Source organism: Leptinotarsa decemlineata, unplaced genomic scaffold (genome assembly GCF_025532065.1).
Source record: "Leptinotarsa decemlineata unplaced genomic scaffold, Ldec_3_MD MMD2_P_RNA_scaffold_14, whole genome shotgun sequence".
NCBI lineage: Eukaryota > Metazoa > Arthropoda > Insecta > Coleoptera > Chrysomelidae > Leptinotarsa > Leptinotarsa decemlineata.
Window position 1 is genome coordinate 912,774 of NW_027412528.1, and position 1,153,433 is coordinate 2,066,206.

The window sequence follows — 1,153,433 nt, forward strand, 5'->3', positions numbered from 1 at the left end:
AATTATTTTTCTTTGTTTTGTAGATTCTCCTCATTTTCGGAATTTCAGGAGCATGCAGGTGTGACGAGCTCCTTAAAATGGCCACTACAGATATTGAAGATAAAGGTTCAATATTAATAGTAAATATACCAAATTCTAAAACAAATATTCAGAGAACGTTTGTAATCAATGCTTCACTGGGGAATGGCCCTAATTATATTGATATTTATAGAAAATATATATCGTTACGCCCTAAAATAGATCAGACATGTTTATTTGTCTGCTATAGAGCAGGAAAATGTATCAACCAAATGGTTGGGAAAAATACTATAGCTAAAATTCCTACAAAAATTGCAGAATTTTTAAAACTGCCTAATGCCATAAATTATACCGGGCATATTTTTAGAAGAACCTCGGCAAGTTTACTTGCAAATTCTGGAGGAGACATTTTTACTTTAAAGCAACACGGAGGTTGGAAGCCTACAAATATCGCTGAAGGATATGTGCAGCAATCTCTTGCAAAAAAGCAAAAAATTTCGAACCTAATTATGGGAGTCACTGAAGTTAATGAAACTGATTGTAATCAGCCAAGTATTTCCGAGGGATACCAGCTGTATATATAATATAGTTAGTGAAAATATCACGAAAACTGCGTTGGATCCAGCTCTCAGTTCTAGTGGTATTCAAATAACCACTGCTCAAAACTGCACGTTTAACATCACTATAAATAATTACTCTAGCAGAAATTAAAAATATGTAGGATGCAAGTATGAAAATACCGTCCCTATGAGTTATACTGTACCTACTTCTCAGTTTCAGTTCTTTAATAAATTTTGTTTGTAAGTTTCATAAATATAAGGTGATTAAGAAGCCATAGATTTCAATTAAGGAATATATACAATCCATTCGATCTTCCTGAAAGAAATTTATTGAATTGTATCGGTTAAATAAACATTTGACAAGACGATTGACAGCCGTATTAACCCCCCATTTGAGATCACCTCGCATAAGAGGAGGTATTAGAATAGAAAGTAGGATATTTTGCGCTCTCCGTTTCTACGCCACAGGGACTTACCAAAGGGGTGTTGGTGAGGAAACTTTTTGCAGTTTGAGTCAAACTGCAGTTCATCGAGCAATACATGAAGTATCAATTCGAATAGTTGAAGTGATGGGTGTAGAATATATAGTATTCCCTCAGAATATTCGGGAAAGGAATGTATTGAAAATGGCTTTGATGGAGAAATGGCATTTTCCGGGAGTCATAGGGGCTATTGATTGTACCCATGCTGCCATCTTAAAACCACCTGGCGATGAACATAATTTCATTAATAGAAAGAAATGGAAGAAATATCGCTCAAAGAAGATTTTAATGTATTTTTTATATATTTTAACTCTTCAATGGTTTCCCTGTATTCATTTCACCGATACGATACGAGTGCAGATTTGGCGCTATTATGCAGTGCTCTTTTTATTATAGTGATAACTGTAATAAAAACTTTGTCCAGGGAGTACATGAGTCTTGTTTTTACACAATATTGTACTCCATCTGTTTTTTTCTTAATATATTTTTATTCCATGTTTTTCCATCTCTTCTTCAATATATTCTTCTTTGTGCAAGACAGTTATTTATAGCAGGTATAGACTCTTCTCGCTTCAGGGCAGCTGTGAAGCATTACCATAAACCGAATTGCTGCCTCGGATAAAAAGAACCCAGAATGGAAAAAGTGAAAGATGGGGTACCTAAATAATTACAATAATTTTTAATTTTAATTCTGACTCTTTACATTATAACTTATTTTCTATTAATTTTTTTTCATTTTTTTTTCTCTCCATAATTCAATTTTATTATATGTTAAAAAAATTTTAATCAATTTAATTATCATCCCTTAAAATTGTTATGAAGTTCAGGGGGAACCACTCCATATTCTATAAACATCCGATACATATCCACGTTTGGTACAGTTTTAATATAGCATTCAAAGAAAATATGTTCCAAAGTTTCTTCTTGTCCACATTCACAATATGGATTATCTTTTATTTCAATTCGGTATAAATATTTTTTTGTTAAACAGTGCCCAGTTTTCATCCTAATCATAGTTGTGATATGCCGTCCACTTAAATATGGATATTGATTATACCTACCATAATTTATCAGGATATTCGGTATGAATTTTGCCATATGTAATGCCTTTTGTTTTTATATCAATTTTCCACTGTTCTCTGAATTCCGTAAAATTTTTTTGTTTGAGTATAGGCAACAATGTCTTTTTAATCTATTTTTATTTTCATAGGTATTTTGATGTTGTACCAAATTTGGTTAAAAAAATTTCCGTTTGATTTCTTCTTCTTTAATTTTGAGTTTGACTTCTTTCTTCTCGGCTCTGGTAAGCTGAGACCAAAATTAGGAAGAAGAAGATGTTCTAATTTGTTTTGCTTCAGCACTTGTTAGTTATTAGTGAAAATTTCTTATTATTGTGCAACAAAAGTAGGATATAATACCAAAGTAATACTTGCTAGATATTAATATTGTTATTAGAAAATACCAGGAATATACACCTTCAATAGTTATAACCAAATTGCAAAGGGCCAGTCAGTTACATGATGCTATATATATTTTCATTTGTATGGAATCACTAGTTGGAATTTCCGAAATTCAGAAATAGGCAAATCATCCAGGTTTGTGTACTAACGGTTATGGTGTTATCCCATAAACCGTGTAAAAAAGTTACATTTTCCTGTTGAAAACTCGAACCATTTTACTTGCATTTTTGTATATTCATTAAACAATTCATAGAGTAAAAATTTTCATTTAGGGGTTGTAATTTTCCTTATGGTCAAATTTGTAATGATATTGATGGATGGAAATGGTAGGGATGATCTCCTTGGATTGGGATTACAACTACAAATACTTACTTTTAAAAAATGCTCCTTTATTGTTGCTTCAGAAATTCATGTTGGGGACTAATTCTTCATTAGGATGTACACACTACAGATATATTGTGTTTGTTTTTCTGGTCCTTTAGTAAAGGTCGTACTCTTATTGGGGTTGATTCTTATTCCATTTTGTGCACATGAATATGGACATTTGTATATATTTATGCAATTTATATTCTCTTGAGAATTTGAAGTGCTTCAGGTGGTCAAAAGGGAATATAGCTAACAGAAATGGACCAAGGACTTTACCTTGAGAAACTCTAGAGTTCTAGAGGATGATATTCCAAACCCCGAAATTGAATCATCAATCCTATTTGTAATGTATCTAAATAGCCTGCAAGATAAAGCAGTATCACTCAATGCCAGATAATACAGCTTTGCAATCAGCAACTTGAAATTCACTGAATTAAATGCCTGCCACTGATCCAGAAAAAATAGAATTGTTCAATGCAATTTATCTCAGGCCAGTGTTATATTTGCACTATATTTTGCCTAATTCCAAGTGCTAAATTAATCATTTTCAAGTTGATTGTATCAACACTGTAAGCATCTGATTTAGCGTTTTTTAAAAAAGGTGTGTAAATTTTCTCGTTTGTAATTTCGAGAAAAGTACGGTCATTCAATGTATTATTTCTAAAGTAGTTGAACATTATTTCTTCTGTCATTTTAGATTAATCTTTTTTTAAGCTTTTACCAATAATTAGGAGAAGTTGCCAGCCAATAGAATTCCCACATTTAAAATATGGCAGATGCCGCAGCTAGACAACAGCAATATGAGTACAAAGCTGTAAGTTGTTAAAATATTATAATCAATAATCTTCCAACAAATTTAGTATGTAAAAATGATACATTTTTCCACACTTTAATTGAACCCCGTTGATATATCTTTTTTTGTTTTTAATGTTGCTAATAATTTTTTTTTATATATCTCCAGAATTCCAACCTTGTGCTCCAAGCTGATGTTAGATTTATCGAAAGGAGGAGCCGAGATGAAGCTACTGGAGAAGTTATGTCCCTTGTGGGAAAATTATCTGGAACAAAAATGGGAGATCGGGCACAAAGAACTCGACCTGGAAAAGCAGAAGAGCGGAAAGTGAAGTATGTTGCTAAAAATTTGATAAAAAAAATCATACTAGGTACCTATACTTTTTTGTTTTAGACGGTTAAAACGAGATGAGGCTCAATATGACTTTGCAAGAATGAAGGGTGCGACTTTACTATCAGAAGGAGTAGATGAAATGGTGGGAATAATGTATAGGCCAAAAACTCAAGAAACACGGCAAACATATGAAGTTCTTTTAAGTTTTCTTCAAGAAGCATTGGGCGATCAACCTAGAGAAATTCTCTGTGGTGCTGCAGATGAAGTTCTACAAGTTCTAAAAAATGATAGACTAAGAGACAGAGATAAGAAAAAAGAAACTGAAACATTTCTGGGACCAATAGCAGACGAGCGTTTTGCACTGCTGTTGAATTTGGGAAAGAAAATTACTGACTTTGGAAATGAAGAGAATAAAACCTCAGTTGGAGATGAAAATATTGACGAAACTTATGGAATAAATGTTCAGTTTGAAGAATCTGAGGAAGAAGATGATGAGGATATGTATGGGGAAGTTCGAGAAGAAACTGATGATGAAGAAGGGGAAGAAGCCAAGGAGGATGGCGCCATTCATGCTGAAAATGTAAGTTATTATAGTCATTACATCTCATGCGAAGTAACTAGAACCTAGAGATATGCGAATGGCAAAAGCAACACTGCAGTATGAACAGAGAAACTGATACATGATATCCGCAGCTTTGAACTAGGGTAGCAATGCCTTCGGAAGGTTGTCTGGGAGGTATAGTAGTTATAAAACTGACATTAAATTTTTTTCACACTTCCAATTGCAAAATGAATTTTAACATTTTCACTAACTTGAAATAATTCTACAAAGAAGTAACTTTCAGAAACACACTGGAAAAAAAGCTTTCTCCAAACAACTTCTTTCATATAAACATTGAATTACACAAACGAAAAAATATTTTTGAAGCAACTACTTTTATATAAATATTGAATTATATAAAAAACACTTTTTTCTAGTCCGTTCAAATCAGATATCATTCACGAGATTGCTTCACATTATAGTATATAAAAGAGGTAAAATTTCATTTACATGGAACACTTGTCATCCTCAATGGCAGACATACAATGTTTCGGAATAAGACACTTGCCTTATTGCCTCTTCAGCACCAATCTGGATAATTCTCTCTATCATTTTATTGTACCCTACCACGACAACCAGTAAATTTCTTGGAATTTGTTTAGATGATACCCTGAATTTACAAATCATATTCATAACTTTTGCAGAAAATTTTCGTTTTGTTTTTTTGCAATAGAGTAGGGTGATCCAAAATATACAGAAAACAAAAATGATGTGTCGACAAAAACACATTTTAAACTATTTTAAATAATTCAGAAAAAAAAGGAATATATAACATTAAAACCATGAATAATCTAAACACGTTGATATATATATATATATATATATATATATATATATATATATATATATATATATATACAGTGTGACCCATTTAAAATGGAACCACCCCTGTAGAATGTGCATTTTTCAATCAATCTCAATTTTTTTTTATTGAAATATTAAGCATGAAAAACTGTATCTTGACACTAACTTTGACAATTTTAGTTTCATTTCCAAGGCACTCTATGGTTTTTTTTGTTTGTCAAAAACGGCAAAAGTTTATTAGGCAATTTTTGTTTTCAAATTTGACTACACCACTGGATTCGTAGTCGTTATAAATCAAAACTGTCAAATTTTCATTAAAAAATATTTTTTAACAACGAAATTACAACAACTTCAATTTTGGAAACAAAGTATTTGTTTGTAATTTTTATTCAGATTATAGACATATTTGAGATCTGACAACACTGTCATCACCAAGTAGAACACCAGTGAATTTGTACAGTGAAAATCCGAAGTCAACAGCTCAATGCGTTCTACAGTTATAACTCCTGAAAATATGGTAATGTGAGAGATTTGTGGTGCAAGCGTTTTGTAATAAAAATCTGACTACGCCACTGGATTTGTGGATAATATTCCCTTAAAATCATTCATTTGAGTGTAGGTTACGAGAAGTGAAAATTAAAATAAAAATTGAATAATTGAATAACAGAAAATTAAAAGTTCATTTTCAAGTTACGCAGTAGTAGACCAAGTTCAGAATCTCATGTCATGGGATCTCCCATTTGCGCTTTTACCAAATCTTGATAGAATCTTGAAGTATTAATGATCATATTTGTAAGCTTTTTGGAAGTTTCCCAATAATAAATAATAGTACTTTTGTAACAGCGCACCTGGAAAATCACATTTTATGAGATTCGACTGAACTTACTCTACCTTCTTCTATAGCTGATGAAAACAAAATGTATACAAACAAGTTTCAAAGTATTTATTCAACAATTAATTGCCATTAAGAAAAAACTGATACTAAAATAAACATTGATTCAAAACTAAACATTCAAATTTTTGTGGCTTCTACCAAACCTCCATTGAGTTCAATACATTTATCGTATCTCTTCCGAATATTGTTCACACTATTTCTTATTTGTTGAACTGTAATTTCGGCACAAGCTTGTCGTATCCTTTGCATGAGTTCAGCTCGATTCGTTGGTCTTGTTCTGTATACTTTTTGTGTCAGAATACCCCACAGAAAAAAGTCTAATATTGTTAGATCAGGCGATCTAGGTGGCCATTCAATTAAGTCACTACCTCGTCCTATCCAATGATTTGGAAACTGGTTATTTAGCCACTCTTTAACAATCCTCGAATTGTGCACGGAACAGCCCTCGAGCTGAAAATATAAATTTACTTGTTCCGCAAGAGGCATTTCATCTATTTCGTCCGATAATTGGTTATTTAGAAATTCCAAAAAATTTTGCCCGTTTATGTTTCCATCAAAAAAATATGGACCTATTATTCTATTTTGTACTATACCACACCAAACGTTAACTTTTTCGGAATATTGACTTTTACAATTTATGATCCAGTGCGGATTTTCCGTAGCTCAATACCGAGCATTTTGCGATTAAACTACCCCATTGGTGCTGAAAGAAGCTTCATTACTAAACATTATGCAGTTTAAAAAATTTCTTGTATTCAGGTACTCGCCTTGTGCCCACAAACAAAATTCCATACGTTTCACTTCATCACCTGCCTTTAAAGAGTGAAGAAATTTAGGTTTAAATGCTCTCATTTTGTTTTCTTTAAGACATCGTCGAATAGTCTCTCTCGGTAAGTTTAAATCCAAACTGGCGACTCGTAAACTTCTGTTTGGGTGGTTTCTAAAATAATCTAAAACAGCACCTTCGTTTAAATTTCTTCTTCGGTGATTATTTTTTAAAATATGTTTGCTGACAGCACCGGTTTCTTTAAATGTTTTGTTAATTTTACTGACGGTGCTTCTGTCAATGGGAAGTCGATTTGGATGTCTGTGATTAAATATCCTAGCTGCTTCTCTTTCACTATGATAATTGTCCCCAGAAATTCTCACAATTTCAATTCTTTCTTCTAATGATAATTGCAAAGCCATTATTAAATGCACGTAACTAACAACTATTATTTTATTTATGATTAACTGTCAAAATCACAGCCTACTGTTGATTTATTATAAAACCTTTGCATAATGAGTTCAGCTTCCTCAAATTATTGATATCTCCTCTAAAAGATTGTTTTAGCTGAGTTATGAAGAATTTACAGGGAACAATTTTTGTCCTGCTCTCTGTTTTATTATTGAATAAATGATTTCCATGCTTTAAATCAATTTGATTTTAGCGGCTATGCGGAAGAATGTACTAAGTACTGCATAACTTGAAAATGAATTTTTAATTTTCTGTTATTCTAGAATACACTTCTCGTAACCTACACTCAAATGAATGATTTTAAGGGAATATTATCCACAAATTCAGTGGCGTAGTCAGATTTTTATTACAAAACGCTTGCACCACAAATCTCTCACATTACCATATTTTCAGGAGTTATAACTGTAGAACGCATTGAGCTGTTGACTTCGGATTTTCACTGTACAAATTCACTGGTGTTCTACTTGGTGATGACAGTGTTGTCAGATCTCAAATATGTCTATAATCTGAATAAAAATTACAAACAAATACTTTGTTTCCAAAATTGAAGTTGTTGTAACTTCGTTGTTAACAAATATTTTTTAATGAAAATTTGACAGTTTTGATTTATAACGACTACGAATCCAGTGGTGTAGTCAAATTTGAAAACAAAAATTGCCTAATAAACTTTTGCCGTTTTTGACAAACAAAAAAAACCATAGAGTGCCTTGGAAATGAAACTAAAATTGTCAAAGTTAGTGTCAAGATACAGTTTTTCATGCTCAATATTTCAATAAAAAAAAAATGAGATTGATTGAAAAATGCACATTCTACAGGGGTGGTTCCATTTTAAATGGGTCACACTGTATATATATATATATATACACATATATATATATAAATCCTTTATTTAGTTAAAGACTAATACAGTTCACTGAGTAACAATTTTAAAAGAAATCGATCAAGTCTGAAAATAAAAATTGATTTTTTATCACTTGTACAGTGTCATAACATAAAACAAAACTACAGACTAGCTTAAACTCTTTCAAGTATTCCTGATGCTAATAATAGGTAGGGTCAGAACTGTAGGGATCAGTTATGGCATGTGCAATATTTAAAAGAAGGTACATTGGTCAAGGAAGTTGACAGGTTCTTTCTCACAAAAATTATAATAATATAATCCCAATGTTCTAGATTTGTATGTTTGCAAATGATTCACACAGTTCATACTATTTTAGTTAAACGTTTATATCATGTAGAATTTAGTTTTCCAATTGTTTATAAATTATTGAAGTTATTACTTCAAAATTCTAGGGTGGAAAAATTCTGAGGTGGACAATTCTTATGACTATTGTCACTCCCATATGGTGTCATTGATTTTGTTTTTGCACCTCAGGGTTCAAGATATTTTGTGTGAGCTTTACTGTGTTTCTCCACAATTTCATTATTCATTGTGTTCATGAAAAAGGAAAATCATTTATTTTTGCACAATCACCTCAAAAATTATTATTTTTAGTTAGGTGGTGTTGAAGAACTGAAAAAGGAAAAAGCATTACATCCTTTGGATATTGATGCCTATTGGTTACAAAGAAGATTGTCAAAAATATATGATGATGCCATGGATTCCCACCAAACAGCAGAAAAAGTGCTTAATGTTTTGAGAGATGCAAATGATGATAGGGAATGTGAAAATCAACTAGTTCTTCTTCTGGGTTATGATTGTTTTGACTTTATCAAACAGTTGAAGAAACACAGGCAAATGAGTAAGTTCAATAAAAAAAATGCCTCATATATAGTCAGTAAACTGCCATATTTATGAATTTTACTTTTAAATGACATAAAATATTTGAATATTTGTTTTTTTTATATTTTACTTCCTTAAGATAGGGAACATTTCGGAAAGTATTTTTTTTTTCCATTTTCAAAACATACAAAAATATTTGTGTAAAATGCATTGATTAAAAATATATTTACTTCTCAAAACAATTGTGATTTTAAGAAAGATATGTATACACCTAAAAAATCATTTATTTCGTATCATATAGATACAACAAGGATCTCGCTAATCAGATTTGTACATAAAGGAGTTTTGCATAAACAAAACTCCTTTAAAAAACATGCGGAGGTTCGTTTCATGCGGAAGCTTCTCACTTAAGGAGGCCAGGTTCTGTTTCAACCTTAGTTATTACTGGAACAATTAATAAAAATTCTATCTATTGTCCTATAAAAAAAATCTTGATTGTAAAGTTGAAGATCTAATATCACAGTATTCCAAAGTCGATTCCAAAAATTTGTGATAGATTTTGAAAAATGAAGTAGATTATATATTTCAATAGGTTTATTTTACTTTTCATTACATTGCTACTTGTAGGGAAAAAATATGGGAATTGCTAATTTGACAATCTACATTACTGTGATGAAGTGCTCTAAGGTTCCTGACACAGAATCTGATGTTAGGACAACTAAAGTCTATCCAAATCCAAGATAGAGTGGATGTAAACATTGACATGCCCTACGCACGTGATATTGAAAATCCCAAAATCCCAAGAATTGGCCAGGGTCGTATTCAGAACCAACATCTTGTTGATCGCAAATGCTATATCATACTTAAGAAATCTTTTTTATAATAACGAGTGAAATGCACAAGTTTTGCAGTTTAACGGAAAAATGCAGATAATATGTGTAATATAAAAAGATTTTCATTGGATTTTTCACAGCACACTCAAGCATTATATGAAAAGAGACGTAATTATTTCTTTATTGATAATTTTTATTTTATGTAAAATCAAAAGGAATATTAATCAAAATTATTCAACTGGATGAATTTGTCTCTTCATCAGTAGTATCATCCTCACCAATCTGAATTATCAGTGGCTTGATTTGTGCCTCTATTATGTTATCAAGCTTCTACATCTTTGTCTCGACTTCCGATATCACATGCCGAACACACTTCTCCCATTTCTCCGCTGTGACTCTTTTCAAAGCCTCATCAAAATGTACTTTGAGATCTGCAAATTTGAACACGGTATTATGCTGAGTTACAAAATTCTTCACATCAGCCCATATTAACTCGATGGGATTGAGCTCGCAGTGGTATGGAGGCAGGCAAAGGACAATTTTGTTTTGGCCTGTTACCATCTCATCGACTATATATTTTTGGTATTCAAGCTTGCGCTCCTTGACAATTTTTAGTAGCTGTACTCTTAGCATTGAGTCTTCAAAGCTAATATTCTTTGATCGCAGCCAATTTTGGATTCCAACCTTCTTTGAAGACATCGGAATCTTCTCTAACCGTCGCGAATGATAAGGTGCATTGTCCATTAAAATGGACATTATCCTCCAGATGGGGCAGAACTTTGGAAAACCACTGTTCGAAAGATTCACCGTTCATTTCTTCGTGATAATCTCCAGTTTTCTTCGACTCGAAACACCACAGCCCTTCAGCAGCAAACCCATTCTTATTGCCGATGTGACAAATAATAAGCCGTTTTCCTTTACCTGAAATTATGAAGAGGTATGTAAGTAAATAAAACAAATACGAGGGTTACTTTTTATATATTGAGATTGAGGCAGGTCTTAATATAAATATAAGTTTACCTGATGGATTTGTTAAATCGGTGGATAGTCCATCTAGAAAGGCCCTCCTAGATGAGGTCACAGTTTCATCGACCCATATTTTAGGGGTAGTATGACCAGCATCAACCTAGGTTTCATCCATATAATGAATTGTTCTCTGTTGTTCCCTATAATATTTAATTGTCAAATACTCTCTCCTCCATAACACAATTTCCTCTCTATCCAATAATAAACTATTGCACCCTCGTTTTTTCCATACAAAATTCAAATGTTTCAATACTTTATGGAATGTTGACCGCTTAACACTTGGCAATTAAACATCTTCATTTATTTCTGCGAGTACTTTGTCTATCGTGGGTATTTCATTTCTGAAAAAGTACTCATGCACTTTCCTCCTGATTGCATGTTTATCAGCATCATCTATTGATTTTATAATGGTTTGACGATTCTGATTTGTATTTGTTTTGGAAAATGTATGATTTTGTTTATATTCCCGTAAAACATTGTAAATCGAAGCGCAACACACTCCAATTTTATCGGAAACTTTCGATACGACTTCGTCGACAGTCGATGTCTCAATTTCTTCCATCTCTTTCTTGAACACATTTAAAATCACTTCTTTCATCTCAACACTCAAATGTCTTTTTATGGATCGTTTCCTGGCTGGACTCGGAGGATAGCTCACAGTGTCATCAGCAGTGTCTGTACTGGACATCTTGGAAAACAATTTTAAACAAACACAAACAAGCAAACGACTGATTACAACCCTGTGCTGGTACCGAACTCGTACCAAGAAGGCGAATTCACCAATGAACGCTGCCCTTTCCATCTGACACTGTGCGATCACGTGAACATCACGCTTCGGTTTTGTTTTGTTTCACTCTATCTTGGATTTGGATTGACTTTAGAGCAAATTGTCTGTTGTCTCATCATATTTGATAATATCTACCGCAATTGTAGGCGAACTATCGGCATGAAAACCTGCAGACCATGGCCAACAAACTTGGAAAATAGCTTAAACAGTTATTTTTGACTAGGAAAGCCTACACTTTTTATTTTTTACACCAATCATAAATCATGTTGAAGTTTCTCATGGATATCAACTTTCAGAGATGAGCTCATTCAAAAGATGACATTATCCAATAATACGTTTTTTAGGAACTCTCTGTTGGTATTAAAAAAAATTAAATGCCACCGTTTTTCATGATTCAATGATTCAGATCCATGATGTTTTAAAAATGCGTTTTTTGATCAAGTGCAAGTAAGAAATAAACATTGGTAACATGACAATATCAAGCCAGAAGGGATTGAAAATGTTATTTTTTATTTTTTGGATTTTGTTGTCTAACAGCATCTCTCAGATATGCAAATAAGTACATTTCTTCATTGTTTCACATCATCCAAAAAAAGATTAATTTTAAAATGAAATGAATCATTTATAAATCGTTTTTTGAAGTTGTTCATATTTGTTGTATTTCCAATACTATTGTTAAATATAGGATAATAAAAATAACTTTTGTCTATAGTCTATTTCAAAAGAGTGTAGAGTAATAAATCATGAAGTGTCATAAAATTTGCCTGAATTTCGTTGTCGTCCATGGGCGTAGGCAAATCTTAGGATTATTAAACTTAATAATTAAAGTAAATTAAAAATTACAGACATAGATAATAATAAAAGGCCATTTTTGGGAAGTAATTTGGTCTAAAACTAAGTACCTACATGTATTTAGGTAAGTAAAATTGCTTAAAAAAAGATTAAGATTAATTTTAGTGGTTCTTGAGCATGATTTCTCAAAAAAGGGTTAACACTTAGTTCCGAGGTGCCATGTCATTATAATAATCCCTTTTTGACCCTGCCCACCAATCATGCAATACCTATTAAACCCAGGTAATTAAGAAAAAGGGTTTAAATATATTGTAATGGTGTCTTAAACATTCGAGTTATAATAGTAATTGTTACTACACCAATTAAACGTACAGTGATATTGTGATATAGAAATAGTGAAAAAGTTATAAAATGGGGACATTTACTCCAAAGAAAAGAAGTGTAAAAAATTCTCCGCTATCTGTTTGCGAAAAAGTTATAATTTTAAATGTATATGATTGCATAAAACACGATCACCCTAGTTTGTCTGTGCAAGAAAGTGTTGAGCGATGTGCCCGAATGACTGGAATTGGACAGTCCACGATTTTTAAATTATTGCGAGAAAGAAAGATATCAGGCCAGGTAAGTCCATGCAAGAGAAAATCAGGAAGACCAATAAAAATCTTAGATGAAGACACCAAATGTGACATTCGAAGAAAAGTTCATTCGTTTTATTTTAAAAAGGAAATACCCACTCTTGAAAAAATATTTATCGAGATAAGCCAAGATAACGATATTCCTTTGATATCCAGAAAACTTTTATGGAAAACTTTAAAAAGTATGAATTTTGCCTGGGAAAAGCACAATCGAAAGGCACTATTACTGGAAAGTGATGAAATTGTTTGCTGGAGACGAAAATATTTGACAACTATAAAGCAGTACCGCAGAGAGCAAAAGAAAATTTTTTATCTTGATGAGACGTGGATAAACGAAGGTTATATAGTCAAAAAAATGTGGCAAGATAAAAATATAACAAGTTCTCGCCAAGCTTTCATAGAAGGCCTTTCGACGGGTATTAAAGTGCCTTCGGGAAAAGGGAAGAGGCTTATAATTGCTCACATTGGAAGCGAAGACGGATTTTTAAAAGAAGGTTTGTTAAGCTTTGAGTCGTGCCGGACGGGAGATTATCATGAGGACATGAATTCGGATGTCTTCGAAGACTACTTCGGGGAAATGTTAAAATTTCTTTCAGCTGATTCGGTCGTGGTTATGGATAATGCAAGCTACCATTCAAGGCGCTTAGAGAAGGTACCAACTTCAGCTTGGAGAAAGCAAGAAATTATTAACTGGCTGTCAAATAAAGGTATTCAGTTTGAGACGAATTCAGTAAAGAAGGAACTACTAGCCATAGTAAAACAACATAAATCTCGCTTCATGAAATATGCCGTAGAAGATGTAGCAGAAAAGTATAAAGTAACTGTGCTGCGCCTACCGCCATATCATTGCGAATTAAATCCTATAGAACTTATATGGGCACAAGTTAAAGGATATGTTGCAAGGCACAATATCACATTTAAAATGAAAGATGTCAAGGTATTGTTTGATCAAGCCATTATGGAAATCACATCAGAAAACTGGCAAAAAGCAATCCAGCATGTTTTAAAAGAGGAAGATAAAATGTGGGAACTGGACAACTTGGTCGATCAGGTGGTTGACCCTATAATTATAACACCAGGGGATGATGACAGTTCTTCGGATGAAGACTATACTGATGTAGAATAATTTAATTGAATTGTAAATATACTGTAGCGGGATAAGCAATCTGGACAGAGACCAGTGTATCAGTGACAGTGACACTTTTGCTTAGGTTAGGGTTTAGAATTAAGGGTAGTCTGAATAATTATTTTCTCGGAAGGTTCTCGAAAATTGTACCTAGTAATCTCTAGAACATTCAATTAGGGTATAAATAGAGTGTTGTTAAACGTTAAGGGAAGTTCACAGTTTTAGTATTGTTCAAGTGTCAAATTGTAATAACGTATCCAGTAAAGTTCTTGTCGTTTTTGTGAATAAATTGATTTAAAGTCCCCACAAGTGTTTCAATACGTAAAGTTCGTTCGTGTGTGTTTGTGAGTATTTCCCGATTTCGGTTCGTATATATTTTATTGTTATATTTTATATTTTTTTAATAACACTGTTCTGCTGTATTAAATTTTTATTTCCTTTAATATAATTTTTATGAATGCATATTCTTTTGGCAATTATCCCACTAGCGCGCCTCTGGCTCAGTATTTATCCGTCGATAACAATGGACAAATCCCTTAAAACAGGGTGATACCTACCTGCTCTTTATGAAACGACATAATTTTGCAATGCGGACTAGGGAAGTGACAGAATTTATTGACGGATCACCCTGTAGCGCTTTTGAATACTTAATGAGATTTTATTACTCTACACTCTTTTGAAATAGACTATAATTCCTACTAAGATTTTTATTTGATACGACCGGTGTCGGTTTATTATATCATTCTCAACTTGTCGTAACAAATAAAAAATTTAATAGAAATTAGACAAAAGTTATTTTCTTTATCGTATATTTGATATTTCTACAAAATAAATACAATGGGGGAATGTTTATATTTCGGGAACTGGCAACACTAATGTCAATAGGTAAAATGTGGTAACATATAAAGTTTGAGATTTTTTAGCATAAATGTACTCACAATGTTTTGATATACAGGTGCTATTTGTCTTGTTAACAGTGAGTTGAGAAAATTAATTCGATCAAATCATGAAAATTTCAAGAGAAGGTTTTTGTTGGTTATTTTTCACAACTTTCGATATGGATTATCTCAACAAGAATGTGTCAATGAACTCAGTTCTTTGTGTGGCGATAAATCACTATCAAAAACAACAGTATATCGTTGGTATAGTGAATTCAATCATGATCGTAGTTCTGTCGCCGACGAATTCTGTGAAGGTCGTCCAAAAACGGTTTTTGTGTCACAAAACATCGATGCAGTGCTTGAACTGGGAATGCAACATCGTCGTGTGTCATATTGGGAGATAGAGGCATCCTTCCACATTAGTTCCACTTCAATATATTCTATTTTGCAAAAAATTTGTTCTCGTTGGAAACCCCATAATTTATCAATCGCTCCAAAAAGGCTCGCGTCAAGTGGTGTAAGGAAATGATTGAAAAGTTCGGCCGTGGTGCTTCAAACGACAGGTATAAAATATTGATAGTTGACGAATCATGGAAATATGCTTATGAGCCGGAAACAAAACAGCAATCGACCTTGTGGGTATTCCAAGACGAGCTAAATCCAGCAAAGTTGTTCGTGGAAGAAACACAGCAAAGCAAATGGTCGCCTGTTTCTTCGGTAGAATGGGTTATGTGGTCACTGCTTCGCTTGAGCAATGTAGAACGGTTATTTCTGAGTAATACACGAGACCGTTTGTTCGCCGAAAGTCTTCGGAGAAATTAATGACTGTTGTTGGACTGTGTGTGTGACTGTGTTGGATCTACACAAAGAATATTACCTGGTGTAACCCAAATCCAGGCAAATTTACCTAAAGTACATGAAGTACCTGCACTGAGGCGATCGGACCGCATAAAAGGACAAACAACAGGTTGACACGTTCAGTTTGAGTAGAGCCTGGATGGTGACAGTACGACCAGCTGTCGAAAGCGCCCGCATATAATTAAATAGGAGTTATAAAGCTTCCAAATCCTTTTTGTAACTTATATTAATATTAAATATTATATTAATATTATATATAAAAGGAAATAACAAACCATAGATTTTTATATATATATATATATATATATATATATATATATATATATATATATATATATATATATATATATATATATATATACGCAGGTAGCTATAGCTGCCTACGTGGTGATGTTAGATGATGCCTGGGAATGCAGGGTCTTCTAATTGAAACCACAAATGTGCGGTTGGCTCCTGTTGGTGACACCGTGCATATGTGATGGTTTTTTTTTTCCATTTTTGGTAACCAGTTGTTGTCCACCTTTGCAATTGGCTGCAATGCGCTGATGAGGCCAATAGCCAGAAACACGTGTCCGCAGTTGGCCTCCATATTTTTCGAGTGTCATGTCCACGAATTTCCTCCTTTTGATTTATATCATACACACTCAATAATATCTATACCTATATATATATATATATATATATATATATATATATATATATATATATATATAATTTTTATATATATATATATATATATATATATATATATATATATATATATATATATATATTTATATATAAAAACTGTGATTTGAAAGAAGCTGTACAAAATAACAATATATCTTTAAAGAGCATCGAATTATATCTACAAGTAAATAAACTCTAATTGAATATCAATAAATCTAAGGCAATGATTGTTACATCAAATTCGAATCAAAGAAAGGTTGAAACTAACGATGTTGATATCAGCATATTCAATAATCAACTCACAATTGTAAATGAAATTAAGTACCTAGGATTTATTAAATAACATCAATTAAATTTGAATAAGCATGCTGAATATACCATTAGAAATGTAAGAAAATGTATTTTATCTTTAGAATTTTAAAATCTTTATCAACCTTTGCTTAGACTAACATGTTACAACTGTATAATAAGGCCACACTTTGACTACTGTGCCACACTGATATATCTATTCAACCAAAATCAAATAGGACAATTGCAGAAACTACGAAAAATGGGGTATGAGAATTATTTTGAGATGCAACCAGTATACCTCTATTGAATTTATGTTGAATACTCTATTACGAGTGGGATACAACCAGCCTTAGCAAATATTTAATTCGAAATAGTGATCTTCATTCATATAACACAAGAACATGTAATACATTTTATATATCCCGAACAAACTATAAGAGTGGAATGAATTCATTGTTTTTTAAAGGTCTAGATAGCTTCAATAAGTTACTTGATGAAATAAAACATGTAAGTTCCTTAAAAGTATTCAAAAAATTATTATTAAAATATATCAAATTATAATACATGACGTACTGTAAAATCATATATGTATATAAATCATTTATATATGCATAACTATATATTGTATATTAGGATTTCTAAAATAAACTACTATTACTACTATATAGGGTTCAAGAAGTTTTTATATATTTAAGATCAAATTGAAAAAACTCTTGTTTGTTGACCGGAATCCCTCAAAGTAGCATGTTTCATTTATTAACTATTGGAAAATACCTTAACATTTATCACTCCACAATGCTAAAAAGAATATTCACCTCATATTACAAATATTGCAAACATTAGTAGGTTTTGCAATTTCCAAGTTGAACTTCGTTCATAGAATGAGGTTTCTAGTTTTATTTTGGTTAATTACAACAATTCTGAATCTCCGCTAACAAATGTTTTATTTATGTCAACAATTTAATTTCTTAATTTTTCCAGTTTTTCTGTTTCAGTCAGTTTTGATTATTTTCAAAAACATTTAAAATTCGCTTAATTTCTTTTTTTCACTAGTTATCACACAACGCATATGCTATCCTCTCATTGTTTTTTGTTTTTTTAACGAGTTCTGAATGAATGTTTCCATAAGCCAAAGAGGCTGGATAGTAATAATGTCCGTTATCATGAACTGAAGAGATATTTCCGTATGAATGAATAAACCCACAAAAAAATAACAAAACTTTGCGAAAAAAAAAAACATTTTCTTATGCAAAAAGCAAATTCTGAATTCTCTGAATTTTTTTAAAAGGTGTATATATTTTCGGTGTTAACAAATATTTGATTTTTCCAATATATCATAAAAAAAACATTTTTTTTCAGTTTTATACTGTACTCTTTTGGCCCAATCACAGAGTGATTCGGAAAGGTTAAAAATTAAGGACAAAATGTCTGAAGATTCCTCTTTGAAACGTATTTTGAAACTATTGGAGACAGGAAGGGATGATGATGATGATGATATAGATGGTGAATCCACTTCTAGAACAAAGCGGCGAAAGAAGGAGTCTCATGAAATGGATTTGGCAAGTGCTCAAGTTGCGGGTTCTAGGCATCTTGTAGATTTTGAGGATCTGGTATTCAAACAGGGATCACATTTTATGGCCAATAAAAAGTGTAATCTACCAGAAGGATCGTTCAGGAAGCAGAGAAAAGGTAAATTTAATAATAATGATACTTTTATTGCAAATTGATCGACAACACAGGACACAGCAGTCAGGGTCAGGTTTTAAAGAATAATAGCATTTCTGCTTCAAGTAATTTAAGACATAACTTCTGAACTTTTTCAGACCTGTAATAATATATTTCAGTACTTGAAGTAGGGAGATATATGATTTGATTGCTTGGTAGCGTGGACGTTGATTTATGGTAAGGGACAGATAGTTCATTTCAATGCCTAGTATTGCAGATGCAGAATATTGATCAGAGTTTTTAGGAAACAGGAGTAATATTTATTCACAAAGTTGACAAAGCCCAGGAAATACAATGAAGGCACTGTCAAGATCAGAAAAGTATGTGCTACATGAAGTATTATGATCCAATCTTGATATTCATCTTATAATTTTTTTTGTTATGAATATTTTTTGTGAGCTTGATGAAAAGCCCCAAAATATGATCTCATAGGAAATAATTGACTGAACATGAGCGTAGCAATATGTTCTCAAACAACTGACAGATACTCGGTCCCGTAGATATTGTGTAAGTCGACAGATGGCATTCAGCCTACTATTTAAGATGTTTATATGTGATTACCAGCTGAGGTTTGGATCTAGTATAATGCCTAAGAATTTTATATGATCTAATGGAATCGATTTGCATTTGGGTTTCACATATGGGAATTCTACAAAGTTGTTTCTTTTACTGAAAGTTATTAGGCCCGTTTTTTCAATATTCAACTTAGCATGTTTTCTTGATTTTTTTCTTATATTAGTGTTTTCAATGATTATAAATGGGTAAAAAAATTAGGATCTTGTCCCGCCTGAAGAAGCCATTGTATCGCGAAATACGTGTTTCGTTTTTGTAAAACTGTTTAGTGTTAGGAAATATGTTGATAATATTACGTTTTCCCCGTTAGTTTAACAATAATTGACTACACTGTACAATCAAACTTAACTTTATTTTGCTGCTACACTGACAATACAACCTAAACTACAGCTAAAACTTCAAACCAGTATTCAAATGTCTGTCGCCTTACTGAAGCACTTCACAACGCACTGTCATCTAGACTTCTGCCGATATGCGTGTTGCCAGTGTTTATATATGCCAATGGAAGTCTTAGAGAGCCGATAGAATTATTCTCGAAGCAACTTGATACCTAGAATGATCTAGAATCACAAGTTGAGTTGAGGGAGACCTTGGTCAAGTCACAGTCGATTGACGACGACCAGCGGACGCCGGTCTTTTTTTTTTCGGGGGATGATTTACAACAATAACAGTAAGTAAAATATCAATAATGAACAAACAATTTAATCAAAAATTGAAAATAAAGTCAAATCATTATAAAATTAAAAAATAAGAATTTCAAATCAAGCTAAATTATTGAAAGGTCTAATGGACATGCTTTTCACTCTTCTTTTGATTGAAGGTTTCTATAAGTTGCAGATTTCTACACAGGCCTGAGTGAACCCATTGTGCATTATGTTCACAACTTCTTGAAACGTACTTTTCCTCCTAGTGAATGATTTTAACTTCGCTATTCTGATTTGCAGGGTTCTCCTTACTAGTTATTATAACTAATGGGTCTTTGTAATCAATTATATTTATTATTCAGTGTTTGCTACTAATGAAGTAGACATTATAGCTCAGAAGCAATTCCTCATAAGAGTCGGATGTATTCAATTGAAAACAAAGATCACAATATACTACTTTTTAGTGTGAAATAATTTTTTGTGAGTGAAATTTCATATCCAGACTCTTCATTTATTACATTGTCTGTCAATTTCTATTGCAAACTATGGTGAGTACTGGTTTTTTGGTTTGAAGTTAGTTGGCCTTTTTGTATTACATGTTCCAAGAAAGAAATGTTTTCACCACAAAGATTTCTTTCTGTCTTTATACTCCTTACTTCAACTTTATATTTACTATTTTTCAGTGCCATCTTCAAATGGTTAACCAATTTTTTGGAAACGCCATGCTTCTAGAAATGTTTTTTTATATTTTCATATGCTTTGATGAAATCCATACAGGTTGGGCCATTGAAAACGAATTAGGGCTAGTTTTTCCTGACATTTTGATTGTGGATTTCAAAAAGTTTTCCATCCCAGAAGCAGCTGAGGGTTTCTGTCTTCTGAAATGCCAGAAATACAAAAAACACGAAACAAAACCAAAACATTTCTGTACATCCAACTCAAACCAGTGCTAAGCTTTTATTGTTAATTTTAATTTTTGGATGCCATTGTATGCACTTGATGCAGGACCAGTGTGGCTCATATCAGGGATATGCACACTAAACGTGTTGAAGCACAGCATTAAGGTTCTGCTGCAGATTCTGCTGCTCAAAATTTTAGTGCAAGGCAGATTCATATGTTATTCTGATCTTGAGGAAGTGATAAATCACTTCTTGGCTGTTCCACATAGTCTTATAGGTATGTGAATAGGATTAAGAATTGGAGATCTCTTGATTCAGTGTTACTGGGAGGGCAGTTAGTGGTGTTCAGTTGGGTCCATCTCCTATTTAGACTCACGGTCGAATTCTTTGGTTACTCCATGATTGAGAAAGGAGATTAATCGCAACAACCCCATATTATTGTGACAAGAGGACTAAAAGTCATTAATACTTTTAGCATGAATACACACACATTAGAATAAGACTGTCCTTTAGGAGGACTCTTACCTCCACGGCTGATACCTAACACGACAGAGTTAATGCCCACCTCCCACACAGTAATAGAGCTTTTGTTTTTGATGTTCTGAGGCATATTCAATGTAATGTTTTGACATTCAGCAATAATGTATTGAAATATGCTGGCGGAGTTTAATAAATTGTATTCTTCAGGTAGCACTGCAAAAAATTTACCGAACCTAAATCTGGTGCACTTGCAAGTAACTCCACTGATATTTTTCGGCAGATGAAACTATCAGGAAAGATGTCATTCAAATATAGTTGACTCGCGATAATCCGATACTAAGGGACCGCGAGGGGTCGGATTATCAAAAATGTCGAATTACCAAAGATTGGCTCTATTTAATTGAATTTGCAGTGTATAAGTTTGAAAAAAACGATGAATTTTTATGTAACATTTGACTAGAAAACATTTAAAATATGTAATTAAGTCAGGCTTTAGATTTTCCAAAAAATAGAAATTAATTTAATATTAAAATTATAACACAACATGAATTGGTTTTACAGGTTAAGGTAAGACAGACTTGACTAGACTGATGACTCATACAACGCAGCGTGCCGGACTGTAAAGTGTCGGACTATCACGAGACAACTGTACAGATAAAAGCAGATGCACAATTTTTTCGGGCAATTCTCAGTGTATACTATATTCTGTATCTCTCAGTGTCAATGTTGAGAATGTCACTAAATGGATTTTTTTTTATGATGCACTGTTTGGAACCTTTGGTGTAGTAATGAATATTACTGGAGTTTTTTCCCAACACCAAATCGTTATTTTTAACACCTCGACACGTGTTTCGATCATCAAGTGATCATCTTCAAAGAGGAAGATTAAAACTGGGGAAAAAACTCCAGTAATATTCAAATGGAATTTTAATAATTCACTTCTACTTTCAATGAAAAATAACAAAAACTACGTTTATTTTTTTCATTACAAGCATCATATTTCAAATGCTAAATTGTGAACAAACAGTTAAAATAATTCTTGATAAACAACTTGTTAACAATGCAGCAAATTAAAAAAAACAGCTAGCTTCGAAAAGAGAAATTGAATAATTCAACTGAGGCATCATTATTCCATTTCAGATTTAATATTTAATAATAATCAACAGGTAGAGCGTTGTTTTTTCTAAACACCAACAGTGTGTAATCTACTTTGTGTTAGGTTGGTACCAGTAAGGTGGCTAGGACTGAAATAACTGTGAAGCGATGTAGGGGAGTGGGGAAAACTTGGGAGTTAATTGATGATTGATAATGGTTGATGCAGGGTGTTTCTGTTTTTATATTCAAAAAAGAAATAAAGTGGAAACAAGTTTTTGGACGCAAATTGATATAATTATTATTACCTTTCCGTAATCTCCCACACTGGTTTCATTTTCATTAGCTCACCTTGTATAAACTGCATATGTATTCAACTGGCATTCTCTTATCATTTCTTGTGTCTATTTGAGCTTGTGTATATGGTTCACTTTGGATTTTCTTTTCCTGAAGCCCTCCTGAGAGTCTAAAATTCTTCCTACCATTATCAAATGCAACCTTTACTTGATCAGTTTTACCAAAATTTCATAGTTATTGAATTTCTTATCCTTTTTTAGTAGTCAGCTTGGTGCTGGATCTTTAATTATTCTGTAAATTCTCTTAAATTTTCAGTTTTTTGATTATCATTTTTATTAATTTTTCATTTAATTCTCTGTAATCTTTGCTTTCGTTTTTTTTAATATTATGGATATTTTTTCCAATAAACTATGTTTCTGTTTTCTCCAGTGTTACCTCTCCAATGATCCGTCATTTAATACTCATAGGTCATTTTTTCTTCTGTATCTCGGCATTTGTTCGTTCATTTTTTGAAGGTTTTTATTTTTTATATACTAAAGGAGAAGTAGACAAAAGCCATAAAAAGGCATTTTCTGAACTTATCTCTTCACAAAATCAGTTGTCAGTAATAAAACATTTCCTTAATAGTCATATCCATTTGTTTAAGGTTACGAGGAAGTTCATGTCCCAGCTTTGAAACAGAAACCATATGGAGAGAATGAAAAACTCATTCCAATTGATCAACTTCCTACATATGTGCAACCAGTATTCGACGGTTATAAAACTCTAAATCGAATCCAGAGTAGACTGTGCAAATCTGCTTTGGAAACGGATGAAAATCTACTAATTTGCGCTCCCACCGGAGCCGGTAAAACTAATGTAGCCTTACTGTGTATGATGCGAGAAATTGGCAAACATATTAATCAGAATGGGACTATAAATGCACATGACTTCAAGATCATCTACATTGCTCCCATGAGATCGCTGGCCCAAGAAATGGTAGGAAACTTTAGTAAAAGGCTGGCAAGCTACAATATGACTGTTTCAGAGTTGACAGGTGATCATCAGCTGACTAGAGAACAGATAGCATCTACTCAAATTATAGTCTGTACCCCAGAAAAGTGGGATATTGTAACTAGGAAAGGAGGGGAGAAAACGTACACCTCGCTCGTTCGATTGATAATCATTGATGAAATTCATTTGTTGCACGACGAGAGAGGACCAGTTCTAGAAGCTCTTGTTGCAAGAACTATTCGTATGATTGAATCCACTCAAGAGGATGTTCGGCTAGTAGGTCTCTCAGCTACACTTCCCAATTATCAAGATGTTGCAGCATTTTTGAGAGTAAAATCTTCCACAGGTTTATTTCATTTTGACAACAGTTACCGTCCCGTGGCTCTTGAACAGCAGTACATTGGGGTGACAGAAAAGAAAGCTTTGAAGCGATGCCAAGTCATGAATGAAATTGTTTATGAGAAGACAATGGAACACGCAGGCAAAAACCAGGTGCTTATTTTTGTTCATTCCCGAAAAGAAACAGGTAAAACTGCGAGGGCCATAAGGGACATGTGCTTGGAAAAAGACACTCTAGGAAACTTTTTGCGTGAAGGCTCAGCTTCCATGGAGGTTCTGCGGACAGAAGCAGAACAAGTTAAAAATCACGAACTGAAAGATCTTCTTCCGTACGGATTTGCTATACATCATGCAGGAATGACCCGTGTTGATAGAACTTTGGTAGAGGATCTCTTTGCCGATAGACATATTCAAGTACTTGTATCCACTGCCACATTAGCTTGGGGTGTTAATCTTCCGGCACACACAGTTATCATCAAGGGAACACAAATTTATAATCCTGAAAAGGGAAGATGGGTTGAACTAGGTGCCTTAGATGTACTTCAGATGTTGGGTAGAGCTGGTCGGCCCCAATATGACACTAAAGGAGAAGGTATACTGATAACCAATCACAGTGAACTTCAATACTATTTGTCTCTCCTAAATCAACAATTACCTATTGAATCACAAATGATTTCAAAGCTTCCTGATATGCTCAATGCAGAGATAGTTCTTGGGACTATACAAAATATTGATGATGCAGTTCATTGGTTGGGATATACTTACTTGTATATAAGAATGCTCCGACAGCCTACTCTGTATGGAATATCTCATGATCAAATAAAACAAGACGAAAAACTGAAGCAACATCGAATCGACTTGATCCATACTGCTGCTCTCCACTTAGACAAGAGTGGTTTAATCAAGTATGATCGCAAAATGGGCCAGTTCCAAGTAACAGAGTTGGGAAGAATAGCATCCCATTATTATTGTACTTACGGATCAATGCAAACTTACAATCAGCAGCTGAAGCCAATGTTGAGTGATATTGAATTGTTCAGGGTGTTTTCGCTATCAAGTGAATTTCGAAATATAACGGTGAGAGCAGAAGAAAAAATGGAATTACAAAAGTTAATGGAGCGTGTGCCGATTCCCATTAAAGAAAGCATCGAAGAGCCTAGTGCCAAAGTGAATGTTCTCTTACAAGCCTATATCTCCCAGCTCAAATTGGAGGGTTTTGCTCTCATGTCTGATATGGTATATGTCACTCAGTCCGCAGCTCGCTTAATGAGAGCTATATTTGAAATTGTTTTGCATCGAGGATGGGCACAATTGGCAGACAAGTCGTTGTCTCTGTGTAAGATGATTGACAAGCGTATGTGGCAGTCAATGTCACCTTTGAGGCAGTTTAGGAAAATGCCAGAAGAAATCGTCAAGAAAATTGAGAAGAAAAACTTTCCCTGGGAAAGGTGAGTTGATTGAATGTATTGAGACTTCAGTAGATAAAAGTGAAATTTTTTGCAAAGAATGGTTCTTAACTACTTTTCTCTTTCACCAGAAGTATGATAAAGCTATTGATTACACCAGTTTTGATAATCAAGATAATCATTTCTTCAAATGTTTCATAAATTGGGATGATCGTAACTGAATTGGAAAATTATTAATAAAATATCAAAAAGTTTTCCCTTGTTGGGGGTACTGTTATGCTTCTAGATTCTTTGATAAGTGACACATATAACATTATCGACTATTCAGTGACTCAAAAATACAACTTATGTGTTTAACACTACTTTACAATAACTCAACCAGTTTAATTTGCTTGCTATTACTGCCATGCCTGATAGGAACTGCCCGCCACAATTCCACAAGTGAATAAGCAGAGCGAAGTTCTTCGATTGTTCTTGTTGCTGTTTGTTATCTCCGTAATGATTCATCATAACATTTGTTACAATCATGACTCGATAACAAACACCCCCTCTGCTTTTCCACATATAGTCAGTGGGCATACTTGAGGACTGTCTATAAATCAAATCATCTAAAGCAGGGGTCTCCAAACTTTGAAGCCTTCGGGTCATAATGAGTTTTTCAGTTTGTTCCAAGGGCCAATTTCTGCCCTTAACTATATTTCTAGACTAGGATAGTCGCAAAGAGCGTGACCTAAGCAAACTTACACTTTTTTTGCATTTCAATTATTATTGTATATTGTGACACTTAACGACATCTAGTGGTGAGTAGTGATACTATGGACTATCTTTTTCAGCTACCCGCTGGGTGGCATTAGGCGTAATTAAATATTTGGAATTACCGCGTTGGTTCGAGAAAATTCTGGTTCTAGCTAGTGTATTCCGATCACCTCGAGATGGCAGTAATAAGGGGCCATCCATAAAGTACGTCACACGTTAATGGGGAGGGAGGGTATCACAGAAGTGTGACATCGTGTGACAAGGGGTATGGGGGGTCAATAGTTTTGTGACGTCACATGTTAAAATTTAAAATACTAAAACGCAAAGTTTGGATGTGAATTGAAAATTTTAAAAATTTATGAACTTTATATATATTTATTAATAAGTTAGCATTCTTGCTATGAGATAATCTCTCATGCAACGTCATTTAACTTCTAGAGCAGCGTTGTAATACAAGTGAGATTCTCAAATTCACGAGAATTTTGAATGGTAAGGATTTAAATAGGTTTAAGTCGTCGGCGAGTGCTCGCTCGCTTTTCTATCGTTTCGCCCGTCGGTTGTTTGCGAGACCTTCGACCAAGTGCTACCTCACGCGCTGGCGCAGTGACTTCAATACATTCCTATTGTTTATTTCGCGATTGACTTTTGCCGAGTGACAGTGATAGATTTTATTAGATTATTATTTAATAAAAATAAGTAAAAAATGAAAATAGCTGTTTTCTCTCGATTATTTTTAAATACATACATAAATTTAAAAAATGTGTGACGTCACATCAGGAGGGGGGGGTTATAAAAATGTGACAACCTGTGACAAGGACGGGGGGAGGGGTTCAAAAGTCCTAAAATTGGTGTGACGTACTTTATGGATGGCCCCTAATTGCATATAAAAAGGCTAGCGGCGCAACTGCGAGTTAGTCTGCGTAGGAAAGACGAAGGAAGCGAAATTGTCTATTGTGAAATAAAGTAACACCCGTCAATAAAAGTATTTTGAGTTGACTTATTGTTTTCATGTGTGATTTGTTAGTGAAAAGAAGCGAAAAATCGACAGTGAATTCAGAACGTTCCAAGAAAAATGGAACTTTCAGTTTTGTGTTATGTTTAATTTGTTATGAAACCATAGCTGTTCTCAAATACTATAACATTAAACGACACTATGAATCAAAACATCTTCAAAGTTACTCCAAGTATACAGGAAGTTTGCGGAAGGAAAAATTTGAAGCTTTGAAACACGGACTCAAATCGCAGTAATCTTTGTTTACCAAAGTGAATACTGAACAAGAGTCTGCAACTCGCGCCAGCTTTCCTGTGGCTCTTGAAATCAGAAAACGTGGCAAACCATTCACCAATGCAGAAATGATAAAAGAATGCTTGATTGCAATAGCCGAAGAAATATGCCCCGAAAAGGTAAATTATTTAAAAGAGTCAGTTTGTCAGCAAACACCGTGGCTCGGAGGGTGCAAGACATCGCAGAAAATATATCATCTTAACTGTCTGACAAAAATGGACATCATGAGTGGTTTTCTCTAGCATTGAATGAGTCAATGGGAGTGTCAGATACTGCTCAGGTGTTGATTTTTATTCGCGGAGTAGATAAAAGCTATGAAGTGTATGAAGAACTTCTTGATATTGATAGTATTCACGGCACGACAACTGGGGCAGATATTTTTAAGGGAGTTGAAAATGCCATTAATAAAAAGAACCTTCGATGGAGAAATTTGAAATCTATAACAACTGATGGAGGCAAAAATATGTATGGTAAAAATAAAGGAGTGGTTACACTTGTGTCAAAGGCTGTAGAAAATGATGGTAGTTCAAAACCATTAGTCTTACATTGTATCATTCATCAACAGTCCTTGTGCAGAAAATGTTTGGATATGTCTGAAGTTCTAAAACCAGTCATATCAGTTGTTAACTTCATCAGATCCACTGGGCTGAATCACTGACAATTTCGCGAGTTTATTCAACAGATTGGAGAAAGTGATTTACCATATCATACTGCCGTATGCTGGCTTAGTTGCGGAAAAGTCCTTAAGCACTTTTTTGAAATTCGAGCAGAAATCGAAATTTTTTTAAATGAGAAGCAGCGCCTTTTTGCCGATTTAGAAAATAGTGAATGGATGTGGAAGTTAGCCTTTTATGTCGATTTGACAAATCATATGAACGAACTGAATTTGAGATTGCAAGGAGAAAATCAGTTTCTCCCTGATTTATACACCAAAATCAAATCCTTCAGGCAGAAAATAATACTATTTCAATCGCAATTACGTAAAAAATGTTTCACACATTTTGAAACATGTGAAATATTCAGCCACACTAGAGAGACTGAATTTCCCGTCAATTTTGCAATCGAAACTTTGAGTGCTTTGAAGATAAATTTTGATACTCGTTTTTCAGATTTTGATGTCATTGCGAATGAAATTGAGCTTTTTCAAAATCCTTTTGATTCTGACATTGAAACCCTGGCTCCGGAAGTCCAAATGGAAATTATTGTTTTACGGTGCAGTGATATGCTTAAGAACAAATATCAAAATTCTTTGTTGGAATTTTATAAGAGTCTTCCATTGGAACAATTTGATAATTTGCATAAATTTGCTCGTGGGTTGTTTTCTGTTTTTGGTACTTCTTACTTGTATGAGAAAACGTTTTCCAAGATGAAGTACACAAAGAATGTTTACAGATCTCAATTATCCAATGAGCATCTTAAATCTCTTTTGATAATTAGTACAAGTAAAATTGATCCACAACTACAAAGTATTGTCGGTGGAAAATCACAATTACATAAATCTCATTAGTGTTTTTATTTTACTGTGATTCATTTCAATTATTTGGTAGTTATTAATAGATACTTCAGTTAAGTTTTCTTTGTCATAATTTCTGTCGTTAAGTTTTACCTTTCAAGTAAATAAAACCGAATAATTATCATTCTGTGTTTTCTTCTTCAGCAATAGTAACAACAATTAGGTAATCATTAAGTGTCGCGGGCCAGATTGATGACAGTAAATCATTGGCTGTCGCGGCCCGGATTTTACCCGCGGGCCGTAGTTTGGAGACCCTTGATCTAAAGGAATAATTCGTTCAGGCCAGTCTCATCTCCCTACAGTGTAGGTTAATAGACTGACACCTATCAGAAATCAACTACTCCCCTGGCTAATACCACGAAGGGCATTGGATTATATCCGACAGGTGTCAGTACAGGATTCTTCACTGAATTATTCCTGCATATGCTGTTGGCGATACAACTTCCGCATTATATTTTCATTAATTGAATATTAATTGAAGTGTGTTCCGATAACTTCAGTGAAAAATCCTGCACTGATACTTGTCGGATATACTCCAACGCCCTTCGTGGTATTAGCCAGGGGAGTAGTTATTTTCTGATAGGTTTCAGACCATTAACCTACAGTGTAGGGAGTTGAAACTGGCCTGAACAAATTGTTCCTTCAGATGATTTGATCCCCTCTACCAATTGCCAGGACCAGATTTCTACTTACAAAATATTAGAATAGGATAGGGACAAAAATGGGTTAGAATAGGCGATTTAGTTGGTTTTGTTACATTTTCTTTTCAGAATTTTCTTATAATCATCTCGAGAGACGTTTATCTTGATTATTGAAACTTGTGTAATGACAACCTACCAAAGTCAAAACTTGTCCATCTAAGGAATAATGAGATCTCAATTACAATTACAGCACCCTGAACAGCCAAAAAATCTACATATGTTTTTACCAATTCTTCCAATCTGGGTATGTCAAGGTTCATGTGTGCCAGAAAGTATGAACAATTGATGTGAGAGCTTAAGATTTCATATAAAAATAATATACCTATCTGAGTAGGCTGTTTATCTGAAAGGTCCATCAGAAATCTAGACAGTAATTGCTCTTGTAGAATACTACAATTGGGTTATAAACTCCATCACATTTGAAACTATATACTTCAAAAATCTCCTCTATATATTTTCTATATTTTGTAACCATGACTCCATATGATACTTCAAAATTAAAATTTTTATTTCACAAATGCAAGCAAGAGGACAAAGTGAGTTATATTCTTGCCAAACCAAGAGTTCTGTAGCCAGTAGAAATAATAGAGTTTATGTGGGAGGTCCTGAAATTCAGTCATCCTTTGTAAGAGTGTGCTTTCTCAGTGAATAAAAGAAATGAATCAATGATTTTTCACCACCATATGCACCAATCTTATTGCAATTTGCTATGTTTAGGCGAAGCGGTCATTTAGCATGTTAATATCTGAAGATAGGTTTACAGTCAATCAAATAAAAACATGCTTTATTATGGAAAAATAGAAAACTCTGATTCTAAAATAAAATAAAAATTAAGTACAAGTTGGTAAAAAGTATACATATACTAGGACTAGATTGGGTTAATTGGCAATCAAATGGAAATACACTTGAGGTACCAATTTGACAGGAATATATTGAGCTGTGAACTGTACAATGAAAAAAAAGTCAATATGGAATATTCAATTAAATATATATGATAATAAAAAAATATGATATTATCATATTCAAAATGTGATATGTTGAAGATCGTCCTCAAAAAAATATGATATTATCATATTCAAAATGTGATATGTTGAAGATCGTCCTCAAGAAATTCATTTGTGCTGAGTATACTTTTTCAAGTGAAAGTTTCCTCATCTTCCGAGTTTTTTAATCGATAAAGAAAGATGGTGGAAAAGCTTCTTTCTTTTTTGAAAAATTGATTGCTTGATTTGTGTTGAAGAGGGGATAGGATTATTGCCGAGTCAAGTTGAACAGCCTGGTATTGATATGATGTTTTTTTGTGCTTTTTTTTATGCAAAAGCCAATTTTGGTATGAAGAAATAAACTAATAGTAAAATGAGATGGTTCAAGAAAAGTCATCTGCAGGAGTGACGAGCTCTTGCTTGGCAAACAGAATGAATTAGGTTTTGGATGCTCTCACCCGAGGAACAAATACCATATCGTAGATGGAATTCACAAAATATGTGTTTCAACGATAATGTCTCACCAAATATCTTATAATCGTCTAAGTAGAGATGGATTTTAGGGTGTATATCCAAACCAATATCATTTATTAAAATAAGGTATCAGTACAGAACCTTGTAGAACACCAGAGAATGCTACAAATTTGATAGACTTGATAACAAGGTATTGTACAAAGTATTTTCTTTCAATGAGGTATGACTCTTAAGAAACGTATGAAGCCTTCAGTCAGGCCATAATCAAATAGCTTATTGAGAAATCTGCGCAGATGACGTCTACTTGGGAAGATAAGTTCATAACAATAGATAAAAATTGAGAAAAACAGATCATGTTAGTCACGGTTAACCGTAGGTTAATAAAACCTTGCCGATTTTCAGTAATTTGGCATTTGACATCATATAAAACCAATTCAAAAAGTTTACTGAAGTTTCAGAGTATTACAATTGGCCTGTAATTTTTAACTATAGTTGTCACCCTTATTTGAAAAAAAGGACAAATTTTACCATCTTTCCAGATATTGGTAAAACTAAATTTTGACAGGGCCAGGTCGAAAACAATGGTTAATGATTGCACAATCTATCAGACGAAAGCATGATATTCCATCATGTCCCTTTGTCATTTTGGATTTGCCTTTTTTGAAATGTTAAGAACCATTTCTTCAGATATTTCAGGAATGAGCAAAGTTGACATATTGGAGTTAGTTATATAAATTTGACTAAAGCAGGAATGTTTGGAGTACACACTGAATGGAAAAAAGGTGTTTTTTGTATAATTTGATGTTCATATGAAAGTAGTTGTTTCAAAAGTATTTTTATTCGTGTAATTCAATGTTGATGTGAAGGTAGTTGTTTTGAGACGGCTTTTTCTTTCAATTTGTGTCTGAAAGTTACTTCTTTGCATAATCTACATATCTTAGTAAATAGTTTATTCTGAAATCAATTGATTTCTTCCTTTCTTTGGAAGTATAAACATGGAGAAGTAGAAAACTGAAACTTTCTTTCCCAAAAATAAATCTCTCCTAAAAATATACTCCTTTCAATTTAAGCAGGAAATAGTAATGAATACATTGAATGCAGAGGTATCTAAAATAAAAATTAATATTAACCTGGCATTTACAGCAGATTTGTAGGTCTTGTTGAATTTGAACTTTGCAAACCATACCACGCACATGCTCCACCTTACCTTATTATTTATCTTATTGTCATCATTACGTAATTTCATTTCACATGCTTATGCCAACACTACTTTTTTCAAGACTGAAAAATAAAAAATATATTTTAGGTTATATGATTTGGGTCCGAATGAAATTGGAGAGCTGATTCGTGTTCCTAAATTGGGTAAGACTATCCATAAATATGTGCACCAGTTTCCTAAATTGGAACTTTCAACACATATTCAGCCAATAACTAGATCCATGCTGCAAGTGGAACTGACCATTACCCCAGATTTTAAGTGGGATGATAAACTCCATGGAGAATCGGAAGCATTTTGGATTCTAGTAGAGGACGTTGATTCTGAAGTGATTCTACATCATGAATACTTCTTACTGAAATCCAAATATTGCGAAGATGAACATTCGGTCAAATTCTTTGTGCCGATATTTGAACCTTTGTCACCTCACTACTTTTTACGAATAGTTTCTGATCGATGGATAGGGGTGGAAACGCAACTGCCTGTTTCATTTAAGCATTTGATTTTACCTGAGAAGAATTATCCTCCAACTGAATTATTGGATCTACAGCCACTTCCAATAACAGCTCTCAGGAATGAGAAGTATGAGGCACTATATTCTGATAAATTTCCACAGTTCAATCCAATACAGACACAGGTGAGTCAAAATATTTTTCAACAAATTCCCCGTTCTTATATTTTAATAGTGAAGTAAAACCTTGACTTCTTCGATTAATTTTTATTTATGATATTGAATGGGTTTGCTTACAAAATGTAACATTTCAAGTGCAGTACTACATCATTTAAAACTGTTAACTTTCCTTTCTTTTGTCGATTATTATTAATTTAATGACTGTATTAAATAATCATACTAACATCAGAAATGATTTCGTGATTTTCAAAAAAATTAAAGTAAATTCAAATCCAGCCTCCCTCTAAATACCACCACTATTCCTAATTTCACTATCCTATTCGGAAGGTGGAAAGCATGGAAAAGATTTACAATAGGCAATAGGATTTTCAAGATTAAGAAGGGATGTCTGAATAATCGGGAATTCAATGGGAAGAATCAAGTTCCAACAATTCATTTAACATGTCCGGATGATGAGTATGATGGGTAGATCATGGATCCAAACGAGGAACATGACTTACTTCATGAGGTGGACGAGTTTGAAAAATTTAGCAATCCCGACGACCCCAACGTTGAATTTGGAATAACGAATGAGTTTTTCCCAATCTTTCGAGAATCACCCAACCCAGAACTGTGGGTTGGTTTTGGTTCGAAGATCACCAATTCACTCCACTTCCGGAGTTTATTGTAATGACTGTATCCTGGGAGCCTGACCTTATTATAGTGGCTGTTTCTCCAGAACCTGACATTATCATTATTAATGAAGATTAGGGTGGTTAGGTTAGATTTCATAATTACTTAATTTGGTTGGCGCTCTTGGAAAATTGCGTATTTTGGGGCAGTATTCAACGTAACTTCCCTATATCTGTTGGAAAAACTACCAATCGGCTGGATAGAGAAAAAATTTGTTTCATCAAGACAACCCAGTGTGTCACAAGTCAATCTAAACAATGCCAAAACTACATGAATTGCTCCCACATCCACCGTATTCGCCAGATTTGGCTCCCAGCGATTACTGGCTGTTGGCAAACCTCTAAAAATGCTCACTGGTAAGAAATTTTGCAAGAATGAAGAGGTTATTGCTGAAACTGAGGCCTATTTCGAGGCAAATGATAATTTGTTCTACAAAAATGGTATTGAAATGTTAGAGTGGCGCTGGAATGATTGCGTGGGTCTTGATGGAAATTACGTTGATGAATAAAGCCAATTTTGAACGAATAAAACGCGTTTTCTTTCTTAAGTCCGAGACTTTTCAGCTCAGGTGTTGAATAATTAAATATCCCATGATCCTTCCCAATAAAAAATATGTTTTCACTTTTTTATTACTTCATATTTCCGCTACGTAATTTTATACTACCCAATAAATTTTGCACTGTAACAGGGAAACCAATGTTTGCATATAATCTTTTTGTTGATAGGTATTCAATTCCATTTATAACGGTGATGACAACATATTCATTGGAGCACCTACTGGATCAGGTAAAACGACGATAGCAGAATTTGCTATCTTGAGATTATTTGAGAGGAATCCTGAAGGAAGGTGTGTGTACATGGTACCGAGAGATGCTTTAGCTGAGCTCATTTTCGCCGATTGGCACAACAAGTTTGGCCAGAGCTTGGGTAGAAAAGTTGTTCTTTTGACTGGTGAAACAGGTACCGACCTTAAGCTTCTTGCAAAAGGACAGATAGTAATAACAACTGCAGAAAAATGGGATGTTCTTTCTCGAAGGTGGAAACAAAGGAAAAACGTTCAAAATATAAACTTGTTCATCGTTGATGAACTACATCTGATTGGAGGGGACGACGGTCCTGTCATAGAAGTCGTTTGTTCTAGGATGAGGTACATCTCATCTCAGATTGAGAAACCGATAAGAATCATTGCTTTAAGTGCTTCCCTGACGGATTATAAAGATGTTGCTCAATGGTTAGGCTGCAATGCTAATGCATATTTTAATTTTCACCCTAGTGTTAGGCCTGTTAGCTTAGAGCTCCATGTTCAGGGTATAAATATAACTCACAACGCTTCAAGGTTAATAGCAATGGCCAAGCCTGTGTACAATGCCATCCTGAGACATAGTCCTCACAAACCAGTAATAGTTTTTGTACCAACTAGAAAGCAAGCTAGAATGACTGCGATAGATTTGCTGACCTATGCTGTTGCTGAGGGACATGAAAAAAAATTTTTCCATGCAGAAGAAGAAGATATTAAGCCATTCTTGGACAGGATGTCAGATAAGGTGATTAATATTATTTTACAAGTAGTGGTAACTTCTTTTCATACCTAGAAGTGTCACTTCTTTTCATATCTAAAAGTGTCACTTCATAGTAACTAAAAAATTTTTTTTTTCATTTCCTAAATCGGTCAGAACTATTTTATTGCGAAGTAAAATCTGGTACTTCTCCAAAAAACTTTTTTTTAAGGAAATGATCTAAAAATATTTCCTTTGAAATTCAACATCTGATACATTATTAATATTATTTTCAGACATTGAAGGAGACACTGTCACAAGGCGTTGCTTACATGCATGAAGGTTTAACAGCTAGCGACTTACGTCTTGTGGAACAACTATTTGATTCTGGGGCTGTTCAGGTAGCCGTAGTAACTAGAGATCTGTGTTGGGCCGTTAATATTTTCAGTCATTTAGTTGTGATTATGGATACACAATTTTATAATGGAAAAGTTCATGCTTACGAGGACTATCCAATCACTGATGTTCTCCAAATGGTAGGAAGAGCCAATAGACCATTAGAAGATGATGATGCCAAGTGTGTGCTGATGTGTCAGAGTTCTAAAAAGGATTTCTTCAAAAAGTTTTTGAGTGATCCTTTACCAGTGGAAGTGAGTGCTACTAAATTTTTAACACATATTTCTATTGCCTGTTCTTTCTACCATTATAATATAATAGATTTTGGTTAATAAGCTATTCAACCACTAGAATATGGACATTCTTTTAGATTTTGTATTCTTTCAGAGTCATTTGGATCACAGTTTACATGATCATTTTAATGCTGAAATTGTTACAAAAACCATAGAGAATAAACAGGATGCAGTTGATTATCTAACCTGGACTTTTGTGTACAGACGTTTGACACAAAATCCAAATTACTACAATCTCCAAGGAGTAACTCACAGACATTTATCAGACCATTTGTCGGAACTTGTTGAGACAACACTGTCGGCTTTGGAGCAATCAAAATGCATAAGTATCGAAGAGGAAATTGATTGTGTGCCATTGAATCTGGGAATGATAGCAGCATATTATTACATCAACTATGCAACTATAGGTAAGATTTTATGAATAAACGTGGTTTAGAAGATGAGTTGATCCTTTTGATGACACTAATATTATTTATCCTTTCAGAATTGTTCAGCTCTTCTCTGAACAGCAAAACAAAAATCAGAGGATTACTGGAAATTATTTCTTCTGCAGAAGAATACGAAGACATCCCTGTTCGGCACCGTGAAGACCACATATTGAGACAACTTGCCCAAAAACTTCCTAACAAATTAACTGGGGATCAACCCAAATTTAACGATCCTCACGTTAAAACGAACCTTCTGCTTCAAGCCCATCTGTGCAGGTTACAGCTTGGAGCGGAACTTCAAGGAGATACAGAAATTGTTCTTGCTAAAGCCATAAGACTAATTCAAGCTTGTGTCGATGTTTTGAGTTCAAATGGTTGGTTGTCGCCTGCAGTTGCTGCTATGGAATTAGCCCAGATGGTAACGCAAGCAATGTGGAGCAAAGACTCATATTTGAAACAGCTGCCGCATTTTAATAATGAGATCATCAAGAGGTGTACTGAGAAAGTGAGTACATTTTAATGTTTAATTTATTCATATTGTTTTGTTTTTTTTCAATGTTTGTTTGAAGGTGATTGACAATGTTTCATGATGAATTTCACTAGTTCGGACTGCCATTGTCTGATATTACTTATATAAAATGATTTGAAATCCCTGAAATAACAGGAATAGCAGAGCATGTTTGGACCCATAAACATAACATCGAATGGTCCCAAGATGAGATCATACACAAAGAGGAACATTGGTTTAGGAGGAAATTCGAAGAAGCTGCATACATGTTATCCAACAATGTATTCAGCCAAGCTAGCGTAGAGATACACAACATATGGAAACCCATTATCAAGCGAAAAATGGCCAACTCCCGCCAAACGGTCACCTCCTACTAAACCAGTGAAGCGAAAAAAGGAAAGCAGAGATAAGTGAAAGTTCTCAAATGACCTATAAATAGTCAGCTCACGGAGGAATCGGTCCAGTGATCACCCGAAGACGATTGTGGATACTAACAATCGAAAAGTAGTGAATTAACTTGACTTGGGATCTCTTAACTTTGAATTTTATTTTATTTAATTTGTTCAATTTTACTTGTATTTTATTTCACTATTATTTCATTTCAGGTTTTTTTGCTCAATATAATTGTTTTTTTTTTTCGGCTATTCATTTTTATTCTTCTTTTTTAGTTATTTCAGGGATTTCAAATCATTTTATATAATATCAGACAGTAGAAGTCCGAATTAATGAAATTCATTTTTTTTCAATATTTCCATCGAAACGGGAACGCTTTTTTTAACTTTCCAAAATCTGAAAAATAAACTCCTATGAATTAACATGATTTAGAAAAATTATATCAGAAGATAGAACAGAAATACAAAACATTGTTATTCTTTCAAATTATTCTGATAATTTACAGGAATGTTCATCAGATAAAGAAAAAGTTTTGTCAAAATATAACTTTGGTGTTACGCTTGATGTTCGTTTCTCCACATATTCCAAAATTTTTATTTTGTCCAATTCCTATTACTTGCTCAATAAATCGATTGGTCTATAATTCTCAATATTACTTGGTTTTGAAAATGAGAATTATAGAAGCATAAGGACAGATCGATGATATGCGATATGGACAGATTGATGATATGCTTCAAAGCTGGTATAATTGTTCCTTTGGTGTTTTTAATTACTGAAGTTAAAATCTCGTCTGAACCTGTAGATTTCTTATTTGGTAGTGAGTCTAAAATTTCAAGAATAGAAAGCCAAATAACTTTTTTAACCCCATTTCTGAAAAATATACTTCATCCAATTTATAGAATAGAATAGAATAGAATAGAAATTTATTCATCATTAAAAGATTTTATACATGTGGTACATACAGCATAAAACTTTATCAGACTAGTCAGAACCGAACATAAAGCAATTGTGCTTATCTATAGTTAGTGTATATATACATGTTATTAGAAGTTAAGTAGACATAATAAAAAGATGCAAGAACAGTGACAAATAATATATGCAAGTAGCTTAAATTAGTTAAAATTGTGAAATCTATTTTTTTTTATTATTATTTGTACAAGTAAAATAAAGTAACTACACAATAATAGCTAGAGTTGAAGAAATTCTTCAGTACTATAAAATGCATTTTTGGTAAGGTAATCAAGTAAAGAACTTTGGAATTCAGTGAAATTACAAGTGTTTCCAAATAGCTGAAGTGCTTTATTATAGCAGATGATACCTTGATAACTTGAGGATCCCTGACCAAGAGCCAGTCGAGAGTAGGGTAGTCGCAGTTCATTACCATTCCGAGTGTGATGTTTATGTATCATGTTATTTTTAATGTAGCTTGATTCATTTTTCTTGATATTCATTGTTATGATTAATATATACAGTGAAGGCAATGTTAAGAGTGCCAGTTCAGTGAAGGTATTTCTACAGGATTCTCTGTGACGTAGACCTGCCATACATCTTATTATCCTTTTTTGCATAGTGAATACTTTTGTCATATGGGCGGAATTTCCCCAAAAGGCCAGCCCATAAGACATTGCAGACTGTATGAGTGCAAAATATGTCAGTTTGAGTACCTGCAATGAAACAGTTCCCCGTAACTGTCTCATTACAAAACACAAGCTACTCATTTTTGAGGTAAGATTTTCTGCATGTAGTTCCCAAGTCAGTTTTTGGTCAATTGTAAGTCCTAAGTATTTAATATGACTGACCTGCTCTATAGATTTATGATCGATTCTTATGAGGGGACTGTAATCATATGTAGTATTTTTTTGTTGGAAGAGCATGAAGACTGTTTTGTTTATATTAACTTGTAAACCATTATTTTTACACCAGTGTGAGAATTCTTCTGCAGTTTTATTTGCAACTTCTATCGAGAGTGGAAGGTTGTTTTTCGCTACTATTAGGCTTGTATCATCTGCATATGCTATAGTTTTATTCGGTAACAAAGATGCAAGTATTATATCACTCATAAAGATGATGAAAAATAGCGGGGCTAGTGTTGATCCTTGTGGGACCCCCATTTTAACAAGGGCAGGTTCTGATTTTACCGAATCAATAACTACTACCTGCATCCTGTTTTTTAGATATGAGGCAACCCAGTCATTGGCTATCCCCCTAATCCCTATTCGGTTAAGTTTTTCAAGAAGTAATTCATGATTAATGGTGTCGAAAGCCCTAGTAAGATCAAAATATAGGCAGACTGGAAATTGCTTCTCATTTAGGTTCATATATACGTGATCACAGAGTTCATTTATCGCAGTAGATGTTGATCTTTTCTGCCTAAAGCCGTGCTGGCAATCAGGAATAATTTTGTGCTGTTCAGTGAATTTACTCAATCTCATATAGTAGCTATAATCAATTATTTTTGCTAGTTGTGATTGCAGACATACGTTTCTGTAGTTTTTTACTTCATTTTTTGATCCTTTGTTTTTATAGATCGGGACAGATTTTGATATTTTGAGCGCATCCGGATAAATCCCTTCACAGAATGATTTGTCTATAATGTATGATAGGGGATGACATATAATGTCACTGACAGCCCTCAAGGTTTTTCCATGTATTTCATCTACACCTGGAGTTGGCGTTTTTGTTGTTTTTTTTATAATCTCTTGAACCTCCATTGGGGTTGTCGAGTATAGAAATAAACTATTGTTAAAAAATGATGCTAATTTTATATCTTTCTTTGGCTCGATTTTCTCAATATTTATGAAGAAATCATTGAAGTAATTACCAATTGCTTCCCTATCTGTTATTATATCATTGTTGTTAGTGAGTTCAATTGTATTTCTAGTTTTTGTGATGTTTCTACTTTCATTAATAATTTTCCAGCTCTCCTTGTTTACATTACTTGCATTCAAGATTCGTTTATTATTGTACTCTGTTTTAGTTTTTTTTATTAGCTCTTCATATAGGTATTTAAGTTGTTTGTATTTGTTTTTTATGACTTCATTATTAGTAGACTTAACTATTTTACACATATCACATACCATTTGATGTAGCTCTTTGATGTCCCTAGTTATCCAGGGTTTGTCTCTATTTTTAGTTGTCCTTACTTTTTTCAGTGGAAATGCATTATAGTAATGGAATTGAAATGTTGTATAGAACATATTGAAACTTTGATTTACATCTGTGTATTTGTACACATCTTCCCATTCTTCGTCAATTAATAAATTCCTGAAAGTCATCAAGTTATCATCTGAATAATAACGACTATAGGTTATGTTAATATTCTTACTGTGAAGTGTTGGTAACTCAAATATACATTGTTGTAACTATAATTACATTTGATTTCATTATAATTCAGGTACAAATGAAAAATTGTTTCAACATCATTTTATAATTTTCAGGGTGTCGAAACAGTTTTTGATATAATGGAATTGGAAGATGAAGACAGATCCAAACTACTTCAGTTGACCGACAATCAGATGGCTGATGTAGCTAAATTCTGTAACAGATACCCAAATATAGAACTCACATACGAAGTCCTGGACAAAGATCAGTTACATTCTGGATCATCAGTCCATGTTGCTGTACAATTAGAGAGAGAGGATGAAGTTAGCGGACCGGTTATTGCTCCGTTCTATCCGCAGGTTAGTATCAATTCATTATATGCGATTTTTTAAAGAATAACTTGGATGTTCTGTTATCTTCTTTCAAGTTTCTTGGGAAACTTAATTTTTTGCCTTACGTTTTATGAATGAGTTTATTAGTTCAGTATCTTGGGTTAAGTAAAATGTTGTAGTGTTGTGTTGGATATTATTAGATGTGGTTTTCAAACCCCAAATTCATTTATTTACTCTTTTGCTTAGTCTTGACCTTACATGGCACAAGTACTAAAAACAATATATCTATATTTCTGTTACTAAAAAAGAATGAGAACAAACGGTTCCTACAATTATGAGAATTTTTGAGAATTTGCAGATGAGTATATTTTAACATGAGAAGAGGTATCTTTGATTGAAAAATGCACACCTTATCAGTAAGTTAAATATTTGTTATATTAAAGTGACACATGTTAACAAATTAACATTAACTCGTGCAAAAGACTCATGAGTTAGCTACTTTCAAAACTCATTGTCAGCATGAGGAGGTCATTGAGAACTGGCCAAGCTGGATACTCTAAAATTTACTGAATTCAAATCTATAAATATGAGGTGAATTGTGATGTAACACATAGTAACTAATAATGCAATAATGTAACAGTATTAGTGCAATTTAGATCCAAAGAGGACACAACTAAACTTGGAAGACTATATATTAGAGAAAACTATAAGTTTGATTCTTTGTGACAATTATTAAAGAAACAGTGCTCTTTCAGCTGCAGAAGGAACTGAATTTTTAAAAATTCTACGATATAATGTGTTATTTTTTCCAAAAGCTTTTTCCATCCAGAAAATTTTTATGGAAAGAAAGAAATAATGGTTAACCTGGGCATGAAGATTTCTTCACAAAATATGTATTGCATACATTACATAAGACAATTCTTAAATAACCCTTTCCTCACAAATTATATTAATCAGTATCAAAAAATTTATAGATCAGTTTTGAAGAAATTAAAGCTCAAAAGTTGGTACCAAAACCCATGCTAAACCAATATTTATAAAATGAGTCATACCTACGTTACCTCACATTTATATTCTAGAAGCAATATTGTTTGTACATAAAAATAAATATAATGTGGCTCTAGGATTCACAATCATGACACAAAGACATCATTAGACTACCGAAGATGCATTATCAAAACACAGCCAAACAAACAGAGTTTCTTCCCATAAAAATATATAACACTTTGTCTACTGAAGAGACGAGCTATTCGATATATGCTCTCTCTTACTTATAGGGAGGATATTAGAGAAAAATTTATAAAATTTGGTATCTTGACTATACCGTCACTATACATTTATGAATGCATTAAGTTTATAAAAGTCAATATAAAAACTTATGACTATGTATCCACTACTCATTTACATAATACCCGACAAAAAAATAATTTAGTTCTACAGTATCATAGGTTGTCTAAAATCAGAAATTATAAAAATTATTATGGTCCAATATTCTTCAACAAAATTCCTGAAGCTATAAGCTGTACCCCTACTAAAAGTTTCCTACAAATAATAAAAAAAACTACTTATCAAAAAAGTGTATTATAGCATTGAAGAATTCCTGTCTGATGATGTGGTCTCTTCTTTGCCGATGTTGCAGTGACACACAGGTAGAGCATAAATATTTTAAAACTATCTTTAAGTTCAAACCTTTTATATTATGTAGATGTAATTATAACCATAACTTACCTATTTTACTAGTATATTCCCATCTGACTTGTGTAAACATGAAGAGTGTAAAGCATCAAAAAAATTTCTTTCTTTCTTTTTTTCTTACTGAGTGGAAAGAACTTCATATAATAGAATTGAAGATCAAAGTAAAAAATTCACTTGTCACCCAAGCTTTCCATAACATTGATGAAGTTTTCAATTTTCAGTGGTTCTAACACAGTGTGTGTATTCAGATTATTAATGTCTATATGTGAATCATAACTGTTGTGTATGTATAATTTTTATATTTTCTGTAAGACGTACCTAAACAAATTTTGTTATGACAGATATTTTTAAATGTAACAGTAATTGTAACTTCAGGTTAATAAAATTCAATCATTCATTCATTTTTCACCGTAACAGGATTAGTGGAGCTGTTAATAAATGTAGAGAAACAGAAAATTAATAATGACTTGACTTGAACTTTGAGGAAAAGAACATGCTAAATACTGTAGCATCAATCTCACAAGAAAATATACGAAAATTTGCCTCACTCTGCTTTTCTCACTTAGTTTAATTAACCAACTAGCCCTTTACTACAGGTGTATTTCTCTAATTTTCAAAACTAACAGTAGTCATTCCTCTACACAAAGGTGGTGATATCGAGGATTCATCCACGAAACATTGTCAACCACCTTCAAACAGAGGATTCATCTAATTGTAGTCATATTTCTTTGTTACCAACATTATCGAAAATAATTGAAAGATTGGTAAACATTTGAATAAGGGACTACTAATTTATCAATAATATTCTTAGTGAGAAACAATTTAGCTTTCAAAGTGAAAGATGTATGAGTGATGCAATATTTTATTTTCTCCAAAAGACAATGATAATGTAAATGTGAGGTCTGAGTAGCATTTGTGACCTGTTGAAAGCTTATGATTGTGTAAATTCGGAGTCCTGCTGCAGAAGCTTCAATACCTCAGCTTCAGAATGGTTCAACACACATCTAGAAAATCGGAAGCAGTTTGTGAAAACTAGATGGTATAAAGTCAGGTGTTTCCCAAAGTTCGGATTCAGGCTTTACCTTTTTTTTTATTGTATATTAACCTAGCTAGATCCTTATGGAAATTTTATTCTCTTTGCCGATGATGAAACTCTGTTTCGGCATGATAAAGATCACCAAAGATTCAATTCAAAAATTAATACTGACCTATTGGAAGTCAAAAACAACATTCAAAAAAAGACAAATACCCTATTTTTAATGTAATCTATCCAAAATATTATTCAGGAAAGATCTTGTAGAAAAAAACAACTAAATTCTCATCAGGGTCTTTTGCAGTTGTGAATAAATTTTCGTATCAACCAATTAAAAACGCATATGCTTCAGTAAAGACAATTAACGAAAAAATAGATTTTAAACAGAGAAATGTTATTGTATGATATCACTATTGCCAGTATGCATTCAAAAACAAAACATTTCATAATTATGTTTCCATATTTTATATTACTAAAAGTACAACAAATGAATTGTTACCCACTCTAAAATTCAATAAAAATATGTATCACTTTTTAACTTACACACCACCTAAAATTTGTAATATTCTACCGCGAAGGATAAAACATATTAGAAATTATAAAACCTTCCCAATAGAATCAAAACAGTTATCTTCAAAAAATACTTTGAATTTATCAAAATTTTAGAATACCAATAGATACACTGCCACTAAATTGTTTCTTACTCTCTGTACATAACTGTAATTTCATATTAATTAGTATTACTTTATAGCATAACACATGTGTTAAGTCACTTAGTAGCTATTTTTATACATAATACTAGCAATTACTGTCTTTATATCTATTTCTTCCTTAGTATTCATATTCTTATTTTTTGTATTTTTATGTGTATCAATTAAATAAATAAATATCAATTAAATTTTCAGAGTCTAAAACAAGCAAAATAATTGAGAGAATCAAAGTAATTTTCAGTTGTTTCGATTGTATTTTTATTATATAACATCTATTTTACTTTACAGAAACGCGAGGAAGGCTGGTGGGTAGTTATTGGTGACCCAAAAACAAATTCACTTCTTTCAATCAAAAGGTTAACACTGCAGCAAAGAGCTCGAGTTAAATTAGATTTTGTGGCTCCAAGTCCAGGACACCACAATTATACACTTTATTTTATGAGTGATGCCTATTTAGGATGTGACCAAGAATATAAATTTTCCATTGATGTTGGTGATTTTGAATCAAGTGCAAGTGATTCTGATTAACTCATAAGTATGGATATTTCAACTACCATCATGGCTTCAGAGTGGCATTTCTTGTGGTAAATTGGAGAGAAGTTTTTTTTTTGTATTAATTTACAAGTCCATTGCATTATTATTAGTTTTGTACAGAAGTGTTTCAATAAATGAATGTACAATTGAGATATTCATTAGACAAGTCAATAAACAATCCTATTCAAGCAACCTCAGAAGGTGGTTGAGGAAGGCAAAAAAATAATATAATAAGAAAAAGAAACTGTATTGTCCAACAAAAATACATAGTTTTCCAGAGTAGGAAGTGAGCTACTTACATTGAAAAATTACAGTTGAAATGAGGTCCGCGACAATATATGGACCTTACTTTTTTTAGTGAATCAAATAGTTGTAATGATTGTCTCACCACAAGATATTGTCATTTCCCAAAAAGAAATTGGACCTCATTTGATATGAAAACCCGTTCACCGCATATATTTCAGTTCAATGTTGGGCGCTTGAGGTCGCTGTTCCTCACGTATATTTTCATTTGTGTATTCCAAAGGTACCTTCGATTTAATTGCTGCGAGCAAAGTGAGACCCGGAGATGTCGCGCTGTCCTCTCTTTGTTGGTGACTTTGTAAGTATATAAGTTCACTCAGAATTCAGAAATCCTTACGTTTGTATCAATTTTTGATTACAGTTGATACCAATGGTTTTGAAATTAAGGAGACAACAAAATGGTCTTGTATACGAATGTGAAATTGCCGATTCAACTCATTCTATTCCATTTGTTGTTTTTGTTTTGGCATCAGCGACGTTCGAAAAATATGTAGTCATAGGTAGATTCGAACTCAAGACCTGCTGGCACACTACTGCTGTGCCATTTCACCACTTGTATTTGCTGTAATTTTTGATAATATTTTACATCAGTTGAGTATGTTGAATTTCTCGCCTCAAAGAATGATTGAGTTTTGAATGATTGATCGAATATATTTTATTTGGTTTTATTGCTTTTGAAGAAGAGCTAACTGAATAAAAATGTATATATGAATACAGATAGAACAAACCTCTGAGTTGAAGATTAAAATTATCCATGCAATATGGTGCTAGCTGAAGACCTAATCAAAAGTCGAATGGATTTGTTGACCTTTGCTAAAGATAAGCTGGGGAAGGATAACGTTTGAACGAACAATGGAAACCTATTTACTGTGCTTGATGAGAACTCTACTGAAATCAGAAAAAACTATAATAAATTTAAATTTATATTTTATATATATATATATATATATATATTTATATTTATATATATATATATATATATATATATATATATATTTATATATATATATATATATATATATATATATATATATATATATATATATATATATATATATATATATATATATATATATATATATATATATATATATATATATACAGGGTCCTGCAACAGTGGCGCGGTGTTCCATATCTCTATATAGGAAGCAGATAGGAATCTAATTTTCTATAATATTACCTTATTGCTTGAGCTCGACAAAATAAAAATATTGGCGGTCACACAGGGTGTTCGATTTTTTCTGGGCGGATCCCAACTGTGTCTTTTTAAATGGCAACCTATATTTTTTATCGCTTTTTCGGTTTCTTCATAGAAAATAAAATAAACTTTATGTATATCTGCACTTCGAAAATATTGACGGTTTTCGAGATATCTAGCATGACAAGTTTTTTTTTTCCAATATTCGTCACTCAGAATATTTGAAATTATAAAGTGGTGCCAAGTCCAGTTGAAATTTTTTTTTGGTCGAATATTCTACATTGGTAACTCTCTCAAACGATATATCTGAAATCGACCTGTGATATACAGGGTATGAAAAACCGCTTGCCAAATATTGTAAATGAAAATTTGCAAAATCTTCCTTAGATTAAATGGAACACCCTGTATATTATTGATCCATAAGAAGCGCCAACGAAACCTCTACAAATTTAATTAAGTATTCCCTATGGCTAAGTTCAATAGTTTTTCTTAAATGAGCATTTCTTTCGAAAAATGGTTTATTTTTTTTCATGTTATTATATTCATTCAGAGCTTGAGTTCTAGATATTCAAATTTGTCAACTGGCAAATTACAAAACTACAAAAGGGAGAGTTTAATTAAGGTTGATAATGAAACTTTTATAAAATATGTTCAACATGTCTTCCATTTTCTTGAATGCAGAGCTGAAGTCTATGTTTGAAAGACTGTTCTACCCTGCGCAAGACAGCTGGTGTAATGCTGCGAAAAGCATTCGTTATTCTAAGTCGCATATTTTCGGGAGAAGTTGGTGGCTCAACGTAAACCATATTTTTTATGTATCCCCATAAGAAAAAATCTAGTTTCGTCAAATCTGGTTATCTAGCGGGCCACCGTACAGGCCCATTCCGTCCTATCCATTTATTGGGAAATACTTCATTTAGATGATCTCTCACTTCTGCCGAATAGTGAGCAGGTGCACCATCATGTTGTAACCACATTCTATTGCGGAGGTCAAGAGGAATATCATCTAACAAACCTGGTAAATCATTTCGTAAGAAATTGAGATACATTGCACCATTCATATGTCCCTCAAAAAAGTATGGACCAATTACATATTCTCCAATGATGCCTCCCCAGACATTTATCGACCACCTATGTTGATAATCCACCTGTCTCAATAAGTGAGGATTTTCTGTCGCATAATAATGGTAATTATGTCGATTTACAAATCCATTTTTATGGAATGTCGATTCATGTTGTTCATGGCCCAATTGCAAAATCTCACTCTTTTCTCGAAATCAGCATACAGTAGTTCTTGATGTAACTGAACGTGGTATGGATGCAAGCGATGTTTCTTCAATACTCGTTGCACTGATCTCTCACTTATATCCACTATTTCCCCAATTTGTCGTTGACTCCTACTAGGATCTTCTTCAACAGCAAGAAGAACTTGCAATTCATTATCTTCATTAGTAGCTGGCTTGATGCGCTCATGTTTGGAATAATTAATAGATCCAGTTTCAACGAATCGTCCCAAGACCTTTCGGAAAGATCTTTCATCTGGATACCGTTGAGAATAAATTCTACTTGCCAATAAACAATTCCTGTCTGATTCACCTAACATGAAAATCATATCAATCAAATCACTTTTTGATAACAACATTCTGATGAAATTATACCGACAGTTCAACTTCACGATTGACTAAAAATTTCAATATTCATTTGCAGCCAAATATTTTGTTCTGTCATTTGCCAGACTACTTGATTTCCAATAAATATTTCATTCGCTGAAAGGTTGTTTTAGACCGAAAGAATATGGCACAAATTCCGAGATTTTTGAAATTATTGTAACTATTCAAGGACGTCCATTTTGTGGTGTAATTCGCAGCTTGTTTATCTAGCAACAGGTAATTTTAGGAATGGGCGATATTTTAAGGAAAGGGTATTTTTTGTATATTCTTATCAGTCGTCAAATGGATTTCGCTTTGAAAAAATGACCATTTTTCGAAAGAAATGCTCATTTAAGAAAAACTATTGAACTTAGCCATAGGGAATACTTAATGAAATTTGTAGAGGTTTCGTTGGCGCTTCTTATGGATCAATAATATACAGGGTGTTCCATTTAATATAAGGAAGATTTTGCAAATTTTCATTTACAATATTTGGCAAGCGGTTTTTCATACCCTGTATATCACAGGTCGATTTCAGATATATCGTTTGAGAGAGTTAGCAATGTAGAATATTCGACCAAAAAAAAATTTCAACTGGACTTGGCACCACTTTATAATTTCAAATATTCTGAGTGACGAATATTGGAAAAAAAAACCTGTCATGCTAGATATCTCGAAAACCATCAATATTTTCGAAGTGCAGATATACATAAAGTTTATTTTATTTTCTATGAAGAAACCGAAAAAGCGATAAAACATATAGGTTGCCATTTAAAAAGAAACAGTTGGGATCCGCCCAGAAAAAATCGAACACCCTGTGTGACCGCCAATATTTTTATTTTGTCGAGCTCGAGCAATAAGGTAATATTATAGAAAATTAGATTCCTATCTGCTTCCTATATAGAGATATGGAACACCGCGCCACTGTTGCAGGACCCTGTATATATCCCTCGGAAACGTCGGTCGTCCCGGTTTCGGGCTCACCAACGTTTCCCAGTGTATATAGTGTTTTTTGGACATGTTATCATGTGAAATGACGTTTAGCAAATTTTCGGTTGGGCCGACCATTACACCATATACACATAGCTGATACACCACCTACTTTCACAAAACTTCGCCAGGAGGCGTGGCTGTGTAATTGTATACACCTGATGTGAATAGTGTCTTTGTGAGCCCAGGTTTATACGAACACTTTCAATGGATAGCATGTTGGTCAGCCCACAATCGGGCAACGCTGCACTTGCATTTCATGATTCTAACTAGATTGTCGTGGTGCAGAAATTCGATAATAGAAATGGAAATTTTTTTGAGAGATGTAGAATTTTATGAAAAAGTTCCTGTTTTGTATGTTTTTTGTACAAGCGTTCGTGTGCGTGCATCACCCTATATCTATACAAGCAATTTAGATCAGGAATTGTTTCGCATATAAAAGTTTTATCAGAGCTTCGTAACATATTCACTTGTAGAAAAATGCTTGATCTGAACTCATACTTTCCCACATTCGACTACTTACCCGAAATCAGCTTTTTCGGATAACGGTGTCGAGTACGGAAATGTACTGTTTCCGTTCTAGTTAGGATAATAATAATATAATTACTAACAGTGCGTTATCCCATTTAGCTTGTCGAAGCAATTTTAACCTCTGCACTATCTTAGATACAAAAATTTGAATATGTTATAAGTTGAAAATATCAATATAGTGTTCGGAATTACACGTTAAAATGTAAGACCTCGTTAATCTATAGCTAGTACAAGTTTCTACTTCTGAGGGTTGTCGTTCGTAGGGGTGCGACAGACATATTTTAAACCGTTTCCTGTTTGTATTTTCAAATGTAGATTTTCAAATTCTAATTATTTGGCATGGACGCCTCAACAGAAATCGCGTTGTGTAAATCAATTTTAGACATTAAGCAGGAAACTTCGGATTTGACTTTGAAATTGTAGATTTGAAAACCTGACTGCACAAAAATAATCGAAGTGTGACTGGGTAGAAATGAGTAGATGAAAAATGACATTTTTTTCACAAACGAAAAATCTAAAATGTGATGAATGATCTGGTAATGAATTTATTGAGAAATGAATAGAGAATATCCAGAATGTCTACAGTTTCAATAAATTCTATATAAAAATCCGCAGCAGCACTACGGATTTCCGATATATAATTTAGTTCAAAAATTAGGTAAAAATCGCACTAAGTATGTTTTCTATGACGAAACGAAATTCTCAGTGACTAGCATAAGGTAAGATATAATTTGTGAAACAGATATTAGTAATAAGTTTCAATTCTCTTTTTCTTAGCAATAGTTTTTTCGAAAACTCCCTTTCAGTTTTTGGAGGTATGATGTTGTTCAGGTTGAACATAATGAAGTGGAGATTAAACCAATGTTTTTTTATTATGTTGACTGTTCATGATGATGAATACGTCATATCATCATCGATTATAACCTGCAGCAGACATTTCAATCAAAATAAAAAAGACTTGGAATATTTCAGCACAGAAAAAATTTGATCAGGTTGAATAAACATTTATTTGAATGGAGTATTATTCTTCAATTTGAGAACTGCTGACAAAAATTTTTCGGTAAACTAATAAACACGTAGTATGAAAAAATAACATAATTTCTAATGAAATGAAACTACTACATGGGTAAAAAAATATCAAATGAAAATTATTAATATTATTTCTTCTTTCTATAACAACAGTAAACGTATTCTTTGATTGCAGCCCAGTTTCTATTTTTTAATAATGATGAATATTTCTTTTCCTTATATTTTAGATACAAACAAGAACTAATTCAATTCTAGCACTTCTTTTTTTTTCGGAGCGAAAAACTTTTTGACTATATTTCGTTTTGTTCCTTAGACCAAGTTTGTTTTTGAGAAGGTTTTATTGTTTTCAAAACTGTGCGTGTCTGATGATCTGAAATGAGATCAGTGTGTTGAAAAACTCTATCAAGATATCAAACGGGTTGAAAATGGATCCAAAAATGAATGATAAAAATAAAAAATGGAAGGACGATACTGAAAAGTGAATTGACTCATTTCCAACCTATACTCAGAGATACGGATGATTCCAAAACAGCTCAAAATATAAATAATTGATTGCATATAGGGAATTTTTTTCAAAAAGAACCACGTTCAATATCTCCATATATAAGACAGTAATGTAAATTTCCCGAAACACCTAATTTTTGTGAAATAATATGAGGTATCGCTAAGATGTACACACTCCTCTTCAAAATATCAAACAAAATAACCACATATATGCCATCTATTGGATAAGTGATTTTATCAGGAATTCAACGATGATTTTTCAGGGTTGATTTCTAATTTACTGTGAAGAAGGACCTTGAAGTATAAGTGAACGACTTTTTAGATTGATTGATACAATCTCTCACAAAAACGTATACAACAATTATTTCTATTGTCAAGTTCCTAACAGAAAACAACTTTTGTCGCGTTGAATTATATCTGTCGGATTTTTGGCAAAGTTTCTCACACAAAACACTTCAAAATACTTTCTAAAACTCACAGCCAAAAATGTTCCACTAAACAGTTTTATAAAAACGCGATACGTGTTTCGCCATACAATGACTTCTTCGGGCGTATCTTTATCTACTATATTTTACAAATTTAATGCTTGGTATACCTAATTTTAAAATTTAAAGTACCTACATTTCAAGTACTTGAGTTTGTAATGGATTAAATGACCTGAGCTTATGTCCCAGTCCCCACATTTGAAAAATATTCAGTAACAGTTATTCAATTCTAATTGATCATTTAGTTAGTTACCCGAATTCTTGAATCTATTGATTGCTTGACATTTTAGAAGATTGAATTTCAAACTCTTCTCTTCTAAATATAACATGTCATATTCATGACTGAACTCATGTACTTCTGCTAAAAGATGGTTTGCAAATGTGAAATTGGTCTTTCTATTCACAAAATTACATCTAAGCTTTTAATTCTTTGGAAAATAATCTCCCTGTTTGGCCATTATACAGTTTTGGGCAAGAGCCACAACTCAGCTGATATACTCCTGATCTATCCGATACCGAAGTTTTGTCTTTATTGTTTTTAATAAATGCACTTACACTATTATTCGGACTATTACTATTTCTGTGAGCTAAGTTTACGCAGTCTTTCTTCAAAAAAATATTATTGGTTGGTTCAGCCAAAAATGACAATGTCTCATAACTGACGTTATCGCATCTTGAATTTGGGTAGATATGGTCCATGGCTTGCTTTTGTAGTTTTTGTTTGATTTGTTTGATCAAACTCAGCTCTCTCTGGAAATTATTCAATAGTCTATGAAGAATATTATTGAATGCAGCAACTTTATGCTGGTAAGAGTGCGTAGAGGAATTATGTATGATAATGTCCGTGTAAGATGGTTTGTGGAAAATTGCAAATTCATGTTCATTGTTATTTTTTGTAATGGTTGAGTCAAGGTAATTTAATGAATTATTTACCTTCCTCTCAGTGGTAAATTTTATTGACGGGTGGATGGAATTGACATATTCAACGAACTTGCCTACTTGCTTTTCTGTAATGATTTCATTATTCACTAGTGATAAATGGATATCGTAATGCTTGAAGAAATACATGCATAATGAATATTTAATACAACAGTCCTGAACAAACTGTAACGTCTATTTGATAAAAAAAAATTGATGAGCTTCCGTGAAGTATCATATTTATTCTAATACTTGCTACTTTCTACACACATTCACATCAAATCGATATACCAAATTTGAAACATCCATTCGAACTAAAAATGAAAACACAGGAAAATAATATTTCATTTGAGTTAGGAATTGGAAAACAGTGAATTACTTAAAATTAAGTAGATTCTATGATATTTATTTGTAATCGTCATATACCTATATATTCTCTAATTTTATTCTCTAAGTATACCAAAATATTGGCAAGCCAATTAACAAAATAGCATTAGGACCATTGCAAAGATCGTAACGGTTCTCGAAGAGTTTCGCGCTAAAATAGTTAACGCGTGTCAAACAATTGCAGATTTCGTAGGAATACTGAAACTTTAATGAAATGAATAAAAACACTTTTGTCTAATTACCTATATTTGATTTTATTTATATGACCGTTTTCGGGTTTGACCCCATTACCAAGTATTACCTTACCTATAAATTTCGTCGCCGCTGATATATACCATTATTTTTTGAAGAGAAATTTTGATGATCATAATATCCTCCATTTCATAAATTTATTATCGGATGAAAAGTGCAATTTTCTATACTTCACTGAATTTGACTTCGATACTAAATTTTCCCATTTTCATGATGTTTTTCTTCAAGCTTTTGATATATCCTTTCCTAAACAGTTTCAAAAAATTAAACAAAATCAAAATTCAAGTAGACACAAACCATGGATTACTAAGGATATCGTTGAAGAAGGTATATTACTCAGAGATATTTATAATTTGAACAAGAGCCAAACCAATGTACATTTATTGGGTCAATATAAGCAACTCTTAAAAAATCATAGACAAAAATTGTGCTCTCAAAAAGTCAATACTTTAATAATCAATTCCTCAAGGCTCAACATAAATCTGAAGCTGCCTTGTCTATCATCAGGAAAAATACTATTATAAACGATTCATCTAAGACATTGGCGATGGTGTACTTGTTGACGATGGTCCCAGTATATCTCAAGCATTTAGTAGTTATTTTGTCGATTCAGTGGAGTCATTAGTAAAAAATACTGCACCTGGTGGCATTGAAAATCGTTGTGTAAAAACTGAGAGTCTTTTCCTCTATCCAATAGATGAAACTGAACTCGTGGAAATAATTAAATTCGCATGTTCGAAAAATTCCAGTGGGGTTGATGAATTGCCAGGCAATGTTTTAATGAAGGCTGCTTTGAAAATAATGGAACCTCTGATTTATCTAATCAATTTATCTTTCTCTGAAGGTATTTTTCCTTCCCGACTTAAGCAAGCAATGGTCGTCCCAGTCTATAAAAAAAGCGATAAGCATGTAATGTCGAACTACAGAGGTATTGCTTTACTGTCTCCATTTTCGAAAATATTTGAAGAATCATATCAAAACTTGTGTCCTTTTTAAATAAATACAATATCGTATCTGACAACCAATATGGGTTTCAAGTGGGCTTGTCAACCCAGGATACCATCCTTTCTCTACATAATCATGTATTATGAAACTTCGACAACGATGAAAAATCACTTAGTGTTCTTTTCGACTTGACACGAGCGTTTGATATCAGTCATTATGGTCTTCTTCTTGATGAACTGTTTGGCATGGGCGTTCGTGGTCCAAGTCTGAAATGGATTAAAACCTATTCAACTGGTCGTACACAGGTTGTTAAAGTTAGGTTTCAGACTGGGTCATTTTTTTCTGAATTTCGAAACGTTGTTACAGGTGTGCCCCAAGGTAGTGTTTTGGGGCCTACACTATTTATTTTATTTGTTAATGACCTTTCAAAAATTAATCATCCACAGTGCTCTATACAATTTGCTGATGACACATCTTTTACTGTCAGTGGTTCGGAATGTGAAACATTGTCAGTAAGAGCAAATGATGCTGTATTCAACATGCAAAATTATTGTTCTAAGAATGGCTTGATTCTAAATAATCTTAAAACCAACACCATTTTCTTTACAATTCAGGAAACTGATTGTAGTGTATTGGTTAGGTCTGAGATTAAAAATATTTAACAGGTAAACTATAAAAAATTTTTAGGAGTTTTTATTGATTCCCAACTCAAGTGGAATCATCATGTTGATTTCATACTGAAGAAATTAGCGACACATTGTTTCGTTATATGGAATCTGCGTAATTTTGTGTCTATTGAAATTCTTAAAAGTTACTATTATGCATATATTTACTCTGCCCTCAATTACTGTATTATTTGTTTTGGCAACTGCAATAGAATCAGTGTCTTATTAATTTTCCAGAAAAAAAAATTAGAACAATTTGTTTTAAAAAAAAACTCGATTCCTGTAAACCACTATTTGCAAAGTTGAATATATTAACTGTTATTTGCATGTATATTTTTAATTGCGTAATCTACGTTAAATCAAATTGCTCCAAATTTTAGAACAGAGATGATACATGTCTTCTTTCGGGCTTCACCCTGAGAAAAAACTATAACATTTTAATTCCTAGTCATAAGTTAGCCAAGGTGACTAATGGACCTCACATCATGTCAAAAAAACTGTACAACAAGTTCCCAATATCCATTAAAAAAATAACTAGTGTAAAGCTCTCTAAACAAAAAGTTCGGAAAGTATTATGTGAAAAGGTATTTTATTCGCTTGATGAATTTTTTCAGTCTGATTTGGAATTTTAAATTTTAATTTTTGTACCCCTTTTATGGTCTGAATGTTATGTAATATATCATATAATTATGTTGTTTTATGATTGTGACCTCATTGTAATTGTACTGAGTTATGTGACTTTTTCCATGCCGTCCCTAGGTCTACGGAAATAAAGATTTTTGATTTGATTTGAAGTATTGAAAAAATACTTAATAATGCGGAGTCAAACCCGAAACTGGTCGTATACATAAAATCAACTAGTGGTACTTAGACAAAAGTGTTTTTATTCATTTCATTAAAGTGATCATGAATTACCACAAAATAAACAAGTAATCAATCATACATAATACAGAAACTATATGAAACATAAATAGTCAATAGTAACGGCATCTTTTTCTTTTCCTAATATATTTTTTCCGGTAAACTAACACATAGTTTACCTCTGAAAAACTGGATTTGCCAGGATTTTAAAAACACTTGATACCCTCAGGATGAAATCCAATGATACACTGAAATGGATCGCGTTCCTGGTCAGCCCTTCGATGTGGCAGCATTGTCGGGCTGACCAAGATGCTCTTCATATAGCGATTTGTATAACTATGGGCTGACCAACAGCATGGGGCTGACAAAGGTTTAAAGGATATGTAAAATTTTTATTTTCAGAAAAAATCTACCCCTCTGATGGGCCTATTAATAAAATCATACCACTGAAGAGTATTCCGAAAAGTATATACCTAAATATATTCGGGAAGTGCTGGGTGGACCAACGCCCCGTTCATATACCGGGCTCACCAATATGCAATGAACAAATATATATATATATATATATATATATATATATATATATATATATATATATATATATATATATATATATATATATATATATCCTTAGCATCATTTTGCGTCCATCAATAGGCTCGGTACATTACATTTTGCTTCCGTGACTATTTTACGTCCGTATATCGGACGCAAAATAGTCATCGTAAATATCTCTCTAGATAAACGACTGAAACCAACCATATTACAGATTCCCAACGGATATATTCATGGCTTGTTTCTGGTTCAGATAATTTTCCTTCTCTCCTTACCAGATGTCAGTAATAGACAATTCAATGGAAGTAAGTTAGTGCCAAAAATGAAAGTAAATATACATTTTCAGTTCATCATAAATCCGATTGGGAGCGCGAGCGTTATATACATAATGTATATTTTCATTTCACTCCACGCATTAAATTGACTCCTATCTGACCGAAAGTCGTGGCAACCCTGTAATGTCCATTAAACGTGACTTCGGGACTTCCAGATCAGAATTTTCATATATTTGTATTGAAGTCTGAAAAGTTGAAGTTGATAAACTATAAAAAAGTTATAACAAAAGCATAATCAGTTACGATAACATTATAAATTTGATCATTACCGATTGAAGTTCCAAGGTTTGTCAATTCTGCTCGAATTAAAATTCTTAATGAAGTACCTAATATTCCTGCTCATACTCTAAAAATAAAATATAAAGTTTCAATATTTTTATGATAAGTCGAGAATAACCATTTGTTCGGTGGAATGGCTGAGAATAAGCAATAAATTGTAAATTTATTTACGAAATAAAAATGTATGCCAATCTTATAGTCAAAAATGATTTCAAATTGCAAATTTGAAGGTGAAATCAATTTTTAATGCTTAGATAAAAATCTATTGTCAACTTTGAAGGTTGAAAGTTTGTACTACCTCGAATAATCCAACTAAAGTAAATCTATTCAATAAAATAATTCAAAAATTTAATTTTGAGGGGCTAATCAAAATTGACTCATTCCTGAAAAAAATAACATCGAGGAAGTTATTCGAATATATATAAGAACATAGGAATTACTGTAAAAGTAATTAGAATGAAAGTTACTAAAACAAAATTATTTTCAGTTAAACTATCAGTGATCAGTCATTTAGGTAAAAATCCTAGAAAAGGGGGTAAACATCCCAAATAAAAAAAATAATAAAAAATTATTTTCTTTATTTATACTGATTTATTGAATAAATTAATTGTTTTGAATAAAACATTTGCAGAATTTCAAATATATAAAAATAATGTCTATTAAAATTAGAGTGTAAATACAGAAAAACCAAAATCAAATTATTTTTATAAATAAAATTCTTGCTAATATTCGAGCTATATAATTAATAGAGGAATAAGCTAAATTTTTTCGTAATCTAATTTGATTTAATCCTAAAATTCCTCTTACTATAGCAGAAATAAAAACAAAAAAAACTAATTTTATTAACATTATACGTTAAAATAACTATAGGCCTTAATTTTTGCTAAGTTAATAGAGTGAATGCTATTTTTGCTATTCCAATTTTCAATAGAAGGGCTGAATTTAATATTAAATTTATGAAAAAATTGAAATTTCTGAAAATAAATTTATTTAAATTATTTAATATCAAAATTGAAAACAAAACAACTACACATGCCAATCTTTGTGTGATATTTTGTTGCTAATTTAGGGGGGTATAATCTTTGCGGGGATTTCAATAAGGAAATAATTGAAAGAAAATTAATTTCCAAACCAATCCATATTCCAAATCAAGAATATGAAGAAATAGCAATCAGAGCACCAAAAATTAAAAAGGAAAAAAATAATTTAAATATATTTATAATTATAAAAAAAAGGGGTAAAACCTTTATAAATGGGGCATGGATCCAGAAGCTTAATTTGCTCATCTTTATACATTTTAGTATTCAATGTACACAAATTTTTGATATTTGAAGAAATGGGTAATGCCATTAAATGTTATTTACGAGAGTGTGGTGGTGGCAATTTCACACATGATTGATTCTATAAAAATTATCCTTTTGTCAGGTATCGCGCATTTTTGGCTAATTTATTATATTAGAGAAACTCTATGAGGGAGATTTTCCCCTATGTTTCCTTATAGTTTTTCTTATAACTTGTACCAAGGCCTTCATTAGAAAAAGCTTATGTAATTTTTTTATGAACTTTTGCTGCATAGTTTTTTCTGGCACTTTATGTTTATTTTCATAGGAATTTTCCAGTAAAAATTTTTTATCAGAAAAAGTCCTAAGAAAAAAAATACCAAAAAATGCAAAAAATTACATTACACAAAGTTATCGGAATTATATTCAATATTAAAGTAGGTACTAAAAATTAAAAATAATATAATCATTAGTACATAAATATAATTATGTATAATTAACAAAATATAATAAATTATTAATAAATATAATTTTTATATAATACCATAAAATTATTCGAAAAAAAAAAGGTTCTTTTATCCTTAATATACCAAAAAATCTTTATATAATTAAAGAATAAAAATCATATAAATTGAATTATTGCGAATGATAATTTATTGGTAAAATTATTAAAAACTCAATTTTGAAAGTTTTAGGTGCTGAATTTGTTAAAAAACGAGTGATAAAAAATATTTTTCAAAATATAAAAATTACAGGAAAAAAGTATCAAAAATAAATTATATAAGTTATAAAAATGAAAAATTGAAAGCGGAAAGTACGCAAAAAAAAGTCTCAATTTTGACCGATTTTGAGGAAGGTGAATTTAAAAAATTGCAAAAATTTTACTAGGTTTCATAGAATTTTTGTAATGGGCTGAATTTGTTTCAAAATTTGTGCAAACAATTTTTTTTGCAAAATATGTTAAATTGAAAAACATTCTCAGAAATTTTTGATCTATTAAAATTTTTTTATTTAAAATATTCTAGAGGTAAAAATATGGTTATAAAATAGGATTTTGGGAGGAAATTCTATTGAAAAAGATAGATGAAAGTGTTAGTGACTATTTGATTGTTGAATAGATAGAATTTTTTGGAAAATTTCTATTTAAAATTGGGATAATTGAAGGCATTAGCGAAGTTATATGAGATTTCCATTTTGTGCATTTATAAACTTGCGTTTTTAAAAACTTAACCATGCCACACAGTCCCCTACGGCTCTGAAGATTGATTTTCTACAGCCCCCTACGACTCTGAATAAAGATTCTACGACTGTGAGAAATATATATGATAGACCAGAACCTCGAAAAAGATACACGGAAATATGTCCTGAATAGATAGAATTTTGAAGAAATTTCTGTTTAAAATATGGATAAATGAAAATATTAGCGGAACTACTTTAGGCTGTTGAATAGATAGAATTTTGGAGAAATTTCTATTTAAAATAAGGCTAATTGAAAATGTTAGCGGAGCTACTTGAGACTGTTGAATAGATAGAATTTTAGGGATATTTCTATTCAAAATAGGGATAATTGAAAGTGTTAGCGGAGCTATTTGAGACTGTTGAATTTTGGGAAATTTCTATTTAAAATAGGAATAATTGAAAGTGTAAGCGGAGATATTTGAGATGTTAAATAGATAGAATTTTGGAGAAATTTCTATTTGAAATAAGGATAATTTAACATGTTAGCGAAACTACTTGACTGTTGAATAGATAGAATTTTGGGGAAATTTCTAATGAAAATAGGGATAATTGAAAAAATTTGCGGAGCTACTTGAGACTGCTGAATATATGGAAATTTGGGGAAACTTTTATTTAAAATAAGGATGATTAAAAATGTTAGCGGAGCTAATAGAGACTGTTGAATAAATAGAATTTTGGAAAAATTTCTATTTAAAATAAAGAATATTGAAAATGTTAGCGGGGCTACTTGAAAGTGTTGAATAGATAAAATTTTGGAAAAATTTCTATTTGAAAAGGGATAATTGAAAGTGTTAGTGGAGCTAGTAGGATTGTTGAATAGATAGAATTTTAGGGAAAGTTCTATTTGAAATAAGGATAATTGAAAATGTTAGCGGAGCTATTTGAGACTGTTGAATAGATGGAATTTTGCGGAAACTTCTATTTAAAATAAGGATGATTGAAAATGTTAGCGGAGCTACTAGAGACTGTTGAATAGATGGAATTTTGGGAAAATTTCTATTTGAAATAAGGATAATTGAAAGTGTTATCAGAACTACTTGAGACTGTTGAATAGATAGAAATTTGGGGAAATGTCTATATAAAATAGGGATAATTGAAAGTGTTGGCAGAGCTAGTTGAGATTGTTGAATAGATAATATTTTGGGGAAATTTCTATTTAAAATGAGGATAACTGAAAATGTTAGCGGAACTACCTGAGACTGTTGAATAGATAGAATTTTGGGGAAATTTCTATTTAAAATAGGGATAATTGATAATGTTAGCGGAGCTACTTCAGACTGTTAAATAGATAGAATTTTGGGGAAATTTCTATTTAAAATAAGGATAATTGAAAATGTTAGCAGAGCTACTTGAGACATTTGAATAGATAGAATTATGGGGAAATTTCTATTTAAAAAAGGGAGAATTGGAAGTGTTAGCGGAGCTACTTGAGATTGTTAAATAGACATCATTTTGGGAAAATTTCTATTTGAAATAAGGATAATTGAAAATGTTCGCAGAACTACTGGAGACTGTTGAATAGATAGAAATTTGGGAAAATGTCTATATAAAGTAGGGATAATTGAAAGTGTCAGCAGAGCTAGTTGAGATTGTCGAATAGATAAAATTTTGAGGAAATTTCTATTGAAAATAAGTATAATTAAAAATGTTAGCGGAACTACTTGAGACTTTTGAATAGATAGAATTTTGGAGGAATTTTTATTTAAAATAGGGATAATTGAAAATTTTAGCGGAGCTACTTTAGACTGTTGAATAGTTAGAATTTTGGGGAAATTTCTATTTAACATAAGAATAATTGAAAATGTTTGCAGAGCTACTTGAGACTTTTGAATAGATAGAATTTTGGGGAAATTTCTATTTGAAATAGGGATAATTGAAAATGTTAGCGGAGCTACTTTAAACTGTTAAATTGATAGAATTTTGGGAAAATTTATATTTTAAATAAGGATAATTGAAAATGTTAGCAGAGCTACTTAAGACTTTAATAGATAAAATTTTGGGGAGATTTGTATTTGAAAAAGGAGAATTGGAAGTGTTAGCGAAGCTAGGTACTTGAGATTGTTGAATAGACAGCATTTTGGGGAAATTTTTCTTTAAAATAAGGATAATTGAAAATGTTAGCGGAGCTACTTGAGACTGTTGAATAGATAGTATTTTGGGAAAATTTCTGTTTAAAAAGGGATAATTAAAAATGTTAGCGGTGCTAGTAAGATTATTGTATAGATAGAATTTTGGAGAAATTTCTAACCAAAAAGGGTAGTTGAAAGCGTTAGCGGAACTACATGATGAACTATCATTCAGATAAGAATATAAATTATTAGTGAAATTACTTAATGAATAATTAAATAGATAATTTGAATTTTACTTTGAAAAGGAATTAAAAGATAGAGAAATAAATCAGATAATTCAATTATTCAATTCTGATTGATTTTTTTCAATATAAGAGATAAAAATTCAGAATAAGAAATTCTAATAAGATTAATTTCAAGTTTGAATCAATAAGTTGATAAAAAAAATTAAAAAAACTTCTTCAGTGAAAAAAAAATTTTTAGATTAAAAATAAGTTTGAAATTTAAATTCTAAATAAAAAAATGAAAATAAAAAAAATTTCATTTCTGATTTTTATTAACATTTCAATAGATTTGATTCAAGCCTATAAATTGAGTTTTTTTCAATTTAAATGTAATTTTAAGTGAATAAATCATTCAAATAAAAATCATTTGCAATAAATAATATTAAATATTGAAGGAATTTTGATTTAATAATAAAAATAATATTAACAAAATGTGTGCCAGCAGTTGCGGTTATACAAATAATATGATTCAATTAGAGAAATATGAAATAGTGTCTCGTTTCTGAAATAACATAAATATTCAATATACGCAATTATATTCACCCTAAATACATTACTTCTGGTGGACGCAAAATGCTTTGTCTGCGAAAGGACGCAAAATGTCCTTGGGATGTATATATTATATATATATATATATATATATATATATATATATATATATATACCGGGTGTCCCACATTTTATGTGACAGGCAATATCTGGTTGAGATACACAAAAATGTTTCATACAAAAGTTTTAGGAGTTCATGAGAGCTATATTTTGATATAATTTTTAAATATACAGGGTGTTTGGTGTAGGTGCTACAGACCAAAATTCCATTTTTTAAAATAGAACGCCCTGTATATCATTACATATTCAAATGCTGCGTTAAATTCTGATATCATTCCATGTTTGGTTTTTGAAATTCGGTTACGGTGTTGTTGAGTTATTGCACTTTTCCTTAAATATAAAGTTTCCAAAAAAACTTATTTACTCGTACACGAATCCAGTCTATATCTTTTATTAAATTGAACTAGACTACTACTGAATACTAACCATTATTCCCACCTCTACGATACGATATCGATATCAGTTGAATATAATATTGAAATTCTTAAGAATGTGACTAACTTGAGGGTGAATTGCTTTATATTGCACAATTTCATCAAGTAGCTTATGCTTGTTGATGCCATAGTAACAAATGTTGTTGAATTGTATCTACTTGTCAGTTCGATTCAGTGATTCTTTGCAAAACAGTAACTGTGTTCTTTGTGCGAAAACTCCAGTATGCCTTTCGCGTTTAGTCCAAGTGATTGCATTGATATGTTATTAATTTTTGGGGAATGTCAGAAAAACTGCCGTCAAGCACAACGTCTATACCAAGAACGTTTTCCAGACAGACCCATTCCGTCACGAATGACTTTTTCGAGAGTTGTAGAAAAATTGCGAACTGGGTCATTTCCTTCTACTATAAAGCATCGTCATCATACGAGATTTGTTAGAACTGAAGATTTAGAGATTAATGTGTTGGCTTATATTATTATTAATCCACATGTTTCTATCCGTACTCTTGCAGAAGAAGTCGGTGTGAGTAAATCTAATGTACAGAGAATTCTGAAAGAAAATAAAAATCACCCATTCAAAATTCAGTTGGTACAAGGTTTGAAACCCACGGACTTTGAACGACGACTTGAATTCATTGCTTGAATTCAGGTAATATTACATGAAAGTCCTAACATATTCAGTCAAATTTTGTGGAGCTGTGAATCGCGATTCCACAATAATGGAGATGTGAATCGACATAACAGTCACTATTGGTCTCAAGAAAATCCCCAGTGGGTCCGCGAAAGTAATTTTCAAACTACTTGGGGTATTAATGTATGGTGTGGATTTTTCAATGGCCACATCATAGGACCTTACTTTTTCAATGAAAATCTCAATGGATTGCGATATTTACATTTTCTAGAAAATGATTTGATCCAGTTGATGGAAGATATTCCCATAGCAGAACGACAAGGAATTTGGTGGTAACAAGATGGTGCTCCTCCTCACAATTCACAGGTTGTTACTGAATATCTGGATAGAACGTACCCAAATAGATGGATTGGTAATAAGGGTCCAATTCGGTGGCCGGCTCGTGCCCCAGATTTATCACCGCTTGATTTTTTCCTATGGGGTTATTTAAAAGGTATTGTTTTCACTACTCCCCCTTTGAATGTGGATGATCTGAAAATGAAAATTCGACTAGCGTGCAATGATATTACGCCTGATATTATAAGAGCGACTTGTACGAGAGAAGTGATTCGACGTTTCGAAGCCTGTATAATATCTAATGGGCATCACTTTGAACAATTTTTATGACTTATTTCTAGGTACCTACCATTCTTATGAAATGATTTATCAAGTTATATTATTTACATTGTTATTAATTAAAGATTTGTTTTCGAATACACCTCTTTCAATTTCGCAATTGTTTCATATTCAAAATGATTCCTGACTGAATTCCACAACTCAAAATTGAAACCATTATTTCGAACACTCAAAATTTTGACTAATTTTTATGTGATCTGATGCAGAGAGAATAATTGTATGAGATATTTTTAAAAATAATAGTCATACTCAAGGCTTTACATTTTAAGCAATAACTCAACAACGCCGTAACCGAATTTCAAAAACCAAACATGAAATGATATCAGAATTTAACGTAGCATCTGAATATGTAATGATATACAGGGCGTTCTATTTTAAAAAATGGAATTTTGGTCTGTAGCACCTACACCAAACACCCTGTATATTTAAAAAATATATCAGAATATAGCTCTCATGAACTCCTAAAACTTTTGTATGAAACATTTTTGTGTATCTCCTTCAACAAACCAGATATTGCCTGTCACATAAAATGTGGGACACCCGGTAATATATATATATATATATATATATTAAGATTCCTAGAAACCCTGGTGTTGGTAACGCTTAGATTTTGTTTTGAACTTTTTGAAGGAACCACCTGTTGCTTTTAACAACACTTACGAGGTTTTCCCAAGATGGCGCTATTCTGAATTGTTCGAGTCCCCGCTGAGTCAGTCAAATTAATTATTATCTGTCATTGTCAAAAAGAATTTTCAACTTTTGGTATTTTGAAATTGATATTTTTTGTCATCCCAATCTTTACATTATTCGCATTTTTTATTATAGTTTTTGTTCGTTAGTTCTCAGTTATTTTAGTTTGGTTACATTTTTCAGTAGTAATAAGGAATAGTTTTATATAGTGTATAAGGATACTTTTTGTAAAATGGGACAATTCTGTATTTTGTGTGAACAGTGTAAAAATTCGAGTAATCATCTGTATTCAGTGCCAAAGGTAAATGAAACATTTTATAATTACTGTCAATCCACCACGGATAAACTAAGTATGTATCAGCCTACACCAAAAACCAACTTCATATTTTGAATAATCCTTCACCCTTTCAAATCCACCTTCTGCTACTAGAGTATCATTACTTTCTTAATCATAATATCAAATTGAAAATAAACATTCACTTATGCTTTTTTAAATTTTTTTTAAATACAACCTATTACCTAGTTGCAAGAAAAGTCTACTCATAGAATCATAGATACCTACAGATGAATATTACAGTATGCAGAGAGATTTATTGCATTTCTACAGAATTATTATGAGAAGTAAGTAAGTTTACAGTTACATGAAATTTAACATCTATTTAAAATATCATGATATTAATATCAGCATAAAATTTAAAACTAATAAAAAATTAAATCTATATCAACAATTAATAAATCATAGATTAAGTTTGAAAATCACTCTCTGAGTAGGGCTCCATGTCAAACAAATAGTTCCCCAAGCCTAACAGAATGTTGTATATTTTTGAAATCTTGTGGAAAATTATTGTAGAAATCGAGGGTGTTGTTGTATTGTGGACTTGTATAAAGAAAATTTATTGGGTGGTTAAAAGACTACTCATGTATGATGAGAAACCTAATGCTCTCTTAAATATATACTCGTAGTAGTTGATTGCATATAGAATTCCAAGCAACCAAACAGTATGCTCTTTTAACTTTACTTGTTCTCAATTGGTGATTTGAATGGTTTTATTTGTGCATTATACCTGATCAAAATCTGTAATTTATAGGATGAAAACAAGAGGAAACTGTGGATGGATGCTGTTAGGAAATATCTGCCTGATGGTGCTTTTATTTGCTCAAAGCATTTTCCCATCCATTTCATTGGTGAGAAAAAACTATTGAAGGGTGCCAAACCATCATGCATGTGAGTATTCAGTTTCTACAGCACTACCTATAAATCCTATCAAAGATTTGTATATTTTTTTCAAGGTGCACTTATAGAGAAGTACTTAATTGTACGAATTTCAAGAAAACGTGCACCATTTCCAGAACCAGTTTACTAATAATTTCTGTAGTTGGAAAGTATCCGTTGAATAAGGTATCAAAAGCAAATTTGATCACATACAAATCAAGAGAGAACACTTGGTGTTATCAAAATGATAAATATCAAATTATTTATATATGAAATGATAACCCCTTCTAGCTTTACCTATCTACAAAAAAAGGTTCTTTTCAACCGGCTGTTCTCTAACAGTAACCCTGAGAAGTTCGCAGTTGGAAACAAACACTCTATGCCATTCATTTCTCTTGAAGATAAAAGATTGTTGTTGTTTTCAGTTCAACTCAAGCATATCAATGTCCTTTTACAAATTTCATATAAGGCTCATAACGGACTTTAAAAAGAAAGTTATTGATAACATAATATGAGAAGAGATATTTATGTTACCATTATTTAATTGAATCATGTTGAAAAAGGGATATGTTACAAATTGTCCAAATGTGTGGAGTTTAGTTATAACATTTCATATTATTTTTCATTTCAATGATCGCAACTGCTGTTTTGTTCAATATTTTACATCATATTTTCCCTTGATACCTTTCATAAAAATACATCATTATTCAATACGGGCTAATATGTGCTAATATCATTCTATAAATAAAAGGGGTAAAGTTGAAGAACATTTTCTATAAATGCCTGATTCACAGAAAATTAACTTCATTAACTTTACCCTCTATTTTCTGATATCTCATATTTGTCAATATCTGTGTAAGCTTACTGCTTACACATGGAAATAATATATAAACAGCCTCTTCTGAGAACATAATAAAAAAAAGCTGTATCTTTTAGAATCTTCTTGTGAGACGGTTATAATTAAATGCCAGTAGGAATTTTAAAAAAAATTAATGAAAAAGTTGTTATCGAACAAAGGGTTATATTTAGCTTAGAATCGCACGTTGAAAGGTAAGATTTCGTTAATCCCTGTTCGCACAATTTTCGACTTCTGAGGGCTGCCGTTCGTAGGGGAACGACAGCTGGTTTACAGAAAAACCAATTTTAACAAATACCATTTTAGTTTTTTGTCCATGTTTATTTACAGGGATCTCAATTTATTCAGTTTTGTTTACAATAAATTATATAACAAAGAAAGCTTGTGCTGTAACCACTTATACTACTACTATAATTATTATAGACACATTTATGTGTGTTTAATGAAGGACAAAATTAAAGTAATGAAAAATATTTGCATGAGTAAAGAGTGAGATTCTTAAAAATATTTTCATCATCACAGAAGAAATTGATTTTATCAGAGTAGTTATTTTCAAGTCTCAACATTTTAGATGTTGGAGATGGAGAATGATACCCATAGTTAGTTAAGTGATATGGTGTAATAAATAGCTTTATTTGTCTGATGGACCTTCGTGGAACGTTGAAAGTTATAGGGGAGAGAATTTCCGGACAATCAATGAAACCAGATATAATTTTGAATAGATAAACTAATGATTTAATGTAACTTCGATTCTGAAATCAGCATGAAATATTTCTAAAATTGAACTGAATGTATAAACCCATCCTGTCTAATTTCGTAATAGTTAGTTTCCTGGCTTTGCCCTGATCATTTTCAGTAAAAATATTTGACTGCAACTGAGACAATCATATTCAGTTGCGTTGATGAAGTAATCTTAGAGAATAAAGTTGATACTGAAATTAGTTTCAATGAATATATTATGAGGAGTACTTCGTCAACGCCGCTGACTGTCGTAGTTGCACTTGAAACGTTTGGAGTTTACCAAAGAAGACAACAGCAAAACCCAAAAACCAACCAAAACATTGAAGTCAGTCATGAAATCATACTACATGAGCTGTTGAAAATTATTGATGAAGGATGCTGAAATTTTCCCAGATTCAAAGATTGATTTTCATTTTTTTATAACTGGTTTTATTTTTCAGTTTGCAGTTGGATTATCCAGTGGAAAAAACTCCGTTTGAAACATGAACAACTGAAATACTTGAATTCCTATATTTAGTTCTGTGATCAGTTTTTTCAAAGAATATTTGATAAAGCTTTTGCCAAATATCTGATAAGGATTGTGTGATTATTTATATAGTTTTATTAATTTAATTAAATAACATTTATTGATCTAAAGGGTAAAACATGTTTTAGACAAGTAAATTGATGGATATATAGCCGTTACTATGTGGTAGAAGATCATTATGAAAAATTTAGATTTTAGACAAGTTGTATTGTGAAATTGACGTGATAGTCATTTTTATAATAAAAATAGGTATTTTGATATTTTTTATTTCTCAGCGAAACCGCTCCTGAACTTCCACTAAACGTTTTTCCTAGTCCATCCTGTAGTATTCTACCCGATTCACACTCTGTCACAAAACATCCATTGGCAAATTCTAGCAGTATTCAACTAGAGAATATTCCTAATCCCATTTTGGTTTCAAATACTTGATGACATCCAGATTGAACCAAGATCATTTGGAGGTGATAATGTTCACATATCCATAACAATTCCAATCAACTTTGTTGATATCATTTTCAGCATTTTTGGGATGATGAGAGCTGCAGGTGGATGCAATACTCATCCCAAGTCAATTCAAGTTGGACAAATATTCCGCCTAATGTCCCTCTATTCTCTGATAAAACCGCCCAGGGAAAGTAATGTTAGTGGAGGAGAAATGATGAAATCCCTTCTTCATATTGGAGATCTGAAAGAAAAACAGCAAAAATTTATATTCTATATTGAAATAGAAAAAACTATCTCCGAAATTGAAGAGGACTTCTCAGGTATTGATGAAGCTTTTGCTTATTTCTGTGAATATGTTGCAAAAAAAATTAAAGGCAACACCAAATGTGGAGAATGTGTGGATTCGATATTGGAGAAGGGAAATGAAATATTCAATTCCCTCATAAGAAACAAGAGCAGAGGATTTTTAACATTACCATCACAAAAATTAATAGCTTTCTTCACGATGTTGAAGCCACAATAATATCAGGTGTTTTTGAGAGGGAACTTAAAAGAAATTGCTTTCCAGTAATTTTAATCAAATTGTCAAATTTTTCTCCCAAAAATATTGTAGGTTGTGAACACCACAAGGAAGAATTGTTAAGGGAGGCACTGAGGGCATATTTGATCTCTAGATTGAATATCTGCTGTGCTAAAGAGCATAATGAAAGAGCTCTCGAAAATAAAAATTTAAAAAAATACAATTTTCTGTGAGTCAAATTTCGAAAAATCTGAAAATATCTGTTGAGATGTGAAACTCTCATCAGATGTATGTTTTTTTAAAATTTGATTGAATATTTTCAAAAAACTACCATCATAATTGATAATCACATTGTTTGAAAAAAAGAACTCTTTTACACACTCAATGTAAAAGGTTGTAGTGAGCAATTGAAGTATATCAGAAGACATTTTGTATTTGTATTCTAAAAGACGCTAATCTACTTTCATGCAGTCTGCAGAAATTCAACCTAGTGTTCTCTGAACATTACGGTATTTTACTTTTCGTGGGAACCTGAATATAAAAGAAATCCCATCACAAGGAAACTGGAAGTTAATTTACCACTGGTAAGGATATTAAATACAATTTCACCTCAGACTGATAAAAAACTAACTTAACTTTTGAACGGTTTGACGTAGAAACATGAAAAAAACGTTTGGGGGCTATTACCGATACTATTTTTTGAAAAATTTGAAATTTTAATTGGCATGGGGGTCAAGTGTCAAATTGATCTATCAGTGATGACCTGCACATGCAATCATTGCAAAAAATATGACTCAATGAAATCAAATTAAAATAATAATAATGGAAGATATTTGAATTAAACTTTGTTCAATTTATGCTGGAACTGTAAATTTCAATAATTATAAATACAGAAATCTTATACTTTTACAGACAATAAATAGTTCACATTCTTTCTGAACCAAAGAAGTTATTCAATACATCTGATGATCAACGGAAGGTAATTGACCATCTTACATCTATTGTAAATTAATAAATTTTGCCTTGTAATTTCTCTCAAGTTATTTGCAGAACCCAAAGGCTTGCATGACGAGTTCAAGGTGGGACTGTAGTGCTATTTCTCTTGAGTGATTTTCTGTACTTAACGAGATGTGTATGTATAAGAAAATCAATGTCCTGATTCATGAGTAGAACTGCTACGTGTGATACACATACATCCATAGTCACTATGAGTAGATGTATTTTGGTTGAATATCTATTAGAAAACAGCTGTGTTTCTACTCATTACATTGTTCTTCGTATATAAACCGCTTATTTCAAATTTTATGCATCAATGAGGAAACTTTTTAATTATTAATTTAAAAAAAAAAAACGGTTAAAAGTTGGTGCTTATCAAAATGATCTCTTAACAGGTAATCGAAAAGTTCGACAAAGAATTCACTGGGAATATTTCTTTGTAATCTAGTGAATTATTCAGTTTTTCCATTCCAATACCATACTAAAAACATGTATTCAAGTATATAATCTTTATACTTACCACCTGTTTTGCGGAATTCGTTCCGATAAACAACCAATGTCAACTACATAATATCTGCCAACATTTCTTGAGTTGAAATATCAAGAAATTACACGAAATTTCTTCAAAACTTTGCTTGGGTTGAAACTTCAACTAATAATTCACCAGAACTTGGACACTTATCTTTCAATTTAATACTGACAATTCGTCAATAACACTTAAAACACAAAAAATTCATTAACTCACTTTTTAAGTTATCCTAAAAGCACAGTAGGTATGAAAAATGAATGTGGAATTAAATATAAATACAAATACACCCTGTGTGGTCTTATGATTACAGTTTACTGTAATGACTGCTTGCGCCATCTGAAACGGCGTAAACGGCGTTGATCTCTGCTAATCAAGTTAGCCATAAATCCCTCATTTTACCCCAAACTTTTGCAGGTATGAGTAGATGCACCAGGGTTTTTAGACATCTTAATATATATATATATATATATATATATATATATATATATATATATATATATAATATATATATATATATATAGAAACAGAAGTCAATATCGGACATAGCACTCATGAAAGTGGCAAACCATAGACACGTGTTTCGGGCTTTTGGCCCATCATCAGTATGGTGCAGCCAAGTGTAAGGATGGGCAACACTTGGTTACCAAAAGATAGAAATATAGAAATACAAATGCACGGAGCCACCAACAGGAGCCAACCGCACATTTGTGAACACGAGATCTATCAACTGAAACCACAAATGTGCGGTTGGCTCCTGTTGGTGGCTCCGTGCATTTGTATTTCTATATTTCTATCTTTTGGTAACCAAGTGTTGCCCATCCTTACACTTGGCTGCACCATACTGATGATGGGCCAAAAGCCCGAAACACGTGTCTATGGTTTGCCACTTTCATGAGTGCTATGTCCGATATTGACTTCTGTTTCTATATCAAGACACTCAATAAATTTCATATTTGTATATATATATATATATATATATATATATATATATATCGTCGGTTTGGAAGAAGACTATTACATCTCAAAAATGTGATTTTTTTATGTTTTATCGATAGAATAACTCAAAATCGTATGAGAAATTATGTGGAACACGGTTCTAACTTGTACTTTTATTCAAACCGCCAGGGCGCTCTGCTTAAAACTATGACATCTCCCCTCCCTTTTGACAAGTTTTGAGAAAGACCATTACATGTCAGTTAGCATATTGTGAAGTCGCTTCAGAAAGTTCGTTTGTTTTGTGAAAGACTATTATATCTCAAAAAGTGGACAGTGAAGAAAAGAGTTTCATCGCACTTTTCTGAGCAAAACTATTACAAACCAAAATATAACTGTCTTCCCGAAAAAGGTAAGCAGTCTGCTAACTACTATTTTTTGTGCAATAGTATTACATTTTGACTTATTACACTCTTTCATAAACGAATGTTATTCAATTTTAAGATAAACACTTAAGTCCAGTGTTGTTATAGTTTTGAACAAAATATTTCAGGTCGTTATCTAATTGTAATTCAAAATGTGACAGTCTTGCATAAAAGTTATAGATAATCTTTTAAAAATTATTATATTAGAGTCTCGAACAAATTGGAATGAAACCCTGTTCATAATTACGAAAATTTTGCATTAACCGACAATACGTGAACATCGGGCAATAACTCAATGAAAACATGATTCTGTAATATTGACTGTACTCGAGAATGAGTCAGTAACGTAGTTTTTTTTTTCTCCTCTCTGAATGAATCCAGATTAGCAACTTTTGTAAGCTACTGAGAACTGTTTTTTCTTTGGTTTCATTCTATGTTCTATTGTTCCGTAGTAGTTGTTTACAGCTGATTCTCGGCCTCCCCCCACCACTATGACGTATTAATTGCTTTTTTTATTGGTTATTGTTTGGTGAAGTTTTTTTGTTGTGCAGTGAAGTCAAGGCGTTGTGACCTTGAAGTGTCTGGTGCATGGATCGTTCAGATTTTTTTTTCATATGAGATTTTGTGTGTTTATGTGTGTGTGTGTGTGTGTGTAGGAGAATGCACGGTACAGGGTTTCATCATGTGCTTGTTTGTCTATGTACAAACATACGTCTGCATACTTCGAAGATCCTCCAAGTAATAAATGCTCCATCGGTGTTAGGGCACCAAGTTAGTAGTGGAGTGACGTCACAGCAATAACCGTTCAACGGCTAGAGAGCGACATGTTCACTCCACGACGTGTGGCAGAGTAATGCGTATTCATCGGTCTGCCCTCACCTCTCCCGAAGCGATGAAGGTTCGCTCTAGCCCCGCTATCGATGGTGACACAACGGCAGCCGAGGACCGTTTGCCTAGCGTCTACCCTCTCCGAGACCGCAACGACCACTGCTTGCTCGTACCGGCAACTGTTATCGCATCAAGTTGGGAGATGGGCTTGGCTGTGACGTCAGGCATCTCTAGTGGATAGCAACTAGCAATGTGAATCTTTCACGGTTTCATGGTGGGGGTGACTCACACTGTTTAATATAAAAGAAATGCCTGGCACACTATGAAATCAGTAGACGAATATATCTGCAGCAGTTAGCAATTGGTAGAGTGTTATTCAGTTCGTAATAGAAGGAAGACGGTGAGTGTATTTGTCTGTTGGAAATTGTTTATATTTTCATATATATTTTCATCATGTCCGTTTCAAAAGTAGACTTGAATAAAATTAATAATTTGATTGTACAGGAGGTTGAAATACTAGAGCAAAAGGCCTTATCATCATTGCCAATTGATGAAGTGTACATAATTAAAAATATGTCAACTTATTCTACACGATTTGGTAAATCAATTTTATTAACTTTGCAAGATGTGAGCAATGATAAATTATTTAAAACATGGCTACCAAAACGTATTTCGTTGCAATTCAGTGATGACGATATATCTTGTATCAACTCATCAGGTGGTAAATATACGATGATGTATTTAGGACAGAGCCAACAAAGTTTTGCTGGCATGAAAACGCGATCTCTAGTCAAATTCAATATGATTGAATAATAGTAATAATTTATAGTGAATTTCTTTAGGTCATAGCTTACAAAGTTTTTTTGGTGTGAAAACGATAACTCTAGTCAAATTCAATATGATTGAATAATAATAGTAATTATAATGAATTTCTTATTGTTTTATTAATATTCATATATTAGATGATAATTATATGGAAATATAAACATTACTAACTTAGTTGAATACACTCACTTTGTAACTACAAGTAAAATGGGAATGTGAGTATTATATCACTGAAAAATTGGAGGTTGCTTATTGTTTTTTTATTCGATTTCAGTTCCACCATTTAAAGATGTGGATGCAGTACGCAAGTCAAGATTGGGTCGATATTGTAGATCTCAAATCATCGGTTCAACATTTGTCGTCTAAATTGAAGGTGTTGGGTGATGGAGCCGAACATGCAAGCGTTTATGATATGAGTGTATGCTATGATGAAAAACAAATCGAATTATGCCTTCGTGATGCTGAGAACTATTGGAGTGGTGCAGAAGTTTGCAACAAATTTTTGGATAATGAATTGGAATTGTGGCAACTTTGTGAGGTTATGATTGAACTGAACCTAAGAAGATTCCTGTATAGCCTCCAACCATACTTGCCAGAATGGATTATTCATCACTTTGAATTGAATGATGAAAATCGAGAGGAAATTGAAGATGGTCGCGAAAATGATGATTATGAGGAAGAAGTTATTTTAGATAGTCTGTATGTTCCTGTAAATCATAAATAATGTCAAATAAAAAACTTTGTATTATTTTCATGTTTTATTTATTTAAATCTGATGAAATACAATAGAAAATGATTACAAAACAATAAATATGATATAAAATACAATACATGATATAAGTCAGTTACAAATAAAAAAAAAGATCATAAAACAGTACATGATAGAGTGAAAAAAAAGTGTCAATATCTGCTATGAACTGAACCATCCAATGCATTGTATGTTAAAACTGTATCATGCAAAATTAATGCATATACTTTAGTGTTGTCTGGAAACTTGGTCTTCCTCGTCTCAAACTCAATCTTTATATCAATAGTTGATGATTTTGTTGCATTCGGTTGATGGGAACAATCGATGACGAATAGTGGATTCTCTCTAAATTGTCCAATGTCCATCAGAGGTTCACTCATATCTTTATCATAATAACTTCGCTGGAAACTCTCAAAAGCATAATAAGCAGGAGCATCAAGTTTTTTATCGAAATTCAAATTCCAACGCTCATATGGATAAACTTCAGAATTCAAGTATACTCGAATACTATTGATATCAACAGTTGTGAATTTTGTAATATCTTGTGTTCTATCTTCAGATGTGGTAGTACTTTGGAATGCGATGATGACAAAACGAGGAGTTTCCAATGCGTTAGTTGTTTTGATGGCCCATATGTCTGAAAAAGTCCCACGTAATGATGGTAGTTCATAGAGGTCCCACATACGATACGCCAACTTGATTTTGGCATTCAGACCGCTTTTGTTTATTCTACTCAAAAGTTTGAGCTTGTGTTTATCATCTGGTACAATATGCCTTATTTTCCATTCGATTTTATTCATTTCCAAATCAGCATCAACCTCACCTATATATGAGTTTTTGAATGATCGAGCGATAATCAAAATCAATTCCTGTTTGGCATTCAAGATACTTTTGTTGTAATCTTCAGCAAAACCCATCAAATATTTCAGTGGTAGTTTTCCACTAAAAACATGACTGTTTGTATCCAAGATATCTTGCTTCAATTGTGAAAGTCCCCAACCAGATGTCAATAATGTGTTAGCATGAGATTGTCCAAATGATATCATGGTTTTCATTGTAGATGTTATCCCAGGTTTTCTAACAACAGCCACTTGTTCACCACCCATTTCATAACGAATTTCGTCAAAGAGAAATGCAATTGCATTATTCGAGAGATAGCATGTTTTCGCTACATCTTTGGGGGTGAATTTACCTTCTATGTAAATGAAGCTCTCGGCAATATCTAGTATAATATCTTGATTATTGATTGCAATTCTGATTTCATCCGAATTCCTGAATAGCGGTGATCCATAGGGCTTATATGTGTGCTCATGTAAACTTATGAGAGAATGATCGAGCACTGGTTCATTGAATATATTCAACTTTTCATTGTTTGTTTCGAGCACCATTGTTATTTTCTCACTTTCAATCCAATCGATTTCAAAAATTTAAGATCACTCACAGACAGAGCGTTATGTGCTAACTGTTTAGCATACACTTGTGGAATGAGCTTCTTTTTATGCACACCTTTCTTTTTGATAGTGCAACTCGTTTGGGATTGTTCAATGCGATTTTGTCTATTATAAATGAAACCCATAACAACAGTTATTCGATTTTCTTCAATTCCAAAATAATGAAAATCTCTTCTTCACTTCCAAAATCGATAAGGTTATTTTTTTCATCCAAAATACGCACTGTAATGTTGTGAATCAATTGACGACCTTCTGGACTGACAGGCATATATATAATACTGTGTGGTTCTTTAGTGAGATTGTAGCCAGGTTCAACATCAATATCGAATGAGAAAAGAATGTGGGATTCTTCACCATTTATATATGAACCAGATATTATATTGCAATCTAAGCGGATAAGTCTCACAGTTGTAATGTTTATTGGTAATGATGATTCATGTATCTGATTTGGTGGAAATATTTCATGAGCGAACCCCATCATTTCTGCTATTGAATTTGGATGTGTCAGATCAATTTCATATTTGGATCGCATTTCACATTTGAATGTATTATTATTGGCGTGTAGATAGAAAATATCATCTGCAACGACATCATTTGGTTTTTTATCATGAAACAATCTGAACATGATATGTTTCTGTATGACGGCATTGATCTCTTCTATTTCATAAGCACCACATGGAATTTCAATTGTTAACTTTTGGGGTATCGATGAGTTGTCATTACTGATTCTAAAACTAACTAAGTTATTAGCTTCAGTTATATTATTGATTGTATTGCACCCATAGAATCCCAAAAGTCCTAATCCATAACGACTGTTCCTATCCAATTCAATTGGTGGAAAAAAATCCGCACTCAAGACACTTGTCCCGACAGCTTGTAGCTCGAACTTTCGTGACATGACTGATGAATATTTTGAAACACATTTCAATTTATTATTGTACACAGCAACAGCACATTTGAGACAATTTACACTTTTTGGAAGGTGTTGTATTGTAATAAGTATCATTTTTATTGATACCAATATTCACATCCTCTATATTACAAATACAACACATAGATTTCCGAGGTATAGGACCGTCATTAACATCCGATTCTGAATTTTGATCGTGGTGGTGGTGCATAACAATATCTATGTTTCATTATATCGATGTCATCTTGCAGATGCTTAGGCAACTTTTCCCAAACATATGCAATCTCATGTGCAACACATGCAAGTATCACTTCCTTAGGCATATTTGCAAGCATCACTTTATCCATTTTTTTCAAGGTACCATATTTTGAAAACATTCTAAGTGAAAACCCCATTCCCTTGATAGCCTCCCGATCCAGTTTTGGTGTTGAATCCATTTTTATTTGGAAAATTATTTAGAGAGAAACTGCAAGCACAAGTGACCACAGAGAACTGTATTAAATTTCTGTTGTCGATCATAGTTATATTTGATTTTTACATTCGAACATTTTCGAAAGAATCGAGTCAATTCCAATGGTGGGGGTAGATCTCCAAAACTATCGAAATATGTGACTTCTTTCCCACATTTTTTATATGCCACCCAATGTGTTCCTGGTCCACTTATTCCATCTAAATTAACAATAGCTGTCTCGTTTTGTTTTGGACCTGAAGATGGTAATCTATCACGCATAAAAACACCACGAAAATGTGGAATTTTCATTTTTTGTGCATAATAACTGAGATCGTGATCAGTAAGAGGCCTCTGAGGTAGGGGTTCAATTAGTTTTTTGTTTTGTTTGTGGCTTTGTATGGTTTTAAATATAGTCCTAAACCTTTACGGTATGGTTTGAGATATATTCCACTTCCGCGTTTGCCTAATGCTACAGCCTCCATGGTTTTATTGTGACGATTGGCTTCCATTAAAGCCGCTCTGCTGGCTTTTGCCGAATTCACGGCCTTGGTAATACCAGCAGCGGCTCCCGCCAAACTTCCTAGTGCGGATAGTCCAGCAAAAATTGGTATCAATGGTAAAAGTCCACCGATCTTGGGAACAGGAATTATGCGTGGTGTGCGGATTTTCTTCTTTCCACCGGCAGCTTTAAGGTATTTACGTGCCGCCTGCAATGCCACAGTAATAGCTTTTTTGCTATTATTCGTCACAAATTGATTCCCACCAGCTTTCTTCAATACATTTCGCACTTTATGGACTATCCCAGCACCAAATGCAGCTTTTTTAATTTTATTTTTCTTCGTTTGTTTCCTCTTACATTTTTTCTTATTGGTACTACAACCCATGCCCATATGTCTTTTCGCTTTCATAATGTTGGTGACAAGTAATGCAGCTGCTCTTTCCCCAATACTCGCGTCCTTCGATTTAACCCTATCCCAAGCGCTGTATTCAAGTTCTTTGTCGGCTAAATGTCTTGCTGCAAGATCGGATGGATGCTTAGAATATTGAATATCGTGTTTTTTGCATTCAATATCTAATTTATTGATTCCAGGATCGTTACGAGCTAAACGTTGTTTCAATTTTGTACCTGGTCCACAGTATTGATAACCTCCGGGTAGATGTAATTCGAAAGGAAGTTTGTTTATTAAATCATTAACAAAACCACAACCTCTTTTAATTTTACGATCACTTTCAATACGTCCGTATCGTTTGATGGTACACATTGAAATGAATAAGCTAATAACATTTATATAGTCTCCAACCACGGCACGATGCGCATTGTAAAACAGAAAGAAAAGTTTGCTGTAGATAATCTAGATGAGAAATTTGGGTGTGGATTGAATGGACAAAAGGTATTCAGACATGGTCCACTACTTCCATCATCAGTTCGAGGACTCATTATAGGACCTTCAAATTGTGGAAAGACGAATGCAATGATATCACTATTAACACATCCACAAGGACTGAGATTTAGAAATGTGTATCTCTATTCGAAATCACTCAATCAACCTAAATATCAGTACTTGCGAAGTGTTTTGGAACCTATAAAAGGATTAGGTTTCTATACATTCAGCAATAATGCAGAAATAGTGGAACCCTCCGACGCTAAGCCTAATTCTGTTTTCATTTTCGATGATGTGATATGTGAAAAGCAAGATATTATTAGATCATATTTCTGTATGGGACGTCATAAGGATGTTGATTGTTTTTATCTAGCACAGACATATTCACGGGTACCCAAACAGTTAGTGCGTGACAATACCAATTTCATTTTAATGTTCAAACAAGATGAGACGAATTTACATCACATTTATTCAGATCATGTTTCACCCGATGTAACATTCAAACAATTCCAATTGATGTGTGTTAAATGCTGGGAGGACCAATATGGATTTCTAGTCATTGATAAGGATAGAAAAATAGATGAAGGTAGATATCGCAAAGGATTCGATAGTTTTATATACCCATGATCTTGTTTTTTACACTTATTCGATCACTGAATATTGTAGAGGTCACTTCATCAGCGAATTAGGCTATAATTTAAAAAAGGGCATTATGAATACAAAAAAAGATTCTGAAAATAAAAACAATGAAATGAGTTTGAAACGTCAACTAGTAGAGACAACAGAAGCTGTCAGGCAGAAATTCAACTCTATCAAGAATGATAATATTGAAAATCGTACGACACTTGAAAGATTGTATGAGCCCATAATGAAACCATTGAATGTTTTATCATCAAACGCTACTTCTAAATCACCAGTGTTATCACCAAATCATGGAACTGTTCAATCTACTTCAAATTATCCCATGAGTACTCCAATAGGAAGAAAACAATCTTTTGCTAGTGTATCATCTGTGAATAGTGACACGAGCACACTTCAAGACGATATGAGAACAACTCTATTCGAAACACCATCATCGTCCCACATCGATTCCTCGGATCCTGACACCTCACCTGATATGAATGAAAGTGGTGAAGATGTTTTGATGAAACATTTGAATAATGTAAAATCTAGAAATCCAGCATATGATGGAACATTTGGCGTACGTATGGATCCTATTACACAAAAGCTGAAAATGGGAAGTCTAGTGGTGTATTTCAAAGATGGAAACATTTCATTTTGGGATGCTAATAAAGTGAAAAAATATGAATGCGCAGGTAGTCCAGAATTGTATGATATGATCTTTTTGAAGAATCCACGAGATGTTGATAATAAAGAAACTCGTCAAGTATATTCCAAAATATTGAAAATAACGAATGCTCCATATAAACAATATCATCAGAAGAATGGTTTTAAAAATACAAATTCTAAAAAATTTCGTGAAGTTATCAAACCTCTATTAGACTCACGACAATATCCAATAAGAAGTAGAAGTAAAATTGGTGGAGCACTCAAACGAGTGAAAATGGAGAAAATATATAATTCTAAACCTGTGAATTATGTGTACTGGAATTCACCGAAAGAGTTAGTTGCTCGCCTACGATTATTGGTAGCTTCAAAGTCAGCTGGTCATACAGGACATGACAATGAAATAATTTCAATAATTGAAGAATTACGTGAAGAAGGTATAATATATTAACATATTCACATGTAATGATCACTGTCACATCATCATTCAATGCAGTAACATTATCACATTTTCTCTTTAATCATATTGAAATAGAATGACTAATGAAATAAGTGATGTCAAACGACAAGTTGTTAATGAATTACATAAACCTGCAAGACGTAATTTTCGTAGAAGAATAACCACCATCAAAGGTTTTGCAGATCTATGGCAAATAGATTTAGCTGAACTGCAACCTTATGCAAAAAGTAATGAAGGATACCGATATATACTTGTAGTGATAGATTGTTACTCCAAATATCTGTGGACTGTAGCAGTTAAAGATAAAACAGGTAGTACAGTAACTAATGCAATGAAACATGTACTGAAAGAAGCCAAATACTCCCCCAAACACATACAAAGCGATCAAGGGAAAGAATTTTTCAATAAAAGCTTCTCATCTCTCATGCGAGAAAATAATATCAATCATTATTCAACATTTAGCACAAAGAAGGCAGCTATAGCAGAAAGAGTGATTCGTACAATAAAGGGGTGGCTCTATAAGGAATTTTCGATGAGAGGTCACCACAAATGGCTTGATATTCTTCCAACTATAACTAGTAGATATAACAATAAAGTTCATCGTACAATAGGTATGGCACCCATTAATGTTGATCCATCAACAAGATTGATATTCAAAGGTATCAATGGAGTTGGAAAAAAACAAAGTAAACCCAAATTCCGATTGAATGATATTGTACGAATAAGCAAATACAAAAATATTTTTGAAAAGTCTTACACTGCGAACTTTACCACGGAACTCTTCAAGATTGTTAAAATCAATAAAACTTTTCCCACAACCTATAATCTTGAAGATATGAATGAACAACCTATTAGAGGATGTTTTTACGAAGAAGAGTTATTGCGAACCGAAAATCCTGATGTATATCTGATCGAGAAAGTGCTGAAGAAAAGGAAAAATAAAGTATATGTAAAGTGGTTAGGACTTCCTAGTGAACAGAATTCTTGGATTGATGAATCAAATATGCTTTAAATGTATCTAATAATGTATTTATGAATAAAGTAATGTTAAAGTTCATTATTGTTTTCATTTCAATTATATGTAAGTGAATTGAAAAAATATTGCAGCGGTAAACATTGCCCCAACCATTCGCAATGTTCTGTGTATACCAAACCAAATTAATTGTATACTCCATTCCCGCTTAAAATTTTTTTCAACTCACAATATTGAGAACACAATACCATTCCCAAAACTAATCGCTGTCACTTTGAAATGCTTTCTCCAACTCTTTTCGCCAATTATCTCTCACTGATAATGCCGTCTCATAAAGTCGAGTCGACTCCTCAAGCTCTGCCTGTGCTTGCATTCTCGAACGTTGATTGAATTTGTCATCTTTCATGATTTTTGAACGTAGTTCATCTGCTTCTTTGCTCATGTTAGCCAATTCAATTTTCGCTAATGCAATCTTAGCATCTAATGCTTGAAGAGTGTCCTTATTGACACTAATAGCTTGCTCACTCTTTTCATGTTCAGCAATAGCCTTTTGCGCCTTTACAAGACGGCATTTCGCTTTCTTTTTCATATCTCCAAACCGAAGTAATGGAGTGAAAGAAGATAGCGATTCAGTCATCAAATCACCCTTCATTTCTTTGGGTTCACATTTTGTCTTCCTCTTCGATCTGTCACTTTTCGTTGTGGGCTTTTTCTCCTGCAAACCACTTTTCGATTGTTTTTTTTCTTTCAACTCAGTGACAATCGATGAAGATGCATTATTAACCTTCCTTTTGATAGTTCTGGATTTTTTATCAACACCAAGAGGGGGGGTAGATGAAGGGTGTTTGGATGATAATGATTGTGAAATGATTGGAGTTTCAACGATAATTTGTTGAATTGGTTCCGGCACATCTGCGAAGTTAACGAAGTCGCTAATATCAAAATCACTTATCGAGTCTTGAGACTGTAAATGTAATACTGGAATATTTTCAAAATTAGTGTGATCGATATCAACAAGTGGTGAACCATCTTCAGCAATCAATAGTGGCATGGAGCTCATGATAATGATTATTTAGGTTTGGAGGAATGATATGTGATAGCAATAGAATGTGGATAGGAAAGGTGATGATGTTACTGATACTTCACCTTTTATAGAAGAAAATAAACTAGCGCATGCACTCTTTCGTCAACTAGCCCACTCTTTCATCGACTAGAGATGCCATATCCTTCTCTCCCACTTAAAACGAGTCAAGTGATAGGTGGGAGTCGTACCACTTCCGTTTCCTATTCAATCGTATAAGTCGACTTGCGATCCTGAAGTTCATTCATTCACTCTCTACAACTGTGAGCAAACAACAACAAGATGAATTCTGCAAAAATAAATGCTGCATTAAATAGAATATCTGCTGTTGATGAAAACAATTGGATAGACGAATCAGATGATGATGATGTCAATGTTCCGCTAGAGGAAGTGATAGTTGAAGCAGAAGATGTTGGAGTCGATGAAGATGAGATAGACGAAGTTGAAAACGAGGCCAACCAAAGCGACGAAGATGATGACGTGATGGAGTTTGAGAGGGTCATGGATGAAGAAGGAGATGATGAAGGGATAGAAGCTGACACAACTGAAGGCGATGGTGCTTTGAGGATCGGTATGCGAACGCTCAATGTCAGTGAGACATTGGAAGATCCCTTGGATTTGTATTGTGCAATGGATGCATACGTATTGATCAGCACAATAGATGGAGAGAACAAAAAACTATGCTGGTGCTGCTTTCGGTTTTATTCGCATAGAAACAATAATGGAGGGTGGTATGCCCATGTCAACACCCACAACACTGTCTCAATTATGGAAATGGGACAAAATTGGTGTGAAGCTTGCGAGAGGCCACTAACAAACTTCACCCGAGTATCTACATGTATTATATGTAATAATGTCCAACCTGTGGCACAATAACCGTGGACCTACTGGTCAAAAAAAAAACAACAGCCCTTTTCAGGGCTACATTATTCACACAAACGGTAGTAGTAGAATTCACAGATTATGTGATAAATGACTACTTTGACTAAAAAGTCGAAGTTAGGATTTGGTTTATCATCGAATATCTGTGTATATGATGAGTACTACTTTGACTGAAAAGTCGAAGTTGATATTTTCTCAATCATTGAATATAATGATGAGTACTACAGAGTTGGATGATGATACTTTCACATAAGTTTTGACTATAGTGTTAACCTATTTCTGATTGAAAGTATAATGATAGCTCTGAAAATAGTTGTTTATTGTCTTTAATTGTAGCCCTTAAAAGGGCTGTTTTTCCTATTAATCCATACAATGGTATGGACTAACGCTCTTCATCATCAGAAACAATCATGATGGTGTCATCATCTGAATCATCTGTATCTGATGATATACTGATGATGTCGTCCTCATATTCATCAGATTCATCTGAATCAGATGATATACTAATTATGTCGTCCGCATGATCATCTAGCTCGTTATCCTGTAGATCGTCTAACTCATCTACTTCCTCTTGCATACGTTCCGGGAAATCATCAGGAAGATCGTAGATGCGTTGCAGCATTTCTGCGAAGGTTGTACTGAAATGATCAAACGTAGAATCTATTTCATGTACCTGGATGGGTCCTGTACTCATCATAGAAGACTCTGGTACACTCATCGGTTCGGTGGTGGAATCAGCAATCGACATTGTGGAAGAATGATGTAGAACTGGGATTGATACTATATTTATATTGGAAGAAATAAAACGGAGGGGGTGAAGTGTAAATGTAGAACAGTGTTTGAGATTCGAAAACATTAAAAATGACGATCTTCATGAAACTCTGAGCGATTATTATGAGAAATTCTAAGTGATTATTATGAAAAACTAATAAGAGAGAGGGAGGAAGACACTGCCCCAGCCTCGCAGTGCCTCGTGTACACCAACCAAAAAAGTGTGTACTCCGTGGAAGGAAAGGAAAGGAAAGGAAAGGAAAGGGTGGGAGAAACAGGGAAACGATTACATATCGTCGTCGGAATTTAGGACATCATCGTCATCAATTAGGATAGGAGATGGCGGAGGACTGTCCTCGATAAGGATTGGGGATGGTGGAAGTCTGATGTCGCCAGCGTCATCGTCGTCGTCGTCGTCATCCTCATCTGTGATGTCTACAGGCGGTGGGTCACCCCATTCGTCATCCCATTGGTAGGGATCCGGATAATCCCCGTCCGATAAGTCAGTTTCATCACTCCCAGTGACATGCTGAACCTGCACCCTGTAGTCATTATTCATGAATTCGAAGGGAATGTCATGAGGTGCCGTTGTGGAGTCCACGAATCCTTCATGGATAGAAGCCCAGTAAGGATGTTGATGCGCTGGGTCACTGTACGGCTCAGTAGTTGAATCAGGTTCCATGTTGAAGGTGGCTGATCAACTGAATATTCCAACAGATAATTCCTACTTTTATACTTTTGAAAGGGAGTGGGGAGGAGTGGGGATGAAAGAACTTGGAATTGAAAATGGAAAAAAAGAAAAATAATGAAAAGACGAAGTGAAGAAAAATGCTCCAACCATCGCATTGTTCAATGTGTACCAAACCAAAACAATGTACACCCTTTATTTCACTTCTTTTTTCATTTTTTTTTTTTTTTGTTTTTTATTCCTAAAATTATAATTACAAACCTAAAACTACCATGCTACCTAATTATCCTAAAACTATCCTAGTTGACCTAAAAACTATTTCCCTTTATTCAAAAATTTCTTTATAAATATTTTTAGTTCATTATTGAGCTCTATCGAAGAGGTCTCTGCCTTCCGCCTTTCCTTCAGAGCTGCAGTCCTTCGATCTAGCTCGGCCATCCTCATTAACAACTCGCGCCGTTGGCTAGCAATTTCATTCTCCTCCCGGGAAATGCTAGCCAACGCGGCCTCACTATTTCGTGAAGCAAGTGCAACATCCCTACACCTCTGTAGGAAAGTTTCCATCTCCTGGGGGTTAACCTCTCCGAAAGGCTCCGGCACTGGTGGCACTTGTGGCGCGATCTCCCCGGCAGGCTTCGACACTGGTGGCACGACCTCCATGGCAGGATCAGGCACCGGTGTGAGTTCCATGGGTGTCAACATCGCTGATAATGCAAATTGGGTGAGGATTTCACCTGGAGATGGCACCCTCGGCACCGGCTTATATGCCCTCCGTCTTTCCACTGTCAATGCGAGCGGTGTGGGACGTCTCGGAGGATTCCTTTTGGCGGTCGACCAACTACCTGCATAAGGGTTAGTCCTATTGCATTTACTCCTATACCTTTGAATAGGACCAACCTTAGCTGCAGATTGCCGCTTGGCTTTGTTAACAACCCTGTCTTCCTGAAATGAGACAGGGCTGCGTGGCCGCTGCACACCACCCGAAGTTGAAGTCTCCCTCGAACATGTCAGGGCTGCCTGGTCGCTCCACCTCAACATCCACAGGTATGATCGATGCCACAGCGTTGTCGATTTCCTGCGTGTAGTTTTCCATTCTGAAAATGTAATACAAAGTTAGTTGTTATGAAAAAGTAACATTGATAACTTACTCAAAATTCGCTTGTTGTAGACTGTAGAAGACTGCTGTATTAGACTGGTGTTGTAGTAGATTGCTGTAGCTGGACTGCACTCGATGAGAAACTTGTCGTACTGAATGCCGAGAAGTGTGCTCCTCAGGGTGTAGGCAGAAGTGGGAGTGAGGTGGGGGCGCGCATGCGCAATTGTGGGGTGAGGCGAGCAATGGTGGGAAGGGGGCGGGGCTAAAAGTGGAGGAGAGTGGGCGGGGACTACAGTGTGTTGTTAAATTTTTTTTTTAATGAAACATAAAATTAAAAATTTTTAGTCATAGAACCGGCATTGGTCATCCTCAGTCATAGAACCGGCATTGATCATCTACTTGAATTGTGACTGGAGAAAAAAATCTTTATTTTTTGTAAATCTATATTATTAAAATCAATAATGGGGGTATTTAATGTTCAGTGTGTATGTAGAATCGATATTTTTTGAGAAATGAGTGGTGGAATCTCATTATTATAATATTGAATTTATTACACTTATTTTCAATTTTACACGAAAAATAGTAATGACAAAAGTTGTAGAGAATTCAATTTCCAACAAATTTGGTCTCTATTATTTTTTTCGCAGGATTGATATTTTTCGAGAAAAGAACGGGTTGTTATCTCATTATGTAATATTGAATTTATTACACTTATTTTCAATTTAACACGAAAAATAGTAATGACAAAAGTTGTAGAGAATTTAATTTCCAACAAATTTGGTCTCTATCAATTTTTTCGCAGGATTGATATTTTTCGAGAAAAGAACGGGTTGTAATCTCATTATGTAATATTAAATTTATTACACTTATTTTCAGTTTTACACGAAAAATGGTAATGACAAAAGTTGTAGAGAATTCAATTTCCAACAAATTTGGTCTTTATTAATTTTTTCGCAGGATTGATATTTTTCAAGAAAAGAACGGGTTGTAATCTCATTATGTAATATTGAATTTATTACACTTATTTTCAATTTAACACGAAAAATAGTAATGACAAAAGTTGTAGAGAATTTAATTTCCAACAAATTTGGTCTCTATTAATTTTTTCGCAGGATTGATATTTTTCGAGAAAAGAACGGGTTGTAATCTCATTATGTAATATTAAATTTATTACACTTATTTTCAATTTTACACGAAAAATGGTAATGACAAAAGTTGTAGAGAATTCAATTTCCAACAAATTTGGTCTTTATTAATTTTTTCGCAGGATTGATATTTTTCAAGAAAAGAACGGGTTGTAATCTCATTATGTAATATTGAATTTATTACACTTATTTTCAATTTTACACGAAAAATAGTAATGACAAAAGTTGTAGAGAATTCAATTTCCAACAAATTTGGTCTTTATTAATTTTTTCGCAGGATTGATATTTTTCAAGAAAAGAACGGGTTGTAATCTCATTATGTAATATTGAATTTATTACACTTATTTTCAATTTTACACGAAAAATAGTAATGACAAAAGTTGTAGAGAATTCAATTTCCAACAAATTTGGTCTCCATTAATTTTTTCGCAGGATCGATATTTTTCGAGAAAAGAATGGGTTGTAATCTTGAGAAAAATTCCGAATCTTGACGATCAAAATTTTTTTTTAATTATAAACCTTTAATAATTCATAGAAAAAGTAAAATATTGATATTAGTGGTTCAAATCCCGGTTTTTTCGCAGGATCGATATTTTTCGAGAAAAGAACGGGTTGTAATCTTGAGAAAGATTCCGAATCTTGACGATCAAATTTTTTTTTTAATTATAAACCTTTAATAATTCATAAAAAAAAGTAAAATATTGATATTAGTGGTTCAAATCCCGGTTTTTTCGCAGGATCGATATTTTTCGAGAAAAGAACGGGTTGTAATCTTGAGAAAGATTCCGAATCTCGACGATCAATTTTTTTTTTTTTAACCTTTATTAATTCATAAAAAAGTAAAATATTGATATTAGTGGTTCAAATCCCGGATTACCCATAAAAAAAATCAATAATTTTTATATAAATGAAGCTTTCATATCTTATATAGAATAATAAATGTTATTAACACCAATATGTAAGCCTGTGGCGTAATGGTTAAGACCCTAGCCTATGCAGACGTATGACATGAGTTCAAATCTCCGTGTGACCAAAAATTTTTTTCTTTATTTCTCACCATTATTCCTTGTGATTTAAATAGAATTGAAACTGTTAGTATAAGTGGGCCTGTGGCAGCGTAGATGTTAAGGTATCATCCTACCGCACAGACTATCCAAGTTCGAAACTTGGCAATGACAAAACTAGAAAAAAAAATAATAAGAAGGAGGCGGGGGGGGGGGGGGGGGGGGGGGGGGGGGGTGGGGGGGCAAGAGGGTATAGGTTTGTGAAAAAATATTTTTTTTTTAATTTTAAAATTTATTTTCAAATTTCAAAAAATTTTTTTCAAATTTGCTTTTTTTTTTCAAATTAAATTTTTTTTTTCAAATTTTAACAGTTGGGAACATGTCAAGTCAGAATTCGAGTACATCACTAATGCCACTTCAGGAACATTGAAATATATATAATAATACTTGTTGATAAGTTTCATTATTAATTTTTCAAATACACATTTTTTTTCCTAACCTAACTTAATCAGGCCCTGCCCAGGCAGGCTATTCCACTTCACTATTCACCATGTTGGTTCAATTAATACGTCATCTGTTGCTTTTGGTTTTGGTTCTATTATTCTAATATTTGGATCAATGTTCAGTCCTGGATATCCCACTCCACCTGATGGCCTGACTTTATGGCTTTTCTCCAAAACTTCAACTCTCTCTTCCAGTACATCATACTTTTTCATTGTAGTCGCTGTTATGTTTGACATAGCATCAAATTTTTTATTTGTAGACGCTGTTATGTCAGACATTTTTATGTCTACATCATTTGTAAGTTTGTCAAATTTACGAGTGAAAGTTATCCGAGCCTCTGCAATTTTATCGTCAAATGCTTGACGGGCATCGCGAGCAATATTGCCTATTGTGGATTGTATTGCAGCTTGTAGGGCTAGAAGTATAACCTCCTTTGTTCCGTTAATTTCCCCCTCAAGGTATGATACAGTTACACAATCACTCTTGTCAATTGGTTCGCTTGTATTTTTCAATATTTTTCTTTGCATGTCATAATGACCATCTTTTGTTAATTTAAATCCATTGCCGGGTGGACCTCGGATGACATTACCACCCCATTTTTTTTTTCTGCCAAATTTATCGATTGTTTTAGACATTGTGCACCCACGATGATTCTTTTCAAACTGATATTCCTTTCTTTTACATTATACTATATATTGCAGTAATCGATTAGGGAAATAGAAATAATACAAATAAAATTTCAATCATTTTATATTCATTACAGTAATACATATACATACATACATAATACATTAATATCACAATACTTCTGTCATATTGAATTTTCCGGTTTTGAAGATATTGAATGATACTTCAATCATTGATCTCGGCAGATAATAAATTAATCAATTGATCCAATGGAGTCTCCTGAGATTGTGATTGTTGAATAATATTACTTATCCAACGAATGTTCTCATTTGGATCGTTTTCATAAAATTCAATATCATTATGACCCCAAGGAAGAGTGTGGGTAGTATTCGGAATGATAAATCGTTTATCGTCGTGGTATGATAATGCAACTTTATTTTTCAATTCAGTATACATATCATGCAACACGCTTCTAAATGAATTCATCTTTCTGAATATCATACCACCTTGTTCGACGATTTTTTGATAATCTTCGCATGTCAATTCATTCTTTATTACCGATCGTTTAACCCCTTTGGCTTTCTTAAATTCACCATCAACAGATTTCACATAATATGCTTTAGCACCTGTACCATAAAAACTCATGATTGGATCATTTGGAAATTCATCTTTGAAGTTACCCAAGACTGAACTTGTTACTGGAATATTGAATTGGTTAACTATACTGTAATTGGATGTATCAAATCTACTTATGTTAGTTTTTATGAATTCATAAAAATTTTCTGTGTTTACTTTAAGAATGAGCGAGTCGGTATCTGTGTAAAGTAAAGAGACATTTTCATCAAAGTGTTGTTTGATGCATCCATAGAAAAAGTCATACATGACTGTTTTAGATAATTCTAATATGGAAAATCCCAAATATAATGGTTTATCGTAATGAACCTTCACTCTACCCAATTGAATGGCAACGAAATTATCAGTGAAAATTGAACAATTTTTGAAATTTGGTTTGGCTATGAGAGTGCTGGCACCTATATTTTTCTTTATATTTTCCCAATGTGTAACGAGTCTAACATCAATTCGATTATCTACATTCTCCATTGTCTTTCCATACACCGCATTATTCATTAGTTTATAGAAATCTTTAACAGATTTGTTGTTAGACCTATTACGCATTTCAGTATTAAGATCTATATAGGGTTTCATCCAGCATGATTGTTTGAATTTCAATACTCTATGTGTATTCATTACAATCAATCCATTTTTGACAGCTTGCTGTAGATTCCTATAATGAACAATATATTTTCTTTTATCATTCAAATTTGGAATTAATTTGTGAATTTTCGATTGTGTACGAGGTGGTATTATTTTTTCGACTAAAAATGGAAGGTCAGAATGTTTATCATGCAACTCTTGTGGATAATGAATGTCCACTTCAAATACATACCCATACGGACTATCAGTACTCACATCCATCACATCGAGATTAAGAATTTCATTTGGTGTCAACCATGTAAATTCACTTGTTGGTAGAGGTTGTGACATACTGTGACCGTATAGATTTGTTGCATCTAAATATGTAATGAATGTGGAAGGTTCATTGGGATTATAATTGGGTAAAAATCTATTATTTGCTATATGTTTCCTCTCGCTACATTGACTAATTCCACCTCGTATACCTTTTTGAAAAAAGTGAATCATATCAATGTCAGTTAGTAATTCCAATTCAACATTAGTGAACTTCAACATGGCATCCCATGATAATCCAGGTGCAGTATAATATTGTGCCGGATCTAAGTTATATATCTCTAAACTTGTGGTGCGGAAGTTTTCAAAAATATCACATAGTAGCAATACATCCGACTTCAAATACAAATCAGAGTATTCCCCCAAATTCTGACACTCGAATAAATTCCAAACATTTCTAGCCCTATCATAATCAGTTTCCGATATATGTTCACAATTGAGTGTGTCATAAAACTGATTTTTTGTCGGAAGTAATGGATAATTCAATTTGTCAATGTCATCAACAAAACTATATGGAAATACACCTTTCTGTCTCATCAAATTGAATTTCTCAATTTGTGGGAAATGTTTGTGCATCTCCAAACATTGATCGGAGGTCAAGTTTGCACCCAACTTCTCCAACGAATTAGTCATAAATTTATAACTATCGATAAATCTCATTTTGAGATAATTCTTCCTAACCACACCATCTTTATCGGTATAGCTGTGTGTGAAGAGATGCTTCGTGAAAGATATATATTTCTCTTTAGTTTGCGGGATAACATCAACTTTCTCTTTATTCCTATACAATTCTTTTATGAATAAATGACAATCATAACCACTTAAATTATGAAAAATGATAGGTATGAAGTTTGGTATTTTGAAATTTAAATTACATTTCGAGTGAGCGGCATGTGATCTTTTCTTTCCTGTGACATGACAATGATCTCTTACTTTGACTTCACCATCAGTAAATGCTTTATTACATATACCACAAGTTCTGGCTGCAGCAAACTGTTCTTCTTCTTCGTCAGTTTGTGTATCCATCGGTTTAGGGTTTCTGAGATGATTTTCATGTATCTCTTTCAAATCATCTTCAATGCTACTCACAAATTTCTGAGCTGCATCTACACCCCTATATGTAACAAATTTTGACAAATCATCATTATATGAACACTTTATCAAATAAGCAAATGAATATGGGGCATGTTTGAATGTTTTAATCGTGTATGAACTTTCAGGATTTGGCTCATTCACATGAATCGGTTTAAGCACTGATTCAAAATCAGCATACACTACAAATGGCACCCTCATTTGCCTCTCAAAGTTTTCAAACATTAGTTTATTTTCCGCAACCATTCTACCATATTTATTGATCTTTAAATTAGTAGTTGGTGTTGTGGTACTAATGTGATTACAATCATACATATTATGACGTAAAAGCAATCTCTCATCAGAAAAAAATATCAAACATCCGTCACAAAAATATTTTTTCTGTCTATGAGCTGATAGTTGATTAGAAACTAATCTTGAAAGATCTTTGATCCAACAATAGTGACCATTACCGGAGTCATCAGTTATAAACAACAAATTGACATGTCTCCGGAGTCTTCTCTGTGAGTATCGCAATGGACCAATCACTTCATACTTCATTTTACCCTTCTCAAATGTACTCTCTAAACCGTAAACATTAATTGAAATATCATTCCTATCTTCGAATATTTCGATACTCTTATTATTAACTTTAACCGGAAAATCCATACCTGTGACATCTAAAACAGTGGAAAAATGTGGATATGACGTAAGTTCGGACACTCGACTATCTGCAGGATATAATGCTGATGTTATAGCCCAAGCAAAACAATATTGATCTTCATTACGAACATTCACAACAGCTTTCTTCCATTGAATACATTGAGGCAGCTTCACATATGAACGTCCTTCCAGTGGACTGTATTTATTAATGTTGACCTCGAGAAACAATATTTTTTCACAAGTCCAACCTGAATTATTAAAAAAAAAATTACTATTCAATCTTATTGAAATTTTTAAAAAATAAATACCTGAGTCACGATCCTGGAACTCAGTCGTTTGAGCCACAATTACATCACGGAATCCATCAAAAACAGCATTCAAATCTGAAGATTGGTCCACTATTTTATTTTGGGAATTAAATGACTTCGTGTCCCTCGAATCATCAGTCTGAAGAATATAATTCCCAAAAACTTCCATATTCACCTTGATGCTTTTATGGATCCTGATGGCTGATTCCAGTAATTCAATGACCTTCTGCCTAATCTCATTGAAAAATGACATGTAGTCACTGGTTACAATCGAACTCTCCACCCTGTATGTAGCAATGCGGCAATTGAATGCATTCGTTATAATTTGAACACCGTCAGACAATTGAACACATGCATTATTTTTATGACTCATGGTTCTTCGGTGAGAATTCACTTGGGTCATAGGAATTGTCACATTACAACAATTGCACGTATACATAGGTGTTGCATTATCCACTCTCACCCGTTTCACTGCAGGCCCTCCTTGGCAACTCTGGAGCTGATGCCGACGAAGATTATCACTACGAGTAAAAGATTTACCACAGTCACAGGAATACATTTTATATAATAGTTCTCACTAACTCACTTGATGTAAACTGACATAGCCAACACTCGTACGCTTCTTAAATACACTCTGATAGGACCCGTCAAGACGTCATAGCCAACCCCACTTCTCAACTACATGCGCCAAGATTACCTCCCAACTGAATGCGATAACAGATGTCGATATACGAGCAAGCAGTGGTCGTTGCGGTCTCGGAGAGGGTAGACGCTAGGCAAACGGTCCTCGGCTGCCGTTGTGTCACCATCGATAGCGGGGCTAGAGCGAACCTTCATCGCTTCGGGAGAGGTGAGGGCAGACCGATGAATACGCATTACTCTGCCACACGTCGTGGAGTGAACATGTCGCTCTCTAGCCGTTGAACGGTTATTGCTGTGACGTCACTCCACTACTAACTTGGTGCCCTAACACCGATGGAGCATTTATTACTTGGAGGATCTTCGAAGTATGCAGACGTATGTTTGTACATAGACAAACAAGCACATGATGAAACCCTGTACCGTGCATTCTCCTACACACACACACACACACACACATAAACACACAAAATCTCATATGAAAAAAAAATCTGAACGATCCATGCACCAGACACTTCAAGGTCACAACGCCTTGACTTCACTGCACAACAAAAAAACTTCACCAAACAATAACCAATAAAAAAAGCAATTAATACGTCATAGTGGTGGGGGGAGGCCGAGAATCAGCTGTAAACAACTACTTTCCGTATTTTCAGCTATAAAATTTTACTATGTTTACATCTCAAATGAATTCGTATTTTCAAGGACAAACAATAATTTCTTTTCGAATTTTTGCCATTTTAGTGTACTAACTAACATGAAACTAACGTATAATTTTTTTTCTTTTTATAAATACTAGACCCGTATTTTACTTGTGACTAACGAATTTTCTCACTAAACACGTTAAGATTACTTAAATTTATACACTACAAAATAGTTGTAATTTACGTAATTAAGTTTAACTCTTTAACGTTCCGTACAGTTCTTTGTATTTTGTAGCCGTATTTTTTTTACTTTCCTTATTTTCACAACAATAATCCACGATAAAACATCTTTTCTTTTCGTCCTTTAACATTGAAAATTGCTTTTTTGAACTGTTTGAAACAAAATTTCATTAGGTTTAGACGCATTTTTTTTTCTCTCCACAAGTAAATAGTGTTCGTATTAATCGGATTTTCGGATTAGCGCGACTCTGCTGTATTTTTTTTCGATTTTTTATTCCATCTTTTTTTTTCTTTTTCTTTTAGAAATGGGATTCCAATGTTGTAATGATATAAATGCACCTACCTAGGAGTCCCCAAATTAAAAATTAATAAATCTCATAATTTTAGGATTAGTTTAATCTTCACCCCAGTAAGCAAATATTGGTACTTTTTTCAGGAAATGAAGGGAAGCCGCGGACACTACCTCGTCAGTTTGGCGAGAAAAAATTATGATTAAGTTCATGACTGTCCTTCCGTCAAAAATATAGAAAATGAGAATGTGAAACTGCCATTTCCTATTGACAACAACAGTCATCAAGAAGTTGTGAATCGACCCACAACATGCGGCTACGGAAAACGCATTACTGAGGATGACACAGCAATCCCTACGATCAAAAAAGCAAAGAACAACATTTCTTTACCTGATCTTGAATCTGAAAAGGAGAATAATCAAGCGCTAATTAATCCTACAGAGGTAAGCAACAGCTCCCAACAAAAAAACAATTCTTCCGTCAAAAATATAGAAAATGAGAATGTGAAACTGCCATTTCCTATTGACGACAACAGTCATCAAGAAGTTGTGGATCGACTCACAACATGCGACTACGGAAAACACATTACTGAGGATGACACAGCAACCCCTACAATCAGAAAAGCAAAGAGCAACATTTCTTTACCTGATCTTGAATCTGAAAAGGAGAATAATCAAGCGCTAATTAATCCTACAGAGGTAAGCAACAGCTCCCAACAAAAAAACAATTCCCCTATCCCTAGTGTTGACGAAGCGAAGCAGATCAAGAACAGAAGCTTATCAAGTTCCTCGTCTTCTTCCTGCTCGACATGTTCGACATGTTCATCTTGTAGTAGCTCAAGTAATTCTTCCCTAAGTTCTGTAGATGATACTAGCGAAGACCCAAATTATTCTTCAAACAGTAGTTCTTCATCCTCTAGCTCTGGCTCTCTAGATGAAGGTGTGAACCAAAACAACGCAGGTAACAAGAAGAAACATCGTTTTGTCAAAAACTTTCATCATCCACGAGAAAATGTTCGAAGAGTAAAACGTAATCCCGGTCAATGGATGAAAAACATTGCAAAAACAATGAGGAATAGTGGTCAATCTTATTCCTCAATAAAAACCACAACTCTTGCAGATGGTAACCAGAAACGCCAAAACCATGCGCCCACCTTGTGATGTTGAAAAATGCCGTTTAATATGTGCGAATAAGATATCAGATGAACAACGACAGACACTCTTCAGAGAGTACTGGGCAATGGCAGATTTGCAACAACAAAGGATGTTCATAGTATCTTGCATAGATAGGATAAATCCAAAATATAGATACCCTACACAACAACAAAAAAGTCGTGGTCTAAACAATGCCTTTTATTTTACGTTTTCATCAGGAGAAAAAATTCGTGTTTACAAATATTTTTTCATGGCAACATTGGGAATTAATTCGCAAGTGATTCAGACTGTTTTAAAGAAAAAGAGTTCATCAGTGGCTGGTGTAATTCAACCTGAAAAGCGAGGAAAACATAATAACCATCAGGCTCTTTCTGACACCATTAAAGATGAAGTTAGAAATCACATTCGCTCTATCCCCCGAATGGAAAGTCATTACTGCCGGTCTGAATCAAAGATGGAATATATAGAAGGAGGGAAAACTGTGAGAGACCTTCATCGAGATTATGTGGAGTTATGTGAAGAAGTGAAGAAACCACATGTCAATTACCTGATGTATTATAAGATTTTCAAGGAGGAGTTTAATATCTCCTCTTTCGTTCCCAAAAAAGACGCTTGTGACTATTGTGAAGGTTTTCGAAATTGCACAGAAGAAGAGAAACAAAACCTGCTGGAAGACTATAACAAACACATACAAGAGAAAGATCTAGCAAGAATTGAGAAGTCAACTGACAAGGAATCACCCAATGCTGTCGTGGCAGTATACGATTTACAAGCAGCTCTTCCATGCCCGCAAGGTGATTCCTCTTCATTTTATTATGTATCAAAATTGAACGTTTACAATCTATCAATTTATGAATTGAAAACGACTGACGCTTTCTGCTACATGTGGCATGAAGGTCTTGAAAACAGGGCCATTGAAATAGGTTCCTGCGTTTGTTCCTATTTGCAAACTTGTAACGAAAAAGCGACTGGAAAAATAGATATTATTTTCTACTCAGATAATTGTGTGGGGCAAAACAAAAATCGGTATATTTTTGCTTTGTATATCAATGCTGTTTCAGTTTTCGAAAATATAAATTCCATCACGCACAAATTTCTTGTAGCCGGGCACACGCAAAATGAAAGGGATCACATTCATTCTGTAATTGAACGGTCAATCAGGCAGTTTAAAAAAGAGCTCCCATCTACGTACCAGAGCAGTATTTAAGCTTGGTCAGGCAAGCTAAAAAGAATGGTAAGCCGTATATTGTCCATGAAATGGGTTTTGAAGATTTTTTCGATTTCAAAGAAATGTCAAAGGACATGGGAATGAAGGAAATTTTTAAAAACGAGAATAATGAAACAATTCGCATTGCTGATGTGAGCGTTGTTAAGGTAACCAAGGCAAACCCTGGACATCTTCTAGTTAAAACGTCGTATGCGCAATCGGAATTCATGTGCATAGATGTTTTGCAGCAGAAACAGCGTGGTGGCAAGCGTGTTTCTTCAATTCCTGAACAGGGTACATTTGGACCTTTGAAAAGGGCTTACAAGAAGAAGGTAGGAATAAGTGAGAAAAAAAAGAAAGGTTTGTTGGCTCTTTTTGCTAAGACTAAAAAATCTGTCGCTGTCATGCCTCAGTATTATAAAACGTTTTTTGATAACTTATAATTGCTTATATTTATTTTATTTTTTAAGTGAGGTTATGTTATTGTAGTTGTACTATTAATTTTTTTCTACAATGACATGTTTGTTTTCATTATTTTTTAATTTGTTTAGAAGATTGTCAACAACTTACTAATTAATAATTCAAAAAATTATACAAGAATTTTGTGTTACGAATTTGAATTTAACTATTTCTAAGACTAACTTTGAACTTTAACATCATCTTACCAAGGTTCTTACACTAGTCTATAATAACGTTATCATTAACATTTTAAAGTTGCAAAAATAAATTGTAATCTTATCGACAGGGAGAGAGCAAAGAATGATTTTGTAATTCAATTTGGTTAAAAAAATAAATAAATAAATAAATAAATGAATAAAAAATTGTAAACAATCATGTTATTATGAAACACAATATTTTTCTGTGATTTAGACAATAAAAATTTTTTCATTCATTAGTTTTTTTTTATCAAACTCCTGTTGTAACAAAATATTATCTTCAAAAGTATTTGAATTTCTTTTTGGGGGATACTATCACATTTAAGAAGAGGGGATGAAAGTGGCAGATAAGGGGGAGGTTTTTAGACATGCAAGAATCCAAACACGGCAGACATTTCACATTGTTCCTCCTGATTATTGAATCATAGAAATATGAAATTACCTACTGAGCATTTTAACAAAAATCAATATGAAAACTTCAAATGGCTCTCCTGAAAAATGCCATTTTTTGAGATATTATAGTCTTCTTCCAAACCGACGATATATATACAGGGTGTCCCTGGACTTCCTCTTTTCCTCTCGGGAATGTATAGATGGGGTCAAAATATCACCAGTACTTCATATAACTTTTTTTCCTAAAAGTCTTCGTAACCAAGTTACGGGCCCTCGAAGTTACAAAATGAAAAATGTTTTTCTTTAATAACTTTTCAAGTGAATATTCAAAAACATCCAAATTTTGGTAATTCACTAAACAAATGAATTCCGTCGATGAGCTTTCATGCAGGAGTCAGTTGTTTTGCTACAAAGTCAGGAACGGACTACCCCCGATGGTCCACACCCCAAAACTTTGAAATGACAGATATTTTTCAACAAAATAAGGTTACTTGGACAATTTTATGAATAAAAGTACTCGTGTGGAAAGTCGATCGGAGCAACGAGTCTTGATAAAAATGTAGTTCTACTCGACGACATCAAACCCGCTCGTCCACCATTATTTGAAATGAATGATTATCAAAGCAGAAATAATAATGATAACGTTAATTCAACAACATTTATAACAGGAATAATACAAAGTATGCTAAAATGAAGTCGTAAACAAAAAGTACAGTACCTATATGGAAGTTTAAGTCACAATTGTGATAAGCAGATATTTTTTCAAAAGAAATATCAAGTTCTGTAGATTCGTGGTGTTTTTAAACTAACAAGCTACTCTACTATGAAATATCGAATTCATTCCATATTTTGTATGTACATAATACGTGTGGAATAATCACGTTTCGTGTTGATCAGTTATCTGAATCTCATGAAACTCAACATTCGAATGTTTCAAATTCTTCTTCACAGCTAAACTGTTGAGGAGTTTCACTGATAATTATAATTTTATGGGAGAAATTCTTTAACACGAATCTAAATTTAGCTGAAAAAACGCACATCGGAAAAAATATTTACTATACTAATAAAAAGCAAACGAATGAACTACAAAAACGGCTGCACATGATCAGGTGAAAAATATCCAGGGAATAATATTTCTTTCACAGATGTTGACAAAAAAACCTTTTAGAAAGTTTTGATAAAAAATGAGAAACTGGAATGCGATTTTGTTTTGTTGAGTGGTGCGTTGTCATATGACTATCATTGTATTGTCAATATTCTATAGGATATTTTGAATTTTTTTGATATGGCCGAACAGTTTACGTTCAATGAATATGCAGATATGCATGTATTTTATGGACGAGCATTTTGTAATGCTGCAGAAGCTCGTCGTCTGTATTCCGAGCATTTTCCCAATCGAACGGTACCGTCAAGAGAAACATTCGAGCGTGTCGATCGCAGCTTGAGGGAGACAGGTATGTAATAATTGATAATTAATTTGAGCACGTTGTTTTATTTCGATATTATTGTAGGTACAGTTTTGCCAAAACGAGGTGGTGAGGGCGCTCTTAGGACTGTACGTACCGTTGTATTGGAGGAAAATATTTTGGAAGCCATCGCTGATGATCCTTCAATGAGCATCAGAAATCTATCAGAACAGTTCCATACATCCAAGTCCACTATTCATAGAATAATTAGGGAACAACTGCTCCACCCATTTCACATCCAGAAGGTACATGCCATGACACCTCAAGATTTTCCAGCACGACTGGAATATGCCAATTGGTTCATGGATAGGCAAAGAGAGGATATGACTTTTATTAATCGAGTTTTATTCACTGATGAAGCAGGTTTCAGTAGAGATGGAGTTATCAACTCTCATAATCTCCATATATGGGCCGAAGAAAATCCCCATGGGATATTGCAAACCAAACACCAACGGAAATTCAACGTGAATGTTTGGGCTGGTATCATAGGAAACCATCTTATAGGACCATTCGTTCTACAGGACCGATTGAATGGAGAGCGTTATTTGGAGTTCATTCAGAACGATTTGAATGGACTTTTGGAACATGTTCCATTGCAAACCCGAAGAGATATGTGGTTTATGCATGATGGCGCTCCTCATTTTAGTTTGATTGTGCGTGACCATCTGAACTATATTTTCCACAATAGATGGATTGGTAGAGGTGGGCCATATTCATGGCCATCGCGGTCTCCGGATTTAAATCTTTTGGATTTTTTTCTGTGGGGGCATCTAAAAAGTCTTGTTTACGCTACACCTATTCACACAAGAGATGAATTGTTGAATAGAATAACATTACATTGTGAAGCCATACGAAACGACCCTGGAATGCTATTTCAAGTACAGAGAGGGTGTCTTCGCAGACTAAGAAAATGTATAGGAAGAGAAGGTGGTCATATCGAGCAGTTTCCGTAGCGGATTTTTCATTTCTGTTTGCTCTTGAGGCTCTTGAGTTTCGTTAGTTAAACGTGTTTGCATTATAAAAATTCGTTATGAACATTTTACCTATCATTTCCATTTTCCTTAAAAACTAATATTTTCGAATAATGGTAGACATCTCAGGATAAATGTTGTTGAATTAACGTTATCATTATTATTTCTGCTTTGATAATTATTCATTTCAAATAATGGTGGACGAGCGGGTTTGATGTCGTCGAGTGAAACTACATTTTTATCAAGACTCGTTGCTCCGATCGACTTTCCACACGAGTACTTTTATTCATAAAATTGTCCAAGTAACCTTAATTTGTTGACTGTCATTTCAAAGTTTTGGGGTGTGGACCATCGGGGGTAGTCCGTTCCTGACTTTGTAGCAAAACAACTGACTCCTGCATGAAAGCTCATCGACGGAATTCATTTGTTTAGTGAATTATCAAAATTTGGATGTTTTTGAATATTCACTTGAAAAGTTATCAAAGAAAAACATTTTTCATTTTGTAACTTCGAGGGCCCGTAACTTGGTTACGAAGACTTTTAGGAAAAAAAGTTATATGAAGTACTGGTGATATTTTGACCCCATCTATACATTCCCGAGAGGAAAAGAGGAAGTCCAGGGACACCCTGTATATATATATATATATATATATATATATATATATATATATATATATATATATATATAAAAATAAATAGATAAGTACTTTTTGATCATTCCCATATTGATTTCAATTTAAGAGCCACCGGTATACAGCTGTTTCAGCCTATTGGGCATCGTCAGTACCGGGCAGGCGGTCCTCGATTGAAGACAAAATGAGAAAAAACCAAGAAAGTACTTGATAAAAATAGCTGCGTAAACGCAAGCGAAACATAAGTGGAACCACCTATTGGTGTGACACCCAAGTCAACTTGCCAAGTTTTTATGTCAGTGTTGGTTGTTTGACCAATCAACCGACAACTGCGGTTGATTGGTCAAGTTGCGTTTACGCAGCTATTTTTATCAAGTACTTTCTTGGTTTTTTCTCATTTTGTCTTCAATCGAGGACCGCCTGCCCGGTACTGACGATGCCCAATAGGCTGAAACAGCTGTATACCGGTGGCTCTTAAATTGAAATCAATATGGGAATGATCAAAGAGTACTTATCTATTTATTTTTTGATTTTCATGGAATTATTTTCCAGCAGCTTGACTGCATTAACCTTTCTAGATTTCATATATATATATATATATATATATATATATATATATATATATATATATATATATATATATATATATATATATATATATAAAACCATATTTATATCAATGATGCGTCCATCATTTTGCAATTTACATCTGATGCTTCGTCCATCGCACTATTGCGTCCGTATACCGGACGCAGCAGTACAATCTTTCAATTGTATTCATTGCATTACCTCATATAACGCATTTTTCTGTTGGAGGATTGGTTATCGGAACCACCCCTTTCGTTCTGACCATTTTACAACAGCCAATCAGAAAACATTGTTGCATATTGATATTACATTCGGACGCAGAATTCAAGGAAGTTAGAAAGAAAATGACTATTTTCAGTTGGAAGGAATACCGTCAGAGGCGCTCATAAATATTTGTTTTGAATATTTAAATTTCAATTTAATAATAATGCTGCGTCTATCAATTTGGCAACACTGCAGATTGTCTACGGAAGGCAGTTGTTAGTATTTGAATTCACATTTAATATATGTTCGTGTATGTACATTTTTGATAAAAATTAGTACAATTGGTCGGGGTGTCAGAATACTGAAAATGCTTGATAAGTGGAAGATCCTTTTTTGAATACATGCATTTTGGAAAGTAACTGTGTATAAATAATTACCGAGCTGGTGGCTCAACCATACAGCGGTAATGGATATAATCAGTGACATAGTCGAGAGCCTTGAACAACGGAATCATACAGCTATCACGTTGTGTGATTTCTCGAAAGCCTTCGACTGTGTTGATCATGACATTCTATTGAAAAAATTATATTTTTATGGAATAAGTGGAGTTGCATTTTCACTTTTTGAATCCTACCTGAAACATTGATTTCAGGCAGTTCGTTTCAATAATAGTACATCGGATTTTAAGGAAATGAATCATGGTGTTACCCCAAGGATCTGTCCTGGGGTCACTTTTATTTATTATTTATGTTAATGAGCTATGTAACTTCATAACTCCCTTCAAATGTGTTCTTTTTGCCGATGATACGTCATTTATATGTTCAAGTCCAGATAATCACGTCTTATTAGATCGATCTAAGAAATTGAAGAAAAAGTTGGAACATGGTTTAGAGCCCACAATCTGAAACTTAATGAGGATAAGTCTTAGAGGCTACTTGTAACAACCCGTCAGTGTGAACAACTAGACCAGAATGTGAAGCTACTTGGTGTAACTTTAGACTCTAAAACTGAATTGGAATGCTCATATTGATCAATTAAAACATAAACTGTCGAGCATATTATTTCTTCTGCGACAGCTCAGGCATATTTCAAACTACGAAACTTTGAGAACAGTTTATTTCTCACTGTTTCAGTCTCATATGGGTTACGCCATTTTACTGTGGGGAAAATCTTCCGCTGCTAATGTTATTTTCATTCAACAAAAAAGGCAATAAGAATATTAGGTAATCTAGGGTATAGAAATACGTATAGACCTTTATTCATCAAACTCAGAATCATGACTCTTTCGTCCCTATACATTTACAATTAACTCCTTGAAATACACAAAACATCGTCCAACCTCACACCACATGCTGACATTCTCATTGAGAAATAATGAAGTTCATGATTACAATACGAGAAGAAATAACAATTTTTACATTAAGAGGAATCCATACCCACTTTGAAACGATTTTACTTATAATTTCACGAAAAGTTGTTTGATTTTCATGCAGCTTACACCGATCGCTTCTAAAAAATATTCTTGAGATGAGTAACTATTGTTTCTCGATTTTTCTTCAATAAAAAAAATTTATACTTGATTGTTTATAAATAATGGAAAATGGGAGTTTCCCTCCAGTGAATATATGTTTTAAAAATTCGGTACATTTCCAAATCATTACATTTTCAAATTAAACTGTTAATATTTCGCTCATATGTATATAAAGTCAATATCTGGGGAAAAATATATATTACTATTTTTCAAGAATCATTTTCTTTATTTCGTTTCTTCATACAATAATTTCATTTCAAATTTTACTGGTCTAATCTGCTGCGATACCTTTTAAACAAAAAAAAAACGATAAAAACTGGTGCAGGAAAACAAAGTCCTTATCTCGTTGACTCGGCAGAGACAAAACGGTGAACGACGGGTCAACATATCTTCGATATTCAAAATTCCTCAAAACCCTCAGTCGATCGAAAACCAATAAAATATTATTAAAACTGTGTTGTGCATTACCTACCCGACCGTAGAAAAGGCCTGGATTAGAAATTCGTCGTCGCCCAGGGATCCGCCCAGAAGAAAGGTAAGGTGAACAATTCTGAAACCAGTTTTCCTTTTCTAATATTAATCGGTCAAATCGAGGTTGGTTTTAAGGGTTGAAACCCTTGGATCAATCATAAACTATTGAGAAGTAAAATAGAAAATGCATTTTCGGCATCCAGTTCATGGCGCCCTCTAATCATCCAAGAATTCGTTTTCCGAGATTGCAATTGCAAATCACCCCGAACCCACAGGCGTACGGAATCTTGCGCAGACATATTACGTTCACTGTATCAGTGTGAGTTTGTATTTATACGAATTATGTTATTACGTTTCGGTAAATATATACTTTTTGGTTCTTTTGTGATCATGGGAAAGATAAAAGGCAGGCTAGGCGTTGCGGAGGGAAAACGATTGTTCGCAAGTGAGAAAAGACGTAGTCGTAGAAATGTCGGAAAGAAATCATTGATGACAAGGTAAGTGTTTCTGACTATTCAAATAATTAGTTTCATCACACCATTTCGGAAATTTGAACGATTTCATTATAACTGAGCAACGATGATTAGGGCAAATTTATTGGAATTCAGCTTCGCATGCAATTTTTTTTTATATGACAAAACGAGTAATCATGCCCGATGCTCCATTCATAGAAGAAAAAAATCGCGTTCTTTTCGTCTCTAGATCCATGGTTTATTGGGATACAGGTTGTCGAAGTTTCATTTATTGATAAATTATTTTTGAACTTTTCGGTTATCTCTCAAAAACAGTTTTTATTATAAAGAATCATACATATTGTATGAATGTTCACTATTCATTTATCCTACGACCAAGCACATATATTGAAGTATTAATATGGAATTGTAGGAAAGGATACGTTTTGATAATGCTATTATTTTCATTTTGGTATATATTTCCTTTAAATTTATAATTTCCTTTCGTTCATAGGATTTCCAGGAAACAATTTACAACTTAACGTTTTTCAGGTCTTCCCAGAGAAATTTTTTGAAAACCTTTTGAATGGAATTGTAATACCTTTTTAGTTTCTGTATAAAATTTCTGAAAAAATATGTCCTTAAATAATTGGTTATTAAGAGGTATGACTGAACGGACGTATCCGATACAATACTTTCCAATGAATAGCCCTGTGTTACGCCATTTTTTTTGCTCACTTAACCAAAACTCTGTCTTATACTGTTTTGACCCACGATTGTTTTATCGTGAGTATGCACAATGCACACAAGAATTACAATAACTCTTGTGAAAAGATAGGATAATAAAAATAACTAGCTAGATGTACTGTAGACAAGACAAGATTTAATTCTAACTGTACTGTTAAAAGGTTTGAAACGTAATGAATGAATTTTACAAAATGGCCATGTTCCACATCGGCAGTTAGAGAAGGGGTTTCAGATTGTAGGTATAAACAAAGGTTTATATTAACATAGGTAGGAGAGATTATAATAGCGGGTAATTCCCAAGATAAGGGATACAAGGAACAATTAAAAAATTAAAAATGTACGGGTTGCTTGAGAAAATATATTTGGTAATATTGAATTTTATTAGCATAAGTGGATTAGAAAGACCCGGGGAAAACCCCGATTATGAATAATGAAAAATTAAATGTCTTAAACAAGATTAGTTAGCAATACATAAAATAAAAATAATGCCATAAAACAGTCTGTTTTGTTGTACAAATTTTAGAGCTGGCAACTCTAGGCTAAATACTGAAAAATTAAGATTCACTTCTAAAAACATAATAATTTCGATAGCAAGGTTTTGAGATCGAACATATACCATTTCAGATATCCCCATGTTGGTCTTGGCCTCATCGAGTATGTGATATTCGAAACCTGTCAATTCGTAGATTATCATTATTATATTAGTTACTTTTCGTCGTAGGTTGCAGAAAGATCATTATTTCGTTTTTTGTAGGACAAAGTCAACTACTGACAATTCTAAAAAGAGTGAAGAGTTCATTTCCACTTTTCCAACATCTGTTCAAGTTTCGGAAAGGTAATCCATTATTCCCATGAAAAATACATAGTACTTCCTTGTGGATACATCAGCAGATTAATCAAACATTTATTTTTCAGTGATAATATCAGTGAAGATGTTCAGTCAATGTGTAGCAAATATCTCTCTGCCGTAGCCTCACCCGTTCAAAATGTGGAAACTACTGATAAGATTACCCAAAGGTAGAAATATATTCGTTCTGATCTATCTGGTATGAACTTATATGGTTTTTTTTCAGGTCTTGTATAGGCATATCTCTGCAGGGGCGACGTTTGACAGATATCGGATATTTATTTATTTCTGCAATTAGCAGAAATATCTAAGCACCCACCATTCGATTGTACATTGAGTGATATGTATCCAATTCATGAATATAAAATGGGTTTGAAAACCAAAGTTAGTATGCAAAATGTGCAATATCAAAAAAACCATTCATCTTATAGAAGAAACCGACGGAGGAATGGACATAAATAGCGTTTTAACGTTGGCCACAGTTTCAACCGGAAATGGCTACTCTACAGTAAATGAGATGCTCTCTGTTTTAAACGTACCGTTCATGAGTAACTCTACATATCAGCAACACCACGAAAATGTAGCTGATATCATTGAAGAGACTGCTTGGAAGGTCATGGAGGAAGCAGGTTAAGAAGAGGCTCGAATAGCTCAGGAAAGTACAGATTATATTTTGACCTATTACAGTGCTTTTCTTTAATCTGTCTTCTTCCATCTTATTTTTTGAACGAATTCAATTAGGAAATTGAAATGTGGAATGAAGTGTTAGTTTTCAGATTTTAGTGTCAGGTAAATAAAAAATCTGCAATTTTATGTTGGGTAAATAATACCTTTAAAATTAGGTAAAGTAAGCCCGCCCATCTCAGATGGAGAAGTGTTTTTTTCCGTGCAACTTCATTTTTATTTGTGCAATGAAATGAAGATAATAATCAAAATTCAATTGAAAGATAGAAAGCAAAGTATTTAAAAAATTGCCAGTACCTCCAGGCCCTCCAGGCCTAAGGAAACTAGTCGTAGGCACTAGTCGAAGAAGACTACGCACCTCAATAAAATCTGCTACGATGTCCAGAATTAGAGAAAAACTTTTTTGATCCAAAAAGTTGCAAACTTATGCAGAGGCCTTAAGAATATTCCATCACATGTATTCGGACAGCATGAAAAATGTCAGGAGATAGCATATTTCAAGTGTTCTGTAAGGTTAAATGAAGTTGATCATATCCTCAGCATGAGAGCGTGTGGTCTATTGGACTATTTTGAAGTTTGTATCAACCGCTTAGTTTTAAATGCAACCATTGATAGCGGATCTGGATACCAATATCGCTCAACAATACAATGGCATCATCTGCAAATTTGTTGGAGGAAAAGGAATTAACTATTCCCGTAGAAAATCCTATGCGATACGTTGTAAAGCTGCTGCTATATCATTCAATTCTACCGGGAACTATTATAATGTTCTTGGAAAACGCAAAGATCTGTTTTATACTGAAAGATATGTAGAAAAGAACAAAAGGAGACGTGAACTTCAGAAAATCAGGAGACGCAAGAATAAAAACTTTCCAGAACTAAGAACTAAGAAGGAGCATGCTCTACCAGATGAGGATTATGGCCCGGATGCTAATCGTGATCCAGATTTACCTACTGATCTCAACAATCTCACAATATGTGATATCGAAACGAAAAAATTGGTTTTTATTCATATTTTATCTGCCTTCAACAATTTACCATTATTTTTTAAAAAACTTTGTGATCATAAATATTGAAGTTTTAGGTTAAGCAAATTGTGAATAATTTTTATTTCATGCTGCATAAAAAATAACAAAATTATTAGGCATTTTTTTTAGATTGTTAAGGACGATTTATTTTGGACGAATGATATGAGACCAAAATTAGAGATTTTTTACATGGCTTGCCTCTTGCCCGAACTCATAGATCCTAGATACCTAAGGAAATTGGAAATTAGCAATCCACCACGACAGTAAACATTCAGAAATGAATTTCGTTCAATAAAACATACTAATGAAAAAACGTTAGCTGCGTATTAATCCTCACAAAACACATTCGACATCATATTTTTGATACCTAAATAAATACATTTCAAATTGCTTTCAATTTTTTTCGTCTTTAGACAAAAAACAGCATATCTACTTCTCGACTGTCTGCCATAACAATACAGTTTCCAAACAATCGAAACATGTATTTATCGATAGAAATATAGTTACCTATAGTCCGTTCATAATTTGTTGATAGCTCACTGCAAGTTTGACCCTCATTAGAGAACTGAAATACAGAGAGGACAGCTAATATGATATAATAACAAAAACCAAACTAAAACTGGCAGTTTAAGATGTTTTCGACTAACCCACCTTGTATCTGAAGAAATACAATACAGCTATACAACTTTTAATCCGATTATGTAGGTATTTTGAGTGGAAATGAGTGACCAGTGTCGTAGAGTATATGATTAAGTTACTTTAAATAAATAAATATATTAATATTCTTAAACTGTATTTTTATTTTAAAAAAAATTCTTTATTTTATTCAAAAATAATAAGTTACTTGCAATTTGTAAAAGATACATTTATTTAATTAATACCTATTTTTAAATGATATAAACTACGATTACTTACAAAACTATTCAAATTCAAAATAAACAGGATCATCTTCGGAATCCGAGTCGTCTTGCAGGTTAATAATTAGCGGTTGTGTCTCTACAGTCGCATCTATTATATTGTCAAGATCCCACATTTTTTGTTCTTCTTTATTGCATGTCTTACTGCATCTCGCCAATTTTGTTCTGTAATATGTTGTAAAGACTCATATAACAATTCACGTACAGCTTGTATTTTATATGACGTATTTTTTCTAGCCACATAGCTTTTCATTTGTGCCCAAATGAGTTCAATTGGATTTAATTCGCAGTGGTAGGGTGGAAGTCTAAGGACTGTGATGTTTCGTCTTTCCGCCATTTTGTCAACTACGTATTTCTTGAACTTAGATTTGTGTTGCCGGGCAATTTTTAAAAGTTCTGCTTTAACCATTCCATCTTCGTAAGGCAGGGACTTATTCCGCAGCCAGTCAATGATATCCTGTTTCTTCCACGCAGTCGTTGGAAGTCTTTCAACTAGTCGTGAATGATAAGGTGCATTATCTAATACTATAATTGAGTTTGGTGGTATATGTTCAATCATCTGCTCAAAATACTCTTCGAAAACATCAGCTGTCATCTCCTCGTGATAGTCTTTTGTGCTTTTGGATTCAAATTCCAACAAACCAGGTTTAGCAAATCCTTTTTCACTGCCAATGTGAGAAACTATTAATCTACTGCCTTTACCAGAGGGTGGGGAAATACCAGTAGACCTACCTTCCATAAAGGCTTGCCTGGAGCTTGATATATTTTTATCTGTCCAAATTTTTGTGAGAGTATGACCTGCGTTTACCCACGTTTCGTCCTGATAGTAAATTAGCCTTCCTTCAGCCCGAAATTTTCGTATAGATCTTAGATACTTTCTTCTCCAACATATTATCTCTTCCCGGTCAATCAAAAGTGATTTTCGGTCTGATTTCTCCCACCGGAAATTTAATTCTTTTAAAACTTGCCACAATTTGGTTCGTCCGACATGAGGCAAATCCGGGTCGTCTCTAACTTCTTGTAAAATTTTGTTTAAGTTAGGTATTTCTTTTTTGTAAAAAAATTCGTGAATTTTCCTTCGAATACCATTTTTGGCAAATTCATCAATTTCAATAGGTTTTCTCCCCCTCTTTAAGTATTCGTTTGTATTTGGGTTAGCTATACCTTTTTTTTTTCTTTCTGATAGGAACCTATATATTGTTGACTCCCCTACGCCCGTCATGTTGGCACAACTCTTGATTATGTTCTGAACAGTGTTTGTGGGATTCTGAGAAACCAGAGCATCGTGAACGTTCAAAACAATAGTCTTCTCTCTTGGTGAATAGACAGACTTACTGACTGTACGCAACAGTACCGGTGTAAAACTTGATGATGTTGATGATGATGACGAAGCCATCGCAAGCAATCAAACAAAACAAGCAGGAACGAAAGGTACGTATATGTTTGTAGGAATATGAAAAAAAGTTACTCACGCACTGCACAAAATTCGCAAAATAAATATTAGAGACGTTAATTACTGCCGTAGACGCCGAAACACCAACGAGCCGTAAATTAAATGCGATTAAAAAATGCACTAAACCAAAAATTATTTTCGTTCGTAACAACTTCACCCTTTCAAGGCAAGTTTCGAATATAAACTGAAGCTTTATATTTAATGAATAAACACCTCAGGAACCTCCGCCTATGATTTTACGAGTTTTACGACCGTTTTATGACTTGGGCCCTCATTTTGTGCTATCGACAAATTATGAACGGACTATAGGTATTTATCAGTGAATAAGGCAAGTCCTAGATAAAATCCTGACCTCCGACTATGTGCGTTTATTGTAATATGCAACATAAAGGCGGAGATTGCGCGACGACGTGCTCGCCCGTTTCCGTAGTGAAATCGTCAGTAAATTGGGAGATGTGCCATTTGAAAAGTTGTCTTTGATCATCTCACTTGCATATTTTGGAACACGCCCACCGATCCGCTCGAAATTTTGAGGTTAATGTATTTTCACAACCCGTGTCCCGAGTGCAGGTGTTCATTCCTCTTAATAATAGTATATTTCATAAAGGCTTAAACGAATTTAATAAACTAACACAATTTGTAAAAGAATCTAATTCAATAAACCAAGAAGAAGTATATTAGTGACAGCTCATTATGATATTTGTAATTTTTTATTTTTTAATGTGAACTAACCTAACAATCTATAGATATGTATGTATATTTGGTTTTTCTTGAAAGGTACTTTAAAATGTTATTATATTTACATAGTTAATGTCGTGAGATATTTATGAATTTGTAATTTTTCTTTTTTTGTATATTAGGCTTGCCTACTTAATAAATAAATAATAATTCACCATCATAACACTAGAAACTCTGACAAGATCAGACTTCCTATAGTAAAACCAATAATGATTGAGAGTAAAGCGCGTTGTCATATCTAAATTTTACGTTACCAGTTTATAGCAGAATCAAAATATAGTAAGCAGTAGAGTTGTAGGTTGTGGCAAATTATAGATAATACACAATACTAGTATGATTAAAAGGTATTATTTATGACAAAAATCAGTAATGAGCTTGTTGAGTAATACTTATACATTTCCTGATTACTGATCAGTTAAAATTCATTATTTTCTGTATAGTGTTAGATATTTATTACAACTAGTGGCAACGCTGTACGCAACGATATTTCTGTCTTTGTCACTTTACCGTAACTTTCATCTCATCGTTGCAGTCCTCACTAATGTACTTGCAGCCATGAGCGTATCATTGATTTGTGAATTATACAGCGTGAATTGTACGTTTTACAGTTAAGTTAGTCAGCAATCGACGTGTTGTGATAACAATTGGTGAAAATAATAGTGCTAATAAGTGTTTAAGCGTTACATAATTATATTTCTACACCGTTCTCAAACTACTCAAAAAATGGGAGACATGGTCGGGCCTTCCACGTCGAAAAAGGTAAAACGGTCGGAGTCTCGGTCAGTAAGAGAAAAGCAAATTGTACTGCGAGTATTTACTGTCTTGAAAGAGATCATCAGCCACCAAAAGATGACTTTGTGCATATGTGCTGTAATTCTACGTGTGTACCTCCGAATAACCAACCGGGCATTTCTACATCATTAAGTTCCACAATTACAAAAGATAAATTAGTTGATATGTGCTCTGATTATACCGGTGTACCAAAATCATCGATTTACAAAATACTAAGAGAAGCAGAAATTCACAGTTGATGAAGAAGCCAAAACCAGTATACGCAGAACTATTCACAGTTTCTTTTTCAGAAATGAGCTGCCCACATTACAAACAGTTCTGGAGGCACTTAGCGATCATGAATTGGTCCCAAAAATGGCTAAAGAAACTTTTAGGAAACTTGTACACAAAATGAAATTTACGTACGGAAAAGTTGACAGGAAAAGCATTCTCATTGAACGTCAAGAAATAATAGCATGGAGAAGAAACTATCTAAGAAAAATTGACGAATTTCGGAAGCTCAAAAAAAATTGTACTTCATGGACGAGACATGGGTTAACCAAGAACATACGGTCAAAAAAGTATGGCAGGATGGTAATATAACAAGTGCACGACAAGACTTTATTGAAGGTTTGTCAGTTGGGTTAAAACAGCCATCTGGAAAAGGTACCCGTCTGATAGTTACGCATATAGGAAGCGACAGTGGATTTTTACCAAACGGTGAATTAATATTTAAATCTAAGAAAACAGGCGACTATAATGAAGAGATGAATGGGGAGGTGTTTGAAAAATGGTTTGAAGGCATCATTCAACTTGTGGAACCTGGGTCTGTCATCGTCATGGACAATGCCCCATACCATAGTCGACATTTAGAACCATTACCGAAACAATCATAGAAAAAAGCAGCAATTCAAGAATGGTTAATTAATAAGAACATCCAATATAACAAAGATAGTTTAAAGGCAGAACTACTTCAGCTAACAAAATTACACACAGACAAATATAAAAAATTCGCAGTGGATGAAATGGCGTTAAGTCGTGGAATTACAGTTTCAAGGTTACCACCATACCACTGCGAATTAAACCCAATAGAATTAATCTGGGCGCAAGTAAAAGGATATGTGGCACGAGAAAACAGAACATTTAAATTAGTGGACGTGCAACATCACCTACAAGAAGCTATTCGAACTGTTTCTGCAGAAGACTGGAAGAAATGCATGCAGCATGTTTTAAAAGAGGAGCAAAAAATGTGGGACGTAGACAACCGTATTGAACACAATATTGAACCAATCATAATTCACTTTGATGATAGCGGTAGCAACAGTGACGAATCTGAGGTTGAAGATTAGACGAAAATTTGTACATTTACATTTATATTATATTTTATATTATTATTTAGATTTTAGTCTCAACAATGCACTGCCTCATCAAATCAAAACGATGAGTGTGAATAAGTTCAAAAGAACCATTAAACATATTTTGTAAAAAACAGTTTTTACTCAGTCAATGAGTAGGTACTTGGAAGATATTCAAGGTGTGACCTTGTGTGGCCTCTGAGAACATACTTACCGTTTATGTACTGTTTGTTCAACTGTTTCTTATATTTTTCTTATATTTTTGTATGTTTATGTGATGTGATATTTTGCAAATATTTTCAAAAGTGCAGTAGTGTATTACTAAATAGTTTACTCGATATCTTTTGAGACCAAATGACTTGCTATGAATATGCATATGTATATGATATAGTCAAATAAACTTCTATCTATCTATCTCTGTCTTTCGATTCTTGAGTTTTTGAGACCATTCATAGTCAACGTATTTAAAAAACATTTTATTGTGAGATTTTCACTAAACAATTTTATAAAAACGCAACACGTGTTTCGCCATACAATGGTTTTTTCGGGCGTGTCTTTACTAACAATATTCTACATATTCAATGCTTAATATATCTAGTTTTACAATTAGAAGTAGGTACCTGACTTTTACCTAAGTTTGTAATGAATTGAATCATCTGAGCTCATCTCCCAATTTTCACATTTGAAAAATATTTAGTAATGGGGAGTTATTCAATTCCAATTGATTATTCAGTAAATTACCCAAATTCCTGAGTCTATTGATTTCTGAATATTCTAGAAGATTGAGTTTCAAACTCTTCTCTTCTAAATGTAACACGTCGTATTCATGATTGAACGCATGTCCTTCTGCTAAAAGGTGGTTTGCAAATGTGGAATTGGTCTTTCTATTCTAAAGAGCAAAGAAGTAGTTTTGTAAATAAGAAAGACCAATTTCATGGTCTATGACTTTCGTCTACAAGTTCTTCATAATCTAAATTTAACGTGTTTCGGGATTTTGTTGAAATATGTACCGTAACCGAAATAATGAATTTATTCCATTTGGCTTTTACACACTGTATATGAAAACGGCGCCGACCTACAAACGTATCCAAATCAACGACATTTCTAACAAATTATTGAGTATTCCCAGTTGCGAAAACTCCTGCATTGTTGTCAGTTATATGGACGCTTTATAATCGTTCACCTGTATGAAAAATATACGTAACAAATATACGCGTACCTTCTGAGCGCCACCAAAATGAAAAATACTCAACTAGAGTATACGCCAATCTATAGAATTTTGACAATGAATCTGATAACTGGGCGTCCATTCGAAATTTTCCAAGATAAGGAAACTCTGAGCTGCCTTGCACGGAGAAACAATTCGGCGCGTTCATTGCAACCGGACGCCCGATTGATAGAAATCCGATTGATAGTCAAGCTGCTGGAAAATAATTCCATGAAAATCAAAAGATAAATAGAGCCACCGGTAGATAGCTGTTTCAGCCTATTGGGCATCGTCAGTACCGGGCAGGCGGTCCTCGATTGACGACAAAATGTGAGTAACCAAGTACTACTCAGAAGAAGCTAATAACTTTAGTAGTCAATGCCAAAGACATAAAAAAGACAGCAAATTTTTTGTTATAATTTCAGAGGCATATGGCATATTTTATTAATTGAGAAACAGTTTTGTGGATGAAATTAAACATTTTCAAAAATCAATGTGAAAGTCGAAGGAGATTTTACTTGAGCTGAATTTTCCATTTTTTAATTTGCCTAAAAAAGGAATAGAAATCAGTACAAGGATTTATGACAACGAAATTAGATCTGATGAGTTTCTATAATAATAATAATATTTTTTTGCAATCAATTACATTGTTCAATATAAACATAAAAATATTTCAGAAAGGATAACAAAACAAAAAAGTATATATACTTACATATAAAAAATAATAAGAACAGGAATGCAACTTGAAAACAATTCGAAAAAGTTCTAGTTCAGCCCCAATTTATAAGTATAATCATAATTGTTCGCATGCAAATAATTTTTATATTCATTTTGAAATTGTTGAAGTATAAATAAATATTATCTGTGGAAACATTGAGTTATTCATTATTGGCCAAGAGACTGTCTCGAAATAAATTTAGTTTCATAGTATGAAGTGATGGGTCGATCTCATTATAAAGCTTGAAGACATTGTAGGTAAAGCTTCTTCGGAACAGATAAGTTTTGTAAGGTGGAAGCGAGATATGACCCCTATGACGTAAATTAAGGTTATGAATATCTGTCCTATATTTTATTGTAAAGATATGGGACACTGTGTATTGATTACTACATGGGTTAAAATGAGAAAATGAAGTTTTCGACTATCTGGCATTAGTAGAGGGGGAAAGACAGGTCTGGACCTCCCCCCAAGGGTATGCCCCCCCAGATCCACAACACTGACTGTGACCTTGATTCGTTTTTTTATTCTCCGCCTATGAGTTGACCTTGAGTTGTGTGTAACATGATGAGGTGAAACCCCTTTTTGACTCTCCGCCCATGACTGGCATTGAGATGTGTGTGATGTCATGACCGTGAACCGCTTTTTACTGTACAGCTATGATTTGGCCTTGCATGGTCACATGACCTTGGAAATTTCTTAAGCGATTTCGAGCTTCGAACACGTCATATGACCTTGGGAAAAATTTTGAACGATATTACTGATTTATTACCTTGAGTTTGAGTGATATTTAATAAAATGACATAGATTTACCTTGGATTGGAGTGGGGGGTTATGCACATATAACATGTGTGTTGTGAATGTTTCTTTTTTGTCCGTATTCTCATCATAATCGTGTGGTTTTATATAAAAGATGTATACGTGTAGTGAATGTGGAAATAGTTTCACTCGGAGTGATAACTTGCGTCGTCATCAGCGAGAATCATGTATTCTTGCAAATAATGAAGGACCATCAATGTCGAAGAGGCGGCCTAGGTTAAACGCTCCATTATCTCCAGAAATGCAAACCTGTTTGTGTTGCAATTTGAATATTGCAAGTGATCAGATGAATATTCATCGGAGGACTTTGCAACATAGAACAAATGCATGTATTCAATATGGGGACGGTGTTAAAATCATACGCACAGCATTCAAGTGTAGAATTGTGAGCTATAGAGTGGATAGTCAAAACCATCACATTGATTACCCAACATTTTTCAATGAATTGAAGCAAAAAGTTTTTAAACTACTCGAAGAAGTGTTAGTTATCCATAAAAGTGTGAAAGTCAATATGGATGTGTTTGGACGTTACTATCTTCAAACTAAGGAGAATTTAGAAGTAAAATCATTCAATAGTCCCAATCAAGTTGTCGATCAATCGAATGGTTTGAATGTGATTTATAACATTTTTATTGATGCTTTAACTGCTCAAGCAATGGAATTTCAACATCGAGATTCAGGTAAGTGATGTATTCAGAAAATTGGTTATTAGATGTGAAGAGAAAATAAATTTTCAGGTTGGACTATTGAGGAAATTCTGTTTATGGAAGTAAATGTCAACAAGTATAGTCCCCTTGGAGGCTCTTCTTATATCAAGTTACCCAAATTCATTGAGTTGAAGAAAAGTGTTGTGAATGTTATTAATCAAGATCAATACTGTTTTGCATGGGCTGTCACTTCAGCTCTGTATCCTGCCAGTGTGAGTGTGTGTGAAATTTCATCTTATCCTCAATTCTCTACCGTGTTGAACGTAGCAGGTATGGATTTTCCAGTAAAGTTGAAAGATATTCCTAAATTTGAGATTATGAATGATTGCTCTATCAATGTTTATGGTTTAGAAAAATGTTTCAAACACGGTAAAGATTCATATGATGTTGTAGGCCCGTTAGATTATTCGAAACGTAGACTTAATAGTCATGTGAATCTGCTGAATATAATGGATGATTCTGGTAACAGTCATTATTGTTGGATTAAAGATTTATCGAGATTAGTATCATCTCAAATATCAGCACATGAACATAGAAAATATTTCTATGATGGTTGTTTATTATACTTTAGTAATGAGCGGGGTTTATTGCGACATCAATTGAATGATTGTAATCACATATCGACAACAACACCAACCCCAAAATTCAGAGTTGATAAATTCGGTGAATGCGTATCTGAGAATATTTTGAAATTTGAAAATATTGAGAAACAGTTGAGAGTTCCATTCACAGTGTATGCTGATTTTGAATCAATCCTTAAACCACTGCACACAACTGAGCCAAATCCTGCTAAGTCTTTCACAAATCGAACCTATCTTCATGAACCATACGCTTTCTCATATCTCATAAAGTGCTCTTTTGATGATTCAATTTCAAAATTCGTATTTATAGAGGGGCTGATGCATCTAAAGTTTTCATTTCAAAGTTGGAGGCTGACGTCACCAATATATATCACAAATATTTGAAAAATATCGTTTCAATGAACCCTTTGACTGTTGAGGAAGAAAATGATTTCAATAATGCCACTACATGTGCTATATGTGGAAAGACATTCGAAGAGAATGACATTAAAATTCACGATCACTGTCATCTGACAGGAAAAAAAAGAACTGGAGCAACACATTCCATATGTAATCTCAATTTCAAATTGCCCAATTTCATTCCGATCATTTTCCATAATCTCAGTGGGTATGACTGTCACTTGTTCATAAAAGATTTATGCTCCAATAAAAGTAAAGTTGACGTCATCGCTCAAACTAAAGAGAAATATATTTCTTTCACGAAACACTTATTTATGGAAAACAAATTAAATCGAAATGGGCAATTGAAAAAAGTATTTTTGAAATTAAGGTTCATCGATAGTTTCAAATTTATGAGTGCATCTCTTCAAGAGTTGGGCGGTAATTTAGATGAGAAACATTTTGTGGAAATGAGAAAACATTTTCCAGAAAATGATAAATTTAAACTTATGAGACAGAAAGGTGTTTTTCCATACAGTTTCATCGATTCTTTAGATAAATTGAATTATTCATCTATACCATCAAAGGCGGACTTTTTTGACAAACTGAATGAAAGACATATTTCTGATAATGAATATGATAGAGTGAAGCAGGTATGGAAAACATTCAATTGTCATGATTTGGGTGAATATTCTGATATTTACTTAAAATCAGATGTTCTATTACTGTGTGATATTTTTGAAAATTTCAGAAACATGAGTTTGAGTACATATAAATTGGATCCTGCACATTATTTCACATCTCCAGGTCTTTCTTGGGACGCTATGTTGAAATATACAGGCATCAAGTTGGAATTATTAACTGATATAGACATGGTGCATTTTTTTCAAAAAGGTATTCGTGGCGGTGTTAGTCAATGTTCGGAGAGACAGCACATTGCAAATAATCAATTCCTTCCAAATTATAATCCTAATGAAGCTTCATCATTTATCATGTATTTGGATGCAACAAATCTGTATGGTCATAGCATGTCTCAATCACTACCTTTTGGAGGGTTCACATGGTTGACCTCCGATGAAATAAGTAAACTAGATATCGTCAGTATTCCAGATGAAAATTCTCAAGGATATATTCTTGAAGTTGATATTCATTACCCCGTTGAAATGCACGATTTACATTCAGACTTACCATTTTTGGTTGAAAGTATCATACCGCCTGGGTCAAAGTCTAAAATAGCCAAACTTATACCTAATTTGAATGATAAAAATAAATATATCATTCATTATAGAAATTTGAAACAGGCACTTCGTAATGGTTTAAAACTGATTAGAACCCATAGAGTTCTCAGATTCGATCAGTCACAATGGTTGAAAAAATATATCGATTTAAATACTAAACTGAAAAATGAAGCCACCAATAAGTTTGAGAAGAATTACTTCAAATTAAATGTGAACTCTATTTATGGGAAAACTTTGGAAAATGTTTACAACAGGAGAGACATTCGAATTGTTACACATTGGGAATCTTTACGGGGAGGAATGGGTGCCAACGCTTTGATAGCTCGCCCTAATTTCAAAACATTATCCATAATTGCAGAAGACTTTGTAGTCATACATATGGATAAAGTTAAGGTTTGTTACAACAAACCATAGTATCTGGGGTTTAGTATATTGGATATGTCGAAAACTGTCATTTACGACTTTTTCTATGATGTTATTAAAAAACATTTCGGATCACGTTCTTCTCTTCTCTACACCGACACAGACTCTTTGATTTTGAAAATAATGACAGATAATTTTTATGAATTTATCATTGAGAATGTTGATAAATTTGACACTTCCAACTATGCGTTGGATAATAGTTCCATGTGCCAGTTAAGAAGTCGGTAATTGGAAATATGAAAGACGAACTTCCAAACGATCCTATAATTAGTTTTCATGGGACTGGAGCAAAAGCATATCACATCCAAAGTGTGTCAAATGAAATTAAAATGGCTAAGGGTGTCAAAAAATCCGTGATTAAAAATCGGATTTCAATTGACGATTACATTAGGATTGTTGAAACAGGTGGAACAATATTGCGAAAGATGAATGTATTCAGAAGTGATTTACATGATATTTATACTTTGATGTGTAATAAAGTCGCTCTGTCGCATAACGATGATAAAAGATTCATAATTCCGAATACTACCAAAACATTACCTTGGGGTCATTCCGATATTGAATTTTATCAAACAAGCTCCCAACAGAATCTGAGAATTCTTTTGGAAGTAATGAAAGATTCCAACAATACCATCGATGAAAACCTAGATCTCCTTATTGCATTATTGGAAGAGCAATCGAGTAATTGAATTTTACAAATCTAATTTTTGCTTTTAAAATTTTGGAAAATTCATATTTGACGAAAAGAATCGTTCAAATCGTTTGTGGTGTCACTATAAATTAGAATTAAGATTTCATGTTCATAAGTGATTGAGTCACAATTAGTTTAGCGCGAGTATATGATTTAGAAAAAATATTCAATTATTATATTTTATTCCAAAAACTGACAATTGCGCGTATTCGGCATTTTTGGGAAAAAAGGATGTTTAGTATCTAAGTTTTGTAACTTTGTGGGTAGAAAATATCGATATTCAAACAAAAATTTATGATTATATGTCTCTGAAGTCTAGACAATTTCATTATTTTATTGAAGGGAAGCGAAAAGATGTTTGGTTATTTGGAGAAAAAATATTTTATCATTATATGCTGTTGATGTCTAGACAATTTTCATTCTTTTATTGAAGGGACGCAAAAGGTTGTTTGGTTAATTTTGGAGAGAAAATATTTTATGATTATATGGTGTTGTTAGTCTAGTCAATTTCATTATTTTATTGAAGGGATGTCAAAGGATGTTTGGTTATTTGAAGAAAAAATTTCGGGTTGGAAACCTCGACCGTAAAATCCATTAGCACGTTCAGAAGTGCATTGGCATATTTGAGATAGAAACCCTCGAAGAGTCCATTCAGGAACTTTTATAGCGTGTCTAGACAATATTATTTTATTGAAGGGATGCAAGAGGTTGAATGGTTTATTTGAAAAAAAATTCGGGTAGGAAACCCTGACCGTAAAATTCATTAGCACGTTCAGAGGTGCATTGACATAATTGAGGTAGAAACCATCAAAATGTCCATTAGGACATTCGGGAAGTTTTATAGGGTGATAAAGACGGAATTCTAACAATTTTGTGCACTCTGGACAATTGTAAAATCTCAAATTAGTTTCTACCAACAATAAACTCTTACTACCCTTTTCTTCCATTTTAAATTTTGTATCGTTGGGACAAATCATAAGACTCGAATTCAACCCCCACCAGAAAGGGCTGACCTTTCCAAACACCAGAACAGAATCAGAAGGGACAACACATCATTCTGTTTTAGTATCTCTTACCCATCGAACTAACTTGCAGTGACACAGTCAAGTCAAGTGATATAGTTGACTCAAGCAACCCAATAATCATCAATGATTCTTAGCAGTTGAAGTTATCTCAATGTAAGTACAGTGTACTATATTATTCATTTCGAATTGAAAGGGTTATAATTTTAGGAGTGTTTAGTTTTTTGAATTTCTAATTTGTATTCAATTCAGTGTTCATATAAAATTATCTATTCCAAAAGTATTTTTTTTTGTGTAAATCAACTGATTTTCATGAAAGTAGATGTTTTCGAAAGAGAGTTTTTATTTATACTTAATATAACCTTGAATATTCTGAACAAAATTTGAATGTTTCTGAAAGGAAGTTGAGATGTGACGATGATATATGAAATTCTTTTCTGAAATTGCTTCCTTCTTTTCAGTTTCTAATTTTTTTTTGTATAATTCAGTGTTCATATGAATTTATTAGTTCAGAGTTTTTTTTTCATATAATTCATTGTTTTCTAACAGTAGTTGTTTTTATGTAAACGTAATACAACCTTGAAAAGTGTGAAACAAGTTTGAAGGTTTCTAAAAGGACATTGAGATTTTGATGATGTTATATGGAATTCTTTTTTGAAATTGATTCCTTCCTTTCAGTTCAATAAAGCAGCCAGGTGAAGCAACTCCATCAAATCCTTCAAATCTTAGCAGCTGAAAATTCATCTCGATGTAAGTACAACCTACTATATTATTCATATCAAACTGAAAAGGTTATATTTTAAGATGAGATTAATTTTGGTAAAGAACGGTTATTTATACTTAATATAACCTTGAATATTCTGAACAAAATTTGAATGTTTCTGAAAGGAAGTTGAGATGTGACGATGAATGATATATGAAATTCTTTTCTGAAATTGCTTCCTTCTTTTCAGTTTTTAAATTTTTTTTTGTATAATTCAGTGTTCATATAAAATTATTAGTTCAGAGTTTTTTTCATATAATTCATTGTTTTCTATGAAAGTAGTTGTTTTTATGTGAACGTAATACAACCTTGAAAAGTGTGAAACACGTTTGAAGGTTTCTAAAAGGACATTGAGATTTTGATGATGTTATATGGAATTCTTTTTTGAAATTGATTCCTTCCTTTCAGTTCAATAAAGCAGCCAGGTGAAGCAACTCCATCAAAGCCTTCAAATCTTAGCAGCTGAAAATTCATCTCGATGTAAGTACAACCTAGTATATTATTCATATCAAACTGAAAAGGGTATATTTTAAGATGAGAATAATTTTGGTAAAGAACGGTTTTTGTTTTTCTATAAAATATTTTTTTTGTGTGATTCAGTGTTCATATGAAAGTAATTGATTTGAATGTAATTTTTGTTTCACGAAATTCAATGTTTTTTTGAAAGTAGTTGTTTTAGAAAGGGTACATTGTGATTAAAAGTTACTTCTTCGTATATAGTTACCTCTTTTGAAATTGCTTTTTCTGAAAGATTTCCACTGTTTTGTATCAAGGTGATGAAAAGAAAAGATGAAAACTTTTTTGTTAGCTAATTGTCTATTATTTTTTGATTTCAGAACCATGTCTTTGTTGAAAGAACCTTTATTAAAATCATCAAACTCTGTGAACCGATCAGAAATGTGTGAAATGGAGCGCAGGGATGTAATTGTCCACCAGAACGTGATCATTCAGGAAGGCGGGGAGATACCACAACCGGTGATGACTTCCATTCAGCAGATGCACAATGCTAAATCATTTTTAAATGGATTCAATCCAAACCATGTGGAGATGAATGACAATCCCTCAAACATTGATAATGTGATGGCGATTCACACCCAGAATCTTGATGAGTCACTTCCGAACTTATCACAAACTGTTGTGAGTAACATATTAGAGATGGAGGAAACATATTCGAAGAATATGGGATCTCCACATAGTTCAATCACTCAGAATAGTTCGGATGATGACTTTGAGAGACGAAAAAGAAAAAAAATGGAGAGTGATGAAAAAATAATGAAGAAGGCGAAGAAGTCTAAAAAGTCTAGCTCGAAGTCGCCATCTAGAAGGAGACACAAGACGAAACACGAAAAAAGGGATAAAAACAAGTCGATAAGAGTGAGAGAGAGATGGAAGTCATAACAGGACCTTCTACATCACTCCATCAGGTAATTATCATTACTCAAACGCGACAAGATGTTAGTTCATCATATCCTTTTATTCCACAGGTTCCTGAATACGATAATGTTAGTCCTGGAAGCACGCCTCCCCCAACGATTGACCTCGAAAAATCAGACGATTGGTTTTCATTTATGAGATCCAGGAGAGACAAATTTCTAGAGATGTATCACGTTTACAATGGCTTCGAAACGGAATATAGAGCGAAGAGGGAAAAACTTGTTGAATTGGAAGAGCAAGTTTCTCTCCTCGAAGTGGAATGTGAACAAATGTGAGCAGCTCAACGAGAGAGATCTGCTCACATGAAAAAACTTTCTCCCAAAATTCGACAATTGGAAATCTTCAGCAAGGAGATACATGAAAATTCCATCTTACATCTCTTGTAAAAATTTTTATCTTTCCCTATACATTTGCAATTCATGTATCATAAAGTTTTCTATATTATTATCATATCTGTATTAGTCAGAGCAATCGTGTCGAGAAATCTCCCCCAATAAATCTTTTGTAAATATTTTTTTTGTATGTTGGTAATAAAGTTATATGTGAATGTCACTTTCTAGTCATATTTAAAAGTGTAAAATTGATTATTCATATTTGAAAAAATGAATAATGAATGTATCAGTTAATCATTTTGTTTAAAAAAAACAAAATAAAGTTATGTAATGCAATTTCTATTTATATGTAAAAAAGTATATTTTATATTTTGAGAAATAAATAAGGAAAGTAATGATTAGTCATTTTTATTTCTAAAAAACAAATAATATTTATGTATGTTACTTTCTACTCATAACTAAAAGTGCAAATCTGATTATTTAAAAAATATATAAAAGTAACAATTAGAAAGTTATTTTCAATCTCTGAAAAAATTAAAATGATTGTAGCATTGATTATTAAATGTCAATGCCACAGATCAAAAAAAATTCTACATCCTATATTGAGATGGATGACTCAGATGAAGTCAAATCAATGGTTATTTTTCAGAAAACAGAATGAGATTATCATTCATTACATTCAAAAGTTATCTGTCGAAAACAAAGTCAATCGTTAGGGTTAAAACTCCATGTCAGAGGGTATATGACATTTCATAACACAAGGTCGTATGAGATATAAATATCTCAGCGACTTGTGATGTCATCTGAGATTATATGACTTGATCATAATACAAGATCATGAGACACGCAAAGTTGTGTTTATACATCAAGGTCATATGACACACATTTCCCAAGGATTTGTGATGTTATTCATTGTCAATGTCGAAAGATTGGAAGTTTTCAGCTTTACATTGCAAGTAACTGACCACTTGTTCCCTCATAATGAATCAAGTAAAACCAAAGACAAAACTTCATGTCGGAGGGTATATGACATTTCATAACACAAGGTCATATGAGATATAAATAAGTTGTGTTCATATATCGAGGTCATGTGTCGCAAAATATCCCAAGGATTTGTGATGTCATTCATTGTCAATGTCGAAAGATTGGAGATTTTCAGCTTCACAGTGCAAGTAACAGACCACTTGTTCCTTCATCATGAATCAAGTAACACCGGTTGTGCAAGAAGCCGATTCAACGAGTGAACCATATTTCGTTCCTTCTGAGGATTCATCTTATGGAGACATTCAAGTTGAAATTATCAATTCAACGGGTGTGGACAACAACTTTGATGGATATTCAGACACCACAATTGATTTGGATGAGGACCGTGGTTTCGAATTCGACGCTGACGAATACGGTCTATTTGACGACCCAAATGATTTCGACGCCGACTTTGGTGTGATGAATGAATTTTTTCCAATCTTTCGGGATTCACCCAGCCCTGACCTTATGGAACCGTATTTGGATGAAGAAATTGTACAAAATCAATTCGCCGACCCCCCAGAAATCATTATGATAGCTGATTCTCCAGATCCTGAAATAGTCGTTATCGATGATGATCAGAATGGTTAGGTTACGCTAGTGTACTCGGAGTGTACATAATTTGGTTGGTGCACACGGAATACTGCGTGGTTTGGGCCAATGTTCAACCTAAGACATTATTTTATTGAAAACTGATTACTCTATCTATCACTTATAGATGTTAGAAAAAAATTAGGTAAGTTCAATACAAAATTCAATGTGAAAAATGAATGATGATTATAAAGATAAAGCCATTTGTTTGTTTCATCTCGTATTGTGTTGATGTTGTCTCGAAAATTTGTTGTTGCAATGATTTTTATTTTTCAAATATGTATCTACTATCTCTGATAGGTTTTAAATTATTAATATCATCAACACGAAAAAACGACTTTTTGAGCTCTGAAGAAGAATTCAATTGAATTCGAATCGTCGACTAGAATACAATTATTTTTTTAAGAAAAAAATTCATCCTGTTACCCAACCAACCCCTTTTTTAGACACATTATTGCATCACTAAACTAGTTAAATGGTAATAAAAATGTTTGAGAATTGGATTATCATAGCGATTTATGTTATCTCTTCCCCCACGAATCATTGAAAGATATAATCGAAATCAACTCACTAATAAAAACTTGGATGTCTTAACAATATACTTTAGTTTATCATGTATATTGTGTCAATCATATTTTTTGGTAAGGACTTTTTTTCTCCATCAAAAGGTTCATTATTAAAATAACATCAACAATAGTGAAATCAATGATATTTATTATAACATTTCATTGTGGAGGGACATTGTTACAAATAATGCACGCATCTAAACGGCGAAAATTTGTTAGAGGTCTGTCACAAGATTCACAACAAGTTTGTGTTATTTCCATCATCGATATAGTGTAATGTAAATCCATATGTTCATATTCGCCTCCATTATTTCTATTTCGATGGGAATAAAATCTAAAACAACACCAACATAGTGTGTGGATGCTATCATTAATGGTTCGTATACGCACATGAGAGTCCGTCACACAGTACAGATCTAAATTATTTTCCACTGTCTCACTAATGTTCATCCACCGGCTCCCTATTATAATGTTGCCATTGTCTGTAGCTGGATCATCATCAATGCCTTCATCTTCAAGTTCCGGATCCATTACACCATCATTATCCTGCAAATTATCAGCAGCAGCTATGGCTCTCCACCATCTTCTTGTACTACATCGAATATATCGATTTCTCCTCCGATGTTATCATCTCCTTCGATAATGATGTTGGGAAGTTCGTCTTCTTCATCCGAAAACCAATTATTTTCGTCTTCAAGTGTCAACCTTGTCAAAACTTCATTAATTTTTGCAGAATTCATTTTTCTTTATTTCTGAGTGAAAAGCTTGAAGTTACTAATAGTACTAGTGAAGTGAAGTTCCAGAATCAGCATTCGATTTTTATGATTTGTTCGATTGTGGAGGTGGTAGCCCCACCACTCTTAACCCTCTATTCTCTCTATGAGTTTATGATAGGAAAAATAGGTTCATGAGAGTGCAGTTGAATTTGTCAGTTGAATATTGCAGCATCTAATAGTGAATACTAATTACCTTTTCCGAAAGAATGGAATTCAAAACCGAAAGTGTGTGGCGATCCAATTAAAATTGATAAAACTATATTTTGTAATAATTGTCAAGGTTATTGGCCTGAGACGTATATTAATCCATGTACTGGTTTGTGTCGTAGATGTGTGTTGGAGAATCCAGTTCCAGTTCCGAGTCCATTCACAATTCCGAAGACGACAAATGATTCATCTCCTGAAGTATGCGTCCATCATCAGTGCTACAAATGTTTTACCAAAATCGTGTATAACAATATGGGAATTTGTAGAAATATGTGTGTGAATTGTGCATCAAATCGCGAGTTACTAATTCAACGTTGTATGCGTTGTGATAACTACAAAGTAGATTGTTTGAACAATTTATGTAGTATGTGTAGAAATGGATGAATATTATGTGAAAATGTTGGTGATTTCCATCCCGATGAGAACTTTCACTTCCGGGATTGTTGGTGTTTGGAGAGTGAAGATCAGATGAGGAGACTAGAAATCTATGGCAACGTTATTCGATCATACATTCCATTGGTTATGGTGCCACCTATCACAACGAACGCTAATAATTAAACAAATGCATTAATAGATATAAATGTGATGAATAAAATCAGTTTGAATATTGTTTGTTTTTTTTTACTATTTAGAATCAAAATTCAAAAAAAAAATCAATTTCTTTTATATATCTTTATTTTTCATCAAGAACAATAATACTGCAATTACATTAATGAATTTTCATCAATCCAAGAGTTATGATCTCCAGAAAATCCCAACCATTTCACAAATAGGCGACGTCCTTTCTTTTTTAAAACTCGTTCAACCAAATATGTATTGGGATCTTTCGCTTTATTCAACTCCATTTTATAAAAGCAACCTTTGATTGGATGTCCATTCACATCTTCTAGCTCATAAGTTATAGGCTCTGTACTATTAATTTTCACAACTTTAAAAAGTTCAGTGGTAAAGTTTGCAGTATAACCTTTGGCGAATACGTTTTTAAATTTACTAATTCGCACCATATCTCCAATTTTGAGTTGACTTTTTTCACGTTTACCACTTGGCTTTTCAGATTTTGTATAAACGAACAATTTTGTAGATGGTTTTACCTCTGCAGGCTTCATGCCAATGGTGCGATGAACTTTGTTGTTATATTGATTGGTAATTTTAGGAAGAACTTTCAACCGCTTGTAATGACCTTGAAGTGAAAATTGTTTATGAAGCCAACTTTTCAAAGTTCTGATAACTCGTTCGGCAATTGAAGCTTTTTTTGTGCTGAATGTTGAGTAATGATTGATATGGTGTTTCCTCATTAACGATGAAAATTTTGAATTATAGAACTCACTACCGTGATCAGATTGTAAGTTTCTCGGCACATGCTTTGCATCTTCCAATACACTTGCCATAGCTGCAGTAACTGAATCAGCAGATTTATTTTTCAACGGTTTTGACCATACATATTTTGAATAACAATTGATTACTATGAGTATGTATCTATTACCGTTATTTTCTTTAGCATATGATTGCATTTCCATCAAATCCATCTGCCACAAGTCCGAAAATCCCTTTATTATTGTCTTTCGACGGGGAAAATTTCAACGCGCTGGCTTATGTATTTCTTTCACAATCTCCCATTTTGCATCACTCATATTACTCAAGGAGCCACTTGGCTAATTACAAATATAATGAAGGGAAAACGCCGATTTGGTATGGGTTGCAAGTCACCATCCAAGCCGTCGCGCATACAAAAAAAAATGTCCTATCAAGAAAAAAAAAGCTACAAAAAAATTAAAAGATTCTAAGTTAATACTTTTGGATCTGGAATCGTTAAGAAAGTGCGCGATGTTTTACACAAAGCGGGTGGAAGTGAATTTATTGTCAAAAATTCTAAAAAAGCAACTGAAATTGCGCTAAAAGCTGCACGCAAATATACGCGAGATGCAGATGGCAAAAAGAGAATTCGCACACCTCGAATCATACCAATTCCTAAAATTGGTGGAATACTACCACTCATTCCAATTTTTGCTGGTTTATCAGCGTTAGGAAGTTTAGCTGGTGCTACAGCTGGCATAACGAAAGCAGTTCAAGCAGCCAGAGCGAGTAGGGAGCAGCTGAGTGAAACAAATCGACATAATAAACACATGGAGGCAATTGCTTTAGGTAAACAAGGGAGTGGTATCTACTTGAAACCTTACCGTAAAGGATTAGGACTATATCTGAAACCTCAAAATCCTAAAAACTCATAGATTTGCTACCTCAAAGAGCTCTCTCCAACATCGACCCCATCTATCACGCTAAGAAAATGATGATTCCATATTTTCGGGGGGTATATATGCGTGATGATTTACCAAAATCAGGACCACGCCGATATGAATCTGCTATAGTAAATCTGGATAGTCGACATGGCCGAGGAACACATTGGGTAGCATACAGAAAAAGCGGCACTTCTGTGAAATATTTTGATAGTTTTGGTGATTTACCCCCTCCCAAAGAATTTGGGGATCAAATTCTATCAATACTATTACTTATAACTATGAGCGTAAACAACAATTCAACACAGTATGGTGTGGTCATTTGTGTTTGAAGTTTCTCCAGAACAAATCATGGAAATAACACCAGCACAGGACAGAAAGAGTATCAAGAGGATGAGTCATTCATTGATCGCATATTCCAGAGCACGCACTTTACAAAAAATGAGTAAAGAACAACCTCGCTGATATGCCGAAAGAGGTTATTATTGGGTGTGCGTCACATGAAATTGCATCTGTATGGGATAAGTTACCACAAAACCTACAAAATGATATTGATGTGATGAAGTATCAGTACTGCCAAGACCATTACAATGATTCCAGCGGCGGCAGCAGCTGTATTTCTGATGTGAATGATGGTCCACCTACAAGAAAAATTTTCTGTTGTTATTGTAAAGTGAATGATGTGAATGTAGTCACACATAGCGATATGGATAGAGCGCCGAAAAAGCAACGATTACTCCACAATTTCTGCTGCCAGCAATAAAAAGACGAATCAGTGAAAATTCATCAGTCATGTACGTACGTTTTCATTGTCGGGATACTCTAGCGAGTTGAGCGCCAACTTCTACCCTCCCATCGAATTGGATGCCACCAGTAATTATGGTCTGGGATTACATGGTTTCTACTCTTACAACTCCATATTTAATGTAGATGCTAAGAATAATGTTATCGGCTATTCGCAGATAATAAACTCACCCCCCACTATTATAAAAATTCCACCTGGGGCTTATGAAATTGATGAAATCAATAAGGTGATTCAAAGATTCATCAAATCCAAAGAAGTGAAACTAGAAAATGGGGACGAAGAAAATATCAACGAAGTATTTCTCCTACATGCAAACAACAACACTCTGAAATGCGAAATGCGCTCCAAATATTTCATCAATCTCAAACATGAAAACACCATTGCTGAACTTCTGGGGTTTGATAATAATGTGTTCGGTTGTGGTGAAACACACGAATCAACATTGCCTGTGAATATCAATAAGGTAAGAATAATTCGTGTGGATTGTAATGTTACAGCTGGAGCATATTCAAATGGTGATGAAATCCATAGCATCTTTGAATTTGATATTGATGTAGAGCCCGGTTACAAACTCACCAAAGAGCCACAAAATATTATATATATATATGCCAATCCAACCTGGGGGTCGTCAGTATCTCGACAATATCACTCTACGCATATTGGATGATAATGGTAAGCTGATCAATTTCAATGGTGAAAAAATAATAGTTAAATTGGAATTGATAAAGCTATAACAATCATTATTTCTCATATGTTGATTCACAACATCGACGACCGTCATAAGTGTATCACAAAAATGAGTGTTGGAAGCATCGATAAGTTTGGTCGCATAAGTAAGGATGTTTTAAAAACTGTTTTGCGAGGACCACCTGGGGCCGGTTTCAAATTGACTTCCGATGGAAACTTCGATATGGAAAATAAACGTTTGAAAAATATAGCACAACCTGAAGAGAGTACGGATTGTGTTAATCGTGATTATGTTGGTTTTTACATCTCAAAGATTAGAGGAGAAATAGATTCTGACATTGATAAAATTAATTTGAGATTAGATAGAGTAGAAACACATTCCTCATCTGTTAGAAAAGATCTCATTGCGCTTGGACTGAAGTTAGTAGAAACTGTGAGAAATTGTGAGCATATGGAAAAGGATATCAAATCGATGCAATTTGATTTGAAATAACAACCCTCGATAAGTATCCAAACAATTGACCAAAAACGATGGTGAGCGATGATCATCTATGAAAAAATCAATATAAAGCTGAAACTGATAAAGTAGTAACTCAGTATTTATTACTTCCCAGCGCTGAGCAGATGATAATATTTGATGAAGATATAAACTCTACAATTATTGTAAAAAAAATGGGATTGTGCTTTAATAGCCATCGATTGCAGCAGCGGCAGCTGATGAATCAACGTAATGCATTTGGTAGAGAGTATAGTCATGTGCATTTAAAGGAGGGGAAATCTAAAAGTCGATTCATTCCACATATGTTAGCCAAACGGTCAAGATATAGAATAAGTGCTAGTAGCGTGAACTTTCTCAAATCCATTGGTTTGAAGGTGCGATATAAAAAATAGTAATAACATGGCTACCATCACCACAAGTGATAAATTAGAGGTATTCGAAGAGCCAATGTTCGACCATTCCCTCATTAGCCATCATGAGCATACATATAAGCCGTATGGTTCACCGTATTACAAAAATTCAGATGAAATAAGAATTCCAATCAATTTTCAAGATCTTATACTGGATATAGCAGACAGTTACATTTATATCGAGGGGAAGTTCACACCATCTGATACCACGAAGCAGTGCTACCTATCCAATAACGCCCTCGCTTTTCTCTTCGATGAAATTCGCTATGAAATGGGGGGTGAACAAGTGGTCGTTGTTCGAAAACCTGGTATAACTACAACAATGAAAACGATGATATCATTCGGACAAACACAAGCAAATTCACTACTACCGATAGGATGGGGTCTTGATGTGAATAAACAAGATATATTGGATTCCGTCAACAATGTATTCAGCGGCAAATTACCCTTGAAGTATCTCATGGGTTTTGCTGAAGATTACAATAAAGGGATATTGAATGTGAAGCAGGAGCTTATTTTGATTATAGCACGCTCATTCAAAAATTCATTCATTGGAGAAGTTGATGCAGATTTAGAAATCAATAAAATAGAATGGAGAATCAGACACATTGTGCCGGAAGATCGCCAAAAATTGAAACTATTGAATCGCATCAATAAAAATTCTAATAATGCTAAAGTGAAGGTGGCTTATCGTATGTGGGACCTTTATGAATTACCCACACTTCGTGATACATCCTCAGATATATGGGCTGTGAAGACAACCAACAGTCTCGAAAGACCACGATATATCATTATCGGCTTTCAAAATACTAATCAATCCGAAAATATATCAAAAGATGTAACTAAATTCTCACATGTGAATATTAATAATATTCGACTATCTCTGAACTCTGAAGTATATCCATATGAGCGTAGGAATCTGGATTTCGATAAGAAGTTAGACTCATCAGCCTACTATGCATATGAAAACTTCCGACGCAGCTACTACGATAAAATTATGAGTGAGCCGATGATGGATATTGGCAGCTTTCGCAACAATCCACTATTCATCATCGACTGCTCCCATCAACCCGATGCTATGAAGTCATCCACTGTCGACATCAAAATAGAATTTGAAACACGCAAGGTGAAGTTTCCAGAAAACACCAAAGTATATGCACTCATCCTCCACGATGCTGTTTTATCATATAATGCTCTTAACGGCTCTGTTCAGACTGGATTATAATAAGATTGACATGTAATTCATCATGAAATATTCGATAAATAATAAAACAATCAATAATTATTTTTTGTCTTTTATTCACTAGATATAGGCAAATATGCAACATTATTTTATTCATACCATATACAACAGATTTCAATTATTTACATCACCATCATGATTGATTCTTCCAGTTGTGGGTTAGGACTTCGCGGTTCCAATTGATATTTCTCTATAATATTCTGCGGCAGGTATGTGCATATATCGTAAAGAAAATGTTTCAAGTCTGCTTCAATTATTAGCTTACAGAAGTCATCCAAATTCCTGCTTCCATACGAATATTTATGACACAATGCCACACCAAGTTCATAATTTTCACTAAGCTCCAAAAGTTTTCGCACCTCCTCAGCATCATAACATACACTTAAATCATAATTTGATGAATGTAGAGCGTCAAAACTCAGATCAGCCATTTCCCAAGCCATTTTTCTTATGGCAGAATCCAAATCCACAGAAGAAGAATTTCTATACTGTTTTAATATTTTTTATATACCATTTTTACCTTTTTGGACTTGTATTCATATTAGGATTTCCTATTTTCAAATAAATAAATGAAAAAATAATAAAAAAAGTATGGATAAGCCCAACATCAGGGCACTCACTTCTTCAAGGTGCTATATCCACCGCAACCCAGAACTATCATCTTCTTGTTTATGATTTCTTTTATGGTTTGTTACTTATCATATCAATAAATGTGTTACATTGTTTCTCCATTAATTGTATCTATTTTTCTATAATCTCTATTAGCAATTATTTTTGTATAAAATAGATACTGGTGGTAAAACAAAACATTGGCTTTAACGAAAACGAAATCCAGACTAGTAGATCGTGGTCTGTCATCAATGGTATGTGTGCTGACTTCAAGATATCTATTGCCCTCTCATGGTACTTCATGTTCAATTTAACGGTCGAGATTTATGCCTGGGAAACCCGACCTGCAAGATTTCTTTTCAATTTAATGAGGAATTTGGAATTTTTCCATACTGAAAGGGTGGGGGTTGATTTTTTTTGTCGAAAATGATCAAGCTGGTCGAGATTCATGTATGGTTGACCCGACCTGCAAAAATTTCTGCCGACCTGCAAGGTTTATTTTCAATTTAATGAGGAATGTGGAACTGTTCCATACTGAAATGGTGGAGGTTGGAATTTTTTTTGTCGAAAATGATCAACATGGTCGAGATTCATGTCTGGGAGGCTGGTCCTGCAATAATTTCCGCCGACCTGCAAAATGAATTTCCAATATTTTAAGAATTGTGAAATTATTAAGCGAGGGTTAGGATTTTTTTCTGTCGAAAATGAATAATCCAGTCGAGATCCATAACTGGCAGACCCGATCTGCCAGAATTTCTGCCGACCTGAATTTTTTTCTGTCGAAAATGAATAATTCAGTCGAGATCCATAACTGGCACACCCGATCTGCAAGAATTTCTGCCGACCTGCATGGTATATTTTCAATTTAATGAGGAATGTGGAATTTTTCCATACTGAAAGAGTGAGGGTTGGAATTTTTTTGTCGAAAATGATCAACCTGGTCGAGATTCATGTCTGGGAGGCCCGACCTGCAAAAATTTCCGTCGACCTGCGAAATGTATTTCCAATTTTTTAAGAATTGTGAAACTTATGGGCGGGGGGTTCGCAAATTTGTCTGTCGAAAATGATTAACGTGGTCGAGATTCACGTCTGGCAGACCCGACCTGCAAGAATTTGTGTCCTTCTACAAGATTACGAGAGCAATGTCTACTGAGAACAATTTGCAGACCTGCAAAATAGTTATACCCCTTGTATTTGTATCTGATGTTACTGCAGTTTCGTCCTATAAGAACATTTTCGAACCAATACAATAAACTGAAAATAATTGATATTAGCCCTTATATATCTAAAAACTACGTGGTTAATAACAGATGTACCTAACTTAATTGAGTCCATGAGTTTTGTATACCTGTGACAATGTGGGTACGCTAATATGATGACAGGTGAGCAAACTAGATCGATTTGATCCGCAATGCTTATGCTTATGAATTTCCAAGTATACCAAATAATTGAGTTTCTCAAAAATGTCACATAAAAATTAATTCTTTAATTATCTTTGGGCTGCAGTGTATTCATTAAAAAACGGCAACTCAGATTCGAATCCAAATAATTATTTCATATGAAGAGGTATATTTTCAGAAGTGATTATTTTTCTATATCTATTTGTTGATCATGTTTAATAATTATGAGATGGAGAGTATCAAATCATTCAGTTTTCTTAGATGATCCAAATGGTGAAAACACTGTATCTCCTACATCCCATCATCTGTTTCAATTGTTCGAAACATTACCAGGGATATTCTTCAAAAGACTTGTGGAGGAATCAATATTTTATATTGTTTTTTTGGTCTCTAACCTTCCACAATCTGAAAACATAAAAGCTTAATCAATAGAGAATCTGCTGAAGTGTAGTAAAGGGCAAACTGAAAAGTTCACCTCAAAAAGTTGCTATGTAATATGTACTAACTTATCGTAATCATAAATTTTTGCCTACAAATTGAAAAAATGAAATATTGATACTTAGCTTTCATCTTTTGACGTTTCAGAAAACAATACTTCATCATAAAAATCTCGCCCCAAACTGTGATAGTTCTAATTTCTTTTGACACAGTTTGGGATGGGATTTTTATAGTGAATTTCAGGTTTCAAAACTGAAATAAATTGTTTTCTGAAACGTCAACTACTTAAGAAAGCTAAGAATCAATATTTAATTTTTCAATTCGTAGGCAAAATTTATGAAAACAAGTTACTGACTAATTGGAGTTTTCAGACTTTTCAGTTTGCCCTTTATTACACTTCAGCAGATTCTCAACCTACTGATTTAGCTTTTATTTTTCAGATTGTGGAAGGTTATGAACCAAAAAAACAGTATAATAAATTACCAGGGAATATATCAAATCATCAGGACAACTGGTGTAACTTATTGAAATATCTTAAAAGGAATTTGTGTTTTAGGGAAAAATTTTGTTCTCGAAGCTTTGACTAGGTGAATATATTCTAGCATTTTAAAAGGTAATCAAAAACCATTAGTAAATTTGACATATTGGTTTATTAACTCTACTATACTCAGAAAATGAGAGGCGTAAAGCCTCTTTATATGATCTGCTGATCATCATCACATCATTAGTTTATTCCTAAATTTAATCAATAAACAATAATATATCAATCGATTCAATATATCTTCGAGACATATCGTGAACATTTAAACTTGACAAAATGTTTGACTATTTTATTATACCTAGGTAGTTTCGTTTTACTAATGAAAAGAGCAAGAAAATTATTTTGATGTATATTGGAATGAAATATCATTCAACACAAATATGGCACGTTAAATAAAACCAAAACACAAAACCTGATTGAGAAAATAATTCAAGGCAAGGATAGTCGGCGCAATCCATGAAAACTAATCACACACTTTATCAAATCTGTTCACTCAAACCAAAACGCCAGACATGTAGAAATTTCCATAACATGGCCCCAAATGAATAGTAATTTTTGTACAACTTTTACAAGAATAAAACATTTTTAATATCAACGCTTACATTAATAAAGAAATCAATGTGATATTTTGTCCAAGACGGCCCCCAAGTCAAAACAAATGAATTATTCTACATGTCTGTCGTGAATTCAACAATAAGGAGAAACTTGTCCAATATCATGATTACGTTTTTTTCAAAATATCATGCATACACTCTTAATATGTTACATTTAATGATCATTACATAAATATCAATATTATACTTTATATTTATATTTTTCAAAAAATAATCTATTAATTTTTCATGTTGTTATTCTCCTTATTTCTGAATAACCTCGCCTTCCTTACAGGATTATTGTGAATGAATTCCCTTAATTAGTGACCTCTTGCAATATACTGCCAAGAATTAATTGCAACTCAATATTGAACATTACCCTGAGAAAATTAATATTTCAAAAAATGTATTGATGTAAAATCCTCGTTTCAAAGGAACATATTCGAAAATAATGAATCAGAATTATATTTTCCTAAATCTTGGCAATATTATGCAACTGAATAAAACTCACCAGGTAAGTGAAACAATTGTTAGGTCAATTCAACATTACAATTGCTTGTACTTCCGAGTAAAGTTTAACAGAACTGCTGGAAAACAATTGCTGGATTTTTCTCCAGCATGCTTTTGTTTTCCTTTAGAGAGGGCGCAAACCTAACGTCTGCATTTGTGATGTGACTTAAATAACAATCATTACTAAAAATATCACAAACTTGTTGTTGATAAATGAAAAAATAATAGGAGCCACTATAAATATATACAAAGTATATTCGTACAAATATTTATATAATATTGAAAAGGGTTAGATCAAAGATTCATTTTTATTTGTGGCTCACTTCACCAGAAATAACTTCTCAGTTGATTCAATTTCAGGTAATTTTATAGGATGTTCTCAAAAAATATACCGATAACAAACAACTACTTCGAATCTAAGTGTTAGGGTAGGTCGCTGCTTAAAGAGTAAGAAAACCCACACAACATAACTACTATTGTCAGTTACCAAATAACAAATAAAACTTCAACAAAAATGCACGAGTATATAAAAAAATATAGTTAAAATTTAAAGAAAAACTATGTAAGAACTGAAACAAATAGGCAACTGACGGGCCTTAAGAATACTTATAACAATAATTCAAGTGAATGAGAGTGTTAGTTTCAAAATTCTGTCGGCGAAAAGGCTAAGGCAATTATGCATTAGCTGGCGAAGCTTGATCGTGCAGGGCACCAATAATAAGGAAAATTGTGATACACTCTTGATTATTGTGACAACTAATTGACAATGGCTACCTTAGTTCTTGAATATTTTCGAATTTTCATCGAATTTTCAAAAAGTCATTATTTTGTAGGAACTATACTTCAGTTATTTTCAGATTGAAGATGTATAAAAAACTAAGGTTCAATTGTATTGAAAGATATATGAAATCAAGATAATAAATCAAATGCCACCTTATGTGTATGCTTGTATCACATCATAAGGGGTGCTAATTTTTAATTAACATTTGTTCAGACGACGGGAATTTTATTTCAATTCACAGATATGAAATCAAAATTTTATTTTCCATATATAACGTGATGAATTTTTCCAGTTTAATGAGAAAATTTATAGAAATGTAAATTTTTTAGTTTTTTCGAGTGCACCACAATTAACAGTTTGTTGGCAAACAGTAAAGCAGTTTCTCAAAACGAATGTGTAAAATTACCAAAAATGTTTACTAATCTTTGCAACATTTCATCATCAACAACAACCACACAATAAAACTTATTGGTTTCAGGACGAGCAGAGGAAAACATCAAATTTTTTCTTAGGTATATTAATAAAAATGGAAGCCAAACTGGATTAGATATCATATCTTCCTCTAACATGTCCTTTGAACAATTTATAAAGTAAAACAAATACTGAAAAACTGTCATGATCTCATCATGTATGTTAAAGGAATGAGGCAAAGCAAAAAAAGTAAATACAAAAAAGCTAGGGTACTCTTAAAAATACAACTTGCAAAAACAAAATCTCGCTAATAGCTAAATCTAAGACTATATTAAGTGTAGAATAAGTGAAAGTTCGTACTAGGGACATGCAATGTATTGTTATATGTTAGGAAAAATTATTCTAGGTTAGGCTAACTATGGACTAATCATAATAATATAGCAATGGGTATATAAACATGTAATATTATCAGACATGCATCTAATACAGAAAGCACAGCCGCCATCCACCAAAACTAAAATTTCGTTGGGATGAAATGTCAATATTCTTTAAATCAAGTGAGTAATAATTCTGAGACCAATACATATTCGTGAATGTATGAGTTTGATAGCAACAACCGTTTAACAGTAACTAAATATTTCAAATATTTCTTTACCATTTGAAATATTACATATAAATGTTAGGAAATTTTTTATTTATGTTAAAGCTGATATAGGTATAAGATCTCGAATGTATGAAAAACTACAAATTTTCCCAACGTGGTATTCACTATGCATTCTGTAAAAGACACAATATCAGAAGAAATTGCAAGGGAGCACACTCTGCACAACCCAACAAAAGAGCTAATCTAGCAACCAATGCAAATGCACAATAAGCAAAGCAGAGACCCGTGCTCTTGATTGTGGAAGCTCTCACTCTATCTTGGTATTAAAGGGAAAGACTTTGAAGCAATTGGTCCAAACTCTCCACTTTAATATTTTTGAAATGACCCAAAACTTCAAATATGGAGTAAATCATTCATCAATGTCATTTGAATCTTTTGGGCCAATGCTTATAAGTTACAATATCAACAAGTTGTTTTAAAGTTATTTGTTACATCTATTAATTTTCAAACCCTATCAATTAGACGAATAAAGAAACTCTTTATGCGAGTTTTTTCATTACAACCTAAGTTCTATTTACAACATTATCATAACAGTGTATCATCACACATACAATTTAGAAAACAGTGAGGCAACTTGACAGAACTGATTAATAATATTAGAAAAATATAAGTGAACATTTTTTTTTCAATTTTACAGGTAGTGGAGAGTTTTACAAAAAAACATTTCTGTCAAACTAGCTCAAGAGTTTCGAATTCAGACTACCCGATCTCACAATCGGTACGCCATCTTGCCCTTTAATACCAGACCATTTCTATATGACATTTGTTATGTATTGAATGTTTTTCCAAGGAACATTTGTTCATTTTTTATTAGTTGATCATTTGTTTTTCTTAGTGGCACTTGATTGGGAGATATCGAGTTAATCATCAGAATCACACAACTATTTTTGACTAGACCAATCTTACCATTAGCCCATGGTTTGGATGTCGTTACTCCTTTTAAAAAACCATATAGGCAGAGGAGTTTCTTCAATAACTGATGTCCTTGAGACATTTAAATCGTCAAAAACCGTCAGAAGAATCGAAATAACTTTTAGTGACTTCAATACAAACATTTTGCAAATCGGATTCAAAAATTTTATCAAAGAAACAAACTTGATAAATCTAGCGTATTTCGTTGTTTTAACATTTCTCATGATCGAAATTCCACTTGAAAGTTTTCTAAAGTATATCTAGTTCGTTTCCATGTCTATCAGTTCTATAGGAATATTATGAATTATAAACGACGGATTTTGATTCAATGACATCAGCAGGATTATTAATATTAATTGTTAATATTTTAGAATATGTATATCATCATCCAACACCATTATAAATCACAGCAAATATACAAAAAGTTAAACAAAGATTACTTAATAACACAGTGACGATCATCACATTGGAATAAACAAGGATTCTCTGCATATCTCCCTGTTCGACAATAATTGATAGCTTATTCAACACAAAATCATAAAACATTTTTTATTCGCGAGTGCGCACGGATTTACTTATTGATAAAGTCACAGAGAGGAATCGCAGAATGTACAAATGGAAATTAGATTTTTCAATCATGAATGATTTTTAACCTAAAAAACCATGCAATAATGAAGAGTATATTATATTTTAACACTGGCCTCATTTTGGAAAATTAGCTATTTCGAATAAAAAAACTTTGGACTTGTGTTCCTCAACAAAAATTTAGATAAAAATTGAAGGAATAAAAATGCCAACAAGTAGTTGCATTTTCATTTAATTCTCTGACGAATTGAAATGAATTATTTCTGTACTAATCCAATAAAAAATTTGATCTAATTCCTGAAAACTAATGTACAGACAGTCAGCCCGGTATAGAAAGATGTCCAACAGAGAAAAACAGAATTATGAAATAGGTACCAAATATCATTCGCTCACTCAGTCATATATAATTTTCTTGATTTTTTCTGACTTATCCTATATTTTTCAAACAAAAAACGAAACATTATAACACAAAAAATATTTTTTGTCATTACATGACTTTGTAGATATATAATATTGGTAATAAAAAGTTTCTTTACAAACATTGTGATAAATAAGGAATATCGATTCGTCGTTGTTACTGCTGCAGGTAAGAGGCCAGGGCGGCCATGACTGGTGCAGGCGGCAGCGCTATAGGGATGTGGTAGTATTTACAGGCGGACCGACAGCACTGCCCCTTGGCAGCATCACGGCATACGGCCACTCGCTGTTCCACTATTTCCACCCCATCTCCTAGAACGAAATATCCCCAGTTAGTTTCGAGTGCTTGGAATAATTTTGAATTTGAAGCCAATACAATTTTGTGAGAAAATTCTCACTTTATTGCAAATATAACAAAAATAGTAAAGGCCGTTCAAGGTCTTCAAACAATTTTTTTTAATAATTTTCAGTTGTAACGACCGTAAAAATTTACTCAATTCATTAATTTTATTCGTGACATGGGTAACATATTTATAATTTATTAAAATTGAGAAAACATATTCACTTGCAAAACCGAGTATCTGAGGAACGCTTGAGATATTCCTACACTTTTTCACTTTCCCTACTCCCACTCTACCTCAGGCTCCCAAAAACTGAAGAAGTAGTTAAAACAGAAGTGAGACAAAAAAGGCGATGCCGACGAGTTGAATAAGACATAATTGAATGATTTGGAATATTTATCCTCTTAAAGTCTGTACAATACTGATAGTATTCGATTAATTATGACAAACGTCATAACGTTATAACTATTAAAACCAAAAAAATTATACATGAAATTCGGATCTGAAGTGGAGTCTAAAAGGTCCGATGAAAATTCGAGTGGGAAAAGCATGAGTTTTAGCAGATAAATAAAAACTTTGAATGCATCTCCGTTTCGAAACTCACAAGTTTGAGACTCATAACTAATAGCTGGAACTTTTAAAACTGATAGATAAAATCGGAACCTCTAGATGAATCTGAAGAAAACAATTTTTTCATACCAGAGTGGTGTGGGAAAAATGTTTTCTTTAGATTTGAAAACAATGTGGAATTATTTGCGTTAGTTGACAATTGCATATATAACCACCAACAAAAACTTTTGTAGTCCACGGCATTAAAAAAAAGGGTTCCAAATTTGATTTAAAAAACGTTAAACAAAATATTGTGAAAGTGGACTTAACTCTTGGCGTCTAGCCAATGGCTATAGTCGTATTGTGCTTCAACTGATAATTCATACTTTTTGAATATATACGGAATATTTAGTTGTTAAATTTGTTATTTTATAAGTCTTCTGGTATACTATTGGCCCACGTTAATGTATGAAAAACTAAAAAAAAATAAAATAACGCCTTCGGATATCGTACTCTGTGTACTCTCGGTATCGTAACTCTGTGGCGCCGGACAATCTGTCGCTTCCCACCAATTAGGGCAGATTGTCCTGCTAATTGAAGTTTGAGTTATACTTTTGTAGAATTTGGAGTAATATCTCATGAATGCATTTTGACTTATTTCTTGTTAACAAACAGAAGAGAGGAAGAAATATACAAGTGAATGTTTGATGATAGGTGAAAGAAAAAACTATAAAGTGGTAAAGCCGAAAAAATTATAATACAAGCCACTCCCCAACTCTTTAAAACAATTGTGAGATCCAAGATCTAAGTCAATATGAAATATTAAAAATTTCCATCAGAATAACTAAACATTATTAGGTTGGCTTTTCTGGAAACAAGGATGGATCACTATAGCATATTTTTCTTTTTTAAAATTATTAAGAAAACATAATTGGTGTCATGTCGTTCAGGCAGACTCTTGGTTGAAAAAGGTTGAAAAAGGAAGAACAGCAGATTAAATTGAAGGAATTATAATTATAGAAACAAGACAGAATCAATATGCGGTTTTTCAAATAGATTCATTTAAGACCAGTTTTTTTTTTTGGTTTAAGGAGGAATATTTTTAAAATATCGGATTTACATAATCGTGGATTCGACAATAATTGACTACACTGTACAGTGTACAACAAAACTTTAACTGAGCTTCAGACTAATTCTGAACTTCAGACTAATTCTCAAATGTCTATCACCTTATTACCTCACTTCGTACCGCACTTTCAACAAGACTTCTAAATCTACCAACAAGCTCAAGAAGTAGTGCTTATATATGCCAATGGACTGGGGCACTAGTCAAATGTTTTTTCAGGGCAGTAAATGCTTGCTGGCAGTTTGGTACCAAACGAAGGTCGTTCTCTTTTCACTCAAGCTAAGTAGCGATCTGAAAATTTATCCGGTAATACACATTTTCCTGGAAGAGACAGCACTTCTTGGGATTGATCTGCAAATGAGCATTCCACAGCCTCGTGAAAACACTCCTCAAGTTTGACAGATGTTTGTCAAAACTTTTTCCGGTCACTATAATGTCATCAAGATAGACCTAGCATGTTTTTCAGGTAAGTCCTCTCAGCACCAACTCCAACAAGAGTTCAAATGTTGAGAGTGTATTGCGTAATCCGAATGGCATGAACTTGAATTGATATAATCCGTTCTTTAAAACTGATGTTGAGAACCATCTGCATTTAGCCAAGATGTTCAGGTTCAGGGTATCATCTATTCTGGTGACATCATTAAACCTGTATTCTAGGCAGAATCTCGTCGATCTATCTTAGTCACCAACCCAACAGGTGACGATCATGAGCTGGTTGATTCTTCGATTACCCCTTTCTCCAACATGTCCTTAACGATGGATGAAGCTTCGTTCTACTTTGCGAAGGGAAGACATCTCGGTGGTTGGCGAATGGGCTTGGTATAGCCAGTATCGATCCGATGTTGAACTAAATCCGTTCGACTAATGATTTTTGCCCTCACAAACATATCGTTCTCTTCTTTTACGAAACGCGTGGCCTTGCATAGTTCTTCCAACAGATGGCTCCACTTCTTCCTGAAGGTATCGATGAGTTCCTTCGGGTATTGTTGAGCACGGTGCAGATATACTTTACATCCATTCTGGCAATTTTCACAATCGGTTCGCAGGTATCTATTACTTGCCCTCTCCTGAAAGTCGTTCTGTCATTATTACAGTTGATTATTCTTACTGGAATGGTCTGATTGTGACCATTTACGAAAGATCTAGCCACGAAAATTCATATTTCAGAGAGGTTGTATAGCTCTTTCAATGAGCAAACTAATGATTAGAAACACTCTTTTTGAACCTACAACGTATGAAGCTGACCAAAAAAACTGGATAAGGATTAAATAATTTTGAGTGATAAGTTGTGAGTAGTGAATCGTGAGAATTTGAATAGTTGATTTTCGGTTGTAACAAATGTTGGATAACGTGAATTCTTACGATTCAAAACTTGTGACATATCACTTAAGTAACACTGAGTCGCCAAGTCAACCAATTTTTGATTTCTGTTCTAGGAGGCTGTATCTGAAAACAGTTTTTTTTTAAACAGGAGCAGTGAAATAGAACTCTACATATAAATAAGAAAAAATGTCTTCAGTCAGACCCTTAGGTCTGCCTTAACTAACATACATCAATGTGAGAACAAGTACCTGAAATCTCTGTATTGTTTTTTTTTGCAAGAAAAACCTGGGAAATACTGTTTTAAGAAGAGGACATACGTAAATCGATTATTATTGATCTCAGGCCTTGATTTACTTTAAATTTTTGATGAATAGATCAACTCACCAATTTGAAACAATGAAAAAAATGCTTACCTTCCTGTAGGTGAACAAATTTGCAGGCAGGCCGGTTACAAAGACCATGATTAAAATCTTGGCACACCGGGAGGGTGTCCAGTAACTGAAAAATTAGAAACATATAAAAATGCTACTCTAAATAATGTTTCATTTTATTACATCAACGACGGTATATTAATAAAAATGGTACATATGTATGCAGTGGAAATATTTTCTTTTCTAAAAGCAGCATACATAGGCACTACTATAAAACCGTTACAAAGTGAAATTTCGAAAACGAATGCTCATGCCAATGGTTTGAAAAGTTATTTTAAATTTTGGTGAGTATCAAATAAACTATAACTAGATAATTCAATCATTCTGCACAAAATAATGAAAAATATATTACAATAAATATTTCTCTTGATATCTTATTTTCGCCAATAGCAGTTTTGATTAGTCATGAATAAAAAATGAATATATTCAGCTGATTACCAGTATATAAAGCTCACGGCAGCATAGGCCTAAACCAAAAAAGCAGATGTGTTAATAAAAAAAGAAAATGATAGAGAAGTAGTGTTCACATGCAGAATGTTTGAAAATCTTCAAGAAAAACAGCAAAAACCTGCCGTATATCAATACGACAGTGCAAAAAACTACTAGGCGTTAATAATTCACTACTGAAACTGCAATCAGATTGTGATTGAATAGTTAGTTGTTGACTTCACAATTTGCTTGCAATAAATGGACGATAACAAGTCACTATGTTCAGGGGAAAAGTTTCATTTTCTATTATATTTCAGTAGAAATCCTAATGGAAGAACAAAAATGAGTTTAATAATTTTCGTCAAAAACATAGATATTATTGTGAAATTCAAAGAAAAAAGTAATTAGCCGTATAATTACTTGCAAAGTGCAGTTTTTTTATGCATGCATATCAACGAATCAAAAAAAAACTTCAAAGATATAGTTTCCATTTGAGTGAACACTATTGGTTATGTAAAACATTGTTTATTGAGTTCTTTTTCTTGCTTTCAGTCATAATGATATCAAATACTTTCTACTCTCTTTGTGGAATTGTAGGCTTTTTATACTTTTGTAAATTGAATAGCTACATTTATAGTGAACAGGATAGTATCCACAGTTAAATAGTATTCTGGAATTCAAAACAAATATTTCAATACAAAAGAAAACCACAAAACACCATCAGATACCTAGTATATTTTGTTCAAAAGTACACCATTCGAATACCGTATTCCCCGACGAAAGCTGACAATGATTTTTATCAAATATTCAGTACATATTTGAATTGAAAAATAAAGATGTAATTTTTTTAATTGAATGCATAGAAACAAATAAATACAAAATAATAATGAAATCTGAAACATTGTAACTTGTTATATCAGGTTAATCATGTAAGCTGTGCCACATACATAAACTGTTAAAAGTATTGGGTGAATACCAAAAACTGCTAGCGAAATGTAGTACAGCATACATGATGTTAAACAACTTGAATACCTGTCCTTGTTCGTCAGTGTAGATCACAAAGGGGGCGTTGGAAGGCGCACCATTGTCTAGGGCGTCATGCAGTATTGTGCAGCACAAAGCGTCATCGCAGCCAAAAATGAGCAATGCGACAACAGAACGTTACAGCCATTACGTTTATACCCACCAGACACCGAGTATGTGAATAGTTAGGCGGCGTGTTATATTAAAGGTTATGTAATTCATCATAATGTAGTGGTTGGTTTTAACAAGACACACACATGTTAAATATAGTATATAAGTATTGCGTTTTGTGTTTTCAGTGTTATATGGGTGTTGGTGGGCGAGTTCCCAAAGAACCATGGCAGCGACGATAAAAAGAACAATAACACAGTCCACATCAGCGTTCAGAAATTGGGTTGCAAAATAAAGTTTAAAGGGATTCATTTTTGATGCAACAGAACAGAAGATGGTTTGAAGTGGAAACCATAGGATTGTATGCATGAAAAAAAGCAAAAAAAAGAAAATTAGGTTTAAAAAATTAAACACCATAAGTTGAAAAAATTGTTTAGGATAGTTATAAAAATTTTAGATTGAGTTCATTTCACTGGAATTATTTTCCAGTGAAATTTATTGCACATTGATAATTCAGATGAATATAAGGATATGATTACAAATTATAGTTTCATGTAAAGTTGAAATCATAACCAACAATTGTATCCAATATATCATTTGAGCATTGAATTTTTGTTATAAAAAATATGGTCATATTAGCCTCGTGTTTTGTGTATAACTTGTTACTAACTTTACGGACCACATTTGAAGTAGCACGACTATTTGAACTACTGTCAAACATTCCAGAGTTCAACCCATAACCTCCCGCTGAGATAAACATTGCGCCAACTTCTTATTATCGCTATGTTGTTTAGTTTTCAATAAAATGAATGGAATGACTGGAATCAAGTTTCAATGCTCCATATGTAAAATAATTTTATTTTTGCTTTGAGGAAGTCTCATTTCAGTCAAATATGGAAAAGGATAAATTAAGAAGTGCTAAATAAAAAGGTTACTTACAAATAAATAGGTTTTAAGCAAAGAAGCAGAGGTATACTAAAAAATTAAAGTATGGTTCAAGAAGCTGTTACGTGTAGAACAAATCTGCGATGCTACAATTAGTCTATGCGGCTGGATTCTGCAAACATAACATATTAAATATGGCGTCGTAAACAATAATAATAATAAATAATTCCATGAGAAATGTTAACACTCTTATAAAAATATATGATTCCAATTACCTACATATTACATTTTTACTTACTACAAAGCTACAAAGGTTTTTAGCAAATGAGAAAATGTAGAAAACATTCGAAATGTACAAAGCCTCTAATAGTCTCACTCATTGCTAAACACTACGATAGATCTTTTTCGAACACGTTCCTTCATCACTTGTTAGTCAATATTTGTCCAAAGCTCTTCGAAATTTTCTCAATTTTAATAGCTTTGTGCAATGTGCATTTTATAGTAGAAAGGTGCACAAAGAGGGAAGGGGACACTAGATGAGTAAAACACCATAAAACGTTTGATCTCTTAGCTTCTTAGCACATTACACAAGCATAGGTAAACTTTGCCGGAAATCTCTTTCAAATACACCAAGCTAATATCGTCTAAAACCGTCATGTGTACAGGAGGTAAAAGGATCACTTGCCTGCCATTTTATTTTGTGTTTCCATTGAGAAAACTTACTTTCTTATTCATTTACACCACTAACACGAAGATAATGATTACATTTACCATTCGACTTCACCCTTGTCTCAATGAATGTTATATTGATTTATTCAGTAAGAAAGTTATTCTTTTTTAAAAAAACATGGGTTCATTCTCAGTTTATTTTCTCATCCCGACAGACATTTGATGAATTGAACATTATCTAGATAGAAACTGATTTCAGCGAATTCAGCTGATTCTTTGTGTTAGTGGTGGGTTTTTCAAGCAGTAGGTGTTAGTTATGATAAGCAATGATGTTTTGAGCTAACTGTCAACATACAAAACACAGTAAATAAAATGGTGGGGCAAGCAGAAGGGGAAGAATACAGCCTGTACAGTCATCTTATTTGATGGTAAAAATAAGCCAAAAGGCACGTGACGGGATGGGTATCATAACAAAAAATGTAGGGTATTTTGGAAAAATAATCAAAATAATAAGCAATGATTAATAAAACAAATATCATGCATTTTCAAGCATTATTATTACAAATAGTAGCGGTGATAATACATACACCTCTGGATTAGAACAGTACAGTACACAATAAATCATATAATTTTTGGAAAAAAGAATTTTCAACACTAAAATGGCGAACGTGACCCACACCTCAGCAAAGCGTGATCAGCAGCCTGAAAGGCACTACGTTATTGTAAGACATGATCAAGTTGGCTGGCAGCTGATTACGCACAGCCGCTCCAGTGCTAAGCAGTATAACCCTGCTTGAACTGGGCAACTTAGGCTTTTAACCAAAACTACTATAGCAGATTAGGACGCCGCGTCGCTTGTACGTTAAACTTCGATCTCAATAAATTTTACAAAGTAGAAACTTAGACAAGTTGGATAAACTTATGGAATCTCATAATACAATACTATTCCAAAATAGTATTGGAGACAGCAGTTCTAAAAAGACCTCTGAGAAGTTGAACGTGAGCTGTGCATCCCAGTGAAACTGATTTTTCAGCCTGTCTGTTACATAGTAATCCTACTTAAAAATGCAAATTCTTTACATAACCTATGTATTACTAGTTGAAGTAAATGTATACTAAGATTAAATATACATGCATCACAATAATATGCGTACCTTTTTGAAAAGTACAGGTGATTTTTAAATGCTACATATAGTAAGACACATCTTTTCAGAAAGTTTATATAGTTATAACTATCCATAATAATACATCACAATACTAGATCTATATCTATTCCTATATCTTACAATAGAAAGATACATTTTTGACCTTGAACACAGGACAAATATTTAGTTCTGAAATTCTACACAAAATGTGTGAAACCTTCGTTGTTATTTTACGAAGAGAATTAGTAGAAATCCATTTCAATTATCTCACTTTTCGTCAGAACCCAAAATATATAAACTTATAAATATTCTAAAGAATATGCATTTTTTACTTAAATTTAGCAACTAAAGGAATTTATTAGAATAGCTTGGGGAAATCTACTAAGATTGCACTATAAAACGTCTAAATATTTGCTCTACATACAAGATAGCTATAATGAACAAAAAGAAATGACACACAGAACATAACTACATTTGTGCTTCGAGATCAAACCCAGGAAGATCAAAATAACATCTGCCTTTGAGGCTTCTGCATGTCCAAAAGGATACAGGAATTAGATATATTTCAAGGAACAAAGTTTTATAAAGTATACAAAAATGTACCATACGTAAACATATGTACCTACGTACATGTTTGACTGAGACACAATCCAACCCAAAAAGAATACCAAGAATAATCATTTGGAACTGACATGCAAAACAAGTATTCAATAAGCCCCATGCACTTTTGGAACTAATACACAAAACATAGATCATCAAGTTGTTCCTGATAATCAAAGCCTGTACATATTATGAAATTAGAGAAATAAAATTTGGAATTATTAATCATGACGTGAAATAAGTTAGATATAAATAATATATGAAAGTAGGGAGGAACTAATCAAGTATTAATATTTGATTTAGAGGATTTTCAACTTGGTTTAGTAGATATTGTCAAAAACATTTAGATTTCTACGATATCCTAGGGTCATACTTTATCTTCAACAGTTACAGTTGAGAATATAATAAATCTATAATGATAGATAATTTGATATCAGTGTTGTTAAGTTTAACTAAATTTCCCTTTCCAAAAATTGTATATCCACATTTATTTAAAAACTGATTTTTTTTTTTAAATACAATAAAAAATTATTACTCTCTTCATATTTCAATGAATTGAGGATGGTTTTATTTGACTAGAAACCAGCGACTAGTGCATTATATTTTTGCAAATGTTAGGTAATAGGCAACATTGTATCTAGTGGTGACCTTATTGTAATTGTGTCGTTTTGAAGAGGTGTAATATAATTCTGAGGGCAGTAAATATATAAATGTTGTATACATTATTATTAAGAGTAAGAAGTTAATTTTTTCTATTAAAAAAAGGAAATGATGTTCAAATATAAAATTGACAAACATTTAAAAAAAAACATACTAATTTTATTCTGAATCGATTGCCAGATATCCTACATCCTCATTTTTTGTAACAGCTACCAAAAATCATTGCTAGTAGAATATGATGTACGTAAGTAGAAAACTAAACTTTTGTAGATTTACCAAACAGAATTATTATATAATCGCTCAATAAACTTTATATTTTGAAAAAATATTTGGTTTTCTTCTTTATGTTAGGTAGGTATGTACAAACCTGGCGTCTTTTTGGGTCAGTTAACATACTACTCTGAGATGGCACTTTCTAACAAATACAACGCATAAAACTACCATGCTACTCAATTAGGCTTTCAAATTTCAAGTATATGAAAATTTTTCATGCAACAATAATGTCTGAATATAAAGATCTTTTTTGTTTAAAGATTGCAAAATACATTGTTCTAGACTTATCCACCGTAAAATGTAGTAACTAGTAACATGTGACGTTGAAAATTGATTTACCACTTCCATTTCATTATTCGACCAAGGAATGGAAATGAATAGTTTATCTTCAATAAAAAACATTGACACAATTTCTCATTATGATTATTCATAGCCTCAAAATGAATCAAACTAAAAAAACAAGCTTGTAGGAAAAAAATTTAATGGAAGGGGTAAATCAACATTCATCGTCAAATGACATTATAATGGTAAATAATGGGGAATGGGAAAAAGGATGTTAATTGTAGCGGTGCAGTTAGCGGGTGTGTGAGAGGTATCACAGTATTGAGGCACTCGCTTGGTCCGGGATAGCTTAGAGCATTGCCCAGTTTTATCAATTTTTAAAATGAACCAAAAGTTTTTTGACTAGAAAATTTCTTTTGATAAATGACAAATACAAATTTTATTACACAAATCCGATAGTACAAAAACACCAACATCCAAAATATAAATACAACTTCATTTCGAAAAAATGTATCAATCAACATTTTTATTTTAAAACACTAACCGTATAAATATAGCGAATATTTAAGGACGTTTATCGTAAAACGTTCATTTATAAAATATTACACAAACCAACAAAATTTTAAACAATACAAAATATATTAATCAGTATACTCTTTAGTTTGTCTTCAGTTTTTTATACGGCTGTAAAGTAACGTTATTGTTATTATTTTGTGCAGCAGCAACAGCGATACTAGCCTGTGCAGCAGTGCTATTGGTTATAGGCGCTGCAGAAACAGTAACTGGATACTGTGCGCTCAGTAGATTATTGCCGTAAAGGGAAGAAGCGCCAGCCGCGGTAGCAGTGGCATATTGTGGCTGTCTCATTATGGAGTACGGATTGAACTGTACTGGTGGCGGTCGGCTCAGATTGAGTAAATTCTGTTGTGCAATTGCTTGATAAGGGTTGGCGAGCCCCAAATTGAGAGCAGCAGCATTGAATTGAAACGGCAATGTGGGATATCGAGGAAAAGCGGCCGCAGTTTGTGGCATTGCCGCGAGTGCCTGTTTGTTTAAAGCAACTCCCGTATAGTTCAGAGGATTCAGGTGGCTGAACTGTGAAGCGGCAAGAGACTGATTAACGGCAGCAAGTTTGACGGCCTTGGCATAGTTTTGCTGGGCAACCTCTTTAGCAAGCGTGGCAGGATCGGGAATTTGCGGTTGGGGCGGCGGCAAAGAAGACAGAGAAGCTGTGCTCGTTATGCCGGAAAAAGTCTCATCTTTGGGTTGTTGTGATAGTTGTTGGGACTGCTGGGATATCTGAGTAGTGACAATGGGCTGAGAAGCCTCGGAAACTGTGGGCGAAGCGCAAGAAGAGGATGGGGGAGCAGGGGAGGTGGAATACTCACATGACACGGGTACGAAAGGCTGCTGCAGCTGCATTAGTTGCTGGTAGGTAGTTGCGTTCGGCTGGTAAACCGGAACACCAGATTTATCGGCGGCTGTTCGTTTATAGGGTACCATTCCCGCTGGAAAGGCCTGCTGGGATAAGATAAGAATCAAAATTAAATTTAACAAAAATTCCAACAGTAATGGTGGTTTTGGAAATATATAAATTCAATAAAGACGAACGGTAACGATGCCTTCAGAACACCATTTTATTTAAATGTTATTAATCTTAAATATTGAAATATATAAAATTAGATACTTATATAACTGAGTTTTTAACACTAAAATAATTCCAAAACATGCACTTCTTTCAATCACCAGAACTGCAATACCCTTCTTGACGCACGTTTCACCAACCAAGTTGGAGTCTTCAGGAGTTGAAGAAGAATGAGTTTTGTACATCTCCTGTATATGTTATTTGGTGATCAAGAATAGTTTACGCTTGAAGAAACTATTGTGTAGAGAAACATGTGTCGCGGTTTTTGTAAAACCCTTTATAGTGAAAATCATACAATAAACTGTATTAATTAGTTTTAATATGGATTTTAATCATGTATCGGCCAGTTTTATTCAATTATTAAGAAAAGTGCTTGTTTTGGATTTATCATACACTAGAAATTTCAGTTTCACCTTTCATTCCTAAAATAAGTATTGACATTCAGTTAGGGATAACTAAAATTCAAATAAGAACGATATTTAGTCAAACTAGAGCCTTCATTAATAAATGAACGAATATTTTCAAAAACATATAAAAATATGTAAATGATATAAAACTATTTCTCAAAACAGGATCCAAGGATTGCAAACGTTTGATTATAAATTTTCATATAGGTGTCACAATAATAAATTATTATAAGTTATCTCCCAACATAAAATCTTATGTACTTTCAAGAGTAATGCTAAGCTGCCAGCCTGGACGCCTTGGAGGCGCAAATTCAGATTTAGAGAAACTGCTGAATATTTCCTCTCATGACATATTCACGAGGATCATGATTTTCGTGTATTGTTGTTTGTATTTTATTTTATCGTAATTTCATTTCAGGGTTTTTTTGTTTAATATAATTTTAATTTTCAGCTATTCATTTTAATTTCATTGATTCTTTCAGGGATTTTAAATCATTTTAATCATATTAGACAATGGCAGTCCGAACTAATGAAATTCACCATGAAACATAGTCAACCACCTTCAAACATAGTAAGACTGATATTTCGCATTATGTTACTTTTGTCGACTTACACCTGATCCATTCATAAGTTCGATAGTTTGTGACCACTTAACATATATTTATTTTTCACCAACGTCATGCATGAATAGACTGCAAGCTCATACTGAATTATTATGTATCCGTTTGGTTTCTCTCGAAAATGTATCAATTTCATAGTCCTAGTTGAAAATGAGTTTCAGTTATAATAATAACCCCTGATTTGACAAAAGATGGCTTTTATCAATTTAGATACCTACTAATTACGACTAGAATCTTCGTAACCAAACACCGTACAAAAAATTACACAGGAAAATGGAAAAAAAATTTGATTTTCGGAAAAGTGTCTCTACTACAAGTTAAGGTAATAAATTCCTGTATGGCTCTGGTAAATCAGTTTTTATTGTACAAATCACAGGGCGTTACACAAAACGGAAAAAAAAACTTTGTACCCTAACTCCAGGTTAGAGAGTTAGTCCCAAGAACCGACGAATTTATACGACATGACAAAAAAAATTACCTATTTGGATATAAAAAAAACTCATTTCATGAAAGCCGTACAGGAATTTATTATCTTCGAAAATGTTTGCCGTTTCTTTTTGTATGACGTTTGGTTAGGGAAAATTCCGGTCGTAATTAATTTATAAAAGCCGTTCAAAAATTTTCACGTGAACTCACAACGACTGACGGCATCTTCTTCAGGACTACAGAAGTCATACACTTTTGAGAGTTACCTATCTATCACATGACCGTCAATAATTTATAACGGGCTTGTAGTCTAAATGAGATAAATTATTTCACATATACTTACAAAATTGTCGTAGTAGAATGATCCAACAGATTTCATATCCATCTGAAATTAATAAACACCTTATTCATAAAGTTAATTATACACAAAATATGTATCAAAAAACGTATTAGTATAATTCTGTATGTCTATATATATATATATATATATATATATATATATATATATATATATATATATATATATATATATATATATGTATATATATATATATATATAGACAAAATACAAAAAGGCAATTATCACAAACATCGTTATTTCACAAAGTAGGTATCGCTGTAATTGAGTTGCTAGAATGTTGCGAGATAATAAGTTTATAAAATCAATTTGTTAAAGAGCCTATAAACTGAAAAATTAATTTTAACTCTGAACATGCAAACTGAAAAATAAGCATAAAGCTCGAGTGGAGAAGCAGCAAATTCAAAAGGAATTCTTGAAATGACATCTGTGTATGCTGCAATTTACCTAATCACTTACTAACTCAAATTATATTTTCCTCATTTGGAAGACATCATTGAAGCACCCGAATAATGTAAAGCGAGTCAAGGAACAGGTTTGAATACAGGGTGTACACTCACCCCTTCAAACTAATAAGATGTATCATGGCTCACAATATCGAAATATAATGAATATACTCGTACCTATAAGTAATGTCACGATAATCTGCTTCTTGAAACAAATTATCGAGTGCTGAAACAAATTATCGAATGCTGAAACTAATAATTTCATTACCCGTATATACTAACTACTTATTACAGCATCCTGTTCAATCCTGTTCAACATCAAACCATATGGTTGGCGAACTTTTTTTTTTCTAGTTCAGTTTATTAATTGTTTGTTAGCTTACTCCACGACTTTATATAGGAAAAAATATACTATGATATGTTCATTCAAAAATTTTTTCGTTTAATCTTTCAAAAGTGTGTCTATCAGATATATCCCTCATAGTCGTATGTGGCTGTGTAGATTAATTCTTTAGAGTCATAGGAGGCTGTAGAGAATCATTCCTCAGAGCCGTAAGGGGCTGTGTGGCATGGTTAAGTTATTAGAAACGCAAGTTTCTAAATGCACAAAATGGATCTTTTGTTTTAAAGCACTAATGTCTAAGAACTATTACTGATAACTGAGAGCTATATGCAGTATTTGTTCTAAAACATAAATATAAGTAACAGATTGAAAATATAGTTTTATGATTTCCCGGTTTATGACAGTTGTAAAGGTATCAATTTAGCGCATGCTTATTTTTCTTAGTTAAATGTTTATCCATTTCATCATCACAGTAGTTAGTTCTTAATTCTAAGCGAGTCTCCAGGAACGTTCAAACTAATTTGTTTTGGTTAATTCGAGGTTCTTAGTCTTAGTTCTAGGTTTAGTTATTAGGTAAATACGCTATCAGAAAAAGGTATTGCTACTTCAGTACAAACGGGGATATTGAAGTGATGGGATGAAGATTACTTAATTCATAATTATTAAAATGATTTAATAACAAATTACCGTCACTCAAACCGATTTATTTTTGAAACCGTATTATACTCTACTAAAATTCCTGCATCAATATCGTTTATCTTGGTGGCAACTTCATTGTCACTGATAAACAATTTGAACTTTTGCTAGGATATTTTGATTTTTTATACATTTTCACATTTTAACAAATGCTTTCTACTAAAATCTCGACCATCACAGTGAACCTCCTAAAACAAAATTAGATTTGATCAACAGGTTCGAGATTCCAGAGTTTTCACGAAAATGATATAACACTATCCCGAAAATATTCAACTGCAATGAGATTATAATTCGATAGTCTGATGAATCATGTATATTTTAGCACATTCTGTAGAATAACTTCTATCCAAAAAGGGGTATTTGGCAACTGCAATCTTCATCTTAGATATTCTACTAAACTGACGACCATAAGTTTAACTGAAATTTAGTTCTGATACATGATTGACGTATTTTATCGGCAAATTACGGCATATTACATCCCAGTTTCAAGAATTCTTTGACACGAAGCTGAAAGCATAGACGCCTAAATTCTAAACCATAATATGATTGTTAAAAGGTATAAAATAAATTGAAAAAAGTTCCAGTGGACTAGTACAAAGCTGCACACATGTTAGAAGTAATGAAATTATTCACGTAATTCACGAAAAATTTTGTGAACCGTTTCCAATTACTTCTCATTTTCATATCTATCTTGCGAAAAAAGATAATGTCTATAATACCGAAAGCTTGAAAAGGAATGAAGCTGGTTTGTAATAAATATTCCAGATGTAGTCTAAAGCAAAGTGAAAACAGCCTCTCACAACATGCTAACAACTTAGACAGGTAGCAGTTCGCCCTCTCTACTAACGCAACATTTTATTAGAATTTCCTTGTTCATCATTTTCTCTTATACAATATACCGGGTGGCTCTTGAATTTCATCTCAATTTAGTCTTTACATTACATATAAGCACAACCAAATTCAAATGACAGTTATAGAATTGTGTGCCTTTTTTGCTCCCTTTGATCTCAGAGAAGACAATTAGGGGTCAAGTGTACAAGAGAGTGATAATGAAACTATGCATCCTGTGCTTTTAGAATCATTGTGGATATGGTGTATTCTCATTGCTTATTTCCATTTAAGTAAAATGTTTTTAGTAATTATAGATATGTAATTAGTTTTTCAAAAGTAAATCAGTTCTCGTCACTCTGTGTGTAAATGGTTGACGGTTTCAAACTTATTCAATAATTTTATCCATAAGTGACGTACTGTTTTTTGTGAATAATCATTGACCTACCATATATACGCTATGTATCACAAATGGTGAATAAATATTATTATTATTATTTTTTTTTCACCGTAGTGTGCGCTGGTCAGGCCCTATCCCCCGAAGCCCCGATACATTCGGGAGGGCGCGCCAGCATAATCAACCAATGACCACTCCTCACACCGTGGGGTAAGTGATCATTGGGTCCGAGAATCATGTGCCCTGAGCAAACGCAGTGAGCCAAGAATGACAGCCTTCTGCATCTGTGCGGCTAAGATTTCTGCCTTAGTGCGGCAAGCCGGTATGATTTTGAGATTCGAGAGTAGAGAAGACATCATTCCACCAAGGACTCCAATAATCAGAACGACCATCTTGACAGAGTGATCTGGATAGAGTCTGCGGAGTTCGAAGAGAAAATCTCGATATTTTATCCGTTTTTCCTCCTCTTTTCTGACGATATTCGTCTCGCCAGGAGCTGAAAACTCCACGACAAATATCGTTTTGGTCTGGTGGTCGAGAAGGACTACATCAGGCTTATTAGCTTGTATGAGCCTGAGGGTGGGGAACGAATAGTTCCAATAAATTCGGCACTTCTCGTTCCCCACAACGGATTCAATATCCCCTGGAGCGTAGGGCAACACCGGTGTCTCGTCAATACCGTAAGAGTGCCGTAGATGGTAATATAGCACTCTTAGGGCCGCGTTATGTCGATGGATATAAGCCGAGACCGCATATGCTGGACATGCTGATAGCAAGTGCATTAGGGTTTCGGGCGCCTCGCGGCAGGCCCTACACCTTGTGTCAGGAACCTCTATACCCATCACGCGACTGCGGTAGACTAAGGTGTTGAAGACAACATCCTGGCAAGCCATGATGAACCCCTCAGTTTCCGACTTCAGCCCACTCGACCTGAGAAAAGCGAACGTCAGGCGCTTTGATAAGCCAAGTTCTTCAATATAATAGAAGAAGACCCCATGCATTGGCTTATCCCTGTGTCTCCGCAGAAGTAAGGTGATCTCTGCGGCTTTTATCTGAGCTTTTTGCTGAATGGGTTCTCGGTGACAGAGTTGTAGTCACCTCGTTCAGAGTCGAAAACTATACCGAGTTCATCAGCTGCTCGAGCAGCTGCCCTAAGGAGAAATGCTCCAATTCCTGCTCTCTCATGGTCACGGACCATGCAGAGAAGGGGATCCGAACTCCTGACGACTTTACAGGCTGTATCCAGTACCATTCTGTCATGTAGACACTCCAAACTCAAAAGTCCACGACCTCCCTGTTATCGGGGGAAGTACAACCGTGGAACGGACGATTTGGGATGCAAACTCCTATAGAGATGCATCATTTTTCGGGTCCTTACGTCGAGTTGATACAGCTCCTCCCGAGTCCACTTCACTACTCCAAACGAGTAGAGTAAGATTGGAACGGCAAGCATATTTGTTGCAGCAACTTTGTTCTTCCCCGACAGCTCCGATGACCAGATCTGTCGAAGTTTGTGCTGATACTTGCCGCGGAGAGAGTTTTTCACTGCGGTTACCTCTTGTGAGTGGCGTTGTTCCACCCCGAGGTAAGTATACGTCTCTCCGGCATCCAGATGGTGTAGGATGCTTCCATCTACGAGCTGCACATCCTCTCCGTAGTCCCCGCATCGTCCTCTTTTGAGATGAACCATTGCACATTTGTCTATCCCGAATTTCATACCGATAGCATGCGTGTACTCTTCCACCACCCTCAAGCACTGATGGAGATCCTTCTCTTCAGAGGCATAAAGTTCAAGATCATCCATATTAAAAAGATGGGTGACCTTGTGCCTCCGGTTTCCGGGGGTGCCACAGTTATACCCTCGAGTGTTTCTGAGCGCAACGGATAATGGCAATAGTCAGATGCAGAATAGAAGGGGACTGAGGGAATCACCCTGAAATACACCCCTTCTGAAAGTGACCCACCCTGTTTGGACTGTTGCTTGACCAGATGTTATGGTGAAGCGAGTTCGCCAAAGTGGTATCAGTTGTTCAATGCATCTCACTATGTTGTCGGGTACCGCAAGGCATCTGAGCAAATGCAAGATGAGCTCATGCGAAATTGTATCAAATGCCTTACGGTAATCGATCCAGGTCATAGAGAGGTTACGCTTATATTGTATCGAGTCCTGCGTTACACATCTATCGATGAGCAGGTTCTCTTTACATCCAGCGACTCCTCTCTTCGACCCTCTCTGCTCATATATCCGTTCGAACACTCGGTCAACTGCGGTGAGTATTCGTGTGTATAAGATGCTTGTAAACAACTTATAACACGAATTCAAGCATGTTATCGGTCTGTAATTCTAAGGAATCGACTAATCTCCGCTTTTGGGGATGAGAACGGTCCGCCCCTTGACAAACCAATTCGGAATCGGCTGCTCTCCGTCCAGCCATGAGTTGAAAACTCTGGCCAGATGGCGGTGGGTACTTGGTAGTTTTTTCCACCAATAAGTGTTCAGCCCATCTGGGCCTGGAGCAGCAAAGTTTTTGGAACCAACAAGGGCTCTTCGAACGTCATCCAGGGTTATCGGGTTGCGCAGTTCATTGAGCTCAGGCTGTCGAAGCTCTCTGTTGAAAGCTTCGAACTGCGCTAGGGCTGGAATGTCTAAGTTGAGTGGCTGCGGGTGTTCATAGATATCTTTCCAGAAGGATTCCACCTGATCAGCAGTCGGCGGATTATCCACAACACGTGGAGGCTCTTGGAATAAGCGAGAAGGTTTCTCGCGGAACCTAAGATTTTCCGCGATGCTTCTCGCTTGCCTTACTAGTGACTTCTTAACAGCCACTAGCATTCGTATCAAGGCAATGCTGTTTGGTGGTCAACAGCACGCCTTGGCTTAGAGTGTGATGGATACGTCGTAAATTGGCGGCTATTCGCCGCACTGCGGGCGTGAAAGGCATATTGGCCGCCCTGTAGTCCATCACACATTGGATACGAGACGCGTGTTGTCTCGCCGACGTGATCTTAGCCTCCATCTTGTGTACACGCCGTTCAATCTTCCGAACCGCAAGGCCGGGATTTCGTCCTTCCGATTCAGAAAGCGATTGGACGACGTTATACACGGCGGTGTTGATTTGCCAGATGTCAGCCTCTTCTGTTAGAACACTATGAACCTCCGCATCCAAACAAGCCAGTTCTTGTGGCTTCAGGGGCCTAATTCTGTGGAGCGCCCTGCGTGTTCTGATTGTCGTCTCCATTGGTGGTATGGTGCGAGTCTCCTCTCCAGCCGTGCCAACGGGTGGTAGAACTGCCACTTCTACCACTTCGTTAGCAGACTGGGGAGGAGCTATATAGCCCTGCCGCCGAAGATTGGATACGTAATCCCTAAGATTTTGGGCGGAAAAGGCGGCATGCTCCGGATGTGTTTCACACCACAGAGCATGCAATCTCGCCATGTACCCTCTTCGCGCGGGCTCACTACTCTCGTAGCAATGCATAAGGCTATCTCTCAGCACATGCGTCCACTCAAAGCGTCCGTTGTCGTTGCCAGGGTTGTCGTCGGTAGGCAAATCATCGTTATGGGCCCCATCACCTTGCCTCTGACCCCTCCGAGCGGGTCGATTGTGGGGGCCTCTTCCTTGATTGTTGGGAACCAAGTGTTGAGTCCACCGGGTGGTTAGCCCTGTGGACCCACGGCCGGCACCGGAGGGAGAATAGAGTTCTCCTTCCCGGGTGCGCCTGGGCTGCCGGTCCGGTTTTGCACCAGTTGCTCGGGTAAGTGGTGTCGCAACTCACCAAAGGCCAAGGGTGTTAGTGGCCATCCCTGCTTATCTTTTATTATTATTTTTTTTTCCAGCGTAGTGTGCGCTGGTCAGGCCCTATCCCCCGAAGCCCCGATAAATTCGGGAGGGCGCGCCAGCATAATCAACCAATGACCACACCCCACGCCGTGGGGTAAGTGATCATTGGGTCCGAGAATCGTGTGCCCTGAGCAAACGCAGTGAGCCAAGAATGACAGCCTTCTGCATCTGTGCGGCTAAGATTTCTGCCTTAGTGCGGCAAGCCGGTATGATTTTGAGATTCGAGAGTAGAGAAGACATCATTCCACCATTTTATTATTATTATTATCATTATTATTATTATTATTATTATTTTTTTTTTTTCACCGTAGTGTGCGCTGGTCAGGCCCAATCCCCCGAAGCCCCGATACATTCGGGAGGGCGCGCCAGCATAATCAACCAATGACCACTCCCCACACCGTGGGGTAAGTGATCATTGGGTCCGAGAATCATGTGCCCTGAGCAAACGCAGTGAGCCAAGAATGACAGCCTTCTTCATCTGTGCGGCTAAGATTTCTGCCTTAGTGCGGCAAGCCGGTATGATTTTGAGATTCGAGAGTAGAGAAGACATCATTATTATTATTCTTATTTTTTTTTTTTTTTTCCACCGTAGTGTGCGCTGGTCAGGCCCTATCCCCCGAAGCCCCGATACATTCGGGAGGGCGCGCCAGCATAATCAACCAATGACCACTCCCCACGCCGTGGGGTAAGTGATCATTGGGTCCGAGAATCGTGTGCCCTGAGCAAACGCAGTGAGCCAAGAATGACAGCCTTCTGCATCTGTGCGGCTAAGATTTCTGCCTTAGTGCGGCAAGCCGGTATGATTTTGAGATTCGAGAGTAGAGAAGACATCATTCTTATTATTATTCTTATTATTTTTTTTTTTTTTTTTTTTTTTTTTTTTTTTTCACCGTAGTGTGCGCTGGTCAGGCCCTATCCCCCGAAGCCCCGATACATTCGGGAGGGCGCGCCAGCATAATCAACCAATGACCACTCCCCACACCGTGGGGTAAGTGATCATTGGGTCCGAGAATCATGTGCCCTGAGCAAACGCAGTGAGCCAAGAATGACAGCCTTCTGCATCTGTGCGGCTAAGATTTCTGCCTTAGTGCGGCAAGCCGGTATGATTTTGAGATTCGAGAGTAGAGAAGACATCATTCCACCAAGGACTCCAATAATCAGAACGACCATCTTGACAGAGTGATCTGGATAGAGTCTGCGGAGTTCGAAGAGAAAATCTCGATATTTTATCCGTTTTTCCTCCTCTTTTCTGACGATATTCGTCTCGCCAGGAGCTGAAAACTCCACGACAAATATCGTTTTGGTCTGGTGGTCGAGAAGAACTACATCAGGCTTATTAGCTTGTATGAGCCTGAGGGTGGGGAACGAATAGTTCCAATAAATTCGGCACTTCTCGTTCCCCACAACGGATTCAATATCCCCCGGAGCGTAGGGCAACACCGGTGTCTCGTCAATACCGTAAGAGTGCCGTAGATGGTAATATAGCACTCTTAGGGACGCGTTATGTCGATGGATATAGGCCGAGACCGCATATGCTGGACATGCTGATAGCAAGTGCATTAGGGTCTCGGGCGCCTCGCGGCAGGCCCTGCACCTTGTGTCAGGAACCTCTATACCCATCACGCGACTGCGGTAGACTAAGGTGTTGAAGACACCATCCTGGCAAGCCATGATGAACCCCTCAGTTTCCGACTTCAGCCCACTCGACCTGAGAAAAGCGAACGTCAGGCGCTTTGATAAGCCAAGGTCTTCAATGTTATTGAAGAAGACCCCATGCATCGGCTTATCCCTGTGTCTCCGCAGAAGTAAGGTGATCTCTGCGGCTTTTATCTGAGCTTTTTGCTGAACGGGTTCCAACTCGGTGACAGAGTTGTAGTCACCTCGTTCAGAGTCGAAAACTATACCGAGTTCATCAGCTGCTCGAGCAGCTGCCCTAAGGAGAAATGCTCCAATTCCTGCTCTCTCATGGTCACGGACCATGCAGAGAAGGGGATCCGAACTCCTGACGACTTTACAGGCTGTATCCAGTACCATTCTGTCATGTAGACACTCCAAACTCAAAAGTCCACGACCTCCCTGTTGTCGGGGGAAGTTCTTATTATTATTATTCTTATTATTATTATTCTTATTATTATTATTATTATTATTATTATACATTGGTTATAGAAATCGGACGTTACCGTCAGCAACATGTTTTATATTAGTTCTACCAAACCGCACATGAAACTTTTTCAGCAGTAGGATTTGAGTTTTCTTCAAAAAATATGCAGTCGTAGTCTTTTCGACTATTGAACATTCTCAAAATTTTCGACACACCTAAACCTTTTCCTAGATTTCACTAATAAATGAAAAATGGTTCTTGATATATCAATTTCGAAATATGTTAGGTAACAAATTTTAATAATTTGCTGTAATATTTTACTTGCCACAGTTAGTTCATGTGTCGCAAATTGCTACAAAAAAAATTCCCCATGCATTTCATGTCAAAAATATGTAGAATAGGCCACAATAATATAATCTGAGCTGAAACTAAACTTCCTAACAAAATATTTTGTTCTCAAAAATCATATCTACATATAATTACTAATGAAGTAAAGAAGAGTGAAGAAGAACTGAATTTTACCATATCCATAATGACTAATGATTCTGTGAGTTAACTTCTGAATCATTACACTCGCAACTTTTACTAATAAACAATATTTCTTTCGATATGATTTGAGTATTGCAATTATAGCGTTAATTCATAATATTTATTGTTTTAGAAAATTTAAATTGAGTGTAACTATCTTGACAACGAAGCACGATTACAAAATACGACAAAATCACTGTGCTCTTCGTAGATGCAACTGAAGCGCTAGGTTCCTATTTTTGGAAAACTCTATTTCGTTCAGATATATAGCAATATTTACAATCGGTAGTGCCAGACATTTATCGAATGCTATTAAAATCGGGTATGATGGAACCCATACATATAAGTCATCATTTCATAAACGCCTGCACTCAAATTCTGTTGGAAATTTTTGAGCAAATTTGTGCTGCAGATTGAAAGCGATGCAAAAGGACAAAAGCAATGAATTCTCGAAAATATCCTGAACTGCATGATTTCTCCAAATTGCCTGGTATCTGTAAAAAGATGCAAACCACTACCCAAGATGTTTTGAGGAGTGAGGTGTTTTGTGTAAAAGGTTATATTATTTTATATTGTGTACATTTTTATATTAGGTAAAGTACAATACATTTTACCACTATTCAATTAAAATTGAGTCTTCCGAATCATGAATTTACATGAGAAAAAAATCTTCGTTCCTTAAGACTTTCATTACAATTAAATATAGTATGTTGTTGAGTAACTTGGTATGCTTCGACACTATAGTGGGACATTTATAGTTACACCGACAAAATAAGTTGTCATTGCTATAGTTGGAAATGTAATGATATCACCAAATTCAAACTTCTGAAAACATATGAAAAATAATGCTGACATGCAAACATTTTTTTGGCATCAATTTTTTTTCAAATAGTTAACATTCAATGACAACCGTCAAAATTACTCGTAGTTGCTTCTAGAAAAGGCGAAATTTGATATGAGCAAAAATGGAAGTTGAATTTTCTATTGCGGAAACAGATAATCTGTCATGATGATGAAGTGTAAATAATTTTATTCTGACAAATATACTAAACACTTTAGTGTTTAGTATATTTGTCATCAGAGGCAACACTTTGTATTTTTATCAAAGTTTCATTGTGAATTTCAGAATCTGGTTCCAACTTTGATATGATATTTATTTGAAATTGATTTTTATGAAGTACGTAATGGCTCATTCTTAGACTTATATTGTTTTTTTCTTATATCACAAAAAGAGCACAAATTCAGGCTGAAGCCACAGTTTCAGGATTCTGAACAGTTAATGGTGCTGCTGAATCTTCCAATTGTATATCCTCGAACGGCTGGTCTACTGCGACGTCAATATTTTTTTCTACAACTTCATCTATCTCAGGAACGATCACGTCATTCAAAACGGAATCCTGTACCATTGCATCATCAATTATTGAACTATTAACTGATGTTGATGGTTGTTCAGTCGCAGACGACGACGTACTTTGTAATGAAACTTTTTTGTTGGCATCGGCCAAAAAAAAAACATTTATTAAAGCTGTAAACGTCTTATAACAATAGCGAAACGATCAGTGATGCAGAGTGATGACAAAAATTTTGAGTACTCTAGCAATAAAATTTCGAAATTTGCGGCAAGCATGGTTATCTCTTGATGAAAGGAAATAAACTATTGCAAATCTAACTTCACGACTTCTTGATGACTAACAACATGTAAAAAAACTGAAAATGCTCTAGCCACTATGACAGTTAGCAAGAGAAATGTTTCAGATAAACCCAAAAACTCAAAGTTAAAGTATCTTACTACATTTGCCGAAAGAAAGGTCACCTTGCACGTGATTGTCGAAAGAAAAAGGTCAGGAAAACGAAAATAGAAGTCCTGAATCGAATCTAGGAGAAATTAATGGAGAAATTTCATCTACTGCATTCGTTGTAGATGATAACTTCAGTTATCCTTTTGAAGACCTTTGGATAATGGATAGTGGTGCGTCCGCTCATATGACTAATCGTCGAGAATATTTTTATACTTTTGAATCTATAAACGATTCCAATGCTGTTGTACTGGGTAATAATCAAATACTAATTGTGAAAGGAAAAGGTACAATCAAAATCCAAAAGCTAATTAATGGAAGACGGCATGAATCGACAATGAACGATGTTTCATTTATTTATTTATACCTGATCTTAGAAAGAGATATTTTCCGAAGGAGTTATAGCAGCAAAAAGAATGAAGATAATAAAGCAAGGAAATGAAGCTGAAGTATACTTCGAAAATAAACTAGTTGCGTGTACTGTTCGAGAGTCCAACAATTTGTATCGGATGCTGTTTCGAACCATTGTAAACCAAATTAATAATGTTGAACAAGATAGTCTCAAAGTATGGCATGAACGTCTAGCACACATACTTAAACATAAAATCACTGAAAGATATAGCTTCGAAAGAATTAGTGACAGGAGTTAAATTCGGTGACACTGATAATTTTTTTCTGTGAAGGTTGTGTATATGGAAAACACCAAAAATTACCTTTCATGAAGAAATCTGACAGGAAAATGAAACCAGGTGAATTAATCCACAGTTATTTATGTGGACCAATGGAAACACCTTCTGTACAAGGATCAAAATATTTTGTATCCTTCAAAGACGATTTTTTTGGATACAGAGTAGTGTATTTTATCAAACATAAATCCGATGTTCTTGATTGTTTTAAAACATTCTACAGACTATCCAAGAATAAATTTGGATACCCCATTAAGATACTTCGTGTATACAATGGAACTGATTATTGTAACAAAGACTTCCGAAGTTACATAAGGCAACAAGGAATATAAATGGAGAACACAGCTCCATATACCCCGCAGCAGAATAGAAGGGCAGAACGTGACAATAGAACAATAGTATAAAGTGCACGATCTATGTTACATGGAGCTGGTGTGCCAAAATATCTCTGGGATGAAGCAGTTAATGTTGCTGTTTATATTTTGAATCGTACTCCAATTACCCAAGTTGTCAATTCCACTGCTTATGAGCTCTGGATAGGTAAGAAACCGAACCTGCCTTATGCCGAAATATTTGGAAGTGAAGCGTATGTTCATGTTCCTGACGTTAAAATATCAAAATTAGATCCAAAAAGTAGAAAACTCATTTTTGTCGGATATGAAGACAACTCCACTAATTATAGACTATCCGACCCTGTAAGCAAAAAGATAACTGTTTCTAGAAATGTAATTTTCAATGAAAGTGTTAAAGGTTTTGTGCACCAAGAAAATATGATTCCAATTTCCATAAAAAACGATGACGATGTGACATGTTGGCCAAAAGTTTGTGAAAGTGGTAATTTAGATTTTGAAAATATCGAACAAGAAACTTCAAATCAACGTCCAGTTAGAACTAAAAGATTTACCCAAAATCTTGAAGATTTTGAACTGAACTATGTCGACGTAGATGTTCCAAACACGTAATAATAAAGTTAATACACCCAACACAAATATTCTCTTGGAAAAGAAAAAAATGTGGACAATTTATGATAAAAAAGAATATGAGTGATGGTGATTTTAGTAATTTCTTCCGAATGAATCGACACCAATTTGCAGAAGTGTATGGGAGGATCCAACGAGGCATTGACTCAAAGGTATGTCATGCCGATAACCTATTCCTGCTGAGGAAATGCTGTGTAATACGCAGCTTTTGGCGACATGTGTCGAAAAACTGTGTCTCAACTACTGTGCCACGCGAGTCACGTGTCACGATAGCCGCGCCACCTCGTGTCCGGGCGCCAACTTGCGCTGTTCTATTGGTTTTCATGGGTTACAAAAGATCGCGCTGTGTCACCCCATACGCTTCCAATTTACGTCTAGCCTGATGGATTATGGTGACATGGCTTCGTTTTGGAGCCTTTTAATGCTATGTGCCAGTTTTTTGGTAGATATGTTCTCTCTTCCTTTCTGTTGACGTTCTCATGGTGTTTGTGTATTTCTATGGTTACCGAATACATGATTTGACGTTACTAACTTCTAGGTATTTATGAGAAGGATTTTGTGTTCCCCGTCGGGGAGTGCATGTTCAGCGACTGCAAACTTCTCGGTCTGTCCCAACCGGCAACTGTGCCTGTGCTCGACTAAGCGGGTACCAATGCTTCTTTTCGTCTGACCGATTTAAACTTTACCACAGTTACATGGAATCCTGTAAACTCCCACTGATTTGAGTGGATCTATGCTGTCTTTTGCAGATTTCAGATAATTCGTTATTTCCTTCGTTAGTTTGAAAACGGTGTTGATTTTCTAATTCTAAAGAATTTTCCCGATTCGGTTGGTGACACCTTCTACGTAAGGCAGATAGATAGTGCCGTGGGGTTGATCTTCACTGGTGTTTTTCTTCCTTTCCCTTGGACGCGTAGCGCGGATTATGTCTTTTCTGTAGTAGCGATTCGCTTGTAACACAGTTGTTGCTTGTAACACAGTTTCGTCGTAGACGTACCTTTTTTTACATATTCTCAAAGCTCTGTTCACTAGGGTGTTGATGACGGTTCGTTTCTGTTTTGGATGATGGTTGGATCCATTATGTAAGTATCGACATGTGTGTGTTTTCTTCTTGTACACCTTATGGCCTAGTTGATTACTTTTCTTGATGACTGAAACATCAAGGATGGGATTTGGAGGTTTTCTTCTAATTCCATGGTGAACTGAATTTTTGAATGAAAGCTATTCAGATGATTTAGGAAGTTCTGAAGTTCTACTTTTTCAAGGCTCCAAACAACGAACGTGTCACCTACATACCACAACCAGTGCTTCGGTCGTTTTTCTGAAGTTTGAATGGCCCTTTCTTCAAATTTCTCCATGTAGAAATTCGCCACTGAAAATAAGTTGTTGTTTCGACATTTACTAACGTCAAACGAAGGGGCCAAAACGAAGCCATGCCACCCTAATCGCACGGGAAGTACGCGCGAACCCGTCATTACGGAAAGTGCGCGAAAAATCTGCACTATAAATGACATATGGCAGAAATGAGAGTTTCACTCTCAGTTGATACGTGAAAATTATAAAGATAGGTTTTCGTAAGATTTTATTCTATTTACCCGAGCTCGCTATCAACCCCGGTTCGTTTTCAGTAAAGCGATGCTTTTTACTATTTGTATCAATTTTCAAAACAACACTTCCTTCTTTTCACAACGGGAGCGTAACCGTCTTCCACTACAATTCCACCTAATGATTAACTCAACACAAAAACTGAGCTTCACACATGAATAAGGCAGTAAATGACCAGTGAGATAAAATAAAGAAACCAGATCCAAAGAAAGGGCAAACAAAACCACATGTGAAACCATTGAACACGCCTTATTAAATGCGTCAAAATTTCTGACAACGATTGGGCTGTCATCTATATACCCCTCAAGGAAACAAAACTTGGACAGCAGCACCTTCACGGATGTATACGGAAGTTTGAAGAAATAGGAGGGGAGGCCTGGACTACCAATTTAAATGTTTACTGCTTTTATTTGTAGTTGTCTCTGTTATTAGGTTAACACGGTGGATCACGGATCATTTTTACCAATCATCAATTCATATACCGATAACTCCGCAATGGGTTATCCAAATTTAAAACGGTGAAGGTTGTTGTATAGAGAATTGAAATACCTATTTATTTGACACAAAGTTGATAGGCCACTCTCTGTGACGAGTAAAGTCACACCATTGGCTTATTTTTTATCAAAAATTACTAAAGCTGATTCCTTTTCATACACATTTTGTCCGACCATAATATTTCGCCCCATTGAAAAGTTAAGAGGGGTGGCACTTTTTACGTCCACCCTGTATTTTCTGATCATTTTGATAATTTCAACAAATATATCGAATGTGTGTCAGTCTCAAATATTTACATTGAGAATTGATGAAAGAGCCCGTCATTCAAAAATACAGGGCGGCAAATAATTTTACCAGTACATATATTTGTTTTTATTTCAAGTTGCCACATTCATCTGTTCTAGGCAATATCTAAACCTCAAACGAATATTTGCACGAATTTTCACGAATGGCGGCCAAACTATTCATTCACTGTAGGTATTATTGTCTGATGTGCCCAAAATTCACACTATCATTCAGAAGTGTGAATTTCATTAGTTTCAAATACCAAAACCTATGAGTGTACGGGGATGACCTCAAGAAATATTCAGTTTTTTCGATGATCAACAAGAATAGAAGGTGAATATCAGAGTTTTATTTTTAATACTTTTCCATGTTTCGCTCATATCAGCTATCTAGTTAAAAAATTGTAAGTTTGTTTTTAGAGATCTACGACGGCGCTAAAGGGTCACATAGTATTTTTATTTTATAGTCGTCAGTACAAGCTATATTCAACAGTAGAAACAGTTGAAACTGTTGAATATAGCTATCGATAGTTCGAATTATGGGTTACAGGTTATCGACAGTACATACTGTAGATTACATGTTATCGACAGTTTAAACTGTCGATTATAGGTAATCGACGACAGTTTGAATTGTTGATTATAGCTAATCGACAAATTGAACAATGTATTATGAGTAATCGATAGTTCAAACTGTTCAAATTAAATTCTTTTTTATTTGTGAGGAAGTGCCTTAGAGATCAAGATTCTTTTCGCTACATCAACTCGACAAATATCGCGGAATGTACACAATATACAAGACTGAAACAAAAATAGTGTCATGCAAAGCAAGCGGAATGGTACCAGTAATAGATCTGTGTCGGCGGTGCTAGGCTCGCGGGGTCTCTTCTTGCCTATCTCAAGGGCGGCGGCTGCGGTGGTGGCCTGGGGGGCCAGCAATGGCGAAACGGCAGCGGGCTATTAGTAGAGCAGCGATTTTCAAGGCCAAGCACATCCGCACCAACGGGAAAAAATAAAACAAACCAGCACTAAATTAATTCCTGTTCGAAAACAGACAATAATGCGGGTACTGATTTTGAAATAATGGTTTTAGTGCTGCGGATACTGCCTCTGTATTATACAGCTGTACAGTGAAGCGAGAATACTTACTGCCTCTTTGTTGGTGAAAGTGAATGTTTTTGAACTACAAAGATCAAAAGCCAGATATTATTGTAGATAATCTTTTAACGAACAGAATACTTTCAAGAGTTCACTACCCCAATTCAAATAATATTCAGAATATCGAAATAATATGAATATTGATCTTTTCGGTCCTGTCATCACGAAGGTGATCCTCTTTCTCAATAATTGACTTTTGTAAATCTATTTTTGCCTCGTGATTCTGTTCTATAAAAATGGCATCTATTGTAATCATTGTGGATTGTGGTAGATTAAATTACTGGAATGCACTAACCGGTGGTGGTCGTATAGTTTCCATTGGTTGGTTTAATGACCTGCTTGATGTGCAGTTAAGGACAAGTAGCAAAATTTAATTTATTTCATTTCCCTTCTTCATTTCGACTGAAATTATTTCTGTGTCTTTACATTCATATCGCCTCCCTGTATATTCTTCGGAAGAAATCATGTGAGTGCCTTCTTTGATCATGTACTTCTTTTTGAGGTTCCAGTTTAGACCAACCAGCAGCTATAGCTCTATGAGGTCCTCAGCTAATCTTGATCTCTGATTGTTGGCTTGAATACTGGTTTCATGTTTGTACCGAAATGGCAGCCCGTTAAGTCCGATGATGGTTGGTAAACTTCTTTATTGAAAAAATTTAAACGCCGGGGTTTATAGCAGGTGCCGTGAAACCATTATATCGGTTAAGTTATGTTAACGATACGTTCGTCGTATTGCAGTATGGCGAAGACCTAAATTCCCTTAATCCAAAAAAACAACTCACAATGGAAGGAAGAACCCAAGAAACTTGCCTTCTTGGATGTACTGGTGGACAGACTTGAAGATCGGCTATTGGATCAGCCAGGACAAAATATATTGATAAATAAAACGTTCGTTGAGAGAGCCTGACGCATCTGTGAACCTGAGAGTCTCTTCGAGGAACTTAATCACCTATAAAATGTCTGCAAAGGAAATGAGTATAGCGAAGTGTATAGGGCTTTCAACCTGTCAATGGAGCTTTACATTCTTATCTGCTCTAATAATTTTTTCAAGGCTAGGTGATTGGCCAAATTGATTAGTTTTTTGATATCAATCCCATCCGGATTTCTGAACACAAGGGAAATAATCGGACAAACCGACAAATCATATGTAACCCAACATGCACTCAAAGAAGGCACTTACTTTATCTTGTTCTCAGAAACATTAATAATTGATAACACCCAGAATTACTATCGCAGAGTGTATAGACAAATTTCAATAATGTATGTAGTATCTGCTTTGGTGACCAATAGAGTACCTCGTCCGTTGCCTAATCGCCTTTGATATCTACCGCAGTCGTAAACGAAACGTCAGGCATAAAACTTGCGGTCCATGACCAACAAACCAGTTATCTTTTCAATCAATTGATTCAATGTTGTCAGTTATCATGCAGTCCAATATAATGTCCCCAATTCCATTTCACAGTTGTTGTACATATCAGCTATCAAATTTTTTCTTTGTTTGACGTTTAAGGTTTCAAGCTACGTTTTTCATTGGCAGGAACTATTTCTATTTTCATCGACTTCTTGTGTGATGTGGATTTATTCCTTCTCACGGGTATTGGTGACCTGTCGCCATCCTTGGAAAGCTACCGTTTCTTCTCTGTAGTCTGCCGTTCTTTTATATCACAGCATCCTCCATTATACCTCTGTATTTGATGGATTCCTTTTTGGATGTGTCCCACAGTTCATATGAGGAATGTCCTGTTCGTAACAAGGCTTTTTGAAAATATTATGATTCCATGCGATTCCATATGATTCAATTTAGAAACATTTCATAAGAGCTTGTCGATTACCTTCTTCAACATTTTTCTTCGGAGATCACCCTTCCGGAAGTATTGTCAACAATACTGCGTTTAATCTGTTGGGACTTGGGAATAGTTCAGATTAGTTTTACGATAGAACTGGTGTCGCAATCTTCTGTATTTTATCTTGGGATGGTCTTCTTGCTGCCGGTAAGTTGGTTCTCATTAAAAAAATCGTACTCTGGTCGATGTGGTCTGACTAGTTGGTCATGTGTGTGAACTCAAGTTTCTTGTCTTTCTATTTTCACTAGCCTCACTCATCTCAGACATTTTTGGTGTCATCTATAACATGAAAGATTTCACCTTGCTCTTGTGTCAGTCTTCCTGGACGTTTTGTTAGCCTCCACTAATTTCACTAGGAAGTTCTCCTTCTCTGAAGGTTGTCTTCTTATTTTCTTCGTCTTTCTTGTTCTTTTTTATTTCCTTCTTTTCCTTTCTTGTTCAAATATCCTAAATTCTTTTTTTATTTCCATTTTCCACGTTCTTCTTTTCATCTCTTCTTGTTTTTTGTATTCCATTCTTTTCACTTCTTGTCGCTCGAGCAACTTCTCATGTGTTTCTTTTGTTTTCATTCATTGCTATCTTATCGATGTTTCTGCTATCTCATAATCATTTGGTCATCTATTCACCACACCAAATCCGCTTCATTCTTCTTCTTCATAGGATACCACTTATTCCATCACTGCTACCAATTTGACGCCTCTATTTTTTAATTATTCATAAATACAAGCTGAATCACTTATACTTCAATATCATTTTATAATTATTTCACTAGTTTTCCATTGCTGCCGTCTGGACTCGATTAATCATCGAAACATTCGTCTGAGAACTCGTCGTCGCCTCCAGCACATTCGTTTCCCGATGACTTTTCTGAGCTTCGTTAAATTCCTTCATGACGATTCATCGCTTTCTATATCTTTCGCTTTCTTTCTGTCTCTTGATCATGGCTATCGACTATGAATATGAAGAAGTACTGATTCAAAAGGATGATTTCGACATAGCTAATTTGAACTAATTTCGAAATAGCTCAGTTGACATTCTAATATTATTCCTAATAAATTTACCAATTTTAATTCAAATTTTGTGATTGATTTCATCTTGACTTTGAGTTTTCAATGACTCCATGGGTTGTAGAGTTACGTTCAGAAGATTTCAGTGAGATACAAGGTATTCTTGAAAAGTAAAATTTTTTGAAAGACAAACGAAATGGTTTCTTTTTGTAATGATTAATCAAATTTCATTACTTAAAGGATTCGAAACATGAATATCTGGCCTTTGGGAAAAATATAAATGAAAAATTAAATTATATTATCAGCAAAGAGACAATGTATCTAAAGCAGTTCTTAATTAAGCATAACTATTTGAAGGCATCTGTTGATATATTTTGAAAATGGGTATTATAAATATCATCAGTTCTGAAGAAAATTTAGTATAAGTATCTACTCGTATTATAACACAGTTGCATGAAACTTCATTATTTTATAATGAAGTGAATTCAATCTATGCAATTTCTATTATTTTCAATCATGAATTTGTAATGTGAGCTTCAATAAGTTTTTAATTTCACCTGAAACAAAGTTTTGAAAAAATCCACATACTTTTGTTGAGAAGTTTTCAGTGGATCTGAAAAATAATGAATGCATCATATAAGTATTGAAAACTAAAATGAGGTCATTTGATAAATGATTTTCTTTAAATAAACGAATTTCGATTTAAAAGTTTCCTAACCAGTTGTGCTCTTTGCCAAATGAAACTAGAACATACGACATTCGTTCATAAGATTCTAACGAGGACAAATGCCATCTAGAATTGTAATATATGTTTTATAAAATTTCACCAAAGATCTATGCGGATCCTTTCATAGAATTCTCGAATAATACGATCTTTTGCTATTGGAAAACTGTAATGAAACTTTGAAAAGAATTTCTGTAATAATGATGCCACATTTCATAATGTCAAAACAGATACATGCAATCTGTCATATATCACGGCAAATGACATTACAATATACAAAACACCGAAAGCTTCACATCTAGAAAATAATGTTTACTAACATAATTACAAAATATACACTTCAATTACAGCTGGTAATCCAAACTCGTAAAAATTGTTAAAATAAATCGTACCTGAAAAATAACCTCAAATAAAAACATCAACAAACTTGACGTAATGATGAGCAGTCAACTGCTAACAAGCCCAACCATATTTTTTGAATGAATTTTTATTTGTATATTTGTTTTGTGAATTTGTGTTTTTGTATATTGATTCTGAATATTATATGAAAACTAGTTCAATTTTCCATCAGACGCAATCCAAATACTCTTACACAAGAAAGAGATGATGGTATTTGACGTTTCATAAAGCCAATCAGGACTTGTTGCTTTTACATTCAATATTTGCATAAATCGATTAGTCTTCCATGAAAGTTCGAAGAGAAACATCCACAAAATAGCCCTTTGATGTCCTTGGAAAGTAAATAGTGGAATGAACATATAATTAACAAGAGAAAGTTTCACACCTTGTTTCGGGATTATGATAAAATTTAGTTGCAAAGTTGCACAAAGTTGTTTCAAATTGTCTACTTGATGCAGATGTGCAAATCAGAAAATATCAATATCTCTCATAAAATCATAAAATTTAAAGGGGACGCCCGCACAGTCAGTTGGAACGTCTCCTTGAAGAAAGTGTGTATTACTTTTCAATATACTTAAGTAAAATAATATATTTATTTGTTTCATGAAATCATGAAAGTTACATAATAGTATGGGTTTAAAAAAATCAATATATAACTTTAAAACAATTTTCAACCTGACTTTTCAAAAATGCAAATGAAGTTTCACAAAAAAATCATATAGAATGAAATAAATACTCTTCCATATATATATATATATATATATATATATATATATATATATATATATATATATATATATATATATATATATATATAACTCCTATTTAATTATATGCGAGCGCTTTCGACAGCTGGTCGTGCTGTCATCATCTAGGTTCTACTCAAACAAGAGCCTAGATGTAAAGTAAAATGGATTAACGGGGTCTCTCAGCCAACGAAATCAAAATTAAAAATTAAAACTCTACTCTACTTTGCCAAGCTTTCGCTTTCAATGGGACAGTAAAACTTAGTGAAAAGAATCGAACATATTAATTGATGAAAGAAAGTTAAACAAAAACATTTTATACATGTTTAACTTTCTTTCATCAATTTATATGTTCAATTCTTTTTTACTGTCCTGAAGAAGCTTCTCACAGAAATAATTGTAGAATCGAGTCGTGCAATCGGTCGTGAGAAGATGGCACTTTAGGAAATATTGCAGTGAGGGGCTAGTGTTTGAATATATTCCAATGACCAAGGGAAGGTGAGATAGCGGAGGGGCTTGTTGGCAGAGCGCAGCTATTCATGCTAAAGGACACGTCACTGTGGAAGGGATGAGCTACATAAATTAAAACAAAAAAAATAAGTGATTCAAAACTTTTCATCATTTCAACTGTCATGACATTTCATGAAACATCATTAAATTAAAATTCAATATAAATCTATAAAGGGGGTAATTATTGTTTGGCATCCAACAGTAGAGAACATAGATGCATTTTACTGCTTCAGAAATAGGAGCCATACAAAACATTCTATAAGCTCGAGAAATGAAACACACATGGAAGTTGTTTCATGAACTGACTTCTTTCTCGACTCCATCAGGTTTAATGATTATTTTTTTCGTTCATAAAACAACAACCTAGTCGAAAGAGAAAAAATAATCACTAGCTCAACTTCGATTTGATTCAGTTAGTGAAAGAAAACACAAATCAACACAAATGGGCAGTTAGCTTGCAAAATAATAAACGTTGCCAATTTCGAAATCAAAGACATTCCCAGTACGGATTTTGGGACTCTGCGAAAGAGAGTTTTTTTATTGTTTTATTATCGTTACACACTTTATGTTGTCAAATTTTTCAACAGTGGTTTTTTATTCATGGACTGCTCATACAAATTTTTCAGTGGTGCGTTTCTCAACTAAGTTGCATCAGCATGAGATGATGTGAATATGTATTTTAGAATCTGAATTGTAGAATTTGAAGCTTGGATCATCATTTTCTAAAATGACTCAAATCATCTTTGAAATAAATTACAGAGGGAAAGCAAAAATTTCAATCTTATCGAATTTTTGAAAGAGATAAATAATATATTCTGATGAGTACATTATTATCTTGACTTTTTCTTAGATTACCATCGAAATTATCAGTAAAAATAAATTTCATGAGATTAGAGCATAATTTATTTATATTTATTCAAATTGTAGATACATTTCTTTCACGAAATTTTAATTATGGAAACAATATAAGAAATGGAAATTTCAATTGTTGGTGAGAGTCATCTAAGTTTCAAGTATATTTCTGAGTCTGTTGTCTTGAAGTATTATTGTTATACACTGCTTCTCAGAAGTAACGAATAAATTCCATAAAATCTTACAAAAATATTTTCATTTTAAAATTGCCATTCAGGTTTCAATTACCCATCCCTTCAAAGTCAAAATTCGGTTACTTCAACTTTTTAAATTTCAGTGGCAAAGTACCCATTGTACTTGCATTGATTGTACTGGCAAAGTACTTCAATTGATATATTTTTTATATCGAATATAACAAAAAAAAATATCGAAATCAGTTGACAAATGGGGAAGATATTCACCAGAATGTACTCTAATAATGAACTTACAAAACAACATTTATGCAAATTAAAAAAAAGTCATGAAAATTAATTGAATCCAATATTTGAATTGTTTTCCATTTACGGCGAGACAATGCCCTATTATTAAAAAAGTTTTATTGGGGCAATCCAGGTGATTTCTGGACGAATTATTTCCTCTAACGCCTCAATATTTTCAAATCGATTAAAATAAACGAATGAATATTACTTTTTAAACAGCCTTAAATAAAATATTCCGACGGGGTTAAATTTGTTGATCTTGCTGACCATTCAATAGGTCTCTGTCCACGAATGTGAATTCTGAATCGCCCTGTAAAAATGTTTTATTTTTAAAGGCAATTAAAGACGAGTTCCACCATAGTTTTACAAAAACTACACTCTGATCAGAATTTTAATAAAAAAATTCGTGTATCAATTTTCTAATGAAGAGTTTCACCTAATAAAATTCGAACCTCATTATACGTCCGACTTCTATTGTTTCAGTCCACTTTTCATTTTTTAGTAAATTGTGAAAGAAGAAAGATAGGTTATAAACAATTTGAAATTGTTTCTACGACAAAGCTATGGAAGTTTTGACAGCATCTACTCAAATATTGGCAAAACCCTTTGGTTGGATGGTTTTGAGATTTCAAATTTGGCATTGAAAATAGTTCAAATTTCAAGTGAAAGCAAATATCCACGTTCTTCTAGAGAGGTATTAGCAAAATGGCAATTTATCAAATATTGCTACTTTTCATTCTGTTAAATTTACAATTTTACTATTTTACTTTCAACAATAGTCATTCTTTTCATATAAGAGAATAGTTTTGATTATAAATCGCTTTGAAGAAAATGAAGGCTTACTAAATATTCATATTCGGATATGGTGCCAGTGAGTGAAAATTGCATCCAATGTTCTTATAGAATTTATTCGTTGCTCTTGAGAAGTACTAAATTCATCTGAATTGTATTTTCGTTCTGCTTGCCAAGGACATACATATAACAAGCTTTCTGTCCCTTTATTGCACTTTCAGGCATTCTCTGAGTAGGTAGTGTTTAGTTGAGAGTTATGGTGATTCACATGTCTGGTCACATTATGTACTGCTTCCTAGGTTTCGTTAGCACTAGGACTTCCGAAGAGAAGTCAGTGATTCAGTAAAAACGTTTCCATTGATTCCACATTTATCATACCGGTTACAATTGAAGATCTAAGAGACTCAAAAACGAACTGTGAAGGAAAGTTGATATTCCGAAACTGGCAACTCAAAAAAACGAAAATTCGTAAAAACCATACGAACAGTCGGGGAAAAAATATAAAAATAGCGAGCGTGCGCACTAAGATTGCGTAGCATACCGCGCTAGCCCGCGACTGTGCGGCCTTGATTTGGGCTTGGAGGTGCAGAGGGGGGTGGAAATAGCGGCAGGGGTCGCGGTTGCAGCGGCCCTTGACTGCATCCATGCAGACAGTGACAGTACCGTCCTCGTTGGCAGTCACAGAGTCAGCGGGATGCGCAAAGCGACATTCTGACTCTGCTCGCTTGCACGCTCCGCGCTGGTATTCACGGCACACCTACAGCAGATTATCCCGCCATAAAATCAGCGCAAGCCGCCGCTGCATTTTGTTTTTGACACTGCGACACCTTCTAGTCGAGCACCCTTGGGTCACGCCACAGCGTGGCTTAAAATGAATCACCTAATTTCGACACCATTGATATCTGACGATTGCAAGTTTCTAGATTTGTTGGATAACTTGATTAATACCATTCAACACCAAGGCAAGCTCCGTCAAAACAGAAACACGCTTTATAAAAGTTGAATTTTCAACTTCCCGCTAAGAAAATGAAAAAATAAAAAATGGGAAGCGTGCGAAAATCGACGCGATCAATAGATAGTGTCGTTTAAAAATTTCCATTCAAGTGATTTCGTCAAATGATTTTTAAAATTTTGAGTTCAAAATAGCAATAAGTTGTAAGGATGACCTGCAGGGTTAACCGTTTTTCGGATATCTTTTCGTATTTTATTTATCTTTAACTCAAGGGTACAATTTACAAATCAGACATTGAAAAAAGTATTTCCACTGAAATGTTCGATCAAATAAAAACGTAAAAGTTGCTGACCCGTCAAAATTTGGATATTTTTCTATCTTTATTGTGAGGGCCCCTCTCCTCTGGAGACCCCGGGGCAGTAGCCTGCCCTCCCCTAAATCCGGCCCTGTCTACTCTTGTTACTTCTTGATAGGTCTGAATCATTCTTTCACTGGAAATAATTGCGATATTGTTACCAATTAGTTATGAATACAAGACAATTCTCGAATTCCTGACGAAAACAATAAAAAATAACAAGAAAGATGATATTTGGTTATCGTGATGAATAAAAAGTTAAAATAAGACAGGAAAATTACGTTTGGATGAATGAGAAGAAGAGCCTTGGAAGTTTGAAAGGAACCATTTAGCTGAAGAGCCAAGATTAAAAATATGCACTGTTCGGTATAAGTGAACAGGGCGGGAACACTTGAAAAAATTAAATAATCAACTCAATTCCAAATTGTCATGAAAATCATCTCGAAGAAAACCCTCTAAAGTTGAGAAAAACAAATGAAACAGCTGGAAACTTCGGAAGTCCCGAAAATATGGTATGGCCTACAAAGTTACTAGATTTGAGAGCAGACACCAATATTGTGCTGATATTGAAGAGCACATACGAGTAATTTTTTGGACGAATTGGATTCTAGACCATAATGTATGCCTTTTTGGAACATTATTATATGATAGATATCTTTCTAACTGGAACATTCAGTTCTGAATGCTTTAAACGCAGGCAAAAGAAACAATGTATTTGTTTTCACAATGTAATATATAAAAGTGAATGTTGGTTGGTTGGTTGGTAAGTGATAAACTTCTACATCGCTCAACCGATCGTGATAAAACTTGATATGTATGAGGAATTTTTCATAGAGAAGGTTTTTAGTCTATCAATTTTTCTGTAACTCGCTACTAGATGGCGCTGTAGAACACTTTTTTGAAAGCACTGTTCTATAACGCTGCGCACGCCTAAGTTCGTTGATTCTGATTCTGTCAAAACATTGAAACAGCAGCGATACAGCAACATAGTACTAGTAATTGTATAAAGTTATATACTCAATAATGTTTTCATTAAAAACGATTCTGAAATTCTGTTCATAAATTCTGTTATCTACCCATCTGCGGATCAGACAATGCCATCGGTGAGATGAATCTTCACCTAAAGTTATTCCTCGCAAATCTTGAAATAACAAAATCAGATATCAACAATGTATATTCACATTATATTTGTATTAGCTAAGTGAATACCTTTCAAACGATTGACAAATGAATACAAAACACAGGTTTTTTTTCAGATGCTCGTCTAGATTTCGCAGTGTCTAAAAACTTACGGAAACAGAGCCTACACAGTTGAATGATCATTTCTTTTGCTTACTTTCTTGGCCATTTATAATATTGCCTGGAGAGGTTTTGCACAGATTTCTGGAAGTAAATAAAAGATACCCTTAAAATATTCTTAAAGTATTCATTCACTACACACGTCATTCACGGCACACTGTTTCATCAGGGTCAATAAAGGATTATTCTGTGAAATCACGATTTTTAATTTTGATGATATTTTAACGTTGATTCAGATTTGGGTATGATATACGATGAAATATATACAAATCGAATTACTTTTCTACAAAATATTTTTTCATTAATAACTAAGTATTTTATGCCTCTACTGTTTAAAAAAGATCTGTTTTTCCGTTAATCAGCTGTCGCCCCCATACAAACGAAAACTCTCAGAAGTTGAGAAACTTGTGAGAGTTGAGGACTAACGAGGTCTTACCTTTTAAAGTGTGATTCCTAACACGGTTGCAGAATCATTCCAGCTTCAACCAGATACATTTTTTTATTTAGAAAAAACCGCATCAGCCGTAGCTCTCTCGAGAAAAATATCTGGTCGAGGCGGAAATCGAACCCACGGTCTTCCGATCGTGAGTCGAGCGCACTACCACCGCGGCCAATTACACTTCCAATTCCAATATGAATCAATAATTGACATTTAAAATAATCTTACATCTTTTTGGAAAACAATTTCTACTCACGAGCTGAGAATATTGAAATATTGTCTCCACCGAAAATTGTTGGTAAAAAAAATGTTCAAAAGGAACAACTAATTGAAATTGGCTCTTATCTATTACAGCCATTTATATTTCTCTGTACATGTAATGTACATGTACATGTAATGTACATAGTACATTATTGGAAAAAATCGCAAATTATAATGAATGGGAAAACAATGTTTTTGGGGAAAGCAAATGATCAATGGCCAAGGGTTGCTGAGTGCATATAGGGAAAAAGCTGTAAAATGAACTGAATGATCATCCAACAAGTTAATAACCTTCTATCGAAAAAAGCGAGACACTTGCGACTGTAAAAAGACAAAGGGAACTAAAACTACACAGATAAAAGTCAACCGGTAAAAATAGCACACCGTGCAAAGTCAAAAATCAATCGATAGAAAGTTACAAGTGCTCGAAAAAGGTAATAATAGAAAACAAATAGTTGGTTTGTATATACAGCAATTTATCTAAAGATTCTATAGGTTAGGGCATCATTTTCAGAACATCTAGTCTTTTACATGTGAAGTTACATGGTGAATACGTTTGAACTAAACTACTCAATTATTAGAAATACTTCTCAATGAAATAGATTTGTGTTGTAGACACGAGTTTCTGAATTTCTGAATTTTTCGATTCCTGAAAAAAAAATTTTTTGGTGATCGATATCGTTGTTTCCTAACACTATTCTCAAATACTTATTGTCAAATGGCAATTCACATATTTAACAATGAGACTTATGAATTTGATGAGGCATTGAAGAATAAATTCTTGTATTTGAGCTAGATAGTTAATATTTGTTACCCCCTTTCGTAGTCCCTAAAATCAATCCGCATACCCTAAACATACCTCATTAGTAGTATCTCGACCAGAGGACCCGTAATAACTCAAGTTAGTCGATAGTTACTACATACTCCTAAAAGAACGTGAAGCCCCCAGAAGTCCTAAATGAGTTATCATGTGAAGAATTTCATTCTAGTTCTACTATGACATGTAGCAAACAACTCATTTATCTATTTCGTCAATGACTATTCATTTAAGATCGTCATTTCTTCAAATTAAATTTTGTGAATCAAGGGGATTTTTCAATTGTTGTTTCAGCTAACCACACGTGCAGTGAATCTGGGCAAACGCTATTAAAAAATAACGCTTCGCCGTCGTGGTGTTTTTATATGAAATGGATATATCTATAAAGCCGATATTTTCTTATTCAATATCTACTATGACTGCATCTAGTCATTCGTATTTTCGGTAAAAATTACCGCCATCTTCAGAGAATGATATTGATATGATTATATTTCACTAAAACTATTGTCCTAAAATTAATGAGAATATAAACTGATACTTTGCACGTTTTTCTAATAAGTATTTGAATGAAAAAATTAATCAAATGATACTACATCATGTTTCGAAGATGCCTTTGTATTGAGTGATTTTTTGGAGTTAATAATACCTTTCAGAATACATTTTCCCAATATTGCCGTTATCTATTTGTTTCATTGAAAGAAAAAATACATATTAAACAAGTTTGATGCTACATACATTGAGTTGGTGTCAAAAGACGATATTTAGAATAACAAATTTTTGCGAAAATTTTTCCTTTTTCAAAAATATACTAATAGAATATCAGATAGTTTTTCTGTCACATGAAGTGTAACCAAAATAACTCAAATCAATCAAGTATAAACTCGATTTCCATTGTATTATATAAGCACTTGATTACGAAATAATTTCTATATCAAAAACTGGAATACATACATGGCAGGTTAGTTCAAAGTATGGTTAACAAAAAGGAAGAGTGAAAATGATTCCTTAACCAGTTCTATCATATCTGTGGGGAGTATTCGAAAAAACAAACAAAAACATATTTACACACGGGAAACTGAACTACAACTATATTTGCTAGATTAGCATGATTTGTGTATGAAAAGTGTTAGTATATAATTTGTTATTTACCTTAGAACTACGAAAGTTCCAAGCATTAATAAACCCAAATAACCTGCGAAAATAAAATAAAAACAAAATATAAAAAAGAGAGAGAATAAAAAAGTAGGAATTCATACGTCAAAAGAAAGGTATATATTTTCCGATTCAACAAAAAAAACATTAATAGTATTAGTTACCGTATCAGTTATACAAAAAAATAAAAAAATACAAAAAAAAGAAAAATAAAAGTGAGCAAACTTCAAAAAAATAAAATGTTACTTTCCTCAAATAGTTTACAATAATTATTCGTGTGATTTGTGACCATTGTGCCCTTTCTGAGGGGATATGTCTTACAGATAAATGTAATGAACTTTTTTAGTTAGAGAGCACAATAAATAATTTCCATATCGATAAACAGAATAACAAAAAACTCATTAAAATAAATCGATAAAATAAGGAAAAGGCGCGTGGACTAAAAATGGGCTCCATACCTCCAATCTATCCGAACGAGGCATCTTCTGTTGTGTTACCACTGTCTGAGGCACAACTCCTAAAGGAGAACCGACCCCCGTAGGGTCTGGACCCATTATTGTAGGCATTATGGGGCCTGGAGCGAAGTAAGGACTGTAAGTGCTTCCTACTTGTGGCATTCCTGTGAGGTAGGGATTAGCAGCCTAAAAAGTAAGTTCAAATATGTTATTTCAAACCGTTTTAGTATCGAGTGATCTAAATCTTGCTTCACCGTACCGGAAATACTTGACAGTTTTATTATTCGAAATTTCCAGAACAATGAACTCAAGTTAAATGAGACAAAATAGGAATTCGATTGTGATATCATTTTCGATGACAAGTTTTATAAATTCGATAAAAAATATTGAGACAAAGATATTTAATGCAATATCATTACAGAGAGGTACATATTTGAAAAACAGACGACTGAAAAAAAAAGAAATATTAAAATCCATATAATATATAATATAATAATTTCTGGAGAAAAGTGTTACTGCAGAGTTGAATATTATTCTGAAACGACGAAGTAGTGAAACAAGTTTTGAAATATTCCAATGAAAAAATATACAAGTAGGGAATGGAGTTGAAAATTTGTACTAAGAGCTGCCAAATTATTTCAAGTAAGGTAAAATAGAAATAGAAGATGAAGCATGCAAAGCTATAGCCTAATAGCAAATAAGGTAAAAAAATCTACTGCTAGTACTTAGAATGCAACTGTTTAAAAGTATCAATACAATTACGACATACGAGTATTTATCAAACCCATAATTTTTGAAAATTTCAGAATTTAATGATGAAAATAAATTCATGAATTTGTTGATTCTTTAAAACAATGGTTATGAATCAAAAGATGTTGAGAGATTACATACGCAAAAATGTGTTAGTTTTGATATATTTTTTTAATTTATCTAATAGACAAGAAATAATACCCCCACCCACATCATTGTTGTTTTCTGTAAATCTATGATATGCGATGGTTGCATGTAATCAATAATTTACAAAAAACCCTACACCCCATGTATCAGAAACTCAAAACGAAGCGGAATAAAATGAAAAGCGTTAAGTGAGGATTCAAGGGTCATTTTTACCATAAGTGCGTACTGCTCTTCAATTGTCATGGACAGGTGGGGGAAGAAGGTCAAGGGTAGGCTGTCTATTGGCGAATCCACCTCCAATACAAAACCAGTAATAATTAGTACAACACCACAAATTGAAAAATAAAATGAATAAGAAAGGCCAGCACCAAATATCATGCACGGCGTGATGCGCTCACAAAATATTCTAAAACAGCACATATATTTTGTCGTGCCACACGTGCAAGTGCTTCTTCGGCGTACCGAAAGAACTGAGAACAAATATATTTAAATCAATTTTACACCAGATAATTTCGAAGTAATTGTCTATATTCAATTTGACGAAACCAAACCAAAAAACAATATTCAATATACAACATCCGACAGCTCTGTTTAGAATCGTCATAGGTATTATCAGTGGTGCTAAACTGAATCTCGAATGCATAAGTAAGCATGAACAACTCCCTCCACTGAAAACTCAACTTCATTCATACAAGATAAACAAGGGCTCTAGTTTGAATTAGTTGCCTTGCAGTGAATGCTGCAAAAAGGACAGAGGACTATTTTTTGTTAAGGCGGTTGATGTCGAAGCTTGGATTTGCAACACATTACCGAGGGACCCTCGTTCATCTTTGGATTGAGTCTTCTGTCAACTCTGTAAATGGCGTATTTGTAAGGGAAGATGGAAATGCATACTTACTATTCATATATATATATATATATATATATATATATATATATATATATATATATGTGTGTGTGTGTGTGTGTGTGTGGAATTGGCCGACACTTGATGAAAATCCATAACGTATTCAAAAAACACTTCATTGTGTGATTTTCACTGGACAGTTTAAAAAAAACCGAACTCGTGTTTCACTCTAAAATGGCTTCTTTGAGCGTGTCTTTACTAATTTAATTCTACATATTAAATGCTTAATATATTTAATTTTACAATTTGGTACCTACATTTCAAGTACCTCAGTTTTACCTAACCATTTAATGTTTTATGTGTACTTGAGTTTGTACTGAATTAAATGACCTGAGTTTATCTACCAGTTTGCACATTTGAAAAAAAAAGTTGTAACGGGGAGTTATTTGGCCATTTAATAAATCACCTGAATTCCCAAATCTATTTATTTCTAGACACTCTAGAAGATTGTGTTTCAAACTTTTCTGTTCTGAATGTAACACGTCGTATTTATGATTGAACTCATGTCCTTCTGCTAAAAGGTGGTTTGCAAATGTAGAATTGGTTTTTCTATTTAAGAAACCACTTCTACTACTTGATTCTTTGGGGAAATGTTCTCCCTGTTTGGCCAATATTGACTTACCATTCATATCCACTTTAATCAATACCTTTTTTCTTGATATGGTAACTTAGAATTCCAGCTAAGAGTTAGACATCTTGAATTTATATATAATAACATTATACAAATACAAAAATTAACTACCTTTTTTTTAGCCAGTTCTGGAATCTTCCTAAAGAGAGCCTAGCAAATGAACGTGGTACAGACAAAAGTTCTGTTGGATCATAATCAAGAATTTGGTAATCTCTCTGTTGGGAAATGTTCTTATAGCCATTGTGGGTTAACATCTGGTATAATTAGCAGGTTTTCCAGGTGGATTACTATTTAATAGAATGAGAATCGACTTCTCATTTCGGATGTGATATCGTGTGATATGAATGAAATATTAGAAAGCACTCCCATAAAGAAAGATTATTGAAATGGTTAATTGGATTGTGAACCCTTCAAACTACTTATCATACTCATCTTATGGTAATTCGGATTCGTGAGGTAACTGTTGAAAACAAACATTTTTCTTTTACAAAATATGAAGTTCAATGTACTGTATATATTTTTCCAATGAGGAACTTGTATTCTTCCTGTTCTGAAATACGAAATGTAGTTTTCTCTAATATTTCTACAAATACAAGTTATATAAGTATAAGTTATATTATACAATCATATTTGTAAATATGTTCATGTGTGAAAATGTGATGATTCAGTTTTTATTCATTTTGTTACATGACTCTACATTTGTTTGTGACATTTGTGATATTATTTGTGTGTGATATTTAAGTGACGTGCCAAATATACACTATTGTATCAAATATTGGTAAATAAATATTCTATTCTATTCTATTCTACAGGTTTTCAATAGCTCTCAGATTTCAATCTCATGATATTTGATCGTCCTGACCTGAGGCTTTCAATAGGAAAAAGTAATTCTATTTGTTTTACTCTCGAAATGAAATCATCTCAAAAGCTCGATTCACTCGAGACAACATTGAAGTCGCCAGCTATCAAATCATCGTACGAGATTATCATTAGTGTGCGAGAAACGTGTTGAAGTGCGTCAGTGAAGGTTTATTCCGAAAACCTATCTCAAATTTCATCGTCCAAAAATAACTTGAAACCCATTAAATGTGTTTGATATTATAAGCCGCCTTCAAAATGCTCTGTTGATATATTTATCTGAACTCGTCTTGAGAAAAATGTTGGAATTCAGAGGAAAATCACAATAAACTTTTATTAATAATAGTCTACGTGACTAATTAACTCAAATGCAGATACCGAATTGAGTTATTTCAATTCTTGGAAGAACTGTCAAATCACCCTCGAAACTTAACTCTGACACAGGTTTCTCATAATGCAGGCATTGCTGAATATTGAAAAAAATCGTAACCTTATAATGTCATTATGTGGAAAGACCCACTCGTACGAGGTTTTGTTGTTCGTCACAGAGAAAAAAAAGTTATTTACTTTAATTTGAATGTCGACAAAAGATGTAACAATTCAAATTGAATAACCAAAATATACAAGATGCTATCTTACATACAAAATTCATTTGCAAGAATTAACCTAAGGGGTCAAAATATTGTTTGTAAAAAGTAAAGGTTGATGATCATATGTTGTGAATATGAGTTGAAACCTGATACAGTGAGATTTCAAAAATTCATTCTTTGAAGGAGACACATACAAAATAGAATAAAGTATACCAAAAACGGTTTCCGTACTTTTTTTTCATGGAAAATATTTGTTTGACGTCTCACGATGCTGAGATGATGGTGTCAAATTATTTTCTCTAGGAAAAAAGAAAATCTGGTGACAAATTGTTCGAAATGTCTTCCAATTTTTTATCCAATTCTGATTTAATTTCCTTTTCACTTTCTCTAAACCGTATCAACCAATGCATTCTTGGATTACACTTTTTTGACTTCTAGTTATTAAATTCTTCACTTAAGATTAACAAATCATGTCACACATATGAATATTTTCCATGTAGAAAAAAAGTTAAACTTATATGTGTATATTGTTATGAAAACGGGTTAGGATTTTTACAATTCCAGTACATATTACATACATAATCGATTCTAGCTATGGTTATAAAAAGCAAATTTAATTATAATATAAATTTCAAAAACCGAAAACCAGAGATTGCCCTCCTTTAACTCACACAAATCTCTAACAGACGATGTTTGAGACGATGCCAACAATGTTAACGAATGTTTTCAAGTCACTATGCAGAATAATTGTGGTGACAATAACTTGGAAGTCCTACATAACCTTGCTTATAATTATTTAGAACTATTTCAATCTAAGGACTCATAAATAATTAAAGAATTTCATTGACGAAGATATTTCTATTTAATCCGTTAATTAATTAATATTTTTTTCTCAGTTCTCTCAAAATACACCAAAATAATGCCAACAAATTAAAAGCTGACTATATACTAAATCACTTACCACTGCTTGCACTTGCCCAGGAACTAAAGCCTGACCAGGTGTTAGACCCATTTGTTGCATTAGAGCGTTCTTGAGAGCTAGGTGATTTCTTCCATTTATCAACAACTGGTCCTTGAGATGTTGTGGCGGGTGGAAATATTTGCAAGGCGGTTTCTCCCTATTACATCGACCCTGAAACGAAAGGAACATTGATTCATGCAGTCTAAATTAAATAATGATTTGGTAATAAAAAGGGAGCGACGAATAAAATCGATACAGACAGAAGTGCAGATAGCCAAGAAGACATGACTTAGACTTGAACCGATGACAGGCAGAAACTCCGAAACAAGTTTCAAGTTGGACTATTCGTTTAATTAGGTTTCTCAGTATTCAATTACAAGAAAGTAATCAAAGATGAGGTGCCATGTACTTCGGATCTTTCTTTCTAATATTAATTTTAGAAGTTGAATTCATGTAGAGTTTGCTTCGTTCAATTGCAGATTGATGAATCTGGTTCCGTAGACAGTTTACAGAGAGAATATGTGACTCCTAATTCGGTCAGTGACATATTTGGTGGAAAGAGTGATATTACGGAGTTTTGACAAAATGGTTAAGGCTTTCGCGGCCGAGGTTTTCAGTGTCACTATTTTTCTGGTTTGCAGGCCGTCGATTTCTGGAACTTCTTTCTGACGTTTCGCTGGCACAAGTGGCTAGATCTTTAAAAAATAGTTATTTGTATTATCACTTCTCCTTATGAATCATTTCCTTCCGAATCAGTTACGTGAGGTGTCACAAGACATGAATAAACATTTCTGAACGTTCATTAATTTTTCCTAGGATATTTAAAAAAATATATTTCAAGTTTTAATGTATCACTTCAAGTAACATTTTATTTTATAATGTATGTAGAATGACGAAATGTATATAAAAAGAAAAATATAAAGGAAATGTGTACAGGCTTTCGAATTTGCAGAATCTTCCATTTATCACTTCATATCCAATTTATGAAAGAAACTATTCAATGTTAAAATAGACATTGAATGTGGATAAACTTACTGAAGATTGCAACGATCGTTAGAGAAATATTATTTTCTTTTGTTACACCCAGTAATTTCAAAACTACTAGTTGAATAAAATAGTACCTGAAAAAATGAGTATGCCGAATAACATATTGACTCACCAACTCTAACTCAAATGTACATCAAATATGCAAGATAAACTTTCTAGAATAACAGGTCGAAATATGCTGTCAAATTCACGTTACGGCGCATATATCATGGAGAAAACATCACCCTCAATAAAAATTCCAATGAAAAATCCAATTTAATCCCGGTAAATTTATTTCTGAGTCTTGTGACACATAGTTTCGCAAACGCGTTCGCTGTGTATGATGTATGAGCCTCACATCAATCCTGTTTCTCACTTCCCCAACGACCCAAAACACCCCAAGTCCCCACGAGAACTTATTTTACTCACTTTAAGAAGACCCTCTCTTGATGGATCGGGTAGCAAAATATCACAGGTGAAATACATAGGGTTTTATCATTTTAAGCAGAGTGAGTATTGCGTAGTGACAGTCCGTGGCTTTTCAGCTCAGTATTGATTGCATTAATACTAACATAATTTATTTGAGAAATGTCTCTTATACGAGGAAAGAAAAGAAAAAATAAATCAGTCACATTTCAAAACTGAGCTCGAACATTATTTAAAAATCTGTGAATTTGAAGTTGCAAAAAATAACTTCTTGGGGTATATTTCCAATACTTACTGTTATGTCCAAAATAAGGAGGGAGAGCATGGAAGAACTGGAAACTGTCAGTGATACAAAGTTGCTCGGAAACTCGGTTGAAATTGGAAAAAATTTAAAAAATCCGATTAGTTCCGATTTTTTGAATAACGAAATTCGCCAGGTAGTAACGTCTACATCCATCAATTTATTAAAATACATAAATTTACCACTAGGTACTGTACAGCTGTACAGGATGGCTCTTGCTGATTCTTATACGTTTCGTTTCAGGGAAACCGTCATCAATTTTACTTTTTCACAATGCCCGAAAAAAAATTATCCAATATAATTTAGCCTTTATGCTGACAACTTCAGTGACATATCACACCTGATCGAAATTTATTTAATATTGAAACGTCATTCAAATAAGCTCTAACATGGGCAACATAACCGTTCAGGAGTTGTCAATGAATGAAGCTATTTGTACTGCAGTTTTAGGACACGTTGGACTAATGGAAAATTCGCAATCTCTTACTAAGTTATCTCGAGAATCAGGAATCAGTCGTACAAATGTTTTCAGGATCCTTCATGAGTACAAATTTCATCCACATAAGATTAGACTAGTTCATGAATTGAACGAAGATGATTTCGATAGACGTATCGAGTTTTGTGAAAGTCTCACTGAACGGATCAACTTGCATCAGAATTTCTTGTATAAAATTTGTTTTTCGGATGAACGTACGTTTAGTTTGAATGGAGAGGTGGATCGGCAAAATTTTTGATATTGGAGTGATACGAATCCTTATTTATACCGTCAAGTTTATACCCAACTATATCAAAAACTGAATGTTTGGCCAGGAATTTCAGGTGACCACATCATAGGACCTTTTTTATCGATATTAATTTGACTAGTGATAAATATTTGGATATGTTAGAGAATCGAATAATACCGTGCATCAATAGGGCAACTGAGGAGGATATAAATTAATTCAAAAATGAAATAGTTTTTTAGCAGAATGGTGCACCTCCTCATTATGCAGCTCCAGTGCGACAATTTTTGGATGATCATTTTTCTGGTCGTTGGATTGGCAGAAGAGGTCCTACAGAATGGCCACCAAGGTCTCCGGATCTCACTTTTGTAGATTTCTTTCTATGGGGTCACTTGAAGTCTAAAGTTTATGAGATAAAATCAACAACATTAGGAGATTTGAGAGAGAATATCATGATGCATTGCAGAGAAATAACTCCCGAAATTCTCAACCATTTGAGGTCGGCAATGGAAGCTCGTCTGTACCTTTGTATGGAATTTGGTAGAAACGTTTTTTTCTTCTCATTGTCCAGTCATCAGATTTTGATTCAAGAATTAATAAAAAATCTTTTTTTCTGATTTATTGCTTCCATATTTGTCTCTAGAACGAAATTAAAAAATGTTGACATGCTCTGAGGATGCGATAGGGGAAGTAACATCAAATGTGAATATGTCAAAATAATGTGTCCCCCTGTAAACTATTATTGACGTGTTTTTTTATTTTTCCTGAAAATCATTGTAATGTAATTTGTCATCCTTAAAAAAGGCTTCCCAGGGCGCTCTGGGACACCCAAGCTTTGACATCGATCCCCGACCGAGATTCGTCCTCTATACTTTTCTGCAGTAAAGAAACTTTATGGTTCAACCTAGTACCACTGATGAGAACCATGAGAATGTATTGTTTTTGAGCTCTGGTATCAACTGATTGGAACTTTATATTAATGAGGAACATACATTAATCATTGATTCGAGAACCATAAAATTACCGGTTATACATAATTTTTGTCGAGTTCAAGTTGTAATATTATCAGCTCAGAAGAATAGATCAAAGCAATTCAAAAACAATTTTTTTGTTTTGCAGCTATGCAGCTATGATAGTAGTAACTTCTGTGTATGATCTAGATATCTTCATAAAGAGTTTCTATTTTAATTACTTTCTTTCTTCCTTTTTTGGAGTTTTCCACAGTTTTTGTTTGATAATGGGGAAACCCCAAAGGTTTTTACAAATAGGAATCTGATTATGGTTTCAATAACCATGCCATGATTTCCCTGAACAAAGCAAATGGTTAACAAAAACAATAATTGTAGGTAGGTACTATCGATAGTTCCGAAGACAAGGCATACTTTTGACATGAATGAAAAAAGTTTTACTCTAGATATGTTTGTACTGTTCGGGTGATGAATTGAGTGATAAATTGAGAAGGCTGCAATTTCATCATTATCCAGTATTTAATAGATTGAAATTGTTAAATATCGCAGAAAAAAGCATATATTATGTATTTTATATATTATAAAACTTCCTTTTCTATTAAAAGATAATTTTTCATTGTCCATAAACCAAAAAAACAGGAGTATTGCTATAAACTAGCACCTGAAATTGAACATGAATCACTATTTTATTCCAAATAGATTAGAAACTATCTGTTGGAGTTTGAAAAAGACGTCCCTTGGAACTCTCATGAAAATTCTCATTGGGTCCCATTTCAAAGGCAATCATTACTTTCATTTCGACTCACTTTGAACTTTCTTAATATCATCACACGAAATGTGTGCTTAGCCGAAACTTCCCGAGAGTTAACTTGAGCATCATTTGTCAGTCTGTGCAACATAAATCCGATACATGTTTCCAGGATCCCTGGAGGATAGAATACCCTTGGCACGAAAAGATGACAGCTAATGCCTTCCGCATAGAGAAAATTCTGACTCCGTAAGGTCTAAAGTCCCAAAAACCGATAACTTTTCAAACGATTTGGCTGGTGCAGCTTCAGCCCGCAAAATAAGAAATGATGTAGAATACGAGACTGGACAGGCAGCGAACGAGATGCCGATGATAGCTTTTGAAAGTTTTGTTAGCGGGTGAAAGCGCATTAGACCACGCCATTTTGGTTTCGTTGTTATGGAAAGGATGGAATGAGTTCGGAGAAAAGTGGTTGGGAAGGAAATTTTAACAAGTTTTGTGTACGCGTTGAAGTTCAGAAATGGGAGATACGAGTTTAGTTAAGCTGATAGCAATATTCCGAGTTTGTTGTTAGAATTCACTATTTCAAAGTATGAAATAACGAATGTTGTTAGTGGCAGTCCAACAAGGCTAGAAAATTTATAGGATTTATTTATCTTAAAAACAACATGTTCATATAAAAATGTATGACATGTTTGTGAAGTCAGTAAAAAGAATTATGTTTCTATTCACCCAACATTCTAGAAGTTCTTGCAGATAGTTTTTCTTTGAATACATTGATACAAAACATAAAGGACCTAACGACCTGTTTGTACGTCCACAAAAACATTATCAGGTTTATCTGGCCACCAAAACACATAAGAGTTAACGATATTTTCGATGAAACAGCATGTCTTTAGTGAATGGTCATATGATACCAAACTTGCTCTCAAACTGAATATACCATAGGTAATAACAAAAAGATATCACGTACTCAGTGAAAAACTAAAAACTCACCAAAACCTAAATGTTACCTTTGAAATCCCTGAACATAATTTTCAGGAAGGAGCAGGTAGCATTGACACCTCTTAACAAAGTCATGTTATTAATTGGTACTCTAGAACCCATATGTACGACATGGAAATTCCAATCACTTTATCAAATTATGAATATACAAATATGGATACTTACTAGAACTGCCAAATATTCTGTGCTAAAATTATTAAAGAATCCCAATAACTACTGCAGTTGATGTTGCGTAACCAAAAGGGTAAAAATATACCTTTAAAACTGAAGCAGGTAACATTCGGAAGTTGTTTCATATAATATTAATGAACGACTGGATTTTGAAGTGACAAATCTTCATTATATATAATAAAAATAATAATAATATTTGATGCAAGAAGTAGTTGACTTGAGGTGGCCTCTTTGAAAAAGAATCTAACTGCTACAAAGTATCTGAAATGATTACTTATTATACGAATCCCAAAAATGTATCATATATTTCAAAGATGACTATCATGAAAGTGAAATAACTTGTTAATGTGTTTATTTTATTTGAAAAATGGACAATTAATATTTGTAAGTGTATTATAAGTCCAAAACATTCATCAGGTCCATACTCAATAGTTTTATACAATTCAAAATATGGCTCAACTATCGATTCTTGGGAGTTTCTGATTATTTAGATTTTATTTACGAGTTTCGGAAGACATGTCTGTCGAAAAAATTAAATAATTATGATTATTTTTGGTAAAGACCAATGTTATTAGAATGCTCATTGAGGTACATTTCCAGTATTCTTAAGCATATCTTATTTCCCCCATTTTGAAATAAAAAAGTACCTTTTTGTGCCTTTTTGCAGTGATGGAAACAAGGATGTCTTATTCAGTAGTAAATTTAAACTGTTTTGAAGTAATTTGATGTGACACAAATATATTCCAACATTACTAGAGTTTCTCCCAACACCAAACCGTTATTTTAACACCTCGACACGTGTTTCGATCACCAAGTGATCATCTTCAAGAGGAAGATCAATTAATTTGAGTTAAGACGCAGGTACCTATAGCAGGATAACATTGTATGTATATTTAGTTTGATCTTCCTCTTGAACATGATCAGCTGGTGATCGAAACACGTGTCGAGGTGTTAAAATAACGGTTTGGTGTTGGGAAAATTCTAGTAACATTTATTACTACACCAAAGGTTCCAAACAGTGCATCACAAGTATATTTCAACGTTCATTTGATCATAATTTTAGTTATACTCAGCTAATACCTGACGAAACTCCACAACACCAATAAAATTTACTGAAAATTTTCACTCAGGGAGTTAGGGATTACTGTTAGGTGGTTTGGTTTACTGCTCATGACAAACTCAAAGTGATTACAAATGAATTACCTCAAATAACTCCATAAATTGTTACTAAATAAAAACTATCCACTATATCCGTGTTAGGAATCACACGTTAAAAGGTAAGACCTCGTTAGTCCTTAGCTCGCACAAGTTTCTCAACTTTTGAGAGTTGTCGTCCGTATGGGGGCGATAGGTGATTAACGGAAAAACAGATTTAAACAGAGATATCACCTTTGGAAGTTTGGTATAGTAATTAGATAACTACAGAATTCATGGAAAATTCAAAACCAAATGAAATTATATCATATATTCCTCAGTGATTTAAAGTTTTGTGTTGATAATAATATCACCTTCATGTCTTGGATAGTTCACGAAACTTGGTCTCAAGATAATTTCTATATTTGCAGAATAGCAGGACTAGCACTTGTATGAATTGGTTACTACTATACAGATGATAATTGTAGATTTTTGTCAATTTCCGAAAATGGACGTGAAAGTTAATTATGAAATCTTGAGTTTCAGAAATATCTTACAAGCTTTTCCGAAAATCATGTCATATAATTGACGGTTGTCCGACAGGATAATCACAATAAGTTCACGATTTATGGCGAAATCGATTCGTGCGACCCTTTCAATTTGTCCTGGAATAATTAACTGCGTAATCCCTTTAAACGTACCGGAATATCAGTGTTTATTTTGTAATTCTATATGCTGATGGGCGAACACCGAAAATAGCCATATTTCAGTTGAGAGAGAAAGAGCGGGAGTGAGCTAATATTTGCTGCATATAAACTGAAACCGTGTTCGAGGTATATATACGCATCGGAAATCATGATCATCATGAAAAATACGAAAATTACCAAAGCCGAGAAAAATTCCATGTCGTAAGAGAAATTTTGTGACAGCATGTCGGAGCAATGTTCGTGAATTCAATAAAAAAAATTGCAAATACCAATTGCACGATTGAAAATAGGATATGTAAATACAGTGGATATTAATATTCTCTTCGTGTTACAAACCACTGCAATGAATAATTTCTGAATATTGGGGATGTAAACAAAATGAAATGGATAATGTCAACCAATAATATGAATAATCTCCTTAATCTGAAAATAAATGAACTCGAAGAATCTCTCATGACCTTCGATACTACCGATAACTTAGGCTTTATCCAAACCTGCCTTCCTTTGGTTTTCGGACATTTCTAGGGCATCGCCGACTTCAAATTTATTTAGGTTCTTTAACGTAAAGGATGATCATTTTTTGTGTGATACATCGACCTCTGACTCAAGAAGAGCCATCGATAGTATTCCGTGAAAAATAGGGATTTTGGTCACATGAAAAATCTAAACCTATCTAAGGAAACCGACCACTTCATGAAGATATCAATCTTTGAAGCTCTCAGTTTTTTTTAGAAAACCTCTGATCCCTTTTGGGCACCCTTTCTATTATGCCATGGCATATTCAGCGACGTTGAATTATCAAAAAATATAATCCAAACTCGAACATTGTATTATGATTTCAGCGATAAAAACTGATGATGTGTTCGTTGCGATGATACGAGATTTTGATATACGAAAAAAATGTCTCAGCTTCGTATCTATTGTATTATTCAATATGGATGGTGAATAACCCCTCTCATGAAATAAAGTTTTGAATGATCTTGACATTCTTCCGGTTAAGTAGTTGTTCACATTCGGAAACGACGAATCGATTCGACTTTTATTACTGACATCAGGCATGCGGGCTGGCGCTATTAGTATTCGACTTAGGGTTGTTATTAGTATTCGACTTGGGGTTGGCTTTGAGAAGGGTCAATGTGTTCTGAAAGATGTGTTATACGATTTATATGGTCTATTTTATTCCTATAGTAACACAGGCAATAGCATTTTACATCAATACCTGTACCCAATAATTTTCAATGGAACATTTCCATAAAGCCACTACAAAAATATATTTCAAAGTCAAAAACATTATATGGAATGAAATTGGCTTTGTTGTTGTTTATCTGACGACTTAACGACATTGTAATAGATAAGATGCCAGCAAAATGTCTAGTTTTTTATATAATTATGAAAACAAGTTCCTAATTGAAACCTATTTCTTGGAAAATTCCGTCTCTAGCCGTCCTGCTGTTTCACATTGTTTTTAATTTTAATTATTTCTGAAGGGTATTATGCAAAAAAAAACTTCCGCTATTTATTTCATTAAAAACGTATTTTGGCCCTACTCTGTCTTGAGATCATTTAAAATGATTATTCAGTTTCAAATGTTTGAAGACATTGAGTTACAAGTCAATTATGAAGATTTCATCGGAGAAGGAAATCATCTAAGATCGTTGATACTACCATTTTGGGATCAGTCGAGGACTTTCAAAACCAAATATGATTATATCCGAGATATCCCTCACAAATGAATCTTGTTTTGGAATATTCCCCATATAAATCATAGTTAAAGAATAGTAGATATTCTTCTCAAGAGAAATGGTAATTACCCGCTCAAATGATTGACAAATATTCTCAGGAGTAATGACCGCATTTCACAATCGTTAAATACCATACTATTTTTGAAATATAATTATTTTGAAACACATCATTTTAATTTCATAAATGTCGAATATCTACTGAATTTCTTTAAGATACTTTAAGAAAAAATTGAATCTAATAAAATAATTGATTTATGTGAATTCCATCAAGTAAGTTTTCACTACAAAACGTTTTTCCAAATAATTTTATTTAATAAACTGATGGATATAGCCATTACTAAGTAGTAGGAAATCAACATTAAAAATGAGAAATGAAATTACCACTTTTATTTGTAAATAACGTTACCACAGTTTCCAGATATAATCCAGTCTCCATCATAGTCGTAGCAAGAAAATAGTTGTTTCTCGGTAGGCATTTATCAGGGAGAAACGTTTCGAAATTTCATTACAAAAAATTCATTTTCATGTCATGATTATCTATTCACGCCCAACATTCTTGACTGATGTTAACTATTACTGCAGCACAATAGGCACAATGCCAGATAAAATAATTTACCTAATCAAGTAGGTGTTCAAACAACGATCTGACATTGTTATGTAAGTCAGTATGGCTAAAGTTTGAAGAGGAGTTGATGAATTTCCAGTCAGTTTCCTGCCGATCCAGTATATTGTCTGAAACTGTTCATAATTTCCTGAATGGGCAAACTCTGGCATTAAAGGTGATCGTTGTCGATCCGGGCAGTATTGCAACATAGGTTTGTGTTTATCAATACATTATGGGAGTTTGCACCGAATGGCGCTATTCTTGCAAAGTTAGTCGAGCTGATTCGGTTATATTGCATCGATTTTCCATGTATATTTACTCTCTGGCATATGGCAGATGGAGGATATTCGCCGTACGAACTGAATTATTTCGTTGAAACGTTATTGATTGAAGGACAGACACCAAGTTCGAGCATAAATTTCGTATTGAATTGAAGTAAAATGTTCTCAATTTCATTTCCATTGCCAAAATCATGTACGTTTCTGAAATGAATAATAAATAATAACAAATTGGTACTTCTATAGATTTTACTTAGTAGTATCTATTGTCACAATAAATAGTACCTACCCTACTAGAAAGAATCATATAAAAATTGATGAAGGTGATTGACAATGTTTCATGAGGAATTTCACTAATTCGGACTTCCATTGTCTACTATATGAAATGATTTGAAATCCCTGAAACAACTAAAAAAGAATAATTAAAAATGAATAGCTGAAAATAACAATTATATTAAGCAAAAAAAAAACCTGAAATGATAAAATAGTAAAATAGAACAATTGAACAAAAATAAATAAAAATAAAGAGATGAAAAAAGAAAATAAAAATAAAAAGTTGAGAGATTCCAAGTCACGTTAGTTCACGACGTTTCGATTGATAGTATCTACAATCGTCTTCGGGTGATGACTGGACTGATTCCTCAAAGAGATGATTATTTATAGGTCGTTCGAGTACTTTCACTTATTCCCGCTTTCCATTTTCCGCTTCACTGGTTACGTGGGAGATGACCGTTTGGCGGGATTTGGCCATTTTTCGCTTGATGATGGGTTTCCATATGTTGCGTATTTCTACGCTGGCTTGGCTGAATACGTTGTTGGACAACATGTAAGCGGCTTTCTTGAATTTTCTCTTAAACCAATGTTCCTCTCTGTGCAAGATCTCAACTTGGGACCACTCGATGTTGTGTTGATGAGTCCAAACATGGTCTGCTATCCCTGATTTGCTGGTTTCCCCTCGCTGTGTGTGTTTTTTGTGCTCGGCAATGCGAACATTCAATGGCCTCTTAGTTTCACCAATATCGAATTTTCCGCACTCACAGGGTATCCGGTGAGGCTGCTACGGATAGTATTACCGGATCTGAAGCAGGTTCTGATGTTGTACTTGGAACCAATTCTTCTTATCCTCTCCGATAATCCTCTGATGTAGGGAAGTGCAAGCACTGGTTGTGACGGTTTCTCTTCCTTGCGAGGCTTCTGCTGTCTTTTAGCCATTTAGCTGAAAGGCTAAAATACCCTGTGAGTGCGGAAAATTCTATATTGGTGAAACTGAGAGGCCATTGAATGTTCGCATTGCCGAACACAAGAAACACACACAGCGAGGGGAAACCAGCAAATCAGAAATAGCAGACCATGTTTGGACTCATCAACACAACATCGAGTGGTCCCAAGCTGAGATCTTGCACAGAGAGGAACATTGGTTTAGGAGAAAATTCAAGGAAGCCGCTTACATGTTGTCCAACAACGTATTCAGCCAAGCCAGCGTAGAAATACGCAACATATGGAAACCCATCATCAAGCGAAAAATGGCCAATTCCCGCCAAACGGTCATCTCCCATGGAACCAGTGAAGCGGAAAATGGAAAGCGGGAATAAGTGAAAGTACTCGAATGACCTATAAATAGTCATCTCTCGGAGGAATCAGTCCAGTCATCACCCGAAGACGATTGTAGATACTAACAATCGAAACGTCGTGAACTACTTATTCATCAAACTCAAACACCTGTTCATGCAGCTGCAGTTTCGTGAGAAGGTATCATCTTTCCCTCCAACCGATTTCCTGGAGTCTTTGAAGTCCACTAGATACTCGTTAGGACAACAAGAGGATTGTTCCGAATTCTTGGGGTTCTTGTTGAATACTCTTCGTGAGCAAAACAATAGCAAAATCAATACTCCTGACCGCTCTGGACCGAATGATTCCGTACAACCCATCTCCTCTTGTGTTTGTGAATCTTTTGCTGGAAAAATCCTCACTTGTTTACTTTGTGGTAAATGTTCAAGAAGTACCGAAAACTTATGTGAATTTCTGGAACTTCATCTAGCTTTTCCTTATACGACTAATAACCAGTCCGTGCAAAGCTTATTGTTAAATTATCTGAAAATGGAATTTTCAACAGGTGATGATCGACTGTACTGTCAAACATTCGCCAAACTAACTGACTGTTATAAGGAAACAAGTATAGCTGAGGCTCCAGTCAATCTAATAATGACACTGATGATTTTCAAACAAGACTCAATCTCTAACGGAAGCAAGAAACTCTTTGGAAGGTTCGAAATAGATGAAAATTTCAACCACTATTATAATATTCATGCACATTATTCACTGTGGTTCTGGCATTGAATTTGGTCATTATTACGCCTTGGTCAAAGAATAAACAGACTGGTTTAAGTTTGACGATAGTCGTGTCACGAAGTGTTCTGGCGATGCATTGAATTTATTGGAGCCTCTGGAGACACCCTTCATTTTGTTTTATAATAGAGAGGACATTGTTAGATCAGGATCTTCAGATGATGTGGTGCTGCAGGTTTTTCCGGGTTTTCCTGCAGCTGAAAAAGCAAATGCGCCACTGGAATCAATGAAGTCGCCCCGGAGCGCCAATTAATTTTTAATTTTCATTGTTGTTTTTGTTTTATTTTTAACGTGACTTGGAATCTCTCAACTTTTTATTTTTAATTTCTTTTTTCATTTCTTTATTTTTATTTATTTTTGTTCAATTGTTCTATTTTACTTGTTTTTATCTCATTTATTATTTCATTTCAGGTTTTTTTTGCTTAATATAATTGTTATTTTCAGCTATTCATTTTGAATTCTTCTTTTTTAGTTGTTTCAGGGATTTCAAATCATCCGAATTAGTCCGAATTAGTGAAATAAAAATTGTTATTATACATACAGTGTGGAATAGTCAAGTGGAATAAATCGATTATTTCAAACATTGTGCATATTTATAAAAATACATCATTGTGCATATTTTTAAAAAACGTCATTTGTTTGGAAGCAGTGGATGTTTTGGATATGGTATCCAAATTGCTACCAGCGTTTAGTTCTAGATAATGTGAATTTAATCATTTCAATATTTAATTTTTTTTTGTTAAATTATGAAACAATAACATTTTGCAATAGGCAGTGAATAGACTTTTTAAATAATGTATCTAAAACTCCTATATATCATCTAAAAGTTAAGGGTTTGCTATCCTTATTCTCAAGGTGTTGAATTTAGAGATGCGTTTTTCAGTTCAATAAATACAAAGACCAAAAGAGGAAGGGTTTACTTACAAAAGGCCTGGTAGTTATACATTTCTGATTGTTGTCTTGGTTTCTTAGTAAGTAAAATGCACAATGCTCCCTTCGTTCGCGCCCGCTACCATAAAAAACGAAACTTTTTTCAGCCTTGCATCTTTAGGACAACAAAAACAAAATTTTGGGTAGAACCCCTTTCTTTAGCTGAAGTGCACCATAAATAAGATAAAGGCAAAAGTTTACAGATTATTCCAGAATATTTTCCTGGTGGTGTTGGGGGCCGAGAGAAAGGAATTGAGCATTTTGCATTTCAAATACTTATTAACACCATCCTAGACCTAGATAATATCGATAATTTAGAACTACTCGACTTTTTGTAAGCGAATCGAACGAACTACACAATCAGGATAAATTAATTTATTTCATTTGGCTGTTTCTCACGGTATAACATCTTGCTAATTGAGAAAAATAAATTATGTGTCAGTCCATTAACCTACAGTGTAGGGAGTTGAGACTGCCTTGAACGACTTATTCCTTTAAATGATTTGATTTATAGCCAGTCTACAAGTATGACCACTGACTATATGAGAAAGGTTTTCTTTCCTTACCTATACGTGAAATTGGGCAAATTTCGGATATGCGGTTGGTTACATCCTTCACAGGCAGATGGGGCGATGACAAACCCGTCGTTTGTTGTCCGCTTCAGCCTAGTTCGAGGAATGATACACCTGTCGAATATAATCCAACGCCCTTCGGGGTATTAGCCAGGGAAGTAGTTGTTTTCTGATAGGTGTCAGCCCATTTAAATGATTTGATTTATAGCTAGCCGTTAAGTATGCCCACTGAAGATATGTGAAGAATTATGAACATTATTATGCAGTCAATAAAATTCAAGAACGAATAAAATTATTGAAGTTTTAAAAAAAAAAAGAAAATGAATGGAAACAGATTTATTTCAAACGAATGTTTATTGGTTTTGATTGCATTACTTTCCTACTGATTTGAACATTCTGATCCTTCATTTTGAAGTTCAATTATTTACCTTTAACTCATTGTTGGTATAATAGAGGTGATACTGGTGCTTTGATTATTAGCTCAAATTACTACCAGATCTATTGAGTCAATTAAATTTAAATTGAGCCGAATGATCGAATCAGTAGTCTATGCACTCATCAAGAATATCAAAACATTGTTTCGTTGATGATATTACGAGAAATTTTTCTGTATATTTATTTTACAGATTACATGTGGAAGAAATTATTTGAACCTGTCATTATAATATTTAGAACGCAATAACAACTTCTTTTCATTTGAATCAATGTCATTTGGTCTTTTAACACTGAAAAACACATCTTTGAATTTAACTCGCAAAAATCTGACTGCTCGTTTGTCAAACTCAACAGTTTCGGTAATGCTGATGTAGCAAAGAAAAACTTTTTTGTTTTCCTTGGCCAGAAAACCTCATCAAGTAAAACATTCTAGCGAAAGAAATTAGGAAGTTAACCGCCAATTCCCGTTCTCGAGTTTAATATTCTTACGAATATCTTTCCTGATCCAAAACGTCTTAGGAGGGTTCAGTTTTATAGCCTAAGAGGATTAAAAAGTGGATCAATTACTTTTAATACGGAGTTTGAAGAGGAACGAACTCATTTCTGTAGGTGCAGGACGATTGTCAAACAATAACTGGAAATGAAAACAATGACTCTCAGAATCTAATTGGCATTTTATTGGCATCACGTTATATCTAACTGACATATTGAAGCTCAACAATTTATTATATTCATATTGATAATATAATTCGGAAAAAACTTACCAGTATTCTATCGATTTCATCGTCACATTATTTAAAAAATTTAATAGTACTGGCCGATACTTGATGAAAATCCATATTTAAAAAACTAATCAATAAAGCTTATTCTATGATTTTCACTATAAGGGTTTTACAAAAACCGCGACACGTCTTTCGCTATACAATAGCTTCTTCAAGCATAACTTGAAGCTTGAAGAAGCTATTGTATAGCGAAACACGTGTTGCGGTTTTTGTAAAAATCCTAGAATAAACTCTATTGATTAGTTTTTTTTATCAAAATTTAAAAATTTTCTTTCTTAAAATTCACATTTAAAAGTACTGATAATTAATCAGATCAGCATTTCAAGTGAAATTAATTCACGACATAAACACTGTCGAGATAACTAACGATGAAGGCGAAAAAGAAACACATCGTACAATCCCGTGAAAGCTATTCGAAAATTAAATTTTTCCCGGTGTAGACTTCTTGCTATATTTGATGATGCAATGAGTCGAGCATCCTCAATTAAAATGAACGTGATCCAAGTTTCGCAATTCGTTCTCCTACCTTGCTCCGCGTACATGCTGTCGTTTACAGGATATTAGATTAAGGACTTTTATTCATTCCCTTTTTCCGCTAGGATTTGTATAAGGACTACATTATTGAATTCCGAAGTTTTTAATGGATTTATTCTGTCTCACCGCAAAGGTTTATTAGGTTATCCAATGAAGCTTGCTAGGTTTGGATGGATTGATTAATTTTTGTTAGAAGATTGATCCAATTATGTTCTGTTGATTTTTTTATAGCAGAACTTATCTGTTTCCCAGAAATGAATGCATCACTTATTATAGTATGTAAGTAGTCATAGTATAGTAGTTATAGAATAAGTAGTTGTTGGTCTGAGACAAAATTACTCAATTGAAGAATCATTTACACAACACTCGACTGGATAAAGTTTTCTTTCAAAAATATAATCAAATTTTTAGATGCTGGCTCAACAACTACAAATAAGTTATAAGAACCCATTTTTAAGCATAGAAAGACTTACTACTGATATCAATAAATTAAATTTTTTGAAAAATAATGAAGAAAAAAAATTCAAAAATGTTTTTTCGTATTTAGTATTTAGTCCTTGCGAAACTTATTTCGAGCAACATAACTAATTATTCCCGAATAGCATGACAGTCATGACTGAAAATGACAGTCGCCATTTTCACGCTGAACAGCCTGCATTGCAATTTGCACCAGCCAGATAAAATTAGTTAAAGTTTAATTGGTCTCCAGAGACTGATATATAATCAGGCGAAGCTTGCGGACTTCAGAGAGTGACGGGAGAATCCTCGATTGATCCGTAGGGGTTTTATTAAATATCACGATCCGTTTCACGAACCTAACACCATCATGGAAAAACAAAAATGATGTAGAATACAGGGTCTTTCACGACGAGTGTTCGTTAGGAATATATGAAGAACGATTCAGAATAAAAACTTGAAATTTTGTGGTAGTGGGTTTTACAGAATGACCTTCTCAACTAAAATATTTTCAACTTCCGGTCTCTTTCCATTATACCGGAATATGAGGGCAAATTCCTTATTTCAAATGGAACACCCTGTATTTTATTAAATTTTTTAATTTCTCAGCACATTTTAGGCCCACTTTGTATAACAATGCCTATACCCAAATTTGTTAGTTTTCGAGATATTAATTTTTTTCTGAAGAATTTGACAGTTACAGCACCATTCCGAAAAAATCATAACTCATAGACAGTAACAGTTGAAAATATGAAATTCCACAGAATCACACCTTAAGTATCAAGTCATGAATAGGTCCATAGAATTTTCGAAAATAAATTACAAGGTGGTCGAAATTTCCACCTAAAACATAACATCGAGAAAACTGATGAAACACTATTTTTTCAAATGGAAACCATACACTATTCTATTCTTTTTGGATACTACGAAAAAAAATTCATGAAGAATGTCCTATACATAAAATACACCCCTGGCAAGATAAATCCGATTTTGGGAAATATTTGACATGTAAATCATTCGAAGCAATACCAAACCAAGAAAGCTTTGAAAACAAATGAACTTACAACAAATATGACAAAATTTGATGCGATATAATTGACGTGTATTTCGTAGTTTTCTATTTGTGTGCAAAATGTCTCGTTTGGGGTATTCTAATGAAGATTTCCTGAATTTAATAATGATTTATGGTGAATGCAATAAGATAATGAACAGAAAGATTCCCAAATCTAAACAGACCCAATAAGAATATTCTGAGAAGACTTCTAAAAAACTGCCGTGATATCGGATATTTTTCGTCTGTCATCAACAAAAAAAAACACTCGTAAACAATGAGGACATCGAAATTGTAGTTTTGGCCTGCTTCACAGCCTATTCAGGAAATTCGTTGAAAGACGCAGAAAAGTCATTTAGAATTTTATTTTCTTCAATAAAACGGATTTTAATCAAACATAAGTGGCGTCCCTTTAAATATCACCAGGTTCAAAATCTGAAACCTCACGACTTACCTGCAGGAGTGGAATTCTGCGAATGGTTTCTTAACGAGATACAGGAGGACCTTGAGTTCATGAAGAACATGATATGGATAGATGAAGCCAAATTTGTCAAGAATGGTATATACAACCACCGTAATAGTTATTTTTGGGCAGAAGAAAATCCAAAGCTCGTTCGCCAGCGCAACTTCCAGGATTCATGGAGTTTTAATATGTTTTGCGCTGTAAAGGAAGACCGAATTTTATGTTTATATCTTTATGAAGAGAATTTGAAAAGCGATAGATATTTGCATATAATTAGGAATGTGGTTGATGAATCCATAAGGCATGTTTCTGAACAATATCGTTTCAATTTATGGTATCAGATGGATGGCGCCTCTGTACATAGTATTGATACCGTTGCTGGGTTGTTGAATGGGATGTTCGAAGATCAGTGGCTTTGCTGCAATGGACCATTTAAATTTCCTCCTCTCTCTCCAGACCTGACGCCACTGGACTTCTTCATTTGGGGATATATCAAAGAAAATGTGTATGCGGATCCTGGAGTGATAAAGAAAACATGAAACGAAGGGTTCTGGGAGCTTTCAATAATTTAATTCTTGACTCCATACAGAAAGCTACAAATAGTGGTATGCAAAAAAAAATATTCTTGTTTAGAACAAAACGGCATTGTCTTTGAACATCTGTTGAAATGAACCACAATATTATTTGAATTTGAAAAAAATAAGTCAAATTCTAAAATTAAAGTAAAATCGAACCTTAAAAAAATAAACAAACTAAAATTACTGTATTCGATATTAATAAACAAAGATATATTTCATCTCTCTGATAGAATTTTATTTCAATTCATACATTTTCATGTTGAGTTACCTTTTACCAACGACAGAGTTAATATTAGTTCATTTGTTTTCAAAGCTTTCTTGGTTTGGTATTGCGTAGAATGATTTACGTTTCAAATATTTCTCAAAATCGGATATATCTTGCCAGGGGTGTATTTTAGGTATAGGACATTCTTCATGAAGTTGATATCTTTTTTTCGTGGTATCCAAAATTAATAGAATAGTGTATGGTTATTGTCTATGAGTTATGATTTTTTCGGAGTGGAGCTGTAACTGTCAAATTTTTCAGAAAAAAATTAATATCTCGAAAATTGTATAACAAAGTGGGCCTAAAATGTGCTGAGAAATTGAAAAATGATATAAAATACAGGGTGTTCCATTTGAAATAAGGAATTTGCCCTCAACTTCAACATTCCTAACGAACGCTCGTCGTGAAAGACCCTGTGTTGATGTTTGTCGACAGTTCTTTGCAGAAAAGAAAAGCTCTTGAACATTGTTGTGATAATTGATAGTTGATGAAAATTAATGCTAATAATAACTGATACAATTTTCTGTAAGATTTTTACTATAAGGGTTTTTTTAAACCGCGACACGTGTTTCGCTAAACAATCGCTTTCTCTAGTTTAAGGAAGTTAGTTGAATCTAAAAACGGTATCAAGACTAAAAATGCCAATATCTTTGACTCACTAATAATGAAATATCTGTCAAAAATATGACTGCCAAAGCAAGGATGAAAAAAGAATCAGCAACCAGTGTTGAAAGCAGCATTTACTTATATCAAAATTTATACTAAATCAGTATATATTTCTGCCTTTAACGCGAATTACCACATTGATAATTTTCTCAAGAATTCATTATACTCATTTAGCACATTTTTGTTCCGAATGTCCGGTCATTTGGAGAAAATTTCACAAACGGTTCACAATAAAGTATTGGCATCTGAGGAATCCACAGTAAAAACAAAAGTATGCACACAGAAGTATGATTGAAAAGTAAAATGCCTTCAAAATTAGTTAGGTTATATCAGCTGTTGGAACTTTATATTGCGCAAAATTTGAGATGGATGAACCATAGTTATATGACTAGAAACATATTTCCATCACGAATACGTGGAGTCTAACACAAAGTTGCATTTCTCCCGTTGTATCTCCCCAGTTCTAATGAACTGTTAATGTTAATTGACAATTTTCCACATATTATGTCTGAAGTGAAATTGAATAACTCATAAAAATCGTTTTACATTATACTTGATTTCTAAAAAGTATGTTTACACTGGCTACACCTATATAGCCATGCGAATTACACCCGCACAAACCTAAACGAAATCAACAGAAGACTCGAATGTGGTGAATGTCTCTCGGAACGCATTGATCAAAATTCAAATTTGCTGTAGACATGGATGAACATTATTTTGTTTGAATTGACACGTCAATCGTTAAAATGTTCGATACTGTAGTGATTTGAATCCCAACTGATCGAAAATCTTATTATTACGTCAGGCCAAATACTGTCATTCTGACATTCTTCTGAAGGTACGGGCTGATCCAGTAGCTCGCTTATATTATTGCACAAAAATTATTGGCTGAATAGAACTGGCCGATACTTGATGAAAATCCATATTAAAAAACTAATCAATACAGTTTATTGTATGATTTTCACTATAAGGGTTTTACAAAAACCGCGACACTCTTAGTTATGCTTGAAGAAGTTATTGTATAGCGAAACACGTGTCAGCGGTTTTTGTAAAACCCTCATAGTGAAAATCATACAATAAACTGAATTGATTAGTTTTTTAAAATTAATGGCGTTGTGTTTGAGTTTGATGAAGTAATTATTTCTGTTTTCAGTTAACTTCTACTTTGAAAACATAAACTGAAAAAATTAAAAAGTATTATTTTTTATGGTACTGCTTGTGTGATGAGAGATTGAGTGACAAACTAGTGATTATCATATACAAATGTATTTCTCTGTTCCAATATAAACTAAAGTATTCAGAAATGACTGGATGCATCCCTAATCTCTAATCTCGTTAAAAAAAGTACTCCATCATCTGATTTTTTGCCTTTCGAGAAATGATATCTAATCTTAGTATTCGATATAATGTTCATCATGACGTTCCGCGTTAATTAACTCGAAAAGCTCCATTCCGTTACGAGGTAAGTCCACCGGGAGACGAGCGGGACGGATTATTCGACATCGATGGGATTTCGAAACCTCTTCGGAGACGATTTTGTCACCCCGAGGGTTGTTTTATATCAGGAGTACAAGACACGTACTAAATTGAAAGCGGTGTGGATGGACTTGAATTAAGTTGGAACGAACGATTTCATTAACAAAATTAACTTAGTTTCGGCTCGAGAAACCATTCGGAATACAATAACGGGAAAAAACAGCAGTATATAAAAATCGAATCTGAAACGGTCTTATTCGCTGAGCAATCTGAGCATATAACCAGAATCGCATTTGTTTCATTGATTAGAAGCTATAAGCGAATTATGGAAGATCACTGAGTCTTGTTTTGGGAAACACCCAAACATTCACCAGTATTAAAAATATGAAACCATATCCCAAGTAAAACAATCGTAAATTTATTCAAATGAGAAGGTCTATTCAATTTTCTTTTTTGTTGAAAACGCTACCCTATTATTCCTCAACTGTATGAGGAAATTTCTGAAGACATTAATAACATTGACATTGACATTCAAGAAACACTTTATTGTCAGATTTTCACTACATAGTTTCACAAAAACTCAACACGTGTTTCGCTATATAATAGCCTCTTCAGGCGTGTCTATACTCTAAAACGCTTTACACGCCACTAGACATGCCTCAAGAAGCAACTGTATCGCAAAACACGTTTTGCGTTTTTATATCCTATATATATATATATATATATATATATATATATATATATATATATATATATATACAGGGTGTCCCTGGACTTCCTCTTTTCCTCTCGGGAATGTATAGATGGGGTCAAAATATCACCAGTACTTCATATAACTTTTTTCCTAAAAGTCTTCGTAACCAAGTTACGGGCCCTCGAAGTTACAAAATGAGAAATGTTTTTCTTTGATAACTTTTCAAGTGAATATTCAAAATCATCCAAATTTTGGTAATTGACTAAACAAATGAATTCCGTCGATGAGCTTTCATGCAGTAGTCAGTTGTTTTGCTACAAAGTCAGGAACGGACTACCCCCGATGGTCCACACCCCAAAATTTTGAAATGACAGATATTTTTCAATATTTTTCAACAAAATACGGTTACTTGGACAATTTTATGAATAAAAGTACTCGTGTGGAAAGTCGATCGGAGCAACGAGTCTTGATAAAAATGTAGTTCTACTCGACGACATCAAACCCGCTCGTCCACCATTATTTGAAATGAATAATTATCAAAGCAGAAATAATAATGATAACGTTATTTCAACAACTTTTATAACAGGAATAATACAAAGTATGCTAAAATGAAGTCGTAAACAAAAAGTACAGTACCTATATGGAAGTTTAAGTCACAATTGTGATAGCAGATATTTTTTTAAAAGAAATATCAAGTTCTGTAGATTCGTGGTGTTTTTAAACTAACAAGCTACTCTACTATGAAATATCGAATTCATTCCATATTTTGTATGTACATAATACGTGTGGAATAATCACGTTTCGTGTTGATCAGTTATCTGAATCTCATGAAACTCAACATGTTTCAAATTCTTCTTCACAGCTAAACTGTTGAGGAGTTTCACTGATAATTATAATTTTATGGGAGAAATTCTTTAACACGAATCTAAATTTAGCTGGAAAAACGCACATCGGAAAAAATATTTACTATACTAATAAAAAGCAAACGAATGAACTACAAAAACGGCTGCACATGATCAGGTGAAAAATATCCAGGGAATAATTATGTTCTATTTCTTTCACAGATGTTGACAAAAAAACCTTTTAGAAAGTTTTGATAAAAAATGAGAAACTGGAATGCGATTTTGTTTTGTAGAGTGGTGCGTTGTCATATGACTATCATTGTATTGTCAATATTCTATAGAATATTTCGAATTTTTTTGATATGGCCGAACAGTTTACATTCAATGAATATGCAGATATGCATGTATTTTATGGACGAGCATTTTGTAATGCTGCAGAAGCTCGTCGTCTGTATTCCGAGCATTTTCCCAATCGAACGGTACCGTCAAGAGAAACATTCGAGCGTGTCGATCGCAGCTTGAGGGAAACAGGTATGTAATAATTGATAATTAATTTGAGCACGTTGTTTTATTTCGATATTATTGTAGGTACAGTTTTGCCAAAACGAGGTGGTGAGGGCGCTCCTAGGACATTTTACTATGAACATTTTACCTATCATTTCCATTTTCCTTAAAAACTAATATTTTCGAATAATGGTAGACATCTCAGGATAAATGTTGTTGAATTAACGTTATCATTATTATTTCTGCTTTGATAATTATTCATTTCAAATAATGGTGGACGAGCGGGTTTGATGTCGTCGAGTGAAACTACATTTTTATCAAGACTCGTTGCTCCGATCGACTTTCCACACGAGTACTTTAATTCGCCACACTTCTTGAATATTCTTTTAACCTAGAACTCAACTACCCTATACATACTTCGTACAAGATACACCAAATATTTCCACATAGTATCGTCATTTATCTCCTTTTTCCATGTCGGCATCCGAATCCAAACTTCAATCCCATTTACACTTGTCTGTATTCACAGCCATAGAAAAGCCGGAGTTCCCATGCGGATTGATCTATGCATGCTCGGGCGATACCATCAACTTTGGATTAAGGCTGTGACGACTAACGTCTCTCGGTCGATGTTTCCCTCGAAGGGTGTCTTAACGCTGCCATCGCCATCGAAACCCTTTCAATTGGAATAACTTCATGTTTTCATAAGCAGAATCTTTCCTTTGAAATGTTCGCGCGATATGTCAAGATCTTCTGATCAGGGTGTATCATTTGGGAGATATTGAATCAATAGAGAAACTTACAGTCGATTTTTAAAAAGGTCAAAATGATGATTAAAGAAAATAAAGTATTTCTTTTCGAAAAAACTTTCGTTAACGCCCATGTTTCAGAATAATCCAAGCTATTCGATTACCGGAAAAAGATGAGATTTTGATGAATGCTCATATTTGCAAAACTGAACATGATATCGAAACTTGTTCCGAAGAGAACATGGCACATATTTAGTTCAGAATACCTGAAAAAATCAATATTGCCCATCGTATTTAAGAGATAGATCTCAAATAATTTTGAGAGACAAAAAGTCGCAAAAATATAGTATTAAAAATTTAAAGGCGATACTTTCGTCTCGAAAAATCAGGTAATTAGTTAATATACATCTGATAAAGCCGATACATTTGATATACAACTGACCAATTTCAGTCACAACCTGTTTAATATTGAAAGACATCAAGTTACCTCAAAGAATTTAGTTACGATTCTCCTGAAAAAAAAAAACTCGCCGGTGAGAAAATAAGAGTGTTGTGTGTTACGGTGTCTTATACAATCTGAAACAACTCTTCACTGAATAAATTATTGATAGTGATTTTGTTTGAACTTTGTGTTTTATGCAGTCTGGAATTCTATATACTCCTTGTATTTTTTTGAATTTAGATTTCCTACATTTGCTATATTCGGGAGGACCAAGAGGTGGGCGACATCTAATTTTCAAAACATTGATTGTTACTATAAGGAAACGTTATCATAAGAATTGAATTGATATAGATGATTTTACCTTAAATTCTGTGTAGGGATGTATATGTATTCCCAAACGTTTATCAAGCTCCTCATAACTTAATATTAAATGTTCCTAAAGAGAAATGACTTGTACACACAACTGTACACACAACACATTTATTTATCCCTTTCATTCGCTGGAGATATGACAATTGATCCCTCTATATCTCACAAATAAAACATGACTTAACTTTGAAAACTGCTTCACCTTCGACTATTTATCTAGTATCCTCTTTCAGGAAACTGAGAAATTCCGCCAACAATAGTTTCATCACAGGTTTTTGAGATATGTAATAAATGTAATATTCCGTAGACATTTCAATACAGCACGTCACTTTGACAATTTTTAATCAAATACGAGTTGCGGTTTTGTAAACCATTCAGAACAAAGTATTTCTTGAAACATATGGATTTTCATCAAGTATCGGCCAATGATATAAATATTTAGGAAGTAACCATTAAATCTATTTCAATATGCAAATTCAATAAAACGATTGAATAAAATAATTTACAATATATACATTTTACGAGTAGAAAAGGAAAATGGAAATATTAGCTTTTCCGTCAGCGAAACTAACAAAATATCCAACTAGTCCGAATAAGATATGAAAGAAGAAACGTTACGGTCCAGCAGGTGAAATTCCCGGTTATTGTGAGGCAGCTTTTGTCAAATCTTTTCCTAATTTTCCAGACTGCTGGTCCATGGGATTTCTTGCGATCACATCAGAAATTGCAGTGTATGTCTACAACAAAATTTTTTTGAATGAAGCGACAAAACCAAACAGAATGAAAATCTGATAGAACAGCTAAGCCAAATCAAATATTGGTTGGATTCTATTTTAATATCAAAATTCATAAGACGCGAATAAAAAATCAAAAACTACAATAGAAGTTCCAGTTATGGAAAGATATGGAAAGAAGAATTAGGTTAGATGAATACATTGCAATTTAAAGTCAGTACCAGCTCATTTTTCTCAAACAGTAACTCGGATTTTTTATAACTTGCCGGATTTGAAAATCAGCCTTCGGTGGACGAAGGAATATACTGAAGAATGTACCGCCAATTCCAAGGTCACAAATTTTAGAAGACATTCATAACTTCACACGCGTCTGTGGTCAATATGCGTGAATAAAATTAAATGGGGCGAGTCGTAAAATCGGACGGGAGTGCGTTAAGCAATAAAGCGTATGAGAACGACCGCAAAGAGGAGAAAAGGTCGGCGATATGAGGGGTCAAGATGACCGTACTCGGCATTCGGGAATGTCGTGCAGGTGGACGAACAGTATGATGTGCATCCACCCAGATTATCAACATTCCATGCCAGAAATGTTTTCCATTATGGAACGATGCTCGGCATTGCCATATCATGCCGTACGCTTCGAACATTGTGGGCATTAACTGCAATATATGTTCGAGTGAAAAATAATTGAATAAGTTTAGGAACCAACTAGTTCATTCCATGAAAGGAGACCCGGAATATGGAAAATGTTCCCAGGAAAAATTTTGATGAGCTCACTCTCCAATATATCACCCCCTATGCCATAGATAACATAAAAAAAGTCCACTTTCATAAAATAGAGAGCGTGAAAAATAAATATTCTCCTATGCATTGAAATATTTGAACGCAGATAACCACATATGAATTAATGTCGGTCACTGTTATAGTTGATCTAATGAAAAGAGGTAAATACCCTTTTTATCATTCCTGATACCTGTTGAGGTTGATAATGACGCTGAACTTTCATTTGCCACATATCTTTTGATACGAAAGATCAGAGATTAATAATTAACCCAAACAAATTTATTAAACAATGGGATGGAGCTACATGTTACACATGGGTTTTTTGAGCACACTGGCAAAAAAGTGGATTACCGCATCAGTAGAACGACACAAATGTAACAATGGAACATGGAACGAATCTTGTTCTTTGATTGTGGAGAATGAAAAATAAACTTTAAGAGTACTTGATGTTTTTGTTTGAAACCCGTTCAGACTGGGCTACTTTGCAGTTCCGCTAAGTGGCTGATTAATATCGCTCTATGGCGCTTATAGCAGCAATTACTTATCAGCTGATGATAAGTTCAAAATAATAAGAGAAAAAGGTCATGTTTTCGGTGTTCTATTCTAATGATGAACAAATCAGCATATATATTTCAGACACTGTCTTCTGCGGCAAAGACAACCACTAATAGTCAACTATTTTTGCTAAGGAGACTCAAAAAATCAGTTAGTCCGGATGTGCTTCTGATCTCATATTTGTCATTATTCCATTCTCATGTATCCTATGGAACTGTGTTATGGGGCAACTCTACACATGCTCATCGAATCATGACATTACAGAAACGTGCTGTAAGAATAGTCGCCGGTTTAGGTCTTCGGGATTCTTGTCGAAATTACTGTCAAAAACTCAACATATTAACAGTTCCTTCTATTTATATTTATTTGAGTTTACTGGAGATTCACAAAAATTGCCATACATCCTAGAAGTGACACAAACCATACATATAATACTAGGCATGGTTCTTTCCTTCTAAATAAAAGATTTAGATTAGAGACTTCATCTCGAAACAGTTTAAATTTGAACACTTATAATTTTTTGCCATACTACTATAAAAATTTGAGTCATGCCGAATTTAAATTCAAGATAAAAAACTCTTAATAGCTCACAGTCTCTACAAAGTGAACGAATATTTTCAGATACCGACTATATGTTGACACAATAATTCTTCATTATACTTTTTTATTTTTATCTTATTGTGTAATATCCTGTCTGTATATTTGTTTTTTACATGTGTCTGTATATGTATGTATGTATATATTCATATCATATTTTTATTTATTTTGATAAGGTGTATGATGGAATCGGCCGATACTTGATGAAAATCCATAACTAACGTATTCCAAAAACACTTTATTGTGAGATTTTCACTAAATTGTTTTACAAAAACGCAACACGTGTTTCGCCATACAATGGCTTCATCTGGCGTGTCTTTCCACGCCAGATGAAGCCATTGTATGGCGAAACACGTGTTGCGTTTTTGTAAAACAATTTAGTGAAAATCTCACAATAAAGTGTTTTTGGAATACGTTTGATAAGGTGCTTTGATTGTCACATATATCTTGTAATTGACCTTCTATAAATAATTTTTCTTATAACGTAGTCAATAAATGAATTATTATTATTATTATTATACCACAGGGATGCTAATGTGTGAGATAATTTTTTTTACTTTATTCAATGGTCTGTCAGAGCTGCTACCATTGAGAGTAGTTCTTATTGAGACGCCAAAAACACTTTTTTCCACCGGAAAAACTTGAAAATGTGTGTAGATGTTGAGCATGAGAGTTCACGGGTAACTTAAAGAAGATCCGTTACTATTTAATCGTTTTTTTGTGTGTGTGTATAAGTTTCCACATCTTTGTAATGTATTATACACTTAGCTGTAAAAGGTATGGTTTTTCTAATTCTATCATGGAATAATCTGAAGTACTCTTCAGTTTCAAGTAAGAAACACTTTATTTTCAGTATTCCATTATAATCACTTTTAATGAACATGTAGTTGAATATTGACTTGACTAAGGAAAGGCACTTTCAGCTGCAACCGTATGACCCTAATCGGCAGAAGCAATTTCGTTAAAGAATAAACAAAAATAGCACGCAGAAGAGCGAGTTCCGTGATCCAAAGAGACCAATTAAAGTCGCAATCGGAAAAACAAACGGCGAACGAAGGGTCGTCCATTACAGTGGTCAATTATCGTGAGCATGAAGGTCGGGCGCACAGAATGTGACACGTCGCACACAAAAATAAACAACGTCGACAAGATACTATTTTAAATGGGTTTCATGCTGTCTGGACATATCGGACGGGATTCCATTACGACCGTCGATGCAACTTATCCATTGAAATGTATCGGAGAAAACGGTCATTTTTCACCCGATATCTCCGATTATTTCTCCAGATTGCGACCGTCTCAACTGATCGGTTCCGAGTAAAAATGAATTGTAAAATTCAATGTTAAATTCAATGGGAGCTAATAAAACTTGTCGTCAGTTGGAAGTTCGAGAAACTAAAGCTAAATAGCGTCTAGAGACCACAACGGCTTCTCATGAGATCATCCAAGATCACCGTATTGCGTTATCACAAATTCAGGGCAACACATTTCGTTAATATTCACAGAAAACAAAACAATACAAATATATTAATAGCATTATGATTTTCAATGAAACCGTTCAAATCCAGTGTGTAACCCAACACAGCTGATTGAATGTACTTGTAAAAAAGGAACATACCAGCTATGTCATATTTATTAATAATAGTTTGATAGTAAAATTTCTTGTCTATAACCTAACTTCGCCGACAATGAAGGGAGTAGAAGCTACAGAAACTGATGATACATTATATATTATTGTAAACAAGACATCTGAAAAAAAGAATAATCCTGAGTAAAAATTACATAGAAAAACACCCCCTGCGAGGACTCCATATGGGGAACAATATATAACAAAATCTCAATCATCCAAGATAATTCATGAATTTCACTAGTTCGGACTTCCATTGTCTACTATATAAAATGATTTGAAATCCCTGGAACAACTAAAAAAGATGAATTGAAAATGAATAGCTGAAAATAACAATTATATTAACCAAAATAAACCTGAAATGAAATAATATTGAACTAAAATACAATTAAAAATAGAACAATTGAATAAATAAAAATAAAGAAATGAAAAAAGAAAATAAAAATAAAAATTGGAGAGATTCCAAGTCACGTTAGTTCACGACGTTTCGATTATTAGTATCTACAATCGTCTTCGGGTGATGACTGGACTGATTCCTCCGAGAGATGACTATTTATATGTCCTTCGAGTACTTTCATTTATCCCCGCTTTCTATTTTCCGCTTCACTGGTTCCGTGGGAGATGACCGTTTTGGCGGGAGTTGGCCATTTTTCGCTTGATGATGGATTTCCATATGTTGCGTATTTCTACGTTGGCTTGGCTGAATACGTTGTTGGACAACATGTATGCGGCTTCCTTGAATTTTCTCCTAAACCAATGTTCCTCTCTGTGCAAGATCTCAGCTTGGGACCACTCGATGTTGTGTTGATAGGTCCAAACATGGTCTGCTATTCCTGATTTGCTGGATTCCCCTCGCTGTGTGTGTTTCTTGTGCTCGGCAATGTGAACATTCAATGGCCTCTTAGTTTCACCAATATAGGATTTTCCGCACTCACAGGGTATCCGGTGAATGCAATTATTGGAATCGCAGTCCGCGTTTGGTGGCCTGGTTTTCGTGAGGCTGCTACGGATCGTAGAAATACGCAACATATGGAAACCCATCATCAAGCAAAAAATGGCCAACTCCCGCCAAAACGGTCATCTCCCACGGAACCAGTGAAGCGGAAAATGGAAAGCGAGGATAAGTGAAAGTACTCGAAGGACCTATAATTGTTCAATTGTTCTATTTCTACTTGTATTTTAGTTCACTATTATTTCATTTGAGGTTTATTTTGGTTAATATAATTGTTATTTTCAGCTATTCATTTTCAATTCATCTTTTTTAGTTGTTTCAGGGATTTCAAATCATTTTATATAGTAGACAATGGAAGTCCGAACTAGTGAAATTCATCATGAAACATTGTCAATCACCTTCAAACAAACCAAGATAATTCATCTCATATTACTGTGCCTTACCTTTGCTTTAGAGAATAATAACTGAGTTGGACCTTTCATACATAGCATAACTTTTCCATCATGATATAATGATATAATAACATTTCTCGACTATGATACTTCATACATCTTTTGCCTGATAGAATGAAAAAGTATTATGTCAAATATCGTATTGGCTGCATTGTTTACTGACGCTATCATAAAACTGAAATTATTTTTTTACGAATCCTTATGGTAGAAGTTCTGAAAATAATTCATTGGAATTAAAGAAAAAGTAAAAGTGTGAGGTACAAACGCTACTATCGATATTCATTGAATAAAGTTTGTTACAGTAAAACTGAATTGAAACGGAAAAATCAAAGTTTAGTCCATAAAACAGGCGTTAGAGGATAGAAATATATTCAAATACTCTTCCTTGAGATGGATCGGATATTAAACTTCAGTTCCCTTTCGCCTTGTTTCGTTTATTGTTTCATTGGGTTATTACCATCGAGATATTTCTTTGATTTTACAAAGAAAAGCAATGTCAAACAAATTTTTCAACAGTAATATAATTCAAAGAAAGTTAAGCGCTTAGGATAACTTTCTGGATTTTAATTCCTCAGATACCAATGGAATGAAATGTTTCACTTCGATAAGCTTGTGAGATCAAAGATAACAAAAAAAGCAAATTACAGTAGAATGAGATTTCTTGCTTTCATTTATTTATATCAAAAAAAGATATGTTTTGAAATAAGTAAACCAGATCTTGAACGAAAGTAATTTTTTGTGAAGGAAGGTTTTTTTCACCTGCCAAAATCTGAAAAATGTGAAAATTGTAATGAGGAACTTCATGCACGTATAGAAATGGCAAACTTTTTAGTTTACTGTTAAGATTCAAAGTATTTTTCACAAAGAAAAATGTTCTATTTACCAGTAACTTGTCGTATTCAATAATTTTGACTATAAAAAAACTAAGAAATTATACAATACTTATCTTGATGTTTCGGAGACTAAAATCTGCCTCCTTTGCTGATTATTTATATTTCTCAACTTCTTCGACAGATGTGGAAGGTGAAAATACCCAAAGAAGGTCGATAAAACAAACCAGATCATTTACAGAAGTTTCGGAATACACTGGAACATTGTATGATTTCATTTGCAGTGAAGTGTAAATAGAAAAAAATATATTTTATGAATTCCTTCAAAGAAAACCTTCAGTAATGTAGAATATTTACATTAGTTCAGTAAAACACGTCAATTACCAAGAAAGCGTTTTAAAAATATACATTTTCAAACATGTTCTTGCTATAGATCGATCAAAATTAGTAATGAAAAATGAGAAATGAAACTTTTTATGTTTTTTATTACTTTCATTTATAACTAATGTTACTGCAGTTTCGTCCTATAAGGACATTTTCAAACTAATACAATAAACTCAAATTATTCTTTCAACCAGATCATTCGTGCCTTCTGATGTTGATGTATTCAATTTTACTTCTTAGGCACTCTTGGTTGAATCATGAGTTCTGCGATGCTTGATGGTACTTCAGTTTCAGTTTAAAGTAGCATGTGGCTACTTTACTTGCTTCTTTCAATAAATTGATGGATGTATACAGGGTGTAATATAAATATTCAAGTGACGTATTCCTGAGACAATTTCAAGAAAAAGAGTCTATATTAACTTGTGTCCGAAAATGCTTCGTTTCGGAGATACGGGGTGTTGAAATCAAATTTTTTTGTTCGCTTTTTTAAAATAACTCTTGCAAAAAATAAGTTATTTGCACGAAATTGGGTATCCGGGATATTTTTGACCTGGGAAATCATAATTTCGTATTGATTTTCATGTAACATGTAGAGGGCGCTGCGTACGGTGTCATTATTTATTTCAAATTGTCCTAACTTTTTTGACAGTAAACTTTTGGTACTTTTCATGAAAAAACCTAATTCTCACACCTTTTCCAAGTAAAAAAGGTACACTTCCTCAACAACGCTGGAGGTGATCGTTTTCGAGACATTTACAATTTTCTTTATCGATGCATATCATTTAGCTTCTAGGGCGCTAAGTGAAGTTGCTGAAAACATTATAAAAACTAAGTATGTGGTGGATCTCGTCAAAATAAACAACTTTTTTCCTTTAAAATGTTTAATGAAGAATTATTCGTTTCCGAAATACAGGTTGTTGAAATTTTTCAAAACATGGTTGGTTTTTGTCATAAGTTTTTTGCAATTTTATTTATTTTCATCAAACATTTCATAGGAAAAAGTTGTTCATTTTGATTAGATCTACCACATACTTGGTTTTTGTATTGTTCTCAGCAACTTCACTTAGCGCCCTAGGAGCTAAGTAATATGCATCGATATAGAAAATTGTACTTACAACCTGTATAGCCGCTACGTGGTAGGAGAAATAAAACTTTTTATGTTTTTTAACACTTTTATTTATAACTAACGTTAATACAGTTCCGTCCTATAAGGACATTTTCAAACTAATTTCGAACTAATACTAATACAAATTGAGTTTATTGTAGTAGTTTAAAAATGTCCTTATAGGACGAAACTGCAACAACGTTAGTCATGAATAAAAGTGGAAAAAAACATAGAAAGTTTCATTTCTAATTTTTTATGATGATCATCTACCACCATCAATTTATTAAAATCAGTAATGATAATAGAGAATGATATAGACTAAAGAGAATGGTAATTCAAATAAGAGTTTAAACAAGTGCATAAATTCCTTTGTGTGCTTGTCTATCGTATACCATCTCTCACTCACCAATTCAAATGGGCTCAAATCACAGATAATCTCCATTATTTGGTGCGATGATCGAAGTTTCGCTAATGTATAATAAGATAACGCGACACCTAACAGGGAAAGTTTGGACGAAGTTTCGTGTAATCGCTTTCGAGCTGAGGAATTATCAAGAGGAATATTGTTTTTTGATGTTGTATCAGCCATATCCTCTCTTATCGGTCGTATATGCAAGTCGTTCAGAAGACAGTATATGTGATTAGGAAGTGACTAGCGTGCTAACCGACTTCCGTTTTGTCAGGAAAAGGGAAATGACTCCCTTCATTAAACCAACTGTCGGACAATATTACCACAGCTTTCACAATGACGCTTTTCAGAAAAATCGAGCGGAGAATGATGAAAAAGAGATTAATATTGTGTGCGTTCGACCGACGTACTACATAAAGAAAATGTCTCACTCTGAAATGGTGTTTTTCTTTAAGAAAAATATTTTTCCATGGACAATGGTGAAATTTTGTTGATACTTTAGTTATTCGCTTTGACGACGAATATGAAAGTTTTTGTATTTAAAGCTATTCTAGATTTTACTATACGAATCTAATTAGGCTCGTGCCACTCTTTTATTTTTACCGGAGTTGAACGATGAACGATCGATGAACTTGCATATGATTTTCGACACTAAACGGGATGATCAGAATAGTGTCACCTAAATCATTCAGCAAAAAGCCCACATAAAACTGACAGGATGCTGCCTAGTCATGTGATTTGTAACGAGATTCCTGACACCAAATACAGAGCCTATCGCATTGGCGTCCTCTAACAAGATAACATAAAAATCGCATATGTAATGGCAGTTGTAACAGTAAATCTGAGTATGTCAGAAAATACTGGGCAATTTTTCTACCTATTTTTCTACCTAACCTAATCTATTTGCCTATTTCCGGTATACTGTCGCAACTCAGTACTCGATTGACTTATTAACGAGAGGATTTTTATTCGCTGTTTCACCCATTCATCATTCATCCAAAATATAATGAAAGAAATCATTTCAAAATTCAATTGAATATTTATTGTAACGAAACGGAAAAAATATTTTAGGGATAAACTCGCACTCAAGTGTTAATCAAAAATCAAATCACCAAAAACTTACATTATGCTGCCACCCAGCAGGATCGAAAATAAGCAGATGTGCCGCATGAACCTCTTTCTGAAGATCAATAGATCAATAATTATCTTGATCTCCCCCAATATTTATGAAGATTTATACGCTGACATTGCAACTTTGATCCGGTCACTGTACTAAGGTAAAATACTCAGCATGCAATCTGTGCATGCGTATTTGGAGATTGTTTTATATTTCTATATCCTGTGATCGGATCAATTTCGATGTCTATGAACTTGAAAGATGGAATTCTGAATACTGAGTGTTTTTGTTTTAGAATGTTGAAGTTGAGGTTGGAACATCTTTCAATTCATGTATTCGCCTAAATGGATTTGAATTATTTCATGATTATTTTCCATATTTGACAATACCGATGAATACTCTTTCTGAAAACGAACCGTGCTCGGTACGTTATTGCGGTTTTCACTAAATAGGCAAGCTAGTAACTTTACAAATGTACTTATGCATTATTTTGGAACACAAATTGTAGATATTCTGCATATTATCAGTTGGCATCTTCACAAGCGTATTAATTCTGTTCAAGTTTGCAAAAAAAAACTATAGAAATGAGTGAAGTATAAAGTGTATTAATGTATAACACACTTTGTATGTTTCCGTGTAAGTACAAACGGTCACAGAAGCCTTGAGAACGATCCAGAGACGAAAATCACCTAGTACATACTCAGAAGGTGTTTCATTTGAAACCAGCCGATGTCAAAGAGTAGCAAAAAACTAAAAAGTTAACTCCAGAGTCTCTTTCGACGACAAAGATTTTCCGGATAATGCGAAAACATCTTGTCTCATTTTGTGGCATCACTCTTCATTAAGTTGCGCACTACGAGGCTTTTCAGAAGCTTTATAAAAAGACTGTCGAGGGGGCCTCGGGCTTTACGCCTGCATTTAACTATTCTCTTTAACGTCGACAACGCTGTTGCGTGCACTGACTGCCGGAAATATATCGAGGGAAGGAAAGTCGAAAACTGGGAATAACAAATTCTTTGACCGTCACTGTGGAAGGGCATTACTAGAGAAAATGCGGTAAAAATGGTTAAATGAGAGAAATTTCCATGTCTTTCATATCTCTAAATGTTGAATACCTTAGCTCTGGTGTGTTAGAAAAGGAAAATAAGACAGTAGTATATTTGCCAATACACTGAAAAAATGGAAAATATTCAAAATGAACCGACTTTCTGAAACTAACTATTATGTTTCTTACCTCGAAGGTTTACTGTAGAATATTTATGTACTGGATTTTCGAATAACTCTTCAGAAAACAGTCAAATACCATTAGAAGGAAAAATGGCGTCTCATGTTGAAACATGAACATTGGCAGATCAAGATCTTCAGATGATGTGGTGCTGCAGGTTCTTCCGGGTTTTCCTGCAGCTGAAAAAGCAAATGCGCCACTGGAATCAATGAAGTCGCCCCGGAGCAGAAGTTAATGTTTGTTGAGTAATTTCATGATTTGTATTTTGGAACTGTTACTACGAAATTTAATATATATCTAACAAGAAAGTAGGTACTCAATTAGCAAGTGACTTCGAGTTCAGATAAAAGTTGTTCCTGAAGATTTACTATGGTGATGAACGTAACAACAGTATATAATAATGTATAAATTACTGATTCAGTTAACATACCCAAAACATATGAACATAAACATGTTTAGGTCAACATAAGAGTTTCGATTTGTTAATTCACAGCACACCAGGAAACAAATGTCGTTCTTATGATTCATTGAATTAGTTTGAATCATGAATTGTAGGTATCCGAAATGAGGTTTCATACTGAACGTATGTATTTTCGAACATGTTCTCCACAGATTCACTTTCATGATATACAACAACTGGAATGGTGAAGAGTTGTCAATGTTTTGTAAATTTGACACCCTGGATTGAGAAGTGTCTATGCAATATTATTTAAAAAGACGCCATCTATGAGATCTATAGAAAAATTAAACTACGAATAACTTCTCTCCATTTCAGAAATGCATGTTTTGCACTGGAACATAATATAAAGCATCAAATGTGAAGCATCAAATGTGCACAAAGCACTCACGAAATAGATTAGGATTGCAATCCAAAATAATTAATTACTTTGAAATAATTTCTTGTTAAGATAATACAAATAATTTGAAGTATACTTTTGTATGTTTGAAGTTTGATTTGGTTTGATTTGTCAATAAATACTCCTTGGCATGAACTTTTTTTTCACGCCACCGTTGAGGCAGGTGTCGCTGGAAGTAGAAATCTGTTGATAACTGCATACGTTCATGCTATTTTTGCATCCAAGTGTTGCACGTCCTTGCACCTGACTACGATGGCAAATACATCAAAACACGTGTCCGTCGTTTACATTTATCAGAGATAAAGTTCAAGATGTATGCTACTCTTGATTTATAATACCTACTCGACTGACCATCTTTGCATTATGTTCTCGTCCCAGACAGCTATAGCTTCGTGGTGGAGGTAGCTATGTGGCTATGTTCCGAAAGTACAACTTAAAAAAATGAAAGTGTTTTTGCAGTTCTACTAAAATATGTTAAATCTTCAAATATTTTATCTCACTTTAAGTGACTGTTCCAACAAACGAACATTCGTTCGCCCGGTTTATTTCTCCAACTTTAATTGGCCTCTCTGGATCACAGCTTGATGCTCTCGGCCATTTTTATTCTCAACGATATTAGGTATTAGTGCGGTTATGGTCAGGGCTTGCTGCTAATGTGCAATATAAGAACCATTACGTTGCGGACGACAATGAGAACGACGTACGTGAGCTCGTTCAAGTAAAGCATCGACAGCGTCTTCGAGAACCTTTCTTATTTTCTACATAAATCTCATTTCGGACAGAAAATAAATTCTGGCGTTTTGGTTTCAACAGAAATAATGAAAAACTTTAGATAATGATGGATCGAATGAATATTTTCAAAATACTTTACACTCATTTACTATAGTTTTCAGTATCAAAATTCATGAAATGAAAATTGAATGTTTACATCATCTAGTGAAGAATTACTAATATCTTTTAATTGTCTTTTGATTTTGAGTGAATAACATGAACTTTAAAAAAATTCGAAATTTTTAAAACTGATTATGTGAACAATTTTTTAGGAGAATTCCTTTCAACATATTTAACACAGATGAAATTGCATTTTCTGCATGGTAATAACTCGAATATTAGAGATGAATGAAAATTTACATCATTTCATACTGCATCAGGTTATACTGCATCCTGTGAGGTTCATTAACTAAATATACTTCGAAAACTCCAATGATGAAATGAAATGAAAATTATTTGAATCACAATATGAAATTTCAGTGTATCAAATAACGACGCGACGTACTGGCATACGTATTATTTTTATTACTGTGAAGCATTTTACCTGCACCCATAAATCAAATATTTGTCAGGATGTGATAAGGATCACGAATTATTCAAATATTTATGCTACGACATTATTGAATATGAATGCGAGGGGAAATATTTTTTGAATATAACAGCCACAAATATGGTTGATCTTGGTAGATTGAATAAAAAACGATAGAAACGTTCAACTTTGTTAAGTTACACAAAAATTATAATTTTTCAAATACAGGGTTTCAAAGGAAATACAAATATATAGATAACAAAAGATAATAATCCATTTATCGTTTAAATAAATATTTAAAAAAAGCCCAAACCATAAAAAATAACTAGAATGATGAGTTAGTTTCAATGGTAGTTTCTTGTTTCGTCAATTCGTGTTTCGTCAGATAGGGAAATTTTACCTGTTATGACCCATTTTATTCTTGTTTTGTCAACTGTAAAATATACGTGTTTAAGGTGTTCTTGTTTCGTCACACCTCATCTTTGCACCTGCGCTAGTTCAGTTTGTTTGTTTATAATAACACTAGCTGACCCGGCAAACTTCGTACTGCCTTAAAATTGAATCAGGGATAATGTAGGATTCCAATGGTAAAAGAATTTTTCAAATCGGTCCAGTAGTTTCGGAGCCTATTCAATTCAAACAAAAAATTTTTCCTCTTTATAATATTAGTGTAGATTATTGTAGATATTACCTGCGAAAAGGTCAAAAAGGTACAGGTGACGAAACAAGAAATTTTGGTGCAGGTGACGAATCACGAATTGACGAAACAAGAACAAATCGTTTCAATAATCCTTTTCAGCCCACATACTCCTATTTTAAGTTTTGTTCAAATACCACCTTAATTTTATTTTCTGTGACATATATTCTTCCATTTCGACGTATATGATAATCTAATAAGAACGCTAACTTCATGATATTGGAAGTTTTGCATTTTTTTTGTCTTGCACATTTTTTGTTACTCTTATTTCTGTTTCAATAATTTCTTGTATTGTCCAGAAGTTCACAAATTGTAAGATATTTTAGAATAACGTCACTATTAACTTCAGTTTTCAAATAGATATGCAGCCGGTAGCCGGTCTGTGGGTACTTTGTTCACTCACTCAAATCGACCGGTGTTGGTCGCTGGTTTAAGCCCCAGGCTGAACGATCGATTTTCACTTGCTATGGTCCATGCTAGCTATGCTATGTTAGGATCACACGTTAAAAGGTGAGACCTCGTTGGTCCTTAGCTCGCATAAGTTTCGACTTTTGAGAGTTGTCGTTCGTAGGGGTGCGACAGCTGGTTAACGGAAAAACAGATTTGTAATTTTAGATTTGGAACAAAAATGCATAATTTTCTATTTAAATATATCATAATAACGTGGGAAAAGTGTAAAATAAATTTCACCAAAATTTTCATCATTGCGTGGAAAATAGATATCGCGAATACTGTTTGTATTTTCCATCAGGAATTTGTTACAGAAAATTGAGTTCGATGTTGAATAAGAAACATTGCGATGGTAACCTGACACCAAAATGTTTTTTACAGATTGAATTTTTCAGCTTGAGATGACTTGAGTCTGATTATTTTGTTAGAAAGAGAAAACCTTAAAACGACAAAACATAAATCGAAATCTAAATGATGTTACAAGTATCTACATAATTCAAAAATTCGATAACTACACAGTTATATACAGATCTGAGACAGGACTGGAATTTGATATCCACCTGTATATTAGTTTTTTCAAGAAAATGACTGTAGTCGAGAATTTGTTCCCTCACCTCAGACATTTGATCACTTTCTCTTAATTCACTTTATTAGATAAAAAATACCCCAATCAACTCTAGGGAAGATTTATCACAGTCATCAAGAAGCGTCGGTGAAAAGCAGTTGATGAGGAGTGGTGAGTTTATCGCAAAATTCAGGCAAAATATGATTCTTCACAACGATAATCATCTGTCCCCTCAAGAGCTGAACATTTCAAAAAGGTTCATTTCGTTTTTTCTCCAGTTTTAGTATATTTGTACGTCCGCGGTTCAGTTTATATTATTGCGACACTTTCGTTAGCGATAAAGCAGCCCACAAAAGTTGGCGGATGTCAGGCAGAAAAAGAAAGGCGTAATAGAACAAAGTGAAGCATTATATTCTGTTGAAAAATGTTCGATCTTGATTCAGAACTTAGGAGTCGATCTTGTGAATGTGTGGAATCTAAAATTATTTATTATAGAACTTATAAATAGAACATTTTTCTTTGTGAAAAATACTTTGAATTTACGCTGTAACAAATGAGGCTAAACTAAAAAGTTTGCCCTTTCTACACGTGTATAAAGTTCTTCGATACAATTTTTCAGATTGAGGAAGGTGAAAATACCCAAAGAAGGCCGATAAAAAACTGAGTTTTCTCCACAAAGATGATTTTTGTTTAATATGAAAAAAAACTGTTACTTATATAATAATATTGAAGAACATTTATTCTGCTTATAAGCAAAAAAGTAGAAAAGTAAAGACAAACTGAAACTTGATTCTCATCATTAACACGTTAATGCTGTTTCTTGGGAAATAATATCACATTTACAGAATGCGTTCGAATTTTCAGTGTTTTGCAAAAGTGTTTTATTTTGTAATAAAACCAATTATTTTAACCAATATCTGACAAAGGAATAAACTATTCCGTTGATATTTGTATATTCGGAAATTCTTAGAACCGAAATCAACTCCATACTTCATCATGACCCATTATTTTGAATTGTGAAGTAGGTAATACTCATTCCTACAATGCATGACTCTTTATTTATTTTATTAACTTCATACTATGTCATCAGTTTTAAATATTATCCATATCTGGCTACATTTCTTTCTCCACACCACGCTGATGGAACTGTTTTTGTCATTTCACAAGCCACCTGTTGCTCCATACTATTTATTACCTTGAATAACATCAACACAAAGCGGGCGTTTTTCATTCTTGTTTTGTGAGTGTTGAGAGGTGTATTTGGCATCAGTGAAGTCACACCGACAAAAATTGAATCGGTTCATTTCACAAAATGTAGGTAAAAAAATAAAATTATTTCATAAAGGGTAGAAAAACAACAGACTATAAACTATAGAATATAGACCATAAAAGGCATTTGTTACTACATCATGAATAAGATAAAGTATCTCGAACAATTGAATAAAATTCTACGTATACCTAGAGGTTATTTATACCCTCTTGAAAATTTTACCATCATAAGTTGCATCATGAATCATTCATTTATGAAACTCTTAAAGAGAAACCATATTATAATGATAAATATAGTTCTGGGTAAAAAATAAAAAGCAGTATTGAAGAGTTTTTAGGCTTTTCGAAAATAGAAGTTAATAGTTGGTTAATTCAGAACCAAAAAATATTACGACATTACAATAAATATCTCGATATATAACTAGAACCGACTTTTTAACTGTTAAAATTAAAACAAATGTGTTTTGACTGTGTCTATCCAACAGTTGGTAATTTTCTCCGTTGAAATTCGACGGAGGAAAATTCAAAATCATTTCCAATATTGCTTTTAGTGTGGATTTCATTATTCCTAAACAAACAAGACTTCACATCCTGTCTAGATTACCTTAGATCAGACATCATCAAAAAATGAAACCTCCCTCTTACAATTGTATGTCTTCACTACCAAGTTTGAAATGTAGTTATTACTAGTCCCTCTATATTGGCTCATTTGGTGAATGATATTATGATTGATCTACTTAGATTGGGCTGTTATATAGGTTCCCTCACTATATTATCACAATACTTGTCTAGGACTTGGATGACTAGATAATCCCTAGGCACACCGTATCTCCGTTGATCACAAGACGTAATAGCTCATCCATTACATGATAAGAGTCATTTTGTATAACTTTTTTCTCAAAACAATCAGGTCTGTTTGATTCTTCTGGTGCTCCAAGCCCGATCTTATACCTTACGGTCGTTTACAATCAATACTTTTTTTATAATTCATTCTGAGTGTAACTTTTATCACTTAGTTTCCCAAAATGATTTCGTACACATATTGTCCGAAGAATCGATCATGAGCTATTTATTATATGAGTTGGTAGGTTCGCCATCGGAAAAACCAAATGTTCGATACCAAAATATCTCGCACTATATCAATCATCAATACATCGATCCTTCCATATCCTTACCTATCACACCGAATCCGGGATAATGAAGTGGCGCCGAAGAGGACAAATCGAAACTTCTCAAACGGCACTCACTAATCTGTTTCACCTTCCTCGAGTGCAATCACGTGTGCGAATGAATTGCCGTTGTGGTAAATGTTTGGAGTACGCTTTTTCCGTAATAAACCACTCTTCGACATAATGGTGGAACGCTTGGCGTTGCCTAGGTAACCTTTAAATACCTGCCTCAGGACAAAATATAAAGAAATCACTGAAATGGAGTTTCCTTGTGTGGATTAGAGAGGTGTAAATAAGGCCAATTCGACTCATTATGTTCTTTCCGTGATATGTTATGCTCTTTGAAAGTAGAGTCAAATTAAAGTGTACAGGAGTTTGAGATTCGAGTTTGATTTCAAATCATCATAGCGATAATTTTTTTGAACAGTGTCAAATAAGAAGATAATTCAGAGAATAAAACACATATGATACCTTAGTCTACTTTACTGGGCACAGGTGGTCAGTTGTGGAATTTGTGAGTTGTGTAGAAAATCGAATGTATTTTCAACATTCTGTACTTATTTGTTCTTGTTCTATATTTGATAGTTCTAATGGCCCCACAAATTAATTCTGAGATGAAGGTGAAAAACAAAAAAAATATTAGGGTTAACTATCACTGAAATCAATAATAAACATGGTTTTTCAATTTCCCACAAACCATTTTACATGGATATTGTCATACGTATCAGCAAAAGGTGACAATTCAAAAGTATCAGCAGAAAGTAGTAGCATTCGAAAGTATGCTTTATGGACTTGAATATTTCACGATCTTTCCCAAGGAATGAATGATTATTAAAAGCAGTTCTTTCAATGTGAAGACCAATTCCACATTTTCAATTGATCTTTTAGCAGTGGGGCATGAGTTTGATCACGACACGATGTATTACACGATAAAAGTTTGAAACCCAATATTTGATAATGCTTAGATATCAATAGATTGAGAATTGAAAACATTCATTCGAAGACCAAATAGAATTAAATAATTCTTCTTCATTGAATTTTTTTCCTGATTAGTTGAACATTGTAATATCGATACGTACGTAAATTCAGTTAGGTTTATTATAATACATGTTCAATTAAATTAGCTGGTAACTAAAATGGAAAATTATCAGTCATAAGGTAGGAAGTAACAGTTGGGAAAGAAATGTTTTGGCTTTTTAAATCTCCATCTTTATTGACAAAAATATGGGAAACTTCCAAATGAAGGAAAGAAGCAATCAATTTCAAAACGAACTCATTATAAGATGTGTAGATCATACATAGAAGTTACTTTCAAATACAATAACTACTTTCATATGAATATTGCAATATACAAAAATCACTGTTTTCTATTTAGTTTATAGGTACTACATACATTCCTCATGAAATTGAATCAGATATCATTCATAGAATAGCTACACCAAATAGTACATAAAAAAGTTACGAAATGAAATGTCACTCACATGAAACTCTGTCATTTTCAAGGGCGGACTTCGAACTTTAGGATTTAGGAGTAAGACATTTATATTGAAAGGGGTACATTAATTTTTGGTAAAGAAAGGTTATGTTCTATGTCTCCATCTTTATGCAAACGAACGTGGTAATATTTTTTTTATCAGTACCAAACTGAAGAACATTGGAAAATGAAGCACTCATTTCGTCCATAGCATCGCAATTTAATGTCACGGATGAGTTAAATCTACTCATGTCACGATGAAAGTACGTAATGACTTGATTTGAATGGGTTATATTTTTAGGAGTGATTAATTTTTGGGAAAGAAAGTTTTTGGCTTTCTACTACTCCATCTGATACAAAAAAATGGATGAGAGAATCTTCCAAAGAAAGGAAGGAATTAATCAATTTGAAAATAAGTAACTCTATACATGGATGTGTAGATCATGCAAAGAAGTAACTTTCAGACACAAACTGAAAAAAAGTCCTCCTGAAACAGCTACTTTCATATAAACATTGAATTACACGAAAGATTGGAAGATTCTCTCATCCATTTTTTTGTATCAGATGGAGTAGTAGAAAGCCAAAAACTTTCTTTCCCAAAAATACGTAATGACATTCATACACTTATTGGATTTAATCCCATTCATAAGAGTCATGTTTGAATTCAAAGGGGCATATTATCAGGAAAGATTCGTTTTTGGGAAATAAAGATTGTAGCTTTCTATTTCTACATCTTCATACAAGTAGTAATGTAAAAATACACCTCCTTCAATTCAAGTAGTAAAAGTTATTATGATTTTAATTAGTAATGCATATAAGAAAGCACTGAGTACGTAGAATTTAATTTTTATTGAAGACGCCTGAAGAAACTTATATTGTGAAACACGTGTAGCGGTTTGTAAATTGTTTAGTGAAAATATCACAATAACGTGTTGTTCAGATACTCGAGTGTCAAATTATGGAAACATCTGGGTTCCAAATAATTTTTCGTCGTTGATCACAATGATTAAGAGAAGAAAGTAAAAGTCTAAACTTGTAATACAAGGTTATCGAATCACTTTCGATAATGAATTTTGTGACAAATAGTTAACTAATTTATCCCAAACATTTGCGATTTAATAAAATACTTAACGTTAATTGAATTTGAATGCGTGCAGGTGGAGCACTATATTATATGATTTCAGAAAAAAAAACATCCAGCTAGTAACAACTGGATATGAGAAGAAAGAAATGATCCAAAGAAGTGATATAAAATCAGTACACGTGGACAGAATAAAATCACTAGGAGTTTGTGAGATCCTCAATTACGCAAACTTAGATTCTTCAACTGTAGATTTACATTTGTCTTCAGGACCGGAGAGATTTTTTTCTGTTCTCTAAAACTACTTTTTCTGTGAGTTGTTAATTTCTCTTTACCGTGAGTTGATTTTTAGTTCACAAAATTAAAATATTATGCATGAGTCCTACGACAACTTACATTAACTATCTCATTGGTATGCCCCTAGAACATAAGAATTTCGAACATAAGACAACTTGAACAAACAATTTGGAGACTAATGAAATGTAGATGGTTCAGAAAACTACCAAACTCTATGTAAATTTACCAATATGTATTAATAGGCATTAATGATGGTACAATATACAAACGGATCGATCAATCAGCCTCTATCGACTGGTTGTGCCACCAGCCACATAATCATTTATGAATCTTACATCGTGCAAAGCGATCATTCATGCCGTATTTATATCAAAGAGTTATGCGTGTTCAGCGAACATTTGGCAAAACCAACAGGACGACCGTGTAGACGGCGACTTTAATAAATTACATCCGTCAAAATGAGCGAGAGAACATACTATAAAAAACCTAGTAATGCGAAACTTATGTATAATGTGAGAAAGTACCTGGACTTGATGGCCAAACCTGTACTAAATCAAATACTGGCGACCGCCCAGAATGGCCGCACAGCTGCAAAGATATTGGTATTGTACTAGGGGATTCCCATAATATTTTACTACAAACCTGATTCAAATATAATTTTTCTAGAATTTCAATTCAAACGTCACTAAAAATTTCGAGAATTTTGAGAACGGGCTAGCTATGATATACTACTTTTTTCTATATTTGCATTTTAGAAGCTTGTAATATTCTAAAGGAAATGAAATGTGGTGGAATTGTGGAAAAAAGGGTATTTGGTATTTCTGGACAGAATGTATGTCGAACAGTGATGTTTCCAAATTTCCAATTCACAGCAAAGCAAGTGATCAAATACCGTATCAGTTACCTGTGAACCTCGAAAACGTAAATATATACTACTCTTGAAATAGATAATTAAAGTTTCGTATGACAGTTTTCAAAGCGTGACTTCTTCAGCTTGAAAATTTGCTTTTTTCAGCTTTTTATCTATGTTGCATGTTGAAATATAGAACTGCTGAAAGATGCACAACTTTCTCGCGGAAACGGTGTTTGGAGTTATTTTCATTCTACCAAACCATTCATACTTTTGACAATATAATCAACACAGTTCCCGTAGAAGAGACACCCTCGAAAGAAAATAAGAAACCACTATTTATTTGTAGCATGTTCGATTACACCTGTATCTTCCACCTATTCCCGGCAAATATATCCACGGTGCTTATACGAAGCCTTCGTAATATGCAATCAGCCCTGTAATTCATTGTATGCAAATTTTCTGCATTTCATTGCATAAATGTGAAGTGGTTTTCACCGCCGAAAAACGATAACTAATGAATGTCCTTCAGCTCGAATTATTGTTGATGAAGTTTTGTATAGTAATGAATCGATCAAAAAGTTTATATAGAAAACAATTTTGAAAATATCATTCGATATTGGTAATGTTGTTTTGATCAAAGAGTATGAACTTCCACGGCCGGAGATAATTATGTATGATGTCCTCACAGAAGATGACAAATAGAGCACTTCAGCAGTTGACACATCGCTTTTGATAATATCTACCACAGTCGTAGACGAAACGCCAGGCATATAAACCTGCAGGCACAATGTTGTATCAACTTTGTTTCCTCGGAAACCATACAAAAAATTTCATTGGTGAAAGTCTCACTATAAATACCAATAACTTAACACCCTCATATATAACATAATACTAATGCAGAATATGTACTTACAAATCACAAAACGCGTCTTGTTTACAATACTTTTGTAACGTTGGAAAAATTTGTTTTAAAACAAGTTGTTGTTTTAAAACAAGTCATACACTACAGAGCCTTTTGGGAAGTCCAAAAGACAAAGTCGAGAATTCGGAAGAGTCTGAAATTTACGAAATTGAATGTAACGACTGCGATGCAAAATATTATGGACAGACAAAAAGATCTATTGAAGTAAGATATAAGGAACACATAGCACACTTAAAATATGGAAGACCTGAAAAATCAGCAGTCGCCCATCATATTTTGCAACAAAACCATTCCATAGACTTCAGTTCATTAAGATTAGTTAGACAAGTTAACAACAACAGGGAACTAGATGCTTATGAGAGTGTAGAAATGAGTAAACACAATAATATTATGAATAACGATGACGGACCTATACCAAAGACATACTATACCTGGTGTCCCACATTTTATGTGACAGGCAATATCTGGTTTGTTGAAGAAGATACACAAAAATGTTTCATACAAAAGTTTTAGGAGTTCATGAGAGCTATATTTTGATATAATTTTTAAATATACAGGGTGTTTGGTATAGGTGCTACAGACCAAAATTCCATTTTTTAAAATATAACGCCCTGTATATCATTACATATTCAGATGATACGTTAAATTCTGATATCATTTCATGTTTGGTTTTTGAAATTCGGTTACGACGTTGTTGAGTTATTGCACTTTTCCTTAAATATAAAGTTTCAAAAAAACGTATTTACTCGTACACGAATCCAGTCTATATCTTTTATTAAATTGAACTAGACTACTACTGAATACAAACCATTATTCTCACCTCTACGATACGATATCGATATCAGTTGAATATAATATTGAAATTCTTGAGAATGTGACTAACTTGAGGGTGAATTGCTTTATATTGCACAATTTCATCAAGTAGCTTATGCTTGTTGATGCCATAGTAACAAATGTTGTTGAATTGTATCTACTTGTCAGTTCGATTCAGTGATTCTTTGCAAAACAGTAACTGTGTTCTTTGTGCGAAAACTCCAGTTTGCCTTTCGCGTTTAGTCCAAGTTCTCAAGACTTTACATTTTAAGCAATAACTCAACAACGCCGTAACCGAATTTCAAAAACCAAACATGAAATGATATCAGAATTTAAGGTAGCATCTGAATATGTAATGATATACAGGGCGTTCTATTTTAAAAAATGGAATTTTGGTCTGTAGCACCTACACCAAACACCCTGTATATTTAAAAATTATATCAAAATATAGCTCTCATGAACTCCTAAAACTTTTGTATGAAACATTTTTGTGTATCTCCTTCAACAAACCAGATATTGCCTGTCACATAAAATGTGGGACACCCTATAGATTGTTAAAATAAAATAAAATAATGTTGTTGGGTTTACTGATTACTACATAAAGACACATTGCAAAAATTTATTTGGATAGGCAATATTGTGAAATAAATTTTTATATAGCTGAAAATTGTTTTATATAAACATACATTGTAAAATAATAGATAAGGGAAAATTGTAAAATTAATTTAGGTTGGTATACCTGTGGTATACCTGTATGGTTGGTACGCCTGGATGATGGTGTACCTGTATGGGTTACCTCTATAGCATAAATTGGGTTAGCTCGCATCGGTTTCTAGTTTTAATCTTCCTCTTTGAAGATGATCACTTGGTGATCGAAACACGTATCGAGGTGTTAAAAATAACGATTTGCTGTTGGGAAAAAACTCCAGTAATATTCATTACTACACCAAAGGTTCCAAACAGTGCATCATAAGTATCAAATTTATTTATACTTTCGAAATTTTATGAATTAAAATATTATTGAGGTAGCAAAAATAACATAAAATTACCTAGTTTTATTACGAGCACTACTATAAAAAAAAAGACAGCGACATGGTTGCTGAAAATATGCTTTCATTTGACTAATACCTCTTTCGCGAATTGGACGTTGGCTTTTGGGAGAAATATTAGGAAAAAGTTCATTTCACTTTTCGATATGAATCTATAGGTGTTAAAAGCCATAGTATATGTAAATAGTACAAGTTTAAAAGTTTTCCTACGTATGGTATTGTTGAATATGTTGGTTTTATAAAAAAATCTCACAGCCTAATTTTGATAATCCATAAAGCGGAAACCTCTCCGACAATGAACTTTAGCAACAGAGAATCGTTATCAAATTTTTGAAGAATACAAGTCTTCAGGTGAATCAATATGTTGATCAGACAATTCAAAGTTATTAAAACATTAAGTTCGACCAAAGTTATCTCTCGGGAATATCCAATAAAAGAATTATGTGAATGCATACATTCTATCTCAATTAATTTTCCTATGAGATAATTACACCATCACTTAGAAAGTATCATCATAGCAGCATTGACGATGCTAGTTTCCTTCTCGCAGATTTTTTTATTTCAACTCTCACGAGGAAGAACTCACTTTCGATAAACATCAAATGGACTACTGGTATTTCCAATCTCTTCTCTCGCGATATCGAACAATAGCTGAGATTCCAGTTTGCAATAAACGATTCAGGTCCCACAAGGAAGCGAACTCATATTGTCACAAAATGAAATTTATACACAAAAAACCAACTGGTACCGGGAAATAACATTATAACTTCACATCTCGTAACGGGAAAAATCTCGAACGATGCGTTTGTTCCCTGCAATACGTTCGAAGGAAGGCGCCTTCGAGAGAACAAATTTATTACACCTATGGAACATCCCGAAAATCTACGTCCGCCTGATACGAAAATGATATTTTGCAGGAGCACGTAGCTTGAGCCAGTTATATGCTGACGGTATTGTTATTCATGGACGGGCAGCAACATAAAATCGTAGTGTTTCTGGCTTTCTCTGGCAATAAGTTCCGTTTAAAATGTTGGAAGGCCAGACAGAGAGATGAAAGTCGCGCTTCTTCAACGGCAACGGCCACTATTTGTCTGCCAGCCGTGAAGGTAATGCATGCAGCAGCCCCCAGAGACATATATGGGTGCAATATATGGTTATTGGATATCTATCTTTGGGACTCTGCGTATATTGTAATTGTTCGGCCATGCTGCAAATCAACTGCAACATGTCCTAGCTGGTGAGCACCTCTTTCATTGCAGCTTGGTCATATAAGTCTGTGAGAATAATTCTTTCGTTACTAGTTGTTAAAAACACCGTAGATAGAATTGGCCGATATTTGATAAAAATCCATAACTAACGTATTCAAAAAACATTTTATTGTGAGATTTTCACTGAACGATTTTACAAAAACGCAACACTTGTTTTACCATACAATGGCTTTTTCGGGCGTAGACTACACTTTCTATACAATATCTAAATTATAAAATTGCACAGATGTAGTTCACTCCAGGACCAACTTGTAAAGTGTGCCTGAAAAATCTGAGCCACATGATATCCAAAAAGCAAAAAATAAATAAAAATCATAATTTACTGATTTACTAGAAATTAATTATGATTTCACGAAACTCTGTAGCGATATTTCTTGATGCAAACTTAGTTTTATTTACATTCTTTGAAATATTAGTTTATTTATTCAAATGATGTCAGGTGTAGTTATAATGACCATGAAATTATTCAAGAGACTAATATTTTAATTGGATAAGGATTATTATGGTATCCGTCTATATTACAATGGGTAGTAGTTAACCTATCCTTAAAAATGGACATATGCCATCGCAGACTATAAAAGAAGAACAATATATAGTAATGAGCAGTTTTGTTATATCTGAGAGCGATAAGTGAGTTTTTTCGTTGAAAGCTCTATGGCTTTGTACTAATTGCACAAAACATAAACGTTCTTCTTGAATCACTCCTTCTTTTGGTGAAAAACGTATGAAAATCTATTTAGTAATCATCAAGTTCATCATTTAAGCTCATCGTGACGAGTATTAAAGGTGTGTTTTTTAGTTAGTTAGCTGTCGCCCCTTACGAACGATAACCTTCGAAATATATATAGTTTTGATAAAAAGTTTGTTTATCAGTACAAAAATATTTACAAACGGTATATTGAGAATCATATTCTCTTTTGAGGTATAAAAAATTTGCAAGCAAATGCAAAATCTCTCATCACTCTGCTCTAAACATGTAAACATGTATAAATAATACTGCCGACTTAGAATTAATGGGTCACAGTGCTTTTTCCAGTTTGAGTTTGAGTTCATATACCCAAAAATATGTATGAATTCTGAATCACATCCTGAAACAAGTTTTCAATTCAACTGAACATCAACAATAGCCACATAATATGGATCGAATCATGAACAATTAGTTTTACTGGAATTGAAATAAAAAGAAATCTAGTGAAAGTGGGAGATCAATTTTATTTTTCACATTATTATTTCAAAGCTTCATTATTTATATGAGATGTTAATCGGCAGAGTCTGTGGACTTTATACTAGGAAGAAATTTTGTCAAATCATTGACATACAAAATGAATAAAATAGGAGTTAACATTCAGCCCTGTGGTGAACCCCTATCAAAACTTTGTTAATATTAAAATTTATTCGCTGTATCAAAATAATTTTCCAAGTGATGCACATTTACATATTGAAACCCTGCCCTGAAACCATAGTCATCGCAAGAAATAAGATTCTCACAAAGTTGAGACTTGGTGTGGAGTGCTGAAAAATATTATTAGTTTTTTTCTAAAGCTGTTAATAATATTCTAACCCAAGATTTTAATATCAATTTTTCATTGACAAAATATGTACAGAATGAAAAAACTTCCTCACTTGTACCAAGCAATGAAATCCGGTAACTATGAAACGGTTCCAGTTAATCTCGCAGTTAGTAACGGATAAAAACAGAAGGTTAAAACACACACGACAGTAAATTCACAACAACCTCGGGGTATGCTGTATACCTAAAACAAAGTAGTCGTTACCATTATCTGACTGTTTGGCTCGCAGTTTGTGTGACTTCCTCCTTAACAACGAGTGTAAGCTTTAATTTCGTCATGTTCGCTCGTGCATTAAACCTTGTACCTATTTTTAGTAGCGAATTGCTTATTATTCCCGACAGAAATTATTTTGAATGTTGTTTGTTGAAATGGCGCCATAAAGATCGTGCTTCGGCTGTTAGCCGTATATGAATGCAATCACTCCACTTCGCCAGAATGGAATGATTCAGTTTGTGTCAGATGTCAAATTTAATAATAAAAACAAACTCTTCAATTTTCTGTAACCTCAATTAAATCGGATTTGTGCATACAGATTATTTTTTACATCCTTACAACGTATTTGATAAAATGTTTTCAGCACTTTATGAACTATAACATCTGTTTAAAAAAAATCTGTTTTTTCGTTTACCAGTTGTCGTACCCCTACGAACGATAACCCTCACAAGTCGAAACTTGTGCGAGCTAAGGATTAACAAGGTCTTTCCTTTATAACTTGTGATTCCTAACACGAGTTGGACGATAGCAAGTAAAAATCGATCGTTCAGACTAGAGCTTGAACCACTGACCAACACGGCAGTCAATTCGAGTGAGTGAGTAAACAAAGTACCCGCATCGAACCGCCTGGCCACCGACCAATTAACGATTAAAATAAAGCAGAAACTGACAACTGACGTAACGTAACGTCAAATTCCATTTGAAAACTAATCTCACACTAGTTTTGAATCATCATGAATTCGTTTCAAATCATAGTTGATGTGACGTCATCGTCTCAACGCCAGAATGAATATATTTGAATCATGCACAGACGAATACGTTTTGAATACATGAGCACCAGAAAACGCCTCTAGATAGTTAAACATGTAATTGTCTTGTAGTACTTGGACAGAGCCGTATTTGCCACAACACCAATAGTACATTTTTACCATTATTCATTTTACCAGAATTTGAAAATAATTTCTATTCATTTTAACAAAAAGAATGATTTATTTTCGACATACAAAACTTCCAAAATCACTTTATGTACTTTTCCCAAAGAAGTCTATTTCATCAAATCACTGATTATCAGTAGAAGGTATTTTGAAAACTGGAACCTTACAGATAGGTGATTCGATTTTAGATATTTGAATATCCTCGAAAGGACATCTATTTTTAATATTAACGTTCGCATGTAATTTTAAATCAATCGGTCGAGATAAACTGATTCATAATGCAGTTTCAAGATATTTATTTGTCCAACAGGTCGAATTGAATTGAAGTTTATGAAAAAAATCGTGAAGCAGAAAACGTAACTTTAAAAAATAAAAAATCAATCTATTATGGATTTTTCAATGAAAGTACATGATTTGAGAAATAATGAATTTGTTCCGTAATTCAGTGGCTTATTGTATAATTATTCCATACTGGATTGGTTTCACGACTTCAACCCCTCTCCTAACGCTTGTCAATCTTAACTTTCGCACAGATAATCTTCTAGTATACTTTTGGAAAAATGTACAACTTGTTCTCAACACACCCCCCAATATTAGTAACTTCAATTCACTTAATCGGTTGAGCGATTTTGTGTTCCGGATATACGTTATGGTAGAGCGTAAAGTCGTTAACCGGGCCGGTACGGTGGCAGAGCAGAGAGAGGACCTCTAGATTTATCGTTATGACCGACGACGACGATAGGTCCACCGATGTCCACCGCCTGGCCCCCTTGCTTGGTCCTCGACCCTCTGGGGATACGTGAGTTAGCCTACGTGTGTGTACGCCTCGGCGGTGGAGTCCCTCAGGACCAGTTTACCTGCCATGCGACTGATTAGGAAGCCACCGTCGTCCGTCTGTCCGTCCGTACCCCTAGGCCGTGCCTTTGATCACTGCCCTCGACAATGTTCAATCTCATTTGCAGTTCGCTTTGCGAACGTTGCAGGAATTTGGCCCACTGTCGAATCATATCAAATATTCAGAACAAACGTTCGAGGTAGAGAATGAAAATGAGCTTGTATTCCGCAAACGAAATATACCAAGTTACAGTTAACAATATTATAACAGGAAACTGGTTTGATAATGTAGATTATTATTATGGCATGAATCATTTCAGGTGTAGGGATGCAGCATATCACATTCAGAACAAGTTTCTCATGCAACTTTATCGCCAATATGAGAATATTACGTATAATTCAACGTGAAGATATTTCTAATTTATCGAAGGTTTCAGAAATTAAGTGAATGAATTGGTCAAAATAACAAAAATCTAATATTTTGAAAGATAATTTAAAAAAAAAGGAAAATACCATCCATATCTAAAATCGAAAAGTAAAAATTAATGTAACCAAATACAATAAAACACAGCACTGAAAGAAAAGAAATAGCGAATAAATTGAATATGAATATATTCTTCATAAATTTTGTTATGTATGAATGTATGTTTGTATAATAAAAACAAATTGTTTTTTGGCCATTTTCTATAGTTAAAGGAATCACACGTTAAAAGGTAAGACCTCGTTAGTCCTTAGCTCGCACAAGTTTAGAGTTTTGAAAGTTGTTGTTCGCAGGGGGGCGCAGCTGCTTAACGGAAAAACCGGTTTTTTAACAGAATGCGTTTTTTGTCTAGTGTACAGACAGCAATTCATCATTTCATATTTTGGAATAAAACACGTGTTCAGTTGTCAAGGAAACCAATTACAGGTTGTGAAAAAAGTACAATAATTTGAATTAAATGTCTCTCAGGTATCAATTTCTATTGGTTTATCCGATGAAGCCAGTTAAAACCGTCATAGAGGGTGCAAAAACTGGAGTTCTTTAGTTTTTGCATTTTTGTGAGAAATCTATAAAATTAATTACCTATTTTTCCTTGGCAAGATTTACCAGAAAAGATTTGATTTTAACGCATACCTGTCTCGGCAAAAAATCGAAAAACATACGCCTTTCTCAGAGAGATAGGGTATATCAATTTTATGAGAACCAGTAAATACAATCAGAATCAGAAACAAAATCAGTAACTGAGAAAATATCAATAACCAAACAATTATAACAAGACAGATAAAACCTCACTTCGCGCTTACTACGAGTTTCAACTAGTTCTCAAACTCATTCACCCATTACTCAATTCTATTTGTTACATAATATTTTACGAAGCGCTTTTCCATATTCGCAACTTCTGGCAGATCATCTTTTTTAATTAATCCCACACACCATACATGTTCGCAACAGCCAGTAACGGCACAGCGAAAACGCAACCGAATGAGTCATGATCGAATTAAAACGGATCAGATAAAACGCAAGACATTAACCTGGTGTATCTATAGTATAGAGGAAGGGATAGATAACATAGCAAGCTATCGAAACGACGACGATCGATATCGCTCTTTATGGAGCGCTAGCAGGCGATATACCTTGTGGTCATTGTCGGTGTTCAAACCGTTAATGAAATATTTCCATCTGCCTGACACAATAAATCTAATTAAGCGTCACGCAATGACACAATTACAAACTGTCTGAAATATTTCAGTTCGTCGAGAATTGAATTTCAGCATGACATGATGATGTGCCGTCGGTAGTTGGAGTTGCCCCATTGTCTGTTGACTGAATCAACGACTATAAATTAGAGGGATCGGCATTTGGCGTTTACTGAAATTGAACGCATTTCAAATTTGTTGAGTTCATGTTCTAGAATATTCGTTCGAAATGACGTGCTTGTTATTTATCCAAAGTGTTATAGTACTTTCGTGGAAGGCATCGCATGTTGAAAGACAAGACCTCGTAGTCAAGTTACAACTTTTTAGGGTTGCCGTTTGTAGGGAATGTTTTTGTGAAAAAAAAATATCGAACTCTATACAAATTCCCCGGCATCATAGTTACCACCTAGTCACTTGGAATTACTGAGCTTCACCACATACTGAGCTTGTTCGTTTTCAAAAAGAGGAACTCTTATTTCACATTTTCAAGCCTTTGAGACTATCAAATTCTCTTCAGAAACAATATTACATGTAATTTGAATATCTTTCTGTAACGATTGTGTTACTAGAAACTGTTACAGAACGGTTACATACCAGGGCACACCAGGTACATATTCGAACTAGATAATTGGACAAAATTATAATACTTTCATGATGTGAATTCTGATGGTCTGTGATAATGACATTACCAAAATTATTAACTTTGGAATTGAAATAGAAATAGGAATAGAAATACTAGCTAGCCATACAAGGCAGCATCTGCAGAAAACACAATGATGTGAATAGAAATATGACCTGAAACTAAACTAGCGCAAATTATTCTACAGGGATTCATATTATGTTTGAAAACATGTCATTATTATTTTTCCAAGAGAAAAAAAGTAAGATTGAAATATGTATGAATGTATGTTATTGTATGAGAATGTAGAGAAAAGAAAAATTGTTTTCGAAAATTTTCTCGTTAAATGAAGAAATGCAGTTTTTGTCTAGTGTGTAGACAATTCGTTAATTCTTTTTTGTAACAAAATACCTGTTCATTTGGAAGAAATAATAGTCTTGAAATAGTCTTTCATTTATTAATATATATTGGTTTATCCGAGGAAGTCATTTGAAATAGTTATATATTTTTGTATGAAAATAAAATTAATGATTTTCTTTATATTCCAGGATTTTTCCATTTCTTTGTAACTTCATCATGCCTACATATTTATATTTTCTTGCGTTCATAATCATTTCACAAAACCTTTGTGAATTTTCTAAGGACTTTTGATGAATTATATTGGGTTGTGTTGTATTGTCAAATATTTGATGAACTATGAAATGAACAACTGTTAATAGACAAGATATATTTTTTCCACTGCTACAAAATGCGTATTCTAAAATTGAATAATAGATGATAATTCATTCGATAACTGAATGAAATATATCTAAATCAAGAACTTGGCTCAGACCAGACATCCCGCTTGCTTCATCATTATGAGAATCCGCTGTCTAAATTATGAATGCTTCTTACTGAATTTCATGGCTATAGCTAAACGATAAAACGTAATGGCTGTTTATAAGTTGCTGGAAGGTAGAAATTTAATCTTGAAATTGGCTCAAAACACTAACTTTTTCTTTGGATTCCCAGGGTGTGCAATCTTGGCTGGGTAGATGTATTAGCTCAAGAAAATAGAGAGGTTAATAAAATGTTTTCTTTCGGTTTGTGTTCACGAACCGATTACATAAAAAGTATTCAAGAAATGAATCCAATGTTACGCATTAGGTCGGTGAGTTCGTTTCATTCCGAAACAACTTCATTAACTTTCATTACAAACCGTCGTGACTGGGTTGAAATCGCAATAATTTTTTTATCAATAATAAACTATTTCAAAGTTTCTTATCAAAGAAGATAGAGAGCTTGTTCCAGTACTATTGATTCGAAAACGAATCGTTTACAAAAAATAATAAGGAGAAACTTGAGCTGTTATAAAAAAATTCACTTTATTTGGTTTTTGTCCCATTTTTTCATAACACCTATTCTAAAAGTATTGTTCTTTCCAGTTTGGACTTGACTATGGTTGTGCATAATATGATTGTGTCTGCCGCTGTCCTTTTTTGCACCGTTTGCAGCAAAGGTATTCATTATACAGTCCTATTTTGTTCAGGTATCCTCTCAATGTACAATGTCCAATGAGTATTTCTGTAGTTATTCTGAGTCGATTCCTCAACAATGTTGGAGCCGCCTTTCAGTTCTTTCATCAAGTGTAAATGTTCCCAGATATATTTATCCAGTATTCTACTCTTAGCTGTCGTTGCAAATGCTACTACGAGAGTTACTGATTTGGAAGGGTTTACTTGTAAACTTTTTTTTTCGTTGCTTCATGTAATAATATTTGCAGTCCATTGCACGTGTGCTCCAATTATATTATTACATTTTTCCCGGTCCTGGATGATTCAATAATCTGCAAAGCCATGTAGTTAATGTTCATTATAGTCCATTACGATTCAATAACTCGTCTATTATAAAGTTTCATAATAGCAGGGATATATCCCAGACGAGTAGATCTGATGAAGTCTATAGTAAAATGAAACAACGCTGTCTGGTATTGAATTATGGGTGCAAGGTTTTTGTGCTTAATTTTCATCAATATGCAAAGCCGTACATAATTTAAAAACATCCATCGTGGCAAAACACGAACCCGTGCATATATGGATCCTCGTTAATATAACAAGTATACTCTTTATATAATTGCATTCAATATTTACACAGCGAGTTTGATATGATAAAGTTTCCAATGCCTTTTTCATTATCGACATGGGAACCACTCTGATACCCAAATGATATAGTATATAAAAAAAAAACAGTCAAACATCGTTCATCAGGGAATGGTCATTAATATTTAAACCCTGCATGGGTGTAGTGGTTTTCAACCATTTGGTCACTTTCAAAATTGCATTTTATCATAGAACATTCAATTTGTTCCGAATGAATTTGATTTGCTAATGTATCCGTTAAATTTAACGCATACATTCATTCGACTGGGTTTTCAATCAAACTAATAAAACGTTCATTGACTTTTGCATTACGATGGTGAAGGGTCAGTTTTCAAAAACTATTTCATTCATATTATCATTACTTGGTATGAGTAATGAGTATCCAAACACCGATATGGGAATATTCCCATAGGACTGAAGTGCTTTATGGTATGTGCATGCAAACAAATAAAAATAATTTTCTTCTGTATTCAACATAGGTAATAGTATTCCTAGTGAGTCGATGAACGCTTCAAAGGAAACATGTTTAATGTTTGTAATGCAGGTAAGTTCGTCGGTCTGCCGAAAACATTTTATGTGTTTCTGCTTTAACTTGATGGTAAACAGCGTGATCGCTCTTTCGTGAAAAAAAAGGAATACGTTTAAGCATATTCAAAAGCTATTAAATCTACACCAACCAGCCCAAAATATTAAAGATCAAGATAGATACAGAAGTACCAATAATCAATAATGGGTATGCAATTGATGTTAGCACTCTAAGGAATTCCAATCCAGAAAGAGCATGAGCAGGTACAAAATGTACACAGTTGAATAAAGTAAGTAAATTCGACTTTTACTGTGTTACTTCCATTCCTTGCAGAAGCTATAACATTTTGTCCTGAATTTTATCAGAATGGCGTATGGTTTATTATAACATTTTTTTAATTGGTTCAACAGCCAACAAAGAAATAGGAACAGGAAATGAAACATTATTTACACAAAGTCCTCTTCAGTAAATAGTAATAATGGAATTATTGACAATTCATAGTGGAAATGATGTTGCACTTGTTCGTCTGGCTATTATAATAGACATAACCGATGAAACAGTGTTAGATGATTGACTGCCAGAATTTTAATCACCAAACAGTGATAGTTTTTAAAGATAATAAATTTCACATAAACTTGAGTTATATCAAAATGGTCAAAAACGAAACGAATGTCTAACGTCATGAAATTAGAGAAGAAACTAATCCTTTATAATGCAATAGTTGCTTTAAATGAATATGATGTAGGAAAGTATAAGATTCATAGAGTACGTCTCTGTACAATCGATAAAGTGAAAATATTTGTCAATTCAATAAAAAAATAGAATGACTTCCTATCAACCAAACATAAAGAGAAAACCGCATGATTACAATTTCTGGTGAACCATTCAGAGTACACCTCGCTTTTAGATAAACGAAATTTCACGACTGGAAATATTGTGAAAGGCGCATTATACGTAACACATACAACTGAATAAAACAATTCGCGAAACTCGTAAAATGAAGGCAACATGAAGTAACACACTAGAGCTGAAATAACGACTAAATTAAAATTTACCGAGCACTTCACCACCACTTTCATCATTATTTAAAAAATAACAGCTTCGCGATTATTCACCGGAGCGTCCTCGAGCCTGATGATGGCCTCTTGACAAATGGCACTTCATTAAGCTAACCCTTCATGGAGGAAAAACTGTTCTACGAAAATGTTCTCGCCAGAGTCGTCGGTTTGAAGGTGTTATTTCTTAAATTTGTAGGTGACAAAAATATCTATCATTATAATGGCATTATGATTTTGAAATGTACCTACCTGTCTGAAAGAGCGAAAAATCATAGTGATTTATTTGAAAACTTTTAGCTGAAAATAGTTCGTTGTGTGTGAAATGCATATTAACATATTTCTATGTAATAAATAATCGTGGATAACAATTTAATAATGAACTTTCCTGTTTGTCTTGTTTATTTTTAACAGTACTGCCGGAAAGACGAATTGTCTGCTGAATCTTATCACATGAAATTATCAATATTGTTAGAAAGAACTATATGAAATTCCTGAAATTCAAGTTTTTTCCAAACTACCAGAGATTACGAAATAAAACTAAAAATATTACATATTTATTTTCAATGAAACAACTACGTACAATTCGGCCTTCTTCCCATCTTCTACGTACTTTCCTAAAGAGTTTTCGTTCTACCTTTCTTTAAAGTTTCCCACATGTTTTTTATGATGATGGAAAACTATAAACTCAGTATTTTGGAAATCAAAGTGATGGATTTTTATTTTATTTTTGTTGTGTGTAGCCATTATTTTTGTGTCTAGCCAAATCGGGTTTTCAATAGTTTTTTGTTTGTTCCATTCAAGTGGAAATTTCCACGAATTATTTTATGAACAACACCAGGTTGGTCGAGTGTAATATTCATCATTCGTAACTTTGAAAAGCATTGGTTAATGATTTTGATTTCGCGTTTTCCTAAAACTTTTCGGGGACTTTTTGTGGCACTTCGAATGTATGGTATAAAAGTAAAATTAGGGTTTTCCATATTATATTTTTCATCATTGTTATTGTGCAGCTGGTATGAACATTTTTTAAGGATTGGTTCACAGAAATGTGATAGATACTTAGTTATTCGCTTTTCATTAAATTTGTTGTTTACCATATTTTTATGGTGCGAAATTCGAATTATTCGATCAGTTGATAGACAAAGCCTAGTCCTCTCATTCAGCCGCGATAAAAATTTTTGCATATTACTCTTTGAACCTCTTTATATACTTTCTAGTTTTTCATTTTATTTTCATCGTCTCCAGCGTAACTCGATTTATTTGATTTCATTTCTACATTGACTAGGATACTTGTGTTATTACTACAATTTTGAATATTATTTATTCTAAGTAAAATTTAACTCTTTGTCCTTTCTGTGTTTGTAATTTCATATTTCTGCACATGAAAATGACAAACATGCTGAAACTTACGTATGATTAAAAATAAATATATAATATTTATAATTTTATTTCGATATATACCCAATCTGACGAGAGAATCTACCAAACTTAATAGGTTATTATAGGCAAAACTAGATAGAATCAGTCGATCTCAACTACTAAAAACTGAAATCCCAATGAGGAATTTCGAAACAGAAATCCGATATGATCATAAGGAATTGATTCTGGGATTGATTAATAACACTCGGAGCTGTGTGATTCCTAACGGGTTGGATAATACGCAGTGAAAAATCTATCATCCGGCCGTAGGGCTCGAACCACTGTTCCACATAGTGATCGATTGAATGAGTAGAATAAACCACTCAAGACAACCCAACCGGTTACCACTCCTCTTCCCCCCCAATAAACTTTTTCAGAAATGAAATTGTACGTCATTACCAATTTTTTCCTCTCGTGTTTTATTAATTGACAAATAATTTCATGTCTTAACAGATTTCCAATGAATTGTCAATACGACGTTTGATGGTCTGGACCAGTGAAATGTTGACTAGATGAGATTACTAATGTGGGGGGTGGCAATATTCAAAAGCTGAAGTACCAAACCAAGGATATAACCAAATTTACCATCAAACTTAACACATTTTGATCCAGATCTTTCAGATTATAACAACTATTTCTGTAAAAGCTCTATACATAGTGAACTTAAACAAAATTTAATTAACTAGTCAGACCAATACTTTGAACGCGACACTTTTCAGTGTCGCGTCCGGTGATGTCACAAAAGAAAGGTGATCAAATCTCATGATTTTTTAGCGGAAAGCGTTGTCGAATTCAATGGAACAACCTTGTCGAGTTCATGTTAACAGTGAATTACTCGTTGTTCGAGATTTGAATTATATTGTTATATAAGCGAAGGAACCGAAGTTCGTTACCTGTTGTAGAAGATATGACGGTTTTTACGGCCGGTGTTGTTTTACGTCGGTTCTCCCTTTTTATTACAAGAGATCCTTTTTGCGCTCTCCCAACCTTAATATCATCAAGTAGAGCTCCTCAAATTGCTCCGCAAACACATTCGGCCAAGGAATGAAGGACAAATTTCCCAGATATGAGCTATGGAGTAATTGAAATATAAAACTTACGGTATTTTGATGTGCTCTCGAGACGACTCTCCGGCTTACCTGCAAATAAAAAATATGTCGTTAATAAAAGTCCGACGTTAAATGCGTTTTATGGAGTATTAATAATAAAAAAGGGCGACGTTACAGAGGTTTTCGAAGTTATAATGAAGGCGATTTGAAGTTTTGTAGAGGTTATACGATACCACCATGTAATTTTTGCCTTTACCGTTCGAGATACAGATACCGTCGAGATATAGAACATCAAATACTATCCATGACACTAATCATAGAATTTTCAGAATGAATTATATTTAGGATACGTTTCTCTACACGGTAGTTTCATCAATTGGACTGGTACATCAAACTATGATGCAATGTCTTTTATGTAACAGTAGCTAACTACAAAACTTGATTAGGAAAATGATCAATTCTGGTAAAACAGAATAATGGTGAATGAATAACTTCTTGTTGGTCGTTTAAAATAAATTTCGAATATTTGCAGAGATTCCAACAGATTTATCTTTCTCCCTTTATTTTCTATATGTAGTATGTCGTAGTCCATGTTAAAACCGTGTTTATTTTCTTAAAGGTGGCAAGCATAGGCGGAATTCGATTTTTTATTTCAAGATATTTTATATAAGATAATTCTCGGTTTGAAGTTTCTGATGATTTACTAGTATATGTGAGTTTTGGTAGGTTTTAGTATTATTTTTAACTTATTTGAAAAATGTTTGTCAAAGATGTTGAAGTTGTTGTTTACTGCAAATTGTTTTATCAAATTCAATTCTATAAGTTATAGTTCACCAAAATGTCTCAACGAAAATTTCTGCTGTTGTAAATATCAAAACTGAAGGAACGGATTGAACAAATGCTTTGTTTCACAAATCTGAGTCATCCATTTGGTGAAAGATAGAATTGATATCTCTGGTACAGAATAAGTTCAACAAAACACTTTCCTCATACATCTGAACAGTAACATTTTTTTCAACATGCTTGAATCAATTCTTATCCAAGGACTAATTGTACCTTCAAAATTCAAAGAAGAAATACCTGAGCAAATTTACCGATTATTACAACAGATGTGGGTGCAAATAAAAACACTTAATGGATAGAAGACCATTATATAAGAAAAGGACAAAAATATGTGGAATATATAGACATAGACCAATCATGCTTCTAAATTCATTTTTAAAGAATAACCTCAAGCCCTACATGAAAATCCTTAAGGCCCCCAAAGAGTGGTGCCTGTACGAAAGTATCGATTCATGTTGTAGAATAAATTCATAAGGAGAAACGTTCTCAGAAAGTTTGTTCTAATTGTACGCAGTTCACCAAATGAAAGAGTTCTTTGACAGTGAAGTTTGAGGTGTACTTCAAAACGATGAGCAGCCACAGTCCGTTACGTATTTCTGATATGTACCGCTCTTGGTGGAATCAAATGTGCCACGTCACTTGAAACACCTCCTATGAAAGTATCTATTAAAGAGAGACAAGTCTCCAACCTCTCTTCGTTCCAGACTGTCAACGTTGCAAGTGATGTTCGAGTCTTGTGTCGTGGCTCTTTTCTGGATGGAGTCTAGCAGCTTTAGGATATGCTTAGGGGCGGAGCTATATACATGAGAATGGAGACCTTACAAGAAACAAAATTGAAAACTCAGTCAATGAAAAGATGAATGCCATATAAATACTGGAACAACTCCTACACAAATTGAGTTCCAGGGCGGTGATGATGATGATCTTTTGAAGTATTCTGAACAACAGTAGACTTTTCAGATCTAAGAAATCGAAATCTTTCCAAAACCAGTTTGAATATCTCATCTATTCTGACCAACATATTCAACAATATACATTTCCATTTTCAATCATCTGTCTTTCGAGTTGTATAACGCCCGTTGGCTGAGAGGCTATTTTCATGTCCAGTTTTTCGAAATTTCCCACCGTACCGGTGTTTTACCTTGGTTCGTATGGAATGATAATAAACATTTTCAAATTAACTTATCGGAAGGGCGATTAGGTTGGTACAAATTTCATTATCATTTTATATTTTTTATCCTCTATAAAATTATCGTAACATACTTTTGTACTCTGACATTTTCAGACAACGTGATGCTTCTTAATTCAACTAGCGAACCGTCCGGCTCCGCACGGGTGTAATGCTGATACTGAACATAAATTCACCCACCGGAAATTTAAGCGCATGTAGAAACAGTGATGAAAAGATAATTTTGTTTTATGGACGCGCCTTTTTCCCCCGCGGCTGGAGCCCTAGTTGGAATATTTAAAAATCCTTTCTTATTGCATATCTACAACGTAAAGCGAACCAACATATAAAATTTCAGCCTCCAAAGATATGACGGTACGGAGAAACAGTAACGAAAAGATAACTTTATTTTATGAACGTGCCTTTTCCCTCGCGGCTGGCTCCCTTGTTGGAATATTTTAAAAATCCTTTTCTGTTACACATTTAAAACATAAAACGAAACTTCATACAAAATTTCAGCCTCCGAAAATATAGCGATATGGAGAAAGGTAGTTTTCATATGTAAACGCGCCCATTTTATCCCTAAGGAGATTCCCATTTGCAATATTTAAAAATCCTTTCTTATTGCACATCTAACAACATAAAGCGAACCAACATACAAAATTTCAGCCTCTAAAAATATAGCGGTAAGGAGAAACAGTAATGAAACGGTAACTTTATTTTATAAACGTGCCTTTTCCCCGTGGCTGGCCCCCTAGTTGGAATATATTAAAACTTCTTTTTTATTGCACATCTAAAACATAAAACGAAACTTCATAAAAAATTTCAACCTCCGAAAATAAAGTGGTACGAAGAAATAGTAATGGAAAGGTAGTTTTTATATGTAAACGCGTCCCTTTTATCCCCAGGGGGATTCCCAGTTGCAATATTTAAAAATCCTTCCTTATTGCACATCTACAACATAAAATAAACCTACATACAAAATTTAAGACTCCAAAATTATAGCAGTATGGAGAAATAGCGACGAAAAAGTAACTTTTATACGCTTCTAAAACCTAAGAAGCGCCTATATTTGACTTGTTCGATTGATGACCTATTTATTTTGTAGAAATTCATACTGAATATAAAATAAAGAAAGTAACTTCTGTCTAATTTCTATTAAGTTTATTATTTGTTACGACCGGTCTTAAAAAATAAACTTAGTAGAAATTAGACAAAAGTTATTATCTTTATTCTCTATATTCAAGCACCTATACCAAATTTTAGCTTCTTAGGACTTACCAGTACGGAGATGAATGAGTGAGTGTCAAACGAGTGACTTTCTCATTTATAAGTATAGATTGGTAACAAAACACAATACATATGCACTAATGTTGGAAACTAAACGTTTATAATGACTTTTCATTATTTTGAGATATCGCCCACAAGGTATCAAGAAAACATGTATTGTAGCAATCCAGGTGTTGAAGCATTAAAACATACGACAAATAATAAATGTCAAACAAAGGACGTTAACATAATAGGTATATTTTCGAAATGAAAGCAATACATTGTCATCGTGCTCTTGATCTACGCGTAACCATCACCTCTCCATGTGTGACGATTACAAAATGGTTCGACAGAACGCAGTTGTTAGTCAACCCCAAAACCATTTGTCACCAGAGAGCCTTTATTATCGTTTAAATGGTATAAAAGCGGAGAAATAGACTTGAACTCCAATACAATATGCACCAGTTCGAGTGCTGTATCTAAGCGAGTAAAAGTGAAACCTCTCCACCATTTAAAACTCGTACGTTTTCTTAGGGTGAATGTTGAAATTTATAATACATTCTATTCCTTTGAGAGGAACTAAAATAAATACAGTAACTCGACTTATATTGAGATGGGAATTTCGGGATTAAAATTTAAATGTTTTCTTTCGGAAGTTTGATTGAAGGCATTTCAAGAGATCTACTGAAACGCGACAGGAAGTTGCTTTTCGTATATTTTTTGTGAATCTTTGATATTATTTTCATAAGCAAAGCTGACTTTGAATAGACAATATTATTGTGATATTGAATAATAAAACGCATCTATCAATCAATTCAAATATTTTTGTCATAGAAGTACTAACACTAATAATTGGCGAATGTTAACATACGGTTCACAAAATTCGTAATTTTTTTCCATGTTTATACCTGCTGCTAATTTCCTGGTGATGTCAACTTTGTCGAATAAACGTGCACCGAGAAGTAATTTGTATTACATTGAAAGGAGTATTTTTTGAAAGAGCTTGATTATTGGGATGCAATTTTTTTTGGCTTTTAACTTCTTCATATTCATACAAAAAATTTGGGAAACATCCTTTTTTACGAAGTTTTTTTTGTATAAAGATGGATAATTAAGAAAATTATATTTCGACAGGTACATTACACAATAATGTTTTGCCAATCAAATAGAGATTAATCGAGTTCAATAGTCAATGCCAAATCTTTACTAAAAATGCAATTATATTTTTGTTGACAATACACCACGATGCATATGAATTTTATTCGAGGAATACTTCAAATAATCCAGTATTTGTGTAGTTTGCCTGAATGAATTCCAGAATTTTTCAATATGCCACCAGAATATCGAACCAATAATCAATTTAAAGTACGAATTTCAGATTTTTCCGAACGATATTTTTACATAACGAATTGAAACTGGCATGAATGAAAGCAACACATAGGAATTGGTATGAGAGAAGTGGTCAAACAGAACTTTGAAGGGATAGAACTCAGCCATCGAAAGGTCTCTATTTCACGTTATCAACCATGGAACATATAGAAGTTGATTCAGCCGAACGAGGTTCTTCATAAACTAATTATTGGTTATAATTTGTACTCAACAATATTCAGTGATACAGACATTTATATATTTTTTGAAATAAAAATAATGAACACAGACGGTGTTCCTTTTTATTTTTCTATGAACTTACTAGTTTAACTGTTGAGCGTTTGTTTGCGTTGCGCTTGGTGGCCGTCTGAATTGTCTCTATTTCTCCCAAATCAGTCTGACGGACTCATTTTGCTTTTTTCCGAGTCTTTTCATGACACCTACTCTAACAATCTTGTTCTCTATACGAGTACGTATGGATCTTTCATTGGATGTTTCATTGGCACGTTAAAAGGAAAGACAGCTTACACAAGTTTCTACTTCTGCGGGTTGTCGTTCATAAGAGGACAGCTGGTTAAGGGAAAACAGATTTTGAATAGATTTCACATAGATTTTTTTGAAGTATTGTGGATTTCCATAGACTACTTGCCTTTTGTGATCTGCCAAAAATTTGCTTAAAATATAAAGGTTTGTATCTGTTTGAAAGTGGTTGACAATATTTCATGGTGAATTTTATTAGTTGGCATTTGAAAGAACAGATAAAATTAGAATGAAGACTAAAATATCACTTATATTAAACAATAAAATGTGACTATTACTGGAGTTTAATCAAAAGAAAGATTAAACGTTTAATCTCCCGCTCGAAGATGATCACTTGGTGATTGAAACACCTGTCGAGGTGTTAAAAATAACGGTTTGGTGTTGGGATAAAATTCCAGTAATATTGAATACTACACAAAAAGTTCCAAACAGTGCATCACAAGTAATAAAATGTGAGGTGAAAATTACAATAAAACGAATAAAATAATCAAGATACAAAATGAGACCACAAAGTAAAAATGAACTGAAAAATAAAATCAATCAATTTGCTCAAAATGAGCAAAAAATTAATAAAAAATAAATTAAAAAAGGTTTCAAACCACGTTCCGATTGTTAGTACCCACAATCGTCTTCGGAAGATGAGTGTCTGTCATTTTATTCGGATGACTTCTAAAAGTTATCCCTTCAATTATTCACAGCCGAAGCATTTCTCTATTTAGATGGTTTTCTTATAAACATTTCTCCATGTGTGTTCCTAGATATATTTTCCCATTACTTTTTATGTTCTTTATGACATTTTAACTTCTTTCTGTTTCTTTTTAATTTATGTCTTCTCTATCAATATTATTGTTTCAATCAGACATATACTTATGCATTTCTTAATTTCAATTAGAATTTATAGTTATGTGGCTATCAATTTTTTTGATCAAACAGATAGATTCAGTAACAAACATATTATTTGTACTGGAATTTGGCGATACTTGATGAAAATCTATAACGCATTCAAGCAAATCTATTGACAGATTTTCACTACATACTTTTCAAAACCGTAACACATGTTTCGCTATATAATAGTTTCCTCAGACGTGTTCTTACGTCATGCAAATTTCTTTCAGATATAAACTAATAGAAAAAATGCATCAAAAATGCTGAATTACATGAAAATCTCTTTTTACCATTCAGTTTGTAGTCCAATCATCATTATGGAATTGAAACAGATATTCACAGGAACGCTATACTAAAACAAAATATTCGGTCCTGTTTTTTCTTTTTCCAAACTGCCTGCTGGATGAAGTACTATAACATTTTCATTTCCCAATTTGAATATCTTCCAGCAATTGAAGTCAAGTACCCACTCGGCCGGTAGATTTTCCCACTGAAACTTCACTTCAGTGCGAAAAACAAACAGATTCGAAATAAAATCGATCCGGTTTAATGAAGTGTTATGCTCCAATATTAATACCGTCAATTTGAAGTGCGAGACTGCACACCCCCACGTAGTATTGTGTAAACCTCAAGAACGAAGAGAGTGAGAGCGCATCGCTTTGTACGGTATCATCCGAGTGAATGTATAAGTGGCTTTTCGGCATCGTGATCGGTCTTCTCGAGATATGTATATACACTACGCTTTCACAAAATTGAGCGACTAATCTCTACGAGAGAATCTGTAATCAGCGGAACAGAATAAGCTTTGACGATACTCTGGCGAATCCCTCGACTCGTGCTTTTGGCTTCTTTCACGCTCTTATCGACACGAAAACACGGATGTTACAGGAAGGATGACTGCGTCCTCGCCATATGCTACTAGAGAATGTGTTTCCGTGCTTCGAGAAGATTATACTTGTAGAGGGACCTGCATTATGGAACTGATCATTGACTAAATTGAATTTTGCTCATACAGTATACAACCACCAGAAGGGTCGATGAGTTAGTGGTAGAGAATATCTGACGATTTCTTGTTGAAGGGAAAAGATCTTCAAAAATAATAATGATGAATATAAAAATTCAAACTATTCCACTGAAAACATCAAATCCACAATTGTTTATGTTCTATTTTTCTAAACTTTCTTCACTATTTATCCCTAAAACACCACCTGACATTTCAAGATAAACCATTTGGCTTCAATAAACCTAATTTGAAGAAGCTAATAGTCAGGTGATATGTTGAACCTAAGTACTGAAGAAGACTCAAATGATTATTCTCCCCTAGCCGCAAGAGTTGAACGTTTTCCGATGCTCCTTTCTGAGCTGTCTTGCTGATTGGGTTTGAACTCTATGGGCTAGTGTTGATCAAGTTATTCAATTTTTGATCCACTCCCAGTTAATAATATTTTCATCTTTCAGGTCATACAAAAACTATTCAAACTATTGAAATACAAATAACAGAAACTCACGTCAATAATTTCTTTACTTGCACTGATTAACTTGCATCGAAGATTCTCCAAAACATTCTTTTTCGTTCCTTATTTGCATAACTCACTTGTTTGAGTGTGGTTGCTGTGCATTTGAATGAGAAGAGAAAATGGCAGCAACGAGGCATTAAATTAGGTCACGAAGACAATATAGAACCATCGGTTCGACATGCAATTTACCCTCTGTCAATGACGTACGTTATCAGGAAACGATTGTTCAGGAGGTGAACACGAAAAAACACAATACAATGCGGTTGTCTGTGATTATTATGTGGGCTTCGGTAAGGAAGTCGTTAAATCCAGTTTATTCTTATTAACGTTCAAAAACTTGTTTTATCGCTTCTGGCTATGATTTTCTTATTTTCCAATTAAGAAGTGTTTTTGGAAACATACTATTAAGATGTGCTTGCTTGGTCACTTTCGATAACATGGCTTAACTGTAGAATATGTGAGGTTGAGTATTCAATTTGTCCAATTTTTTCATAAATTTATTCATATGGAAATTCTCTATATTTTTGGAGGTTTCAATTACACGTATTATTGGGATACTACAGTTCAAGTTAGTGATGAATGTTAGATTATACCATTTGCTTAGTTGAAGTAAAACTAGTAAAATTTCTTCAAGGGCGCTTGACTTGGGAAGTAGTTGGTGAGTGCGTGACGAGAGCGTTACAAAAAGTGTGATCGGGCGAGGCGAACGGAAGTTGAGAGGGAGGTATAAGTTACTGAAGATAGAAAGAGACGCTTACGTTTCGTATATTAGTATAGGCGCAAGAGAAAGAGAGCGAGAGAGGTGCGAGCACACATTTATAGTCGAGTAAGCTCTGAAGAGTTAGGAGATTTCAATGTTAATTTCGTGATCGAACATGGACATTTCTTGGTAAACTTTCTCCAAGATAAATTAGAACTACAAATGAATAATAACCGAAATGAGCCTATCACAAGACATGGAACAACAATCGTTGCAGTTTTCTCTAGCTATCTTTCTAGTTTTCATTCAAAACATATGTATCTTATTTTTCACTAACGACCACGGCTCACATGGGTGCAATGCTGATACTAAATATATCTATATAAAAACGCGTGCGATCGCTGCTCATGATAAAGTGTTGTAGGGCATAACGCGGCCTTCGACGCGCAATTTATACGCAGGCACTGCCGGCCGGTACCGCCCAACCGTTATGTCCTAGTATTTTGAATCTGTAAAATCTTCGAGAATATTCATTTAAATTCAATGCTGTGGAGGGTGATATTGACCTATGCTGAATGTACAATGTATTTAAGGTACTCAATTGGATAGGAATTATTGCTGTATTGCTTAAAATCTCTTCGTAAATAAGCCATTATTTCCCGAGGATACAAAATGGTTATTGTGGGATACCCTAAGAGATAGACATATACCATAGCGAACTTTTCTGTAAAGTGTGGACCTTTTTAAGGTTACAATACTGTAGTACACTTTTCGATCTATCTCGTAGGGTTCAGCCAGCGTTTGCAATGTAAACGCAAAAAATGTGTTTAATTACGACATCACATTAAAAACCTGAAAAAATATCAGTGTTTCTGTACTATATTATGTATTATGTATACATATATACCCAAACATTTTATTTTATAATATGCCTTTTATGATGTCAATGAGTTTTTCAATGGTACTCTTACATTTCTGAACAACTCAATTATACAAATTTTGACCTAATTTTAATGACTGTCAGACTCTTAATGTGACTTTTTATCTCCTTTTCCAAGCTTTTTTGTACCTATTATTTTTGTACTTGTTTATGTAAAACTTGAAATGACTTGTTTTAACACTTTTGTGTTTTATCACCAATAAATATTTTGAATTTGAATCAGAACCTTTCTCTTGAATCACTCTATCTACTAAAAAAATGAATCAAAATCAGTTGGATAGTTTCAATACTTTTTATAAATGGAACTCATCTTTTTTTCAGACCAAACTTTTCCAAAAGATCAAAATCGTGCCAAAAGTTGAGTTTGGCGAAACTTACAAATCACAGTGAAAATTTAGAAATTATAAAAAATGTTTGACAAGACACCAAAATTTCATATAAATCAAATAAGTTACTTTTTTCAAAAACTAAACCAAAACTTCATTAGAACTGAATTTATTTGTATTTGATAGAGTAATTGATTACATTTCTCGATGGAGACAAACTTCTTTCCATTGTGGAATGGAGATAAAAATCCAGACAGAAAGTATGCAAAAAATCAAATTGATTATGAACTTGTGGGTACATATTGCATTCGATTAAAAAAATCTGATAGAAATATTCAACACAAATACAAGATGCAGTTATGATTACGTTATTGAACCCATGTTATTAATATGCTTATTTATATATTACACTAATACATTCTGTTTTATTTTGACAACATCCTTATGCATGTGCATGTTTAGAGCGAATCCCCGTCTGAATTAGCATTTAAAATAAAACTTCCGGTATAAATATTCCCCCGTTTGTGACGTACATATAATCTCATTCCACATAATATGGCGAACATCGATAAATCTGGATTTGTACGTTGTGTGGGGAATTTGGTATTGATTTTCATATTATAACCTGTTTAGCAGTTATGCATACGTCCATCAGACATTATCGTCCAATAATCTGCTCCTCATTATCGTTTGTTCATTATCTCGACAAATTCACCAACAGTGTTTACACTGAAATCATAAAAACTTGGAAAGGCCACCGCTCTGTGATTTTAATCGGATACACTCAATTGTGCGATAAAGTTTACTTATGGTTAGGAAAATATTATATCAACCGTCAAATGAAAAGGTGTTGAAAATAAGTACTTTCTTCGGGATGGATGCAATAGTTGAAACTGATATTTTATAACAATGCTCTTTCAGTTGTGAAATGTTGGCCATGAATGATATTTATTTTCTTTCCAATATGTTTTTATTATATATGTGTATGAATTGCGAAAAAAATGAATGCTGTGTAATTCAACCTCCGTAAGACTAGCAATTTCGAAGGGCCTTATTCTGGGGTAATTTCGAAATGAGCACCACTTATTCTATGCATGAGCTCTGAAATAGACCGCGATTGTGTAACGTATACGATGTCACGAATCCCCCCAAAAGATTAAAGGGAGTCATATCAGATAATATAGAAGCCAATCTAATAGACCACGTTTGCCTATCCACTATTGTCTTTCTTATCAAAAAGTACTAAAAATGATAACTCTTTACGTAAATTTTGTCTAACCTTGATATCTTGTTTTTTCAAAAGTCAAGACAGCTGGTAACTATTTGTGTCTGCACTGTATGATGAAGAAGAAGCAATAGTTCAACAAAGGTTTTGTTTTCCTCAGAAAAACTGCATTAACATATTATTAACCTGAAATACTTTAGTTGCCGATAATAAGCAAATCATGAAAGAAAATATCAAAAAATTAAAATCTTAGGCGATGTATAGAATCAATGCAATAATTCCACCAACAAAAGTTGGTGGAATTATTGCCAAAAAAAGTTACTTTCACTTTCATCCTCTGTGGCTGAGGTTATTTATGATTGATTGGAAGAATATATTTTTCTGAAGAAAACATTTTGAAAGACATGCAAATTGCGTCATTTGAATGATTTCGAGTAGTTATATTTTTGTCAACCTCATTCTTCAACTTCATATTATTGATATTTCGCTGCATCCTCATCGGACGTAACGAACTGAGCTGTATATATAATGTTTTCAGATATACAAGATTACCAATTTAATCCTGTATGACAAAACCAGCAGTCAAATACTCGACAGGGATATAAGTTAATCATTGTTAATGCCTAAACCTCTGTTTTCAGGTGAATATAATGCGACTTAGCAAATGGTCTAACAATAATTCAATTTGATTCTTGTCAAGTACCTACCTGCTGATCTGATAATTCAAGAAAAAATTGTCAATTTGGTGTGTCTGAAAATACTTTATGCTCTTGTTCTTTGAAGCTGATGCTTTAAAATGTTTGTATCGCAGTTCACTTTCAAGTTTTTGGCAGTTTTAGCACTATAAACTGTGAGGATACAACTAATCCCTTCATTTAAAAGTACATTTTCACTTCCGCAACCAAACAAATTTCGGGTGATGCACATAACTTCTCATAATCATTGAAACTTTCAATGAAACCTTTATCCTTTTTAAATTGAAAGGATATATTTTTAGAAGAGAATAATTTTTGCGAAAGAGTTGATTTTTAAAATTGATTGCTATACCCTCCTTTTCTTTGGAAGATTCCCACATTTTGTGTATCAAGATGGAGAAGTAGAAGGCCAAAAACATTCTTTCTCCTAAAAATATCTCCTAAAAATAAATCTTTTCAACTTAAACAAGATTCCTATGACTGGGATTTAATCAAATAAGCGAATGAATGTTATTTACGTACTGCCAAAATACCATGGGTGGATTCAACTCATTCCATGACAAAAAGTCGTAATGTTATGAACGAATTGAGTGTTTTTCTTATAATGATATTCGTATTTGCTACTGAAGAGCCGGTAAGGCAAGTGTCTTACGGCGAAATATCGGATGTCTAGCAGTGAGGATGACAGTATTCCATGTGAAATTTCACTCCATTCATTAATTATATTGTGTGGGGATCCTGTGCATGATATCTGATTCGATTTTATTACAAATGTTTGGAATACAAACGGAATAGCGGAAAGTATTGTTCGTATAATCAAGCATTCATATAAAAATATTTCGAAAAGATTTTTCTTTCGTGTAATTCAATGTTTATATGAAAATAGTTTTTTGAATTAGTTTTTTCTTCCAGTTTGTGTCTGAAAGTTACTTCTACACATCTTTGTCTAAGTTAATTTTTGAAATCGATTGCTTCCTTCCTTTCTTTGGAGGATTCCCACATTTTTTGTATCAAGATGGAGAAGTAGAAGGCAAAAAATTGTTTCCTTTCATTATGAAAAGCAGATCTATTAATCCAGTGAATGTATCATCAATGGAGTAGAGATAATTTGTTGTTATATTAAGATACCTATTTCATTAACATGATTTTTGTCGAGTGAAACCGTTGTAAAGCATTATTGTTTGACAAACACTTCTTTATAATCAAATGCTAAATCCACAAGTTCCACTCATACATTAATATCCTTTTCGACAACAACTACATTATGGAAGTTGCTGTAGTTGAGTGTATAATTGAAAGATCCACATCACTTTCTTCTTGACTCCAATTAATATTATTTTCAGACAGTTTTTTTAAAGAAAACTGAGAAACTTATTTTAATTTCTGCTAAAAATATTCATTTATCAACAGTCACAGTTTTCTCGAGTCTCTCAACAATCTTGAAACTTAAACGATTGAAAATACTATTCTATACATTTACGCACTATTTTCTTTTTTGAGACGTTGTACAGTGTACTATGATCGTAAGCCATGGCGTTCACATATGTTCACACCATTATAATCTTTTTTTCATTTTGTTAATCTGTATATTATAAAGAATTCGTAAAACAGCACCTACCCGGTGAAGAATATGTATCAAAAAGCATACAAATGGAATAAACTGTTTATAAAGACTAATAACTTTACGAAAATGCAGAAGATATCAAAAACTTTCAATCTGACAATTCTTATTTCAAAATCTGACAAATCAAATTTCAATACAGTATATATTCACATTTTTCTGTTTCAATCAATCTGAAGTTGAAATTATCACTATGGTAACATCAAATTCCTTCAAAAGCGCATATTCTTTGCGCCCTACGGAAAAATTAACAGAATAATATTCGAAACTTTCTATGTTTTTTACAACTTTTATTTTTAACTAACGTTACTGCAGTTTCATCCTATAAGGACATTTTCAAACTTATACATTAAATAGGATGAAACTGCAGTAACGTTAGTTACAAATAAAAGTGGTAAAAAACATAGAGTTTCTTTCAATTTTCTTTTCTTCATTATGATTTCCTACCACGTAGTAACAGCTACATCCATCAATTTATTAGAATAATATTTAGTTGTTTGTGAGAAATCATCCGGGAGAAACACAAAAACTCTAGTGAAGTCGATTTACTACATTACTTCAACGGACTTGAGTGTTAGTTACAATTTAAGTTAAAGATCGTTAAGATGAAAAATCGTTCGACCCTAAAGTTGAGCCATTAGCGTTCTGGAGTAGTTCCAATGAAGTGGGAAAATGGCCAATTAGAGTATTTTTCCAAACAACTCCCCCCTCTTACATTTGTCATGGAAATGGCATATCAATGTTTTCCTTTTCTCGCGTACGAAAGACTTACCAGAATAGCGTGATAGGCTAACTTTTTTAATTAAATTTCAAGACAGAGTCAAGCAACAAAAACGTATTAATAGCAAATAAAAATTGACATAGAAAACCGAGTCTGCGACAAACAATTTTAATATAACCACAGCACGAACTTATTTATGAACAAACTTTTTTATTTTGCGGTTAAACTTGGAAAAAAGTTTCCAGAGCTTTCGGATGATATTTAAGCAACAACAAAATGTAAAAGACACTCCAATGTAGACAGAAATGAGAAGGAGTAAAATAATTGCTTCAAATAGAAAGCAGAAGAACATTTACAACTATAGTAGCAGCAATTAGTTGAACTCTTTCTTGCGTTCTGAAAACGGAGGATTATATGAAATACATAAAAAGCTGAACGAATGATATTTAGATCACTCACACTTAATACCACTAAATTTAGAGAATAAAAAATTTAGAGTGACTCACAATCATATCATCGTTTGTTTCAGGACGTTGAGAATTGTAAGTTTATCGATTCACGATATTGTGATTGAAGGGTATTATAAATTGAAAATGTTTTGATGGAATAGAAATTCAATTGCATCTGATTGATTATATGTGAACAAAATGAACCAATGCAGTCAACATAATACTAACTAACTAGACAGGATTCATTCACTTTCGTTATGCTATAGATGTGAAACAAATTGTCATCTTAACTGTCACTTAATTTTAGTAAAGCTTTCGATACCTTGGATCCTACGATTCTACATAAAAAATTACAAAATTTCGCTTTCGATAACATTCCAATATTACTCGTTGACAATTACACAAAAAATTGTTCACAATATGTTCATCGAAATATCAATACTTTTAGACATTTACTAAGACGTTACAGAGTACTCCAAGGTTCTATACTTGCTCCACTCCCCAATATACATATCTGATTATGAGGATTTTCTCATAAATCACTATGCAAATAATGAATTTCAATAATTCAAAACATTCATTATTATCAAATTTATTTTTCAGTGCTTTCTGTAGATTTCACTCATTGAAATGTATATATGCAATGAAGGTAAACTTTTTTTAAAAATATTTATTCAAATAACAATAAATGTTTTCTAGATTTTTTCTCTCAATTACTGATACGGGTGTGAAGTTATCTACATCCACAAAGTACACTGAGAAAAAATATCGCATTATTATTTTTTCATTTACCGACTCTGCACACCTACCATTTTTTAATATGATACGCTAATTGACTGAATTAGTAAAAAACAGAACCGTCCTAGTTTATTAAACTGTCAGAAGGGGTGAAAATAGGGTGGAAATATTTTAAAAAATCGTAACATTAAAAATCGACTTTGTACACCTACAAAATTGATATGTTATTGATATGTTTACCGTGTTAGGAATCACACGTTAAAAGGTAAGACGTCGTTAGTCCTTAGCTCGCACAAGTTTCTTAACTTCTGAGAGTTGTCGTTCGTATGGGGGCGGCAGCTGATTAACGGAAAAACAGATTTTAAACAGATTTTTTTTTTGATGATCTACTCGACAGAAAAAACTTCACGTTACAGTTTCCCAGGCCGTCTGAGGGGGTAAAAATGTGGTGGAAACTTGAAAAAATCATATATTTAAAAATTGTACACCTACAAGATTGAGATATGTTATTCCTGACACCCGATTTGACGAGAAAACTTCACGTTATAGTTTTCCAGGCCGTCTGAGGGGGTGAAAATGGGGTGGAAACTTGAAAAAATCATATATTCAAAAATTGAATTTGTGTGCCTACAAGATTGAGATAAGTTATTCCTGACACCCGATTTGACGAGAAAAACTTCACGTTATAGTTTTCCAGGCCGTCTGAGGGGATGAAAATGGGGTGGAAACTTGAAAAAATCATATATTTCAAAATTGAGTTTGTACACCTACAAGACTGTTGCAATTATTATAATTGATAAATAGTGTAAAATATTTTCAAAAACATACTTTTACTCTAACTCTAATGTTCTCCTTTGCTTTGGTTTAATGGTTTATGAAAATCAAGAGGCTGATATGTTTCTTTGAGGCTATTTATTTCTACAGTTCAATCAGATATGTATTCATATAGAGCATCTGAAAGATACTGACTTTGCAGCGTTGTCAGACTGTTTCCGAAGTATCTAGTCCTACATACATCACACTAGCATTTATCAATTCATTACATTAAACAATTAATATGATGCAAAAGTTTCCAGTCTTCTCAAAACTGAAAAATTCTGACACGTTGTTTTTATTTGTTGAATCGATCATCAGGAGAATCTCAATCTTGTAGTTGTTCAAATTCGATTGTCAAATATATGATTTTTTTGAAATTTATACCCCCTCAGACGGCTTGGTAAACTATGACGTGAAGTTCTTTTCTGTCGAATAGATCATAATGAAAAACATACCTCAAACTTGTAGGTGTATACATTCAATTTTCGAAGATACGATTTTTTCAACTTTCCACCCCATTTTAACCCCCTCAGACGGCCTGGAAAACTATAACGTGAAGTTTTTCTCGTCAAATCGGGTGTCAGTAATAACATATCTCAATCTTGTAGGTGTACAAACTTAATTTTTAAATATATGATTTTTTCAAGTTTCCACCCCATTTTCACCCCCTCAGACGGCCCGGAAAACTATAACGTGAAGTTTTTCTGTCAAATCGGGTGTCAATTTATTGAAAATATGATTTTTACAAGTTTCCACCACATTTTTACCCCTTCAGACAGCCTGGAAAACTATAACGTGGAGTTTTTTCAGTTGAATAGATCATCAGGAATAACATATCTCAAATTTGTAGGTGTACAAAGTCGATTTTTCATGTTGAGACATTTTTTGATCTTTTCACCCCGTGTTCACCCCCTCAGACGGTCTGGAAAACTATGACGTGAAATTTTTTTCTGTCGAATAGATCAACAGATATAACATATAATAATAATAATAATACTTTATTCCCTTTTAGACAAAAATTACATTGTATGGTAATCGTCAAGCTTATATAACTACATTTAGGTACTGTGTTACATGCCAACATTCAGATACTAAAATAAGATAAATAAAATGAAGAAAGGCAACAAAAAATGCGTGCTGTCTTTCGAGGTAGTTCTATTATCAAAGTCAAACAACAACAAACAAGTAACAACAACAGAACATCAACATAATAAAAATATTAATAAAAATAGAAACCATGAAGAACATAGTACCAGTTAAAGCGGTGAAAACTGTTCGAAAATTTCTGAAAGGCTGTAAAAGCAATTATTTATCAAAAAACGTTTCAAATTCGACTTGAATATGTTTATTCTTTTGCATTTTTTTATGTCATCTGGTAAGTTGTTGAAAATTTTTAAACCAAGTATACTTGGGGAATTCTTTCCAACCTCATATTTGGAACATTGTCTTGTTGTCCTAGAGTGATAATTAAAATTTATAAGAAAGTTATTTTTGTTTTCAAATATATATATACACAACTCAACGATGAAGAGTGAGGGTAAGGTTAAAATTTTGTATTTTATGAAGAGTTCTTTACAATTTTGTTTCGAAGAGACTCCTGCTATAGATCTGATAATTTTTTTCTGCGCTTTAAACACTTTGTCAGCTAGCGCAGATGTTCCCCAGAAACAAAGACCGCATCTCAAACTTGTAGATGTACACATTCAATTTTCGAAGATACGATTTTTTCAACTTTCCATCCTATTTTCACCCCCTCAGACGGCCTGGAAAACTATGACGTGAAGTTTTTTCTGTCGATTAAATCATCAGGAAAAACATATCTCAATTTTGTAGGTGTACAAAGTCTATTTTTCATGTAACGATTTTTTAAAATATTTCCACTCTATTTTCACCCCTTCAGACAGTTTAATAAACTAGGACGGCTCTTTTTTTTTACTAATTCAGTCAATAAGCGTATCATATTGAAAAATGGTAGGTGTGCAGAGTACGTAAATGAAAAAATAATAATGCGATATTTTTTTCTCAGTTTACTTTGTGGATGTGAATAACTTCACACCCATATTACTGATTACTTATTCAACTTCGTTCACCTTTATTAAAGTCAGACAGTTAAATTCGGTACTTGGAGAAGACTATTTTCTATTCACGATGAGTATCATTTTCCGTATTCGATCCAACCAATAAATCAAAGTGAATAAATTCGACTACCTTCAGAATAAAAGCATAGGAACATGATAAATCAGCATTGACCTTGACAAGCATAATCTCAATGAAAGATCCGAGTAACATTTTGGCAGAGGCCGTTTTGGCCAAGTTACAAATCAAAGACTATTTGTCTCGGTCGGTGGTAGCAAGGTCACATGGTTTGCGGTGGCAAGACGCGACCGACTGGCGACGCTTCCGCCTCTTATCCAATCGATATAGCGTCGCCATAGAAACGACGCTACGACGGTGCCACGCGACTTTCATCTGAGATGTGGCGCCACCTCATATTATTACGACTCACATTTTAAAATTATAGCTTCTGTTCGGCGTCGAGACACTATTAAATCAAATGACGTTTGTGGAAATTGAAAATGTATTTACATATTTCCAAGTGGAATGAATTAATGTTGAGTGATTCATTGACGAATAGATGACAGCGTAAGTGAACAATAATAAGTTCCTGAAACACAAATAAAACTAGAAAGTGAATCTGATAAATGATACAGATGATGCGAACGAATATCGAAGTATCTTCAGGAAACAATACAAAATAAACACCACTTTTATACACCAGAACTGAAATATTCTTCCTGACATTTGTTTAACCAACAATGTGGGCGTCATCAGAAGATGAACTATATTACTACATCATTGAGATGTGCTATTGATTACACGTTATCTCTACAGGTAGCGATGCAAATTTTAAAATAATAAACATATTGAATTATTCAATTTCATTTCTTGAAAATGTATATTAATTTTATAAGATTTATATTTCAGTAAAACTTTTCAATTCATTAGGTTGACGAACAGAAGTATTTTATTTTAATTTCATCATCAGATGGTTATAATGAATAAAACAATTAGTGAGGATACGTACCGCACAAATTTCTAGACTTCTGCCTCATTGGAGGTAGTTGACTATTCTGAGAGATTTGAACAAAGTACCAAAATCATAATAAAAATATCTTGAGGATAATACCCTAAATTGTGTAGAAAGTGTTTTCATTAGAAGTGTTGCGATTGTCAAAAACTCAAGGAGGCGTAATATTGGTGACAACAGCGGTACTGAGGAGAAAGATTCGCAGATATTGCAGATACAACAGATATCATAGAGTTTACGGAAGGAAAATAAATAAGTGTAAACTGATGAACAAGAAGTGAAAAGGAAAAAAGTAATAGATCAAGAAATGAAACGGAAAAAAAAGCAGAAAGGAGGTAAGGTTTGATTAGGTCCAAAGTGAGTGGGTCTATTCGAACCCCCACTGCCTCCCACAAGGGTTTATTGTGGCTCACACCTATTCACACTCGAACAAATAAACCCAGCTTTTCAACGAAGCCGATTAGTTTGTATGTGAGTGGTCTTTCAGGTCAGATGGTAAGCGTACGGCTCTGTCGAACTCTAAACACCTGATTCGGTCCCCAGCGGGGCAGGAACGAAGTATGTGCTCTGCTGTTTCATCATTTTTCAAACAGAGGCGACACACACTGGCTTCCGGCAGTCCGAGTATCTGCATATGATAATTCAAATGACAGTGACCTGTAAGAAGGCCTGTTAGACATCGTAGTTCATCCCTACTGTAGCCCAACAACTGTTTGGTATCAAGCTCCGAAGGGTGAATAAACGCCTTGGCGTGAGCCAATCCTGAAATATTATGCCAGAAGTCCATAAATCTTCTTGCCATCCAGGTGTTACTCTTTGTTTGTCAAAGCCTAAAGCGATGCCAATAACAGGTTCTGGTCCAATGAAGCTGCTTGCAGCACCCTCCTTGACAAGGGAGAAAGCGGCCTCATTGCCTTTCAGGCCATTATGGCCAAGAATCCAGACCAGAGGCAATCTGTTAAGTCTTTCTATCGAGGAGAGTCGTTTTTGGCAATTTGCTTGGTAGGAGCCAAGAGCTTCCAACAAATCTTGACTGTCCGAGAATATTTTTATTGACTTGTGTATGAGGTTGGATTCTTCCAATCTCACCACACACAATTCAATAGCGTAAATTTTCGCTTGAAATACAGTCACATAGGTTCCTAGGCAGGTTGATGTCTCTGTCCTGGGTCTGCGACTGAACACATCTGCACCAGAACCGGAAGGTGTTTTTGATCCATATGTGAACCAACAACTATCTGCCGTTAATATTTTCTTCTCCCAGAGGATCCACTCCTCTCTACAGTATTTTATAAGGAAGTCCATAGTTGACAGTTGGAGGCTTGAAGTCAGAGGTCATTTCCAGAATGCTGTGATTTCCAGTGTCAATCAAGAGTCTTTTGCACTCTGCATTAAATTAGTTTATGCAATTGACATGCACAAGTCTATATGCAGTGTATCTAGCCTCTCTCCAGAAAAATGTGGAGAGGAGGTAGATCTAGAAGGATCTCCATGGCCACTGACGGTGTGGTACTGATGACACCACCAGTTCGTTTTGAAGAAAAGCTGGAAATATACTATCCTCTACAGAAGATTTGAAGGAGACTTCAAGAAGGAGACTTCAAAACACATTTAACTCCCACACACCACAACTTGTAGACACACTGTTTTGGAGTGTGGTTCCAAGAATGGAAAACAAGAAAATAGAAAAAAAGGTGTTGCTAAAAGAGCTAGAATAACAAATGAAAAGAAGCTAATGAGAAGCAAGAAATACAAAGAAAAGAAGGATAGAAAACATAGTTTGTTATTTACGTGGATACGTATTCTGGCGAAATGTAATGTAAATATTCATCAATCAAAAATATTTATATGCTGACCTCGATAAAAACCTTGTTCATTAAAGCACAAAGCTGCAAAGTCACCTTGAATTTATTCGGTTTGTACGTTACATGCGCCCTAATTGACTAAACCGATTATCGACAATGGCCGCCTCGTTAACCGATAAACTCTTTTTTGTTGCTAAATGTTAGAGAACAAAACCCCAAATCACTAATTGCGCTATAAATGGCGGTGTAAGGTGAGCAAGGAAGAAAGCAGTAAATTAGTAGCTGTCTAAGGAGATTACTGTCTCCCGTGTAATTTAGTGACAAAACAAGGGTACAGTGCTGGAATCTTAACACGTACATCGCCATCCTCCAGCGATACTGCATAAATTTAACGAATTCCTTCGATCCAAGGATAAAATTTTTTCTGAGCTGAACCATCGATTAAAGTCGGGCAGGGAAAGATCGCTATAGAAAAAAGGTTAATGTATGAACGGTATATGATGGAATGATTCAAATTCAAACCAGGATAATACAATAATTTTGTTTGCTGCAGAATAGTTGAAAATGTTCTAAATATATGCACATTCAACAAGACTCTAAAACTCGTATACTAAAAAATAATGATTAGAATAAAATTCGAATGAATTTTTCAATATTCACCACTCCTAACCTACAACCACAGTATGGACCAAAATGTTTATATGATTTTCTACTCTTGTATTTTTAATCTGTTAATTGATGTGAACAAAAGTAAAGGAATAGTGTAAGGTTAGTTGACCGATTCTTTCACATTCCCCTATGAAAAAAAGATACAATAAATCATTCCATATAATTTACCATGCTCTAACCCTAATCAATAACCCGTATAACTGATGAATACTTATATAACTGGAAAAATAAATCTAAACTAAGAGAGAAATTTTTTCACTAGTGTTCATCATTGGTGAGTCAAACGATATTTTTTTATCAAGATATTACGAATATCGAGCAAAGACGAGCGAATATAGTGGATGATGACTGAAGATATTCAACCAGCCCCTGAAATGGTCTCTGAAATGGTCAGCTAACGCAGAGATGCGTTAGCTGTATTCAACGCTGAAGTGACATGTCAAACCAAGGTTTCATTATCTGATCTCTGAAAGTAATTACTTCATTATTTATACAGATTTGTTTTCAATTGTTAGCCTTCATTGTCTGGATGTTGTTTCCTAATGAAATAGCGCATGACTTTGAAGCATCGATACTTTAAAAAATGTGTGTTTGATAGTTACAAGTTTTGATAGGTTTTCGTTATTCAAATCACCATCGGTAAATAAATAATAAGTGCAGTAGGATAATGATTCGAAAGTTTGTATAATGTATATAAAAGCGAACCAAAAGTGCAGCTTTCTGGTATAGCTCGCGGTGTCAACAGTTGAGTAAAGAGTTGAACATAATATGAAGAGAAAGAGCCTTATTTTCAATGAATTCAATTTATCGAAGCGTCCAAAACTGAACCTTCCTTATACGTGTGCTATGACCATTTTCTAAAGAGCTCAATTCCACTTTGTCATTTGGTTTATTTTTGACCGGGCGCGAACATACTCAAACCCATTCGAATGAAGACTCGAAAAACTAAATAAAAATAATGTTCGCCGCGTTCATGACGTAGGTACCTACATGATTTCTTCTGCAGATACATCGGTAATTCAGGAATTGGAAAAGTTCGTTTACGTCCGTTCGCGTACTTATAGTGGCAGTTCAGACGCCAGAGCGTCGAAAGCCCAGCAAGTCAATGATTGGCGTGATAACGTCTCGTGGCGCCGACAACCGATATCATCGACGTCGTCTGCACACTTACGCTGGTTGCTGTTATGAGTTTTTAATGAATATACCCCTCCGATGCCAAGGTAATCTTGCTTTTATTAGGTCGATCAGGGCAAAAGCAATGTATGTTTACAACTGATTTCTGGAATAACTAGCACTTAATAATCTTTGATGTTGCACTCTGATGGAATTAATTACTGGCGGAGTCGCCAGTATTATGGGTAGGGCAAGTTTGAATAAAACTTGAATAATAGATATTACGCAGATATATGTTTGTCGTGAATTTGGACCAAATTCATATTGTTTATTCTCTATAGAAATTTATCACATGATGAATTAACAAAATTAGCTCAACAGATTATCCCATTCACATACAGACATAGAAACGACTGTTGTTAGAATACTGAAAGTATAAAAAGAAGATATCTAGATAGGTACTTATAGTTTTTTTTGCAGTGTCAAAATTCAGAGCAATTATATATCAAATAAACTGATTTTGATCGAACTACAAAACAGTAGAGTTTTGAGTGCATGTCTGAAATGGATTTTGGATAGACGGTTTGGTAAGTTTATCTAATAAAAATTAAAGTTGAATGAGGGACGGTAGCCGGTTGGGTTGGCGTGAGTGGTGCGTTCCATTCATTTAATCGATCGTCAGGTGAAACGATGGTTCGAGCCGGGTTACCGGATGATTGATTTTCATTGCTTATCGTCCAAGCAGTGTAACGAATCGCAGGTTTAAAGGTAAGACCTCGTTAATACTTAGCACGCACAAGTGTCGACTTTTGAGGGTTGTCGTTTAGAGAGGGCGGCAGCTGGTTAATGGAAAAACATATTTCAGACAAATTTTTCAAAAACACATTTTAATGCGGTCAAACCCATCAGTTCATGATTATTTCTATAAATTTCCTGGAGTCTTTGAAGTCCACTAGATACTCGTTAGGACAACCAGAGCATTGTTCCGAATTCTTGGGGTTCTTGTTGAATACTCTTCGTGAGCAAAACAATAGCAAAATCAATACTCCTGACCGATCTGGACTGAATGATTCCGTACAGCCCATCTCGTCTTGTGTTTGTAAATCTTTTGCTGGAAAAATCCTCACTTGTTTACTTTGTAGTAAATATTCAAGAAGTACCGAAAACTTATGTGAATTTTTGGAACTTCATCTAGCTTTTCCTAATATGACTAATAACCAGTCCGTGCAAAGCTTATTGTTAAATAATCTGAAAATGGAATTTTCAAGAGGTGATGATCGACTGTATTGTCAAACATGCGCCAAACTAACTGACTGTTATAAGGAAACAAGTATAGCTGAGGCACCAGTCAATCTAATAATAACACTGATGATTTTCAAACAAGACTCAACCTCTAACGGAAGCAAGAAACTTTTTGGAAGGTTCGAAATAGATGAACATTTCAACCTAGCAGACCACTATTATAATATTCATGCAGTCATTGTCCACTGTGGTTCTGGCGTTGAATTTGGTCATTATTACGCCTTGGTCGAAGAAGAAACGGACTGGTTTAAGTTTGACGATAGTCGTGTCACGAAGTGTTCTGGCGATGCATTGAATTTATTGGAGCCTCTGGAGACACACCCTACATTTTGTTTTATAAGAGAGAGGACATTGTTAGATCAAGATCTTCAGATGATGCGGTGCTGCATATTTTTCCGGGTTTTCCTGCAGCTGAAAAAGCAAATGCGCCACTGGAAACAATGAAGTCGCCCCGGAGCGCCAATTAATTTTTATTGTTGTTTTTATTTTATTTTTATCGTTGTTTAAAATAAACTAGTTCATCTTTTAATTATATTACTCTTTTCGAAAATATCAAACATTTCGAGAATATAAACAATATTTTGAAAAAAATTACTGAAAGAACTGGGTAACTACTGCAGGCTCTAGATGAAAACGTCAGGAATTCAAAGGTCCTTCACATAGGTATAACACAATTTCAAAATTTAGGTAGAGTTTATAGCAATTTCATTAGTTTAGACTTCCATTTTCTAATATGATATATACATTGATTTGCAATTCTTAAAAGAATCTGTAAAAAATTTAAAAAATTTGCTGAAAAATAACAATTAAAGTAAGCAAAAAACATGAAACTACAATGAAATAAAATACAAGCAGCAAACAAAAATAAAAAAATTTAAATATTAACAAGATATGAAAATTAAAAAAAAATTGTTAACAAGAAATGAAAATTGAAAATTAAAAATATTCCAAACCAAGTTACTTCACGACGTTTCGATTGTTAGTATCCACAATCGTCTTCGGGTGACAACAGTTATCACCTTGCTTAATATATTTGTTATTTTACAGCTAATCTTTTTAATTTTTTAGAGATTCTTTCAGGGATTTCAAATCAATTTATATATCATATTAGACAATGGAAGTCAGAACTAATGAAATGTACCACCAAACATTGTCAATCACCTTCAAATAGAGTTTATAGGACTGGAATATGTAAAAGTACATACTGTGTGATGGTCCATGTCAAGGTATTCTATTATATTTTCATGTAAAATTGATGGATCATTGAACATTTTACTGCATTTACTACAAATAAGTAGTTTTTTATAAGTGAAATGAGATTACAAATGTGTGCAAGTTAAGGAGGAAAGCGGTTAAATAAGGAAAAATGTGCCCATCCTAGAGTTTATTCAAAAGAAGTTCTAAAATTCAGGTAATTCCATTTAGATAGAAAATAACTTAAACTCACCCTTTACATTTTTTCTGAACTTATTTGAGGAGATATTTAAAAACAAATAACACATTTTCATTACCACTCTTCAAACTGTACAAGATGGCGTTGACAGATTTTGAATTAGATGTTTGAAAACCGAGAATTCATCATCAATTATTTTTTTCACATGGACCGCAAAAACAAATAAGCCAGTATAAATAACTCTTGAATGGTGGCAATTTCTTTGATATGATCACCAAAATCTTTCAATTAGTGAATTTCAAAAAATCTATAATGGGCAACATAATTGAACTGAATTTGTATCTCTCACGGTTTCCGATTTTTCCTTGCTGGGTCTACTTATCTTGAATACGAGTACATTTTATATATTGATAGATATTTTATATATCGAAAAATGAATCGGTACCCAAATTATTAGAAAAACTTTTTTTCAACGTAGTATTTTCAATTTCATGTATGACTGTATTAGTTTCAACATGACCACTTAATCCGTTGTTCCCCTTTTTTGTAAGATTATGGTAGAAGAAGAAGAAGAAGAAGTATGGTAGAAAATATATTCAGTAAAAAAGCAACTGATATTCCCGATTTTTGTCATTGAATAAAATCCGCTATGACAAACTTTCTGTTTAATATCATCTTTCGGCAACGTACGCACAAGAAAGAACATTCCTTTTGCAAGAAAAATGGGATGATGAAAATACGAAAGCGCCCTAATACCAGATTTACCAAGTTTATTAAAGTTGATTAGCAATACCCTTCGAACCGAATTTATGAAGCTTAGATAATAGAGCGGAAGTAACTGATTCGGGCTCGGTCCGCGGATACGTGGAGAAAGTGGAAGCGTTGACGTTAAGTGCCAATTTATTATTAACGCCGATCCAAATGAATGTTAAAGTCAATCGAACCAGCTAAATCTCCATTGAGTACTTCCTCGCCTGCTCGCCCATTTCATAACGAGTTCCCATCTTCTTTTTACGTACTCTTCAGCGGGAGAACGTCTTTCCATTCCTGTAATTTCGGCACTCGATCATTTGCTTTTCGTTGGCGGTATAGGCCTTTTGAAAATGCGGGAACTTCAATTCGAACTCTTCAGTTCACTGATATTATTTTGTATATAGAGAACAAAAGCTCACGACGACCACACCAGCACTTAAAAGTTATTTTTCGTGAAGACTAGTAATAATTTTTATGAGAATCGAAGTATGTATGTTATAAAGTGACACGTCGTTAATTCTCGACTAACACAAGTCTTCGCGGATTGCTGTTCGTATGAAAACCAAAACTAGGAACAGCAAACTCCATTGAAATAATGACAGATTTTTCGGATGCTATACCAATATACTTTATTTGCAAAAATAGTGAGAGAGCAATTCCCAAAATATCAACCAAAAACGCGACTCAAGCTTAATTAAAATTTACTTTCCTTGATGCCCAGTTGATTGACTTATTACTGGTAGACGATTATGAATGACTTTAATAAATAATATTTCGTTGTGAATCAATAATATTTGCTAATATGAGTATTGACTCTTTGTGGTTCATATTGAGATGAGACTGAAGGATTGCTTTTAATTTTAGACATAATTTAGTTTGGAGTAGACACAAATATTTCGAGCTTGAGTTCCTGAATAATTACTTCAATAACTGTTTTTTATCGGCCTTTTTTGGGTAATTGTTACCTTCCACAATATTTTTTCAGATTGTGGAAGGTTACAATTACCCAAAAAAGGTCGATAAAAAAACTGATTTTTTTCCTCCACAAAAAATGACTTTCGTTGAATATTTAATAACTGATTATTGAATCTAATGATTTTCACTATGAAAGTGTAAGGTTACTTTGTTCTATATAAAAATAGTCTGGGAAAAACTATAAATACTAATTTAGTTGTCAAAACGTGAGGCATCAAAAGTATTTCGACAGTGGTGCATAGAATAAATATTTACGTTGAAGTATTTTTCAAGGCTCTCATTTGACCGTACGTATTTGGTAATCGGTGTGGATTTTCTCTGTCAAATTTTCGGTTTTATCTCCGAACTGCCATGAAACGTACCAGATTCGCTAGCCCATCAACCGTAAAACAGTAATGATCGTCGCAGGGTTTAAACATTACGAGTTCGATATTCTAGTATGATGGCCGCATCGTTCCCACAAACATTGAAGTAATGGTCGGTCACATTGTGACATTCATACCATCTCTTAATGTCGACCAAACGGCTGCCAAATCACCAAGCCGAGTAAGCTATTTAAAACCCGATCCTAACAAAATTGCCTGCCGGCTGTTTAGAAACAAATTAGGCATTTTCGACCGAATAAACGATACTCCGTACGCAGGGCCATCGACAATAATGAAGAGCACTTCGAAACACTGCCAGAATTCGACGAAGCGACGTCAAATAATTGCAATGGAAACAATTCGCGGGAGAAATGGACAATTATGAATTTACCGCTCGCGCTAATAAGAGGTGTGAGTGGATTTTGTTATCGAAATGCTGCTGAAATTGTTCGGCTAGGTTTAGTATATTCGGAATAAAATGTAACATTATTGTGAAATCAAATTAGCGCAGAAATTCTTATCTTGATGGCATGACAGTATATCAAAAAACATTGATAACTGGAGAATATATTCATGGCTTCCTTTATCAGGGCCAGTTTCAATAGTTTGGAAGCTTCTAGGTCGCGGATATTTTGTTTCTTCATCTTCATACATTCGCAATATGTTTCGAAAGATGCTGGTCATCTCTACACCACCGGCTACTTCTACCATAATTGTGAATCCAGAAAAATATTACTCACCACTAGTCCTGGAGGTCTAGTGGCAAATCCAGCCCAGATTTTTTGTGCTGATTAGAAGCCGTATGACTTTTCCATTTCTTCATATACACTTCCGCCTGAAACGTGGGTGTATATTGACAGAGCGACAAGCTGTAAAGTGAATTTTTACCAAAGCATTATATTCTAGCTCCCGATTCTTGTTTAGTTTTCGAGCAGTCTTTATATTAGGTAGATATATATACTTCTGTCAAACACATTCACAGGATGACTGCTCTCTACAGTTTGTCGATAATCGCGAAAATATATTTCGGTGTCTTGTGGCGCACAAACAAATTGAATGTTATCTACCACACATATTACAAAATTTCTAGCTTACTTGATATCTCTAGTAGTGTCTCTAATGCTGATATCGGTGTGGTTTTCATTGATCCCATTATCCTCAAACAAGCAAGTCTTACACTTTGCCTGGTTTCTTGATTGAGATTGTTCCTTTCTTTTATTCTTTATATATGTTGGTTCTAGTATCACTGGCACTTCTCTATATCTTTCTCTCTTAGAAGTTATTAAGTTCTGTATAGTTCAGAAAACGTAGCTTCCTTAATCTCTCCTAAAGAGTTTGTCTTGTCGAACCGTTTTCTCTTTGAAACCTACTGATACAGTTTACTTATAAGATTTTCACTATAGAAAGTTTTACAAGCACATGTTTTGCTATATAAAAGCAGGGGTGATAAATTACTTTTGAATTACATGATTTTCAACACTATGTCTATCAACCTATTCTAACAATATTAGTTACTACCTAAGATCCAATCATATGATTAATTCTATGTAAAAAAAACTACCTGCAAGAAATGATAATTTTTAATTTGAATGTCTATACAAGTATACATTCGAATTTTCTTAATTTGAATGTATATACAAGTATACACTCGAATTAAGGATTAGTACATTGTTGGACCGAATGTATATAAATGGATGAAAAACAAATTTGAAATAATGCTTCCTCCCTCACTAAAGAAATAAATTTTGGTTATTGAGTAACGATAAATGTTTTTCGTTTTGATAATCATATTTCGTATACCGCAATTCAGTAGAATACTTATTATGCACCTCGTTTATTCATTTCTTCGGTTCATAATCTTTCCACATTTTATTAAAAGTAATAAATGAATGTAATATTTCGAGGATGAACGTATTATTGGTTCATAATATAGACCACTGAATTTAAAATTAAAAAACTCAATGGTGACTGAGGGAGTTGAATAATCTGATATTTCATCTGATAGTAACAGTTAATACAGCGCAAGAGAAGGGACACGACGAAACTAAATTTGCACTATAATATTGTCTCGTATTTCGGCATTTGTCTCTCTAATGAGAATCTGCTTGTTAATTGCATATTCACACGAATCATAAAGATGATCGTTAAGAGAGACAACGGCAACTGTTTGGCGTGGCAGTACACGCGCCCTGGGAATTATTTTCGAAATTAATGTCGCTCTCGTCGGCATACAAAAGCCCAATTAAACGATGGAAAACTCGAAATTGTTATTACTGTTGTATGTGCACTTTGATTCGTTTCAGTATGACGTTTCATCTTTAACGATAATGGGAAACTGGCAGAATGGCCCAGAGAACTGTTAGCTCTTCTTCGCCCCATTCAAAGTTATAGCGAAATTCGTTAACAGCGATTAGTCTCATTTCTCGTGCCTCTCGTAATTACGTTTGAAATATCTACTTCATCACCACTTGAATTATTTTCATTATTAATATAAGACCCGCGTTTCCGCATTTTTTCACAGAAAAGTAAAAAACAAAAAAGTTTTTCATGAAAAAGCTTATTCTATAAAAAAATCTGTTTAAAATCTGTTTTTACGTTAACCAGCTGTCGCACCCCTACGAACGACAACCCTCAGAAGTCGAAACTTGTGCGAGCTAAGGATTAACAAGGTCTTACCTCGTTAATCCTTAGTAATTACATAAGCCCAAAAAAACGGAATGAAACAAACATAAACAGGAACGCTACATAACCTAATATATTATTTCTTCTAGAGGAAGGTTGCAAAATCATATCAGGTTACTCAGAATATTGAATAGCATGGTTAAATATATTACCCATCATTTGTTTTGGAATAATCTTACACAGCTTTAGCCACCGATAGCTTTTGGATTTCAGTTTGTAATCAACATCAATCATAGAAAGTGACTCAATTATGCCTATCGTGTTTGAGTTCTATATTTGAATCATCAATTATATCTACTATTCTCATATAAGTTAGTTTGCGGATCTTGATATTGTAATTCACAGCGCGGTAGGCCTATGTTTCCATTCTAGGACAAATGATGTGCTACAAAATCCATATTCATTAGACGAGTGATTTTGAGACTTTCGGGGCACTAACTTGAGTTGACCAAATTGTGATGAGCGAACTATAGAGAATGACGAAGGCCACATATATTGTCCTAATATATGACCCAATCGTAACTATTGTTCATTTTATAGAGCATTATAGACATATCCAACTGAATGTGATTTCACCAAAGCTCGTTTCTACTTTGAGTGGAATTAGATACTTCCTTAGATGAAAATAACTGCTAGCTTTATTGAATTGTTACGAATGAAAGGATAAATATACCATTGAGAAATTAATGAACAAATATGTTGTTTGGGTTAATTTCATAAGTACTCTAACCATCTATGACTCAAGTTGAAGAAACTTGTCGAATGGGAAGCTTTGTTTCGAAATGCTGTTCAGTAAATTTCCATAGATCATTCGTCAAAAACAACAAAGGAATCCATAGAAAGGAATTCATAGGAGTCCTTAATGAACCTTCCCTATTATAAAACCGAAATTATAATACGTCATATTGTCTACTCGGAGCACACAACTCCAAAATCCATTAATTACTCCTTCAACGGCTATGAGTCGTGTTCTTTGGGATAATGATATCAGCACGCCAATTGTGAATATCAAATCCACCAGGAAAAAGATATTTTCTATTAGAAAATTAAATTGATTAACTTAATCAATGTAAATAGTGAAGTCATTTCAACAATAGGAAATTGGTTGTTGCTACACAGCCACCTCACGGCAAGGGCTCTATAACGTTTCATAGTTGATAGAAGTTCGAATAAATATATATGATGGAATCGGCCGATACTTGATGAAAATCCATAACTAACGTATTCCAAAAACACTTTATTGTGAGATTTTCACTAAATTGTTTTACAAAAACGCAACACGTGTTTCGCCATACAATGGCTTCATCTGGCGTGTCTTTCAACTTTCAGTTGAAAGACACGCTGCATTTGGGGTACCACAGGGTCATAGTAATATCTAATACTAAATACGAGGCACTAGTAGCTCTTTGGTATATATTTTTTGAATTATCTGAGTCTATTATTCCCCAAGGAACAGAGAACCAGAGGAAGTTAATTAAAATTTGCGAATATGTAAGTCGTAATATATCGCTCAAACCAAGTTCCTTTGAAACATGCCATTGACAAAATCCAATAAGTCGACTGGTACGTGACGTAACGGATATTTTCAGCAGGGTTTTTATTCGAGAAAGACGCGATACTTTTTTTATTTGGAATCACGGCTTTGGGTGCTCCCGACCGCGCCTGCCATTATCCCATACATTTTCCGATAAACTAAACCGATATACGTTATACGTTATAGCGACAAGTTGCCGCCTTATTGATTGTAATGGCCCGAAATATTGAAGTGAGGAAGAAAGCCAACGGGTGCGATAGAGAAAGAACGAGTTTTATCAAGTCGAAGTCGTTAGTGGTTCACGTGTTTCGCAGGAAAGGAATCGGATGAAACTTTGCACTCAACCGTAATTGGCTACGCGGTCTTTTTCCCTTCAGGACTCTGAGTCCGAGATCAGATGGGCCATGAAAAGCGAGAAAAATATAGCAATATCCGTTCGGGCTTTTTATCCAGAGAATCGCCTTTGCGTTGGTAACTTACGTTTATCGGTATAAATAATTTCTCAGAAGTAGAGTTTTTTGGTTTGACCGACAAACCACAATCACTGGTGAGGAGTTTTATTTTCATTGTCTGAAACGCTTTTACTAATATGAATACATCTTTCAAGTGTTCCTCAAAATAAATAAATAAGAATGATGCGAATATATATGTTTAAGAATCACTATGTTCAAAATGGCAAAGATGTTGAAATATAGAAATGATTCAGGCAATATTATATTTTATCTGAAGGTCGTTTTGAGAAGGATATATTCTAAGTGAAGTGTAATTTTTTTGGGTAACCATAATAATTTGACTACCCAAAAAAAGAAAAAAAACGTTTAGGATTTCCCGAACAAATATCATTATCATCAAATACATAAGTTCAATGTAAAAAAAAAATCAGTTTCAAAGGCTTCATTTGTTTGGTTGGTTTGACAAGGGAAACATGTTGGTGTAGTATAGCGATATAGTATTTGGAGTGAAAAAAGGTTTTGGCGGATACTGAACAACCATAGCGTATGGCGTATGGATGGTATGACATATGAACTCCATACATTATCCTGTCAATTCTTTTGATAGCACCGCATGATGACAAGTATGTCGATTTTATTATTATAATTTAGAAGTTTTGAGAAAATAAACAAAGACGTGAAGCTGTTCGTATGTCCATACATAGAACATCATTGAGATGTGCATTTTGTAGTACCATAGAAGTTCCTCGTGTAAACTGGAAATGAAATATAAAAAATTGAAAAAAAAGTAAGGTACCATATGAGCAGTGAATTCACTTCTTTGTTGTCATGGTGAAATCATACTTTTTTTCGAATTTTGGAAAGCTGGTTTTTGTGCAATATATCATCACGTTTTAATAAATATGTCTCCAGTAATTAGGTTAAGAATGATGATTTCGAAATTTTTGTCTGAATTCGATTGATATACCGCACCTCCTACCTTTGGAATATTCAAGGTGGTGAAAAGTACAAGATTTTGTAAGATATTTATAAATGAATTTTACCAACTTGGTTTTCACTTCTTTCAACAATTTGTAATTCAGCATTTACCTGAATCAAAAATACGTCTACCTATAGCGTCGATTGGGCATGAAAAATTTGTTGAGTTGTTATTTTAATTTTATGAACATAAGAAAATGAAAAGCCCTTAAAGAACTATTCAATCCCTATTAATCCGGCCCTGTCGAGGAAAGGTGTAGGAGTTTATGATAAACTGTACTGAAACGGCATTCAGGTGAGATAGTGAGCTTACGTTAGATATTACGTAACTTTCATAACTCACTCTCTTCATCTCGTTCTTATGCTTCGTGAAACTTTCAACCCTATCCCCAGTTGACAACGTCAACTTCCATAATGGTACTGTAAGTGTGATTTTAGAAAATTACATGTATAGTGGAAAATATATTTTTCAATGTGAAAGATATTTCGATTTTTGAATATCAAAATCACCAAATACTTCTCTATATTTCAAAGAAGCTCAAATGAAAGAATCTCAGCTTAATATTCGAGTTATTTGAACATCAATCAGTGTAATGTCCATAAAATACATGTGATGCTTGTTATCATATTTAACGACATTAATTTCGTTATAACGATAAAATGATTTATATCAGCTGTGCTATCCAAATACATATGCGTTATTACAGGTAATGAGTTGTGATAAAAAAGTTTACAGGGAGTCTTGATATTCTTTGAAAATCGATGATTCAATAAAACTTAAATCCTTTTTTGGAAAGATAGTTTTTGGCTTTCTACTACTCCATCTTGATACAAAAAAAGGATGAGGGAGTCTTCCAAAGAAAGGAAGGATGTAATCAATTTGAAAATAAGTAACTCTATACAAGGATGTGTAGATCATGCAAAGAAATTAACTGTTTCAGACACAAACTGAAAGAATTTCCTCATATATATATATATATATATATATATATATATATATATATATATATATATATATATATATATATATATATATATATATATATATGAAGTCGCCCCGGAGCGCCAATTTATTGTTGTATTTATTTTATTTTTAATGTCATAAATTAAATTGACCGAAATAAATTGTGTATATATATATATATATATATATATATATATATATATATATATATATATATATATATATATACATATATATAGTGTATGTGGATTTTTGAAAGTGCATTGAAGAAGAAGAATTACTACTTAACATGTATTTTGGATAAAAAAATCAAATGGGGAGTAAGAAGTAGGTGCCAGTACAAAAGAAAAGAAATCGTCAAACTGAATTCACTAGAATGGTAGAGAATGCAAATAACGATAGAGCAAACGTATTTCAGTACCACTTACAATGCTGCAAAAATCTAACATATCAGGACAAACGGATAATGGCATTCATTTTAAAAGGATTTGTTTTGATTAGTATCCGTTACGGTGAATAATTATCAGCAAATTAGAACAATGGTCGTCTTCGCCAATTAATCTCGCAGAATAATCCGTTTTCGAAGCGGTGTGATGTTATCATTCGGGCTGACGCGGCATCTGCTTTGTATGTAGCCTCCAATAACGCACCGAACAATTATAGGAAACGAAAAAGCAAAAAGCGTAAAGAATGGATACCCATCCCGAGCATTTGGTATTCATCGAGTTGTGCTATTCTCAATGTTACATACTGACATCGCCATTAAAATAAACAAGCTTTCTATAAAAGGGAGCTTTGGCTCGGATGAGGAGCGAGATCGTTCATTACCATATTTATCGACATCGAGATGTCGGAAAGTTGTGTAAAAAGTTTCTGTGCCGTGATCCAGCCAATCTAGTAAATTCCCGTTAATGTACATCGAAAATCTCCGGCTGCGGAACTTTTCGATGACTCAATCTACAGTTTGAAGTCCTTATAATATGTTTTGGGAAGTTTCAAAACGTGCAAGTACAGCTAATATGTTCAGCCATGTGTTGTGCGATGCTCATCTCGAAAAAAAGGGCAAAACTTTCGCTGCCACTTTCATTTTGATCTCTCATATTTCTGAGATGTGTTCTCTCGAAGCCACGACGGTGAATACCGAAAGTCGCTGTTTCTTGATTATCTTCCCAGATAAAGTCGAAACACAATCACGAAACCAATAAAGAACTTTTGTATTAGATAAATCAATCCTGGAATCCTGTTAGGAGGACACAATGGCGACAGTTGCGTCCAGATTTCGTTAACTGCTCTCAGCCATCCATGTCCTCCTTGAGATTCAATTCAGTCAGAATTTACACAAAACATCATTTGTTTTTCCTCGGTTTATCTGTCGTATACATTATCCTGGCCGGTCTGCTCTGATTGTGTTCCGTGGTCAGCAGTTTATTTAATTATAAAATGGAGACCTGCAGTTTGTCGTTTCACTCCAGAGAAATAAAGAGAGAAATATTACTTCGCTTCCAATTTTCCTCGTCGAAACATTACATCTGATAAATGATATCGATCAGATTTATCTTATTGCTGAGGGATTTACTAACTGCGAGAGGGGTTCAACTCTGCCTCTATAACAGTCAAGATTCCCAGAAGGATTACAACGAAAAATTATTTATTGTTCATTGAACGAACTGAATGACTTAATGGCTCCTACTAGAATCCAATTTGATTTTTTATTCTTGGATGACAAATTTCCTCTAACATTTGTCACTGGACGGAGTGTCAATGTATGGGGGTCAAAACTAATCCATTTGTATGTTTTCCAACTTGAAGAGTGAAGAGCAAAGAAACGTGGTCATCACATTGTCGTTTTGAATAAAAAAAATTGAGATTTTTGAAAAAATCCTTCTTTTATTTATTGCAATATGCAGAATTTCCATGAACAGTTTTCAATGTTTTCGACTTTTTTGTGATCTTACAAAAATGAAATTCTCAACATCCTTGGTAGGTAGGTCAACAATAATACCCACAAGAAACAAGATAAAGGTAACAAATGAAAATAGGGAATACTCAAAATATATCTAACTCAAGAATAAGTGTTATCTGAATTACAAATTGAAATATATTTTTAGAAAAAAAGAGAGTATTTATGGATTCAGTAAAAAATTTCTTCACTATGTAAGATTTTTCCATAATATTTTTTGTTAAATACCATGAAAAACCTAGTAAACGGCCGAGAGAACAAACAACATATTCTAAAAAAACAAGTACACACACATCAAACTTTTTTAATTCATAAAAAAAATCAGTAGTAAACTTGAAGAGTGAAATTTCGATATTTCCAAAACGCATGTGTAGATTTTAGATTTCCTTCTAGACTAATAAGCATTTTATATAGGTTTCTCCTAAAGCTATGGTGGTGAGAAATTTTTCAGTACTTTATTAACAAAACATTTAATAAAGTTTTGAAAATAACATTTGAAATCAAATAACGACAGTTTTAACAATTTTGAAATCAACATATTTAACGAAAGCATGTTTTTCATCAGTTTCTAGCACACGAGAGAAAAATCTTCCTCAATTGAAAGTAAGTGTGCATATACAAGTTAATTCTTTTAACATGTGATTTGACTGAATTATAACTTTTCAAGTTGTATTTTTGTAGTATTAAGGTATTTAGATCTGAAAAAATCCATAAGTCAAACAAAATGTACACGAAGCTGAATCGTATTGACTAGGTACGATATGATGTATTTAATGATAACACAGCCCAACAAAAAAAATATGTGTTGAAACTTTTTAGACAAATCTACCTGAATCTTATGCATTTTTGTATGCTGGAACATGCATAGCAAATCATAGTTTAATAATTGGTTTCCTATATATCAAAGAAGAAAGTAATACAAATTATGAAATTATGAAAAAACAAAAATTAATTGGCGCTCCGGGGCGACTTTATTGATTTCAGTGGAGCATTTGCTTTTTTCAGCTGCAAGAAAACCCGGAAAAACCTGCAGAACCACATCATCTGCAGATCTTGATCTGCCAATGTCCTCTCTTCCATAAAACAAAATGTAGGGCGTCTCCAGAGGCTCCAATAAATTCAAGACAACGCCAGAACCCTTAGTGACACGACTATCGTCAAACTTAAACCATTCCGTTTCGTCTTTGATCAATGAGTGCTACTGACCAGATTCAAAAAGGAAAGGATTATTTGGAACAGCACTCTAGAAAAATTATTGGCAAACCGCGGGCACGCGTCCAATAGGCCAAATCAAGAAACACGTGTCCGCGGTTTGCCAATAATTTTTCTTGAGTGCTGTTCCGAATAATCCTTTCCTTTATATATATATATATATATATATATATATATATATATATATATATATATATATATATATATATATATATATATATATACATGTGTGTGTGTGTGTGTGTGTGTGTTCGGATAGGTTTCCGCGGTCAGAAGTATGTTGTCCTCGAGTTCCAGGCAGTTGGAAGGCTTCCAACTGCCTGGAAACCCCTAATTTCCCGATGCTCACCTCCCATCAGGATGTCCGGTGATGGTAATCACCCGAAGTCCCGCCCCCATCTTTCCGCTTCAGTAACTTCCGTCGATATAAATACCACCGATCACACATCGGTACGTCAGTTCAATCTAAGGAATAGGCAGATTGAGACCTTAGAGAGAACTCGTGACGAGAACTGGGGAGTAGGCAGATTGAGGCGTCAAGCTACAAGTTCTAGAAAATGGCTCCAAAATGGGAGCCGAAACGACGAATACAGAACTCCAGACGCGGTTCATCCCGAACTTAATTAACTAATTAACTTAATCAACTAAGATTATCCAAATCCCTGACTAAATCATTCAACTCTGCTTGTGCATGTTTTATTGGCCGATCAGCAGATGTAACGTTAAGATAAACAATAACATTTTTATTATTAAAGTTATATCCATTAACATCTAATATTGCTTTTTAATGATTTTTTTGCTCTCTTCATTTCATGGGTACTGCGAATTCAAAATCTATCTTCTCTTGTTCATACCATTTCCTTAGATCCACGACACAAGCATAACATACTTTGTGAGGAACCCAACACTTGTCTTGATTTATAATTTCTATACCAAAATATGCAGAGTAAAATTTTCACAAAGTCAGTAATGTTCCTTTGATGTTTTACAATTACGATTGTACCACAAATACAGGGCTTTTCATGATGAGCGTTAATTAGCCGTTTCTGACAAACTATTTAACGGATAAGTCAATATGACCTACACGCCTAAAATATTTTAGACGAAGCGGCGTTGTCGATTCTACTATAAAGTAGCGGCTTCTTTGCTTTTTCAAATGGAACATCCCGTATATAATATCATATTATGATTCATTATCACTTTGTCAACAAATTCATATACTATTTCCCTATACCTATCTATTACCGTATAGAAGATATAAATTAATTTCGATATTTTTTTTACCAAACATGAATTTTTATGAATGCTGATAGTCTTGAACTCTCTTGCACTAAAACGATCAAATTCGAAATGGAGTGGAGTGATGCTATGAGGATCTACACTCCGAGTCATATTTTCATTTGCCTCATACAGGGTCTTCAAAAAATGCAGATACTTTGATCTCATGAAAAAATGAGTGGAACTCAATTTTTTCAAATAGAACACCCTCTATATTTCAACAATTTTGAGCTCTACATCCAATTTCAGATCAACTTTGTTCAGATAATACTATTTCTATTTTGAACCGTTTTCGAGATAAGCTGTTTCAAACGGAAACTGACGTCGTTTTCTTGCTCGTTTTTTTTGAATTCATCACTTATTTTGGATATTCAACATTTTTTTATACTTAGTAATATTTCTTTTTGATCCAGTTTTTCAACTGTCTCAGATCAGTCAATTCGAAATTGGTATGTACCTACCTTAGAAAAAGTTACAATTTGTATACATTGAGGTATTGGTCTCTAACGTACAACAGTACACATTACCAACGTCAGACTTTCGTTGGTGGTTTTGACTGATTGTGATAGCTACCAATTATAATAGAATAATGTCAAGATTAGGTTACAGTAATGAAGATTTCTTGAATTTATTAATAATTTATTGTGAGTGCAATAGAATTGCAAGTAGAACATGCCGAGTATTTCATGAAAGATATCCACAACTTCCGAAGCCGAATAATAATGTGATAAATCGATTACTAAAAAACTGTAGGTTTTCCGTCCAAAAATCATTCGTAAGAAGACTAAAGTGGATGATGATGACAATGGTATAACAGTTTTGGGATACTTTCATGCATTTCCAAATGCTTCTCTGCACGAGGCTGAAAGGAAGATAGGTTATACCCTACGTGACAATTTGTCGAATTCTTAATATAATAAGCATAAATGGCATCCCTATAAGTTCTACTGTGTCCAACATTTGAAAGAGACTGATTTACCTCGTAGAGTGGAATTCTTTGAATGGTTACTTGTCAAGACTCAAGAGGATGAACATTTCCTTGACAATATCATATGGACAGATGAGGCCAAGTTCACAAAAAATGTTGTCCGCCAAAGGGGTTTTCAAGAAAGATGGCAATTCAATGTCTTTTGTGCCATAAAGAATGAGTCAATTTTTTATATCGAGTTTTATGATGATAATTTGAATGCATCAAAATATGAAGATTTACTGAGGAATGGAATTCAAATGATTTTAAATAATAGACCAGGAAGAGAACGTGTATGGTACCAAATGGATGGTGCTCCACCCCATAATTCTCATTCAGTCAGCGAAGCTTTAACCGAAATCTTCGAAGACAGATGGATTGGTAATAATGGACCTTTTCGTTGGCCTCCTAGAACACCAGATGGCAATCCATTAGATTATTTCGTGTGGGGTTTCATTAAAAATATGGTTTACTCTACTCCAATAACAACAATGGAAGATATGAAATCGAGAGTTACAACTGCTTTCAATAGTTTGACTCCAGACTTGATCAGAAGCGCTACACATGACAATCTTTTGAAGAGATTACATGTTTGTTTAAGTAGAGGTGGAGATGTGTTTGAACATATTCTGAAATACACTGACGATTAAATTAACTCATTAATTTATGGGTTTATTATTTTCAGTTCGTGTTTCAGCGTTAATAAAACTATTGTTTGAAGAGAAGTTTCATTCGATGGTTGAGGAGTATTTTAATAATTATCTTTTCATTGTATTATCTGTGACTAATTGAGAAACATCAAACGAAATCTGTTTTACAAAAATGAGTGATGAACAAGGAAACCTTGTCAATTTCCGTTTGAAACAGTTTATCTCGAAAACGGTTCAAAATAGAAATAATGTTATCTGATTAAAGTTAATCTAAAATTGGATGTAGAGCTCAAAAATGTTGAAAAATACAGGGTGTTCCATTTGAAAAAATTGAGTTCCACTAATTTTTTCATGAGATCAAAGTATCTGCATTTTTTTGAAGACCCTGTATGAGGCAAATGAAAATATGACTCGGAGTGTAGATCCTCATAGCATCACTCCACTCCATTTCAAATTTGATCGTTTTAGTGCAAGAGAGTTCAAGACTATCAGCATTTATAAAAATTCATGTTTGGTAAAAAAAATATCGAAATTAATTTATATCTTCTATACGGTAATAGATAGGTATAGGGAAATAGTATATGAATTTGTTGACAAAGTGATAATAAATCATAATATGATATTATATACGGGGTGTTCCATTTGAAAAAGCAAAGAAGCCGCTACTTTATAGTAGAAGCGACAACGCCGCTTCGTCTAAAATATTTTAGGCGTGTAGGTCATACTGACTTATGCATACTGTGGAATTTTCAAGTTGATCCGTTGAATAGTTTGCCAGAAACGGCGAATTAACGCTCATCATGAAAAGCCCTGTATAGTAAAAAGCGTTATGAGAATTTTTACAATCGCGTTTAACCATGTTAATTTTTCAATCGAAACCACACAGTGATTTGAGTTTATATTTACATCAATTTAGATTATACCTAGTGAAAACAGCTGTAAAATTTATTACAATTACCAACCTTAGAACATTTTATTTCATTGCCAATCCCATTACATCATAATAATGTTGCCAACTTCAAAATATTTAAGAAGTTAAAAATGTAGTTGTGTGGGCGACACAACCTTTTTTTATTTTCTTCATAATCAGGACAATTAATTCTCAAAAACAAAATTTATCATACCTAATGAATTGTGTTCTCATAAATCTAAGAGCTAGAAAACTGCTTCCACTACGAATAGGTGTACACTTGAACTATAAGACATTTCAATTATGTTACCTTCTCATAGAGAAGTGCAAAGAACGCCTACCAAAGGAAAGTTCGTTGCGGCAAATAGCTCAGATTATAAATTTCAAACACGTATCAAATTGGCCAATGATTCGATGCAGAAATTGAAGGACAAGCCGTGAATTCAAAACGAACTTTTTGAATGCACTTTCTCGAACTGCACGATTCTCGAGTAAATGGACTTATTGCATCAGCAGCATTTCTTCAGATGCGCCTGGAACGGAACCCCATTTAGTTTTGTTATTGTTACCGAGGAAAATGTCGAGTAGAACAGTCGTAGGTACCATAAGAATCGATGAAGGAATATAAAGTTCATATTTTAGGGCTTGGTTATTGGTTGAAAAGTACAAAAAAAATTCTTGAGACATTCTTGAATGCTTTTTATTTCACTTAATTCATATATCAATTTCTAATGATTTTTAAATGAAATAATGAAATTAAATCATTTCCATATATACCTCAAGCAATTAGTGACTAGTAGATTCAATCATTTTGTTTTCAGACAAGATGTTCAATTATAAAATCTAATGACATTTACCAACGATGATTCATCAGACTGATGTAATCATGTTTGCCATCGCAACCTTTTCGAAGAGAATGGTTTTGAAATCTGAAGAAACGTTTGAAATGCCATCTTCATCGGAGTTAGTATAACGATTACATTGATGCTTGTCATTATTCAACAGTGTATATAGATGTATATTTCCTCATCCATGTTCTACTGCATTATCAAATTAATATACGGTGCATGTTAAGTACATTATGTCGATAACAAGGCTGAAATTGCTATAATGGCTGCCTAATCAACGTTGTAAGCCTATAGCATGAGATATTACGGAATGGGTAAGTATCCTGGATCCATTACCAACCCAATAATATTCAAAGTATACCACTGCCAGGCAACATTGGCGTAGACTAAATGGTATATTGGAATTTCGCAAAATTGTCGATAATTCAGAAGTGACTCAGTTTTTTTTATACTGCTGGAAATGTTGTATCACGAAGATCTTTAAAAAAATTGTAATAATTAATAATTGACAAATCGTCAAATAACCATTCTGCTTCAGTAATTGGGCTGCATAGAACGCTGATGTAATAACCAGCAAATATTCAACAATTTGATTCATTTGAATGATTTGATCCTTCTATGTTGGTTTAAGTTGAAGATATCAACGGTTTGGAAAGTAGAAAGGCGTGAGAAACAGATGGAAAATAAAATTTACTCTGGATACCTATTTGCAAATAGTAAAAGAAAGATGCTTATCACTGAGAGAAATTATGTTTTGAAGGAGAGAAACATTGCTGATTGAACTTGACTGACAGCCGCAGGGTACTGGAATGGACCGGTACTAGACTGAACTTACATTTGATAATCAGGTAATGGCAACACGTTGTTTAGTTTATAATCTCTCAGTGGTGATTCCGAAGAGGAGGTTCACAACACAGAATGTGCTGAAAATCGAATTTAGAATAACCTAAGATTTTCCGTAGAAAAACTTACAAAAAAAAAGAACCGATGAAGAGAGAGAATGTTAAAGTGGATGAATAAGCGGGTGAATTTCCATCATTCCAAATTTTCTGCAATGGATATTCATTTCAGTTTCGCATTTGAACGCTTTAATACGACGCGACGGTTGCAATCAGCTGACTTTCCGAACGGTTTGGTTTATGAAAATTGGAATCATTTATCATTTTATTTGTGGAAGGAAACCACAATCCGAAAAAAATAATGGAAGGATGCGATATTCAAGAGACGTTATAACTTTGGAATCATTGATTATTCAGCTTCATTGTTTTTTCCCTTTCTGTTGATAATTTGCCAATATTCAACACGCCCATTCAAAAAAGTCCAATTCCAGTCAACTTCGTTTCGCAGTATGCCTGTATCCATGTTGGGGCTTGAATTCATATGGAATGGATTAATGTTGTCAGAGAATGACACAACTTCCGCATTTCATGTGTCATGCGATATACACACCGATGTCTGATGACTTCAATTCGAACGTCGGGTAACGGATGCATTAACACTGTAACGCCAATCACCGCTGAATATTTCATTAGGATATTTTGTTCAAAAATATAATAGCCGACGTGCTCTGCACGAATGTATGCGGTGTTTGCCAGATTATACAACACATGCGATCGGAAACAAAAAAATTCGATCAGCTTTTGATTGCTGTAAATCGGATGAAATGTTGATATTTGCGGATGTAATACCTCCCGATTCGCGTTCAGCATATTTCTCGATAATATTCCATGCGTTATAATGGCTTTAATAACGTTCATTGATATTTATTTCAGCAAAGGCTCTTTCTGTCAAACAATCTGTTGAGGCAGACTTTTTTTTCGAATGGTAAAAAAACAATATTCAGGATAAGTACTAAGATGTAAAATTATGATTTGAATATAATCTGCATATACTTGAAAAGTTTCCATAGGTGAAAATTATTTTCGTACTGTAAATATCGAATATTCGTCAATGTGAAGAAATGATCAAACAGATATGAAACAAGATTTCCAATAAAACCTGTGTGTCAATGATAATATTGTCTTGAAAAAGTAAGCAAACTGAAAAAAATAACATCAAGAAGAGATTGTTTATTTTCAACCCTCATTAGAGATCCGATTTGACAAAAATGTATCTATTTGAAATGAACCACAAAATAACACATAAGATTTTTTTCTTCTTTTCCTTGACTCTGATGGTTTGGCGAGATGAAATTATTAAACATTAATTTTTTCCTTAAAACCATGATTTCTAATTTATTTAATACTCTCAAGAAATGAAGTGGCCTCCTTGTCGTGAATTCCTGAATGAAGTAGAATAAATTCATTTCTGGAATTTATCTAGCCTACTTTGATCACGGTGAGTTTCAGTTTCCACAGTTACAAGGCAAATACAAAATTGGCAATATCGAAAACTTGAGTGTATCAATTTTTTGCATATTCAGGACGGATGCATGAAATATTGTTCATAGTTTTTTTTATTTTCGAATTTACTCATCCACTGTTCCAATCCTAATGAAACTAATCATTTTTTCGAAATAAAAATTTTAGAAGAGAGGAAATATATTTGAAAGGTACTCGTATACATGTACACTAATACATGTACGCGAGCGCCAAACGTTTTGCCTACTACTGTGGCAGACATCATCATTGGTGTGTTCGTATACTGCGATGACGAAATACACAATTATTGCAAAAAATAGAAAACATGAATGAAAAATTAATAAATGACTGACTGAAACATTGAGGACAAGAACAATTTGAAGCTCTCAGGAAGAGCTTTGCTAACAAGTGTGCCAATATAAAATGTAAATGAGCTATCAAGAGGTTACTTTTTCCTATTGAATCAAGTTTTTGCTAGAAAGTGATACTTTGATGAAAAAATATTCATTTCGAATAATATGATGCTTATGTATCAAGTACCATGATGACTTGCGCAAAAACGAAACATTTCAAATATCAATCCCACCAGTCTCTCTTCTGCTTCCGAGCACCAAACATCTTTGACACTATTACCTAGATGGTTCATACCTCAGTAACAACTAATCCATACACACATCTAATTTGTTCTTTTCGACCGCTGCGATGGAAAACAGATGAAAAACACAAATAAAATAAGTAAAAAAATGTATGTTGAACGATTTTATTGATAATGCACTAAAAGCTAAAAAATAATTCGGAAGGTTCTAGGTAGCAATCATCACACCACTCTTCTCAACAATCTACGGTGGTGATCAGATAAAAAAAATTATAAAATCTTTGTGCGAAGTATTTATATATTTACTCAGGTTACGCGTAGTATTTACATATTTACTCAGGTTACGCTACGCCCAATGAATTTATTATTTTTTTATCTGATCAATACCGTAGATTGCTGAGGAAAGTGCTACTTAGGATCTTCTGAATTGTTTTTTAGCTATTAGTACATTATCTACATCATTATTATATTTTTTTCAATAAATAATTTTTTTTCTTTTCAAAGTATACTACTATTCTACTAGTTAAGTCTTATCATTTGATACCCATATTGAGGTAGTTGGGAAAAATATGTAGTCCGCCATTTTGTAGCTGCAGCCATCTAAGATTCACAATGATATAGAATTTATTAAATTGTATTGTCATCAAAACTAAATGTGTATCAGATCAATCTGTAAACAGAAAGGGAGTCGAACTTCAATTACTAAATTTGACCCTAAATGAAACGGTTTAACGTTTAAAAACTCGCCCGGTCACAAGTGAAATCCGGAAATACATTTATAACAACGGTACTTGTTTCAACACAAACTTTCTTCGAGTTCAATAAGACCGGAATGGAGTTGTTTGGAGTCGCGAGCAAAGCAAATTTTCCCCAACTTTCCCGGCAGAGAACTTTAAATAAAAAGGTGTCGATCTGATTGTCCTCGAAGGAAAACTGGCTGAGTTTATTATAATAACTGGATTATGTTTTTTGCCTTCAGGCAGCAGTTCGAACCTGGCAAACCGCTTCGTCTTCCTTTGTGAATTCTCTCTCCTCCTTTGGTTTGTTTTCCTCCATGCGTTCGAAGAAGTAAATGGGAGTATGTGTGGGATGGATTTGAGTTTGTAAGGAAAATATGATTTATAAGTTTGGCATTCTATTATTCTCAATCCGGTTGACAACACTTTATATTCGCCGATTATGTCTTTCGGAGAATGGATGAAATACTTATTCAAGAAATATCAGAAAACAAACGGATCTACTTCAAATACTGTGTATTTCTGGATAATTTTACCGAAGTCTTTCATTATGCTGCCATTGCGTGTACTTAGTGCATACTTCTTCAATCTGTCGGCGAAGCTGTGAAATAACATAGTATGTATAGAGTAGTAGAAGAGCTTGTTTTTGGTTGATGAAAATTCCAACATTTTCTCAATTTTTCTAATTTTTGAATATACAGCTATTTTGTCATGATAAGTAAAAGTGGATTATTTGTATGAAGGTGATTGACAATTTTACATGATGAATTTCACTAGTTCGGACTTCCATTGTCTACTATATAAAATGATTTGAAATCCCTGAAACAACTAAAAAAAAAATTAAAAATGAATAGCTGAAAATAACAATTATATTAAGCAAAATAAACCTGAAATGAAATAATAGTGAAATAAAATACAAGTAAAAATAGAACAATTGAATAAAAATAAATGAAAATAAAATAATGAAAAAAGAAAATAAAAAGTTGAGAGATTCCAAGTCACGTTAGTTCACGACGTTTCGATTGTTAGTATCTACAATGGTCTTCGGATGATGTCATCACCCGAAGACGATTGTATTTTATTTCACTATTATTTCATTTCAGGTTTATTTTGCTTAATATTATTGTTATTTTCAGCTATTCATTTTTAATTCTTCTTTTTTAGTTGTGCTTATTTTTGTGTTTAGTTTTTTATGTGTGCTTATATCTTCAAAACTACGCAACGGAGTTTGATGTAGTTTTTTTAATAGATAGAATGATTCACGAGGAAGGTTTATATGCATATAATATGCATAATATAGAAAAGAAACTGTTTTTATATCACATATACCACAAGAAGAACCTAACATCAGTTACACCTCTCGAAGCGAAGCAGTAACTCGTCTTGATAATGCCATCTGAGATGATGGCGAAACGTCGACAACATCATATATATCATATATGATGTTGTCAACACATCATATATATATATATATATATATATATATATATATATATATATATATATATATATATATATATATATATATTCATATATTCAGTTTCTTTCTCATTCCTGGCCTCTTTTACTCAAAATGATTGATGCTGCCTATCGATATTTCACCAATATTTTTTGTAATCAAATTTAGGTAATCAAGTCCATTAGTTAATGTTTCTCTTCCGACTGGACACTTCACTCCAGTCTCCGTTTGTCTGATTTTTGGTTCATATGATAATTTACTAATGAGACTATTGAATTAAATGGCAATTGAAGTAAATTTCAATATTTTGGAAAAATAATAACAACAAATTAATTTAAAATTTAATAATTGTTCATAAAAAATTGAACCCCTGCCTATAAATTGTAAAGATTGTTGTTTTTGAATGTAACTAAATGTGTTGAATTGTTCTAAAAAAATTGTATGACACTTTGATTATCTCGCATGAATGAAGTAATTTCTGAAAAGGCAAGTTAGATTTAAGTTATAATTTATGAACACTATGAACACATAAGATCTGCACCCATATTTATTTGAACTGTCGTAGCCATTTTTGTAGAAAAATCGAATTTCTGAAATCTCTTAGATTATGTTAACCTTGGTAATAAGAAATAAAATCGATTCATGTGAATACTTCAATTACAATATTGAAAGTGTTTTTATCATCTTTCAAATAGTATAACTCATGTTTACTTTTTGCCACACGTAGAACAATAATAAGAGCAGACATAGAATGACCAAATTGAAACAAATTAAACTTCTCTTTTGAAATACATGAAATAAACATTTGAATTGTAGATGAAGAGAAAGATGAAATGAATAAATGATTTTCTCAAGAGGAAAGAACTGAGAATTATATATTCGTTTCGGAAAATATCAAAATAAATTATTATATACGAAAGTTGATGCAAATAGGGATGGATGTATTTGATGAATGACTGCTGCACTATGAGGACAGTGAAGTAATATAGAAAAGGAGACACGACAAATCCACATAAATCGTTCAGATCACAAGGAAGGTATCTACAGAGGAAGAGTAAAAAAAGTATAAGTATAACGTAACCTGAATTCTAATAAAATATGTTGCCGAAAATCATTTCAAATAAAAATAAAATACCGAAATTTTCAATTCAATTTCAAACTGAAACGGGAGGATATTTTATCACAAAACGGATGGACATACGAGTATTTTATTATTAATATATAATTTTATTTATTTATTTGAAAATATGAAATCCTAATATAAATACAAGTCCAAAAAGGTATATAAAAAATATTAAAATAGTATAAAAATTCTTCTAACAATAAAATACGTTCAAATAATATATAAATACAAGAAGCTAAAAAGCTAGAAATAGAAATGTGTTCCTTAACACAGAACAAATCAGGAGTATTCAGAATAGTTAGTTCCATATTACAATTATACTAGAGCATAAAAACAATTATTCGAGTGGGTAGGTAATGAAATATTTAACATATCACAATGTAACACGATGTAACACAATGTTTACAGAACCAAGCTCGAACCAATAAAACAATTCGATGATGTGAAACATAAAAATTTAAAAAAAATCCGGAAATTCATAGAGTACGTGATGTAATATATATATATATATTTTCAACTGAGCCTTGAATGAATATAAAGTAACAGAATCTTTAATGTGGTATGGTAATTGGTTGAATTCATTCAATCCTTTGAAAAACAACGATTTCATAGATTGTTTTGTTCTTGTCCTGGAAATGTGGAATTGATTGGTGGTTCTTGTGCTGTAGTCATGAATTTGATTATTGTACATAATGAAGGATTCAAAATATTTTGGTGATAAATTTCTGGTTATTTTATAGATAAATATCATACTTGAGTAATACAGTCTATCTGCCACATCATACCACTTGAGGGCACTCAGCATGCATTGAATGGAAGTGTATCTATTACATTTTAAGATGATTCTCAAACCTCGATTTTGCAGTTTCTGTAACTTTTGTATATTGTTTTTATCTAAATTATAAAGCAGAGTGGAACAATAATCAAAATGGGGCAGTATAATGGTTCTGTATATTGTTATTTTCGAAAACATGGAAACTTCGGATGAAATCCTGGAGAAAAAAAAATCGTTTTTTTTTATATCTTTTTACAAATATAGTCACAGTGTGCATTGAGTGTTAGTGATTTATCCAACACGAAGCCTAAATACTTGAATTCTGACACTTATTCAATTTTGTCTCCCACCACTTCGAGTTGAAGCTTTTCATAGTCAATTGATTTCAGTTTATTTTTCTTACTAATTATCATTGATTTGGTTTCATTCGTATTAATTTTTAGATTATTTTTCAACAATCGATTCATGCGCTCCACTGTTTCTACAGCGTCATGTCCATATCATGCAAGTAACGTGTCATCTGCGAATAAATTCAAAAAATCATAACCTTGTATATAATTTACATCATTCAGGTAAATTATAAACAGCAGTGGTCCCAAGACACTCCCTTGAGGTACGCCTATATTGTTTGAAATTTCATTTGAGAAACATTTCCCCACTCTAGTTATTTGTGACATGCCATTGAGATAATTTTTGAACCAAACGCGAAGCTAACCCTATTTATGCTATATACTATATGCTTTATATTCCTATATGGGATATCTATATAGCATAAATAGGGTTAGCTTCGCGTTAGTTTCTAGTTTTAATCTTCCTTCTTGAAGATGTTCACTTGGTGATCGAAACACGTGTCGAGGTGTTGAAAATAAAGATTTGGTGTTGGGAAAGAAACTCCAGTAATATTCATTACTACACCAAAGGTTCCAAACAGCGCATTATAAGAAATACATTTCTTTCCGGAACTCATACGAAAAATAAAACATATTAATAGTATTATGAAAAGTTGAATTGCATAGAAACTTTTGAAAGTTCATTGTTACGTTGTGTAAATGTGGCCAATACATTTAAAGGAAATCCCACAATACCCGCTTATTGCATTTATTTATACCAGACGTGAAGTTAATATGCTTTGTCAGATTACTTCATGTTAATTCACTTCCAAATAAGATACACCATGATAATCATAATGTAATTGATAAAAATATATAATATTTAATCAAGAAAGGTTAATGAAGTCAACCAAACTATTTCAATTTTCCACAATTTGATTTCAATCGAAGATCCACCGGTAGACCACTGTGTTAGCCTGTTGAGCATCATCAGTATAGTACAGGCTGTCCTCGATTGAACAAAAACTGTGAAAAACCAAGATAATTACTTCATTATTATAAGCTTATACAACAGTTATACCTCACTATATTTATAAGAAAATTGTAAACAAATTGATTGAAATCGCCTCTAAAAACTTTTAATACTCACGTTATGAAGTACTATTGGTCTGAATGTCATCATAATCTCACCTGCAACGAAAAAAATATATTAAAAAGGGGTAAAAACTAGGTATATAACATTTGAACAATTAATGAAGCTTTATTACTCCAGATGAAAATAACAATTAATCGGTTTCTATGAAAAAGGTATATGAAGTAAAATCGTATACTAATTGCCAGAATAAATATTCAGCATATTAAAAACCTATATGCATTGTCGCAATCAAATTCACCTACGATATCTCGAAACATCTTTCGATTTTGCTGTTGATATACTATAAGTAACAACGACAAGAGCATGAGGTGTTCCTGACATGCGAGCCATCATTAACATTGTTTTGAGTCACGTATACTGCAGGATCATAGTTACGGTGCTTTATTACTTTGTAGACATAAATTCAGTTGTAATACCTCGTTTGGGAGTACTTCATACTAATTATGCTATCTTCCGTATTTTGTTGAATGAAGATTGTACTAACGAAAATTTTCCTTCTCAGGACCGGAATTTGTACAGAAATTGTGTTGACATTGTTCACTTCGTGAATATGGTCACCAATATTTTTGTTGTCCATAGATAAAAGTAAATAAAAATTTCAAACTACTAATTTACTCCTCTGAACTACTACCACAATTTTATGTCGATTCTTAAATGACATCTCAGTAGGGGATATTGTCACTGTCAATACTTACTCATGTAATGCAATAGATATTTTTACCAGATTATGAATTCGTATGTGAATTAATATACGGCAGTAATTAAATTCATTTGCAACAGGTGCCTCTAACTAGAGCTTTTATTTTTCACTACATTCATATTTCTATCATTGTGTTTTACCTATACTTAAAATTGTAATCGTCCAACATAAAATGAAACTCTTATTCCCATTCTGAAGATGAACATTCTTATGTTTTCCAAATTCATTATTAATGAAATATTTTCTGCGGTGTATTTGAAGTTAAAATTTAATAATATTACTTTATTTTAAAACGGTTTCGAGGGTGGTGACGAGTGTTTAGAACCCAAGACACGTAAAATACCTAGTACTTTACCATTTACCATATATGCTTGGCATTCAGAATAATCAGAATGTACAAATCCGCCGTTGTGTAAATACAGTTCATTTCATTTGCATTATTTCACGATCTCTGTTTCTACTTCTTCGCCGAAATGGAGAAACTGAAAGTCAGCCAAATGCAAAAGTGGATTTCTGTAAGCAAATAACGGTTCTCGGAGCTCGTTGAAAGAGAACATTAGGAAGCCTAATTAACGTGTTCAATTATCATAGCTTTGGTTTTTTCCCAATTTTTTTTATCGTCTTACCTTGCTCTTGCAATTTCCCCGTTCATTCATTAACCAGATTACTCAGTCCCGTTGCTATGTTAGCGTGAAAGGATATCGAAATCAGCCGTTTATTAGCTTACCGTGGGAGGAATTCCGTGTAAAACACACTCTAGTCAATTTCATTTGAGAAGAGAGGTTAATTCAGGCCGGGGTCAATTCAAGCTCTATTTATAGAAACATTTATTCAGAGATGGTTCGGCAGATACGACGGACAATGCATACAATTCTGCAATGTCAAGAATTTCAACGAAAAAGTAATAAACCGTTTCTACAGGTCGATCATGTTCAAAATTGAATTATGACCATTATGAGGAAAATTTATTGCTCTACGTAATAATAATAATTGTAATTTAATGAACAAAATTACAATTTTGTTCAACTGTTCACTTAAACAGGAAATTTTTAATTTTCCTGAATATTCTATATATTTATGTATGTTCGATACCACCATTATTACTAGATTTACTTTACTCCGATTTACTTTTACTCTCCTAAAACATATATTTAAACATAATTCTCAATTTCTCTTTGACCACTGTGAATAATGAGTAATTGTAATAACGCTTATTAGAAACTATTTTAATATAGTCGTACATAAACGACTAATTTTCAATTATTTATTACAACTAACACGCAAAATGTATGTGTTGTCATAAATGATTTTCCAGTAGAACAAATTTCCAAATTAGCCAATGAACCTGATGAACTGTTTTTTTTTTCTCAATGTAAAACCGTTCATGGATGTAGTTAAAGTTTTGAATTTATTATAAATAATTGCTCGCCAGCATCATCAAGTACGCTTTATTCGGCTTATTAAAATTAATATAAACCGAAAACTGTTCATCAATTATTATTCACGCTGAAAGCAAGCAAGTGTAAAGAAATGTTATGAATAGAAATCCAAGCAGCAGATGATTCACAGTACCTTACCACAAATGAAAAGGCAGCCGACTAATGTAACATAACAAAAGCAAGTAAATTTATGGAGACTGACATCAAACATGGAACTGAATGCACTCAAACCGCAAAAGTATAGTCTACTATGTTCAAGAAACCTTCCAGAGATGACTGGCGTTTTTGAACACATTTTGTGTGGTTCTCATCATTTTAGTTTCAAAACAAGTACAATCATTTGCAGTTATTAACCTTCTACAATTTGAAATATAAATAAATCTAGATCTATGGAGAATATGCTCAAGTGATTTTTAATTCTGATCAACTTTTATCAAATATGGTTTACTGGTGGATTTGATCATTAATAGGAAAAATTCATGGACAAAGCACTCCGAAAATTGCAAACCGTATACACGTGTTTCGAATAAACTCATTTACGAGTCCAAATCCATTTTTTTTCGCAAACAAATCAGTCTCATGAAAAATAAAGACAGGATGATGATGAGTTTTCTTCGTTGATTCAGCTACACGACGTGTTTGTTGTGGAACGTACGTGCTGATGAGTCAGTCGTATGTCAGAGAGAAAACGGAGCGACGTCTCTAACCCAATCTCGCCAAGAAAATCCTCTTTGAGAAGCGAACACTTGCCTCTCTTAAGATGTAAAAAGATTTCGCGTAGTACGTGGTGTTGGCACTCCCAAATCCGATCAGCTCCTTCCGATTTAGCGAACTATCATCGGAGTTAGCACCAAAAAGAGAATTCGCGTATCACCTACTCACAAAGAGGATATAAATGGTGTGAAGTAGCTCAAATTGAGGAAAAGAAAAATAATCAGTTGGCTTAATCCGTTGAACTTCTACTAATGCATGCATTTCAATATTAAAAAAACATTTGAATCTTGTATCAGGTTCCAAATACTGATCAAATGAAAACCAAAATATGTAATATCACTTGATACAGCATGTTGGTTAAAATTATATTTTTATGTTAACACATTCTACGTAAGAAAATGCCTGATCACGTTTTTCAAACTTTGAGAATTTGGCAAATTGCAAGTCCGACACACTATTTCAAGAATATATAACGTTCTTTTCTTCCAAATCATCCCAAATATCTTGATTTACTGTCCAATAACGAAATGTAGGGCTCTTATGGGACCTGTTTGAAACATTACGATGTCCCTTAACGGTCTCGAGAATAAGGTTTTCATTATAAGGGTTATGAGGATGGAACAAAGTAGGTGGACGGCACGTACTGCTCGTATGATATAATATATTAGCTGGGATTTTACTGGAAAAACAAGAATTTTTACTTCAACCATTTGGTGCGTAGTAAAAAACCGTTAAGATGATAACATGAGTTTCGATGAGAAGTTGCCGAGAAAAGATACGAATGACCAGTTGATATAGTTCAAATTCAATAACAAGTGATATGATGTTTTACCAAATATAAAAAACTGTCTGTTTGAAATCTGTTTTCCCATTAATCAGCTGTGGTCCCCATACGAACGACAACTCTCAGAAGTTGAGAAACTTGTGCGAGCTAAGGACTAACGAGGTCTCACCCTTTAACGTGTTATTCCTAACACGGATATAATATAACATGTTTATGTTTATTTACCAGAATCATTCATTACTCAACTGGTGAAATTGTGATATCTATTATAAAGAAAACCTTGTAACTTGAACATAGAATTTGTTTCTATTATTTCAGTTATAAATAAACAGTTTGTAATTTTCAGTTGGTCAAATTGTTTTGATTTGATATACTCGAATTTATACATGGTATCCTTAATGTTGCAATATGTTCATAACTTGAAATTCTGAAAAGTAAACCTATCCAATTTGTCAGTATCAAATTATTCAGTAAATGTAAGCATGACATGTATTATAATTAAGTAATACTAATAAAAAACACCAGCGCTGTCCGGTGTTGAATAACGAATGCTTTTTTTCGGTTCTGGTTTTGTTTAGTTGCCTTGCAGTGAAAGACGCAGGACGAATCCCGTTCAAATAACAATGTAGAAACTTGACTTTGCAATGGACCACCCTGAGGAGCCTCGAGAATCTTTAATATCCGTGTATTGAGACGAACTCAATAGGTGGTGACTTCGTAAGAGAAGAAAACATCGCCTTTAGGTTAGGTTAGGTCAAAAGTGACTGGGTCAAAATCGACACTCCACCGAAATCCGCAAAGGCTTATTGTGGCTCACACCTATTCACACTCGACCAAATAAACCTAGCTTCCTAACGAAGCCGATTAGTTTGTATGGTAAGTGGTCTCTCAGGTCAGATGATAAGAGTATGGTTCTGCCAAATTCTGAAAACCTGATTCAGTCCCCAGCGGGGCAGGCAAAAAGTAGTACAACTGTTTGGTATCAAGCTTCGAAGGGTGAATAAACGCCTTGAAGTAAGGCAAGCCTAAAGATTCTGCCAGAAGTCCATAAATATTCTTGACATCCAGGTGTTCAATCTTTGTTTAGCAAAGCCTGAAGCGATGCCAATGACAGGTTCATCGCCTTTACTTTAATATCAATTATTAACCTTCACTAATCACTTGATAATTGAAAACAATATCAAGAACGATTGAAATGGAGATGTGTAATCAATACCCATAGCGACTTTAAAACTAAAATTAGAGCTTCTCCTTCAAAAAACAATTTCGATAAACTAGAATTATTTAATTCCTACTGATCAATCAGTAGTTGTTATGAATTTTTGAAATAACTGGTTTTCAAATAATCCAAAAGATAAGGTTTTGAGCTTTTCTCTTCCAAATTTATTGTACATATTGATGATTTCTACAAAAAGATATTTTGCAAATGATAAATGAGTCGTCTCATAAAAAAAACTACAAAAAACTTTCATGTCCTTTTATTCTATTCTTTGTTTGGTCAACATTAAAATTGGGATAAGAATTAGTCCACTATATCGTTCAAGATAAGGAGAATCGGACACGGTAAGAGATAGAATTTCAAACTAGGACAAACGTGCCCATTTCTTCTGTAAATTATATGTGATAAATCACTGAAATTGTTGCCAAAAGGACTTACTTATAACGGTGTTTATTACACATATATACATATATATATATATATATATATATATATATATATATATATATATATATATATATGAATCTACAACTGACATATATGTCAAAAAAACTTTCGTTAAATTCAGGAGGTGGAAAAATCATTCAATTCAAGATGACCAGTTCAACTAAAAGCTAAGTATTTTTAAAATATATCTTTTACATATAAAACACATATTTTGCTCATTTCAAACAACTTGCATAAAATCATTCTATTCTTTAGGTTAATTCCGTAGTTGTATATAATTCATTTCAATGACTGCTAACGATGTCCCTTCTCTTGATAACAAATTTTGTAAAATTTGTGAAAAATCGTTTAAAACAACGAAAGGTCTAAAAATTCATGATGGTAGAAGTTCATAAAATTTCGATTACATCTTCTTTGAATAAATCAGCTTTCACACGAGCTGTGGATTCTGTTCTGTTGCCTCATTCTGATAAAGATGCGTCATTCAATAGTACGTTTCATGAAAAATTGTCCTCATTGAAACGATCCAGTCACATTATAAAAAGGATTCCCAAATCTGCTAGAAATTGTTCTGCCTCTGCCCTTTGCGGAATTATAGATGAATGTTTACATACAAACTCTCCAACACGCTGGGACAACTTGTTAACTCTTCCTTATACTTTGTTCTCCATCCCACATGCCAAGGACTCCCGTAGATCTTCTCTCGCATCTCTTATAAAGAAAAACATCAAACTTCTTAATTCCAAGACCAATGTCATTCCATTTCAGATCGATAAAAGGAAATATAACCAAAACTTTTCTAAGCTTGTTTTGGGTAAAATAGCTGAAGGTGACATTGGGTCAGCTATCAGAATCTTGATCTCAAGTGATACGTTGGCCGAATATGATGAATCCACACTTTCAGTTCTCCGATCAAAACACCCTCGATCAGATTCCTTCACGCATCCTCTAGATTCGCAACCACCACACGATTTTTCAGAGTTTCCGGTGTTCCAATTTTTAGAACATGAAGTATCGGGGGCAATTAAATCTTTTCGTTCTGGTTATGCTGGTGGTTTAGATTCTTTCCGCCCTAGCCATATGCAAGACCTCATTAGTCACAGCTCTGGAAATTCAGGACAGAAACTTCTTTCTTCTGTCACAAAATTATGTGACTTCATTTTTACTGAAAGGGTTTCTCCAGAAATTTGTCCTATACTTTTTGGCGCTTCACTGTGTGCTCTTCGGAAAAAGAATGGAGGAGTAAGACCGATTGCCGTCGGTACCTTTTATCGTCGATTGGTAGCTAAACTTGGTTGTATGAGGATTAAAGACGAACTAGGATCGATGTTACGTCCACTACAGTTTGGTTTCGGTACTGCAGGTGGATGTGAAGCTGTTGCTCATGCTGCTCGTAGATATATTAATCTTCATCCAAATCCCGATTCAAAAATTTTCCTGAAAATATACTTCAAAAATGCCTTCAACATGATTGAACATCATGCTTCGTACGGTTGAAGATTCCTTTCCAGGATTATATCCCTTCTTAAGTCAGTGTTATGAATCAGCTTCTTATTTGAGTTTTGGTGAACATCTGATTCTGTCTGAGAGAGGTGTTCAACAAGGTGATCCCTTAGGACCTGCTCTTTTATGTCTGATCATCAACGAACTCACTAGAAGCTTATCATCTGAATTTAATTGTCGGTATTTGGACGATAGCTCAATCGCTGGCGATGAAAACAGTGTTTCAAAGGATTTAGAAAAAATCATTGATTATTCAAAACATCTTGGACTTGAACAAAATTTTGAAAAATGCGAGTTGATTTCTCTTTCAACTGCGAATAATATTTCCGAATCCCTCTTTTTGAAATTGGCTTCTGGCATAAGAATTTTGGAAAAGTCTAAATGGAGTCTTCTGGGTGCTCCTCTTTCTAAAGGTTCACTTTCAGAACATCTTCGAGAAAAACGGGAATCACTCAAATTGCTGACCACCAGATTTAATGGACTTCCAAAACACGTTGCATTTTTTCTTTTGAAAAATTGTTTGGCGATTCCAAAACTCATGTACACTCTCAGATATGCCCCCACTTGGTCAAGTCAGTTGGAGCTTGACGAATTTGATAATTTACTCCGCAACACGACGGAATATGTTACAAACAATCATTTCAATAATGATTCATGACTCCAAGCAACGCTTCCTGTAAACCTTGGCGGACTAGGGCTACGTTCGGCTTCTTCCGTAGCTTTACCAGCTTTTTTGTCATCAGTCAATAGTGTTTCTGATCTTATCGATTCCATCCTTCCTTCCATATTTATCAATATCCAAGACGTTTTTTATGCTGAAGGTGAATCACTTTGGCATGCCGCAACTAATATTGCTCCTCCTACAGATAAAAAGAAAATACAAAGTGCATGGGACCGACCTCTTCTGAACATTATAACTGATAAACTTCTGAAATTAACAAGTGTATACGATAAGGCTCGTCTGAAAACAGTAATGATCAAGTGTTTGCGTTAGTATAGTTGATGAGAAAGGTACACATGGTTTGAGTTGTAGGAGAAGTGCAGGGCGTAAATCTCGACATCACCAAGTGAACGACATATTGAAACGAGCTATGTTGTCAGCTGATGTTCCTGCAATTCTGGAACCCTTAGGTACCAGTCGAGATGATGGTAAACGACAAGATGGTATGTCTCTCATACCATGGAAATACGGTAAACCTGTGGTATGGGACTTCACTTGCGTTGACACGGTCGCGGCTTCCCATCTAGCCGGAAGCTCGAAGTCTGCTGAAACTGCAGGATTGTCTGGCGAGATATTGGAAAGAAAAAAATACCAAAATTTTGGTAAGAAATATCTGTTCCATCCAGTAAGGGTTAAAACTTTTGATGTTTATGGCCCGGAGTCTCTGTTTTTCGTTCATAAACTCGGGAAGGAGAATAGGCCAAGCAACGAAAGATCACCGTTCTGCCTCTTTTTTGATAGAAATAATTAGTATTGCTATTCAACGTGGAAATCCTGCTTCGGTCCTTGGAACTATTCCTCCTTCACATAATTTTGATGAGATCATGCATTGTCCTAATTTCAGTACGGAACTAAAATATCTTCAAAACAAGCCGAGATATGTGGATATTCATCAGTCTTCTATCAAGGTTAATTCACAAGTGATTGATCCACCTTCTTCTTTTTCAGTGCGGTCAATGGACTTAGGTCATTCTTGCCCCCCAAATATGAGTTGCAGTCCTCGTAGTTCTGGTTCCCTTTCAGTAGAAGAGCTTCATGAAGCAAGTGCCAAATCGATCCCTCTACGAAACCCTTCTCCACTTGGAAGGATCGATCGCAGCTTGAGAAATGGTTCTTATGGAGATTATGTGAAACATGTTCTTCCTCACGGATCATTAGAGAGTTGTCCTGAAAATCTAGAGAAGAAAATTGGATTGGATAATTTAGGAAACACTTGCTACATGAATAGCATTTTACAAATGTTCGTGAGCAAAACAATAGCGAAATCAATACTCCTGACCGCTCTGGATTGAATGATTCCGTACAGTCCATCTTCTCTTGAGTTTGTAAATCTTTCGCTGGAAACATCTTCACTTGTTTACTTTGCAGTAAATGTTCAAAAGGTAGTGAAAACTTATTGTGAATTTCTGGAACTACACTCTGTCTCAGAGACAAAAGTGTTTTATTTTCAATATCTTCTTGAATAAACGTCAGAAAAAAATACAACGAATATGGCGAACTTCGTTTAAATTCGAACATCTCCGGAACTTATCGGAATTACCTGAATTTTCATTTGTCATTTGAATGAGCTCTGAAATTGGCCATTTCCTCCTAATTTACCCGACTTTGCACCTCTTACGGATTCAAATTTTCCCATGCAGACAACGAGGGCAGACACTGAAGTATGGTCTCTATTGTCTTTTTTAAGAGCGGCATTTTTGGTGAGGCTATCAAAGTAGTATACTGATGTTCTATAATGCTTAAACTCATTTTTCGAAAGTTTGAGAAACTTGATTCCTACCGCGTTCTTGTGCTTCATTTTCAACAAGAACGTTCTCAGTTATCTTTGCATCACAACGTTGTTTATCGCAACGTTGTTATAGTTATTATTCTACAGAACTCAATTATTTGCAAATATTACTTTTGGACAGTGAATTATTCAACAGTCTGGGAGGCATATTATTTAACACTGTTAATTTCGGAATACATAATAATATATGTATCTGTATCTATATTTGTATAAGAAATAGTGTTTCTGCATATTACACCAAAATGCGACGTTTCGTCATCACTGCACTTAGTAATTTCTCAACATGTTCCTTCATGAGGGATAACTGAATACATGAGAGAGAGGCGTAATAGCATGTTCAGAATATATCGAGAAATGAATGAAATTCTGCTAGTAATTGATCAATATCAATAATAGTAATGAAATATTTCGCCATGGGAAAAACAAATAATTATGACCTATAGACCCGCATACATTTTCAGAAAAATAATTGAAGTAGGTAGTGCAATTTCCTTATTCAGGTTGTAAATTTAATCCTATTTTTCCTACATTTCACATTTACATACGTAGATATCCCGCCAAGCCATCGTTCCGAGAGGATGTGTAAGCGTGCAAATTCCATTCATTTTTATAAGCCGGGATACTTCTCGGATGCACTCCTTAGGTGTTGAATATTTGATTTAGCGTCGCCTGAGGCACAATTGGTGTGCGGGGATCATGTGAATATTTCATTTTTCTACATTCCTTATTGTGTTTTCCTCATAGCCTGCAACACAATCTGTTATATTATTCATTTCGATCCAATGTGTATCGTATGCTTTTATCTTGGAGGAGTTTCGCGAGCAGCAGGAGTGGTGACTAAATAAGACCTTCAACTATTCACAGTGATAATAGATATTCTGAAAAAGGAGTTGGTTGGGTAACAGGATCAATTTTTTCTTAAAAAAAACAATTGTATTCTTGCCGACGTTGCGAATTTAATTAAATTCTTCTTCAGACTAGTTAACTGAATAATAATAGATATTCCTTTCAGAATTAATTTATGGAACCATCATATGCGAGAGCTTTCGATAGGAGACTGTGCTATCATCTATCTTCATTAGAAATGAAACGGATATCCGGTAACTACCCGATATCCGGCCTATCCGGCCTTGTTTTAACTATCCGGCCGGATACCGGATAGTAATACAGTATCTGGCCGGATACCGGATAGTAAAATTTAAAAAAATCTCATAATTTTACACAAGGCAAATCATACTCCAATAGGTTATGGACACCGTTTATTTTTATAACCGCACATCAAAAATGTTTGTTTTATTAATTATTAGTTTAATACTCAAAATTAACAAGTGGCAAATTGTGATGAATAAATACCAAATTTTCCGCGTTTGTTGGTAAGAGGCGACTTCGCTTGGCTTCGTATGCCAGACCAGCTTCTGAAAATAGCCTTTCGCTGTAAACGCTACTGCCAGGTGCTGAAAGATAAATTCTAGCAAACCTTGACAACTGCGGGTACTGATTTAGATTAACTGACCACCAAATGTATGGGTCGTGATTGCGATCGATTCGAGATGTCTTTAAAAAAAAGTCAATCTCGTTAGCAATTGGATTTTGTTTTTCTTGATCGCGACAATCACTACTATTATCCTTTGCCACTTCATTGAAACAGTTCCAAAAAGTGCCATGAGCTTCACGTGTGAACTTGGATCCAGTTTCATCTTCTTTCATTCGTTTAGCAGGTGTTGAAGACGGCGATGATCTTTCACTGTCAGAAGAAGATTCCTCGCAAGAGTTTGTTATATACTCTATCATGATTTTCTGTCGGGCTTTTTCAGTTTCAAGAACTCCTAAATAATCTGACTTGAACCTTGGGTCTAAAAAGGTAGCAATTAGGTAGTTTGGATTATCTCCTAAGGATTTAAAACGACTTTCCAATTCAGCTTTCAAAGAAGCTCTCATACGAGCTAAGTCTGGTGTTCTTTGTGCAGTCTCGTTTTTGTCTAAATACTTTTTCAATGCAGAAATATGCGGAATCGCCTCGGATATACAGAAAAGGCCAGAACTTGTAATTTTCGTTATTTCTTCAAATTGTTTTAAAAGATTTATGCACTGCTCCACTAGGCCCCATTGTTGTATCGTCAAATTAGTGAGTGTTTCATGTTCAGCGACATAGAGAGAGATAGCCCTTTTTTGTTCCAACAAGCGTTCTGCCATGTAGTAGGTAGAGTTCCACCTCGTGTTGATGTCCTGCACTAACTGATGCTGCGGTAAATGTAACTCCTTTTGAATTGCAAGCAAATTTTTCTTGTGCTAAACCTGAATGATTGAAATTAGTTACTAGACGTCTTCCAGTAGCAAACATGTCTAATACTTCAGCTTGGACCTTCATTGCCTCATTAACAACTCGCTGAAGTGAATGTATGAAACATCTAGCAGAATCATACTCTGCAACTCGAACTCCTTTCACCATATTAGCGTCATTATCATGGATTAGTAAATGAATTTTATTTCTATCAATATCCCAGCGAGCAGCAATACTGTTCAGTTCCTTTGCTATATTTTCTCCTGAAAACGGTGATCCTGAAAACGGTTTCATAGCAAGAACGCCATATTGCAGCTGAAATTCCGGAGACAACCAATGGGCTGTGAAACTCAAGAAGCTGGAACTATTGTGCAGGCAGGTCCAAATGTCAGAAGTAACAGAAACTGCAATAGCTTTTGAAATGTTTGTTTTAATTTTGTCGTGAATTCTATTGTAGATATCGGGCACAATTATTTGAGAAATATAAGTGCGACTGGTAATTCATAACGAGGTAGCGCTTGTTCTAGAAGCCTTTTAAACCCGACCTTTTCTACGATACTGAACGGCTCGTTATCTAGAGCAATCATTTCTGAAATTAAATGATGATATTTCTTGGCTTTGGCATCATTTACATTCCAAAGTAATTTTCTTTCAAACGATTCCGACAGTGTTAGTTGTTTTTCTGCTGATGATGAAGATGCACTTGTGCTGGGAACGACATGTCCCGGAGCCATAACCGGCTTTGAACTTTCACCAGTTTTTTTTTATTTATCAATTTAAACTCCTCTGGATGTTTGGACTTCAAATGATTACTCATGGCTGAAGTACCTAATAAATGACAAAAAAAACATACTTTAAAATATTGAAGGTACCGATTCACAATGTACATCAATAAAAAAAAGCTGAAGTCATAAACTTGCATTCATAAAATTGGTGAATTTAAACTAATTTAAAGTAAGGCCGTAGTAGTAGGTACCTAATGAAAATAAAAATGAAATGACACAGCGACCAAAATTTTGTTATACTGGTAGGTACCTACTAAGTTTGTTTATTAACAAAATCAGTTTAAGAATATAAGAATTGAGAATATTCATATTTTTTCGTTTTCATATCTTTTCGTTCAATTGAAGCAAAAACATAACTTCTAAAACTTACGTATCTGCCTTTTTTCCTTCAAAACCTCGAGAAATTTTAACCTAACACAACAAACATACCGAGTACTTGTTATCGTCACTGTTTAAATCAAAATATTGCCATATTGGCGATCGTGTTTTCAATGATGACATTTCTTGTTAATCTATCAGAATTCAAACATAAAATCACGACGACAAGTGATAAAACAATGAAATGAACAACAAACGATCTGAGAAACAAACACAAATTGACACGCGCGATAGCACTCGAACGTCCCCGAGTCGACCCGATCTCCGCTTACGTGCGACCCGAATGCGCGTGAATATTTCCGATCTCGTTCACCGGGCCAACATTCAAATCAAACTGATCGCGTCAACGCAATAAAGGGCCGAATATCCGGCGCTCCGGCCTAGTAGCTTGCCGAATATCCGCTATCCGGTATCCGGCCAAACTACTATCCGTTTCATCTCTAATTTTCATGGTTCAAACTGCAGTTTGAGTATAGCCATGAAATGTAATGCAGCTTAACTGCATTAACCTTTCTCGATTTATATATATATATATATATATATATATATATATATATATATATATATATATACAAAATCAAGAACAGAATGAAATCATTTTGATCGAAATTAACTATTCATTTCAAACACATAATACGGAGTATATTACGACAAATTTTATGAGGTGTCTACTCGAAGGCATACGAACTATCACGTCATTCCATCTTACCTCTACTATCTCTTCTTTTCTATCTCTTCATTCTATCCTGAATGAACTTCCACTTCATCCCCTGTTTGCTAAGAGGGTATATGTATATACTCAACATGTTTTGGTGTTTCAAACATTATTTGCAGTTATTTGTTTTTCTCGGATATTATGCTGTACTTCTGGAATTCTGCGAGACATTTAGACTATGCAACCCTATCAGCAGTATATAAACCTTGGAATAGTTACTCTAAGTATATATAATTCAACAAATACTGTCCGTGTGTATTGTTTCCGCATGACCAATGAACTATTCAGCAAATATTCCGCTACAAGCAGTAAATTAGCGAATTAATTAATTGTTTCAAATAAGTTCAAACGACATGAATGATTCGCTGATGCGGGCATTTGTTTGAATTTGAACAGCAGTTTGACGTCAAACAAATGGCGAAAGTTAACTAAAAACATAAAAACATACATATACATTTCAGAGATGCATAGGTTGACTTTGTTGTTAAGTAATGGGATGATACTAACAAAAACTCTAAGAGAAAACTAAGAGAAAATCTAATAATAAGCAATATTTTTATTGCAAATTTCACATTATGATTGTACCATAAATGGTACCAGTATAACTCTCTATAATCTCTCTATAATTGTGAAATATTTCTGTCATTTTTTATTTCAAATTCAAAGTATTAGTGAAATTCATGATTGTTTTCCTTATTTTTTTTGTGTTTCAATAAACTCATTCGAATATTTCGGGGCACGGTTATGTTCATTTTATTTATTCTTCCATAGATTTCACACCGCTTTCAGTCAATGGAAGCCAAAACTTGTAACATTGTTGACTGCTTTCGAAAAAACGATAACGAGTACATCGCTATTCGATAAATAAGTTAGATCCCAACCTAGCCATTTCCCAATTCCTGTTTTCATTCCATCAATGAACGAAGTAGGAATATACAAACCATACAATAAAACAAATCATTGAGTAACCTGGCATTTTCCATCAGTTTACAGTAATCTCCAAAACTTAGTCGAAAACACCCTTGAAACTATCTCAAAATAGCCGACATCTAAACTATTATTGTAACTTTGTTTCTTATCATCCCATAATACTGGGAGTATAAAGTCAGTTTTGAACAGTATTAAAGTTCTCAAGAGTGGAAGATCAATGGAAAATGGGGTTGGAGAAAATCACCATCGATAAATCTCAGTCAGTTACGCAACAAAGACCGAAGGGCCAAACCGATATCAGAAGACGAAGAGAGTATATAATTGCAGTATTAATCATCTCCCATAATAACCTGAGATCCAGACACGTAGAGCGTCCTGTAATTACGACAGTACATTATAATTAGGGGACGTAACGACACCTTGGAAGCGTCTTCAGCACTGACATCATCAGTGGCGACGGTGTTTTTCTGAAATCTGAAATATTTCCCAGCAAAATTGAATCAAGGTATCCAGAATATCCCGAATTCTTAGATATGAATATAAGATTGAAAAGTTTAATCAAACCGTTTTGTTTAATCCCTCATCGAATTTTTTATTCAGATTTGCACCTAGCTTTTTCACTATTGATTCGCCTGTTGAATTTCCAGGAAAAAACAATAATCCAGAAAAGAACGGTTCAAGTTGACCATTTAAAATAAAAGAAAGAATAGCTCGGCAAGTCGATTTACAGGTTCGTTACTTTTAAAATAAGTTCAATCATATCCATTATTTCCGAAATGACTACCGTATAACCAAAAAATGTATAGATTGTAATCAATTTTTGAAAATTTCATTACAATTCACATGACAGAGTATGCCTGGCTGAATTTTTTGACCAGCCAGTATTCCATGCTGAACAGAAAAAATCTGCAAATTGTTCAGAAGTAATTTATCTTCGGCATTTAGATTAATACGGTATAGGTTTTCGCATTTATTATTGGCATTTCTCAACAAATAAACATAATTTCGAAAATGCAGCAGCAACGGATAGGGTATGGAAAGCCATTTTCAATTAGGTATCACCGCTAAGACGAACGTTATGCTTTTTTCGATTACCCCCTAAAAAGGTTCATCCGTATGTCTTAGTTATCAGGCATTTTCAATTTCTAATTCAATATTTGAGAAGGGAGTATGCATCAACCTCGTGAACCAAGTAAGTTAAAATTCAATTATAGAAAATATTACGGTTCAACCACTAATCCTTACCTTCATATTTAGTTTCGTTCTTATTTAGAGGTAGATAAAAGATTCACCAATAACAGTATAAAATAATTAAAATGTAAATTCGAATAGTTTATGTAAATTAACACCTGATTCCAAAAACAAATGTATCAATGAGTATTTTTATACAGAGTTTGTATAAAAATTCACAAAAACTATGTACATTCCCAATATTTCGTTGACAGTTCGAAGTATATAAATTTTGTTTCGATTCTGTGATACAATTCCGGAAATATATCTTTTTTTAAATCTATATTCGTTAAATTTCCAGTATCAGAAAAACATGTAGACGGAAACAGGCCCAATAAAAAGTCACTTGGCAATATCGCGGCACGAAATTTATATTGTCATTCACGTTCCACCACTGATTCTGAAAACTTCCGGAAATCTTCCCCACGACCCTCTAATCCCTCCGCCGAGTTTTATGCTCCCTATAAAAAACTAAAATTCGAGTGAGGGATTCCACTGTATGTTTGTAATATATTACTGTGGCAGTTTCTTGTCTACCGTTCAAGTTTTCCGAGAATTATGCATTCATGTCTGCTATGAAGTTGGAGCATCATACTTTATAATCATCGCGAACGAAGTGACTCAGACGTCCAAGTTCATACGCGTTAGACATTTTTAATGTCGGATGATGATGCTGCCCTGTCACGAATAAATGAGGATGGCGTTTTCTTTTAAAGGATCGGCCCAAAACTGATGGCGGAGGCGTGCTGATGATCAAAAGCGGCACCAGTTTATGAATAAATGAAATTAAAAAAAGCTGTCAATCCACGTTTCCAATTGAGAATTATTACATTGGTGATGTAGTTGTGGGCGGTGTTTCAAATTCAAACCTACCTTAAAATAAAATAAGGAATAAATCCAAAGTATTCGTGCAGTGGCTCAATAGTCAACTTTAAGTTTAATTCATCACATTGCAGAACAAATGAAAGCTACTTGTAGTACAGGGAATATAGAACGTAGTATAAAATCAAATGGCGCCTAACGAAAACTAGGTTCTAAAATCGTGTTTTCCGTCTTTAAAAAAGTTCCTTTTTTGGTTTTATTTCTCTAATCAATTCTCTAAACATATTCTAGAGCTTATATAGAGGTGTTCGGTTTTCAGCGAATTTATTTTCCACAACAGCGCAGTAATCAAGTCAAAAAATTTGATGAATATATCATTGAGTTGAAAAAAAAGTCACATGTTGAAAAAAAAGACGCATGAAATGCGTCTAATTGTAAGTAACTATAGAATATTTTATAAATGAACAATTTTCTACAGAAAATCCAAAAACCAATAAAAAAATTAATTGTCATAAACTTTTGATATGTTATTAAAAAATGGAATTTCACTTGTTCATCCTTATTATTTTTGTTTTCGAATGAACACTATGGAAATGATTATAACGTTTGTGAGGTGATTTTCATGATTTATTCTGCAATAACTCAATTTTTTACATTTAAAGTTAAAATTCAATTCAATTAAGACCACATTGTCTGACTTGATGTCTAGTTAAAAAATTCATAAACAGAGAATGAAACTTGAATTAGCGGTGGATACATTGGACCTCTCGAACATCTCAGTTCAGTTTTCTCTACAAGACCGTGTCCCCATCAACTTCCGTTCAATCATAAATTGAAAATAAAAATCTTGTAAAATTTATCGACCTTCTCAAATTATCGAATTGGTCTAAGAATAGAACTCAAACAATGAACCGTGAAGGCGCATCGACTCAGTTCGCAAACTGTTCCTAACTGATAGCATTTCTCCGTATATCATACGTCCGCCCTTGTACTGTCACTACCCTCTATTTATTAACTTTGCTGTCGACCATTTTTCATTCTCTTCATTTTTATAATGCTTCGTCTAACTTTTATTACCTCTGAATGTACATAATAGAGCTATACAAACGAACATAAAGATTTATCTTGCGTAAAAATGTATACATATAGAACAACTTCCATGTGGAAAGATCAATTTATTGAGACTAGAACATTTGATACAAGAGTGTGAAGACAATTTCAAGAAATTACTTTCGGAAGTTTGGGCAGTAACTTTCAGAGGTTAAGTTGGTTGAGGCTTTTGCGGCCGAGATTTTCAGTGTTACTATTTCCATTCGGGTTTGAAAATCGTCGTATTTTGGAACTGCATCCAAACGCTTCGCCAGTACGGATGCTGGCTTCTTCAGAGGTTTATTCCTCTTGATGATTCACCGATGGAAATTAATTTTGAAAACTATTTGCCTAAATTTTATTTATGTATACGTGCTTATTCTATCAAATATACGATGAATCTGATGGAAGCCAACTTCACGACTATGAGTCTTTATATATTAGCAAACTTATACTGCCTAACGGTTTCTTTACAACCTCTGATTTGGAGAAAACTATTTACTACTTAGTAACTTCTCTGTTGAGATCAGCGGCCTCTATACTACATTAATTACACATACTTTTACCCAAGTAACTTGTACACTGTTTTTCTTTTTATGAACAAAGCCATCCACATAAATTATATTCGTTTCGAATAACTATATTGTTTCACAATTTCAATATTCCCTCTGAAATTCATGAAACAACTATAACTAATCGTCAATTTTTCCAACTACACCGTATCTAATTTGAAGAAAAATGGCGAAGACAAAACGGCTCATTAATTCAGAAATTCGATTTGAATTCCTAGCGAGTTCATCTTTCACGTGAAGAGAAAATGAGAGAATTCCGGAAGAAGGACTGAGGCGTAGAAAAGGGTCCTTACACATTCTCTTGCAACTGAGATACGAACAGGTCAATAAGAAATGAGAACCGTATTTTCCATTGCATAGTTGAGAATTCTGAATCATTGAATTGTGAATGAGATGGTTCAAGGTGAATTTTCAACTGATGAATATTCGAAAACGAATTGAATTCATTCTTTCCGTTAGTTCGGATTCCATTATCTAATACGATATAAAATGATATGAAATCCCTGAAAGAACCAATAAAATTAAAAAGATTAGCCAAAAAATAACAATTATATTAAGCAGAAAAAACAGAAATTACAATAAAATAAAATACAAGCAACAATTGAAAACTGAACAATTAACAAGAATTGAAAATTAAAATTGAAATATTGAAAGATTTCAAGCCAAGTTACTTCACGACTTTTGATTGTTAGTATCCATATTCGTCTCCGTACAATCCAATGGACAATGGGTAGTGTTCTTTCAGTTGAAGAAATCCCAAGGTGTACTGAATAGAATCTGCCCCCCCCCATTTGTACACCAATAGTGTGCAAAAAAAAACACTCAATCCATATTCAAAATCTTTCCATGAACAGATTGTTGGCATTCTGATTGTTAGTTCATATTATGTCAACCGAGTAGCAATGAAGTGAAAATCTATTAATTATTTAGTGAAAATCTTACATACGAGCAATGTTCTTCAATATAATTCACTTATAGGTGTGATTGATCGATCCAGGCACAATACCAATGAAGATACAATGATTACTTGGACTAATGTAAGGTTGGAAGATACTCAAAAATTATAAAGAATAGTGCACAAGAATAAAGTAGGTATAAATAATTCTCGATGCCGGAATTCATTTCAGTATATCAGTAATACATAAAGAAACAATTATTTCAAGACTTCTCGAATACAATGATCTATTGAGGTATCAACCTATGAGGAAGGCATTTGGTGAGACGTTTGTTTGAAGGTGGTTGACAATGTTTGGTGAGATTTTCCCTTACTGAATGATAATTCTCTTTCAATTGGTGAAACTCAAAAGAACTACAGGTGCGAAAACACAAAAAATGGGTAATTCATATTTTATCGGTTCATTAATTATTTTTACATTGCACTTGTACAGTTGTACCCTTAATTTGAAATGTTACATACGAAACTGAAATATTTATGAAAGGTTTGATTTCATAATGTCAACTATGACGTAATTTTTGAAACTTTGTGATTTTCTGATTAAATTGACGAATTGAAGGAAACTTCAGAAAGCAGCCCAGATGTTCCGTGAAAAATCCATTAACTTCAGGTCATCCTCCAAAATTTGTTAAAATTATGAACCGAAGATTCATAAAACTATAAGAATTCCTATGCACTTTCTTATAAATGAAAATTTATCTCACATTTCGTCAACCATAATTCAAAAGTTTGAAAGTTGAAATTCGCAAACGATTTTTACAACTTCAATACGTTTCATCACTTTTGCATTTCTCTACAATTCCAATGCCCACAGAAATTTGGAACACTCGACGGCTATGGAGAGAGAAACGTATTACTTAATATAAGGATATTGTCTTTTGGGGAAAATTTAATTGTAGGATTCCGAGAGAGTTGGAATGAATAAGTGATTAGGAAATGCACAGATGTTGCTGGTGCAAGAACTCTGATCGAATTGAACAAACAAGTGAATAAGATTTTGTGAATATACGTGAGATATCGAAGTATCACTGTGCAAAACAAGACTCATATTTCCTTAAAAGTGTGTTCAATTCCTCACGTACTCTGAAAATACGCCTTAAGTACCTTAAGTACCTCATACCATAACAACAGTGAAATTTCAAATACTGGCAACTGAAACACATGTCTAGACATACAATCTCGGTGAAAGTGCTAGTCGACAATGAATTGTCTTTCATTGATTACTTTCAGTCAGTTATAAGTATAGCATCGCGAAAGCCTGTTTTCATTTTAAGAAGTACTCGAAGTTTTTTCGTAATCACTTTTAAATGGATTTAACCCACTACAATAATTCCATGTCTACAATATACTTCAAAGGTTCGGAATACTCTCAAAGTGCGCGTTACCAACTTAGAATGCATTCAAAATAAGTAACGGAGATGTGATGCTTTTAGAATTGGGTACATATATAAATATTTTTTTTAATGATTCAACAAATTTTCCTTTATTTTCAGTATTTCAATATTGATATATGTCACAAAAAGGATTTGAAGTTTTATAACTCCTATTTATTATATGCGAGCGCTTTTAATAGCTGGTCGTGCTTTCATTTTCAAGGCTCTACTCAAACTGTGCCTATATATATATATATATATATATATATATATATATATATATATATACATAAATATATATATATATATATATATATATACATAAATATATATATATATATATATATATATATATATATATATATATATATATATACATATATATATATATATATATATATATATATATATATATATATATATTAAACTGTCAGTTTTAGTCAGTATATTTATTATATATTATTAATTATCGTTATCTATATTTTTGATGATAATTGTAATTGTAGAAGACAGGATTTCCCGTGTACTAATAATAAATAAATAAATATTACTTGTTCTTCTGAACGAGTAACTTTCAGGGGAGAGTGTGTATGAAAGAGCCAGTTTTGAAAAACATCAAAAAAAGTTGACGTCAGGTGATGGTTATTGAATAAAATTGCTTTTTGTAAGTAATTATGGTTATCCAATCAAAATAAAATGAGATACAATGACAGAAATTAGTAATATGGCAATTTAAAAAAAAAGAGAATTGGCTCTTTCAAAGCAACATGTATATGCTGGGCATGTACTATAAAAGAGCCGGGTTCCTCTTTACAGAAAAAACAGTCTTTCAACAAATAAAAATTACTTAATACTATTTATCTGTTATATAAATCTTATTAAACTGTAAAATTGATTATTTTCGTGAAAATCAGTTATTTATCAGTCTTAAATCACAATCTTCCAAAAATCTTGAGTAATATATAGTATATTTTTTTTAATAATCAGTCCCCATTAAGGAATAATTAATTAACTAGAAACCTTGTAATGCCACAGGGCTTCTCTATACAAAAAACAGTCTTTCAGCAATAACAATTTCTTGATAAATTATTTATCTCCTATAAAAAACTAATCAAACTTGAACATTAAAATCACAGTTATTTATCAGTTTCAAATTACAATCTTACAATATTTTTGAGCATCTTAATCAAATTAAAAAAAAATTAAAAAAAAAAAAGTCTCCTTAACTGTTAACTACAAACATTTTTGGCAAAAGAAATTTGTAACACCTTCAATGCCACAAGACTCATGTGCCGAATCATCACAAATCTTCCACTGGTACCATTCTACTTTGCTCTTAGATAATCTCCATTACAATACAATTCCAATAGATTGATTTCATCATCTGAGCTTGTTAATGAGAAATCATCGTGCAAAGATATGTTGGCGCTGGAATCACTGGACTCATGTGCCTTGGAACTTGTTTTTTTTTATATTTTATTTTCTTGACATTTTCTTAACACCAACTTTTCTAGGTTTATTTTTTTTTTCTTTTTCCTCGTTTCTCTGAAGCTCGATTAGGTCTGTCGGTCACATATGATGCAAGGAACGCATCGTCAGAAAATATGTTGGAGTTTAAGGGATATATGCCAGTTTTGATGAATCCTTGAGTAACATTTTGTAGGATAAAAGCTGCTAAATAGGCAACTGCGCAATTTGGTAGTTAGTAGTGGATTGAAAGATCCAGTTTTTGTGCCATGGAAAGAGCTTGCTCTTTCAAAGCCTCCACAAGTGGTTCTTTCACAACATTTTGTCATTTAAGTTGTAACTTCAAAATACACCTATTTCGGGTAAACATTATGACATCAATATTATCCTAAAATAATGCTAAACATACGCGTAACAATACAACATAACAATTTTATCAACTCATGCTGCACTTTTTTTGTAAAACAAATTAAGTAAACGCAAACAAACATACTTTTTGGTCCTAAAATCTTTGATGTGGTCTACCGACGCTATTCGTTTTCGCACAACTGTCAAATGTTTGTGGATGACAGCTATTCAGTTTTGCGATACAAACATTAAAAATAAATTATGGTAGGATTTTGGTGGTAGAAAGTAGTAGAAAATCACATCGGCTCTTTCATACACACTCTCCCCTAAGTTTCGAAAAATTGAAAATAGCAGTGACAAATGTTGATGGCTTCTTAGCCTTTTGTAGGAAATATCAATTATCCAAATATACAAATTACCTCCGGCAATATATGTAAACCTAGTCAAGATGAAAATTTATTCCCGTAATAAATTTACCTTCCCAGCTTTTCCAAGTCTACCCAATCACCAACAAATTGCACTCAAAATACCGAGCGAAGATATCTCCCTGAGTAACGCTCTCTGCAACAATGTGTCCCTATCACATAAACAATGACCTCTGTCGGCCGCACAATCAGGCAACTCTCATTACCATAGATTTGCATCGGTCCAATATGGTTGCTGTCGACTCCCGCCATTTCGCGATTCATGTGATGTTTCTCGTTGGAAATACATCCGTTCGCACAATACGTAAATCACATTCTTCTGTTTATAGACCAATTCGTTCGGCGTAAAGATGAAAAGTTGACAACGACTGAGAGTGGAATTTTTCAATCAGTGATTCATTTGGGAAGAACGGGAAAATATGTGGGACTGTTGAGTTAATTAACTGCTCTCTTATTAACCGACAGAAATTTACAGGATATTACGGTCAATAAATGTTTACAAAAATGTTTGAAAGCTAACTGATGCAGGGTAACGAAAGACCAAAACTACAGAAAACTATAGAAAATTCAAGAAATTGAGAAGATCGGTAGGTAATGGCAAATAGAAAAGTTTTCTCGAACGTGCCAAACAGTTCCAAGTTATGTTTGAAAAATATCACTAATAATTCAAATGTCCATATATAAAACGGCTGAATATACATGAATGCAGAATTATAATTATAGAGCCAGGTTGGCTAATGTGAAAAAAAATATTTTTTTTTCTGATTAATTCGGCCGTTACTTGATGAAGATATTAATTTCAAAAATTACACCTCACGATTTGATCTTCACAAACTTTATTTGAAAAATATATCACAACATGTTTCGCTAGCACAGTAGCTTTGTCAAGTGATTTGAATACTTACTTCAAGTTGTTTCTTACACTAATCTGTCTGTTCTGTTTTTCCGTTAATCAGCTGTCGCCCCCGAACAACAACTCTCAGAAGTTGAAAAACTTGTGCGAGCTAAGGAATAACGAGGTCTTACCTTTTAACGTGTGATTCCTAACACATTTATATACTACAGGTAACCATAATTGAGACTACCTCCAAAAAATTACCTAAACCTCTACCTAAGGTACCTGTTCAACTATGATCACCTGGAGCATATTACCTCACATTTATATCAATAATAATTCTTTCTCGGTTTTTAAGAAAACAAGTTCAATAATGGTGATCTATTCAAATCCAGTTGGTCATTCATTAGAATGTTTGAATTTTGTTTATCAATTTCAGTTTATCAATTTCCATTGCTTCCTAATGATTCAATGATGTGCATGATGTGCAAAATTTCGAACTGTTCGTTAAATATATGATTTTCGTGTAGAAGATGATTTGAATATGTTAAATTTGTTTTCTTATTTACATAGCTCGTATGATGTGTATTGATTCGATTCCTAAATGTTCTGCCAGTTTGACCAATATATACCTTAGGGCACGTTACACACTTTAACTTATATAATCCTGATTTCTCGAATTTGGATGTTTTGTCTATATTATTTTAAATAACTATCCCAACGTATTACTTGTTCTATATGCAATTTTTATATCTCGTTTCCTCAAAAATGAAGCCACTTTTTCCGCTGGTTGTTATAGAGCTTTAACGTACGATAAATGCCGTGAAATTTTTTTTGAAAAAAGTGTGTAGCTGTTTTTTCAATAAGGACCTTTTTTCATTTATATTTGAAACTGTTCACACACTTGGTGATTATTTAATTGAATCATCCAGAATAAACATTTTAGGACCAAGATAAAGAAAACTTGTTTCTAAAAGAGTTGTTTTATGAATATAGGGCATTAGTTTATCTTTAGAACAAGTTGGATAGTGATGATGCTTTATATTAAGCTTGTTTCTATACACGTTCATACGTAATTCACAAATATAGAGACCAGCAACAGTTGAAACCTTCATTTTTGTGAGAATGCATTTTTAAATATATTCCTCCACTCGAGAGCGGTAATAATTTTCATTTCATTTTTTGCAAACGAAATATTCTTTCAGTGGAAGACCCGATACCACAGTTTGTTGAAATTCCATATCGCAAGTGACAGTTTATGGCCGTATATTTATTGAAAGTATTACTGTTTCATGCAATTATAGCTTATCAACTGAAAACCAATAACTATTATTGCCCAAATTATTTTGACTATTATGTATTTCATAGATTTGGAAATATCAACTGAAAATAGTGGCTGTTCAACTATGCTGAATGTTTATATTACAGTGGCAATGAAATTCATGCAGGAAAATTCAAGTTATACACGAGGCAGAACCCTTTAAAATTAGTATTGAAATGACACGCTTACTGATCAGTAGTTTAACCTACAAATATCTTTAATCATTTGAGACTTATTTGCATTTACAATAAAATACTTATTTGAAATTAACAAAAAATAAATAATAATTGCACAAAGAAACTTTCCCTCGGTTATCTTAAAGGTGCGATTTTGTTGCATCCTTTACATAAAAGAGAACGTATGCTTCTCCACTAATAGTCCAATAAAATGAGGATTTAAATTACCATGCAAAAGGCAAGCCTGCATTTTTCAATATAAGTTGATTTTAGCATACATTCAAAGGATTTATAGTTAAAAAATGTTGAATTTCATTTAGGGGATAGAAAATGAATAAAAACTACCCCGAAAATCCCTTTTTTGAATATATCTCGAAAGCATAAAAATATATGAAAAAAAGGTCGAAACAAAAAATGTAGGTAATAAAATTTTCTATAAAATCGTTTCTGATCACTTTTGACGTATTTGCAATAGAAACCGAGATATTTGCAATAATCAATTAATACTTATAGTTCAGACGGGCTGCAGTAGAGCGGCTAATTCTGTCTGGCAACAGGTATTATGAGACATTCACCGAGCAAGCGTAACGAAATAGGTCGATGTTATAGATTGTGAAATAAATCATTGTAGTTGGGTGTTTGGGATAGTGACCACACTTCACACTTCCCGATTTTCGCGGGGCAGTCCAGCTTTTTGGTGGGTTTGGGTTACAAGATTTTTTTTTGGAACTTCTGTCCAAGGGCACCGAAAATTATGATCAAATGCTCATTCGATTCAGAATGACCCCTAGTAACTTTTTGAAGAATTTCCAGAGAGGCTCAAAAAATTGCAGAAGTAAAAATTTAGTAAAAAAAAGCGGGGTTTGGTTTTTTGCAAATATCTCTGAAAATATAAAAGATATCCAAAATTAGAAAAAAGACCTTTGAAGTGGAAAAAAATTACTGAATAAACAACCTTCCCAACTCTATCACCAACATTTATAATTTCAATTAAGAAGCGAAAATAGCTCTAAAAGCAGGCAATGCGCGTTCCGTACGCGCTGACCGATATGGTCCTTGGAACAATAAAAATTATTGCAACCCATTAAATAACATCATTAAGAAAAAAACTTCACATACCTTCTAGACACTTGAATGAACGAAAATCCACGAAAAAAATTTTTCTCGTGATTATTTTATTAGATATACTTTGGTTAATTAACTAATTTTTAAAAGTTTTGAATTTACATGAAAACCTCGATAATTTTTAAATTTAAAACCTCAATTTTTTTACTTCTTGAAACTTCTCTTGAAAGCTTTTAAAAAAGATTCCCGTTAAAAAAATATAAAAACTTTGATTTTTCACTGTGTTATTAATAATTAAAGACAGTAAAAAGTGCAAAATTCAATTGAAGCAATGAAAAAGTTTTCTTTATATTCGAATTTGTTTATATTCTTATTATTGAGAGTTACATAAAAATGGTTTCACGAAACTTTTAGCTCTATTTGTTTGAAAAATTGTTATAAACAATTGTATTGTTTATGAGATATTTGAAATTTTTCAGAGGGGATTTTTATCACTAATGAATATTATGATTTTTAAAAACAAAATCTTGTCTCAAAAAAAATTATTGCTTAAAAACGCATTTGTTGATTCACAATTTTGTTTGCTACTAAATATGAATATTGAGGAATGATTTTTTTAATCATAATTTCTATTTTTTTTATATTCTGAATAAAAACTGTGTTTTTTATTCATATTTATTCAATAAACAATTTGTTTTGAAAAATTAATTTTTACAATTTATATTTTTTAAATGCTACCAAAAAAAACAAAAACAACAATTTGTTCCTTCTTGTGACACATGGTTTTTGAATTTCACTAGTTCGGACTTCCATTGTCTAATATATAAAATGATTTGAAATCCCTGAAACAACTGCAAAAAAGGAAGAATTAAAAATGAATAGTTGAAAATAACAATTATATTAGGCAAAGAACCTGAAATGAAATAATAGTGAAATGAAATACAAGTGAAAATAGAACAATTGAACGGAAAATAAAAAAATAAAAATAAAGAAATTAAAATGAAAATGAAAATAAAAAGTTAGGAGATTCCAAACCAAGTTAGTTCACGACGTTTCGATTGTTAGTATCTATAATCGTCTTCGGGCGATGACTGGACTGATTCTTCGGAGAGATGACTATTTATGGGTCGTTCGAGTACTTTCATTTATCTCCGCTTTCCATTTTTTTCGCTTCACAGGTTCGCTTGATGATGGGTTTCCATATGTTGCGTATCTCTACGCTAGCTTGGGTGAATACGTTGTTGGACAACATTTACGCGGCTTCCTTGAATTTTCTCCTGAACCAATGTTCCCCTCTGTGTATGATCTCAGCTTGGAACCACTCGATGTTGGGTTGATGGGCCCAAACATGTTCTGCTATTCCTGATTTGCTGGTTTCACCTCGCTGTGTGTGTTTCTTGTGCTCGGCAATGCGAACATTCAATGGCCTCTTAGTTTCAGCAAAATAGGATTTTCCGCACTTACAGGGTATCCGGTAAATGCAATTCTTGGAATTGCAGTCCGCGTTTGGTGGCCTGGTTTTCGTGAGGCTGCTACGGATAGTGTTACCGGATCTGAAGCAGACTCTGATGTTGTACTTGGAACCAATCCTTCTGATCCTCTCCGATAATACTCTGATGTAGGGAAGTGCAAGCACTGGTTGTGACGGCTTCTCTTCCTTGCGAGGCTCCTGCTGTCTTTTAGCCAAAGTCTTTTCTACCATCGCTTTGGAGTAGCCATTCCGTTGAAAATCATTTTTGATAATGTCCAGTTCCTTCTCGAGACCTTCCTTCATATTACAGAGCCCGAAAGCACGGTCTAATAGAGTCTTGATGATTCCCCTTTTAGTCGATTGATGGTAGTTGGATTCGTGGTTCAGATACTGTCCCGTGTGAGTGGGATAGTCTAGATTTTTACTTCCCATAATAAAACTATTACAAGGAGAAACATCCTCTTTTGTGAAGAATTCAAGGCATTTTGTCGAACTACTAGAGTCAATTGAAGTCACACAGGAAGATCAACTAATCAGTTTCGACGTGGAAAGTCTTTACACCAACGTTCCGGTCAGAGAAGCACTCCAAATCATACAGAGAAAGCTATCCGAAGACAGACGGGAACCTGAAAGGGAGAACGAATCTACCTATAGAAATAATTATGGAATTGCTAGGATGATGTGCACGAAACTGTTATTTCCAACTGAAGAACGAATTCTTTACACAAGATGAGGGGCTGCCAATGGGATCGCCACTTTCACCAGTCATAGCCAACATATATATGAAGTGGTTTGAAACTCTGGCATTTGAAGAAGCCCACAAGAAACCTCGAGTCTGGTTAAGATATGTTGACGACACTTTCATTATATGGAACCATGAGAATACTGACTTAGACGCCTTTTTGAAATACATCAACAGCGTGAGACCTTCCACCAATTTCACAATGGAGAAGGAAATCCACAACGAATTGCCATTCTTAGATGTTTTGGTGAAGAGGACCGACACTAAGTGGGAAACATCTGTATACCGAAAACCCACTCACACGGGTCAATATCTGAACCACGAATCCAACCACCATCAATCGACTAAAAGAGGAATCATGAAGACTCTATTAGACCATGCTTTCGGGCTCTTCAATACGAAGGAAGGTCTCGAGAAGGAACTAGACATCATCAAAAATGATCTTCAACGGAATGGCTACTCCAAAGCGATGGTAGAAAAGACTTTGGCTAAAAGACAGCAGGAGCCTCGCAAGGAAGAGAAGCCGTCACAACCAGTGCTTGCACTTTCCTACATCAGAGTATTATCGGAGAGGATCAGAAGGATTGTTTCCAAGTACAACATCAGAGTCTGCTTCAGATCCGGTAACACTATCCGTAGCAGCCTCACGAAAACCAGGCCACCAAACGCGGACTGCAATTCCAAGAATTGCATTTACCGGATACCCTGTAAGTGCGGAAAATCCTATTTTGCTGAAACTAAGAGGCCATTGAATGTTCGCATTGCTAAGCACAAGAAACACACACAGCGAGGGGAAACCAGCAAATCAGGAATAGCAGGCCATGTTTGGACCCATCAACACAACATCGAGTGGTCCCAAACTGAGATCATACACAGAGAGGAACATTGGTTTAGGAGAAAATTCAAGGAAGCCGCATACATGTTGTCCAACAACGTATTCAGGCAAACTAGCGTAGAGATACGCAACATATGGAAACCCATCATCAAGCATCATCATCATGAAACATTGTCAATAATCTTCGAACACATGATTTTTGTGTGCAAAAAATACGGAAATTTTTTTTTACACAAAAAGAACGAAAAATGTCAATAATTAAATTACAGGGAATTATATTTTTTGGATCTACTCGTTTTTGTATAGAGTTAATTTTTTGAAATTGATTTCTTCCTTCGTTCTTTGTTTTGGAAGATTCCCCACATTTTTTTTGTATCAAGATGGAGTAGCAGAAAGCCAAAAATTTCAATAATTCTTAACCAAATGCCTCAATTTTGCTTTTTAATATTTTTTAGGTGAAGAAGAATGTTTAGTACTAAAAATCGTTATAATCAAGGACCCATTCTTTTTCAGAATCCTTATGAGATTCAGCGTTTTTCAAAATATCATTAATAATCAGCCATTTCTGCTTCTGTTGATTTTCTGACATATTATATGTATAGATAATTTTTTCTTACCTTTCTCAAATAGGGCGCTGGTTGTGTCACAACCTGCGAAAGCGTGTGCAAATAATATGAATTGTTTGAAATTACTATTATCAGAAGTGGAGTATAATTTGTTGGTAGATTTTTCGAACTAGTTAGTTTATGAATAAAATGTTATCGTCTGTTGTTGTGAGACCAATCAATAAAACCAATAAATCGACGTCGTTGCCAACAACTGCAACTGAATTTCCATGGTTATTCTTCAAGTATATCGCGGTATTGGCAATAAGTAAATCATCATCTTCATCAGTTTTCCTTACTTTAATTCCAGTCGGGCGTAGATATTCACTCAAATTCAGAACAAAATTGTGTTTGTTACAAATATCTGATAAAAATTTCGTTTGTGTAAATGTAACAAGAATATTTTTGTCAAAATCTACATCTGCAGTAACATTTTTCTCTTGTTTTCGATATCTTTCGTAAGACTTGACACCAAATTGATCACTGCTGTATCCATACAACCACTGCATTACCAGTTAAATGAGTAACAATGTATTGACGATAAGATTGAAATAATTCCAAGTATGTTTTACCATGAGGCCAGGTGACTTGGCGGAGTAAAAACCCCCCATCAACGACGAATGAAAAAGATAATAACAATTTATCAATTTCAAGACTGGTTTTGGAAACAGTAAACAAATCTGCTTTTTGGGTCTTCCTCATGAAGCCTGCAAAATCGAATAATGATTGTGAAAATGGCGCTAATTCGTATTCAAAATCTTTTTCAGTAAGCTCTTTATCGTCTCTAGTTAAGACGTTATGTTGTCTGATGAGTGTACTTTTCTCTTAATGGCCATGCTAATCGGCAAAATTGCCGCTACTGATCAACGGAAAATCATCACTGGATGAGAAAAGAACACACGCAATACCCTCAAAAGGTCAATGTTTGGTCAGGGATTTTAGGAAACCATATCATTGGTCCCTTTTTCATTGAGGGCAACTTGAAGGGCGATAATCATTTGAAACTCAAAATAATGTCATTTCAAGTTTAGCGAATTTATATCCTGATCCAGGAAACCCTCTAGTTCCAGTGAATACGATATGGTTTTAGCAGGATGAAGCGAGGCGAGGATCGATTGAATGGCCAGCGCGATCACCTGATCTTTCACCATTAGATTTTTTATGGGGCTTTGTGAGGGGCAATGTGTACGAAAATATACCTTCAGATTTTAATGACTCAATAGAACGAATAATGCTTGCGATTAGGTCGGTCATGCCTGATATGTTGAATAATGTTAGAAGACAGTTTTATTTGAGATTAGGATGTTTCCAAGACGTTTGCGGTTAACTTCGTTAACATCCATGATTCTTTTTCATATTCTACATTCAATTACGTTTTGCATTACATTTAGTTTTTGAGTGTATTTAAAAGTGATAACATAAAAAAATTGGGGGTTGCACCTGTCATTCGAAGGGGGCTGAAGGTAGGGGTGACAATTTTAAGTAGAAGAATGTCAAATTATGATTTACATTTAACGTCTTCCGGGATTTTTTCAATATGTACTGTAACCGTAATAATGAATTTATTTCATTTGGCTTTTACACACTGTATACATTTCACAGATTGAAGAATACAAATTTATTTTCGATAATATTTTTGTGACACATGTGAATAATAAATTATTCAATTTTTTTACATAAGAATGAATAAGATGAATAATTCATTATATTCTTATAAATAATTTCTGGCAATAAAAACATTTTACTGTTACGTTCTGTTATCGTAGAGTGAAACATAAAATAATATACAGTATATACAAACCATCAATTCAATTGTGCTCAATTCACAAATTGAGTTCACAATTCACAATTCACAATTCACGTTCCATTTTCACTTTTCACAGGTTCTTCAATAAAATGCAAAAAAAAAACACTCTAATGAAATGGATGCAAACACTTTCGGGAATGAAAATAAATATAACTCGCATTCATTCATATGTGCACCTGGGAAACACCGACAACACTTAATCTATTTCGTAGTGCTGGAGAGATATAGCCGCTCTACTGCAGCCCGTCTGAACTATAAGTATTAATTGATTATTGCAAATATCTCGGTTTCTATTGCAAATACGTCAAAAGTGATCAGAAACGATGTTATAGAAAATTTTATTGCCTACATTTTTTGTTTCGACCTTTTTTTGATATATTTTTATGCTTTCGAGATATATTTAAAAAAAGGATTTTTGGGGTAGTTTTCATTCATTTTCTTTCCCCTAAATGAAATTCAACATTTTTTAACAATAAATCCTTTGAATGTATGCTAAAATCAACTTATATTGAAAAATGCAGGCTTGCCTTTTGCATGGTAATTTAAATCCTCATTTTATTGGACTATAACAAGCGACTTTGTTGAAATTGGTGATACGTCTGAATCGTTGTATTTGTGCCACACGCCAGTATGCTGTATAATGTCCTCTGTTAGTAGTCTCACTGTGGTTTAAAAGTGCATATAGATTATAACAGGTAGCCACATTTTCTGCCGCAAAATTGTCCATATCCAATCCTTCTAGAGGAAATTCGATGACATCATTCAATTTGCCTCTACTTTCCGTTGGAGAGAAATATAGGGAAACTTGTGGATTGATAAGGACTTTGTGCATTTTCTCCTTTCGTTGCATTTCGAACACGTCGGTTTTTCATTTCCATCCAAAGTTTCTTCTCTTGTAAAATAATCCAAGCATTGCCACAAACTCAATTGGTCGGTTCTTTGTGGTATGTGGTATACAATTGTATTAATTTCTGAACTTTCAGGTACATTCGTTATTATTGATAGTACGTTTTCAAATTACGATTCAATTGCAATAACTTGAGTGGTGATTTGAAATGGTATTTTTCCATATCGAGGGTATTTCTTATTAGCAAATGATTTTAAAGGGGTATAATCATGAAAATCTAGATAAATTCAGTCATAAATCAATAATTTTTTATTGTATACAGTTGCATATAGTGGTTTATTCGACATCAAAGAGTAACATGTTATTATTTTCTCGAATTTATAACCAAGAATAAATTTTAAATTCATGAAGTTCTTATTCTCGCCCACCTCAGAATAATTAACATGAAGTGTTCACCTTTCTAATACTTTCAATAACAATCCGGCGTTCGGAACGCAACCCTTCGTACTTCGGAGCAGAAGAGGTTGTATAATTAGTGGTAAGTGCTCCCGAGCGTGGTGTTATAAGTAAATTTACGTCTGCAAAGTTAGCGGAAGCCATAACTATGAATTTTTATTCAACGACTTTGTTGCTGATTAAAAATTATGTTACCCACTGGTAATTTATGAAATATGGTTGAGTTACGAAAAAAAAGCCAGCTTTGTAAATAAACAATTATGAAATGGGGCGTGAAATATTTATTTCGAAATAAGGCAACAAGGTAAAAATGGTAAGAAATTTATTAAATCTTACATTGGCTATCGATTCACATATTACATATTATTTCATTTCAAAAACAATGTTGACAAACGTTTTCGAAATAACGCCTTCGTTAATATACTTACATGTTTTTTTGATAACCCCATCTGGAAACTAAATCTCTTTCTGGTTTAGTACTCTTCCCAAACACCGGAATTTTAATACACTTATATGTTTTAGTAGCAGCAAAAAATATTTCTCTAAGTTTCGTACGAAAGTAGATTTACTTAATTTCTATTCAGCTAAGATTGAATTTCGAATGTGATGCAATTCAATCTTCTTGTGGTTGAAGCTGTATGGGATGTATTTTGTGGGTTTGCAGTGGGATTCGACTGAATGAAACCCAAAAAAGTCTAAGGAACATATTAAAATTAAATTTGATTTGTATGCCAGTATCTTACAAAATAAATAATAATTTCATATATATTAATGAAGGATTATCTCAACAAATGGAAAATCTTTCTCTGGCAATTTCCACTTGTCAAAATACTGACATTTTGTACACAATGTACTCGCAAATAATACAGGTTAGGATTTGAATTTTACCATCAATCTGGTGGTATATCCGGAATAGAAATAAACGTAATCTATTATAAAAACCTTCAAATTATCATAATAAGTTAATACATCAAAATCTATAAATAGAACCGTTCATCAACACGTTGAGACACCACACGTGCATATATTTTTTTTTCGAATGTCGAAAGAGCAGCGGTTTTCGCTCGATGCACGAACTGGCCTCAATATACAAGACCTCTCGCGAAATAAACCACCCACACTCGTCTGCAACAGCTACCTCCACATTATAGAAAATAGGCCAAGAAATGACGAATAATCAGATATTACCATCATTTATTTTGAAACATGGATGTTCATTATAATCGGAGATGTAAAACTGCACGTGCTAGTTACGAAACAAGAACAGTGTAATGAACCGTAGTATATCAAATTTGGTTAAAGCTGAAGCTGTTACCGAGTAAAATCAAATCGGTCGGCGAGCTAGCATGCTAGAAGGCCGTTCATCACACGGGGACGTAAAAAAAGTGTTTAATGTTGTTAGAAAATGGCACTAGTTGACCCAGTTAGATGTGCCCAGGTAGCTAGCGTCCATTTTATTGTGCTAATGAATGGAGGGAAAAGGATCCCGTATAGCGGGAAAGTTAAATGTCATAGAGGAATGGGAATCAACAGTCGCATCGTGATAATAATTACGACGTCGCTTTTCGACCTTTTCGGAATGACGAAAACTCTTCATAACTCAGGTACAAATCTTTTTTCGTTCCTGAGTAAAGATAAAAAACAATGCGTTCGAAGTGTTTTTTCTAGAGAGAGAAAGAGGTATTGGAAACAAGATTCCGAAGTTTGTTGTAGATTTCTTTTGTGAAGTAATGAGAGTAAATAATCATTAAATTTCAAAAACCGTCGGATATATTGAAGGAATTACAAATATGTTCTAAGAAATATCATGAACTGTTAACATATGAACTAGTGTGTACATATGACAGATAAACTAACAGAAATCAGTAAAACATCAAGTAGAGAATATACCAGTACAGAGATAGTTATTTTTATTCCTTTGAATAGAAACTATTGCCTTTTTTATGATCCTAAAAATCAATTACAAATGAATTATAACGTTATTTATGTGAAATCACGAGAAGACTTCAGTGGAACTAAATAAACAGGAATATCCAACATATGAACGAAAGGACTGATTGAAAATATAATAGTCTATCTTGTTTATTACTTTTTCAATGTATGTTACTTATTCCTAGCGGTGTTGAAGTTATTCAAACATTTTTTTTTATGCATATTATTCCGAATTACTTCATGGAAAATGTTTTATTTGTGTAACTTCTGCTACAAAAAAACAATATTGTTTATTAAGTTATTGAAATAATTCATGCCAGCCCAATATTTGTTTATATTCAATATAATGCCTATACGTGCTAGGAATCGCACTTTAAAAATTAATACCTCGTTAATATTTAGCTCACACAAGTTTCGACTTCCGGAAGTTGTCGCTCGTAGGGGGGCGACAGCTGATTATCAGAAAAACACATTTGATTAGAAATTTTTCATAACATTTTGAAAGATGAACCCAAAAATTATTCAGCAAATAAAGTAACTATTATCAACTGAGTAGGTACCTATTAATTTAAAAGAAACAACTTCATTCAAGTCACACCAAAGTTTTATATTCTACTGTACTATGATTTTACATTACCTCTACAGAAACTGCCACACCACTGGTGACGTGTAATTGATAATAATGAATTATATCATAAGAATTGTAAACTAAATATATCGATTTTTGCAAAATGGAACTTTGTTTCCATGAGAAATAAAAATTTTTTAGACAAAATTTCAACTATAATTCTTCAAAAATGATAAAGATTAAAACAAAACACTATCCATTGAAAAATATTACCAAAAATCTAATTAAAATGTAAAATGATTAAAGTAACGTACATGAGTTGAACATGTAACCAAGTTCAATTATTGTAGGTGTTCATTCATGAATGAAAATACATTATTACTTCTTAATTGTAATAAATAATCCACTCTTTGTCTGTCTGTCTGTCTTTGTCTGTCTGATCTCATCATTCATCTGTTAATAGCCGCATAATTGATATTGTTGGTTTTTGAACACTAATGCAGAATAACTTGCATTGATTCATTTAAGATTTGATTGTAATAAATTATCACCTTGTAATCCACCAGATGAAATAATCTTGAACAAATCACTCCATTTACCAATTTGTACTACTAATGCGTGATCATAATTTGCCAATGTTCTGCAGGCGCAAGCATATTGGATGAAAAGGACATTTTCCGAGCTTTTTCCCAATTAACTTTTACATTTAAAATCGTCTGAAATGATAAAAAAATCAATGGAATTTTTAAAATTCATGATTCGGACTCTCAATGTTAATCGAAAGTACGAATTTTATTTTCTTTTTTTTACATACCAATATCAACAACGAATACAACAACGAAGCGCGAGTAAAATTCCACTGTAGCATGTGCCACCTTGATATCGTCCTCTAAAATCTTAAAAGCTTTCGAGTGTACCTTTAATAAATGAATTTGAAGCAAAATCGAAACGGCAAACAAAAATAGAATCAGAAAAGTTTCTCTGGAGCTGCGTTAGCTGGCGCTTGATGGATATATTTAAGGCTTGATATAGAAAAAAGTGGATCCAAATCAAAGATAGTGAGTAATGATCATAAAATTAAGTTATTTTATGAGCTCGCTGGGAAATTTCCAATAATTTTATCGTGAACCCTTTGACCTCATTCAAAGTGTTTGGTTTTTCCGGTTTTGATGACTGATAATCTTTACGGTTCTTATTAATAAATAAAGATTTTCAATATCATCGCAGAGTCACAAATTTCAAACTGATATTAGGTGAGGTCATGAACTCAATGAATGATGATAATTCTGTATTGGTTTGTAGAAATTTTTATCGAGTTCACCTTTAATTGGTAACAGTCAATATATGCCACAAATATTTCAACAGTTTTATCATTATTTACATTTCGCGTAGGATAAGTCGATGATTATATGTTGTGCGATAATGTCATTATTAATTAATGTTATTTAACTCGTCAACGATGTTAACAATGAAACAATATCCGAACGAAATGGGATTCCGAGATTATTCCACGAATTAATTAATTTGACACGTATTCAGTTTGGTATATGAATAATTACATTGATGATTAAAAACTGTCTCATTATTTGTTATTATAGTTACCTGTGAAAAGAAATATCCCGTTTCAACGATGAGTAAATTCAATGAATTGTTTCTGAGAAAACGATTGGAATAATTAGCAACGTAAGTTGATGATTTTATGTCCTCTTTTATGTGGGGTTCAAAACTATTTATCCATACTTGCAGTCATGAACTTATGATGCACTATTTGGAACCTTTGGTGTAGTAATGAATATTACTGGAGTTTTTTCCCAAGACCAAATCGTTATGTTCAACACCTCGACACGTGTTTCGATCACCAAGTGATCATCTTCAAAGAGGAAGATTAAAACTGTAGTCCTGAACTGTAGAATATATTCAAGAGTTTCCCGATCACGTTATAACATATATAATGCAACTAATTTTCCTTTATTTTCAGTATTTTAATATTAATATTTGTTACAAAAAGGATTTGGAGCTTTATAACTCCTATTTAATTATATGCGAGCGCTTTCGACAGCTGGTCGTGCTGTCATCATCAGACTTTCTTCTGTATATATATATATATATATATATATATATATATATATATATATATATGTATATATGTGGAATAAACACCGTTATAAATAAGTCCTTTTGGCAACAATTTCAGTGTTTGTTTGAAGGTGATTGACAATGTTTCGTGATGAATTTCACTATATCAAAAAGGAACATTTGTGAACAGAGTGTTCTGTTCACAAATTTTCCTTTTTGATTTATATCATACACACTCAATAACATCTTTATCTCTGTATATATATATATATATATATATATATATATATATATATATATATTATATGAATAAGTACCATTCTGATCATTCCCATATTGATTTCAATTAAAGAGCCACCGGTAGACAGCTGTTTCAGCCTATTGGGCATCGTCAGTACCGGGCAGGCGGTCCTAGATTGAAGACAAAATGTACTTTTCTTGGTTGTTCCTGATGAGGCCAATAGCCAGAAACACGTGTCCGCGGTTTGCCCCCCTATTTTTTGAGTGTTGTGTCCACGAATTATTCCATTCTTGATTTATATATATATATATATATATATATATATATATATATATATATATATATATTTGTTCATTGCATATTGGTCAGCCCGGTATATGAACGGGGCGTTGGTCCACCCAGCACTTCCCGAATATATTTAGGTATATACTTTTCGGAATACTCTTCAGTGGTATGATTTTATTAATAGGCCCATCAGAGGGGTAGATTTTTTCTGAAAATAAAAATTTTACATATCCTTTAAACCTTTGTCAGCCCCATGCTGTTGGTCAGCCCATAGTTATACAAATCGCTATATGAAGAGCATCTTGGTCAGCCCTACAATGCTGCCACATCGAAGGGCTGACCAGGAACGCGATCCATTTCAGTGTATCATTGGATTTCATCGTGAGGGTATCAAGTGTTTTTAAAATCCTGGCAAATCCAGTTTTTCAGAGGTAAACTATGTGTTAGTTTACCGGAAAAAATATATTAGGAAAAGAAAAAGATGCCGTTACTATTGACTATTTATGTTTCATATAGTTTCTGTATTATGTATGATTGATTACTTGTTTATTTTGTGGTAATTCATAATCACTTTAATGAAATGAATAAAAACACTTTTGTCTAAGTACCACTAGTTGATTTTTTGTATACGACCAGTTTCGGGATTGACCCCGCATTATTAAGTATTTTTTCAATACTTCAAATCAAATCAAAAATCTTTATTTCCGTAGACCTAGGGACGGCATGGAAAAAGTCACATAACTCAGTACAATTACAATGAGGTCACAATCATAAAACAACATAATTATATGATACATTACATAACATTCAGACCATAAAAGGGGTACAAAAATTAAAATTTAAAATTCCAAATCAGACTGAAAAAATTCATCAAGCGAATAAAATACCTTTTCACATAATACTTTCCGAACACTAGTTATTTTTTAATGGATATTGAGAGCTTGTAGTACAGTTTTTTTGACATTATATGAGGTCCATTAGTCACCTTGGCTAACTTATGAATAGGAATTAAAATGTTAGTTTTTTCTCAGGGTGAAGCCCGAAAGAAGACATATATCATCTCTGTTCTAAAACTTGGAGCAATTTGATTTAACATAGATTACACAATTAAAAATATACATGAAAGTAACAGTTAATATATTCAACTTTGCAAATAGTGGTTTACAGGAATCGAGTTTTTTTAAAACAAATTGTTCTAATATTTTTTTTCTGGAAAATTAATAAGTCACTGATTCTATTGCAGTTGCCAAAACAAATAATACAGTAATTGAGGGCAGAGTAAATATATGCATAATAGTAACTTTTAAGAATTTCAATAGACACAAAATTACGCAGATTCCATATAACGAAACAATGTGTCGCTAATTTCTTCAGTATGAAATCAACATGATGATTCCAATTGAGTTGGGAATCAATAAAAACTCCTAAAAATTTGTTATAGTTTACCTGTTCAATATTTTTAATCTCAGACCTAACCAATACACTACAATCAGTTTCCTGAATTGTAAAGAAAATGGTGTTGGTTTTAAGATTATCTTAGAAGCCATTCTTAGAACAATAATTTTGCATGTTGGATACAGCATCATTGCTCTTACTGACAATGTTTCACATTCCGAACCACTTTCAGTAAAAGATGTGTCATGAGCAAATTGTATAGAGCACTGTGGATGATTAATTTTTGAAAGGTCATTAACAAATAAAATAAATAGTATAGGCCCCAAAACACTACCTTGGGGCACACCTGTAACAACGTTTCGAAATTCAGAGAAAAATGACCCAGTCTGAAGCCTAACTTTAACAACCTGTGTACGACCAGTTGAATAGGTTTCAATCCATTTCAGACTTGGACCACGAACGCCCATGCCAAACAGTTCATCAAGAAGAAGACCATGATGACTGATATCAAACGCTCGTGTCAAGTCGAAAAGAACACTAAGTGATTTTTCATCGTTGTCGAAGTTTGATAATACAACGCGACAAAAATTGTTTTCTGTTAGGAAGTTGACAATAGAAATAATTGTTGTAAACGTTTTTGTGAGAGATTGTATCAATTAATCTAAAAAATCGTTCACTTATACTTCAAGGTCCTCCTTCACAGTAAATTAGAAAACAACCCTGAAAAATCATCGTTGAATTCCTGATAAAATCACTTATCCAATAGATGGCATATATGGGGTTATTTTGTTTGATATTTTGAAGAGGAGTGTGTACGCATCTTAGCGATACCTTATATTATTTCACAAGAATTAGGTGTTTCCGGAAATTTACATTACTGTCTTATTTATGGAGATATTGAACGTGGCTCCTTTTGAAAAAAAATTCTCTATATGCAATCAATTATTTATATTTTGAGCTGTTTTGGAATCATCCGTATCTCTGAGTATAGGTTGGAAATGAGTCAAATCACTTTTCAGTATCGTCCTTCCATTTTTTATTTTTATCATTCATTTTTGGATCCATTTTCAACCCGTTTGATATCTTGATAGAGTTTTTCAACACACTGATCTCATTTCAGATCATCAGACACGCACAGTTTTGAAAACAATAAAACATTCTCAAAAACAAACTTGTTCTAAGGAGCAAAACGAAATATAGTCAAAAAGTTTTTCGCTCTGAAAAAAAAAGAAGTGTCAGAATTGAATTGAGTTCTTGTTTGTATCTAAAATATAAGGAAAAGAAATATTCATCATTATTAAAAAATAGAAACTGGGCTGCAATCAAAGAATACGTTTACTATTGTTATAGAAAGAAGAAATAATATTAATATTTTTCATTTGATATTTTTCTACCCATGTTGTAGTTTCATTTCATTAGAAATTATGTTAGTTTTTCATACTACGTGTTTATTAGTTTACCGAACAATTTTTGTCAGCAGTTCTCAAATTGAAGAATAATACTCCATTCAAATAAATGTTTATTCACCCTGATCAAATTTTTTCTGTGCTGAAATATTCCAAGTCTTTTTTATTTTGATTGAAATCTCTGCTGCAGGTTATAATCGATGATGATATGACGTATTCATCGTCATGAACAGTCAACATAATAAAAAAACATTGGTTCAATCTCCACTTCATTATGTTCAACCTGAACAACATCATACCTCCAAAATCTGAAAGGGAGTTTTCGAAAAAACTATTGCTAAGAAAAAGAGAATTGAAACTTATTACTAATATCTGTTTCACAAATTATATCTTACCTTATGCTAGTCACTCAGAATTTCGTTTCGTCATAGGAAACATACTTAGTGCGATTTTTACCTAATTTTTGAACTAAATTATATATCGGAAATCCGTAGTGCTGCTGCGGATTTTTATATAGAATTTATTGAAATTGTAGACATTCTGGATAGTCACTATTCATTTCTCAATAAATTCATTACCAGATCATTCATCACATTTTAGATTTTTCGTTTGTGAAAAAAATGTCATTTCTCATCTACTCATTTCTACTCAGTCACACTTCGATTATTTTTGTGCAGTCAGGTTTTCAAATCTACAATTTCAAAGTCAAATCCGAAGTTTCCTGTTTAATGTCTAAAATTGATTTACACAACGCGATTTCTGTTGAGGCGTCCATGCCAAATAATTAGAATTTGAAAATCTACATTTGAAAATACAAACAGGAAACGGTTTAAAATATGTCTGTCGCACCCCTACGAACGACAACCCTCAGAAGTATAAACTTGTATTAGCTATAGATTAACGAGATCTTACATTTTAACGTGTGATTCCGAACACTATATTGATATTTTCAACTTATAACATATTCAAATTTTTGTATCTAAGATAGCGCAGAAGTTAAAATTGCTTCGACAAGCTAAATGGAATAACGCACTGTTAGTAATTATTATTATTATTATTATCCTAACTAGAACAGAAACAGTACATTTCCGTACTCGACACCGTTATCCGAAAAAGCTGATTTCGGGTAAGTAGTCGAATGTGGGAAAGTATGAGTTCAGATCAAGCATTTTTCTACAAGTGAATATGTTAAGAAGCTCTGATAAAACTTTTATATGCGAAACAATTCCTGATCTAAATTGCTTGTAGATATAGGATGATGCACGCATACGCTTTTTCATAAAATTCTACATCTCTCAAAAAATTTTCCATCTCTATTATCGAATTTCTGCACCACGACAATCTAGTTAGAATCATGAAACGCAAGTGCAGCGTTGCCCGATTGTGGGCTGACCAACATGCTATCCATTGAAAGTGTTCGTATAAACCTGGGCTCACAAAGATACTATTCACATCAGGTATATACAATTACACAGCCACGCCTCCTGGCGAAGTTTTGTGAAAGTAGGTGGTGTATCAGCTATGTGTATATGGTGTAATGGTCGGCCCAACCGAAAATTTGCTAAACGTCATTTCACATGATATCATGTCCAAAAAACACTATATACAGTGGGAAACGTTGGTGAGCCCGAAACCGGGACGACCGACGTTTCCGAGGGCTGACCAGAGTTCACATCGTATATTCTACGGGCTGACAAATGACCGTTTACATATATATATATATATATATATATATATATATATATATATATATATATATATATATATATATATATATATATATATATATATATAAATATTAGCCGCTGAAGTCATTCCGTAAATCTTCGACAATTCGACTTCAATTCCGATTAACGAAGTTGACTTTCAGACCGAAGTCTTCGCGTGCTGAGGCTCGACACGCAACTCGTGCTCATGGTCCTTCGTGTATCTCTGGCTTCTAGAACGCGCCCATATTATCGATAGAAAATGTCCTGACCTACTTTTCGCACTTAATCCAACATGAGAGGCCGTGATACCGTTTACGGACAATGTAAATTATTGAATTTTTTCAATCGCGAAATGGTTGTTGCAACACACGGGTAACAGTATATGTCTAATCTGATTGAAATTCAATAAAAACATGTATGAAAGGTCTGCAGTTCAATTAATTTTTGAAATTACACAAACTGGTTATTGAATGTTATCCATAGAAGACAGTTACTTGAAATACGCTCAGAAATTGGGGGTACCAAATACAAATACAATTTGTATAGATATATAAATAAGATTTCACTTTTCAGAATTAACCATATTTGGCATCATTCATCTTATTGGGTACGTGTTTTATCAAAACAGTTTACTTCATATATTCAGTTATATTCTGTCTGAATACTGACAGAAAGTAACAAACAGAAATGTTTTAAATAAAATAAATCTATCGTGTTGTGTTATTATCCGAACAGACGTCTGAATTGATATGAGGAAGTTTAGAAAAGTTTATATTTTCAATCAGTATTAGTTTGAAGGTGATTGACAATGTTTCATGATGAATTTCATTAGTTCAGACAATGAAAGTCCGAACAAATGAAATTCATTTTCAATCAGTGTTAAATAATAAATCATATCTCTGAAACCGAAATAAAATAATTTTTGGATATATTTGTCAGTGAATATAAAGTGTCAGAGACTTGCTTTAGAACTATATAGTATATATACCACTATATACAGCCCAAAATAAGATACCTACATGTTATTACTCGTGGAAAAAAAATGCAAACTGGATCATTACGGAAATACCGAAAGAAGAAGTTTGAGAAAGTGAGTTAACAAATATGGAGAGAAATTAATTCAATACTGAGACTAATAACAAAAGCTTTCAATGTAACAAGACACTTTGAAAGACTACCAGCAATTTTTTCCATCATATCCAAATGAAAATGTCTCCAAAGAGTGCAAATATAAATAATTCAACATTGGTAGATAATTTATAATAAATTCCATTTGGAAGAGCCAGATTTTCTTACTCAATCTGTTTAAAATCTGTTTTTCCGTTAATTAGCTGTCGCTCCCATACGAACGACAACTCTCAGAATTGAGAAACTAGTGCGAGCTAAGGACTAACGAGGTCTTACCTTTTAACGTGTGATTCCTAGCACGGTAGTGTTAAGAATCATACGTTATTAATAGATAGTTGATAATACTTTCCAATTGAAAGTTTTCCAAACGATATCAACATCTCCAATTTCACGAACGAGTCTTCGTTTTCAAAAAAGTCAACCTAATCCCAGATTTATTGTCCAGTTCAATCGAATTCAATACTAACCTAATCGTCGAATAAAACCGTTATGGTCTGGTATACGTCCACCTAAAAGAGCCCCATTCGCTAACGCAATAACTTGTTCAGCGGGCCAAAATCAACAATGCATTGGAAGTGGAAATGCAATTAACGATATATCGCTAAATACTGAAAATCTCGGTGGTCACCTGCGGCCTACGTTCGCAGTTTCGCATCTGCGGATGCAATGCGAGCCGGCAAGTGATAAGTGACATCCTCGGGCAGTGATAGCAAATAACGAGGCTGATAATAGATGACTCCCTGGGTTATTCTCGAGTCCTCTCGTTTGTATTATATATGGTTTTCCGGCTGGTTGGCAGACTAATAAGCTCTTTACTCGACTATGTTCTGAATAAAGCACTAGTCGTCAGGCAGCTGTTTTCCACGTCGCTTTCTAATATCTTCTATCCGGATCGATAATTGTAACCATTTGACAAATTTACAGAGGGTGAGTCACTGTTACCAGTTCAGAGCTGACATAATACAATGATTACTTCTTTTCAGTATTATATATTTGAATTATACAGAAAATACTCAAAAACAATCTGGAGAAAAATACATACATGACTTTTAAACAAATGTGAATTCTAAGATCATACATCGAAAACAACAAAAAGCAAAATAAATATGAATAACATCCTCACTGACCTGAGTTCGGAGGAGTATGGGGTTTCCTTGACAGTGGTGGCTGACAGAGTGAAGACGCCCAGTTGATAGGCTTACGAGCTAGGCCAACAAAAGGCTATGCCATTATTCATTAACTCCATAATATGGGGCTAGTGGACAAACCTCTATGCAGCATGTGTGAACAGGAAGATGAAACTGTCAAGCATGTCCTATGCGAGTGTCTGGAGTTATCTTCAATAAGAGAGTGTGTGTTCGGCGAGTCTTGGCCTACACCTGCCGATATAAAGGAGATATCTCCTAGTGACCTGTTCACCTTCCTGGAAAAAACAGGATGGACGATGACCTAGGAGAATAACTCCTCGGGAGGATGTACAATGGGTCACATGTGGCCTAAGTGCTGTGGGCCCACACTCACCCTTCCTACTCTATACAGATACAGAAACATCCTGACTGATTAAAAAAAAAGGAAGTGAAACAAATCAGACAGTAGACTTAATGAACTGGAGAAAAGAGAATTAATAATAAAACAGAAATCGAAGCGGATATTGCTGCGCAACTCCCGAGGGGTTGTCCTACGGGACAACACACGGGACGAGGATGTACAATGGGTCACATGTGGCGTAAGTGATGTGGGTCTACACTCACCCTTTCTACTCTATACAGATACATCCTGACTGACTGACAGATACATCCTGACTGACTTGAAAAAAGAAATGAAGTAAAACAAATCAGACAGTAGACTTATTGAACTGGAGAAAAAAGAATTATTAATAAAACAGAAATGGAAATAGAAGCGGATATTGCTGCGCAACTTACACAAGGGCTTGAATGTGTCTGTACAGGCACAGCTTGTAGAATGAAGAAAAGAGCAAAAATTCTTAAAATCACTATTTTGGGTTTTATTGCTTTATTAAAAACAATCAATAATAATTATTCTCAAATATCTTCCATGTACAGACAGCAATTAGCACTTTTATAATGTGTGTTGATTGATTTTGAACATCCTACTGATAAAATAAATGAAGTGGAGTCATCAATTGAAATAGTTTCTACTTGTTTATATCTCACTTCATAGTTGAGTTCTACCAACCAAATACTTTACTGATTTGAGCAACTTGAATTTTTGTTCTTTGGAACCCTTTCATTTGATATCCACATGGAAATCTGTTTGAAATATGCAGATACATATATGTATAAAAACATCTTTGAGAATCCACCATATTGGATTTAAAGTGACGTCATTTCATTTTTCGTATTTGTTCAAGAAAACCTTTTCATTTGATACCCATATCATGAGGATGAATAAAAAACAAGTCAAAAATGTCAAGAGGTCCTTTTTATTGGATTTAATGTGATGTTATGTTATTGTCCTTTTTTTTTCGGCAAACCCTTTCATTTGATACTCATGTCGGGACGGTGATAGGTAAATTATTATTTACACGTGTTCAACGATAATATTTATTAACACAACACCACTACAAAACACTACAGCAAAATAGCAAGAAGAATTTGAGGGACCACGTGGTTTGCAGAACGGAGACCACGTGTTTGCAGGCCTAGCCCTCAGTGAATGGATTCGATGTTACTCACTCCACAGTCGGGATCAGAAAAGAACTCCTGTCTCTGGATTTCTCCTCAGGTGTCGACCCGGAAGTTCAGGTTAGCCAACGCACATTTCGAGAATTCGACTACTCGATTTTCGAGTGTTCGATTACTGTGTTCGACTTTTAATGACTGCTTGACAATAAAGAATTTACATGTTTTTATACTAAGCAGTTGTAGGAAAAGTCCCTACACTCATGTCTTGGGGGTGCATGAGAAAAGCTAGTGTGCCATCTTAAGCTGTCCGCCATATTGGCACCCAAATCATTTTTATAACTTTCTCAAAGTTGATACAACTCGGTTGATGCATCTAGGTACACCCTCTGAGGGTGAATTTTTGTGTTATTAAAACAAATCTTGGAACTTGTGATGCATTGTTTGGAACCTTTGGAGTTTTTTCCAACACTAAACCGTTATTTTAACACCTCGACACGTGTTTCGATCACCAAGTAATCATCTTCAAGAGGAAGATTAAAATTAGTTGGTAGTTTGTCATAAAAGTAATATTGGTACTTCAATGCAATATATAATAATGGCAATTTTATCCATATCCATTTCAGAACATATCACATTTCTGCAGTTAATGAGGATGCAGCATTTCTACGAATCGAAACAATCCTCAAATATTCGTAACATAATCTGCAGTTCCTTCTTCGCCATAAGCCAACCATAAACATAACGAATATAATTGTACATTATTCAAGCAACACGAAGAATGGTTATACAACAACAACAATCATTATCATAACACTTTATTTGTCTAGGTATCCATAATTTCATTCAAAATAAACTTCATTTGACTAATAAGTACTCACAGACTCCTTGTATGGAAAATAATTCGCTTTATCGTTATTATTCTCACTTGAAGGTGTTTATATCCTCGTGGGTAAGGAGCGTGTGGGCGTAAAAGAGGTCACGAGGGTCGAAACCGTCTTAGAACTCAGAAATTAATCATAATCAAGACCGTATTTTCGAGTACATTAGGGTTAATAGACGGTTTGCATTCCTCGGTGTGAATCGCAGGTCACAATTTTTAAGTGACCTCCGACACCAAATATAGTGAATTGGTTCGACCGGAATGAAGCTAGGTAGACATTCTAGTTGCGGTCACACGCCTCGTCCCGTTTAGGCTCGTGCCCCTGGAACGGGACCCTTCAGACTCTAATCAGGTCTTACACGTGTCTCTCATTTAAGGGTTGTTGTTGTCCCATCAGAGACTGCCACACGACCCCAGGTATGCTTTTGTGGTTTCCGAAAAGTTATACCTCTATTAGGAACGGACTCACAACAAAAAGATAAAAGAACACATACTGACAATGGAATTTTTTATGGCTATGAACTGAGCAATAACAGGTATATGTTTGGGAGGATATGCCGTGCTATAAAACTTGAGAAAAATATATGTCCAAAAAGAAAAAAAAAACACCTCCCAACAAGCTGTTAATAAAAATTTTAGACAGAAGCTATCTGAAAAGTAATTTTTGTTGGTAATTTCCAAATATTAAATTAAATTTCAAATAAAATAAAATGTATATTAGACAAGTACAAATGACAATTCAGCAAATTTCGCTGTTACGACAAAATCAGTTACAGCCATAAAACACATACTTTCATATGGCATCCTTTTCTTCTACAAGTGAGAAATGAAGACAAATCAGTTAAAGTTAACGTTTAGTCAGGAACAGTTCTTGTTTGGATCATAACTCACACTCGGTACATCGAAGAGAGACAGCTATACAAAAGTGAGTCGTCTGCAATTTCTTATATTTTGAGGCCGATCGATGACTTATTACTATCGTTTGACAGTTTACATTGTTTACAAGTTGTTTATTGAATCGATTCTGTTTCTAACTATACGTACTACACAATAGTTATTTTACAGTTAAGAAACTATGAGCACAGAAGGTGTATTTTATATCGTAATTATAAATTTCAAACTGAAATGCGAATCGCCCCATCTAATTGAATTGAGTTTAAAAATGGAATATAAAATATGTTTGAGGATAATTAATAAAGTGCAGAGAAATTTTATGAAATTGACTTGAAAACGTAACATGGGAGTTCAATTATTAATAAATTTCAAAACTAAAAGCATTTTTTCCTAAAAGTTTGGGTTGTTTGAAGCAGTAGCTCTGAACGTTTTAATTACTTTGTCGACTTATACCGGATCCACAAATTGAAAATGGGTGTGTACTTTTTCGAGGATCCAACTGTATTACCTTTGACGTTTATTAAATTTCACTAGAAAAGAGGTTATACCCTGTACATCCAAACAACAGAGTGATCCAAAACATTATCATGCATAGTGCACGTGATCCCCGAACAAGCAGCCTAGTCTGGAGATCACGTGCACAGAGTCGCACTGAGGAATGACCGATTTTTTTTAATAATATGCGGCTGTGTATAGGAAAACTGGAAGTTTCTTTTCTGACTGACCACTCCGACATTGTAACAATGAATTCCGCCAGTCGCAGTTGAATCTGATTGGTCAGCGTAACAAGGCTTGTTTATTTTACGAAATAGCTGCAAATGTGCGTGGTGATTATGTATCTATCTTTGTTTGGGTTGCCTTTTTTGTTGAATGGATATAGTTTAAACGCTTTTTTGCCATATATCATCGTTTTTCCCCAAATATTTCTATTTGTATATCAGCATGACGTTCCTGGTGAATTTCATTTTTCAAATAATTCACTAGAAAGAAAGTCAGGGAAGTGAGGAGATAGCTATTGAAAATGTTGATGCGTTTTTGTCCACTTATTATTACACAATGCCACCAAAAGCGGATACGTTATGACCAAAGGTTCAATCATGCTGGAAATATAACAAATTGGGTCTATTCGTGAGACCAAGTTCATTCAAGAAGTTGTTTAGAATAGACACCAACTTTAGATACCAGTACCACTCACGAATCATCATGTTGTACCAAACATTGTAGTAAAAAAATTTACCTCCGGCCAGTAAGACTGTTTTTTGTACATACCAGAATTGAAGAAGTTGGATTCATCAGATCATAAGATATTACGGAAATTATTCACATTCTGTCGACAGTAATTGATAAATCAATGTCTTCTCTTTGGATCCCCTACTGATAATTCCTGGACTGGTGGATATTTATTTATAAGGGACGAATTCGTGTTTATTTGGAATACTCTGCTCTGTACCATAATACAACGTAGAATCTTCCACAAAGTCTCCTATAGAGTTTTCATGGTAGGTTTCAGAATACTCCATGGGCTTGCTAATTATGGAATTATTTTACAATTCCATAATAGTAGGCACTAATATCGTTGCCTTGAAAGAAAAACATTGTTGTCAAGGTTGTGATTCTATATATTTCATCATCATTCTTTCTCATCTCTTTAGTGCCTACTATTCTGCAATTATATTATAGAACATTACATTCGGAATAACTTTCCATAATTACAAGAATTCAATACTATTCTCGACACAACTTGGTTGGTGAAACGCGCGTCGAGAAGAATATTGTACTTGTGGTGATTTGGAAAAGTGCTTGTTTTAATTTTGTTTCCGCCAGAATTGCCAATTGTTCTGTTCATTAAATAACAAATCAAATAGAAATCAAGAGGACTTAATGTTTGTCTCTAGCAGTTCCACTTTCAATTCATCAAGATATTCAAGAAAAATACATCTGAACACATTGTTGTGATTCTCATAATTTCTTCATTTTTAACTTGACAAAAGATTCTGTTAGCTTTTATGATTGAAATATCATGATTTTCAACCAGAAAAAATGTTACACAGAACCTTCAATGAAAAAAGAGGCATTTGATTCAAAAATCCAAAAAACATTGTACAAGACAAACACTGTATCCTATTTTGACAAATATCTACTTCATCAACTGGAAGAAAAATTCGCTACTTTGTTATAACGAATAAATCAAATATCTAAATTAGGTTTGTGATTGCTACATAAGTACAAAAACTTTGAAAGACATTTATATGCATATGGTAAAACTACCTAATTTTTCTCCGTCGAATTCTTGCGCGTCAACACGATTGATATACGAATGATACAAAAATAGCCTAGAAAAATGTTCTCTGTTTTGTGGAAAGTGAAGTATTTTTGTCATTGTAGTTTTGGGTGAATGCCAAGCATTATAATTTAAGCTCCTCACAACACTTTTATGGGTTACTCAAATTTATCGTGGTGTTTTTTTGGGGACATTAGAAAGATATATATATATATATATATATATATATATATATATATATATATATATATATATATATATACATATATATATACATCGGAAAAGTCTAGGGATATTTTTATAACATACTAAATATCATAAAAATAAATGCATGAGGTCGTTTAATTTCGATTAAATTGGTACACTCAACCATCCTGTAGATTTCTATGGGTTGAACAAAGCCTGCAAAAACGGTAACTAATCTTTTACCAAGTTTTTTACAAACTGTAGGTTTTCGGCTAAAATGAATAATCTGAAAGTGTCAAGTTTGTACATTCTATGCAGTTCTTGCTCAGCAATTGAACTGGAAATATTGTGCTTTAACATGGAACGCCATCACTTACCATTGGCTGAGATGAATAGAGCTGTAGGGCTTCTTCAAGGTGGCATGCGACAAAATGATGTAGCTCTTCGTTTGGGGGTCTCCCAAAGTGTTATCAGTCGATTGTGGCGGCGTTTCCGTGAAACTGGCAGTCCAGCCGAACAACATCCAGGGCGAGGACGCGCTACAACTGCAGTTCAAGACCGATTTTTGGTCTTAACCGCAAGAAGACAACCGACAATCACAGCACCTGAGTTGGTTAACGTGATGCAGCAGACGCACCAGGTAACCATTGGTCGTGATACTGTCAGAAATCGACTGCATGAAGCAGATCTCCACAACAGGCAATCGCGGTAGAAGATTAGAGTGGTGTCAAGAACATCAGACCTGGGATGCACATGATTGGGCCACAGTTTTGTTTACAGACGAATCCAGATTTGGATTTCATCCAGATTCTCGTCGAGTAAGACTGCGCTCGCAGATAATTAATAGAAGATATAAATATATGATGGAATCGGCCGATACTTGATGAAAATCCATAACTAACGTATTCCAAAAACACTTTATTGTGATATTTTCACTGAATTGTTTTACAAAAACGCAACACGTGTTTCGCCATACAATGGCTTCATCTGGCGTGTCTTTCAACTCAGACACGCCAGATGAAGCCATTGTATGGCGAAACACGTGTTGCGTTTTTGTAAAACAATTTAGTGAAAATCTCACAATAAAGTGTTTTTGGAATACGTTAGAAGATATAAAGCTTCAAATCCTTTTTGTAAAATTTAATATTGAAATACTGAAAATAAAGGAAAATTAGTTGCATCACTCAGAAATATATATATATATATATATATATATATATATATATATATATATATATATATATATACATATATATAATGTAATCATTGAAGATATTTTTTTGGAAATAAAATAAAGCCTGTATTATGCGCTGATAATGAGCCTTCTATAAACGAACAATTTTTTAAATCGGGTACCATTTTGAATGGAGTTGTCGACAACATCAAAAAAAGTACAAAACACTCATTGCACTTCAATCAAGAGTATGTGTGGCGTCACCTTTTCTAAGTGCTCCACTTTCCACGATTATTTATGCGACATTACATAAACCAAATACTTCCGCCAATCTCGCACGGAGCGATTAAAACACATCGAAGTTCTCTCTCCGTATGAGGTAGGCAATATGATAATGAGTTCTTTAACGGTGAGTTTTATCTGCGAGTCGCAGCTTCAAAAGTTTATATCTGAGAAAGTAATTTGTGCAGCAAAGAATTAAGTTGGCGCGACGCTTTTATTGTCGATGACCTTTTCTCTTCGTTGCGCACTCGAAAATAATTTATGACCGTGAAATAGTAACTGAAAGGACCCGGAGGTGCTGCAACTTGCAATTCGCCAAACTGAATAAATGCGTAATAATTCAAGCACTCGTTTCATTTAAGTAGCGTTATTTCGCCTAATGCTCGTTCAAAGTAAAGTACAAAAAAAACAAAACTGTCGTGGACACACATTTATGATGACAATAAGAACACACAAAGAATATCGTTGACTCACGTTTCAAAACCTTTCTCCTATTATCTCCCGTTTTCGCTCCTTCATTTTCTCTGTCTGTTGCTTCAGGCAACCTCTTTTTATTTCATATATTGACGGATACTTATTATTATTATTTTATCCAATGAGGCGTAACGTAACAGTTATGATAGGTAAGGTTAGTTGGTGGCTGCTATCGGGTTCAGTAAGATAAAAATAATAATAATATGTATTTCGTGCCCTTAAATGAATATTATTTTCGAGCATGGTTTTTATGACTAAGTAGACACCTAACAAAATACGAGTCTTTCAAAGTGTGTTACATATTATCCAGAATTTCAAGAACGAAGTTTTAATGATGAACGAGAACGGGAATGTTTCCTACTTATTCATCAAACTCAAACAACTGTTCATGCAGCTGCAGTTTCGTAAGAAGGTATCATCTTTCCCTCCAACCGATTTCCTGGAGTCTTTGAAGTCCACTAGATACTCGTTAGGACAACAAGAGGATTGTTCCGAATTCTTGAGGTTCTAGTTAAATACTCTTCGTGAGCAAAACAATAGCAAAATCAATACTCCTGACCGCTCTGGACTGAATGATTCCGTACAACCCATCTCGTCTTGTGTTTGTAAATCTTTTGCTGGAAAAATCCTCACTGGTTTACTTTGTGGTAAATGTTCAAGAAGTACCGAAAAAACTTATGTGAATTTCTGGAACTTCATCTAGCTTTTCCTAATACGACTAATAACCAGTCCATGAAAAGCTTATTGTTAAATCATCTGAAAATGGAATTTTTAACAGGTGATGATCGACTGTATTGTCAAACATTCGCCAAACTAACTGACTGTTATAAGGAAACAAGTATAGCTGAGGTTCCAGTCAATCTAATAATAACACTGATGATTTTCAAACAAGACTCAACCTCTAACGGAAGCAAGAAACTCTTTGGAAGGTTCGAAATAGATGAACATTTCAACCTAGCAGACCACTATGATAATATTCATGCAGTTATTGTTCACTGTGGTTCTGGCGTTGAATTTGGTCATTATTACGCATTGGTCAAAAAAGAAACGGACTGGTTTAAGTTTGACGATAGTCGTGTCACGAAGTGTTCTGGTGATGTATTGAATTTATTGGAGCCTCTGGAGACACCCTACATTTTGTTTTATAATAGAGAGGACATTGTTAGATCAAGATCTTCAGATGATGTGGTGCTGCAGGTTTTTCCGGGTTTTCCTGCAGCTGAAAAAGCAAATGCGCCACTGGAATCAATGAAGTCGCCCCGGAGCGCCAATTAATTTTTATTGTTGTTTTTATTTTATTTTTATCGTTGTTTTAATAAAATACACATCATTTGGTTATTGTGTTAAGATGTAAAGAAATATATTTATAACAATTTAACTGTATTAGGATGATTGCATTTTAGAAAGCGCATAGTTATATTTTGATTTCAAAACTACCCGTAAAGGTTTTCAAGAAACTCGTAGTCTTACCTCTCTCAACTGGTATACGAAGCAAAGAACCGGTTTTCTTTTCAGAAAATTATACGCGAAGAAGGTGTAAATAAAGGAACATCTGTTCCTTTGAAACCGTTTAGAAATATATACATAACTTGGGCTTACAAGTGGCACGACAGTTAGCAGTGTTTATAGTGAGGGGGCATATTCAAATGCTAATACGGCAGCATAACGGAGAATTGTCTTTTTATTCTTTACACAGTTGGGCGAATTATAAAAATTATTATAACGAGGTAGGGTTCCAGAGAATTTTATAGCAAAGGTATTTTCCGGAATATCAAAAACAACAAACGTAAGTATCAAAAAATTATACTGAATTACTGATGACAAATTAATTGAGAGAAAATGTTTCGAAAACATGAAACGGTAATTATTTATTTTCAAAGCATAATAGGATGAAACCATGTATATCACGATTTGCATTTTATCTGCAGTTCACTTATTTTAGAAGAAGAAATTATTTCACTTCATTGAACTAACGATTGGTGATTTTGGCAACTAACGTTTTCAATTATCTGAATATCTCACCAAACTTTATCATCATCTCTCAGAAGAAGACAAAAAATTTATTATTGTCTACATGAATAATCCTGACCAACTTTCGAAAATACATTTTCAAGTGCCATTTCGGTATCCAGTGACTGATAAAACGAATTTGATCATTTAGATTTTTTCACAACGAAGAATTTTCATCACTTACCTTTGTTTTCGAATTCACTTATTTCCCTATGTACATACAGGGCCACACATAAAGTTCGCGACATATGGAAGTTTATTTTAATAATAGATATAAAAATTTGACTTTGCAGTTAGTTTGTGCTTGAGAAATGAGTAAAAAACAGCCTCTTTCCTTGCGTCATGTGCTACTCTGAAGATGTCAAATTTGACTTTTTTTTGAAAATCCACAAAAAATATTTTTTTTGAACTATCGAAAGATGCCAAAAAAATTGCTCAATTTCCAATCTTATACCCTTGATCGTAATTTGGAATCTCTACTGTCACTTCGATTTTTTCCCAATTTTTTAAATTTTACCAATTTTTCGCTCTATCGATTCGAACGAAACATGATTAAAATTTCATGAAATTTGAATCATGTCTACTGTCAATTCCACTGTTTTCCAATTGTTTTAATTTTTCAAATATTTTGCTATATCGATTCGAACGAAACATGGAATTGATGTGTATTCAAATTTGTTCTAGATCTACTTTAATAGGTTTTATTAATTTGGCTCATATTATTACCTGATCTCTTACTCAACAATTCATCTTTATAGGAATATAATGAAGAAATCGTAATGGAATTGGCTGGTAGTTCAAAAAATCCGTGAAAACGATAAAAGCCCGAAATACTGACGCACGTCTTGACTTTATAACTTATAATGATTTATTTTTGTTGTAGTTGCCAAAACCAAATATTTTTCAAAATAAATGACAGATGTTCAGGTGTTCCAAAATTCTTATCGTGAAATATTCCTATGGAAAATATAGAATGAAAATTAATATCTTCTTTGAACTTCTCAATTCTTATTAATTATTTTTGGTTCACAATAGTTTAACAAAAGGTAAATGCAATTTTTACATATTTTACACATTTTAACTAAAACGTATCTTTCACACATAGCTTTACTCTCTTATATTTTCCTCACACGTATCAATTTTAGTTTTAAACTGTTGATCCGAAGTCAATGATGGATAAATATGCCGATGACAATGTTGATTCATAGCGTTTATGAAAATATTTTCAATTAGATAAAATGATATTCAAAGTGATCAAACTGCCTCACAAGAAGTCAAACTCTACCAAATATATGAACATATAAATATACGAATATGTGAACATAAAATTTTTGAAAATGTTTTCGTAATTATCAAATTGTTGCAAAGCACACGATGTTTGGTGGATTTTTCGTATTTATGCCTTTGGAAAATATTCCGTACGGTTGGTGAAATTCCATCCTTAAACTCTCGCATTCGCTGTGGAAAAATTGGTAAATCCATTATGAAAGCGTTATCAAACACTCAACACAACGAAAAATATTGAAACATATTTTTCCGCCTTCATCCTTTTCGATTGACGATTGACGGATAGACAGCTTTTTACGATCCCTTAAGAAATTTCTATCTTAAATGGAGACTGGTGGTTCGTGACTAGTAACATTAAAGCTGCTTGTTCGAGATAGGATAGGCTTTTCATAATAATCCTAATAAATAAGATCTATTATTACAAAACATTCTTCGCGCTATGATAGAGCAATTACTGCCGAACAAAAATGGTCGAATCGTTTCTCGATTGTTAAATACCAAACACGACATCTATCCACGTTTATCGACGTAATAAAACCATATTTTCTATGAATCGTCCATTGTAAATCGAGTCACGCTTGAAGCGCTCAATGCAGGGGATAAGTTAAATTCGATATGATGACAAGGAAAGTTATTGAAAATACCTCAAGTCGCTCCCTGCGATTGTTTTGTTCATTAGAAAACCAGATTTAATGTTATCAATACAATGAGGTACAAACAGCAATAATTCACTTCTAAGAACCACATGATTTGAATAAAAGGGAGAACGTATTATTCCTTTATTCTCGTGTATTGGGGCACGAAATTAATTTCGAAAATGACTGTCACTTAGACAGGAAAGTTTCAGTATGGTCTCATCAAACTGTACATCATAATATATATATATATATATATATATATATATATATATATATATATATATATATATATATATATATATATATATATATATTACAGGGTGTCCCTGGACTTCCTCTTTTCCTCTCGGGAATAATGGACCATCGGGGGTAGTCCGTTCCTGACTTTGTAGCAAAACAACTGACTCCTGCATGAAAGCTCATCGACGGAATTCATTTGTATTATCAAAATTTGGATGATTTTGAATATTCACTTGAAAAGCTATCAAAGAAAAACATTTTTCATTTTGTAACTTCGAGGGCCCGTTACTTGGTAACGAAGGATTTTAGGAAAAAAAGTTATATGAAGTACTGGTGATATTTTGACCCCATCTATACATTCCCGAGAGGAAAAGAGGAAGTCCAGGGACACCCTGTATATATATAGGAACAGAAGTTAATATCGGACATAGCACTCATGATAGTGGCAAACCATGAAACACGTGTTTCGGGCTTTTGGCCCATCATCAGTATTGTGCAGCCAAGTGCACGGAGCCACCAACAGGAGCCAACCGCACATTTGTGGTTTCAGTTGATAGATCTCGTGTTCACAAGAAAACTATCAAAATCACTACGGAGGCAGCTATAGCTACCTGCGTGACATCAGGGTCCAGGAAATTATACAAATATGAAAGTTATTTTCTATTGGTGTGACACCCAAGTCAACTTGCCAAGTTTTTTATGTCAGTGTTGGTGGTTTGATGAATTAACCGACAACTGCGGTAGCAGAAATTTGGGAAGCTAATCTGAAATGCCATCGAAAAACGAATCCACATGTTTCTAGAAATGATATGAAATCTAGAAAGGTTAATGTAGTCAAGCTGCTGGAAAATAATATATATATATATATATATATATATATATATATATATATATATATATATATATATACATATACATAATAACTCACAGCAGCTAACAGCTAACAGCTTAATGAACTAACGTCAGATTACTGTTATAGATATTTGCCATTAGAAATATCTCACATTCTAAAGGCAGCGTCTGTTGTTTAATGATAACAGTGATCCGACGTGGGGTGTTAAAATTAGAGAATACGCCAGACAAAGATAAATATATATTCGTATTTCATTTTCCAATAGATGAAAGGCCATTCTAAAAACTAAACTGAAACTGCATCCACAATCGTCTTCGGGTGATAACAGTTTATGGTTTGGAATCTTTAAATTTTTATTTTTCATTTTTTGTTAATAATAATTTTTAATTTTCAGCTTTTATTAATATTTCAATTTTTATTTTTTTGGCTATTGTTTGGTTTTATGTTATTTCTTTGTGATTTCAGTTTTTTTGTTCAAATAAAATTTTTATTTTCAGGAATTTCAAATAAATTTATATTATATTAGACAATGGAAGTCCGAACTGATGAAATACAACGTTTCAAACGTTTGTGTTTAATCGGTAACGCTCCGGATTTGAATGACAGCTGCACTCCAGTGAACTGTGAGCTATTCAAATGTAAGTCGACTATTCAGGAATTTTGAGGTTAGTTGATGACGTATTACTATCGTTTGACAGTTAACATTTTCTTGTGATGCACTGTTTGAAACTTTTGGTGTAGTAATGAATATCACTGAAGTTTTATCATAACACCAAACCGTTATTTTCAACACCTCGACACGTGTTTCGATCACTAAGTGATCATCTTCAAGAGAAAGATTAAGCTCATCTTCCTTCTGAAGACGATTACTTGCTGATCGAAACATGTGTCGAGATGTTAAAAATTACGGTTTAGTGTTGGGATAAAACTCCACTGATATTCAGTTGACATGTTGTTTATTAAGATCTCTTTTTTTTTATACTAAACGAATAGTTGTTTTCACAACTGAAAAAATTGTGGGCATGTCATATTTTACCGACAATTTCATATCGTAATTATAAATTTTAACGTCAAATCGAAAAATGGTCTACCTAATTTTTCGCATACTGAAATATCTAAATTGGCAGATATAGGAATTGAAAAATGGAATATATTTACAGGAATCTGTTACAGAATAATTATTGAAGGGCTAAGAAATTTCATGAAATTGGTCGAAAATTTTATGAGGCCTCCATTATAAGTGAATTTGACAAATAAAAGCAATTCTTCATTAAAATAGCAATTTCTTATCATTAGTTTGTCGATTCATATCGGATATACAAATTAACATGTGTCTTCTTTTGCCCACTCAAATTCATTAAAATCGTTTTACAGTTTGAATGTTTCCATTTTTTACGCTTTAAAATCTTTTATACTACACGAATAATTTTTTTTCATAACTAATAAACCACGAGTAATTTTTGTGAAACGTCCTGAAATAATTTACGTCTAGTTCTATTCAAGACATATCTTGAAAAATGTTCATTGAAGGTTTGTAGGGGATAAACAATTGCAAACCGTTGACTGCAAAAAGAATAAAGCAAACAGTGTATGCACATAGTCACAATCATGGTCGGCCAGAAGGAAAGCAAAAGAGCATCTTGTGCAGTGGGAATTTGAGCGTGGCGCATTTCGCTGTTGCTATATGAGCATCTCGGGTATGCCTAGACGCATAACTTAAAAGCGCCCCGAGTCTCTCGCGTCATATTTATGTCCAGCAGTTCCAAACAGTTATATTTTTTTTGGGAGCTCATTAAAATGTTTTACATAACTTATGAAGTCCATATTAAAGTTAGATGGCATTCGCAAACATAAATAACATACAGGAAAGAACTCGTTGCAGGTAACAAAAAACTTGTAGGTAACTTACAATATATGTATAAGTAAACTAGCCAAATTTTTCAATTCTCGATATGAGAAATGTTCAACGTGTTTTCCATTTCGAGTAGAAGAAAGGTGAGTATGTTCCGACCTACATTTCTATACTGAAGTTGACGTTTATTTCTTATCAATCTTCAATCTCGCCACACAAAACATAATTTTTTCTCATAATAAAATAACATAATATTACTGTAAAGAAATAATATAATATAGAAAATAATATAATAGTTTAATACTCATTCAAAATCAATGTCAGAAAATAATGCAAAAAAATTCTATTTTTTCACTAGAATCTCTTCAGAATACTCTAAAATATGAATATCTGATTCAACCTAATTTCATTTGTATGCATTTAAATAGAATAAAATTTCTGGCATGCAGAAATTACAAAATCGTGGATGGCTTATAATTCTGAAATGCAACCTTTTATAATTATTGGTTCATTGTTGTTTTGCAATAGTTTTCTGTAGGACAAAAAATTCATTTTCTCTGCCAACCACTTTATAAGACAGTCTTTATAGGAGACGTGTTTGAATTAGAACATATCGAGGTCACACATTTCAACGTGCGACCCCAAGCATGTCCTAGGATTTTACATTACGCGTTTGCTGAAGAGCTGGTTGAAACGTGAAATGATGCTTTATAGAGCAAGTTTCAAACTGATCCAATGCAGTCTTCCAAATGGATTTTGACAAATATAGAGATTCATTTTTCAACATATCGTCATGAATAGCTGGATTTAAAAATTATTGTGTAGTTATTCGAAACTTTTTTGTACAACTACTGCATTATTATTTAATGAAGTAAAAAACAACTATATTTTATCCTGAATTTCAGAGTACCTCAAAATAATACCCAATAATAAACATATACACCAACTCGAATTTTGTTTCTTCCTTGAATATATCGTTGATACAAAAATGTTCACCTCTAAAAACCAAAGATTATGTGGATAATAGCTGACTCGATTATATTTCAGCGCTATCGAAATGTTCCTGTTCTTCTATAAACAAGACTTAACAACACACTGGATCGATCAGTCAAGGACGAAAACCTGTTATTCACCTAAAAATATCTTTCCAATTATACGAATGGAAACTCGTTTTAGCAAATTGTATTTCTATAATAGACTCTTCGTCATGTCACTATATTTATTCGATTCATATGATTGCAATGGGTAACTAGATGGAATATCTTCAGATGACACACATTCTAACCTCGGTATCCGTCTTTAATTTGTCAATTGTCAGAAGCATTAATTGCAGAGACGTTCCAGATATCAACATACCAGAAGTAACAATGTGTTGATGACAGCGGGTTAGGTATTCGGGAGATCTCTATATAGGCCCGTAATTTGTAACTGGAATCTAGCGTATTAATAAATCTTCACGTAACTCCTGGAAAGGTTTATAGAAAAAAATACTTTGGATTCCATTTTGTATTCAGCTTTGGTGTATTCAAAATTGTAATACAACTATTGTGAATAGTCTCCTTATACCAGCAAAATCAAAACATTCAACGGCATATCTTTAAGTTTTATGTTAAAGTTCAGAATATTTACCCAGATAGACGTGGACTTCTTAAAAAAGTTTGACAAAGACATTATGTCGTTACTGAAAAACACGAATAATGTATACGCCTTTTATCAATTATCTCAAATTTATATTTCTATATGCCACACTTGACAACTAAAAATTATTATTCAAATTATTGTTCATGGACTTTATTAGAATGTATATGTCGAAGTCTAAAATCAATTCCAATTCTGTTAAATCATCTGAAAATGGAATTTTTAACAGGTGATGATCAACTGTATTGTCAAACATGCGCCAAACTAACTGACTGTTATAAGGAAACAAGTATAGCTGAGGCACCAGTCAATCTAATAATAACACTGATGATTTTCAAACAAGACTCAACCTCTAACGAAAGCAAGAAACTCTTTGGAAGGTTCGAAATAGATGAACATTTCAACCTAGCAGACCACTGTTATAATATTCATGCAGTCATTGTTCACTGTGGTTCTGGCGTTGAATGTGGTCATCATTACGCCTTGGTCAAAGAAGAAACGGACTGGTTTAAGTTTGACGATAGTCGTGTCACGAAGTGTTCTGGCGATGCATTGAATTTATTGGAGCCTCTGGAGACACCCTACATTTTGTTTTATGAGAGAGAGGACATTGTTAGATCAAGATCTTCAGATGATGTGGTGCTGCAGGTTTTTCCGGGTTTTCCTGCAGCTGAAAAATCAAATGCGCCACTGGAATCAATGAAGTCGCCCCGGAGCGCCAATTAATTTTTATTGTTGTATTTATTTTATTTTTATCGTTGTTTTAACACATTGTAATAATTTTATATATAATTATTAAGAGACTTATTCTGTGTATTTGTAAAATTGCTTTTGTAGTTGTTACATCATAACCGTTGTTAGTTTTTTCTTCATTGAGTACTTTATATATCTGTACTTAAATATTACTGGAGTTTTTTCCCCAACACCAAATCGTTATTTTTAACACCTCGACACGTGTTTTGATCACCAAGTGATCATCTTCAAAGAGGAAGATTAAAACTAAGGACTAGTGCGAGCTAATCCTATTTATGCTATAAAGTTAACTCATACATATATATCTTGCTTTTTGTCCTTTTCTAAATATACCGTATAAGATATATTTAGAAAAGAAACAAGCACGTACAGGTATATTCCTGAAAGTTCACACCACTGTGGACAGCATAAACGTGCTGGGTTGAATTTTTTAGTGCATCGTCTTTTGACTTTCCCTCTAACACATGATAGGTTCAAAAAAGAAAGACGTACAATACAGGAAATAGCAGCCACTAACGGTTTCTCGAGGGGTATTGTAGATGACACAATAAGGAAAAAGAAGTTTAGGTTAAGAATGAACGAAATCTCGACTTTCAAAAAGGACAAAAAGCAAGATAAATACATCTCAGTTCCATACCACCAACATACGAGGAATTTTGGAAAGATTTTCAAGGAATTAGGTATGAAGGTGGTTTTTAAAACAAGTCATACACTACAGAGCCTTTTGGGAAGTCCAAAAGACAAAGTCGAGAATTCGGAAAAGTCTGGGATTTACGAAATTGAATGTAAGGACTGCGATGCAAAATATTATGGACAGGCAAAAAGATCTATTTAAGTAATGTATAAGGAACACATAGCACACTTAAAATATGGAAGACCTGAAAAATCAGCAGTCCCCCATCATATTTTGCAACAAAACCATTCCATAGACTTCAGTTCATTAAGATTAGTTAGACAAGTTAACAACAACAGGCAAATAGATGCCTACGAGAGTGTAGAAATAAGTAAACACAATAATATTATGAATAACGATGACGGACCTATACCAAAGAGCATACTATATAACTTGTTAAAATAAAATAAAATAATGTTGTTGGGTTTACTGATTACTACATAAGGACACATTGAAAAAAAAATTTGGATAGGCAATATTGTGAAATTAATTTTTATATAGCTGAAAATTGTTTTATATAAACATATATTGTAAAATAATAGGTAAGGCAAAACTGTAAAATTGATTTAGGTTGGTATGCCTAGATGGTTTTCCTGTTTGAGTTACCTTCATAGTATAAATAGGATTAGCTCGCACTAGTCCTTAGTTTTAATCTTTCTCTTTGAAGATGATCACTTAGTGATCGAAACACGTGTCGAGGTGTTAAAAATAACGATTTGGTGTTGGGGAAAAAACTCCAGTAATATTAATTACTACACCAAAGGTTCCAAACAGTGCATCATAAGTATCTGTACTAAGTGGAATAGCATTTCAGCATCCAAGTTTGTAAATATATTTACAAATACTTCCAAATCGATTTTGACAACTATAGAGATTCATTTTTCAACATGCAAAGACCTGCATACAGGTGTCATTTTTAGATTTCTTTTTCTTCAGAATAGAAGAGTAACCATTCATTAATGGCCAATAAATAAGAATGTTAGCGAGAACCAACAAGAACAATATCCATGCGATATGCATGATATAAGATGATACAGGGACTAATAAATTGATTAAGGCTTTCGAGGCCAAGATTTTCGGTGTTAAGATCTTCGTTCGGGTTTGAAAATGATTTGTAAATGATATATTTATTATATTTGACAATCAGGCGTTGAAACTGATTTGGTTGTCCTTAAGGCATTGTAGTTGTTTCGAATGAGTTGCAAATGACTGGTTTTATCGAGTAATTTTTTATCAATCCTTCAGATATGTGACTGAATGGGCTGAAACTTCGCGGAGATTCATTTGAAATGTTCACTTGCCCACACTTATTTCACTATATAATAGTTTCTTCAGGCGTTTTCTATACACTGTGTTGTACAGTGTATTGAATACGCCTGGAAAAACTATTATTCTGTCACATACGTCTTCCGGGTTTCATAACTGTTGAGTGAAAATCTCTCTTACCAGAATAAATTACCAGTCCTTCAGTAATGCGTTTTAACTTATTCGTTGACAGATCACTCATAAAGTCCCTCTTTCCTAACACTGCTATCATATTCCATTAGTTTTCAGATAATACTCCAATATATTCAATGTTAGTAGATATCGTTGTCTCTTCAAATACAGTGACAGTCGATTTTTGTCGTTCGACAAATACAAATTTCAGAATTGATATGCCTGGGATTTAGTTTCTTTTTTGTGTAAATTGATATCTAATATTTAGTTGGCTATGAAATACTATTTGAGCATTAATATCCAAATCATATTTCAAAATCTGCAATTGTGTCATTATAGCTAGAAAACCAATGAAGTAATACTTGTTTCTTCATGATAATGAGATACCAAATACTACCTTCAATTAAGCGTTTTTCGAGCATATACTTTTACAAATACATCAGATATATAATATCCAAGAACACTATATAGCTAACCCTCTACAATTGATGAAGAAACAATGCAGAATAGTACTAGTAGATATACATATCGTCAGAAAAAATCACTGTTGCAACTTGTGAAATTTGATCCTAATCAAGTAAAATATTGATAATCACTAATAATTACCAAGCAACTATATAGTTTTTCAACTCTTTTTGCTCTACCATTGTTTTTTTCCAAAAGGATTACAATATAATTTGCAGCTATTTTGGTATTCCCCTATTCACATCTAATAAACATTCTTCAAGCTTAGAGCGGATTTTTCCCGTGCGGAAATTTATTCCTTCTCGTGCCCAAGGTATAAAACCCTATATACTTATAAATCTGTCTTATATTTATATGAAACACGCCGGCTACGGTATAATATAGATATAGGCGAAGGCAAACATCTCCTTGAGCATATTATACAGGCAGACCGAATTGAAATATCGCCTGCTTGTGCGTTCTTAATGCCCAACTAGGTTATCTTCGGCAAGGAAAACGTCTAAATCAGAGTAATTTTCGACTCGGGAACTATTATACTCGAAACTTTTCAAAATCCGAGGAGAACGCCGTAATTTCGGGAATTGCCGGAAGTGTAATTCGCCTACTTTGGATAGTTGCTCGTAAGAAATGTTTGCGCATCGATGAGTAAGAGTCTGGTGGATAATTGAGCTCTTTTCGATTGGTAGGTTTCTTTGTTTTTCGATGAGTTATTCTACTGATTGGTCTTTTCTTTCTGGTGCTTTGTAGCCTTTCAAAACGAATACGTTCATTTGAACTACTTCAACGTGTTATAAAGTCTCCCCGCCACGTTTATCTGTCTGAAAACGATAAACTCAAAAATAACCGAACGGATTTTTATACGGTTTTCATCAACAGATGGAGTGATTCAAGAGGAAAGTTACGGTATGAAATTCATTGATGTTTTGTATGAATTGGTTGAAATATGACAATGTAATCCATGCGAAGTCATGACGGCGGTGCTTCCTCTGCGAAGTCGAAGAACTTTCTTCGAAAAGGCAACCTAACCCCTTTGATATTAGGTATAACAAAATAATTCACTAATTATTATCTTCTATCTATACGATATCAATGGTATCTGTCCGTATCCACATTTCATTTTAACTGCCTCCACCATATGATTTAGTTATCGCAGAATAAAAACTATCGCGCGACAAAATAAATTCAAGCGCCCTCACACACCGATACGACACGTCTGATAAAGAAAGCATGCTATTGCATTAAGTTTCATTTTATGAGTGAAACACTTTGACGCTTTAGGCCACATTGTTGTTTTGTGTTGTCTTTACGAGCAAGTCGCTAAATATGGTATATTACCAGAAACGTAGTGAGTGTATTATTTCGCATATGCTGTAATCTCTAATAATCGATGACTGTCGTATGCTACTTTATACGTTTTAACAAATAATTTAGCCAATGAATTTATCGATTTCATTGAATCAAAAATGTTTTGCAAGTTCAATTGTTTGACAAATTAACAAACCCGCAGTTTTGTATTGAATTCTGAAGATATACATGCATTTTCAATAAAGCTCAACGTAAGTAAAGTTTCCAAAATATGGAAATATAACAAAATAATTCAATTAATCTACTCAAGAAATGAGAGACACCAATTATGGATAACCAAAAAAAATGAACTAGTTTTACATAGTTATATCTACATCAATAATAGTGGATGTTCTACCAAATAACCATGATACAAATTAACATTTCGAATTCATTTCAGGTAAAATACTTTTAGAGTGAACGTCTAAGAATTCAAAGAATGTAGGTATTTGTTCAAATTCATATTTATGTTTGAGGATATTATTTCACTACATTTGACAAGGATCCTTGATGTTGAAGGAAACATCTAAAGGAAAAAACTTTTTTTGAACTGAAAATTAAATAAAAATTTTTTAGTCTTTTATTTCATTGTTGTATAAGTGTACTTTGAACTAAATTTCACACACTGATAAACAATATAAAGAATCGATAATTTTCGAAGAAAACAAAATAAAAACGTTTTGGAATTCGAAATTATCAGATACTATTCAGACATCCATACTTCAATATGAACATCAAAAAATTGGGTAACTTATTGACTTTTAATTTTCAAGTATTTATTGGTGACTTTCTTTTATGGATTCCTTCCATAAGATACACAGGCTCTACCAAATAAGTGTTATTTGTTGAGTTTTTTTGTGAAGTTCTGATTGTTTTCAAATTGTTTACAATGATAATTTTATAAGTAAAGTCCATGACGATTCTTCCTTACGCAGACTAACCTTACTCCTTTTATAGTTAGTTACTTCTCTTTTATTCAGCACATGGTTAAACTTATACAGATTACTTACAAAAGAAAAGGTTAATTGGATTTCCTATATCCATGAATAATTTCTAACGAAAAATATGTACACTAAGTATGTTTTTTACAGTATCAGAGGCTAATCCTCTCAAAAAATAATGTTTTCTTAATATTGATATTATTAGTACATGATCAAGATTATTCGATATTATGTTATGAAATTGCAGGTATGAAGTTAGTTATTCGGGCATTTGTTTATGTTTAGTTTTATACACAGACGAATATACACATAATAAATGTGAAGAAAGATTCAGAAACAGAAACTTTGAAAACAAGTTCCGGAAACGATGTTCGAAAAATACGGATCTCCAGTATATGTAAATATCATCAAATCGCATTACTAAATGGATTAAGCTGAAATTACAAATTAGGATTACGAACATCTGTTCGTAGCTGATATAATATCTTAAACAATGCTTTTCGGGCATTCACGAGGTAAAGTTGTAGTCCCCAGCTCGGAAAGAGGAAAGTGATAAGGAAGTGTTTGCAACCGAGCCGGAGTTAGCCCTGGGGACCGCGTAATAAGCGGAATTTAGTAATACAAGAAATTAGGCCACACGTTATATTTCTCTGGGTGGTGCCGCCGCTATACCGCCTCCGCATCATGTTCTCATTCGTTTCGCTCGATATACCACATTTTCGTCCCTTTAATTCCGTCACTGCTTATAATTCAGTGTGTTGCTGCTTCAGTATATTCGCCTCTTTCTGTGTCACTCTCACAACTTCAACGTCTGGCTTGTTAGCATCCATTCCACGAAAGTTTCCATTCTGAATTCGATTGAAACACGATGCACAAAATATTTTTACTTCATTGAAATGCATTTTAACCTATTTATCAATACAGGGTGGCCATCGAAAACGTACTGCAAGGCAGAATTGCCAGTGAGAGAACTTTTTTCGAAAATGAAGAAAAATTTTAAGATCATTTTTGATGGGGATAAGTTATGTTTCAAAAAGCATTGTAAACCTTCTGAACAGGAATGGCATGCCCCAATTTTTTTAATAGGAACGGAGTAGTTGGTGTATAATCCATTTCTTTTTTCTTGTCTCCGCAGATAATCTAAAGATCTTAAGAACGACACTGAATTGACCCTTTTCCTGTAAATTAGTACTTTCATTCATATAATGACCTCAAAACCTGAGTCTTAGGCTTGCTAAGGCTTCGGATACACCAGTACGGTTGATATGAAAAATGTTTGCTATCACAGTGACATGTACAGAAACTGATTCACATCTTTATACAGGAAGTTTGAAGATATAATTAAAATAATATGTCTGATATTGTTAAAACGTCTTACCTTTTATTTATTTACTTATACCATTTTATATTTTGAATTTTGAAATTGTATTCATTAGTATTCAAATTTCTGCAGAACCCACGCACAGGTAATCCTTCTCTGGGAATTCTATATTTATTCGGAAATTGCCTCGTACAACTTGTGACATTGAACAATGTATATTTGCCAATAAATATTATTATTATTATTATTAATTACGCATGCATTATTAATCCTATATGCCTTTTTACTCATTTTTTGCCCACGTTTCATAGTTCATTTTTATAATCATGAGTTCAGTACAATCGGACATTTCGTTCACAACAGCGTATTTATTCTTATATTCTATATGAGCGGTAAATATGTCTGGCGGTGGGCTTGTGAAAAAATGTATATACACGTACTTACATGTGCCAGGGTGGTTGCTGTGACTCTTTAGCTATCAAATAACATTTCAAATTATTTAACCCGGACAAAACACCTCATATCTATTATGGTTTACGAGTAGGTACTACGTACCATTACCATTATGCAAAAAATATAACAAAATAACAGCAAAAAAATCTCAACAAATTTCTTAGAAAAACCGTCGTTTTTTATTCATCAACTCATTGATGAATGATGAAGATTGATAATAATAAATTTACATACCTATAAAATATTGCATATACATTATATTTATATTTTATCGTTTATCTGTGGTATTATTAACAGTTACATACACCACGTACAAGGAAATAGTATTTTCTGTGGTTTTACAATTTATTCATACATCACTAATCATTGAAAAATATTGTACAATACTATTATGAATAAATTATTATTACTATTGTTATTATTATTATTTTTCACTGGGGATTGTCCTCACTGATATTTGCTTCCTTCGTGATTAATTAAAGTGGAAGAAAGGGTTATTTTTTTACGTATGAGTCCTGAGAATTACGGACCGTGTTATTATTATCATACTTGTTTTATCGAAGGGTAAGCAGTTAGGATTCTGTTCCCGAAGTTCAATCGGTATAGCGTGCCAGCATTGTCAACCAATGAATACTCATCACACTTGGGGTAAGTGATCTTTGGGTTCGAGAATCATGTGCCTTAAGCAGACACAATGAGCCAAGAATGACATACTCTTGCATCTGTCTATCGAATATTTCTGCCTTCGTGCGAACTTGATATTCAAGATCAGAGAGGCATCATTTCACCAAAAACTCAAATAATCAGAAGTGTCACCTTATTAGAGTGGTCTGTATAGATTATTATTATCATCATTATTGTTAGTTAATATCACAGTATGTATTCAGATGTCAGTAATTTAACTATCGTTTCACTGCTAAAATAATTCAAAAACATATCTACAACCGAGCACAATTTTGCAAAGCGAAAAACGACATCGACCCTATTCTATACAATCAAATTTGAATATGAATTATCGATCCAACGAAGTTCAAATCAAAGTGAAACGATTCTATTGTCTGGCCGCCACTTTCCATTTTTGTTTGAACATAACATCCTAACAAATTTTAGCAGAATCACAATAACGAGAAAAATTTCACGCTACACATAACTCCCCGTCCTTTCATTACCATAAACGTCTCTGACAAATATTCGCGAATTAAAATTTCAGATAGCACCAAAAACAACACACAAAGAGTTCATCCCAGAAGCCTATGAATATAAATGTGGTTTATTATGAAAACCCCTCGACAGACTGAAGTGCATTCGAAAAAAAAACGAATATCCTTCCAAACGGCAGTCATTCTGAGCAACAGTGCGTGTGTTCGGACGAAATGTCTCGTGCAAAATCGATAGGATTCTTTTAATATTCCGAACTCGATTTTGGTACAAAATAAACAAGCCTTAATTAACACCGCATCAGCATAGGTGGGACGTGCAACCCTTTTTAACAGCGGACCAAACCGATTGATGGTCGTCGGATTATTTCCGAACCTAGGAGTTAATTTTGTGCGGTCTAGTGCCTGCACATGCATTATACGTGAAATGCATACAAATATAAATATGCCGGTGTTGGAATGGGATACTCCATTTCATGAAACAGAGTCGGAATGGAAAAGTTATTTGAAATATGTACCACACATTATTAGCGGATACCTGGTGATTGAATCGAAAGAAATCAAGAAGAATCGTACAAAAATCTTTTGAAATATAAGGAACAGATTAGTTTGCAGTTTGTTTGAAAGATACAGCCACAATACTTCAAATCAGATTTAAGAGATTCTCGAAATTAAAGTTCACAAAGTGATAGATATTCAGTTGTGAATTAAAATTGTAAATAATATTTACAGGATACTGAAATGGACATTTGGTCATCAATATAATCATACAAAAGTTTAAAGTAACAAACAGACTTTTGATTATCATAGTTACTTCAAACACGATCAATTCGACGGCTTTGATTTAATCACAATTTCAACAGGACGCAAAGGACTGTCTCTAAACCTGTTTGTTGAAAAATGTATTCAATTTTCATTGTTATAAACAAGCCCAAGATAGAAATCAGAAAACAAATCCATATAATATCTGACAAGAAGAAATACGCTTGAAAATTCAATATTTCGAATACATCTGAAACATTCAACTCAGGAATTTGCCGGTAGAATTGGGCAAATGCTTACAGCAAACTAAATACACATTATTCTTCAATAACTAAGTAATACAATAATTATAATTCTGAATATTGTGGGGAAAATCCTCAAAATTTTTCTTTGAGCGTGTGTTCGGTAAATTCAGGATATGTAAGTAAATTTCACTATCTCTTCGATAGAAAATTGGCAAAAAAATCATTACATCGGCTATGCTAAGTACTTTACGTTTGTTCCCAAAATAATAAATTTTATTGAAGCTAAAACCATACAGTTCTAAATAATTTTATTTTTTTAGTTATTTGAATGAACTATTTAATTTTGTGAACTCAGCCGTGAACTCAAGTAGTCATAATGTTTTCAAATCTAGGAAACCAAATTGCATTCACCTAAAAACAAAATGAATCAACATAATTATGGTCCAACAATACTTATCATAAAAAATGTTACCATTTCGTTTATGTCTAGTTGCACTGGACTTATATTTATTGCATGTTCTCTCTTTCATCAAAACAAATATTCGAATTCCGACAACAAATCTCAAAATCTCCAAAAGATTTGAGCATTCAATGTCATGCACAAAACAGATTACTAAACAGGAAATTTCACTGCAGAGATTCGGTTTGCCGACACAACCGTAAGTAATACTTACGTAAGAACAATTACGGTTGTGATAAGCGATGGACAAATTCTATAATCGGAAACAAGTGAACGAATTCAAGCTGGACATATGAAACCAAACACTTCAGAAAAAATATTTTTGTCTTTGTCCTTCTCCAGTAACATACAAATAACGAAGAAAGGAAAGAAAAACATAAAATATAAGATGCTTTTAAACATGAGTACTGAAACAACTAGTCCTCTTACGAAAGTAAAATGAAAGAAAAATCATTGTTACTTTTTTCATTTGCACCGTAGGCACATGTGACTTGCAGAAAGAAACGGGCCCCTGAAACTAACAAGTATCAGAGGTCACGGTACTGACAGACGGAAAAAGCATTTACGACTACGAATATTACATTTTTTTCAGTAAGGTAAATACAATAATTCAGTCAAATGAAATACAAAAAAAAAAACATTTTTTGTAATGTATTTTTAAAGATATAAACGAAAGTTTGAAAAAAGTGGCTATATTAAATTATTCACTGGTAGATTTTCAGTTTCGAAATACCTACATAATGAGGATCTGAATGTCAAATAAAGAGAGATTATTTATCAAAATCGACCGCATGCGGTTTCATTATACGAATTGTTACCGTATCATTCCAAGTGAAAGAGTCACTGTTTTGTTCCGATAAAGTGTAGTTTCGATAAATATTTCCAATATGAAAGTCTTAACGAGCCCTTACTCCATTAGAAATAACATATCATTAAATTCTATTATCCAAACATTATCGTTGAAGTATTTAGTATTTATCAGAAAAAAAACCTAATCTCTCCAGGAAATATTCTGTTCAAATTTATTCAACATTATATCAATGGACTCATAAATATTGCACAAAGGACCTAAATTCTGTTACGCACATTCAGCGTCTTTTCACAAATCGAATCCGCACAATTGAAGCTCCCTCCTGAATAAGTAATCATTTACAGGAACACGTCGATTGTCTAAATAATTGTCCTCTACCTGTAATGGATGTTCGCATTCATGTCCGAACTAATGAATTGATTACACAAGCATAGCTCTTTGGCCAGACAATGTTAATTATTACTGCAAAGAATAGGATACAAACAAAACACGACTGAGCGAACGACGAACAAAAGTGCGGTTGGTATTCGCGGAGGAGGACGACTACAACGTCTGGGTATATTCCTACGATCAGATATTTCTGTTCCACACCTGTCTTTGTAATCTGGACATAATGGAAGCTAAAGTCCCACATTTGGAAACAATGGCGGCCATATGTCGCATTAGGCTTTGTTGGCCGGCCAGCATCAGTGATTAGCCAGACTAACTAGCTATAGACTAGGCCCTAACCATTACTGTAACTCACACGTTATATCCTCGAAATGCTGATTATCTTTGTTTATTGATATATTATTTTGGGCAGTACAATTCGATCAGCTGTTCTTGTGAAATTTATAACCTGAATATCTTGATTCTTTGTTTTGATTTAAGTTAGTATGTTGCATGGATGTTTTAAACCACTACTTAAAAAATATACATAGTTTCCTCCTATCGATAGGCAACCAAATATTCTTATCAACCTTATACCTGATTTTTGGTAGTATCACAATTATGAAAATTTCGTTTTTTTTTCCGAACATTTTCAATCTGATCAACTATATATATTTTTTTATATTAGGAGAATAATTTTTGAAACATGATGGTCGTAAATAATTTCATGAGTTGAACAATCAGATCCCTGATATCGATGGAAGGAGAAATTTTGAAGTAAAAAATTTATTTTAGTGCAGCCAATTTTTCAATTTCACAATGAAAATTTAATAAAATATTCAACATGAAAATTTGGGAACACATCGGTCAAAGTAATGTTCTTTATTAACATTGTTATTTCATATCATCCAAGGAACACTTTATTGTGAGATTTCCACTAAACAGTTTACAAACACGCAACACGTCTTTCGCTATACAATAGGTACACGTGTTTCGCTATACAACATCATCTTTAGACGTGTCTATACACGGGGGTGTATAGACACGTCTTTAATCATCACCAAATACCTGAGACTTTGAGAATAATAGAATATCAGTCAGATAACAGAGTCGAGACATTTTACAATTACACTCCAATAGGTAATTTTCATCTCGGGCACCTCAGTTTACAGTACGATTCAAATTTTCGTTAAAAACAAATCATCTATCCAATGCAGTAAACTTATGTGCAGTTACACACGAGTTCTCAGAAGCGGACCGATTCAATTTCGTCTGAAGAATTCCAAGGCTCGATCACCAGACGAAAAAGTTGAATCATTATATTATGCAACAAAAAGTTGGGAGAACATGTGCGCAGCCATTAATCCAAGAATAAACACATTACGACGCCCACCAATTGATATAAATTTGCATCTGTGTACGCCATTTTGAAGGCGTACGTAGGCGGCTACTGCCAGCAATCGAAGAAACAAATGAACCGTGAAAATTATCTAGTACCTATCCGTACACACTGCAAAACAAAAACATTATCTGACAAGTAGGTTAACGGCTACCTTTTTCTCGCATATACAAACAACGACAAAGCCTTCAGAAAAGACACAATACACTCTATATCCCAGAGGTGGCTATATATTTCCATAACGAGTGGTGATTTTTTTTTCTGATGAAAAATCTGAATTATATTTGAGCGTTTTTTGTCTGAATATTATTTAGGGAGGTTTTATAGGGTTTCACTCACCTTAGCTCGCACAAGTTTCTCAACTTTTGAGAGTTGTCGTTCGAATGGGGGCGACAGCTGATTAACGAAAAAAACAGAACAAACAGAAAAGAAGCTCACAAAAATATTTCGAAATAAATCAAATATGAAGAGCAAATTACTAAAAACAAAAATGTTTGCGTTTAAAAATCTGACAAGGGATTTATTCAACTTGTCAGTAACACTTCGTATTATGAACTTTGTATATTCAAATTGACACTGTGCTTTTTTCTTTTCTATCCTTTCAGTTTTTTTTTTGAGATTTCATTCTATTTTTCACTTCAACATTCGATTAATACCTCTCGATTAATTTAGTTTATGTTCAAGTCTTGACCACACAAGTTAGAAATCTTGCATCTGCGTCTTATGCTAATTTTTCGGAGCATAAAAAGGTAAAAGCTCACTACGAAACAATTGTTGAAAGAAACAACGAATCTTGAAATAATTTTTGGCAAAACATTTTTACTGGAATCCCGCAATCCAAGATGCCGGAACATAGCAATCGGTTTGGTGTCAACTATTAGACCGCAAACCCATGCTGAATTTTCAGGGATACCAAATGAACTCTTAAACATGTATGCTTTTCATAGTCCTGAAGTAGGAAAAGAGTTTCAGACTAATATCGTCAGTTAAGGTGGTTCACGTGAAAATCTTTAAAAAGTGAAAACGATACCCCAGGTGAGGGCGAGTAAGTTGACAAAAGTTCTAATTCGGCATCCATGTATTTAGATACTAATCATGACTGGGACTTTTCCTCAACCAAGTAACCTGCAATGAGCTGAATATTCTCCAGAACTTCCACGAATGAAAACAAACTACTGCAAATAGAAGTTTCTATGAATGAATCTGATTTATTTTATGTACCTACCAATTGATTTCCTACAGGCTCGTGTGCGTTTTTGTGAATCGCCATTGTTCGCAAACATGTTAACCAGACAAACAAATGACTTCATCTGTACCCACTGTATAAAACGTTCTCCATATGACTAGGTATGAAGTCAAGGTCATATTTGTGGAAGTCTTTTGTTTAACCTATTCTTTTGAATTGTGAGTTGAAGTGTATGAATGAAATCTTAACGATGTATCTAACAATGCAAAAGAAACAGCTGATATTCATGAAAGCAATAAAAATCTTTTCATTTGGTACGAGGTATTTACTTTTGCAGGCAGCAATAAAATACTGAAGGGGTGTACAATAAAAAATATAAGCTAACAGCAAGGATATGAAAACAACAAAGTATTGCTGCTAATTCAATTCTAATGATAAAAATGGTGGCTTGAAATATACGAAAATTGGCATTTGAATAATACAATGTCCGGGTAATATTTCTTAAGCAATTTATGAAAAATATCTTACACTTGAAAGTAGAGTCCCAAAAACAAAGATTTCGTAATCCTTGAAGGACAAGCCTGTGTAAGAAACGGAAAAACATATTTCTTTAGAAAACGCCATTTATGGGATGGACAGAAGTAGATATCCCAATTCTCGAATATCAAAGATGAGCGAAGCACCCCAAGACGAACAGTTGCGAAGCCTTGCTTCAGCATCGATCGTCGGATGGGATTGCCAAATTTGGACAAAAGTATTAATACCAAAGTGTAATATTTTAGAAAATTCTTATAACTTGAAAACAATGGATTTCCGAACATATGTTTATATGAACTTTTTTTTTCATAAAAGTAGTTCCTGAATACGCCCTTACAATTTTTACCGCAATCAGCAAACAATCTTTATTCAATTAGTCATTGAAACTATCCATAAAGGATATTGTGGGACTAAAAACAGGCCATTCTTGAGTGGAGAATGAACGACAATTCAAAAATTGCTCTAAAAGACATTAGAACATCAGTTCCTCAATTGTCCTGATCGTAAATGACCTGTGGTTAGGTCAACAATTCGCATACAAGCTAAAAGACATCTATTGCAGCCATTCTGCTGATGCACAACGTCCGAGCAATAACCATGACCGTTCGGTCGGTATGTAGCTTTCGGTAAGAGTTCTCCTGCTACTCCATTCGCTCGAACGATCCGGTATTAGTTGGTAATATCTTCGAGCTTACATGAGTTCGGGCGATGTCTGATCGAAAGTATTCCACCCGGCCCAATAGCGAGTTGCGGAGTTCGATCGTTGCATACAAACGACCAGTTATGTTGAGAAAGAGGCCCAGAAAAAGTTTTTGCTTCACCTTTTCCGATCAATCATCTGATCCTCCCGCATACCGACGATTTATTCGAGCACGTGAAATGACTCATTTTCATTCAAATTACCGAAAAGGTTGTAATTTCTCGTTCCGATCTCATTTTCTCGACTTTCTCGATATGATTAGGCGGTAAATCAACGAGGAATTACTTTCCCGAATTACGCGGTACTTTTTAATATCATGTTATATCTTGGGGAATAGTGTATAAAATATTGTGAAATGTTTGGTTAGTTTTTCAGTCTTTGGAAAATATGCTCAAGTTGGAAGGTAGAGAAAACTTTTTCAATTCGAAAAACATATTTCATTATTCTGAACTTTTTGTAAGAAAACCACGAAATTTGTCTTCAAACGACCTTTTTCAAATTTGATATGTATAAAAAAGCTTAGTCATCGCAGATATACCAACCTTTCATTTCAAATAGAAGCAGAAAAAAATCTTCGGTGGAATTGTAATTCAAACATCATTTTAAGAAATGATTTGAATGATGAACTCCACAGTTTTCGACTTTAGCCCAATCGACTTGAGGAAAGCGGTTGACAGGTGCTTTGATAAGCTGAGGTCTTTAATGTTGTTCAAAGAGAACCCACGCATTGGTTTTTCTGATGCTGTCTTGCCGCAGGAGTGAAGTGATCTCTACGGGTTCGAACTCGGTGACAGAGTAGTGACCATCTTTTCAATGTCGAAAACTAAACCAAGTTCACCTGCCGCTCGCGCAGCAGTCCTAAACAGAAATGCTTCAATTCTTGCCCTCTCATGGGCGAGGACAAGCAAAGAAGGGGATCCGAACTCCTAACAACTTTACCGGCTCCATTCAGTACCGTTCTATCATGTAGACACTACAAACTCAAAAGTCCACAGCCTCCCTGTTGTCGGGGGAAGTACAACCGTGGAACAGATTATTATCATTATCATTTTTATACCTAAATAACAAATTGGTTCAATTGAACCAATGAAACCAATGAAATTTTAATTCTATTATCCGGTGCCATTAGGTGTATCGATGGTTATCAACACTGCATAAAATATAGATATTGCTGTTCCGAAACAATAATTGTACTCATCGATTCTGATACTGATTGATCGTGACATAACATTTTATAATATTTGAATGCGGTTGATATAGAGCTGGAAAATTGAGAAACGAGAGAGCGAATGCGAAAATAACGAACTGATCTTGTTTGCATTAGTGTCACAGCAAACAAAATTTTCAGGCTCGTATCCAGTACCGTAACCATTGGAGATGAGTATACAGAGTGTAACTAAATAAGTAAAACATTTAAGGAGGTGATTCCTCATCGAAAAAAAATAGGATCTTTCATATAAAGAAATTTCATTGGAGCGTCCCTTGTTAAGATACAGCCCCTTAAAGGTAGACATATTGAACATTTACTATGATTTCTACATGTTTTGTGTTTTGTTAATAATAAATTGGTTTTGTTTATTACCCTTTAATCGTTTAATGCAGGTACTAACTACAAAATAACAATAAATCCAGTTCGCATTTATGACGATGTATCTCTGTAGTTGTTCCTAAAATAATTTTTTGCTGCGAACTGGTTTATTTTGGGCAAAAAACCCAGGATACATTTTTTGTTGAGAATGAAACAGACTATCGGAAATACATTTTTAAATGGTAAACAAATAATAAGAAAAAAGTTACATTGGAAATACATTTTAGGTGTTGCGTTTTCCACCCCTTACAACCATGGGGTAAACTAAATAAATTACTTGCTAAATGTCTTTTTGGTAGTACAAAACGTCAGGTTAATTTCAATATTGTAACTTTTTCAGTGCTTGTGAAAAAAATTGTTATACAAATTTCATGTACCCCCTTTAAGGGGCTGTATCTTAACAAGGGATGCTCCAATGAAGTTTCTTTATATGAAAGATCCTATCTTTTTTTCGATGATGAATCACCTCCTTGAATGTTTTACACTTATTCAGTTACACTCTATATATTGGGGTAATACGTTAGGGTTTCGTGTATTGCCAGTGTGTGTTACGGGACACCTTAAGAGAAACGACACTTGGCATGAACTGATTTATTGAGCTCTTTCCAATATTGCAATGAGGTGCGCTTGCACATTACTCATGAAAGTGAGAAATATCACAACAAAAGGGTATTGGTTAAAAAAAATATGTATTATTTATAGCTATTTGATTTCCAAAACCGTTCGACAAAAAAAATCCAGGCATCGCGGTGCACCGTTATGAATCCACTATTTTATTCAGTCTTCACTTATGTCTCGCTTGCGTTTACGCAGTTATTTTTATTAAGTACTTTTCTTGGTTTTTCACATTTTATCTTCAATTGACCGCCTGCCCGGTATTGACGATGCCCAATAGGCTGAAACAACTTCTACCGGTGGTAGAATATATATATATATATATATATATATATATATATATATATATATATATATATATATATATATATATATATATATATAATTAGAAAAGTAATATGCACAAATATGTTGAATAACAAAATCATCTCTACTCTATACGAATGTATTACAATACTCGTCGCGGTATAAAACATAGTAGTTATGTTCCGACAAGCATTTGAAAAATTCTCCTGATATATACTAGATGATGTCAATATTTCTAATCTAATACAAAATATTGTTTTCATGTTGCTTTCTGGATCTATGATTTTCGGCAATATGAAAAAATTGAAGTTACTAGATCGATACCTCATGCAAGTTATTTTTGGACAGAATTTTCAGTCATTTGAGTATGACGAGGAGTTATGTAAATAATACTAATTTGCTAAAAAATCCAAAAAGCGTTGAAAAGACTTTAATTCAACACACCTATTGCTTGATATATAAAAATAATCACGATTATAAAATGAGCATGAAAAAAGAATGCACTCAGTTTAATCTTCTTAAGAGATGAAGATTGATACATTCAATTATTTCCTTACTGACTGAATATAATTTTTCACTATGTTGAATATGTTCAAGTGAATTAGTTATTGGAATTCATATTTATTTACATAATAAGCATAGTAATTTTTATGATTAGTACTCATAAAATATCTATTTTTTTATTGGCAAAATCATCAAATGAATGTTACTGATGAATAAAACATTTATCTTCGTAAACTTGTCAGCACTTATCGGGGTGAACTAAGAATTTTTCATTCTACACCTGTGTAAAATTTTCAATTAAAATTTATCATTTTTTCAGGGAAGGTTGAACTTCCCAAAAAGATCAGTGAGAAAATCTGATTATCTCCACATAAAAATAATTTTCGTTCAGTATCTCTGATCATTTTACAGAAAATTATTCTTAATGATTAAACGAATAAAGAACATTAAACCGTGGAACGTAGTGACAAAAGCAGTGAAAAACAGCTAAGGTCAGTCTTTGATGACCGGTGACCTACGATCATTTCAATTCTGATTGAATTCGTTTACAAATCATTATGTTTTTATACCAAACTGGCAAACAACACTGGAAATTCAATATCAGACCCCGTATATGCTGATCCTCGCTCCGGGCAATAAAAGCTATTAGGTGCGAAAACACTATTTTAATATTTATTACAAATACAACTGCAGTTTGCCGTAGCACATGTTACTGATTTAGTGACTTTTTCCCCATGTAGGCGGGTTGTTCATTGGGAAATTATTATGCGGCCTATAATTCTTGTTCCTCCAAAGAAAGTTCATCTTTCGCCGAAGATCTGTCCTTATTTGGAACGGATGACATTTATTAATGGGTATCGCAGGGGTTGTTGCCGACTTCAGAACTGTTCTAACCTTGCATCATAAATTAATCCCCCGCAATGGGGACAGTGTCATGAAGTCGAGTGAATTCTGATATTTAATTAATCACAACAGGTAAGAACGAGACATTTCTCTGGTACTGTCGATGGGGTGATTGAGTTTCTGAAGGACGCGAGTTCAAGCGTCAAATAAGAAATGTATTTTTAAATTTCTCTTCTCTTGGTATATGCCAAAGAGAAGAAATTACTATAATTGGCGGTTCCTTTCTCACTGATTTTCAAACACTTGTAAAGCAAACATGACAGAATGTCATACTAAACATTTGCAGTCTATAGTTTCTTTTAGGGTTAATAAAAATTGTGACGCAATAAAAAATATTGTGATACAATATGCGAATATAAAGATTCACAACAGGTTGAAACAAAAACAGTAATGCAATAAGACCGCAGAATACTGCGAATCAATTCTACTTCAGATGAAGAAGAAATCTCACGAGAGGAGCGCCGTGTTCAGTGTTGCCAGGTATACAGTTTCTGCAGCAGATGTTCTCTTTTGGCTTTCGAGTACCTGTTTTACTTTTCGCTAGTTGAAATTTACTGACGAGTCTGCTTACTTTATACAATAATCATTATAGAAAATAATATAATAATAAAAACACCATATGAGATACTTTTTCCCTGACAAAAAATAATAAATAGGATCTACCCACAGAACATAAATAAATGAATAAAATCAATATTATATTAATACGAGTGAACTTTTGAAGACATGCTCTTAGTAAGCCTAGAAGAAAGAGCGTCAAATCAAATCTATAATATTCCGTAAACGAAATGAAGACATCAAATCGATAAAATTCAAGAATGCACTTAATACTTGTGAACTTTGACGTGGAATATTATTAACATTTCTATTCTTAGAGATTGCCAATCCAATTCTCGTCTATTTTTTCAAATATGGATAACAAATGGATAGTTAGAGATCATTCATCAGATCAGCCTAATAATATTTTCTATCTTACATTAATAAATGAATAATAAAACTACCAGAGAACTTAATTATGTCATAATTTAGTACTGATCATGTTACCGTCTTCTTCATGCCATTTTGCACAACTTTCTGAATTCAAATTTATTTCAAGTGGAATGATGCTTTCAAAATTAATTCTGACGATCTCAATGGATATCTTAGTATTCATTCGTCCTATCAACATATCCGAAGGGTAAAGAGGTAAGCTAAAGCTTGAACTTCTAGTGTTTGATTATGACGAACCCTTTGCGTTTAATCCGCGTTATCTTATTTGTATAACCGTTTATCTGCATATCTGTTCACAGTTAACATTTTTACATTGTCTTGAGGTTTCCTGATAGATCAAAGTCGAGTTCAACCAAAATAAACCTAAAGACATGTAACTAATTGTTTGAGCTTGTCAGAAATCGTAGGAAAGTTAAATTGAATATACCAAATGAACACTTTTTTGAAATATATGCATACTTTTCAGAATTTGACCACTTTCAAAGAAGTGATTTATTTGAAAAAATGATTATTAATAAGGATAAAAAGGTTTCGGCTTTCTACTTCTCCATACTTTTACAAAAAATGTGGGAATCTTCCAAAGAGTTTATTTTGAAACTCATTTCTTTTTTCCTTTCCATTTTTTTTTGTATAAAGATGAAGAAGCAGAAAGCCAAAACCCCTTTTCCCGAAAATTAATACCTCTTAGAAATATTCCCCTTTCAATTTGAATATAATAATCTTATCGGAAACATTTATTTGGTCCCAGTTCAGAGTTAGATAAAATCGTGAAAATGAGAAATTTAATTTCCGAAAAATTTAAAGAAGATACTCATACATGTTATGATATAGTAGAGACTGTAAGGAATTATTTGTATGATATAGTATGAGAAATAACAAAGATATAAGAAATATTAGGATCGGGAAAAGTGGGTACCTACAATGAATTGAAAACAACATATTTCAGTAGCGAGAGAAAGAACACAACACAAATGAAAAGGAGGGTGGGATAGTAACATTTCCCAATATCAATTTTATCTAAAAATACGCCAAATAACCATTACCAAATAAATTCGATTGCTGTGTTTCAAAATGTGTGCTTGGCGATGACAGGATCTGCATACATTATTTCAAAACAAATATGTTAATTATGATTATTTCCTTCAATTAGATCATTAATTGTCATCCGTTATTTAAATATAATCGGCTGCTATGAATAACTATTTATCATCAACAAAATGTATGGGAGTTCAAATATAGATTGGTCTTTTTTTTTTCATTTATATAGCGGACTTCATAAAATATACATATCTATCTGTCCAATAACCGATCGTCAAAACTGAAAGAAAACTGGGAAACGGGGACCATACCGACCTGGCATGTTCCTTTATTGATAATGCAATTCAAATTGTCGTGGAACTTTATCCTGGCAATTTTCACGTAACGCAATAGCTGGAGAGAGACTGGGCTTTCTGGCTATCCGTCGTCAAACAAGATACGCCGAGAAAAGTTAATATTTGATCGTATGCAAACTCACCCCGAAAGGCCTTCAGGAGTTGTTTCCCCAGCTGCCTTCGTAGACTTTATATACTGACCTGAAACAGAAAATAGCAATTCAGAAACTCTTCAAATATTAGTGACTCTTTGAGATGTAAGACACTGGAGGCAAGATCAAAACCACCAAAATTTATCTTTAATTTATCTTCTTTTACGTGAACTTGGTTATTGATCAGACACTATGATGGAAAACTTTGAATTACTAAGGAATATAACAAAATAAAAAATTAGTTAACGAGAAAAATTAGAAATAACCTATTTAAACAGATTCACTTCTAATGGGTTTAATATTCAATTCAGAGATCGGGTTTTAATACAGAATATACAGTGCGAACAGTCTCTCCTTGTACTTTTGAACGGACAAAATTAATGTTAAAAGGCAATCATTACTGACTTTGGTAAGCAAGATAATGTTTCATCATTCTTCGCCGAAGCGGCGCCACCAACTGTTTTTTAATAAAAAGGGACGTCTTACGATAACTCGTGACTATTTGAAAAAAGTGTTTACCGGTCTCTGAGCAACGATTGATCCAACGATATTGTCTTCCGTATCAAAAAGTACTGAAAATGATGCCTTTTTACTTAAAATTTTGCTCGAACTTGGTATCTTGTTCAAAAGTTGTATTCGTTTAATTATGAAGGCGGTTAATGAAAATATGTTTTTATATAATTGTATGAAAATATAAATTACAACCCATCCAATTGATTCATGAAATATAGATATTTCGATGTACTACTTTTCATTTCAAAATTAGCACCTTATATTTTTTGTCGAATTTTACGAGTTTGACGAATTTTACATTGACATGCGGAATTTACATGTTTATGTTTCGAAAATAATTTAAAATACATTTGAAATGACGTTATAGTTAAAATGAAAAAATGTTTCTCAGCATTTTTCTCAAAAGAACATGATTTATAAATCTGTTTTCTAAGTAAAAACATTTTGATATTGAGAAATATTTACTTTTTGTTCAACGAGTAGGAATGATAGGTTTTTATCAATGGTAAACTTACTAATGAAAATTACACTGTAAATTGCTGAAAATTTATGAAAAATGATCTGGAATCCCGGTCAGGTCACATTTACAATTATTATAATTTCCCAAGAGGAATATTAATTTTGTTTTAATATATTTTGAAATGTTTTACCGTTACCTTTTTCAAGTGAGACATGATATCCATGAATATTTTCCTAATCATTAGGTCATTATCATCTGTCCCGTTCTTTCAGATATGTGATAAATCTTCTCCAAAGACTTCATCATCATCAACACATCGATAATCATCAACAACAATAAATACAATGATCCTTAATGTAGTTGCAAGTAGAACGAGAAGGCAGTAAAAATAGCTACAGATGTGTGACAAGAAACCATTAATTTGCTATGCTGTGCAATAAAAACCAGAAACAAGGTGATACTTTTCTAATGCTTTCAATTGGCACAATAACGAGTACTACATACTACAACTCTTTACTCCTTGTACGGTAACTTGACTCCAGATTGGAACTTACGTACCACAAATGTATATAAATATCTACAGAATTGAAATTTCATCTAGCTCGACTTTAACAGTGTAATTCAAATTCTAAATTATATGAATGGGTCATATTCGCATTAAAAATGGTTGAACATGTCTCGGGCGTTGAATGTTCAACACTGATATTCGACATATATTATTAAGAAGACATGGGATAGTGATACAACAGTTGCTAACCTGAAATAACATAGAAAATACAATTTTTCTAATTACTTGTTCTCAATTTGGATAAGCAGAAAAAAAACATTTAGATTATGTCATTATAAACACTGTTATTTCATCTCCTGAATGATGGAAAATACTTACTGTAGGGAATTTAGTTGTTTCAGGATTAGTTCTGACAACCTCATAAAAACTGATGTGTAACAAACTTTCTGTTTTCGTTTCGGTTTATTTCATGCATGAGCATTCAATTCAGAAAATTCTGATTATGCTTCTACATGCGAACGATTCTAGAATAAAATAACAAATTAATATTGTGATGCATGAATTTTGTTTGTTAAGCTCATCACATCTCACACAAATTTCATCTTCTATGCACTAACACTACGAAAGACCCAATTGAAGAAATAATTCGTCCGTCATTTTGGTGACTCCGATAGCGTAGTTGTTGAATGTGATATTTATAGAACAGGTGAGCCGGGTGCGAATCCCGGTCAGGTCACATTTTTTCAAGTCTGCATACTGTAAATCTAACCTTTCGTTTTAATTGACTTTTTGTCATTAGTTGATGATGAACAACTCATTCCTTTATATATCCCTCAATAATATAATAATATATGTCAAATATCGGTGTCGTCAAAAATTGACCACTATATATTTTCTAGTGGGTTTCAATAAAAAAAGCTCCCTTTCGAAATCAACTGCTCTGGAAAAATAGGGCGAAATATATATGAAAAGAAAAATAATCAAATCATTATGATGGAATTGGCCGATACTTGATGAAAATCCATAACTAACGTATTCAAAAATACATTTTATTGTGAGATTTTCACTAAACGATTTTACAAAAACGCAACACGTGTTTCGCCATATAATGGCTTTTTCGGGCGTGTCTTAACTAACTACCTTATTTTACAATTTGAAGTACCTACATTTCAAGTAACTGATTTTTACCTAAGCTTGTAATGAATTGAATTACCTGGGCTTATGTCCCAGTTTCCACATTTAAAAAATATTTAGTAACGGGGAGTTATTGAATTCTAATTGATCATTCAGTAAATTACCGGAATTCCTGAATCTATTGATTTCTAAACATTTTAGAAGATTGAGTTTCAAACTCTTCTCTTCTAAATGTAACACATCGTATTCATGATTGAACTCATGTCTTTCTGCTGAAAGGTGGTTTGCAAATACGATGTGAAGAGAAGAGAAGAGTTTGAAACTCAATCTTCTAGAATGTTTAGAAATCATTAGATTCAGGAATTCGAGTAATTTACTGAATGATCAATTAGAATTGAATAACTCCCCGTTACTAAATAATTTTTTAAATGTGGAAACTGGGACATAAGCCCGGGTAATTTAATTCATTACAAACTTAGGTAAAAATCAGGTACTTGAAATGTTCGTACTTCAAATTGTAAACTAAGTTATATTGAGCATATGTAGAATATAGTTAGTAAAGACACGCCCGAAGAAACCGAAGAAACCGGCGAAACACGTATTGCATTTTTGTAAAATCGTTCAGTAAAAAACTCACAATAAAGTGTTTTGTGAATACGCAAATCATTGGGTTCACTTCTACATATTTCAAAACCATTACTTCTGAAATTCACAACGAAAATGTTTCGTCTATCGAACCCAAAGGTTTTGTAGAATCAGCAGACTTGAAAAAGTTTAAAGGAAAGTTTCCACATCAGTCACGAACTTCGACATATTAACATATGAAAGGTCTACTTTATCCTTAGGATATAAGACAAAAACGAGGAATGGATCGTATTTATTCAGACATTTATAGCAAAAAGTTCTTGAATGAAAATGTTCGAAAAGCCGGATCACAAGAAAGAGAAATTTATCTATGATGTGAACGTATTTTATATCGATACGTATCCCAAAAATATATCATCTGCTCCAAAGTTACAAAATTAATATTCAGAAGAGGATTTATTTCTCTGACAGAAATCACAAACCTATTTCAGAAAGTTTCAAATTGTTGTAACGCATTTGTTCAAGATTGATTTAGACAATATATCTGAGATTGGTATATATGAATGACGACAATTCAATTTCCTCTCAAAAATACAACAACCAATATTGAAAATACTTGAGATTCGAAACGAGCATTTAAAATAACTGAATGTGAAATTTTCAACAATTTTATACAAAAACAAATACATCACGGTTAACATAAGTCGAAACCCTTCAAATGAAGGTAGTTTATTTTTAAATGATGAATGGAGTGACCTTCTTGTTTACTAGACTTGTTTGCGCTGGACATTTTTGTGGGATAACTAAAAGAGTCGATTTCATGAATTCATCAATTTCAGAGAGCAGAGTTTAAGGTAAATATTGTGAACAATGTATTTGATCAGTTTAGTAACGTACTTCGAAAATAGCAAATCTTCAGTTTAACAAGATTTCGTTGTAGCTCACATTGGAAGGATGGAGAAAATTTTTGAAGGAAGCCGCTAATAAAATAGTAACGTTTCCTAAGCAGAATGAGACAGCAACAACAGTATGAAACCTAGCAAAGCAAAGCTGTGGTCTGCTAGAGATGACAGAGAAATAATGTTGGTGCAACCATTATATTTAAATATTCTAGTAGAAAATCGAGGTCATGCTTAAGATAAATCCGCATTCCACGACCAAGCTGAATATAAACATAATTCATACTCTTGAACAGAAAAGAGTTTCTTTTCTGCATTTAGGAATTGACAGGCCGAAAATTTCATGTTATTCAAGTGGAACACGCTCGTTGATCTTACAGAATCATAACATGGAGTAACTGAAAAGTAATAGAAAAGCCAAGTAGTACATTTGGAATGGCAACAGAATTTTTAAAAAGGTATAAGTCATCCTGGTTTTTATTTTGAGGTTGAAGATTTCAATCAAAAACTCTCTTTTTAAAATATGACCTCCTCAATACAAAATCTGCTCATCAAGTGATCCAACATTGCAATGTGGGAGCTAAAATATTGATGGTGGAGTCATTTGCAAACTGACACTCTCTACGTCGTAACGAAATAAAGGACAGAAGATTCTCAATGATATATCGATACATGTCTTTTGTAGATTTCAGTCCCTAAAAATAATTCCAGCAACGTAAACATCCGCTGGAAAATAGGAAGCATGTCACTCTTTATTCTTAAACTAATTACAAAAAGGGTCATGTAATCCAGTAATTCAGTTTCCAGTCTATAGCCTTAATATAATCTGCGGTAGAGAGCAAACTTGGATTTTCTCCTTGTTTAAGTGCTAATCAAGTAGGGAGAGCAGTTCATCAATTAGTCGGGATTCTTAGGCGGCGCTGCACCGTAATAGAAGGTCGCTGCCAGTAAGCCTGGTAACACCGAAAAGAATTAGATGTTCTACAGGGGCGCGAGGAGAGGGCGGCAATTGGGCTCCTGGGGGCAGAACGCGCACTGAATCTCTGATTACGGGGCCTTTCAGAAATGAAGACTTATGTACCGCCCTGGCGCGCAAAAAAAAGAGAAGAAAAAAACGCGCCGCCGCCGCTAAGTTTCAACTTGCGACCCCGTCACGTATATATAAAAACTGCGTATTTATACTAATGGAAGAATTATGAAGGAATTTTTAATTTCATTTAGGAGTACTCCATGATTTATGGATGTCTTAATTAATCTTGGAACAGCGGAACAGATGCGCGACCAGACTCTCGACGTCCGGGAACGGTTCGGAAAGGAAAAAACTTGAAAGACTAAGAGTCGATATAATAGGATGAATTACCATATTCTTTTGTACTTGGTGGTGCTTGTAGCAGTCGTTGCTGAACGTTGTTGTAGTGGGAGCTGTCGAGGAAACAAAAATATTTCAATAGGGAAGAGAAAAAGAATATTTGAATTTTTTCGAGGAGCTTTGACTTGCGACCCACAACTACTTTATAAATATACTACATTTATGAAATACTTACAAAAAATTAACTACTTATATAAAAATGTTGAAAAATTGTGAAATACCAATTACATTTTATGTAAAGTGTTAACGTCATTAGTAAATTACTAAATTGACAAAAAAAATAACTGACAATAACCGATGAATTTTATTATGTTTGTTGGAATTAGTCTAGTCAATGATGACCTTTTTCTCGTATGATTTTAGCAATCTGCACCAATGTTTATAAAAATTCAGATGATACGGAAAATATAGCTATACATATGAATACATATCGTATTCATCAATGCCCCAATTGATAATTTTTGATATATTTCGATTAAAAGGAAATTTTTGACAAAATTACAAAAATGCTCTCCATGAAGTGAATTGTAAAGTGGTAACGATTATTTTCAACTCGAGTTTCAATTAGGGAGTTATTTTCACATCTTCTCTCACCGGCACTAACATTATTTTTGCATAATTCGCTTAGTTTTGATGCTAGGGACTTTCATGAAAAAAACATAATAAAGGTTTTTTCAAGCACTTTGAAAAAAGTTATATTTGTTTTCCCCCAAAAATTTATTGTTTTTTGGTTACCTCACATCGGAACTTTCAATTTTGGCGTTTATATTAAGTCAACAAGTCCTCGTTTTTTTTATAAACCACATTTCCATTAAGAATGATGATTTACCCACTTTCAATACTTCGATTTATTATTGTTTCTTAGTGAATGCTAGAGTTTCGGACTATGATGAGTACGATATATAGTATGCATTTTATTCTGCTTTTGATCAAAAATTTCTGTTCAATAGTAAGAACCAGAAAAAGTTTCGAATCATCAAATTATGAGTGAGAAGACTAGAAAAATTCTCAGAAAGTTCTTCAGATTAAGCTCTTCGAAAGTTTACAGTTCGCCAAAGTACTACTAAATGCACAAATGTATGTGTTCCCACTTTCAATTTTTATTGAATCAGAAATCTATTATTCAATTTTGAAAATAACGAATTATCGATATATTTCAAGAACTAAAACTGATGAAAACAAAGTCGGTGTGCTGTTGGTATCTTATATAGCAAATATATGTTTCATGAATAAAATTGAAAGTTTGAGTGAAACAAAGAATGACTCTGTGACGTAATCGTAATCCTTCATAACCACTGTGAACATGACTCCAATGTTTGGTCGACTTCAGTCCGCTATACCCTGGCCTACCTACTACCTAAAAACATCAAGTACCTGCCTAATGAATCCTAATCAGTTAGTTGATCAATTCAAAGACGAGCGATCTCTTCTTTTGAAGTCACTATTGTAGAATAGAAAAAAAAAACTATTTAATGCATATTAACAAAAGTTGTTTGTTTTTTGTAAAGTTCTTAAAATATGCAATAATGATATTTCCTTTTACCAAGTCTACTGTAGCTTGTTTTATACCAGTAGGGAATTTTGGCTACTATTATTAATTGCCATAACAAAAACCGATATAATGTGAATTCAAAAAGGCAATAATTTCAAAACGTGTTGAAAACGATATCTTTTTTCTCGTAAATACTTCAGTAAATGAAATTTCGTTGCCCCATGATTACATTTTCCCGAACCGTCTTCCCGTTACTTCATTCGGTAACATCTTGCCAAGATTATCAGACGCCGGGAGCGATCCTCCTATTACATCAGGCATAATGAGGGCCTAACTATTATTTTCTGGGTAATTCACCCCAATATCACTCCCCAAAGTGAGGAAAGTGCGGACGTCGTGATGATACGAACCCCGGCATTATGATGTTCTCTTGTCAAACGTATTCGAAGTGTTATTGTTTTGAGTTATACTGAACATCTATGCAGGCATTGTTCGAGTTAACCTCGAAACATGATAGTTGGATGTCATTAGTGAGTTGGGTGTAAGCGGCATACGGAGTTTTTGTGGGGCTTATCGATTTTCGATGAAAAGGAAGTGAATCATACAGTGTGATTTTCATGGTTTCTATCTTGCCTATTCAATGCCTATTCAAAAGTACGCAAGATTGAAATAATAAAAATAGTTACACTATGTGTGAGGCAGATGATAATGTAATGAAAAATGAGTAAATTGTTAATACCATTATATCTACCCAGGATCTTTTTCACAGAAGCCTTATGATTTCCCAATACATTCGAGTCATATTTCGTTTGCTGCTAGTGCTTGTAATTTGAACAAATGGGACCAAGTTTTGGAAAAGAAGTGAAAAAACACAAACAGACTTTAGAATAATACTACTTTTTCAACAGCACAAAACTGCCAAAGAATTTTTTGCGCATATGGTTTTGAATACAAATTTTATCAGAAACACTGAATATTATATACCTATATTCATGATATCTATAGTAGACAATTTAATTGAGGTCATCATGAAGAATGGTTTATGTGATTTCTAAATATTTCACTGTCCATGCTTTGAGCGTAGTCGATCCTATAATAATAGAGAAATTCAAAATTGGGAAGGACATTAGGGCGTGTTGATAACTCCCCAAGCCACTCAGGGAACATTGTAAATTTTCGCAGTTCGTTCGTTTTCTGTTCAATTTTCATTCAGGTACAATATTTCTTGTAAAGAAACAATCTGAAAATATCGCCATTGGGTGCCGGTGATCAGTTGGCCTATCATTAGCAACGGAAAATTCGCATAAGATTGTTTTGCGATGAGTTAGAGTATGAACTAAAGCGTCAAATTATTTGAATAAATCTGGGTTCACTCACTTCATGAGCAGATTAATAATGATGTACATATTTCCTTTCCTTCAGTGATGTTCATGGAGAGTTCGCTATATATAAAAAATAATATGAAACTTTTTCCAGTAACCGCCACGTGTAATGATGGAATTTATTTCGACCATAATTTTTTCGACACGACCACAGCAATTCCTCCCTGAATATATTACGGGAAGAGAGGGTTTGGAAACAGAGACGAAATAAAGCAGATGCGAGACGACGGTATGGACGACGTGGTCGTAGACAATGGAGTTAATTCACAAACGAGGGTTTGGAACAAAGAAAGAAATCCAATTAAACGCCGAGCGAGGCTACAAGACGAACGGAGGGAGGAGGTGGGATATATCGGGCCTGACGTGCCGTCACTGATGGGAATACAAATGTGGATCGGCGCACTGCGGAGAAATCCTTCGACATATGTGAAAAGACTTATCGACAAGGAATTATCATCATCGCTCAAGAAACAACAACAAAATTGACGATGGTCAAATCGCATTATCAAGCAAGGTGGTCGGGCATCAGTGTAGTTCCATAAAAAATGTTGAGGGTCACGAAAAAATACAAATACCATAACATATTAAAATATTGTTTATTTGAAATGGGTTTTTTAAGTAGGAAACTACGAAACATTCAACAAAGATTAATAGATCATGCACATGACATGTATTTCAGATACAAACTGGAGAACATCTATTCGCAACAGCTACTTTCAAATATATGAATATCTAATTAGGTAGGTACTTCAACGTATATGAAAGATAAATTTCGTTCAATGATGTTTCATAAATATATACCCAAAAATATAAATATTAAAATCCTGAATTAATATACAACATTTTTAACATACAACAAATTTTTCAGTAAACTAATCAATATTGATTTGAAAAAACGCTTCACTTATAATCTTCAACGTTCATTCCTTATTAGTTTCATCTCGTCAATTGTTTTTCAATTATCAACAAAATTCTGAAAATGGAGATGACTTTCCTCAGTTACTGTAGTATTCGGCAAATACTTTCAACAAAACCCATCGAAGTTGTTCATTAATTTTTATTTCCCATTTTATGAACTACGACGTGGACACAATTTTTTTTTTCTTTGGTGTTTTTATTTTTTAATTATTCTGCCGTGCATTTTCGTTTAGCTCTCTCTTTGGAACTGTCGTTATTTATTAGCATTGAAACAATCGACAGAGTGTAACCATTGTCCGCATGATGTGTTTTATTTCATTAAAAGTTTTACTCCAAATTTGACTTGAGATTCATTTTCTGCTTCGATCAGGGTAAAAATTAACCAAATGGTTGGATTATCTTTCAAATATTAATTGTGAATAATTCTCAAATGATCTAAAAAAGTTATCAGAATAAGATATTCTAACAGGGCGTTCAAACCTCCATGTAAAATATCACCTGCATGAGATAATTCGTTTTTTTATTATTTTAATGATATTTGTTATGAAGTTAAAATATAGAAAACCAAAAATAGCTGTTTGCTATTTGACTGCAATTAACAAAAAAAATTAGCATTCTACTTCAAAAGTTCAAGTTAACCGATGAAAATAAGGCTATTGCATTTATTCTGGTTCTTGTATTTATTTAGAATATATTATAATATGAATCAAATGTTCAACACGTTGAATAGAAACATATTCAGTGACTCATAATTGAGGGTGAACAATCGGAAGTTTTATAATAATAATACAAATTATGAAACAACAAACGTTTATTTGCGCTCCGCGGCGACTTGACTGATTCCAGTGGCGCATATGCTTTTTCAGCTGCAGGAAAACCTGGAAAAACCTGCAGCACCACATAATCTGAAAATTTTGATTCGTCAATGTCCTCTCTTTCATAGAATAAAATGTAGGGTCTCCCCAGAGGCTCCAATAAATTCAAGATAATGCCATAATATTTAGTGACACGATCAAACTCAAACCAGTCCGTTTCGTCTTTGACCAATGTGTATTGATGACCAGATTCAACGCCAGAACCACAGTGAACACATGACTGCATGAAGATTATAATAGTGGTCTGCTATATTGAAGTGTTCATCTATTTCGAACCTTCGTAACAGTTTGGTGCTTCCGTCAGAGGTCATGATTGAAGATCATCAGTGTTATTATTAGATTGACTGGTGCCTCAGCTATATTAGTTGTCTTATAATACTCAGTTTGACGCATATTCGGCAATTCAATTGATCATAACCCGTCAAAGTTATATTTTCAGATGATTTAATAATAAGTTTGCAAGGACTGGTTATCAGTCATATTGGGAAGCGCTACTTGAAGTTCCAGAGAGTCACATATGTTTTTGCTACCTCTTGAATATGTACTACAGTGAATAAGTGCGCATTTTTCCAGCACATTTTTCCAGCAGATCTACAAACACAAGACGAGATAGACTGTACGGAATCATTCAATCCAGAGCGGTCAGGAGTACTGATTCTACTATTTTCCTGCTCACGAAGAGTATTCAACAAGGACCCCATGAATTCGAAACAATTCTCTTGTTGTCCTAACGAGTATCTGGTGTACTTCAAAGATTCCAGGAAATCGGTTGGTGGGAAAGATGATACATTCTTAATGCATGAACTGTAGCTGTATTAACAGGTGTTTGAATTTGGTGAATAAGTAAGAAAACATTCTCGTTCTTGTTCATCGTTGAAAACTCGTTCTTGAAATTATTCGTCATGAACAACACTTGTAGTAAGTGTTCCTGAATTATCTATTCCAATTTTCTTCGCAAGATTTTCAGGACAACTGTCTACTGATTCGTAAGGAAGAACATGTTCCACAGAATCTGTATCAGAACCCTTTCTTAAGCTACAATCGATCCTTCCAAGTGATGGGTGAACTGAATCTATTTCAACTATGAGACAAATCGAAGGTTATACAGGATAATAAAAATCATTATGATAAATTGATGATTTTTTTTAATTGAGTAAAACAAATAACAGCCATGTTTTCTTAGATGTAGTCAATCGAAATTGAATGATCCTACACATTCAAAAGTATTTCCATATTATATAATAAATACCGACAAATCACCTAAGTATTTATGTTGTTCAAGTATGAAAAACTTGAAAAAAAACCCACTTTGAAATACTCAGAATTGAACAACAGGAACAACAGGATTAACGATTAACTGATGAATCGTTAATCCTGTTGAAACTGATGGAAATAACGTCATATCACAATTTCTTGTCAATGTCATATTTCCATCTACTATAGTTGTAAGCTCATAATCGTTGATTTTCAGTTAGATAAACCGTATCCTCATTCCCTTCACAAGTTTGTATATTGAAGCCCTGCTTTATTAAGTGTTGGAAGGGGAATAATTGAACAAGTTCGGAAAGTTTTACAAGATGTTTGGTGGAGATTTAATCAAGTAGCTACATTAGAGGGCCAAAAACTTATCTCGTCAAAATAACTTTGTATGAGTACGGTATTACATATCTCGTCGTTGCGATTTTTTATTACTTTTCAACATAGTTCATTTTCGAAAGCTTCTTCGTCTCCACATCCATCTCCCAATGAAGTTTAGTTGAATGTGGAATTTATCATTTTCCTTCTCTACAATATATGTATTCGATGATGTATTATCATACAATAAAATAGATAATATTGATCAGCACCCCATTCAATCCTAAAATCTGCATAGACTGTTATTGTAATCGTTAAAATTTTATTACAGAGGGTTGGAACAGGTTTTAAAAAATATTTGTCGAACAAACAGTTTCATGAGAAACTACTCAACCGATCATTATGAAATTTTGTACAGATGTTTTTGGAGGTATTAGAAATAACATAGGATTCTTTTTATTAAAAAAAATGTAAATAATGAAGTTCCAACTCATAGTAACGTAATACCGTCGCACTGTATTATTCAAAGTCACGACAAAATCCAATGCAATACAATCCAATTGACTATAGTTTCAGCCGTTTGGAATTATTCTATATTTATTGTTATTTCCTTCTGTCATTTTTATTTTTAGGTTAGGTGTAATTTTTGTGGTTGGTTGCCAGATTCATTTCTATTGTACTGACACTTATTTAATGGCATAAATGCGTGAGAAACCGCGGGTAAAAGCTTGTATCAATATAAAAAGTAGTAACTCGATTGATTCGAAAATTCTGTGGCAAAATAAACTCCAGTTTGATGCCCGGGGAGGAGGGATTAAAAAAAATTGAGTTATTTATATTACAAACGAGTTCTGTTGAATAGACGGTAGGTACTGATTTGAATTGGCGCCAAGCAACGTCTACTCTTCCAAAGATTCTTTCCGGAGAATAGGTAGCTGGTGAATACATCATAATGATCACTGTACCATAACATCAAAAATTATTAGTAACTTTTTACAGTTACCCAAATACTTCGATTCATTCCATCAAAAGATTCAGGTTTCGTGCCAGATTAGTTCCGAACCGTCATGACTTCAGACACCAAACGAAGAATAATGACCATCTGTACGATCATAACGTGACTCATCAATGGCGCGCAATTGCTCCTGAAAGGTCAATCGAGAAGGAGATGAGCAGATAGCAAATCTTGAGAAGGCGTCTTCAAACACCAAGAAACGGTTCCACGCGAGAAGGACAATCAAACCAAACATAACAAGGTGTACCGTGGTCCGCTATTATACAATCATTACCCTGCATTCAGCTGCGCATTTACATTCATGTATATGAAACAGTTACGGAAACAATCGGTGTGAGTGCCACCGTGGCAGATCACATTGTGGCGACGTGTCTACGGCAAACACCAACCAGGATAAGATTCAATTAGAGGGCGAGACTAATTGGATACCGAACAGAGGGAGCTACTCGCTGCCGTTACACCTAGAAAATTACTGGAATATGGAAGATATCGGAATGGAAAGTCAGAAATAGAAAATGATGGGATTGTGAATGAACTTTCGCATTGACACATATTTCGAGTCATCGTTATTTAATCAAATGAAAACACCTGTCCAAAATATCAGAACTAGAGAGAATTTCATCTCGAAGAATATTTTTTTGACAAAGTTAGCATCATCAATGGAACTATGTTTCTACATTCAAATTACAACTATTTGTAATCATCTGGACAAATCTTCACTTCGCTACTGAGAGTCTGGGCTCTAGTTTCAACTAACTGAATAGTGTTTATGCACTAATTATATTGTGTCACCTACTGGTTTCCAGTTTGTCACTTGTAATATCATGTAGAAGAGAAAACAAAGAGTCATTTGGTATGAAAACTTTGTCATTTATTATGTGGCCGTTCTCTATAGCATGTTGAGTGCCATGGATTCAAACTTCTCTGGTATATACAATCATACAATGCTTGGTTTGATTAACATATTTTTCATTGTAGTCCTCACAGCTTGTTTCTTAAATTCCAAACTTTTTGGATTCCGCCATCTTGTCCTTTGGGTCACCCAATATATATAAAGAAATATAATACTACCTATTTTATGCTTACGCAGATGATATATCGTTACTTATGTCAGCTAAACGAACAGATATCTTAACACGAAAATGTTAAGATATCCTGACTGTGACTTCCAATTACCTCAAAAAACAAGAACTATTACCTATTACCTTAATGTTTCTGCTTTGGTCACGAACTTACTCACCATAAAGCAAATAATGAGAAGAAAAGAAAATCATGAATACCAAAATTAAGGAACAAATTTAACATATGAATGCTACCTACTTTCCTCCGCTGATTCACGAAAAGTAATATCTCAACATAAAACAATGCCTAAGAAAACAAGAATTCATCTGCTGTCAAAAACAAACACCCCGTGTGGAATAACCACACTTCAAACAAAGAAGTGATTGAAGAACGGTGGCTTAACAAAAAGCAAACAACCACAACTCTGGGATTCAATTAGGGGTAAAACTAATTGGTAGACGGCTAAAATTACAGTTGCTCCTCGAAAATAATTTAAATATAAGCAATATTAAACGTGGAAGTAAGTGCAAGGGAAAGAACTTCAAGAAAGCAGTTCGAACAAAGGGAAAGAAATTTATACGTCGATTATGGCTGGGAATGTTTTGGAAGATTGGTTTGTTTGACGAGAAAAGAAATTTGCTCATTTTTTACACAAGTTGTAACTGAACACTTCTGATAAACCGAAATGAGTGAGAATGTTTTCGACCAAATTCAAAAAAGCTAATTTATCTTTTCTGTTTGCATAAAATTATCTCAATGAAACTCCAAAAGCATTTTTGGGCGTCGATATGACATATTCGAGCTCGGATATCGAAGTAGACATTAAATTTGTCAGACGTGTTTTTCCAATGGTATTTAATTTGACAACCACTAGACAATAACATAAAAAAAAAGTTTCTGATGAAATTTTAACAAAACACAACATTACTGCAGTCGAAAAGAATATTTTCAGGTATAAGCGTAAACTTTTCTGCTTTTCCCAAACTCCTCTTTTCAGAAGTTGTCGACAATATGAAAGCAAAACAACAACTGTAGAGTTGACGTTCGAGTCTGTTCGAGAGCAAGGTTTGCATTATCACGACCTTCTTGCCAAGCTAAATTTAATGATCCTCCAGTTTGAGTTTGAGATCCGACATATAAAGTGATGAAAGTGAAATAAATATACTGGGCCACGTTCGGGGATCACACATTTGACACATTTCAACTATTAAGTTTGGCTTTCTCTCTCCATTCTCTCGACTTATCTCGGACGGAATCTGCATGGTAAGGAACAATCTCAGATTATTCAAAACATGCGGATAAATGCCCCATTGCAAGAATGCGCATACGAGAGGTCACGTTTTACGATTCCATCATATAGGAGTTGATGATATACATTTTAAAATGTATATCAATATGGCCTATATATATATATATATATATATATATATATATATATATATATATATATAGGCCGTATTTTTTAGCTGATACCACTATTACCATCTCGGAACTGAAAATGACAGATTTTATTTTTTTGCTCTACCGCTTCCATTTTCAATAATATCGAAAAATGAGAAGTAAACTTTTTGCTATATTTCATATGCTTTATAATCTTGGTGAACTCATTTTTCAATGCAACGTTTCTTTCATTGAATTCCATCGTCAACATATTTTTTTCAAATACGGACCTGTATATTTTTTTTACATTTTCGTAGTCATATCACAATATATGTATTTCTTGGCGTTTCTTCCCTATCATTTAACTTTTTTTATTCAATGAGAAATCAAATATCAAACTATTGTAACACATAGTTAACAGTATAGTTAATACATCACATTGAAAAAAGACAGTTGCGGAAGAAAATGTAACAAAATAATAAATGATAGAAAATGAACACCAAACGGAATGTCTCACGTTACATTTTATAAGTTACCGTCTCACTTGCTCTAGAAATAGTGTGCTTGTGGCAGGTCTTTAACATCTGTGGAGTGATAGCGATGCAGGCACTCCTTATTGAATCTTTCAATTCTTCAATCTTGATCTTTTGTGAAGCCCCACAACAAAAAATCTAGAAGAGAAAGGTCCGGTGAACGTGGTGGCTATTCAATAGGACCATCATTTCCTATCCACCTTCCTGGCATAGTTGTATTGAGGAAATCTCTGCAGATTCTCCTGTGATGTGGTGAAGGTCCATCGTGTTGGAAATAACCATATTTTCTTATGAGGCTAAGTGGCAAATCTTCTAATAACTCAATTAGAGTCCCTGATAAGAAATCCAAGTATAATTCTCTGGTCAGATATGTTTAAAAAAAGGGAGGGCCAATAATTTTATTATCAAGAACACCAAGCCATACGTTAACACCATATCTCTCTTGAAAATTGGTAACTCTATGTGAATATTCATTTTCTTGTCACCAATGATAATGTATATTCCTGTTGAACCATCCGTTTTTGGTAAATGTACTTTCATCACCCCACAATTTTTTTTTACAAATTTCATTATCTTGGCGAACTTTTCTAATGAGCTATTTACAAAAAACTTTTCTCCTGTTGAAGTCCGTTAAACGCAAATGATGAACTTTCCTGACTCGATAAGGTTTGAATTTATTTTTCTTCAAAATTTTCCGTACAGACGTAGTGGATATGATCGAATTATGAGCAATCTCCCTCAGAGATACTTCCTTGTTCTCAATTTTTTTCATTTTCCATAAATCCTAATCAAATGGTGATTTTATGGATCTGAAAATATCATTGTTGCATCCCTGAAAAAGTAACTTTCGTTCCATTTCACCGTTCTTTTACGACCTACCGTTTCCGAGATAGCAATAGTATTATCAGCTAGCTGATATAGATATAGCTGTCTTGATATAGATACAGAAGTTAATAATCGGACATAGCACTCAAAAAAGTGGTAAACCATAGTGTTTCGGGCTTTTGCCTGAAGGAATGAAATTAAATTGAGCTGAAATTGAGAAAAGCAGTATTTTTTTCCTGTATCACTAACCGATAGGCAGTGTGGCGCATACAAATTTTCATAGCCATAGCGGGTTAATGGCTTCTGAAATGGAAAGTCTGTTTCAACCGCCAGCAAAACCGCCGCTCAAGTGGCACAGCGATATCTTATAGAATTTCGCTACGGCGAGGAATTTGCATGGTTTAAGGGAGGCAAACAAACTATCTTGATGACAGGCCGGCGGCTTGGAGAGCTTCTCGTAACGGACGAACGATTTGATTAAGCTAATAAGATCAATACCCCAACATCCGGATGTTAGTTGAACTAATCTCGTTTTCCCAATCTGAACACTTGCGGCGACCGTCACATTACGACCTACTACTACAGGGATCCCGTCACTTCGAAATAGTTCCTCCTCGTCGTTTTTGGTGGTTTTGCCTCATCCGTAGCAGGCGTCTTTCGTGGATTGTTTGCAATATTTATGACTGTTTATAAGTAGCGCGTGCATATTCAGATGTTGATGAATTTTAATTAGGCAATGAATACAGGACGAAAATTTCGTGGCGTGAAGCTTGGAGCGAACATTGAACATAAGTAAACTGATTACCGACACTCAGCGCTTCTTTATAAACATTCGACAGCGTGAAAGAAAATTCTTGTTGAATGAATATATAAAAGGCAAACAAGTCTCAACACAAACAACTTTCTACTTGAGGAAATAACAATTCTTGTTCAAGACTTGATGCTTTCTGTTATCTGGTTCTCTCATACGTAAATCGAGTCAATTAATTGTATTATATTGCCAACAACTTCATTTCAATTGGCATTGACAGTACGAGAACGAGATTTCTTATCGATTCATTTCCTCATCTGGTCCCCTATAGCTTTTAGAACCCCCATGAATAGTTCAGTGTGCTTGTATATGTTTTTTTCTGATTGATTCGGCCGTTACTTGATGAAGATCTATAATAATTTCATAGACTACACCTCACGATTTGATCTTCACAATTTTATATTCAAAATAAATGATGACATGTTTCGCTATCACAGTAGCTTTTTCGTAGTCAATGACATACTACAAATTCATTCTATTATAGAATTGTGTTTAACATATTCATTAGTTTTTTGTCGCTTATATTTTCTGAACATTCTGATATCTAGTATAGAGTCCACCAGATGTTCACTACATTCTCAAACCAGCCTTCACGTCACTCCTTGGTTTATCAATATACCCAGAGCAGCCGGACTGTCCCTAATTCTGATTTCACTCATTTTGTTTGGGTTTCAAATCAATATTCTTTGCGCATTACAAAGATATATAAACTACCGCCTGAAAGAAAAAAGAATTAGTCAATCAATGTGGTCTCAAGATCTATTGGAAAAAATCTGATAGATAAGAAGTGACCAAGTCACCAACTTCTTCAAACAAGTTCCTTATTATGTTACCAAAGTTGACGGAAACAAATTGCTGAATTTTAGGCTTTGAGATGTTGCCTCTGATGAAAATGTTTATACAACTTGGTAATTTGTGTTTTGCTCTTCGGAGACTATTCATAAGATAATATTTGATTATCTTTGTTAAATTTCTATTACTTTTCATATGAAAAATGGACATATTTTTCAAGAGAAATGTTTAAAGACATAAAAATGATGAACTTACGTAACACACATATATTTAGACCACAGAATAAAGATGATTTACACTAAGTACAGTCATTCACACTTTTTTAGTGTAGTAAAACTTCTTGATATTGGAATAGTGTTGGATATTGAATGCTATTGTTCTACTATGAAATTAAAAATTATAATAAACCTCCTGTTGGATTCTTTCAAAGAAATACTTTTGGAACAGTTTATACTATCGAAAAAATGTCTCCCAGCTATTGTGAAATAGAAAAATTGAAAAAACTATTGTAAAGCGATAAACTCTCCATGATGTTTTAAATTTGTTTTGTAATTTTGAGCTGATCAAATAAACATATATTTGTGGAACTATCATAACACTGTTTTCAAGTTATTTAAAAATTCTCTCACCTTGAATAAAAATGATATTTCCAATGAATTCGAAATGGCTGAACACGAATAATCTTTTTGAAAATCTCCAAGACTAACTCACTACCATTTCTATGGAGATAATTTTTCAAGGGCCCTCTCATTTGATTCTTAAGAGAGAAGCTTAAGCTAAAAACATACAAATGTCAAGTTATCACTGAAAAAAAAATTTTGAGAAAGTGAGTAAATACTTGATAACTGAAAGTATTTCTTTTGTATTTTCACAAATAAAAATTACGAAATTTAAAATAGATGTAAATGTTACTGCTAAATTTATCCTTATTGCTACACTGTCATTATGTTCTAGATATACGTAGTTACAAAAAAAATCACAAATTAATAAAATAATTTAAACAATTTCAGCGCCATTTTTCAGATGGCCTATTCAACTTACAGCTATGGGACGAATCCATTAAATGGTAACAATATATGATTTTGAACCTGGCTACATCAAAAACTCTCCATCTTCAACCACGATTTTCTGAAGTGAAATGTTGTGAAGTTTTATTCACGAATTTTTGCTCTCAGCAGCGCCATTTACTTTTGAGAGATAAACATTATACAATGCATTTCATAGAACTGCATATATATCACACAAAACAACTCTGTGTTCAGGAATTTGAGAAAGTTCACCAAAAAGTTTCTAAAAATGACGTGAACAACCAGCTCCCAACCACTCTTCATCATCAGAGCATATATCAATTTCCTCTTTTGCTAAAGTCGAGTCATGTTGCCCATTAGCAAAATCCCTATAAATCTCTATCTGGAACGAACAATACGAAATAATTGTGGGGGAAGTCCGAAGCGATGGCAATGATTTATGTTTACGTAACCTCAGCCACTGTCTTTATACATTTCATTGGCGTTCGTTGGCTCCTTGAATATCTTTATAATGACACTGACAGATTGACTACCAGGCCAACTACCGGAAATCGGAACCACGGTGTTTACAACTTACCCTCGAAAGCGTTCTGTATGTATTGTATACATTGAGTGATAGATGATTTTGTAGATGCGGGACGAGCTATGCAAAACGATTACAAAAAAGAAAGAGATAGGAGCTTTAGGTTGAGCACTGATTTTTTATTATATGTCAAGAATAAAATAACCTCATATAAAAACCCCAAAACATATTTAACAACACAACTTTGGCCAATCATCTTTCATATAAACATTGAATTACACGAAAGAAATCATACTTTCAAAACAACTACTTTCATATGGACATTGATTTATACAAAAAAGCTATTCAATTTTTCTATTCAATTTGTACTCCAAACATTCGTTATGGATTTGAATCAGATATCATTCACAGGATTGCTACACAATATAATAGAAATGAGGTAAAATTTTACTTACGAGCTAAAACATTCTGATGAGTCATGATGGTCATTATGAGAAATTCAATATAATTAAAAATCTTATCACATTGTTATGATACAGTTAATACTTTCAATAAAAATACTTATTCACGTGGTTCTTGAATTATAAAAGTTTTGGCTTTTGACAATTATTTCACTTTTATGATAAAATTATATTTTTCCTTTTATTATTATATTATAAAAGCGGTCAGTGAATGTATGAAAGAAGAACAGGTGATTTAATGTAATATTAATATATTTCATCAATACGGTTTCTGTTGAATGAACTCGATGTGAAACATTATATTTGACTGGTTAAAAAAGACACCAATGTCTTCTGCTACAGCTACATCATGAAAGTAACCATCAAGAAGATAACTTCACAATTGAATGATCCAAATCGCTTTCTGCTTGATCCCAATCAGTTTTATTTCCGTCAGTTTTCAGTGGAGGATACTACTGAACACATTTTTATTTTTGCTGTTTCCTAACAATATTTAGTTGTGTTTAGATGCATTCATTGTATAAATAATCGACTGGAATATAATATGTTTATCTACGATTTCTCTCATACGCTTTACTTCTTTATCATTATATCCATCAAAAGCATCAACTTAATTATTGGTGCCATAGTTATCACGTGAATATCTAATGTACTGTTGTTTTAATAATGACAGTGAGAAAATTTTTCGCTAAAATTCCATGCAAAACTCATTTTTTTATATAAATATCATCATTCCTATTATTCTGAAATCTTCCGGGGAAAAAACTTTGCTGATTCGGCTAGGAATCCGACATTGATTTTCAATTCATTAACGAATGAAACATGAACTTGAAAAGTCCCATCGAGTTCTCTCTGAACGTCCTAATCTACTCACGAACAAAACAACGATCACAACATTCAATGGTTTTCGTCAAGATGTCATTCTCAGAACATCACAAAGCGGGATGATTTTGATTACACGAAAAAAGTAATATAGAGTTTTCATCAGAAGCAGAAAATGGGAAAAGTGATTACTGTCAACCATGAATCGAAATACCCCAAGTCCGAATCTAATTCTCTCGCAAATTCATCCGCGCAAAAACTGTCTCTCGACTGTCTAAATTTTCACTTAGTTGAACTTCGCAAAGAAGATTAACTTTTTTCCTATAACTAATTCCATCGAGGTATTCAGAATATGTCATCGAAATGATAGAGATGTGATTCATAAGCTTTGATCAAATAAATTATTAAAAAAACGGTAGTAGACCATAGACAAGAATTATAAAATTGTTTTGACGTGTTAGGAACCACATATATGAAATCTCTAGTTCAAACAGGTTTATACTTCTGAAGGTTGTTTTTCGTAGGAGGCGATAACTGGTTGAAGGAAAAACAGACTTTAACTGATTTTCAACATATTTGTTGGTACGAAAGAGTAAAAGGGCCTCCCTAGTATTTTTTACTTTTTTTTTTTACTTCCATATCGGAATTCTATTTTTATGATTTTCAACTCAGAATTTAGACGTTATCATACGGGGCTATTCAAATTCGTTTCTGTACATGGGGATCTCGTAAACGATGAGAGATAGAGTGTCGGTTAAATTTTGGCAAAGTTGCGTATTTTAGAGACCTATTTAGTGATGTAAAAAAATCGAATATAGCTCTTTTGGTTCTGGAGATATACAGGAAAAACAAAAAATCCCAAATTATTTTTTTGCCTATATCTTCTTTATTCACAGACATATCGAAAATCTGTCCACATTTTGCCATTGGCACTTGATGTAGGCTATCAGAATATGTCCATGAATTTTTTATACAGGGTGTCATCTGACTTGGGCCACCCCTTCTTTGAATTTTGAAATATGGACCTGTACTTTTTGTATCGTCGACGTTCACTTCATACTGAGAAATCAAATTAAATTTTATATTTCGGGGTGTTTGGGTAATATTTGATTATAATTGTGTGAATTATTCCCTTTTCAAGTACGGACCTGGAAATTGGTTGACTGAGTTGAATAAAAACACAATACCAACGTTCACGTCTTCCTATGTACCGTAGAGTTTTTCGAGAGTTTTTTTTTTCAATTTTAGGTACCTATTATTACATATCTACATCAAAAATATATTATATGTGTTTCAATAAGCAAAAAAAAATGATAGCAATAATAACATCCGAAACGAACACTATAGGTAATTGTAATGAAAATTGAAATGAAGTAATTTATATACACAAAAAATTAATGGCGCAATAAATGTTAGAATTGGAGTCCTTCCATTTCGAGACATTTTTGAACTCGGTTTTTCAAATTATTTATTGCCCTTAACACACTAATTTGCTGCATTGTTGCGAAATCATTCAAAATCCTCAATCTCGAGTCTTCCACATTTTCTATCTTTCTGCCAGCGTAAATCCTATTTTTCAATGTCTCCCATAAAAAATAGTCCAAAATAGTAAGATCTGGTGATCTTGCAGGCCATTATATTGGCCCAATATTTGTCTCGAAATGGAAGGACTCCAATCCGAACATTTATTGCGCCATTAATTTTTTTGTGAATATAAATTACGTCATTTAAATTTTCATCACAACTATAGTGTTGATTTTGGATGTTATTATTGCTATCATTTCTTTTTCTGCTCATCAAAACAGATATAATATACTTTTGTTGTAGATATGTTTCAGATAGTCATATAAGGTTTTCTTATTCGAAGTTCATTGTAGAAAATGCTGAGAGCAATGGAAATATGAAAAAATATGGATAGGTGCCTAAAAGTGGAAAAAAAACTCTCTAAAAACTCTATAGTACATAGGGAGACGTGAAAGTTGCTATTTTTTATTTAACTGAGTTAACCAATTTCCAGGGCCGTAATTTAAAAGGGAATAATTCACCCAATTATAATCAAATATTACCGAAACATCCCCAAATATAAAATAAAATTCAATTTCTCAGTATGAAGTGAACGTCTACGATCCAAAAGTACAACAAAAAATGCAGGTCCGTATTTAAAAATCCAAAGATGGGGGTGGCCCAAGTCAGATGACACCCTATATAAAAGATTTTGGAGACCTATTCATTGAATAGGTCTCCAAAATACGCAACTTTGCCACAATTTAACCGACACTCTATCTCTTATCGTTTACGAGATCTCCATGTACAGAAACGAATTTGAATAGACCTGTATATAACCCAACGTAACCTTACAACCAATCTGACCTGACTCAATTCAAATTGATCTTACATTATTCTGAGTTTCAAGTAAGAATTATACAGGTTACAGCAAAAAGTCAGGATTCTCTACATGAAAGTCAGAATTTCTAAGGTAAAACTTGGAAAAATAAAATTCCGTTATTAAAGTTGGGATTCCCGAGAAAAAAGTCCGGAAAATATAATATCGAGTTCAAAATTGGAATTTCCCAGTTTGAATTTCCAAGTTTGAATTTCCCAGTTACACCTCAGAAAAATATTATTCCGAGTTAAACATTATGTTTCCACATTTTAACTAATATATTATTATTCATAGCGATAGAATTTTGTAGCTGGACTTTTTTTATATAGATATTTTTTTGGTACGTACTTGTTGTCATTTTTGCATTCCACTGAATTCATAAACTCTAGGCAAAATATCAATTTATTATATCTCTGAAAATATTTTACAAAATGAAGTATTTTGTTCAACATAAGCTGCTAGAAACTGCTCAAAATTATTTTTAAAATTAAAATACATTTTTATGTGTCACAATCATGAAATATTCATGTCTACAATTGAATGGTAATTTGAATGGTTTCTGTATGAAAATAATCTTTATTTTATCAACAACAAATTTAATTCTCCTCACTGTATGAATGACTCTTATTCTGCAAAGATGTTATTATATTTTTGTAATGTTCATTTTTATTTGAGACACATATTAAACAACTAGCAATACATTCGAGCAACATTAAACAATCTCAGCTCTTCTGTATTACTTTCGGTGATTTACAAAAAAAAAATTAGTTTTTACCAATTGAAACTCTAGTCCATCATGTTTTTGCTTGTTTCCTGCGGTGAGTTAATTTTGTATCAGTGTCACTCGATGATATTAAATGACAAAAAAACCACAATCACAACTACTGACATTTCCATAAATCCTCCCCCCCCCATCCTCGAAAGTTTTCACTGCATAGCGTCGAGGCGCTTGAAAATCGCGTGACGTCAAGAAACGACGCCATGTGGTCTCCGCGTTTTGGAATCCTGGCGCCTGGCGGCTACCAGATTTCGTGAATAAAACTTTTCTTCCGTACTAAAAAAACTATTACCTGCAACACGCCATAGACATTCGATATCGGATTCGATGGATGTGTTTGGGTTAGCTTCTCATTATTCATCTGGCTAGGAGCCATAGGACGAATTACTGGTACCCACTTCAATCTACACATCAAATTCTTTAAAGAAAAAAAATGAAAGGCGCCGCTGCTTTTCAAATAGTTATATAAATAACTGACTATTTTCATTCAATCAATTGTCATTGTGAAACAGTTTGCTATTTAAAAAGATTAAAATCATGTTTCCCACAATTGTGTCAAACAACAGTTCATTATGAATTACTCTAATGATTAAATATAATAATGATTATCATTCAGTACTTCAGCCTGATAATTTAATGTGATACGGCTCAAAGACTAATTGGACTCGTAACAATATAATTCCTGAAAATCCACTCGTTTATTAAGCCCCTATAATTCACCTTTTTGAATTATTGAAGCCGCATAGACGGTATATAACTGAGTAATTAATTCAAAGTTAAAACTAACATACTTGCGATGAATCTGTAGGAAATAATTGAGAGAGAGAGGAGAGGAGGAATGCAAAAGCAAATAAGGGTAATGGAAATGGTTCATGAAATCCGAAGGGTGCTTGATTTGAAATTCATAAGCTGGATAATATCCGAGAAGACTGAAAATTGTAATAATGCGTGAGTCAAAGACCAGTCAAGCTGATTATATAATTCGGGAAACTTGCCATTCTTTGAATATTAGGTACTGTAATTACAAACATAAATGCATTAACATACAAGGTGTGCAAGAACAAATGGGGTGTGTCTCAGTATATACAATCCGAAGTGAACTATGCCTCCAAAATAGGCAATGAATTCTCAGAAAAGATTGACGTTTTTGGTCTTAATCTATCTCTTGCAGTGGCCTACGGAGATTATACTAAAGAGATGAGGAAATATGATGATAAAATATATAGAATCACAAACTTGACAACAATGTGTTTGTTTGCAATAATATTTCTAAGAATTTAGTGCCTACTAGTATGGAATTGTACTATAATCTATAGAACGGTAACTTCGGTTTAATTGATGACAAAACATGGACAAGTCACTGGCAAGTGAAAGATGTGTCTTTCGAATTTATCTGGTTGAAGCGGGGATGATTCTGCAACCGTGTTAGGGTAAGAACTCATTAGTCCTTAGCTTGCACAAGTTTCTCAACTTTTGAGAGTTGTCGTTCGTATGGGGGCGACAGCTGATTAACGGAAAAACATATTTTTTTTCAAACAGATTTCGGAATCGACTAGTGAAAGTCATATCACTAGTCCTCGTGGTATCGTATCTATACTGAAAGATGTTTCAAGTGAGAACTGAGCCAAAAAGCCAAAAAAAGTGTCTTCTGTAATGAAACCTCAACCAATGAAACCCGAAAAATATCTTCAAAATTGATACATTTCTCTTTCTGAATTCGTAACACATAGACAGCTGGAGGTTTCGTCAAAATTGTAGTTGAGAAACATAAAATTACCTTAGAAGATATTTCTGTTGTTGGAACTAACACCAATATGTTTTTAGTAAAAAGTGTTGAATTTGACAGACTTTCAAAACTTCAACCTTTTCATTTCTCATCTATAACTGTTACTCACCAACACCCTAATTTTTTGTTGTTGTACGATTGTATTGGAAAGTGTTATATTTGTTTTTGAAATAGTTTTTTTCACTATTTATAGTTAATGAAGTTGAAGTTATGTAATTTACTGTGAAAAGTTTCAATATATAAATAATGGTTGACAAATACTGTCTACGCAAAAAATAGTTTATGAAAAAAACTTGTTGACTTTCACATTTACCAAAAAAATTGTGGGAAACTTCCAAAGGAAGGAGGAAATCTATTGACTTCAAAATAAACTCTTCAACAAGATGTATGGATCATGCATAGACGTTACTTTCAAGAAACTTGAAGAAAAAGCCCTCTCGAAACAACTACTTTCGTATAAATATTGAATTACATGAAAGGAAAAGTACTTTCCAAACAAAAAATTAAAATAAGCCAATCTCTTAAAAATTACGAAAACAAATAATAAATTAAGAAATAATTGAAATCGAACTTAATTACCATTTATGAGTACGAAATTAACTATAGTTCTATTAGTTCAATATCATTTGATTATTTTCAATACCTACTGCTGGTTATTCCAAAGATTATTATCACCTTTTTTTATTCACAAATACGCCGAGGCATAATATTTACGTATTTTTGAAACGTTTTGGCCGATTATTCACATCTCACGACTTATCCCATTTGTGGGGTAGACACTTATCAGACACTTTTCGAATAATCGAAAACCTATCTAACTCACTTTTTGTTTTCACGGTAGAACGTTTGGTTTGATTGTTACTTGAGTTTGGGCGAGTCGTTTTAGTGGAAAATCTCCGCAAAATCGTTTTCTCGGTATTAAATGTTTCTCACATTGTAATGAAAAGTAGAACTAAAACCTCTGGCGTAGAATGAATCCAAAACAAACAGTGCTCTTTGACTCGCGATTCATAATTCAAGTTGCGCCAGTAGTACATGAACCATACTGACCAGCTATACGAGTATATGTACTGTTACTTCATAATGTAGCTATACTTCGTGAACTATACTTTATCAGTAGATGATGGTATAATTCACCCCCTGCCAACCTGGCTGGCGAAACGTACGTAAAGAAGAGAATGATAATTCTAGTGTGTGGGAGCAGTCATTTTATCCTATAACTATTATTTGACAATGGATCTTTACGACGCTGATTACATTCCTACTTGCCAGGGCAAGTAGGAATCTATCTCGTCAATGAAAAAGTTGACTTTTTAATACCCCCTATAGCTTGGAGGGACACCCAAAAACAGATATCCACAGCCGCTTAAATGTACAGATGAAAGTTCTCTAATATTAATTCATTTTTTCATACATCTCGTGACCTCTCGAAATCTGCCCTTCCCCCATTTTGTAATTTCCGGCGTCATCTACTAATAACACCCATTAATTTTCTTCCATTAATTCGATACTTTCCCGCTCACCGGTGCCACTTACGAATCTCTTCTTCCCCAAACGACGCCGACGTTCTGCTATTTTATTGCACTCCGTCATTTTAATTGCGAGTTTATGCTGTCGACTACAAGATTTACCTCCCCTGGCTGGAAAACGTACCTCATTTGTTCGATGCAACATTTACAAACTTCGTTTTAATTGCCTCTCTGTTTACACTGTCATTCGTTCTCAGAGTGAATGGGAGTGTTGGATGAAACGAAAATTCCGCCACATTGATTTTCAATTTGAAAATGATAGTTCGGGTGGACGGCGCGTGAGGTTTTCTAGTCTAACTTTATCAGGTAGCATGTTAATGTATGTGCTTGTTTGGGTTCATTGAATAATTTCATTTTCACATTAGGTTAAGAGTTTAAGAAGCTTTTTCGCAAAAGCTGATCTTATCTTTTCTAAAAAAACCTTTTCAATTTAAGACCGGGTTAATATTAAAACATCCCTGGAGTGTTAGCTTTTTGGCTCGCTGCTTTGTTCATTAATAGGCAAATGGAAGCAGCATTTTGAAATTTGAGTAATACTTTCCAATAACCATCAACATCATTGATAAAAAAGTAACATTTCAGTATGAATTGTGAAAAAAAGGTTTTGGCTTTTTACTTCTCCATATTTATGCAAATTTTCCAAAGCTACTTCTTTGCATGATCTACACATTTTTGTTACGAGAGAATTAATTTCTTTCTTCCTTTCTTTGAAAGATTCCCACATTTTTTTTGTATAAAGATGGAGAAGCAGAAAGCCAAAACCTTTCTTTTCCAAAAACTCTTCAGTGGTTTCAAAAACAATAATGATCACAATTTTTCTAATATCATTTAAAAATGCCACCTGGCGGTTATCATCAATCTTACGTATATTGTGAGTATTTCAAATCGAAGATATTTCTCTCGTATCTTCCAATGAAACTCAACCCTTTCCTCAGAATAAACCCAACAGTATAAATTGCATATCGTGTAAAGCAGGGTGAAATATTGGAAAGAGCTATTCATAAGCCTTCCTTATCGAAAGTTGCCCTCGAAGCGTAGGTAGTTAGCCTCAATCGAGGTCTACTCGGAACTGCGGGGACGGCAATCCAATTTGCAGCGGCGCAGGTGTGGGCACGAGAGGGTGCGGTACGCTCAGAGTCATGTTGAAGGTGTTTTAAAACAAATTACTAATTTTAACATATAATCTATAAAATAATATGTTCAAATGAATGTATGCATTTCATATTAAAAGGCAATTACGTTCAACTTTCAGTTAACATAATTTAAAAAGTTTCAATCCCGTTATCTGAATAATAATATCAAATCTTTTTAAGAGTTCTTCTGAATGAAAAAAATATAGTTTAAACAAACTGAAAACATCGAACTAAAAAGTTGAAATTTTTTTTTAAATAAGCTTTAAACAATAACGAACGAAAAATACTATAGTATTATTGTGAAAAAAGCGACGGGCGCATTATGCAAAAAACATGGCACAAAGCGCCCACGACGGGCGCTTGATATGCAAAAAATATGGTACAAACCGCCCACGCTCATTTCACAATAATATTAGTATTTTTCATTCGTTATTGTTTTATTCTTATTTACAAAAAATATTTTTAACTTTTTAGTTCGATGTTCTTTAAGAGCTTGTTTATTTATTTTCCATTTTTTTGCTTCGTATGCTATAAAAGCTTGTTTTTTAGTCTTTTTAAACTATATTTATTTAAAAAATTACCATTGATATTTTCCGATTCCGTAGAGGGAGCCCAAGGAAGACAGCAGGCGCCCAAAGGAGGGTTGCAAATAAGGCAGCAGGCGTGCGTGTTAGAAAAAATACTTTTTTCAAATGAAGAAATACATGTAAAGTGAGTTCGAATTATATCAAGGAAGTTACGTACAGCGCCATCTGCCCACTAATAGATCAAGCAATAATGTCGATAATTCTGTCAAATACATCAGATCCCGAACTTGAGCGTTACAAACAAACATACATACATACAGGTGAAGCTAATAAAAGCGTGTTAAAAAAACTGAAACCTGAAACACTCATCGAATGAAGTATAATGGCGATTCGTTAACTTCCTATTAATATTGAATTAGTTCAATCATTAGCTATATGAAGGTTGGTTCGAATCCAACTGTTGGATTTTGTATTTTCACTGAGTACCGTCCGACTCGAGGTATGAATCGTACGTTAATCTTTGGCTCGCGAAAGTCTCAAATTTTGAGGGTGGTCGTCCATGAGGCGGCTACAGTTGGCCAACTTAAAATCAGATTTCGACAAATATTTTTCAAACACAAAAAACAGCGTTTTAACTTTTGCTCCCAACTGCATATTCTTGTCACGTTCATATAAACTATTTTTTTTCTAATAAAAAATGAGGTTTAAGTTTAATATGTGGTGATAGGTGCCTGTGAGCATGAATACTATTATTGAAACAGCTGGGAAGTTAATCATTATTTTTCTATTATGGAAACTACCCATTTCACGGAAAAAATATATTCTTATTTGAGAACAATCAAAATTGAAGTTGTTGAGGCTACATGCTCGGTACCCTGAAAAATCTACAAGTTAACAAATGCAAACTTGAGACAACAAAAATAGACCTTTGTTCGAAGGTGATTGACAATGTTTCATGATGAATTTCACTAGTTCGGACTTCCATGGTCTAATATATAAAATTATTTGAAATCCCTGAAACAACTAAAAAAGGAGAATTCAAAATGAATAGCAGAAAATAACAATTATATTAAGCAAAAATAACCTGAAATGAAAGAATAGTGAAATAAAATACAAGTAACAATAGAACGATTGAACAAAAAATAAAAAAAAAAAGTATAAAAAATTATTAAGAAATAAAATGAAAATAAAAATTAAGAAATTCCAAGCCACGTTAATTCACGACGTTTCGATTGTTAGTATCTACAATCGTCTTCGGGTGATGACTGGACTGATTCCTCCCAGAGATAACTATTTATGGGTCGTTCGAGTACTTCTACTTATCCCCGCTCTCTTTCAGGTTCGCGTCTTCGGATAGCTTTCTCTGTATGATTTGGAGTGCTTCTCCGACCGGAACGTTGGTGTACCTACCTACTACTACCTACTTTGGCTAAAAGACAGCAAGAGCCTCGCAAGGAAGAGAAGCCATCACAACCAGTGCTTGCACTTCCCTACATCAGAGGATCATCGGAGAGGATAAGAAGAATTGGTTCCAAGTACAACATCAGAACCTGCTTCAGATCCGGTAACACTATCCGTAGCAGCCTCACGAAAACCAGGCTACCAAACCCGGACTGCGATTCCAAGAATTGCATTTACCGGATACCCCGTGAGTGCGGAAAATCCTATATTGGTGAAACTTAAGAGGCCATTGAATGTTCGCATTGCCGAGCATAAGAAACACACAGCGAGGGGAAACCAACAAATCAGGAATAGCAGACCATGTTGGGACCCATCAACACAACATCGAGTGGTCCCAAGCTGAGATCATTGAAGAGGAACATTGGTTTAGGAGAAAATTCAAGGAAGCCGCATACATATTGTGCAACAACGTATTCAGCCAAGCTAGCATAGAGATATGCAACATATGAAAACCTATCATCAAGCCAAAAATGGCAAACTCCCGCCAAACGGTCATCTCCCACTGAACCAGTGAAGCGGAAAAAATGGAAAGCGGAGATAAGTGAAAGTACTCGAACGACCCATAAATAGTCATCTCTCGGAGGAATCAGTCCAGGCATCACCCGAAGACGATTGTGGATACTAACAATCGAAACGTCGTGAACTAATGTGACTTGGATCCTCTTAATTTTTATTTTTTATGTTTTATACTTCATTTTTCATTTTTTGTTCAATCGTTCTATTGTTACTTGTATTTTATTATTTTTTTTCAGGGATTTCAAATGATTTTATATATTAGACAATGGAAGTCCGAACTAGTGAAATTCAACAAAAATAGATTTGCAGTATATCAAGATTGGAAGAAAAAAAGAGCAAAAATGGTCGAGAAAAATTTTAGAATGTATCACTTCTTCTTTCGTAAGGAATCTACGCAGAAATTCCAAGGAATGTAAGTGGGAAATGGAAACTAAAATAGAAAAACAGACATAAAAAACTTTTATACATATATGCGTGATTTCCAAGTAGTTTATAAAGTTACTAAAAACAATGCTACAACAACGAAACTGAATATCATAAAAAACAGAAAGGCGCTCCCAAAAAAATATGAGAATGTAATGTTACTTGACAAATGTAAGAGAATACACCTAGGCGGAGACCAATCGCGCATGAATTTCAAAGAAGAGCAATGTCGACAAGGAACTGGGATAAATAACAGTAAAAAGTAATGAAAATTGGAGTAAGAAGACCATTCACGCCTCCAAAGATAGTGCAATAAAGACATTTATATACAGTGTAGCAAAGTGTTAACGTTATCTGGATCAGATGTGGGAGAAATTTCCAAAGTTAACAAAAACATACTAAAAGTAATGAACAAAGACAAAGTACATAAACACTGAAAAGACAATCTTAAAAAAGAAAAGAATTTTCAAAAATATTAATAAGTATTATTCTCTTGAGAAATTACTGAAACAATGAAAAGTAAAAGAAATGAGATGCAAGATTGGTATATAGAATGATATTTGCACTCGAACATCGAGAGATACAAACACAGTTCCATTTTCAACAACAAAAAAACAACTTTAGAAATCAGTTCTCTTCAAAAATTGTTCTTATTGAAAGCTTACATATTGATTTTTTCAGAATAGAGAAGGATAAAAACCAAGAATAGTCATGCAGCAAAAGTGATTAGTCCTAGTGCTTTGTGGAGTTTGATGGTAATGATAAAATAATTGTCACAGATAATTAAAGTAAAAATGGTGAAAAAAAAGTATACCCGTCCGGCACTGCCAATTTGATAATCAAGTGCTTTTATCCTAGGGACGCTTCGATCGATTTCCTTGGTTGGCATGTTCGTGGGCAATGCTAAATACATATATATGATATTGTAAACGACGATGGCGACGGCAGGCGTCTAGACTCCTGGACGCCTGGGTGGAGCGCTCTTATTTCCATTCTACTAGGTCATCATTATTTCCGTCTCTTTCGCACTCTGGGCATGTAACCCCCCAAGAGCAATTGCCGCCGCTTTATTGGCAATATTTCGGAAAGTTATTGTACGATAATAGTAATGATATTTTTTGGCTGGCGTTTATTAAACAATGTTCCTATTTCTTCTCTATTATATAGCAGAACAGAAACTATGTAAATTTGATAATGAAGAAAATATCAACGGGGAACAAAAAGTTGATAAAAATAAAATGACAAGACCTACATCTCGAAATTACTATATGTATAACTCCTTATATTTTAGAAGAAGAAATAAAAAAAAAAACTGTAATGAGAGCACTGAATGCGTAGTTGAACCAGCTGTCGCACCCCTACGAACGACAACCCTCAGAAGTCGAAACTTGTGCGAGCTAAGGATTAACGAGGTCTTACCTTTTAACGTGTGATTCCTAACACGGTTGTACAAAATAAATTGTGATTCCTAATAATTTATTGACTAGGGAGGAATGGCTGAAAACTTCAATAATATCTACTTTAAGAAAACATGAAGAAGGAACTCTCAACTTTCGAAAAATTACTAATTGTTATATAAAGAAAACTCTCCACTGATTTTGTTATTTTGAGTAAATCTACTTTCGATTCTATTTTATTGTCAGCTTCTATGAGAAAGAAGTGAGAGGATGTGTTTATCATTATAGTTTATAGATATTCAAATCTTCTCGTTTCATTAACCAACACTAAACTATGCACTTATTCCCATAATATAATACCTGAAGACGGTGTGGAATAATGGCAGAGAGCCAAGAAATATGAATATATATATATATTTAATGGTCTTCCTAAATTGATTAATCTCACATTACCCGTAGTGTAATATAACTCCATTTATCTTTTTGGATGCGGTAATATCTTCTGCAGAGATGAAACAATTTGTAATGATTTTATGCAGTGAGACGAATTATAGAATAAAGCAATATGAAATTCTGTAATGATATGAGATGGAATTAAACCTCGTCATAATTGTCTTATAATATACATATTTTCGAAATTGACGAACATCACTCAAAAACTAATATAGGAATGTAAGTTTTCACGGCTGACATAAATGATTTGGTTGTTTTCCGGGTTTTGCCGTGTTCTTCTTTGGTTACACTCTCCAAACGTTTCAACTGCAACTGCGGTAGTCATCTTCAGTGGCGTGGTCGAAGTACTCTTTTTGACGAATCAACTAAAACTAAGTTTCACTTGATACGTCAAGTGCATTACTTGGGTTCAGTATTTTATTTTTAGAAGATTCTGACTCGATTAAGTCAGCGGGATCACCTCGAGTTCCACAATTGTCCGCACAAGAATCAGATGCTGGCACATAAAAATAATGGCAAAAAGAGATTGTTAATAGGAGAAAAAAATGTATTATATAAAAATGGATATTTCTCTCAGGTAGTCAGATGAAAGATGATCTTTTTCTGAGTATTGTCAAGAATACATGTTGCTGAATATGGTATCAATATTCAAACATTGTATGCCTCATTTTTGACACCTATTACCGTCAGAACCCGACAAGCTCTAAGTATTTCGTGAGTAATAAAGATTGCCGTTATTATCTGTAACATACGCGTGCGAGTCCCGAAAACTGCATAAAGAATATTGTCATCGTTATCCGGCTCGTGGCGTGTATAGTCAACGTTATTCTCCTCGCAATCGTACATTACCATGTCGAGACAGTACGGCTGCCGTCCATTACCATAAGCCTGCAAAGACGAGGCGCATTGCAGAGGCCCTTTCAACCGGTAATGCCACGCCGAACTATTCCAAAAGTTCACTTATTTAATATCGTGATAAGAATTCCGCACAGGTCGCGTACGCCGACGTCTCCACCATCGTCGTAGTCAACTTTTGCCTTCTCTTCAGCCCCCCGACGCCACTCCCCCTTCTTCTTCCACGCCGCCACCGCCATTCTAAATTGCATCTTCGAATGCCGTGTCGGTAGCGATCGAAAGGTAACTATCACTTATTTTCGGAACATGAGGATACGAAAAACAGATAGGGTAGGTGAGCATGATTCGAGGAATAATTAAGGGTGGTTGTTTATGGATCTCGGAGATGTGAGGTGATTTTTTTCAATTCAACGCTACCAAAAACATGATAAATCATCAACAGATCATTTAATAGGAATCATATTTCTTTCCCGCCACACTATTCAAACACATCAATACTTTCATATACACAACGCGGACACAACACTCCAAAAAGGGAGCAAACCGCGGACATGTATTTCGGGATATTGGCCTCATCAGCGCGGTGCAGTCAAGTGATTGTAAACTATAAGGAAGTTTGTACATATATGAAGCCTATTCTAGAACTTCACATTAGCAAACGAACTGTTCTACATTATCTGAGGCACATTTGAAATAGGAACAACCTAGACTGTCCAATATACCTATTTTAAAGAGGTGAAACCTCAGTGAGAAATATCCTATTAGAAGTCACATTATCAAATTCAGTTTTTGTTTTGTTTAATCATAAAAGATGTTTAGTAGGCAACTTTTCGCTTGTCTTTGTTCTGGCTTTTTCTTCTATTACTTGGGAGCCATTTTCTTACTACTTACTTCTTTTTCCCAAGTCTCCCAGGGGTCTTAGGCAATACATTTTGGTCCTCTCAGTGAGTGGTACTACAGTCCATTTTGGGTTTATATTCAGCCTTTTCCTTCAGTTCATCTAGTAATATTCAGGGTCTGCTGCATGCGCTCCTTCACTATATTTGCCCTGAATATTACTGGAGTTTGATCACAACACCAAACCGTTATTTTTAATGATGTAGTAATATGGTGTAGTAATATTCGTTACTACGCTAGTACTTTGTATCCATTAAGGGCCAGAAGACGTAGTAGTTCGTCCATTACAATGTTATAATGTTACAGTGGGGACAAAACCCGTAATCTGAGAACACTTTCGTGCTAAATTTCACTAGTTCGGACTTCCATTGTCTACTATATAAAATGATTTGAAATCCCTGAAACAAGTAAAAAAGAATAATTAAAAAAGAATAGTTGAAAATAACAATTATATTAAGCAACAATAAACCTGAAATGCAATGATAGTGAAATAACCTACAAGTAAAAATATAATAATTGAATAAATAAAAATTAAAGGAATGCAAAAAGAAAATAATAAAAAATAAAAAAGTGTAGAGATTCCAAGTCACGTTAGTTCACGACGTTTCGATTGTTGGTATCTACAATCGTCTTCGGGTGATGACTGGACTGATTCCTCCGAGAGATGACGGAGGAATCAGTCCAGTCATCACCCGAAGACGATTGTAGATACCAACAATCGAAACGTCGTGAACTAACGTGACTTGGAATCTCTACACTTTTTTATTTTTTATTATTTTCTTTTTGCATTCCTTTAATTTTTATTTATTCAATTATTATATTTTTACTTGTAGGTTATTTCACTATCATTGCATTTCAGGTTTATTGTTGCTTAATATAATTGTTATTTTCAACTATTCTTTTTTAATTATTCTTTTTTACTTGTTTCAGGGATTTCAAATCATTTTATATAGTAGACAATGGAAGTCCGAACTAGTGAAATTCATCACGAAATATTGTCAATCACCTTCAAACAAACTTTCGTGCTACCCGTACCACTAATTTTTTTTCCTTAATGGTTGAGTATACTAATCGTCCTCTAAACTTGCAGTCTATCCAGCAGCTTGTGTTGTCGATATATCTTCTTGAATCCTGGATGATTGTGATTTTAGAAACATATTATCAAATGGGCCCTCTATATCCAAGAGAGCATCTAAAGTTTCCTTGTGCTCGTGAGCATATTCTTCTTTTTCTCTATAGAGCTGCTTCTGTTGACATACCTGATTTGACGCAATGGTTTGGTAGCCAGTATGCCCCTAATATGGTTTTGTCTCGCGGCGTTTATCGAGTCCTGTCCAATTTCCTCAGGTTTCGGAAAGAAGGTGGCCGTAATTAGTCTACAAGTTTTTATACACATATTTTCGATTCTTTTTGCGACATCACTGGATAAATTCCATCTTGTCCCAGTGATTTATAAGGTTTTAAATGAGTTAATGGATCATTTAAATTTTTTATTTGCTACCAGCTAATCATTTCTGGACACATATCTAGAAGCCTCCATACGTTAAGGTTGCTTGATTTCTCTCTGCCATTGCCATAGGAAAGCTTTACGGTCCAAAGTTAGTTCAGACTCATGAGTAAATGACAGTGTTTTTAATTAGCTACTGGGCTGTCAAATGAAATATAAATTTTTGAAACGAGTGAATCTTTTGAGACAATTTGGAGCACACGTCTCTATAGCATGCAATTCAGGTTTACATTAAACTATACTATATATAGTTGAAGAATCATCAGGAAATTTGAAACCCTACTTCCTTAGTCATATGCAACATTTTAGGTTATACTCTAGCTTCATGAGTTCAACTACACCATTAAGTTTAATCTTTTCGTAATTCCTTTCAGAAGGCACGAAAAAATATTACACTATCTAAAAAAGGAGAAATGAGAAAAATCTATAGTTAGAATTATCCAAAATGGTAATGAACAACAATGACCCAAGTAAACTTCCCTAAAGCGAACTAACGAGTCAACACGAAATTATCAACTTAAATAATTTCTTTCCAAAGTCAGACACTAATTCAACCTATTCGAAACTTTGACATTAGAACCATGATATATAACCATGATATATATCTTAATTGGCATGTCTTTCCGACGGTTATTGAACAATGGATTACTTTTTGATTGGATCTATGGTTCTCAAAAGTTCTAGTATCAACCGCCGACTGAAAACCCAACGAGATTTCACAAACTGCAAGCAACTGAAGTTTGTTTACTTACAAACAGGTACATCGACATTTTCTTCACAGATTATTTATAATTGGTTAATGTAAACGTTCTTAGAAATAAATTCGGTTGAAAAAGTTATTTTACTCACTGCGTTTTCTGAAATTTTAACCTTTCAACAACATTGGTGATGAACGAGTTATAAACAGATGTTTGAATTAGAAGTTCTCAGTCTTTTATGAAAATGTTGATAATAAAGCAACATTGTCACTAGCACAGCATAATCCGAGACTACAATATGCCTTTCTACTCACAGAGATTTCACTATAAGTGAAATTGAAAAATAAATGCAATTGTTCATTGAAATGTTACAGACGTAGCCATATCGTTTCATTTTTATTAGTTTGTGACAGTTTGTAAGCTAATAACGGATGCACATTTTGATAACGTATATGCAATCTTTTGTCAATAAAATATTTGTCAATTCTGTTTGCACTTTATCAGTCTATATTCAATTTATTAATTCATTTTTGAAATCTCACAACTTTTCGACCTGTGTAAATAAATAAAAACTGGAATAATCATTGAAAAAAAAAACGTCATTTTTCTTGGGAATCATTTAGGACTCCAACTCCTTAAAAAGTTCCTTTCCAACGACGCAGTGAATTACTTCTAGCAGAATGAAATTGTAATGACAACTCTTTTCGTTGGAATTGAACAAACATATAAATTTCAGGACAAGTACAACTCAATAATTATTCTTCTGAAGACCAAAAGAAATCTTGATTCTCAACTCACGAATTACCATTCATCCATCAGCTCATGAGTAATTATTGACTCACCTAGTGCACTTACAAGAGGTTATAGTACCGTTGATTGCAACTCTGAACTTACCTGAAAAAAAAAAAACAAAGGAATTATTATGTGCATTTGAAAAACCAACACGACTACCGAACACGGAATGAGATCGAAAGTATTGTAGGGGAGACCGATTTTTCACGATTTGTTTCTTGATAACTTCAACACATAATATAAACACGCAAAAATGGACACAAATTTTAATACATGAACACACAGAAAAAAAAAGTTTTAGTTATAATCTCGGTATTAAAATCACAAAGTGTTTCAATACATCATGTGAAATGTACCATATGAAATTGAATACTACTTTTTAGAAAATGATTGGGAATGTTACCATTTAGCCTAACTCGGTACCTTTTGTTTCACAAAAGAACATGAGTACAAAGTTATTAGGAATTAAACTAGTACATAGTACGCAGAAAATTGAAAGAAATAAGACAAAAATTATTTGAAACATTTTTAAAAACTCGTTCACGAATGTTCATGATACAAGCTGGAAGCAAACATTCATAATGTGATAAAGTGAAACAGAATCATTCATAGGAAACGCTTGAGAAAGTAATAAATAAAGGAGATCGTTTTTTAGCATTTCCTATGTACTCTATCTGTTTTAGTTTCTCCCTCTGGAGAGGCGCAATGACGTACTCTTACTTCTTTCACGCGATAGAACCAGGCAAATATTATGATATAGGTTGAAAATAGGGTTCTTCGGTTTACCACCCTGATGTCGTTCCAATACCAAAGCAATCCTCAAAAGTCGAGAATTATGTGTGCTGAGAATTAATGAGTTCTTTTACGCACGATTAATGGTAAGGTAGGTTAAGGAGCAAATATAATTCAATTATTGAATTATTTTGATTTGATTTCTGTTTTCGTGTAATTCAATATCCGTATGGAAAAGTTGATGTTTCAAATAGAATATTCCTTTGTTTTCAGATAATCTACACATTTTCTCAATGAATTCATACTGGAGAAAACAAAAAAGTATACATTTATTTTCAAAACTATTTAAAACCTTTGAATGGACTTACTTGGAATTTTATTCACAAAATATATAAATGAAATCATATTCATATCAAACGATGGTTTGTTTACAATATATATATATATATATATATATATATATATATATATATATATATATATATATATATATATATATATATATATATATCCATCCATCTATTGGATCGACATTCACAAATATCGATGCAAGGCAATTTTCAAAATGTGTAATTTACACAGGCCTCATACTCATGCAGCAAAGTTTCGCATTTTTTGCAAAATCCTATCGAATTTGTTTATTTTTGAATATAATATTGACAAATCCGATAGGCAAATATTGGCAAATATTGTAACATTGTGAATTCATATCTGCACAGGCAAAATATTAGAAATTTCAAAAATGTTCACAACTTTACCACATGGTGTCAAGTAGTGGTGTAATTTCGAGCAATTGCAGTGGTGTCATTCCGAATTCTGGAATTCTGCGATTTATACGTATGAATTACCTACGAATGATCATAGCATGAACTAAAGAAATCGTTCTCACGAACGATTCGCAGCACATGTCAACGTTTGTTGACATGTGCTGCGTGGTCTGCCCATCGTACGTGTGGATCATGGAGCATGGAATATACCTACACATTTCTATGGTCTTACTTTTTGAGTTATCAGACAATCATATAGATTCTTATAGTACACAAAACATTCAGTTTTTCTTCTAACATCATGTACTATTCACTTGTTATATCCCGTTCGCCAATTCAGCCGCCTAACAGATTTTCGAAGTTCATCTGTTTGTCGACGATATACCACGAGATTTTATTAGTCGATCAACTGTACGGTTGATTGATTCAGAATCGTCGATGAAACGAATAAACAAAGTACGTGCCTCAAGCGAAATTACATTTAGTTGGTAATAAAACTCGGGGAGTGAGAGCTTTGTATGTACTTAGGTACAGCGGAGTTTTATTGCACACGCTTTACGATCATCAAGATCACCGTTTATTGTCAACAACATTGCGGCGACAATATCTATTCAATTCCGTTGCGGTCGCTGAAGAAGGATTGTCAATGCCGGGACGAAATCTACATTCCGCACAACGAGTTTATACATGGAATTGTCATTTCGTATACATTTCAAACGAATGCTTACGATTTGTGAAAGAGTTCCTTCGAGACCTTTGACAATCTTTACAAAAAAGAACCATTCACACAAAAAGAAACAATGCATATTCGAATGTTTATGTGTTTCATTCATTTTATATTTCCTTTTAGTAACCTTGAAGGTTATCGAAGTACTGAATCCAAATGCCGATAATGAATGAAGTAAATATAAATAAAACACAAAATAAATAGTTCTGAAATTGCGGAACTTTAATTTCAGTATATATTTTGAATAGACGTGAAAACTGAAAACAACATCCTCGTTGAAAGTAAGAGCTAGAGAAAACAACAAATTCATGATCCAACATAGACAGAGTAGTTTCAACCCACCAGAGATCTCATCAGTGGTGCTAGGCTATATGAAAAATGCCACGCTGGGCTCATCTGCCCTTAAAGGACAAGCCATCTATGGAGTCGACAGAAAACTCAATCCTCGAATACTAAAGAAGAACGAGCCTTTTCAAGTTGGTCAGTTGCAAAGCTGAACTTCGAAATCGACGGCCGAACGAGATTTACCCTCTATTTTTTCTATAGCTTTCACTGCTAGGCGATCATAAATGCATTGCTGGAGTGCCTCAGTAAGGCTTGTTCCTTCACCATAGATTACAACTGTGAAATTGGGAGACAAATATAAAATATTTTCCATAGAACTATACATATATCGGCAGCATCATAAATTGTTGAAAAACACGTGGAATTCATATGGCGACATAGATGCGAAAGAAGAAACAAATGATTTCAAATAGGAAGAGGAAAATGTGTTAACTCCAAACCCGTGGAATTCATATGGCGACATAGATGCAAAAGAAGAAACAAACGATTTCAAATAGGAAGAGGACAATTTGTTAACTCCAAACAGTTATTGTTAATAAAAAAGCTTTCGGGAAATACCATACATCAGTTGTGTTTTCGCACATCGTCATATAGACAGAACATCAAAAGAAACAAAATGAAGCAATTGAAAATGATCAACATCAACATCATATTTCGTGAACGATTGATATATTTATAGTGACTGTTCAGTGCACGCTTTGTGAGAGACTTGTTTTTTCAGTAACATGCTGGAAAGCTCTTCATTTGAATGCCTATTGAAAAACACCGAAACAAAATCAGAGGCTTTTGTATTTCTCACACTTCATTTTCCGTTACCAAATAAATAAATCAACGAATGGAAACATATCAATGAATTGTAATTTCCGAACGACCCATCTGACACTGATAATTCCATTTCAAAAGAAAAATTAACCTGAAAATGCGAAAAAACAACAAAAAAGTCGCTTTTATTTTATGAATTATTGCAAAAGTACAAGCTTTCCATTCCCTATATCGATATGACTAAATTCATTATACGATACAGAAATGAATTGAAAACATAAAAACCGATATGTTTAGATGAAAAAATCAGATTCTACAAATATTTAATAATATCAATATGTAAACATTCATGAATATGTTCGTGACAAAATTCGTACGAAATTTAATGCTCAACACATACTCGGTTTGTATTTTGATTTTTGCAAAAAACCTTATTTTTCATTTAATTTCATCCTTTTTCATCAATTACTCATGAATAGTGAGAAATAGTTTGCCTACAAATCTTATTCAATGAATTCGAAGGATTCTGAATAAAATATTTTCAATATTTATTTATTTTCATCAGCAAAGACAAGGCCGATTTTACTCAAAATTACTGTTTTCGTACAGACAGGAACCAATTCAATGTTGAGTATATTCGATCGTGTTTCTATTGTAGGTATGATACAAGATTCATGGTAGGTAAAGGTGCTCATAAATATAATGTACTTGATACGGAATTAATTAGCTTTTCCAAGAAACCGATCCTGTTCTCTGGACTCTTTCACAGGGTGAAAGAAATAAATAACCGTGAATCATTCTGTTTTATTCTCATCGTCATTTATGAATATCGAAATAGTTCTTTGTTCTTCAAGTTATGGAGCGTCGAGTATCACGACTACATCCTCCATTTGACAGACATTAGGTTCGACTTCTTTTGCATACCGGTTAAACCCGTATTAGTGTCAGCACAACTGAATAAGCTGAGGCCCTTAGCAACAACGATTCGCCAACGCAAGAAGACCAACAAAAACTAGAATGTATTTTCTGTGGGTGTACTTGTAGACACAAGTATAGAATATTCTTCAAAATAAACATACTCTTCACAAAGAAGGGTTTTCTCGATCAAAATCATTCTGAATACGACTGGAAATATTTTCGTCACAATTATATTTTAACAAAGCTTGAACTTGAGTTTCAAATACTGTGAAAGACATATTCAATGTGACATAAGCGTATTACTTCTAGGGCGAAAAAACATAATCTTGAAGGTTCATATAATTTTAAGGATAAAAACAAATATCTATATTGTTCAATTATAAATTGTAATTTAATGTGAAATGTAAATAAATAAAATTAAAAAAAAAACAGAAAATATACTATAGCTTTGAATTTATTTGCAATAATCTAATCAACTTATTCATAAAAACATCCATATAATAATATATGTACGGCCCAATAAAAAAATTTTAAAAATATTTTCCAATCTGTACCACTACCATGACTTAACTGAAGATTAACGTCACGGCAAACGACTCTGCACTGGTCTTGGTGCAAATGTGAAAAACAAGTTTACAGCGTTCCTCTGAGGATCAAACTCTTTCTGCTGCTAAGAATGAGTATGAACGTAGTTAGATTCGAAGCACTGCAATGCAGTATAGGTAATTCGAATTCTTCGAGTATGCATATAGGGTAAATTGAAATTGTTCACATCGGTATTCGACACACATACTCTATCAGGAACGGAAGAGGCTGGTGGAACGGAAAGGAAAGGGAACTGAAAACGAAAAACTCTTAAGAGTTATTCAGATGGTGAAAATGCAATTTTTCACATGTAAATTTTCGATGGTATCTCGACAAGCGTCGATATATCAAAATGGTAGCGCGGCTCCGTGCTGTATTATGTTCGTTCCCGGAATGAAAAGTCGAAGTGTGTCACTTTCTGGATAAATGCGATGCACGGCCCCGCTGAAAAATGTGAATAAACAAATGATTGGACATATTCAATTTCCATAAGAATACAGAAACATTCCGTTTGGCATACCAAAGTTAGATGTTGAGTATAATTGAAGATCTTTGTCAGCAACTCCTATGTATCTGGAAAAATTATTTCAGCAGTGGGTGAAATCAGATAATCATCTTTATTAAATGAGATTGGAAACATACACCGGGAAAAATGATTGAAATTTACCTCGGAATTTTCATTTCGAACGAAGAAAATTACTTCAGTTTTATTGAAAAAATACTCTCTCTATTGAATAATTCACATCCCTGAGCGTAATTTCAGTAGGCAAAGTACTTTTCATTGAGAATTAAATATTCATCTAATATATGTGTGAAATCATAACGTATTATTTCATGTGAAGAGAATTACTAACTGGACGATGGGTATTCCCCCTTAGTGAAATGTAAATTTTTGCCATCTCTTTATCGAATGTAAAATTACGCTTGTATTTGTGAGTGATTATTGTATTGTTCATTCTTGTTTACAGAAGCGCATCGGTTTGTCTGACGTGTGCATTAGAATATTTTTGTTGTTGGTGAAAATAAGTAAAGAAGGTGAGTACATTTCTTGTAAAATTTCAATAACTAGTCCAATAAACAGATGAATTCATTGAGTTTTCTCGTTATGCATTATAGAGTGTTTTTTTATTACAAGTATATCCTAACCTCACATCGCGAATAGTACAACATATTTTAACTGATTTTCAAATAATTACAGAACATATATTTGAAAATGTTTGTGATAATAACTGAAAGGTATTGAGAAAAAGAGAAAAAAAGATATACTCGATAACAGTGGCGTTACTCATCAGTGACGCCGTATGCACGATCCATTTTAAAAATAAATTTCGATGAGGAATAAAATTTCGTATTGGTGGTTGCAAATATCGGACAATGTTAAATCGTAATTTCATTCACCTGAAAAATATCTGAACGTTTCATTCGTGTCTCTCATAATTTTAGATAAATTTGAGGATTTGTGATTCTTATTATTGAACTTGAAAACATTTTTGCGATGGGAGGCAAGTAGGAACTCAAAATTGGAGGAATTCAGAAACACTTTGGGACCTTTTTGTTTCTGTTGAAGAGGTGAACAAAACACTTCATCACCACTTCATACCATATCATTATAGCTATATTTGCTATATTTCAGAAAATATTGGAAACCATTTGGAAAAATCTAATTTTTTATTTAAACGGTTGAATATGTATCAAACATTTTTGAGAAATATTAATATTGAAGTCAAACTAGTAGTAGTTTTTTTTTAGGAATGTGTGTTCGTCAACTTACTGTGTTTTTAGATTTCTAAAACTATTCATTTGATGATATTTCATTTCTCTTTTAGGATAATAACAGCAATTGAAGAAAAAAGAAAGAGAAATATTACTTTCATTTCTCTTTCCGAATAATACCACCATGAGCAATGAAGAAAATGTGATAATTTGAAGAATGTTTTTTTTATTTTGTACTGTTATTTGACTTTTTTGAAAATGAAAAAAAAGTTCATTTCAAGAATGTTTATGAACTTATTTTGTATATACATATTTTTTTAATATATCAATGTGTAATATGTCTTGTGCATTCAATTATCTAAATTATGAGGAAAAATGGCCACTTAAGAGTCAAGAGTCAACATCTGATTGAGGTATCATTGTCTTCAAAACTACTCTGAATACGGACCTTCTTACAACGGAATATCCCAAGGTAATATAACCCGTAAATGAAAAATTACAATGTAAAATTTTATCAGAGTATAGAATTCCACTGTGAAATTATATAAAAGTGTAAAATTCTACTGTAAAATTCTGTCAAGAGTGTAATATCTCGATATAAATTTATATCGCAAATTTACCCTATAAAGTTTTATTTCAACACAAAAGTACACTCAAAATGAAAAATTACACTGAAAAATTTCACACTTGTCTTCGGGGTAGAATTACAAAATAATATTCCGCATGGAATGTGAGATCTCGCACAAAAGTAATTTCTCGCTAATATGGGCGGTAATTAAATTGCCACCTGTACCGGTGGAAAATTTTTTACCAGTGTAGAAGAATCTTTGAGGGATAGATTAAAAGTATTTATTAGCGAAGGTCAGCCTTTCACCCCATTCAATAATGCAAGAAATTTGAGGCTCAACTGACATTACAACCGAGTACAAAAAAATCTTTTTTTTTTATTATAACGATATGTTCACTTGTTTCTCAAGAACAAAAAGTTATATAGTATTGAAATTTTTGGAGTTCAGTCTAATTTCTTCAAATTTTATGTCTCATCAAAACGCTTTATTGTTTATCAACGTCACAAGTATTTATATTGCCCACGCTAAAGTTGTTATTTAGCATAAAATGTCACCTTCAAAGAAACTCACCTAAGATGATGAGTGAATGGCATGTCAATAAATAAAAATAGCATTTTGGTGAATTATTAAAATTCAAGACTTTTTAGGAAAAACTGAGAGAAATTCAATGTTTGGGCTATCATACCAGAATTTAATTGACACATAAAGGATCTTGCAACAAGACTTCATCAACTTCCAAAACGTTGGAGCTTTACCTTTTCCTCCAATTAGACTATGACCCAATTATAGATTTCCTGGAAGCCAACATGATCATATGACGGAACTCCTCTAGATGTTTACTGCGAGGTTCATTATGAAACACAAAATATATGAAATACTTGAAGTAAAGGACAGAAACGTGTTGAGAAATTCAGTAAGAAGAGCAAACTTTTCCACACCTCGCTAGAGAATTAACGTAATATAATTGAAAATGAATCTACTGCATAGATGCCCTGCATAAAAAATGTTTTCGTTTTCATCGTCCATATTGGCTGAGTTATTCTGAGTAGTACATTTAAAATTGAAACCATAATGCCGCATAACCAGAGCCCACGTTCTTCATTCAAACCTAATGGATAAACAGCTCTATAGTATGCTCTATGGATGCAACAGCGAATATCATATTTGCGACGTAGGACTTCCGGAGACCATCTTACGCTCAAGCGAGCTTTGCTCTTCACATGATCTATGACTCGCCCAGATGGCCATAAAACGGCTGTAAATGTTGCACGGGAAAGATAATAATTTATTTACGGGTTTGTTACAGAAAATTTATTATACAGGGCATCGTCCTAGAAGATTTGTGACCGACGGACTATTTGAGAAAAAATGTTTTCTTTTACAATCCTTTCAAAATGTGCCGAGGTGAAAATAATGTAAAAGTGGAAAAGATTCCCGAAAGAGTAAAATGATTGGTTAGACAATTGTAGCGTCCGCATGAAAAACGCTGACTCTTCGGGGATAGAAAAATTGATGAAAATCTTTTTCGTAACCAAGGTGGCGACGGCGTCAACCCAAAACTAAGAGAAAATAAAGAAAGTTAAATATTTGCTAAAATATAAATTGAAATATCTCATTAGAACTGAAAAGTGGATATTTTATGTATTTAATTTTGAAACTTCAGTGATACATTCACTACAAAACACACATTTTGACTAACAAGTTTTCCGTTTCCGAGTTGAACTTTTCATTCCTTTTATTTCATGATCTTCTGGAAAGTTGTATATTTTCCGGGATATATTTTTTTCCTGGCTTACAGTGAAATAAATAAGTACACCTTAATGTTTGTAACTATGTTTTATTTTGGCAACAATCATTGTTTTCCGTCAGTTTGACATTCAATTAACAAAATCCAGATGTCACTCTTTGCGTGGTGTTCTTGGACTGTGAGAAAGAAAGAATTGTACAGATAAAGAAGCAAAAGTAAAAAAATACCGAAAAAAAAAGATATCAAAAACGATCCTTATAAAACAAATAGACTATGACGACTAGATCAGCAATTAGCTCGAAGTGAAAGTTCACGACAAGAACTAAGACAGTGAATTAACAATGAATCTCATCGTTCATTGCGCCCATATAACAATTATTCAAATAAACCCTGTGACAAGCCAATTGTTCCGGGCAATTCAAAACAAAATACAGGAAGAACAAGAGTTCCGAATACCGAAACAGAGTTTATATAAACCCCTCATCTTCGTGAATGGGATCTATTATGTTCATAATAAGTTCTGTTTTCGGAATGAGCTCGACAATACATTCGAATATCGATCGCGAGTAAAGCGAGTCCTCCATCTCTTTTGCAATTTCCCAAATTGTATTTGAATATAGTTTGGATTTATATTCTGAAGGTTCATTTACGTCAGTGACAAGAAAATATTTATGAATGTCTAACATAGGCGCAGATAGGGGGAATTTACAAGTCAAAATATGTTACATATCCCAAACCATTCGAGTGTGAGTGTACAGGGGTGTTCTGCAAGAATTTTCTACTGTCTAAATTTTTCTAGAAAGATCGTGAGTGGTCACTAAAATGAAACAGTAGCTTTTCTCCTCAACCACAATTTTTTGTTTTCACCAATACCCACATAATAACTGTTCATATCTTCTCTCCCTGATGAGCCTCATTTCTCAATAATCTTGTTCCCACTACTAGTTCATATACTTTTTTTGTTACGCGTAAATGTCATATTCATCTGGACCCTTTGTTGCATTGTTTGCAGTGGGGACTCCCTATTTTCTACAAGTGCTCTCTAAATAGACAGTGCGCAGTGAGTAGTCTTTCAATTTCTATGAGTAGATTTCTGTTGTTTTGAAGTAGATCTTCAGTTCTTTTCTCAGATAATCTCTTTATGAAGATTATCTCGAGTACATTCCTAGATATATTTTCTCAGTATAATTTAGGTTTCTTGAAGGTACATTTCCCGATGATTTTTCAATCAATTGCAGTTGGTTCAGAATCTTTATTCTGATTATCTTTTAGACTCTTCAGCTGTTTCGAGTGTCTTGTCAATCAGTATAGTCAGTCTACCCTTTTCAACTGACCGAAATTGTTGAAAATCCCTATTAAAACTAACTGATACAGTTAGTTAACTGTGAGATTTTTACTATAACAAGTTGTACAAAAACCGTGACAGGTGTTTTGGAATACAATAACTTCCTCAAGAACAGATGATAATGTGTACCGAAATACGTGTGCGTTAGGTATAGCGAAAATCTTACAGTCAACTGTATCAGTAATTTTCATTCACTTTCAGGAAAAATATATAGGAATGAAACAAAATTCAACCCATTCGGTTGAGTCGAGTAGAAAATATACTTGAAAATATACAGTTGCCTAAATTACATTTTTGTGTTCTAACTATCACTAATAGTTGTGAGGAAAGGGTGGTGACGAAAAATGTAAAAAAATGTAAAAAACCAATGCAAGGTTCAATGACTGACTTAAAAAGTCATTGAAAAATAAATGAAAATAAAACCGTGATACGTTTTGAGATACATGGGTGAAAGAAATGAAAAAAAGTGATGTTTTTTTGATCTTTGAACGGTGTAAGCTTTAGACCAGTTGAATTAGACAGTACATACTGAATTATGAAGAAATGTGATTGCAGTTGCAACTAAAATTGATTTGAAGAAAAAATATTTTATTTTATTCCGAAATTTACTAAAATAAGATTTTTGATCAGAATATAGTTTATAATTGCTTAGAATATAGTTCAAATTATATTTTTCCCAAAAACTAAAAAAATAATATTTCCTGAAATATCTCCTTATTCAATTTGATTGATTTTTTATTTCACAATTTGAATGAAGCAAATTTTGAAAAATTGAATTAAAATGGATGAAAAAAGTAATATTTCGTGACAAATTCCCTAAATTTCTGTAAAAATCAATTGTTGTTTTCTAAGAACAAAAACACCAAAACTTATTTATTATGATTAGTTTTGAAATATTCATATCTCTTTGTATCCCTGTTTTATAGCAGTAAAAAATTTGAATTACTTCGGACACCTCATATTTCGTGTTAGGAATCACACGTTGAAAGGTAAGACCTCGTTAATCCTTAACTCGCACAAGTTTTGACTTCTGAGGGTTGTGGTTCGTAGGGGTGCGACAGCTGGTTAACGGAAAAACAGGCATATTTTTTTTAAACAGACTTCATATTTCGAAACGTTTTTCGAAATATGAAATTCATTACGTGAGGATGAACTGATTAACTTCATTAGAAATGATTACACAATCGTTTTGTAATTGTAAAACTGAATTTATGTTCTGGTATGAATACAATTTAAGTAAACCACAGTTTCTCAATTCTCTGATACGCCAATGGATGTGAGTCATACATAGCGAACTTGGAACGATAAAACTTCTCGCCAGTGGAAACATAAAAAATAACGGTCGACTGAGTAAACATTTCCAGTTCCAGTTCGATGAAAAGTATTAGGAGTTTTCATTTCTCTGAGTAATAGAGAAGGTATTTCGTTACTCATAATCTCCGAGTAAGCGACGCTTTAGCTGGATAATTTTAGAAAACACATAGACTGGAGTAATGTAATACCAATTATTCCAATTCAGTTGACATGAAAAAAACTAGCGTAGTCAATTCGTTATCATACTGAATGATTCCCTGACTCAAATTATTCATTGAGTAATTGAATCTGAACGAAACAAGTAGTGTATATCTGAGATTGCACTCCGAAAAAATAAATAAAACAGTGGAATCTATGTGATTCATTTGAAACTCCCACACATTTATGAAAAAAAAAAATGGAACGAGTTTCAGCTTTGCTGCACTTCCTATTATTACTAGAAACCATCGGAACGTGATAAAATAAAATCATTATTTCAATAGAGGGTTCTCTACAACAGCAGCAATCTTTATAAGAGCAGCAATCTGTTGTGATCAATAAAACGCTTCAGTGAGTTCTTGAATGCCGCTATGACAAAAAGTGAAATTTTCTGCCGTAGTATATGAAATACTTCATTTTGTTTCGGAAACTATTTTAGTTTTTGTTCGAACTTGAACTGAGCACACGAAAGGCAATATTCCTTTTTTCTCCACCGAAATTTAGAAATACGAGCAAAAACAATAACAAAAATATAACACTTAACCGGAGAAAATCGACAGAATAATGATAATTAGTGAAAGTGTTCTGCGCTTCTTCTTCTGGATATAACCAAAATATAGTATTGAAAATATACTCGATTCCTGAACTATTGACTTTATGATAAAATACATATTCACTTTTTTATTTGATGTTTTCAGTCCTCTTCAACATAATTAAAAAAAACGCGACATTTTCGATTTCTCTCAACCACTTTCTGAATTGTTGAATATTGTAATCTGTTCATTTTTTAATATATATATTCGCTGTAGAGGTAATTTACATTTTTAAGTTAGTTCTTGAACTGAGTTGTGTTAAAAACGGCCTATATTTTTTTTTATTTTCAGGTTTTACATTCAACTTGTTTTTCGAAGATATTTTTTAATCGCCTTTCAATCGCTTATCACGCTTTTTCGCAAACAATTCCTAAATTAACGTAATAGTTTCAGAGTTCCTGATATTTTTTTAAAAATTTTAGGAACACCATTCTTCCATGAACTATTGGAGTTACGGCAAATGATAAAGAGGATATCTCATATCACCTTTGTGTTATTAACTATGTATTAAAGTTACCTCAAAATGAAAACCAAAATTTTTCTCAACTCTACTAACAAGAACAGTTTTAAGGATATTATCAGTTTCTAGTGGCATTTTTTCTCCTGTGAACAAAATAGGTTAATTATATTGAAATTCCACTTTTTCTTATGTAATTCCCGAATCATTGTACCCATGAAAACGTGTGATAATTCTCAAAATTTTGAGTCCTTTCCGATAGAATAGATAAACATCGTAATTTTTTCAATATTCATGATTGTAATATTTCCTAATATCTTATATCTTCTTATATACAGAGTTTCTTATCACCGGCGTAACTGAATCAGCAGATAAACAGGTGTCGACGCAGCTTTGTTAGACTTTGTGAACTACAATTACGATGAAACTTCAAATGCGAAATAAATGAAACTTTCGTAGGAAGTGATGAGCATCATATTGGTGTTCGCTAAAAGTTTTTTCAAACCATCACATGATTAGTGAGAAACTGGCACCATGAAATTGCATTATTGCAATTAGGGCGACGCGACGTATACACCAAATCCTTAATATCTCTGCAGTAAAGTCAGTGCCTTGGTTTGAACTGTAAACTTTTGTAGGCGACATTAAGTGCATGTTTATTGTGTATTCGTCTCATTAGATCAAAATACGAAATTAGTCTACGAGAAACCCAGACTCTTAAAGGAAACAAAACAAACCGCAGAGTGGAAGATGTAAATTAATTTCTATTTGGGCTCCGTATCACATTTCAAGCCACTAATGCTATTTTATTTGCATTCAATATTGAAATTTGAATCCGCCTCGTTAATGAACTGCTAACACCTTTTACTCAGTTGATATTCAATTTCAGTTGTTCAATTGGTCACGGAACTGACGGAACCTTTACTCCATATAATCTGCAGCGATCAGAGATTGACTTTCGATACGCTTCGTTTGTTTTTGGATATCAGATTGAAAACATCTATAATACTGACATTTCAGAATACATCGAATATGCCTTGTGGTTTGATATTTCATACATATTGGTGAAATTGATTTTTTTTCTGGCTATACAATTCATGATATATTTATTTACTATATTAGAACAATGAACTACAGATAAAAGGGATACTTCGATCTAAAAAAATATATAATATAATAGTAATGATGAATATGTTTCACTGTTAAAAAAGTTACTCTTATTGACAAAGCAAGTATTGAGAAAAGTCAGATACAAAATAGAGATATATACTCACTTCCATCACATATCTACCCAATTACAAGAAATGATAAAGAAAAAATACAGTAATTAGATCATTTACTTATCATATAGTTAGATTCAGTTGATTTGTCAAAATAATAAAAGAGATGAATTAATTGAAAAATTATCGAGAAAACCCGTAATACACTTGGAAAGCCATTTAGAGTTAAGTTATTCAGGATGTAGCATGGCAGTCATTACACTTCTATTGTTCCCTTATTTCATCCCTGAAATATGATTCGACTTAACAATCAATTACACACCCGAACTATTATAGTCATGAAAACATATGATAATTCTCAAAATTTGGAGTCATTTCCGATATAATAGAAAAATATCGAATTTTTTTCAATATTCATGATTATTACATTTTCTACTATCTAATATATTTTTATATATATAAAGTTTATTATTTCCACTTGCTTCGGCGTTACTGAACCAGCAGTAAAGCTGCGCTGACGCTGTACGAAAACAATTATTCGCGATGTTCAATTCCTTCTACATTATTATTCAGCTATTTCTCCATTTTCTTCAAATTCAACTCAGAATGTCGACTGAGAATGTCTCCAGAGACAGATTGGCACTTAATAACCAGGAAATTCAAGCTAGAAGACTTGTGCACCAGTCTATTAAGACGGCAATCTGAACTATTCCTGTAAATATTTGTTTACCGTTTACATGGCTCGGAGATTAGGATCTTAATGCTCAATCAGTTCAATGGGGAGACATTATATCCCTGCAAAGACGCAAAGCTCGATTACGTGATTCTTCCAGTCTTTGAACGAGTGTAGTACATAATTGATTCAGTAGATGAGGAAGAAGAGTTCGCTACGATGTTAATGAATAAACTGTGAGGATGTTTTCTCTACCAATGACTAAAACACTGTTAACTGGAAAAATATTGGAAGTGACAGTCTAACATCATTTTATATTTTGGAATTAACTTTATATTTATTTGGCAAATATTTGACGAAAATCCACTAAAAACGCATCGAAAAACACTTTGACATTTTCATATGATCGGTCTACAAAAACCGTAACATTTGTTTCACTAATAATGTATAGCTATTATAGCTATAAGCTATTATATAATGGGATACGTGTTTTGAGAGCACATTCCCAAGTTAGTAACCCAATCAAAGTTGGCATTTTCTTTGATCAACCATCAAAACAGTTTCAATATTACTATAACAAAATAATGCCAAGATCAATTGTCCAAGATTATAACAATTCCGATGATCGACCCAACGTCGGCCACAACAAAACGCGTTACCACCGTTCCGTCTGTGCAAATCAATTTCCATCGGCTACAACGAAGAAGAACTCCCCAACACAAAATGTCTAGTAACATTACTGTTACAATAAAAAATGACCTTTTCACTTGGGTATTATATTACTTCATCCTGAACAAATAATAAAGGCTATAAATCTCGACTGCCAGCCAGTATATTTATAGTGCGATTGTTTTCAGAGCGGTCGGCGTATTATTCATCTGTTGTTCGGTCAGATGAGCATGTATTCGATATTTCAAAGTACTTAACCGAAGAGATATGAATTTCATGAGTATTCTCTACATTCGACTAATGCTATGCGTCATATTTTCGACTGATTTGAATATATATTGGAGTCTATTATTCCCTCATCATCGTGGAACGGCTGATTATCAGAGAAATTTATTTTTTCTTTTCTCCGATTGATGCGATTCATTGAACATGTATAAAAGCGGTATCGGAACCATTTCCTTTCGGTGCTGAAGAGTTCGGCAATGAGGACTTTCGAATTTACATATTTGTTTTCAGAACTGAAGGAGAGGAACGTGTGGTCTTGAAAGCTTTCAATATCAATTTAAATTTTTCTTTTTACCACAGTCAGGTCGGTAGGAAATATTTACATATATTTAGTCGTAACAGAGTAGACCATGACTATATACTCACCGGAATGAAAATCATACACATTTTTATTGAAAAAGTGGCAAACAATGAATAGAATTTAGAAGAAATTCCTTAAGATAGCTTTTAATGAGCATGCCTTTTATACTGAAACATCCAGATATTGTTAGAAAACCTCAACATTTCCATTTATTGGGACAATTCTTGGCAATTTCAAAATGTCTTTGTTTTATCTATTGTTGCAATCATTCAGAAAGAAAAAACACGGCTACGTGGCTAGCAGATCCAGAGTTTCACGTAGTACAGTGCAACGTGTCGGTGCTAGTTTTATAGAGACTATTATTTGATGTCCTAGATCAAATCTCCAGAGAAAAAATATGTACATACCTCCCACAAGGTCAATACTTAAATTAGGTTGATATTATCCAAGTAGAATGACCAGCACATAGTCCCGATTTAAATCACATCGAACACGTTTGAAACAAGCTTGGTCGAAGTATTCGAAGTTGGACACCTGCTCCTCTTAGCTCATAGAAGCTCAGAGTGCGTGGCTGTTTTAGAATGGGAATGGGAAGCAATTCCATAGTATGATTCAGTATTTCAATGGGTGGAAGCTCGAAAAGGAGGAGCCCAAACAGTACTATTTGATACTGAATCATCAGAAAGATAGTTTGAACTCGTATTCTCTGCTACGAATTGAAATGCTGGGGTATTAGGAAGCCCCTGTTCCATAACGGACTTCGTTTCTATGATATGATTTCTTTTTGAATAGAGTTGAACAAAAGGACACTATTCATGAATACAGATTGAAACAAGAAGGTAGTTCGGCGGACTATCAAATTTGGTATCAATCATGAATACAGTGCTTTTATGTCCCACTTTAAGATGGTAAGCATCTAGCCGTGAATATCGTTTTAATCAGAGGTGAACATCAATTACGACAATATGAAACAAGAGGATTGTTGCCGTGATATTTTTTTGTTCCCTTTTCTGCCTGTAAAATAGCTCATAGAATGACTATATTTTCACATACATTAAATTGGCATTAAGAAGGAATAATAACATAATTGAACCAAATGAATCCGGCAAACATAACAGTATTCACTAATACTATAGGTAATTTCAATGGAAAAATCTTCCAGAGAATCTGTTGAGTTAACAATAACAAAACAACATAAAAATAAATTGAAATACTAGTTTTATTTTTTAAATCCGACTACAAAAATAATTGTTCAGAGGATCAATGATTTCTTCAAACTATTTGCATTATTTGTGTAGATAATCTAAGGCAAGTTTTTCAAACTTTCTTCATCTTCTACAATTTTAGGATGAATCAAAATTATAAATATCTCTAAATGAAACATCAGATCACATAATTTGTGCCAATCTCAAGTTTTCAGTGTATGGCAAAGTTTCAACCTCGCCATCGAGCCCACTTAAACTTTTCAACTTCATTAAAAGCTGGACTTATTTGGTTTTGAGTCACAGTAAACCGTGGAGATTCGAAACCCTAAAATAGTTTCCAAAACCATCGAATATAGGTATACAATATTAGCTTACTGACTGCTCAATTTTAATAAATTATTTTAAGTTTTGTGAGATAAGGCCAAAGCAGACAAAAATAATCTTACATTTTCTGCTTGATTTGGCCGTTACTTGATGAAGGTCCATAGTAATTTCATAAACTACACCTCACGATTTGATCTCCACAAACATTATTATGTTAGCGAAACATATGATGTTTTTTTATAATAAAAATAAAGTTTGTGGAGATCAAATCGTAAGGTGTTTCATGAAAATGATCTTGCGGATCCTGCCTGTAACATTTTTGGTAACAAAAAAAATGAAAGTCACTATTATCATCCCTATGGAATCGGTGCCAGCGCCGCCACTGATGATAGATGAATAGAAGAACCATTAACAGAAGCGGGGCGCAGTAATCAGAGCAAAACATGGAAAATTTAAAAAGCAAATACCACCGCACCGGAAAGTATCCGTATCCTCTTTCCTATGGAGATATTCATGAAAAGTGTGGGTGTGTAACCTTCTCTTTAAGGTGATAGTAAAGCATTTTAATACGATTTTTTGATCCAGGCGGGAATTTCCCAGGGGTAGGTTTCGCCTCGCGCCTCGGACGAAGCCAAGGTGAGAGAAGGGGTAGGTGTGGTGCGCGTCCCGAGCGACAGAGAAAACGCGAAAAAGAAACGAAGGAATCGTTCTCTAATGAAAACGAATGAAAGTCTGGCGTAAGTCGCAAAGACAATATTGTTGGCGAGGAGCTAATATCTCTATCGCACAATAGCATCGATTCTGAAACAAAAAATACCTATCAGGGTGTTCTCAGATTATTTCTTTGCAGGATACAGTTGAGGTGTGTAAGAGACCATGAAAAATTGTTGCATCCAGTAAATGCATACATAATTAATGATTTTCATGCAGATCATATCTAACCCACCTTTGAGTTTTCTGTCAATTTTTATGGCAAAATCGTCATGCGCATCTCTCACATACAGAGTAATACACTTTGAGAGGTGAGGTCATCCTCGATACCATTTTTAAACTGCCATTTGTTGCTAAATCAGGAAATTATGCAGCTTGCAGAATATGGGGCAAGAAAGAAAACCTGAAGGAAATATCAGCGATTAGTAAAATTTTTTTCATTGAACATAGTATGATATTATTGGGTTACCATAAAATTCTCAAACTTCATTTTTGCGAAATTTATTCATCTTTGAACACACATGTAAAAAAATAACAATAATAGGTACCTATTCAACAAAGATAAAGTGGCGAAGTGTCACCCGAAGGTGTTTTTCATCTCAACCATGGAAATAAAATATTAATTTACAATTTTCTTAATTATCTTAGCTATAATATCTACGATGAGTATAATTTTATTACATTGTAGAAAAATTTTGCTGTCTGAGATCTATCAAATCAATAAGTACCTTAAATTCATGAAGTGATTAACTGGTCATTATCCGTTCTGTAGATACAGAGTTCGACATTTGAGCTGATAACAGGGATTTCAACTTTTTTTTGACGTTCATTAGAGTATATGTACTTACTGTAATCATGCGGAAGTTGATTTTAGAACTTACAGGCATTGTACGTGAAAGATCGCTGAAAAATGAAGGTTTTATGTTTTTACATTGCCGTAACCCCGAGTTACGAGTGTTATTGTTATAATCACTCAGATTCCCTATTTTGATTAGTTTGTCATGTAGATATGTTGGTGTCCTATATTTCAGTACTTTATGAGTCATACTTAATAGATGTAATTTTCTTATATCTAGCAATTTCAGTTTTCGCATTTCCCGATATTTATGACTTATGTGCTCATATTTGCGTATTCCGAAGGAAAGTCTAATACAAGAGTTCTGTATTTTTTGAAGTCGTTGTAGTTGAAGTAGTTGTAAAGTTGATTACATCTAAAATTTTATCCCCATAAATATGATTTCATTAAATTAATATTTTACGAGTTGCTTCAGCCTCGATTATTTTATTGAAACTTGCTGGCATTCAGCAGGTATACTTCTTTCAATGAACCAAAACAAGACTCACTCTAGAGAATAATAGAAAAAAAAAGAATTTTAGAAAATTTCTGAGAACAAGATGTGCTGATTTGTGCTTTCGGAAATATTTTTTAGTATTATTGTTTGCGAAGTCAAGTTATATGTTGAAGATTAACACATAAGATATAACAAGATACCTGATGACGGGTGCAAAACGTTTCTTCTCAAAACCTTGGAACACTGTTCCGAACCAAAAAATTATACACACCTCAGCAACTTTTGATGCTTTATAAAGCTCAGATCAGACCTTCTTTTGAGTATTGTTCTCATGTATGCAGCTCCGCCCCTAATCAAACCCTGAAGCTGCTGGATTCCATCCAGAAAAGAGCCAATCGCCTGTTTGGAGGCGCGAACATCACTTGCGACCTTGATAGTCTCGAACATCGAAGAAACGTTGGGGATTTATCTCTCTTTTATAGATACTTTCGCGTGGAGTGTTCAAGTGACTTGGCACATTTGATTCCACTAAGAGCGGTACATATAAAAAATACGCGACGGACTGTGGCTGCTCATCGTTTTGAGATTCAACTCAGTACACCTCGAACTTCACTGTTTGAGAACTCTTTCATTTGGAGAACAGAACTGCCTTTATGTGGAATACACTTCCGAGAACGTTTTTTCAAATGGATTTAATCTCTAGAGATTTACATTCAATGTGAATCGCTACTTTCGCACAGGCACCGCTATTCTAGCGCCTTAAGGATTTTCCTGTAGTGCTTGTTTTGTCCTTAAGAAGAAAATCTTTAAGATTAGTTCGCCGATGTCATTATGAAAATACCCAGTAATAGAGAAGATGTCGCTAGTTGAAAATATTGCTTTCATTATTATAGAATTTGATGATTTGATGCAATTATTTTGACAGTCACCATGTAGAGTTTCTTACGATGTTTGCGGTCAAGCATGATCAGCTAAAGAAAAGAAAACGATACGGAATAATAAAGTTATACATATGAAAAACAAGTATCTCGCGTTTCTTCCAGGAAACGCAGTAACCGCTGAAATACGAAGCTTAATGTCACATTTACGATGTTGATACTCGTACATTCATTTAGTAGTCGGAATAGTTGGACAAATATTAACTGTAACAGGGCAGGGCTCTCAAGTGTTTACATAATGAGTTAATTTATGTAAGTGGGGATTGGCACGGGTTATCAAAACTGTTTTCTTTGACACTGCGGTTATTATCAGCCACTCTCATATGTCTATGATGAATGATAATTGAATAAACGAACAAAATCGTTTTATTCAAGAATTATTATATGTACGAGTTTAAGGAATATTTCTGTCAAAACTGAACCTAGAATAGATCACCAGAAGATCAAGTTAAATATTGACTTGAAGCAGTATAGAAAAAATTAATGCATTTCTTTGAATGTACAGATGATCAATATTCTTTGTAATTCCCATAAACTATTTTCATCTCGTCTCTAATCATAAGCTACATGTTTGGTAGAATATCAAAATAGTGAATATCCAAAACGTATTCACCCTGAGTAGCCTAATGAATGCATTGAATGTAAAGAGATTTCGGTTCATTACTGAATTTTGATCGGTTCCCAAGTCAAAAGAAGAATCGGGTGAGAAACTCACGCATGAACTGTCTGCGCGCAAAATTCGTTTTCTCTTTCCAGATCTGTTTCGACGTCTGCCATCGGTATCTGAGATTCAATCGACCGAAAACTCCAATTAAAATTGAGATTGCTTCCAACGAAATGCCAGAAGAATATCGAAAGAACTGTTCATATGGGAGAAACGTTGTTTTCTATACAAGGCGATTGGGAGTTGAGTATAGAGTAATGATTATTAACAACAAATACATCCAATGTTTTTTGAGTAATGCACAAATTCACATGTTAAGAAACGTGTTACGTCGTTTTAATTGTGAATTGGAAAAGGGCGACAATTGATCGATGGGTAAATTATGCCAAAGAGGTCAATTTAATTCACCGGTTTGTTTCAATAAAAGATTACCACTGACTGGTAATCTGTATATGAAGTGGAACTGATCTGCTGATACGAAGTGGCAGGGTGTCGAATGCACAAAAAAAACGCACAAAAAAAACGCAAAAAAAGAAATGCGCAGATTTTGCGTATTCGATGCGTAACCCGTATTTTTCTCTGTGATGAGCCGCTACCAAATCTTGTGATCGATGGTTTAATGCCGTTGGCACGGATATGACGGCTGATTAACGAAAAAACGAAAACATCTAATTTGATATTGTAGGTTTATTGACATAACCACAGTTCCTATGAACAACTTTATTCTTTTTCATTGCTCGAAAAACATCTGCGACAGTCTTGAATACCTTCAGAAATCGAATAAAATCGAACATTCAATGACTTGGAAACATCAACTCTTCTGTCGATATTCGAAAGCGTGAAAAACATCACGAGGGCAACTTATGCGATACGATACAGTGACAGCGGAACAGAAAATATGAGACCAGTCTATATCGCTACACACAACCCGGCAGCCGGAAGTGAACAGGTGCCCCGAAGCAGTAGACGTTGTATAGTGTGACGGCCGCTCCGGGCTCCCCATCCAACCTTTTTTCCAACGGAGTTTTCCAAAGAAAGTTCAAGTTGCCATATCGTGACACCAATATCTATACGCTGCGAGCGTCCTTCATCTTTTATTCAATATTTCTATAGGTTTTATATTGAATAAGCGCGTCGTTGGAAAAATATTTATCGGTTTAGGGCCACATTTGAAAGATAAATCTCCGACAGAAGTTAGCGGTCGCATTTCGTTAATGAAAAATAAAATAGACACATAAATTAGCTGACAAGACACCTACCGAATGCCGTACTCATGAAGTATATTCCAGAGTTGTTCATCAACAATTCAACTATTACAGATTCAACAACCACATATACCTTTCAAAACTAACATTATACCATAACATAATGCGAGCAAAAATGACGATAGCGACATGAGGTAATTTTTTTTATTTTCGAGGAATTCGTGAAAAAATTTCTGATATTGGGATGCATTTTTTATACTATAATGAAACATGGAATTTCATTGAAGTATATTCAGAGAAAATAAATTACCATCATAGGTTTTGAGTAGAAAAATAGAAAAAAAGAACGAACACAGAATAAAGGATATTCATTTGAATTTCTTACGATAGATACATGACATTAGATATTTGGATGACTGCGAAAGTATGAAAATCAAAGTACGAAAACTATAAACACTGGCAAGTCACACTACGAGCAGTAAATTCAGTTTACGTTGGCCGACAATTTTGTGATGAATTTCTTGTTAATTTGTATTCTGAATATCATTGATACATGATTAAAATTGTTTCGAATATGAGTTTAAGAATTGATGTAAAAATCATGTCCTCATGCCCTTAACGTGGTGAAACGCATGTGGAGAAGAGTGTTACAGTTGTGGTACGTGGAAAAATTGTTTTTGTCGAATTCATTCTATGATGGGTTTCAGAAGGTTCTAAAAATATGTGTAACTTATCCATCCATTAACAAAATTTTTTAGTTGAAAGTTACAATAATTAATCATTATCAGTCTTCAATCATTCATTATTGACATTTCTGAAAATTCATCTATAGAACAGTGGAAATAAGAATAATTTACATCTATCGTATTTCGATTCACGATAATACGAATACACTGGTGGCTCGTGGTGCAAAAGCAATTTCCCAGAAGCCGGGCTTTATATTATTGTAATATTACATGGGGTTTATTTTGTACTGATAGGATTAATACGATAATATATCCATTTACGTATTTTGGATATACAGCTGCTATAACTAGCAGCTCTCTGTCATTTACGTTGAGTTGAATTATGTAATCACTTGAGTATATATCGAGTGAGTTTTGTAACTATGATGAGAAAGTAGCTTTACAAACGGATAACTTTTTTTTACTGAAAATTATTTTTTCAAAACACGATATAATTTAGGACCATTTCTGACCGTCACAAAAATTTTGAGTTTAAAATTTTTAAGATGACACCACTGGAGAAGTTCTTTTCATGTGATGCCTCCAACAGCACTAATCCATGAGTTATCGATGAAAATTTTTATTTTTGAGTAGATTCTCATTTATTTTATTCAACATGAGTTCATGTTAAATTGTGGAAGACGATGACGAGCTATTCTGTTATTTAGATGAATACATGAATACTTCTTTTCTAGAATAAATGAGTCCATTTTTTTGGGTGTCATCGGCGTCGACCGCATTGGTCCTTAGCCTCGTGTCCTGGGTAGGCAATGTTAATAACTCCCCAAGCCACCTAGGGGGCATCATGGCTATTCGCAGTCCGTCAGCCATGTAACTTTACATAATCTTCCCAATTTCAACTAGATAAATTCTCTCGAGAAAAATGAGTCTATTGTAAAAATAGTAAAACAACCCACTAGTACTTTACAACTATGGTGAGATGAAGCATATCTTATTTGTATTTACATTACATTAACTGAAGATAAAATTGTTTTTCAATCCGACTATGATAGAAAACAGATATATGATAAAACTAAATATATGCAAACAATATCACTAATGATACGTTTCCTAAAATACATATTTATTAGAAAATGATTTATTTGAAAATAAATGACATGAAGTTATCATTCTCGCCGGAAGAATGGTCAGATGTTACATTTTATACTGCACGGAAGTATTTGCAAAAAAATATATAACAATACTGACTATAGCATATTGGTCAAATGTACTGAACATAAATAGGTAGGTTGGCATCTAATACGAACCTTTAAAAAAAATCATATATTTGCAGTAGCCGATCCATTTACCAAGTGATACATCTAGAGTAGGCAGAGTCTCATTGTCAATTTTTTTTTAAGTTAAACAGAAGTTATGTATTCATATTATAAACATTTTTTTAACGTTGCCTTCTGGAGAAAAATCAAAGAGACTTTCACGATGAACAAAGAAGTTTATAGACAATGTCGTTTAAAAACATTGGTAGTAACAGAAATATTTTAATTTGTATTAATATTTGAATGTTCATATTTGAATAATCCGAGAATGGTGACTTCTACGAAAAAAAAAGAATCTGAATTTTTTTGTTGATACTTTCCTGGATATTTTCATTGGATCATCATGGAATTGATGAATAAAAAAAATTTTCTAAAGGTGTTGGTGGTCTAGAAAAATGGCTAACACTTACTAAAATTCCCAAAGGAACTTTCCAATGGATAATGTATAATTTATATCACCATACCGGAACATTTATTATTCTCTTTGTCACAACAGATTTGTTGAAATTCTATGCCTATTCCAAATAATTTCTACGGTTTTCTCAGACCTAGCTGAAATTATGACGACGACCACTCTTAAGATGCGCCCGTAAATTTGCTCCCGTAAGAAGTTTGCATAAATTTTCCCGCCTAATAAAATTTCCCGAGACTTGTTTTCGAGCGTCAAGGTAGAAATCTTCTCGCTCTATCCTAATTATCTAAAGTTTCAGAATAATGTTTGGCAAAGTGAGAACAAACTTGCAGATGTTTTTAAAATTTGAATATTGCAGTGGAAAGGCATTAAAATTTAAATTATCGCGACCCCGCGACCCTGTAACTCCGCTGTTGTAGTTACGCGAAAAAGGTTTGTGATGAATTTCGCTTAATTATCTGTTTTTTGTTTCTCGAATAACCTATGGTGGCGAAGAGCACGTATCACGGCGATATAATCAGAGTGACAACAGCGGAACTTGTCACATAAATTTCGAAAAGAAGTGAGAATATCGTTTGAAAATATATATGTTGTCCCGTAGCGTTCGTAGTAGCAGAACAAACGAATGGATATTCGTGTGGCCTAAAACAATTATTACTCGGATATTCAATAATCTCGAAAATATTTTTTTATCAAAAATCTGTTCTACACCAAGCATTCGCTTTTAATGGGCAGCTTCTTCAGGGCATATAATTTATTCAGTTGTGGATTTTTGGCCATTGAATAACATTACAAATCATACTTACAGTAAAAATGAGTGAAAAACATCAAATTGAAGTTAACATTTTTAAAGTAATTCATATTGTGAAATTCAAAATATTATTATATTCTAATATATCTTCAATTTTAATCAAATAAAAGTTAGACCACCTGTCAATTTATTTTCCATTTTCGCGGTGCAGCCAATTGCAAAGATGGACTGGTCACCAAAAATGAAAAACTTCACATATGCACGGTGTCACCAACAGGAACTCATCGCACATTTGTGGTTTCAATTAGAAGACCTAGCATTCTCAGGCATCATCTAATATCAGCAGCTATAGCTACCTGCGTGACTACCGGGTCCAGGATATAAATACAGAGATAAATATGTATGTTATTGAGTGTGTTTGATATAAATCAAAAGGGAAAATTTGTGGACAGTTATATAATAACCAGTCAACTAAATTTGACCTTTTAATACCTATATATATATATATATATATATATATATATATATATATATATATATATATATATATATATATATATATATATATACATACAAGAAGCTAAAAAGCTAAAAATAGAAAAAAATTGAAATTTGTTCCTGAGAATATTGTCCCATAGAACAAATCAGGAGTATTCAGAATAGTTACTTCCACGTTACAATTATACTAGGGCATAAAAACAATTATTCGAGTGGGTAGGTATGAAATATTTAAAAATCACAATATAACACAATATACAGAACACATAAAAGCTCGAACCAATAAAGCAATTCGATGATGTGAAACATAAAAATTAAAAAATTCAGAAAGTTCATAGAGTACGTGATGTAATATATATTTTCAACTGAGCCTTGAATGCATATAAAGTAACAGAATCTATAATGTGGCATGGTGATTGGTTGAAATCATTCAATCCTCTGAAAAACAAGGATTTCATAGATTGCTTCGTTCTTGTCCTGGAAATGTGAAATTGATTTCAAAATGATGTTTTGAGTTATATTTCCAGTTACTGCTATCTTTGAACAATTCCCCGTACAAGGTTTGATATATGGAACGTTCAAGTTACACCTTATGGAAATCATAGATCAATTCAAAATAAAACTCTCATTCCTGTCACCAAATCAAATCTTCCTATCGATTCCCCATCATAGATGGGGAATCGATACGAGGGAACAATACGTTCCCTCGTATGGTGGTTTTATTTCAGACCCGGACATCCTTTAGAACACCTGCCTACTCTATTGGAATCCTTTAATAAAATCGTGCACAGTAGACCGTGTAGCAGAAGAAGTATGGAAGGTGTACAAGTTGATATCGTCCTTTCCTTCCTTATCTTACTGTTATTACACATTCTACGCTTGGTAATATACAGACGGGACTTTACGGTGGAATAGCCGTAAAACCAAAATCGTTTGACCGTCTGCATCTCTCTCGGATACCGTCAGGAATCTGCCGAGTGTGGAAGACGATACAGTGAACAATAGCTTTCGCATGGACGGTTGGTTTCGCACAAAAAGAACAACGACAAACCACGATATACGGATATCAAAACTCGAGAGAGATCCATGGAGAGCAGAGAGACCAGTTCGATTGTCAGACTTTCCGGACGTGATAAATTGAAAACCAATTTTATAACGGCCAGTGATCGGTAATGTATTTATTATTTATTATTCAGTCATCATTCGCGTAGTTTTTGTATTTTTTTTTGTAAATTACGATAAGAAATGGGCTTATGTCAAAAGCAGCTACACAAAGAAGCACTACAGGCTATATTTTTTCTGTTGAAGAAGGCAAGTGGAATTTGAGTCCAATTGGAATTGTTGATGTTAAAATATCCCTCAAATGTCGGAGCAGTGGTGCAACCCTGAGAGCTTCCATCGAAACCGCTGCCTAATCCCTTTGGGGTATAACAAATCAATTCAATACATATTGTCTCTCCTTTGTTGATCTTGATAAAGTTCGCGTTGGCATATGTTAATTTTTCAAGATTGACATTTCAATGTTTGAAATAATGGCCAGATATCAAGTGGTAATTGGAAGGATACTCGGATTACACATCATTCTAGAATATTCCTGAATGTCATGGAATGATTTCTTTACACTTTTGAATATTCTGAAATATTCGAAAATTTTCTAGCCCGTATATCTTCAAAAGTACTCCCTTCGTGTAAGAACGGGAACCTTCTTCATGGATGAATGAGTTCATGTTCCACTATACTAGAAAAATAAATATAGGTATTTATGTTCAGCTACCTGTGTGAAGCTGTAACAGAAATCATATCATTCATCTAAACCACTTCGTCGATTATTTCACACAAATAAGGAAGAAAACTAGTATTACCAGTTTGAATAGTGTGCAATGTTTGTTCTCTCATCTTCTTAGAATATCCATTTTGTCGGTGGTCAATTTTTTACATTTTTTGAGGTTACCCAAAAGCTCTTGGAATTGCCAATAGCCGGAATTGGAATTGGAATTGCCAATAAAGGATGACATTCTTGGTAATAAATTCAAAGTTAAGTTGTTCTTAGAACAATTGATCAAAGAAATGAGTATTAATTTCAATAAATATTCGAAAAATTTTTGAAAATTCTCCTCTCATATCTGTCTTTGGAACAACTGAAATCAAATTCAATAGTAAAACAAAACATATATATCTAACTTTCAGCAATTTGTATTATGGAGAAAACATTACTGTCTTTGGCCAAAACGCCGAAACATATTAGCAAATTAGCAATAGAATCTTCAAACAATGTAACAAATTTCAAGACATGCACCGATTAAACAGCTTTCATTAATTATCCACAACGTAAAGCAATCATTTGCTAATGGGGAACTGTCTAATACCAATAAACCACAAATACAATAATAACGGTAACTTTACATAATACGTGAAACTGAAATTTCATGCAGAACAGAATAACGTGTATCGAGTATCGAGCATCGTATATCCAATTCGAGTACATGGCCGAAGGTAAAGGAAGCATCGAAATGACGTCGGGTAATCAATACAAATATGAGAACCAATTAAGGAAAATGGAGTATGCATATCAATACCGAATGCCAAAATGTGTAACCAATTTTCACCATCGAATACTGAACTGGGTAGGTTGTAGAATTGCAGAACCGAATAATATTGACTATTTAGGTGAAAAAAACATCGTGAGATCTATAGATGAAGAAAGGTACATTTGAAAATGAGAGTAAACTCCTGGTTAGTTAAGACAGAAAACTATTACGAAATTGGCCATTCAGACCAATCTATTTACCAGTACAATGAGGATGAAAACTATAATTCACCTCATGAAAGTACTCTCAGTGACAACTTCAGCAGACTGATGAAAATCCAATTCTGTTTAAAAAAATATACGAACGACAACTCTCAGAAGTTGAGTACCTTGTGCGACCTATCAACAAATGTTTGCACACTTCGTGAAAAATGGATATTTTCAAAGAAAATAGTAAATATATCCAATTACGATATTTACAATAGATCAGTTTTCACGTGGAACGGATCAGTTGTTTTTGACATAATATTGATTGCTCTTCTCTTTAAAACGAACCCAAATAATTCATAGGATCCATTTTTTTATTAATTTTAATTTCTATAACATATTAATTGGCATTAAAGAAATTCAAACAAAATAGAACATGTGAGTGTCCCAAGTTGTGGAACAAGCCAATGAGCCAGAAAAATTGATGATAAGAAATTCAAAAGTGAATCACTATTTCTAGCATATTTTTATTCGGCATATTGGAGAAACCACATAAAAACGCCTCTATCTGATGATGTTGAAAAGTATATTATTATGATAGTTTTTGTGAAGAGAATTTCATAGTGAATAAACAGGGTAATGAATTTTCTCATCATATATCTGACAATTCTAGGGATGAGTCAGTTGCATCTAATACTCCCAAAATGATACTTCTATAAAAAGCTTCACAATTTTTCGATGAACAATTATTGTAAAAACTCGAAATATAACATTTTCGTAGATAATTACGGAGGTATTGAAAACTTTCCTCTTGGAACTTTGACATCTAATTGAAAGTACTCCATTAATTTAATCAGCAGAAACTCCTGCGTCCTGAATTAAGGATCAATACAAACTTTCATTATTTTATGCTAACATTGGACCTTGGCAAAATATCAAGTTGGCTGAAATGGTACTGTTTAATTTTTTGCATAACTTAAATAACAAAAAGGTTCCAAGAAGCTTCTAAGTTCGTATCTACTAAAACAAATCAACGAATGATGTCTTTCCCATTTCTTAGAATAAATAGTACTCCAGTGTTATTAGAAGAGATAATAAAAACAGTGCCACTCTACCTGAGTTTTACTTGTCATCGAAAACTAGCATTTATTTCTTTTGAAAATTTCGAATTAACTATTATTCAATTATTTCTGGATGCAATATCGAAATCAACTTTGTTCTCGCCCTTTATTCAACTTGGAAACGTTCGGCTTCAATCTGAAGATTTTAATCAACTTTTTACAACATGTTCGGTCATTTGGGATAATTCGAGGCTTCAATTTTTAACATACAAAGGTTGTCAGAATTCCCTTGAGATCAAAATAATGCCAATGGAAAAGCGGGTTGTCCATATTCCTACACCTCGCCACCCACAGAACATTTCCCTGTTATTCCCAAACGTTATGCGTTCCAACAGTCGCATCCTTGTACTATTTTTAATTTTTTCGATAGTCTATTCACATGTTGCGGCTCTGAACATCGTGAAAATTCGGGACCATGCACATATTTATGATGTGTAAGTTTATTCTGACGCTAACACGGTACAATTTTTTCATTGTATTTTTCGACAACTAGTATCCAATCCATAAAAAAACACGGTGCCACTTCAAAACACAAAATTCAAATTTCCAGGTCTATTTTGAAAATTCCCGAGTGTTACAATCGTAATTTATTTTTTGTTGAAAGAGCAGTTGCGTGTAATTCAATAATTTCAGTGATTTTTTTAAGGGCAAAACACAAAAACTAGGAGAAAATCCTAAAGGCGCTCTCGAGAAGTTTATTTCTCATAAACGTAGTTCTCTAAATCGAAAGAATTCTCAAAGAGTGAAGTTCGAGGTGTACTGAGTTGAACCTCAAAACGATGAGCCACCACAGTCCGTCGCGTATTTCTGATATGTACCGCTTTTAGGTTAGATACGGTCCAAACTGAGTGGGTCTATTCGACCCTCTACTGCAATCCGTAAGGGTTTATTGTGGCTTACACCTATTCACACTCGACCAAATAAACCCAGCTTCTTAACGAAGTCGATTAGTTTGTATGGTGAGTGGTCTCTCAGGTCAAATGGTAAGAGTACAGCTCTGCCAAACTGAAAATCTGATTCGGTCACCAGCGAGTCAGCCACAAAATATGTGTTCTGCTGTTTCATTATTTTCCAAACAGAGGCGACACACACTGTCTTCCGACAGTCCGCGAGTCTCTGCATATGATGATTCAAATGACAGTGACCTGTGAGAAGGCCTGTTAGACATCGTAGTTCATCCAACAACTGTTAGGTATCAAGCTTCGAAGGGTGAATAAACGCCTTTGAGTGAACAAATCCTAGAAGGTTCTGCCAGAAGTCCATGAATCTTCTTGCCATCATGTACCGCTCTTGGTGGAATCAAATGTGCCGTGAAAGTATCAGGTCCTAGTTGAAGTTCTGTTTTTCCAAAGTATTTAGGATTTTGTATTGGAAAAGTAAATGAACAATAATATAAAATAATGATAACAATAACCTCTATACAAACTAGCAAGTAAAAGTATTATTGATAACTATGAAAAAGTTGAGGAGGAAGGTAAACATTCTTTATTGCATTCCTGAAGAAACTGAAAAACTACAGTCGAATTGACATATTCATATTCATTGATTGGCAACTTGTTGAGAATAGCATTCTACTTATTCAACCAATTTCAATAAGTACACGTTTAAAAAACATATTTGTTGAATGTATGATTCTTTCAGATATAACAAAAGAATTACTCTATTTCATATTATGAGTTTTTTCCCAACACCAAATCGTTATTTTCAACACCTCGACACGTGCTATTTATGCTATATAGGTATCCCATACAGGTAAACCATCCAGGCGTACCACCCATACAGGTATACCAACCTAAATTAATTTTACAATTTTGCCTTAACTATTATTTTACAATATATATATTTTACAATATATAAAACAATTTTCAGCTATAAAAAAAATAATTTCACAATATTGCTTATACAAATTTATTTTTGCAATGTGTCCTTATTAGTAATCAGTAAACCCAACAATATTATTTTATTTTAACAAGCTATATAGTATGCTCTTTGGTATAGGTCTGCCATCGTTATTCATGATATTATTGTGTTTACTTATTTCTACACTCTCATAGACATCTACATAAGGCAAGGACACATTGCAAAAATAAATTTGGATAGGCAATATTGTGAAATTAATTTTTATATAGCTAAAAATTGTTTTATATAAACATATATTGTAAAATAATAGATAAGGCAAAATTGTAAAATTAATTTAGGTTGGTATACCTGTATGGGTGGTAAGCCTGGATGGTTTACCTGTATGTGATACCTATATAGCATAAATAGCTTCGCATTAGTTTCTAGTTTTAATCTTCCTCTTTAAAGATGATCACTTGGTGATCGAAACACGTGTCGAGGTGTTAAAAATAACAATTTGGTGTTGGGAAAAAACTCCAATAATATTCATTACTCCACCAAAGGTTCCAAACAGTGCATCAAAGTACCCTATCTCAAACAACGACAGGATTAAAACGTGTTAGTTGACATACGAATTACTTTCAAATTCACAAATTTCCATGAATTGAAAGAATTTTTCATAGAATGAAAGTAACATGCCTAGACTGAATATTGGAAGCAAAATTCGTGTTTTGATAATTCTGAATTGCTTGATCAGAAATAGGAAATCACTTACTGACGAGGCCAAACTTGGTTTTTGAAATTTGAAAAGTGCATTCGAAATTATTCATTGATCGATTCTGAAAAGTAAATAGGAACCATAACTATTGGTGAAGTAATGAGATGAATTGAGTATTATCCTTAGAATAGACTTCAAATCATAAGATGACAATAAAGCTACCATGTTCAGTCATGACAATTTGATTTATATGAAGTCTGCTAATGGTATAACTGAATCCTTACAAAAAAATGGTGAACATTTGAAAAACTAGAAGACTTAAAAAGAAATGAAACTAGACAAAGCTAAATCGAAATTGATACTTTTATTTCAAAGGTTGAAATATATTTTATTGAAAATAAGATACTTAAATCAAATTGTCTAAAAATTTAAAATTCTTGAAATGTTTTTAGATGGATAAGTGAATTTTAATAAACATCTGAATAATATTTTGAGAAAACATAAAATTTGAAATATTATTTCGATCTATCTTGTGTTTATTAATCAGTTGTCGCCCCCATACGAACGACAACTCTCAGAAGTTGAGAAATATGTGCGAGCTAAGGACTAACGAGGTCTTACCTTTTAATGTGTGATTCCTAACACGGTTGCAGAATCATCCCAGCTTCAACCAGATAAATTCTCTCGAGAAAAATCTGTGGTCGAGGCAGAAATCGAACCCACGGTCTACCGATCGTGAGTCGGGCGCACTACCACCGCGGCCAATTCCACAACGACTCAATTGGATAGAACACCTTATTGACGATTCAGAAATACAAATTTGTCAAATTACCAGAGAAAAAATAGTGAATAAAATTCTCATGTTATCACAAGTGTCAAAAACCCGCTAGTGTCAAACATCTTTTTTAAACCCGTTAACTTGGTGATACGAACTAACACTGATATATTCAAATTCGCGTGGTTGATAACATTTCGTTATGATTTATCAGAAAGCTTTTAATTATAAATACGTTTATCTTCAGACAGATCCAGTGCGTAACGGCTGCTTAACATTTTACGGTTTCCCTTTCAGCTGAACGTGAAGTCAACGTAATGGAAATTTATAGGTTTTACATTTTGGCGCATTCGCTTAACACAAAATTATTAAGGTTCACTTCTAGAACGACACGGCATGGAAAGCTCCTAATTAGAATGTATGTTCCCTCGAAGGACGCTGATTGGTGATTTATATGAATCAAAACGTTCCCGGCAGGAGTTTTAAAACAGAAAACACGAGTTTGGTAGTGCGTTTGGAAAACTACGAAAACGAGTTCAGGTTTTGATTGATAATTATTAGTCTCCTGTAGAATCTCAGATTTTCCAACAAAAAATATATTCGATTCGGGAAAGTATGTGTAAAATTGTACTTGCATCCCAGTTTTGTCAATGAAAATGTAGGTTTTGAATGATTGTGAAACTTTTTACTCAAGCTGGTAAACTTTCAACTGTTGTATTTTGAAAATATTTAATCAAGGTTGAACACTATCCAAGATAAGGGAGACATTACCGGGATTTCAAAATCGGTGAAAGAAAAAAAGTAGCGCCAATGGGTGCCTAGCAACGTGCTATTTCACAAATGGAAATATTCCGTACAATTCAGAAAGCATACAAGAAAAAAACTGCGATTTTGTTTTTACATCTTGAGTTCATTTTTTAGAATCGCAAATGAAAAACACTTTTCTATGGCATTTTCTGGAGTAAGAGAAACTGATATCATTTTTGCAGCGAAATTATTTGCTCAGATATCATTTTTTACATTATTAAATACGGACCTGATTGCTTCTCTCAAATTTTAGACTTTCAAGATGCATTTGTGATTGCTTTAGTACACATGGTAGTCATTCAAAATTTTACTACTTCATAACTACACTGGAAATATCTGGTAAATACCCAACACAATATCTTCTTTGATTTGAACAAATTGAACAAATAATATTTATGATATCTGAATTGATAGATAAAATTGGACCCTCTGGCGTGAAATGAATGTAACTATTTTCACATCAGAATGAAAACACATCTTCCGAAGCGCGTTTCGCTAACCAAGTTAGCATCATCAAGAGATGATGGCGATTGAATTCGAAAAGGTTTAGTCATCACCTGATGATGCTTACTAGATTAGCCAAACACGCATCAAAAGACAATGCTTTTGTTCTGGTATGGAAAAGGCGTTTTCATCATTAGAACATGGGTTTTCACGACTGGAGTCACCATTGAAGAGAATAAAATTTTGGCTAGTAGGCCGTGTTCAAATGGAACCCAAAGTACCAAACATTTCGTCTGCTACTGCGGCAGACATCACCAGTGGTGTGTGCGTTTACTGTAAGGGCGAAAGTTTTGAAATTCAAGCACCTCTTACGCACCCGAAACACGCTGGTACGTATTCCATCGAAATATCAATAGTACAAGAGTAATAGTTCGATTAACTCCATACATAGAAACGCATTAGGGAGCGAGTAACATCATTTCCGATTCTAGTGTTAATGCCTCGGTTACGTAGCAATCAGCCTCTATAATTAAAGATATAAATGGGCCCTGTCCGACGACCGTATGCGGTAACACCAATCACTTTGTGCGCTGAACGCATACATAATTTCGGCGAAAAACTCGCAATGTTTACCGATCGGGAAGGGCAGGTGTACAGATAGGCGTAAATTTCCCAGCAATGGCACATTAGGTTCGTTTAAAATATTTGATTCCGTGTAATTCAGAACGGACTTATATAGTCGAAAAATCATGTGAAATGTGAAAAAAATATTGTGCACTGAACCAATAAGGATTATTAAAAATATGGATTTACAGACATGGATACTTATACAGACATGATAATACTAATTTTTCCCTTTGATTAAAAAGTAGGTTTGAATTTTTAAAAAATCTTTCACTTGTCTTTGGACAGAATTAGTCGGATCATGTTATAGTATTCGAAAATTTCTTTAATTCAATTTTTTTGGACGTAGTCATTTCGGTCTGTAGCAACAACAATGTTACCTTTATTTGGCCTACTAACTGCTCATGAACCATAGTAAATTTCAACTTGAATGCAGTCTACAGAATTCATATGACCTAATAAATAAAATAAAGAACATAACTCTACCAGACAACGCAAAATTAATATCATTCGATGTGCAGAATCTATTTCATAGCATACCTCCTGGATTATACTATTATAATTCAGTTATAGATGAAAATCGAGTGAACCCAGTTATAAAAAAAAAATCATTGAACTTCTGTCGTTATGTCTCGAACAAAACTATTTTCAATCCAACAATATCCATTCCTCTTCAAAAGGATTAATTATGGAAATCCGTTGAACCGCTTACTTGCGAAAATATTCATGGATAACCTAGAGAGGTCGATTCTTCAGCATCCATATCTTAAGCATAGATATGTGCATGATGTTTTGGTATGTTTCACAGGTACCAAGAGAAAATTACATATTTTTCATAGGTATATTAAGAAAATTCATGAAAACATTTAATTCACTGTCGAAAGAGAAGCAGACAATTTGAACTTATTTCAATTTCTTGGACTTTACAATTAGAGAATAACAGAATATAACAGCAAACATAATTTTTTCAATTCATCACAAACCTTCCCATCTACCCATATGGATATTACTATTCATTACTATTCGACCCACCCGTATCAACACAAAATAGCATCTTATAATAGCAAGATTCATAGATTAGTCAATATTTCTCTTTCAATAGATGGTTTTAATAAAAAAATCAATATCATCAAGCGAACTCCAGTAAACAACGGAGTCAAAGCTGAATTAATAGACAAAATACTTTCTGAAAAAGTCTACGCAAAACCGATTTGGGACGTTTTTCCTATTGATAAGTTGAATAATCAAAAGCAAAATTATAAAAATATAACAAGTTCTGGACAAACAACAGAAAAAGTGGCTTCATTTTTGAATAAACATATAGATTGCATATAGACAGGTAATACGTTGGGAGAGTCACTTGAAAATAATAAAGACAAAACATCCAAATTCGAAAAATCAGGAGTATATAAATTAAATTGTGGAACTTGTCCTAACATATGTATTGGTCAAACTGGCAAAATTATTAGGAATCGCATACAGGAACATCATATGTAAATAAGAAAATAAGTTCAATATGTTCAAATCATCTTAAGAAGGAAATCCTATCTTTAATGGATATTTCGAAATTTCACACATAGAAAATAAAGGTTTGAAGTTAAATCATTTGGAAGCAATGGAAATTAATAAACTTAAAAATTCAAACATTTTATTGAATGACTAACTAGATTTCAACAGATCACCATAACTGAACTTGTTTTCTTAGAAACCCATTTTATCTCAGTCTTCGTAGACATATTGATGTGGAATTGATATAATATGCTGAAGGTGACCATAGGTATATAAAAGTTGAAAACATGCTCTAGGTAATTATGATCGAGTAAGTACCTGAGTAGGTATGTTCTCACTGGTGATTACGTGGGGTATACAAAAATTAGAGTAACGAATCGATTTTCAGTAAGTATCGTTAGGTGTAGTTTGGAAATCGGTAGTTATTTTATTTCATATGTTTCAAATAATGTCATAATGTCACACTTTTCACTATTTTGCACGTCTTTCAACAGTTCTACTAAGTACTTTGAGGGTGATACGCTGGATACTTAACGGATATTTAACAAACACATTTTTGAACGTCGATTACGGAACTCCCCAATAAACATTTTTTTGTAATGAGGAAGAAGTCATCTTCTGAAACATGGTTTCAGTTCAAAAATTTTTTTTCTTTGAATAAGCCGTTCAAGTTTCGAAAGTTTTCGATATATTTTTGTAATTTAAAGGACTCTCAAGTAATAGTGACGCTGGATAGATGATAGACAGAAGGATGGGTTTTCATGCTTCATCATATATCATATAAATATATAGAATAGTTTATGAGCTGATTTTATATAATCTTATAAACTGAACTTCGCCTTTTGCTTTGGGTCAAATTCACATTATATATGTATTCTTTTCATTCTATATATATGAAAGCAATAATAATTCATTATCATTATTGAAAGTAAGGTTCCTAGCTTTATTCAGCTCGCCTTAGCCCCTAGTCTCTCGAAGACTTTTGAGGACTGCTGATTGACAATTACAATTTCAAATGTTTTTTTTTTCAAATGGGTAAATACACATGTATGAAGAGTATTTTTTAGGTAGCATATATTCCTGCATATATACTGTAGCTAATACCACCAAAAAATGTAAGTAATTAGTAACCATTAAACAAATTCACACATGTATAACAACTGAGGAACCTTTATTAAACATCTCAAAGAATAAATTCCGTGTGAATTTTAAATTGGTCTGATGATAATACAGTCTCATCAAGATTGCCTATATAGCTATGAGGTAATTACCAATGCTATCCTTCCATTCCACAAATTACTGTAATAATGAAGAATTACAAACTGTTTAATGAAAGTAAATTGCTAATTCCATAAATATATGTGACACTTAATTTGTATACGAGCCTCATTTATTTACATTTTAATAAAAAACTAATAGTACTACACTCAGCACTATAACCGTATTACATTTGGTTATAGTTGGTTTTTTGATTTATTGATATAATATTCTACAGCCTAATTCAGAAATGCTGTTGTGAATACTACTTTGGAGTCTTCAATCTTAAAAATTTTGTGTCATTTTTAAGTTAATGGGGGTTTTGAAAAACTGATGAAATAATTGAATGAAAAGATCTGAGAGCTAGTTCAGAAAAATGTTCTCCTAGAGAACATACGACTTGTTTGTTTTCACTAAAATTATTTTATAATATCTGAAAAAATTGAAGTTGAATTCAATGTGAATTTACAAAACTATTACAATTTCTATAAAAAAACTTCAGAAAGTTTGTTTCAGAAAACAAATTTTCTTCAAGTTTATAAAGATGTTTTTCTACATCTGAAAAAATTGAAGTTGAATTCAATGTGAATTTACAAAACTATTACAATTTCTATAAAAAAACTTCAGAAAGTTTGTTTCAGAAAACAAATTTTCTTCAAGTTTATAAAGATTTTTTTTCTACATCCATGTGTTTCATGTCGATATAATAATTTGAATCCTAAAATGTAATTATATAACTATCACAAACAACAGATCCATGGAATTATATCCAATTGGAAAATAATTTGTAGATGACTTCAACTTCAATTATCAAAACAACGGTTATTCCATGAATATTAATAGTCATAAAGTCAGGCGACAAAATGACACATACAAAATAATTTCAGTCAACGATGCACTAAAATCAGGAATTATACACTCAAAACGAATAATTTCAGTATTCAATCTGCAGATAAAATCATTCTTCACATACCTAATGTACTTCGAAATCCATAAACGTTTAAACCACCTGCGGAAATGTACCAGATAAAGCTTTGAGTAATGTGAAAAGGGCTGGAAAATTATACGATCCGTATAATAACATAAGTTTGAAACGACCAGTTCTTGGCACACGCCGGCTTCTTCCAATATTGTCAAAGTTCGACATGAGCTACATGTATAGGAGGGCTGGTAAAGTTTGCCGGTGATATCTAAAAGAGAATGCAGTTTGCTATCGAGGAGTATAGTGCATAATTCAATTGTGAGAGTGAAGATAATAAATGGACAATAAGGCCACTTGGTTCTCAGGTATGCTAGCAAAATAGCCACCTGTCTCAGGTTCAATGTTAGTCGACCATCTAATAACTGCTATCACGTATTATTTTAATATTCTGGAAAGACGGTTTGGATTAACTAACCTCCTCAATAATTATATGCGTATTTTTGTTCAGTATCCGTTCGGCAAATTCAATGAATTCATTATTGTAAATTGGATATTTTCGGAAGAAACACTCGATTTGTATTGAGTTTTCACACAAATTCATATTTTCAGAATGCAATAGAAAGCCAAGAAAGATCATATTCAGACATTTGATGATCAACTTTTATGAGAGGATTAATAGATTTGTCACAGAGAGGTAGATCTGATGAATTCAGAATCATGAACTGGACGCTTTGAATCATGTATATATTGAAAATAGATAGATATAGTTGATATATAAAAATAATGAAACATAAAATATTCAGGAGGACCACGGAGTGGGCAACATCTAGTGTTATGATATGAACGTCATAATTTTAAATTAACAAACGTTATATTTCGAAGAAACGTCAATTAGAAAAATCTTTGTTTTTCTTGAGATATGCAAAGCCATTTTGCGACTACTGTCATGTCAAATATTTCTCTGGGTTATAACTATATGTTTGGTCTATGAAAGTGCTATAAAAATGCTTCTTCAGGCGTGTTCAATATAGTGAAATACGTGTTGCGGTTTTGTAAACTGTCTCATCTCACAATAAAATCTTGCTGAAATACGTTATGTGTTGTACAGAAAAATTTAAATTATCGCTTTCGATGAATTCGAAACATTATAAGGTTGAACCAAGAAATTTTATTAAAGAAAATCTTTCAAAATTTTGTCACCCCGCACACAACACCCAACCGGCGAAGCGAGAAAAACCTCACCGAGCCTCACCTCTATTAATGAATATAAAATAGTGCCGTTCCAGAGCAATAACACCGCGCCCCCGAATGTACATATCCTTAGCGAAATGGGGCGCCGTATCACATACTCGAAGCGTCGAGTGGCGACGCTATTAAGGGCAATATCTCGGTGATTAAGGGCGAACACACACGCCGCCGACTATACCGATACGTCATCTTAATAAACAGGACGATTAATTTTCATGGCCATCTAATGTGTCTTTATAATTGGTCGGGTGGAGTGGAGTGGCTGGCCGTTTATGTCGCATGATGTTACTTTAAAATTCACATTGTTTTTTCACCCTATATGACGTAATAAGTATATACATAGGAATACTGTGATTTTCGAGGTGAGTGAATATTATAAAAAATGAGTTCTAGAGGTTCTGGAATTTCATCAAACGAGTCCCATTTTCATTCTTCTCAATAATATGAACGTCTGAAGAATTAGGGACGGCAAGATCTCAAACTTTCTTGAATGAGAGCGCGTACAGTGTTGAATTATATTCAACATTCTATGCTCAACTTCTTTCACAAACGTTTTATCTGACCTGAGCAGCTCTCAGCTCTCAATAACTCTCTTCATGATTCCTTATTTATTTATTTCTATCCCTTGGCGTTCTCAGATATTTTCTTGTCGATTGAAAAACCATTTTTATATAAAATTTCGCTATCTATTACAAAGGTTAGAATTGAAATAAATAAATACTGTGACCAATGTTTTATCATATATCAAGAAGTAGAGGTACTACTCACATGGTGCGTAGTATGACACAAATTCTTGACAAAATGGCACGACACCTCAAGAAATCATTTAGAGTTCAAAAAACACTCGGAAGTGTGGTGAACACTCGGCATGTCGTATGATAAATGAAAAACAATCAATATATATGTTCTAACAATAACCTTACTTGAAAAAATGATACTCATTTGAAGTAAACTTTGGTTATATACTATACTTCGAAACCCTTTAGAAATGGAAAACCCAGAAGTCTAACCACACAATTGTATATATTACAACTAGTCGATCAAACAAACAGGATCAATCAAAATCAGACGGTTTTTTTCTGATCCTGGGAAATCCGCACAGGCGAACTAACAAAGTGAAATAAAACAGTAGCGGTCGGAAAGAACCGAACATGGTTTTCCTGGAAACATTTATGAGGGTCGTTTGAGAGGATAACCGTGTTAGTTCCTGTTATAACCCGTATTTTCCAGCCAAGCTGCTTAACAAAACTTTTACGATCATGTCTGGGATTCGTAAATATTAAATGAGTGTTTATTTTCACGTAAAGAATGAGAGCACATGCCCCTTTTTCTCTCGATGTCGCCACCACGTCAACTGTGCGCTCTGTCTAGATGGAGACGAGCAAACATGCGAAATTGTAAGCAAACACAAAAATGACTAACCATTTTTATCGCGGCTGCACTAAGCACTTCGAGTGAAGTGTTTTCCTTACGAAATGGATTTGTGACGCGTCATTGCTTTAGAAAGAGTCGACTGCGATCTCCAGATGATTAATTTAGATTAGACGATCTAAATATAATAACAGATGTTTATATTCAAATGAAAAAACAGCACTCGATTTATCTATAATTTTGAAGAAATCGCTTGAAAATTTTATACCACTGGACTAAATTAAGGACTGAATAGTAACACTTCCAAGGCTGTCCTTGACAGCATAATTGATAGTTCAATCTCTTTATTGAATATATGTTCCACTTCGAGTAGGCTTCCAAATTGTTAACATTTTCAAAAAAAAAAATTTCAATCCAACAATATGAGACGAATTGCCCAGAACTGAACAGCTATTTCAAATTTGAATGTAGACTGGTCGTGGGCAAGTCGTGACGCTCTGATGGCACTGAAACTACATAAAACCAAATAATGGTGTCATGGAACATTCCGAAATATACAATTATATTACTAAGAACGGGAAATTCAATATCGTTTACTGTATTTGTTCAAATGACCTACACGATTGTTAACGATATCAAATTAATGTTATTTATTTCATAAAACAAATTTAGATTTCCAATCTGAATCGGATTTGATTTTTATGATTCAATTGCTACATTCAATTGCCGTTAAAATTGTATACACAAAAAACTGATTTATTTTGAAAATTTAAGAAAGGTTCAGTTCGCAGGATGCGAATCTAACTTATTAAGCAAGTGGAAATAAAATGGGGTTGAAATCAGAAGTAGTAGTATTCCGTCTTAAATAGAAACTGAAATCATGATAAATGTATTCCATATTTGGATATCAATGCTATATTCAAATACAGTTTTTTTTAATTCTTGCGAAAAAAGAAACTTTCGAAATCGTTTCGTTTCGAAAAACTATATCTACTGTTTCTGCTTCAGTTTCGACAGTGGCACTCGGTGAGTGCCTAGGGCTGGCTCTAGGGCTATAGAACCCTGCTATTGTTGTGCCTCTGATAAGAATGCTTTTAATAAAAAAAATCACTAAGAAAGTGAAGTAATGAATTGATTCAATATTAAAAAAGTTTTCATCTCACTTCAGATTACAATTATTACCTTTATGAAAACTTTTGTGATTCGCTCCTACAAACATTTTATCTAATTTGAAACAAAGAAATACAAAAAAATTCCAATCACATAAGGAAGATATCGGAGGACCTATTCATCATAGAACAGAAGAGTGTAGGAGAGAAGCAGACGGTAATAATCTAAAAAATCCGACCAGAAATAGTCCCTAATCCACTCGGTGCATTTTCAGTATTATTTTATGCATCCAGCGGTACACAACAAGATCATTTAATATTAATACTAATCCATGTAAATGTTCCGAGGAATTTCCGTACAGAGGAAAATATACGGCGTGCCGCTTCACGCTTCCGCCACATTTAACAAAAATACGATGCAGAATAAAACTCGATTAAATAGTAACGTTTCGAGAGCAAGGGGAAGAGAGAAAGTAAAGCGTTAAGAAACGCACCCCTCGTCCTATCTCCCCCTGCGACCCCTTTTACGTTCTTTAGTTCGAGAACAGCAGGAGCAGCTAATATATACGTGTACGCTTTTTGGGGAAAAGGAGCAATTTTGGAGGAATACATTTTGCAATTAAGGTGAAGTTGGAAATTTATATCGCACGATTGCGATAGAGCCAGAATACCGCCTGAGATAGACCCGAGAACATCTCTTGGATCTCTAGAGTATACCACCAATTCCTGCATACATTTCACCTCTAGGAATAGTCTCATCTCGAGACTGACATCTATAACATAGTAGATGGTCCATGTTTTCTTTGGAGTTTAAATTTTATTACGCCTACCGTAAAGGAGTGGGTTCATCTTCAAATAGTCGAGCTCGGGTAATTTCAGAGCTTTAAGATGCGTCGTAGTGAATACATTACTATATTTCAGTACGTCAATTCTTTTTTTACGATATGCAGGCCAAATTATAGTGAAACATTTAGAGTTTGTTTGGTATTACTTTGACAATACAGCCTACACTGTGGTGGCTATAAAAGTTGACCGAGGAAATATGAAAACCTGGATACTATGATAAATCCGCACAAAATGTATATTGATTAGCAATGACAGAAAAAAACAAGTAACAATTTAAAGTAATTCGTACAAATTAGTGATATCACTGCAAACTCATATAACAATAGAAAAAAATCTAAATTGTTTGTTTAAAAATTGGTTTCCAAAAAAAGAATAAAATAATCTCTCAAAACTGCTTTACATATCCAAGCTCTTGCTTCTCACTGGGAAGCTTCTTCGGGGCCTATAATTTATTGAGTTATGGATTTTTTTATTAGTCAAAATCTATGTGTCTCCTAATTATCAGGTCACTCAGGTAGAAGAAGCAGCCTCGTGGTGACTAGTGATGTCTCTAACCCGAGGTGACCCGGCTTCTGTTGTGTGGCTGGCTTCTGATGATGACTCCGTGCATTTGTGTTGTTTTTGCAACCTGCATTTGGCTACACCGAACTGATGACAGGTAATCTGTTTTTTCGTTAACTAGCTATCGCCCCCTATCTCAAAAGTCGAAACTTGTGCGAGCTAAGAACTAACGAGGTCTTACCTTTTAACGTGTGATTCCTAACACAGGTTGAAAGATAGGAAGTGAAAATCGAGAGTTCGGCCTTGAGGTTCGAACCACCGGTTCACATAGTGGAACAAATCACCCACGTTAACCCACCAGGCTATTGTCCCACACTAATAATTCAGAAACACGTGTTTGCGGTTTGCACATTTTCTGAGTGTTTATATCTTGAATTTTTTTTTCTAATTTTGATTATATACATACCGGGTGTAACTTATGTACGTTAAAATATTCAAGTGACGTATTCCTGAGACAATTTTAAGAAAAAAAGTTTATATGAACTTGTGTCCGAAAATGCTCCGTTTCGGAGATACGGGGTGTTGAAATTGAATTTTTTGTTCGCTTTTTGAAAATAACTCTGGCAAAAAATAAGTTATTTGCACGAATTTCGGTACCCGGGGTTTTTTGACGTCGGAAATCATAATTTCGTATTAATTTTCATGTAACATCTAGAGGGCGCTGCGTACGCTGTCATTATTTATTTCAAATTGCCCTAACTTTTTTGACAGTAAACTTTTGGTACTTTTCATGAAAAAACCTAATTCCCCACACCTCTTCCAAGTAAAAAAGGTACACCTCCTCAACAACGCTGGAGGTGATCGTTTTCGAGATATTAACAATTTGAAACAAAAGTCATGAGAAAAAATTTGAACTTAGTTGATCAATATTTTCAATTTCTGTTATTCATACAAATAATTTTTTTCCTAGGATCCAAGTTTTTCCATGAATGACCTACCTAACCTTATTTTTTTGGATCTTCATGTTCAGATTGAACTTTGATAATTGAATTATCTCATAATCATTGTGAGAACGGTTATTTCGAATTATTCTTTCCTGAAAAAATTCTAGCAGATCAGAAAATAGGTTCTTAGTATGATCAAAAAATCAATGTCGGATAGATAGAAAACACACATTTTAAAAACATCGAATTACAACAGTGAATCTGGAAATATGGAGAATCTACACCAATCAATATATATAATAAAAGTGTAACTGATTGCTGTCTATTGATTCGTTTATGATTTTCTCTGGGTTTGGCACATATAGTAAACGGATTTCTGAGGATTTTTTTTCACTTCCTTTTTAGAGATGCAGTTGTCACTGAATGGTTGGTCACACCATCAATTCTGATGTGAAACTCAGTGTAGCAAAAACAGCTGTCTATAGGTTAGTACTTACTATTGAAGGAAATTATTTTCATTTTGATGTAAGTGACTCAAAAGTTAAATTGAGAACACATTTTCTGATTTGATTTTTCGATGATAATCTATAGAGCCTCCAGCAGGATGTTGATCAGAACATCAATTCTAACGTTCAAAATCCCAGCACTGATGAGACAACGAAACAGCTACCGGCGATTAGCAATTGCATGAAAGAAAAATTGTAGACGGTCAGAAATTCTGTCAACTCTATTGTAACAGTTCATCATATTTGACGTAATATGATCATTATTGATGAAGTAATGAAAAGACGAAGTTCCAAGACATTCAACAGCGCATAAGTTCGGAAAAACAATTGATCAACATCCGAATTTAACTTTCCTTGCTTTATTATATCTTTCTCTAACACTGCTCATTCAATAAATAGCCATCATGGTGCACTGGAGCGTATACATCATCGTCGGGCTAATCTGATAATAACTGGCAAGTGACAAAAGGGGTTGTTGTACGAGATTAATAAGGTAGTATCGATGCACTATTACACCGCCCTCCTTTCCCTCGGCGAACTCCTGGGCACACATTCAGTAATTCGGACAAGCTAGTATACTAAATCCGGCAGTATCGGAGGAAGGCACGAACTACGTTTATGTAACGATGTCGGAGTCGAAATCAAACGTTGTCCCTGACGGCTTAGCGAAAGCTCATCGATTTCGGACGATGTAATCAAACTTCGTTGTAATGGGAGTTTTTTTGAAGTGCGCTTTGGAAGATTAAGGCAAAATGTAAACCGAAATATATTTGCCAAGAATATGAAAATGTTATTTGGAGGAATAATAATGATAAGCTTTTTAAAGATATTTCAAAATTACGAAATATCATATTTTTCTACTGAAAACGAATATGTAATATCAACTGACGACCGTTACTTCACCGCTTTGGTAAGATAAAATAAAAAATACATGAATCCCATGGGACAGATCAAAGTTTCACGATGAAATAAAATGAAAAAAAAATGTTTTCATAAAAAAAAAATCTTACACAGAATTTCATGATAAATAATACAAGCACAAACCCATTTAATTATATCTATGATAATATCTGAAGTATTTCAATTTTTCTATAAAATATTTTATAGTAAAAGAAAAACGTATGAAACAAAAACCACAACTTTTGGAAGTAATGATAACAATGAAAATATAAAATTTTTATTCTCAATATATGTTGCAATAATGCAATTGTATGAATTCTATCACAGAATAATTGATTGAATAAAGAAATAAATATAGGAATGAATTGAGAGCTGTTAAAATAGTCTTAGGACTAAGGATTTCTGTATATGTCAAACTTCAATGCCTCAATGATCAATCACTTCCAGTTTCTAAATAATTTAAAGTGTATTTCGACTGCTGTACTCGATTCACAAGTGAATTCAAAAATAATAACTAATTCCTCATTGAAATCTGTAAAATTTCCGACGTCTCCATCGAGCATCGGTTGCCGTCGTCAACAATTGAATTACGTCCGTGAAATAACGGAAAGTTGGGCTCTCAAACACGGCCGAAATATTGGCCGACACCGTTCGAAATATTTTTACGGCTTCATTAATGCCAACGACTTTTTAGATACAACCGAAAATGGAGTGTTGAAATTAAAGCGTAGATTAAAAACCGAAATAAAGGTTTCAGTAACGGTACCTCGTTCAGAGAAAGCAATTGAACATAAAATCGCCTGAAAACGGAGAAACTCCTGTGCGGAAAATGGAAGAGCATCTCTTTCTTTCTCTTGTTCAATGAGAGGGGCACCGTTCAGGAAAATTCGAAAGGAGTTTTAATATAAACGCCCCGTTCTGCTCGCGTGAAACAAATTACCGTACAATTTAATCGGCCATTTGAGAAAATTGGTCGAATTTAGCTTTAATAAATTCAAGACTTTACCTTATCTTAACGCCTTGCGGCCTACCCGGAATGACTTCGCCTCTTTTAATCCCGAGGACTCACCTGGAACAGAATACAATTTCAAATTAAATACAATAAAATTCATTGAGAACATTCCTTATGTGAATACAAAAGTGCGAGTTGAGGTTTCAATATTATGCTAATATTTCTTTTTCATTCGGGGAGTAATTAAATTGAGAGAAACTGGAAAATTAATTCCGAGGAAATGTAGTACCTATCAAGTTGTGACTTGAGGGTTAAAACGGAATATATTTAGAACCAAATGATTTCAACGCAAGAGTTATTTATAAACACTCATTTCAATAAGAGTAAAAATGTAGACATAGACTCTAATATCTACAATGAAAATTTGATTTTCAAATTTTACGGCATTACAAAAAAACGTTGTCGTTATGAAAATCAAAGTGTAAATTATTAGGTCTAAAACTATAATGAAGTTATTTCACTTCGAACTGGAGGATCGGGACCTAAATAAAAATTTCTTATTTAAACCGCATTGAAATGACATAAGCGAGGTATGTAAATACACATCACATGCTGCGTATATATGATCAAGTTATAATAAATATGAATAAACACCATACGATAAGTATATTTTTTGTTTATTTTCTTTCGCGAATTTAAAACTGAATTCATGGTGAAAAGTTAGTTTTACTGGGCTTTTACTCTGGAGGTTTTTCAAAACTTTTGAACGAAAAATAAGTTTCATTTGTTCGCTTCAGATCATATATAAATCTTCAATATTGATTCAAATAACGGAAGTCACTTAGTGTTGCTTCCCCAATGGAAAATATTCGTTTTTGACTCGTACTACAGAAATGTGGTTATTCTTATAATGTTATCCATATTGGTACTGAAGAGCTCTGAGGCAAGTGTCTCACGGCCAAACATCAAATGTCTACCAGTGAGGGTGACAGTGTTACATGCAAGTATAGGAATATTGTGTAGGAATCCTTTGAATGATATCTGATTCAATTCCATAACGAATGTTTGGAATACAAACTGAGTGAAGAAAAGTGTTTTTCATATAATTTAGTTTTCATACGAAATATGTTATTATTATTATTGATTTGTTTCGAAAGTATTTTTTCTTTGGTATTATTCAAATTTTATATGAAAGTATCTGTTTCAGACGGGCTTCTCTTCCAGTTTGTATCTGAAAGTTACTTTTTTTTATGATCTACACATTTATATATAGAACATTGATTGCTTCCTTTCTTTCTTTGGAAGATTCCCACATTCTTTTGTATCAAGACTATCTTTCTTAAAAATAACCCTTTAAGTTTAAAGTCGGTTTTATTTATCGAAAGAATAATTGAGAATATTTTCAAGAATTTTGGACTCTTGAAAATTGGAAACCATTTTCCTCCGCGTACCAGCTCAGTGGGGTGAGCGAAAATCCCATAGAAATAACGTTCTAGGTCAAGTTATCCGCAACCATCTGTCAATAAGATGAAGCAGGATGATACAACGGTCTGAAAGAGCCCATTAAACTTTTAATATGACACCTTAAGGCCGCAAAAGTTGTTCGAATGCTGATGCCGTTCGATTATTTCGCGGCATCGCGAAGGTTTCCATGTGCTGAGCGTTGCATTTTAGCAATTTTGAACACACAGCGTCGGGCATCTATCACGAAAAGATCTCCAGGAAAAGTATAAGCCAACCCGGATGGGTGGAACGACTGTACGGAACATTTACGGAATAAGAATGAGGGCTTCGTAGCCGCGTCGTATATAAACGCGAGGAGATACAAAATTGCATTACAAAAGGTTGCCATATATATTTATCCACAGAGTGGATATTACTATTGGATTTTACACCTGCGGTACAACACACGATGGATCATTTGATTCATATTGATCTTGAAGCATGAACAAACCTTCGGTGTGTTGAAGTTGGACTGATTTATTATTATTTCCCCAATTGTACAAAAGAGATATCTCAAAAACATAGCATTCGGATGTATGGGTAAGCACTAAGAGGCAAAGACATCAAGAAATTAACTGCCCTTGAGTTGGCCAACTGGTTAGCTCATTCTCTGTTGACGATCTAATTTCTTCAGTTAAAGTTGGTTCTACTGCTTCATTCATGTATCAAATATGCATGCTTTTTATTTGAACGAACAGATTATTTACAATCAAAACAACTGTCAATCAGCTGGATCAGTTCGCCAGTCTAAGGTAAATTGCTGTCTTTAGACGCTGGTTAACATGGGTAGTCATTATAATTAACAGAAGCGAACATGTCATAACTAATTTTGAACTAGTTGCGAAGTTACCATGAAAAACTAACAAGCTGGACTACGTAAATACAGTAATAACATTCTTATGAAATGAGCACCCAGAAATTCTATTTGAATGATAATAATAACAAGAGGAATTTTTTTTCGACAAGACAGATAGATAATACATTTAAACTACGAGTGATAACAGCCGTTTTGAATGAAAACTCAAATCTTGAATTCGTGAAAATTCATGATTTTCACAAAACATCAGTATTCAAAATTCACTTGTGTCTTTCCCCAAAATAATTTGTTTTTGGATCGCGTCCTAGGATTTCAGTTGTTCTAGTTATATAAAAATAGCACGACTTTCCACTTCTCTGTTTTTGAATCTGATTTTTTTTCCGGTGCTGGTATTTTATTATTTGGTATTCATTTCGTCTGAGGGATGATGTTTTTCCCCATGTTTTTACCCATTATTATAATAAATTGTTATTTTGGAGTACATATTATCGTTCCACAAAATTGATACAATTTTTTGATGAAGCATTACAGAAATCATTACAAAATAATTCCAGTTATAAGTATTGAGACCACTGTTAATAAGATTTTTTCCATTTTGTATCTGAAACTTTTGTGCATGATCTAAACATTTTTCAGAAGAGGTTTCAATGTTTACAATTTTTTATTCAAATACTTTACAAACAAAAAGAGCGGTCGATATATCTACTAAGAGAATGCGTCTCGCAAAAAACTGATCGAAAGAATGTTCAATCTCAAGTTTTCTGCAACCATTATTCAAGCAGGATGATACAACGGTCTCAAAATTTCAACCCCGTATTTTTTAAGACGCCTCCAGAACCAACTTGCCCCGCAACTTATCATAAATTCGTGAGAATATTATTAGACCAATTTGGAGCTAGCGAAAAATTTAATAGGTCCATAAACGTGAATTGTTACAAGAAGAACGTGTCGTGTCTGTGCCAGCAAATTTTCATTCCGAATGTTCCGATACAGTTCGGCGACGTCGAAAACACCTGCCGCCCTTACAAAATGCCTAAAATGGTGATTTGTTGTTGCAAATATTGCCAACATTTCCGGCAAAAAACAACACTATATTGAGAAAGGGGAGAGCTTTGCTGGTATAGCGAAAAGAGGCACGTCTTCCACCCTGTTTACTTTTCAAGAAAATATATAATGACATAATGAGAAAAGTAATATTTAGTTGCAAACGATAATATGATAATTCAGTTATAAAGGCAGATGATTGGTATTATTTTTTCTTGGAAGCGGTGGGACGTTTATATGCGTGAGATAATTTCCTACCATTCTCAAACACATTATAGAAAGATAAGTAGGTACATTCACTGTACACTCGAAAGCAAATGGACCGAGTAGAAAACATTTTGCATATTCATGGTGAATTATGAACGTACAAAATTCAAGGTTAGGTATGTTGTCGAGAGAAAAAATAAACGAGAGATAAAGTATAACAAAGTGATTTTTTTCATATCAAGAATTCTATACAGTTTGGTTTGTCGAGTATACAATAAACAAATGTGTTATTTTTCATCAAACAACTAAACTTGAATACACCCAAGTTGGTGCGTTTTGTTTGATAACTATATCAAGTAGATAGACTGTTTCAAGTCGCTGGCTTAATCAAACATTAAGTATACACTTTCAAAAAATACAACAAAATGTTATTTGGAATATTTATATTAGAATTACAAGCTGTGTACAAATACAAAGTGATTGTCCCCATTGAAATCTTGTTACTTTTTAGAAAATTTTGAATTTCTTCAGTATGATATATTTTGTATTCTTTTCTGATTGATCATAATAACTATGTTTTATTCCACCGTGATCTCAAATGAATAAACCATACTTTGAATCAAAGTATCTTTCATGAGATGAACAAATGCATTTTGGTTTGTATGCGGCATATTTATGTTTGTTAAAAATGCGCACCGCAGGGTTTTTACACTCGTATATTTGAATATTACTTGAGTGTTTTCCCAACACTAAACCGTTATTGCAAAACCTCAGCACGTGTTTCGATCACCTAGTGATCATCATCAATAGGAAGATGAAAGATCCAGTAATTATCATTACTACACCAAATATTCCAAACAGTTAATCACAAACTCGTATATTTGTTAATAAATTTGTTTTATGGACTTTTTAGAGTTATCAATAATTGCTGCTTTTATTTCTTATACACGGTTTTTTGTACGTTCTTTACAACTGTTTAGAATATTTCAAACTTCTAATGACCGTAAAATAGTGAATTTGTTTTTCTGGATGGCATTCAATGAATATAACTGCATCTCCAGAAATCAAAACTAATTCTTTTTTTTTACGTAACGTCACTAATATTGGACGATGTATTTGTGATTAAATGCATTTAATAAACAAAAACTTTTGGCAGATAAATTATAGAAAGCCAAACTTTAGAATTATACAGACAATTAGGAGCTAATTCGATTTTTCATGGCTATTTTCGATAGTATAGTATATTACTGTATAGTAATATACTATACTACAAATATGAATTTCTCACTGATGAATACTACAGAATTGGATATCCACTTTAGATTCATTGAATAAGTTTACTTATTTTGCAAAAAGCCTCACTCAAATTCCTATTCCCAGCGATGAGAACTTCAATCTTCCAGATAATCTTGATAAAAAATTTACCAAACGCCCTAAGCAAACATCCAATTAATCAAATCAAACATTTACGGTTTCCAGAAAACCCTCACATCGGAGAAAAAAAAACAGTATTGCATATTTGAGAGCATATTTTAAAATTTTACAACATACCCTTCATGCATAAAATATAATCGTAAATCGCTTCTATTGAAAATCGCATTGGGGTTTCCACGTCGTGCATGACTCGTAAAATTTAAGATAGATGGCGGGGGAAGCATTTTATGCCACAATATTGTCTTCATGGATGTTTTCTTTCCAGCCGATTTGTTGCGGAGTGCATGCTTGAAAGGCGTTTGAACATGAATGGATAAATTCTTAAAGACCATGTAGTGCTGTCAAATCTACTGAAGGTTTATTATACTTTGGAATATAATATTAATTCAACTGAATCACGTTTTACTTTCGCCTATAAACTAATAGAACTAGAATCAGTTAAGATTTATATGTGTGAAAGTTTCATTCAGAACAATATATGAATTACCTCAAAAATTGCTCAAATATAATGAGTAGGTATATAATCGAGGCATATTTTGAAGAGTATGTAATTAGGATGCTTTTTCCAAATTTGAAACTAAAATAAAAAAGAGAATCTCATTCTATTTAAAATCATGAAAAATAATCGATTATTAGACAACTTGCTGAAGCTGTGAATATTAATGACGAAAAAAAAACTTAACACTGGAAAATCCAAAATCGAAACTATCCCTATTCATCACTATAATGATCATTCATGATGATCATTATAGTGATGCTTTTCAATCTAGATAGTTAATCATACTGTTACAAATAAAATGACAATTTTAATGGTGGCAGCAAGCATTGAACAAATGAAATTGAAAGGTGTTTTTATTCCATGCAGTATTCTAAAATATCGAGACACTCTGTGAGTTCAATTAGAATACAAAAATGCATTATGAGCTTTTCGGCTTCAAAGACAAGAATCTCTGATGTATTTTTTCGCTACAACAATGTGATCTGTTTATTTAATTTGTAAAACACATGTAATGCAATAAGGAAGAGATATTCTTCAAATAGTAAATCAATAAGGAAAAACAGAAAAATAGTCCAGGGGGTCAAGGAAACAATTTTAATAGGGTATTTTCAGGAATTGGTAAGTATGATAAGTATCTATAGAATGAATTGATTATCCACATTATTATCTAGAGCAATATCCAAAAATGTAATTCAACGAACAGTACTAATGCTTTCAGTAAGAACCTTTCAAAATACCTCAAGAAAGGAATATACTAATCAAATGTTCGCTTAGGCGAATTACTCTTCAAAACCTTGTGTAAAACAATAAAAATATAAATGCCTATGAAGCAAAAAATTGATAGTTATAAAGGCTTTAAATAGTAGCATTATTTTAGTTACCAGTATTTTTTAGCTGCAGTGTATATTGTTTCCGATAATTTTGAATGACGTTGAAATTAGGTACTATCACAAAAAACGATCCTAAATCACCGCTCATTCGTCAATAACAAATTCTGCAGTATCCTAAAAAGCAATAGACTACGGGTTTTACAAGCAGAGCCAATAATGGAATACAAGCAAAGTTCCGGAAGCGTTCTCGGAATTCTCACAATATCACTCCTTTTGCATATCTTAATCTAGTCAATACGACCGCCCTTACGACAATCTTGACCCTCTGTTAGTGTCGTAAAACTTGAAATTCGCGGTCCTTTTCACGACATCTCCTACATTTCGAATTGTCTGCGTAATAAATTCGGAGAATTCGTGGAAGCTTTTTGCAGTTATCTAACTGACTAGGCGTCGCCAGCATCGAGACTACTTCAGAAACCGTAACGTTACGTTGGTTTTGGATTATTGTGTTGGCCCTCGAAATGAGCGTCGAGTTTTTTGATCATCTGCTTTTTTCGTCAGGAACTGCTTCCTTTAGAGTTGACAGCGTGAGATGTAGGGATGTTGTCCCCAATTTCCACAGTGAAGACTTTTCGGAGACAACATCAAATTTCTATCAAAGATAATAAGCAATACTGTCAATATTGTTGTTTAGTAATTTATGCAGGAATTTTATGCCAATGATAAGTCTCCTATTTTCCAAAGATGTCATATCAAATCGTGTCAACAAAATGTTATGATCGATGCCTCTCGTGGGGTATTGTCCATCAACTTTTAGACATATTTTAAACGGATAAGCATGAAATGTATAAGCATCAGACATTATCGTCGACACTATAGAATTGAATATATCATTGATTAGCAGATGAGTACTGAGACTGAAATTGGAGATTGATCTAAATCAAAATGAAGACAGTTACAAGACTACAGTGTGAGAAATAAAAAATGACTTTGAAATTAGAAACAAAAACGAATGAATTAACCATATTAAAATCATATAGTATGATCAAAACTCATATCCCACGTAAACATGAATTTATGTTATTTGGAAAATTCCATACAGATACTGTAGCATATCGCATACTGAAATTCAAATATCCGCATCATATCCCATAGACGTAAGAGAATCACATTCTTGTGATTTATCTGAGCACGTAAATGGTAATGATTACAATTAAAAAAGAACTGCTTCGACAAAGCAGATATCGGCTAAGAACAATCACAGGGCTTCTCACTGAACACTGTCAATCCAGAGGACATCTGAACAAAATAGGCAAAAAATTTCATATTCTTCTGGACACAAATTGTGTCCAGAAAAATATGAAATACGTTCAGCAAGAGACATGTGCAGATGAGTTCTCAGGAAACAAGAATGTGGGTATTATTGGTCATGTCATGAAAAAGATGAGGGGAAACGCAATAAGACATTAGGCTGCAGTATTTTTCAGAAACCCTTGATTATTATTTGCAAGTAACTGATTATTGCATATTTTTGTGTAATCAACTTATTATAGACAATCATTATTTGATCGGAAAGTATTTCTGATTATTCTATATAAATTGATTCAAACGATATTTACTGATTTCAATCAGCCCTAATTTGGAATTGGATTCAAACGAAGAGAGACTCGACACAATGGCGACATCAAAAAATCAGACGGTCCTGTTTATCCGTACAAGCCTGCAGTGATGACAGAGGTAAAACACGGCGCGGGGAACATCTGTCATAAATGCCTATCAAAGTTATATTTTATACATGCCATTCGTTCGCTTCATTTACCATCCAACTCAAGTGAATTTAAAAATATCTTGTGCAAATATTTGCGAACAGAAAGAATATCTCAAGATATAATATCATTTCTGTCACGCATAATCTGATCCTTATATTAAATATCGCATCATATAACCAGTACCGGCTCCAGGAACCCCAACTGGCCAGGGCGCGAAGTTCTAGAAGAATGAGGTGGCAAAATTGATTTCGTAGGCACGATTAATTATTTTCCTCAATTTAATATTTTATGTAGTTCGATAAGCACGGCAATTACCAATAAGGAAACTCCATTCTTAATACTATCGAGGTTACCACCCTTTCCGCATTAGTTGGGACAGTCTCACTTTTTATTAATCGTCCATTTCTGATGAATAATTCAAATTTTCGATTTTTGGGTAGAAGAATAAACAATTCCAATGAATTGACCACGTGCCAAAACTTTAAGAAGAAGAATAGTTTTCCATTATTTATTACGGAAGGCATGAATTTATCCATATTTGATTTTGACTTGGGAAAAGATCTGAATTTAAATTTTGAATGGGTTTTATGAACCTAATTACTTTTGCGAATCACATAAACACAATATTTGGAATTTTTGATACTGGAATAAGTAAATAAAAAATATTTTATGATAAACTACCAAATACACCATTCTTATAAGGGTGCTGGCTACTCTACAGAAGTTAACTAATTAACGTTTTCATTACCAAATTTCATGTAATTATTTATTCGATATTACCATCCTAATCATTGGAATCATTTATTATTTGATTTCAACTGACCGTGATCGGACAAAAGTTAATAAATCTAAAGAAATGAACTCTGAACGTTCAAGCCAGTCTCGAATATATCTACACAGTAGGTTGAATGGACTAACGCCTATCAGAAAACAACTACTCCCCTGGCTAATACCACGAATGGGGGTTGGATTATATCTGACAGGCGTCAGTGCAGGAATTTTCACAGAACATTTCCTGCAAATGCAATACTTTCAAAGTACTTCATTTCTCTTCCTAAGTTGGAGCGAACAACAAAATGTCACTTCATCTAGTGGACATGGTACTAACCAACTGCTTATCAGTTGTTTTCTGAAAGGCGTCAGTCCATTCAATCTACTGTGTAGGTAAATTCGAGACTGGCTTGAACGTTTGAAGTTCATTCTTTTAGATTTGTTTACTGCCAGTCTTCAGGCATAGCCCACTGACTAATAACAAAAGTTAATAAGTTGCTAACAAAATAATTATTTCTGAAATAGATATTTGGGCACATCTCGTTGAACGAACGTATATTATTAGAAGTTGCAATGATCTGTAGATACGAACTATTGAAAATGTCATATATTCATACAATTTTTGTCCATAGTTAGCCGAAGCGCCCTAAGAAATTGAGCATTTATGATAAATATTATGAAATGTTTCATATTAATTTGAAAATGAAATTGACATTTCCATTTTTATGATGTTTTCAAACTCTCACCATAGGCGCAGTTTTCTTGTTATTTTCGATACTTTTTTTACGTGCGCGATTTTCTCGAGTTTTATTTCAAAAAAAATTGACAAACACGTTTATTATGAGCGCCAAATTTTTATCTTAGCTTATCTACTTAGATTGTTCGAGTATATAAAAATTATCCATTCAATTTTTTTTTAAAGAACATGGGACATTCAGAAATATTTTGAGGTTAATCGGCCATTTCACGACATTTTCTTTTCTGATACGAACATAAATATAGTTCCTTCGTAGGAACAAGCCAAAAGGTGATGTTTGCGTATGCGATCTTGAGCTTTCGATACAAGGAGAGTGAAAGTTGCGCGGATATAAATCTATGTCATACGTATCCGTTTGGTGGGTATAACAAAGTTTCAATTTCCCAACAACAACGACGACCAATAGCGAGAGCTGCTGAAATACGGGTCGGATTTTGATATCGAATACATCGATAATGTCGCTTGGATAGAACTGCATTCGATGTTTCCTCTCGACACCGCAAAATGTAAATAACGGAATTGTTTACCACATCATCATGAACTGAAAAAACAAGACGCACAAAAATTGAAGTTAACAACTGAACCAGTATTGCTCAAATGGCTTCCCATAATAAGACGCGAAAAAATATGAGGTCATTGGTGGAGTAGAATTTTATACATCCTTTTTCTTCTCTCAAAAAAGTAAAACCTACTGAGATCATTTGGAATGAAAAGATAAATATAAATGATCATTTTTGAAGTTTGAAGTTATTTACAGTTCGCTCAGAAATTCTGCCTGAATCCAATATGAAATGACTAGCGCACCTCCCCGGCTCCGCAGAGGTGCAATGCTAATACTACATATATAAATTCACCCACAGGAAATTTAAGGCGCCCTAGTTGGAATATTCAAAAATTCATTCTTATTGTCCATATACAACATAAAACGAAACTATATACAAAATTTCAGCGTCTGAAAATATAGCGGTACGGAGAAAGTGATGAAAAGGTGAGTTTCTTATGTAAACGCACCCCTTTTATCCCCAGGGGGTGTCCCAGTTGGAATATTTTAAAATCCTTTTTCATTATATATACATCTAATAAAAAAACGAACTTACATAAATTCAGCATCGGAAAATATAGCGATACGGAGAGACAGTGATGAAAAGGTAATTTCCATATGTAAACACGCAACTTTTACCTCCACGCAGGGCGCCCCAGTTGGAATATTTGAAAATCCTTTCTTGGTGCGCATCTAAGATCTAAGAAGCACCTATATACCAAATTTTAGCTTTCTAGGACTTACCACTACGGGGAAACAGATATGAATGTGTGAGTGTTAAGTTGGCGACTTTCGCATTTATAAGTATAGATTTATCGAAATATCACTATATTCCTGCCATCACCCAGCAAAATTTTCTAATAGTAATTTATTTATCTGAGGCATGTGAAATGTATATATGGTGATACTAACGAATTACAACATCGAGAAGCATTCGGCATTCTTATAGAAATGATACTGGACAAAATTCGGAAATAGTTACTTGGGAGGTTTTGCTTTATGGAATATCTCTGCCACTTTACGACAAAGATCGATAATAAGAATGAATTTGACATTTGGAATCACATCATTCGTATAATAGTCACCGGTGAAAGCATTAAACTGCGTACAACTTTCGCTCTACTAGTCATTTTTTCAATATCGAGGAACTTTTTAGCTTGTCCAATAAATACATTATTATATGAACATTTATGAAACTGATTAGTTTTGAATATTTCAATTATGGGTAAAAAGTTTCGAAGCTTTGGACTTTCTTTTCAATTTTAATGAAATTTATACATTAATTCTGAACAGGAAGTGTGATTATCAATTATATTTACAGTTATTTTTAACAATGAATAATAAAATCAAAAATAATTTAAAAAACGAAGTACAAAAAATGAATGAGAGAAATTTCAAAAGAAACTATTAAGTAAGTCTTCAATAAAAATAGATGTTTTTTCGACATTCATATTTAAAAATTCTATTACAGAACTATAACAGAAACACGCTTCATTAAGAACTATCGCGGACGTAGAAACAAATAATGCATTCCCGATGATAACGAAAATTTGTTAACCGAATTTGCGCTCATCAATATTCGCTTATTCACAAATTAGCGCCTATGGTGCCGACATTCCCCTACCATTGTATACGATGGGAAACAACTGAATGTATATCCGTATTCGAGTAATATTGTTACCAGTTCAATAATACATTTCGACGACGAAGCGACAGATTGAAAATGAATACTTATAAATGGCTTGTAAGCAACTTCTGCTGATAACTGTAGGAATATTTCATTTAATTTTTGTATTCACAGAATAAACATTGTTTATATGTGTAAATGCAAAGTTAACAGTAATAAACCATCAGAAATATTTAATTGGCACTGTCGTGTAACACCAAATCAAAGTACATTTATATTCAATTGATTGAATACAGAATTGATCGAAAACAATAAATTATTTGAACTAAAAAGGGCATACTTTTAGGAGAGTATAGTTTTCGGGAAAAAACTTTTTGGCTTTCTCATTCTATATCTTTTAACAAAAAATCAAATCCTTTTTTGAGTGTGTATCTTGTGAAAGGTTTGATGATGTTTCTGAGAAAACAATTGATATACGATTATGTATATAAATATATAAATCTGTTTAAAATATGTTTTTCCGTTAACCAGCTGTCGCACCCCTACGAACAACAACCCTCAGAAGTCGAAACTTGTGAGAGTTGAGGATTAACGAGGTCTTACATTTTAACGTGTGATTCCTAACACGGGTTTGGCGATAGCAAGTGTGAATCGATCGTTCAGAATAGGGCTTGAACCACCGACCAACACGCCAGTCAATTCGAGTGAGTAAACAAAGCACAAACGTCGCCTGGCTACCTACCGCCATGTTAAGAAAGATACTCTTATGCTTTTACATATCTTATGTGAAAATAAATTTCGTTTGCCTTGAATTAAACTCTCTAATGAATACAGAAAATTTGCGTCGTATTTAAAGTAAATAAGAGAACATTTGCAATATCCTTTAACTACAGAATTAAAAACTAAATTATAACCATGTATATATTTCGTGATACTTCAATAAACTTTCTTTCTATAAACACATAATGAATGGATCATGAGAGAAAGTTTAATAATGCTCGTACTGAAAACAGTTCATATCGCATTAGAATGTTATTACGCAACGTCAAACAAATATTTAGAAGTAGTTATATTTAGGCAGATAATGTTTTGAATAAAAATAAACGAACAAAATCCGTTATCGATAATCTTTAAAACAAAATTGTGATTATTTTACAATGGAATTTCAGTGGAAAGTAATACTGAACAAATTATGTTTATCTATTAGTAATAACTGAAATATGAAAATAGGAGTATTTTATCGACTTTTTGGGGGATTTCCAAGTATGTAATTGATTTGCAATAAGTCAGAAGGGTATTGATGATCCAAAGGATTATCAAAACTGCTTATTTTGGGAATTATAAAGAGCGAACTTCTCAGTTCACTCCGATAATTCAAATTATTCTCCCAAATAAAAATGTTGCATTTATCAGTACCTAACCTAAATAAATAATACATTTTAATTTGGAAAAAACTTTGAATTTACACGGTAACTTATCGGAGTGAATTAAAAAGTTTACCTTTTCTACACCTGTATAAACTGTAAACTGAATGTAATTGAAAACTACACACTTGAAGTACACTTTACGTCGTGAAATATTCAAACTTATAAAATTTCTAAGGAACGGTTGAAAACTTTCCTATGCAACTCGTCATTTGTCACCCAAGCACCAAGTTGGACATTAGACAAGTTCAGGACTGCAGATGGGAAAACTTTATGACACTTCCGAAAAGCTGAAAGCCATTAGGTGGAGATAAATACTGTTCACATATATAAAGTTGGACAGATTTTGTGTTTGTGTGCATGCACGATCACGATAAATGGAGCTGTGATGATGTGATTGCGTTTACACGCAATCTACAATTAAAAACATCTAATTCTCATGTTTTTGAAATATTCACTATTATTTATACTCATTATTCCATTTAATTCATTATTTTCCAAGATAAAAATTGGAAATTTGATGTAAGAAAAAAGCAAAGTAATATGTGTTGTGTAACGGTAATGTATACCTACTCGCTTTGTTTAAGTTAATACAGGTAATGTTTAGTTATTTCATAAACTACACCTTAACTCTACCAACAGAAAGTTTGTGGAAATCAAATCGTAAGAAAGGTGCAATTTATGAAATTACTATGGATCTTCATCAAGTAACGGCCGAATCAATGAGAAAAAATGAAAAATAAAAATATTTTAGTTGTTGTCTTCAAAATTCTTCGGAGCAGAACCGAACAGAACAGCATCTCCTAGAAAATTAATTCCAACTTTTTGCCTTGATAAAAACACTTCATGTCACGGGAAAAGTCAGAATCATTCTCAAAGGGAGTAGAGAGTATAAGATCTAAGAAATTTCATCGTATTCACTATAAAATAGTGATAACCAAGGAACAGCCATTGACAGCGATAATGTTGACGCCATATACTTTGATCGGTTTTCGAGTTACGTGTTTTGAGAGTGATTCGAAATATTTATGTACATTTGTATAGTATTGTTTTATAGTGATATGTAGTTACGACAACACGACAACGAAAGGATATCTAACTTTCTTTCGTCAGTTTATATGTTCAACTCATTGTTTTTCACTTATTTCATTTTTACTGCCCAGAAGAAGCTTCCCATTAGAAACGAAAGCCTGGCAAAGTACAGTAGAGTTTTGATTTTTCGACTGAGAGACTCCGTTAATCCATTTTACTGTATATATACAGTGTCATCCCCATAGTATGCACCATATGGGAAACTTGTTTAATGTGAAAACAGACATAGCTAAATATCAATTAAAAAAAAATTTTATCAACTTATTTATTAAGGGTTTTTCGACAAAAAGTTATTCCTGATTAAAGTTTGTGCATCTCCTAAAACTAAACATTCACCAACTAAATATAGTAAAACACACGTAATGTAGCCTTCAAAGTAAAGTACTCTTATTTTGAAAAATCTCGGGAAATGTTATTTTTTTTCAAATGGGGACTACGAAAAAAAAATCTAAAATGATAAAAAGATAGCATCCTGTATAGAGGATTTAACCGTGGTGTTAACCACGGTCAATTTTATTGAAGAGTGAAATAATTTTCAAAGTTATTTTTATTTTTTGTTAACACCGAAAATTACTCAAAATTGTACTTAATACTCAATAATATCAAATCACAAAACATCAAAATAAAATAGGTATTTTGGAATTAACTCATTGATTTTCTGAAGATTATTTTGGAGAATTATTTTGGACACGAAACTTTTCAGAAAATCAATGAGTTTGTTTCGAAATACCCATTACATTTTGATGTTTTGTGATTTGATATTATTGAATATTAAGTTCTTGTTACACTACTGTATGATTTTGAGTAATTCTCGGTGTTAACAAAAAATAAAAATATTTTTGCACCAAAAACTTTATTTTACTCTTTAAAAAAAATTACCGTGGTTAACATCATATATGTGTAATTCGTAATATTACAGGCATTTAAAATAAAATAAAATACAGGATGCTGTCTATTTATCGTTTTAGTAAATTTTGTCATTACTTCAAATCTAGATATATTTTTTTAAGCTGAACAACTTTTTTAAATAACATTTCCCAAGATTTTCAAAAATAAGAGTACTTTACTCTTGTCTCAAAATCAAATATTTGAAGGCTCTTCGTATATTACGTGTGTTTTACTGTATTGTGTTAGTGCATGTTCAGTTTTAGGGGATACAAAAACTTTTATCAAGAATAACATTTTGTCGAAAAACCCTTAACAAATAAGTTTTCCATATGGTGCATACTTTGTGGATAACACTGTATATATACCTGTTATACCATTGAAGTAATGGAAACGAAACGACGTGGCTTCTGTAAAAGTAACCCAATTTTTTTGTATTTGGCTAAATTTCATTGAATTCCTCTATAACTACAATAGGTTTGATACTCCATATCCCAACTCCGATATCTGAGGCAATTCATTTATTTCGATATAATACAGCTGATTAACGGAAAAACAAATTTTTAAACAGACAGATTCGAAAGAATAGACAAAACATTTCCTAATTTGAGTTTGAAGTTTATAATTACGATAATTACTGACAAATATGAAACGTCCACAGTTGATAAGAGGAGAAAACAACCATTTCTGTATAAAATAATAGAAATTGTAGAAACTTTTCAATAAACAAAATGAAAACAATGTAAACTGTTACACGATAATAATATGTCATTAATTGATCTCAAAATCTAAGAAACTGCCGCCTTCTTACAATTGTATGATTAAACGCAGACTTCAACTATTTGTTCCAGGTTTCTCGTTTGTAAAAGAAAATAATGCTATATGAAAGTACGTGTTTTATCGCTCAATTTATTGACATTCATGTATAATTTTTCGTTGTCCCAAATGTAAAAAAACTTTTTGGGATTTTCTTGTGAATCAACTCATCATTTCTCCCACTCTTGAAATGATAAAGATACGATAGTTGATGATAATTTTTGCTAATCAGCTCAGTAGAAAAGGAGTAAACAATGTGATTTGTAATAGGTAAAGTTATTATTATGTTCAACCTGCACGCATCTGAAAGGAAAAATCCCCAACTAGATATATGGAAGCGCCATCTTCTTACAAAACCGTAAAATCTGATAAAATCCTGCAGCCGGTACATAATATGCCGCGCTATATTGGAATACTAAATAATTTCTGCCAAGAAATATGTATTTCGTTTAGGCAGCGAGCATCTGGTCTGCGATACAGTTATTATGTCATAGCATTTTGGAAAAAACTCAATTAGGAATATCTTAGGGCGACCTTGACATGCAGAATGTAATATTCATTAGGATTAGGAATGAGCCAAGGTCAAGAACGTCGCAATGGTAATAGTCGTTTTCAAAGTTCAGATTTTTGGCAATGCCAACGACGTGGGATTTATCGTTAATCTTGTAATATGTCTCAAATTCGAATAAAATGACTGCAAGCGTGAATAAATTATCAGGTGAAACTTCTGGAAAACATTCAAGGAACTTTTTATTTAATGTAAATTATTTTTCAGTGAGAATTAATCTTGATTTTTTTCAATGTTATCGAATCATAGTCAAAGTATTTTTACCAGAATATTTATTGAACATATAACTGATTTATATTATATACGAGTTTATGCAAAAAAGTTGGCTTGAAGTTGATATAAATTAGAACTTACACATTTGGTACTCAAGAGTTAAAATTAAAACGGATCCTCACAGAAAAGGTAAATTCCACAATGATAATTCAAATGATATCAAGTTTTGAACTGTGCCTATGAAGACACGTTCTCTGCCAATATCCCCAATATGAACAGCGTTTCTAAATGTACATGAGATCTTTAAAACAAAGAAATTCGTTAGGACCCCAGTCTGAATATAAAAAACATTCAAATGACAAAAACCATCCGGCAACACCACAGAACCTACTTGCAGTTTGGATTTACATAAGAAATTATGCAATTTTGCGGTCAACTTGTAAATGATAAATTACTCTATTGATGTTATTTGTGTATTCAACCTTTCATATTCTGAAAAATGAACCAAAGTACATTGGTAGAGAATCTTCTAAATTTTTATACAGGGTAAACAGATAAAAAAGTTCACCCATAAAAGCTGTCGTGTAATATTAACCAGCGAAGGGTCCATTGATCAGTAATTTGTATTCACAAATGTTGCATACTAATTGAATACGAAACACATTATTTCATTGTTTCAACCACACTTTCCGTTTCTGTTGACGTCAGAAGTGATCTCGAAATAAATGTAGTGTTTAGAGTTGCTCTTATTGAAAAAACTGTTAAAGAACGAAACAAGTTACTATAAATCCAGTATAGAAGTGAATACCAGTAAGTTCACTCTCCGCCATAATTGGGTCACGATTCCCCACCTCGAATTTTATGCGCGGCCGATCTACAGCGCAACCGACTGAATCTGAGGCGTTTACCAAGCGAGCCAAATTGAGGCATGGAATATTATTACAGAGTGAGTCGTTGTAAGTGGTGGTTTTTTATTTGTGAAAAATTTGTGTCTAGTTTCAAAATGAGCAACTGTCAAGCTGTGGGTTGCTGTCATTTGCAGGGTGATGTCGGTATTCATTTTTTTCGATTTCCAATTGATGAAAAAAGGTATGTTTTTCTATTATTTATTATGGAAGATTGAAGTAAAGTAAACAAATGACGAAAATCATAAAATAAATTGTTATAGGTCATATATATAGGTCATTAATATGCAGACTTCTTATTATGAATTTAATTTGATGAAATTGAACTTCACGAATAGTATATGCCTTCTGTTCCACTGAAAATCCACAAAGGAAAATAATTGTTGAACCACATCAAGTTTTGATTTGTATCTTTAGGAAAACAATTACTTCCACTGAAATCTTTGCAAAACCAAAGTATGAAATGTATATTCAAATAACCTTTTTTGGAGCCTACTTTCCATTTATATGTTCCAGATAATCTACTATAAATAGCAAATATGGATTTTCTTAGATTCTGTCATCAATAACAAAAAACATTAGAACTTCATTCGATTGACACACTTTATAATTAGCAAACTAGGCAACCCAAAACTAAGAAATCTGTATTTTATATTGAAGTTTTGATTTACAGCAACCAACCCAATAATATAAAAAAAATATTTCAGAAAAACGATTCAAAACAAAATGAAATTCTGCAAATGCCTTAGTAGTCATGGCAAAAGGCATACATTCGAACTGGAAACAGCCTGTTGCATACTTTTTTACCAATTCATCCACATCAATACTGGATATGAAAAGCATTGTGATTGAAGCTGTTAGGCAATTATCAAAAATTGGATTGAGAGTTAGGGGTATCATTTCAGATTTAGGTTCTAATTTTTATAAACTTGCCAGAAAAGATTTCGAAGTGACTGTAGAGCACCCATATTTCTTTGCTGATGAGAAAAAAATATTTTACATCTGCTGAAATGTAGTAGAAACCATTTTTTCGGTGACTTTTTGAAATTTGATGAATATACAATGAACAAAAGTCATCTTGAACAACTTTACAACTTGGATAAGGAAAAGCAATGTAGACTAGCACCCAAACTTACTGATTCTCATTTATTTCCCACTAACTTTCAAAGGATGAAGGTTAAATTAGACAGTCAAGTTTTCAGTCATTCGGTAGCTACAGCGATGAATGCCTATGCGTTTCAATCAGATACCATCAGCAGCAATAAAAACGGCTACATTCATTGAAAAAATGGATAAAGTGTTTGATATTTTGAATTCAAATGCATTTGACGGTGTGAAAGATTTCAATAAACCTTTTTTTATAACATCAAAACAAATTGATTTTCTGAGGCACCAGTCAATCTTATAATAACACTGATGATCTTCAAATAAGACTCAACCTCTGACGGAAGAAAGAAACTTTTTCGAAGGTTCGAAATAGATGAAAATTTCAATCTAACAGACCACTAATATAATATTCATGCAGTCAATGTTCACTGTGGTTCTGGCGTTGAACTTGGTCATTATTATGCCTTGGTCAAAGACGAAACGTACTGATTCAAGTTTGACGATAGTCGTGTCACGAAGTGTTCTGGCGATGTATTAAATCTATTGGAGCCTCTGGAGACACCCTACATTTTGTTCTATGAGAGAGAGGACATTGGCAAATCAAGATCTTCAGATGAAGTCGCCCCGGAGCGCCAATCAATTTTCATTGTTGTTTTTATTTTTATCGTTGTTTTATAATTGTTTAGCAAATCAACAGTAATATCAAAAAAAGGAAAAAACACGACTGGACAAATGAGATTCTTTGAGGGGTGGCAGATAACAATTTCGGCATTTCTGCAACTTTGGGAAAACCTACATAGTGAAGGACACTCCTACATATTGACGAGGAATATAAATCAGGACTGTGTGGAAAATTATTTTGGTCAACTTAGAAATACTTGTGGATATGCCAGAAACCCAACTCCTATTCAAATTACCAGAGATTTCAAAAACACATTGGGAGCTACTCGTAGCAATGATGAAGTCAGATCATGGTCACATATTTTTTGATCGAACCTCGTGCAGAGGTGCACAACAGCTCTTAGCCGACACCTTCCTGCCCCGCCACATGCCAGCAAAAAATAAAATCTCGATCCGAAACATCAAAGAGACCGACGGGAGTGAATTTACTTCTGTTTACTTATGTAAGGTGCTATAACGTACAGACACACATACTTTTCATAAACGGAAAATTCAAGGATACTTTCGTAATCTCTCTTTTTTTTTGTGAAAATAAGTCAGGTATTCCCTTGACAAGAAATTTTCAATCATCAAGCTAGAAGTTGTGAAAAACGTAAACTCAGTCAAAAACTTCCTGATATCTTGCCGTGGTGACAAGTCGAAAAATCCTTGCCAACTGATCCGTAAAAAACAAATGGCAAAAAATTTGCATATCCCTGATAGGGGTCCATGCAGCGAGATTATAAAAAGTGATTTATTCTCGCTAATTGCTAGGAAGGCTTACGTACGTGAGATCGTTTCAGCCCGGCTTTTGCAGAGTGCAGATTAGGTTTTTCGTTAAAGCCGACCGGACCAGTTTTTAAATGTTGCTAATTAGCTGTTTGTGAACTTTATTGCTATCACTATATATCGAAAACGGCTTTAAGGTTTCAGATAAAAAGTCTAACTAGCCTTATCAGAACAATGGAGATAAGAGCCTCGAGACACGGACGATGTGACTCAATTTATCGATTTCCACTGAAGAACTTTAAATGTTAACAGGCCACAAGTTGTGAATCAACATGACAAAATAATGTGAAGAAATACATCATAAACCCAAATTAGTTAATGAATAATACTTGATGAAAAACTATATTACATTTATTGAAAAACACTGATAACATTTAATTAATCAATAATTCAATGTGAAGAATTTTGACAAGAAATCATACATTACATTCTTTTGATTTTCTACTTCTCCCTCAGCATACAAAAAAAGTTATATCATATAAATTAGTAAATTTCAAATCATAATTCAAGCAAGCTAAAATCAGCAACTTTTTCCTTAATCAACTGACTCTATATTTCTTACGGTTCCGATTCTTTGTGCCCCTTCTTGGACACATAATATAAGTCACATTTAGGTAAATACCAATTCGATGATTTGGTTTTGATTGTACTTAGACCATCTCATTTCTTAAGACAATCAGTACGTTATAGAAGTAAATAGGTATTTCTTGAAATAGATAAAAAACAGAAGTTCATAGAATTCGAAAGAAATTGTTATTATTGTGATGAGAATCTTTTTATGATTTATTTTTATGATATTAAGTTAGTAGACACTTTGAAGTTCTATACTCAAGGCACTATCTTTTTCGTCGACAGCATTCATTCGCTTCACGTAAAAATAACTGTTCTAAGCTGTTGTTGGTAAAATAAAAATAGATCAATTGATTGTAAAACACATTTTTAAAAAACAAGCTATTATTTACGTGCTCTAAAAAAAAAAGAAAATAACTTTGAATTAAACATCTGAAGAAGCAATTGTGAAGGAAACGAAACACGTGTTGGGGTTTTCAGTGCGAATGTTCAGAGAAGATTTTAGTAAATTCTAGTTGATGCCCACGACTTCATTCGTTTGGAGTCAGGGTCTTTTCGAATTTTCTAACAGCAAAAAGTTTGAAAAAATTTGCCAAACTTCAATTCATAAGGAAATCTTTTTCAACAACAGAATTTTCAGCAAAACTAACTGGACAATACAATTTTAGACTTTATTTCTAACGAATATTTTACTTGATTACATGATTAACATAACTTATCTATTTATGACCCGATTGAAATAAATCAAACACCAAATGTTGAGCGAACTTTTGAGATTAGCACGCACAATGTACAGACGAAATTTGATATGTACTTGAGTTAATAAAGATTCCTATCAATTATATTCTATGTTCAGCGATCCATTACCAGTTTTATTATATTGATAATGAATACTGACCCTTAAAATGTTTTGATGAATCAGTGTCTTTGAAGATTTCATAAAAAAATTCAACAATTTTCAACATTTTTTCAATTTTCTCTTGAACAACTGGTGATTAAAAAAAACTATTAGGATCGATGGGACATTTACTGTTAAATCTGTTGAAAAAATAGCAGATTTTCCTCAATTAGTTCCCATTGCATTTACATCTTCTAATTCTATTTACGTCCATTGAGAGCTGCAAAACTTTGCCACCAACTCGTTTATTTTCAAAGAGGCATTCCGCAGCCATCCGCCGATTCGTGATTCCCGAGAAACTCCTCGTTCCGTTTTCATTTAGGTTTCATAAGCCCTAGAAAAATCTCGAAGAATTATTAATAGAGAAAACAAGTCATGCGTTTCGAAATGCGAACAGAACGAGGATATAGCAAATAAAAGGGAACGCCTCGAAAACAAAACAAGGCAATAAACTTGAATCTCTTTATGTTATGCGAAACTGCAAAAATTGGATCCGGCCTTTCCGGCAGATTGGCTAGTCCTATTTGTGTTCCATGAGCAAAAGTAAGACCATGCACACACAATAAAAAGAGACGATTGTGTCGGAGAGACGGGGAAAAATCCGATTGCGCTATTGTTTGGAAATGTGCAATCCGAAAGAAAAGATGAAGTCGTCGAGGAAATAACGGAAGAAGTATACAATTTCCCACATCACTTGAGATTTAAATTTGGGAAACTAGAAATATTACAAATGAGGCTTCTTCTGCATGCAATATGTCTCAAGATTTATGAATGGCCTGTAGCTGAATATCGCCGTTGCGATTATTGACTTTTATATGGAACTGGCGACCCGCCACGACTCCACAAAGGTAAAAGAGAAATATGCCAACATTTTTAGTCACAGCAACTAGTAATATTTACCTGTGATAAAATTCACTTGAAGAAAAGTAGTAGTTCAACCTACATAAAACCAAACCAACGCAATTGCTATCTTTCTCATCATGCATGTGGAGAATTGGTGCTTGAACTCATTTTATTGCAGGATAGTTTTGAAATTGTCACAACTCCTCAAATAATAATTTTAAACGTATGATATAAAAGACAATTATAACCTGCATGAGCTTGAGGTAACTAACGTTTCAGATATGATAAGGATTATATCACCCTCCTTTCAAACATTAAAATGGGTGTAGTGAGTAATCCTTCGGTAGATGAAAATATACCATCGCGGTCTTTTCTTCAGAACCATAAAAGAATAACAATATGTAGTGAATTCCGAAACAAGCTTTCTGGCTTTTTGGCTGCTTCAAATTATTGAGGCTTGGATTAGACAAATCAACTAACCGCATGAATGTACTTTACGTACTGGCATCGTTACATAAGTAGATTTGTCTCTTCTTGTGGCTAAAGTCGTAGTTTTGTGTAAGAAATATGTGTATTTTCGACTTAAAATGTTCAAAGAGGTGCTGATGAGGCATTGAAGACAAGTGATTTCGACCGTAAGCGAGAAGTACCTACTGCTTGAAGATGATACGAGTAGATATTCCTGTGAGTGAAATTTTATAACAATGGTCATTCATTTATCACGTTGTGTAATTCAATGTTAATATGGAAGTAGTTGTAACGAAGGGTTTCTTTTCTTCCGATTGGCATCTGAAAGAACATAATTGCTTTCTCTCTTTCTTTTTCTAATAATTCAATCCTCAAATTGATATGCTCCATTTTTCTAGCCTAATCAGGTTTTTCGCTTTTACAATTCATCTTACCGGGTTATCAGTTTTTTCCTATGGTCTGTTCGATTCTATTCTTTAGCTTGCTATAAAAAAACAACGTCAATGTTGATATTTTAAATTACCACAGTACATCTGTATGTATTTTTGTTTTTATTTTCTCATCCAATGGCTTCCACTGTGAGGTCCATTCAGCTATATACCACTATGCGAGTGTCTGATCGAAGTTATTTGCTATGCGCGTGTCCAATTGAGTATTGGAATATTATTAGTACCCTGTTCAATGTACTAGTGCATTTCATTTATGATAACAATGAATGAGTATACCATATTTCAGGTTGAACTATCATCATATATGGTTTCGCGGTTCTGGGTATGATGATTTTGTCTTTGGGTTTCATTTGGTTTCAATAGAAATGTGAGAATGTTGGGTATACTGAAATGCTCTATCTGTGAAACCTAAAATGATATTGAATGATTTGAAATAAATGCATTCAAGAGGCCAGGTATGAAAGTATTTATGTATGAAAACTCCAACTTTGCCGTATTACCGCAATGAGTGATTACAGTGATCTAAAGGAATACAATGAGTATGCTTTTATATTGGAGCACTGGTATCCCATAACACACGGTCATAACTTGAAGATCATTGCATTGCATCAGTAAGAAGAAAAGGTGAGCAAGTTAAAAATTTCATGTTGTTTAAGTTGAAAATGGATTTTTTGAAAAAAATGTTTGGCTTTCTACTCCTACAAAAAAAAAACGACAATAAAAATTCCTCATACAAATATATGTAGAGCATACACAGAAGAGTCTTTCAGATGCAAACTGGATGGTACAGATTGTAAAAAGTTATATGACATATGATGGGATTACATATTAAGATCCTCAGCAAACATCGGTCACTAAGATACAGACTATAACACAGCTAGACAACATACTACGCTTCGATACCAACCAAACCACTTCTAAAAGTCAAACAAAAAGGTTACTTTTCGAGCATCGAAGATCCTTTGTACAGTTTTCATAGTCCAACACAAACGTGCAAGAATACCATGCAATACAGCCTTTCCTAAAAAAAGCGTAATAGGAAATTTCTGACAATAAAAATTTTATAAGCTAATAAATAGTGAAGGTTTCAGGCATGACGGAAATTACTCTGATCTCCCGACTAAAGAGGATATTGCGGCTTACTATGGCAACTTTCCGAAAGTATTTCATAATCATGAACATCCTAAATCCGTCGAAACAGAATTGAACTAACCTGCCTATCTGGCTAGATTCCTCGACTAGGAAGGTTTGGTGGTTTAATTCTCAGAGATGAACCGTTGATCCTTTAATTGTTTAACCAACACATACCCTCACAACCATCTAGGATGCCCGCTGGCGGCGAGAATGATTGACAAGGAGAGGAGGTTGGACGACGACATCAAGTCGACGAAAGCGACGGCATTGTCAGATGGGACGCCATCGTGCGGGCATCCTATTTTAATTGGGATCGCTGTTTCAATTTAATTTGGTACATAAGAAAACGATTAGGATCGGGTAAGTACAATGGGTTTCTTAAATGGATTGCTAGCTGACAAACCGCAAAATGATCATTCACGAATACGGTGTGAAGTATTATTTGATGGAATAATGTGGATGTCGCAGTCATTAAAGGAAAAAAAATCCAATTGATGTTCATAACGGTTCGTCACATGTCAGCTTTGTCGAAAAAATATAATTTATTATGATTCAGTTATGAAAAATTAAAGAATAGGTACTTGTATACAAATTATATGATATTGATGTTTAATCTCTTTTCAGCAAATCAAATTCAATTATAATATTCTAGAGATTTAGAGAAGAAAGCGGACGATCTTTGGTTGCCATTTCTTATCGATATTCATGATTTGATACTTCTGTCGTGTCCATAGATGGAGTGTTTGTAGGGGAGATGCTCACTCATAAACGCCACTATTAGTTGATGCAATATGAATGGGTTCAAGAAAAACATTTATTTGAGAATAGAATAGTGTTTTTCTCAAGCTGTAATTACACTCCTCATCTAGGACATACTGTGATAATCCTTTTTAATGGAAAAAGTGATCAAAATGAACTTACTAAATTATTCTTTAATTTTCCTGCAGATCAATGAAGTTACTACCACGTCTCATAAACTTTCTTTCAGCCAGAAGCAGTTGATCACAAAACATGTCGTATCCTTGCAAGAAGCTTTTACAAAAAATCACGGCTGCAGCCATATCTCACTGGTCTTGCTTTCGACCGAAAACCAACTAACATTACTCGACAAAGGGAATCATATTAGCAGTGCATACACTTTATGAATTCATTCGGCGTGTACGGTTATAACGTGAAATAAAAAGAAATTTGTTTCGAAATTGTTAGCCGACCCGACGCCAGCATTCCGAAAGCAAACAAAATAACATAATCCAATTGCGGGATCCCCTCGGCCTTCCATAAACTGAGACGACGAGGCTATTTGCCAGAAGGGCATACACGTTGTGCACTAACACAATCTATCTAATTGGTTTGATGAGAGCAGATTTTTCTGTTCTCATAAACTCGTATGCAGACACTATAAAAGCTTAACGCAACGAATAAATGAACATGGTTTTTAAGTTGGGTACACGCTGGTTAGTTTGTACTTTGAAAGAAAAGAGAGAGTCAGACCTTTTCGTCAGATGAGATATTCGGTGCATTAATTACCCTAATCTAAATTTGTGTAATGCTAATCATTACAGTTTCAAAGATACTATAAATGAGTTTCATCCAAATTGAGTACGCACTGCTGCTAATTTTGTTTTTAATGGGGATATGAAATCATTTGAATTGGCAAACTAGTACTATTTTTACGCTTATTGAGAGGAAAAAAAAATTGGAAAACGTATCTTCTATTGTCTGTTTTAAATACCTTTTTTTTCAAAGGAAGATCCTGTATGTAAAATTTTTCTGCCAAAAAATGATATTTCAATTGAAAAAGCACATGCCTTTTTTTTTAAAAACGAAAAATAATGGAGCTGTGAAAGTTGTGAATCAAAAGAATGTGTTTATAAAAAATAATAATCGAATTTCCACTGAATGTCTGGATGAACCACGAATGGAACTACTAGAGACAAATACTGGAATTTTTTCTTCAACGAATGAATCTGCTGGGCGAAAAGCCAACGCTCTATATAGGAGTAATTTTATACCATGGTGGGCCATCCTGCGTCGCATTGCTTGAGAGCTTTGCTCATAAGAAAATCGCCCTTAAACGAAAATATCAGAATTTTGAAGTCAGCTAGAACAGTTGTTTATCTCGTGATGATGCTAGTTCTGGTATGTGGAAAGATGTGTTTTCATTGAAATCATTTCATGCCAGTGGTTCCAATTCTACCTATCAAGTTTGCTTGCCTTGAATAAAATCTTATAAAATTTCCTCGAGGGGAAAAATGTGATGCTGATGAAAACCAAATGTAATAATATACTATGCCAAATTCTTTCTATTTCAAGTTCTGACGGATCAACGATGAAGTGTACAGCAAATTTCGAAATAACGCTTAAACACCTACTATCCTTTTCAAATATTCTAATGTATCTGCAGTACAGTAGTATATCGAGCAGTTAAGGCATATGTGACATTAACGTTTTTGTCATTGGTAGATAAGTTACCATAAATCCAGGTTTCATACTTTCGAAATGTATAACAGAAAAAACTACCGATACTCTTTGAATAGTCATGCAGAGTTTACAATATCACATGCTAATGTGGTCACCTGTTACAACTCAAAATAATGTAAAGTTGCAAGCTATCGAAAACATAATCATACTAAGTGTTTGAGCAGTATAAAAAGGGGCAAAACTATGTACTGTAGAAAGGGATGCATTTTATCATTTTCTAAAAATTTTTAATAACTCCATTATTTTCGTCCGGTTTCACCAAACAATGACTTTGTTATTGGAATAGGAGGTTTGAAAAAATTCAGAAAATATGGATACACATCAATCATTTTTCAAACTATTCACCCAGGCATGAAGTTTTGAACCCCTCTCCCTCCTCGTCAATCATAAAAATACTAATTACAAAATGATCCTTACATTGTCGACGCCTTCAAACCACAAAAAAAATCCTTACATTAAATAGTGTTTTCAAACTGAATTAATAATTATGAATAACAGCGATATTTACCAAAAGTATTGAAAGTGCAGAAGTGCAACAAAACTTAATCAAAATTAAACTGAAAAATGTCATCAAATTAACTAAATTAAACCTTCACAACTATACAGACTGTGTCATAACTCAGTGACAAAGACTAGTAGAACATTGTGTACCATTTCTGGTAGGGAAAAGATGAAACCTGAGTCAAAAAAACATAAAGCATTCGTTATTCAACTCCAGACAGCGCATTTTTCACTTTTGTCCTCTATTTTTCACAGCAGCTTTCACTGCAAGGCAACCAGAGCCAAAAAAAGTATTCCAATATTGAAAACTGTTTTCAAAGGGTGAGCCTGAGTAATTAAACGATGATATCCTTTCTGAAAGCGCCATCTACCGGATAAACTCAGTCCACGTATATACAAAGATAAACTTTCGTTTCGTCATCTTCGATAGTAGTGGATAGGTCTTCTGTCGATCCTGTAGATGGCATAGTCGTCAGGATATGCTGAGAAACCATACTTCAACCTCTGTGTTTTTGTTTATTGATTTGATAACATAATGTTGCCTATTCAGAAAAGGCGACATTACGGTCGGGGTAGGTATAACTATTATTTTTGGTTATATGAGGATTACATAGTTGGTTATTATTGCCTTGGTATTTATTACCGTATGATAAATACCTTTTGATAGCACCAATTTTGCATTTTGCATATAAATTCGTTCATAAATCCATCTGAATTCATTTTGTAATACTCAACCTTTCGATATATCGATGTCTGCCGTAGGTGTTTCACGCCATAAACGTGGACAGGTTTCTAACAGATATTTACATAGACGAAAAAAACTCGTGATTATCTCATCTTCAACGAAGCTGTAGGTATTACAAAAAGAGAAAATCTAGACTACCTGCCTTATACGGATAAGCCCGTCAAGAAGTTGTGCCGTATTCGCCATGTTGATGTCAGCCGAACTAATTCCCTGGGATTTGATAGCTGTTAGTTCGCGTAGGAAAATATGATTATATACGTACATATTCTATTTGTACGCTAAATAACTGTAGGAGTTTATCCCAGTCTCTTATTCATGGTGTAGCGCACTTCACCTTCTCTCACTAAAACCCTCGGGCTTTCATTTCTTGTTATGTCTTGAGCGTTTTATTTGCACGGTTCCCCTGTTCTTCGGATTTTTCTTCTCTCTTGCTGCTTTTCCAGACGTGTAAAGCAGAAAATATGACATTTACTCTTTGCATTATACTTAGGTATTTATCGGTCCGTCCCCGAAATCAGTGTCGTAGATAGATTTCGGGAACGGAGATGCAGATTTCGAGTTATAAAACACGCTGGGAAATGTGAAAAATTGAATTTTTTTTATGGATTCCTAAGTTTTACCAAACTCAAAAACACGATTTACAAAGAAAATGGTTCAGACTCCCCCTTTCGAAAACATTATTTTTGTGTGGTTCAGGATTCAGCAGTGGAGGCCTGACTTTGCCTAATTTTGCCATTCTTTTCCATTTACTATTGAGTATTGTTTTATGCCTTTCAACCTCTTCCTCTATATTTGTTTCTCATATTTCTTCAATTAATTTTGTATTTTTCATAACAAGCTAAGGAAACCTCTTTCCTTTTTGTACTTCTAGGTCATCTCTGATTTTTGTATTTCGAGTTCGTATCTTTTCGAACTATTTTCAAATACTCATTAATACAGTTTATTGTATGATTTCACTATACAGGGTTTTACAAAAACCGCGACACTTGTTTCGCTATACAAGAGCCTTCTCAGGCGTAAAATAATCATTATTTTACGCTTGAGAAAGCTATTCCATAGCGAAACACGTATCGCGGTTTTTGTAAAACCCTTTAAAGTGAAAATCTTACGCTTTCTTAAGCGTAAAATAATGATTATTTTACGCTTGAGAAAGCTGTTGTATGGCGAAACACGTGTCTCGGTTTTTGTAAAACCCTTTATAGTGAAAATCATACAATAAACTGTATTAATGAGTTTAAATATGGATTTTCATCGAGTGTCGGCGAGTTCTATTCAATTATTTTGAAATACTTCTCTCTCAGCCTATATTTCATTTATCTGTCTTTCTGTTAGTACCCAGGCTCGTTGCAAAATAGGACACATTATATGTTTATGTAGCTTAGCTTCAACACATTTTCTAGACGGTTACTAACCTTTTTGTAATTTATTTTTCTGTTTCAAATCACTGTTGAAGAAGCTACTGTGCTAGTGAAACATGTCGTGATATATTTTTAAAATAAAGTTTGTGGAGATCAAATCGTGAGTTGTAGTTTATGAAACTTTTTGCTATTTTTATTGTTATTTAATAATTGAAACCTAAGACTGAGTTTTATAAAGATAAAAGTCTTTTTCATTGTAGTCAAGGTAAATTATTGGTAGCCCTGCTGCTACCAAATCCTGAGAAAATGTGAGAATTTGTTCTCAATTTAGTACACACCGCCTAGCTGGGGCTTTAAAAAAGAGTCATTAAAGTATAATTGAAAAGAACAAAAACATTCATCATGCCTTTTTATGTTTTCGAATAAACTTAAGTGAGTTAAGTTGTTTCATGATTATTAGTGCCGTAATGAGACGGCAAAAGAAAAGTATAATTCCGGAACGAATCACCGCCCGAAATCACAACTTTCAGGCGCTACCACCCGTTGCTGTAGCTCTGGAGGACGTCGTGTTCAACCTTTCTGGATTATGAACGAGCGCCATACGTCATAGAGTGCGCGCCGGAAGGTGAAGTGTCCGCTGCAGCATAGCAACAGTTGGTACCAATGCAAATATACTCAGTTTGAGTTTCATACGTGCAGTCCACACTTTATTTATTGGCCCTACTGGAAAATTGCTTGTGACCTACTTCTAGCGGTCCTCCGCACATTCAGACGAACGCAGCAATGAATAAATACTATTGTCTTTTCATTTATGATGAATAGATATACTTAAATTATTTAGGTACATTAGTTGCGATATTATGAAGGCGAAACTGTAATTTTGTCAATACGAAAAAAATCTGAATTTCATTACTTCCGGCTTCCATTGTCTAATATTATATACAATGATTTGAAATCCCAAAAAGAACTAATACAAATTAAAAATTAAGAATAGCTGAAGTAACAATTATATTAAGCAAAAAAACCCTGAAATGAAATTACAGTGAAATACAATATGAGTGAAAACATAAAACAATTAAAAAAAAAATGAAGAGATTCTAAACAAAGTTACTTTACGACGTGTCGATTGTTAGTATCCACAATCGTTTCGGGTTATACGCAGTCCTGGTTTTCGTGCGGTTGCTACGGATGGTGTTTCCGGATCTGAAGCAGGTTCTGATGTTGTACTTGGACCCAATTTTTCTTATGCTTTCTGATAATCCTCTGATGTAGGGAAGTACAAGCACTGGTTGTGGCAGCTTCTCTTCCATGCGAGACCTTGTTGTCTTTTAGCCAAAGTCTATTCCACCATCGCTCTGGAGTTGCCATTCCGTTGAAGATCATTTATGATGATGTCTGGTCCCAAGCTGAGATCATACACAGGGAGGAACACTGGTTTATGAGCAAATTCAAAGAAGCCGCATACATGTTGTTCAAAACATAAAATAAAGAAGCGATATTCGTACGAAATTTAGTCTTGTGAGGGTTAGTTCGGACACTCAAGACATAGATGAATAAAAGTTATCTAATTTTTTAATGGATCAAGAAATTGAATTATTATTCAAAATAGTCGACAACTTGATGAAACTAAAATTACAATTGAGAAACATCATGACATCTGTTTTTAACACCAGATGTCTGTAAATGATTTATTAGCGAGTACAATATTCTGATAATCATCAATATTTTCTTGAATTTTTTCCAATTTCTATACCTCACAAATGGCCCGTTCTCGGATCTGTTACTCTACTCATATAGGAGATTTATGAATTCCTCCGTTTTTTTGAACTCATTAATCAGAAATGAATCGAACGAATCTATATGTCTCATATACCTATATTTCTTGAACTTCATTTCTTGACTGATTGTGCACCAAAATTATAACTTATTTATACGTTTTAAAACCCTTGCAGAGATCAGCACATTCTGGTAAAAGAAGTCGACGTCTCAACTTTCACGGTGAATTAAATCCATTATCGTCCCATATTTGTAAATAACACATTAATCCATATTCCCCCATTATTGAGAAAATGTACGCATGTACAAATTGCAATGCATAAATATACCCGAGGGTGTCAAAACTTGTCGGGTCAAGATCATTAACCTTCGCTCTTCCACCAATTTTTTCTTTCATACTTATGAATAATCATAAATTGCAGCCATCAATACATAGATACGAGTTCGTAGGAGTCGTCTCATTAAAACGAACAATGGACTTTTTGCATCACGATTCTGGCTGTCATGATAAATCGCGATAATTATAAGGCTTTCGAATCAGAACCATCTTGGATCACCGTTACTTATCTTCGAGGTACTATACCAAATACAAACGTAGCTTATAAATGTCAAGACGAATATGAAAATGTAACACCAAACATGGAATTATTATATTTGTACTTATGTCCATAATCATATGCTATATGTGACAGATTATCAGACAAAATTTCATTAAGATAATTTAAATACTTAGTTGGATGAAAACAATCAGGTTCTGGATGTTTATGATTCTAAACAAACACACACATGAAAATACCTTTCCAACATTGGAAATTTCCATTTTAGTTTACTTGATTACTATCTCTTGAAATTTCATGACATTAATATAAAAATTGGTTTTCGGGTATGAACCTGATAGTAGGAGTCGAAGTTTTAGAAGTGAATAATCAATGAATTTTTCGCGCCATAGTCGAAAACCATAAAGATTTTGTAGAACACATCGAATTATTTTATTCCATGTGAAAATATACACAGTAACGCTATTTTTTCAGACATGATTTTTATTTCAATCGAAATGATGTGAATGGTTGCAGGCGATGTAATTTTACGAGACAAAATTGAGGACCAAATAGGTATTATAAAACACGCCGAATACTAGTATTTCATGGGAAAATATTCATATCGGCGCTCTTTTTTCAGAAGTCATTCATTTTTATTTCAAAATGATATAAGTGGCTTAAAATTCAGAAAGCCTCATGGTCTGAAATGAAACCAAACACAGAGAGAAACCTGTTATATCTTCCATTTGAATTCTTCTGAACAGAACAGGATTCCAAAAAAACGTGTCTCCTATTAGGCCAGATTATTTACCTATTTTTTCATTTGTTTCTTTTCTGTTGGCGAGTCTTCTTCTCTATTACTGTATATAGGTATACTGTTCTTTATTCAATTCATTGCCTTTGATTTTATGTATATTTTCTTCGGAGAAGTGATAATATGATCACGGCGTTGCTTACTTTTCGAGCTATGTCAAAGGCTGGATGAAAAGCATTGTTAAATTTAATTTTCGTGGCCGATGAAAGCCGGTTATACAAGCACCAATATATTATTTTTTTAAACAATTCTCGGTCCCTTCGACCAATAACTCAAAAGTCATATTTTCATTAAACAATCTGAAAATATGGGAACATTCAAGAATATTCACTATTTCTGCAATAACTCCAACCAGCATTTTTACAGATCTCAACATTTTTTCGAGCAATTTTGACATATCCTTCGATACTGGATAAATACTAGATGCCGAAATATATTATCTAAATATTTGTGGCTGTGATATAAGAATTCCGCTGTTTTATTTCACAGTTGTGATCAATACAAATTAATATATCTTCCTAGTCATGGTCATACGTATTATTTTCAAAGCTCCAGCTAGCTCATTCGATACAGATACATAGAAGAAAGACTCCAAGCCTCTACAATCGATCTGACTCGTCGACAAAGATCATACGAACTTTATATGGCTGAAACTCAAGTCGGAGGAACGATGAGCAAACATACTATCGATACTGTCGCTAATATTAAAACAGAGCGCGGAGTTTGACTCGACTCGAACGCTGAAGGAACGAATAGTTATTAAATTTCCAGACAAACAGTTCATGAAACACCTGCGAGGCTATATACGGTTCCAAATAATCTCCCTGCCCTATCGATTCGCACGGGATAGCAAGCTCTCGGTATCTGTTTTCTGTCTACTCCGACAAATAATTATTACCTCTGCATCGAACGACATCACAAAATTGATTGTCTTTCGTCGGATTGTCGGTGAAATGACTCGTGTAATATCTCGTTTTAATTGCACTCTTTGTATTCGAGAGTCGGATAAATTGTTCATTTTGTCAAAGGGTTCGTATAACTTGTTGGGGCGTTGAAATCACAAGATAATAACTTTTATGTAGAGATTTCTAACAAAAAAAGGACTCAAAAGTAGAAAAACATGGAATGATTGAACATTGTGAGAGCTAATAAGATTTCGGCTAGGGAGTAATTTTTTTGACAGTACTACTCATTTGAAAAGAGTGAACAAAGAAAAATGTTTTTCTTAGGTATTCCACATTCCACAATCTCTTTTAAAACAGAAGAATACAAAATATTTATTTAAATTATCTATATAGATCAAGCACATTGACATCGTTGAGGAGAAAGTATCGTCATAAGTGGACCTTTAGTTCATTCTATACATATTTTCACGGGAGGTGTTCAAGTGACTTGGCACATATTTGATTCCACCAAGAGGGGTACATATCAGAACTACGAGACGGATTGTGGTTACTCACCGTTTTGAGGTTCAACTCAGTACACCTCGAACTTCACTGTTTAAGAACTTTCTCATCTGTAGAACTGCGTTTATGTGGAATATACTTCCTGAGAACGTTTTTCCAAATGGATGTAATCTCCAGCGATTCAAATCCAATGTGAATTTGCTGCAAACCCCCACTATTTACTAGTTCCATTCCTAACTAGTCAGCAAATTCCTTTTACGGGTACAATTTAGACGAAAGTTCCGTCAACTCTGATTTTGAATATATTCAGTTGGATAGTGATTGATGTCATGATACGAATACTACCATCTTTTTATACTACCTACGTGTTTCTATTAAATAATTTGATCAAAAATCGGTTATTTTGGCTTGATTAAAATGGTTATAAATATAAGTATAGCCTCGACGACTTTTTTGTGGGTAATGGTGAGTAGTATCATAAATAGTTGTTCGCATTACTTGCTATAGGAAAATTAGATTTGAGTTTACTATCACCATCTTTACAACATTAGTGTGAATTAAAGAAGGAATACTAATTTTTTGTTCACCTTTATTACTTCAAATATCTTTCATTTTCAACTGAACGGCAAATGACTATATATTTGAAATTTATACAATTATCCTTCTTTAGCAATCCATAATATAATAAATATTGCAAGAAAGGGTGATTTCAGTGTATTTCAATATCCGTAGGGTGGCGTAGTTGTTTCAGAGAGGTCATTTTTTTATTTTCCATTTTACACATTAGTGAATAAGTATGCAACATAAATACGGAACTCAAAAGGTATTGACTCTAAGTAACCGGCGCTTCATATATCAACCGGCCTAGTAACCAGCTATTACGGTCGCGGGAGTAGCTAGACATAACCTTGAATATCTCGGATGTCCGCTCCGCAAAGGCCTGAAGGTGTACAGAGAACGAAAAAACCGGTTGGGTAGCGCGGGCCCTCTCTAAGGTCAATATATCCAACTGAGCGCATAGCCAGTCGACATTCCTCTATTTTGCGAAGAAAAACTGGTATCATCAAAGCAGAAAGTGAAATTGAGAAAATGAATCCTTTTTAAACACCAGTAGCCGACACAAGTACTTTTATTTTTAATCTTCAACGAGAAAGGTTCCTATTTACTCAAAACTTATTTTTTAAGATTTTGTTGAACATAAAATGTTTTGAGTATTTGGAGAATTTACAGTACTCTATGAATTAAATCATACATAAAAAATTAATTAAGGTCTATCCAAATAAGTTCACTTTATAATTCGGTAGAATTCTGATATTATATACATTTTTATTGTCGGTTGGGCTCAGGAATGGATTTCTAGAAAATACACAGACATAGTGAGATTTTTCTCTAATACAAATTTCCATTCAAAGGTATTCATCACACAACCACATATCAACAGCCCTTTTTTTATCCTTGAACCGTCTAACCATTTCGTTTTTTTTCGCAAATATTCGGAAAACACTACAGCCTCATGGGCTTGATGTGCTTTTATCCCGTCTTTTTATAATACACATTCCAATACCTTGGTACCTCTTCATTATTTATACAGGTCCTTTGTTAAATGTTTATATTTTCCTGGAATTTTGTTGTCCATGATTGCTTGCCTCCTTAGATCCAGTGTACCATATTCACATAAGACATCTTTGTTTTCTACCACTTTTATTTGTAAATAATGTTACTGCAGTTTCGTTCCATAAGGACATTTTGAAACTCATGCAATGAATAAACTTATATTGTATTGTAATACAATAAACTTGTATAAGGACATTTTGAAAGTAATACAATAAACTTGTATTTAAATAGAGAGGGTTATATTTTTAGGAGTGACTAATTTTTTGGGAAAGAAAGTTTTTGGATTTCTACTACTCCATCTTGATACAAAAAATGTGGGAATCTTCCAAAGGAAGGAAGGAAGTAATCAATTTTAAAATAAGTAACTCTATGGATGTGTATGTAGATCATGCAAAGAAGTAACTTTCAGACACAAACTGGAAGAAAAAGCCCTCCTGAAACAGATACTTTCATATAAACATTGAATTAGTCGAAAGAAAAATTCTTTCGTGAAATTCAATCAAATAGGTGAATGAATGACATTACGATGTCATCGATGACATAGTTAGATCAAACTTATTCCGTGACATAAAAATCGAAATTCATGAATGAATTGTGTGCTTTTTCATATAATGATATCCAGATTGGTACTGATGAGCCCTAAGGCAAGTGTTTTACGGCAAAACATCGATGTCTACCAGTGAGGATGACAGTGTTCCATGTAAGTTCAATTTTTTACCATTCATTAAATGTAGAACTCATATGAATGTCACCTGATTTTATTCCATAACGAATGTTTGGAATACAAATTGAGTAGAGAGAATAGTGTCTTCTGTATAATTCAGTGTTCATATAAAAGTATTTGTTTCGAAAGAATTTTTCTTTCATGCAATTCAATGTTTATATATGAAAGTATCCGTTTCAGGAGGCTTTTTCTTCCAGTTTGTGTCTGAAAATTACTTCTTTGCATGATCTACACATCCATGTATAGAGTTACTTATTTTGAAATTGATTACTTCCTTCCTTCCTTTGAAAGATTCCCACATTTTTTGTATCAAGATGGAATATTAGAAAGCCAAAAACTTTATTTCCCAAAAAACTTGTATTGTATTAATTTGAAAGGTTCCTTTTAGGACAAAACTGCAGTAATGTTAATTACAAGTACAAGTGGTAAAAAACATAGAAAGTTTCATTTCTCGTTTTTCATGATGATCACCTACCACGCAGTACCGGCTACATCCATCAATTTATTTACTACAACCCATTTTTGAACAGGTATCCTCTAATTGAGTAACCCTGTACTTATTGAATGGGGTGCAATTTTGAGGTATTTCAAAATTTAACATCTATAATATTTTTGCCCCTCAATTATTGCTACTTTCGCATGGCACAGTAATGATTCACAAAGCTTAATAAGAGCAAAAGTCCATCAAAATATACTTCAACTGTGAACATTGATTCGTTCTTCGAGAAAAATTGAGTAAACTGTTCACAAGATTATCAATGATACTAATATAATTTCACATTATACATACTATTCAAAATAGCCACAGTATGAAAATTGTTGAAATCATGGATAGTGTCATTAATTTTCATCAAGTAACGTGTCTGTATATTTAATATTTATCAGGTGTATGAGAGATGAAATATTGATGAATTTCACTAGTTCGGACTTCCATTGTCTATTAGATAAAATGATTTGAAATCCCTGAAACAAGTAAAAAAGAATAATTAAAAAAGAGAATAGTTGAAAATAACAATTATATTAAGCAACAATAAACCTGAAATGAAATGATAGTAAAATAACCTACAAGTAAAAATATAATAATTGAATAAATAAAAATTAAAGGAATGCAAAAAGAAAATAAAAATAAAAAAGTGTAGAGATTCCAAGTCACGTTAGTTCACGACGTTTCGATTGTTGGTATCTACAATCGTCTTCGGGTGATGACTGGACTGATTCCTCCGAGAGATGACTATTTTATAGGTCGTTGAAATACTTTCACTTTCTCTACTTTCCATTTTCCGCTTCACTGATTCCGTGAGAGATCTTGAACAGAGAGAGATCTTGAACAGAGAGGAACATTGGTTCAGGAGAAAATTTAAGGAAGCCGCATACATGTTGTCCAACAACGTATTCAGCCAGGCCAGCGTAGATATACGAAACATATGGAAACCCATCATCAAACGAGAAATGACCAACTCCCGCCAAATCGGTCATCTCTCACGGAATCAGTGAAGCGGAAAATGGAAAGTAGAGAAAGTGAAAGTATTTCAACGACCTATAAAATAGTCATCTCTCGGAGGAATCAGTCCAGTCATCACCCGAAGACGATTGTAGATACCAACAATCGAAACGTCGTGAACTAACGTGACTTGGAATCTCTACACTTTTTTATTTTTATTTTCTTTTTGCATTCCTTTAATTTTTATTTATTCAATTATTATATTTTTACTTGTAGGTTATTTTACTATCATTTCATTTCAGGTTTATTGTTGCTTAATATAATTGTTATTTTCAACTATTCTCTTTTTTAATTATTCTTTTTTACTTGTTTCAGGGATTTCAAATCATTTTATCTAATAGACAATGGAAGTCCGAACTAGTGAAATTCATCACGAAACATTGTCAATCACCTTCAAACAAACATGAAATATTGAGTTTTCAAACTGAATAGATGTGTAAAATGCATTACGACACATTTTCACCGAAATAATACAAATAATACAAATAAATACAAACATATGCATAACCAAAGTAGTTCTGAGGAAAAAAATGCGAATGATGATTGTGTCAGGCGCACTAGTGCTTGACATACAATCAACGTTTTTTAATTCACTACTGACTTTCTGATGAAGAAGAAAGAGCCAGACGACACAGCGGTAAACGAATAAACGGAGTAAGAATCCTGATATGTTTTGCATCAACTTTGTTAAAGTATAAATTAAATACCTGGGCTGAAAATTTTCTAGAATTTTCATTTCAAAATTGATCAGCTTCCATCTATAGTTTCGAATTGTAGTAATGAATATATTGGTCAAACGTCAAGACTACTTAAATATAGAATCACTTCACACAAAAGTGATAGTAGATTACATCCCGAGAGATGTGCTTTCAACAATCACGTTTTGAAGAAGGTCATATCATGGACTATAATTCAACCTAAATCTTAGCAATTGAATGAAATACTTCTAAAAGGTTGTTTTTGGAAATATCATGTATATTACAATCAAATAATTGCCTCAAAAAAAGATTAGATATTGACCACCTCAGCGACTAGTCTAATCAACAAGTTCAAAAACATGAGAAATAGAAATAAAGGTCCTAAAAATATGAGCGATAGCTCATTCGATTCGGAATCACCTCTAGAAAAATGTTTTTGAAGGATTTTGCTACAGGTAAAAAATTGCAATTGTTATTAACAAAATAAGATTTGAAAAATGCTATTAGTTTTTCGTTAATAACTCAAAAAATATTAATATTTAAGCAATTTTGATAAAAGCTCGTTAAAGAGGAGGAAATTTCCGATAAAAAAGTCTCGACTCCCGAAACTCTACCTCCATTATTTATAATTTTAATTTGATGTTGAAAATAGGGTTCCGATTATAATAAATAAAAAAAAAAAATTATGGCATTTTTTTATATATAGCTGTTTTTATAATTTTTTTCTGCTTCAGAAAAAAAATATAACGTTGGTTAATATTTGTTTATAACATATTGTTGAACTAATAAACAATGAAATAATAAATGAAAACATTTTTTTTTGCCAAACTATTTAAAAGTGTAAGTTATGATTTTTATAATACTTTCTCATAATAAATAAAAAAAATTATGGCACTTTTTTATATATAGCTGTTTTTATAATTTTTTTCTGCTTCAGAAAAAAAATATAACGTTGGTCAATATTTGTTCATAACAAATTGTTGAACTAATAAACAATAAAATAATAAATGAAAAAAAATTTTTTTGACAAACTATTTAAAAGTGTAAATTATGATTTTTAAAAGTGAAATTATTTCTTAACTAATTATTTAAACAATCGAAATATAACAAAATCGATTTTAAACAATTAAAATTAAGAAAAAAATTTTTTTAAATCATAATTATCTCTAGACAACAAAATAGCAAAAAGTTTTTTTCAAAAATATTGAATTTCTCCATTTGTTTGAAACAATTTAATAAACAAATTACGTAAAAAATTCATATACTATGTTGACAACTGCCATTGCTTAAAGTGAAAACAGACATAGCTAAATATCAATTGAAAAAAAAATTATCAACAATTTTTAGAACATTTCATTTTGCAATAGTTATAAAACATCATAATTTACAAATTAATAAATTTTTATGAACTTCTTTCGCAGGATCGTATGAAGGATATATATCAAAAGGTCTCCTTAAAGTTTAAAATTTATAGGCCAATTATTTATACCTTTTATCCCATTATTTATGCCAACGGAGATTGGGAAGAAATGTGTTAGTTAACTATTGAATAATTTTTTGAAAAATGGTGATAAAACTTTTTTTTCTACGGGACTCGATTCATTCAAGTGTTGAGGAGATACTAAATTTTTTTCAAATTTTCAAAATGACATTATAAAAAAAGTATTTCTTTTGATAAACTCTCTTTAGCGGCAGCGCGCGCATGCCGTAACAGCCGCGCGGAACCCTATTTTCAATGTCAAATTAAAATTATAAATAATGGAGATAGAGTTTCGGAAATCGGGACTTTTTTATCGGAAATTTCCTCCTCTTTAACGAGCTTTTCTCAAAATTGCTTGAATATTAATAATTTTTGAGTTATTAACGAAAAACTAAATACGATTTTTTCAAATCTTATTTTGTTAATAGTAATTGCAATTTTTTACCTGCACCAAAATCATTCAAAAACATTTTTCTAGAGGTGATTCCGAATAGAATGAGCTATCGCTCATATTTTTAGGATCTTTATCTCTATTTTTCATGTTTTTGAACTTGTTGATTAGACTAGACATTTATGCCTTTTTACTCAGTATTGATAAAAATGATTTTCAAATTAGCAATAATGCTGAATTCTCAGTAACTTAACTCATAACAAATTTTAAAAAATGTATCAAATCTCCAACCTCATTACGGCATGGCTTTACTTCATTTCAATAACATTTTTCATGTATTTGACATTGGTTTTTCTCATTGATAATCTCACAAAACAGCAGATGAAATCATACTTGCACCATAATTGTCCTCTTTTGTTCTATAGTTTCACATAGACATACAAACAAACGATTTTTCAAACTGAATCACATGACAGCTGTCAGTGCCAACTGTTTTATCATCTCTCTCTCTCTCTCTCTCTCTCTCTCTGTGGTCTACAGCCATATAACGATTTTATTATGTGAATTTAAATAACCTTCCTTATATCAGTGAGGAGTCAAACCTTTTTTAATTTGGTGACTTGTTTCATTTTATTGACATGTTTCAACTGTTTTAATGTAACATTCTTTTCGACACGGCCATCCTCACTAACAGTAAGTTGTGCCTTTTTGTAACAAATTTTATATTATTGTTTCAAAATTTTTTACAGCTCTTCCTTGATAATGATAATAAACTTTATATATCTATTCTCAATTTGAAATAATCACACCTTGTATAAAATTCATTCAATGAGAATTTATGAAATAGAAATCTTTTCATTGATAATGTCACGCTTGTCATTACAGTAAGCTGTGAACATGACATTATTAATATCAGATATCTATATATATATATATATATATATATATATATATATATATATATATATATATATATATATATAGAGCTTGAGAAGTGTCTAGGCCTAGGTCGAAAGCGCTCGCAGATAATTAATAGAAGATATAAAGCTTCAAATCCTTTTTGTGAAATTTAATATTGAAATACTGAAAATAAAGGAAAATTAGTTGCTTCATTCAATATATATATATATATATATATATATATATATATATATATATATATATATATATATATATATATATATATATATATATATATATATATATATATATATTTTTTTTTTCTTTGATAAGTCCGAACTTTGTTTCTGACATGCCTTTGTCAAGTTTTTCATAAAAATGTTTCCATTATTTTACACGCTTTATATTAGTTTCATCTGTATGTATGTATATTTGTTTGTTTGTTTGTAACTCTCAAGCCCGGGATCTGTATTTGACAGAATTATTCGACATTATTGCTTGATCTATTCGCGGGCAGATGGCGCTGTACGTAACCTCCTTGATATGTATTCTCACTCACTCACTTTACATGTATTTCTTCTTTTGAAAAAAGTATTTTTTATTAACACGCGCGCCTGCTGCCTTGGGCTTGGTAGCTGATTTTCAAGCTCCCTCTCCGGAATCGGAAAATATTAATGGTAATTTTTCTTAACAATATACGGCTGATTGATGCCAAAGTTTATATAAAATAAATATAGTTCAGAAAGACTGAAAAACACGCTTTTATAGCATACGAAACTAAAAAATGAAAAATAAATATAGTTTAAAAAACTAAAAAACACGCTTTAAAGAACATCGAACTAAAAAGTTAAAAATATGTTTGAAACAATAACGAACGAAGAATACTAGTATTATTGTGAAAAAAGCGTGGGCGCTTTGTGCCATATTTTTTGTATATCAAGCGCCCGTCGCTTTTTTACAATAAAACTAGTATTTTTTGTTCGTTAAAGCTCATTTAAAAAAATTTAACTTTTCAGTTCGATGTTCTTTAAAAGCGTCTTTTTTAGTTTTTTAAACTATATTTATTATACTTTAGCACACACCACGACGCGCTAATCCCTAACTCGAATCGACCTTTTTATGGAGGTATGCGAACACATTAATGAGGATCGAACCCACAATTCGAAACGTTCTTTCACAGAGACGCCCTTATTTTCTGAAAAATCATATCCGCTCTACAAGGAATCAAGTCGCCCGGTCCGCGCACAACAATCTGCTTCGTTATCAAAGTGAACGCGGCCATCGAAAAGCGTGACACAGCAGAGCGTTGCGATCTGGTGAGTTCACTTTCCAACCAGTTATAAATCCAAAGGGTTCGTTCGCTCCGTTGCGCTGATATATTTGCCAATTAATTCTCAACCTTGAAATTAAGAGTAAAGATGCTATGCACTAAAGATACGGACGAATTCGACGCATTACGAAAACAAGGACTGCGAAGCCGACGAGAAAGCTACCGAGAACCGTCTTCGCTTCCAAGAACGATTATGGTCAAATTCGAACATGCATTACTTAGACCAGTCAGTGGCGAATCAATAGATTGAAAGCAATTAAAGGACGGTTTGCACGGTAGAATATTTTTCGAATACTATGAAATAATAAAGTTGGTGTATTGAAAAAGGTTTCCTTACATGTAGGTTAGTGATACGAGCTTCAAGATGCAATATTTTTTTCTTGCGAGAAAAGTGTTTTGAGTAGATTCATTCAATGCCAATGGTTTCAAATTTAACTTTACAAAATATAGTTGTAATACGATCAAATACACAAACTGTAACGGGTACTTTGGAAAATACTTCTGAAACTATTTCACTACTTTTCATATCCACACTATTTTTCCAATTCAAATGAATTCTTGGATCTTACTATTTTTGGACAATGTTATTGACAGTCGATCGAAAAATGTTTTATTCTAAAATGGCATTCTAGAAATTGTACTGTTCTCTTTCAGCTTTTTAAAAAGGTTGCAGAATATTTTCTAAATTAATGTCAACTTTCCACATCCGAAAAATGGAGCTTTTGTTCCCGTTGCTGAAAGTGGAAGATATTATATTTTCTACATGATTCAAACTTCATCATGAGATATCAATTCAATTTATCATGAGTAGGCCTTGTGTCTAAGAAGTTACCTAAAAGATGAATTTGCATTTTATTCCCTTATTTCAATTCCATCCATCAAGAGTTGGCCTTGTATCTGAGGTTAACTAAAAGATAAATATTCATTTTATTCCGGTATTTTATTTCTCATTACAAAATTCCTTCCTCAAACAATTCGACAAAGATTTATTCGAGGAAACAGGAGCAATTGTTGGAACACTGAAATCATAATCCGTGCAATGATGACATTATACAACAATACTTGTCAGTGTCAGACGTTTCCTCTCTCTTTCCACGATTTGATATATCGCCAGAGCTGGGGAGCTGACGCTATATCCGAGAGATGAGATGAAAATCATTACGTTACATCAGCCTCAGGTTGTCTATCAATTATCTTGCTTTATTTGACTGAAATATTCGTTTTATGGGTACGATTGAGGTAGTTTGAGTGATTGTGTTGCTGATTACTACTTTCTGAATATTGATTGACTTTAGTTGATAGTCAGTATTCTAAATTTGAAAACTCTGACAAGGGAAACATTTCAACGCAATTATCGGATCTTTCACCACTTTTGACATAGGATAATGTGCAAGGGATTACAAAGTTTGTCTTATATTCCTCAAACTATTTGATCTGAAGCATGGTCGTACGATAAAAGCTTATCAATATTCTAGTCATGGGCTAGTTTGACTACTATATTATTCAGGTCGCATCCAATACCCTTTTTACTCAGAATAAACCTTTACTGGGACGATCAATTCCGATTTCCATTTATTTTCTGTAGAAATAAATAGGCAAGAAGTTGCATCCAGCAGTTTACAGTATCTTGAGGTATTATGTTTTCCAAAATAAGATATTTCCATTGACAAAAAACGCGGGGAAACTATGCTACAGTATTTTATTTCAATTTCAATAATGGTTTGCTTTTCTGTCATGTGTGTAACAAATTCTGAAATATGTTTGAAGTTTCAAGTCTGTAGCTTATTGAGTAGTTATTGAGTGTCTTGATATAGAAACAGAACTTAATATCGGACATAGCACTCATGAAAGTGGCAAACCATAGACACGTGTTTCGGGCCAAAAGCCCGAAACACGTGTCTATGGTTTGCCACTTTCATGAGTGCTATGTCCGATATTAACTTCTGTTTCTATATATATATATATATATATATAATTCGTGGACACAACACTCAAAAAATAGGGGCAAACCGCGGACACGTGTTTCTGGCTATTGGCCTCATCAGCGCGGTGCAGCCAAGTGTAAAGATGGGCAACACTTGTTTGCCGAAAGCAGGAAACAACACATACGCACGGAGTCATTTCATTCTTGATTTGTATCATACACACTCGATAAAATCTCTATCTGTATTTATATCCTGGACCCGGATGTCACGCAGGTAGCTATAGCTGCCTACGTGGTCATGTTAGATGTAGCCTAGGAATTCTAGGTCTTCTAACTGGAACCACAAATGTGCGGTTGGCTTCTGTTGTTGACTCCGTGCGTATGTGTTGTTTCCTGCTTTCGGCAAACAAGTGTTGCCCATCTTTACACTTGGCTGCACCGCGCTGATGAGGCCAATAGCCAGAAACACGTGTCCGCGGTTTGCCCCTATTTTTTGAGTGTTGTGTCCACGAATTATTTCATTCTTGATTTGTATCATACACACTCGATAAAATCTCTATCTGTATATATATATATATATATATATATATATATATATATATATATATATATATATATATATATATATACATATATATATATATATATATATATATATATATATATATATTTAAAAATGGCAATAATTTTTTTTAGATCGCTTTAGGGAAAAAAAGTTGACGGTGATTATTAAACGAATGCAACTTACAACAAAATTTATTAAATGGTCAAAAATACTGAGTGCGCATATAAGCCAAACTAAAAAAAAATATGGCTCTTCTTTGGCACCCCGAAAAAAAATCATAATACAAAAAAAATTGGAATCAGTACAAAGTATGGCCTCCACGCTGGTTTATTACGGCCCTACATCTATCGTGCATCCACAAAATGAGATTGTCAATGTCTTGTTGAGGTACATTTGCCCATTCAGCGATTAAAAGCTCTCTCAATTGAAACGTTGTGTGAATGTTCCCCATATGCGGAGTAATTCTTCGTTGAAGCATGTCCCACACATGCTCGATGGGATTCAGGTCCGGTGATTGTGCTGGCCATGGCAATACATCAACTCCTTCGTTGGTGAGCCAGTCAGTCACTAGACGCGCGACGTGTGGACGAGCATTATCGTGCATTAGGTGGAAGTTTTCACCAACAGCACCAGCAAGCGGACGGACGATAGGTAGAAGAATGGTGTCGAGGTACTGTCGAGCTGTGAGTGAGCGATTTGGAAAAACGAGATCGGTTCTGCCGCCGATCATGATTCCGCCCCATAGCATTACTGTACCACCTCTGTATGTGTGGACTTCCTGGACGTGTCTCAAACGTTCATTATTTCCAGGTCGTCTCCACAGTCTTACTCGACGAGAATCTGGATGAAATCCAAATCTGGATTCGTCTGTAAACAAAACTGTGGCCCAATCATTTGCATCCCAGTTTTGATGTTCTTGATACCACTCTAATCTTCTACCGCGATTGCCTCTCGACAAAGGTGGACATCTAAGTGGCCTTCTGTTGTGGAGATCTGCTTCATGCAGTCGATTTCTGACAGTATCACGAGCAATGGTTACCTGGTGCGTCTGCTGAAACACGTTAAGCAACTCAGGTGCTGTGATTGTCGGTTGTATTCTTGCGGTTAAGACCAAAAATCGGTTTTGAACTGCAGTTGTAGCGCGTCCTCGCCCTGGATGTTGTTCGGCTGGACTGCCAGTTTCACGGAAACGCCGCCACAGTCGACTGATAACACTTTGGGAGACCCCCAAACGAAGAGCTACATCATTTTGTCATATATATATATATATATATATATATATATATATATATATATATATATATATATATATATATGACAGTCATCGGTGAATCATCAAGATGAATAAACCTCTGAAGAAGCCAGCTACTCGAGCTGCCGATGAAGGTCATCGGTGAATCATCAAGATGAATAAACCTCTGAAGAAGCCAACTACTCGTGCTGGCAAAACTTTAGGATGCCGTTCCAAACTACGACGGCCTTAAAACCCGAATGAAGATAGTAAAACTGAATGGGTGATTTGTTTTCCAATGAATTTCCAATTTAATATGATTGGCAGCACAAGGAATCAAACGTTAAAAGCGACAACTTCATCAATTCTGATATTCAAAAGTTTCGACGTGAGGGTTGATGTTACTGCCAACTGTATTAAAACCGACATTCTACCGTCAAAACATAATAATTATTACGATACCCAAAGAGGAAGTTCAAGCTTCAATTACGACTAAAGAGTTCACTGATTCGTGCAGATAGCCTCCTCTGAAAATCTGAGAGAACGTAATAAAAAGCATAAACATTTCCAGCAACACATGTAGCACAATGGTCGGATTCTACAACACTGGAAGTGGTGTCTTGTAATGAATTCATTAGGGAGTTTTGAATTAATTTCTGTTGGCAGTGTGTGGCCTCCAAATCTTTTATTAAAAGATAAATTTAGATGGATGGGAAGAGAAACCGAACTTGTAACAACTTTGCCGGCGAGAGTACTTGTATTAAAATCAAAGACTGCAGCTGGCAAAACGTTCGTCCAAATCCTGAGAACAATGATTTAGATAGTCATTTGGATATTTAATTAAAACAGTAATTGAAACAATATTATCGCTCGAAATTGGCATCATTGATACAAACCACCTTCCTTTAATTACAAATCGATATTTTCCTACATAAAACAATTAGTCGCATCCATGAATGAGGAAAGACGATTTTGATTATTGAAATATTTTTTAAATTGTTTGACATCAAAGAACGAATTATTTATATTGTTTGAACGATATGAAAACTAAAAAAAAAATTTATTGTGTTCATAAATCTATTATAGATAAATTGGTGAAGGCTTTCGCGGCCGAGATTTTCAGTATTACTATCTTCACCGATGACTGTTATCGTTGAATCATCAAGACGCATAAACCTCTGAAGAAGTCAGCCACTCGTGCTGGCGAAACATTAGGATGCAGTTCCAAACTACGATGGCTTTCAAACACGAATGAAGATAGTAACACTGAATTTATTGTAGGTTTGAAATGATTTGTCCATATGATAAAAGTATTACGAACAATTACTCACACGTTTTCATGTAATAATGGCAGGCGTTCGATAACGAAACTATATTACAAAATATTTATGAAATGTGAATATTCTATTACTTTATAAAAGATATTCACAAAAAAAATTGTTGAAATGAAAAAGCAAAATCCGATTATCAAAACGTTCATTATAGTTGCTGTAGGTTGCGTCATTTCGATTGGTATAGAGTAGTTATTTTTTTTTGCCTTACCCGATTCATCAGAAGTTGTAAGAGCATTATTTTTCCATTGTGGAAGTACATTCTTTCAAAATAAGTTGTTTCGCTCCTTCTCTGTGGGAGGTAACAAACTTAGTTGTATGCTATGGTTCATTAGTTTTGACCGTTTGGCACATACATTGTAAAAATACAATAACTAATATCTTCTTTGAAAAGTATTTCTCTACTCAGTCCTAAAATTATGAAAGTTTCGGTTACTGCACGTAACTACTGATCATTATTCAACATTTTGATATAATTATTTTCTCTTTATTATAAAAACGAATGTAATATTTGGATACTTTATTAACATAGTTTTGCCGGATGAAATCGTTGTAGAGCATCATTTTTGAATGGTTAAGAAAATATTTCTAAATCATCACTTTGATATCTCTTCATCATGGTTTTTATTTGATGAAATCGTTGTGAGGCATTATTTTTGACTGGTTGAAAAACCATTTCTAAATCATCATATGCTACAGCCGTCAATCATAGAAGTAACTATCTGAACTATATCCATCCAACAAACAAAGTAACCCAAACAAAGATAGATGCGTGAACAAAGCATGATCACCACGCACATTTCCATCCAGTGGATAAAATAAAAAAGCCTTCTTACGCTGGCCAATCAGGTTTAACTGCAGTCAGCTGGCTGAATTCATTGTTAGTGTCGAAGTGGTCAGTTACGTTTTAACGCTTGTGGTGTGTACATATACGGCATTTCAAACTTTGAAATTTTTGAAATGTCAAGTACTGATACGGCTGAAGAAATTGCTCACCCGTGTCCTTATACTCCACCTGAAAAATGTGCCTATACCCAGTTGCATATTATAAAAAAAATTCGGTCGTTCCTTAGTCGTCTCTGTACTCTTGTCTGGGAGATCATGTGCACCATGCAAAATAATGTTTTGGATCACTCCATTGCATAGATGGACAGAGTATAGAGCTGATTGTATAATATAATTATCCGTATCACTTGCTGCGTGACAGAATCACTTGCCAAAAACTACGAACCTTTTTTTATTTTTGACGTTTGTTAAAAATTTGTCTTCAGTTGAACTGAGAGGTATGTCTTTTCAAATAAATAATCGATTGAAGTATATATTATTCATGATTTATTTCCATTATTATTATATCCATAACAAAACAAACAACTTTGTACGTAATGATTTAGATTTTTACGTAATGGCAAGGCCATTACGTAAAAATCTAACGTACTTTTGTCATATAAATTCATTTTATACGAATCATACAAAACTGCACATTTTTATAAATATCATACAGATCGATTAAACAATAAAAATAAATCTGATTCCGATTCAAATGGTTTCTGATTTTGAATAATATAAAAAAACTAAAAAAATCTTCAAAATCAAACCTGTGTCTTAGTACTTCCAAAGAAAGACTACATATTATGCGTTTTTATTTCCCGTTATTTTGGTTCTGTGGCATTGTGAAAAAAAATCGTTCGTTTCTTTTATCTGCAGTAACAGGAAGAATGATGGCAATCTTTTGTTTTTGAACCCTTCATTTTTGTTCACGAAACTGAACTCTGTGGTATATTTCCGTTTAATTCTATGAAGTAGACGTTTAATTTATTATGACCCCTTATGAATTGCACGAGACGTTGGTCAACGACAGATGTCCGACAGGAAAACAGTTGATAGGTTGTTACACCGATAAAAATATGTTTTTTATCCATTATATATAAGTATAGAACAATCAGTACAGCAAATTCGTTGCGATTCAGAGTTCGACAACCATATTGGATAGGTAGGTTAGAAAATATTGAAATCGTTCAAGGAAAAAGAATTCATATTTTGAAATATGTAACAGAATGATATCAATCAAAATTGATTATAATGAATATTTATACTCAAAATACAAAGTCATGACCTTTCATTAAAATTTATTACTTTTTTAATTTCGAATTACCAATTCATGTACGATATATTTCTTTAGTATTCTGATTCAATCATGTTCAAAGTATATCCACAATTCAATTACCTCAAAATGAGGAGTCATTGTATAATTTACTCGGATTTGTATCTCTTAGAAAAGAACCAACTTCATGCTTTAAATGATACTACTGGAGTTTTATTCCAATAACAAAGCGTTTTTAACACTTTGACACATGTTTCGATCACCAAGTGATCACCTTCAAGAGGAAGATTAAACTGTTTTAAGTAACAATATTTAACAAAATTCTAAAAATTCGCAAATATTCCTCAACAAAGAAAAAGTACAAAATTTTCATTTGAAATTTTCAAGAAACTGCTTCAAATGTGTTAGAAGTGGTTGCAGTCCCGTCAGCCGTTACGTGTCTCATATCCATAGTAGGCACCAAAGAAAAAAAAACCATAACGCAAATATACATTGAACCAGCTAAAAAGAAAAAGTGCCGAATCGTTACTGCTTATCCATCTTCTCTTTCCATGTAACTGATTGTTCGTTTATAAAATTCACTCAAAATAGATTGCAGTACATTTCAGGAATATGTTTGCAATGGAATCTTATGGTGATTCGACGTTCTTCGATACTAGTAAAAGGTCGATCAAGGTACAAACAAGTTTTGTTTCAAATGTCCTCACACGAAAAAGTCAAGCAATGTGACCATTTATTATTGGATTTTATTTTTTCAAGTGATTTTCTGGTGGCTACTTTGAATACTAAGAAATACTAAGAAATAACCTCGTATGGGACTTATTAAAATTTCACAAAGAAATATTAAAATTTGAATGGGTGTCCTTGGCTTTGCATTTGACAATAACTTTGATTGTAGACAATTCTCTCAGTAATAGTTGGAAGTAGTATGTGGCTCGTCTAGTTGAACTTGCTTCTTTCCATCAATTTACTCTAAGTAATATTTTGTTAAATTTTTCGAAATAAAGGCAATTTATTGTTCAATCAACTCAGTATTTTTTATCAATAATATTAAGCTAGCTAACTAATATGGGTATCGAATATGAATTAACTTGGTGGTGTTCAAATTTCCAGTTGTTGCACCACACTCTTAACAGAAAACATTGTTTTAAAAAACTATACCGGTCTCTCGATGCATAGGTAACTTCTTCATGTTGATACGAAACTAAAAAGTCGATATTTTTTACATCTCATCGAACGGTTTGTATGACTGAACTAGCCTCCGTAGAACTTCACTAAATTTAGAATTTCATAGAATATTCGACAGTCATTATCATTGCAGCAGGTGTGCATTAAAATATTTTTAAAAGATATAAAATTGTCAATTGATATATTAGTTTGTCGAACAGCAATTACTTTATCTCAAGATAAAACTATTAGGCCACCAAACTCAATATAAATCTCGAACGAAATTGCACAAGTTTGCAATACCTCTCGCCAATTGCAGTACTTGCTCTTAAACTTGCATCCTCCAATTACATTAGGGGGATTAGCCTGGATAATGTTTCTGAAACATCCGAGAAACGCCGCAACATAGACAACTCCGACCTTTGTGCTTGAATTCTCTGGCACGTATGGCAAATAATATATAAATTAATAATTTGCGAGGAACTTTGGCGAGAGTTTAGTATAAGCCACTTTCGTCAATTTTCCCCTCAGGGTTGCCGTAAAAACAGAGTGGCGTATTTTTAATTGATCACATCCGTAGGTTTGTTTTTGAGAGGTAACAGAAATGAACGAATTTCGAGAGGCTTTTAATGTGTGTACAAACTTCCCAGTGGTGAATATTACTGGAGTTTTTTTCCCCCCAACACCAAACCGTTATTTTAACACCTCTACACGTGTTTCGATCACCAAGTGATCATCTTGAAGAGAAAGATCAATGGTGTTTTACATTTTATAAAGAACAAAATACCTCGATGATTTTTTTGTTATTTTGGAAAATATGGCCAGCACAGACGAAAAAACGAAAATGCCCTCTTTTAGTTTTTCTCTTCATCTCGTAAACTCTCCAACCTCTCATTGGTTTTTCTTCATCGTTCAATTGGTCATCATTATACGTAACTTGTATTAGAATTATCCGTGACCTATTCTTTGTTCTAAACAGTTTTCATTGATATATTTAAGTTATTTCTTCTTCTATGCAGATTTCTCGCTTAAAATATTTTTTTTTCACCAATAATCGACTTTCTCTAAAATATTTCTTTCATAAAGAGCTAACAACGGATAGGCCCTCTACATGTTTCATTTCAATTCAAAATATATGTGCATTAAACTTAATTCAATTTATGATCGGTTAAATTTATCGCAATTTGCTGCCTGATACCACTTGATATAAATTATCTCTTCACCGACAATGTGTTCTGAAATAATTGAAATGATTCAAAATTATAAAAAAATGTTTTAGTGTAGTTATTGAATTATTTTATATGCTAATGTGCCCACCACGTGACATTGTCTACTCATCAAACAATTGAATTAGCAAATAACTACAGAAATTATATTCGATACTTTCAAGGCAACTTTCAATAACATAACATTTTCGACTGAGCGAAGCCTATATTTTTATAATTAATTGTTTATTATAATATATTCTAGTAGAACATGATACCCGTACCCATCTTTAAATTTAGTTTCATATTGCCCGTGACCTGCAAAAAAAAAGCAGAAAAAAATTCAAAAAGCAATATTTCAATCGTCCCTGAGATTTAAATTTCACTCAGTGGTTTACTCCTCTACGAGAATAGGGGACAACAAAGGAGCTTATCAATCATCATTATCTCGATTATGGCCGTCATTATTCAGAACACGAATGTCACATATATGAAGATTGAGGAAGTACTTTATTTGTTCATTGAATTTCCTTCGAAGCCGTCTTGCAGATATGAACCCGAGTCTTGCATACATTTCTATATTGCATTCGAACAGCCTCCTTCACATTCCTTGCAATAACGGCAGTGTAATTTTTTATTTTCATCTCTCCTCCCACTGACAAGATTATGAACGCTGAAAAGGCGGTTCTAAATATATTACATGATTGTATATCGGTTGTTGGGTTGGTGCTTTTCGCATTTCACTTGGCACGACCGACAAGTGACATTTTGATTTGCGACTCACACCTACACCTACAAGAAGTTTAACTGAAAAATGAGATGCGAGAACTTCGGAAGAAGTACCAACTGAGTCAATTCGAATTTTAGGTGAATTTTGAATTTTCAACAAGAAAGTAAACTACACCTCACGATTTGATCTCCAAAAACTTTATTTGAAAAATATCATCACATGTTTCGCTAGCACAGTAGGTTTTTCAGGTTCATACACTTGAAAAAGCTGTGCTAGCGAAACATGTTGTGATTATATTTTTCAAATAAAGTTTGTGGAGATCAATTCGTGAGGTGTAGTTTTTGAAATTTCTATGGATCTTCATCAAGTAACGGCCGAATCAATCAGAAAAGTAATTATATTTGGATGTAGCCTAGTGAAAAATTGTACTTGCATACTTCTTCAGCCTATCAATGAAAATTTTTGGAATACAAATTGAATAGAAAAAAGTGTTTCTTGTTCATATGAAAGTATTTGTTTCGAAAGTATTTTTCTTTAGTGTAATTCAATGTTTGTATGAAAGTGGCTGTTTCGAGAGGGCTTTTCCTTCCAGTTTGTGTCTGAAAGTTACTTCTTTGCATGATGCACACATCTTTGAATATAATTACTTTTTGAAATTGATTGGTTCCTTTTTTTGGAAGATTTCCACATTTTTTGGTATCAAGATGGAGAGGCAGAAAGCCAAAACCTTTCTTTCCCAAAAATTAAACTGTCCTAAGAATATATTCCTTTTCAATTTAAACTACTTCCTGAATTTCAACTTTTCAATTTAAACCCCTTCCTATATTCTAACTTCCACACAAAAAAGATGGTTTCTGTGTTGACTAGTGGAAGTAGCCTACAAATTATTCGAGTGGATATTAAACTCTCCTCAAAGCAGTCAATATGCCAAGAAAAGTATTTCACCCAGATATATTGATATCTAGATATAAAAGTCTACCTATAGCCTGTGAATGAACAAAATATTGTGTTAACATAGCATAAGGAGATTAACGAAGATAGGCTAATAAAATAAGATATCAAAGTCCTTCATATGGGATCCTGAAGAATTGGATTGATAGTTTCAAACAGGTAAAGTTTTCGATCAGTGAGGCCAATTTCTCTGTCCATCTCCGTAAATCTCAATGCTGTTCATGATAGGATTTTATTAAACCGTCGAATGGGGCTGAAACGAATATTTGAGGCACTGAATATTTCATAGGAGACGTGAGAAAAATATCTGCAAAATGGATCTCCAAATGTAGTAGAAGTAGTAGTCCAAGGATAGTTTGTTATTACAGGACAATACTCTCACACAAAAACCTCATGTCGCCATGCAAACAATTCGTAATAGTACTATTATCTTGAGAATTTTTCAAAAAACCCCGTATTGCTGCTATAGATACTCCAAATTAACGAGATCAATTTTGATCGAAGACAGCTTCAAGTATACCATAAGTGACAGAGTATAACTACAAACATGTTGGCATTATCATGCCAACATGAATTGATAATAGGTTTTTTTTTCTAGATTCGTAATCATTTTTATTCCACATGAAACAGAGAATGTCAAAGAGATGTCCGAGAAATATTTTCTATTATTGGTTTGGTTGGGAGGTATTGCTGTGTATTATCAATTGAAAAAATAGAAAGCCGTGATTTCATATTTGAAAATAAAATTTGTGAATATTATTAAGCAACTTTCTACAAATAATACGATTTAAAACTGCTAATAGAAAACTTTTTGTGACACACTAAATAACCATTACGTTAACCAAACCTAAGCCAGTTTACTCCCAAAAAAAGGTTATCTAATTAGCAAGTTTACATGCAACTCAGCGATTTCATATGACTGTCAATTCAATAGATTTAATTTTGTTAACTTGAAAGATCAAGTATTCAAGATCATCCTTAGTAAGAAGTTACTAGCAAAAAAGTGAGTACTGAAATTTTCTAGAATTATTGCTCAAAGAACTCTTCAATGAAAAAAATAAGAGTTCAGAATTTTTAATTATTTTTGTTCAGGAAAAATTATAACGTCGTACGTCTTTTCTTGAATTTGAAGTGTTTTTTTAATGATAGACAAGATTAGTCAAACAGATCTAAATTAACGATTTAACGAATAGAAATATATTTTATACAAAACTATTTTCGGTTATGATATTTTTTACTGAAAATCATAATACATTGAATCAAAGCTTCCATCCTTTGAAAAACAGTATTTACTTTCTATATGACAATGTGGCGAATATATTTATGATAATCTAGAAACTTGGTGAGACTCAATTTTGTCTAAGATCTCAGTACTTATGATGCACTGTTTGGAATCTTTGGTGTATTACTGGAAAACTCCAGTGTTGGTATAACACAGTGTTGGTATAACGATTTGGTGTTGGGAAAAGACTTTCCCAACACCAAATCGTTATTTTTAACACCTCGACACGTGTTTCGATCGCCAAGTGATCATCTTCAAAGAGGAAGATTAAAACTGTATAAATCTCAGTATAAATTTATATAAAAATAACTCACCTTAATACTATCGTAGCATGCCGTAACGCGACCATTCTGGACTTCGACGTTTGCGGGTGGATGTGCGAATTTACATTCTGTATCAGGTCTGGAACACTTATTTCTCTGGAACTCTCTGCATACCTCCAGTTGCAGCCATCTGGAATCTTTTCCATTTAGTAAGTTGTTCATGTTGAGCATCGCCATTCTGGATCGTCAGATTTTTTTTTATCCCGAAAAAATCACGCAAATATTATCTGATTAAACTGTTGGACGCGATTTCACTGTGGACGTAGCACGACAATTTTTTGTTAATGATTCAACAGGATTCAGATCAGGTAGAATTATTGTCCATTTCGAGTAACTATGTAAATAGTAACTATCACTTGTTCCGTATAAAAAATAAACACTGTTCCTTTTTATCGTAATTACGTGGTGTGGACTAGATGAACAAAATTATTAGATTTCTTTGCAAAAGCAGGTAGGCAAAAGCTAAGCGATTGTCGATTCTTTTTTTTGTTGAAGAGAAGGAATCTAGCGCATGGTCTCTTATCTACTGAAGATGATGATGCGTTGACCAGAAGTCTTCGTTATTCTGCAAGCAAAAGCAACAATTAGGATACCAATTGTAACCCCTTCTAAGATGATTACGACGTTGCCAGATTGAAGAAAGAGCGTAAATACTACTGTGAATATTTACTGCGATTCTTTCAATAGTATTGAATACATCTTCAGATTTTATGAATGATCATTTTTCCATAAAGTATGATTAGTATTGTAGGTGATTAATGGAAATCCATTACTTTTAGAGAAATCGATATTTCAATTTTTTTTCCATTTCTTTTTGATTATGAATGGAACTTTCGACATGAAAATCATTTTCATTAGAATAAATAACAAAAAAACACAAATGATTATAATTACTATTCAGTAGATAGTGCATTGATGCAATCTTAGCAAAAATAAAATAGTCATATTCAGTTTTTAAAATTTTTGTTATATGAAGATGTAGAAGTAGAAATCCAAAAAGCTGTTTCTCCAAATAAATATTCAAATGATATCAGAATTCATCAGACTTCTAAAAATATCTGGCAACGCCGCACACACAGAAAAGTGAAGGGTTGATAAGAGAGAGCAGATGCAAGTCTACTGGACCGGTCAAGATTGAATTTAACTGGCTGGACACTAACCCTTTAAATATAAGGTCACTATAAAAAAGAAAAGAAGCCAAGAAAATTTGAAATTCAAATAATAGTCTCATTCAACTACACATTGAGAACTTAAAAAAATCTCTAGACAAAATATCTTAAAATATGCACCAATGTTGTCCCAGTTTAATCTACATATCTGCCTGAGAAAATGTTCGAACGTTAATGTGAATATTTATGAATAAATGAGTTCTTTAGAATTCTAAATTCTATTGAAAAGCGAATATTGAATAATATTTGCCGTGTAGTCATAAACTATATTTTTAATTTTTAGATTCATCTATACTACCTATTAAAAATCAAAACTAAACAGCATTAATATAAATCAATATTTCACGAAATTAAGTAGATTGTTTCAAATCGTTTGTTGTGACAATGAAAAGTAGTAAAAAAATTCAATTGTTCAACAATTTTGGTTACCGGTACGTTTGAAACATTACATATTGTATATATCGTACTGTCTGAGGACTGAAAATGGAATTGATTCATTACAAACAATTGAAAGTGAAAAAACATGTGTTTATATGACTTTAAACAACTATTGAATGTTAATGGTAACGAGTAGGGCAAAGTACTGAAACAAAATGGAAAATTTGTTTTGATAATTGCACTTTTGGAATTGGGTAGAAACTCTATGAAATAACTCTGAGGATCCGCCTTAGGTTTGGAATATATACGAATAAATAAAATGCTGACAAGAAATGAATAGTGATCGATTATTAGATGAAACCATTATCATTATAAATTCAATAAATCAACATTCGTATATATTTCATGAGGTTGCGAAATATATAGCCGAAATCATTGTATACATCGCCATTCAGTTGTTTATGGGCTAAGAAATTTAAAATTCAAAGGAATTTGATATCTATGATAAAAAAATATCTTAACGAGAAATGACTCATTTCAAGAAACACTTTATTGTCAGATTTTCACTGAACACTTTTACATGTATTTCGCTATACAATAGCTTTTTCAGGCGTATCGTTACTGTATTCATATCAAGACACTCATTAATATTTATATATATATATATATATATATATATATATATATATATATATATATATATATATATATATATATATATAGAACCAGAAGTTAATATCGGACATAGCACTCATGAAAGTGGCAAACCATAGACACGTGTTTCGGGCTTTTGGCCCATCATCAGTATGGTGCAGCCAAGTGTAAGGATGGGCAACACTTGGTTACCAAAAGATAGAAATATAGAAATACAAATGCACGGAGCCACCAACAGGAGCCAACCGCACATTTGTGGTTTCAGTTGATAGATCTCGTGTTTACAAGAAAACTATCAAAATCACCACGGAGGCAGCTATAGCTACCTGCGTGACATCCGGGTCCAGGAAATTATAAATTCCTGGACCCAGACGATTTGTTTAATATATTGAATGTTAGGTCTTGCGTTTGTGTTGTTTCCTGATTTCGGCAAACAAGTGTTGCCCATCTTTTTACTTGGCTGCACAGCGCTGATGAGGCCAATAGCCAGAAACACGTGTCCCGCGGTTTGCCCCCCTTTTTGGAGTGTTGTGTCCACAAATTGTTTGGTTTTTGATTTATAAATATATATATATATATATATATATATATATATATATATATATATATATATATATATATATATATATATATATATATATATATATATATATATATATATATATATATAGGATTTGAAGCTTTATAACTCCTATTTAATTATATGCGAGCGCTTTCGACAGCTGGTCGTGTTGTCATCATCTAGGCTCTACTCAAACTACTACTAGGCTCTACAGTTTGAGTAGAGCCTAGATGATGACAGCACGATCAGCTGTCGAAAACGTTCGCATATAATTAAATAATAGGAGTTATGAAAATAAAGGAAAATTAGTTGCATAATTCAATATATATATATATATATATATATATATATATATAATATAATCCATAATTTCGTAACTGAAATTGTGTAATTCTGCGTGAGTTTAAATAAATTATAACTACGATTCATATGTGAGATATGTAAGTTTATATAAGGTTGAATGATTGTGATTATTTCATTTACCTATATAGTATTTTCAGAGACTCCATGAGTATTGATTTCCCTAACTAGAGATATCTATGGGAAAAAAGGGCATGTTTTCCTTTGCTGAACAAATCTGTCTTTGGTATTTCGTGAAAACCACACAGCTTTCCTTCACAATGATTATATTATACTTTTTGGGCAATGTGAGGTAAAATTATTAAATTTTCATCAGAGTTTTTTTTGTGAAATGTGACGTGCCAGATACACATTTCTGAATAAAAAAAAATTAATCGTTCATCTCATTGCTGCTTTAGCTTCATCCACTTTCTCCATGTCTTCACACAAATTTTGACACAATAACAAAAGCAATTTTCTATTTTGTTTGTTCCAACGACTTAAATATGTCGACAGCTTCGATATCTTTGAAAATGAAATTGAAACTATTTCTGGAATCGTTTAATGAAAACATTCAAGGAAACTAGAGATACATTCAAACCTCTTCTAAGGCTTAACAGAGCTGTCGAAATTCGATTACATATAATTATATGTTATTATAACAATATGTTGGATTTTTTATCAAACACACAACGCTGTTTCGACCCACCATGTCTTCCCAGTGATGCTAGCCTGAACCACTAACTGTCCTGGAAAGAACAAGTCTGGAAGTAAGGGTGATGGCACCTCACCCTACGAAAACGCCATCTACGGAATCGACACAAGACTCAGTTCCCGAATATCAAGGATATTCGAGACTCACCAAGGCGGTCCGTTGTATGGAATCGACAGGAGACTCAATCCGCGAATATCCAGTATAAACGAGGCTTCCCAAGCTTGACTTCACAACGGACCGCCTTGGGAAATCTCGTATATCCTTGATATTCGGGACTGAGTCTACTGTCGATCTCATAGATGGCATTTATGTAGGGGGAGTTGACATCACCTTTCAATTGTAAACTGAATAGCGTAAAGTCATTTGGATGCGGTTAGTGGAATTTGAATTCATATCATTTAGTTTCAATCCATTGCTTTAGCAATATCTTCAGGTTAGCAGTCATATATACAGTAGGAGTACAGAGTTGAATAGACCAACTTACTTTAAACCTAACCTAATTTAACCTACGTTTTTTCCCACCTATCTTGAATGACTTCACACAATGAAAATCTTCGGTTTCACCGACTTGACTTTCATTGGGATGATGTTCTTAATTGCATTTATACTTCACTAGATTTTTTGTTATGATTTGTTGAATGCAATAGATCAACGTTTCAAATTATACGAGACAAGTTTGACGTTAATCTAAAGACCCTACCACTAATGAAACAAAAAGTTGGCTCTAACTGTTCACACATTAATTCCACACTTTTCCATACCTTCCACTGATTTAACTGTCTAGAAAAATAGCAATCTAAACCAAGAACATTGTTTTTGTCATCTTCCCAACCGAAAACGAATAAATCATGCCAGAACACTTATTTCAAATGTCATTATTCCGCCTACAAAAATAACGATGACATATAAGGAACTGAGCTCACACGAAACAATCAAACTATAACTCAGTTACGCAATCAACTTTAATAAAGGTTCTTCCCACACGAGTTCCATAAAATTCAGTGCTGAATATAAAAAGCTGTCACAGTTGATGTCAACCCAAAGCCTTTTTCAAAGAGCGAAGCGGGATTTGAATAACTGAAATAATTGTGGTGTTATTACTTGATTTATGTGCACCTACGGATATTATGTAACGAGAACATATTTATTCGACACTTGTGGAGGCTGTGTTCATAAAACACTTTTTGGGATCAATTAATCCGGGTACCGTATATCATACTGAGTTTATCACCTTTTTAGATAATGGAAGTCGTACCCTGTAGGTAATCTAAATTTTTGTAGAACTGAATATAAGTATGTAAGACAAATTTCTGAAAAACCCGCTTTCCTAGTATTTCAATTTCAAATGAAGCTTTGATTATACTGATTGGAATTATTTTGTTTAGAATCGAAATTTCGTTATCAGCTTGAATTATTGTTAATGATCAACATGTTCATGATAAATGAAATTATGGTGAGTGATAAACCAAAACCTGCTGAATCCTGAGGTGTAGTCAGAATTTTGAGAAAGTTCCAAAATTGATCTTATAATCAAATAGAATATTTTTCAAATTTCATTCTCTTTCAACTTTTTGAATGACGAACGCATTCTGACGTGATATTAATATAAATTATTTCCAGACTACACGAATCCAGTGGTGGGATCAGTTGAAAAAACGCTAATAATTTTCCTCTATAATAATAAAAGTTGGCGCTGAAAACGAAAGTTCCAAAATTGAATTTATTATCAAATAGAATATTTTTCAAATTTCATTCCCTTATAACTTTTTCAATGACGAACGCATTCTGACGTAATATCATATAAATTATTTCCAAACTACACGAATCCAGTGGTGCGGTCAGTTGACCGCTAATAATTTTCTTCCATATTTGACATTTTAAAATAATAAAAGTTGGTGCTGAAAGCGAAAAATCATTCATGGAATTTGGTATTCCAGTAAACTTCTCGAATGTCTATGTTATAAAAAAATTAATTTGAATTGTTGAAAAATATATTTTTATGGTTTTACCATATTGAATCGGTTACCATGTATATTGCACAAATCTCACAAATGTTCGCCATTAAATAATTCATCGTTGAAACATATATTTCAATTGAAAAAGTGTGTGAAATAATAATGTTAGTATTTGAAATATATTTTATTCGTAAACAAATAGTAATGATTTCTTGAATTATTCTAATGAAGGTAAGCAAGGTTACAGGTGAGAAGAGGTTTCACCAAAAATCTTACTTTCAACCTATATTATATTCACAAGAAATTTAGAATAAATGATAGTGCTCTGATACCTAATGGAAAAAATTAAGTTTTCAAGCAATTAGTTTGGTCGTAGACTCTGTAGATCTCGTTGATGTGAAGAAGATGATACTACTACTGGGAAAAGAGTTTTGGCTTTTCACTTCTTCATGTTCATACAAAAAGTGATACTGCTCTTTTGCCTTAACTTGGAAAGGGTATGAATGAGTTGATAAAGCTTCAAACAACCAAGAAACACTTTTTTGTGAGATTTTCACTCAACAGTTTTACAAAAAATGCAACACGTGTTTCTCCATACTCCGAAACACGTGTTGCGTTTTTGTAACTCACAGAATGAAGTGTTTATTGGAATTTATGTTGATGTTTAATGATATATCAGCATTAGACCTTGTCTTCAGTTTTATTTTTGTAGCTATCAATTTTCATTACCGAGATAACTGTGTCGAAGCCATTTTCGGCGATCAGTGGGTTTCCATGTTTGACTTACACGGAGCTCTGGTTGTTCTTACAGCACGTACTACAGTTTCTGACGAAACGGCTGGCATCAAAATCTACAGACTACGTCCAGTAAACCCTTAAAATAGCTTTGACAAAATTATCAGATTGTTTATGTATCTTTCATTGATGAACATTTACCGCTGACCATTGTAAATTTTTATAATGAAGTAGTTTTTAGTAATTTTTATCAAAACTGATCATCTGAAGAAAGAACATATAATAATTCAACAGTTTATACCTTCTTTGCCAAATTCTGAAACAGAAAAATTGTAAATTTTATGAATTTTGTGCTGATTGCATTTAAATAAATAAATTATCCTTTCCTTCTTTCCTTTTTTTCCAGAGATATCGGAAATTTCCTTACAGGAAAATTACTTTGGAAAACTTCAAAATAAAATAATGGGGAAAAAAAGATTTGTATAAAGGTATCCATTAAAAAACACCAAGTTATATGAATATGTTACTTTTATATTTTTCATATATAGTATTAAAGTTATTCTCAGATATAAAGCATTATTATTCTGAATGAAATATTGAAAGACGTGTTACGAATTAACTTTAAATTGTAATGTTCTCACATTAGGTCAGTTCCTGACTCACAAGGTCGTTCGTAATAATAAGAATTAACTTTGAATAATAACTTGCATAGGATATTACGCAGGGAGCACGTGGGCGTCCAAATGTAGATGTATTAAATAATAATGAGACAATACTTATTGAAACGGAAATGTGTTTGTCACCTAGGTAAGTATACGAAATTGAATTATTGAATATCTAATTCTACCATCGTCGGAGAATTTTAAGATACTTATTAAATTTCCTAGACCACGTCTGCAATAAAGATAATAATAATGTTTATTTGTATGAGTGAATAAATATTACAAACAGTATAACAAATGCAAGGGAACAAATAAACAGCATCGCACTCGTGAGGAGTCGGGGCAATACTGATAGCTATCAGTATCGTATATATTCGAAAACAATGCTGAGGTCAGAACAATAAATAGTATGAGTGTTGAAAAACACTGCTTCTCCCACATCAATTTGGTTTCTGCTAGTCATAGAAGCAAATTAAATTCTTCGCGAATCGGTAGGAATTAGTACTGGCTTAACTCTTTTAGAAAGTCTTGGGGGAATATATAATCAGTGGTCAAGTATGTGGTATAGTGGAGATAAAAAAAGGTTGTAAGCAAGTGTCAAACTGAAGGGTCTTCAAACAGATGGCTGTTTCGGACGTTCACGGACTAATTCGGTTTTGAGTTCAAGTATAAATTTTCTAGTAAATATGAGTTTGAATATATATTCATCATGGTAAGCAGATGAGGGCAATTACTAATATCAATTTAACTGTTTGTACGCGGCTACCAAGTATCAGGGAACAGAAAAAGGTAAGCAACCGATCAACTTCATAAAGCCAATGTTGTATACTTTCGATTAGACTATAGGTCATCTGGCAACCAAGATACTCAAATTTGAAAACATATTTATGTTTTACAATTTTAATTAATCATAGCCGTGAACATTTTTTATGGCAACCCTGTTGTAAAATTAAATATAATTTTCACCTGGTTATCAAGTTGGCAAAGAATGATTTTACTTGGGATCCTATACTATTTGTTTGGAATCCACATGAAATTAGAAGATAAATTTGATATATAGTTTTAGAAAAATTAGAATTGTCAGTTGTCAGCATGTGAGTGTGTAGAAATGTCGATGAATCAGTTTCTGTAATCCCATACGACAAAAATAACCTCAATACATTATACAAACATGCTACGAGTGGTGTTATTAAAGAAACTAAATATAAAAAACAAAGTTAATTTGGAAGCTTCTTCCATGCTTTGAAGTGAATTCATAAACTTTTCAGTTCGAATGTTTCTCTTTCAAATTGAATTATTTTCAAAGAATTTATCGAGATTCTTTAAAAAGGTTTGAGTAAATCAAATGTCTAGAAGCAATTTCAGTGACAACTTTTTAAATCATGTTAAGGTAAAAAAATTATCATGTGCCTGTTGGAGTTCTACAGAAAAGTTACATTCCCTCCCTTATTTGCAGTTTCTGCAAGGTTATTCGCATGTTCAGAGTCCAATTTTTTGTGTTTTTACAAAACAAACTGTCAGTTCCAATGATTGGATTTGATGTTTGAGAACATATTCAGAAGTAAAAAATTCTCAAAGCATACTTGTGATTGAAAATAATTGAACCACGACTGCAAAGTTATGAATTTGCTCATCGTGATTGGTTTGAAGGTGTTAGTTATGCTATTTGCTTACTTACCCAATGAAAAACTGTCACATAATTGACACGTTTTCAATAATCCCATGAACATTTCGTTTATTCATTATTTCTGAATGTTCTTTAAAGAATTGGTTACAAACCTTTATGAAAGGCAACGTATGAGTATACGATCACACTATAAAATGAACTATTTTCAAGAAGCAACTTTTGCAACAGACATCATCGAACAAGAAAAATTGATACTCAGACATTCGATATTTTCACCAATCAAAACAATTCGGAAAGCATAACCGTTATTCTTTTTTGCATTATTTTCTTTCTTAAACAAAAGCATACAATGGCATTCATTTCCTCCAAGAAAAACGCTTGTGAAAGGAACCAGCAATTGCATCGGCAAGGCTTTAATTCAGCATAAAAGGTGTTTCTATTGCAGGAATATTTCTTTTGTGAGAGTTCATTTTCAAGTTAATCTCGAGGAAGGAACTGTAATTTTCGAGCTGTATGCATGAAAATTCACGTATAGCTAGCAGGATATTGGAACTCAACGTTTTCGTGCAAAATTAAATGAATACAGAAGTCTTTTCGACATTTCAGGATACCGCTCTTTTATAGTTCATACCTTTGTGGAGTTTTATCAAAGTATTGACAGTTGTGTGTGTTTTTATAATAATATTTTGACCCACGATTATTTTATCGTGAGTATGAATGCTCAATGCACACAGAAATTCCAATAACTCTTGTGAAAACATATACCTTTCAATAAGATTTGGCCTATGTATGCTAAGTAATTTGTAGAACAATTTTACTCCAATAAGAACATGAATTTCAGAAGGATTGAAGAATTCTGGATCAGCTAAGGGAATGCTTTTAGGAATCTCAAGTAGAGATTCATTAATTTGAATTAGGCCAGTCATTTTAGGGGGTTTGCATAGGAAAATGGACATACCCAGCTGTAAATTTGTATAAACTTTGTATATTGGGATCATAAAAGTATTCTCCAAAAGTATTCTCCAAATACATTATATTCAAACATTTTCTTCATTAATTATTTATTTTCAATTAAGTATTAATTTATTTAATAACAATTACCTGCCCGTGTAGTTATTAATTTTTAGAGGAAAAATATATATATTACATTATAATTTAAACCTAATCTATAGTAATTATTCTTTAATAGAAAAAAATAATAGAAAAGAAATAAAATTTTAAATTATATTTTTATTAAAAAATCTCATTTGATACATTTGTGAATGTCAAAATTAGAAAAAAAACAGATAAAATAATTGAAAGAATAATGAGTTTTAATTTCAATTTTCTTTTTCTTCATCGTCGTCGTCTTCTCGCAGCTGTAAAAATTCAAGAGCGTTTTCTGGATCAAAGGACCTATCTTCGTTAACATCGGTCTCACATGGTACACCATTGAGACAAGCTCGCCCATTACACTGACCACAGGCCAAAGAGCATTGCAACCCCGCTTTCCTGCATCCACATCTTGAACCACAACCACTTTTGCAGTTACAGAATATCGTATTGACTAACTCATCTGGAGCAGGTGGTAAAATGGTCATGATAGGTTCTAGCAATCCGTTACGCATTGTCCAACCCGATTCCTGGGGTTCCAAATCATGTCCTTACCAAGTTTGAACTTGGTAATAAACATGATTAAAATATTGGTGAGCTGCTCCACTTGTTGGTGGGATATTTGATAATTGCACAGGTTTATTGAGCTTGACATATTGTGCATAACGAAGATGATCGATAGTATCTACAGACTTTGGAGCATTATAAACAGCTAATAAAGTTTGCAATCCACTATCAAATAATCTTTGAACCGGGCAGTTTTCTTCTTCAAATGCTGCGGCGAATTCATCCAAATTAGATAGTTTCTCGAATATTCTTAAAAACATTTTTTTAAAGAGCGCAGAAGTCGTATCACAGCCGCTTAAAAGCGTGAAGCAACAAAATGTGTTTTTTAGAATTCGAATATTTGTCCAAACTCTTAGAGAAGTATATTTCCGTTTTCACAATTGCTTTGACAATTTTTTTAAAGAAAATTTCTTGTTCAAAAGAAGAGGCTGCCAGGTATAAAAGAATTTCAGAGTTTAGAAATTTTAAACAAGATTTACTGAATTATTTTCTACATAAAATGCAATTGCCGTAAAAGAGAATACAATCAAAATGTAGTTAAAGTATATCTCTTAATGACTTTTTGAAATACAGGAATAAATTGCATTATTGAATTCATAGATCGGTTCATTAATGAAAAAAAAATTAAATATAATGTAGGTATTTGTTAATAAAAAATCAAAATAATTTATAATTATTCATTAGGTAATAATTTATAAACCTTAAATGAGCTGATTTCGATCGGGACAACCAGTTGATTTCAAATAATATTCAATCTGCGCTCGCGCTGCCCTCTCAAAAACGATTCAACGTATGAAAAAATGTTTGAAACAAAAGTTGTAGAGAATTCAATTCTCTACAATATTGATAATAAATACAATTAGCATAAAACCCATTGGAAACGAGATATTGACAAAAAACGTGCTTTTGCACGTTTTTTTTTACTTTTGACCCCCAATTTTTGAAGTTGCGGCCGTCGAATCATATGTGAATTTTGAGAATACTTTTATGATGCCAAAATACAAAGTTTATACAAATTTACAGCTGGGTATGTCAACTTTCCGAAATACAGGCCTAAATCGACCTAAAATGACTGGACAAAATTGACAGCATGAAGGTGCTTATTTGAGACACAATGAGAAATTCGACACCTTTTGCAAATTGTGACGAGATTTAATTATTTGTAGATTGTTTTGTATTTGTTGAGATATCATCAAGACCGGAAACTGCAATGTTTACTGTTTTACGATCGAGATTTAAAAAACTTGCGACGCTCTCTGTAATAAAATGAGCCTGAGAGCCTGCGTCCAAGAATACTCTACAAGTTTTAGATTTTCCGTACTTATTGACGATATCCACAACTGCAGTAGCTAGAACTGCTTCAGAAGAAAACTGCACGTGCATATTTACACTTGAAGAAGAGGTAAGATTTGTGTTTGAACACTCAGGAGAGTTAAAAATGCTTTCACGCTGATTTTGACGATGGTTTGGATTCGTTTGATCGTTATAATTGTTATTATTATTAGAATTAGCGTAATTTTCGTTGAGATTATTATGATTAAATTCATCAGATGTGTCACAGTTATTAGTCGCGTTATTATTATGGTTATGATTACTATTACGATTATACTTATTATTATTGGGATTGTTGTAAATATTTCTTTTGGTTTTTTTTATTATTTCGCGAATAATGCACTTTTTGCAAATTTCAAATCGCTGTGAAGTATTGAGCGCGAGAAATGTCGGGCAAAGATTAGTGAAGTGGTTCTCATTGCAATAGAGACACCGAATTGGCGATGAAGATGTTACATATGCCTTTTGAGATTGGGTATTGGGACGAGAATTTGAGATCTTGGGCTGAGTCTGAAACTGCGTACTTTCGAGTTGAGTTCGTTTATTGAGAAAACTGATCATGTGTTCAAAGGATTTGGAAAGTGGCTGCTGAAATCATATGACACAGAAATACGCGGCGGACTGTGGATGCTCATCGTTTTGAGGTTCAACTCAGTACACTTCACTGTTTAAGGACTCTTTCACGTGGAGAACTGCGTTTACGTGGAATAAACTTCTAGCGACTCAAATTCAATGTGAATCACTGCTTTCGCACAGGCACCGCTCTTAGAGCGCCTTAAGGATTTTCCTGTAGTGCTTGTGTTTTGTCCTTAACAAAAACATTCAAAGGGACAATTTAAACCATATATTCATTTGACTTTTCTTTTCCATTGCTTTCGATTGTTGATTGAGTGAGGAAACTACTCATTACATCTCACAAGTATGCAATAAAATTTCATACAAATATTAAAAATTCAACGTTGTTCCACGTGAAATCTCAGACAAACATTTCAATCAACCTAAATATTTTCACTGAATTCTAAAAATAAATGAAACGAATTTCATGTCTGTGAGTTTACTCAAATATCTTTCAGTATGACTAAGGTTTGCTAACAGTTTTTGCTTCAATAATAATAAACAACTCGAACAAGATAATCACTGAGAAATATGAAATATATGACACTTCGCCAGACAAATATCTCACTGGTTATTGGCCCAAAAAGTTTTGCGCAATAATATTTTACATGGTGAAGTGGAATGAACGAAGAACTTCAGAAGTGATGTATAAATCTAAATGAAAAACAAATGAAAGGAAACACATTGAGTCATTTTCATGAAGCTAATTGAAACATCAACGACTTTTCGGGACAAAATAAATATTCACTGCGCACCGGAGTGAGTAATTTTAATGATCACAAAATACGTATACATTAGTGAATCGTGACTGATGATGAATGACAAGTGTTCAGTAGTCACGATGGAGTGAGAAATCAACAATTTCAGGTAATTAAATTAATTTAATAAATTTCTCTAGCTCTGTGTCATGACTATTTTCTCTGACGTCTGCGGTGCATATTATCAAATACGATGAGGTTACGGACGAAGTGTTGTCCTCAGAACAGATACTATAGAATTGTTTTGGGTCTCAGAATTCATTACAATGGTAATGGATGTGGCTTCGGTCTTACTGGTTAAATTGAATGACCTGTTATGAAAGCAATGAAGTACAAGTAACCTGATTTTATAATTAATGATTCCCTCTTGCTTTCGGTTTGAATTATATCTGTGTTTCTGAATTTATATTGTCTTCCTACATAGTCTTGTTGTATAGTAACTCTGGGATTTATAGAGGATTCAGATCTTCACAAACCCTATTATGAGGGGGGCATTCTCTGAGCGCATGTTCTGCTTCTGCTGATTTTTGCTATTTCACAGTTAACAATGTTTCTTACTCGCAGTTCTCCTCGTGGTCTCAATGTAGATTGATCTTCAAGAGATCCGGTAAACCCCCGGTAACATTCTTCACATATAGCAGGAAAGATATTGCGTTGACAGGCCTATTTACAGTTGATTTGGCTTTCTCTTCGCTGTTTTTCAGTTGAATTCATGTTTAACGCTTACTTGAAATTCCATATTGAAAAAATATGATAATAAACGATACGTACCTATATTATTGATGATATTTTGTTACCTATTCCTAAACCTGAAAACTTTTTTTTGTTTCTAGTAATGGCACAATCCTAATCACCATATTAAACTTGGGACCATGCTGCAGGAAGATAATAAACAACAAAAATGTTCTGATGAAAATAATTGAACTATATACGTTAACTTGAAATAAAGGAAAAAGCAATAGAAAAAATACTAGTACATAATAACTGGTTCTCATTGAATCGTAATTTCCCAGTAGGTATTTAGCTTCCATGTTACTACAAAAAGTGCAATGGAAAAGCTTATGAAGCTATATATTCACTTATATTCATTTCCGAATGGTTGTTTGTCGTCCGCAAGAAAAATTAAGAGAAAAAAGCTTTTGGACTTTCTACTCCTTTATACCAAAAATGTGGGAAGAAAGTGAAAAAGTTCAAATAAACTCCTTACAAAAATGTGCGGATCATACATGAAAGTTACGTACAAAGATACTGGAAAGAAGAATCCTTTCGAAACAACTACTTTCACAAGAACAGTGGATATCACAAAAGAACAAAATACTTTCGAAACAACTACTTTTATATGAACGTTTAATTGTATAAAAATTACTTTGTTCTATACATTTCTATACATTTTGTATTTCAAACATTCATTATAGAATTTAAACAGATAATTTTTGTGAATACCGGTCAATTGGGGTGACATTGCCCAATTTTTAAATTTGAGTTGATAATTTTAACATAACCCATTTTTTGATATCCTAAATAAAATTTGTACCTTTGGAAGGTGATTTGTAGATGTGATTTATGTAGTTATTTTATTTTTATATAATCCCCCTCTTAAATAAAAAATAAATTATGGGTGGGCAAAGTCACCTCGTGGAAGGTGGGCAAAGTGACCACAATTTTCGTGTAAAACGTGGGGTGACATTGCCCACTTGAATAACAATCAACAGGTTGGGTGCAGGAACGAAATTGTAAGTGGATTAAATTCTTCATTACATTTACTAATAATAATACGTGATGAAACTCACCTTGTTTTCATAGAAGTAGTATATATATATATATATTATATATATATATATATATATATATATATATATATATATAATATTGAAGAGCTCAAATATTCATAGGTAACACACGTTACAAATAAAACAGTTAATTGGTGATAGCACTTATCTGGAACGACCTACAAACTATAGAATATCTCGTTGTTATTGAGGAGATATGTTTCATTGACTGCAGCGCCTCAAACGACCTTTTAGCTATTTACTACGGAGGCGCGAAACTGTTTTGTCAAAATTGGGCAAAGCTACCCCAGAGAACAAAGTCACCCCAATTGACTAGTTTATTTAGAATTCAGTTATTTTTCCCTTCCTTCGGAAGTCTTTCACGTGAAAATATGGAGAAGTGGAAGGCCAAAAAGCTTTATCCCAAAAAGTAATATCTCCTAAAAATTAACAGACAAACTAATCAATTCGATTTGATTGTAAATCAATAATCAAATTCATCATTACAACAATATCATCGACATTATGAAAAAGGATTGGGATGAATTTCGATCGTCAAACTCGAGCAGCCGGGGGCCATCAAGTATAACCGATGTTATAGTCGTTATGTCAAATACGTTCGTAAATACAATCCCTTCTTTTTCCGAACTGGATCCCTTTTACAGTAAAAGGCATAAATATGTATGGTCATGGTAGCGTCTTTCGAGATCCTTGAAAATTTTAAACAACACAATTTACAATTCAGATTCGCTGTCTGCGCTCTGAAGCAAAACACGAATTATTTCTTCTAATTGATTGTTATTTACACAAAGATAAGATACCACCACTCATATATAATCTATTCGCATTGAAATATTCAATGATTTCATTGAGAACATTCAAAAAAAGAATACTTTGCCGACGAGCATTAAATATAGGAAATCACGAACTGTAATATCTCACACAATTTGATATTATAATGGACTAGTACTATGTTGCTGTATCGCTGCTGTTCCAATGTTTTGACAGAATCAGAATCAACGAACTTAGGCGTGCGCAGCATTATAGAAAAGTGCTTTCACAAAATTGTTCTTCATATTCTCTATGAACGTTTCATCACGATCGGTTGAGCGATGCAGAAGTTTATCACTTACCAACCAACCAACAAACATCCATTTTTATATATTAGACTAATTGTTGCCCGCGGCTTCACCCGCGTAGAATTTGGTGGTTGTAGTACTAATTAGTACTATGTTGCTGTATCGCTGCTGTTCCAATGTTTTGACAGAATCAGTGCTTTCAAAAAATTGTTCTGCAGCGCCATGTAGTGGTGAGTTACAGAAAAACTGATAGCTTAAAAACCTTCTCTATGAAAAATTACTTATACATGTCAAGTTTCATCACGATCGGTTGAGCGATGTAGAAGTTTATCACTTACCAACCAACCAACAAACATCCATAGATAATGAAATTTGCGTCAATAAAAATGTACTTTTACCTCAATTTTTCTTATTCTTAGAACCTGCGAATTGAATGGGGTATTGAATTATGTGCTGAATGAATAGATTCGAGGCTCCAAACTGATATTTGACACGAAGAGATTCTCTTTATGGTTATCCCGGTGAGTTACATCTCAAGGAGATGTCTCTCTGGTTCTGATATGGTTTAGGATATTTTTCCACATTTATTCTTTTTGATATGGTATTCCTACACTGATACGATCACATGTACCTTTCTCTATAATGCTCAAGCATTCGTGTTGGAATATATAGGGTATTTCATTGAGTGCTTCCTATCCGCAAATTTGAATAAAATAAAGTGTGTGTGAGATATCATCGACATTTTTCATTCGTTTGAAAGACCTATTGATGCCATTATGTGTGGAATATAACAAAATTCAAATGTCAGCTACGGCTTTTCTGGGTGGAGCGCATCCGAAACGTTCAATGTCTCTGGCGCATAAATCAGGCTGAAAGGCCTGTGAAAGGCCGAGTTCTTGTGAGCGATGCGAAATCGACTGCCTCGGATTCTACTGTACATCCTCACAGACAGCGGCAATGTTTTCGTCAGGTCTTGCATTCGGTCGACGTACGGGTGTTGATCGATTGTTTACTACTAGGTAGGACGATTATGGCGACCGTGAAATGGGCATAGCGCGCGGTACGTTACCTAAACAGAACACCTATTTTGATAAAACATTTTAATTATTTGCATGTGCTGTTGAATACTATATCTGTCCATGGTGATTTGGCAAAACAGACTGAATAAATGACAACTAATTTGACAGATGTAGCCTCAACAAGATGACCGTTATTTTTTGTCAAAGTTCGGAAGTCCCTGTTGAAAGCCCCTATAGAACTGTAGCTTCTGGCATAGATAGTGTTTCAACCAAGATGAGTGAGTTTTGTCTCTTTTCTAGAATTGTCATCTTTCGCACGAACCAAGAAGAGATTTTTCTCTCGATAAGACAAAAGATTGGTCTTCTTGGTCAAGGCAAGACGAGATGCAACGTTAATTAAAATTCACTTCATTTTTCATGCACAGCTCGCAAAAAAAAAAATTATATCAAGCGGACACGACCAACTCACGCAAAATGGTCAGCTCCCGCTAAAACCGATGAAGCGGAGAGAAGGAAGAGAGGATGGGGGAAGGACTCGAATGACCTATAGTCAGATCTCGGAGGAACACGTCCAGTTATCATTCGAAGACGATTGTGGATACTAACAATCGAAACGTCGGGAAGTAACTGGGTTCGGAATCTTTTTAATTTTCAATTTTCATTTCTTGTTGATATGTTTTTTAACTTTTATCTCATATTAATATTTCAATTTTTTTATTTTTTTGGTTGATGCTTGTATTTTATTTCTCAAAAATATGTTACTGTCCGCTAATATTTATCCACGAGTGAATCAATAAATTTTCAGTTATTTTAATTGTAATATTGACTCAGGTATCACATAACGCTAATGAAATTAAAAAAAACATTTTCCACTAGAAAAATTTAAAAAAATATTTATATCAACTTTCTTATCAATACGAATGGTTGGAAACAAGTGGTTAAGTGACTAGAATACTTTTTAAGTAAGAGATTTGGAAAGTAATTTTGAATATTTTGGCTATATTAATTATAAATGAATGATACTATTTTTTCACATTGATATGTTATAGTTTTGTATACTCGCATATAATATTATATTACACAACAATCGTTCTTTTTTATCCAGTATACAAATAAGTGTTACTCTTTATACCTGCCACCTGTCGAACGATTATTCTTAACGAAGTTGAAATTGACGAGAAAGTAGAGATAATTTTTGACGTACGCAGGTAACGCTCAAAAAAATGATCAATTCCAGATGAATCGAAAACTAGCAGACTAACGGCAGTCGACAAAAAAACTGATTTGAATCATAAAAAAGAGAAAGTATTGTATTCATTTCTTTTATAATCGGTCGACTTTTCAAATGCGTATAAACCAGTAAATCGGTTTCTAGTTTGATTGACGTATCTAGGATATACATTCACACAATGGAAAATTTGGTGCGTCCAAAACAGAGATATGTCCTGTAATAAAAACGAATGAAAACGTAATAACGATATGAGTTGCCAGTGATCTACCATTTATTTTGTCAGGTCTTATTGGGTCTGTTGAACAAATAAATGAGAGAATTTTTTTTTCGAATCACATGATATTCATTCAATTGATTGTGTATTTTATTTAGTTGCATCCATTGACTCAATATGAATGCTGCTTTCAAACAAACTTATTTTCTTTTCGAGATCTGGATTTCCAGTGACTGCGAAATAGACTACATACAGATATTTTATGGGCGGAAAATAACCCTTTTACTTAGTGACGATATACCTTTGAGAACACTTCATTATTTATATAAATACTGAAATTTACTTTCAGTATTATGAACGCCTGACTTATTATTTCAGAGAGACAAACAAATAATGCCATCTCGGGCATCACGAATAGAATAATTTCAATATCGTCTGAGTCCATGTTTTCTCAATTGTATGTTACTAATCCTTCAATTGCATATATTTTTTTTAATCTTTCATGTTTTCTGAAATTTTTTTGATACATCCTCATCTTTCATACCCTGTATAACATATCAAAACATTTCACATTCAATACGAAATTTCCAGACATAAAACTATAAATTAATATTCTATCATAATATGACAGTACTCGTAGTTTCAATCAGTTGAATACGATCAAATTTTCAGGATCTTCGAAATACTACTTCCATTTTGCTATTTTAACTACCTCACTCATGGTTCCAAATGAATGTCAGTAAATTGAAAAAAAAGTTGTTCACCTCCTGATGACGCCAACGTACCTTTCAATACCTTTCAAAAAATTCAAAATATCGTAATTTTTAGAAAATATCCGTATACCCAAATCATCTGTATATTAGAATAATTGATTTAGTTCAAAGGAAAATATATTCGTTTTAATAATTCACTTCGCACGAGTAATACTGGTGTCCCGACTTCCTACGGATAACATTGTTAAATTTCAACCAATCGACACAAAAAATTAATTAATTGAACTCCGGAAGTCCAGCGTTTATTGGTGAGGGTCTTAAGAAAATCCGTTCGGAAGATTTTGAGACAGACAGACGCGACGGGATTTTTGTTTAATAATGTGTGGTGATGTGGTTTGCTGTGAAAAATGCAATTTCAAAATTGAACTATTATGTGGAAAAAATAGAAGTGACAAATGAAGTCCTCATCATGCTATTGTAAAAAGAAGGTGCCGCCATCTCACGAATTTTTATTACGGAAAGTGAGTTCTCGAAATGATCGATTTTTTTACTTTTGAGTGGCCGTATATCCAAAAGTAACCGAAGTGTTTTGACTAGGCATTCGTGATCAAAGGAAAAATATAATAAATAATTTTAGAAAAAACTTGTGCGAACCGTTAAAATCGTCATTCACCGATTTGAAACCGTTCACCTATTTCTGATTATGCGGTTTAATTTTCAAGGAGCAACAACAATCTGCACGTATTTGACCTCTACCTGACGCATCGATGCAGCGTCGAGTTGGCACTCGGCGGTGACGACAGTCTCGTTTGGAATTCAACCGCAAGATCGAACTCTCGAGATCGGGTCGGGAGGGTCGAGAACGTGTCGGACCCCTCATCACATAAGTGACTTCTCCCCGCCGCATACCGTTCACGAATGAGCATTTAGGAATGTGTTATCCCTGAAAGCAATCAACTATATTAAAAATAGACTTTGTTGGATGAGAACTTAGCCAAGTAGTGAGACCTATTCGGCTGCTTGTTCGAATGTCACTATCCGAGTTGGAAAGTTCCATACTGAGAAATGAAAATGGTGAGGTCATTTTTTTCGAAATTAAACGCGACATAAAATTGTCAAGATATAACAGAAAAAGTGCTGAGTGAAGATATATACTGCGAAAAAGTGAAATAAAAAAGAAATCATAATGATTTATAATAGAAAAGAACCGAATACAAACGTACTGTATCGATGATACATTACGATGATACAGATATATAATTCGCTAATGAAGTAATATACTGCAGTACGGACGTGCAAAGTACCCCCTCACAACGTTTAAAAAGGAAGATGAAGTTGGACAAAATTCACGTAGAGTGCAGAGTAGTACAAGAACTCTCAACGATGCGATTACTGGAAGCAGGGGTCCCACAAGGTGCAGTCCTTTCGCCACACCTCTTCTCGGTATACACAGCAGACGTGTCGAAGTCAGAAAACAACTTTAACAAGTTGGCGCTCTACGCGGACGACACAGCTTTGCTGGCGAGATTAACCAAGCCAAGCGCACGTCACTAGATACTTGCAGCAACAGGCAGATAGATTGAAGGAATGGGTCAACCTGTGGAAGATCAGTATAAACCCTGACAAGAGTCAGGCAATACTGTTCACCCGGAGGAGGGTTCACCCGGAAGAAAATGTCATCTTCAACGGACAAGAGATTTCGTGGACTAACGAAGCTAGATACTCGAAGCTAGGGGGTCAACCTAGACAAAGGATTAACGTTCAGGTCTCACATACGGCAGAGAATAGACATGGCGAGATCTGCCCGACAAAACCTATTATCGAAAATAGGTCGAAGAAGCAACATGGGACTGAAAGTGAAGCCACTGCCTAGGGCCAGTGCGCAGCGACATACAGAAGACAAATCCAGTCCTTTATGAAATCGTGCGTAGGGGCCGCCGTGAACGCTCCAAGATATGTACCGAATAGGTATCATAATTAAAGAAAAAACGTAGGTATGGTACACTTTAGATGTCACGTTTCTCATCGAAAACATCTAGTGGTGTCATATTGGGTAATCTAGTGAGTCATTCTAAGGGATCATGCTGCTTCTCTACTGATTTGGATTATTGACAAACGCAAGTGAGTTTCCAACTTAATTTACCTTTCAAAAAGATGAAATGTGATAGAGATTGTGTAGAGATGTATAGTGTTACATCACTCGTCGACAAGGGGGCGCTAACAATTTTTTTCAGATAAAAATGAATTCTTGTGATAACTCTTTTTCAATTCTTTCGATTTCAATTTTTCATCTAATATTGTGAACAAACTATTAATATCATACTTTCTAAACTTAAGGTCTGCGCTGTATAAAATGTCGAACATTCAATACTATTCTTCGGAATAATTTTCACCAAGAAATGACTAATCGTCGGCTGTGGCACATATGATCTGTCTATCAAGACTGTTTCGGCGAGCGTAGAATTATTACCTAATAACCATCATTTACTCATTATTTCCAGGCTCGGTAGTGGAACAATAAGGATATTCGCACCTTACCTTGGCTTCTGACTCTTATCACGAGTGCTGGCCTGGTAGAATGATTCAACAACAGAATAATTACTTATAATGAACTGTTTCTTTCCGAAATATTGAATTCGATTGACATCCACAAATAAGGTAGGTATAACAGCAAACATCAATTTAAGAAAACTATATCTTTTATTATTGATTTTCAAGAAGAACTGATATACGTGATAAAATGATAATAATTAGCAACTTAAGCGATAAAAAAGTTTATAACAGTTAAATTCTAGGAAATTCAATGATTAAATAAATTTGAAGTGACAACTTTTTCAACTTTAGTTCAGTAATCAAATAAGCGGGAGCAGATATAGTATCGGTATAATTGAATCTGAAGGTACGTAAGTCGCATTTCCAGAAACGTCATAAAAAATATCAGCTTCGAAATGACAAACCACCTTTAACCGATATTTTTGGTACCATATCCAACCTTTTTTCCATCATGGAAAAACATGAAAACATGGCAAATACACATCAGGCAAGTCTACAATTAGGCTATACCATAATTTTTATTGCAACTTTCCGAACTATTTCGGATCATCGCGTGTTGCTGAACTTTTCGCATAGCACGAAATAAATGAATGTTGTTTTCGAAATCGACTCTGCAATGACGTTTCCCTCAATGTGATATTATATCGTTTGCTGCCTAAACCAAGTAACAGTGGCTAGACTGTGTATGAGTGACTGTGCTTTGGGTTGACTTACGGTTCGTCATGCTGGAGAAATGTGGAAAAATCAAATGTCTGCTTTCCTTTCGACAAAATAGTGTATGGACGACTTTTGGGGGCTGCTCGTATGGAAGCAGCTGATTCATATTGAAAACTTTTTTTAACCGAACGAAATATATAGCGGAACAATTTTTTCACAAAACATATTTAATCCATGGTAAACAAATTGAATTACGAGTTGAATCAAGATTGAAATTTATTTTCGTACTGATTGCATTGTGTTTCAAAAAAGTTATACACTGACTATAGGTAGGTATATTCATTGAGACAGAAATTAGTGTGGATCAATTTTTTTAAACACTATTAATAAAATTAAAACTTGAGGAGTTCGATTCTAGAGCAATTCAGACATTTTTTTCAATATCAATATTATAGATCTATAGTCTCAGAGACTGAGTCTCATAAAACCACGACTGATTTGGTGAAGTTGTAGGTTTCCTTGCAGTTCAGACAAGTCTAAGAAAAACTACTTCAACAGAGTTGCTTGCGTATAGTCTGTAGAATTCTAAAAGCAAATCACTACATCTGAATCGTTAATTATTTGTCAATACTATCCAATAATATATCACTTTCATGTGTCTGGTAATAAGTAAAACGAAAAAGTAAAGTAATGGTGGAAATGAAGACGCGATGAAGCCTCTTGAATGTAATAAACTGTCTAAAATGAATTGAAAGCAGATTATCATTCTAACAACATATTTTCTACATACCAGAAAATTATTCTATTGAATTCCTTTGCCGCATTGCCTCACCATTAAACAATTCTACACAATTACTATCTGTTGCTGCAAACGAATAACCACGAATAGGAATCACTTCGCAAATCAAAGAACCAAAAATGTGATGCAATTATTCGAAATAACCATGGTGGTTAAATTCTAAAGCGTCATTTCATTCAATAGTCAACGAAATTACTCAAATCAGCAAATTTGTGCAACTAGAGCACTTTCAATTGTCGCAATTCACCTTCCGCTCACAACACCGAACAATAAACTCTCAGTAATAAATCAAACCGGTTAATTAAGAGACCATACGTAACAGATAAAATTTATAATTAAAATGACAAAATCCAATTTCACACAACAAAGATTCGGAAATCTATAGCCTACCGTTACGGTGAAGCGTTGGATGCGATCGGGAAATTTCGAGAACGTTCGTATCAAAATGAAACTTCCAATTGGAATGACAACGTGAATTACGGAATTGTGAAAATCGTGATGAAAATGTTTGTTGATGATTACTGTTTTGATTTTATCAGGTATTTCATAGAAATCAGATAGCAGAAAGTGTGAACCTACACATTTCCTTTCGGAAAACATGGGATATATGCAAAACGTTTCATTTTATGAATCAACCATATACGTAAATTTGAATGAGAAGTTGCAGTTGAGATTTTTTTGGAACGAAGCTGTTACTGTTGTGTAGTTATCGAATATAACGGGCATATATTTTTGGTTCTCCTCTGATTCTCCAATGATTTAATTAATCGTTTTCTGAATAGGCATATTTTTGAAGTGAAACTTCTTTACGCCCGCTTGACTTGGAGAGTAAGCTGGTGAATGCGTGACTAAAAGTGTGATCGGGGGAGTCTAACGGAAGCTGAGAGGGAGGTATAAGTTAGTGAAGATAGAAAAAGAGAGAGAGTTACGTTTCTTATATTACTGTGGTGGCAAGGGAGACAGGTGCGAACACATATTTACGGTCGAGTAGGCTATGACGAATGAGGAGAAAGTTATGATATGTTGCCACTAGTTTTATCAGGAGATTTCAATGTTGATTTCGCGTCCGAAGGTGGACAACTCTTAGTGAAACTTATTAATATAGTTTATTGTATGATTTTCACTATACAGGATTTCACAAAAACCGCGACACGTGTTTTTATGCTTGAGAAAGCTATTGTATATCGAAACACGTGTCGCGGTTTTGGTAAAACCCTTTATTGTGAAAATCATGCAATAAACTGTATTAGGGCGTGTTAATATGGATTTTCATCAAATATCGGCCAGTTCTATTCAACTCTTGATGCACTTTCTACAGGATAAATTAGAACTTCAAATGAATATTAACCGAAAGGAGCCTACCATAAGACATGGAACAACAATCGATGCAGTTTTCTTTAGATATCTTTCAAATTTTCATTAGAAAACATATGTATCTTATTTCTTATACCATCTCGGTCTCAAAATCAACCACAGTAATTACTGATGTATACGATTGTGAAAATAATAAATGAAAAATTTATTCAAAAATGCTAATTTATCAATCTCTATTCATATATATATATATATATATATATATATATATATATATATATATATATATTTATATATTTATATATATACAGGGTGTTTCAGAATTCGACGGACAAACTTATACCACGTCATTCCTCTTGCAAAATGATGAAATATGAGGTAGGACATGTGTGTCCGGAAATGAGCCGTTAGCCGTTTCAGAAATACAGGGCGTTGAAGTTGCAAAATAAAAAGACCCTTTTCGTCGTAGCTCCCGGACTAAAAGGAATAAATTAATGAAACTCAGCAAATCGATTACGAGCTAGAATGTGCTTCCTCCAGTGGTATGTTTGCTTCAGTATCAGTAGCCAGTGGCGGTCCAGCGGGGTAATAGCTTATATTTCCCCCCTTATTTTTTACGCCACTGACTTTATATCCACAACCGTCTTTTTTTTGAATTCCTTGATCAATTTTACGTAAAAACCAAATAAACATTCACTATGAAAAAACCAGTAGTTTTCGAGAAAAATTGAGTTGAACTGATACGTGCATTCTTATATGGGAATAATCGATTAAAATAATCGAAATTCCAAAACCAAAATTATTTGAACTCTTTTATGATTTTACCATTAATTTAGCGCTTGCAAGTGATGGTAATTATTGTGGGTTTTCTATCATCGTACCAATTTTTGTTATGTTTAGCATATTGTAATGACAAATCATAACTCTTGAGGCTTATTTTCGTGCTTGTCAATAGATTTCATTGTTGAAATGTTTTCATTGTTCTCAGATCTTCGAGTCACTGTGTGATCTGAAAAAAAGTGACCCCAAATAAAATTTGCGATCATTCGGAATCTCGACTGAGTTAGGCTCCAATAATCCTAAAATAACACCATTATTCTGGATTTTGGGAAAATTATTTTTTGTTCACAATTATCCTGTCTTTCCCATTCGTGAAATCACACTTCTCTTTGTAGAATCGTAAATATCTTGAAGAATATTCATTAATAAGAAAATGAAAAACATTCTCAAAGTATACAGTGTTTTCAAATTTTCACAGATGAAGCCGAAAAACAAAATTTTACCAGTAGACTCTAATTATACGCCTGAAAAAAAGAAATGTATTTGGAAGAAGTCAATTTATTTGAATAACCATCTGATAAGATCTTCGCTAACTCTAGTCAGTAAATGAAGTTTTTTAAATAAATGAAGAAATGGAAGTTGTCTATTTACAGCTAATTACATAACTCTTAGTTGGATGTCGGTACTCATAATTCATCTTTGAGTAGAAATATCATGTTCAAAATATACCTTCTCTACACATATTTTAGATAATGTGATAAGAAACAATACTGTTGAAATTCTAGAACAGTGAGTCATAAACACGAATTTCTTTTTGAAATTTACATTGAAAATTCAAATGTGCTTTTGAATAATAATGAGAATATCTGATGAATAATCAATAGGGTAATTGTTCGAAATTTTTTCCGTCAACACTTATACACGATCTGCAACGGCGCAACATAGAAAATCGCACTTTTTCAAATGATTCTAAATTTTCGGCAATCGTCCTCCAAACAGATGATGAAGACACATGCAGTTCAATATCTCCTCTTCTGTGATATAATTTCTTACAGTTCTCTGTATACCTGCATTCCTTCTGGTAATTAAAAAACTTCCTGTTTCCCTGAGTCTTCTGTCCACGTTTTCGAACGTTTTCCAATTAGGAATTCTATTTCTTCCAGGAAAATTTTCACGATACATTCTTTGTGCCAACCTTCCATTTCGACCCGATTTTCCATAAATAAGGTGCATGTCCGCTAACTCTTCGAATGTAAAATTCATTTTTATTATACGAAATACACAATCAAACACTTTCTGACAGCTACGTTAACTTGGAAGTGTCATACGAATCTCATTTCATTTCCACAGCCCCCTAACAAATTTATTGTTGTCAATGAATAAAGTAATCCTCATTGCTTAGGTGGATCAAAGATTGTTATAAGTCGCGTGAATGTATTCTGAAACTATTCAACCAGTGGCTGAAGAACTCGACAATATCGGTACAGTTATCTAACAAAACTATAATAGATATGCCCAGGAAACATTGTAGATGGCTAAGGTTAAAACAAGTAATGGTATTTTGGTTAATCGATAAAACTTGGATTTTTACCCAGTGAGAGAAGATAATTCGATAAAACATTCTGAGTTCAGTTTTGCCAACTATTCGTAATTGTCTTTGAAAATCGTTTGGATGGAACATTTTATTAAAAAATAAATCTCGAGGTAAAGAGTTCAAATAATTTCGGTTTTGCAATTTCGATTATTTTACTCGATTATTAATATTCCCATATGAGAATACACCTATCAGTTCAACTCAATTTTTCTCGAAAACTACTGGTTTTTTCATAGTGAATGTTTATTTGGTTTTTACGTAAAATTGATCAAGGAATTCAAAAAAAAGACGGTTGTGGATATAAAGTCAGTGGTGTAAAAAATAAGGGGGGAAATATAAGCTATTACCCCGCTGGAACGCCACTGGCTACTGATACTGAAGCAAACATACCACTGGAGGAAGCACATTCTAGCTCGTAATCGATTTGCTGAGTTTCATTAATTCATTCCTTTTAGTCCGGGAGCTACGACAAAAAGGGTCTTTTTATTTTGCAACTTCAACGCCCTGTATTTCTGAAACGGCTCATTTCCGGACACACATGTCCTACCTCATTTTTCATCATTTTGCAAGAGGAATGACGTGGTATAAGATAAAATCTCTCTTATATATATATATATATATATATATATATATATATATATAATGGCCTTCTCGATGCCAAAAACAAAAAAATTGACAGTCGCGTTTTCAAAATATTTCATAAAATGATATTTTTTCAAATGGAACACCCTACATTTTATTATTATATTATTTACAGTAATTCGTTCCTCGATCGTGAATTACCTGAACGGCGTTTTCCTGCTGTGCTTCATCGTCGATAAGAAAAGAAGAACTAATAATTCCATCAGAGATTAATCTAGACAAGTGGCTGTTCCAATGTTTGTTATTCAACGAATTCTGAAGAAACATAAGATTTCTCCTTATAAGTTAAGACCTGGTGACCCTGAGGGACGAGTGGGGTTTTGTCGGTGGTTTGTGAATAAATGCAGACAAGATCCAAACTTCTATGGTGCGATGAAGATGAGTTTTCAAATCGTGGGATGTATAATACAAATAATTTTAATTATTGGAGTAGACATAATCCTTTTCTAGTCCATCCCCAAAATTCGCAAAGACGATTTAGTATTAATGTTTGGTGTGGTCTATTTAGAGGCAGAATTATCGGTCCATTTTTCTACCATGGTTCTTTGAATGGACCCCGTTACATTAATTTATTAACAAGAGTATTGGAAAAGTGTTTAGAAAATCTTCATCTGGAGTCTCATCAGATGATCTACTTTCGGCAGGATGGAGCACCAGCACATAATTTCAGTGTCGTAAAAATAATGTTGCGAGACTGTTTTGGGAACAGATGGATTGCTACAAATGGCCTTGTTAAGTGATTTCCTCGTTCACCAGACCATGACACCTTTAGATTTTTATTTTTGTAGATTTCTGAAAAATGAGGTGCACAAAATGAAACATAATAATGTAGATGCACTGAAAAATTATATTGAAACTATAATTATTAGAAATGATGGCCGAATTGTGTTGAAAGCAACACGTAGTGTTTGAGAGGGGGACCAAATATGTGTTCAACAAGAAGGCGGTGTTTTTGGATATTCACTCGATATTTTATAGATTTATATTCGCCAAAACACAAATTGTTTGTACTAGTAAAAGAAATAAATATTTCCACATAAGTCGCTCGTTTCCACTTTAGGAAGAAAGGTGATATGAGTTTTGTTGTTGAGAATCGTTTTTTTTTTGGTGTCATCGGCATCGACTACATTGGTCATTACCCTCATGTCCTGGGTATGTAACGTTAATAACTCTCAGAGCTACCTAGGGAGCATCATGACTAGTCGCAGTCCGTCAGCCATGTAACGTTGCAGAATCATCCCAACTTCAACTAGATAAATTCTCTCGATGAGAATGTAAATACGAATCAAAATGCTTGATGACATATAGGGTGTTCCATTTGAAAAAATATCATTTTATGAAATATTTTTGAAACGCGACTGTCATTTTTTTGCTTTCGGTATCGAGAAGGCCATTAAAAATGCTACTAGTTTGCTCATTTAACCGAATTCCTAGCAAAAATAGTAATGAAGTTGGAATGGTACCGACTTAATTTGGAACACCCAGTTATACAGGGCTTTTCATGATGAGCGTTAATTAGCCGTTTCTGGCAAACTATTCAACGGATCAACCTGAAAATTCCACAGTATGCATACGTCAATATGACTTACACGCCTAAAATATTTTAGACGAAGCGGCGTTGTCTCTTCTACTATAAAGTAGCGGCTTCTTTGATATAAATTAATTTCGATATTTTTTTTACCAAACATGAAATTTTATAAATCCTGATAATCTTGAACTCTCTTGCACTAAAACTATCAAATTTGAAATGGAGTGGAGTGTTACTATGAGGATCTTCACTCCGAGTCATATTTTCATTTGCCTCATACAGGGTCTTCAGAAAATGCAGATACTTTGATCTCATGAAAAAATGAGTGGAACTCAATTTTTTCAAATGGAACACCCTGTATATTTCAACATTTTTGAGCCCTACATTCAATTTTAGATTTTCTTTGTTCAGATAATACTATTTTGAACCGTTTTCGAGATAAACTGTTTCAAACGGAAATTGACATGGTTTCCTTGTTCATCACTCATTTTTGTAAAACAGATTTCGTTTGATGTTTCTCAATTAGCCACAGATAATACAATGAAAAAATAATTATTAAAATACTCCTCAAACATCGAATGAAACTTCTCTTCAAACAATAGTTTTATTAACGCTGAAAGACGAACTGAAAATAATAAACCCATAAATTAATGAGTTAATTTAATCGTCAGTGTATTTCAGAATATGTTCAAACACATCTCCACCTCTACTTAAACAAACATGTAATCTCTTCAAAAGATTGCTATGTATAGCGCTTTTGATGAAGTCTGGAGTCAAACTATTGAAAGCAGTTGTAACTCTCGATTTCATATCTTCCATTGTTGTTATTGGAGTAGAGTAAACCATATTTTTTATGAAACCCCACACGAAATAATCTAATGGATTGCCATCTGGTGTTCTAGGAGGCCAACGAAAAGGTCCATTATTACCAATCCATCTGTCTTCGAAGATTTCGGTTTAAGCTTCGCTGACTGAATGAGAATTATGGGGTGGAGCACCATCCATTTGGTACCATACACGTTCTCTTCTTGGTATATTATTTAAAATCATTTGAATTCCATTCCTCAGTAAATCTTCATATTTTGATGCATTCAAATTATCGTCATAAAACTCGATATAAAAAATTGACTCATTCTTTATGGCACAAAATACATGGGGATTTTCTGGCGCCCAATAATGACTGTTGTGTTTATTGAAAACTCCATTTTTTGTGAACTTGGACTCATCTGTCCATATGATATTGTCAGGGAAATGTTCATCCTCTTGAGTCTTGACAAGTAACCATTCAAAGAATTCCACTCTACGAGGTAAATCAGTCTCTTTCAAATGTTGGACACAGTAGAACTTATATAGGGATGCAATTTATGCTTATTAAGAATTCGACAAATTGTCACGTTGGGTATGCCTATCTCCCTTTCAGACTCGTGCAGAGAAGCATTTGGAAATGCATGAAAGTATCCCAAAACTGTTATATCATTGTCATCATCATCCACTTTAGATTTCTTACGAATGATTTTTGGATGGAAGGTTCCATTCAACTTACAGTTTTTTAGTAGTCGACATTATTATTCGGCTTCGGAAGTTGTGGATATCTTTCATGAAATACTCGGCATGTTCTACTTGCAATTCTATTGAACTCACCATGAATTATTAATAAATTCAAGAAATCTTCATTACTGTAACCTAATCTTGACATTATTCTATTATAATTGGTAGCTATCAATCAGTCAAAACCACCAACGAAAGTCTGACGTTAAATAATTGGTTTATTTATTTTTCCAAAGCACACTATTAAAAAATATTAATGTGTACTGTTGTACGTTAGAGACCAATACCTCAATGTATACAAATTGTAACTTTGTCTAAGGTAGGTACATACCAATTTCGAATTGACTGATCTGAGACAGTTAAAAAACTGGATTAAAAAAAATATTACTAAGTATAAAAAAAAATGTTGAATATCCAAAATAAGTGATGAATTCAAAAAAAAACGAGCAAGAAAACCACGGCAGTTTCCGTTTGAAACAGTTTATCTCGAAAACGGTTCAAAATAGAAATAGTATTATCTGAACAAAGTTAATCTAAAATTGGATGTAGAGCTCAAAAATTTTGAAATATACAGGGTGTTCCATTTGAAAAAATTGAGTTCCACTCATTTTTTCATGAGATCAAAGTATCTGCATTTTTTGAAGACCCTGTATGAGGCAAATGAAAATATGACTCGGAGTGAAGATCCTCATAGTATCACTCCACTCCATTTCAAATTTGATCGTTCAAAATTATCAGCATTTATAAAAGTACTGTCATCTTCTGGCACTCCTCAAACTGCAGTTTGAGGAGTGCCAGAAGATGACAGTACCACGAAATGTCGAAAGCGCTCGCAGATAATCAATAGAAGATATTAAACTTCAAATCCTTTTTGTAGAATTTAATATATATATACTACCGGTAGCTCTTAAATTGAAATCAATATGGGAATGATCAGAATTGTATTCATCTCATCTTTTTATTTTCATGGAAATATTTTCCAGCAGCTTGACTGCATTAACTGCATAACCTTAGTCATGTAGTCTAAAGCACACTCTCTTTTTTAGTCTTCACCCTTAACTCTTGATCTTTGTTAAATCTTGAACCAAACATAGTGAAAAATCTCAAGGACATTAAAAATACTTAATCTTCCCTACAAGAAACTGGTTTCACAGAGGTATAATCAATGTCATTCTTTCCTATGGAAAAATTGTAAAGATTCCTTGGCTTCATTGCACTCAACTCTTTTAACCAATTTTCAATTCATTTTACAGTTCCTCTTGACAAATTTAAATGAAGAAAATGTGGGACAATTAGTTAGTCCTCACTGAATTTATTTCCGTGTTTTACCTGTTTTTGATATCTATAACACATAATTTTTGAATTTTTTCTGTTAACTTCATGATATTATTCACAATTGAAATTCGAGATCTTATTTCGAAATATTTATTTTCTAATACGTATGTACAGGGTGAGTCAATACGATTCCCTCGATCCATTGCTATCAGAGGAAACAATTTTGTGAACTGCTCAATTTCTTTTGCGTCATATCGATAAATACTATCTTTAAAAATTATTTTCTCGCAAACTGGGTGATTCAGCCGAGCGTGGACAACCAAATTTATACATAGAACACCCAGTATATGAATACGTCATTCGATTCCATATTTTTTAAGCTCTCTAAGAAATTTTTGTTTTCGAATTTACATTGCTGCTTTGCCAAGTTATTCCAGAAAAAGTTATTTTGCAGACAATTTTTTTTAATTCACTACCCGCATGTCTACGTCAATTGAGTGGATTTTTTTAGGAATAGTTATTCGACATCACTATGAAAATTTCGGCAATCTCAACTTTTGGAAACAATATATAGGGTGCTCGGTAAAACCGGTCAAGTTTCATTCATTTTCAAACATAATTCAGATTACAGTTTAATCTTCCTCTTGAAGATGATCACTTGGTGATCGAAACACGTGTTAAAATAATGGTTTGGTGTTGGGAAGAAACTCCAGTAATATTCATAATTCAACTTTTTCAAATGGAATACTCTGTATTTTTTCATCTGTATGAAATGTTTGAACATTTCACTACATTTTTCAACAGAGGTATACTATACTATACGAAAATTTGATATTTTATACAAATTATACCAAGTTTTAGTAATTGTTTTAACCACAAAAAAATGTATTTTCCTACATTCATTTACTTAATTTTGTTTTTCGAATATTCCAACTAATCGCTAGTACATTAGCATTTTTCATACCATCTAATCGGCTCGATCAAAAAACATGCAGCCTTCGAAGTAGTCTTAGAACACGCTGAGCTTTTTTCCCTCTTTGATATAAATCTTTGACTTATGAAGATTCGAATCATTCTGAGCCGGTATTGAAAAAAAAAAAGAATACAAACAGTTTTTTTCTTTGTACTTAATATATCCTCATGCATTAGGATATCACTAAGCGGTAAATTGGATGCCATATTTCAAATACACATCTATGAATTGGAATTAAGAGTATTCGAACTTTGTCAATTACCTTCAGTCGAAACAACTTTGGACTCAGCTCATCGAATAAGGCAGTTCTATGGAGTTCGCAGTATATTACTACGTACTCATTTATTTAATTGTCCCTCATTGACAGCCATTTTTGGAGGAAAAAATCCTTACAAAAGTATAGTTGAGATCATCATTGAAAAAATCCCGACAGCAAACAAAAGTATAGTTATAAAATAGGAATAACAAAAAGAGAAAATATGAGATAGGGTAATATCATATGTAACGTTTTATATAAGCATTCATTTATAGAAAATGTTTAGATTCACCAACGTGTACAATGCAATATTTACAGACTACTTGACCTTATTAATAGTCAGATCCCATACCCAGATTCGCCTCCATAGTGTGTATGAAGTCGAACGTTAATGTTTCATAAACAATGTTACAACACAATTAATTTTAGAAACGGTGACCTGTTAAGCCAATACAAATAATTTTTGAAAAGGGAATAATTAATAATAGCATAAAAATACGGAAAAATAAGATGAAGATCTATAACTTTTTCAAAACTAATTTGTACACATTCTGAAATTTTCCGGGAAAATCTGGAGAAACCGGTGTTTTTGTTTTGAATTTTTCCTTGAAAAAATCATTTTTTACCATATTTTATGAAAACACTACTTTTTCTGTTCCTATCCTGCTATACTCTTTCAAGTCGAAATATTCAGTATAACATTTTATATCAATGTTAAACCTAGGAAAATTCTTCATTTCCAACTTAAAATTCCCATGTTCTGATTTTTTTTTGTAAAATTAGTTGGTATTTTTTGGTTGAATTATCTTCTTTCAGAATGTACAAAAAAGGATAGCAACACTAATTTGTCAGAAAATACGAATAACTGAAATGTAGATTAAAAATGAAATGATTATTGAATGAAATGGTGGAAAAATCTTGCAATATGAAATTTTGCAAAAATAATGGACATGTCCACTGTAGTGGGCATTGTGTAGATTTTGTGAAGAGGGGACAGGAAATCTGTATACACATACCTTTAGAATAATATGATAAGTTGGGCTTTAAATTTTTCGTGCCAATTGGAAACTAGGTGAAATTGACAAAACTGGACCAAAATAATAATTTGTGAAAGAGTAAAAAAATGCAATACACGGCATTGCGTAACCATATATATATTCTGGAAGTGGAAAGTATTTAGAAATTATTTTGAAGAATTTCACAGAATTATAAAGATAAAAATACTGGAAATGGGATTGCTGATTTTGTGTTGAGGAAGTTGTGCTATTGAAATAATCATGTTTTTTTAATCTTCACTTTCTATACGATAATGAAATAGTTATTTATACTAGGGAAAAAAGTATTAAAAACCGAGAGCTAAAATCTAATATTTTTCCAGTATATAATACACAATTTTTTTCTGTGACGGGAAAAATGATTTAATATTGAAAAATTTAAATTTCCACCTTTAACTATGTATATATATATATATATATAAATATTGAAAAATTTAAATTTCCACCTTTAACTATGTATATATATATATATATATATATATATATATATATATATATATATATATATATATATATACATATATATATATATATATATATAACATCATGCCTGGGAATGCTGGGTCTTCTAATTGAAACCACAAATGTGCGGTTGGCTCCTGTTGGTGACACCGTGTATATGTGATGTTTTTTTTTTTTTTCCATTTTTGGTAACCAGTTGTTGTCCACCTTTGCAATTGGCTGCACCGCGCTGATGAGGCCAATAGCCAAAAAAACGTGTCCGCGGTTTGCCTCCATATTTCTTGAGTGTCATGTCCACGATTTCCTCCTTTTGATTTATATCATACACACTCAATAATATCTATATCTCTGTATCTATATCCTGGACCCGGAAGTCACGCAGGTAGCTATAGCTGCCTACGTGGTGATGTTAGATGATGCCTGGGAATGCTGGGTCTTCTAATTGAAACCACAAATGTGCGGTTGGCTCCTGTTGGTGACACCGTGTATATGTGATGTTTTTTTTTCCATTTTTGGTAACCAGTTGTTGTCCACCTTTGCAATTGGCTGCACCGCGCTGATGAGGCCAATAGCCAGAAACACGTGTCCGCGGTTTGCCTCCATATTTCTTGAGTGTCATGTCCACGATTTCCTCCTTTTGATTTATATCATACACACTCAATAATATCTATATCTCTGTATATATATATATATATATATATATATATATATATATATATATATATTCATAGATATTATATATAGATATATAATATCTATATCTCTGTTATATATATATATATATATATATATATATATATATATATATATATATATATATATATATATATATATATATCCGTGACAAAACTACTCACTTTTTCCCCGGGAAAAAGTTACATTTTGTTACCTGTCATCAGAGATAAAATGTCACACTTTCTTCCCGTCACTGAAAACATTATAATGGAAATGAAAATACTGCGTACAGGGATTTGGTGAACGATGATATTCTGCACTACTAGCAGTAACTACTCAATCTATGAATAATTTTTAGACTTTTCTACGACATGATGATCTGATTTCGTAACATAGTTGCTCACCGATGCAATATAATTTATTATACAAACAAGAGTCATCTCATGAAACTGTGTCCGTTCGAATGCGTATCAAAATGAATCTAAACTAATGTTTTGGGAAGAGAAACCACTTTTTGAATGATAATTTACCTGAAAATACTACATACTTGGAGATTATAGTTTGTACTAAAACCCTTGCTTGAAGAATAAATGTTATAAAGGCTGACAAAATTATATTTCCAAATCAGCTGATAGCGAGTAGCGCACGAATGTTTTTCGCATTTAATAACAGGAACATCAAAAAATTCATTTATTATCCAATTTTCCCAGATGGTGGAATTTATATTGAAACATTAATTATTGATATTCAAAATTTAAGATCTTTAGTACCTAATATATTGCGATAACTAGCTAAGATTCTTGAGTTAACTAGTATTTTAATGTCACATATATATTTATATATTTTTACCACATATTACATATTATTATTGACGTTTCACATCTGGCAGGCGTCCCGTGGCGGCTCACAATTTTTTCCGAAAGCAGTTTTCGCTGACTCAAGCACTAACACAGCTAACATTGCAGCATTCATAGTAAAGTGAGATGTCGACATGCTGCAATTTGGTGTCATTTACACTGACGATGAAAGACTGTATCCAATATGTTCCGCATATTCTTTTTGCTCTCTAGTTCCGCAAAATTTTCTGTCATTGTTACGTCTGCTTCTGATATGGTTCTGGTATACTTACTTCAAGTATTTTAGTCCACATCGCATTTGCATGGTTTCCACAATTGAAAAAAAAAGTTGGCTCGAGTTGGTCTTTCAGGTTGTCATGTGTGTACCGATATAAAATGTGACTTACATGGAACACTAATCATTTAGTTGTACCTGTCATCTCATCAGCATTACGTATTTATATCTCTTGTGGTGACATAAAGTCGTAATTTTATGAAAGAAGTGACATTCAAAACGATGCTGATGAGATGATAAGACAAAGTGTTTTGTCCCGAATCCTCAAAATACACCCTTTAGGAGAATAATTTTCCATATTAGTCACATTTTATACATTTTACATAAATACTCTTTCATATATCACATTGTGTAGTTCTACGAACGAAGTTCTTTCCTTTCTTTGGAAGCGTCATTCTGAATCTTATGAGCTTTCGCTCATATTTCTAGGGCAGCCTCATGTATGTTTGAAGGCGACTTCCATTGTCCAATATTATATAAAATGATTTGGGTTTTTCATTTGTATTGGTTCTTTTAGGAATTTCAAATCATTTTATATAATATTAGACAATGGAAGTCCGAACTAATGATATTCAGCTTCATGTATATTTAACATGAATTTTAACATGTGAAGTAGACTTATATGATTTCCTAGGAAAATTTGGACAACACTCACAAAACATTTCGAGGCGACTTTCTCCAGGTCATTTAGTTCTCTGTCAGAGCTCTTATCCTTCATAAGTTGTTGTATTTGTTAGCCTACAAATATTCTCCCTTCAATTTTCGCGTCGCTGAGTTTGCGGAATTTCTCTTTCAGATATAAAAATCCACTGACATCTTTGCGCATAGCTTTTACAAATTTTTTCATCAAACCGAGTGCAACGGTGGTAAAAGTATGTCATCAGGGTTCACTAAAGGCATATTTTTAACATTTTTACGGCCTGGAGTAAGTAACTCACGCTTAAGCCACATTTCATTTTATTAGTGACTTTTTCTGTCTCTGCTGTCCCATTCTCAAAAAAAAACAACAAAATTTTGTGTAATCAACATATAGTCCAAGCAAATAATAAATAACTTTCAAATCGCCACAAATTTTCCAAGCGTGTTCACTGTATTTAATGTTTTCAAGAAATCTCATATTTTCGTAAGTTTCTTTCATATCAGAACTATGAGCAACCGGCACTGAAGGGAGTTCGTTTTTGTTATGTAGCAACACTGCTTTCAAACTAGTTTTTGAGGAGTCAATGAACAGTCGTCAGTGACTCGGATGATATTTAAAATTCAATAAATTCATCACAACATAAATATTATTACAATGGACTTTAGGAAAGGAAGGTTTTATTTCATCATAGCAATATCGAAAATAAGAAACTTTTGTATCAGGAAAAAGTAAATTACTGTCCTTTAATCTAGACCCCAAAAGCTCAACCTGTTTATTTAGAAAAATTCAAATCACGTACTAAATCGTTTAAATCATTCTATGTCAATAAGTGCGGTTCTTTTGAAGTTTGCGGTTCATAACTTGGGTCACTATCTTCATATTCCTCATGCGAACAAGTTCTGCCGGACTGGAATCCCGACTTTCTAGTCGATTTGGAGGCTTCGGCAAAAGCAGTTCGTCACTATGTAGGATGGGTCTGTTGGTCGAAGACAAGTTTGGATACTGGATAGTATGTTTGGACTTCGTTGTAATGCGTTTTATTTTTGTTTGACTCAAATAAAAGCCCAACCTAATAGGAGTCTTACACACGTTACACAACATTTATCTAGGGTGAAAATTCGACGCTGGAATGTAAAAGCTAATTCTTCACACACATAACAAAACTGTCAGAGTTAGTACAAAACTTTCGTTGCATATTTGCGATGTACCTAACGAAAATAAAATGTATGTTAGCTGCGGCAATAGCTATACAGCCGCCTAAATGACTTATATTAGGTCAGAAATAAATATATAGCTGTCACAAAAAAAACTGGATGTGATTGAAACAAAATTATTATATATTTATAATGGGGGTAGGCCAACATAAAAACAAACACATCCCAAAGTTCATGTGACAAAAACACTGTTGACCTGTGTAATCTTCAATCCCAGTTTCATCTACATTATTAGACGAAAAAAAAAATATATATGCTGTGATAATTGTTCAAATTTGAATCTACTGAGATGGTAGATTTTACATTTACTGACCCTTGAGACAGACGAAATATACGCGGGCTTAATGCACAGATAAATGCACACTTCAATTATAGAATATAAAAATATATTTAACTTACTGATGACTTGATAGTGTGTCGTAGTGTGATTTTGCTTTCTTCGCAGAAGGCCACTTCCACTTTCTAAATTATCTCTGTCAGACATATTTTACTTTGGATTATTTTTGAAAATTATTTATTCAGTAAAACACATATACTGTAGTAAACACCGCTGTATACACTATAGGTATCGCCACGGTATACATCACCACGTCAGCAATCGGTTTTACGTGCGACTACAGATGTTTTCAGTCAAAAATTAAACTGAAATTGCAAAGGATGACATTGCCTAAAAAACAAACTTGGAGTAAACCATCCATAAATTGAGCATTATGTATGGGAAACCAAAATTTTCCAAGAAGAGGTGTTGCTACAACTGCGGGACAATAGGGCATCTGCAGATGGTTCATTGGAAACGACTTAGGTCTCTCGTTATATGAAGAAGAAATTTCTTCAACTTCATCAGTTTCAGTTTACAACGTCACGAAGCTGAAATAACCAATCGATAGCAAGTGAAATATTTTCGAATTAATATTCAGTGTATCAAGTTGTATTATATAATGAAATAAAATTATTAATTCATTAGGTTGAACGTTTAAGATAGTCAAGTTTCAATATTTGAACATAAGTGACAGTGAGTACGAACAGTTTCTGAGATGATAAGTAGTATTCCGAGTGACTGTCCACCAAACCAAAGCAAATAACAGGATTCAATTTCGAAAAATATTTTGAATATTTCCGGTTTTACGTCACGGAAAACTGGCAAAGTTCGAAACCACATTTCTCAGCGAATATCACGAAGATTTACAAACGGGATTGAGTGCACTCCCCATTCACAATAAAACCGAGAGGAAACCGCATTTTGAATAATACATCGTCTATCTCGGTCCAAGGTTCTCCTGCGAAAGTTCGTGGACTACCCCAAGAGCATAATTCATCACTTACATGTTTAATGCGGCCATTCTGTGCCAACGTTCTACCACAATAGACATAATAGATGACTGTTAGTGTGCTAATTTGCGCACTAGTGTACTCCACGGACATTTTTCCGAAAAATTAAATTGAATAAACGGCCCCACCGACTCGCTTCTCTAGGGGGTTGTTATTTGCAGACCGAACCGGGCTTGGACGTAACTCAAAAGATGGGTGCGATAATTGTTCGTTCCGCCTGGTTGAGGTTGAAATTTTGAGTTCTGAAATACAGCCATACCTACGTGGAAGAAGGACTTAAAATGTACCAAACTATTTCTCTATATAATTCGTCTCAGAAGCCTATGATTTTATGTGCAACGGTTTTGGTCAAATATTATTTCGAATTCACTCTAAATTGCTTCCATATTTGCAACAATTCTCCTGAATAAGTATGTTGTTGAATAATGGAAAGTATCGGTATTTGCAGTAAACATATGTACATATGTCAAGAATACTGATAATTTCTAAATCTTTCAGTTCAATTTTGGTAAGGACGAAGTCCAAAGGTCAAATTATTAAATTTTACTACTACGTTTAAATGAAATCCAACTAGCTTATATATTAAAAAAAAAATGGAATCCTGATAAATATATACTTCACAAAATATATTTATATCTATTTCGAATTAACGGGATTAGCAAGAACTCTGAACTCAAATGTATGGTCGTAAATAATATTCAGCATAAATTCAAAGCAATTGATCGAATGGCTACTCGTAGAACATTTGCTCCGCATCATGGTTACCTGCTTCAATAAATTATTTCCTGTACCGAAAATTGGTTCATCTACATAAATAAGTGTACGTATGGAGTTCAACAACCGAATATCAGCTAAATATAGCCGCAGTAAATTTTTTACGACAGATGAATCAGAGTCGGTGAGCCAAAAGATCAATATTTTTTCGACATACAATGTCTATTTTTGGAATAAACATTCAACTCAGAGAACTTTCAGTGTGCAAACAGTTATATACATATACATAATCATCAGGTTGCTTGGACGAAACAAGTTTATTGAAATCGATAAGATATTGTGTACGGCTTTTCCAAAAAATAAGATGTAGATGAATAAAATTGAAAAATATCAAGTAATTCTTGAGAAACAAGTCATCGGGTTTTATTATTTTCTTATACTAATATAATATAATACCGGGTGTAATCTGATAATTTCCAATTTGAAATACGATTCCTTATCATGTTTTATAATGCTAAAGGTATCGCAAAGGATAACCTTATGGATATACACGGCATATGATTCATAATTAATCCTTTTTGATATCGATACTTTTCGAGAAAAAAATAAAAATTGATTACCTACCTGCTCTTGGATTTCTTAATTTTCTTGATTATTATACAAAACTTGTAATATAAAACAATTGTTTTCCTGGAAAACAGCACAACGAACATTTACGTTTTGTCTGGTAGATTGTTTATGTGAAAACTATTAATGCGAAAATTGAGTTTCACATGATTAACATATATTAATTTAATTTTTTGAAAAAATAAAGCCTTTCTGACCTATTTGAGGTAAGTTCTCCTTTACACTTTTTATTTTTCAAATCAAATTTATCCCAAATAGGACACGAGCGGGAGTATGAAATGTAGAGAAAAGCCAGTAGTAACATGGCTGAAGGCCGTGGCCTGAGCGTCTTTACAAAAATGGTATAACTGAATATTTTTTTTACATTGTTTTAGGCATCCTCAGCAGAGTGAACGATGTAAACAGTCTCACTCCGCTCGTTTAGAGTACAATCTACAAGATGTAACATAAGTACCTTATAATATTCAAGTGACGTATTGCTGAGACAATTAAAAAAAAAAGTCTATATTGATTTGTATACGACATAGCTTCGTTTCGGAGATACAGGGTGTTGAAATTGAATTTTTTTGGTCATTTTTCAAAAATAACTTCTGCAAAAAATAAGTTACTTGCACGAAATTTTATACCGGGAGTTTTTTTGGCGTGGAAAACCATAATTTGGTAATTATTTTCATGTAACATCTAATATAGAGGGTGCCGAGTACGCCGTCACCATTTACTTCAAATTGCTCTTTTTTGACACTACACTTTTGACACTTTTCATGAAAAAACCTGACTCCCAGACCTTTTCCAAGTGAAAAAGATACACTTCGTTATCAACGCTGGAGGTGATCGTTTTCAAGATATTTATAATTTTCTATATCGATGCACTTTACTTAGCTCCTGGGGGCATTATAAAAACTAAGTATGTGGTGGATCTCATCAGAATAAATAACTTTTTTTGAAATGTTTATCGAAAAATCATTCTTTTTCGAAATACAAATAACTAAAATTGCCAACCATGTTTTGAAAAATTCCAACAATTTGTATTTATTTAAGATACTTGTGCTATTCAATATTTATATTCAAAAACAATACACGTTTTTCTGGCTTATCCATATTCACACTTTCTGCAGTTACTGTGATAACAATATTTCTCGATAGAGAAAAGATTAATACCAATGTTTCTTTCTGACCTGCCCAAAAATTCTAGGGATTCCTGGAAATCTTATCATTTTTATATATACTATTAGAAGATTCTTCAGTCTGACCATCTGTTGGGTCAAACGTGGAAAACAAACAAAATGATTATTTTCCACTTGTGTAATCACGCCTCATCGCTCAAGAGTTATAGAAAGCTGAATACACAATAAAAAAAGTCTGATGGCCACTGTAATTACAGCCAGGACGATGAACTCATAATCAAAATTTCATAAGTTCTACCTTCCTCAATATTCAATTAGTTGAATATTAACATTGATGTTCAATTTACCAGTTTTGCAATACATATATCATTTGAGATGAAATCAATTGTTTCATTAAATACTAAATTTAGCGATACCTGAGATTTCTTAGTAAAATTATATTTTTAATTACAAAATTGAATTTCAAATAGAATTTATATGATTTTCTTAAAATATGATCTGCTGTAATTCTGATTATTCTCACCTAGGTTTTAGAACTTTTCAAATATGTCTATATTTTCTAGAATAAGTTTAGAACCTCAAAGAGACTATAGGGAAACATTGAGTACGTAGAAATATTCTCAATTCTCTCAGTTGATAGCCGAACCCAAGTAATACTATTATTACGAGTTGTTTAACTAATTGCAGCATTAATTTTTACATAGCGTGAAAAATGGAATGATTACAGCAGGAGTATTCATTTGCTGCAACATCTGAAATGAAATGGAATCTCAACAACGAATTTCATTTCAACGAAGTTCGAAACATATTCCATATTTAAGTCTTTTGTTGCTTTTGAAATACAAATGTAAACAATTGTTGTTAGTTTCAACGCATCACAAATATAATATTTTAGGGACCTATAGCTAGTGAATTAAGAAGCACCAGAAAAGTATTTCTGTGATCTAATGAAAAACTTTTTCTTAAATAATGTTTCAAAAATACAAGAATTTCTAAAAATAAACAAACCGATTTTTTCGATGGATAACCTGAATGACACTATGAAACTTCTGTTGCAGATCAAATGTTTCCATGGAGCTTTGTTTGATTCTATGAGAGCTTTGTTAGTTTTTATTTATGAAAACACTAAACAATGTCAAACCTAGGAAAACAAGGAAAAGAGCTAAAAAGGCGAAAGTTTTTTCTATACGAATTTGGACTGTCCCTCAGAATTTCTCATTCACATCGAAATTTTCAAATACTTTTTCGAAGACTTTTAGTACTATACTTGGGGTAATATTATTTCACTAAATAATTTGTTCACAGAATCATTCATTTTTTATTTCCTTTTGTCGTTTTCATTAGGAAATTGAATTCAAACTCCTTTAATCCCTAAGATTCTAGACTTCTCTAAAATCACTATGCCAACAATCCCTCAAATACCAACCTCTCATAACCAAAAAGTCAATAACCTCTACCCTATAATTGAAGCCCGTATTTGTTTATATATTGATTGGATTTTCTTTCCCTTCAAAATGTTAGTTCATCTCATGGTCTCTGGCGCTGATGAATGATGGTAAGTATAGGTACTCGTAAATGTTGATATTCTTAAATTGAAAGGAATATATTTTTAGGAGAGATTATTTTATGGGAAGGGAAGGTTTTGGCTTCTTACTTTTCCATCTTCGAACAAATTATGTGGGAAACTCCAATTGGAAGGAAGAAAGCAATTAATTTCAAAATGACCTTTTTACAAAGATATGTAGATCATGCATAGAACTTACTTTCAGATAAAAGAATCAGACACCATTCACAGGAACGCTACACAATATAGTAAATGAAAGAGTTAAAATTTCACTTACATGGAACACTGTCATCGTCAGTGGTATAAATCCGATGTTTCGGCTTAAGACACTTGCCTTATTGTCTCTTCAGTACTAATCTGGATAATATTACAAGATGAAGCACTCAATGCATTCATAAAACTATGACTTCATTTCATAGTTTTCATGTTTTCATGTCATCGATGATAGTACGTGATGACATTTATTCGCTCATTTGATTTAATGCCAGCCACAGGAATCTTGTTGAAATTGAACGGGGTATATTTTTAGGAGAGATTCGTTTTTGGAAAAGCAAGATTTGGCTTTCTACTTCTCCATCTTTAAACAACATATTTGGAAAACTTCCAAAAGGCTTGTTCTACCAGTTTGTGCCTGAAAGTAACTTCTTTCTGTACATAATCTACACTGTAGTTTATTTTGAAATTAATTGCGTTCTTCCTTTCTTTGGGAGTTTCCCATACTTTTTGTTCGAAGATGGAGAAGTAAAGACCCAAAACCGTTCTTTCTAATTTTTATAAAAAGTTGGAAGACAGGTTTCGATTGAACGTAGGTGAATGAAATATGTTTACGGAAGAAAAACTCACTTTTCCTATGACACTCACTCATCACCCATCAGATTTCACTTTTCACATACGCCCGCTTTTTCCGTTGAATAATCTTTGCCGTTAAAAAGTAATTAGATTTCAGAGGGGTGTGGGAGGGGGAACGAGAGCACGCCAGTAAAGGATTCGTGTCCGTCCATCGCCTCCATGCATCTACACTGTCATCGAGACGGGTATCATTTTTAAATGTCAACTCTGTTTGCTTGTTGTGTGGGTAGACGGCCATCTTTGCCCCACGACATTCGGTAATTAATGAACATTGAATGAGCGCTAAACAACGCAAGCCCGTAAATTACGGACACAGTATCGGTGCAGTTTTTGATTTTGAAAAATAGTCGTTATAGTAAAGTCATTTGCGTTAACCAGCTGTCACCCACTATAAACGACTAGCCTCAGAAGTCGAAACTTGTGCGAGTTAAGGATTAACACGGTTTTGCCTTTCAACGTGCGATTCCTAGTATGTTGATTTTTCGATTTTGATCTGTTTCAGATCAAATTATAAATTGGTTTGAAAACAAGTCGATGAAACAAATACCTAACTGAAAGATATCATCGGAAAATGCAGAAACTGAAAGTTTACATACATTATGTAAGTGGAAAAATTTAACTAATTCTCATCAGTTGAACGCAAATATTCATAAATTAAACTTATAAAATTAAAACAGTTCACAACGACAGAAACCGTTCATATATTATTCATATTACCTACATGAATGAAAATAAAAATTTATTAACGAATACATAAATGGTACTGCATGTACATTGAAAAAAAAACGTTACTCGGGCTACAAACAACATAAACACAAAATTTATAATGGTCGTCAGAAAATGTTCACAACAATTTTCAAACCTCATTCGCACAGTATTATTTGTTTTGGATTATAACCATGTGAACATCTTGACTGAAGATGTTTTGAAATCACATTGATATTAGATTTTTCATACCAATGGATTAAAAATAAGTGTGCATTTTAGGTAGACACATGGTGGCCCAACAAAAACGTTAACTACCAATAAAATACTTTTAATAGTTCAATTTCTCCGTGAAAAATCCCAGGAGCTTCCCTGACATTTTTAACGACAATGAAGCTTCACTGCACTTCATTTGAAGGCTAATGCAATTCTCGTTTAATTGACATATAGATTCAAGAGCTTTGCAGGATATTTTTTATATAAATATCTTGAAAAGCCTGTAGTTTGTTATTTATAACATACTACTATGATGGCAACTTTATTACCATCTTATTACCAATCAATCGATTGATTTTCAATATCTGTTAATTCAGGAACTACCTCGTTTTATAATAACTTCAAAAATACTTCGGCCAGTCAACTTTCTCTCCACGAAACAGAGTATATAACTTACAGATCTTACATCTAGCCTTTTCAAAGATGTTGAGTGAGAATTTTATAAAATCCCAACAATAATTATCGAACCAAAAGCATCTATTAACACGATTGCATTCCCTTCGAAGAGATAACCTCATCTAAAAAAAAAACAAACTTTCAATACAGGCAGGAGTTAGTTAGGTTCTTCAAATCTCAAAATGTTAGAAGATGATCAAAATCTTCTCAAATGATTTCATTAAATTTATATGGCAACTTAACGTGATTTATAATTCTAGAAATACCTCCTTACAATACTTCAAAAATGGTTCATTGCTTCTTTGTTGAACCACAATGCATACTTGATTTCAATTACATAGCAGTATATTAAATATTTCCTGATACTCGATAATAGGAATAGGAAAAAATGCTCTATGGAACCGTTGCAATGTTTCAACAAGTGTTTGACTTCATTTCTTAGTACTGATTATTTCAAAAGATTCTTGGATGTATAATGCCACATAATTTTCTACTGTTAATATATAACTTTTACTAATTTGTAGATATACTAGTTTTAGATAAAAACCTATCTGACAAAAGTAAAAGAGATGTTTTTCATCGCCGTTTCTAATTTATTCATAGACGCTATATGAATATACATAGAGTTATTGAATTTCACTTAATTTCATCCATAAACTCTTAGGAAATAAGTAAGTAATACTTTAATAAAACCTTGTAACTCTCACTGACATCTGCTTGACTTGAAAGTAATTGTCGCTTGAAGATAGTATTCTCATCTACAGTAATATTCAAAAAGGAATCATGATCAAAAGTAGTTTTATTAAAACCTTATCAGCAACATCTGAACAATTTAGTCGCATACATAAAAATTGGCATGCATGAAAAATACACCACAAACGAAAAAGGGTTCAAAAAATTACGCTCTCAAAGTGAGTCATGAATCGGATCTACCCTGAAAACATACTAATCAGTGAAAATTACCTACATTTAAAATTCGTTTTTGCAATTAGAGGAAATAGTTCGAGTTTGATATTACGAATTCACCCCTACGGAACGGACAACCCCGCTTTAATTCGAGTGTTTTTTTCGCAATGTGCGCGTTTATTCTCAGATACATTGCACGCAAAATATAAAAGGGTGGATTTTTGCACGCGACGAGTTACTCATAACGTGAGCGATGCATGTTATCACGGTCGCCATATGTCAATACACACGATAGGTTCAACGAATATATTAGGCATACATCAACTCTTTGATAATCCACTTGGAGTTCTCTGAAAATATAATACTTTTAACAGGCTTGAAACAATATTGATAGAAAAGTTTCGGAGCAGGAGTGACACGATTTCAAGTTGTTGATTAGGAATCAACGATTGAAATCATGATTCTACTGAAGAGATTTGTTATATGACAATTATGAATAAAAAATGACACCAAAATCGGTATACTTCAAACGAAATGAATTAGCGTTATTCATACTTCATGAAACTACGTGTTAGGAATTGCACAGATCTCGTACAAGTGTAGACGTTTAAGAGTTGTATTAGAATATTACTGGAGTTTTTTCCCAACACCAAATCGTTATTTTCAACACCTCGACACGTGTTTCGATCACCAAGTGATCATCTTCAAAGAGGAAGATTAAAACTAGAAACTAATGCGAGCTAACCCTATTTATGCTATATAGGTAACCCATACAGGTGAACCATCCAGGTGTACCAACCATATAGGTATACCAACCTAAATTAATTTTACAATTTTGCCACATCTATTATTTTACAATATATGTTTATATAAAACAATTTTCAGCTATATAAAAATTAATTTCACAATATTGCCTATCCAAATTTATTTTTGCAATGTGTCCTTATGTAGTAATCAGTAAACCCAATAACATTGTTTTATTTTATTTTAACAAGCTATATAGTATTCTCTTTGGTATAGGTCCGTCATCGTTATTCATAATATTATTGTGTTTACTTATTTCTACACTCTCATAGGCATCTAGTTGCCTGTTGTTAACTTGTCTAACTAATCATAATGAACTGAAGTCTATGGAATGGTTTTGTTGCAAAATATGATGGGCGACTGCTGATTTCTCAGGTCTTCCATATTTTAAGTGTGCTATGTGTTCCTTATATCTTACTTTAAGAGATCTTTTTGTCTGTCCATAATATTTTGCATCGCAGTCCTTACATTCAATTTCGTAAATTCCAGACTCTTCCGAATTCTCGACTTTGTCTTTTGGACTTCCCAAAAGGCTCTGTAGTGTATGACTTGTTTTATTAATCACCTCCATACCTAGTTCCTTAAAAATCTTTCCAAAGTTCCTCGTATATTGGTGGTATGGAACTGAGATGTATTTATCTTGGTTTTTGTCCTTTTTGAAAGTCGAGATTTCGTTCATTCTTGACCTGAACTTCTTTTTCCTTATTATGTCATCTACAATACCCCTCGAGAAACCGTTAGTGGCTGCTATTTCCTGTATTGTACGTCTTTCATTTGTGAACCTATCATGTGTTAGAGGGAAAGTCAAAAGACGATGCACTAAAAAATTCAACCCAGCACGTTTGTGCTGTCCACAGTGATGTGAACTGTCAGGAATATACCTGTACGTGCTTGTTTCTTTTCTAAATATATCGTATTCTAACCCTCCATATTGGCTCCTCATTATCAAAATGTCAAGAAATGGTAGTTGTCCCTTATTGACGTTCAATATTCATGAATTCAGGGCTTAAGTTCTAGATATTTAAATTTGTCAACTGACAAACTACAACACTGAAAAAGGAAGAGTTTAATGAAGGTTGAAAATGAAACTTTTATAAAATATGTTCGACATGTCATCCATTTTCTTGAATGCAGAACTGAAGTCTATGAAGGTCTGTTCTATCCTGCGCAAGACAGCTGATGTAATGCTGCCAAAAGCATTCGTTATTCGAAGTCGCATATTTTCGGAAGAAGCTAGTGGCTCGGTGGCTCGACGTAAACCATATTTTTTATGTATCCCCATAAGAAAAAATCCAGTTTTGTTAAATCTGGTGATGTAGCGAGCCACCGTACAGGCCCATTCCGTCCTATACATTTATTGGGAAATACTTCATTTAGATTATCTCTAACTCTTGCCGAATAGTGAGCAGGTGCACATACAATGTGTATGTGTATGGACCAATTACATATTCTCCAATGACGCCTCCCCAGACATTTATCGACCACCTATGTTGATAGTCCACCTGTCTCAATAAGTGGGGATGTTCTGTTGAATAATAATGGTAATTATGTCAATTCACAAATCCATTTTTATGGAATGTCGATTCATCCGACCATAAAATGTTATTGAAAAAATATTCGTTTCAACGAATTTTTCCCATGGCCCAATTGCAAAATCTCACTCTTTTCTCAAAATCGGCATACAGTAGTATAAGATGGATGAAAGCGATGTTTCTTCAAAACTCGTTGCACTGATCTCTCACTTATATCCACTATTTCACCAATTTGTCGTTGACTCCTACTAGGATCTTCTTCAGTAGCAAGAAGAACTTGCAAATCATTTTCTTCATTAGTAGCTGGCTTGATGCGCTCATGTTTAGAATAATTGATACATCCAGTTTCAACAAATCTTTTAATTTTATTTTATTCGCTGAAGGTTGTTTTAGACCGAAAAAATATGGCACAAATTTTGAGATTATTGAAATTATTGTAATCATTCAAGAACGTACAATTTGCGGTGTAATTCAAAACTTGTTTATCTAGCAACAGGTGATTTATGGGGCTATATTTCAAGGAAAGGCTTGGACAAAAACTATGCATCAAATGAAGAAATTGCACGGTGTTCTATTTAGAGAATAAATGTGTTATAAACATAACATATATCTCGATCACAGCCGTCACATATGGATTTCACAGTAAAAAAATCATTGATATTATGGCGATAAAATAGAGAGTTATCATAAAAAAAAGAAAATTATAGGACACGCTATAATGTACAAAATTGGAACAAGTTATCTTTCGTACATTTTTATCAGTCATCAAATGGATTTCGCTTTGAAAAAAGTCTTTCATCGAGTTTATGGCGAAGAAATAGGAAGAACGACCATTTTTCGAATAAAATGCTTTTTTAAGAAAAACTATTGAACCTAGCCATAGGGAATAGTTAATGAAATATGTAGAGGTTTCGTTGGCGCTCCTTATGGATCAATAATATAGAGGGTGTTCCATTTAAAAAAAGGAAGTTTTTGCAAATTTTTATTTACAATATGTTGCAAGCGGTTTTTCATACCCTGTATATCACAGGTAGGTTACAGATATATCGTTTGAGAGAGTTACCAATGTAGAATATTGGACCAAAAAAAATCAATTGGACTCGGTACAACTTTATAATTTCAAATATTCTGAGTGAAAAAGTTGGAATCCGCCCAGAAAAAATTGAACACCCTGTGTGACCGCCAATATTTTTATTTTGTCGAGCTCGAGTAATATGGTGATACTATAGAAATTTTGATTTCCATCTGTTTCCTAAATGAAGGAATTGAAGTTAAATGGGTTGAAGTCGAAATGGAAAGTAACAGGCTTGTTTGTATTAAGCGTCCCCCGTAAACTTATATATTTTAACAATTTGAAAAATGTAGCTACAGATTTGACAGAATGGAGAAAGTTGTAGGAATTTTTGATTAAATTTCTTCCTGCCTGTTGGAAGTTACTCATTCTTGAAAGACTAACGGAGAAGTAAAACGATGCAAAGTGAGTTCTTTTTCATCAGTGGATTTTCACCAGTATTCTTCGGAGGTGAAGTTATTTTTGAGAACTGGCCAAGCCCGTTTTATAGGGATCAAACCACACGGACGAAAAAGGGTCGTATCTTGCCGAATGGATAGCTTCACTCGATATGGAGATGAAAAGTGACGGGCGCGTTCCAACCTTTGTGAGGGGAAATAGTAAATTGTTCATTGACATTACTGTAACAACATCAAGAATAAGTGAGAGAGTAAAAAACTGGAGAGTACTAGACGAAGAGAAATCGCTGAGCCTGCACAGATATACCACTTTTGGTATTGAGATGGGAACAATCCCAAAAACAATGCTTTCAATAATAAATACAGTATGGACAAACGATCTTTAAAGAAACCTTCGGCCTAATGGCACAAGAAACGAAAATAAAAAACGTTCAAGATCTGACGGTTGAAAACAAAGCAACACAGGACCTACCAAAAACCACCTGCAGTACCAGAGGGGACATCCAACCATACTGGTGTATTGCTGAAATATATGAAGCCAGGAAAGAATGTAACAAGAAAAGAAAACTAGTTACAAGGGCTAGAAGGCAAGAAATGCAGGAAGAAATTCTGAATGGTCTGGAAAGAGAATATAAGGAATCTAGGAGACTATACAAAGACGAAATAAGGAAGTCCAAACAAGCCAAAGGGAAGGACTTGTGCGACCAACTAGAGAAAGACCCTTTCGGCCAAGAATATAAGCTGTTGGTGGGTCAATTGAAGCGCTCTCCGATACCATATGATACTAGCCAGGAGGAGAAGTGGAAGGTAGTGGAAGAACTTTTTCCATTAGCCGAAGACTTGTGGGTTCGTAGCGAACACATTGAATTGAATGAAGATGCGAAGTTCACGGTGGCCGATGTGAAGCAAGCCGCTGATAAGTTAAAATCCGGTAAATCCCCAGGCCCAGGATTATTGAAGATACATGGGTTTCCAAGGGAATGGAAAAGAGCAAGGGTATCCCTGATCTCTAAAGGTCCCCCAGCTGCCGAGACTCGCAAGTATCGGACAAAATGCCTTCTTGACACCCTAGAAAAGCTATATGAGCACCTAGTTAAAGCCCGGTTTGAAACGGAGACGTGGGAACTCAATGGACTCTCACCCAGCCAATATGGATTGCGAAAAGGGGAATCGACAATCGATGCGGTGCAGTGGGTGGTGGACACTGCCGCTAGAGGTGATGAGAAGTGGTCAGCAGTGATCGCCTTTGACATTGGCAACATGGAGCATTATCTTAGCAGCCCTCAACACAATTGGAGTGAGCCGATACATAGGTAATGTTGTCGAGAGTTACTTCCATAGCCGACAGATATTTATTGGTAAGAACACAATGACGATAACTCAAGGAGTCCCCCAGGGCTCAGTATTAGGTTCAGTGCTATAGAACGTGCTATATGATGGAGCCCTCAGGATAGGTATCCCAACAGAATGCCACACAGCGGTATACGCGGATGATCTGGTGTTGGTAGAAAATGCGAACCGGGCAATAAATGACATAGCAACCTGGATAACGAACCATCGCCTGGAGTTGGCACCTGAGAAAAGGGAAGCCATAATCCTCAAAGGCCCAAGGAAACGCCAAGGAATAACCTTCAAAGCAGGCAGGCAGATTACTCCAGTGAGGAAATTGAAATATCTCGGGGTATGGCTAGATGATGAAGGCTATTTTGCACAACACGTCAGGGAAGTGGTCAGAAAAGCCGAAACGCTATCTGCAGCTCTGTCAAAAATAATGCCGAACATAAAGGGTATGAGTAGCAAGAGAAGATCTATCTTGAACGACGTGGTGCAGTCCATCTTGACATATGGTGCCCCCATTTGGAAGAATGTGTTACGGGTGGGGGTTTATAAGAAGATGTTAATTAAAGTCCAGCGAGAAATGCTACTCATATTTCCGAGCGCATACAGAACCGCAGCCACAGAGGGACTCTACGTTATCACGAGAGTTATTCCTGTGGATCTACTCATTGAGGAGAGGGCTATCGCCTTCCAAAATAGGAGCAAAAGAAATAAAAAATCATTAAGGGAGGAGACGATCGCGAAGTGGCAGTCGAGGTGGGATAGACACACCTAAACTGCACAATGGACTAAAGCACTTATCCCAAATATTAAACCACGGCTGGAATCTAAAAACAGGAGACTGAACTATTTTCTGACGCAGTTTCTAACAGGGCATGAAGCTTTCGGTGCATATACCATCCGCATCAAAAAATCCGAAAGCGACGCGTGCGTCTATTGCCTTGAAAGTGATACTCCGGAGCACACAATATTTGTATGCCCAAAATGAGGTAGAGAGCGACAGTTCCTGGAAAGCTTTCTTGAAATAGGGATCACAGTGGGAAACATCATTGAGCTAATGAGCGAGTCTCGAGAGAAATGGAATAAAATCTCTAAGTTCATCGAAGTAATACTTTCATCCAAGGAGAGATATGAACGAGCTCGTCAAGGAAATAACTAAACGACTCTGATAAGGAAACTTTAGTACTGCCAGAACCAGCTGATGGATGTCATACACTGGCGATACTAGCCGGTTCAATTGTATTATTCGGATTAGAATAGAACAGTGGCACTCCATCACAAAACATTTTTGTGGGGCGAAGGTCACGTAGTCAGCACTATGTTAGAGAACAATGGAGTAGTATAAAGTAACTGATTGATATTTATAATTAGCAGTGTGGTGTTAAACGAGAAAATTTTACACAAATCACAATGTACATGTATATTGATTTTGAGAAAAATGAATCAAAAGGACGAACATGTCGCAACAAACTGCTTTGTTTCCAATTGACCATCGTATAAAAATTCAATATCAACAATCAACGAACGCATACCATAATTCACTCTAGAGGTTATGAACCACAGAGTGACTCACAAAACAATCATCATTCTGAATTTTCATCGCATTGTCCGCTCCAAGGACACGTTTATGATGTAACAAGATAAATCCATCGCATTTAAAAATACCGGTCGCCTCTGGAAAAAATCACCTCTATAAATAGAGGATTTTTACTATGTTAACTTGCTTGATTGCATAATGGTGCTAATTTGTATTTTTTCCTTAATAAGAGGTTAGGAGTCGTGTTTGTTCAATTACAAGACACACGTTTCTAATTCATTATAACGCTAGGAATCTTTTTCAAAATCACGACTTTGATGTAGTTCTAATTCAAAATTTTGAAATTGAATTCGAAATTTCGAGTTTAAAGTCGTGATTTCGTAATTACGACATAAAGTTGAAATTTCGAGATTAAAGTGGAAATTTAAAGACTAAAGTGGAAACTTCGAGTATCAAAGTCCTAATTGCCAAGAAACGAATAATAAAAATATGTGACCCTTCTGCATTCCGTACCTTTGACACAGTTTATCAAAATGTTCGTAGATTCGTAGTCTATAAATACTATGACTCACATTAATGAGTGATCATTAGTGTGCTTTGTGCTTTAAGTATGTAAATAATGTTTTCGAAGATATACATAATTGACATTTTGAACCCTAATGAATAAAACCAATAGACAGGGATTGAATCAAATTATGTTAGACCATTTGCAAATAAAGAGCCAGGTACGTATTAGGTACATACTGTTGGAATTTGTATATATAATTTTGAATGATTCAGATATAACAAAACGAAAACTTCATAGAAATTTTGGATTTTCTTGAAAAAAAAATACAACCAATACAAATCTTTTTTAAGGGCAACACACAAGCACTACAAAAAAATCCTTAAGGCGCTCTAAGAAGCGATTCACATTAGATTTGAATCGGTGGAGATTAAATCCATTTGGACAAACGTTCTCAGGTAGTTTATTCCACATAAACGCGGTTCTCTAAATGAAAGAGCTCTCAAACAGTGAAAATGGAAGGGTACTCATTTGAACCTCAACACGATGAGCAGTCACGGTCCGTCGCGAATTTCTGATATGTACAGCTCTTGGTGGGATCAAATGTGCTAAGTCACTTGAACACTTCCCGAGGAAGCATCTATAGAAGAGAGCTGGATGGACTCCAGCAGCTTCAGTGTATGTTTCGGGACGGATCTTCATACATGCGAACAATACTCCAAAGAAGGTTTAATCTGAGCTTTATAAAGCATTAAAAGTTGTTGAGGTGTGTGAAAATACCAAATTGAATATTTTCAAGTACTGGTCTGGAAAGGTGAGCTGCCGTTAATAATTACGATACTCTGATGGGTTTATAATCTCTAACCAAAGTATCAACTCGGTGTCTCATAAAAAATATTTAACTTCGTTTCATAATGTTAATGTAAAAACACAAATCTCAATTCATAATATGCACATGTCCCGCCATTGGATTCACCCAACAAAGCATTTGATAGAGGAATGATTTAATAATATTACCTTTCATGGCTGGAGATGATTGTTTGTTGGTCGTTTATTGGCAAAGGAGAACTGCAGTAGTATGTAATGTATGTAATGACAGTAAGTCGAGACTGAATAACTGGATAGAGAGAGAATGCACCATCCAACTGGATCTACTTTTCAGTAATGAAGTATAGTGCAATTGCTTACATACGAATTGCGAGTTTGATGGGTTCAACAATAAGGCGTGTTTAAATTACGAATGTGAATTGACTAACACAATGAAGACTGCAAAATCACGCAATCGTAAGCGAGACCTAAATGAAACCACTGGTCGTCCATCTCATGTCTCGCTTACGTTTACGCAGTAAATTTGATGAAGTGCTCGTTTTTCATAGTGAGTCTTCAGTCGACAAATTCCTGCTCAGGACTAACCATGCCCAACAGGCTGAAACGATTGTCTACCGATAGCTCTTGAATTGAAATCAAATTGAAAATAATTAGAATAGTACTGGTTTTTGAGAATCGGAGTAATTAGTAGTTTTATATTAGTTTCAGAGATTTACAGACAAACGAAAAATATCACAATTTCAGGAGAATGAATGTTAAACTTACTTCAGTTCATTCTGGTAAATGTTACCATTCACTCCTTAACAATAACGAAGTTGGTTTGAAAACTCATTATGGAATGATTCTGGGGTAACTTCGTTAGGAGCACCTCTAATTCTGACCGTGAGATCTGAAGTAGACTGCGGTTGTGTAACGTAAACTTTAGATTTCACTAATCCTCAAAGAATTGTAAAAGTGTCATGTCAGGTAACGCAGCGGGCCATTCTGAGGGTGTACATTTACCAATTTACTGGTTTGGATAATTGTCATTTAATCACTTTCAAACTAGCTCGTCATAATAAAAAGGTACCTCGTCTTGCTGAAATCCAATATTGATCGAAAACTCATTTCGATTTTACAATTTTCCAAATCAGTAGACAGGCAAACATGATCTCCCTAGATCACCTGATATGACACCTCTAGAATGTTTTTAAGAGAATACGTGACATCTGAAGTCTATGATAATCAACCGCAATTCATTTCAAAACTAGTGCATAGAAAAAGATGTTCTTGTAACGATATCACCCCATGAACATTTCATAATATGTGATACAAATTTATGAAAAAGACTTCATTAGTGTCAGGAAGTGGATATTAGAGTAAAATGTAGGGAGTTTTGAATAATATAATTGATAGTTTGATCAATAGTTTAATAGATACACGAAAATCTCAAAACTAGAGTTCGTTCTATATTATGAAATGAATGCACGATTTTAAATATACAGATCCAGTAGAACGTAGAACCTTGTATTCCAATGAGATTGGAGGTTAATCGAGTTAACTTTCAACTAAGTGCATATTCCAGTAAAGTTGAATTTCATTATGACAAAATTTTCAACTATGTATTTAATGGCGATATGCAATGCATGCCACCTAATTTCAAAATAAATTCATTATCATTTCAAAAATAACATGGATACCTGAAAAATGCCTGAATCAAAATTATCGCTCACTATTCGTTTTACTTGCATTAACTTCGTAACTGATATGACAGGGTATCAATATTCATGAACATTTTATAACAGGTATTCCATCGATACGGATAATGTCGTCTAACTCAATTTCAGTTATCGCACCAATTGTAGATAAAGGTTTCGAACATCACTTGAAAGTTTAGTAAAGAAGGAACTCTGAAATGAGAACGAAAGTATACATTTTCATTGGAAAGTCACTGAATTTGAAAGAAGTCTTCTCATTGAAATAATTAGTAATTTAAATAAAAGCTCAACTATACTTCTCCCACACATCACAACACGCGTTTCACAAGTTGGAGTTTTGATGTATGAGGGAGAGTTTTTGTTGGATTTGTTCTACGCCACTAGATGGTCAGTGTGGATGATATTGCCATTATTATAATGGAAATAATATGTACACTTTCGAAAATTGAGAAGAATCGTAACATAGTATAGTTTAATAAAATGATGTCTTGCTCATTGGAAAATAACTATGAATGTGACTGTGAAGTTGATATCATCTGCCCCTACGATGACGCCATTTGACAGAGGTGAATCAACGAGCATCAAAGATAAATGAGGCTACACAAAGCGGTTAGTTACAAAGCAGTTAGTTACAAAGCAAAGTTTCGACATCGACTGCTCCACGAGATTTATTTCCTATCTGAGTAATGAAAATAAGTATATGAAAAAGTTTAATAAAATCAGCGTGACTAAAACTCATTTCTTATTTCTTCAAAGAGAAAAAAAAAATAATTCCAATGCATTTCCACGAATTTATATTTAATAGATGTGAAACAAATGAAAAAATGAATCCACCGCGTTGTGGGTACTGCTAAGTAAACTCCTATAACTGATAAGAGTACGGTTAGTAAACAGGATTATGGAGGTTACGTCACAAGCGGCGGATGAATGACGAAAAAATCGTGCAGATAAAGAGGATTGAAAATATACTTTTCGTTTTCTGAAACTTCTGAACGGAATGTTTCTGTTAAATAAAATATAGTCAGTAATGTGTTTGTCAGTTCATTAAACTTTTTTCGTTTGAGAAAACTAATGCAGTTATAATTTTCATGAAAATAATAAAGGAAAATGAACTAGTTTTTGGAGTTACGCCAATTTCACATTTTTTGGATACATCTCTTTGAGTTTCTAAGATTCCCTATTGGGAAAATACAGAACTTGTGAAAAACTTAGTATCCTCATTTGAAATAAACGTATTGAAAATAAATTAGTGTGAAACTATGAAATTGTCGATTTGGATAGTTCATCGGAAAACATTGTTTATTTATATCAGTACCAATTATTCAACACAATTTTAAAAATGATCTAACACAAAAAGAATTTCAATACAAATTATTGCTATACAGTGACGAAGTAGACATTGGAGAACGGCGTTTATGTGGAATAAACTTCCTGAGAACGTTTCTCCAAATGAATTTAATCTCCAGCGATTCAAATCCAATGTGAATCACTACTTTCGCACAGGCCCCGCTTTAAGAACGCCTTAAAGATTCTCCTGTAGTGCTTGTGTTTTGTCCTTGAAAAAAACAACCAACTTGAAAATGAGTAATAATGAATGTTCCAATTTCTCACGGAGATAGTTGCTGTTCGCCAAGTTATTTTTATCAAGGCATGAGTATTATCATTTCCAAATATTTACAAGTATTTTTGTGTCATTATCACTATGGCAGGCAGTGTTTATTGAATTGAAATTCCCGTGACACATGATCCTCTGACATTTCTTAATGATAAAAATTGAGATTGCGAAGCATTACATAAATATTTCTCAAGAGTATTATATTCAATGCAGTTACATTAGACTACAAGTTTTTGATACAGCGATATACGTTAGGAAATAATATTTGAATAATACATTCAAATATTATTCCTTTGTCACTAGAATCATTACATTCAATTGATTTCATTGAAAATTCATGAAGGTTTATTTGGAATAAAAAGTGACGAATTAACTTTTTGGTTGAAAAGAAAACATAAATGAAGAACATAGATATCACTTAACTCAAGACATGAATATGAATTTTGATAAAAAAAAATCCGAAATAATCTACAAATTAAATAAGGCCATTTATGAGATCGACAGAGAACTCAATCATCGAATATTGAACATAAACGAGGTTCCCCAAAGCTATTAGTTGCAAAGCCAAGCTATGACGACAAGATTCGTCATCTGCCTTTCATTGCAAGGCAACAAATTGAAAAATAGAGCCCAAACACATTGCACTTATGATTCAACACCAAACAGTGCTGTTCCGACCTGCCATATGTATCATCAGTGGTGCTAGGCTGAACCACAAATGCATTGCTGGACCCAACTGTCCTTCAAGAACAAGTCTATGCAAACAAGCCTTATTTTCCTAAAGAACAAGCCCTAGTGAACATACCATATTTACTTAGGCTTCTTCTTTAAGACAGTTGAATCCACCAATGCATTTGTGGTTTAGCCTAGCACCACTGACAGTGATAGGCGAGTCGAAACAGCGTTGTCTGGTGTTGAATCATAAATGCGTTGTGTCTATGATCTAATTTTAAAAAATCTAAGGACTTCATATGTTTGCGCATTTCCAGGTGATTCTGCAAAGTTAAAAAACATATAATTTTGTAACATAAGTATGTAACAGTAGGAATGCAGTGTCCAAATATAATTTGTCTTCAAAACGGCCCTTCTTGAAAACGCCTTTTTAAAATCTCATTTGTACCATTGGATCATGACCTCTCTAACTGATAGTGGCATTTCGTGTTAAAAGGTAAGACCTCGTTAGTCCTTAGTTCGTAGAAGTTTCACCTTTTGAGAGTTGTCGTTCCTAGGGGTGCGACAGTTGATTAACGGAAAAACATATTTTAAACAGATTATATTTCAAACCCCTCAGATACGGGGAGTATACCGTAAAAAATTCAACGATTTGGAAATTAAATTTATATATCTATAGATGAATAAAATTATTAAATATTTAATTTTGACTCGATAAAAAATTGAAGTTTTATGGGAAAATCAAGACTTATTTTCCAAGTATTAGGTAATTTTAGGAAACATTTAATAGTAAAGAATATGAACTTTCAGAATTGGTAGGTATTATTTCAAATCAAACTACCATCAATGATTCTGAACTCACTATTCAATTTTGATTTGAACACGAATTTTACAATTTTGTTTTCATTATGAAAGAATCGGGCCATCTAGAATCTGGTCTCTCTTAGAAAGTTGAATTTCTGTTCGGAATAAAACCGTTTTCCTAGTTCATCCAGTGGTAGATAATAAACCCAACAAAAATATGAATTATTCTGAGAAATATCCAATGAAAGGTATTGATGTGGTTGTCTCAATCATCATTTCATTTCCTGTTCATTTATTTCAGTGAATGTCTTTCACTAGTTGTCGTGACGTATGGACAAACAAATGCCGGTTTAAAGATTAAAACTATCATTCTGGCTTGATATAATTCCATCAATATCCGAATACTATGAAATATCAAAACTAACTCACATCAATGTGGTATTTGTAGAAAATGAGAAGAGAGAACGTGGAAAAATGTAATATTTTACCAAGAAATAAACCTGCTCAAGTCAATTACAGCACGTATAGTCTTGGGAAAAATATCAAGTTACAAAAGTGGTGCTATTTTAAGAAAATTGTGATCTTCTGATGATTCTAAGCTGCTTTTGAAAAATTCTGATACGTATACCAATTTAATAATTAAATTTTTTGCAGCTGATATTTCTACTGAACTGAAACTATATTCCTCTTATTATCTTGTTGATCGGTGGTAGATTATGATACCAACATAATATCTGAATTATCCTATAAAAGGCATTGATATGGATATCCCAATTATCATTTTATTTCCTGTTTGTTTATTTCAGTGAGTGTTTTTCACTAGCTGTCGTGACATACCGACAAGGAAATGCCGGTTGAAATAAATTACAAATTTGTGGGTTTGAAATAGTGGAAATCGAAACTGTCGTTGTCTGCTTGAACTAGTTCCAGTAACTTGTCATCTATCGATCCAAATAATGAAAAATAGCAAAACCAACTCACATCAATACGATATCCTCAGAAAATCAGAAGCGTTGGACTGGAACAATTGAATATTTCACCAAGAAAAAAATCCTGCACAAGTCACTTGAAAAACCCGGTGGAACAAGCACGTTGTATCGTCTCAGGAGATATAGTACAAAAATATCGCCGTTGTTGATTCGGATGAAGCGGAAGAGAGTTAATCGCTACGTCCAAAATAGAGAGACAGTACACCTCGATACCTACACGCGTTACAAATCCGTATCGAAATACAAATAGAGTGGAGGAGGCTTTAGTTTTAGTGTATATACATAATACGCCTCGGAACACACTGAATCTGAGAAAGCTTCGGCGGGCAAGCTAAGCGTTCAGGCAATAGCGAGGGACTGTCAGCGGTTCGCGAAGTCGAAGCGTCGCGTTTCGGATTCGCGGTTCGCGCAGGAGCGCAGGCCGGGTCGACGGGAGTTGCGCAATTCTCGACATGCCCCCGCGGGCCCCTCGCTTCGCGGCGCACTGCTTCGGAAAGGGCTTCATCTAATTACGTAGTAAAGCCCTCGCCGGTCCGTCTCGGCTTCACGTCACCATCGGACGATAGAAAACGAGACACGCAACCGGAATTTCCTCTTAGTGGTCCTTCGAGCTGGATAGCAGTTTTAATAAATAATATGCCAGGTGGAAATTCGTTACGTGGGTGGAGGCGGTCGGCGGTGAACTTTTACGGTGGGGCTCGTAAAACTTTACGAGTTGCCGATAGTTTTCTCTGAGGGCGAAGGGATCGTGTCATTGCTGTCCCGAGGGAAAGGTGCCCACTTGGCCTTGGAAGTATTCATGAAATGTCTTGTATGACTCAGAGGCACAAAAGGGAAAATATCAGTTGGTTTAGTGTCTACTAATATATACTATAAAGGATACAGTAGCGTTTCTAATCTCATTATTCATTCCTCTCTTGAACTGAATGTAAATTAACGTTAACTAATCAAAATGAAGTATAAATTATTATAACAAATTAATAAATAAACTGATAATTGTGCAAATAGGGTTGAAAATAAAACTAAACCAATATTTGTTCTGATTACTATTTGAACAACGCAAATTAGAAACGTGAAAGTCTACACATCTTTTGAAGTACTTTCTCAATAATACTTTTCGAATCATACAAAAAATTGTAAATAGTTCCACAAAAAAAAATAATTTGTTTTATTTGAGATGGATAAACTCAAAAACTACTTAACTGATTTAAAATAAGTTCAATCATAGAAATCAATCCACAAAAAGACTGCAACAATTCAACAAAAATTCTGTATGCAAGATTCAGTTGAAGCTAGAAAAAAGGCGACTTCAATCATCTTATGCAGTTTTCCAATTAGCGAAAATGGTAATTTCTTATTCAATGTGTGTTTCTAGGCGGGTGTATTTCATTTCTGAACGGTGTAAATGATTTACAATTCCCAAAAGTTTGGTCTGGTATTTGTAAATTTTTTTTTCTGAAAATTTACTGAGTTATATGTATCAGGATTTACTCTAGTTAGCTTCTTCATATTACTCACAAATTGTGCGCGCGTAATTATTTGAACGTCATGTGTTGCTGGATATGACGAGAAGAGAAATTGAGTTACTTCCCTTGGGAGCATTTGCTTGATTACTATATTGAATTTCGAAATAAAATCCATTTGTATTAGGCAAATTTCAGAAAACGTATTATTAGCAGTTCACAGCTTCATATTTTCTGAACGAGCAGTCCCATTGTCATAAACGATGCAGTCTACACTACATCGATATGTCGCAATCTTTGATAATAGTTTTACAGCTGGATTCAATCATGGAAGACGAAACAATAAATTTTATGTTCTGTCATTTTATCAACAATGAAAGTGATTTTCGCTTAGAATCCCAGTAAATATGAGAATAAAATTTGTATTGGGTAAGGTGTTCTTTAAACTTTGTCTGGGGTATTGAGTTCAATCTAAAAATTTTTTCACTCCATCTAAGAATTTATTCATATTCATTTATGGTGGTAGAACATTTAAATTTCAAAAAGATTGGAAACCTCTAGATTATTATTGTATCATATGAATTTTCTCATGAAAGCTCCTTAACTATAAATGTTTTATGGTTCAATTAATATACCCATTGAAAGATCACGATGAACTGAATTATCGAAGACACACTCTCGATGAATAAGAATTATAACAGATGTGTTAAGTTTCTTCATGAAGTTCTTGAGCATAAAACAGTTTTGGTTATCATCAAGCCTCTCCCCACCAAATCGTTGAAAATTATTTGTATTATCTGAAAATATAAAAGGTAGTATCTTTCACTAGTAACTGTGATATGGATTTAAATTTGATGGAACATCAAAAAGGAACTAGGAATCATTAAAAGTGACCTTAAACAAAATGGTTACTCTGAAGTGATGGTGGAACAGGCTTCAGCAAGAGGACAGCAAGAGCTCCACAAGAAAGAGAAGCCACCACAACCAGTAGTTGTACTTCCCTAGATCAGAGGATAGTCGGAACGGAAAGAATAAAGATTGGGTTCAGGTATAACATCAGAACCTGCTTCAGATTTGGGAACACTATCCGTAACAGCCTCACAAAAACTAGGCCACCAAACGCAGTCTGCGATTCCAAGAATTGCATTTAGTTACCGGATATCCTCCATTGAAAGTTCGCATTGCCGAGCATACGAAACACACACAGCGAGGAGAAACTAGCAAATCAGAAATAGCAGAGCACATTTGAACTCATCAACATAACATCAAGTGGGCTTAAGCTGAAATCAAACACAAAGAGGAACATTGGTTTAGGAGGAAATTCAAAGAAGCCGCATATATGTTGTCCAACAACGCATTTAGCCAATCTAGCGTAGATATACGCAACATATGGAAACCTCTAATCAAGCGAAACACGACCAACTCGCGGCAAAGGGAGTTGGTCGTGTTTTGCTTGATTAGAGGTTCCGTTAAAACCGATGAAGCGGTGATAGGGAAGAGGGGATGAGTGAAATCACTCGAATGACCTATGAATAGTCAGATCTTGGAGAAATAAGTCCAGTTATCACCCGAAGACGATTATGGATACTAACAATCGAAACGTCGTGAAGTAACTTGGTTTGGAACCTTTTAATTTTTTTATTTTCATTTCTTGTTAATAATATTTTTTTAATTTTCATCTCGTGTTAATAGTTTAGTTTTTTCAATTTGTCGTTGTTGCTTGTATTTTATTTCATTGTAATTTCAGTTTTTTTCGCATAATTTAGTTGTTATCTTTTCAGCTAATCCTTTTTAAAATTTTTAGATTCTTTCAGGTATTTCAAATCAATTTATATGATATTAGACTATGAAAGTCCGAACTAATGAAAGATGACTTTCTTGCTGCTATCCAAGTCTCCAAAAAACATCGCACTCATTACCAAAACAAAGACGCAAATGTAATAGATTTTGTAATTAAGTCCACACATTCTTTTATAGGTACGTATGGTTGGCATACCCCTGCTTATCTTTCTATTCCTTGTTCTATTTCAGTTTGAAGTTTCAGAGTCTCTCTCTATCTCTATCCTTTTGATGGTGAATGCTGAAATGATCGATTTTAATTGGCCTATGATTTGTTAACCTTTCTAAGTCCATCTTGTTATAATGTTCAGGCTCTTTTGGCATTCATTCCCTCACTATTATGTTTACCTCAAACTAGATTGAACAATTCGAGATTTTATGTTCGTAGGAGATTCCATAACCACAGAATCAAAAGACAAGATTTTTCTTGAGAACAGCTACTATTGTTTTTTCCAAATGTCTAATTTTCCCATGTTGCAGCACATTACCTCGTTTCACAATGGAATATATATGTACCTATACTTCGTCCATCTAAGCAAAATTGTGCTCCAAAACATTTTCATGCATAATTTTTTTGAGGACAGAATACAAGCACCACAGGAAATTCCTTAAGGCGCTCTAAGAGCTGTGCCAGTGCTAAATTAGCGATTTACTTTGTATTTGAATCGCTTTGGAAAAACGTTCTCAGGAAGTTTATTTCACAAACAAGCAGTTCTCCGAATGAAAGAGTTCTCGAGCAGTGAAATTCGAGTTGTACTGAGTTGAATCTCGAAACGATGAGCAGCCACAGTCCGTCTCGAATTTTTTACATGTACCGCACTTGGTGGAATCAAATGTGCCAAGTTACTTGAACACTTTCCGTGAAAGTATCTATTAAAGATAGACACTAAGAGAGTTGCATTAAGGAACTATCGAACTTTTATAATATTTTTTAATAATATGCGGCTGGTTATAAATATTTCAGGTGGAGCGTAGGGACAAAAATTTGCAGTTTCTTTAGCCGTATTAGTACTTGACATTTTTTGAATTCTGAACTTTAAATTACCGTATGTGTACACACACACCACTTGCGTTACTCACCACTTCGATCCTGTAGCGATATACCTGAAAGAATTTCGCCAGCCAATTGCAGCGTTAGGAGGCGCCTGTTTATTTTACCCAATAGATGCAAATGTGCGTGGTGATCATGTTTAGATCATTTATCTTTGTTTGTTGGATGGACAGAGTTTAGTATATTTCATACCCGATTATTTTGAAAACCGTAATTTTTACAAAAAAAATGTTTTGAAATTCATATATTTTTTCACCAGAACTTTAATATTTTTGAAGATAGTTCAATTTTTAGATATTAATATTCTGAGTTGAATCTCATCGTATTGTCATCGATTGTTTTTTTAATAGGGTTTTATATTGATATTACTATTGTATCTGACACTTTTATCTATCAATTTCATAGAATGAAAATCGATAAAATGAATCGCAAACAGAAAATATATATTGAATATGCCCTATTATTTCTGAATTCAGTCATAATTTCAAAATGGAAAACTCCTTTTCGGTGAGTAATTGTATTATTACTTGTTCAAACGTTGAAAAACGACAGCAGTTATAATATTTGTGTCAGGAATATTTTATCGAATTCATTGTCACAGAGCTCTGAAGAAGGATTTGATTGAATGTGAAACGTTATCAAGAAAAAAATTATTAATTTGATTCTAGTACCAACAAACCCTTCTAGAAAAAGACTGATATTTCTTATAGGTGAGACAAACAATCTGTAATTTAGTTTAATTACCACTGAAATACCACACAGGTTTAAAAACAATACCTTCGGAACTTTTTGGATAGAAGAATAATTCACCAAAACACTTTTTGTTTTTATTTGTTACCAACAAAGGGATATGACACTACCTGCGAAAATGATAACACGAACGAATCATCTATTCGTATATTGACAAAAAATAATTGTAGTTTAATGATAGAATTAACATTCGTAACAAACAAGTGTCAGAAGCATCGAATATTATTTCTTGGTTTCCAAGTCAATTAGTAAATAAGAGTTCCTTTCCATTCCCCTGACAACTTCAATTTAATTTCAATTATATTTTTAATTAAAGTTGAGCCACAGTAATCCCAAGTTACATTATCGTCAAATAGTCGAAATTAAATTCCATAAAACTCAACTTTGAAAGAAAATGAACGTTGTTATTAATGAAAAGATTACTGAAAATGTAGATAATTCTCTGAAGGAAATGTTAACAGGGTAATTCGGTTAGATTTTGAAAATTTGTGTAAACGCAAATATTCAACAAACACTTATAGAATAATGTTTACAGAGGTTTATAGAGTCATTCAGACGTTAATGAAGAACTCCAAAAAATGTAATATTCTGTCACTTTCAGTTAGGTATATGGAAAGTAGTGGAAACTTTAGTTTTTTAATAGGAACATCCTTTATTTTTTGGAATCCTCATCAAACTTCAATACGAATTTCACATAAAATTTTCCAGTCATGATACTCATCGAAAATTATGTTTATTATCATTGGACATTTTCTCTCCTTAAAAATCTGTATAATTTTATGCCAGAAATATATTACAAAAAAACTATTATGAGATATACAATAATGACTAGGAATAAGTTTCCTGACAAAATGAAAAAACAAGATTGATTGAAACATACCTTTTTCAAGTTTTCTGATGTACCAGTAATATATTGATTTCTAACTGTCTCTGTTAAAATATATTTTTCCATTAATCAGCTGTCGCCCCCCTACGAACGACAACCCTCAAGTCAAAACTCACGCGAATTAATGACTAACGAGAGAAAAATTTTTAGTGAAAACGTTTCATTCCGTGTCAATTTCAATCTTTTCTTGCTGGACATTCTTCAGATATTCGCTCAACTCGTAGTAATGAGTGATTTTAATATTCTTTCAACAATAATCTTCTTTTCCACCAAACGAGGCAAATGTTTCGGTGAGATTACCAAAGTTTTCAAGCGGTACAGTTTCAATAATATATTTTTTGGCTTATGGCTTTTTGACAGAGTTTGCCACTTGAATACTTATTATAAAAGAAAAGTTGCGCTTCTCAGTAATCAAGATTTGGACTTCATGAACTGTTCTTATAGACCGCAAGACCATGGCTAAATTTTTAAGGGATCATCTGCTGCCTCTTAAAGATTTGAGATTATCATAGCACTGAAGTAAAAATGAGTTTCAACCTTATGCAGTGAGTTGAAAGGGAAGCATATAGAACGCCTTTTATGCGTACTTCTGCAACACGAGACGAGGGAAAGTGATAGACTCAGACCTAGGTATTACATTTATGAGTAACTATGGAATGTGTCTGATGAAGAAAATAGTTCAGATCATTGTCATATAAACTTTGAAATCGAAAGGTCTCATACCCAGGTCATTTCTTATCAAAACCCCGGAAAACATTTCATATCCAGATCATTGAAGGTAAAGTTTCATCGACACAGTGTACATCGGCTCCAAATGAAAGCAATTTTAAGTGGTTAACTATCATAAGAAAAAATTAAAAGTGATAACATTTAATTGTTCCAACTATCCCTAGGGAACAGTGAGTACAAAATTTATATGATCTCAAGTGAACCTAAGATAATAATCCTATTTATCTATTCGTATATAATATAAGGTTCAAATTGGAATCACAAATCTTTATCTGAATATAAAAACTAAGAGAGATATCAATGCCGTCGAACTGTTTTTCTTGCAAAAAAGAGGTACATTCCAACAAACAAATAAAATGTAACAACTGCGAAGACATTTTTCATTACGATTGCACAAATTTGTCCAAACTAGAGATAAATCTCCTAAAAAGTCAGGAAAAGAGAAGTTTGAGATTCTCATGTTCCCGTTGTGATAATCTATTGACACCACTCGTCAAGCTAGTAGAAGAACTCAAATCTACAATTTCTGATCTCAAAGAAGAAGTGAATCAACTGAAGGAGAAACAACCTATACTACCCGAATGTGTCTGCATACAAAATATAATAACCGAAATCAATGAACGTGAAAGAAGGGCTTGCAACGTAGTTATCTACAACCTCCAAATCAATGATGACGAAAATTTAAAAACAGAGGTTTCTAAAATCATCCAGACTGCCAATAAAAACATCGTCACCAACGATCTCAAAATAGAAAAGCTAGGCAAATCTTCTGATGGCAAAGTTCAACCAGTGAAAGTTTATTTTAAAAACAAAAACGACTCTTTAAGTATAGTGAAATGTAGATCCAGTTTGAAACAAAAATTTGCTGGAATAAATATAACACTTGATCAAACTGTCCATCAAAGAAACTATTTTAAAATTGAAAAGGCTGAAGCAGACCTGAGGAACTCACAAGGGGAAAACGTCTTCATAAAATTTTACGGTGGTGTGCCATTTATCAAGAATATGTCCCAATAAGAAAAGATTAAAACACAATGGTCAGCAGTTATGTGTAATTCATTACAAAATTTCTATGCTGTTCTAATAACTACATATTATTATTATTATTAACTATATTTCAACTTTCTAATATTACAATGGCACTAAAAATTTTGAACTTGAATATAAGATCATTAGCTTCAAAATTTATAAGATTTAAAAATTCTGTCGATTATTCGAAATATGACATCATTATTTTATCGGAATCTTAGTTAGACACAAATATTGATGACAATGTAATAAGCTTAGGAAATTTTAACATCGTTAGGAAAGATAGAGATACCCGTGGTGGCGGTATTGTAATATATATCAGATGTGATTATAATTTTCATCTCATCCAAGAAATGCCAGTGAACGATACTGAACAACTTTGGTTATCTGTCACTAATAAAAAAGAGAAGGTCTGTATTGGAGCAATTTACCGCCCCCCATCATATCCTGTTCGTGAATTTATCGAAATTTTAGAAGAATGTCTTATTAATCTGACACCGTTATATGATAATTTGATTCTTGCTGGAGACTTCAACATTGATTTTATGAATCCAACGAACAGTTCAGTAGAAAAACTCAAATCGCTCCTAGATAATTTTGAGCTCAAACAAATAATAAACACTCCCACTCGTATTACAAATACATCTAGCACCTTAATAGATCTAATCATATGTTACAATCATTTATCTGTCACTAATACTGAAGTGAAGAGTACAGATCTCTCGGACCATTCAATTACAACATGCAGGATCGATTTGGAATTAGTCCCCAAAAAACCCTTTTATCATACATACCGCTGCTTCAAGCATTTCAACCACGAGGCATTTTATAATGATTTGGTTAACTCATCATTGTATGTAATATACCTAACACCAAATGTCCATGAAAAAATTCAAATTCTAAATGAAACCGTTATATCTTTATTTAACAAACATGCTCCTTCGAAAACAGTTTCAATAACTAAATCTCCAGCCCCCTGGTTGACAGAAAATATCAGAATGGTAATGCGTGAACGAGATAAGGCACTCAGAAAATACAAAAGAACAAAAAATACGATGGATTGGAATAATTACAAAAACCTCAGAAATTACGTCAATATCGCTGTAAAAACTGAGAAAAAAGCTTACTTATAGTTCAGAATTCAAACAGGTACCCGAAAATCTATGTGGAAAGATCTTGATGACATGGGAATTCACTCGAGAAAAAAATTTAGAAAAAAGATACCAGATCACCTTGCCGACTCTAATGCGATTAATAAACACTTTGCGACAGTTGCCAGTAATAACAAACCAAACCCTCAACTTTTAGACTATTATCTGAGCCAAAAACTACCAGACATAATGCCATTCAATTTTAATCTTATAACCAACGAGGAGATTATGAGTATACTGAACACAATAAAAACAAACGCAACGGGACCAGATGGCCTCAATATGAAACTCATCCTGTATTGTTGTCCATTTATTATAGACTTCTTGATAAATATCATCAATTCCTGCATACTGGAGAATGCTTTTCCAGAACAATGGAAAGTATCACACGTTATATCTGTTCCGAAAAAAGACACACCACAACACTTTCAGGATCTTCGCCCAATAAGTATCTTGAGCGTTCTATCGAAGGTACTAGAGAAAGTTATTGAAAAGCAGTTACGTAATCACTTAGACAAATATTCGATTTTACCCGAAACACAATCCGGTTTCAGAAAAAATCGTAGCTGCGTCACAGCTTTACTCAAAGTTACAGATGATATATTCACTGCGCAGGATAATGGAAAACTAACCGCTCTTGTACTTCTAGATTACTCAAAGGCATTCGATACTATCAATCATTGCCTCTTATTAGCAATTCTGAACCACATTGGATTGAATGATGGTGCAAGGCTTTTACTAAGCAATTATCTGTGTAACAGAATTCAAGCAGTAAAAATTGAACAATCAATTTCGTAGCCACTATATGTATCCTGCGGAGTTCCACAAGGAACAATCTTAGGCCCTCTATTGTTTTCGGTATATACCTCATTTCTGAAAAACAGCCTTTCATGGTGTCAATCACACTTCTATGCTGACGACACTCGACTATACATATCCTTCAAACCAGAAAATAGTAAGTTATCAATAGACAATTTAAATACTGATATACAGAATTTAGTAACTCTATCTAATGACCACTGTCTACAAATAAATCCCTCCAAATCTGTAGAGTTATTGTTTGGATCTAAGGCAAAGCGTTTAACATTTCTAAGAGACTTTGTTAATAAAATTAACGATGAAATTCTCCCAATAGTTGACAATGCCAGAAACTTGGGCTTGTATATGGACTATCAACTACGATTCACGGCACATATCGACCACCTTATTAAAAAATCCTTCGGTAAAATTAAACTCCTGTATGGATGTCGACACATTCTGAATCAGCAAACAAAAATTGTTTTATCAGAATCATTGATCTTGTCTCAGCTTACTTTCGGAGATGTGATTTATGGTCCTTGTCTAACTATAAGAGATGAGTCCCGATTACAAAAAATTCAGAATTCGTGTATCAGATTCATATACGGTTTGAGAAGATATTCCCATGTATCGGTTAAACTCAAGGAACTTGGCTGGCTGAATATGAAGAAAAGAATATTTTTTCATAGTGCATGTACCTTCCACAGAATTTTGATAGAAAAGACACCTAAATATTTATATAACAAAATATCATTTTGGTCACAAATTCACTCTATAAACATTCGTCAGAAAAATCGAATCCATATCCCACGACACAATTCAAGTTTATTTAAACGTTCATTCTCTTATAATATAGGTAGTATCCTGAATGTATTGCCCTCAGATATTATAAACACCTCTAATTATAAATTAAAAAAAACATTTTTCAATTTTTAATAAAGGATGAAATCTGAAGTACTGATAGTTAACGCAGCATTTCTCAACCCTTCTAACTGACGTTACGATCACATCTGAACCATGCAGTTTTGATTTTGATTTGTTAGACCTTGTATTTTAAATATGTTGAAGTTTATCAAACGTGTTTACTGATATAATTCCTTTGGAGCAAACAAACAGTTATTTAGTTATTCTAGTGTAAGATCTTCTAAATGAATGTAAACTAGGAAAATCTTGTAGGTTAAGTAGGATAAGGTAGGTTAGGTTAGTGTAATTGGAGACCTCGCAGGATACCATGTATCAAGTGTGGCCTCTAATATAGTAAGGTAAAAGGTTAAGTGGTAGAGCAGGACCTCACTAGGTTATACGTAGTGGGCTACTGAACTTCTCCTTTTAGGTCAGCAGTTATGTGTAAAAAAAAAATTGTTTTTCATGCTGTTCTAATAAAGACATATTATTATTATTATTTTTTTTTTTCACCGTAGTGTGCGCTGGTCAGGCCCTATCCCCCGAAGCCCCGATACATTCGGGAGGGCGCGCCAGCATAATCAACCAATGACCACTCCCCACACCGTGGGGTAAGTGATCATTGGGTCCGAGAATCATGTGCCCTGAGCAAACGCAGTGAGCCAAGAATGACAGCCTTCTGCATCTGTGCGGCTAAGATTTCTGCCTTAGTGCGGCAAGCCGGTATGATTTTGATATTCGAGAGTAGAGAAGACATCATTCCACCAAGGACTCCAATAATCAGAACGACCATCTTGACAGAGTGATCTGGATAGAGTCTGCGGAGTTCGAAGAGAAAATCTCGATATTTTATCCGTTTTTCCTCCTCTTTTCTGACGATATTCGTCTCGCCAGGAGCTGAAAACTCCACGACAAATATCGTTTTGGTCTGGTGGTCGAGAAGGACTACATCAGGCTTATTAGCTTGTATGAGCCTGAGGGTGGGGAACGAATAGTTCCAATAAATTCGGCACTTCTCGTTCCCCACAACGGATTCAATATCCCCCGGAGCGTAGGGCAACACCGGTGTCTCGTCAATACCGTAAGAGTGCCGTAGATGGTAATATAGCACTCTCAGGGCCGCGTTATGTCGATGGATATAGGCCGAGACCGCATATGCTGGACATGCTGATAGCAAGTGCATTAGGGTCTCGGGCGCCTCGCGGCAGGCCCTGCACCTTGTGTCAGGAACCTCTATACCCATCACGCGACTGCGGTAGACTAAGGTGTTGAAGACACCATCCTGGCAAGCCATGATGAACCCCTCAGTTTCCGACTTCAGCCCACTCGACCTGAGAAAAGCGAACGTCAGGCGCTTTGATAAGCCAAGGTCTTCAATGTTATTGAAGAAGACCCCATGCATCGGCTTATCCCTGTGTCTCCGCAGAAGTAAGGTGATCTCTGCGGCTTTTATCTGAGCTTTTTGCTGAACGGGTTCCAACTCGGTGACAGAGTTGTAGTCACCTCGTTCAGAGTCGAAAACTATACCGAGTTCATCAGCTGCTCGAGCAGCTGCCCTAAGGAGAAATGCTCCAATTCCTGCTCTCTCATGGTCACGGACCATGCAGAGAAGGGGATCCGAACTCCTGACGACTTTACAGGCTGTATCCAGTACCATTCTGTCATGTAGACACTCCAAACTCAAAAGTCCACGACCTCCCTGTTGTCGGGGAAAGTACAACCGTGGAACGGACGATTTGGGATGCAAACTCCTATAGAGATGCATCATTTTTCGGGTCCTTACGTCGAGTTGATACAGCTCCTCCCGAGTCCACTTCACTACTCCAAAGGAGTAGAGTAAGATTGGAACGGCAAGCATATTTGTTGCAGCTACTTTGTTCTTCCCCGACAGTTCCGATGACCAGATCTGTCGAAGTTTGTGCTGATACTTGCCGCGGAGAGAGTTTTTCACTGCAGTTACCTCTTGTGAGTGGCGTTGTTTCACCCCGAGGTAAGTATACGTCTCTCCGGCATCCAGATGGTGTAGGATGCTTCCATCTACGAGCTGCACATCCTCTGCGTAGTCCCCGCATCGTCCTCTTTTGAGATGAACCATTGCACATTTGTCTATCCCGAATTTCATACCGATAGCATGCGTGTACTCTTCCACCACCCTCAAGGACTGATAGAGATCCTTCTCTCCAGAGGCATAAAGTTTATTATAATTTTTTTTTTTTTTTTTTTTTTTTTTTTTTTCACCGTAGTGTGCGCTGGTCAGGCCCTATCCCCCGAAGCCCCGATACATTCGGGAGGGCGCGCCAGCATAATCAACCAATGACCACTCCCCACACCGTGGGGTAAGTGATCATTGGGTCCGAGAATCATGTGTCCTGAGCAAACGCAGTGAGCCAAGAATGACAGCCTTCTGCATCTGTGCGGCTAAGATTTCTGCCTTAATGCGGCAAGCCGGTATGATTTTGAGATTCGAGAGTAGAGAAGACATCATTCCACCAAGGACTCCAACAATCAGAACGACCATCTTGACAGAGTGATCTGGATAGAGTCTGCGGAGTTCGAAGAGAAAATCTCGATATTTTATCCGTTTTTCCTCCTCTTTTCTGACGATATTCGTCTCGCCAGGAGCTGAAAACTCCACGACAAATATTATTATTATTATTATTATTATTATTATTATTTCTTATCAAAACCCTGGAAAACAAACTGGGAAGCCTATAAGGTAGACTTGGAAACTTGATTAGACGGTATTGGTTTTCTGATACGAGATCCTACAGACTTGATTTTAGGAGCAGACCGATTATTGAGAGTTCTTGTGACAACTAATATTGTTCTTAGTTGTTGATAGTTTCATTAACTGAAGATCAATAGGAATGTTTCCTGGTGCAAAGAACATTTAGCACGGATGATACAACAATGTAGAAAAACCTTCAAAAAGGGCAAAGAAACCAGTTATCTGGGATCAACACAAAAGGACCCTAATTGAAAACAATAAAGCCCTTAGGATACCTAAGATAGAGTCGTGTACGAAGTAATGCGAGCAGGTCAACAGATCTCAGTAGGCGCTATACTGTATAAAGTACTTTCGAAAGAACTTCAGGGGACCTATTTTTGACTTGTGCGCATCCGGAATCGTATGCGAAAGTTATTGAAAATGTGTTGCTGCTATTTTTGACCGGTCCAATATTTTAACGTGTACCAATATTTGGAAGAGAAATTTTGCACCAAAACTGATTAACTGAAGATAGTCATCATCGTATAGAAAACATATTCTTGAAATTTGGTGTCAGTAAAAGTGATCGATGAATTTTTATGTATCCACATGGGAAGAATGGCTGGTGGCAAAGTGGTAGATTAGGAATCAAATGAACTATTAACTTATACCAACATTATAAGTGGCCAGGACCGGATGGCGTTTAAAGATAGGTTTTGGCTTTCTACTCCATCTTCATACAAAAAATGTGGATGGAGAAGTGGAAAGCCAAATTTCTCTCTTATAATATTTTATGAATTTATGTGGATTTCACCTATTTGAAAGTAAAGTAATTAAATTACATAACAAATTTTTAAACGACTGGTAAATTAATGTTCAAGTAGTCAATTTTATCAGTTCTCAGAAGGAAGTAATTAATAAAGAGTAACCGTTAGTAGTGGATTATCGTCTTGGGAAATTCCGAATATTACTTCTTTAACCCTCAATCAAAGATGAGCGACTCAAATTTCATGACGAACGAATCTGGTGTTTGATTTCAATACCTTGAAAAGGGCAGTAGATTAGTGTACTTGTATACGGTATGTGTATGACTACACAAGCAACTGCAACCTTGACAAGCGTTTCAGTATTAGCATCCATAAATTGTCTCCGCCACCACACAGTGCAAGTGTGCTTGAAAAAACACCTGTTTGCTGCTGAAATATGTTGAGTTTGGAGGATGACGTGCTTGCTTTGGCTGCTGTATGAATGTATTCGTAGGCATGTAATGATATGCCTTAATAAAATCTCCCAAAAATTCTGTTTTTTTTTTCAAATCGTTACTCATTTTTGCAATTGTGAACTGCCTAATCTCATATACGACTTCGTTGGTTGAATTGTTCAAGCTTGCCCATTGATATACATGTGACGTTTAGCGCTTGTGCAAGCTCCTTCTGTTCGAATCTGTTGAAAAATCCTCAGAAGTAGAAACTTGTGCGAGCTAAGGATTAACGAGGTCTTACCTTTTAACGTGTGATTCCTTACATGAATACTTCATGAATACTCGAATTTTTAAAAGGCCCAAACTCGAAATTTACAGTTGTTCCATATGAACGAAAATACACCAATGCATTTTTCCAAATTTTCTTAAAAATGATTATGAAAGTGCTTTCGAAAGTGCTTGTGCTTCATCAACTGTTGGACAACCCGTGAGACAAGACGATTAAAAGGCCTGAATTGTGACCGATGGCATGGGTTATGTTGGTTTTGAGGACCTATGTGGTTTGTGGCTTATTCGCATACACCTGCGACTTAAAAAAACACACAAGAAAAAGTCTGACGGTATCAAATCGCACGATCTAGTGGCCAGTTTACATCGCCTCCAAGTGAGATGACCATGCCCTCAAATCGCCCGTGCAGAATATCCAATGTGGCATGAGTTGTGTGGCACGTAGCGCCGCCCTGTAGAAACTACATGTCGTTGCTATCCAGATCATCCAGTTCAGGCCAAAACAAGTCGGTAATTATATACTTATAGTACTCGCCGTTGACAGTGATGGTCTGACCAACGCCGTTCTCTAAGAAATATGGACCACTGACGCCGCCCGCCCAAAATTTACACCAAACAGTGAATTTTTCGTACTGTACCTAATGATGTGAACTATTTTTTGATATATCCATCACCATGACTCTTGTATGAAAAATAAACAAATGAATTGTTGTCTTGAATTTATTCTTAGATTCGAAATTATTCCAAAGTGGTATCAGCGTCTGTTATCAATGAAATTCTTCCTGTATATAAATATTCCTTATCTGACTTCGCAAAACAGTTTACTTATGGAAATAGTTGTTTATCGTATATCTTAAAAGGGAAGTCCGAAGGCAGTCCTGTCGTTTATTCCACGTTTAGTTTCTATCTACTGATAAATAACAAACGTCCTGAATATAGTAATCTATGCAGTTCATTATTCATGAATGTCTACATAGCTAGTGGCGTTAAAGAATACGTAAAAGTCTCCATTTTTTTCCATGATAGATTCACTCAAAATTTGTGCTTGGGAAACAGCCTCCTACCTTTTGTTACGAGCTGCTCTTAACCTGTTAAATTTTATATTTTTTCGAAAATCTTCAAAAAGTCAGGTTTTTAGGGAAATTTCGAAAAATGGGCTTATAATTTTTTCCAAATTTGAATTGTCACTTCGACTTTATCCCAATTCTTTCAATTTTCAAAATAATTCGTTCTACCGAATCGAACGAAACATAATTAAAATTTTAAAATTTTGATAAATGCGACACTTTGATGTCATATCTTGCCCAGAAAATACCCACATTAGTGTGTTATCAAAAAAAATGCACCTTAGGAAATTCATCTTTGTTGTTCATCTGGTTTTTTGTTTCATTTTGAAACTGAGAAGATAAGGAAGTTGATATGTCAATATAATTGAGTAAATTAGTTTATTTTCGTTCTTTTTACACTCGTATTATTTTTTTGAGGAATGATGCAGTTACAAACAAACCCGATATATTATGTTTTTCTGTGAACTAAACAATTACTTACAGTTTCATAACTATTCAAAAGACTTTTTTTTAAGTGATTTGGACGAAATACGATATAAAATTTTCCAATTTTAACAATATAAAATTTTCCAATTTTAACAATATAAAATCAATGCATTACTTTGGCAAGAAAAAAGTACAACTCATCGAATCGAAATTAAAGTTTCCCCTAGTAGGCTTTTGGGACAAATTTTTAGTTTTGGTTAATGTCAAATTGTTGCGTTCAAATAATCAAGTTATTTTGTGAACAGTATTTGCTCATTCATAATTCACATCCACACAATACAAAATAGAAATAATGAAAAGAGAAATGAAAATTTCTATATTTTTTTACCACTTTTAATTGTAACTATCGTTATTGCAGTTTCGTCCTATATGGACATTCTCAAACTAATACAATAAAACTCTTGTTTTTTTTATTGTATTAGTTTGAGAATGTCCATATAGAACGAAACTGCTGTAACGTCAGTTACAATTAAAAGTGGCCAAAAACAGAAATTTCCATTTCTCTTTTCATTATGATCTCCTACCACGTAGGAACTACTACATCCATCAATTTATTAAAATAGAAATAGTTTTTCATGGGATGAGAATATGCCATATCAACATGTTGCTTGTTTTTTTTAATCATTTTTGCATCCAGATATAAATATTTACCATAGTAGCGTGGAAAGGATATTGAAAACATTTAGAGAAACTTAACTTTGTGGAGAATCCTTCGAGGTTTAATGAAGAAACATAACTCAATGTTTTCTACTTCTCTATCTTAATACAGACAATTGTGGGAATCTTCCAAAGAAAAAAAGGAAGCAATCAATTCAAAAAAGTAACTTCACACAAAGATGTGTAGATAATGCAGATGAGTAACTTTCACACACAAACTGTAAGAAAAAGCCCACTCGAAACAGGTAGTTTCATATAAAAATTGAATTACAGGTAAGAAAAATACTTTCGAAACGAATACTTTCATATGAACAATGAATTGAACAAAAACACTTTTTTTATTCAGTTTGTATTCCAAACACTCTTTCGGCGAAACATCGGATGTCTACCAGTGAGGATGACAGTGTTCCATGTAAGTGAAATTTTACCTCTTTCATTTACTATATTGTGTAGAAATCCTGTACATAATATCTGATTCAATTCCATAAGGAATATTTTGAATACAAATTGAATAAAAATTTTTTTTTTTATAATTCAGTGTTTGTGTAAAAGTATTAGTCTCGAAAGTATTGTGCTTTCGTTTAATTTAATGTTTATATGAAAGTAATTATTTTGAAAGGGCTTTCTCATCCAGTTTGTGTGTGAAAATTACGTCTTTGCATGATCCACACATCTTTGTGTAGAACTACTTCTCTTAAATTGCTTGTTTCCTTTCTTCCTTTGGAAGATTCCCCCATTTTTTTATTCAGATGGAGAAGAAGAAAGCAAAAATCTTTCATTCCCAGAAATTCAACTAAATGTTTGTTTAAGCGTTGTAGAAAACGGAAAAGCTGATATTGCGATTATTAGTGAAAATATAGAGGTTGGCAGAGAAACTGTGAGAAGACTTTTGAACAAAAATAATTTCCATCCTTATAAGCCACACTCTTAAAGGAAGAGATTTCGATATTCGAGTAGAATTTTTTCAGTTTGGTTCCAAATCGCCCTACATGATTTTATGGATAGTCGAGGCAACTTTCATGTCGAAAGAAACAGTTAGTTCCCAAAACTGTTGCTGGTGGTCAACAATAATTCAAATTTTGTAATAGAATGCCGTTACCAATATTCAATCAAGACAAATGTGGTGTGGTTTATTACGTAACCAAATCATTGGGTAATTGGACATGTACATGAATTTCATAATGAATCAGTCTTCTGAACTTTTGGAAAATATATCTCCAAATGTTAGACAAAATTTGTAATATCAGATTGATGGGGCACCGATCCACCAAACGGTGGAAAAATAACAGTGTCTTAGTTAGATGTTTAGGACCAGAATGAAAGGATGAGACTGGCCACCAAGATCAGAACGTATCTTCAAAGGACTTTTTTCCATGGGGTTATCTGAAACAAAAAGTGTACCTGTTAGCAGAGCAGTCTTGCAAATGAAGAACATTTAGAGAATACCATTCGGGACTGTTGTGCTAACATAAAACCCCTATTCATAAAAAATGTTAAACGGCTGTGAATGAAAGGACTATAAATTATATGGAACGAAAAGAACGACATACTGAATGATTAATTCGAGCTCTTCATAAGTTTATTGGGATTGATCAAAGATTGTTGTGAATTTGGTTATAATTATTTCGGTTCAATTTCTTCCACACATCTAATGGTGAAAATAAAGAAAAAGAGACTAATGGAATTACTTCAAGAAATATTGCAAGAAACATTATCAATTGCGTAAAAACTACATCCAACAATGTAACTGTTGGATGACTGCATCAATTTACTTCGAACTTATCTGTTGGAAGAAGAAATCCGAGTGTAATTATGATGGAGAGAAATTCGTTTATTCGATTGACATATTACCGCCCATACATTGAAAATCCGAATACGTTTCACAATGAAATGAAAAAAAAACCATATAAACTTTGTAACAACAAAGATGCATTTTTGGAGGTAGATTTATTTTTTCTGATAACACGCTAATGTGGGTATTTTTGGGCGAACTATGAAATCGAAGTCTTCTTTTCATCAGAATGATGAAATTTGAATAATGTTGCCTCATTTTGATTGGTTCAAAATAGTTGTCTTCTTGCTAATCCCATTCTTCAGGATGTATTAGAACATTGATTTTTCATTGTTGAACTTGCACGTCATTTTTTTAATGTTTTTTTGCTGCTTTGTCTGTCGGAGGAAACGAATTAAGTGTATAGTGCTTTCAGAACAATAACATATTGGCAATTGATTCTTAAATGATAAAAAGAGGCTGTAGCAGCTCGTTAGGGATTGAAATAGTTTATCACCTTATTTCATCAGTTCGAATTTCCATTGTCTGATATAATATAAATTGATTTGAAATCCCTGAAAAAAAATTAGAAGGATTAACCGAAAATAACAATTTTATTAAACAAAAACTGTAATTACAAAGAAATAACATACTATAAATTGATGGATGTAGCCGTTACTACGTGGTAGGAGATCATAATGAAAAGAGAAATGAAAATTTCTATGTTTTTTACCACTTTTAATTGTAACTAAAATTACTGCGGTTTCGTCCTATATGGACATTCTTAAACTTAAACAAGTTTATTGTATACGTTTGAGAATGTCCATATAGGACGAAACTGCAGTAAAGTTAGTTACAAATAAAAGTGGTAAAAAAACATAGAAATTTTCATTTCTCTTTTCAAAATAACATACAAGAAACAACCAAAAAAATAAAAAATTGATATATTAATAAGAGCTGGAAATAAAAAAATATTATTAACAAAAAATGAAAAATAAAAATTAAAAGATTCCAAACCAAGTTATGTCACGACGTTTCGATTGTTAGCATCCACAATCGTCTTCGGGTGATAACTGACCGAGATCTGACTATTTATAGATCATTCGAGTGCTTTCACCTATTCCTTCTTCCCTCACTCCGCTTCATTGGTTTTAGCTGGAGATGACCGTTTGGCGGGAGTTGGTCATTTTATTCTTGATTAGAGGTTTCCATATGTTACGTATCTCTACGCTAGCTTGACTAACTTATTGTTGGACAACAAGCTAGCGTATAGATACGTAACATATCTAATCAAGAAAAAACGACCAACTCTCGCCAAACGGTCATCTCCCGCTAAAACAAATGAACCGGAGAGAGGGAAGAGGGGATAGGTGAAAGCAATCGAATGACCTATAAATAGTCAGATCTCTGAGGAATGAGTCCAGTTATTACCCGAAGACGATTGTGGATACTAACAATCGAAACGTCGTGAAGTAGCGTGGCTTGGAATCTCTCAATTTTTCATTTTTATTTTCATTTTATTTCTTTATAATTTTTTATACTCAATTTTTTATTTTTTGTTCAATCGTTCTATTGTTACTTGCATTTTATTTCACTATTCTTTCATTTCAGGTTATTTTTGCTTAATATAATTGTTATTTTCAGGTATTCATTTTTATTTCTCCTTTTTTTGTTGTTTCAGGGATTTCAAATAATTTTATATATTAGTTATTAGACAATGGAAGTCCGAACTATTGAAATTTCTTTATCATTCACTGATAAAGCTCCAACAACACTAACACAACACTTATCTTCTGTTACAACAATTACATTATGGAAGTTATTATCTAGAGCAGTTTGTTCAATTGAATGATCAATCCAATCAATATCATTTTTGGTCAGTATTTCATTGTGGAGAAAACCAATGAACCTATTCTCATTTTTGTTTTTATCTTGGAAATTTATCTTCAAATGAATCAACAACTGGAGTATAACTAACTATACCAGGTGTCAACGAATCTATTATACTATTCGGTGTATCAAAATGAGATTTGGTATAGGTAAATGATATGTGAAGAGGAGAGTTTTCACATATTTTTCACTTTCCTGTCACTTCCGGTTCCACCAGAAGTGGTTCCGGTTCTGAATTTAGGAATGGAGCACCCTGTATATTGTAACATTTTTGGATTTTTGAGACAATTCTGGATGAGAATGTGACAATTTCGAAAGTTTTTACGCCTACATCATTTTCTCAGAGTCACTTTTGAAATTGCATCTAGGGGGCCATGATCGACGTAAACTAATCTAAGGACCTTAGGTGATATCAGAAAATAAAAATTGCGGAGATTTAGTGACTAATATGTTAAGTTGGCAAAATTACATTTTTGTGTCTAACTATTATTTTCCAATGGCGACTTTTTTTTGACAAGCACTTCTCGAAAAAAAGTTTTTTTGGCGAATCAAATGATACTAATTCATTCGTGATTGGATAACAAATAAGATCATAATTAAATAATACTGAGGAAAATTTCTTGATAATAATACTTTTGTCAAATGTGCCTTGGATAGGCATGATGCATATATTTTGCAGTTATTTTCATCAAGTCTTCTTTGGAGAACAAAACACTCACTTATGTTATGACAGAGACATAAGTATTATGAGCAGAAGGTGCAAGTTTCTTCATAGTTGTTTTAGGATGTTGATTTTTTGCGCTGTGGATCCATTGGACTGTGGAGCTTGGTCTAGATGAAGAACTTTTTCATCAAGCCTGCAGCTGAAAGATATTCTGGTTAGTTTCGACGTCGTAACTTTCTTCATCATGGTACCAGTCATGGAGACTTTAGAGAAGATTAAACAAATTTTCTCAGGGGACATCACAATTCTATTCGACATTGTTTTTGCAACTACATAATAACTGTTTCTATGAGAAAATGGATGGAGTGGCTATGAGAAGTTCTCTCAGTCCTCTGGTTGCAAATTTCCACATGGAAAATTTCGAGTGCTCAACCCCGCTCCATTGAAACCCACCTGTTGATGACCCTTTTGTTATTTGGGTCCGCGGAGAACAAGCATTATAACAGTTTTTATGCCACACTTTCATTCATTCTCGCATCCAGTTCACCATGAAAAAGGAAAACGAAAAAAGGATAGCATTTTTGAATGTATTAGTGCACTAGAATAATGTCGAGAAACTAGGTCACAATGAGATCTTAAGCCATCATCCAGAGTAAAATCTTATTTTATAAAAACACTTGTTGATAGTGCCTCCAGGATTTGTGAACATCTTGAAGAACTTCGTCATCTAGACAAAGCTCTATAGGTCAACGATTTCACAGCTCATGCTCTACATTCTAGAAAAAGAAATACAGCCACTAATGGTCCGCCTTGCGCAAACAAGGTTACGAATTGGATCCAAAAACTGTTTAAACGTTACATCAAGATCATTTACAAAACTACTGATTAACAACGCAACACTACCATATCAGCCAACGTCAAAAGTAAGCATCTCACAATCGTCGTTGTTTACGATTCTCTGTTCCTGTGGCTCAGTTTACATCGGAATTACCAAACGAAGGATCAACACCAGGACACAAGAACACGTAATAAAATACGAAGAAACTACTGCCCTGTTTAATTTAACGCATTACCACGCACGACTTCATAGGGAGGCCATTGAGACCTATATGCAACCAACCCAACAATTTCCACAGAAAAACTGAATAACCACGTGTCAATATAACGTGGTATCCAGTACTCAAAAAAACCAGAAATAGACTAGAAAACAACGATGCTCGACATTCTACCAGTAGCATACCTATCAACAACGTGTACCAATCAGAATAACCTAGTAACAGTGCGGACGATTCAGAACAAATCAGCAAAACTGCGGGACCATCAGGAGTCAGCATTCGCCCCACCACCCTCAGAAATTATAAATACGAGTGAACACGTAGCTCGCCAGTTAGTCGTTGCCAAGACTTCAAGCCTTTCGACTTTGCAGTCAACGTATACACCACTGATTATTTCTGCCGCAGTAGTAGACGAAACGTTTGGTACTTCATGTTTCATTGGACCACGGCCTACCAGCAACGATTTTCTTCGTCATCATGGCTCCGGCTATGAAAGCCCATGTCCTTATATTCTTGAAATTAAATTGCAGAGAAGGAACAATAATTTAAACAAAATTTTCCATTAGGTATCATTCAATAGTGTCCAGTTTGTACATTTCAATTGGTGAAATTATATGTTTAGGTTGACCTTCTAGTTTGGAATTTGATAAGATCTATTTTTTTTTTGAGATTGTTTATTGTTGTAATTTTCAAAATGTTATGAGATTGGACACGAAGTTGAAAGTCTTTTCAAATGAGGTGCCACTCAACTATCATTTACATGAGGGTTGTTATTGGGAGTATGTGGCTGAAAAGGGGTTGTCCCCCGAAAACTAAAGTTGACGTGTTTTACGACTTTTTTATTTGATGTTGTTCGTTTTAACTAAAATACACTGTATTCATTGCATAATGAGACGAGTGTTTTGAAATTTTACTATTTTGGAAATCTTCATCAACAGCGTCTGTGACTACGTAACAATATCCTTGTGAGTTACACACGTCTTCTCTTAATTCAGCTGAGTCTTCTGAAGACAAAAGGATACACTGGTTTGTGGAACGAACAATTTTGAAGGAGTTCCCAAATGAACATTGAAACAACAATGAATTCAACTGAATTTGTTCATAAAGAACCGAATAAAATTCAAAAAAGAAAGCGATCTCTGGACCACCGGACTATATGATAAATCTGATGTTCGCAAAAAACATCGCTGTCCAATATTCTTGTATACAATATTATTCACATTCCCATTACACAAAGAAAACTCACTCTCTTTTTTCATTTCCAAAGATGATGCATACGTAGACTGGAATCCCACGGGTACTGGACGACTCTGAAAGGGGATTCAGAAAGTGCGTGGTATAGCCAACTGGGATTGGTCAGGGTGTTAATAAAAAACTTGTTTGTTTATGGAGGACCTTATCCCACGAGCATTTCCTTCGTGTCGTCCTTTGAAATATACTTGCCAAATAAAATATGAAATAAAAAGTATTTATTTTCCTTCGAAAAATATATGCTAACATATTAAAACGACTTGCACTCATGAGCAGGGTCATTCAGGTTATCAGAATGTGCCAAGTCACTCGAACTTTTTTCGTGAAAGTATCTATAGAAGAGAGACAAATCCCAACCTTCCCTCGATGTTCCAGACTATCAAGGTTGCGAGTGATGTTCGCGTCTTCAATCAGGCAGATGGCTCTTTTCTGGGTGGAATCCAGCAGCTTCAGGGTATGGTATGCTTAGAGGCGGAGCTTCATACTTGAGAACAGTACTCCAAAGTAGGTGTGATTTGAGCTTTATAAATCATCAAACGTAATTTAAAAGTCGGATATGTACAATCTAATCTAATCTCTATTTTTATTGTTAGTGACCAAATTATGGATTAGGGTACCGTTGAAAAGTTAACAATAAAAAAAATAAAAAAATTGAACTATCAACACGAGATGAAATAAAAAAAAATATTAACAAGAAATTAAAATTTAAAATTAGAAGATTCCAAACCAAGTTACTTCACGATGTTTGGATTGTTAGTATCCATAATCGTCTTCGAGTGATAACTGGAGTTATTCCTCCGAGATCTGACTATTTGTAGATCCTTCGAGTGCTTTGCTTTGGCGGGAGTTGGTCGTATTCCGCTTGATTATAGGTTTCCATATGTATTATTACTACAGGTACCTCTCAGAGCCAGCTCTGTTTCTATACCTAAACATTCTATGGTCGTAGAATTAATATATGGTTTTATGTTATGACTGAGACCTTTTTCTAATAATCTCGTTTCTTTCAATGCAAATTCTGTGTCGGATAGATTTACAAATCTGTCGAAAAACTTATGATTAGAATAGTTTTCCAAACTTTGGGCCTGTTTCTCGGTAAGTTTAAACTGAATCAATCGTTGGAGTTTATTCTTTTGTATCAGATATTTTTTATGAATTATATGATGATCAGGAGTGTTTTTGGAATACGTTAGTTATGGATTTTCATCAAGTATCGGCCGATTCCATCATATATTCCTCCTTGTAGATGATTTCAGTTTGAGACCACTTGATGTTATGTTGATGAGTCCAAACATGCTCTGCTATTCCAGATTTGCTGGTTTCTCCTCGCTGTGTGTGTTTCTTGTGCTCAGCAATGCCAACTTTCAATGGCCTCTTAGTTTTAGGAACACCTTATTTAGGAACACCATCCGTAGTAGCCGTGAGGCTACTACGGATGGTGTTCCTAAATTTGAAGCGGGTTCTGATACGTGGACCAAATTCCTTTTATCCTTTCTGACAATCCTCTGATGTAGGGAAGTACAAGTATTGGTTGTGTCGGTTTCTCTTCCTTGTGAGGTTCTTGCTGTCTTTTAGCCAGCGTTGAAGTTTATTCTTTTGTATCAGATATTTTTTATGAATTATATCATTAACTTTTTCACGAGCATCTGTGTCCAAAGTTTGGAATTCTATATAATGCAATCTGAATAATAATTCAGAATGTATTACTTTCAAATAAACATTAAATATATCTCTCTTACAATATAGGAATTTTCTTTCTACCTTCATCCATTTGTTTCTTCCATGATTGATTGCTTCTTGGGCTGCTATACTTCTATTGTTGGTCTTCAGGGCGGTAAATTTGGGATGTACTCTGTTTTTAATACATTGGTTGAAAAACCAAATGTTTTGTGTCGTTAACGCACATCTTAGAATTAGTTTAAAAAACCAAATGACCAAAAAGCCCGTAGGGGCTTTCTTCAGATATATGATGGAATCGGCCGATACTTGATGAAAATCCATAACTAACGTATTCCAAAAACACTTCATTGTGAGATTTTCACTAAATTGTTTTACAAAAACGCAACACGTGTTTCGCCATACAATGGCTTCATCTGGCGTGTCTTTCAACTAATTCTACACATTCAATACTAAATACTAAAAAAAAACGACAAAAGCAAGCCATGGATCTGGTCTACCCATATTCAAGATGCGATAACGTGAGTTATAAGACATTGACATATGTGGGGGAACCAAACAGGAATATTGCCCGTTTTTTTGAAGAAAGAAGGCGTAAACGTAGCTTATAGAACGAATACTAACCTAAGTAAATTTATTAAAAACAATAAGGACAAAACTTTGGTGTCGGATAGATCAGGAGTATATAAGCTGACTTGTGGCTCTTGTCCAAAACTGTATATTGTATATCCTGTATATTGGCCAAACAGGAAGAACATTTTTCCAACGAATTAAAGAACATAGGAGTAGTTTTGTAAATAGAAAGACCAATTCCACATTTGCAAACCATCTTTTAGCAGAAGGACATGAGTTCAATCATGAGTACGAGGTGTTACATTTAGAAGAGAAGAGTTTGAAACTTAATCATCTAGAATGTTTAGAAATCAATAGATTCAGGAATTCGGGTAATTTACTGAATGATCAATTAGAACTCAATAACTCTCCGTTACTGAATATATTTTTTCAAATGTGAAAATGGAACATAAGTGCAGGTAATTTAATTCGTTAGAAACTCAGGTAAAATATCAGCTACTTAAAATTCAGGTACTTCGTTTACAGGTACTTTGATTTCAGGTACTCCATAAACTATATATATATTTAGTATTGAATGTGTAGAATTAGTTGAAAGACACGCCAGATGAAGCCATTGTATGGCGAAACACGTGTTGCGTTTTTGTAAAACAATTTAGTGAAAATCTCACAATAAAGTGTTTTTGGAATACGTTAGTTATGGATTTTCATCAAGTATCGGCCGATTCCATCATATATTCCTCCTTGTAGATGATTTCAGTTTGAGACCACTTGATGTTATGTTGATGAGTCCAAACATGCTCTGCTATTCCAGATTTGCTGGTTTCTCCTCGCTGTGTGTGTTTCTTGTGCTTAGCAATGCCAACTTTCAATGGCCTCTTAGTTTTAGGAACACCTTATTTAGGAACACCATCCGTAGTAGCCGTGAGGCTACTACGGATGGTGTTCCTAAATTTGAAGCGGGTTCTGATACGTGGACCAAATTCCTTTTATCCTTTCCGACAATCCTCTGATGTAGGGAAGTACAATTATTGGTTGTGTCGGTTTCTCTTCCTTGTGAGGTTCTTGCTGTCTTTTAGCCAAAGTCTGTTCCACCATCACTTTGAAGTAATCATTCCGTTGATGGTCATTTTTGATGATGCCTATAGTTCTTTTTCGAGACCTTTCTTTTATTACAGAACCCGAAAGAACGGTCTACTAGAATCTTGATGATTCTTCTCTTAGTAGATTGATAGTGGTTGGATTCCTGGTTCAGATACTGTCCCATGTGAGTGGGTTTTTTGAATAAACAGATGTTTCCCATTTGGTGTCGGTCCTCTTCACCAATACGTCTAAGAATGGCAATTCGTTGTGGACATCCTTCTTCATTGTGAAAGTGATGGAAGGACTTGAGCTGTTGATGCGTTTCAGGAAGGTGTCTAGTTCTGCATTCCCATGGTTCCATATTATAAAGGTGTCGTCCACGTATCTCAACCATACTCGGGGCTTCTTGAGGGGTTATTCAATGGCCAGAGTTTCAAACCACTCCATATATATGTTGGCTATAACCGGTGAAAGTGGCGATCCTATTGGCAGTCCCTCATCTTGCGTAAATAATTCGCCCTTCAGTTAGAAGTAGCAGTTCCGTACACAGCATCGTAGTAATTCCATGATAACTTGTATCGGTAAGTTTGTTCTATCTTTCAGGTCTCCATCTTCGGATAGCTAGTTTGTAATTTATTTGTTGCTTGTATTTTATTGCATTGTAATTTCAGTTTTTTTGCTTAATATACCTAATTGTTATTTTTCAGCTAATCTTTTTAATTTTTTCAAAGATTCTTTCATAGATTTCAAATCAATTTATATCATGTTAGACAATAGAAGTCAGAACCAATGAAATGCAAGAGGGAGCTTTTTGAAAAGATGAATCACTTGATATTGGAATACCAAGGCTAAACATATTCTTTGAGACTATTCCGTTTGTAATCATAAAAATTGACATAGTTATAGAAAAAACTAAAATAATTCTTGTATGCTGAATCTAAAACAAGCACTGTTTCCAAATACCAGAACTGCCAACACTCCTTTCGACGCGCGTTTCAATAACTTTTCACATATCATTTTATAGAAGTGTACGTTGGTATCTTTTAAATTACACAAAAAAATAATGTATGTATTTTCAATTGAAAATTATACTTCCTTTGGGTTACGTTTCATAAAACCTTTCCCTCCCTCAAATCCTTCAGTGATGTAGAAATAGTTTGAAAAATTATTTTTTTCCAAATATGTTTGTTGAGAATCTTTCTATGTTGGATAACATCCTGAGAACATTATGCAAACAATTTTTACCAATTTACTTTAGTTTCGTTTATCTTCGTCATTGGAGTTTTATATAGAAACAAACGACATATATGTATATATTGTATTTTACCTGTCGTAAAAACAAGAAGTAGAATAAAGAAGGAAGAGAGAATAAAAATGTAGTGAATTATGTGTCCTAAGTGAACAAAAATATCAAATTTGAAACACGTTTTGAAACACTATTTGACAAAATATATAAAGAGTAAATACAAGTTACACGTTGCAGAGCATTACTTTTCGAACTAAGGTGACTAACAAAACAAACATTTTATGGAAGAAGATTGACGTTTTACTGTTCATTGTATATTTCACAATATCTGGAATGTGTGGAAAACAAAAAAGAAGTAGGCTCGAAAAAATCATTTTTCATGTCTGATCGTGATATCCTTGATATACGAATTTTAGAATACCCGAAGAGAAAATTGATGTTGTCCCCTAATTTGAGGGTAGCAATTCCAAATTGAACATTAATATTCTCCTCCTGTCTCTTAGAAAAGTAGCCTAAATTCAAACGTCGGCTATGTACAAGGATCCATTTCGAAATTAGGAACTTTTCCACGTAATCGTAAAAAGGCCATGAAAATTCATGAGCCATTTCCTTGATCCGTTCCTCACGAAAAAATAGGTGGCGAATTTTAATATCCTCTAGTGGCTGCATTACTGAGAGCATACTATTTTCATTCCCATAGATTGATTACATGCAGAACTTGAAAACATAAAGCTGCTTTTTATTGCAGTTTTTCGGAGATAATTGGAAAACTTTGAAATGGCAATTCATGCACTCTTGAATTTCATTAGATTTTCATAAATATGAAAAGCCTTTATTGAACGTGGAAACGATTAAATGATTTTAATTCTTCGGTTATTTGAGAGAATGATTTTTTATCAAGGGTTATTATTCTCTTTGATATTCAATGTACACGAAATGATGAAATACATATATCGATTATCACAATAAATTGTTAGAAAAAAATGCAATTTGAAATAAAAAAGGGAAAAATTCACTCCCAAGTTGACAAGAAATAGATATTCAGCAATTGAAATCTACAGCACGTTCCAGGAATAATTTGTTTGTGGCTTTTGTACCTACGCGGTATTTTACGTATCTGTAGTGATAGATAAATACACTGAACGTGACCCATCTGTAATCTGTGCAGAAAGCGACAAACGTTTATATCAATCTTCAAGAAGTTCTTAGAGTTTTTGCTCAATATCTTCACTACATACTCCTATTAACGCAATGAGTTTTATTATAGGTCAAAACAGCGCTGTCAGATGTCATCAAGATACACATCTCAGATGAACTGACAAAGAATGTTAAGAAACTACTGAAGAGCTACTAAAGAGGAACAGTTGAAATTTGAAAAATGAATCTAAATAATTGTGGGTCGATGTTTTATTTATACCCAAAGGAACCAGTTAACTTTGTGTCTATCAAATATGTGAATCACTGGTTATCCCTCGGACGAACAAATGTTCAAAAAGTGTAAACTTTCAGGACCGAAGATACAGTGTCAAAGCTGTTTGTTAGCCGTGGTGTGCAGATTTTTATACCTAACGGTTCGTCTATGACTGCAGTATGCATTATCAACACCAGGAGTATACCGGATCCCTAGTAGATGTGGACCGACCTACATTGAAACCAAGAAGATAAATGTAGGCACCCAGTATCAATAATTGACTATACTGTACCATAATGAAAATCAACTTTAATTCACTGTTAATACACCGAACACTTTAACTAAACTCAAACTATTATTCAAATGCCTATGGCTTTATTAGATCGCTCTGTGCCGCACTGCCTACTAAACTTCACTTCGATATGCTCGTAGGTAGCGTTTATATATTACAATCGAAGGGCATCGAAGGTGGTAGAATATTCGGTGGAATTCCATCGAAATGGTGCGAACTTCGAACAATCGCCAAATGTCGGCCGAACTGGGTGCGATCTTGGCTACGTCACAGTTGATTTATGACGGCAAGCGGCGGCTGCGTTAATTTTTTAGGGGATGATTCACAACATCACCCCCTTCCCTGAGGTTGTTCGTCTCTAACACCATTCCAAGAGGGAACATCAAAACCCATGTTCGAACTCAGTCTCTCTAAGTGGATAACTTTAGGCTTACGTCTGGGTGACAATTGGATTCTGTAGACCAGATCGTTTACTAGGTAGGGACACAAACTTTGCGGCCCTGATCCAAATGTATTTCCTGGGGTACTCCGTGTTTGTCAATTACATTTTGCAACATGGCTTCTGTCATCGTTTAAGCCTCTTGGTTGGGTAGGGCTACTACTTTAGAAATAATTCATCATAACCAGCTTTTCAACAGTGAAGACGGAAGTGGGTATAAAGAAAGAAAAAGGAGTAAATTGATTTGCGAAACTTTTATAATGATAAAGGAAAATTGTAAGGCGGATTTGTCATTTCTACCATCTGTGTCTACTCTACAAAAGTTGACTTAATCACAAAGAAAATTAAATGATATTAAAATGAAGGATTTTGTCACAATGATATCCTCGTTTTCTAATTCAACTAAATTATCATAGCTAGGTGAAGTGGGTAACGTCGTAGCGTTGACAGATTTGCTGGTGTTACTTCTGAGATACCAATGCGTCCCGTTCATACACAAATGAACGATAAAAAGAAACAGTATTACCTTCTTTGAGAAATTAGGCCTATGGTCCTCTGTTTCAAAAAAGGTGACAGATATCTTCCTGGCAACTACAGACCTATCTCCATAATACCAATTCTAGGAAAAATTATTGAGATAATTCTGAAAAATCGGCTGAATTGTTTCTTTGGTGAATACAACACAATTCCCTTTTGTCAATATGGATTTCGGACGAACTCTTCCACGGTCCAGGTTGTAAACAGAGTCGTGGGAGGAATAGTTGAGGGCCTTGAGACTGGGAAGTTAACAAGTCTCACACTCTGTGACTTATCTAAGGTGTTTGACTGTGTCTCACATGAGCTGCTGCTAGCAAAGCACGAGCATTATGGGATAAGAGGAACCCCACTGAATCTCGTAAAGTCCTATTTAACCAACCGTCAACAAGTGGTATCTGTCAACGGAACTACTTCGCTACGGGCTCGAACTGATCATGGCGTGCCACAGGGATCCGTACTTGGGCCATTGCTATTCACCATTTATGTCAATGATATATGTCATTACTTGTTTTTGGATATGTGTATTGCATTTGTTGACGGCATCTCATTAATAAATTCGCATTATAGTCGACTTTTACTCAATGAACTTATGGCGACTACTGTCTCCAGAGCAGAACTGTGCTTTACGACAAATATACTCAAATATACTCATATTCTCCTCTAATAAAAACATTTCGAATGGATCCACTGCTAAACTTCTGGGGATATCTCTCGATGATGAATTAAAGTTGAATAGCCACATTAATCATCTATCCAATAAAATGTCTAGCCAACTATTTTTGCTGCGTAAACTAAAAAAAGATTGTGAACAAAGATGTGCTATTGACTACATACCAGTCCCTCTTCCATTCGCATATAAGCTATGGTACCATTTTATAGGGAAATTCTAGTCAGGCAACAAGAGTATTCAAGTTGCAGAAAAGGGCATTGAGAATAATTGAAGGTACGTGCTTATGACCAACCTTGTAGGCCATCAAAAATCGAATAATGCCACTTCCTTGCATCTATATACATCAAACCCTTATTGAATTGCACAGAAATAGGGGAAATCTAAAGTTGAACTCAGACTTCCACAACTATCCCACCCGAAATAATAGTCAGGTGAGGCCAAACTGCTTCAGACTGAAAATGTCTTCCAACTCTCCCGACTTGAATTTGTACAATAAACATAATGAAGGCCTAACAAAGCTCAGCACGTATCTTTTTAAGAAAAAAATTAAAAAAAACATTGGCTGAACATTGCTTCTATTCAATAGAACACATGAACTCTACAATTCACTAGTCCATTGCTATACATTCACCTTTTTATTTTTACATCTATATGTGTACTGTTAGTGACCTGCTACTCGTATAAGTTATTCACAGTGTAGTCAATAAAGTTTACTTTACTTTATTTACCAGAAGGGGTGAGTCATATAGGTGTCCAATAAGTGGAGATTCTCCAACCCTTATTCTCAAAGTTGTGGAGATTTTAAGGGAGTTATCAGTAAACATAATTTCTTGCAAGCAAGTAGGTCATATCAATAAAACATAAAATGTTTGTTCATACCTGGGATGGAGAGAGGCCTTTGACATGTCAGAGTTCTTTGACAAGGTAGACATCAGTTTGAAAGTTTCGAGTTATGCCAACAAAAAATCCTACGACAGTAGATAATTGATTATCTCCATGGAGATAATCATTTTTTGATTCAAGAATACTTTGAAACATTCTTCCAAATCCAAAAAACCGCGAAGTTCTTCCAGTATCTGGTCCAAAACCAAAAAAGAAGTAAGAGACGTTAGTAGATGAACAAGGCGGGTTCTGGCAAAATTCAAGGTCACGCGTCGTGGCTAAATGTTTCGGAGAGACTTTAGCGAGTGGGAGAGAGAAACGTGTGACGTAATCGATGCAGAGAAGGATGGAATGAGTATCGGAGATATACTGTGTGCCAGAACCCGCCTTGTTCATCTACTGACGTTTTCTTTTTGAAGTCTCGAAATGTCGAATGACAAGAGGTGTCATAAAAGACAGATTGATTATTTGGAAAAAAACGATATTTTATGAATAAACTTTGTAAATATGCCGATTCCAGCGAAAATGGGAGACTCGTTTCATATTCCTGGCTTATACAGGGTCATAATAAATCGTAATACGAAATGAAAAATTTTTGTTATATCTTAAGTAAACTAAAAACAATGTGACATTTTATAGACATTTCCTTTCTTCATTATAAAATCTACCGGAGATTTACTAAAAATTGAGGTAGTGATTTTGAAACCGTAACAGAAGTGGTCCCAGAATGTCAACTGCAATTCTCTTCAAAGGACACCCACTGAGGTACTGCTTCAACCTTCCTCTGCCACTCTTCCACGTTTCGCTGGCAATTGACGCAATGGTACCTCTCATACACTATCGCTAGAGTTCAATTTACTCCAAAATGCCCTCCAGTGCGACCATCGTGGATCTGTTCAAGTATTTTCTGGATACTCCCCCTGACACTGGCTGAATATATTTTTCTAAACCCCGGCGCTCTCGTTCGGGTGATCTTGACCGCCAGTCTCTTCTTTCCTCGGACCCTGAAAGTGATCGACAGTCCCACCTTATATGTCCCTCTCTGTCGCATTTATAGTATTTAGGCCACCCTTTTGCCCTGGCTGCAGTTCCATTCATCAAATAATTCATGAAGAGTTCCTCTAGACCTACCATGAGTCGATCTGTTTCTTCGTCTTCCTTTCCGTTGATGACTCTTATTAGAACTTCTCGTTGTTGCAAAACATTTTGGGCAGCTCCAAGTTCTAGAGCATAAATGTTTCATGTTGTGCCATTCTCAGCGACTGCTGCAACTCCGTACCACGGATTCTGCAGCTGCCTCAAATTGTCTGCGATAAACTGACCATGAAGATTCGCCATCAAAAGTTGGAGTTTTAATAAAACTACTGCTAAAAGAGAAAGAGAGAGATGTCTTTTCCGGTTTGCATTTTTCTACAGCAATCCTTTTCTGCTATGGTGATTATTTCCGAAGTTCGCGGGAAATCTCTACAAATTTTTGGTCGACTCCTTCTAGCGTCTTTTCAAATTGCCTTCCGACTCATTCAAGCTCCTCTTCAAACTTTCTTTCAACTCCCTCAAGTTTCTCACCGACTACTTTTTCCAACTATTCCAAGAAACAAAGAAGGTGTTTCAAATTCTTCCTGAATGAATTCCTGTACCTTCCGTTCACTAACTTGGGAATATTTGAAATCTTCCAGTAATGAAAGGTAACTCTGTTTTTTCTGAATATTTACCAATAATTGGTCGTCTTCTCTGTATTGCACTGTCCGCGAAACTCCATTTTATCGATATGCTCGCAGATAGCGTTTATATATAACAATCAAAAAACTCCAGTGAAATTCATAACAAGTTCTTTTAAAAAATTAGAAGAGGCCGTAGATGATTTTCTTCTAGGAAATGATACTCTAGGAGAACTCAACATAAGTTCATTAGTTTCTGATAGAAAATGTCAATCATCCAGTAATTTTTTAGACTCATACAGTTACAATTGATACAATCTCCAACCAGGATAACAGAAGTCAGCTAAACTCATGGACTTGTGAATAACTTACTTCATATGTCACATGTTGTTATTGATATAGATGGTGTTTCCAACCATTTTGCTATCATTCTAGAGGTTTATATATCCAAAACAAAATATGAAAAGTTTGTTAGTCAGCGCAATTTCAGAAATCTTGAAGTGAACTCCTTCAAAGTAGATTTATCTCATGTCAACTGGAGCACTATTTATTTTTCAGATAAATGATGTAGATGATATGCTTTCTTTCTTGAGAGATACTTTAATAAAACTTTTCAATACACATATTCCTACTAGTACAATTAGAGCTACAGAGCGGCTTGAGTCCTGGATAACATAAAATATAAAACAAATACTTGAACCGAAACACAAATCATTTTAACGATACATAAGACTGAAAACTCCGGTAATAACCAACATAGCTGATAAGTGAGACGTTCGAGGCTGTGCTCTCCGATATAATCGCTACAAACTGTTTTCAATGTTGTAAAAAAGTCAAATCCAACGTATTATGTGTGTGTGCGATGCAGCGGAGTATTTCACAAAAACTGTTATGAGAAAACAAAGCTCGGAACAAAAAAGAAGGTTAAAAGGTGTCCTGCACGAAATGAAAAATGAAAAAAATGAGAACGATCGAGAAATGGGTGAACAGGAAGCTTATCTGGCTATAATTAAAGCTCTGCAAGATTATCAGCATAAGTCTGAATATTCAGAAGATGAAAAATGAAAATAAATCTTTTTATGACGAATCTATAAAAATGGAGCAAGACCTACTGGCCACAATCTCCGAACAAAAACAAACGATTTCTGAATTGAAGGAATTGGTGAAAACATTTACTGATAAAGAACTTATCTCGGTAGGTTTCCAAACCAGTAATAAAATAGTAAACACACTGACGGAAAATAAAAAACAAATGACTATTTCTTCTACACAAACTATTGACAAACTTGAGGGATATAGCAAGCCCTGATAATTCAGAAAAGACGGGTTGAATTCAGAAAAGACGAAAAAGAAAAAAATCAAAACAAATTGCCTAAATGAAATTAAAATGGAAAAAAGCCAGCACTTACTACAGAAACTGCGAAAAAGAAAGTTGAACGAAAAAGGAAGAAATCACATGACGGAAGAAGAAGGCTAGGGCTAGAAGGCTCTCATCTCAAATCGGGATGTTCAAGAAGAAAAAGTACAAACTGAGACAGGAAAAATCAACAGATCCATTGTGAAGAGCAGTCCCGGTAATGGCTTAGAAGATGCCATGTTGAGTTCACAAACAAATCCGATTGATAGTCTAGTAAAGAAAGAACGAAATTATTAGTTTACAAGAGGAGATGGCAATGATAGAACCAGACGAGCATATCCAGGAAAGTGGTGAATGTCTCGAAACACAGTCTGAAAAAGGAACCAGAAATAATATTCTCATTGTAGGCGATGAGTATGCTATGGACTTTGCAAAAGTCCTGAAGACTATGGTAAAGGACAACGAGTATGAAATAGAAACATACATACATAGAAACAAAGGTAAAAATTTCGGAACTAACAAAACTATTTTTATTAAGACTACACAATATGGACAGAGTGATTTTGTCTTCATCATGTTCAACTCTAATAATATAAGTAACAGTAAAGCTTCAAAGTCGACTTTGAAAAACGTACTTCCATTTGGAAGATATTTGAATATTTACATTGTAATGGAAAAACAGCAAACGGCAGATCACAAAATTGCTGATGCATTTGATCAGGCCATAACTAATTATATTAAACTCAATAGGAACTGTAATATCAGATTTCTAGTTGACCCTAAAGTGAAAAATAGCAAAATTTGTGTCTGCAGTAATATTAAACGTTTTATCTTAAACTCCAAGAATGTACATCATACCCTTAAAACAGTAGAATACTATTTAACAAACTATAGTGTAAATGATCCAACGTTTTTTCGTGAATACAATACACAATACAATACAATACAGAAATGATGACATTCTTGATACCAATGTAGAAAATGCACAGTATATTACCATATGCCATCAAAATGTACAATGCCTCTCTAACAAAATATTACTCTTAGATAATTATTTCGATACAGAAAAATGTGATCTTCTGTTACCGTCTGAACATTGTCAAATCAATGAAGCGATTGATCAGTTCAAGTTAAAATTTTTTTTCCTTTGCTCATTCTTTTGTAGAACTACAATAAGAAACGGTGGTGTTTCTGTTTATAAAAATGATAATTTCAGGGGTAACGTTCTAGAGTATGATGTAAAACATTTTTCCAAAGAAGGGGTTCTAGAATGCTGCCGAGTGAATTTATAAAGTTGTTACATTATATGTATTGTAATCTATCGACCTCCCAGTGGAAATTTTGACGAATTCTCACTATTACTCAATGATATTCTAACAAAAACATGTACAGAAAACAAAACTGTAATTTTAGGGGGAGATTTCAACATGAATTTCATAAAACATAGTGTAAATCGTTCCTTGGTCGAAAATTATCGAGATATGGTGTCACGCCTTCTAGAGTCTTTTCTGAACAATCGAAAGCAAGTTTTGAAACTTAATCAGTCCTACTTAGATACCTTACACATACCTCAAGTAGTTCCGCAAGGCTCGATCCTGGGATCATTTCTCTATGTAGTTTATGCGAATGATCTCATAAGATATAAGAGATAATATGCATATGGTGTGTTATGCCCATGATACTAATGTACTAGTAGCCCGGAACGATCTGAATGCATTTAAAATTGTAGCCGAAAATACTCTGGAACATGTGCTGAAGTGGTCGAAAAACAATAATCTGAAGACTAATGCTATGGTAATTACTCTGCGTGGGCACAATATAAACTGCAGACTTTTTGATGGTACCCCCAGTGAAATAGAAATGTCAACACTGGTAAATGCTGGGTTTGACGTAAACTTAATCTGGACCCCACATATTGACAATCTATGCACAAAACTGAGAAAATCGTGCTACTCCTTGAGGTTTATGGCAAATCATGGTAGTGAAGAGACGTTGGTGATCCTATCATGCTAATTTCCACTCCCTCCTGAAATATGGCATTTTGAACCGAGGAAATCGCTCCTCTGTAAATAGGGTGTTTACTCTACAAAAATATGCCATACGAATACTGGCAAAACTAGACTCTAGAAATTCGTGCAGACATTTTTTTAAAGAATTGAACATTTTAACAGTGGCAGGGACCTATATCCTAGAAGCCTGTGTTCACGTTTTTAAACAAAGATCTAGCAATATGGCTGAACGTTAACATAACTATAACACTAGAGGAAAACAGTTGCTATTACCAGTACACCATCGTACTGCCCTCTTTCACAAAAGTTATGAAGTGAATGGATGCAAGTTTTTTTATATTTTACCCGAGAGTCTGAAAAATTGTAAAAACGTATATGTGTTTGAAAAAATAACAAAACAATTCATATTACAAAAAAATTGTTACACTTTTGAAGAATTCTTCAACTAGATTTTGTTTTTTTTTAATCTGTGTGACTGTTATTTATTACTTATTGTGTATATACATCTATATATAATATATTATGTAATGCGCCCATTGACGTCTTTCACAATAATTTTGTCATAGTGTACATTAAACCCATTTGTATCATTGTGTGAAACTTCATTGATTGAAATAAACTGGTATTATTATTATCACCGGAGTGTGCGCTGGTCAGGCCCTATCCTCCGAAGCCCCGATACATTCGGGAGGGCGCGCCAGCATAATCAACCAATGACCACTCCCCACACTGTGGGGTAAGTGATCATTGGGTCCGAGAATCATGTGCCCTGAGCAAACGCACTGAGCCAAGAATGACAGCCTTCTGCATCTGTGCGGCTAAGATTTCTGCCTTAGTGCGGCAAGCCCGTATGATTTTGAGATTCGAGAGTAGAGAAGACATCATTCCACCAAGGACTCCAATAATCAGAACGACCATCTTGACAGAGTTATCTGGATAGAGTCTGTGGAGTTCGAAGAGAAAATCTCGATATTTTATCCGTTTTTTCTCCTCTTTTCTGACGATATTCGTCTCGCCAGGAGCTGAAAACTCCACGACAAATATCGTTTTGGTCTGGTGGTCGAGAAGGACTACATCAGGCCTATTAGCTTGTATGAGCCTGAGGGTGGGGAACGAATAGTTCCAATAAATTCGGCACTTCTCGTTCCCCACAACGGATTCAATATCCCCCGGAGCGTAGGGCAACACCGGTGTCTCGTCAATACCGTAAGAGTGCCGTAGATGGTAATATAGCACTCTCAGGGCCGCGTTATGTCGATGGATATAGGCCGCGACCGCATATGCTGGACATGCTGATAGCAAGTGCATTAGGGTCTCGGGCGCCTCTCGGCAGGCCCTGCACCTTGTGTCAGGAACCTCTATACCCATCACGCGACTGCGGTAGACTCAGGTGTTGAAGACACCATCCTGGCAAGCCATGATGAACCCCTCAGTTTCCGACTTCAGCCCACTCGACCTGAGAAAAGCGAACGTCAGGCGCTTTGATAAGCCAAGGTCTTCAATGTGATTGAAGAAGACCCCATGCATCGGCTTATCCCTGTGTCTCCGCAGAAGTAAGGTGATCTCTGCGGCTTTTATCTGAGCTTTTTGCTGAACGGGTTCCAACTCGGTGACAGAGTTGTAGTGACCTCGTTCAGAGTCGAAAACTATACCGAGTTCATCAGCTGCTCGAGCAGCTGCCCTAAGGAGAAATGCTCCAATTCCTGCTCTCTCATGGTCACGGACCATGCAGAGAAGGGGATCCGAACTCCTGACGACTTTACAGGCTGTATCCAGTACCATTCTGTCATGTAGACACTCCAAACTCAAAAGTCCACGACCTCCCTGTTGTCGGGGGAAGTACAACCGTGGAACGGACGATTTGGGATGCAAACTTCTATAGACATGCATCATTTTTCGGGTCCTTACGTCGAGTTGATACAGCTCCTCCCGAGTCAAGCATATTTGTTGCAGCTACTTTGTTCTTCCCCGACAGTTCCGATGACCAGATCTGTCGAAGTTTGTGCTGATACTTGCCGCGGAGAGAGTTTTTCACTGCAGTTACCTCTTGTGAGTGGCGTTGTTCCACCCCGAGGTAAGTATACGTCTCTCCGGCATCCAGATGGTGTAGAATGCTTCCATCTACGAGCTGCACATCCTCTCCGTAGTCCCCGCATCGTCCTCTTTTGAGATGAACCATTGCACATTTGTCTATCCCGAATTTCATACCGATAGCATGCGTGTACTCTTCCACCACCCTCAAGGACTGATAGAGATCCTTCTCTCCAGAGGCATGAAATTTAAGATCATCCATATAAAACAGATGGGTGACCTTGTGCCTCCGGTTTCCGGGGGTGCCACAGTTATATCCTCGAGTCTTTCTGAGCGCAACGGATAATGGCAATAGTGAGATGCAGAATAGAAGGGGGCTGAGGGAATCACCCTGAAATACACCCCTTTTGAAAGTGACCCACCCTGTTTGAACTCTTGCTTGACCAGATGTTATGGTGAAGCGAGTTCGCCAAAGTGGTGTCAGTTGTTCAATGCATCTCACTATGTTGTCGGGTACCGCAAGGCATCTGAGCAAATGCAAGATGAGCTCATGCGAAATTGTATCAAATGCCTTACGGTAATCGATCCAGGCCATAGAGAGGTTACGCTTATATTGTATCGAGTCCTGCGTTACACATCTATCGATGAGCAGGTTCTCTTTACATCCAGCGACTCCTCTCTTCGACCCTCTCTGCTCATATATCCGTTCGAACACTCGGTCAACTGCGGTGAGTATTCGTGTGTATAAGATGCTTGTAAACAACTTATAACACGAATTCAAGCATGTTATCGGTCTGTAATTCTTAGGAATCGACAAATCTCCGCTTTTGGGGATAAGAACGGTCCGCCCCTCGACAAACCAATCCGGAATCGGATTGGATCGGATCGGATCGGATCAACTCATGGCTCTCCATCGAGCCATGAGTTGAAAACTCTGGCCAGATGGTGGTGGGTACTTGGTAGTTTTTTCCACCAATAAGTGTTCAGCCCATCTGGGCCTGGAGCAGCAAAGTTCTTGGAACCAACGAGGGCCCTTCGAACGTCATCCGGGGTTATCGGGTTGCGCAGTGCATTGGGCTCAGGCTGTCGAAGCTCTCTGTTGAAAGCTTCGAACTGCGCTAGGGCTGGAGTGTCTAAGTTGAGTGGCTGCGGGTGTTCATAGATATCCTTCCAGAAGGATTCCACCTGATCAGCGGTCGGCGGATTATCCACAACACGTGGAGGCTCTTGGAATAAGCGAGAAGGTATCTCGCGGAACCCAAGGTTTTCCGCGATACTTCTCGCTCGCCTCACTAGTGACTTCTTAGCAGCCACTAGCATTCGTATCCTATCAAGGCAGTGCTGTTTGGTGGTCAGCAGCACGCCTTGGCTCAAAGTGTGATGGATACGTCGTAGATTGGCGGCTATTCGCCGCACTGCGGGCGTGAAAGGCCTGTTGGCTGCCCTGTAATCCATCACACATTGGATACGAGACGCGTGTTGTCTCGCCGACGTGATTTTAGCCTCCATCTTGTGTACACGCCGTTCAATCTTCCGAACCGCAAGGCCGGGATTTCGTCCTTCCGATTCGGAAAGCGATTGGACGACGTTATACACGGCGGTGTTGATTTGCCAGATGTCAGCCTCTTCTGTTAGAACACTATGAACCTCCGCATCCAAACGAGCCAGTTCTTGTGGCTTCAGGGGCTTAATCCTGTGGAGCGCCCTGCGTGTTCTGATTGTCGTCTCCATTGGTGGTATGGTGCTGGTCTCCTCTCCAGCCGTACCAACGGGTGGTAGAACTGCCACTTCCACCACTTCGTTAGCAGGCTGGAAAGGAGCTATATAGCCCTGCCGCCGAAGATAGGATATGTGATCCCTAAGGTTTTGGGCGGAAGAGGCGGCATGCTCCTGATGTGTTTCACACCACAGAGCATGCAATCACTACTCTCGTAGCAATGCATAAGGCTATCTCTTAGTTCATGCGTCCACTCAAAATGTCCGTTTTCATTGCCAGGGTTGTCATCAGTAGGCAAATCATCGTTTTGGGCCCCACCACCTTGCCTCTGACCCCTCCGAGCGGGTCGATTGTGGGGGCCCCTTCCTTGATTATTGGGAACCAAGTGTTGGGTCCACCGGGTGGTTAGCCCTGTGGACCCACGGCCGGCACCGGAGGAAGAATAGAGTTCTCCTTCCCGGGTGCGCCTGGGCTGCCGGTCCGGTTTTGCACCAGTTGCTCGGGTAAGTGGTGTCGCAACTCACCAAAGGCCAAGGGTGTTATTATTATTATTATTATTATTATTTTGGGAAAACTATAAGGAATTACGTAACTATGTCTCTAGTGCTGTCTGTCGAAAAAAAGGTTTATTATCTCAATTATGTACTTCGACAGAAGAATTATAAGGTTACATCGAATACCCGCAGATCCTTTGAGGTACTTCGAGATGAGAAAACTCCAGCTATTCCTCTGTTTTTGAAAAAATTGAATGATGTGAACGAACATTTCATCAACATACCAATATTAAAAAAACTGTGAGTCAAATAACTTTATGCGAAACATATTACAATACTATGTACTATATAGAAAACAGTTTTTTTTATTATGTAGACTTGCAAGAAGTGAATAAGCACTTTAAACAGTAGCAATGCTATTAGGCTCTCATGAAATCACGATTAGTATGGGAAATTTAATTTTGCCCATTTATTGGAATGAATTAAATATATTTTCAACTATGTCCCCGAGACTAGTAAATTTCCCTCCCAATGGTAACATGTCAGAGTTTAAGCCATAGATTACGTTAAATCATAGATTACGTTAAAAGAAACAAATCTTATTACCCCCGTTCAATCTGGATTTCGCCCTCTATATGACACTACCACGGCTCTGAGTTTTGTCACTGACGACATATCCAAATCACTTGAAGGAAATTTCACATGTCTCTTAATGCTTGATAACAGTAAAACATTTGATCCTTCTGTATTGTGCATAAAACTTAAGTGCTTTGGTTCCATCCATGATGCAGTGTCACTTTTGAATAGTTATCTCTCCGAAAGGAATCAATCGACTATGTTCAGTTCTGGGACCGCTCTTTTTCGCAATTTATTTTATTGACTTCCATGAACTTGTTGGTATTAATAAAATACATCACTACGCTCCAGAGATATTACACTCGTAGCGTAACATGAGTAAATATGTAAATACTAAGCCAACTATTTTATAATTTTTTTATCTGATCAATACCGTAAATTGCTGAAGAGTGTGGTATGATTGCTGCTGCTTAGGACCTTCCGAATTATTTTTTATATTTTAGTACGTTATCAACATCAATATTACCCTTTTCTCAATGAAACCGTTTAACATAATAATTTATTAAGTATTTCATTTCCAAGTTTTTAGTTTCTAATTTTGTTACTCAATTCTTCTCATTCTGTTTAGTTCATTTAGTGCCTCAGTATTATAAGGCAATATGTAATCCGCCATTTTGTAGTTGGGGCCATTTTGAATTGGCATCTTTTTCAGAGTACTACTATTCTACTCGTCAAACCCTGTCATTTGATACCCCCATTGAGGTAGTTGTGAAAAATATGTAATCCGCAATTTTTTAGCTGCGGCCACCTTGAATTGGCATCTTTTTCCAAGTGTACTATTATTTTACTAGTCAAGCCCTGTCATTTGAAACCCATATTGAGGTAGTTGTGAAACAATATGTAATTATTTTGTAGCTACGACCATCTTGAATTTATTATATTGTATAGTCATTAAAACTGAAGGTGTGTAACAAATATCAGATCAATCTGTTAACAGGAAGAGGGTCAAATTTCAATTACTGAATTTGATCTAAACAAATAAAGAGGGCAAGCTAAATAAAACCGTTTTAAAAGTCTGAAGTTGAGTCTCTGTGAAACAATAATATTTTCAAGATTAGCTTGATGCGATTGATTGTATCTACGGACCCGCCTTATAACAATTGGATGCAACGCGACTCTAACGTAAACAAAATAGTTGTGTCAGATATTCCTATGGTATCCAAAAGTATGATCATATAAGTCCGTCCTTTCGAAATTCTGGCTGGCTTTCACTCTAGTATCTAAGATAAATCAATTTGCTTACTTTCGGGCACATAATTCTTGTTTCGGAAATACGTGAAATACTGGTTGTGCATTGTCACACAGTGGCACTTCTCGTAATAAGTATATTTTACTCTTTCCCAGGCATTCCGCAACAATGTATACTCGAAGTTCCTCCTCTAATGCGACAAAGTTGTATAACACCATCCCTACAGAGTTTCAAGAAACTTCAAGAAAAGGTTAAAAGATATGTTTCTCACACGACAGTGATATTATGGTACGACATATGCGGGACGATTTGGGTAATTTCTCACATAATGTGTTTTTTCTCGGCTTTACTTGTTTATTGAAGTTATTTGATTTTTTGATGCCCGAACAATATAAACAAAAACATACCAATTGAGGTTGGGTTTGAAAGCAGCTCTCATAACCGAACTCCGCCAATTCATCATACTATGCATTATTATTATTATTATTATTTTATCGAAGTATGCGCTGGTCTGGCCCTATCCTCCGAAGTTCCGATACATTCGGGAAGGCGCGTCAGCATTATCAACCAACGACCACTCCCCACACCGTGGGGTAAGTGATCATTGGGTCCGAGAATCATGCGCCCTGAGCAAGCGCAGTGAGCCAAGAATGGCATTCTTCTGCATCTGTCCGGCTGATATTTTTGCCTTAGTGCGGCAGGCCGGTATGATTTTAAGATTCGAGAGTAGAGAGGGCATCATTCCACCAAGGACTCCCATAATCAGAACAACCATCCAGAGTGGTCTGGATAAAGTTTGCGGAGTTCGAAGAGAAAATCTTGATATTTTATCTGTTTTTCCTCCTCTTTTCGGACGATATTCGTCTCGCCAGGAGCTGAAAACTCCACGACAAATATTGTCTTGCTCTGGTGGTCGAGAAGTACTATACCAGGCTTATTAGCTTCTAGGAGCCTGAAGGTGGGGAAGGAATAGTTCCAATAAATTCGGCACCTCCCGTTCCCTACAAGAAATTCAATATACCCCGGAGCGTAGGCCAACACCGGTGTCCCGTCAATATCGTAAGAGTCCGTAGATGGTAATATAGCACTCTTAGGGCCGCGTTATGTCGATGGATATAGGCCGAGACCTCAGATACCAGACATGCTGATAGCAAGTGCATTAGGTTCTCGGTCGCCTCGCGGCAGGCCCTGCACCTGTCAGGAACCTCTATACCCATCACGCGACTGCGGTAGACTAAGGTGTTGAAGACACGTACCATCCTGGCAAGTCATGATGATCCCCTCAGTTTCCGAATTCAGCCAACTCGACCTGAGGAAAGCAAAAGTCAGGCGCTTTGATAAGCCGAGGTCTCCAATGTTACTGAAGAAGCATTGGCTTATCCTTGTGTTTTCGCAGAAGTGAGGTGATCTCTGCGGCTTTATATGAGCTTTTTGCTGAACGGGTTCCAACTCTATGACAGAGTTGTAGTCACCTCGTTCAGTGTCGAAAACTGAACCGAGTTCATCAGCTGCTCGGGCAGCTGCCTTAAAGAGAAATGCTCCAATTCCTGGTCTCTCATGGTCACGGATCACGCAGAGAAGGGGATCCAAATTATTATTATCATTATTGTTTTTAACCGTAGTTTGTGCTGATCAGGCCCTATCCCCCCGAAGCCCCGATATATTCGGGAGGCCGCCCCAGCATTATTAACCAATGACCACTGCCCACACCGTGGGGTAAGTGATCATTGGGTCCGAGAATCATGTGCCCTGAGCAACCGCAGTGATCCTAGAATGACAGCTTTCTGCATCCGCCCGGCTAAGATTTATGCCTTAGTGCGGCAAGCCGGTATGATTATTACTATTATTATCATTATTATTATAATACTCGTGTTTGACTAGTCCTGTATAATAATGTTTTCTCATGTATCGTAAAATTGTTTAATATACATTTGGTGAATCTTTAAAAGTGTAACAGTCAACAACAAAAAGATTAGAAGGAAAAGTTACTGCCTTATTCCTAGTTTTCACTATCAAAATTATGACCTATTCGAGTTTCATTTGGAAATTATATTATATTTTTTCATATGTTGCAAAGGTACTTATAAACGCAATAGAATGCAAAAAACTTCTAGAAGGAAACAACTTCCATCTTCCACAATTCGTTTTACATTCCGATCAATTTTAGGCATTTCTCTAACAGAATCTTCAACAGCATGTTATCCCAGCAAATCAAAATCCTGGAATTCATCTTTAGAATATGTCATGCAGAAGAAACTCAACTGTACAATAAACCTATCTAACCAAACTACATATTGATCATTTTAATACTATTCAAATGGATCCAGGTCAATAAATAAATGTCTTCCCATCTAATTAAATAATTCACAAAGCACGCAAAGGAAACAAATATTTTGGTTATCGAAATCCAGTAATAAGTCTTGTTGGTATTTGATCCCAAATTAGACATACGAGTAAACCGAAACACGTAAATAAATAACAACTCCACCAAGAGCATTAATTCTCTTGTGGGGCGTGGGAGGAGTTGTTACTATGAGTTTGCTTTTAGAAATGTTGCAATTGCGAGAGTCTGCGGTCGTTAGCGAAATGCATTCCTCTTGTGAGCTGTATCACAGCATACCTAACAATCAGCACGGACACTCTACGATGCCACCTTTGATCTCAAAAAGTATGAAGACGCCATCTTGAAAAGAGGATTACTCAAAGCCAGACTTGCGACATGGTGTCCATAACAGAGGCGTACTGGAAATTTTATCTTGTCATAATTCATGAAATTGAACTTTTTTTTCAAAAGACTTCATCTAATAAAATAAGGTTCGTCATTTGATTATTTCTATTTTATTCACCATAATGAATAATTCACCATAATTCACCATAATGAATAATATATTGATACGATACTATTTGTAATTCTTTCAAATAATATAAGAAGTGATAGGGTTTCAGAATTAGATTTGACTGGCACAAAATGTGAGGATCAGTTTACGGAAAACATCATCTCGTTTGGTTTGTTGCAACCCACGCAGAAATTTTCCTCTATTCATACTATAAGAGCCGTAGATGTGACTGGAACCTTTGGTGTTAAAGAAGAAACATTCGAATGGAGTCCAATTTCTTAAACTCCAAACATGTTTGTACTTGTTGCACGTTTCCACTATCCAAGTTAGCATCTTCAGAAGTGAAATTGATATTAAACATCAATTAATAAGATGCTAATTTGGTTACTGAAACGTGCATCGAGTACGAGTATGGTGTATGGGAAATTGAGCTCTAATCAAAAGGTTTCATTAAGGGGCGATTATAGTAAGGTATGATCCTCAACTAAAGATTATCTAATTTTGGTCAGCATACCTCATTTGTTTAATATCACCATCCAATTGTTAATACATGCATGCATGTATGTATGTGTATCTATAGTATCTTTTACAGATAAGTAATTTGCTCACAAAAAGGAAGGGTTTTTTTTCTAAAACAACTACTCCTAAAGGCTTTGTATTACATAAAAATGATTTTTACTTGAACAGTTTGTATATTATTATTATTTACATATGTACCTTGAATCGGTCAGATAACATTTATAAGATTACACATCATGTATGTATGTACTGTACAGAAAAGTATAGTGTAATTCTTAAATACCTGTATTCATTCATTCAACCTTGGAAATCTGAATGTAATCTAGTAACCCAGACAAATTTGTTTTTGCAAATGACAGCTGTTCAGAGAGCTTCACCTAATAAAGAAGGATTTTGTTTTCTATTTTCAATGATTTGGTGAAGTAGAAGTTGAACACAGTTTCATTGAAACGAAATAATAAGTTTTTGAAATTTATATTAACTATCATAGATTCTTTAAGTATTATGTAAATTGTTTTTTAAATTTCATCTCAACTGGGATAAAATTTCCGTGACCTTTGTGAAAAATTATTCTAGATATTCATGGTAAATTTTTATTGAATATATATGGATCTTCAACATTCATTAGTGCTTCCAAATAATTAATTTATTTTTTCTTGTCTTTTTCTGAATATTTCTCTGAAATCTGAAATTTCTATTAATATATTTCAGAAAATAATATAGTCTAACTCTACTATATAATGTCATTAAGTGAAAAAGAGGAAAATTCTGACAAGGATGAACAAAAACAAATTTTTTGAAGGAAGTTACGAATCGTATATCATTACTCTGAGTGAGAAAAGATTCAAAATCATTTTGAAAGCTCACTTCCAAGGTTGAAATAAAATAGACAAAATCATTATGGGGCATTTTTAAATTTCCAAAGGTGTCCAGACTACCGTTTTCATAAGCCCTAAAATAACAATACAAAGATTCATCATCTAAATCAGTATATGTTTTGGAATACTGAAGGCAACAATCACAACAATGTATTTTTAGAGTTTAATTTATCAGGTACCCACATATATACTTGGTAATATTTTGTTCTAATAGGTCATGAGATCTATAATCTGTATCAATTGATGGATTGTGTGGGTTTTTTACAGTGATCACTTCCTCAATTTCAGATCTACTTTGCCGTGGAAAATCTGCAATTTTCAACAAAATTTGGTCTGTATCACCTTCGCAGTTTTCAGTTTCAGAATTCAATAAGTTCACACATAATAATTTTTTGAAACTTCTTTGGAACTGAATGGGAGTTGAATTGCTCCAATTCCCATTTTGCTGTCTTATTTGTCCAAAAAAGTTTTCCACACTATCCTGGTTGATCCTACGAGTGAAGAGGTATTCAAACTTCGATTCTTTAAAAATGGTCCATAACTGTCTCAATCCATTAATGTAAATTCTCCAGCCTTTAATAAATTTCAGTCGATTAGTTATATTACAAATATTTTTATCCAAAATTATTAACTCTTTCAGGAACTTGTCTGAATCTTCCAAAAAATCAACCTGATATTTCAATCTCTTATAAGCACGATTATATGTCTTTGTATTTTTTGTTGTAGAAGAATTCATCAAATCGAACAATTTATCAAATTTATCCACAACTTCAGTTGTTGGGGCAGCTGTTGCTGGTAGAACTCCAAACCGTATGTAATCTGTTTTTCCGTTAATCAGCTGTCGCCCCCATACGAACGACTACTCTCAGAAGTTGAGAAACTTGTGCGAGCTGAGGACTAACGAGGTCTTACATTTTAACGTGTGATTCCTAACACGGTGTAGAGGCTTAAACTAGCAGAAACAGTTTCACTCAACACCTGGGTGGCTAATTTAACCTTCATTTTCTCAATTCCATTCGGAAAAATTTGGGAATCTGTCAATTTGGGAACAGCTCTCAAAGCATAGTTTTTGTCATGTTGGTAAACAGTTTTTATATATTCCCATGGAGTCTTCTTATTTTTAAAAACAAAATGGTGACGTAATAGGTAATTTTATGAGATGAGGGGTATCAAACATCTGGAATATTTTTTGATCATTCACATAAAAAAATGGTTTTTCTACAGTCACACCAAGAATATTTGACAACTTCCAGTTATTTGATCCCAGGTCACTAACCACTACAGTAACTTTCAATCCACATTCAAAGAGTGCCTAGATAGTTTCAAAATGAATTTCTTTCAACTTTTCTGGAGTGCAGGTGGAGCGATGAAAATAAACCGATAAGGGTTGTTTCCAGTTCCTGAATAGCCCTTTCACCAAGAATGTTGTGACATTTTCAGCTGGATGGAATGATTTTAACCCATTACCATAATCTTCCAAACCGGTTATCTCATCACTGCCTAAGTCGTAAAATAAATTAGATTTCATTGCCATTTCATCAAAACACAAAATTTATCTTGTTCAGACAAATTTTTGACCTTAAGCTGTAGCAACTTCAAAACTGAATTATTCAATCCTGGTTTAATTTTGATATTCTCAACATGCCTCAATAGTGTTCTGTAGCTGGGTAAACAGAGGGTTTTAACTAATTTATTTTTATATAACTTAGGTCCAGTAAAGTACATTCCAAAACATTCTGTTTTGAATTCGGTTGAATATCTTCGTCCCTTAGGTTTTTTCTGTGATTGCAAAACTTGGATATTGATGAAATCAGCCAAATTCTTCGAAGGACAAAACTTATTTGTCAGGTTTTTGTAACCTTGCAAAGAAAGGTTTTCCAAAACTTTTTTTAGCAGTCAATAACATGTTCTCCAGCTCCTCAACCAGATTTTTCAAACGGTAATTCTCGTTCCTCAAGTTTTTGGTAACACTTCTAAGATTCTCTCTTCGAGGGGTGTGAGCTGAGCAATGAGGAGATGTTTGTGTTTAACAATCTGGAGATATCATTCTTTCACGTAATGGGGGTAATGCTGTACTTAAAAGCTGTAGTGGTTCTCGATGCTGATCTGAAAAAAAATTTGAAACATTTAACACAGCGCCTGTCGTTGGCATATAGGCAGGGGAATAACTGGACTTTCTCTTTCTTTTTGTGAATGAATCAAACGTCTTTGAATGATATACATAGCTGTCAATAGAGAGTGTTTGTAATTTTTTTGATTTTACTTTTTTCATAGAACTGGTGATTTCTATTTTTCGATTCTGAGAAAAAGAGCTAAAAAATTATTCACACCTTATTCTCTCCACAAAAATGCCCAATTTCTTATTATGATACAGAATTGTTTTATTACCTGGGTTCAAAAGAATATTCTGCTGAATAATGATTTTGCATGTCACAGAATTTTCTGGATCTACCACATAATGTTCAGAATCTAGATGGTTTTGATATCCAGAAGTATCTTCATCAGCTGTAAAGAAGAAATCAATTACTATATTGGATATAATGAAAATGTGCCCGAAAATACAAATGAGTTAAGTTTCAATGATAGATTTGTTTTTGTTCTGAATGAGGATAATCTCACAATTGAGAACTGCAAAGTTTGAAGCAATCTGAATATCAATCAACGGTTGTTTGACTACTTCAAACTCATTTGAAATTGATACTAATATGGAGACAAACATGTCTGATATATTCGATAACTAGCAGCAGATGAGATGAATCTAACATGATGATTGCAAAAAATTTATTGCAATTTTTGTATTTACCGATTACTGTGGTGAATGCAGCGTATGTGTGATCCCAATGTGAGTTTTAGGAACTTTCCAATGTGGGAAAAATCGATGGCACAGCATTGGGCTTCAGTCTGTTTTTAAGGTGATTGAGAAAGTGTTTGTCCTCAAAATGCCCTTCACACATTCTGTATTTATGCAGATTCCCAGCTTTTCCTCTCAAATCATCACGACCACATGCCACTGTCTCAAGTAGCCCTAAAAAAATTTGTTGGCTTTTAGGAACATTGAAGAATACTCAATAACAAGTGAATGCTTGTCTTCTCAATTTTCGTTGAATGTATCCAACATAAAATGTTTCATAGTTAAGTGATCACATAATATAGGGAAATGCTAAGATTCTACCTAACGATTATGAAAGATTTCATGAATCCATTTTTTAGGATTTCTCTACCCAGTAAATGAAAAAACTCTTGAGTTCTTATCAGATCTGAGGTTGTAATTCAGTTGAAAATATTTCAAAAAAAGCTTGAAAGGGGCAGCAGAGAAACTTCCGAAATGTTGGCAAGGGGAAAGATTGCAATATTGCAGTTATGTATGTAGGCAAATATTCCAATTTGCCCTAGACAGATAATATAACAATTCCGAGCTTTTTCCAGGGAAGAGAAAAGACAGAAAATGGATTACAAGCATTGATTTCAAGACATTCCTACCTCCTCAAGATACATTCAAATAATATTTATGAAAGAGTTTGACTCACCTATCAATATCTTTTGGAAACGTAAATAAACTCTTATTTGTCTTTAACCTGCTGCTTCTATACTTCACTACAGCACAAATATGACCACTTTTTTTCTGTTTATCCATTGTAATAATAATAAAACAATCACAAAATAAAGCAACACACAATTTCTCTCTCTCTATTTTGGATGGTCGTTGCTTCCTATCTTCAGGGGCATATGACCAACAACACATAATGCTTTTCAACATTGCCGACATAGCGACGCGAAGTATATGCGCGTACTTTTTCCGCCCAAGAGAGTGTCCGTGCTGGTTAGGTATGCTGTGGCTGTATACTTTCTCATCGAGTCTTTCACGTTTGTGAACAAATTCATGGAATGATCTAATGAAAATTTATTTAGTATAGGCTATTCACGTTAAGAAGAGAATGACGTCATTTTTGGTAACTTTGTATATCCAACATAACAACGTTAAAATTCCCACTGAAATGCGTTCAACAGCAGAAGCTAGTAACATTTCATTTTGTAAGTTGCTCAACTAATAGTTAAGTTAAAATGTCTAAAGCATTGTCGAAATAGTCTCAACAAATACTGAAAGTAGGTAAGGATAATAGCAATAAAACATATCAACAGTACAAAAAAATTTGAAAGTTCGAAATAGGGCACATGTTGGCAACGCCGTAACTTGTCATCTTGACGTCATTCTCTTCTTAACGTGAACAACCTATAGTTGTTGACAAAGCGTGATTCTTAACAATGTATTTTAACTGAATTTCACTATATGTGTTCTTTACATCTGAACTATTTGGAAAGTTTCTCGACGTATACATTATTTTGGCTGGATTAATTTAACTGTACGTGTTTGTTCGATTCCAAGTAACTATTCACTTACGCAAAAATCAAGATTTCACCACTATTTGACTTCCGTACTCATTATTTACTCCGCTGGCGAATAATTTCATTTTTGAATTATTAGTTTAGTGTTGTTCGAATACAAACATTTGAATTGGCAAAAACCAATTTTTTTAAAAATGTTTCAGATGACAAAGAAGAAGAAATGGAAGGAATAGAATCGAAGAAATAGAAGAATGGTCATACTATTTTACTGATAAACTAGAAGAATATTAAATTAGAGGTAATGCATACGACCTTATAAAATCATATTTGTCTGGAAGATACCAAGTCGTAGCTATATATCAAAATGACGAACAAACTTATTCTAATAGAAATCTCAGTACTCAAGTAGTTTCACAGGGGTCTATTCTGGTACCAATATTGTTTCTGATATATGTAAATGACCTTCCAGTCACTTGGTGCAGGTTTGGTGTATCAATTCGCATATGATACGTCGATAACAGTTGATTTTATGGCAATAAAGAATATTATACTTTTGACGAGATGAAAAAGATTCATATGCAGGTAGTCCAAAAATGACAACTTTAATCTATAGTGAGTATTTTTATTCAATATATCAGATACTTTTTTTAAAGGAAAGTGTTTATGAACTGATTGATGAAACAACGATAAAAATAAAAACAACAATAAAAATTAATTGGCGCTCCAGGGCGACTTCATTGGTTCCAGTGGCGCATTTGCTTTTTCAGCTGCAGGAAACCCCGGAAAAACCTGCAGCACCACATACATGAGTATTGGGGTTCAGGATTATATTGTTTGAAAAAGTACTAACAGATTCGATATCTAAGAAAAGGAAATCTAAATGTATGACAAAAATATTCGAATTAATCAGTTGAAAAATACTCGAAAGATGGGAATCAATATACAATGATAATGGAATATAAAGTATAATTATGCTAATTTGTTCGTCGCCTGCCAATATACATTTCTTTCGACAATGAATGAAGATGTATAGGCAATATCAGCGATACCTTCAAATGGAACATTTGAAATCGAACAGTTCTCACGACTTTTGAAAGTAATGAATTTTCACTTGTTCCGTCAAGCACCTTCGGATACTTGGCTACGTATGGAAACATTCCAAATCGGACACAAACAATTGATATGAATCAATATGTAGTACTAACTAGACGAATGTTTGAAAAAAGTTATGATTTTGAGAGACGATGTCTGACTTCACAATGGTACTTGATTTATAATTTCACATCATGAAACTACTGTTATTTTTTTCTGAGTTTCAAATATTAATGAATTGGTTTATTCTAGATTTAAAGTTGCTTTGAAGGACAACGCTATCTTGGTTACTTGATTCAATGTTGAAAAAAATAACTGAAGATGAAATATATTCCCCTTTACAAAATAATGCAGCCTCCAAAATGCACCCAGGTTATTACTTTCTCTTTTGGCAACATTACTGAGTTTAATCTTCACTAACGTTTAGCTTTCAATGTAGACTTTCACAAATATCTTCACGTAATCTGTATGTTCGTAACTGTTCCATCCTGAGTAAGGAAAGCCGATGACATCTCCCTTTACGAATTAGTCATCTATGGGATCGATGGAAGACTCAATCTATGAATATCAAAGATAAATGTGGCTCTCAAAAGCAGTATGTTGCAACGCTAAGTTTTGACATTGATTGCCAGACAAGATTCGTCCATTGCAGCTTTCACTTCAAGATAACTAGTGGGAACGAAAGTCCGAAAACAAAGCATTTTTAGTGATCCACCACCAGAGAGCGCCGTATGTTTCATGAGTGGTGTAAGGCGGAACCACAAATGCGTCCCTGGACTCAACTATCCTCAAAGGATGAGCCAAAGTTAGAAAAGCTAGTCCTTTGAGGTCAAAAATGATTTTTTTGGCTCGCGAATGTTTGGTTTTTGGGTTTTTGGTTTTGAAATGCAGTAGGCAACTTTGGCTTTATTAAAAATTTGTTGCACGTTCTATATGTTTGTTGAACAAAATAATATTTCAAGAAGTCGAAACCTTACTGAAGTACGAACCGTTATCCAAAATTCAAAAAACAATAAATCATTCACGAAAAAAATATCATAAAATATCGCCGTGTAAATTTTGGAAAAAATATGTAACCTCTATACGGACGGAACTGACATTTCAATGTCATTCCTGCTATAGAAACGCCATCGACATAATTGTTCAGGAAAGCTTTTAGGTTTACGATTCATCAGGCGTGCTCCATAATTCGAAACGTACCGAGCTCGAATATCATGAAAATGAACACGACGCGACGCCATGAATCCGGGGAGTGATCAACCGGATGTAAATCCTTTCTCGCTTGGATTTACTAATGTTTGTCGAACATTTAATTTTATAAAATTTTCGAATCAGAAGTTATCAGATTGTTCCAAAGTGGATTTGAATACAACGCCGCTGGATTGTTCGTGGAACGTTTTGTAGTTGAGCAGCATCATGGTTTTAGCATATATATTAATTATAATTACATTGTTCATCGTACAGTACGAATCATGAAGCCTATATTTCTGTTATAAATATACGCCACAGATCGAAAATGAACTTGAATCGATTCGCAGGTATCTGGTGCCTATAATCAAGATATGAATAACAATGGTATAGAAAATAAAACACGCATTATGGATTTGAGATTAAGAGAACGGAAAACTTTCCTGCATTTCTCATAGTTTATTTTTACTTCGAGGGGGAAATCCTTTGGGCATATTATCAAATTTGTCCCCATCATCCCCTCGGCGGGATAAGACCTCATCTTAAAATGGTATTAGGATTCAAGCGATATCTCTGTTCTTTTCAAAGAACATGAGTCATTTCTCTTTTCAGAGCTTCCCAGTTTTATTGAAATATCGAGAATAAACGATATGGAGACAATCTACCAAATTAAAAATTTCAAACACTTTTTACTATAATACTAATTTTTCATTGTGTAGTAAGCTCAATTTTTATCAAGAAATGCCTATGCCTTTTTAGTACTCGGAATACGATGCCTATACTGAAAAATAACGCAGTTTTCGTTATCTACCGTTGAAAGTAGAATTGAGGAGTAATTTACTTTCCACTTATCTATAGGGTGTTTCAGCAGGGACTTCCTAATTTTGACAATTGATAACGGCCATCTTGTTGAAGCTATATCTGTCAAATTAGTTTTTATTCAGTCTGTTTTGCCAAATCACAATGGACGGACATAGCATTACAACAAGCGCAAATAATGAAATTGTATTATCAAAATGGGTGTTCTGTTCGGACAATGTACCGCGCGCTCCGCCCATTTTACGATCACCATAATCGCCCTACCCAGTGGAATATTCGCAATGTGGTGGATAAATTTGAGTCTACTGGTTCAGCAAATGATCGACCAACATCCGTACATCGACGAAACGTAAGCTCTGCCGAAAACATCGTTGCAAAATTCGCAGACCACTTGGCAAATTTTGCGTCGTGACTTGGGCCTGCGCCCATACAAAACTAAAATCACCCAGGAACTGAAGGTAAACGATCATAGACAACGACGTGTATTCAGTGAATGGGTTCTGGTGCAGTTGGCATCTGACCCTAATTTTTATCGAAAAATCATCTTCAGCTATGATGGCTCCATTTATGGATGAATGGGTAAGTGAATAAACAAAATTGTCGAATATGGGACTATATCAATCCTCATGAGATCCAAGAGCAATGCATGCCGAAAAATCACTGTGGTTTCAAAAGGTTGGCGCTAGGTGCCACACAGCTCATGCCACATTGAATATTCTGCAGGAGCGATTTGAGGACATGGCCACCCCACGTGGAAGCGATTGATGCGAACTTGCCACCGAGATCATGCGATTTGACCCCGTTAGATTTTTTCTTGTGGAATTATCTCAAGTTACAGGTGTATGCGAATGAGCCACGAACCACAACGGTCCTCAAAGTCAACCTAAACCATGCCATCGGTCAAATTTGGCCTGATTTATTTTCCAGAGTAATGGAAAATTGGACGTTCCGGATGCGCTTCACCTAGAGAAGCCGTGGCGGACATTTGAACAATGTTATATTTCACATATAATGGCATCAATAGGAATAAAAAAATTTCGATATCTCACATACACTTTGTTTTATTTAAATTTAAAAATAGAAAGGGCCTAAAGAAACACCTATACATTTAGCATCTCGTAGTATTTTGACTGTGACTATGTTGGTTCCTAATTTTGCTCACAATGATTTATTATGGATAAAATATCACCGTAAAATTGTTAGCAGAATCCAGATGAGCAAGTCTTTGCACTCTACTTCAGTGCAAAACTTGCAAAGAGTGGTTACCAAACCAAAAAAGAACATTTTATCATACGTGTACTGAATTGATTATAACTGTTATCAATTCCCATGTCTTTCTGTAGGAGCATTTAGTCATTATGTGAGCATTCAGGACCTGTTACATGATATCCCTTACTATATTATTATATTTGCCATGAACTATTCATTATGGTAGTAACTTATTCATCACAAGATTCCATGACATTGGAACTGACCAAGAGCATACAGTATATTTATCTGAAAATTGCTTTGTCTCGACATCTGGACGTTTGTATCTTCTTGGTGTGTTTGACAACCGTTTTAATGTTGTGTTTCCTCAAGAGTTTTCTGATTCTGTCTGTAACCCTAGGGATATATGGTAGACACGCACGTTCAAAAATTTGAGCCTCCTCCCCGTTTCTTCAGTTTCACTTTCTTGTTGTGTTGTGTTGTACACTGTATCCATTCGATCTCAAGGTAACTTGAAGATGTTCCAGTTCTTCTTCTAGATGTTCTGATTCACATATTCTTCGAGCTCGTTCAGTTAGTGTAGATATGATTCCTCTCTTTTAACTAAAGTGGTAGTTTGATAGTGCGTGCAGGTTTTTCGGTACACTTTGTGGGCTAGTCTAGTCTATCACATCTTTCGATGGATACATTGGCAATGCTATCCGCTGGTCCTGTTTAGGGTACATGGTGAACTGGGGTGTTTGTTGAGTGTTCAAATGGTCTAGGAAAAGGTTAAGCGCATTCCTTCCATGTCTCCAGAAAACGAATGTGTCATCCACGTAACGTAGCCACAAGGTCGGATTTTGTTCAACAGTGTAGACTGCTTTTTCTTTAAAACGTTCTATGAAGTAGTCGGCTGTCACTAGGATGAGTGGACTTCCCATCGCCACGCCATCTAGTTGCTCATATAAGTTTTCCCTCCTGTTCATATAGTTTAGTTCGCTGGGTAAATTTTTGTGAGTCATTTACATACATACAAACAATTACAGAAAGCAAGAACTTGGGTTTATGGCTGGATGCTGATCTGAGATTTCATAAACATATATTATAAATTCACATTGTCGTAGCTCATACAGTATCTTACGTCAACTCTATCAAAGTAGAGATATTATGACTTCCAAATTGAAGTTGAAACTTTGCGAAACCCTCATATTGTCTAGATTAGCATGTTGCGATATAATCTACGGGCCTGCTTTGATACAAACTGATGTAAATCGCTCACAAAAAATACAAAACAATTGCATTCGTCTTTCTTATGGTGTGAGAAAATTCGACCATATATCCCCCAAGTTCGAGGAGTCAGGTTGGTTACCGATTGCTAAAACCTGGCAGTTCCACCTACTCGTCAATACACATAAATTCCTCATTTACAAAAAGCCAAATCACATAATAATTCGAGGACACGAAACCGTCACACTTTTATTATTCCAAAACACTCGACAGCCTGCTTTTCTCGTAGTTTTATTTACAACTCTATCGAACAATATAATGCGCTGCCTAGGGAATTTAGACACTACTCCATATATAGTTTCAAGAAAAAGTTGAACACATATCTGAAGCCTTCTGGATAGATATTATATTCATGTTATGCCTTGCCCATACGGTTTTCCCTTTGTCTCACCTTTGTGTATGTTTTGTTATATATTTCACCTTATTTTTAAGCTAAATAGATTTTTAATATTCACTTTGGAATTTATAACCTTTGCTTTTTCTTAGTTTCATGAAGATTCATGAACTACTGACTTACCAATGTATACTAGGTAGTTATTTTTATATTTCTATATAAAACATGCTATCCCCTAGGTTAAGTTGTAAAACAGACTCAGCTGAAGTTCGCCCTCTCATTGATTTTTGTATTTACTTCTTCTTTATAAACAATATATGTCAATGAGTAAATAGGCTGCAAGAGTTCTGACTCATTCCTCATAGAGATTAACATGGAAAATGGCTAAGGTCCATTCTGGCGTTTTTGGTTCCTTTCAAGGTCACGCGTACGGCAGAGAATCGAGCAGCGTTATCGCGGTTTGAGTGATAACGATTCAAGCGCGCTTGGAATGAGAACAAATGGGTGTACAGGGTATTAAAGAAAAAAACAACGCGCGATCGATGTGTGTAAGGGGTGTCTCAAAATGCGTCATTTGAAGAAAAAAACATGGCGACAATGTAACAGGCATTAAGCGGAGTATACAGAGTGCGTCAAAATACATCATGTAAGAAAAACAGCTTTAAAGAAAAAAAACATGACTGACATCGAGATATATAGGGTGGCTCATCGTTTAAGAAAAAAAACATGACATCAATGTGTACAGGGTGTCTCAAAATACGTCTGCGTGTCTGAATTACAAAAATAACAGTATAATAGTGAAGATGAATGAAAACATTGGATTAAAGAAAAAACATGGCCACGGGAGTTGAAGAAAAAAAAACATGGCTGCCAACGTGATAAAAAAAAACATGGCTACCATCGAAATATACAGGGTGTCTCAAATTGAGTCATTAAAAAAAATGGTAGTTCAACGGGGCTCTATCATTTTACCATGTTATTCTTCAATGTGTACAGGATGTTTCATTCAAAAAAACATAACAGTTTTGCGGGGCTCTATTGTTTTAGCATGCGATTCTTCAATGTCTACAAGGTGTCTCAAAAAACGTCATTTAAGGAACAGGACAGTTTAACGGGGCTATATCGTTTTGATGAGTGATTCTTTAATGTGTACAGAATATCTCATTCAAGAAAAAGCATGACAGTTCAACGGGGCTCTATCGTTTCAGCATGCGATTTTTCAATGTGTACAGAATATCCCCAAAATACGTCATCTGAAGAACAGGACAGTTTAACGGGGCTCTATCGTTATGCCGTGTGATTCTTTGATGTGTAGAGGGTGTCTTATTCAAGAAAAAACATGGCAGTTCAACGGGGATCTATTGTTTTACCGTGTGATTCTTCAGTGTGTACAGGATGTCTCAAATACATCATTTAAGAAAACATGACAGTTCAACCAGGTTCTATCGTTTTGATGTGCGATTCTCCAATGTGTATAAAATACGCCATTTAATAAAAAACGTCGTTTCTGGCTCAAAATCCAAAATCCCAAAATCCTCATGAAGCTTAAGTTTAGTCATTTTAAAACCTCGTAGCGGAACCTTGTGAAATACCCAAACAAAGAAAAAGCAAAGATTGCGGTCACAAGGGCACTAAGTCAAATTTTCGTTAATAATAGTAGCATCGTTAGGAGGAGTTAACCGAATAAAGGTAAACATAACAGAAAACATTCATATAGGGTGTTGTTTGAGGAAGGAATGTGGTAACGAGGATTTAGAAGAATATCATGCGATAAAACGTTCAGTTTTGTCTCGAAAAACGCATTGAAAATTTTGCACAATTTCGATGCGTTAAAATAGCCAGTTTTGTCATTTGAATCGCAAAATGCATTTTTAAAACCCTCATTTCTTCTAAAAGCCCATATGATTTGCATTGTATCGCGTCACGGAAAATGAGGCAAAAATGACATGAGAATCGCTTCAAAAAATGTCAAAAATTTAGCGCGATAAACGTTCATTTATGCCGCGATTATCGCATAAAATATTTCGCAAAATTTCAATGCGTTGAAACAATCAATTCAGGCACTCTAATCGCTTCGAAAAAACGTTATTTTGCCACACATTTTCCAAACAAATAACGCATGACAGAAAGATTGAAAATCGTTTATGGTATGAACTAGAACCGATTTTTCGGTTCCACTCAATTTTCGTCTGAAAATACAGACTATCAGCCAATAAAATTCGTCAAAACGCGTCATTAAAAAACATGACATTTTAACGGGGCTCTATCGTTTCAACGTGTGATTCTTCAATGTGTACAGGGTGTCTCATTTAAGAAAAAACAAGTCAAGGGGGCCTAACGTTTTAGCGTGCGATCCCAATGGGAAACGTTTGAAAATGGGGAACTGGGGGTATTCAGCAATGATATTTCAAAATACGTCACATGCATTTTTTTTCGTTTTTGTGTTAGTGACGTCAATGTATACAGGGTGACTCAAAATACGTCGGCGTTGTTGAATTATAAAAATAATGAATGAAGAATCGGATTAAAGAAAAAAAGATGGCTACCGGCGTCAAAAAAAACACATGTTTGCCATCGAGATATAGAGGGTGTCTCATCGTTAAAAAAAAACATGACGTCAATGTGTACAGGATGTCCCAAAATGCGTCATTGAAAAACATGACAGTTTAACGGGGCTCTATCGTTTCAACGTGTGATTCTTAAAAGTGTACAGGGTGTCTCAAAATACATCATTAAAGGAACATGACGGTTCAACGGGGTTCTATCGTTTTGACGTGCGATTCTTCAATATGTACAGGATGTCTCATTTAAGAAAAAGCATGACAGTTTAACGGGGCTCTATCGTTTCAGCATGCGATTATTCAATGTGTACAGAATGCCCCCAAAATACGCCATTTGAAGAACAGGACAGTTTAACGGGACTCAATCGTTTTGATGTGCGATTCTTCAATATGTACAGGATGTCTCATTCAAGAAAAAACATGACAGTTTAACGGGGATCTATCGTTTCAGCATGCGATTCTTCAATGTGTACAGGATGCCCCAAAATGCGTCGTTTAAGGAACAGGATAGTTCAACAAGGCTCTATTGTTTTACCGTGTGATTCTTCAGTGTTTCTGGCTCAAAATCCAATGCTGTTTCTTATGGAGCTTAAGTTTAGTCATTTTCAGACCTCCTAGCGAAACCTTGTGGAATACCCAACTCGAGGTAGATGTGACGTGTGAAAGAGTTATACGATGCAATATATATGTTTATATGAGGAAGAAGTGTATATGACAGAAAGACAGTAAACCGTTTAAGATAGTCGGTTGATCGTAGGGATTTGTGATTTTATTTCCATGTAAAATATAGTAACCCAGAATCGAATTTTTTTCAAACAATAAGACATTGGTGAAATCAACGGTAATGTTTTTGTGTTCTTTGAAATGTTTTCCTTCATTGAATCGAAATTTATCAACTGTGGGACATTGTAGTTCACGCATATGCTTCTTTTTATCCTGCAAAGAATTCAAAAATCTCGTTCTCCAGTATATCCATTATGTATGTATATTTGATAAGCTCAAAATAGCGCCTTTGGTCAGTTAGCAATCTCAGGAGATGCCTGATATCAAAAAATCTCGAATGTGTGTAAACATAACAGAGAAAATTTACAGGATGAACAACCGTTTCAACGTGCGATTTCAATCAGGAATGTATACTAGGTGTGTGCTATCCCAATGAGAAACGTATACACGATGCCTTAAAATACATCGTTCACGAAAACCATTAAGGACGTCATTGGACTGAGAAAACTAACTTTGTTATTTTTTAGAGATACAGAGATGTGTGTGGGTACTACTGTCACCTCACAATTTTACTGGAGAACATGAAAATATATTCAACGAATTTAGAGAAGTCAACATTATTTCAGTAATGAATGATTCGATATGAAGTGTATTTTATTTGATAATATAATGAACATCAATATTTTCCCAAGAATATAACGCGCCCATTTTGAACACTTCAATAACCCATATATTTCTATATGTGCCAAATTATCACAATAATCACTCAAAAAATACATAAAAATATAACTCGATGAGAAGTACATTTTTCTACGTAATTAAAAAACAAAAATGATACTTGACGGAAAAGCAATAAGCCGTTAATGATAGTCGGTTGATCGTTGGGAAATTGTGATGTTATTCGACGTCAGCGAGTGACAGAGAGAAACAAACATAACGGATTCAATAATAACTGTTGAATTGTGAGAGATGCTCAATTTATTGAGAAAGAAAACAAAACCAAGATTATGATGTGCCGAGATAGCGCCTTCAATAATAATTTATTGGAATTGTCATACAGCGCGTACTGAGACGAAGGAATTTCGAAATCATTTCAGCAATATGATGCCACACAAAGTTCGGCAAATTTCTCGCGTTAACGTTATGTGAAAATTCGTTTTCGTTCAGAACGATTTTCATTGATTTTCAGTTTTCTTTTTTATTCCAATGAATTTTTCAACATTATATAATCAAATTTACGTCATGTGAATGATTTGAAATGAAACACGGTCCCTTTTCTGATTGCATAATGATATAATTTTTTGTGTTGTTACATAAGTATTCATTGATTATTATGTACAATATTATTGCGAAATAGTAATTTATTCATAAATAGATGTATTTTTAATCAGGAGTTCTTTGAGCTGCTGCAAAAGTCCAGGGCTGGAACACCAAATAAATTCCAATTGAATTGTCCAGCTTCAACTATTTTGTCATTGTATTTATAGTAGGAGTATTTTCTTGAAAAACAATATATGAACTGAAGGCTTTTCCAGCATGAAGCAACATTTTGGCAGATGCTTACGGAAAAGACCATTCATATTTTATTTGTTCCATTTATCCCGAATCGTGAAAGCATTTTCAGCGATTACACATCTTGGTCTTTGAATCAAACTCAGAGTATCTGAATTCAGTGTACCCTCCACGGAAATACTATATTTCTCTTAAAAACTATACATAGTCGATTCAAAATCTACGAGAGAATTATTGTTATGGATGTGCCCATATCGAAATATATTTTTTTCTTCTTTGGTCACATTTTCACAAGTAGTGAGGTAAGAAAAAATATGAGTACCCACCACAACATTTTGAAAAAATTCTGAATTCACAAGTCATTCTTCATTTTCATATATATGATCCTTGTGAGTATGTCGGTATTAGGTAGCCAAGTGGTACGACGTGGGTGCTTTGTTCACTCAGTCAATCGGCCGATGTGTGAGTCGTTAGTTCAAGCCGCAGGCTGAACGCTCGATTTTCATTTGCTATCGTCCAACCCGAGTTAGGAGTCACACGTTAAAAGGTAAGTCCTCGTTAATCCTTAGCTCGCACAACCTCTGAGGGGTGTCGTTCGTAGGGTGCGATAGCTGGTTAACGGAAAAAAGCATATTTCAAACATTTTAAAACATGTGTGGGCAAGATGGTAATGACGGTTACAGAAAAAAAATTACGACCTTAACCGCAACTTAGTTAATAATGATCTGCAAACGGGATAATATTGAAAGAATAATGACTAAGGGTCAAAAAATCATTTACACCAAACTGTACTGTATCATAGGACTAAATCTCCATGGTTTCGAGAATACAATATCCCAACTCTACGACTTTTTCAATCTCCTCAATCACCCAGGTCCCGGTTAATGCCCGTTCATCATCAGAATGTTGACACTGATGAGAGCTGAAGTTTTCACCCTGTTATGTTCGACAAAGAACAATGACAGATATCATCCAAAGTTCTCAGTTTTTCACCTGAAGCAACATTTTGAAGAATTCAGCTGGCTGATTGACAATAGATGTTTCAGGCTGATTCTCACGCTGATCAAACTTACCCGCATCGTTGTAATGTTCCTCAAACACGCTTCTAAATGTTGCTTCTCCCCCACAGAAGTTGCATTATTCATTGCTTTACGAATCCTTCTTATACCCTTGGTACACTCGTCAAGGCCCTCTTGTGCAATATATTACCACCATCTTGGGGCTCATAACCCCAAATTATGATGATAAGATTGCTCAAGAGGGCCTTGACGAGTGTACCAAGGGTATGAGAAGGATTCGTGAAGCAATGGAGAATGCAACTTCTGTGGGGGAGAAGCAACATTTAGAAGCGTGTTTGAGGAACATTACAACGATGCGGGTAAGTTTGGTCAGCGTGAGAATCAGCCTAAAACATCTATTGTCAATCAGCCAGCTGAATTCTTCAAAATGTTGCTTCAGGTGAAAAACTGAGAACTTTGGATGATATCTGTCATTGTTCTTTGTCGTACATAATAGGGTGAAAACTTCAGCTCTCATGAGTGTCAACATTCTGATGATGAACGGGTATTAACTAGGACCTGGGTGATTGAGGAGATTGAAAAAATCGTAGAGTTGGGATATTGTATTCTTGAAACCATGGAGATTTAGTCCTATGATACAGTACAGTTTGGTGTAAATGATTTTTTGACCCTTAGTCATTATTCTTTCAATATTATCCCGTTTGCAGATCATTTTTAACTAAGTTGCGGTTAAGGTCGTGATTTTTTTTCTGTAACCCCATGCTGGCGTCATTACCATCTTGCCCACACATGTTTTAAAATGTTTGAAATATGCTTTTTTCCGTTAACCAGCTATCGCACCCTACGAACGACACCCCTCAGAGGTTGTGCAATGGAATAACGAATGCGCTGGTACTGACGTACTTCCTCACACAATGAACTTGACATACATTCCTTGCTTTATGTCATAAAAACCTTTTCTCTTAATAACACGTCTAAAGAAATTCAGGTTCCGTTTCCTATTACAAACAGTTTACTGCCTTTCTGTTAGAAGATATTCTTATTTTTTGAAAATATGTAGCAATAAAAAATGCGTTTTTTTGGAAGCAGTTGATGTGCATAAAATTTTGATTAGCGAAACATGCTAAATAATGTTTTGAAGGAAATGATTTCGATATTTTGAATACTAAATTTGCATAATAATTTCGAGATGAATTTTATTGGCTGATAGTCTGTATTTTCAGACGAAAATTGATTGGAACTGAAAAATCGGTTCTAGTTCATATCATAAACGATACTCGATCTTTCTGTCATGCGTTATTTGTTCGAGACGTATTTTGAAGCACTAAGTCTTTCTGTATACGCGTTTATATATTTTTTTTGTTCGGAAAATATGTAGCAAATATAGCGTTTTTTCAAAGCGATTGGAGTGCCTGAACGCATTGAAATGTGAAATTTCTCATGCGATAATCGCGGCATAAATGAACGTATTCGGTTCTAGTTCATATCATAAACGATTTTGTATCTTTCTATCTTGCGTTATCTGTTTGATACTCATTTTGAAGCATTAAGTTACTGTGTATATGCGTTCGTAATTTTTTTGTTTGGAAAATGTGTGGCAGAAATAACGTTTTTTCGAAGCGATCAGAGTGCCTGAATTGATTGTTTCAACACATTGAAATTTTGCGAAATATTTCAAGCGATAATCGCGGCATAAATGACATTTTTTTGAAGCGATTCTCACATTTTTGCATCATTTTTTGTGACGTGATACAATGCAAATTATATGGGTTTTTAGAAAAAATGAGGGTTTTGAAAATGCATTTTTTTTGATGCGATTCAAATGACAAAACTGTCTCATTTATCGCATCGAAATTTTGCGAAATTTTCAATGCGTTTTAGAGACAAAACTGAACGTTTTATCGCATTATATCCTCCTAGATCCTCGTTACCACATTTCTTTCTCCAACGACATCCTATATACATTTTTCTGTTATGTTTACCTTTATCTAGTTAACTCCTCCTGAATCTTTGTTTTTCCTCTGTCGATGTATTCTGCATTTCTTCTCCTTCCATTTGACGCGCTGTACAATACGGTGCTACTATTATTAACGAAAATGTGGTTAAGTGCCCTTTTGACTGCAATCTTTGTTTTTTCTCTACTCCGCGCTGACTTCATATACACTTATTCCTCATATAAACATATATATTGCATCGTATAACTCTCACACTCGTCACATCTACCTCAACTTGGGTATTCCACAGGGTTTCGCTACGAGGTCTGAAAATGACTAAACTTAAGCTCCATAAGAAACAGCATTGGATTTTGAGCCAGAAACGAAGTTTTTTATTGAATGACGTATTTTGAGACATCCTGTTGAACTGTCATGTTTTCTGAAATGACGTATTTAAGACACCCTGTACACACTGAAGAGTCACACGGTAAAACAATAGTGTCCGGTAGAACTATCCTGTTCCTTGAATGACCCATTTTGGGGCATCCTGTACACATTGAAGAATCGCACGTCAAAACGATAGAGCCCCGTTAAACTGTCCTGTTCTTCAAATGACGTGTTTTGGGGGCATTCTGTACACATTGAAGAATCGCATGCTGAAACGATAGAGCCCTATTGAACTGTCATGCTTTTTCTTGAATGAGACATCCTGTACATATTGAAGAATCGCACGTCAAAACGATAGAACCCCGTTGAATCGTCATGTTCCTTAAATGATGTATTTTGAGACACCCTGTACACTTTTAAGAATCACACGTTGAAGCGATAGAGCCCCGTTAAACTGTCATGTTTTTCAATGACGCATTTTGGGACATCCGGTACACATTGACGTCATGTTTTTTTCTAACGATAAGACACCCTGTATATCTCGATGGCAACCATGTTTTTTTTGACGCTGGTAGCCATTTTTTTCTTCAATCTGATTTTTCATTCATTATTTTTATAATTCAACAACGCCGACGTATTTTGAGACACCCTGTATACATTGACGTCACTAACACAAAAACGAAAAAAAAACGCATGTGACGTATTTTGAAATGTCATTGTTGAATACCCCCAGTTCCCCATTTTCAAACGTTTCCCATTGGGATCGCGATACAATGCAAATCATATGGGCTTTTAGAAGAAATGAGGGTTTTAAAAATGCATTTTTTTCGATGCGATTCAAATGACAAAACTGGCTATTTTAACGCATCGAAATTTTGCAAAATTTTCAATGCGTTTTTCGAGACAAAACTGAACGTTTTATCGCATTATATTCTTCTAGATCCTCGTTACCACATTTCTTTCTCAAACAACACCCTATATGAATTTTTTCTGTTATGTTTACCTTTATCCGGTTAACTCCTCCTGACGATGCTACTATCATTAACGAAAATTTGATTTTGTGCCCTTCTGACCACAATCTTTGCTTTTACTTTGTCGATGAATTCTGCATTTCCTCTCCTTTCATTTGACGTGCTGTACGCGATGATTCGATCCTAATTAGCGAATATACAACTCAGTGCCCTTTCAGTATATGTCACCGTCTTTGATTTTTCTCTACTCCACGCTGACTTCACATACACTTCTTCCTTATATAAACATATATATTGCATCGTATAACTCTAATACACTTCACATCTACCTCCAGTTAGGTATTTCACAAGGTTCCGCCACGAGGTCTTAAAATGACTAAACTCAAGCTCCATGAGGATTTTGGGATTTTGGATTTTGAGCCAGAAACGACGTTTTTTATTAAATGGCGTATTTTATACACATTGGAGAATCGCACATCAAAACGATAGAACCTGGTTGAACTATCATGTTTTCTTAAATGACGTATTTGAGACATCCTGTACACACTGAAGAATCACACGGTAAAACAATAGATCCCCGTTGAACTGCCATGTTTTTTCTTGAATAAGACACCCTCTACACATTAAAGAATCACACGGCAAAACGATAGAGCCCCGTTAAACTGTCCTGTTCTTCAGATGACGTATTTTGGGGACATTCTGTACACATTGAAAAATCGCATGCTGAAACGATAGAGCCCCGTTAAACTGTCATGCTTTTTCTTGAATGAGACATTCTGTACACATTAAAGAATCACTCATCAAAACGATATAGCCCCGTTAAACTGTCCTGTTCCTTAAATGACGTTTTTTGAGACACCTTGTAGACATTGAAGAATCGCATGCTAAAACAATAGAGCCCCGTTAAACTGTTGTTTTTTTGAATGAAAAATTCTGTACACATCGAAGAATAACATGGTAAAATGATAGAGTTCCGTTGAACTACCATATTTTTTTTTAATGACTCAATTTGAGACACCCTGTATATTTCGATGGAAGCCATGTTTTTTTTCTATCACGTTGGCAGCCATGTTTTTTTTCTTCAACGCCCGTGGCCATGTTTTTTCTTTAATCCAATTTTTTCATTCATCTGTACTATTATACCGTTATTTTTGTAATTCAGCCACGCAGACGTATTTTGAGACACCCTGTACACATTGAAGAATCACACGTAAAAACGAAGAGCCTCGTTAAACAGTCATGTTTCTTAAATGCCGTAATTTGGGACACCCTGTACACATTGATGTCATGTTTTTTTTCTTGAACGATGAGACACCCTATATATCTCGATGTCAGTCATGTTTTTTTTCTCTGAAGCTGTTTTTCTTACATGATGTATTTTGACGCATTCTGTATACTCCGCTTAATGCCTGTTACATTGTCGCCATGTTTTTTTTCTTCAAATGAAGCATTTTGAGACACCCTGTACACACATCGATCGCGCGTTGAAATATTACAGTCCCGTTAAACTGTCACGTTGTTTTTTCTTAAATTATGTATTTTGATGCACCCCTGTATATTCCACTCAATGCCCATTACATTGCCGTCATGTTTTTTTCTTTAACGCTGGCATCCATGTTTTTTTCTTTAATACCCTGTATACCCATTTGTTCTCATTCCAAGCGCGCTTGAATCATTATCACTCAAACCGCAATAACGCTGCTCGATTCTCTGCCGTATGCGTGACCTTGAAAGGAACCAAAAACGCCAAAATGGACCTTAGCCATTTTCCATGTTAATCTCCATAAGGAATGAGCCAGAACTCTTGCAGCCTATTTACTTCAATGAATAAAGCACATTTATAATTATTATTATTATACAGTTCTGGAAGTTCGGTCTCTTTCATTGTAAATTTCTTCTTCATTTGGACTCTTCTTTGATTTCGTGAGAATTGATAGTTTTAGAGTTATTGATGAAAAAACTGAGTACCCCGTTTTTTCATCTTGATTTGTTTTTAATTGCATTTATGTAAGTGCTGTAAAATTATTAATACACATTTTTCTACACGTCCTTCTGAATCCAATGAGCTCCCGCTTATATTTTCGGGAGTTTTATGTCTATTCAACACGAATTTAAACGTGTGAGCTACATTAAGAAACAGAATTGTAATATTAAAAAAAATCTGTTCAAAATCTCTTTTTCCGTTAATCAGCCCCCATACGAACGATAACTATCAGTTTTAATCTTCCTCTTTGAAGATGATCACTTGGTGATCGAAACATGTGTCGTGGTGTTAAAAATAACGATTTGGTGTTGGGAAAAAAAATCCAGTATTATTCAACTCTCAGTGTAAATTCACTGTCTCAGTTAATGTAATGTTGGTAGGGGTGTACGATATTCAGCAGTTGAAAAGAAAGAAGAAGCTCAATATAATCAATTCTGAAATATTTATTCAACACTATATATACTTTCAATAGCATTGAGATAATCAGTTCGAACTTCTATTGTCTAATACTAATATAATATAAATTGATTTGAAATTCCTGAAATAATATTAAAAAAGATTAACCGAAAATAACAATTTTATTTGAACAAAAAAAACGAAATTACAAAGAAATAACATAAAACCAAACAACAACCAAAAAATAAAAATTGAAATATTAATAAAAGCTGAAAATTAAAAATTATTATTAACAACAAATGAAAAATAAAAATTAAAAGATTTCTAACCAAGTTATGTCACGACGTTTCGATTGTTAGTATCCACAATCGTCTTCGGGTGATAACTGTTATCACCCGCATCAATGTTAGTTCCCAAAAAATTTGTCTCTTCTTTTCCCAGAATTGACATGTTCTAAATTTGAAATTGAATAGGCACGCAATGTTTTTGTCGATTGTGAAATCTAACCAATTGTGTTTTGTTTGTATTACATTAATCATAAGTACTCGTACTGTGGTTACCAATTGTAACATACTGATGCCTATTTTCTAAAAATGATGAAATCCAGGAATGTGCTACGCAACGAATGCCGTAGAGTGTAACTTTGACAACAAAGCATTATGATTGACGCAGTCGAATGCCCTGCTGAGATCACAAAAAAAACAAAAATCACAAAAAGCCAAGTTAAACAAGTTCACCTCATTCAATTCAACATTCAATTTGACTGTACTATAACTTGAATCCGTATAGACGTGCGCCAGGTCGATTTTCACCCATACGCTGCAAATGTTACAAATGCGTTGTTTTTGAAACGCTTAATAGATTAGTGTTGAAGCGTTAATTCGTAATCTGCGCCGGTACAAGTCATAGCCGGTGGGAAAAATAGCAACTAACAGAGCCGTCGATTTGAACTTAGCGCGCAGTAGGTCGGGATGGTACCGTACGAAGACAAATAGTCGGGATATGAAACCATAGAGAGTGAAAACCAAAACGTTTCATCGAGTGAGGAATAAGTTATTGTGAGTCTACTGGAATAAGAGGAATAAAAAACAATAAGCAAAGCAAAAGAAAGACCGTATTTTGGATTACAAAATGTATAGAAAGAGATTGGCAGTTTCACATTCTTATTTCCTGACTTGATCGATGATGATTGGAAGTTCTTCCCGTACTTTCATATGATTTACAAAAAATTTTCAGATGGCGGGGATATCTTAAAAATCTTTCTTTTGACTTCTCGATAATGGCGTGATTTTCTGACCCGACTTTCCGCCTAAGTTTTAGGTGGGTAAGTGACATCAGGTGTGTTTTCCAATCCATAAAGCCACCACATTATAAATTTATGTCGTTATTTTTGACTTCAATAATTGACTTTTTGCTTCCGTCAACTGTGCTGTCATACTTTTAATTTATACAATTTTTAATCGCCGAATGTGATAAAATATCACTAGTGCAATCAAACATAAAAAAAGGAAGCCTCAAAACGAGTTCAAAACAATTTTTAGAAATGGTACAAACCGAACATCCCACCATACAGGAATACTTTCTTTCTAGAAGCTATATCATACATAATTCGCAAAAGAAAAAGCCGATTTTCCGTCTTTATACATCTTCGAGAACGTTTCAGCCGAAAAGTTTTAAAAGGAAAAATAAAAGAAACCAATGAAAAAGTTTTTCTCCGCCCGTCGTAGAGGTTGGATTATTGTGAAATATGTAGGCGGTGATATGTTCAGAAAGGCGTAATACTATAAAGTCAAAATTACACTTCCAACTTATTATAAATTTCAAACCAGAACTCCACTTCGTTATTTTCAACGATGTGTTTCTTCCATAAATTCAGATTATTATAAAAGTTTTCTGATTCATTATTTTGACTTGCGAATGCAAAATGCAGAAGCATCATTTGAATAATTTAGTAATGCCATGAAGGCCAATTATGAATCAATACCAGCGTAGCCAAAACAAATCTTCAAAATACCCATCTTCATTTGAAATTCCTCACAAAATCATCATATGGTCATTTTTTCGAAGATTTTTTTTAATATCTCAAATGAAAACATTATTGCTTTTTGATCCTTGATAAATAAAACTGCATAAATGTCTCTCGGATACAATTCAATATCCAGCGTGGTATTAGTCGGGTAAGTAGTTGCTTTTCGACAGGCATTTACCAGAGCCTTCTGTGTAGGTAGTTGATACAGATGAGAATTTCAAAATTTTATTTCGGAATATTTATATTCTCTCCTCAATGGTTTTCAGTTTTCATTTCAAATAAAACAAAAAAAAAACATTTTTTTAAATACATACAAAGTATGTGACACCGGTTTTTAAAATATGAAAAGAAGCGGAACACTCTTGATTTTGAAGTAAAAATATATATAAAACTTGTATCTATTTCCCACATTTAGTATTATGTAAAAAGTAAAACTTACTGATAAGCGCCTTCCTTGTCACCGGTTCTGGTAATTATCAATTGTAAATATTGAAATATCAAAAAACCAAATCAAAATATTTGAAACTAAAAAACTGTCTAATAGGGCGTATTTTTCTTTCCATTTTTTTATTTCCTTAGGTTGATCACATCTACAAAGCGTTATGCGTTAGAATGAGCATTCAACCGTTGAATAAGTATTCACAAAATACTCCCATGAGTATAAAATCCTCACAATATGTGAGGTATACCTCACATATTGGTAACACTGATCAATACATAAATCAAGTATCTGTTTGTAATTTTATTACCACGAATCACTCAAAATGCAATTCGCACACGTTGGATATAGTCCGTAATCGGTTCAACTGGGTATAACATTTTATGCATGTTCATAGTGCTCTGTTGGAACATTCGATAATATAACATTTTCTGTTTAGTTCAGTTGGAAAATAAACAAAAACTTAAAAAAATTCTGGCACTGTTTATCGTTGTAATTTCAAACATGTTTCCGAGTTGGGTACAGAAAGGAATTATCTTTCAAGTAAGATGTCACTCGACTGTTATTTCCAATTGATTTTTTTACGTGTAGGTTGTTATGGGGTTTGTGTCGTCGAAATATGTCACACAGACAACAGAATTTGACGTAGTTTACGATTTTTTACATCGAATGACTCATATATTCATTGTGGCTCGTTTTAAATGCATTGCACTGAATCAGCTGTGAGGATATCAAAATATATGCTACAAGATCGAATCAGAAATGGGCCAAATTAAAAAATCATTGTATAGGAAAAATACACCTGAGAAAGCACACGAAAAAGCCCTTCTGCTTCAATAGAGTATGAGTATGCTCCGAATATTTAGAGGGGTTACTTACTGGAAAATGTCAAGCAATGCATTGCAGGCCAGGCAACAAAGGAACACAGATAGCTCCTAATGTTTTATGAGAATGTAGGTCACAGGGGATAATACATTTTTGGACAACCCAAATTATTTGGAATGTTGTAAGAAACGAAATAGGAAAAATATTAAATATATTGAGGTGTAAAACAAATTTTCTGATTGATTTGGCCGTTACTTGATGAAGATCCATAGTAATTTCAATATATTTTTCGAATAAAGTTTGTGGAGATCAAATCGTGAGGTGTAGTTTAAAAAAAAGTGTAAAATAAATATAGCAAGGCAAAAATAGCTGTCGACAACCATTTCAGTTCAAAAATAATAAAAATTATACCACAATACACAAAAGTTAAATATTTCATTTCTCCCCTGTTTTAGATTGTTACGTCATATATGCGATTAGCTCATTGAATAACACCAATTCTGTCGGAATAAACTGCATCTCTACGAAGATCGTTAAAAAAATTTCTATGTTTTTTTACCTCTTTTATTTGTAACTAATCTTACTCTAGTTTCGTGCCATAAGGACATTTTCAAATAATTGCAATAAACTTCTATTTTATTTTATTTTTTTTATTCGTGTGAATTTTTGGAATTTTTCATTAAAGAAACTTATAAAAAAAAAGTAATACAAATTATGAAATTATGAAATAACAACAAAAATTAATTGGCGATCCGGGGCAACTTGATTGATTCCAGTAGCGCTTTGGTTTTCAGCTGCAGGAAAACCTGGAAAAACATGTAGCACCACATCATCTGAAGATTTTCATCTGTCAATACCCTCTCTTTCATACAATAAAATGTAGGGTGTCTCCAGAGGCTTCATAAATTCAAGATATTGCCAAAATGTGATACTGGAAAAGTTACATAAAAATGGCGCTGATACCCAAGTACTCAAATTGCTGGCATCGTATTTGAATAATCGACACTTCAGAGTCAAATATGAAGGTAATTGTACAGGGAAATTTCGCGCAAACTCTGGAGTTCCTCAAGGATCAAACTTGGGTCCATTACTTTTTCTTGTATTCATTAATGATCTAACTCAAAATATAAAGTACTCTGAGTGTCTCTTATTCGCAGATGATCTTAAATTTTATAGACAGATCGAAAACTTACAAGATTGTGTCAAACTACAAGAGGACATCAATAGTGTTTATCGATGGAGTGTGAAAAATGATCTTCCGTTCAATATATCCAAATGTTCTGTCCTGTCTTGCACCCGAAAACTGAATAAAACACTATACAATTACTTAATGAATGGTATTGAATTATCCAGGGTAGAGACTGTCAAAGATTTAGGTATATACTATAACTCCACACTCTCGTTCAAACCTCATTTGGATTACATAGCATCTCAGGCTCTAAGAATTATGGGATTTGTAATGAGACAAAGTGCACATTTCAATGATATTAAAGTGATTACTACACTTTATAATAGTTTGGTCAGACCTAAACTTGAATATGGGGCTGTAGTATGGCATCCTTCCTATATTGTTCATAAAAATAGATTGGAAAAAATTCAAAACAGATTTCTGAGATTTTTATATTACAAGAAATATAAAGTATACCCGGATTATAATACAATTAGAACAGTAGCACTACGAAATGAATTTAAAATACCCAGTTTAGAAAATAGAAGACAGGCAACTATAGTGTTAATGTGTTATAAAATATATAAAAAAAATTATAACTGTCCCAATCTCAAATCTTTACTGAAAGAGAGAATTCCCAAAAGAACAACAAGACTCATTCAATTCTTTGATGTACCATATGTATCAACAAATAACTGTTCACCCATCATTACAATGATCAAAATAACAAACAACTTCCTGTTAATGTCAGATATCAACTTTGTTCTCCCTCCCAAACAAGTTTATAGTGGTGTAGAAAAATACTTTTCAAGTTTAGAATAACTATGTTTCTTCCTTCCATTCGGCTTTATGTAGTAACTACTCGTAGATACAATGTAACTGTATTCACGTATAAATATTAGAAATATTAGATGATTTAGACTGTATTGACATTTTTATAAGAATAATTATTTTCATGTAATGAGGTTTTTACCTGTTTGAAAATAAATAAATAAATAAAATATTTAGTGACACGACTATGGTCAAACTTGAACCAGTCCGTTTCGTCTTTGACCAACGCCAAATCTACAGTGAATTATTACTTTGACTTTTTGGCAAAATCTTTTGTTACAATCAAATTCAACTTCATTAACAAATAGCCAATGATACTATACCTATATAGGTATACCCAGAAGATGTTCTTTAATATTTCACTGGGTAGTTTTGACAGCAGGTGAGGATAATTAATATTAAATGACCTCTGAAAATATTGACCTGATGAACAATATTTGTGTACCAAAACTGCCATAAGGCAATAAATTGTAAAATATTCGGCTTTATACCAACATCGAATTAAAATATAAATGGAACAAATATTATATTTGAACTCGAAATATAATGAAAATAGTAGATTACAAATAATTTTAATTTCAAGTACAGATTACATCAGTAGATAGCTATGTTGTAAACAATTTTTTAAATGTTCGAATGTTGAACTTCAGAAAACATTTACACAATCATTTCTGCAATTCAAATGTTCATGCATATTCTAAAAGAAATGGTTATTTCATTGTGCTGAAAAAACGTTAAACTGATTCAAATGAGAACAGTCCATCCTAAGTAGAGGCAAAACTCTTTAATAATCCTTCCTATTGCATAAAAAGGGAAAATGTAGAAAAGCATTTCAAACAAACCCTGAAAGAATTCCTAATTAACGGTTCCTTTTACAGTGTGCTCTATATCTAAGTCGATCAGAGAGTTTTATATTATATTATAAATTCACAAAACTTTAATTTTCTCTTGTGTATGTGTGACACTTTTATATATCAATTTATTATATGAATATCGATGTATATATCACCTTGTGAAATTCAATTCATTATTATTATTGTTAATTGCATCCATGATGCAATACAAGATAGTGGTAGTAAAATTTTGGGACTTTGTTAACAGGAATCTTTTTATCTTGGATTCATGCTCATTTGTTCAAAAAAGTTGCTATTCGTACTCTACGTAATTTACTATTTTCTGGTTACATTGATGTTAATCTTTCCAGCAGTAGCAAAACTAAGACTAACAGTACTATCAGTTCTGAACTTTTACTAACAAAAAAAGGTGAAGACGATCCTTTCGAAAAATCCTATTAGCTCGTACGAACCTTCAAAAAGTTCGCCTGGTACTGATACTGATACTCAAGCTCAGAACAGACGTACTTGTGATGAAGTAATTAGAGAAAGAGAACAACCAAAAAAAGGTTTGTGAACAAACCAAGCATGAGCTGAAAGGCCAACAAAGAACTATGGAAGCGAAGCATCAGTTGATAAAAAACTTAGTGAGTGAAAAAAAATACCAGAAGTGGTGAGGATGTACAAGAAAAAACTTATGAAAACATATCAGAAGTCCAAAGAGAAAAACTGTATACTATACTTCAGCTGATAAGTCACAAAGCAGAAACAGTACCTACTTATTCAATTTTACAAAAAGTGTTCTAGTGAATAAAAGAATCTAATTACAAAACAAAATAATAATAATAATAGTTTTCATTGATGAACGTTCCTGAAAATGCAGATAGAGAGTAAAGAAGAGTTTGCTACAGTTTTTTTGGTAAATTTTCTCTATTTCTCATAGAGTCGTAGAAAATTGAGCTGAAAATACCAGTTCTGTCCCTGAATGGTACGGCAACATATGATAGTTTTCCAAAGTAAAGGAAACAAGAAGAAATTTCCATGAAGGAGGAAGATAAAAAAACCTTATAAACGGGCCTAGTTTGACTTTCTGTTAATTACTTTCGACCTTCAGGCAATCCGTTCTCAACCACATGCAGGCAACAGTCAAATTTATTAGAACACAAGCTCAGTGCATACAACTCTACTGTCTTGCATGCGTCTACATGGTTACTACTTTCTCTGGGATGTCAGAATAAGTTAGGCAGAGGTTGGAACATGGTTCTTGGCATTTTTTAAAGGTTTGCCTGTTATAGTTTGCCAAGTTGCATCATTTTAAAATACCTGCGGTGGTCAAAGAAAAATAAAAATGCTGCAGTAGAAATATACGCTGTTACACGATAGAGAAACATTTGACCTTGAATTCATGGTATCTAGAAGGTGACGACTGAATATATGTGACTATTGAAAACGTGTTAGGAATCACACGTTAAAAGGTAAGACCTCGTTAGTCCTTAGCTCGCACAAGTTTCGCAACTTCTGAGAGTTGTCGTTCGTATGGGGGCGACAGCTGATCAACGGAAAAACAGATTTTTTTTAAACAGAACAGACTGAACGTCACAAAAAATATTCGACTTGGGAATGGTAACTTTTAGTTTCAGCTTCTAGACTTAGACCAAAGCCATACAATATGGAACTATGACGTATGAATTCCAGTTTTGCAGAGAAAAACTATATTCAGAATACCCCTTTCCAAATAAGTAATCCAATAATATTCGAATAACAAATGGAGATTCATCTAAAAAAAAATGAAATTTATGAATCCCAAAAACAACTTGTTCATAAAAATGAAGTGATTTTGTATTTATATATGAATATATTTTTCATTTGTATCTTTTCAATGAAAATAGTTTCTCCAAATGTTTATTATTTGATTCTAATTTCATTTTTAGTAACGAATATGTGTTAACTAACAGTACTAAAATAATTCTTTTATTTTTTTCAAACCTTTTGATACCTGAGATCAGAACAACCGATCAAGTTATTAATCGGTCTAAATTACTACCTCAATTATATTTTCAAACTTTAAATTCCTGGAAAATTATTAATTGAGCACTTTGAACTTGTGTACACTAGATCATCGAAATCGATTTTTTTTAAATGACCCACGTAGTTGATTGCTTGTGGTGGAAACTGTAGAGAGAAACAAAGTGATTCCTTATTCGGCAGCTGATCTCAAAGATAAGCCGAGCAACATACAATCGTTATATCTGATAAGCTCTCATTGAGTTTTTTTTTTGTATTACTTGAATAAAAACTATTCATTCAATTGAAGAATAATATATCTGAATATCATACACATGAAAATATTGATGTTATTGATGTTTATAGGTTTTGACAATTCAATATGTGGTACAAGTGAGAATTTCTTGAACAAAAAAAAACAAGATTATCTGAAAATGCATTTTTTAATGTTGTACGAAATTTCTTCATTTATCATCAAAATGTAACAATTGAGTTCATTTCATTAGTTCGGACTTCCATTGTCTAATACGATACAAATTGATTTGAAATTTCTTTTTAATTTAAGTTTTTTTTGCTTGATATAATTGTTATTTTCAGCTAACCTTTTTAATTTTTTTTATTTTTTACAGATTCTTTCAGGGATTTCAAATCAATTTATATCATATTAGACAATAAAAGTCCGAACTAATGAAATGCACCATGAAACATTGTCAACTACCTTCAAAGAAATGAGTTAGAGGTATACTGAATTGTTTACGTTTTGATAATTTGAAAATAATGAATGCCAAATTGTGACCAGTTGTTTTAAATGATCGATGAATAAAAATATCCTTTTAATTGAATTGATCAACGGATATAACGTTTATAGTTTATTTTATTGCAAACGCAATAAACGGTGAACAGATTTTTCAGTGGATGCTTTTTCATTATTTAAATTGGCTGTGAATTTTTAATGAACATCATTCATTGAAATTCAAATAATAATTGAAGTAACTTCTCATTCGAGATGACGCATCGTCGGTTAGTCGTGAAGTATAAATTTTCTGAAAACGAAACATTTTAGTTGCTGAATATTACTGGATTTTTTTCCCAACACCAAATCGTTATTTTTAACACCTCGACACGTGTTTCGATCACCAAGTGATCATCTTCAAAGAGGAAGATTAAAACTAGAAACGAATGCGAGCTAACCTTATTTATGCTATATAGGTAACCCATTCAGGTAAACCATCCAGGCGTACAAACCATACAGGTATACCATTTAGCTTGTTAAAATAAAATAAAATAATGTTGTTGGGTTTACTGATTACTACATAAGGACACATTGCAAACATAAATTTGGATAGACAATATTGTGAAATTAATTTTTATATAGCTGAAAATTGTTTTATATAAACATATATTGTAAAATAATAGATATGGAAACATTGTAAAATCAATTTAGGTTGGTATAAATGTATGCTTGGTACGCCTGGATGGTTTACCTGTATGGGTTACCCCATATAGCCCAAATAGCATAAATAGGGTTAGCTCGCATTAGTTTCTAGTTTTAATCTTCCTCTTTGAAGATGATCACTTGGTGATCGAAACACGTGTCGAGGTGTTAAAAATAACGATTTGGTGTTCAGAAAAAACTCCAGTAATATTCATTACTACACCAAAGGTTCCCAACAGTGCATCATAAATTTCCGTTGCTATAAAAATGGGCGAAAATATAAAATAAAGATATAAAAGAGAACAAAATTTGTATAATATGTATATATCATGTTATTGATTGGTACGACAGTTTTTCACTTAATTCATGCTTGATTGGTTCCATAAATTTTTTTTAAGCACCTCAGTGTGCAAGTGAGGCCCTGTCAATCGAAGGAGAGCGTATTAACCCATCGTATTTTGACAAAATAACAAAAACTTCGATGGATCATTCCGGAGAAGGTAACGGAGGCCGTACAAGGCATTCCAATATATAGTAATGGTGAAATGAAGTGAAATAATTGAGGAATATGCAAAAATATCGTTCAAAGATTTTTTTACTACGGAATCCATTCTGGGAGACTTACAGAGAGCAAGCAGTTCAACAGGAGAAATCTTAATGAACTAGTGAAATAAATCATAGAGGTTGAGTAATGAAATATGTAGTAGGTATAGTGTAAATGTAGTAGGTATATTCTAAAAACGCAAGTACTTGGTGTACTTACATTTTTATGATGATAAATAAAGTCACATTCATAGAAAGACACAAACAAGCACAAGCCATTTATAGAAAGACAATTTATGACTGAAAAAGATATTCAACCTCCAAATAAGCAATGAAAAAACCAAAATGAGAGAAAGTTGGAGTTCTGGAGAAGAAGTCAATGTGCATTATTTGGACACACTAAAATAATTCTTTCAAATTACAAACGATATTTGTTAAATACATTTTTGTGGAGGAGTTATTATTCCTCAATGCTATATGGGTTTCTAGCTCACCACAATCTGCAAAATGAATAAATATGGATCAACAAATCTACTCAAGTGTAATGAAGGAAAATTTGAAATGTTCACCCCGAAAAGATACTGCGTGTTATACATTATACCACCTTTGAAGAGTCCAACTAGACAGTAACTTTGCCATATTCATGAAATTTGTCTAAAGTAAACTTGATAATTGGAAAAATTGAATTTTTAATACTCAGCTTTTTTCAATACGGTTGACGTATCGGATTTTTTTTCCATTTTCAGTTTGCCCTATTACACTTTTTTAATAGAAACTCTATGTGGCAAGTTCTCCTGAAATTTATTTTCATTTTAGAATAGAACACACAGAATGGTTTCCACTTACATGATGTACAGTTTTTTTTTCAAAAGTTCCATACATATAGTATTCATTGAGTACCATTGATAGAGTTGAAATCGATATAAAATATAACAATATAAAACAATAAATAATAAAATGACCGTAAAAAGATTCAGACACATTTGAGCATTCAAAGGAGTTGTCCCTCTGTAATACTGAATATATTCAGTTCACAGTTCCTCACCATTTTGTTAACTGTTTCGAGACGTTGTTGAAGAGGAGACAAACTGTTTGAGATACAAAATAGATTGTCTCTTCTTCTCAGTCTTACGTCAGGTACAATAAAATCAATAGTATAGAGAATTTCAGATACTTTCAGTTTTCTAAGAATGTTAAAAACAATATTGAAAATTAACTGGACCAATACTTCTCATTCATCAGGAGATTATTTGAAAAGTGTATCGAGTAGTGTTACAGTTTCCGTTTAGGCAATCAGTTTTTTGTTGGATTGAATATAAAGTTGGAGATACATTCAATTTCTTAAGGCCCAATTCCAGTAAATTATGAATTACTCATATTCTACACTTTTCACTTAGAAAGTAACTGCTTGATATTTGCAAGTCTCCTAATCAAAAATTTGATTAATTTTATTTGAGGGAAATAAAAGCCACATATAAAATATCTGACTCGTCAATTAAGTTAGCATATTAGTCATTAATTTAAGCATATTTTTCTAACGAAGGTCAGAGATGGGTATCGATGCATAGTCTCTCAATTTCACAGTGCAAACACTCTGCTAATATATGTTATCAACCTTTCTCAATAAGTACTCATACGTAAAAGCGTATCACCTAAGTATAATGGGATAATGATTACTTGATAGAAGCGACTGATTGAATTGTTGGATCGTAAATGAAATATGTTTGATCTGCTTGAATTTGAAGCGATTTGCAAGTGCCACAATTTCAGCAAAGCATTTTTTAGATGTGTTGCAAAGTTTTCATTAAGAGCGTTATGCTGGATCTTCTGAATACCCATATCTTGGGTAACACGCTCACGAACATGAAGCATCATATTCATAAATAACATTAGCATCGATACAAATTTTCATTGATTTGTATGATATACAGTGTGCACGAAAAGGTTGGAATACATTCATTTTTTTCAAACGCATATAACTTAGGAAATTCTCGAATAGGTCAAATTTCCAATTCAATTTTTCATTAGGTACTGCTAAATAGTTTACTAAAACGGGTGATGCACATCGAAGTAATAACCTAAAAAAATATTTTCAATGGTATACACTATGGTAATTATTTCTTGATAAAAAATGCTGTTTTGAGCTTCTCATCTACACTGGTCAATAAGTGTACAGAATTTGGAGATATATTCTTACATACTTTTTTTTCTTTACAATAACTTCTTTCCCGAAATGCTTTGGATTACGTGAAAAATGTAGAATTCATTTCAAACATTCAATGTTGTTGTATGATTTGATAAAAAAAATTCAAAAGACTTTATATAGTTGTATGATTTTACTTTTGAGTTTCGATTAAAATGTTCAAAACTTTTTATGAAACGCACTTCTTAAGCTGGATTTACATTATTATATTGTGGTGTGTTGTGATGCTCTATGACGTGATGGCGAGTGTGCAGACTATTCTGTCGTGTTGGGGCGCGCTCTGACGTTATTTCGAGTCACTACAGTGGTGGCATTTGGAGTAAATGCATGCGAGCATCTACAATGTTTTCCTCCGATTCGGATAGTGATATTGAAGAAAACCTTGCGTGTCTGCTAATGTTAAGTTTACTTAAAAAGAAAAGAAAGAAGAAAAAATGTTGGGTCCATCCAGTAAATGATCTGAGAGGTAGTCGAAATGATTATCATTTGCTAGTGAAAGAACTAGAGTGTGACGAAGAAAAATTTCATCAATATTTCAGGATGTCAAAAAATCAATTTGATTTGACATTTTCGATCAAACAACACTTCGTATTTTCTAACAAATTCAATAAGTTTGTCCGACATCTAGTGAACTAATAAATGCAAACGACTATTCTTTAGCTAGTTAACGCGTCAGATTAGAAACATACTAGTGTGGAGTGTTTTGACGCGTCATAACCCCACCATCGTTCTGACGTCGATGGGAATCGACCGATCGCCGTCATGACAGATCGCGTCTCGACACATTGCACTTTAATTCTAAACATACTTAGTATCACATAACTGCACAGATCGATCACCTGTAAACCAAGCGTACCTGAAATATATTCAGTTTTCCTGGAAAAGAAGATGCCGTCATGATTCGATCCGATCTGATAGGCTTTAATTATGTACTTTATTAACTGAAGAATATGGATTATTAATAAAACCCTTGCGTCTTAATCGTATTGTTATTGAAATAAAAGATAAAACTGGATACTCTAGCATATGAAAAATACAAAACAAGCATTTCCCAATCATCAGAAGTGCAAAACTCTCACGACGCGCGTTTCACCAAAGCTGAACATCTCCTCAAGACGCCAACTTGGTTGATGAAACGCGCATCGCGTATGACGCTCTCATACACCAAAATCCTTCGTATACCGTTGATACTCTGCGGTAGAAATGTATTATTTAAATGCAAAAATGATGCCTGTTGATGAAAACTTCAAACATGCAATTAGTAGAACAGTACATTCATTATATTTCAAGAAAAAAATACCGACACTTCACAAAAGAATGGGAGCCTTGAAAGAAGACTATAAAGTATGTATTTAATGATAGGCAGAAAGAAATTGTGGAAAATTTTGAAGGAATTAAATTTCAGCTGGGAAAACAAAACATAAAATCAAAAATGCTGAAGAAAACTATACCTACGGCAGGTAAGAGAGTTTCGACGTGAGAATAGAAAGATTTATCTGGACGAAATTTGGTGTAAAGATGTGACGAAACCAAAAACATTACAAGCTCGTGTCAAGCAGTTTTAGAAGGAATAAAGTCGCGTTCTGGAAAGGGAAAGCGACATATCATTTGAAGTGTTGATTGTTTTGTTAAGGGTGATTTATTGATGCTTGAGTCAAAACATTCTGGCGATTACTATGCCGACATGAACGGCGAGGTGTTTTGAGAATATTTTGAGCAAATTTCAGACCCCATTCCATACAACTTTGTTCATGGTGATGGATAATGCAAGTTATCATTCCAGAAAAGGTGAAAGAAAAGTCACAGCTTGGGGAAATGCAGATATCATCGAGATGCTTTGACAAAAAACATTACTATTTGATGAAAATGTGGTGAAAAAAAACTATTGTCCATAATGTATTCAATTGAAGCTCGTAGTCGACAACATGAAATGTTACTATTTTACGTCTGCCCCCTTATCATTGCGAACCTAATTTTATGAACTCGTTTGGGTCAAGTAAAGGGTTTCGTTGCAAGAAAAAACACGACGATAAAAATAAAATATTTCAAATACTCTTGTCGATTCCGAAAACTGACGAAAAAGTATTGAACATGTTGTAAAAGAATAGAACAACATATGGAAATCTGATGAAGATTCATCGAATTCATCTGATGATAACACACCATAATTTTTGCTCATTGTTAATATCTTTTTAAATAAGCATACCTATTTATTATTAGGTGAATATTAAAATGTCATAACAATGTTAATTGTATATAAATGAATAATAAATATAGTTATAGTTATTAGTATTTTTGATTGAATAGCCAAACGCACGCCACTGCAGGGAGAAAACGACCAGAATGTTCATAATTTTTTTTGTTTGCGACCCATTTGCGATACAAGGGGTGGACCAGATAGAGTATCATACAGAGGCCTTAATAAGCTGTGGCAAATCATACTCTGTTAGCGTTTTGCTTTCATATTGATCATTATTCATTTTAACTTTTAGGGCACAGTGACAACGATACGAAAGAGATTACCCTAGATTCCTGGAATAATAATTCAAATGTCACTTGAAGAGGCGCAGGAAATTGGGTGGAAATGAAAACAGGTTAGGTTGTGTCAAAAGTGAGTGGGCTTATTTGACCCTCCCGCAAGGGTTTATTGTGGCTCAAACCTATTCATAAGTAGTCCATCGAATAAACTCACCTTCTTGACGAAGCCGATTAGTTTATATGTATGTTGAGTGATCTTCCAGGTCAGATGGTAGAAGTGTGGTTCTACCAAACTCTGAAAAACTGATTCGGTCCGCAGTGGGACAGGCACAAAGTATGTGCAAAGTTTCATCATTTTCCAAAGAGAAGCGACACACACTATCTTTCGACAGTCCGAGTCTCTGCATTAATTTTTTTATGTGATGTTAACAATATTTCATGAATGGCCAATATTTTAATACTTTTTATTGCTGTACGGTACTCGAATCTACGAGGTGACTTATTAGTGTGAGAGCTGGTGAACAATTTTGGGTAGGATCTTGAGGCACTAAAAAAAAAATTGTGATTTTCTTAAATGAGATACTCGAGGTCTAGCTGAAGGGCAGCGCCCTCTGCCAACACTTGAATTTTTTTATGAGGAAATGTTTTTAATTGAAAAGGAGTTTTTGAGGCATTTTGAAATTTTTATATCTTCGAGTTAAATATTTAAGGAATTGAGAAATAAAAAGCTAGAACAATTGGTATATTATGTTACCTAGACTATTGAAAAATGATTTTTCAAATGAATTAAAAAAATGTTCATGGCACACTGGCGTTTTGGAAGACTAATATAGATACTGAGAGACAAGAGTGATTTCGAAAAGCCAGATCGATTTGATAGAATTTTTCACCTGCCAACTGCAAGAGAGTTTCATTTGAGTGCGGGTGAACAGCATTATACGTAGTTTGAGGTGCGAGAGAGCCTGTATCGGCCGTACCTCTCATTCAGGGTTACTGCAATGCGATTGGCTCTCATGAGATCACGTGACCTACAGCACCCATGTGGACTCTTAGTAATGATTTCGGAGCTAAACAAGACTCTCATTCACCAAAATTTATTTCAAGCTGATTATTTAGTAGAAGAACGTTGGTGAGGAAGAAACAGAAAAAGAAGTATTCGTTGAAGAAGGAGAAGATCAAGACAATAATGAGACCACACAGAAAAAGACGACAAAAGTTTGATATTAAAACTGTTTCGTGTGATAATCATTTGCGTTTTCCTAGTTCCTTGATACCATAGAAAAATGGCTGGCATCAAAATGAAAATACGTTGGAATTTCATTGGTTTCAGCGAGAATACCGCAGTGATGATGAAGAATTGGAGGAAGAATCTTCAATGTCTGATGATGAATTTTATGAAAATGGAGATACTAATTTGGAACTTCAATAAAAGTATATTTCAATGATGTATTCTCAGCTGACTAATGAGATGGTAGAAGATCTTCATGAGAATTGAGGAATTGATCTTCCTATGTTTTTCGTCCTCGAAAACATTTTAATTGAAAAATTTCCCTTATAAAAAATTCAAGGGTCGGCAGAGGGCCGCTACCCTTCAAACAAACCTTGACTATTTTATTTAGGGGTCAAGGACAATTGCAATGTTTTTTGTAGGACTATATGAAGATACTAGGGTTATGGAATATCCTTGGTTTTAGCGAATGAGTTATCTGCAAGTAATTAACATTGCATATGAATTTTTAATCAATATCGATTATTAGCATGAAACTGAAAGTTGTCTATCAGGCAAAGAAGAAGTCAGAAAAATATTCATCAAAGCAGTAGTTTATTTCAAAAAATGCAAGTTATTCTGAAAATTATTCATTTTTTGTTGTGAAGTAAAACTTCTTAACGCGCGCTTCACTTGGGGAGTAAGCTGGTGAATGTATGACGAAAGCGTTACGAAAAGTGTGATCGTGCACAAACGTTGAAGTAAAACTTCTTTACGTGCATTTGACTGGGGGGAAAAGCTGGGGACTGTGTGACGAGAGCGTTACAAAGTGTGATCGAGCGAGGCGAACGAAAATTGAAAGAGAAGATTGAAAGAGAGAGTTACGTTTCGTATAGTATGTAGGAGCAACAGATGGAATGGTGCGAACACAAATTTACGGTCGAGTAGGCTCGAAGAATTAAGAGAAAACTATCATACGTTGCCATTAATTTCAGCGGAAGATTTCAATGTTGATTTCGCGTCCGAAGATGGAAAACTCTTGGTAAACTTTATACAAGATAAATTAGAACTACAAATGAATAATAACCAATGAGCCTACCTGGCCTACCACAAGACATGGAAGAACAATCGATGCAGTTTTCTCAAGATATCTTTCAAATTCTCATTCGAAAACGTATGTATCCTATTTCTCACACCATCAGCTCATTGTCTCCGTCTCACAATCAATCACAATAATTACTGATATATGTTCAAAAAAAATACGTTTTTCAGTTAATCAACTGTCGCCCCCATACGAACGACAACTCTCAGAAGTTGAGAACTTGTGCGAGCTAAGGACTAACGAGGTCTTACCTTTTAACGTGTGATTCCTAACACGGTTGCAGAATCATCCCAGCTTCAGATTTTTTTAAACCTGACAATCTGATGATTTATAGAAAAAAAAATTCCGTTGGAATATTTTTTTAAGTAAATTAGAGGCTTCGCACATTCAAAAATTCGATTTCATAGGTATGTAAATAACACAGCAACAATTTTTTTTCGGTTTATTCTTGATTTGTCGATATCACATTTTTTTGGGAAAAAATGAGTGTGCAAATATTGTGGGGAATTGAATTTGCTACAAAAAAGTTCCTTTGAGCTAACACTCTCCAATAAACAGTTTAGAGTCGTAGAGCTGGAAAGTTGACGGTTTGACGTTAAAAAATTGTTTTTATAGACTATGATTTGTGTTTAGTGAATAAATATAAACTTGAATGTACGTGTATGAATCGTTATGAATTGCATTGCATTAAAAGTTAAATTCCGATTATACGATTTCATCGATTGAACACGTTCAGCTTTAAAATATATCAACGTACACGCAAAGTGCCATTTAAAAAAAATATATTTTGAATACAAACTGAAAATTCCCATTTCACAGAGATGTTAACTGTATGAAATCTAGCAAATGACTGATATACAGTGCATTTCTTTGCCCCCCCTTTTATTTTTTAAACGGGTCAACTCAAAAAAATTTAAATTTGGGATAATGAAATATGAATGAATGAATACTTTATTTTGAAGTGAAATTGACAGATGAAACTTTCAGGATGGCGACTGGGCGCCATCTGGGAAAAAAATAATGAAAAGGGGGGTCTTGTGACACATCATTTTGAAGCTCCGGACGAATACTTCACAACCCTAGAATATCAAGTCATTATTTTCACCTAATACAAAATGGCGGAACATTTAATAATTTCCTGAACACATTAATAACGATATTTTTAAAAATATTCCTTTATATCTGTCATATGGCAATCCCAACAACCCGATGAGGTTTGTTAAGTTATTTTTTGTTTATAAAAACGACCAAAAATGTCAGTACGATAATGAACATCATTGTTCAGTTAGAATATTCTCATCTAGTTTTCGGTATTACTAGTAGAAAGATACCACGTTAACGATCTCTAAAATGATCATCTCTCGTCCATTGGAAGGAAAATTGAAGCGATTTTTATTTACGGTGCGTCGCGTAATATTCACGAGACCGAATGGATTTTCAGTGAACGTTTTCCGAATCGTCCTATCTGTAGAAAATATTTGAAGGAACTTGTTTGTATCCAAATTCACAACTACCGGTAGTGTACATAACAAAAAGTCCCCGTCCACTCTGGAAGAACAGCAAGTGCAAATAATTGGTGACATGGTAGTAAATCCTGAACAGTCTAATTATTCCGTCGCGAATGTTTGTGCGTGTCTCCTTATACTGTGTGGAGATTTTTGAAGTGGAATAGGTATCATCCATACAAAATTAAAATGGTACACCAATTGCATGGATTCATGACGGAATCCATTGCAAAGCATTCTACCTATCTCCACAATATTTGTTTTAGTGACGAATGTACATATTTTTAAACGACAATATTCACAGACAAAATTGCCGTTATTGGAGTGACACCAGCCCTCACGTTTTCCGGGAAACACATACTCAATATCCAGAAAAAAATAATGTTTGGGCAGGAATATTGGGAAACCATTATATTAGGACCTATATTTACTGATCAAAATTTAACGGGGGAACTGTATTTGAATATGTTGGAAACTACTGTTGACCCTCACATCACTGAAATTGTCGAAGCGAATCCTAATGAATTCGATATGGATATTGTATTCTAACAAGATGGAGCACCACCACATTACTCCAGACAAGTAAGAAACTATATGGATACTACTTTTCCCGGTCGTTGGATTGGCCGTCGGGGTCCTAGAGAATGGCCAGCCCGCTCGCCAGATTTGACACCTCTGGACTTTTTTTATGGGGCTATTCGAAGTAAAAGGTGTACGAAACTGAACTTGCTTCAATATTTGATATACGGCAGAGAATAATAAATGTTTGCAGAGATATTGACTTCACTGTGTTCGAAAATGTTCGGCGTGAAATATTGGATAGGCTATTCATATGTCAAGAAATTCAAGGCAACCATTTCGAGCATCTTCTGAACTGACCTCAAGCTAATTACCTCATATTGTGTAGTTAAATGTCGATGTATTCAGACAATTATTAAAAGTTCCGCCATTTTGTAGTGAAGATATTGACATTATATTCTAGAGTTTTGAAGCAATTGTCAAGAGCTTCAAAAAGATGTGTCACAAGACACCCCCAGAATAAAGTATTCATGCATTAATTTCACTATCCCAAATTTCAATTTTTTGGGTTGACCCGTTGACCTGTATAAATTGAGTTGTGTCTTTAAGTCGATTCAGTAACATCGGCATAAAATGGCGCCTGCGATGCTGGATAAGCTCTTCTCCCTTAAGGTGGTATTATGTAATTAGTATTATTAACGACGCGTAAATTTTTCAAAATTGTTGAGCATGTATTATAATCTCTATCAGATTTCCATTGATTTGGATGTAATTTTGGAAATTCAGTGGGAAGTTGAAATTGCTCGAATCCTACAAATTTTTAGTCATGAAGAAATCAATTTTGACTTTTTTGATATTACCATGTTTTAAATTTATAGTTTCGCTAGCTTTTTGATTCATTGATTCGATAATTTCAATTTAAATTTGATCTACATTATCATCGAGACAACAATCAGAGATTACTGCTAAATTTTTTAGACGCTGCTTCTGAAATTTTCTTATTTTATATTCCAATAACTTAAAAAAAATCTAACTTTTGTTGCGGTGCTTGAATTAAAAAAGGCGCACAATACCATGCTTATACATAAAATAAATATCGAAATGACGGAGTCCTTGGCTTTCTACTCTGCTAAGGGTGTTCGGTCTCAAAATCTCACTATGTTTTTCAAGTCAATCATAATTTTTTTAGTATTTATCCTAGATTTGCCAGCTCTAAAATTTGTACAACAAAACAGAACGTTTTATGGCATTATTTTCATTTTATGTATTGTTAACTGATCTTGTTCAAGTTATTTAATTTTTCATAATTCATAATCGGGGTTTTCCATTGGTCTCAAATTTACGGGTCTTTCTAATCCACTTATGCTCATAAAATTCAATATTTTCAAATATATTTTCTCAAGCAACCCGTACATTTTTAATTACTCAATTATTCCTTGTATCCCTTATCTTGGGAATTACCCACTATTATGATCTCGCCTACCTATATTAATCCAAACCTTCGTTTATCCCTTCAAAGACCAATCTGAAACCCCTTCTCTAAAATACCTATCGATGTGAAACATTGCATTTTGTGTAAAATTCAATTCATAACGTTTCAAATTTTGTAACAGTACAGTCAGAATTGAATCTTGTCTTGTCTACAGTATATTTAGCTAGTTATTTTTCTTATCCTATCTTTTCACCAGTGTTATTGTAATTCTTGTGTGCATTGAGCATTCATACTCACGATAAAACAATCGTGGGTCAAAATATTGATCCTTCGAGCAGGGTATTTTAAAAATTGATTAAAAATATTCATAATAAATTTCAAGTTTTCACTTGAAACTGTAAGTGAACAGTAAACATCGTTCTATCGACATCAGTGCAATCTCGCACAACCCGAAGCAGCAGCATACCAGTTCCAGGATTTCAAGTGCTAAAAATCCATTGCGTACACCAGCCCAAGCAGCGGTTATCAATCTATCCAACGAATTCACGGCCAACAACATCGATATCTTGTCAAAATCGTCAGTGGTGACGGTAAGTCATTTGGACAATCCTATCTTATCCTACTCATATATTCTTTCATTGTTCAATATATCCTTTCGATTATCATTTTCACTCAATCAATTCATTTTTTTATTAGAATAAATTCTATGAGATCAAACTTAAATGATCAAAACAAATAACTATCCATATAAATAAATAATCTTATAAACATTCTTTATTTTTTGTTCAGTAATTGATTAAGCATTAAAAATGTCTGTCGAGAAAATGAAAGCATTAAAAACCAAACGTGGAGTTGCCCAGCGATCTCTTACAAATTATGAAAAATTCTTATCGCGTTTCGATCCATCAAAAGACTTTCCTGCCCTAGAAAAACGGTATAAAAAAATAGAAACAACTCTTGAACTGTTCGAGACCTGTCAATCGGAACTTGAATTAATTCTTGAAGAATCGGAAGAATTAAGCGATTATCGCACAAATTTTGAAGAACTATATTTTGATACGTTTTCTATTGCCTCAAATCTACTAGCTACTCGCGGACAACCACAGTAGCAATCTACAAGTAGTACGGCACCTATAGTGGATACAGAAGCGCCAAATTCAAAGTCTCCTTCGCTTTCTTTATCTAATCAGCAAGCGGAACAAATAAAAGGTGAAGCCAATTCTTTTAGCAATGAAAACAATACTCTATTGAACGAGTCTATAGCACAAGCAGCAGCTTCTGCAGCGACTGAACCTATTTTTCAAGCAACATCTAACTTATTTTTCAACCCTTGTTTGCCTACTATGAATTTACCCATGTTTCACGGTTCTATTGATAACTGGAAAGAATTTCACGATCTTTTCAACTCACTTGTCCACCAAGACAGTAGTATACCTACAATTCGAAAATTATTCTATTTGAAAGGCTGCCTTTCAGACGAAGCATCACAGGTCATTTCATCAATCGAATCATCGGCTCAAAACTATGAAACTGCATGGTACTTGTTAAAAGAAAAATACGACGATCGTAAATTTATTCGCCATGCTTATATTAAATCACTAATTGATTTACCTTCAATTTCAAAAGATTTTTCGACTAGCGCCTTTCTAGATCAGTTTCAGAAAAATATGAGAGCTCTTCAATCTTGAGGTGAGCCTACTAACTATTGGGACTCATTAATAGTTCTATTTCGCGATGAATTCGATTGCTGTTTTGAAAGGTGGAATGATATCAGTAACGACTTTCAAAATCCTACCGTTGAACAAATGATCAGTTTCATCAATAAACGAGCTCAACTCCAAAGTACACGGCTTCAGACTCAGTCTTCAAGGTCAGGCAATTCTAATAATCATCCCAAGACCTCAAATCCTCGACCTAATACTCAATCTCAAAAGGCATATGTAACATCAACATCGCCAATTCGGTGTCTCTATTGCAATGAGAGTCACTTAACTAATCTTTGTCCGAAATTTCTCGCGCTCAATCCTTTACAGCGATTTCAAATTGCCAAAAAAGAAGGATAGGGCATCAATTGTCTTCGTAAAGGGCATCGTCCATCTCATTGCACGTCCACTAATTGTCGCAACGGTCAACTAAAACACCACACTCTTTCGCATTTTGATTCGCGAAATAGTAACAAAAGAAATATTCACAACAATCCTAATAATAATCACAATTATAATCGTAATAGTAATCATAACCACAATAATAACGCAACTAATAACTATAACACATCTGATGAATTTAATCATAATAATCGCAACGAAAACTATGCTAACTCTAATAATAATAACAATTATAACAATGAGACCAATCCAACCAACTAGCAGGATGAGTTGGACATATGGTTCTGATCCATGAAGACAATCTACCCCCACTTGTTTGGCCCATGTATAGAATTACCGCAATCCATCCAGGAGAAGACGGCATTGTGCGTGTAGTGACTCTAAGAACCAAAGGTGGTGAGTACAAACACTGTACTAAAAAAATTTGCCCTCTACCCGTCAACTAATGGCTCTATTTTATTTTATTGAACTTGGAGAGTTCCTGGGTGGCGGTATGTTCGGTCTCAAAATCTCACTATCGAAATTATTATGTTCTTCAAGTCAACGTTAATTTTTTAGTATTTAGCCTAGATTTGCCAGCTCTAAAATTTGTACAACAAAACAGAATGTTTTATGGCATTATTTTTATTTTATGTATTGTTAACTAATCTTGTTAAAGTTATTTAATTTTTCATTATTCATATTCGGGGTTTTCCATTGGTCTCAAATTTATGGGTCTTTCTAATTCACTTATGCTCATAAAATTCAATATTCTCAAATATTTTTTCTCAGGCAACCCGTACATTTTTAATTACTAAATTATTCCTTGTATCCCTTATCTTGGAAATTACCCGCTATTATGATCTCGCCTACCTGTGTTAATCCAAACCTTCGTTTATCCCTCCAAAGACCAATCTGAAACCCCTTCTCTAAAATACCTATCGATGTGAAACATTGCATTTTGTGTAAAATTCAATGCATTACGTTTCAAACCCTGTAACAGTACAGTTAGAATTAAATCTTGTCTTGTCCACAGTACATCTAGCTAGTTATTTTTCTCATCCTATCTTTTCACCAGAGTTATTGTAATTCTTGTGTGCATTGAGCGTTCATACTCACGATAAAACAATCGTGGGTCAAAACAAAGGGAAAATTATTCTTAGAACAGGAAAATTTTCAAGCAACAAATGGCTTTCGAAAGTCATCGTGCATGGTGTGTTGCTCCAGGATCTTCAAAAGTAGTGTTTTCCGTGGAACGGTTTCCCAAATACACAGACGGTAGTTCGAGTAAAACTAGGAGTTTGAAAATTAAAATTTGCGCGAAAATTTCAATTTTATTACATTGATATTATGATTTCATAGTAACTATGGATTAAAATTCAACAATACAAAATGCCGTTTCTAAAATTAACAATTCAATGTATCTGTAGAATGTATTGTTAATAATATTTATTGTAAAATCAAAAGTTCCAATTGATAGAAAATTTGCTATCACTGATTATTAACATTCACCTTTCCAACTCTGCAGCTCAAAAACTGTTGATCGGAGTATTTGCTCATAGAACTTTTTTGGAGCAAATTGAATTTACTACAAAAGCTTCATATACATTTTTTCTAAAAAAAAATTTGATACCGAAAAATCGAGGTGAAACCGAAAAAAAATGTTCCTGTGTTATTTACGTTGGAAATTGAATTTTTTAATGAGCTTATCCTCTAATTGACTTCTGAATTCTAACGGAAATATTTTTTTCTATGCACTGTCTGATCGTCAGGTAGAACTGAGAAAAAAAATCGCCTATAAATGAAACACCCTAATGTATATCTATATACATGTGTATATTAAACATAATTAAATACATCCTCTATAATTTTTCTCATACGATACGACTGTGAATTCCATTTTTCGAATGAAGTGATCTGCGCATCCCGACTCATTAGTGAAAATTCCCTAAGACGATTCACGGCCGATAACGAAATACTTAGCTCACAGCTTGCTTGAAAATCATGAAGTTGTGCCCTCTCCTGGATTTCCATATCAAGGTAGGAAATCATAATCTCCCTTATTCTTTCCCTTTCCTCGAAATAAATAGAAATTCATAAAAAAAACAGAAAACATTCATGTTGTCAGCATCTACTTACAGTCCACTATTTTATCAAAAACTGAACAACGAACATACGAACCAATTTTTTTTTTGTTTTTCTGTGAAAATATGACGGTTTTTGTGTAGTTTTTTCAATCTCCCTTACATAATTGGACAAATACTACTCAGATGTTTAACAGATATTTTTAGCTTTGGTGTGTAAATGTATCACTTTATCATCAATGCCGATTGTTTACATTTTCTTATCTCATATTTTTCATATTCACCTAATAAAAAAAAATATTCGATATATTTTCTACGTTCTCTGAATACATTGTACATTCATTCGTTTGACAATATTCATTCATCTTGTATACTCGGAACTAAAAAAATATTGCAATTTATTATTTGTTCATTTTAGGCTGAAAAATCATTCAACAGGCTGTACGAAGAAAGGATTTGGTGAAGAAACTTACTTTAAAATTCATAATTCGCACTTTATTACATCCATACATGAGTGACTATTTTGAATGTTTCAAGGTTTTTTTCATTTGTTGCTTTCACAAAATATCGAGTCATTATGACTAATACGAATAGAATTAAATAATCAAAAACTTTGAAAACGATCTGCACGAATCCTAGTGATTTATTCGAAATGGCCGAGGATGCCAAACGTCTTCAGATCTCCATGCCAAAGCTTGATTTTTTCATCTTGTTCCACTTTTCATCGTAACATAATCTTATGATGATTAGAAACCCAAAGTTATTTCACACCACGAAATCAATTTTTACTCAGTTATTAGATTCTAACACGGTGAACAATCCCTCGAATATTCCAGTAAACAGTAATGTGAAATTATTAAAAAGAATCTTAATTCATTCGATGGTGATTCAAATAGTGGAAAAAATGTATCAACGTATTCAATAGTTGGAGTTTATGAAAACGTTTCGCTTGAAAATATAGAAAAATCCAACTATCTAATATCTTCGCTCTCTTGTTCACTTTCAACCATAGTAGAACATAGTCCACTTACTACATTGTACTAACTGAAACTACATTGATAATTCTTTATTGAAAATAGATGAAAAAAAAGTCCCTTATCAAATTCTGATTTTCAGAAAACTTATTGGCACCTTCAGTGAAGATAAAGCAGCATTGAAACAAAGTAGAGGACTGTACACAAAAGATATCCTGAAAATATGAGGTGAAATAATGTACTCCTCCCAAAATTTCCAATTCCAATTTTACTCAGATTTTTTCAGGCTAAAATAAAACTCACTTCAAGCTCCGTTTGAAATTTCAATTTAAATAGTTTCGTCTCTGTTGATGCTTCATGAAACTCGCAACTAGTCTCAATGCAGAATAGCTCAACTCTTAATGATTCAATACTCAGCCGCTCAATATTCAATCATCTACTAGTCTTGTGCTTCCTACTCCATCTCTCACTAATGTTGTTAAAGGAACCATTCCCAATCGAGTAATTAAACTTTTTTGTCCTTATAAAAATTATCGACGTCTCAGGTTCTTGCAAAAAAAAATCGTGCATTACTTGATATAGTATAAGATCCCAAGTAAGATCGACCTTCACCAATTTGATAACCAGGTATAACGATAGCCAGGCTTTGAAGTTCAAAAAATTGGAGCAGGTAAATATGTGTGACAAAGAAGCGTTACTCGTACTGTTTAATGTGATAGAGATGGTCCCTTAAATTTTTGCCCCATGTTTAACAAACACCCAGCTGTTTCACAGCAAAAACCATATAGTCTGTCTTAATCCACTACTGCTTCATTGAAAACTAAACAGATCAACTGAATGAAAATATTGTTTTGATACGGTATTTGTGAACTCCTAGATAAGGTATTATGAGAGGAATATTCCGAACCTCAGACAAATGTCTCAAGACACAATAATATGTACCTTGAAAGTAAGAGTGTATGTTCATCTATCAGGATCAACCAAATTAATTTGGCCGATTTCTTCAATTTGTACAACAAGGGCCAGAATGCGCCATGTTTCTAATATCCATTTTTGGAAAAATCGATAGGCGATTGGGCCTTTTTCAACTTAAAGAATTGTATATTTTGAGTATTTGAGTTGAGGAAACACTTGATCTGCTATGCTTGTCAACCTATGAAGGCAAAAAATATAGGAAAAATTCTTACCTCAATTTTTGAAGTTCTGAAAAAAAAAAAAGTTTTAAATACGATCATCAAGAAATTTATTGCATGCAAAATTTTAAAACACTATTTATGTTGAAACACTGGTACAATTATTTTTATTTAGAATTCGGACATAGTTCAAACGAAGATGTACATTTATTTTGCATATTACGTATAAGTATTATAATGGAGAATGTTCCTCCTGACGAAAATTAAGTAGTTTTCATAAAAGAGCTCTAAAACAACGCATTTTAAACTCATTATTTCAACCTTTTTCTTCAAATACTAAAAAAAGAGGAATGAAATAATGCATTCAACATTTAAAGGGATTCGTTTCTATTTCACCATTTGGCAACATCGGTTATAGCTAATAAAGGACAATGAATTTGTTACCTGTATGAGACAAACAAAGATGACATATTTCAGAGACGTGCTGTTCTGTTTACTTATGTTCCGAGTTCCGAGACATTCTGTGACATATGACATTTTGTGCACCTAATATAAATAAATAACAGAACAACTGTTGTTTATGTGGCTTGTGAAGGTGGTATTGAACTATAATTTATATTTTGCCTTAATTGTCGATTTATAAAGATAATTTTCCTTTTTAAAAGTAGAATATCTAGGTACGTATAAATTATTTTACCTTGATATAGGTGCTGTTGCCAATATGTGAATTAGAAACAAATCCCTTTAAAAATTAAAGCCCAACAATTTGAATAAATTTCGAAGTGAATTTGAAAAACCCATGAATTAAACTCAACTTTATTTGGTTCAAACTTGCATTTTCTGTAATAACCCAAATTGAGGAACATTCCCCATTGAATAAAATTGTGGTGTATGGGTTATTTGAGAAAGAAACTCCGCTATATCAGCTAGTACTATATTGTATACGTAGAACCAAAGAGAAAGTGGTGAACTTTGACAACAACTCTTAATTTTGCCCTCATTTTGCAAAAATTATATCAATGCTTCGTAATTTTTCCCACATGCATTATTACATTTGACAAGCTCTGCAAGTGTATATCAATTTGAACTGAGAAATCCTCCACGTTGATTCAAATTCGTTAATCTCTTGTTTTGAACATATATTTAATCTTTTTTGAAAATAAGTAAATTTTCTCTAAATAAACTTTGATTTTCTCTTGGACCGAATTCATTTTTTATATTGAACGAGAGAGGTACTTATTGTTTCGACAATAAATTATAATACAAAAAATATTAATATAGGCACCAGTAGGTATAAAAAGCACCTACATATGACAGCCACTTTCTGATTTCAACATGTAAATGTTTGTTGAATTCCGAAACGTGTTTGCTTTCTGTAATTACTTCAGAAATATTTTTTTATTTCATTCATTGGGAACAAATTGAATATACCCTACTCAGCCTGAAATTATTTAATATATTTCCTTTAGGAATGTAAGAAATAGTTATGAATATTACCAAACTCACTAGAGCAGAAATAAAAATTTCCAAAAGCGTGAAAACAGTGAATGTTGTTATTTAAATAGCGAATCATATACCTTAAAGTATGTTTGTATGATCATGAGAGAAATTTTTTAAATGAAACATTTTATATTTTTCATTGATCCTCTGATGATACTCACACAACACTTTGAATTCCTATAACGGTTCCAAAATGAATATTTTTTGAAAGACAATTTTTCTGTAAAGACTTCTGTCCACTTCAAAGGAATTTGAGGTACGTCTTTTGAATTGATTATTCATTTCTGATCAAGGAATGGATTCAAGGTGCTTAAACCTTTTAATTTGCTAGGAATCATATGTTAAACAATAATACCTCACACAAGTTTAAAATTTACAGTGTTGTCGTTCGTATGTGGACAACAATTGGATTGGTTAACGGAATAAACCCACTTAAACAGTTTTTTATAAAAAACAAATATTTTTTCAATTGAGTGGCCGCTCTTTTCATATTTTTACCTTTCTAGATATTTGAAATATGATGTGCTGATTTCTTCTTTCGTTTCAGAATCCAAATGATGTTCCGGTAATTGTGGATAAGAAAAACTAGAATGCAGAACTTGATAGATGATAGTGATTTTTTTAATGTAATTTACCAGAATGGCATTTAGTTTAAAAAACTTTATTTGTGTGAAGTTACTAATAAATTAATTAATTTTCTTGTCTGAGTTGTAATGTTGTTTATAGGCTTCGATTTCATTTTATTTGTTAATTTGCACTTTATAAAGAATAAGTGACTTTTTTTATATATGTTTTCTGATTGAATGTTTATTTCTGTTATTTGTATAACTGTATAATCTCTCAATAGTGTCCGGTTGGAATACGACAGCAAATATTAGCAAAGAAAATTCAATTACCTATTACGTTTTGTTTTTTATCATATGCTTTTTCAGGGTAATATTTATGATTTGCAATTGCTTTAAATAAACAAATCATGATTATAATGTGTTATTCAATTTCTTCTCTTACCACTTAAGCTGTTCACATTATAGATGATATACTTTGGATTCAAGTAACTAAAGACATCCATATGAGAGGGGCAGTGTATAAACAGAAGCATAAGTTCATCTTAGATGAAGTAAATGACTTTATTTGATTTATACAAATAGAAACGTCTGAATGAAAAATGCTTCCCTTTAAAGGAAAACAATTAATTTCTCCTATGGAGATATTTAAATGTTTAAATGTGTTCCAAATCAACATATCATTCTTTCAAAACCCAGACTCAGACTAAATAATGCATATTTACTCTCTTGAGCTAATGTGATGATTTCTATTGAAATGTATGCACAATCTTGGTGAAATATTTTTTTTACTCGAAAGAAGCGTTTATTCATTCCATTTGAAGTAATGATTCAACTTCAACTTGAGAGAATATATTTCTCAGTTTATAAAAATATTTCTTCATCAACATAGGAGCGCAAGATTTCTTTAAATCGAGATAATGTTCTTTACTATGAGTTTTCAATTTTTACTGTGTAGTCTATCAATAATTTCCCTTCAAACTTCAATTGAAGTTGATCTTGTAAAAGACTGAAAAACTTCTCTGATCCTATTTTTCATGTCTTCTGGTGTCGTTGATTTCTGTCGATAGAATCCCCCTTCAACATATCTCCATAGATAGAAATCTAGGGGCCTCCTTACTCAATTTTGGTTGTGGGAAGGCGAACCATCATGTTGGTAATATAACCTATGCCTTGTATCAATCCATACAACCTCCAACAAATTTGTCCATATCAAAGAAATATGGTCTATGACTTGATCCCCAATTGTACCCCCCCAACAATTTATCGATCATCTATTATGGTTATAGACTTCTCTCATCCAATGTGGGTTCTTTGTTGAGTAGTAGTTACATACTATGTCTACTTACCAATCCATCACTTTCGTATGTGGACGAATGTAATTCTATTCGTACTGGATAAACGTTTTTTTCATCAACATTCTGTTCACGAAAGTATGACCTCTTACCTACATGATAATTTTCAACTGTTGAAAGCATCACCGCTAATTCATTTTTTTCATTTGTTGTACTTATATTTATACTTGACACTACCTATTTCCTCAAATCTTCCTTTAACCCTCGAAAAACTCTAGTCGTATAGACCTTGAGTTAGGATATCAGACAGCATACATTCTACTGGCTAATAAACAATTTTTTTCACAATCTCCCAGAATACGATGATATTTATCTTTTTTTTTGGTAGACAATTTCACTTCCGGGAGAAAAATTAATATACCATTCCAGATTTTTTGAAAGTGGTTTCAGTGAAAAAAAAAGATAATAAAAATTATCGATGATTGTCTGAACTGTTTAGAATCGCAACTGATACATTTCTGCTGAAGCAGTAATGTCCCCAGACATAATTCTCCTTATATTTCTGTTATCTTGTTAAGGGATTGTCCTATTGCGAGAAACCAACGGAAATAGAAAAAAATAGATTAATTCAAAGCAGTTTTTTGGTCTATTACAATATAAACAATAATTTAAGTTCGAAGTGAAACTGTAGATACATTTAATTAGTGACCTTCTCATACTTTTCTCAAGAATTAGATACATTTTCGATGGAAAAAGCTCATAGTGTGGACTATTCTGATATGGCCCTATGTACAGGGCGTTCTATTTGAAAAAATTGAGAAAAAAGTGATCCTGAGTTTTGTTTAGCCCTGTATAGAAAAAAAACGCCGTTCGATAAACTTATGAAGTCGAAATGAAAATACACTGGCCTTTAAGATATTTGGTTGGGTTAAATGTCAATTCCAGTGATGTCAGTACTTTCATCTCTTCACTGATTTTTCGAAAATTCATAGATTTTCCACCGATATTGTAAACTATTTTTATGGGACAGAACGTTTTGGATAATTATATATGAAAATCTGGTGCTGATTCTAATGAAAATACGTTTTTTCTGTAATAATTCCATTGACAACTTGGGTGACATTCAAGATTTTGGACGATACAAGAAAGTCACATAGGAATTGAAAGACTCCGATCACGATAAATCAAACCAATTTGATCTATATTCGATGACAGAAGAAGAAAGACAATCAGCTGGCAAAACAGATCGTTCAATATGCGGAAAAATTTTCAAAATATGAGGATTGAAAATCCACATGCGAAAAGTTCATTCTAAATCAATTGATACTACAAGTTCCTATGAAAACTCCAATCCCGATAATAATTTCGAGGAAGAATCTGACCCTGGAAACAAAGAAGTTCCATTCCATATCCATTTATCTAATTTGAGAAGAAATATACATACTGTTAAACGTATTCCGAAAGCTGCAAGGTTACTCTCTGCAATCACCTTCACAAAATTAATTAACGATTATTCAGAGTATTCAGGAATTATTTCACTGCTTGGAAAAATTTGCTCATGTTTGCTTATAAAAGTTTCAGTATTCAGAGAACTAAAGATAATCGAAAAATTTCAATCACAACAATAGTGAGGAAAAATTTGAATAGTTTCAATAATAACATTACGAAATCGACTAATTGTTATGCCAAAATTTCTGATAAACATACAAATTATAATGAAATCCTCAAAAAACAAGTACTCTCGAAAGTCTCTGATGGTGATATAATAGCAGCTGTTAGATTTCTCTGTTTTACTGATAACCCTGCTGAATTTAATGCTGCAACATTGGAAGAATTACGAAGTAAATATCCTTCTTCTAAAAGTTTATACAATTCTGTACAGTATACAACTTCTCATAGTCTTCTGGAAGTTACAAGCGTAGATGTTCTCAAAGCAGTGAGATCTTTTCGCACCGGTTCTTGTGGAGGTCTTGATTCATTGCGAAATTTTTATCGATGTTTAGTAGCGAAACTTACTTGTTTCAATTTACGAGAAAGTATTGGAAATCTATTTCGTCCTCAACAATTTGGATTTGGAACAAATTACGGTTGCGAGGCAGTAGCCCATGCTGCACGATATTATATTAATCGAAACCCTAACTCAGTTGAAAAAGTTTTCCTGAAACTTGATTTTAAGAATGCATTCAATACTATAGACAGATATTTCATGTTGCATTCAGTGGCTAACGTCATAACAGACATATACCTTTTTATTGAACAAGGTTGAAGGTTCACTGTAAACCTTCTTTCTTAATATTTGGTAACAAAATTATAATGTTTGAACAAGGAGTACAGCAGGGAGATCCACTTGGACCACTAATGCTCTGTCTTTCTATCCATCATATTATAACTAAAATATCCACTGAATTCAACGGCTGGTATCTGGATGATGGTTGAATGGGTGACAAAGCAATCGTGGTATTAGAAAATTTACGTAAGACAATAATTCATTCGAAAGACCTGGGAATTGAACTGAATTTCGAGAAATGTGAACTCATTTGTCTGGATAAACAGGACTTTAACATCATCGATCAATTAAAACCAATAGCTCCTGGTATACGAGTGATTGAAAAACTCAATTGGTTTCTTCTTGGTGCCCCATCATCTGATGATGCCTTGAAATTTTGTTTGGAAGAAAAATTACAATCACTTCGTGTCATGTCAGGACGTTTATCTATTTTACCAACACATGTCGCATTCCATTTATTGAAGAATTCATTAGCCATTCCAAAATTATCGTATATTTTGAGATGCAGCCCTACATGACATGACAAACAGAGATTACAAAATATCGATGACGAATTAGGAATGATGCGGGAACTCATCACTAATAACCGTATCGAAGACGAAATTTTGTTACAGGCATCAGTTCCAGTTTCTAGAGGAGGATTAGGAATTCGTTCAGCCACTTCACTCGCTTTGCCATCATTTCTGTCTCCATTTTGCAGTGTTTCCCATCTGATGGAAATCATCTTCAATACCCAAAGCCAATATCTGATTGTGTTTTTGATCGGGGCAAATCTCTTTGGGAACTAGAACTGGCCAAACAATGAAAATTGAAGTCATGAAAAACCAGAGAGCATGGGATAAACCATTACGAAATCAAGCAACTAGTATTTTACTGAAGACAGCTTTTGACATTAAAAAAAATAAGGCTCGTCTTCTCGCAATAACTGTGAAAGAATCTGGTGTTTGGTTAGATGCTGTTCCTGTAGCATTACTTGGGACTCTATTGGATGACGACTCTTTCAGACTTGCCATCGGATTTCGACTTGGTACACCACTGTGTGTTCAACACTTTTGTAAATGTGATGCATTCGTGGATGAATCAGGTGCTCATGGGTTGAGCTGCCGTTTAAGCGCTGGTCGTTTATCTCACCAATGTGCAATTAATGATCTAATCAAAAGAGCTTTAACTTCAACAAAAATTCCTGCAATTTTAGAACCCATAGGCACAAGTCGAGACGAAGGAAAACGGCCGGATGGTATGACAGTTGTTCCATGGAAAAATGGTAAATCTGTTGTTTGGGACTTTACTTGTGTAGATACATTAGCAACTTGCCATCTTCCTACTACTACTGCGAAAGCCGGTGCTGCTGCCTCTTTAGAAAAAAGTTTCAAACTACGATATCAGAATTTGAGAAATAATTATATCTTTCGCTCAATAGCTGTTGAAACTTTCGGTGTTTTTGGCTCTGAAGTCTTATTTTTTATCAATGGAATTGGAAAAAAGGTAATCGATGAAACCTACGAATCAAGAGCCACATCTTTTCTCATTCAAAAAATTAGTATTGCCAGGAGAAAATGCACAAAGTCCCTATCAATCCACAAGTTTTCCCATATTATAGTAATACATTTAAAAAGATTCTCTCCAACGTAAAGTAGTGACAAATTGAATGATGTCATCGAATTTCCTCTAGAAGGATTGGATATGAACAATTTTGCAGGAGAAAATGTGGCTACTTGTTGTTATAATCTATGTGCACAGTTGGAATACTATTATACAGCATTATTATATGGGCATTATACAGTATACTTCAGACACCCGTATACTGGCGCGTGGCGCAAATACAACAATTCACACGTTTCACGAATTTCAGATAAATCGCTTGTGAGTGGAGAAGCATACGTCCTCTTTTATGAAAAGGATGGAACAAAATCGCACTTTCACGCTAACCGAGGGAAAGTTTCTTTGTGTAATTATTATTTATTTTTTGTTAAGTTCTTACATGTACCTGTTTCGTTCACATAAATTCCACTATAAATTCTGAAACATCCCGGTATAAACCCAAACAACCCTATATTTTTGGGAAGCACTCTGTCCAAGATATTCAATGGAGTGAAACTATCTGGAGTATTCTATTGAAAAAAACATAAGTCTGGTCACACATTTATTGGACACCCTGTATATTAGTAGTAAGTGTTAAAACATAACTTTCATTATGTTACTTTGTTGATGAAAGTTCTTATTCCTTTTTTTCTTGATTTGGTTTAATGAAAGTTACGTATGAATATAATCAATGATTGTGACTCGCGCCATAAACATTGATTATGGTTAAGAAAATTTATATTGTTTTACTAGTGACGTCTTACAATTTTTGAAGCTTTAACACATGTAGAAAATGTTATGGTTCTCACCGGTAGAATAATATACAATTATTGTAACACATCTCGGTACAAAAAAGTGACTCAATGATTTTATTATTTCTACCTACATTTGTACATCGTATCATCAAGCCTACCAAAATCACTCAGAACGAATTATTTATTTCCATTATTACAACGGAAAGACATTCAGTCATGCGAATCGCCTTATACTACCAAGCCGGAGGGTTCCTATGGATACTGATCGAATTCGACTCCGTAAATGAAGTGACAAATAATTGGATTGATGAGGGCAGTATAAGGTGAGATGAGATACTCGCTGGTACACCAATAGAATTACCAAAGTCTACAAGCCGATACTCTGGAAAATAATTCAATTAGAGGCAAGAGAACTTCGAATGTTTTCACGGCATGCAGAAATGAAAATTTCCAACAAAATGAGTGATTCTCAATAAATTCGCAAATAAAACCGTATATTGGAAATGAAGCTAACATATTTCTTTCATGTACTTGTGAAGCACTGTTTGGTGTAGTAATGCTGATTACTGGAGTTTTATCCCAACAACAAACTGTCAAACTGTTATTTCAACACCTCGACAAAGGTTTCGATCACCAAGCGATCATCTTCAAGGGAAAGATTAAACTTCCTCTTGAAGATGATCACTTGGTGATCGAAACACGTGTCGAGGTATTATAATAACGGTTTGGTGTTGGGATGAAACTTCAGTAATATTTCATCCTTTCCTGTTAAAAAAAATAATTAGAAAATAATATAATAAATAATAATAATATGATTATAAAAAGTAATAAGAAGTCCTCCAATAAGTAAACTCAAAACTCAATTAAATTCTTTTGAATAGAAATCGGAAGTTTGTTACACAATTTACTTGGATATCATTACAAGGGTAATGAAGTATTACGAAATTGAGCCTGGAGCAGTCCAAGTGTCATCCAAGGCCTGAATCTTTCCATTTTTTTTTCAATAAACATAATTAAAAATATAATAGTGAAAATCCTGAACTTCCTGAATTACTCTTTACACGAATCACCACATGTTATAAAAAAACTCAGTTCTTAGTACCTTTTCGTCTGAATGATTAGTAGCTCGTTTATTCCACTACAGTTACCATACCAAACTAAACAATAATTGAGTGCGGAATATGCTTAATAGTAATTCATCTAGGATCCATATTTAAAAAATTGCGTAAATTCCATACGACAAAACAGTGTGTGAATTTCAGAACAAAATCAAATTGATTGTGAATCAATGTATAAGCCCAAGAATATAGCACATCTCTTTTGAATATTGAATGGAACTGACCGATATTTGATGAAAATCCATTTTAAAACTTACCATACAGTTTATTGTTATTTTCATTTCACTATAAAAGTTCACAAAAGCGCGACACGTTCTCAAAAACGAACTGATAAATAACTAATGAAGTATAACATTTCCCAATCTAGAAATATCTATATTGTGTTTTTTTATCGACCTTTTTTGAGTAATTGTTACCTTCCACAATCTGAAAAAATATAAAAATTATAATGGAGAACTTTATACAAGTGTAGAAGGGCAAACTTTTCAGTTTACCCCGATAAGTTACTGCGTAAAAATCAAAGTATTTTTCACAAAGAAAAATCTTCTATTTATCAGTAACTTGTCGTATTTAACAATTTTGCCTATGAAAAAAATTATTAAGAAATAATACTTATCTTTTACGTAAGATGAGTATTATTTCTTAGTAAGTAAGATAAGCGCGACACGTTCTCAAAAACGAACTGATGAATAATGAAATATAACATTTCCCAATCTAGAAATATCTATATTGAGTTTTTTTATCGACCTTTTTTGGGTAATTGTTACCTTCCACAATCTGAAAAAATATAAAAATTATAATGGAGAACTTTATACAAGTGTAGAAGGGCAAACTTTTCAGTTTACCCCGATAAGTTACTGCGTAAAAATCAAAGTATTTTTCACAAAGAAAAGTCTTCTATTTATCAGTAACTTGTCGTATTTAACAATTTTGCCTATGAAAAAAATTATTAAGAAATGATACTTATCTTTTACGTAAGATAAGTATTATTTCTTAATGATAGGCAAAATTGTTAAATACGACGAATTACTGATAAATAGAAGATTTTTCTTTGTGAAAAATACTTTGATTTTTATGCAGTAACATATCGGGGTAAACTGAAAAGTTTGCCCTTCTACACTTGTATAAAGTTCTCCATTATAATTTTTATATTTTTTCAGATTGTGAAAGGTAACAATTACCCAAAAAATGTCGATAAAAAAACTGATTTTTTCCTCCACAAAAAATGACTTTCGTTGAATATCTATATTGTGCTTTGAATGATCTTCCAGTTTAACCTATGTATAATGTTGGTCAGGAACTATACGACAGTTTTTGAACTCTTGACTTATCTAACACCAAACTTTTGTCTTTGTTATTTTCAATATGCATACTCAAATTATCATTGGTATGTATCAGAATTCACCTACAAATAATTATGCAATTAGACTGTAGGTGATACCTAATGTTCCTAGAGAATAAAATGTTATAATTCAGGACTAATTTATCAGTTTCTGCTTGAGGAAGCAGAGAAAAAATATGAGTACAATTCAATATCAAAGCTTATCGAATATAAAACGCGATACCTACTATTAGAATTAGCCAATGAAGTAGTTGTTCTCTGTCTAACATTTCTATCTAGTGTATAATTGGGAATAATTTATATTGATAGTTCTGCAAGAAATATTAGTTTTTTCATTTCACTTACTCGTCTATCTCCTCGTTATATTTATGTAATTTTTTTAAAAGAAATTTCATTACTTTTATTATTTGAAACAACTGAGGTTTGCTCATTTCACATTCTCCATCATCAACTCAAATAATTCGTTTTGATGAACGTGCCGTCATTTCTGAGATTTTTTTTCATGCATCATCTGAAGCTGGATAGAAGTACAGAAAGATGGTACTCATTGGTAAGATTTCAATATCTAACTTTTGTATATGATGGGATTTAGTAAACATAAGGAAATCAACATTCTAATGTAGGCATTTCAAATTCTTTTTCATCCAATTTCAACAGTTATGCTCACAGATCTTCTGAATATGTTTTTGATTTCATTTATTCATTGCAAGAATTTATTCGTCCACTTTTTATTTGGTGAAACGTCTTCTATAGACATCGATTCTATACCAAATAAAGATGTTCCAGTATACAATTTCAATATTCTTGAAAAATATCATACATTCATTCCACTGAACTTGAAGAATAACATTAACACAAGTTTATGCACATTAATTCTGAAGACATATGTTTGATTCGTATAAAAAAGTATTACTTTAAAAATGGCCTCACAGAAGGAGTATCGTCTTGATTTGTCGCACATGGAAAGTTTTGGAACAGCTGTGATGTGGATTATATTCACATATCCAGTAAATAAAAATGAAGGCGGCTAAAATCTCCAGTCCAATAAATTACAAAAATATGCTTATCGGGACCTTTGTGTCCATCGGACAACACATACAATATGTTTTCCCACAAACCACGCGAAAAATATGCGGTCTTCCTCTTCATCAAAAACCTGTATCAAAGTTGCCAAGTCCACGCTAAATAAACAATAGGCACGGCTTCTTTGTTCGCGAAACAGCTGAAGTCAGAAATCACGACAATATTCTATCTCCACGTTGCCAATGCAAAGCATAGTGATGATAACTTTCGGATGTTAAAATATAGGTTGCTTAATTTACTACATGATGCAGTTACTGGTATTTATTTACTGATATTTACTTGAGAAGAATAATAAGTAAAAGTTAATTACTAGAAAGATGTAGGTACACTGTACACTGATACTGGATTACCATTGCATTCATTTCAGAATCAAATTTACATCACTGAATTTGACTTTACTTACCGTCAGCTCAACAGCGTTTTGTTTTACAAATATGATTCAGCATATTTTCAAAACATTCACAATAGGTGTTCCTTGTTACTACAATACCCAATATTGAGTACGACTTTTGTATTTCTTACTTGCATAAAATTAAATTTTTGAAAAAAATTGGGATAAAATCAGTTTAAAAATATTTTTCGTTAACCTGCTGGTGCCTTCTTTCGAATGACAACCCTCAAACTTGTGTGACTTGAGAATTAATGAGGTATAATCTTTCAACGTGCAATGTCTCAATGTTCTTTTTTTATATAATTATTATTTTTTGTATCAGCTATGGGAAATGGAGACCTATACTATTATTATTCGTAGCAAATTCACGCTAACCAAACAGGCTAACGTCTTCCCGGAAAAAGGATATCTTAGAAAAACTACTTTCTGTGCACAAAGTTTTTACAACAGTTGTTTCTTTTTCTCCAGATAACCTTTATTGAAAATCTCGAACTCCCTCAAAGGTGTATCTGGATATTTCGACGACATCGGCATGTTTCATAGGTTAGTGAATAATCCCCGTTCGAATTCTGAGGTATTTCTTGACGGTAGTTGTTGGGACATCATTCTCACGAGCAGCTGTCGTGGACTACAAGGGGTTATTCACTAGAGACTCAACGATTACTGTCGTCCGAGGTAGATTTTCTTCCAGCTCCTCGAGTTCCAGCTATACTTTAAGTTTTTTGAAAATTTCCAACCAATTCCTGAGATATTTTCGGCAGATCGGAAATCTTACATTTAACACTCTCATCCCTTTCACCTCATGAAAATTGCTTCCGGGCATTGATAGTGTCAATGAAGGAACTGTTCGACGGTGGTTCGCGATACTTTGTTCCAGAGATTTTAGCCTCGAAGATGAGCCCCGAGTCGACCTACAGTAATCCAGATCGTGGATTTGAGGACCCTGGTGGAGACTGACACATCACAGAAGGTGCGTGGGATGGCAGAAGAACTGGGCTTCAGTTCCCACGCGGTTTTTGATGGTTTGAAAACATCAAAAGGTTCGAAACGTGAGTGCCGCACGATTTGAACAGTCGACAGAAATTGTAACGTTTCGAAATCTATCCTTCGTTGCTTTTGCGAAACCAAAACGGTCCATTTTCGGATCGAATCGTCACATGTGATGAAAAATACATCTGTACAACAGGAGCCGTTCAGGACACCGATTAGACACCCAGGCGAAAACTCACCAAAGGAAGACCATGGTTACTGTATGGTGGTCAGCGGTTGGTGTGATTCACTATAACTTTCTGCAACCGGGCCAAACCATAACAGCAGAGTCCTATTGGGAGGAAATCGACGAAATGTATAGAAAATTGCGTCAGCAGCAGCTGGCACTGGTCAACAAAAAAAGTCCGATCCTGCAATGCAATTTATTGATCCTGCTGGTTTGAAAAAAATAAATAAATTTGAGAATTTTCAGCATGAAGATAGTATTCACCATAATTTAGGTTTTTAATGACAGCGGTTGTATACGAAGTATAGAACAAAGGAGAAAAAATGTTGCCTTGTGACACCCCTGTATCGATCTGGTTACTTACAACTAGAAGATATGCTGTCAGTTGCAATAGTTCTGCAAACTCTTTTCCAGATAAGACGAAATCAACTTTCTATCTGAAATATCGAAAATGAAATAATTCAGAATTGCTAACAAAATTTTATGGTTAATATTATTGAATGCTTTTGAATAGTATAAGAGAACTGATGCTGTCAATTTATTCGAATTTATATCTTTGATTTATATTCAATCAACTATTACAAGTAACGCTGTGGCACAGCTATACTTATGAAACCTGCTTGTTTGAATGGTAATATATTATGTAGGTTAACATCCACGATTCTTTTTATAATTTTGAAAAATTCTAAAAAACTCTTATTGGTCTCAAATCATTGTTACTTTCGAGATGGTTGACTTGAAAGCGGTATGACTTTTACATATTTCCATCCCATTAATTTGAAAAACAGAAATTTCATCAGCCAGAGAAAAATAAAACGAAACACTTAGTCCTTGTTTCTGGTTTTAATTATACTGATTTGATAAGTTTCTATTTGGCATATCATGATTAAGACCAGTTCTTTAAAAAATCATTGCTCCAGTGCTCCAATTTCTTAACATCCGAGTTCAATAGGTTATGATTTGAATACGCTTTTTTCGGCATGTCTAGCTGTATTGCAAGATTTATTATTTTTATAATAATCTCAGTGCTGTGGAAGTTTCGTGCCTTTAAGACTGCACAATGCTATGATCGATCCTGATGGGCGTGTATTAATATTTTTTTTGGGATTTTTTTCCGGAGTATGAATATTGAAAATTTGTAAAATAAATTCATTCAACAGTGATCAATATCAGTTGCTTCATAAATTATATGCCATGCTAGATTCATCAAATCATTTCTGAATCAAACATCATCAGTCGTATATGGAGACTCAGTTGTTGTTGATTATGTCTACCGCAGTAGCAGACGAAAAGTTCGATGCTTTAGGTTCCATTCGACCACGGCCCACCAGCACGAATTTTTGTTTCCAATCGAAATTGCTACAGTTCAAAATAATGATTCTATTCGAACTGAGAAAATGTCTTATTATCTAGCCAAGTTTTGATTAAGATATCGATGTTTTAGAATATGTCTGTTGAAAATCTGTTTTTCCGTTGACCAGCTGTCTCCCATTTACGAATGACAACTTTCAGAAGTCAAAAATTGTGTGAGCTAAGAATGAACGAGGTCTTACCTTTTAATGTGCGATTTCTAGGACGGGGAATATTATATATAAATTGTTAGCATTCCAGGTAGAGTCTGAATTGAATAATTATTGTCTTGTTTCCAGGAGGTTATTTGAATCAGTGTAGAGTGGCAATTCGTTTTTCATTTCGGTCGCCTGTAATTGTTCATTGTGTTTTATTTAATTCACATACTTACTCATTTGAGTTGTCTCAGTAGAGTTAGTATCGAGTTACTGTCCAATCCTAGTATTAAATTAAACATGTGAATTTCTGAAGAAGCATTAATATAATTTTTTATTTGGAATATTTAGTCACAATCATATTTGAATATTTGATTACATTGGTTCAACTTGATTAGGACAGTGGCAGTGATTGCAATTGTGACAATGAAGCATAACAAGACCCGGGAGTCACGTATGATTCAAGAATAGATGTTAATTTCATGGCTGTCAGTTTCATTGTTGATGGTAAGAAGGGTTTCATAGCTACCTAATTCTGTTTTGCTAAATTCCTCACTGTTTTCATCATAATTATCGGTTTGAAGGAAATAATCATGTTCATAAGAAATAATGCCGATAACTGCGATCTTCGTTATTGAATAAGGTGACCGATACTATTTCTATGTCAAAGACTGCATAAATTATAAATATAAAGTTATAAAACATGAGCTGGATCGAATTTTCTTGCACATGTTCAAATTTACAGTTTATATTTAATAAAATCCAATACAAACTTCACATTCTATTTGCGCTAAAACTTCTGAACTGAATTTTGGAGAACTCAACGTTCCGCAAACAATTGTTTGGAGAGAGTTTGAAAGGAATAAATTGAAGTGTTATCGAATGCATCGAAGGAAGCATCCCGTGGATTCATCGATGAAGTTGAACTCGTGTAACGGGCTTTAAATCAAGTCAATACCGTTTCAGACTTAAGAAACAAAAACGAATTTGAATAGGAGACGTTGTTGTGAAAATAGTAGACCATTCGATGATAACGACAATCACATTTGGAGACCAGATGATAAAACGTGTTATTTTTATCCAATAAGTTTGGGTGAAAATATGCATCATGAAAATGAGTAAATTTTGTATCCAAGAGGAAAAGACAAATGTACATAATCGGGTCTGAAAGTTATATTGAATTTTTCTGAAAAATTTCCATGTTATCAAATAAAACAAAGAAACGATGTTTGTTTTGAGGACACCTACTTGTATTTGATGAAATGAGAATTAATATTTATAGAAAGAACTTACAATGTATTTATTAGATTACACATGGAAAACATATTTTATAACAATTCAAAATTATAGATGTTGAGTCCATATAGTTTTATTATCCAGTTTTCATTGCAAACGTAAACTTCAAATGGGTAAAATCAACACTCCTTCATCAAAACTGTTTTTTTTTTCATAAAAAAAATATATATTGTGATACAATGAATGTATAAATAAATTAATTATTAAATGTATGGTAAAAATAACAGTTAACCAGGAAAAGGATATTTCCTTGTGCTATATTGATTCATTTCGCTTTTTACATTCTTTGCGAAAACGATGTACTTCTTACCTGTTTGCAAGTGAAGGGGGGTATTTTACCGATGGCCACCACCTGTAACTGTCCTTTCTTTTACTCTCCAGATAAATGTTGAATTCATCTATAAGATAGGAACAGCTTCTGATTGCTCAGGTAAAAAAAACTTTAAGAGCCAATTCACACAGAACGGAAGTCGCGTTGGGCGGAGACGAGGCGCGAATGTCTCTTTCCCGCCTTTTTTATGTAAACAAATGATTCAATTCACATAGAAGCAACGTGAACGATTTGTTTACAAAGAAAAATGCGGAAGAGACGAAAATATGAGTCACATCCGCGCCTCGTCCTCCCCCGACCTCCTTTCAGTGTTTTGACACTGAGAAATTATTACACCCCACAAAACTTTTTGTTATGTGATAATGTGAAAAGATTTGCTCGAGTTGATGAGTGGTTGTGAATCGACCTTGAAGTTTTGTTAATGAAATAGTTTGCGAAGTATTTCAAACGATAAACGCACCAACCAAATTGGTTATTAGCATTACAGTGCGTGTTACAATTCTAATAGTAATTTTAATTAAGTTCAGGAAACTCCCTCCACCATTTGACCTTGTCCTTGAATGAAGTCATATGACCTTCAGTACCGTGTCAGATGATATAACCTTGATCATGGGTGTCGACCTTGAGATTTGAGTCTGTTCCTCAATATGTGACCTTGAAGTTTGGTCTTGAAAGATACCTCATGATCTTGCAATATGCACGTTCAATATGGCCATGCGGTTCGACCTTGAAATTTATCCTTGCTCAATATGTGACCTCGATGTTAAACCTTGAAAGATGTCACATCATATGATCTTCACCTTATCCATTATATCTGCAATACATTACTCTGAACTTGTGCTTTACCTTTAAGATCAACCTTGAGCTATGTGAAAAGATTTGCTCGAGTTGATGAGTGGTTGTGAATCGACCTTGAAGTTTTGTTAATGAAATAGTTTGCGAAGTATTTCAAACGATAAACGCACCAACCAAATTGGTTATTAGCATTACAGTGCGTGTTACAATTCTAATAGTAATTTTAATTAAGTTCAGGAAACACAAAAAGTTGCTAGTAGTTGTCTAAGGCCGCTTGAGGACCTCCCTCCACCATTTGACCTTGTCCTTGAATGAAGTCATATGACCTTCAGTACCGTGTCAGATGATATAACCTTGATCATGGGTGTCGACCTTGAGATTTGAGTCTGTTCCTCAATATGTGACCTTGAAGTTTGGTCTTGAAAGATACCTCATGATCTTGCAATATGCACGTTCAATATGGCCATGCGGTTCGACCTTGAAATTTATCCTTGCTCAATATGTGACCTCGATGTTAAACCTTGAAAGATGTCACATCATATGATCTTCACCTTATCCATTATATCTGCAATACATTACTCTGAACTTGTGCTTTACCTTTAAGATCAACCTTGAGCTGTGTGTATGCTATATAACTTTAAACATGAAATTTGAACTTGATAATTCAAACTATTTCTAATATGTGACCTTGAGGTTCAACCTTTGAGAGCATCTTACGACCTTGATATATATGCATGTCATATAACCTTGAACATGTAGTGGTGGGGGGGAATAATTTTAACGGGAGTGAATGTTTCACTCAGTTCGCATTCTCCTCCTAATCTTGTGGTTCATATAATTTCATACAAAATGTATATGTGCAACGAATGTGGGAAAATTTTCACACGCAGTGACAACCTGCGTCGTCATCAGCGCGATTCATGTACGTTGATGAATTATGGAGGACCATCAACTGAGAATGATGGGGAAGCATCAACTCCGAAGAGGATGAGGTTAAACCCCCCAGCACCTCCGGTAATGCAGACATGCCAGTGCTGCAATTTGACAATTTTAAGTGATCAGATGAATGTACATCGTAGAACTTTGCACCATAGAACGAATGCATGTGTGCATTATCGGGAAGGTGTTAAAATTGTAGGCACAGCGTTCAAGTGTAGAATTGTGAGCTATAGGGTGAATAGTCAAAATCACCATATGGATTACAACACATTCTTCAATGAATTGAAGCAGAAACTGTTGAAACTACTGGAAGAAGTGTTGGTCATTCATAAAATTGTGAAAGTGAATATGGAGGTGTTTGGGCGCTACAATCTACAAACTAAAGAGTACTGTGATGTTAAAGCATTCAATAGTTCCAATCAAGTTATTGATCAATCGAATGATTTGAATGTGGTATATGATAATTTTGCTGATAGTTTGACTGCCCAAGCGATGGAATTTCAACATCGAGATTCAGGTATGTGATCTATTCTAAACATCATCAATTGAGTGTGTCGAAAAATAATCTCTGTTTTCAGGTTGGACAATTGGGACAATTTTGTATTTGGAGGTGAATGTTAATAAGTTTAGCCCCCTTGGTGGATCTTCTTACATCAAACTTCCCAAATTCATCGAGTCCAAGAAAAGTGTGGTGAATGTTGTGAATCAGGACCAATACTGCTTTGCATGGGCTGTGACTTCAACTTTATATCCTACTAGTGCGGAAGTGTGTGAACTTTCGTCATACCCGCACTTTTCAACCGTATTGAATGTAGCAGGGATGGAATTTCCAGTTAAGTTGAAAGATATCCCTTAATTTGAGGTTATGAATAATTGCTCTATCAATGTTTATGGGTTGGAGAACACTTTCAAAAATGTCAAAATCGAATATGAAGTTGTAGGCCCATTACATTATTCAAAATTTAGGCTTAACAGTCACGTGAATCTATTGAATATCACAGACGAATCTGGTAATAGTCATTATTGTTGGATAAAGGATTTATAGAGACTAGTTTCATCCCAAATATCTGCACATCACCAAAAAAAATATTTTTGTGATGGTTGTTTATTGTACTTTAGTGATGAGCGGGCTTTATTGCGACACCAGTTAAATGATTGTAATCACATTTCAACAACACCGAACACTAATTTATGAATTGACAAATTTGGTAAATGTGTACCTGAAAATATTTTGGAATTTGAAAATTTCGAAAAACAATTGAAAGTTCCATTCGTTGTGTATGCTGATTTTGAATCTATTTTGAAACCAGTGCACACAAATGAACCAAATCCTGCACACTCTTTCACAAATAAAACTTATCTTCATGAACCATATGCTTTCTCATATATCATAAAGTGCTCTTTTGATGATTCAATCTCCAAATTTTTATTATACAGAGGTGCTGATGGAGCTAAAGTGTTTGTTTCAAACTTGGAGGCTGACGTAACCAATATATATCACAAATATTTGAAAAATGTTGTTCCGATGAGTCCTTTGACTGCTGAGGAAGAGCATGACTTCGATATTGCCACCACATATGGGATATGTGGAAATAAATTTGAAGAGGGTGATATTAAAGTACGTGATCATTGCCATCTAACGGGGAAAAAAAGAAATGGAGCTACTCATTCCATTTGTAATCTCAATTTCAAATTGCCCGAATTCATTCCAATCATTTTCCATAATCTCAGCGGGTATGACTGCCACTTATTCATAAAGGAGTTATGTACCGATAAAAATAAAGTTGATGTCATCGCTCAAACTAAAGAGAAATATGTTTCTTTCACGAAACATCTATTCATGGAAAATAAATTGTATCGAAATGGTCAAATAAAAAAAAATATTTGAAATTGAGATTTGTGGACAACTTCAAATTTTTGGCTGCATCTCTACAAGAGTTCGGTGATAATTTGGATGAAAAACATTTTGTTGAAACTAGAAAATATTTTCCAGAAAATGATAAATTTCAGCTAATGAGGCAGAAAGGTGTTTTTCCTTATAACTTTATCGATTGTCTGGATAAATTGAATTATTCAAGTATACCATCGAAGTTGGACTTTTATGATAAACTGAATGAGAAGCATATTTCTGATGAGGATTATGATAGAGTGAAACAGGTATGGGGCATGTTCAATTGTCGGGATTTAGGTGAATATTCTGACATTTACTTGAAATCTGATGTTCTGTTGTTGTGTGATATAGTTGAAAATTTCAGAAATATGAGTTTGGGTACATACAAATTGGATCCTGCTCATTATAGTATGTGTCAATCACTACCTGTTGACGGATTCACTTGGTTGACCACCGATGAAATAAGTCAGCTAAATATCAATAGCATCCCAGATGATGGCTGTCAAGGATACATTCTTGAAGTAGATGTGCACTCTCCTATAGAATTGCACGATTTACATTCAGATTTGCCATTTTTGGTAAGAGCATTATACCACCTGGTTCAAAGTCTAAAATACCCAAACTCATCCCGAATTTGAATGATAAAAAAATATATTGTTCACTATAGAAATTTGAAACAGGCGGTTCGTAATGGTTTGATGGTGATGAGAACTCATAGAATTCTCAGATTCAATCAATCACCATGGTTGAAGAGATATATTGATTTGAATACAACCCTAAGAAATAATGCAAAAAATAAGTTTGAGAAGAACTATTTCAAACTGAACGTGAATTCCATATATGGTAAAACAATGGAGGATGTTAATAATAGAAGGGACATTCGCATTGTTAAACATTGGGAATCTATAAGAAGAGGCATGAGTGCCAACGCTCTTATATCGTTGGCACTCATATATTTTCGGATGACTTTGTCGCCATTCATATAGGTAGAGTTAAGGTTTGCTACAATAAACCGTTATATCTGGGATTTTGCATATTGGATACGTCGAAAACTGTTATCTAACGACTTTTTCTATGACGTCATCAAAAAGCATTACGGATCTCAAGCTTCTCTTCTATAAACCGATACGGATTCTTTGACATTGAAAATAATGACTGATAATTTCTATGATTTCATGAGTGAGAACATTGATAAATTTGACACTTCCAACTATGTGATGAATAATAAATTCAATGTGCCAGTAACGAAGTCGATACTTGGAAAGATGAAGGATGAACTCCCGAATGATCCCATCATTAGTTTCCACGGCACAGGTGCCAAAACTTATCACGTTCAAAGTGTATCAGATGAAATAAAGAAGGCAAAAGGTATCAAAAAATCCGTTATAAGAAATCAAATATCAGTTGATGATTACATAAAGATTGTTGTAACAGGTGGTACAATATTGCGAAAGATGAATATATTTCGAAGTGATTTACATGAAGTATATACATTGATGTGCAATAAAGTTGCTCTATCACATAAGGATGATAAAAGGTTCATAATACCTAATACCACCAAGACATTACCTTGGGGACATAACGACATTGAGTCGTCTGATTGGGGCATCTAACATGCCCCAATCAGAATTTCAGAATTTTTTTGGAAGTGTTGAAAGATGAAAGCATTTAGTGTGTTCGAATAAGTAGATGTGAATATAAATGATTGCATACAGTTGCTTAGGTTAGGTCAGTTTAGGTGAAATTTTTCTCCTGAGCGGATTGCAAAAAGAACCAATTGATGATGATCCATAGAGAAAATAGTGTATTTTATTTCACATATATGTGATGTTTTACTCAATATATATATATATATATATATATATATATATATATATATATATATATATATATGTATATATATATATATATATATATATATATATATATATATATATATATATATATATATATATATATATGATGTACGATATCTGGGAATAAACTAGATATCCTCAACTCCTAAGGTATTGTTAACTGTGCGGTTGACCCTGTGCGCAGGGTCAAAAAATTTTTCGACCCGCGTATTAAATTATTATCAGGGTACCCCAAAACTATATAAATTGATATTCATGAAAGTACCATCGGGAAATATCCTTTCTTCCGATATGACCACTTATGGTGATATACTCAAATTAATGAAGGCATCATATGAATACAATGAAAGAAAACAGGGACTACTATCAAATAATTAGAAGAAATATCGAGAAATAATCGTACCACTATTATCCAATGGAAACCCACTGCAGAATCTCAGTAGAGAAGGTACCGGTATAATCAAAATACCCACTCAAAAAAAAATATCAGAAATAAGCATATAGATTATGTTTATTGGAATAAACTCGAAGAATTGGTCGATCGCCTTCAATTGCTTTGGAGTTCACGAATGGCTGGACATACCGGGCACGATAATGAAATATTGGCCATAATTGAGGAATCACGTGAAGAAGGATTAGTCTATTGACCGTAATATAATGAACACAATGTATGAAGCTGACTCAGTTACTCACAGACGATCTAACTATGCATACCACAATTGATAAATTTGGCCGTAGAAGGGGTGGTGTTGGTAAACCACTTGTTGGAAGATCGGGTGTTGGATTCATTCTCACACCACATGGTGATTATGACATTCAGAATAAGCGATTGCAGAATATTGGTGAACCTGTAGACGGTGAAGACTCTGTCACTAAAAGATACGTTGACGATCACATTAAAGAAACCAAGGAATCAATCCTGAACTATTTCCAGGAATTCATTGCGCCAGCGCTACGATACGTCAGAAAAAACATTGATTCAAAAAATACTGAACTGCGAATCATCATTGACAAAAATGCACTCATCACTTCAGCATCAGCTGATCGATTGACTAATGTGGAAAAGCGAATTGGTGTTGTAACCGAGTTGGTTGATACTTTTACTGAGCGAGTTATTGAAGTTGAACAGTCAGTCGTTAAACCTGCAAGTGAACAGTAGCGAACTGAATTCTCGACTTCATCACTTAGAAGAAGTCATATAACATTAATATGAGTGATGCAAAAAGGTTGTGAAGGAAATACATAAGCCAGCGCGTCGAAATTTTCCCCGTCGAAAGACAATAATAAAGGGATTTTATGACTTGTGGCAGATGGATCCGATGGAAATGCAACCTTATGCTGAAAAAAATAATGGTTATAGGTACATCCTCATAGTAATCAACTGTTATTCAAAGTATGTATGGTCAAGACCACTGAAAAATAAAACAGCTGATTCAGTTACTGCAGCTAAGGCGAGTGTGTTGAAAGATGCGAAGCATGTCCCAAGAACTCACAATCTGATCACGGTACCGAGTTTTTTAATTCAAAATTTTCATCGCTAATGAGAGAGCACCGTATCAATCATTACTCAACATTCAGCACAAAAAAGGCTGCAATTGCGGAAATAGTCATCAGGACGTTGAAAAGTTGGCTTTATAGACAATTTTCACTTCAAGGCCATTACAGTTGGTTGAATATTCTTCCTAAAATTACCAGTCAATATAACAACAAAGTTCATCGTACTATTGGTATGAAGCCCGCAGACGTAAAACCATCCACAAAAATGACAGTTTATGCAAGATCAAAGAAGCAGCATGGAAAACGTGACAAAAAAGAATTTGAAATTGGAGATATGGTGGGAATCAGTAAGTTTAAAAATGCATTCGCCAAAGGTTATGCAGCAAATTTTACTACTGAACTTTTTAAAGTTGTGAAAATTAATAGTACAGAGCCTATAACTTATGAGCTAGAAGATGTGAATGGAGATCCGATCAAAGGTTGCTTTTATAAAATGGAGTTGAATAAAGCGAGAGATCCCAATACATATTTGGTTGAGCGAGTTTTGAAAAGGAAAGGACGTCGCCTATTTGTGAAGTGGTTGGGATTCTCTGGAGATCATAACTCTTGGATCGATGAAAGTTCATTAGTTTAATTGGGAGGTTTAACGCGGCCTTGGCCGCGGACCCGCGTTTTTATCGGCGGACTATCCGCGGATCCTCGACCGTGACAGCAAATTCGCGAATCCGCAGAATAATTTCAACGGCGATCGCGAATTAATTCAATTCGCGGGTCGAAAAATTTTTTAAGCGGAGCGGAGCGAAGCGGACCACATCTGTTTTTTCATTTTCATCCCTCATATTATGATTCATTTAACGAATACTTCTACCCCCTCCATCACCCCCTCCACTTTCCCTCCTTCTACAAATCATATATAAAAGGTTGCATTCTCAATAACTGATAGACTTGTTCACTCATCATGAATCGAGTAACTCCATTTGTGCAGGAAGCCGATTCCTCAAGTGAGCCTCATTTCGATTCTCCCGAAGGTTCGTCCTATGGAGATATCCAGGTACAAGATATCACTTCAACGTGTCCGGATGCCGACTTTGGGGTGATGAACGAGTTTTTTCTGATAGTTCGGGAAGAATCACCCAGCCCCGACATTATGGAGCCGTATTTGGATTATCAAGTCGAAGAACAAAATCAATTTGATGACCCCCCTGTAATTATTGAGATACCCGATTCTCCGGATCCTGACATAATCGTTATAGATGACGATTAAAATGGTTGCGTTAGGTTTATTTTTCGGAGTGCACAAAATCTGGTTGGTGCACACGGAATACTGCGTGGTTTGGGGCAGTGTTCAACCTAACCCAATTTTTTTTTGAAAGCTAATTACCCGCATCTATCACTTATAGCTGATAGAAAAAATTGAGAAGTCAAATACAAATTCCAATATGAAGCGTGAAAGATTGCAATAGATATTAGAGACTTGCATTACCATAGTGGTTTATTTTATATTATCTCTTCACATTCAACGAATCATTGGAAGATATGTCACAAGCTTCGCAAAAAGTTTGCGTCATCCCCATCATCGAAATAGTGTAATGGATATCAATATGTTGATACTCACCCCCATTATTATTTCGATGGGAATAAAACCTAAAACAGCACCAACATAACATGTGGATGATATCGTCAATGGTTCGTATACAAACATGGGAGTCCGTAACACAATATAAATCTAAATTATTTTCCACCGTATCACTGACATTCAACCAACGACTTCCTACAATATTGTTCCCATTGTCAGTCGCCAGGTCATCGTCGATACCCTCACCTACCATGACTACACCATCTTCTTCTACATCGATACCCTCATCTATCATGGCTACACCGTCTTCTCCTACATCGATGTCATCTACGATGTCGATTATGTCGTCCCCTCCTTCGACGATATCATCCTCTCCCCCGATAATGCCATCCTCTTTTTCAATAACGTCGATGGGAAGTTCGTCCTATTCTTCAATAATGTCGTTGGGAAGTTCATTCTCTTCATTAGAAAACCAATTATTTTTGTCTTCGAGAGACAATCTCATCAAAACTTCATTGATTTTTTTAGCGTTCATTTTTTTTTCGATAAGTTTCGTCAAAGCTACTACTAGCACTAGTGAACAGTAAGTGGAGTTCAGAGTTGCGAGTCGATTTTTCTATGTTTTTCATTCTTGTGGAGGTGGTAATCCTACCACTACACCACCCCTCCTCTTTTCACTCTAGGTGTTTATAATAGGTTTATAATAGAGAGGTTCATGAGAGTACATTTGAATTCATCAGCTGAATATTTCGACATCTAATAGTGAATACTAATATGCCTTTTCCAAAAGAGTGGGATTCTAAACCGAAAGTACGCGGTCATCCAATCAAAGTCGATCAAGTTATAATGTGTAATAATTGTGAAGGTTATTGGCCTGAAGCATATATTAATCCATGTACCGGTCTGTGTCGTAGATGTGTATTGAAAAATCCAACCCAAGTTCCGAGTCCAATTAAAGTTCCGAGTCCAATTAAAGTTCCGAAGGCGACAAATAATTCAACTCCAGAAGTATGCCCCCAACATCAGTGCTGCAAATGTTCCATAGGAATCGTGTGTGACAATATGGGAATTTATACAAATATTTGTGTGAACTGTGCAGCAAATAGTGAGTTACCACTTCAACGTTGTCTACGTTGTGATAACTATAAAATAGATTGTAGGAACAATTTATGTACCGTATGCAGAAGTGAATTGATATTATGTGAAAATGTTGGTGATTTCCATCCCGATGAGAACATTCACTTCCGGGATTGTTGGTGTCTGAACAGTGAAGATCAGATGAAAAGACGAGAAATATATGGTAACGCTATTCGTTACAGTGCCACCCATCACAGCTAATGTCAATATTTAATACATGTGAAATTATATGTTGAATAAATAAATTGCTTTAATATTCAATAATAAAAATTCAATTTCATTATATTGTCTTTATTTTTCCATTTACTACAATAATATTTCAATTAAACTAATGAACTTTCATCGATCCAAGAGTTATGATCTCCAGAGAATCCCAACCACTTCATAAATAGGCGACGTCCTTTTCTTTTCAAAACTCGCTCAACCAAATATGTATTGGGATCTCTCGCTTTATTCAACTCCATTTTATAAAAGCAACCTTTGATCGGATCTCCATTCACATCTTCTAGCTCATAAGTTATAGGCTCTGTACTATTAATTTTCACAACTTTAAAAAGTTCAGTAGTAAAATTTGCTGTATAACCTTTGGCGAATGCATTTTTAAACTTACTGATTCGCACCATATCTCCAATTTTAAATTCTTTTTTGTCACGTTTTCTATGCTGCTTCTTTGATCTTGCATAAACTGTCATTTTTGTGGATGGTTTTACGTCTGCGGGCTTCATACCAATAGTACGATGAACTTTGTTGTTATATTGACTGGTAATTTTAGGAAGAATATTCAACCAACTGTAATGGCCTTGAAGTGAAAATTGTCTATAAAGCCAACTTTTCAACGTCCTGATGACTCTTTCCGCATTTGCAGCCTTTTTTGTGCTGAATGTTGAGTAATGATTGATACGGTGCTCTCTCATTAGCGATGAAAATTTTGAATTATAAAACTCGGTACCGTGATCAGATTGTGAGTTCTTGGGACATGCTTCGCATCTTTCAACACACTCGCCATAGCTGCAGTAACTGAATCAGCTGTTTTATTTTTCAGTGGTCTTGACCATACATACTTTGAATAACAGTTGATTACTATGAGGATGTACCTATAACCATTATTTTGTTCAGCATAAGGTTGCATTACCATCAGATCCATCTGCCACAAGTCATAAAATCCCTCTATTATTGTCTTTCGACGGGGAAAATTTCGACGCGCTGGCTTATGTATTTCCTTCACAACCTGCCATTTTGCATCACTCATATTAATGCTATATGACTTCTTCGAAGTGATGAAGTCGAGAATTCAGTTCGCTACTGTTCACTTGCAGGTTTAACGACTGACTGTTCAACTTCAATAACTCGCTCAGTAAAAGTATCAACCAGTAAAAGTATCAACTCGGTTACAACACCAATTCGCTTTTCCACATTAGTCAATCGATCAGCTAATGCTGAAGTGATGAGTACATTTTTGTCAATAATGATTCGCAGTTCAGTATTTTTTGAATCAATGTTTTTTCTGACGTATCGTAGCTCAATGAATTCTTGGAAATAGTTCAGGATTGATTCCTTGGTTTCTTCAATGTGATCGTCAACGTATCTTTTAGTGACAGAGTCTTCACCGTCTACAGGTTCACCAATATTCTACAATCGCTTATTCTGAATGTCATAATCACCATGTGGTGCGAGAATGAATCCAACACCCGATCTTCCAACGAGTGGTTTACCAACACCACCCCTTCTACGGCCAAATTTATCAATTGTGGTATGCATAGTTAGATCGTTTGTGAGTAACTGAGTCAGCTTCATACATTGTGTTCATTCTATTACGGTCAATAGACTAATCCTTCTTCACGTAATTCCTCAATTATGGCCAATATTTCATTATCGTGCCCGGTATGTCCAGCCATTCGTGAACTCCAAAGCAATTGAAGGCGATCAACCAATTCTTCGAGTTTATTCCAATAAACATAATCTATATGCTTATTTCTGATATTTTTTTTGAGTGGGTATTTTGATTATACCGGTACCTTCTCTACTGAGATTCTGCAGTGGGTTTCCATTGGATAATAGTGGTACGATTATTTCTCGATATTTCTTCCAATTATTTGATAGTAGACCCTGTTTTCTTTCATTGTATTTATATGATGCCTTCAATAATTTGAGTATATCACCATAAGTGGTCATATCGAAAGAAAGGATATTTCCCGATGGTACTTTCATGAATATCAATTTATATAGTTTTGGGGTACCCTGATAAGTGGCAATAGTTTTGCAATTTTTCTGAACACAATTTTCTCATCGATGAACTCCACATCAGCTACACCCATTTGTAAATTCCCCGTTTCAGTGTTCATGTGAACTCCAAAGACGGTATCGTATGAGAGATGTCCTGATAGTAACTGTTGTATGTGCTTTTGTACCTCATCACCATTATCAAGCACATTAGATGATTCTAAATCTGAAGTTGTCGATGAAGAAGCTTGAAGATCCTTCGAGAAAGCCTCTTCAAATTTCGGTTTTAGCTCACTTTTGATTACATTTTTGGCGGTGAGTGGTGTAGCACTCTTTGTTGTCTGCATCACCTGATATATTTGAGATGCACATCCAGTATTGGCAGATATTGCTTTCAAAGGTGTTATTATTGGCTAATAGATTCTTTCGAGTGCTGATTGATCACCTAAGCGACTATTCTTGATATAATTGAATTTCTTCCGAAAAGCATCTGTTGCTTCAATTAACTTTCTTTTCAAACACATTTCATCATCATTTTTCTCTCCATAATGTATTTTCAAGAATGTGTACAATGAAGCGTCGTCCACACTATCTAGCACTCGAATGATTCAATTGTTTCAAGAACGTCAAGGATATATGAAAGCATCAAAACCTTTTCGATAACGTCCATCTAGCACTTCTCGATCCTTATCAATTACTAAAAATCCATATTTTATCTCCCAACATCTCGCACACATATCTTTGAATTGCTTGTATGTCACATCTGGTGACACGTGGTCAGAAAAAATACGATTGAGATTCATATCATCTTGTTCGAATAGCACAATAAAATTTGCATTATCTCGAATCAATTGTTTCGGGACTCGTGAATATGTTTGGGCTAGATAGAAGCAATCCACTTTTTTGTGACGACCCATACTGAAATATGATCGTATAACATTCTGTTTCTCACACATCACATCATCGAAAATGAATATTGAGTCGGTTTTGGCATCTGAAGGCTCTACTATTTCAGCTGCATTATTGGCGAAAGTGTAAAATCCCAATCCTTCAATTGGAGCTAATACTTCACGTAAATACTCATATTTGGGTTGATAAAGGGACTTTGAATAAAGATAAACATTTGCAAATCGTAATCCTAGATGGTGAGTCAGTAAAGAAATCATAACATTTGTCTTGCCGCAATTGGAACGTCCGATAATCAGACCATGGATGGATAGTGGAAGTAAGGATCCATGACGTTGTTTGACACCGCTTTCCGATCCGCCACCCACTTTTTCATCGAAATTATCGATGGAAAATTGGTACGTCTGCTTTAGTATGCGCATTGTATGACAGTTGGAGACTATATAAGCAGGTCTCCATATCGATTCCTTTATTTAAATGGGGGTTATGAGCCGATGCAGATCCCCTACCAATCTGGTAGGGGATTGGTCAATTCCCTCATCAATAGTCTACCTTTCGAATTACACTTACTTGGCTATCAGTATTGCGGCCCTGGCACCAAATTGCAGAAAAGATTGGCGAGAGGTGATCCGGGTGTCAATCAACTGGATTCTGCATGTCGAAAACACGATATTGCATATTCACAGAATCCTAACAATCTTCCAGCTAGACATATAGCGGATCGGGAGCTTGCAGAAAGTGCTTGGAATCGATTCAAGGCAAAAGACGCATCTATTGGAGAGAAAGGAGCCGCTTGGCTAATTACGAATATAATGAAGGCAAAACGGCGATTTGGTATGGGTTGCGAGTCACCATCCAAGCAGTCACGAATACATAAAAAAAAGGGTCCTACCAAGAAAAAAAAATAAAAGAAACTATTGAAAGATTCTAAGGTGATAGCTTTTGGTTCTGGAATCGTTAAGAAAGTGCGTGATGTTCTACACAAAGCGGGCGGAAATGAATTTGTTATCAAAAATTCTAAAAGAGCAGCTGAAATTGCACTAAAAGCAGCACGCAAATATACGAGGGCTGCGATTGGGAAAAAAAAAATTCACACACCGCGAATCATATCAATTCCTAAAATTGGTGGAATACTACCACTTATTACAATTTTTGCTAGTTTATCGGCGCTAGGTAGTTTAGCTGGTGCTACAGCTGGCATAACAAAAGCAGTACAAGCAGCGAAAGCGAGTAGGGAGCAATTGAGTGAGGCGAATCGACATAATAAAAACATGGAGGCAATCGCTCTAGGTAAACGAGGAAGCGTTATCTACTGAAGCCTTACCGTAAAGGATTAGGAGTCTATTTGAAACCTCAAATTTCAAAAAACTCATAGATTTGCTACCACAAAGAGCTCTCTCCAACATCGATCTCGACTATCATGCTAAGAAAATGATGATTCCATATTTTCGGGGGGGTATATATGCGTGACGATTTGCCAAAATCGGGACCATTCCGATATGAATCTGCCATAGTAAATTTGGATAGTCGACATGGTCAAGGGACACATTGGGTAGCATACAGAAAAAGTGACACTTCAGTGAAATATTTTGATAGTTTCGGTGATTTACCCCCTCCAAAAGAATTGATTCACTATTTTTATAGGGTTTCAAATCCTATCAATATTATCACATTTAACTATGAGCGTAAACAACAATTCAACACAGTATGGTGTGGTCATTTGTGTTTGGAATTTCTACAGAGCAAGACATGGAGATAACACCAGCGCAGGACAGGGAAAGTATCAAGAGGATGAGTCATTCATTGATCGCATATTCCAGAGTACGCACTTTACGAGAAATCAGTAAAGAACAACTCGCTGGAATGCCGAAAGAGGTGTTGATTGGGTGTGCATCGCATGAAATTGCATCTGCATGGGATAAGTTCCCACAAAATCTACAAAATGATATTGATGTCTTAAAGTATCAGTACTGCGAAGACCATCAGAATAATTCCAACGGTAACAGCAATAATTCCGATGTGAATGATGGGCCACCTACAAGAAAAATTTTCTGTTGTTATTGTAAAGTGAATGATGTGAATGTAGTCACACATAATGGGATGGATCATCTGGACAGGTCACCTAAAAAACGACGATTACTCCACAATTTCTGCTGTCAGCAATAAAAAGACATGAGTCAGTGAAAGTTGAGCGCCAACTTCTACCCACCCATCGAATTGGATAGAGGCGCTAATTATGGTCTGGGCTTACACGGTTTCTATTCCTACAACTCCATATTCAATGTGGATGTGAAAAATAATGTTATCGCCTATTCTAAAGAAGCTAACTCACCTCCTATCATTATAAAAATTCCACCTGGAGCATATGAAATTGATGAAATCAATAAGATGATTCAAAAATTCATGAAATCCAAAGAAATGCAATTGGAGAATGGAGCTGAAGAGAATATCGATGGAGTATTTCTCCTACACGCAAAAAACAACACTCTGAAATGTGAAATGAGGTCGAAATATTACATACATCTCAAACATGAAAACACTATTGCCGAACTTTTAGGGTTCGAAGCCGATGTGTTTGGCATCGATGAAACTCATGAATCAACATTGCCCGTAAATATCAATAAGGTGAGAATTATTCGTGTGGATTGTAATGTCACAGCTGGAGCATATTCAAATGGTGATGAAATCCATAGCATCTTTGAATTTGATATTGATGTAGAGCCCGGTTACAAACTCACCAAGGAACCGCAAAATATTATTTATATGCCAATCCAGCCTGGCGGTCGTAAGTACCTCGACAATATCACTTTACGCATATTGGATGATAGTGGTAATCTAATCAATTTCAATGGTAAAAAAATAATAGTTAAATTGGAATTGATTAGGCTATAACGATCATCATTTCTCATATGTCGATTCACAACATCGACGACCGTCATAAGTGTATCACAAAAATGAGTTGAGGAAGCATTGATAAGTTTGGTCGCAGAAGTAAGGCAGTTTCAAATAATGTTTTGCGAGGACAACCTGGAGTTGGTTTTAAATTGACTTCCGATGGAAATTTTGATATGGAAAATAAACGTTTGAAAAATATAGCCGAGCCTAAAGAGAGAACGGATTGTGTTAATCGGAAATATGTTGGTTTTTACATCTCAAAGATCAGAGGAGACTTAGATTCTGATATTGATAAAATCAATTTGAGATTAGATGGAGTAGAAAAATATTCCGCATCAGTCAGGAAAGATCTCATTACGCTTGGGCTGAAATTAGTGGAAATTGTAAAAAAATGTGAACATATGGAAAAGGATATCAAATCGATGCAATCTGATATGATAAAACAACCCTCGATAAGCATTCAAACAATTGAGCAAAAACGATGGTGAGCGATGATAATCTGTGAAAAAATCAGTATAAAGCAGGAGTTGACGAAATTTTAACTCATTATTTATCATTTTCTAACGCTCAGTAGATGTCAGTATTTGATAAAGCTATAGACTTCACCATAATTGTTTCTAAAAAATGGGGTTGTGCTTTAATATCCAGCGATTGCAGCAGCGGCAGCAGTTGAATCAGCGTAATGCATTTGGTGGAGACTGATCATGTACATTTGAAGAAGAAAAAATCTAAAAGTCGATTTCACAAACTACACTTAAACGATTTGATCTCCACTAACTTTATTGAAAATAATCATAACATGTTTCGCTAAAACATTAGCTTTTTCAAATGATTAATCATTTGAAAAAGCTAATGTTTTAGCGAAACATGTTATGATTATTTTCAATAAAGTTAGTGGAGATCAAATCGTTTAAGTGTAGTTTGTGAAATTACTATGGATCTTCATCAAGTAACGGCCGAATCAATCAGGAAATCTAAAAGTCGATTCATTCCGCGTATGCCCGCCGAACGATCAAGATATAGGCTGAGCGCTAGTAGTTTAAACTTGATGTCTCAAATCTATTGGCTTGAAGGTGCGATATAAAAAATAGTAATAACATGGCGACCATTACCACAAGCGATAAACTGGAGGCGTTCGAAGAGCCCCTCTTCGACCATTCCCTCATTAGCCTTCATGAGCATACATATAAGCCGTATGGGTCACCATATCACAAAAATTCAGATGAAATAAGAATTCCAATCAATTTTCAAGATTTTATACTCGATATTGCAGATAGTTACATATATATCGAGGGGAAGTTCACACCATCTGATGTCACGAGGCAGTGCTACCTATCCAATAACGCCCTCGCCGCCTTCCTCTTCGACGAAATTTGCTATGAAATGGGTGGAGAGCAAGTGGCCGTTGTTCGAAAACCCGGCATAACTACCACAATGAAAACGATGATTTCATTTGGACAAACACATGCAAATTCGCTACTACCCTTGAAGTATCTCATGGGTTTTGCTGAAGATTACAATAAGGGGATACTGAATGTAAAACAGGAGCTCATTTTGATTATAGCACGATCATTCAAAATTTCATTTATTGAGGAAGTCGATGCAGATTTGGAAATCAATAAAATAGAATGGAGAGTCAGACACATTGTGCCGGAAAATCGACAGACAGCTAAGGTGAAGGTGGCTTATCGTATGTGGGACCTTTATGAATTACCCACACTTCGTGACACATCCTCAGATATATGGGCCGTGAAGACGACCAACAGTCTTGAAAGACCTCGATACATCATCATCGGCTTTCAAAACACCGACCGTTCCGAAAATATATCAAAAGATGTAACTAAATTCATACATGTGAATATTAATAATATTCGACTATCTCTGAACTCTGAAGTATACCCATATGAGCGTTGAAATCTGGATTTCGACAAGAAGTTAGACTCATCAGCCTATTATGCAAGTTGATACATATTTCATATTATTCTACCATATTTTCACTATTTACAAAAAAAAAGAAAGATTGTAGTTATACTCTCAAAACTTTCAATCCAAAACATTGAATTTCATCAATGATCGGGTTTTAGCACCAGGATAATCCTGTGAACTTTGACCCATATAAGTAAGTGTGAATTTGGCTTTGGATGAATTCACTTCACGAATGAAGTCTTCTGTGAATTGCTCTGTGACACGTTTTGGAAGCCATGCTTTAAAAGGAGTATTACTTTCCTCATCCAATAAAACTACTTGAATGGATTTACTATATCGTGTGGAATACATTGACATGTTTTCTATTTTATATTCTCTATCAATAACCAGGACGGTTATAGGTTTTTGCTCTAAAGCTTCACTTTGTTGAATTCTAGCAAAATTGATTTTTTCAATGTCAAATTTCAAATTATCCATATTCATAAATATAGTGAAATTACGGTTCAAAAATATAAACTATGTTCACCTTTGTGATGATGATGTTCACTTTTTGGATTGGTAAATACTAGCTGCTGTCGTCAACACAACTCAACAAATACATGACAGTTATATCTCAAGGTCAAAGCACAAGTCCAGGGCCATGCCTCGAGGACCTATGATGTGACATCATACAAGGTCAAACATCGAGGTCACGTATTGAGCAAGGATAAATCTCAAGGTTGAACCGCATGGTCATATTGAACGTGCATAATGCAAGATCGTGAGGTATCTTTCAAGACCAAACTTCAAGGTCACATATTGAGGAACATACTCAAATCTCAAGGTCGACACCCATGATCAAGGTCATATCGTCTGACACGTAACTGAAGGTCATATGACGTCATTCAAGGACAAGGTCAAATGGTGGGGGGAGGTCCTCAAGCGGCCTTAGACAACTACTGTTGCTGAATATATGTGAAGTGCTCGTAATATTCCTGGTCCGGGAGGAAGCGTTGCATTTTCGGAAGTGTTTTTACGCCGATTGCTCACCATCTTTCTCGATAGATCTCAAATGACTTTTAAGTTAACCAAGCGTCAGCCGACGCACTCGCGGTAAGTGTGAGAATGGGAGATTGTGAAAGTGGTAGAAAATTAATAAGAATCAGGTGATAGTACGCCGCATGAAACTTTTTTTGATAAATAGTTAACATCATAATGAGCTAAAAAAAAATTGTCATCTGCTTCGTGGAGGGGGGACTATGCATCAGCTGCTTGCATAAACTTGTAAAGAAATGCGTAAAATAAATTTATAGTACGCCGGATGAAATTCAACTATGTGACTAATAATTAATTATACGAAAACAACAATCAGCTGTTTGTGTAGCGATGGAAAGACCGTCTGCTGACGCAGTAAAAGCACAAAATCTTTGAAGGTATATTTTTGTATTGTTTCATTTTCAATAAAATAAAATGCATAATATAAAATGATATATCCATAATAATATATGAAATAAAAATAACATAATGTAATGAAATGAAAAAAGCATAATCTAAAATGAAGGTAATTAAATCTAAAGAAATGAACTTTGAATTTTCAAGCCAGTCTCGGATATACCTACCTGCATTGTGATTTTCAAATCGTTTTGAATAACATTCATATTGTTGTAACGTGGTAACGTGAGCATTGAAATTTTCCTTACAAACTTGGAATACAATTTGTGTGTGAGCTTCTTCGTGAGATGGACAAGATAAATTATAATCGACGGTTCTTAGTATTTCATTACTTTGTAATTCAACTCGTAGTTGATATAGATCGTTATATTGCCTATGTAGCTAGCCATATAATTATTTTTCCAGTCGACACAAAGAAATTACACTGAGGCTGCTTTCGTTACAAAAATTTGCTGGACGTACATGATCAGGCCCATTTATTTATAAGATACTGTTGACCTCTCACCCTGCCTTTTAACAAATGCTCGATATATTTAATCGATGGCAAAAAGTAACTATCGAATATGATTGATTATAAGTATGCGTGAATTATTTTAGTAAACATTTGAATAAGTATAGGAATGCAGGCTTTCACGGCTGGCGTGAAGCTCTCATTTCTGCCGTGGCATTTATAGTGATGATTTTTCGTGCATTTTCATTTTAGGCGAGTTCGCGCATACTTTCCGCGCGATTTGGGTGATTTGGCTTCGTTTTGGCGTTTTTCAATGTTGTGTGCCAGATCTTTGGTAGATATGTTCTCTCTTCCTTTCTGTTGAAGTTCTCTTGGTATTTGTGTATTTCCATGGCCTCTAAATACATTCTTGTTGAATTCGACGTTGCTAGCCTCTCGGCTAGCCACAGCATTGAAAAGCGCCAAAACAAAGCCAAGCCACCCAAATCTAGCGGGAAATATGCGCCAAACCGCCAAAAGTGAAAGTGCGCAAAAAATCAGCACTATAAATGACACCGCAGAAATGAGAGCTTGTTTCAGTCGACACGTCTAGAAGAGTACTTCGACCACGCCATTGAAGATGACAGTTGAAACGTTTGGAGATTATAATCAACGATCACCCGGCAAAAACCGGAAACCAACCAAATCATTTGAATGAACTTTTTGAAATATTCCCTAACGTAGAAGGAACGTCTTTCAATGCATGGAGCATTAATAAAACAAAATGAATTAGTACCCCTTTTTTTAGGACAAAACACAAGCACTACAGGAAAATCCTTAAGGCTCTTTCAGAGCGGTGCCTGTGCGAAAGTAGCGATTCACATTGGATTTGAATCGCCGAAGATCAAATCCATTAGGTAAAATGTACTCAGGAAGTGTGTTACTATCAGTTTCTTCTAAACTAAACTAACTAAAACTGTTTCATCAGTTTTACAAATGATCCCATTTACGTGACACATAGTTGAAGGAACTGACGTTAGCGGATACGACAATACTTCATCAATATATTTAATGTTTGCTCGAGAGAAATCCAATAGCAACTGTGCATATAAGTCGACTTGCATGCAAACTTCCACCAATTTTCTAGAAATAGCTACTTTTTTTGGTACTGCATCTGCAAAAGTTAAAATTGTCTTCCTTTTTATAGCCTTTTGAAAGCATTGTACATCTTCAAAATATTCTGTAATAAACTGTTCACGCAGATCATTTCCACGATTCTCTACATTGAGCAAAACATGTTCAATGTTCGCTTGTATTGCTTGACCTGTTGAAATATTATACATCAAAGTTTTCTCTGAATCATTTCGAGCTGTAACGAATTTCTTTTTATTCCATCCTTCTATCAATGTTTGATAATACATTGTATCGTATTATTTTTTTCTTTCGTAGATTCAGCTGTGGATTTCATATTTTACTGTATATTTCTCTTCTTTTTATATTGAATTCACTGATATAATTACACTCCACACATTTTCAACTCATCCAAATGTTTCGGTATCATCAATTTCTTTCTTATTGTGTTTGCTTCTTATAGTTCTGTTTATAGTTTCTAGTAATAGTTCCAAGTCCGTGGACCTTCAGACAATAGATTTCCAAATCAATAATCATTCAATGTTTTTTATATTCTGCACGGCTTTATTTTTGAATTTTGTCTCTATATTTTCAATAATAGAGATAGTTTTGTGAAGAATTCTGATATACATCAAGTAAATACTCGTTCTCAAAATCACTTCCATATACCAATTTGTAAAAATAGAGTACATTTCTGTTATCCTGCTAATAGTGGCTTACGTGCATTTAATAAATTACCAAATGAATTGAAAAACTGTTCTCCGTTATTGACTTTCAAAAAGCAACTCAAAAAATTAGTTGTTACAAGATGTTTTTATTCAACAGCTGAATTCTTTTCAGAAGATATCTCATAAAAATATTGCCATTAGAGTTTCTGTTATATTTTACATTTTTATATGTATAACATTTTTATATGTTTTTTCTAGACTTGACTATTCCTATTCAATATTTTGCCTCTTGGGAAATAAATTATTATTATTATTATAGAAAACACGCAGTATTTTATGATACTACGTGAAAATTTCCACAATTTATGAATTGAATTAAATCGTGAGATAAATGAATTCGTTCGATTTTTATTCATAGCCTGTGTCAATGCACATCTATAAAACTTTAAACACAGGTAAAAACTTTCAGTTTGGCACCGCTGTTAGAATACATACATTCGTTCCGAACTGGTTGGTTCAATGTGCAGATTTAGAACCGGTTTACACAACGCGTGTGCAAATTTACGATTACAACAAACCGTTCAAGAACTCTGATCTTTCAATACAAAAAAAAACAAACGAACATGGGAAGCTTAAAAACCTCGAAATAAATTTGAATTCAAACAGGTCGGTGATGAAGTGGTTAATGTTATGGAGTCTGCAAGTGGTTAATGTTATGGAGTCTGCAACAACTTGAATTCTAAAACAATACACGAAATGAATATTCGACTCTGTATGTTTTTGATGAATCGAAAATTTCGAAAAAGTAGTGGAAAAGTTGATCAAGACACATGATTAACATCATAGCTTTCCTTATTATTCAAGAGGAAAGAACAATTTCCTACTGGTATATAGATACGTACCGCGATTTAGGTTAACGACTTGAAAATGCGTACCTAGCGGATTTATTTATTTCGGTAGATAATGGCTACAGTGAGAGCATAAAGTCGTTTTAGTACTTTTTAAAAATAAAACCATTAGCATGGTGTCACTTTGGGCCCAGAGTGTTCTATCAACAGCCAATTCTATGACAGCCAATATTTTTATTTTGTCGAGCTCGTGCAATGAGGTAATATTATAGAAATTTAGATTCCTATCTGTTTCCTGAATTGAGATATGGAACACCGCGCCACTGTTGCAGGACCCTGTATATTACCAGTCCATTCAGTCACTCTCGAACCAGCCTGTAATAATAAGAAGTTGTCCCATCTTGTTGAAATGTAACATCGGTTAAAAACTCATTTGGGTTTGCCTGTACTATACCATTCATTCCATGAATAAAATGTTTGGCATATATTAAATAATTCTCAGTTATTACCCAATTTGTTTCATTACCAAACGGTTTGGTATATTTTAAATTATTCTCGGGTATTACCCGGTCGCGGTAACGGTCGCAGTGCCCGAGTTGGTGCTCGAGTTTTTGTTCCCGTCGTTTCGACCCTATCAAAGATGCTCGTGTTCGACTCTGGTTTTATATTATAATTAGTGGGCTTGGTTTTTCTCACTTGGATTACCTGACCTTGTTTGTGTATCTGTAAGGACAGGTAGTCAGATTTCATTGATGTTAATTGCCTCTTATTTTCTATTTAAATTGTCATTATGTTTTTGAATTTCTATTGCTTCTCTATATACTCTTGAAAAATAATTTTCAGTTTTATCGACTATTACTAAATATTCGAATGAGATAATGTAGTGCCTTCTTTGCTGAGAGCATATTCGTGGATTTGTACGAGACGACAATTTCTCTCGTGTTCGGAGAGACGGGTACCCACACTTCTCTTCGTGGTTACAATGTAGACCGATTCGCAGCTACAAGGAATCTGGTATACCCCGCGTGTTCTTGAAGGTTCTCTGGGGATCCTTAGATGACCTTAGACTTTGTCTGATAGTTTTTGTTGGCCTTAATATTGGTTTCACGTCGTGTTTCTTTAAAATTATCCCAATCCGGTCTGTAACATTTTTAATATAGGGAAGGGAAACTTTTACCTTGACCAATCAACGTGTCAACCACCAACACTGACATAAAAACTTGGCAAGTTGACTTGGGTGTCACACCAATAGGTGGTTCCACTTATGTTTCACTTGCGTTTACACAGCTATTTTTATCAAGTACTTTTCTGGTTTTTCACATTTTGTCTTCAATCGAGGACCGCCTGCCCGGTACTGACGATGCCCAATAGGCTGAAACAGCTGTCTACCGGTGGCTCTTAAATTGAAATCAATATGAGAATGATCAGAAAGTACTTATCCATTCATCTTTTGATTTTCATGGAATAATTTTCCAGCAGCTTGACTGCATTAATCTTTGTCGTTATGTATATATATATATATATATATATATATATATATATATATATATATATATATATATATATATATATATATAGAGAGAGAGAGGAGAGATAACATGCATATAAGAAAATGAATATTTCGAAATGAATTTGACATAAATTTTGAAATACTAATCTCTTCCATTTCGATATGTAGCGTATTCGTGTTGAAATAAATCAAGTTTCAGGCATTTTGCTGTCTGGGTGAGATCTTTTCTGTACTGTGATGTTCATAAGACAGATCCAGGATTTTAAAGCCACGATCTACTGCAGGCTCTCCCAGAGATGAACCCACCGTACACTAACAACTAATAGACAAATCCTACGAAACATCCATAACCTTTCATTCCGATACCGCTCCCAAGATTTATTCAACCGAATAAATATTACCCCAATCATTTTGAGATTTCGGGAACTAGAAGGACGGTACGCTGCTGAAGCCATGAGAAGCAAGAACACCGCTGCCATCAGTACCCTCACCCCGCTCCCCCTTGGACGCCATGTTGAGGTCCCAGAAGGATACCCAGGAAGAAGCTCCCGTTTCCTGGGAGAGGTGGAAGACCCGACGGAGCAAATCCAGGCCATCCTGGCCATCAGATAGATGACAGCGCACGGCCTGGAACACCCTGAAGTCTCAACCATACTTCCCCCTACCAAACACAACCCGATCTCTCAAGAACGACCATCGCTATGGACCCGGACACTCCAACGAAACATACAGATCACTAACTCCAATAATTTTAATTCAAATTAATTATAAAGTAACCCAACCGTGAAGAGGCATAAGCCTATAACAGGGCCGCCTTTATATCACTATATCTATGTAACGTATACTGGTAAAACCACAAATGATTAAACATTTCTCTTTCTCTCTCTCCTGTAATGACGAGAGGTAATACCTCGAAACCGCGGTCCTACTGCTGGATGAACGAGAAACATCAACGAGACTAGCCTCTATGAGGTATCTTGCATAAATTTCTGTCGGATATAATTCAATATCCTGCGTGGTATTAGGCGGGGATGTGTTTGTTACGAGAGCCTACTGAGCCTACTTTCACATAAAAACAAAACAACTAAAACATGCCAAACAATTCAGTGTTGAAATAAAAAATGTGAATATTTATTGTTAGAACTGAATCACCGATCATGTAGTCGTATGATTTTCGATAGTTTATTCGTTGAACAGCTCAGTGCTGATGGTGATAATTTTGATGAAATATCATACGACGGAGAGACACAATTTAACGGTCGTAATCATAAACCATCCACCCTCGTTTAATGACCCGTTCGTGACATAACCAGACATCATAGGATTTTTAATAAAGTTTTGAAAGACGAACGGTTCTATAAGCGCACTAGGAAACGTTACCAGTCATCAGTCAACAGGAAAGATATCCCAAGAATCTCCTCCTCCTCATCCTTTGAACGTATCCCGAAATATCGGAGTGCGAGCCGTTGACCTCGCGGTATAAGTAATTGTACGACTTACATCGGTGTGTATTACAGTGTAATCCTTTCTGGTGCAGTTGTCGCAGCTGAGCACCGCGTCGCGACGCCAGCCATCTAGACGCCACATGCGTCGGGATTTATTCCTATGGCTTTATTCTTTATTAACGACATTTAGGCAACATTGTCTGTTCCATTCCTCGGTCAGAGACAAAATGATTATCGCCGCGACAAGAGCTAAGACGCTTAATTTCACAGAGTACTTTATTTTGTTCATTCAATAACTGGAAGTAAATTGAGAAAGAGTACACACAGATAATTTTACACAATAATGGTGAGAAAAATGAAGATATACTCTGACTCAAGAGTGAATGATTGAATGAAAATTTGAGGCCTCAACGAAGTGAGCAGGTCAATATTCTCAGAAACACTCAGGCTGCACTCGGGGCATTGATGCAGTACAGAAAATCCTTAGGGCGCTCTTATAGTGGTGTCTGTGCGAAAATAGTGATTCACATTGAATTTGAATCGCTGGATATATTAAATCCATTTGAAAAAACGTTCTCAGGAAGTTTATTCCACATAAACGCCGTTCTCTAAAGGAAATAGTTGTGATGAGCCTCCACAGTGCGTCGCGTATTTCGGATATGTACCGCTCTTGGTGGAATCAAATGTGCCAAGTCACTTGACTTCCCTTGAAAATATCTACAGAAGATAGATAATCTCCAACTGTTCTTCGATGTTCCAGACTATCAAGGTCGGTCAGTAGCCAGGCGGTTCGACGTGGGTGCTTTGTTCACTCACTCGAATTGACTGCCGTGTTGGTCAGTGGTTCAAACCCTAGTCTGAACGTTCGATTTTTACTTGCTATCGTCCATCCTGTGTTAGGAATCACACGTTAAAAGGTAAGACCTCGTTAATCCCTAACTCGCACAAGTTTCGACTTCTGAGGGTTGTCGTTCGTAGGGGAGCGACAGCTGGTTAACGGAAAAACAGATTTTTGAACAGAAACAGATCAAGGTTGCAAGTGAAGTTCGCGTCTCCAATCAGGCGGAGACTCTTTTCTGTTCGAGAGCGGAGCTCCATACATGATAACATGTATGGAGGTCTGATTTGAGCTTCATAAAGTTGTGCAGGAAATACAATAAGGAATCCCCCAGTAATAGACCAACTGATGGATTTTTTTCTGTAACGGAAACTTTATGTCATATTATAGATTCCACATAGTAATTTCAAGGTTACCCTGAGCCTAACACATTTGGTGCTATATATCGATTACGAATAAACCTACTCAACGATGTAAACTCTTTTGCAAAAAACAGTTTTTGTGATTTTTTGTATTCTATAACAGTCTTTACGTTATCAATATCAAGTCATCAGAACGAAATGTCATTACAAAATATCCTTCTTTCATATTCCCGAATGGATTGATCACTTAAAAATATATTCATTCATTTCAAATTCATTTTACTACAACATTTAATTTTCTAAGTTATTGTTGGAATAGTTTATTGAAAATATGGACGGTTGGACATATTATCTTTTTGACGTTATTTCGGGCATAACTTCTAACCTTTTTGATACATACCCATATACATGTTATGATGACACACTTTCACCGGACATTTTATATATTAGAGAATCTATTCATCTTCTACTTCACTGACTCATCTCAAACTTTCAATAGAAGGTCGATGTGACACACACAGTTTACTGGCAATTTGCTGCTGAATTTTATGTAGTTTTGAAACCTTGAGTGTCTATTCCAGTCATTCAAATGACTTGTAAATATTTTCCTGATTGACTCGGCCATTATTTGATGAAGATCTATAGTAATTTCTGAATTTCCATTACTAAACTTGTTTCCTTACAAACCAATGTTATCCTAGAATTCATAGACATGTTATTATTAATGTAGAATTGATATAATATGGTCTAGAAGTCTAGATAATCATGATTAAGGATATACCTAAGGTATATGAAAGTTGGGTAGATGCCCTCCTAGGTAGTTAGGATTGAGTATGTACCCTAGTAGTTAGTTCTCACTGGTGATTACGTGGGGTACTTGAAAGATAAGGTAAATAATTAGTTTTTAGTACGTTATTTGCTATAAAAAAGCTACTGTGATTCAAATTCAAGATAGAAACATTTAGGTTTCTGCTGGATCTATACAAGTTTTGATAATATCCAAAGAGAAACAGCAGATACTATATCAAAGAAAAAATGAAAGTATAATCAGTATGGTTCGTTTAGTACCAAGAATAAAAATGAAAGGTTCAAGGCGAGCCAACTTCTCTTGTCCTCTCTTTGTCAAGAGAGAACTTTTTTGTCTTGTTTTGTCTCGACCAACATGACCCAATCTTTTGTCTTGACTCGACTAAGATGAGAAAACATGACTGGTCGATAATTGAAATCCATATCAAAACTCACCATCAGTTTATTGTGACTGTTACTATGAAAGGTTTATAAAACCGCGACATGGCGAATTGTTTAGAGAGCAGAGTTTTTGAATATTTTTCTATGAACACATTATTTCGAAAACCCCAGCTATCGAACAATGTGAAAGTATATAATTTGTCTTGTTTAACATCAGAAAGTTTATATCTGTCATGAAAATTCAAAATAATTAATGACTCAAATCAGTTTCAGTGAATGACTCAACAATTACGTACAATTATTATTATTAGCTTATAATGAACCAAAAATATTCGAGACGATGCTTTATGATTCGGTTCGATTTTGAGGAGAATTAACCCCAATTAATTCGATATTTCCTGCAATTCGTAAGCGATTTATTTATTTCATGATACTCCTACTTTCATTATAAAAAAATATACGAGGATTGAATTAGAAAGCCTCCTCAAATAGCATAATTGACAAAATCTTGAAAATTAGCGTAACAATGTCACTGTAGAAGGGATACGAAGTGCAATTCTTATAGAACAAAGTTAGTACGATAAAATTGGTCATTGTTGACTATGCTGAGCATTAGAATGAATCATTGTCTTCTGTTCAGTTAATATTTATTCATAAAGAATATAATATGAAACAAGTGGTTCTGACAACGATCAACTTCCAAACACGATATCGATTTTATGAATGTAAACAAACAGTGTAAACAAACTTACTCAACCCAGTACCAATGAAATGTTTCTGATATTACAAATTTCAAATTTAATTCCAACTCATATTCTTTTTTCGTTCTTATTCTTTATTCACTTGAAGACTTGAATGAAAAGTTATAATTTATACATTATGATTTTGAAGAATATCTATTCATTTGACTAAAATACTGTTGCATGAATACCTACTTAGGTTCATGATGAAGATTTTCGAAATAAGTTATATCAAGAAATTGACAAAAATGTTATAATGGATACTTTTGCTCTATGGAAACCATTTGAGATGTTTTCATTTCTCCCAAGTCTCTGGAAAACATTTCAGCCTCACAGGCTTACTGGTTATCATAGGGGATACCTTCAAATATATCGAGACAAGAGAAAACAATCAACAATCCTATATAGATTCTTATGTTTGTTCAAAAAATAATACAGAACTGGAAAAAAACATATTGGGTACCGGTCACATTTGGTATTACATCGACACATAATGTGTAAACGTAATAAATAAGATAATTCTTTTATCGATTTAGATCTTCATACATTACTATTTTCATTTGGGTTTGAAGGCCGTCGTAGTTTGAAACTGCTTCCTAACGTTTCACCAGCACGAGTATCTGACTTCTTCAGAGGTTTATTCATTTTGATTATTCACCGATGAAACGTTCTAAACTACGACGGCCTTGAAGAAATTGTTCATACTCTGGAGTTCGGAGCTGTACATTCCAGACACCTCAAGCTACTGTAATCATTGAAGTAAGTTCTCAATAATCGTAGGAAAAGAATCAAATTTTGAAAATGCAACTTTACAAAAATGACAAAATCTATGATGTACATTTAATATGTCAATTGAAGGGACATCTGCCACTTTTCAAAAACGTATTCATTTGAATTTCTTGTAAAATTTTGGGCCGAAGAAAATGTGAAGTTTGAAGCAATAATTTCAAGAATTTATCACAATAAAACAAGTCAGAGTAACCAAATGTGGTTATTTGGATCGAAAATGATGTCGTTCATCATCCATTTCATATATGACATTGGACACCTTGAAAAAAAAGGTAGTGATTACATTTTTTTTATGAATTTCAACAAATACAATCAAATTTTGTCCCGAGAAATGCGGTCATTACTTGTGAGAATGAAGTTAGCCGACGCAAGCTGAAGACGAGCGTCGTAAATTAATAGAGTGAGTATACTTCTCCTATGACTTATAACATAAATATTTTAAAATATGTAAAGAATATCCCAAATCAGAGTTTCAACACTGATTTTCATATCGAGTGGTAACCTAAAAAGAGCATTCAAGAATATTTCCTATTTTTGTTATTTTCAATTTGAAATATTCCGAAAACTAAGTAGAAAAAAAGTTGTCGAAGACATGACTCAAAATTGAAAAGGTAACCACTGGCACACTAGCCCAAAGTTCTTGCCACTACTCCAAGAAGCTTTAGCTGCTACAATTAGTGTGACATATTTGATTTTCTAATCACTTTTATTCTGTTGAGTGACGCACTTTTGAAAACAAAATTTGTCTATGTTCTTCTTCTGATTTTTATTGAAAATTATATATTATAAAAACGAACTGTCAGTTCAATGATCAATTTTGTCTTTTGAGAATTAGTTTTTGAAGAGTGAATTCTCAAGGCGATTGGGATTGAAAATATCTGAAAAAAATATAGTAATGAATTTGCTCATCTGTGAGTTATGGATCATTTTGAGTACTTACTCAACAAGAAGCGGTGAAATACTGGATGAATTTCGGAGTAGTCATGAAAAAAATTGTTTCGATTTGGAAATTTTCCGTTATCAAAAACAGCAAAATCATTGCGAAACCTAGCAACTTTCACTGAGTTAGACATCTTAATCATTTTTGAGTGCTATACGACATGCAACAACCATCTACGAAAATAATTTTTCCATACGAGAGCTTTTCTTAATAGATATTTCAGCAACCATATGAAAGAAAGAGGTAGTTATCAAAACATTTTTATGTATTCCAACAAATACAATAAACTTTTGGCTCGAGAAACTTGGTCATTACTTGTGAGAATGAAGTGAGCCAATACAAACTGAAGACGAGCATTGTAAATTGTTGATATTTGTGAATATGTTTTTGAGAAGTGAATTCTCAAGGCGATTTGGATTGAAAATAACTGGAAAAAATTTATGTATTTGCTCATCTGTGAGTTATGGATCATTTTGCGTACTTACTTAACAAGAAACGGTAAAATACTTGATGTATTTTGGAGTAGTCATGAAAACCAGAGCTTTCCTTGATAGATATTTCGGCAACCATATTGTCATCATGTGAAAATTGTCAAAACTAATTTCTTAAAATCAAATTAGTAGTCATATTTGTAGTGAGAAGGGGCGATAATGACAAAGTGAGGGCGCTAAGTCTCTACAAAATCAGACCTTCACCTTTCTTTAGTTTGCTAAAGATGAAATTCCACAATGAAGGTTATCATATATTATCTGATCATATTATCACCTCATTATACAGATTTCATTATTAGCAGGTAGTCTACAGCATCCAGGAGCCTAGTGTTTTTTTACTACGGTAGGTACTACTTTAAAAAATATTGTTCTCTCAGACATACGGGGAAAAACTTTTCCCCACTTCGATACACCATAAAAATAGTTATCGAGATGTTGTTCCTCACATTCCGTCAGCCAGCTAACATGTTTTCATAAGTATTTAAAGAAAACTAGAACAAATTTCAGTCCCGGTTCCTTCGCCAAAAACTGTAATATATACAATTTGCCATACACACAAATATTCCCTGCATTTCCTCCAATAACATATGTTTGGCAGCTGAATTCCGAGTAACCCTCAATGCGAAATATCCTGCCCTATATTACTATGACCTAGAGTCACGATGATATTCTTTGCTGGCAAACGAAACCTATTGCCATTAAACTTTAGTTGAGAAAAAATATAAAATACATAAAGAATAATGAGAAATAAAACTTTCTGATTTTTACCGTTGTAGTAACGGCTACATCCATGAATTTATTTAAATACATAAAAAATACATACAGTCTTATGGTAAGAATGAATTGAATGCTTCTCTTGTAATGTTATCCAGATTGGTTCTGAAGAAGCAATAAAATAAGTGAATTATTCCGAATCATCGATGTCCGCCATGGAGGATGACAGTGTCCCATGTAAGTGAAATTTTACCTCATTCATATAATATATTGCTAATACAGAATATGAAAAAAATTCAATTTCATAACGTTTGTTTGGAGTACCTACAAACTGAATAGATAAAAGTGTTTTTTGTATAATTCAATCTTCATATGAAAAAAGTTGTTTCAAAGTCCTCATTTTTTGTAATTCAATGTTTATATGTCAATAGTTGTGTCGAGAGGGCTTTTTCTAGTTTGTGTCTATAAGTAATTTCTATGCATGATCTACTCATATACCTGAACATATACCTCTTTCAATGTATGTAATTAGTTAACCAATTCCCCTGTAGTGAATAAATATAAATATGGATATATTAGTTATATATTGGTTATAATACTATTTTCAAATCAAATAAAAAGTTAAAAGTACACTTCAATTTTCAAAGCAGTAAAACAACTTCACACTCATGTTTTTCAAAAAAAAACATTTAAATATAAAAAATCAGATCTACTTCAGGTCGAAAATTTAATTTTCGTAGAGAAGAAATGGTGAAAAATTGCTTAACGATATCATACGTTATTATACGATATCATGAGCTGAGAAGAGACAGAAAATTTAAAGTTTGTTTGAAGGTGACAGATATGGGTGACATTTTATAAATAGTCACCCATAAACCACGACCCATAAATAGTCATCTCTCGGAGGAATCAGTCCAGTCATCACCCGAAGACGATTGTAGATACTAACAATCGAAACGTCGGAAACTAACGTGGCTTGGAATCTCTTAACTTTTTATTGTATTTTCATTTTTATTTCTTTATTTTTTGTTCAATCGTTTTATTTTTACTTGTATTTCATTTCACTATTATTTCATTTCAGGTTATTTTTGCTTAATATAATTGTTATTTTCAGCTATTCATTTTTAATTATTCATAGTTGTTTCAGGGATTTCAAATCATTTTATACATTAGACAATGGAAGTCCGAACTAGTGAAATTCAGAAAGAAAATTTAAATTTGGAAAAATATGAACAGCATTAATGTGCAGAGTACAAAATTCTCTATCGATCAGTATACCCCACGACACAGTTTAATAAATATTTATTGAAACACATGACATTAAAACGAGCAAAACTTTCGAAACAACCTATTGAAGTCAACAAAGACGAATGTAATTGCACATACCAGCTGCCTTAAAATTTAGTATATATATAGGAGAAAAGAAATTAGCTAGCATTTTTGGATAAAGTGACATCAGTTGGAAAAAGTGTGAACCTGATATTGGTAGTAATACATAACAACGAGTTGGTAAATATGTAAACCAACCAATTCTCTTTGGTTAATTTAGTGGGGTTATGTTTCGTCAAGTGTTGTGTGTTGTGACGGTGTACAGTTGTGTCTCGTGAAATTTGTTCAAGAATAGGTATCGGGTTATTAAAAATGAATCAACAGCAACAATTTGGAAACCTATTATTAGAAGTTTACGACCAAAAGTCGCAAAATTCAAAATTAATGAATTATAGCAATTATAGTGAACTTTTGCTACGTATCAAGAGAATACGCGAAACTGGACCTGACAGTAGTAACAAGAGTGATTATCATGTGATAAATACTTATGGTTCACAAAGAATCGAATCATCTTATTTAATTCTACATAGAAGATCTGGAAAGATTATTTTACGTTTGAGTGAATGTGAGTGAAGCTGCCCATCAGGGAACTGGACATGGGTGGCGTCAAGCAACCACAAAATTATTAAACGAAAAGTATCACAACTTAACACAGGAAATGGTAAAATTGTTCATTGAAACTTGTGAAAATTGTCAGCTCAAAGGGAACAAAACTAAAAAGGGAATTTTTGTTAAACCAATTGTTTCAAATCATTCAAACTCTCAATGCCAATACGATCTCATCGACTTACAAACTAGACCAGATGGTGACTACAAATTTATTTTTGTCTACCAAGACCACTTAACCAAATACGTCAGCGCTAAAAACAAAGAAAGCTAAAGAAGTAGCTGAGCACCTATTAGAAGTATTTGCAGACTTAAACGGTGAGCAGGCTAGTATTTTGAAATTTAAGAAGAGAAACTGTGTTTTTTTAATTCATTTGCCAGTCGTGGAAACGGCGCAGCGGCATAATTTTGTATTTGTTTTGTTTGCGTAAGTATAGGTGGATACAACAGCGACTCTGTGTTTGTATGAGTTGCGTTTCACCTCAGTTCATTGTTTTTTGTAGCTGCTTTCATTCTGGTATTGGACGCAGTCCTTATGAAGCTTTATATGGTGTGAAATGTAGAGATGGTTTAAATAACCTCCCTGTTTCTATCACAAACATTAAATTCATACGTACAGAAGAAGAACTGGAAACATTATTATCTTCAAGTAATGACACCGAGGATGAAGTGGAAGAAGATTCACATCCTTCAAATAATTTTGTACCCGATGAAAAATCTACCGTCACTGAAGAGGAAATGGCCGCCCAACAATTGTATGATACGCATCTATAAAGTATTTCCACATTATTTCACAATGCAACCTAATTTCTTTTAGATTTAATTGAAAATGCTACGCTGGTTGAGATGCCCGATAATACTCATAGCCCAGTTGTATTCGCAGATAATACTGAAACCCCAGTTTCGCTTGAAGTTAACAATAGAAACTCAATTTTGTTTAAAGAACAAGCAATGGCATTGCTCTCTACTGAAACGACAAAAAATGCTCTCAATGAATCATTACCACAAAAATGCTTATTATGTTCTGAAGAAAACGTATGTGACCATTGAGAGAGAAAAAAAAATGCTACAAACTTCTCGCAAGAAATTTAAACCAGGAACTGTCGGCACGTCCGTGAGAGTACCCATTCCAGATGTAGATCGAAGTCGGTCAGATCTATATATAGATCTATATACACACATCGGAAAAGTCTAGGGATATTTTTATAACATACTAAATATTTTAAAAATAAATGCATGAGGTCGTTTAATTTCGATTAAATTGGTACACTCGACCACCCTGTAGATTTCTAAGGGTTGAACAAAGCCTGCAAAAACGGTAACTAGTCTTTTATCAAGTTTTTTACAAACTGTAGGTTTTCTGCTAAAATGAATAAATAATCTGAAAGTGTCGAGTTTGTACATTCTAGGCAGTTCTTGCTCAGCAATTAAACTGGAAATATTGTGCTTTAACATGGAACGCCATCACTTACCATTGGCTGAGATGAATAGAGCTGTAGGACTTCTTCAAGGTGGCATGCGACAAAATGATGTAGCTCTTCGTTTGGGGGTCTCCCAAAGTGTTATCAGTCGATTGTGACGGCGTTTCCGTGAAACTGGCAGTCCAGCCGAACAACATCCAGGGCGAGGACGCGCTACAACTGCAGTTCAAGACCGACTTTTGGTCTTAACCGCAAGAAGATAACCGACAATCACAGCACCGACAATCACAGCACGTGTTGCAGCAGACGCACCAAATAACCATTGGTCGTGATACTGTCAGAAATCGACTGCATGAAGCAGATCTCCACAACAGAAGGCCACTTAGATGTCCACCTTTGTCGAGAGGCAATCGCGGTAGAAGATTAGAGTGGTGTCAAGAACATCAAAACTGGGATGCAAATGATTGGGCCACAGTTTTGTTTACAGACGAATCCAGATTTGGATTTCATCCAGATTCTCGTCGAGTAAGACTATGGAGACGACCTGGAAATAATGAACGTTTGAGACACGTCCAGGAAGTCCACACATACAGAGGTGGTACAGTAATGCTATGGGGCGGAATCATGATCGGCGGCAGAACCGATCTCGTTTTTCCAAATCGCTCCCTCACAGCTCGACAGTACCTCTACACCAATCTTCTACCTATCGTCCGTCCGTTTGCTGGTGCTGTTGGTGAAAACTTCCACCTAATGCACGATAATGCTCGTCCACATATCGCGCGTCTAGTGACTGATTGGCTCACCAACGAAGGAGTTGATGTATTGCCATGGCCAGCACAATCACCGGACCTGAATCCCATCGAGCATGTGTGGGACATGCTTCAACGAAGAATTACTCCGCGTATGGGGAACATTCACACAACGTTTCAATTGAGAGAGCTTTTAATCGCTGAATGGGCAAATGTACCTCAACAGGATATTGACAATCTCATTTTGTCGATGCACGATAGATGTAGGGCCGTAATAAACCAGCGTGGAGGCCATACTTTGTACTGATTCCAATTTTTTTTGTATTATGATTTTTTTTCGGGGTGCCAAAGAAGAGCCATATTTTTTTTTAGTTTTGCTTATATGCGCACTCAGTATTATTGACCATTTAATAATTTTTTTAAGTTACATTCGTTTAATAATCACCCGTCAACTTTTTTTTTCCCTAAAGCGATCTAAAAAAAATTATTGCCATATTTAAAAATATCCCTAGACTTTTCCGATGTGTGTATATAAATATATTGGGCGTCATAATGAGTGTAGAAGATGGATTTTACCGAATTGGAACTGTTCACGGTGTCCTCAAACAGCTCTATTCCCGCAACGAATTTGAAATATGTAAGCAACAATTTTTGAAGTTGGAAAATATCAAGACGGACGCCGAAATAATATTACGAAGCGCTGCAGGAAAATTTTCAGTATCGGGTTCAACCCCAGGATATGTGCGATGCCACTGCAAGAAGAGTTGTGCGAATAAAAAGTGTAAATGTCTTGCGTCTGGATATACGTGTAAGAGTAAGTGCCACAACAGTGCAACTTGCTCCAACAAATAATACGATTCTTTTTTTGGTGGTTTTAATATCCTGACATATTTTATTGTTAATATTTTGTCACCTGGTATTATTTGAGTTATATTGCATTTACTTTTTCTAAAGTAATAATAGGTACCTATAACAATCTAACATTGTACTAATGAAGAAACCATTTTTGACTAAGGATTTTACTATCCTAAACTAAATTAACCCAAGAGAATTGATTACTTTGTTGGTTATTATGTATTACTACCAATATCACTTTATCCAACTAATGTGGATAGTTTACAAACTAGCCAAAAAAGCTAGCTAATTTGTGTAATTTCCTTGTGGTTTCTGTTTTAGCGATAAATTTTGTATAGTTTATAAAATAGCTGGATAGTTTACAAACCAGCCATTACTCGTAGCTATTTTAGTGAAAATATGATTTTGCATCAAAATAACCAGACAGTTGGATTGTTTGTATACTATCCAACTAGTTCATATACTAGCCAAGTAAATACTTTAACCGCAACATATTCATACCTTACTGACTTAAGTTTTCATATGTTTAATTCGAAAACTTCAATAAATCTATCTATCTATGAAAAATGTGGAAAGGAGCAATAATTTTAAAAGAAGTAACTCTACACATAGATGTCTAGATTATGCAAAGAAGTAACAGTGTCCTGCGAAACATCGATGTCTACCAGTGAGGATGACAGTGTTTCATGTGAGTGAAATTTTTACCTTTTATCTAGTATATTGTATAGAAATCCCGTGCATGATATCTAATTTAATTACATAACGAATACTTGGAATTAAAACTGAGTAGAGAAAGGTGTTTTTTTGTATAATTCAGTGTTCATATATGAAAGTATTTCATTAGTTCGGACTTCCATATATTATAAATTGATTTGAAATCCCTGAAAGAATCTGTAAAAAAATATTCAGCAAAAAAAGACGATTCGTCATGAAGATTTGGACTCTTTCAATTTTATATATTTTAATTTTCTTTTCTTGTTAATAATTTTTTAATTTTTCAGCTCGTGTTAATTGTTCAATTTTTTTTTGGTTGTTGCTTGTATGTTATTTCATTGTAATTTCACTTTTGCTTGATAAAATTGTCCTTTTACCTAACCTTTTTAATTTTTTTAGATTCTTTCAGGAATTTCAATCCAATTTATATCATATTAGACAATAGAAGTCCGAACTGATGAAATGCAGCACGAAACAATGTCAACACCTTCAAATGAAAGTATTTGTTTCGAAAGAATTTTTCTTTCGTGTTATTCAATGTTTAAATGAAAGTAGCTGTTTCAGGAGGGCTTTTTCTTTCAGTTTGTGTCTGAAAGTTATTTCTTTGCATGATCTACACATGTATGTATAGTTACTTCTTTTAGAATTGATTGCTTCCTTCCTTTCTTTGGAAGATTCCCACTTTTTTGTATCAAGATGGAGTAGTGGAAAGCCAAAAAGTTTCTTCTACAAAATATCGTCACTTCTGAATATATGACCCTTTCAATTTAAACAACATTCCTTCTGGCTGCGATTTATTTAAATGAGTGAATGAAAGTCATTACGATGTCATTGATGACATATGAATATCAAACTTATTACGTGACATAAAAATTGTAATTTATGAATGAATTGTGTGTTTTTTCTTATAATTTTATCCAGATTGGTATTGAAGAGCCCTAAGGCATGTGTCTTACGGCGAAAATTGATGACTACTAGTAAGGATGAGAGTGATCCATGTAAGTGAAATTTTTACCTTTCATGTGTAGAAATCCTGTGAATGATGTCTAATTTAATTTCAAAACGAACGTTTGGAATACAAACTGAGTGGAGAAAAGTGTTTTTTTGTATAATTCAATGTTCATATGGAAGTATTTGTTTCGAAAGAATTTTCCTTTCGTGTAATTCTATGATTATATTTAAGTAGCTGTTTCAGGAGAGCTTTTTCTTCCAGTTCGTGTCTGGAAGTTACTTTTTTGCATGATCTACACATCTATGTATAGATTTACTCCTTTTGAAATTGATTACTTCCTTCCTTTCTTTGGAAGATTCCCACAGTTTCCGTATCAAGATGGATAATTTGGAAAATTAAATAAATACTGCTTTCCTATTGTTTATTTCATGAAACATTTATTTTTATGTATTGATAGATTCGATTTTCAAAAAACACTCTTTTAAAATGACAATTTATTTATGGCTTCATTTTAACTAGAAATCTTAAAAAACCCACTCAATTATCAAATGTGATAAATTGGAACGCCCGAAAAAAATCTCAAATTGAAAAATTGAATTAATACTATGACGAAGTATTTCTTACTAATAATCTCTTGTTGGGGAATTCATCTGTGATACTTCTAAAACTTCAGAATGAAAGTTGGAACTTGTTTCACTATAATCAGTGAATTTGTCAAATTTAAAATGATAACAAATTAATGTGCTTATGGAATTATCGATGAGTACATTCCTCCGCGAGAGGAGGAGGAAAGTTCAGTAGTTTGAAAGACTTCACTTTACATTCAAAGTTCAACAATGAGGTGAAAAAAATTATTAAGTACTTTTATTTTGGTATTCGCTTGTTGTTTTTTCACTGGACATGAATTAATAATGTTCCAAATTTTTGACACGTCCATAAGAAATATAGTTTCCTTCAAATATTTGTTTCATCAAAATAATTTTAATCACTAAACATATCATCAACTTCAATAAACTCATTATTCGAGATTCAGTGGAGTAACGTAACATGAAATGAATGGCAAACTATTATTTACTTGTATTTCTCGCTTGAAGTCAAGAAGGTGTTGAAACAATTCGAGAATGAATGGTTTATTTTTAGTTTGATTCATCGGCACATCCTGGATCTATGACCTCGTTTAATGGAAAGTTCCTTTTTTGTTCGATGTAAGCAAACTTGTCAGTTTAAATTGCTGTGTATGCAATACGTTTCCATTGAACAAATGTCACATTATAGTTTTAATCAGGTTGATTGAAAAGGGAACAAAGGAAATCTTGAGATTTCTCTGATGACATTTCAATGAAATTATTATATATATATATATATATATATATATATATATATATATATATATATATATATATATATATATATATATATATTTTTTTTTTTTCTGGGCGGATCCCAACTGTGTCTTTTTAAATGGCAACCTATATTTTTTATCGCTTTTTCGGTTTCTTCATAGAAAATAAAATAAACTTTATGTATATCTGCACTTCGAAAATATTGACGGTTTTCGAAATATTTAGCATGACAGGTTTTTTTTTCCAATATTCGTCACTCAGAATATTTGAAATTATAAAGTGGTGCCAAGTCCAGTTGAAATTTTTTTTTGGTCGAATATTCTACATTGGTAACTCTCTCAAACGATATATCTGAAATCGACCTGTGATATACAGGGTATGAAAAACCGCTTGCCAAATATTGTAAATGAAAATTTGCAAAATCTTCCTTAGATTAAATGGAACACCCTGTATATTATTGATCCATAAGAAGCGCCAACGAAACCTCTACAAATTTCATCAAGTATTCCCTATGGCTAAGTTCAATAGTTTTTCTTAAATGAGCATTTCTTTCGAAAAATGGTCATTTTTTCAAAGCGAAATCCATTTGACGACTGATAAAAATATACGAAAGATATCTTGTTTCAATTTTGTACATTAGAAGGTGTCCAAACAAATATTTTTTAACGAAATAAATGTATGTACCTATCACTTTTTGCTAAATGGAAAATTATTTTTTCATTGGATGCAGAATTTCACTCATAAATCGTGCAATATCAAACCAAACAAGTTAAAAGAAAGAAACATTATAAATAACTATTTTTTTCATGTTATTATATTCATTCAGAGCTTGAGTTCTAGATATTCAAATTTGTCAACTGGCAAATTACAAAACTACAAAAGGGAGAGTTTAATTAAGGTTGATAATGAAACTTTTATAAAATATGTTCAACATGTCTTCCATTTTCTTGAATGCAGAGCTGAAGTCTATGTTTGAAAGACTGTTCTACCCTGCGCAAGACAGCTGGTGTAATGCTGCGAAAAGCATTCGTTATTCTAAGTCGCATATTTTCGGGAGAAGTTGGTGGCTCAACGTAAACCATATTTTTTATGTATCCCCATAAGAAAAAATCTAGTTTCGTCAAATCTGGTGATCTAGCGGGCCACCGTACAGGCCCATTCCGTCCTATCCATTTATTGGGAAATACTTCATTTAGATGATCTCTCACTTCTGCCGAATAGTGAGCAGGTGCACCATCATGTTGTAACCACATTCTATTGCGGAGGTCAAGAGGAATATCATCTAACAAACCTGGTAAATCATTTCGTAAGAAATTGAGATACATTGCACCATTCATATGTCCCTCAAAAAAGTATGGACCAATTACATATTCTCCAATGATGCCTCCCCAGACATTTATCGACCACCTATGTTGATAATCCACCTGTCTCAATAAGTGAGGATTTTCTGTCGCATAATAATGGTAATTATGTCGATTTACAAATCCATTTTTATGGAATGTCGATTCATCCGACCATAAAATATTATTGAAAAAATATTCGTTTCGACGAATTTTGTTCATGGCCCAATTGCAAAATCTCACTCTTTTCTCGAAATCAGCATACAGTAGTTCTTGATGTAACTGAACGTGGTATGGATGCAAGCGATGTTTCTTCAATACTCGTTGCACTGATCTCTCACTTATATCCACTATTTCCCCAATTTGTCGTTGACTCCTACTAGGATCTTCTTCAACAGCAAGAAGAACTTGCAATTCATTATCTTCATTAGTAGCTGGCTTGATGCGCTCATGTTTGGAATAATTAATAGATCCAGTTTCAACGAATCGTCCCAAGACCTTTCGGAAAGATCTTTCATCTGGATGCCTTCTATCTGGATACCGTTGAGAATAAATTATACTTGCCAATAAACAATTCCTGTCTGATTCACCTAATATGAAAATCATATCAATCAAATCACTTTTTGATAACAACATTCTGATGAAATTATACCGACAGTTCAACTTCACGATTGACTAAAAATTTCAATATTCAATTGCAGCCAAATATTTTGTTCTGTCATTTGCCAGACTACTTGATTTCCAATAAATATTTCATTCGCTGAAAGGTTGTTTTAGACCGAAAGAATATGGCACAAATTCCGAGATTTTTGAAATTATTGTAACTATTCAAGAACGTCCATTTTGTGGTGTAATTCGCAACTTGTTCATCTAGCAACAGGTAATTTTAGGAATGGGCGATATTTTAAGGAAAGGGTATTTTTTGTATATTCTTATCAGTCGTCAAATGGATTTCGCTTTGAAAAAATGACCATTTTTCGAAAGAAATGCTCATTTAAGAAAAACTATTGAACTTAGCCATAGGGAATACTTAATGAAATTTGTAGAGGTTTTGTTGGCGCTTCTTATGGATCAATAATATATAGGGTGTTCCATTTAATATAAGGAAGATTTTGCAAATTTTCATTTACAATATTTGGCAAGCGGTTTTTCATACCCTGTATATCACAGGTCGATTTCAGATATATCGTTTGAGAGAGTTACCAATGTAGAATATTCGACCAAAAAAAAATTTCAACTGGACTTGGCACCACTTTATAATTTCAAAAATTCTGAGTGACGAATATTGGAAAAAAAAACCTGTCATGCTAGATATCTCGAAAACCGTCAATATTTTCGAAGTGCAGATATACATAAAGTTTATTTTATTTTCTATGAAGAAACCGAAAAAGCGATAAAAAATATAGGTTGCCATTCAAAGAGACACAGTTGGGATCCGCCCAGAAAAAATCGAACACCCTGTGTGACCGCCAATATTTTTATTTTGTCGAGCTCGAGCAATAAGGTAATATTATAGAAAATTAGATTCCTATCTGCTTCCTATATAGAGATATGGAACACCGCGCCACTGTTGCAGGACCCTGTATATATATATATATATATATATATATATATATATATATATATATATATATATATATATATATATATATATATATATATATATTCTACCAGTGGCTCTTGAATTGAAATCAATATGGGAATGATCAAAAAGTACTTATCTATTTTTTTTTGATTTTCATGGAATTATTTTCCAGCAGCTTGACTGCATTAACCTTTCTAGATTTCATATCATTTCTAGAAACATGTGGATTCGTTTTCCGATGGCATTTCAGGTTAGCTTCCCAAATTTCTGCTACCGCAGTTGTCGGTTAATTGGTCAAACCACCAACACTGACATAAAAACTTGGCAAGTTGACTTGGGTATATATATATACATAAAGTCCGCATCAAATGGGATTTTTTTGTTCATCTCTTCAAGCAACTTTTGATATCTCCATTAGGTTGTGCTTTAAAAATGATGCCAAATGACATGCATATGCATATGACTGATCAAGTGATTTTTCTTCCCTGCCCAATTTGACATTTTTTCCAAAAAATGTTCAGAAAAGCAGTAATTGCTCGAAATTTCGAAAATCGGTAAAGAGAAAAGATGATTGTTTTTTTTATTTTTTACCCATATACCAATTTTTAGCTCTCTAGTACAAATTTAGATTTTTTACAGTTTTTCGAACATTTGACATTTGCCGATTTCTCAAATTTAGCCAAACCTCAACAAAGTTAGTGATTTATGCCTAACTTATCTTTCCAACGCATTTTTATTACCAATTGCAATTCTAAATACAACTTATTTCGCAAAAATTCAAAACACCAGAAAAAATTATGCCAAAAATGATGCAAAGTTGATACAGTTTTTAAAAACAGATGAATATTTCACTTTATTTCTACTTTTTGCGAAATAGCTTGATACATAAGCATAATTAAAAAACAATATCAATGAAAAGTCAATAATTTATTCTTTACTGCACTTTTCAAACAGTTAAACTCTGATTTACTAATTACGAAAAATTACAACGAAATTAAACTAAGGGTACTGTGGAAACAATTGAACTGAACTGAATAAGCAAAATATTTTATTGTCATATGACATTTGTTGAATAACTCAAAATAGTGTTTATTAGTTTTAGATTTAAAATAGTTTATTCGTTGTCTACTGTGTTGTTAAAAATGCTGAATCTTCAAGAGAAAATTGAAATCGTTTTAATATGCGGCGAGAATTCCGGTCACCGACAAGTAGCTGATATTTTCAATGCCAGACATCCTGCAAGAAATATTCATCAGTCAACAGTTAGTAGGATAATAGCTAAGTTTAAATCTACTGGCTCGGTTGAGAGTAATTTTAGAAAAGCACATCAGCCTTCTAGACATACTGAAGAAGTGGAATTTGAAATATGTTTGGATGTCGTAGAACATAAAAAAACAAGTATTCAAGATATTGCAGATAGAACAGATGTTAACCGAGAGAGTGTACGACGTATTTTACACAAAAATAAATTTACTCCTTATAAACCGAAATTTATCAATACATTAAAAGAAAGGGACTTCGATATGCGCTTGTATTTTTCTTTTTGGTTTTAAGGGGAAAAAGAAGAAAATTATCATTTTCCATATCAAATTTTATGGACAGATGAAGCGACCTGCTCTTCAAATGGTGTTGTGAGCTCGCAAAACTGCAGGTGCGTGGGCAAAAGAAAACCCAAATTTCGTAATCGAATGTCGAGATCAATATTCGTTTAAGACGAATGTATGGTGTGGCATATTAAACGATCAAATTATAGGACCATACTTTTTTAGACATAATTTAAATTCTGCGGACTACCTACACTTTGTGAATACCAAACTATCTGAAGTTTTGGATAATATGCCCCGTCAAGTAAGAAATGTTGTGTGGTATCAGTGTGATGGTGCACCTATTCATACTACAAGGGTGGTTAAAGAGCGTCTTTTGGAAATATTTAGGGGCAAAGTAATCAGTCGCAATATGGAACACTTTTGGCCGCCTAGATTTCCTGATATAACCCCACTAGATTTCTTCTTGTGGGTTTACTTAAAACAAAAGGTGTATAGGCAAAGACCTTTTCGAGATATAAACCATTTAGAGGCAGTTATTCGAGAATGTGTTGTAAGCACGAAACCCCGTTAAAGATGTTTTAAAAAGGACAATTGATTGAACGTGGTGGAAGGCACACCGGAATGTGACTTTTTATTTTGTATTTCTATTGGTATTTACATGGTTTAGGCATATGTTTCGATTTGATTTAGTGTTCTTAATTTAAATTATAACTTTATTTTAACACATGTTAGAATTTTTTACGGTTCAGTTTTCTAGGCAACAAAATCTAAATTGATTTCTGAAGTAATTTTGTTCATTCATACCTCATAAAAGATAAAAGATTTAGTAAATGTGAAATTACTTTCGTATGATTCCTTCCTTTAGTTTAATTGCGTTGTAATTTTTCGTAATTAGTGAATCAAAGTTTAACTGTTTGAAAAGTGCAGTAAAGAATGAATTATTGACTTTTCATTGATATTGTTTTTTAATTATGCTTATGTATCAAGCCATTTCGCAAAAAGTAGAAATAAAGTGAAATATCTATCTGTTTTTAGAAACTGTATCAACTTTGCATCATTTTTGGCATAATTTTTTCTAGTGTTTTAAATTTTTGCGAAATAAGTTGTATTTAGAATTGCAAATGGTAATAAAAATGCATTGGAAAGATAAGTTAGGCATAAAGCACTAACTTTGTTGAGGTTTGGCTAAATTTGAGAAATCGGCAAATGTCAAATTTTCGAAAAACTGTAAAAAAACTAAATTTGTACTAGAGAGCTAAAAATTGGTATATGGGTAAAAATGAAAAAACAATCATCTTTTCTCTTTACCGATTTTCGAAATTTCGAGCAATAACTGCAATAACTGAACATTTTTTGGAAAAAATGTCAAATTGGACAGGGAAGAAAAATCACTTGATCGGTCATTTGCATGTCATTTGGTATCATTTTCAAAGCATCATTATATATATATATATATATATATATATATATATATATATATATATATATATATATTCCCTCTCGGGAATGTATAGATGGGGTCAAAATATCACCAGTACTTCATATAACTTTTTTTCCTAAAATCCTTCGTTACCAAGTAACGGGCCCTCGAAGTTACAAAATGAAAAATGTTTTTCTTTGATAACTTTTCAAGTGAATATTCAAAATCATCCAAATTTTGGTAATTGACTAAACAAATGAATTCCTTCGATGAGCTTTCATGCAGGAGTCAGTTGTTTTGCTACAAAGTCAGGAACGGACTACCCCCGATGGTCCACACCCCAAAACTTTGAAATGACAGATATTTTTCAATATTTTTCAACAAATTAAGGTTACTTGGACAATTTTATGAATAAAAGTACTCGTGTGGAAAGTCGATCGGAGCAACGAGTCTTGATAAAAATGTAGTTTCACTTGACGACATCAAACCCGCTCGTCCACCATTATTTGAAATGAATAATTATCAAAGCAGAAATAATAATGATAACGTTAATTCAACAACAAAGTATGCTAAAATGAAGTCGTAAACAAAAAGTACAGTACCTATATGGAAGTTTAAGTCACAATTGTGATAGCAGATATTTTTTCAAAAGAAACATCAAGTTCTGTAGATTCGTGGTGTTTTTAAACTAACAAGCTACTCGACTATGAAATATCGAATTCATTCCATATTTTGTATGTACATAATACGTGTGGAATAATCACGTTTCGTGTTGATCAGTTAACTGAATCTCATGAAACTAAACATTCGAATGTTTCAAATTCTTCTTCACAGCTAAACTGTTGAGGAGTTTCACTGATAATTATAATTTTATGGGAGAAATTCTTTAACACGAATCTAAATTTAGCTGAAAAAACGCACATCGGAAAAAATATTTACTATGCTAATAAAAAGCAAACGAATGAACTACAAGAAGGCTGCACATATATGCATATGTGCATTTTTCAATCAATCTCATTTTTTTTTTATTGAAATATTAAGCATGAAAAACTGTATCTTGACACTAACTTTCACAATTTTAGTTTCATTTCCAAGGCACTCTATGGTTTTTTTTGTTTGTCAAAAACGGCAAAAGTTTATTAGGCAATTTTTGTTTTCAAATTTGACTACACCACTGGATTCGTAGTCGTTATAAATCAAAACTGTCAAATTTTCATTAAAAAATATTTGTTAACAACGAAGTTACAACAACTTCAATTTTGGAAACAAAGTATTTGTTTGTAATTTTTATTCAGATTATAGACATATTTGAGATCTGACAACACTGTCATCACCAAGTAGAACACCAGTGAATTTGTACAGTGAAAATCCGAAGTCAACAGCTCTACAGTTATAACTCCTGAAAATATGGTAATGTGAGAGATTTGTGGTGCAAGCGTTTTGTAATAATAATCTGACTACGCCACTGGATTTGTAAATAATATTCCCTTAAAATCATTCATTTGAGTGTAGGTTACGAGAAGTGTATTCTAGAATAACAGAAAATTAAAAATTCATTTTCAAGTTATGCAGTACTTAGTACATTCTTCCGCATAGCCGCTAAAATCAAATTGATTTAAAGCATGGAAATCATTTATTCAATAATAAAACAGAGAGCAGGACAAAAATTGTTCCCTGTAAATTCTTCATAACTCAGCTAAAACAATCTATTAGAGGAGATATCAATAATTTGAGGAAGCTGAACTCATTATGCAAAGGTTTTATAATAAATCAACAGTAGGCTGTGATTTTGACAGTTAATCATAAATAAAATAATAGTTGTTAGTTACGTGCATTTAATAATGGCTTTGCAATTATCATTAGAAGAAAGAATTGAAATTGTGAGAATTTCTGGGGACAATTATCATAGTGAAAGAGAAGCAGCTAGGATATTCAATCACAGACATCCACATCGACTTCCCATTGACAGAAGCACCGTCATTAAAATTAACAAAACATTTAAAGAAACCGGTGCAGTCAGCAAACATATTTTAAAAAATAATCACCGAAGAAGAAATTTAAACGAAGGTGCTGTTTTAGATTATTTTAGAAACCACCCAAACAGAAGTTTACGAGTCGCCAGTTTCGATTTAAACTTACCGAGAGAGACTATTCGACGATGTCTTAAACAAAACAAAATGAGAGCATTTAAACCTAAATTTCTTCACTCTTTAAAGGCAGGTGATGAAGTGAAACGTATGGAATTTTGTTTGTGGGTACAAGGCGAGTACCTGAATACAAGAAATTTTTTAAACTGCATAATGTTTAGTGATGAAGCTTCTTTCAGCACCAATGGGGTAGTTTCATCGCAAAATGCTCGGTATTGGGCTACGGAAAATCCGCACTGGATCATAAATTGTAAAAGTCAATATTCCGAAAAAGTTAAAGTAGATGAACAACGTATGTTCTGGCTCACCGGGAGTGGGGGTAACCTATCAGCGTCATCGAAATCGACGCAGGATGGAACGATATCGTAGCGATTCAAGCATGGAACTCCGCCCCTCGGCCCCCTTGGTACTTCACCTAACCTATCGGCCCCCTTGGTACTCCACCTAACCTATCAGCTCCCTCGGTCCCTTTCAGTCACGTGATTTTAAATAAAAAAAGTTTATAGTTATGAGATTCGAACCTGGGTCGTCCGCGCCGTAGACATTGTCCTTAGCCTCTACACCATCGTAACATATTGAAGTTAACTGCGAATGTTGGGTATTTATAGCGTTAGTTTTGTCGGGACCGAAATTGACTCATTCATTATACTTGACAGCATTTTTATTTTTGATTTCCGTAGAATGTAATCGTCATTATCATATTGAAGATAGGAAAATATACTTAGATTTGGGAAATAATTAATATTTCATGTAAAGATGTGTATGTGTGTGTAAGAGCGAGAGGCGCGTGTGACGTAATCGATGCAAAGAGAGATGGAGATTGAGGTTTTACCGGTTGCTAGTGCAAGCAGGTGTTGCCAGTTGTACAATAAATCAATGTTTATGGAGTAATGTAGCGTTGCCGGTTTGAAAATTAAGTTATAGAACACACAGAGTCATCTATGAGTCACTAGCTGAACTATCTATTGGTTGAAGAAGGACACTGTAAACACTAGACTCATAAGACTGTATCTGTCAAATGTCAATACATGCCAGCATGGCAGGTTCGGCGTTGCCAGTTGTACAATAAATCATTGTTTATGGGGCAATGTAGCGTTGCCGGTTTTGGAATTAATCGTGAACTACTCGACGAAAATTGGAAGTGCAAAAATGATATAATAATAATAATGAATCAGATTTAATAAAAAAACATTACAGATTAATGAGGCTGTATCGTTTCAAAGTGTGATCCCTCAATGTTACAAGGTATCTCAAAATACATCATTGAAAACAAACATGGCGTCGAAGTGTACAGGGTGCGTCAAAATACATCATTTAAAAAAAAAAAATCAGTTCCACGAGGCTGTAAGTTTTCAACGTGCGATCCTTCAATGTGTACAAGGTATCTCAAAATACATCATTGAAAAACAAATATGACGTCGAAGTGTACAGGGTGCGTCAAAATATATCATTTAAGGAAAAAAAACATGTCGATTTGAAATATGATATTAATGTGTATACAGGGCGTTTCAAAATACATCATTTAAGAAAAAAAAACATGTCGATTCAACAGAAGTCTAGCGTTCCAACATGTCGGAAGTCTCGTATCTTTGTTAACCAAGTTAGCATCATCAGGAGAAAGAGGAGATCCAAAAGTGTCGAGAGATTGAGCGTTGTGGACTCAACGTGAGGGCGCGAATGGGGGAGCGAAGTATTCGATAATGACATTTCAAAATACGTTGTTTTCCATGCGTTTTCGATCGTTTTTCGTGCGTTTACGATCGTTTTTCGTGCGTTTACGATCGTTTTTCGTGCGTTTTCGATCGTTTTTCGTGCGTTTTCGACCGTTTTCCGTGCGTTCATTCGTTATCGTTTCATCGTTATTGTGGTAACGGTTTTTCGTGTTTCAATATGACAGTCATTTATCATTTAACGCGTTTCGCTAACCAAGTTAGCATCATTAGGAAATGACTAAAGAAATGTCATATGAAGATTCATTTTGCGAATTTTCAGACTCTTGAACGGAACCTTGTGGAACACCCAACCTAACTTCTGTTACAGAGTAGTGTCGGTCAGCCAATCAGAATGGAGAAATCAAATATTGCTCGATTGATTGTGCTAGATGAAATTGAACTGGAGAATGAGGGTCGAATAATAATAATAATAGTTATAAAACATTAAAAGCTTGAAAGTGACGTAGTCAGCGTGGGAGGTGGTGGCGTGTGTGAGGATTTGTGGAAATGAATGAGTTATTACAAAAAATAATAGCGCAACTGTCAGAAGGGCACTGAGTTGTATATTCACTAATAATGATCGGATCGTCGCACACAGCACGTCAAATGAAAGGATAAGAAATGGAGGAAGAATTGCAAATTCAACAAAATTAAAAAATGTTGGGTTATGAACAACTATAAGTTTATTCCAATTGCAGAAGCTTGATTCAAAACGCAGAATTTATTCACAAAGAAAATGAAAAAATCATTGGATACTGAAACATATGATATATTTGGATTCCTTAGGGTGAGAAGATTTAGAATCCATCAAAAAACGACCACTTCCGGTTTCCACTTCCGGTCCTCCGATTTCGATTATTTCAACATCAATGGATTCGTTTAGATGTCATGAAACATAATTAATCATTTGTCGAAGCCAAGAGGGCCTTATAACCTATTTTCATTATACTAGCAGCAACGGACCGATGTGGGTACTCATTTCAAATGATTTCATTTGTAGATTATGAAAAGTATGATATACAGCGCCCAATGTGAAACAGCATAGAAAGAATTGCACATTCGAAGAAAATCATTGAACATATTTGAAATTAAAAGTTGTTGGGTTATGAACAACTACGAGTGTAATGTAATTGCAAAAGTTTTATTCAAAACACATAATTTGTTGATAAAAAAAATGGAAAAATCATCGTATACTGAAACATATGGTATTTTTGGATTCCTTAGGGTGAGAAGGTTTCGAATCCGTCAAAAACAGGTCACTTCCGGTTTTCACTTCCGGTCGTCCGATTCCGATGATTTTGACATCAATGGATTCGTTTAGATGTCAAAAAACATAGTTAATCATTTTACGAAGCCAAAAGGACCTCATAACCTATTTTCGCTATACTAGTCGCAACAGGTCGATGTGGGTACTCATTTCAAATGATTTAATGTGTAGACTATGAAAAATATAATATCGAGCAACTAATGTGGAACAGCATAGGAACAATTGCAAAGAGAATCATTGAAAAAACTTCGGATCGTCACGTACGTCATGTCAAATGAAAGAAGAAAAATTGCAGAATTCATCAACAACGAAAAAACAAATATGGTGCAACATGTCAGAAGGGCACTAACCCACATCTTCATTGATGATAACTGAATCTCAACGTGCAGCACATCAAATGAAAGGAAAACGAATGCAGAATTCATCGACAGAGAAAAAGCAAATCTGACGCAACATGTCAGAAGGGCACAAAGCCACATTTTCGTTAATAATTGTCGAATCGTCACGTACAGCACGTCAAATGAAAGAAAAAGAAATGCAAAATTCATCGACAGAGAAAAAACAAATATGGCGCAGTATGTCAGAGTGACACTAAGCAACATCTTTGTTAATGATAGTTGGATCTCAACGTACAGCACATCAAATGAAAGGGAAACGAATGCAGAATTCATCAACAGAAAAAAAAAACCGAGACGATGCCAAGAGGGCACAAAGTTGTATCTTCACTAATAATAGTCGCATCATCACATGTAGTACTTCAAATAAAATGGGGAAAAAAAAGCAGAATTCATGTGTTTGTTGCGCTATTCAAATCCAAGGTGACATGGATCAATGTCAACGCTGAATAGGCATCTAACAAAGACTCTTTGATTTTCTTTTGTTTCATTTCAGAATATGTCATCACTAATTTTTATATTCAAACCCAAGGTGACATTGATCACTGCCAATGCCGAATCTGCATCCGGAGATATATGCAGTTCTAAAAGCGACGAAACAAAGGCTCTTTGTTTCATTTTGAAATATGTCATCACTTATTTTACTATAAATACGTTATGCATGGCGAAATGAGTTAGTTGCATCCGTTGAAAGTGATACCAGTGACAAGTGCACCGATTTCTATTTGAAAGTAAGTGTTTTAAGTTTGACTTTTTCTTCAGATGAATTTATTCAAATGTAATTTAATTGAAAGTTGTTGAGAATTGTTGAATCCTTTGATTTCCAAAATTTTTCTCGATATATATATATGTTGGATGATTTCAGTCGAATGTTTTACATGTCGTGGTTTGTTTGAGATAGTATTCGCATATATTGTGAATCAAAACATAAAGCTTTCATTTTTTATTTTTCGCAGATGGATTTACAAAAGTTGAATGCAAGTTCGATCGTGAAGAGAAAGCCAAGTATCAAAGTAGCAGATTTGCCTGTGGAGATGCCGCAGAGAATATTCACTGCCAAAATCGTGAAAGGAAAATTTGGTGAGGCGGTCTTGTTGGATTTGGGAGATAAAGTATCATTTCTACCCCACCGAGTGACGGAGGCGTATCGTCCTCACTTAGAAGAATTTTCATCAGGAAAATACGCTATTGTGTTCAAAGGGTTAATGGACATTGGGAAACCGAATCTTGTCGTTTCATTTGAGATTGTACAAAATTAAGGTTAGTATTGTTTCCAATTTTTTCTTTGTTTTATAGGCAAAGAGTTTTTGGGTGTATACAATATTTTTCATTCGGGTCAAAAATTCTCATTCACAGATATGATCCGCATAAAGTAGTGTTTCCATACAATATATTTCCTTCACTTAGTACGTGCAGAATATGTGTTTCAAAATCATTATTTTGAATGACACTTGATTTTTTAATTTTCATTATAAGTGTAGCAATAACTTCATGAAAGACATTACCCTCTCTGTTGCCAAAAAATTGTATGTTTTTATTAAAAAATCGAATTTATTTCAGTGTATGTTTTTATTGAAAAATCGAAGTTATTTCAGAATAATACATCAACGTGTGCAGTATCAGTCAGAGTCATCTCAACAACAACATTCAGAACCGTCGCAGCAACCTTTCCAGAACGAATTTAAATCTCAGCAGTTTCCATTTTTTTCAGTCTATAGTTGCACATTATGACGCTATAATTCGTCGATATTCAGGGATTTGTTGGACAGACTGCGTCTATTGAATATATACACAACCGTAGTGAATTTGGAAGACTTTGAAGATTCATGGTGGTGTATTCCAAAATTGGAGAAAAACATGCCGTTCTGTATGGGTCATTCCAAAGGAAATTTGTTCAGCTGCAGTTTCAATAACGTTGATATTTTATATAAATGGCATTGTAATATACTACCAAAATAAATGAAATACATATCACACACATCTTTTTTTGAAAATGAAAACTTATACAGGGAAAGTTGTCAAAAATATGCAATAACATAAAATTATATACCAGATTTTATAGTGATGAATAAACATCATATTGAAAGATACAAGGTTGACAAAAACAGGACATTTTAGAAATAAAGAAAATAAGTTTGTCTGTCATTTTAAATTCTGAGTCGTTGGGTCCATATAACAAAAAGTGGCGTCTTATATCTTGAATTTTATTCAGGACATTATTATAGATGATTGACATTTGACATTAAATTTCAAGTGTGATATTTGGAAATTCATTTCGTATTGTAGTTTTTTCAAAATTCCCATTCAAAATAGCATCCTTTGATATAGATACCGGACGAGTCTATTATGTGTAGATAACCTGAGTTTCAATTGTTCGGAGTTCTGAGTTCTTGTACATATAAACATAACAAAGTAACGATACAGACAAATATGAAAAATCGTCATAAAATAACTCAAATCCATTCAAGTGAATACATGAATTGAAAGATATTTTAACCTCAACTTCGATATTCTGAAACAAAAACACACAGTATTCACAATTCCATCTTTCGTTATTCCAAGTTCATAGTCATCAGAATTGATACGATTATAATATATATATAGGAATATTAAACTATCTTCAAATACAGTTGCATGAATGCACATCAAGCATTTTGTCGTAGTACGGTGATCGGGGCAAAGTTACAACTTCAGCATAATATGAATGTTTATAAATATTAGGGAAGGTCAAGATCATCAACAGGTATTAAGAAATTCATTCGGTGTCCAAGGCTTTCGGAATACAATGCAAATATTTGCGATTCATTTTTTCAGTTACATATGAAAAGTGAGTTTCAGTTTGCAGAAATAATAGCCCACACATGTTGGAAATTTTGCCATAGTGTGGTGAAAATCGTATTGAAAATTCTACGAAATATAAGCGCATACATACAGAGTGAATCAATATTTGAAATACGTCGTTTGGAACCCCCCATAACCCTTCTCTATCGAATTTTGGCAGAAATAATGTCGTATTGTAGAGTTAACGTTCGAAATTGGAGAAAGTGAAGTATTCAACAGTTTTGCGTGCGACGGTTTTGCGTGGGTTTTCGAACAGTTCACGTGCCTTTATTCGTTATCGTTTCGTCGTTATTGTCGTTTTTTTTCCTATTTCAATATGACAGTCATTTAACACTTAACGCGTTTCGCTTACCAAGTAAGCATCATCAGGAGATGACTAAAGTCCACGCTTTGTCGTATGAAGGTTCGTTTTGCGAATTTTCAGACTCCTGAACCGGACCTTGAGAAACAATCAGCCTAACTTCTGGTACAGAGTGGTGTCGTAAGCCAATCAGACTTGAGAAATCAAATATCAGTAGAATGATGGTTTGAGATGAAATTGAACTGAGGAATGTGGGTCGAAAAATAATAATAATAATGATGAAATATTAAAACTTTGAAAGTGACTTAGTCAGCGTAGGAGGTGGTGGCGTGGTAGAAAAAGTGTGAGGATTTGTGGAAATGAATGAGTTATTAGAAAAAAAAACTGTCAGAAGAGCACTAAGTTGTATTCGTTCGTAGTTGTATCTTCGCTTACAGCACGTCAAATGAAAGGACAAAAAATGCAGAATTCATTGACGAGAGAATACAAAGATGGCGCAACATGTCAGAAATACATTAAGTCACAATTTCACTCATGATATTTGGATCTTAACGTGCAGCACATCAAATGAAAGAGAAACGAATGCAGAATGTTATCGACAAAGAAAAAACAAAGATGACGCAACATGTCAGAAAGGAACGAAGCAACATCTCCGTTAATGACAATTGAATCTCAACGTGCAGAACATTGACTGACAAGAAAAATAATGCAGAATTCATCGACAGAGAAAAAAACAAAGACAACGTAACATGTCAGAAGGGCAATGAGCCGTATTTTCGTTAATAATGATTTGTTCTCAACGTACAGCACATCAAATGAAATGGAAGCGAATGCAGAATTCATCGACAGAGAAAAAACAAAGGTGGCGCAACATGTCAGAAGTGCACTAACCTGCTTCTTCGTTAATAAAAGTCGCATCGTCGCGTGAAGCATATCAAAGAAAAAACAAAAGAGGCAACCAGAAGGGCACTGAACCATATTTTCGTTAATAATAGTCGGATCTTCGCATTTGACATGATTCATTCACGCAAAACTGAAATGTTTAGAAGATACCAAAGGAGATCTTACGGTGACTATAAGTTCTGGTATGCTTTGTTAGGGATCGAATGATGCGTGCAATTTCGTTAATTCCAGCGACATGATTATTTCAAGACATATTGGTGTCCATTTGAACCTCAAAAAACTTATTGAAGCAGAAGTTGGAACCCCAAAAAATAGGAGATATAGTACACCAAGTCAGTGAAGAGCGGCATTTTTCTGCAGAAAAATGTTTGAATTTCTTCAAATTTTCCAAATATCTGTAACAGAAAGACAAAACTCAGCTGCGGAACGCTTCTATCTACTAAAGTTAAGTATGTGTCGGTAGTGTGTAACGAAGGTTTCCATTAAATTCACTGGTTGCGCTCTCTGGAGGATGTTTGTTGCGATACACAAATATCTGTAACAGAAAGACAAAACTCAGCTGCGGAACGCTTCTATCTACTAAAGTTAAGTATGTGTCGGTAGTGTGTAACGAAGGTTTCCATTAAATTCACTGGTTGCGCTTTCTCGAGGATGTTTGTTGCGATACACCATAGATGACAATATTTATTGTTTATCATTTCGAATCCGTTGAATACAAGAGGTCTGGAAATAGAAAAAAAAACAACGTTTTAACGCTTTGTAGACGTGTTTGATGCTCTATGACCAACACCCGTTATCCATATTTTCATTATTATCCCGATTGTATGACCACCAAACATTCAATATCATCGGGATTAAAGGGGGCCGATAGGTTAGGTGAAGTACCAAGGGAAACGATAGGTTAGGTGGAGTACCAAGGGGGCCGAGGGGCGGAGTTCCACGCTCGAATCGATACGATACTCGTTTCATCCAGCGGCCCCCTTGGTACTCCACCTAACCTATCGTTTCCCTTGGTACTTCACCTAACCTATCGGCCCCCTTTAATCCCGATGATATTGAATGTTTGGTGGTCATACAATCGGGATAATAATGAAAATATGGATAACGGGTGTTGGTCATAGAGCATCAAACACGTCTACAAAGCGTTAAAACGTTGTTTTTTTTTCTATTTCCAGACCTCTTGTATTCAACGGATTCGAAATGATAAACAATAAATATTGTCATCTATGGTGTATCGCAACAAACATCCTCGAGAAAGCGCAACCAGTGAATTTAATGGAAACCTTCGTTACACACTACCGACACATACTTAACTTTAGTAGATAGAAGCGTTCCGCAGCTGAGTTTTGTCTTTCTGTTACAGATATTTGTGTATCGCAACAAACATCCTCCAGAGAGCGCAACCAGTGAATTTAATGGAAACCTTCGTTACACACTACCGACACATACTTAACTTTAGTAGATAGAAGCGTTCCGCAGCTGAGTTTTGTCTTTCTGTTACAGATATTTGGAAAATTTGAAGAAATTCAAACATTTTTCTGCAGAAAAATGCCGCTCTTCACTGACTTGGTGTACTATATCTCCTATTTTTTGGGGTTCCAACTTCTGCTTCAATAAGTTTTTTGAGGTTCAAATGGACACCAATATGTCTTGAAATAATCATGTCGCTGGAATTAACGAAATTGCACGCATCATTCGATCCCTAACAAAGCATACCAGAACTTATAGTCACCGTAAGATCTCCTTTGGTATCTTCTAAACATTTCAGTTTTGCGTGAATGAATCATGTCAAATGCGAAGATCCGACTATTATTAACGAAAATATGGTTCAGTGCCCTTCTGGTTGCCTCTTTTGTTTTTTCTTTGATATGCTTCACGCGACGATGCGACTTTTATTAACGAAGAAGCAGGTTAGTGCACTTCTGACATGTTGCGCCACCTTTGTTTTTTCTCTGTCGATGAATTCTGCATTCGCTTCCATTTCATTTGATGTGCTGTACGTTGAGAACAAATCATTATTAACGAAAATACGGCTCATTGCCCTTCTGACATGTTACGTTGTCTTTGTTTTTTTCTCTGTCGATGAATTCTGCATTATTTTTCTTGTCAGTCAATGTTCTGCACGTTGAGATTCAATTGTCATTAACGGAGATGTTGCTTCGTTCCTTTCTGACATGTTGCGTCATCTTTGTTTTTTCTTTGTCGATAACATTCTGCATTCGTTTCTCTTTCATTTGATGTGCTGCACGTTAAGATCCAAATATCATGAGTGAAATTGTGACTTAATGTATTTCTGACATGTTGCGCCATCTTTGTATTCTCTCGTCAATGAATTCTGCATTTTTTGTCCTTTCATTTGACGTGCTGTAAGCGAAGATACAACTACGAACGAATACAACTTAGTGCTCTTCTGACAGTTTTTTTTTCTAATAACTCATTCATTTCCACAAATCCTCACACTTTTTCTACCACGCCACCACCTCCTACGCTGACTAAGTCACTTTCAAAGTTTTAATATTTCATCATTATTATTATTATTTTTCGACCCACATTCCTCAGTTCAATTTCATCTCAAACCATCATTCTACTGATATTTGATTTCTCAAGTCTGATTGGCTTACGACACCACTCTGTACCAGAAGTTAGGCTGATTGTTTCTCAAGGTCCGGTTCAGGAGTCTGAAAATTCGCAAAACGAACCTTCATACGACAAAGCGTGGACTTTAGTCATCTCCTGATGATGCTTACTTGGTAAGCGAAACGCGTTAAGTGTTAAATGACTGTCATATTGAAATAGGAAAAAAAACGACAATAACGACGAAACGATAACGAATAAAGGCACGTGAACTGTTCGAAAACCCACGCAAAATCGTCGCACGCAAAACTGTTGAATACTTCACTTTCTCCAATTTCGAACGTTAACTCTACAATACGACATTATTTCTGCCAAAATTCGATAGAGAAGGGTTATGGGGGGTTCCAAACGACGTATTTCAAATATTGATTCACTCTGTATGTATGCGCTTATATTTCGTAGAATTTTCAATACGATTTTCACCACACTATGGCAAAATTTCCAACATGTGTGGGCTATTATTTCTGCAAACTGAAACTCACTTTTCATATGTAACTGAAAAAATGAATCGCAAATATTTGCATTGTATTCCGAAAGCCTTGGACACCGAATGAATTTCTTAATACCTGTTGATGATCTTGACCTTCCCTAATATTTATAAACATTCATATTATGCTGAAGTTGTAACTTTGCCCCGATCACCGTACTACGACAAAATGCTTGATGTGCATTCATGCAACTGTATTTGAAGATAGTTTAATATTCCTATATATATATTATAATCGTATCAATTCTGATGACTATGAACTTGGAATAACGAAAGATGGAATTGTGAATACTGTGTGTTTTTGTTTCAGAATATCGAAGTTGAGGTTAAAATATCTTTCAATTCATGTATTCACTTGAATGGATTTGAGTTATTTTATGACGATTTTTCATATTTGTCTGTATCGTTACTTTGTTATGTTTATATGTACAAGAACTCAGAACTCCGAACAATTGAAACTCAGGTTATCTACACATAATAGACTCGTCCGGTATCTATATCAAAGGATGCTATTTTGAATGGGAATTTTGAAAAAACTACAATACGAAATGAATTTCCAAATATCACACTTGAAATTTAATGTCAAATGTCAATCATCTATAATAATGTCCTGAATAAAATTCAAGATATAAGACGCCACTTTTTGTTATATGGACCCAACGACTCAGAATTTAAAATGACAGACAAACTTATTTTCTTTATTTCTAAAATGTCCTGTTTTTGTCAACCTTGTATCTTTCAATATGATGTTTATTCATCACTATAAAATCTGGTATATAATTTTATGTTATTGCATATTTTTGACAACTTTCCCTGTATAAGTTTTCATTTTCAAAAAAAGATGTGTGTGATATGTATTTCATTTATTTTGGTAGTATATTACAATGCCATTTATATAAAATATCAACGTTATTGAAACTGCAGCTGAACAAATTTCCTTTGGAATGACCCATACAGAACGGCATGTTTTTCTCCAATTTTGGAATACACCACCATGAATCTTCAAAGTCTTCCAAATTCACTACGGTTGTGTATATATTCAATAGACGCAGTCTGTCCAACAAATCCCTGAATATCGACGAATTATAGCGTCATAATGTGCAACTATAGACTGAAAAAAATGGAAACTGCTGAGATTTAAATTCGTTCTGGAAAGGTTGCTGCGACGGTTCTGAATGTTGTTGTTGAGATGACTCTGACTGATACTGCACACGTTGATGTATTATTCTGAAATAACTTCGATTTTTCAATAAAAACATACACTGAAATAAATTCGATTTTTTAATAAAAACATACAATTTTTTGGCAACAGAGAGGGTAATGTCTTTCATGAAGTTATTGCTACACTTATAATGAAAATTAAAAAATCAAGTGTCATTCAAAATAATGATTTTAAAACACATATTCTGCACGTACTAAGTGAAGGAAATATATTGTATGGAAACACTACTTTATGCGGATCATATCTGTGAATGAGAATTTTTGACCCGAATGAAAAATATTGTATATACCCAAAAACTCTTTGCCTATAAAACAAAGAAAAAATTGGAAACAATACTAACCTTAATTTTGTACAATCTCAAATGAAACGACAAGATTCGGTTTCCCAATGTCCATTAACCCTTTGAACACAATAGCGTATTTTCCTGATGAAAATTCTTCTAAGTGAGGACGATACGCCTCCGTCACTCGGTGGGGTAGAAATGATACTTTATCTCCCAAATCCAACAAGACCGCCTCACCAAATTTTCCTTTCACGATTTTGGCAGTGAATATTCTCTGCGGCATCTCCACAGGCAAATCTGCTACTTTGATACTTGGCTTTCTCTTCACGATCGAACTTGCATTCAACTTTTGTAAATCCATCTGCGAAAAATAAAAAATGAAAGCTTTATGTTTTGATTCACAATATATGCGAATACTATCTCAAACAAACCACGACATGTAAAACATTCGACTGAAATCATCCAACATATATATATATATCGAGAAAAATTTTGGAAATCAAAGGATTCAACAATTCTCAACAACTTTCAATTAAATTACATTTGAATAAATTCATCTGAAGAAAAAGTCAAACTTAAAACACTTACTTTCAAATAGAAATCGGTGCACTTGTCACTGGTATCACTTTCAACGGATGCAACTAACTCATTTCGCCATGCATAACGTATTTATAGTAAAATAAGTGATGACATATTTCAAAATGAAACAAAGAGCCTTTGTTTCGTCGCTTTTAGAACTGCATATATCTCCGGATGCAGATTCGGCATTGGCAGTGATCAATGTCACCTTGGGTTTGAATATAAAAATTAGTGATGACATATTCTGAAATGAAACAAAAGAAAATCAAAGAGTCTTTGTTAGATGCCTATTCAGCGTTGACATTGATCCATGTCACCTTGGATTTGAATAGCGCAACAAACACATGAATTCTGCTTTTTTTTTCCCATTTTATTTGAAGTACTACATGTGATGATGCGACTATTATTAGTGAAGATACAACTTTGTGCCCTCTTGGCATCGTCTCGGTTTTTTTTTTCTGTTGATGAATTCTGCATTCGTTTCCCTTTCATTTGATGTGCTGTACGTTGAGATCCAACTATCATTAACAAAGATGTTGCTTAGTGTCACTCTGACATACTGCGCCATATTTGTTTTTTCTCTGTCGATGAATTTTGCATTTCTTTTTCTTTCATTTGACGTGCTGTACGTGACGATTCGACAATTATTAACGAAAATGTGGCTTTGTGCCCTTCTGACATGTTGCGTCAGATTTGCTTTTTCTCTGTCGATGAATTCTGCATTCGTTTTCCTTTCATTTGATGTGCTGCACGTTGAGATTCAGTTATCATCAATGAAGATGTGGGTTAGTGCCCTTCTGACATGTTGCACCATATTTGTTTTTTCGTTGTTGATGAATTCTGCAATTTTTCTTCTTTCATTTGACATGACGTACGTGACGATCCGAAGTTTTTTCAATGATTCTCTTTGCAATTGTTCCTATGCTGTTCCACATTAGGCGCTCGATATTATATTTTTCATAGTCTACACATTAAATCATTTGAAATGAGTACCCACATCGACCTGTTGCGACTAGTATAGCGAAAATAGGTTATGAGGTCCTTTTGGCTTCGTAAAATGATTACCTATGTTTTTTGACATCTAAACGAATCCATTGATGTCAAAATCATCGGAATCGGACGACCGGAAGTGAAAACCGGAAGTGACCTGTTTTTGACGGATTCGAAACCTTCTCACCCTAAGGAATCCAAAAATACCATATGTTTCAGTATACGATGATTTTTCCATTTTTTTTATCAACAAATTATGTGTTTTGAATAAAACTTTTGCAATTACATTACACTCGTAGTTGTTCATAACCCAACAACTTTTAATTTCAAATATGTTCAATGATTTTCTTCGAATGTGCAATTCTTTCTATGCTGTTTCACATTGGGCGCTGTATATCATACTTTTCATAATCTACAAATGAAATCATTTGAAATGAGTACCCACATCGGTCCGTTGCTGCTAGTATAATGAAAATAGGTTATAAGGCCCTCTTGGCTTCGACAAATGATTAATTATGTTTCATGACATCTAAACGAATCCATTGATGTTGAAATAATCGAAATCGGAGGACCGGAAGTGGAAACCGGAAGTGGTCGTTTTTTGATGGATTCTAAATATTCTCACCCTAAGGAATCCAAATATATCATATGTTTCAGTATCCAATGATTTTTTCATTTTCTTTGTGAATAAATTCTGCGTTTTGAATCAAGCTTCTGCAATTGGAATAAACTTATAGTTGTTCATAACCCAACATTTTTTAATTTTGTTGAATTTGCAATTCTTCCTCCATTTCTTATCCTTTCATTTGACGTGCTGTGTGCAACGATCCGATCATTATTAGTGAATATACAACTCAGTGCCCTTCTGACAGTTGCGCTATTATTTTTTGTAATAACTCATTCATTTCCACAAATCCTCACACACGCCACCACCTCCCACGCTGACTACGTCACTTTCAAGCTTTTAATGTTTTATAACTATTATTATTATTATTCGACCCTCATTCTCCAGTTCAATTTCATCTAGCACAATCAATCGAGCAATATTTGATTTCTCCATTCTGATTGGCTGACCGACACTACTCTGTAACAGAAGTTAGGTTGGGTGTTCCACAAGGTTCCGTTCAAGAGTCTGAAAATTCGCAAAATGAATCTTCATATGACATTTCTTTAGTCATTTCCTAATGATGCTAACTTGGTTAGCGAAACGCGTTAAATGATAAATGACTGTCATATTGAAACACGAAAAACCGTTACCACAATAACGATGAAACGATAACGAATGAACGCACGGAAAACGGTCGAAAACGCACGAAAAACGATCGAAAACGCACGAAAAACGATCGTAAACGCACGAAAAACGATCGTAAACGCACGAAAAACGATCGAAAACGCATGGAAAACAACGTATTTTGAAATGTCATTATCGAATACTTCGCTCCCCCATTCGCGCCCTCACGTTGAGTCCACAACGCTCAATCTCTCGACACTTTTGGATCTCCTCTTTCTCCTGATGATGCTAACTTGGTTAACAAAGATACGAGACTTCCGACATGTTGGAACGCTAGACTTCTGTTGAATCGACATGTTTTTTTTCTTAAATGATGTATTTTGAAACGCCCTGTATACACATTAATATCATATTTCAAATCGACATGTTTTTTTTCCTTAAATGATATATTTTGACGCACCCTGTACACTTCGACGTCATATTTGTTTTTCAATGATGTATTTTGAGATACCTTGTACACATTGAAGGATCGCACGTTGAAAACTTACAGCCTCGTGGAACTGATTCATTACTCCATAAACATTACTCCATAAACATTGATTTATTGTACAACTGGCAACACCTGCTTGCACTAGCAACCGGTAAAACCTCAATCTCCATCTCTCTTTGCATCGATTACGTCACACGCGCCTCTCGCTCTTACACACACATACACATCTTTACATGAAATATTAATTATTTCCCAAATCTAAGTATATTTTCCTATCTTCAATATGATAATGACGATTACATTCTACGGAAATCAAAAATAAAAATGCTGTCAAGTATAATGAATGAGTCAATTTCGGTCCCGACAAAACTAACGCTATAAATACCCAACATTCGCAGTTAACTTCAATATGTTACGATGGTGTAGAGGCTAAGGACAATGTCTACGGCGCGGACGACCCAGGTTCGAATCTCATAACTATAAACTTTTTTTTATTTAAAATCACGTGACTGAAGGGGACCGAGGGAGCTGATAGGTTAGGTGGAGTACCAAGGGGGCCGATAGGTTAGGTGAAGTACCAAGGGGGCCGAGGGGCGGAGTTCCATGCTTGAATCGCTACGATACTCGTTCCATCCTGCGTCGATTTCGATGACGCTGATAGGTTACCCCCACTCCCGGTGAGCCAGAACATACGTTGTTCATCTACTAGTTAACGTTTGGTGTGGTATAGTACAAAATAGAATAATAGGTCCATATTTTTTTGATGGAAACATAAACGGGCAAAATTTTTTGGAATTTCTAAATAACCAATTATCGGACGAAATAGATGAAATGCCTCTTGCGGAACAAGTAAATTTATATTTTCAGCTCGACGGCTGTTCCGTACACAATTCGAGGATTGTTAAAGAGTGGCTAAATAACCAGTTTCCAAATCATTGGATAGGACGAGGTAGTGACTTAATTGAATGGCCACCTAGATCGCCTGATCTAACAATATTAGACTTTTTTCTGTGGGGTATTCTGACACAAAAAGTATACAGAACAAGACCAACGAATCGAGCTGAACTCATGCAAAGGATACGACAAGCTTGTGCCGAAATTACAGTTCAACAAATAAGCAATAGTGTAAACAATATTCGGAAGAGATACGATAAATGTATTGAACTTAATGGAGGTTTGGTAGAAGCCACAAAAATTTGAATGATTAGTTTTAAATCAATGTTTATTTTAGTATCAGTTTTTTCTTAATGGCAATTAATTGTTGAATAAATACTTTGAAACTTGTTTGTATACATTTTGTTTTCATCAGCTATAGAAGAAGGTAGAGTAAGTTCAGAATCTCATAAAATGTGATTTTCCAGGTGCGCTGTTACAAAAGTACTATTATTTATTATTGGGAAACTTCCAAAAAGCTTACAAGTATGACCATTAATACTTCAAGATTCTATCAAGATTTGGTAAAAGCGCAATTGGGAGATCCCATGACATGAGATTCTGAACTTGGTCTACTACTGCGTAACTTGAAAATGAACTTTTAATTTTCTGTTATTCAATTATTCAATTTTTATTTTTATTTTCACTTCTCGTAACCTACACTCATATTATCCACAAATCCAGTGGCGTAGTCAGATTTTTATTACAAAACGCTTGCACCACAAATCTCTCACATTACCATATTTTCAGGAGTTATAACTGTAGAACGCATTGAGCTGTTGACTTCGGATTTTCACTGTACTAATTCACTGGTGTTCTACTTGGTGATGACAGTGTTGTCAGATCTCAAATATGTCTATAATCTGAATAAAAATTACAAACAAATACTTTGATTCCAAAATTGAAGTTGTTGTAACTTCGTTGTTAACAAATATTTTTTAATGAAAATTTGACAGTTTTGATTTATAACGACTACAAATCCAGTGGTGTAGTCAAATTTGGAAACAAAAATTGCCTAATAAACTTTTGCCGTTTTTGACAAACAAAAAAAACCATAGAGTGCCTTGGAAATGAAACTAAAATTGTGAAAGTTAGTGTCAAGATACAGTTTTTCATGCTTAATATTTCAATAAAAAAAAATTGAGATTGATTGAAAAATGCACATTCTACAGGGGTGGTTCCATTTTAAATGGGTCACACTATATATATATATATATATATATATATATATATATATATATATATATATATATATATATATATATATATATATATATTATAAACTCAAAAACCAGTAGAGAAGTTGAGATGTTTCATAAAACACCCAATGTAAAAAAAATTGACAAATTTCCTAACTCTTATTTGATTAAAATTGAAGATATATTAAAATATAAATTTATGAATTTCACAATATGAAATACTTGGAATCAAACAAAATTGAAGCTAGCATTTAAATATACGTTAAAAATTTGACAAATCATTAGAAAGGTTTTGGACATTTCCTTGAACCAAGTGGAACAGGTAGGAATATATTTCACTTAAATGGTTGATATCAGTTTTTTAATTGAAGCATGAAGGTGATTGTGAGATGAATGCCATCTCTAAAAAGAGTCTTTTGTAATAGTTATGTTCAGTTACTAGTATTTTTATAGAATTGAAGTTTAAACAATGACTTTCTTCATTTACGTGATTACTCAAAGCACATCTTTCTGGTCTCAATTTACAATCACTTTTATTGAATGTTAATCTTTCTTTCAATTATCTTGTTAATTGTCCAATATATTTTCCATTGCAGCTGGAGGATGGTATACAATTAATGGGGTCTGAACATTGAAGTATTGGAGTTTCATCTTTTGATTTGATAAAGATAGATCCAATAGTTGAAACACTTTTATTTGCAATATTGATATTCTCAAAAGGTTAAAAAATTCTGGCCAATCCAGGCGTGATTTCTGTAACGTAGAGAAGAAAGGTGTAGAAAATATTAATTATTGTGGTTCAAATCAATTTGTTCATTAGTATTCAATTGTGATGATGAATTACAAAATAATAATCACGTTTTAGAGGTCATTTCTTTTATCATGTGGTAACATTGTTATATTCTCAACCGTAACAGATACGAAGACGATTAAATGGGGAAAAGGTAACTCATCGGGAGCAATACAATGTTCGAAGAAAATTTACGGGGACTATCGAGTTATACGGAAAAACCATAAATGCTGTTTTTCGTTTTTTTCGAACGGAATTGTAATTTCGGAGAGTATCGAAAAATGGAAAAGTTAAATGTTATTGTATTCGAAGTGTACTATGCCGAAGTAATAAATAAATAAATAAATAAATACTGAATATTCGATAAAACGTTTCGTGTCAACATGGCCACTATCAACTTTTTTTTTTCAATATTGACTGTCTTTTTTTATTACAGATATTAATGATGCGATAAATCCACAATTCAAGGGTATATCACATTTGATAGTTTTATAGCGTTTCATTTGAAATAACCAACATTATCAGTGACAAGAATCACACAGAAAAACAATTTATTTTATCATGAACTTTTGGAAAAAGTGAAAGCAATACCTACGGAAAATCAAAGCTACTCGAATTGCTCGAATTGACGACCTTTTTGTTGAATGCACATAAGCTGTCGGTCCAGATAATTTCTGTGGCAATTTTCTAGCACAATAGGTGTGATACCAATACATGCATCTCTTATTTTTTTGTTTGAGATGATCGATATCTGTACCTGGTGTTGAAAAAACGTTATCCTTCATGTATCCCCAGGCGGTAGCCGGTCGGTTCGACGTGGGTGCTTTGTTCACTCACTCAAATCGATCGCCGTGTTGGTCGCTGATTCAGGCCCCAGGCTGAACGATCGATTTTCACTTGCTATCATCCAACCCGTGTTAAGAATCACACGTTGAAAGGTAAGACCTCGTTAGTCCCCAGCTTGCACAAGTTTCGAATTCTGAGGGTTGTCGTTCGTAGAGGTGCGACAGCTGGTTAACGGAAAAACATTTTAAAACAGATTTTTTTACAGATTTTGAACAATAAAATTTAAAGAACTAAAATCTGGGGATTGAGCTGACAGTTAATTTGTTTATGGTTTCCAATCCATTTTCTTGGGAATATTACATCTGAATGCTCTCTTACTATTGCTGCATTATGTGGAGGAGTGCCGTCCTGTTGAAAATATTGTATTTTATGGCGGATATTCAGAGGCAATTCATTTAAGTAGCCATCGAATTCATTGAATAGAAAATGAAGAAACATTTCCCTATTCAAACGATCATCGTTAAACAAAGGATCAAGGCTGTTTGTTCCCATAATTTCCAAGCAAACATTTATTATGAACCTTTCTTGGAATTTGGTTTTTCTATGTAAATGTTAATATGTATTATTCCACCTATAATAGGATATTTCTGTTAAACCAACCACTGTTGGTGAATTTTGATTCGTCCATTCCATATTATTTATTTACAAATATTTCCAACTTCCCTTTTTCTACGTCTTAACCACTTCGCGTATCGTACTCTCCTTCCGTAATTCCTTTCATTGAGGTGATGAACTTTGCGTTTCCTGTAGCATTTATATTTGTTCTGAATACATCTTTGATATGTTCATAAACGTGTAATAACTGCCATTGCGATAGTAACATAAAATATTTTATTTATTGAGATCGTAGTTGTGATCACCGGTTTCTTCGGTGTCGATATTTTTCCAGTTGAAAAAACGCTGAATTACTTTATGACTGTCGGACCTTCGAGCGTCGTTGTGGTCATGTTAAATTTGAGCTAGTCTAAACAATATATTGCATCCTGCCGATTATCATAAGCTTGGGAATGTTAAAAAAACGCTGGGATGAGGTTTTTGTGGCTAGCGCTGTTGACGCGAGGGCTTGGGAGAGTTTCTTCAGGGAGACACAAAGAAGTCGGTCACCGGATCTCGTCGAGACGAGATAGGGAGGGGGGAGGCTCACCCCTCAGCCTTCGAGGCTGAGGGAGGTGGCCTAAATAGGGGAGTCAAATTATTTGTAAGCGCGTGGTGTGGAATTTAAGTAAAATCGGTAGTGAAATCATAAACCGGTAACGGGTACAGGGGAGTTCGAAATTAATGTTGGTGTTGAAAACACACCGGGTCAACGGAACCGATGGTTGACCATGAACCACCCAAAGAGGCGTTATGTGAGTGTTTGTTATTTTTTTACTAACCAGTTGATGTTTAGAGAGAGTTCACATATTATTTTGTCTGAACCCACTTTCTATTTGCAAAGAGGTTACATATTTTTGGGTTCCTAGTGCTTATTGTTTAGCTAGAGTTCATGATACAAAAAAGGGCAAACATTTAAAGTTATACACCACTCTCCCTAGAGTTGAAGTAAAACTAAAAATATTTTGTACTGAGTGGGTGCATGTGTAGTTATTCAACAGGTTAAATTAATAGTAAATATCAGGTCAAATTGGCGGCATATCCTTTGTTCTAATTTCCTTTATTTTATAGAATTTCACATTTTTTTCTGTTGTGAGATTTTACCCGATGTTTTTTTATTATTTTGTCCACGGAGTCGTTTTCCTACTTATTATACTTTATATTTGAAATCTTGGACTTTCAATTTCTCTTGGACTGAGTAAAACACCATCCTCGCAGAGTAAGATGGAGTTAAGAGAACAAAAACAAATAAGAGCCTTTTTTATGTCAATCTATCGAGAAGAGAATAGTGAATGAAAAGCATTTTGATTAAGATTAAAATTCAGTTCTGGAACCACATAATGAGAGAGAATATAAGTAGGTATACGAAATGATCAAATTTCAAAATGACCGGCCTTTGTGCGATCGGCACGAACCCTACAACTTTTTCGGACCTGCCTTAATATTCAAAATTTGATGCGGAGAAATATGCATCTGGTGACAGCCTTTGTCGGAATTGCCTAATTTTTGTACGTTGTTATACTGTCCGAGAAAAGGATAAAACCTACTATTATTACAAACGTTTGACAGTTCTCAACAGATATCAACAACGCATTCATTTTTGCTGCCATAGAAACCAAGCGAAGCTCACGCGTTTAAGATGGTAAATGAATTGAGTGCTATTCGATCATACCAAATTATACAACTTTCGAATTTTGACCAAAAACTGATATTTTTGTTAATTCCAGGATTGATAGTTATATAAATATAACGATTAAGGAGAAACAAGCCTTGAAAGAAGGATTACGGCAATACAAAAACTTCCAAAACAAAAAAGTACGAATTTTCATTGTGCTAGGGTAACTAACTACCTGTCGAATTTATTGGGTTGTCTGAATTATATTTTGAAGAAATCGAAACAATTCACAAAAAAAAAGTAACGACAGGACCGTAATTTAAGACTGTTGTCACTGATGATGGTAGTTATTTCACATGGAACGCTATAAAAATATCAAATGTTATATTAATACAGTTTTTATTTTCAGTGATGAAGGCCATTTCAACAAAAAAGTGCTGCATTAATAAAAAAAGATTATAATCATCTCAGTAAGATATATTCCTACCTTTTGACGTTGGATGATAATGCATATAACAATGTTTCAATAAACCTATCAAATCAGGAATTATTAGAATAATCTACTGAATATCTGTAATAAAAAAGACAGGTCCGTATTTTTGAAAAAAGTTGATGGTGGTCATGTCGATACGAAATGTTTTATCGAATATTTATTACATCGTTACAGTACACTTCGAATACAATAACATTTTTCTTTTCCATTTTTTGATATTCTCCGAAATAACAATTCCATTCGAAATAAACGAATATATGGAACTGGTACATAGTGGGGCTTTGCAACAAATGAAAGAGTACTCTTTAAAGTTCGTCCAAGTTCAAGGAAATTTAATGAATTGGATGGTTAGACTTGCAACTGTGTTGAGGATGTTTCATACGATGCGATGGTTATGTAAAATATTGGGCACATAGTGTTGGATGAACATTGGGAAAATATATCTATATAATATTTGATAAGATATTTGATAAAATACGTTACAGTTCAAAATTTTTAAAAAGAGGATCATGTCCACATGTGGAAATTTCACAAATCGTTTCTAATGGTTAGGACTCACAGACAGATGACATGACATATGCAGTGGTAATAGTGATAAAAGTTGTTCAAATTGTAAAGAATTCCTTAAGAAATTTCTACCTATGGGTAGAATTTTAACAGCAAAGTTAGGATAATAACATTTGAATTAAATTTATTAAGTACATTATTCTATTTATTCCAGATTTGATAGGTTCATTGAAACATTGTTATAAGTATTTTTATTTAACGTCAAAAGGTGGGAATATATCTCACTGAGATGATTGATATCTATTTTTTTATTAATGCACTTTTTATTTTAAGCGATGAAGGTCCTTTCTTGAAATGGTCTCTATTCCGAAATGTTTTTCTCTTCATATCGTGGTTTCTGGTAGTTCAACATCAAGCTCATTCTACGCTCCTTCATTACGACACTGCACGTTTTCTTGACCCTTGTTTGATGCAATGTTTGGGTGAAAGCCGCAGGCACACGCGATGAAAGCGGAAATAAATTTTCGAACATGTTCTTCAACTATCGGTGAGATGAAATTATTGCGAGATCGATTTCGATTTGTTACCGGTAAACTTAGTGAAACACGGTAAATATATATCTTGAAGTCTCAGTAACGCTACTAAGATTTGAAATGTTGAATCTCTGACGATGCCTACCGCATTAGCAGATAAAACCGCATAATATGAACACGCCTGAGGAAGCTAGGGTATAGCGAAACGTGTTGCAGTTTTGTAAACAGATCAATGGAAACCTCACAATGAAGTGTTACTTGAATACGTTCCATCAAATATAATTGTACTAGATTAATTAACATTTTTTTAAGCTTCTAAAAGTTAGGACATTCTTAACAAGTTTCTATGTTGATAAATATTCAGAACTATTTAAAACTTACTTGTAATTTTTAAAAAATCAAGCATTTACAAATTGAATTCCATAATGCAACTCGTTATAAATCACCTCACACTCAAAGATTAATTCACCAGTCATCGGATTCCGGAACTCCTATCTTTCAAATTAAATTATACAACATTGCAGGTGTTCATGACGCCTTATTTCTCTTCTACGCCACTGTCTGCATTGCTGAAAAACATTCTAGTACGTGATCCAGTGATCCTGGAGCCAGTAAAGTGAACAAAGACCCAACTGTTTTTCAGCCAATTTGGCAGCATTCCCCACTTTTTGATATTCTATTCAACACACACACAGGAAAATAATTTTACATTCTAGAAAAATAACTCATTAAATCGAACACGTAATGAAATAAAACTACCTGGGTTTACGTAACGTGAATTCACTTTTAATATAGTTCGTTTTTCGAAAAAGAAAGACTTGGACGTGACTTACCGAACACGTTTTAATTTGACCAAATTCATTGAAACAAAACTTCAGTGTCAGATAGATCAGGAGTATATGTTAGTTGACTACTGGTTCTTGTCCCAGACTTAATATTGGTCAAACAAGGATAATCGTTTTTGTAAAAATGAAAGATCACTGAAGTCGTTTTCTTGAATGTGGGGATCAACTCCACATTTGCAAAGATTCTATTAGCAAAGACGTATGAGTTCAATTAACGATTAGTACAACTAATCAATATTCAAATCAATAATGTATATCACTTGGTGATTGAAACACGTGTCGAGGTATTGAAAATAACGGTTTGGTGTTGGGATAGAACTCCAGTAATATTCTTCACCATTTCAAAGGTTCCAAACAGTGCATCACAAATACGTCTGAAGAAGCTATTATATGTATAGTTGAAATTAACCTTTATGCGTCATTGATGAAATTGATTAAATTTATCGATGCATTCAACTGAGAACATCTCGACCTCGAGCCAAAAATTTCCTCAGATAAATGACCGTTTTTTCAACTCGACCTCTGTTATTTCCGGGTAATACTAATCGAGCAGCCAGCAATAGATAAAACCACTCATCTACAGACTAGTGGAAGTTATACCATAAGACTATTTCGTGTTCTATTGCCATTGCTGGTTGCTGGATTGGAATCCAAAATAACAAAGTTGCAGTTTCAGAAAATGGACATTCAAATGATAACATTTTTAGGTCGACTAGTATCCATGAAATTATCTTCGGAAATATTTTTAGTTGAATGCATTCATATAAGAATCGAAATGAATTAATTATATAATTTATACAGAACTTGGTTTCGGGACTGGTTTTATTGCTGCATTTTATCGCTATGAAACTTCATTTTTTTCATCATTGCTTTGAAAAAAATGATCGCAAAAAAATTTAAATTCAACAATTCAACTTTGAAGTTTTTTAGTATCGTCTTCGAAAATGTTTTGATAGTATTTTAATATTATTTTCCAATTGTAAATTTTTTATCAAATTCTAGTGTAAAATAATTTTGTTGGTATTTTTATCTCACTCTGGATTTATATGTAAAAAAGTTATTTAATTGAAATAGAAAATTGACGAAGGCGATGTACAATAATGAAGGCGATGACAATGATGGCAGATGGAATAGCTTAATTGGCTATCATTTGTGGTTTTTTGACATGACAATCGACGAAGGACATTTAAGTATGTTTTTGTTATTCGCAAAATACGAGCTCTGTTCAAAAAATTAGGTGAATGTTTAAATTTCTCAGGCTACGTACATTCGATTAGCAATTTTTAATTTTTTTATGTTGGTATGTTTTGGTTGGTTTCATCTATTTAGTATGTTTAGTTCGTTGGTGAGAGGCATGAAAGTTAAAAGTGTTTTGTGTGTTCGGCGTTTTTCTGCTGTCGGAAAAAATGGATCAAAGAATTTGCATCAAATTTTGTGTGAAAAATGGATTCAATTGTTCAAAAACACTTCACAAATGGTAAAAGGTTTTCATAGAAGGTCGAGAACATGTGAATGACGATGCTCGCCCAGGACGCCCCAGCACATCAACAACCGATGAAAATGTCGATAATTTTTTTTTAATCGAGAACCGTCGAATCATTATTAAAGAGGTTGCTAGGGATGCTGGATATTGGTTGGGAGATGCCATGCAATTTTTTCAAAAATTTTCTGCAGCTAAGTTCGTTCTAACATTGCTGAATTCTGACCAAAAATACCGTCGCATGAGCAGTTGATACCGTAGTTGTTGAATGACGTCAACGGCGATCTGAAATTGCTCAAAAGGGTCATAACTGGTGATAAATCATTGGTATATGGTTATGATATTGAAACCAAAGTCCAATCGTCCCAATAGAAGAGCCTAGAAGAACTAAGACAAAAAAAACACACCAAGTTCAATCAAATGTCAAGGTTTTTCACACTGTTTTCTTTTATTACCGTAGAGTTTTAGCCACATGGTAGTATGGTCAATAAAGAGTATTATCTTGAAGTTATGCGTCGCTTGTAAGAAGCAATATAAAGAAAACGTCTGGTATTGTGGAAAAGTAATTCATGTCTTTTGCATCACGATAATACATCTGCTCACTCATCATTGCTTGTCATTTTTTGTGCAAAAACAACACCGTAATCATGCCTCAGCCACCGTATTTCCCAGATTTGCCTCCTGCGACTTTTTCCTGTACCCAATATTAAAGATACCCATGAAAAAATGGCGTTTTGCGACCAATGACGAGATAAAAACCGAATCGCTGAGAGAGCTCAAAGACATACCAAAAAGTACATATCAGAACTGCTTCGAGGATTGGAAAAAAACGCTGTCACAAGTGTATTATAACACAGGAGGACTACTTTGAAGGGGACAAAATAGAAATTTGTGAATAAATGAATATTGTTTGAGAAAAATGAAAATTCACCTTATTTTTTTAACAGACCTCGTACACTCTATTTTTGAATAAATTCATATGAAAATAAATAAGAAATATGAAATTTGGTGAGGTGATGAAAAAGTATCATTAAAAATTCTGTAAATGGTAATTAGTTTCAGAACAAGCAGATCGCTTTTTAAATAGAAACGAACATTTTCAAACACTGATGGCGGTTCCAAGGAAAGAAGAATTTGAAACTAGATAATCATCTAAAATGAGTACAATAGAATTAGTACTACAATTAGAAATTGCCTATTCATCAAAGAGTTTGTACGATTTCATACACTGATCTCGAGGGTGGGACCCTTTACTTGGTAATTTGTGTTATGTCAATTTTGTGATTGTAAAATTCACGGAACCTATGAAAATTTCACAAGTCTATCATCAAACAATACTTGCTATGGAACTTCCACAGAAATCATTAGATTATTAATACCGGACTGCGCCTTGTCTTCGAAATTTTTCAACGAAAGAATGCGGTAGGAACTATCTCAAATATAAGTCCTGTCAACTATCTGAAGCCAGGTAGCAGATTTTGTTTTGTGAATAACTATAAACTAATCTAAATTTTTTCTATATTCTTACGACATCCAAAGGCTCCCTTGAAACTTATCATTACGGATGAAATTTTGCCAATTGTCTCTTCAAAAAGTGAATGAAAATTCATTATTTTTTACTCAAATTTTCTCGGCAGAGTCTCCAAGAAAAATAGACAATAAATGGTAAGGTAAAAATTATTGAAAAAAAAAATAAAAAAACGTCTATAATATTAATAGCAAATAGCAATGAGAATCATCAGCAGATCAGTGTTTTTAATTTTATGATAACAAAGGTAAATAGGACTCGTCGTAGTACATTTGCATTGGTCAGATTAAAAACTAAGTTTTTAAGTTATTTATATGAACTTACATCAGTGTGAAGCCATCCAAGAAGCCAAGAATGTGCAAAAAAGCCAAGCTACCTGAAACAGAAAGAAATTATTATAGACCCCGTAGCAACTTTCAAATAATTTTTTTCTTCATCAAATGACTATCTGAAATATCAGTACTGTCAACATTCTAAACCCAAGTAGTTGATTCTGTTTTTTTTAAATGAATAGAAAGTAATCCATGTATTCTTGTTATAAATTTACCACAAGTAAAGGGTTCAGGTTCGCTATTGATACTTTTTAGTCAGTTCTTCGAAAAAAAAAATACAGTTGAGGGTAAGGTACAGATGACAGGATTCCGTGTGAGTGAAATTCTATATCGCTTTCCTATGAATGATATCTGATATCTGAAACTTCTTCGGAACAAATTGTCAAATTTTAGGGGGTTTATGAGTTTTCAAACCTGATGTTTTCTTCGGAAGTATAGAGATAGTGAAGAAAAAAGCCAAAACCGTTTTTTTCCAAATACTAATCTCTCCTTGAAATATACCTACCCCTTTCAATTTCTCTGGGTCTGGGTTTGAATAACTGAAATTTTATATTGTAACTCTCTTATATATTATATTGTGTAGTTTTCTTAGGAATGACAGATTTACAAAAACGCAACATGTGTTTTGCTATACCATAGCTTCTACAGGCGTAAATACACACCTGAGAAAGCTATAGTATAGCGAAACACGTGTTGCGTTTTTGTAAAACTGTTCAGTGAAAATCTCACAATAGAGTGTTTCTTTTTCAGGCACGAAGACACGCCTAAAGAAGCTATTGTATAGCGAAACACTTGTGCATTTTTGTGAAACTGTTTAAAGAAAATCTCACAATGAAGTGTTTCTTGAATACGTTGTGGATTTTCATTAAGTATCGGCCGATTCCATCATATATATTAGATAATGAGATAATGTAGAGCTATATGAATTCAATGTGAAAATCAATGATGGAATGAAATCGGTATTTCCATACCAGAAATAAATTTTAAGAAAGCGGGGTCGATTTTTATTTTCGAAAACCTATTGTTTTTTGAATTGAATATTCCAACTCCTTTTCAACATTCCACCCTAAAGATCAACCCTTTCAAAAATTTTAATGGAAAAGGTTGTATCTTGTTTGAGAGATTCTCTATAATGGGCTTATTTACAATCGACAGTTCAAACTATCGCCAAAATCGACCTTTTGACATTTGTCGAGCTTTCGGTACTTTTCATTAGCTTCTTCAGCAGCATCGGCATCTGGGGGTTGAATGTTAATGAAATTTTTCTAATCATATTCTCACTTGTTGCATATACATTATTTTTAATATATTCCCAGTCCGTAGTTCTGTGAAACTCTTTGGGGGAACACCTAGTTACTTTGAGTACATAGATGAAAATCTCGAAAACGCTTCATTTTTTATATAGAGGATGTATTGAATAAATTCACATTATAATTATGTCAGATGAGCAAACATGTGAAAATATACAGGGTTTTACATTTGTAGGCCTTTTTATGGTGAAGATTTAGTTGACTTATTTGGAATGAATATCTCAAAAACTGTCAATAAACATTTAGTAGAGAAAGAAACTGAATAGTTTGCTAGACTAATTTTCAAATCTATTTTTTAATGAATTAGTACTGTATAAAGGCTATCAGGTAAGATTGGAATATGACAGAACTGTACGTGTTGGAAAAACGACATTATTTCAAAATTAAAAAGTATATTGAAAAACATATATTTGCCAATTTTCAGGATATGAATTATATCATTTCCCAAAATACGGCTAACCGACGGTCATTGCGCTGTATCCAGTTGGCTAGATGCAGTTTTTTAAAATAAATTATTCGTTTCATCGATACAGCTACACAACTCTTCAAAACTTGTAGCTTCTAACAAACTCAATTCATTACCAAAGTCTGATTACGTCTATAAACTTGATGCGTGCAGTGTTTGGTATCTCGGACAAAGTTTGAAGAGCTCAACTGCAATAACGTATATTTCCACGGTATATTTCATGAGTTAAGAAAACTGCGATTTACGTTGAGTGTTATCAAAATAATAATAATATCATCTTGGAAAAGGTTTTGGCTTTCGACCTCCCACAATCTTTATACATAAAATGTGGAAATCTTATAAAGAAAGGAAGAAGAAATTACTTTCGAAATAAACTCTTCACAAGAAGTAACGTTCAGACAATAACTGGAAGAAGCCCCAACTAGCAATTTCGTATTTTATAATAGTTGCGGAAACGTTTCGGAGAAACAAATTATAAAACTGCATTTCTTCCAGAAATGTTTTCAATATGTTTATAAAAATGCTATAAATAGGAAATTGGCACCGTTTTATAAAACATTATAGTTATTATCAATATTTTGTAAGGCCTTTTACAAACACTACAAAACAGTTTTATAAACATTTTTGCACTTACTATAAAATTTGTCTAACGCTCTTAAAAAGTAGTTTTGTAAAGACTTCCCTTACTGCACTTTTGCAACATATTTAAGCGATGCTTATGAAATAATCAGAAGACAATTTTATAAGAGTTTTTTAGTAGTTCCAAGTAGGCGTTATAAAATATAATACAGCCGGAAACGATAACAATAAAATAAAAAAGTGTTAAAAATGTTTTCTTGAAGACGCAAGAAGTAATTTTGTATTGGACACTAGGAAAATATAATAGATATGTCACCAACTGAAAACTAACAAATAGAAAGGTTGAAGCCATTTTAAAATTTCACTTCTGCACTCATAAAACTGTTGAAGACATTGTTTATGTTCCGAAGATTGATATTTTTACTGCAAATGAAATTTTATTGACAAATATATAGCCTATTATTAGCAAAATTTAAGCGCATCACTCATTTATAAATGTTTTCGGTAAAATTATTAATTATACAAAAAATCACTCTGTCGACGTATTAATTTTCTAGTCGAAAACTCAACTCACTTTATTCTAAATAATATAATGTTATAATATTTATGTACTTTTCAGCTGTAAATATCACTATATGTGCGGTATTTCATATTTTCAACTCATCTAATTTCATTATCCCGGATCACTATCATTACAAATGGCGTCGTTCTATAAAATGAATTGGTATCAATAGCAAGCATTTCAACGTATTTTAGCTACTATGTTACCCCTATAAGACTGTTAAGAAACATTTAGTTCTGGGAGATGGTATTGCGGCAGAGTCGGACTACTTTTAAAGCTTCAGGTTTCTACAAAAGTGCTAGTATGAATAAAAGATTTCTCACATATAGTTTGGATAAATATTATCTGTCTTTGATGTTTCGGCTGAAAAGTTTCTTTCATCGATTATAAAGGCTAAACGACGGGTTTTAACCATTATCATAACCTTTTCCTGATTTTCGCAAGAAAAAATTGGAGCACTAGGTTAGGTGGGATAATTTAAAGTGTTTTCTTAGTATTTCCGAAATACAGGGCGACTCAAAAACCTTCCAGAAAGTTTTTTTATGGAACACCAAGTCATTTCTTCGTCTGTTTGAAGCACCTTGAACTGAATCTGAAACTATTATATACTCCCCAATAAATGTTCAAAATGACCGCCATTGAGTTATTATTTATTTTTATTTATATATTCGGGATACAAACAGAAAAATCCACTACAATATCCACACAATGGAATTATTATCAAATTGAAAGTATAAATTAATACACTAAAATATGCATATCATAGTGTCTAAAATTAAGGATGAATTAGAATTGAATACAGTAACAATAGAAACTGATTATTAGTTATTGACAAAATGTATCAATTAATAATAATTTATAAAAATGAGTTTTCAATATTTTTTTGGCCGTAAGCTACAATCTATTAAAAATATGGAAGTATTTTGCAAGAGTGTTATCTCATATTACTGGAGTTTTCTCCCAACACCAAACCGTTCTACCGAATATTTTTTAATAGATGGATTTTCTGAAATAACTGAAACAAAACCAAACTAACCCAAACCAACCATTATCCCTTCTTTCACTAAACAAAAAATTATAAAAAAATATTTGTTACAAATAGAGTATTCGAACCCACCATAAAAATTAATCATACGTCAATTGGTCAACATCCCAACATCAAAGTCATTTACACTAACGAATACCTATGGATACGAACACTGTCACGAATTAATTATAGAAAGCGGGTAGCGAACCTATACAATTGAATTTGAACGCGAACGCATACGCTCAAATCACAAAATTATCGGAAACCTAGATACTCCCAAATGAATTAAATTCCGTGAATCACCTTGTATGGTTTAGCTGCTAAAACTGAACCCCCATCCAACCCTAACAACTCATTTCTATATGTAATATTTTTTCGAAACACAACTAAGCATCCCGTTATTTTGATGGTTTTTTTACACAGAATACTAAGAATACGGCCCTATTAATATTTGTTTGCCTTTCTGCTCCGCTGTGGCTCTGCTGTCGATACACAACTATTGTGATTGTTTATAAGTTAGTTGGCAACATTTTTGCTAATAAATGACACTTTGGTGACTCTTATAATATAAATTACTTATATTCATCACACATTACCTTTTTTATGATAAATATTCGTTGTCTAATGCTAAATACATGTTATATTAGACATAACCTATATGAACGCGGATTAAATATTGTTGATATTTAATTTTTCGTGCGTTTAGTGGAAATGACGGGTAAGTTTTTGATGTCAGAATATATCTTTTAATTAGCTTCAATAATTGACCAGATATTTGATAATTCAGGCCTATATTTTCAGTTGATAGTTTTGTCTTTTTGAAGCTGGATTTGACTCATTTTATCAAAGTTTTAGGTATATATATTTACCATAGTTCCGTCGTCATTGGTAAATAATAACCAACCCTCATGGCCAAAAATTGATTCTGATAAGCTAATACGAAACCACAATTCTATGCCCGAAGCCAGTTGGTTTACAATGATGTATAAACTAAAACAAAGTCATTTGATGACCTACCAAATTGCTGAAGAAGAACTATTAGAACGAATGCTGAAGAATGATGATACAGGACAAGAAAAAATTATCAATTCTATGCAACCCAAAAAGCAAGCAGGGTTATTGTCATCTAAACAAGTTGTCACAAAAAGTGTGAAAAAGCCAGAGTTATGTATCTTTTATGGGACACCGTCTATATGACAGTAGTTATTAGTTATTCGAGGAGTTACTTCTGAATACTGTCTGTGAAGCATACCTTGCTGTACCTGAATTTGTCATCATTTAAAGAGTTGTAACACAAAACTGCTTCACTCAGAACAAAATATCCAGGTTTTCTAAATAGATAACTAAAAACTGAAACTTGAAAGTGCAAACCCTTTGTATTTTACAGTCTTCCAAATTGTGAATAATAAGGTTGAGTTATCAAACCCAATGCCTTGAAAATATTGAATTTACTTATATTTACTTAATTACCTATATTCAATAAAAATCAAATATTTAGAAGTTGCTGAAGAACTAATTTCCACCACGACATCGATGGTGCCCCACTTGAATAACTTAACACAAATATTCTTACTAAATACAACTAAAATTTTGAAGAATTTTCCAAAGCTGTGATTAGGAATCGATGTCAGCTGGTTGTTCTTAAATGCTGCATTTTATTCTTGGTGACAGCAAATATATATTAGCAAAAGCAATTCGATTTTATACCAGTTATATTAGTGTTTTGGAATTGTAGTAAATATACCATACTATAAAATAGTTGGGAAATTATCATTGAAGTGAAAATAATATGGTAATGAAAATAAAATTGTGTCTGAAAGCATTTTAATACAATAATTTCATTAAAGCTACAGGAAACAGTTATAAAATAAGCTCGAAATAGTTTTATAACTATCATAAAAATCTCGCAGAAAAGTGTTATAAAACTGCTACATAACAATTCACTTTTATAGGAAAATAAGTTTTATAAGTTAGTTGAAGAAACGTTTTTGTAATAATTTCCTGACTATTTAATAATGGTTTTTTAATTTTATTTCATAAACGTTTCTATGACAAATTTATAAAACACATTTATTGCCTACAACTGTATTGTGTTCACCAATCATCTAATACAATCAATTAGCATTTTGGAAGTAATTATAAAATACTAATAAAATAAAACTGTTGCAACAGCATGGAATTATAAAACAACTTTGCTGGTTGGGACACTCATATGAACATTGAATTACAAGAAAAAAGAATACTTTGGAAACAACTACTTTTATATAAACATTGCATTATACAAAAAACTGTCTTATTCTGTTTGTACTTCAAACATTCGTTGTGGCATCGAAACAGATTTCTTTCACAGCATTGCTACAGAATATTATAGTATATAAAAAAGATAAAATTTTGCTAACATGGAACGCTGTCATCCTCAATGGCGAACAACGATGTTTCGAAATAAGACACTTGTATTATTGCCTCTTCGGCACTCAATCTATTCGTGAAATTACGACTATATGTCACGCATGAGTTAAATCTACTCATGTCATCGATGACAGACCTATATTAAAAAAAAGAATATACATGAATATACTGAAGATAACAAAAAAGTACTAGAGTAATTTACAAAAAATAGATAACTTAAGGAACTGTGTCACTTTATACACAGAATAACATAGAAGGGTAAACAAGTGCTAAGATACTCATCGATCCCAATCGAAATTTAACCAAACAAGTTACATGGCGCAGCCAGGTACTACAGAAAAGTAATTATATTGAGCAAATTCATAAATCAAGGTGGGTGACAGTCGAGTTGCAACTATGATATACAGGCAATGTGGCGGAATTAGCGGCTTTGGAAAGCTCGTTTCCAAAACTATTTAATTGCTCCAAGTAGCCCGAAAAAACGCAATGTGCCCAATTTCTTCACTACATAGAAGAAAAGGGATTCAAAATATTTTCTACATTTGAAATAGCGGATAGCAATAAAAAACTGTCGATTCTTTTACACAATTTTTAATGAGTGCTACAAATTATTTTGAAACCAGATCAGTCAACAAAAAATTTCATTACCATACTCAAACAACAGGCAGATAAATATAAATCAGAAACGTTACAGTACAGTTTATTCGTAACGATGATAATCTGTGGTAAAAGTAACAATGTTGTTAGAAAAATACTTTTGGAAGAGGACAATGTTATTTATTTATTTATTTGTAATACAATACTCTACAGGGCATAGCCCAATAACAGAGCAGGAAATAACAGAGTATAATAAATACATCACAAACAAGTGACTGTAAAGTCTACAAACACTACAAACAATACAAACAAGTGACTATAAAGTCTACACATTTTATATTTATTATAGGTGAAAAAACAATTACTTTAGGAAGTGGGATTTTATATTTGACAATTTGCAACTAAATATATATAAATTATCGCTAATAGAATTTGTCACTTTACACATGGTATAGATCGGATAATTCTCCAGAACATTTGTGTGAGATGTTTTTATATAGAAAGTACTCGGGTGTCTAGAACAGATTCTAGGAATGCAAATACTAAACTTTTTCAGTAATGTTGGGCAGTCAACTATGCTTTCGATAATTTTATAGGTTAGTGCAAGATTATAATATTCACGCCTTTTTTCGAAACTGCAAAAGTTATGCTTTTGTAATCATTACTGTTACGTGCAATTAATCCGTACAAACGACAGGAGGAGGTTACAACATTATCGATATGCCTATTAAATGATAGTGCAGTGTCAAATGTGAAGCCAACATCGGTAAATGTTTCTGGTCTCACCAGGGAAACGTTTTCTATTGAATAATCAAACATCAAAATATTCGTTTTCAAACTGTAGGACATGACCTTACATTTATCCGGGTTCAGTGACAAGTTATTTCGATAACACCATTCTACAACCCGTCCTACGTTTGCTGAGAGGTTCACACAATCATCTATGTTCTCAATGGGGCAGTAAGTATAGTTTAAGATCATCGGCAAATAAAAGGAAATGCACATTTATAACATCTGCAATATCATTAATGAATATATTGAAGAGCAATGGTCCCAGATGTGAACCTTGTGGAACACCGGAACAAGCACTATATTCGGTAGATTTGAAACCATTGAGCTGAACATATTGTTTTCGATCCCGTAGATAGGACTGAAAGAGTGTGATTAAGGATGGAGATAATCCAAAGGCTACTAGTTTGTTCAGTAGAATGCAATGGTCAAGCCTGTCGAAGGCCTTAGAAAAGTCTGTGTAAATAACATCAGTTTGGGCCCTATTGTCAATAGATTCAGCAATATGTTGGGTTACAGTCAGAAGATTGGTGACCGTTGAACGATTTTTCATAAAACCGTGTTGGTTTATACTTATATTGCAACTGACATGCCGATATATAACTCGCTCCAGCAGAATCTCAAAAACCTTTGCGAAGTTGCAAATAATAGAGATAGGCCGATAATTTGAAATATCTTGTCTATCTCCTTTCTTGAAAATGGGACAGACTTTTGATGATTTCCAGATCCTTGGTATTGTAGCCCATCTTAAGCAGATATTAATTAGTATAGATAGAGGACGAGCAAGCACAAGTGCACAATCTTTTAGGATGAAAGTTGGAATGTCATCTGGACCAGTGGTCTTTTTAGGCTTGAGCGACCTTAGTGCCTCATATACTTTGTTTTCACTGAAGCTTGATATATCAAGAAAGTGATTATTATCAATATCAGAGTTTGGTTGGAAAGGGGAAGAAGCGGTATACGATTGTTTGAAAAGATTGGAAAAACCGTTTACGATATTAGAGGGCCCCTCCAGCAATTGACCTTCAAAATTCAGTACTTGTGATATTTTGGAGCTACCTCCTTTATTATTTATAAATGACCAAATTCTGTTGGGATTAATATGTATTTCTTCCTCAGTTTCACCTAAGAATTTTTTATATGCCACATCAACATCATGCTTTATTTTTGCTCGAAGATGTTTGAAATCTCAAGGGCCTGCAGATTACACCCACGCTTGTATTTGCGCCAGATTCTGCTTTTAGCCTGCAAATCTCTACTAATGCTTCCATTATACCAAGGGGGATATTTATTTTTGGATTCCACTGTATACTTGGGATAGCAGCGATCAAAAACATCATAAAGTTTTTCATATAAATATGTGGATGCATCTTCTGAGTCATCAAGAACTTCCAAGAAGGTCCAGTCAATATGAGATATTTGATTATACAGTTGTGGATAGTTGGTTCTTTTTAAATTATAATTATTCTGGAAACAGGAATGCAGTTTATTTTTGTAGTTAGCCTTCGTTTCAAGTACACAAGTAATATCCAAGGCAGGATGATGCTGATCTTCGACTACGAAAGGATCCATTGATTTCTCCACATGACACTCTCCATTAAAAAATACCAGGTCAAGAAGTCTATTGAGTTTATTATATACAAAGTTATTTTAAGATACGGCAAGGATTTGTGAAAAGTTATTGAAAATAGTAATTTCCCTATTATTCGTTCATTGATTCAGTTTGGTTGCTTTTGAAATTATTTCAACTTTACTGTAAAAACGGTTTATTCCATTCCTGAACGAGTTGAAATTGTTAAACTTCATTATCAACATAATAGTTGTGCTAGACTTACTGCTCGCCTCTTTAATAAGAGTCATCCCGGAAAAAATGTGAATGATTCGTCCGTTGCCAAGTTAGTCCAAAAGTTTGTCGATACCGGATCTGTTTGTAATGTGAAACACGAGCCACGGAAACCGATCAGAAATGAAGCAGTGGAAGTCGCTGTTTTGGGACATGTTGAATTGGATCATACTCAAAGTACCCGTCAGCTTGCTGCAGCCTCAGGTGTCTCCCGTTCGTCCATAATACGCATATTAAAAGCCTATAAATATCATCCGTACAAAATTAAATGACTACAGGAACTCAATGAAGATGATCCTGATGGAAGGCTGCAATTTTGTGAACAACTGAGCCAGCTACTAATTGATGATCCGCACCTATCATTCAACACGTGCTTTTCCGATGAGAGTACATTTTTTTTTAATGGAGCTGTAAATAGGCATAATTGCCGTTACTGGGATGACAGTAACCCACACTTATTCCGAGAGGTCCATACCCAGTACCCTCAAAAAATCAATGTCTGGTGTGGCATATTAGGTAGTCATATCGTAGGGCCACTTTTTATTCCTGGGATTTAACTGGTGAGGTCTACTTGAACATGCTTGAAGATACAATTGATCCTCTCATAACAGAAATAATTGAAAATGACCAAAATCATAATGATGATCGGCTTCATTTCCAGCAAGATGGAGCACCTCACCACTATGTTGCTCCGGTAAGAGAGTTTTTAGATGACCGGTTTCCTGGACGGTGGATTGGAAAAAGAGGCCCCATCGAATGGCCTGCCAAGTCACCTGATTTATCGCCTTTAGACTTTTTCCTTTGGGGACACTTGAAAAATAAATGTTTTACATTTCCATATAAGATCTTCGCCAACGAATTACAGCAAAGTGCAGAAGTATAACACCTGATATGCTACAGAATGTTAGGAATAGATTTGAACAAAATCTGTATTATTGCATGGAATCAAATGGGTCACATTTTCAGCACTTGCTGAAGTATTATTCTACTAAGTCAATTACACATTTCAAAGTACTGGGTTGTAGTTGTTTTTCTTCATAATACGTACATGTTTGAGTGAAATACAACAAATTAGGTATCATTGGAAAGATAATTTTGTGCCCTTAACCATTCCACTTTCCATTTAAAATTTTAGGGTTGTTACTCACCCTCGCAAGGGGGATGAAGTTAAGTTTGATTATTGTTCAGTGTAGTCAATTATTGGTAAAACCACGGGAGAAAAACGTGACATTTGGTGTCCCAAGTGAAATAGTTGACTGAAATTTTTCTGTTTAATGGTGAAAACAAGGAGTGTCAATTACGACGGAATGGAAAAGCTTAAGAAAATGTTTGAGGCTTTGCAAGTGAGCCTGATGGAGAATGAAAAACGCAGAAGAGAGGAAGATAAACGCAGAAGAGAGGAAGGGCAATTACGTCGAAATAAAGAATATGAACGATGGAGACAGGAAGAACGATTACGCCGAAATCAAGATCGTGAATTACTACTAAGTATTCAGGAAAAACAGGAAAAAGACAGAAAAGAAATCGTAAAATATTGGTAAATATTCAGGAGAAACAAGAAAAAAATAATCAGATGTACCTTCATTCATTTAATAATTTAAAATCTTCCCAAGTGAGTAAAGAGAAGGCACAGGAATTTATTCAGGAGGAATTTGGAAAAGTGTTTCAGGAAACAAAGGAGGGATTAGAAAAAGCAGTCGATGAGAGAGCCTAAGGGGGTTGAAAAAAAAATTTAAAGAGGAGTTTGAGATAAAGTTCGAAAAAGTCGACAAAAAGTTTGAAGAGGTTTTCAAGGAACTTCGCAAAGAAACACCGGATACGAAAAAGATTACTGCAGAAAAATGCAAATGGAAAACGTCATCTCTCCCTTCCAGCAGTAGTTTTATTGAAACTCCAACCTTCGATGGCGAATCTTCATGGTCAACTCATCGCAGACAATTTGAGGCCGCTGCGGAAAGTAATAGGTGGAGAAATGAGGGGAAAGCAACAGCTTTCATACTGGCACTATGAGGAAAGGCTTATGAAATTCTGCAAAATATTCCAGTGAATAGACAGAAGGATTATGAAATAGTCGTATCAGCTTTGGAGGTCAGGTATGGTAATGACCACCTTCAACAGGTCTACCAAGCTCAACAGAAGGCTCTGTTGTTTCTCTGTAAGGAGAAATAGAGGAATTGAACAGCCCCTGATCGTCACCTGTTGTGTTAGTGACTAAGAAAGATGGATCGACGAGATTTTGCGTAGACTACACGAGGCTTAATGATGTCACCAGAAAGGACAGTTTTCTCTCCATAGAATAAATGACATCTTGACCGAATGCAGATGGTTCTCAACATTAGATCTGAAAAGCAGATATTGGCAGGTGGCCGTCCACCCCGAGGAGAAAGAAAACACTATTTTTTCCATCGGCAATGGATTATACCAGTTTAAGTTTAGGCCGTTCGGATTATTCAATGTACCCGCAACATTTGAACGCTTGATGGAGATGGTGTGGAGAGGACTTACCTAGAAAACATCTTGATGATATTATAGTCACTGGAAAAAGTTTTGATGAACATCTGTCAAACATAAAGATTGTTTTCACGAGGCTCTGGAATACTCATTTGCAGATCAAACCCAAGTAGTGCTGTCTCTTCTAGGAAGAGGTAAACTTTTTGAGACACGTTGTGTCTTCAAAAAGAGTTGCAATAGATTCCAGCAAGTACGAGGAAGCTTCCTTGGACTCTGTAGCTATTACCGGTGTTTCGTGAAGGGCTTTAAAAAAATCGCCAGACCGCTGCATAGCGGTCTGGCGATTTTTTCAAAAGCCCTTCACGAATTGTGTTCTCTTTTTGAAAAGGGAACACAATTCGTTTGGTCCCCAGATTGACAGCAAGCATTTGCCACCCTGAAGAGACATTTGACCAGCGCACCGAATCTGGCATACCCGAAGGAGAAGAGCTTGTTTATCTGGACACGGATGCATCCCAACATGGAATATGAACAGTACTTTCCTTAAGAAATTACTGCGTTACTAGAAGAGAACTTCTTGCACTGGTCAAAGCGGTGGATCACAGCCACTCCTTTTTATATGGCCGTAAATTTTTGATCAAGTCAGACCACCCAGCACTTCGGTGGCTCTTCAACTTCAGAACACCAGAAGTACAAATAGCCAGGTGGATCAAAAAGTTACAAACTTACGATTTTGAAATTCAACATCGGAAAGAGTCACGGAAACGCAGATAGCCTCTCAAGAAGACCATGTCTGACATCCGAATGCAAATTTTGCCAACGCCAGGATAACAAGGATACCCAACTACCAATAGAAGAACTTCCCAACAGACGTGATCAGGTAGCGGGCAAAGACTCCTTTATGGACAGCTCTGATACGGAGATAACCTCCCCTACCTCCTGCCGCTCCGGGTTCCCTCTGACCCGGAAGTAGCAACCTGTAAGGGTGACACTACCTTCATGACGAGGCAAGATATCATCGTACCGCAGAGGGAGGATCCCGTCTTGAAAACTGTACGAGAAGGGATTGCCAAGGGAGTGAGGCCGGAATGACAAGAGATTTGCAAGCACGGCCAACAGGAAAAGGGATACTGGCTTCAATGACTCCATGAGTATTCGTGATGACATACTCGTAAATGGGAAAACCCGGATGGAAGACCCCACAAATTCCAGATACTCCTTCCAAAGTATCCTTGAACAGCTCCACGTTGGTCGCACTGGGGGGTATTTCGGAGTAAATAGAACTCTAGCGAGAGTGCGCGAGAGGTACTATTGGGGCAATTGCCTGTGCTCTTCGAGAAAGGGTCCGAAGACAAGGCATAGAGGAAAGTTGAAGCAGTACCTTAGTGGGAGTCCTTTCAAAAGAATCGGAGTTGACATTCTGGGACTACTCCCTATGACCACATCCAATAAAAAGTACCTTATGGTGTGGTATGGTAATGGACAACTTTTCCAAATGTCCTGAAGTAGTAGCCTTACCCAACCAACAGGCTAAAACGTTGGCAGAAGCCCTGTTGCAGAACGTAACTGCCAGACACGGAATACCCCGAGAACTAACACTCGGATCAGGACCGGAACTTCGAATCGGCTTTATAGAAGGAAATGATGACTCTGTTGGGAATAAAGAAAACAAGAACAACTTCTCTCTATCACAATCCAGTGGAATGGTCGAGAGGCATAATCGCACCATCGATAACTACCTTTCGATGTTTGTCTCCGAAAACCAAAGAGACTGTTGGCATACAGGAGCTCCCAACATGACGCGATAGGTTTCACACCATCCATGTTGTTAACTGGTAGGGAACTGAAGCTTCCGATAGACGTATTGTATGCCAGACCTGAAGGAGAGACTGAAAATTATACACGAATTTGCTAGGACCAAATCACAGCTTTCCAGCGACAGGATGAAGAAAAGATTTGACAAAGTCACTGCTAGTGAGCTTCAAGGAGGGCGATGCAGTGTGGCTTTACCAACCCCAACGTTGGAAAGATTTCTGTCCCACGTTGCAGAGACCATGGCAAGGACCTTACTTGCTGACCAAAAAGATAAACGACCTGGTGTACAGAATCCAATTGTCACCCACAAGCAAGCCTGAAGTTGTCCACATAGAGAGGCTGAGTCCTTACATGGGTCGTGATGTCCCCTCTTGGAATGTTGTTCAGGGCGAACAACCCCAGGAAAGGGGATAGTGCTGTGAATTATGCCCTAAAAAAAATAACGCCGGCCGCTAAGAGCGTAGCTAAGAGCCCGTGAATGTACGATGTTCACTGCCGCTCTAGAGGTAGCGAGAATAATACTACCAATTTCGATGAAATACCGGCGAAATTTTCTAGCGCATTCGATTACGATATATAAACACTAGTCACGAGCATATCAACACAGTCAAGTGGAAGTTACAGTGCGGTACGCGAAGCGATCTAGTAAGGCGATAGACATTCGAATAATAGTTGTAGTTTTAGTTGAAGTGTTTGTTGTATCTAAAGTGAAATAAAGTTATGTTTGATGTTCAATGTAGTCAACTATTGGTCAAACCACGAGGAAAAAAGTAACAATATACTTATTCTTGTCAATAAATTCACAATTTCATCAATTATCTATGAACAATATTGCCCCTACATCGAATATACGTAAAAAAGTACATACTTGACTGATATATACTTTCTTTTATTTTCAATTTCACATTAATCTTACAGTAATGATGCTTTTATTTTCGATTAATTTGAGAAAAATTTTCGTTTATCTACAAAATGTAGTTGACACTTCAGAAGTTTGTCCAGTCATTTTATGTCGATTTAGGCCTGTATTTCGGAAAGTTGACATACCCAGCTGTAAATTTGTATAAAATTTGTATTTTGGCATCATAAAAGTATTCTCAAAATTCACATATGATTCGACGGCCGCAATTTCAAAAATTGGGGATCAAAAGTAAAAAAAAACGACTTTTTGCACGTTTTTTGCCAATATCTCGTTTCCAATGCGTTTTATGCTTATTGTATTCATTATCAATATTGTAGAGAATCAAATTCTCTACAACATACGTTGAACCGTTTTTGAGAGAGAGGGCAGCGCGAGCGTAGATTAAATATTATTTGAAATCAACTGGTTGTCCCGATCGAAATCAGCTCATTTAAGATTTATAAATTATTACTTAATAAATAATTATTAATAATTTTCATTTTTTATTAACAAATACATTATATTCAAATATTTTTTTCATAAATTATTCATTTTCAATTAAGTATCAATTTACTTAATAACACTTACCTGCCCGTCTAGTTATTAATTTGTAGAGGGAAAAATATATATTACATTATAATTTAAATTTAATCTATAGTAATTATTCTGTAGTAATTTATAAATATATATTTTTTTGAATGATGCAAATAATTTTCCTTTATTTTCAGTATTTTAATATTAAATGTAAGTCATAAAAAGGATTTGAAGCTTTATAACTTCTATTTAATTATTCTATATCTAATCTTTCAATTCTAATGTTTCAATTCTTCAATATTTTCAAAATTTGTTCTGAATACTTGATCTTTTATGAAGCCCCACAACGAAAAATCTAGAAGAGAAAGATCCGGTGAACGTGGTGGCCATTAAATAGGACCATCATTTCCTATCCACCTTCCTGGCATAGTTGTATTGTGGAAATCTCTGCAGATTCTCCTGCGATGTGGTGGAGTTCCGTCGTGTTGGAAATACTCATATTTTCTTATGGGGCTAAGTGGCAAATCTTCTAATAACCCAATTAGAGTCCCTGATAAGAAATCTAAGTATAATTCTTCGGTCAGAGATGTTTGAAAAAAGTAGGGACCAATAATTTTATTATCAAGAATACCAAGCCATACGTTAACACCATATCTCTCTTGAGAATTGGTAACTCTATGTAAATATTCATTTTCTTGTCGCCAATGATAATGTATATTCCTGTTGAACCACCCGTTATTGGTAAATGTACTTTCACCACACCACAAGTTTTTTTTTTGGAAATTTCATTATCTTGGCGAAATTTTCTAATGAGCCATCTACAAAAAACTTTTCTCCTGTTGAAGTCCGTTAAACGCAAATGATGAAGTTTCCTGACTCGATAAGGCTTTTATTTTTCTTCAAAATTTTCCGTTCAGACGTAGTGGATATGGCCGAATTATGAGCAATCTCCCTCAGAGATAGGTACTTCCTTGTTCTCAATTTTTTTATTTTCCATAAATCCTAAATCAAATTAATGTCACTTTATCATTATTGTGAATCTTCTTTGAACTCACCTAAAACGCCGATTTCATTATCCACCACATTCAGTAACCGTACATTTTCTTTCAGAGGGTTGGATTTCAGTGAATACAGGTATTTATAATCTCAATGAACGACATTATCGACATGAGAACTTTGGATTTCAGTCACATTCGGAAATTCGAGCTCTTGTTAAAAAATGATAGTGATGATGTGGATTCGGGAAGAAACGTCGGGAAATATAGATATTGTGATATATCAACGAATTTTTAATTATAATGACTACGAAACCTGACGTTTTGTACCACCAAAACCAAAAAGACACTTAGCCAGAAATTTATTTGGTTTACCCCATGGTTGTAAGGGGTGGAAAACGCAACCCCTAAAATTTATTTCCAATGTAACTTTTTGTCTTATTATTTGTTTACCATTTAAAAATTTATTTCCAATAGCCTGTTTCATCTAAACAAAAAATCTCTCTTGGGTTATTTGCCCAAAATAAACCAGTTCGCAGCAAAAAATTATTTTACGAACAACTACAGAGATACATCGTCATAAATGCAAAAATACGAAACTAATCTAGTAGGTCGCTATTAGCGATAGTAACAATTAAATTGATATGACGCTGTCAGTTTGTGAATTTTCAGAATTGAATTAATACTAATTGTGTGTTGTTGTTCTGTTCTTAATTTGTTAGTTTAATAATTCACTTGTTATTAAAATGGCATACACAAATGAGGAAATGGCTGATATGCATTACGTCTGTCGCAGGGGAATGGGTTAGAAGCTTCTAGAAGATATGCTGAAATGTATCCTCAACGGCACCATCCTTCACATAGAATATTTGCTCGACTTCATCAACGATTACGAGAATATGGTTCATTCGACAAAAGAACGCAGGATTGTGGTCGCCATCGAGAAGTACGAACACCGCAGCTTGAGGAAGCAGTACTTAATTTAATTGAAGAACAACCTACTACCAGTACTAGAAATATTGCTTACTAGCTAAATGTTGATCATATGACGGTATTTCGAATTTTAAAGGAACAACTTTTATACCCTTACCATCTGCAACGAGTACAGGCACTGTTACCACGAGACTTTCCGAACCGTCTTGAATTTTGCAATTAGATGCTGGAAATGATAAAAAGAAATTGTGGCTTTCTGAAGACGATAGAATTCACAGACGAATGTAGTTTTTCTCGGGACAAGATTATTAATTTTCATAATTACCGCATATGGGCTGATGAAACCCCTCACGCTATTGTGGAAACTAACCATGACGAATAGTTTTCTCTTAACGTGTGGCTGGGAGTTATTGGGGATGATTTAATTGGGCTTCATTTTCTACCTCCTCGATAAAATGGCATACGTTCAATTTTCAAGAGAAGTGCATCCAGTACTGCTGGAGGAAGTTCCTTTGGGCGTCAGAAGGGATATGTTTTTTATGCATGATGGGGCCCCCGCCCATTTTAGTTAAGTAGCACGTCAACATTCAACTGAAACATATGAAAATCAGTGGATAGGTCAAGGAGGACTACAGAACTGGCCCGCTCGATCCCCGGATCTCAATCCTCTCGATTTATCTATTTGGGGCCATTTACAGCATTTGGTTTATCGTACTCCTGTTCGCGATGTAGAGGACTTAAGAAACCGCATCATCGATGCGTGCAGAGAGACTCCGGGAATATTTGAGCGAATACGTGGCTCAATGCGCCGACGTCTAGACGCATGCGTAATGTCTGAAGGTAGACATATTGAACATTTAATATGATTTCTACATGTTGTGTGTTTTGTTATTGATAAATTAGTTTTGTTTATTACCCTTTAATAGTTTAATGCAGGTACTAACTACAAAATGACAATAAATCCAGTTCGCATTTATGATGATGTATATCTGTAGTTGTTCGTAAAATAATTTTTTGCTGCGAACTGGTTTATTTTGGGCGAAAAACCCAAGAGAGATTTTTTGTTTAGAATGATACAGGCTATAGGAAATATAATTTTAAATGGTAAACAAATAATAAGACAAAAAGTTACATTGGAAATAAATTTTAGAGGTTGCGTTTTTCACCCCTTACAACCATGGGGTAAACCAAATAAATTACTGGCTAAGTGTCTTTTTGGTAGTACAAAACGTCAGGTTAATTTCAATATTGTAACTTTTTCAGTGCTTGTGAAAAAAATTGTTATACAAATTTTATGTACCCCCTTTAAGGGGCTGCATCTTAACAAGGGATGCTCCAATGAAGTTTCTTTATATGAAAGATCCTATCTTTTTTTTGATGAGGAATCACCTCCTCAAATGTTTTACACTTATTCAGTTACACCTTGTGTATATATATTAATTTTTTTTTCTGCATTTGTTCATTTGAGGAATATATTATTATAAACAAATAAGTTTAAAAATTTTTTGACTAGTAATAAATTGAATAAAAATAAATATATACCATTTTGTAACAACTTGTTTTTCTATTTTTTATTTTCTTTCGAAATGGTGCATGGTTGTTTTCATTTGATTTTTTACTAACAAACTGTTGATCAGATGAACAAATAAAAAATAAACAAATACATTGTTACACAATACAAAAGAGCAGTAAAAACAATAATTTTCAACAAAAAATGAATGTTGATATTAATGAATGCGTTTTTATGCAGATATTTTTTTCAAGATATCAGGTTACAAGATTCCCAAAGAAATAAATCACCTCATAACCAGAGTAGTTTTTAATAATTTTTGAACAATTGAAGAAATATATATTCAGGAAGTTTTTATCAATTAACGTTAAAACAATCGGGGCATTTGAAAAAAATTAATGCAGTGTTTCATTTCGAGATAGAAAATTTCTAATGACGGTTTATTATTTATTCAACTATGCCCAAGTTTTTTAAAACGAAATAATTAGCTAAAATAATATTTTTCATTGAAGAAATCGTGCGCTAGCCGAACTACCCGTTTTACCCGTATTTTCGCCACTAAATCGAAACTATAAATATTGATCTTCCAGTTTCGGTAGGCCAGATTTTTCAGTGAGTTTTTTTACTTATCGAATTGAAGGAGGAACCTACACTTCAAGGAGAGATAAGCTTTTAGAATGAAACGTTTTCTCCATCTTTACACAGAAACTAGTTGTTGCCCGAGGCTTCGCCCGCATAGAATTTGGTTTGTCACATTAAGATTCGTAACAAACTATACTGAACAAATAGTTACAATATTTTTTTGTTAACCCAAAACATCAGATTTCCAACTTCAAAACTGTCGAAATTCAATACAATCTTTGAACCCCTATTTTTCTCCCTTGGGGATGAAAATTCCTGATTCCCTTTCTTGATGCTTATTTACGCTATACAAAGGACCTACTTGCATATTTCAAGATTCTAGGTTCAGTAGCTTCAGCTGTATGTTAACATGAGAGCGGGCAATAGCTAGTAGTTTACATTTTTACTTAAAAATACAGTAACTGAAAAAATATGCCAAATGCATTAAGTGATGAATAGCTTTGAGAATCGAATTTTGTTACCTTTAAGGCGTCTGCTCGCGTTCGGGTCACATTCTCGGCGATGACGCTTCATTGCTTAGACCGCCCCTCTATCCCCGCACATCGTCCTTCGTCGTCTTACAGTAAACGCGACGCCTAATGACTTACAGCGTTACGTCATGTTAATATTATCATGATAACTTTCAAACGATTATGTCCAAATTACTTAGTATAAAAGACAAAGTTTATCTTTATTCAATACTTAAAACCAAAAGTGTATCAATTTTTATAAAAGCTTGACAGATATTCTGAAATGTGAATTGTAAAAAAAGTATCCAATTGAATTGTACATATTTGTACAGTATTTTGCATATAGTGGCTATCATATAACATACTAGCTTTTACCCGCGGCTTCGCTCGCATTTATGTCATTAAATAAGTGTCAGTACAATAGAAATGAATCGATATGATAACTATATTTTAATGCTTGGGTGGGATTATCAATTTTTTAAAATTATTACATTCGATGAAGTTTCGAAAATTCAAAGTATGCTTTAGCGAATTTCAACAATATATTTCACTGTAACAAAAATAAATAATTTTGATTGGAACTTCATCACTGGAATGCTAGATGACGTTAAAGTAGCTAGATTTTGAGATTTTTTTGACAAACAATTTTTTTATCTCACAATTTTTTTAATAAAAAGTATCCTATGTTACTTCTAATACCTCCAAGAACATGTGTACAAAATTTCATGATGATCGGTTGAGTAGTTTTCGCGTGAAACTGTATATATAACAAACAAAGTAGGGATATGCTATCGAGGACTTTTATTTAGAACTATTTAAGATAAACAATCTTACGATACATTATCCGCATGTAACTTTCAGGGAGCTTTCAGGGAGCAAGAATTTTTTCGACTTACTCAATACTTATATAGTTATATTATGTACCGCGTCTGATATTTTAGTAGTTCAACGTTTCGGCTTCGACATTGAAGCCATTTTCAAGAAGCTATCACTACACTGAGGTCTTAATCTACCTACTCCTCAGGTAGTGACACACGCAACAGCTTGACAACAATATGTCTAGTCCCAAGCATCGACGCTTGGGAGTAGTATAAAATATGATAAAAATTACACAAAACCTTTGTAAATTGTGCCTAAATGTTATTCTGATGTATAACCTGTATGTTGTAGAGTTTCATCTAAATCCGTTCAGTCGTTTAGGCGTGAAAGAGGCACAAACATACATACATACATACATCCATCCTCACAAATTTTCACATTTATATTAGTATAGATAGATAGATTGTAATTAATTTTCAAAAGAAGAAAGATAACAATTAAGTTTAAAATAAATTCTTTGTAAATAACTTGTGTACTACTTGTATACAATAGAAAAAATTACTAATGAAAACAGTATTATTCTTTACAACAATAAAAAAATTGTTGAAATAATGAGAAAATAGTGGATTCTGGATGAAATTACGAATCGAGCGATGCATATCAATTATTATGTTTTACAAAGGCGAATTGATATTATGTAAAATGGCACTTATGGACTTCCCGATTTTTCTGCGGGTGTAGAGAATTAATTTTCTAGCATATGCGGAATAATTTCGGATGGTATAAAGAAATAAATAGAAACCGAACGCCGGCAGTTTCTTTATATGGCATGGGCGGCGTGATAAATTCATACGAGGAATAATCATTATTTCAATGTGGGAGGTTTTATATGCTAGTAAATTTATCAGACCCGGTACATTAGTCTTTAATTTATCTGTTCCGATTGACTTCGTATAGACTATACAAGTTAAACACAATTCATAATTCATTTATTAGAAAAAACGGCTTTTCTTTATGATCACGGTTTTGAGGTGTAAAGAAATCGAATGCCCAAGAAAGGGCATTCTTTCGTTGACAAATACTCGTATATTAATCTCAATGAATTGTTGGAAGAAAAAAAAAAGTTAAATTATTCATATTATCGCTAGCCTTTTGAACATAATTCGTATTTTTAATGAACCCTCTTATGAGTGTAGAAATGTGTAATATAGAGTCAGAGCTGCGACATTGAATATTCCAAGAAAACGATATGCAGTGAAGGGGCAAAACAGGTCGATTTTCATTTTTGAATTATCTATCTGGTCTTGATAACAAAATCTATGATTTTTTTAAGTGGCACTATAAATCGTGTGATAGCTCATTTGTAATGTTATTCAGTTCTCCACGTAGCTATATAAAAATTAATGTAATCAATCAAACAGACTGACAAAAATATTTAATTTTTAAATTAGAATAATTTAGAGGACAATAAGTATGTATGTAATTTATTTGATACAAAGTACACTTTACTTCTGTCAGGAAACAAAAATGTTTATTCGACAAAAACACATTCAAATTGCTACCCACCTACTTCTAAATCAACATCTAGCTACTTTAACGTCATTTAGCATTCCAGTAATGAAGTTCCGACCCTTAGTACCGTAATACCGTCGCACTGTATTATTCAGTCACGACAGTAATCAAACCAATCCAATTGACTATAGTTTCAGTGTTTGGAATTTTTCTATATTTATTCTGTTATTTTTATTTTTAGGTTAGGTGTCATTTTTGTGGTTTGATGCCACTTAATTATTTCTCACTCACTGATTTTAAGTCTTACTTTGTTCTTCTCTAAAAATGTCTCGGAAGCGAAAATCTGATATATCCAAAAATTCATAGCGGGCCCGTTCAGCAACTTCGAACAAAACTAAATATGTTTTACTGAATCTACTGAATGTGTTTCACTTAACGATCAAGTCTATCATACCAACGACCTGTGTTTAATTCTCCAACAAAAACTTTTGGGCTGACGTAAGCGCGCCACGTGACTGGTTGGTATGTCTCGTTGACTGGTTATCTGTTTGAATTATTTATGCCCACAGAAAATTCAAATCTCCCACCACCATGTTCTCAGATGCAAAAGCGTGCGCTCTGATTAGATGGCGAGCTGCGTGACAGTTTGAGGACACCACGTGACAATTTGGTTAACTGAACCGACGTAACTTCTACTAGTTACTAGTTGACAGTAATTGACGACATTCTTCTTTGAACATTGAGGATCATTTCTGTTGTTATATTACAAATTATTTTCAATCTAATTTTATTTTTCATATCTCGTAAAGTTTGTGCTCTGTCAGCAATCTGGATAATACTCACTTCTTGAAATATATTGATTCAAATTAGTCCCTAATGTTGTCAGCTCTGAAAAACCCTAGAAGAACTTTATGAATAATTGTTTAGTACTGCTGTAATCAAGCAGAAATCGGTCAACTCTCGCCAAACGATAGAGGGGATAGGTGAAAGCGCTCAAATGATCTACGAATAGTCATCTCTCGGAGGAATAGTCCAGTTATCACCCGAAGACGATTGTGAATACTAACAATCGAAACGTCGTGAAGTAACTCGGTTTGAAATATTTTTCAATTGTTTTAATTTATTTTTAATTTTTTGCTTGTTTTAAAATTTATTATTTTTTTTTTATTACTCTATAGTAATTTTCATTTTGTACCTTGATTATTTTATTCGTTTTATTGTATTTTCATTTCAGGTTTTATCGCTTGATATCATGTATATCTTAGCTATTCATTTTAATTTTATTCGTTCTTTCATATATTTCGTATCATATTAGACAGTGGAAGTCCGAAGTAATGGAATACACCATGAAACATTATCAACCACTTCTAAACAAGAATGTCGTCGATTCAATTACTGCCAAGAAGCAGGTGGGTGGCATTTTGAAAATTTTTTTGTCAAATGAACATCTTTTTTGTTTCCTGACACAAGTTAATTACATGTTCATATTAATGAAACATTCAACGGCAAAGTGTAAATTATTTTCCAATATCTGGGCAAAAATATAATTTCGTAGTTTTTGATTTTTCCCGTATATCATCAAAACCATCGTTCATGAGTACTCAAAAGTAGGCAAGTTTGTCATAATTCAACCTACCGTTTACTCAAATTTGAATAGCCCTGTATATGTTAGATGAGTGGACTTCTTCAGTCACTTGATTGAATTATGATTCTCATTTCCAAGTTTGTCTATGTTCACATTTCAACTAATAAAACGTATGAAATATTATAAGTTTTATTTTCGACATGTGAAATAGGTTTGTGACCCAGCTCATAAAATATGTTATCATTTGAATGCAAAGTTTCAAATTGTACATAATTCTCTGAAATATTGCAGGTTTTACTGCCAGAGAAAATATTCATACGTATATCGTAGGTAGGCCGTCATGACATTTATAAATACAGATTTGAACTTTTGTACGAAAATAACTCAGAAACTTAAATATACACGCAATCGAGCCGTTTCGTAAGCGTTTAGCTAGTGTTTATGGTTTTCTCTGACTATTTTTAAGGAATGCCATCACAATATTTAGCCCGGTTACATTTAGAACAGTTGATAAATGTAGAAATGAATATTAGAATTTTTGAAAAAATCAATCGAAAGGCACAGGTTCCCTAAAAAGCAACTTCATTTTAAAACTTCATTAATACAGTTTACTGTATGATTTTCACTACAAAGGGTTATAAAAAATGTAACACGTGTTTCGCTATACATTTGCTTTCTCAAGCGCTTGAGAAAGCGTATAGCGAAACACGTGTCGTGGTTCTTGTGAACCCTTTATAGTTAAAATCATACAATAAACTATATTGATGAGTTTTGATATGGCCAGTTCTGTTCAACTTCATTTTTCACTGATGTTAGATCCTTTATTCTATTATATATCATCACTAACTATGCAATCGTAGTTAGTGCAGTTTTTTTAAATAGAGTTATTCAAGAGGAAGGTCTATATGTATATAACATGCATAATATAGTGCATATATACACCTTAAATAAATCTAAAAAAAAGTTCGCGATGGTATATGTCTATCTTTCAGGCATAACCCACAATAACTATTTTTTATTCTCGAGAAATAATGGCTTGTTTACAAAGCGAGTATAGACTTAATTGATGGCTTTTTAATACTTTCCTCAAGAATTACATGCATGTATTTCTGATAGAAATGCAGTAGTCAACCCCTACATTTTCTAAAAGTTCATAGTGTGGCATATTTTGGGATGGCCCTATGTACAGGGGGTGCAACTTGAAAAAACTGAGAATAAAGTGATTCCGAGTTTTCTTCACCTCTGTACAGAAAAAACGCCATTATTCTCAAGGATATTTGGTTAAAAAATGTTCTCATTCCATTTGATAGAGTAGGAGATATTTGGTGTTGAATGAAACCCATTTTTCGGCATAAATTCCTCTATAACTTTTGAACCACATAGTATAAACTCAAAACTTTTGAGAAGCACTAGCCCAAGAAATTCAATCTGAAGTATTTTATTCAAAAAAACACGAGTTTGGTCTCTCACACATTTATTGGAAACCGTATATATTAGTTATGATTATATAAATATAGCTCTCATCAATCTCTACAACTTTTATTCCAAACATTTCACTGTATCTCTAAGGCAGCTATCGTTCACCCATCTATTGTTGATACACACTATATATTTTCCTGAAATAACTCTTGTTATGTTAATTCTGATATGTAGTTTGTTTTCGGGAAGTTATCTAATTGATGAACCAGCAAATCAGAAAAAATACCTATAACATTTTCAAGAGTCCGTTCATTTGGGGAACTGCGTTTAGGTGGAATAAACTTCCTAAGAACATTTTTCCGGATGGATTTAATCTCCAGCAATTCAAATCCAATGTGAATCGCTACTTTCGCACAGGCACCGCTCGTAGAGCGACTTAAGGATTTTCCTGTAGTGCTTGCGATTTGTCCTAAAAAAAATTTGTTTTTTCTTCCACATAATTTTAAGGGATAATCATGTTTTCTCACATAATTGGCAAATCTCAACAACACTTTTAGAAGAATAAATTGAATCCCCCTTGTCCTTACCCATATTAAAGCATAAATAGAGTTGGTTTCATTAGAAAATAAGCTGTCAATGCACTGATGACAATGTAGAAAAACTTCTACATTGTAAAAAGTATCTTGAAATCAGGATACTTTTTACTACAAATTCCGCTTTATAATCACTAGCATGCCAACTTCAGACAAATTGGCGAGTACGGTCCATACCATTCTGTAACTTTCCATGGTTTTGAACACGAACATAATTTTATTTTATTGACTTAATCATGAAATGTCACACCGAAAAAAGATTTATTTTTGTTTGAACTGGTATTAAAACACAGTAAAACATGACTCATCACGAGTAATACGCTTTGATTAATCTTACCATAAGTTCACCATACTTCAGTCGTCATTTGGCGATTTGAGTGCTCATTCCCTTGATTTCTATTTCCATGAGCAAGGTTCATTTATTTCATCACACCTTGTTCAAAAAAGATGATACTATTATTTTTCATTTGAAGCATTGAATATTAGATATTTTACGAAATTTTACACTTGAATAGACACAAAAAAATTATGAAATAATTATTAATTCCATATAGTCAGAGAACATTTTTATATTGTTCAGTTGAATTCGAAAATTGGTTGTTCCATTTGAAAAAATTATTTATGATAATTCATCAGATATAGATACGGGGATGTATTTTTGAAACACTATGCATGGAATAATATATAAGTGGAAAATGAGAAATGTCCATATACGACGAAATTGCAGTAACGATAGTTACAAATAAAAGTGGTGAAAAACATAGAAAGTTTCATTTATCATTTTTCATGTTCTCCTACCACCTAGTAATGGGTACATCAATCATTTTATTAATATATAGGTTGATATCATGTTCAAAGTTAAATTGCGCTCAACAATACTAAAATTTTATGAAAGCACATTTATCGATATACAATGATCATAACATTTGAGCCGCACAAGTTAGAAAAGCTGTTTTGGTCACTTTGGAGATTTTTTGTATCGTCTGCACATAAGAGGATTTTGCCAGAAGAAATACAGGACCTTATGGCGTTTTACATGCTTAGTGAAAGAAAACACAATTGCACAGAAAATATTAGAGACACATTTTTTTCTCCCACTATTTTAAATTGGCGTTCTCACAGTTTTTCATCATTACTCTGCACAAAAATGTCCAAATTCTCTGAGTGGTGTCCGTGGAGGATTTTGAATGTTCCAATAGGATCACCTCGTAATCGACGATATAGTAGAGAAAGTTAATTCAAGTAGTTCAATGAAATGAATAAATGGTCACGGATTTTAGGGGGCAACTTGGACGAATGAACAACTTACGTAAGTTCTGTAGAAGTGTAGACCATTGGTTGGATACAGTATAATAAAATTGAAATGATGGATGAAAATCCTTGTTGCTGGTTTTCAAGTGCTTCCTTCAGTCTCTGAAAAAAAGTAGTTAGTTCCTCAGTTATTATTCTCTAACGACAGTTAGAAGAATCCAACTTGTTTCCATTTTTCCAATAGGTTTCCAATAGGAAAGCACTCATTCATTAATTAGGTCAAAAAAGTAGCGAGTGTTGACTGGCATTGCTTCATAAAAATAGCTGCTATTCATTTTCATTATTTGTATACTGTTATAAATTTTGTCTTCGGTAAATATGATATTTCCAATGTTTATTTCTGGTTCAGTTTTCAAGAGAGAAAAGTATATCAGACGAAATATATTCTTGAAACTCTTGGGCAAAACCTACCCGAGAATAGAAATAATAATGCAACATTTAATTTTATTTTCCAAGTCGACATAAGTTTTTCTCGGATATATATTCTTAACCTTTATTGTCAATTGATGATATCATCGCTATAGGTAGGCATCATTTATATACCGACATCGATGTAGATTGCATTATAACTTTCACGTTTTATATTACGAGTTTATCAAAAGGTGCAGCTAGACAAAAAAATACTGAAGACATTCTCTTCTCCATTTTCAATTCTACTCTTATAAGAAGTGATATTCGCAATTGTGAAAGTAAAATGGTTATCTCACGCTTTGCTCTTCTAAGAGGGGAATGATGAAGCACTGACAAAAACTAAACAAAAAATATCGGAAGTCACTCCTAGTTCTCCAAGTCTCTTGATTTTTTATAAATGATGAAACTGTAATTCGACTGTTAATCAACTTCGTTTGAATAGTTTTGTTCCATCGTTTTGAAGTTATTTGCAACTTCTGAAGTGACGAAAATGTCGATATTATTAGGAGAATGTCACAACGCTACTGTCAAATAGTAATCATGGCCTGCTTACCAAATACCGAATGGAAATACCATTCTGAAGGGACATTTTCACAAATAAATGTTCATGAGTCCGAAACTTGACTAGTTAGGTAAAGGTATCATACCTATACATATAAAGAAAGCAAATTTCAGCAGCTTTCCGAATTTTCAATAATATACAGGGTGTTCCATTTAAAATAATCAAATTTCAGCAACTTTTTCAAACAAACGAAAAAACTGTATTTTTTTACCACCCTGTATTGAAGTAACGGAGATTAGGCTGACGTGTGGGAAGTGTCCAAGTATCACCTAACTTCAAACCAAATTTCGATATCATAGTACTTCTTAACTAAAAGATATCGGCATTTTTAGAAGACATGATTTTCGAAGAAAAAAATTGAAATTAATTTTTATTTCGAAAACGGTAACAGATAGGTATAGGGAAATATCAAGAAAAGTTGTCGGGCAATTGTTGGAGATTCCAAAAATAATATTATATACAGAGTGTTCCATTTGAAAAATCAAAGTTGCTACTGCTTTCTAATAGAAGCGACAACACCGCATTGTCGAAAATATTTTAGTTGGCTAGAGAATGTCCGAATATGCCCTCCATTAAATTTTCAAAGTGATCCGTTGTCTGGTCCACCAGAAACGTCTAATGTGCCATCCACCGTGAATCAGCCTGTATATATTTTGAATGATGCAACTAATTTTCTCAAATTGATTTCAGTTTGAGAGCTACCGGTAGACAGCTGTTTCAGTCTATTGGGCATCGTCAGTACCGGGCAGGCGGTCCTCGATTGAAGACAGAATGAGAAAAACCAAGAAAGTACTTGATAAAAATAGCTGTGTAAACGCAACCTATTGGTGTGACACCCAAGTCAACTTGCCAAGTTTTCATGTCAGTGTTGGTGGTTTGCCCAATCAACCGACAACTGCAGTAGCAGAAATTTGGGAAGCTAACCTGAAATGCCATCGGAAAACGAAATGATATGAAATCTAGAAACCACCACCTATTGGTGTGACTCCCAAGTCAACTTGCCAAGATTTTTGTCTTCAATCGAGGACCGCCTGCCCGGTACTGACGATGCCCAATAGGCTGAAACAGCTGTCTACCGGTGGCTCTTAAATTGAAATCAATATGGGAATGATCATAAAGTACTTATCTATTTATTTTTCGATTTTCATGGAATTATTTTCCAGCAGCTTGATTGTATTAACCTTTCTAGATTTCATATCATTTCTAGAAACATTTGGATTCGTTTTCCGGTGGCATTTCAGGTTAGCTTCCCAAATTTCTGCTACCGCAGTTGTCGGTTGATTGGTCAAACCACCAACACTGACATGAAAACTTGGCAAGTTGACTTGGGTGTCACACCAATAGGTGGTTCCACTTATGTTTCGCTTGTGTTTACGCAGCTATTTTTATCAAGTACTTTCTTGGTTTTTCTCATTTTGTCTTCAATCGAGGACCGCCTGCCCGGTACTGACGATGCCCAATAGGCTGAAACAGCTGTCTACAGTGTGACCCATTTTTAATGGAAACACCCCCCTGAAATTTGAAGTTGCAAATCGATTTCAATAATTTTTTTTAAATGTCAAGTACTAAAAGGTCTACCTTGGGACAAAATTTGAAATGTTTATTAAAGTTTCAGGGCATACTACGATATTTTTTCTTAGTCGAAAATCGGGATTTTTTATTAGCGATTTTTTTAATGAAAAAATCACCCCACCCCTGGATTCAGAGTTACTCTAAACAGGTGTGACCAAAATTTCATGAAAAAATATTCATTATTAACAAAGTTATGACAACTCAAAAATTCGAAAAGTCGAAACAGTCACAATATATCATTTTTTTATGATTTCAACAATAATGGGCCGCCAAATGAAAAAAACAAATAGCGTAAATATTTTTAATGAAAATAACGGAATTATATTCACACAATTCAACTAACAATGAAGCAAAAAATTTTAATAAACGTAACTAATAACTTATTATTGAAATGTTTCGATTCGACAATTAATTCTAACTCATATTCTAGTAGCCTATACTAATCCACCACGTATTTCGATACATGTGTCGTAGCGCTTACGAATGTTTCTGATTACGTTCCTTAGTTCTTGAGGGCTAATATCTGCACATAACTGTCGAATTCTTGCACAACGTTCATTTCTATCTCTTGAGCGGTTTTTGTAAACCTTTTGTGTGAGAAGTCCCGGACTACCACGGCCTATCCATCAGTTTGGAAAATGTTCGTTAAGGCATTGCCTCACAGCTCTATCATAATGAACTGAACACCCATCTAACTGGACAATTAAATTTGATCTTTCATTGATTGGCAGCTCGTGAATAGCATCCCAAAACTCTGTGTTTAAAAATTCTAGAAACCTCTGCGCATTAATGTTTCCTCAAAAAAGAAAGGACCAATAATTCGTTCGTTCAATATCCCACACCAGACGTTGATTTTTTGGGAATACTGGCTTTTACAGTTTATTACCCAGTTAGGATTATCCGCTGCCCAATAGCGACACTTCTGTGATGACACTACTCCATTTGTAGTGAAAGTGGCTTCGTCGGTATATAAAATATTTTTAAGGAACTTTCTATTGTTTAAATATTCCCCTTGGAAGCATAAACAATATTCCGGGCGTCTTGCTTCGTCGCCCTCTTGAAGTGTGTGTAAAAATTTTGGCTTGAAAGGTTTAATATTCTTCGCCTTGAGACATCTCCGAATAGTTTCTCGTGGAATATTCAAATCTAAACTGGCATTCCTTATACTGGCATTCCTGTCATTCCTGTTTCGTCTTTGTACAGGATTACTTTTGAATCGCAGCTAGTACAAAGTAAGTTGGTCATTTATCAATCTGAAAGTTAGTCCACTACCTTGTTTGTCCTTAATACCGTGATAACTGTCCTAATTATTCATCATTTCATTGTATTGTTTTTCCAATCCTGTTGTTATACCTGAATTAAAATGGCTGAATTCACAAAATTAAAGACAAAACGCGGTCATATCCAAGCTACTATTACATTATTGAGAAAGAACCTAGACCAAGCAGATGAAGAGCCCCAGAACGCAAATAGACATTTGATTCAAGCGTCATTAGATACAGCAGTTAAACTATTTGAAAAATTTGAGGCGATTCAAGACAGCTTAGAAGATTTAGATGATGAAGAATACGAGCAACGCAGTATATTCACTGACAATTTCAATGTAGAAAAGGACCGTGCGCTCAACTACTAGAGAAGTTATGTCCACCAACCAATAGCAACGCCAATATTGTACAACCAGTGATGCCCGTCCAGGCGACCAACCCTATAACGATGAATTTACCTCCTATTAGCTAAAACCGTTTGATGGAACTCGGGAAAAATGGAACGAGTTTTTCAGTCTATTCCAGGCCGTAATTGGGAACGAGCAGATACCTTAACCGGAAAGGCAGCAAGAGCCATTGAGTCATTAGAAATCATTGAAGGCAATTACGACGTCGCAATATCAATACTAAAGTAAAAATTTGAGAACAAGCGTTGTACGACACGTCGTCACATATCTATTTCGAGAGAGTTTCCGCGACTACAAAAGGATACACCGATTGCTATCAATGAACTCGTAGATAGCTTTCACCAGCACACCAGAGCATTAGAGAATTTGAAGGCCCCCGTGGAGTTTTGGGACATACCATTAGTTGACCTAATTCTATCAAAAGTGAGTCAAAATACTGCATGGCAGTGGGAATTAACACTACAGGATGACAAATTTCCGTCATTTAAATCATTGCTGAGTTTTTTGGGAAAGACAGCCAATTGTGCAGAGCCCTCGCTTCATGACTTAAACCAATGAAAATAGATGGTAGGAACGTGAGAACACAAGCATTATTTACCCAAGGTCAAGCGAGACACCAGGACAGAGCTATTAGATGTCCAGCTTGCAATATATTTATCTATTATATACTTGTAACAAATTTCGTGAATTGTCACCGGATAATTGTCTTAAGATTGTATTCGAAACACGCTTATGTTTCAATTGTTTTGGTAAAAATCACGGAGTTAGGACATGTAAGTTACAAACATCATGTAAAAATGTAATAAACGCCACCACACTTTACAGGACTCCGGCCAACATCAATCTCAAGAAAGTACCTTTGAATAGAGCAATCGGACCCAACCAAATTCATCGACGGAACAAAGACAAGTAGCTCTCGTAGTTAATGCTATGTCTAATGACATAATGGTTACCGCAGTACTCGACAATTTGGACAAAGATGAGAGACCTATACAATGCAGAGGGTTGCTAGATACATGCTCTACTACGAATTTTATCACTCAACGTTTTGCTGACATTTTGAGATTGAAAAAGACAAAATCTCATATACCTGTGGGTGCATTAAACTCCATGACTACCTACTGTAACGTTTTTTATTGTACCAGACATTTCACATATCATACCAGATCAACCGATTCAACGTGAACTGATCAAGTTACCTGCTAACATCAAACTAGCAGATCCAGATTTCCATCGACCCGCACCGGTGGACATATTAAGTTAACAACCTCTGGTCAACAGGAGCTATATTTACAAAAGACAACACTGGGGTGGTTAATAGGAGGAGCTGCTCCGTCCAGTGTACCTGTAACCACAAAATGCCATATTACGACTACAGCCCCACAATTTGAACTTCAAAAATTTTGCGAAATAGAAGAATGCTCGCAGATAAAAAGATTCACTCAAGAAGAAGAAAGATGCGAACAGCATTTCCGTAACCACATAAGTCGAGACGTAAATGCTCTACCTTTCAATCCGCATACACCCATTCGTCGCAAGTAACTTACTATAGACGAAAACATTTTTAACCCTCGGGTCGAATGGTAATCTCAAATACTTTATTGTTCATTTCTTGTTATTTTGAAATTGAAAACTTTCACTTTCCGTCTTGCAAAAAAAATATTGATTAGATAAATTATCTGGTAAAAAATTATTGGTGAAATCTGATTACTTTTTTATTGTGAAAATTTGGATTAAATCAATAATTAAAGAACAGTCGGGACCACCGACGCTAGACTGGTCTCGGAGTACTATCTTCTCGTCACTACCGAAAGGGTCACTTCAAACAGAGTGAACCGTCTGAGTATCCCGAACATAATTAATTCCAACTAGTCACAAGCTCTATCTGCAGTTGCTTTAATATGATGTACCACTGCGCCAGCTGCAGACTAAGTCCGGAAATTCAACAAAGACATACTCCGCGGGATTCGAAGTATGTATACCTACTTATATAATGTGGATTAACTTTTCTACGATTTCAAGAATTTCAGATTACTTTTTGATTTGAAACATCTAAAGACGCACGTAAAATCGATTGCTGGCGTGGTGACGCATGTCGTGGCGCTATCTCTCTCACCACACTGAGTTGAGACACCTTTAGTCTATACAGTTGTTTACTACAGTATACATAACCTGTGTTTTACTAAACAAATAATTTTTGAAAATAATCAAATATGAAATATGTCTTGACAGTGATAATTTAGAAAGTGAAGGTGAACAGTCTCCTGTGAAGAAAGTAAAATCACAATACGACACACTATCAAGTCATCAGTGAACCCGCATATATTTGATCTGTCTAATCGGTAATTGTAAAATCTACTCACTTGGTAAATTAAAATTCATAGAATTTTCATTACATATAATATTTTTATATCAATTAATTTTAATTACATTATTATGAATGCACTAAAACACTTGCTTCAAGAATAAATTTCATAAAGACTGACAAAATTGTATTTTAAAATCTGCCGATAACGAATAGCGCAGGAATGTTTTCCTTATTTTTCATCAACAGGAACATCAAAAAATCAATATTTATTTTGTAATGATGGTGGAGTTTATATTGAAACATTTATTATTGATTTTTATAAATCCAGATCTTTAGTAATATATTGCAATAACTAGTTAAGAAACTTGAGTTTACTAGTATAAAATAAAAAAGTTAAAAATCATCCAGGAATTCACTGATGGAGTAATAGGTTTTTGCACACAGAAATGTTTTTAATTCTTTTTTAAATTTTTTATGGTCCAGTTTTTTGAGATGTTGTGGAAGTTTATTAAATATTCTTATACCTGCGTAGTCTTGAGATCTTTCAAATTTCTTCAAATTATGCTTTGTAACTGAAAGTGCATCCGCGTTTCTTGTAGGATATGAAGCGTAATCCGAGTTTTTTGTGAATTTATTAATATGTTGCTTTACATATATGGATAATTTATATAGATAAATACAGGGAAATGTTAGGATATTATACTTTGAAAAAGCGGCTTTACAGCTGTTTATATTTTTTATATTGAAAATGAGACGGATAATTCGCTTTTGACATATCCCCCCATAAAATTAATTATATGCCAAATGGGAGTAAATCAATGCATAGTAAGTATCAATAAGAGCCATCTGATTCACCGTAGACTTCAGTTTTAAAATTGCAAGAATCCTGAGCTTAATTTCTTGCTAACATGCTGCAGTTGGTCACTTCATGTTACATACTGATTTAGATAGACTCCTAGAAATTTTGTATTGGTACTAGTTGATACAACATCAATCATTATGTTATTGTGAATTTTTCGACATTTGACATTGATACATACGGTTTTATTCAAGTTTAAGATGAGACTATTTCTATTACACCAGTTTTCAAATGAATATACAATGTGTGTAATAGCATTTTGAAGTACCTCTGGTGTCTGCGCTGTAACCATTACTGAGGAGTCGTCTGCAAACATCGTGACAGATCCTGTTGATAAGAACTCAGGCATATCATTTATAAATATGATAAACATTAGTGGCCCCAGTACGGACCCCTGAGGCACCACAATATCATTCGTCATATACTCAGAACAACAGTTTGCAACTTTGACATAGGATTGTCTATTAACTAGGTATGACTGCATTAGTTCAAGCATATTTCCTCTAATTCCATTTGTGCACAGTTTTTGAAAAATGAAATCTAATTGTAGACTATCGAAGGCGCATGAAAGATCGAAGACGATACCGGATACATATTGTCCTGAGTCAATACCTTTATAGACATGACCCATTAAATCGCACACGGCATCCTCTGTCGACCTTCCCGCACGAAACCCATATCGAACAGAAGAAAGAACTCTGTTCTTGTCCAATAAATGAACTATTCTATTGTAATACGTCCGCTCAAAAAATTTTGAAAGAACATTCAAGACAGTGACTTGACTATAGTTTTCTAAATTGCTGCGATCTGATTTTTTGTGTATGGGTATTATTTTTCCTATTTTTAGACTCTTCGGAAAAGTACAAATTTCAAAACTCAAATTATTGAGATGAGCTAAAACGTCACGAATGGATTCTTCAACAGCTTTCAAAATTTTTACACTTATGTTGTCATCACCAAAATGATATGATATGACCTTATCAACCTCTTCCGTGGTTACATAGATGAAGTAAAAGCTATGATCTACAGTAGTAGTTAATGTACATTGTACTTGTGTGTTATAGAACTGAAGTGTGCAGCAAAATAGTCTGCAATTTCTTCAGGCTGATCAATTCTTTTGTCTCCTACTTTTAATGATATCCTATTGGATGTTTATTTTTTCCTAGTTCTTTATTAACAATTTGCCAGAGGGTTTTCTGTTTGTTTTCACTGTTTTTCATAATATCATAGTTATAGTTCTTTTTTGCTTCAGTTATCAATTTCTTATAGCTTTTTTCTTATCACTATAATTTTGCCATTTCTCATAATCGTATAGGGTTTTTATCGAGTTGAACATATTTTTTAAAGTTTTACTTTCCTCTTCGATGCTTTTTGTGACCCATTCTTTTAGTTGCACCCTATTTTGCACTCTTTGCAGGCAATTTGATTCAACTGCAAAGTTCAAATTGATAAGAAAATGTTTTATCGCGGTACTAATGTCATGTCCGAATTCATAGACTTCATCAAAGCCTATATTAAAAATGTGTTTAGTCATGCTTCAGTTGTAATCTGATAAAACTTTTTTTGAATTCCTAGCTTCTACTTACCTTGTCGGAACTATAAGTCGGCTTTATTTTTATTTCACATACAGCTGCCAGATAATCACCCATATTTGGTTGCATTATATATACCCTGGTTTGTTTGAAGGTGGTTGACAATGTTTCGTGGTGTATTTCATCAGTTCGGACTTCCATTGTCTAATATAATATACATTGACTTGAAATCCCTAAAAAAAATAAAAGATTGACCGAAAATAACAATTTTATTAAAACAAAAAACTGAAATTACAAGGAAATAACATACAAGCTACAACCAGAAAATAAAAAATTGAAATAATAATAAAAGCTGAAAATTAAAAAATATTATTAACAAAAACGATGAAAAATAAAAATTAAAATTAAAAGATTCCAAACCAAGTTACGTCACGACGTTCCGATTGTTAGTATCCACAATCGTCTTATCAGTTATCACCCGAAGACGATTGTGAATATTAACAATCGAAACGTCGCGACGTAACTTGGTTTGGAATATTTTTATTTTTATTTTTCATCTTATTTGTTAATAATATTTTTTAATTTTCAGCTTTCATTAGTATCTCAATTTTTTATTCTCTGGTTGTAGCTTGTATGTTATTTCCTTGTAATTTCAGTTTTTTGTTTTAATAAAATTGTTATTTTCGGTTGATCTTTTATTTTTTTCAGGGATTTCAAGTCAATTTATATTAAATTAGACAATGGAAGTCCGAACTGATGAAATATATGCCTTGTTTATTAACTTAGTGCAGTTGGTAAATATGTAATCAATTTTTGATTTCGAAATTTTGCCATTTTTATTGCAAGCGATTCTAGTTGGCTCACTTGGAAGAATTTCTGTTAAGCCAAAACAGGTCATTTATTCATCTAACAGCTGATTTTCTACAGAGTGCATTAAGTAATCGACATTTAGGCACCTTGTATTGTTTATTATTATTTTCATTATCCAAGCCACATTGAATTTTGTTCATATATATTTATATGGCATATTTCTCATAAGTATTTTAGTACCCAACAGTCACAAAAAAGTATTATTGATGTTTCACATCTGCCAGGCGTCTCGTGGCGGCTCACAATTTTCTGTTATTAAATAGTTTTGCCAAAACGCAGGAACCAGTTAACATAGAATTTTTAAGTATCTCTCTTCAATATACTATACGGATAGTCTAGTTCACATGAACTTTTTTTTGTAACATTTTTCAGCCCTGTCCAAAAATTACGATCAAGGTGTCATTCTATTCGTATTTTTGCCTAGAAAGTTTAAGGACAGATTCGAAAACGCGCCGAAAAAATTACAAAAGTTATAAACAATTAAGTGAAAAAAAATGGGGCTTTAGTTTTTTTCTTAATATCTCGGATATTTTTCAAAATTTTGGAAATTTGAAAAAAGATTTGAGAAGATCAATGAATTTGCGTAAAAAAAGTCCCGACTCCCGATACTGTATCTCGATTATTTATAATCCTGAAAATAGAGCCAAAAGCGGGTAGTCTGGCTTCCGCGCACCTTTCGTCACTCTGACATAAAAATAAAAAAAATATTTAAACATATTAAATGTAAATATCAAGATATGAAAAAATTCATGTAATGTTGGGATATATCAATAAATGATAATCAGCTGTCAAAAAAAATTTATCCCAATTTTAACGTTGAATATAAATTTGTTAATTAATAACTTTTTCTGAATTGAAAGTTAATATAAAAATTCCTATAATTATTAAACTAAAACCCTGGCATTTTTTTCCTTTGGTGAAGTTATCCTTGATAGGCGAAAAAATAGATTACCGTTGCCAAAATAAAAAAAATGTTATTTTTCATTTTTTTATTAACAATTGAAAATTATAATTTTATAAAATATACATTACAAATTTTTTTTTCTAATTTTTTATTGTTTCAATGTCTCATGGCCGAAAACTAATTAATAATATTTTTTTTTAATTTTTAACAGCTATTGTTAATAAATTTGTTATAAACAAATACATTGTTTGTAAGCAATTCAAAAACTTTTTTTGCATTATGTTAATTTAAAAAAATCATGATTTAAAAAAAATGGTTTGTTAAAAAAATTTCTTTGTTGCTAAAAAATGCGTTTGTTGATTAACAATCGTTTTTTGCAATTAAATATTAAAATTAAGGAACCGTTTTTTTTAAATCATACATTTTTTTTTCAAAAATCTTTTTTTTTATTCTTTTTTTTTAATTGTTTATCAAAAACAATGTTTTTAACTTTGTTCTATAATAAAATTAAATATGTGTTTTTTTTAATTTATTCTATTTTTTATAAAACTCTTCTCTATGAACTCGCTGCCTTCCCGATGGCTTTATTTGATGACAAGGGTATCATCATGCGAGAGTCTAAAAAATCGGAATTGTATGACATACTGAAAACTACGACTTTTCGTTTATCTGATTTGATTGGCTGTATGTTTGTTGTTGATGGCGGTTTTCTGTTACATAAAGTACCATGGAAAGAAAAGAAAACTGTGTGAAATAATTAGTGATTATAAATCTTACATTTTTGTTGTTGCTCCTGAAATCACCTTTGAAATAGATATGAAGCTAACCGAAAAAAAAGAATTGTTTTTAGCTAATGAAAGGAATAAGTCTCGTTTCATTACTAAATTGAAGAGTGCGCTTATAGCCGACACAAACTTAGCAATCAAACAAGCTAAAGAAGATGCTGATACACTAATTATTCAAGCAGTCCTAGACCTTGCCGAAAAAAAATCCATATAAAAAAATTGTTATAATTGGGACTGATATAGATCTAGCTGCTTTATTGATAGCTTTGACACCAGAGAATTCAAATATTACAATGTGGAAACCACGAGCATCTACCAAACAGTTGGATGTTATTTATGAAACCAGAAATAATAAGCACTTGAAAAATATCATTCTGTTTGCGCATGCCTTTACAGGATGCGATACAACGAGCGCTATTTTCGTCAAAGGAAAAAATTGCTGAATAATATAGATAAAAATCCTCAGCTGATGCAATACGTGGAAGTTTTCTACAATCCCGATGCCTCTCGTCAAGATATCGAAGTAGCTGGAGAGCGAATTATGCTGGCCTTGTACGGTCAATTCGATACTAATTCAACATCAGGCCTGTGTCGTGTTTCTCGATTTTTAAGTATGATTGCGAAATCAAAGACTGCGATCAACTTAGCAACTTTACCTCCAACAACAATAGCAACACATTTACACTCATTTAGGACGTATTACCAAGTTCAGTTTTGGATTGGTGATTATAATTTGAATCCTGAAGATTTAGTTGGATCAAATCTGAAACAATCTTCCTGCCGATAAAAACAACGGAAAAACTGGCGTCTGACGACTTACTTAAGCTGGTTAATTGTGCCTGCATGAAAAAGTGTAATAATCGATGTGGATGTAAAAAAGCTTGCTCATCTTTATGCAAAAATTGTAAAGGTGAAACATGTTCTAACAGTACAAGGCCATCACTTGATGATGACAGTGATGATACTGATATCATGATCGGTCGATTGAATGCTATCGATAGTGATCCCGATGGAAATGAAGACGACCTTAATGATTATCAAGATTTTCCAGTAGGAGTTCAAGAATACTGTGAACCGATACTTGAAGAAGTCGAAGAGGAGGAGGTTCAAGGAACATCACGACAGGAAAATACAGAAGAAACCACAGATGATGAGACACCGCCACTAAAACGATCTAAAAGATTACAAAAAAAAAGTAATAAAAATTATAAAAAATCTTTCAACAGTACTAAACGAGTTTCAATAAATTTTAAAAATAACTTTCAGTATGTTTTTGATTTAGTAAATTCCCTGAAAACTTGAAATTTTCTTTTTTTAATAAATAACGATGAATAATTAAACAAATAATAGGACTACAACTTTAGTAAAAGGCTTAAATTGTTAATAAATTCATAATGAACAAATAAGACTTGAAGCATATTTGTCATAACTGCAATAGTTTCAAAGTTATTATAATTATAAAAGCGAAGGAGCGAATGAAAAAGACAAATATCAAGGTATCACAATATCAAAAGTTTTATAAAAAATAGAATGAATTAAAAAAAACACATAGTTACTTTTATTATAGAACAAAGTATTGGAAAAAAAATTGTTTATAACAATTTTTTTTAACAATTAAAAAAAAAAGAATAAAAAAAAGATTTTTCAAAACCTTAAAGAACAATTGAATTTATGATTTAAAAAAAAACGGTTTCTCAATTTTTATATTTAGTTGCAAAAAACGATTGTTAATTAACAAACGCATTTTTTAGCAACAAAGAAATGTTTTTATGAAACCTTTTTTTTCTAAAAATCATGATTTTTTTATTTAATTAACATAATGCAAAAAAAAAATTCGAATTGCTTATAAACAATGTATTTGTTTATAATAAATTTAATAATAGCTGTAAAAAATAAAAAAAAATTATTAATTAGTTTTTAGCCATGAGACATTGGAACAATGAAAAATAAAAAAAATTGTAATGAATTTTTTATAAAATTATAATTTTCAATTGTTAATAAAAAAATAGAAAATAACAATTTTTTTATGTTGCCAACGGTGATCTATTTTTTTGCCTATTAAGGATAACTTCACCGAAGGAAAAAAATGCCAAGGTTTTAGTTTAATAAAATAAAAATAAAATAAAATAAAATAAAAATAAAAATTTTTTGACTGCGGATTATTGTTTATTGATGTATTCCAACATTACATGAATTTTTTCATTCCTAAATATTTACATTTAATATGTTCAAATATTTTTTTTTGTTTTTATGTCAGAGTGACGAAAGGCGCGCGGAAGCCAGACTACCCGCTTTTGGTTCTATTTTCAGGATTATAAATAATCGAGATACAGTTACGGGAGTCGGGACTTTTTTTACGCAAATTCATTGATCTTTTCAAATCTTTTTTCAAATTTCCAAAATTTTGAAAATTTTCCGAGATATTAAGAAGAAACTAAAGCCCCATTTTTTTCACTTAATTGTTTATAACTTTAGTAATTTTTATCGGCACGTTTTCGGACCTTTCCTTAAACTTTCTAGGCAAAAATACGAATCGAATGACACCTTGGTCGTAATTTTTTGGACAGGGCTGAAAAATGTCACCAAAAAGAGCTAAATCGAGTACATGTGAACTAGACTAGGATATGAGTAGGATTCACGAGTTTGTAAGTTCGAACAACTCTGACAACCAATGCTGCTCCCCTAGCCTTTCCAATTCACATTTGAAAATTTTTGTTTGATATTGCGTTACTATCAACAAAAAAAGTGAGAAACGCCTTTTCAAAACAGCATGAATTTTGTTTGAAAAACCTTGTTTTCTAGTGTACCACTAGGACATATTTTCAGGCAAGACACAAATTATGCCAACATCAAAATAGTGGACATAGTAAACATTCCACATGATAAAAGTTTGAAGCGTACATGTGACACTGAACCTTTTGATATCTCATCATCAATTTGTTCATTGAAGAAACACGCACTATTCCTTCTAGGAAGGAGATACTGTAAATAATATATTTTATAAGATTTCTTTGACATATGGAGTGATGGAATTATGAAGTCTGTACAGTCAATACGAACGGAGTAATACCTATTGATAGTATAGGTTGTTTTGTCCGTTGTTATGAGTCTACTTCGAACTGTAATATATCCGTGCACGAAAAAAAAGATTTGTTACTTCAAAGAAATTTATTCAGTCTAATTTAATTCATCAATTTGATCAAATATCATTCATTCCCAACGACGTTTGTATTGTATCGATTAGATGATAATTTTGCGGAGACAAAATGAAGTTCTCATTTTAATTTCTCTAATATTTCAATTCAAGAGGTCTTTTACTGAGTCAAATGAATTGTGGATCATTTCAAGAATAAAATTTATTTAGTTCTCAAAATAATTCGGTTGAGTCAAACAATATAATTTCATCAAATCAAAAGTACGTTTGATGAATTGAAACTTTCCAATTCAGTTCAGCAGTATAGGGTGCTGTTTTGACACTAATATATAATTGAATCAGCTGAATATTTATTTTCACTTCAACAATACATATCAATACATTTAACTAATTCTGGAAATAATTGAAAGTCTATGGATAATTTTATTTCAATATTTTTATTATTTGTTGGTTTGAAAAATTAAATTATTTCCTTGAAAGAAATGATATAGTTGAAATACTGCCCTGGCAGCATTGTCAAGATTGTGATAAAATAGAATAATCTACTTCTCACTGCAGAAAAATAGGGATATAGGTAGGTTTTTATTTTTCTACAGCAAAAGAAGCTTTCAAAATAATACACTTTCAGTTACACTTTTAGGTATATATTTAAAAGCGTTTTCCCAAGCAAATGGAGCTAACGTTTCAGATGCATATCAAATAATGATAATATTAGCACATCTTCTAGTTCCAATTCCACAAAGTGTTTTAAAAAGTGAGTCTGATTGTTTCAATATTTTTTCCTGGAAATCTGTATGGGTGACAAAGAAACGGTTTTCACTATATCGATCTACCCAAGATTTTATAATAGTTGTGTAATTTTCATGATCCCACATTTTCTACTTCCAATTCTACAAGGTGTTTTAAAAAGTGAGTCTGATTGTTTCAATATTTTTTCCTGGAAATTTGTATGGTTGACAAGAAAACGGTTTACACCATATCGATCTTACTAAGATTCTATAACAGTTGTGTAATTTTCATGAACGCACATCTTCTAGTTCCAATTCTACAAGGTGTTTTAAAAAGTGAGTCTGATTGTTTCAATATTTTTTCCTGGAAATCTGTATGGGTGACAAAGAAACGGTTTTCACTATATCGATCTACCCAAGATTTCATAACATTATGTAATTTTCATGAACGCACATCTTCTAGTTCCAATTCTACAAGGTGTTTTAAAAAGTGAGTCTGATTGTTTCAATATTTTTTCCTGGAAATCTGTATGGGTGACAAGAAAACGGTTTACACTATGTCGATCTAATTAAGATTCTATAACAGTTGTGTAATTTTCATAAACGCACATCTTCTAGTTTCAATTCTACAAGGTGTTTTAAAAAGTGAGTCTGATTGTTTCAATATTTTCTCCTGGAAATCTGTATGGGTGACAAGAAAACAGTTTTAACTATATATGATCTATCCAAGATTCTATAACAGTTATGTAGTTTTCATGAACGCACATCTTCTGGTTGTAATTCTACAAGGAATTTCAAAAAATGAGTCTGTTTGTTGCAACACTTTTTTATCTGAATCTGTATGGGTGACAAGAAAACAGTTTTCACTATATCGATCTGCCTGAGATCCGATAACAGTTGTGTAATTTTCATGAACGCACATCTTCTGGTTCCAATTCTACAAGGAATCTGAAAAAATGTGTCTGATTGTTTTTTCTCGAAAACTGTATGGGTGACATGGAAACAGTTTCCACTATATAGATCTACCTAAGATTCTATAACAGTTGTGCAGTTTTCATGAACGCACATCTTCTAGTTCCAATTCTACAAGGTGTTTTAAAAAGTGAGTCTGATTGTTTCAATATTTTTTCCTGGAAATCTGTATGGATGACAAGAAAACGGTTTTCACTATATCGATCTACCCAAGATTCTATAACAGTTATGCAGTTTTCATGAACGCACATCTTCTAGTTTCAATTCTACAAGGTGTTTTGAAAAGTGAGTCTGATTGTTTCAATATTTTTTCCTGGAAATCTGTATGGGTGACAAGAAAACGGTTTACACTATGTCGATCTAACTAAGATTCCATAACAGTTGTGTAATTTTCATGAACGCACATCTTCTAGTTCCAATTCTACAAGGTGTTTTAAAAGTGAGTCTGATTGTTTCAATGTTTTTTCCTGGAAATCTGTATTGGTGACAAGAAAACGGTTTTCACTATATCGATCTACCTAAGATTCTATAACAGTTGTGTAGTTTTCATGAACGCACATCTTCTGGTTCCAATTCTACAAGGAATCTCAAAAAATGAGTCTGTTTGTTGCAACACTTTTTTATCGAAATCTGTATGGGTGACAAGAAAATAGTTTTCACTATGTCGATCTGCCTGAGATTCTATAACAGTTGTGTAATTTTCATTAACGCACATCTTCTGGTTCCAATTGTACAAGGAATCTCAAAAAATGAGTCTGATTGTTGCAACAATTTTTTTCTCGAAATCTGTATGGGTGACAAGAAAACAGTTTTCACTATATCGATCTAATCAAGATTCTATAACAGTTTTGTAATCTTCATGACCGCACATCTTCTGGTTCTAATTCTACAAGGAATCTCAAAAAATGAGTCTGGTTGTTGCAACAATTTTTTTCTCGAAACTGTATGGGTGACATGAAAACAGTTTTCACTATATAGATCTACCTAGGATTCTATAACAGTTGTGTAATTTTCATGAACGCACATCTTCTAGTTCCATTTCTACAAGGTGTTTTAAAAAGTGAGTCTGATTGTTTCAATATTTTTTACTGGAAATCTGTATGGGTGACAAGAAAACGGTTTTCACTATATCGATCTACCCAAGATTCTATAACAGTTATGTAGTTTTCATGAACGCACATCTTCTGGTTCCAATTCTACAAGGAATCTCAAAAAATGAGTCTGATTGTTTCAACATTTTTGTTTTCGAAATCTCTTCGGGTGACAAGAAAATTGTTATCACTTCGTCAATCTACCCAAGATTCCATAAGACTTATGCGATTTTTATGCACGCACATCATCTGGTTTCAACTCTACAAGGAGTGATAAAGTTAGTTTGATCGTTTCAACAATTTTATTCTCGAATTCCGTATGGGTAACAAAAAAACGGTTTTCACTGTGTTGATCTATTAAAAATTCTATAAGAGTTTTGTGATTTTCATGAACACAAGGAATCTCAAAAAATTAGTCTGATTGTTTCAACAATTTCTTTTTCGAAATCTGTTTAGATAACAAGAAAACTGTTATCACCAAGTTAATCTTCTCAAGAAACTATGGAAGTTGTGTGATTTTGATGGATGCACATCATCGGATATCATTTCTATATGGGGTATTGGAAAGTAAGTCTAATATTTTCAATTTTATTTTTCCCTTAATCTGTATTGTTGATGAGAATAGGATTATCAACGCCTCAATCTATTCAAGACTCTATAAAAATGTTAAACACCAAATAGTTTCAATAATTTCACGTTCAACCTATAGTGAATAGGTATCTCCAGCCACAGATATTAGTACGGGTGCTAATAATTTTGTATCCCAACCACAGTTTTTTATTTTCCTCTACGTCGGCATGTGTGGCCAGAAATCTGTGGATAACTTCACGCCAATCTTTTTATGTACAATCACACTATAGTGACGGAAAGAGCTGTATGTATTATGATTTACAACTGATACAACAAATCACGAAAGAAATAATGGTGAAATCAGTTTCAAATACATTTGTTGTCTAAATTCGAAATGAAGGCATCGGCAACCATGTTCTTTGTAAGTGCCGGTCGGCACCATTTGCGTTTGCGCAAGATCCGTAAACTAATCACGAATATAAGAATAAAATGTGTTTTGCGTTTTGCAAGTAATTGAGGAGAGGTTACAGTTTCTTTTTGATTACACGTGTTTTGGAGTTTTTCAGTGTTTTCACAGGTATGTTTTATTCCATATTTAGAAATAATTATGAATAGCATCTACTGGACATCGTTTTTTTCAAGAACGTGCCCAAATAGTATCAAGAAAATTTTAAGAGACTGGAAAATACAAAATATGTTAATGTTTTAGATTAGGATTACCCATTTGTGAAGAATTCATATTTTTATTTAAATATTTGTAGAAGTCTATTATAATTTATTAATTGTTTGAATGAATTTTTTACTAAACTTTCTTGATTTTTATTTATATTTTGCTCATTCTCATGTTGAAAAATTTTGCATGGCATTTACATAGTCAATATATTGAATATGAAATATCCGCAAGACCCGCATCAGCATCTGATTAAAAAATCGTGATACGTAAGTAGATCAATAATCCAGTGGAAAAAATTATAGAAATTGTATTTCATGTATTGGGAAATTGGGTTGTTGAACAAACTATACTCTCACAATTATTCAATAACTTGATCTATTTCGAGATTCATGTATATTCAATCACTGACTCTGTATTTCTTATTCTGCCAAAAAGTATTTTCTCGATACTAAAACTAGGTAATGCTTTTTATCTAAAAAGTTCATGCACTAATCGAATCAGTATCAGCAGGAGATGACAACAATCGATGGTCTAATGATTTTCTTTTTATGAGAAAATAATTGAGGGTAAAAAGCATATTACAGTTTTAGAGATGAGAAAAGTATTTTTCAGTAGAATCGATCCGAAGCTCAATTACTACCAACGAGATGCTGTTACTGAAATAAGAATAATATTTGGTTGAGTGAATCCCATAACCAAATCCAAACAAGAGGGAAGGATTTTGATTTGTAACTTTATTTCATTTGGTTCATCATTATTCATACATATTTTGAACTCTTGAAATGCTTTACTCTAAAGGCAAGATACTCACAAAGAGTTAAAACATTGTTCGTTCAACTAATATTTATTATTTTTTTAACAAAATCATTACTTCAGTGAACATTTTCCCATTATCAAAACAAGCAAAGCTCTCCATCATCCTGCAGATATGTTATGTTTCTTCAACATAACTTTTACCCAAATAGAAAATACATTTGATTACTACAATCAGTTCCACTATTTCACCAATCTTTAAATTTTGTTTGTTTGATAGAATATTCGAATTACTTCAAATCATTCTCGCTATCATTTAGACGAAATATTATTTGAATTCAATTTTTCTTCAAATTGAAATAACTGATCGATGTGATTGTTTCAATTAAAGATTTGTTTGATACAATAAACATATGCTTGAAGAAATAGTTAGGAATCAAGAATTCATTTTTCTTGCATCAACAGAATATTTTGTCGTGCATATATGACACTTTTATTTCTTTGAATGAAGTGAATTTTCTTTCATTCAACGTGTGAATACTTATTAAATTTGATCAAAATAAGCGTCATTTGAATCAGTGCACTTTTGCCAACAAAACACAAGCCGATTGATTCCGTCAGCATAAAAATGATGTGCTCGGGATTCGGTGGAATCAACGAAGGTCGTTTTGCCTGGTCTTGATTGGCGAAGATTCTACCGTTGAGAAATTTATCGAAGTGCTTCACCTGATGGTTGTGGTTGGCGAAAGATCTAGAGAATGAGGTGAGTGAGGCAAAACTTCGACGCTCAATTCGTTCAATTTTTGGACAGTGATTGGTGAAATGTGCGGACAGGCGTTGTCGTGGAGCTGAATCGGAACTCTTTTGTTGATTAGTGCCGGCTGCTTCTTACACAATTTTTGGTACATTTCGTTCGATTTCCTCACAATAAGACTCTGCTGTGATGGTTTCGCCTGGTTTCAGAAAGTTTCAGTGACTCACACCAGCCGCTGACCAGCATACACTAACCATGGTATTTTTTTGGGGTTTTCGCCTTTGGGATGGATGTGCCTGGGTGGCTCATTGGTGTGTAACCACTATCCTGAACCTCTCCTGTTGTCGTACAGGATTCAACTTTCATCACACGTGACAATCAGATCCAAAAAAGAATCATTTTGGTTGCGCAAAACAAAGAAAAACAAACCTCGATCGTTTAAATCATAAGGCTCTCAATTTTCGAGCTTTTTAACCGTTCCAATACGTTTCAAACCATCAAAAACCGCATGGGAGCTGACACCCAGTTCTTTCGCCATCCCACGCACCGTTTGTGATGAGTTAGTCTCCACCAGGGTCATCAAATCCTCGTCCTCGATTACTGTAGGTCAGCGACTTCGGGGCTCATCATCGATGCTAAAATATCCGCAAAGCAACGTCGAACAGTGCGTTCGTTAACACCCATTGCCAAATGCCTGGTTAATTTTTCGGGCTGTTTCGGCCGCTAATAGTTCAATTTAAATTCGTAGAGAAAAATTGGCAGAAAATAGCTGAACGACATCATATAGAAATGAGCTGAGAAGAGGCAAAAAGTCAAAAAATCAAGGTTTCTTCAAGCACTTTGAAATATACTTTACGTTGAACTTTCAATTTTGACGTTTGAGGAATATGAAACCAATCTCTAACAAGCTATTACTCCGTTTATAGGGTCTACAGACCCTATAAATCCCATGGCTGGGATTTTTCTATAAAATACTTAATTTTTGAGTTATTCGTGAAAATCTGTGAGTGTATTGGTTGAACAATCGGCAAATGGAAAATTGGAAAATGGTCATTAACTAAACTATTCACCCAGCATCTTCTTTTTCCATGGCCCCCGCACTGAACAACCAACTTATGAACTTGAAACCTTTTGATGATACTGGTTTCTCAAACTGGGAGTTTCGTGTCAAGCTAGCATTAGAACAAGCTGATATCCTGAATGTTTTAGAAGAAGATCCGCCCAGGGAGGCTACCGAACTTGCAACATTCAGAAAATCAGATTCAAAAGCAAGAAATATAATGATTCAGTGTCCGTCCGATGACATGCTGGAAATGATCAAGTCAAAAACCCAGCAAAAGAAATCATGTCAGCTCTCCGTTTGACATACCAAAAGAGAATTTCCACTCAGGTTCAACTCCAGAAGAAACTCAGAAGTTTAAAATACACTGAGGGAACGCCACTGAATATCTTTCTTACAGAATTTGAACAAATAGTGTATGAACTCAGAAGTGCTGGTGGAAAAATTGCAGTAACATTATTACCCTCGACTTTGTTAAAGGTAAATTATTCATGGAAGACGCATGACAAGAGAAAAGTCAAGCAAAAAGCACCGGTGATGCAGCATTTTCCGGATACAAAAGAAGGGAGCATACAAATTGGAAAGGAAAAAGAAATTGTTATGAAAATCAGACTAATTTTCCTTTCGAATGTCATGATTGTGACAAAAAAAATATGAGTGTCCAAAAATCAGATGAAAGGTGGAAAGGTAAATGTAGCAGAAGATAAAGAAGATGACCTAATAAGTTTTTCAACTTGTGAAAGTACATTGGTGTGTACATAATATCCGAAAGAACTAAAATTTATAATTGATAGTGGAGGTACAAACCATCTTATAAACAACCACAGAAATCATGTTGATCACAAATACTCCATTTCACACCAGATAAATGTAGCAAAATGAGGAGAAACGCTTCAAGCTACAATGAAGGGAGATTTGTTATTGAAAACAGAAAGTAATAGACACATTATTATTGAAAATTTATGGATGTGTGAAGGACTCCTTCACAATTTACTATCAGTCAGGAAACTTGAAGAAAATGGTTTTCGGATCGTATTCAATAATAGAGAAGTTATGATAATGAAAAATAGTCATCATCTTCATGAAAATCTATATTTTGTTACTCTCAAACTGTCAAGCAATGATACAGCCAAAATAGCAACAGAGGACATATTATTGCACAGAAAAATGGGGCATTCGTAATTTTTTCCTGCCCCGCAGGTGGGTGTGAAGTATGTCAACAAGAAAAGCAGAAAAGGCTACCCCTTAGAAGTATACTGGAGGAAAGAAGAACAAAACGAATTCTAGAAGAAGTCACAAGAGATGTGTATGGACCCATAGATCCTACTACACATGACGGTAAGAGATATTATGTCAGCTTCATTGATCACTATTCGCATTTTGCAATGTGCTGTTTATTAACCAGAAAAAGTGAGGTTATGGAAAAGTATGAAGAGTATTTTAACCTAGTCGAAGTCTAATTTGGTACTCAAATTGAGAGACTTCGATGTGATAATGGTGGATAATACGTTTCTGCCAAACTCAACAGTTTCTGTATCAAAAATGGAATAAAATGCCATTACACTATTCCTAGAAACCCTGAACAGAATTGTATGGCAGAAAGGTTAAATCGTACTATCATGGAGAAAACAAGATGTCTAATTTTCTATTCTGATTTGGACAAAATATTTTGGGGAGAAGCGGTCAGAACTGTCGGCTATTTAACGAATCGAACTACAACAAGTGTTTTACCAAAGAATGTTACACCAGCAGATTTGGTTCAATCAAAGAACAGACATGAATGAAATTAGAGTCTTCAGTTCAGTAGTCCATAGCCATATACCCAAAGAAGAAAGAAAATCCAATCTCAATTCTCATAGGCAAAAACTCATAATGTTTGGCTCTACTGATAACAGAAATAGGTTATAGGATAAGGTTAAAAGAAAAATAGTTACAGGAAGAAATGTTGTATTTGATGAAACCCAATGTAAGTCATTATCAAAAAAATCAATTGATGAAAATAATCAAAATGAAGAAACAAATCAGAAAGAGATAGCAATTGATGAAGGCAAAAATAATGAAAATGAAATAGAAAGAACAAACGAAAATTCAGACAACAGAAGAAGTAACCGAATTAAAAAATTACAAAGATATTTTGACGATTATGAAATTGATCAAGAGTTTGAGGCAAACATGATGACAGCAGGAAGTTTGCTGTCAGAGCTACCACAAACCTTCACCGAAGCAGTTACTGATGATAGACGGAAAGCAGCTATTCAAGATGAACTGAAATTGCTACAAGAATCACAAACATGTGACTTGGTCCCACCTCCAAAAAATGCAGAGATAATCGACTTGAAGTGGGTGTTTCGTAAGAAAGTTGTCAAAGGGAAAGTGGTGAAAAAACCTCGTCTTGTTGCTCGCGGTTTTCAACAGTATTTATTAGAAGATGTATACGGTCCTGTATCAAGAATGTTTACCATTAGGGTATTACTATCATTGTATATTGAGTATGATTTACATGTATTACAACTAAATGACAGTTCTGCCTTTTGTATGGTACGTTAGATACTCCAGTATTTATGCGGTAACCTGAAGGAATTGAAGAAAACTCAAATTTAGTATGTAAACTAACTAAATCTCTTAATCTCTTAACAAGCTCCAAAATGTTGGAACTCTCTTTTTCATAAAAAGTTGACTGATTTAGGACTGAAAAGAATCCTTGCCTATATTTTGATAACTATACATTTCTTTTACTACATGTTGATGATGTGATAATGTTTTCAGCAAACAGGATGATCCTAAATAACATAAAAATTAGTTTGAAGGTGATTGACAATGTTTTCATGATGAATTTCATTGTCTTCCATTGTCTACTATATAAAATGATTTGAAATCCCTGAAACAACTAAAAAAGAAGAATTAAAAATGAATAGCTGAAAATAAGAATTATATTAACCAAAATAAACCTGAAATGAAATAATAGTGAAATAAAATATAAGTAAAAATAGAACAATTGAATAAATAAAAATAAAGAAAAGAAAAGAGAAAATAAAAATAAAAAGTGGAGAGATTCCAAGTCACGTTAGTTCACGACGTTTCGATTGTTAGTATCTACAATCGTCTTCGGGTGATGACTGGACTGATTCCTCCGAGAGATGACTATTTATAGGTCGTTCGAGTACTTTCACTTATCCACGCTTTCCATTTTCCGCTTCACTGGTTCCGTGGGAGATGACCGTTTTGGCGGGAGTTGGCCATTTTTAGCTTGATGATAGGTTTCCATATGTTGCGTATTTCTATGCTGGCTTGGCTGAATACGTTGTTGGACAATATGTATGCGGCTTCCTTGAATTTTCTCCTAAACCAATGTTCCTCTCTGTGCAAGATCTCAGCTTGGGACCACTCGATGTTGTGTTGATGGGTCCAAACATGGTCTGCTATTCCTGATTTGCTGGTTTCCCCTCGCTGTGTGTGTTTCTTGTGCTCGGCAATGCGAACATTCAATGGCCTCTTAGTTTCACCAATATAGGATTTTCCGCACTCACAGGGTATCCGGTAAATGCAATTCTTGGAATCGCAGTCCGCGTTTGGTGGCCTGGTTTTCGTGAGGCTGTTACGGATAGTGTTACCGGATATGAAGCAGGTTCTGATGTTGTACTTGGAACCAATTCTTCTTATCCTCTCCGATAATCCTCTGATGTAGGGAAGTGCAAGCACTGGTTGTGACGGCTTCTCTTCCTTGCGAGGTTCCTGCTGTCTTCTAGCCAAAGTCTTTTCTACCATCGCTTTGGAGTATCCATTCCGTTGAAGATCATTTTTGATGATGTCTAGTTCCTTCTCGAGACCTTCCTTCGTATAACAAAGTCCAAAAGCACGGTCTAATAGTCTTGATGATTTCTCTTTTAGTCGATTGATGGTGGTTGGATTCGTGGTTCAGATACTGTCCCGTATGAGTGGGTTTTCGGTATACAGATGTTTCCCACTTAGTGTCGGTCCTCTTCACCAAAACGTCTAAGAATGGCAATTCGTTGTGGATTTCCTTCCCCATTGTGAAATTGACGGAAGGTCTCACGCTGTTGATGTGTTTCAGGAAGGCGTCTAGTTCAGTATTCCCATGGTTCCATATTATGAAGGTGTCGTCAACATATCTCAACCAGACTCGAGGTTTCTTGTGGGCTTCTTCAATGGCCAGAGTTTCAAACCACTCCATATATATGTTGGCTATGACTGGTGAAAGTGGTGATCCCATTAGTAGTCCTTCATCTTGTGTAAAGAATTCGTCCTTCAGTTGGAAATAATAGTTTCGTACACAGCATCCTAGTAATTCCATGATTACTTCCATAGGTAGATTCGTTCTCTCTGTCAGGTTCCCGTCTTCGGATAGCTTTCTTTGTATGATTGGGAGTGCTTCTTCGAGCGGAACATTGGTGTAAAGGCTTTCCACGTCGATCTTCCTGTGTGACCTCAATTGACCCTAGTAGTTCGACAAAATGCTTTGAATTCTTCACAAAAGACGATGTTTTTTCTTGTAATGGTTGTATTAAGGGAAGTAAAAATCTAGACAAGTTTTGAGTAGCCGAATCTCTGGAGCTGATGATCGGTCTAAGCGGAACGTCCTTCTTGTGGATTTTGGGTAGTCCATACAAGTGAGGGGGCTTACTGTGGTGCGGTGTTAGCGATGATCTTTCCTTGTCCGAATAATAAACACCAAGTCTATTTTTCGGACAAGGACAAGTCTTTTTTCTTTTCTTTATTTTTATTTATTCAATTGTTCTACTTTTACTTGTATTTTATTTCACTATTATTTCATTTCAGGTTTATTTTGGTTAATATAATTCTTATTTTCAGCTATACATTTTTAATTCTTCTTTTTTAGTTGTTTCGGGGATTTCAAATCATTTTATATAGTAGACAGTGGAAGTCCGAACTAGTGAAAATAAAAATTAGTTTACTCCAAGATTTCGAGATGAAATAATTTAAAAATGAAAAAATTATCTTCTTAGGCTTAGAAATTACTTCCGACCGGTCGTAATTGTTATCCTATGTAGATTCTGATTATGCTAACAGTATAGTCGACAGAAAAAGCATAAGTGGATTTATTATAAAAATGAATGAGAATATTGTTAATTGGAAAACTAAAAAACTATTGGGTATACATTTTATGATTTCACGGACATGAAGAGGGAGGTGTTAATGTTAGCAATTCTGTACAAAGACCCTCACCCTCATATATCATGTTAGTCGCATATTTTTACCGTTGGTATTGTAATATTTCATTATGTTCCATATATATGGCAGCACAAGATGTAATGAACGGAAGCTCATTCGTGATCGAGTAGTAGTCTGTCAGTCATTTGAAACGACTGCGTTGTTGTCTTATTGTAAAATTATAATTAAAGTGTATTTCACAATCCCGAAATCCTGATCAGTTATTATATTCAACTCTGCATTATCGTATATTAGCTACATATGTGCATAGGCCACATCTACTTAAATATAATTGGAAATACAGTTCGGGAATATTCTCACAGTATGAGTTAGTTGTTTTAGGAAACTCCTGTGTATTTTGATTGATGCCAGCAGCCACATTTTTCGCCTTAGTCAGTAATCAAACAATGTACTGAAACATAGTTACGATAAAAAATAGTAAAAATTAGTTAATGTTATTATGATTGACTGATTCTGCTGACATTGTAATTTATCTTTTAATTATTTTCCCTTCCAAACCAAATTTTCGTTACATATACTGTAAAATTGGTTATATATTCACATGATACTTTAAAAATATATTGAATTGTAGAATGTGTATCGCTTCTTTGCGCCACATGTGATTAATTTTTTTGGAAAAGTTTTTGGCTTTCTACTACTCCATCTGATACAAAAAAAAAGGGATGAGAGAATCTTCCAAAGAAAGGAAGGAAGTAATCAATTTGAAACTCTATACATGAATGTGTAGATCATCCAAAGAAGTAACTTTCAGACACAAACTGAAAGAAAGTCCTCATGTTTATATGAAAATAGCTGTTTCAGGAGGACTTTCTTTCAGTTTGTGTCTGAAAGTTACTCCTTTGCATGATCTACACATTCATGTATAGAGTTTCAAATTGATTACTTCCTTCCTTTCTTTGGAAGATTCTCTCATCCCTTTTTTTTGTATCAGATGGAGTAGTAGAAAGCCAAAAACTTTCTTTCCCAAAAAAATAAATAAATAATTATTCATTCATGGTACTTTTTGAAACTAATTAAATGTGTGTTGTGATAAAAAAATTACTTAATTAAAATAGGACCGGAATTTTTTGTCTTAACTTCACGATGCATTGGTAGATTGGACATCCTATGGGGGAAACAAGATCGAACCCTGCCCCCTAATAATAATCTTAGGTCCGGCGTGGGCCCTCAGACACAAAAATCGGTCATAGATATAATATATAATATAATATATTAAGTATTTCTAGTAAATGTTATGAACTATTGAAAGCTTTTGATTATTAACTGAACACATGAATAGTTTGTCAATCTTCAAATTCTATAAAGTTTTATATATAGAATCTCTATATACCTCTGAATACAAAAGTGTGTTGTAGAACGCGACTTGAGAATCTGAAATGCAATTACGAAAGCGTCACATTGCTAGAGATTAGGTCAAATTGGGGTTTGTACACTTTCATCAATATATTTTTCAAACTGTTCTTAAGATCTAATATATCTGGAGTTTATTAAATAGGTAATTAAAAGAATTTGAAAGCTCACTGTCACCTTTTTGAATACTAGGTACATTATTTTATGTTTGAAACCATTTATTTCCGTATTGTTAAATACAATTGAACAAAGATAATCACAGAAACCAAAATTTTCAATCTGCCCCGCTCATATTTGAATAGAAAATGAAATTGGTATTCGTTATTTGCTACTGACAACGACAACTCGGAATCGTGTCGACAAACTCCGTAAAGCCGACGCATAGGATAGGATCCCCCTATTTTCTAGACAAAACATGAAACATATACACATGATTTCAATACCTGCATAAAAGCACGTGCGATCTTAACACTAATAATACCCATTGTAGAGGTTCACAATAAAAAAGGCGTGCCTTCGGGGTGTACTCACCCTTGTAAACAGAGATAACCTGTATTCGGCGGAGGAATTTGTGATTGACTCACCTTTGTCGTGGTACACAACTGAGACTTGGGGACTAGAAACAGCACATTACAGTTAGTAAAATTACACAGCACACGGTTAGCAAGACACATAAACAAATTAAAATTTCAAACTAAAGTTTTACTAAGCAAGCACAACGTTTACAACGCTGTTGAAGCAAGCAGCTGACAGCAGAAAATGTGTACAAATATTGTTTCGGGTATGTTCGTAAATGCTCGTGTGTTGGAGTATGTTTGATTAAAGCGGGGTTTTCAAACACGGTGAATTATTGATCATGCGAAAATGAAAGAAAGTGAGTTAATTGTTCGGGTAGATTACTTCGTCTGAGAGTTCACTTGGTGTATTTAACCACTAAATTCTGTTATTGTTCTTTTGATACGATGTTTTCAAAGAAAACCGTTCCCTGAATGAAAAGGGTAATGAGAGATTTGTTTTCTGCAGGTACAGACTCTTGAGTTCAGGTGTTATAGGTAGGTAGTACTAGAATTCAATTTGTTGTGGTAGACGGTTCATTTAAGAACTATTACCTACCGTTTGACTGGTACAAGGTGAGGGACGTGATTCACAAAAAGAGTAATTTATTGTTTAATGACATACATAAACAAATTTGAAGTGGTAATATTTTCTAGGCCATTCCATAAAATAATGTCTTTGAGAAGTATTTCAAGTTTAATAATTCAATCAAGGGTCACCTTGAACAATCGAATTATTTGACATTTAATCATAATTTAGGGACACTTACCCGTGTTGAAATTATATTGTAACCAGGGGCGGATTCAGAGTGGTAGCAAAAAGTGTTCCCTTAAGTGGCCTTTTAGATATTTAAGTATATACTTATAGGTGTCGAGTTGCTAAAAATAACATTTTGGTGTTGGGATAAAACTCCAGTAATATTCATTACTACACCAAAGGTTCCAAACAGTACATCCCAAGTAAGTATATGTCTCTACGGCATCTAGATGGTGCAGGATACTTTCATCCACGAGCTGCAAATCCTTTCCGTTATCCCCGCACGGTCCTCATTTGAGATGGACCATTGCAACACCCTCTGGGACTTATGGAGATCGTTTTCCCCAGAGGCAAGAAGTTCAAGGTCACCCATATTAGACCATCGGTTTCCATGGGTGCCATAGTAATATTCATATTACTATTATTATTATTAATTCAATGATATCGAATTGAAAAAAAACTAAATGTCATTTATGTTCCTAATACAGTGGGTATTTGGGACATCAAATACATCCTGAAGACTTCAAAAAGTGGATTTTTCAATCAATAATCAAGTTATTGAAGATCTCATCTGCCCTTTTAAAAATTCAGTGTTTTCAAACCATTTCATTATGCCTGAAATCATTTAACATTATTGGAAGCTCTGGATCGATGTTGTTTGTAAAGTTAATGGTGTGGCAATTCTACCGAAAACCGGGTTAAAAAATTGCCTGGTCGTCAATATTGATTGTGAAATAATAAGCCAGGACGTATCCTTTATGATATTTACATCGAGCCATGGCGCCGGACGGCCTGATTGCTATTTTCCAGACCATGAATGTCTGAACTTCGAATGAATTTGGAAAAATGGCAGTAATTTCAATATGGGAGGAAGTGGGAAATAGGAAAACTGCGATTACCCATAATAACGTATCTCAAATTGGTTGGCAAAAACATTTGATATATGAATTATCTGAAAATATTATGTTGTCGAGTCATTCTTAAAAGAATTGGAAGCGAATAGTCTTGATATGAAAGTATCTCGAGTTGTTTTAATTTTGCTAAACAGGATAAAAATCAGAAGAATTGAAAGGATGAATTGAAACTGATCACTATGTAGTGTAGTAGAAGAAACTATTCAAATGCCCACTAGACTTCATATATTGCAGAATTTTATACCAACAATTTCTGTCTGAAAATGTCTTTTAAAAATTTATCAAGAAAAACTTGGTAGTAGGAATCGAAACATCGTGAGGTAACTTTATCTGAATTTCTTTTTCTTCTTTATTTCTCATTACTAGTTTTTTTTATTATTATCATTTTTTTAACATTACTTAGGTACTGGTTGACCCATTCATCGATTCATTTTCGTTGCAGATCACACTAATTCACTTTTTTACTATTGAAAAAAGCGTTAAATTATTTTACCGTTTCTCGTTAGGCAAAATGATCCATAAAACATCTTCGACCCAATCATAAATAAGCAAATTCATAACTTTCCAATTGTGTTACAATTCTCTTCAATGATTGGAAAATAATTGAAACGAAACAGAAATTTCAAATGCGGCTGAAAAATTGATATTTTTCAAAAATTCTTCATTTGATGACAAAAATTCTAACTATTGGAAGTTTGAATAAAATAATCATATTTGGTAATATTTTTGAATTCACACAAGTTTCAACTTCTGAAGTTTGTCGTCGACGGCTGGTTAATGAAGAAACATATTTGAACGGTTTTATAATTTTTGAATTTCATTGCCTGATTTATCAATTTTTTTTTCAGTTACTTCTCCGAATGTTTCTTTCATTCATTATTTCTGATATTTCATTCAGTTTCATTTTCCTTCTCACATATTTCATAGCTTTTGCGTCGTTTTCTTCAGAGTTAGTAAATCCGTTAACAGGTTCTGGGTCCAAGACTCAAAAAAGGTATCTCAAACAGAAAATTTTCGAGAGAAAAAGTAATTTTCGGGAGGGAAATAAAATTTCTTGAAAAAAAATTGAATTTCCACGAGATGAGATCGAAAAACTTAATGGTCATAACTCCTAGAAGTGGATATTTAAGATAAAGCTTCCATTCATAGAAAGTTATCTATGGGATTTATTAAGCAACAACAAATAAGACGAAAATAAGTAAACTTGGACAGTTTGAAGAAAAAAGCGGCAAAGCGATGAATGGCTTTTTAGTATAAGACGATCAACTGTGTTAAGTATTCATTAAATCATAGTTACATTTCAACACATTCAATTATTTTTAATCTTCTTAATCTTCTTAATAATCTTTAATCTTCTTAATAAGTTGATTAAATCCCTTTCATGAATTTCCTTTCCTACGCTAATGCATTTATGTTTATTCAAAATTCTGATTTCCATATGTAAGTTTTTGTTTACTTTTTTGTTTATGATTTCGTGAAGAGAGGTGAAGGGTTTACGGAGTTACCAAGTACTACTCACAATAGCGAGTGCGTCGCACCGGTGTGAAGTTAGCAGCCAAAGTCAGCAGCTTTTTTTCCGGAAATACCCGAATGGTCACTAGCGTACCGAAATCGTGATAATGTTTTTTGGGTTTCTGATGTGCCTTTACGTGAAAACATATAGCTATACTGTACATTCTGTATCAAGGCAAATCTCTTCGGCCCCGTCCAAGAGGGTTGAACACACCCCCGAAATGAAAAAAATTCTTAAAGTATGAAGGAAACGAAAAGCCACTTTGAAACCGATACGAATGATTTGTGTCATAATATTATTTACTCGGTATAAATGAAAATCTCTTCGGCCCCGTCCAAGAGGATTAAACACACCCCCGAAATGAAAAAAAATCTTGAAGTATGAAGGAAACGAAAAGCCACTTTGGAATCAATAAGAATGATTTGTATCATTATATTCTCTACTCGAAATAAATGAAAATCTCTTCGGCACCGTCCAAGATGGTTGAACATCCCCAAAATTTAAAAAATCTTGAAGTATGAAGGAAACGAAAAGCCACTTTGAATTCAATACGAATGATTTGTATCATTATATTCTTTACTCGGTATTAATGAAAATCTCTTCGGCCCCGTCCAAGAGGGTTAAACACACTCCCGAAATGAAAAAAAATCTTGAAGTATGAAGGAAACGAAAAGCCACTTTGAAATCAATACGAATGATTTGTATTATTATATTCTTCACTCGGTATAAATGAAAATCTCTTCGACACGTCCAAGAGGGTTAAACACACCCCCAAAATGAAAAAAATTCTTGAAGTACGAAGGAAACGAAAAGCCACTTTGAAATCAATACGAATGATTTGTATCATTATATTCTTTACTCGGTATAAATGAAAGTCTCTTTGGCCCCGTCCAAGAGGGTTAAACACACCCCCAAAATGAAAAAAATTCTTGAAGTACGAAGGAAACGAAAAGCCACTTTGAAATCTATACGAATGCTTTAAAATCATTATACTCTTTACTCGGTATAAATGAAAATCTCTTCGACCCCGTCAAAGAGGGTTAAATACACCCCCGAAATGAAAAAAATTTTTGAAGTACGAAGGAAACGAAAAGCCACTTTGAAATTGATACGAATGATTATTATCGTTACATTTGATATTCGGTATCGAGTAAAATTTCTTCGGTCTCGTTCAAGACAAATATTAGTAAAATTTGTCTTTATTGCCAAAAATTGGGAAGAGAAACTGAGAATTCTGAGTTCTGTTTTCATAACTCCCCTAATAAAGCTTATATTCTATTATGAAACATAATAAATTTACAATTTTCATATTATTCAAATAGAACAGGTTAGTGATAAAGATGAAGGTGTATCCCAGATATGAAATTGTCAAAGGAAACTTTATACACAAAATTCACATGGAATAATACTTAAACCAGTAGAAAGCATGTGTTTTTGGTTTTCTTCAAACAAACATACGAAAATTACATTTCTGTCTCTTCGTTTGAGGTTAACAAAATAATTTTAATTTTCATAATAATGATCTTATTATTTCTACTTTCGGGAATGTGTGAAACCTCAAGGGCTTCTTGTCCTAGAACCAACTTCGAACAATCGATTCCTACAAACAAAATTTTTCATCAAGCATTATGGGTTTTATTTGTGAAAATATTGAATCGAATGATCTGGACAATTAACCAACTGCAAAGCGTCGGATAAAATCGTAAATGACTTTCTAACAAATTGTTTCGAAACTCACTGGAAAGCAAATAATGAACTTTTTTATTGACATATCGCTCGTCAGTTCAAAAGTTCTTCGAACTTCTATTGTTGAAGTTTTATAATTTGTCTCTTACATACACTTTCATTAGCCGATGCAATTCTTGGAGAGTCACCCTGTAGTAACTAGTGTAGAAAATCCCTTGCATCCAAATCATTTTTCAATCAAGTAAACACACTTCAGATATCAGTTTCAGGTAATATTCATGACAGAAATCAGTAGAATTGCATTTTCAATTGATATTTGAAATAATAAAGTGTTTCCTTATATAGGGCTATAATCTCAATTCAACTTTATGAAAGTAAAGCTACTTCAAATATTCTCAAATATGAAATTTGACATCAATCTAATTGTTAGAACTGAAGTTACAGCCTTTAATATCACGTCAAAAAATTGTAAAACGCACCTAAGCCACGTAATGTCTGCTGATAAAAGACTGTTACAAGCTACATCTGTTCATCGCGTCGCGTCGGCTGAACCGTGATAGAGTCACGCTTTCTGAATGTACCTTATGCTTACTTCGCTGACTGTGGCCTCAACTTCAGTATACATTTTTTGTGCTTGACTATCTTATTTTTAAGATATTAACAAAAATTGGCCCTTTTTTATTTTCAAATTCGTATTGTCTTTCTGTTAAGTAGATTTAAAATCATCAGTTTCTTTTTAGTTTTTACTTTGGATAAGTTAGTATTTGATTTTATTTTAGTCAGTTTCATTCAGTTGATTGTTTCAAAAATGGGAAGTAAACATTTATCTAAACTGAAGCTTTACGATTCTATTGCCGAAGAACTCAAGCAATATTGTCCTTCGTATGATTTTGACCAGAAATTTAATGAACTAATAACAAAGAAAATTGCATTGTCCATGAGGAATGAGAAATATCAATTCCCAAGCGTTATTTCGCGAATTATAAATGATACTGAAAATTTCAAAATGTATTTCCATGAAAAATACTTTGAAAATGATTACTCCGGAAAAAATTCATGCAACCATTTGGAATCATATTTATTGAAGAAAGGATTCTATAAAAAGAAAACTTGCAAAAACTGGAGGAATAAAAAATTTCTCTATGAAAAAATTTGTGCAGATCTTTGCTTGAAAAACTCCATCAAAAATAGAAAAAAAGTATATAACACTTGGCGTATAATTCATTCAAAAATCCATGTTGAACCCAGTGTCACGAATGCCGAAGATTTGAATGAATCGAATAATTCCGAATTGTCATTACAGGAAATTATGCCCTTAAATGTTGTAAATGATCGTCATACAATATATAGCGACGCTAATAGTAGCAAAGATGCATCAATTCGTATTTATAGTAAAGATACAAATAATAGTAGTGTGATTGAAAATGAAAACTGATCCAGAAGTGATTTTGAAAAATTATCATCTAAGCAATGTTTCTACAAATCGACCCCGTTGATATCGAATAAGGATATCCCATCTTCCAACAGACGATATGCTGAAATCGCAGATGTCACAGAATTCGACGCTAATAATACGGAAAATTTGAATTTTGCCTCACCGTCGAATATAGAAAGTGCTTATGATTCGCAAAAAGAATCTCTCAATGTAGTAAACCCTTCGGTAAACAATTGTGCTTTGACAGAAAATGAAAGTAATATTGCCTCAACACTTCAAAACGGAAAGTGTCAAATCACCCCAGAGGACTTTAACATTCCAAAGGAATTGTATAATTTGTCGAGTCCATCTTCTGACGATAATATTTTACCAATTGATTCCAGAAATATCAGTAGAGAGAGAGAAAAAACATTCAAGGAATGCGTTACTTTAGAAAGGTCGTTTACTATTGAGAGACATATATGGAAGTTGATATTTACAAATGGCAAACCCTATTACATTCGTAATAGAATTAAGAAATATGTCAATAATGTTTGCTTGATAATTTTCAAATTCGTAAAATATAACAAGAAAAATAAATCGATCAACATATTTGGGGTATGCAAACACAATTCATATAAATGCAAAAAATTCAAAATCACAAATCTCGATAGACATGTGAATGTTTACAGTTCTTCTTTAAATTATAATCATACCAATTTTTCAACTGGTAACGTGACAGGCCTGGAAAGATTAATGGTAAAGAAAAAATTGTTCAAAGAAATGCCATCTAATTACAAAAAACAAATGTAACTGACCGCCAATCAAAATATACTTTCTATTGGAAAAAATTTACAGCACATTAAATCTGATACCGTTGTGAGAAAAATTAAATCGGAAGCCTTAGCTCACTTTGATAGGAGCAATGATGATTTGTTGGACATAATTTTCATGCAGAAAGATCATCCTGCATTCATCACAGAAGTTTGTGTTCCATTCAATGTCAAACTATATAGCGAAGAGCAACTAGAGGTTTTGAAAGCTCAGAAATCAGGTGATCAATTACTCTTGATATATTTTGATGCTACCGGTGGAGTCGTGAGAAGTCCAATGACTCAGATTTTTCCTTTGCAAATTTGCATGCAATATGCAAAGCTTTCAATAGGTGTTCATTTCTGGAGTATCTTCAAACTTGTTACAGAATAAACGAGGGAAATGATCCAGCATCAAAACCAATAAGAGTTCACTTATGCTGTGCCCATTACGTGAAGATAGTTTCCAAAGATGTAGATATTGAGGCAAAAAATGATCACCAAAATGTATTTTTTAAAGATTTAATAGCATCTGCTATATTGATCAACGATTTGAAATATTTTGACAGATTTGTAGAGAATGTGTACATTTTGTTAAAATCCAAATATGTCTATAGGAGAACAAAAACTGCCGAATATTTGCTCAGTGTCCCATCCTCAATAAACTGCGAAACGTATTCGTATAATGAGGAAAGTGGACAAACACTTGATTCTATTTATCCAAAATCGAAAAGACTTCTGAAATCCTCCCCTTATTATCAAAGATTTGTAACGCTAATAAAAAATATCGACTTGGAAAATGAAGGTGACACCTAGAACGTGTATTATAATGAGACATTTTTTCAACTCATGTTACACACATATTTATCTTTGTGTCCAATATGGAGTGCCTTAATGCTTGAAGAAAAATATTCACTCAGCAATTCCGTTGTGGAAAACTATTTTGGACAACTGAAGAACATTAAATTGAAAGGATAGAAAAATTTAAAATATTCTCATTTTGTAATAAAATTGAGAGAAGATGTATTATCTATGAATATAGAATGCAATTTAGGGATTGGGAAGTCTCGTCTGACGAAAGGTGACAACACAGACGAAAAATATTGTGAAGAACGTTGGCAACGAAAACCGAAAAAAATGCAGGAACTCATTTCGAAGGAAAGTTTTTAAAAAGGAATGACTTTTCAACTATTAGCGACAGTATTATTTTTCCAGAAGATGACAATGAATTGCCACAATGTGCTTATTGCGGACATTGTATCATTAATGAGAAGACAGATTGGGTCAAATGCGATCAATGTAAAAGATGGGTTCATCAAAAATGTGATCAAGATATTCGTGATGTTAAGAAATCATACGAAGGAACTTTTGTTTGCAAATTATGTTTGAGAAATCCAATGGATATCAAAAATTCTTCAGTCTCCAAATTTGTAATGCTCCGACAAAAATGTGAGACATTTTTAACCAAACCAGAGAGAAAAACTTTAGAGAAGATTACTCGAGAACAAAGAAATTGCTTGAGATGGCACGAAGAAAGAAAAGTGAGAGTCACGTCGTCATATTTTGGAAGGATATATAAGGTTAAGAAAATCGACTCATTCAGAAATATCATCCATACTATCTCGAAACAATCACCTAACAGATGCCCGGAGGTACTACATGGAATAAAATATGAAAAGTTACCAATAAGAAAATATATCGACATGACAAAGTTACCTTACCAATCAGCTGGATTATTCATTCATGAAGATCATCCATTTCTAGCTGCATCTCCTGATGGTTTAATCGGAGACGATGGTTCAATCGAAGTGAAATGTCCATTCGCTGCCAGAAACGAAGATCCTTTCAGATATCATTTCAAATTTTTGAAAAAAGGTAATTTTGATATGTTATATGATCATATTTATCATTATCAAATATAAGGTATCCTTGAAATAACGAAAAGGAATTGGTGCGATTTGGTAATTTTCACATTCTGTGGGATTAAAATCGTTAGGATTTTTCGATCGAAAAGCTTTTGGAACATCATGTTCAGATAATTGAAAACATTCTATTATTTCCACATGCTGTTCAGTCCGATGATACAATCCCACTAGATTTTCGAAAATGGACAACATGTACACAACTTCAGTTTTTAGATAATGGTCTAGTAGCAGACATTGATTATTACAAGGAGTTACCCAATAAGAGAGGATACGTTGTCATAGTAAATCCAGCAGTAGATTTTTCTATCAAGGAACTTCTCATAAACGACTTTTCAACTTTGAATGAAGGAACATGGCTAGATGGTTTTGTCATCGATCATTGCTTGTCTATTCTGAATAAAACAAACTATTATCAGATAATTTCTGTTGCTAAGTCATCAATAATTTTTGGAGATATCGAAGTTAACAGTAATTTCATAAACAGTGTCAACTTCATCAAAAATGAAGTGATAATGCCAGTTGCAAGTAATCAACATTTTGTATTAGTCAAAGTAATTTTTTTGGAAAAAAAACTTACTGTAATTGATCCATTCGGGAAAGAAGAACGTATTCGTGAAATATATATGATGAAATTTAGGCACTTTCTCTTTTCCAAAAAACAAAGGGCTGAAAACTGGCGATTTGAAATTTTAAATCACATTATTCAGAAAGATGGGCTCAACTGCGGAGTGTACATAATTTTTTTTCTATGATTGTACAGAATCAACATTTGACAACTGAATGCGATATGAACATGTACCGGCAAGAATTAAAACGGTTACTGTTGCACAGTTGTTGTGACATGCATGTGTCTGTATTGTTCGGGAAACATTGAGGCAAATATCGAAGAAAATATTTTCAAATGTTACTCATGTCGTAGACTAATTCACTATAACTGCCTACTTTTGCTTTCTGAAATTGAGAAAGGAGTGACTTTGAATGAATAAATGCTAAATGATATATGTCGACTTAACTAACTTTGGTGTAAACTGAAAAGCTTTGTTTCACTTACTGAATAATTCCTAAGAAATCATTATTTTTTATATATTATGATTGTATCCCTTATGTCGAGAAAGAATGAATTATATAATAGGCTCCAGAATATATGATGAGATTGGCCCATACTTAATGAAAATCCATAACTAACGTATTCAAAAAACACTTTATTGTGATATTTTCACTAAACAGTTTTACAAAAACGCAATCCGTGTTTCGCCATACGATAGCTTCTTCGTGCGTGTCTTTACTAACTAGTAAAGTTGGTAAATTAGTAAACTAGTAAAGTTAGTAAAGGCACGCCCGACGAAGCCATTCATTACACGGGGAAACACGTGTTGCGTTTGTGTGAAACTGTTTACTGAATATATCACAATGAAGTGTTTTTTTAATACGTTAGGCCCCAGAATTGCTGCTGAGAAGCGATATATACAAACAGAAAACAAGTCTCCATGATTTTTCAGAATTTACACCATGCAAATTCGTCTGTGAATAAATAAACTTTGTTATTTTTGGTTCATGAAGAAAGCAGTGAGTAATACACAGTCAATACACAGTTTTGGCACAACCTCCTGATTACCTTTTCAGATTTGGACGAGGCCGAAGAGATTTGCCTTTATACCGAATACAGAATATAATGATACAAATCATTCGTATCGATTTCAAAGTGGCTTTTCGTTTCCTTCATACGTCAAGAATTTTTTTCATTTCGGGGGTGTGTTTAACCCTCTTGGACGGGGCCGAAGAGATTTTCATTTATACCGAGTAAAGAATATAATGATAATAATCATTCGTATTGATTTCAAAGTGGCTCTTCGTTTCCTTCATACTTCAATAATGTTTTCATTGCGGGGGTGTGTTTAACCCTCTTGGACGGGGCCGAAGAGATTTTCATTCATACCCAGTGAAGAATATAACGATACTAATCATTCGTATTGATTTAAAAGTGGCTTTTCATGTCCTTCATACTTCAAGAATTTTTTTCATTTCGGGGGTGTGTTTAACCCTCTTGGACGGGGCCGAAGAGATTTTCATTCATACTGAGTAAATAATATGATGATACTAATCATTCGTATTGATTTAAAAGTGGCTTTTCATGTCCTTCATACTTCAAGAATTTTTTTCATTTCGGGGGTGTGTTTAACCCTTTTGGACGGGGCCGAAGAGATTTTCATTCATACCGAGTAAAAAATATAATGACACAAATCATTCTTATTGATTTCAAAGTGGCTTTTCGTTTCCTTCATACTTTAAGAATTTTTTTCATTTCGGGGGTGTGTTTAACCCTTTTGGACGGGGCCGAAGAGATTTTCATTCATACCCAGTGAAGAATATAACGATACTAATCATTCGTATTGATTTAAAAGTGGCTTTTCATGTCCTTCATACTTCAAGAATTTTTTTCATTTCGGGGGTGTGTTTAACCCTCTTGGACGGGGCCGAAGAGATTTTCATTCATACTGAGTAAATAATATGATGATACTAATCATTCGTATCGATTTCAAAGTGGCTTTTTGTTTCCTTCATACTTCAAGAATTTTTTTCATTTCGGGGGTGTGTTTAACCCTCTTGGACGGGGCCGAAGAGATTTTCATTTATACCGAGTAAAGAATATAATGATACTAATCATTCGTATTGATTTCAAAGTGGCTTTTCGTTTCCTTCATACTTCAAGAATGTTTTTCATTTCGGGGGTGTGTTTAACCCTTTTGGACGGGGCCGAAGAGATTTTCATTCATACCGAGTAAAAAATATAATGACACAAATCATTCTTATTGATTTCAAAGTGGCTTTTCGTTTCCTTCATACTTTAAGAATTTTTTTCATTTCGGGGGTGTGTTTAACCCTCTTGGACGGGGCCGAAGAGATTTGCCTTGATACAGAATATACAGTATAGCTATATGTTTTCACGTAAAGGCACATCAGGAACCCAAAAAACATCATCACGATTTCGGTACGCTACTGACCATTCGGGTATTTTCGGAAAAAGAGCTGCTGACTTTGGCTGCTAACTTCACACTGGTGTGCGCCGCCGGATTTGAAAAGAGATCACGTATAAAGTTTCATATTACTGCTGCTCAGACTTGCTGATTGAAGTGTGCTAGTTGTAGTGCATTATTCGTATTACTGAATATCTATAACATCATAGTCTGGAGAGGAAGCCCGTCATATCATCGAGAAGAGACTTTTTAAGGTCAATGGCATAGTTGGTACGATTGATGCTGCTTTCGTTTTCAAATTGAGTTTTTTATAAGAAATTTGTTGATTGTTGAACTGAAAAGTGTTAATTAAGGAGGTATACGGTGTAAAGGTGACCCAGTTGAGTAGTGAATAAATGCTTGTGTTTTTAAATAGTTCATCTTGTGTAAAAGAAGGCTGAAAAGTTGCCCTCATCTGAACTTTGGATACCCGTAACTTTGTAAATGAGGGCGAGCGCTGCGTTTTTCTTTCGGATTCGTAATCTACGCATCAAAATACGTGAGTACACTAAAAAAAATTTCCGAAATCGCCGGGTGCCCTCAATACGAATATTTACCTCGAAACCAGTCGTAACAAATGAAAAACTTATTAGAAGTCAGACAAAAGGTATTTTCTCTAACCTATATTCGATTTTTTAGAAGCCACTGGGGTAGCAGAAACCAATGACGCTCTCATTTCAATTTTCAAAGTGAGATTCCAAGATATAAAATTTGAGTTCGATAAACAACAAGGTGCAATATTGAATGTAGTTTTTCTTGACGAAGCTGAAGTAAAAATTTAAATGGTTGTAGGCAGACATTATGATAATTCCTAAATTAAAATTGAAGCTATCAACATGACTTTATCTAAAAAACAAAATCGTACAACAGTAAATAGGCTGCAAGAGTTCTGGCCCATTCCTTATGGAGATTAATTAACATGGGAAAACAGCTAAGGTTCATTCTGCAATTTTTGGTTCCTTTCAAGGTCAAGGAATGAGAACAAATACAGGGTATTAAAGAAAAAAACATGGCTGCTAATGTAATAGAAAAAAACATGGCTGTCATACCAGGTGTCTCATCGTTTAAGAAAAAAACATGTACAGGGTTTCTCAAATACATCAGCGTGGAAAATAATGATATAATAATAATAATGCAAGAAAAAAACATGGCCACAAGCGTTAAAGAAAAAAACATGGCGTCGAAGTGTACAGGGTGTCTCAAAACACGTCAGCGTGGAAAATAATGGTATAATAATAATAATGAATGAAAAATCGTTTTAAAGAAAAAAACATGGCCACGGGCGTTAAAAAAAACATGGTTGCCAACGTAATAGAAAAAAAACATGGCTGCCATACAAGGTGTCTCATCGTTTAAAAAAAAAAAACATGTACAGGGTGTCTGAAATACGTCAGCGTGGAAAATAAAATAATAATAATAATGAACGAAAAATCGGATTGAAGAAAAAAATATGGCCACGGGCGTTAAAGAAAAAACATGGCTGCCAACGTAAAAGAAAAAAAACATGGCTTCGAAGTGTACAGGGTGTCTCAAAATACATCAGCGTGGAAAATAATGGTATAATAATAATAATGAATGAAAAATCGTTTTAAAGCAAAAAACATGGCCACGGGCGTTAAAGAAAACAACATAGTTGCCAACGTAATAGAAAAAAAACATGGCTGCCATACCAGGTGTCTCATCGTTTAGGAAAAAAAACATGTACAGGGTGTCTCAAATACGTCAGCGTGGAAAATAATGATATAATAATAATAATGAACGAAAAATCGGATTGAAGAAAAAATATGGTCACGGGCGTTAAAGAAAAAAACATGGCTGCCAATGTAAAAGAAAAAAACATGGCGTCGAAGTGTACAGGGTGTCTCAAAATACGTCAGCGTGGAAAATAATGGTATAATAATAATAATGAATGAAAAATTGTTTTAAAGAAAAAAACATGGTCACGGGCGTTGAAGATAACAACATGGTTGCCAACGTAATAGAAAAAAAACATGGCTGCCATACCAGGGGTCTCATCGTTTAGGAAAAAAAACATGTACAGGGTGTCTCAAATACGTCAGCGTGAAAAATAACGATATAATAATAATAATGAACGAAAAATCGGATTGAAGAAAAAAACATGGCCACGGGCTTCAAAGAAAAAACATGGTTGCCAACGTAATAGATGAAAACTTGTACAGGGTGTACGTCGGCGTTGTTGAATTATAATAATAATGAATGAAAAATCGGATTCAAGAAAAAAACATGACGTCAATGTGTACAGGGTGACTCAAAATACGTCATTTAAAAGACATGACAGTTTAACGAGGCTCTATCGTTTTGTCGTGTGATTCCTCAATGTGTACAGGGTGTCTCATCGTTTGAGAAAAAAACATGTACGAGGTTTCTCAAATACATTAGCGTGGAGAATAACGGTATAATATTAATGATGAACGAAAAATCGTATTGAAGAAAAAAACATGGCTGCCATACAGGGTGTCTCATCGTTTAGGAAAAAAAAACATGTACAGGATGTCTCAAATACGTCAGCGTGGAAAATAATGATATAATAATAATAAAGAACGAAATATCGGATTGAAGAAAAAAACATGGCTGCCATATAGGATGTCTCATCGTTTGGTAAAAAAACATGTACAGGGTGTTTCAAAATACGTCGGCGTGAAAAATAATGGTATAATAATATTAATGAATGAAAAATCGGATTAAAGAATAAAACATGACGGCAATGTGTACAGGGTGTCTCAAAATGCGTCATTGAAAACATGACAGTTTAACGAGGCTTTATCGTTTTGGCCTGTGATTCTTCAATGTGTACAGGGTGTCTCATCGTTTGAGAAAAAAACATGTACGTGGTGTCTCAGAATATGTCGGCGTGAAAAATAATGGTATAATAATAATAATGGATGAAAAATTGGATTTGAGAAAAAAACATGACGTCAATGTGTAGAGGGTGTCTCAAAATGCGTAATTAAAAACATGACAGTTTAACGAGTCTCTATCGTTTTGCCGTGTGATTCTTCAATGTGTACAGGGTGTCTCATCGTTTGAGAAAAAAACATCTACGAGGTGTCTCAAATACGTCAGCGTGGAGAATAACGGTATAATAATAATAATGAATGAAAAATTGAATTAAAGAAAAAAAACATGACGTCAATGTGTACAGGGTGTGTCAAAATGCGTCATTAAAAAACATAATATTTTAACGGGGCTCAATCGTTTCAACGTGGGTGTCTCATTTAAGAAAAATATGTCAGAAGGGCCTAACGTTTTAGCGTGCGTCTTTGTGTTAGTGATGTCAATGTATACAGGGTGTCTCAAAATACGTCAGCGTTGTTGAATTATAAAAATAATGAATGAAAAATTGGATTATAGAAAAAACATGGCTACCAGCGTCAAAGAAAAAAATATGGCTACCAGCGTCAAAGAAAAAAACATGGTTGCCATCCAGATATACAGGGTGTCTCATCGTTTGAAAAAAACATTACGTCAATGTGTACAGGATGTCCCAAAATGCGTCATTGAAAAACATGACACTTTAACGGGACTCTATCGCTTTAACTTGTGATTCTTAAAAGTGTACAGGGTATCTCAAATACATCATTTGAGGAACATGACGGTTCAACGGGGTTCTATCGTTTTGACGTGCGATTCTTTAATATGTACAGAATGTCTCATTCAAGAAAAAGCATGACAGTTTAACGGGGCTCTATCGTTTCAGCATGCGATTTTTCAATGTATACAGAATGTCCCCAAAATATGTCATCTGAAGAACAGGACAGTTTAACGGGGCTCTATCGTTTTGACGTGCGATTCTTCAATGCATGTACAGGATGTCTCATTCAAGAAGAAACATGACAGTTCAATGGGGCTCTATCTTTTCAGCATGCGATTCTTCAATGTGTACAGGATGCCCCAAAGTGCGTCATTTAAGGAACAGGACAGTTCAACGGGGCTCTATTGTTTTTCCGTGTGATTCTTCAGTGTGTACAGGGTGTCTCGAATACGTCATTTAAAACAACATAACAGTTCAACAGGATGTCTCAAAATATGTCATTAAATAAAAAAACTTCGTTTCTGGCTCAAAATCCAATGCTTTTTCTTATGGAGCTCGAGTTTAGTCATTTTCAGACCTCGTAGCGGAACCTTGTGGAATACCCAATTCGAGGTAGATGTGACGTGTGTGAGAGTTATACGATGCAATATATATGTTTATATGAGGAAAAAGTGTATATGAAGTCAGCGTGGAGTAGAGAAAAAACGAAGATTGCAGTCAAAATGGCACTAAACCACATTTTTGTTAATACTAGTAGTACCGTCATGTACAGCGCGTCAAATGGAAGGAGAAGAAATGCAGAATACATCGACAGAGGAAAAACAAAGATTTAGGAGGAGTTAACCAGATAAAGGTAAACATAACAGAAAAATGTATATTGGATGTCGTTTGAGAAAGAAATGTGGTAACGAGTATCTAGGAGGATATAATGCGATAAAACGTTCAGTTTTGTCCCGAAAAACGCATTGAAAATTTCGCAAAATTTCGATGCGTTAAATGAGACAGTTTCGTCATTTCAATCGCATCGAAAAAAAAAATGCATTTCAAAAACCTTTCTTCTAAAATCCCATATGATTTGCATTGTATCGCGTCACGGAAAATGATGCAAAAATGACATGAGAATCGCTTCAAAAAAGTTTCAAAAATTTAGCTCGATAAAACGTTCATTTATGCCGCGATTATCGCATGAAATATTTCGCAAAATTTCAATGCGTTGAAACAATCAATTCAGGCACTCCAATCGCTTCGAAAAAACGTTATTTCTGCCACACAATTTCCAAACAAAAAAAATTGTAAACGCATATACACAGTGACTTAATGCTTCAAAATACGTCTCAAACAAATAACGCATGAAAGAAAGAAACAAAATCGTTTATGATATGAACTAGAACCGATTACGTTCATTTATGCCGCGATTATCACATGAAAAATTTCACATTTCAATGCATTCTGGCACTCCAATCGCTTTGAAAAAACGCTATATTCGCTAAATATTTTTCGAACAAAAAAATATATAAACGCGTATACAGAAAGACTTAGTGCTTCAAAATACGTCTTGAACAAATAACGCATGACAGAAAGATCGAATATCATTTATGATATGAACTAGAACCGATTTTTCGGTTCCAATCAATTTTCGTCTGACTATCAGCCAATGAAACTCGTCTCAAAATTACTATGCAAATTACAAAATATTATTTAGGATGTTTCGCTAATCAAAATTTTATGCACATCAACTGCTTCCAAAAAACGCATTTTTTATTGCTACATGTTTTCAAAATATAGGAATATCGTCTAACAAAAATGCAGTAAACTGTTAGGAAACGGAACCTGAATTTCTTTAGAGAAAAGGTTTTTATGATATAGAGCAAGGAATTTATGTCAAGTTCATTGTGTGAGGAAGGAATATGACAGCGGTGCATATGTTTCAGAGCACTTCATGTCATGTTTTATGAAACAGAGCGTCTTAGAGTGAGGAAATTTTTGATTGATAATTTTAACAGAAGACACGTATACAAGGCGTATCAATATACTTTTGTGACAATACCTGATAGTGACTATAACAATGCATAATACGGCTTAGTGCTTCAAAATACGTCTCAAACAAATAACGCATGACAGAAAGATCAAAAATCGTTGAATTGAATTGGTTTTTGTTGATACCAAGGAAACATAATGGAAGATTTTTTGCCGCTATGTCTCAATCTCAGCAAAATTTCGAAATTGGAATTTGAAATTGGAAACTTTTGAAGCAGTTGAATAATTTACATATTCAAGACAGAGTGCTCGATCGAAAAGTGCCTCAAACGAGATATCCGCTGCGAAGAATTCAACCTCACAGCGTAGATTATGTCGCTGCCAATGCTGATAATAAATTTTATGCTTTCAACTGAAATAATAAATAACGTTTTGTATGTGAACGTATCAAAAGGCGATAAAATCATGGCAATATGTGTGAAACCCAATAATTTCGATCATGGATGCAATAAAACACAATGAAAGTTAATGAGTTCAACATTTGTCAATGACGAACAGTGGGCAGTTTTTTCAAAGAATACAGCCTTCAAATATAAACTGAGACTGATATTCCAAGAAGTGGAAACAAAAAGTGTTGAATATGTTCCAGAACTCGCAAGGATAACGAAAAAGAAGTCACAAATGGAATTTGGCCTTTATAGAATTTTCATTATAGTATTTAGAATATTAGCATGCATTCGAGTAGCACTGTATAATTATGAAATTTAATTGAAAATAGTTGAATATTCACAAATATTCGAGTCGGTCATGAAATATGATATGTGGGAGTGAATATCATAGGAGACGGATATCATTCGCATGAGAACGGTTGTAGGTTTGAATTTGCTGAAACTATAAAAATATTGTACGGCATAAAATCACAGAAAAATGTATATAGGATGTCGTTGGAGAAAAGAAAATGTGGAAACGAGCCTCTAGCGTTTCAACGTGTAATCCCCTCCGTTTACAGTGTGACTTATTTGAAGCGTACAATCATTTTATCATTCATGGTGTATCGGTAATCAAGTTGGCTTTGATCATCGATTCAACTTGAGAAAAAACAATGGCCGCCTGTCGTTTGTCATTCATGATGTCTCGACGCGTGTTTGAAACTCACATCAATAAATTTCACAACATTTCAATGCGTTCAGGCACTCCAATCGCTTCGAAAAAACGATATATTTGCTGCATATCTTCCGAACAAAAAAAAAATATATAAACGCGTGACAGAAAGACAGTAAACCGTTTAAGATAGTCGGTTGATCGTAGGGGATTTGTGATTTCATTTCTATGTGAAACATAGTAAACCAGAATCGAAATTTCCTCAAACGAAGAGAAAAATGAAACTTTCTAAGACATTGGTGAAATCAACGGTAATGTTTTTGTGTTCTTTGAAATGTTTCTTTCATTTAGTCGAAATTTATTAACTGTGGGACATCGTAGTTCACGCATATGCTTTTTTTTTACCTTGCAAATAATTAAAAAATCTTGTTCTCCTATATATCCATTACCTATGTATATTCGAAAGGCTCAAAATAGTGACTTTTGTCAGTAAGCATCATCAGGAGATGCCAAAGATCAAAAAAATGTCGGATGTGTGTAAACATAACAAAGAAAATTTACAGGATGATCAACCGTTTCAACGTGCGATTTCAATCAGGAATGTATACCAGGTGTGTACTATCCCGATGAGAAACGTATACGCGATGCCTCAAAATACATCCTTCAAGAAAAACATTAGGAACGTCTTTGGTTCGAGGAAACTAATTTTGTTATTCTTTAGAGATACAGAGATATGTTTGGGTACTGTCACCTCACAATTTTACTGGAGAACATGGAAATATATTCAACGAATTCAGAGAAGTTAACATTATTTCAGTAATGAATGATTCAATATGAAATGTATTTTATTTTATAATATAATGAACATCAATACTTTCCCAAGAATATAACGCGGCCATTTTGAACACTTCAAAAACCTATATATTTGCCTTTTAATGTGCCAAATCACCACGTTAATCACTCAGAAAATACATAAACAATATAGCGCGATGAGACGTACATTTTTCTATGTCTTTAAACAACAAAAATAATACGTGACAGAGAAGCAATAAGCCGTTAATGATAGTCGGTTGATCGTTGGGAAATTGTGATGTTATTCGACGTCAGCGAGTGACAGAGAGAAACAAACATAAAGGCTTCAATAATAACTGTTGAATTGTGAGAGATGCTCAATAATTTATTGGAATTGTCATACAGCGCTGTACGGAGACGAAGGAATTTTGAAATCATTCCAGCAATATGATACCACACAAAGTTCGGCAAATTTCTCGCGTTTACGTTATGTGAAGATTTGTTCTAGTTCTGATTGATTCTAATGACTTTTTCAACGCTATATAATAAAATTTACGTCATGTGAATGTGTAACCTTACCAATCGATGACAATGGTACAAGTCACCTGTCAACTTAACCCGAGATAGGTGGGTATTTGTGACTAGTCTCAGTGAAGACGGGGGGGGGGGGGGTTCTTGGATGATATTTCAAGATTTAGATTTCAAAAAAAAATAAATGGGCGCCAGGTAAATTGCCTCACAAACACCCTAAATGTGTCAATACCACTAACTTACCAAATGATATGAAACAACAGGTACCGGTTTAAAAATTTATTCCAAACTTGAAACCACTTTTATCTATATGAGGTATAAGTCTAAGCAATTCAGCAAGTAGATTATTCACTTTAGACCAGACAAAACAAATCGTATATATATAGTTCAAAGGATATCGTAGATCAATAATTATTTTTCGGGATTTTAAAAGATTATTCTATATATAGACAAGACATATATACATATAAGCACCAAACAGTAGGTACCACGGTTAGAAACGATCGGTAAATTAATGTGGATTCAGCAAAAAAAGAAAGGCATATATCACAACCTATTCAAAATAACACACCAACCCGAATTTGATGCAGAAATTCAAATGTCGACAACAAGTTATAATGCGTCGCGAGAGCTCAAGCGTATGCGCAATTCAAAAATCATAAAAAAAACATTTAATTTCCGCCTTACAATAAAAAAAAAACGAAAGCACTAAAATAAATCAACAGAAAGAAGCAATAACTTGCGTGAATTCCCACGGTGGTTGTAGATGAGCAAAATGTTCTTGAATTGTAAGTGGACTAATGATAATATCGAAGTCTCCGAGTAGCTTCTTTCCTTTCGTGCTGATGACCATGAACCGTTCCGTATGAAGGTGAGATTAACTCTTCGATAACCTCGTATATGGATTGATCTTTGATTACCAAAACGTCGAAAACTCTGGATTGAAGTTCTGTACAAAAAAAAACCCCTAGGAAAATAATCATCTGTCAAGAACAAAACTTGGACGATATTCCGATATTCTTTACTATGTAATCCCCGTATGGATAGCTATGGGTAGCACATGAATGAACTAATTTCAGCTATCTTCATTGTAAAATATGTACAACAAAATCATCAACAGTTTAATTTAAGGTGGGGCAACCCGTATGTACCATCCTATTATAGAAGGACAAAAAACTATGAGACGATTAGCACAATTGAAAAAAATAAAAGTTTCTATCCTTTCTAAACGATTTTTAAAGCTAATTCACCCTGTATTTACATGACTGTTTTATTTTTTTTTTCCTCTCAGAACGTGGCACCAATACTTGATAAACTATTTGAAAAAGAAACCACCTATATCATTCTCCTTGATTTTCAGTATCACGTTCAGTTTTCCTTGCTTCCTAATTAGAAGAATTAAAAAAACTATCTACAATATTAGAATAAAAAATTATCCATGAGAACATTCCAGAGATCCAAGAAATTATAGAGCCAACTTGTTTGAATTAATTTCTTTCGAATCGAAATTCAGTATTTCGACTGGAAGTAAAAAGAAACATAAAAATACGCCACAAAAACATTACGTGACATTTGCTATATTTTGTTTCTGAAAAATCAAATCTCATGACGGACTTTTCTAGTGTCTCCACACATATATATATATAGATGTTATTTAGAAGTCATTGATAATAGCCAAAAGAAAGTATATGATTAAATCAGCATAACAACGAAATGGTTTATTTTTCATAGTTCAACGTACCTTCTGAGTTGGAAGGGTTTTTTTTCTCCTCTGCAACACGGTTGGCGATAGAAATCGTAGGTTTGACACAAATTTTCCCTTTTGCTTTCCTTCGATCTTCCAAAAAACACTGAACAACTACTTTTTCTCTAATTTGGAATCGTTCCAGCAAAAATTCGATGGAATTTCAAGAATGAATTCCGAACTCTACGAGAAATAAATTATATGAAATCCCATTTCCTGGTGAATAAGTGAACATGATGAAATAAAAGAAATGCCGACTCACATGAAAATTTTCTAATCCTCAATAAGAGATTGGAATGCCACAACCAACAATATCATAAGTTCAGTATAGGGCATAATTTCCACTAATCTCGGGCCCAGGAATATAATCCTCCAACGGAGTTGTTATCACAAACTTTTTATTCCACAAGCCCTTTAAAATTTTCTTCGAAGGCTGCCAGCTATGATCTTCGAGAACAAGGAATTTTGACCTCGACCGGGAGAAGGAATTGCGTTCTTGCCTATTTTGAAAAAGTCTAGTGATAAGCGCGCATGCCCCTCTGACACTTAAGTAGCCCGTTGGCCAATCCAAGATCGAAAATCGAAAATTCATCATTTCAACTAATTACCATAGTCCAGGTAAATTAGTCCAAAAGAAAAAATTCGAAACCATGTTCAATATAAATTAGGAAATGTTTTTAACAAATCAGGGTATCATATATCCTCAAGTATTATAGGTTAGCTAGAAAATAAGATTTTCTATACTAAGAATTGGTTTCTTCGAATAATTACTGGGTGAGACGATATGGTCGAATTGATAATTGAAGCGTGATTTCCGAATACGGTATTATTTTCTCAAAGTTTCAAGGAGAAAACATTTACCGTAAATTTAACCCGTTACAAATGATTTGAAATGAAACATGGTCCCTTTTCTTAAGAAGTTTCTGATGGCATAATGATATGATTTTTTGTGTTGTTACATAAGCATTCATTGATTACATTTTGTTCAATATCATTGCGAAATAATAATTTATTCATAAATGGATGTAATTTTTATCAGGAGTTCTTTGAGCTGGTGCAAAAGTCCTTCCAACCAATTTTGCCACCGAAAATGAACAATTAATGAACATTAATTGTTCTTTGTCGGACATAACACACAGATCATTATTAACTAACCCCTTGCTGGCGTCATTACCATCTCGCCCACACATGTTTAAATATGTTCAAAATATGTTTTTCCATTAACCAGCTATCGCACCCCCTATGAACGATAACCCTCAGAAGTCGAAACTTGCGCGAGCTGAGAATTAACGAGGTCTTACCCGTTAACGTGTGATTCCTAACACTGATTGGACGATAGCAAGTGAAAATCGAGCGTTCAGCCTTCGGCTTGAACCAACGACTCGCATCGGCCGATCGACATATATATGAAAATGAACAATGACTTGGGAATTCAGTATTTTTTCAAAATGTTGTAGTGGGTACTCATATTTTTTCGTACCTCAATACTTGTGAAAATGTGACCAAAAAAGAAATAATGTAGTATATATTTCGATATGGGCACATCGATAGCAATAATTCTCTCGTAGATTTTGAATCGACTATGTCTAGTTTTCAAGAAAAATATAATATTTCCATGAATGGTACACTGAATTCAGATACTCCGAGTTTGATTCAAAGACCAAGATGTGTAATCGCTGAAAATGTTTTGACGATTCGCGATAAATAGAACAAAAAAAATATAAATGATCTTTTCCGTAAGCATCTGCCAAAATATTGCTTCATGCTGAAAATTCCTTCAGTTCATATACTTTTTTAGAAAATACTCCTACTATAAATACAATGAATTGAAGCTGGACAATTCAATTGGAATTCATTTGGTGTTCCAGCCCTGTAGAAGGACTTTTGCACCAGCTCAAAGAACTCCTGATAAAAATTACATCCATTTATGAATAAATTATTATTTCGCAATGGTATTGAACAAAATGTAATCGATGAATGCTTATGTAACAACACAAAAAATCATATCTTTATGCAATCAGAAACTTCTTGAGAAAAGGGACCATGTTTCATTTCAAATCATTCACATGACGTAAATTTTATTATATAGTGTTGAAAAAGTCATTAGAATCAATCAGAACTAGAACAAATCTTCACATAACGTTAACGCGAGAAATTTGCCGAACTTTGTGTGGCATCATATTGCTGGAATGATTTCAAAATTCCTTCGTCTCCGTACGCGCTGTATGACAATTCCAATAAATTATTGAGCATCTCTCACAATTCAACAGTTATTAATGAAGCCGTTTAATGTTTGTTTCTCTCTGTCACACGCTGACGTCGAATAACATCACAATTTCCCAACGATCAACCGACTATCATTAATGGCTTATTGCTTCTCTGTCACGTATTATTTTTGTTTTTTGAAGACATAGAAAAATGTACGTCTCATCGCGCTATATTGTTTATGCATTTTCTGAGTGATTAACGTGAAAATTTGGCACATTAAAAGGCAAATATATAGGTTTTTGAAGTGTTCAAAATGGCCGCGTTATATTCTTGGAAAAATATTGATGTTCGTTATATTATCAAATAAAATACATTTCATATTGAATCATTCATTACTGAAATAATGTTAACTTCTCTGAATTCGTTGAATATATTTCCATGTTCTCCAGTAAAATTGTGAGGTGACAGTACCCAAACATATCTCTGTATCTCTAAAGAATAACAAAATTAGTTTCCTCGAACCAAAGACGTTCCTAATGTTTTTCTTGAAGGATGTATTTTGAGGCATCGCGTATACGTTTCTCATCGGGATAGTACACACCTGGTATACATTCCTGATTGAAATCGCACGTTGAAACGGTTGATCATCCTGTAAATTTTCTCTATTATGTTTACACACATCCGACATTTTTTTGATCCTAGGCATCTCCTGATGATGCTCACTGACAAAAGTCACTATTTTGAGCCTTTCAAATATACATAGGTAATGGATATATAGGAGAACAAGATTTTTTAATTATTTGTAAGGTAAAAAAAGGCATATGCGTGAACTACGGTGTCCCACAGTTAATAAATTTCGACTCAATAAAAAAAACATTTCAAAGAACACAAAAACATTACCGTTGATTTCACCAATGTCTTAGAAAGTTTCATTTTTCTCTTCGTTTGAGGAAATTTCGATTCTGGTTTACAATGTTTTACATGGAAATAAAATCACAAATCCCCTACGATCAACCGACTATCTTGAACAGTTTACTGTTTTTCTGTCACGCGTTTATATATATTTTTTTTGTTCGGAAGATATGCAGCAAATATATAGTTTTTTCGAAGCGATTGGAGTGCCTGAACGCATTGAAATGTTGTGAAATTTTTTGATGTGAGTTTCAAACACGCGTCGAGACATCATAAATGACAAACGACAGGCGGCCATTGTTTTTTCTCAAGTTGAAAAGATGATCAAAGCCAACTTGATTACCGATACACCATAAATGACAAAATGATTGTACGCTTCGAATAAGTCACACTGTAAACGGAGAGGATTGCACGTTGAAACGCTAGAGGCTCGTTTCCACATTTTTTTTCTCAAACGACATCCTATATACATTTTTCTGTGATTTTATGCCATACAATATTTTTATTGTTTCAGTAAATTCAAACCTACAACCGTTCTCATGCGAATGATATCCGTCTCCTACGATATTCACTCCCACATATCATATTTCATGACCGACTCGAATATTCGTGAATATTCAACTATTTTTAATTAAATTTCATAATTATACAGTGCTACTCGAATGCATGCTAATATTCCATTTGTGACTTCTTTTTCGTTATCCTTGCGAGTTCTGGAACATATTCAACACTTTTTGTTTCCACTTCTTGGAATATCAGTCTCAGCTTATATTTGAAGGCTGTATTTTTTGAAAAAACTGCCCACTGGTCGTCATTGACAAATGTTGAACTTATTAACTTTCTTTGTGTTCTATTGCATCCATGATCGAAATTATTGGGTTTCACACATATTGCCATGAATTTATCGCCTTTTGGTACATTCACATACAAAACGTTATTTATTATTTCAGTTAAAAGCATAAAATTCATTATCAGCATTGGCAGCGACATAATCTACGCTGTGAGGTTGAATTCTTCGCAGCGGATATCTCGTTTGAGACACTTTTCGATCGAGCACTCTGTCTTGAATATGTAAATTATTCAACTGCTTCGAAAGTTTCCAATTTTAAATTCCAATTTCGAAATTTTGCTTAGATTGAGACATAGCAGCGAAAAATCTTCCATTATGTTTCCTTGGTATCAACAAAAACCAATTCAATTAGCGATGACGAAATTGTAATTGATTTTTATATGACTGACGTACCAGCGCTTTCGTTATTCCATTGTTCTCAATTACATTCTATACTTATTCTATCAGAAAAATCGGTTCTAGTTCATATCATAAACGATTTTTGATCTTTCTGTCATGCTTTATTTGTTTGAGACGTATTTTGAAGCACTAAGCCGTATTATGCATTGTTTTAGTCACTATCAGGTATTGTCACAAAGTATATTGATACGCCTTGTATACGTGTCTTCTGTTAAAATTATCAATCAAAAATTTCCTCAATCTAAGACGCTGTGTTTCATAAAACATGACATGAAGTGCTCTAAAACATATGCACCGTTGTCATATTCCTACCTCACACAATGAACTTGACATAAATTCCTTGCTCTATATCATAAAAACCTTTTCTCTTAATAACACTACTAAAGAAATTCACGTTCCGTTTCCTATGACAAACAGTGTACTGCCTTTCTGTTAGACGATATTACTATATTTTGAAAATATGTAGCAATAAAAAAATGCGTTTTTTGGAAGCAGTTGATGTGCATAAAATTTTGATTAGCGAAACATCCTCAATAATATTTTGAAGGAAATGATTTCGATATTTTGAATATTAAATTTGTATAGTAATTTTGAGATGATAGTCTGTATTTTCAGACGAAAATTGATTGGAACCGAAAAATCGGTTCTAGTTGATATCATAAACGATATTCGATCTTTCTGTTATGCGTTATTTGTTCGAGACGTATTTTGAAGCACAAAGTCTTTCTATATACGCGTTTATATATTTTTTTTGTTCGGAAAGTATGTAGCGAATATAGTGTTTTTTCAAAGCGATTGGAGTGCCTGAACGCATTGAAATGTGAAATTTTTCATGTGATAATCGCGGCATAAATGAACGTAATCGGTTCTAGTTCATATCATGAACGATGTTGTTTCTTTCTATCATGCGTTATTTGTTTGAGACGTATTTTGAAGCATTAAGTCACTGTGTATATGCGTTTACAATTTTTTTTGTTTGGAAATTGTGTGGCAGAAATAACGTTTTTTCGAAGCGATTGGAGTGCCTGAATTGATTGTTTCAACGCATTGAAATTTTGCGAAATATTTCATGCGATAATCGCGGCATAAATGAACGTTTTATCGCGCCAAATTTTTGACATTTTTTTGAAGCGATTCTCATGTCATTTTTGCATCATTTTCCGTGACGCGATACAATGCAAATCATATGGGATTTTAGAAGAAATGAGGGTTTCAAAAATGCATTTTTTTCGATGTGATTCAAATGACGAAACTGTCTCATTTAACGCATCGAAATTTTGCGAAATTTTCAATGCGTTTTTCGGGACAAAACTGAACGTTTTATCGCATTATATCCTCCTAGATACTCGTTACCACATTTCTTTCTCAAACGACATCCTATACAGGGCTTTTCATAATGAGCTTCAATTAGCCGTTTCTGGCAAACTATTCAACGGATCAACCTGAAAATTCCACAGTATGCATAAGTCAATATGACCTACACGCCTAAAATATTCCAGACGAAGCGGCGTTGTCGCTTCTACTATATTATACTGGGTGTCAACGAATCTATTAGACAAGTCATAACTTCTAGACTATTAGGTGTATCAAAACGAGATTTGGTACAGATAAATGGTATGTGGAGAGGAGAGTTTTCACATATTTTTCACTTTCCGGTCACTTCCGGTTTCAGCGGAAATGGCTCCGGTTCTGAATTTTTAAATGGAACACCCTGTATATTGTAACATTTTTGGATTTCTGAGACAATTCTGGATCAGAAACTGACATTTCCGGAAGTTTTTCAGCCTACTTGATTTTTTCAAAATCACTTTTAAAATTGCATCTAGGTGGCCATGATCGGACGTAAACTAATCTATGGACCTCAGGTGATATCAGAAAATTGCAATAGCGGAGTTTTAGTGACTAGTGTGTTGAATATGAATGAGACAAGTTTACAAAATAACATTTTCGTGTCTAACTATTATTTTTCAAATGGCGACCATTTTTTGACAAGCACTTTCCGAAAAAAGGATTTTTTGACAAATCTAACGGTACTAATTTATTTGCGATTGGATTACAAATAAGAACAGAGACGCAGAACAGAGGTTTGTCATAAATGAGGAGACTGAGATTAACGTTCTTGCTATGGTAGAAGTTGACAAAACGGTTTCTTTAAGAGAAATTAGTAGAGAAATGCAGATAAGTCACGAATCAGCAAGAAAAATACTGAAAAAGCACGGATATCGAGCATTTAAATATCAGTTACATCAACATTTGTATGCTGACGACGGCAATAGAAGAGTAGTATTTTGTGATTGGTTGCTTCAAAATCATAGAGTTAACCCAAATTTTATCAACTTCATTCTATTTTCCGACGAATCACGGTTTACAAATAATGGCATGTTTAATAAGCAGAATTGTCGGTACTGGGCCCAACAAAATCAACATGCAATAAGAGAGGGCAATTTTCAAGAAAGGTTTGGCGTCAATGTCTGGGCTGGTATCGTTGGAAACAGAATAATTGGTCCAATATTGTTTCAAGGTCAGTTAACAGGGGTTAGATACTTGGGTTTGCTTCAAAATGAAATCGAGGATCATCTTAATGATATGCCATTAGAAGTTTTACGGCAAATTTACTTCCAGCAAGATGGAGCACCACCCCATAATAGCAGAGACGTACTTGATTTTTTAATAGAGCATTTTAATAATAGAGTTATTGCAACCAACGGTCCAGTACGGTGGCCTGCCCGCTCACCGGATCTGACTGTGTTAGATTTCTTCATTTGGGGATATGTAAAAGAAAGGGTCTACTATGTAACAGCCCCAGCCACTCTCGAAATCTTAGAAGAAAGGATTCAACAGGGATTTAGAAGTATATCGCCTCAAATGTTACAAAACGTGTTGAGAGAAACAATTGAACGAGCTGAAATGTGTCTTGAACAAGGAGGGATGCACTATGAAAATTTACTATAGTGGAATTTTCAAGAACTCAGGATATTGCAAAAAATCTAAGTGCATCGCTGAAATTATTAGTTAAATTTGTTAAATTTGTTGATCCAATCGCAAATAAATTAGTAGTGTTAGATTCGTCAAAAAATCCTTTTTTCGGAAATTGCTTGTCAAAAAATGGTCGCCATTTGAAAAATAATAGTTAGACACGAAAATATTATTTTGTAAACTTGTCTCATTCATATTCAACACACTAGTCACTAAAACTCCGCTATTGCAATTTTCTGATATCACCTGAGGTCCATAGATTAGTTTACGTCCGATCATGGCCACCTAGATGCAATTTTAAAAGTGACTCTGAAAAAATCAAGTAGGCTGAAAAACTTCCGGAAATGTCAGTTTCTGATCCAGAATTGTCTCAGAAATCCAAAAATGTTACAATATACAGGGTGTTTCTTTTAAAAATTCAGAACCGGAGCCATTTCCGCTGAAACCGGAAGTGACCGGAAAGTGAAAAATATGTGAAAACATTCCTCTCCACATACCATTTAACTATACCAGATCTCATTTCAATTCTCCTAATAGTCTAGAAATTATGACTTGTCTAATAGATTCGTTGACACCCGGTATACGGGTTGTTCCATTTTTCAAATGGAACACCCCGTATATAATATCATATTATGATTCATTATCACTTTGTCAACAAATTCATATACTGTTCCCCTATACTTATCTATTACCGTTTAGAAGATATAAATTAATTTCGATATTTTTTTTACCAAACATGAACTTTTATAAATGCTGATAATCTTGAACTCTCTTGCACTAAAACGATCAAATTTGAAATGGAGTGGAGTGATCCTATGAGGATCTTCATTCCGAGTCATATTTCCATTTGCCTCATACAGGGTCTTCAAAAAATGCAGATACTTTGATCTCATGAAAAAATGAGTGGAACTCAATTTTTTCAAATGGAACACCCTGTATATTTCAACATTTTTGAGCTCTACAACCAATTTCAGATTGACTTTGTTCAGATAACATTATTTCTATTTTGAACCGTTTTCGACATAAACTGTTTCAAACGGAAATTGACATGGTTTCCTTGTTCATCACTCATTTTTGTAAAACAGATTTCGTTTGATGTTTCTCAATTAGTCACAGATAATACAATGGAAAGATAATTATTAAAATACTCATCAACCATCAAATGAAACCTCTCGTCAAACAATAGTTGTATTAACGCTGAAACACGAGCTGAAAATAATAAACCCATAAATAAATGAGTTAATTAAATCGTCAGTGTATTTCAGAATATGTTCAAACACATCTCCACCTCTACTTGAACAAATATGTAATCTCTTCAAAAGATTGTCATGTGTAGCGCTTCTGATCAAGTCTGGAGTCAAACTATTGAAAGCAGTTGTAACTCTCGATTTCATATCTTCCATTGTTGTTATTGGAGTAGAGTAAACCATATTTTTCATGAAACCCCACACGAAATAATCTAATGGATTGCCATCTGGTGTTCTAGGAGGCCAACGAAAAGGTCCATTATTACCAATCCATCTGTCTTCGAAGATTTCGGTTAAAGCTTCGCTGACTGAATGAGAATTATGGGGTGGAGCACCATCCATTTGGTACCATACACGTTCTCTTCCTGGTCTATTATTTAAAATCATTTGAATTCCATTCCTCAGTGAATCTTCATATTTTGATGCATTCAAATTATCATAATAAAACTCGATATAAAGATTTGACTCATTCTTTATGGCACAAAATACATTGAATTGCCATCTTTCTTGAAAACCTCTTTGGCGGACAACATGGGGATTTTCTGGCGCCCAATGATGACTGTTGTGTCTATTGAAAACTCCATTTTTTGTGAACTTGGCCTCATCTGTCCATATGATATTGTCAAGGAAATGTTCATCCTCTTGAGTCTTGACAAGTAACCATTCAAAGAATTCCACTCCACGAGGTAAATCAGTCTCTTTCAAATGTTGGACACAGTAGAACTTATAGGGATGCCATTTATGCTTATTAAGAATTCGACAAATTGTCACGTAGGGTATACCTATCTCCCTTTCAGCCTCGTGCAGAGAAGCATTTGATATGCATAAAAGTATCCCAAAACTGTTATACCATCGTCATTATCATCCACTTTGGTCTTCTTACGAATGATTTTTGGACAGAAGGTTCCATTCAACCTACAGTTTTTTAGTAGTCGATTTATCACATTATTATTCGGCTTCGGAACTTGTGGATATCTTTCATGAAATACTCGGCATGTTCTACTTGCAATTCTATTGCACCGACCATAAATTATTAATAAATTCAAGAAATCTTCATTACTGTAACCTAATCTGACATTATTCTATTATAATTGGTAGCTATCACAATCAGTCAAAACCACCAACGAAAGTCTGACGTTAAATAATTGGTTTATTCATTTTTCCAAAGCACACTATTAGAAAATATTAATGTGTACTGTTATACGTTAGAGACCAATACCTCAATGTATACAAATTGTAACTTTTTCTAAGGTAGGCACATACCAATATCGAATTGACTGATCTGAGACAGTTAAAAAACTGGATCAAAAAGAAATATTACTAAGTATAAAAAAATGTTGAATATCCAAAATAAGTGATGAATTCAAAAAAACGTCACGTCAGTTTCCGTTTGAAACAGTTTACACAGAAACAAAATTTTTTATTCAATGACGTATTTTGAGACATCTTGTTGAACTGTTGAAATATCACACGGTAAAACAATAGAGCCCCGTTGAACTGTCCTGTTCCTTAAATGACACATTTTGGGGCATCCTGTACACATTGAAGAATCGCATGCTAAAACGATAGAGCCCCGTTGAACTGTCATGTTTTTTCTTGAATGAGACATCCTGTACATGCATTGAAGAATCGCACGTCAAAACGATAGAGCCCCGTTAAACTGTCCTCTTCTTCAGATGACGTATTTTGGGGACATTCTGTACACATTGAAAAATCGCATGATAAAACGATAGAGCCCCGTTGAACTGTCATGCTTTTTCTTGAATGAGACATTCTGTACATATTGAAGAATCGCACGTCAAAACGATAGAACCCCGTTGAACCGTCATGTTCCTCAAATGATATATTTGAGATACCCTGTACACTTTTAAGAATCCCACGTTAAAGCGATAGAGTCCCGTTAAAGTGTCATGTTTTTCAATGACGCATTTTGGGACATCCTGTACACATTGACGTAATGTTTTTTTTCAAACGATGAGACATCCTGTATATCTCGATGACAACCATTTTTTTTTCTTTGACGCTGGTAGCCAGGTTTTTTTTGACGCTGGTAGCCATGTTTTTTTCTATAATCTGATTTTTCATTCATTATTTTTATAATTCAACAACGTCGACGTATTTTGAGACACCCTGTATACATTGACGTCACTAACACAAAAAGGAAAAAAAAAGGCATGTGACGTATTTTGAAATGGCATTGCTGAATACCCCCCCATTGCCCCATTTTCAAACGTTTCCCATTCGGATCGCACGCTGAAACGTTAGGCCCTTCTGACATATTTTTTCTTAAATGAGACACCCTGTGCAGCCATGTTTTTTTCTTCAATTCAATTTTTCATGTATTATTATTATTTTATCATTATTTTTCACGCTGACGTATTTGATACACCCTGTACATGTTTTTTTCCTAAACGATGAGACACTCTGTATGACAGCCATGTTTTCTTCTTCAATCCGATTTTTCCTTCATTATTAATATTATACCGTTATTCTCCACGCTGATGTATTTGAGACACCTCGTACATGGTTTTTCCTCGAACGATGAGACACCCTGTACACATTGAAGAATCACACGCCAAAACTATAGAGCCTCGTTAAACTGTCATGTTTTTAATGACGCATTTTGAGACACCCTCTACACATTGACGTCATGTTTTTTTCCTTAATCCGATTTTTCATTCATTATTATCAATATTCTACCATTATTTCTCACGCCGACGTATGTTGTTTTCCTAACCGATGAGACACCCTGTATGGCAGCCATGTTTTTTTCTTCAATCCGATTTTTCGTTCATTATTATTATTATACCGTTATTTTCCACGCTGACGTATTTGAGACACCTCGTACATGTTTTTTTCTCAAACGATGAGACACCCTGTACACATTGAGGAATCACACGACAAAACGATAGAGCCTCGTTAAACTGTCATGTCTTTTAAATGACGTATTTTGAGACACCCTGTACACATTGACATCATGTTTTTTTCATGATGCCGATTTTTCATTCATTATTATTATAATTCAACAACGTCGACGTACACCCTGTACAAGTTTTTTTCTATTACGTTGGCAACCATGTTTTTTCTTTGAAGCCCGTGGCCATATTTTTTTCGTCAATCCGATTTTTCGTTCATTATCATTATTATATCATTATTTTCCACGCTGACGTATTTGAGACGTTTTTTTTCCTAAACGATGAGACACCTGGTATGGCAGCCATGTTTTTTTTCTATTACGTTGGCAACCATGTTGTTTTCTTCAACGCCCGTGACCATGTTTTTTTCTTTAAAACGATTTTTCATTCATTATGATTATTATACCATTATTTTCCACGCTGACGTATTTTGAGACACCCTGTACACTTCGACGCCATGTGTTTTTCTTTTACGTTGGCAGCCATGTTTTATTCTTCAACGCCCGTGGCCATGTTTTTTTCTTCAATCCGATTTTTCGTTCATTATTATTATTATATCATTATTTTACACGCTGACGTATTTGAGACACCCTGTACATGTTTTTTTCCTAAACGATGAGACACCTGGTATGGCAGCTATGTTTTTTTTCAGTTACGTTGGCAACCATGTTGTTTTCTTTAACGCCCATGGCCATGTTTTTTTCTTTAAAACGATTTTTCATTCATTATTATTATTATACCATTATTTTCCACGCTGACATATTTTGAGTCACCCTGTACACTTCGACGCCATGTTTTTTTCTTTTACGTTGGCAGCCATGTTTTTTTCTTCAATCCGATTTTTCTTTCATTAGTATTATCATATCATTATTCGAAAGGAAGTTTGTTTATTAAATCATTATCAAAACCACAACCTCTTTTAATTTTACGATCACTTTCAATACGTCCGTATCGTTTGATGGTACACATTGAAATGAATAAGCTAATAACATTTATATAGTCTCCAACCACGGCACGATGCGCATTGTAAAACAGAAAGAAAAGTTTGCTGTAGATAATCTAGATGAGAAATTTGGGTGTGGATTGAATGGACAAAGGGTATTCAAACATGGTCCACTACTTCCATCATCAGTTCGAGGACTCATTATAGGACCTTCAAATTGTGGAAAGACGAATGCAATGATATCACTATTAACACATCCACAAGGACTGAGATTTAGAAATGTGTATCTCTATTCGAAATCACTCAATCAACCTAAATATCAGTAGTTGCGAAGTGTTTTGGAACCTATAAAAGGATTAGGTTTTTATACATTCAGCAATAATGCAGAAATAGTGGAACCCTCCGACGCTAAGCCTAATTCTGTTTTCATTTTCGATGATGTGATATGTGAAAATCAAAATATTATTAGATCATATTTCTGTATGGGATTGATTGTTTTTATCTAGCACAGACATATTCACGGGTACCCAAACATTTAGTGCGTGACAATACCCGATGTAACATTCAAACAAATCCAATTGATGTGTGTTAAATGCTGGGAGGACCAATATGGATTTCTAGTCATTGATAAGGACAGAAAAATAGATGAAGGTAGATATCTCGAAGGATTTGATAGTTTTATATACCCATGATCTTGTTTTTGAAACTTATTCGATCACAGAATATTGTAGAGGTCACTTCATCAGCGAATTAAGCTATTATTTGAAAAAGGGCAATATCAATACAAAAAACGATTCTGAAAATAAAAACAATGAAATGAATTTGAAACGTCAATTAGTAGAGACAACAGAAGCTGTCAGGCAGAAATTCAACTCTATCAAGAATGATAATATTGAAAATCGTACGACACTTGAAAGATTGTATGAGTCCATAATGAAACCATTGAATGTTTTATCATCAAACGCTACTTCTAAATCACCAGTGTTATCACCAAATCATGGAACTGTTCAATCTACTTCAAATTATCCCATGAGTACTCCAATAGGAAGAAAACAATCTTTTGCTAATGCATCATCTGTGAATAGTGACACGAACACACTTCAAGACGATATCAGAACAACTCTATTCGAAACACCATCATCGTTCCACATCGATTCCTCGGATGCTGACACCTCACCTGATATGAATGAAAGTGGTGAAGATGTTTTGATGAAACATTTGAATGATGTAAAATCTAGAAATCCAGCATATGATGGAACATTTGGCGTACGTATAGATCCTATTACACAAAAGCTGAAAATGGGAAGTCTAGTGGTGCATTTCAAAGATGGAAACATTTCATTTTGGGATGCTAATAAAGTGAAAAAATATGAATCCGCAGGTAGTCCCGAATTGTATGATATGATCTTTTTGAAGAATCCACAAGATGTTGATAATGAAGAAACTCGTCAAGTATATTCCAAAATATTGAAAATAACGAATGCTCCATATAAACAATATCATCTGAAGAATGGTTTTAAAAATACAAATTCTAAAAAATTTCGTGAAGTTATCAAACCTCTATTAGACTCACGACAATATCCAATAAGAAGTAGAAGTAAAATTGGTGGAGCACTCAAACGAGTGAAAATGGAGAAAATATATAATTCTAAACCTGTGAATTATGTGTACTGGAATTCACCAAAAGAGTTAGTTGCTCGCCTACGACAATGGGTAGCTTGAAAGTCAGCTGGACATACCGGACATGATAATGAAATAATTTCAATAATTGAAGAATTACGTGAAGAAGGTATAATATATTAATATATATCTATAACTAATGATCACTGTCACATCATCATTCAGTGCAGTAACATTATCACTTTTTTCCTCTTTAATCATATTGAAATAGAATAACGAATGAAATAAGTGATATCGAACGACAAGTTGTTAATGAATTACATAGACCCGTAAGACGTAATTTTCGTAGAAGAATAACCACCATCAAAGGTTTTGCAGATCTATGGCAAATAGATCTAGCTGAACTACAACCTTATGCAATAAGTAATAAAGGCTACCGATATATACTTGTAGTAATTGATTGTTACTCAAAATATCTGTGGACTGTGCCAGTTAAAGATAAAACAGGTAGTACAATAACTAATGCAATGAAATATGTACTGAAGGAAGCCAAATCATCCCCCAAACATATACAAAGCGATCAAGGGAAAGAATTTTTTAATAGAAGCTTCTCATCTCTCATGCGAGAATATAAAATCAATCATTATTCAACATTCAGCACAAAGAAGACAGCTATAGCAGAAAGAGTGATTCGTACAATAAAGGCATGGCTGTACAAGAAATTTTCGATGAGAGGTCACCACAAATGGCTTGATATTCTTCCAATTATAACTAGTAGATATAACAATAAATTTCATCGTACAATAGGTATGGCACCCATCAATGTTGATCCAACAACAAAATTGAAATTCAAAGGTATCAATGGAATTGGAGGAAAACAAAGTAAACCCAAATTCCAATTGAATGATATTGTACGTATAAGCAAATACAAAAATATTTTTGAAAAATCTTACACTGCGAATTGTACCACGGAGCTCTTCAAGATTGTTAAAATTAATAAAACCACCCCAACGACTTATAATCTTGAAGATATGAATGACCAACCGATTAGAGGATGTTTTCACGAAGAAGAGTTATTACGAACCGAGAATCCTGACGTATATCTGATTGAGAAGGTGTTGAAGAGAAGAAAAAATGAAGTATATGTAAAGTGGTTAGGCCTTCCTAGCGAACAAAATTCTTGGATTGATGAATCAAATATGGTTTAAATGTATTTAATAGTGTATTTATGAATAAAGTAATATTTAAGTTCATTAGTGTTTTCATTTCAATTATAAGTATGTGAATTGAAAAATATTGCAGCGGTAAACGTTGCCCCAGCCATTCCCAACGTTCTGTGTATACCAAACCAAATTAATTGTATACTCCATTCCCGCTAATATTTTTCAACTCACGATATTGAAAACACATTATCATTCCCAAAACTAATCGCCGTCACTTTGAAATGCAGTATCCAACTCTTTTTGCCAATTATCTCTCACTGATAATGCCGTCTCATAAAGCTTTAGTCGACTCCTCAAGCTCAGCCTGAGCTTGCATTCTCGAACGTTGATGGAATTGATTATCTTTACCAATTTTTGAACGAAGTTCATCAGCATCTTTAGACATTCTAGCCAATTCAACCTTCGCTAATGCAATCTTGGCATCTAATGCTTCAAGAGTTTCATCATTATCATTAATAGCTCGCTCACTCTTTTCAAGTTCAGCAATAGTCATCTGTGCCTTTACAAGACGGCATTTTGCTTTCCTTTTCATTTCTCCAAACCGATGGAGTGGACTGAAAGAAGATAGCGGTTCAGCTTTCAAATCACTCTCCATTTCTTTAGGAGTACCTTTCGGTTTCCTCTTCGATCTGTCACTTTTCGTTGCGGGTTTTTTCTGTCGCACAACACTTTTGGATTCTTTCTTTTCTTTAAAGTCAGTGACAATCGATGAAGATGCATTGGTAACCTTCCTCTTGATTGTTCTAGATTTCTTATCAACACCAAGAGGATTGGTGATGATAATTGTGAAACGATAGGATTTTCAATAATAATTTGCTCATTTGGTTCCGGCACATCTGCAAAGTTAACGAAGTCGTTAATATCAAAATCATTTATCGAATCTTGGCTCGATAAATGTAATACTGGAATATTTTCAAAATCAGTCTGATCGATATCAACAAGTGGTGAACCATCTTCAGCAATCAATAGCGGCATAGAGCTCATGATAATGATTATTAAGGTCTGAGGAATGATATGTGATAGCAATAGAATGTGGATAGGAAAGGTGATGATGTTACTGAGACCTCACCATTTATAGAAGAAAATAAACTAGCGCATGCGCTCTTTCATCAACTGGCACATGCGCTCTTTCACTAAACTATTCATATATATATATATATATATATATATATATATATATATATATATATATATATATATATATATATATATATATATATATATATATATATGCGCTATCAAAGCGCTATCACCTTCAGATGAATCTGCTACAACCCCTTCATCTTCACCTTCACCATCCACGACTAGCTCAACGACTATGTCTTCATCTTCATCGCTCTCAGCCTCAATTTCAACTTTGTTGACTTCAAGGTCAATCTCCACTTCATCGACTCCAACACCTTCTTCAACTCCAACACCTTCTTCAACTATCACTTCCTCTAGCGGAATGTTGACATCCTCATCATCTGTCTCGTCTATCCAATTATTAGTATCAATAGCAGATATTCTGTTTAATGCAGCAACTATTTTTTGAGTATTCATCTTGTTTTCTCACAGATGCAGAATGAATGAATGAACTCTAAGTTTGCAAGTCGACTTATATAGGTAGTGGTGGTAGTGCAACTCCCACTTGACTCGTTTAGAGTGGAAGAGAAGGAGAAGTTATCCCACTATCTTTTCACATGATGTTGATTTGTATAAATAGAGATCGTCGGTATAGGCTAATGATGGCTTGACTCCCCCGAATTTAACCTCTAAACACCTCGATCGTTTAACACCACTAGGTGATCGGGTGGTATGAGGCCGGGCAACTTTAGTGGAGACCTACTCTTCCTTCGTAGGATTTTGGACAGCTTCCCCTGGCGTGCCGTAAAGGAACCGCAACTCTGAAACGAAAAAAAGTTCGGCCAGCAATCCGCCCAGATCTGAGTCCACTTGACTCCGGGAAGCCGCTACTCCTAGTCTGCTCCAGCCAAGTCCAACACTACGACTGTCCACGAAGGAAACCTCTGAAACGACTTCTAGAAAAATCCTCCTGTAAATCCCTATCCGAAAATTATCTCTGTTGAGTCCTAAGAAGGACTAGATATCGAATTCTTTTGAAGTCCCTATCAAATCGGTAAAATCCTTCAAGAAAAATCCTTGATGTCCGGATCTAAGTCCAATTGACTTTCCTCGTACTCCCGAACTAAGTCCAATTGACTTCCTAATCCAAAACCTCAAGTGTCTCTATTCAGTTCTGAAAAGAACCAGAGACTACAAATTCATTTAGTTAAAAACATCCTGAAAATCGAAAAAGTATTTCTCTATTTGGATCTGAAAAGATCCAGAGAAATTATACGAATTCTATTTGATCCTGTCACCTGAAAATCGGAAAAAATATTAGCGAATTCCTTTAGTTCTAAAAAGAACTAGAAAAACCAACGAATTCTCTTAGTTCTAAAAAGAACTACAAAATCTCGATGAATCCTTTGAAATATCCACGAAGAATATCCAATAATTCAATCGTAATAATCGCCTTCAAATGTTAGCCAAGGAATATCTCAATCGCCAGTCAAATATCGCAAGTATAGAAGTCTTTTCAAATCTCAATATTACGTGCTCTCAATCTGAAAAGTATCTGAACGAATAATGCAAAACTGCATATTTATATGTTTGTGGACGAGCTCCAATCGGCCAATCATATCCCTCAAAAAGTCACATCCACTTCGATCGACTAAAAAATCAATAATCACGCCATGCCCACCAGCCAATCACAAGCCGGCTAGCCGGTGACCTGATTTTGCCCTGGGGCGAGATCGTTGCAAACAAACAACTTGCCTAACGGAAAGTTTAACGGAAATTTGCGATTTTCCAACTTTTACTCCGAAAAATTTCAACTTCATATTCGAATAGTATTCAACAATTCGAAACAATATATAATATATATATATATATATATATATATATATATATATATATATATATATATATATATATATATATATATATATATATAAGTATGAAAGTTATTGAGTGTCTTGATATATAAACAGAAGTCTGAGTGGACTCAGATCTGGGCGGATTGCTGGCCGAACTTTTTTTCGTTTCAGAGTTGCGGTTCCTTTACGGCACGCCAGGGGAAGCTGTCCAAAATCCTACGAAGGAAGAGTAGGTCTCCACTAAAGTTGCCCGGCCTCATACCACCCGATCACCTAGTGGTGTTAAACGATCGAGGTGTTTAGAGATTAAATTCGGGGGAGTCAAGCCATCATTAGCCTATACCGACGATCTCTATTTATACAAATCAACATCATGTGAAAAGATAGTGGGATAACTTCTCCTTCTCTTCCACTCTAAACGAGTCAAGTGGGAGTTGCACTACCACCACTACCTATATAAGTCGACTTGCAAACTTAGAGTTCATTCATTCATTCTGCATCTGTGAGAAAACAAGATGAATACTCAAAAAATAGTTGCTGCATTAAACAGAATATCTGCTATTGATACTAATAATTGGATAGACGAGACAGATGATGAGGATGTCAACATTCCGCTAGAGGAAGTGATAGTTGAAGAAGGTGTTGGAGTTGAAGAAGGTGTTGGAGTCGATGAAGTGGAGATTGACCTTGAAGTCAACAAAGTTGAAATTGAGGCTGAGAGCGATGAAGATGAAGACATAGTCGTTGAGCTAGTCGTGGATGGTGAAGGTGAAGATGAAGGGGTTGTAGCAGATTCATCTGAAGGTGATAGCGCTTTGAGAATCGGTCACCGAATGCTCAACATCACCGATACCTTAGAAGATCCTGCCGATTTATATTGCGTGATGAATGCGCATGTGCAGATCGAAACGATTGATGGCAGCATAAAAAAGTTATGTTGGTGCTGTTTCCGATTTTATTCAACAAGGAACAATAACGGTGGCTGGTATCAACACGTTAATATCCACGATACGGTCTCTATGATGGAGATGGGTCAATATTGGTGTGAGGCATGTGAAAGACCGCTTACGAATTTCACGAGAGTATCAGCTTGCGTAATATGCAATAATGTGAAACCTGTGGCAGAATAACCCTGGACCTATTGGTCAATAAAAAAACAACAGCCCTTTTCAGGGCTACATTATTCACACAAACAGTAGTTAGTTGTATTAGTATTCATAGATTATATGACAAATGAATACTTTGACTAATAAAAAGTCTAAGTTGGAAATTTGTTAGTCTTTGAATATCTATACATTATATGACAAATAAATTACTATGTTAAGACTCTGTCCTAACGGTATCCATTTATTTATTTTTGGTAGTTTGGGCAGGCCACGGAATAGCAAACCCGCCTATGAGCCCTTCGCGACAGCGCGGAGTGGGGTGTGCTAGTGAAGAGCGAGCGCCAGTACGAGACATTTCCAAGGCAAAACAACATCGATGCATACCAAAAAATATTTTGTTTTTATGGCAATTTAAGCATTGTATTTTGTGCGATTCATTTTTGTCATTTTTAGTAGAATAAACACGTTACAAGTAATTGTGTTTAAAATCCAGGGGAACATCCCAAACATACTACTTTGACTGAAAAGTCGAAATTTGGAATTTGATAGTCATTGAATATCTGTGCATGTGATGAGTACTACTTTAAATGAAAGTTGAAGTTGACATTTTGTCAATCATTGTATGCATATAATGATGAATACTTTTACATACATACATTTTGTTTGAGACTATAATGTTAACATAATGTTAACAATGGTATGAACCTGTTTCTGTTTGAAAGTATAATGATAGCTCTGAAAAGAGCTATTTTTTTTATTGTTTCAGTCTTTAATTGTAGCCCTGAAAAGGGCTGTTTTTTTTTCATTAAACCATGCAATGATATGGACTAACGCTCCTCATCATCAGAAACAATAATTATGGTATCGTCATCTGAATCAGATGATATTCTAATGATATCATCCTCATAGTCATCTGAATCAGATGATATACTCATGATGTCGTCGTCGTCATAATCATCTGAATCAGATGATATACTAATCACATCATCCGCATAATCATCTAGATTGTTATTGTCAACAGCCATCTCAAACTCTGCATCTATGTCCTCCTGAATACCTTGTTCTACTCGTTCTGCGAAATCATCAGGAAGATCATAGATTCGCTGCAGAAATTGAGCGAAGGTTGTACTCAAATGATCAGACGTTGAATCTATTTCATGTACTTGGATGGGTCCTGTACTCGACATTGTGGAAGAATGATATAGAACTGGGATTGATACTATATTTATATTGGAAGAAATAAAACGGAGGGGGTGAAGTGTAAATGTAAAACAGTGTTTGAGATTCGAAAACATTAAGAATAACGATCTTCATGAAACTGAGCGATCATTATGAGAAATTCTAAGTGATTATTATGAAAAAACTAATAAGACAGAGGGAGGAAGACACTGCCCCAGCCTCGCAGTGCCTCGTGTACACCAACCAAAAAGTGTGTACTCCGTGGAAGGAAAGGAAAGGAAAGGAAAGGAAAGGAGAGGAGAGGAGAGGAGAAGAAAGGAAAGGAAAGGAAAGGAAAGGAAAGGAAAGGAAAGGAAAGGAAAGGAAAGGAAAGGAAAGGAAAGGAAAGGAAAGGAAAGGAAAGGAAAGGAAAGGAACGGAACGGAACGGAAGGGAAGGGAAGGGAAGGGAAGGGAAGGGAAGGGAAGGGAAGGGAAGGGAAGGGAAGGGAAGGGAAGGGAAGGGAAGGGAAGGGAAGGGAAGGGAAGGGAAGGGAAGGGAAGGGAAGGGAAGGGAAGGGAAGGGAAGGGAAGGGAAGGGAAGGGAAGGGAAGGGAAGGGAAGGGAAGGGAAGGGAAGGGAAGGGAAGGGAAGGGAAGGGAAGGGAAGGGAAGGGAAGGGAAGGGAAGGGAAGGGAAGGGAAGGGAAGGGAAGGGAAGGGAAGGGAAGGGAAGGGAAGGGAAGGGAAGGGAAGGGAAGGGAAGGGAAGGGAAGGGAAGGGAAGGGAAGGGAAGGGAAGGGAAGGGAAGGGAAGGGAAGGGAAGGGAAGGGAAGGGAAGGGAAGGGAAGGGAAGGGAAGGGAAGGGAAGGGAAGGGAAGGGAAGGGAAGGGAAGGGAAGGGAAGGGAAGGGAAGGGAAGGGAAGGGAAGGGAAGGGAAGGGAAGGGAAGGGAAGGGAAGGGAAGGGAAGGGAAGGGAAGGGAAGGGAAGGGAAGGGAAGGGAAGGGAAGGGAAGGGAAGGGAAGGGAAGGGAAGGGAAGGGAAGGGAAGGGAAGGGAAGGGAAGGGAAGGGAAGGGAAGGGAAGGGAAGGGAAGGGAAGGGAAGGGAAGGGAAGGGAAGGGAAGGGAAGGGAAGGGAAGGGAAGGGAAGGAAAAGGAAAGGAAAGGAAAGGAAAGGAAAGGAAAGGAAAGGAAAGGAAAGGAAAGGAAAGGAAAGGAAAGGAAAGGGGAGGAAAGGAAAGGAAAGGAAAGGAAAGGGCGGGAGAAACAGGGAAACGATTACATATCGTCGTCGGAATTTAGGACATCATCGTCATCAATTAGGATGGGAGATGGTGGAGGACTATCCTCGATAAGGATTGGGGATGGTAGAAGTCTGATATCGCCAGCGTCATCGTCGTCGTCGTCATCGTCATCATCTGTGGTGTCTCCAGGCGGTGGGTCACCCCATTCGTCATCCCATTGGTTGGGATCCGGATAATCCCCGTCCGATAGGTCAGCTTCATCACTCCCAGTGACATGCTGAACCTGCATCCTGTAGTCATTATTCATGAATTCGAAGGGAATGCCATGAGGTGCCGTTGTGGAGTGCATGAATCCTTCCTGTATAGATGCATAGTGAGGCATCTGAGGCTCCGGGACACTATAGGGCTTAGTAGTTGAATCAGGTTCCATCTCGATGCTAGCTGATCAACTGAATGTTTCATCAGATGATTCCTACTTTTATACTTTTGAGAGGGAGTGGGAGAGAGTGGGGATTGAGTAGGGGTAAATTGCAAAGTGACATAAGACATATTCAATGAAAGAGATACTTGAATTTTTTAAATTTTCTTCACATGAAATTATTTACAAGTGATTAGAGAACACAAAAATTGATGTGAGGTATTTGTCTAGAAGAACATGGAATTGAAATAAAAAAAATTAATAATAATATGAGGAAGTGAAGAAAAATGCTCCAACCATCGCATTGTTCATTGTGTACCAAACCAAAAAAACAATGTACACCCTTTATTTCACTTCCTTTTCCTTTATTTAATATAAACTTAACAAATATAAACTTAAAACTACCATAATTAAATATTCCTAACTAACCTAAAACTAATCTTATATTTATACTTAATCTACAAAAAAGGGTCCATAGCAGTCCATAACCTTTTGTGTAGCTCTATCGAAGAGGTCGCCGCTTCACACCTTTCCTCCAGAGATGCAATATCACGATCTAGTTCGGCCATTTCTTTCTCTAATTCCCTACGTCGCTTAACCTTTTCACCCTTTAGGCGGTTCATGTTAGCCAACGATGCCTCACTAGATCGGGCAGCATGTTCTATTTCTTTGCACCTCTGTAGTAAAGTATTCATCTTTTCACTCACCTCTCCGATAGGCTGTCGCACTTGTGACACCAACACCTCAGGATCCGCCGGTGTCGCTGGCAGCGGTGGTAGTGGCGCCACCAACGGAGTCAATATGACTAACTCCGGAGAAGACACCCTCGGAGTTTCCAGTGCTGCTGCAGGTGGTGTAGAGGCCCTCTTACGAGAGGTCGACCAACTACCTGCATAAGGATTAGTCCTATTGCAAGTAGCTCGGTACTTAGGAATAGGACCAAGCCTCGCTGCAGGTCGTTGGCAAACCTTCTTCATAGCCCTGACTTCCTCCTCCTCCTCGAATAAGTCAGGGCTGGTAGATCTGCACCTAACTCGCGAAGTGGTTGCCTGGTCACTGGTCACCGGCCCCGAAGTGGCTGCCTGATCACTGGTCACCGGCCCCGAAGTGGCTGCCTTCTCCTGGTCACTGGACACCGGCATGATGGATGCCACAGCATTATTTGTCTCCTGGGTATTGGTTGCCATTCTGAAAATGAAAAATAATACAAAGTTAGTTGATATAAAAAAAATAACATTGTTAACTTACTCAAAATTCAAGTTGGTCACTGGAAGGTACTGCGCTATACTGGAGTGGACTGCTCTCGATGAGATGACTTGTCGTACTGAATGTTGTGGAATGCTCTCCGGAGGGTATCGACATCAATGCGCGAGTGGTGGGAAAATGGTGGGAGCGCGCATGCGCGTTAGGGTAGGGGTGTGCATCCGCAAGTGTTGGGAGTTGGGGGTGGGGCGGGGCTTTGGGAAGGGGGCGGGGCTTAGAGGAGGGGCGGGGCTTAGGGGAGGTGGGCGGGCTCTCTGAAAAGTGGGTGGCGACGAGGGGAGGCTTTCAGGCCACGCCCCGTAAATAATAACCGTGAATAATAACCTAACCTAACCTAACACCTAACCTAACGTATGTATGACCCTAATCTACAGTATGTATAAACCTAACCTAACCTAATCTAACCTAACCTGACCTATCGTAAGTATTAACCTAACCTAATCTAACCTAACACCTAACCTAACGTATGTATGACCCTAACCTACAGTATGTATTAACCTAACCTAACCTATCGCGGGGGTAAATTCACCATGTTGGTTCAATTAATACGTCATCTGTTGGTTTTGGTTCTATTATTCTAACATTTGGATCAATGTCCAGTCCTGGATATCCCAGTCCACCTGATGGCCTGACTTTATGGTTTTTCTCCAAAACTTCAACTCTCTGTTCCAGTGCATCAGACTTTTTCATTGTAGTCGCTGTTATGTTTGACATAGCATCAAATTTTTTATTTGTAGACGCTGTTATGTCAGACATTTTTATGTCTACATCATTTGTAAGTTTGTCAAATTTACGAGTGAAAGTTATCCGAGCCTCTGCAATTTTATCATCAAATGCTTGACGGGCATCGCGAGCAATATTGCAGCTTGTAGGGCTAGAAGTATAACCTCCTTCGTTCCGTTAATTTCCCCCTCAAGATATGATACAGTTACACAATCACTCTTGTCAATTGGCTCACTTGTATTTTTCAATATTTTTCTTTGTATGTCATAATGACCATCTTTTGTTGATTTAAAACCAATCCCGGGAGGACCTCGAATGACATTTCCACCCAATTTTCTTTTTATACCAAATGTATCGATTGTTTTAGACATTGTGCACTCTACGATGATTCTTTTCAAAGTGATATTTCTTTCATTTACATTATGCTATATACTTTGCAGTAATTGGTTAGGAAAATAGAAATGAAACAAATAATATTTTTATCATTTTTTATTCATCTAAGTAACTTGGTAAAAGTGATACATATACAATACATAATACAATAATCACAAATAATCACAAATAAGAATGTTCCGGTTTGAAGGAATAAGCAATAATACTTCGAATTATAATTCAATTATTCATCTCTACAGTCAACAAATTAATTAGTTGGTCTAAGGCGCTCTCTTGAGAAAAAGAATGAACGATTTCAGACACCTAACGAATGTTATCATTAGGATCATTTCGATAAAACTCTATATCGCTATGACCCCATGGAAGAGTTCGAGTGGTATTCGGAATGAGAAATCCCTTGTCGTCATGATACGATAAAGCGACTTTATTTTTCAATTCAGTGTAAATATCATGCAATACGCTTCTGAACGAGTTCATCTTCCTGAATATCATACCTCCCTCTTCAATGATTTTTTCATAGTCTTCACATGTCAATTCATTCTTTATAACAGATCGTTTCACACCTTTGGCCTTCTTCAGTTCACCATCAACAGATTTCACGTAATACGCTTTAGCACCTGTACCGTAAAAGCTGATTATTGGATCATTTGGGAATTCATCTTTGAAATTACCCAGAACTGACTTTGTCACTGGAATATTGAATTGGTTTCCTATTTTATAATTAGATGTATCGAACGTATTTATATTATTTTTGATAAAGTCATAGAAATTGTCTGTATTTACTTTGAGAATGAGGGAGTCGGTATCAGTATAGAGTAAGGACGCATCTTTTCCAAACTGTTGTTTGATACATCCATAGAAAAAATTATACATAACTGTTTTAGATAATTCTAGAATGGAAAATCTTAAATATAGTGGTTTATCATAATGAACTTTTACTCTAGCCAATTGAATGGCAACAAAATTTTCTGTAAAAATAAAGCATTTTTTAAAATTTGGTCGCGATATGAGACAACTAGCACCTATAGTTCTTTTTATATTTTCCCAATGTGTAATGAGTCTAACATCAATTCTATTGTCTACGTTTTCCATTGTTTTTCCATAGACTGCATTATTCATTAGTTTGTAGAAATCTTTTTCAGATTTGTTATTAGACCTATTACGCATTTCAGTATTCAAATCTATATAAGGCTTCATCCAACATGATTGCTTAAACCTCAATACTCTATGTGTGTTCATCACTATCAAACCATGATTGACAGCTTGCTGTAAGTTTCTATAGTGAACAATTTATTTTCTTTTGCCGTTTAAATTAGGAATTAATTTGGGAACTTTCGATTATGCATATGGAGGTATCAAACGTTCAGCTAAGAATGGTAAATCGGAATGTTTATCATGAAGTTCTTGGGGATAATGTATATCCACTTCCAATACACATCCATAAGGACTATCAATATCCACAGTCATTATATCAAGATTGAGAATTTCATGAGGTGCTAACCATGAAAATTCACCTGGTTCATTTGGATTATAATTCGGTAAAAATTTATTGTTTGCTTTATGTTTCCTTTCACTACATTGACTTATTCCACCACGAATATCTTTTTGAAAGAAGTGAACCATATCAATATCAGTTAGTAATTCCAATTCAATATAAGTATATTTCAACATGGCATTCCACGATAATCCGGGTGCAGTGAAGTATTGTGCCGGATCCAATTTATATTTATCAACAGATATATTTCTGAAGTTTTCAAAAATGTCACATAATAGTAACACATCTGACTTCAAATATAAATCAGAGTATTCACCCAAATCCTGACATTCGAATAAATTCCAAACAAGTTGAGCTCTCCCATAATCATTATCTGATATATGTTCACAATTGAGTTTATCATAAAATTGATTTTTGGTTGGAAGTCTTGGATGATTCAGTTTTTCGATGTCATCAACAAAACTATAGGTAAATACACCTTTCTTTCTCATCAAATTGAAATTTTCAATTTGTGGGAAATGTTTGCGCATCTCGATACACTGATCAGATGTTAAATTTGCACCTAAATTCTCCAAAGAACTAGGCATGAATCTGAAACTATCAATGAATCTCATTTTCAAATAATTCTTTTCCACCCTACCATCTTTATCCGTATAGGAGTGTGTAAAGAGATGTTTTGTGAAAGATATATATTTCTCATTAGTTTGTGGGATGACATCCACTTTATCTTTGTTTTTATACAATTCCTTTATGAATAAATGACAATCATATCCACTGAGATTGTGAAAAATTATAGGAATGAAATTTGGTAATTTAAAATTCAAATTACAAGATGAATGAGCAGCAGGGGACCTTTTTTTTCCTGTGAGGTGACAATGATCCCTCACTTGGACTTCGCCATCATTAAATTGTTTAGAACAAATGCCACAATTTGTGGCAGAAGCAAACTGTTCCTCTTCCTCAGGAGTTTGTACATCCATAGGAATAGGAAACCTGAGATGATTTTCATAAATATTTTTCAAATCATCTTCGATTCTGCTAACGAATTTCTGGGCTGCATCCAAACCCCTATACGAAACAAATTTTGATAAATCATCATTGTATGAATATTTAAACAAATAAGCAAATGAATAAGGCTCATGTTTGAGTGTCTTGATTGAATACGAGTATTCAGGATTTGGTTTAGTGGTTTGAATCGGCTTCAGTACTGATTCAAAATCGGCATACACTACAAATGGTACCTTCATTTGTTTCTCAAAGTTTTCAAAAGTTAGTATATTTTCAGGTACCGTTTTCCCATATTTATTGACTTTGAAATTGGTTGATGGTGTTGTAGTACTCAAGTGATTACAATCATTTATCTTATGACGTAATAGTAATTGTTCATTAGAAAAATATAATAAACAGCCATCACAAAAATATTTCTTATGTTCATGAGCCGATAATTGGCTTGAAACTAATCTTGAAAGATCTTTGACCCAACAGTAATGATTATTACCGAAATCATCTGTGATAAGTAACAAATTGACATGTCTTCTAAGTCTTCTCTGAGAGTGACGTAATGGTCCAATTATTTCATACATTTTTTTACCCTTCTCGAATTCACTTTCTAAACCGTACACATCAACTGAAATATCATTCTTGTCTTCAAATTTCACAATATCCTTCAACTTTACCGGAAAATTCATACCTGTTACATCTATGACTGTACTGAAATGTGGATACGATTAAACCTCTGACGTTCTATCGATTGCAGGATGTAGTGCTGAAGTGATAGCCCATGCAAAACAATGCTGATCTTCATTACGGACATTAACCACGGCCTTCCTACGCTCGATACATTCAGGCAGCTTCACATATGAACATCCACTGAGCGGGCTGTATTTACTAATGTTCAACTCCAGAAACATGATTTTTTCACAAGTCCAACCTCAAATACAAAACAAAATTACTAATCCATCCAATTAAAACTTGGTAGAAATGCTTACCTGAATCACGTTCCTGGAATTCTGTAGTTTGAGCGATAATCCCATTTCGAAATCCATCAAATAAGGAATTCAAATCAGTAGATTGATCAACTGTTCTATTCTGTGAATTAAATGATTTGGTTTCCTTCAGGTCTTGTGTTTGTAGAATATAACTCCCAAATACTTCCATATTCACTTTGATGATTTTGTGAACCCTGATGGCCGATTCCAATAATTCTATAACTTTCTGCCTGATTTCATTAAAGAATAACATGTAATTGGTGGAAACAATGGAACTCTGCACCCTGTATGTCGCAATCCGACGTTTGAAGGCGCTCTTTATAATTTGAACACCATTACTGAATTGAACACATGTATTATTCTTATGTTGTAGAGTTCTATTGTGAGAATTCACTTGAGTCAATGGAATCATCACATTACAACAATTACATGTGTACATAGGTGCTGCAGCGTCATCTAATCTCACTCGTTTCACTGATGAACCTCCTTGGCAACTCTGGAGCTGATGACGACGAAGGTTGTCACTACTGCTAAAAGATTTACCACATTCACAAGAATACATTTTCTATGATAGTTCTCACTAACTCACTCGATGAAAACTGACATAACCTACACTCACCCGCCTCTTAAATACCATAGTCCACGCTGCCTGCACATCACCGTCGAGAGTGAGGGTAGGTAAGGACACATCGATGCATCCACTAGAGATGCCTTACGTCACAGCCAAGCCCATCTCCCAACTTGATGCGATAACAGTTGCCGGTACGAGCAAGCAGTGGTCGTTGCGCTCTCGGAGAGGGCAGACGTTTGCATAGTCCTCGTCCGCCTGCGTGTCACCTTCAATAGCGAGGGTAGGGCGATGCGTTACGTCACATCATTCACTGCTTCGAGAGCGATACGAACAAGAAGTTGTCGTTGCGCTCTCGGAGAGGACAGACGTTAGCACAGTCCTCGCCCGCCTGCGTGTCACCATTGATGGCGAGTCTGGGGCGATGCGTTACGTCACATTCTTCACTACATCGAGGGAGGTGAGAGCAGACCAATGAATACGCATTACTCTGCCACACGTCGTGGAGTGAACATGTCGCTCTCTAGCCGTTGAACGGTTATTGCTGTGACGTCACTCCACTACTAACTTGGTGCCCTCACGCCGATGGAGCATTCATTACTTGGAGGATCTTCGAAGTATGCAGACGTATGTTTGTACATAGACAAACAAGCACATGATGAAACCCTGTACCGTGCATTATCTTACACACACACACACATACACACACAAAATCTCATATGAAAAAAAATCTGAACGATCCATGCACCTGACACTTCAAGGTCACAACGCCTTGACTTCACTGCACAACAAAAAAAAGCAAATATCACGTCGTATTGGTAGGGGGAGGATTAGAACCGAGAAAAAATTTCTGAACGATCCATACACCACACCCTTCAAGGTCACATCACCTTGACTTCACCAAACAACAACCAATAAAAAAGCAATTAATATGTCATAGTGGTGGGGGGAGGCTTAGAACCGGCTCAAATCTCCTACTCATATCCCTGAGAAAGCTACTGCGCTAGCGAAACATGTTGTGATTATATTTTTTCAAATAAAGTTTGTGAAGATCAAATCGTGAGGTGTAGTTTTTGAAATTACTTTACGTTATGATGTTTTACGTTGGGATGAAGTATGTTATGACGCGTTACGGTTTCTACCGATTACGAATATGATCGTTTGATATTATGATGCGTTGCTGTTATGATGGAATGATTTTATGATGCACTTTGTTTATGATTGAATGATGCGTTAGCGTTATGATGGAGTGCGTTATGAAAAAGTTCGTTATGATGAAGTGTACAGTGTGTCTCACTTCTAATGGAAACACCCCCGTATCTTCCGTAATATTCGAGGTAGAACGATGAAACTTTCAGGACTGATGGAAATGCTCAAAATGCATCTACCACCTGAATGGGGTTGGCCAAAGTGATATACACCGTCCGCCACTCGCGATGGAACACCCCATTTTTACGATAAAACATATTAGGGGGCGAAATAGGCTCAAAATTCTTTCAGATTAGTGATCAGGACTACCAACTTACTACGGTTACACTTTTTTTCTGAAAAAATGTCAGTCCTGAAAAATCCGAATTTGTTTCACTTCTCATGGAAACACCCCGTATCTTCCGCAATAATTGAGGTAGATTTTTTTTTGTTTTGATATCAAAACATGAACGAAATTGTTTAGGAGAAACTCGACTTTTGTTTTCACATAAATAATTTATTTTTTATTTTGTTGTCAGGAAAGTTACTCCTTCTCAATAATAGAGAAAATGGTAATTTTGTAAGAGGAACGGAAACATGTAATCAGTGAGGTTTTAGGATGGTTAATGTTAGTTCATATTCTTATTTTCCTATTATTTAAAAAAAACAAGGATATTTTGTGGCGAAAAATGTTATGTTCTTCAAAATTCTTTCGAAGTACTACTTTCAAAATCACATTTTCAATTAAAAAACAAAACAATCAATTTCAAATGATTTAACTGTTGACAATTTAATATTTTTGTGCCTTCTATGAAATTTCCCTCCAATCGAACATATTTTTCTATGTGCCTTCTATTATTTCCTCCAACTCTTTTCAGTTCTCTAGGTGTGATTTCTCTACACGCTTGTATAATTCTTGCACTTAGATCTTCCTTATCTGTTGGCTTATCCTTATAAACTTTATTTTTCAAGTTTCCCCATAAATAAAAATCCAGTGGAGTTAAATCTGGGGATCGTGGTGGCCACACCATTTCATAGGTAGATTCCTATGGGTTCCGTTGGGTTTGAATGCATGCATTTTATGCCTCTTTAAACACCTCCATATTTTACTGCGGCTCATATTGAGTTGAAGCGATACGTTTCTCAAACTAATTCTAGGATCAGCTTGATGAGCCGCCAATATCGTATCATCATCAATATGATGTTTCACAATTTTTTTTTCATTTTTTACTTGGTGTCTGTTACCGGTGCTCACGAATAGATTATATATTTTATGTACAGTTCCAGGGTGTACAGCTACCTTTAGCGGGTCTTCTATTAAATTCAGCGGCCGCTTCACGATAAGACCTCACCCCTTCACCAACAATTAAAACAATTTCAATTTTTGCTTGAAGTGACAGACGTGCCATGTTGAACTTTGTCAATCAAAATGAGCTGATATCAGTCAAAATGGGAACTTCAGTAATATTAAAATATAAACAGGAACTCACGAACAGAAAACAACTGGAACACCGGAATAATATCCAACACAAATACAGGAACAATAAACACAATGGGAACAAAAACACGGCAGAAACAACAGGAACAACGGTGATTCAAAGAACAACAATACTAGAAACAACAAATGCAATGAAAACTGGTTTGGGGGTTAATGTAACAAGATCTTTGAAAATTCTTGTCAGGTTGACAGTAAATATCAATGAGCAACTGTTTTCCATGGTGATTTCAGGGCACCGCATGATTCAATGAAACTGATGTAATTCAATCCCTTCAAATGGTTTCAGACAACAATTCAGCGTGTAGGTAAAATAATCTAAATTCTACCTGTTCACCGAGTGCGATTTTTTCTTTAAAAATTAACAGTTGTTTCGGTGTTGCAATGAGTATAAAGATTAATTTTGTTTCGGAGGGTAAAATGTTTCCTCAATTTTTTGATTAAGGATCCCGCACATTTCTAATGAGAAATTGCTTGCCTTGAATTTTGCCGAAATTTTGATATGTTGTAGTTCTCAATGTGCTGATTGAAAGTGTCCACAGCCAAAGCTCATAATTGTACAGTTTTCGAGATGTGAACCTTTGAATATAGATTTTTTCCATTTTTTGCAGTGTTTGCTCATCAATCGAGAGCTTTCACTTCTGGTTGGGATAGAATTTGGATGTTCAGCAACCAGAATTAGTTTTACGAATAATCTTCTTCAGTTATAATAGATGCCGCCATCGATAATTTTTCATACACTGCTTCACACTATCTCGGTAATCTGAGAATGTGGTGCTCTGACATTTTCCTCAGAGAGGCTCAAAATGGATGATAGCATCTCACAGCAACTGTATCTTTCATACCTGAGAGTACTCTCCAGATAGAATGAAGGGGTTCAGGTATTGGAAACGAATTATTTTGCGCCGTAATATGTTTTACCTAAAAATGGGGTGTTCCATCGCGAGTGGTGGACAGTGTATATCACTTTGGCCAACCCCATTCAGGTGGTAGGTGCATTTTGAGCATTCCCATCAGTCCTGAGAGTTTCATCGTTCCACCTGGAATATTACGGAAGATACGGGGGTGTTTCCATAAGGAGTGCGAGAAATTCGGATTTTTCAGGACTGAATTTTTTTCAGGAAAAAAGTGTATTCGTATTAAATTGGTAGTCCTGATCACCAATCTGAAGGAATTTGGGCCTATTTTGCCCCCTGATATGTTTTACTGTAAAAATGGGGTGTTCCATCGCGAGTGGCGGACAGTGTATATCACTTTGGCCAACCCCATCCAGGTGGTAGGTGCATTTTGAGCATTTCCATTAGTCCTGAGAGTTTCATTGTTCTACCTCGAATATTACGGAAGATACGAGGGTGTTTCCAAGAGAAGTGAGACACACTGTATTATGATGGATTATAATATGAAACTGTAATTATGCCGCTGTACGTTTCTATCTTGTACTATATGATCAATTGCCATTTCTATCGTTTGACGTTATGAAGGACTAAATTTCTATGTATTACGATTTCTATCTTATACATCATGATGCATTAGGTGTCCCCACTCACCTTCCTTTAGCTTTAGTTACCGACCAGAAGGATCTGAACCCGTTGGGATTGACAAGCAGTTTATAATTCTCTGACTGTGAAGTTCTTTGCTTTCATTTATCATAAGTTTGCAGCTGTTGCGAGCATTAACAAACCTAATTCGGTTTTTGGCACTGGGATTTTTGCCCCACTGCTGGTAGGCAAGATTTTTGGAGGCGACAGCCTGCTTGCAATTTTTGGTTGAACCAAGGTTTGCCGTTAGCTACTATAGGTATGAGAGTAATGAGTCTATAACTGGCTGGGCCATCCCGAGTACCTCATTCATGAAGTGGTTTTGAGACTAAGTTCTTTAGAAAATCAGGAAAACAGCCTTTACAGAAGGATATGTTAATGAGAGTGAAAATCTGGAAAGTTTTCGAAAATTCGAATTGATATATCATCAATTCCCGATGTTGCTAACGAACGAACATTCAGAGAAAATGAATGAAATTGTCTTTCGATTTGATCCATGAAGTCATGATAAACTGTTATATATGACAAAGATCAACGATAAAATTATTCTCTAAGAAATCCGTTTCATCTTTTGAATCCATCTCTGATATATTCTGGAATTCATTTCTATCTTATTCGCATATCATACCCAACGCAATAAATCTCAGTTTTTCGCAGGAAATGAATAAATTCAACAAACAAATTCAAATGAACCTTTTCCCAGAAGTCTCTCTCTATACTCGGGCGATATCCATCTTCAAAGATAAAATATATCGGTATATTTCCATAACCAAATTAAAATTTCAATATCAAAGATTTCGGTTAAAATCATTTTCCTATAATCATGGAGAATGAAAACTATTTTGGAGATCTTAACGTTACATTCGTTAGATACTTGTTTACGAAATAGCTACCAACTATTATATTCTATTGATTGGATTCATATTTTTCTCAAAAAATGAAAATGAAAATTCACTCAAGGTTTTTCTGAGGAAACTAAGTTGTGAGGTTTTCAGAATGATTGTATTGACTGGGAATAATAGTTATGCATGGATATCTGAATAAGCAAAATTGCTTAGAGGTAATTAGATACTGACATGAGAGATTTGTGCTTTTATTGAATTTTTACCCAAGTTACATGGATTATGTTGTTCGCCAATGGATAGGGTTATTCACAAAATTTTATTATGAATAATCCATCCAAACTTTTGCTTGAGGAAGCTGAGCGATCCGCCCCGGCTCCGCATGGGTGCAATGCTAATATTAAATATACATATGAACGCGTGCAATCGCTGCTAATCATGAAGTGCTGTAGGACGAAGCTCGACCTTCGTCGTGCTATTTACAGGCATGCGCCGCTGACCCCGGGCCGGTACCGCCGCAACCGCTATGTTCCTGCATTTTATATCTGTAATGTCTTCGAAAATGTTATATGCACGATGTATTGGGGGTACTTAATTGGATAAGATTTATTGCTCTATTGCCTAAAATCGCTTTGTGAAAAAGTAAAAGGTGGTGTAGTACATTATTTTGATCTATCTCGTAGGGTTCAGCCGGCGTTTGCAATGTGAGTGAGGAATGTGTTCATTTACACCATATTAGAAACCTATAAAATTATCAGTATTTCTCTGCTATATTATGCATAGGGACAGACAGCGTGAAGCGACTTTGTTTTATACTATTTAGTGACACGTATCGCGGTTTTTTGAAACTTCCACCGTGTTAAAAAGTAATGATAGTTTGCTTTTTGGAATAATACTTTAATAGGTGCTTGCTACTAGTGCTGTCCCTTCCTTTATTCGAAGTGCACTGAATTTTCGAGCAAAAATATATTGGAGGGCAGGAAAATCAAATGAAACAAATAATATATTACGTACCTATATAATCTTCAGGAAATTAATTTAAACTAAATTTATCAATTTATTGGATGTGCCTGAATACGAGTACCTATTTAATTATCGTAGTGTCAAAGCTATTGTCTCGTTTTTTCTGTATGCTCTGTATTGTAGCTTCTACGAGGTGAACTTGTTTCTTAATAAGCAATTATAACGGCACTATAGACCAGCCCCTCCACTTTTTCAAGCCCCGCCTCATCAGCCAATCAGAATCAAGAACCCCCTCCACTTCTTTTAGCCCCGCCCCCTCAGCCAATCAGAATCAAGCACCCCCTCCACTTTTTTACATCCCCTGTCCCCTCAGCCAATCAGAATCCAGCACCCCTTGACCGCAACAGGTAATCAGTGTGTGAAGCCCCGCCCCTTCCGCACATGGTCAACCAGTCACGGATCCATCAACTCCCCCAGTTGTCACCTATCGAAGCCATACTCCGCCCATTTGTTACACCCTTGCCAATTAAGCTAAGCCAGCAGGTCGGCCATTTTGAATCACGTGGTCGGAAGCACTGTCAACTGTCAACATCAGATAGCAGTGTCACCGGTCAACTTCGGTTATCACGTGGTTGGAGGGGGAACTGTCAGGTTGTCACGCTATCAAGCGCGCGCGCTGCCCATAATTATTTTTTTGAAAATGAATAAATAAAAAGTTTTATGTTGAAATTGAACCCAGGTCGTCGGCGTGCCAGGCGAGAGCCTTAGGTTTGACGCCAACGTGAGATCTTGAAAGTACTAGAGAAATGTTTGAATTGGTCTTACCAAGTGTCGCATGGTGGGGGTCATAAATCCCAAATTTTGGACCTCGGGTCCTCGAGCGGGCCATCGATTTTTTGGGGAGGGTCGTACAGTCATTTCTAATTTGGTGTGTGATTTGTTGCGGAGTCCTTGATTTGGGTTTTTTTATTTGGGGCGGAGTCTTCGATTTTTGATGTTCGTTACGAGTAGCCATTTCGTATCGCTTTGTCTATTGCACCCAGGAATCATTGATTTGGAGGTGGGTCCTTGATTTTGGAGTGGGTGCATGATTTGGACTTGATGTTGGGACCTCGATTTGGGGCCTCGACTTGGACCTCGATTTGGGCCCTCGACTTGGACCTCGATTTGGGTCTTGACTTGGACCTCGATTTGGGCCCTCCACTTGGACCTCGATTTGGGGGTGGTTCCTCAAATTACGACCGGGGTGTGGGCTAATTTTTGGTCAAAGACCTCAGAGACAATGTAAAAGCTCGCAAAGTGAAACATAAGTGAATGTAGCGAAAAATTATGACAGCAGTACATAACGTCGATATCAAAGTGAAATTTCCACGATCGCAGAAAACGATTACCGCAAAACAGCGAGCGCTATCGTCCAGAACATGACAGCCCCCACCGACTTCGCAAAGTTTCTCTCAGTCTACAGCGAGACCCAATAGACGTTTATCGACCTACCATCATAAACAGGCGGTACAATATTTTCAGTCGCTTTGAGCCCCAAAAAAAAAGATTTTGAAAAAATAAGACTCCCTCACTTCGTCATAAAAAATATGGAATGTGTGTATGTGTAGAACCTGACATGGAAGCGACTTGTTGGCCGTTGAAATGGAAAGTGAGCGACCGCAAAATATTATCGCAAACAACGAACGCTATCAGAATTTATAAATCGACTCGAATTGTAATTAAGACCAAAAAAAAAGTATTGTTTTTTTTGTTTTGGTGAAAGCGAAAAAAAGAGTATGTAGGTATTTAAAAAAAAAATTAAATTTTGATGATATTACCGTAGATTTTTTGCAAAAAAAAATAAGTCGTTTCCCAAAATAGCATGTTTTCGTTTTGTCAAAAAAGAAAAAAGTAATACAAAAACGTTAGCGACAGAATCACTTGGGAAATCTTCTCAGTCAGGGAAATATTTGTCATGTAAGATATTAGGTTGAATGTTTCAAAATAATAATATTCAGTTCATTACAAATAAAAAACTTTTAGGTTTGATCAATTCATTTCATTTCAAGACGGTTATTTTTTTTTTGGTACTGAGTTCGGCTATGGCCGAGCCATCGTAAGTTGATGTGCAAAAAAATCTTGAAAAGTATGGTTATGTTGACAATAATACACAATCAAATTTTTTGAAAGAACGTTATAATTTACCAATAGATGGCACAATCAACAATGAAACAGCCCATTTGTTAGAATTTCCTCGATGGCAACATGCTGAAAATGAATTCCGAGTTGGAGGTAAATGGTAAATGGTATGGTATCTTCGCTAGATAATAAGTATCGGCATATAGTTCAGAAGGCATTTGGCATGTGGCTGAATGTATCTACACTGGATTTTCAAAAAAAAAGAGAAACAGGCATTGTCATTATTTTTAATATTGATACATGCATGTTATTTTGCAATTTGATGTGGAAGTTCAATGAAAGATGAACCATTAATTTCCAAATTGACTATACCACTTAAAACACAATCACTATTTCGTTCTTGAAATTCAGATAATGATGGTTGTCAAATAAAATCGAAGACATTTAAAAAAAAATATTCATTTAATTATGTTTTCGGTTGATAAGCAAAATGTATCATTTATTCAGGAGTGATCTGCATCATTCCGTTACATTTGTAATACATGGCAAGATCCTGACGATGAGATTGATGCCACTCGAGACTCCACGGGCAAAAACAAAATGTCACTCCACAACGTTTACATATGATTGATGAATGAGGTGTATCAATAGGCAGTAATGTGGGTGGAGCGGGGGACATCGTCACAGTTTTTGGACAGCTGAAATTATTCACAATGAAATTTTTCGATACTGAAAATAGTTTTGAACAACTCACAAAATATTTAGACATGATTCATCAATTAGTTGTGACTGTTGATTCAGGTTGTTCTCACATTCCGAGGGTTGAGATGGTTCAGATCTAAAGACAAAGTCAATATTAAATTTCAGTTGTGAAAGAAATGAATCAACTTACTCTATCACTTCTTTCTTTATTTCCATTCAATCTAATACCTCCACAGGTATTGAAATGTTTTTGGGCATATCAGATAAGTCTAAATCACTATGAAAAATCTTAATTAGAAACACGGTAAACATTAACCAAAATACATACTTGTCCAACAAATACCCTAATAGATTCCGAGCAGAAGTAAACTTCTCAATTTTTTTGGAAATGTATTGCCAAAATAAAGTCTTGCTCCTTTCAATCTTTTCTTTTACTAAATAGTCAGGTATTTTAATACTACTTGGCATGTCATCTAAATCAATATCACTGTAAAATTCAAAAACCATAAAACACAACAAATACATTTGAGTATACATACTTTTCTTCCAAATACGCCCAAAAACACATTGGGTGTGTGTATCTGTTTATTTTGATTGCAATATAATTCCAAAATTTTGCAGTTTCATTATCAATCAAAAATTTCACATTTTTTTCATCATGCTTTTAAAATACTAACTGTTGTCGACTCGAAGTGAAAACTGACAATTATTTGTAAACGTAAAAGAACATGTATTAAATAGTAGACAGAAGCGTGGATGGGAGAATTTTGTGGTAGATAATTAAAATAAGATTTTTGTGGTAATGACTAAACTGGAAAATTTATTTTGATAGTGGTTTTAATAACGAGTTTGCAAAAGGAAATTGTGTTTTTTGATAAGATCATATTCGATGATGTAGCTTGTGATGGTCAGCAAAAAATTCGTGAATATTATTCCATGGGTCGGCATAAGGACATTGATGTTATTTATTTGTGTCAGACATATTCCAAGATACCCAAACAACTTATACGTGTGCCGAATGTTGGCGTGATAAGTATGGAAGTATTGTCAGGGAATGTGATTTGAATAAAGGGCGATATTGAAAAGGCTTCGACAAGTACATACGTGTGTGTGAATAGAGATGGAAACGCAATTCGTCAATATGAAACCACTCAGTAAAGAAGTCGATGTTGTGCGCAAAAACAAAATTAATGAAATCTCAAAAAAGTATAAGAAAAAAGTATCTAGCTCTGAAATTGGGAAAGTGAATGATCCGAACGAGTTATGCGACAAACGCTTGGTAGAGGTTACGATAACAATGATGTTGGTTCCAGCATTCTACAAATGAACGCCATCGATACTTATCATTGGATATATAATGACAAGCTTTTCGAGTATGTATATTGGGATGATCCGAACGAGTTATGCAATAGATTAAAGCTGCTTATAGCTTCGAAAGATGCTGGAAATACGTCACATGACAATGAAATTACAGCTATATTCAATGAACTCAGAGAAGCCGACATTATTCAGTAATAAATCATCCATAAATGACATGTATTTTATTCCAAAAATACAATGCGATAAATAACGCAGAACTGACGTGAAAATCGCACCAAAAAAATGTCAAAAATTTGATGCGTTCAAATATACAGTTTTGTCAAAACTATCGCATCGAAAAAAACCTATTTTTCAAACCATCATTTGGTGCAAAAAACCCATATGATTTGCATTGTAACCGCTATGAAAAATAATGCAAAAAACGACGCGAAAATCGTGTCAAAAAAATGCCAAAAATTTTATGCGATAAAACGTTCATTTTCGCCCCAAAAAACGTATCAAAAAAATGCTAAAAATTCAATGCGTTGAAAGGACCATTTTTGAACACCCTAATCACGTTAAAAAACGCATATTTTTGGAATCATATCGATGTGTGTAACATTTTGTATCATGACTATCGACAAGTTCGGACGTAGCTCCAATAGGAAGCGAAACCATTTTGCAACATCAACAGTAGGCAATAGTGGAGGTTTGCTGCATACCTCCGATGGCAACATTAATTTCAAATTTATAGAAAATGTACTGGTAAAGCTCATTTCGCCGGTGTCAGTCAGTCTGAACAGACGTGAAAAATTGAAAAATTCATTATCAAAAAGGAGTATGTTAAGAACAGTCGCCGTTTCGGTGTTCAAGGAAGAACTATTGAGTTCACAATTAAACCTATACCAAAAAGAGCCGAACCTACACGATGGGTGAAAGATGCCATCGAAGGAATTGTGGAAAAAGGCATGGAAGGTTTGCATCCTACCGACCAAGTCGGATTCACTCTTTGCTCCAAGGACTTTGCTCGCGGTCAAGGATGGATGCGGTTCAAACCGGCTAGTGAAGTTACTTTTGATGATATTTGGGAGAGAATTTCTCCAATATACCAGTCCAATTCGACGGGTCTCAACACCGAAACTTTTTGTTTAGGCATAACAAGCGTCAGAATACCCAAGTGATCTAAAAAACAGCTGATCATCACGCTATATCAGATGAAGTTAATGTGAAAAATTGTCATTAATTGTTTAGACGTCGAAGAAGAAGATGTTGTGCGAGAGGTGTCTCAAAGAAATAAAATTATCAAAAAGTCAATCACTTTGTGATAATTGTTACATCACTTCCCGTAAAAATGATGGCAATTGGATACCATTCAACACAGAATCTTGGGGCTCGTATGAAGAATTTAAGAAATGGCAATATAACTATGACAGGAGACTGGTCTTGTGTGAAATATGTGGCAAAGTGATGGGTCGTACCAGTATATATGTGGTCGGAGACAAAAACCCATTTCATCAGGTTATCGCACACTTTTATATTTTATCACCGAAACAAAAATTTTGTACTTGAATTCTTGAACTTGGATTCTCAATTGAATGCAGGCACTCATTGGGTAGCTTATATTAAAAACGGCACATTCTCGCAGCCGTGGACCACAAGTTGGCAACGTATCACGCATAAAGACTCCACGAAAATCAAAGTACGTACCATACATATAGATAGCAACATTACGTTTGGAGCCTTCTACAACGATACACCGTCTCATAAGCGAAAGCCCCTTTCAAGGATGTTATGACATTGTAATGTCCCTCATGGTACAAAAGGTTTAGCTTCTTGTTGCTGTCCGGTCCTTTGAAAATTACGTCACGACCCTTTGTTTCATATTGATACACAACAATTCGGTAATCTTCTAAACAGGCTTGAAATTTTTGCAGTTCAGGGATGCCCGAGCCTTCTTCAGGTATATAAACGCCTGCTTTCTACATCAATTGTGTAGCTCTTGTTGTTTGCAACTTTCCAATATCTTGACGAACTTTGGTGAAGTCGGAGTCTTTGTCAACGAAAGCCATTGCCGTAACGAGTGCACGAGGAAGACAGAGGTTATCATTGTTTTTTGTTGAAATGATTCCTCTTCGGCTGGAACACTCCTCTTGAAAAATTGTTGAACTTGCGAGGGCGTCCTTTTCCTATAGGAATCCTAACGCTTGTTATGCCTAAACAAAAAAGTTTCGGTGTTGAGACCCGTCGAATTGGACTGGTATATTGAAGAAATTGTCTCCCAAATATCATCAAAAGTAACTTCACTAGCCGGTTTGAACCGCATCCATCCTTGACCGCGAGCAAAGTCCTTGAAGCAAAAAGTGAATCCGACTTGGTCGGTAGGATGCAAACCTTCCACACCTTTTTCCACAATTCCTTCGATGGCATCTTTCACCCATCGTGTAGGTTCAACTCCTTTAGGTACAGGCTTAATTTTGAATTCTAGAGATCTTCCTTGAACACCATATTTATGAATTTTGCATATATCTCCAATGATAACAAACTTTTCCATTTCAGGCACTTTTTTTTGAACAGGAAGACTGACAAGATCACATTGAGCTCAAATGCTTATCTTCGTCAATATATAGGTGGGGTTTGATCACGTGTCCGGTACACTGCAAAAAATGTGAGTAAAATTTCGTGATGCATTCTGTAAATTTCACGGTATATATTAAGTAATCATTATTTTTCGTGATGTTTAACGCATAAATCCTAAAGCCCAGTATTATTTCTATTTTGATATGGTAAGTTTACATATGCTATGTACTTTTCACAAATTATTCTTCAATTTTGCATGTTCTATTTGGTAAAAATATTGATTCGATATTTATCCTGGAAAAATTCATAGTACTTTACTAAGTTTCCGTTTATAATATTGTATTAACTTAACACACTTTATTAGTTCTGTAGTAGTACATTGTAAATAACCAGTAAATATTTTGTAATTATTTATTTCCAACATCAATACAGGAATTTTCAACGCTTGAATTTTTCAACGTAAAAATATAAATCTTAATAAAAGTCATTACTAATCGTGTAATATTGAAGAATTTGTTGTGGAGAATTCCATAATAAACTCGGAAAAAAGTCGTTATTCTAGTGCGCGCGCATTCCCCATTTGCCAGGCCACACTCGATTTTTGATTATAATGGTCAGCAGCAGTTACGTTGCGGTTGTTGCGTATAGGTTAGAATTTAAGAATTTATCATAAAGTTTGTTGCTAGTTATTGATTTCATCGAATGTCTCAGTAAGTACATATATTTTGTTTATATGAAAACAACAAAGATGTTCAAATGTAATTTGTGTACATTCCATTGTCACACTATCAGAAAATATGATATTCACTATTATGTTCATAGAAATTGGCCAAGTGTTGAATTTATTTGTCGCCGAAATGGCTGTGGCGTCATTTTAAAATCGTATACAGGTTACAGGCAACATATATTCAGGTCACATAATAATAAGAAAAGTAGTAGTGTTGGAATTCGAGAGGGAAATTCACACAATAATAATAATTGTAATGTTGCTGGTTGTAATTTTGCTACATTGAACAAAAAACATTTATTTCTCCATTTATACAGTCATTTCAAAGAACCTAATGCTAGAGTAAGCTGTCCTCTTTCTATAATATGTAATATAAATACGATTTTTTCTAATATCAGAAGCTTCAGATCACATGTTTTCCGTAATCATAGGAATCGAAACAGAACCGTTTTCAGCATTGATTCACAAATTGAAAGAAGTGATATAAATCAGACTGATATACAAGAAGTGACGGCACCTACTAATAACTCAGAAGACTTAAATTGCTCCAGAGTTGAAATTGAAAAATTAGGAGTGCAGTTGCTGGCGAACATGTATGTCATATTACAGAGTAAATTTTTTTTATGTGATAAATCATTACAAACATTAATTGATGGATTTTCTGATATAGATCAGTTAAATACAAATTATATGATACATAATTTCAATGAAAATGGTTTCATTAAACAAAATAACTTGTTGTCAGATACGTTATTCAAATTCGCTCATAATGAAAATAGCGGATTATTGCGAACAAATTATATGAGAAAGAAATATTATAAAGATAATTTTAATTTTGTGGAACCTATAAAAGTTGTTCTCTCTTCTGACAATATATCTTCAAATAGCTTTTATTTTTATGTACCTATTCTAGAAACATTGAAAGTTCTTCTGGAAAATGAGAATATTTTCAAACAAGTAATGGAGACTTCTTCTAATCGAAAAAATTTATTTGAAGATATTTCAGATGGAGATATATTCAAACAGAATGACTCAATTGATGGAAATCGATTTTCAATAAAAGTAATACTATATCAAGATGCATTTGAAATATGCAATCCTTTGGGTTCTGCTCGGAAAAAATATAAACTTGTAGGAATTTATATGACACTTGCTAATCTTTTTCCTTGGCAAAGAACTCAAACGGAGCAAATAAATTTAGTAGCTTTGTGTTTCGAGAGAGATTTAAAAAAATTTGGATATTCTAAAATATTGGATAAACTCATCTCTGATTTGAAGTTCTTAGAAGAAGAAGGCATAAATGTAAAGAATGTAAATTTCAGAGGTAGATTAGCAGTAATAATAGGAGACAACCTTGGAAGCCATCAAATAGGTGGATTTGTAGAAAGTTTCAGAACAAATTCTTTTTTTTGTAGATGGTGTTATGTTGATAATTTAAAAAATTGTTCTTATTCACAAGTTTATGAATCAAGAAATAAAAAATCTTATGATGTTGATGTTAATTATGCGCTTACCCTCGGTGATGTTTACAGGGGTATAAAATTTAATTCACCCATGAATAGTCTACGATATTTTCATGTTGCAGAAGGGTTACCACCGTGCTTCGCCCATGATATTTTAGAAGGAATATCTGCGTATGACTTGATGTATTCTTTGTCTTATTTTATTTCTAAAAAACTTATTACATTTGATTTTATAAATGAGAAATATACCATGCTCAAATTTGAATATGAACGAGTGTGTTTACCTACAATAAAAAGGGGCGAGAAAATCGTCGGTAGCGCTTCACAAATTCTATTTTTCATTAACACTCTACCTTTCGTGATGTACGAAAAAATACATCTGCTAGAAAATTGTAACATTTGGAGAATGATTTTAACTTTGCGTAGTATAGTAAATATTTTGATGGCTTTGCGAATTTCTAATCAACAAATATGTCTCTTAAATGGTTTAATTGAAGAATATATGGATCTGAGGGTACGTTATTTTCCACATATCCCTCTTAGACCAAAGCATCATTTTTTACTCCACTATCCAAATTTGATAAAAAAATTTGGGCCTTTGAGACATCTTTGGTCATTGAGGTTTGAAGCTAAACATAGATATTTCAAAAACGTCATAAGACATTCTCCTAATTTTAAAAATATTTTGAAATCGTTGGCTATGAAACATCAATTTTTGCATGCCTACAATTCAACTTCCAATAAAAACTTATACTCAAACAAAGTTGATGCCAAAAATATTGAAGTTTTTTTGTTATCAAATTTTCCTAATTACTGGAAAACTTTAATAGGTGTATATATCTCTAAATTAGCATTCATTAGTGGAAATGTTATATTTAGGGGTATATCCTATAAATCGGGAATGTATTTATGTATTCATAAAGATCAATTTGCTTTTTACCATTTGTGTCAAATCAAATATATTTTTATAGAACATGATTTAGAAAACATATATTTCATCGGTAAGGAGTTGAAAGCATTTTATAATTGCGTTTCTGGTCTTCTTTCTGAAATAATAGGAACACAAGAGTTGGAGCAGAATAAAACTTGTGACATATTTGTTCCCTATGAGAGAATACTCTGTGTAGAAAGCTTACTTCATCATGATTTCAATGACGAAAGAGTTTTTTATTTCAAATCAGCACCACTTGAACTTTTTTAAAAATTTTCATTTAATTTCGAATTATGCATTTTTTAGTTTTGAATTTGGTCCAAACAGTTTAGCAAGCATTTTCATGATGAAGATGAAAATGTTTGCTGAACTGTTTGGACGAAATTCAAAACTAAAAAATGAATAAAAACAAAAATATTAAAAGGCATAAACGTATTTAACAACACTTTTGTGAAATTTTAACAAAATGAACCAAAATATGCTTGAAGGAAGCTATTCTATAGTAAAACATATGTTGGGGTTCTGAACTCTTTTGAGAAAATCTCCCAAAGAGTTGTTGAATGTGTTTTTCCCATAGAATTTCATCAAAAAATTCTTTACTTGCTCTCAAAATTTCACAAATCTGAAAGACAATTACATTGTTACAACATTTGTCTTTTTCATATAATAATTGTAGTCAGGAGTTTGAACAAAGACAGTTCAGATCCTGAATATGATTTTGCAAAATGATATGTACATTTTCAGACATGAAAATTCCTTACATAGTATGGAATGCTGAACGAATTCAAAAAACTATCATTTTAGTAGACGATGACTGTGAAGCACCCTACAATACTCTAATTTTGAATGGTAAGTTAAAATTTTTGTAAATATACTTATCCTCTTCAAGACTAATAGATATTTTGAATACTTCAGTTTCACAGCTCTAAAATTATCCAATTATTAAATTTTTATGTCATGAATGTCTGCCGCATTCTTTGGTGTTCGTCAGTGATCCATATTATCTTCAAGACGTTTTTTCATTTTATATCAACAACTAATTAGAAAAACCAAGAATTCAATATATTGCTTTTGCTAACGACAACATATTTGTCTCGTTCTCTCATTTTAATTCTCGATAACATTATGATGCAGGCAATTCCACTTTCTGCTTCGAAAAGTTGTTTTGGGGATTAAAATGACGCCAATCGTAGAATACCAAAGGCTGCTTTTCAGAAACTTGGAACACTATTTCGGACTAGGAAGATGCCGAAAGATGTTTTATAAAGATCAGATTATCTTCCTTGGAAGCTTTCAAATGTCATCCAGAAAAGTGCTCTTCGCCTGACACAAACATTACATAATGATAATAATAATGCCTTCATTTCCAACAGGTTCATACCCAACAAAAGGAAACATAATTATAATCCTTGAATCATATTCACCCGTATTGATATTTGCAAGCTTACATTAGTGAGGTTACTTTTTTATTTCAAAAATAGTCTATATAGGTACTTATCATTATTTTAATTTCAGCGTCCATAAAATTGGATTTGAATGGATCAGTGTTAGTGTTGGAATCGAACGGAACCCCTGTCGAAGATGAAGTATTGCCATACTTCAAAAATGAAGTTCTGATGTTACTACAACCTGGAGAATACTGGCAACCCCCCAAATCAGATTCTTCTTTAACATCAGGATTGTCATTATCTTCTACTCTACCTCCAAGAAATGATTTGTTGAATAGCAGCACAAATTCAACAATTACTATTGACTCAATAGATCAAGAAATTCCAATGATGGTATCATCTGAGAATATTATAATTTCTGAATCTACCGATTGCAATGCCGAAACATGGTGGAAAAATTTCAAAATACCTTGGGAGAAACTGAACTCCAATCAAATTCAAAATTTGGAAAATAAAATAAGAGACGCAGGAACAATTACACGTTTAACACAAATCATAGTTGATGATATGAGGTGCTTTAAAAAAGTTATTCCGATCAGAGCATTTAAAATTATAGCAAAGAAAGTCATAAACTCTTACCCGTCGGTGTTCATTGACATAGATAGGGACGGAGTAATTTTAGGAGATGGTAGCCACAAACTAGTGCAAAAATTGATTGATAGAAATAACTATCTGAATAGACCTCTTTATAAAAGAGCACTTGACAGTAATACAAATAATACAGCTAATCCAGTGGCGAATAAAAAAATGTTTTTAAGCGCAAGAGCTGGCTGCTCAAATTGGGATCCAGAAATTGTTAGTTCTCAAATGGTTTCCGATAAAGAAAAGAAAGCCACAGATATTAATGAAGACTTCTATACAATACTCGAAAAAAGCTATCCAGAAATCAGAAAATATCTGAATAATGTAATTAGCCCCACAATTTCTACTATAAAAGAAGAGTGGCCAATTATACTATCTCCAAAATCGATCATATGGCATTTTAATAAATTAACAGGATCAAATATCAACTTGTTGGATAAAATCAATGAAGATGTTGAAATAATCAAATCTTTATGGTTCAAAAAAACTCATAACACTTCTAGTGCTAGTGTAGAGAAGGAAGTAGTTGCTGATGATTCAATAAAATGTCTTACATATATAGCCCAGTACTTCGGAGAAAGTATCGAGGACTTCTTTCTAGTATCAAAGGTGGGGATATAAAAGTAAAATCTACTATCCTATTTATTAATATTTATTTATTTCAGACAATGTCCGATATACATAATGATGATTTACCTCTGACTCCAAGCATTGTGGCAGTAGGTAAGATGAGTTTTCATTTTTTCTTGGCTCCAATTCATTCTCAACCATTATACCACAATGAACAACCCGCTCTACAACCCAGATTTCTCGTCGTCCATTTCTAATGACCTTCAGAAGTTTATATCACCAATTTGATCTTTACTTTTCTTTTATTTATTGTTGTATCGGTATATAGTATGGGGTTGAAATTTCCATGATAGTATACTTTCTGGGAACGAAGACTATTGACCTTCTACTTCTCCAATAACAAACAGAAGATAGGAACCTCCAAATGAAAAAAGAAAAATTAAAATTGAAAATAATGAATTGAACTCTTCATTAGGATGTGTAATTCATACATACGATAGATATTCACATACAAAAAACCGGGAGAAGAAGTCCATCCGAAACAATTATGTTTAATTGAACATTCAATTATAAGAAAATCACCTTTCCTTCTAGTCAGCTTCTACTAGACACAAAACCAAAAAAAAAAAAAACATTCAAAACAACCGCCTTCAAAGAAAGAAATATCTCTGAAAAATACTTCCCTTTCCATACACACACTGTACATTCATACTCTTCAACTACTCAATCATCAGCCCTTATAAAATCCTAAAAATAGTTCTCGACATTACTCTTTAAGAAAATAAAGTTCTATTTCAGTACATACATATCATTATTCATATAATTATTCATGAGAAACCTATTTATTTTTTCATTTAAGGTGATGCACAAGAAAATGAAATCTTCTTCGTTTTTGTGGAAAGAGAGAACATTGATTTGCAAGGATATGGAACATTTATGGAAGCTCTAAAAGTTGCGTTTTCATTATATTTCATTCTTAATTTGAAATATCCTCCAAAACTCCAAGCAACCTTCGAGCTCCTACAGAGGATGTATCTCAAAATTCATCCTGATGCTGGTTCCAAGAGTAGAGGAAAGGTTACTCAGACAAAGAAGAAAGTTTTGAATTATATGTTGAAATTTAATAATCATTCATTGCAAATAAAATGAAGATCTACAAACTATGTCTACTTACTGAAAAGCAATTAATTGTTAAATTATCATCTTTATGTACCAAGTGAATGAAAAAAAATAATAATAATTTGAGGAATTCGAACTTAGGATCAAAATTTATAGCCAATTCAAAATGTAATATGAACTTTCGATAATATATGATTGTTAGTATTTGAATTTATACAAGAATAAATTTATCTTTTAGTATTTTTCAACCAACATTAATAAATGGAATTGAAATCTTCCTTGTGATACATAAAAATGATAATTGAATGGCTATTTGCTATTAACACTAGAATCGTATCATCTTTTGTTGACAATCTTGAAAATTAATTTTTATAATTAAGCCCATTTACTAGTACGGTAGTTACAATTTTTAGTTTCGAATTCTTATTAGATATGTCAACAAATTAAATAACTGGTTCTTCTCTTGAATACATTTTCAGTTCCCCTTTTTATAGCATTTAATATTTGTAACATTATTGTGTTAGTTTTTATCGTTCCTTACATTATTTAGTTTAAAAATGAGTACCTATTTATTTTTATTTGTTTATTTGAAATATTTATTTTATGTTAATTTTTTGTTTTAATAAATATTTTTGTAATGGTTTTGGATTTTAATATGTAATAACCATGAAATACCTTGTGGTTTTACAACAAAAACGTAATAATACCTTGTAATTCTACATTCTAATATTACCATGTATTTTTACATATGCCTACCCTATGTATAATGGAAATTTACAAAGGAATTCGAAATTTCGCATGGTAAAGATACAGTTCCCATATTGTATTATTACTCATGTTCAGAAAAAAATCCAATTCGAGTAATGTACAATTATATGAAGGGTATAGTAAGATTACAGATTTGATGGTAAAACCATGCTATTATTACTAAAAATTTCCACAATATATCGTTTATAATAACCTTATTTGTGGTGTAATTTCAAATTGCAAATCTTTTTTACTGTGAAATTTTACTAAATAAATTGTGTGACTTTTACATTTTCTATACTGAAAAAAAATTACGTAATTAGTATCGTTATATGATTACATAATAGATTGTGGTAATAAATTGCCAACGATAAATTGTGTAATTATTTTTATCAGTGTACATGTATTAGTTTTGAAAAACCCCAAAAATATCTGGTTTATTTGTTATACATGAACAAAAATATACTCCTGAACAAAAAAACATCAAAATTCATTCACGCGTTTCATTTTATGACTGTTTTTTTTCCATGAAAAACCTAATTTTCAGAGGGCCTTTTTTTTCCCGCCTTGAGCGACCTTCCTAGACATCTGGATCATACGATCAAAAATAAAAGCGAGTTCATTTGTCATACATCAACAAAAATATCCTCCGAAATAAATCAAAATTCGTTCACGCGTTTCATTTTATAACTGTGTTATTAGTGAAAACCTTGTTTTTGGGCCGGCTTTTCACAGCCGTCAGCGACCTCTATATAAAAAATTATATGAGATGACGCCACAAGTGCCACACCTAGCTGAAAAAAAAAATGGCGCGAAATTGTATCTACCACATCCCATGACTCATAAGTGTATTCATGCATGCTGAAAAATTTGCTCGAAACTGTATCTACCACATCCCATGACTCATAAGTGTATTCAAATATAACGAATGCATGCTGGAAAATTTGCTCGAAACTGAATTTACCACATCCATGAATCCAAGTATTTCAAATATATCAAAAGTTAAAACAATTACGTACAAATTTTTATGAAAAATTTTTTTTCGTATGAATATTCATCATACGTAATTTTTTATAACATTTTGCAAAAAAAAACCAAACTCTATATCAATTTTTTTTTTGCAAAAATATCACCTTGTATTTTTGAGTACGAAATTTTTGTCTTTAGATCTGAACCATCTCAACCCTCGGAATATGAGAACAACCTGAACCAACAGTCACAACTAATTGATGAATCATGTCTAGATATTTTGTGAGTTGTTCAAAACTATTTTCAGTATCGAAAAATTTCATTGTGAATAATTTCAGCTGTCCAAAAACTGTGACGATGTCCCCCGCTCCACCCACATTACTGCCTATTGATACACCTCATTCATCAATCATATGTAAACGTTGTGGAGTGACATTTTGTTTTTGCCCGTAGAGTCTCGAGTGGCATCAATCTCATCGTCAGGATCTTGCTATGTATCACAAATGTAACGGAATGATGCAGATCACTCCTGAATAAATGATACATTTTGCTTGTCAACCGAAAACATAATTAAATGAATAAAATTTTTTTTAAATGTCTTAGATTTTATTTGACAACCATCATTATCTGAATTTCAAGAACGAAATAGTGATTGCGTTTTAAGTGGTATAGTCAATTTGGAAATTAATGGTTCATCTCTCATTGAACTTCCACATCAAATTGCAAAATAACATGCATGTATCAATATTAAAAATAATGACAATGCCTGTTTCTCTTTTTTTTTGAAAATCCAGTGTAGATACATTCAGCCACATGCCAAACGCCTTCTGAACTATATACCGATACTTATTATCTAGCGAAGATACATACTAGCGAAAATTCGTTTTATCCCATTTACCTCCAACTCGGAATTCATTTTCAGCATGTTGCCATCGAGGAAATTCTAACAAATGGGCTGTTTCATTGTTGATTGTGCCATCTATTGGTAAATTATAACGTTCTTGAAAAAGTCTGAGTGCTTTTTCAAAAAATTTGATTGTGTATTATTGTCAACATAACCATACTTTTCAAGATATTTTTTGCACATCAACTTACGATGGCTCGGCCATAGCCAAACTCAGTACCAAAAAAAAATAACAACCGTCTTGAAATGAAATGAATTGATCAAACCTAAAAGTTTTTTATTTGTAATGAACTGAATATTATTATTTTGAAACATTCAACCTAATATCTTACATGACAAATATTTCCCTGACTGAGAAGATTTCCCAAGTGATTCTGTCGCTAACGTTTTTGTATTACTTTTTTTTTGACAAAACGAAAACATGCTATTTTGGGAAACGACTGATTTTTTTTTGCAAAAAATCTACGGTAATATCATCAAAATTTCATTTTTTTTTGAAAATACCTACATACTCTTTTTTTCGCTTTCACCAAAACAAAAAAAACAATACTTTTTTTTTGGTCTCAATTACAATTCGAGTCGATTTATAAATTTTGATAGCGTTCGTTGTTTGCGATAATATTTTGCGGTCGCTCACTTTCCATTTCAACGGTCAACAAGTCGCTTCCATATCAGGTTCTACACATACACACATTCCATATTTTTTTATGACGAAGTGAGGGAGTCTTATATTTTCAAAATCTTTTTTTTTGGGGCTCAAAACGACTGAAAATATTGTACCGACTGTTTATGATGGTAGGTCGATAAACGTCTATTGGGTCTCGCTGTCGACTGAGAGAAACTTTGCGTTTTCTGCGATCGTGGAAATTTCACTTTGATATCGACGTTTATGTATTGCTGTCATACTCTTTCGCTACATTCACTTATGTTTCACTCTGCGAGCTTTTACATTGTCTCTGAGGTCTTTGACCAAAAATTAGCCCACACCCCGGTCGTAATTTGAGGAACCACCCCCAAATCGAGGTCCAAGTCGAGGGCCCAAATCGAGGTCCAAGTCGAGGCCCCAAATCGAGGTCCCAACATCAAGTCCAAATCATGCACCCACTCCAAAATCAAGGACCCACCTCCAAATCAATGACTCCTGGGTGCAATAGACAAAGCGATACGAAATGGCTACTCGAAACGAACATCAAAAATCGAAGACTCCGCCCCAAATAAAAAAAACCCAAATCAAGGACTCCGCAACAAATCACACACCAAATTAGAAATGACTTAACGACCCTCCTCAAAAAATCGATGGCCCGCTCGAGGACCCGAGGTCCAAAATTTAGGATTTATGACCTCCACCATGCGACACTTGGTAAGACCAATTCAAATATTTATCTAGTACTTTCAAGATCTCACGTTGGCGTCAAACCTAAGGCTCTCGCTTGGCACGCCGACGACCTGGGTTCAATTTCAACATAAAACTTTTTATTTATTCAGTTTCAAAAAAATTATTATAGGCGACGCGCGCGCTTGATAGCGTGACAACCTGACAGTTCCCCCTCCAACCACGTGATAACCGAAGTTGACAGCTGACACTGCTATCTGATGTTGACAGCTGACAGTGCTTCCGACCACGTGATTCAAAATGGCTGACCTGCTGGCTTAGCTTAATTGGCAAGGGTGTAACAAATGGGCGGAGTATGGCTTCGATAGGTGACAACTGGGGGAGTTGATGGATCCGTGACTGGTTGACCATGTGCGGAAGGGGCGGGGCTTCACACACTGATTGCCTGTTGCGGTCAAGGGGTGCTGGATTCTGATTGGCTGAGGGGGCAGGGGATGAAAAAAAGTGGAGGGGGTGTTTGATTCTGATTGGCTGAGGGGGCGGGGCTGAAAAACTGGAGGGGGTTCTTGATTCCGATTGGCTGATGGGGCGGGGCTTGAAAAAGTGGAGGGGGGTGCTTGATTCTGATTGGCTGAAGGGGGCAGGGCTTAAAAAAGTGGAGGGGCTGGTCTATAGTGCCGTTATAACTGCTTCAATATCTGGCTACCATAGCAGAACAACCAAATTCCAATATATATCTGCGTGCAAGGCTCTAGGTCTACTCGAAGATGATCGGCATTTGGATTCAGCTCTTGAAGAGGCAGCACTTTGGACAAACACCGCATATGATTCGAGAGCTTTTTGTTATCATTTTATTGTTCTGCCAGGTTTCCGACCCTCTATGTCTTCAGGAAAAATACAAAGAAAAGCTTTCTGAAGACTTAAAAACAATTGGAAAGGCAAAGTGACGTGGATGTGGAGCACTCATCGGACCTGATATTCAACAAATGCCTGTCGGTATTAGAGGATGCCTATTATCATTAGGCGGCCGTCCTCTTGAAGAGTATGGATTACCTCAGCCAATGACATCAATTTATTTTAAAAATAGAGAGTACGTGAAGGAGACCAGTTACGATACAGAGGCCTTAGAAGACGTAGTAAGAAAAAATGAATCATCCTTGAAAGAATATATATATATATATATATATATATATATATATATATATATATATATATACATATATATATATATATATATATATATATATATATATATATATATATATATATATATATATATATATACATTCGAGAGTTCGCCCCTGAGACTTTTATATTCGCCCTCAAACGACATGAGCAGGATATCGTTGATAGCTGCTGCTTGATCGTTCTTTGGAGTTAGTATGGCACGCTCACATAACCATTCAATAGGCTTGTCATGTATATGAATAATGTCTGGATAAACTTCAGACAGCAATTCTTAAATCGTAGTAACTACTGTGCACAATTCTTCCGGGATAGTTATCATTCCATCCAACGATGGAAAATCACCATTACCGATTTTAAGAAGGATATTCGAAAATCTACCAGCAGACTCAGCCCTGCCGAAATGTGCTCTCATATTTTTAGAGAGCTCAAGAATATTAACCTGGGGCCACAAATCAGATTTCTCAATCCACGACTTTACTTCTTCAGCTCTGGTTCCTTTTGGCACCACTGGTAGAGTCTGCCGAAAGTCTCCGGCCAGCAAAACTGTCACGCCACCCATTAATTTTGTATTACCCCTTATATCACTCAGTGATCTATTTAAGGCTGCAATACCACCTTTATGAGCCATCTTATTCCATCCCACACGATTATTTTTGTACTCTTTAAAACTTCAGCAAAATTACTTTGTTTGGAGATGTTGCAAATGGGAGTCTCGGCAGTGATTAAATTGAGTGGTAACTTAAAAGTAGCATGAGCAGTTCGAACATTTTCAAGTAATGTAGTAGCTATGCCGGACGACGCCACAGCCAGGGCAATGCCGTGGGTGCTTCTTACTTTCGCCAAAAGTAAATTAATAAGTTAGGTGTTAGCACCTGGAGCGTCTAAGAAAAATATTCGACCGTCATTTCCATCTACACTTGTGATAATTTTATTGTAAACTCACTGTTGCTCGTCATTCAAGGATGATTCATTTTTTCTTACTACGTCTTCTAAGGCCACTGAATCGTAACTGGTCTCCTTCACGTACTCTCTATTTTTAAAATAAATTGATGTCATTGGCTGAGGTAATCCATACTCTCTAAGAGGACAGCCGATACAGAGATATAAATATTAACGAGTGTGTATGATATAAATCAAAAGGGGGAAATTCGTGGACAGAATTAGTCAATTAGAAGACCTAGAATACCCAGGCATCACGAATTTCCCCTTTTGATTTATATCATACACACTCGTTAATATTTATATCTCTGTATTTATATCTTGGACCCGGAAGTCACGCAGGTAGCTATAGCTGCCTACGTGGTGATGTTAGATGATGCCTGGGAATTCTAGGTCTTCTAATTGAAACCACAAATGTGTGGTTAGCTCTTGTTGGTGACACCGTGCATATGTGATGTTTTTCATTTTTGGTAACCAGTTGTTGTCCATCTTTGCAATTGGCTGCACCGCGCTGATGAGGCCAATAGCCAGAAACACGTGTCCGCGGTTTGCCACTATTTTTTGAGTGTTCTGTCCACGAATTTCCCCTTTTTGATATATATATATATATATATATATATATATATATATATATATATATATATATATATATATTGTTATGATAAGTTTTTTTATAAGATTATTGCAAAGTTAAAGATTTTCAAATTTTAATTAGTTAAAAGTTTACATTTATTTTAGTAGTTAAAAGTTAAAAGTTTGTATTTATTTTGATAGTTCAATGTTGAAAGTTTTTCATATTATTATTAATTTGATGTTAAAAGTTCACATATTTTGTTAGTTCAGTGTTGAAAGTTTGTGAAAATCAAAGTTATTCTTAGATGTTTAATTTTATTAGAAAGCCAGATACTTTACCTTTATTCAAATTCTTATCTGTATAATTTTGAGTAATGTTCATGCCCAGATCAGGCAAAGTTGTGACTTATCAGTATTAGAGTATTTCAGATCATTTCCAAACAGCACAACTAACCAGAAACCATCAATCATCGGGATAAATACACTGAAAACAGTAAAGACATTAATACAACATAATAACATACAATAAAACAGATTTACACTACAAATTAATAACAAAAATTCAATTAACACTGACATTAGGAATTTTATCTGAAAAATGGTAAGAACACTCAGTACATGATTTGGATGCAACTATAGAGTAGCCAATCAGATTGATAAATTGAAAAGGAGGTGTTAACTTCTGAAAAATGATGAATTTTGGATTCAAAATTAGAAAAATTGAAAACAAAATGTGATGAAATGTAATCAAAATTAATCATTATTAGTATTAGTGAAAATTGGGAAACAGAAATCGTAAATATAATATGTGTGAACAGTGAAAAGTGTCAAAATTGAAGAAATTTCAAAATTATTGTTATGAAAAGCAGTAGGCAGGAAAATTTTGTCTGGTTGCCAGGGGTGAATCAATAAGGAGAGTAGAGGGAAGCTTTTGAACTGTCCAGACGCGAATTTTTTTGAAGAGCTGTTAGAAATTAAAAAAGGGAAAAGAAAGAGAAAAGGCCGTTTTGCATGTTCTTATCAATATAAATCCATCAATAGGAGCCAGAGTATAAATAATAATAACAAGAAAGGATACTTACTGGAGATTTTAGAGTGTCTGGAAGAATTCAAAATTCCAATCAAGGGAAAACCAATCCAGGGACGCTGTACCAGTTTTGAGGTATTACAATATTATTTATAATTCCCAATCCATAAGAAGAATACATTTTTTTGAAAATCTTGAACAATTCATAACCTCCAAATCGAATCAAAAGTTTTCCAGTCACAAGGAACTTCCAGTGTGAAAATCACAACTTCTGAACTTTTATTTATCAACGAACTTCATCATTTTATTTACATGAACTATTATTGGATTTAATATTAGGAAAATTTGAAAAATTCACTGACATTTAGCACAGATATTTTTAAAATCGTTTCCCACGCACGAACCACAGACATCTTACAAGTAACTAATTTGCCGTTACACGTGAATTTAACTGTACGGAACACAATTCTAAGAATATTTTTGTTTCAAATTCAACATTTACTGTAACAATTCTTAGCATAAGGTATTTTGGCGCAGTTTTAGGGTAATTTAAGTTTGGTTTGACAAAACATTTACAAAAATTTCACATTCATTATATTTTTTTTAACTTTGAGACAAAATTTTATTTTCAAAAACACAGACTTACAAAATTTTATTTATAACACCTTTCCAAGAACTCTACTCTGAGAAAGAGAGCTGTATGAGCTTCGACTGAGCTGAGCAACCTTGAAGAATAGAGGTAAGATTTAGAGGTAAGGACAGGTATCTGCCGGAGCACTAAGAATTTTGAAATCACAGAAAATTTTCAAATTATTTGAACTAACAGAATAATAATCAAGAATCAAATTAATTGAATTATAAATACTCTTCTAATTTTATATATTTATAACAATTTATATATATGAAATCTAGAAAGGTTAATGCAGTCAAGCTGCTGGAAAATAATTCCATGAAAATCAAAAAATAAATAGATAAGTACTCTTTGATCATTCCCATATTGATTTCAATTTAAGAGCCACCGGTATACAGCTGTTTCAGCCTATTGGGCATCGTCAGTACCGGGCAGGCGGTCCTCGATTGAAGACAAAATGAGAAAAAACCAAGAAAGTACTTGATAAAAATAGCTGCGTAAACGCAAGCGAAACATAAGTGGAACCACCTATTGGTGTGAAACCCAAGTCAACTTGCCAAGTTTTTATGTCAGTGTTGGTGGTTTGACCAATCAACCGACAACTGCGGTAGCAGAAATTTGGGAAGCTAACCTGAAATGCCATCGGAAAACGAATCCACATGTTTCTAGAAATGATATGAAATCTAGAAAGGTTAATGCAGTCAAGCTGCTGGAAAATAATTCCATGAAAATCAAAAAATAAATAGATAAGTACTCTTTGATCATTCCCATATTGATTTCAATTTAAGAGCCACCGGTATACAGCTGTTTCAGCCTATTGGGCATCGTCAGTACCGGGCAGGCGGTCCTCGATTGAAGACAAAATGAGAAAAAACCAAGAAAGTACTTGATAAAAATAGCTGCGTAAACGCAAGCGAAACATAAGTGGAACCACCTATTGGTGTGACACCCAAGTCAACTTGCCAAGTTTTTATGTCAGTGTTGGTGGTTTGACCAATCAACCGACAACTGCGGTAGCAGAAATTTGGGAAGCTAACCTGAAATGCCATCGGAAAACGAATCCACATGTTTCTAGAAATGATATGAAATCTAGAAAGGAATGTTATAAATCACATTTGACTTTTTGGTAGCATCCGTTTTATCTTTTAATTTGGTATTCAAATTCTTTATAGTTTCAATATTTTTTTGGCATATTTTGATATTTTGTTCATTATGAAAAAGTTTTATGATATTTGAAGATAAATTTCCAAGATTTATATATATATATATATATATATATATATATATATATATATATATATATATATATATATATATATATATATAGATAGAGATTTTATCGAGTGTGTATGACACAAATCAAGAATGAAATAATTCGTGGACACAACACTCAAAAAACATACCAATCAGTGATTGGTATGTGAAATCTACTCGATCGAAAATTCCTATCCCAGAATACTTCTCAATAAAATAATTTTCAATACTGGCAGTAATACAAATTCCAATGTAATCAGCAGAAATGTATGTAATAATAATAGTTCACCTATCAATTTTTCTTACAAATCTATACCTAATCTTGGAAATTTATCTTCAAATATCATAAAACTTTTTCATAATGAACAAAATATCAAAATATGCCAAAAAAATATTGAAACTATAAAGAATTTGAATACCAAATTAAAAGATAAAACGGATGCTACCAAAAAGTCAAATGTGATTTATAACATTCCTTGTAACAATTGTAATTTGGATTATATTGGAACAACATCTAGAATTCTTAAAGATAGAATAACTTCACATAAAAGTGATATAGAGCTTAATGAGAAATCATGTGCATTAGCGCAACATTCTATAGAAACAGGACATAAACCAAATTACTCTAATATCACAGTTTTACATACAGAAAAAAATATTTCCAAACGCCTTTTTCTTGAAATGGTTGAAATTAATAAGTTTTCTAATTGTATGAATAAGAGAACTGACATTGATAATCTCAGCAGTATATACAGTAACTTGCTGGAACTATACCAAAACTCATATTGATAATAATGAAAATTGTATCAATCAACTTTCCCTTTAGAGTCAAAGATTATCAAATTATCATGCCCATTGAAAAATGACATTTATGTGAAGGTATGACATTTGTCAAACCAAAAAACTCCATTAATGTTTAACTTTTTTCGTCGATTTATATGTTCAATTAATTGTTTTTTACTCATTTTTACTGTAAGTATGATTTGTAATTTTATTCATTGGCAAAAAAACCCACAACTCAATAAATTATAGGCCCTGAAGAAGCTTCCCACTAGAATCGAAAGCTTTGCAAAGTAAAGCAGAGTTTTTGATTTTTGATTTTTTGACTGAGAGACCCCGTTATTCCATTATATATATATATATATATATATATATATATATATATATATATATATATATATATATATATATATATATATATATATTTATATTTATATTATATATATATATATATATATATTTATATTATATATATATATATATATATATATATATATATATATATATATATATATATATATATATATATATATATATATACCGCCAGCTATCAAAGTGAGGACACAGTTTAGTCCTAACCAAGTGAGGACCGGGTGAAGGAGTTGACTGGGAATGTTCTAATTTTCAACCTAGCCGCGGCCTCTGTTTTCCAATTGAAAAATGGAAAATATACTCGTAAAAATCTGAATGGAAAAATTTTTCTTCAATATACATCTACAGAGTGAGGACTGTAGTATTCTCCTAGTGAAGTGAGGTCCGTATATAGTGAGGCAAAGTGAGGTCGATTAAACGTTGCCGAGTTTTTCACATGTGAAACAGATGGATGCAAGGTGGATAAGAGATATGTATATTAGCGAAGATTCATGAAAGTTTGATTGTTGCGTCGTGGAAACTACTGCGTAATTCAAGTTAATATTGATCAAAATAAACTAAAATATACATGTTGTTCATGTTTTGAGTATTTCAGTTTCGCAAATACAATTTTTATGGTGGACAGAAAAACATAAAATTTGAATATGGTGAAAAATAATAACGAGGTTTTAGACCGGTTGTGGATTCCAAAATATGAAAGTAATAAGGGACTTGGCAGGAATGAGATCAATAGTTTAGTTCACATGTACCATTTTCTTCTAAAATTTTTATATAGTCTCCGAGAATTACGATCAAGGTGTCATTCGATTCACATTGTCACGCAGAAAGTTTGAGGGTAAGTTCGAAAAGGCACTGATATAAATTACGAAAGTCATAAAGAAATTAGTTAAAAAAATTGAGGATTGGTTTTTTCTGAATATCTCGAACAGCACTCAAAATTTTCGAATTTTAAAAACAGATAAAAAAAGATCATTAAATATGCTAAAAAAAAAAGTTTTGACTCCCGGAGCAGTACCTCTACTAGTTGTCGTTTTTACAGAGCCCTGAAAGTAAAGCAAAAAACGGGTAGCCTGGCTTTCGCGCTCGGGGCGTCAATCTGACACAGCAACAAAATTTTTTTCAAGATAATGAATATGAAAATTAAGGAATGAAAAAATTCATGTAGTTTTGGAAAACATCAATGAACAATAATCCGCGATAAAATAAATTGCATCCCAATTTTTTCAATAATTATGGATTTGTTAGTTAATACATAACTGTTGAATAACTAACTAAAACCCTTTTCCATTTATTTGTTTTGATACTCAATTGCGCAATAGAAGTAGCCATATATGTTTTATTTTTTTTTCTATTTATTATATTGCTTTTGATATAATTTTCCTTGTAATTTATTTTTTTCATCCGCTTTTTTGTATATAAAATTATAATAACTCTTTAAAGTATTACAGATATGACAATAATGCTTCAAGTCTTTTTTATTTATTACTCATTCATTAGCAATTTCACCTTTTCATTTGAGTTCTAGCTCTATTATTTATTTTTATTGTTGTTTATAAAAAAATTCCTTTTCTTTTCAATGCACAACTTTAATTTTCCTATTTAAAAAAAATGGTACATGTGAACTAGACTATGAATAGAAAGTGGGCGTGTCGATTTCCCTTGTGAAGTTGCTATACCAGGTGACAAAGAAATCATTATACACGGCGCCATTCAATTATTTATGTAGTAAAAAATTTGAAATTTGGAGTTCTTCGAAGCTGATATTTTTTATAATAAACCTCGTGAAAATCTTCACAAGTCAAGAATTTCCAATAGGACTGTATATTTTTTTCAACCAGATCAGAAATAAAATATTCTTTCCAACGATATAGCACATATGGCCATTTTTATTTGAATATGGTGGTACTATGACGTCAAACAACTCTATATAAAGAGAAACTAATGACGAAATTTTTTCAGTTTTTAAATAAAAGTCAATAATTGAAATTTTTCACTTATCAACGAACTCTTTACTGACTTTCATTATATGCCAATTTTCACTTCATTGATATCAAAAATCTAAATAAGAAGTGGTATTTTCTAAACTTCGACATCGAAGTGTACCTTTTTTACTATAAAACATGATACTGTGCTGTCCATTTATCTGTACCAATGAAAAGTGTCATTTTTATGAATGAGAGCTTTGACACTTTCACTTTTTCACTGGCAGAGAAAAATAAACAGATTACTATCTGCGACATGTTTTTGTAGTATAAGAGAGTTATTTCGAAGTCGAAGTTCAAAAACTACTAATTTCTATTTAGATTTCCGAGATAAATGATGTTAACAATGGCGTTTAAAAAAATTGATAAAGAATATGTGTGTGAGTTAAAAACTTAAATTTTTAAACTTTTATTCAAAAACCAAGCAAACTTCGATACGGAAGCGTGTTTCTTGGAAATTACGACTTTGAATCTCGAAAGTCGAACATTCATGTTTGAAGTCGTAATTTCGAAATAACCAGATTTCTCGAAATTTCGAGAGAGAGAGAGAGAGAGAGAGAGAGAGTTGAAATTTTGAGATTAAAGTCGAAATTTTGAGATTGAAGTCGTAATTTCCAAGAAACAAATAATAGAAATATGTGGCCCTTCTGCGCTTCCGTACTCCGACGTTAACATCCTACATCGAGTTTGACAATATTTCTGTGTGTGAGAAACAGTTTTGTGGATGAAATTGAACATTTTCAAAAATCAATGTAAAAGTCGAAGGAGATTTTAATTGAGCTGAATTTTTCATTTAGCTCTTCATCAAGAGCGATAAAACTAGTAAAAATATATTCGATCACTTATTCAAAACTCAAACCATTCTTTGAAGCGGGAAATTCAAAATACTCAACTGATGTAATTATCAAAAATTACAGCTAATACAAGTGGTGAAACGGCACAGCAATAGTGTGCCAGCAGATCTTGAATTCGAATCTGCCTATGACTACATATTTTTCTCGAACGTCGCTGATGCCAAAACAAAAACAACAAATGGAATAGAATGAGTTGAATCAGTAATTTCACATTCGAATACAGGACCATTTTGTTGTCTCTTTAATTTCACAGCCAATTGGTATCAATTGTAATCAATCATTTAGTCTGAGCTTTAAGTTTAGATTCGTATTGAATGGACATATTTTTAGTAAAATTAAGTGGTTAGGCTCATTCGATCCGGAATATTGTCTAGATCATCTTGTAACAAAAAAAAACTAGTTCATACAAATTCTAAAAGTTATAAACAAATGCTCGGTTTTGTTGTTTATAGTTCGTATACTATTAATATTTTTGAATTTTGAAAAAAAGATCCTTGAAGAGGTATCTCCAAAATTTATAATTTTAATTTAACGCTGAAAATAGCCGTCCGTCCGCCCGCCATTTTTAGGTTTCGCGCACAGCCTCTAAGCGAGTACGTAACTTGAAAATAATTTTTTTGAGGTACTCAAAGTGAATAGAAAAATTTAAAAATATTTATGATATAATTCTAATAGAGAACTGATTCACGTTGGATTTTTTTATTAAAGTTGATTTTTCAATAATTTGGACAATAATTTGTTAATACAAAATTTTCTAAAACTTCCTTTATTGTTCAAAGTAAAATAAATATTTAAATAATTACCGTGCAATTATTTTGCTCCGTGGAGACCTTCTTAGATACATACAAAAGAAGATTGCATGATAAAAGTTCTGAAAAGTTTAATACTTTGTTTATAATAATTTTTTTAAATAAACAAAGAAAGAAAAACCACAATAATGTTGTGACTTTTTGTTTTCTAAAATCATAATTAACATTTCTCTACAAAATAACAAATAAAATTCGATTAATAATTTCATTGTTTATCTACTCAATAATTTGTTATAAACAAATACGCAACTTGGCTCAATTTTTTAAAATTATTTTATAATTTTATAAAAATTATAAAAACAACCAAGAGCATACAGAAATCGAAAACAATTTTTTTCCATTATTTATTCAATTTTGAAAATACACGTACTGCAAAAGTTGCACCACCACCAGCTGATCCATTTGTTGACTTTAATGCTTATATAACTTTTAACTATTAGAGATACGACAATAAATATTCAGGACATTTTTGTAGATAATTGAATTATCTTTCAAATGTCATCTTGCATATATTCTTTAGTTATTGTTATTTTGTTGTTTTAGGAATTTGTTTATGAAAATTAACGATTTTCTCGGGTTTTCACAAATTTTCAGGCTAACAGCTTAGTAAATAATGCTAATTCGGATATTGAACTTCAGAGCAATTTTGTTATCGAGATGAAGATGAAAATAATGACTCTGATGATGGAGATGAGGATTTCGAATACGGCATGGTCACTGTTGAACAAAATAAAAAAAGTCAGCTTATCAAAAAATCATTAACGGAATCTTCGGAGCAGATTCAGACGAAAAAGAAATGGAAGAATCTAGAGATCAAGAAGAAGATGAAGCAGAAGAGAAAGAAGAGCAAAAAATCGAAAACCTCCCGAGTAACAAATGGAAAAGAATAGCACGTTCACTTCCAAACCTAGATATTGCAAGTACATACTTCAAAAACTTCCCCTTTAAAAAACAGAGGAAAAGACGAAATTAATAAAATAAATTGACTGCTTTATTATTCTTGATATAATAATAACGAATATTTTCGACGCTAATTGTGATATTACGATTGAAATTCTGTATTTGAAAGGAATAAACTGCTTTCAGTTATATAAATATCATATCTACTCCAAAAATTTAGCGAAATTCATTAATAGCTTATGAAAAAATGAACGAATAAACAGATAATCAACTGCAACTGTAAGATAATTTATGGTTCAACAAAATTGCTCCGGAGTTCAATATCCTAATTCGCATTATTTACTGAGCTGTAAGCCTGAAAAGTTGAAAAAACTTGAGGAAATCGTTAATTTTTATAAATAAATGCCTAAAACAACAAATAAACAATAAGTGAAAAATATATGAAAAAAAAATTTGAAAGATGATTCAATTATCTACAAAAATAATCCGAATGTTTATTATGTATCTCTAATAGTTTAAAAGTTATACGAGTAGTAAAGTCAACAAATCACCTGCTGCAACTTTTGCAGCAAGTGTATTTTCAAAATTGAATAAATAATGGAAAAAATTGTTTTCGGCATTTTTATGCTCGTAGTTGTTTTTGTAATTTGTATAACTTTCAAGAAAAAAATTGAGCTAGGAGGTACTAATTGTTAAGTCAATAAACAATGGAATTGTTAATGAATTTTATTCTGTTATTTTGTAGAGCACTGTTAATTATGAATTTAGGTTCCCGTGTTAGGAATCACACGTTAAAAGGTAAGACCTCGTTAATCCTTATCTCGCACAAGTTTCGACTTCTGAGGGTTGTCGTTCGTAGGGGAGCGACAGCTGGTTAACGGAAAAACAGATTTTTTTTAAACAGAAAAGAAAAAAATGTCTTAACTAATAATTCAATTAGTAGATATATAAAAAAACTATTATAAGCAAATCCTTAATAATAATATCAATAAGAATTTTTTTCAATCATAGTTGACAGTTAAAATTACAAACAAATGGAGATAGAAATTATTTGTTTCAGTTTATATATATCTTTTATTGACATGAAAACGATAAAATGATGATGAATAAAGATACATTTTTTTACAACATTATTGTGTCTTTTCTTTCATTGTTCACTTTAAAAAGTTATTATAAAAGAAGTATTTTGTTAATTAACAATTGTCTAGATTATTGAAAAATTAACTTTGATGAAAAATTCCAACGGGAATCAGTTCTCTAAGGTGTTTAGATCATATCATGAATTTTTAAAATTATTCTATCCAATTCAAGTACCTCGAAACAATTATTTTTAAGTTACGTACTCGCTTAGAGGCCATGCGCGCAACCTAAAAGTGGCGGCTATTTTCAGCGTTTTCAAAATTCAAAAATATTTATAGTTTACGAACACTGCTTTCTAGGGTCTTTAATCGTTTATAACTTTTAGAATTTTGCATGAACAAATTTACTTTTTTTCACAATGATATAGACAATATTTCGGATCGAATGAGCCTAACCACTCAATTTTACAAAAAGTATGTCCATTTAACACAAATCTAAACTTAAAGCCCAGACTAATTCATACAAACGTATTTCTGAATTCGTGAACTCATATACTAACAAAGTCACCGACAAAGAGAGGACAGCGCTATGTTGCGACATCTCCGGGTCTCACTTTGCACGCAGCAATTAAATCGAAAGCACCTTTGGAATACACGAATGAAAATATACGGGAGGAACAGCGACCTCAAGCGCCCAACCGCTGAACTGAAATATATGTGTTGAACGGGTTTTCATACCAAATGAGGTCCAATTTTTTTTTGTTAAATGACAATATCTTGTCATGAGACACTCATTAGAAGTATTTGATTCACTAAACAAAGTGAGGTCCGTATATTGGTCCTCACTTTGTCGCGGACCTCACTCCAACCGTAATTTTTCAATGGAAGTGGCTCACTTCCTACTCTGGGAGACTATATATATATATATATATATATATATATATATATATATATATATATATATATATATATATATATATATTTCAATATTGAATTCTACAAAAATGATTTGAAGCTTTATATCTTCTATTAATTATCTGCGAGCGCTTTCGACAGTTGGTAGTACTGTCATCTTCTAGGCACTCCTCAAACTGAACTGGTCATCCTGTTGTCTGCCTCTTTATACGGTCAGAGCGTCTTAACTCAGGTATTACAGGTACTTTAGGTAAATTTGCCTGTATTTGTGTATTTATGTATTTGGCCGATATAGAATTTGTTGCAGTCCGAGCATTGTATACTGTATATCCCGTTATGGTCTTTGTCTTCTTCTTTTTCATAGTTGTTTATTTTTTGTGTTATCTTCGTGTTCGACTTGTATGTGATGTTGATGTTCAGTGGTTTGAAGATGTTTGTTAGTTTTTTGGTTTGGTGTCCTACGTACGTAAATGCTGTCCATCGTTTTGTTGTTTTGTCTGTTGGGGTGGCTTGATCCTTGTTCTGTATTTTTTGTTTGATTCTGTTTTCTAGTTTATCTATTGTCTTTTGGGTGTATCTACTACCTACCAAACTACTGAACGAATTTCAGAAACTCAACAACCAGATCATCAAGACAGACGCCAGAATATACTCCAACAAGAAATGCCTCGAATCCAACGTCAAACCAAACTACACCAAAATACAGATAAAAAACAATAGTACCAGCGCAAAGAAAGCAATAGAAAAAGCCCAAACTACAAGGATCCAAAACGAAATACAAGAAGCATACAAGAAGAAGAATATCCTCACCAAAAAATTATACGAAACACATCTACACCTAACAAAAGTACTGAGGGCTGAAAAGTGGAATGAAAAACACGCAGATATATCTAGGAAAAACCACCAACTCAAGGAGAACACATACCAAAAACTGAACACATTAATACAGAAACAAGATAAGGGCACAACAACGATGAGAAAACACCACACATTCCATCCGAGAGTCATCAACTTAACGAACGTACATTTCAACGATATAGAAATACAAACACTTGAACTGGGTCCAAAATTCAGTTCATATCAAAAAATCACGCCACAAACTATTGAGAACCTAATTGTAGACACAGAGATGGCTTTGAACCAAGTAGAAGCATCAAAAGTAAACGAAATCAGATCAGAAGCAATCAACACGCTGAAACAAATAATCAAAAAACCAGAAAAAACTCCGGAGAAACCAGCAATCACGCAACTCAACGCACAGATAAAGATACAAGTAGCAGATTACAGCCGGTTCTGGGCCTCCCCCCACCACTATGACGTATTAATTGCTTTTTTTGTTGTTCTTTAGTAACATCAAGGCGATGTGACCTTGAAGGGTCTGGTGCAGGGATCGTTCAGAATTTTCTTTTTCATATGAGATTTTTGGGTGTGTGTGTGTGTGACATAGTGATGTAATTACATTTGATTGGTGTGTGTGTGTGAGAATGCACGGTACAGGATTTTATCATGTGCTTGTCTATGTACAAACATACGTCTGCATACTTCGAAGATTCTTCAAGTAATGAATGTTCCATCGGTGTGAGCCCATCAAGTTAGTAGTGGTGTGACGTCACAGCAGCATCCGTCCAACGGTAAGAGAGAAAGATGTTCACTCCACGACGTATGACTGAGTAATGCGTATTCATTGGTCTGCCCACACCTCTCCCGATGCGATGAAGGCTGTGACGTAACGCATCGCTCTAACCCCGCTATCGATCTTTCAAGATTAGTTTCTAGTCAACTATCAGCTCATGATCACAGAAAATATTTTTGTGATGGATGTTTGATATATTTTTCCAGCGAGAGATTGCTTTTACGTCATAAGATGAATGGTTGTAATCTCGTTAGTACAACAACACCAACCACCAATTTTAAGATCAATAAATATGGTCGGATGGTTGCGGAAAATAAATTAATGTTTCAAAATTTTGAGAGACAAATGAGGGTACAATTTGTAGTATATGCTGATTTTGAATCGGTGCTTGAACCGATTCACGTGAATGAGCCAAATCCAGAAAGTTCATACACGATTGAAACATTCAAACATGCTCCATATTCATTTGCTTATCTGATAAAATGTTCATATAATGATGATTTGGCAAAATTTGTTACATATAGGGGTGTAGATGAAGCTCAGAAATTTGTGAGTAGCATTGAAGATGATTTGAAAAAGATATATGAAAATCATCTCAGATACCCTATACCAATGGATGCACAAACCCTCGAAGAAGAGGAACAATTTGCTGCAGCCGGAACTTGTGGTATATGTAATAAACCATTTATTGATGGTGAAGTCAAAGTTAGAGATCATTGTCATGTTACAGGAGAGAAAAGATCACATGCCGCTCATTCCAAATGTAATTTGAATTTCAAAATCCACAACTTTGTACCTATTATTTTCCACAATTTGAGCGGCTATGATTGCCATTTATTCATGAAAGAATTGTATAGGAATAAAGAGAAAGTATATGTCATCCCACAAAAAAAATAGAAATACATATCTTTCACTAAGCATCTCTTCACACATACCTAAATCGATAAAGATGGTAAGGTTAAGAAGAAATATCTCAAAATGAGATTTATCGATAGTTATAAATTTATGACTAAATCGTTAGAGAAGTTGGGTGCTAACTTGACCTCTGATCAATGTTTGGAGATGCATAAACATTTCCCACAAATTGAGAAATTCAATTTAATGAGGCATAAAGGTGTATTTCCATATAGCTTCGTTGATGACATTGACAAATTGAATTATCCATCACTTTTAACAAAAAATCAGTTTTGTGACAAACTCATTTGTGAACATATATTAGAAAATGATTATGATAGGGCTAGAAATGTGTGGAATTTATTCGAGTGTCAGAATTTGGGTGAATACTCTGATTTGTATTTGAAGTCGGATGTATTGCTATTATGTGATATTTTTGAAAACTTTCGCACCATAAGTTTGGAGATTCATAACTTAGATCCAGCACATTCTTACACTGCACCTGGATTATCTTGGGATGCTATGTTGAAGTATACCAATATTGAATTGGAATTACTAACTGACATTGATATGATTCACTTTTTTCAAAAAGGTATACGAGGTGGAATTAGTCAGTGTAGTGAGAGGAAACATATAGCAAATAATAAATTTTTACCAAATTCCGATCCCAATGAACCTTCAACATTCATTACATATTTAGATGCAACGAATCCCTACGGTCATAGCATGTCACAACATCTACCAATAAGTGAATTTACATGGTTGACACCTAATGAAATTCTCAACCTTGATGTGATGAATGTGAGTTCTGATAGTCCGTATGGGTATGTGTTTGAAGTGGACATTCATTATCCACAAGAGTTGCATGATAAACATTTTGATCTTCCATTTTTAGTCGAAAAAATAATACCACCTCGTACACAATCGAAAATTCCCAAATTAATTCCAAATTTGAATGATAAAAGAAAATATATTGTTCATTATAGAAATCTATAGCAAGCCATCAAAAATGGTTTGATTGTAATGAATACACATAGAGTATTGAAATTCAAACAATCACGTTGGATGAAACCCTATATAGATCTCAATACTGAAATGCGTAAAAGGTCTAACAACAAATCTGTTAAAGATTTCTATAAACTAATGGATAATGCGGTATATGGAAAGACAATGGAGAATGTAGATAACAGAATTGATGTTAGACTCGTTACACATTGGGAACATATAAAGAAAAATATAGGTGCCAGCACTCTCATACCCAGACCAAATTTCAAAAATTGTTCAATTTTCACAAAAAATTTCGTTGCCATTCAATTGGGTAAAGTTAGAGTCCATTATGATAAACCATTATATTTGGGATTTTCTATATTAGAGTTATCAAAAATAGTCATGTACGATTTTTTCTACGGATGCATCAAACAACATTTTGATGAAAAGGTCTCTCTACTGTACACAGATACCGACTCACTCATTTTGAAAGTAAATACAGAATTTTTTTATGAATTCATGAAAACTAACATAAGTAGGTTTGATACATCCAATTACAGTATAGTAAACCAATTCAATATTCCAGTAACAAGTTCAATCTTGGGTAACTTCAAAGACGAATTTCCGAATGATCCAATCATGAGCTTTTATGGCACAGGTGCAAAAGCGTATTACGTGAAATCCGTTGATGGTGAATTTGAAAAAGCCAAAGGGGTTAAACGATCAGTTAAAAAGAATGAATTGACATGTGAAGATTATCAAAAAATCGTTGAACATGGTGGTATGATATTTAGAAAGATGAATTCGTTTAGAAGCGTGTTGCATGATATGTACACTGAATTGAAGAATAAAATTGCATTATCATACAATGACGACAAACGATTTATCATTCCGAATACTACCCACACTCTTCCTTGGGGTCATAATGATATTGAATTTTATCAAAACGATCCGAATGATAACATTACTTGGATAACCAATATAATTCAACAATCACATTCTCAGGAGACTCCATTGGATCAATTGATTGATTTATTATCTGCCGAGATCAATGATTGAAATATCATTCAATATCTTTAAAACCGGAAAATTCAATATTGATGTTTATGTAGACATTTATAATTAATAATATATGACAGAAGTAATGTGATATTAATGTATTATGTATGTATGTATATGTATTACTGTAATGAATATAAAATTATTAAAATTTTATTTGTTTTATTTCTATTTCCCTTAATCAATTACTGCAATGTATATAGTATAATGTAAATGAAAGAAATATCAGTTTCAAAAGAATCATCGTGGGTGCACAATGTCTGAAACAATCGATAAATTTGTCAGAAAAAGAAAATGGGGTTGTAATGTCATCCGAGGTCCATCCGGCAATGGATTCAAATTAACAAAAGATGGTCATTATGATATGCAAAGAAAAATATTGAAAAATACGAGCGAACCAATTGACAAGAGTGATTGTGTAACTGTATCATATCTTGAGGGGAAAATTAATGGAGCAAAGGAGGTCATACTTCTAGCCCTACAAGCTTCAATACAATCCACAATAGGTAATGTTGCTCGCGATGCACGTCAAACATTCGATGATTAAATTGCAGAGGCTCGGATTACTTTCACTCGTAAATTTGACAAACTCACAAGTGATGTAGAAATAAAAATGTCTGACATAACAGTGTCTACAATGAAAAAATATGATGCTATGTCTAACATAACAGTGGAGGGAATGAGGTGGGGGCGTGCATGCGCAATGGTGGGAATGGGGTGGGGCGAACAATGGTGGGAAGTGGGTGGGGCGAGCAATGGTGGAAAGAAAGTGGGCCGCGCTCCGCGCGGCCTCTGCCCTGATTCGCGAAGCGCGCCGATGCGAGCGTTGTGGGGCCACCGCGCTGACGCGCTTCGAGCGTCGGCGCGGTGCACCCCCCCTCCACCCCACTCCCAGGGGGGGTGGCCCCACTACGCGTGGAGCGCGGCCCGCTTTCTTTCCACCATTGCTCGCCCCGCCCACTTCCCACCATTGCTCGCCCCACCCCATTCCCACCATTGCGCATGCACGCCCCCACCTCATTCCCTCCACTCCCAACGATGTTGATACCCCGAGGAGCACGCTTCTCAACATTCAGTTCGACAACTCCAGTCATCCAGAGCAGTCCAGCCATACAGAGCAGTCCAGCAGCAGCAGTGTACTATACGTCAAGGAGCCAAGTTTGAGTAAGTTGACAATGTACTTTAATTTTTTATATCTACTATTTTTTCATTTTTATCATTTTCAGAATGGAAGGATACACTCAGCAATTGACCGATGCTGTGGCGTCGATAATGCAGGAGGAGGGTGCTGTGGTGCGACCAGTCAGCCCTGACTTATTCGAGGAAGGAGGCAGGGTTGAAGCAGCCGTTGAGGAGAAGGTGGCAACTTCGGGGGGTGTGCGACGAGCAAGCAGCCCTTGCTTGTTTGAAGAGTCTGTCGCGAAGCGAGCCAAGCGGCAATACGCAAAGGTTAGTGTTATTGACAAGTACAGGAGTGCTTGCAATAGAACTAATTCCTATGCGGGTAGTTGGTCGACTGCTCGCAACAGCTTGCGACCCCCCACGCCACCCGCACCACCAACGCCAGCAGTGGAATCAGTGGCAGCAGTGGAAACACCGAAGGCGCCATCTCCGGGTGAAATCTTCACCCTGTTCGCTCCATTGACGGTGTCACCATTGACACCACTGCGACCTCTTCGATAGAGCGATATCGAACAATTACGGATATAATTTATAAAATTGATTTTGTAGAATAGATTTAGATTAGTTGGTTAGTTATTAATATTATGTTAGTTTTAAGTTTATACATATGTAATTTCAGGAAAAAAAATAAAAATAAAAAAGAAGTGAAATAAAGGGTGTACATTGTTTTGGTTTGGTACACATTGAACAATGCGATGGTTGGAGTATTTTTCTCCACTTCGTCTTATTATTGTTTTCTTTTTTTATTTCAATTCCAAGTTCTTCTAGACAAATACCTCACATCAATTTTTGTGTTCTCTAATCACTTGTAAATAATCTCTTGGGAAGAAAATTGAAAAATAGAAAAGACATGTTTCATAATGAAATCAACAAGTATATTTCATTTATATTTTATCCATTCAAGTATCTCTTTCATTGAATATGTCTTATGTCACTTTGCAATTCACCCCCACTCAATCCCCACTCCTCCCCCACTCCCTCTCAAAAGTATAAAAGTAGGAATCATCTGATGAAACATTCAGTTGATCAGCTAGCTTCGAGATGGAACCTGATTCAACTAGCGAACTATATAGCTACCCGGGGTATCAGTTTAATCACTGGGAGAACTACCAGGAAGGATTTGTTACTTCCACCACGTCACCTCACTCGCTTGAGCCCGACTTCCCGGATCATGATTACAGGGTGCAAGTGTTATACGTCACCGGGACCGACCAAGCAGACCTTGGACAGTGAGTCCCCGGATCCTTCCCAATTGGCTGACGATCATCATGAGTTCTGGAACTGGTACGGGGTTGACGAGCTCGATGAGTGGGGCGACTCCTACGAGTCCGACGAATCCGATGAGGAAGATCCTCCTGACCCGCCTATCCTCATTGAGGATAGTCCTCCACCATCTCCTATTCTAATAGAGTAATTCCCTTACCCCTAATCAACCCCCTAATCAATCCCTGATCCTTTCCTAGGAGTACACATACTGTTGGAGTACACAAGACACTGCGAGATTGGGGCAGTGTCTTTCCCTCTCCCTTATCCTTATTAGTTTTACAACATTGCATAGCCCCCAACTTATCCTCACCTATATTTGAATAGTATAAATGTAGGAGTTCCTCAATCTAATATTCAGTTGAGTAGTTATCGCCAGCGTGTCGACAACTCAGGAACCTGATTCCACAACCGAACCCCAGTTGGAACCCGAGTCGATACCTAGAGATCCCAACTTCGAAGACAACGACAATGATTCGGATGTGGACATGGACATGGAAGTCGATTCCAAAACAGAACCACATGGATGTCCTTCAACGTTGGAGAACTTCGATTCCCGAATTCAAGTGCTTCATGTCATAAGCACTGATGGTAGGGAAAGGGAGTCAGACTTGGAGTTTCCAGACCCTAATATGGCCCCTGATTCAGTAGCTGCTGAAATTTGGTCAGAAAGGCGAGCTCTCATGCACAATTGGGAAATATTGAGTTCTGATGACGACTTGTAATCATTTCCTTGTTTCTCTCTCTCTCTCTCTCTCTCTCTCCCACTCTTAATCCTTTCCTTCCTCGGAGTACACACTTTTTTAGTTGGTGTACACGAGGCACTGCGTGGTTGGGGCAGTGTCTTTTCCCTCTCCCTTATTAGTTTTTTCTTAATTATCACTCAGAGTTCCATGAAGATTGTCATTCTTGTTGCTTTCGAATTTCAAACACTGAATTGTTCTACATCAACACTTCACCCCTCCACTTTTTTTGATATAAATATAGCATCAATCCCAGTTCTACATCATTCTTTCACAATGTCAAGTGCTGATTCCACTACCGAACCGATGAGTGTACCAGAGTATTCTATATCAAGTACAGGACCCATCCAGGTACATGAAATAGATTCAACACTTACTCATTCCAATACAGCTTCGCAGAATTCCTGCAACGCGTCTATGATCTTCCTGATAATTTCCCAGAACGCGTAGAAGAACGTATGCAAGAGGAAGTAGATGTAGAGTTAAACGATCGAAAGGATAACGAGCTACACGATCATGCGGATGATATAATTAGTATATCATCTGATTCAGATGAATATGAGGACGACATCATCAGTATATCATCAGATACAGATGATTCAGATGATGACACCATCATCATTGTTTCTGATGATGAGGAGCGCTAGTCAATACCATTGTATGGATTAATAGAAAAAAACAGCCCTTTTCAGGGCTACAATTGAAGACAACAAACAACCATTTTCAGAGCTATCATTATACTTTCAAAAAGAAAAAACTTGTGTGAAAGTATCATCATCCCACTCTGTAGTACTTATCATTATATACATATATATATATATATATATATATATATATATATATATATATATATATATATATATATATATATATATTTATCCAACCTAAGTTGTCAGACCCAGCATATTCTTCAGGCAACCACAGACCCACCAGAAAACAACGAGTTTATGGAGTGTATTGTATAATTTACTGATCACTTCACTATCCAAAATATAAGCATACTTCGAGGGGAAATGATCAGTAAAAAATTCAAAATTACAACATTCCAAAGTATCTATTAGTCCCATAATATTTAACCACTTTCTCAGACCAATGTATTAAATAATGGATATTTGTATGACGTTCCCGCTTCCAGCGGTGTTGCCAAAAGTATGGATCTGATAACGTTAATTACATATTTTTGTCGCTGCACAATTTTTGTGCACATTGGCTGTGTAATCCATTTACCTATTGGTATTGACGTTCAAAGTCTCGATCTCACTGAAAGTGAAATTATTTGCAAAATTTTAAAATATATATGCTCTCGATATAAATAAGGTATCAAATTGATAAATTATTTATTAATTATCTTAAAGCAGAATCTGAAAGTGTAAAATCAATGAAATACGTTATTTCTTTAACTTCATAATATAATATTTTTTTAATACCCTATGTAGAATTTAATTATGAAAAGGAAGAGAAAGTTGCAAATTACCAATCTGACAAACATTTGCTTATATACAGGGTTTTATCGAAAAATATTTAATTGTCATTTGAAAAAAAATTTTGTGATTTGAAAGTGTTCTTTCATTAATGAAACATATATGTATTATGGAAATTTTCTTACTAGAGAGACGAGTCGAAAGTGACACAGAATCAATAAAGTATCAGGTAAATAAATCAATGGAGACACAACGAAGATACATAGGAATAAGTGAAATTTATTTAAAATAAAACTTTCAAAAAGCCAATAAAAAATATCAAAGTTAGTACCTACATAGTCTTAACTCAAAATACATCCTAATAAACTAAAGACTAAAATATAAGTATAATGTTCATAAAATAAATTTATATCAATATTCACATTATTAAAAACGTGAGTGAGATCTGAAACATCTTGGAACAAAAATGAATTATCGAAATAAATTCAGTAAAAAAACTTGAAGTCAACTAGGCTATAAGGAATGACAAATATGTTATTTAGTACGATAAGTATTATATACCAAGGTTTTGATTCGTAACCAATCATTTACTTTGAAGGATTCATGAGTGCGTATGAAATTTAAACATTCCTTCTTCTTGGGAGCCACATTATTTTCAATATGAGTTTTAAAAAATTGAAGGACACTTTTTTTTTCATCACTTTCCCAACGACTTCTGCTTGAGTGTTTCACAGAAAAAAGTTTCACTTTTGGTGAATTTTGTTCTGAAATTTGCTTTGATTGATAAGTTTCTTCATAATCAGGTGGCTGATCATATTCAAAACTTCCTTTTTTGGGTACATTTTCCCTATCATCTTCATCAGAATCTATTACCTCTTCATCTATATGAATTTCATTCAAATTTTTGTCCTTGAGTTCGTTTGCCTTTCCAGCATTCATCAGCAGCAATACTTTGGCTACTTTAGCCGTTTGGTAAACATCTTCCGTTAATCTGAAATGAATAAATTTGTTGAGATGTTAAATAATATTGTCGAGATAAGTTTTCTTCTAATATTTTCATTTTACTATTCACATCAAAATACAATACATAACAACATATAAAAAGATAGAGAGGGCCATGTGATATTAATAATGTAATACAAAACTCATCAGACTCACCTATAGAATTCTTGGTGGGTTTTCTCAGTATGCCCCATGAAACGAGCAATTTGTTCCATTTCAGCGTTATCAAAATTCATCAGCTGCAAAATTGTTGCAATTTGTTTTCTGAACTTGGTTGATGTGAGTAAACCTGGATTTCTTGCTCCACAACTGGATGCAAATTTTCTCAATACTGAAGCCGCCGTCATCCATCTATCTGTTGACCCGGGATTAGCAAACAAATACTTATTGGATTTGGGGACGATATTGGTCTCTTTTCTGATGTCTAAAATGAGATCCACGTATGTTTGCATTCGTTTCGTGAATAAAATGGGAACTGGTTTACTTCCTTTTCCAAATACAACAACCCTTTTGAAACTAGAGCTCATTTTTTTTTCGAGTTCCGAAAGGCTACTCAAGCACTCTTCTTGATTTATTGACGAGAAATTCCTTTGATAGGTTTGAATGTCTAAAAACTGTATCTCCCCAATTCTTTTTCTGTTAAATAATAGAATAAGACATAATGCTGCTTCACAAAGCAATTTGTAGTTCTTAGTGATAGCTTCTTTTGTTCTCAATTTTGTATATGCTTCATTTGCTATAGATGAAATATGGCTATTGAATAACTTAACATCTTCCGTAAGTGGAAGTAACTTAGGTTTTTCCCACCGTTTCTCATTAAGAACTTTCTGAGCCAAACTTGAAATATCATTGCACCAGTGTTCCTTTAACATGTCTCGAAGGTCATTGATATTCTTTAATTGTTGGTCTCTTTCTCGATCACTTAAGGGTTGAAATAGTGGAGATTTTGTTATCAAGGCTTTTTTGGCCACTTCACACAGAAATTTTAGATTTGTTCCCATATGTAATGCTAATGAGGACGACTTGAATGATTTGGTTTCATTATCAAAACCACTTATAATTTTCGATGCAGCCACAATGTTTTCATACAGTTCAGGTTTCAGAACGTCGATGAGGTTATCAATGGTTGTAGATTTCTGTAATACTATTTTCAGTCTTGCCATTTCCCGAATTTTGTTGGAAGTTACAGTATGCATTTGTTTTCTCTTATGTTTACTGAGGTATGATTCGCCATAAAGGCAAATTAGCGGGTCAGTTTTTGCAGTGAGACTAATTTCATCCGGTCTCATGATGCAAAATACTTCGTTTTTCAATCGACTTCTATTCAGGTGGTTACCGAGTAAACCAGTCGTAGCTAGAAACGTCTGAAATTCGGTAAGGTGTTGTGTTTTCGAACCCATATTATCAATTTTTGCTTCACATTTTTTTTTATGTCTCCATAAATAGGATTTTTTGTAATAACCCAAGCAGGAGGTACATGGGAAATAATTTATATCATTCACATTGCCTAACAACTTGGGTTTTCTTGTGGGTTTAATACTTTGTTTTTCGGAATTCAAAATGAAATTCCCCTTCTTTCTTAAACCGATAATCGCCAGTCTTCTTTCTTTACTCTTATTAGGCATTTTTAAAATCTTTTTGATGCATTCTTCATCTGAATGTTTCCGTATCAAATGTCTAGAAAAATGGCCTACATTTTCGAAACAGAATGGACATAAATCTTTATCATATATAAAACTTTCACTTTGAACATCTCTAACGTTCAATGATTCCTAGAAGAAAAATTTGATTTAGAAAATATCATGAATGGATTTCAAATACATATATGATTTCTTGTTGATACTATGAAATGGCATATGAGATAATTCTGAAAATTATTTTCAAAAATATGAAATACAAACAAGGTTATTTAAAGGAAATTGAGTATTGAAAGCAATGGGTGTTTCTAAAGACAAACCAGATTATTCAAAATTAGTTACCCACCATAAAATTGAAATATATATATACAGGGTGTTAGTGAATGAGTTCAACAAACTTCAATGACAGTTTGCAATAGAACTTTTGTGGGAAAGGAAAATGATTCGTTTTCCGAGATACGACGTACTAAAGTTTGTCTTAAAAACTGACTATTTATATATTGATCTAAAACCGGTTTTGCGGATAAAAGTAATATGCAAATTGCCATTATTTTTACATGCAGAATCACCTCCTGAAGTTTGACGCACTTATTCACGAACGCCCTGTATATAACAAATATTTTTTAAGCAGAGGGAACTGAATATTGAGTTGATTTGATTCTTATGGAAACTGTTTCTACCTATTAATCGAATAGAACTGGCCGATACTTCATGATACTTCATGTTTGTACGATTTTCACTATAAATGATTTAAAAAACTGCGACTCAACAGCTTTCTCAATCATAATTTATGTTTGAGAAAGTTATTGGATAGCGAAACATATGTCACGGTTTTTGTAAAATCCATTATAGTGAAAATCGAACAATAAACTGTATTAATAAACTGCAATAGTAATTGTAATTGTGAATTTTCATCATTCATTGTTCAATATTCGATGGTACTGAGGATTGAAAAATATTCTTTGGTTGAAGAAAAAAGCTTTTACCTTCACAGAAACAGGTTTTGGATTTTTTCTCCCTCGCTGAAAATCTTTGAATTTTTATTGTTACTTGGGATGACTTTATCAGTTAGCGACTGTAGTGAAGATCTGCTTGATGAAGAGCTTGACTGGTTGGAGAGAGGAACGTAATCTTCATCTACAAAATCACAAGGAGACTCGGTACTCCCTTCGGAGGATTCACTTTCCAAATGCGAACCAATTTCTTCATTTTCTTTTATTACATTGAGATTTTCATGATTAGATTTTTTTTTTCTGCGGTCATTTCATTAATGTATTCTTGATTTCTGTAAAGTTTGTATCCTTCACGGATTATTTCATTTGGTTTTTCAGAGTGATCAGCAGTGGAAACGGATTCTCCTAGCATTGTAAGGAAATTATTTTCTCTACAAATAATTTTGTTGACTTCCAAATTATTACCGAAAGCTGTCTCACTGAAAACAGTTTCTGCTGAAATAACTCGGTTATCGATTATTTTTATTTTCTTATAAGTATCAGACATATGTGTATCTCCTCTGTCATTATTCAAAGGTGAAAAGCAACCTTTCATTACCGAGGATGAGACATGTTGATCATCATCACTAGGACTTTCAATTGCAATATTACTTATATTATCATTGAATATATTTTTTTCGTGAGGTTCTTTATTTTTGCACTCATTATCTGGGCGTTCTCTGGGAAATGATTGAGTGTAAATGTCTGGATGTGTTACTTGTATCGATTTTTCATTGACGTTTCTAGTCAATATTCCATACCAACATTTCCCGTGATCGGAGTCGTATCCATTTTGAAGACTCGATTCAGTATCTTGAAATTCATAAGGATCAGTTTTGTCTTGTGGAAACCATACATTCTGCAGATGATGAAAAACTTTTTCTGTAGATTTTTCTTCAGGAATATCTTTGAGAAACTGAAAACAGCAATAAAATCGGAATGAGAATTACTGACAATCCAACTATAATTAACAGTTGATTATCGAATCGGATATTCGTATGATTTTTCAATATAATTTGTGGTTACTGAGCAAACGGCAATTGATGAATGGTTCTTGGGCGAATTTTTCATGCAATATACTCACCCGTGTTAAGAATCATACGTTGAAACCTCTTTTTTCCTTAACTCAGACATATGTTTCAAGTTTTTGATAGTTGTCGTTCGTATATGGACGACAGTGCGTTAACGAAAAAATCGATTTTAACTCACTCATTTCAACCTTTTTCTTGAGGAAGAATAACTATCTCAACTCCTTTAAACGAAAAAATCTTTCAATATATTCTTTTCGAAAGTCGAAAATATTTATCCATATCACTTATAAAACACCGCATCAGATTCAAATTTTTTCAAAGGTGTATATGCCACCCCTCATCAGATAAATATGAATTCTATGAATGCCAAAGTTGCATATGCTGAAAGAATATTGCTGCTTTTTGCAAATTAGTTTTCCATTCATTACTTGCAGAAACGCATCTTTTGCAGGGTTGAAATTGGAAAAGGTCAAATAATAAGGGCTATCCTAGTGTAATATGCACTTAACTGGTAGCCATAGAATTTATGACTTTTGAAACAAATTGTTCATTATATTCAGAGGTTAATTATTCGAAAATTACATATTGACAATACCGAAAAACTGAGGAATATAAAAAGAGAATTGCATGTAACTTGGTATTCTATGTCTACTAGATATTCTATACAAAGAGCGTTTATTGTATTCGAAAGCGTTCCTTAAAACCACTCCAAAAAATATCCCAAAAGAGCACATTATAACTCACCTGTCTTCCACTTGAAGTTCCGTTTTCAATTTTTTTCTCTTCCGAATTCTCTTGCTGCTCTTTTGCAGCTGATAAAAAAAGGTATGATGATTTTTTCAGATTATGAGTCAACATGACAAGTACTTACCTGCCGAATCTCTTCTAGCTAAACTAACTAGTAATTTTCCACGATACATATTTGAAAAACATTAAAGAACTAATTGAGAACTGCGCATATAATAAAAACGTTCTACCTTATCAAGCCTTTGATGGCATCTAAAACTATCTATTGAAGGTTCGTTAAATGAATCGGTAGTAAATTGCTCGGTATTGGTCCGAAATAGTTGCTGAAGATCGCGGGACCGGTAACGGTGGATGGATAGATAGTAAATGTGTACTTTGGAAACTTGTAGCGATTTACAAAATTCTTATATTTGAAGAGAGAATACATTCTGATGAAGCAGTGAGGAATGTTCACACCAAAAAGTTAAATAAGAATGTGATCACCCTCCTGATAATAAAGTTGATTTTCTCCATGAAATACCAAAATAGAGTTTGCTGTGAAAACAAATAAAAACAATTATTATCCTTTCAATTATTAAAATTCGTATTTGAAATAAGGTCGTTCATATGAAACAGGAGTGTTTGAATTTCATATGCACTTATGACTCCCTCAAGATAACAAATAACAGATAACAAATTAAAACATTATTATATAATACTCATCATACAATGAAATATAAGCGTTACTCTTTCTAGTCAGTTCATTTCATGTTTTCTTTAGTTCCAAATTACTAACATTGTATTTATTTCTGTCCTTAGTTTATTTTGACTTGACATATCAACTTCAAAGCAAATTATGAAGCCCGGCTATACGAGCGTTGAATAAATCATTGAATAAAAATTAACTATATTCTTACACATTGACCAGTGGCTTTAGCGGATATTTGAATTACTACTCCTCTACTTATTTAGCTGAAATATCACTTTTGTCACTTTTGACACGTACAATATATCCGTCTTATAAATAAGAGACACTGGAAGAGTCAGATATAACTCTTGTAAATTTGCAACTTACCCTCACATAACGAGTTTGTTTTTATACTGAAATCTTGTATCATGAAGTTATAGTAATCACAGTATCTTTCAAATTCTGCTTGTGATAAGTATGAATTAGTTTAATTAATAATTTGATGGCTTAGTTGAATTATCAGTGTTACTACAAACATTTGAATGACTTCAATGACAAAAAATTTAAATTTCAAATCAGGTTCTTGATATTGATAAAACTCTTTATTTAATTCAGAAAGTCTATTTCGAGAGAAATTAATACAGAATATAAATCAAATAGAAATATAACAGCTTTATCGTCTACAGAAACGGGCACTATCACAAGTAAAGTATCAAATATTCCCTTCGACAAGAAGTCATTCAACTAATAAATATTCCTATTTCTGCACATTCATAATCATTCGTTACAATGTTGCTAAATATTGGGATCAACGACGTTAGCAGAACGTCGTGGGAGCGAGAGAGTTTGTATATAATTATATACTATATACAGAAAATATCCGGACGCCCTCTGCATAAAATTCGATGAACTAAATCCGTGTATAAAATTGAGTTGTAACGACTTGTCGGTCCCATTTTTTGTAATAATTTTTTTTATTTGAAATAGTTGAATACAGTAGAGGAGGTCGAAAATACACCTCAACGTTCTCAGACCCTTAGGCGGGTCTGAGAACGTCAATTTTGGCCCAACAACGTTAGTGGTTTATAGTGATTTGGGTCTGTGTAGACGGTTAAATAAATAAATATATATATATATATATATATATATATATATATATATATATATATATATATATATATATATATATATATATATATATATATATTACAATGTAGGTTTTCACGGATGGTAGAATATGATGTGTTGTGGACAACAATATATCGGTCAGACCAACAGACGCATATCTGCCAGAACCCAGGAGCACAAAAACTCGATAAGAACAAAACAAACCTCCTCTGCCCTCTTTCAACACAATCTACAAACAGGTCACAAGATTAATTTTGAGTCCACAAAACAGATAGCACAGGTGCGAAACCCAAGAATTCGACAAATCAGGAAAGCTATCGAAATCGAAAAGCAAGGCCTCATCAATAAAAGGGATGACTCACTAAACATCCCAAGGATTTGGAAAACAATAATTGAAAACAACCCTCAAAGACAACCACAAATTGATAATGAACCATCGCAGGTAGGAGAACCGCCAGAAGCCATTAACAACCCTCAGGTAGAAAAACAGGTAGGAGAACTACCAAAATCCATCAACAACCCTCAGGTGGAAAAACAGGTAACAAATACATACAACTTACGCAAGCGAAACCGTATAAAAACACTACAAGAAGAACCTAACATCAGTTACACCTCTCGAAGCGAAGCAGTAACTCGTCTTGATAATGCCATCTGAGATGATGGCGAAACGTCGACTATCGAATAGTACACAACGGATGAATACCCGAAATACAACACATCATATATATATATATATATATATATATATATATATATATATATATATATATATATATATATATATATATATATATATATATATATACATATATACATATATATATATATATATATATGTATATATATAATTGATAGTGTAACGACCGTATGTATGTATAGAATAGTAGTTTTTCGGGGATTCGGTCTGATTAGAATAAATATTTACTCTTTTTAGTTGAGATCAAAATTAAAGAAAACAATATCAACAAAAAGACAGACATTGACAACCTCAGCAAAATTTATTCATTTTTACTAACAAAAAATATAAATCTGAATACATCCTGTAATATCAACACAGTATAAATCCCCATAATGAACGATAATAAAAATTTGAAAAAGTATTTCGTCTTCGTCTTCGGGTGATGACGTCATCACCCGAAGTAACTTGGTTGAAGTAAGTTGGTGTGAAATCTTTAAATTTTCCTTTTTAATTTGCAGCTTATTTTTATAAATTTATATATTTTTCTTATTTTATTTTCTGTGATTTTTTTCTGACTTTTGTTTGTTTTTATTATCACGTTTTATTGTTAATTGTAATTAATATCTCAGCTTTTGTATAAACCGTAATTGTTTTTTTTTTAATTTTCATGTAACAATAAATTTGTTTCTTTGCCGTGAAAGGTACTGTGAACTTTTTTCATATGGAATGGGAGGTTGTATTATATATACCTCATTTAATCGGACTTTCAATTTTCTATCCATCTTTGGTTTATTTTTCATAAAGAGAACGGCTGTACTTGAATAACTGATGGAGTTACAATCTTTTTGAAAATCTGCAAACGACAGGTGAAAAATTAAAAAAAAAACTCATTCGGAATTGGCACCGGTTTATTCCATCAATTTTCAAAATGTGAACAGACGTTTACAAACTCATTTCTTACATTATGAATTGTTTGTAAGGTAATTTCGTTACAAGTAACTGTTATTCTAAATTTAAGCTCAAGAATATACTGCAGTGGTGTATCATACACTTTATATTCGTGAAATCTGAAGTATAAGTTATACAATCGCAGTCATTTCGATGGCTTACGGGTAAAATGAAAGGTGCTTGTGACAAAATTATCTCAGAAACATTCCATAATGTAAGAAATACATTGGTAAAAATACTTCATTATTGTCAGAAAGTGAATGATGAACAATTATGTAGTGCATTGAAAAAATGAATCTTTGTCATTACAACATGATGTAATGTCGATCAAATAAAGAGAATAAAAAAGGAGATATGCTGTGACAGAAGAGTTTATATCAATAAACTAAAAAATTAAAAAATAACTTTATTTATTGAAATCAATATTGACTAAAACATCAAAACAAAAAAGTAAAAGTCCAAATTAAATATTATTTTTGCCCAAGAATTATTTTCCAGCAATTCAAGATACTTGTTTATCAGATTTTCACATTCCTGTCGTCTGGGAGGTTTCTTCATATTAATGTGATTCTGAAAGAATTTCGTAACAACTTCTTTTTGTTGATTTGTCCAAGGTACTAGCAAATCGCTTTTGAAATTATTTGCATTTTTGTTCACTGTGGGAATCGATTCTCTCATATTTTGTTGCGATGCCTCAATTTCTTCGTCTAGAGTATTGGCTGACTCAATTATGTCCTCAATAATTTCCAAATTATTTTTCATGTCATAATTTTCTGCATCGTTCTCTTCCAAAATGTCATCATCCATCTTCAAATCTATTTCATCTAGAGTTTTTCCTTTGTAGTTTCCTGCTTCCCCTCTTTCCATTAGCATCAACAATTTGGCAATTTTTGCAGTCTGATATACATCACCAGGAAGACAATACACCTGCTTACGTACATCTATCGTATGACCCATCAATGTAGCTAACTGCTCTATATCATTTTGAGTCATTTTGAAAACTTGAGTTAGAGTAGCCAGTTTCCTCAACTTTGTTGAGGTTAATGCCTCCGGATTCACCGCGCCACACAATCGCGCATGCTTCTGAATGACTTTGTATCCTATTAAAGGCTACTCTTTTGATGCAGGATTAACAAATGAAAATAAATTAGATTCATTAAAAAATTCAGATCGTGCCTCACGTAACAATTTCATATGATTCTGTACATCCGTACTGAAAAGAACTGGAACTCCTCTACCACTTTTTTCTGTAATCTAGTAACAACCCTTTTGAAATTTTTCAATAATAATTTCTCTGATGGGGTTACAGCGTCGGCGAATTCCTCAAGCTTTGAAGTTTTTAATTTTATGTTTCAGGTTTTGTCCTGCCTTCGTTCCCTTTTCTATCAAACAATTTTGTTTATATATACCATAATAGTTGTGAAGAAAATGTTAGCATATTTCTTGTGAATCTCTTCAAAATAACTGAAATTGACATAACTGAAAGAATTTATATTCATTTCTGAGATAATGAGAAAATATATTAACTTTTGAGTCAGATATTTCCGTATCATTATGGTACTTAACAGAAACACTAATTCTTGATTTTCTTCAATTCAATTATACCTATAAAATTCAAAATTTTCTCTAGTCGTCTACACCGAAAATTAATTCGGAAAGAATTTCTGAATAGTGAGAAATCAGGTTTTCCATTTTAAATTTTTATCAAAAAAGGGAGATCTGAACCATCACTAACCCAGTCATACAAATAAATTTTTTTGAAAATAAAAAAATTCTGTTCGTTTGGCAACTACACTCAGGAGACAAAATTTTTCAAAATTTGTGTGTTTGCATTTTGAATACAGAGTGTCCAAGGTAAGAATATTAGAAAGGGGATATTGGAAACGGTAAGTGATACAGTGTCGATTGAATTAGAGGAAAATAGGGCATTTATGTGCATAATAATATGCTATTCAGGAAGTGTCAATATTATGAGTAGGTTCGGAGATATCCGAGAAAAACCGAAATGAGAATTTCGTTTTTATTTTATCCTAGATTTATTTTCAAAAGAAATGTTAAATAAATGGCACTTTGTCATGGCCACTTTTTGCGGACTACACGTGAGCAGAATTTTTTGCGACGTTTCGTCTTGTAGAAAACATCATCAATTTTGTATTTTCATATGGGCCTAAACTAAAGTATACCCTGTATACACTACATTTTTTATTTTGAATGTAGCAACGTATATGATTTCATAACCATTTTTCGCGCAAAATGAAAAGTGATTACTTAACCTGCTTTTCTTCAATTTTAAATAGTACGCGCTGGAAAATGTTCTGTTGTCATGATAATACTTTTGTTTGGTAGAATTTTTGACATATTACCGTTCCTACTTTTATATCTCGTTACTTACCTAATTCACCAACAATGGCATTTTTAATAAGCGTTTCGATTTTAACATGTGGGTTGGGATTCTCGGTAAGAATATAATTGGGCCTTTTATCTACCAAAACAATTTAACAAAAGAGCGATAGGTAAATGAATTTGGAAGACGTTTAAGATAATTTGCATTTAGCGGTTACTCACAGCTGCTGGTTTCAACAAGGTGGTAATCAAGCACATAACGCTTGAATTGCTTGTGATTATTTGAACTGTTGCTTCCAGGACAATGAATTTGTACTCATAGTGACACATCCTGGCCTGCAAGGTCCCCCGACCTAATCCCACTAGACTTTTTTCTTTTTAGGTATGCCAAGAATCAAATGTAGTCTCATAATTTTCAAAATGAAGAAGATTTGCTAAGATTGGTTACTGCGTCCTTCAACAATACTGTTCCCAATATGTTAACAATACTGTTCTCAAGTTTTAAATTCGTCTGTGAGACAAGCGTACTTGTGCTCAGAAAATATCGGCGGGTTATTTGAAGCCTTGTTATGAGTTTCTGTTTATTTCTTGCAATACATAATAGCTCCTAATTATTTCATTACAATTACATTTTATAAACTAAACTTTTGATATTGCGACTCATCTTTGTATTCAACAACGCAAAAATTCCGGCAAGGGGTAAGTTAAATTTTATTATGAAAAAGACACTTATCTCATTTGTCACGAAACAAACAACTAACTCATTTCATAAATTTTGGACATTCCCCTAGAATACATGGAATATACAATGTTACCATATCTGCGGAGTCCCAATCATCTGCTGAATGTTGCAAAAATATACAACAAGGTATACTTCTGTCGACGCGAACACCCCCTAGCGAAGAAAGATATGAACCACTTTCGAGAACTGGCTGTACATTTAACAACCTTTTTTGCGTCCTGACGTAACCATCATTCAGACCGAACTCGGGGTTTCCGACAATTTATGACGTGAAAATATGAATCCCCAGATTAGCTATTACTGAATACTTTTTCGTGCACTGGCTTTATTGATATTATAACGACACCATAACAGAAAAACCTTTCGGCGTCCGTATACGGATGCAGAAAGGTGGAGGACGCAGGATCATACGTATTTATACAATGTATGGACGCAAAAAGAATGGCGGGATTTATATATATATATATATATATATATATATATATATATATATATATATATATATATATATATATATATATATATATATATATATATATATATATATATATATATATATGTTAACTCGAAAATTCTCACGGATAAAGTATGATGAACTGTTTTCTTGGGTTTCGCTCCATGTTCTGTGTATTTTCTCCCAATAAGGATTATTTTCACAACGTTTCGGCAAAGTCTCATTTGCCATCTTCTGGTGATGTCTGGTTTTTTCAACTAGACTGTCTAGTTGACTGTCTTGGGTTGACACCCAAGTCAACTTGCCAAGTGGGTGTCACACCGATAGATGGTTCCACTTATTTTTCGCTTGCGTTTACGCAGCTATTTTTATCAAGTACTTTCTTGTTTTTTCCTCATTTTGTCTTCAATCGAGGACCGCCTGCCCGGTACTGACGATGCTCAATAGGCTGGAACAGCTGTCTACCGGTGGCTCTTAAATTGAAATCAATATGGGAATGGTCAAAGAGTACTTATCTATTAATTTTTTGATTTTCATGGAGTTATTTTCCAGCAGCTTGACTGCATTAACCTTTCTAGATTTTATATATATATATATATATATATATATATATATATATATATATATATATATATATATATATATATACATTTATATACAACAATGGTTACCTGGTGCGTCTGCTGCAACACGTTAACCAACTCAGGTGCTGTGATTGTCGGTTGTCTTCTTGCGGATAAGACCAAAAATCGGTCTTGAACTGCAGTTGTAGCGGGTCCTCGCCCTGGATGTTGTTCGGGTGGACTGCCAGTTTCACGGAAACGCCGCCACAATCGACTGATAACACTTTGGGAGACCCCCAAACGAAGAGCTACATCATTTTGTCGCATGCCACCTTGAAGAAGCCCTACAGCTCTATTCCTCTCAGCCAATGGTAAGTGATGGCGTTCCATGTTAAAGCACAATATTTCCAGTTTAATTGCTGAGCAAGAACTGCATAGAATGTACAAACTCGACACTTTCAGATTATTCATTTCAGCCGAAAACTTACAGTTTGTAAAAAACTTGATAAAAGATTAGTTACCGTTTTTGCAGGCTTTGTTCAACCCATAGAAATCTACAGGGTGGTCGAGTGTACCAATTTAATCGAAATTAAACGACCTCATGTATTTATTTTTATGATATTTAGTATGTTATAAAAATATCCCTAGAAGTAATATAGCTATAGGAATTCCAGCCCAAAATTCCATGTATTTTCTTATGGCGCTTCATTCTGGTCCTTTTGGACCTCAGGCCCACTTCACACGAAATGAGTGAAGGTCAGCGCCTCGTCTCTGCCAGACGTCCATTATGTGTAAACTGAGCCTTAGCCTTCAAAGCCCACTTCAGACCACCTCCACTTTTCCACTTTTACCGTCATTCAGTCAACCAATCAGCTATCACGCATAGAGCGGATGTTGGGTATTTATAGCGTTAGTTTTGTCGGGACCGAAATTGACTCATTCATTATAATTGACAGCATTTTTATTTTTGATTTCCGTAGAATGTAATCGTCATTATCATATTGAAGATAGGAAAATATACTTAGATTTGGGAAATAATTATTATTTCATGTAAAGATGTGTATGTGTGTGTAAGAGCGAGAGACGCGTGTGACGTAATCGATGCAAAGAGAGATGTAGATCGAGATTTACCGGTTGCTTCGTACAGAATTGTTTCATGTCTTGTTATCAGTAACCACACAAAGATAGCGCTCGATTCATCGATACAAAAGTATATGAACACAACAAAAGTTATAGAACACACAGAGTCATCTATGAGTCACTAGCTGAACTATCTATTGGTTGAAGAAGGACACTGTAAACACTAGACTCATAAGACTGCATCTGTCAAATGTTAATATATGCCAGCATGTCAGGTTCGGCGTTGCCAGTTGTAGAATAAATCATTGTTTATGGGGCAATATAGCGTTGCCGGTTTTGGAATTAATCGTAAACGACTCGATGAAAATTGGAAGCGCGAAAGTGATATATTAATAATAATGAATCAGATTTAAGGAAAAACATTACAGATTAATGAGGCTGTATCATTTCAAAGTGTGATCCCTCAATGTTACAAGGTATCTCAAAATACCTCATTGAAAACAAACATGACGTCGAAGTGTACAGGGTGCGTCAAAATATATTTAAGAAAAAACATGTCGGTTCAACAGAAGTCTAGCATTCCAACATGTCGGAAGTCTCGTATCTTTGTTAACCAAGTTAGCATCATCAGGAGAAAGAGGAGATCCAAAAGTGTCGAGAGGTTAAGCGTTGTGGAGTCAACGTGAGGGCAATGGGGGAGCCAAGTATTCGACAATGACATTTCAAAATACGTGGTTTTCCGTGCGTTTTCGATCGTTTTTTGTGCGTTTACGATCGTTTTTCGTGCGTTTTCGACCGTTTTACGTGCGTTTACGGTCGTTTTTCGTGCGCTTTCGACCGTTTTCCGTGCGTTTATTCGTTATCGTTTCATCGTTATTGTCGTAACGGTTTTTTGTGTTTCAATATGACAGTCATTTACATTTAACGCATTTCGCTAACCAAGTTAGCATCATCAGGAAATGACTAACGTCCATGCTTTGTCTTTTGAAGATACATTTTGCGAATTTTCAGACTCTTGAACGGAACCTTGTGGAACACCCAACCTAACTTCTGTTACAGAGTAGTGTCGGTCAGCCAATCAGAATGGAGAAATCAAATATCGCTCGATTGATTGCGCTAGATGAAATTGAACTGGAGAATGTGGGTCGAATAATAATAATAATAATAGAGATAAAACAATAAAACTTTGAAAGTGATGTAGTCAGCGTGGGAGGTGGTGGCGTGTGTGATAATTTGTGGAAATTAATGAGTTTACAAGAAATAATAGTACAACTGTCAGAAGTGCTCTAAGTTGTATATTCGCTAATAATGATCGGATCGTCGCGTACAGCACGTCAAATGAAAGGATAAGAGAAACAGAATTCATCGACAGAGAAAAAACAAATATGGCTTAATGAATATAATATCCAACGCCTGATATGAAATAGCATAGGAAGAATTGTAAATCCAACAAACTTGTGATGAAAAAATGTTGGGTTATGAACAACTATAAGTTAATTCCAATTGCAGAAGCTTGATTCAAAACGCAGAATTTATTGACAAAAAAAAATGAAAAAAATCATTGTATACTGAAACATATGATATATTTGGATTCCTTAGGGTGAGAAGGTTTCAAATCCATCAAAAAAAGACCATTTCTGATTTTCACTTCCGGTCATCCGATTTCGATGATTTCGACATCAATGGATCCGTTTAGATGTCATGAAACATAATTAATCATTTTTCGAAGTCAAAAGGGCCTTATAACCTATTTTCATTATACTAGCAACAACAGACCGATGTGGGTACTCATTTCAAATGATTTCGTTTGTACATTATGAAAAGTATAATATACAGCGTCTAATGTGAAATAGCATAGGAAGAATTGCACATTCAAAGAGAATCATTGAACATACTTGTAATTTAAAGTTGTTGGGTTATGAACAACTATGAGTGTGATCCAATTGCAGAAGTTTGATTCAAAACGCAGAATTTGTTGACAAAAAAATGAAATAATCATCGTATACTGAAACATATGGTATTTTTGAATTCCTCAGGGTGAGAAGGTTTCGAATCCATCAAAAACAGGTCACTTCCGGTTTTCACTTCCGGTCGTCCGATTCCGATGATTTTGACATGAATGGATTCGTTTAGATGTCTAAAAACATAGTTAATCATTTTACGAAGTCAAAAGGACCTCATAACCTATTTTTATTATACTAGGTACTATTTTGGATTACACTCATATTCTAACAATCATCTAAGCAATTCACATAATCATCGAAAGTAATTTTATTCTTCACCACAGAAGATTTGACTCCCTTTGCCTTCTTGGTAACCCCCAAGCATGTGATGATTTGATTAATTTCTTCCTCATCATTTATCAACTGCTGGCGCTTCTTATTGATACCATCCTCCGTCAACAATACCCCAGTTGTATACAATTTCGATCTAAGGCCTACGTAATCAGTCATCGGAATTGCGTTATTCTCATCTTTCATCATCCCGAGAACCTTTTTATTTACCAAAGGAACATTAAACTGATTGTTGGAAGGGTAATCCGAAGTATCGAAGAATTTATGACAATCTTTTCGTATCATTTCATAAGGATCGTGATTGCATATTTCATAAATCAGGCTATCTGTATCGGTGTAGAGAATTACACAATTATTTCCGAATCGATGGCGCATATAGCCATAATGAAAATCGTATATGGTAGTCTTTGTCAAGTCTAAGATAGCTTGTCCTACTTGTATCGGTTTATTCAGATAAACTTGCAGTTTCCTCAGTTCGACTGCCACCAAATTCTCATTGAATATCATGCAATTTTTGAATTCCGGCTTGGAAATATAGGCCTCAGCTTCGTAGCGAACAGCCCATTTGGTGGGGAGTTTAATGTTGACTCTTTTTCTAATGTCTTCCATCGTTTTTCCGAATACTGCATTATTCATTAGCTTGAAGAGGTTTTTATCAAACTCATTCATAGCCCTTTTCCGCAACTCAGTATTCAAATCAATATAGGACTTCAACCATGGTAATTGGTTGAATTGAAGTACTCGATGAATTTTCGTGATGATAATACCATTAGCAATGGCTTGTTTGAGGGTGCGATAATGAATCACATATTTTTCTTTGTGCTGGAGAGTAGCCATCAATGTGGTGAGCTCTTTTATCGATTTTGAGGGCTTTTTTGTTTTTGGATTTATATGTTCAGGGCAGTAAGGCAAGTCTTTGTGCGAGTCATGTAGATGTTTAGGATACTCAAGATCAACTTCAAGCATATATCCTACGTCGCTCTCATCGGGTATTGATGAGACGTCAATATTGGTATCGCACCACTTAAACCCATCATATGGCAAATACTGAGACATCGCCCACCCATACCGGTTGTTTACGTCAAAATACATGAGGTATTTGTCAGGATTTGAAGATTCATAATTGTTCAAATACTTATTGTTAGCATGAGCCCTTCTCTTCGAACAAACTTGGCTGAGTCCACCTCGAATCCCTCGTTCAACAAATAGAAACATGTCAGGATCGGTCAGTAGTTCCAATTCGACTTTGGTATATTTGAGCATCGCATCCCACGTAAGCCCTGGTAGCGTATAGTAATGGGCAGGGTCCAGATTATGAGTTCTGAGGCAGCTCGCACGAAATTGTTCGAATACGTCTGCAAGGAGGAGGATATCTGTTTTCATATATAAATCCACATATTGACCCAGAGTCTGACAATTGAAACTCTTCCACACATCCTGGGCTCGTTGATATAGTCTGCGGGGGCAGGGCTTATCTTCTAATTTGTTGTAGAAGGCATTAATAGGGGGCAAGCAAACTTCATCAAATCTATCGAAAGAATCAATATAATCATAGGGCATGACTCCTTTCTCAGTAAGTAATGCAGCCAAGTCTTTGGGTAACTCAGAGAACTGAACCTCAACATTAGGAAACTCTGTCAAGTATGATGCTAACATATCCGGAGATGAATTCATAAAGCGGAAAGAATCGATGAATCGAAATTGCACTGAAGTATCATCCACATAGTTGGTGAAGGATATGTACTTTTCTTTCGTGATGGGAAGCAGGTCAATCGTACCCCTCAGTCTGAATGCAATATCTGTGATGATGAAATGTGCATCATAGTCACTCAAATTGTGGAAGACTACGGGAACTACATGGCTATCTTTGTAGTTTATATTACACCCTTCGTGCGCGGGGCCACGATAGTTATCACATGGTATGAGATGATTATGATCGCGTACTTTCTTGTCTTCAGGAGTGAAGGGCTCTTCGCAGATGTGGCAGTGTGTAGCCCTTTGAAATTCAACTTCTTGCTTTACAGTCATATCGATATCGTATGGACACCAAAACACTGAAGCCATATCTTCAGCTAGTTTACCCATTTCATCAGCGAACCATTGCATACAATCATCTTCACGATATGCCCTATAGAAGGCAAGAGTGTCATCGTATGAGCACTTTAAGTAGTAACCCACAGCTGCCGGAATATGATGTTGAGGTTTTTTAGGATCATCAGTAGGCTTCAAAACGGATTCTAAGTCGGCGTATACGACGACGAAAGGGGCCCTTTCTTTATTTTTACGATTTTTGAACTTGATGACGTTTTTACCCTCCTCAGGCATATTGATGGTTGTTTCATTGATTCTCTGACAATCCTCAGTATGTTTCTCTAGTTTATCTTGGGATCGAAAGTAATGTAGGCAGCGATCACAAAAGTACTTATGACCATGTCCTTTACTCAACTGTTTCGATAAGAGCCTTGATAAGTTCTTTATCCATACGTAGTGATAACGAACTGAGGTTTCAGATTCATCATAATTATCTTGAATCAGCAATAAATTCACATGTCTAGCTTTCTTTTCCTTTGTGAGGTATGTAGGTAGGGTAATGAACGTTTCACATTTCTTTTGAAGAATGTATAAATTTGATAGAAATATCATTCAGTTTCTCAAATCTCGGAATTTGTCTAATAGTCATTGGGAAATCAATGTCTCCAAGTTTCAATGCTTCAGAATAATGAGGATATGATGAAGTACGATCAGCAAAATTTGAGGTGGAAGGTCTATGAATGAGGACCCCAGCTGCGGTGTGAACTTATTAATATTCACACCCAAGTTCAAGATCTTCTTCAGAGCCCAGCCGCTGTCCCTTTCTTGAAACTCTTTGAGTTCTCTGAGTATTGGTGTTGTAACTTTTACATCGAACCAATCGTTGAGGGCGGTGTCTCTATATATGGGAGAGTTCGTAGTAGTGAAGTACTTGTACTCCTTCAGTATTATGTCTCCCTTCACTATCTCAAATTCTCCGCAGAAGGTGGTATTTACCTTGATAAATTCATCCTTCTTCAGAGCATTCTGAATTCTCCGCTTGAAGAGAGCCTTGCAGTCATCGATAAAAGCTGAGGGATCCTTATGTTTGAGATTGGAAATAACACCAGATCTAATTCTAGAGTTGAGAGCTGACTTGGAATCATCTCAATGAACCCGCTTTTTAGCACCCTCAGGTCGTGATACCTATCCCGCCCCCTTCTTTCGTATCACTTTGAACTGTCTCCTTAGACTTTTGATATTACGATAACAGGCTTCCATATGCTGCTTCTCACCCAGTGATGATGCGGTCTTCATCGCCTTCCTTATTCTTCGTGAACCTTTATCACATTCTTTGATTCCATCCAGAGCACTTTTTTCATCAAACTCAGTGGTTACCAACCCCAAAAGAGAGGAGATATACTGCAACAAGTCAGCGAAGAGCGGCATTTTACTGTGATAAGATGTTTTCTCTTCAAATATCCGTAACAGAATGACAAAAGTCAGCTGCGCGAGCATTTTTATCAACTAACGTTAAGTACGTATCGATGTATGTAACGAAGTTTATTCACGCCCTCAGGAGTTTGTTTTTTTTGCGATACATAAAATGTTTTTTCTTGCGTGTATCGTCACGTCAGAAAATCATTTCTGACAACCTCCTGAGAGCGTGAATAAACTTCGTTACACACATCGATACATACTTAACGTTAGTTGATGAAAGTGCTCGCGCAGCTGAGTTTTGTCATTCTCTTACAGATATTTGAAGTGGAAACATCTTATCACAGTGAAATGCCGCTCTTCGCTGACTTGTTGCAGTATATCTCCTCTCTTTTGGGGTTGATAACCACTGAGTTTGATGCAAAAAATGCTCTGGATGAAATCAAAGAATATGATAAAAGTTCACGAAGAATAAGGAAGGTGATAAAGACCGCATCATCACTGGGTGAGAAGCAGCATATGGAAGCCTGTTATCGTAATATCAAAAGTCTAAGGAGACAGTTCAAAGTGATACGAAAGAAGGGGGCGGGACAGGTATCACGACCTGAGGGTGCTAAAAAGCGGGCTCATTGGGATGATTCCAAGTCAGCGTTCAACTCTAGAATTAAATCTGGTGTTATTTCCAATCTCAAACATAAGGATCCCTCAGCTTTTATGGATGACTGCAAGGCTCTCTTCAAGCGGAGAATTCAGAATGCTCTGAAGAAGGATGAATCTATCAAGGTAAATACCACCTTCTGCGGAGAATTTGAGATAGTGAAGGGAGACATAATACTGAAGGAGTACAAGTACTTCACTACTACGAACTCTCCCATATATAGAGACACCGCCCTCAACGATTGGTTCGATGTAAAAGTTACAACACCAATACTCAGAGAACTCGAAGAGTTTCAAGAAAGGGACAGCGGCTGGGCGCTGAAGAAGATCTTGAACTTGGGTGTGAATATAAATAAGTTCACACCGCAGCTGGGGTCCTCATTCATAGACCTTCCACCTCAAATTTTGCTGAAAAATTCTTGCATGAATGTGAAAAACAATGATGAGGCTTTGCGTGGGCTATTACCTCAACACTCTATTCTGTGCAGAAACATGCTGATCGTACTTCATCATATCCTCATTATTCTGAAGCATTGGAACTTGGAGGAATTGATTTCCCAATGACTATTAGACAAATTCCGAGATTTGAGATATGATATTTTTATGTTTACATTCTTCAGAAGAAATGTGAAACGTTCATTACCCTACCTACATACCTCACAAAGGAAAAGAAAGCTAGACATGTGAATTTACTGCTGATTCAAGATAATTATGATGAATCTGAAACCTCAGTTCGTTATCACTACGTATGGATAAAGAACTTATCAAGGCTCTTATCGAAACAGTTGAGTAAAGCACATGGTCAAAAGTACTTTTGTGATCGCTGCCTACATTACTTTCGATCCCAAGAAAAACTAGAAAAACATACTGAGAATTGTCAGAGAATCAATGAAACAGCCATCAAGATGCCTGAGGAGGGTAAAAACATTATCGAGTTCAAAAATCATAAAAATAAAGAAAGGGCCCTTTTCGTCGTCGTATACGCCGACTAAGAATCCGTTTTGAAGCCTACTGATGATTCTAAAAAACCTCAACATCATATTCCGGCAGCTGTGGGTTACTACTTAAAGTGCTCATACGATGACACTCTTGCCTTCTATAGGGCATATCGTGGAGAGGATCGTATGCAATGGTTCGCTGATGACATGGGTAAACTAGCTGAAGATATGTCTTCAGTGTTTTGGTGTCCATACGATATCGATATGACTGTAAAGCAAGAAGTTGAATTTCAAAGGGCTACATACTGCCACATCTGCGAAGAGCCCTTCACTCCTGAAGACAAGAAAGTACGCGATCATAATCATCTCATATCATGTGATAACTATCGTGGCCCCGCGCACGAAGGGTGTAATATAAACTACAAATATATTCATGTAGTTCCCGTAGTCTTCCACAATTTGAGTGGCTATGATGCACATTTCATCATCACAGATATTGCATCTAGACTGAGGGGTACGATTGACCTGCTTCCCATCACGAAAGAAAAGTACATATCCTTCACCAAACATGTGGATGATACTTCAGTGCAATTTCGATTCATCGATTCTTTCCGCTTTATGAATTCATCTCTGGATATGTTAGCATCATGCTTGACATAGTTTGTTTGTATTTTGATGTAAACAACCGGTATGGGTGGGCGATGTCTCAGTATTTGCCATATGATGAGTTTAAGTGGTGCGATACCAATATTGACGTCTCATCAATACCCGATGAGAGCGATGAAGGATATATGCTTGAAGTTGATCTTGAGTATCCTAAACATCTACATGATTCGCACAAAGACTTGCCTTACTGTCCTGAACATATAAATCCAAAAACGAAAAAGCCCTCAAAATCGATAAAAGAGCTCACTAAATTGATGGCTACTCTCCAACACAAAGAAAAATATGTGATTCATTATCGCACCCTCAAACAATCCATTGCTAATGGTCTTATCATCACGAAAATTCATCGAGTACTTCAATTTAACCAATTACCATGGTTGAAGTCCTATATTGATTTGAATACTGAGTTGCGGAAAAGGGCTATGAATGAGTTTGAGAAAAACCTCTTCAAACTAATGAATAATGCAGTATTCGGAAAAACGATGGAAGACATTAGAAAAAGAGTCAACATTAAACTCCTCACCAAATGGGCTGTTCGCTACGAAGCTGAGGCCTATATTTCCAAGCCGGAATTCAAAAATTGCATGATATTCAATGAGAATTTGGTGGCAGTCGAACTGAGGAAACTGCAAGTTTATCTAAATAAACCGATACAAGTAGGACCAGCTATCTTAGACTTGGCAAAGACTACCATATACGATTTTCATTATGGCTATATGCGCCATCGATTCGGAAATAATTGTGTAATTCTCTACACCGATACAGATAGCCTGATTTATGAAATATGCAATCAGGATCCTTATGAAATAATACGACACGATTGTCATAAATTCTTCGATACTTCGGATTACCTTTCCAACAATCAGATTAATGTTCCTTTGGTAAATAAAAAGGTTCTCGGGATGATGAAAGATGAGGATAACGCAATTCCGATGACTGATTACGTAGGCCTTAGATCGAAATTGTATACAACTAGGGTATTGTTGTCGGAGGATGGTATCAATAAGAAGAGCCAGCAGTTGATAAATGATGGCTATGATGAGGATGAAATTAATCAAATCATCACATGCTTGGGGGTTACCAAGAAGGCAAAGGGAGTCAAATCTTCTGTGGTGAAGAATAAAATTACTTTCGATGATTATGTGAATTGCTTAGATAATTGTAAGAATATGAGTGTCATCCAAAATTCAATTCGATCTGATAAACATCAAGTACATTCCATCGCTCAATACAAGATTGCCCTCAGCTCTGAAGATGATAAGCATTATATAATTCCAGATTCACACAATACGCTTCCTTGGGGTCACTATTCTATTCCTCAAACATCAAATGCTATGGATATAGACGATTAGCCCATGATTACTAGTATATATGTATTTGGCTGCAGTTCAGCTGAGAAAAGATTTATATGTTACTTATGAATGTTCAACTAACTACTTTATATTATCAGTAAATTTAGGGTATAAAAATTAAAAAAACTTCAATAGCAGCAAAATATGTTGATACTTGTGAAATGTAATTGTGAATATATGGATGGAATGATTAGATAACAATAAATATTTTGTAGTATATTCTTTGAATTTATGAATAATTCCTTCTTACGTTAGACACTTCCAAACCCAACCCCCTTTGCGGTTTAACTAACTCCTAACTCATAACTAACATGATACTAATAACAGTCTACGAGCAATTTTTATCTACTCGAAAGGTAAAATATTGCTTCTTCACGTGGTGGCGCTATTACGAATCATTATGATTCAACCGAAGTAGAGTGATTTCTCATTTTTACCAATATCTAAGTGAAAAATCTCTGTTCTTCACAGAAAAAGTTTTTTGATTAATTAAATTTCAAATGTTCGACTAAATAAAAATCTCCAATATCTGTGGACGGTTATTTCTTCAAACTGACACGTAATGAGATGAAGATGCGCTTAAATCTACACAATTCTTCATAACACGTTACGTTGCAAATCATATGGGTATTTGAAAAAAAAAAGGCTTGAAAAATGCATATTTTTTCGCTGTGATTGAAGGGACCAAAATCCTCTAGATTTTCATTCAAGCGGTCATCTCTTGTATATAAAACTCCTGTATTAGATATGAATGCTTTCAGGAATCAAATAAATGACAATTGTAATGTCATAAGGAATACTCCTGTACTAAAAATGAATGATTTTAGGAATCAAATAAATGAGAATTGTAATTTCATAAGGAATACTACGGGTATTTTTGAACGTGTCAGATAATAATCAATGATAGATTGATCGGAGTCGTGTATTTCATTAGACATTTAGCTTATAGTCTTTGGGCTTGAAATAGTTCATTCACTTTTGATCTTCACCCCACCATCAACTACACACAACTTCATGCCAACCTAGCCAGTTTAGTGGTGACGTTGTTATAGTGAAAACGTGTCTTGTGAATTTGAATCCCTCGCCTCCAAAACATCAAGGCTCCTTCTAATAACACTGAATTTCAAGTTTATTTTTTTCAACTTTTCTTTTTCTTTTTATATGCAATTCTCCCTTTGTTATTCCACATTAGACGCTTGATCTTAACCTTATTATAATCAGCGAATGAAATCATTTGAAATGAGTACCCACATCGACTTGTTGCGACTAGTATAATGAAAATAGGTTATGAGGTCCTTTTGGCTTCGTAAAATGATCGACTATGTTTTTTGACATCTAAACGAATCCATTCATGTCAAAATCATCGGAATCGGACGACCGGATGACCTGTTTTTGACGGATTCGAAACCTTCTCACCTTAAGGAATCCAAAAATACCATATGTTTCAGTATACGATGATTATTTCATTTTTTTGTCAACAAATTCTGCGTTTTGAATAAAACTTCTGCAATTGGATCACACTCATAGTTGTTCATAACCCAACAACTTTAAATTCCAAGTATGTTCAATGATTCTCTTTGAATTTGCAATTCTTCCTATGCTATTTCACATTAGACGCTGTATATTATACTTTTCATAATGTACAAACGAAATCATTTGAAATGAGTACCCACATCGGTCTGTTGCTGCTAGTATAATGAAAATAGGTAAGGCCCTTTTGACTTCGAAAAATGATTAATTATGTTTCATGACATCTAAACGGATCCATTGATGTCGAAATCATCGAAATCGGACGACCGGAAGTGAAAATCAGAAATGGTCGTTTTTTTGATGGATTTGAAACCTTCTCACCCTAAGGAATCCAAATATATCATATGTTTCAGTATACAATGATTTTTTTCATTTTTTTTGTCAATAAATTCTGCGTTTTGAATCAAGCTTCTGCAATTGGAATTAACTTATAGTTGTTCATAACCCAACATTTTTTCATCACAAGTTTGTTGGATTTGCAATTCTTCCTATGCTATTTCATATTAGGCGTTGAATATTATATTCATTAAGCCATATTTGTTTTTTCTCTGTCGATGAATTCTGCATTTCTTATCCTTTCATTTGTTGTGCTGTACGCGACGATCCGATCATTATTAGCGAATATACAACTTAGAGCACTTCTGACAGTTGTACTATTATTTCTTGTAATAACCCATTAATTTCCACAAATTATCACACCCGTCACCACCTCCCACGCTGACTACGTCACTTTCAAAGTTTTAATGTTTTATCACTATTATTAATATTATTCGACCCACATTCTCCAGTTCAATCTCATCTAGCCCAATCAATCGAGCGATATTTGATTTCTCCATTCTGATTGGCTGACCGACACTACTCTGTAACAGAAGTTAGGTTGGGTGTTCCACAAGGTTCCGTTCAAGAGTCTGAAAATTCGCAAAATGAATCTTCAAAAGACAAAGCATGGACGTTAGTCATTTCCTGATGATGCTAATTTGGTTAGCGAAACGCGTTAAATTATGAATGACTCATATTGAAACACAAAAAACCGTTACGACAATAACGATGAAACGATAACGAATAAACGCACGGAAAACGGTCGAAAGCGCACGAAAAACGACCGTAAACGCACGTAAAACGGTCGAAAACGCACGAAAAACGATCGTAAACGCACGAAAAACGATCGAAAACGCACGGAAAACCACGTATTTTGAAATGTCATTGTCGAATACTTGGCTCCCCCATTGCCCTCACGTTGACTCCACAACGCTTAACCTCGACACTTTTGGATCTCCTCTTTCTCTTGATGATGCTAACTTGGTTAACAAAGAAACGAGACTTCCGACATGTTGGAATGCTAGACTTCTGTTGAACCGACATGTTTTTTCTTAAATATATTTTGACGCACCCTGTACACTTCGACGTCATGTTTGTTTTCAATGATGTATTTTGAGATACCTTGTAACATTGAGGGATCACACTTTGAAACGATACAGCCTCAATAATCTGTAATGTTTTTTCTTAAATCTGATTCATTATTATTAATATATCACTTTCGCGCTTCCAATTTTCATCGAGTCGTTTACGATCAATTCCAAAACCGGCAACGCTATATTGCCCCATAAACAATGATTTATTGTACAACTGGCAACGCCGAACCTGACATGCTGGCATGTCAGGCATTTGACAGATGCAGTCTTATGAGTCTAGTGTTTACAGTGTCCTTCTTCAACCAATAGATAGTTCAGCTAGTGACTCATAGATGACTCTGTGTGTTCTATAACTTTTGTTGTGTTCATATACTTTTGTATCGATGAATCGAGCTCTATCTTTGTGTGGTTACTGATAACAGGACATGAAACAATTCTGTACGCAGCAACCGGTAAATCTCGATCTCCATCTCTCTTTGCATTGATTACGTCACACGCGTCTCTCGCTCTTACACACACATACACATTTTTACATAAAATATTAATTATTTCCCAAATCTAAGTATATTTTCCTATCTTCAATATGATAATGACGATTACATTCTACGGAAATCAAAAATAAAAATGCTGTCAAGTATAATGAATGAGTCAATTTCGGTCCCGACAAAACTAACGCTATAAATACCCAACATTCGCAGTTAACTTCAATATCTTACGATGGTGTAGTGGCTAAGGACAATGTCTACCACGCGGACGATCTAGGTTCGAATCTCATAACTATAAACTTTTTTTAATTGAAATCACGTGACGAGGAGGTCTGAGCGCTGATGCGGAATCCCAAGGGGGCCAAGGGGTGAGGAAGAGTCGCAAGAGGGCCTGAGCGGTGATGTGGAGTACTAAGGGGGCCGAGTTCCATGCTTGAATCGCTACGATACTCGTTCCATCCTGCGTCGATGACGTCACACGTTTCCCCCACTCCTGTTTGAACCAAAAATTGCAGAAAGTTTAGCTCCACAAGAAAATACATGGGATTATGGGTCAGAACCCGCCTTGTTCATCTACTGATTTGAATTTCCCGCTCTATGCGTGATAGCTGATTGGTTGACTGAATGACGGTAAAAGTGGAAAAGTGGAGATGGTCTGAAGTGGGCTTTGAAGGCTGAGGCTCAGTTTACACATAATGGACGTCTGGCAGAGACGAGGCGCTGACCTTTACTCATTTCGTGTCAAGTGGGCCTGAGGTCCAAAAAGGACCAGAATGAAGCGCCATAAGAAAATTCATGGGATTTTGGGCTGGAATTCCTATAGCTATATTACTCCTAGACTTTTCCGATGTATATATATATATATATATATATATATATATATATATATATATATATATATATATATATATATATTGATATTATTATAAGTCACAAAAAAGATTTGGAGCTTTATAACTCCTATTTGATTATATGCGAGCACTTTCGACAGCTGGTCGTGCTGTCATCATCTAGGCTCTACTCAAACTGAACGTGTCAACCTGTTGTTTGTCCTTTTATGCGGTCCGAACGTCTCAGTGCAGGTACTACAGGTACTTTAGGCAAATTTGCCTGTATTTGGGTTACATCAGGTAATATTCTTTGTGTTAGATCTTCTCTAGATTTACTGTTTTTAGGAGTGTGTATTGTATTGTACTTCCTACATTTTAGCAAGAACAGCTTACCACATATTTGCAAATCACGTAACTAATGGTATTGGTAACGTGACAACATTACTACACCACCGAGGAGGAACAACTGGACGATCCGTGCAGAGTTTCAATCACAGGTTGAGGAAAAATATTTTAAACTTAGAAATTGAAATCACCTTCAGTGAACTCATAAATTCAGAAAGAGGTTTACATGACCTTAAGCGAATATTATCCGCCACGTTGCCGGCTACCACTCTTGAAGAATATGAACGAAGTCTTACTATTAAATATAATACACTTTTTCATAAAATAGAACAAAAAAAAACAGAAACAAATTTGATAATCTTCAAAATAATTAATTTCTTTCAATTAAAATACAAGGAAAATGGATAAAGAACCTCACAAATGTTGAAATACCTCCGGATATTAAACGTTTTCTGGCTCTTGGTCCAAAATTTGGAATTTGTCTCTTAACTAAAGAAATTAAACTTTCTAACCTTATTGCTGATTTAGAAAATATACTTTTCAATATTGATGAAAATGTTCAGGATATCTTTCGTGCTCAATGCACAAATATTATAACAAATTAAAATTTTCTAAGAAAAACTTTTAATCAATGCAAATCCTTTTTAAAACAACATCCTGAAATCTATGTAGTAAAAAGTGATGAAGGCAATGTGACAGTTATAATGTTCAAAGAGGAATACTCTACTTAAAGTTTTGAATTACTTAATGATACTGAATATTACAAAAAGTTAAATCATAATCCAGTTAGCACCTTACAACAAAAAGCAAACAAAATAGTTTCTAAGATTGTGAAGGATAAAATAGTGGATGAAAATACAGCCGAAAAGCTGGCCATCTATAATGCAGTAACTCCTAGATTTTACTCTTTACCTAAAGTACACAAACCTGAACTGTCGATGAGACCCATTGTGTCATCAATAAATTCACGTAACAGCAAACTGGCTAAATGGTTGGCCAATATTTTGTCTATGTCATATAATACTGACAAGGAGTTTTATGTGAAAGATTCTATTTCCTTAGCAATTTCATTAATGATTAGGGTAATTCGGGGTGAGATGGCTCGTCGGTACAGATGACTCACTTTAATAATTTCAGAAATGAGGCAACAGCGGCTAGTTCAGTACAACGAATCGTTATACATAGGTCACGTAGTTATTTCTTGTGTATTTTTTGTGAGTTTTACAAATAAATAGGTGAGTAAGATCAAAAATTATTTTAAATCGCTTATGAAAATTTGCATGGAGAAAAAAGTTTCTTAAAAATTAAGTTAAAATAAAACCTCTTTTATGGAGTTTTAGATACTAACCACTTTGCGTATAGGTTATGCATCATCTGTACAGCGTTGTCGTTGATATTTAATTTTCCTATGATTGTAAAAATAAATGAGTCATCTAACCCTGAATTTTGGGAATGATGACTCAAAAATTAGGGGTGATATGAATACAATTTTCTAATCAAATTTATTTATTTTTAGACATGCCTACAAAGTATAACATACAGCTAAAGTGCAATAGGGGTCAGTGGACCGAGGATCAGCTAAAAGCAGCAGGAAATGCAGTTTTAAATAATGAAATGGGTGTTAATGAAGCTGCCAGGCACTTTGGTATCCCACGACCAACTTTACGAAGAAGAATTCGACGAGGAGATTTTAATAAACATGGTTTAGGACCTTCTTGTTTACTTGGGTATGAAAACGAAATAAATATTGAATTCCACATTTTGAAATTGCAAAAAGCTGGGTTTGCCCCAACAAGGCAGACTGTTAGAGAGATGGCTTTCAGATTAGCTGATTTCATGAAAATAAAACACCCATTTAATAAAGAAGGTGTAGCTGGGTATGACTGGCTACACCCTTTTCTTCATAGAAATTCCGATTCAAGTATAAGAAAATCTGAAGGGGTGTCTTTAGCTAGATGCCAAGGCATGAATAAACAAGAAGTAAGAGATTATTTTGCCTTGGTAGAAAAAACTCTACTCGACAAAAACATATTAAACTCTCCAGCACAGATTTATAACATGGATGAAACTGGTTTGCAGCTCAATAACAAACCTGGATATGTTATTGCCAAAAAAGGTTCTAAAAATGTAGCGGCGCTTACATCTTCAGAAAAAGGTGAAACGGTAACTGTATTGTCTTGTTGTAATGCAGAAGGTGCGTTTCTCCCACCATGTTTGATTTTTAGATGAAAAAATAAAAAGCAGGAGTTTGAAGATGGTATGCCTCCTGGATCAAAACTTTACATGAATGCAAAATCAGCGTACGATAACACTGATATATTTTTAGATTGGTTAAAAACCCATTTTGTTCCACGGAAACCTCAAGGGCCCATTGTACTTTTTTTAGATGGCGAGTGACCATCTGTCACTGTCACTGCAATTCCGTTGAAATGCTAGAATATGCTGAAGCAAATGACATAACACTTCTTTGCTTTCCGAGTCATACGACACAGTTCCTGCAGCCATTGGATAGATCATTTTTTAAGTCCTTAAAATCTCATTACAATTCTGTCTGTAATACTTTTGTGAAAACTAACTCAACTAAGAAAATTAATCGGCTATCCTTTGGCAAATTATTTGATGATGCATGGTCAAAATCAGCAACTGTTGAAAATGGAAAAGGAGGTTTCAAAGCTTGTGGATTATATCCTTTCAATCCTAGTGCGATACCAGAGTATGCATTTTTAACTGAATGTGCATTTAGTCATAGTCAAGAAGAACATAGTACACTGGACAAAAGAGTACTACCAAACCATTCATTGTCACCTCTTCCCTCCACGTCTGCTGAAGAAAAAAACATTACTCCTGGAACTCTTCTTGAACAAATTACACCTGTACCTTCAACAAGTAGCGCTGACCAGGTAAGGAAACGTGCTAAGCAGGTAGCAATGGAATTAACTAGTCCAGACCATATTGAAAAAAGACGAAAGAAAGAAGAAGAGAAAGCTACGAAGGAAGTTGAAAAAACAGTAAAGGCAGAAAAAAGAGCAAATAAGGAAAATAGTATAAAACTTATTAAGAAAGTTGATTTAGAAAATGCGAAGAAAACATCATCACTATCAAGAAAACTAGTGGAAGCCTCATCTTCTGAGGATTCTGATACTAATATTTCTTTATCTGATCATTCAAGCGATGACATCGATGAAAATGATAACGCTGAATGTGCTGGATGTGGTGAACCTTATACAACTACAAAAAAACAAGATGATTGGATTCAATGCATACACTGTACCGCATGGTTTCATGAAGGTTGTTCCAAATATATCAACCTGTGCCATGGATGTGGAAAAGTGCTCTCGAAAACAAGAAATTAAAGTCAAATATGATTTTTGCATATACTAATAATCAAGAGTCATCTGACCCATAGTGTAAGGGTCATCTAACCCTTACATTACGGGTGAGATGACCTTCTTTGAGTTTTTTTTAAAATTAATATTCTGTCTAAAAGTGTATTCTTTTGTTGTTTTTTACCTTAATAGTAAATATGTTTTTTTTTGGACAATAAATGATCAAACTTTTTTAAACCCTGTAGTTATTTATATTGAAGTTATAAAAAAAATCAAAAGCCGAGTCATCTCTCCCCGAACTACCCTATAAAATTCCTGAAGACTATGTATTACTGAGTTTTGATGTAGTTTCACTTTTCACAAACTTGCCTTTAAATGTAATAGCTAATAGCTTACGAAGCTACTGGGATGTTATCTCTCATTGTATGCTTCATTTTCCAAATTTTAAATCTATTTTAGAGTATATTTTTGACTCCAACGTCCTAGTTTTTCAGGACACTTTGTATAAACAAATTTTTGGTACCCCAATGGGTTCAACCATTTCCCCCATTTTAGTAAATTTTGTTTTAGATGACCTAATTATGAATGTAAAAGATAGAATCCCTTTTAATATTCCTTTCATTGAACGATACGTGGACGATTTGATCCTATCTGTTCCTCGTGGGAGAACTGAGGAAGCGTTAACAACTTTCAACAGTTTCAACGAGCATTCACAATTCTCAGCTGAGGAAGAAGGTAACAACAGTTTACCATTCCTAGATATGCGTGTATGCAGAGATCCAGATAATGCCCTACGTACAAAATGGTATAGGAAACCATGTGCTAGTAACAGGTTACTGAACTACTATTCTTACCATCCCACGAAAATGAAAATAAACTTAGTCCTAACCATGAAGAACAGGGTGATCAATCTAACACATCCACTTTTCAATGACGAATGTATTAAAGAATTAAAGGGTATTCTTCTTGAAAATTCATATCCTTGCAATCTTCTGAATAAACTTCTTTTTAGCTCCTCTTCCACAGTCATGAATACTTTTCCAAACAATTTAAATATTTCCATAAATAATAATAATCAAAATAATAATTTAAATATTTCAAATAGTGGAGAGATACCTCCAAATTCATCATTTTTTAAAACATTACCATATTTCCAGTCTTTAACACCTAAACTCCCCAACGTTTTCAAGAGTATTAGCTCAATGCATCGTTACCACTACTAATTATCTTTTTTCCAAAATCAAAACTCCGTTGAACACTTTAGAAAAGTCAAATGTAGTATATGAAATTCCTTGTCATACATGTGATAATACATATATTGGACAAACATCTAGGATAACACAAACAAAGCCACCTGTGCACTTGCAGAACATGTCATCAGCACTAAACACACAATGAACTACACCGAAGTTGAAGTTTTGTGTACTGAAAGCAATTTACAAATACGGTTGTTTAAAGAAATGTTCTTCATCAAAAGAAATACCAATAACATGAACAAAAAGTGACCTCAACAACCTCAGCAATATTTATAATTACATCTTAAAAGTGAACTAATTCCTCCAGGATCCCCAAGCAACAGATATTGTTTGGTTTTGGGCGCAGTGCTGAATCTGTAAAGAAACCATTCACTCCATTTGTAAGTGTTTGGCAGCACTGTACTCAGATTCAGATACTTTTGATGTTGTTTGTGTCGACCATGATGTTGGTGTGCCTTTTGGTAATCATATCTTGTTGTTTTACTGTCAAATTACCAAACTTCAAATGTCTTTTCATAATGTCAATTATCAAATTTCAAATTTTTCCTCTTTAAATGGCCATGCCAAGCATGGCCAGTGAAATAATTTCAGTAATTTTTAAATATTTAAATAGAATAAGTTTTTTGTACTTTTTCTCTGAAACTTTAAAATGGAATGTGTGACACTTTTCTACATGATGAAAAGTATTAACTTTGTTTTTCTCATTGCAACGTCTGACTTTCTACTATAACCTCAAGTTATTTAGTGATTTTTTTTACCTTTTTGTTTTACAATTTTGCTGCAATGTTTTTAAATTTCTTGTAGATGTCTTGGAAAGGGAATTAACATTCTCTAAAGCTCGACCATATAATAACAAAGAGAATTCTTTAAACAACAGCCCACTAATTTGACTGCATATACTACAGTGCTGTTTTTTTTTTTTTCGAAAAAGTTTTTTTTTAAGAACAAAACACAAGCACCGCAGAAAAATCGCTGGAGATTAAAGCTATTTGGAAAAACGTTATCAGGAAGTTCATTTCACATAAACGTAGTTCTCCAGATGAAACAGTTCTCAAATACTGAAGTTCGAGGTGTACTGAGTTGAACCTCAAAACGATGAGCAGCCACTTCAGGGTAGGGGGCAGAGCTCCATACATAAAAACAGTACTCCAAAGCTTCATAAAGCATCAAAAGTTGCTGAGGTGTGTACAGTTTTCTGGTTCGGAATAGTGTTACAAGCTTCTGAGAAACAGCCTTCGGAATTTCAGCGACATGATTGTGCCAAGACATATTGATGTCCATTTTATCCCTTATAAAAGTTATCGAAGCAGAAAGCGGAATTGTCTGACCTGACATTTTAAGTTGATAATGTAAAAAATTTTCTCATACTTTTCTAAAATATTCATTATTTATTTTAAACTGTTCAAAAGATTAACTTTCATTGTGAGTGGTCCTCAAAAAATGAACATCCTGTATATTGTTTTTCAAAAAACAGTATACAAGGAATAACATTGATTCTCATTGTAACTTAATTTCAATTTCAAGGTCAACGCATTACAACACGAATAATGCTGATGAAATAGAAAAGTCAGCAGAAAGCATTCAATTTTTTTGGTTTCATAATTAAACAAATGGAACAATAAATTTACTCAAGAAAATATGGTGAATCTTCTTACCTAACTATATTTCCGACATTCAAGTGTTATAAGGGTGTTGAAATTACTGAAAAAGTTTCAAAGAACCAGAAGCAGTAAATCGGTAAGTATTTTTTATAAATTACTATAATAATAAATAACATTAGGGAAGTTATTTATGTTATTCGTGACATATGTGAGTATTTCAATTCAATATCTGATTCACATATGAAACATTTTTTGAAAACCTACAAGCGTTAAATAGAATTTTTGATACATTTAGTATTCTCCCAATTGGATATTATAATGGTATTTTTGTTTGGCAAAGCCTAAAGCGATACAAATGACAGGTTCTGATCCAGGGAGTCAGCAGCTTCATTGCCCTCCAGGACAGTATGGCCAGGATCCAGACCAAACACAATCTGTTAAGTCTTCCTATCAAGGAGAATTGTTTATGACAATTTGCTAGCTACCAATTTAGACGTTGCTCGGTAGGAGCCAACAGCTTTCAACTCCACTTGACTGTCCGAGAATATAATTATTGACTTGAGTATGAGGAGGATGCATATAATGCTACCCTACTGATGTGTCCGTCCAGTATCCTCCCAAGTTCTTTCAACAGGAAGGATGAAAGGCTGATAGGTCATGCAGATTTAGGGTATGGGTTTTCCGACTCATTTTAGGTATATATAACCTTTGCTACCAACCAACTGGGTGGTATATAGTTCCACGCTAGGCTAGCACTATACAATTTTATGAGAATAGGTAAAATTATTTCCAGTCCGTTTTGAAGAAGAGTTGAAAATATACCATCCTCTCTAGGAGATTTGAAGGACTGAAACGACTTGATAGCCCATTCAACTGCCGGTGCTGTGATAACCTTCTTGACGACCTCCCAATCGTTCGTTTTTGGGTGTTCAGCGCCCTTGAAGATGGGAGGTCTGTTGTTATCAAGAGTCAGATTTCCAGGAAAGTGGTTTTCCATCAAAAGCTCCAACGTTTCTTTAGTAGAGGTCGTGAATGTTCCATCGTGTCGTTTAAGCGGCCTACTTTCAGCAGTCAGCTCTCTAGAGAGAATCTTGTGAATTCTTGTGCTGTGAGGTAAATCAGAGAAACTCTTACAAAACTTCCTCTAAGACTCCTGTTTTGCCTTTCTGATTTCCTGGTTGAAAATAATTATTTTTCATTGGGTAAACAAGTACCATCAGGTTTAAAATAGCAAATGGTTCATATACATACGTTATTTCTAATTACTTCGCACATATATGTCATGTGGTTTTCTAATATAATATATATTCATCACAGGTAAGTATCACTATAGCCAATATTATATCTATGAATAATGAATTGTACAAATTTGTACTTGTGATTAAACCATTTCTTGGGTATCCAATGTTTTTATGTGAAAACGTTTTCGCTATCTCCACTGTCTTGGTCTTTATTACAACAGAATTGTTTTTGTTTTGAATTTTGATGTGAACATTCGTTCACTCCAATTTATATGGCTGTAATAAAAATTATTGCCTATGTGTGCTTAAATCGAATCAACTCAAGCCTGAATCGATGAATGAGTTGCCCATATAGCATGTAGAAATAGCTGTATATTATCAATATACTTTCCTACTGAATAATCCGCCATTTATTGAAGCTTTTGTACCATTGGCAGGTTTTTTATAAAATCGTTCACAAAACAATTCTGCACTTCTTAGGCATTCGAGAAGGACAGGCAAAATAGATGTTTTAGCCATTTTCCTGAGTGATTTTTTTATTTGTAAGATTCAGTTAACCCTAACGACTGAAACTTTCGGAACCAACTTTGTGCAAGATGGAATATATGTGCATTATGCCAACCTTTTTCTATAGCGTTATGAATGGCTTATTCTAAATCCGTGATACTTTTTGTCGGTTTAACTACAATCTATTTAACATCTCTGGACAGTCTTATGTAAGTACCTTTGAATTTATTGAGTTAAAGACAGAATAATACAGGAATATACTGACAATTATTTCTACAATGCTCAGTAAATAACTATTGAAAATACCGAGTATAATACTTAAAAGTACCATCTTTTTAATGTGGTCGTTTCAGACAGCAAATTCAGATTAGTTCCGCAACCAAAAATGATGATGTTAGTGTTAGTGTCGCTACCTTCATTTTGAATTGAGTGCTTGATGCACTTCACCCATGTTGTTTGGGATTTCTGGCAGAACATTTAATTGGTTTCTGCTGATGTCGTGGGGAATACACCGGATATTGTTAATTGATAACTCTTCTTTAAGAGATAAACTGCCAAATATTTCGTCAATAATTTGACTTCGGTTTTTGAAAATATCATCCAGTGCTTTTTTATCACATGAACTGGTGAGGACCGACGACTTAACTCTGGTTCGGCTATGGCTATGGCTGAAAAATTGTGAGAGTATGTTAACACCTACTTGAAAAATGGCAATCTGCCCGTTATTAATCAGTACAGATTGTGAAGGAGTATTATATATAACAAATAAAGATTGATGAAATGCCCACCTTGGTAACTTGCAGTGCAACATTTGTTTCATAGCCTGCTAACGCACAAACATATAAAATACGATCGTACTCCAGAACTTGTCCTTTTTTACTGAAAACTTGTTCTACACCAATTTTCATCTTCACTCAATATTGACCTATCATGAAGTAAACACCATGCCTCCGGGGTTAGGTGATATAATCTTTACCACACGGTTACTATGAGTAAAAAATTCTACGCACTGGCCCTAGACAGTAGAGGATTACTGTATGATGAGGAGGGGGAGGGCATTGTCTTGATTGATAGCACTTGAAGATGTATGTTACTTCTGCGTCCGATAATGGGGTAGTGGTTGTATTGAGTGGTTTTCGCCAGATCCGGCCTCATTGTGATATTTGACCTGAATGTTAGTTTTCTGTGGAGAGTGAATTGAAAGTATATTGCTCCGTTTGTTTGTCTATTGAAAAAACACGTGCCCTTCTGGATGTACCTTCCTCCTGATGAATAGTCCACGTAGAGATCTAACTTGTTGTTCTCTGGTTAGAACATGTCTGCTCTATACACAAAGAATAGGTGTGGAGAGGAAACTATACCTTGTGGGACTCCTGTTTCAAGAAGTCGCCTGATGGAGGGCCCCTCTCCTACTCAGCATAGGAATCGTTGGTTAGCTGAAAAAATCGAAAAAATCGATTATTCTTACCATTGTTATTGTGTAGCCAAAATTATATCATTTTTGCTATGAGTTTGTCGTGCCAGACTCTGCCTTGGAGACGTTAAAGGACATCCGGTGTGGTATCTTTCGCCCAGGTTAAAACTTTCAGTCGCGTAGTCAACAAATCTGTTTTGTTGAGTGTTCCGGCCTAAATCCAAACCGCTCCTCGAGTCTTTTCAGGGTGACTCGTTCTGCTACCTTGATCATGCTCAACGGTCGATGTTTGCTGTGGAGTTTTGGGTTTCTGTTTTGTTTTTGGATCATAATGACTCTGAAAGAATACGTGATATTGCTTTCCGTGTAGTGGATTCTCTCACGATGCCTTTGACTTTCTCTGTGGATGTGTAATTTAGGGGTTGAGCATTGTCTGTTTATTATTATTCCATTCTGCGCACCGTTTGTTCGACTTATTGCTCAAGCTTCCCAACTTGTTGGTAATGGGGACATCATTCTCTTCAGTTTGTCTTTCTAAATTGCCAACACATGTTTCACCACACTCCTGATTGGTGTTCCTTCCTGATCCTTGTTCTCCTGTATTGTAGGGCATAGTTTTTGGCAGTTATTTTACGAGACTTTCTGTATTTTCCAGGCAGATTGGTTTTCGGTGTTGAGTTCTGCCAAGTCATGCTGCCTCTGTGCACACACATATTTTCCATTGGGAGCAAATTCCGTTGGTATCTGAAGTCCTTGCAGTAGATGAGATGGGAAAATAGAATAAACATGGAATGGCTTAGAACAAAAATGTAGAAGCAATGATACTATTTCCAAAAAAAAAATTCATGAAAGATCTTACAGGTTGTGTTAGCGAATCTTCGGAATGGAAGTCGCCTATATATTTTGAATGGAACTTCAATAAGCTTCACTTCGAATCACAGTTCATCCTGAAAAATATATTATATTATTTTATACTATTATTTTTATTTTTTTTCAATCCTCACTCTTTCCCCATATTATATTTGGCCAAAAACATTTTTTGGTTATCCTGAAATCGATGGCTGATTTTATTTCATTCTCTAACATAATGGAAACTGAATGTTTCGTCGCAACAAACGGCGATTCATACCTCGATATCACTGGTTCTAATGCAGAAAATTAGGGTCGAATCTGTGGCTGAAGGTGAAAAGGAAACCAGGCAAATGAATTTTCACAGTGTGTATTCTTCGGAACAAGCGGTAATGAATCTTTATCGCCTAAGAAAAACGTAACTACTCTCGTTCCTGGGCTTCGAAATTGCTTTCAGGAAAGATTTGTGCACACAGCTGAAAACAAAGCTATGTGTAATTTACGAAAATTGGTGTTCCGTGGCGCCCGAGTATTATAGGGGTGCTACTCACCCTCTGTCGGTCCCTCTCTCTTCTATGATATGCCTTATTAGAGAGCTTTGGTTCACTAAATTATTTGCCGACCTCCAACAGACAGAGCTGAATTCATTTGTCTAGTTATTACACTTCATCTCGCATGTTAATTTTTCTGAAGATATAGGAGGAATAGAATGAAATGTTCTTATGATAAAATGGGATAAGTATGTTTATCAAATAAACGTTGTTATTGAGAGAAAAATGCAGAGTAATGTAGCGAAAATGTTACTTGGACATGTTGATTTATCACTTTATTTTGCTTGACTGGGAAATCAGTTGAGTTGGTAATTCTTCAAGGATATACATACAGTTTGTTAACACCTCATTTTTCAATTTACTTTTTAGTGCATCACAAAAATTTTTAAGAGATTTTTTTTTGAAAAAAAAAGTTTTTTTTCATCCAGTATGTATCCGAAAGAAACTTCTATGCATGATCCACATATCTTTTCAAATATTTTTCATTGTAAATGATTTCTTAATTTTTTTTTTAGAATATACCCACTAATTTTATTTAGTGATGCAGGAAAAGAAAGCCAAAATATTTTCCTAAAATAAGCTATCTTAACTGAAAATGATTTAAATTAATTTTTTTTTCTGATCGATTGGACGTTACTTGATGAAGATCCATAGTTATTTCATAAACTACACCTTACGATTTGATCCCCACTAACTTTGTGGAGATCAAATTGTAATGTGTTGTTTATGAAATTGCAGTTCATATATCTGGGATCAAATTAACCAACTGTATGAATGTGTTCAAGTACTGCCATCGTAGTAACAGCACATAGTTGTCTCTTCCGGTGACATATTCATAATATTATGAATGAGACGTATGATTTGTCTTGTAATGTTATTCAAGACAGTGATGAGGTGATAAGTTTCGAAGAACATCTTTGAGGCTGATAGTGTTGAAAGTCATTTTATATCAATACTCTTTCATATATTTCATTGTATAGTGTTCCTCTGAATTATATCCATTTCATTTGCATAACGAATGTTTGGAGAAATTTTCGTTACTTTCAATGTGCAAATGAATGAGTTTTTTTAAACTTTTAGATGTAAAACATATATAGCTGCATCTAAAACCGATTGCAGGCGTGGCGACGGGTCGCCATTCGCAAGTGACTGCAATTCTCTTCCCACTCAGTGCTCGGTTACACGGAACTGAGGCCGTAGGGGTCGAAATTCGACTGAGACGGGGTTGTCACAGATTAATCTCTGTCTATAACCCTCCGACTAATCTTTTACTCCCAGAATCACTGGATGAATTGCTGATGGGTAGTGATATTCCGACAATTGCTGCTGGCGACTTCAATGCCAAGCACGGACTATGGAGCAGAGCCACCAATCGAAACGGCCGAGCGCTCCATGCGCATGCTGACAGACATGAATATCTCGTGCTGGGACCGGATGAACCTACGTTCTATCGCGGGCAGTATAGGCCTGACGTGCTTGACATCGCGCTTCTCAGAAATGTCTCTCTGACCAGCGAAATTTACGTTCAGTCGGAACTGGACTCCGATCATAATCCAGTAATCCTGGTATTGGGTGATGAACTTCCTTCCCCTGATTATTGCATGAGATATAAGACGGATTGGGATGTCTTCACAGCTCAGCTCGGAGAGATGCGCGCCCCTCCTGAGGGTCTCCGCTCTCCCAACGAACTCGACGCGGCAGTTCACCGCTTCGAGATCTCCGTGAATGATGCTTTTCGGATGGCCACCTCCAGCGAGGAGTGTCCGCAGAAGAGCTATAATGAGTTTCCCCCTCGTATCAAAGCCATGATACGAGAGAGAAACCGCCTGAGAAGGCTCTATCAGCGAACACTCTTCCCAGGAGACAAAACAGCGGCAAACAGGATGGCCAATCAAGTAAAACAGGCCATCATTGACTACCGAAATGACAGGTGGGAGGAGCTGTTGGAATCCATTGAGCCTGGAGGTGACGAGCTTTGGCGAATCACTAAAAGACTCAAGGGAAAGAAGACAGCTCCCTCACCCATTCACGGAGAGCGCGGATTATGCTACTCCCCCGCCGACAAAGCGTTGGCTTTTGCTGACTCGATGGAACGTCAGTTTCAACTTAACGTTGACGACAATGACGACATCGACCGCGATATTCTGCTCGAAGATCGGGTTCACCGTATCCTCAGGGAGGACGACGATGATGTCATTCGTCCAGCTTCTGTGGAAGAATTAAAGGGCTACATCAAGGCTGCAAAAGCCAAGAAGGCCCCGGGGGCTGACTCAATAACCAACAAGTTGTTGAAGAAGCTCCCGGAAAACTGCGTTGAGAGCCTTTTGAGCATCATCAACAGCTCCTTGGCCCTAAGATACTTCCCCAGAAGGTGGAAACATGCGGTCGTCGTCATGCTCCCAAAACAGGGGCAGAACCGGCTTTTCCCGCAGAATTATCGCCCGATTAGTCTACTCTCGTCGGCGGCTAAGCTGGCTGAAAGAGTCGTACTCCAAAGGCTCAACGAAAAAGTTGAGGACCGAAATGTTCTGCCTGATGAGCAATTCGGCTTCAGGAGAGAACATTCCACTGAGTTGCAGGCTCTGAGACTGGTCGAAAACACCATCGCGGAGTTGAACAGGAACAAAAAAGTCCATTTAGTTCTATTAGATATTTCGAAGGCCTTCGACCGCGTCTGGCATGAAGGCCTTCTTCACAAACTAATCGCATTCGACCTGCCTCGGGGCCTGATCCGGTGGATTGGGTCTTTCCTGAGAGGCAGAACATTTCAGGTTAGAGTAGAGGGCTCTCTGTCTGACAACAGAGAGATCCTCGCTGGAGTGCCACAGGGGGCCGTGCTCTCTCCCACGCTATATTCTCTTTACACCAGCGACCTTCCGAGGTCCGAGCATGTGAAGGTATCCCTCTACGCCGATGACACGGCTCTCCTCTCATCTTCCATGGGTCGGGAGCTCGGGATCGTCTATATGCAACGTGCATTGGGCGACCTCGAGCGCTGGTACCTCGAGTGGAAGATCCGAGTGAATCCGGATAAAACTCAGGAATAACCATGGGAAGAACGATAGCTTCTCCGGCCATGAAAGTGAGAATCTCTGGAAGGGAGATTGATTGGCAAACGCGGGTCAAGTACCTAGGTCTTATTATAGACCGTAGGCTCACCTGGAACCCGCACCTGTTAAGCGTGAAGGCAAAGATCCAGGGTCGGGTGGCAAGCCTGTACCCTTTGATCAATAGAAGATCTAAGCTGAGCCTAAAGAACAAAATCACGATCTATAACATGATGTTCAAGTCTGTCATCATGTATGCTTCAGGCGTTTGGGGACAAGCGGCTCCGACTAACATCTCCATCTTGAAGACTTTACAAAATAAAATTTTACGGATGATTGTGAATGCTCCGTGGTTCGTGCGGAATGAAGCCATCCGCAGAGATTTGAAGCTGCCTTCCATTCAGCAATCCATTCAGTCGAAGAATCGGCGAGTTTTAGATTATGCTGAAACTCACGAAAATCCTTTAGTCAGGGAAGCTATAGATTACGCTGTAGACGACCCCTCCCGATATAGAAGGCCCCGACACTCTGTCGTATGAGGCCCCTATGTCCTCCGTTAACAGATGAATAATATCTTCATCTATCTCACCCCAGCCAGGTAGGGTAAAACGCGAAGGGCGGTATGGATGTCTAAGGACTTTCATGCCACCATCAAACATCAGTTGTGACCCATTTGTCTCTCTGACAAACTTCAGTTAAAAGGGGAAGGAGGCCAGGCTTCAACCTGAATAAAATCAAGATGGTTAACGTCTCTTCCCACTGGTTCGGCGTTACGCTAACTCTCTAGCCACACTAAGTTCGGACACACATAGTGCAGAAGTAGCTAAGCTCCTTGATAGTCCGGGGAATTTTTTAAAATTTAAAATTTTTCGAGAGCCGCTATCAAATACGTATTCAAAAGAAAAGAAAAAAGATTACAGAAATTATAATAATTGAAAACATATAAGCCAAAGTACAAAATATGCGTATTGAATTCAAATATTGAAAGTTTATTTTTCTTCTCTTGATAATTCTTTAAATTCTGATGAATAATTCGTGACAGCAGTTCTCATTAATTCTGGTTAGTAGAGGTCGTGATCGGTGTTTGTATTTCACGAATTTTAAAGTGGAATAAAATGATTTACATCTTAAACACTTATACTTTGGGTATAGTATGATATTTTCTGAACTATACAAGTTATGAGAAATGTTTGAGATATTTAGGAAAAATAAAAAAAATGTCGATTTCATTTTTATTGATGTTCAACCTTAGATTTGTAATTAGACATTGCAGATTCTTTAAAACTTCCAACATAATATTATTCTCTGATTGGCATTGAACTTCGATTTCAGTGACATATATCGTTCATAAAAGTGACATTTTCAATGCCTAGGAATCTGGGCATTAAAAATAAAAAATTATATTTCGAATGCCGGAATTTCATTTTAATTTCAACTCTGATGATAAAAAATTATTCAAGCACTTAATATAAACAAACACAACACAGAACATAAAAATGATACTAGATGAAATTTTATAATATTAAATATTATTATAATATTACAACTATTATTGTGGATATTTGAAGAAATATGGGAGCAATTCTCCAACAGTATTCTACTGGTTTGATAATTCGTTTTGACCCTTGTAATCATAGTATATGATAAGCCTTTGAAGTTCAATTTATAACGGAACATTTATTTTTGAAGTATTGCTTCAGTGGATGGTATTTTGTTTTTGGAGAACTGAGGAAAGTCTTTCACTAACATTTTTGTTTTTGCAGCTATAAATCTTCAATATAACCTGGCTATTGGAGATGATGCCCAACCCTCACGCCATTTCAACATGCTAATATCTGCCTGGGAGATTATACTTACAATCAAGGAGAACTTCTGCCCAATAAATTCTTGTGAGCTTGGTAGTTTTTAAAATTTCCAATTCCTTCGAGAATTTTTCTAAATTCACGGATACCAAGCCATTATTCATTTCACCATAAGTGTATTTAAAGCGAAAAAGATAACCAGCCTGATGGTTTACAATCTCCATATATTTTGTAGAAGTTTTTTTTTCATTCGGTTTAGCTAATTACTTCTACCTGCTCCCGCTATATCATTAATTGAAGCAACCTAATGTGACAGAAATTCTAAATTTTTACTTCTGGTGCTCCCAAAATAAATTACTACATTTGTAATTTCTGGAGTTCTTGGGATTTTTTTGGCACGGTAACCATTTGATTGATGCTTCCAAAAGGCTCGCGGTTCAAAATATTCCATTGTTTTAGAAAATATAATATTTTTGTTAAGAGCACTAAACATAGATTAATCTCTTTTTCAAACGATTTACTCTTGAAATGAACGAATAAAAGATGGAAATTATCAACGAAACGATCAGAAAATGTAGGTACATAGCAATCCAGCAGTGGCTGTTTAAAAAATCTGTTCTGTTTAAAATCTGTTTTTCCGGTAACCAGTTGTCGCACCTCTATGAACGACAACCCTCAGAAGTCGAAACTTATGGGAGCTAAGGATTAACGAGGTCTTATCTTTTAGTGTGTGATTCCTAACACAGGATCCAGAAAATTATTTTGGAGGCCCAGTGTACAACTCAGAGTATGGGGTATATAACCCCTCCATAAAGCACTGAGTCCTTGAACTATTGATGTTTAGTGGTATGCATTCAGGAACAAAAATTTTAAAGAAATGAATAGAAAACTACTTCTTAGTTCTCAATATTGTATTACAACTTACAATAAGAAAATTATGTATATTAAAATGAACCCTTACCATCATTACCATTGAGTGAAACGCTGTTCAGGTACAAGAATGATGAATTAAAAAGTAGATTATAATGACTTTTTGTTATTCAAAGTCATTAATAGTCAAACATAATAATATTTTCATAATAAAAACATAAAAATATTGATATGTAAATTTTTTCAACACCTTCAGAGATAATTTTCTCTAGTACTTTCTTATCTTATGTATACGTCCAAGACTTCTTCAGCCTTCATTGTACTGCAAATGTATATTAATTGTACATAACATCTATTTTGCATCTGAGATAGTTATGGAGAAATGTTTTTCAAAAATGGAAAGAGAAATAAAATTAAATGAACAATATGTTTTTTTCCGTTAACCAGCTGTCGTACTCCTACGAACGACAACCCTCAAAAGTCGAAACTTGTGCGAGTTAAAGACTAATGAGATCTTACCTTTAAACATCTGATTCCTAACACGGGTTGGACGATAGCGAGTGAAAATCGATCGTTCAGCTTGCGGCTTGAACCATCGACTCACACATCGGTTGATTGAAAGAGCGAACAAAGCACCCAAAGCTACCGACCTTATTACTAAAAAAAACAAATTATTGTGTTCTGAAATGAAAAAAAAATGCTTCAAACAATAAGTGAAAAAGTAATATGAAAATGAAATACTAATCAGTTTTCATTTGAGAACGATTGTGGATACTAATAATCGAAACGTGTCGTGAAGTAGCTTGGTTTGGAATCTCTGCTTTCGTTTTTTCTTATTTTCATTTTTTTATCCAAAATGTAAATTGAACGTAAAGGAATAGCAATAAGAATTAAAGTAATTGTAGGTAAGATAGTTCAAATAATTTCAATAGTTGGTCCTTCTAATAAGTATATCGAATTTTATACTCCTCAGTGAGGAGTCAAAACTTTCTTTCAATCTGGTAACTTGTTTTATTTTATGTTTCAACTATTTAAATGTAACATTCTTTTTGACACGGCCATCCTCACCAACAGTAAGTTGAGCCTTTTTTTGTAACAAAATTCATATTATTGAATCACATTTTTTGTAGCTCTTCCTTGATAATGTTGAGCCTTTTTTTGTAACAAAATTCATATTATTGCATCACATTGTTTGTAGCTCTTCCTTGATAATGATAATAAACTTTATCGAAATATTGGAATAACTTGTGTTATAAGAGTACACTTCCGTTCTGCTGATCAGCAGAGGTGATCACCCAAAGACAGTTCCTGAGTTTTGTTTCTAACTAGTCAGCAAAGACTGTCCTACAACTATATATATATATATATATATATATATATATATATATATATATATATTATCATATGATGTTGGTTGCTGTGGATTTGATAAATAAATTTCTAATTATTCTCATTATTGTTATTTCTTGAAATGAAAATTTTATTAGGCTAGGTCATCATCTAGGCTCTACTCAAACTGAACGTGTCATCCTGTTGTATGTCCTTTTATACGGTCCGAACGCCTCAATGCAGGTACTCCAGGTACTTTAGGTAAATTTGCCTGTATTTGGATTACATCAGGTACTATTCATTGTGTTGAGTCTTCTCTAGGTTTACTGTTTCTAGGAGTGTGTATTGATTTATTTAATATATTGAATGTTAGGTCTTGTTGTGTTTTGATTTGTACTTGTTCCTCGATAAGTGGATGTTTAAGTTTTCCCAAATGTCCATGCGGTTTCCCTTATTGACTTATTTTATGAGTTTTATGTTCTCTGGGGGGGAATTATTTTGTTTTGTATGGCGTGTGTTGCGAGGTTTGATTTATATACTATTGGGTTTATGTTTGCCTTTTTGTGCTCATCGTACCTTTGGATCAGTTTTTTCTTGATTTGGCCGATATAGAATATGTTGCAGACCGAGCATTGTATACTGTATATCCCGATTTGGTTTTTGTCTTCTTCTTTTTCATAGTTGTTTATTTTTTGTGTTATTTTCGTGTTTGGCTTGAAGACGTCTGTTAGTTTTTGGTTTGGTGTCCTACGTACGTAAATGCTGTCCATCGTTGTGTTGTTTCGTCTGTGTTTATATATATATATATATATATATATATATATATATATATATATATATATATATATATATATATATATATATATATATATATATATAGAAACAGAAGTTAATATCGGACATAGCACTCATGAAAGTGGCAAACCATAGCAACGTGTTTCGGGCTTTTGGCCCATCATCAGTATGGTGCAGCCAAGTGTAAGGATGGGCAACACTTGGTTACCAAAAGATAGGAATACAAATACACGGAGCCACCAACAGGAGCCAACCGCACATTTGTGGTTTCAGTAAGAATCTCGGAATTCGAGATACCCAGCTGTAAGTCTGTAAATACTCGTATATTGACACCCTAAAAGTTGTCTCAAAACCTACATGTGGTAGGGTGTAAGCAACTATTAAATTTCAAGGTCAAAGGTCACAAAAATCGGTTTTTTGCGATTTTTTTGGAAATATCTCATTTCCTATGGGTTTTTTGCTATTTGTATTCATTATCAATATTGTAGAATACAAAATTCTCTACAAATTTTGTTTGAAAAAAATTTTTATACGGTGAACCGTTTTCGAGATAGAGGGCGGAGAGCGCGCGGTCACAGCATCACTTCAGGTCAACCGGTGCCTCCGGTCGAAAACGGGGATCATATTTGAAGACATGAAGATTGAAGATTGTACGTTGGATGAGTTAATACAGCAAATCACTTCTCGAGATGTATCCTACTCAAACGTAGAAGGATGTATGGATAACTCATTTTTCTTTCAACATTTCTAGACAAACTGGATGATCTGAAAGCTTGAGGTCCAACAACACAATTGTGGGTGCAATATTTCGAAATGGTTACAATAGCACTTGATTTTGTTCGCGCTGAAAGACTTAGGGTTTTCCAAGAACACCTTGATGCAGTGCGCAGAATGCTGCCATATTTTCACGCCAGTGGTAGGCTGAAACAGCTGTCTACCGGTGGTTCTTAAATTGAAATCACTATGGGAATGATCAAAGGGTACTTATCTATTTATTTTTTGATTTTCATGGAATTATTTTCCAGCAGCTTGACTGCATTAACCTTTCTAGATTTCATATCATTTCTAGAAACATGTGGATTCGTTTTCCGATGCATTTCAGGTAAGCTTTCCAAATTTCTGCTACCGCAGTTGTCGGTTGATTGGTCAAACCACCAACACTGACATAAAAACTTGGCAAGTTGACTTGGGTGTCACACCAATAGGTGGTTCCACTTATGTTTCGCTTGCATTCACACAGCTATTTTTATCAAGTACTTTCTTGGTTTTTCGTATTTTGTCTTCAATTGAGGACCGCCTGCCCGGTACTGACGATGCCCAATAGGCTGAAACAGCTGTCTACCGGTGGCTCTTAAATTGAAATCAATATGGGAATGATCAAAGGGTACTTATCTATTTATTTTTTGATTTTCATGGAATTATTTTCCAGCAGCTTGACTGCATTAACCTTTCTAGATTTCATATCATTTCTAGAAACATGTGGATTCGTTTTCCGATGCATTTCAGGTAAGCTTTCCAAATTTCTGCTACCGCAGTTGTCGGTTGATTGGTCAAACCACCAACACTGACATAAAAACTTGGCAAGTTGACTTGGGTGTCACACCAATAGGTGGTTCCACTTATGTTTCGCTTGCATTCACACAGCTATTTTTATCAAGTACTTTCTTGGTTTTTCGTATTTTGTCTTCAATTGAGGACCGCCTGCCCGGTACTAACGATGCCCAATAGGCTGAAACAGCTGTCTACCGGTGGCTCTTAAATTGAAATCAATATGGGAATGATCAAAGAGTACTTATCTATTTATTTTTTGATTTTCATGGAATTATTTTCCAGCAGCTTGACTGCATTAACCTTTCTAGTTTATATGTATATATTTATATATATATATATATATATATATGTGATATATATGATATATATATATATATATATATATATATATATATATATATATATATATATATATATATATGTGATATATATGATATATATATATATATATATATATATATATATATATATATATATAGAAACAGAAGTTAATATCGGACATAGCACTCATGAAAGTGGCAAACCATAGACACGTGTTTCGGGCTTTTGGCCCATCATCAGTATGGTGCAGCCAAGTGTAAGGATGGGCAACACTTGGTTACCAAAAGATAGAAATACAAATACACGGAGCCACCAACAGGAGCCAACCGCACATTTGTGGTTTCAGTTGATAGATCTCGTGTTCACAAGAAAACTATCAAAATCACCACGGAGGCAGCTATAGCTACCTGCGTGACATCCGGGTCCAGGAAATTATACAAATGTGCGGTTGGCTCCTGTTGTTGACTCCGTGCGTTTGTGTTGTTTCCTGATTTCGGCAAACAAGTATTTCCCATCTTTACACTTGGCTGCACCGCGCTGATGAGGCCAATAGCCAGAAACACGTGTCCGCGGTTTGCCCCCCTTTCTTGATTGTTGTGTCCACAAATTATTTAATTATATATATATATATATATATATATATATATATATATATATATATATGTTAACTCGAAGATTCTCACGGATAAAGTATGATGAGCTGTTTTCTCGGGTTTCGCTCCGTGTTCTGTGTATTTTCTCCCCATAAGGATTATTTTCACAACGTTTCGGCAAAGTCTCATTTGCCATATATATATATATATATATATATATATATATATATATATATATATATATATATATTATCCTCCGGTAGGTAGCTCCTCCGCTAATACACCATTTGCATGCAATAGGTCGTCCGGGTGCGATAAGTCCTCCGTATACGGAGGAGCTATCGCTTCCCGTGTAAAGCAGCTTAAAACATCATGAAGCATCAGTAGAATAAATAACAGGGGAATGACCTAAGACGTGTTTTTCGCATTTTTCGTATAGTTTAGTTTGAGGTTTCTCCGTATCTGTGGTTGGTGTCACTGTTGTGCGCATACTGTCTTGCGTATATGCTCTTGCTAAACGATAGTGGATCAGTCTTCCAGAGTATATGTTATTTAGGATTATAATCCAGTCATTTAAGCTTAAATTAGGTAAGAATCTCGGAATTCGAGATACCCAGCTGTAGGTCTGTAAATACTTGTATATTGACACCCTAAAAGTTGTCTCAAAACCTACATGTGGTAGGGTGTAAGCAACTATTGAATTTCAAGGTCAAAGGTCACAAAAATCGGTTTTTTGCGCTTTTTTTGGAAATATCTCATTTCCTATGGGTTTTTTGCTATTTGTATTCATTATCAATATTGTAGAATACAAAATTCTCTACAAATTTTGTTTGAAAAAATTTTTCATACGGTGAACCGTTTTCGAGATAGAGGGCGGAGAGCGCGCGGTCACAGCATCACTTCAGGTCAACCGGTGCCTCCGGTCGAAAACGGGGATCATATTTGAAGACATGAAGATTGAAGATTGTACGTTGGATGAGTTAATACAGCAAATCACTTCTCGAGATGTATCCTACTCAAACGTAGAAGGATGTATGGATAACTCAATTTTTCTTTCAACATTTCTAGACAAACTGGATGATCTGAAAGCTTGAGGTCCAACAGCACAATTGTGGGTGCAATATTTCGAAATGGTTACAATAGCACTTGATTCTGTTCGCGCTGAAAGACTTGGGCTTTTCCAAGAACACCTTGATGCAGTGCGCAGAATGCTGCCATATTTTCACGCCAGTGGTCACTTCTTATATGCAAAATCAGCCCACCTGTAAATGCAAGATATGCTCAAGCTGGAAGAAACTATGGATGAGCAAATTTCAGAAATGGATTTTCACAGTGAAACGAACAGAAAAATATAATTCAGGTACATGGACAGATATGGTCATCGAACAGAGTCTCATGAAATCCATGAAAACCGAAGGAGGAGTATCTCGTGGTCGAAGTACGAAAGAAAGTGTTTTGTGTAAATGGGTATATGCTATGTACGCCACAAATACTATTTGTGAGGAAACGGAGAAGTTCTGTAATATCTCCTTGGAGTCGACCGAGCAACACGTAGATTCCAGAGACTCAAGAGTGAAGAAAGACAATGCTGACGTAAATATACTATTTGATTGGTTTAAACTCCATGATCCTTTTCCAAATACTACGCAGTTAATATCGATAGCTTCTGGAATTGTTGGAAATTAACTGCCACAGAGCTTGCGATTTTGGATTAGAGTCTATGAAGAAGATCACCGACTTATCATTCAATGAAATGAAGTTTAAACGCTCCGAAAAAGTAATGCCGCTTTCCAGTGTTAACAAATCTGTAAAAATAAATGATTGTAAAGTTGCAGTGGATCCATTATTACTCTTCCAAAGAATTACTGTCTGCAAACAATTTGAAAGTAATTATGAAGAATATCTTCAATATGAATTGAGTCCGTATCCAACAGCTCTATTTGATAATGATGGCATGAGAAAAACAACAAAATCGTCATTGTATGACAACATGGGCCCAATTGATTTTGTTCTCAATGAAAATAATGTGACGTTATTGATGGCGGATTTCTTCTTCATCATGTTGTAAGGAGCAGAGAAGATACTTTTTCTATTATTTTTGATAAATACATGAATTATTTACAAAGGCATTTCAGTTCCAAAATAATTGTTGTATTTGACGGATATTCAGACTACAGTAAGAACGTAAAAGCTATGGAGCAGCAGAGAAGACCTGCTGCACTTTCAAAAACGTATGAAGTTTGTTTCGATGAAACGATGGTTGTACCATTTGTTTGAAGGTTATTGACAATGTTTCGTGATGAATTTCACTAGTTCGGACTTCCATTGTCTACTATATAAAATGATTTGAAATCCCTGAAACAAGTAAAAAAGAATAATTAAAAAAGAATAGCTGAAGATAACAATTATATTAAGCAACAATAAACCTGAAATGAAATGATAGTGAAATAACCTACAAGTAAAAATATAATAATTGATTGTAGATACCAACAATCGAAACGTCGTGAACTAACGTGACTTGGAATCTCTACACTTTTTTATTATTTTCGTTTTTCATTCCTTTAATTTTTATTTATTCAATTATTATATTTTTACTTGTAGATTATTTCACTATCATTTCATTTCAGGTTTATTGTTGCTTAATATAATTGTTATCTTCTGCTATTTTTTTTTAATTATTCTTTTTTACTTGTTTCAGGGATTTCAATTCATTTTATATAGTAGACAATGGAAGTCCGAACTGGTGAAATGGTTGTACCAGTTACTCAAGAAAAATTCTTATCAAATCGAAATAACAAAGATAAGTTCATTGATATGTTAATTGAAAAATTACAAGCTGCAAATATTACTACTAAACAAGCCAGAGATGATGCGGATGTTCTTATTGTTGAAACTGCAATTGAAGAATCAAAGTCTAAAAAAACTGCAGTTATAATAGGACAAGATATTGATTTACTTGTCATTTTAATTGGGCGTACACTGTCTTACGAACAAGAAATTTTCTTTAAAAAAGTTGGGAAAGGTAATGTAAAAACGGAGATATACTCGACTAAAAGTTTTAATAATTATCCTCATTCTAAAAAACATATTTTATTTCTGCACGCATTAAGTGGCTGTGACACACCTTCTGCGCTTTTTAAAAAGGAAAAAAAATCATTTTTAAAAGTTTTTGAGAAACTGACAAATTTGGATGAACTAGCTGCAGCATTTGAGGAAGAAAATTGTTCGGCCCAGAGATTATTAGAGTGTGGAACTCAAACCTTATTGGCAGTCTATAATGCTCCGAAATCTGTGAAAAGTCTCGATCATCTTCGTTATATGCATTTCGTCAAGTCTACAAAACTTAATAAACCTGTGCAGCTTTCAAATATTCCACCAACAAGTGCAGCCGCTCATCAACATTTCAACCGTGTATATTATCAAGTTCAAACTTGGTTAGGACATGATTTGGAACCCCAGGTATGGGGTTGGGCAATGCGAAACGATTTTCTGGAGCCTATCATGACAATTTTTCCACCTACTCCAGAAGATTTGCTAAATACAATTTTCTGCAACTGCAAGAGTGGTTGTGGTTCGCGATGCGGATGCAGGAAAGCTTGCAATGCTCTTCAGCTTGTGGCTAATGTAATGGGCAAGCTTGTCTCAATGCTCTAACATATCAGAGCGACATTAACGAAGATGGAACCTTTGACCCCGAAATCATGGAAGAACTTGAGACAAATGTCGTTGAAGACGATAATGAAGACCAGTTTGAAATTTACCAGCAGCCAGAAGACGACGATGAAGAGGAAGAAGATGATTAAAATTATAAATTGTAGTTTTTGTACCCTTTATTCCATTTCTTTACTTTCAATAAAAATAAATGTATTCAATGATATTTTTTAATAAAAAGATTAATTTATAATTTATTTGTTTTTTTTTTTCATCATGTAAGAAGTTATGAATATTAATTAGGTTGAAATTCAAATATAATTCCTATATTTTCATTAACAATTCTGCAATTACATGGGCAGGTAAGTGATGTTAAATAAATTAATACTGAATAAAAAGTAGATTAGTTAGGAAAAAAATGATAAAATATAATATAATAGTTAATAAAAATTGACAAATATTTATAATCATTGATTTATCGATAGTTCATCAACTATATATGGCGCGTTTTCGACCGGAGGTACCGGTTGACCTGAAGTGATGCTGTGACCGCGTGCTCTCCGCCCTCTATCTCGAAAACGGTTCACCGTATAAAAAAATTTTTCAAACAAAATTTGTAGAGAATTTTGTATTCTACAATATTGATAATGAATACAAATAGCAAGAAACCCATAGGAAAGGAGATATTTCCAAAAAAACGCAAAAAAACAGATTTTTGTGACCTTTGACCTTGAAATTTAATAGTTGCTTACACCCTACCACATGTAGGTTTTGAGACAACTTTTAGGGTGTCAATATACCAGTATTTACAGACTTACAGCTGGGTATCCCGAATTCCGAGGTGAACTTACTATAATGACTGGACTATTAGCAGTGTATGGCTCTTCCGTAGAACTGGCAATACCGCTTTAAGGGCCTTTCGTGATAAATCAGTAAAAATTAGAAAAAACATTTGAGAATAACGTTGACTTTACGATATGGACTGGTAGTTGATGAAATTATAGTTTACTTCACTCGATAATGTAATACAATAATGATAACATTGTCATCAGGAATTTTTATTTCAAAATAATGATTCATCCACATATATAATTGCACATCAATGATACCAACTATCTTCAAATACTTTGAAGTTCGGAGTCGAACAACCCATTTTTCAAATTGGAATTATTTTCCGATCCACGATGTAACAAACGAAAACGAGATTCATTGTTATTTATATTCAATTATTATCTTCATTATAGAAGCTTTTTTTCATAAATTTTGACGATCTTACTCTAGAAGGCGAACATATTTAACTTACAAAATTCTGATTCTGTGTTAGGGTTAGGTTAGATCTAAAGTGAGTGGGTCTATTCGACCCTCTACCGCAACCCGCAAGGGTTTATTGTGGCTCACACCTATTCGCACTCGGCCAAATAAACCCAGTGAGTGGTCTTTCAGGTCAGATGGTAAGAATACGGCTCTGCCGAACTCTAAGAACCTAATTCGGTCCCCAGAGAGGCAGGCACAAAGTATATTATGTGTACTCATTTCTAATATTGTTTCAATATTTTCAATATTTATTGTAATGATGAAAATATGTCTATTCTATAGGAGATTGTTTTCGAAAAAAATGTATTCAGGTGAAATTCTTTTCTTGAAAGTAATTTATTTAGATCATACGTACTATTGAGTTTCATTCAATAGAAAGGAACCTACTGATGGCATTCAGTTGAATTTTTTTTTATATAATGTGAACATACACATAAAAAAACAACATAAAAAAATAAATTTTTATTTTGTAATTTTTAGAATTATGTTGTTTTCTCATCATTTAATAAATCGTTTTTGAAACATGATCTTTTAATTTGGAAAAATATCAAAAACGTACAAAACTTATTCACTTCAATAATAAAATAACTTGCCCTTGACAAGGGAGTTGCTAACGTGAAATCGAATTAAATGCACTGCTATTCGAACTATTTACTCCAGTAACTGACCTCTGTTGAGAAAATTTTGGGGCCACTATAAATAATATATTTCAGGACCTCTTGAAATAATTACTCAATGCTCATCAAACTAATGGTAGGTGACGTCTATAGCCCTGTTGAGCAAGGAATTCCAAATCGAGAAATTGAAATATATTGGAGAATAATTACTTTATTATAGATATTTACTCAAGATTTTTTCATAAATTTTGATGAGCTCACTAGAAGTCGAACAGATTTATTCTACGGTATTCTGCTTCTGTGTATTCATTTTCAATATTTTCTTGAAGAAATGATCTACTTATTGAAATGATGAAATTGTGTCCATTCTAGAATAATTCTTTTCGAAAAAAATGATCTAGGTGAAATTCTCTTGAATTTAATTTGTTTAGGTCATCAACTGAACGAGGACTTTATGAATAACATATTCTTCATTCATTTATCAACTGTTGCTGTTGAGCGGTGAATATTCCAGTACTGAAAAAGTCTATCAAACATTGGTACATTTGCTATTCAATACACTTATCAGCATGTAATTATGTAATTGTAACTAACTGAAAAAAAAATTATCGTTTGAAGGGTGTGGTTGTCGTGAACGGCAGTGGTGTACCGTCTTCATTGCCGATATGTCCATGTCGTGATATGGGTCGGATCACTATTTTCGAAGGTGAATTAAAATAATATATAAAGGTGGTAGGGTTTCGAGAGTTTGGAACTATGTAATTGAATAATTCCTCCTCTGTTAAAATCTATTTTCAATTCCTCAATTTTTGATAGTTTTTGAGTTATGAACGAATAACTGAATGTCATTTTTTTTCACCTTAATTTGTTAATGATAATTGCAATTTACTATTAGTGTAAATTCAGAAGTGGTTGTGCTTGGCCTCTTCTAATTCAAAAAAGTTAATCTCAAGTAATTAAAATTTAATGAGCGAAATGGTTCAAATCGTTCAACTTGTTTGTGGAAAACAAGTGATTAGATTACAACAGTATAATGTGTGATTTAACATTTTATCGATTGAATTCAATATCAATTCATAATCTCACAATCGTCATGTGAAAATATTTCTGGAGCATGTTATATTAATCGCTTCATTACTCTGATAATGTCAACTAAGTTCACTTGTAGATGAAACCCATTGGAAAAGGAAGCAAATATGACAAAAATAAAATGAAAAAAAATTATGGGCGATCTAAGCTCGGAAAATGAAAGGGGGTGAATTATTAAAAGTAAAAAACGGTTCATCGCGATTTCCGGCAAAACTACAAGTCCTATGGGAAAAAAGTTGAATGGCAGAGTTGTAGGTAATAAAAAGATCTACAACTAACTTTTTTCACATAAACTCAAAATTTATGCGAAGAATTCAAAAAACCAATTTTTTTGGTATTTTATTTTCATATTCTACTGAAGAAAGCACCCTGATTTTCAATTGAAAATTCACACGTGAAAATATGTTTAAAAAAAATCGATGTGCTTCTTGTTCCTTAAGATCTCTACTCTTTGCAGTAGTTGTTTACAGCTGATTCTCGGCCTCCCCCCACCACTATGACGTATTAATTGCTTTTTTTATTGGTTGTTGTTTGGTGAAGTTTTTTTGTTGTGCAGTGAAGTCAAGGCGTTGTGACCTTGAAGTGTCTGGTGCATGGATCGTTCAGATTTTTTTTTCATATGAGACTTTGTGTGTTTATGTGTGTGTGTGTGTGTGTGTGTGTGTGTGTGTAGGAGAATGCACGGTACAGGGTTTCATCATGTGCTTGTTTGTCTATGTACAAACATACGTCTGCATACTTCGAAGATCCTCCAAGTAATAAATGCTCCATCGGTGTTAGGGCACCAAGTTAGTAGTGGAGTGACGTCACACCAATAACCGTTCAACGGCTAGAGAGCGACATGTTCACTCCACGACGTGTGGCAGAGTAATGCGTATTCATCGGTCTGCCCTCACCTCTCCCGAAGCGATGAAGGTTCGCTCTAGCCCCGCTATCGATGGTGACACAACGGCAGCCGAGGACCGTCTGCCTAGCGTCTACCCTCTCCGAGACCGCAACGACCACTGCTTGCTCGTATATCGACATCTGTTATCGCATTCAGTTGGGAGGTAATCTTGGCGCATGTAGTTGAGAAGTGGGGTTGGCTATGACGTCTTGACGGGTCCTATCAGAGTGTATTTAAGAAGCGTACGAGTGTTGGCTATGTCAGTTTACATCAAGTGAGTTAGTGAGAACTATTATATAAAATGTATTCCTGTGACTGTGGTAAATCTTTCACTCGTAGTGATAATCTTCGTCGGCATCAGCTCCAGAGTTGCCAAGGAGGGCCTGCAGTGAAACGGGTGAGAGTGGATAATGCAACACCTATGTATACGTGCAATTGTTGTAATGTGACAATTCCTATGACCCAAGTGAATTCTCACCGAAGAACCATGAGTCATAAAAATAATGCATGTGTTCAATTGTCTGACGGTGTTCAAATTATAACGAATGCATTCAATTGCCGCATTGCTACATACAGGGTGGAGAGTTCGATTGTAACCAGTGACTACATGTCATTTTTCAATAAGATTAGGCAGAAGGTCATTGAATTACTGGAATCAGCCATCAGGATCCATAAAAGCATCAAGGTGAATATGGAAGTTTTTGGGAATTATATTCTTCAGACTGATGATTCGAGGGACACGAAGTCATTTAATTCCCAAAATAAAATAGTGGACCAATCTTCAGATTTGAATGCTGTTTTTGATGGATTCCGTGATGTAATTGTAGCTCAAACGACTGAGTTCCAGGATCGTGACTCAGGTATTTATTTTTTAAAAATTTCAATAAGATTGAATAGTAATATTTTTTTTTTATAATTCAGGTTGGACTTGTGAAAAAATATTGTTTCTCGAGGTCAACATTAATAAATACAGTCCACTGGAAGGACGTTCATATGTGAAGCTGCCTCAATGTATTCAATGGAAGAAAGCTGTTGTGAATGTTCGTAATGAAGATCAATATTGTTTTGCTTGGGCTATAACATCAGCATTATATCCTGCAGATAGTCGAGTGTCCGAACTTACGTCATATCCACATTTTTCCACTATTTTAGATGTCACAGGTATGGATTTTCCGGTTAAAGTTAATAATAAGAGTATCGAAATATTCGAAGATAGGAATGATATTTCAATTAATGTTTACGGTTTAGAGAGTACATTTGAGAAGGGTAAAATGAAGTATGAAGTGATTGGTCCATTGCGATACTCACAGAGAAGACTCCGGAGACATGTCAATTTGTTGTTTATAACTGATGACTCCGGTAATGGTCACTATTGTTGGATCAAAGATCTTTCAAGATTAGTTTCTAATCAACTATCAGCTCATAGACAGAAAAAATATTTTTGTGACGGATGTTTGATATATTTTTCTGATGAGAGATTGCTTTTACGTCATAATATGTATGATTGTAATCACATTAGTACCACAACACCAACTACTAATTTAAAGATCAATGAATATGGTAGAATGGTTGCGGAAAATAAACTAATGTTTGAAAACTTTGAGAGGCAAATGAGGGTGCCATTTGTAGTGTATGCTGATTTTGAATCAGTGCTTAAACCGATTCATGTGAATGAGCCAAATCCTGGAAGTTCATACACGATTAAAACATTCAAACATGCCCCATATTCATTTGCTTATTTGATAAAGTGTTCATATAATGATGATTTGTCAAAATTTGTTACATATAGGGGTGTAGATGCAGCTCAGAAATTTGTGAGTAGCATTGAAGATGATTTGAAAGAGATACATGAAAATCATCTCAGAAATCCTAAACCAATGGATACACAAACTGTCGAAGAAGAAGAACAGTTTGTTGCAGCCAGAACTTGTGGTATATGTAATAAAGCATTTACTGATGGTGAAGTCAAAGTAAGAGATCATTGTCATGTCACAGGAAAGAAAAGATCACATGCCGCTCACTCGAAATGTAATTTAAATTTCAAAATACCAAACTTCATACCTATCATTTTTCATAATTTAAGTGGTTATGATTGTCATTTATTCATAAAAGAATTGTATAGGAATAAAGAGAAAGTTGATGTTATCCCGCAAACTAAAGAGAAATATATATCTTTCACGAAGCATCTCTTTACACACATCTATACCGATAAAGATGGTGTGGTTAGGAAGAATTATCTCAAAATGAGATTTATCGATAGTTATAAATTTGTGACTAATTCGTTGGAGAAGTTGGGTGCAAACTTGACCTCCGATCAATGTTTGGAGATGCACAAACATTTCCCACAAATTGAGAAATTCAATTTGATGAGACAGAAAGGTGTATTTCCATATAGTTTTGTTGATGACATTGACAAATTGAATTATCCATTACTTCCGACAAAAAATCAGTTTTATGACACACTCAATTGTGAACATATATCGGAAACTGATTATGATAGGGCTAGAAATGTTTGGAATTTATTCGAGTGTCAGAATTTGGGGGAATACTCTGATTTGTATTTGAAGTCGGATGTATTGCTACTATGTGATATTTTTGAAAACTTCCGCACCACAAGTTTAGAGATATATAACTTAGATCCGGCACAATATTACACTGCACCTGGATTATCATAGGATGTCATGTTGAAGTTCACTAATGTTGAATTGGAATTACTAACTGACATTGATATGATTCACTTTTTTCAAAAAGGTATACGAGGTGGAATTAGTCAATGTAGCGAGAGGAAACATATAGCAAATAATAGATTTTTACCCAATTATAATCCCAACGAACCTTCCACATTCATTACATATTTAGATGCAACAAATCTATACGGTCACAGTATGTCACAACCTCTACCAACAAGTGAATTTACATGGTTGACACCAAATGAAATTCTTAATCTCGATGTGATGGATGTGAGTACTGATAGTCCGTATGGGTATGTATTTGAAGTGGACATTCATTATCCACAAGAGTTGCATGATAAACATTCTGACCTTCCATTTTTAGTCGAAAAAATAATACCACCTCGTACACAATCGAAAATTCCCAAATTAATTCCAAATTTGAATGATAAAAGAAAATATATTGTTCATTATAGGAATCTACAGCAAGCTGTCAAAAATGGATTGATTGTAATGAATACACATAGAGTATTGAAATTCAAACAATCATGCTGGATGAAACCCTATATAGATCTTAATACTGAAATGCGTAATAGGTCTAACAACAAATCTGTTAAAGATTTCTATAAACTAATGAATAATGCGGTGTATGGAAAGACAATGGAGAATGTAGATAATCGAATTGATGTTAGACTCGTTACACATTGGGAAAATATAAAGAAAAATATAGGTGCCAGCACTCTCATAGCCAAACCAAATTTCAAAAATTGTTCAATTTTCACTGATAATTTCGTTGCCATTCAATTGGGTAGAGTGAAGGTTCATTACGATAAACCATTATATTTGGGATTTTCCAAATTAGAATTATCTAAAACAGTCATGTATGACTTTTTCTATGGATGCATCAAACAACACTTTGATGAAAATGTCTCTTTACTTTACACAGATACCGACTCGCTCATTCTTAAAGTAAACACAGAAAATTTTTATGAATTCATAAAAACTAACATAAGTAGATTTGATACATCCAATTACAGTATAGTTAACCAATTCAATATTCCAGTAACAAGTTCAGTCTTGGGTAACTTCAAAGATGAATTTCCAAATGATCCAATCATGAGTTTTTATGGTACAGGTGCTAAAGCATATTATGTGAAATCTGTTGATGGTGAATTTAAGAAAGCCAAAGGGGTTAAACGATCTGTAATAAAGAATGAATTGACATGCGAAGATTATCAAAAAATCGTCGAACAAGGTGGTATGATATTCAGAAAGATGAATTCATTTAGAAGCGTGTTACATGATATGTATACTGAATTGAAAAATAAAGTTGCATTATCATATCACGACGATAAACGATTTATCATTCCGAATACTACCCACACTCTTCCTTGGGGTCATAATGATATTGAATTTTATGAAAACGATCCAAATGAGAACATTCGTTGGATAAGTAATATTATTCAACAATCACAATCTCAGGAGACTCCATTGGATCAATTGATTAATTTATTATCTGCCGAGATCAATGATTGAAATATCATTCAATATCTTCAAAACCGGAAAATTCAATATTGATATTTATGTAGCCATTTATAATTAATAATATATGATAGAAGTAATGTGATATTAATGTATTATGTATGTATGTATATGTATTACTGTAATGAATATAAAATGATTAAAATTTTATTTGTATTATTTCTATTTCCCTAATCAATTACTGCAATATATAGTATAATGTAAATGACAGAAATATCAGTTTGAAGAGAATCATCGTAGAGTGCACAATGTCTAAAACAATCGATAAGTTTGGTAGAAAAAGAAAATGGGGTGGTAATGTCATTCGAGGTCCTCCTGGGAATGGTTTTAAATTAACAAAAGATGGTCATTATGACATGCAAAGGAAAATATTGAAAAATACAAGTGAACCAATTGACAAGAGTGATTGTGTAACGGTATCATATCTTGAGGGGGAAATTAATGGAGCAAAGGAAGTTATACTTCTAGCCCTACAAGCTGCAATACAATCCACAATAGGCAATATTGCTCGGGACGCCCGGCAAGCATTTGACGATAAAATTGCAGAGGCTCGGATAACTTTCACTCGTAAATTTGACAAACTTACAAGTGATGTAGACATAAAAATGTCTGACATAACAGCGTCTACAAATAAAAAATTTGATGCTATGTCAAACATAACAGGGACTACAATGAAAAAGTATGATGTACTGGAACAGAGAGTTGAAGTATTGGAGAAAAACCATAAAGAAGTTTTGGAGAGAAACTATAAAGTCAGGCCATCATCATCAGGTGGACTGGGATATCCAGGACTGAACATTAATCCAAATCATAGAATAATACAACCAAAACCAAAACCAACTGATGATGTATTAATGGAACCAACATGGTGAATGTATTCCCTCGTTAGGTTAGGTTAATAGTTACGTTAGGTTAGCTGCATACTTACGTTAGGTTAGGTGTTAGGTTAGTATTCCCTCGTTAGGTTAGGTTAGGTTAGGTTAGGTTAATAGTTACTGTAGGTTAGGTAAGATTATGACTTACGGTCATACCTACCTAGCGGTAGGTTAGCGTACTAGGTTAGGTTACGTTAATACATACGTTAGGTTAGGTGTTCGGTTGCATATTATGTTAGGAACGCGCGAAGCGGGCGTTAGGTTACGTTAATACATACGTTAGGTTAGGTGTTCGGTTGCATATTATGTTAGGAACGCGCGAAGCGGGCGTAGATGTCTCTCCAGATGTCCCGCCTACCTGGGGCCGGAGGCCCCACCCACCTGGGCGGAGCCCAGGCAGTATGCGTGGCCCGTTAGGGCCACCCCCCCCGTCGCCACCAACTTTTCGGATACCCCGCCCCTTCCCGAAGCCCCGCCCCCTTTCCGAAGCCCCGCCCCTCCCCTCCCCGAAGCCCCGCCCCCGACTCCCAACATTTGCGCATGTACACCCCTACCCTCAACGCGCATGTGCGCTCCCACCATTTTCCCACCACTCACGCATCGAAGTCGATACCCTCCGGAGAGCACTCTACAACATTCAGTTCGAGAAGTCATCTCATCGAGAGCAGTCCACTCCACTTCAAGGCAGTAGCTTCCAACGACTAACTTGACATTTGAGTAAGTAAATTAAGAATGTTATTTTTTTATATCAACTAACTTTGTATTATTTCTTCTTTTTCAGAATGGCAACCAATACACAGGAGGTGAATAATGCTGTGGCGTCTATTCTGCCGGTGTCCGCTGACCAGGAGGAGGCAGCATCTTCCAGAGCGGTGACGGGTGACCAGCCAACCACTTCGCGTTCGCGAGTTAGGTGCAGATCTTCTAGCCCTGACTTATTCGAGGAGGAGGAGGAAGTCAGGGCTGTGAAGAAGGTTTGCCAACGACCTGCAGCAAAGGTTGGTCCTATTTCAAAGTACCGAGCTACTTGCAATAGGACTAATCCTTATGCAGGTAGTTTTTCGACCTCTCGTAAGAGGGTGATATTGTCCCCGGAGTTGGTGATATTGTCCCCGTTGGTGGGGCGACTACCACCGCTGCCAGCGACACCGGCGGATCCTGAGGTGTTGGTGCCACAGCCTATCGAAGAGGTTAGTGAAAAGATGAGTGTTTTTCTGCAGAGATGTAAGGAAGCAGAACGAGCTTCCCGATCTAGCGAGGCCGCGTTGGTTACCATGAAGCGACAAATGGCTGAAATGGATAATTGACGGAGGGAAATCCAAAAGGAAATGGCCGAAATAGATCGGAATCACGCATCTCTGCAGGAAAGGTGTAAAGCAGAGACCTCTTCGATAGAGCTGTACAAAAAAGTAGTGACAGTTATGGACACTCTTTTTGTAGATAAAGTGTAAATATAAGATTAGTTTTAGGTTAGTTAGGAATATTTAATTATGGTAGTTTTAAGTTTATATTTGTTAAGTTTATATTGAATAAAGGAAAAGGAAGTGAAATAAAGGGTGTACACTGTTTTTTGGTTTGGTACACATTGAACAATGCGATGGTTGGAGCATTTTTCTTCACTTCCTCTTATTATTATTATTATTTTTTTATTTCAATTCCAAGTTCTTCTAGACAAATACCTCACATCAATTTTTGTGTTCTCTAATCACTTGTAAATAATTTCATGTGAAGAAAATTTAAAAAATAAAAAAATAGACATGTTTCATAGTGAAATCGACAAGTATATTTCATTTGTATTTTATCCATTCAAGTATCTCTTTCATTGAATATGTCTTATGTCACTTTGCAATTTACCCCTACTCATTGAATATGTCTTATGTCACACTGCAATTTACCCCTACTCAATGTCCCACTCCTCTCCCACTCCCTCTCGAAAGTATAAAAGTAGAAATCATCTGATGAAACATTCAGTTGATCAGCTAGCATCGAGATGGAACCCGATTCAACCTCCGAACCCTATAGCTGCCCGGATCAGGGGTACAACTTCAATTACTGGGATAACAGCCAGGTACAGGTAGTCTCTTCCACCACGGAACCCCACAGTCCGCCATATGAATACCGGGATCACGACATCAGGATGCAAGTTCAACATGTCACTGGCAGTGACGAAGGACACTTGGACGATTCGGAATATCCAGATCCTGACGGATGGTGGGACCCTGCTTATGATGACATTGTCCCAATGAGCAGCGACGACGACGATGATGACGACGACGACTCTGGCGATGATGCTGATGACGAGCTTGACGTTAGACGTCCTCCACCATCCCCTATCCTCATCGAGGATAGTCCTCCGCCATCCCCAATCCTGATCGATGATGATGTCCTCAATTCCGATGATGACATATAATCATCTACTCGTCCATCATTTCCTTTCCTTTCCTTCCACGGAGTACACACTTTTTGGTTGGTGTACACGAGGCACTGCGAGGCTGGGGCAGTGTCTTCCTCCCTTCCTCTCCCTTCCTTCCCCTCTTATTAGTTTTTTTTTTCCATAATAATCACTAAGAATTTCTCCTAATAATCGCTCAGAGTTTCATTCTTGATGTTTTCGAATCTCAAACACTGTTCTACATTTCACCCCCTCCATTTAATTTCTTCCAATATAAATATAGCAACAATCACAGTTCTATATCATTCTTCCACAATGTCGAGTACAGAACCCATCCAAGTACATGAAATAGATTCAACGTCTGATCATTTGAGTACAACCTTCGCTCAATTTCTGCAGCGAATCTATGATCTTCCTGATGATTTCGCAGAACGAGTGGAACAAGGTATTCAGGACGACATAGATGCTGTTGATGATAATAATGCGGATGATGTGATTAGTATATCATCTGATTCAGATGATTATGACGACGACGACATCATGAGTATATCATCTGATTCAGATGACTATGAGGATGATATCATTAGTATATCATCTGATTCAGATGACGATACCATAATTATTGTTTCTGATGATGAGGAGCGTTAGTCCATATCATTGCATGGATTAATAAAAAAATAACAGCCCTTTTCAGGGCTACAATTGAAGACTGAAACAATAAAAAAAATAGCTCTTTTCAGAGCTACCATTATACTTTCAAACAGAAACAGATTCATACCATTGTTAACATTATGTTAACATTATAATCTCAAACGAAATATATGTATGTGAAAGTATTCATCATTATATGCATACAATGATTGACAAAATGCCAACTTCAACTTTCATTTAAAGTAGTACTCATCATATGCATAGATATTCAATGACTATCAAATTCCAAATTTCGACTTTTCAGTCAAAGTAGTAATTTATTTGTCATATAATGTATAGATATTCAAAGACTAACAAATAGTAATTTATTTGTCATATAATGTATAGATATTCAAAGACTAACAAATTTCCAACTTTTATTAGTCAAAGTATTCATTTGTCACATAATCTATGAATACTAATACAACTAACTACTGTTTGTGTGAATAATGTAGCCCTGAAAAGGGCTGTTGTTTTTTTTTGACCAGTAGGTCCACGGTTATTGTGCCACAGGTTGGACATTATTACATATAATACATGTAGATACTCGGGTGAAGTTTGTTAGTGGCCTCTCGCAAGCTTCACACCAATTCTGTCCCATTTCCATAATTGAGACAGTGTTGTGGGTGTTGACATGGGCATACCACCCTCCATTATTGTTTCTATGCGAATAAAACCGAAAGCAGCACCAACATAGTTTTTTGTTCTCTCCATCTATTGTGCTGATCAATACGTATGCATCCATTGCACAATACAAATCCAAGGGATCTTCCAGTGTCTCACTGACATTGAGTGTTCGCATACCGATCCTCATAGCACCATCACCTTCAGTTGTGTCAGCTTCTATCCCTTCATCATCTCCTTCTTCATCCATGACCCTCTCAAACTCCATCACGTCATCATCTTCGTCGCTTTGGTTGGCCTCGTTTTCAACTTCGTCTATCTCATCTTCATCGACTCCAACATCTTCTGCTTCAACTATTACTTCCTCTAGCGGAACATTGACATCCTCATCATCTGATTCGTCTATCCAATTGTTTTCATCAACAGCAGATATTCTATTTAATGCAGCATTTATTTTTGCAGAATTCATCTTGTTGTTGTTTGCTCACAGTTATAGAGAGTGAATGAATGAACTCTAGGTTTGCAAGTCAACTTATATAGGAGGTGATGCGACTCCCACTTGACTCGTTTAGAGTGGAATAGTAGGAGAAGTTATCCCACTATACTTCCACATGATGTTGATTTGTATAAATAGAGATCGTAGGTATAGGAGAGAGCATTCAGAGTTTCTGTAAGTCATCTCTTAATATTTCTAATCGAATTAGTAAAATGCCGTTTCCAAAAGAGTGGAATGAAAAACCAAAAGTGTGTGTCTACCCAATGATGATTGCAGGGACTATTGTGTGCTACTTTTGTCAAATAAGTAGACCTAAGGATTCAATCAATCCATGTACTGGTATGTGTAGTGATTGCGTGTTGCGGATTCAACTATCGCCTCCTTCTCATACACCGAAGCGAACAAAATCGGATTATCGTCAACAACAGTTACAGTGTCTGAAGTGTTCCGAACCTATAATATTTAACAATATAGGTATCTGTAGAAATATTTGTGGTACCTGTGCTGCCGTTCCAACTCCACCGCAACGTTGTTTGCGTTGTGATACATATTCCATGAATTGTTGGAATCATGTATGCAATGCATGTAGAAGTACTTGGGATCTGTGTGAGAAGGTTGGTCAACTCTACCCCAATAGGAGAATCCATTTTTTTCAATGTTGGTGTTTGACGCACGAGCAACAACTATTGAGGAATAGAGTCAAAGAACGTTCCACATCCACAGAGACATATTAACATTTTTCATTTTTTATTATCGTTATTGTCCTCTATTATTAATATATATATATATATATATATATATATATATATATATATATATATATATATATATATATATATATATATATATATATATATATATATATATATATATATATATATATATATATATATATATTGAATTTATTTGTATTATTTTCTAACATTTAAAAATACATGCATGCAACACAAAGTTTTCCTCTTAAATGACAAAGATTGTTACATGCGTGAATAGTTTAGTGAGAGAGCGCATGTGCCAGTTGATGAAAGAGCGCATGCGCTAGTTTATTTTCTTCTATAAATGGTGAGGTCTCAGTAACATCATCACCTTTCCTATCCACATTCTATTGCTATCACATATCATTCCTCAGACCTTAATAATCATGAGCTCTATGCCGCTATTGATTGCTGAAGATGGTTCACCACTTGTTGATATCGATCAGACTGATTTTGAAAATATTCCAGTATTACATTTATCGAGTCAAGATTCGATAAATGATTTTGATATTAACGACTTCGTTAACTTTGCAGATGTGCCAGAACCAAATGAGCAAATTATTATTGAAAATCCGATCGTTTCGCAATTATCATCACTCAAACACTCTTCATCTACCCTTCCTCTTGGTGTTGATAAGAAATCTAGAACAATCAAGAGGAAGGTTACTAAGGCATCTTCATCGATTGTCACTGACTTTAAAGAAAAGAAAGAATCCAAAAGTGTTGTGCGACAGAAAAAACCCGCAACGAAAAGTGACAGATCGAAGAGGAAGCCAAAAGGTACTCCTAAAGAAATGAAGAGTGATTTGAAAGCTGAACCGCTATCTTCTTTCAGTCCCCTCCATCGGTTTGGGGAAATGAAAAGGAAAGCAAAATGCCGTCTTGTAAAGGCACAGATGACTATTGCTGAACTTGAAAAGAGTGAGCGAGCTATTAATGCTAATAATGAAACTCTTGAAGCATTAGATGCCAAGATTGCATTAGCGAAGGTTGAATTGGCTAGAATGTCTAAAGATGCTGATGAACTCCGTTCAAAAATTGGTAAAGATAAGAAATTCCATCAACGTTCGAGAATGCAAGCTCAGGCTGAGCTTGAGGAGTCGACTAAGCTTTATGAGACAGCATTATCAGTGAGAGATAATTGGCAAAAAGAGTTGGATACTGCATTTCAAAGTGACGGCGATTAGTTTTGGGAATGATAATGTGTTTTCAATATCGTGAGTTGAAAAATATAAGCGGGAATGGAGTATACAATTAATTTGGTTTGGTATACACAGAACATTGCGAATGGCTGGGGCAATGTTTACCGCTGCAATATTTTTCAGTTCACATACTTATAATTGAAATGAAAACAATAATGAACTTTAATATTACTTTATTCATAAAAGTCACTATTATATACATTTAAACCATATTTGATTCATCAATCCAAGAATTTTGTTCGCTAGGAAGGCCTAACCACTTTACATATACTTTATTTTTTCTTCTCTTCAACACCTTCTCAATCAGATATACGTCAGGATTCTCGGTTCGTAATAACTCTTCTTCGTAAAAACATCCTCTAATCGGCTGTTCATTCATATCTTCAAGATTATAAGTCGTTGGGATGGTTTTATTAATTTTAACAATCTTGAATAGCTCCGTGGTAAAATTCGCAGTGTAAGACTTTTCAAAAATATTTTTGTATTTACTTATACGTACAATATCATTTAATTGGAATTTGGGTTTACTTTGTCTTCCTCCAATTCCATTGATACCCTTGAATTTTAATTTTGTTGTTGAATCAACATTGATGGGTGCCATACCTATTGTACGATGAACTTTATTATTATATCTACTAGTTATAATTGGAAGAATATCAAGCCATTTGTGGTGACCTCTCATCGAAAATTCCTTGTAGAGCCATGCCTTTATTGTACGAATCACTCTTTCTGCTATAGCTGCCTTCTTTGTGCTAAATGTTGAATAATGATTGATATTATATTCTCGCATGAGAGATGAGAAGCTTTTATTGAAAAATTCTTTCCCTTGATCGCTTTGTATGTGTTTGGGGGAGTATTTGGCTTCTTTCAGTACATGTTTCATTGCATTAGTTACTGTACTACCTGTTTTATCTTTAACTGCTACAGTCCACAGATATTTGGAGTAACAATCTATCACTACAAGTATATATCGGTATCCTTCATTACTTTTTGCATAAGGTTGCAGTTCAGCTAAATCTATTTGCCATAGATCTGCAAAACCTTTGATGGTGGTTATTCTTCTACGAAAATTACGTCTTGCAGGTTTATGTAATTCATTAACAACTTGTCGTTTGACATCACTTATTTCATTAGTCATTCTATTTCAATATGATTAAAGAGAAAAGGTGATAATGTTACTGCATTGAATGATGATGTGACAATGATCATTACATGTGAATATGTTAATATATTATACCTTCTTCACGTAATTCTTCAATTATTGAAATTATTTCATTATCATGTCCGGTATGTCCAGCTGACTTTGAAGCTACCAATAGTCGTAGGCGAGCAACTAACTCTTTCGGTGAATTCCAGTACACATAATTCACAGGTTTAGAATTATATATTTTCTCCATTTTCACTCGTTTGAGTGCTCCACCAATTTTACTTCTACTTCTTATTGGATATTGTCGTGAGTCTAATAGAGGTTTGATAACTTCACGAAATTTTTTAGAATTTGTATTTTTAAAACCATTCTTCAGATGATATTGTTTATATGGAGCATTCGTTATTTTCAATATTTTGGAATATACTTGACGAGTTTCTTCATTATCAACATCTTGTGGATTCTTCAAAAAAATCATATCATACAATTCTGGACTACCTGCGCATTCATATTTTTTCACTTTATTAGCATCCCAAAATGAAATGTTTCCATCTTTGAAATGCACCACTAGACTTCTCATTTTCAGCTTTTGTGTAATAGGATCCATACGTACGCCAAATGTTCCATCATATGCTGGATTTCTAGATTTTACATTATTCAAATGTTTCATCAAAACATCTTCACCACTTTCATTCATAACAGGTGAGATGTCAGGATCCGAGGAATCGATGTGGGACGATGATGGTGTTTCGAATAGAGTTGTTCTCATATCGTCTTGAAGTGTGCTCGTGTCACTATTCACAGATGATACACTACCAAAAGATTGTTTTCTTCCTATTGGAGTACTCATGGGATAATTTGAAGTAGATTGAACAGTTCCGTGATTTGGTGATAACACTGGTGATTTAGAAATAGCGTTTGATGATAAAACATTCAATGGTTTCATTATGGGCTCATACAATCTTTCAAGTGTCGTACGATTTTCAATATTATCATTCTTGATAGAGTTGAATTTCTGCCTGACAGCTTCTGTTGTCTCTACTAGGTGACGTTTCAAATTTATTTCATTGTTTTTATTTTCAGGATCTTTTTTTGTATTCATAATGCCCTTTTTGAATTAAAGCTTAATTCGCTGATGAAGTGACCTCTACAATATTCAGTGATCGAATAAGTTCCAAAAACAAGATCATGGGTATATAAAACTATCGAATCCTTTGCGATATCTACCTTCATCTATTTTTCTATCCTTATCAATGACTAGAAATCCATATTGGTCCTCCCAGCATTTAACACACATCAATTGGAATTGTTTGAATGTTACATCGGGTGAAACATGATCTGAATAAATGTGATGTAAATTCGTCTCATCTTGTTTGAACATTATAATGAAATTGGTATTGTCACGCACTAACTGTTTGGGTACCCGTGAATATGTCTGTGCTAGATAAAAACAATCAACATCCTTATGACGTCCCATACAGAAATATGATCTAATAATATCTTGCTTTTCACATATCACATCATCGAAAATGAAAACAGAATTAGGCTTAGCGTCGGAGGGTTCCACTATTTCTGCATTATTGCTGAATGTATAAAAACCTAATCCTTTTATAGGTTCCAAAACACTTCGCAAGTACTGATATTTAGGTTGATTGAGTGATTTCGAATAGAGATACACATTTCTAAATCTCAGTCCTTGTGGATGTGTTAATAGTGATATCATTGCATTCGTCTTTCCACAATTTGAAGGTCCTATAATGAGTCCTCGAACTGATGATGGAAGTAGTGGACCATGTCTGAATACCCTTTGTCCATTCAATCCACACCCAAATTTCTCATCTAGATTATCTACAGCAAACTTTTCTTTCTGTTTTACAATGCGCATCGTGCCGTGGTTGGAGACTATATAAATGTTATTAGCTTATTCATTTCAAACGATACGGACGTATTGAAAGTGATCGTAAAATTAAAAGAGGTTGTGGTTTTGTTAATGATTTAATAAACAAACTTCCTTTCGAATTACATCTACCCGGAGGTTATCAATACTGTGGACCGGGTACAAAATTGAAACAACGTTTAGCTCGTAACGACCCTGGAATCAATAAATTAGATATTGAATGCAAAAAACACGATATTCAATATTCTAAGCATCCATCCGATCTTGCAGCAAGACATTTAGCCGACAAAGAACTTGAATACAGCGCTTGGGATAGGGTTAAATCGAAGGACGCGAGTATTGGGGAAGAGCAGCTGCATTACTTGTCACCAACATTATGAAAGCGAAAAGACATATGGGCATGGGTTGTAGTACCAATAAGAAAAAATGTAAGAGGAAACAAACGAAGAAAAATAAAATTAAAAAAGTTGCATTTGGTGCTGGGATAGTCCATAAAGTGCGAAATGTATTGAAGAAAGCTGGTGGGAATCAATTTGTGACGAATAATAGCAAAAAAGCTATCACTGTGGCATTGCAGGCGGCACGTAAATACCTTAAAGCTGCCGGTGGAAAGAAGAAAATCCGCACACCACGCATAATTCCTGTTCCCAAGATCGGTGGACTTTTACCATTGATACCAATTTTTGCTGGACTATCCGCACTAGGAAGTTTGGCGGGAGCCGCTGCTGGTATTACCAAGGCCGTGAATTCGGCAAAAGCCAGCAGAGCGGCTTTAATGGAAGCCAATCGTCACAATAAAACCATGGAGGCTGTAGCATTAGGCAAACGCGGAAGTGGAATATATCTCAAACCATACCGTAAAGGTTTAGGACTATATTTAAAACCATACAAAGCCACAAACAAAACAAAAAACTAATTGAACCCCTACCTCAGAGGCCTGTTACTGATCTCGATCTCAGTTATTATGCACAAAAAATGAAAATTCCACATTTTCGTGGTGTTTTTATGCGTGATAGATTACCATCTTCAGGTCCAAAACAAAACGAGACAGCTATTGTTAATTTAGATGGAATAAGTGGACCAGGAACACATTGGGTGGCATATAAAAAATGTGGGAAAGAAGTCACATATTTCGATAGTTTTGGAGATCTACCCCCACCATTGGAATTGACTCGATTCTTTCGAAAATGTTCGAATGTAAAAATCAAATATAACTATGATCGACAACAGAAATTTAATACAGTTCTCTGTGGTCACTTGTGCTTGCAGTTTCTCTCTAAATAATTTTCCAAATAAAAATGGATTCAACACCAAAACTGGATCGGGAGGCTATCAAGGGAATGGGGTTTTCACTTAGAATGTTTTCAAAATATGGTACCTTGAAAAAAATGGATAAAGTGATGCTTGCAAATATGCCTAAGGAAGTGATACTTGCATGTGTTGCACATGAGATTGCATATGTTTGGGAAAAGTTGCCTAAGCATCTGCAAGATGACATCGATATAATGAAACATAGATATTGTTATGAGCACCACCACCACGATCAAAATTCAGAATCGGATGTTAATGACGGTCCTATACCTCGGAAATCTATGTGTTGTATTTGTAATATAGAGGATGTGAATATTGGTATCAATAAAAATGATACTTATTACAATACAACACCTTCCAAAAAGTGTAAATTGTCTCAAATGTGCTGTTGCTGTGTACAATAATAAATTGAAATGTGTTTCAAAATATTCATCAGTCATGTCACGAAAGTTCGAGCTACAAGCTGTCGGGACAAGTGTCTTGAGTGCGGATTTTTTTCCACCAATTGAATTGGATAGGAACAGTCGTTATGGATTAGGACTTTTGGGATTCTATGGGTGCGATACAATCAATAATATAACTGAAGCTAATAACTTAGTTAGTTTTAGAATCAGTAATGACAACTCATCAATACCCCAAAAGTTGACAATTGAAATTCCATGTGGTGCTTATGAAATAGCAGAGATCAATGCCGTCATACAGAAACATATCATGTTCAGATTGTTTCATGATAAAAAACCAAATGATGTCGTTGCAGATGATATTTTCTATCTACACGCCAATAATAATACATTCAAATGTGAAATGCGATCAAAATATGAAATTGATCTGACACATCCAAATTCAATAGCAGAAATGATGGGGTTCGCTCATGAAATATTTCCACCAAATCAGATACATGAATCATCATTACCAATAAACATTACAACTGTGAGACTTATCCGCTTAGATTGCAATATAATATCTGGTTCATATATAAATGGTGAAGAATCCCACATTCTTTTCTCATTCGATATTGATGTTGAACCTGGCTACAATCTCACTAAAGAACCACACAGTATTATATATATGCCTGTCAGTCCAGAAGGTCGTCAATTGATTCACAACATTACAGTGCGTATTTTGGATGAAAAAAATAACCTTATCGATTTTGGAAGTGAAGAAGAGATTTTCATTATTTTGGAATTGAAGAAAATCGAATAACTGTTGTTATGGGTTTCATTTATAATAGACAAAATCGCATTGAACAATCCCAAACGAGTTGCACTATCAAAAAGAAAGGTGTGCATAAAAAGAAGCTCATTCCACAAGTGTATGCTAAACAGTTAGCACATAACGCTCTGTCTGTGAGTGATCTTAAATTTTTGAAATCGATTGGATTGAAAGTGAGAAAATAACAATGGTGCTCGAAACAAACAATGGAAAGTTGAATATATTCAATGAACCAGTGCTCGATCATTCTCTCATAAGTTTACATGAGCACACATATAAGCCCTATGGATCACCGCTATTCAGGAATTCGGATGAAATCAGAATTGCAATCAATAATCAAGATGTTATACTAGATATTGCCGAGAGCTTCATTTACATAGAAGGTAAATTCACCCCCAAAGATGTAGCGAAAACATGCTATCTCTCGAATAATGCAATTGCATTTCTCTTTGACGAAATTCGTTATGAAATGGGTGGTGAACAAGTGGCTGTTGTTAGAAAACCTGGGATAACATCTACAATGAAAACCATGATATCATTTGGACAATCTCATGCTAACACATTATTGACATCTGGTTGGGGACTTTCACAATTGAAGCAAGATATCTTGGATACAAACAGTCATGTTTTTAGTGGAAAACTACCACTGAAATATTTGATGGGTTTTGCTGAAGATTACAACAGAAGTATCTTGAATGCCAAACAGGAATTGATTTTGATTATCGCTCGATCATTCAAAAACTCATATATAGGTGAGGTTGATGCTGATTTGGAAATAAATAAAATCGAATGGAAAATAAGGCATATTGTACCAGATGATAAACACAAGCTCAAACTTTTGAGTAGAATAAACAAAAGCGGTCTGTTCACATTGCTAGTTGCTATCCACTAGAGATGCCTGACGTCACAGCCAAACCCATCTCCCTACTTGATGCGATAACAGTTGCCGGTATGAGCAAGCAGTGGTCGTTGCGGTCTCGGAGAGGGTAGACGCTAGGCAGACGGTCCTCGGCTGCCGTTGTGTCACCATCGATAGCGGGGCTAGAGCGAACCTTCATCGCTTCGGGAGAGGTGAGGGCAGACCGATGAATACGCATTACTCTGCCACACGTCGTGGAGTGAACATGTCGCTCTCTAGCCGTTGAACGGTTATTGCTGTGACGTCACTCCACTACTAACTTGGTGCCCTCACACCGATGGAGCATTTATTACTTGGAGGATCTTCGAAGTATGCAGACGTATGTTTGTACAAACAAGCACATGATGAAACCCTGTACCGTGCATTCTCCTACACACACACACACATAAACACACAAAATCTCATATGAAAAAAAAATCTGAACGATCCATGCACCAGACACTTCAAGGTCACAACGCCTTGACTTCACTGCACAACAAAAAAAGCAAATAACACATCATATTGGTGGGGGGAGGATTAGAACCGGGAAAAAATTTCTGAACGATCCATACACCACACCCTTCAAGGTCACATCACCTTGACTTCACCAAACAACAACCAATAAAAAAAGCAATTAATACGTCATAGTGGTGGGGGGAGGCCGAGAATCAGCTGTAAACAACTACTCTTTGCTGTGAAAAAAGTATACATTACTATTGCAAATTGTCTCAGAAAATGCAAAAAAAAAAATGAAAAAACACGAAACTGAAAATTGTTTTTTCATCATTATGTTGAATTCTGAGAATTCTGAGCTATTTATTGAAATTTTATTCAATAATCATGATATTTATTTTTTCAAGCCATGTTCTGGAAATGTAGAAGATCTATTTTTCACGTCTAATTGATTCAAATATGAATCTTTCAAACATATTGTTGCATTCCTGCATTGTTTTTGTGATTGCGATACAATATCTGGATTTACCGGAAAGGGAAAAAAAGTATGATAAATTCCTTATTGAATGATAAAAATGGCCAATATTTTATATAATGAAGATACGAACAAAGATATCAAAAAATATCAAAAAATGGAATACAATTAAACAAAACTGTTCGTAAATGTGAAAATGACAATATAATAACACTGAATCAATGAAGATTTCGAAAATATCTATTGGTAAAAATTACATCTTTCATATTGGCAAATATCTCATCCATAGAAGGTGCAGAAGAACAACATTGTTACAGGGCATTTTATCAGCTTCAAATTTGGCTGGATAACGAACTGACAGCAACAGATAGAGGCTGGAAGGAACATTAAAGTGGCGGTATGCTCAATTTTACAGAAAATATGGCTCAAAACTATTTGTTGCACCTGTGAAACTGGATGTAACAGTCAGAAATGTGGCCGACAAAAACATGGTTTGAAATTCACAAATTTATGCTCAAATTGTCATTGTTATGAAAAATGCTTCAATAAAGGATTGTAGGCTTTAACGGCTGGCGTTAATGTTCTGATTGGTTTCCGGGTTTTGCCGTGGTCTTCTTTAGGTTTAGGTTTAGAAATTGTAACCAAAGAAGACCACGGCAAAACCCGGAAACCAACCAACACAAATGCTTCAATGTTCAAGAAAAAAAAACTACGAAGAAGTTATTGATTCACATGAAACTGTGGATGCAGAACCAATGTAGACTGGAAAAAATATTGGAGACGAAGATGATGATGGTCTTGAAGATCTACTAGAATCGGAAAGGTTTTTCGAATCTACAAACTAATGGATAAGTGATTAGAATTCAAGAAATGTACATATAAATCACAAGATTATTGTATTTAAAAATATTGTAATGTATAACGTAGTCAGTATGAAGTACTTAAAATTGAAGCATTTTTTTTTATTGAAATGCCTAACATTTACATGCATATTTATATATTATACGATTTTCTATGACATAAATTCAATTATAATTTAATTATTCAGCTTAATACTGGAAAAAATTCTACAGTCACACTTTTTAGGTGAAATCTGATCCCGAAGAATTCTTCGGGATCTGATTTTATATATCTATCTATATATATATATATATATATATATATATATATATATATATATATATATATATACCTGAACATACCTGTTTGGGAACATGAAAAAATCTCATTAGGCAGAAAATAATGAATAACGGGTGTTCGAAAGTTGCTTATTCGAGGGTTTTTAAAAAAGTTTGGATTTAAAGGGAAAAAATGTAGAATGTAGAGTGCTTGAGAATATAGAAAGTTATACAGAGTGTTTAAGTTTTGTGAATTGGCTTATTTTGGTAATTTGAGAAACGTGTATAGCTGACAGAGAAGAATGAATATACGGTGTTGAATATATAGAACTAATATAGGATGTCTAATACAAATTTTGTCAAAAGTGGGAAGCAAATTAGGAAAAGTTCAAGAGAGTGTTTGAAATTTTTTAAAAGTTATACAGTATCATGAAAATATTGAAAAATATTATATCTGGTGAAAAATTAATTTATAATGAATTTAATTTTAATGAACTCAAGCATGTTTCAGAATCTGAAAGTTGAAGACATTGTTATAAAAATAATGACTGATGAACTTCGAAAAACAAAAATGAAAATATAATGAATAGAGAGTTTTAGAAAGTTTGTATTGATACAGGATGTTGAAAGAATTTTTCGAAACAGAAAATTATTTAAAGAAGTTATTGAACTGGAAATATAGAATATATTAGAAATAAAAAAATGTTATGGATATGGAGTGGTAGGAATTCAAGAATGAAACTGTTTTATGGAATATTGAAACATCTTTTCAGACAGAAAATAATAGCCAGGAATATTGATAAATTTGGAATCTAGTACATACTGGGCAAACATTCTGAATGGAAATGGGAATAAAATAAATTATTTTGTGGAATGAATAGTGCTTGCATGAGAATCTTGAAAGTTATACAAATTATTTTGTTTTATAAATTGATTAATTTTCAAAGACATGTTATAGCTGGCAGAAAATTATGATTATATGTTTTCAGACTATTTGACAAGTTTTTTCCAACAGCAGAATGAAATATAGTGGTCACTGTTCAATAATTTCCGTCATTTTCTAAATTTACTTCTCGTCGAAACATCCCATATAAGTGGAAAATCAAGTAGTTATACAGTACCTCGTATTTGATAAGAATAGTTTCAGTATGGTTGGGCTGCAATCTTGCAAGTAAATGGGTAGATTGACCACCAAATTGAAGGTAAATTGATACTAAACTACATTAACAGCCAAGTAATGACCATTCTTTATTACTTTGCAGATCCAAAATTGACTCCTAAAACTTAATTCAGTGCTACAACAAATTTGATCTTTTATGTCTTTCAAGCATTTACAACGCAACAAAGGATTTTTATGAGTACGAGAGGAAATTGGCTGATAAAGAGATCACATACTTAATACATTCCGTAACTTCGTGACTCCTTTTTCTTTTGAACTTACACAACCAACGTGCTCATGAGGATTAGGATTATTATATTATAATGATGGCTTGAAATGGGCAATGAGATAATCACTAGAGTTTAACTAACTTTGGGTTACCATATTACCTAATGCAGTAGTGAAGTTTTTGGTGGAAATAAAAAAAACTGTCCTTGAATAATTTGATGATGCACAATAGATACTAAAATGAATTGATCAAAAGATGGAAGCGTGCCCAAATAATAATTTCTAGATTTCTAAAGTATGATCCAGAGAAAAAGAAATATTGAAAGTATGTGGGTGAAGAGCATCATTCTTTTGTGTTTATAATTGATTGACTATTGACTTCCTCTGATATCAGCTAATTCTTCATAATTTCGAAAAACTCTTTGGGTAATTGAAATTGAATTAAAAGTATTCAAAATTCACGATACATTAGCTTTCGCAGACATGTTCTTACTGATTTATGACCACCTCATTAGTGATTGATGTGTTTTTTTATTCTTTGACGATAATTAGGTAGAATTCAGTTAGTATGAACATGTACTTGTGATGCACTGTTTGGAACCTTTGATGTAGTAATGAATATTACTGGGGTTTTTTTCCAACACCTAACCGTTATTTCAACACCTCGGCACGTTATTCGATTACCAAGTGATCATCTTCAAAATGAAGATCAAACTTTCTCTTGTTCTTCCTCTTGAAAATGATCAGAAAATGATCACTTGGAGATCGAAACACGTGTCGAAATGTTTTAATAACGGTTTGGTGTTATGAACATACCAGTGGAAGCTATTGTAGTAATATTGCTACAAGAATACGACGCCATTCCTTATGGAAAAACGCGTGTCCTTTCTGGCCATTTTACGACCTCCGATCGGAAGTGGCTTATCAGAGTTTGTTCATATTTGTTATATCTCACTTTTGAAATATAAGTTTTAAAAAATTATTTATTTTGAAATAGGGAAACAGTACTAAATTCCCCTGAGTTATAGAAAGCACAATATAATGTAAAGTAACAATGTGTACTTGAATACAATTCTAATAACTGACTTATTTCGTCACGCAAGTTAAGAGTTGGTTTTCGAAAAATAAGTTTTTAAAAAGTTTATTTCATTCAAAAACACGTGTTACAATAACGAGGTATCAAGTCAGACTGAATATAAGAATGAAAATTCTCATAGGAATAAAAAAGCAAGTTCATCTTCGTCAGCGGTGTCGAGTATCGCTGACCCATCATGAACCTTGTCAATTCTCCGTGGATTCAGATTGTAACTTCTCCATCCCCTGAAGAAGTTTTAAGAGGTTGGGATAAAACTTGAGTCCTGGTAGCTAGTACTGGGGGTGTTTCAGAGGTCCTCTAGCATCGTGGGGTGTGACGGAATTTGAATAGCAAAATTCCAATTACCGCTGTAGCAATGATGAATACCAAAGGTGTATACCGTCGTCTGGAATATCCTCAGAACCTGGGGGTTGCAGTAGGCTTTGTTCGTGGATTTTGTGATGTTCATCTAGGGGGATTTTCTCTAGCTGTATAGGTAGCATTTTCTTCTCACATGGTATTAAAATTGTTCGGACTTTTGGCAAGGCTAGGGGCTGCTCGTATGTGAAGTCCTTGGAATTGATGTACTTGGCTTCGGGTGTCTCAAATCCGCATCCTAGAGGCACTTCTATAAGGTAGGTGCCGTGCAATTCCTGCATTCCGGGAGTGGAACATTTAGTAGATATTTTTGTTGGCTTTGGGAATATACCAACAAAGGTAGCTGGTGTGATTTCCTCTATCAGAGTACCATTTATTGATACCGGAACTTGTTGGCTTCATCTTCAGAGAGGTGTAAAATTTGAAAAATTCAATCTTGTGGCTGAAGGTCGCCTCGAATGAATGGAATTTGCCAAAGGAATCCAGGGTTGATCTTCTTGCATGGTCTTTGCGAATAGTGGTGTAGTCCAGTATTCAATGTCAGATACGGAGCTGGAGGTAAAGTTACTCGTAAGGATTGAATATAGATGAAAATCTGTGAATTTTTCTGAGTGGAGGAGAGGAAAGTGCAGAACAAACACGAATATCGCATTGGAATAATCTGCACTGATAGCAGACAAGCACCATTAGCTTTGAACAGAGAGCGTGTTACCTCAGGGCTAGTACTAGAAGTACCACCAAGATTTTGCCAAAGCCTCGGTAGATAATAACATTATCCTGAGGTGGGTTAAAGGGCACGACAGGAGTAAATGTAATCGCATTTACGGCTCTTTAGCCAAGGAAGCGGCTGAACTAAGAATTTTAGGACCCAGTGGCACCCACGGCTTGATGACTTCAACAATTTCGGAACTAGTCAAATGTTACACCCATGCTCAATCCTTAAAGAGATGGGACGAAATCAAAGGATGTAATCTTGCCAGGATCACCTTGGGCGACCCTGGGGAGCTGGCGCCGAAGAAATATCTGGCGATGACCAGGAAAAATCTACGCCTTACAGTAGAATTCCTGACTGGCCACTGTCAACTGAGGAAACACCTTCATAATATGGGGGTGGTGGACACATCTCTATGCAGGATGTGTGAACAGGAAGGTGAGACTGTTAGGCAGGTATTGGTTTTTGCTAACACAATTGCATTTTCCAGGTCGGTCAGCAGTTGTGAGGTTATTTACAATGACAAATTCACTTGGTCTAAAAGATTCCTGATCTCCATAAATAATTGAAATCGAATGTTATTGTATCGATTTCTTTATTGATTTTATCAATTTTCTTAGAGATTGTATCGTCGTTATGCCTGATAAGTGACACGGTTTTGTGGTGAGAGATATGTGCTGGTTCAATCTTTTTAGAATATTATATCTACTCTTCTGTAATGATGCTATTGCTTGGTCATACCGCTTAGCATCTTCTTGATCTGAATTTCCGGATATTGATTTCATGATGCTGCCAAGTCCGTTGATTGGACTTCTTTTGGTTCTGTGGGATGAATTGATGCTGTAAAATTTTTGATATACAATTTTCAGTTGATATTTCAGTGCTTGATTGAAATTGATGAGCTCTTCTAAGTAGCGGTAATTCGGGCCGTTTGTGAGGGCTTCAGTGATGTCATCGAATTTCTTTTGTATTAGATCGATTTCCTCGACAATCGGCGTCAAGTTATAGTAGTGCAGGAAGTCGTGAATGCTGGTCTGGATCCTGGCTTCTCCCAGCTTTAGGGGAAGAATTTTCGGGTTGTTTTTGAGATCTTGGATTTGTATTTCTAGACCCGATGCGAGGGTGCACCTGTAAAATCATTTTATTGTTATGTTTTAGGATGAGTAGTAGATTATCGCCGTTTCTGGGCCTCCCCCCACCACTATGACGTATTCATTGCTTTTTTGTTGTTAAGTAAAATCAAGGCGATGTAACCTTGAAGTATCTGGTGCATGGATCATTCAGAATATTTTTCATATGAGATTTTGTGTGTGTGACATAATGACGTAATTACATTTGGTTGGTGTGGGTGGGTGTGTGTGTGTGTGAGAATGCACGGTACAGGGTTTATCATGTCGTATCGACTTTTGTTAACGCGACCAGCTGACAGATACCAATTTAAATTTCACCACTGTCATTCATATTATGTGTTTTCCGACATATGTTAGGACGAAAATGAGCAAGTTTTATGAAAATTTTGTAAAAAAGTTATGAACAAAATGAAGAATAACTTTTTAAAAGCAGTCCAACTTCCAAATTTTATCTAATTGAGTGAGCGAAATTCTTAATAGTCATGTCAATAGTTGAGTCATTTGGATCATTAAAGAAAGTGGTCCAAAATATTCAGTTGAGATAGTTATAGAGAAATGTTTACAAAAAATGGAAAGAGAAATAAAATTAAATGAACAATTAGAAGGAAATTGAAAAAATATTAGAACACTAAATGTGTATATTTAAAATATGTTTTTCCCGTTAACCAGCTGTCGCACTCCTACGAACGATAACCCTCAAAAGTCGAAACTTGTGCGAGCTAAAGACTGATGAGGTCTTACCTTTTAACATCTGATTCCCAACACGGGTTGGACGATAGCAAGTGAAAATCGATCGTTCAGCTAGCGGCTTGAACCATCGACTCACACATCGGTTGATTGAGAGAGTGAACAAAGCACCCACGTCAAACCGCCCGGCTACCGACCTTATTACTGAAAAAAACAAATTATTGTGTTCTGAAATGAAAAAAAATGCTTCAAACAATAAGTGAAAAAGTAATATGAAAATGAAATACTCATCAGTTTTCTTTGAGAAGGATTGTGGATACTAATAATCGAAACGTGTCGTGAAGAAGCTTGGTTTGGAATCTCTGCTTTCATTTTTTCTTATTTTTATTTTCTTATCTAAAATGTAAATTAAAAGTAAGGAAGGAATAGCAATAAAAATTAAAGTAATTGTAGGTAAGATAGTTCAAATAATTTCAATAGTTTGTCCTTCTAATAAGTATATTGAATTTTGACTCCTCAGTGAGGAGTCAAAACTTTCCTTTAATCTGGTAATTTGTTTTATTTTATGTTTCAACATGTTTCAACTATTTAAATGTAACATTCTTTTTGACACGGCTATCTTCATCAACAGTAAGTTGAGCCTTTTTTTGTAACAAACTTCATATTATTGCATCACATTTTTTGTAGCTCTTCCTTGATAATGATAATAAACTTCATCGAAATATTGGAATAACTCGTGTTATAAGAGTACACTTCCGTTCTGCTGATCAGCAGAGGTGATCACCCAAAGTCAGTTCCTAAGTTTCGTTTCTAACTAGTCAGCAAAGACTGTCCTACAACTATATATTATTATATGATGTTAAATATGTTCATGTGGATTTGATAAATAAATTTCTAATTATTCTAATTATTGTTATCTCTTGAAATGAAAATTTTATTCGGCTAGACTATTATGCGGCGATGGCTGTGACGTAACACATCGCTCTACCCTCGCTGTCGATGGTGACGCGCAGGCGGCGACGACTGTCTTAGCGTCTGTCCTCTAATAATGGCGCAACGACCGATGTCTGTTCGTATCGACTTTTGTTAACGCGTCCAGCTGGGAGGTGGGCTTGGATGTGACGTCAGGCATCTCAGGTGGGTAGCAACTAGCAATGTGAACCTTTTGAAATGTAGTACGGTTTCATGGTGGGGGTGACTCGCGGTGTTTAACATAAAAGAAATGCCTGGCACACTTTGAAATCAGTAGACGAATATATCTGCAGCAGTTAGCAATAGGTAGAGTGTTATTCAGTTCGTAATAGAAGGGAGACGGTGAGTGTATTTTGCTGTCGGAAATTGTTTATATTTTCATACATATTTTCATCATGTCCGTTTCAAAAGTAGACTTACATAAAATCAATAATTTGATTGTACCGGAGGGTAAAATACTAGAGCAAAAGGTCTTATCATCATTGCCAATTGATGAAGTGTACATAATTAAGAATATGTCAACTTATTTTACAAGGTTTGGAGATATAAGCAATGATAAATTATTCAAAACATAGCTACCAAAACGTATTTTGTTGCAATTTAGTGATGACGATATAACTTGTATCAACTCATCGGGTCGTAAATATACGATGGTGTATTTAGGTCAGAGCCCACAAAGTTTTGCTGGCTAGAATACGCGATCTCTAGTCAAATTCAATATGATTGAATAATAATAGTAATTATTTATGCTGAATTTCTTTTTGTTTCAATAATATTCATATATTAGATGATAATTATATGGAAATATAAACATTACTAACTTAGTTGAATACACTCACTTTATAACTACAAGTAAAATGGGAATGTGAGTATTATATCATGGAAAAAAGTTGGAGGTTGCTTATTGTTTTTTATTCGATTTCAGTTCCACTATTCAAAGATGTGGATGCAGTATGCAAGTTGAGATTGGATCGATGTTCTAGATCTCAATTCATCGGTTCAACATTTGTCGACTGAATTGAATGTGTTGAGTGATGGAGCCGAACATGCAAGCAATTATGATATGAGTTTATGCTATGATGAAAAACAAATCGAATTATGTCTTCGTGATGCTGAGAACTATCGGAGTGGTGCAGAAGTTTGTAAAAAACTTTTGGATAATGAATTGGAATTGTGTCAACTTTGTGAGGTTATGATTGAACTGAACCTGAGAAGACTTCATGACTATACATTCTGGCAAGAATGGTTGGAGTCTTAGAACCATACTTGCCAGAATGGAGTATTCATCACTTTGAATTGAATGATGAAAATCGAGAGGAAATTGAAGATGGTCGCGAAAATGATAACTATGAGGAAGAAATTATTTAAGATAGTCTGTATGTTCCTGTAAATCATAAATAATGGCAAATGAAAAACTTTGTATTATTTTCATGTTTTATTTATTTGAATCTCATTATATACAATTGAAAATGATTACAAAACAATAAATATGATATATATGAAGTAGAATTAGGAAAAATTACAATAACTGACTTATAAGTCAGTTACAAAAAAAAAAAGATTATAAAGCAGTACATGATAGAGAATAAAAATGAAATAGTATCAATAATTTAAAGGGTGTCAATATCTGCTGTGAGCTGAACCATCCAATGCATTGTATGTTGAAACTGTATCAAGCAAAATTAATGCATATACTAAAGTGTTGTCTGGAAACTTGGTCTTCCTCGTCTAAAACTCAATCTTTATATCAATGGTTGATGATTTTGTTGCATTCGGTTGATGATAAGAATTGATTCTCTCTAAATTTTCGAATGTCCATCAGAGGTCACTCATATCTTCAACATAATAACTTCGTTGGAAACTCTCAAAAGCATAATAAGAAGGAGCATCAAGTTTTTTTATCGAAATTAAAATTCCAACGCTCATATGGATGAACTTCAGAATTCAAGTATACTCGAATACTATTGATATCGGCAGTTGTGAATTTTATAATATCCTGGGTTCTATCTTCAGATGTGGTAGTACTTTGTAATGCGATTATGACAAAACGAGGAGTTTCCAGAGCGTTGTTGTTTTGATGGCCCATATGTCTGAAGAAGTCCCACGTAATGATGTGAGTTCATAGAGGTCCCACATACGATGAGCTAACTTGATTTTGGCATTCAGGCCGCTTTTGTTTATTTTACTCAAAAGTTTGAGCTTGTGTTTATCATCTGGTACAATATGTCTTATTTTTCATTCCATTTTATTTATTTCCAAATCAGCATCAACCTCACCTATAGATGAGTTTTTGAATGATCGAGCGATAATCAAAATCAACTCCTGTTTAGCATTCAAGATACTTTTGTTGTAATCTTCAGCAAAACCCCATCAGATATTTCAGTGGTAGTTTTCCACTGAATACATGACTGTTTGTATCCAAGATATCTTGCTTCAATTGTGAAAGTCCCCAGCCAGGTGTCAATAATGTGTTAGCATGTTTGTACAAATGATATGGTTTTCATTGTAGATGTTATCCCGGATTTTCTAACAACAGCCACTTGTTCACCACCTATTTCGTACGAATTTCATCAAAGAGTAATGCAATTGCATTATTCGAGAGATAGCATGTTTTCGCTACGTCTTTGGGGGTGAATCTACCTTTTATGTAAATGAAGCTCTCGGCAATATCTAGTATAACATCTTGATTATCGATTGCAATTCTAATTTCATCTGAATTCCTGAATAGCGGTGATCCATAGGGCTTATATGTGTGCTGATGTAAACTTATAAGAGAATGATCGAGCACTGGTCCATCGAATATATTCAACTTTTCACTGTTTACGATCACTCACAGACAGAGCGTTATGTGCTAACTTTTTAGCATACCCTTGGGGAATGAGCTTCTTTTTATGCACACTTTTCTCTTTAATGGTGCAGCTCGTTTTGGTTTGGGATTGTTCAATACGATTTTGTCTGTTATGAATGAAACCCATAACAATAGTTATACGAATTTCTTCAATTCCAAAATAATGAAAATCTCTTTTTCACTTCCAAAATCGATTAGGTTATTTTTTTCATCCAAAATACGTACTTTAATGTTTAGAATCAATTGACGACCTTCTGGACTGACAGGCATATATTTCATACTGTGTGGTTCTTTAGTAAGATTGTATCCAGGTTCAACATCAATATCGAATGAGAAAAGAATGTGGGATTCTTCACCATTTATATATGAACCAGATATTATATGCAATCTAAGCGGATAAGTCTCACAGTTGTAATGTCTATTGGTAATGAGGATTCATGTATCTGATTTGGTGGAAATATGCCATGAGCGAACTCCATCATTTCTGCTATAGAATTTGGATGTGTCAGATCAATTTCATATTTGGATCGCATTTCACATTCGAATGTGGCGTGTAGATAGAAAATGTCATCTGCAACGATATCAAATGGTTTTTTATCATGAAACAACCTGAACATAATATGTTCCTGTATGACGGCATTGATCTCTTCTATTTCGTAAGCACCACATGGAATTTCAATTGTGTACTTTTGGAGTATTGATGAGTTGTCATTACTGATTCTGAAATTCATAAAATTATTAGTTTCTGTTATATTATTTATTGTATTGCATCCAAAGAATCCCAAAAGTCCTAATCCATAACGGCTGTTCCTATCCAATTCAATAGGTGGAAAAAATCCGCACTCAAGACACTTGTTTCGACAGCTCGTAGTTCGAACTTTCGTGACATGACTGATGAATGTTTTGAAAGACATTTCAATTTATTGTTGTGCACAGCAACAGCACATCTGAGACAATTTACACTTTTTCGAAGGAGTTATTAAATATCATTTTTATTGATACCGATATTCATATTCTCTATATTACAAATACAACATACACATAGTCCCGACCACGCCACGATGCGCATTGTAAAACAGAAAGAAAAGTTTGCTGTAGATAATCTAGATGAGAAATTTGGGTGTGGATTGAATGGACAAAGACTATTCAGACATGGTCCACTACTTCTATCATCAGTTCGAGGACCTTCAACTGCACCTTCAAATTGTGGAAAGACGAATGCAATGATATCGCTATTAACACATCCACAAGGACTGAGAATTAGAAAGTGTATCTCTATTCGAAATCACTCAATCAACCTAAACATCAGTACTTGTGAAATGTTTTGGAACCTATAAAAGGATTAGATTTTTATACATTCAGCAATAATGCAGAAATTGTGGAACACTCCGATACTAAGCCTAATTCTGTTTTCATTTTCGATTATGTGATATGTGAAAAGCAGGATATTATCAGATCATATTTCTGTATGGGACGTCATAAGGATGTTGATTGTTTTTATCTCGCACAGACATATTCACGGGTACCCAAACAGTTAGTACGTGACAATACCAATTTCATCATAATGTTCAAACAAGATGAGACGAATTTATACCACATTTATTCAAGCAATTCCAATTGATGTGTGTTGAATGCTGGGAGAACCAATATGGATTTCTAGTCATTGATAAGAACAGAAAAATAGATGGAGGTAGATATCGCAAAGGATTCGATAGTTTTATATATTCGAGATCTTGTTATTCAAATTTATTCGATCACTGAATATTGTAGAGATCACTTCAGCAAATTAAGCTATAATTTGAAAAAGGCAATATAAATACAAAAAATGATTCGGAAAATAAAACCATTGAAAAAAAGTTCGAAACGTCAGCTAGTTGAGACAACAGAAGCTGTCAGACAGAAATTCATCTCTATCAAGAATAATACTATTGAAAATCGTGCGACACTCGATAAATTGTATGAACCCATAACGAAACCATTGAATGTTTTATCATCAAACGCTACTTTGAAATCATCAGTGTTATCGTCAAACCATAGAAATGTTCAATCTACTTCAAATTATCCTATCTATGAGTACTCCAATAGAAAAAAACAATCTTTTGGTAGTGTATCATCTGTGAATAGTGACACGAACACACTTCAAGACGATATGACAGCAACTCTATTCGAAACACCATCATCGTCCCACATCGATTCCTCAGATCTTGACTCCTCACCTAATATGAATGAAAGTCGTGAAGGTGTTTTGGCGAAACATTTGAATAATGTAAAAACTAAAAATTCAGCATATGATGAAACATTTGGTGTACGTATGGATCCTATTACACAAAATCTGAAAATGGGAAGTCTAGTGGTACATTTCAAAGATTTGGGATGCTAATAGAGTGAAAGAATATGAATGTGCAGATAGTCCAGACTTGTATGATATGACCTTTTTGAAGAATCCGCAAGATGTTGATAATGAAAAATTCGTCAAGTATACTTCAAAATATTGAAATTAACGAATGCTCCATATAAACAATATCATTTGAAGAATGGTTGTAAAAAGGAATATTCTGAAAAATTTCGTGAAGTTATCAAATCTCTATTAGACTCACCACCATTTCCAATAAGAATAAAGGTAAAATTGGTAGAGAACTCAAACGAGTGAAAATGGAGAAAATATATAATTCTAAACATGTGAATTATGTGCACTGGAATTCACCGAAAGAGTTAGTTGCTCGCTTACGACTATTGGTGGCTTCAAAGTCAGCTGGGCATACTGGACATGACAATGAAATAATTTCAATAATTGAAGAATTACGTGGAGAAGGTATAATATATTAATATATTCATAAGTAATGATCCCTGTCACATCATCATTTAATGCAGTAACATTATCACCTTTTCTCTTTATTCATATTGAAATAGAATAACTAATGAAATAAGTGATGTCAAACGACAAGTTGTTAATGAATTACATAGACCTGCAAGACGTAATTTTCGCAGAAGAATAACCACCATCAAAGGTTTTGAAGATCTATGGCAAATAGATCTAGCTGAACTACAACCTTACGCAAAAAGTAATAAAGGATACCGATATATACTTGTAGTGATTGATTGTCACTCAAAATATCTGTGGACTGATAACCCCGGATGACGTTCGAAGGGCCCTGGTTGGTTCCAAGAACTTTGCTGCTCCAGGCCCAGATGGGCTGAACACTTATTGGTGGAAAAAACTACCAAGTACCCACCGCCATGTGGCAAGAGTTTTCAACTCATGGCTGGACGGAGAGCAGCCGATTCCGGATTGGTTTGTCGAGGGGCGGACCGTTCTCATCCCTAATAGCGGAGATTTGTCGATTCCTAAGAATTACAGACCGATAACATGCTTGAATTCGTGTTATAAGTTGTTAACAAGCATCTTATACACACGAATACTCACCGCAGTTGACCGAGTGTTCGAACGGATATATGAGCAGAGAGGGTCGAAGAGAGGAGTCGCTGGATATAAAGAGAACCTGCATATCGATAGATGTGTAACGCAGGACTCGATACAATATAAGCGTAACCTCTCTATGACCTAGATCGATTACCTTAAGGCATTTGATACGATTTCGCATGAGCTCATCTTGCATTTGCTCAGATGCCTTGCAGAACCCGACAAAATAGTGAGATGCATTGAACAACTGATACCACTCTGGCGATTTCACTTTACCATAACATTTGGTCAAGCAAGAGTCCAAACAGGGTGTGTCACTTCCAGAAGGGGTGTATTTCAGGGTGATTCCCGTAGTCCCCTTCTCTTCAGCATCTCACTATTGCCATTATCCGTTGCGCTCAGAAACACTCGAGGGTATAACTGTGGCACCCCCGGAAACCGTAGGCACAAGGTCACCCATTTGTTTTATATGGATGATCTTAAACTTTATGCCTCTGGAGAGGAGGATCTCCTCAGTCCTTGAGGGTGATGGAAGAGTACACGCATGCTATCGGTATGAAATTCGGGATAAACAAATGTGCAATGGTTCATCTCAAAAGAGGACGGTGCGGGGACTACGGAGAGGAAGTGCAGCTCGTAGATGGAAGCATCCTACACCATCTGGATGCCGGAGAGACGTATACTTACCTCGGGGTGGAACAACGCCACTCACAAGAGGTAACTGCAGTGAAAAACTATCTCCGCGGCAAGTATCAGCACAAACTTCGACAGATTTGGTCATCGGAGCTGTCGGGGAAGAACAAAGTTGCTGCAACAAATATGCTTGCCGTTCCAATCTTACTCTACTCGTTTGGAGTAGTGAAGTGGATTCGGGAAGAGCTGTATCAACTCGACGTAAAGACTCGAAAAATGATGAATCTCTATAGGAGTTTGCGTATAAAATCGTCAGTTCCACGGTTTTACTTCCCCCGACAACAGGAAGGCCGTGTATTTTTGAGTTTGGAGTGTCTACATGACAGAATGGTACTGGATACAGCCTGTAAAGTCGTCAGGAGTTCGGATCCCCTTCTCTGCATGATTCGTGAGCATGAGAGAGCAGGAATTGGAGCATTTCTCCTTAGGGCAGCTGCCCGAGCAGCTGATGAACTCGATATAGTTTTCGGCACTGAACAAGGTGACCAAAATTCTGTCACCGAGTTGGCAGAGATCACCTTACTTCTTCGGAAACACAAGGATAAGACAATGAATGGAGTCTTCTTCAATAACATTGGAGACCTTGGCTTAACAAAGCGCCTGACGTTCGCTTTTGTTATGTCGAGTGGGCTGAAGTCGGAAACTGAGGGGTTCATCATGGCTTGCCAGGATGGTGTCTTACACCTTGGTCTACCGCAGTCACGTGATGGGTATAGAGGTTCCTGACACAAGGTGCAGGGCCTGCCGCGAGGCGCCCGAGACCCTAATGCATTTGCTATCAGCATGTCCAGCATATGCGGTCTCGGCCTATATCCATCGACATAACGTGGCCCTAAGAGTGCTATATTACCATCTACGGAACTCTTACGGTATTGGCGAGACACCGGTGTTGCCCTACGCTCCGGGGGATATTGAATCCGTTGTGGGAAACGAGAAGTGCCGAATTTATTGGAACTATTCGTTCCCCACCCTCAGGCTCATACAAGCTAATAAGCCTGATGTAGTCCTTCTCGACCACCAGATCAAAACAATTTTTTTCGTGGAGTTTTTAGCTCCTGGCGAGACGAATATCGTCAGAAAAGAGGAGGAAAAACGGATAAAATATCGAGATTTTCTCTTCGAACTCCGCAGACTCTATCCAGATCACTCTGTCAAGATGGTTGTTCTGATTATTGGTGTCCTTGGTGGAATGATGTCCTCTCTACTCTCGAATCTTAAAATCATTCCGGCTTGCCGCACTATGGCAGAAATCTTAGCCGCACAGATGCAGAAGGCTGTCATTCTTGGCTCACTGCGCTTGCTCAGGGCACATGATTCTCGGACCCAATGATCACTTACCCCACGGTGTGGGGAGTGGTCATTAGTTGATAATGCTGGCGCGCCCTTCCGAATGTATCGGGGCTACGGGGGATAAGGCCTGACCAGCGCACACTACGGTGAGAAAAAAAAATAATAATAATAAACTAACGCATGCGCTAACGCATCAACTAGCACATGCGCTCTTTCACTGAACTGTTCACGCATGTGACGATCTTTGTCATTTAAGAGGAACACTTTGTTGCATGCATTTTTAAAATGTGAGAAAATAATACAAATAGATTTAAAATAATATATTTATTATTAACAGAGGACAATAACGGTAATAAAAATTGAAAGTGTTAATGTGTCTCTGTTGATGTGGAACGTTCTTTGATTCTCCTCCTCAATATTTGTTGTTCATGTGTCAGACACCAACATTGAAAGAAATGAATTCTCCTATTGGGGTAGAGTTGACCAACCTTCTCACATAGATCCCAAGTACTTCTACATGTAGTGCATACATGATTCCAACAATTCATTGAGTATGTATCGCAACGCAAGCAACGTTGCAGCGAAGCTGGAACAGCAGCACAGGTAGTACAAATATTTCTACAAATACCCATATTATTGAATATTATAGGTTCGGAACACTTCAGGCACTGTGACTGTTGCTGACGATATTCTGATTTTGTTCGCTTCGGTGGATGAGATAGAGGCGATATCTGAATCCGCGACACACAATCATTGCACATACCAGTGCATGGATTAATGGTTTCCTTAGGTCTACTTATTTGGCAAAAGTACCACACAATAGCCCCCGCAATCATCATTGGGTTGACGCACACTTTTGGTTTCTCATTCCACTCTTTTGGAAACGGCATTTTACTAATTTGATTAGAAATATCAAGAGATGACTAATAGAAACTCTGACTGCTCTCTCCTATACCGTCATTCTCTATTCATACAAATCAACACCATGTGAAAGTATAGTGGGAGAACTTCTCCTTCTCACAAATATGACTTCATCATACCAACTTATGTTTTGAGATGATATATCCTTTCTCCCACTCAAAACGAGTCAAGTGATAAGTGGGAGTCGTACCACTACCACTACCACTACCACTACCACTACCACTACCACTACCACTGTTTGAATAGAGACATGGTTATGATGAAACAATACCCGGCTGAAAAACCTCAACAATTTTTTGATCGAATTTTGCAAATTCTCAATCTGATTTGTTGCTATATTGATTCTCATGAAGCAGACGAAAATTCGAAAATTTTAAAACGCAAATTATATAATTCATTAGCTTTAAAAACGTTTTCATCTGGATTAAAAGAACCTTTAGGAACCACAATTCGTTGTATGAGACCTATTGATTTGAATGAAGCTTTGCAATTCATCATGCAAGAAGAAAATATCAATTATTATCAAAACCAATCAAACAGAGTTTCTGTAAGACAAAATAGTAGCCAAATAAGATCAAATTCTAATCAAAATTCAAATCAGTCTCATTTTCCAAGAACTTCTTTCAATGCTAATACAAGAAACGATCAATTCCAAAATCGTCAATCGTTTAATCAAAATAGATCTTCAAATAATCAGTTCCATCCACAAAACAATTTCCCTTCACAGCCTATAAATATTCAACCAAGAACTAATGTTCCACAACCAAATTTTTTCGAAATTCTCAAGTTTTCAAACAACCTACTAATAACCAGAACGTTCTCAAGCCCAATCCCAATCGAAATCTTTCCAGTCAAACTCCTATGAGTGTTTCAACAAGGCAAACGTTCAACAGAAATCAACCAGGTCCCTCATTTCCTAGTAGACCTCAACAAAGAAACTTTATCTCAGAAGAACTTTTCAATACAGAAACGAATGATGTCGAATATTATTCACAAGATTCTGAAGTTGAAAATCAGAGCCAGTATGAAAATAGTGAATGTAATCCTGATGAAAATTTTCAATTGATAGACCAAGACATCAATCAAACGTAGAACCAGTGATAATATCTTTGAATTTAAGTAATTCTTGTGAATTACCCTATATAATTCTACCTGAATATAATTTGAAATTTTTAGTCGATACAGGTTCGACTAAATCTTTTATTGATCCAAATCTAGCTTATAATCTTTACCCCGATAGAATCCAAAATGATCCTTTCATAGTGTCAACCGTATTTCAAAAATCTTGTCACAAACATAGTGCTTTCATTCCAATTTCAAGAGTATTTAATGTTTCTGGAAATCTGAAATTTTATTTATTCAAATTTCACAATACATTTCATGGATTGATAGGTATTGATAACTTGAAACTACTTCAAGCAAATGTTAACTTGAGCAAAGGATTTTTGACAACACCTCATTCACAAATCAAATTGCATTACCATAAAATAAAAAATGATTTGAACCTCATTACCATTCTTTTTCGAAACGAACAAGTAATTAAGATAAAAACATCTGTACGCGACGGTGAAATTATAATTCCTTATCAAAAGATACACAACTGCGAAATTCCAGAGAGTTTGTCGATCGCGAGAAACGGACAAGCGCTTACAACTATATTAAATAACAGTACGGATCAGATTACACTAGATTCCTCTGAACCTATTGTCGTTGAAAAATTTGATAGAACATGCATACAAGAATTTAACTTTAATAATTTTGATGAGACGTACAAACGTAAACTGGACTTTCTAATATTAGAACTGACCATTTGAATGTCGAAGAAAAATCAATGATAAAATTATGTTTAGAATGTTCCGATATTTTTTACCATGAGGATGAACCGCTCACTTTTACAAATAAAACTAAACATTGTATAAAGACAACTGACGAAATACCCGTTTATACAAAGACATACAGATATCCATTCATTCACAAAAAAGAAGTCCAAACACAAATTCAAAAAATGTTAGATCAAAAAATTATAAGGCTTAGTAGTTCACCTTGGTCGTCCCCAATTTGGGTCGTCCCTAAGAAAATGGATGCCTCCGGTAAACAAAAATGGCGAGTTGTTGTAGATTACCGGAAGCTTAATGAGAAAACAATTGATGATAAGTATCCCTTGCCGAATATAACTGATTTACTAGATAAACTAGGTAGATGCCAATATTTTTCGACTTTAGATCTTGCCAGCGGATTCCACCAAATTGAAATGTGTGAGGAAGACATCGAAAAACAGCATTCAATACCGAAAATGGGCATTACGAGTTCCTCAGGATGCCATTTGGTCTTAAGAATGCTCCAGCGACTTTTGAACGAGTGATAGAGAATATCCTTAGAGGTATTCAAAACGAAAAATGCTTAGTTCATTTAGATGACATAATCATCTTTTCCACATCTCTCCAAGAGCATATCGAAAGACTAAGAGCAGTTTTTCAAAGACTCAGAGAGTCAAACTTCAAAATCCAACTCGATAAGTCAGAATTTTTACGAAAAGAAGTGGCTTATCTTGGGCATATTGTTACTCCGAACAGTGTCAAACCAAATCCGGATAAAATTAAATCAATAAAGAACTTTCCTATTCCAAAAACAACTAAACAAATTGAAGGAGTTTTAGGACTGTTAGGATATTATAGACGATTCATTAATAACTTCGCAAAATTAATGAAACCACTTACCAAATGCTTGAAGAAGGGTGCACAGATCATCCACGACGAAGAATTTCTATCGTGTTTCGAAATTTGTAAAAATTTACTAACTAACGAACCAATCCTTCAGTATCCAGATTTTACTAAACCGTTTAATTCAACAACGGACACCTCAAACGTAGCTTTGGGTGCGGTCTTGAGCCAAGGACCTATTGGAAAAGACCTTCCAGTAGCGTACGCTTCAAGGACTCTAAATGATTCCGAATCAAATTACAGCACAATAGAAAACGAACTATTGGCTATTGTCTGGGCAACCAAATATTTTCGTCCCTACCTTTTTGGCAGAAAATTCAATATAGTCATGGATCATAAACCACTCCAATGGCTATTTTCAACGAGAGACCAGAGTTCTGAATTGCTAAGATGGCGAATTAAACTTGAAGAATATCAATATAATATAATTCACAAAAAAGGGTCATCCAATACGAATGCTGATGCACTTTCACGCATTGAACTACACACAAAAGAGTCAAAGACTTTTTGGGAAGAACTAGACGAGATAATCGAAGAGTCCGAACGTCTAGCCGGGCCCCTCTATTACTTTTGATAACCAAAATAGTATCAACTCCAACTTAAATACCCCAGACTACCAACCATCTTCGGATATATTAGAAATACGTAAACCTCTTCAAGATAATATTTCTATGATAGTTAATGCCGATACAGAATCTACTCAAACTCCTGAAAAACATGAGCTAAACCCAATTGAAGAAATTGATGACGTTACCGTACACACTAATACCGAGGAAAATCCAATTGTTGAAATACCCATTTCAGAATCCCCAGTAAATTTCGGGCAAAACCGAATTATTTTCCAATCTGTTCTTCATTCACCATCTAAACCAAAAGTAACGATCTTATTTGAGAAGAAACAGAGAATGACTGTTCAGCTTCCTTTGAATAACTTTGAAAGAGACGTAATCAATTTTGTAAAAGAATATATCGCACCTAACATACCTTATTATCTTTACTTTGAAAATTCAGATAACTATGAACGATTTTGTGAAGTAATTAGACAAAATTTCAAATGGCCTTCATTAAAATAAAAAAGATGTAAATTCGAACTAATCGATGTCACAGATAAAAAAGAAGCTTTACAACTGATACAAGCATATCACGAAGGTAAAAGTAATCATAGAGGCATTAACGAGACCGAACAAAAACTCAAAACCCTTTATTATTGGCCCAATATGAAAGATTCTATCCAAACCTTCATTAACGAGTGTGAAATCTGTCAAAGAAGTGAATACGAAAGACATCCTATCAAAACAAAAATGAATATAACCCCGACAGCCATCAAACCATTCGAAATTATCCACATTGACGTTTATACCTTAAAAAAAAATTTTTTTACTATTATAGACAGTTTTTCGAAATACGCGCGAGCATATCATTTGCCCTTTTTATCGGCTACCGATATAGCTGACAAACTTTTGATATTTTTTTCACATCATGGCGTACCTATCCAAATTATAGTTGACAACGGATCTGAATTTAAAAATACAGTTATTGAAGAACTTCTCAAACTGCACAAAGTAAATGTACATTTCTGCTCACCCAATCATCCCCAATCAAACGGACAAATTGAAAGACTTCACTCTACTCTCATTGAACACATTAGACTTCTCAATACTAGAGGATTTCTTAAAACACCGCCTCAAACGAAAATGGTTTGCGCTATACTTGCATACAATCACTCAGTACATTCTGTAACAAAATTAAAACCCATCGATATAGTTAATGGACATATAACCAATGAAAATCCATTCGATATCGACATAGACAATATTCTTCTCAATGACTATACAAATGACCACCGAGAAAAAACTAAATTACTTTACGCGGAAATAAACAAAAAAATAATGAATCAAAAAGAAAAGGTCATTTCAAAATCTAATGAAACGCGCGATAATCCAGAAATGTTCAAACCTAATTCTAAAACGTACATGAAAAAACACTTGAGACAAAAACACGCTAACAAATTTGAAAAACCAACCACTATCACAAAAGTAGACGAATCTATGAGGACAGTTTCCACAGAAAATCATGAAAAAGTACACATGGACATTTTAAAAAGACCAAGAAAGAAGTGCTATGATTTTAATAAATAGTTCATTTCATTTCTTTTCAGAATACCCTTTGTATTCGGACTTCAGGACAGAATAACATTGAAAAACCTGGAAAACAATCCTGGTATGATACCTTTAAAATTGGGCAATGCCAAAATTCAACAATACTCACACACACTGATACACTTCTATGACCTGAATCCATTCATAACTGAAATCCAAAAACTGAACGACCAATACGGACAAACTTTAGAAGCACTCAGTATAAACAAAAACAATATTTCCTCAGCTGAAACAGAAAACTACATCAAAATTTTGACTTTGACAAAAGACGAGACTGAATCCAAATTGCAAGAAATAATCACAAATCCCAAACGAATCAAAAGAGGATTGATTAATGGTATTGGTTCGATATTTAAATCAATTACAGGAAACCTCGATGCCAGAAGATGGGGAGCGGTACGAAAAATTTATTAGGGAACTTCAAAACAACCAAAAAGTATTGGCTTCTAGTGTTGTGAAACAAAATTCAGTTTCAATCAATTTGATCAATAGATTCAATCAAACTGTTCAACAAATAATTCACAATGAAAAATTTCTTCAAGAAAAAATAGTTCATATTGCTGTCATATTCCAAACAAAAAGTTATGAAGAAAATAGAACATATGTTCATGATATACTCAACCAAATGATTGATGCGTTTGAAATAGTCAACTCTGCCTTACAGGACATTGAAAATTTTATAGCATTCGCGAAACTCAACATTATGCATCCAAGCATAGTGAAATCCACTGATTTATACGCCGAACTTCTCAAATTACACGGAATTATTGCAAAGAATCAATTTCCTATTGATATTACTTTAGAAAACATCTTGAAATTATAGAAAATCATAAATATCGAATGTTTTATTCTGAATAATAGAATAACCTTTCTTCTTCATGTTCCAATCACATATCCATACATTTTCGATTACTATCACTTATATTCAATCCCTACATATAGTCAAAGTCAGTTCAAGGCACTTATACTCAAAAATTCATTTTTACTGAAGAACTCAGAATATTTCACATTTAAAAGCGACGATTGTGTCAAAGTAGAACCACAATTCTATGTCTGCAAGAAAATGCCGATTAGAGAAATTTCTGGAAATCTCTGTGAGCTGCAACTCCTGAAGATGGAAGACACTTCCACATGTAGACAAATCGATGTTAGGATTACTAAGCCAATAGCTAACCAATGGATAGCGATATTTCCAAATAAAACGACAATCCACCTACAATGTAATGAACAAGAGGAAGTTCAAAGAATTGGATCCTATTTAATTGATATTCCAGTAGGCTGCAAAATCAAGGCGAATCAAATCGAAATAATCAATGAAGAAAATGTAATCAATAGCAATCAAATAATATTGATTCCCGAATCGAACCAAGATCGCAACCCTCCAAGAAGTGTAAATATGAGCTTTCAATTGGACGATGTTGACCTGAAAGAACTCCAAAACCTGAAAAATCAGCTAATTGATAACAGTCCTGAAATAACATTCAACCAAGGCGGACTTTACCAATCACTTTAGTGATTTACTTAGCGATCATATCAATGATAGTTTACTTCTACTGGAAAAATGTACTTCGATGTTGCACCAATAAGAAGCCAAGTCAAGAAGAGAACCAATTACAAGTAGTAAATGAAGTAACCGATCTATCCACTGTTCAACTACTCCGCTGCGCATGATAGTTGAATCTTCGGGGGGAGGAATTATCTCACCACCTAGGACAATCCCGCTGATCTAGCAGTACCACCACCCTGTTCCAGATGCTGACAAGACAGTTCTCACAGGAGCGCACATCTTCGAAGCTTTGCATCCAGAGTCAGTCAGATTTTATTCATCAAACCAACAACACGTATAATTTCATATATTTTGTATTTCTGTAATTTTTCATTATCAAGTTTGTAACAAAAGTATTTCTTTTTAAATCAAGTTTAGAGCCGTCGATAGTTAATTCATGACAGTGACCCCTAACTTTGACTTCTCCATCAATAAATGGTTTATTACATATACCACCGTTTTTGGCTGCAGCAAATTGTTCCTCTTCTTCGAGGGTTTGTGCATCCATTGGTATAGGGTGTCTGAGATGATTTTGATATATCTTTTTCAAATCATCTTCAATGCTACTCACAAGTTTCTGAGCAGCATCTAAGCCCCTATATGCAACAAATTTTGACAAATCATCATTATATGAACATTTTATCAAATGAGAAAATGAATAAGGAGCATGTTTGAATGTTTTAATCGTGTATGAACTTTCAGGATTTGGCTCATTCACGTGAATCGGTTCAAGTACTGATTCAAAATCAGCATATACTACAAATAGTACCCTCATTTGTCTCTCAAAGTTTTCAAACATTAATTTATTTTCCGCAACCATCCTACCACATTTATTGATCTTAAGATTGGTGGTAGGTGTTGTAGTACTAACGAGATTACAATCATTCATCTCATGACGTAAAAGCAACCTCTCGTTGGAAAAATACATCAAACATCCATCATAAAAATATTTTTTGTGTTCATGAGCTGATAGTTGACTAGAAACTAATCTACTAATTTTGAAAGGTCTTTGATCCAACAATAGTGACTATTTCCGGAGTCATCAGTTATAAGTAACAAATTGACATGTCTGCGGAGTCTTCTCTGTGAGTATCGCAATGAACCAATCACATCATACTTTATTTTAGCCTTGTCAAATTTACTCTCTAAACCGTAAACATTAATTGAAATATCATTCCTATCTTCAAATCTTTCAATACTCTTATTGTGTTAATAACCGGAATGCTGATATTATAGCCCAGGCAAAACAGTGCTGATCCGCATTACAAACATTCACAACAGCTTTCCTCCATTCAATGCATTCGGGCAGCTTCACATATGAACATCCTCCCAGTGGACTGTATTTATTAATGTTGACCTCGAGAAACATTATTTTTACACAAGTCCAACCAAAATTACAAAAAAAATAAATATTACTATTCAGTCTCGTTGAAATTTACAAAAAATAAATACCTGAGTCACATTCCTGGAATTTAGTCGTTTGAGCCACGATTACATCACGGAATCCATCAAAAACGGCATTCAAATCAGAAGATTAGTCCACTATTTCATTTTGGGAAGTAAATGACTTGGTGTCCCTCAAATATTGAGTCTGAAGAATATAATTCCCAAAAACTTACATATTCACCTTGATGCTTTCATGGATCCTGATGGACGATTTCACTAATTCAATGACCTGCCTAATCTCATTAAAAAATGACATGTAGTCAGTGGATACAATCGAACTCTCCACCCGGTATATAGCAATGCGGCAATTGAATGCATTCGTTATTATTTGAACACCTTCAGACAATGGAACACATGCATTATTTTTATGACTTATGGTTCTTCGGTGAGAATTCACTTAGGTCATAGGAATTGTCACATTACAACAATTGCATGTATACATAGGTGTTGCATTGTCCACTCTCATCCGTTTCACTGAAGGCCTTCCGTGGCAACTGATGCCGACTGAGCTGATGCTGACGAAGACTATCACTACGAGTGAAAGATTTACCACAGTCACAGGAATACATTTTCTATGATACGTTCCCAGTAACTAACTTGATGTAAACTGTCACCTGACATAACCAACACTCGTTCGCTTTTTAAATACAGTCTGATCGGGTCCGTCAAGACATCATAGCCAACCCCACCTCTCAGCTACATGCGTTAACCCAACCTCTCAACTGGACGCGTTTTTGGATTCCTTAGGGTGAGAAGGTTTCGAATCCGTCAAAAACAGGTCACTTCCGGTCGTCCGATTCCGATGATTTTAGCATCAATGAATTCGTTTAGATGTCAAGAAGCATAGTTAATCATTTTACGAAGCCAAAAGGACCTCATAACCTATTTTCGCTATACTAGTCGCAACAGGTCGATGTGGTTACTCATTTCAAATGATTTAATGTGTAGACTATGAAAAATATAATATCGAGCGCCTAATGTGAAACAGCATAGGAAGAATTGCAAAGAGAATCATTGAAAAAACTTCGGATCGTCACGTACATCATGTCAAATGAAAGAAGAAGAATTGCAGAATTCATCGACAACAAAAAAACAAATATGGTGCAACATGTCAGAAGGGCACTAACCCACATCTTCATTAATGATAGCTGAATCTCAACGTGCAGCACATCAAATGAAAGGAAACGAATGCAGAATTCATCGACAGAGAAGAAGCAAATCTGGCGCAACATGTCAGAAAGGCACAAAGCCACATTTTCGTTAATAATTGTCGAATCGTCACGTACAGCACGTCAAATGAAAGGAAAAGAAATCCAAAATTAATCGACAGAGAAAAAACAAAGATGGCGCAGTATGTCAGAGTGACACTAAGCAACATCTTTGTTAATGATAGTTGGATCTCAACGTGCAGCACATCAAATGAGAGGGAAACGAATGCAGAATTCATCGACAGGGAAAAAAAACGGAGACGATGCCAAGAAGGCACAAAGTTGTATCTTCACTAATAATAGTCGCACCATCACATGTAGTACTTCAAATAAAATGGGGAAAAAAAGCAGAATTCATGTGTTTGTTGCGCTATTCAAATCCAAGGTGACATGGATCAATGTCAACGCTGAATAGGCATCTAACAAAGACTCTTTGATTTTCTTTTGTTTCATTTCTGAATATGTCACCACTAATTTTCATATTCATACCCAATGATATCAATCACTGCCAATGCCAAATCTGCATCCGGAGATATGCAGTTCTCAAAGCGACGAAACAAAGGCTCTCTGTTTCATTTTAAAATATGTCATCACTTATTTTACTATAAATACGTCATGCATGGCGAAATGAGTTAGTTGCAGTAATACCAGTGACAAGTGCACCGATTCTATTTGAAAGTAAGTGTTTTAGGTTTGACTTTTTCCTCAGATGAATTTATTCAATTGTGATTTGATTGAAAACTGGTGAGAATTGTTGAATCATTTGATTTCCAAAATTTTTCTCGATATATATATATATATATATATATATATATATATATATATATATATATATATATATATATATATATATATATATATATATATATATGTTGGATTTTTTCAATCAAATGTTTTACATGTCGTGGTTTCTTTGAGATAGTATTCACATATATATTATATTATCTACACATAATAGACTCGTCCGGTATCTATATCAAAGGATGCTATTTTGAATGTGAATTTAATGAATCAGAATTTAACATTTCAGACAAACTGAACAAACTTCAGACAGCTGAACAAAGTTCCTTTGGAATGACCCATACAGAACGGCGTGTTTTCCTTCAATTTTGGAATACACCACCATGAATTTTCAAAGTCTTCCAAATTCACTACGGTTGTGTATATATTGAAGAGACGCAGTCTGTCCAACAAATCCCTGAATATCGACGAATTCTAGCCTCATAATGTGCAACTATAGACTGAAAAAAATGGAAACTGCTGAGATTTGAAACTCGTTCTGGGAAGGTTGCTATGACGGTTTTGGATGTTGTTGTTGAGATTACTCTGACTGATACTGCACACGTTGATGATGTATCATTTTGAAATAAATTCAATTTTCAGTACAAACATACTCTGAAAAAATACTTTTATCAACAGAGAGGGTAATGTCTTTCATGAAGTGATTGCTACACTTATAATGAAAATAAAAAAATCAAGTTTCATTCAAAATAATGAATATAAAACACATATTCTGCACGTACTAAATGAAGAGAAAATATTGTATGAAAACACTACTTTATACAACCACAAACTCTTCGCATATTAAATGGAGAAAAAATTGGAAACAGTACTAACCTTAATAGGTTAGGTGATAAAATATGTCTACTACAATTGGAAAACTCAAACAAAAAACAGAAAGTGATGAAAAATAAAAACAAACTCAGCAGGATCAATGAATACAAGGTATATGTAAATGATGATATGTCAAAAGAACAAAGAGAAATGAAAAAAAGATAAGAAATCAAGCTAAAGAAGAAAGAAAAGAAGGAAAACATGTGAAAATTGGATATAGAAAACTAGAGATAGATGGAGAAAAATTGTACTGGAACCTAGAAAGAAACGAACTAGAAAAAGAAAAGAAAATACCAATCAATACAAAAAACTGATAATGAACACAGGAAACATAGATCGAACAAAGAAGAAAACGGCAAGGAATTTGGATTACGATATTAGGAAAAATGAAATGATAACGAGAAGCGGCAATAAAAATAATAAAAAAAATGCATGGTTACTAGGAACGTGGAACACTAGAAGCTTGAATGGAAAAAAATTGAAATAGTAGAAGAATTTGAAAGGAACAAATTGAAAATACTAGCAATAACCGAAACGAAAAAAAAAGGGACAGGACAAATACTATTATAGAATGGACACATATTAGTATATAGCGGAGTAGATATAAAACAAAGGGCATCAGCTGGAGTTGGATTAATAATACATAAAGACTTAACCGAGAAAATTAGAAAATGGGAAGCTATAAATGACAGAATAATTACCATAGAAATAGAAAAGCAAAATGAAGAAGTGAGTACAATAATAGCAATATACGGATTAGATGAAAATGGAAGAATACAAGAAAAAGAAAAATTTTGGGAAAAATTGACAGAAATAACCGAAAATGCAAGAGGAACAATAATAGTTATGGGAGATTTTATTAGCAGAGTTGGAAAACAGGACCTTATATGCAAAACAATGTTAGGAAAATATGGAGAACAAACCAGAAATGACAATGGAAAGAGAATGCTCCAATACTGTCAACTACAAAACCTGATCATTACAAATACATTTCACCAACACAAAAACATACATAAATTCACAAAAGTACAAGAAAGCAGAGGAGAAAAATCAATAATTGATTACATTCTGGTACAGAAAGAAGATAGGAACAATATTATAGATGTTAAAGTTCGAAGGGGAACAGAAATATACAGTGATCATTTCCTATTGACAATAAAATCAAAGGAGACGCAACAGAAAAGAAACAAGAAACGGTGACTAAGAAAGGTGAACACATCACGATCAGATCATATAAAATGAGAGACACAACAGTAGCACAACAGTAGCTACTAGATACAAAGATATTACCAACGAAAAACTTGAAAACAAATACAACGACATTAAGAAAGCAGAACTACAAGAAGCATAGAACAGTTTTAAAAATGTTATCATAGGAACAGCTATCAGTACATGTGGCACCTACAAAACAAATAATAATAGAAAACAGACATCATGGTAGAACGATGACATAAAGGAGGCTATAAAAGAAAAAAAAATACAATGGAAGAAATACTTGAACAATAATACAACAGAACAGTATGAAATATATGAAAACCGAAGAAAACAAGTAAGAACATTAGTTAATAAAGCAAAAGAATGTCATGGATTGAATTCGGTAATAAACTAGAGGAAGACAGTAAAAGTAACCAAAAACTATTCTACAAAGCACTAAAATCCATGAGATCAGATAAACCCGTAAAAGACGTACAAATCAAGAATTAAAAAGGTGAAATAATTACAAACGAAATAGATATAATGAAGAGATGGAAATAATATTCCCAGACACTACTAGGACAAGGAAATGAAGAAGGATCAATAGAAACAACAGAAAGGAACCAGTTAAACGAACCATTGATAGAAATGCAAGAATTAGATGAAGTAATTAAAACATTGAAGAATGGGAAAGTACCAGGAGAGGACAAAATAACATCAAATGATGAAAAACTGGAAGAAAGAGCCTACTAGAAATAATCAATAAGGCATGGAAAAAAGAAACTATATTAGAGGAATGGGGAACAGCTCTAATAACACCGATACATAAAAAAGGAGACTACAAAAATTGCAATAATTATAGAGGAATTACGCTACTGAATACCATAACAAAAATAATAGAAAGAATAATTAACAACAAACTCAGGAATGAAATAGAGTCACAACTCTCAGAACCACAAAGTAGGTTCAGTCCCGGAAGAAGCACACAAGACCACATCTTCACAATAAAACAAATAATAGAAAAGAGAAGATCAGGAAACCAAAATATATATTTGGCATTCATAGACCTAGAAAAAGCTTTCGACAAGGACCAAGAACAGAATTATGGGAGAGTCTGAAAAATAGAAATATCGATGAAAAAACCATAAATATGATTGAAAACATAATAGAAATAGAAATAATAGAAATTGTGTTATCAAGAACAACATGAAATCAGAAGGTTTGAAAACAAAAGAGGGTTTGAGACAAGGTGGATCATTGAGCCCAATGCTTTTTAACATTTTCATTAACGACATCATCAAGGAATGTGATAGAAATAGCAAAAAAATGTGCATTGGATACAAAAATATGCAAAGAGTAGAGATAGCTGAGGGAGCATTTGCCGATGACATAATACTGATAGCTGAAAATGAAGAACGATTACAACATAATATAAAAATATGGAATGAAACACTGAAGAGGAAACAAATGATAATAAACAAAGATAAAACCAAGGTGATGACCATAGGAGGTAAAGAAATAAATATAATGATAGATGATAAAAAAATAGAACAAGTAGAAGATTTCAAATATCTAGGCGTAACAATAGACGAAAAAGAAAGACAAGAAGCAGAAATTAATAACAGAATCGAGAAAACCATAAAATTGTACTATACAATGAATAAGAACTTCATCAATAGAAGAGAAATTTCAAGACAGACAAAACTACAAATATTCAAAACAATATACAGGTCAGTATTAACATATGGATGTGAATCTTGGATATTAACAAAAAAAATGAAAAGTAGAATACAACCAACAGAAATGAAATACCTGAGGAGAATTATAGGAGTGACAAGGAGGGATAAGATGAGAAATACGCGAATGAGAGAAGAACTAGACATAAAAGACATTATTTCATTTATAGAACAAAAACAATTAGGATGGTGGGGACACATACAGTGAATGCCAAACAATAGACATGTGAAACAAATCTATGGAGCGAAAACACAAAACAAGAGAAGAAGAGGATGACCTGGAAAAACCTGGAAATAAAAAATGAAACGACGTAAAGACACTGACTAGAGATAGAAAGGAATGGAAAAAGTTCATAAAGCAACAATAAAATGATAACCCGACACCCTGAGGGTGAAAGGGTTCAAGATTATATATATATATATATATATATATATATATATATATATATATATATATATATATATATATATATACACGTGTTTAGGGCTTTTGGCCCATCATATATATATATATATATATATATATATATATATATATATATATATACTAACCTTAATTTCGTACAATTTCAAATGAAACGACACGATTCCGTTTTCCAATGTCCATCAACCCTTTGAACACAATAGCCTATTTTCCAGATAAAAATTCCTCTAAGTGAGGACGATACGCCTCCGTCACTCGGTGGGGCAGAAATGATACTTTATCTCACAAATCTAACAAGAACGCCTCACCAAATTTTCCTTTCACGATTTTGGCAGTGAATATCCTCTGCGGCATCTCCACAGGCAAATCTGCTACTTCGATACTTGGCTTTCTCTTCACGACCGAACTTGCATTCAACTTTTATAAATCCATCTGTGAAATATAAAAAAATGAAAGCTTTATGTTTTGATTCACAATATATGTGAATACTTTCTCAAACAAACCACGACATGTAAAACCAACATATATATATATATATATATATATATATATATATATATATATATATATATATATATATATATATATATGACTAAAGTTCATTTCGAAGACTTTTCCTGCTAACTAATGGCTAGTTCCAAGACTTTTGTATAGTTCCAGGACGGTCTTGGAAGAGTTTTATGTTTAATGTAGTCTACCGGTACCTCAATGTATAGTTCCAGGACAGTCTTGGAAAAATAATAGTCTTGGAACCCATGTTAACAATATAAATAACTCATGTGAAGCTGGCGCCGACTTTGTGCGCCAGCTTCACATTTTTTGGAGTTCTGGGTCGATTTGATAGAGTTCTGGAGTTCCTGATATAAATATTGAATAGTTTCAGCAAATTGTGCATTTCAATAAGAGAAAGTAGTGGCGCTTACTTCACACGGTGCCAACTTTTTCGAAAAACTTAGTTCTGGTGGTATTTTTCGATGAAGATGAAGAAGGATAGTTCTGGAGAATTCTCAATATATGAAGGTAAAAGAACAAATATGTTTTGTGAGATTCTATTTAAGAAGCAATATTACAATGAAAAATCACAGTCAATCGGTCATGTTGTGGATGGCATTGTAAGTACACACTTTTTGTGTTTTCACCGAGTCACTATGTGAATTCACATATTGAAATCGCAATCAATTTACTTTGACATCACAAGAACTGTGGTAGAATCCAATATCCTGTGATTTGAAAATCACTCTTCATTTTAACTTACGGGAATTTTTAATTTGCATTCTGATTATGAATTCATGTTGTGATATTCATATTAATTTCGATATTATCTACACTTCAGGCTACTTTTTTTTAGTGATCTCATGTAAATGCAGCTGACGATTATGAAAAGGCGAGAAAATTCTATTTACTGTGAAAAAAGGTACTTTTATATTGAAAATGACACAATTGATGGAAAATATTCAAATGATATTCAGTAGTACCGTGCCTATTGATTTCTGCTCTCCTGCAGACATTGTCAAGAGCCTTTGACAATATTTCTTTATATTTCAGTTGTATAGATTGAGTCGATAGTCCTGAAATATTTCAATAGAGATTATTGGCAATTTATCTAGCGTGTAAATTACCTATGATCTTTTTGGAAATCGCAGTAAAATTGTTATTTGATAAAAATTATTGGAAACTCTTCACATAAACGCTGAATTTAAAAACTAAAGAGACCTAATCGTGAACCAAGTGAGATATCGTGGTGTAATTTATTCAACGTATTCAATGTGTACCTTGTATATTTGCTGTATCCGAAGTGGAATGGTGCCATTGAATATTTCAAAGTGGTTGGTTTTTCAGAGGTGGTTACACGAAAACTGTAATCAATAGTATATGGTGGAGAGAACATGGATACTGATAATACAGATTTATATCTAAGATATAACTTTATCAATGTCCAAATCCATCCTGTTTGGACGAATAAATCTACTGCAACGAAGAAAACATTTTTACATTCACCTGAATGTTATGTTTTGTATATTCAATTTCATCTCGAGCATTGAATTGAATTCGTGTATATTTCGAGAAAAGGTTTTTCGAAAAAGTATTGTTCAATGGTCGATGTTACTCATCACCAAAATAAAATAGTGCACATGAACATGGGACTGTATAGTTTTTGAGATACAAGGTGTTGAACATTTTCTAAAAATGTTTTCTTTTTCAATATTCTGTATCACGACACGAGAAAATATATACACTCTGATTCACGGTGGATGGCACATTAGACGTTTCTGGTGAACCAGACAACGGATCACTTTGAAAATTTAATGGAGGGCATACTCGGACATTCTCTAGCCAACTAAAATATTTTCGACAATGCGGTGTTGCCGCTTCTATTAGAAAGCAGTAGCAACTTTCATTTTTCAAATGGAACACTCTGTATATAATATTATTTTTGGAATCTCCAACAATTGCCCGACAACTTTTCTTGATATTTTCTTGTACCTATCTGTTACCGTTTTCGAAATAAAAATTAATTTCAATTTTTTTCTTCGAAAATCATGACTTCTAAAAATGCCGATATCTTTTAGTTAAGAAGTACTATGATATCGAAATTTGGTTTGGAGTTAGGTAATACTTGGACACTTCCCACACGTCAGCCTAATCTCTGTTACTTCAATACAGGGTGGTAAAAAAATACAGTTTTTTCGTTTGCTTGAAAAAGTTGCTGAAATTTGATTATTTTAAATGGAACACCCTGTATATTATTGAAAATTCGGAAAGCTGCTGAAATTTGCTTTGTTTCTATGTATATCATACCTATACCTAACTAGTCAAGTTTCGGACTTATGAACATTTATTTGTAAAAATGTCCCTTCTGAATGGTATTTCCATTCGGTATTTGGTAAGCAGGTCATGATTACTATTTGACAGTAGCGTTGTGACATTCTCCTAATAATATCGACATTTTCGTCACTTCAGAAGTTGCAAATACCTTCAAAACGATGGAACAAAACTATTCAAACGAAGTTCTTATGAATTTGTTTATTATTTTTGGACAGTGTGACAAAATTATCAGCAGAACATGTAGAAAGTTCAATGAAATGTATCCGAATCTACCGCCAATGAACCTCAAGAAATTTATACGAATTCAGAACAATTTCAATGCATTTGGATCAACTTTAAAAGCACCAAGAAACTTGCCTCGACCCGTAACTTTCGAAGACAACCAGATTGATGTCTTAGCATATTTTCACGCATTTCCCGAGTCATCGATAAGAAGTGCTGAAGAAGATTTGGGTATAAAATATTCATCGGTTCAAAGAATCTTGCGAAGACATAAAATGCATGATTATAAATTCACCAAAATTCAAGCAATGAAGCCTCAAGATCCTCAACAGAGAGTAGAATTTTGTGAAATGTTGTTGACACGCATTCAAGAAGATCCACTTTTTTTAAATAAAATTATTTGGACTGATGAATCGAAATTTTCGAGAGAAGGGATTTTCAATAGAAACAATCGTCATTATTGGTCCAGTGAAAATCCTCACGTCACAAAAAAAGCCGGATTTCAAGAAAAATTTAGTTTTAATGTCTTCTGCATGTTGATGGACAACAAATTGAGGTACGTGATATACGAGGAATCATTAACATCCAGAAGCTACCTAAATATTTTGGAGAATACTGTAGACAGTTTCGTGGATAATCTGCCACTCGAAGATTATCGAAACTGTTAGTACTGTAATGAATCTGAAGCCGGCCCTGACCGGTTCCCAGTATGACGCATACCGCGAAAATTCCGGATGGGTCCCGAAATCCGCAGAGGGATCCGGAACGTTCGTTGACGATATTAAAACGTCGCTAATCGTCCCGAAGAGTAGTCTGTACCAAGAAAGCGATTCGAGCGGTTAACAAACGGTGAAGATAAATTAAGCGTTAGTTACTGAGTGGTGTAAATAAATTAGTTGTGATAGTGAAGTATTGTTAAAATAAATTTGTTTAAGACAGTTAATTCTTTAATTCGTTACAATTGGTGATCAGAAGTGGATTTTTAAAATAAATTTGTGAGCGCTTGGTGGACAATTTTTGTATTACGGTGTAATTGACTATAAAACTTTCGCACTTTCGCGCAGATAGACTGGTGATTCATTGTGTTTCGCGAAGCGGACAGTACCGGACGACGGAAATATAAACTGATAGACCTTTCTCGCGAAAAATAGACTTGTGAAAATAAATAAGTGTTTCGGACTCCATTAAATAAGTGGACATATTCAGTTTTGAGTAAAATAGACAGTAAGAGATAAAAAGTGTTCAAGGAAAGTGCGCCTAGTGGACTTGAAAGTTGCCGAATTGAAGCAAGAATTGGAGGAGAGAGAACTGGATTTTTCCGGAAAAAAATCAGTACTCCAGAAGAGACTATGGGACAACTTGATTGAATCAGGAGAAGATCCCAAAACATATTTATTCGAAGTTTCTGGGGGTGATTGGAGTTCAATAATGAGCAAACTCGATGGACTTCAACAAAATTCGGTAAGTCTGGAGGAGAAGCTTCTGGAAAATTTGAAGAGTTTGAAAGATGAACTTCAACAAAATTCGGTAAGTCTGGAGGAGAAGCTTCTGGAAAATTCGAAGTGCTTGAAGGAAGAACTTCTAGAAAATGCAGAAGGCTTGAAGAAAGAGCTTTGTAGTGTGGCAAGCCTACTCGAAGAAAGGATAGGAACCATCGAGACAGAGATAGACAAAATCAGAGAGGAAATCAAAGGGGAAATCAAAGATGAAATCGGAGCAGAAATGAAGAAAATGGGAAAACAGTTAGGCAATGAAATCAAAGGCGAATTCGAGGCAGAAATCAGCAATATGAAAAAAACAATTAGCAAGTTGCAAAACCAAATTGTTAATTCTGCCCACCCCACAGAAACGGTTACTGAAAACTCAATTCCGGAACTGAAAGATGTCAAACTCAGTTCTGAACCAGGAAAGCTCTCCATGAAGCCGCCCCAGTTCGACGGAAAAACTCCTTGGGCAAATTACCGCCGACAATTTGAAGCTGCGGCCAGAGCGAATGGATGGAATGCAGGAAAAAAGGCGGTAGCATTAACATTGGCGTTGCGTGGAGAAGCAACGAATATCCTGCAAACCCTCACGACCCAGGAACAGGAAGACTATGACCAACTTGTAAAGCATCTTGAACTGCGGTATGGACAGGCCCACCTAGAGCACGTTTACCATTCACAGCTCAAGAACCGCTGCCAGAAATCAGGAGAATCCCTACAGGAGTTTGAAGCCGACATAGCTCGATTGGTCCGTCTGGCGTATCCTGCTACACCCGAAAATGTAATGGAGCGGTTAGCAGTTCAAGCATTCTTGGATGGACTTCGCGACCGAGAAACGAGACAGGCCTTGACGCTAGCTCATCCCAAACATCTCGTGGATGCACTGGCGAGCGCTCTAGAGTTTGAGGCTGCAAAACAATCCTGCAAGAGCCAGAGCAAAGTTCGAGCTATCGAGGAAGATGGACAAGTGCCTGCTGATATTGAGGCCACCATCAGAAAAGTAATGAAAGAAGTGTTGCCTGAGAGGAAACAAATAAGATGCTGGAACTGTGGTGAAATTGGACATGTGCGTAGCAAATGTCCAGCTTTCAAAGAATCGACACCCAAATCAGGAAAACTAGAGGGGGTCGATGAGAGGGAGCAATCGTCGGCCTGTACCCAGCAAGGTCCCGTAAAAAACGCACATGTTGCCGTTCTCCAACGACAAGACAAAGGTGTTTTCGTAGACGGCCTCATCAACAACGAGCCTTGCACCATGCTGCTAGATACAGGTGCGACGAGAACCATTCTTGGACCAACCTTTGCCAAAACACCGGCAAGAATTGAACCGTCAAGCTGGAAGTTACGCACTGCAACAGGGGAGTCAGCCAATGCACTTGGAGAACTGTCAATTGAATTGGTGTTGGGCAGCACAAAATTGAAACATCGTGCATTGGTGGCGGACATCGAGGACGATGCGATCATTGGAATGGACATAATGAATTCCAGAGGGTTCGAGCTGAATTTTCAAGACGGCGTCCTACGTGTCGGCGGAGAAGAGCTGGTGCTTCATGGAAGAAGCGAGGAGATGATTAGAGTCCTGTTGGCCGAAGACGTGTGCGTACCTGAGAGGGCTGAAACCATATTAGAGGCTCGCTTGGACGGTTATGCGAGCAGCGGGAATGTGGTAATGTTCGAGCCCAAGATACATGACGAGAAAATTGGACGAGGAATCGCACTGGGGAAGACCCTATTGCGTGTTGATAAAGTTGTGCCGGTCAGGGTCATGAATGTCAACTACTTTCCCGTGACCCTGAAGAAGGGAACAATGCTGGGGCACTGTTCGTCCATTTCCTCCATCATAAGGAGTGTACGCAGTTCAGTTAGCCAAGACAATAACTTGCCTAAAGAGTTGGAGAAGTTAATTGACATTTCCTCCAAAGACATACCATCAACTCACCGATCTAAATTGAGGTAGTTAGTCAAGAGGTACCAGGAAATCTTCGATATTGGAGAAGGAAAAGGCGGCAGAACGAATGTGGTTCAGCATAGAATCGACACTGGGAATGCCCGACCAATCCGGCAATCGGCTAGAAGACTCCCTCTTGCCAAGAGAGAAGAGGCAGACAAGATAGTCAGCGATATGGGAAAAGAAGGAGTCATCGAACCTTCTGACAGCCCCTGGTCTTCCCCAGTCGTGTTAGTGGAGAAGAAGGACGGCTCGACAAGGTTCTGCGTGGATTATCGCCAACTAAATCACGTGACAAAGAAAGACAGCTACCCTCTTCCAAGAATCGACGACACCCTAGACACGCTAGCCGGCTTCACAATTTTCTCGACCTTGGATTTGAAGAGTGGATATTGGCAAGTTGAATTGGCCCCAGAAGATCGAGAAAAGACAGCTTTCACCATCGGCTCAGGATTGTGGCAGTTCACGGTTATGCCATTCGGGCTTTGTAATGCTCCAGCGACCTTCGAGAGATTGATGGAGACGGTTCTCAAAGGTCTCTCATGGAAGACGTGTCTAGTGTATCTCGACGATATAATCGTGGTCGGAAAATCGTTCAACGATCATTTGAAAAATCTGGAGGAGGTGTTCATGCGTCTGAGGAGTTCTGGATTGAAACTGAGTCCCAAGAAATGCCATCTGTTCCAGAAAGAAGTCCGTTACCTTGGCCACGTTGTCTCTGGGGAAGGAGTGGAGGTAGACGAACAAAAGATCAAAGCAGTTAAGGACTGGCCCATTCCAAAAGACATACATCAGCTTCGGAGCTTCCTTGGTTTATGCACCTACAACCGCCGATATGTGCTGGGGTTTGCCAACATCGCCAAACCATTGACTCGCCACACAGAAGGGCAGATCCAGTTCCAGTGGTCTGAGGAATGCCAAGACTCATTCAAGAAGCTGAAAAGAGCTTTGATCAACGCTCCCGTTTTGAGCTTTCCCTTACCTGACGGAAAGTTCATTTTGGATACGGACGCCAGCAACGTGGGACTTGGAGCAGTCCTTTCTCAAATCCAGAATGGACAGGAGAAAGTTATTGGCTACTTCAGCAAAACGCTCAGTAAACCAGAGCGTAATTACTGTGTCACCAGGCGGGAGCTGTTGGCCGTAGTCAAAGGTGTAGAGCATTTCTACAAATACGTGTATGGAAGACGATTTCTGTTGAGAACGGACCATGCAGCTCTCAAATGGCTTCTGCAGTTCAAAAATCCCGAGGGCCAAGTAGCGCGCTGGATTGAGAGATTACAAGAATTTGACTTCGAAATAGAACATCGAGCTGGGACTAGCCATAAAAACGCAGATGCCCTATCACGGAGACCTTGCCCCGATGACTGCTCACATTGTCGACGAGCAGAGGAGAAGGAGGCAGCTATTTGTAGAACCACAGCTCTAGACGACAACTGGAAGGATGATAAGATCAAGGAAGACCAAGAGGAATACCCAGATCTTGATTTAGTCATCGGATGGAAGAAAAGTAATCAAAGACCAACGTGGCAGGAGGTAGCAGGTTATTCGCCAGCGGTCCTACTGGGCACAATGGAACTCCCTTACTTTGGAAAACGGAGTTCTGCAGCGGGTGTTGGAGTCTGAAGACGGTGCAGAAGAAAGGCACCAGACAGTGGTACCCAGGAGCAGACGACGGGAGGTGCTGAAAGAAATCCATGATGGAGTACTGGAGGACATCTGGGAGTAACGAAGACCCTCCAGAAAGTGAGACAACGGTTTTACTGGGTTAATTGTCAAGCCGACGTCAAGGACTGGTGCAGAAAGTGTGCTGTATGCGCTGCCAGTAACGGACCTAGGATACGACCGAAAGCTCCAATGCGTCAGTATAACGTGGGTAGTCCTTTCGAGAGAATCGCCATCGATATCGCCGGCCCGTTCCCAGAGTCCCACCATGGGAACAAATACATCCTGGTAGCCATGGACTACTTCAGCAAGTGGGCAGAAGCCTATGCCCTGCCCAACCAGGAAGCCTTTACCGTCGCTGACGTCCTGGTAAAGGAATGGATATGTCGATTCGGTGTCCCATTGGAGCTGCATTCGGACCAGGGCAGAAATTTTGAGTCCAACCTGTTCCAAGAAATATGTAAACTGTTGGACATTCGAAAGACCAGAACCACAGCCTTACATCCACAGTCCGACGGAATGGTGGAACGAATGAATAGGACTATAAACCGCCACTTGTCCAAGGTAGTCTCTGACCATCAAAGAGACTGGGACCAATACCTCCACCTGTTCCTGCTGGCTTATCGTTCGGCAGTGCACGAGTCAACCGGCCAAACCCCTGCCAGTATTATAATGGGACGAGAGCTGCGGCTTCCTTGCGACCTAAAATTTGAGATGCCTCCAGAACAAGACACTGCGGGGGAAGACTATGTCAGCAAGCTTCGGCAGAGAATGGACGATATTCATGAACGAGTCCGTCTGAACATCCGGAGTGCCAGCGATAGAATGAAGGAGGCCTATGACATCAACGCGAATGCTGGAGGATTCGAAATCGGCGACCTAGTTTGGCTGTACAATCCTAAGCGCCGCCGTGGTTTATCACCGAAGTTGCGGAACTCGTGGGAAGGTCCGTACAAAATCATGAAAAAGATTAATGACCTCGTCTACCGAATCCATAAGCCACCTCGAGGAAAGCCTAGGGTCGTCCATTTTAATAGACTGGCTCCTTATGCTGGAAATCACGACCAAGTTCGCGCCCTCAGACCACCAGAGGATGAAATGACGTTCCAGCAATTCATGTCTTTATACTCGAACGGACAGAAGGTCGTACATGGGGTAACTCGAGAAGAGCCACGAGACCTTTTCAAGGTTCCAGTTGATTACGCCCTAGCGCACTGCGTGGCAGAGGATCTCCAAATGTCCAAGGGCATCGCTGTGGTATTCAACAAGAAATTCGGTCAGCTTCAAACATTACGAGAACAGAATCCAGAAGTCGGAGGAGTGCTGCAGTTGAAGAAGGGTCAGAGAAACATCTTCTACTTGGTGACCAAAAAGCATTCTCGAGACAAACCATCCTATGAAGATGTCTGGAGGAGTCTTACTAGACTGAAGGAGACGATGCTCGACCAAAATCTCGTGGAAATGGCGATCCCGAAATTAGCCTCTGGGCTCGACAGGCTGGACTGGAGAATTGTGAGAAGCATGTTGGAAACGATCTTCAGATCCAGCGGCATCCAGATTTTGGTGTGTGGTAACCATCTTCCACGACCGAGCATAAAGACTGTGGAGTGTTACTTCCATCGAACTTCACAATGCAAATATGGAGAGTTCTGCAGGTATCGACACACGCCAAGGATGACATTTCGGGGCGAAACGTCTTTAAGGAGGGGGCATGTAATGAATCTGAAGCCGGCCCTGACCGGTTCCCAGTATGACGCATACCGCGAAAATTCCGGATGGGTCCCGAAATCCGCAGAGGGATCCGGAACGTTCGTTGACGATATTAAAACGTCGCTAATCGTCCCGAAGAGTAGTCTGTACCAAGAAAGCGATTCGAGCGGTTAACAAACGGTGAAGATAAATTAAGAGTTAGTTACTGAGTGGTGTAAATAAATTAGTTGTGATAGTGAAGTATTGTTAAAATAAATTTGTTTAAGACAGTTAATTCTTTAATTCGTTACAGTACCAACTAGACGGAGCTCCTGCACATTGCACAAGAGAAGTGAGCGCAGAACTGGATAGACTATTTGACGATCGGTGCATGAGGCGCTTGGGACCATGGAATTGGCCAGCGAGATTACCCGATCTTAATCCATTAGATTCTTATTTGTGGGAATGTTTAAAGAAAAAGTTTACAAAATACACGTGCGTTCGAGAGATGAATTGTTAGAAAGGATTGCCCAAACATTTGAAGATTTGGATCCCAATGAAATCAGATCTGCCACCACGAAAGCAGTCAACACCCGCATTTTAAAGTGCTTGGAAGTGAACGGCCAGCGATTCGAACATATTTTGAAATATTCCACATGATTGTTTTACTTTTTTATAATTATTCATATCAATATTTCCAATTTCAAGTTTCTCGGTGCTTTTTTAAAGTTTATCCAAACATATTGAAATTGTTCTGAATTCGTATAAATTTCTTGAGGTTCATTGGCGGTAGATTCGGATACATTTCATTGAACTTTCTACATGTTCTGCTGATAATTTTGTCACACTGTCCAAAAATAATAAACAAATTCATAAGAACTTCGTTTGAATAGTTTTGTTCCATCGTTTTGAAGGTATTTGCAACTTCTGAAGTGACGAAAATGTCGATATTATTAGGAGAATATCACAACGCTACTGTCAAATAGTAATCATAGCCTGCTTACCAAATACCGAATGGAAATACCATTCTGAAGGGACATTTTCACAAATAAATGTTCATAAGTCCGAAACTTGACTAGTTAGGTATAGGTAGGATATACATAGAAAGAAAGCAAATTTCAGCAGCTTTCCGAATTTTCAATAATATACAGGGTGTTCTATTTAAAATAATCAAATTTCAGCAACTTTTTCAAGCAAACGAAAAAACTGTATTTTTTTACCACCCTGTATTGAAGTAACGGAGATTAGGCTGACGTGTGGGAAGTGTCCAAGTATCACCTAACTCCAAACCAAATTTCGATATCATAGTACTTCTTAACTAAAAGATATCGGCATTTTTAGTAGTCATGATTTTCGAAGAAAAAAATTGAAATTAATTTTTATTTCGAAAACGGTAACAGATAGGTATAGGGAAATATCAAGAAAAGTTGTCCGGCAATTGTTGGAGATTCCAAAAATAATATTATATACAGAGTGTTCCATTTGAAAAATCAAAGTTGCTACTGCTTTCTAATAGAAGCGGCAACACCGCATTGTCGAAAATATTTTAGTTGGCTAGAGAATGTCCGAATATGCCTTCCATTAAATTTTCAAAGTGATCAGTTGTCTGGTTCACCAGAAACGTCTAATGTGCCATCCACCGTGAATCAGCCTGTAGTTCTATTAGTTTTTTGCTTAGACTTATTATAGAGAGATAAAATGTTTTTTTTTTTCAATATTCTGTATCACGACACGAGAAAATATATGATTCTATTAGTTTTTTGCTTAGACTTATTATAGAGAAATTCAATGTTACCCAAATAATTGATGAATAAATGATAATTTCGAATCCACTATCAAGCGTTAGCTCATTTTTGCCATAGGATTTTGTTTTAAAATTTCCCTCATTTCATATGATTGAAATGAATTTGGGCCAAAATTAGATGTACTCACTTATACAGGGTGTTAGTGAATAAGTGCGACAAACTTCCGGAGATGATTCTGTATAAAAAAATTATGACAGTTTGCTCTCTAGCTTTTGTCCGCGAATTCTTCGTATTTGTGGATACCAGATGTTAAGGTTTTCTTAAAAACTGACTATTCATTTATTGCTCTGAAACCAGTCGAGGTATGCAAATGAAATTTGCTGGGCTTCAAGGGGTAGTTATTGCACATTTTCTCACATGCGATTGAAAATTTTGTTCATCAGTGGCGGGCGTACGGGTAATGATCTCATTTTTTTTAAAGGAAAACTGGTACGTCAGATACGTATGTGAGATATTTGAAACTAACAATAATTTTTGAATTCTTCGTTCAATTTGTGACAGAAAATCTCTCTTACCTTTTTTTCATATGGAGGGCCGTTTTTATGCAAAAAAATATCTTAACGCATACTTTTCATTTCTTCAATACACTATTAGGAACTTTCTAATTTAATTACATCAAACCAGAATAACAACAGAAAATAACACTCATAAATAAATAGGCGCATAGCTATAACAAATGTTCAAAATTACCTCTCTCAGACGTTATACAAGATTCAACTCTTCCTTCATTGATTGTCGTATTCGCGTATATATTCCTGATGTATTTCTTATTGCCTCACGGCCGGCTATAATTCGTTTCCTCAGGTCTTCTACATTTTCGATGAGAGAGGAATAAACCAACGACTTGAGAAAATTCGAATGCAAATATGTAGAAGATTTAAATCCGACGATCGAGCAGGCCGATGTTCCGTACCTCCCCTACCTATCCAACGATTTGGATATTATGTATCTAAGTGAATACGTACATTATTGCTAAAATGGGCTGGTGCACCATCATGAATCAACCATAAGTGCTGTCTCAGCTGTAGAGAGATTTCTTCAAAAAGAACAGGTAACTCTTCATGTAGAAAATGAAGGCGAAAGTCGCTAAATATAATCATCAATTACCCCAAGCCATACATTTACTGAAAATTGATGATGAAAATGAGCTTCAAATATTCCACGTGGATTTTTCTCAGTCCAGAAGTGATATGGAAATTTCATATACATTATCGTCCAGAATTAGCTTCGTAAGTAAACAAAACGCCATTTGAAAAATTAAGAATGTGAGCAATTTGATGAAGAATCCAATGGCAAAAACTACGTGAGGAAAAAAGTCTCTAGGTAGTGGAGCTTGCACACGTTAAATATGAAACGGGTACAATTGCTGTTCTGTAAGAATTTTGAATATAGTGAAGTTGCTTACATTCAATATGTTGGCAATTTTTCGATTATGTGTTGCAGGTTATTCTATGGACAAAATGCATCTCTGACAATTCCACATTTGTATAATTTTTCAGTCTTTCCGATAAAAGAAAAAATTAATTACTTATTGCTATTTATATTATATACCAAACTGGAAGCTTAATAATGATGAAACGTTAATTTGATATTTCGTTGAATTATTCGTTTTTGAGAATGTTGACAGTAGCCTACTAGCTTCGCACAAGTCTCTCGAAGACTTCTGAGGGTTGCCGTAAGGGAGCAGCCGGTTGACAGAAAAAAAACAATTTCAGAACAGTTTTAGAATAACAATGACAAATACGCGTGAAAATGTTTTATTTATTTATATAAAAACGGCGCCCATACAAAAAAAAGTCAATGGGGAAATTTTTGTCACAAATTGAACGAGTAATTCAGAAATGATTCTTAGTTTGAGCTCATTACCTGTATGCGCGCCAATGATGAACATAAAATTTTTATTTGCATGTCAGAAAATGCGCAATAACTAACTACCTCTCCAAATTTAATTTGCATAGCTTGACCGGTTCCAGAACAATAAATAAATAGTCAGTTTTTAAGTAAAACTTTAACAACCTGTATATCGGAAAACTAAGTATTTGCGGATAAAAGTTATATAGTAAAAGGTCTTTATTTTTTCATACAGAATCACACTCTGGAGTTTATTTCACTTATTCACTAAATACCCTGTGTATGAATGTTTTTCATGATGCACTGTTTGGAACCTTTGGTGCAGTAATGAATATTACTGGAGTTTTTTCCCAACACCGAATCATTATTTTTAACACCTCGACACGTGTTTTGATCACCAAGTGATCATCTTCAAAGAGGAAGATAAACTCTAATCTATCTCAAAAGGTGTTAAAAATAACGATTTGGTGTTGGAAAAAAATCCAGTAATATTTATGAATGTTTTGACAAATCAGATCTGAAAACGATGATGCCAAGACGTCTAGAGTGGTGAAAAAGTGGAAATTGTAGAAAAATTCCATGGACTATGAATGAAGTGAATTTTCGAAAATTCGATCACCTGTTTTTTTTTTGCTGATGTTTTCATTAGATATTCCCCATGACGGATATAATATAATAATTCTAGGTATGTTTGGGTAATGCTGGGATTCTAAGATTAAAGAATAATTAATGCACCACCTTACGGAAAAGAGTCAATATTGTTTTGACAAGACAAATACCATGTCATAGTTTTTTTGCTTATAGACGTCAGGAAATTGAAAAAGGTTGATATATTCATAATAATATATAACTTGAATTATCGGATTATTATAATTATTACTTTTCAGTAATCACTACAATGGTGAAATCGATAATGTCACAATATCTTTCAGAATGATATCCCTATCAAATAGAAGAGAGGTTTTGGATATATTGTTATTACATAAAATCACGAACAACACCATAGACAACTCTAACCCTTTTAAATTAAATTGAAATTAATGTTCCTGATCGGCATTCAAGAAAAACAATGTATTTCACATACTCTTCAAGCAAACAAATTCGTCGCAGAAATCTCTTTTATGTAGAATTGTTCAGAAAATTTTCAATTATCTAATCGATATCTTTCGTTCATCTTAATAAAAAATTACACATATTCTAAAATATTTTTTCCTACAGTGAACACAACGTTTTTTTTATGAAGTGTGTTTCAAATCATTATTTCAAATGATTTTCATAATATTCTAATTTTGGTATCTTATCTGCTTATACGTATATTTTTCTTATTAACTTTGTCACCTATACTGTATAAATGTAAACATTCTGCACCACCGCTTCCACAACACAGCTGTGTGTCTAGTTTTTTTATGTATTCTATGAAATCGAAAATAAAGCAGTCTTCTCGCAATTGTGATATTATTAACATCAAAACAAACTTATTTCATCACAATGAAAATGTCAACATTATATGTTACATAATCATTGAAATATTTTTGTGGATACTTCAGTGGACTCTTTGTCTGGTTGTATCTGAATTGCAATAAACTAAATAAATTAATAATTTTCAAAGTTCCAAGGAGGTTCCAATTATATATTGAATGGTGTAGATGGTAAAAATGAACATATTTTCCACAATTTTTTATTATAATTTGAAAATAGCGTTTGTCCATATGTGGTTGTCTAGTTGGAATCGAATAAATAAATAAAATAAAGACTCCTCCTTTATATATTCAATTGTTAGACTGAAAAGAAAGAAATCTCACAAAAACTTGAAGGTCGATTTCATTTCATTCATTTTATACTTATTTGTTTTATTGTTGCAATCAATTGTTGTTGCATATCCCGGAACTCTGGAGGGCACATTCCAAATATTTAAAATAGTATTTTTTCACCAAACTTTTATTAAAAAATCTTGCAAAAAATTAAATGAAACTTTCAAAACAAATTACAATTCAATTGGAACAGAGTATCAGGAAGTATCAGGTGAGCCTGCAGAAAATTATCAGCTTGAAAAAGATCTTTATACTGCTTCATTTGAAGGGACGTTTTATCAGTTGTCACAACAATGTCATTGAAACTGGCCTGTTGCTGTAATATTTTCGTGTTTCGGATAATTTGGTTGGCTTCTTCCTGTGTATTGAATATTATCTTTATCGGTCTGGGTCTCCGAGACACTTTTGTGAAACGCCCTACCTGATTTGAGTTACAGACATTTGATCTCACTGGATGTGAGCCGCGAGCAGCCTTTCTCGTGAATCGGCTGTTTGCAAGAGTAACAGTCAGATGATACCTCATATTGTCATGATGACATATCATTAGTAATGTCTGTACTACATGAGTACATATTTTTCTAAAGTTTGGTTCTTTTGCCTGTTTATTTGATTTTTCATGCGTCTTTGATGGCTTTTATTCAAAATCAATGACATTGTTTCATATACAAAAATATTTTCCTTATAGAACGAATGACAAAATTAGATGGGGTTAATAATGAAGAAAAACAGGAGATTGCTATTGAACAAAAGGAAGAATCAGAACTACCAGATATTCTCATTGACAACTTCACAAGACTGTACCTGAATTGTAATAGCAGTAATGATAGAGACTTTGCTTTGGAAGACGACTGGATGTTTCTCAAGCTGAATATTTTGAAACAAACTCCGAGAGAATCGTGCGTAGTATGTAATGCAAAACTCAATCTGAATCGGTTAACTTTGAAGTGCCCAATCAATGTTTGTGTTTTGAAAAATATTTATATCAGAGATAATGCCTAGGTCTTGCATACATCACCTGAAGGATGAGAACGGTTTTTTCCTGAGACTAATTCTTCCTGGGATGCAGTTTAATTTTCGATCATGTAGAATGAAAAAAATGTAAGAACTAAGGAATGTACAGAACATGCCCCAATGGGATTACCAGGATCAAGAGAGTTTTACAGATGGAGAATTCAAATCGATGATTCCAATGAATAAGGATCAGTTTTGCAATATCTTTACCTACTGCGATTCTGTACCAGTAGAAGGTGGAAGCAGATATATTTATAAAAAAGATCTTGAACAATGTCTCTTCGAAGATTTTTTAAATGGCATTTTCAAATATCTTTCATATCTACCATATGTCCCTAGATTCACAGACAGAATTGTAAAACTCTTGGGGAAATACAACAACAAAACGGTTTTCAAACTCAACAATAAGATACAACTGAACCCCAAGTCGGCTAAAGACAAAAGAGACCCACTATCAGCAGCAGGAGCATATCCCATACCGTGCACTTGTGGGAAGGTATATATCGGTACCACCAAAATATTGCGTACAAGGCTGAACGAACATGGAAGAAACTGTAGACTATGCCAAACGGGCAAGTCGGCTGTGGCGAAACACGCACTCAGTGAGGGAAACCACAGGATTCTATTTGAAAACTCGAAACTTATTTCCCCCAACCAGGAATACCAAAGCTGGCTGGTACGGGAGGCAATAGAGATCCCACTAACACACGGATAATTTCAACAGAAAAGAGGAAGATGTGATCCTTAACCGAATATGGAATCCCATTCTAAGAAGTTCAAGAATAGCAAACATCGTGACGCCAGGTAGAACGAATGTTAATGAAAATTTACTGAATCCAGGTATAGTAAATAGCAATTCAAACTACTTGAACCCATATGAATATGCTCTACGCAGTCGGAATACCTAGTCATCGGAGTCAAAATCAAGATGTATGAGTCTGAAGAAGCTATCCATTTGCGCCAGCGGAACGTCAGGAAGAATCTTCAATAAACGTAGGCCTTCAAACCCGAATAGAAGTAGTGATACTGAAAACGTCGGCCGCGAAAGTCTTATCCATTTTGTCTAGTAGGGAAAACATGTCTCTAGTCGTGTATGAAATGAAATTTGATCGGATGTAGAACTCAAGACGTAATTAGAGTAAAACCGAAAACAACGAAGAGAAACACGGAATATAAGTTGAAGTAAGGATTCCGTAGGTGGTACGAATTGTCTAGTGTTCGTTCCTCGTACTTGACCTCTGTTATTGATTAACCAAAGGAAGATTTTTCAATTTTCTTCATATTTTTAACAGTGCATTGAAGAAATTTATCACAAATATGAATTCAGGAAAATATTAAAAACTATTAATTTTTTCCCAAGTCCATTTGACAAACGTCAAAACACATCAAAATAAGTAAATAAGTACAAATATTGAATCATGGATGTTACTTTTCATTTCAAAAAGTATCAGTGATTCTCAACAGTACAACAGTCCATCTGCATCTTATATCGTTATCTATTTTTCATAGACAATTTGAAAGGAAGTCCTGGTATTATACGGTTAATACAAAAATTGATATATAAAAAAAATGACATGAGTATACATATCCATTTTATGAATGGCATCTGTTGAGTGAACTCATATATCACAAAAAAACCTAGATACACTTTGGTATAATTTTTTCTCAAATGTACAAAATGTCCTTGTACTCGCTGTTAGTCATATAAAATTCTAGGTACAGTAAATAGCAATCCAAACTACTTGAATCCATATGAATATGCTCTATGCAGTCGGAATACCCAGTCATCGGAGACAAAATCAAGATGGATGAGTCTCTGAAGAAGCTATCCATTTGCGCCAGCGGAACGTCAGTGAGAATCTTCAAAAAACGTAGGCCTTCAAATCCGAATAGAAGTAGTGATACTGAAAACCTCGGCCGCGAAAGTCTTAACCATTTTGTCTAGTAGGAAAACATGTTTCTAGTCGTGTAGGAAATAAGATTTGATCCGATATAGAACTCAAGATGTAATTAGAGTAAAAACGAAAACAACGAAAAGAAACACGGAATATAAATTGAAGTGAGGATTCCGTAACTGGTACGAATGATCTAGTGTTCGTTCCTCGAACTTGACATCTGTTATTGATTAACCAAAGGAAGATTTTTCAATTTTCTTGATATTTCTAATAGTGAATCGAAGAAATTGATCACAAATATGAATTCAGGGGAATATTAAAAACTATTAATTTTTTCCCAAGTCCATTTGACAAACGTCAAAACACATCAAAATAAGTAAATAAGTAAAAATATTGCATCATTGATGTTACTTTTCATTTTAGAAAGTATCAGTCATTCCCAACACTACAACAGTCCATCTGCATCTCATATCGTAATCTATTTTTCATAGACAATTTGAAAGGAAGTCCTGGTATTATACAGTTTATACAAAAATTGATATATAAAAAAGACGGACATGAGTATATCCATTTTGTGAATAGCATCTGTTAAGTGAACTCATATATTCTCGATATATATATATATATATATATATATATATATATATATATATATATATATATATATATATATATATATATATATATATATATATATCGAGAAAAATTTTGGAAATCAAATGATCCAACAATTCTCACCAGTTTTCAATTAAATTACATTTGAATGAATTCATCTGAGGAAAAAGTCAAACCTAAAACACTTACTTTCGAATAGAAGTGGTGCACTTGTCACTGGTATTACTGCAACTAACTCATTTCGCCATGCATGACGTATTTATAGTAATATAAATGATGACATATTTTAAAATGAAACAAAGAGCCTTTGTTTCGTCGCTTTGAGAACTGCATATCTCCGGATGCAGATTCGGCATTGGCAGTGATCAATATCACCTTGGATATGAATATAAAAATTAGTGATGACATATTCAGGAATGAAACAAAAGAAAATCAAAGAGTCTTTGTTAGATGCCTATTCAGCGTTGACATTGATCCATGTCACTTTGGATTTGAATAGCGCAACAAACACATAAATTCTGCTTTTTTTCCCCATTTTATTTGAAGTACTACATGTGATGGTGCGACTATTATTAGTGAAGATACAACTTTGTGCCCTCTTGGCATTGTCTTCGTTTTTTTCCCTGTCGATGAATTCTGCATTCGCTTCCCTCTCATTTGATGTGCTGCACGTTGAAATCCAACTATTATTAACAAAGATCTTGCTTAGTGTTACTCTGACATACTGCGCCATCTTTGTTTTTTCTCTGTTGATGAATTTTGGATTTCTTTTCCTTTCATTTGACGTGCTGTACGTGACGATTCGACAATTATTAACGAAAATGTGACTTTGTGCCCTTCTGATATGTTGCGCCAGATTTGCTTTTTCTCTGTAGATGAATTCTGCATTCGTTTCCCTTTCATTTGATGTGCTGCACGTTGAGATTCAGCTATCATTAATGAAGATGTGGGTTAGTGCCCTTCTGACATGTTGCACCATATTTGTTTTTTCGTTGTCGATGAATTCTGCAATTCTTCTTCTTTCATTTGACATGATGTACGTGACGATCCGAAGTTTTTTCAATGATTCTCTTTGCAATTATTCTTATGCTGTTTCACATTAGGCGCTCGATATTATATTTTTCATAGTCTACACATTAAATTATTTGAAATGAGTACCGACTAGTATAGCGAAAATAGGTTATGAGGTCCTTTTGACTTCGTGAAATGAATAACTATGTTTTTTGACATCTGAACGAATTCATTGATGTTAAAATCATCGGAATCGGACGACCGGAAGTAACCTGTTTTTGACGGATTCGAAACCTTCTCATCCTAAGGAATCCAAAAATATCATATGTTTCAGTATACGATGATTTTTCAATTTTTTTGTCAACAAGTAATGTGTTTTGAATAAAACTTTTGCAATTACATTACACTCGTAGTTGTTCAAAACCCAACAACTTTTAATTTCAAATATGTTCAATGATTTTCTTCAACTGTGCAATTCTTTCTATGCTATTCCACATTGGATGCTGTATATTATACTTCTCATAATCTACAAATGAAATCATTTGAAATAAGTACCCACATCGTTCTGTTGCTGCTAGTATAATGAAAATAGGTTATAAGGCCTTTTTGGCTTCCAAAAATTATTAATTATGTTTCATGACATATAAACGAATCCATTGATGTCAAAATCATCTGAATCGGACGACCGGTAGTGGAAACCCGAAGTGGTCGTTTTTTTGAAGGATTCGAAACCTTCTCACCCTAAGGAATCCAAATATATCATATGTTTCAGTATACAATGATTTTTTCATTTTCTTTGTCAATAAATTCCGCGTTTGGATCAAGCTTCTGCAATTGGAATAAACTTATAGTTGTTGATAACCCAACATTTTTCAATTCCAAGTTTTTTCAGTGATTTTTGTTGAATTTGCAATTCTTCCTATGCTATTTCACATTAGGCGTTGGATATTATATTCGTTACGCCATCTTTGTTTTCTGTCGGTACACTATGTATTCGTTTCCCTTCCATTTGATGTACTCCACGTTGTGATTCAACTATCATTAACAAAGATTTGGCTTAGTGCCTTTATGACATGTTGCGCCATCTTCGATTTTTCTTCGTCGTTTAATTCTGCATTTCTTATCCTTTCATTTGACATGCTGTACGCGACGATCCGATCATTATTAGCGAATATTCAACTCAGAGCCCTTCTGACAGTTGTGCTATTATTTCTTGTAATAACTCATTAATTTCCACAAATTATCACACATGTCATCACCTCCCACGCTGACTACGTCACTTTCAAGGTTTTACTGTTTTATTATTCGACCTACATTCTCCAGTTCAATTTCATCGAGCACAATCAATCGAGCGATATTTGATTTCTCCATTCTGATTAGCTGGCCGACACTACTCTGTAACAGAAGTTAAGTTGAGTGTTCCACAAGGTTCCGTTCAAGAGTCTGAAAATTCGAAAAATGAATCTTCATATGACAAAGCATGGACTTTAGTCATTTCCTGATGATGCTTACTTGGTTAGCGGAACGCGTTAAATGATAAATGACTGTCATATTGAAACACGAAAAACCATTACGACAATAACGATGAAACGATAACGAATAAACGCACGTAAAACGATCGAAAACGCACGAAAAACGATCGAAAACGTACGGAAAACGGTCGCACGCAAAACAGTCGAAATGTTTGTAAAACTGTCGCTTTCCCCATTTTCGAATGCTAACTCCACAAAACGTAACTCCTCGACACCTTTGGTGCCATCTCCGTATTCTCCTGATGATGCTAACTTGGTTAACAAAGATACGAGACTTCCGACATGTTGGAACGCTAGACTTCTGTTGAATCGACATTTTTTTTTCTTGAATGATGTATTTTGAAACGCCCTGTATACACATTAATATCATATTTTAAACCGACATGTTTTTTTTCTTGAATGATATATTTTGACGCACCCTGTACACTTCGACGTCATATTTGTTTTTCAATGATGTATTTCGAGATACCTTGTACACATTGAGGGATCGCACGTTGAAAATTTACAGCCTCGTGGAACTGTCATGTTTTTTCTTAAATGATGTATTTTTACGCACCCTGTACACTTTCAATGATGTATTTTGAGGTACCTTGTAACATTGAGGGATCGCACTTTGAAACGATACAGCCTCATTAATCTGTAATGTTTTTTCTTAAATCTGATTCATTATTGTTAATATATCACTTTCGCGCTTCCAATTTTCATCGAATCGTTCACGATTAATTTCAAAACCGGCAACGCTACATTGCCCCATAAACAATGATTTACTGTACAACCGGCAACACCTGCTTGCGCCAGCAACCGGTAAATCTCGATACCACCTCCATCTCTCTTTGCATCGATTACGTAACACGCGTCTCTCGCTCTTACACACACATACACATCTTTACATGAAATATTATTTATTTAACAAATCTAAGTATATTTTCCTATCTTCAACAAGATAATGACGATTAAATTCTACGGAAATAAAAAAAAATGCTGTCAAGTATAATGAATGAGTCAATTTCGGTCCCGATAAAACTAATGTTGTAAATACCCAACATTCGCAGTTACCTTCAATATCTTATGTTGGTGTAGAGGCTAAGGACAATGTCTACCGCGCGGACGATCCAGGTTCGAATCTCATAACTATAAACTTTTTTTGATCAAAATCACGTGACTGGAACGTGACATGGGGGTTGAGGGGTGAAGAAGAGTCGCAAGGGGGCCTGAGCGGTGATGTGGAGGACTAAGGGGGCCGATAGGTTAGGTGGAGTACCAAGGGGGCCGAGGGGCGGAGTTCCATGCTTAAATCGCTACGATACTCGTTTCATCCTGCATTGATGACGTCACACGTTTCTCTCTTCCACTCACTCAAGTTTCTCTCTGAAATACTTACCAGCGACGCACGACCTTGTGATTTGAATTTCCCGCTGTATGCGCGATAGCTGATTGGTTGACTGAATGACGATAAAAGTGGGGGTGGTCTGAAGTGGGCTTTGACCGCTAAGGCTCAGTTTACACATAATGGACGTCTGGCAGAGACGAGGCGCTGACCTTTGCCCCTTCCGTGTGAAGTGTGCCTGAGATCCAAAATTGCCAGAATGAACCTCCATAAGAAATAACACGGTGTTTTGATTTGGAACTGTCCTAGTACCTATACTCAAGTTGTTTGTTGAAATTTTCTATGTATTCTTTCAAACTGAAGTCTTCCTTGCTGTGTACTTCTATTCTTGAAAGGGCATCAGCGTTCGTATTGCTTTTTCCTTTCTTGTAAACGACTTCATAGTCGAATTCTTCTAACTTCAATCTCCATCTTACAAGTTTAGAATTTGGATCTTTCAAAGAGAAAAGCCATTGTAGAGGGCGGTGATCGGATAAGATTTTGAGTTTTTGGCCAAATAGGTACGGCTCTAAAGTACTTAGTCGCCCACACCATAGCAAGCATTTTCTTCTCTATCGTTGTATTGTTCGCTTTCGTTCAACGTACGAGAGGCATATGCAATTGGTTTGACCTTTCCAACAGATCCTTGCGATAGGATAGCACCAATAGCAAAATTGCTGGCATCCGTCGTGAGATTGAATGGTTTCGTAAAATCGGGATATTGTAGAAGCGGTTCGTTTACTAGAAGATTTTTGCATGTTTCGAAACATTCTATGAATTTCGGTGTATGCTCAATTTTCTGGTTTTTATTAAGACAGGATGTGAGTGGTTTGGTTATTTTTGCGAAGTATTTGATGAATTGTCTGTAATATCCCAGGAGTCCTAGGAATCCTTTGATTTTTTTGGTCGTTCGGGGTATGGGATACTTTAAGATTGCCTCAATTTTTTGGGGATTTGGTCGAATTCCTTCTGAAGTGATGATGTGTCCCAAAAATGCTACTTTCCTTTGCAGAAACTCTGATTTGTCTAGTTGGACCTTCAGGTTTGTTTTCCTGAACCTTTCGAAGATTTTGGAGAGGATGATCATATGCTCCTGCAATAAAGTTGAGTACACAATTATGTCGTCCATATTTGTGAGACATATTTTTAATTTCATTTTAACCCAAACGGCATCCTGGTGTATTCGTAGTGTCCATGCTCCACTGTGAAGACTGTTTTTGGAATATCCTCTTCCGCCATCTTAATCTGGTGGAAGCCACTCGCTAGGTCCAAAGTAGTGAAGTATTGGCACCTTCCTAGCTTGTCTAATATGTCATTGATGTTAGGGACTGGATATTTATCGTCGATAGTTTTCTCGTTCTCTATAATCTACGACGATCCTCCATTTGATTTGTCCAGAAGCGTCTGCTGTTTTTGGGACGACTCATATAGGTGAAGACCAGGGTGATTGGCTTGGCCTGATGATTCCTTGATCCAACATTGAATTTACCTGCTTTTCCACTTCTGGCTTGTGGATATCTGTATGATTTAATAAAAACAGGAATTTCATCTCTTGTTCTGATCCGGTGTTTCACTTGATTTGTGAAGGTTAGTGGTATGTCTGGCACATAAAAAATATCGGAATATTTTTTGCATAGCCGTAGTACATGTCTTCTCTCTTTCTCGTTCAAATGTTCTGTTCTGATTGATTTTTCTATATCCAAATGGTGCGACGATTTCGTTGAAATATCTGACAAATTTCCTCGATTTTATTGAGTAGGTCAATGCTGTATTGAGTTCAAAATCCGTATCATTGATAAGTTCTGCCCACGCAAGATTATTACATGCGATAGTTAATGTTCCTCGTAATTTCACTCCTTGAATATTTTGTTGTGGGAATATGATAGTATCTTCGCACTGTGCTACTGGTAACCTGAGACATGTAATTGTATGAGGCTCGAGTTGAGCGGAATAAGACTGATTATTATTCGTTTCGTCGTAAAAAAAGGTAACGTTGCGAATGCAGAAATAAGATTCGAGTTAACGAAATATATTTGTGCTTGCATTAATTTCAAATTATCTAAACCAATTAGTCCATCAAAAACTTTGTGAAGTTTGAATAGATAAAATTTCAAATGGGAGCTCCTGTTGAATTCTGAAAAACTAGGAATTTCAGTACGATAATCTTGAGAATAATTTCGAAAAATTGAAGGTACTACAAATGGCTCGTGTTTTATGCAATTTTTGAAAAATTTAAAAGACACTTAAGGGTTGAGAAATGATTTTGTGGAGCCTGTATCAATCAAAAGTTTCAAAGGTGGATTGCTTATAATTATGTAGGGCAGTTCTTTCCTATCGGTGAAGCTGTGTAGTTTTACTACGTTTCTGGCATTTTCTTGTTGTCCTCGGGAAATTTTTCTTCTTCGTGCTTCAACATTTCTTCATTCATGAAATCTTCAGCACATGCTTCTTGATATTCTTCGTTGTAGTATCCATCGTATTCTTCGGGTATTTCACAACTGTAAACTCGTTCTTGATATTCAACATTGAAAAGTTCTTCGGACGTGAGAGTTGGGCGAGAAATTTGAGGCATAAAATGATTTTGTTGGTGGGTATTTCGTGTTGAAATACTCATTGGTTTTGGATCTTGCCTGTACGATGGTTTTTGATTATTTTTCGGGTCCCAAACGTTTTGTAGTTTTCCGAAAACTTGCTGATTGGTCGAGAAACGTCGTGGTGGTGAATTGACTCGAGGTGGTAGGTTAATCGGTAAAGTTGGAAATTGGGGTCTAGTATAGGCTGGCTGGGAAGACCATACTGGGCGTTGAAATTGTTGATATTGAGACGGGGGTACCATTCGTTGCTGTAGTATCTTTAGGGTGGTAATGGTCATCTAACGGATGATGAAACTTCTGGAGCGTGACTTTTCTGTAGATAACGGATGTTATTTTCTTTCTGAATGTATTGCATCGCTGTGGCTAAAGAATTGCTCTTATTGTCGATCCTGAAGGTTTCTTCAATCCGGCCAAGAAGGTAGTTGAGGCTTGCTGTCTGAAGAATTGTTTTTTTACTCGTTTTCACGACATCGTTGTCATTATGAACGTCGATATAATTGCAGATCACACTCAGTAAGCCCATGCACTTTTCATAAAATCGTAAAGGTGTTTCATTTGATTGCCTTAAATTCACTAGGTCTCGTGTTAATGCATTCTCGTCTCGTTGGTCTCCAAAATGTTGAATGAGGACATTTTTTATTTCATCCCAGGTGTTACATCCATTTACAGAAACGACTTATTTTGCTTTTCCTGTTAACTTTCCGAGAATACCATACATGAGCAGTTTATTATGGATGCAGTTGATATTTGCAGATGTTGGATCAAAATAGTGGTTGAGATGGGTTGCTGATATATTTAAAAATTCGTGAAGGCTGTTGGGGTTCCCATCAAACTCCGGAACTACGCACAAATTCTTGATGTCAAAATTTGGTCTTGCCATTATTACTAAATTACTATACAAAGGTATATTTGATTCACTGTGGTTCTGATTCAATGAATTTTCAATAGATAAATTCGCAATAAGATCACTCAAGTCTGCACTAGTTCTGCACTAGGGTCAATAAATGGACTAGGAACAGAGGAATCTGACATCTCACAGAAGAATGGTGATGGCTTGATGCATTCCCAAAGATCTGCTTTCTCCCTTTGGTCCTTGGAAGGTAGTCGTGATGCTGCCGTCAAGGAATCGTTTGTTTCGGATCACGCATTAACGTTCAAAAATGACAAGGAACTTTCACAGACTCTTTCGCGAATCCTACCGACTGCCCCAGTTAAGAGTTGGTTTCCGAAAAATGAGTTTTTAAAAAGTTTATTTTATTCAAAAGCACGTGTTACAATAAGGAGGTGAATATAAAAATGAAAATTCTCATAGGAATAAAAATGCAAGTTCATCTTCGTCAGCGGTGTCGAGTATCGCTGACCCATCATGAACCTTGTCGATTCTCCGTGGATTCAGATTGTAACTCGCAGGACGGTATTTATAGAAGAATAATTGTTTACATGTTCTGAAAATAAAATAAGAAGAAGAAAAATTCTTTGTGTCTGTCGTCTTGAAGAATTGCGTATATGCAGGTGTCGATTCTGCAGCATCAGCGTTGACATTGGATCTTGTTTACTTCATGTCACGTTGGTTATGAATGGAGAAGGTCAATAAACAACATATATGACAATAAATTTATCAACAATAGCTGAAAAAAATTTTTTTTTTAAATTATCAAACAGTTTTTAGCCATGAGACATTGAAACAATGAAAAATTGATAAAAAAAAATTGTAATGTATTTTTTATAAAATTATAATTTTCAATTGTTAATAAAAAATAGAAAATAACAATTTTTTCAATTTGGCAACGGTAATCTATTTTTTTGCCTATTAAGGATAACTTCACCAAAGGAAAAAAATGCCAGGGTTTTGGTTTAATAATTATAGGGATTTTTATATTAACTTTCAATTCAGAAAAGTTATTAATTAACAATTAGGATAGACATTTTTTGACTGCGGAATATTGTTTATTGATGTATCCCAACATTACATGAATTTTTTCATCCCTTAATATTTACATTTAATATGTTTAAATAATTTTTTTTTTCATGTCAGAGTGACGAAAGGCGCGCGGAGGCCAGTCTACTCGCTTTTGGCTCTATTTTCAGGGCTCTGTAAAAATTATAAATAATCGAGATACAGTTTCGGGAGTCGTGACTTTTTTACGCAAAGTCATTGATCTTTTCAAATCTTTTTTCAAATTTCCAAAATTTTGAAAATTTTCCGAGATATTGAGAAAAAACTGAAGCTTTTTTTCACTTAATTGTTTATAACTTTTGTAATTTTTATCGGCGCGTTTTCGGACCTTTCCTGAAACTTTCTAGGCAAAAATACGAATCGAATGACATCTTGGTCGTAATTTTTGGACAGGGCTGAAAAATGTCACCAAAAAGAGCTAAATCGAGTACATGTGAACCAGACTAATTGGGAAAAATAGGAAAAGACTACTTTGGTTAAATTATTATAATAATTCATAATAGCGCCACCACGTGGAGGAACAATATTTCACCTCTTGAATAGATAAAAATTGCTTGTAGACTGTAATTAGCGGCATATTAGTTATGAGTGAGAGGAGTTAGTAGAATGGAAAGGTTTAGAAGTTTCTAATTATATAACGCTTATCATCTTCAGGGCTGAGGGCCATCTTGTATTGGGCGATGGAATGTACTTGATGCTAATCGAATCGAATCAAATTTTGGGTGACACTCATATTTTTCTAAAATTTTATTTTACGCTCTAGAAAGCAATTGTATAGCGAAACAAGTGTCGCGGTTTTTGTAAAACCATGTATAGCGAAAATCATACAATGAAGTGTATTAGTTAGTTTAAATATGGATTTTCATCAAGTATCGGCCAGTTCTATTCAATTATGGGATGATTTGATTAATTTCATCCTCATCATAGTCATCATCTACCAACTGCTGCCACTTCCTATTGATGACATCTTCCGTCACCTCCGTCACACAATTGTATACAATTTCGATCTGAGGCCTACGTAATCAGTCATCGGAACTGCGTTATTCTCATCTTTCACAATCTTGACAGCCTTTTTATTCACCAAAAAAATGTTGAACGGTTTATTGGAAAGATAATCCAAAGTATCGAAGAATTTACGATAATCTTGTCGTATGATTTCATAAGGACTCCGATTGCATATTCCATGAATCAGGCTATCTGTACCGCTGTGAAGAAGCAAACAATTATCTCAGAGTCGATGGCGGAAATAGCCATAATGAAAATCAAATATGGTAGTGTTTGCCAAGTCTTAGAAAGTCTGTGCTACTTGTATTGGTTTATTTAGATAAACTTGCAGATTCCTCAGTTCGACTGCCACCAAATCATCGTTGTAGATCATAGATCATGCAATTTTTCAACTATCTGGCCTAGAAGAAATATAGGTGTTGGCTCTCTAGCGACCTGATCCCTTGGTGATGAGTTTAATCGTGAATCTTTTTCTAATGTTTTTCATCGTTTTTCAGAATAGTGCATTGTTCATTAGCTTGAAGAAGTTTTTCTCAAACTCTATCGTAACCCTTTTCGGCAAACCATAGACACGTGTTTCGGGCTTTTGGCCCATCATCAGTATGGTGCAGCCAAGTGTAAGGATGGGCAACACTTGGTTGCCAAAAGATAGAAATACAAATGCACGGAGCCACCAGCAGGAGCCAACCGCACATTTGTGGTTTCAGTTGATAGATCTTGAGTGCTATGTCCGATTATTAACTTCTGTTTCTATATCAAGACACTCAATAACTTTCATATTTGTATAATTTCCTGGACCTGGATGTCACGCAGGTAGCTATAGCTGCCTCCGTGGTAATTTTGATAGTTTTTTTGTAAACACAAGATCTATCAACTGAAACCAGAAATGTGCGGTTGACTCCTGCTGGTGGCTCCGTGCATTTGTATTTCTATCTTTTGGTAACCAAGTGTTGCCCATCCTTACACTTGGCTGCACCATACTGATGATGGGCCAAAAGCCCGAAACACGTGTCTATGGTTTGCCGCTTCCTTGAGTGCTATGTCTGATTATTACCTTCTTATATATATATATATATATATATATATATATATATATAGAGAGAGAGAGAGAGAGAGAGAGACAGAGAGAGAGAGATTTTATCGAGTGTGCACGATATAAATCAGATAGTCTGTATTTCCAGACGAAAATTGATTGGAACCGAAAAATCGGTTCTAGTTCACATCATAAACGATATTCGATCTTTCTGTCATGCGTTATTTGTTCGAGAAGTATTTTGAAGTACTAAGTTTTACTGTATATGCGTTTATATATTTTTTCAAAGTGATTGGAGTGCCTGAACGCATTGAAATTTTGTAAAATTATTCATGCGATAATCGCGGCATAAATGAACGTAATCGGTTCTAGTTCATATCATAAACGATTTTGTATCTTTCTATCATGCTTTATTTGTTTAAAACGTTTTTTGAAGCATTAAGTTACTGTGTATATGCGTTTACAATATTTTTGTTTGGAAAATATGTGGCAGAAATAACGTTTTTCCGAAGCGATTGGAGTGCCTGAATTGATTGTTTCAACGCATTGAAATTTTGCGAAATATTTCATGCGATAATCGCGGCATAAATGAATGTTTTATCGCGCTAAATTTTTTACATTTTTTTGAAGCGATACTCATGTCATTTTCGCATCATTTCCCGTGACGCGACACAAATGAGGGTTTTAAAAATGCATTTTTTTGGATGCGATTCAATTGACAAAACTGCCTCATTTAACGCATCGAAATTTTGCGAAATTTTCAATGCGTTTTTCGAGACAAAACTGAACGTTTTATCGCATTATATCCTCCTAGATCCTCGTTACCACATTTCTTTCTCAAACGACATCCTATATACTTTTTTCTGTTATGTTTACCTTCATCTGGTTAACTCCTCCTGATGATGCTAACTTGGTTAACGAAAATGTGTCTTAGTGCCCTTCTAACCGTAATCTTTGTTTTTCCTCTGTCGATGTATTCTGCATTTCTTCTTCTTCCATTTGACGCGCTGTACATGACGATGCTACTATTATTAACGGGTGTTTCAGGTAGAAAAACAGGTAGGAGAACTACCAAAAGCCATCAACAACCGTCAGGTAGGAAAACAGGTAACAAATCCATACAACTTACGCAAGCGAAACCATATAAAAACACCACAAGAAGAACCTAACATCAGTTACACCTCTCGAAGCGAAGCAGTAACTCGTCTTGATAATGCCATCTGAGATGATGGCGAAACGTCGAACATCATATATATATATATATATATATATATATTATATATATATATATATATATATATATATATATATATATATATATATATAATCTAGAAAGGTTAATGCAGTCAAGCTGCTGGAAAATAATTCCATGAAAATCAAAAAATTAATAAATAATTCTTTTTGATCATTCCCATATTGATTTCAATTTAAGAGCCACCGGTAGACAGCTCGATTGGTCCTCGATTGAAGACAAAATGAGAAACACCAAGAAAGTACTTGATAAAAATAGCTGCGTAAACGCAAGCGAAACATAAGTGGAACCACCTATTGGTTTTCGGTTGATTGGTCAAACCACCAACACTGACATAAAAACTTGGCAAGTTGACTTGGGTGTCACACCAGTCAATGCAAACGTCCCACATATAGAAACACCCAAGAGCAGTCTTCGGCCACACGAAGTGAGGGCGAACATGAGCTTTAACCTGCCTCCTCCCCATGTGGGTATGAGACCTATTCATCCTCCATCAGTGCCTCCCATGTTACATGCAGATGATGTATCTCAAATAGCAGCAGAGGTCGTTCATTTGCTGAACTTTGCGCCTAGAAAGACAAATAATGTTTGTAATGATAATAACTTAAGCAATGCGAACATTTCAAAGAAAGGTTGCCATTTTTCACAAAATAGTTCTTTTCCGAGAAATAATATTGGTCTTAATGTAAATAATGAACATGGTCAAAAAAATTTTGAAGTTAGGAATGTTAGCAAAAACTTGGGGAGATGCTTTCTTAAATTCGTTTGGTACTTATCTAGAATTCAAAAAAGAGTTTTTACTTCAATTTTGGGGTCCACGAAAGCAACTTAGTGTAAAGCGAAGACTAGAAAGTTTAAGATTTTTTGAAAATGATGGTACATACCAAGATCATTTTAATAAATGCGTGGCACTTTCACGTTACTTAGAACCACCTTTTTCCGATCAGGAAATTATAGCACTGGTAGCGATTCATTTTCCTCCCAACATTTCTGCAACTTTAACCGGTGCACAGAGTTTGTCTGAAGCCCTGGACAGACTTCGTCAAGCAGATTATTATTTTAATCGGGAAAGTCGGGCCGGTGGACAGTTTTTCGACAATAAAAATAATTTCGTTCCCCGGAACAGAGATGTTAAAAACGGTGCAAGCGCTAATAAACATGTCGCTTCATTAGAAGTAGAAGATCCGATAGTTGAATCGGAAAACTCCTACCTGAAATAGGCCCCCAGTTAGAAGCGATCTTAAATAGGGCACGAGTAGTACTTGACACTTCCCAACAGGAGCTGATGAATGTGACTTAGGTCATAGTCCACCGGATGACAGGGTTCCTGTCATATCTATAAAAATTTTTGGCTTTGGTTTCCCAGCATTGTGTGATACAGGTAGTCAAATTTCAGCATTTTCTTTAAGAGTATGGAATCAACTAGAAATTTTTCCCAAAAAAATACCATTTTTTAAATGCTCTGGAGAGAAAATTTGTGGAGCTTGCAAAGCTAAACATAGAAAAGCTATTTTTCAAGCTCACCTTGATTTTTCTGCAAATTCTCATGTCTTCACCCACGAGTTTCTGTTGATTGCCGACTTAATTTATGAATTTATTTTGGGGATCGACTTCTTTAGAAAATTTCATGCGAAATTAGATCTGGAAAATAAAATTTTATTTTGCAAAATCAATAATGTTGAAGTTAGGTATACCTGAGGTTTTCTACCATCATGATGAAGTTGGTCTTTCAGTAGTCTTGAAAAGCGATCCCATAAAAAACAATATTTTATTTGATGAAAAAAAAAACGAAAATATTTGAGATGCAAATTTTTTGACACATTCCGAAAAAAATGACTTCCGTAGGTTAATGGAAGAGTTTACTGATATTTTCTCAGAAATTCCGGGTAAGACAGAAGAATACTTTCATGAAATTCACTTAAGAGATGAAAGCGAATTTTTTGTCAAGCCTTATCCCCTCCCTATGTCCCACCGGGAGACTGTTAACCAAGCTTTAGATCAGATGGAGTCTTGGGGTGTTATTGAGCGCTGTGTGGAAGCTCCGTTTGTATCACCCCTTATGACAACTATGAAAAAGGATGCAACTGTCAGAATCTGCCTTGATGCTAGGCATCTCAACACCTTGTTAGTTCCGGAAAGAGAATGTCCGAAACCTATAGAGGAAATTCTTAGATCAATCCAAGGACGCAAGATAATGAGTTCCATTGATCTTGCTTACGGTTATTATCAGATTCCAATAAAGGAAGAACACAAAAAATTCACGGGTTTCATGGTTGGTACGAAATGTTATCGTTTTTGTCGTCTTCCGTTTGGTCTTTCTACAGCAGTCAGTTCTTTCGAACGCTGTATGCGGACTGTTTTTAGTCACGAATTCAGTTCGTTCTTGTACACGTACCTGGATGATTTTCTGATACTGTCAGATACTGTAGAAGAACACCTGAGACATCTGAGTAGGGTTTTCGGACGCCTCCGAACAGCAGGCTTCACTGTTAAACTAAAAAAGTGTCACTTCTTCAGGAAGGAAATCGCTTTTTTAGGATATATCCTCACACAAGAAGGAATTAAACCAGACACGTTGCGAATACAAGGCATTTTAGACTACGAAAGACCTAAAAATGTGAAACAGTTACAAAGGTTTTTAGGTAGGTGTAATTATGACCCCTTACCAGGTTGCTCAGAAAAAAAAGTAAGTGGATATGGGACGTGGAACAAGAGAAAAGTTTTGAAAATGTTAAGCGGATTTTACAACGCGATACTTTGTTGTATCATCCGGACCCTAGTGCGTCCTGGCACGTCCAAACTGAAAGTATTGACTATGGTCTGGGAGCCCAATTTTTTCAGATCATAAAGGAAGGCGGCAAGTAGTTATGGGGCTACAGAAAAAGAGATTTTGTCGGCAGTCTTTGCGCTACAGCGATGGAGAGTTTACCTTCTGGGTACAGAGTTCACTCTGCATACGGACTGTAAGGCTTTAACTTACTTGAATACATGTAGGTTACTCACTCCGAGGATAACGCGTTGGGCTTTGGCTTTACAGGAGTTCTGTTTTGATATAAAGTATATACCGGGAGGTGACAATGTGATTGCTGATGCTCTGTCAAGAGATGCCTGTGGAGCTTATAACCAATCTGAAGGAAAATGTTTTCGGATTCTCTCTGCTCTGAAGTTGCCTTCTGAGTTCTTGTTGTCCTTAAAAAAAATGAAGGAGTTGCAAGATGCAGATTCAAAACTGAACGCTATAAAAAAGGACCTTGCTCACAATGTCGCTCTGCAAAATCATTTTGTTGATCAGAAGGGAGTATTGTATAAGCATGGAGGTGAAGAGGGCTCATACTTGTTATGTATTCCATCCAGCCTCGTTGATGAATGCATTCTTGCCTATCATGAAGCCATAGGGCACCATAGGGTTTATAAGACCTGGTGCGCTTTGAGAAGGGAACTGTGGTTTAATAATTTGCACAGAAGGGTGAAGAACATTTGTAAGTCTTGTGATATTTGTCAACGCGCTAAAAGTGCGGAGATGCCTAAGCCCCCTCAACAACCCATAGTGCCTTCTTCCCAAGATGACATTATAGCACTAGATTTGTATGGACCTCCAATTAAGAGTAGAGGTGGTGTTACATACCTATTGGTAGTGGTAAACCTTTTCACTGAGCATGTGGCTCTTTTTGCTTTAAAACGGGCTACTACTAAATCTATTTTGAATCGTTTGATTCAAAATTACTTTCCTAAAAATGGAATGCCGAAAAGAGTCCTTCAGGATCATGGCAGCCAGTTTACAGCTCGCCTTTGGAAAGAAACACTTAGTGACTTGGGTGTGCAAATAATTTTTGCTCTGTGCGGCATGCCGCAGCGAATCCCTCTGAAAGGGTTATGCGGGACCTGAATAGGCTGTTTACGACGTACTGCCACCAACAACATTCCAGGTGGGCCTACGAAGTACCTGCTTTTGCGGATTTTTTGAATTCAGTGGTCCACGAGTCTACTGGATTTGCACCTAATGAATTGCAGTATGGAATGGATTCGCTTCGACTTTTGTCTGTGGCCTATCGATTCCTAGGTGAAACCTGCTCCCATGTTCCTCCGGAACGGAAATTAGTTATGGCGGAAGTGACCTTGCGAGGAAAAGCTGCTCGAAGGACTGAAAGATATCCAGGTAAACCTTATCGTGAGTTTCCGTTGGGGAACTAGTCTTGTTGAGGGCGAATACCACCTCATCGTCGTTGAAAGCTGAAACAAAAAAGTTTTTATTATTATACGAGGGCCCTTACAAAGTGAAGAAAAGAGTTAGTTTTGCTACCTTCGTCCTCACTTACCTCGATGAACAGGAGACTGAAAGGGGCACCTTCAATGCTTGTCACCTGAAACTTTACCTTCCTGCTCACTGACGTGTATCCGTCACGTTCGCATAAATGAGAGGGGGGCGAGATGTAGCGTAACTTCCCTACTGCTCGTGATTTCATAATGTAATATGTTTTCGTTTTTAGTTTGTCCTCGTTTGTCATTTATACTCACTGTATCATGTTTGTTTGCATCTTTTCGTTATCGACGTTAACCTATTTTTCATTTCATTCCGGTGTAAATGCTAGGGATTAGGGATCTGTATTGACAGAATTATCAACATAGTTTGGCTTGGCCTATTCGCGCGGAGATGGCGCTGTCAGTAGCTTTCTCGGTATAATTAGAACTCGTTTTTCTTACACATTTCTTTATTTGAAAAAGTATTGAGGTAAAAAGTTCAGGAACGTTGGATCCATCTGCAAGTGGACTCGTTCTAGTTGATTTCGTGTATTGGAACTGCAAATAAGTTTTTCTGGAACCTTAGCGGTATTTGGAAAGGGAATTAATTTGAACTTTTCTGCCTGGTCTAGGTATGTGATATATCGAACTAAACTTCAGGCATATTATTTATATTCATGATTTTATTTTATAGAAACTTAGTCGTATTTTCAACGCAATCTGTCATACTACCGACCAACTGGGAATAAAACCTTTTCAACCCGAATTATTCTGCTTGGTGTACGAACTTATTTTTCCCACCCCACTTCAATGTATATATATATATATATATATATATATATATATATATATATATATATATATATATATATATTTATCCTATATATATATATATATATATATATATATATATATATATATATATATATATATATATATATATTATATATATATATATATATATATATAAATAGATAAGTACTCTTTGATCATTCCCATATTGATTTCAATTTAAGAGCCACCGGTATACAGCTGTTTCAGCCTATTGGGCATCGTCAGTACCGGGCAGGCGGTCCTCGATTGAAGACAAAATGAGAAAAAACCAAGAAAGTACTTGATAAAAATAGCTGCGTAAACGCAAGCGAAACATAAGTGGAACCACCTATTGGTGTGACACCCAAGTCAACTTGCCAAGTTTTTATGTCAGTGTTGGTGGTTTGACCAATCAACCGACAACTGCGGTAGCAGAAATTTGGGAAGCTAACCTGAAATGCCATCGGAAAACGAATCCACATGTTTCTAGAAATGATATGAAATCTAGAAAGGTTAATGCAGTCAAGCTGCTGGAAAATAATTCCATGAAAATCAAAAAATAAATAGATAAGTACTCTTTGATCATTCCCATATTGATTTCAATTTAAGAGCCACCGGTATACAGCTGTTTCAGCCTATTGGGCATCGTCAGTACCGGGCAGGCGGTCCTCGATTGAAGACAAAATGAGAAAAAACCAAGAAAGTACTTGATAAAAATAGCTGCGTAAACGCAAGCGAAACATAAGTGGAACCACCTATTGGTGTGACACCCAAGTCAACTTGCCAAGTGTGACTTGGGTGTCACACCAATAGGTGGTTCCACTTATGTTTCGCTTGCGTTTACGCAGCTATTTTTATCAAGTACTTTCTTGGTTTTTTCTCATTTTGTCTTCAATCGAGGACCGCCTGCCCGGTACTGACGATGCCCAATAGGCTGAAACAGCTGTATACCGGTGGCTCTTAAATTGAAATCAATATGGGAATGATCAAAGAGTACTTATCTATTTATTTTTTGATTTTCATGGAATTATTTTCCAGCAGCTTGACTGCATTAACCTTTCTAGATTTCATATCATTTCTAGAAACATGTGGATTCGTTTTCCGATGGCATTTCAGGTTAGCTTCCCAAATTTCTGCTACCGCAGTTGTCGGTTGATTGGTCAAACCACCAACACTGACATAAAAACTTGGCAAGTTGACTTGGGTGTCACACCAATAGGTGGTTCCACTTATGTTTCGCTTGCGTTTACGCAGCTATTTTTATCAAGTACTTTCTTGGTTTTTTCTCATTTTGTCTTCAATCGAGGACCGCCTGCCCGGTACTGACGATGCCCAATAGGCTGAAACAGCTGTATACCGGTGGCTCTTAAATTGAAATCAATATGGGAATGATCAAAGAGTACTTATCTATTTATTTTTTGATTTTCATGGAATTATTTTCCAGCAGCTTGACTGCATTAACCTTTCTAGATTATATATATATATATATATATATATATATATATATATATATATATATATTTATCCTCCGGTCAAGAGCCCGAAACACGTGTCTATGGTTTGCCACTTTCATGAGTGCTATGTCCGATATTAACTTCTGTTTCTATATCAAGACACTCAATAACTTTCATATTTGTATATATATATATATATATATATATATATATATATATATATATATATATATATATATATATTTATATATATATATATATATATATATATTTATATATATATATATATATATATATATATATATATATATATATATATATATATATATTTATATATTATTTATATATATATATATATATATATATATATATATATATATATATATATATATATATATATATATATTTATCCTCCGGTAGGTAGCTCCTCCGCTAATAGACCATTTGCATGCAATAGGTCGTCCGGGTGCGATAAGTCGTCCGTATACGGAGGAGCTTTCGCTTACCGTGTAAAACAGCTCAAAACATCATGAAGCATCAGTAGAATAAATATCAGGGGGATATCAGGTCAGATGGTAAGAGTACGGCTCTGCCGAACTCTAAGAGAGGCAGGTACAAAGTATATTCTGTGTACTCATTTTCAATATTGTTTCAAAGAAATACGCTATTTATTGAAATGATGAAAATATGTGTATTCTATAGGAGATTGTTTTCGAAAAAAATGTATTCAGGTGAAATTCTTTTCTTGAAAGTAATTTATTTAGATCATACGTACTATTGAGTTTCATTCAATAGAAAGGTACCTACTGATGTCATTCAGTTGAAATTATTTTTTGATATAATGTGAACATACACATAAAAAAAATAACATAAAAAATAATTTTGTATTTTGTAATTTTTAGAATTATGTTGTTTTCTCATCATTCAATAAATAGTTTTTGAAACATGATCTTTTGATTTGGAAAAATATCAAAAACGTACAAAACTCATTCACTTCAATAATAAAATAACTTGCCCTTGACAAGGTAGTTGCTAACGTGAAATCGAATTGAATGCATTGCTATTCGAACTATTCACTCGAGTAACTGACCTTTGTTAGGAAAATTTTGGGGCCACTGTAAATAATATATTTCAGGACCTCTTGAAATAATTACTCAATGATCATCAAACTATTGGTAGGTGACGTCTATAGCCCTGTTGAGCAAGGAATTCCAAATCGGGAAATTGAAATATATTGGAGAATAATTACTTTATTATAGATATTTACTCAAGATTTTTTCATAAATTTTGATGAGCTCACTAGAAGTCGAACAGATTTATTCTACGGTATTCTGCTTCTGTGTATTCATTTTCAATATTTTTTTGAAGAAATGATCTACTTATTGAAATGATGAAATTGTGTCCAATCTAGAGTAATTGTTTTCTAAAAAAATGATCTATGTGAAATTCTCTTGAAAATAATTTATTTAGGTCATATGTATGTATCATTCAGTTTCATTCAATGAAAAGTTACTGATTGTTGGTATCAACTGAACGAAGACTTTATGAATAACATATTCTTTATTTATTTATCATCTGTTGCTGTTGAGCGGTAAATATTCCAGTATTGAAAAAGTCTATCAAACATTGGTACATTTACTATTCAATACACTTTTAAGCATGTAATTATGTAATTGTAACTAACTGAAAAAAAAATTATCGTTTGAAGGGTGGGGTTGTCGTGAACGGCGGTGGTGTACCGTCTTCATTGCCGATATGTCCATGTCGTGATATGGGTCGGAGCCCTATTTTCGAAGGTGAATTAAAATAATGAATAAAGGTGGTAGGGTTTCGAGAGTTTGAAACTATATAATTGAATAATTCCTCCTCTGTTAAAATCTATTTTCAATTGCTCAATTTTTGATAGTGTTTGAGTTATGAACGAATAACTGAATGTCATTTTTTTCACCTCAATTTACTATTACTGTAAATTCAGAAGTGGGTTTGCTTGGCCTCTTCTAATTCAAAAAAGTTAATCTCAAGTAATAGACCAAAAAATAAAATTTAATGAGCGAAATGGTTCAAATCGTTCAACTAGTTTGTGGAAAAGAAATGATTAGATTACAACAGTATAATGTGCGATCTAACATTTATGATAGTATGATAAATTCTTTATTGAATGATAAAAATGGCCAATATATTTTATAATGAAGATACGAACAATGATATCAAAAAATATCATAAAATGGAATACAATTAAACAAAACTGTTCGTAAATATTGAAATGACAATATAATAACACTGAATCAATGAAGATTTTGAAAATATCTATTGGTAAAAATTACATCTTTCATATTGTCTCCCATCCATAGAAGGTGCAGAAGAACAACATTGTTACAGGGCATTTCATCAGCTTCAAATTTGGCTGGGTAACGAACTGACAGCAACAGATAGAGGCTGGAAGGAACATTAAAAGTGGCGTTATGCTCAATTTTACTGAAAATATGGCTCAAAACTATTTGTTGCACCTGTGAAACTGGATGTTACACTTAGAAATGTGGCCGACAAAAACATGGTTTGAAATGCACAAATTTATGCTCAAATTGTCATTGTTATGAAAAATGCTTCAATAAAGGATTGTAGGCTTAAACGGCTGGAGTTAATGTTCTGATTGGTTTTCGGGTTTTGCTGTGGTCTTCTTTAGGTTTAGGTTTAGAAATTGTAATCAAAGAAGACCACGGCAAAACCCGAAAACCAACCAAAACAAATGTTCCATTGTTAAAAAAAAAACTACGAAGAAGAATTCAAGAAATGTACATATAAATCACAAGATTATTGTATTTAAAAATATTGTAATGAATAACGTAGTCAGTATAAAGTATTCAAATTTCAAGCATTTTTTTATTGAAATGCCAAACATTTACATGCATATTTATATATTTTACGATTTTCTATGACATAAATTCAATTATAAATTTAATTATTCAGCTTAATACTGGAAAAAATTCTACAGTCATAGTTTTCAGGTGGAATCTGATCCCAAAGAATTCTTCCGAAGAATTCTTCGGGATCTGATTTTACCTAAAAGAGGGAAAAAACACGTGATCCTGGGAAAGTATAGTTGTGTGAATATTTTGGCATTTTGGAACATTAATGAGATAACAAGTTGGGTATGAAATAAGATATAACAGTCTCTGTCTCTGTTTACTCTGACTATACTACTCTTCAATGATTCCCACTGATTACCAATATTTAGACAACACTGTCGGAAGAGCTATCCACTGTAGTTCGAATCGCAAGAGTATATGCGGAGGACTTACAGCTGTGAGTTTGTCAACAAGTATACACCCGGATGAGGCAAAAACCGTAGTTTCAGAGGAAGACACAAAGATATCAACATGCATACAAAATTTTAAAAATTGTGTTTCATTTCAAGGCATTTCCACCATAAATGGAAAGCAGATGTCACATATACGCGGCTAAAATCATTATATACGCACTCCTTCTGGTGGAATACTTATTGCTGCGTTTCCTGTGGAGGACCTATATATAGCGGGATGTATATATATATATATATATATATATATATATATATATATATATATATATATATATATATATATATATATATACCATAGACACGTGTTTCGGGCTTTTGGCCCATCATCAGTATGGTGCAGCCATATGGTGGAGCCATATGGTGCAGCCATAAGGATGGGCAACACTTGGTTACCAAAAGATAGAAATACAAATGCACGGAGCCACCAACAGGAGCCAACCGCACACTTGTGGTTTCAGTTGATAGATCTCGTGTTCACAAGAAAACTATCAAAATCACCACGGAGGCAGCTATAGCTACCTGCGTGACATCCGGGTCCAGGAAATTATACACCATACTGATGATGGGCCAAAAACCCGAAACACGTGTCTATGGTTTGCCACTTTCATGAGTGCTATGTCCGATATTAACTTCTGTTTATATATCAAGACACTCAATAACTTTCAAATTTGTATAATTTCCTGGACCCGGATGTCACGCAGGTAGCTATAGCTGCCTCCGTGGTGATTTTGATAGTTTTCTTGTGAACACGAGATCTATCAACTGAAACCACAAGTGTGCGGTTGGCTCCTGTTGGTGGCTCCGTGCATTTGTATTTCTATCTTCTGGTAACCAAGTGTTGCCCATCCTTACACTTGGCTGCACCATACTGATGATGGGCCAAAAGCCCGAAACACGTGTCTATGGTTTGCCACTTTCATGAGTGCTATGTCCGATATTAACTTCTGTTTATATATCAAGACACTCAATAACTTTCATATATATATATATATATATATATATATATATATATATATATATATATATATATATATATATATGTATATATGTATATATGTATATATGTATATATATATGTATATATATATATATATATATATATATATATATATATATATATATAGATATATATATATATATATTGCATCGTATAACTCTCACACACGGCACATCTACCTCGAGTTGGGTATCTCACAACGTTGCGCTACGAGGTCTGAAAATTACTAAACTTAAGCTCCATAAGAAAAAGCATTGGATTTTGAGCCAGAAACGAAGTTTTTTATTAAATGACGTATTTTGAGACATCCTGTTAAACTGTCATGTTTTCTTGAATGACGTGTTTGAGACACCTCGTACATTTTTTTTGTCAAATGATGAGACACCCTGTACACATTGAAGAATCACACGCCGAAACGATAGAGCCTCGTTAAACTGTCCTGCTTCACAAATGACGCATTTCGGGGCATCCCGTACACATTGTAGAATCGCATGCTGAAACGATATAGCCTTGTTAAACTATCATGTTTTTTCTTGAATGAGACATCCTGTACATATTGAAGAATCGTACGTCAAAACGATAGAACCCCGTTGAACCGTCATGATCCTAAAATGACGTATTTTGAGACACTCTGTACACTTTTAAGAATCTCACGTTGAAGCGATAGAGCTCCGTCAAACTGTCATGTTTTTCGATGACGCATTTTGGGACATCCTTTACACATTGACGTCATGTTTTCTTCTTAAACGATAAGACACCCTGTATATCTCCATGGCAACCATGTTTTTTTCTTTGAGACGCTAGTAGCCATGTTTTTTTCTTCAATCCGATTTTTCATTCATTATTTTTATAATTCAACAACGCCGACGTATTTTGAAACACCCTATATACATTGACGTCACTAACACAAAAATGAAAAAAAGAATGTTACGTATTTTGAAGTGTCATTGCTGAATACCTCCATTGCCCATTTTCAAACGTTTCCCATTGGGATCGCACGCTAAAACGTTAGGCCCCCTGACATGTTTTTTTTTTAATGAGACACCCTGTACACATTGAAGAATCACACGTTGGAACGATAGAGCCCCGTTGAACTGTAATGTTTTTCTTAATGACGTATTCGAGACACCCTGTATACAGTAACGTCATGTTTTTTTTCCATCAATCCAATTTTTCATTCACTATTATTATTATATCATAATTTTCCACGCTGACGAATTTGAAACACCCTGTACATGTTTTTTTACTAAACGATGAGACACCCTGTATGACAGCCATGTTTTTCTCTTCAATCCAATTTTTCATTCATTATTATTATTATTATACCATTATTTTCCACGCTGACGTATTTTGAGACACCCTGTACACTTCGACACCATGTTTTTTTTTCTATTACCTTGGCAGCCATGTTCATTATTAATATTATACCGTTATTTTTGTAATTCCACCGCGCCGTTATCTATCAAATGAATCTACTCCATGCTCATTCCATCCTTTTATGCGTCGATCACATCGCACATGTCTCTTTCCCACTCACTACCGTAAGTACGTCCCCTACGGAGTACGCCATAGAAGCCGTGTATCCTCTCTACTTGAACAAGCTTAGTTCGAGCCCACTTCAAGGTCGTGCGTCGTTGGTAAGTGTTTCAGAGAGAGTCTTTAGTGAGTGGAAGAGAGAAACGTGTTACGTAATCGATGCAGAGAAGGATGAAATGAGTATCGGAGAGATTCAAAAAGCGTGGGCCCCCATTTGACTCCGCCTCACTGCTCATACCTTCACCACGAGCCCCTTTGTCGCGCACCAGTCACGTGCTCCTAGTGATAATCGACAGCTAAGTGAAATTAAAAAAAACTTATCGATATGAGATTTGAACCCAGGAAATTGGCGTAGTAGATATTTTGCTTAGACACGACACCAACGTAAGATGTTTAATATGATGGTCAGGACCGAAATTGACTCATTGACTTGACCACATTTTTTTATTTTCGTAGAATGTTAGGGAAATCATTTCCTTTTAGAAGATAGGAAAATATATTTAGATTTGGGAAAGAATTGATGTTTCATATATGTTTTATATATATAGTATGTAACAACGAAAACTTAACAGAGCCGTTTTTGAATATAAAAAGTAAGGTTTTTGAAAAAAATTTTGGACACGTCGATTTCTAATTGAAGGGGGACACCTTTCAGTCTAATCAGATTTTTTTCAGTACGCACCCCCTCCGAGGGGTGCGTCCGACGACCCTTATTTAGATAGGAAAAGTAGGTCGAGTGGCACCTTGTTTTAAACGTCTTTCGAATACCTTTACATCTCTGTCAAAAGAAACTTTTTGTAACGATTAGTTTTCGACATAATTTGAAGATTTAAAGGTATTTTTATCGAGTTCAATTCTTTTTAAAATAAATCAAATTGTTTTTAGGGTACAATTTACGTTCAGAACTTTCATAAAAAAATAAATTTGTGCTTTTTATGACAACCTGCTAACACGTATCCATTTGATTTCGTAAAAAAGTAAGAATTGTTTGTTTATTATTGTTTGTTTATTACGAGGAGATTTTTTCGGGGGATGGGGTTGGTTACACCACTCTTACATTTCAGGTAAATTGAGTGGCACCTCCTTATGAAGGTTGCCTTTTGACGTGGATATTTTATGCTTCTGATAAAAAAGTGAATCATATTAAAAACTTACCTACACAACGAATATAAACTGCTGATTTCCTTGAATGCTGATGACACAGAAAAGTTTAAAAAACTGTTTTAGGGTTAATAAATCCCAATAATTGTTTATAAAGCATACACAAAAAAATTAACACCTAATAAGGGTAACTCACATAGGAAATTTAGAGTAAATGTTCAAAATGTGCGCCATTTTGCTCCATGCAACAATAGAGATTTTGTTCGAATTTTGCTCTTACATTATTCAACACCTCGGGAGTTATAGCTCGGCATTCATCAATAATTCTACGACGTAATTCATCCAAATTGGCTGGCTGAGTAGCATAAACTTTAGACTTTGAAAATCCCCACAAAAAGTAGTCCAGTGGTGTTAAATCTGGTGATCGTGCTGGCCATTCAATTGGACCTCTTCTGCCAATCCATTGTCCTTCAAAATGATTATTCAAAAAATTTCGAACCTGCTGGGCATAATGGGATGGTGCACCGTCTTGTTGAAAATGGATAAATTCATCTTGACATCTTGGATCCTGTTCAATTATTTCAACTATACGAGGTTGTATTGCCTCTTCAAGAAGTTGTATATGAGAATCACCGGTTAAATTTCCATCAATAAAAAATGGACCTATAATATGATTGCCTAATATTCCGGCCCAGACATTCAACTTTTCGGGATGTTGGGTATGTATTTCTGCGTATTGTCTTGGGTTTTCATCCGACCAATTACGGCAATTGTGACGGTTCACGCAACCATTTAAATAAAATGAGATTTCTTCCGAAAAACAGATGTTATAAAGCAGCTCGGAATTTTGCAGTAATCTCTCACTCATGCCCTCACTAAACTCCTGTCTTCGGTCAAAATCATCCTCATTGAGTTTATGAACAAGTTTAATTTTGTAAGGATGGAATTTGTGGTTTTTAAGGATTCTCCATGCGCTCATATGGCTTATTCCGGCAATTGGTGATAAACCTCCGGTATTTAACCTGAGATTGGCGATGACTTGACCAATCACTCCAATCGCATTATCGTCATTTACTACCCTTCTCTGAACATTTCTTTTCTTATTTGAAACCGAACCTGTCTCCCTGAATTTTGTGACCGAATCCAGAACGTGATTTCTGCTTAGGTTTTTACCAGGATTTTGCTCGTTGAATAAAATTGATATTCTATTAATATTTTGGTCGTTGCCAAAAAATAAAGCAATAACTGAAACCCTCTCAGCAGTAGTGTAAGGCATTTTTAAACAAATAACAATACACGAGCCGTTTAAACAAAACAATCGAACGATGTACTAATGAAAACTGGAAAAAGAGGAGTGGGTATTGATTTAAAAAAAGGGATTTTATTTAAAAAAAAACTGATAAGAAGAACTGCTCGAAAATTTTTTTATTTAGGCATACAAGTTACCGAGTGGTCTGTCTAATGTATTATTAACATGGCAATTTTAACTTCAAATTATTTCGAAAACTAATCGTTACAAAAATTTTCTTTTAACAGAGTTGTGAAGGTATTCGAAAGACCTTTGGAACAAGATGCCACTCGACCTACTTTCCCTATCTAAATAAGAGTCGTCGGCCTCCGAGAGGGTGCGTACTACAAAAAATCTGATTAGTCTGTAAGGTGTTCCCTTTTAATTAGAAATCGACGTGCCCGAGCTTTTTTTAAAAATCTTACTTTTTATATTCAAAAACGGCTCTGTTAAGTTTTCGTTGTTACAGACTGTATAGGTGTATGTGTGTGTGTGTGTAAGACTGAGAGACACGTGTAACGTAATCGACGCAAAGAGATATGGAGATGGTATCGAAGTTATAAGTTGCTAGCGCGGTTTCGGTGATGACGGTTGTAAAATCAATCGTTGTTTATGGGGCAATGTGTCGTTGTCAGTTTTAAAATTAGGCATGAAAGGTTGGGAATACGACTCGATAATGACTGTATATTGGAAGCGCGAAGGTGATATATTAATATAAATGATGAATCAGATTTAAGGAAGAATATGACAGTTCAACAGTTCAACGTCAGATTCCTCAATGTGTACAGGGGGTCTCAAAATAAATCATCAAAGAAAAAAACATGGCGTCGAAGTGTACAGGGTGCGTCAAAATACATCATTTTAGAAAATACATTACAGTTTAAAGAGGCTGTAACGTTCCAACGTGCGATCCCTCAATGTGTAGATAGTGTCTCAAAATACATCATTGAAAACAAAACATATCATCGAATTGTACAGGGTGCGTCAAAATCCATCATTCAAGAAAAAAACATGTCGGTTTAACAGAAGTCTAGCATTCCAACATGTCAGAAAGACATTGAGTCGTATTGTTGTCAACCGAGTTAGCATCATCAGGAGAAGAAGGACACCAAAGGTGTCGAGGAGTTACCTATTATAGAGTCAACGTTCGAAAATGGGGAAAGCAAAGTATTCGACAATTTTGCGTGCGTTTCGACAGTTTTATGCGCTTTTCGACCGTTTTGCGTGCTTTTCGACCGTTTTACTTGCGTTTAGACCGTTGTGCGTACGTTTCGACCGTTTTGCATGCATTTCGACCGTTTTGCGTGCGTTTATTCATTATCAATTCATCGTTTTCGTCGTAGACGTTTTGGTGTTTCAATATGACAGTAATCTATTAATCAAAGCGTTTCGCTAACCAAGTAAGCATCATCAGGAAATGTCTAAAGTTCATGCTTTATCGTATGAAGGTTCATTTTGCGAATTTTCAGATTCCAGAACCGAACCTAACTTCTGTTACAGAGTGGTGTTGGTCAGCCATTGTCTTGGATATAAGGACCACTGTCTTTGAATTCAGCTTCTGATCGTCAGATCACAAAAAATGGTATATCCTCCTCAAGTAGCCGAGTGACGAGTGCAACAATTTTGGTACAACTTCCAATGTAATTTCTGAAATATTCTGAAAGACCTTCAAAGCACTTTTAAAAATTGATATTTCAATAGCCATTACTTTTCGCTCACCTAAATTAATGCCAGCATAATAACTCTCCTGCTCTGAATGATTCAAGTTTATTTAGTTTTTTTTACTCGGAGAACTGGGTTCACGCAAACAGAACTATATATAATAAAATTCAACAACAGTAGCACCAAACTCTAGGAAATATTGTAATAAAACGATAACATTGTTGTCGAAGTTATGATTCTATATATTTTATCGTTTCATTCCCCATCTGTTAAGTATAATTTCCGTACGCCACGTCAGTCATTTCTGGGAATTTTGCGCCCACCATCCTGGAACTATAGTATGGTATTGTTATCAAAAAGTTCTTGAGAGAGAAAATATTTGTCTCGAATTGATATACGAGTAGATTTAGAGACAAAAGTTTTTCAGGTTGGCCTCTGATATGCATTTGAACAATAATAAAGAAGAATCTCATAATAGCCAAATCTTAATTGTTTAAATAATCATATTTGCAACTAACTGTTTTAACAATAATAACATTTATGTGATCTGACACTTCATCCAAACTCAATTCTATATAAACAAATTCGTCATATAACATCTTGTACATTGATTTCAATTTCTGAGCGATTGATTCATCAAAGAAAAAAAAACCCATATCAATTCAATAATTTTTCATAGTACAAATGTTTATGGAGGCGGTTTTCAAAACACATTCGGAATAGAACTAATTTTTTTCTTTTTGTTGTTTCATTTCGACTTACGCTGTTGATCTTTTCAGTTTCTTATTAAATGATAACCTTCACAATTATAACAACATCTGGATTATCAGTGATTTTTATTACACGCTTTAAATTAGCTTCACCTGTATGTAATATTTGTTTGTAATTCTCCTTTTCATTTCATATCGGGATCTGTATTTGACAAAATTATCGACATTATTGCTTGATCTAGTCGTGGGCAGATGGCGCTGTACGCAACCTGCTTGATATAATTCGAACTCACTTTACATGTATTTTATTCATTTGAAAAAATATTTTTAACCCGCTTTTTTTAGCGTCATGTATGTATGTATGTATGTTTGTTTGTTTGTAGCTCTCAAGCTCGGGATCTGTATTTGACAGAATTATCGACATTACTTCTTGATCTATTCGCGAGCAGATGGCGCTGTACGTAACCTTTTTGATATATTGACATTATTGCCTTATCTATTCGCGGGCAGATGGCGCTGTACGCAACATCCTTGATATACCGACATTATTGCTTGATCTATTCGCAGGCAGATGGCGCTGTACGTAACCTCCTTAATATAATTCGAACTCACTTCACATGTATTTCTTCATTTGGAACAAGTATTTTTTTCATTAACACATAACGGAATCGGAAAATATCAATGGTCATTTTTCTGAACAATATACGGCTGATTGATCCCAAAGTTTAGATAAAATAAATATAGTTTAAAAAGACTGAAAAACACGCTTTTATAGCATACGAAACTAAAAAATGAAATATAAGTATAGTTTAAAAACTGAAGAACACGCTTTTAAAGAACATCGAACTGAAAAATTAAAAATATTTTTTTTAATAAGCTTAAAACAATAACAAACGAAAAATACTAGTATTAATATGAAAAAAAATTGGCGACTTGTGCCATATTTTTTGTATATCAAGCGCTCGTCACTTTTTTCACAATAATACTAGTATTTTTCGTTCGTTATTGTTTCAAGCTTATTTTAAAAAAATGTTTTCAACTTTTCAGTTCCATGTTCTTCAAAAGCGTGTTTTTTAGTTTTTTAAACTATATTTATCTGACTCTCTTTTGATACCTTTTGAAATATCGTCTACATTTCTGTATCAGTAAAAGTAAGTAACTTTAGCTGCACTGGGAATATCTCAGTGAAATTATTTGTCATCTCCTGTAGGCCCTGTACTATTTGCATGGTCCAGATAATTAGCTAGATATCCTATTCCTATGCTGACGCGTGGACTTAGGTCCTTAATTTTAAAGTGCTTGTTTCCTAAACCCCCAATAATCGAAGCAATATTCTCCTTAGTGATATCTGAATTCAGTTTATTTATATTAGCAAGTTCTTTCAAAACAATAATCACAGAAAGTTGTTTCGAATATTGAAATAATTTGACAAGCAGCCTTTTTTTATTCAAGATATTTCGATTCTGGTACAAATTTCCAAAATTCAGTAATCGTGGTCGACTTATATTTTAATTGTATCGTTCCATCTTCTTTCATCTCTATTAATTCTAATTCTCAAGATGCTTTTTGAGTCATAATTATATTGAAAACGGAAAACTCATTGAATTATGTAAATTTCAAATGGATACAGAAAAAAATCAAGAGAAGATTCAAAATATGTCGAGTCTTGAAATCTATTTTGGAATTATGTCAATATTCTTTCTAGTTTTTTATATACTCGTTGACTTTTTCTTGTTTAATATTAATTTAAAATTAATCACTCCTAAAAAATATAACCCCTTCAATTCATTGAAATAAAATTTTCAATTTTGAAAAAGTTGTGATTCTGTTTGAAAACGACATATACACTGTGAGGTATTATTTCATCTTTTCCCTGCAACTGTAAATTCAGTGGTTGCAAATGTTCCATGATATCAGTTAAAAACATTTAAGTCTTGTAACCACTCGTCATCGTCTAATTATGTTATTTTCATTCCTTTCAAAAATGCAGTTATCAGATCAAACAAATCTACAAAACGATTTAATACGTTGTAGCTAGATAACCATCCAACAATGCAAAAGAAATTAATGTAATTTGGAAGTTCTTCGTACTTCAATGAGAATTAAAGAAAGAAATTTTTGAATTGTCTATGAATTGTTGCAATGATGCGAATGTAATTCAAAATGTGTAATACTGTTTGATTTTGAAAATGTTTTTACTCAACATTGTTTTTACTCAACATTGCCGAAGGTCTATCAGTTGCAATGTTCATAAGTTTATTAGGAGGCACATCAAAAGTTTTCATTAAGCGATCTAATACATTTTTAATATAGACACCGAGGGTTGACTCTTGAAATGCTACTAAATCTAATAATTTTTCTTCAACAACCAAGTCAGACGCAGCAAAACGTATAAAAACTGCCAATTGCGGAAGATACGTGAAATCTGTCGTTTCGTTAACGGCTAAGCTGAATTTAAAAAATCTGTTTAAAATCTGTTTTTCCGTTAATCAGCTATCGCACCCCTTCGAACGACAATCCTCAGAATGCGAAACTTGTGCGAGCTAAGGACTAACGAGGTCTTACCCTTCAACGTGTGATTCCTAACATGGGTTGGACGATAGTAGGAGAAAATCGATCGTTCAGCCTGGGGCTTGAACCAGCCGCATTATTTAGATCTAACACTTCGAGTATATCGTGCATTTTTTATAAAGTCTCCCTCTTCATTCAGGCGTCTTGCACGAGCAATTTTCCAGGCAATAACAAAACTTGCTTCAGCCACATAATTAGCTTGATTGCTAAATGTCAGTTGACAGTTGTTTATTCAAGATTTTAAAGAAGCTAATTTGGAATTTTGTAAATACTGATTAAAAAACTGAGGATGATTGGTTCACGTCGACGTAAATTGCCAGTTTTATAATCTCTGACCGTATGATTACAAATAGCACATAATGCTTTTTCGTTTTCTCCCCACTCATAACTTCTATTTTTTTGTTCGTATTTTTTTTAATTTTCGTTCTCTGTCGTCATATTTTCAAAAGAACTGGAAATGAATAAAGGAATTTAGAAGATACAAGTTTTGTGCTATTGACGAAACGATTATAGTCTACTTACCAGAAATTCCAGACTACGAATTATATATGTTGTATCATACACATACAGTGTCACCATCAAAGTGCGCACCATATGGGATTTTTTTTCGAAAAGTTTCAATGAAGTTTAACTTCGGTACTTGTTTGTGCTTTAAATTTAACTTAAAATGATGCGGCCAACTTCGACCCACTGACGTTCAGTGTTTGTCAAATTCAACTTTTTTTTTTTGAAAAAAATTGAAAAAGTGCATTTCTAGATCGGATTTAACAAAAAGTTACTTGAAAAATTTGTTTTACGGCAATTTTATATCCATATGCCAAATTTCATGCAACTAGGATAAAGTTCACGTTTTGCTTATTTTTGACTGATATCCCCTTTATTTTAAAAAACAAGTTCGGTTAATTGTCATCAATTCATGTATACATAACAAACTCATCATGGAGTTTAACTTTTCTGATGAATTTCTACTTATACGGACATTTTTAGAGGGAAATTAAAAATGTGCTATAAACATTTTAAATAACTGGTGCAAAGTTTCAATCACTTGGCTATTTTCTTAAACAAACGTCAGTACCTTCAATTTCGAAAAAGCAGACATAACTCAAAAACTGCAATAAGTATTAATAAAATTACTAGAGTTGAAATTACATTAAAATTTCAATATTCAGTATTTACAGATTATTTATAAACGGTAGGGCGGTAAGGATGCTCAATCACGTTAAATAAAATTTTTAAGTAGGTCTTGACAAATAAAATATGGTAGTGTCAAGTTGTTGATTTACTTGTCAAATTTTTAACAGTTATTGTTACAATAATGTTGTCTCTTCAGGAAAGAATAGAAACAGTTTTAATTTGTGGTGAGAATACACCAAATCGGCAAGTAGCTAACATTTTTAATGAAAGGCATCGAGGAAAAAATGTTCAACATACTACTGTGTCAAGACTAATGTCAAAATTCAGAGAAACAGGATCCGTAGCAAATCAATTTAAGAAAAAGCACACTCCAAGTAAATATTATGAGGAGGCCCACCTTAACATTTGTTTAAAAGTTATTGAACACGGGTAAACGGGCATAACCGATATTATGAAAAATACCGATTGCAAGATTGAAAGTGTTAGAAAAATTTTATTAAAGAGAGAGAGAGAGAGAAGTTTCTGTATAAAATTTTATGGGCAGATGAGGCAACGTTCTCTTCAAATGTAACGGAAAGTTCTCAAAATTGCCGATGGTGGGCCCAAGAAAATTCTAATTTCACAGTTGAATGTGGTGATCAGTATTCCTTTAAAACTAATGTATGGTGTGGGATACTTAACGACCAAATAATTGGGCCATTTTTCTTTAGGGAAAATTTATCATCCGTCGGTTATCTCAACCTTTTAAATAACGAGGTTAGTGAAGTTTTATATACTTTGCCTTTAAATTTCAAATACGACCTGTGGTATCAACTTGATGGCGCACCAATACATCACACGGTTGCTGTAAAACAGTCCCTCCAACAAATGTTCAGAGGCAAAGTTATTGGACGTAACTGGGAACATTATTGGCCACCTAGATCACCTGACTTGACGCCTTTAGACTTTTTCTTGTGGGGTTACCTGAAACAAAAAGTGTACTGAAGTAGACCATTTACTGACATACAACATCTGTAAAATACCATTCGCGACTGCTGTGCAAATATAAATCCCCGATTTATTAAAAATGTAATAACAGATGTCAGTAGAAGGACCATAAATTGTATTGAACGTGGAGGACGACATACTGAAATGTAGGCTATAAGTGTTTCACAACCTCATTTAGATCAATAAGTTATTTTTTGTACCCATTTGTATTTTCTATAATATTATTGTTGTTTAAAATTTATAATAATAATAATAATAGTTCTATGGAAATTATTTGCATTTCTTTTTAATTGCCTCTGCTTTTTCGAAGCAGTGATTGAAACTTTGCACCAGTCATGTTAAAATTTTTATAGCAAATTTTTAATTTCTCTCTAAAAATGTCCGTATAAGTAAAAATGTATCAGAAAAGTTAAACTCCATGATGAGTTTGTAATGTATACATGAATTGATGACGATTAACCGAACTTGTTTTTTTAAATAAAAGCCGAAGTTAAGCTTCATTGAAACTTTTCGAAAAAAAAATTTCTCATATGGTGCGTACTTTAATGGTTACATTGTATATCAATTTGTATTATCAATAGATATGATGACAAGTTTACTCCGCAGTTAGTTTGTGCTTGGAAAATGAGTAAAAAACAGCCTTTCCTTTTGTCATGTGTATCTAAACCTGGTCATTTTCTCCAAAAATCTTCAAAAAATCAGGTTTTTTGTAAATTTAGAAAAATGCCGAAGAAAGAGTTGCTTCATTTCCAATTTTGTACATTTTCTCTAAATTTGGACTATCTACTGTCACTTCAAATTTTTTCATTTTTTTTAATTTTTCGAATATTTCGCTCTATCGATTCGAACGGAACATGATTCAAATTTCATGATTTTGGTGAATACGAGACTAGTAGGAGATTTGAGCCGGTTCTAAGCCTCCCCCCACCACTATGACGTCACGTGGGGCGGATGACCTAGACCGACTTATGTGACCTTGAAAAATATGTCTTGTGCATGCCACCTTGAAAAATATGTATGGTGTATATGATCTTGAAAAATACGTCTGATGCATAGGTGGTATGTGTACATCACAGATTACAGCCGGTTCTGGGCCTCCCCCACCACTATGATATATTAATTGATTTTTTTTATGTTTAGTAACATCAAGGCGATGTGATCTTGAAGGGTCACATCGCCTTTTTTCATATGAGATTTTGTGTGTGTGTGTGGGTGTGACATAGTGACGTGATTACATTTGGTGTGTGTGTGTGTGAGAATGCACGGTACAGGGTTTCATCATGTGCTTGTCTATGTACAAACATACGTCTGCATACTTCGAAGATCCTTCAAGTAATGAATGTTCCATCAGTGTGAGCCCACCAAGTTAGTAGTGGTGTGACGTCACAGCATCAACCGTTCAACGGTAAGAGAGCGAGATGTTCACTCCACGACGTGCGGCTGAGTAATGCGTATTCATCGGTGTGCCCTCACCTCTTTCGAAGCAGTGGAGGCTGTGACGTAACGCATCGCTCTAGCCTAGCTATCGATGGTGACACGCAGACGGCCGAGGACTGTGCTAACGTTTGCCCTCTCCGAGACCGCAACGACCACTGCCTGTCCGTACCGACATCTGTTATCGCATCCAGTTGGGAGGTGGGCTTGGCTGTGACGTCAGGCATCTCTAGTGGGTAGCAAAGTAGGGTGAACTGAAGAGAGTTAAATAACGTGCATTTGTATAGATAATATTGTAGAATCTCGTGAAGTATTAATCTGAAAATTATCAACTTGAGCTGTGCCAAGGTATGGTTAGGGCGAATTGGATAAATATAACAGTTGACAGAAATTCTCCCTATTATAGTAAAATTTGACCCCACATTTTCGCTTTGAAACCTCATTGAACTATTGAGGCCCGCGTCGGACTGCAAAGTTAAAGGTTCTAAAATAATTAGAGATAAGTAATGAGAAAAGAGTTCATTGCATGTATTCAAATGATTCAACATGAAACAAACCAATAAAGTATAAGTGATAAGAAATGAGAGTTCAGAGAGTGAATTCTTGTTGCTTGTAACTATCCAATGAAATTTAAGACCTGAATCTTGTGCAATGTTATATTCATGAATGCGAATAGAAAAACAGTTATTATTTAGGTCTATTTTATGTACGGAAAACACTGAAGAGAGTGAAATTGAATTACAGAATACATATTCAGAAGAGAAATAAATATAGTAGGATTTGGAAAAATCTTGAGGTTTGGTTAGAATTTAGAAATTGACGAAAGAGACAACTGCTTTGATGAGCCGATTTTCTATAGTTTGTGCCTGTATTTCTTGGTCCTGTATGTCAAAAACTTGTCGATTTTGATATTGCACGTAGCTTTTGCATTCCGTTTCGATCTTCACAGCATATGACATCAGCATAACTATAACTGAAAAGTAGGATGTGCCCTCACTTTGATCGAAAATAAATTTATTCACCTGTCATTGCCAGATTTACCCGTCAAGTTTGGTTTGACTTTGAAATAAATGCAAGGTTATTATCTGCCCCACAAGAGATGCGTAGACTCAACACATAACATTTTATAGGAGAACAGACTGACATTTCTCACGCATATGCATGTCTAACATGAACTAGGTACCACATACTTAATGATGATTCAAAATGCTACACTATATTTTTTCTTGAAATATAATTACATTACAATTTGAAGCAACATAGCAGATGATATTGACGTAACTTCAACTGAAAAGTGGGTATCGCCTAACTTTGGTCTCTTTTTTTCCACACATTGGCATAATCTGATGGTGAAGTTTGGTTCAATCTTGAAACTAAATATTAGGATTTTCTCGAGGGTCGAGTTTTCATGTATGCCGATGACACAACATTGTGACGTCCCCAGATCTAAATGAAATTGAGAATAAAACGAAACTAGTAATCAATGAATTCGATTGTTGGTGTAGAAACAATCATTTAATGAATAATGGAAATAAAACAACATTTATCCAGTTTTCAAGTATGAATGAATCTAGGTTTCGAAACAACAGAATATACAAAATTCAGTTTTTTATCGACCTTTTTTTGGGTAATTGTTACCTTCCACAATCTGAAAAAATATAAAAATTATATAAAAAATAATATTTATATTATATATATTTCTTCCACAAAAAATGACTTTCGTTGAATATACAAAATTCCTTGGAACACAACTTGACAATGAATTGTCTTTCAATAATCACATCGAATACTTGTGCACTTCTCTGAAAAACGTATTTTGCCTTCCTAACAATGAAATTAAATTGAGACATAATCTCTTGGATATATACTATGGTCTAGTGTATTCATCAGAAATGAATAGAATTTTTATAAGGCAGAAACGCTTCATCAGACTAATTTTTGATATCAAATACAGAGAATCTTGTAAGAAAACATTCCAAAACAAAACATTTTTCACATTACCATGCATTTATCTTTTCAAAAGCTACGTTCATGTACATTCCCATTTGCTAACAAGAAATTAGGAAATTCACTGTCATTAAACGAGACGGAAAAACGACTTACATCAGGGAAAAATAAACCATAATGAGTACAGAGGTTCGTCACTTTATGTTGGGGCAGAATGTATTGACAGCACAGAAGTGAAACAAATTTTCTCATATTCAAGAAAAAAGTCGAAGACTTTTTGGTAACAAGTTGTTTTTACTCCCTGATAGAGTATGAAAATAATATTTTTGTGTAACATGTGCTGTTATTGATATAAGTGCTATAAGATAAAATATCTTTTGTAAAATGTGACGTGTCATATATACATTCATGTATAAAAAATGATGACTAAAATTTGACTTTGACTTCTCCGCCAATGTCATGCTAGATGGAAATTTGTAGACATGTAGTGTCAACACTTGACATTTCACAGACTGTTATTTTTCACACATATGCATGCCCTATATGAACTTCCGCATGCTTAAAAATGATGTAATAATTAAAAATGTCACACTACGTATTTCTTTTCGAAACATAATTTATTACAAATCTGAAGCCATATAGTAGATGATACTGATATGATTTCCACTGAAAAGCAGGTTTGTTCTCACTTTGGTCTGTTTCTCCCCCACCATGTCAAGATCTCACAGAGCAGCTTGGTTTGAGTTTGAAACTGAACGTGAGTTTACTCAATGCTCAGGTTATGCTAGACGGAGATTTGCGGAGTTTCCAAAAGAGATGCGTAGGGTCATGCCATTTTGCAGTAGAATAGATTGATATTTCTCACACATGCATATGCTCGCCTAACAAGAACTTTCACATATTGCAATACAATCTAATCATTTGAAATTCAACACTATATTGCAGTATCTGACGATGGAGTGTGGTTTGACTGTGAAAATGAATACAAAGTTCATTTTTTGCGTAAATCATGCTAAACAGGGTTTGGAAGTTCTCCAAAACAATGTATACAGACACAACACACCATTTCACAGCGAAAAAGACATATTTTTCACACTTAAATATATTCTCGACATGAACTTTTTACATGTCGTATTACACATGTTTCAATTCGAAATGTATTACTATCTTGTTCTCAAAACCCAATATTATCCAAGATTCAAGCCAATATACCATATGACGTAAGCGTGTATTCAACTGAAAAAGAGGTATTTCCACACTTCAACCTGAAAACTGATTCCCCCCTCCACCATTTAATGATCTGACCTTGAAGTTGAGTTTTATCTTCAACTTGACTACGTGGTCATTTTCTGACGATGTCCTGCTATACTGGTTTGTGAGTCCCCAAATATTACATGATGCACACATTTTTCGTACATACCCACGCATGCTTCACACCACGCATGCTTATGCTTATGTTATAGTATTTTTCCCGAGAGAGTTCAACTGGTTGAAGTTGCAATGATTCTGCAACCGTGTTAGGAATCACACGTTAAAAGGTGAGACCTCTTAGTCCGTAGCTCGCACAAGTCACTTAACTTCTGAGAGTTGTCATTCGTATGGGGGCGACAGCTGATTAACGAAAAAACAGATTTCAAACAGAAACAGAACATTTACTTGCTGCATGATGAAGATACAATGATGCAACTTGTCACTATCGAATTGGGTACTGAAATACCGTGATAAACATTTTTACTGTTGTTCTTGTAAATATAGTGTTTCAGACTAATATATCATCATAGAAATTCATTTTTCTGATATATTATGATTCCATAAGACATGTGTCTCAATAGCAGATTTTATTCATATTCATATTTGGTCACATGACTTCTAACGCAAAGTTTTCCCCGCTAGGTAGTGTTGTTTCTAATTTATTGTTCGAGGAATATTTCCTGGCGCTCCATTTCGGTCAATCAGTTATTGTTGAACCTGCTTCTAAAATTTTGAAAAATGTTTGCTATGTGATGAAATATATCGCATCTATCTTGAGCCTCATAATAGATGAATACAAGGAAAAACAGTGAAGGATGGTCTTGAAGAGTGTTATAAGGCTTCTAAACGAATGAAAAAAGATCTGAAAAATACAACTTCTATGGGTGGGAAACAAAATCTACTAGCATTCTTGGTCAATATTACAACACTACGTAATCAGATGAAATTTGAGATGAAGAAAGGAGTAGGCCTGATTAGCCGGAAAGAGACAGCCTCTAATCGAGTACATTGGGATGATTCAGAATCGGCTTTCAATTCGCGTATCGGGACTGAAGTGATTAGTAATCTCAAGCATAAGGACCCTACCTCATTTTTGATCGACTGTAAGACCCTTTTTGTGAGACTAATTCAAAATGCATTGAAAAAGGATGCATTTTCAAAGGTCAATATGACATTTGGTGGAGAATTTGAGGTTGTCAAAGGCGATCGAATCTTCAACGTATGTAAGTATTTCTCAATATCTAACGCATCCATCCATAGTAACACTGATATGAATATGTGGTTTGAGGAACATGTTATGGAGCCAATCATAATGAACTTGGAAGAGTTTCAGGAACGTGACAGAGGTTAGACGTTGAAAGCAGTAGTGAATTTGGGGGTTACCGTAAACAAATTTGTGCCGCAGAGAGGTTCATCATACATTGAACTGCCTTCTCAAATCAAACGAAAAATCATGATAATGCCTGCTTCGCTTGGGCCATTGTTTCGACGTTGTATGTAGTGCCCCATAGACAACATTCAGATTATATCCTATCTTATCCTGACTATTCAAAAGTTCTGTAGTTGTGAGGTATTCACTTTCCGATGACAATTATTCAGATAATCTCTCAGTCAATGTTTACACGTTGAAACTTTTTAGATCCAAGAATACTGTAATACTGCTAAGATTGAGCATAGCAAAAAATAAAAGAAAACATGTGAATCTACTTATGATTCAATACATGTATTACGATGAAAGATGTGAGGATGTAATAAATGTCTATGATGTTACGTCACCAACCAGAAAACACTTTGTTTGGATAAAAGATCTATCTAGTTTGGTGAGTAATCAACTCCACAACTATAATAGAAAAAAATATTTTTGCCATAGGTGTTTTCACTGTTTTTCCACGCAAGCTCTGTTAGATAAACACCTCGAAGGCTGCTCGAAGACAAAGGAATGCCTACCAACATCACCTATGGGGGGAAAATATATTTTGAGGTTCAGAAATTTCTAAAATAAAATTACATCTCCTTTCGTCATATATGCCGAGTGTATTGGTATCTGCACAAGATGGCAATAAATATCAACGACATATTCCGGCATCCATTGGATATTATGTGAAACGCTCTCATGATGATACACCATTATTTGATGTACATATATCAGCCAGTCAGGAGACATTTTTTCAGACAGCAACTCATTGTCATATATATGACAAACTATTCAATATATCAGACAAAATAGTATGCGACCATAATCGTCTAATACCTAAAAATAATTAATCGCCGACCATCACACAATGAGTGCATTATAAACTATCAAGATGATCAAACAATTCCCATCGTGTTTCATAACGTATCAGGGTATGATGCATATTTTGTTATAGAAAATATTGCATTTGATCTCAATGAAAGTGTCGCCGTTTGGCCGATAACAAAGGAAAAGTATATCTCCTTCACTAAAAATATTTCTGGTAGCAAGATACACTTCAGATTTTTTACCTCATTCGAATTCATGAGTTTTCGCTGGATATGTTAGTACCATATCTATCAGATTTTCCAAATCTCATATCACAGTTCTCCAACCTCTCGAATGATGAAGAGTAGATTTTGACAAAAAAAAGGTGTAATGCCGTATGACTATATCGATTCTTTCAAAAAGTTCAATGAAGATTGTTTACCCCTATCGAACCTTTCAGAACGAATTGGAGGGAAAACCGTGTCCTAGGAGATCTTACTTACGTGCCAAGCTGATATAGGCTACTTTTAATATAAACACAATGGGAAAATATACGAATCTGTATTTGAAGACGGATGTTATGCTCCTAGATATGTCTTCGAGCAGTTCCGCTCGAATTGTCATAAAACTTACGGTTTGGATCCTGCCCATTATTTCACTCTGCCTGGCTATATATGGGATGCTATGTTATTCAAAACGAAACAGAAACTTGAACTTCTCACCGATGTAGATCAGTTGATGTTTTTCGAAAAGGGAACAAGAGGTGAACTGAGTCAAGTTTGCTCCAAGCGAAAAGTCACAGCTAATAACAAATACATGGGTGACAATTATAATAAAGCCGAAGCTGACTCATACCTAATGTATTTCGATGTTAATAATCAATATGGTTGGGCAATGTCTCAATATCTACCATACGGCTGGTTTGAGTGGATGGACACCAACATTGATATCACAACTGTGTCTGATGATGCTTCGGAAAGTTATATACTAGAAGTTGATATGGAGTATCCAAACAACCTTCACGATATGCATAAGGATTAACCGTTCTGCCCCGATCATGTGGATCCTAAGACAAAAAAATCTCGAACCGAAAGTACATCGGGTGTGAAACAATTTAAATTGATGGCTACTTTACAGTCGAAGGAAAAGTATGTGAATCATAACAAGAAATCTCAAGCAGGCCTTAGAACATGGTCTCATTTTGAACAAGATTCATCGTGTTCTAAAGTTCAAGCAGTCCACATGGTTGAAGCCCTACAAAGGCTTGAACACACGTTTGCGAACTGCTGCCTCGAATGATTTTGGAAATAACCTATTCAAACTAATGAATAATGCCGTATTCGATATGTACTGCTATATTCAAAACTCAATTTTTGTCCCATATATATATATATATATATATATATATATATATATATATATATATATATATATATATATATATATATATATATATATATATATATATAAATATTTGTTTCAGGGAAAACTATGGAAAATCTGAGAAAGCACTCTGATGTTCGCCTTGTAACGAGTTGGGATGGGCGATATGGTGCCGAAGCCAGAATCTCCAATCCTCGGTTCAAGAGTTTGACTGTCTTCGATGAAAACTTGACTGCCATTGAATTGGGAAAATCCAAAATATTCTTCAACAAACCTATATATGTTGAAATGGTAGTACTGGATTTGGCAAAGTTGACCACATATGATTTTCATTATGAGTACATGGCTCCTAGGTATAGAGAAAATTTTTTGCGCAGTTTATACTGACACGGACAGTTTGATTTATGAAATTATAAATTATGATCCATATGAGATGATGAAAAATGATTGTCATCAGTATTTCGATACTAGCGATTATCAATCAGATATCATTTACAATATTCCCCGAGCGAATAAGAAATGATTGAATTGATGAAGGGTGAGAACAACGGAAAGCTTATGCTTGACTTTATTGGACTCAGATCTAAATTATACTCAACTAAAACTGCAACGTCAGAAGATCAAATCACTGATCTGAAAAAAAGATTTGAGCAGGAGAATTATGAAAATGATGAAATCAAACAAATTGTGGTCAATTTCGGAGTATCCAAGAAAGCGAAGGGCGTTAAACATAATGTTGTCAAAACAAAAATCGCTCTCGAAGATTACGTGGCCTGTTTGGAAAATTATACCGAAAAAGCAATCAAACAAAAAAATAAAATTAATAAAATCCTATAAGCATAGGGTGTATTCAACAGAACAAACGAAGATTGCCCTGAATCCTAACGATGATAAACGCTATCTAATTCCTGAAACCTACCATACTCTTTCATAGGAACATTACTCAATTCAAAATCTATGAATATTGATTACTAACAAACAATATCAACTACAAATTATTCTCGTCTCACATGAACGGTTCTATGTACGAGTGAAAATCAAATTGAAAGTTTTTGTTAACATATTATCTTGTTGCTGATATACAGGTGTATTTTTGCGAGTCAAAGCAAAACTATTGGGAAAATGAACCCTACTGTCATTTATCTCAAATTGAACCACACACATATTTTCTTTCGAGAGAGGTTTTATACAGGGCTATTGGCGATGGTTTTTTTTCCTCTACAATCTAAAACTCGAACGCTACGGCAGCTCTAACTCCAGGGTGATATCAATGATATCAACCCCTTGTCCCCATTTTTTAGGGTAACATTTCTTGGTCTCTTCCTTCGAAGGGCTCATAAGTATCTTAATAGATACAACAACATTTTGGAAAACATGCTATATACTTTTGACCAATCAAACCGTAGAAAACCGAAGTGAAAACACACATTAGTTCATTGACCCAAATATCTGACTCACTCGACTTGAAATATCGAGAAATATTTGCAGACACCCAAAATTATTATAAAAGATCCAAACGAGGATTAATTAATGGAATAGGCACCTTCTGGAAAGCCATTACTGGTAATCTAGACTCCTCAGACGGTGAATATTACACCAACTGTATTAATAAACTCACTCAAGGCGAACACCAATTAGAAAACCTTTTGAAAAATCAAATATCGGTGACCACATCAGTAATTAGAAATTTCAACACAACTATTTAAAAACTCCAAATCGATGAAGAAATCTTCAATCGAGATATTAAGCAAATAGAACAATCAATCTATAACTTTCAGACGATCTTGCATATTATGAAGCACAATTGAAAACATTGGAAATATGTGAAACATTAATGGAAAGCTATCTTTTCTTGGAATCAACTCTTGATGACATATTGAATTCAATAACATTCGCTAGATTGAAAATACTCACAGTTCAATTATCACTCCTAATGACCTAATGAACTCACTTCAGGAAATTTCTCAATCACTCCATAAAAACAATCTACCTTTACCCACAATGCTCTCACATGTTGCTCAATATATCGAAATCATCGAACTTGAAGCATATCAAGTGGACAAAAGAATTGTTTTCATATTAAAAATTCCACTGGTCGAACCAGAAACATACACTCTGTATCGAAACATACACTCTGTATTTACCAATACCAATTCCAGATAACCGAACGGGACTTCATCACATATTATTACCTGTTCAAAAATATATTGCGAGAGATGACGAATCCTTGTTGTACATTTCACTTCAAAATTTAGAAAACTGTTAAACTCTGAATCATGGCGTAAGAATCTGTTCCGATCTACTACCCTACCCGATTGATAGCGAAGCCCAACTATTGAGAAGATTGACCGTCCTCCCGAAAACTTGCCAGTTTTCACTGATCTACGCTACGGAATACAATGTCCAGGAACTGAGTCTAAATTTGTGGCTCATAACAATATCTGAAGTCCTATCAATCACCATTAACTGCGAAAATATGGAACCAGTTACACGAGTGATCAAAACCAATTCCCTGCTAAAACTCCAACCCGGATGCAGCTCATTCGTTGGAAGCACTAGACTTCACTCCAAATACTTCGTCGATAGATATAAGAACGTCACATACAAAAACCATGCCGTTCGAATACCATACAGCTATTCAACGAAAGTCATTTTTTGTGGAGGAAAAAATCGGTTTTTTATCGACCTTTTTTTGGTAATGGTTACCTTCCACAATCTGAAAAAATATAAAAATTATAATGGAGAACTTTATACAAGTGTAGAAGGGCAAACTTTTTAGTTTACCCCGATAAGTTACTGCGTAAAAATCAAAGTATTTTTCACAAAGAAAAATCTTCTTTTTATCAGTAACTTGTCGTATTTCACAATTTTGCCTATCAAAAAAAATATTAAGAAAAATTCGAATAAATATTTATTCGAATTTTCATCCATTTCTGAAGACGGAGGCAGATTTTGGCCTCCGAAACGTAAAAGATAAGTATAATTTCTTAATATTTTTTTTGATAGGCGAAATTGTGAAATACGACAAGTTACTGATAAATAGAAGATTTTTCTTTGTGAAAAATACTTTGATTTTTACGCAGTAACTTATCGGGGTAAACTAAAAAGTTTGCCCTTCTACACTTGTATAAAGTTCTCCATTATAATTTTTATATTTTTTCAGATTGTGGAAGGTAACCATTACCCAAAAAAAGGTCGATAAAAAACCATACAGCTGTTGCGATCATCTTCCTGAAAAATGACATCTTCCAGAACTGAAACCGCTGATGGCTATTATTTTTGGATATTTTGGTTATGTTTCTGGTAATGTCAATCTGTCGTCGTAAAGTCAACATTGATCTTTCCTCTGTGTTATGGTTTGATTTTACAAGATGATGGATGTCATAGAAAAAGTATGTTTCTATTGAAAATAATATTTTAAACATCAATAAAAACACACTCAAGTTAACTAATGAATCAAAACAACTTCTTACAAAATGTAAACCGAAATGATATAATGAACAAGATCTTACGCAATATATAAATATTTTTTATTGTTGTCTGTTTTCAAAACATATGATGGAAGAGTTGAATTTGATATTTTCAGAAAATACATCGACTTAATAGATACTTATGAGCCCTTCGAAGGAAGAGACCAAGAAATGTTACCCTAAAAAATGAGGACAAGGGGTTGATATCATTGATATCACCCTGGAGTTAGAGCTGCCGTAGCGTTCGAGTTTTAGATTGTAGAGGAAAAAAAACCATCGCCAATAGCTCTCTCGAAAGAAAATAGGTGTGTGGTTCAATTTGAGATAAATGACAGTAGGGTTCATTTTCCCAATAGTTTTGCTTTGACTCACTAAAATACACCTGTATATCAGCAACAAGATAATATGTTAACAAAAACTTTCAATGTGATTTTCACTCGTACATAGAACCGTTCATGTGAGACGAGAATAATTTGTACTTGATATTGTTTGTTAGTAATCAATATTCATAGATTTTGAATTGAGTAATGTTCCTATGGAAGAGTATGGTAGGTTTCAGGAATTAGATAGCGTTTATCATCGTTAGGATTCAAGGCAATCTACGTTTGTTCTGTTGAATACACCCTATGCTTATAGGATTTTATTAATTTTATTTTTTTGTGTGATTGCTTTTTCGGTATAATTTTCCAAACAGGCCACGTAATCTTCGAGAGCGATTTTTGTTTTGACAACATTATGTTTAACGCCCTTCGCTTTCTTGGATACTCCGAAATTGACCACAAGTTGTTTGATTTCATCATTTTCATAATTCTCCTGCTTGAATCTTCTTTTCAGATCAGTTATTTGATCTTCTGACGTTGCAGTTTCAGTTGAGTATAATTCAGATCTGAGTCCAATGAAGTCGAGCATAAGCTTTCCATTGTTCTCATCCTTCATCAATTCAATCACTTTCTTATTCGCTCGGGGAATACTGTAAATGACATCTGATTGAAAATCTCTAGTATCGAAATACTGATGACAATCATTTTTCATCATCTCATATGGATCATAATTTATAATTTCATAATTGAAACTGTCCATGTAAGTATAAAACTGCGCAAAAAGTTTCTCTATGCCATGTACTCATAATGGAAATCATATGTGGTCAACTTTGCCAAATCCAGTACTACCATTCCAACATATATAGGTTTGTTGAAGAATATTTTGGATTTTTCCAATTCAATGACAGTCAAGTTTTCATCGAAGACAAGTCAAACTCTTGAACCAAGGATTGGAGATTCTGGCTTCGGCACCATATCGCCCATCCCAACTCGTTACAAGGCGAACATCAGAGTGCTTTCTCAGATTTTCCATAGTTTTCCATGAAACAAATATTTATATATATGGGACAAAAATTGAGTTTTGAATATAGCAGTACATATCGAATACGGCATCATTCATTAGTTTGAATAGGTTATTTTCAAAATCATTCGAGGCAGCAGTTCGCAAACGTGTGTTCAAGCCTTTGTAGGGCTTCAACCATGTGGACTGCTTGAACTTCAGAACACGATGAATCTTGTTCAGAATGAGACCATGTTCTAAGGCCTGCTCGAGATTTCTTGTAATGATTCACATACTTTTCCTTCGACTGTAGAGTAGCCATCAATTTAAATTGTTTCACATCCGATGTACTTTCGGTTCGAGATTTTTTTGTCTTAGGATCCACATGATCGGGGCAGAACGGTTAATCCTTATGCATATCGTGAAGGTTGTTTGGATACTGCATATCAACTTCTAGTATATAACCTTCCGAAGCATCATCAGGCACAGTTGTGATATCAATGTTGGTGTTCATCCACTCAAACCAGCCGTATGGTAGATATTGAGACATTGCTCAACCATATTGATTATTAACATCGAAATACATTAGGTATGAGTCAGCTTTGGCTTTATCATAATTGTCACCCATGTATTTGTTATTAGCTGTGACTTTTCGCTTGGAGCAAACTTCACTCTGTCCACCTATTGTTCCCCTTTCGAAAAACATTAACTGATCTACATCGGTGAGAAGCAAGTTTCTGTTTCGTTTTGAATAACATAGCATCCCATGTATGGCCAGGCAGAGTGAAATAATGGGCAGTATCCAAACCGTAAGTTTTATGACAACTTGAGCGGAACTGCTCGAAGACATAGCCAGAAGCATAACATCGGTCTTCAAATACAGATTCGTATATTTTCCCAATGTGTTTATATTAAAAGTAGCCCATATCAGCTTGACACGTGAGTAAGATCTACTAGGACACGGGTTTTCCCCCAATTTGTTGTGAAAGGTTTCGATAGGGGGTAAACAATCTTCATTGAACTTTTTGAAAGAATCGGAATTACACCCTTTTTTGTCAAAATATACTCTTCATCATTCGACAGGTTGGAGAACTGTGATATGAGATTTGGAAAATCTAATAGATATGGTACTAACGTATCCAGCGAAAACTCATGAATTTGAATGAGTTGAAAAATCAGAAGTGGATCTTGCTACCAGAAATATTTTTAGTGAAGGAGATATATATACTTTTCCTTTGTTATCGGCCAAACGGCGACACTTCCATCGAGATCCAATGCAATATTTTCTATAACAAAATGTGCATCATACCCTGATAAGTTATGAAACACGATGGGAATTGTTTGATCATCTTGATAGTTTATAATGCACTCATTGTGTGATGGTCGGCGATTAATTATTTTTAGGTATTAAACGATTATGGTCGCATACTATTTTGTCTGATATATTGAATGGTTTGTCATATATATAACAATGAGTTGCTGTCTGAAAAAATGTTTCCTGGCTGGCTGATATATCTACATCAAATGGATACTGGAACACAGTTGCAACATCTTCAGCAAACTGACCTATCTCGTCTGCAAACCATTTCATACAATTTTCATCACGAAATGATCGATAAAATGATAGTGGTGTATTATCATAAGAGCGTTTCACATAATATCCAATAGATGCCGGTATGTGTCGTTGATATTTATTGCCATCTTGTGCAGATACCAATACACTCGGCATATATGACGAAATGCGATGTAATTTTATTTTTGAAATTTTTGAACCTCAAAATATATTTTCCCTCCATAGGTGATGTTGGTAGGCATTCCTTTGTCTTCGAGCAGTCTTCAAGTTGTTTATCTAACAAAGCTTGCGTGGAAAAACAGTGAAAACACCTATGGCAAAAATATTTTTTTCTATTATGGTTGTGGAGTTGATTACTCACCAAACTAGATAGATCCAAACGAAGTGTTTTCTGGTTGGTGACGTAACATCATAGACATTTATTACATCCTCACATCTTTCATCGTAATACATGTTATATCTTGTTTTTCACAATTCACTTTTTTAAAAATTGGTTTATTTCTTTATGAACACTTTATTACAATGTTTGAATATAACGTGAAAAACTTGGAACATTAACTGAATAAGTAATTGATATGAATCGTATATGAACTGTACTAGAGAATGATTTCTTAGTTAATGAACATATTTCTGACCTCGCAGGGTCTATTCATATGTTTGGTATGAAAAACAATATTTGAACATTGTCAGCAATTGCTTTGTCTGGAGCACAAGTGTTCATCTTGCTGATACTGCACAATTAGCACTTTTAGCAGGAAGCTGTTATCGCTTTGTAATTTAATACGTGTGAGACGCTAATTCGCATATAACTCCCCTTTTATACAAAAAGTTGTCGCTTTTTGCTGCAACTTTTCACAAAACATTTTCCTTTTGGAAACTGGTGTTGAGTTGGATTTCCTCTTCTATAGGTTCCTGGAGGTTGATACTTGGTCTTCTCCTGGGGATGAATCTCGTTAAGATACGGGATGGTGTTCTGTCTGATCTTGGATGATCCGGGGGTGGTTGATTCGAAGTGGATGTAATACCGATTCGTATTGGTCCTTTTCGTCTACATTTGCAAAAGAAGTAAAGTATAATTAATACAATGATCAATGTTATAGTGCAATATGTGAACCATGATATGTGCTTGTTCACAAACGGCTCATTGATAAGTTTATCCAATTCTTCGGAATATTGGTTTAATTTATGTTGAGCGATGTTCAACTCGTCAACGTTGATTTTGTTGAGTTGCAGCGGTTTCAGTTCTGGAAGTTGTCATTTTTCAGGAAGATGATTGCAACAGCTGTATGGTATTCGAACGGCATGGTTTTTGTATGTGACGTTCTTATATCTATCGACGAAGTATTTGGAGTGAAGTCTAGTGCTTCCAACGAATGAGCTGCATCCGGGTTGGAGTTTTAGCAGGGAATTGGTTTTGATCACTCGTGTAACTGGTTCCATATTTTCGAAGTTAATGGTGATTGGTAGGACTTCAGATATTGTTATGAGCCACAAATTTAGACTCAGTTCCTGGACATTGTATTCCGTAGCGTAGATCAGTGAAGACTGGCAAGTTTTCGGGAGGACGGTCAATCTTCTCAATGGTTGGGCTTCGCTATCAATCGGGTAGGGTAGTAGATCGGAACAGATTCTTACGCCATGATTCAGAGTTTAACAGTTTTCTAAATTTTGAAGTGAAATGTACAACAAGGATTCGTCATCTCTCGCAATATATTTTTGAACAGTTAATAATATGTGATGAAGTCCCGTTCGGTCATCTGGAATTGGTATTGGTAAAAGTCGATACGGAGTGTATGTTTCTGGTTCGACCAGTGGAATTTTTGATATGAAAACAATTTTTTTGTCCACTTGATATGCTTCAAGTTCGATGATTTCGATATATTGAGCAACATGTGAGAGCATTGTGGGTAAAGGTAGATTGTTTTTATGGAGTGATTGAGAAATTTCCTGAAGTGAGTTCATTAGGTCATTAGGAGTGATAATTGAACTGTGAAATATTTTCAATCTAGCGAATGTTATTGAATTCAATATGTCATCAAGAGTTGATTCCAAGAAAAGATAGCTTTCCATTAATGTTTCACATATTTCCAATGTTTTCAATTGTGCTTCATAATATGCAAGATCGTCTGAAAGTTATAGATTGATTGTTCTATTTGCTTGATATCTCGATTGAAGGTTTCTTCATCGATTTGGAGTTTTTGAATAGTTGTGTTGAAATTTCTAATTACTGATGTGGTCACCGATATTTGATTTTTCAAAAGGTTTTCTAATTGGTGTTCGTCTTGAGTGAGTTTATTAATACAGTTGTTGTAATATTCACCGTCTGACGAGTCTAGATTACCAGTAATGGCTTTCCAGAAGGTGCCTATTCCATTGATTAATCCTCGTTTGGATCTTTTATAATAATTTTGGGTGTCTGCAAATATTTCTCGATATTTCAAGTCGAGTGAGTCAGATATTTGGGTCAATAAACTAATGTGTGTTTTCACTTCGGTTTTGAAGGATAACATTCTAGGGTTTGATTGGTCAAAAGTATATAGCATGTTTTCCAAAATTTTGTTGTTGTTATTTAAGGCAAATTCTATGGAGTCCAAGTCTTTGTAGACGAGAAGAGTCCATTTATCATTGGAAATTTTCAAAGTGCTTTCTTCGTGAAGAAACATTTCTATTGTGTTATTAATGGGTTGAACGGAGTATTGGGAATGTGTTGTGTGTGTTGCTGCAGAAGAATCCTGAAAATGAAATCAATTTTCAGTACAAGGTCGTAGTCTATCAAAACTCAGCAATGCTAGTGCATTGCTGAGTTTTGGTAGATTTCTATAATTTCAAATGGGCCATTAAATTTGTTTTCTAGTTTATTTTTAATTTGGGATTCTTTAACGTAAACATTGTCTCCTACCTTATACTCAGGTATATTTTGTGCAACGTTTCTGTCGAATCGAATTTTGGATTTTTCTTCTTGGTCTTGTGTTCTTTGACGAGCAATTTTATAATAATAAGAGATTTTATTATTTAAATCTCGTATGTACTTGGTTATGAGTTCTTTTTGGTTGTTGAGTTTCGGGTGGTCTACTAAAGGTGTGTCCGAATAGTAGTTCGTAAGGGGTGAATCCGTGTGTTTTGTTTTTGGTGTTATTGTAACAAATTATTGCGTATGGTAAAATACCTAAGGGGTGTTCATCAGGGTTGTCGATTTTATTTGTACTTATCATTTCTAGAAGGGTCGCGTGAAAACGTTCTAAGGAACCGTTTGATTGCGGATGGTCCACACTAAAAAATGATTGTTTGATGTCATAAAGTGTACAAAGGTCTTTCAGTAGGGCGTTGTTGAATTCTCGACTGAAGTCACAATGAATTCTGAGTGGAGTTCCGTAGTGTTGAAAGTATAGCAGTAAAGTGTTTACTACTGATTTTGCTGATTTATTTTCAATTGGGTAAGCTTGGGTAAATTTGGTGAGTTCGTCTCGAATTGTAAGTATATAGTTTTTTGTGGGAATTTCAAGAATGTCAATGTTTATTCTCTCGAATGGTGTTTTCGGAGTTTCTGTAATTACTAAAGGGCTTTTAAGGTTCTGCCTGCAAATTTTTGCTTTTTTGCAAGTTTCGCAGTTCTTTACAAAATTTTCTACGTCTTTGATTAAATTTGGTCAATTATATTTTTCTTTTACGCGTCTAACCGTTTCGTTAATTCCTCGATGTAAATTATTTTTTCCTGAATGGCATTGGTCCATTACGATGGGAATTTGGTCTTCGTCGGGAGTTCTTGTTAGATTTTGGCATACTGTTATCTCAATTTCTTTTTCAGCGAAAATGAAAGAAAGAATTTCCAAAATTGGTAAATCCAAATAATTTTCGACAAAGTACGTTTTGGAAACGTCTATTTCATATGTCCATTTATAAAGGATAAAGAATAGAATTTCCACTGCTGAGGTATGATCGAAGGGTAGAGCAATTATGAAATATTTTCTGTCTTTAACGGTTTTACTTGAGAGAATATTGATTCTATCGTTGTAAAATTTGACATTTTCTTCGAATATGTCATCTATGATTTTATGATGAAGATCTTCTAATTTGTTTTGGCAGAAAAAGTGAGGATGTATTTATGTGATTTGTCTAAAAGTTGCGAATTGTCAAATTTGATTTTTGAGTAGTCAATCAGGGATCGAGTTCCATATAAGTGACTGAAATTTTCGTATTCTTGTAAAATTTGTTCGAAGGGGGTTTCTTCGTGTTCTGGTGTTTCTTTGTTTTGTGTTTCTGTGTCTCGTGTTTCTGTGTCTTGTGTTTCTGTGTCTTGTGTTTCTGCGTCTGTTGGTTTGTTTGTTTCATCGATTTCGTTTGAAGCGAGTATCGTAAGTTTTCCGAGAAAATTTACACATTCTCTGAAGTGATTAATTTTGATCCGTGATAGGGTGTCGGCATTTTTGTTTATTTTGCCAGGTTTATACCCTATTTCGTAGTCGTACTCTTCCAATTTGAGTCTCCAACGTGCTAGCCTACTACCTGGGTCTTTTATTGAAAAAAGCCAAGTGAGGGGTCTATGGTCAGTGATGAGTTTGAACTTTCTTCCGAACAGGTATGGTCGAAAGTGTTTCACAGCCCATACAATCGCTAAAAGTTCTCTGTCAATCGTAGAGTACTTTGATTCAGCGTTGCATAGTGTTCTGGAGGCATATGCTATTGGAAGGTCTTTTCCTATCGGTCCTTGTGAAAGAACAGCTCCTATTGCAAATGCGCTAGCATCTGTCGTTAAGAGGAAAGGTTCTTCGAAGTTGGGATAAATCAAAATTGGACTAGAAGTAAGGGCTAATTTTAATTCGTTGAATGATTTCAAACATTCTGAGTCGAATTTAAATGGGGTATCTTTTTGTAGTAATTTTGTGAGTGGTTTGGAAATTTTGGCAAAATTTGGTATGAAGCATCGATAATAACCTTCTAAACCTAAAAAGGATTTGATTCCATTTGGGTTTTTTGGTTGGGGGAATTCTTGGTTGCATTCAACTTTGGAGGGGTTTGGTTTAACGCCGTTTTTCGTGATTACGTGTCCAAGATAAGCGACTTCTTTCCTTAAAAATTCGCATTTGTCAGGCTGAATTTTCAAGTTGGCTTTTCTTAGTCTTTTGAACACTTCTGTCAGTCTTGAAATATGTTCATGGATCGTTGGTGAGTATATAATGATATCATCCATATATACAAGACAGCACTCATTTTGGATGCCAAGGAGGATGTTATCCATCACTCTTTGGAATGTGGATGGTGCGTTCTTTAATCCAAAAGGCATACGGGCAAATTCATAGTGACCGTTCTCAACAGAGAAGGCTGTTTTTGGAACGTCTTTTGGGTCGATTTCCATCTGGTGAAATCCTGACGCAAGATCGAGGGTGGTAAAATACTGACATTTTCCAAGCTGATCTAGCAGGTCGGAAATGTTGGGTAACGGATATTTATCGGCTACTGACAGTTCGTTCAGTTTTCGATAGTCAATCACAACACGCCATTTGGGTTTTCCTGAAGCATCTAGCTTTTTCGGTACTACCCAAACAGGGGATGACCATGGGGATGTCGAATGTTGAATGATACCTTGATTAAGCATTTTGGAAATTTGGGTTTTGACTTCTTCTTTGTGAATATGAGAATATCTGTAAGATTTTGTAAACACGGGTCTCGCATTGTTAGTTTCGATTGTGTGTTTAATTTCATTTGTGAAGGTGAGATTGTCGCCTTCAAGATAAAATATGTCAGAAAATTCTAAGCATAATTCGGTTATCATTTGTTCTCCTTCATGGTTTAAATGGTCAAGTCTGAGTTGGTTTTTTATCTCTTGATTTCTGTCAATTTGTTCTAAACCATCGTGAGAGGTGTTAAAGTTCAAAATTGATTCAAAGTCTGTTATTGGTTCGAGAATAAGGTCTGAAAAATCGATTGTTTTGGGGATTGCGTTGGCGTTTATGATGGATGTCAAAAATTCACCATTTTTGTCAATTTTTACTAAAGCATTTGGTATTCTGACTTTATCTTTTTCTTGCACTAACAGTATAGCGTCGGTATTTTTGAAGTTACTTTTGAGTTTGAATATTCTTTCTGTTCTGAGTTCAATTGAAATTTGGTTTGGTTTCGAATTCTCAGTTACTTCATTATCTATAACTTTGAACAAAGGAACTGTTTTGAAATTTGTAATTAATTGTTTGTTTTTTAGATCAATAATACAATAATAATGTTCCAGAATTCAATATCAAGGTTGTGAACATAGACTTTGTGGGGATCATTATCTTTGAAATTGATCAGATTCGATTCAGTGATTAAAACTTTTTGGCCCGTGATTCCCTGGACTATTACATTTTCTGGGAATCGGTAGAGGTATTTTTCACAAGTTTTTGGTTTGAATATCGAAATTTCTGCACCAGTATCTATTAAAATTTTGAAGGTATTTGAAAGGTCTTTGATATAGTATACGTTTTTTGAATTCATGGAGTGAAGTGAACTTACATGAAGCTTTGTTCCGGGAAGTTCAGATCGGGGTGATAATCTTCTAGGTTCATCGATTGGATTTGGGTTTGAATGTCCGATGTTATATCTTGGAATTGACTGAAATCTGGAGGGTGATGTTGTGTTGGAAGTGAAAGAAAATCCTGGTATCCTGAGATATTTGGATTGTTTATATATTGGTCGTGTTGGTCATTTTGGTCATATTGATCGTATTGGTTGTATTGATCATATTGGTTGTATTGATCGTACCGTTCAAGTTGTTCTTGCGGGCATTGACCATTATCAGTATAATAGTCATTTTAATGGCTACTCTGTGTTATAATCTTGGAGAGGTTGTGATTCTTCATATTTAACGTAATGTGTTCTTTGTTGATTTGAGTGGGGGTTGCGTTGAATTACTGAGGGACGATTCTGGTTTTGGTTTTGGAAATTTGGCCTAGGTGGGGTATTTTGGAATTGTGGTTTTTGTTGATTGATTTGAAATTGTGGTCTTTGTTGATTGGTTTGAAAATTCGTTTGAGAACGGTTTTGTTGAGGAAAATTTGGTTTCGGAAAGTTCGTATTTTGAAAAGAATTTGTGTTATTTGTTGGTGGTCGTTGTCTTTGGCGGCATTCGTTCGACATATGACCAAAGCTTTCACAAAAGTTACACGTTCTAGAAGACTGAGGTTGTTGGGGTCTTTTGGAAATGTTGTTTTTCGGTTGGTTATGTTTGTCATGCTTTTGGTTTTCGAAATACGAAAGTTGGAGTTCTCTCCTGATTCGCATATGTGCTTCCAGCATGTCTCTGGGGTTTCCAGCGCGTATGATTTGTCCTAGTCTGGGTTCAAGTCTGGGTTCAAGTCCGGTAAGTAGTGTATTAAGTGTCATGGTTTCGATGAGTCTCGATTGAGCTGTTTTTTGATCAGCAGTGAGAGTAGATTTTTGAATACAAGCGTGCATTTTAGCGTTATGTACTTGTAATCTGTTGAAAAATATCAACGCGGTTTCATTTGGTAGCTGTTTTAGTCTTTGCAGGTCTTGGATTAAGGAGGTGAGATCTCGGGTAACATCAAAGTTTAAATTCAGTAGGTGTCTTATCTCTTGATATGTTTCGGGGTTTCGAGAGCTTATCAGTTGGGCAGCTCTTCCGCGAAGTTTGTTTTTAATGTGTATTGTCAGAAGATTTCTTTGACCGCGAGTTGACATTTGGTATGCACAATCGCAAGCATTTGTTAAGGTTGTTACAAATATTCGGCCTCCTTCAAATTCAGGGACGATCGAAAATATTTCCGACAATTTATATGGTTCAATTTCGGGAATAGGTTCAGGGATTGGTTCAGGGGCATTTTCGTTGTCAGGCATATCGCTCAATTAATCGATTCACTGTGGTGTACTTGTGACCAATAAAAAAACTAAACTAAACTAAACTAAACTATAATAAATCAATAATAGCAATACCCAATACCTCTGAGATAATCGAACAGTACGATTATTTTGATGATAATTGATCTGTGCAATTATCAACAATTGGTTTTACAATAAGCCAATAATCAATCCGTATGATTATTGCAATGAAATAAAATTCAATACAATAAACGAGATGAATCTTTGTTGACTTACAGTATTTGTTTCATGGGTGATTCGTCTTGTTCTCGAAGTTTTCCACCAGGGGCTTCACTAGGTGTTCCTTCCGTGGTTTTCTTCAAGTGATGACTCCTCGGGTTCTCTTGGTTCTGCTTTTCCTTGAAGGGCTCGGTCCTTTGCTTCCTCGAAGGGCTTGGATCTCTGATTCCTTGAAGGATTGGAATCCACCGCTGCCAGTTAGAATTTTCTTGTTCTAGCAACGTTCAGGAATCCTACCGACTGAGCCAATTTGTTATATCTTGTTTTTCACAATTCACTTTTTTAAAAATTGGTTTATTTCTTTATAAACACTTTATTACAATGTTTGAATTTAACGTGAAAAACTTGGAACATTAACTGAATAAGTAATTGATATGAATCGTATATGAACTGTACTAGAGAATGATTTCTTAGTTAATGAACATATTTCTGACCTCGCAGGGTCTATTTATATGTTTGGTATGAAAAACAATATTTGAACAGTGTCAGCAATTGCTTTGTCTGGAGCACAAGTGTTCATCTTGCTGATACTGCACAATTAGCACTTTTAGCAGGAAGCTGTTATCGCTTTGTAATTTAATACGTGTGAGACGCTAATTCGCATATAACATACATGCTCAATCTTAGCGGTATTACAGTATACTTAGATTTAAAAAGTTTCAACGTGTAAACATTGACTGAGAGATTATCTAAATAATTGTCATCGGAAAGTGAATACCTTACAACTTCAGAACTTCTGAATATTCAGGATAAGATAGGATATGATCTGAATGTTGTCCATGGGAAACTGGATACAACGCCGAAACAATGGCCCAACCGAAGCAGGCATTATCATGAGTTTTCGTTTGATTTTAGAAGGCAGTTCAATGTATGATGAACCTCTCTGCGGCACAAATTTGTTTACGGTAACCCCCAAATTATCTACTGCTTTCAACGTCTAACCTCTGTCACGTTCCTGAAACTCTTCCAAGTTCATTATGATTGGCTCCATAACATGTTCCTCAAACCACATATTCACATCAGTGTTACTATGGATGGATGCGTTAGATATTGAGAAATACTTATATTCGTTGAAGATTCGATCGCCTTTGACAACCTCAAACTCTCCACCGAATTTCATATTGACCTTTGAAAATGCATCCATTTTCAATGCATTTTGAATAAGTCTCACAAAAAGGGTCTTACAGTCGATCAAAAATGAGGTAGGGTTCTTATGCTTGAGATTACTAATTACTTCAGTCCGGATACGTGAATTGAAAGCTGATTCTGAATCATCCCAATGTACTCGATTAGAGGCTGTCCCTTTCCGGCTAATCAGGCATGCTCCTTTCTTCATCTCAAATTTCATCTGATTACGTAGTGTTGTAATATCGACGAAGAATGCTAGTAGATTTTGTTTCCCACCCATAGTAGTAGTATTTTTCAGATCTTCTTTTATTCGTTTAGAAGCCTTATAACACTCTTCAAGTACATCCTTCACTGTTTTCTCCTTGTATACATCTATTATGAGGCTCAAGATAGATGCGATATATTTCATCACATCAGCAAACATTTTTCAAAATTGTAGAAGCAGGTTCAACAATAACTGAACTTTGCGTTAGGAGTAATGTGACCAAATATGAATATGAATATGAATAAAATCTGTTATTGTGACACATGTCTTATGGAATCATAGTATATCAGAAAAATTAATTTCTATGATGATATATTGTCTGAAACACTATATTTACAAGAACAACAGTGAAACTGTTTATCACGCAATTACAGTACCCAATTCGATAGCGACAAGTTGCATTACTGTATCTTTATCATGCCGCAAGTAAATATTCTGTTTCTGTTTAAAATCTGTTTTTCCGTTAATCAGTTGTCGCCCCCATATGAACGACAACTCTCAGAAGTTGAAAAACCTGTGCGAGCTGAGGACTAACGAGATCTTACCTTTTAACGTGTGATTTCTAACACGGTTGCAGAATCATTGCAGTTTCAACCAGATGAATTCTCTCGAGACAAATGCTAAAACATAAGCATAAGCATGCATGGTGTGAAGCATACGTGGGTATGTACGAAAAATGTGTGCATTATGTAATATTTGGGGACTCACAAACCAGTATAGCAGGACATCGACAGTAAATGACCACGTAGTCAAGTTGAAGATCAAACTCAACTTCAAGGTCAGATCATGAAATGGTGGAGGTGAGGAATCAGTTTTCAGGTTGAAGTGTGGAAATACCTCCTTTTCAGTTGAATACACGCTTACGTCATATGGAATATCGGCTTGATTCTTGAATAATATTGGGTTTTAAGAAGAAGATAGTAATTTCAAATTGAAACATTGTGTATTACGACATGTAAAAAGTTCATGTCGAGAATATATTTAGGTGTGAAAAATATGTCTTTTCCGCTGTAAAATGGTGTGTCTGTATACATTATTTTGGAGAACTTCCAAACCCCGTTTAGCATGATTTTCGCAAAAAATGAACTTTGTATTCATTTTCACAGTCAAACCACAATCCACCGTCAGATACTGCAATATAGTGTTGAATTTCAAATGATCAGATTGTATTGCAATACGTGAAAGTTCTTGTTAGGCGAGCATATGCATGTGTGAGAAATATCAATCTATTATACTGCAAAATGGCATGACCCTACGCATCTCTTTTGGAAACTCCGCAAATCTCCGTCTAGCATAACCTGGGCAGTGAGTAAACTCACGTTTAGTTTCAAACTCAAACCAAGCTGCTCTGTCAGATCTTGACATGGTGGGGGAGAAACAGACCAACGTGAGAACAAACCTGCTTTTCAGTGGAAATCATATCAGTATCATCTAGTATATGGCTTCAGATTTGTAATAAATTATGTTTCGGAAAGAAATACGTAGTGTAACATAATTAATTATTACATCATTTTTAAGCATGCGGAAGTTCATGTAGGGCATGCATATGCGTGAGAAATATCAGTCTGTTCTCCTGTAAAATGTCAAGTGTTGACACTACATGTCTACAAATCTCCATCTAGCATGACATTGGCGGAGAAGTCGAAGTCAAATTTTAGTCATCATTTTTGATACATGAATGTATATATGACACGTCACATTTTACAAAAGATATTTTATCTTATAACACTTATATCAATAACAGTACATGTTACACAAAAATATTATTTTCATACTCTATCAGGAAGTAAAAACAACTTGTTACCAAAAAGTCTTTGACTTTTTTCTTGAATATGAGAAAATTTGTTTCACTTCTGAGCTGTTAATACATTTTGCCCCAGCATAAAGTGGAGAACCTCTGTACTCATTATGGTTTATTTTTCCCTGATGGAAGTCGTTTCTCCGTCTCGTTTAATGACAGTGAATTTCATAATTTCTTGTTAGCAAATGGGAATGTACATGAACGTAGCTTTTGTGAAGATAAATGCATGGTAATGTAAAAAATGTTTTGTCTTGGAATGTTTTCCTACAAGATTCTCTGTATTTAATATCAAAAATTAGTCTGATGAAGCGTTTCTGCCTTATAAAAATTCTATTTATTTCTGATGAATACACTAGACCATAGTATATATCCAAGAGATTATGTCTCAAAAAATTTAATTTCATTGTTAGGAAGGCAGAATACGTTTTTCAGAGAAGTGCACAAGTATTCGATGTGATTATTGAAAGACAATTCATTGTCAAGTTGTGTTCCAAGGAATTTTGTATATTCTATTGATTCGAAACCTAGATTTATTCGGAAAGAGCGCTGATACTTACTTGAAAACTGGATAAATGTTGTTTTATTTCCATTATTTATTAAATGATTGTTTCCACACCAACATTCGAATCCATTGATTACTAGTTTCGTTTTATTCTCAATTTCATTCAGATCTGGGGACGTTACAATGTTGTGTCATCGGCATACATGAAAACTCGACCCTCGAGAAAATCCTAATATTTAGTTTCAAGGTTGAACCAAACTTCACCATCAGATTTTGCCAATGTGTGGAAAAAAAGAGACCAAAGTGAGGCGATACCCACGTTTCAGTTGAAGTTACGTCAATATCATCTACTATGTTGCTTCAAATTGTAATGTAATTATATTTCAAGAAAAAATATAGTAAGTATGTGGTACCTAGTTCATGTCAGACATGCATATGCGTGAGAAATGTCAGTCTGTTCTCCTGTAAAATGTTATGTGTTGAGTCTACGCATCTGTTGTGGGGCAGATAATAACCTTGCATTTATTTCAAAGTCAAACCAAACTTGACGGGTTATTCTGGCAATGACAGGTGAATTAGTTCATTTTCGATCAAAGTGAGGGCACATCCTACTTTTCAGTTATAGTTACGCTGATGTCATATGCTGTGAAGGTCGATACGGAATGCAAAAGCTACGTGCAATATCAAAATCGACAAGTTTTTGACATATGGGACCAAGAAATACAGCCACAAACTATAGAAAATCTTCACTCTCTTCAGTGTTTTCCGTACATAAAATAGACCGAAATAATAACTGTTCTTTTATTCGTCATCATGAATATAACATTGCACAAGATTCAGATCTCAAATTCCATTGGATAGTTACAAGCAACAAGAATTCACTCTCTGAACTCTCATTTCTTATCACTTGTACTTTATTGGTTTGTTTCATGTTGAATCATTTGAATACATGCAATGAACTCTTTTCTCATTACTTATCTCTAATTATTTTAGAACCTTTAACTTTGCAGTCCGACGCGGGCCTCAATAGTTCAATGAGGTTTCAAAGCGAAAATGTGAGGTCAAATTTTGCTATAATAGGGAGAATTTCTGTCAATTGTTATATTTATCCAATTCGCCCTAACCATACCTTGGCACAGCTCAAGTTGATAATTTTCAGATTAATACTTCACGAGATTCTACAATATTATCTATACAAATGCACGTTATTTAACTCTCTTCAGTTCACCCTACTTTGCTACCCACTAGAGATGCCTGACGTCACAGCCAAGCCCACCTCCCAACTGGATGCGATAACAGATGTCGATACGGACAGGCAGTGGTCGTTGCGCTCTCCGAGAGGGCAAACGTTAGCATAGTCTTCGGCCGTCTGCGTGTCACCATCGATAGCGAGGCTAGAGCGATGCGTTACGTCACAGCCTTCACTACATCGAGAGAGGTGAGGGCACACCGATGAATACGCATTACTCAGCCGCACGTCGTGGAGTGAACATCTCGCTCTCTTACCGTTGAACGGTTGATGCTGTGACGTCACACCACTACTAACTTGGTGGCCTCACACCCATGGAACATTCATTACTTGAAGGATCTTCGAAGTATGCAGACGTATGTTTGTACATAGACAAGCACATGATGAAACCCTGTAATGTGCATTCTCAGTCTGTAACGGTCTAAATTTACTTGTAAATATTGTAGATATTGTTCGTTTATTTACTATGGAATCGACAGAATTGTCATTTATTGATGACGAACTTTTCGTCACAGCTAGGGACACATCTGGTTTGTCAGTGTGCCCAACCTACATTTTCAAAGAAGTTGTTACGTTTCAATTTAGCACTAGATCAAACTGCTCTTATGTGACCTTTCAAAAACACTACCTTACCTTTTAAGATCTTTATTCAGAGGATATTAACAATGTAATTCAGTTACAAGTTCATTTTATTCATTTAACATCATAGTAATGGGAATCTTCCGTTCCATAGAAAACCATACCTGAAATGTATAAGAATAAATGTATGCTCCCTGACTAACTGCTTGACCAGTACTTACGCATTCTCCTATTGCCAATCGACGTTGGAGATCCGAAATTCCTCGCTAGGTTGAAATAGTTGTTATTGTTTGTTTCTCAGTTTTCTTCACCTATCATTTTTTTCAGCCGTTGTCTGCCTTATTCCCTATACCTTTCCGAGAATATTTCTTGCATAGATTGTTATTCATCACTTCCAGAAGGTTTACTGACATATTAGAGCCATATCGCCTGAAAAACAATATTAGTTACCTCTGGGTTTCTGAATACTGTTTGATATTTTCGGTAAATAATCTGAATAATACGAATGCTCTAATATTTGTACTGAAAGGGAAGGATGTGGCGACTTACCTTGTATGTTTCTATTCCATCGCATGAATAAGGATTGGTAAATAGTTGAAAATAGGTTGGAACAATATATTTTGTAAATATTCGTAAACAAGGTTAAGAGACAGCTGTTGGTTGACATCTGCCGAACTTTCGTAGTATCGTTCCGTCGACTTACACCGAACTAGTTCTACAGTTGTTCACGGGTGGAGGATTTATCGGTTACTCAAGTTGTCAAGGGTTGTTTTAGGGTTGCATTGCTTTGAGAAGGAGTTTTGATGGGTTATGGACTTGTTGATATTGTCTCAAGTGGCTGTGGAGGAATTGATAGATGTATGATGTTGTGCACAGCGCCCCCTTGGTGCTTGTAGTGTAGATTGGATGCACTGTGGCAACAACTGGTTAGCTGTCAGATGTGGCAGTCGCTTAGTATTTGGAAGTTAGCCTTCGGTGAGCTTGGTTCGGAGTTCAAAGGGTACCATCAGACTGATTGTAGGATATATTTGGTTGTATTTGTGCCATCCTTCACGGGGATTATTTCTACAAGTCAGGATTGTATAGTGGAAGACTGATTGGTCATTTTGGTGTGGATATTTGCAGTCTGAAACTTAAGCTCTTTTGAGGATTTGTGGTGGTTACCGAACTCGTGCCAGGTGGAAGGATTTCCGAAATTAGGTATGTCTGAATCACTGTCGCATCTCTCATGTGATCTTAGCTATGATATCACTTCTTCAATTCTACAACCTTCGTTTCTCGTCTCTAGATTCATAAGAAACAGAAGGCCCTCAGTCACTCATCAAGTCCCAGTAGGACTTCCGTGCAGAGCACCGCACACGAAGAAACGTATAGAAAACCCCTTGGCCAGGGTAAGAATTTTACCATTAAATGTGTTTTTGATGAGTTTAGTAATTTCTGGTTCCATCGTTATATCTCAAATGAATATTAGTATTGAAGAGAGGTTTCAACACTCATTCAATTTTCTTGATTTTTACGGGTCATATGGTTATACAGGGCACCCAAAAATATACTCTTGTTATCTTGCTACTTTGCTAAATGAAAATATACCAGGGGTATTGATTAGTCAAATAGTCCTATTGAATGGGGGTTGAATCTCACCTTGTTTTTATCTGATTCTGATTGAGAATTTTCTTCCGTAGGGTTTTTCTTCCTGCTTTTTTTTGTCTTCGTCAAGGGTTCCTGTTTTCCTTTATTTTCTTTCTGGATCTTATTTGGTGATCCATTACTGGTCCAGCTTGTCGTGCCCTACAGGGTGATCTATCTTGGTGGTGCTACAGGGTGATCCATCTCCGCCGTACTACAGGGTGATCCACCGGTGCTACAGGGTGATCTATCTTGGTGGTGCTACAGGGTGATCCATCTCCGGTGCTACAGGGTGATCCATCTCCGCCATACTACAGGGTAGCCTAACACCATATACCGGGTGGCCCAAAAGGAGCACGCAAGTTATAATTGATTTATTTGAAAATTTGTGCTATACTGAGATATTTAAATAATTGTTTGCCCTTCTGTTTATTGATACCTGTTTGATATAGTGTTTGTTTATCGTTTATTGATTAAGAGTTTGTTTATTGATACCTGATTGACATAGATATTTGTGAAACGGAAATTGAGGTATATTCTTCCTTTCACGATTGCTGATTGACACCGATGCGCCTACGCCTGAGCTCACGCGACGCAAACGAGTTTGTCTTACCATCCGATACTAGTATTTACGATTTCACCTACTCAATTTTCGTGGTAGTTTTACTCGACGTATTGTAGTTTTTTTTGAGCGTCGTTACTACCGTAATTTATGGCTGATTGAATTCGTGGTTAGATACACCGCGCTCTTGTATGGACATTTGAACATCGCGTAGTAGTGTGAATATTGCATTGTTGTCTTAGAAGCGTTGTTGGTTAATCCATGTAAGTTAGGATTACTGAATAAATCATATTGGGGATCTTTATCTTTTATTTCCAATATTAATTGGTAAGTTATTGATATTGTGAGTTACTTAGGGTATCTGGAGGATTAAATTTACCTGGCGCCCATTAAGATCTATTTGAAATTTGCTAAGTTGTTTAACCCACTCCCGTCTCCACTGTTTAGCTTAGCCGCGGATACCCATCTGTCTTATTTGTTACCGACAGATGATTTAGTCTCCTCTTGTGGTTTGTGAGGTGACAAGTCACACACACACCAATCAAAAGTAATTACGTCACTATGTTACACCCACCCCACACACACACACACAAAATCTCATATGAAAAAAATTCTGAACGATCCATGCACCAGACCCTTCGAGGTCACATCGCCTTGATGTTACTAAACAACAAAAAAAATCAATTAATACGTCATAGTGGTGGAGGGAGGCCCAGAACCGGCTGTAATCTGTGATGTACACATACCACCTATGTACCAGACGTATTTTTTAAGGTCATATACACCATACATATTTTTCAAGGTGGCATGCACCAGACATATTTTTCAAGGTCACATGAGTCGGTCTAGGTCATCCACCCCACGTGACGTCATAGTGGCCATAGAACCAGCTCAAATCTCCTACTGAAACTTCAATGTCATATCTTGCCCAGAAAATAGCCGCATTGGCCTGTTACCAGAAAAATAAATGAATACACCTTCAGAAATTCGTCTTTGTTGTTGCGAAGTTCATGTAGTTTTTTAATTTCATTGTTAAACTGATTGGGACTTTCAATATATGGACGTGAATATGTCAGTAATCGTATAAACGTATTTCTCTTTCTTATTGCACTCGTATTCCTTTCTTAGCAAATTTGTATCTCATTGATGTAGTGTACACCCAATAGTGTGACTGTTGGATGTAAACTGTTAGATGTGGTTATCACTAGTAATACCACTAGAGGTCAAATTATTTTTGGAAATTTCCGGATATTAATTTGACCTTTCGTGGTATTCGGTAAGAAAATTCCACACCGAATTGTGGTGGAGAATCAAATATTTTTCAAATTTATTTTTCCATTCTCAACAATGCAAATTATTTTCTTCATCAAGTCACCAGCGAAACATACAATGTTGTTGTTTTATAATTTCATGATTTGTATTATCATAAATTAAGGATAAATGTGTGGTCGGAGTAGGAGATTTGAGCCGGTTCTAAGCCTCCCCCCACCACTATGACGTATTAATTGCTTTTTTGTTGTTTAGTGAAGTCAAGGCGATGTGACCTTGAAGTGTCTGGTGCATGGATCGTTCAGAATTTTTTTCCGGTTCTAAGTCTCCCCTTACTACTATGACGTACTATTTGCTTCTTGTTGTTGTTTAGTGAAGTCAAGGCGATGTGACCTTGAAGTGTCTGGTTCATGGATCGTTCAGATTTTTTTTCCATATGAGATTTTGTGTGTGTGTGTGAGAATGCACGGTACAGGGTTTCATCATGTGCTTGTCTATGCACAGCTTGTGGTAAAGAAGTACCCCCCTCTTCTTCACGTTTTTCACGTTCTATAAATGTTCGGAGGATCACCATTTCACATTCATTTTGAATAACCCAACGTACTCTAATAGATGAGTGAAAGTAGTGCTGCAAAGTGACGGAGAGTATTACGTCAGGAGTATACACAGCAATCCGGTTGAACATATTTTATATTTCTATACCATAATTCCACTATATTCGAAGTGGATCATTTGAAATTTAATATCGAAAAGATCAATTCTGCAATAATTCAACAAACTGAGGCTATGGAGCAGAAGCCTTTAATATCTTTGAATATCGATAAAGGTTATACAATTGAGATGTCGATGCTATCCACGCGATATGGTAAATCCATTCAAGTAGTTTTGTTGGACGAGGAAAATAATACTGCTTTTAAATCATGGCTTCCAAAACGTGTCACAGAACATTTTACGGAAAATATGATTCACGAAGTGAATTCATCCAAAGCCAAATTCATTTTTACATATATGGGTCAAAGTTCTCAGTATTATTCCGGTGCCAAAACCCGCTCAGTAGTTAAATTCGATATTTCAGATTGTGAAAGTAGAAATATGGTATATTAATGTAAAATATGGATTAGCTCCCGCGTTTCAAACATGATCAAATTTCGAGTGAGTGTTTTTTTTGCCACATAATTTCCAAATTAATGAATGCATTTTATGTATTTTCAGAGTACGAACATGTGGATGCAATATTCAGCTGAAGAGTGGCCGGAAGCAGTCAATTTGGATTCTGCAATAAGGCGGTTGGCTTGGAAATTAGCTGACTTGAGTTTTGACGCTCTCCACTTATAAAACTATGATTTAAGTGTATGTTTTGATTCTGAAGAGGTACGAAAACTTTTGGAGATCAGCGAGAAATATGAGCTGTGCCATAAATATTCGTATGGAAGCAGGAATTTGGATGAGTTCTGTGAGCTAATAATTGAAGCAGACTTGAAGCATTTCCTTCACAGCATATCCGTCTACCTACCACAGAATATCATAGGGAAATATCAATTGAAACCACAGAATCCCAACCTACAAGCGGAAGAATCTTCAAATAATGGTGTTGTGAATATTTGAAATCTATTGTGTACGTTATAAATAAAATCATGTTTCAATTCATGTTTGTCTATATCTATATAATTGTTTGGTAAATAAAAGGCAGAAAATAATTATTGAGTGTTTGATTATTTATCAATATCGTGAATTACGGGTCTATCTCATTACAATCCAGCCTGAACAGAGCCATTTAGGGCATTATAGGACAAAACAGCATCGTGTAGGATGAGTGTATATACTTTGGTGTTTGCTGGAAACTTCACCTTGCGTGTTTCGAATTCTGTTTTGATGTCGACAGTAGATGACTTCATAGCATCGGCTTTGTGGGAGTAGTTGATGATAAATAATGGATTGTTGCGAAAGCTACCAATATCCATCATCGGCTTACTCATAGCTTTATCGTAGTAGCTGCGTTGGAAGTTTTCATATGCATAGTAGGCTGACGAGTCTAACTTCTTCTCAAAATCCAGATTCCAACGTTCATATGGGTATACTTCCGAGTTTAGAGATAGTCGAATATTATTAATATTCGCATGTATGAATTTCGTCACATCTTTTGATATATTTTCAGATCAATAGGTGCTTTGAAAGCCGATGATGATGTATCAAGGTCTTTCGAGGCTGTTCGTTGTCTTCACGGCCCATATATCTGAGGATGTATCACGAAGTGATAGAAGTCCCATATACGATCAGCCACCTTCACTCTTGCATTATTCGCATTTTTATTGATGCGATTCAATAGCTTCAGTTTCTGATGATCTTCCGGCACAATGTGTCTGATTCTCCATTCTATTTTGTTGATTTTCAAATCTGCATCGACTTCCCCAATGAAGGAATTTTTGAATGAGCATTCAATAGTCAAAATGAGCTTTCGCTTGACATTCAATACTCCTCTGTTGTAATTTTCAGCAAAACCCATGAGATACTTCAAGGGTAATTTTCCGCTGAATATATTGCTGACGGAATCCAATATATATTGTTTATTCACATCAAGACCCCATCCTATCGGTAGTAGCGAATTTGCATGTGTTTGTCCACATGCAAATTCGCATGTGGACATGGAAGTTGTAAACTTCCCCTCGATATAAATGTAACTGTCTGCAATATCGGGTATAAGGTCTTGGAAATTGATTGGGATTCGGATTTCATTTCGTAGTATGGTGATCCATACGGTTTATGTGTATGCTCATGAAGGCTGATTAGAGAATGATCAAACATGGGTTCCTCGAATACCTCCAGTTAATCACTTGTGGTGATGGTCGCTATGATATTACTATTTTTTATATCGCACCTTCAAGCCAATAGATTTGAGAAAGTAGCGGTTAGCCTATATCTTGACCGTTTGGCAGGCATACGTGGAATGAATCGACTTTTAGATTTTATCTTCTTCAAATGCACATGATCATAGCCTCCACCAAATGCATTACGCTGCTTCAACTGCTGCCGCTGCTGCAATCTGGCTATTGAAGCACAACCCCATTTTTTATCATCTGCTCAGCGTTAGGAAATGATAAATACTAAGTTGAAATTTCGTCAACTCATGCTTTATACTGATTTTTTCACAGATTATCGCTCACCATCGTTTTTGTTCAATTGTTTGAATGCTTATCGAGGATTGTTTTTTCAAATCAGATTCAAATCAGAGATCTTCCCTGACTGATGCGGAATATTTTTCTACTCCATCTAATACCAAATTGATTTTATCAATATCAGAATCTAATTCTCCTCTGATCTTTGAGATGTAAAAACCAACATATTCCCGATTAACATAATCCGTACTGTCTTTAGGCTCGGCTATATTTGTCAAATGTTTCCATATCAAAGTTTCCATCGGAAGTCAATTAAAAACCAACTCCAGATTGTCCTCGCAAATCAGTATTTGAAACTGCCTTACTTCTGCAACCAAACTTGTCGATGCTTCCTCCACTCATTTTTGTGATACACTTATGACGGTCGTCGATTTGAATCAACATATGAAATATGATGATCGTTATAGCCTAATCAATTCCAATTCAACTATTATTTTTTCACAATTGAAATTGATTAGATTACCATTATCATCCAAATATGCGTAAAGTGATATTGTCGAGGTACTTACGACCGCCAGGCTGGATTGACATATAAATAATATTTTGCGCTTCCTTGGTGAGTGAATTTGATGCTTTCATGTATCCTTGACGTTCTTGAAACAATTGAATCATTTGAGATAGTATGGACGACGCTTCATTGTACACATATTTGAAGTGAATTTATGGAGGGAAAAAATGATGAAATGTGTTCGAAAAGAAAGTTAATTGAAGCAACAGATGCCGTTCGGAAGAAATTCAATTATATCAAGAATATTCGCTTGAGTGATCAATCAGCACTCGAAAAAATCTATGAGGCAATAATAACACTTTTGAAAGCAATATCTGCCAATACTGGAAGAGCATCTCAAATGAATCAGGTGATGCAGACAACAAAGAGTGCTACACCACAATTAAAAGTGAGCTAAAACTGAAATTTGAAAAGGTTTTCTCGAAGGATCTTCAAGCTTCTCCATCGACAACTTCAAATTTAGAATCATCTTATGTGCTTGATAGTGGTGATGAGGTACAAAAGCACATACAAAAGTTACTATCAGGAAATCCCTCATACGATACCGTCTTTAGAGTACACATGAACACTGAAACGGGAAATTTACGAATGAGTATAGCTGGAGAGTTCATCGATGAGAAAATTGTGTCCCAGAAAAATGGTGAAACTATTGCCACTTATCAGGGTACTCCAAAACTATATAAATTGATATTCATGAAACTACCATCAGGAAATGTCCCCTCTTCCGATATGACCACTTATGGTGATATACGCAAATTAACGAAGTTAATAATTGGAAAAAATATCGAGAAATAATCCTAACACTATTATCCAATGGAAACCCACTGCAGAACACCAGTAGAGAAGGTGCCGGCATAATCAAAATACCCACTCAAAAGAAATATATCAGAAATAAGCATATAGATTATATTTATTGGAATAAACTCGAAGAACTGGTTGATCGCTTTCGATTGCTTTGGAGTTCACAAATGGCTGAACATACCGGGCACGATAATGAAATATTGGCCATAATTGAGGAATTACGTGAAGAAAGATTAGTCTATTGACCGTAATATAATGAACACGATGTATGAAGCTGACTCAGTTACTCACAGACGATCTAATTGATAAATTTGTGCGTAGAAGGGGTGGCTTTAGTAAACCACTTGTTGGAAGATTGGGTGTTGGATTCATTCTTACACCACATGGTGATTATGACATTCAGAATAAGCGGTTGCAAAATATAGGTGAACCTGTAGACGGTGAAGACTGTCACTGTAACATATGTTGACGATCACATTAAAGAAGCCAAGGAATCAACCTGAAGTAACTCCAAGAATTAATTGCACCAGCGCTACGATACGTCAAAAAAAACATTGATTCAAGAAATACTGAAGTGCGAATCATCATTGACAAAAAATGCACTGATTCCAATAGCTAATCGATTGAGTAATGTGGGAAGGCGAATTGGTGTTATAGTTGGTTGATATTTTTACTGAGCGAGTTATTGAAGTTGAACAGTCAGACGTTAAACCTGCACGTGAACAGTAGCGAACTGAATCCTCAACTTCATCACTTCGAAGAAGCCATATAAAGGGATTTTATGGCAGATGGATCTGATGGAAATGCAACCATATGCTAAAGAACATGACGGTCAGAGGTACATCCTCATAGTAATCAACTATTATTCGAAATATGTATGGTCAATACCATTGAGAAATAAAACTGCTCATTCAGTTACTGCAGCTATGGCGAGTGTGTTGAAAGATGCGAAGCATATCCCAAGGAACTCACAATCTGATCACGGTACCGAGTTTTATAATTCAAAATTTTCATCGCTAATGAGAGAGCACCGTATCAATCATCACTCAATATTCAGCACAAAAAAGGCTGCAATTACGGAAAGAGTCATCAGGACGTTGAAAAGTTGGCTTTATAGACAATTTTCACTTCAAGTGGTTACAGTTGGTTGAATATTTTTCCTAAAATTACCAGTCAATATAACAACAAAGTTCATCGTACCATTATGAATCCTGCAGACGTAAAACCATTCACAAAATTGACAGTTCATGCAAGATTAAAGAAGCAGCATGGAAAACGCGAAAAAAAAAAAGAATTTAAAATTGGAGACATGCTGCGAATCAGTAAGTATGAAGGCGTATTCGAAAAAGGTTATACGGCAAACTTTACAACTGAGGAAAACAGAAATGAAAATTTCTGTTTTTTACCACTCCAAACTAAAACAAACAAAACAAACTCAAACAAGGAGTTTATTGTTTGAGTTTGAAAATGTCCATATAGGACGAAACTGCAGTAACGTTAGTTACAAATAAAAGTGGTAAAAAACAGAAATTTCCATTTCTGTTTTCATCATGATCTCGTACCACGTAGTAACGGCTACATCCATCAATTTATTTACAACTGAGCTTTTCAAAGTTGTAAAAGTAAATAGAAAAGATCCTATAAGTTATGCGCTCGAAGATGTGAACGACAGCCAATTAAAGTTGTCTTCTATGGTATGGAATTGAATAAAACCCATGATCCCTATACATATTTGGTGAAGCGAGTTATGAAACGAAAAGAACGTCATCTATTTGTAAAATGGCTGGGATATTCCGAACACTACAACTCATGGATCAATGAAAATTCATTAGTGTAATAGCATTATTATTGTACTTGATGGAAAATAAAGTGGAATGTAATAAATTTGAATTTCATTATAAATTTTCTAAAACTGTGGAATCTATTATTCTTCGCTGAATAAATAGTTTCGGAATGCTGAAAATCATACAAGTAATATTGTAGCAATGGATTTATTCATTTTATTAATCAACATACAATGAAATGAATTACATTAACAAAATAGAGTTTAAATCAGCAGGTAGTTCCAGGGCCTAACTGAGTGTATGTCGATATACGATTACCATGGATTCCTCGTCTCCTGATCTGCTCCTCTCGTGAATTCGACTGGGCTGCCATATCCCCCTCTCTTAATCGTATAGAGCGAGAAGTGGGAGTAGTGTGGGGGCGCTACCACGACCACAACCAAATCATATAAAAGTCGAGTTCCGATCCTGAACCTCACTCAGTATATGAGAGCACATCAAGATGAATTCCGTAAAAATTACCGCTGTATAGCGATACAGCGTATTAGCTAGGATATCATTTGATGATGAGGATAATTGGACGGATGATAAGTCATTGAATGGGAATGAAATGGCTCTCAACATAGAGGGAATTGTGGAAGAGGAAGTTGAAATTATTTGAGACGAGACAGATATTGAAGTCGACGAAGATGCTGAAGTTTTGGAGCACGAGGAGATTGTTGAAGGGGATTGTCGAGGATGATCTAAGTGATGAAGTTATTGTGGCTGATTCATCTGAAGATGATGATCGGCGTCCGATGGCTCAACGTCACCGACACATTAGAAGATCCACTGGATCTGTATTGTGTGACAGATGCGCACTTAAGAATCAGAACGATCGATGGTGGTATCCAGAAGTTATGTTGATGCTGTTTTCGATTTTACTCGATACGGAACAATAACGGCGGCTGGTATCAACATGTAAACACCCATGATACGGTCTCTATGATGCAGCTGGGTCAGTATTGGTGTGAGGCATGTGAAAGACCGCTCAAAAATTTCAGAGTGTCAGCTTGCATAATATGTAATAGTGTCAAACCTGTGACACATTAACCGTGGCCTGCTGGACAAAAAACGGCCCTTTTCAGGGCTACATTATTCATACAAACAGGATGTGTACAAAGAGTACACCAGGAAATATCATCTCGGGCATGAGACTCTCCTTCTCAGGTCTTTCATAGGAATGGAAGTTGGAAAATTTCCACGTAGTAGTAGAATATGAAACCGGTTTACAGCTGAAAATGTACATTTTCATTGAATAACTAGTCTATTTTCGATTTAGTTATGACGAAAGTTGTATGAAATTGGATTTTTTACAATCGAGAATATATATCAACTACACCCTGCCCCAAATATCATGATCCGCCTAGCAAATTCCGCGACTGCCATTGAAATAATGATGCAGGTGCAACCGCGGAACAGCGACTATGACAGAATGGATTCGTCGCCACTGTCGCGAACCCTCGATAATCCGCGGAATAGATGAAAGTTCGCGATGTAGGTGAGAAATTGAATACACTCTGCTTTAAAATTATGATTCGGTTGCGACCTAGGATCCGCGACCGTGGCGGAATGAATCACGGATCGATCCATTGAATGAATCATAATTCGCGGAATAAAGATAGGAAACAGATGTGGTCCGATTCAAAAATTCTTCGACACGCGAATTGAATTAATTCATGGCCGCTGTTGAAACTATTCTGTGGATTCGCGGATCCGCGGTGACGGTCGAGGATCCGCGGATAATTCGCCGATAAAACCGCGGATTTCGGATTTTATCTGCGGATTATCCGCGAAAAAATTTCTTTGAGCTTGCTCAACCGCTCGATTGTAGGCGTCTTAGAAGTTGGAGCCAATATTGGGGTTAACCAATGAAAGACCAATTTCCTAATGATCCAATTATCAGTTTTTATGGTACCGGCGCAAAAGCATATCATGTCAAGTCCGTTAGTGATAAACTGAAGTAGGCAAAAGGGATAAAAAGGTCGGTCATACAAAATCAAATGTCACTTGATGATTATAGGAAAATATTCGAAGTGGGTGGTGCTATATTGTGTAAGATGAGCACTTTTCGAAGTAAGTTACACGATGTATACTCTAATGTGTCATAAAGTTGCGCTATCATACAAGGATGATAAGCGATTCATCATCCATAATACCACAAAATAATACCGTGGGGGCATAAGGATATTGAGTTCTACCAAACCAGCCTGAGGAAAATTTCAAATTCCCTATCGACGCCCTCAAAACTGTCAGAACTGTGCTTGATCATGATGTGGATCTGATGAAAAATTGGATCAACTCATAAGATTATTGGAGGAACAATCATATGATTTAGTTAGGTTAGGTTACAATTCCATCACAAAGTATTGAAGAGGTATCAACTATATTGCATAATATTGATAATAAGATAATATCTAGCTATCCGCATAATTTGCGAGAATATAATATAATAGTGTTGCCAGACTCAGCATAGTGCCCGTATCAGGTAGAGTGGAGGTGGTAAGTGAAGGGGGTTGAGGAGGAGTGGCTTAGGTAGCAAATGTGGGACCGAGCGGGAGCTATCATCATTCAAACTGTTCCTTCTAGACTTCGAATATCAACCAAATTTAGTTGGGTCTCTAGCTGTGTTCATCTCCGAATAAAAACTGTGAGTATACAGGGTGTAACTGAATAAGTGTAAAACACTTAAGGAGGTGGTTCTTCATCGAAAAAAGATAGGATATTTCATGCAAAGAAACTTCATTGGAGCGTCCCTGTTAAGATACAGCCCCTTAAAGGGGGTACATGGAATTTGTATAACAATTTTTTTCACAAGCACTGAAAAAGTTACAATATTGAGATTGACCTGACGTTTTGTACTACCAAAAAGACACTTAGCCAGTGATTTATTTGGTTAACCCTATGATTATAAGGGGTGGAAAACGCAATCCCTAAAATTTATTTTCAATATAACTTTTTGTCTTATCATTTGTTAACCATTTAGAAATTCATTTTCGATAGCCTGTTTCGTTCCTAACAAAAAATTTATTTTGGGTTTTTTGCCCAAAATAAACCAGTTCGCAGCAAAAAATTATTTTACGAACAACTACAGAGATACATCGTCATAAATGCGAACTGGATTTATTGTTATTTTGTAGTTAGTACCTGCATTAAACGATTAAAGGGTAATAAACAAAACTAACAAAACACACAACATGTAGAAATCATAGTAAATGTTGAATATGTCTACCTTCATTATGCATGCGTCTAGACGTCGGCGCATTGAGCCACGTATTCGCTCAAATATTCCTGGAGTCTCTCTGCACGCATCGATGATGCGGTTTCTTAAGTCCTCTACATCGCAAACAAGAGTACGATAAACCAAATGCTGTAATTGGCTCCAAATAGAGAAATCGAGAAGATTGAGATCCAAGGATCGAGCGGGCCAGTTCTGTGGTCCTCTTCGACCTATCCACTGATTTGCATATGTTTCAGTTGAATGCTGACGTGCTACTTGACTAAAATGGGCGGTAGCCCCATCATGCATAAAAAACATATCCCTTCTGATGCCCAAAGGAACTTCCTCCAGCAGTACTGGATGCACTCCTCTTAAAAATTGAACATATGCCTCACCATTTAATCGAGGAGGTAGAAAATGAGGCCCAATCGAATCATCCCCAATAACTCCGAGCCAAACTGTTCTTGATGGTTACTTTCGACAATAGCGTGAGGATTTTCATCAGCCCATATGTGGTAATTATGAAAATTAATAATCTTGTCCCGAGAAAAACTACATTCGTCTGTGAATTCTATCGTCTTCAGAAAGTCACAATTTCTTCTAATCATTTCCAGCATCCAATTGCAAAATTCAAGACGGTTCGGAAAGTCTCGCGGTAACAGTGCCTGTACTCGTTGCAGATGGTTATAAAGTTGTTCCTTTAAAATTCGAAATACCGTCATATGATCAACATTTAGCTGGAAAGCAATCTTTCTAGTACTGGTAGTAGGTTGTTCTTCAATCAAATTAAGTACTGCTTCCTCAAGCTGTGGTGTTTGTACTTCTTGATGGCGACCACAATCCTGCTTTCTTTTGTCGAATGAACCGTATTTTCGTAATCCTTGATGAAGTCGAGCAAATGTGAAGGATGCTGCCGTTGATGATACATTTCAGCATATCTTCTAGAAGCTTCTAACCCATTCCCCTGCGACAAACCGTTAACGTCAACCATTTCCTCATTTGTGTATGCCATTTTAATAACAAGTGAGTTATTAAAATAACAAATTAAGAACAGAACAACACACAATTTCGAAAATTCACAAACTGACAGCATCATACCAATTTAATTGTTACTATCGCTAATAGCGACCTACTAGATAGATTAGTTTCGTATTTTCGCATTTATGACGATGTATCTCTGTAGTTATTCCTAAAATAATTTTTTGCTGCGAACTGGTTCATTTCGGGCAAAAAACTCAAGAGACATTTTTTGTTTAGAATGAAAATGGCTATCGGAAATGAATTTTTAAATGGTAAACAAATAATAAGGCAAAAAGTTACATTGGAAATAACCATTGGAAATACACCCTTTTTAGTGCTTGTGAAAAAAATTTTACAAATTTTTGTACCCCTCTTAAGGGGCTGTATCTTAACAAGGGATGCTTCAATGAAATTTCTTTATATGAAAGATCCTATCTTTTTTTCGATGAGGATTCCTCGAATGTTTTACACTTATTCAGTTACAACCTGTATAAGTAATGTTGATTATTATGCTTTATTCTAATATTTTATGGATTTCTAGTGTGCAGCATGTCTTCCTTCATTGACGCTGGTGAATCCGTGGAGGATAGGGTCAACATCCTGCAGGACGTGGTGGTGCAGCAATCAGAGCTACCGGAGGATATCGTGTACTTCCTAACGGAATTCCAATTTGAACTTCCACTTAGCCCCCTTCCTGAAGAAATTGTAATGGTGACGGTGGCTCCAAGATACGGATGCAGCTGGAAGGAGGATGTTCCTTCGGCCACCCCTTCTTCTGAACTGAAGAGCACCGCCAAAGTTGCGAAGAAGGGATCGAAGATTGTCGGTAAGAGGGCGAAACCGAGCGGTAGTGATGATGAATTTGCTGCTCCCGAACCGGCTAAGAAGAGGAGGCCCGTCGCTAAGCCAAATCAGGTGGTGTCGTCGGTGAAGCCAAAGCAGTCGAAGCTGCAGAAGTATATAAAGATGTGAGACGAGTCTAACCCTTATCGACGGCCACCAATGACTTCGAGCCTCTGGCTCGAAGGATACCACCACTATCTCGAAGTCTAAGGCGACCAAGCCGAAAAATCAGTCATCGACGGCTCCGTAGATGTTAACTGCTGAGTGCAACATCGAGCCAGCCACCACGGGATCTTCGAAGACCACGGCCGAGCCATATCATCATCCACTAGCCGGCCCCATAGCACTTCCGCTACCGATGCCTGCGCCAAGTGTTCAGCAGGTAACTTCTGCACAACCCTCTGGCAGCGAGGTGGAGTTACCGTCATCGCAGAGGACCTCCAGCTCAGTCGAGGACGTGCTTGAGCTCGGCAGAATATGCCAAGAGAGAAAGGCAAAGCTGATGACGATCCGGGGCAGCGATGAAAAATTGGCAGAAATGGCAGCACGTAAGCGACGATTTGGAGTTCGACAGGCGCAGCTAGTCGAACAGAAACGGCGTTTGTTGGCTAAACTGGCTGAGGTGGAAATCAGCATCAATGGAGTCGAAGTTGAGTACCGTGTTAAGACAGATTCAACTAATCGGTACCGCATGGAGATTGACGAAATGGGCGAGCGTGCTGAGGCTCTCAGGGAGCGGATCAGGAAGAAAGTTGACGTCGTTGGAACATAACCTTCATGTATTTCCTTTCCCTAGATCCTTTATTTTCATGGAGTGCACGTAAGTTGGTTGGTGTACACAGGGCGTGGTTGGGGCAGTGTCCACTTTCCTCCCTTCTTTCAATTCCGGAAAAAATATATTGTGAACACTTCATCCCCACTACTCCCCTACTCCTCCCCACTACCTCTCAAAAGTATAAAAATAGGGAGTCTCCGATGAAACATTCAGTTGCTAAGCTAGCTTCAACATGGCAGTTACTTACCAACAAGCAGATTCCACCACCGAGCCCCACGCATTTGTGGAACCCAGAAGGTCACCTGACAACTGGACCGTCGGAAAGGGTAAGGTACATTCCACCACAGGGCCTCATCACTACGAGCAGCACGGAGGATGGCCTGATACCAGACTGCAGGTAATGCACGTTACCGGCACCGATGATGCGGACGCCTCCGACTACGAGTTCCCGGATCCCAACGCGGATATTGATTCAGTCGCTGACCTGTATGATGGTGGATTATAACGGGCCATCGGTTATTCAGATTAGGTATTAATTTGAGTATTTTTGAATTTGAAACGGGTGGAATTACGCTTTCTACAAGAAATAGCAGATCCGAATGTGCATCGTTAAGTTTGTAATATTTGTGGGGAGATGTAAATAACGTTGAGTTCAGATTGATTAGTTTATTGCTCAATACAGTATCCAACGTTTTACGCCGGTAACATATACGAACGATACCCTAACAACTTCACACTCTCGATACATATTGTACCTTCCGTCATTACTCGAGGGCCACGCGTCTCATACTATTCTTATCGTGACCTTCCTTCGGCTATGTGCCGCGCATACATATTTGATTATTGGCGGGAGGTTCGAATTGTGAACGTTAAAACATTACAAAGTTCTTCAGGGTAATGAACATCTACTTCCAGAATATAACCCTTAGCACCATCGTCTGGAACACCCATGATATCTAGTTGAAGAATTTCTTGTTCGGATAGCCATGAAAACCCACCTGTTGGTAATGGTTGGGACATACTGTGACCATACAGGTTCGTAGCGTCCAAATAATTGAGGAATCATGCTTCATTTCCATCACAATCTGGCAGAAAACGATTATTAGCAATATGCTTCCTTTCAGAACAATTACTAATACCCCCACGAATACCCTTTTGGAAAAAAGTTATCATGTCAATATTCGTAAGCAATTCCAACTCTACACCAGTATATTTGAGCATAGCATCCCAAGAATGACCGGGAGAGGTAAAATAGTGAGCTGGATCTAATTTATATTTATCCAGACATATATTACGGAAATTTTCGAAAATATCGCATAAAATCAATACATCTGATTTCAAATACAGATCTGAAGAGTCTCCTGACGTTTCACACAAGAATAAGGACCATACACGTTTTGCCCTCTCATAATCATCGTCAGATATATGTTTCTCGTTCAATTGAATATAAAAATCGGATTCTGATGGTAGCTCAGTACAATCCAACGCGGTCAAATCTTTGACAAAACTGTAGTGAGAAACTCCTTTCTGTCTCATCATAAAAAACACTCTCGTGTTTTCATAACATTGCTCATCTGACAAGCTCTCCCCTAACTGCTCCAGTGATGACGCCATGAATCTAAAGCTATCGATAAATCTCAGTTTTAGGAATTGTTTTTTCAATTTACCAAATTTATCTATTGTGGTACCCATCAATAGATGTTTAGTGAAAAAAATTTAATTTTCCTTTGTTTGACCGATAACCTCCACCTTGTTCTTATTAGTGCATAACTCTTTTATGAACAAATGGCTGTCTTAGCCGCTCAAATTATGGAAAATTATCGGAACGAAATTCAGTAACTTGTAATTCAAATTACATCGAGAATGTGTAGCTCCATATCTTTTCCTTCCCGTCAAGTGACAATGATCTCTCACTTTGGCGTCACCCAATTCGAAGGGTTTCTCACAAATGCCCATAACGATCAGCAATTAAAAAATCGTCTCTGATGTTAATGGCTTCATTGGTACGATACGATTCAAATATGTATAGCAGATGGCCCTTAGGTCAGATTCCAGTCTGGCTACAAATTCTTTGGCAGCGTCCGCCGAAAGAACAACGAATTCGGTATGAGAATGAGTATGGCTCGTGGATAAATGACTTTATTTGTGAAGGAACGTGTTGGATCTGGTTCATTTGTATGTATAGCTTGATTCAAAATCAGCGTATACCACGAAGGGGACTTTCAACTGCCTTTCAAAATTTTCAAATTTCAATATATTTTTCGGTATGACCCTACCACATTTATCAATTTTGATTTGCGTTGTCGGAATGGTGGTACAAATAAAATTGCAATCCTTCAACTGATGTCTCAATAATTTGCGTTCGTCTGAAAAATACATCAAGCACCCATCACAAAAATACATCCTATGTCCGTGGGATGAAATTTGTGATGAAACTAACCTTGATAGATCTTTTTATTCAGCAATAGTGGCTATTACCAGATTCATCGGATAACCCACAATTTCACATTTCGGTTTGTTGTTTTCGAAAGTTGTTTCTAACCCATGAACATTGACTGAACAATCATTCATATTCTCAAATTTTGGAATATCACGTAATTTCATTAGAAAATTTATACCTTCAACATTGAGTACATCTCTGAAATCTGGATATGATTCTACTTCAGAAGTTCTCGTTTGCACTGGTCGCAGAGCTGATGTCACCCCCCAAGCGAAGCAAAAATGGTCTTCATTTCTCACATTAACTACTGCCCTCTTCAAAGCGATGAATTCTGAAAGTTTGATGTAAGAGGATCCACTGAGGGGACTATATTTGTTGATGTTTACTTCGATAAAAACAACTTTCTCCAGAGTCCAACCTGTGAACACATTATTCGTTTGATGGCTAAAATATCTTTCATATTTATGTAGATGATATACCTGAATCATGTTCTTGAAATTCCACAGCTTTTGCAGACAACGTGTCGACGAATGTCCTATATACCTCTTCAAGGTTGTTTGATCGATCAACAATTTGGTTTTGGCTGTTGAAAGACTTCACCTCTAATATTTCCTGCGTCTGGGTCGTTTTGCTGGAGGACCTGCAGGACTGCATTTGATGACGACGCATGTTATCTTTACGGCTGATACTCTTACCACACCTATCACAGTGAAACATATTTGTACGTATATTCAATACGCACGATATCAAACTGACACCTGTGAATGAGTAGCACCTCTTTTATATGTTCATTCGAAAAGAGAACAAGAGGAGGAGAATACATGAGAGCCCTCAAATTTACATCAGCAAAGGCACGTGATATTGCAGAAGGTCACTCAAAGTCAAACTGAAAACGCACTCTAAAAGTCTCTTCGTCCATGTGGCTGAAGGTCGTTCAAAGTCGAATCTTCGAAATAACCACGTGGATCAATGAAGGTCGTTCAAGGTCAAACTTAAAACATTAGCTCAAAGTCACCATGCTTTCGTCAGGTGATATAGGTCAGGGTCGTTCAAAGGCAAACTCAAAAGTCAAAGTCAATCTATACTGTTGGAAGCTGCGTAACTGCTTGAGTTCATTCGACATCAAAGTCACCTTGTCGAAAATATAGAGAGTTAATGAAGGTTATTCAAGGGTAAACTCAAAACACCACCTCAAAATCTCCTTCCCCGCATCGCCGTGTTATGTAAGTCAAGGTAGTTCAAGGTCAAACTCGAAACACCTCCTCAAAGTAACCTTGGCTGCTTCGTGTGACATATAGGTCATTTCAAGGTTGAAAGTGGTGGGGAGAGGTTCTGAAATTGGTTTAAACTAACTACTGCCGTGTAATGAATTCTCAGCCTACCATTAAGATATTGTTTTTTACTCATTATAGTTACACAGTAATGCAGCTTTATAATGAAATACATTACATTCTTTGACGTTTTCACTTACTTCGGAATTTTTACAAATTGAAAAAAAATTCAGTTTCATAGATACATACCTACAGGTATGTATCGTGTTCTGTGTATTTTATCCCAAAGGATTATTTTCACAACGTTTCGGCAAAGTCTAATTTGCCATCTTCTGGTGATGTCTGGTTTTTTCAACCAGACTGATTAATTCGAACTCTGTCTCAGTTTATAGGGATGGATGTTTCCCTTTACCTGCGTTGCTGCCACTACCTGTGTTTGCTCGACTACCTGTTTTGGTCTTATTACCTGAGCTGCCTCTCCTGCCTCTGTTATTGTACCTGTATTGTCATGTGCCGAGTTTTGTTTCTGGGGTTGAGCGATCTGATTGCTTGTGCGAAGCGATAAAACGGATCTCCATGTTGATGGTAATCTTTGCGCATCATCCCTCTTGTTCATATTATAAGGTCGTTTTTCAATTTCGATAGCCACTCTGATTGTTCGCGAGTAAAAATTTTCGTTGCTTGCTAGTATTTTTGTTTTATCGAAATCGATGTTGTGTCCTATCTGCAGTACGTGTTGGAAGAGAGAAAACATGGTATGACAAGAAGATGTATGGACTTCTGACAGAATCTTTCAGGATTGGCTCACTCCAAGGCGTTTATTCACCTTTCGAAGCTTGATACCAAACAGTTGTTGAACTACAGTAGAGATGAACTACGATGTCTAACAGGCCTTCTTACAGGTCACTGTCATTTGAATCATCATATGCAGAGACTCGGACTGTCGGAAGACAGTGTGTGTCGCCTCTGCTTGGAAAATGATGAAACAGCAGAGCACATACTTTGTGCCTGCCCCGCTGGGGATAGAATCAGGTCTTTAGAGTTCGACAGAGCCGTACTCGCACCATACAAACTGTTGATTGTGAGCGAAGGACCACCCTTGTTAGGGACGAGTAATGAAACATGAACATGTAACTATGACTATATTGCAGATGAGCATCTTACAACGTGCGGTAACAGATTGAGACTTGAGACTTTTGAGACTTATTCCTCTTTTTAAATTCGCTGGCCAAGGAGAGCGATTGGGAATTCGTCTGAGGTTGACAATGTTACCATTTTCCTTTGCTATTGTATATATGCCAAAGTCTAATTTTGAATAAAGCTATCAAAGAATTCCAGATGATGTCAATGATACCGTCCGTATATTCTTCAACAACCAGTTTTTATTCAAGTTTGTTTTTCTATTTGAGAAGAGAAAGACGAGTCCAGCTTCATCTTGAAAATCACGAATCAGTCAATGCTATTCCGTTACACGTCAAATTTTCCAGAAACACAATAAAGCGTCATTTGAGACTGAAACAAGGAGAACAATTTCCGTAATAAGGGGAAAATGGCTACTACGAGACATTTCCTAATTGAATAATACAAATCCTCCAGCATTTATTAGTTTTCAGAGTTGCTCGCTTGACGAGTTATTAACAGCCTCTAAATTCACCAATCAAACTCTGCGAAACTCAAATAAATAAAGCGGAATGCTGGAAACATTTCACTGTCAAACTACATAACTTTACAAATGTGCATTCAAGACTATCATAAATATCAAGGGTTCAAAGCTGGACTGTTTTATCAGTTTGTTTTCGGAATTTTAGGGGATATAGGAACATTAATGCTTTTGTTGACTAACCTTTATTAGAGGACTAGACTGGATTCTCATTAAGGGTGGTTGTTCTGAAGTAGATGAACGAAAGAAACAAAATATGCTGTAAAATCTATGTTTTCCAAACCATCACAATTCATCGCCGTCATCCTATTCGCATCAATGGATAAGATACGAACCAATCACTTCCATCCATTTTTTCTGTGAATTATTCACTTAGACACTTAGCTCATCGAGATGTATTTGATAAATATGAAAACAAAATAGTCTCCAAGGAATATATAAAACCTTATATATTCCTATAAATTATTAACCAATAATTCTACTTTTTGAAAGGCTTCAAGTTTGACAAATTCATTATAAAAAATTACGTTCATGTTAATTTGTATATATTCAATAAAACCTTCGAGTACAATACATTTAAAAATTGATGGAAACTGAGTAGCAAAAATACCATTAGATAAGCGACTCTATGGGAATACAATAAAGTTAGATTATAGAGTATTTTCGAATACTCTGTCGATGTATTGAAAATTCGAAAGAAATGAATTTAGTTACAGTTTAGAATTTATAGTCTATGTCCTTGAGCAGATGATTAATAAATGATTTTTAAGTGATTGTTCCATAAGCGTCAGTTGAAAACTGAAATCACATAACAACATTCATTGTTACTGTTTGATTTGATATGACAAATCTCAAAAGAATTTTTATAATTTTATGTCTACACTGAGTAACAAAAATATGGGCACTCGCATTATACATTGATTGATTTTTTCAATTGAACACCCGAAACTTTTTTGATGTGAAACATTTATAGCCGCACGTGAAACCGATTGCTGGCTTGGTTTTTGTTTTTGGGATAATTCAATGGAATATTGAAGATATGCATTCATTATGTGTTTCTCTGTTGTATGTGATTTAGTTTATGTGAAAGGGATTAAAATGTGTTATCCAAAGTGCCACCGGTGTTTGTTTCTATCATTAGAAGTTGGATTGTGCCTAACGCTCACAGTGAACTTGCGTATTCTGTTGTTTAAACACTGAAAAACAGTGTTTTTTTACGATGCTTTACGCAAATGAAAAATACTTTACTAGAATTATTCTTTTCGTTTTGCTGTTTATGGATAATTGTGGAAGTGACTTTTAAGGAGGGAGATTGAACTCGAACGCTTTTAGCTGAACTGTTTAAGCTTTGACGTATCAGCGATCTGGTGAACAGGTAGGTTTGTCCTGTTTTGGACCTGAAAATAATGAATCCAGTAAATGGGTGAGTCAAGTTGGATCTATCAAAATTGAAATATGGTGATCTAATGTTCCAGCATTATCAAGAATTAGTCGATTTTTACTAAACGAGGCAAAAACATGGTTTGACGTTGGAAACCTCCTAAAACCTCCTAACAGAGTTTCCATTGTATTTCATCAGTTCGGACTTCCATTGTCTAATAAAATATATATTGATCTGAAATTTCTGAAAAATCTGAACCTGAAACACGCAATGCTGCTGTAGTGTATTGATTTATTGTGGCACTCAGTATAGTAGTTCTTATTGGATGGCGTTAGTTTTTAGGTGGAGATAAAAACGAACTGGTATGGCAGGATATTGGTAGTCGATGGTGAATAAATACCTTTTTGAAACCACGAGTGTTTTCAATTATTTATATCAAGTACCAATACACTACAAGTGCGACGAGGATTTTTTTAAGGATTTAGAGTGTATGAATTTCAAATTTAAATTTCACGAACTGGAACTACGTCCGAAATTCAAAACCGGCCCGGTTAAGAAGTTTGGCGACATTGTGCGTTTTTGAAAACGATTAGTTAGAATTAGTGTTGCGTCATAAATTCATTATGGGGTATGATAAAGGCCCAGTACAGGGTTGCCTCTTTGAAGAAAATTAAACGGCAACATTTAAAAGTGTGATTGAAGTGGCTATAGCGAAAGCGGCGGCGTATCCATCTTTAAATTCTGGAAATTCTGAACCTGTGATAAAGAAGAAATCAGATATACATTATGCGCAGGCCAAACTCAGAGAAGAGAGGGGAAGACAAAGACAAATAGCAGCGGGGATACAACCGTCATCTTCAGGATGAGTGCGCAACCTCAGCGGGAACCAGTGAGGACATGCAGGGGGAGTTTCTTCCAAGTGTAGAGTATGCGGAAGGAAAAATCACCCAGTAGATCTGTTCATTTCGAGATTGTTTTTGTTACTCATGTAATAAAAAAAGGGCATTTAGCTCCAATGTGTCCTATAAAACGGAACAAAACAAATGTTCTCACACAAAATAATTTAGAACCAGATTCTTCATCTGATTTTTCACTTTATAATTCAGAATGTAAAATCCAATTCATATTGATTTAAAGATAGACAATATACCTTTCTCTTTCAGTTTAGATACTGGTTGTAGCTTTACAGTTATTTCCGAAAAAGTTTATTACGAAAATAATAATGACTTTTCTATTGATTTTGAACAAGTAAAACGAGAAACAGAAAAAGATGATTTGTTATTGCAAATTTTAAAATATGTTTCGGTTGTCCGGTTGGCCTAGGAAAATTAATAATGAATACAAAGATTTTCATAGATTTCGAAATGAACTAAGTATTAAAGAGGGTTGCTTACTTTGGAACAACCGGTTGATCATTTCTTCGAAACTAAGATAATCAGTTTTGAAGGAACTTCATTTATCACACATGGGTGTAGTCAAGATGAAAAGTTTAGCGAGATCCTTTTTCTGGTGGCTGGGTCACCGTCAAAACAAATATTGAAGTTTTGAGAACTACTTTTGCTCGTTTTGGACTTCCACGAAAAATTGTTTTAGATAACGCACCTCTATACTTAGTTCAAACGATTTTCAGATTTTTTTAAAACAATAATATTGAACATGTCACCTCCCCTCCTTTTCAGCCTTCTTTAACTCCGAAAACTCAGTCAGAACCACTAAAAACGCTTTAAAAAATGCTCTTGGGAAAAATATATCAATCGATTTAAACAAAGTATTCAAATACTGGATACAGTCCAGCGAATTTGATGTTTGGCCGTAAATTACATACACGATTCGATATTCTTTAACCAGAAAAAAAAATTGAAAAAAAAAGTAATTTGAGAAATCATGTTGCAAGAGTGTTTAAGAAACAAAAACATTATCATAAGGGAAAAAGATTTATAGAGTTCAAGAAAGGAGATTTAGTTACTGTCAAAAACTATCAAAATGTAAGGAATCCTACTTGGATAAAAGGGAAAATAATAAAAAGATTAGGAAAATCAGTGTATTTAGTGGAAACTCCAGATCTTGGACATGTGTGGAAGAAACATGTGAAGCAAATAAAAAAGTATACTTTCAAAGAAGCCTGCTTCTCTACCTACTCAAGTATATAATGAGACAAATGATTCAAACGCCGTTTCCACGCAACTTAGACAAGGAACAAGGGATAATTTTGACAGGGAGGGTAATAACAATGAAGTATTAGCGACTTCCCATTCACCTAAATGAAAGATACAAACGAACAGGTATGGCTATGTTTGTAGTCGATGGTGAATAAACACCTTTTCAAAACCATGAGTGTTTTCAATTACTGATATCAAGTCCCAGTGAATTACAACTGCTATGAATGTTATTTCCTATTTCTGAGTTGTTGGTGTTTTTGTCTTCCCTTGTACCTCCTCGTAACAATGAGAGGCAAGAAAAAATTGCTGGACGCGACATTTCTTCACTCAAGAGAAAATACCCTTTTCCTGGCAGAAGAAAGAACAAGTGGATCTGCTGAAGGGTCTATAAAATATTTCCAGTGAGGCAAAATGGGACATTTGAAGGCAAATTGTCGTGCCAAAAATCCAAAACTGAAGTTTCTTTACCAGTCAACATGAAGTATCGAGTTCATCACGAAGTTCCGAAACTTGTAGTTTTTTGCGCCAAGACGGGCCAAAATGTTTCGAATTGTTCCACCAAAGCTGCAATATTAATATCTGTACAGCGGTCCAAGAGCCGGTAGGTTCAACGAAAGTTGTTATTGATGGCCAATAGTTCTGGGCTTCGATTGATACTGTAGCTGATTCATCGCTGATAAATTTTTTTGAAGTTAAGCAATAACTCAATAGCACGTAATACGTGTATCAATATCTCAAAGGGCATCACGGATGTCACCACTGAGGCAACTGAAAAAGTCATATGTTACACAAACATTTCTGGTATCGATTTTCATTGCCGATGATTATCTTGATCGAGGTATTCTAATTGGACACAATATTTTTGAAGGTCAAAGCCTTGTAACCAAAACAGGTTATAAGGAATCTCGTATCATACTTCGCAAGTTACCAGGCATTGATAGAATTTCTGAAGGAATTAGTTCTGAGTTGTCTAAAGTCTATGTTCCTGCTGAGTTCCGCAGTGATCTACAGGTGATTTTTTGAGATTTTTCTGGTATGATTATAACTGGGAATAAAGTAGGGGCTCTTAATAATATAAGCCTGAAAATAAGCTTAGAAAAAGACATTATTGTCAACCGTACTCCTTTTCGCCTGGCTATCAATAAAAAGGAGACAGTTCAAGAAGTAACAAAATATTTGATGGGAAATAACATTATGAGATCAAGTGAATCACCGTTTGCCAGTCCAGTGCTTTCGAATGTGCGTAAATTTTTGCAAACTTAACCGCTTCACAATTGAAGAACGCTTTCTTCTGCCACTTATCGACGACCAATTGGACAGACTGGGTAAGGAACATTACTTCACATTTTGGATATGGCTTCCGGTTTCCATCGGAAACCGATCAAGGAGGGATTTATTCTTAAGAATACATTCGTCGCGCCGCGCGAACGCCCACTTTTATTATCTGCGGATGCAGTTCGGCTTGCCAATGCACCGACAGCATTTCAGAGAACGGTTAACTTTGCCCTCGGGAATCCGAAGGATTCAATTGCACCAGTTTATCTCGACGACATTTTGATCTCTAGTGCTACTCCGGAAGAAAATTCGATAACCTTCGGCGTAAACTAGAAGCACTTTCTACGGCAGCTTTTTTTTTATTGAGAAATGCTGTTTTCTTTAATCATTCGTGGAATACCTTGAAAGAATAGTTTCAGGTGAGGGCATAAGCATCGAAAAAATGGAAGGCAGGAAAAAGCTGAGGTCTTTTCTTGATTTGATGAATACAATTTCCCTTGTAATTCAAGCATTTATTTTGCCTTACAGATTCTTCATCAAGTGAAAAGAGCGTCGAGCGCATCCTTGTCAGGAAGACCGTGTAAAAATTAATCACTCGATGAAGAATATTATTTTGTCGAGCCACCGTCGGTCATGGGAAGCTAAGACGTCCAATCATAATTGCGATATCGAAAAATTTTTCTTTTTTGGATGATTCAATGGAATATGTGTTTCTTCGTGCTCGGATACAGCACGAACCGCACATACTGGTGGTATGTGATTTAGTTTATGTGAAAAGGGAATAAAAAGTGTTATTCAAAGTACGACCAGAGCTTGTTTCTATCAATAGATTATCTGCGTTACACTGAGCTCGGATACCAATAGTGTATACAGTGTTGTTAACTACGGTATACATAACCTGTGTTATAGTAAATTGATTTTTTTTTAAATAATGAAAAACAAAAATGTCTGACAGTGATAATTTACAAAGTGAAAGTAAGCAGCCTTCTGCAAAAAAAGCAATATCACAATAGTTCAAGTCTTCAATAAGTAATTTATGTTTTTATATTCTATAATCAAAGTATGCATTTATCTGTGCATGTTAGGAATCACACGTTAAAAGGTAAGACCTCGTTAATCCTTAGCTCGCACAAGTTTCGACTTCTGAGGGTTGTCGTTCGTAGGGGTGCGACAGCTGGTTAACGGAAAAACAGATTTTAAACAGATTAAGCTCTCGTATATTTGGTCTGTCTCAAGGGTCAGTGAATATAAAATCTACTCTTTTGGTAGATTAAAATTCACACAATTCCCATAATATATAATATTTTCAAATCAATTATTAATTAATTTTGATTTCATTCTCATAAAAAATAATACACTAAAATACTTTTTTGAAGAACAAATTGCATAATAACTGACAAAATTGTTTTTCAAAATCGGCTAATAGCGAGTATCGCACGAATGTTTTTGTTATTAACAGATAAATCAAAAAAATTATAAATCAATTAATTTTCTAATGATCTTACTGATGATGTTATGATGATATGTATGATCTTTAGTAATATAAAACAACTAACTAAGATTCTTACATGAGAGATTATTTCCATGCAGTCACAGAGGTTGAATAATTTTTGAAACCAATAGAGAAAAACTACTATCGATTTCAGTTGGGGATTTCAATGTGAATTTTGCAAAACATAGATCAATACCATTAATTACGTTCCTCCAAGAAGACTATCAATTCCAACAATCCAAGGGAACCTGCTATCACATGTTGAACAACAATAGATGCTGTATTTATGAGATGTCTTGATAATATTATGTTCAATACTTTTGTAACATACTTCAGTTATCATCGATCAATTGTCATAGTAATACCCTCAGAGGCAACATCGAATATAATTATTACCGAAGTCACTGATTGCAAGAATTGAGTTGTCATAATTTGAAGTTAATGTTTGATTTTTTATTTTCATATTTAATGAAAATAAATGTTTATTGAATAAACAATCATTTTCTGAAAAAAATTGTAATATTTCATTTTGACATTATGCCATATTAGTTCCTGCCGTAATCTATTTTTTTGCATATTACTTGTACAAAATAACGCAAATTTCGAATAGAATTTTCTAAAATGCTGTAGAAAGCACTTTTTAATGTATGGCATACTTGCCCAGCTTACGTGATATTAGGCTACGTGAGATGTTTCAAATTTTATTTCAATAACGTCATTATACGATCCGTACTTCATTGCCTAAGGAATATTGTTAAATGTTCAATTAGTGAATTATACTCAGTGTGTGAATTGAAATGGCTACTTCACTTTACTCTCCAGTAAAACGAATGAGCCAAAATACTTTTTCTGTTAACGAAAAGGCTATTATTCTTGATATAGAAGTTTTTGTACACCGTTGATACAGTGACGGGAGCTTCAAAATCAGCAATATGCAAATTCAAATATGAGAGAAAAATTAAGTTATGAAATGACTAAAACAATCTTTATGAAAAAAAAACTATACCTGTTGATGAAAACTTCAGATTTGTCATTAGGAGAACAGCACATTCTTTTTATTTTACGAAAGAAATACCTACCATGAGAATAGAAAGCTATTTTATTTGGATGGAACTTGGCTGAACGAAGAATATACCGTTGGAAAGATGTGGCAAGTTCACGTCAAGCATCTTCAAAAGGCTTTTCTACCGAATTGAAGTCGCCTTATGGAGAAGAAAAGCGACTGACTATTACCCACTTGAAAGTATTGATGGTTTCGTTGAGGGTGATTTATTGATGTTTGAGTTAAAAAGCATTCTGGCGACAACCATGAAGACATGAACGGCGATGTGTTTGAAGAATATTTTCACCGACTAAAGAATTGAGAACAACATATATCATTGAGTGGGTTCGATGAAAAATATACCATTCGATTTAACTATGGTTGAAAAGAGCCATTGTATGAAGTATGTTCAAACGAAGCTTGATCTAAATAATATGTAGTCGATACAGTTGGTATAGAAACGAAATATTATTATTCTGCATCTGCTATTATTGCGACCATAATTCGATTCAACTCGTTTGAGCCCAAATAAATGATTGCGTGGCATAAAAAGACTTTTAAAATAAAAGATTTTCTTAAAAAAAACTTCGAAGTTGACAATAAATCTAACCTTCAATCATTATATTCAAAGTTTCATCGGATTTATCTGATAACGATACACCATAATTTTTGCTTATATCTATTATCATCTCAAATAAGCATATCTTCTAATTATTATGTGAATATTACATTGAAATGTTACAACAATATCAATTTTATATGAATAAATGAACTTAATTATTAGTATTTTTGAATAAATACCCAAACGCACGCCGCAGTAGGTAGAAAACGACCCGAAAGCTTATAAAAATCTTATGTTTGCGATACAAAAAAACGGTAGACTAATGAGCATTTATTACTTTTCACTATTAGGAAACATAAGTATAGTGACAACATGGCTTAAGGCTTTCGCGGCCGAGGTTTTCGGTGTCACTATTTTTCGAGTTCAAATGCCATCGATTTTAAGAATTTCTTCCTGACGTTTCGCTGGCGCGAGTAGCTAGCTTCTTCAGATATTTATACATCCTGAATTACCATCCGATCTGACAATTACGGTTTCTTAACGCGTATTTATCCTGTGCCATTTAGTTTGGAGTGATAATAACTGTACCTGGATTAGGTAAATTTGTCATTAAAATTCATTGACTCTGTTCTACCTGATGTCATGCGACTTTTTCCTTCACTGCTAGTTTGTGTTCATCTTTGCGTATGTTGATTCGTCTGTTAGTCTGGCCGATGTAAGTCACAATCATGGCATGGTACTTCATACACTCCTTGTGACTCCAGTGGTCCTTGGGATTACGAAGCATGGACCTGTCCGTTCTAGTACGAACGAAGTTGATATGTTGTATTGGCGAAGAATTCTGCTGATTTTATCTGTCGATCCTGCAATATATGGTAGTGTGGTCGTTACGACCGGTGTATCTCGAGTTTTTTGTTTTTACCGTGTTGTCTTGGTAGCCGCTTTTATACTTCATTCTGAGTAGTTATTCATTTGTAGAGTTGTTTCGATGGTGTTCAACTCTTGTTGTCTGTGATCGTTGTCTGCCAGCCTCCTCGAACGTGTAATGAGTGTTTTTGCCACCGCGTGAATTTGTTTTGGGTGGTGGTGTGAATTTGCGTTTAGGTACCTATTCGTGTGTGTTGGCTTTCGATATAGCGTGTGAAGTGTACCGTCCGGCTTTTTTATAATCAGCACATCGAGAAATGCGAGCTGGTTGCCTTCTTTAACTTCTTTCGTAATTTTAGTCACTTGAATGAAATCCATCCACGCATTAAATACAACACACGCAAAGATGAACACAAACTAGCGTGAAGGGAAAAGTCACCACGTCTTCTCTCTTTCAACACGTACTGCAGATAGGACATAACATCGATTTCGATTACACAAAAATACTAGCAAGCAACGAAAACTTCAACTCGCGAACAATCAGAGAGGTTATCGAAATTCAAAAACGACCTAATAATATGAACAAAAGGGATGATGCGCAAAGATTACCATTAACATGGAGATCCGTTTTATCGCTTCGCACAAGCAATCAGACCGCTCAACCACAGAAGCAAAACTCGGCACATAACAATACAGGTACAATAACAGAGGCAGGAGAGGCAGCACAGGTAATGAGACCAAAACAGGTAGTCGAGCAAACACAGGTAGTGGCAGCAACGAAGGTTTGAAAAGAGACACGCATGTAATGAGATACTTTTTGAATACCCTGGTCCCAGGAATATATTTTTTATGATTACTGTAAATTATGTTGCTTGAAAATTAGATCTCCTATCATTTTTTCATCGAGTGTATCGAGTTACTCTGTATAAATACGGGACGATCCTTTTGCAAAAAATACAACGATAAATTAAGACTCGTCTCTAATTCTTATTAATCTTCCCAAATGCATATTTATCACGGTGCTTAGTCAGTTAATTACTTTGAAGCTAGCTCCAACGTGAGTCATGACCTTTTGAATAGCCGAATTAGGACTGACTTCAATTTCATTTACAACTCTTTTCTCCATGCTAAAATTGAGTTAGCGTTTGTGTTCGTGTCGAGGTTATCTCACTTCACTATCAATATAAAAACCATTTCGAGATATTTAGCAGGAACGTTCGACATTGAGTTTTGAACTTACTGCAAATGAGTATGGAGTGTTTTCGTCTCAAGATCTGAATAGATTGTATAAAATTTTAACTGGATATATAGAATGTAGGTTTGAGATATACCATAAAAACTAAAATCACCAAATATAGTACATATGGTATTCATCTGAGTACCATTGGTACAGTTAAAATCGATATAAAATATTACAATATAAAACAGTAAATAATAAAATGTCCCTAAAAAAGATTCAGACACATTTGAGCATTCGGAGGAGTTGTCCCTCTGTAATACTGAATATATCCAGTTCACAGTTCCTCGTCGTTTTGTTAACTGTTTCGAGACATTGTTGAAGAGGAGACAAATTGTTTGAGATACGAAATAGATTTTCTCTTCTTCTCAGTCTTACGTCAGGTACAATAAAATCAATAGTCTAGAGAATTTCAGGTACTTTCAGTTTTCTAAGAATGTTAAAAACAAAAATCACTTCCGAGGACTCACGGCGGTCTTTCAATGGTTGCATGTTAAATTCTTGTAATTAGCTAATATAAATAAAAGCCAAACATTGTGTTTTCTGAAAAAGTGTGTTCTTAATGATCGTTTCTGGACTTTTTCTATAGTTTCAGAATATAAAAAGGTCTTTGGATTCCAAATGACACAACAAATTCCAGCTTAGAACGAACAATGGAAAGAGTAACAACAAATATCGTGATTGAATTCACGCTAGATCTTAAGATAAAGCTCATTTCTCTATAACATTCAGATACTGAATATTCAATGTGCCCAGAGAAACTGAACACACCAGTAAAAATGATCCCGAGATCTTTCAACTCATTGATATCAGAATCTTTCTCGATTCTTCTAAACAGCTTGAGATCATCGGCATGAAGACACCCCTGTAAGTTACTCAGTTTTGATGATACCAAAGTTGCTAAGAAATCGACTTTGACCCCAAATTCCCAATTTCAAGGTCAAATTCGAATTTTGATTCTTTTTTTTTAATCTTCGTATTCAAAGTCTGATTTTCAATTGATGGTTCTAAATAAAAAGCTACGAAAATAATGAATTTGTCATGTTGTAGGAATAAGAATGAAAAACCAAATATCCATTATGAAAAAATTCTAATTTTGATAAGTTACTGAAAACCCACAGAGACATCGGTAAAGCGAATTCAACAGGAAATAAAATAAACATTATTATTGGAATTCAGTTCCAAATAGAGTCCGACACGTGTTTCAATCACCAAGCGATCTTCAAGACGAAGATAGATCTTCCTGACAAAAAGTCGTAATTATGAAAGAAATGAGTGTTTTTTCTTATGAAGTTATCCATATTTGCTACTGAAGAGCCGATAAGACGAAACATCGGATGTCTAGCAGTGAGGATAACAGTGTTCGATGTAAGTGAAAATTTACTTCTTCTATTATGATTCATGTAAAATAGCAACTCTCTTACAAAACAAAATCACATACATTGCTGGGTCCTGTTTTAACTCAATTGTCTCATGACACGGAATCCACTCACATTCAAAATAAAATATTCAGAGCTGCGAAACTCATCACAGGTGCCTTCTCAGGATATTGCATGAACAAGTTTTTTTTTTATATTTTCATTCGAATCCATTGTTGTTCCTATAGGATTTTCTCCATGTGTACACTGAAATTAAATACGGTTCAGAGCTAATCAAATTTCTCAGATATGCATCTTGTAGACATTCAAATTCGCACGGGAGGCTGCACGTGGAAATAATGGAGATGAGGAATATCAGACGGGGTATTTTATATTCCATGCATCCTCATAATTCACAAGATGATCAAAGTTCTCTCTGGAATTTCCGTATCCTTAAGATGAGATTATCAACCCCACACAGGTTGAATATAATCCATATTGTCACCACGCCTCAAATTTGATGAGTTTTGTTACAATACCGCGAGAAGTCGCTTTGTGAATACGCGATGAGCTAAGCCGACAAGCCAATCCCAGCTCGTACAACTACCAACCTAATCTAACTTAGACTCAACATTCTGCTGAAAAGTGTCTTCAGAAACACGCGATAAATTTGTTGAAGGACATCAAATTAGTCTTTATCTCGTTACATTAAAATTGTATATACACTACTGACTATAGGGTTTCTTTCTATCCTTTCAATGCATCCATGATTTCGGTGAACCGTGAAAATATAAAATAAACAAAATTATGGGAATTATTTCGATGTTTATATCGACGATTTGCTTTTAGTTAAACAACATCTTTTTGAAATCTGAAGCTATTGGATTGAAGGCCATTTTTGTATATTTTTCAATTTAAATGTCTCATTGAGATAAACTATAGTCCGTTCATAATTTGTTGATAGCTCACTGCAAGTTTGACCCTCATTAGAGAACTGAAATACAGAGAGGACAGCTAATATGATATAATAACAAAAACCAAACTAAAACTGGCAGTTTAAGATGTTTTCGACTAACCCACCTTGTATCTGAAGAAATACAATACAGCTATAAAACTTTTAATCCGATTATGTAGGTATTTTGAGTGGAAATGAGTGACCAGTGTCGTAGAGTATATGATTAAAACATTAGTTACTTTAAATAAATAAATATATTAATATTCTTAAACTGTAGGTACTGTAAACTGTATTTTTATTTTAAAAAAATTTCTTTATTTCATTCAAAAATAATAAGTTACTTGCAATTTGTAAAAGATACATTTATTTGATTAATACCTATTTTTAAATGATATAAACTACGATTACTTACAAAACTATTCAAATTCAAAATAAACAGGATCATCTTCGGAATCCGAGTCGTCTTGCAGGTTAATAATTAGCGGTTGTGTCTCTACAGTAGCATCAATTATATTGTCAAGATCCCACATTTTTTGTTCTTCTTCTATTGCATGTCTTACTGCATCTCGCCAATTTTGTTCTGTAATATGTTGTAAAGACTCATATAACAATTCACGTACAGCTTGTATTTTATATGACGTATTTTTTCTAGCCACATAGCTTTTCATTTGTGCCCAAATGAGTTCAAATGGATTTAATTCGCAGTGGTAGGGTGGAAGTCTAAGGACTGTGATGTTTCGTCTTTCCGCCATTTTGTCAACTACGTATTTCTTGAACTTAGATTTGTGTTGCCGGGCAATTTTTAAAAGTTCTGCTTTAACCATTCCATCTTCGTAAGGCAGGGACTTATTCCGCAGCCAGTCAATGATATCCTGTTTCTTCCACGCAGTCGTTGGAAGTCTTTCAACTAGTCGTGAATGATAAGGTGCATTATCTAATACTATAATTGAGTTTGGTGGTATATGTTCAATCATCTGCTCAAAATACTCTTCGAAAACATCAGCTGTCATCTCCTCGTGATAGTCTTTTGTGCTTTTGGATTCAAATTCCAACAAACCATGCTTAGTAAATCCTTTTTCACTGCCAATGTGAGAAACTATTAATCTACTGCCTTTACCAGAGGGTGGGGAAATACCAGTAGACCAACCTTCCATAAAGGCTTGCCTGGAGCTTGATATATTTTTATCTGTCCAAATTTTTGTGAGAGTATGACCTGCGTTTACCCACGTTTCGTCCTGATAGTAAATTGGCCTTCCTTCAGCCCGAAATTTTCGTATAGATCTTAGATACTTTCTTCTCCAACATATTATCTCTTCCCGGTCAATCAAAAGTGATTTTCGGTCTGATTTCTCCCACCGGAAATTTAATTCTTTTAAAACTTGCCACAATTTGGTTCCTCCGACATGAGGCAAATCCGGGTCGTCTCTAACTTCTTGTAAAATTTTGTTTAAGTTGGGTATTTCTTTTTTGTAAAAAAATTCGTGAATTTTCCTTCGAATACCATTTTTGGCAAATTCATCAATTTCAATAGGTTTTCTCCCCCTCTTTAAGTATTCGTTTGTATTTGGGTTAGCTATACCTTTTTTTTCTTTCTGATAGGAACCTATATATTGTTGACTCCCCTACGCCCGTCATGTTGGCACAACTCTTGATTATGTTCTGAACAGTGTTTGTGGGATTCTGAGAAACCAGAGCATCGTGAACGTTCAAAACAATAGTCTTCTCTCTTGGTGAATAGACAGACTTACTGACTGTTCGCAACAGTACCGGTGTAAAACTTGATGATGTTGATGATGATGACGAAGCCATCGCAAGCAATCAAGCATTTCATATTCCTACAAACAATATGTTTGTAGGAATATGAAAAAAAATTACTCACGCACTGCACAAAATTCGCAAAATAAATATTAGAGACGTTAATTACTGCCGTAGACGCCGAAACACCAACGAGCCGTAAATTAAATGCGATTAAAAAATGTACTAAACCAAAAATTATTTTCGTTCGTAACAGCTTCACCCTTTCAAGGCAAGTTTCGAATATAAACTGAAGCTTTATATTTAATGAATAAACACCTCAGGAACCTCCGCCTATGATTTTACGAGTTTTACGACCGTTTTATGACTTGGGCCCTCATTTTGTGCTATCGACAAATTATGAACGGACTATAGAAGTGAGAAGGTCTGGGAAAATTGAAGATGTTAGTGGCCTTAAATTGTGTCGTTCTTTACTGTCACAACTAACATATTTTCCAAAAAAAGTGCAAGTAGAAATTATCATTCAGATTCACTGAAAAATCTAATTCCTTCAATATTCAACCAGCCGTCCGTCCTGGATTTGCACGGGTAGCATAACATATTGGCCTACATGTGAAGTGAACTTGGCAACAGTTGTGTACGTCATTTTAACTTGTTGGGTAAAAGTGATTAAAACTTTTTTCAACGCAGTCGGGAGAAGTAAAAAAAATTAAAAAACGGATGGAAGACATTAGGAATCAATCAACTGATATCTACCTACTATCGGGCGACCAGAAATGCGACCATTGCCAAAATTAAAAACAGAGGTGTTCAGGCGGTCTTTCACGTACCAAATTTGTCGAAAGTATAATTCTGTCCCCTTGGTGACAGAGTTGTGGTCACCTCGTTCAGCGTTGAAACCTATACCGAGTTCATCAGCTGCTCGGGCATGCTCCAATTCCTGCTCTCTCATAGTCACGGACCATGCAGAGAAGGGGATCCGAACCTCTGACGACTTTACAGATTGTATCCAATACCATTCTGTCATGTAGACACTCCAAATTCGAAAGTCCACGGCCTCCCTGTTATCGGGGGATGTACAACCGTGAAACAGACGATTTGGGGTGCAAACTCCTATAGAGATGCATAATTTTTCGGGTCTTTCACTACTCCACTTCACTACTCCAAACGAATAGAGTAAAATTGGAACGACAAGCATATTTGTTGCAGCAACTTTGATCTTTCTCGACAGTTTCGATGAACAAGTATGTCAATGTTTGTGCTGATACTTGCTGCGGAGAAAGTTCTTCACTGGTGTTATCTCTTGTGAGTGGCGTTGTTCCACCCCGAGGTAAGAATACGTCTCTTTGGCATCCAAATGGTGTGGGATACTTCCATCTACGAGCAACACATCCTCTCCGTAGTCCCCGCATCGTTCTCTTTTGAGATGGACCATTGCACATTTGTCTATCCCGAATTTCATACCGATAGCATGCGTTTACTCTTCCACCACCCACAACAGATTAAACATCCCCCGGAGCGTAGGGCAACACCAGTGTCTCGTCAATATCGTAAGAGTGCCGTAGATGGTAATATAGCACTCTAAGGGCCGCGTTATGTCGATGAATATAGTTCGAGACCGCATATGCTGGACATGCTGATAACAAGTGCATTAGGGTCTCGGACACCTCGGGCAGGCCCTGCACCTGGTGTCAGGAACCTCTTTACCATCACGCGACTGTGGTACTAAGGTGTTGAAGACACCATTCTGACAAGCCATGATGAACCTTCTCAGTTTTCGACTTCAGCCCACTCGACCTGAGGAAAGCAAAAGTCAGGCGCTTTGATAAGTCAAGGTCTTCAATGATATTGAAGAAGACCCCGTGCATTGGCTCCTCCTGAGTCCACTTCACTACTCAAAACGAGTAAAGTAAGATTGCGGCAAGCATATTTCCAGGAATTACCATAATTCTTATTATCAATCAAAACCTGAAAAATCCTAATCATATATTTGTAATACAAATTCTACTTATATTTTATTTTTAAGTCAAAAAGCTTATATAAGTTTTCAATATTCTGGATCACTCGATCCATGACTCCATTTTTAGGGCCATTAAAGTTAGTACGACATTTAGATTGAATTGGCAACGTTGCGGACATCTGTATAAAATATATACATTTTGAATAATTAGTGACTGGATTAACTATAAATCGGTTTAATTCGTGAGGTTGCAGTCAATAGCTGGGCTGTTACAAAGAAAACTCTTTGTTATATGTCAAGCTTTCGGTATATTTCACACCTTCATCAGGACAACTACAATAATAAGATTATATATCTTGTAAAAAATATATAAATATGGAGAACTCACTAACGTGAGAATAAAATATAAAATGGTTCAAAAACAGATAGAAAAACATTAATAAATGTTTGATAGTCTTAGCAAAATTTACACGTACCTACTGAAATATGATAAAGAAAATAAAAGATCTAGTAATTCGAGTATCATTCAGAATTTTCCCACTTGACATTGTCAGCCAAAATTTTTATCAACTGTCATTTATTAATGTTTTTCTATCTGTTTTTGAACCATTTTATATTTTATTCTCACGTTAGTAAGTTCTCCATATTTATATATTTTTTACAAGATATATAATCTTATTATTGTAGTTGTCCTGACGAAGGTGTGAAATATACCGAAAGCTTGACATATAACAAAGAGTTTTTTTTGTAACAGCCTAGCTATTGACTGCAACCTCACGAATTAAACCGATTTATATATATATATATATATATATATATATATATATATATATATATATATATATATATATATTTTGTTCATTGCATATTGGTGAGCCCGGTATATGAACGGGGCGTTGGTCCACCCAGCACTTCCCGAATATATTTAGGTATATACTTTTCGGAATACTCTTCAGTGGTATGATTTTATTAATAGGCCCATCAGAGGGGTAGATTTTTTCTGAAAATAAAAATTTTACATATCCTTTAAACCTTTGTCAGCCCCATGCTGTTGGTCAGCCCATAGTTATACAAATCGCTATATGAAGAGCATCTTGGTCAGCCCTACAATGCTGCCACATCGAAGGGCTGACCAGGAACGCGATCCATTTCAGTGTATCATTGAATTTCATCGTGAGGGTATCAAGTGTTTTTAAAATCCTGGCAAATCCAGTTTTTCAGAGGTAAACTATGTGTTAGTTTACCGGAAAAAATATATTAGGAAAAGAAAAAGATGCCGTTACTATTGACTATTTATGTTTCATATAGTTTCTGTATTATGTATGATTGATTACTTGTTTATTTTGTGGTAATTCATGATCACTTTAATGAAATGAATAAAAACACTTTTGTCTAAGTACCACTAGTTGATTTTATGTATACGACCAGTTTCGGGTTTGACCCCGCATTATTAAGTATTTTTTCAATACTTCAAATCAAATCAAAAATCTTTATTTCCGTAGACCTAGGGACGGCATGGAAAAAGTCACATAACTCAGTACAATTACAATGAGGTCACAATCATAAAACAACATAATTACATGATATATTACATAACATTCAGACCATAAAAGGGGTACAAAAATTAAAATTTATAATTCCAAATCAGACTGAAAAAATTCATCAAGCGAATAAAATACCTTTTCACATAATACTTTCCGAACTTTTTGTTTAGAGAGCTTTACACTAGTTATTTTTTAATGGATATTGGGAGCTTGTTGTACAGTTTTTTTGGCATGATATGAGGTCCATTAGTCACCTTGGCTAACTTATGACTAGGAATTAAAATGTTATAGTTTTTTCTCAGGGTGAAGCCCGAAAGAAGACATGTATCATCTCTGTTCTAAAACTTGGAGCAATTTGATTTAACGTAGATTACGCAATTGAAAATATACATGCAAGTAACAGTTAATATATTCAACTTTGCAAATAGTGGTTTACAGGAATCGAGTTTTTTTTTTTAAAACAAATTGTTCTAATATTTTTTTTCTGGAAAATTAATAAGACACTGATTCTATTGCAGTTGCCAAAACAAATAATACAGTAATTGAGGGCAGAGTAAATATGCATAATAGTAACTTTTAAGAATTTCAATAGACACAAAATTACGCAGATTCCATATAACGAAACAATGTGTCGCTAATTTCTTCAGTATGAAATCAACATGATGATTCCAATTGAGTTGGGAATCGATAAAAACTCCTAAAAATTTTTTATAATTTACCTGTTCAATATTTTTAATCTCAGACCTAACCAATACACTACAATCAGTTTCCTGAATTGTAAAGAAAATGGCGTTGGTTTTAAGATTATTTAGAATCAAGCCATTCTTAGAACAATAATTTTGCATGTTGAATACAGCATTATTTGCTCTTACTGACAATGTTTCACATTCCGAACCACTGACAGTAAAAGATGTGTCATCAGCAAATTGTATAGAGCACTGTGGATGATTAATTTTTGAAAGGTCATTAACAAATAAAATAAATAGTGTAGGCCCCAAAACACTACCTTGGGGCACACCTGTAACAACGTTTCGAAATTCAGAGAAAAATGACCCAGTCTGAAACCTAACTTTAACAACCTGTGTACGACCAGTTGAATAGGTTTCAATCCATTTCAGACTTGGACCACGAACGCCCATGCCAAACAGTTCATCAAGAAGAAGACCATGATGACTGATATCAAACGCTCGTGTCAAGTCGAAAAGAACACTAAGTGATTTTTCATCGTTGTCGAAGTTTGATAATACATGATTATGTAGAGAAAGGATGGCATCCTGGGTTGACAAGCCCACTTGAAACCTATATTGGTTGTCAGATACGATATTGTATTTATTTAAAAAGGACACAAGTTTTGATATGATTCTTCAAATATTTTCGAAAATGGAGATAGTAAAGCAATACCTCTGTAGTTCGACATTACATGCTTATCGCTTTTTTTATAGACTGGGACGACCATTGCTTGCTTAAGTCGGGAAGGAAAAATACCTTCAGAGAAAGATAAATTGATCAGATGAATCAGAGGTTCCATTATTTTCAAAGCAGCCTTCATTAAAACATTGCCTGGCAATTCATCAACCCCACTGGAATTTTTCGAACATGCGAATTTAATTATTTCGACGAGTTCAGTTTCATCTACTGGATAGAGGAAAAGACTCTCAGTTTTTACACAACGATTTTCAATGCCACCAGGTGCAGTATTTTTTACTAATGACTCCACTGAATCGACAAAATAACTACTAAATGCTTGAGATATACCGGGACCATCGTCAACAAGTACACCATCGCCCATGTCTTAGATGAATCGTTTATAATAGTATTTTTGCTGATGATAGACCAGGCAGCTTCAGATTCATGTTGAGCCTTGAGGAATTGATTATTAAAGTATTGACTTTTTGAGAGCACAATTTTTTGTCTATGATTTTTTTAAGAGTTGCTTATATTGACCCAATAAATGTACATTGGTTTGGCTCTTGTTCAAATTATAAATATCTCTGAGTAATATACCTTCTTCAACGATATCCTTAGTAATCCATGGTTTGTGTCTACTTGAATTTTGATTTTGTTTAATTTTTTGAAACTGTTTAGGAAAGGATATATCAAAAGCTTGAAGAAAAACATCATGAAAATGGGAAAATTTAGTATCGAAGTCAAATTCAGTGAAGTATAGAAAATTGCACTTTTCATCCGATAATAAATTTATGAAATGGAGGATATTATGATCATGAAAATTTCTCTTCAAAAAATAATGGTATATATCAGCGGCGACGAAATTTATAGGTGAGGTAATACTTGGTAATGGGGTCAAACCCGAAAACGGTCATATAAATAAAATCAAATATAGGTAATTAGACAAAAGTGTTTTTATTCATTTCATTAAAGTTTCAGTATTCCTACGGAATCTGCAATTGTTTGACACGCGTTAACTATTTTGGCGCGAAACTCTTTGAGAACCGTTACGATCTTTGCAATGGTCCTAATGCTATTTTGTTAATTGGCTTGCCAATATTTTGGTATACTTAGAGAATATATAGGTATATGACGATTACAAATAAATATCATAGAATCTACTTAATTTTAAGTAATTCACTGTTTTCCAATTCCTAACTCAAATGAAATATTATTTTCCTGTGTTTTCATTTTTAGTTCGAATGGATGTTCCAAATTTGGTATATCGATTTGATGTGAATGTGTGTAGAAAGTAGCAAGTATTAGAATAAATATGATACTTCACGGAAGCTCATCATTTTTTTTAACAAATAGACGTTACAGTTTGTTCAGAACTGTTGTATTAAATATTCATTATGCATGTATTTCTTCAAGCATTACAATATCCATTTATCACTAGTGAATAATGAAATCATTACAGAAAAGCAAGTAGGCAAGTTCGTTGAATATGTCAATTCCATCCACCCGTCAATAAAATTTACCACTGAGAGGAAGGTAAATAATTCATTAAATTACCTTGACTCAACCATTACAGAAAATAACAATGAACATGAATTTGCAATTTTCCACAAACCATCTTACACGGACATTATCATACATAATTCCTCTACGCACTCTTATCAGCATAAAGTTGCTGCATTCAATAATATTCTTCATAGACTATTGAATAATTTCCAGAGAGAGCTGAGTTTGATCAAACAAATCAAACAAAAACTACAAAAGCAAGCCATGGACCATATCTACCCAAATTCAAGATGCGATAACGTCAGTTATGAGACATTGTCATTTTTGGCTGAACCAACCAATAATATTTTTTTGAAGAAAGACTGCGTAAACTTAGCTCATAGAAATAGTAATAGTCCGAATAATAGTGTAAGTGCATTTATTGAAAACAATAAAGACAAAACTTCGGTATCGGATAGATCAGAAGTATATCAGCTGAGTTGTGGCTCTTGCCCAAAACTGTATAATGGCCAAACAGGGAGATTATTTTCCAAAGAATTAAAAGCTTAGATGTAATTTTGTGAAAAGAAAAACCAATTTCACATTTGCAAACCATCTTTTAGCAGAAGTACATGAGTTCAGTCATGAATATGACATGTTATATTTAGAAGAGAAGAGTTTGAAATTCAATCTTCTAAAATGTCAAGCAATCAATAGATTCAAGAATTCGGGTAACTAACTAAATGATCAATTAGAATTGAATAACCGTTACTGAATATTTTTCAAATGTGGGGACTGAGACATAAGCTCAGGTCATTTAATCCATTACAAATTCAAGTACTTGAAATGTAGGTACTTTAAATTTTAGAATTAGGTATACCAAGCATTAAATTTGTAAAATATAGTAGATAAAGATACGCCCGAAGAAGCCATTGTATGGCGAAACACGTGTCGCGTTTTTATAAAACTGTTTAGTGGAACATTTTTGGCTGTGAGTTTTAGAAAGTATTTTGAAGTGTTTTGTGTGAGAAACTTTGCCAAAAATCCGACAGATATAATTCAACGCGACAAAAGTTGTTTTCTGTTAGGAACTTGACAATAGAAATAATTGTTGTATACGTTTTTGTGAGAGATTGTATCAATTAATCTAAAAAGTCGTTCACTTATACTTCAAGGTCCTTCTTCACAGTAAATTAGAAATCAACTCTGAAAAATCATCGCTGAATTCCTGATAAAATCACTTATCCAATAGATGGCATATATGGGGTTATTTTGTTTGATATTTTGAAGAGGAGTGTGTACGCATCTTAGCGATACCTTATATTATTTCACAAAAATTAGGTGTTTCGGGAAATTTACATTACTGTCTTATATATGGAGATATTGAACGTGGTTCCTTTTGAAAAAAATTCCCTATATGCAATCAATTATTTATATTTTGAGCTGTTTTGGAATCATCCGTATCTCTGAGTATAGGTTGGAAATGAGTCAAATCACTTTTCAGTATCGTCCTTCCATTTTTTATTTTTATCATTCATTTTTGGATCCATTTTCAACCCGTTTGATATCTTGATAGAGTTTTTCAACACACTGATCTCATTTCAGATCATCAGACACGCACAGTTTTGAAAACAATAAAACCTTCTCAAAAACAAACTTGGTCTAAGGAGCAAAACGAAATATAGTCAAAAAGTTTTTCGCTCCGAAAAAAAAAGAAGTGCTAGAAGTGAATTAGTTCTTGTTTGTATCTAAAATATAAGGAAAAGAAATATTCATCATTATTAAAAAATAGAAACTGGGCTGCAATCAAAGAATACGTTTACTGTTGTTATAGAAAGAAGAAATAATATTAATAATTTTCATTTGATTTTTTTTTACCCATGTTGTAGTTTCATTTCATTAGAAATTATGTTATTTTTTCATACTACGTGTTTATTAGTTTACCGAAAAATTTTTGTCAGCAGTTCTCAAATTGAAGAATAATACTCCATTCAAATAAATGTTTATTCAACCTGATCAAATTTTTTCTGTGCTGAAATATTCCAAGTCTTTTTTATTTTGATTGAAATGTCTGCTGCAGGTTATAATCGATGATGATATGACGTATTCATCGTCATGAACAGTCAACATAATAAAAAAACATTGGTTTAATCTCCACTTCATTATGTTCAACCTGAACAACATCATACCTCCAAAAACTGAAAGGGAGTTTTCGAAAAAACTATTGCTAAGAAAAAGAGAATTGAAACTTATTACTAATATCTGTTTCACAAATTATATCTTACCTTATGCTAGTCACTCAGAATTTCGTTTCGTCATAGAAAACATACTTAGTGCGATTTTTACCTAATTTTTGAACTAAATTATATATCGGAAATCCGTAGTGCTGCTGCGGATTTTTATATAGAATTTATTGAAACTGTAGACATTCTGGTTATTCACTATTCATTTCTCAATAAATTCATTACCAGATCATTCATCACATTTTAGATTTTTCGTTTGTGAAAAAAATGTCATTTTTCATCTACTCATTTCTACTCAGTCACACTTCAAAGTCAAATCCGAAGTTTCCTGCATAATGTCTAAAATTGATTTTACACAACGCGATTTCTGTTGAGGCGTCCATGCCAAATATAATTAGAATTTGAAAATCTACATTTGAAAATACAAACAGGAAACGGTTTAAAATATGTCTGTCGCACCCCTACGAACGACAACCCTCAGAAGTATAAACTTGTACTAGCTATAGATTAACGAGGTCTTACATTTTAACGTGTGATTCCGAACACTATATTGATATTTTCAACTTATAACATATTCAAATTTTTGTATCTAAGATAGTGCAGAGGTTAAAATTGCTTCGACAAGCTAAATGGAATAACGCACTGTTAGTAATTATATTATTATTATCCTAACTAGAACGGAAACAGTACATTTCCGTACTCGACACCGTTATCCGAAAAAGCTGATTTCGGGTAAGTAGTCGAATGTGGGAAAGTATGAGTTCAGATCAAGCATTTTTCTACAAGTGAATATGTTACGAAGCTCTGATAAAACTTTTATATGCGAAACAATTCCTGATCTAAATTGCTTGTATAGATATAGGGTAATGCACGCACACGAACGCTTGTACAAAAAACATACAAAACAGGAACTTTTTCATAAAATTCTACATCTCTCAAAAAAATTTCCATTTCTATTATCGAATTTCTGCACCACGACAATCTAGTTAGAATCATGAAATGCAAGTGCAGCGTTGCCCGATTGTGGGCTGACCAACATGCTATCCATTGAAAGTGTTCGTATAAACCTGGGCTCACAAAGACACTATTCACATCAGGTGTATACAATTACACAGCCACGCCTCCTGGCGAAGTTTTGTGAAAGTAGGTGGTGTATCAGCTATGTGTATATGGGGTAATGGTCGGCCCAACCGAAAATTTGCTAAACGTCATTTCACATGATAACATGTCCAAAAAACACTATATACAGTGGGAAACGTTGGTGAGCCCGAAACCGGGACGACCGACGTTTCCGAGGGCTGACCAGAGTTCACATCGTATATTCTACGGGCTGACAAATGACCGTTTACATATATATATATATATATATATGTATATACATATTTACATATATATATTTACATCTCACTTTCATTCTGACGACTTTACACAATCTATACATTTGGACGTCCACTGAAAAGAAGACGTATATTGAAATATACTTTCATATATATCGGATACATCATTATTAATGCCGTTTCTGACTCCAGACGTTCCGACCCTACATTGAAATAAATACCATGTCACTATCATTTTGACGACCTTACAAATTACTGGCATATGACGACCGACATGTATATTCAAGTTTCATTATTATATCATTGAAACGACCAAACTGTATATTTTCATGATAGTAAACGATATTCGGACGTCCGCAGGGTTGCCATATTTACGTAGATGCATCAGACAACCATTTTATATGGGTTGTTAATATGATATTCGTAGACAGTGCTGCTTAGTTTGATTGACTTTTTTTATTAATCCAAATAAATGTTCGACAAATTATATCGAGAATTGCGACTGAACCAGCTTTTTTGAGATGATTATTTTCAACATTAAACTTCTCCAACAAAAAACGAAATTTTAGAGTGAAATAAATCTGGAACAAATAAATAGGTAGATCTCCAGGTGAAAAACATTTTCTGAAATATGAAAAAAAAGAGATTTTCGTATTGACAATATGTTCAGAAGATCCAATATTGATAATGTATAGTATAGTATTATTGAACACAAAAAATGATAAAAAGTACTGAAAATCCTCATAGGGAAATAATTTACTATCATCGTCAACTAGGTTTATTTTGGAATCGATAGTATCAAAAAATGTCGGACTCGTAGGTTTCCTATAAAGTTATAAGAATCTATACCATGTTTTCTTGAGAAAATAGAAAAAAAATCCTGGTATCTTAGTGAAATCATTTTCAACAGTGAAAAAACTTATTCACTCAAAATATTCTTCTGAGAAGAAAAATTATCAATTTTATCCTGCGACTACACAAGGATACACCGATGAATGAGGTTTTTCGGGTTTAAATGGGTTTGGAATGGGTTTTTTCGCCAACCAGTTGTCGTCTCCATACGAACGACCTCCTTTGAAAGTCAGGATTTATCTAAGCTAAGGATTAACGAGGTCCCACCTTTTAATGTTCGATTCCCAGCATGGAGGGCCGATAAATGTATCCACT

The 1,153,433-nt window shown here is 34.3% G+C and overlaps 11 protein-coding genes and 4 long non-coding RNA genes across 49 annotated transcripts; 6 read left to right on the plus strand and 9 right to left on the minus strand.

Moving 5' to 3' along the window:
* Positions 1-2,347: 2,347 nt before the first annotated feature.
* On the plus strand, positions 2,348-45,138 carry l(3)72Ab (U5 small nuclear ribonucleoprotein l(3)72Ab). Of its 3 annotated transcripts, none has more exons than XM_074176405.1 (14): positions 2,348-2,482; positions 3,601-3,700; positions 3,848-4,011; positions 4,073-4,592; positions 9,045-9,291; positions 18,530-18,859; positions 23,527-25,660; positions 32,637-33,183; positions 34,575-35,393; positions 35,642-35,995; positions 36,129-36,441; positions 36,519-36,967; positions 40,801-41,043; positions 44,743-45,138. In XM_074176405.1, exons 2-14 carry the CDS (start codon positions 3,656-3,658, stop codon positions 44,980-44,982), a joined length of 6,405 nt encoding a protein of 2,134 aa, XP_074032506.1. In that variant the 5' UTR covers positions 2,348-2,482; positions 3,601-3,655; the 3' UTR covers positions 44,983-45,138. The 3 variants fall into 3 exon arrangements, with proteins under 3 accessions (XP_074032506.1, XP_074032504.1, XP_074032512.1); XM_074176403.1 differs by having other exon boundaries at positions 2,394-2,655; XM_074176411.1 differs by having other exon boundaries at positions 2,443-2,464.
* Positions 45,139-64,660: 19,522 nt separating this feature from the next.
* On the plus strand, positions 64,661-68,779 carry LOC141482719 (uncharacterized). Of its 3 annotated transcripts, XR_012465682.1 has the most exons (4): positions 64,661-65,086; positions 65,874-66,010; positions 68,036-68,582; positions 68,641-68,779. XR_012465682.1 is itself a non-coding variant. In XM_074176418.1 (3 exons), the coding sequence occupies exons 1-3, from the start codon at positions 65,018-65,020 to the stop codon at positions 68,079-68,081; spliced, it is 252 nt and encodes an 83-aa protein (XP_074032519.1). In that variant the 5' UTR covers positions 64,661-65,017; the 3' UTR covers positions 68,082-68,379. The 3 variants fall into 3 exon arrangements, 2 of the variants coding, with proteins under 2 accessions (XP_074032519.1, XP_074032517.1); XM_074176418.1 differs by lacking the exon at positions 68,641-68,779 and having other exon boundaries at positions 68,036-68,379; XM_074176416.1 differs by lacking the exons at positions 68,036-68,582; positions 68,641-68,779 and adding an exon at positions 66,076-66,744.
* Positions 67,155-71,061, minus strand: LOC141482721 (uncharacterized). The gene is made up of 2 exons (XR_012465683.1): positions 70,602-71,061; positions 67,155-68,806 (listed from the first exon to the last, which is right to left on the minus strand). It is a non-coding gene; the product is annotated as an uncharacterized lncRNA (long non-coding RNA).
* Positions 71,062-85,014: 13,953 nt separating this feature from the next.
* Positions 85,015-86,095, minus strand: LOC141482727 (uncharacterized). Its single transcript, XM_074176440.1, has 2 exons — positions 85,854-86,095; positions 85,015-85,799 (listed from the first exon to the last, which is right to left on the minus strand). Exon 2 carries the CDS (start codon positions 85,741-85,743, stop codon positions 85,021-85,023), a length of 723 nt encoding a protein of 240 aa, XP_074032541.1. The 5' UTR covers positions 85,744-85,799; positions 85,854-86,095; the 3' UTR covers positions 85,015-85,020.
* Positions 86,096-88,968: 2,873 nt separating this feature from the next.
* Positions 88,969-94,705, minus strand: LOC141482723 (uncharacterized). The gene is made up of 2 exons (XM_074176431.1): positions 92,651-94,705; positions 88,969-92,590 (listed from the first exon to the last, which is right to left on the minus strand). The coding sequence occupies exons 1-2, from the start codon at positions 93,207-93,209 to the stop codon at positions 89,307-89,309; spliced, it is 3,843 nt and encodes a 1,280-aa protein (XP_074032532.1). The 5' UTR covers positions 93,210-94,705; the 3' UTR covers positions 88,969-89,306.
* A 10,728-nt stretch (positions 94,706-105,433) lies between these two features.
* On the plus strand, positions 105,434-106,429 carry LOC111508183 (uncharacterized). Its single transcript, XR_002722497.2, has 3 exons — positions 105,434-105,770; positions 105,851-105,952; positions 106,009-106,429. It is a non-coding gene; the product is annotated as an uncharacterized lncRNA (long non-coding RNA).
* Positions 106,430-110,996: 4,567 nt separating this feature from the next.
* LOC141482729 (uncharacterized) lies at positions 110,997-123,296 on the plus strand. Of its 4 annotated transcripts, XR_012465687.1 has the most exons (5): positions 110,997-120,665; positions 121,188-121,259; positions 121,681-121,752; positions 122,109-122,696; positions 122,757-123,283. XR_012465687.1 is itself a non-coding variant. In XM_074176458.1 (4 exons), exons 3-4 carry the CDS (start codon positions 122,658-122,660, stop codon positions 122,979-122,981), a joined length of 264 nt encoding a protein of 87 aa, XP_074032559.1. In that variant the 5' UTR covers positions 110,997-121,259; positions 121,681-121,752; positions 122,109-122,657; the 3' UTR covers positions 122,982-123,296. The 4 variants fall into 4 exon arrangements, 1 of the variants encoding a protein (XP_074032559.1); XR_012465686.1 differs by having other exon boundaries at positions 110,997-121,259; positions 122,757-123,284; XR_012465688.1 differs by lacking the exon at positions 121,188-121,259.
* A 16,816-nt stretch (positions 123,297-140,112) lies between these two features.
* On the minus strand, positions 140,113-824,650 carry mbl (splicing regulator muscleblind). Of its 28 annotated transcripts, none has more exons than XR_012465708.1 (11): positions 582,217-582,625; positions 521,654-522,227; positions 187,353-187,523; positions 183,619-183,699; positions 182,512-182,694; positions 177,320-177,535; positions 169,111-169,224; positions 153,229-153,270; positions 151,176-151,305; positions 143,693-143,777; positions 140,113-140,252 (listed from the first exon to the last, which is right to left on the minus strand). XR_012465708.1 is itself a non-coding variant. In XM_074176478.1 (11 exons), exons 4-11 carry the CDS (start codon positions 521,837-521,839, stop codon positions 150,445-150,447), a joined length of 1,857 nt encoding a protein of 618 aa, XP_074032579.1. In that variant the 5' UTR covers positions 521,840-522,227; positions 769,019-769,070; positions 796,076-796,179; positions 824,453-824,646; the 3' UTR covers positions 147,366-150,444. The 28 variants fall into 28 exon arrangements, 23 of the variants coding, with proteins under 23 accessions (XP_074032579.1, XP_074032620.1, XP_074032585.1 ...); XR_012465705.1 differs by having other exon boundaries at positions 151,176-151,308; positions 582,217-582,623; XM_074176478.1 differs by lacking the exons at positions 140,113-140,252; positions 143,693-143,777; positions 582,217-582,625 and adding exons at positions 769,019-769,070; positions 796,076-796,179; positions 824,453-824,646 and having other exon boundaries at positions 147,366-151,308.
* LOC111512338 (uncharacterized) lies at positions 621,994-634,108 on the minus strand. Its single transcript, XM_074176561.1, has 3 exons — positions 632,796-634,108; positions 632,381-632,497; positions 621,994-632,098 (listed from the first exon to the last, which is right to left on the minus strand). Exon 3 carries the CDS (start codon positions 623,451-623,453, stop codon positions 622,623-622,625), a length of 831 nt encoding a protein of 276 aa, XP_074032662.1. The 5' UTR covers positions 623,454-632,098; positions 632,381-632,497; positions 632,796-634,108; the 3' UTR covers positions 621,994-622,622.
* Positions 824,651-868,588: 43,938 nt separating the features above from the next.
* On the minus strand, positions 868,589-869,741 carry LOC141482772 (uncharacterized). The gene is made up of 2 exons (XM_074176565.1): positions 869,542-869,741; positions 868,589-869,481 (listed from the first exon to the last, which is right to left on the minus strand). The coding sequence occupies exon 2, from the start codon at positions 869,478-869,480 to the stop codon at positions 868,752-868,754; it is 729 nt and encodes a 242-aa protein (XP_074032666.1). The 5' UTR covers position 869,481; positions 869,542-869,741; the 3' UTR covers positions 868,589-868,751.
* A 13,680-nt stretch (positions 869,742-883,421) lies between these two features.
* Positions 883,422-884,210, minus strand: LOC141482370 (uncharacterized). The gene is made up of 3 exons (XR_012465472.1): positions 883,901-884,210; positions 883,625-883,849; positions 883,422-883,568 (listed from the first exon to the last, which is right to left on the minus strand). It is a non-coding gene; the product is annotated as an uncharacterized lncRNA (long non-coding RNA).
* A 6,274-nt stretch (positions 884,211-890,484) lies between these two features.
* LOC141482780 (uncharacterized) lies at positions 890,485-894,819 on the plus strand. The gene is made up of 4 exons (XM_074176576.1): positions 890,485-891,418; positions 892,085-893,208; positions 893,265-893,322; positions 894,029-894,819. The coding sequence occupies exons 1-4, from the start codon at positions 891,295-891,297 to the stop codon at positions 894,316-894,318; spliced, it is 1,596 nt and encodes a 531-aa protein (XP_074032677.1). The 5' UTR covers positions 890,485-891,294; the 3' UTR covers positions 894,319-894,819.
* Positions 894,820-920,985: 26,166 nt separating this feature from the next.
* On the minus strand, positions 920,986-925,933 carry LOC111501996 (uncharacterized). The gene is made up of 3 exons (XM_023155937.2): positions 924,352-925,933; positions 921,885-923,500; positions 920,986-921,717 (listed from the first exon to the last, which is right to left on the minus strand). Exons 2-3 carry the CDS (start codon positions 923,351-923,353, stop codon positions 921,261-921,263), a joined length of 1,926 nt encoding a protein of 641 aa, XP_023011705.2. The 5' UTR covers positions 923,354-923,500; positions 924,352-925,933; the 3' UTR covers positions 920,986-921,260.
* Positions 925,934-936,967: 11,034 nt separating this feature from the next.
* LOC141484686 (uncharacterized) lies at positions 936,968-939,358 on the minus strand. The gene has a single exon (XM_074179873.1). The coding sequence runs from the start codon at positions 939,356-939,358 to the stop codon at positions 936,968-936,970; it is 2,391 nt and encodes a 796-aa protein (XP_074035974.1).
* Positions 939,359-1,107,054: 167,696 nt separating this feature from the next.
* LOC141482783 (uncharacterized) lies at positions 1,107,055-1,109,312 on the plus strand. The gene is made up of 2 exons (XR_012465721.1): positions 1,107,055-1,108,610; positions 1,108,902-1,109,312. It is a non-coding gene; the product is annotated as an uncharacterized lncRNA (long non-coding RNA).
* The last annotated feature ends 44,121 nt before the right edge of the window (positions 1,109,313-1,153,433 follow it).

What these genes read in the sequence shown, in the direction of transcription:
- LOC141482729 (XM_074176458.1), top strand. Translation starts at nt 122,658, where the DNA reads ATGGAAGTCATAACAGGACCTTCTACATCACTCCATCAG. An exon ending in CTTCTACATCACTCCATCAG is followed by an intron (nt 122,697 to 122,756) that starts GTAATTATCATT and finishes TTTATTCCACAG; the next exon opens with GTTCCTGAATACGATAATGT.
- LOC141482772 (XM_074176565.1), bottom strand. Translation starts at nt 869,480, where the DNA reads ATGGCAACCAATACCCAGGAGACAAATAATGCTGTGGCATCCATCATG.
- LOC141482780 (XM_074176576.1), top strand. Translation starts at nt 891,295, where the DNA reads ATGATATGTACATTTTCAGACATGAAAATTCCTTACATAGTATGGAAT. An exon ending in CAATACTCTAATTTTGAATG is followed by an intron (nt 891,419 to 892,084) that starts GTAAGTTAAAAT and finishes TTTTAATTTCAG; the next exon opens with CGTCCATAAAATTGGATTTG. An exon ending in ACTTCTTTCTAGTATCAAAG is followed by an intron (nt 893,209 to 893,264) that starts GTGGGGATATAA and finishes TATTTATTTCAG; the next exon opens with ACAATGTCCGATATACATAA.
- LOC111501996 (XM_023155937.2), bottom strand. Translation starts at nt 923,353, where the DNA reads ATGCCTAATAAGAGTAAAGAAAGAAGACTGGCGATTATCGGTTTAAGA. An exon ending in ACCCACCAAGAATTCTATAG is followed by an intron (nt 921,718 to 921,884) that starts GTGAGTCTGATG and finishes TATTCATTTCAG; the next exon opens with ATTAACGGAAGATGTTTACC.
- LOC141482719 (XM_074176416.1), top strand. Translation starts at nt 65,018, where the DNA reads ATGGGACAATTCTGTATTTTGTGTGAACAGTGTAAAAATTCGAGTAAT. An exon ending in ATCTGTATTCAGTGCCAAAG is followed by an intron (nt 65,087 to 65,873) that starts GTAAATGAAACA and finishes TGTAATTTATAG; the next exon opens with GATGAAAACAAGAGGAAACT. An exon ending in GGTGCCAAACCATCATGCAT is followed by an intron (nt 66,011 to 66,075) that starts GTGAGTATTCAG and finishes ATTTTTTTCAAG; the next exon opens with GTGCACTTATAGAGAAGTAC.
- LOC111512338 (XM_074176561.1), bottom strand. Translation starts at nt 623,453, where the DNA reads ATGGAGACGACAATCAGAACACGCAGGGCGCTCCACAGGATTAAGCCC.
- mbl (XM_074176493.1), bottom strand. Translation starts at nt 521,839, where the DNA reads ATGGCGATGCTCAACATGAACAACTTACTAAATGGAAAAGATTCCAGA. An exon ending in CTGGGCAAGTGCAAGCAGTG is followed by an intron (nt 183,700 to 187,352) that starts GTAAGTGATTTA and finishes TTTGTATTGGAG; the next exon opens with GTGGATTCGCCAATAGACAG. An exon ending in AAGAGCAGTACGCACTTATG is followed by an intron (nt 182,695 to 183,618) that starts GTAAAAATGACC and finishes CTTACTTTTTAG; the next exon opens with GCTGCTAATCCCTACCTCAC.
- LOC141484686 (XM_074179873.1), bottom strand. Translation starts at nt 939,358, where the DNA reads ATGCCTGAGGAGGGTAAAAACGTCATCAAGTTCAAAAATCGTAAAAAT.
- LOC141482727 (XM_074176440.1), bottom strand. Translation starts at nt 85,743, where the DNA reads ATGTTGAGGTGGAGCGACCAGGCAGCCCTGACATGTTCGAGGGAGACT.
- LOC141482723 (XM_074176431.1), bottom strand. Translation starts at nt 93,209, where the DNA reads ATGTATTCCTGTGACTGTGGTAAATCTTTTACTCGTAGTGATAATCTT. An exon ending in GTTCCAGGATCGTGACTCAG is followed by an intron (nt 92,591 to 92,650) that starts GTATTTATTTTT and finishes TTAATAATTCAG; the next exon opens with GTTGGACTTGTGAAAAAATA.